General features: G+C 38.0%; 39 protein-coding genes, 3 long non-coding RNA genes, 4 other non-coding genes and 1 pseudogene across 88 annotated transcripts; 24 read left to right on the top strand and 23 right to left on the bottom strand.

Annotated features, from left to right (window-relative positions):
* Positions 1–110127: 110127 nt before the first annotated feature.
* Positions 110128–139495, bottom strand: cta (Guanine nucleotide-binding protein subunit alpha cta). Its single transcript, XM_034984438.2, has 3 exons — positions 138774–139495; positions 123732–124000; positions 110128–117695 (listed from the first exon to the last, which is right to left on the bottom strand). The coding sequence occupies exons 1-3, from the start codon at positions 139272–139274 to the stop codon at positions 117338–117340; spliced, it is 1128 nt and encodes a 375-aa protein (XP_034840329.1). The 5' UTR covers positions 139275–139495; the 3' UTR covers positions 110128–117337.
* Positions 139496–140582: 1087 nt separating this feature from the next.
* Tif-IA (RNA polymerase I-specific transcription initiation factor RRN3 homolog Tif-IA) lies at positions 140583–149186 on the top strand. The gene is made up of 7 exons (XM_034984430.2): positions 140583–141138; positions 142321–142420; positions 143914–144066; positions 144753–144965; positions 145843–146204; positions 146693–146918; positions 147813–149186. Exons 1-7 carry the CDS (start codon positions 140730–140732, stop codon positions 148018–148020), a joined length of 1671 nt encoding a protein of 556 aa, XP_034840321.1. The 5' UTR covers positions 140583–140729; the 3' UTR covers positions 148021–149186.
* A 1548-nt stretch (positions 149187–150734) lies between these two features.
* LOC117996383 (probable RNA-binding protein 18) lies at positions 150735–153553 on the bottom strand. Its single transcript, XM_034984443.2, has 4 exons — positions 153335–153553; positions 153046–153131; positions 152105–152315; positions 150735–151448 (listed from the first exon to the last, which is right to left on the bottom strand). Exons 1-4 carry the CDS (start codon positions 153347–153349, stop codon positions 151176–151178), a joined length of 585 nt encoding a protein of 194 aa, XP_034840334.1. The 5' UTR covers positions 153350–153553; the 3' UTR covers positions 150735–151175.
* Positions 153554–153970: 417 nt separating this feature from the next.
* Polr2M (RNA polymerase II subunit M) lies at positions 153971–155371 on the top strand. The gene is made up of 2 exons (XM_034984440.2): positions 153971–154574; positions 154835–155371. The coding sequence occupies exons 1-2, from the start codon at positions 154082–154084 to the stop codon at positions 155296–155298; spliced, it is 957 nt and encodes a 318-aa protein (XP_034840331.1). The 5' UTR covers positions 153971–154081; the 3' UTR covers positions 155299–155371.
* A 1246-nt stretch (positions 155372–156617) lies between these two features.
* LOC117996377 (SEC14-like protein 2) lies at positions 156618–194583 on the top strand. Its single transcript, XM_034984437.2, has 10 exons — positions 156618–156979; positions 183364–183433; positions 185316–185359; positions 185874–185994; positions 186382–186533; positions 187076–187214; positions 187598–187797; positions 188335–188480; positions 189180–189328; positions 190243–194583. The coding sequence occupies exons 1-10, from the start codon at positions 156917–156919 to the stop codon at positions 190389–190391; spliced, it is 1233 nt and encodes a 410-aa protein (XP_034840328.1). The 5' UTR covers positions 156618–156916; the 3' UTR covers positions 190392–194583.
* On the bottom strand, positions 177882–182350 carry gudu (Armadillo repeat-containing protein gudu). The gene is made up of 7 exons (XM_034984429.2): positions 182282–182350; positions 181244–181846; positions 180854–181160; positions 180425–180770; positions 179971–180354; positions 179071–179285; positions 177882–178029 (listed from the first exon to the last, which is right to left on the bottom strand). The coding sequence occupies exons 2-7, from the start codon at positions 181840–181842 to the stop codon at positions 177898–177900; spliced, it is 1983 nt and encodes a 660-aa protein (XP_034840320.1). The 5' UTR covers positions 181843–181846; positions 182282–182350; the 3' UTR covers positions 177882–177897.
* Positions 194584–194704: 121 nt separating the features above from the next.
* On the bottom strand, positions 194705–199346 carry cl (thioredoxin domain-containing protein 17 clot). The gene is made up of 3 exons (XM_034984442.2): positions 199078–199346; positions 197698–197779; positions 194705–195747 (listed from the first exon to the last, which is right to left on the bottom strand). Exons 1-3 carry the CDS (start codon positions 199220–199222, stop codon positions 195594–195596), a joined length of 381 nt encoding a protein of 126 aa, XP_034840333.1. The 5' UTR covers positions 199223–199346; the 3' UTR covers positions 194705–195593.
* A 770-nt stretch (positions 199347–200116) lies between these two features.
* Positions 200117–209682, top strand: LOC117996374 (uncharacterized). The gene is made up of 5 exons (XM_034984431.2): positions 200117–200335; positions 201414–201539; positions 202779–202942; positions 203362–203425; positions 208088–209682. Exons 1-5 carry the CDS (start codon positions 200263–200265, stop codon positions 209200–209202), a joined length of 1542 nt encoding a protein of 513 aa, XP_034840322.1. The 5' UTR covers positions 200117–200262; the 3' UTR covers positions 209203–209682.
* On the top strand, positions 203812–206460 carry LOC138404771 (uncharacterized). Its single transcript, XR_011238571.1, has 2 exons — positions 203812–204271; positions 204683–206460. It is a non-coding gene; the product is annotated as an uncharacterized lncRNA (long non-coding RNA).
* A 4121-nt stretch (positions 209683–213803) lies between the features above and the next one.
* LOC117996381 (PXMP2/4 family protein 3) lies at positions 213804–219102 on the top strand. Its single transcript, XM_034984441.2, has 5 exons — positions 213804–214111; positions 214867–214959; positions 215342–215627; positions 216360–216493; positions 217269–219102. The coding sequence occupies exons 1-4, from the start codon at positions 214023–214025 to the stop codon at positions 216447–216449; spliced, it is 558 nt and encodes a 185-aa protein (XP_034840332.1). The 5' UTR covers positions 213804–214022; the 3' UTR covers positions 216450–216493; positions 217269–219102.
* Positions 219103–219214: 112 nt separating this feature from the next.
* On the bottom strand, positions 219215–248750 carry Srrm234 (Serine-arginine repetitive matrix 2/3/4). Of its 14 annotated transcripts, none has more exons than XM_069509701.1 (14): positions 248619–248750; positions 248168–248426; positions 244790–244894; positions 234942–235157; positions 234227–234286; positions 234103–234129; positions 233990–234022; positions 233139–233250; positions 230364–230416; positions 227917–229995; positions 227374–227460; positions 226209–226340; positions 222766–222784; positions 219215–221837 (listed from the first exon to the last, which is right to left on the bottom strand). In XM_069509701.1, the coding sequence occupies exons 2-14, from the start codon at positions 248404–248406 to the stop codon at positions 221682–221684; spliced, it is 3318 nt and encodes a 1105-aa protein (XP_069365802.1). In that variant the 5' UTR covers positions 248407–248426; positions 248619–248750; the 3' UTR covers positions 219215–221681. The 14 variants fall into 14 exon arrangements, with proteins under 14 accessions (XP_069365802.1, XP_069365804.1, XP_034840316.1 ...); XM_069509703.1 differs by having other exon boundaries at positions 226209–226307; XM_034984425.2 differs by lacking the exon at positions 222766–222784.
* Positions 248751–249083: 333 nt separating this feature from the next.
* thoc6 (THO complex 6) lies at positions 249084–252405 on the top strand. Its single transcript, XM_034984439.2, has 5 exons — positions 249084–249320; positions 249436–249623; positions 250131–250332; positions 251152–251314; positions 252064–252405. Exons 1-5 carry the CDS (start codon positions 249217–249219, stop codon positions 252382–252384), a joined length of 978 nt encoding a protein of 325 aa, XP_034840330.1. The 5' UTR covers positions 249084–249216; the 3' UTR covers positions 252385–252405.
* A 456-nt stretch (positions 252406–252861) lies between these two features.
* Positions 252862–276229, bottom strand: LOC117996376 (uncharacterized). 2 transcript variants are annotated; one of them, XM_034984435.2, is made up of 5 exons: positions 276155–276229; positions 260975–261060; positions 258941–259423; positions 253974–254194; positions 252862–253381 (listed from the first exon to the last, which is right to left on the bottom strand). In XM_034984435.2, exons 1-5 carry the CDS (start codon positions 276183–276185, stop codon positions 252928–252930), a joined length of 1275 nt encoding a protein of 424 aa, XP_034840326.1. In that variant the 5' UTR covers positions 276186–276229; the 3' UTR covers positions 252862–252927. The 2 variants fall into 2 exon arrangements, with proteins under 2 accessions (XP_034840326.1, XP_069365825.1); XM_069509724.1 differs by lacking the exon at positions 276155–276229 and adding an exon at positions 262252–262405 and having other exon boundaries at positions 252863–253381.
* A 1870-nt stretch (positions 276230–278099) lies between these two features.
* On the top strand, positions 278100–280334 carry LOC117996371 (dynein axonemal intermediate chain 4). Its single transcript, XM_034984427.2, has one exon. It carries the CDS (start codon positions 278125–278127, stop codon positions 280327–280329), a length of 2205 nt encoding a protein of 734 aa, XP_034840318.1. The 5' UTR covers positions 278100–278124; the 3' UTR covers positions 280330–280334.
* A 108-nt stretch (positions 280335–280442) lies between these two features.
* On the bottom strand, positions 280443–285456 carry Rbsn-5 (Rabenosyn-5). 2 transcript variants are annotated; one of them, XM_034984433.2, is made up of 6 exons: positions 284946–285456; positions 284077–284239; positions 283397–283611; positions 282341–282535; positions 281388–281648; positions 280443–280689 (listed from the first exon to the last, which is right to left on the bottom strand). In XM_034984433.2, exons 1-6 carry the CDS (start codon positions 285366–285368, stop codon positions 280615–280617), a joined length of 1332 nt encoding a protein of 443 aa, XP_034840324.1. In that variant the 5' UTR covers positions 285369–285456; the 3' UTR covers positions 280443–280614. The 2 variants fall into 2 exon arrangements, with proteins under 2 accessions (XP_034840324.1, XP_034840325.1); XM_034984434.2 differs by having other exon boundaries at positions 284077–284224.
* A 913-nt stretch (positions 285457–286369) lies between these two features.
* On the bottom strand, positions 286370–297159 carry LOC117996247 (tetratricopeptide repeat protein 27). The gene is made up of 12 exons (XM_034984288.2): positions 296983–297159; positions 296519–296895; positions 295142–295400; positions 294519–294753; positions 293062–293286; positions 291040–291211; positions 289759–289834; positions 289235–289409; positions 288370–288556; positions 287621–287796; positions 286928–287075; positions 286370–286637 (listed from the first exon to the last, which is right to left on the bottom strand). Exons 1-12 carry the CDS (start codon positions 297041–297043, stop codon positions 286371–286373), a joined length of 2358 nt encoding a protein of 785 aa, XP_034840179.1. The 5' UTR covers positions 297044–297159; the 3' UTR covers position 286370.
* A 792-nt stretch (positions 297160–297951) lies between these two features.
* LOC117996248 (uncharacterized) lies at positions 297952–302377 on the top strand. The gene is made up of 5 exons (XM_034984290.2): positions 297952–298154; positions 298238–298355; positions 298439–298632; positions 300199–300802; positions 300886–302377. Exons 1-5 carry the CDS (start codon positions 298063–298065, stop codon positions 301912–301914), a joined length of 2037 nt encoding a protein of 678 aa, XP_034840181.1. The 5' UTR covers positions 297952–298062; the 3' UTR covers positions 301915–302377.
* On the bottom strand, positions 301024–305065 carry LOC117996405 (uncharacterized; the record flags this gene model as incomplete). The annotated part of the gene is made up of 4 exons (XM_034984462.2): positions 301024–302352; positions 302932–303086; positions 304031–304204; positions 304916–305065. Coding segments are annotated over 4 exons (525 nt in total), but the record flags the coding sequence as incomplete, so codon positions are not given.
* Positions 305066–306637: 1572 nt separating this feature from the next.
* LOC138404754 (uncharacterized) lies at positions 306638–307772 on the bottom strand. The gene is made up of 3 exons (XR_011238556.1): positions 307681–307772; positions 307356–307628; positions 306638–306858 (listed from the first exon to the last, which is right to left on the bottom strand). It is a non-coding gene; the product is annotated as an uncharacterized lncRNA (long non-coding RNA).
* Positions 307773–308302: 530 nt separating this feature from the next.
* On the top strand, positions 308303–449365 carry Hecw (Hecw ubiquitin protein ligase). Of its 9 annotated transcripts, none has more exons than XM_034984804.2 (16): positions 308303–308597; positions 311082–311537; positions 365391–365492; positions 365574–367655; positions 367964–368108; positions 368678–368864; positions 369340–369525; positions 369910–370050; positions 372089–372181; positions 372807–372967; positions 436084–436281; positions 436661–436927; positions 442205–442370; positions 442880–443092; positions 444456–444622; positions 447573–449365. In XM_034984804.2, exons 2-16 carry the CDS (start codon positions 311111–311113, stop codon positions 447829–447831), a joined length of 4794 nt encoding a protein of 1597 aa, XP_034840695.1. In that variant the 5' UTR covers positions 308303–308597; positions 311082–311110; the 3' UTR covers positions 447832–449365. The 9 variants fall into 9 exon arrangements, with proteins under 9 accessions (XP_034840695.1, XP_069365796.1, XP_069365795.1 ...); XM_069509695.1 differs by having other exon boundaries at positions 308303–308912; positions 369910–370035; XM_069509694.1 differs by having other exon boundaries at positions 308303–308912.
* LOC138404719 (uncharacterized) lies at positions 384395–385411 on the top strand. Its single transcript, XM_069509510.1, has one exon. The coding sequence runs from the start codon at positions 384395–384397 to the stop codon at positions 385409–385411; it is 1017 nt and encodes a 338-aa protein (XP_069365611.1).
* Positions 449366–449666: 301 nt separating the features above from the next.
* Positions 449667–451628, bottom strand: LOC117996693 (SERPINE1 mRNA-binding protein 1-like). Its single transcript, XM_034984820.2, has one exon. The coding sequence runs from the start codon at positions 451439–451441 to the stop codon at positions 450251–450253; it is 1191 nt and encodes a 396-aa protein (XP_034840711.1). The 5' UTR covers positions 451442–451628; the 3' UTR covers positions 449667–450250.
* Positions 451629–453804: 2176 nt separating this feature from the next.
* Positions 453805–455032, bottom strand: LOC117996691 (glutamine synthetase 1, mitochondrial-like). Its single transcript, XM_034984817.2, has one exon. The coding sequence runs from the start codon at positions 455022–455024 to the stop codon at positions 453819–453821; it is 1206 nt and encodes a 401-aa protein (XP_034840708.1). The 5' UTR covers positions 455025–455032; the 3' UTR covers positions 453805–453818.
* A 165-nt stretch (positions 455033–455197) lies between these two features.
* LOC117996692 (glutamine synthetase 1, mitochondrial-like) lies at positions 455198–456425 on the bottom strand. Its single transcript, XM_034984818.2, has one exon. It carries the CDS (start codon positions 456418–456420, stop codon positions 455227–455229), a length of 1194 nt encoding a protein of 397 aa, XP_034840709.1. The 5' UTR covers positions 456421–456425; the 3' UTR covers positions 455198–455226.
* A 669-nt stretch (positions 456426–457094) lies between these two features.
* Positions 457095–461004, top strand: Polr3I (RNA polymerase III subunit I). Its single transcript, XM_034984831.2, has 4 exons — positions 457095–457216; positions 457957–458077; positions 458668–458820; positions 460304–461004. The coding sequence occupies exons 1-4, from the start codon at positions 457209–457211 to the stop codon at positions 460391–460393; spliced, it is 372 nt and encodes a 123-aa protein (XP_034840722.2). The 5' UTR covers positions 457095–457208; the 3' UTR covers positions 460394–461004.
* Positions 461005–463034: 2030 nt separating this feature from the next.
* Positions 463035–775393, top strand: Drak (Death-associated protein kinase related). The gene is made up of 7 exons (XM_034984461.2): positions 463035–463622; positions 762712–762883; positions 763605–763905; positions 766570–766798; positions 767147–767490; positions 768059–768198; positions 768633–775393. The coding sequence occupies exons 1-7, from the start codon at positions 463477–463479 to the stop codon at positions 768810–768812; spliced, it is 1512 nt and encodes a 503-aa protein (XP_034840352.1). The 5' UTR covers positions 463035–463476; the 3' UTR covers positions 768813–775393.
* Positions 550935–559686, bottom strand: LOC138404718 (uncharacterized). Its single transcript, XM_069509509.1, has 5 exons — positions 559348–559686; positions 553451–556680; positions 552970–553024; positions 551943–552506; positions 550935–551094 (listed from the first exon to the last, which is right to left on the bottom strand). The coding sequence occupies exons 2-5, from the start codon at positions 556557–556559 to the stop codon at positions 550935–550937; spliced, it is 3888 nt and encodes a 1295-aa protein (XP_069365610.1). The 5' UTR covers positions 556560–556680; positions 559348–559686.
* On the bottom strand, positions 760481–761851 carry LOC138404769 (uncharacterized). Of its 2 annotated transcripts, XR_011238568.1 has the most exons (3): positions 761637–761851; positions 761090–761311; positions 760481–760711 (listed from the first exon to the last, which is right to left on the bottom strand). It is a non-coding gene; the product is annotated as an uncharacterized lncRNA (long non-coding RNA). The 2 variants fall into 2 exon arrangements; XR_011238567.1 differs by having other exon boundaries at positions 760481–761311.
* On the top strand, positions 765130–848428 carry LOC117996685 (uncharacterized; annotated as a pseudogene).
* On the bottom strand, positions 785506–807632 carry Hira (histone cell cycle regulator-like protein). The gene is made up of 20 exons (XM_034984458.2): positions 807489–807632; positions 807216–807389; positions 806121–806282; positions 805269–805426; positions 804712–804820; positions 804000–804160; positions 803390–803558; positions 802379–802473; positions 801609–801779; positions 800682–800824; positions 799758–799901; positions 797622–797829; positions 795826–795928; positions 794813–794932; positions 793013–793159; positions 791785–791881; positions 790853–790960; positions 789744–789874; positions 787342–787433; positions 785506–786421 (listed from the first exon to the last, which is right to left on the bottom strand). The coding sequence occupies exons 1-20, from the start codon at positions 807523–807525 to the stop codon at positions 786284–786286; spliced, it is 2667 nt and encodes an 888-aa protein (XP_034840349.1). The 5' UTR covers positions 807526–807632; the 3' UTR covers positions 785506–786283.
* Positions 787190–787260, top strand: TRNAG-GCC (transfer RNA glycine (anticodon GCC)). Its single transcript has one exon. It is a non-coding gene; the product is annotated as a tRNA-Gly (tRNA).
* LOC117996400 (solute carrier family 2, facilitated glucose transporter member 1-like) lies at positions 807803–830897 on the top strand. 5 transcript variants are annotated; one of them, XM_069509719.1, is made up of 13 exons: positions 807830–808023; positions 812144–812244; positions 813358–813514; positions 815043–815189; positions 815443–815603; positions 816583–816707; positions 817030–817170; positions 818382–818519; positions 819689–819888; positions 820669–820881; positions 826754–826856; positions 828195–828363; positions 829640–830897. In XM_069509719.1, exons 3-13 carry the CDS (start codon positions 813512–813514, stop codon positions 829746–829748), a joined length of 1509 nt encoding a protein of 502 aa, XP_069365820.1. In that variant the 5' UTR covers positions 807830–808023; positions 812144–812244; positions 813358–813511; the 3' UTR covers positions 829749–830897. The 5 variants fall into 5 exon arrangements, with proteins under 5 accessions (XP_069365818.1, XP_069365820.1, XP_069365821.1 ...); XM_069509720.1 differs by lacking the exon at positions 807830–808023 and adding an exon at positions 810357–810722; XM_069509717.1 differs by lacking the exons at positions 812144–812244; positions 813358–813514 and having other exon boundaries at positions 807803–808023.
* Positions 827317–827433, top strand: LOC117996770 (U5 spliceosomal RNA). Its single transcript, XR_004675712.1, has one exon. It is a non-coding gene; the product is annotated as a U5 spliceosomal RNA (small nuclear RNA).
* LOC117996697 (uncharacterized) lies at positions 830475–842671 on the bottom strand. Its single transcript, XM_069509738.1, has 9 exons — positions 842393–842671; positions 841069–841311; positions 839990–840316; positions 838570–838712; positions 837707–837840; positions 834114–834433; positions 833482–833729; positions 832452–832664; positions 830475–831968 (listed from the first exon to the last, which is right to left on the bottom strand). The coding sequence occupies exons 2-9, from the start codon at positions 841305–841307 to the stop codon at positions 831775–831777; spliced, it is 1818 nt and encodes a 605-aa protein (XP_069365839.1). The 5' UTR covers positions 841308–841311; positions 842393–842671; the 3' UTR covers positions 830475–831774.
* Positions 848429–848774: 346 nt separating the features above from the next.
* Positions 848775–856994, top strand: LOC117996686 (uncharacterized). 3 transcript variants are annotated; one of them, XM_034984809.2, is made up of 3 exons: positions 848775–850584; positions 850666–850775; positions 850854–852422. In XM_034984809.2, exons 1-3 carry the CDS (start codon positions 848922–848924, stop codon positions 852387–852389), a joined length of 3309 nt encoding a protein of 1102 aa, XP_034840700.1. In that variant the 5' UTR covers positions 848775–848921; the 3' UTR covers positions 852390–852422. The 3 variants fall into 3 exon arrangements, with proteins under 3 accessions (XP_034840700.1, XP_034840701.1, XP_034840702.1); XM_034984810.2 differs by having other exon boundaries at positions 848776–850578; positions 850854–852421; XM_034984811.2 differs by lacking the exon at positions 850854–852422 and adding an exon at positions 855891–856994 and having other exon boundaries at positions 848784–850584.
* A 9-nt stretch (positions 856995–857003) lies between these two features.
* LOC117996698 (solute carrier family 25 member 35-like) lies at positions 857004–863925 on the bottom strand. Of its 3 annotated transcripts, none has more exons than XM_034984827.2 (6): positions 863716–863925; positions 861656–861924; positions 860659–860861; positions 859408–859531; positions 858708–858850; positions 857004–857201 (listed from the first exon to the last, which is right to left on the bottom strand). In XM_034984827.2, exons 2-6 carry the CDS (start codon positions 861892–861894, stop codon positions 857011–857013), a joined length of 900 nt encoding a protein of 299 aa, XP_034840718.1. In that variant the 5' UTR covers positions 861895–861924; positions 863716–863925; the 3' UTR covers positions 857004–857010. The 3 variants fall into 3 exon arrangements, with proteins under 3 accessions (XP_034840718.1, XP_069365834.1, XP_034840719.1); XM_069509733.1 differs by lacking the exon at positions 858708–858850 and adding an exon at positions 857801–858050; XM_034984828.2 differs by lacking the exon at positions 858708–858850 and adding an exon at positions 857908–858050.
* A 5531-nt stretch (positions 863926–869456) lies between these two features.
* LOC138404767 (uncharacterized) lies at positions 869457–870551 on the top strand. The gene has a single exon (XM_069509734.1). The coding sequence runs from the start codon at positions 869517–869519 to the stop codon at positions 870312–870314; it is 798 nt and encodes a 265-aa protein (XP_069365835.1). The 5' UTR covers positions 869457–869516; the 3' UTR covers positions 870315–870551.
* A 4528-nt stretch (positions 870552–875079) lies between these two features.
* On the bottom strand, positions 875080–877384 carry Gas41 (YEATS domain-containing protein 4 Gas41). Its single transcript, XM_034984829.2, has 4 exons — positions 877199–877384; positions 876831–877112; positions 876462–876648; positions 875080–875720 (listed from the first exon to the last, which is right to left on the bottom strand). Exons 1-4 carry the CDS (start codon positions 877244–877246, stop codon positions 875542–875544), a joined length of 696 nt encoding a protein of 231 aa, XP_034840720.1. The 5' UTR covers positions 877247–877384; the 3' UTR covers positions 875080–875541.
* A 369-nt stretch (positions 877385–877753) lies between these two features.
* Positions 877754–884241, bottom strand: LOC117996690 (uncharacterized). Of its 4 annotated transcripts, none has more exons than XM_034984816.2 (8): positions 883970–884240; positions 883160–883208; positions 882470–882624; positions 881369–881582; positions 879712–879829; positions 879220–879287; positions 878972–879115; positions 877754–878585 (listed from the first exon to the last, which is right to left on the bottom strand). In XM_034984816.2, the coding sequence occupies exons 2-8, from the start codon at positions 883160–883162 to the stop codon at positions 878055–878057; spliced, it is 1233 nt and encodes a 410-aa protein (XP_034840707.1). In that variant the 5' UTR covers positions 883163–883208; positions 883970–884240; the 3' UTR covers positions 877754–878054. The 4 variants fall into 4 exon arrangements, with proteins under 4 accessions (XP_034840707.1, XP_069365788.1, XP_069365789.1 ...); XM_069509687.1 differs by having other exon boundaries at positions 884095–884240; XM_069509688.1 differs by lacking the exon at positions 883970–884240 and adding an exon at positions 883297–883914.
* Positions 884242–885370: 1129 nt separating this feature from the next.
* On the top strand, positions 885371–895127 carry LOC117996689 (uncharacterized protein F54F2.9). The gene is made up of 8 exons (XM_034984814.2): positions 885371–885604; positions 886454–886602; positions 887797–887968; positions 888511–888737; positions 889238–889409; positions 890630–890860; positions 891611–891760; positions 893858–895127. The coding sequence occupies exons 1-8, from the start codon at positions 885473–885475 to the stop codon at positions 893987–893989; spliced, it is 1365 nt and encodes a 454-aa protein (XP_034840705.1). The 5' UTR covers positions 885371–885472; the 3' UTR covers positions 893990–895127.
* On the bottom strand, positions 895077–975420 carry Hml (hemolectin). 2 transcript variants are annotated; one of them, XM_069509690.1, is made up of 75 exons: positions 975244–975420; positions 974556–974801; positions 974006–974064; positions 971726–971885; positions 970321–970544; positions 969387–969578; positions 968908–968948; positions 967883–968073; positions 966797–966951; positions 961240–961379; positions 960028–960193; positions 959452–959576; positions 958926–958992; positions 958360–958461; positions 957703–957934; positions 957037–957232; positions 955987–956179; positions 955596–955684; positions 954252–954471; positions 953668–953838; positions 952886–953019; positions 952078–952196; positions 951380–951530; positions 950006–950184; positions 948197–948377; positions 944367–944497; positions 943312–943432; positions 942600–942746; positions 942034–942283; positions 941194–941322; positions 940454–940677; positions 932186–932338; positions 930773–930962; positions 929843–930073; positions 929168–929218; positions 928710–928733; positions 927550–927671; positions 926161–926292; positions 925063–925445; positions 924360–924481; positions 923818–924011; positions 923435–923653; positions 922862–923020; positions 921388–921676; positions 920361–920514; positions 919440–919545; positions 918651–918924; positions 917546–917767; positions 916954–917188; positions 916061–916209; positions 915304–915554; positions 914809–915026; positions 913625–913842; positions 912372–912563; positions 911865–911992; positions 910684–910800; positions 910232–910351; positions 909187–909336; positions 908474–908632; positions 907174–907337; positions 906960–907089; positions 905928–906014; positions 904777–904939; positions 904047–904157; positions 903357–903569; positions 902479–902576; positions 901947–902150; positions 901578–901697; positions 900958–901116; positions 900482–900628; positions 899884–900091; positions 898743–898916; positions 897765–897917; positions 895966–896715; positions 895077–895300 (listed from the first exon to the last, which is right to left on the bottom strand). In XM_069509690.1, exons 1-74 carry the CDS (start codon positions 975318–975320, stop codon positions 896522–896524), a joined length of 12099 nt encoding a protein of 4032 aa, XP_069365791.1. In that variant the 5' UTR covers positions 975321–975420; the 3' UTR covers positions 895077–895300; positions 895966–896521. The 2 variants fall into 2 exon arrangements, with proteins under 2 accessions (XP_069365791.1, XP_069365792.1); XM_069509691.1 differs by lacking the exons at positions 970321–970544; positions 971726–971885; positions 974006–974064; positions 974556–974801; positions 975244–975420 and adding an exon at positions 970079–970084.
* TRNAA-AGC (transfer RNA alanine (anticodon AGC)) lies at positions 946503–946575 on the top strand. Its single transcript has one exon. It is a non-coding gene; the product is annotated as a tRNA-Ala (tRNA).
* Positions 949114–949186, top strand: TRNAA-AGC (transfer RNA alanine (anticodon AGC)). Its single transcript has one exon. It is a non-coding gene; the product is annotated as a tRNA-Ala (tRNA).
* Positions 975421–986234: 10814 nt separating the features above from the next.
* LOC138404725 (putative leucine-rich repeat-containing protein DDB_G0290503) lies at positions 986235–989486 on the top strand. The gene is made up of 3 exons (XM_069509516.1): positions 986235–986378; positions 986930–987161; positions 988024–989486. Exons 1-3 carry the CDS (start codon positions 986235–986237, stop codon positions 989484–989486), a joined length of 1839 nt encoding a protein of 612 aa, XP_069365617.1.
* Positions 989487–994055: 4569 nt separating this feature from the next.
* Positions 994056–1003922, bottom strand: LOC117996696 (tumor protein p63-regulated gene 1-like protein). 2 transcript variants are annotated; one of them, XM_069509731.1, is made up of 6 exons: positions 1003647–1003922; positions 1002464–1002680; positions 1001922–1002098; positions 1001327–1001437; positions 997898–998031; positions 994056–997443 (listed from the first exon to the last, which is right to left on the bottom strand). In XM_069509731.1, the coding sequence occupies exons 1-6, from the start codon at positions 1003855–1003857 to the stop codon at positions 997244–997246; spliced, it is 1050 nt and encodes a 349-aa protein (XP_069365832.1). In that variant the 5' UTR covers positions 1003858–1003922; the 3' UTR covers positions 994056–997243. The 2 variants fall into 2 exon arrangements, with proteins under 2 accessions (XP_069365832.1, XP_069365831.1); XM_069509730.1 differs by lacking the exon at positions 1001327–1001437.
* On the top strand, positions 999669–1009030 carry LOC117996397 (hemocytin-like). 3 transcript variants are annotated; one of them, XM_069509735.1, is made up of 4 exons: positions 999669–999815; positions 1005891–1006037; positions 1006915–1007076; positions 1008925–1009030. In XM_069509735.1, exons 2-4 carry the CDS (start codon positions 1005944–1005946, stop codon positions 1008963–1008965), a joined length of 297 nt encoding a protein of 98 aa, XP_069365836.1. In that variant the 5' UTR covers positions 999669–999815; positions 1005891–1005943; the 3' UTR covers positions 1008966–1009030. The 3 variants fall into 3 exon arrangements, with proteins under 3 accessions (XP_069365836.1, XP_069365837.1, XP_034840346.1); XM_069509736.1 differs by lacking the exon at positions 999669–999815 and adding an exon at positions 1004076–1004117; XM_034984455.2 differs by lacking the exon at positions 999669–999815 and adding an exon at positions 1005175–1005338.
* A 1100-nt stretch (positions 1009031–1010130) lies between these two features.
* Positions 1010131–1020805, bottom strand: LOC117996695 (uncharacterized). 4 transcript variants are annotated; one of them, XM_069509726.1, is made up of 11 exons: positions 1020788–1020805; positions 1020542–1020601; positions 1019973–1020111; positions 1018573–1018703; positions 1017545–1017654; positions 1016818–1016963; positions 1016099–1016306; positions 1014761–1014808; positions 1014598–1014648; positions 1011960–1012076; positions 1010131–1011347 (listed from the first exon to the last, which is right to left on the bottom strand). In XM_069509726.1, exons 1-11 carry the CDS (start codon positions 1020794–1020796, stop codon positions 1011230–1011232), a joined length of 1137 nt encoding a protein of 378 aa, XP_069365827.1. In that variant the 5' UTR covers positions 1020797–1020805; the 3' UTR covers positions 1010131–1011229. The 4 variants fall into 4 exon arrangements, with proteins under 4 accessions (XP_069365827.1, XP_069365828.1, XP_069365829.1 ...); XM_069509727.1 differs by lacking the exon at positions 1014761–1014808; XM_069509728.1 differs by lacking the exons at positions 1014598–1014648; positions 1014761–1014808.
* Positions 1020806–1029954: the final 9149 nt, after the last annotated feature.

Below are 1029954 nucleotides of genomic sequence, written 5' to 3'. Positions count from 1 at the left end.
CTTGCACAGGTATTTGTCGCTCCGTAAACATTTATCATAGCGGAAGTGAGCACCTACTGTCACGGCAAAAAAATATCCGTGAGTCAGCAATGTTTTGAATAAACGGCGTGTGTATATGCATAGCATGCTTTGAATCCAAAACGAAAAGCAAACAGACTTTAGCGCTTTTAAAAATACAAAAATAAAATAAAAAAATACCTCATACCTAAAAATATTCCTTTTTGCATTGCAATTACAATTTATTTACACTGCAAGAATTATATGGGTTTAGGATAAGAGTAAAGTAGTAGTTAGAAGGTAGTCTATACGAATAACATCATATTAGTAAGAAATATTAGTAGACTTGTCACTTATTGTAACATGTTTTGGCACAATTTCGCATTATGACAAAATGATATGAGACCGAAGTAGGTTGAGACCTATAAAACCACATAAAACTGCCATAACCATAACCCTTCTATGGCAACATATCACATCTTAGACGGCTCAATCTTTTACCATCACAACATAAGATAGCATTTAAGCGTAAAAAATACGCACAATATAAAAAAGATCCACTTTTAGTTTTACGTAGCGCGAAATATGTTACGTCTAAAGTTTCCAGATATCGTGTGGAAATCTGCCCTGAAATCTAATACTAGACCAAACCCGCGACTTTGTCAGCGTGAATATAGGTTGTTTAAATATCCCGATTTTCTGGGATAAAATAGTAGTCATTGTCCAGCCCCCCGATTGTGTAAGAAAAACGTATTCATCGTTATCGTAATCGTCAACAAATTCTGCCCTTTGATTGGTTGATTCGCTGTTTACATTTTTTTCACAGCCAATCAAAGGTCAGAATTTGTTGACGATCACGATAACGACGAATACGTTATTGTTACACTTTCTTTAACTATATCCATACAAAAAATCACGTCGATCCGCTGCTCCGTTCCAGCGTGATTGAAAGTAAAACTAACAAACCAACAAACAAACTTTCGCAATTATAATATGGTAGTAGTGTAGTTAGTAATAGTAAAGTTGCGGTCGCAAATTCGCCGTGTTCCGTACACACGAGAGCAGCATCTGTGCACTTTAGAACCGTACATATAAATCCAGTGTAAGCACACTTATTAGTTATTTTATGACTCAACTTACTTTATAGCATAATAATTTTGAGTGCGTTATTTTTTGCTCTGCACGCGAGTTATGTTCTGTTTGGATGATATATTTTGTAACTTTATCAAACTAGCTAGACTTTGCCTGCCGCTTCGGTTGCAGGATGTTCATGGCAAGCTGTTTAGCTTGAGTCGTCTGGATCGTTTTGAATTTCAGAGCAGTATTATTTTAGTTTGGCGCATTCAACTTAAAATTATATACCACAGTAGGGCATTCAACTTAACCACAGTAGGTATAAGGAGCCGTGGTTACGACGTCCGCCTCCTACTCTTACGTCTCGGAAACGTAACACTTTAGAAGATTTTATCTCATACAATACTTATTTGTATTAATGTTAGTTATTGATTAATACAGGTTTTACGCGTGACCGCTATTTTGAAAAAAGGAAAATAGCTGACAACTAGGTAGGCCGACGAAATATTTAAAGCCATTTTACAAATGAGTACACCAACTATTATAAAAGTCGTAGTTAGAAGATAGCTAATAATTTTTCCAGAAAGTTTTTTCATTTTAAGAGGAAAAATGTCCGTAATACAGTTTTGAGTGACAGCTTCGCTAAGGCCGTAATATCGGCTGATTTATGTTCTTCCGAGAGTCCAGACTGGAAATACTCTCTGAAACAATAAGTATAAAAAATCTGCTTTTTATTTATCGCAGAGACTCATTTAAACCTTAAAGATTAAGGATAAGCTTAGTTGGAGAGGAAAGGGGAATATTAGTCATTTAAAAAAAAAAAAAAAAAGATTTAAGGATAACCGTCAATTACAATAACCGTCTAAAAATTAGTCTTCAGGTTAACATTAATTTTTAGATGGTTATTTTTGTAAAATATATTTTACTAGATGATACCCGCGATTTCGTCCGCGTGGATTTAGTTTTTCAAAATCCCGTGGGAACTTATATTTTCCGGCACCAATAGTGTCCTTCGCCGGGATGCAAGCTATCTCTGTACCAAATTTCATTGAAATCGGGTAAACGGATGAGCCGTGAAAGGCTAGCAGACAGACAGACAGACAGACACACTTTCACATTTATAATATTAAGTAATATTAGTATGGATTTATTAGTTAAAATGGTGATAGCTTATGGTTTAAGTTAAGATTTGGTGGATCCGCTGATCTATCCCCGGCACGCACCTCTAAATTAAATATGACTTTGCTTTAACGGTGAAGGGAAACATCTTGTGTAAAGCTGCATACCAGAAAGTTCTCCATAATCCATGGCCTACACCCTTTTCATACTGAGAGGAGACCCTTGCTCAACAGTGGGCCGGCGATGGATTGATGATGATGATGATAAGTTAAAGAGTAGGTATAAGTATCTATACATATATAGATAGCAGCCTCAGTCACCGGTACCTAGTACTTACAGCATGCGTTTTGGCCATCGATAGAAAAAATCTGCGCCACCCTTTAGATACTAATGAACTACCCCTTTGAAATCCAGACGTCACTGAGGTTGCATTGGTGCATAATTAACATTTACGCACCAAAGATTCGGTGCCATTTTGTTTGCTTAAGAACCCTGTCCATACGAAGTAATATAAGTCAATGGTTTTGGCAATTGCTGGCCCTCGAGGTGCGGACGATTGCCAAAACGCGTAGGTATCCTATTATTAGGCGTATCGACTAAATAAATTGAGCCCGCAGCGTATCGGATACTAGTTCTGATTTTAAACTACGGCTTTCGAACAATGTAAGTTGACTATACTAATAACATTTCGACAGTTACCTATATAAATGTATACTCGATACATTGGCATTCGTACCAATATTTTCATGTGAACCAACTAATCCAATGTAGGTGTTTTCGTCAAAAAACTAATAGGAATAGTGACGACGAACAGATATTTTTTGCATTAACTATTTTCCAGAGAGTAGTCTTTTACTAGAGGAGCCCACCTACTACGAAGGAGTGACACAGACTGAGCCGAGTGTCCATAGCCTATTTTATATTTACTAGCTGATGCCCGCGACTTCGTCCGCGTGGATTTAGTTTTTTTTAAATCCCGTGGGAACTCTTTGATTTTCCGGGATAAAAAGTACCCTATGTCACTCTCGGTCTTTAAATATACCCATGCAAAAAAATCACGTCAATCCGTTGCACCGTTGCGACGCGATTGAAGGACAAACAAACAAACCAACAAACAAATCACTCACGGTAGTTTAAACGCTAAAATAAAACAAACAAACTTTCGCATTTATAAAAAGGGTACTGATTTGAATTTGCTTGCTTTATCTATGGTAACATTAAGAAACTTCAGAATTACACGGATTATCATTTACTATTTTCCAGAGAGTAGCTTTAACTATTTTCCAGAAAACAGTCATTTACAGTACCCGGCAGGAAATATTGCACATCGACCTTTAGAAAGAGATGGCGGTTTCGTAGAGCGTTGTCTTTATCGTTGAGACCGAAAAAACGTCACATAGGTATGAGTGACAGAGACAACGCTCTACAAAGCCGAAATCTCATTCTAAAGCTCCAATGTACAATATTTCTTGCCGGCTACTAAGTATACTAGAGGAGCCCACCTAATACGAAGGCCTATTTTATTTGCATATGCTCTATATTTTGGACCTGTTTTATCTCTGGTAACATAAAGAAACTAGAATTCCACGGAATAAAAATTTGACTATAGTAAAATCAGACTATGTATTTTGCAATACATTGCACGCTCTAGTAATACGAAAACTCTGCTATTTTCATATCGGTCAGCCACACTCGATGTACGTAAAAAAAGCGATGCGCTTTTCAGCGCTTACAGTTTATTAAAGCTGTGTGTATTTACAAACACGAACACTCGTTGATATGAATAGACTCCGAGCCTATATAAAAATCAGCAGCTTTTGAGATCCATTCCCCATTCAGATTGAATTAACGCTTCCTTTTCGAAATCACATTAAAGTATATCTATAGGATAAAGCGGGGGAAAACAGATTTTCAATATAATTATGCTACATTCATTTTTCTTTATGCGCCCCAGTTTCCAATTAGTGCGTTTTCTTTTTGTTATTTTTAGGGTTTCGTACCTCAAAAGGAAAAAAGAATTTAGGGTCACTTCGTTGTCTGTCTGTCTGTCCGTCTGTCCATCTGTCTGTCGTGTCTGTCACGAAAACCTATAGGGTACTTCCCGTTGACCTAGAATCATGAAATTTGGCAGGTAGGTAGATCTTATAGCACAAGTAAAGGAATAAATCTGAAAACCGTGGGTTTGTAGTTAAATCATACAAAAAAATTAATATGTGTTAATGAACAAATAACAAGTATTTTCAATTTTCAAAATAAGATAACTATACCAAGTGGGGTATCATATAAAAGGACTTTATCTGTATATTCTAAAATAGATTTTTATTTATTTTTATGCATAATAGTATTTGATTAATATCATGCAAAATGCAAATGCAAAATGTTCATGAACACATACCAAACTTCATGATTCTATAAGGTCAACGAGAAGTACCCTATAGGTTTTCTTGACAGACACGACGGACAGACGGACAGATGGACAGACAGACAGACAGACAACAAAGTGATTCTATAAGGGTTCCTTTTTGCCTTTTGAGGTACGGAACCCTAAAAACAGTTCTTGCAATTCACGAAGACAAGTGAACTTTACTTGTGGTACTTCAAATAAACGGACATTGCGTTATGCGTAACTGTGCGTGCAGCGCGAGCAAGCGTTCGCAAACGCATACATTTATTTTACCCTACGTATATCGATATGACTTAAACACAAGCATGACTCTTGAAATGCAAGAACTGTAATTGGTTCTTACAATAACAAGAGTAGACAAATTTTAAGATCCAGCGCCAAACTGAATTGCCAAGCTTATTTTTTTGAACAAAAAACCGGTGCTTTCCTATCACCAAGAGGAAACTAGACTCGTAACATTGGTTGAATAAGAAAGATTCTATTTTCTTTTCGTCTGAATTTGTTTGAAAATAAAGGAAGTGGATAGAACGAACTGAGAGATTTATTTAAATGTAAATGAAATGTATATCCGACTTGCTTTGAGCTTCACTGTTTCCTTGGGGAAATATTAAATAATAGCAAGAATAGAGGCGCTCTATTGTATTTGAATATAGGAAAAACTAAAAATCCAGATATTGATTTTCGCGTAGTAATAAAACGGTCTGCTCACGAGCTTTAAGGGTTTACACGGAACAAAAATATATAACACTAGCAAACGCCCCGGGATTCTATATTCTGAATAAATATCTAATTCTAAGAAAAAATAATTAATCTCTATTTGCTATCCCTATTTCCTTGTTTCTCTACATAGTATAAAATAAAGTCGCTTCCCGCTGTCGGTAATGCCTAATGGTAAGGACGTCGGCTTTCTATTCCGGAGGTCATGGGTTTGATCTTGGGCACGCACCTCTCTATGAATTTTAGGCAAATAAATATCACTTGCTTTAACGGTAAAGTAACATTGTGAAGAAAACTGCATGCCTGAGAGTTCGCCATAATATTCTCAAAAGGTGTGTGAAGTCTGCCAATCCACCAGCGTGGTTGACTATAGCCAATTCCTCCTGATTTTGAGAGGAGACCCGTGCTCAGTAGTAAGCTGGCGTTGGTTATTTATTACTTACTATTCATACTTAGTTGTAAAAGTTAATGAAAAGTTACTGAAAAAATAAAAAAAACCATTTCAATTATGTTAATAAATCATAGCACAGAAACGTTGGCGGTAAGCTGAATCGCGTTCCCCTAATGAAGATTGTAATTTACCGGTTTTAATTTAAAATCGGAAAACGCACGAGCAAAACAAGCGCGAAATAAAAATAAACTAATTAATTTTAATGGCCGTGAAATTGGATTTTCGTACAATTCACCTACCTTCATATTTTAAAATAAACTTTTTCGTTATACACGTAGTATTTATTTTTTAAATATATTCGCTATGTAAGCGTGGTGAAATTTGAATTTTATTTATCTTACTTATTAATTATGCCCGGGAGTTCATCCGTAGATATAGGTTTTTAAAAAGGTTCCAAATGTAAGATGACTATTTAGTATTTTTTGACATCTAAATATATAAAAGGAAAAGGTGACTGACTGACTGACTGACTGACTGATCTATCAACGCACAGCTCAAACTACTGGACGGATCGGGCTGAAATTTTGCATGCAGATAGCTATTATGACGTAAGCGTCCGCTAAGAAAGGATTTTTGAAAATTCTTATTTGTGTAGTCCACGCGGACGAAGTCACGAGCATAAGCTAGTTAGATATACAAACAGTATAGTCTTTAATCTAAGGTACTGGAAAAAAAACAAAAACTCTACTGCGAAATAACTAAAAACTAAGACAGAGATTAAGGATTATGATTATTACACTAATTATACTGTGGCTGAGATCCATTGAGCGTACCTACTTTGACTTTGCACAGACTTTACTTAGAGTTAAAACGAGACGAATTTATGTGAGTGCCATAAATCTGTCTTGTTTTGACCAAAATCAGCAAAGATAATCTGTATAGATCTCAGCTAGACACGTTTCTGTAATTGACAATGAATTCACTTTTTATTAAAATGTGCAAACATTACCGTTGATAGAGTTTTTGAAGTAGGACATCCTAAATTGACTGAACTAAACCAAACCCTAAATCGAGTCGGTACGACGTCCTAAAAATGTCGTCATAAAACCACAACATAAAAAATATCTAGTATGACGAATTTGAATACAATCGGAGCGGGTTCACCGAAGCTCAATTTCAAAGGCTGAAAAGAAAAGAGTGGATCTGAAAGCAGACTGATTTGTTTGTAAACATTACTGTTCATGAACTGTAACTCCATGAGTTGCTACCGTAGTTTTATCACTGAATTTATTTTGTACACATTTCTCGTTAGCTATCAAATTTCTACTAGGCTAGTCGTAGCTAGAAGTATTTCTCGATTTTTAGCCATTGAAATCAATATCTATATTAAATATGTTTGTTTGCTGGTTTGTCCTTCTATCACTCCGCAACGGTGGCGCAATGGATTGGAGTGATTTTTGCATAAATGTACCTATAGGTAATTTAAAAAAAAGCTATAATTTTTTGAACATATAGGTACATACACGTAGCACCGTTTTCAAATATTTAAAAAAATACATTTTAGATCGTTTTTTGGCAGGGCAGTCGTGCTTTAAATTGTGAACATATACTTAAAACTAAATCTACGAGGTTCTCAAACACGCCCTGGTTGGAAAAGATGTCCACAACAAATACATCCTGCTATTACTTTTTTTTTCCAGTATCTAAGTACGTAGTAACCGCTCAACACGAATCTAAATATATAAAATAAAAAGGTGACCGACGGATTGACTGACTGACTGACTGATCTATCAACGCACACCTCAAACTACTAGACGGATCGAGCTGAAATTTGGCATACTGTGGATTATGATGTAGACATCCGCTAAGAAAGGATTTTTGAAAATTCAACCTCTAAAGGGGTTTGAAATTTGGGTTGTCCACGCGGACGAAGTCGCGGGGATATTTCTAATATTTCAAGCCACACATGGATCATAGACCACAATTCACATACCTACTTTACGATATGACTTTTATTGTAGTCGGTCGAACGTAAAACGCAGTGTAACGAACGAAAGGACGTACCTAAACTACCTTGTACCGGATAAGCCTATGAAGGCTGTCGCAAGTTACAAGAAAACTTTATTATTTATTGCCTGTATTGACTTCGTTAAAATATTTTCTAGCCGTGTTTACTGATCATGTTTGTTATAAGATTTGGAAACCAGCCAGTAAAGTTTCTCGTCACTGCTTTGTATAGGTAGGTATTTGCTTCGCAGATGATCTTAGGCTTATCTTTGTCTAGTCAGACTTAAGACAGGTCAAACGAGACAACGAGAAAATGGATAAGTACCATTGTGTTATTTCGAAAAAAAAATTGTCACATCTGCACTCACGTGCACAATAAGTCAATCAAGGCGATTACGCACTGCACTTCCGTCATTCGTGAGAATACCATCCATTATATCTACGCCATATTATGTCATAAGCTCCCATATAAAACAAAAAGGAACGTATTTTCACGGACTCGGATCGGATGAGTGCATAACCACCATTACGGTATTTAGACAATATTTAGGTAGGAACGACTTTCTCGCAGTTTTTTCATCGACAGTAATTGCAATGCCTTGATATCTGTCGCACTGACTGTTCTTGGGCTGCAGATCGCTGATTTTTACCAGCTTGTACCATCCGTAAGCCGCATACAATAAAGTAACATCTGTTTTTTTATCGCCCTGCTAACCCACTTTTAGGGACGTGCTAAAATATGTGCCTACATGAAGTACTTTCAAGTTCGTAACTCACTTTATTGAGAGGTCTAAGCCATGGACACACACAACGATGTGGTATCAAAACTACAGGACAAAAAGTTTCACAGAGCGCGCCTGTGAGATTGAAAATAAGTATTACTTACAATGAAACTTAAAGCTAACCTTATCTTATTACTATACTAATCATGCCCGCGTGGAATGGTGCCAAGAATACTGGCTGCATTTCCACGCTGGACATCCAGGCTGATCCGTTGCACAAAAAATGAGCCAGCCCTTCTGTCACCAGATGAGGCTATTAATCGCGGTGAAATGTCTCGTAAAATTTTTTTTAGCACTAAGACTCCATGGCCCCAGGGCACACGAATAGATATATAGCAGAGGGGAAGCTTCATACTAGCGGCTGGCTGTAGGTTCACTCACTCTAGCGCTGCTCACGCACACCACTACGTGTCACGGACGCTCCGTTTGCCGCCAAACTGGGCGCACGGAGCTTCCGTGGCACGTCGTGGTGTGCGTGAGCTAGTGTGAAGCTTCCCCTCTGGTCTATAATATCTACTCGTGTCCCCAGGGTCTCCATGATCAGGTACGTGTTAAATTTGTTACCGTTGCGCATTGTGTGTCCAAACCTTTAAAATTTAACTCACTTTATGCAAAGATTCGATTGCGAATGTATTCAGAACTCATACCGAAAAGTTATGGGGATAACTTGATAAGTTTTGTTAAGTACAAAACTAAGTAGGTAGGTATCTGATAGAAGTTGTAGAGCGGTTTTGGAAGAGGTTTTAAAGCGGTTTCTAAGTTTGGCAGTATTCTAAAACCATATATAATTCCCCTAATGCCTACCTAAACAGGAAAAAGAATGCCTATGAAAGGCACAATGAACTAGAGATAGGAAACTCTCGGTTTGATCCTTAATCGGCATCTATCAAATATTAGGCTATAGGGGTGACGTGAAATCACGGATGTACGAAGTAATAATTCTTGTTAAACCTACCCGTGAAATCAAAGATAGGTAGTCGATTCATATCCTACCCAGCGACAAATGTAGGTAACATTTGACGTCTGCCAGTGTTTTAGGAAGCGTCGACGTTTTATTACAAGTTTCATAACAGTCGTGAACTGTGGCATAGGTCCAGCGCATGATAGGTAAAAGCTTTTTTTAACATAAACTGGGAACCTTAACACAAACTTTGCCAAAGTTGTAACTGTTTTTTTTTATTCAGATACACGTTAGCCCTTGACTGCAATCTCACCTGGTGGTAAGTGACGATGCAGCCTAAGATGGAAGCGGGCTAACCTGGAAGGGGTATGGCAGTTTTTAATAAACCCATGCCCTTTGGGTTTCTACACGGCATCGTACCGGAACACCAAATCGCTTGGCGGCACGGCTTTGCTGGTAGGGTGGTAACTAGCCACGGCCGAAGCCTCCCATCAGACCAGACCAGAAATATAGAAATTATAAAATTCCAAATCCGTGCCAGGAATCGAACCCGGGCCTCCCACTAATAAGACCACAGCTCTTACCACTGCGCTAGTGAGGTCGTCAGCCCTGTAATTTAAAAAGTTTAACCATGCTATACGACGGGAAATTACTAAAATACCCTTTTTATTCGGCCAATCTCAGTTTTATGTAGCGTGAAATACGTACAGTGCAAACTTACGAGATATTGCTAGGATTTTTGCTCCCATATCCTGTGGTCGCTGGCTTATCACACGGAAACATACGAGCAAAGTTTACTCAAGCTGATTTCAGTTCTGGTTTAGCACTGAAGTTATGATAGCTTAGCGCAATGTGATACTAATCATAAAATATATTTTTTTGTTTAGTTTCAATCACTGTGTCTGTCTGTGAGTCATACTCATTTTTTAAATTTAAAAAGTAAGATCTGCAAAATTGAAATTTAGTACAGTTACATAAATTTAATAGGTATCACTACACAGAGGCATATATTTTCAGTTTTGAGAAAAAATGTCTTAAATTAACATGATAAGCGTGAGTCGAAAAAAAAATAGTTTAACCCCTCTAGTAATTACTTGTTAATAAATAGGTATTTCAAAATCATTCTAAAACTAAGTTAGTTTTTTTTAGAGTAAAAGAAAACTACTGCCAAGGCATAATATACCTTACAAACCTTATGCGTGTTCTGTCACTTTTCATACTCTACTAATACTGACCACTTTTCAATATAGTAACCCAATGTGAAGATTGACTGAATAGCACCGAAATAAAATGGTACATAATATTATAAGAGAACAAAAATGTTTCAAAGAAAATATTGCAGGAGTCGACTCAATTTATAAAACTAAAGCCGCAATTTATCATAAAGGACGATCCAGGAAAGGGACAGTTTTCGGACAAGTTATAAAGTGGTAAGGGTTTAGTGGTAGGTAAGTACTTACCGAGTTTTTATTGCAATAATAAAACGTTTTCGAGGATAACGATATTAATAGTAAGTTTAGTTTTGGCTTTTATGTTTTTGTAACAAGTGGCCATATTATGTGAAACGACACAAGATATCTGCTTTAAAACGACACATGATTTAAAAACAGTCGTTACACTATAAAGTACGTATTTTTTATAGAAAATTATACAATAAAACTTAAAGCTAGCCCTATCTGATTACTATACAAATCATGCCCGCGTGGAATGGTGCCAAGAATACTGGCTACATTTCCGCGCTGGCCAGCTAGGCTGATCCGTTGTGCAAAAATGAGCCAGCTCTTCTGTCACCAGATGAGGCTATTAATCGTGGTGAAATGTCGTGTCTGTCAAGCAAACCTATAGGGTACTTCCCGTTGACCTAGAATCATGACGACGATTCGAAAGCGCTTGTCTACTTGAATAAAAACATATTATTCTATTCTATTCTATTCTTCGGTGCGCGAGTCTAACTCGCACTTAGTCGGTTGTTTTTGTAAGTTTCGGCTTATTTATTTTGAAGTTATAATGTTTACTAATTCAGAAGTTTTAATGTTCTGATGGACGGACAGATTGACAACCAGACAGACAGACGGACAAGTGCAAATTCTTCCAAGAAGACTCGGAAAGCTCGTTTCGCTTGGTCAATAAGCTTGTGTATGAGGATGACGTGAAATTTCAAGATAAAATATTTCGCGAAATATTTCTATTTTCAAAACTAATAAAATTTAATGAAAGTTTCACATCAAAATAAAAATGTTGAAAACATTTTTGAGCGACAACGTCGCCACGCCAGTAATAACATCTGATTTATGGTTCCTCCGTCGATCCAACTGAAAAATAATCCCCAGAAAGAATATGAAAACCCGCTTTTTGTAATTAAATTAAACTTTGGATTTAAGTTATTAATAGCTATAGGTAATGGTGCCGATTCTCTAGGCGGTTTTCTAATTTTAAAATGTCTAATATTAGACTTAGAGAGGTGTGTTATTCTGAAAACACACTTAAATGACAGGTCTAACCTAAAATTGAATGAACACAATGAACTATAAGCTTAATTTGCAATAATCCGCTGAAACAAGTTGAATCTGTATAGTGCAACATGCAGCATGCACCGCCCGCCCTCCCACTGCTAAACATGCAGGAAAAACCAGCCACCAGGTAAGCAATACGCACCACCACCACGCAGCACCACGCAAATCCCAAAACACACTCGACGCACGTTTCGCCCCGACACCGGAGCATGATCTGTCTCCGGTTGTGTCTAAATGCCGTCCCATGGGGCTATGAGACTTAGGAAATAAACAGTTCACCCGTATTTGGGTCTAGCTTAAAAGCTCAAGTGCTGGAGGCGCCTGCCTACCTATTTTAGCAAAGTTTGTTATTTTATTAACTTGTGCATTAGTGCATTACTACTAGGTTCTGTAGATGACTGCCATGGTCGGAATAACTTACAGATCTTTCTTTTTTTGTCTGTTCCACTTTTAAAAAGAATATGTACTTCAGTCAACATTTCCTCATACTTAACGTGTGGTAAGGCATATCGACGGCCACAAGTTTAAATATGGGGCCAGGACCCAATAATCTCGAAACTTTGTACTGTGTGTATTTCATACATTGATATAAAAATCAAAGATACACAGTGCTAGAAATGTACTTCCGCAAAATATTGTCAACATTTTCTTCTACATAAAAGAGAAATTGAGCGTTAAGATATTGGTATTATTTTCAACTAGCTAAAATTCCACTTGAATTCTTTGATTTTCCGGTATAAAAAGTAGCCTATGTCATTCTCCAGGTATTTAGCTATACCCATACAAAAAATCACGTCGATCCGTTCCACCGCGCCAGTGCGACATGATTGAAGGATAAACCAACAAACAAACACACTTCAGCATTTATAATATGGGAAGTGATGCCACATCGATGAAGCAACGAACTTACTTAGATTAAATTATATTTTATTTTGTATTTATAGCTGTTTATTATTTATTGTAATCAGGTGGATTAATCAAAGGTAAGATAATAAATAAGTCTTAAAGGTAAAATCATAACTCTTCCTTTTGGCTTTGCCTTAGACGGGTAGTAATGAGTGGACAGCTAATAAAACGGCATAGAAGTAGGTACACACCTATCATTTTATTGATAATTTTAAAGTAAATTAATTGTTTCGACAACTTAATGGCATCATCATCATCATCATCGAAGCTCTAAGTAGGCTCTGACTTGGCTGAGTAAATTTTTTCATAACTAATCAGTTAAAAAATATAAAATGCCATATTTATCCAAAAGAATAGATCCATTTTGAAATGCTTGTATTATATTAGAGCCTCAATAGCTCAACGGGTAAAGGAGTGGACTGAAAACCGAAAGGTTGACGGTTCAAACCCCGCCCGTTGCACTATTGTCATACCTACTCCTAGCACAGGCTTGACGCTTAGTTGGACAGGAAAGGGGAATATTAGTCATTTAACATAGTTAATTTTTTTTAAATATTAGCGATGTACATTTAATTTTATGACGGACATTATTTCATGCGGGTCTGTGATATCTTGTGTTCTGAATATCAATGACTTCATGCTACATAAAACTGAGATTGGCCGAATAAAATGTGACTTTTTATTTATATTTCCCCGTATTTAACTCAGATTTAACTTTTAAATAGGGTAAAGTAGGCCATAACTGTCCCAACCTTTATACATTGAAGAGGTTTTATGTAGGCTTTACGCCCTTTTGCGGCAATAATAAAATACCTAAGTATTTACTTTGAAGAAATAAGGCAAAACTCGTACGAATACTTTTCGTTTTTACCGAACTACGGGTAAATATTTATGTGTATAAGTTAATTGGTTCATATCATAATTAATATCGACAAAGTAATTAATAAATAATGAGATGTTGTTCTCTTCGTGTTTCTAAGACTATTTATAATTATAGGTAGGTATATAAATATTATAATTAATATGAAAGTGGTTTTGTTGGTTTCTTGCTTCAATGGAGCTACGAATCAGCTTGATTTTTTGAATGGATATAGTCAAAGACCTAAAGAGTGACATAGGCTATTTATGCGATATTCAGCAATGTACCTTGTTTTTATTTATTTTATTTTATTTATTGACACTTTATTGCACACAACACAAAGTAAACATTGAAAAAACACAATACAGGATCTTATTCTAATAGATGTAGCATGCAAAGGCGGCCTTATCGCTAAAGCGATCTCTTCCTCTTCTTCTTTTTGAGTGGTTTATATACCTACCTATATAATATTTTCTCGTTAACTGTGTAAAAGCCTGATAAATAGATACTAAACCGGCTTTTCATGCTTAAATTAATGAATTCAATTTCTCCATTTATTACATAAACCCAAATATCAGTACTCCTATTATAAATGCGAAAGTGTGTTTGTTTGTTGGTGTTGGTTTATTGGGTTGTTGGTTTGTCCTTCAATCCCGTCGCAACGGATCATCGATCGACGTGATTTTATGCATGGGTGGCAAAAGCTACTTTTTATCCCGGGAAATCAATGAGTTCCCACGCGATTTTTAAAAACCTAAATCCACGTGTACGAAGTCGCGGGCTAGTTAACTTATGAATACAACGAAATATACTCGTTCTTCTCGTGGAATTGCTTTAGTAATTGAAAACAGACAACCGGAGTGACACTTGAGACAGTATCAAGATGAATACACGTGCCATGTAAATTGGGTTAAAGACATTGACTTATCTATTACTTCGTATGGACAGGGTTATTGAACAAACAAAATAGCACCGACTCATTGGCGCTTAAGCACCAATGCAACCTGGATTCCAAACGGGTCGTTCATTAGTACCTATCTAAGAGGTGGCGCTGATTTATTTGGTTCCTGAACCGTGCTAAATTTTGTTAGCTTGACCATATCTTGTCATTTACATATTATATCGATGGTTAAAAACTAGCTTTTTCACGGGAATTGAGCTCCCGAATTCAATTGGGTTGTCGTTTTAAACGCACTTTCTTTGTAGAATTAACTAGCTAATGCCCGCAACTTCATTCACGTGGACTACACAAATCCCTTATTTTACCCCCTCAGCGGTTGAATTTTCAAAAAGTCTTTCGTAGCGGATGTCTACGTCATAATAGCTATGTGCATGCCAAATTTCAGTCCGATCCATTCAGTTCTTGGAATCCATTTAAAGTGGCATTTATGAAGGAGGCATTTAAAAAGCAAGAGCTTGTATCTTCGCGCTTTATTGACGAAATCCATTCATATTATAATTTAGGGTAAGCTATGGGGATAAAAGGAATCAAACATCCCTTTTGTCACACAGTATGAAAGGTCCAATTTAATAAAGCCTGCTTTTAAAGGGGCAGATTTGACTCAGTTTTGAAGCGTTATTTCTTTTTCCGTCGTACTCAGGGTATCTAATCGTTACTTAAGATTGAGTTAAAACGAGACAGATTTATGTGAGAGATATAAGCTCTGTCTTGTTTTAACTAAACTTTATTAACGATTAAGCGTCTCTGAGTACGGCGGGCTTTCGTATAATAAACCGGCATTTAAAGTAGTGCTGGTGCGTCCCATACAAATGGAGTTTGATTTTTATTTAAATCCACTCCAATAAAACTTAATGAAATTTTTTAGACACACTAGCTTATGCTCACGACTTCGTCCACGTGGACTACACAAATTTCAAACCCCTATTTCACATCCTTAGAGTTTGAATTTTCAAAAATCCTTTCTTAGCTGATGCCTACGTCATAATAGCTATTTCCATGCCAATGTTTGAGCTTTGCGTTGATAGATCAGTCAGTCAGTCAGTCACCTTATATATATATATATAAGAAGACTCTGAAAACTAAACTAATATCAGTGTCTGTGGTTGTCAGATTTCCATAAAAATTTATAGTTTCAAAATCACACTAGGTTGATTAGTTGGTAATTGGGATCAAAATATTATGACCATTATTGTAACAAAATTGGACGTTTTACATTTATTTACACACATTATTAGTAGAACTTGTAACTTTGCCATATAAGTACGCGACAGGCCGAGATGGCAATCGGGGAGGGAACACTCCGCAAACACAGCCCCCGCGCTAACCCGGTGACGTTCGAGTGTGGGGACGTCACCCCGCCTCATATTCCGACGCCATCTCAACCTGTCTCGTACCTAGAATACAAATCCCACCATAAAACCTTTGAAAAAGTCTTTAATATAACATTAAACAACATAGTATTTTAATACCACATAGTAGGTAATATCTTTGCCTCCAACTAGGGTTGCCAGGTCGCCAAACCTAATAGCCGGACAGACCAGCCTGTTTGGCCGGACATTTGGGTAGAAAGGCCGGACACCGTACATTATTGAGGATTTTGTGTCTTAGTATTAATAGGTACGACAAAAATTTTTTATGTAAAATCAAGCTTTTTTTATTATTGTCATAAATCTTGTTGTCAGGCGGCACTGCCGCGTGCGGGAGCGACCGACAGTCGACTCGCCTACGCTCGGCCACGCTCGTTTGCGAAATGTAAAAAGCCTAACAAAGGCCGGACAAGCTGGACACCGTTTATTTTGGCCGGACACGTAATCAAAAAGCCTACCTATGTCCGGCTTTATCCGGATGTCTGGCAACCCTACCTCCAACCAGTCCAGGCAATTCAAAGTTATTGAAAAGAGAAATAAGATAATTTCCGATCGGTCTCCTTAGTTAGGATTATTGCCAGAACTTTGCTGGAACACCGCTGTTCGAATAGGTAATCCTACTAAAAGATAATGGTGTTAAATGGACTTTTATTATTGCTACTTCAAGTAGTATAATGTGAAGATATGATATCTCGTTGTTAAACTTAGCAATAATTTCGAATTTAAAAGATTTTAATCTAGTTTAAAAGTGGGGCGAAATGGACCCGAGATTATGGTCGCTAACTGTGAGCCTCATAAGAAAGCTCAGAGTCACTCAGCGGGCGATGGAGAGAGTTTCTCTGCGTGATCAAATCAGAAATAAGAAGATCCGTAGGAGAACTAGAGTAACCGAAATATTTCAACGGGTTGCGAAGCTGAAGTGGCAATGGGCAGGGCACATAGTTCAGAAACCCGATAGTTGGGGTCTCAAGGTGCTGGAATGGCGACCTCGCAGCGGAAAGCGCAGCGTTGGAAGACCCCCACTAGGTGGATGGACGACATCAGACGAGTCGCAGGGAGCCGCAGGCGGCGCAAGACCGTGGCGTGTGGAAGTCCCTACAATAGACCTATGTCCAGCAGTGGACGTCTATCGGTTGGTTATGATGATGATGATGAAGTATATGGCACATAGCTCAATGAACCGATAGTTGGGGTCCCAAAGTGCATGTATGGCCACCACAACGCAGTTAACTCTTCTTCAACATCATGATCAACCCATCGCCGGCTCACTACAGAACATGGGTCTCCTCTCAGAGTGAGAAGGGTTTTGGCCATAGTCTACCACGCTGGCCATGTGCGGATTGGTAGACTTCACACACCTTTGAAAACATTATGGAGAACTCTCAGGCATGCAGGTTTCCTCACGATATTTTCCTTCACCGTTAAAGCAAGTGATATTTAATTACTTAAAACGCACATAACTCCGAAAAGTTAGAGGTGCGCGTGCCCGGGATCGAACCCCCGACCTCCGATTAGATGGCGGACGTCCTAACCGCTAGGCTATCACAGCTTTTAACTCTTCTTAGAATTTTATTATAAAGCCGGTATATACTAGTCTACCAAAGTCTAGTGCCTACTAATGAAGCAAATCCTCTTTGTTCTTGATACTTCACAGCGCTCTCGATTTAATACACAAATCCGATTATATCATTAACAAGGTAAGGTACCTAATTATTACGATACTGTAATATTATTGCTATGTAGACTCGTGCATTGCATCATAATAGTTTAGGCGTTTACTAAATTTGCAGTTTAAAAGACTAAACATGCTTATTTATTTTGTGCACCTACTTAAAAACGCGGTGAAGGAAAACATCGTGAAGAAATTTGTAGGTATGCCTGAGAGTTCTCCATAATGTTTTCAAAGGTGTGCAAAATCTGGCAATCCCCGCTTGGCCAGCGTGGTGGACTATTTATTTTATTTTATTCAGATACAAGTTAGTCCTTGACTGTTATCTCACCTGGTGGTAAGTGATGATGCAATCTAAGATGAAAGCTAACCTGAAAGGGGTATGGCAGTTTTTATTCCAAACCAAAATTTTCATTGTAACTACGAGTATATACAGCATTTTTAAATTATTTTAAAACCAAATATTTACAACAAACTTTACAATAATAATGAAGAAACAAATCATTTCATTTTATTGAACGCCTATGAAAAAATCAGCTTGTGAAAATATTAAAAACGCACATTCATACAATTGTATTAGCGAAATGAGGTATGAATTCATATCGCGATTCTTTCCTCATAATCTCAGCGGTACGGCTGCAAATTCCTTATGACAGCTCGTTACAGCTGGATTATTTATCTTGTGAATGTAATCCGTTTATTATCTTGAATCTGATTCCACCAAAAGCCAAGAGAATAATCCCCTGGTAAAATATATAAACGTGATTTTGGAAACGGAGTTAGAAGGCGTGCGTCAGAATTCATGAATTTATTTTCTCGTATCATTGTAAAAAAGTTGATTTCGTTGCTACGAAAAGAAAAATAAATTATATTTCTTATTCAATGTTTGTAATAAATTATCATATTTCGTTTCAATAATTCACAGAATAAAGATCAAGGCATTTAAGTCAAAGAACTCTGGTTTTAATACCGGGGTGCTACAGGGTGGTCTTTTTCTCCGCTACTTTTCTTGATATTTATAAGTACAATTTGTAAATTTTACTTAATATTAACCCAATGTAACAGGTAAAATAATTAATATATTTATCGTAAATCATAAAAAAGTGTGTTTAGTAAATATCTTCTGAATATTATAATTTTAATTTTCTCAACAGAGTACTTTAATACGAAACTCGGCTCATTCAAAGAAGCAAACCAATAAAATTATAACAAGGTCCAATGTATCCGTTGACCATTTTTTTAGCAAGATCGTGAAAATTAAAGTAAAAAGTATTTCAGAACGAGTTAGTTACAGACACAGTGAAATAACTTTTTACACACACAACTCATTGTCAATCCCAAGTTTTAATGAGTGCTTTATCACGACTTTACGACTCGCAAAATGTACTAAAATGTTGTTCTCGCGTTAATAAATTGCCAGCATTTATAACTCTCTTATTGCAAGGGCTCTTTCAAGATAAGGACGGCTTAATTGCCCTTGTTATAAAAAGAAATCGTATGGTACTTAGCTACTTTCCTGAAAACTTACGTACCTACCTAACTTATTCGTACATTTCTATAGGGTTTTGTTATTATTAAATGATTGGATTTTATACTGAGAATACTTTTTCACATCAGGTCACGTTCGCCTTCTAATATTGTGGAATAATCCTGAAGAATTTTTTAATATAAAACTAATTAAAAACTAAAGAAAAACCTGCGTTGTATAGACGTGGAAGATAAATTACCGTGATTAATGATCGCACGCTTGAGGTGGATGAGAAAATGGTAATTACAAGAAATAATAATGATCTAACTTCGATAATAGTTAATTTGTTGTTGTTAGTTGTTAAAACGCCATTTGATTTGATTCCAGATTGACCTTCCGAACATCATCATATAAAATCTTTGGTATCTGATTATCGAATTTCTTGAACTGGTATACTATGAAATTCAGCAGCCAACTTTGATAACGAGTTTTCAATACTGCGAGCTTTCATGCAGCCCAAGTATAATCAGTGTGACAACGGTTTCTCGCGGCTTTTGCTACGCTTTGTCGATAAAAAAGATATTTGTCGCTTTGTCGCTTCTTATCACATTGTGTGTGATAAGAAGCGGTAGCAGCCTACATAGTGGTTAAAACTTCGCCTTTTATCCGGGTTCTATCCCGGGCATGTAACTCTAACTTGTTGGAGCTATGTGCGTCTGTTTTAACGGTTGAGGAAACATCGCCTGAGGTTTCTCCATAAAGTTCTCAAAGGTGTGTGAAGTCTGCCAATCTGCACTGAGCTAGCCTTGCAGACTATGGCCTGAGCCCTTCTCATTTAGAGTCCCTTGGTCAGTATTGGCCCACCGATGGGTTGATCATGATGATCATGATACAAAACTTTAGCTCGCCAGTTTCTATCAGACTTAAAATCAGTACCTACCCTTATTATAAATGCGAAAGTGTGTTTGTTTGTTGGTTTCTTGGTTTATCATTCAATCACATCGCAACGGTGCAACGGATTGACGTGATTTTTTGCATGGGTATAGATAAAGACCTGGAGAGTGACATAGGTACTTTTGTCCCGGAAAATCAAAGAGTTCCCACGGGATTTTTAAAAAACCTAATTCCACGCGGACGGAGTCGCGGGCATCAGCTATTACTCTATATTTGTATATTTTTTGGTGAAGCCTCGCTGAGATTCAGGTTTGCTCGGAACAATATAAGAACAAATTTAAACAGAGACAAGAATTGTCGATGACAAGGTAAGTATGACAAGTATGTAATATGCAGACTTGTCTTACAAAGAAGACTCAAATATCGATAAAATAGTTAGTACTTTGTCATATTTAGCGAAATAGGAAGATATTATATCAGGCCATTGTGCAATGACTTCTTCTGAATTGAACAGATGAAAATGTTGAATTTCAAACTTTCGTGTAAAACGTATTGAACTTAGATGTGTAATATTATGTTAGGATACTACAAAGTTCTAGTACTTACCTAAAGATAATATACTTATTCAGCCAATCAGAATAATTACCACTATTCAGTATTGTTCTTGACAATTTTTTTTGCTGCAGTAGGTATTTGGATTGAAAAGTGCTGCAGGTATTCTAAGGATTTTTCTTTTAAATTGTTGAATATGTTCAATATATTTTATATAATATATAAATTGGTCACAATTTATTCTTTTATAGTCCAGGTATAGAAACCTATTTCAACAAAAATGCAAATATGCAGGTATTGTCGACCGGCTAAGGGCTAAAAGCCATAAAAGTTTACTAATTAGATCAGATATTCTAAAAGATCACAAGTAAGTACTTACACATTCAAAAAGCTAATGTAAGGGTTTGCAGTAAGATTCAATGTCAAATGTCAAATGATTTCAATAATAATTGTAGGTGAGTCATAAAATAGCTTACCACAGGGTTGCAAGTTGCAACACATCAACGAAATGAAACCTTAATGATATGTCGCCTAGAATTTGCAATGCAACTAGTCCATGTCAGGAACCAGAATATAATACATTCTTATTAGCGTATCCCTCAACGGAAGCCCGTATTATAATTTTTCATTTTCCGCGAAACTCGTTCCGACGTGAACACAAATTCGAAGCACAGGGAGATGTAGATGACAGTATGCAATATCTAAATTCACAGAATATCATCTCTAGCGTATCTTAACCAATGTATAACAATCGCAAGAGTAGAGCAACGCTTTATATTTGCAATTGGGTTACTTTTTGACTACATCAAAAATAAATTATTTTTCAGTGATTATTAAATCTTATAAAATAGGTAAAATCCACGTCCTTTGTTAGTTTTACGTACAATAACCATTCTAAATTATCGTTTAAACTAAAAAAGTACGTCATTATGATGTGACTGATATTCCAATATTCCATAGAATACGTGCGCGTTTTGACGTTTCATAAAAAGTTACTGAGTTGACTAGTTGTCAAATACCGTATTACCCAAGGTATTACCTCAATCATACGCAGAATAGCTAAAATTCAAGTGTGCACTGTGCACTGATCCATCGAAACCACAATGCCCATTGGTGCCCATCTCCTGAACGATCGCTTCTTTTCAGAAACTAACAGTCTAGATTGTTACTGAGCGCCTGCAGGCTGCTCGGGCGTCTAAATAAAAGCATTTTAACATTTCATAGCTGCAGTGCAGAAGCTTGAGTTTGCTACTTTACACACAGTAGAGACAAAATAGATAATAGGCTATACACTCGGCCTGTCTATCTGGAACGCTTACTCCAGGCTGTTTCGTACCTACTCTCGCAAGTATTGCGCGCAAATACTCGTACAAGACCCCACGCGTGCCACACTTACCTCCCCAAACACCAGCATGCAACGCATTTTCGGACCGTTTTCAATAGATAGTGGTATACAATGAACCAAAAGCTTAATCTATACTAATATTATAAAGAGGTAATGTCGTTAAGTTTGTTTGTAGGGGGTAATCTCTGGAACTACTGAACCGATTTTGAAAATTCTTTCACCAAAAGAAAGCTACATTATTCCTGAGTGACATAGGCTATATTATATACACGCGGGCGAAGCCACGGGGATCAGCTAGTTTGTTATAATCCGCTAAAACAGGTCGAATCTGTATGATGCAACATGCAGCATGCGATATGCACTGCCTGCCCTCCCACTGCTAAACATGCAGGAAAAAGCAGCCACCATGCAAGCAATACGCACCACCACGCAGCACCACGCAAATCCCAAAACACACTCGACGCACATTTCGTCCCGACACTTGAGCATCCTCAGGAGATGTCCGCTCCGAGCTTTTGGTTCATTGTATATCATGGATATCCGCAAAGTAACGCCTGCTTCTATACAACAGATATAGGCCTGGCCCGCAAATACAAATAGGCTAATAATATATTATTAGCCTATTTGTATTTGCGGGCCAGGTTTCATGTTATCGTAGCGCGTGTAGGTGTAAGTGCATTTTTGTCCAACTGTATGATTATTAAACTATGCTTTTAACAGTAGTCACACATTTCATATTCGTTGAAATATTAAATTTTAAATAACGGTTAATTAAATCTCTTTCTTCAGCAAAAAAAGTGTGTGAAATGGGATTGGCGCATACGTTTGTTCAAATTCGTCGCCAATGAATTATTCAAGGAATTTTCTTATTTCCCATGCGCCCATCATTCTTCCGTTGTTACCGTGATGATGTGTAATATCATTTGTATGCGGGAATGGGTTGTATTTCACATTAATGGATGGCGGTGGCTTTTCTCAAAACAATACTATCACAAAATTGCTTATAAATATGACGCATTACATTGCGTTTACAGCTTATAAGTGGGCGTTATGAGACAGCGAAAGCGTTTAAACGTGACAAAAATATTACCATACCGTAATATTACACACACAAAACAGAAATAATTGTTCGCAAGTCAGACTCAGTTTTTTTTTTCGGATAGAACTATCATTCATTCGTCATTTTCACCAAAAATGGCCGCCAAACAGATCACCTGTTCTGAGTCGCCATTTTTAGGGTTTCGTACCTCAAAAGGAAAAGGACCGTTATAGGATCACTTTGTTGTCTCTTTGTCTGTCTATCTGTCTGTCTGTCCATCTGTCCGTCTGTCTGTCTGTTCGACTGTCCGTCTGTCCACCTTTCTGTCGTGTCTGTCAAGAAAACCTATAAGGTACTTCCAGTAGACATAGAATCATGAAATTTTGCAGGTAGGTAGGTCTTATAGCACAAGTAAAGGAAATAATCCGAAAATCGTGAATTTGTGGTTACATCACAAAAAAAATTAAAATGTGTTCATGAACTAATAATAATTAGTATTTTCAATTTTCAAAGTAAGATAATTAGGCATATCAAGTGGGGGTATCATATGAAAAGGCTTTACCTGTGCATTCTAAAACAGATTTTTATTTATTTGTATGTATCATAGTTTTTGAATTATCGTGCAAAATGTCGAAAAAATACGACTGTAGTACGGAACCCTCGGTGCGCAAGCCTGACTCGCACTTGGCCGGATTTTTTAATCAACTTTCTCTCAGTAAGCATCCTGATTCCTGAAAGTGCGATTGCTCCGAGAATCCTCTTAAGAGTTCTGTTGTTTATACTTTACTAGCTGATGCCCGCGACTTCGTCCGCGTGGAATTAGGTTTTTAAAAATTCCGTAAAAACTCTTTGTTTTTCCGGGATAAAAAGTAGTCTATGTCACTCTCCAGGTCTTTATATATACACATGCAAAAAATCACGTCAATCCGTTGCACCGTTGCGACGTGATTGAAGGACAAACCAACAAACCAACAAACAAACACACTTTCGCATTTCTATTTAAGGGTACTGATTTTCTTCAAAATCTTGCTCCGTCTCAACAATATCAGACAGCATCGGAAACGGATACGACACTAAGCAATATGGAAACTCATGTTTCACCAAATACACGTTGCGAAGTCGTAGACATCCATCGATATAAATGACAAGATATGCCCAAGCAAACAAAATTTTTCACGGTTTTGGAACCAAATAAATCAGCGCCACCTCTTAAATACTAATCAACGACCCGTTTGAAATTCAGACGTCACTGAGGTTGCATTGGTGCTAAATAAATATTTTAGGACCAATGAGTTGGTGCCATTTTGCTTGTTCAATGGCCCTGTCCTTACGAAATAATATATAAGTCAATGTAGACATCAATAAATGTTTCGCAGCGAGAATTAATGGCACTGGCGCCAATGTTTGTTCCAATTCCTCACTAATGAAATATGCAACGAATTTTCGTATTTCCCCTGGGTGTGTCATTCTTCTGATTTATGTACCTACGAGTGGTCGAGATTATTATAATAATGCAGTTGTATTGCAAAATTTTAAGCCAAACTTTTAATTACATTAGTAACTTTTTCCCGCGTTTGCGTCAGATTATAATTAATAGCCTATTAGCTGATGCCCGCGACTTCGTCCGCGTGGATTTAGGTTTCTAAAAATTCCCTGGGAACTTTGATTTTCCTGGATAAAAGTAGCCTATGTCACTCTCCAGGGTCTTTATCTTTCGTCAATCCGTTGCACCGTTGCGACGTGATTGAAGGACAAACCAATAAACCAACAAACAAAAAACACTTTCGCATTTACAATATGGGTAGTGATATACACTATATACACTTGGGTATAATGTAGCTATCTATCACAGAAAAAAATGTTCAGAAACAGATTTTTGGTTCCAGTGTACATCCAAACTTACAAACTTAAGGTGACGCAGGACGCTCGACCGAAATTGGCAGCGCACGTGGGTAACGTGTTTGCTTTTCACTTGACATTGTATGAGAAAGTTGAGAGGCACGATGATTATCACTGAAATCAAGCGCGCGAAAAAGGTTTAGGAAAAGTATTTTTGAGAAAAAACTACTGAATTTATGTTTGCAAAGTAAAGTTATTTCAACTAATGAATAAATAAACTACGTCTAATGATAAATTGTTTTACAATTTTCATATCCCTAATCTTATTTATTTACGCCCAAAGTTGTCATAAATTTAGTGTTAAAATAGGAATCTTTTGAGGCTCGTAACTTTTAAATCAATATTTTTTTCAATGTTTTAGATATCATTGAACCTAGATAATGACGAGATAAATCAATATAATTCTTAGTTTTGTGTGTACAATATCGAATATTGTTGTATTTTCCCTCCTACGTTTGTATGGAGAAAGCACCGAACTGAGTCCCCTTAATAATTGGTGTAGAGTATAGACAAATAGATATAATATACCTAGGAACGAAATCATGAGGAAACATTTTCAACAAATTAGGGTATAAACGCGGCCTTATTGGCGGTACTTACTAGTGATTTTCCAGATTTAACATCGAAAATAAACATTATTACCTATAGGAAAAGTTGTATACTACTTAATTATGTTCAATAGGTACAAAATTAGCCTCTACCCCTACAAAATTAACCTACAAAATTTTCAGTAAATCGAAACTTAATAGAGGTAAAATTAAGTTTATAATTGAGAAAAGCTTGGTAACTTTATATTTACTTTCCTCTCAGGACATCTTGAGTCTACCTGCTAATAAATTCTGAGTAACTTATTAGGTTACCGGAGGAAGCGTGGGTGCATTTAAGTTTCTCCGGCGTCAACACTGTTCCACTTTGATGAGAAAGGCTTTCAATTAAACAAGTGAAGACGTGGCTGAAAATTAAGAATATTTTAATAATCCCGCGGTTTCATCCGCATAGAACACTTTTCGTGGTTTGAAATTCCGTTAAAGTTAAACAAGTTATCCCTTGACTGCGATCTGGTAGAGGTATGGTAGAAAGACATAATATATGAAACCCATACCCCTAATCGATTTTTAGGGTTCCGTGCCTCAAAAGGAAAAACGGAACCCTAAAAGGATCACTTTGCTGTCTGTCTGTCGGTCTGCCAAGAAACCTACAGGGTACTTCCCGTTGACCTAGAATCATGAAATTTGGCAGGTAGGTAGGTCTTATAGCATTAGGGGAAAAATCTGAAAACCGTGAATTTGGTGAATGGTATTTACCTGTGCATTCTAAAACAGATTTTCATTTATTTTTATGCATCATAGTTTTTGAATTATCGTGCAAAATGACAAAAAAATTAGGCTATATCCTACGGAACCCTCGTTGCGCGAGCCTGACTCGCACTTGGCCAGTTTTTAAATAATTAATTATTCTTTTGATGTAAAAATCACGTGACTACAAACGCAAAAAATGCAGAGTATAAAGGTCTTGTCTTGACATTAGCGAAATGGAAATATGAATTCGGTGTGCGACAGCTCCTTTTCGCCAGATTATTTATCTTGTTAATGTAATTCGTTTTGTCATTCTAGATTATTTTCGGGTCTGATTTCATTGAAAGCCACGGGGATTTCATGTTCGGGAATGTAAGTCGTAACCCAATAGTTGATGTCGTATTAATCTCTATATATAAAAATAAATCGCTGAATGTGTTGGTCATCGCAAATCTCGAGAACAGCTGAAACGAATTCGCTAATTCTTTTTTTTATAATATTCCTTGAAGTGCGAGGATGGTTCCAACGGATAGAAAAATTTAAAAAAATTTAATCGACTGTTAGGCGGAACGAAGTTTGCCAGGGAAGCTAGTACATTAATATTTTATGAGTAAAAAAGGAGTAGGTTGTCTTCTATACCGTGGTTTTTGAGCTATAGAGGCGTATCAGCATTGTACCCTTACTTTTCAGGAAATAAAACCAACTAAAATAACGCTATTGTAACAATCATACGTCATATTTTATTATTTTCTTAAAAAGTAAATAGTTATCTAACATTACAAAAACTTTTAGACTGTCTTTAGATTACACTGGAATCGAAAAGCATTCGCTATGTAGGTGCATTACATAATATCACTGGCATAAGTATAATAGATACTATAATAGGTACCTACGCTCCTATGGTTTGAAGTCCGCTATAATATAGTGATGAATATTAGCGCTATCCTATCAATCTCTTCTGGAGACCTCCCTGGCGCAGAGGTGGTCTTATAAGCCGGAGATTCTGGGTTTGATTTCCAGCAATATTTTTTATTGTCTCTGGTCTGTTGGGAGGCTTCGGCTATGGCTAGTTTTCGCCCTACCAGCAAAGACGTACCGTCAAGTGATTAGCGTTCCGATACGATGGCGTGTAGAAACCGATTAGAGGTATGGGTTTCATTAAATTTCTTCCCTTCTAAGTTAACTCGCTTAGATCTTATACTGCATTGCCACTACCTAGTAAGGTCGCAGTGAAGGGCTATATCTTCTTATCAAAAAAAAAACTTTCAGCAAAATGGATATATCTCCCTTGAAGTATTTACGCATAGTAAATCTTAACTTGAAAAGATACACTAGCCTAAGGGTTCTTAATATTAAATAGGTGTGATTTAAACAGTGTTTGTTTTACGAATACAAAATGTTAATTTCAGTACATAATTTAATGTCAACTCGAAAAGTTTAACTAGACTAGCCCCTCAAGGCATTGAGTTTCACTCTTCTTCTGTGATTTAAACAATTTTTGTTTGCATGCGAATACAAAAATATGATATTTTGCGTGCACAAATAAAACGAAATTGTGTTCCACTTGTTATAACTCCGAGCGGGGCTTCAACAAAGACAATTTAAGAAGCAAACAGAATCCTATTGTTTCATGAGAACCGCTTCAGAGGCCACCAGTCACTACTCGGTGCCACCAGTCAACAAAGGTTTCGTTATCTCTACATTTTAAACCAAGCATTGGAATTCCTATGAGCTGTGATAGCCTAGTGGTTAGGACGTCCGCCTTCTAATCGGAGGTCGGGGGTTCGATCCCGGGCACGCACCTGTAACTTTTCAAAGTTATGTGCGTTTTAAGTAATTAAATATCACTTGCTTTACGGTGAAGGAAAACATCGTGAGGAAACCTGCATGCCTGAGAGTTCTCCATAATGCTCTCAAAGGTGTGTGAAGTCTACCAATCCGCACATAGCCAGCGTGGTAAACTATGGCCAAAACCCTTCTCACTCTGAGAGGAGACCCGTGCTCTGTAGTGAGCCGGCGATGGGTTGATTGTAATGATGATGATTAGAATTCCAATTCGAAAAAACTAAATATTTCTAGATCTTAGAATTTTAAGCCATTTATTGTAAGCCGCCAATTGGTGCCTTACAAAGGTTTTAGATTTATTTTTAAAAGACAAAAAGTTGACAAAATAAGTTTGTACCAAGATTATTAACTACTTATTTACTTGTATTGCAAAGGGGAAAGGAGCAAGCCCCCAAAGTTAGTTATGTAGAGTCCCTATGCAATGCAAACCGCATTGCATAGGGACTCTAGAGAACAATTTTAAATACTACGAATTAAAATGTCATCAGCACCATCGAGAGCGACGCAAATATGCATGAATAAAGATCGCATTAGTGCCGTCTTTACCGACTTCATTTGCATTTTTTCGTTTCGCCCGATGCGGACAAATCCGTCACAAGCAATTTCAGTAGTTATTGAAAATTAAAGTCATAAAATAGGCGTTATCAAAACAAACAAATGAAAACCTTTTTTAGTGAAAATAATTTTGTGTGCATAATTTCTTCCTTCTTAAATAACAAGAAAATGGCGGCTTTTTCAAAGAAAAGTCAATATTTACGAGAAAGAGTAAGTTTAAACCTACTTTACGCAGTCCCGAGAATAACAATAATATTTTGAACCACAATTATTTGAATGGAAATTATTCATCATCTAAATATATAAAAGGAAAAGGTGACTGACTGACTGACTGACTGATCTATCAACGCACAGCTTAAACTACTGGACGGAACGGGCTGAAATTTGGCATCCAGATAGCTATTATGACGTAGGCATCCGCTAAGAAAGGATTTTTGAAAATTCAACCCCCAAGGGGGTGAAATAGGGGTTTGAAATTTGTGTAGTGTGTGTTAATATTATGATAAAATAAATGTCAGTTTATAATCAGTTTTACTTAGCTTTACTTTGTACATCAGTACCCTTATTATAAATGCGAAAGTGTGTTTGTTTGTTGGTTTGTTGGTTTATTGGTTTATTGGTTTGTTGGTTTGTTGGTTTGTCCTTCAATCACGTCGCAACGGTGCAACGGATTGACGTGATTTTTTGCATGGGTATAGATAAAGACCTGCAGAGTGACATAGGCTACTTTTTATCCCGGAAAATAAAAGAGTTCCCACGGGATTTTTTAAAAACCTAATTCCACGCAGACGAAGTCGCTGGCATCAGCTAGTTAGTTTTATATGATGTCAAGTAATAGACCTACAATAGTCCTGAAAACAGAGAATCTAAATATATGAAAGGAAAATGTGACTGAATGACTGACTGATTGACTGTATATTTAGTATTTTTTTTAAATATATTCGCTATGTAAGCGTGGTGAAATTTGAATTTTATTTATCTTACTTATTAATAATGCCCGGAAGTTCATCCGTAGATATAGGTTTTTAATAAGGTTCCAAATGTGAGATGACTATTTAGTATTTTTTGACATCTTAAATATATAAAAGGAAAAGGTGACTGACTGACTGACTGATCTATCAACGCACAGCTCAAACTACTGGACGGATCGGGCTGAAATTTGGCATGCACATAGCTATTATGACGTAGGCGTCCGTTAAGAAAGGATTTTTGAAAATTCAACCCCTAAGGGGGTTGAATTAGGGGTTTGAAATTTGTGTAGTCCACGCGGACGAAGTCGCCAGCATAAGCTAGTCCATCAATAAAATTAAGGGCTGAATCTTCAACGAAGTATCTAACCATCCGAAACTGTTTGATTTATTTTATTTGTCCGAATTTTCAGATGCAACTTCTTTATTTAATACATATATTATGTTAAAATGTATTTTGCGACTGAGAATTTGGCCCTCTTGTACAATTCTGTCCGTTAGGACCACTTCTAAAACTTATGACCACTTCACAGGTAAAAAAAAAACGGGCCCAATTGAGAACCAGCTCCTTTTTGGAAGTCGGTTAAAATTAAGTGACATACCTACCTATCAGAGTACAGCTCAAAAGCCTTACCTGTGACTTAAGATTTTCAGTGTAGGTAGGATATTTTCTTTTTAAAACGTAAGCCCCATTAAGTAATGATTTTTATAGAGTGAAGCCGGGACAGGTTAACCAGTAGAAAATAATTATTTATATCAATTACTAATTGGATTCTAAAATAGGTCATAGATACCTTAACGTAGATATTGCACGGGTAATAGCTTGCAATTCTATCGCTGCGCCTGTGATTGCTTCATCAAAGCAGGTGCGGTCTTCGTAATTAAAGCCAGCTCTATAAAGCCCGAAGCAGCCCGAGCGTTATTCATTTAATTGAAATAATAATTATATTGGCGGAACACAAATCTATTGCGTTAATTAAAGGTGATCATTTATATTACGAATGCAGACTTTGAGTGAGGGAATAGAAAGTGCTCCTATATTACGCAAACAAAGTCAAAGCTACTTTTATACTACCATTGTACACTTTTGGATTTTCAATGAGGAGGTTTCCAGGCAACGTTCAAGAAAATTTTCATAGATGGCGCTGAAAACTTCCACCACTAAAGATGAAAAATAATACCTTAATCTATATCATCTATGCTTTAAATTTTTAAATTTATATTGGATGCGAAATTATTTAATTACTTCTATTATAGTTCACAGATTTTGTGGGGAAGAAACGTAAGGAAAATTGCAGTGCACGCTCTTACTCGTCATCTATGTCATTGATTGACACGACCTAAACATTAAAGCATAGATCATATAGATATAGGTATTATTTTTCATCTTTAGTGGATGTAAAATTCAGCGCCATCTATGATATGATTTAATTTCTAAATTTCTGGTCTGGTCTGGTGGGAGGCTTCGGCCGTGGCTAGTTACCACCCTACCGGCAAAGCCGTGCCGCCAAGCGATTTAGCGTTCCGGTAGGATGCCGTGTAGAAACCAAAGGGGTATGGGTTTCATAAAAACTGCCATACCCCTTCCAGGTTAGCCCGCTATCATCTTAGACTGCATCATCACTTACCACCAGGTGAGATTGCAGTCAAGGGCTAACTTGTATCTGAATAAAAAAATAAAAAAAAAATCTCGAACGTTGCCTGGAAACCTCCTCATTGTCAATAAAAGATGCACAGCTTGTGTGCGTCCACTGCTGGACATACTTAGGTATTTTCGAGAGCGCCCCACTAAACACTGTCCTCCGCCTTCCTCAGCTACTCGCTCCCCGCCACGTACGTGGTCTCCATTCCAAAATACGTCTGCCCCATCGGCCGTCATGCGACAGACATGACCGCCCATTGTCACTTCAGCTTGCTAATCCTAACAATCAAGTAGCTGTTGGTATGATTATTTAGTTGGTTATTTCAAACTATTTAGAGCATAATAATCAATTAAACGCGTGACACGGGCCCGAGTCCGGCGATCGAGGGGCGGATTACATCACGTCACTGGCAATTACCGTGAGCCCGGTTAGGGTGGGCAGGATCTCTAATTATTACCGGGACATTTCTGACGGGAAAAGTGCCGGTTATAGACTGTGACCAGTAGCTATTACCACACTACCGGCAAAGACGTACCGGTGTAACATGCTCAGCAGAAATTTTTGTCTGCGACTCTGTAATAAGTACCTGTTCTCTGTAGGTATCTATTATTATTTAGTTTATTTATTCCAGGATCTCTAAATATTACCGGGACATTTCTGACGGGAAAAGTGCCGGTTGTAGACTGTGACCGGTAGCTATTACCACACTACCGGCAAAGACGTACCTATGTAACATGCTCAGCAGAAATTTTTGTCTGCGACTCTGTAATAAGTACCTGTTCTCTGTAGGTATCTATTATTATTTAGTTTATTAATTCCAGGATCTCTAATTATTACCGGGATATTTCTGACGGGATAGGTGCCGGTTGGTAACTGCGACGGTAGCTATTTTAGATCCCGGCAGTTAAATAGTCGCGTCTGACCTACGATGCGAGTGCGAGCTCGCGCAGGTATTATTCCATGCGCTCGTTTGTTGTGTATACGGATATAGCCGGTTTGTATTTTGTATTTTGTATTTATTTATTTTATTAAAGAAGAATATTTACAGTTTACAATAAATTTGGTGCATTCATAAACTTTAAATAAGTTTTTCCGTGCACCAGTGCCGTCGACAGTTGATAGGTACCTACACGTAACACATTAATTTATTAACAGCTAACTAACAATTACTTAATAATATAAACTAACAACATTGAGCTAAATGTGGGTTATTTTAAACTTAATATACATTAAAAAATTATTTTAAACCTAATATACATTTAAAAAAAAAACAAAAAAACACAATCATTTAAATAATGTAGGTAGGTAAAAAAACGTTCATTATTAAATATCACAGCGGAGTAGTAGCACACGACGAGCGTAAGACGCTCACTCACACTACTTCGTGTATGATACTTCGTGTATGGTTTGCAATGGATTGCAAGAACTTGTAATAAATTACACTTTTTGACAGTCGATTGTTGCATTGTTGAACTTGATGATTTAGTTACGCGAACTTAAAACTAAAACTACGTGGGTTCCAAACGCGCCCAGGTCTAAGAACTCAGCCGGTTATTGCTTACTTGTCTTTCGAAAAGACAAGTAAGCAATATCCAAGCTCACTTGCTAGAGAATAAACAGCTATTAATATTCTCAGGAACACAAGCTTACAAGTTAGACAGAGTTATTAGGGCGCGCTTATTATAAAGATGTCCGTCGTCCCGTCGCGCGTGACCGGCTTACAAAGGAGACAGAACAAAGCAACCAGCGGTAATATACCTCGACGATATAATTTGTTACTGGACAACCTCTGGTAATGTATGTATGTAATGAGCCTCAATAGCTCAACGGGTAAGGGAGTGGACTGAAAACCGAAAGGTTGACGGTTCAAACCCCGCCCGTTGCATTATTGTCGTACCTACTCCTAGCACAAGCTTGACGCTTAGTTGGAGAGGAAAGAGATCCTTCCACATATGATTCATCATTATCATCATCACCATCATCAACCATTGGACGTCCACTGTTGATTATACATAGGCCTTCCCTAAAGAGCGCCACTACACCCGGTCCTCAGCCTTCCTCATCCAGCCTCTTCCCGCCAGCCTCTTTATATCCTCGGTCCATCGTGCTGGAGGGCGTCCCACACTATACGCTTGTTTAAACGCGGTCTCCACTCAAGGACTTTCTGCTGCCCAACCTAGCCGAATTCTTCTGTTGGCTTCCTCGTCGAAATTACTTCTACCCAATTGAATTATTTGGCCAAGTTGATTTGTATTGTGAAACAATTTCGGTGCCAACATTTTCGACGCTTATCGGTGACGGGATAACGTGTTGATTAAACATGACCTTACGATTTACAAACGATTACATGACCTGACCTTTTACATACGATTCGATCAACGATTATAGATACTATCACATGTTAGTGATAGTAACCGGGATCGATGGTTTAACGGACTCGCGGAGGCATGGAAGCCTTAGATGAAGACCATAGGTAGGTAATTTTGTAAGTCGGTCACCCATCTAATTGACCGATTTGGTTCAACCATGCTTAACTATCACAATCGACTAATATGCGCTGTCGCAACTAGGTCAGCCTATCCTCTTCATCATCATCATCATCATCAACCGACTGATGTCTCTTGTAGGGACTTCCACACGCCACGGTCTTGCGCTGCCTGAATCCAGCGGCTCCCTGCGACTCGTTTGATGCCGTCCGTCCACTTAGGGGGGGCTCTTCCAACGCTGCGTCTTCCGGTGCGAGATCGCCACCGACCTTGGGACCCCAACGTCTATCGGTTTTAAGAACTATGTGCCCTGCCCATTGCCACTTCAGCTTCGCAACCCGTTGAGCTATGTCGGTTACTCTAGTTCTCCTACGGATCTCCTCATATCTAATATGATCACGGTATCTTATATCCTTTAAGACTAAAACAGTAAATAACAAACAACTAAGCTAAAACACAATAATTATATTAAGTAGGTAGATATATTTGGCGTGCCAGAACGCTTGGCACGCTGATTATGAAGGCATCGAGCGTCCTCGCGCGTGATCTGAACATAAACAAGTGAAGACAGCTTCTATATAAATAAGTTATTTTCCAGAGATAAAATAATTTTGAACTTTCTTAAGTGCCGATTTCACCAACAACGTCGAGTTACGTTTAATCGGAAAGTCGTAATGATAGTTTTTATACTGAAAATCTGCCAAAATATCAACCTTATTTTTTTATTCAGATACAAGTTAGCCCTTGCACCTCACCTGGTGGTAAGTGATGATGCAGTCTTAGATGGAAGAGGGGCCCCTTTGGTTTCTACACGGCATCATACCAGAACGCTAAATCGCTTCGCGGTACGGCTTTACCGGTAGGGTGGTAACTAGCCACGGCCGAAGCCTCCCACCAGTCAATAAGGCTTATTTTTGGACAAGACTTATTTTACGTTAGTTATATCGGCTCTAAGACATAATATTTTCATTGATGTTGGATTTAGGTTTTAAAAACCCTGGGGATTTTTCCGGTTTTTCAAAAATCCCGTGGAAACTTTAAGATTTTACGGGATAAAAAGTAGCCTATGTCAATTTCCGGAACACGAGCTACCTTTTCTTACACCAAATTTCATATCAATCCATTAAATGGTTGGTCCTTTCAAAATCCTGTGGGAACTCTTTGATTTTCCGGGATAAAAATTAGCCTATGCCTTACAGGAATCGAATAAGAATCCACGTTTCTGTTGAAATACAGTATTTTATTAGGTGGGAGTCCAGTCTAAAATTATAAGATAAGTATAAGTATTATGTTGTGGCATATGACGTAAAGCACAAGACAAATGCGCGGGTCGCGGCAAGCATTCCTTGATGTGAGTAATGAGGCTCGCTTATAACTTGACGACTACATACAGCCTACATTACGAAGCTTTTAGATAAGCGGTGCTAATGTCACGCGACATCCACCTTATTCTGCTATTTGTAAGTTTATGAGGTCGGTAAAATATAGACCGGCTGTTCTATTTTCGAAAAGTTAACTTTTGAAGAACTGCCCCCCAATTGTGTAAGAATAACCATTTCATGGCTATCGCGATCGTCAAGAAATTCTGCCCTTTGATTGGTTGATTCACTGTTTACATTTTTTCACAGCCAATCAAAGGGCAGAATTCTTGACGATTACGATAGCCATGAAATGGTTATTCTTACACAATTGGGGGGCTGAAAACAAAAAGTTCGTATGGAATTTTTGAAAAACACAAATACACGCGGATTTAATCGCAGGCACCATGTGTAATCAATAATATTGCATGTAATAATATAAATATACTTACGTAATCCATACTAATATTATAAATTCAAAAGTGTGTCTGTCTGTCTGTCTGTCTGCTAGCTTTTCACGGCTCAACCGATTTTGACGAAATTTGGTACAGAGGTAGCTTGCAATCCGGGGAAGGACACAGGCTACTTTTTATCCCGGAAAATTTAAGAGTTCCCACAGGAATTTTAAAATCCTAAATCCACGCGTACGAAGTCGCGGGCATCAGCTAGTACGTAATATAAGGATACGACTAAAATGCCGTGGTAAAATAAACCCATTCAAAAATTCATCAACCATACATATCACATACAAATCGTTTTACGAGAACAACAAAAAATACCGTACACTTTAGGTTTTTGGAATGATTTATGAATCAATCAAAGTGTCGTCGGAACGATATCAATGTATCAAACTTCGGGGCAATTTTTCACTAACCTGTTCAATAATTCAGGTGAAACAAATTGTAACGGAAACAATGATATTTATTTTAAACTAGATGATGCCCGCGAATACGTCCGCGTGGATTTAGGTTTTTGAGAATCCCGTGTGAACTCTTTGATTTTCCGGGATATAAATGAGTGAAAGAAGAAGACATGTTGTGCTGACCCCACGTAGCGTGGGATAAGGTAAGAAGAAATGCATTAATCCAGGGTATAATCTTTCTCCATTCCAAACTTCATCTAAATCCGTTCAGCTGTTTTTGCAGCACTCACAACAGCACTGTTATGGCCAAAACCCTTCTCACTCTGACAGGAGTCCCGTGCTCTGTATTGAGCCGGCGGTGGGTTGATCATGATGATGAATATTGCTGGGATTAGTGGTCTAAACCCACCTTCGCATTATTGCGTTCTTTCCTCTGGTGCTGCAAATGTTCATGGGCGGCGGTAATCACTTAACATCAGGTGACCCACCTGCCCGCTTGCTCGCTATCTCAATTTAAAAAAAGCTTTAATCACCGGCACTAGGGTGGAGGGTGCTAGAGGTGACCCTACTAGTCCTGCACTAGTAGGGTCACCTCTAGCACCCTCTAACATCGCCTTCCACCTGGCAAATCCATACATTGCTTTATTTACTCATATTATCAAAACTGATTGATTTTTACCTAAATTTCCCGCAGGCAAAGAAAAAATAATTCGTCCAAGCTTATTAGTATGTATCATATGGGTATACCATGCCAAATAACAGCTTTCTAGTAATAAGAGTCGCGGACGGACGGACGGACAGACGGACATGGCGAAACTAAGTGTTCCTTGTTGACTACGGAACCGTAAAAAGATTAAACAATAAATACGTTTCTGTTAATTCTCTTAGCACGCATTTTGTTAGTCAACTCCAATATACCAGTACCCGTAGTATAAGATTTTACGTCTCACCAAACGTTGCTAGAATTCGAGAGTCGAAACACTTCCGCGTTATAGTAAAATGGATCTTAAACTCCTTGTTTTAAAGCTCAAGTTTGACTACACATCTACAGCCAGCGCTCCAAGCGGAAACGATGCGAAATTAAAATCAGTGGCATTGAATTTTTGACTTCAATTCAAGGCTCTTTAGGTCCATTTTACTTTGATGTTATTTTGTTTCGATTCTCGAATTCTAGCAATTTGGTGAAACGTAAAATCTTATACTACGGGTACAGAACGTTAAAAGTTAACAAAATCACGTACACAACTTCGTATTCCAACCCACATAAGGCTGGCGCGTGTTCCGAAAAATTGCGCATAACCGCTTATTAGTTTCTTTGCTTTTGTATGAACTTTCGGGCGCTTTAATTGAATGGGACGTGATTTGATTACGTAGCCACACAATTGTAGTACGCGACAGGTCGAGATAGCAATCGTGTAAGTAACGCCATCGAGCGTCTTGTCGTGCAGGGCACGGTAGAGGGCACCAGAGGGCGAGGAAGGTCACCCATGCGATGGACCGACCAAATTAAGTCTGCTGTGGGTGGTCCTTTGCACGAGTGTACCAGACTGTCAGCCAGCAGGGAGAAATGGCGAATGCTCGTGAGGCATATAATATCTGCCCTCAAAGACGTTGCTTCGTGATGACCACGACCGCTCTGCCAAAGGTGATACGACAAAGAAGAAAGAAGAAGAAGTAACGCCCCACACACCTGCACGGCCCCCGCGCTAAACTGGTGCGGGCGAGTGCGGGTGACGTGCGGGTGTGCAGGGTGTCTCCTCGCCTCATACTCCGATTGCCATCTCAACCTGGCGCGGACTAAAGGTATGAACTGTTAAGGGCGCGTTACCATTGACGCAAAGCTGGGCGGAGAGGAGCGGAGAAGAGCCGGAATACGGAATCCTAAAAAGAAGCAAAGTTGTACTCACAACATAGATCCTTCATTGATAAATTCAAACTAGAAATCCCTCGCTTATCCGTGGTATGTCAATACGGCTTACTAAGGCCATTTATAAAACGTTGAAAGCTCTAGAAATTCCGGCTTTGGCGTAGAACAATCACACAGGGAACTAATTGATTAATTGCGTTTAGCTCGCCACTGCAGATAACGAGGGACCACTCTGAGGCTAAGCTGCAGTATGCACTAGCCATTGCTATGAGCAGTGCTTAGTATGAGATATTACATCTCGAATACAGATTTCGAGCATCGAAACACTTGTGTGACATTCATTCCCCCCTGCCAATTTATCGTCGCCCGCAACTTAAGGACATGGCTACTGACACTAAAGGTACAAGTCCATAGCCGACTGCAGACAGCAGCAGCAGGCAACGAGCAAGTATCCGTGACACAACTGGTTTCTATGTATTTCTATGACAAACCTTATGTATAGCAATGTCCTTGTCCCGCAATAGACAATTCACAACTCGTGTCCGGATAAGCCAGTTTACCGGTAGTAGTAATAGGTAATTAAATTGGCCCAGTTTTAATGGAGTGTCGGGGGTGTTGTTTAAAGCTCAAGTTCGCCCATACATCTACAGCCAGCGCAGTGAAATCGATACTACTGAATTTTCGACTTTAAATCAAAGAAGTTAATGTCTAATTTCTGACGTTATTGTGTTTCAACTTTCAACACTCGATTTCTATAATCGTTGGTCAGATGCAAGTTCTCATACTAAGCACCATTAATGTAGGCTCTGTGCTAGGCCCACTGGAATCTTTAATTCCGAATTTATTTCGTACTGTTTTATTCATTAGCTACAACTTGCAAGTATCATGGGTAGAAGTAGAATAGAAGGTAAAAGAGAAAAGTAAGTAAAGAATTCCACATAGCTCGTTTGAATGCATTCTCAGATATATATACACATCATGTAACGATTCCAGTTGAAAATGTTTTGAACTTTCTAGGACGGTTCTAGAATCTAGAAGTTAAAGAATGACCCAGAGTTATGATATTACTAGTTGATGACCGCGACTTCGTCCGCGTGGATTTCGGTTTCTAAAAATCTCGTGGGAACTGTTTGTTTTTTTTTTTTAAAGAATATTAGCCATGTTAAGTGACTAATATTCCCCTTTCCTCTCCAACTAAGCGTCAAGCTTGTGCTAAGAGTAGGTACGACAATAGTGCAACGGGCGGGGTTTGAACCGTCGACCTTTCGGTTTTCGGTCCACTCCTTTACCCGTTGAGATATTGAGGCTCAATTTTCCGGGATATTCACGGGATTCTTAAAAAAACACATCCACAAAGATGAACGTAAGATGAAGATGAGGTACATAGCGTTTAAATTATCTACTTAGTAGCCTAAAACATCAAAACATAAACTAGGAATAAAATAAAAATATATGAAACAACAAGTCGTTAATTATTATTTTCGAAAAGCAATTTACATCATAATTATTTTACGAAATATGAATCGTCCAAACAATTGAACGAATTACTCTCATATTCGAATAGGGAGATCGCAAACAAAATTGCAAATTAAACCAAGTTTTAATGAATACCTGCCTACAATTCGATACGAATAATGACATAATTAAAATATTATATTATCGTTACTAGCAAAATTAGATTTAGTTATTGCAAAACCTTATTAATTTAGGTAATATATGTTATCAGCTAGTTATTATATCAGCCTGGCTGTCCAGCGCGGAAATGCAGCCAGTATTCTTGGCACCATTCCACGCGGTCATGATTTATATAGTAATTAGATAAGGCTAGCTTTAAGTTTTATTGTATTAAAAAAAAAAAAAAAAAAAAAAAAAAAAAAAAAAACCTTATTAATAATAGCATATGTGTGAAAGTGTGTTTGTTTATTGGTTTGTTGATTTAATACACAGAGAAACTTTCAGCTTTTATCAAATAAGAAAGGCACGCGCTGGCTCTTAGGGCATTACAGATCAGAATGTTATCCATCCCACTTCTCATTTGTCCATTTTTAGGGTTCCGTAGCCGAATGGCAAAAAACGGAACCCTTATAAATTCGTCATGTCTGTCTGTCTGTCCGTCTGTCCGTCCGTATGTCGCAGCCACTTTTTTCCGAAACTATAAGAGCTATACTGTTGAAACTTGGTAAGTAGATGTATTTATTGCACTGACCCCCATGACACGGGTTAACCTAGTTTGGGGGCGAGGGTAATTTTAAGCAAAGTTGTAATTGGAACAAATAAAGATTTATTATTTATTTATTCTGTGAACCGCATTACGATATTACACAAAAATAGAAAAAAAAACAGTAAATTTTGGGGTTCCCCATACTTAGAGCTGAAACTCAAAAATGTTTTTTCATCAAACCCATACGTGTGGGGGGTATCTATGGATTAAGTCTTTTTTTCAATTACAAAAAAAAGGCAATTTTTTTTTTCATCTACATAGGTACACTAAGAGCACATTGTTTCTCGTATGATCTCAAATATTAATATGGAGAAACTCGTAAGAGAATATGATAAGCTCGTCTTTGTCGCGAAAGGTCACATTGAATCAAGCCTGCCTTCGGGCGGTGAAATTGGACACGTGTGACCGGGTAATGAGAATCAATCCATCACCGGCTCACTACAGAGCACAGGTCTCCTCGACCCATAGTCTATCACTCTGGCCAAGTGCGGATTGGGAGACTTCGCAACTCTCTGGCATTCGGGTTTCTTCACGATGTTTTCTTTCACCGTTAAAGCAAGTGATATTTAATTACGTAAAACGCACTTAAAAGTTAAAGGTGCGTACCCGGGATTGAAACCCCGACCTCCGGTTAATAGGCGGACATCTTAACCACTAGGCTATGATAGGTAGTATCATAGGTAATGAGAATATTTTAGTGGAATGGGTGTTTAGTATAATATACCTTTTTTCTGACGCATTGATGCGCCTATGAGTGGTGCCGGGTTTTCTTGTCAGTTTTGGAACTTTGTGCTTCTAAATTGCCTCTGGTATTGGTTTGTAGTATCTAGTGGATTAGATGATGCCCACGATTTCACCCATGTGGAATTAGGTCTTTAAAAATCCCATGGCAACTTCATGGGGATTTCCCGGGTTAAAGGTTAAATCTATGTCACTATCCAAATCTTTAACCATACTGTGGAAAAAATACAATCCAATATTTAATCGCTTTCGTGTCTCGTTATTTGTTAGTTTGTTTGCTCGACTGTTCGGTACAAATTTTCCAATCGATTTCAGACTAACTTCCCGATGAGCTTAGAGGCTTGAAATACTGAAGATAGATAGACGACTATATGACTTTCTTTCTTTGTTTATTAGTATGTTTGTATGTTTGGTACAAATACGCTGCATTACCGACTAGTCGGCTGACTATTCGGCAATTTGAAAACCGATTATAATGGGCTACTTGACAATTTTTTTAAGTTGGTCTTAAATGGTTAATATTTGTCCTATTATATCAAAAAAATTAACACTATATTTTTTTGCGCCCTAAAAACCGTACAACTTTAATTTAAAAAAATATTTTTCTTAGACAGGTGAAAACACTGTCGGCCATGTTTGGCCGATAGATTATCTGTGCTCTGACGTCATGCATTTGTAAACAACAGCATAACCACAGAGTACATTATATATACTGATCATAACCTACCAAAGTTTAATAAACATGACTTCTATACTAGTTTACATGAAAAATATAGTAATTATCGTTATTGTATCATCCGAGAATGTAAAAAACGCATCGATAAAGACCACAGGAAAGTTGTGGATTAGAGTGCCCAGTGAAATAAATATACGTAACACGCAAAGAGTTGCTTAAAGGGATCCTATATGACTAACGACTTCAACCCAAATTTATTTTTGCAAAGATCACTTTGTTGTAAGTCTTACTTAATAACTTATTCAATTTATAAAGAGAAAACGATATTTTTTTACGTTTACTATGAGTTTTTAGAAATATATAAAAACTAGGTTATGCTCGTGACTTCGCCCGCGTGGACTTCATAAATTTCAAACCCCCATTTAACCCACTCAGGGGTGGAATTTCAAAAAATCCTTTCCTAGTGGATATCTTCTCTTTACCTACAAAGAACACACCCACCAAATTTCATGTATCTAGGACCAGCTGTTTAGATGTTTAGGCTGTGCGTTGATATATAAGTTAGTCAGGACTCTAAATTTTATATATATGGATACTACGTTAGTCCCCGCGTGACATAGGAATGACATTTCTTTGTTTACATATTTAATGACGTCACATCATGGCTGACAGCGTTTTCTGCGTTTCAAATAAAAATAAAAATTGTATTTTTTTAAATTGGATTTATATATCCATCCTGCGTTTTTAATAATTGTTATTGATATATTTCGTTGTTTTAAGCAAAATACTATAATAAATAATCATTTATTGGACGAAATTAGATATGAGTCAAGTAGCCTATAGGCTAGTGGGCAAATACAATAGTCGGCCCATCTCTAGTAGATAGTGATAAACAAAGATATAGTTAGCCTGAGATCTGAACCCATAAAATTAATTAAGGATGGATATCCCAAAGCAGTTCCGCTAGATTTTCATCAATATTTCTTACTGTAGTGGATTTATGAGGACATAATGGCGTGACTGGAGGCGGCGCAGTAAATATTGCGGCCCAGGGGGACATTAACGCGACTATCCGACGTTAAGCCGACAATAAACGCACTTCTGCGCTAACTGATTACACTGTTTATTGCTGGAATACAGCACATTATTAACTAGCTTCAATAAGGATCTAGTACTAAAATATAATTGAGACATGGTCGCTAACAAGAGCCTCATAAGATAGCTCAGAGTCACTTAAAGGGCTCTCGATTTCTCTACGTGATCAAATCAGAAATCCGTAGGAGAACCAGAGGAACCGACAATCGACATAGCTCAACGAGTTGCGAAGCGCAAGTTACAATGGTCAGGGCATACCTATAGTTGGAAAAACTGATAGACGTTGGGGTCCCAAGTTGCTAAATAAAGATCTAGTTATAAATAGTGCAGTGATAGCCTAGTGGTTAGGACGTCTGCCTTCTAATCGGAGGTCGGGGGTTCGATCCCGGATACCCGGACACGCACTTTTAACTTTTCAGAGTTATGTGCGTTTTAATTAATAAAATATCACTTGCTTTAACGGTGAAGGAAAACATCGTGAGGAAACCTGCATGCCTGAGAGTTCTCCATAATGTTCTCAAAGGTGTGTGAAGTCTACCAATTCGCACATGGCCAGCGTGGGCAGGGCACATAGTTCGTACAACGGCCAAAACCCTTCTCACTCTGAGAGGAGACCCGTGCTCTGTAGTGAGCCGGTGATGGGTTGATCATGATGTTGAATAAATAGTAATATCCTGTAGACAAAATAATTTATATACCTACCTAGCTAAATGCTAATTACATGGAATAAATAAAACCGATGACACTGAACATCAAGTTGTAAGTTTAGAGTAGCCCGCAAACAGTTTTGTTCGAAATTTCTATTACAGTAGAGTTGAAAGTCTAATACACCGAGGAATATGAACTAACTAATATGAACCCTTCAGTATTTTTTTTAGTCACGTGGCTAAATAAAGCTTAATTTTCATTCAGTGTGGACTTGCTTCGTGGTTCTTCGGGCCCATTATGCATTAAAGTTATAAAGGCGCATGTTGCCCCGCAATATCAATCCCGTGGGACATCCACACTGACCGAGGAATACTCTTCCTAGATCAGTGTTTCCTGTCAATTATAATCCGGGTATCTTTAAAACAAGAGTGAATAGGCACCTTCTAGGCAAACGCGTCCCATCTTAGGCCACATCATCACTTCTCATCAGGTGTGATCGTGGTCAAGCGTGCGCCTATAATGAATTTTAAAAAAATCATTTGCGGTCAGCATGACGTGCCCTTGGTGTGTGAACACGTCTAATAATCTATGCAGTAGGTACCTAGTACCTACTGACTTTTAGTGCATAAATTAATTTTATACAACGCGAAAAATAAGGTAATTTTATATTTCTCAAAGGACACCTCTTGTTGAAAGTAATATTTGCCGGAGATTATTAGGTTACTGGAAAAAACGTGAGAGCGAAATTGGGTGTTTCAAGTTTCTTTTCACGTTATTTTTTATTTGGAAAAGCCCTGAATTATACAAAACACTAGTGGATTATTTCCTTCTTTTCAATAAATTAAAACAGTTGACACAATATGTAGCTACTTACCAAAATATTTGTAATGTGAAGGTCAAAATGAGCATCTCAAAATATTATGCCTGTAAACCGTGAATTTATGGTTTCATCACAAGAAAAAATGTTCACAACAAATAATTAGTATTTTCAACTTTTGAAGTAAAGTTACTATACCAAGTGGCAAGTGGGGTATCATATGAAAGGGCTTTCTTTACCTGTAGCAGATTTTTATTTATTTTATGCTAAATAGTTTTTGATTTATCTTACAAAGTAACTAAAAAATACGACAGTAATACGGAACCCTCGGTGCGTGGGTCTGACTCGCACATGGCCGGTTTTTCCACAAAAGGTATTAAGTAATGTTTATGAAAAATAACTTCAAAATGCTTTACATTTAAAAGTACTTAAGTATACTCTGAAATGGCATCGCAGCAGCCACTCGTATATCCTTTAGAAGCCTTGAAATAAATCTACGTCGGAAAGATTTCAATGGAATCTTTGCATACAATTTATATTCTCTCGTCTGACGGCGGGTGTTATTGAACAAGATCATCTTTTTCTTTTCGCATTTAAATCAGAACTGGGATAAAGTATGAGAATGGAATTGCAAATAATGTAGTACTAAGTACTTTTCATAAAAGGTAGCCTTTGTTTTTTCCAAAAACGCCTTATAAATAAATCCACTATAGCTTTAAAAATAATATATTAAAGTAAAAATAATAAATATATTTTAAAGCATTTATTTTTAATATCGGCATTATCATTATGAATAAATTATTATGCAAGATTTCTGTAATTTTTAAAAAATTCTGTTAGGTAAGTAGCTATGTTTGTTTGCCATGTTTTTTTATTTATTTATTAAAAATAGATTTCAATTTACTTATTTTTACAATCAATTTATTTATTTATTTATTTCAGCTCAAACCACGAGCATTATTGTATAAAACAAACAATTTAAAGCTCAAAGTTCACTTTCAATAAGCTATTGTCAATTTTAAGTGCTAGACCGTCTAGCGTCTAGACTAATATATTATCTGGAAGATTTTGACATAGGTTAGAGAATCCTGTATTTTCCCAATAAATGCCATAGATAAGTAGCTTCTATTCTTGTCTATAATTATTGAGGCAAGGGAAACCAATTTACTTATAAGGGCTGATAGCTTCAACTAAATGAGCTATCATTGTACCCTCGTCTGTTAGCGTGTCGGCCTAACCTATAATATTTGTTCGGGCGCAAAAACATCGACCCATAGCTGTCAAGTTGAGAGAAAGGCCACAAAGAAAGGATACTTTATTTACGCAGGCACGAAGAACCACACAATAGAAAAAATCAAAGAAGAATAAAATACAGTAAGGATATTATAGGTAGAAGTTAGAACCGTACTTTCTACATTTATTGTAATTAATCAAAAACTGGTCAAGTGCGAGTTAGACTCGCGCACCGAGGGTTCCGGTACTCGGGTATTTTTTCCGACATTTTGCCCTATGAATCAAAAACTTTAATGCATAAAAATAAATGAAAAACTGTTTAAGAATGTACAAGTAAAATCCTTTCATGATATGACACCCCACTTGGTATAGTTATCTTACTTTGAAAGTTGAAAATACTACTTAATTATTTGTTCATGAACACATTTTAACTATTTTAATGATGTAACCACAAATTTATGGTTTTCGGATTTTTGCCTTAACTTGTGCTATAAAACCTATCTTCCTATCTATCTGCCAAATTTCGGATGGACGGACGGATGGACAGACAGACAGACGGACAGATAGACAAATCGTAGAAAAAAATCCATTAACAATTACTTAACTTATTGCTTAATCAACTCTATCGACATAATGTTTTATCATTGGCTGCCGAAACGAGGTTTTTTCAAAATGGCGGAGATAAAGGTATGCCCACTATGTTCAATGCCCTTTGAAAATTATAATAATAACTAATTGGATAAGGCTAGTAGCTCCAACTTTTATTGTAACATTTTTAATAATTGAATGTAGTTACTTCATCAAAATCCTGATATTTAGGTAGGTACATGACTAGATATGCAGTTAGCTTATCCTTACTTAAACATAAAATAAAAAATATCATAACTTTTTACCTTTTAAATTAAAAAGGGAAAAGTATGAAAGTCTGTATCCACAAACTTTAGAATAATAACGATATTAGCCATAATTTCGTGAATTATTCATAGCCAAGTTTTTCACCAACCTAAATAAAGGCGCTGTTAAGAAAAATATAAAGTACTTAGGTAAGTATGCCTTATTTAAACTTTTCTAAACCAAGTAAGGACTTTATTTTGTAAGATACTAGCTTATGCCCGTGACTTCGTCCGCGGGGACTACACAAATTTCAAACCCCTATTTTACGTTGAATTTTCATTGATCCTTAATTGATCATAATAGCATGCCAATATGCTACCTGCATGCCAAATTTCACCCTGATCCCTGATCACTCCAATAGATACTTTGACAGATCAGTCTGTCAGTCAGCGTTTCCTTTTACATAATGTTAAGATTTTAGTCCTCCTTGTTAATTTTTTTTTACCAGGAGTTACCATTAAGTAGGTAATTCATGTTTTATTAATATCTCTCTCTCTCTCTCTTTGCATCCTCATTGCTGAGGGTCGTGATCCTTTTCCCAATCACATCATGATGGTCGCTAATTAATTTTATCGGACCTTATACAAGGTGTAATTAGAATGTTAGCAAAAAATATTGCTATTATTATACTAACTAAACATAATCTAATACCAAAAATCATTTGCCTTAAAAACTTGTAGTTTTAGTGATTTAGTATTTTTCAAACCCGCAATGTATAGCGTGCAAAACTCCACCGGGGGTTAATGCCCCACCTGCGAAGCGGAATTGACCCCCCGGCATTTATCTACGCAAAGTTCGTTGACTTCTAGTATCAGTCAGATGTTTTATTTGCAACACATGCGATCTTTTAGAAAATATGGGTTTTTTTTAATTCGTGTTTTTTTAGTATCTTATCAGTAATCATCAGTGCTATCACCTGTCTTCGTTTTTGCTAGTGTTTTACTATGTCCCTGTATTATGAAATCTTCGATACTCAGCAGCCCCTAGATAGGACTACGCTCGGAATAGCTCTACGAGTCTCGTAGAGTCTCTACGAGTTTGAGCAGTCCGAATTTACTGGTCCAAATCTAATGATAAGAAAATACAACCTCTATTGCCTATATTATGATAATTATAATAATCATAATATTATTATGGGGTCATTATACCAGCTAGTTATGTAAATATAAAGAATCGCCAATTCCTTTAATATTCCCTGCAGCTATGTTCCATCTAACAATGAAAGTAATGCTGAGACTAGAAGGAGCATTCTTCGAGGATAATGAAATTGTTGGCCGAGTAATGGACAAAGGACATCGAGGGCCCAATGCCCCTTGAGCATTACTGTCCATTCATTAAACTCGCTCCTAGTTATTGCACTCCTATTACACGTGTCTACGTTATTGATTAAACGACACGATATCGGTGCGACATTCACACATAAAACCAATCGTGTAGGTATCAGTATAAAGCCTTTACATCAGGTAGAAACAAAAAAATAAATAAAATATAATTACCTACTAACATGCCATTTAAGTCATTTAGTGGCAAAGACTTTTAAGAAAGCACTCGTGTCTATTACACACACTCATGAACGTTTTCTTTTCATATGTTTTTCAAAACGTAGTTAGAGGTAGCTTGTCAGCAATTTAACGCAGAATTTAATAAATTACGGTATTGTACGTGCGCCAGTCAACACGCGTTGCGTCAACACGCATAACATTCTGTAACTGGTATGGGGCGATATTGTGGCGCACTAATGATGTTGTTTAAGCTGTTGCTTTTAATATACGTTATTAACGTAAATGCTAATATATAAAACACAAAAAATTACTGTTTTATAACGGACGACGAACGAACATCTATAAGTACTTTAAAACTATCCACTATATTATAACTAAACTACCATTAGAAAACAAGGTGAATGCGAAGATGATTTTCGACCACTAAAACAATGCATTAGGCACATTCTTTTTTTTTGCGTAGTAGCTCACATCGGGTTTCTGCTAGTATTATAAACACAGAAGACTATGGGAAATTGTTTTACTGAAATAAATATTTTTTATTTTATTTTTATTTTTGAGAAGAAATAGCTTATGGGCAAGCATAGACCGAGCCGAGCGCGGCTTGTGAAGTCAAGCCATCGCACTTGCCCAGCGTGATGGACTATGGCCAAATACTTCTCATTCTGAGAGGAGACCGGTACTCTGCGTATACCTACTCAGTATCCTGCATCGGGTTGATGATGATAGCTCATGCATTTACTTATAGAGATTGCTTGCTTATCCACTTTCAACTGTATTAAAATAATCGTTGTTATCACTGCGAAACCGTGTACATCTTATGTTAATCTCAAGTTAATTGTCTATTCCGAGCAAGCATACACTTCCCGAGACTATGATGCCTGCGTGGAGAAGATAAACAGAAAATTAGCTTAATTTAAACGAGACTCGTTAACACAAAATTCAAACCTCTAAGTAGTAGTTACCGAGCTATGGCGGAATTTCATTTTCATCAACAATATAACAGAACAGTTCGGAGTTTTACTATTAAGAATTGGTAAATCTTAAAAGCGGCGATAGTCTAGTGGTTAAGACATCAGCTTCCTGTTCGCGGGATCTGGAATTCGATCATGGGCACGCACCCAGTGGCGTGCACAGGGTTTGAACCTAGGGTAAGCATTAGGTAGCTAACTACCTATTTAATGACAGGTCATCATGAAAAATGAGCACTAAGCCATTTCAACTAGGGTAAGAAGTGCTTTTATGCGTCTATGATCTGCACGCCACTGCACGCACCTCTAACTTTTCGAAGTTATGTGCGTGCATTTAAATATCACTTGTTTTAAAGGTAAAGAAAAACATTGTAAGGAAACCGGCACCTACCTGAGAGTTCTCCATGATGTTATCAATGGCATGTGAACTCTGCTAATCCCCACTTGGCCAACGTGGTATACTGCGTTTTTTATCTTCTCTTAATCTTACTCGTGATCGAGTACAAATTATATACGCCATGTAATATGAACGTAACCTGTCTATTTTTAAAAAAAGAATGTTAGCCATATAAATAACATGACTAATATTCCCCTTTCCCCTCCAACTAAGCATCAACCTTGTGCTAGGAGTACGTACGACAATAGTGCAACGAGTGGGGTTTCGCGCTGACCAGTCGGAAGCAATATTGAGGCTCTAAAATGATATATTATGTCATATCATGCATAGTACGCGACAGTTTGAGATGGCATTCAGTGTAATGAGGTGGGCGGGACGTTCGCTCCCCGATTGCTATCGCGACCTGTCGCCGACTATTATGTTATCGTATTATGTCATTGGTCAAGTTAAACAGACATTTTTAGGAACAAAATGTAGGCATGTTGTACTAATACCACTACAAGTTTATCCCTTTCTTGTTATCTAGAGTTGGAAGCACTTTGTTTAGCCTTCGCCGGGAAAGTTTTAATTCTCTCGGGACGGGGTCCAATTGAAGGCTCCAATTGCTATCAACGAATCTTCATTTTGTATTCTGGATACAAATTCTTGTATCAAAGCATTCCCGTGTCTTTTGACCTGCGTATGACAGTACCTTTGAAAGGGGACCTGTGAACTCAATCGCTTTGTTGTCTCTAAATGCTAACAGGACGTTTATTTGGCTAAATATGTGTCAGGATAATTAGAATTCCTAATTGTTGATAGATCAGTACAAATGAAACACAAATTTCTACTTGAATTAAAGTTTTATTTTATTTATAAAACAGCCTCTCTGTAGATTAATTATGCAAAAGTGTATCCTGCTACGTTGTTGTATGTCTGCAAGCTTTTCACGGCCCATCCGTTTAATTGATTTTGACAAAATTTTGTACAGAGATAGCTTGTATCCTGATATATTTACTATAATAATAATAATAATATAATAATAACATACTTTTGGTCTCGGAAAATTAAGGAAATCCCACGGGATTCAAATTAAAACCAAATCCACATGGACGAAATTGGTTATTTGACTACATCAAAAATAAATTATTTCTCAGTGATTATTAAATAGAGGGTCTTCCAAAATACGTAAAATCCACGTCTTTTGTTGGTTTTAAGTGTAATAACCATTTTAAATTATCGATTAAACTAAAAAAAGCACGTCAAATGATTGTGACGTCACACACCGGTACTTCATAGAATCTCGCATACTAAGCGCGCGTTTTGACGTTTGATAAAAAGTCACTGATTTGACTAGTTGTCAAATACCGTATTGTGTGCATCATCTGCTTGGTTGGTAGGTACAACGATAGCTTACATTCTGGAGGCGAATATCTACATAGACTCTTTTATATCCTGTAAGATCAAACAGTTCCCACGGGATTTTTATAATTCTAAATCCATGCGGACGAAGTCACGAGTATTATCTAGTTTAATAATAAGAATTAACATACATTTTACAACCTATTTCAATTCGATCCAAGCCTTCGAGTTTTCAGTTAACCTGCACATAAGCTGTAAATCAAAGGTTTTTGCGGTAATCCAAGCTGTCGAACCCATTACCTCCTTAATGACCATATCGTTTCTCAACGTCAATTGCACGGATTGATCAGTATTCATTGTTCCTAGATTTTCGGTTAAAGTTAAGTTGACTTTCTTAATTTCAACTGAACACTGAATGATGGTGAGTGACGAATGAAAGATCTTGACTAGCAGAATAATAAAACTGAAATGATACAATACTGACTAACTGAGTAAGTAAAAAAAAGCTGTGATAGCCTAGTGGTTAGGACGTCCGCCTTCTAATCGGAGGTCGGGGGTTCGATCCCGGGCACGCACCTCTAACTTTTCGGAGTTATGTGCGTTTTAAGTAATTAAATGTCACTTGCTTTAACGGTGAAGGAAAACATCGTGAGGAAACCTGCATACCTGAGAGTTCTCCATAATGTTCTCAAAGGTGTGTGAAGTCTACCAATCCGCATATGGCCAGCGTGGTAGACTATGGCCAAAACCCTTCTCACTCTGAGAGGAGACCCGTGCTCTGTAGTAAGCCGGCGATGGGTTGATCATGATGATGATGATGATGAGTAAGTTGGAGTATTTCTACGTGACCAAATCAGAAATAAATAAATCAGGATATCCGTAAGAGAACCAGAGTAACCGACATCGACATAGCTGAACGGGTTGCGTAGCTGAAGCGGCAATGGGTAGGGCACATAGTCCGAAGGACTGACAGTCGCTGGGGTACCAAGGTGCTAGAATGGCGACCTCGCACCGGGAAGTGTAGTTGGAAGACCTCTCCCACTAGATGGACAGGTTTGTCCATCTAGTGGGGGAGTAGAGTAGGGAGCCACTGGATTCAGTTGGTGCAATAGCGTGGGGTGTGGACGTCTCTACAAAGGACTTATGACCAGCCGTGGACACCTATCGGTTGATGAACGTGCAGCTTGAAGATCTAAACAATTCAAACCACTTGACCTAGAAACTACAGATTTTCTATGCAGGTTTCCTAATTTCCTTCATGAATCCTAATTCAGAAATGATTTTAAGTAATTTTATATGAGCGAAGTGACAGCACAGATCGCGATTACATACTGAATATGACGTGAACCAGCAAACAAAATAATACCGTAGCGAAAAGCAGTACATTTTTATTTAATATTTATAAACTATAATATATACCACAATTTAGTACAGGACTACGGGAATAAAATGCGTAGTCTATAACTAGGTTTTATGTGGCGTGATTTGAGCCGGGCATATAAACTGGCTTTGCGCGGCTATTATAAATATTGTACTTTTTTCATAACTTCTGGTTTAATACAATTTTGCTTTCTGATATTTACCACAGTCGCTAGTGCGTGTTTTTAAGCGTTCCGTACTTTAAAAGGAATAAAAGAACGAAAAGGAATAAATTATACGATCACATCGTTGTCTGTCTGTCTGTCGTGTCTGTCAAGAAAACCTATAGCACTTCAGCACGGATCTCTTCATTTCATAAGAAAAATTCCGTTCCGTGTAAAAGTTTCGCAAATTTGCACATAGTAAAATTGTGTAACGTGTAATATTTTGAGCAATACGTCTGTATAATAAAAATATAATGTGTAATCAGCAAAAGCCTGTATGATGCTTACGAAATGTATAAAGATGTTTTATGGCATAACTGAAGAAAATGCTATTTACATGAAGCAATATCTATATCAACTGAAATAAGTGTACATTAAAAAATTCAGAAACTCGTATTTTCTGTCTTGGAAATAGGCGTTACATCTAGATAATAAGTACATTTTTTTTCATGAATAAAGGATTTCTATTTAGATTTTTCTAGAGCGGTGGCTCATATTGTCTCATCTCTCTGGGGGCTAAAACGTATTTTGTGTTTAGGGTAAACCAGATAAGCTACGTATGCATTTAAAATAATTTATTTGCGTATACAAACCATCCATCTTTTATAATAAAAATTAGATTGTTCAAAATACAAATGAGTTTGCGAAAAAAATCCCAAAGCGATAATTTTGTATTGAACTAAGCCTGGTTAAATCATTAATTTTAAAAAGTAGGCCAGTTTATTTGTATATGTTACAAGCAAATTCTGCGATGTGAGCAAACTCTTAACTACCCGGACAGAGCTTTTCTTTGCACAGAGCTTTTGGGCAAAGACTGAATTAGTTACGAAACCCTAAAACGATGTTGTTCTTCATGTGTAAAAATATACGCTTCGAATAAGTTGGATCTAAAAAAGTTGTTGCAGCGCCAAAAACTGATGTAAAAGACTTAATTTTTACCATAAAACGAGGAAAGGACGTTTATCTGAGACCTCTGTCAGACTATCATGATGACTAAAATTTACTTAGGGCAAGAGAAGCTTCAACCAAAGAAAGTGTGACTAGAAAATTCAGGAATTCTGAAATACATACATACATTTCCGTTTGGCGAAAGACTAAACGCGAGAAAAAGAAAGCTCCTAAGCTGACACAAAAAATCTGAGCAAAATTCATTTAATTTTTACTAAACGGGCAATGTTGATATTACACATTTTGCGAACTTTGCACGTAGCACACACACAGTTGTGCCAAAAAATTTGGATTACAAAGCGCCTGGCACAAAAGCACTTTCCAATTAAATTAAAGCATTGCAAGCTTTTAAGCTCTATTACAATAAGTTGATATCTGAAAAAAACTTGAATTTAACTTTTTCCGCTTCAAAAATACTATTTTAGGCAGTGAGAAATTTTGTTATTTGGATGCGTGGTCACAATAATTTTATTTTACCATCTTTCTGTTTGTAATACCCAATTATTATTTTTCTTTTCGATAAACTTTGTAGAATTGGTTTAAAACTGGTTTATAATTGTTAAATTTTTTATTTACGAGTATCTTATTATCTTGTAAGGCGGTCTTGCACTGCCTGTATCCAGTGGCTCCCTGCAACTCGTTTGATGTCTTCGTCCACCTAGTGGGGGTTTGCAAACGCTGCGCTTTCCGATGCGAGGTCGCGTTTATAATGACGTTATAATTTATAGTCGCCTACTAAGTTTTAATAATTATTGTATTTTTATGTTTAGTTCTTGTTAAATGTTGGTTCTCAAAAATAAATCGTAAGTAAAAAATAAATGGTGCTTCTCGCGCCATAGTCATGCCTACTCAAGATATTATATAAGCCCGCCAAATTGTACCTACCTGCCTATGAGTGCCTATTCTTAGTTTGTTTTGCTTTGTATGTGTTTTTAATTTAAGGTAATATTCAAACATCAGTTACAATGGTAAAATGTATAAGGCTCATCAGACATTGTTTCAACCTATTGTACCTGCATTTTCATTTAATAAATCATTCATTCATTCATTTCAGTAATAATTTTGTGGTGTACAATAAAAGTATATTCATTCATTCATTCATATTACACTCGAAATTCAGAACAAGGAATACCTGAACAAGTTTAAGCACTAGTTTCATGAGGGCATTTGAAAGGCAATAACTTACGAACGTTCTATCTAATCTATGTAATAAATTAGCAGCGATAGGTGGCGATTGAGAGCAATCATCGTAGCCATTGGCGATTCAATCGCGCGATCGCCTCTGGCCTAATTACGCCAATTTGTCTCGGATAGTGCCAAGCAGTTCTGAATAGCCCAAATTCCAGTTATCCAAGTATTAAATTGGACTTTTCTCTTTCACTATAATTGAATGTTGTGGTACGTATATTATAAGGAAGGGTAGAGATTGGTTATAGGCTGGTCTAATCCAAGATATCAACCACAAAAATAAAATAAACTGCAGAATAAGGTATTAGACTTTAGTAATAAAATGATGTGATGTTTCGTATACCGGTAGTTTATGGGGCTAGAATGAATTGTTAAAGAGAAATACTTAATAAAATAAAATAACACGATTTTTCTTTAATTCTAACCTAATTAACTATTCCTTTTGATGTAAAAATCGCGACATGTGTAGTCAATAGGCTACTTGACTCATATCTAATTTCGTCCAATAAATGATTATTTATTATAGTATTTTGCTTAAGACAACGAAATATATCAATAAAAATTATTAAAAACGCAGGATGGATATATAAATCCAATTTTAAAAAATACAGTTTTTATTTTTATTTGAAACGCAGAAAACGCTGTCAGCCATGATGTGACGTCATTAAATATGTAAACAAAGAAATGTCATCCCTATTGACTAACGTAGTATCCATATATATAAAATTTAAAGTCCTGACTAACTTATATATCAACGCACAGCCTAAACATCTAAACAGCTGGTCCTAGATACATGAAATTTGGTGGGTGTGTTCTTTGTAGGTAAAGAGAAGATATCCACTAGGAAAGGATTTTTTGAAATTCCACCCCTGAGTGGGTTAAATGGGGGTTTGAAATTTATGAAGTCCACGCGGGCGAAGTCACGAGCATAAGCTAGTTTTTATATATTTCTAAAAACTCGTAGTAAACGTAAAAAAATATCGTTTTCTCTTTATAAATTGAATAAGTTATTAAGTAAGACTTACAACAAACTGATCTTTGCAAAAATAAATTTGGGTTGAAGTCTTTGTCATATAGGATCCCTTTAAGCAAGTCTTCGCGTGTTACGTATATTTATTTCACTGGGCACTCTAATCCACAACTTTCCTGTGGTCTTTATCGATGCGTTTTTTACATTCTCGGATGATACAATAACGATAATTACTATATTTTTCATGTAAACTATATAGAAGTCATGTTTATTAAACTTTGGGAGGTTATGCTGTTGTTTACAAATGCATGACGTCAGAGCACAGATAATCTATGGGCCAAACATGGCGGACAGTGTTTTCACCTGTCTAAGAAAAATATTTTTTTAAATTAAAGTTTTACGGTTTTTAGGGCGCAAAAAAATATAGTGTTAATTTTTTTGATCTAATAGGACAAATATTAACCATTTAAGACCAACTTAAAAAAAGTGTCAACTAGCCTATTAAGGGGTGCTTAAAACCGTTAGATCTCGTAGGAACTTTTTGATTTTCAGGGATAAAAAGTAATGTCCGTCTCCGAACTGCAAACTATCTCTGTGCCAAATTTCGACAAAATCGGTAAGTCGCTAGGCCGTGATAAGATAACAGAGAGACAGACAGATACACTTTTATATTTATAATATTAGTAAGGATTTGGAGTCATTGAGTCCTTGAATTAGTTTATTAAATTTTTTAACTTTTTCAATAACCTCTTGAACAAAATACTTTTTTTATTTTGTTTGGGCGTGAATTCAGTGGTGTTTTCCTTGGTGAATAATTTACTCTAATCAAAATTTTCCCCGCGAATTGGCTCAACGCAGAATTACAATTTTTGTGACCTCGTTAAATTTTGAGTGGGAACATTTTCTTTTTGATAAAGTTTTTTAAAGTGGCAGATGCGAGTTGTTTCATCCATTTAGAAGAAAGTCTCAGGTGGGAGGTTTCGGTTACTGTATTCCCAAGACCCTACCAAGACTAAGTCGTTTTAATGTAGGGCTGCTTATTTCCGTGGTTTTACCCCCTTAGGGGTTGAATTTTTAAAAATCCTTAGCGGAGTATTTCATAATTAGAGTAAATTACTACTCTACTTTACGTACCAATCTAAATTACTCACATCAACGCAAGAATGTCTGTCAAGTACATCTGCACTTAATAGCAACGTAGGCATTCATGTATGGCATACGTTATTGCTACACCGAAAGCTACGCAGCTACAAACGCTAAAGCGATATATCGGCCCGATTTCCCGACCACTATATCTAAATACTCTACGTTGAATAGGCAGCAAAACGGTCACGCACATACAATTTTTTCTAAAGCAAATACGTAATTTTTTTTTTGTGACACGTTGTACCTACATAAAATATATTGTCGCTTTATCGGTGACTCGCGTAACACGTCCAAACGTTTACCGTTATTCGAAAAATCAATCTCAAAACCAAGCATTGTGTTTGAGTCATGCATTGTTTGTGTCCATTTTCTTTTATGAAAATACTAGCCGTCACTTCGTCTGCATAGCCTACACAATTTCAAACCCCTATTTCACCCCCTTAGGGATTGCATTTTTCAAAATCTTAACGGATGCCTACACCACAATAGCTATCTGCATGCCAAATTTCAGCCCGATCGTTCATATTCAGATCAGTTGATAGATCAGTCAGTTAGTCAGTCATTCAGTCACCTTTTCCTTTTATATATTTAAACTAGAATAACGTAAACTTTATTATGTAAACTTAATCTATATTTGTTCCAGGACACTTACTACATGCTGAGTGAAGGAATTCTGTGTGATTTAAAGTTAGCGAAACTTCAGGAAAAGGTCAGCTAGTCCCGAAATCCCGCTCATTTGTATTCCGAACAAGTATTTGTAGTTCGCAACTGCATTCTGCAACTGCAAATAGCCCGAGGAGACCTGACTTTAGTGGCGCGAACTATTGCCTGCCCAGTCTCTACACTTGCTGTTTCCCTGGGATTCACTTTTATTGTACTGCAAATACAATTTGGGGATTTGCAAAACAGTTGTAACAAAATTATACAGTACTAGTTTATGCCCACGACTTCGTCCGCGTGGACTTCACAAATTTTAAATCCCTATTTTACACCGTTAGGGTTGATCTTTAACCATATGAGCTTAATAAAATATGTCATACTGCTAATTGCAAAATTCATCGACATAGGAATAGTTGTACTACGTAGTAGTACCTACTTGCAAATTCTTTGGCAAAAATATTAACTACAAAACTTCTTTATATAGACACTTCAAAACTGACAGACTTTCATACAAACTTCAAACCCCTATTTTACCCCCTTAGGGGTTGAATTTTTAAAAATCCTTTCTTAGCGGATGCCTACGTTATAATAGCTATCTGCATGCCAAATTTCAGCCCGATCCGTCGAGTAGTTTGACCTGTGCGTTGATAGATCAGTCAGTCAGTCAGTCAGTCAGTCAGTCACCTTTTCCTTAAAGTTAATAAAAAAATATAAATACGAAAATGTGTTTGTTTGTTGGTTTATCCATTCAAGCGCCGCAACGAAGTAACGGATCGGTCAGACATTTTTGCATTGACAATAGTTAAAGACGGAGAGTGGCATAAGCATATTTTTATCCCCGGAAACAAAAGAGCTGCCACGCAGTTTTTAAAACGCTTACCGCCCTACTCAGAGTCGCTAATCGTTACTTAAGATTGAGTTTAAACGAGACAGATTTATGTGAGAGATATATAGCTCTGTCTCGTTTTAACTAAACTTAAGTAACGATTAAGCGACTCTGAGTACGACGGTTAGACCAAGTACGAAGTCACGGGCACCATCAGTTACAAATAACCACGTGTACGAAGTCAATAATGAAATTAGTAAGAACTAGACGATGCCCGCAACTTCGTCCGCGTGGATTTAAGTTTCTAAAAATCCTGTGATATGTGAAAAACTCTTTGATTTTCCGGGATAAAAAGTAGCCTATGTCCTTCCTCAGGATGTAAGCTATCTCTGTACCAAATTTCGTTGAAATCAGTTAAACGGTTTGCCCGTGAAATGCTAGTAGACAGACAGACAGACACTTTCGCATTTATAATATTAGTACGGAAGTATAGCTAATCAAATATCAAAACGAAATCCAGCAAAAAATACATATGACGCATCATAAAATTTCCCAAATCCCAGCAGGAGTAGCAAAAACGTTGCTGTCTGAAATATTGCAGCATATATTATTTCCGCCTTGCGTCGCTTATGCTTTCAACTTTAAAGCGCGTGTATTTTTATAGTGCAATTTTAAAAATTGCACTGCGTTTATGTGCCATGTGGCCAGTCTTGTGATATTTAGTAGGTAAAGCTTTTGCGTGTAGCGAAAAGTGTATAGTAAATAACATTAAAAGTTTCATTAATATTAGAGTAAAAGGAAATAAGACTGAAAACCCAGCGCCAGAATTAAGTTTCACAAAAAACATTTTCTCTTTTTTCCTGCAACTTAACAAACGACTTAGGGTGAGATCTATAGAGCGCACTCTGACTTAGCTTAGACTTAAGACATAGTTAAAACGAGACAGAGCTATATCTCTCACATAAATCTGTCTCGTTTAACCTCAATGTTAAGTCAGAGCAAAGTCAAAGTGTGCTCTATAGATCAGCCTCAATGCTTATGCATTGATATTAATCTGCTTTTAGTATGTAGGTACCGGTCATAAAAAACCGGCCAAGTGCAAGTCAGGCTCGCGCAATGAGGGTTCCCTACTACAGTCGTATTTTTTCGACATTTTGCACGATAATTCAAAAACTATGATGAATAAAAATAAATAAAAATCTGTTTTAGAATGTACAGGTGAAGACCTTTCATATGATACCCCACTTGATATAGTCACTCACTTCGAAAGTTGAAAATACTAATTATTAGTTCATGACCACAATTTAATTTTTTTGTGTGATCTAACCCTAAATTCACGGTTTTCAGATTTTTCCCCAAATATCAGCTATAAGATCTACCTACCTGCCAAATTTCATGATTCTAGGTCAACGGGTAGTACCCTGTAGGTTTCTTGACAGACAGACGGACAGACGGACAGACAGACAGACAACAAAGTGATCCTATAAGGGTTCCGTTTTTTCTTTTGAGGTACGGAACCCTAAAAATCGTTATTTGACATCTCCATAGTAATAGATACTTACGTATTACGGTATCTCATGATTTTTTTCATGAAAAGTTGCCTGTCTAACCTTGCCTAGAATCTCACCTGAAGATGCAGTCTTAGATACAAGCGGGCTAATCTGAATGAGGTATGACAACTTTATTACTCTTTTAAGTACTTTTAACTCTTTCTTCTTATGACTCATACCCCTAATAATAATTAGTAGTTCGTACGCGGCATCGCACTCTAACGTAAGATCAGTCATGATCGAAGCCTCCCAAGGACTATTAAGAATTAACACACTTCTTATGCCTATAGGTACGTATGCACAATAAGTTGTGTGTTAATTCTTATTAGTAAGAGCTGTTGCTAGACGAACCAAATTCAAGATAACATAAGGCATCCTATAGTCCTAACGAGACCACCAATTAGCACTCGCAATACATCGATTAATTAGTCAATTTCGCTCCAATGAATACGTGGGGACCCTCGAACGACAATCAACACCACTCAAGTTTAATGTAATCTAAATGTTGTACCTAATTGTATTATAGTGTAAGCTACATTACCTTTGCTCAGTATTTAATTAAAAATAAAAAGATAATTGCTTTGGAATAGTCAAATTATGTGAAGTAAAAGAAGAAAGAAAGAATCTATTAGTCGCAGATCAAAATGCTAGAATCCAGAGATGTAAAATGGATTATTATTTTAAAAAAAGAAACATATCGGAGGAGGCGCTGTTGAAGAGCCGGACCTTAGATGAATTATTACCTGGATGGATACTAAGCTCCAAATGCGTGTCAATTCATTTATGTGTGCGTGCGTCATCTTGTCACTGTGTGCACCCATCTACGGTTGGGACGACGAATTTTATAAGGATATCGATATTACAGCTAAATTAATTCTCTATGTTCAGATGACGGAACACTTTCATTAAAAAACAGTAAATCTCTTCGAATATTTTTTATTTATAAATGCGAAAGTGTGTTTGTCCTTCCTTCACGCCCTAACTAAACAACCAATCGACTTGATTTTTGGCATAGATATATTTGAAAGGACGGAGAAGTAACAAAGGAAAGGTACTAATCCTCGCGGACGAAGTCGCGGGCATCAGCTAGTACTTAGTATAAAAGGAAACACATTTTAATTAATTCAAATCAATTTATTGAGTAAAAAGAAGATAGGCAAACAGTTTGTTGGTTCTACTTCCCACCGCTTCAAATGTAGGTAGATAAGAAATGTGACTTGTTTTAGGATCGTCTTTATACGTGAAACAAATCAGATCTAAGTTGAGATCAGCTGGCATATTACAGCTGCTCGATACTCTCTAGGATAGGATTTCCACACGCCACAGTCTTGCGCCAACACCATCCGACTCCCTGCGACTCTCTTCACAATCTGTTAAAAAAAACAAGTAATAAAATTAAAAAGCTATAAGACTCACGATGAACTACAGTGGCCCTGGTAAGTTCTATTTTCCTTATTACTGACCAAACATAGATGCATTTGACGATTCAAAAGTAAGAACTTCAAAAAGTTTATAATTGAATAAAAAATTATCCTCAGTCTTTACCTAACTACTTACCTACTCTTGCAACATGACATTGAGGAGTTGGATTAGTGATTAGTTGTTACAAAGTTTATACCTACCTGGCAGCCAGCCTGGGTAGCCTAGTATCTATTCACAATCAGCAGACCCAAGGCTTCTAAGGTAAATAAAGTTCGACTCGTTTTGGTTTCACTATTAGCCAGCTCTTGACGTGGTTTTAGTTTCTTTATAACCTGAAATTAAATTTTATTTGTCATGCTTTTAAAAATGCAAAAACCCTTATGGTCGTCATAGGGATTTTTGCATTTTTAACTAAAATTAAAAAAAACTGTAAAACATAAGAAATAATTAACCGACTTCAAAAAAAGGAGGAGGTTCTCAATTCGTCGGAATCTTTTTTTTTTTTTATTTTTTTTATTTTTTATGTATGTTCCCCGATTACTCAAAAACGCCTGGACCGATTTTGAAAATTCTTTTTTTGTTTGAAAGGGTATACTTCAAAGTTGGTCCCATTTCAATTTGGTGAAGATCTGATGAACATCTTCGAAGATAGATACTGGAACTCCTCAACGGATAAGAGTAAATTGCTCGCGATCAGTGTAATAGCTTAGTAAACAGTAGATTTTTAACCAGTCATAGCATAATTCCATGGGGCCACTAAAAATTGTGAAATAAATTTTTTTTACAAAAAAAATAAAAACCGACTTCGTTACATAAACACTAAAAATTGAAAAATAATTTAATTTATTACCGAATATATTATGTATACAAGAGTTAATATAGTTCCATAATAATATTTTTTGGGGTCGGTGCCAATGAGGTGCCATTGTGGAGTCCCATAAAAATATGAAGTCTAGACGATTCGCGCAGCTAAAGCTAATTGGCACCGGCACCAAAAAGTATTATTAGGGAACTATATTAACTCCTGTATACATAATATATTCGGTAATAAATTAAATTATTTTTCAATTTTTAGTGTTTATGTAACGAAGTCGGTTTTTATTTTTTTTGTAAAAATTTTTTTTACTTCCTCAAAACAGAAAATTAATAGTTGGTCTCTTTTTGTTTAACTATGGTCAAATCAAGAAAATTGCAATGTGCTACTTATCTAGTAGTAGACACCTACCGGCTACCTACATACAATTTGAAAGTGCTTAGTCCATACTGGTTGATAGTACGTACCTATTTAGGATATCCTTCAAATGTACTGGTACTGCAACTAATTCTAATTTCTTTATTTTAAACCAAAAATATAGTTAACAGGATTTTCGAAATGTTTTGAACATAGGCGAGAATATTTCTTTGGCTCCCAGTTTTTTCGTTTTATGGCCCTGATTATTTAGAAATGTGTGGCATTTCTAATTTCAGGACATTTTGGAAATCTACAAAAGTATGCTAATATTATTAAAACGATAAATTTGATTTTATCGATAAAGTATGTACACACATCACTACAAATGAGGCCTAAAAGAATGGCATTAAATAAATATTAAATTACGCTATGAAACGTGATTTTGTTACTTTGTCACGAGATGATTACACTTATAATATGCAAATCTTTAATTTTCAGCGATTTTCGGAGTAAAAATCGCGGTTGGTAGCGATGAAATAATTATTAAAGACTAACCCGTGAAAATACAATTCTGTAACTTTTACGCCTCCTTTCGTAGATCTGGATGCACAAAATACAGCTTCACACATTTTGTTTCCACTTTTTAATGTAATTTTGAACCTGATTTATCTGATTTTTAAATATTTGGTAAAAATGTTGCATCAAACCCCAATGTTTTGTCTGCTTAAGGGGGCATCTGTCAACTATACTGGTCACTTTTTTCACCGATACAGCGACGTTGCCAGACTTATATGAGCTATCGCTTTTACACGAATGGAGGTTCCCTGAAAAAGACGGAGATAACAATACCTCTTTGACACATAGATGTACAAGAGCGGCAACACGTTATGGTTACCTCTATATATACTATCTCTATGAGCCGGACAGAAAAAAACATGGCGTCGGACGTTGGACAGCGTAAAAAGGGATTGAGTGTAAAAGTTGTACTAAAGGCAATGGAAAAAAGAATATAAGTGTCATATTGAATTAATAAAGTGTATATTTGATTAGTATTTGGCGTTTTATTAAGGTAGTTCTTACAATAGGTAGAAGCTTACTCCCACGACTTCGTCCGTGTTTTAAAGTATCACTCGAGGGGGTAAATCTATATTATTTTTTATGTAGCGGAAACTCCTTTCAAGTTTATTTTCAAGTTTACAATTTCAAGTTTACAGCTCTTTAGTTATGTTTTAAAATAGCGGTGAAACACTGACACACGGACTGGACGAAACTAATACGGGCTTCTATTTTTACTACGAAACCCTAAATACATCATCATCATCATCATCATAAGCAGCCGATAGATGTCCACGGCTGGACATAGGTCTCTTGTAGGGACTTCCACACGTGACAGTCTTGCCTCCCGCCTGAATCCTGCGGCTCTCTGCGAAATGCGAATGATGTCGTCCGTCCACCTAGTGAGGGGTCCCACAACACTGCGCTTACCGGTGCGAGGTTGCCATTCCAGCACCTTGGGACCCCAACGTCTATCGGTTTTTCGAACTACGAGTATGTGCCCTGGCCATTGCCACTTCAGCTTCGCCACCCGCGGAGCTATGTCGGTTACTCTGGTTCCCCTACGTAAATATCTACATACAAACATATTCGTTATCATGTTTTCAAACGTTTCAAATATATCGACAGGGGATATAACGAATATCCGACGCTATAAATACTGGCGCGTGATTTGTGAGTGTTCTATCTCGTGTCGCTGGAATAATCAGCAGACATATTGCTGGTTCATTGGTAGCTAGTAGTATTTATGTAGTTTAGTAGAGGTTAATTGGTAGTTGAACTTTAGGCAGCTGCCTTTGAGCTCAACGCCTCATATGCTGAGATCTATAGAGCGCACTTTGACTTTGCTCAGACTTAAGATTTGAGTTACAACGAGACAGATTTATGTGAGAGATATAGCTCTGTCTCGTTTTAACTCTGTCTTAAGTCTAAGCTAAGTTAGAGTGCGCTTTATAGATTTGCACTTATAGTGTAAGGGCACCGCGGGCCGCAGGCCATCCTGGGCGAAATTTTTATCTTCTATGTCATCATCATCATAATCAACCCATCGCCGGCTCACTACAGAGCACGGGTCTCCTCTCAGAGTGAGAAGGGTTTTAGCCATAGTCTACCACCATTGATGTTGAAATCCCCCTACCACGATGGCCATTTGCGGATTGGTAGACTTCACATACCTTTGAGAACATTACGGAGAACTCTCAGGCATGCAGGTTTCCTCACGATGTTTTCCTTCAACGTTAAAGCAAGTGATATTTAATTACTTACTTAAAAACGCACATAACGCCGGTGCGTAAAAAGGTGCGTGGCCGGGATCGAACCCCCGACCTCCGAATAGAAGGCGGGCGTCCCCCATTATGTTCTCAAAGGTGTGTGAAGTCTACTAATCCGCAAATGGCCAGCGTATTAGACTATGGCCAAAACCCTTCCTGAGAGGAGACCCGTGCTCTGTAGTGAGCCGGCTATGGGTTGATCATGATGATGATGAGGTATAGTAGGTATAGGTAGAGCTACGCACGAAAATCTGAAGTGAGTCTAATTAATGAGGTTGTGAAGATCGATGACTTATGACAAGGCGTCTGCTCTGTATCGAGATTAAGATAAATGGTACGCCACAACCACAAGGCTTTACAAAAAATCTTTTTTATTTTAATTTATTTATGTTCTAAGAATTAGCAGAAAACCGGGCAATGGCTAAAACCCTTCTCACTCTGAGAGGAGACCCGTTCTCTATAGTGAGCCGGCGATGGCTTGATCATGATGATAATGATGACCTTAAAAGGAAAAAGGAATCCTTATAGGATCACTTCGTTGTCTGTCTGTCTGTAGTGTCTGTCAAGAAACCTAGAGGGTACTTCCCGTTGACCTAGAATCATGAAATTTGGCAGGTAGGTAGATCATATAGCTGACATTGGGGAAAAATCTGAAAACCGTGAATTTAGGGTTAGATCACACAAAAAAAATTAAATTGTGGTCATGAACTAATAATTAGTATTTTCAACTTTCGAAGTGAGTGACTATATCAAGTGGGGTATCATATGAAAGGTCTTCATCTGTACATTCTAAAACAGATTTTTATTTATTTATATGCATCATAGTTTTTGAATTATCGTGCAAAATGTCAAACGGAACCTTCATTACGCGAGCCTCACTCGCACTTGGCCGTTTTTTTTTAAAGTAGCATTATTTTATAACTAAATTCATCATCATGAATTTTATCGGGCGATAAATTAGGGGCTGTTCAACATTAATAATATGGAAGACTAAATTTTAAAATTGCTCGGTGAAAATATCGTTTTCGCAAACGTTTTAAAAACTTTAAAAGCTTTATAGAGCGGAATGAAATTACTCGTAGATATATTTCAAAGGTCCGGGCGTACAGCGCGGTAACGATTATTTGCAAAATTTTATGATGAGTATTTATGTATTTCAAAACTATAGATGGCCCGGGGCTTCATCGGCGTGGATAAAAATCTCGTCGGAACCGTTTTATCTTCTAGGATAATAAGTAACGTATTTCCTTGTATTTCCTTCCCCGAGATGCAAACTATTTCTGTACCTATCAGACGTCAAAATCGGTAAAACGGGCCGTGAAATACTCGCTTTTCACAGACAAACATCCACACTTTCACATTTATAATATTTGTAGGATTAAGTACTTATGGATTAGAAGATAGAGTTTCTTTTAGATAAAGTATGATCGATTAAAATTGATAGTTAGGGCCTTTCACAATACGTGCGGTTCGACGTCGCAACTTAAAATTCTATGACAACCACAGAAAATTCAACGTTGGCGGGGGACAGGGGAGAATGCTTTGTTGTGATTGGTGGACTTAAAAGTCACGTAATCAAGACAATGTGCGGAATGACGGTACCGAACGGGCGTGGGCCGACTTTTATGCTAAGCAACTGCCTAGGCTTGGCGATCTAAGTCTATAGGTGGTGGTCTGTGATGACAATGCACAACGCATCGTGGAAATTAATGCGAGGCCACAACACTGCGGTGCGACATCGCATCGCAAAAACGATGCCGCATCGCACGCAAAAATTTCATCGCTCACGGCGTTGTTCGAGAAAACTCTGAATTTCTAGTGAACCATGGACCGTACTACACGTATCCTACTTCTACTTGCGTTGAGACGCATCAAGAAAAACACACACAGCACGGAATAGCACACAGAGAGGTGTTGACACCGACTGAACGGGAATACGTCGTCGCATCGCAAGTTTGTACGGTGCGGCACTTGCGGAAATTTGCACAGTGCATTGTGCGACGTCGTAGATTTTTACGACCCGACGTCGCATTGCAGTGTTGTAGTCTCAGTTTAAGGATAGAAATAGTATGGAGCCGCACTGCGGTGCGATGTCGTTCTTTCGTTATGACGTCGCACCGCAAGTATTGTGGAAGGGCCATTACAGAATTTTTTATTAGGAACGAAAATAGTTGAAGGTTATAAAATACCTTAAAGTTATCGCATTGAGTGTTTCGCTACTAAGATCTCGAGAGCGAACAAAAGACTAAGGGACAATAATAACGAGAGTAATCGCTCGGTTCAGCCACAATGGAGCAACTTTAGGGATTTAGATCGTGATTGATGACGCAACTCCAGCCCTAAGTTCGCTTTACATCAGTTTAATATCCTTCTGTTTCAGCGAGGTTTTGCAGCTGATGCGATAACAACTAGATCCGCTGTCTTCTTATCGCAGTAATTAGTGTTTATAATTGTTAATAAAGTGGACCAAGTTTCAGGGGACGTATAAAATTGAAAGCGCCCACGCTTACAATTTTATAACTTACTAGCGTATGCTCTCAACTTTGTCCGCGTGGACCACACAAACTTCAATCCCCTATTTTATCCCCTTAGGGGTTGAATTTTCTAAAATGCGTCCAGTAAGTAGTTTGAGCTGTGCGTTGATAGATCAGTCAGTCAGTCAGTCACCTTTTCCTTTTATATTTGCTAAGGCCTGAACAACATTAGTTGTCGACAAGAAAAATGATATACCTAGTAGGTACTTACCTACTTAGGTATCTATAGGTAGGCACTGTCAAAAAAATCTAACTTAAACTTACGGCTCTTGAAGACTTCAATAGCCCCCAATGAAATTTTTGAAATAGGTGGCCTCCTTTTTCGAAAATATTTTTGTTAAAAAAATATTTCTAAATATACCCTACATCTAAACCTGAGTCGAAGAAATTACAAAATTGTTATATTGTATAAACGTACCCACCTAATAATTTGAGATAGACGAAATGCATCTTTAATTCTAAATCGAAATTTGTCTTGTCCATCTACTTGTCCAGTGGATTAGTCTGTACATTTTATTGGACTTTTTTTAGACTTTATATCGTTACAAAAATTAGAGAAGATTATACCTACGTCAACTATCAAGCGATGGTGATATTTTTGCGGTTTAAGTACTTACCTACTTATCGTTAGGCATACTTTATTAAGATGTTATACAAGATTCGTAATCAGCATCCGCACAAAACATTTTAAACGTAATTAAATAAGCCTTTTCAAAGCTGGCAATCTTCGTATTTTTATCTTTTACAACGTCGTAAAACAGAACGCTCTCGTCTTATGCCTATTTCATGGAAACAATAGGTACCTCGTTTCCCTTGAACCGTTATCCCCCGACTCAGTAATAGGCTCTTTAAAACCCTCAACTCCTTCGCTATGCGAGTGGGAAGCGGATAAGCAAATATTATTGCTTCAGAAGTACAGTACGCGGCCGAAAGTAATGACTGATTTACTGACTGACTGACCGACTGACTGACTGACTGACTGACTGACTGACTGATCTATCAACACACAGCTTAAACTACTGGACGGATCAGGCTGAAATTTGGCATGCAGATAGCTATTATAACGTAGGCATCCGCTAAGAAAGGATTTTTGAAATAGTGGTTTGAAATTTGTGTAGTCCACGCGGATGAAGTCGCGAGCATAAGCTAGTTTTCAAATAAATTCATTATTAATTTCATTCTATCAAAATTCTATCGAACCCTTATGCTTAGCCGAGAAAATGAAAAGAAAACATAGATTTCACGCGTGAATCGTTCCATTATATAGCACACGAAATTTAAAAAGGTTTTTCGGCGATCCTAAAAAGGAATCGATCAACGTCGCCTATTCAACCGTGCTGAACTGTGATTGATGCTACATGCGACAGCACCTGACGTTACACGTAGACGCATCAATGAATTGGTTTCTATTTTACGAAGGCCGTTTGGTTATGTTTGCATGGGTGTACGTACACTGTAGGTACATATTGTACACGTTGTTGCGTGGCGCTCAGTTTCAAACGCGACACGGTTTACGTTACGTACACAAGTCATCATCATCAACCGATAGACGTCCACTGCTGGACATAGGTCTCCTGTAGGGAGTTTCTCTACGTGATCAAATCAGAAATGAGGAGATCCGTAGGAGAACTAGAATAACCGACATAGCTCAACGGATTGCGAAGCTGAAGTAGCAATGCGCAGGCACATAGTTCGTAAGACCCACCACTAGGTGGACGGACAACACCAGACGAGTCCCACGGAGCCGCTGCATTCAGGCGGCGCGGCGCAAGACAGTGGCGTGTGCAAGTCCCTACAAGAGACCTATGTCCAGCAATGGACGTCTATCGGTTGATGATGATGATGAAGCTCCATCGCTGATATTCATGACACTCAACATGTTAAACGATACGTTAGTAATTCATACTAGCTTATGCTCGCGACTTCGTCCGCGTGAACTACACAAATTTCAAACCCACCCCCTTAGAGGGTTGAATTTTCAAAAATTCTTTCTTAGCGGATGCCTATGTCATAATAGCTATCTGCATGCCAAATTTCAGCCCGATCCGTCCAGTAGTTGCGTGCGTTGATAGATCAGTCAGTCAGTCAGTCAGTCACCTTTTCTTTTTATATATTTAGATTAAGTATAAAAACAAGATTTACGAGGAATAATGTTAACTTTTCCATACTATGTATAACATGTATATCCGCTGAGCCGTGGAGTTCTCAGTTCATACATATAGATGAGTTTGGTATTATAAACGAATGAAGTTTCAGGATTTATTATCCTGTATGCTAATTGTGTTTTTGATCCTACGAGGTTGACGATATTGTTAATTTTGCAAGATAGGCTTGCGCAGTTTCGCTTGACTACAATAAAAAGCAATGATGGAGTCGAAGCTTGAGAAAAGATGCCCAAGGTAACGTTTTTAGGGTTCCCGGACCCGAAGGATGCCAACAGGACCCTATTACTAAGCCTCCGCTCTCCGTCCGTCCGTCCGTCGGTCTGTCAGCGAGCTGTTTCTCGCGAACCGTAATAGGTAGAGTTGAAATTTTCACAGAATGTGTATTTGTTGCCCCTATACCAACAAATAATAACAATTTCAAAATGGCCGCCATGAAAATTTAAAAAATTAATTCTTACACGATGGTACGGAACCGTTCATGTGCGAGCCCGACTCGCACTTGGCCGATTTTTTTGTGCTTCGCGTCAATAGATATATTCTACTTAATAGCTTGAAGAAGGTTCTTTAATGGTTCTTTATAACATTTGCCTTCATAATCGTGGAAACATAATACTGCAATAAGGCTTAGTGGGTCGACTAATCGCGCTGGAACTTCGCCAAATTAGTGTTATCGTTAAATACACTGCCCGAAACATTAACTCATACTAGAACTACGTATACTTACTAACTGCTTTATTGTTTTACGTAAGTATTTATTTTACTTCATCATCATCATCATCATCATCAGCCTGTGGACGTCCACTGTTGGACATAGGCCTTCCCTAAAGAGCGCCACCACACCCGGTCCTCAGCCTTCCTCATCCAGCCACTTCCCGCCAGCCTCTTTATATCGTCGGTCCATCGTGCTGGAGGGCGTCCCACACTACGCTTGCTTAAACGCGGTCTCCACTCAAGGACTTTCCGGCTCCAACGGCCATCGCCTCTACGACAGGCATGACCTGCCCACTGCCACTTCAGCTTGCTAATAGTTTGGGCTGTGTCAGTGACCTTGGTTCTCCTGCGGATCTCCTCATTTCGGATCTTGTCCCTCAAGGAAACTCCTAACATAGCCCTCTCCATAGCTCGCTGAGCGACTTTGAGTTTGTGGACAAGGCCGTTTGTTAGTGTCCACGTTTTATTTTACTTATACTTCATTATTTATCAAAAAAACAAAAAAGCGGCCAAGTGCGGATCAGAGTCGCGCACTGAGGGTTCCGTAGTACAATCGTATTTTATCGACATTTTGCACGATAAATCATCGTCATTTCTGATTTGATCACATATTATACTTATAGAAAGTCCAAGCATAGTCTCCATCGCACGCTGAGTGACTGAGCTTTCTTATGTTATGAGGTCCATAGTTAGCGACCATGTTTCGGATCATCGTCATCACTGGCAACACGCACTGTTCGAAAGACTTTGGCCTTCAAGCACTGAGGAATTTTGGACGAGAATATAAGTTCAATTTTATTCATGTGGTATCCACGTGTAAAACATTAACTTACCCGATAGTAGACGTGGGACGTATGTTATTTGGAGTAAACCTTTTTACACAACAGCCTCAAATAAATCTATTGGCCGGAAAACCACTATCCATCACGAATGATCTGCACGCCTGACTGCCGCCATTGAACTAGTTTGTGGCCAGCGATATATAAACGTCCCACTAGATGGGGTGCTTCATAGTAACAAACTGTTCCAACGAACGTCGTCGGGTCCCAAGGTGCTGGAATGGCGACCTCGCACCGGAAGACGCAGCGTTGGAAGACCCCCCACTAGGTGGACGGACGACATCAGACGAGTTGCAGGGAGCCGCTGGATCCGTGGAAGTCCCTACAAGAGACCTATGTCCAGCAGTGGACGTCTATTGGATGATGATGATGATGAGGTATAGAAGTATAGATTACAATCCTGTTTTGGGCAGTCGTCAAAAAAAACTTTCGCTTTTATCATTTTTGTCTGGATTTTAGTCGCTCGTACAATTTATTCACCGAATAAAAACAGATGCGTTATCGTGAATCGTGTCACAGTCGGATGTCACTATGACTAGTCGAATGTCACTAGTCGGTTAGCGGATAGGTACATCACACCCCTAGGCTCTTTATTTTATCTACCTACTTTTATTTTTGTTTGGTATGCAATATACACTATCGTGTTGGATGTCACGCATACTCTCCTTTTTTTGCAGGTGAAATTTTTGAAAACAAAGAATTTAGTTCTGGTTGAGGTTTTCTCTGGTGCAGCGATCACGCTGTTCTCTTCCTAAACTAGGGTTCCTATTTCTGAACTTAATAGGTACAGTGCTATCCTGGCGCGTGGCGAAAATCGGAACTAAGGTTGCCCTCAAGTGACCCCTTTGTTCTTGTTTGAATATTCTAAGCCTTTGTTCTCCAACAGCGCCCTCCTGTCAATGTCATTCAAGTGCCAAGAGAGCCTTGTCTGTATCTTGTACAACGGCTGCAAAAATGAAAATAAACTTTTGTCCTCTTACTATCTCCGAATCAAAAGCTTCAACAGGGTTGGCTAATTAATACTAAATTTTCATTTTTATCTACTGTCTCACCGCGCCTCCACTCGTTCTACCCTTTTTTCATGAGGAAAATCTATGGTGATGCTTTGCAGTCAATGCAATCTCATCTGATGGCAAATCATTGCAATCGTCACCATATATAACCAGTGTTCCCCTACCTACCCCCGTTTGTCAGCCGAGCATTGTTAAATCTCCTTTGATAAATTTGTATAATCCAAAATCCAGTCACCACAGTCGACTTACAGCATTGTAGGCGTTCATAACTCTACAATGGAAATAATAACCGCCTTCAAAGCGTTCCAATTAATTACATTATTAATCAGAAGCTGATATTTGATACGGTAACATCCGTCACTGTCGCGGCTTCATGCTGGAAAGAGATTGATATCCACAGAGTCGTCACCCGCGCTATCCCGCACCGGGTTAGTACGGGGGCTGTGCGGGTGTGCGGGGCGTCCCTACCCCGATTGCCATTTCGACCTGTGTGCAACTGCAACTCTCAGGTATGCAGGTTTCCTCACATGTTTTTCTTCACTATTAAATCAAGCTATATTTATTGAAATACACATAGCTGTGAAAAGTTAATAGAGATGCATGCCTGGAATCGAACCCGGGACCCTCCGACCAGGAGGGCTATAACTAGGCTGTCACCGCTTCACTTCGCTTATGACTTTGGTATTTTAGAGAAAATTATCAAAACAAATGCTGAACTATTACCTGATATTCCGGAAAGGAAGAAAATCCATTTAAATGTAAATAAAACGTATCCAAATCGTATTGTGTCTGTTGTACAGAGCACTGCAGCAACAGACGGAGTTTCCTTAAAAAAACTATTATTTTTTTCAAAATGAGATTTAATTTTATGAGCTACGCACCTACCTATCTATCTAGTATAGTACCTACCTTTTTTATAGTTTTATAACAGTTTTTTGTTTACTGGATTCCATGTAAAAACCAAGTAAAAACTAAAGTTTCATCATCATCATTATCAAGCGGTAGACGTCCACTGCTGGATATAGAAGTCTCTTGTAGGGACTTCCACACGCCACGATCTTCGGCCGGCTAAATCCAGCGACTCCTTGCGACACGTTTGATGTCGTCTCCAGTGGGAGGGAATAAATAATTTGATTTGATTTGAGGTTCAACGCTGCTGTTTCCGGGACGAGGTCGCCATTCTAGCACCTTAGGATCCCAACGTCTATCGGTTTTTCAAACTATATGCCTTCCCATTGCCACTTCAGCATCGCAACCCGTTGAGCTATGTCGGTTTCTCTGGTTCTCCTACGGATCTCCTCATTTCTGTCTTAAAGTTACCTACTAACCATTTACTTATATTACTTCGTATGTAGAGGGCTATTGAACAAACAAAATGGCACCGACTCAGTGGTGCTTTAGCACCAATGCAATCTCAGTAACGTCTGGATTTCAAACGGATCGTTCATTATAGTATCTAAGAGGTGGCGCTGATTTATTTGGTTCCTAAACCGTGAAAAATTTTGTTCGCTTGACCATATCTTGTCATTTATGATGCTACTAACATTGGAATTCATAGTCAAGAAGGCTTCTTTAGTGGACCATATAAGCCTTTATGCAATGCATTAGGGTTATTTACGCTGAAATTTTAATTGTTGTTTTTCCGAAGTTAAATAGTTTTGTCGTGGTATTATAATCGATTTATAAATATAAAAAAATATTAGAGTCAAAAATGACAAATTTACAATCGAGAAAACAAAAATCGAATGAGACCTCGAACCAATAGTGATACCGCGTGCGCGCAGGCTAGTTTATGCCGTATCTAGTATCGTAGAGCTTATTTTGCTCTAAACTTTTTCACTTTATTGGCAGCGCGGTTCGAGTGGATGTACCTACCTACTATTCACGTTACGTCTAGGGAGTTACTATTGTTTCTCACACTTTCGAGTTGTCGATTTTTTTTTTAATATTTTCAAAACAAAAACATTTTTATTTTTTAAGTTTAACTCAAAATTTCGATAGTACTACTGAGGGTAAATTGTTCTGCCGCGGGAAGACAACCACTAAAACTTCACCGTGTATAATATGGCAGATGCCGTCTGAATGGTTCTTGAATAAGCCTCTTGACTTTGAATTAAGCCAAGCGACTTCATTGCTCTATCCTTGTATCCTCGATATAACCTATCATTACAATACTCTATGTGAAAGATATTCAGATCTTCGGAAGGCAAATATCCTGGGACCGATTTGCTTAACATCGTTTACAAACTTTTACGATATTTTAGACATAGCGTTTACTTTAGGTACCTTCATATATAATTTTCTTTTTTTAACCGACTTCAAAACAAGGAGGAGGTTCTCAATTGGACTGTATGTTTCTTATTTTTTTGTATGTTTGGTCTCGACCTTTTGTATGACCTCGCACCGGAAGACGCAGCGTTGGAAGACCCCCCCACTAGGTGGACGGACGACATCAGACGAGTCGCAGGGAGCCGCTGGATTCAGGAGGCGCAAGACTGTGGCGTGTGGAAGTCCCTACAAGAGACCTATGTCCAGCAGTGGACGTGTATTGGTTGATGATGATGATGATGTTTGTTACGCGATTACTCCGCCAATCCGACATAGAACGGGTTCTACATCCAAACTTCCATACTAATATTATATAAATTCGAAGGTGTGTCTGTCTGTCTGTTTGCTAGATCAACCGATTTTGACGAAATTTGGTACAGAGATAGCTTGCATCCCGGGGAGAGACATAGGCTAATTATTATCCCGGAAAATCAAAGAGTTACCACGGGATTTTTAAAAATCTAAATCCACGCGGACGCGGTCGCATGCATCATCTAGTATTTTATATTTTGTCATGTAATATGTTTCTTTTTTTTTTAATTCACTTTTTTTTTAGCTGGCCTTATCTAATTACCTACTATATAAATCATGACCGCGTGGAATGGTGCCAAGAATACTGGCTGCATTTCCGCGCTGGACAGCCAGGCTGATCCGTTGCGCAATAAATGAGCCAGCCCTATGATTATGATAATATGATTTTTATTTGATTCGTGATTTATATCAAACACGCTGTATAAATGATATGAGTGCAAATTATTATTATTATGCTCTGCCCAATTTTGCATATCGATAGGTAGGTAATACGTACAATTTGAATTACCGCGCCGCAATTATCGGGAATATACAAACATGACTGTTAATTTACAGAGCACTATTATACTGTTTGTGCTTTCAATACAAATTGTATGATTAGTGGCGAAATCGTTTCACCCAACATGGAGTGTTAAGCTTTGTTGATGAACTCGCTTGTCGGTTTGAGTACCAACTACCAAGTAATAAAACACCCTGGAATATTGTATAGAAGCAGGCGTTACTTTGTGGAAATCCATGATATAAATGCATGATGTTAAGTGATTACCGCCGCCCATGACTTGATCATATAGATAAACCCCAAGTCTCCATCGCCCGCTGTGTGACTCTGAAATATGTTATGAGGCCCTAAAATCAATTTCAATAAAAAAACACTTGTTACGTTTTAGGTTAGGTACCTAAAATACACTAAACTTAATACTAAGCAGTAAGCGTAGGTACCTAGAACCTTCGATGTAACATTGAAATGAAATGATTTATTTGTTCTACAGGTCTTTTTAAAAATTGTGCCAGGGACCCTGAAGTAAGTTTGCAAAACCTGTATCTCAGGGTCCCCGCTCTCCCTCCTCCGTCATTCACAAATAAACACTTACTCTATATACAAAAACTAAATCTAAAACTAAATCTTAACATTCAAACAAATTTTCTCAATAGAATAAAATTAAGAAGTGTATTTTCACGCAATCACCTACCTACTGTCGCGAAGGCTTTTACAGTTCACTTCGCTTAGTCCTAATACTGACGATTATTTTACTAGCTAAAGAAGTAATTAAATAGGGACTTTTATCTACTGTCTACAGAATATAAAATGTACTTACTTTAGAAAATAATGTCCTATTTTCTTGTAAATTTCTTGATGCCTAATTTTCACGAAGACCTACGATACTCTGATGATATGCAGACAGTTTCGTGCTAAATAGGCACTTACGCATATACCTAGGTAGGTATAAATAAAATCTAGGTACCTGTTATTAAAATCTATGTCCATACTACATACTATAATATTATAAATGCGAAAGTGTGACTGTCTGTCTGTCTGCTAGCTTTTCACGGCCCAACAGCTAAACCGATTTTGATGAAATTTGGTACAGAGTTAGCTTACATCCCAGGGACGGACATAGGCTCCTTTTTATCCCGGAAAATCGAAGAGTTCCCAGGGGATAGTTAAAGGCCCATCCATTTAACCGCTTTATATGAAATTTGGTACAGAGAAGGTAGCTGGCGTCCCGGATATAGGCAACTTTTTAAGAGTTCCTACGGGATTTTTAAAAACCTAAATCCACACGGACGAAGTCGCGGCCATCATCTAGTACAACATAAAATAACCGCAATACATTTAATAAATAGGTAATTACGCATCGATGATTATTGTTTCTGTACCAGTGAACCGTGTTAATTTTATATTACGAGTTGATCAGCCACACTGGTTTACAGAAAAACAATGGTTAATACCTAAGTACTTATCACACATAATTCAAAATAAGTAACTATAGAAATGGAATAGGAGCACGAACCGCTCGCCATGTAGGTACGTCATGTGTAAGGTAAGTACCTACTGTGACTAGAATCGACCCGCTGCCTGTACCCGTAGTACAAGATTTTACATCTCACCAAACCAAACCAAATTCGAGAGTCGAAATACTTCCGCGTTACAGTAAAATGGACCTAAACAGCCTTGAATTAAAGTCAAATATTCAATGCCACTGATTTTAATTTCGCAATGTTTCCGCTTGGAGCGCTTGCTGTAGAAGTGTAGACAAACTTGAGCTTTAAAACAAGGCATTTAAGATCCAGTTTACTGTAACGCGGAAGTATTTCGACTCGAATTTAGTTTGGTTTGGTGAGACGTAAAATCTTGTACTACGGGTACTGAGCGCGTTTGGAACCCTCGTAGCTTTAGTTTTAAGTTTACGTAATTAATTATCACTACTATATGATACAAATCCAACAACTTTCAATTAAAAGTGTAAATTTTACCTATTTTGAGTAAACTAGCTTATGCTCGCGACTTCGTCCGCGTGGACTACACAAATTTCAAACCTCTATTTCACCCCCTTAGGAGTTGAATTTTAAAAAATCCTTTTTTAGCGGATGCCTACGTCATAATAGCTATCTGCATGCCAAATTTCAGCCCGATCTTTTACCATTAAAATATCTTGGGCGGCGACCGCCACGCGTCTGACGTTCCGTAGTCGCTTGGGTTTGGACGATGCTTCAGAGTTCCGGCTTCACCTAGTGACTTATCTGTTCGGTTTTTGTTATAAAATTTCTTAAGATGATAAAATTGAAAAGGACATTTATACATTTTTAGGGTTCCGTACCTCAAAAGGAAAAACGGAACCCTTATAGGATCACTTTGTTGTCTGTCTGTCTGTCTGTCTGTCAAGAAACCTTCAGGGTACTTCCCGTTGACCTAAAATCATGAAATTTGGCAGGTAGGTACATCTTACAGCTGACATTTGGGGAAAAATCTGAAAACTGTGAATTTAGGGTTAGATCACACAAAAAAATTAAATTGTGGTCATGAACTAATAATTAGTATTTTCAACTTTCGAAGTGAGATAACTATATCAAGTGGGGTATCATATGCAAGGTCTTCACTTGTACATTCTAAAACAGATTTTTATTTATTTTTATGCACCATAATTTTTGAATTATCGTGCAAAATGTCGAAAAAATACGCCTGTAGTACGGAACCCTCATTGAGCGAGCCTGACTCGCACTTGGCCGGTTTTTTAAAAAAATTGTCGATTTCTTTATTCTGTATTTTAAAAATTGTATGTTACCTTGTTTTGTGCATATACCTATTTATTTAAGCATTGTTGCGTACACATACATATGTTAATGGGTTACCGCTTAGATCTTAATCTATTGTTTTTGTATTTGGACCATTTATAGTTGAAACCTGTTTTGTGCGCCTTAATAAAATAAAAAATAAAATAAAACAAAATACACATATTAAAGAACCTTTATTATTTTAATAAATACGCCAGAGTAGGTCCATCAATGAGGCCCTAATTCCCGCATGCCAAGCATCCAACCGTGATTTAGATAGTGTGACCCTTCAAATGACCCTGCAACCCTAACTGAAGGCTGTGAATAATGAGATAATGACGCCTAGTGAATGAGGAAATTAACTATACTACGAGGCTTAGTAGTTTTACTATAAATTTCTCTCTTCTAAGTAGGTATTTCGTAGGGCAGGTAACTTGTAATTCAAAGCCACTTGTAGGTAAAGTAGCTTTCTAAAGGTGGCTCCACACATGCCGCCGGGTTGGGCCGGCGGCTTTACCGGCGCTATGGAGCCAATTTTTTATAGCATTGCCGCTGTAGGCCGCAGAAGCCGCAGTATCGCTGTGATTATCGTTGAAGTTAGTAGCGCTCGGCCCGCGGCAATGCCGGCGAGTAACATCCGTGGCTTTGTTGTGTGCCGCCGGGCTGGTGTGGAGCCACCATAACAGTGAAAGAGACATTAAAATCGGTTCTGTAGTTTGAGAGTTTACAGGTATCTACATACAAAAAGAGGGTGTGTCCACAAGAGTGTCAATCTGAATCTTTCTCCGGCATCCGGTGGGACAAGAGTCAAGACAAGGTTGCGGTTATTGATGTCAGCTCAGTGTCCACGATGTTAACCTATTTCTTACTTAATTGCACTTCTTACAAGGACGTGATGGAAAACGGCCTATTTTTTGCACAGATCAGTGCTAATTTTTTTTATAGACTTCATGAAAAGTGAACATTTTACACCAAACTTTTAGACCAAAGCACTACATAAAAACTTAGACTGGTGTTTGCAATTTGCAGCCCACATAGACCGTAGTCTGTGCTAGGGTCTTGTCTGTCTTTGAGAATATTATAAAGAACTCTCAGTCATGCAGGTTTCCTCACAAAGTTTTCATACACATAGGTAACTCCGAAAAGCTGAAATACGTGCCCGGGATCGTATCACTGATCCCTGATTAGGAGGCCACTAGGCTATTCTTTAGGTAAATAAAATGAAATAAAATTCGATATATGAAATAGGCAGGTACCTAGGTATATCAACAATACCTCCAGGGATTCAAAACAAGGAAGCAGCCATGTTTCCGGGACATAGTATAGAAGTAGCGAATGTACAACTACCAAACAACTATACGGTTCAATGAAAACTACTCGCTCTCTATTGAGTTTGTTGTCGAGAGAATTCAATTTATCCGGACGTTTTATGATGTCAACAACATGTTGTTTTGAACTTCAAAAGGGAAAATATCACTTGAGATAAAAACACCAAACAAAAAAATATATCAATGAATAAGCATTTCTTGAAGTACATTGCAAGTTGCATATTTTAATGTAGATAACGGGTACATACCACGATTAATTTGAAGTTTTTATTTGTCGATATTTCAACGCAATTGCACGGGTTGTGGTCATTTCTTTACTCTATGTTGTGGTCACGACGGGACTGCGGTGCTACGAGAGATGAAGTTCAAGCTGTCATGGGCAGTAGCGAACTACCCTCTTTCTTGTTTTTTTCGCTGGAATTTCACGAGCTGTCCTGTAAAATACACTCACAACGTTACTATTAACTTTCGATGTCGTACGATGCTGTCTTGGTTTGCATAATTCTACCACTGGATTCCACATACTTCGCTGTTAAAGCAACATAACTCCCTAACCACTAGGCTATCACAGCTTACCATTTCCATATCTATTTCGAATTCTGTGTACTTTCACTGTGCTTACACAAAAAGCTGGCTCTTTTTCATTTTTATGGTTTCGCACACCTGGGAACTCATATCGTATAGTTTTAACATTAATTATTATAGTATTTTTTGTTTACTTTGCTAGAAAATTAATGCATTTACATGAAATATAGAGAAAATAAAACAAACAGTATAATTTATACAATTTACAGTTACCTAATGTACTTTTTGTCTCTAAGAAATGTGTGTCCAATTCTAACGTTTAGTGGAGATGGATGTTAAAGAACAGACAACTAACGGTATAGGTGCATAATGATGTAAAGCCTTAATTTTGCCTCAAGTCGAGGCAAAATTAATAAAGCTGCCGAGGTAAATGTCTTCGTCCTTTTTTATTCCATAGATTATTTCTATGAAATACTGCATTGAAAATGAAATCATTATAAAATTATTACGAAAAAACTTTGTCCGTCCCGGCAAAGCCTTGCCTACGTTCAAGCTCAAGGATTTAAAGCTAGACATAACCCTTTTGAGTTGTTTAATTTCATGGCGATTTTTTTTTAATTGTTATTACCTATTTTGTTGTTATAGCGGCAATAAAAACGCACATTCTGTGAAAATATCAACGGTCTACCTGTTACGGTTTACGAGATCCAGCCCGCTGACAGACAGATGGACGGACGGACAGCGGAGGCTTAGTAATAAGGTTCCCTTGGCACTTTGGGAACGGAACCTTAAAAAAGTAAATCCAAAATATTTAAATCTCAAATTCATACTGAATAATATGATCAATCGATGCCATTCCTCCGTGCAGCCGAAATCGACATTGAGAAATGGTTATGCCACGGCCATTATGCGTCTAATGGGTTTGGCAGCTAGGATGGCAAAAACTTGTAGGTTACATAGCGCAAGTATGGGTTCGATTAGTGTGGATATCAATTCATATTGGCTACAGTTGTAGGATCCTACAGAAGTCTTCCGAATAATTCAGGAAATTTTTCAATAATAACATTGAACTAAATAAGTAGGTAGAAGGGCTATTTCTAGGGCTATATTCTTCGCTAATTATGTTTCCTCCTAATACTATTCAGAGGAAATTTTATTATCGATATACCTACCTACTAAAGCCCAAAAGAGTATTTCATTTTTTGCCTGTTTATTTGCCTGTTTAGTTGCCTGTTTCAGAGTAATGCATGAGGCTCATGATTACTCTGAAACTATTGAAAGGATTTGAACGAATTGCTTAAAACTTGCCTACATAACTACGATCTAACTGAGTAAGGCCGCGATTACACCTGTAAGTTATTACTCACGTAAGTAGCTCACGTGATTAAACTAATGTAAACACTCTTATAAGTACATTTTCATTAGTAAATTTGTTGTAAATTAACTACGTAAGCTAGGTAGCTTACGTAAATAGGTATTTACATGAGCAAAACTTACAGGTATAATCGCAGCCTAAGTTTGCTATGGCCACTGGTGTGAAACCGGGGCACGTCATTCAGCTAGGTATCAATAAAATCCAATTAGACCACGTCTAGCGTCCTCTAGACGTATACAAAAGGACATAATTAAACTTTGATTACCTACGTTCACTTCAGGAGCTTTATGTGTGGCACCACAACTAATGATGGGTTACTTTGATGAGTAGCCCTTCACAAATTTAATTTGATCGCCTGTTAATTTGCATAGACCTACAAAATATTTATTATCATATACCATATAAAGGTTCGAAGGTGCTAGAATGACGACCTTGCACCGGAAAGCGCAGCGTTGGCAAACACCCCACTAGGTGGACAGTCGACATCAAACGAGTTGCAACGAGCAGCTGAATTCAGGCGGCGCAAGGCCGTGGCGTGTGGAAGTACAACCTGTCGGAAATATCTGCGCACCTCGCTGGAATGCGCTTCCCCTCGCGCTTTCCGCAGCTCGCCTATTTTCGCCTATCCAGTACCCACACCGTACCTACATAAACACTACGTTCTACCAGTACCGCTGCCAGCACCAGTGCCAGGACCTTTGCCAACGCAAGCACGTTGCATAACGTCATTATAAACAAGGTTCTCAGATATTTCCGACGGGTTGTATAAGTGACCTATGTCTAGCAGTAGGTGTCTATCGGTTAATAATGATGATGGTAAAAAACGTTAGCTCTAGTATCTTTATCCAGGAAGAAAAACAGAAGAATCGTATGTTCGGACTAAACGCCATCCCTTGCCACTTATATGACTTTGTTCCGGAAATACCCGAAGGCAGCCTTTCAGTAGGGCATTGAACAATCCCATCGGGAAGTAATTGGAATTGGGTTAACTTTGCCCGCTTTGCCTTTGTGGGCAAAGCTTCGGACGGAGTGCACTCGCTCCATGTAATCTTTCATGTCAGCATTTCAGCCAATATTTCAGTGCTTTCTGTTCGATTCTAAAAATGTAAACTGATTTGAGAGCTCCGATAGACTAGGACCGGGCAGAACAAAATGGAAATACACGAAACCTCACTGTCAGACGGAGGGACGTTTTGTCCTGTACGGCTCCATTTATAAAGTGAGTTACAGTTATTGACTTACCAACATATAATGCTTATATGTCACTTCGTATGGTGGACAGGGTTATTGGACAAACAAAATGGCACCGACTCATTGATGCTTATGCACCAATGCAACCTCAGTGACGTCTGGATTTCAAACGGGTCGTTCATTAGTATCTAAGGCACTGATTAATTTGGTTTCTAAACCGTGAAAAATTTTGTTCGCTTGACCATATCTTGTCATTTATATCGATGATTACAGTGCGACAAGGCTCTCTTGGCACTTGAATTACATTGACAGGGGGGCGCTGTTGGTGAACAAAGGCTTAGAATATTCAAACAAGAACAAAGGGGACACTTGACGGCAACGTTAGTTCCGATTTTCGCCACGTGCCAAGATAGCCTTGTCACACTGTGTGCGAACTTTTTGTCCGCCAGACAAAAAAAAATACAGAAATGTCTAGCTAATGCCAGCTTAGGTGCCATCATCAGGTTAGCTGGCTCACATAGTTCAGTTAGCTAAGTTTGACTTTGTAGTTCAATGTGAGCTTAGCTCGCCATGTGGCCTGTACTTTAGGTATACCTCACCATGATCGCCGGCTCACTACAGAGCACGGGTCTCCTCTCAGAGTACGACGGGTTTGGCCATAGTCTACCACGCTAGCCATGTGCGGATTGGTAGACTTCACACACCTTTGAGAACATTATTGAGAACTCTCAGGATTGCAGGTTTCCTCACGATGTTTTCCTTCACCGTTAAAGCAAGTGATATTTAATTACTTAAAACGCACATAGCCCCGAAAAGTTAGATGTGCCTCCCTCGACCTCCAATTAGGAGGCGGACGTCCTAACCACTAGGCTATCGCAGTTTCATAGGTAGGTATCTACCTACTTATTTTTCTTACGAAAAAATGTAACAAAGTTTTTCCGCAAGTGTCCAACTAAATCCTCGTCCAAGATGCGGTGAAGCGACAAATAGCCGCTCTCATTATGTCAGCTCAGCCTCAGAGCTTGATATAGGTACCTACTAACTGTACTGTGGAGCTTTCTCATCATTTCAGAGATCGGTGCGGGCTAGAAATGGTCAATTTTCCGCATTATGCCTTTTATATGATGCAAAAAATATGCGTGCTCTTAATTTGGTGTCTTAAACTACCTACCTACTTACTATCGCTATCGCATATTGAGCACACCAAATGAATCAAAACGGCAAAGTTTCCGTGCTTCGAAAAAATCGTGCCATCTGAGAGCTTCCGTGGCATGCGCTGCGTAATTGGGTATTTGACTGCAATTTTTTTATTACTTTATTATAAACAAGAATAAAAATAATGACGTAATCTGAAAAATCTAATTAAATCGATCGAATAACAAAAAAGTTATAAGCATAAGTTAAATATTTCTAATTAGAGAGAGATAGCGGTATAGCATTTTGACGTCACACCTTACTATTGCTAGCTAGCTTCGTGCGGTTTCATACAAATTTTCGTTTTGCGAGAAAGTGATAGAAGACCCTTCCATTCCAAAATTAAAATGCCTGTAACTTTGTAGTTCTTTGTTGGATTTTAATTTTGTTTTTCAGCGTCCGTCATTATTTTTATGCTAGTTTATAATAAAGTAATAATATGTATCAAATTCAAAAGTAGGAAAATACCCAATTTTTATTTTTTATTTTTTATTTTATCGACTTAATGAAAAGTGAACATTTTACACCACACTTTTAGACCAAAGCACTAGATAAAAACTGAGACTGGTGTTTGGAATTTGCAGCCCAAATAGACCGTAGCCTGTGCTAGGGCTGACAAAGATCATCGACATCGACATCCATCGACATAGCTGTTATAATTATAATTATGTAAATAACGTGCCTATAGCACGGAATCCTCTCCCGTGCGAAAGGGGGGCGGGTTGCTAGTTATATCTAAAGATGTCGCAAAAATCCATACTATTATTATAAATGTGAAAGTGTGTCTGTCTGTCTGTCTGTTTGTCTATCGGCTAGCTTTTCACGGCCCAACAGTTCAACCGATTTCGATGTTTGGTACAGAGTTAGCTTACATCCCGGGGAAGAACATAGGCTACTTGATCCCGTAAAATTAAAGAGTTACCATGGGATTTAAAAAAAACCTAAATCCACGCAGACGAAGTCGCAGGCATCATCTAGTAATCATCAACATCATGATTAACCCATCGCCGGCTCACTACAGAGCACGGGTCTCCTCTCAGAGCGAGAACTGTTTTGGCCATAGTCTACCACGCTGGCCAAGTGCGGATTGGCAGACTTCACACACCTTTGAGAACATTATGGAGAACTCTCAGGCATGCAGGTTTCCTCACGATGTTTTCCTTCACCGTTAAAGCAAGTGACATTTTAATTACTTAAAAACGCACGTAACTCCGAAAAGTTAGAGTTGCGTGCCCGGGATCGAACCCCCGACCTCCGATTGGAAGGCGGACGTCCTAACCACTAGGCTATCACAGCTATATAGCAATAAATAAGTATAACTTCATTTAACATTTTTCCCGAAGCAACGTCGATGCATTAAAGCTCCCACAGTATAAAGACGTCCGCACTGAAGGCGGGAGTGGCATGAATAATGAGGCTATACCGGGTTTACTTTCCGGTCATGAAGCTGTGAGAACATAATAAACAAATTGCTTGATAAAGAATAATATTGGTGGATGTATTTATAGGGTGCGTTTTTATTCAGAAATCTCAATGAAAGACCGTAATTTTCCAGGCATGGCTGGACTCGCTTCAGGATCGCACGGGTATTTTGTTTTATTCAAAAATCAGTACCCTTATTATAAATGCGAAACTGTGTTTTTTTGTTGGTTTGTTGGTTTGTCCTTCAATCACGTCGCAACGGTGCAACGGATTGACGTGATTTTTTGCATGGGTAGGTATATATATATAGATAAATTTTTATCCCAGAAAATCAAAGAGTTCTCACGGGATTTTTAAAAAATCTAATTCCACGCGGACGAAGTCGCGGGCATCACCTAGTAAACACAATAATTATTATTACCAGAAGTTGATTTGACTATGTAAAGAATCTCCATGTCTCTATCGCCCACTGTGTGATTCTAAGTTTTCTTATGAGGCCCATAGCCTTGGGTCCATATAATATGTTATCACTGGCAAGCGGCAACACGCAATAATCAAAGAATGTCTTAAGTGCGCATTGTCCAATGAAACTGGACAGTCCTCTCTGGAGGTGCTGGACATAGGCGCAAAGAGACTCCCTCGGGCATTGTAGATCGGATTAGTTTTAATCTTAGTAGAATTAATTGTTAAGTTCAAGCTAGTAATAAGTAGGTACTAACATAGGTTAAGTAATTTTTTCTGTATTAACACACAATTATTATGGGTGTACTTATGCCTGAAATAAAAGTTTATTTATTTTAGTTTATTTATTTATTTAAGTACTGAGGAATTTAGGACGAGTCGCTGCAGGATATGTGGCCCTACCGCGGTTGTTTGACAGCTACAATGTCACAATCGCAATCATCTCTGATTGGTTAATGCTCGCTCACTATTGGCCACAATGCATTGTTGTAACAAGAATCGCACAAATTCAGCCAATCAGAACAATTGAGATTGTAATAATGATTGATGCAGGTTTTAGACAATCGCCCTACGTGGTGCATGACTGTGATTTATGGAAGTCTCTACGTAGAGTCAACACGCATATTTGTCTTCGAAAAAGTGTCAATTTTAATTCTCGGTACGCTCGGCGGGGGCGCTTCGGATCAGGACCAAAAATAACTGGCACGTTATTTTCTATGGCCATCGATATAAATGACAAGATATGGTCAAGCGAACAAAATTATTCACGGTTCCGAAACCAAATAAATCTGTACCACCTCTTAGATACTAATGAACGACCCGTTTGAAATCCAGACGTCACTGAGGTTGCATTGGTGCTATAGCACCAATGAGTCGGTGCCATTTTGTTTGTTCATTAAGCCTGTCCATACGAACTACGAAGTAATATATAAGTCAACTAGCTTATGCCCGCGACTTCGTCCGCGTGGACTACGCTAATTTAGAACCCCTATTCTACCCCCTTAGAGGTAGAATTTTCAAATATTCTTTCTTAGCGGATGTCTACGTCGTAAGCTATCGGCATGTCCAGCCCGATGCGTCCAGTAGTTTGAGCTGTGATAGATCAGTCAATCACCTTTTCCTTTTATATATTCAGATGTCTATGGACTATGGCACACTTAAATCACCGTACTTGTTATTATAGATAGTTCAACTCAGTTGTGCGCGCGGCCCTATGTGTGCGTGGCCTTGTAAATATACAACTTTCATTCGTGTGGCAGTGACGCGGCAGTCGTCGTCCGAGCAAGACGTGTTTTTATCGCTTTTTCTTACGGGTACAGTCGTTTACGAAAATGTCTAGGTCTTCACGGAGAAAATGTGGCACGGCATGACATCCAAAAACTAAAATTTTCCTACCTAAAAAAATTACTCAGATACCGTCAAGAAAATCGGTGTACAGTATATTATACAGATGAGAGCTACATCTTAACTAATCATGTGCAAAACAAAGGATGGGGTAATAAAGATGGACCACCTTTAAAGAGCAATCTCTCTTCGAAAGGACAAAGAATTATCATTGTGCATTGTCGACTTGTACAAAAGAAAGAAGAAGAATATTATAGACATTTTGACATGGAGTCAGAAATCCTATTTAACCTTGGTGGGAGCAGCGAATCCGAAAATTCATCATTTGATTTTTCAAGTAGCGATTCAGAATAATGTTCAATAAATAAACATTAAATTACGAAATAACTGTTTTTTTTAAAAACCCGTGTATAACCCGTAAATAACTATATTTGTATTTGTACCCGACTGTACCTCTTGTCACGCACACAAAGTCACTGTATATGTACAAGGTGTACACACACATAGGGCCGCGCGCACAACTGAGTTGAACTATCTATAAAAGTCTAATGTCCATTTTAGTGATTCAAAACTATTCAGATGATAATACTTAATCGTCTATCAGAAAATGAACCATATAATGAACTGCTGACTTTTATACGTGTAAATCTCTGCGTCGAGATACATAGAACAACAATTAGTAAACGTTGAAACGGGCCACAAGCTCATTTGTCTTACCGCCAGATTAATATGAAGCAGTTAACCTTACGCTTTGCAGGTTTGTCGCCTCGGAGTACCTAATGTGGATGGTATTTAATTTTAAACTAGCTTATGCCCGCGACTTCGTCCGCGTGGACTACACAAATTTCAAATCCCTATTTTACCCCTTCAGTGGTTGAATTTTCAAAAATCCTTTCTTAGTATAGATATCTACATCATAATAGCTATCTGCATGCAAAATTGCAGCCCGATCCGTCCAGTAGTTTGAGCTGTGCGTTGCTAGATCAGTTAGTCAGTAAGTCAGTCAGTCAGTCAGTCATCTTTTACTTTTATATATTTAGATATAGATTACTTTTAGATTATTTAAATTACTGGTGGGAGGCTTCGCCCGTGGCTAGTTACCACCCTACCGGCAAAGCCGTGCCGCCAAGCGATTTAGCGTTCCGGTACGATGCCGTGTAGAAACCAAAAGGGGTGTGGGTTTAATAAAAACTGACATATCTCTTCCAGGTTAGCCCGCTACAATCTTAGACTGCATCTATCCGCACTTGACCAGCATGGTAGACTATGGCCAAAGTCAAACACCGTTCTCACTCTGAGAAGAGAGCCGTGCTCTGCAGTGAGCCGGCGATGGGTTGATCATGATGATGAAAAATCAACAAATCCATTTCAAACTCAAACTCAAACTCAAATTATTTATTCAGAATAGGTAAAATTTTACGCTTACTGATCGTCAAAATTTTAATCTGTAAGATGATTTATAGTGGTGATAATTACGTACTTAAAACTAAAGCTACGAGGGTTCCAAACGCGCCCAGGTTTGAGAAGAGCCCACAACAAAATCAGCCAGGTATTCTTTTTATTATCACCACGCGTCCCATCTTAGGCCGCATCATCACTTTCCATCAGGTGTGATTGCGGTCAAGCGTTTGCCTATAATGAATAAAAAATAAAAAATAAACCATTTTACTAAATTACTTAAACTGATTAGAACTATAACACAGCATTATTACAAGCATTCGTTATTGGCTGAGTGGAAGATTGGCTGATTGAATGACTTTAACAAAGCTTTTATGACCCCTTTTGCATCACATTAAAATGGATTTAATTACCGCCAAGACATCACGAGGGCAATAAACTGATGTAACAGAAAACTTGAGCTTAAACTTCGTCTCATCAATCACCGCGCAAATCCTTAAAGTTGCTCCATTGTGGTTGAACCGCTAGATTACACGCCTTATTATTGTTGGCAGGTTTTCAGCCTCGAGTACAATCTTAATAAATTATAGGCAAAGTTCATACCAATGTCAGCGAATCTTGGTTATCGTTTTCTTAGTAAGTAAGTAACATGAGACAATTTAAAAATAATATGTATTTCCAAATGCACCTATCCCCGGGAATCAAAGCCTTCTTTTCCCTACGTAGGTAAACCTCCTTAGCAGTACCTACACCTTTTCCGATCTCGGGTGATGCCATTGATAAACATAATAAATACCTTATATTAAATATTTTTATAATTTTTATAGTGTTTCACCTACACTTGAAGGAAATTTCTAAATAATTTTAAATAGGTACACATCAAAAATTGCGAACCGGCAGGAATCGAACCCGCGTCTCCTGGGATCGCGCCCGACGCTCTAAACACTAAGCTACAGCCCGCTTACTGCCAGTGACGAAATTTGTGATGTGTATGCTCACTCAGTACTGAAGCGACTGTTTCTGCCATCTAATAGCGACATATTTTTGCAGTTATCGAAACTACTTTCAAAGGCCCATATTACAATGCAGCTCTTTGAACGAGAAATGACATACTTGCTTTTTTTACTATATTTTTATAATTTTTATAGTGTTTCACCTACACTACCTTATATTAAGTTAATTATTGTGAGTTTGTTTGTGACACAACTAATGAATAAATTCATTTTGTTTTTTTTATTTCTTTCTCCTACTTTCACAGTGCACACCACTCTTAAGAATGTATTAACAAGTAAGACATTTTTTCATATGACCTTTCAGATATAAAATCGGGTCAGAAATATTATATTGTTTCCTCTATTATTTTCTCTTTTCACTCACTCACTCTTCTTGCCAGTCCATACTTCTCTAGAGTTTCTGTCCGTACTTCTGCCACACCTCTCCATCGAACATCATACGCACTACCAGGGTGTGAGCTGCTACATCACTTTACCCTATTGTTGTCCCGAGTATTATTCTGTTCCGTGATTATGACTATCTTATCTAAGTATCTAGTATAAACTTGCAGCATCACATTTTCAATTTAATTTTATGTAGCAAGTATCGTTGATTTTATTTGCCTTCTCATATTATATCTAGTTTCGACAAAATGAGAAATAAAAGCAAGTGGTTTTCATTACGATATGGGATTCATTAAATCGTATTAAAATAATATCAGTGCAAGAATAATGCTATTGTGGTAAAATATTAACGTTCGAACGTGCTCATCTCATTGTACTGTTTGCATTTCCCTCGTTCCCGATCGAGTCGGTGAGAAATTGTTGCAATATCTGATATGTAATGGTGGTTTATTTCTCGACACGTTTGTCTTTTATTTTACAAAAGGGTTACAAATTAATAAAATGTTCAATTTTTACTGACTAAAAAGGTAGAAATAAATAAAATGTTCAATTTTTACATCTAAATATCTGACTGACTGATCTATCAACGGACGGATCGGTCTTGTCATGCATCGAATTTGGCATGAAAATAGCTATTATGACGTACTCGTAGGTAGACATTCGATAAGAATTTTTTTTGAAGAAACTTGCATGTCTGAGAGTTCTCCATAATGTTCTTAAAGGTGGTACAAAGTCTGCCAATTCATATTTGGCCAGCGTAGTGGATAATGGCCAAGACCATTCTCATTCTGAGAGGAGACTCGTGCTCAATAGTGGGCCGGCGTGGGAGCCAGGTTAATTATTATTGGTAACTTCGAAAACATGTACAATACCTTTATTTCGGTGGTCAGTTAGGTACATCTACCCATAATTTTGAAATTTTATAAAATATAAACTTTCACACCCTTTGTGCTAAAATAATAGTATATCCTGCATTGTTCCCGTTCAGAGCAATCAGCTGATTCGACACAATTTTATTGATCAAAGGTTCAAATTGTGCAGTCGGACGAAATTGACAATTAATCGACGTGTGTGACCACCTAATTGGTGACATTGTTAAGTAACAGTCTCCATAGTCTAATGGCTAGATTATTCTACTGGAGATCCTAGGTATAACTCGTGAGAGAGCCAAAAAAGGCCATTATCATTATCATCACTGTCAACCGATAGACATCCTCTGCAGCTGGACATAGGTCTCTTATAGGCTTTTCCATATGCCTCGGTCTTGGGCCGCCGCCGTCTGAACTACGTTATATCGGTTACTCCCATGGATCTCCTCATCTCTGATCACGTCGTAGTGGAACTCCAAGCACAGCTCTCTCCATCACCCGCTGAGTGACTCTTAGATTTCTTATTGAGACCATGACCATGACTTGGATTCATGTCATCACTGACAAGTGACAACACGCAATGTCTGAAAAGAGTGGTCCTCAAACACTGATGAATTTGACTGATTAATGTTATTCTAAATTAGTGCTTAATAAATGATCTGGCATGACTTGTACAGATCAGTTATGTTATAATTTCATTTAGCTTTATTGCTGTAACTGTTTTTCAGTTCATAAAATATTTAACAATTATTGTCGGATAAACAAATGAGCTACTATGGAGCTACTTTATCTATCGAAAGAAACAAAATTCATAAATAATAATAATAATTTTCTTTATTTCTCTAAATTCTTATAAGAATTATCTACTCACAAATAGGTACTGCGGTTTTCAAGCAATTTCAAAAGTGGACTTTGCAATAAAACTTTAAGCATTATCCATAATTACTTTGTGAAAGGCATTTTCGTGATTTAGAAATGGAATGAGAATACGTATAATTCATGGCCCGAAAGAAATTCATTGAAAAACTTTTTATGACAAATGAACTTTTCTTTTGAACTAATGTATTTATATCTACACTCATTTCACAAAAAAAAGTATTTTCACAGCTCTAGCGCTGAACAGATCCAGAGAGCTTGGAGCCAGACATTATATAATTTGTATTCTAGGAGACCAAAAAGTTCCCACAGGATTTTTAAAGCCCGTTAGAAGTGCGTGCCCGGGATCAAACCCCCAACCTTCCAAACAGAAGCCCACTGTCTTAACCACTAACTAGGCTATCGCCATTCACCACGGGGTATATTTTTTAATAAACCCAGCAGAGTGTCAAAAAATAATTTTAAGTTAGGTAGATAGTCTTCAATATTCTGTAAAAAGTTCTAGTGATAAAAGACGATCGACGAAGAAATTAATCTCGACGATTTATTACAATAGTGAAGCAATGGAGGCAAAAGGAAGCAAGGAGGCAGCGAAGGAAGCTATCCCGGTGGACCGGATGAGGTTCTTATAGACTTCAGACCTCCGCGTCTGTCAGTCTGTCCCACAGGATAGGACCATCTATGACTCTGAAGTATAGGCATGTATCGCCGTCTAACGTTTAAGACAGACTGTGCTCCACTTTGGTTTTTTACCTTTGAACATCCTTAATTTGCGTTGTGATAAGAATTTTGCCTAAATTGTAATTACGAAATTCGTAAAAGTTTGAATATCAAATCCAATTCAATCAAATCAAAATTTTAAATCCATTCTTATTTTAATTGCATCTTCGGTTCGAGAATGCTCGAATTTCAGTCGGATGCAATTATTTTGTAAATAAAAGAGAATAAAGCGAAATAAATATATAAAAGACTGACTGATTGACTGATCTATCAACGCACAGCTCAAAATATTGGACGGATCGGGCTGAAATTTAGCACGCAGATAGCTATTATGACGTAGGCATTCGATAAGAAAGGATTTTTGAAAGCTCAACCCCTAAGGGGGTGAAATAGGGGTTTGAAATTTGGGTAGTCCACGCGGATGGAGTCGCGAGCATAAGTTAGTGTAGGTCCATACAGAAGACGCACAATATGACAATACTATTCCAAATTGCATGTTGCTTACTTGGCGTAGTAGGTAAGGAACAGATAAGTAAGTTCTGCTAACATCCGCACTTCAAGTTATTACATGTTGCGAACTTCGTGTTCCTCTGTAGTATATACTACCCCGTCTGTAGATTACTCGAGGATGAACAAAAGACTACGAACTCCATCATAAAGCGTGTAACCTCACCTTTCAAGCACAATGAACCAACTTTATGAAATTGAAAAACTTGAAAAAATTGAAAATGAAACACCATTATGAAATTATATTAAAACATTTTCCTTTCGTAAGGAATTTTCGGGATTTAGGCGAGAGATTGATTAGCATGGCCCCTTATACCTACCTAAGCTAGACTGCTTCTTTACTTTTTCAATATTTTTCGCCTAAAAAAATCCATACTTGCTACATATATCTGTCTTCTCACGGTCCATCTGTTTAACCAATTTGTTACAAACCACGAAGTCACGGACATTAACTACTGATAAAAATGGGTGAATAAACATTAGGTACCTACCTATAAACGATCACGCACATATACAACAAATTAATATGTATTCGCTCCATACGGCGTCGAAAAGTGAAACAAGCCGCAAAAACTTTCGTACAAGCACTAATTAAAGGATTTCTACGCGTACGGGACTTTTGCCCTACCATGTAAGTAGATAACATCCAAACCTACCAATATAATAAGTACGGATGTGAAATGTAACTGTTTGTCTGCTACCTTTTCAAGGCCCATCTTTTTAACCAATTTTGACGGAAATAGATACCTACAGGGGGGATAATTAGATGCATTCCGGGAACATACTGGCTATTTTTGTTTGTTCGTTCCCACGGGATTTATTATAACATAAATCGACGTGGATGAAGTGGTGGGCATGTACCTACAGTAAAATATCAAATATTTTTGTGCGGGCTTAATCTATAGGTAGGGTTGCCAGGCGTCCGGATAAAGCCGGACATAGGTATAGGCTTTTTGATTGCGTGTCCGGCCAAAATAAACGGTGTCCGGCGTGTCCGGCTTTTGTTAGGCTTTTTACATTTCGCAAACGAGCGTAGCCGAGCGCAGGCGAGTCGACTGTCGGTCGCTCCCGCAGGCGGCAGTGCCGCCTGACAACAAGATTTATGACAATAATAAAAAAACTTGATTTTAGATACAATTTTTTTTTCGTACCTATTAATACTCAGATACAAAACCCTCAATGGTGTCCGGCCTTTCTACCCAAATGTCCAGCCAAACTGGCTGGTCTGTCCGGCTATTAGGTTTGGCGACCTGGCAACCCTATCTATAGGTACCTAATGCATCCCGGAGACTGATATAGTAGATACTTATATAGGGTATTTTTTTATACCAGAATATCAAAAAGGTCCCCCATTAAAAAATCCTAAATCCACGCGGATGAAGTTATTAATGTGAAAATGTGTTTGTTTGTTTGTCCCTCCTTCACGAGCTAACTAAGCAACCAATCGACTTGATTTTTGGCATATAGAGATAGTTGAAAGGACGAAGAGTACCTAACATAGGCTACTTTTTATCCCGGAAAATAAAAGAGTTCTCGCGGGATTTTTGAAAACCTAAATCTACGCAGACGAAGTCGCGGGTATCAGTTAGTTTAGTATAATGATGGTGGAAGTTGGAACGGTCACGGGTCCAACTTTGTTCTGAAACATGTAGCCTCGATCACGGGTGCAATGTGTTAAAAGTTGTTTGTTTTGTGGTAATTAGTTCTAGTTTCCTTTTATACATAAGTACTAGCTGTTGTTCGTTTTATATGGATCCAAGACATGGTCGCTAACTATGGAGAGAGCTATGCTTGGAGTTTATCTACGTCATCAAATCAAAAATGAGGAGATCCGTAGGAGAAATAGAATAACCAACATAGGGCACATAGTTCGTACAACCGATAGACGTTGGGGTCCCAAGGTGCTGGAATGGTGGAATGGCGACCTCGCATCGGAAGACGCAGCCTTGGAAGACAAACTTGCGACTTCGGTTGCGTGGACTAAACAATTTTGAAACCCCTATTTCACCCCCTTAGGGGTTGAATTTTCAAAAATCCAAATGCCAAGTTTCAGCCCGATCCGGCCAGTACTGTGAGCTGTGCATTGATAGATCAGTCAGTCAGTCAGTCAGTCACCTTTTCCCTTTATATATTTAGATTTATTTATTAAAAATTACCATTTCTACAAAACATGCCAACAAATTAAATAAATCACAGTCAAATCTGCCTATCCGATTTTTTTAAACCCTGGATGGTCCATTGGTTTGCTATGATGCCACAGATAAACACAAAGGCAAACAGGCAAATCAATAGATAGGCACAGACAGATAGATACGCAGACAGATAGACTCAGAGTTAACTTTAGCTGTTTCTAGAAGGCAAAGCTGTCAATATGCCATATAACATTAAGATCGCTTAAGCGATAGCCGTAAAAACTAGAAAGCTTTAAAAGTTTATACTAGAGTCAGCGTTAAAGTTTAAAAGTTAGCGCTGCTTGAATTTATAATGACAGTTCTAAGCTTTTGATGTTCATTTAATTACACTCGATTATTCATACCAAGTCAGGTAACTAAGTTCCTCTATAAACTTTAGTACTGAAGTTAGTTCTAGTGCCTAGTATAAGCTATGGGTCCCCACGTAGGTAACTGTATATAGTACGCGACGGGTCGAAATGACAATCGGGGTATGAGGTGGGGGGACGCCCCGCACACCCGCGCTATCCCGCACCAGGTTAGCGCAGGAGCTGTGCTGGTGTGCGGGCGTCCCCATCCCGGTTGCCATCTCAACCTGTCGCGTACATGTTTAACGAGCAACTTTCATAGAGCATACTCGACGTTCCGTCAACACCACGAATACCTACTCCAGAGCAATGGTCTACATTTCAAATTTGCTTTAATAGACTAAAAAGCTGCGTCATCGTTTGTCCCCGGCCCGACTAAGAAATTCATAAGACAAGTTTTGCATTTTAAGCTTTTAAAATGTCACTTGCTTTAACGGTGAAGAAAAACATCGTGAGGGAACCTGCATGCCTGAGAATTCTCCATAATGTGCTCTATTTTTTTCAGATACAAGTGAAGTGAAGCGGAAAAACCTTCTCATTGTGAGCGGAAACCCGTGGTCAGTAGTGAGCCTGCGATTGGTTGATCATGATGATAATAATGATGGAAAACTATAGTAAGCATCGTATAGTTACTTAAAGCCTGACCAGAAAAATAAAACACCTCGCCATTAGTGACCATAGACCATAATAATTTACTAGTGGCCGCGTCCGCAGAGCAAGTTTTTTATATTTCTGGTCAGGCTTCAATTAAATTGACGAATGATTTTCATCAACAAAGTATAAGAATTCCCACGTGAAAATGTCATTTCCATCCACAATCCATTAATGAGTAGTGCAATAATGAAATTCAGATGACGGTCAAATTTACATCATTAACTGGAATAAATCTTATTTGCTCCCAATCGCAATCCATCCATTTTGGCGGAGCTGAGAGCTGATTTTAAAATTCATCACAATTTTCGGCCGTAATCAGTTTGTGGTCACGATCACTTTAACGAGCAACCCACTCGTATAAGTGTGGTTATAATTTATATTTGGTATTAATATCTATTAGGGCCAGGAAACTCTCCGGTGATATAGCCTAATGGTTTCGGAGGACTTTGGCCTCCTATTGGGGTAAGATATTGGGCACGGACCTCTAAGTTGTAATTTCGCCTTACAAGATAAAATATAGCCTATGTTATTCGCTGATGTTGCTTTCTGTCATCATCATCATGATGACCAACCCATAGCCGGCTGACTACAGAGCCTCAGAGTGAGAAGGATTTTGGCCATAGTCTACCATAATGGCCATGTGCGGATTGGTAGACTTGACACACCTTTGAGAACATTATAGAGAACTCTCAGGCATGCAGGTTTCCTCACGTTGTTTTCCTTCACCGTTAAAGCAAGAAACGCACATATGTAACTCGAAAAGTTAGAGGTGGGTGCCCGGCATCGAACCCCCGACCTCCGATTAGAAGACGGATGGTTTAAGCACTAGGCTATTTAAGTAGTTTTTTGAGTTTATCCATTACAAACAAATCTTTCCTCTTTTTAATACTAGATTAGATAAATATTTTTTACCTAGAAGACCAGAAGGACTGAAGTCCCCCCCTCTCAAATCTTAGGTTACGACCGCGCCTGCCTCATTAGTCTTATGAATATTATGGTAAAAATATCAAAGGCAAAATCTGAGACGAAACTGAAATTCATAATTAGCCTCATTATCCCGAACCGTTGACCGGATAATATAATTTATTTGTAATTATTTTATTATCCGTTGAATGGCGTCCGGATGAAGCCATGTATATGGCTGTATAGAAGTGAATCTTTAATGTACCTACGATACTTTCGTGTTTTGAAAAGATATTGAATGAAGTATACTTATTAAGTAACTAATTAATCTTGTTACAAGATTGTAGCGAGTTCATTAGAAAATATAAACTAAATTAGTACTTACTAGTTACTAGCTGATGACCCGCGTGGATTAAGAGCCATACAAATCATGTGGGACCTTTTTGATTTTCTGAGATAAAATGCAGTTAAAATATCACTCTCTATATCCTTGCAAAAAATCACGTCGATTCGTTGCTGCGTTGCGGCATGATTGAAGAGTAAACCACTGAATAATGTAATAAATCCTAGGTTTTGCTGTAAAATAATCTTTACATTAGTTTGTGCCTTTATAGTGACAAATAGGTATACATAATAGTGTGTGAAATGAATATGAAATGATTTCCCGCGTCGACGTAGAGAGTATATTTTCCTATGACACTTTTGGGCCAGTTCGAAGGGTGATTTGTCTACTCTTCAATCAGGCTTAGCTTTGGGAGGAATTGGGCAATTCGTGACAGTTGCACAGCTTAATAGGCTTCCTGTTTACCAATCAGTCTGCCAATATTTACGGACCTATACTCTTCGACGTATACAGTTGCATACCATTTCATTCTATGGAATCATTTTCACACCAAGAGACTCCGAAAACCAAGAGAGTCCGAAAACTCTCTTCTACGAAACTAAATTCTGATATTAAAGTAGTAATCTAAGGAGTAAAGTATTATTTAACATTTCATGCAGCATGTTTAGGTAACTGGTAACTCCATTTATTGAGGTTGCACGTAAAATATGTCGTCACGTATCAGACTCTCCATACACATTTATCACAACACTTCGCATTTCGCTTCACGTCGCAATGAACGCTTACGAGAACATATGTTACTCGGCACAGACTGAAAAAAGAAGATAGATAGAGAAACAGCCCGCCAATAAATATAACAGGCTAGGAAAACATTCGATTCTAGCTGATATCCACGAATTCGTTTGCGTGGATTTAGTTTTTTAAATCCTCTTTGATTTTCCGGGATAAATAATAGCTTTTGTCACTCTCCAGGTCTTTAACTAAAACCATGCAAAAAATTACGTCATTTTATTGCCTCATTATGACGTGATTGAAAGAAGTAAGATTGAAAAAACGTTTATTCTTTGATTGAAAGACAAACCGATAAACCAACAAACCAATAAACTAACAAACCAACAAACAAACAACTTTCGCATGTATAATAATGGTACTGACTGATGGAAAGTGAAGAAAGAAAGAAAATGCATTTATTTGTTTTTGGTGTCACAGATAAAAACAAAGTACAAATGTAACATTTTCATCTGTGACACCACCCCAAATGGGGGTGCAGCTCAGTATAATGTCCTGCATCATATGCGTTAACACACATAATATGATGCAGGACAGCTGATTTTCAGCTGTGACCCGGATATTTATACCGTTACCAAAATTTAATTTTTCTACATCTTACGTTTGCTGGAAGCAATGTATAAGTAGTCCTTTGTGCATGTCTTTTTTCGCTGCCTGTACCTGTATTGGTATAATATTATGAATAAATAAATAAAATGAGTTATTGTCACAAAAGCCTTTTTTTGCATAATGTTCCACCGTCAATTCGAACTCTTGCGTGATACAATACAACGCACACGAAGCGCATACGACTGGCTTCAATTTCTTTTACAAGTCGCCCCGTCTATTGTTTTTCATTAGTCTGTTTTGGCGGGTTGTTGTTTGGCAAGCGCGCTTTCCATTTTAGCAAAACCTTTTAGGAAGAACTCCGTTCCACTTTATTTTTTACGCCTTGTAACTATCGCCGAGGCTTTTTCATTTTACTCGAAAGCTAGTGTTTACTGACTTCGTACCACATCTGCATCACGTGTAAAATTAATAAAACAGCAAAAGTAAACCGTAGCTTATGCACAGAGATACATAGATAAAGGTTGTAAGTTCTTATATTGCATAGTTAAGTAATTACTTTTTCGGGCTTAGTTTTTAAATTTGAATGGTTTTTAGGCTTTTTAGGCTTGAAGTGCCAATAAATTTAAAAACTAGTAATAAATGTTTTTTATTTTTTAGCTGGCTAGCTGATGCCTGCGATTTCATCCGCGTAGACTTAGGTTTTTAAAAATCCCGTGGGAACTCTTTGTTTTTCCGGGAAAAAAAGAAGTTTATATCACTCTCCTGGTTTTTAACTATACTCATGCAAAAAATCTGGTAGATTCGTTGCTTCGTTGAGATATGATTGAAAGACAAACCAATGAAACAATAAACAAACACACTTTGGTATTTAAAATATGAGTAGGTAGTGAAGTAATATTAAATTATTAAGTACGATTTAAATAAATTTAGTCTAGTTAACATTTACCAATGGCTTCATTTGAATCACTTTTTAATAAGGTATCTATTTAAGGATGGTAATTAAGGAAGACTCTGTTCCATTGTTCCTGTTGATAATTAGAAATTTCTCGTTAAGGCGTAGGGGAGGGTGTAATCTTTAATTAGGTATACTTCACACGTCGATGAGAGGAAAACTTCCTTGTTCCAACTTTGCCTAAGGTAATTAAGGAATTAAAAACTTAATTAACGAATCTATCCATAGTCTAAATATATAAAAGGAAAAGGTGACTGACTGACTGACTGACTGATCTATCAACGCACAGCTCAAACTACTGGACGGATCGGGCTGAAATTTGGCATGCCGATAGCTATTATGACGTAAACATCCGCTAAGAAAGGATTTTTGAAAATTCAATCCCTAGAGGGGAAAAACAGGGGTTTGAAATTTGTGTAGTCCACGCGGACGAAGTCGCGAGCATAAGCTAGTAATATTATAAATGCGAAAAGTGTGTCTGTCTGTCTGCCTGTCTGTCTGTCTGCTAGGCTTTCACGGCCCAACCTAATCTAATCGATTTTGATGAAATTTGATACAAAGTTAGCTTTACATCACGGGAAGGACATAGGTTACTTTTTATTCCAGAAAATTAATGAGTTCCCAAGGGATTTTCAAAAGACCTAAGTCGCGAGCATCATCTAGTTAATAATAAAAAATTCAAAATCACTGCCATGAAAATTAAAAAAAAAAAAGCATTATTTTCTTGTACGATGGTACAGAACCCTTCATTTGCGAGTCCGACTCTCACTTGGCCGATTTTTAGATTTGTCATGGAAATAATATTGAGGGGCATGGGTATTTCTTAGTAGGATTTCTTGTAAGCGTGTTATAAAAAAGTTCGGATAAATCTTAAATAGAGTAATTTCAACCGAGTTTCATTTTTATGAATGCCATTGTTTTTTTTGTTTTCCGACAAATATGAATTATTTCGGCAATCAACGTGTCGAAAAAGCAATATCAATGCGTCAAATGTTGCGGTAGGCTGTTTTTCCGCAAAACTATGAATTTTAAATTAAAACTGTAAACAACGTTTATGGTTTTCATATAGGTACGAGAGATGGTCGTGTGTAATTGTATCGTGTTATTGTGTTACAGCGGTAAAAATAATGATTCTTCTTTTACGTGATATACTTATTTGGTTCTAATAAATATATTTTATTTAAAAATTCCTTACTTTTATTTTAAATCGACAGTTTAGGAAATGGGAGCAACCAAAGACATTTAATATTATAAAAGAAGCAAGATGACTCGTCTGTGGTTAGTATGAGATTTCACGCCTCATCTCACAATTATTATTTACATTAAGCGATGTTTAGACTAGCAAGAACTTCTTGCAAGGTATTCCGCAAGTACTTGCAGAATTGTTTACACTACGAGCAATATTGTACATGTACATACTTACATTTATGACTTGCGGCAAGTCCAGCAAGTTACAAAACTTGCGGAAGTGAGCTTGACGTGATTGTTTACACGGTAGAAATAGCTTGCGGAAGTCAACTACTGCAAGTTTTGTTGCTAATCTAAACCTCGCTTAATAAGTAGTATTATGTCATTAAACCATGAAATAAGTAAGCCTAAAATTTTGGTTAACGATGTATTTTTGGTCTTAAATCTCGGCTACATTGACAATTTACTGAGCCGTTTCCATAAACACGCTAACATGATATGGCAATTAGGCATATAGTACCAATTGCAGTGTTTAACGATCCAATGCTTATATAGCTGTGGAGCACCAGGAAGAGATATAATAGATTTAGGAAACAGTTATTATTATTGGCTGAATTTATGGTACTGTTGCTATAAGAGCCATCCTTATCAACCAACAGACGTCCACTGCTGCAAACGGGTTTCTTGTAGGGACTTTCGTCAAAGAGTTGGCTTTCAAATCAAATAAAAAAAAATTTAGTAAGTAGGTATATGCAATTTAAACATTTTTTGGGATGAAGGGTACGAAAATAATGTCCATTTTGCCGATTTTTCCCCGTGTAACAAATAATACATGAGCTCATTTCTTTTAAAATATTATCATGTTAATTTAAATGATTAAATTTTTCTATTCCCCTCCACTAAGCGTAAATTTTGTAGTAAAAGTACGAATATTCTACGATAATAATAATTATTATTCAGTGCTACGCCACCCGTAGCACTTTAACCATCGAATCAGGCTTTAGCGCTGGCTACGAATAGCTACTAGCTTTTGCCCGCGACGTACATAAAGCTGAATTTAAATTGTTGTCAAAAAGACTTGGCCTCACCATGTCTGTCCATGCTTTGTTAGCATGTTTATCTATCTATACTTTACTAGTTTTTGTTATCTATCTAATTAGTCGGGACATGTCAAGTTTTTGCCTCATTATTTACACGTCTTTTCAGGATAAAGGGCAAATTAAAAGGACGATGTTCACACTCAAGTTTTAACGAGGTCACGAAACTTGGGCCAAGTCCGCGTTGCGCCAACTCGTGAGGAAAATTTTGATTGGTGTAAATTATTCAGTGAGGGAAAACTCCGCCAAATTTTCCGTCTTCACATTATCCTTGTAAAGAGGGTGACTAAACGAGCAAGTTAACAAAAGTTGGATTACTATGGCTGGAATAAAACCTGCGATGGCTTTGTTCTAATTACTTATTCTTTAAAGTGACATGTTTTTTAAGTAACTACATATTTAGGTATTTAATAACTTAAAAAAAAGAATATTAGCCATGTTTATCACGACTAATATTCCCCTCTCCCCTCCAACTAAGCGTAAAGCTTGTGTTAGGAGTATGTACGAACTTTCGGATTTCAGTCCACTCCTTTAACCGTTGAGCTATTGAGGCTCTAGAACTAGAAATAAGAGGTATCTATACAGGAGCTAGGTATAATTTTCAATAACCAAGCAGGTAACTACACTTACCTAAGGTTTTTCTCCGTGACCTAATCCCAAAATAACTTTCAATATTCGAGCTTAAAGCTTCAAAGCTATTAACTTTCTCCAAAAATTCCGTTTTACTTCGAAAAGCTAATTTTCACGTCAAGGCGAATAACCTGCCACTTGCCAGTACAAGCATCTGCGCGATAACTATGGCGTAACGGTGCATCCACACCGCAGTTAACATTTTGTGGAGCAACGTTTTCAAATGTTACTCAGCAACATCAGGCAACAAAAAGTTATTTATTATTAATATATGTTGCCACAAAAGTTAACTGCGGTGTGGATGCCCCGTCACAAATATTTTAAAAGCCGTTCCGTATATATCTACGTACTACGTAAGCCGTTCCGTTCAGATATACGTACTTAGTATAAGATTTTACATCTCACAAACGATGACGGAATTCGAACGTCGTAGCACAATACAGTAAAATGACCTAAGCAATTAAGTGAAAAAAAACATCGTGAGGAACTTGCATGCTTAATAGTTCAACCCTTCTCATTCTGAGAGGAGACCTGCGCGGCGCTCTGTAGTGGGATGGTGATGGATTGATGATGATGGCAATGACCTAAAAGTACTAAAGGTGAAAAAAATCAGTACCACTTATTTGATTTCGCAAGTTTCCACTTGGAGCGCAAGCTGTAAGATGTACGGGCGAACTTGAGAATTTAACTACCTTTTTAACGTTTAAAGTGTTTCGATACTCGTATTCTATCAACGTTTTGGTGAGATGTAAAATCTTATACTAAGCTATAGACGGTTTATTCAGTGGACGATGAATAACCTTACCTTTTACCTAACCTAACCTTTTAACTTCCCGCAAGAAAATTGTAAAGGCTATTTTTTCTGAACGTTAAATAAGATAGTTTTCTAAGTTAAGTATATGTTTACAAAGGCAAAGAGATTGCAGATATTTTTGTACATAACAAAAATCTGCTACAGGAAACTGTAGTCTAAAATTTATATTACTAAAAAAGTTGATCGAAAAGCTTTTTTTAACTTCGAGAGGAATGGCCTAAGTTAGCTATATTTTACTTAATTGTTTGTAAAAAACTCAAATCACTGTTCACATCAATTATAATATTATGTGTGAGTCTGACGCGCACTTGGGGAGCACGCAAGTGGGGTAAGACTGGATAGTAAAAATCGCTATCTACAAGAGCAATGAGTTCACTGAATTTATATTTCGATGAATGACATAGATTGGTTTTCACAATAAGCTAAGCTTATATAGCAACGACGACTCGTATTTAATTTCTTAACTAAGTAGGTCACCATTTACTTATTTTTGAATTCTTTTATGATTCGCCTTAAATGTAAGATCAGCATTATTGCGCCTTGGACGGTCAGCCGGGCACCGCGCCAGCAAGCAAGCGCAATCAGCAACGAACGGCGAAATGCAAGACACGAGCTGAATACCAACAGTACACATCTGTGTCTTACCCGCCTGCAAGAAAGCTTCCGTCTTTGCTTGGCAAATCGTGCTTTTTAAGTAAATTGAAACACCTAGTACTTATGGTTTAGTTTATAGGGAACTATGGATGTACGTGTGGATACACACACTGCACATCTGACGCGCGATAGCTTATTTCGTATGACTCTACTCGATTTAAGCATTATTTCGCTAACATTTAATTGTGTTCGTTTTCCAACCGCGTCGTAAAACCATAACGAAATTTCCGCACCGGTATTTCCTACTTACTTATTTAAGTGGAATTCAGTTTACACACGCCGAATTTTCGCTGATTTGTCTCTAGCCCTAAGTCGCAAAAAAAAATATTTCCGCATAGCTTCTTCTCTTCAAAATGTTAACAGTACGACACAGAGACGTGGCTTGAATCATAAACATTTGTCAAGTAAATGGAGTAGGGAATACAACGATTACTGCTGTGTCAAGATAGCCTTACGAGCATCGTCGCATCAAGAACGGACTGTTGGCGAGATAACGATGATGACTGTGCGAAGGAGATAGGAGGTCTTTATATCCATATGGCTGTAGCTTAGTAATGTTTACTCAACACCATGTTAACAATTCTAAGCGGTGATAGCCTAGTGGTTAGGACGTCCGCCTTCTAATCGGAGGCCGGGGGTTCGATCCCGGGCATGCACCTCTAAATCACTTGCTTTAACGGTGAAGGAAAACATCGTGAGGAAGCCTGTATGCCTGAGAGTTCTCCATAATGTTCTCAAGGGTGTGTAAAGTCTACCAATCCGCACAAAGCCAGCGTGGTAGACTGACCAAACCCTTCTCACTCTGAGAGGTGACCCGTGCTCTGTAGTGAGCCGGCGATGGGTTGATCATGATGATGATAATGATGCCTTTTCTTACACTACGGAATTAAAGATCAAATCTGTTAGACTGCTCGGCCTCCATCGGAATTGACTTAGAACATAATTGATCAACAAGATTAGAAGAGATTGGATTTTTCGACAATCGCACTAACAGTCTTAGAGCGGAATAAAAACCCCATGTTAAGAGGAGTTTAATATAATGCGCTACCAATAAACGTAGTTTTGCTCTCAATTGAATACTAACCAATGAAACCCAATGAAATTTTATAATTTCATTAATAATAATTCATTAATTTAATTTCATTAATATTAATTCCTAGAACGTATGTTGTAGAAAATAATATTGATGTCTGTGGTTTTACAGATTTCCGTTTAAATATCATCATAAGTAACAGTCTCTAACAGAACGAAATAGAGGTAAAAAAATCGGTTAAGTGCGAGTTGGACTCGCACAAAAGGGTTTCGTACCATCGTACAAGAAATAACAATTTATTTTTAATTTTCATGGCGTCTATTTTGATTTTTTTATTATTTATTGTTATAGTAGCACTCTAGAGAAAATTTTAACTCTCTACGTATTACGTTTTACGAGATACAGCCCGCTGATCGACAGACGGACGGATGGACCGACGAACAGCGGAGGCTTAGTAATAGGGTCCCATTGGCACCCTTCGCGTACGGACCCTAGACAGCGACTCAGCTGTTGCAATAAAACCTCACCTCGACCCCTACGCCTTCGAGACAAATAAATTTCGGTCCTGGACTGGACATTATTAACTCTAATCCATTAACTAAGGGTCCTCGAAACAGGGAGGTTTAAAGGGAGCACTATCACCATTACGTCAGGCTGTAAGGCCGTACCATTAGATTAGGAAATAAGGGTATGTATCAGTATTGTAGTCAAACACATTGTCTTAAAAATAAATGTACTTAGGACACAAACTTTACGCGTGGAATAGACCTTTACAATTTATGAGTAGGTTTTTTTTTTAAATCCAGATACAAGTTAGCCCTTGACTGCAATCTCACCTGGTGGTAAGTGACGATGCAGTCTAAGATGATAGCGGGCTAACCTGGAAGGTGTATAGCAGTTTTTATTAAACCCATACCCCTTTGGTTTCTACACGGCATCGTACCGGAACGCTAAATCGCTTGGCGGCGCGGCTTTGCCGGTAGGGTGGTAACTAGCCACGGCCGAAGCCTCCCACCAGACCAGACCAGAAATTTAGAAATTATAAAATTCCAAACCCCTGCCAGGAATCGAACCCGGGACCTCCCACTATTAAGACCACAGCGCTCACCACTGCGCCAGGGAGGTCGTCATAGAGGTATCTTGGTTTGGAATAGCTAGATGATGCGCGTTCATTAAAAATAAATTAAGTAATTATGAAAACCAACTGCGCTTTTTAACCGTGCCTGCGATGATATCTCAAACAATATTTATTTTTACCTACTAGTTTTTCGTAACTAGTTACGAAAAACTAGTAGTAGTTTTTCGTAACTAGTTACGAAAAATAAGTAGGTACTACTCGATAAGTTGAGACTCGCCTGGAATGCAACCCTCCGCCAGCTTCCCCTGTAACTTCCCTTCAAGCTCCCGTGTTGTACTGTAGACAACGCCATTTTTTTAACATCTTAGTCTCGTACTTGCTTACGTCACGCAACGACGACGCGCTCCGATTTTTGTCTGCAGTACAACCACGGAACAGAAATCTGTTCCGTGAGTAGGTACAACCACGCGTCTGTGGCGTCACCGCCCCCCGTCTCAACTTATCGCGCACGAGTAGTAAGTACCTAACAACCCACGGGGAAGATTCTCGTAGCGCGTTCTACCATACCACAGTTTACAATACTATAACGATATATTGTTCATAATATACCCAGCAGGTAGGTTTTAGATTATTCAGATACATATAATATAACTTGTAATAACTTGTATCCGAATTAAAACGCCCTTGACTGCAATCTCAAGAAATTATAAAATTCCCAATCCCTGCCAGGAATCGAACCAGGGACCTCCCACTGATAAGACCACTGTGCTTACTACTGCGCCAGGGAGGTCGTCGTCGAGGAGGTTACGCCTAAATAAGAAATAATATCTTACATTATTAACGCCGCCCGGAAATTATGTTGTTTGGTACCTCTACGTTATGAGAGAAATAAGACGAGTTACATACCTACCTCGTATTTAAGATACTTCATACAATATTTTGTTATTTACTTACCTATACTGATTAGGGCAACTTTTACCTGCCTCGTGGGTCTAGTTGTTGGGATGTTCGACTGCGAATGTAGCCTCAATAGCTCAACAGGTAAAGGAGTGGACTGAAAACCGAAAGGTCGGCGGTTCAAACCCCGCCCGTTACACTATTGTCGTACCTACTCCTAGCACAAGCTTGACGCTTAGTTGGAGAGGAAAGGGGAATATTAGTCATTTAACAAGGCTAATGTTCTTTTTAAAAAAAAAAAAATGTCGAGGCCCTGGGTTCGATTCCCGGGTCGGGCCAAAATAGGTATTGAGTTTTCTGTTAAGACATTCTCAGTATTAGCCCGGAGCTAGGAAATTGGCGGTGGTGTGTCAACCCCGTGCCTCAGAGAGCACGTAAAGGCGTCGGTACCCTGCGCCCGATATCTCTCCGGTCGTATCGGATTTCCGTCCCAACGGGCTATGAAAGTGAGGGAATAGAGAGTGCACTAATGCTTGCGCACACATTTGTGCACCATAATTTCTCACGCGCAGTTAGCTAATCTCTATGGACTAATGAGATTGGCCGCCGCGCCGAGGCCGATATTCGGTTGGGAGAACATTAAATTATGATATACTTCATACGAATCGCAGGGAGCCGCTGGATGCAGGCGGCGCAAGACCGGTGCGTGTGGAAGTCCCTACAAGAGACCTATGTCCAGCAGTGGACGTCTATCGCTTGATGATGATGATAATCATGATGCCACTTCATTATTATGTTTCATACTATAGATCAAACACCATAAAGGAAACCCCAATTTTGGTAACAAAGTACAAAAAATAGAGTGGAGCAGAAAATTTATCTTTCATGTGAAGAGCAATCTAGCATGAAACGAAGTAACATCATAAGAAGTTGATATAATGAGGGGCGATTTGCCGCTCCGCTGCACGGCGGACAAGGATTATGTATGACACTGGAAAAAAATAACTGTTTACTTTATGGAAAAATGTTGCGCTTGTGCTAAGAATTAGTACTTCCTACTTCGATGATATTGCGTCAGTAAACAAGGGAAGACAAGGGAATAATAACAAGGGATAGTCAGCCTAGCCTAACAATAAAATAAAAAACCTTTATTTGTTCCAAAATTAAATACTTATTATAATTTTAACATGGACTCATAAATAATCTAAATATATAAAAGGAAAAGGTGACTGACTGACTGATCTATCAACGCACAGCTCAAACTACTGGACAGATCAGGCTGAAATTTGGCATGCAGATAGCTATTAGGCCGTAGGCATCCGCTAAGAAAGGATTTTTGAATAAATATATAAAAGGAAAAGGTGACTGACTGACTGACTGACTGATCTATCAACGCACAGCTCAAACTATACTGAACTGATCGGGCTGTGGCATGCAGATGACTATTATGACGTGGGCATCCGAGTCCGTTCCTTTTTGTTTTGATAGCTTATGACATATATCCGTATTTTCACGGATTCGGATGGGATGAGTGCGTGATCGCTGTTAGTGTATACTTATCAGTTGTTGGACAAATGTAGGCATCAGCTAGTTAGATACACTACAAATCAAAAAGCACATAAAAGCAGCAAAATGCAGTTGTAAAAATTTAAACCCATTAAAATTGTCGAATGCCGACAGTTACGGCTCCCATATCGCAGCTATTAGCCGCGGCGCATGATTTGTGAACCCTTTTATCTTTTTCCACTTTCCGCAGTTAATCACGTATCACTCGAAATTTTATTACAGTTATCGTATAAATAAATTACTACATATTATTTTTCATATAAAAAGCCATGATAATCAAATGGTTAAGAGTTTGTCTGGTGGTAGGCTTCGGCCATGGCTAGTTACCACCCTACCGGCAAAGCCGTGCCGCCGAGCGATTTAGCGTTCCGGTACGATGTTGTGTAGAAACCAAAAGGGGCATGGGTGTAATCATTTTTTAATTCTAGGTTGGTGACTAGGAATAGTTTCTTGGATTTGTTGACTAAAACAAACGTGTCCGTATAAGTAGGTACATACTTGAAACATCTCTCTAATTTAATTAGATACATACCTCTATCCCTCGGGCATTTGACGAAGGTGTAAGACTGGAGACAAATTATATCAATCTTCCCCTTCTAATTCTGACGTTACCATAGTTCTGTCGCCCCCAAATCAGTTATTTTAATTAATTAATGTCTTGGTGATTTGGAAGGATCTATTGTTTCCGTTTGTGTTTAATATTAATAAACGCTCAGAGCCTTGACAGTTGGTATCCCAACAATACCAGGTCTGAATTCAGCCGAGCGCTAGTCTACTTATAAATAAATAAAAAGCTTTTTCACACAACTGTCCAAAAAGGAGTAGGTAGGTAATGTTTTAGGGTGTCGGTGTGATGTGAATTTCTTCATTCTAACAAAACTTCTGAATGCCGGAACGGATTTGGATGTATGGGGTGGGGTATCTTTAGAATCCTTGGATCATCCCGCGCGACACTGACTTACCAATATAGCGGCTGTACAGTGTATATATGGCGATATTTAATGAATAGGTACCTATCGACTTGGAAACGTATCCGAAACTGGACCCAGGGGTGTAGAGATGGACATAAGTTTTAGAGTATACGTACCTATACAACCTAGGGTGGCTGTTTAGGGTAGATAAACGGAGTAAGCCAGAAATAATATACAAATTGCGTTAATAAGGTGTACACCGTCTATACACCTTATTAACGCAATTTGTATATTACTTACATACGTATCCGAGTATACAACCTAGAGTAGCTATTTTAGTGTGGATAAACGAAATAAGCCCAAAATCCCTATTTGAACGCGGTGTGCCTACCTAAATCCTATAAAATCAAAGCTACACGAGCACAACACAATAAAAGATTTACGCAAACTCCTCTATTATAGTTACCGCGTCAACCAACCCCGCCGCAGGCAGGCTTGATTCAATTTCACCCATCCTTGATACCGCGACAAAGGCCCAGCTCAGCATATTCCCTTATCTCGGGAATTTCGCGAACCCTCGCTAAATAACAGCCTTTGTATATTGAGCTCCTGCCTCCTTTACTCTTATACAATCTTGATGAAAAACTATTCATCCGCTGGTCCGTATTTCGAAACAAAGAGTTTGGTGGTTTTTGTCTTCAAATCTGATTGAGGCTAGGCTTTGACCTTTTATTTTCCTCGATTAGATTTTATTAAAGTATTTTTGCGACACGTATAATTAGCTGTTATAGAATTTACTTTTTTAATTTATGTAATGGACACAACTAATCGACCCCTCTGTCACAGCAGTGTTAATTTGCATATTACAAGCAACGGTTTTGGATTCGATGATCGATTGACCAAAAGCAAACGTGTTTTCAATGTAGGACGTAGGTAGCTCCTCCAAAAATATTATTGGATTTTTCCAACATGAAAGTGTGAAATCTTTTACAGTTCCATTCTGTAGTCCCATGTAAAATCTTTCTTGGTAGCCGATCATTCTTCATGCCCACCGGGTCGGCCAGCTGCTAAGCCCGGTGCATCCACACATGACACATGCCAGCCCGTTCGACTGGCGCGGCGGCCAAACCCGATGGCATGTGTGGATGCACGAGGACAAATCATTCTTAGAGAGTTTGTCTGATTTCTCTGGTCTAGAGGGGGATATCAGTGATCAGAGCCAGCTTTCATAGATTTTAAACTTATTTATCATGTTATCATCATCATCATCATCAACCAATCGCCGGCAACTAAGCATGGGAATCCTCTCCGAATGGGAATGGTTTGGCCAGTCTGCCACGCTGGCCAAGTGCGGATTGACAGACTTCACAGTAATACACCTTAGATCATTATGGAGAACTATGCACTTATGCAGGCATGCAGGTTTCCTCACGATGTTTTCCTTCACCGTTAAAACAAGTGATATATTTTAAGCTTAAAACTCACGTAACTCCAAAAATTTATAGATGCGTGCTCAGGATCGAACCCCAAGCCCTTCAGCTAGGAGGCCGCCGCCTTAACCATCAGGATATCACCACTTTTTTATCATCATACATAATGTTATAGCAGGGCAGTCGTGTTTAAATTATTACTTGTTTGAACAATTTGTTTAAAATAACTACCAAATGAAACAAAAAAAAATACATGCATGGTATTTTATTACACTGTACAATAAATATTGGGCTGTATACAAAATATAGAGGAATTCCAAAAGATATTGTCAACACTCTAGCATACATTAACACGAGTGTAAAATGACGTAACATACCTTTAAAATTCATAACATACAAATACAACTAACTATAAAGGTTCTCGCCCACTGTATTGGACCATCACCGTAAACAGTCCATTTTCATTTTAGTTTATAAACAAAAAATATTAGCGTTGTAAAATTAGTCCTATACAATGGGCGAAAACTTATAACCGCTTACTCAGCCTCGAAAGCTACTTCTATTCCTATCAAAAACAATTGCATACAATTTTCATCATCAAATAAACATTTATTATTGGATTTTTCGAGCAATATAAGAATTGGCACCCACGGCGTTAATTACACTAATCAAATTGTGCCAAACATTCACTGTAATGTGACAAAATTTGTTTCAAATCATTTTAACCGTTTGCAATTACTATCGAATCTAGAGCTCTTGCTAAAACCAAGGTAAAAAGTTTTAGTATATTATAGAACTTATTATGTAAACCAGAAAAGTTACCTTCTTTTATATGTTACTTACATCTTTTCAACTTATTCTATGATCTGTGCTGTTTTATTAATTTCGCGAAGATTAACAAAACAGATTTATTTATTTATTCTGAGACAAGTTAGCCCTTGACTGTGATCTTACATGATGGTAAGGGATGATGCAGTCTAAGTTAGAAGCGGGCTAACTTGGGTATGATATTTCATTAAAGATCCATACCCCTGATTATTTTGTTGCATTACTAACATATAATCTATTTCAAATTGTATGAAGCGAGTCACTAACGGTTTATGGTAATTGGTATCGCGGTACGGCACGCACAAGTGTGCGTGAACCATTACAGTGAATTTTCAACACGGCATCTACACATCAATCAGCCTATCACATTGCCTCGACTTAGTCGCTAGTTTGAGACCCATTTTCCGAACTTACTACATTTTTTACCTAACCTTTACCGTTGCGTTACAACACTACATTATTTTGTTCCTTTATAAATAGCATTGTACAAAACATACCCTGTACCGGTGTAGAAAATAGATCTATCAAGAGTTCAGATTTTTTTTAAACGAAATTGGATTAAGATATAGAGATGTATAAAGCTCATGGCATATCGCGTTAGAATCGAAGCGCAGCGACAAGACTTTTCTAAAATGTTTCATAGTAAACTGAACTTAATACTCAGTTAATGCACAAATTTGTGTGAAACTAAATCTATATATATAAAAGGTGACTGACTGACTGACTGATCTATCAACGCACAGCTCAAACTACTGGACGGATCGGCCTGAAATTTGGTATGCAGATAGCTATTATGACGTAGGCATCCGCTAAGAAAGTATTTTTGAAAATTCAACCCCTAAGGGGGTGAAATAGGAGTTTGAAATTTGTGTAGTCTACGCGGACGAAGTTGCGGGAATAAGCTAGTAAAATATATGAGTCAATGCGAGCGTCGATTTGTACATTGTGTAGAAAGATTCAGTTTGCTTTAGACATTTTAGAAATGACTCGCCGCCGCATATAGACTTTGCCGTTATGTGTTGATTAAGCCTAGCCTAACCAGGCTTTGCAACGCGCGTATCACTTAATACTTACGTTTCACCTAGTACTTCTACGTTCTTTGTCAGTTTTAAAAATCAATTTTCTACACCTGTACATAGTATGATGAATCTTAAGCTTACAAGAAATAGGTACAAAAAGTGCATATTTTAAAACCGATAGTCTAGCTACACAGAAATCCTAAAACGACATATTTTACAAAAAAGGAAATATTTTTAAATAATATAATTCATTTCAATAGCGTTATAATTATTTATTAATTATTAAAATGAGATTATTTGTACAGATTAAAATAATTTATAAATCAACAATCATAATTATTATATTGCTAAGATAGGCTCAAGACAGATTACTGCAGAGTCGAAGCGAAGCCACGCGTGTTTTCTAAAATGTGCCAAATATTCTGAACTTCAACTCTACTACTATTGTACTAATTTGTGAAAAATAAAATGGAAAATTATATGCGCATTTATTTACATGGGATTTGTTTTAGACAAACGCACAAAGTCATTCAGAAGGGGGCGCAATGTTTCAAATTAAGAACATTTTTTCACTATGTGATTTTTCATGACATTTGATTTTTTTCTCAATTTAAAAGTTGGTCCTATAACAATAAAAAATATTGATAGCTATCAGTAGCTGTCTTGTATTTATTAGGTAGTTTAAGTTCAGTAATTTTTTTGAAAAAGTTTAGATAAGACGCATCACTGCACTCCACTCTGCGCCAATGTGTCTCGAGCCCAACATTGTAAGGTTCTAAATATTTCAAAGATAAGTTTTAAATTATATAAATTTTATCGATATATGAATAACATTTTATTTATGTATATAGTTTGCATGTATTTAATCTCAATCATGTATTGCTTAATGTTTCCTGCATTTTATTTCAGTATACAGACTTTTTGAGCCCTGGTCGAATAAAACGCGAGACAGCAGCGTCTCCAACAGACTTTAGAGAATTATCGGAAATATGGGTCAATTTTAAAATATCGCGATACTGCACAAACCATTTGCTAATTGTAAAATTTAATATATTGTAAATTAAGATTAAAATAATATAAAAAAACCATTTTTGTATTTTTAAAACTCCGTAGGCACTACAACCATCATATAAACTGCCATTTTGTAATGGCACCATTAAATGCAACATATCACATATATAAGAAATCTAATAAAACTCGAAGTGTTCTAAAGCTGTACTCACATTACGAGACAAGACGCAAGCAACGCATTTTTCAGTACTGGAAATGTAGTCAGTACGCGGCCGAAAGTAATGTACATCGCCTTTAGAATGACATTTCGACTTTGTAGAGCGTTGTCTCTGTCACTCATACCTATATGACGTTTTGTCGGTATCAACGACAGGGACAACTCTCTACAAATCTGCTATCTCCTTCTAAAGGTCAATGTACATTACTTTCGGCCGCGTACTGTAATAATGTCTTATCTGCATTTCTTTGGTGAATTCAAATTTCGAATTCAAAATGAGAAACCCATCGCGTGCGCCTCGGTTCGGCTCCGCCGTAGACTGATTAAAAAAGCTAGACTAAAGTACTGTGTAACCCCGTGTGGGATAGCAATAGCACGACGCGACGTAATGATCCATAACACGACTATTACCATTGTTTAGTAGTCAATATTTGTATAAACGGCTCAACAATATTTGTATTAAAAGTTTTTTCTGTGAAAACAAGTAAATAACTAATGAGAAATACAATGATGACACGAATTCTCAGTGTGTTTTGCAACTAAAGTTGTATTCCTTGAAAAAAAAGGTTATACGATAAGGGACAAAAAAGAGGTTAGCTGCGTCTCTGTTTATCACATTAGTACCTTTATCTGTGCTCTCTTTTTAGTGTGAATGAGAAAGCAAACGTTCCTTTGTCTAGATTTTTTACTCCGTCTACGGGCTCCGCTGTAATGTGCAATCAGTATATAAACATCGCATTCAGAGACGTATAACACGTGCGAGTGAAAAAACTAGTCTAAACGAAGCGGCGCTAATCATTTCTTCTCACTCCCACACCATACACAGGTATATTGTCTAAGTGAGATCGTACGATTAACGCTTTCTCGATTCGTTTCTTTATTGGCACGCGTTATGTGATTTTATAGTGTTATCAGTCCTTATTAATATGTATTAAAAACAAAACACGAGGATGTCCCTGAATCGTAATCGATCATTGAGAAATATATAAATCAATCAAATTCATATAGACACTAAAACAAAGAGGTATTTACACAGGTAGCCTCGAATAAACCATTTCTATAATAAACAAATGTACACAGAATAAATAAACAATTTTATAATTAATCTAAACATTAAAAAACTCCGATAAACATTTACCCAGCTAGAAATAAATATACCTACTAAAGCTTACGAAAATCCAACTAAAATGAGTATAATTATTATGATCGATACAATTATGCGCTAAGTTTATTAAAACTATAAAAAGATCACTTTCACAGATCCGAATTTATTGTAAAAAGAATCAAATAGATAGATAATTAATTTATTTTATTTGTGCCCATTAAAATCGACGATCCTCTCTGACGGTCCTATACCTACTACTAAAAGCTTGATATGCAGAATTAGCAAAATCCAATTGTTCAGTGTTTTGAGTTCTATTTACTATTTTTTATTAATTATATGGCAATCACGGATTTTTAAGCTGCTCTTTATTTTATATCATGTTCTTTTAAGAAACGACATTTTTGTTTAGTAAAAATATTAATACAAAAATTGTAAAATATAAAAAGCGCACTTTAGTTGTGGTTTTTAGTTAAAAACAATAAGTATATATTTTTAATATCCATATCTTTTATAATACTTATATTACCATCCCAAAAAAAAATGCCGAGAAAATAAGACCTCAATCCATTTTTATAAAGCTTATTACATTTTTTTATCATATTGTATCGAAATTTTTCTCTATAAGTAGATGTTTGAAAATTTTCTTTATATAATTTATTTTATTCGATATAAAAATTCAGTCTATAGGTATAACATATTATGCGTAAGCATGTTATAATTTTAGGAATTTATTTCTATCACCGATCTTGAAAATGGGAGTCTAGAGCCTTTATGTTTTTCATAAAAACTCAGAGGAAGCGTAGCAAGGCTCACTACAATATGGTTTGAGCTTAAACATTGATCATGTCATCATTAATCATTGTACATACGAAACTTTTTCCTTGTAAAATACAATTATTCGTTGCTGTTTACAGCCCTATAAAAGTTCCATCACAGTTCCCATACATTTTAATCCCTAAAGGGAATCAAATTGGTTTCACTTCGATACTTAATATCATTATTAGTGTGTACTATTTACGTCATATTAATTTAATTTATTTAGTCACTAGATGATGCCCGCGACTTCGTCCGCGTGGATTTAGGTTTTTAAAAATCCTGTGGGAACTCTTCAAATTTCCGGGAAGCAGCGGTTGAGCCGTGAAAAGCTAGCAGACAGACAGACAGACAGACACACTTTCGCATTTATAATATTAGTATGGATTATAATGTTTTCCATAAACAAAACAGTTTATTCCGTTTCCCACCCTAGAGTGCCCATCTATCCACTTTATCAACGGAATTTGTATATGTAATATCTTTTAATCTGGGGTGGATAGACACACATTTCCGAGTATACACCCTAGCTAGAGTGACTTTTTTTGGGTGGATAAACGGAATAAACGAACGAACAATTACTGTTATACAATATGTATTTATTATTGTGATAATATATTTTACCTGAATGACAAAATTAAGTTACTTATTATTTGCATTGCATTATTTCGCTTATGGTTAATAGATTTTAAAATACAATTGCTTAATTCACAGTTCTTTTAAAAATCACGTCTGTTAAAGTATGAAATAATATAAATATTCATATATAAATACAATCACAAATTATTCAGATTCGTCGTTTTCACATTCAATTAAAAATGGCAGTAAAATCTATTTATTATATTACTATCGATAAGATTAATTTTTATGCTGCTTTAGATTCCGATAACGACTAGGGTTATATTAGAATACAAAACTGCCGCTTTAAGTCTAATGCATGCATTAAGCTCTACGCTTCTGTAAACACAAGTAAACAGCGCCGAAAACATACATAAAAAAGTTATCAAAAAGTGATCATCATAATAATATCATTTCGAGTGCAAAATCTACATTTTTGGTCATAAATAAACATAATTTACAAATTTATCATTACAATATGATAATCTATACATAATATAGCATCGAATGAATGCTTCGTGAACGTATTGCGCTGAATACTTAGGGCGGAAACATACTTACAACAATAATAACACGATAGCAGTTGGATCATACGGTGCAAGGCAGGTCGGCATACTAAGGCTGCCTGTCCACTGGTGCGGAGAAGAGAGGAGCGGTGCGGTGCTGTGCAAATCTTGACCAATAGAATCACATATAACTCCCGCTCCGTTTCAGTGTACAAGTATTTGCAGACAGGGGCTGCACAGATAAGAAACACAGCAATGAGGCAGAACGAGGAAGCGGAGCGAGGAACCAATTGCCCGCCGCCAGTAGCTCAAATGACTCGTCGATGGAAAAACACAGTCCGCAACTCCGCTCTGCAATACTTTCTCGCTTCGCTCCGCTACCTAGCTCAGCGTCTATGGACAGATGCAGTCTGCAACTCCGCCCCGCATCACTTCCTCGCTCCGCTCCAGTGGACAGGCAGCCTTAAGGGGCGTCGCCTTTCTTGATAACAACCTCTTACTAAGCTAGGCTTCGCGGGGTATCATGATCTTGTTGTAAGTATATTTTCGCCATTAAAAAGTCACAAAACTCTAGAGAGTAGGCCGACGATAAAGTTCTAATAAAATAAAATAAAAATCACATTTCTTGTCTTTTAAAATGTGCTTTCTTATTATGCAGATAAAAAGAATTACAACAGAACGCACGAAATCATCTACTCTGGTCTTTTTCACATAACAAGTCCCTTTTGACACACTGTATGGGTACCACAGATTTCAAATCTGTAGTACGGGTACCACAGATTTCAAACCCATGTGCGCATCAGTGGCTACACAAATACATGAATTAGCAATCTTCATTCCAAACAACGATTAGATATTTGATGAAAACTGAATGTTAATAATAATAATAATTGACGGAACAATGTGATTAATTTTGTTCTAAACAATCTCAAACCTTAACAAAAATGACTGGTCTAATTGTGTTGCTGTCCTTTTCAAATGCTCATCATGGAAAAGGATAGCTTTAGATTTATAACTGTAAATTTCGTTTAGTTTAGAGATTAGTTACATACTACGGAATTAGTCTCAATAAAAAATATTTTATTTCGAATTCTATATGACGAAGTATCGAAAATAATCGATCAGATAAATCAGTTTTGAAGTGTATAAATATATAATTCTTATTAGGAAAGAAGCTTGCGATTTCATGTTTTAGTCCACACCTCTATATCAATTTTCAATGAAAATAATCATGTTATGCCAAAAGGAACTTATTATATATCTGAAGAACACAGTGCTTAAAAAGATAACGATGTATTGCCAGAAATTATCACAATCATTAAAGGTCCACTCTGGCATTTATGTCACTGCAGCATCAAAGACTCGAGATTGCGGTTGAGGATCGTGTCCTTAACGGAGTTGAACACTACCTCTATGTTATGCGTGTCTATGGCTGTGGTAAAATGGTGGTAAAGAGTTGTCTTTGGTTCCCTCCGGACGTTGGCAAACATGTTGAGCAAGAACATTTGCACATCCCTCAAGTTGTGGGGGTCGCCTGTGAACTGGGGGTAGTACCAGCGTATGTCAGTCTCACTGCTTGCGACTTTTTTTGCTAACAAGTCGGATTTGTTCAGAAAAAGAATAATGGAGATACCCTTGAAGTTCACGTTGTTGACGATCGTGTCGAATATGTTCAGCGCCTCCTCGAGACGATTCGTTTTCCTGGAACAGATAAAGCACAAGTTTAGTTTATGGGGGACTCATACTTTTTCCAGCAAGAAACGTGGTATTTCCGAACCTACTACAGGGCTAGGCACATAGCCTCATCATTATCATATATATAGGCACTAGTTTGCCACTTCTAGATTGGTTTGAAAACTCGTAGCCAAAGTTTTGGCATTGAACTAAGTAATCTGGGCATTTCTTAGGATTGCCTACTTAGACCAAAAGCGATGTGCCGGCATTTTTGTTTTGGACTATAACACAAAAATAGGTTTTTTTAGACCTTTTCTTTATCTAGAGCTTAGCAATCATAATTTACACAGTTTAATGGACTGTTTTAGTTGAAAAAAATGATGCTTTTTTGAGTTGAAAATACATATTAAACATATTTACATAAACACACATATCAACGGCTGGAGATTTTCTTTTGAATTTAGTACTAACAAGACAAAAATTGCGTTTTTAGCGACTGGTAACTTTACATTTCTCATATTATGTATTTTTAAGAAACCGGTAAGTAAAAAGATTATGTCTGTCGATTACCAATTACCGTATGAATTCTTAGCAACTGTCAAAAGTGGCATATTTAAAAGATTGTATAATAGTTAGAATTTAAAAGTGCAGTGTATGAATTGTTATATTGCTCATTTATTTCAGTACTTTCAAACAAGTAATCAATAAGTTTACGTAAGCATAAATTAGTCTACCTTACCTCTGAATAGAAGATGCATTACTTTTACATAAATAAGTCAACGCGATTCGGATGCAGTTGCCGATAAATTAGTTTAAATGGGCTCTTAAGTCAAATTTTTTCTAGTAAAAAATGGGAAAGTTTAATCTATTTTAGACTATGTCTAATGAATCAGACCAGTACGTAATTTTTTACACAATATGATACTGAATATATTGATTGGCCCCAGCTTCGCACGGGTGCTCTTAAGTATCAATAAAACGAATAGTTAAAGGAATATTTTCCAAAAAATATTCTTTTCGTAGTAGATAATATTATATTCAGCATGATAAATTTAGGACATGCACGATGGTGACCTAACGTTAAAAATGTGTGTATAAAAGTTGTAGCAAACTCGCAACTTGGTAGCTAGGCTACATTGGGATTTTAGACTTCTGAAGTCTGAGATCTACGATAACGACGGTATACACTTCGAAAATAGGCAATAACCCCGAAAAAACAAAAAACATTTTAGAATAAAAACATTGATATATGTTGCACACGAATTAAAACGTGACTACTATCTAGTACAATTTTTAGCCGAAATGTTGGCGAGCGAGATGTATTGACCTTGGTGCTAAATGCCCGGATGTTGATTTTTATGTAAACTTCTGCTTGTAATATGGTATTGGTAATACACTGCACAAAACTAATGAAACTGGAAGACAACCGGATACGCCGACAGGCTAGGCGGTTAAATATGAGGCCTCCTATCTCGATTCTCGACATGGTTGAGAGATTTCAAGTATCGAAACTCTACAACGTCGATATTCGTCAATTTTACTCGTACAGTACGCGGCAGAAGATATTGTACTTCGACCTTTAGAAGGAGATAGCGGATTTGTAGAGCATTGTCTCTGTCGTTGAGACCGACAAAACGTCATATAAGTATATGTGACAGAGACAACGCTTTACAAAGCCGAAATGTACTAAGGATACTAGTTTGTGTAGTGTCATGAGATTGATAAAGCTGGACAAGCAGTCATCATTGACTGAAAAAAAATCGAAAATATGAATGTCTGCTCTATGGGTCATTCAGGCATTGAACGAAGATTCATCATCATACCGGCCAAATCGCCCTACAACCAAGAACTTTTGCATTTGCCAAAGTGCGGCCAAAACTTTGCCCAAAAATCGAATACTACACGCGTGCGAAGCGCTAGTTAAGAATCAAAAGACCGACCTTTGAGGAAATAATTACGATATCAAGCATCATTAAGGCCAGTTTCTCTTATACGTTGGAGTATTACTCGATTAGTAACGGATAAGCCATGACTGACACAACTTTGCTTTCGTAATACACGCCACATTTACGCATAGCCCGCATACCTGACTATATTTAAAATCGTATCGTAACTTAACGGTGCGGTTTAAAGTACTGGTCAAACACAGCGCGGCATGGCAGCGGCGCGGCTCAAAAGCTGTCAAAAAATTCCTAAACAATAGTTAAAAGTCATGTATAGGAAGCAATCCTGCTGTCGCACTCCAGTGTGACGTACTTATTTGCATGTACATAAATCTCACTTCCAAAAAAGAGATTTTTGTAGTAAGTATGTAAATTAATGAATTTTCGTAATTAAATATTGTAAATGAAAGTGGACAATCATAATATTTTTACGCCGCTTCGGCTAATAGATATGTTGGTATCTGTAATTAGATTGATCGCCTCATATGAAAATAAAGAAATCTAAATCTGAATCCGAACACTCTATACACGTCGGCAGACATCGGTTTTGCGACAGCCATGAGCCACTTCAGTTTGCTAATCCGTATTCTGGCCGCTTGAACAGAAGGCTGGACTGGCGATCTTAAGAAGATGGCCAGCAACAACATATTCCAGAAGTGGAGCAATCAATAATCTTGGTCCCACGCCGTATCTCTGCAGTCACATTAATGTCACGTTATATTGGGAAACTAGAGCGGCACACGTCACTGTCGTTGCGCGGTATATTTGACCAGAGCTTAAGAACAGGTCTATGAAAAATCTTTGATGGATCACTTTTATCCTCTGCCGGATTTAACGACGTCATTACTAAATGCGATCGCAATAAAAATATTAATGACACAGTTATAAAAACAACCGACTAAATTAATATGGTATTTAATGTTTACTTTGATATCTATTTACGTTCAGATGCGCGTTAATATCAGAGTACTCAGTACCATATTTTCTAGTCTTCTTAGTGTTCTTTACAGTTTCTCTGGAATCAAGCTTGAATTTTGAATGATAAGCTGTCTCTTTTGTTTGGAATTTTTATCTCACAATAACAACCGATGGCTAGGAAATAGGAATGCTGGTTGTCTACCAGAGATGTGGTAGGATGATCAAGATGACATATTGTAACAACATGTTTAGCTAACGCTAGGAAAATTAACTCAAGAGATTGGTTAATTTTAATGTACTATCGTGTCTTAGATCTCTTGAAGGGATTTCCACACACCGCGGTCTCGGGCTATCTAGATCCCGTGAATCCCTACGACCCGTTTAATGTCGTCTATCCACCTATAAGCTGTGATAGCTTAGTGGTTAGGACGTCTGCCTTCTAATCGGAGGTCGGGGGTTCGATCCCGGGCACGCACCTCTAACTTTTCGGAGTCATCTGCGTTTTAATTATATGAATATCACTTGCTTTAACGGTGAAGGAAAACATCGTGAGAAAACCTGCATGCCTGAGAGTTCTCCATAATGTTTTCAAAGGTGTGTGAAGTCTACCAATCCGCACATGGCCAGCGTGGTAGACTATGGCCAAAACCCTTCTCACTCTGAGAGGAGACCCGTGCTCTGTAGTGAGCCGGCGATGGGTTGATCATGATGATGATGATGATCCACCTATAGGGCATGTCAACGATGCGTTTTCCGGTACAATGTCGCCAGTCCAGCACTTTGAGAGTTGAGACCCCAACGTTTATAGGTCCTTCGAACTGTGCCCCGTCACTTTATTCGCAACATGTTGAGCCGTGTCGGTCACTCGGATGCTTCTACGGATCTCCTTATTTTGATCCCATAGAGAAACTCCAAGCATAGCTATCTCCATCGCCCGCTAAGTGACTCTTGAGCTTTCTTAGCACAGTTAGCGACCATGCCTCGTACCCATATTAAAAAAACGGCAAGTGCGAGTCAGACTCGCGCACCGAGGTTTCCGTATTACAGTCGTATTTTTCGACATTTTGCACGATATATCAAAAACTGTTTTTGCATGTTCAAGTAAAGCCCTTTCATACGATACCCCAAATTTAAAAATACTAATATTTGTTCATGAACATATTTTAATTTTTTTTTCTGTGATGTAACCCCACATTCATGGTTTTCGTATTTATTCCTTTACTTATATAAGACCTACCTACCTACCAAATTTCAGGATTCTAGGTCAACGGGAAGTACCCTATAGGTTTTCTTGACAGACACGACAGACAGACAACAAAGTGATCCTATAAGGGTTCCTTTTTCCTTTTAAGGTACGGAACCCTAAAGATGTTGTTTTATATTTGTACGATGTAACAAAATAGAACAAAGTGGCTAAAGGGATAAACAGAGGAGTTTAAAGACAGATGTGTGGGTAATTAGTATGACCGACACCCGGTCTAAATGATTATAGTATTCGCACGACTATAGCCTGTGCCCGGCGCGGATGTGAATTAGCAATTCATAATCGCTTTGATTGTGCATACAAATATGATTCATTATGTTGTTATTAACATAGGGCGAAAATATACACAAAGAAACTGCTTTAATAACCTGTTTAGTTGTTTTGTGCCCATTAATCTACTACTTATGGTGTGTATTTTATACATGTGTATTACACATTTTAGTGGTTTTTTTCATTCAGTAGGAATCATCTACCATCATAAGTATCAGTACCACCTATAGTGATAGTATTAAGTAGTCGTATTTATCGCGTTTGTCTTAGTGCAAAAGTTAATCTCAAAATGTCTTTATTTAACCGTTAAAAACCGTTTATTCTGCCAGAATAACACAAAGGATACAAAAAAAAGGATTGAGAGAAAAAGGAACTAATTCTCGGTTCTTTGAAAACATAATTAACAAATTGTCTCTATCTATAAATGACTAGCTTATGCTCGCGACTTCATCCGCGTGGACTACACAAATTTCAAACCCCTATTTCACTCCTTTAGGGATTGAATTTCCAAAAATACTTTCTTAGCGGATGTCTACGTTATAATAGCTATCTGCATGCCAAATTTCAGCCCGATCCGTCCAGTAGTTTGAGCTGTGCGTTGATAGATCAGTCAGTCAGTCAGTCAGTCACCTTTTCCTTTTATATATTTAGATAAATACTTAAGGGTGGCCCACTCTTGTGGCAAGTTATACTGTTACCTACCTCTACGTGTTTTGTACCAGTTAGTTTTGTATTAATAAAATATTAACGATGCTTTTAGGTGACTAATATTCCATTGTCAATATGAATAATAAATTAGTACATAAGGTAGGTAAAATTCGTCACTTTCCAAGAAGTTCCATTGTGGTCAAGTAATCTTTCATAATATGTACCATTATTTATGCTGTCAAGGATCTATAATTATAGCAAAACACCAAAAATTATGACGTTGCCTCGCCATGGTCATAATTTGCGTCATATCCACATTTTGACGTCACTAAGGTTGACAGTTTGCTTCTTTAATGACTAGGTATCATTGGTGGTAGTATGTTTTCGTGTAGGTAGTTTTATGTGATAGAATATCATCATCATCGTCAACTGATAGACGTCCACTGCTGGGTCTCTTGTAGGTATATCCACACGGCTAGCTCTTGCGCCGCCTGAATCCAGCGGCTCCTTGCGACACGCTTGATGTCGTCTTTCCACATAGTGGGGGGTCTTCTAACGAGGCGAGTTCGCAGCTCTAGCACATTGGGATCCCAACGCCTATCGGTTTGTTGGTTTATTGGTTTGTCCAACGGAGCAATAGATTGACGTGATTTTTTACACGGGTATAGTTAAAGACCTGGAGAGTGACATAGGCTACTTTTTATCCCGGACAATCAAAGAGTTCCCACGGGACTTTTAAAAACTTAAATCCACGCGTACGAAGTCGCGGGCATCAGCTAGTCAGTACCCTTATTATATATGCGACAGTGTGTTTGTTTGTTGGTTTATTGGTTTGTTGGTTTAACCTTCAATCACGTCGAAACGGAGCATCGGATTGACGTGATTTTTTGCATGGGTATATGAGTGACATAGACTACTTTTTATCCCGGAACATCAAAGAGTTCCCACGGGATTTTTAAAAACCTAAATCCACGCGGGCGAAGCCGTGGGCATCAGCTAGTAAATAATAAAAGTAGTCACCTGTCTTCCGATAACACCTGGTCGAACTCCGAAGACGAGACTAGGAACAATATCGACGTGACGGAATCGAAGCACTGTGTCCATTTCTGCCTCTGCGTCCGTTGTCCGCCGACATCGACAAAGACGAATGGCACATTGTTGATGTTGATCGTACACTCCGTGATGCCTTTCGTGGCTTTCCGGCAGTGGAGGATATCTTGGTGTGAAGGCACGTAGTCCGGCCGCGCTATGCGCTCCAGCTCGCCGAAGAAGTAGCTTACTGAGTCGCTCTGGAAAACAGAAATGCAAAAGTCAAAGACCAGTCTAAAAGTTCATCATCATCCTCAACCCATCGCCGGCTTACTGCAGAACACGGGTCTCCTCTCAGAGTATGAAATGTTTAGCCATAGTCTACCACGCTGGCCATGTGCGGATTGGTAGACTTTACATACGTTTGAGAACATAATGGAGAACTCTCAGGCATGCAGGTTTCCTCACGATGTTTTACTTCACCGTTAAAGCAAGTGATATTTACTGGCAATCCGCACTTGGCCAGCATGGTGAGTTAGGCCATAGTCCAAACCCTTCTCATTTTGAGATGAGAACCGTGCTCAGTAAAGGTGATGATGATGACCAGGTATTTATGGGGTTTTTGTAATCATATACAGCTTTATACCTATTGAAGAAGAATGATATTCAAATTTTTGTTACTTATATTATTTAACTGGGATTAAAATCTTACCAAAGACTTTACTTAGCTGTAGGATTAAAATTAGCTTCTCAATCCACTAAGCAATAAGTCATTCTTGACTTCCGGATGCAGATTTCTTTGTAGCAACACATGGCATGGCAAAATAAAACATTCGGTTATAAGATTGTACATTAATATATTATTATATTGTAGGATGCAGGTAAACGAGATTCAAGGGTCATTTCGTGTGACATTTAATAAATTGCAAAATTCCATTAGCCTTAAACTTAAGAAAAGTAACCCTAGCGAGCTCCCCAGGGCTTGCCATACAAACGTAGTTTACAATGAACCAAAAGCTTAATTTGCTATGATCCGCTGAAATCGATCAAATATGTATGGTGCAACATGCAGTAGTGGGAGGGCGGGCGAAACGTGCGTCGAGTGTGTTCTGGGATTTGTGTGGTGCTGCGTGTGTGATGCGTATTGCTTGCTTGGTGGCTGGTTTTTCCTGCATGTTTAGCTGTGGGATACAGATACATACAATCCATACAGATTTGATCGGTTTCAGAGGATTATAGCAAATTAAGCTATTTTCTTAATAGCATAGTGATTAAGACTTCAGTCTATTCAGGGTGTCTAGGGTTCGACACAGTGCGTGCGCGAGATCTAGGTGCGTTTTCCGAACGTTTTTTTTTTAAATTCAGATACAAGTTAGCCCTTGACTGCTTTGGAAGCGGGCTAACCTGAAAGGGGTATGGAAGTTTTTATTAAACCCGCACCCCTTTGGTTTCCACGCGGCATCGTACCGGAACGCTAAATCGCTTGGCGGCACGGTTTTGCCGGTAGGTTGACTAGCCACGGCCGAAGCCTCCTACCATACAAAACGTAACAGGTTTTTGGTTTCTCAAAATTTTAGCATCGAATTTTTTCTTCATTATTAAATCTTACATATTAGTAAGTAGGTACAAGCTGCCCTGGCGAACTTCGTTCCGCCTAACAGTCGATTCAAATTTTTAAATTTTTCTCTCCGTAAGAACCATCCTCGTACTTCAAGGAATATTATAAAAAAAGAATTAGCGAAATCGGTTCAGCTGTTCTCGAGATTTGCGATGAGCAACACATTTAGTGATTCATTTTTATATTATAGAAGATGTACATCACTGTAAATAGCTTACGGTTAAAATTCCAGTGCAAGACTATTAGCCTAAATGAGCAAAAATAAATTGGATGAACTCAAAACCATTGAACCTAACAAGGCATTTCATTCAATTCCATCTTATTCAGCCTTCAATTCATTCATCTGATCTCCGTATTGACGCCATACCTATTTATCTAATGCTTCTTTGTTAACTCGACTGGCCACACTGATACCTTATTCGGTAACCACGCATGGTACACTCTCGGTACGTACGGTTTATATTAGAACTACCTGCGACTTTGTTCGCGCGGATGTAGGTTTTTAAAAATCCCGTAGGAACTCTTTGATTTTCCGGGACAAAAAGTAGCCTTTATCACTCTCCAGATCTTTAACTATACCCATGCAAAAAAAAACGGCCAAGTGCGAGTCAGGCTCGCGCAATGAGGGTTCCGTACTACAGTCGTATTTTTTCGACATTTTGCAGGATAATTCAAAAACTATGATACATAAAAATAAATAAAAATCTGTTTTAGAATGCACAAGTGAAGACCTTTCATAGGATTCCGCACTTGATGTAGTTATCTTACTTAGAAAATTGAAAATACTAATTGTTAGTTCATGACCACAATTTAATTTTTTTGTGTGATGTAAGCCTAAATTCACGGTTTTCAGATTTTTTCCCAAATGTCAGCTATAAGATCTACCTACCTGCCAAATTTCATGATTCTAGATCAACGGGAAGTACCCTGTAGGTTTCTTGACAGACGGACGGACAGACAGACAGACAGACAGACAGACAGACAACAAAGTGATCCTATAAGGGTTCCGTTTTTCCTTTTGAGGTACGGAACCCTTAAAATCACGTCACAAACCAACAAACCAATAAAGGGCCTCCGTACCCGAAGGGTGCCAACGGGACCTTATTACTAAGCCTTCGCTGTCCGTCCGTTCAACTGTCTGTCAGCGGGATGTATCTCGTGAACGGTAAATAGGTAAGAGAGTTGACATAATGTGTGTCTACTACCGGTATAACACCAAATAATACAAATTTCTAAATGGCCGCTATGAAAATTTAAAAAAATGTTATTACTTGTACGATGGTACCTTTTGTATGCAAGTCCGACTCGCACTTGACCAATCTTTTGAACACTTCAAAACGCTTCAAAGCATTAGCGAACCAAAGCTCAATTTGGTATTCCAAAAATCATAGCACCCTAACACCCAGTCACACCCCTTAAAACACAAAGAAATATAAAATCGCTGGTAGGTACTCGTATTCTCTTGTCATTGTATGAATTTATCACAATTCCGTAGGATACAAAAATTTAAATCGCTACAAGACTTAAGTGCAATAAGTATGCACATTGGAGGCAATAAAGGATGTCAAGTTGATGAGGTCACACCTACAATCCGTGTTAAAATCGAGCGTACACAATGAAAAGTGACGCGCCAAGTCACTGCTCCGGTGCGTCGTTTAGGGCTGCCAAAAACTCCTGAGGGCCTAGCACCCTAGGCGTAATTTCACGGTTACAATGTAACAATCGCAACTACCTCTTCTTCTTCTAGTGCTATCTCCTACCGGAGGTTGGCTGGCTGGATCTTGTTCACCGCTGCCCTAAACAGTGACCTTGTACTCATATTAAACCACTGGCGAAGGTTCTTAAGGCAGGATGTTCGTCTACGGCCACGTCTGCTTTTTATCTTGCCCTGTTTTATAAGCTGCAATAGGTCGTATTTTAGGTTGCGCATTACATGACACAGATATTCGAGCTTTTTCCTTGAGTAACACACATTTGAGTAATTACCTCTAATTGGCTGATACTTTCTCACTATTGGCTGAAACACATTGTTGTTGAAAAAATACCATAAATTCAGCCAATCACAACTAATTCAGACTGTAGCAGTGATTGATACAACTTTTTCGCAGTCGACAAACTGCGTCTTTAGCAAAAAACTGACACCTACAATTTTCTATATCTAATTTATTTTAAAAACCATAACTGGCAACCCTAAGGAGTAACGCTCTTGTTCCGTATCAAACGCTACGAATTTTCACACGACAATGCAAACGAATAGTACGCAAATATAAAGGCACCGTTAGATATACAAATTACAAACACTAAATTAAATTTACATTCGAAGACGAAGAGATCTCAGTTGCTGCATTGTCTCTGAAGTCTGAAAACAGTCAAAGTGAACTAGAGTGAGAGAACTTTCGGCTTGCTATTTTTGGTTTTTTATTTCCTTGAAATGTGTTTCTGTTTCGGAGGGAATACCCAGCGCACGTAGCCTGAAATGTTGATCAGATCAGTCACCAGATAAAAGAAGCAGTCAACCTATTTGCAATACCTAATATTTACTCGGCCTCCAATAGGGAGATCTGGCGAAACACCAATTGATATCTCGAAGAAACTACCCTCAAAGTGAGACCGACATAAGAAAAAGAAAATACTTAATTACGGGTTTAAAAAAAATCATAACCCGCTTTTGGCTTTGCCGTAGTATAACTACAGTCACTAAAAACTGAATGGCTATAGAATAGGTAAACATAGCAGCGAATTAAGTCGGTGTACTCATTAAAGAAGGATACGGTGAACGATTACAGACAAAGCCTTTATTGGCAAGGCGAGCAACTGATAAAAACCAGTCGGCTAAAACAGGTCCCTTATCAGAAATTGAGACGCTTTCTTGTTCGGCAAACAATCGAGCAAATACTGCTATGCTAACAGGTGTATTGTGGTTTATTGATAAGATATTTACTTGTACTCGCGTAAGATCCCTTGTGAATCATACACAATTTTTTTTTTGCCATGTTAAATGACTAATGTTCCCCTTTCCTCTCCAAATAAGCGTCAGGCTTGTGCTAGGAATAGGTACGACAATAGTGCAGCGGGCGGGGTTTGAACCGTCGACCTTTCGGTTTTCAGTTCACTCCTTTACCGGTTGAGCTATTGAGGCTCTAAATATGGAATGATAATATGCCTTCCACGAGACTCTACTAAATTAATTCAGCCAAAAGGACTTATTGATGACTTTGTTAATTAAGTAAAAAATAATATATGTCAAGGAGGTAACAGGTTTGATGTTGGCAAATATGACTATTTGATAATCAGTCAGCAAAGCTATTTTTTGCTGGCATCCTTCGGGTAGTACGGAAAATTACTAGGGCAACAACAAAAATATATCCGGCTAAACTAAACCGTTATAGCAAACTCATTGCAGTAATGAGTTTCACCAAGTAAAATCGTCTTGAACGCGTTCCACAAATTAACATCAGTTATCAGTATCACAAGTTCATTGTATATCACTGTACTAATTTATCATTAATGCACACAGGTTGCGAAATCAAAGGGTTAATAGCAAACCAATGTCATAATAGTTACTATGAAATAGGAGCAATGTTGCAAAATACAGAATCTGTTGTTAGGGAGTCGATAATTGAGCCCTAATAATGGTTTCTTGAACTCCTAATTGGACGTGTTATCTGGAAAACATTTCAACCCACAGACAAGTAAATATTGTGAAAAAATGCCATTTTGAAGATTCCGTACCTCAAAAGATAAAGGAACCCTTATAGGATCAATTCGTTGTCTGTCTGTCTGTCGTATCTGTTGAGAACCGTCAAGGGAATCAAACCCTATAAAGTAATTCCTGTTAACCTAGAATCTTCGGCAGGTAGCACTAGCACAGCACAAGCAAAGGGAAAAATCTGAAAACCGTGAATTTGTGGTTACATAAGCAAAAAAAATGAAAAGTGTTATTTCTTGCACGGCGATGCAGAACCCTTCGTGTGCGAGTCCAACTCGCACTTGACCGGTTTGATCTATCCCGTCGCTCAAAATACTTTCGTGAGTGGGGATCATACTAGAGACGTTTCTCTATAGAAAATCTCTATGTAAAACCTCAAGTTTCTAAATGCAGGTGGTTCGAGCTGTTTATAATGTCAGTCCGGTCAGTGAAATTCTCCTTTTATATGTAAGTATCGAAGACTAGCTTATGTCCGCGACTTGGTCCGTGTGGATGGATGGATCTAGGTTTTAAAAAATCCCGTGGGAACTGTTTCATTTTGCGGGATAAAAATTAGCCTATGTCACTATCCAGGTCTGCAATGAACCAAAAGCTTAATTTGCTATAATCCGCTGAAACAGGTCGAATCTGTGTGGTGCAACATGCAGCATGCGACATGTTACATGCTGCAACATACAGATTAGGCCTGTTTCAGCGGATTATAGCAAATTAAGCTTTTGGTTCATTGTATATCATGGACTTCCGCAAAGTAACGCCTGCTTCTATACAACTATCCAGGTCTTTAACCTTTGCCAAAAATCACATCGATCGTAATAGAAGACAAACCAACAAACAAGCACACTTTCGCATTTGTAACATGGGTAGTGATAGATCATTTTAATAACACGTTTAAATTTCCATCACTTATTTGAAAGATAACGATCTTATCTAACGTTAGAAATCATTTTATAGGTATTGTTACATTATAGCTACTATTACGTGATGCAGATGATTCATGGATCTGTTTCGAAACAAAGGAAATAAACTAAGTGGCAACGACATTTCGGTTTAAGGTGTAGGGTACGCCGCTACGGATGCACTGTCAACTCCTACTAGGATTATTTTTGACCTCATTTTGATCTTCTATGCGCTGTGGTAGAGTGAATTAGAGTGAGGGAACTCTCGGTTTGATCCTGAATCGACGATATGTCAAATATTAGGCTATGGTGACGTAAAATCAAAGAAAAATAGAGTTACTTGCTTTAAATGTACATTTCACGCCTGCCAGTGACAGACATGAAATTTTTGAAATTTGACATGACAAAAAAGTTTAAATGGCACGTGAGGAGTTAAATTTTACGCGTTATACCTAGTTTTCAATAGGTTTTTTTACAAAATACATTCCCATGCAGAAACGCCTTGTATGACATCACTTAACATCAGGTGACCCGCCTGCTCCTTTGCTCGCTATTTGTATTTAGTTATATTTAAAAAAAAACATAAATACTTTCCCCGTACGTATTTAACATTTTCTTAAAATGAACTAGTGAGTAAGTACTTACTTACAATTTAAATTAATTCATAACTATGTACATAGTCAAATAATAAATTAGTCAGTTTAATGACTTGTCCGTATCTTTTTATGTATTTGGATCAACAGGCAAATTAGTCAAACCGGTCTCGATTTGATATTTTACCGTCGACATTTTATATAACGTGATACTATAATGTTACGCTGGGTTACGTTAAGAGAAAAAAAAGTCGAAAAAAAACGGCCCGAATTGAGAACCACCTCCTTTTTTTTAAGTCGGTTAAAAAATGCGATTGTTATGAAAGAATAAAGATTGTGTTCGTAAATGCAGAATTCGACAGTTAAACCTAGGTATAACAGCTTTTAGGGTTCCGTATCTCAAAACTGTCCTTCTGTCGGGTCTATCAAGAAAACTTAAAAGGTACTTCCCGTTGACCTAGAATGCTGAAATTTTAGGATTTTTAAAGGAAAAAATCCGAAAACCGTGAATATGTGGTTACATTAAAAAAATGTGTTCATGAACAAATAATTAGTATTTTCAATTTTCAAAGTAAAATAACTATACCAAGTGGGATAGGTATCTTATGAAAGGGCTTTACCTGTACACTCTAAAACAGATTTTGATTTATTTTTATGCATAATAGTTTTCGATTTATCGTGCAAAATGTTGAAAAAAATACCCGAGTACGGAACCCTCGGACTCGGTGTGCAAGTCTGACTCGCACTTGGCCGGTTTTTATGGAATCATCAATCTTCCTCCAAAAATTTTGACCTAGATCCAAAAATTCTACAGTTCTTGCAATTCACGAAGACGAGTGAACTTTACTTGTGGTTGCGTCGTTTTTATGGGCATTACGTAAGTGTGCGTGGATGTCGGACCAATCACTCGCGAGCAAGCGCTCGCAAACGCACACATTTATGTATCTTACTTATACCGACACGACTTAAACACGAGCATGAGCCACTCGTCTTCGTGAAATCCAAAAACCTTATACCTAAAGAAGTCCCGTGCGGTTTATTGCAAAATAAGTTTACTGTTCCTTGGCTCTTTCGCAAAGTAACGTCTGCTTCCATCCGTACTATACTTATATGCTTCCATCCGTACTATACTTATATTATAAAGAGGTAAAGTTTTTGAGTTTAAAGGTAGAAGGTAGTCCCCGGAACAGATCCGATTCTGCAAATTCTGAGTTACCTTATTCAATTTGCAAGACCTAAGTTTAAACTGTCATGCGATAAGATGTTAAAAGTTATCGTTTTCATAGACTGGGAATACGGAATGTTTTCACCGATGACTGATATTGCTTGTTATAAAATTCTATTCCATGAAGGATGGGGCATAATCTACCCTACTTGATAATGTGGCGTTGAGTAATCCACTTCATACCAGTCGTAATTTTTTTCGTAAACATTTCATTTTATAAAACCATCGGGAATCTGATTTGCAAGGTCGATACAGGGTGTATAAGAATTAAGAATATAGCACATCGAGTGAAAACCCTTCCTTATAGGTGTTTGTAGAGTTCTGTACCCACCCGAATGGTGCCAACGGGCTACTATTGTATTGTACTATAAATGTACACACCTATGGTGCTGAAACGTGGACGCTGACAAACGGCCTTGTTCACAAATTCAAATTCGCTCAGCGAGCTATGGAGAGGGCTATGTTAGGAGTTTGCCTGAGGGATAAGATCCGAAATGAGGAGATCCGCAGGAGAACCAGGGTCACTGACATAGCCCAAACTATTAGCAAGCTGAAGTGGCGATGGCCGTTGGAGCCGGAAAGTCCTTGAGTGGGGACCGCGTTTAAGCAAGCGTAGTGTGGGACGCCCTCCAGCACGATGGACCGTGGACATAAAGAGTCTGGCGGGAAGTGGCTGGATGAGGAAGGCTGAGGACCGGGTGTGGTGGCGCTCTTTAGGGAAGGCCTATGTCCAACAGTGGACGTCCACAGGCTGATGATGATGATAAATGTACAATGTTACCTACTTTGAATAAATGATTTGATTTGATTATAATGAAACACCCCTCTCGCTGGTGTACAATTTTGAAACTATTTTCTGTTTGCGTGCCGAACAGAACATCTGCATTGCGCTGTCGGCGTTTCCGACTCCAATTTGCATTTATACTCGTAACTAACGAACTTTTTACTGAGATCGATCCTGTCGACTGATGACCTTGTATTTGATATTCCACAGCCTTTATATCGACTTATTTACGTACTAGCTGACCCGCCCCGGCTTCGCTCGGGTGTGGAGTATTTCGGACTGGGAGTGTCATCGTGAAGCCGTTGCTTGATACCTAAAATATCAATTCACTATCAGAAATTCTAAAATCCCCACGATTTAGGACTTTAGTACCTTGCAGAATCAGGATAAAAAAAAAATTGCAAATCGGTCCAGAAACCTCGAAAAAATCGATGTAGAAAAAGAACCACCTCCTTTTTGACAGTCGGTTAAAAACCGATGACCTTGAAATATTTACGGAACAATCTTTAAAATATCCCCTTTCTAACAAAAAAAGAATGAATGAAATCGGACCACGCGTTAATGAATTACAACTCAGTGCACATTTTAACTTTCATCCCCTCTCCTACGGGAACCATGCTGAATTTTGGGATAAAAAGTATCCTATATTCTTCCTCATAGTATGACCACAAATCGTACCAAGTTTCATTGGAATCCATTCAGTAATTTCAGCGTGATGCGCGGCCGTGATACAGACAGACAGACAGACAGACGGATAGACAGACAGACAGACAAAAATGAAAAAAATTACAGTTTTGGGTTCAGTATCGATTATAGAGTGCCCTCGAAAAAAAAATTTCAAAATATCTTCAATGTACAGAATTTGACCTGTTACAGTTTTATTATAAGTATTGATTATCATATAAATCTGTAATTTAGGAAAAAGGTACCTACGGGAAATGATTTGACAACTCAATACAAAGATTTACTTTATTAACTAACTAACAAAGAACGTGGATTTTACGAATTTTGGAAGACCCTTTATTTAATAATCACCGAGAAATAATTTATTTTTGATGTAGTCAAATACCCAATTTACTTAAAATAGTTATAATATTTACCCGATATTAAAACAGCCCGTTTAGTTCTTTTCCTCTTAATTTAGAGAAGTGTTCTTAGAAAACTCTGGTTTGTATAGGCACGTAGTGTGATGTGAGCGCTAAGACGAAAAGGCTCGTTATTGATTGTGTGGTTTCCAAGAATCGCAGGGAGATCGCAATATTTGCACGAAATCTTGGAGCAAGCTCCCTTTATTTGTTTTGTGAACTAGCTGTGTACTAACTAGATAGTAGATCATCATCATCATGATCAACTCATCGCCGGCTCACTACAGAGCACGGGAATCCTCTCAGAGTGAGAAGGATTTGGCCATAGTCTACCACGCTAGCCATGTGCGGATAGACTTCACACACCTTTGAGAACACTATGGAGAACTCTCAGGTATGCAGGTTTCCTTACGATGTTTTCCTTCACGTGTTATTCAGTGTTCAGCAAGTGATATTTAATTATTTAAAACGCACATAACTCCGAAAAGTTAGAGGTGCGTGCCCGGGATCGAACCCCCGACCTCCGATTAGAAGGCTGACGTGTGACGTCCTAACCACTAGGCTATCACAGCGTATACCAATACGATAGAAGATACCAACGTAAATATTAAATCACTTTCTCGTTTTAACTAACTTTCTATATTAGGGCCTGAGTCGCCCGTGACGAACGCAATTCATCTGCTTATGAAAATGTGTTTTTTTTAATTTATAGGCTAGCGCTTGGCTGCAATCCTGAAATGCCTATTCACTCTTGACTTGAAGGTAGGTACCCACTACCCATATTATAATTGGAGGGGAAAATGATGCTGGAAGGGTGTTCCAAATGTTATTTTTAGGGTTCCCTACCTCAAAAGGAAAAAGAACCCTTATAGGGTCAGTTAGTTGTCTGTCTGTCTGTCCGTCGTGTCTGTCAAGGAAACCTACAGGGTACTTCCCGTTGACCTAGAATCATGAAATTTGTGTAGGTAGGTAGGCCCTTTAGCACAGGTAAAGGAATAACTCCGAAAACCGTGAATTTGTGGTTTCGTCACCAATAAAGATTAAAATGTGTTCCTGAAAAAATAATTAAGTGGTATTTTCAACTTTCAAAGTAAGATAACTATCCAAGATACCAAGTGGGGTATCATATAATAATCGGCGGTAGTCACTTAACATCAGGTGACCCGCTTGCTCGCCATTTCTAATAAAAAAAAAGAGGCTAGCCGATAGATTATGTAGAGAATTACATAATATTTAAGTAACACTTAGTCACGCTTTTCAATCCAATGCAAATAAAATAAAGGAGGAAAAACACTCGGCCGGCATTGTTTATTCACACCATCTATCTGCCAAACTCGATACTTTTTAGGTGCGAAATCTAATTCATTCTTCACTTGAATACACACAGTTCTGTCCATTGTGTACAGAATAACTTATTTGTCTATTTAATTGTGTTTTCCCTAATAATGTCTACACAAAAAAAAAACCGGCCAAGTGCGAGTCAGGCTCGCGCAACGAGGATTCCGTACTACAGTCGTATTTTTTCGACATTTTGCACGATAATTCAAAAACTATGATACATAAAAATAAATAAAAATCTGTTTTAGAATGCACAGATAAAGCCCTTTCAACCGATACCGCACTTGATATAGTCATCTTACTTCGAAAATTGAAAATACAAATTTTTAGTTCATGACCACAATAATAAAAATTTTGTGTGATGTAACCGCAAATTCACGGTTTTCAGATTTTTCCCCTAATGTCTGCTATAAGATCTACCTACCTGCCAAATTTCATGACTCTAGGTCAACGGGAAGTACCCTGTAGGTTTCTTGATAGACAGACGGACAGACAGACAGACAACAAAGTGATCCTATAAGCGTTCCGTTTTTCCTTTTGAGGTACGGAACCCTAAAAAATACTTACTAAGTTTCATTCAAGTGCCTCGGTGCTCTGTTAAGGTTTCTCTCGTCGTTCTTCTTCTTCCTGACCTTATCCCACGCTACGTGGGGTCGGCACAACATGTCTTCTTTATCCACTCACTTCTGTCATTCGTCAACGTATTACCCACCCCTTTTTCACGCATATCCTCTTTCATGCAATCCATCCACCTTTTCTTTGGTCGTCCTCTCCTCTTTTTTCCTTCCACATGCATACTTAACATTCTTCTAGTGACATGGCTTTCTCCTGATCTAGGTATTTGACTGTTTCTACTGGTTGTAAAGTTTTACAGTACGATCAATTGTAGGCTGCGTCGTTTCGAGAATTTTTAACTTCAAAATTGGCAAGTATTCTGGTCTAAAAGGAGGTTTCAAATTCAAATTTTATTTTATACTAGCTTATGCTCGCGACTTCGCTTGGCCTACACAAAGTTTTTGCGGTCGGCGTGAGCCTTCTGTACCTGAAAAGCAGGTACTATTATATTCTGTGGTACAAGCTTGAACCGAATTCAACGCGGCTGATGCCTCTAGCCTCAGGCAAATGATAGTTAGTTAGTAGGTATTATAAAACGTTATAAAACAGGTGGCCTGTCGGTAACAGGTATAAGCGGGCAGGTTAGATACCAGGAAAATGTAAAAAAAAGCCTGACGCGCCTACGAGGTTGTTTTTCCTTTTTTAAAGTCGTCAACAAAGTGGACGCATTTTTGCATCGGCTCATTATATTTTATTGTTGTTTTGAATTTATTATTTCTGCTTTTCTATGAAGGCTGCAGCATCATTTCATTTTACTTCAGACGAAACATGCGATCATCGAGATTGTTAAACAATTGGCTGAATAATTTGATAAAAATAGGAAGAGTATACCCATACCAACCCAAGAAGCTGTGGTAGCCTAGTGGTTAGGACGTCCGCTTTCCAATCGGTCGGGGGTTCGATCCCGGGCACGTACCTCTAACTTTTCGGAGTTATGTGCGTTTTTAAGTAATTAAAATATCACTTGCTTTAACGGTGAAGGAAAACATCGTGAGGAAACCTGCATGCCTGAGAGTTTTCCATAATGTTCTCAAAGGTGTGTGAAGTCTGCCAATCCGCACTTGGCCAGCGTGGTAGACTATGGCCAAAACCCTTCTCACTCTGAGAAGAGACCCGTGCTCTGTAGTGAGCCGGCGATGGGTTGATCATGATGATGATGATACCCATTACTCTTGATAAAGGCCCGCTTCCCACAAAAGCGGAGCGGAGAGATGTGTAGGTACAGTCAACCAATCAGATTTTTAAAAGATAAGCTTATGCCCGCAACTTGATCCGCGTGGACTACACAAATTTCAACCCCCTGTTTTACCCCTTTAGGGATTGAATATTCGAAAATCCTTTCTTAGCGGATGTCTACGTCATAATAACTATCTGCATGCCTTTCAGCCCGATCTGGCCAGTAGTTTGAGCTGTGCATTGATAGATCACTCAGTCAGTCAGTCATCTTTTCATTTTATATATATTTAGACTAGGTAGAATCTTGAGGGCACCTGAATGCAAAGCATGTAGCTTTGTCATAAAAAATCCAGATATTGTACAAATGCTGTAATTATTTATTATGGGTATAAATAATAGGTATGTGCGGTAGAACCTTGCTACCGTAACGCATGACGCAACTCCGTGTGACTAATCAAAGGAGATAAAAGCTATTACAATTATTATTTCATTTATTATACTAGACAATGACGTCACAATATATCTGGTCAGCGATTTGGCAATATAACTATCGCGCCAGTAATAAACAGTATCGGAGATAAATACAGGTGGGGGGGTTTGTTAATTTATTCAACTAAGGGTGCATTTCTACTGAAGCAAAGCGGAGCGGATACGTATTTAATAAACCAATCAGATTGTTGTTAGATGACATCTTTCAGTAATCTGATTGGTGGAAAACACGTCTCCGCTCCGCATCAGTCATAACTTGCGTGCAACATACAGCAGGTAGCACGCGAGTGATACAAACAAATCACTACCCATATTATAAATGCGAAAGTGTGTTTGTTTGTTGGTTTGTCTTTTGATCACGTCGCAACGGAGCAACAAATCGACATGATTTTTACATGGGTATAGTTAAAGACCTGGAGAGTGACACAGGCTACTTTTTGTCCTGAAAAATCAAAGAGTTCCCACAGGATTTTCAAAACGTCACGGGCATCAGCTAGTTAAGTAATAAAAACATACAAAAGGATTTTAATATCAAAACTAGATAAAAGAGATAGCAGTCAAGGGCTAACTTGTATCAGAATAAAAAAATTAAAAAACGTTTTAAAACACAGCAGGAGCAGCTTGCAGTCCCATTTAAACAAACTGGCCAATGAAGTAGAGAAAGAAGCTTTGTCTGTTTAGTACAAAACTATAATTATAAAAATACAATCCAAAAAAAAGTGTCCAAATCTGTTCATAGATTCCACAGCGAATGGGAAATTCCATTAAATGGATAACGTTAGATTAAGACCGTTCAATTTAGTTTAGTTTAATAGAGATTATGTACAACAGAATTGACAGTTCCAGAAGTGGGCTGTGGTCATTTTATTATTATAGCTTGTTGCCCAAATTATAATATGAGGAAGACAGTAAGATCAGTGTAAAGAAAAAGGCAACAGTGGAAGATACTAGTGCTTTGCCCAGAAATGGTATTTAGGTTTACTAACTGTATAGTCCTATTAATTTAAATAAGGAAGAACTTTTTTTTTATTTTGAGACAGATAGTAAGTATAAAACTTGTTGGACATCAATTTTCTTCCAAAAATTAAAACGGCAAAAGAAGTGGAGTATTAAAGTTTGTTTGGAATAACCCACTTAGTGCATAGTACTATAATGCATACATTTTGAGGACCAAGGACAAAACTTAAATCAAAACTTATGTCTATGTTCGTAGGATGAAGAAATGCTGTAAAACTATAAGTTTTAGTTTAAGTTTTGTCCTTGGTCTAGTGTTCTTGTGATGCACAAGTGCGCGCACTCTATAACCCTGACAGGTGAAATTACAGTTTTACAAGAGATTTTAGAATATAACTATTATTAACTTAAAAACCTTGTATGAGATATGATGCAATTCTTTTACCATAGGAAAAAAAATGAATTTTTACAATGAATGTGTGTGTCTCTTCTATAAAACTAATAAGACACCACTCGTGAAACATAAAAGAACAAAGTAAACAAACACTTACCAATTGAAATTCTCTCCGCCTGTCATAGGCCCTCTTTATGGCTCTGTCCAACCACAGCGAGTGTATGTGCGGCGCGTAATGCATGAACAGGCGGTTGTCCAGAGACGCCGTACTGTTGAAATGCAACGCTTGCTGCCCAATGTCCAGATTCCTCGGGTTTTCCCAAGGAATCGCGAGCTTGTCCCGCGCGTCCACTAACACCTGTATCCCCTTCACAATGTTCTGATATATCACATGCTGGAATTCGCGCACTAGTTCCGGCTCAAACTTCACTTTGTGTATGATCCTCATCTGCTTCAGGAATGTCGATTTTCCGCTTTCACCCGCGCCGAGAAGCAAAAGTTTGACCTGCCGCCGCAACGTTTGTTTGTCTTTCTCCAGTATTCTGTCGATCTCCTTGCTTCTGTACCTCTGCTCTATCTCCTCGGGCGACAGCTTGAGACGCAACCAACAAGTCAGAGCCTCCGTACAACAGGTACATGACCACAGATCGTTGGCCATTTTGCATGATTATCGACACTCACATAGGAAACGAAGGGTGAGCGAGAGATTATAAACACACGCACGACACAGAATATTTATAATCCACACATTTTTAAAGAAACACTTTGTGCGAACTGATAACAATAAAATAAACTTTATATCCGGAATAGTACGTACACACGCATTCTACCCCTCCCAAATTCATTGAGTAAAATAAAATGAGAAATTGAGCGAGTGAGTGAAAGAGCCCACAGATATATACAACGAACCAACTAAAATATTTTTGTTGTCATTTAAAAAAAAGATTTTTGAAAGTTACTTGATCTTGATCTGTGTGTATATACTGACTGTAATTAATTGATCAATTGCATACTAATTTATTTAGCGAATGGGCTTAATGCAAAGAATTTCTAAGTACTACTACGTGACTCAAATTGAAGAGCTACGCAACCTGTCCCATGAACATTTACCTTTATAATTTTGTCTTCACGCAACATTAGATAACTGCTGTCAAAACTTTTTTTTCTAGCTTTTTGTTTATTGTCGATGAAAAATTGCCAGTGCTGCCAAATTTTAAATTTTAACATCAATTTAGGGAAAAAATACATTAAAAAGGTATTTTATAAAAGTATTACTCAGTGAAAGCTGAGATGTGATAGCCTAGTGGTTAGGACGTCCACCTTCTAATCGGAAAAATCGGAATTATGTCCTGTCAAAAGTACAGTTCACCTTTAAAATAAGCAGGTCGATTCCGATAAACGAATAGGTAACAAATTGACTGACATTTATTGGGAGATTTAAAAATCCATTTCCGGTAACACTATAACTTGCCATGTTGGACTTTGACTTTGACGTTTAGAATTTCATTTCATTTTCAATCACATTGACAAAAATTAAGTCAAAATCATATGTAAAAAGTACTCTGTGATCATAAAAGACAAGACAAGTTGCGCGCATTAATTTGTGCACGTGGTTTGTTTTTATTCTTAATACTTTCTTTAAATTTTAAGAATATTGTGTTATAATTATTACAGCGCGAACAGTAATAGTAAAGTCTTCATTTATTATTTTTGAAAATAAAATTAAACGAAGCTACAATGTAAATTCTAAGCGTGATGTCCAAAGAAGGTTATAGTGCCGAAAAGAAAGAAGGTGACAGTAAAGTGGTTTTAGAGAAGTTGCAATCGTATCTCAAGGATAAGAGGAGTGTGGAAGTTGATGCGAGCGTTATTTATAGCAAGCCGAGCACCAGTTTCGAGCCTAACCCTCACAGTTCCATGGACGAAAGCAGTAACGTGTTACGTGACGTATTGAATCACAAGAAGGCAGAACTCCTTCGGCAGCCTGAGATAGTGTCTTTCCTGCAAACTATATCTTCCGATCTCAAAAAATCGTAGTCAAACAAGATACAAAACCTAGATAGTAAAAATAATAAATCTTTTTTACATTAGAACTTGAGAAAAGATCTCAAAAATGGCAGTCGCAGCGCAAACCACCGTGGCATCTTTGATGCGGAAGACTTTAGATCGTCAAGCGGCTGTCGCTCGTATGAAAATAAGTTTCAAGAAGAACCAAATAGAACAAGTACTACATACCTATGTGAGAGATGGAAATTCAGGGCCTTATAATGAGTTAATGAAGATTTTGAAAGACAATCAACTGAATGATAGCAACTTTAGGGTTTTGTTTGAAGACTGTTTGAGTTGTGTGGTGTTGTTAGGTAGGGAAATGAAGACATTTGTAGAAGTTGTTTGTAATATCAACTGGGTGGACAGAGACGAAGATTTGGTAGAACTTTATAGCAGATTTTTGCTCAGTCTGGTGACAGCACATACTTACCACTCTATGAGGATAATAGGTGCTTTAGTCAAATTGTTTAGAGGTAATTTTTTTACTAACTATTAATCATGTAAGCTAGTTACTTGGGTAAAACTTACAGATTTAACTGCAGCCTTACTAAGGATACTCGGTCTATCTACAACTAATTATTGTTTTGTAATCGTAATCGAACATTGAGAAATATGTAAATCAATCAAATCCATATAGACACTAAAACAAAGAGGTTCTTAATTAATACAATTCCAGGATTTTTAGTCAAAATTATCAAATTCTCAAAACTTGTATAATACTATGCAAAGCGATTGTAATTGAAGTTTTAATATAAATAGACTGCTTAATGATTGGGTTTTAGAAATACCAATGTTTTTACACATTATTTATTTGTTTATATTCTGATTAATTAATGTTATGAAATATTTCATTTTATATGTTTTTAATTGTAATGACTAAGTCATATACTATAAAGTACTCTACAATTGCACTAAATTGTGTAATATTGATAAATTGTGGAAATTTCTTGAAAAAAATTTAAAACTGAAGTGAAAAGTAAAAGAAAGTATTGGACACTCACTTACAAACAAAAATAACTTGTTAATTGGCAGTCATCCATTGCAATGCCTCTTTTGTTTGAATGACTTGCATGCTGCCTATTGTATACTATGTAAGAACACTTCAAACAAATGCCAAAATTTAATTCCATAGATTATGTTGAACAATATGCAAACAAATTGGTAATAAATAGACAGACCAACATTAATTTTTATTAGGGTTCCGTACCTCAAAAGGAAAAACGGAACCCTTATAGGATCACTTTGTTGTCTGTCTGTCAAGAAACCTACAGGTCTCGTTGACCTAGAATCATGAAATTTGGCAGGTAGGTACATCTTATAGCTGACGTTTGGGGAAAAATCTGAAAACCGTGAATTTAGGGTTAGATCACACAAAAAAAATTAAATTGTGGTCATGAACTAAAAATTTGTATTTTCAATTTTTGAAGTAAGATAACTATATCAAGTGGGGTATCATATGAAAGGGCTTCACCTGTGCATTCTTAAACAAAATTTTATTTATTTTTATGCATCATAGTTTTTGAATTATGATGGTCAAAATGTCGAAAAAATACGACTGCAGTACGGAAACCTCGGTGCGTGAGCCTGGTTCGCACTTGGCTGGTTTTTTTAATAACATGATCTTAATAATATTATGTACATTTTCCTATTTTCAGCTGATGGTGAAAACTGGGAGGACACTCCAGCACCAGAGTTAGTTTCAAAATGGTCAAACATACATACGATAATTGCAAAAATAGTGGCAGTTATGCCTATGTGAGTATGCGTAAATTTAAAAAATATTGATGTCTTATTAAGCGGGCATAGAAAATATAAGAACTATTTTCTTGACAAATCATTTAAAACATTACAAAAAAAATAAAAACCGACTTCGTTACATAAACACTAAAAATTGAAAAATAATTTAATTTATTACCGAATATATTAAGTATACAAGAGTTAATATAGTTCCATAATAATACTTTTTGGTGCCGGTGCCAATTAGCTTTAGCTGCGCGAATCGTCTAGACTTCATATTTTTATGGGACTCCACAATGGCACCTCATTGGCACCGACCCCAAAAAATATTATTATGGAACTATATTAACTCTTGTATACATAATATATTCGGTAATAAATTAAATTATTTTTCAATTTTTAGTGTTTATGTAACGAAGTCGGTTTTTATTTTTTTTGTAAAAATTTTTTATTTCACAATTTTTAGTGGCCCCATAGAATTATGCTATGCCTGGTTAAAAATCTACTGTTTACTAAGCTATTACACTGATCGCGAGCAATTTACTCTTATCCGTTGAGGAGTTCCAGTATCTATCTTCGAAGATGTTCATCAGACCTTCACCAAATTGAAATGGGACCAACTTTGAAGTATACCCTTTCAAACAAAAAAAGAATTTTCAAAATCGGTCCAGGCGTTTTTGAGTAATCGGGGAACATACATAAAAAAAAAAAAAAAAAAAAAAAAAAAAAAAAAAAAAAAAAAAAAAAAAAAAAAAAAAAAAAAAAAAAAAAGATTCCGACGAATTGAGAACCTCCTCCTTTTTTTGAAGTCGGTTAAAAATGAAAATCTGTTCTTTATTACATATTTGTGCAACATCCAGCATTGGCCATAAGACAGTACATTTTGTACTCAGTCGGAACTCAGTGTTAAAGTTTAAATTTTTGATTTTGTGTTACTAACTGCCGTACTCAGAGTCGCTAATCGTTACTTAAGATTGAGTTAAAACGAGACAGATTTATGTGAGAGATATAGCTCTGTCACGTTTTAACTAAACATTAGTAACGATTAAGTGACTGAGTACGGCAGTAAATTAAATACTACATATGTGGCTATATTTATGAATAGTCAAAAATTTTATGTGATAAGTTTTCTACATTCGCCATGTAGTATAGTCCTTAATTTATATGCACATTATATAATATACTATACTTTGTTAGTCTAATGAATCCTACAGTCTCCAATAGAAGGCTTACAACCTGTCGGAAATATCTGGGCACCTCACTGAAATGCGCTTCCCCTCGCGCGTTGCCGCAGCTCGCCTATTTTCGCCTATCCAGTACTCAAAGAGTATATACGCACTATGTTCTACCAGTATCGCTGCCAATACAAGTGCCTGTACCTTTGCCAACGCAAGCACATTATTAAGCATAACGTCATTAAGCCAGGTTGTCAGATATTTCCGACGAGTTGTACATCCTAATCACTAGGCTATCACAGCTGTCTCTAATGTTTCCTATTGTTTCATTTCCAGGACTAGTGACCTTCTAATGCAAACAGTTATAGAACAGTTCCCATACTACAAAGCTGGCTGCTTTCCTAACCGGGCATACATTCACAACCTAATATGGATGAGCAAATACTTACCCTCTCTTTTAGAACAAATTATGGCAGCCATTGTTAGCAAGTAAGTGCTTATGTCTCTCTGATCGTCAGGGGCGAGATTTTACCATGGATAAATTGGGCCAGCAAGTCGGGCCAAGTTGTTAGACGTGTTCATAAAAAATTGACCATGCAGTATTGGTAAAAAGTGTTCACGAAAAAATTAATTTACGTACTAGTCATTAACTTGCGTTAAAATGTGTTAGGTATTTATACCATACTATGTACGGAATCCTTCGTGTGCGAGTCCGACTCGCACTTGACCGGTTTTTACGGTTCCGTACCTCAAAAGGAAAAACGGAACCCTTATAGGATCACTTTGTTGTCTGTCTGTCTGTCAAGAAACCTACAGGTTACTTCCCGTTGACCTAGAATCATGAAAGGCAGGTAGGTAGATCTTATAGCTGACATTTGGGGAAAAATCTGAAAACCGTTAATTTGTGGTTACATCACACAAAAAAAGTTAAATTGTGGTCATGAACTAATAATTAGCATTTTCAATTGTCTAAGTAAAATAACTATATCAAGTGGGGTATCATATGAAAGGTCTTCACCTGTGCATTCTAAAACAGATTTTTATTTATTTTCATGTATCATGGTTTTGAATTATCCTGCAAAATGTCGAAAAAATACGACTGTAGTACGGAATCCTCATTGCGCGAGCCTGACTCGCTTTTGGCCGGTTTTTTTAACCTAGTATTGAATTTTCAGAATGGTAGACATAGACACAAATATAGTAGACAGAGACAAACACCAAGCCCAAGACATGTTTGATATGGAAATGGATGAGAAGGATGAAGTGACTGAGACCCTGGACTATTGTATGCTGGAAATGCTGAAGTGGCTGGAAGATGAGCGGGACCAGGTTCTGACCATCATGTGCAGTGTGTTTGAAAGAGTTCTACTGCCCACACATGGAATTAGGTAAGATTCTTTTTTAGGGCTCCATACCTCAAAAGAAAAAGGGGGTACTTCCCGCTGACCTAGAATTATGAAATAAAAGTTAAGTGTAAAAAATCCTAAACCGTGAAGTTGTGGTTACATAACAAAAAAAAATTAAACGTGTTCACGAAAAAATTAATTTAATATATCACATATGCACAGGTAAAGGGAAAACCTGAAAACCGTGAATTTGTGGCGACATCACAAAAAAAATTGTGTTCATGAACAAATACATTAGTATTTGAACTAGCTTTACCTGTACATTCTAAAACAGATTTTTATTTATTTTATACATACCTAATATTTTTTGATGTGCAAAATGTCGAAAAAATACGACTGTATTATGGAGCTCTCGGTGCGCTAGTCTAGCTCGCACATGGCAGGTTTTTTTAGGGTTCTGTACCTCAAAAGGAAAAACGGAACCCGTATAGGATCACTTTGTTGTCTGTCTGTCTGTCTGTCTGTCTGTCTGTCCGTCTGTCTGTCAAGAAACCTACAGGGTATTTCCCGTTGACCTAGAATCATGAAATTTGGCAGGTAGATAGGTCTTATAGCAGACATTTAGGCAAAAATCTGAAAACCGTGAATTTGTGGTTACATCACACACAAAAAAAAAATTGTGGTCATGAAGTAATATTGCTATTTTCAACTTTCAAAGTAACATTACTATACCAAGCATATGATAGGGCTTTACTTGTACATTCTAAAACAGGCTTTTATTTATTTTTACGCATAATAGTTTTTGATTTATCATGCAAATTGTCCATAAACTACGATTGTAGTACGGAACCCTCAAAGCGCGAGTCTGACTCTCACTTGGCTGGTTTGTTTTTAAATAATAAAGTTGTATTGTTTTCAGACACGTCCAATTCCTACTTCTATACACGATATCAATAAACCAACAATGCGCCGACCGTGTATTCACAAACCTTTGGATAGTAGCCGCTGGGTTACACGGGCTCGGCCCAGGCGCTTTGGCAACTAGACGAACCGCTGCCAGTCATCTGGCAGGACTACTGGCACGATGCGTCAGAGTGCCAAACTCGAGATTAATATTCTACTTGAAAAAAATGGCAGAATGGTGCCATTCGTATATTACTGCCACTCAGGAGTCAACTGTATTTGATAATACAAAAGTTCACGGAGCATTTCATGCCATCTGTCATGCCATTTTCTACTTGGTTGCGTTCAAAAATCATCATCTGTTTATGAATAAAGAGAGTAAGTACTTTTTTGTATAGTAATTTTAAATACATATCAAAAATTGCGGAACCGGCAGGATTCGAACCTGCGTCTTCTGAGTTGACCGCTAGGCCACGGTTTCGCTTGCTACCAGTGACGAAATTAGTGATATATATGTTATTATTACTCTGGCAGACCCCCTTAACTCTACATTGTTAATTGTTGATTGACGTTTTAGGCTATCGCCGCTTGTTGCAATTGCAAAGGCTTAGCTAGTCCATGCTAATATTATAAATGCGAAAGTGTGTTTGTCTGTCTGTCTGCTAGCCTTTCACAGCCCATCTGTACAACCGATTTTGAAGAAATTTGGTACATAGATATACATAGATAGACATATACTACTTTTATACCGGAAAATCGAAGAGTTCCTATGGGATTCTGATAAACCTAAATCCACGCGGACAAAGTCGCGGACACCATCTAGTTTAAAATAAAGATTCTTTTTTAATGTATTCTCTTTCCTCCAGGTCTAAACTTCGTAGAATCCCTAAACCTTCCTCGGCTAGTCACATGCAACCTGAACCCTCTACGGACATGTCCACCTCAAGTCACAAGAGCCTTTTCCTCCGTCACGAGATCGCACCAAGTAGTCTACTGCCAGGCCATCATAGAGAAGAACACTAGGCTGTCCTTGCACACTGCAGTGCAGAAATATGATGAGTGGTTCCCGTATGACCCTTATATGTTACCTGTGTAAGTATAGCTATTATCTTTTTTTTTACTAGCTGATGCTCGCGACTTTGTACGCGTGGTTTTAGGTTTTTAAAAATCCCGTGAGAACTCTTTGATTTTCCGGGGACAATAATAGCCTATGGCACTCTCACAGGTCTTAAACTATACCCATGCAAAAAAGCACGTCGATCCGTTGCTCTGTTGCGACGTGATTGAAGGACAAACCAACAAACAAACACACTTTCGCATTTATAGTATGAGTAGTGATTTTTTAATTCAGGTACAAGTTAGCCCTTGACTTCAATCTCATCTGGTGGTAAGTGATGAGGCAATCTAAGATGGATGGGGGCTAACCTGTAAGGGGTATGGCAGTTTTTATTAAACCCAAACCCCTTTGGTTTCTACACGGTACCAGAACGCTAAATCGCTTGGCGGCACGGCCTCCCACCATAAATTTAGAAATTATGAAATTCCAACCCCTGCCGGGAATCGAACCCTGGACTGAACTCGCTTTAACAAGACCACTGCGCCAGGCAGGTCCTCAAAATATTTATGTCAAAGATACAATCATTATCACTACCCATATTATTATAAATGCGAAAGTGTGTTGGTTTATTAGTTTGTTGGTTTGTCCTTCAATCACATCGCAACGGATTGCAAAATTTTATCCCGGAAAATCAAAGAGTTCCCACGGGATTTTTTAACACCTAAATCCACGCGGACGAAGTCGCGGGCATCCTCTAGTTACTACATAAAGAAGCGTACACACACAGAAACAAATCACGTGTGGAGAGACCCGTGCTCTGTAGTGAGCCGGTGATGGGTTGATCATGATGATGATGACATAAGTTTGCTTCTATGGAGTGATAACTATCACTTCAAAACAGGTTTAATATTGAATCTATCTAATTTCAGATCGGGCAAAATAATATGGCCGCTATGTATGGAATACAAAAACATGTTCAAGGACGGAGACGACGAGACCCAATACAACTCCCTCAAGAGGAAACTAGAAGCGGAAGACGACGATTACTTGATGCCCAGCCCCTCGCAGAAACTAGCCAGCTCATTAACTAGTTGTATATCACCCGGGTTCAAGACCAGTGAATCTATATACATGTAGTATGTTGAGCTTAGTGTGCTTGCATGGTTTCAATTACCGCCAGCGCCGACGGTACGTGTGCTTAAAGAGCTTCCGACACGGTCAAGCACGTAGATTTGTTTTGCTTGATCAAACTGCTTGATGCGCCCGTCATGCGGCTTGATCAAGCAAACACTGTCCGAACGTCGCGTCAAGCAAAAATATTATAAAATCGCGTCAATTGACATAGGTATGTATGAATTCAGTCACCAAGCAGGTACAGAAATCTCGCTCCACAAAGACGTCGCACAGCGCTTCAGTCTATTTAACAGGCGAGAGCGGGAGGTATATTTTCTCGGGTTAGACACTGAGTTAGCAAATCAGTAGAAGTATTCTGTTTATGTAAAACTCACAAAATCTGGCAATGCCAGCGACTTCTAGAAGTTTTATTATTAGTGGACATTTATATTAAAAAAATTACCGCCTGCTAATCTGGTCTGTGGATACTAATAAATTCCTCTATAGATTTATGATACTATTCTGTATATTGTAAAATATAAGAAATATATTCTATGGTTTCCTTGGGTAAATCATTTTCCTAAATTATACAGGTACCTAAAGATATTATTGAATAAGTGGAAATCAGATGGAATATAAGTTATGTTATCAATTTATCGCAAAAGATAACACAGAATAATTTATTCTCTAGTTACAGTACTACAGTTCTTGCAACTCACGAAGACGAGTGAACTTTACTTGTGGTTACGTCGTTTGGGCATTGCGTTAGTGTGCGTGCATGTCGGACCAATCAGTCGCGAGCAAGCTTGCAAACGCACAAATTTAAATTTACTGTACCTTACTTGATACGACTTAAACAAGCATGAGCCACTCGCCCTCACGAAATGCAAGAACTATACTTAGTACTGTTAGTTTTTTTATATGAAATCCTCTATTGTATTATAAAAATATAATTTGGAAGTTTTAGATTTTGAACTAAACCAACAAAATGCTACTGATTATTTTTGTGTTAATATTATATCAAACTTAGGTACCCAATGTTGTAATTTGTGAAGTCAGTACAATAATTTTATTTTACCTATAGTAAGTTTATTTTTTCCGTATTTTAATACTCTTCTATGGTAAAAAACCTATCTAAGTTAAACAACTGTAATAAAAAACTTGTTAAATAAAAAATGTATTTATTTTAACATGATATTTTTATTCATACAGCGACACCGACCATTCTCACCGACAGAACATAATCCACTTATCAGTTATCAGAATTCAGGTATTAACTACAGTATATATAATGTATGTCCCGGCTTTACTCACGTGTTTAGTCGACGTTAACCCGACTAGTTTCGAACCCATCCGGGGTCCTTTTTCAAGGGAGTCGGTTCGCGCACGCGCCGCGGTTGTGACTGCGAGCCGCGCGTGCCGCTGGCAGCGGCCCGCTGCCCGTAGAGCCCGTTGTGAGGGTGGCTGGGGTGAGGGGGGATCGGCAGCTGTCTGTCAGCGGCGCGTGCGCGAACTGACTCCCTTGAAAAAGGACCCCGGATGGGTTCGAAACTAGTCGGGCTAACGTCGACTAAACACGTGAGTAAAGCCGGGACTAACATTATATATAATGGAAATCACTCACGATAGTTTAAACGCTAAAATTAACAACAATGGGGCCGATTCTCTAGTACACAATCTCTAAACTAAACTAAATTAGCAGGTCTAAATCAAGTGCTATCCTTTTCCGCAAGCAACATTATGAAAGGGATAGCAATAGATTTAGACGTGCCATTTTAGTTTAGTTTAGAGATTATGTACAACGGAATTAGCCGCAGTATCAACGTTTCGAGTGTCAGATTAAAATGAACCTAAATACACTTAATTTGGTTCCAAGTGGAAACTTTTTAATTTAATAAATCGGTAATTGATTACTGTTATTAAAAAAACATTTAAGGCCGCGTACACACTAGCACAAACATCACAAATCTCTAATTAATTGAACACCAAAGGTATTATTATTAATATAATTTCACAAAATAAATAATAACTAGCTTAATTATTTGTCGAGATTAAATGTTAGAATACTGTTGAAAAAATCTTATTAAGATTGAACAAGAAGAATTCAGGATAGGTAATATTTTTTGAATATTTTTAGATCTAAGGAAAAAGTTGCCCTTCACTAAATTCAAGCAATATTTGAGATTTCAAAACCTGAGTTTATAGTTCATTTGCATTAAATATAGTAACAAAAACACATCTGCAGTGATCACTTAACAAGTATTCCAATCTGAAGTTAGTCACTTGGTCTCATGACACAGTACATAGACTATAGATTAAATACTGGCTGACACCGGTTTTTGTGTACAATACAGAGTCATACGCCTCGTGTTTAGATTGGACTACTTGTTTTGCGCACAGCACACTACTTACGTAGCAAAAGTCCAGGTTTAAGATCAGATTTTTTTTTTCATAGTACCTGACTAAAAAAATAACATTTCCAATGTCTAAGGCTGAGATCTATAGAGCGCAGTTTGACTTTGCTCAGACTTAAGATTGAGTTAAAACGAAACAGATTTATGTGAAAGACATAGCTCTGTCTCGTTTTAACTCTGTAAATCTCACCCTTAGACTAAGGCCACACGATGCGTTTCTGGTGCGTCTCGACGCGGCACCGCTGTGGATTTTGGTATTGAATTATGAATGCCACACGGGCAGAAAGTATGGCGTTGCACCGCAACTCCCCTCCCTGCGTCGTCTTTCTGGTCCCATGTCTGTCGCGCGTGTGGTGCGGCGCCGCACGACGTCGTAACGCATCGTATGGCATGGTGCAGCAATTTCTATGTAGGATGACCCAGTGACACCGCTCAGGCGCCGCACCGCCAACGCAAAGTTTGTTGTGGGCTCTTCTCAGACCTGGGCGCGTTTGGTACCCACGTAGCTTTAGTTTTTAAGTTCGCGTAAAAATTATCACCACTATATCATCTTACCAATGCAACAACCGACTTTCAAAAAGTGTAATTTATTACCTATTTTGAATAAACCATTTGATTTGTTTTGAACGCATCATGTGGCCAGTGGCTTCACTTAATGCAACTTTAAAAAAAAGTTAGTTAATTGAACACTATTTTCTTACCACAAATGAACTATAATTTTACTAACTACTTATAAATTACGTAAAGCGCAGACTTAGAATTAATTTATCTTTTCTTATGATATGGATGTCTCCGTTTAAATGCACTTTGAGTTTTATTTGGAGGCTGATGATGTCTAGTCTGATACTGTGAGATGATAGGCGTCTCGTTGGCAGCGAGTTTGTTGATCACAAAGTCGTCTCCGGCTTTCGTGTTTTCCATCATCTTGAGCTTGGCTTCAATGGACTGGATGGCTGTCTTTTTGCTGAGTTTCAACTCTGGTTTGACTCCACTTAGCGCTGCTATGCCCAACTCTGGCTTTGGCTTGTCTTGGTCATCCTAAAAAAACACAAAAATTATGCTAGGGTTATAACTCAAATTAGCCTTTGTCCTTCCCAGGGATGCAAGCTATTACCAAAATTCGTTAAAATCGGTTGAACGGATGGGCCGTGAAAAGCTAGCAGACAGATAAGACAGACAGACACACTTTCGCATTGAAAATATTAGTATGGATTGATATTAAAAGACTTCAACACACATTTTTGAAAATTTTACGGAGAACTCTTAAGATATGCAGATGTCCACACGATGTTATTAAAACTCAGAAAAGCTAGAGGTGCATTGAACCTCAGATCTCCCGAATAGAAGGCCAACGTCTTAACTACTGGGCTACCATTACGCTCGCGTCTCAGATAAGAATCAAAACTACCTGTTTTTATTGTTTACTAGCTTATTTCCGCGACTTCTTCCGCGTGGACAACACAAATTGCAAACTCCTATTTTTCCCCTTCAGGAGTTGAATTTTTAATAAAAATCCTTTCTTAGCGGATGCCTATGTAATAATAGCTATCTGCATGCAAAATTTCAGCCCAATCCGTCCGTCAGTCAGTCACCTTTTCCTTTTATATATTAAGATTCTTCTTAGAATACATTTATAACATGTCATGATGATTTGGAGAGTCGCCACTGCACGTAACCATAAACTTATTACTTACTGAAGTGTTCTTAGCGAACTTAACACATATCCTCTTTGAACCCAAGAGCTGTCCATTCAAGGAGTTCATGGCGTTGACGGCGTCCTGCTTCAGCTTATACGTGACGAAGGCGAAGCCCCGCGGCTGGCCGGCGTTTGGCCCGCTGCGGTGGAACAGCATGTCAAACTTCTCGATAGTGCCATACACGCGGACCATTTTCAGTAGTTGATACCGGTAATAAGAAAAGGTTTTGTTTAATCAATTGTTAATTCATCCATATTTAATATTATACATACGAAAGTGTGTTTGTCTATCTGTCTGTCTGCTAGCTTTTACAGCCCAACGGTTTAACTGATTTCGATGAAATTTGGTACAAAGATAGCTTACATCCCGGGGAAGGACATAGGCTACTTTTTATCGCAGAAAATTCAAGAGTTCTCACAGGATTTTTAAAAACCTAAATCCAAGTCACGGCATCATCTAGTATTTCATAAAAGCATGTTACACTATCAATGTAGTATCCTGATTCTCATATCCCAGAATTTCAAGAACATCCAGTTACCAGTCTACATTGTGATACTATTAATCATCATCATGATCAACCCATCGCCAGCTCAGTACAGAGCATGGGTCTCCTCTCAGAGGGAGAAGGGTTTTGGCCATGGCAGGTTTCCTCACAAGATTTCCTTCACCATTAAAGCAAGTGATATTTAATTACATAAAACGAACATAACTCTGAAAAGTTAGAAGTGCGTGCCTGGGATTGATTCCCGACCTCTGATTAAGAGGTGGACATTCTAATCACTACGCTATCACAGCTTACTGTTAATGCTATCACTATTTCCTCGATACAGATTACAGAATAGTGATTGCACATATTGCTTGATAATATGGACAATAGAGTAAGTTACATCTTTTACGGTTGAGGTATCTAATCTAGTCCAGTAATTAATAAAACATACTCATTAACCCGCAAATCCAGATTTCCTATCCAAAGCCTTTTGTCACACCTTTCAGTTTGCTGAATAGGATCCAAATGTAGTGGAAGCTGTAAGAAAAACATATAAATTATTAAATAATTACTGTCTTAAACTGGCTTTATGACTAGGTCTGGATTCTAGCCCTTAAATTACACATTCACCGCAGAAATATAGCCAATAAGTATAACAAACCCACGCAATAGTCTAATGTATGCCTTTAAAAACACTGGTTTAGTTAACTGAATAAAATATTAACATGAGAAATACAAACCGTAGCCTCTTCCATGATTTTTCTTCTCTTCCTGATTATCACAAGTTTAGGCTTTGAAGTTTGATGAGCAGTCACATTATCAATTAAATAACCTCATGTTCAGATTAATTACAATAGTGAACAATATTTTTTAAGTAACTTAACACAAAACAAATTATTTTACACCATATTTTTATTGATTTTTTCTCTTGGAATCACAGACCAATAACATATCTTGGAATTTTTTGTTAGAGATGTGCACAGAACACACCCACAGAATACATTTACTCCTTGATTTACTCCAAATTCCAAGGAACACGGCTCAGAACAAGGACGCAGTAGCCCTATTGTGACACTTACTGTTAGAGCGAGATAGCTAAATGCATTTAAGTTCTTATTAGAACGTGACAAAATGATTATGTTTTATCCTTATCACCGTGGCCACTTTTTTTTTGTTTGCCAAAATGTATTTATACGTGAGTATTTGGCAAACAACGTGAAGTGTAGAAGGAATGACATTACAAGTAAGAAAATCTCGAAAATCTGCTTGAGCGAGAGGGACTGAGGGGGCCACGCGAGTTGCAAATCTGGACATATCTGTGGAACACGGAGATGTGAAGTCATAGTAAAAAGTACTCTGTGGTTCAAAATCTCTATGCATAGATAATAGGCCTCTATGTTTCAAAACACAAAAGTGCTCAAGTTATTCGTATTTATTTTTATTTTAATTTTGCCAATGATTAAATAATTCTTGATTTGCTGTAAAGTATGACTGTTGCACAAAAAATGAAGAAGATAAACAGAAGAATCCCTGGTATTTTACCGCCACCTCCAAAAAGTGAAATCGATGGCAAAATCGAAAACGTATCGGCTAAATCCATTTCAGAATTAATGGAAATTCGGGATCGGCAGCTAAAACTTTTAAACAACAAAAGTTTCTTGAATAAACTCGCGGATAAAGGGGCAAAGATTCAGGAATTTTACGACAAAATAGTTTTAGAAATAAAGGCAAAACAACAGGTAGAGCAAACTTGTCGCTTATTCAACGATATGAGCATTACTTCTGACAAAGATTCAATACAAAATGTAGAATGGGAAGGTATGATCCAAAGTCATGAGAACACCTACTTAGATTCTGATGACGACAGTGAACCTGAAGATGCCTTGCACATTATAAGTCAAAGCACATCCTATGAAAAGAAAGTTAAAGTTTTACAGCCCGAAAAGGCATTGATAACTTCTGAAGATCTGTTAAGTTTAGGTAAGATTTTATATTAATTTAAGGTAGACCTCTATAGTCCTTCAGTCAATGGTAATAGTAAGTTGTAAGCTAGAACTTGGCTAACTTGTTACACAAATTGAAATATCCATTAGTGCATATGTCAAATTGTAAACTCATATTTTTTTAACACTACACAATACATTTTATTTAGCAATTGGCTACTTATTTGAAAATAAGTTTTCTGTTTCAATTAACAAATAGACAATTCAAAATTTTCAAAGTAATCAATTTTTTTCTAGGTGAGACTCCTTATGTAAAGAACATAGTTGAAAATACTGAATACAATATAAAACCTAAGAGCACAGGTCAATTTAAACCGTACAGGACAACCATATCAGATGTACATAACCCAGATAAAGAAATACTTAGAAAACAGAATAAGCATTGGGAGGTGACTGCTGCGACACCACCTCCCATAGTACATGGTCCCGCAAAACCCTTGACTTTAGAGGAATCCTTAAATCTTCAAAAGGAACATTATAAGCATATGAAAGTAGTTGAAGCGCAGCATGCAGCAGAAAAATTGTTCGCTCGGACAGGAATAAAAATGGCCCAATTACCTGAAGATAGTTCTAAGTTTGGAAACTATAGGTCTGCAAATAGTGATGATTCAAATTCTGATTCTGATGTTGAGGGTAGTGATAAAGAAATACTTGACGAAGAACCAGAAAGAGGGGGTGTTGTCTTTACAGTTATGAAATAATCAATGTGCTAGGCGTAAAATGATTTATTTTTACTAAGAATTCATTTTTTTAAATTATGATCCCTTGTTATAATTACCTAAATGTTTTCTTTTCAAGTTTAAACCATCAATGGCACCGATTCTGAGCACAACCTAATTTTAGAGTATTCGCATGCTCTTCTTACAAATGTAATATGAAAAGGACGGACACAGTTTGACAGTTCTAAATTTAATTTTTAGATGGTAAAACCCGTGATTTTAGCGCGCAGTCGCGAACCTACTCTTTAAAATTGTATTGTGCACTAAAATTTAGAATCTTTAAATGTGAAAGTCATGTTCCGTTCCTTTTTTAGCATTAGTAAAAAGAAAAGGATGCAGATACTCTAAATTTAGTTTAGAGAGAGACTAGAGAATCGGGGCCATTTATTAAATTAAGTATTCCTGCTGTATTCATTTTATTAAGACATACATTTTCTCCCCGAAAATTAAACAGCATCCAAGCACATGAGCACCCAAGACTACAGTGTATAAACTATAAAGGGAGAGGCTACCTCTAGGACCAAGTCGCGAGCATCACCTGACACCTAGTAATTATATTTTGCTTCCTGCCTTCTAGAAATCTTTACTTTATAAATTACCCCTGCAACTGTAGGTATATACATTTTCCCTGTGGTAATTTCCTGTGTCACCATAACTTTACTAAATCAATAATTTTCATTCCAATAACCTTGCTCTAAAATTAAAATACCTGCTCCAACAGAAATGGCGTTACGTAAAAAAACTGGCCAAGTGCGAGTCAGGATCGCGCAACTATGGTTCCGTACTACAGTCGTATTTTTTCGATATTTTGCACGATTATTCAAAAACTATGATGCATAAAAATCTACACTGAACCAAAAGCTTAATTTGCTTAAAAATTAAGTAAGGAACCCTAAAAATTTCTAAAAAGCGATGACAATCTACTGTAACTTGAGTTAGACGGCGTGTCGGCCACCTATACGCGAAGTCAGGAGCTCAATTAATATTAAGTAGGTACCTTCCTTAACAGTAAAAACCTCCAATCCAGCAAAATGTTGTCAAAGGAGTATGAAATCTGCCAATCCGCACTTGGTCAGAGTGGTGGACTAAGGCCCTCATTCTGAGAGGACACCCTGTGCTCAGTAATAGGCCGGTGGCGATGAATTTATATTTGTAATGTGGTAATAAATACTATCGTAATGTGATTCAATGATAAAGTATGAACTAGCATAACTAGGTATTTCCATTCCTCAAGTCAAACCCACTGAGCCATAGAGGCATATAAAATAAAACCGCGCATGCCTGTAGCCTTCACTAATAACACGCAAGCGCGAGTGTGTCGATTGTTTACTTACAAAAAATCTTCCCACCATGTTCCTAAGTCCTATATCTACTCATGTGTCCTAACCATACGGGCCATGAAACCAGTCATAATAATAATTATGAAGCAGCAACTAGTCAATCTAGAATCGTTTTGTATCAAACAAAGCCTGCACTGCACACGTAAACAAAGATACAAAAGTAAAACATTGGTGTCCGCGCGCGCGAGGTAGTCGCACGCTTGTTTCGCTGCGAAGCGTGTATTAAATAGTGTATCGGAAATATTTATTATATTTGTGAAATGGCACCGGTTTCTAACTCGGTTGTTGGTATAGATGATGACCAGCGCTTTGCCCTTATGAAGGTACGTCTTTGTGAAACGCCTTTGTACTACTATAACGTAGGATTGCTTATCTAGGGGAATGTAAATGCAAATGATTCAGTTGTTTTCCGGTAGAGTGTTGAATTTGTGTTAGAAAAATTAATTGTGCTGCAGATGCAGCATTATTTTAATTTAATAACAGTCTATAGATAGTATTTGGGTACCATTGCAAAATTGTAAGGTTCGTTCAGTTTTATCTGAGTTATTTAAGGGCTTATTCCACCTTTCTAAATCCTACGTCCTAAATGGTATAATAGTTACCGTCAAACTAGCCAAGACAGCCTTAAATTGTAGTCATGGTATTTTCCACGTATTTTTAAGAGTTATATTGAAAAAACGATGTGGGTAAAGTCCGGATTACTTTGCCCGCCATCAAAATCGAACAAATTTTGGTTTAAATATTAATTTATAAAAAAAAATTACATAGCGAATTTGTTTATAAATTGCTTTTAGGGCAAAGTATCATTGAATGGCAAAGTTGGCTAGTTTGCCGGTAACTATACTACTTAGGACGTAGGATTTAGGAAGGTGGAAGCCCTTTACTTATTATTACACTTTGCCTAAAAAGTAGTCTTGAGGGGCAAGCAAAAGCAACACGGGAACGTACCTAAATCCAGGAGCAACGTAAATCTGTCAAATTGTATCGATGATTTGGATTTTTTTTTAATATAAATAAATAGCGAGTAAATGAGCAGGCGAGTCACCTGATGTTAAATAATTACCGCCGCCCATGAACATTTGTAGCACCAGAGGAACCGCCAATGCGTTGCCGGCCTTTCAGGAATTTGTTGGTCCGCCGCGCCCCTTAAATAGCCCAATGTTATAATCTAGTGGGAACATCGTCGAAGGGAGTTCCACAGTTTCCATGTTCGTGAAAAAAAGGATCTGGCACAACGGACAGTCAAAGTACACCAGGCACCCAGGTGGTGGGTGACTGGTGAGGGTGAAATTGCTTACGGTGGCGTGCGGTGCGGTTGTAGAAAAATGAGGGCGGAATGAGGTCAAACAGCTCTTCAGAGCACTCCCCATTATAAAGGCGATAGTACACGCAAAGAGAGCTTACGTTTCTGCGGTGCCACGCAAAGAGAGCTTACGTCTCTGCGGTGGTCCAGGCTTTCCAACGAGCGGATGATTGAACTTTGTGATTTGACAACACCTAAATTCCAGTGATCTATAAAGTGAGGATCTATATGGATTAGAAAATTTGGTAAACAAAACTAATAACAAATACGAAAAATAATCTTGATAATCTTGATGCCTGAAATAAATATGATGTCCTCATAAATATTTCAGGCACCTAAATTGCTCAAATTGTACAATCAGTGAATGAGTGGGAGGGAGGTCAGTAAACAACATAATTAAGACAGTCAAAATAGGAAGGAGAGAATTACGCAAGTGTCCCGAATGTGGCTCATAACTAAATTGACTGCGGTCTTTGAGGAGGAAATTGTGGGAGACTGGCTGTTCAAGCAATGGTTGGGCCTAAATTGAGGTTAAGATGTTTGCTCCCGGCGTAATGAGCCTCGCGCCTTGTTTGACGCATCTATGCTACACAAATTGCATGAGCTACAAGAATCTACGCTTGTTTTAATCGTCTTCGTCTTGTCGATAGCTTCAATTAGCTCTAGATAAACGGCAGTGGTTTTGTTATATTACGGTGGGAACAAATAAAATTATGTTTGCATAAATCCCGACTATAGGTATATTTATTACTATAGCGCTTGGCTACAATCAGGTCTGCTGGCAAGTGATGAACTGATGATGCATCCTAAGACGGAGCTGCGCTCGCCTAGAGATGCCTATTCGTTCTGACTTGATTACTTAAAGGTTTATTATATTATAACCCATATTAAAATTAGAGGGGAAAACTGATGCCGGAAGGGCATTTCCATATCCTAGGAGCTCGAATCAGAAACGAGGAGGTAAAAAAAGAAGGAGATCTAATAAGAGTCCAGACATATCGTAAGTGTCACAGGATGTCCTACATGAAATAAATAAAATCATTTCATAATCTTGAAAGGCAATTTTGGTAAAATTTAAAAAAAGCCTGTATTTTTCAAAACATCTGGCTGATGCTAGAGGTCAACGAACGGTGTGCAGCTAGGTGCCGCGGGGTCATCAATTTTTCAAAATTTCGAAAACGCTTCATATAATAACGCTTCATAACGCTTAGGGACTTAACTACGTGGAAATTTTATATCCGATTGTACTTTTTCACAAATACACATTAATAGCAATAATAATAATTAAGTACCTAGGTAAATACCTAGGCTACACAAATAGCTAGCTGTGATAGCCTAGCAGTTAGGACGTCCGCCTTCTATTGGAGGTCGGGGGTTCGATCCCGGGCACGCACCTCTAACTTTTCGGAGTTATGTGCGTTTTAAGTAGTTAAATATCACTTGCTTTAACGGCGAAGGAAAACATCGTGAGGAAACCTGCATGCCTGAGAGTTCTCCGTAATGTTGTCAAAGGTGTGCGAAGTCTACCAATCCGCACATGGCCAGCGTGGTAATATTAGGTACTATGGCCAAATCCCTTTTTACTCTGAGAGGAGACCCGTGCTATGTAGTGAGCCGGCGATGGGTTGATCATGATGATGATGATTGATGAGGTACCTATACATACAATTATTTTGCAGTTTTATACAATTATTTTTTATACAATACAATTATTTTTTAGTTTTAGTTTTTTTGTAATAGTTATGTAATATTTTTGTGTGCAATAAAGTATTTCTATCTATCTATCTATCTATCTATCTATCTAGGTACTAAAATAAATCAGATGATATTAGTAAATTTCATTCAGTTAATTAAGGTAGGTAACAACTAACAATACAACTCGAAATAATTAGAATAGGCATAGCCTTTACTTCTCTACGAAGCTGAGTGTATGCATTCATAAATTGAACAAAATAAAATTCGCCGAAAAAAAATCATGATTTATTATTAGGTGTGCCAAAAATTTAGTATTCCCAGGACACAAGTAAATTAATAAAATAGGATTTAGATGCAAGCATAATATACGAGTTTTTGTGCGGCATAATTATTATAAACTTGCTATTGTACTGATTAAGTAATTGTACCTAATTTGCTTTATTAGTTTTAAAGAAATTGTATACGAGTGCACGACTATAATGATTTAACATGGATTTAACCGATTTAACTGACCGGGCAAGTACAATATATTATAGGTACCTATAATATGTAGGTATATATTTATATAAAAGTATAAAATAATAAATAAGGCACTTTGTATTTGCTTATGAAGTCATTTGACTTGATAACCTTTAGTAATTATATTCTTACCACCGCGCTCCAGCAGATGACATTTATGTTGCAAAAAATACAAAGTTACTTCAAGTACCTACCTAGGTATAAGAAAATTAAATCAGGTAAGCAGGTATTATTTGTAGAGAAAACAAGACAACATTTTATAGGTAGGTACAATTTTGCATTATTTCATATTTATATACACTATTAAGTAAGTAGGTATAGTATATTTTTATGATGTTGTGTTATATATTTATTTTAGTTCGTAATAAAAATTAAATAAAATCTTAAGTTATTTTTTATAGCCCATAATGACCTAGGAACTGCTAAGTGCAATTATACGCTTATAATATTATTTATTATATACCTGCTACGTTTAGAATATTTAAGTACCTAGTTATTCTGATTAGGTACATACAACATTGTTCGCAAGCTATTTTGTAACTAGCTTATTCCCGCGACTTCGTTCGCATCGACTACACAAATTTCAAACCTTTGAGCTGTACGTTGATCAGTCAGTCAGTCAGTAAATCAGATTTTCCTTTTACTTATTCATATAATATATAGATTAAAAGACTTGCAACAATAATATTATAATTATTTTGTTTTTTCTTGAAACAATTGGCCAATTTACTTTATGGCTGAGTTTCAGGATTACCTGTATAATTTTGAACAAAACTTTTCAAATCTTTTTATATTTCGGACCAGCAAATTCGCTAACTCATGTAACATTAGTAGGCTCTACATTGCTGCTTCACTGAGCGATATAAAAATAATATTTCGTAGTACCTAAACCTTAATGGATTAAAAGTAAATGTCAAATGAACTTGATGGCTTCCATTCAGTGATGCTCACTGAGTTAGCAAATAACTCCCCAGAGCTTCCAAGCTAGGATCGCTGTTTGATAAGGTAAGTAGGTATCTGTATAGAGAGTAGGTACCTCCATACAGATACCTACTTACCTAATATTAGCAACTACTAATTAACGCTTACTCTTATGAGCAAGAATTTCAGCATGAGCAGCCCCGACGCCCGTACCGTCAAACTGTTGGTTCTATAGGTAAATTTGTCGGCCTAAACATAACTAAAAAATACTTATGCCCGCATTTTCCACGCTATTAACCACTTCTTAAATGTTATGAAATCTGCCTCTCTCTTAGCCTTAATGCACATAATATTGCGTTGAGCGCGCATCTCTACGCACATACTTATTATGTATCATTTAAAGTAGGAAACTTATAATGAGGAACACTTTAATAGCTACAAATTACAATAAAAAATTGTGCAGGTACTATGTTATCTTTCAACGAAATATGACTTAAATACACTTTGTTTCTGAATACCTTAGATATTGAAGATAAAAGCACAAAGAGTGGAAGAATGTGTACTGCGCTCACGTTGCATGCGTTTTTCGAATGAAATTAGGTCGTACCTACGATCACATACGAATAAGCACGAAAAAGCACGAACAACCCGATCCTTTAGGTTAGTGATTGTAGGTACAATGAAATATTTCACTTGATACGAAACTCTCATCTCATGGTAATTTTTTTGGGTTTTTTGTTTATGTGCGTCATAATATTAGCGAATTTTTTCCTGGTGAATCGAATATTCCTTAGTGAGTTCGAGAAAAATAGATACACTTTGTTACTGTAAGCACAGAATATAATATAATAGAACCTATAACGTACAATGTGAAGCCATTTGTAAATCAGTAACTGCGTTACAACAGCGGCGCCCAATCTTGGTATCCGACGCCAGTGTCGCCTTCCATGGCCGACAATTGTCGCTGATGCGTTGCGAATACTAATCGTTATAGTATTACGCATTAGATTTGATTTATATAGAACATATATCATGTGTCCTCCTTCGCATTTTTTGTATTATTCGTGAATTCCTTCAAGCATGTATTACTACGTAAAAAACTACACTCACTCCCCCGCACCCGCAACACATGAGTAGGTGTGCCCGCAACGTAAGGGTAGGTTTAAACTGTTTCCTTATTATATAAGTGTAATTCTAATCCACGCCTAGTGGATTGGAGTTACGCTTAGATGAAAAGCCTTTGATTTTTAGGGTTCCGTACCTCAAAAGGAAAAACGGAACCCTTATAGGATCACTTTGTTGTCTGTCTGTCTGTCTGTCTGCCTGTCTGTCTGTCGGTCTGTCAAGAAACCTACAGGGTACTTCCCGTTGACCTAGAATCATGAAATTTGGCAGGTAGGTAGATCTGATAGCTGACATTCGGGGAAAAATCTAAAAACCGTGAATTTGTGGTTACATGACACAAAAAAAATTAAATTGTGGTCATGGACTAATAATTGGTATTTTCAATTTTCAAAGTAAGATAACTATATCAATTGGGGATCATATGAAAGGTCTTCACCTGTACATTCTAAAACAGATTTTTATTTATTTTAAGAAATTAAGAAATTAAGAAGACGTAGCGAAGAATGTGTATAACAGCCACCAAAATTATTACCTTTATTCTAATAGTTGAGTACCTAAATAATATAATCATGGTGGAAACTCTGCCGAAGACTTACCCACTTTCAGGCTATTTCGTCAAACCATTTGTATCTTTGGCTACACTAAGTCTAGTAGAATGGCATTATGGCAATATTTATGCAAGTTAGAAATAAGAAAATTAAAAACGTAACTAGTTCTTATAGTAAACACTACGAAGTCGGGATAGAAACGTGAATATGCAACCAACACTTTCCCTATTTAGGTGTTTCAACTTTCCATTTACTTTAGATATCCTAATTCCTACTAATGTTGCCCGCAAGAAGTGCAATTTACTTTACAAAGATACGCGGTGGTAAGTAGGTAGATATCATACAAAATTACGTACATTAAAATAACATTACATACGAGTAATTTATTATTTTCTCCCATTTTCTCCTATTCTTTAAACTCCGTCGTAGTAGCCGTTTGGAAAGACACCATTATTGTAGATTAAAAAAAAATATAAATAAAATTTAAGGATACATATTATAATGTATTTTTAAACCTTTTTATAAAACCTTTTTGTTGTATTTTTAAAATAATATATAGATAATACATAAATGATATGAATAATACACTATACCTAGTAAGTCATTGGTGTCGAATGTTGCTGTTATTTGGTTAGTGATGATAGTGTAAATTATCATTGTTAAGGTTATTATATATTTTTTGCTGATTTTAATCGTTGTGATATCCTTGAACGTCTGATTTCCACCTTAAAATAATATGATTGTATGTTAATTTTTATGAATCAAGTATATTCAAAAAGATAATCCTTAAAATTTAATTAGCAATAGGTACGCACTAGTATCTTAACTTTAGAGGGAAATATATAATTTTTTTAACATTTAATCGTAGCCACATTCTTGAATGACCAGTTTCTGTTATTAAAAATATGAAATTGTATGTTAATTATTTATTAATTAAATAAGTATACTTAAAGCTAACTATTGAGTAATTTTATTTTTAAAATGTGTAATAAAGTAATATTAAAGTAATATTATCTTAACTAAATATTACGCGTCATTCGTTGATGTCCTCAAATTAATTTCATAAAACATGGTATTAACAATAGATGACGATGGATTAAACTAGGTAATCAATTATTAAAAACAAATTATTACGATAATGCTCGAGTTTATCACTGTTTTTGGTCTGATTGCTAGAAACAATCAAATTGATCAAAAACGTAAGTATAATAATCTAAATTTATAATACTTATTAATTAATTATTATTACTTAGTGGATTGTTGGATAATATTTTTCGTACCTACTCGTATTAGTAATTTGCATTGATAAATGATTTAACATTTAAGACGCTTATCGAGTATTTTTTTTGAGGATATAGGTACCTAAGTATATTTTCTTATAGAGTAATAAACATTAAGCATCTGTATTCTGTGATTTATTTCCTTTTAGTTTATTACAATTTCCACCGTAAGACTTGTTAATTATTATTTAATTTCAAATAAAATCTATTTTGTCTGAAAATACAATAAACAAAAATACCAAACTTATTCTATATATAACATAAAAATTACAGATCGAAAATATCATCTTAACCACCGCAACGAGGCAGGGTGCCCAGAACGCTGGCAGCGTTACCTAACATTAAGTAGATAGGTTATAGGTACATAATATTATAATATATAATTATAGATAGATTCGTGATATAGGTACCTAGGAGGTATCTACCTAGTTTCTAAACCTAGCAGACTTACTTGCACTCCATATGCCATTTTGAACTAAGCAGAACCTATTGAAATAAAAAATGCTTTTCTATTCTATTAATACATATGCGAGATAACACCAACTTGTTCGAGAAGTTTCTTGTAAACCAGTTTGATAACAGTTAAGGTCATTGTATTGCATTTTGACTGGCAAACAGATGTAAAGTGTAAACTTGTTATCATTCTTAATTCTTATGAAACAAATCAGTTACCTAGCTTATGCTTCGTCCGCGTAGACTACACAAACAAACCCCGATTTCACCCCCTTAGGTATGGGTTGAATTTTCAAAAATCCTTTCTTAGCGGATGCTTACGCCGTAATAGCTATCTGCATGCGAAATTTCAGCCCGATTCGTCCAGTAGTTAGAGCTGTGCGTTGATAGATCAGTCAGTCAGTCACCTTTTCCTTTTATATATTTAGATGAACTAAGGCTGACTAAGGTCCGATTAATTTAGATTGGTTAATATTTTTAGTTTTTTGCAAAACCTACTTAAGTAAAACTTCTTTAGGGGCAACTTCAGAGGTAACTCAGTTTTTTTCGGACGGAAGTACCTAACTAATCGAAGCTGCCAAACAGTTCAGCTGTTTTAGGGTTGCCATCTTTTATTTATCGAGGTGGTATACCTACCATGATAAAGTAGTTCATGCCATAAATTAAATGCTCTATTTTTTATTACTTTTTTTTTTTAAAGAATCTTTTACCGACTCATTTTCAAAAATGTACCTACCCAATAGATTGGTTAGGTAGGTACCTCTACTACGTAGGTAGTATACTTCAACCGCACGTAAAAATTACACGCACTAATTTTTTTATTGCTTTATTAATTGAAAAGATTTAAATACGTTATTTTAAATAATTTCTCTTACCAAATAATAGTTAATGGTGTTTTTATCAAGGCTTCTTACCTATAGTTACGGAACGGGTAGGTTGTCCAACTTCAAAGTAGTCTTCCGGACTTCCTATTTCGACAGAATCGACATTTGAATATACTTATTTAAGCTATTGCGAATGTGTAACAAGTAACAAAAAATTTGCATTTCAATTACATTTTTGCGTGTTACGCGTGTATTAAAAATACCCGTGTTAAATTTCTTATTACTTTGTTAGTAGTGTAAGTAGGTATGTGAATTTTTGAAAGAAATTCATTACAATTCTAGTTAATGTAACAAGTTACTATCGAGGCTATTCACCTAATCGTAATTAGGTAATAAAAAAAATTATGACTTGTTCCTTGTGTAATCTTTCGGCCACTAACATAAATACAAAATGCAATCACAGAAAATAATAAGTAATCTAGATATTGAATTATTAGAATACTAGCTGACGCCCGCGACTTGGTCCGCGTGGAATTAGTTTTTTAAAAATCACGTGGCGAACTCTTTGATTTTCCGGGATAAAAAGTAGCCTTTATCACTCTCCAGGTCTTTATCTATATCCATGCAAAAATCACGTTGCACCGTTGCGATGTGATTGAAGGACAAACCAACAAACAAACACACTTTCGCATTTATATAAGGGAACGGATTGCATTAATGATTTAGGTACTTTAATGTATACCTACCTGCTACATTTATAATCTAGGTAGGTACAATGCGCGAGATGTCGAGATGGTAATCGGGGTAAGGACGCCCCGCACACCCGCATAGCCCCCGCGCCATAGGGTGTGCGGGACGTCTCCTCGCCTCATACATCGATTACCATCTCGACCTGTCGCGAACTATAGGTACCTGTATCATTTCAAAATCTTACACAACATGTAATCTGCTATAATTGATAACTTTTATACGATTTTTAGGGTTCCGTACCTCAAAAGGAAAAACGGAACCCTTATAGGATCACTTTGTTGTCTGTCTGTCTGTCTGTCAAGAAACCTACAGGGTAGGTACTTCCCGTTGACCTAGAATCATAAAATTTGGCAGGTAGGTAGATCTTATAGCTGACATTTGGGGAAAACCCTGAAAACCGTGAATTTAGGGTTAGATCACACAAAAAAAAATTAAATTGTGGTCATGAACTAATAATTAGTATTTTCAACTTTCGAAATGAGTGACTATATCAAGTGGGGTATCATATGAAAGGTCTTAATCTGTAGTTTCTAAAACAGATTTTTATTTATTTTTATACATCATAGTTTTTGAATTATCGTGCAAAATGTCGAAAAAATACGACTGTAGTACGGAACCCTCATTGCTCGAGCCTGACTCGCACTTGGCCGGTTTTTTTTTGATAAATATTAAAGGGCACATGTCAGACTTTTACCCATAATTTTTTTAGTTTGTATTTAACTAGCTTATGCTCGTGACTTCGTCCGCGTGGACTACACAAATTTCAAACCCCTATTTCACCCTCTTCGGGGTTGAATTTTCGAAAATCCTTTCTTAGCGGATGCCTACGTCATAATAGCTATCTGCATGCCAAATTTCAGCCCGATCCGTTCAGTAGTTTGTGCTGTGCGTTGATAGATCAGTCAGTCAGTCAGTCACCTTTTCCTTTTATATATTTAAGACTAACATACAAAAATGATGTGAATTGTGTTTAAAGCAGGTAATATATTCCGATTTCCGTTAGAATTTCCATTAAAATTACGCATTATTTACTTACTTATCTGAGAATTATTATCAATGGTTGACGTTATAGGCTAATGATATCAAAGGTCAAAATAACTTTGCAAACATAGTTATTATAAACAATAGATAGGTAAGTAGTACACTTTAACATAGCTCAAAGTTCAAACACAATAATTTTTTCAAGCTCTACTTATAGTTCTATTTTATAAAATCTCGATCTAGCTATTTCTACTTACCAGAATATATTATGTAGGTACTCGTACTCTAGTTGTTAGGTAATGTCTGTGACATCCTGACAAGCTGGCTGTTAGGATCGATGTGTAGATGTACCAAAAAATAATGAGACTCGTAGATATTAGAGCTTCTCGTGATACCCGTGGGAGATAAAATTATGAGGAGTTAAAGATTGTTTTTAAACTCTTATATCCACTATTTTGCCCCACGCGCGATCGTAAATAATAACCCTGCAAACAGATGATCGCAGAAATGATTTTTTTGTGAACTCGAAGGGCCGTTTGAAAGTTTGTAAAGCATCAGAGAAAACGAAACTCTACGGCACTAACTATTTGATACTACATAATAATACGTACGCGACCAAAAGTGATGAACATCGATCTTTAGAAGGAGACAGCAGATTTGTAGAGCACTGTCTCGGTCGTTGAGACCGACAAAGCGTCATAATATGGGTATGAGTGACAGAGACAACGCTCTACAAAGATGAAAATGTCCTTCTAAAGGCCGATGCCGATGTTCATCACTTTCGATCGCGTACCTCTTTTTGTCACGTTAAAGGTACGATTTATCAAACACGCTATAATTATAGTAATTGATTGCCCTCATCTCATTAGATCAATGAGGTGAGTGCAATCAATTAGGTACTTAATATAAATAAATTACTAAATAATTCAATGCCTAATCTACTTAGGTAAACCCGCAAAATTGGTAACTAAACTGGCTATCAGTAGCCTCCTCTACAACACTATCGAATAATAAAAATAGAAATTAGATAGGTAAGTACATATTACTTATATATTGGTATTTATATTTACTTGCGCTTGACTCGATACCTAAGTAAGTTCATACTTGATTTACGTTCTAAGAAGCAAGATTATTTATCCAAAAGGCCTATTATTATATACAACACTAGCTGCCCTGGCGAACTTCGTTCCACCTAACAGTCGATTCAAATTTTTTAAATTTTTCTCTCCGTAAGAACCATCCTCGTACTTCAAGGAATATTATAAAAAAAGAATTAGCGAAATCGGTTCAGCTGTTTTCGAGATTTGCGACGAGAACACATTTAGTGATTCATTTTTAGGGTTCCGTACCTCAAAAGGAAAAACGGAACCCTTATAGGATCACTTTGTTGTCTGTCTGTCTGTCTGTCAAGAAACCTACAGGGTACTTCTCGTTGACCTAGAATCATGAAATTTGGCAAATAGGTAGATCTTATAGCTGACATTTGGGGAAAAATCTGAAAACCGTGAATTTAGGGTTAGATCACACAAAAAAAATTAAATTGTGGTCATGAACTAATAATTAGTATTTTCAACTTTCGAAGTGAGTGACTATATCAAGTGGGGTATCATATGAAAGGTCTTCACCTGTACATTCTAAAACAGATTTTTATTTATTTTTATGCATCATAGTTTTTGAATTATCGTGCATAATGTCGAAAAAATACGACTGTAGTACGGAACCCTCATTGCGCTAGCCTGCCTCGCACTTGGCCGGTTTTTATATTATAGAATACAATACGAAGATTGACTGACAATCACCTTTAATATTCGTGAGACAGTAATGTAGGTCAAGTCCACATGACCAACATGACTTCAAGTTCACACTTTTGCCCATAACTTCACGTAAACGTATTTATGTAACGTAATGTATACTTATAATAATATAATCAATCCAGTACAAATATCACAAAAACCTGTTCATTATAGTTAAATAAAAATAATAAGTTGAATAAAATAAAATAAGTAGGTACCTACTTAAGCTACTTTACGAAATTTTCGATGCTTATGAGATTAGGTAATATTATTGAATATTTATTTGGTAAATTAATATTTACTTAATGCTTGAATGATTGGCTTTATAACAAAAGTATGACTATGTATTATAGAAAATACGTGAAATTGGTTATTATTAGGGTTCCGTACCTCAAAAGAAAAAAGGATCCCTTATAGGATCATTTCGTTGTCTGTCTGTCGTGTCTGTCAATAAACTCATTGGGTACTTCCCGTTAACCTAGAATCATGAAATTTGGCCGGTAGGTAGGTCTTATAACACACGAAAAGGGAAAATTGAAAACCGTGTATTTGTGGTTACATCACAAAAAATGTGTTCATGAACAAATAAGTAAGTAGGTTATAGTTCTTTCAACTTTTAAAGTAAGATTACTATACCAAGTAGGGTATCATTTATGAAAGGGCTTTACCTGTACATTCTAAAACTTATTTTTATGCATAATAGTTTTTGATTTATCGTTCAAAATATTGAAAAAATACGACAGTAGCGGAACCCTCAGTGCACGAGTCTGAATCTCACTTGGCCGGTTTTATTGTGTGGATTCCAGGTCAAGTGTGTATCTAAAGTTCGAGGTCACACAAGATGCCGATGCCGGCTTGTCGGCATCAAGTAAAAAGTGGGACTGCTATTTATATGAGTAAAATTTAAAAAATAAAATATTCTGACTACCTATTGACAGACTTTCATAAGAATTTAAATCGTAGGTGCTTGATAATACATCATCATGATCAACCCATCGCCGACTCACTACAGAGCACGGGTCTCCTCTCAGAGTGAGAAGGGTTCTGGCCATAGTCTACCACGCTGGCCAAGTGCGGATTGGCAGACTTCACACACCTTTGAGAACATTATGGAGAACCAAAAACGCACATAACTCCGAAAAGTTAGAGGTGTGTGCCCGGGATCGAAACCCTGACCTCCGATTAGAAGGCGGACGTCCTAACCACTAGGCTATCACAGCTTGATAATACATTTGAACAAATTACGAAAAAATACAAATGGATAAGTAATTGCATAGATATGCGTTTTATGTAAGTATTTCAAGATAAAGAATTGATCGCGAAATCATTTGAATAATTTATTATATGAAATGTCATTTTCGATTTTCGATATTAATCGAAATTAATCGATTTCGGTATTTAAAAAAATTAAATAACTCTGTAGCAGTAATGGGTCGATTTGTAACACCAAATCAATTTATATTCATTTAGACATAGCCATTAGCATGCAAATATTATACATAATTGTCAGATACTGCAATAAAATTTTGCATTCACTGCATCGATACTGCGTCCCACGGTTTGCTAAGACCATTCTTTACACATATTATGTATTAATTAAATATTGTTTAGGTAGGTAGCCAGTGGCAGTGACCATCCATCTTTATACTTATAAAATAGGTACAAGATGCTTCCGCGATATCATCCGCATGGATTTACAGTTTTTAATAATCCCGTGGTAACTCTTTGATTTTACGAGATACAAAGTTGAAAGTAGCCTATATGTCTCCGACCTCCCTGGCGCAGTGGTGAGCGCTATGGTCTTATTAGTGGGAGGTCCCGGTTTCGATTCCTGGCAGGGGTTCAGAATTTTATAATTTCTAAATTTCTGGTCTGGTCTGGTGGGAGGCTTCGGCCGTGGCTAGTTACCACCCTACCGGCAAAGCCGTGCCTCCAAGCGATTTAGCGTTCCGGTACGATGCCGTGTAGAAACCAAAGGGTATGGGTTTAATAAAACCTGCCTTATCCCTTCCAGGTTGGCCCACTATCATCTTAGACTGCATCATCACTTACCATCAGGTGAGATAGCAGCCAAGGGCTAACTTGTATCTGAATAAAACAAAAAAAAAATCTACGCCAATATCTGCGATGCAAGCTATCTCTGTTCCAAATTTAGTCAAAATCGGTTAAGTGGATGGGCCATGAAAAGGTAAGGGACAGACAGACAGACAGACATACTTTCGCATTTATAATATTCGGTATGGGAAACTGTCTGACATATCAACGTACAGCGCAAACCGCTGGGTCTAGAAACTTGAAAAAGTGAGTCTGCTGTATAAAATGTAGATTTCCACTAAGAAAGTACCTATTGTGATAATTTAAATTAGAACGGAATAAAAAACCTGAATTCTCGCGGACGTTAGTGTGTGATTCTGACGCGATTCGGTATGTTAGTAAACCAGAGGCGGATTAAATGTTATGAGCGCCCTAGGCAAGCACCTCAAATTTTACTAACTTCGAAATAACGAGTCATCGTCTCATTGCATAGTTGGTAGTTGGTGATTATAATTATTTATGTGAACGAGTGGAGAACATCACGCCATGACACTTTGCTATATTATTAAAGAAGAGGCAGTGTCGGTCACTCCAAGATAATATCACAGCCTTGAAATATACAGTCCAATTACGAATGTACTTGTACAGTACCCGTAGTATAAGATTTTACGTCTCACCAAACGTTGCTAGAATTCGAGAGTCGAAACACAATAACATCAAAGTAAAATGGACCTAAAGAGCCTTGAATTGAAGTCAAATATTCAATGCCACTGATTTTAACTTCGCAATGTTTCCGCTTGGAGCGCTGGCTGTAGAAGTGTAGACAAATTTGAGCTTTAAAACGAGACATTTAAGATCCAGTTTACTGTAACGCGGAAGTATTTCGACTCTCGAATTTGGTTTGGTTTGGTGAGACGTAAAATCTTGTACTACCGGTACAGAGCAACGGTGGGGTGGGTTGCAGAGCGCGGGCGGCGCGGCCCGCTGCACACAGATTCGCGTAGTCTGTGTGATTGATGGACGAGGGTTTACGTGAGCGTGGTTTTAAATATTTTAAGTGTCGTTTAGTAAGTTCTATCATAAAATGGTGCATTACTGTTCTGTCTACGGATGCTATACGAATTCTAAACAGAACAAGGGTCTAAATTTCACCGATTTCCCCGCGATGCGAGGTATTTTAATCCCAATTTTGTGACAACCCTTGCATATTTGCGTAGGAACACGTATATACCTACACGAGTGGCGGCATCGCTAGACTTCAAAGGCGTCGAACAACTGGTAGTACTTCGTTAAACTGTGATAATATTACTTCATCATTATCATCATGATCAACCCATCACCGGCTCACTACAGAGCACGGGTCTCCTCTCATAGTGAGAAGGGGGTTGGCCCCAATATAACTTAGTAGGGATAATTAGGTAGGCCAGGTAATGGAAATCTATGATCACCCGCGCCCCTTCGTAACCTCGCGCCCCTAGGCACGGGACTAGGGATAATCCGCCTCTGGTATGTAGTAAATGTAGCGAAGTCATAAAGCAAACCACAGCAACAGTCACTGTTACGGAATATTTCTGCGGCGTCCAACCATATCGCAAGTGTCTTTGAAGTTAGTACATACCAACCTGCGTGTTTCAATATTTTTGTCATCGCTCATCTAGTCAGTGGTCAGTGAGGTGAACAAACGTTTCATATTTTGCAAGACAGTCCTATTGTACTCGTTCCATGTACCTACCTACCTACAATAAGCAGTAGAAAAATCAACAGAAAGTCCAATAATGGTCGGAACATATAATATCAAGTGACCTAAGGCAAAGCCTCCCAACATAAAAGAATTGGGATGATGACTATGCCAAAAAAATAAAAGTTCGACCTATTAAATAAAGGGTCTTCCAAAATTCGTAAAATCCACGTCCGCTGTTCATTTTAAAATATCGATTTCATCAAAAAGTTCGTCAAATTACATCAAACCTTTATGACGTCACATCTGTGCATTTATACAAGCTCCCTTTACTAAGCAAGCGTTTTAACGTTTAACAAAAAGACAAAGTCAAAGTCAAAGTCAAATTATTTATACAGAATAGGGTCATATGTTAGGCTTACTGATGGTCAAAGTTATTAATTTTTAAGATCATATAGTAGTGATAATTAATTACGTACCTACTTAAAACTAAAGCTACAAGGGTTCCAAACGCGTCCAAGTCTGAGAAGAGCCCACAACAAATTCAGCTGGGTATTCTTATTCTTGACTAGTCGTCATCATCCCTATTACTAAATCTTAAATTATTATGCATAGTCCTCATCGATCCTGCAGCCGCACAATAGTTTAGTACAGACTGGATGATGCCCACGACTTTGTACCCAATTTCAATTTTCATTTATTGCATTTCCATAAACTACATCATATTAAGTATGTACAAAGTATTTTGGATACCCAGTTTGGGTGTAGCAATTTGGTCCTTAGACCTCTAGTATAGAGTCTAGAGGATATGATTGATTTCTTCCTGGTTCCCACTATAATATCCTTTATTGCGTTGAATATCTAGTCACCGTACTTGCGAAAATTATTATGTAGGTATGAACCACGCAAGCACAGTAATATGCGCTTATTAAAGTTTCATAAACTACATACAATTTTAGACATTTTAGTTTGAATACGTATACACATTCTAGTGAGTAGGTTATTACTTTAATTTATTCCACAAATTGCCCGTGTGTCTTCCTGTTAATGTAAACTATAATTTATAATATATTATTACAAGTAGATAGGTACATTATAGAATGGATTTGTTATATTAGATTGATCTATGTAGTAGTATGAACTATGAAAAATAACCCAAATTAATTGTAGGTAGGTACCTACTGTATGACGATTTTGAATTATTTTTTCCTCGGGACAAAAACCTTCATTCCAATAATTTCACATTGAAAATTTTAATTCATTTTATTAGCAGTTCTATGCAATGATAAAAATTGTACAAAATATATAATTGTACCTATTAAGTGGTTTTTCGTAGACCGGTGAAATTAAGCCCAATTTGGATAGTAAAAATCTATGGAAGTAAGTAACAACGACAAACACGTTAATTCTTTTTACTGTAGGTATACTTAACTGTTTAATTAGCTTATACAGGATTGCAAAATAATACTGAGCAAGGTCAAGGTGCAAGTTGCAACCGGTTGAAATCTCAATGCGCTTGCGCAAGCCAAAGCATGGGTGTGAGTTGGAGAATTTTATGGATTTTTTATTTTTTACTTGAAAATTTACGACTTATTAACGGAAAATTACGGAAAAGTACAAAAGAAAATCATAGAAACAAGTTTTCACAGGTAGAAAAAGATCAGAGGCGAAAGGTAAATAAGTAGAGTCCGAAATGTAAAATTTTGCTTTCATGGAATATTCCATTACTAACAACCGATTACAAAAAAATAGCTTTAACAAATTCACGTTTCAGCACCTACACATTTAAAAACTACTCTCACCTCCGAGTTATGAAACGCGTTTTAAAATTTAACTGCACCTCTAATTGTTTTGTGATTTGCATCTTGTCGAGATAGGAAACATCATAAAACTGCAACATATGTAATTTACGTAGGTACCTAACTACGTACATAGTACATACCTTGTACCTGTCTGATAGACTTTCTCCATTTATCATTAAAATTGACACGCAGCTGAACACCTGACTGCATGTGTTATGTAGTTATACTAAGTATAACGGATTTATGATTATTATAAAATAGTTATACTCTAATGATAATCGCGTTGATGGATATGATGATGATCATTAAGGCAGTGTGAGTAATTTTGAGTTATTTGTCTGTGGTTAGAACATGAGATAAAACTTATTTAGTGGGATTTTTTACTTTAGTTTTTTTGATGAGTTTTTCCGTGGGTTTTCCTCATCGAACTAACATTCTTAATACTAGAGAATCAAAGCTTTAACAAGAATAAAAACAAAAAAAAAACAATTCTATTAGGTAATTAAGGTTATAAAAATGTAATTGATAATTCTAATTTAATTTGATAATATTTTAACTCACGGCAAAAAGTATACCTAAGTAGAAGTATACCAACCAGTAAATATAATATTATGTCTACCTACCTAATTACGTAGGTAAGTAGGTAATATTTGGGTAGGTAAAAAAAAACGCAATCGCTTTTGCAATTAGATTAAAATAATTTAAAAGATAAGGTAGACAATAAAAAATTTGCTACCTACTTATTATGTATAACAGAACCGATAAGAGCTATAATATGATTTTTCAAGTAGAAACTATATAATATTATGTTGGTATGTTGAGTACCTACCTAATCTATAGATTCTATACTTACTATCTATATTCTATATTAATAAATAAAATTGAAGTGTCTGTTGTGGTAATTTTCGAAATCCTGTCATTTCGAAATAATTACCACAAATTAAGCTCATATGGTTATTTGAAGTGTACCATAACTGAATCACACGTTTTTAAAACTTTTGTCTGTCTATTTAAACGGGCTAATCTTCGGTACGGCTGAACCTATTTTGACGGGACTTCCTCTGATAAGTAGAGGATTAACCAATGCTAACAGTAGTAGTAGTAGTAGTAGAGGAGTAACATAGGCTACTTTTTTAACCCACTTTTAAAAAAGGAGGAGTTGTGTTTTTTACCCACGAGTATGTACACCGAAATCTCCGAGATTTCTGAACCAATTTGCGTATTTTTTTTAATCGATAGAGAAACTTTGCGACACTGTCCCATAAAAATTAGATTCTAGCTCCTCAAGCCTGATGCGGCAGGGGACATGACCACCAAAACGAAATGTTATTTAGATTTAGAAACTATCGATTATAAATTGCTATTTGAGATACTTACCAAGTAAAGACTTTAACGTTGAACTCGAAGAACCAACTCCTCAACCCTGATGATGTTGCAATCCTAAATCGTGGTGATCTCACGGGATTTTTAATGAATCATCCCGTTCAAATGTTTTTACGAAATTTGGTACAGAGATACCTTGCATCCCGAGGACGGGCTATTACGGATAGGCTACTTTTTGTCCTAGAAAATCAAAAGTCACGGGCAGTCGCCTATATTTGACGCTCGATAAGCTATGAAACTACTAGGTATTTTTGATTTAACGACACCCCTAGCCTAATATTTAGCAGATGTCGATTTCAGGATCAAACCGAGAGTTTCTTCACTCTAGTTCTACTCTGCTAGTCTAGGCACCACCATTTGTTGCATGTGGGAGTGGTTTAGAATTGGAATCCCATAACCCAGTTAGTGCAAAAACGATCTGAACTCACGCGGGGTGCATTCGTAAAGTACGAATCCACCCCACTCCTAACTGCACGAAGGTACCCCAACCAAAAAAATCAAACAATAAATTTAAAATAAAAATAACTATTTTATTTTATTATTATTTTTTTTTTTTATTATTTTAATTTTTAAAAAAGCTAAAAGTTTCTCTGCGTATTAACACAGGGAGGAACGATCAGCGACTGTAAAGTTTAGATTATGGTGGCTTTGGGAGATAACAGGTAATAAATGTGTAAAAAATCTTACGTCAAAGTAGTACTCAGTCTAATTTCTTTTTATATTTTCTTCGGAATAGTAAGAAATCAGTTCATCCACGTTTAAGGGTATCTGTCAGGGGGTTCCACGACACTGTCTGGCAATGCATGTCGCGATTTCTAATACTATTCCGAAGAAAATATAAAAAGAAATTAGACTAGGTATACTTTGACGTAAGATTTTTTACACATTTATTACCTGTTATCTCCCAAAGCCACGATGATTCAAACCAACATCCAAAGGCAAAGTCCAAACAAACGTTCCTCCCAGTGTTGGAGAAAATACGCAGAGAAACTTTCGGCTTTTATAAAATAACGAAGGTCTGGCACGTGCTGGCTCTCTCTCTCTATCAGAGACCTCGATTCGCTTGGTCAACAAGTACACATACACAACACGTACTTTCTAGCCCACATCATCCCCGACCCACTACTGAGCACGGATCTCTTCTCAGAATGAAAAATCTCTTGGTTTAGGCCATAGTCCACCTCGCTGACGAAGTGCGAATTGGCAAACTTCGCACAACTTTCAACATTATGAAGAACTGTCATAAGCATGCAGTCCTCATGATATTTTCTTTCACCGTTAAAACTAGTGAATTTCAAGCAATAAAATATTATTGCTTAAAACTTACATAGATAACTCCCTGGTGCAGTAGTCATTTATTGGTGGGCGATCCCGGGTTCGATTCCTCGCAGGGATTTGGAATTTTATAATTTCAAAATTTCGGGTCTGGTCTGGTGGGAGGCTTCGGCCGTGGATAGTTACCACCCTACCGGCAAAGCCGTGCCGCAGCGATATAGCATTCCGGTACGATGTCGTGTAGAAACCAAAGGGACATGGGTTTATTAAAAACTGCCATACCCCTTCCAGGTTAGCCCGCTTCCATCTTACGAATACATCGTCACTTATACCACGTGAGATTACAGTCAAAGGCCAACTTGTACCTGAATAAAATAAAATAAAACTCGGGAAAGGTAGAGGTGCATTCCCGGGATCGAACCCCCAAACTCTCCAAATAGCAGGGCCCACGCTCACGGTTTAACCAGTAGGTTATACCGCTTCTCCTAACATTAGTTCCAATTTATTATGTAGGTAGGCTATAATAGATAGAAATAAAAACCAGTCAAGTGCGAGTCAGACTTGCCATACGAATGGTTCCGTATAACACTTCGTAGGTTTTTTTAAATTTGCATGGCGGCCATTTTTAAATTTTTATTATTCATTGTTATAACGCGAGCGGTAAAAGAAATCACACAAATTTGAATTCTAGCTATTACGGTTATGATATACAGCTTGCTGACATAGACGGACGAACGGACAGCGGATGCTAGAAAATATAATGTCCTGTAGGGTACGGAACCCTAACAATGACCTATGTTAACGTTCACGTCCGCAAATGAAATGAAACTAAAATACCAACTGATAATACATATTTTATTAAAATTGAGCACCTTCTTCACTGCTTCAGTTTGACCTTCTCAGTGGCCAGCGCCAACTTGCGTATATTGCAGAGACAGCCCGCGGAAGCTTCTTGTAGGACCGGGTCCTTGGACCCTATCGTCTCCAGCAAAAACTGTACTACACCAGCCTGCAAAATGAATATCTCTTCAAATATCTTAATATCTTCTTCTTAAATATATAAAAGGAAAAGGTGACTGACTGATCAATCAACGCACAGCTCAAACTACTGGACGGATCGGGCTGAAATTTGGCATGCAGATAGCTATTATGACGTAGGCATCCGCTAAGAAAGGATTTCTGAAAATAGAACCCCTAAGGGGGTGAAATAGGGATTTGAAATTTATGCAGACCACGCGGACGCGTGGTGGATACTTTAAAAGTAAGGACCAGCTAATATTGGTTGCTGTATTCATTCGTCAAAAGATTTTAGATAGTGAATAGAGACATTACGTTGACGAACATAAGTGTGATTTATATCTTGCTAAACATTAAATAAATATGTCTAATCAAAGTGACAAGCATTGCAACATGTGTGAAAAGCGATATTGTAAGCTTTGACCTTATGTGTCATTACCAGTTAACTTGACTGGTGACCGTTATGTGTCATAATTTCTCTAGCTTTTCTATACTTGTAGGGCGACTATTGACCTTCAGTCGATGCTTTTATGTGAAGATTTAGGTAACTGAACTTTGGTGGTAGGTATATAATAATTTCGCACAAACTTTCCAATTTTGGACAGAACTTTGTCACACTGCCAATTAGGAAGTTCGTAAAACTTAAGTGAACAACTATTCTTATTGATTAACCTTCAGGTTGTGGACGCTGCACTTCAATTGCGGGAAATCTGCATCAATCATTATGACAATTGAAATTGTTGTTATGGCTGAAATTTTGGTATTCTTGTTGTAACAATCCATTGTAGTCAATAGTGAGCGAGCTTTAACCAATCAGAGGTGATTACGATCGTGACATTGTAGCTCTCATTCTATCCCAATCGAGTGCGACTGTAATAATGATTGATGCAGATTTTCCGAAATCGACCTACGGGTGACCTCTCTCTGGAAAGAATCTGACAAGTGACAGCCCTTCAATATTTGATAGAATATAGACAGACCCCCGCTATCAATACCATGAGTATGCTAGAGCATATATAATGAAGAGTCTTACCGCATGCATAGTCACGCAGTTAATCGAATAGAAGGAGAGATGGTACAGCGCCAATGCAGTCGATCTGTGGACATTGGGGTCTCTTGAAGTCATGTAGTTGACCAGCGGAGTGATTGCACCACGCTTCCCGAACTCCTGGCGATTTTGTGCCCATTCACAGCAGTAGGCGATTGCAACACCGAGGTTTGCTCTCAGATGATCGTCGGTTGTACTAACTGTAAAAAAACCTTGACTAATGATGCAATATTAACTAACAGTTTTTCGGGCCATCGAAACTGTTTCAAGCCTCGCCTCTGTAAAATCTGTTGGGACATAAGAATAGAGTCAAATTAAAAATCTATATTTATAAATTCGGATAGATCTGCATGTTCTTGTCAATGTAGGTAGGTACCTTGCCTAATTAAACCTTGACAAAGTGAAGGTGTCATCTTAATGCACTTAGCTGTTTTGAACTTTTGACACGCCTTTGATAAACCATTATAAAATTTCGTTATGCCTGCGAAGACCTTATTTTTTTATAGGTTAGTATTTATAGATAACAAACTATTGCTTATTATTTTCCTCCAATAATGCACCATTGGTAAAGTCATTGTATGCTGGCCAAATAAAACAAAAGATAAGTATTAAGAAAGGCACCTGTTCACAATTTCATAACGAAAATTGTATACCAATTAGGTACTATTATGATTTTACACTTACCAAGTTTCGAAAGTTTCTCAAGCAACTATTGCGGTTGCAGCAAACATCAGAAACGTTAAAAAATAAACAAAGTAGTGTTACCTGCTAGAATTCGACTAAAATCAAATTAACAGTGTGATTTGAATTGTGTACTAAGTAGATATTATACCTAACACTCTTGGCGTTGCAGTCGTGTAAAAAATTAAATACTTAGTCACTTACCAAGTTTCGAAAGTTTCGCTACAACACCATGATCGGATATCACAGCTAGATTTTCATGATCATGAGCAATGGTAGCGATCGCAGCGCATACAGCAGATAGAACGTTATGATCATCAGAGTCCAGTAAATCGACAGTCAGATCCAAAGCTCCGACGAATGATCGGACCATTTCTCCAGAATCTGCTGCATTCTGAACACATGGGCTCAATGCTAGAGCGGCGTTGGTCTGCACCTTTTTAGAGTCGTTCTTGAGCAGCGACCAAATTAATCGAACTCCATCTAATTCATCGATTTCTCTCATGCAGTTCTCTTCTTTAGCACACTCCATGAGGACCAAGGGTACGTTTTCCAGTAATGGTTTGTAGGTGTTATTTAGGTGGTGTACTGTGAATAAGGAATACGTTTTTCTACATTATAAAAAACTTACGGGCTTTAGAGTATATCTAAAACATACTTAACATCGGGATTCCTCCAGAACTTCTTATCTTGTCACGATTAGGTGGATGCTTTGCACACTCCGCAAGTGCACCCGCGACATTTGTCAGAACACCATCGTTTTCGTCATCCAATAACCTTACAAGTATTGGAACTGCTCCGAGATTGTCAAGCTTTTTAACACTCGCGTCACTGTTAGCACATTTCCATAGAGCTCCAGTAACCGCAGCCATTAGAGGTTTATTAGATCTGTTTGTTGAATCTTGTGCTGCTTCCACTAATAGCTCAAGACCTCCAGCTTCTCGTATCATATCCCTTGTTATAGAGTCACTTGCACATTTGTAAATAGCTAAACTGCTGTACGTCTAAAATAAACCAATGAATTTATTAGCAAACTTGCCATTTTATGAATACGATCTATTTGACAGTGTTATTATATTACTTATACCTTCAAGTCCTTGTCTTCATTTGCCAAATGTGTAATCAAATCTTTAACCATCTTTTCGGTCTGTATAGCGAGCTGAAAGGAAGTTTCATTAGCGCACATTTGTAACAGCCCCACTGCCGGTACAGCTACGTCTAGATGAATAGTCTTGAGCAAACGAGCGAGGAGAGGAATTATGCCATACTTTCTCATCGCCTCGCGGTTTCGTTGTGAAGATGACATTGACCACAGAGCCTTTGCTCCAGCTCGCGCTACGTCTAGAAATTGAAGCTCATCTTGGTTTAGTTCCTCCCTCGGTGTTATTAAATATCTACAATCAGGAATTAATTTATAAAATTACTTGCTCGTAAATTAAATTGAGTAACATCATTGACGACGTAATAATATTATCACCTTTCTTTTATGTCTAACAAATCTATCAGTTTTGGAATCCCACCAAACTTTCTACAAAATTTTCTACTTTTGCGAATTTTTCCTAAATTGGCAATCGTTTCTGCTGCAAGGATCTGAACATCCCTCGCTGGATCTGACAATAGGCCAACAAGTAGAGGAATAGCGCCTAAATCTGTTATCTTCTTTCTAATTTCAATATTTGGAGATATATCTTTGAGCACAGCCAATCCTCCCAAAATACAACACAAATCTCTCGTCTCAAGCAAGTTAACCAAGAGCTCCAAACCTCCGATTTCTTGTATTGCTCTTTGGTTTACTTCTATGGTTAGGTCGTGATCTTTTAGACAAGATAATGCTACCATAGTTGCTGTTTGGTTACCAGCTTTCATGTACTTCACCAGTTTCTGGATGTGCCAATACTCTGGGGGAATTTCAGTAGATTTGATGAGGTCAGCCCAGTTGTCCTCAGAAGACGAACTGGACGACGGAGAAGAAGCAGAAGTATCTGATCCCTCCGTCACCATTACAATTCGAGGCAGACCAACCGTGTCTTGCCCTCCATCAACACTAAACGTTGAAATATTATCACCCTCTGCCATGATTCTAGATTAATTGAAATAATTTTCCAAAAATTACACAATAACAATAACTTTACACTAAAAACTAGAAAGGATATCTTCACAAAACAAATAAAACAATAGTAAATATTGAAAATAGTGATTCGTGAGCTCGTTATCGGGATGCAATTATGAAATCATGAAATCTGACGGATCAGTACAAATGGTTAGTCAATACGGTTTCTAGGCAACTATCCAAAAAGTTTGGTTCTAGTTTTGTTGAGTTGACTAGCTAGAACATAGAGATATCTAAGAGCTAGAATGGATGCATGGATTTAGAAAGTAATAATTCTTATTACATCAAGAATTAGTCAAAGAAGTTGGAAGTACTACTATGGAATTAGTACTTAAGATTTCTTTGAATGGTACTAAATAATTATAACGATTCCACAATTTGTATCGTCATTTAACTACAACTTACAAGCCTGTTTCCGTCTTTCAGTCAAATTATCACAAGTCGGAAATCACTAAACCAGCAAGTAATTTAAAAAAATATTGCGTAATGTTACACACAAAATAATTCTGTAATAGCTTACTTTCTAGTCGGACCAAATTAATATTAAGTAGATTGTTTTAGCAAATAGTAAATACCTACCTACAGATCATATTTTTTTCTTCTAACATTTTCTGGCTTTTAATGATATGTGTGTACTGAAACCTTAGATTATATAGACCATCTGAAACTAGAACATCTTTAATTTAAAAATGTGTTCGAATTATTTACCTGCACAAATTATTGCACAAAAAATATAATCACTTCCTATGTACCTACCTACTTATTTCTAGATTCTAGGTATTAAACAAATGCTAAAAAACCGGCTGCCAAATTAAATTATATCCTTTGCATAGTGTTTGCATAAGAAATTTTAAAAATTATAGCGTTGCATTACATTCATGACTGGTTTTATGATCGAAGATTATTGTACAATTACACCATTTACACTGATAAAATCTAATTTAGAATGAATAATAAATACTGTCTGAGAACCTAATATATATAATAATGATATATGTACCTACCTAGTTTTAATTAATACCTACAGCTGGGTATTAGGTAACCATAAGATAACTTAGTATTATTTATAGAATAAGGTTCGTTATTAGACAGTAGACACGCCAACCCTATTTTTTTTTAAATAGTCATTTTCAAAGGTTAAAACAGGACCCTGTTACTAAGACTCTATGTACATCCGTCTGTCTGTCCGTGTGTCACCAGGCTGTATCTCATGAACCGTGATAGAAAGTTGAAATTTTCACAGATGATGTATTTCTGTTGCTGTTATAACAACAATTGAATTGAAGGGGGCTCCCATACAACAAACGTGATTTTTATGCTCGTTTTAATAGATAATAGGTAATTGTAAGGAACACTTCGTGCGCGAGTCCGACACGCACTTGGCCGGTTTTTATGTTCCGTTTAGCAAGACCGGGAGCACTCTTTAAATTAATCGCATACGTCTTCTTAACAGATTTTATAATTTAAAAAATTGTCATTTGTTACAGTTTCGACGGAGCGTAAGAGATGTTTTAAAGCCAGAACACAACGACCACTTTTTGCTGAGATGGCTCCGAGGTAAGACTTTAAATAAACCAGTCTAAACCTAAGCGATAAGAAGCTGTGATAGCCTAGTGGTTAGGACGTCCGCCTTCTAATCGGAGGTCGGGGGTTCGATCACGGGCACGCACCTCTAACTTTTCGGAGTTATGTGCGTTTTAATTAATTAAATATCATTTGCTTTAACAGTGAAGGAAAACATCGTGAGGAAACCTGCATGCCTGAAAGTTCCCCATAACGTTCTCAAAGGTGTATGAAGTCTACCAATCCGCACATGGTCAGCGTGGTAGACTATGGCCAAAATCCGTCTCATTCTGAGAGGAGACCCGTGCTTTGTAGTGAGCCGGTGATGGGTTGATCATGATGATGATGAAACCTAACCTAAGCGATCCGGGTTTAAGGACCAAAACTGAATCGATCTTGAATAAACATTTTAAAGCGTAGCAATACATAATTAGCACAATATCATATCCACTATGCGTTATAACATACCTATGGCAATAGGTATTTTAGCCAACAATGGTAAATGAAAAACTAAAGGTTTATCAACCATCTATTGATACAGTACATTAACCACGAGATAAAGGCTTTCAAACGTTTGACGATGTTAGTCACCGCCCTACCGGAAAAGCCGTGCCGCCAGATGATTTAGCGTTCCGGTACGATGCCGTGTTGAAACCAAAGGGGTACGGGTTTAATAAAAACTGCCATACCCCTTCAAGGTTAGTCCGCTTCCATCTTAGATTGCATCATCACTTACCACCATGTCAGACTGAAGTCAAGGGCTAACTTGTATCTGAATTTTAAGAAAAGTATATTTCAGTTACATTAAAAATAATATAATAATATGTTGTAACTTGTAATATATTATAATAAAATATGTATGTTAAACTGATCTATGCCATGTAAATATCCTATCGACTTGGACATTTATCTACGTAAATATACTATCCACTTGGTGTACCTATACTAACTGGCCGAAATCAATATAATTAAGCTTATCTTATAACACCCATAATTTCACTTTTTTATTTTAATTTTATGTAAATACTTAATCCAAACTTAATAAGTAAGTAGGTACCTACTTACTTATATACTTGTGTGTTTTTAAAAGTTTAAAACATGTTAAAGCTATTTATTTAACTTAGAGCAAACCGTCTCGAAAAACAACGTGATTGATTTGTGTAGGCATATTCGTAAAAGATAAAACCTGTATTAAGGAGGTTAAACAAATTCGCCGGCAATTAACATTGGCATTGAAAAGTACTTGATGTTCGCTTGTTTTTATGAGGTAATAGCCAATGTGATGTATGGGTGCTTTACTATATAATATTTATATACGTAACTAGCTGAATCAGCATATGAATATCTTGATATCTAGGTACTGGCTTCAACATGTACCTACCTATAGGTACTTTGCTAAACTTTTCAAGATGCACCTTATTTTCTAGTGCGAACATTTTCCATCTCATCCGAAATCTAGGTCTTATATTATAGCAATGTACTCTGTGATCTAGGTCCTATATACATCCATACATAATAATATTAAAAAAATATAGGGTATGGCATTATCTAGGACTTATTTTTTTGTTTGTGTGTTCGTTCGTTCGTTAGGTATTGCGTTTGCGATTATGCTCATTTATTGATAACTAGCTGATGCCCGCGACTTCGTCTGCGTGGAATTTGATTTTTAAAAATTCACGAGACAGTACCATTAACGAACAAAAGGTGGTGCGCGCGTCGCATTGCTACGCATGGTGAGCATTAGCCCGTTACAATTATATACACGTACTCATTAAAGTCTATTTTAAAAAGTAGCAGGCAAGTAATTACCAGGTAGGTAATTAATCTATGTTACTACCTGCATAATTAAATAATTTTATTTCGTTTTTTTTTTCAGCCAGACAATGGAATCCAGAAGCGGCAGAAAAAATGCTCAGAGATGTAAGTTACTAACTTAAAAATATAATATTATTATGTTACTAGATGATAGCTGCGACTTCGTTCGTGTGGATTTAGGATTTTTTTAAATCCTGTGGGAACTCTTTTTCTGGGATAAAAGGCTGCCCATGTCAGTCTCCGGGATGCAAGCTATCTCTGTATCAAACATCAAAATCTATTAACTTTAGTATTCGTTGAAGATCTTTGTATTATGAACTAGCAGTTGCCCGCGACTTCGTCCGCGTTTTTTTCGGAGGCAATCGGAGAGGGAACGCCCCGCACGTCCGCACTGCCTCCGCGCTAACCCGATGCGGGCGAGCGCGAGTGTCGTGTAGGTGTGCAGGGCGTCCCCCTGCCTCATACCACGGTTGCCATATCGACCTGCCACGTACTATAACTATGAGTACCTACCTGTCGCCTTAAAATAGTTAGGTAGGTAGAATAACCTAATACCTAGGTGTATAAATAAACAAACATAGATTTAAATAACAATTCTTACATCATTTCTCCTTTTCAGTCGATGAAGTGGCGTGAGAAATGGGGCGTGGACACAACACTGGCTTCCTGGCAACCGCCTGAAGTTTTCGAAAAGCACTTTCCCAGTGGCAGTACTGGATTTGATAAAGACGGATCACCAGGTATGGAATTATTTAAAATATCAATCTCCCGTGATGTCACACAGACTGATAAACAACGGCATTGTTTAGAGAAATGCAGAAATACATTAAAACTACAATCCATGTGACGTCACAGTCGGAATTCAGTCAATTTCATTGATTTTTATGGACACCTCACGCTTGACCAATAAAACTATGCCAAATTTGTTTTCTCAAAAAAGACCTAAAGACAGTTTGCCTATATCTCTTATAGTTTTGGATTTCTCCATACTGTAACCCAATACACTGTTGCTAAGTATCTTGTTTATACTCATAGCTACTTATAGGTATTTAGATTTTTGTCGCTTGGTGTAAAATACCCTAATGTAAAAAAAATTACGCAGTCTAATAAAATTTTGATCATTCCAGTATTAATAGTGCCGTTCGTGGGTCTGGATGTATGGGGGCTCCTGCACTCGGTGACGCGCACCGACATCATCCGCATGGTGCTGATACACCTGGAGAACTACCTCGCACTCGGCAGGAAACAAGCGCAGACACACGGCATCGACGCTCTGAAGGTAAATAGATAGTCTTCTTCTTCATGTTAGCCTGGTATCTATTAGCCCTGTATGGTGCTGCGAGACTTGGAGAACTATCTACCTCGCATACCAGGGTACACAGGGGCTGGGTTTTGAAAGTAGGTTTTCACCATATTTAACTCCAATTAGAGTCCATCAATGGATGGACTGGACAGACAGACAGACAGAGTATACTCTACTACTTAGTACTTACGCAATAATTGTCCTTTTCAACAACAAACCAATATTGCTCAAAGCTCAAAACAAAATTCCCGAATTTTGCCTTTGAGCCTTGCCATGACAGACAAAGGCTGAGATCTTTAAAGCGCACTTCGTCTTTGATCAGACTTAAGATTGCGTTAAAACGAGAGAGATTTATGTGAGAGATATACATCTGTCTCGTTTAACTCTGTCTTAAGTCTAAGCAAAGTCGGAGTGCGCTCTATTAATCTCAGCCTAAATGCCGTTAATAGATTTGAAAATTCTCAAGGTCCATTTTGGTCAGAAAATTTATAAGTCTGTCAATGTATTTCTGCCTACAGGTGACAGTGATCTTCGACATGGAGGGGTTCGTCATGCGCCAGTACGCGTGGAAGCCGGCTGCGGAGCTGGTGTTCACGCTGCTGCAGATCTACGAGGCCAACTACCCCGAGATACTGAAGATTTGCTTCATAGTCAATGGTGAGCACAAGACAATCTAAATGACAATCTGAAAAAGCTGTGACAGTTTAGGACGTCAGCGTCCTAATCGGAGGTCTGGGCTCCGATCCCGAGCACACACCTTTTCAGAGTTTATGTGCGTTTTAAGTAATTAAATATCACTTGCTTCAGCGGTGAAGGAAAACATCGTGAGGAAACCTGCATGCCTGAAAGTTCACCATAATGTTCTCAAAGGTGTGAAGTGATCTGTAGTGAAATCCTACAGTAAGAAATGGTCCTGACCTGTAGAATTTTTCAGATTCGTTTTTGTTGGTACTTCATGGTGAATTTGCAACAGTAGATAGTATTGTTGCAAAGGTAGCCTATCATAATTATTCATTGTATTGACTATTGTCTTATTTCAGCCCCAAAAGTATTCTCGCTGGCGTTCAACGTGATAAAGAAGTTCATGAATGAGTACACGCTATCCAAAATCCGCATCTACGGCAGCGACCCAAAGAAGTGGCAACCTCAAATACTCACGGTGGTGGACAAGGAGACGCTGCCGCAACACTATGGAGGCACTATGGTGGACGAGAATGGGGATCCCAGATGCAGTTCTCTTGTGAGTTTCCATTCCATCGGCCTGTATGTGTCCCCTGCTGGATATAGGTCTATAAGAGCGCGCCACGACCCTCCACCCTCCTCACTTACCAATTTTCCACCACCTTCTTCAGGTCAGAATACGTCTGCCCCATCAGCCGTCGGTGCTGCGACAGACATGGCCTACGTACTGCCACTTCAGCTTACTAATCCTTTGAGCTGTGTTTTTAGTTGTTCTTATACGAATTTCCTAGTTTTTTTTTAATTTATAGACTAGTACTTGGCTGCAATCAGACCTGGTGGCAAGTGACGATGCAGTCTAAGATAGAGCTGGTTTGTTTAGAAGATGCTTATTCACTCTTGACTTGAAGGTATCGATATTAAAATTGGAGGGGAAAACTGATGCTGGAAGGGCGTTCCATATCCTAGCGGTTCATATAAAGTATTTGACTCTGATCGCCGTCTCTCATAACACAGCATAGTAATATCTGCAGCATCATCATTGTACGATGTCTGTCGTATCTTGTAGACAATAAACTATCGACATTTGCTTTTGCAGGTGAAGCTCGGTGGGAAGGTGCCAAAGAAATATTACGCGCGCAACGTGATGAGCGAGTCGAAGAAGGAATACACGAAAGTGACCGTCAAGACCGGCGAGAAGCACTGCGTAGATCTCTTGTGTGCAGATGGCGACAGTGTATTGAAGTAAGTCTTCCAAGATATTCCAGAGCCTCGATTGCGGTAAAATGACAGCTAGTGTCACGATCGCAATCACCTTAGATTATACATATCTCACACCCGGCTTTACTCATGTGTTTAGTCGACGTCAGCCCGACTAGTTCAGACCAGTTTAGACCAGTAGCAATCGATAAGGGGTAGGTATGGGTTTATTAACAAACTCCCTACCCCTTCCAAGTTAGCCCGCTTCCATCTTAGACTGCACCATCATTTATCATTTTTTCAAGTGAGATCGCAGTCAAGGGCTTACTTGTAATGGAATATCGTCGTCGTATTTTATCGTCATTTTGCACGATAAATCAAAAACTATTATGCATAAAAATAAATAAAAATCTGTTTTAGAATGTACAGGTCACGCTCTGTCATATTACGATACCCTAACTTGGTATAGTAATCTTACTTTATAAGTTGAAAATACTAATTATTTGTTCAAAACACTTTTCAATTCTTTTTTTGGGTTGTGACCACAAATTCACGGTTTTTAGATTCTCCCCCTGCTCTAAGATCTACCTACCTGCTAAATTTCGTGATTCTAGGTCAACGGGAGGTACACTGTAGGTTTCTTGACAGACAGCCAACAAAGTGATTCTAAAAGGGTTCCATTTTTTCTTTTGAGGTACGGAACCCTAAAAATCAGTGTGTCTTATCTTTTTATTTCAATTTCAGATGGGAATTCGGGGTAGACCACCACGACATCAAGTTCTCGATAAAGAGGCGGGATCAAGACGGCAACGAAACCATAGTCCACGGACCGCGGAAAGTGCCCGAAGGACCCGTGGACGTAGGCGTTCTCTCAGTTAGCGGACCCGCTACTTGTACGTATTCCTTGATCCACACTATCCATACTAATATTATAAATGCGAAAGTGTGTCTGTCTGTCTGCTAGCTTTTCACGGCCCAACAGTTACTACAGGATAGGATGTATTAGAACACGGCTATGAACACTTTTTTTTTTGTTGCTGTTATTGATTAAATAATTTGATTTGATTTGATTTGATTTGATGTATTTCATCATCATCCGATAGACACCCACTGCTAGAGACATAAGTCTCTTGTAGGGACTTCCACACGCTACGGTCTTGCGCCACCGCCATCCATGATGACTCGTATGATGTCGTCCATACACCTAGTGGGAGTCTTCCAGCGCTGCGCCTTCCCGTGCGAGGTCGCCATTCCAGCACCTCGGCACCTCAACGTCTATTGGTTTTTCGAAATGTGTCCTGCCCATTGCCACTTTAATTTAATTATTTAGCTGATGCCCGCGACTTCGTCCGCGCGGACTACACAAATTTCAAACCCCTATTCCACCCCCTTAAGGGATGAATTTTCAAAAATCCTTTCTTAGTGGATGCCTACGTCATAATAGCTATCTGCATGCCAAATTTCAGCCCGATCCATCCAGTAGTTTGAGCTGTGCGTTGATAGATCAGTCAGTCAGTCAGTCACCTTTTTCTTTTATATATTTAGACTAGCTTATGCTCGCGACTTCGTTCGCGTGGACTACACAAATTTCAAACCCCTTTTTTACCGCCTTAGGAGTTGAATTTTCAAAAATCCTTTCTTAGCGGATGCCTACGTCATAATAGCTATCTGCATGCCAAATTTCAGCCCGATCCGTCCAGTAGTTTGAGCTGTGCGTTGAAAGATCAGTCAGTCAGTCAGTCAGTCAGTCACCTTTTCCTTTTATATATATAGAAGATTATTTAATTAGCAAATATTTTCTTTCCAGACTCCATAATATTCGACAACAAGAGCTCCTTTTTGCGCAACAAGAAAGTGTACTATGACGTCCTCATATCAATTCCGGAGCGCGACCTCAACATGAGCGACGAGCCCGAGGACGTGGCGCCCGCCAGCACCGCAGCCGCTGCCTCGTGAGCTACGATACATATAGTGCTTACATTACATATACGCACAACAGACGGAAGCGTTTAAGTGCGGAAACCAGCCCAGAGTGAAGAAGAAGAAGTGCATACATTTTAGGATCTCACTCGCTATTTTAGCTCTGTGTGTCAACTGTATTATATTTATTTACTAGCTAATGCCCGAGTCTTCGTAGGCGTGGATTTCGGTTTTTAATAATCCCATGGGAACTCTTTGATTTTTCGGGATAAAAGTAGCTCCAGGTCTTTAACGATACCTATACAAAAAATCACGTCAATCCGTTGCTCCGTTGACAAACCAACAAACCAACAAACAAACACACTTTCGGATTTATAATATGGGTAGTGATTTAAACATCTTTATTGCTAAACACTATGGCAAAGAATAAAAAATACAGGATAGCCTTAAAAACAAAGAGCGACTCTTACCTAAGGCAACCCATACTTAAAATTTATAAAACTGTAAGACGGGGAGTCGCAATGCAACTAAATACGTACACTCTAATAAGTACATGTACAAGACCGCCTTTTTGTACCTACTTATTAAGATTTCTTTTTGTAACCTGTCATTTGTGTTTCTGTGGTGCAATAAAGTATATACATACATACATACATACATGCTCCTAAATATACATAAATACTGTGGCTATATCCGTTGTACATAATCTCTAAACTAAACTAAAATGGCACGTCTAAATCGTTGCTTGCGGAAAAGGATAGCACTAGATTTAGACCTGTTAATTCAGTTTAGTTTAGAGGTTGTGTACAAGAGAATCAGCCCCATTGTCATGTCAAAAGTACGATTTTAGTCCTTATTTTAAAGGTGAACCGTACTTTTGACATGACAGTTGACAAAGAGCTAATAATGCGAGTGAGTTCTCATTTATACTAATGCATCATTAAAAAGCTTTATTTACGCCAGAGCAACTAAGTGCGGAGTTACGACACTGGCAGTTGGCACTGATTCTGATGGCAACTATATTTTAGAGTACCTATTCGCATCTTTTTCTTATCAATGTAATAAGACCCGCACTATATATGTGTGTCTGTCTGCAGTATCGTAGTGGTCAAACCGATCCGAATCCGTAACGATTATCCGCAGAATTCTGTGACACATGGAAATTGTATGGAGCCGCACATGCTCGCGAACGGCTTCATACAATTTCGTCATGTCACAGAATTCTGCGAAAAAATCGCGCGGTGAAACTTCGCAGTGCGGGCTTACCCTTATAGTATAGTTATTTCGCATAGCTATAGCAAGTGGACATGGATGATTTGATCATAATGCCTTGTACATTCCGAAAGACAATTTATTTGTTATCTATACATAACATACTATTAATTGAATTATTTACTTACTTTAAAAAAAAGCTACGCTTAGACTTAGGGCTATTGTAAAATTGCTTAAAAATCGCTAAATAATTTTAGTTTTAGATCTTAGAGATCTAGTTTTCTAGCAATCACATAGTGGCCGCTATTACAGCGTCAAAATATGATGACTTCAATACCTCAAAAGGAAAAAAAGGAACCCTTATAGGACTCACTTTGTTGTCTGTCTGTCCGTCGTGTCTAATCTAGGGAAAATGCCAAGAGCAAGTACCGAACGGGCGCCCTCCCGCGATTCGGCCCATATAACCGAGAGGTTGGTGGGGCCATGGGAGATGGAGGGTTGTCCGTCGTGTCTGCCAAGAAAATCTATAGGGTACTTCCCGTTGACCTAGAATCATGAAATTTGGCAGGTAGGTAGATATAATAGCACAAGTAAAAGAAAAATCCGAAAACCGTTTTGTGGTTACATCACAGAAAAAAAATATGTTCACGGAAAAATTAATTCACTAAATCACATCAAAATGGCGCAGTCCGTCACTAACTTGCAGTGTTCTACATAAAAAATAGGTTTAACTTGTACAATCGTACGGAACCCTTCGTGTGCGAGTCCGACTCGCACTTGACCGGTTCTTTTAGTTGAATAGTTCACTCTGGTTGAGCTAAAAGGTAAACAAGTCGCACATCACTTGTTGCCCGGCGCTTATGACGTTTTTCAATCGTAATACATATATTATAATATCGTTTCGATGTTAGTTTGCGTTCGCGGTAAGGACGTCCTATGCGCCATAGAGTTGCATAGCACAGCTTACGCGTTTGTGTGAGAATAGAATAGAATATGTTTTATCCAAGTAAACTTTTTACAAGTGCTTATGAATCGTCAGGTAGTTTTAATTTACCACTGGTTCGGAATGCCGTTCCTACCGAGAAGAACCAGCAAGAAACTCGGCTTTAGTCAAAGTCAAGTCAAATGATTTATTCAAAATAGTTAATAAATTACTCTTTTTGATGGTCAGATGTTGGATTTGTAAGATATAGTGGTGATAATTATTACGCAAACTTAAAACTAAAGCTACGAGGGTTCCAAACGCGCCCAGGTCTGAGAAGAGCCCAAAACAAACTCAGCTTTAGAAAAAGTAACTTACGCGTTTGTGCGAGAATGACTGGTTTGAGTCAGCTAAAGAAAAGTAAATTATTATAGAGCCGCTATGTGATGGCACCGCTAATCCATAAAACTAGAGCTTAAGAAAATGGTGAGGCATGTTCTGTGATAAGTTTTTGTTTGGTGGGGTCTCTGTGTATTATATGGTATTTTCAATAAGGAGTTGATGGCTATAATAATAATTATAAAGTACATTGCGTTTTATGGAGAACATAATATATTATGGTAAGTAATTACTATCTTGTTAATGAATGCAATTCACAAGTCGTTTATACTAAGATCCAGTTGCATGACAGGCGGTTAGTTACTGTTACAATGAGGAAGTTTCAGGGCAACGTTCGATAAAATTTTCATAGATGGCGCTAAATTACTAACACCACTAAAACAAAAAATAATACCTATATCTATATTATGATCTATGCTTTAGGTCAAGTCAATCCTTACGTTTCTTCCCCGATGCAAAATTAATTAATTACTTCTATTATAGTTCACAGATTTTGTTGCGAAGAAACAAGGAAAACTGCAGTGCACGCTAGCTGTTACTCTCCATCTATGTCATTGATTGACACGACCTAAACAAGCATAGATCATATAGTAGGTATTATTTTTCGTTTTTAGTGGTGTTAGTAATTTAGTGCCATCTATGAAAATTTTATCGAACGTTGGCTAGAAACTTCCTCATTAAACTTAGACCTTGCAATAAAAGCAAAACGGATTGCGCCAATCAGGGTTGCCTACATAAATATGAGCTTTATATTATGTTCTGGGTGGAAATTTTCATTTCACATTTCAACGCGTCGTCTCAATTAAATGATGGAAATCGTTTTCAATAAATATACGGGTCGCAATATAAAGCTCACATATCTATGCTTTACTGTGAGTCGAGTCTCATATAATGTAACAGTAACTAACCGCCTCTTATGCAACTAGACCTAAGTGGTAAGACTGATGATCTGCAAGCTGACTGCAAAATTGCTAGATGCGATGAGCAGTTCGCAGAACTGCTTTGCAACTGCCGATCGGCTGCCTTTCCGCGTGCAGTGTTGGTATTAGAACTGCACACTGACTATACAATTGGTCGGCATTTTTGAAAGTCTATTTCTACTGCAGTAAAACTGCATCCCAACTGCAATTTTGAAGTTTAAATGCATTTTACGTATTAGGTACATGCTTCCATAGATATTAAGTAAATAGATGCCTATAAGAAATTGAAAATTAATTTATAAGTGTTGACTTAATTACTTACTTACTTTGTCAAAAAAAGTTGAGTAAAGAGAAAATATAATATTCTCGCCTTTACATTGCCTTTCTGAGAAGATTTTAAATATTTCCATCTAAGAATTAAATAAATGTACAAATCTGAGTACAAAATATTTTGGTTAAGGGCAATACTCAGTTAAGTACATCAATAACCAAATTATAAACTACAAAACTTAATAATTATTAAGTGTAATTTTTTCTTTTTCCATTTGTAAATAGCAGTTGAGTCTAGAATGTAATGTTTTTACACAATTTTATGTACCTACCTACCTATTAAAAAATCAAAAAATCATTTTTGATTTTTGACAATATTTTCTTCAGGTAGAAGCATTTCCAAATGTAACTATAATTTACTAGTAGGTATCAAATATCGGTTGGTATTTTATAGTTTTAAGTTTTATACTATTATTTTATAATAAAAAACAATATGTTAATAATATTATGGTTATTTCATTACCGATCCTTGTAATCGTAAGAAAAAATTCGATAAAAAAAAGAAACGGGACGAATTGAGAACCACCTCCTTTTTGGAAGTCGGTTAAAAATAAAAGATCATCAAGTAAATTATGCAAATGTGTTTATTAAAAATATTACGTCCTTATGATTATATTTTTACAATAAGTAACTATGAAATATTTATAGGTTTATCATACGGAGTTATATAAAGTTTATTGCAAAGAAGTTATCGGCCCTAAGACTGTTATAAAAACTTGACCATAGTCAAATTTCTTGATTTTTGCAACTTTTAGTATCACTCTTTAGTCTGCATCTGTTCGGCCGAACTTGAGCTTGAAGCGGTCTCGTGTATGACAATAAAAAGATTATATAGTCGGCGACAGGTGTAGATGGCAATCGGGGAGGGAACGCCCCGCACTAACCACGTGCGGGCGAGCTCTGGTGACGTGCGGGTGTGCGGGGCGTCCCTCCATCTCATACCCCGATTACCGTTTCAACCTGTCCCGTACTTGCGCTATGCGGTCAGTCTGAAGTGCTCAGTATTGCCTTAAGGTCTTCGCATATTACACAGACTCGACACCAACTCCACACCATTCCAACTCTAACTTTGATATCCACGAGTCTTCTTTCAATTAAATGTTGAAAATTCTACCATCTTTTTTTCTTTACCTTATCCCAATAAACCATAAACCATACCCAATAAACCATAAATGTATGATTCCGAACCACGCTCCACGCAGCAGTGCTGCCGCAATAGTGCTGTCACCAGCTGTCAAAGCGCTGTCGCGGCACTACTGGTCCCCATACAATCTTAATAAGTTTATATGCTATTACATTCCGAGCTAGGCAGCAATGTTGCGTGCAGCGTGGTTCGGAATCATACCTTAAGGAACACAATATTATAAAGCTTACATTTCATTCCCAGGCTTCACTGTGAGTCGAGTCTGTGCAAAGACCTTTAAGCTGCTTGTCTCTGGCCGCTCTTAAAACTAACTAATCATCTTCCTCGAACAGCATCTGCAACAGTTCCCGATTACAACACTGACTGCCCTCCAGCCTTTGCACCCCCTTCCATTTGATCAAAGTGGGGATCACCATCAACTTCGTTCGGCTGTCTGTCCTGAACGGACACGCTCTGTCTTTCCAGCTGAAAACATCAACAAAAAACAAATTATAATCCTTCCCTACTTAATCTAAATATATAAAAGGTAAAAGGTGACCAAATTTTGTCAAAATCAGTTGAATGGATGGGCTGTGAAAGGCTAGCAGACATACAGACAGACAAACAGACACACTTTCGCACTTATAACATTAGTATACATGGAAAAGGTGACTGACTGATCTATCAACGCAACAACTCTCAAACTACTGGATGGAATTTGGTATCAGATAGCTATTATGACGTAGACATCAGCTACGAAAGGATTTTTCAAAATACAACTCCTAAGGGGATAAAATAGGGGTTTGAAATTTGTGTAGTCCACGCGAATGAAGTCGCGAGCATAAGCTAGTATTACTACAAGTCCGAAAATATATCGGTTTGTGCTTCAGTTCCCCAACGGAGCAATGCAACGGCTCGACGTTGTTCTTTTGTGGATATACTAGTAGGTATAATATACATGAAAGGAGAAACAGAGCCAAAGACATATTATCTTTTAAACTGTCGGGGTCTAGAAACTTAGGACTTTGAAAGTAGGTTTTTTGTTTTTCTATTATGCAAAGTGTAAACTGTAAACTGTCACTTTTCTGAAACCCAAAAATAAAGCTTGTGGAAGTTGTGGATTTGCTGATCTAGTGGATCAGCAAGTAAATCAAAGAAATGGGCAATGGCCATAATATCAATATCATAAAATTTAAATTTAATTATTATATCGCGAACGATACGCAAAAATTCAAATCAATTCAATTCCAATTATTGGAGTAATGGAAGTAATAGTGTAACATTGATATATATCTCTGAAACATCTCATACTTTAGCGCGAAACATAAAACGTGTGCTGCCATCTAGGTGGTGAGTATGTACTTACTTTTAGTTTGCGAATTTCGCTTTGATGAATTTGATCTATACTACATATTATTATATAGGAAAAATTTGTTTATTGGTTTTTTATTCTGTTACAATTCCTTTATCTGTAAAGTGATCCCTTGATTGCGATCTCACCTGGTGGTAATAATTATTTAAGGCGAAATGGCATTGAAGTTGAACACGGGTGCTCAGACACGTTGCGGGCGACCGAGAGCGGGTCTGAGCCGCCCGAGCGCTTGTTGCACGCTTTATTATAAATATATATTTAAAATTCTACGTGCTCTGTTACCATAAAATAATACCGTAATCCCTTAGTGTATTAAATGTTGAACGTAAATACGAAAAAAATAAAAAACGTAAATATAAAAAATGCGTATTTTGGGGAAACTTCACGATTTTTTTGTATCAAGCCAAATTGTGCTAATTGTGTTTTGACTCTCGTAAGTCACTGAAGAATATCTTTAATATTTGTAATATTTAAAAAAAAGCAGTTTTTGAGGCCAAAACTTGATTCTTTGAACATCCGAAACATGTCTCAACACTGCTTTTGGTTGGGACGCATATCGGACGAAGTCGGGGCAAAGGTCAGAGGAATTATATTTGGAATTATATATGCCAGTATTCAGGTACCTACCAAGTAGCAAATATACATTATGCATATAATCAAGTATGTCATTCAATGTTCTCAGCGTACATATTCAAAATCCTTTGATCTTTTATCGTTTTGTATTTTACGTTTTTTTTTTGTACCTTTATTTGTATTTAAATTTATTATTAATCATCTAGTTAGTGTAAGTGGCACTGCCGTTCTAATTAGATATAAAATAAATAAAATAAATAAATAAATGATTACAAATCATTCTAAATATCTTCCATTTGCACTTGACCAAAAAAAATTCAGGAGTTTTATCAATGTTAACATCTTTAATATACAAAAAATTTGTATGAACACTGATCAGCATGAATGTTATGAATTTATGATAACAATTCTTATCTTATCCTAACGATATCACATTTGTGATAAACATTTCAAGTGTGTACCTATAAAAAGTGGAAAAATGTAATACTCACTATTCCCTATCGCCAACATCAACATACACAAATGTTACGTCTTTCTTGACCTCTGACAGAAATGCTTTGACCACTGGCTCCGCTGTAAAATTATAATGCCTACATGAACACAAAGAATCCAAAACTAGAGGCATATTAAAGTAAAGTAAATATTTATTTAGAAAAATATGGTACAGACATTGTGGCTAATTCTGTTGTACACAATCTCTTACTTTTAATTCAATGGCCTAATATCCTTTAATGTCAGTAAGAAAACCCACAAAAGTTGGAAAGCCTGCTCTGGCCATTTTGTGTATTTACCATGTGGCATAATGGCAAATACTCTGGGCGACTTAAGGCGGTTATGCACTCATCTGATCAGTCCGTGAAAATATGTTCCGAAGTTGTCATAGAACTATTTGTATGGTAACTTATGACATAATATTATTATGACGTAGATATTTTTTATATCAGTAATTTCATGGATTTGGATTTGATGAGTGTGTGATCGCACTTAAGAGTATTAATGGTTAGGAGTTTGGCCAAGTACCTACATACATTGGACCAATAATGCATGGCATAAGGCTTTTACCCATTTGACAGTAAATACACCAACTTCTACCATTCTCCTTTTTACTACCAGAAAACAGTAAATACACATTCTTCTTTGACTTTAAATTTGAAACAAAATTAGCAAATTCATCATAATTATTTACTGTATGAATTGTCACTTTATTTTTAACCATTCTGCAACAACTAACTAAATTTAAAATTTAAATTAATAAATTAATTAAATCCAAGAGAAACTGAATGATAATTAATGTCATGTGTAAATTCAGTATGCAAAATCCATAAAATCTATTTGAAAGAGCCATAGAGAAGAAAATAATAACTATTTGATAAAAACAATTTGATTTGACAAGGAAATTATATTCTTCAGTTTTGAATCCTACTACCTTCACTGAGGGTTGAAGCGGTTTAACGGGGGAGGAGGAGATCCCCCTCCCACAAATCGCACACACACACCAGAGATGTATAGGTCTTTTTTAATTTAGAAACTGACCTACTGCTCAAATATACATTATTAGAGATGCAAAGGGAGCCAGGTGGGTCAGTAGAGTAGACTGCTCACTTTGTTGTCCCATTATTTAGCTTGTAGGCAGCTCGCCATCTCGCCCTTCAGTCCACTGAGGTTGAGATCTATAGAGCGCACTTTGACTTTGCTCAGACTTAAGATTGAGTTAAAACGAGACAGATTTATGTGAGAGATATAGCTCTGTCTAGAATATCATAAAATTATATCAAATTGGAATATCGTTGGATTTTCCTCGTTGCCCGAGATATCGATCGTTGTGTTGATAAATTACAGGGTAAGTACTATTTGTATTCTCAAGTACTTACCTTCAACACAATCGGGACACCAGCTATCGCCGTTCGGCAATTTAGAGCCGCTAAAATAAAACAATACTGTGGGTCCATTAGGTGCAATAGTTTCAGTATATTTTGCGAAGTCGTCGAATCCTTTTATTACTACGTTTGTAACCATTTTAGAGTAGATGAATTAAAAAAATAACGACAAAGTCCGTGAAAATAGGAAGCACCAACCTAAAAAAGGAAGCGAAGTGTAAATACTGGAACAAGGTCAACAAGGCGAAAAAGTTGGAAAAGTGGCCCTACCGCGGTTGTTTGACAGCTAACTTTATGACATTGACAGTGACTTGATCACCGACATCACCGATTGACAGAAAAAAATGTGACACAGTCTCAGACTAACACAGCCAGTGGCCAGAAATGTGCTCTATTCTTGGATGAATTCATCAATGGCTTGTGCACTGAGATGCCAAAAACGAGCCTGTTGAGATAGCGCTTAAAAACGGAAGTATGTCCTTTCCTATTAGGATGACCACACGATTTGGTAATGTAAGGCATTTGACGGGATTTGTTTTATGCGAGAGTTGGAGAGAATGAATGTGGGTAGGTATATATCAATAATTTTGTTTATGCACTTAGAAACTTCTGTAACTAACTAGGTATGTCTATTAATTTTATACTTTAGTCTAACTTAAAAACTGCATAATCTAACAGGAATTTGTAGAGAATATCCCCATATCATGCGGGTGATGTTGTAGAAGAAAGCTTGCTTTCACTTAAAACCACGTGCTTAAAACATCTCTGGGTGACAGCCATTCAGTGTGGCCGATAAAACACCAAGCTTCCACTGACCTTCATCCAACCATCCCCTAACGGACACATTTGTCCTATTATAACAGTAACACTGAACGATGGCTGAAACTGAATGCGTACAGCAGGTGATTGCTCTTGTAGCATGTCGTTCTATCAATGTTAGACACGTTTGCAATGTTACCCGTGACGACTGTACTGTGGACTATATTTATGGTGGCCATAGACCATAGACCTGACAGAAGCGACAGTTATAAAAATTAAAAATCACAGAACAGATTTGAACTTAGAAAACAAAACATTTGTTGCTGTTCTAAATTAATAAAAAGTTCTGTATAGTGATTATTGTTTCGCTTATTGTATTTTAAATGCTGAGATACATCGACAATACATTAAAAAACGAGAATGGAAACAACAATACGTTCCCACACGCCCATGCGAGCAACAACAATGGCAGAATTGTTACCGGGGATTAAAGGTACCAATACGCATTTACTTGTGATTTTAACGTTATTCTTAATTCTTATCATTCAAGTCTTATTTCTCTAGGTGTTAATGATATATATTTGCTTTAATGCACTGAATAGTGGTATTCTTTATAAATAGGTAGGTACTAAGTAACTGACCCACCCTGGCTTATCTTGGGTGGAATTTCTTTCTCTGTGCCAGTTTACGTTACAAAGACAACCTTCATGCAAAATTTTATATTTCTAAACCCAGCGCTTAGAATTGTATGTTGATTTATTAGTCAGCCAGGTTCTCCTTTTCCAAAACCATTAGGTTTTGTAAATATTAAGGAGTAGAAGGGCAACCAAAAACGAAGAGTAATTCATTTAAGTAGATTTTAAATCGGCAAGTATTTGTTTCATCAAAATAACCAGTGACCCACTCTAAGCTCTCATATGGGATGATTTTTCTGAATTCGTAATTAAGTATTATCATCATACTTAAATAGAATATTTTCACAAAATGGTAATAAATACCTGTAACCTTCATAGATAATCCCACTTTCTATTGGTGAAAACTGTGTGAAAATCCTTACAGTCGTTTCTGAGATTAGCCTGCACAAACACAAACTCTCACTGAGTTTGTGTGGCAGGGAACTTTAATTTATAGTCTTAACTTTGACAGTGAATTATTCTAAATATTATATTGAAATTGTATGACAAAAGTGAGTAGAAGAAAAAGACATATTGTGCTAATCCCACATCAGTACCCTTTATTATAAATGCGAAAGTGTGTTTGTTTGTTGGTTCATAGGTTTGTTGGTGTGTTGGTTTGTTGGTTTTTCCTTCAATCACGCCGCAGCGGTGCAACGGATTGACGTGATTTTTGCATGGGTATAGATAAAGACCTGGAGAGTGGCATAGGCTACTTTTTATACCGGAAAATCAAAGAGTTCCTACAGGATTTAAAAAAACTTAATTACTCGCGGACAAAGTCGCAGGCATCAGCTAGTATGGGATAAAGGACAAAAAGAAGAAGATTATATTGAAATTTAAAGATACATACTTTGTAATCGTTACATATTATACTGATAATTACATGTTTTTCAGCTCTGCTGTCTAAGGATACACTGCAAATGCTTACTTCTAAGAAACAACAATCTTCAAATATCTGTCAGACTCGGACAAATGAGAAAAATAAAAATATCAAGCCTATGAATCTTGCAGAAATAAGAGGTAATGTAATATTGAAATAATGTCACTAGGTAGTGTTAATAACATTCTTTGAAAGCAAATTTTGAAAAAAGAAACCATTGAGGGGCAAGAGCTTGTTTTATTAAAGTATAATTTTAGGGTTCCGTATTTTTATTGTAAAACTAGCTTATTCCCGCAACTTCGTCCGCGTGGACTACACAAAGTTCGAACCCCTATTTTACCTCCTTAGGGGTTGAATTTTTAAAAATCCTTACTTAGCGGACCCCTACGTCATAATAGCTATCTGCATGCAAAATTTCAGCCTGATCCATCCAGTGTTTTGAACTGTGTGTTGATAGCCACCAGCCAGCCACCTTTTCCTCTTATCTAATGTGCAAGATTAGCTTGAAATATCTACCAATGTAACGTTTGCATCTGAGCTATGCAGTACAAGCAAATACTCCAGGTCAATACACACCTTTTAAGGCCGGACAACATTACAGATGTTCTGGATATTCTCTTGTAGGCAACTACAGACCATTCACTTTAATTTGTCTCATGACGTTATGTTGGCACCATTGCAAATCACACAATAATAAACCCTACAATCTAAGGAATAGCTACATTCTAAAGAGCCTCAATAGCTCAACGGTTAAGGCATGGAATGAAATCCGAAAGATTGGCAGTTCAAACCCCACCCATTGGACTATATTGTCGTACCTCCTAGCACAAGCTTTACGCTTAGTTGGAGGGGAAACGGGAATATTATTCACTAGCTGATGCCCGCGACTTCGTCCGCGTGGAATTAGGTTTTCAAAATCCTGTGGGAACTCTTTGATTTTCTAGGATAAAAAGTAGCCTATGTCACTCTCCAGGTCTTTATCTATACCCATGCAAAAAATCACGTCCTCTTATTATAAATGCAAAAGTGTGTTTGTTTGTTGGTTTGTCCTTCAATCACGTTGCAACGGAGCAACAGATTAACGTGATTTTCGGCATGGGTATAGTTAAAGACCTGGAGAGTTACATAGGCTATAAAACCTAAATCCACGCGAACAAAGTCGCGAGCATCAGCTAGTAATATAATATTTTTACGCTTTGTGCAGCGTTGTTGTTTAGCCGTCTTAATAATAAATAATAATAATAAAAAATGAATTCTTTATTAAGGCAACAGAGACCCATATTTTGTTAGTATAATCATTTTATTTTTACAACTATAATACTATAAGTAATTAAATGCGGTCTGGTCTTTTTAGATTGTTCTTGCTTTCTATGTTCCAGCTTTAACAGGACCCACTCCTAGAAATTTTCCACAACTAACAACTACTAAACCGAAGACCTGGAACTCTTCAGTGAAGTTGGATAAGACTAAAACCCTCACAAAAGATGGCCGAATGAGGCATAGCACAGTGAGAAAAGAGCTTAATTTCCAACTTAAGCCAAAAGTAAGCATCATTAACAATCTTCTCAATAGCTCAACGGTTAAAGGAGTGGACTGAAATCCGAAAGGTCGCCAGTTCAAACCCCACCCATTGCACTATTGTCGTACCTAATCCTAGCATAGCTTTTACGCTTAGTTGGAGGGGATATAGTCAGCATAATAAGCTAATATTGGGGTTGATTCTCTTGTACACAATCTCTAAACTAAACTAAATTAACAGGTCTAAATCTACCCTTTTCCGCAAGCAACATTATGAAAGGGATAGCAATAGATTTAGACGTGCCATTTTAGTTTAGTATAGAGATTGTGTACAAAGGAATTAGCCACATTCTTTTAAAAAAAACCATGATCATCATCATGATCAACCCATGGCCGGTTCACTACTGAGCTATTTATAATATGCTCTATTAATATTGTTAACAGCCAGCAGTCAATAATTGGCCGACCATGCCAGCTCCTGTGGCCAGGAAATCTATTCACCCACAAGGTAAACATTTTATAGTTCATTAATATACATAGTATGTATTTAGTTGATAGTGTCAAGGACACCACTTTACATAATACTTTTTTTTTTTTTTTTTGATATTTCAAAGCTATCTGCAATCAGTCATTGGATGGACTTTTATCAGATTTTTATGAGTGCATTCAAGGTTGAGAGAAGGTCACTCCATCAAGAAACTCTTCTCATAATGCTTTCGCTGGCTTTAGTGTGTACTTGACAGTTCTTCTACTGTGACTCTTTTCAGCCTACTAACTCTGCTGCATGTGGTAAGTGACACTGCCAGACTATTTGCATGGACTTCAAGCCTGGCCTTGTGTTTCTTTACGTAATACTAAGTGTAATAATTAAGTGATTACTGCCGCCCATGAACATTTGAGGCCTATAAAATCAAAGGTAGCTAAACGCCATAATGTCGTAAAATGAGTTAACTATGGCGCCATCTAGTTTAGTTAGTTGGGCACGCTTTAGTGTTTTCATTTTACTAACAAATGCAGCTAAATCCCTAGCAAATTCAGTTCAAAAATCGATACTGGCATCAAAGATAGCTACATGCCAACCAGTAAGAATCAAATACAGCTTAGAGTTACGCCTGCCAATCAGAGAGCAAGATTTCGGAAAAACAACATGGCTGCCCCATACAATTCATGCGAATGTGTCGTCCAGTTTTTAGCGTTATTCTTGTGTTTCTATTGAATTACGTGACAATTCTTTTGCTATTATTCGAATTTGGATATCCATGGAGGTTCCTGTAACAAGAGCAAGTGCGGGCAAGGCTCGTAAAAGAACGAGAAACCCCGAGAATTGGAAAGCTAATATTGCTAAGAAAAAAAGGTTAGTGATGTGCATACACGTTTTTTACGTTTCAAATACCAACTATTAGAATATCATGATAATACTGCAATAAAAAAATACGCTTAACCATTTTAATAATCTATTTTAACCAACTTCCAAAAAGGAGGTGGTTCTCAATTCGCCCGTTTTTGTGGTGGTCCCATAAAAATTTCTGAATTGAACTCCTCAATCCTGATGCTGCAGGGTTAGGTTAGGTTAGTTAGTTTTTAATATTCTCATAGCCCAAGAGCCAAGAAAACTCTTTTAGTTTACAATAAATATTATTGTCCTTGGTGATGAAGGCCCAACATTTGAAATCACTGCCCTCGTCGCCGAGTTTGGCCAACGGAAAATTGAAACGTTACAAAGACACGATGCTCTCTTAAACTATAGAATTTTTTAAATTTTCAGGTACATGCCAAAGAAAGCACCCGAACGAATAATCTGCTCACATAAAAATAAACATCTAAAATGTTCAAGTTTAACAATGACTGATATTATGAATTTTCACAGTTCGTTTTATTCCTCAAATAAACGGAGTGAACAAGATGCTTTGATACTGAAGTGCTGTAAAACGCAGAAGGTAAAAAGAAGGCGTCCTACCAAAAGCATAAGATTGGGTAGAGATTTTAATATAAAGTATAGCGTTTTTAGACCTCGCAATGATTGTGTTCCTGTTTGCCAAAAAGCGTTCCTGAATATTCTTGGCATAACAAAATATCGTGTAGAGTATGCTTTGAAACATTTATTTCATACAGGGGAAATTGCCAGGGAAAGACGAGGGGGTAATCGTAAGATAAATAAATTTAAAGAGCAGAAGGAGTCCATTATACGTTATATTATCAAACTAAAATGCATTGAATCGCATTATTGTCGATCATCCTCTCAAGAACGCAAATACCTATCTAGTGACTTGAGTATAAACAAGCTGTACAAAATGTTTAGAGACGAAAATCCTGTATCTCCTGTTAAACAATCATACTTCCGCCATATTTTTAATAGAGAATTTAATTTAGGTTTCGGTACCCCTAACACTGACGCATGCTCAACTTGTATTGAATTGAATGAGAGAATCAAAAAAGAAAACGATCGAATCAAGAAAAATGAGTTGATGACTGCACTGAGAGTGCATAAATTACGAGCAAAGGCGTTCTTCAAAATGCTGCAGGAGCAAAAAGACGATATGATAACCTTCTCGTTTGACTGCCAGAAAAACAGTCCACTACCTCGAATTCCAGACCAAAGTGCTTATTACAGTCGCCAATTTTACTTATATAATTTTACTATTGTGCAAGGATCCTCTAAAGACAAGCTTAATAAGAACACAACCTTTGCGTACACCTGGACAGAAAACGAATTCGGTAAGACAGCTAATCAAATAGCATCAGCTGTCTATGATCGGTTAAATAAAACCAATTTATCAGGGATCACTATAATACGCTTATTTGCCGATGGCTGTGGTGGGCAAAACAAAAATAGCATAATGCTAAGCATGCTATCTCAATGGTTATTAAAAAATGTATCTGTAAAACGTATAGAAATAATATTTCCTGTAACAGGGCATAGTTTTATGCCCCCGGACAGAGTCTTCGGCAACATAGAAAAGGTTCTAAAGAAACGAGAAGTAATCATCCAACCAGAAGAATATTGCGACATCATTTCAAGTAATGCGACGGTCACGAATCTAAAGGATATTATTATATTAGACTTCAAAAGAGCCACTCAAGAGGTTTTTAAACCGACAGCGAAATGGCCATTCAAAATAACCGAATGTAAAAGATTCATTATAAAAAGATCGAAGATCTCAGGAAACACACTTATCCGTGGTGAACCGTTTTATTATTCAGATATAAATAAAGCCTTTAATGTCTGCAAAACTGGCAAAAATACAAGCATGCTTCAACCTACCACCATTTCAACGGGAGTGCCTGTGGCCCAGGCAAAAATAACCGATGTTGAGAAATTGTTGGCAAAACACTTTGGATTAGAATGGCAAAAAAGAGAAGACTTACAATTTTACTTAGATATAATTAGAGGGCCATTTGTTGAAGGAAATCAAGATTTAGAAGAAAGTTTTTGTGAAGGGATAGCAGAAGAATCACCAGTCTTAAGAATATAATAAGGATAAAAGAATAAAAGCAATTATTTCACTTCATTGAAAATTTATTAAAATGTGTAATAAAATAATATACTTAGTTGTTTTTACTTTATCGAATGTTTATGAACATCACTAATCCGAAGCCGCCATTTTGAGTTCAAAATGGCGGCTGTCATTATCAAACTCAGCTATATCCAGTTACTCAGAATCAAATACAGCAATGTCCTAAAGTTGGAATCAATGACAGCTAAATGCAATTTTATTTTCACTCAGTACTCAAATATAAAAGGAGTTTTATTTTTTAAAATTCAGATTATTATTAATATTCTCATTCTTTATAAATCTGTTTTAAAATAAAGAACATCGTAGCTACCTGAACAAAGTTATCGATTTTTGTAGCTTACTGAATATTTGACAGACTTGGATTTAGCTGCCTTTGATTTTATAGGCCTCATTTGCAGAACCAGACGAACCGCCGATGCATTGCTGGCAATTTGTTGGTCCGCCCTTGAATAACCACATGTAAAGTAATGGGAACACCGCCGAAGGAAGTTTATTCCACAGTTTGCCTGTACGTGAAAAGAAAGAGACAAAATGATTCTATAAAACAGCCCCATACACAGCCGGGGGTACTTGCTATCAATTTCCTAAAGTTTAAATTTGGCACAGTTATATAAACTCTGTACTGCTAGACATATTATGTTCAAAATTTAAAAAATCTTTCAGGTAACAAACTTAAAAGTGAGATTCAAAACTTGGCATACTCTCTTGAATGGAACCTCATTGAATAGGTATTTTAAAATCTTTATGAGGTTTCTTGTACAGTTTTCATAATTTTTAATAATATACTTCTTTTTACAAAATAATGAGCCACAAAGTGGCAGTTTTCAGCTTCGAAGGAGGATTCGAATTTTTCAGCTTGTAACTTCGTAACTAGTATTGAAAAATCTGAAAATTCTAGGATATAAACACTTAGTATGAAGTTATAATAAACAAAATTATCGCTATAGTGGAACCAATAACTATTTAGCTATAGCTAACCAAGATAAAGATTTTTTTCTGGTGGGAGGCTTCGGCCGTGGCTAGTTACCCCCCTACCGGCAATGCCATGCCGCCAAGCGATTTAGCGTTCCGGTATGATGCCGTGTAGAAACCAAAGGGGCATGGATTTATTAAAAACTACCATACCCCTTCCAGGTTAGCCTGCTTTCATCTTAGATAGCATCGTCACTTACCACCAGGTGAGATTGCAGTCAAAATTCACAGCAAAAATAGCTTTGTCTCTGATTATTCTTTTTTGTTTATGATGAGATGTTTTATAAGTACCTACAACCCTACCTTTGCGTGTTTAACACGCAATGACCAGTATTTCTAAATTGCATTTGTAGTTTCCACAGCATGAAAAATCAAAAGAATACGGTATTTGACTGTGTCAAAAAATAAATTATTTCTCAGTGATCATTAAATAGAGCGTCTTCCAAAATACGTAAATTCCACATCCTACGTTAGTTTTATGTGTGACAACCATTTTAATTAACCAATTATCGATTAAACTAAAAAAAGCACGTCAAAATATTGTGACGTCACATACCGGCATTTCATAGAATTTCGCATACTAAGCGCGCGTTTTGACGTTTGATAAAAAGTTACTGATTTGACTAGTTTTCAAATACCGGATTTAACTGTATTTATATTTGAACTTTACAATTTTATTTCAGCCAAAGCCAGGGACAATGATATATGTAGAATCAGTGGTGTACACAAGATACCAGAAACACCTGCCTTTAACAAACCCAAACTGATAGTAATTCCTCCATGTGAAGTACAAACTCCTCACACAGTAAAAAATAATAATATTTCATTTAAATCCAGTAACGACGACAGTTTTATACAGAGAGAGAAAGAGATAAATGATTTCGAAGAACAATCTAACGCGTTAACTGAAGACCCTACTTTGGATAAAATTACAGAAATTTCACCACTCGTTTCAACACCCTTTAAAGATTACAGAAATGTTAGAGATTACTTCAATCAAAGTGAAGCGGAAAATTCCGTTCTATGGAATGATAACACTATAATGTCATTTGAAAAACCTTTAGACACCAAAGACAGTAAACGAGAAGAAAGTGTGATAGTGTCATTATGTGAAATGCTGAATAAAACCACCTTTACAAACTCCAATAATATTAATCAAGAACTCGGTGAACTAATGGAGGTTGAAAGAGAAACAGAAAAGAATTTGAAGATGATTGATAATGTTATTGAAATGTTGCATAGTATGAAAAAGAAACAATTTAAAACTTTGCAGCAAATCAAAAAGTTGAAACACAAGAAATTGCAAACTGATGGGGCACAAGAAAATAATTCCACTAATATGGTGAAAGAAAATAATGCCACTCATATGGCAAAAGGAAATAACATTACTCATAATGTGGCAAAAGAAAATATTGCCGTTCATATCGTAAAGGAAAATAATACCACTTATGAGGCAAAAGAAAATAACCTCAAATCCATTCTAAAAGAAGAAAAAGTCAGTCCCAACAAAAGCCCTATTACAAGTCGACCCACAGTTATTAAATCAAAATCGCCATCATACAAAATACCAAGGAAAAGTCTTTGTCTCAGAAAAAAAGTCTTCTTCAAATCGATGCCAAATGTCATACAGACTCCAAATAAGAGTAATGATCCAGCTCTTAACATGTACATGCAGATAAAGGAGCAAATGACGTTTCTGAGGACTCCGTCGACGAAACCTCGCGCGGAAGTCCCAGACACCCCTGCGATCACATCGCGAAATTTACAAAAACAATTAAATATGCTGTATGATAATTAATGCTCAAGCCAAGTCAACATCAAAAGAAAAACAATCAATAATAATGAAACCAACTATAATAATATACATTTGACGTAATGTGATGTAAATGTGACGCTGAGTCGTCAAAACAGACATGGGATAGGCAAGGGACAAGATACAGTATTAAGTACCCCTTTTATAAGTCACATCGGCATAAGGAGGAAGTTTCAGGTCAACCTTCGATAAAATTTTCATAGATGGCGCTTTAAATACTAACACCACTAAAAACGAAATACGACCTAAACATTAAAGCATAGATCATATAGATATAGGTATTATTTTTCGTTTTTAGTGGTGCTAGTATTTAAGCGCCATCTATGAAAATTTTATCGAAGGTTGCCCTGAAACTTCCTCATTCGTTTGCGCAGTCTTAAGAGCCAAACCTATTATACCTATTGCTACTCTGGCCATTGAACTATCTTTATAAGTTAAAGTTGTCTTAAAATCACAAAAATCAGGATAATTAGATAATCTATATATCTATTTTCATATTTTTATAACTTTTCTAAGGTTCGTAAGTGTGCCATCTTGTCCCTAACCTACCCCATGTCTGTTTTGACGTCAGAATGCGACAAGATAACGCTATTAGCACAGTTCACTCTGCTTCTACAGTCTATTTCTTCTTCTCTATGGCTTTTTGTACTGCGGTATAGTCTATTTTTTAATCCCAGAGACTAAAATGACAGTTAAAAATGTCAAATTTAAAAATAATGATGTCTTTCTCTTAACTAAATTTAGAATATCTGCATCCTTTTCTTTTTAACAATGCTAAAAAGGAACAGAACATGAACTTTACATTTAAAGACTCTGAATTTTAGTGCACGCTACAAATTTAAACAGCAGGTTCGCGACTGTGCGCTAAAATCACGGGGTTTACCATCTAAAAATTAAATTTAAAACTGTCAAACCGCGTCTGTGCTTTTCATATTACATTAGTAAGAAGAGGATGCGCATACTCTAAAATTAGGTTGTGCTCAGAATCAGTACCATTATCTTAACAAAAACAGTGTTGTTCTCATGGTTTATCACATTTTGTTGTCTCTTACACATCTGACAAGAGTACCTACCGGTAATATATCGGTATGTATCGATTGAACCACATCACTATTAAAGAGCCGTAACAAACAGGCAACACACTAAACGTCATTTTTGTCTCCGGGATTATAAAATAGACTACAGTTATGAATATGATAAATAATTGCTGTAACAAGTTCTTAATATTATAATGAGGAAGTTTCCAGGCAATGTTCGAGAAAATTTTCATAGATGGCGCTGAATACTACCACCACTAAAGATGAAAAATAATACCTGTATCAATATGATCTATGCTTTAATGTTTAGGTCGTGTCAATCAATGACATAGACGAAGAGTAACAGCTAGCGTGCGCTGCAAATTTCCTTACGTTTCTTTCCCACAAAATCTGTGAACTATAATAGAACTAATTTATTAATTTCGCTTTAAATTTAAAAATTTAAAGCATTGATCATAAAGATATAGATATTATTTTTCATCTTTAGTGGTAGTAGTATTTAGCGCCATCTATGAAAATTTTCTCGAACGCTGCCTGGAAACCTCCTCATTGGTACTGTCTGTACCGTGTACGGATATTATAATAGCAACACGCCTGCTCTACTTCTTCGTTTCTGTTACGTCAAACAACGCTGTAGTACCTACAGATGTTCTATTTCACGAAAACCGTTTGGCTATGTGTACGTACAGTACATGTAAAATAATGTACATCGATCTTTAGAAGGAGATAGCGGATTGGTAGAGCATTGTCTCTGTCGTTGAGACCGACAAAACGTTATATAGGTATGAGTGACAGAGACAACACTCTACAAAGCCGTTATGTCATTCTAAAGGCCGATGTACATTATTTTCTGCCACGTACTGTACTTACATTTGAGGACTAGCAGTGACGACGAAGCCTCGAAGTTTTTTATTTTTATTGAATGGTTTACTAGCGGTTTTAACATAAAACTTAATTACTATAATAAATACATGGATTTTTCTATCATGCAAAACTATGATAAATCATTTAAAAGTAAACACTGCATGCAAATTCCGTACAGATACCAGATTGCTAGAAGTTCCCTAAACTGTCGTAAACTTGTGCTACTACAATAAAGGCTAAGTGATTTTCATGAAATAGAACAACTGTACCTATCTCTTACATACGTACGACTGATTTGCTAACAATAATAATTATTAAAGATACTAGAGTACATGATTATTAGGTATAGAATTAGAAAATAAACAAAAGAAAAGCTAGGATAAAAAGAGACAAGCTTTCTGATAAAAAAATATGCTTTTAACTCATCGACTCATATATTACTTCGTATGGACAGGGCTATTGAACAAACAAAATGGCACCGACTCAGTGGTGCTTTAGCACCAATGCAACCTCAATGACGTCTGTATTTCAAACGGGTCGTTCATTCATTAGTATCTAAGAGGTGGCGCTGATTTATTTAGTTTCAAAACCGTGAAATTTTTTGTTTGCTTGACCATATCTGGTCATTTATATCGATGTTTTAACTTTATAGTAAGTAGTAGTATTTGTAACAGAAAATATTAGTTTTTTACATTATTAAGTAGTTTATGTATATTAAGTAGTTTGTTTGAGTAGTCTAGTTTTTAATTTTTTGTAGGTACTATATTGTTATATTTTATGTACCCTAAACATGCGAATTGAATGAGAATACATGGCAATATATTTAAATAAAGGCAGGTAAGTAGGTAGGTACTTATTTCTTGCATTAGAAACCAAATTAGTGTAAGTTTGTCATAATGATAACAACTAAAATGATTAACAAAATGTATTTAAAAGGAAATCGTTTTTGTAAATCTTATACTTAACAAATGTTTATATCAATATTAATAATGATATATTTTCTTGAGCTACTGGTTAGCGTCCAATAACTGGCATTGTGTTTAAATGTATATTAATTGTGATGTAATTTATAAAGACTAATAAATTAGAATTCAAAAATATTATACCTCATTGTGTTTTTCTGTTAAAATTTAGGTCCAAATATCTGTTTTTAGATAATTAAGGCTCCCCCACACAGGCGCGTTATTATAGGTCGATAATATCGCATGCGTTATTGCGATATCTGTTTTCAGTACATTTTGTATTAGGATGGTCATGTAGTTACACACTGCTGCGATAATAACGCCGCAATGGAAGTAGGACGTATTATCGCAGCAGTGTGTAACTACATGACCATCCTAATACAAAATGTACTGAAAACAGATATCGCAATAACGCATGCGATATTATCGACCTATGTATAATAACGCGCCTGTGTGGGGGAGCCTTTAAAAGTATAGAAATCGCGTTTCTAACAATATTGTCATTCGAAAATAGGCGCCATAATCAGCCACACGATAACAATGTTAGCTATTCTGTGGCTATAAGATTACCTACAGTAGCCGGCAGGAAAAAGCCTTTAGAAAGATATAGCGGCTTCGTAGAGCGTTGTCTCTGTCGTTGAGATCGACAATACGTCACACAGGTATGAGTGACAGACCACGATCTGTGAAGCCGAAATCTCGTTCTAAAGGTAGATGTACAATATTTCTTGTCTTGGCTACTGTACCATCTATAATACAACCTAGGTACCTTATTGAGTGTAGAGATAAGGAGCAGGATCTCCGTCTGTGTGACGCGTAAAATTTAACTCTTCACGCGCCATTTTAACATTTTCGGTCAAATTTCATGTCAAAAGTACGATTTTTATTATTTTATTTATTTATTTATTTTAAAGGTGAACCGTACTTTTGACATGACAGTCAAAACCATATTTTAAAATGGCGCGTGAGGAGTCTTTTTACAGATGTTTTACAGGCTATAAATGCTTGACTCAAGAAGCACTTTGTAACGGTCAAAATCAAAATGCTTAAAGTCCAACCACTTTTACACACGGAGATCGTTCTACACCCCTTATCTTTTTTTTCCGGTCGGTGACTCCTTATGTTATTGTTAATGACGCTCTCGAGTGGAAACACGCCAGTTTATTTTGAATGTACTATACTAAAAAAAAACTCGCCAGCTACGTATAATAGAACCGTAGATTGAGTAAAAAATGTAGATTAAAGTACTGTGTAACCGCGTATGAGATAGCGATAGCTCGACGTAACGATGAATAACACGACAATTATTACTATTGTTTTGTAGTCAATATTTGTATTAACCGATCAACAATATTTGTATTAAACGTTTTTTATGTGAAAACAAGTAAATAACTAATGAGAAATACAATGACGCCACGAATTCTCAAAGTTTGTTTTGCAACTAAAGTTGCATTCCTTGTATGTAAGTTGTATGTATTCTTGAAAAAAATCGGATACACGATGAGGGACAAAAAATAGGTTAGCTGCGTCTCTGTTTATCACATTAGTAACTTTATCTATGCTCTCGTTTTAGTGTGACTGAGAAAGCAAACGTTCATTTATCTAGCTTTATTACTCTATCTACGAATAGAACCGAGAACCACCGACCAGGAAAAAAAGCCGAGAGAATGTCAACCGTCAACGTGATGTCAACGTCATTCATCGTAGTATAAAACAATATGTTATTGGTCCGTGGTATAAAATTTATAAAACATAATTGTACATAAACTCATAATATTCCCTTTGATTACAATTTCGTGATCTGTTTTTGCTAATGATAAGTGATAACATTATCATCACACTGTGATCAACGTCATTAGCAAGATAAATTATTGAAGAGTAGAATTTGTAAACTAATTTTAGCAACTTTAAAGAATATTATTTCCAAAACCTTTCTATAAAAATGTCGTTATCAAAACCTATAATGAATCTAGTGGCGTCGTACTTACAGAACTTATATTTGCACCCTATCAGGACTAAAGCTATAACTAGGTAAGTCTTATTAAGTTTTTGTCGTATTTAGCATGACTTGCTGTTTTCCATGTTTATATAATATCTTATAGTTCAAAGTGCATTTAGGCCTAACCTAATAGCTAGAATGTAGGTATAAATTGTTCACACCTTGGAATTGAGTTTTATCAACAAAAAAAAAAGCGGTCATAGTCTAGTCACTAGTGGGTCGTGGTTCGACTTTATGTGGACTTTACCCTTCTATTGAGGGGTCCGAGGCTCAAATCCCGGGCATGCACCCCCAACTTTTCGGAATTAGTGTGTCTTAAGCAATTAATAGCAAGTATCTCTTACTTTAAGAGTGAAGAAAATTATAGTGAGGACACCAGCATGCCTAAGAGTTCTCCATAATGTTCTCAAAGGTGTGTGAAATTTGGCAATCTGCACTCTGCCAATGTGTACACTAGGGTCTTAACCCTTCTCATTCTGAGAGGAGACCCATGCTTAGTAGAGACTCAGCAATGGTGATGATTGTTTTAACTTTTATTTACGCACTAGCGACCCGTCCCAGCTGAGCAGGGGTAGCTTATTGCAATTTGCGCAGGGATCTCAAATTTTTTTTGAAAATAAAATGTAGCCTGTCACTCAGGATTAATGTTGGTTTCTACTGGTTAAAGAATTTTCAAAATCTGTTCAGTAGTTCTAGGTTACTTACTACAAATTAACTTACAAACTTTACCTCTTTATAATATGTATTAGTATGGAATATAGATTAATTACCAAATCACTTATTACAGCTGTGTAGTTGGTTCTGCAGGCAGCATAGCTTCACAGCTAGTTTCTGGTGATACTGTGAGACTTGATCCAGTTTTGGCCTTTGGCTTATATGGGTAAGTAAGTATAGGTATTTAAGTACTTCGCCGATTCTGTTGTCTTTCTCTAAACTAAATTTAGAATATCTGCATCATTTTCTTTTAAATATTTCTAAAAAAGGATGGAACATGAATTTTACATTTAAAGGCTCTAAATTTTAGTGCATGTTACAAATTTAAATAATAGACTTGTGACTGGCAACTGCTAGTCACAAGTCACGAGGTTTGACAGCTCTAAATTGAATTTGAAACTGTGTCTGCCCTTTTCATATTACATTAGTAAAAAGAGGATGCGAATACTCTAAAATTTAGTTGTGCTCAGAATCAGTACCAATGGTTATGAAAATTAAACTCATTCTTAAATGTTTTGGTATTGACTTATCATGTAACATACTTTCAGGTTAATATTCGGTGGCACTGTACCACATTACTTCTACGAGTTTATCGAGAGAGTGTTCCCACAAGAAACCTCAGCTTTCCCCCTAGCCAAGAAACTGTTATTTGAAAGACTGATATTCGCCCCGTTCATGCAGGCATTCTCGCTATACACACTAGCTAGACTTGAGGGCAAGAATCATAAGGCTGCGTTGAAGCAGTTGAATGTGTTGTACTTCACAGTGTTGGAAGCCAATTGGAAATGGCTGACTTTGTTCCAGATTATCAATATGGCATTCATTCCACCCATGGTGAGTTGAAACTGTTTTCATACTTTACTATTAAGTATAACTATATTTATTTATTCTTTATCTAAAAATATAATAGGAAAAGGTGGCTGACTAATCTATCAATGCACACCTCAAACTACTGGACGGATCAGGCTGAGATTTGGCATGCAGATAGCTATTATGATATAGACATTTTGCTAAGAAAGTATTTTCGAAAATTCAATCCCTAAGAGGGTAAAATATTGTTGTATAAATTTGTGTAGTTCACGCTGACGAAGTCGTGGGCATGAGATAGTTTTACTATATGGAAATGGGTTGTTACTGAACTCATTCTTAAAAACAACTTTTACAATGGTACCAACTCTTAAATCATGAAAATGATACAATGTTTTAGCAATGAGTTCCTACAGTGATCCATTTATAGTCTAGGCCATGTATTAATATACTATGTAGGAGTAGGAGCCAGTACCAAGCGATATATTGCTATCCCTTTCATAATGCTCCCTGCGGAAAAAGATAGCACTAGATTTAGACCTGTCAATTTAGTTTAGAGTTTGTGCACAACAGAATTAGCCACATGGTTTGTGTATTGAGCATTCTAAAATAGAAAACCCTCAATAACATTTTATTTCCTTATATCAAAATTATACGTCTATGCTATTCAGTAAGATGATTGTTCATCAATATTAAAGTGTCATGCACAACCTATTTATGGACTTTATTACCTCATAACATCATTTTTCCTTGTTTCAGCTTCGAGTATTATTCATGAATTTCGTTGGCTTCGGCTGGGCGATGTTCGTGGCTTCAAAAAGGAGACAACAGAGTAAAAAGAAGGACTAAGTAAGAGACTGATAGGAAAAAATGGGCTATTGATTTATTACATACTAGCTGATCCCCGCGGCTTCGCCCGCGTAGATTTAGGTTTTTAAAGATCCCGTATAGCCTATGTCACTCAGGAATAATGTAGCTTTCTACTGGTGAAAGAATTTTTAAAATCGGTTCAGTAGTTCTAAAGATTACCCCCTACAAACAAACTTAACGACATTACCTCTTTATATAATAAATACAACGGGCCGTGCAGCAGAAATCGTAATATTTTAATTTCGCCATAACTTCAAAACCAAACGTCCAATTTTAATCATTCAAAGACCAAATATTATCTCCATAAACTGTTCTTAGTGATGAAATCATTTATTTTGATAAGGATTAATAGCATGAGTAAAATAAACGCGTTTAAATGTAGTCCAAAAAAAATTCAAGATTTTTAAATAAAAAAATGGTTGCTGTGCCTCACTCGACATAGATGGGTATAGTGTGTCGCGGACTTTTTTGTAGATATTTATAAGATCTACAATTAATTAGAACATTTTATGGTTCTATCTTTTATAGTTTAGGCAGCGTACGCAAAATAAGTAACTTTTCTGGTTGATTTTTACACCTTGTGTCCGAAAAACCCAAATATCTTACGGAACCCTATTTTTTTCCAAAATAAAATATAGCCTATGTTACTCGTGGATAATGTAGCTTTCGAATGGTGAAAGAATTTTTAAAATCGGTCCAGTAGTTTTTGAGCCTATTCAGTACAAACAAACAAACAAACAAACAAACAAACAAACAAACAAACAAACAAAGTTTTCCTCTTTATAATATTAGTGTAGAAGAATAGCATTTGACCAGAAGAGAAAAATCCAAAAAAAAGAAATTTGATTTTATTTTTGCTATTTCTCATCCAATGTTAAATCCTAACTCATAAATCTAATGTAATAAGTGAACAGGCCTTGACGATAGCCTATATTAAGTATACACTAATCGTAAAACAAAAAATTAGAAGTGGTGCCATCCTTTTCTGTGCACTGAAGAGCATAGCACTATTAGATCTTTAGGATTTGTGTATTCCCTAATTAGGTTGTAATCGTGGTGGTGGATGTAAAAAGGATTTTTATACTTACCCGGGAGTCTATTTTTATAGTTATTTTGTCGTTTTTATCTGAATTTGTGATATAAGATGACTTTGAACTTGTTTATCTCTAATGATAAAATTTATGGACATTTAAACATAATAAATATAAGTATTTTTAAGCATCCATGACATTGTTACGTCAAAAAGATCCAACTCACAGTTTGTTTTTAGATATTCAATTTTAAAGTTAAGAATGGGGCCGATTCTCTTGTACACATTGGCACCGATTCTAAGCACAACCTAATTTTAGAGTATTCGCACCCTCTTCTTACTATTGTAATATGAAAAGGACAGAAGCAGTTTAACATTTCTAAATTTAATTTTTAGATGGTAAAACCCGTGATTTTAGCACGCAGTCGCGAACCTACTGTTTAAATTTGTAATGTGCACTAAAATTTAGAGTATCTAAATGTGAAAGTCATGTTCCGTTCCTTTTTAAGCATTGTTAAAAAGAAAAGGATGCAGATACTCTAAATTTAGTTTAGAGTAAGACAAAGGAATCGGTGCCAATGGGGCCAATTCTCTGGTACACAATTTCTAAACTAAACTAAATTAACAGGTCTAAATGTAGTGCTGTCCTTTTCCGCAAGCAACATTATGAAAGGGATAGCAATAGATTTAGACGTGCCATTTTAGTTTAGTTTAGAGATTGTGTACAACAGAATTAGCCACAATATCTAAATCTAGTGCTATCCTTTTCCGCAAGCAACATTATGAAAGGGATAGCAATAGATTTAGACGTGCCTTTTTAGTTCAGTTTAGAGATTGTGTACATACAATATCTAAAAATGAACTCGTGTGGGGTGGATCCTTTTTACGTAACAAATGTTCTTTACTAGAGAGAAATCTTATCACCAATAAGTATTTTCTTTAAATATCAGTTTGTCTCAAATTGTAAACTTTTTAATCGTTCTAAATATGCTGAAGAACTTGTTGTAAGGAAATCGTGCTGCATTTTATTCTTGTCAACTTAGTTTTGTTTTGTCTAAAATATAGTGTTGAAAAATATAGATCAGTTAATTTTTATATATGTGTGATATATTTTGGAAATGTTTACATTCCTCTATTACCATAAGTGCTCTTAAATAATATAGGTTAGGAAAAAGGTGCAATAAAAGCGTTTTATAAATATTAGGTACTTTATTTGACAACAGCAAAAATCTAATATTTCTGATATCTTATCGACTATTGTATATTCGCCGTCGCCGATATCGAATCGGCTGTAAATGCTGTATAAAGCCTCATTAGCATGGTAGAGTTTTTCGTCTCAAAAAATACTAACAAAAAAGTAACGATAGGTAAATATTATAATGTTGCAAGTAGATTAGAGATTTAATCATCTTAATTTTGTCGGTTTGTTTTTTGCTTGAATATTGACATGGGAAAGTTTCACGGGAATCTTCTAAAAATTATCATCTACCTATTATTTTCTTGTAATTGGCGAGAAACTCGTTTCATGTAAATCAGGCTTTAAAGTGATGAAAAACCTTGTTACTTACATTATTTATAATAAATTATATTTAGAGATCATTATTCGAGTATTTTATTTTCTAAATATAGTCACGTTTTCATTTATTGCTTTGGTATCCCAAATTAAAGTTGCTTTACAACGACTCCATTATAATAATCATTATCCAAACTTGATTTTGGTACTAGTTAAGCTGTACACAAATCTCTAAAATAAACTAAATTGTTTATTTTAGAGATTTGGTATAGCCGAATTAGCACCGCCGTGGCTCTAGCCACCCCAGCATTTTTAAGGTACAGAATAAAAGATAATTCATATAATATTACAACCTGGTATACATGAATTTCAAAAATAGATGCATAGTTGTATTTTTAATTGGTTACCAAAGTTATCTAAACAGCACGAGTTTGGAATGTTTTTTTTAGATATTTTTTTTAATGTTCATGGACTTGGCAACTATAATAACTTTTGATAGGGTAGACCGAGAATCTAATAAAATGATTAAGTTAATTCGCCTCGGTTTTAATACAATAAATGCTATAAGTATTTTCATTACAACTTTTATTGTAAAAAATATAAGTACTTACATATAGGATTTAACAAATTAATCCAACTCCTTACATAACAGAAACTATATTTATCTCTTGACTAGAGGTTATAGGTCTCTCATTTTATCCAAAACACACATTACCAACATTTATAAGATGATTTAATAAATTAGATTTTAGAAGCGTACGGCTTCTATGTTTTTTTATTTTTATACACAAATAAAACTGGTACAACTTTCTTGCAATAACAAGATCTAAGTACCTAGGTAGTTCCCTTTTTAAAAGTGGATTATGATTTCCGTTCCCTTCTCATTCTGAGAGGAGACCCGTGCTCAGTAGTGAGCAGGCGATGGGTTGGTGATAGTGATTTCCGTACACCTATACCTACCTACATTTTTACAAAAAATATAAGGTTAAATTAGTAAAATAAATAAGTTGTCAAATGACTAGAAAACAACCGAAACAATTTAGTGTAAATATTCTTCAAAATAAATATATTGCACGTATTATCCTAAATGTAAAAATAAGCATTCTTATATAATTAAGACTAGAGTATTATTGTTACTTGGAATGATGAGTATTAAAATTATCAACAAATAAAAATGTTAAAAATAAATTAAAGACTAGCTAGCTAGTAAAAAATAAACAACAGAATATTTAAGTTGGGAATGCTACATACCAAACTTAATTATTGTAGAATGTAGTTTATAATCAACTTCGAATACGAAGATTGCCGAGCGGCATAATAAAGGTTGTCTTTAAAATTTGAGTCAGGTGAAGCAGTATGCAATGACTACGGCGGCGTCTAGGCGTTCACCTTTAATTGCAATGCAAATCCTCTATAAGATAAAGGTATACCACTTGTATGAGACGGCTCGTGGTATGTACCTATGGGTTGCAGCTCTCTTGTTCTCATGAGAGGGATTATTATTAGATATACCAAATAAGGGAAGAGTTTACGCAATAGAAAGGTGTTTGTTAAACTTTAGACCGTAAGAGCTAGCCTGCACAGCGAATAAAAATCGCGCGATATTTTTTCACTTGCAATCATGGTGATACCCGCACTTGCGATATAAAATTCGCGCGGAAAGAAATCTGTGATTTGATACAAATTTTACGCGGTGTGGTGTAAAATTCGCGCGAATATTTTGTGCAGTATGGAGTAGTATGGCGCTCACCGCATTCGCAATTCCGTACACGGAAAATAAATCGCGCGAATAAAAATAGCTGTACGGGCTAGGCCTTATGCTGTATGAGCTGAATTATTACACCTTATTGCGTCGTAACAAGAGTCGCTATTTATTTAAACATCTTTGCGAAGTGAGCGGATAAGCTACTAGTGCTACGAGCCGTCTCTGAACGCTAACCGCTCTAACGTTATCGTTATACCTATAAATTTGTACTACATTATATTAGATGCGTAGCAATATCCTTTATTCCATTTGAGACAGAGATAGTGTTCGTTATTAGGTACAAAAAATCGAAGTACCTACAAAAGTATTTTGTAGATTTCTTGTCAAGAATGATTTTTAAAAGTAACTGCATCATACATCATTAAATTTATCTACTTAAAATTACGAATAAATAAATTGTAATAACACTTAAACTAAATTGTATGTAAGTATGTGTATAATAATGAAAAATTATTACTTTGTATAGGGCAGCCTTCAGAGATAACCGAACTAAACCGAATATTTAATTAAATTATTTTTTAGGTAGGTAAGTACCTACTTGAAAAAGGAGCCGGTAAAATATGCATGTGGGATATCATTGTCTGAAGCTCATTGAGTACAGTACGAATTTATTTTTATTCTTTTTATCTTAACAAATAAAAAAATGGGAGGCTGTCAAAGTTGGCAGTTTTAAACTTGTTAAAATTTTTGTGACGAGGTCATCTCTAAAACTAGTTAGGAATATTAAATTTCGGATAGTTATGTAGGTACTTACCATAAACTGTATTTAAACAACAAATAATGAAAACATAAAGTAGTTTACAAGCTGTGCCCAGAAAATAAAATATGTACGAAATTCTGAAAGAGCGAGGCCCGGCTCGCACTTGGCTGGTTTTTTAGATTTAACATTTTAAGGCTGCCCATTTAATATTTTTTATCATGTTTATTTCGTCGGCTCATTCTCGTTCGGGGTGCGGCGACCGCGTCCAGCTCCTCTGCGAAGACCTGCTGCTGTAGCAACTTCCGCTCGAGAGGGAGGACGGCGTCGGTCTTCGGTATGGTATCGGGCGTTTTCGTGCGCTGTTATTGTGTTAGTAACGAGAATGTTAGTATGTACTACGTAGTAGTAAACATTAAATGCTCGTTGATGCTTCAAAATCAGTACAGTACTGCCACTTTTGCAAGTCGCATCGGCTAAATTCGTTAGCGCAGAAAAGCGCATCGTAACGTCGACCAAAGCCGAATGTACACTAATGAAATATTTAAAATCGTCATACATCAACCATGACGATTGAATTTTAAACAACAACAAGAACAACATACGTGCTATCTAGCTCCTAATTCGCGCGTACACAGAACAAGCAATAGCGGGCGGACGCGCGATGAGTAGCTGAGATATTTTCACCCCGTATTAAAATAAGATTTCTGCGCAGATACATCGACGTAATTTAAAAAAGTGGCAGTACTTTACATGTAATTAGAACGAGTTAATAAATTAGTTGTAATCCTTTAGCTGAATGATAAATGATCCTACTGAGCTGATACTGATGAGGGGTAAACTAAAATAATATGTCAGTTTAATTAAAAGAATGGGCCAGGCACACTAAAAATGTTGAAACTAAATAGGTATTAATTATAAATGCATGCTCAAGACAATATTACTATTATTACATGACTGCCCAAAAAAAGCTGGCTGGCTTCAGGCTTCATGTAGGTAAGCCCGAGTGCCACTGGCTATAATTTTTGGAGAAAAATTCAATTTCAAGATTTTTATCTCTATGAACTTTTTAGTTTGTTTTTGGTAGGGCAGTCGTGTTTTTTAATTACGACTTGTTTTACATAGTTTTTATGTCGTATGCTGTGGAACAACTCAAGTGATAATAATTTTTAAAAATATCACTTTAGTGATATGCTCTAAGTACATAAAACATGCTCAAAATAAATAAAATAACATCCAAAATGATAATTTACGCTAACTAGATACACAAAAAAAATATAATAAGCTTACCTTTACATGGAGGTCAATGCTGCAAGCGATAAAAACAAATTGATTAACCCTTTAACCGCCATTGCTGTGACTTCCCGGGCTTCGTTGTGTGAAGCCCGAATTTTCACAATGCGACCATTTTTAAAGATTTTTATGTTTAATGTTTAACTAAAATAACATTCTGATGAAAGGAATAATAATAATTTATAAATGATTTTGTCGTAGGGAATTGATAAATTGAATTCAATGATATTGATTCAATTGAAAAATTAAACGTAGAAATGAAAGAATGCGAAAGGATCTGACATTAGGAATTAACTACTTATTTTACTTAATGTAGGTAGGTATACAGCTTGACTGAGATGGTTCGTGACTCGTGAGGTAGGGTGCGGGTCGCAGCTTGCAGGAAAGTAACAGCGACGTCTATTGCCTCGATTTTTACATTAACTGTTACCTTCTGCATGCGCCGTCACGTCACGTCACGAGCTCTCTCAGTGAAACAGTAGGTATACCTATAAATTGTTTTAAGATTTCAATATAATATTGGTAAAATCTTTGCGTGGGTTTTAATTCAAAAACATTTCATTTTTAACTGGTTGGGTCTTATTCGTTTGTAATAAAAATAATTAGAGATTGTTTAGCCACAATCTCTGATTTCGTTACAATACAATTCGTATTGTACACCTCTAAATTTAACTAACAGGTCTTAAATCTAGTGCTATCCTTTTTCGCGGGGAGCGTTATAAAAGGGTAGCAATACATATAGATATGTCATTTTATTTTATAGATGTGTACGTAAGAATAATTATGGACCAACCAGCGCGTGCCAGTCCTTCGTTATTTTATGAAACTGAAACTTTATCTGCGTATTGTCCCCAACACAGAGAGGAACGATCAGCGGGGGCAATACACAAGAGAAACTTTCAGCTTTTATAAAATAACGAAGGTGTGGCTCGCGCTGGCTCTCTCTCTCTATTATAGCTACCTAGAATGTGAACATCGTAGCTGAATTAGCATCATACCCATACAAAGATTTCTGTTCTTTGTTCTATTTGCCTTTGTTTTAGTTAAATAAATATAAAAACGAGCACAAATGAATTTGAAGAATGGTCTGGCGGTAAAAGAGTTACATTTTGATTGAGTGACGTGTATAGATTCTATTGTAAAATCTACCATGCGAAATGAAATAAAAACAAAAATATAAATTTACAATACACTTTAATGTGATAACACAAAATAATTGAAAGAAAACACACTTGAATTGAAATGTCCTTATAATATAGCACAACTTCTACTTCTGGCGTCACTTGCTTTTTCGCATAGTATTGGTAATTGGCAATAATTTTTTGATGATTTATTTTTAACTCATCTTCTTCGATACTTGTACTTCTTTGACGTATATGTTAGGTCTATAATGGGCGCACTACGAAGAGAGAAAAGAACAATTTATTAAAACTGAACTGCCTTTATAACAACTGGTACGAAAATATATCTTGGTAATACGTTAAATTATTATTACTAGTCATTAACTTGATGATGAGATCAGAATAATATGTAAATGCGACCCGTTCAGTAATTTATGATTCTTGCGTTTGTTTTATGAACCAAAAAATCTTGTGGGTATTAAGTTTAATTTGCGGATTTTATACACTTATCATCAATACAGAAAAAAGTTAAATTAAGTATAATAATGTATAAACACCGTGTTAGTTAGTGGACACACGGAGAAAGGTGTTAGGACACACATTCTAGAGATGTTTAATAATTACAAACAAAAAATACATACTTAATATGAATAATTTGTGTTAAATCTACTATTAATAGATTTGAATTAATATTTACATTACATAAAATAAGTATGAAGTATTTAATGCCATAGAAGTAAGAATTGTATAAAAAAAGATGTGTTTAAGTTGATTAAAAATAATCTTACTACGTTTGAGTAACATCTATTGCTCAATTTAATATCGAAATATTTACAACGTTAGGTACATAAATTAATATATGAATTAGATTTAATTCCATAGAAACTATAGATTTAGTTAGAATTCGCACATAATATAAAATTATGTCAACATGTTAAAATATACATTCTAGCAATACATGTAACTTAATGATAAATATGAGCTAGGACTTTACTATTCCGAGCAAACTACTTGTGTCTTCAGTACTCTGGCTATAAGTTCGTGTAATTTTTATCTATAAAGAAAAAACAAAACATATAACACTGCGGCAAAAATAAAATAAAAAAATAGTGCCTGAAAATATATGTAAAGTTAGAGATTAAAACATGTTTCAACATGTACATAATATTTTCGGCGACTTACGGTCGAACACTGGAACGTCAATTAATTGGTCACACCTAAAGGTGTGTTACGCTCCAGTATTCGTAAGTTTAGAAATAAAAATAAAATAAAGCCCAATGGATTACTATAGACAAGCGACACGCTAAAAACTGTTAAATCACACAGACACAATATTGACGTTTATTTAAATAATTTCAATTTTTAAGTATAGTTCACAAGGAAATATTAATTTAATAAACGTCAATTTTAGTGCAATTTACACGCTTTGACAAAAACAGTGCTTTTGGTTTTATTTTATTAAATAAATTACTGTTTTTAAAGAAAAAATATTATTAAATATAAAATACATCAAAAGAGCTCGTAATATATAACGACTCCTTAGATATTTTTTATAGACAAAATACTTTAAAAAAAAATTACAACGAAGTTGAGTCTAGTTTGTGTAGCGAAATAATAAAGCACATTGACGCGGTTACGGTATACGGCATACCTTTGCCTTGTCAGTAAATAAAAAACAACCCAATGCATTAGATTTCTTACTTTCTATTATGATCTAATACTTGGTATTAATTATAACTATCTCAATCCTCGTCAAGAGAAAGATATTTCAAGGTTATCTTGGTATCTACTCCTGAAAGTTAATAAAATATGGTTGAATAAAAAACTAAAATAAAATAAATAACTTTTCGCATAGTTTTGCGGTTGAGACGACATTTTTCATCGTCGGCCGCAAGACTTTAAGAGAAGAGCGATAAGAGAATTCAGTTAGCTTAGTAGAACTGCCCCCCAATTGTGTAAGAATAACCATTTCATGGCTATCGCAATCGTCAAGAATTCTGCCCTTTGATTGGCTGTGAAAATATGTAAACAGCGAATCAACCAATCAAATGGCAGAATTTCTTGACGATTGCGATAGCCATGAAATGGTTATTCTTACACAATTGGGGGGCTGGCTATTCGAACCGCGGCGCGTCGTCGGTCACTTCTCACAGATTCATGGAAGTCTACAAGGTTTTTTTTTGATTTGGTTTTTTCGATGTAGATAACCTTGCAATGTCTGGTTCGTAGGTAGGTACGCAAAGCCTTACGAGGATAACTAAGATCTGTGACATAGAGTTAGTCGTTCAAAAGCACTGTCTCGTGTGTCGTAGTGGATACCTCGTGATCCGCCGCCGGTCCAGGAAGCTGGGCGAGCCGGCGCGGCGCGGGATGGACGGCGAGCGCGAGCGCGCCGAGCCGCGGTCGCGCTCGCTCGATCTACGGTAATCGGCGTACACGCCCGTCATTGTTCTGTTCGTTACGCACGCAAGTACGCATCGCATGCATTGCGTGTATTATACGAGAAGGGAACATTGAAAATTATCGTTAATTCCTTTTCATCCTTTACAGTGCGCGTAAAACAAGTAGTCGCGCGTTGTTCATAAACAGATCTCAGTGTATTTAATCCCCTTGGTTAAGACCTACGCAAACCGCCATGTTGCAACTTCAGACTACTTGTTTCGCATGCGCTATTCCTATTAATATTATAAATACGAATGTGTGCTGATCTGTTGGTTTGTCTGTTCAATCAAGCCGCGCAAATGAGCAACGTAATGGATCGACGAAGACAACAGACATAAAAGACTTTTTGTCCCGGAAAATTAAAGCTTCCACGGCATTTTGTAAGCCTAAATCTAGGCGGACGAAGCCGCGGGCACCATTTACGCCTAGTATTCTTTATGGAAACCGGTTTCATGAATTTAAATGGGCTCATAATATAAACTTCGCGTTTGTTCATTCGCGCCGATTTTTTTGAGCAAGCGAAGCGAGGTCTCCGAGTCTGTTTGAGAAATTGCACGTGTCCGTCTGTCATAGCCTTATATCTTCTGAATTACTGAATGTAATTACTACAAAAAATATAATATGTAAATTGATGACCTTCAGTCGAATTTTGCATTAAAAAATAAATTAATAAGATAATGGAATTAAATATATATTATACCGCAGTCTTAGTTCGGGGCGAACCACTAGTTTAAATTGTGTATCCACTAGGTATATAAAATTAGATACTACTTAGTCTTAGTTAAATAAACTATTATGTTTTTGATTGTATGGAAACAGTATTGCGCAACCATTGACATTAATCACATTATTTTGCAGTGATTGTTTACATAATTTTTACAATCGCAACACTCAAATTGTATTGTTCAAGACACGACATTTTCTTGGACGTATAAGTTTGCATATCTGAAGACATTTATTAAAATAAACACTGTTCACATAAAAGTAGATATTACATAAATAAATACTTATTAGACACAGTTGTTAAGGATAAAATAATTACCTTGATGAGCGGGAAGATCGCGATGAGCTTGACGATCGGGAAGAACTTCTGCTACTGTACGAACTCGATCGGCTTGAACGCGAGCGCCTGAAACATTTGCTGCTTAGTTCCGATTTCGGTAACAGATTGCGTAATTTTGTCAAACAAAAAAGGTGAAAAGGGACCAAGAATGTTCAATAAATTTTAAGTTAACTACATTTATTTTTTAAATTAGGATCAGGCACGATAGATTGGCATTCAACAAATCAACTGCTCACACTATACGGGATACGGGGTTTGGCAAATTTTTAAATAAATTCGGCAAATCAGCCGGCCGGCATATGCGACATCTCTGAAAGCGAATAGTCCTTGTGGTGTATTAGATATATCGCGGAAAAACAAAGGAGTTTCCACAAAAAAAATCTATACCCACGCTTTAAATACATTCAGGTTAGCGGCGCGAATGTGGGGAACGATACGATTGGCACCGGCCACACAAGTCGCGATTTAACAAATCATTCGCCGAATCCCGATAGTGGAGCCGAACCATCAGTGTCACCTTACCTTGAAGATGAATATGAACGCGATCTCGAGCGGGAGGATCTCGAGCCAGAGCGAGACCGCGATCGAGATCGTGACCGCGACCTCGAGCGCGACGACGACCGCGACCAGCTGCGCCGAGACGCACTTCTATCGCGCTTCTTCTTCACTTCGGGAGAACTTTCCACGTTCACCGGACTTTCCTTCTTAGGCGTTACAGGCTTAATCGGACTTTTGTTGGCAATTTTTGGGGACTTCTTTTCTACTAATATGGGACTGACATTTGTTTCCTTTTCCTCTGGTTTGTTGTTTGCATCGAGAACAGCCTGGGAAGTCGACGCTTCGGCTTCCTCTTCGATCCTCTTTCGCTCCATCGAAGCTTTCGCCATTTGAGCTAATTTCTCTTTGAGTCTGTTTAACTCCTTGTTATCTATCTCATCCTGGCGCGCTCTCTCGTCGAGCCTCAGAAAGTCATCTTCCGAATCGTCATTTTCGCTGGACGAGCTGCGCATACACGCAGCCTTTGGTTTGTTGTATTTCTCGGCTACGTCCTTGCGTTTCTTCTTCTTCGGCTGAAGATCAGACGGCGATTTAATGTATTTCCTCTTATCCTTTTCTGGCAACTTCTCTATAATATCGCGGTATCTCTCCGGGCTGCGGCGCGCCGGCGAGTAGCTGAGACTCGATGTACTCCGGCTCCTGTGATTCGACCGCGACCTTGATCTATCTTTGTGAGATTCCTTGCGATCGTTTCTGTCTTTGTCGATTCGATCTCTTTGGTCTGGCTTGGGTGACGTAGCACGTCTCTCCGAACTCTTAAGTTTCAAGTTCGGTGTGCGGCTCTTTCGTTTCTCTTTCTTCGAGTGTCTGCGCTCTGGCGTCGACGATTTAGATCTACTTCGTGAAATTTTACGCCGTGTCTTTTCTACGGGCGTAGGAGACTTTCGTCTCTGTCTACTGTCGTCTCTTTTGAGTTCTGATGACTTCAAACTACTTTTGTACTTTTCTGATTTCCTCTGATTCGCTCTTCGGTCGGGAGATCCATGTCTAGCGTATTCTATAGATGGACTGCGCCGACGTTTTTCTTTAGGGGGAGATTCACTTCTCTGTTTATGATTTCGTGAAGTTTTACTTTCTTTTGACTTTGCAGGTGCTTCTGTTTCGGAGTCAGACGTCGAAGAGGGCTCGGCGGTTTTGTAATATCTCTCTGGTCCCTTTTTTGATTCTTTTTTATTAGATTTGTGTTCAGGAGCCCCTTCTTGATATGCTTGAGATGTTTCCGGTCTATCTCTCGAGAGGCTTCTATTCTTTTTTCGCTTGGTTTCATCGAAGCTGTCTCTATAGTATCGGTCATTGTCACTTCTGTGTCTTTTGTCATCTTCGTCTTTTCGGAATTCTTCCTGACGTCTACTTCTATAATCAGGCGACTCGCTTCTTTTTGGTCGTTTTTCTTCTCTTTTTCGTCTCACTTCTTCTTTTGGCTTTTCTTTTTTGTTATGAGTGTCGTCTTTTCCTCTTTTGTCAGGTGACGGACTCCTGCGTCGTCTTTTTTCTGGAGGTGGCGAGTCGCTCGACTGCCGTTGAATTCTCTTTTCCCTGATTTCTGATTTCTTAGGAGGTGGTTCTTCGGAATCGGAACGAGACGGGGATCGTTTTCGGTCGCGTTTAGACTGTCTGGAATCTTTTGCTCTTTCAATATCATCCCTGACACGGTCTCTGCTTTTATCTCTGCTTACGTATGATTTTTGTCTATATTCTGGTGACCTACGATCATCTCTGCGCCTGTAGTCCGGAGAGGACCTCCGTTCAACAGATCGCCGTTTTTCAACTGATCTACGTTTCTCAGCCGACCTGCGTCGTTCAATCGACCTGCGTTGTTCAACCGATCGACTTCGTTCATCGCGTCTTCTGCATGAATAATTCTGTCGTGAATTTCTTTGGTTTTCGTCGTATCGGTTATTGCGGTCTTCGCTTTCCCGATTCTTTCTTCGACTATCATTTTCTTGATCTTCTGGTCGCTCCCAATTCTTTTGGCGGATATCATTTTCTCGTAAATCAACCGGGCGTTCCCTTTGTCTCTCTTTGGTCTGCTTGACCGGTGAACTGCAACAATAGGTGGACACATGGACTTAATAGTAAAGTTGTCATAAAGTTATTAGTGTAGGTATGAGCCTCACGCATGGTTAAAATAAAATACTTAAAAAGGACGCGGGGTTTCTTTTTTGAAAATGAGTGGGCCAAAGGGTTATTAATATTTCCATGTTATCAAGTAGTATAGTAAGTAAATAAGCTTTTAATCTAACAGCAAACTACTTGGTACTATAAAATATCATCTCAATAAAAGATGGCGGCCCCAAAACAGCTTTTCTGTTTTTCGGCCATTTTAAATGAAAAAAGCTTTGAGTTACTCTCAAGTAGCGCCTAAAGATATTTTACTTCAAAAAATTTTACTGTCTTATTTCGATTCTTACCTCTCGCGGCTGGACGGCGCACTGCTGGCCCGGCGCCTGCTTCCCGACTTTTTCTGTTCAAAAATATATTACATCGTGAACATCGAGTTGCAATAATACGGCAATAAACACCAGTGCCAATACAAGAAGACTAGTGGTTATGGCAACTAAAAACATATTTTACTAAAATAATCCGAAATCCCTCACTTCACAGAAAATTTAGTGATTGAAGAATTTCTGTTTTCTTTAAAAATTAAACAACAAATTATTTTACACATGCACTTCTATTCGGAATCAGACAAAACAATTTAGAGGCGTTAACATAAAGTTCACTGTATTAAAAAGCTACTCACGAAAGCAAATATTGAATAAAAAAATTATTTAATGGACGAATTGTTAGTTCTCTTTGTACTTTCTCAATATATTACAATAAATATATCATCCATAACACTCTCTTCGATACAAATAAATATAGTAATGTCTAAACAAAAAAGAAAGGATTTGGCACTAGTGCATGTACCCCTTTTTATATTTATCTTCTAGATTAGTAACACATTAAAATGTTAATAAAAGTTGGTATGATACTTAAATACATAAATACATGTATTACACAAAATCAAATGTAATATAACTCTCTGGGACGTACCTTTTACAACAAACGGTGGTGGTAGTGTATACCATTTAAACATGTGGAGCATCCTTAATTAGTTTTGAGTCAATGAGAAGAGGGAGAATGTTATGGATTAGTTACATTTTTATAAACAATCAAGATCAACATGTGCGATACAAAAACGTGCTTGTATACAGGAACCGGGAGGATCGAAACTCGAGCACATCAACGCGAGCAACATTTAGTGACGGCTATGTATTACATCGATCGTGAGCACGTATTAGTCGTTATCGAGTACAAGGGGAAGGGGCACGAAGCACGTTTTTCCAGTGCACATAAGGCATACACGCTGCGAATAGCGATACCACCATCTGTTTGAGAGTACTACAAACACCATGCAGTTGTAATTCGTAACCAGTGCACATCAAGACCCTGACAATCGCCCATGTTTGTGAATTCTCTTCATAAATAAAGTTAGTCACAAATGTATATGAAAATGCAATACCAAATTGAACACATATTATTTTAGTTTTCACCTAACAGTGTTTTACGTGTTATTGTTTTGTGATATACTTACAGTATACGTTATTTCTTCAGATAAAGATGGCTATCCTATGAAATGATGCACAGTTAAACAGATAATTTTTACTGTCTATTTTTTGTATTTACAGACAAAAAAATAAATAAAAAATGATGTAAAAAGACAATAACCACAAATCAGATCTTAAACCCATCAATAAAAGATGTCCGTTCAAGAATTTAAACGGGTGAAAGTATAAGTTATAGTGAAATAAAACTCAGAAGCTCGTAGGGGTATGTATAGAAAAGGAAAAATGTCGCAAAACAAAATAGTGACACTACCTACGTTTCACAGTTTATGGCGAATGCATAGAAAAATAAAGGGACGTGTAAAACCATTTATACAATTACAAGGTTCAATTTTGAAAAATATTGTGCAAGGGCTTTATAGCTTTTTATATAAGATCAATATGATCGTTATTATTATGGTTCAAACAAAAAGAAAGCATAGTGCTACAAATTATTCTCTAGAGGACGACATGAGTAAGGGTTGGTGACATGTCAGTGTATTTGTGACAAGAAATCTCCCCAAAATAAAAAATCATTAAACATATCTGACACTCATATATAACCCAAATATCTCCACTTCTACCCATTAAAGTACAAGAGAGTAGTCACTAAAAAGTACCTAGAATTCAAAGATTGTGTAACATTCTCAATTAAAATAAATAAATAAGAAAATACGTAAAATTATCACGATGTTCTTAAATTATAGTATGTTAATTAAAATCTTTTTTATTTATTTGTCTTATATCGTCTCTGAAAATTCAAATCGTAGAAATAAAAGTTGAAAATGAAGAGAAAATAATACTTTTTTCAAGTTAAAATTTCCTGGTTAAATGCGCTGACTTAAAGATAAATATTATTGACTTCCAAAAAACCGGCCAAGTGCGAGTCAGGCTCGCGCAATGAGGGTTCCGTACTACAGTCGTATTTTTTCGACATTTTGCACGATAATTCAAAAACTATGATGCATAAAAATAAATAAAAATCTGTTTTAGAATGCACAGGTGAAGACCTTTCAATTTGATACCCCACTTGATATAGTTATCGTACTTAGAAAATTGAAAATACTAATTATTAGTTCATGACCACAATTTAATTTTTTTTGTGTAATGTAACCACAAATCACGCACATCGCTTTAGCGATAAGGCCGCCTTTGCATGCTACAGCTATTAGATTAAGATCCTGTATTGTGTTTTTTCAATGTTTACTTTGTGTTGTGTGCAATAAAGTGTAAAATAAAATAAATAAATAAATCACGGTTTTCAGATTTTTCCCCGAATGTCAGCTATAAGACCTACTTATCTGCCAAATTTCATGAGGTCAACGGGAAGTACCCTGTAGGTTTCTTGATAGACAGACAGATAGACAACAAAGTGATCCTATAAGGGTTCCGTTTTTCCTTTTGAGGTACGGAACCCTAAAAACGAGGAAGACCTTTTCCTTCATCAAAACAGACGATATAACAGACATTAAAAAGATTTGAATAGGTGCACCATCATGCTGTGTCCGAAACACAATCTTTGAATCAAATAATCGACCTAATCTCAAACTGCTAAATTATAAGGCAAGTCAGTAGGCATTGGCCTCATGTGATATTTACCTTCTTTTTCTTCTGACGTTCGTCTTCTGAGCTGGAATCGCTGTCGCCTTCCGAGCTGCTGGAACTTTCAGCGTTTGGCGACTTGGAACGCTTCTTCTTCTTCTTATCTTGCCTGACGAAATAAAGCTTCAGTCACATCGGAGTAACATAGTGCGACATTGCGGCAGGCCACATAGTTGCATGGCACAATAATTTAAAATGTAGCAAGACTGACTGTCGACAGACTGACGTATTGTTATAATAACAATACGTCAGTCGGCCGAACATGAAGATAATATTCCAATATTCCAATGTTGCCTCAATAGCTCAATGGTTAAGGTGCGGACTGAAATCCGAAAGGTCGGCAGTTCAAACCCCCACCCGTTGCACTATTGTAGTACCTACTCCTAGCACAAGCTTTACTCTTAGTTGGAGGGGAAACGGGAATATTATTCATGATTAGCATGGCTAATATTCTTTAAAAAAAAATGTTATCACGGCATTATAACAGACTGCTGAATGCTACTCAAGGCTGCAATATTAATATGTATTTTCATTTCTAGCATGCCAGCACCGAAATTATACACAAACAAAACTTTACTTTAGTGTTTTAAACAATTTGGAGATTATTTTAGAATTCAATACCTATTTTGATAGTTAGCCTCATACTCCGATTGCCATCTCGACCTGTTGCGTACTATACGAGCAGAATCTCAAGTATCACACAGCTTTTTCAACTGTATGTGATTGATATGTCAGTCAGTCAGTTTCCCATTTTACATTTAAAGACGTACTCATCCGCATGAATAAAATTTCTTTTTGAAATTGACACTGTCAGTTATTGTTAAAAGTCATTTAAACAATTTTCATACCTACGAATAAATCTCCATAACATTTTTCTTTGACTGAAATTATTAAAGGAACCTTTAGATATTTATTCAACAATAAAAAATAAACGTAATATTATGTATTTAATCGTACTTGCCTCTTAGTTAATGCTAGTGTCACCTGTCTAAGTTTAACAAAAAATGCATGAGATATTTTTGTAATAAAATAGGTAAAAGGTTATTAGTTTTTACAATAATTGTGTATTTTTAAGTAAAACTTACTTGTCTTTCTTGTTCTTCTTTGACTTTTTCTTCTTAGATTTTTTGGCTTCTGGTGATGTGCTGAAATTAGACATATTTTTCAAAGCACATAACACTAACATTTTAGTATCATGTTGTAACTATACAGGTAAATAAATTGACGATTCTTTTACCAACAAAAAATATTATAATTGAACCGGTCATTTCAAAGACCGCATAAGTCAAGTTTGTCGCAAACATACTTTTTATGAATTGAATGAACACTTCCTCAAATTAAGTAGACGCATACTCCATGAAGTCAGTACATTCATATCTATACTAATATTATAATTTCGAAAGTGTGTTTGTCTGTCTGCTAGCTTTTCACGGGTCATCCGTTTAACCGATTTTGATGAAATTTGGTACATCGGAGGACATACTTTTGATCCCGGAAAATCAAAGAGTTCCCACGGGATTTTTAAAAAACTAAATCCACGCGGACGGAGTAGCGGGCATCATCTAGTTCCTTATAAAGATCAAACATATTATTCAGCCCAAAAAGTCCTTTAAAATTCATTTACTTTTTTAATTTCAATTCTAATGTAGTAACTTATGCCGTATTTGAAATGGCTGATTCTTAATAGAAAAAATATTTCATAATACATTCTCTGGGAACTTATATCAACTGTTTATTGGTCAAGGTTTTGAACTATTGTTACATACTGTATATGTTCATACTTATACAACTTTATCATACCTTCGCTTCTTTTTCTTCTTAGTGACGTGCGTATCACGATCTTCCCTCTCGTGGCTCGGCGTCCTCACTAGCGGGTACCTCTGAGCCTCGTCCCGCGCCCGGCGCTCCGCGTCCAGGCTCGTCCCTTCCACGAACCGCGGCGATATGCCGAACGCGTCCCTGATCCGTGCATTTTTCTCTTGCTGGGCCTCCGCCACTGCATGAGTTTCGCGTACACTGAAAATCCAAGAAAATTTCAAGATGGCCGACACATAAAAAATTTTTCGTATGAAGATTTCGTTTCGTTGAGCACTAATTTGCTATTTACGGGACGATTGAAATTTATCGATAAGATAGCAGAATATACTTAAGCTCCAATTAGCTGGAAATAAGATGATATTTACCTGAATAGCACCTAAGTGCGCTAGAATAGGGAAATTGTAAATTAATTTCTCATATAAGTACTACTATATCTATAATAAGTCGTTTATTGCGGTACGAAATCGAAATGTTATTAACGCATATTGTTTCTGCGTAGCGTGAAATCGTTTAAAAATCCAATTAGCATTGTACGCGTATCATTAAATAAAAACAAAGGTGTTTTTATTGTTTTCATTCGATCTAGTTAGCGTCTAGATAAGTAATCGGTATACAACACACCTTATGACGGATCGCATAGATTTCCTCTCCTCGTCATTGGAGAGACAGACCTGCAAATTGTTGTTTATATTGTTGCGATTGGAGGCGCAACTGCATCGACAGCAGCAGCTTCTGAGCCCTTCGAGAATGGTTCTCAGAGCTGGTTCTAAAGGGTCTGCCGTAGCGGGGGGAGGTCTGAACGGTTCGATTGTGAGCTCGGGGTTAGGGTCGTGGGAGGAGGCGCGCGGCCTGCGCTGCGGGCCGGCGAGCACCGCTTGGAAGGTGCCTCGCCATAGCCGCTCGAACACCACGCGGTTATTGTGCTCGCGACGCGACGCTCGACCACGTTGCATTATAACTAAATCCTTAACCTAGTGGAAGACTTGTTTTCTTAAAGCTAGAATTAGACTAAGGCGGCGGGACCGCTGGAAGACTGCAAAGGCGTGGGGCGTGAGGTTACATGGTAGTCCGGCCGGCGGCGGCCCGGCGGCGCTACTGCAGGAATAACAGGAAGCACGCGACGCGCGCACCCTGCGCAATCAACCCATCTCCGCTTTACACCGCCCTGCTAACTACAAAGGCTTGCTTGCCCTTTGAGAAGAATAGCCCATATTTAACTATTTTTAGCTTGTTTAAACTAAAATTCTTATTCCTACTACACACAAAGGCTCAATTTATTCAAATTAGTTTTTCTGTGGTTAGTGAGGTACATCATAACTTTTTTTCATATTGATCATTTTTCCAAGGGTACAAATAATGTGGCGAAGACGTGAGACATAAGAATTTCATGGTTAGCAGGCAAATATTTGAAAAAGGCAACCGCCGAGTTTCTTGCTGGTTCTTCTCGGTAGGAAAGGCATTCCGAACCAGTGGTAGATGCATCCGACTATTCGAAAGTACTTGTAAAAGTTTATTTGAATCAAAAATATTTTTATTTTATTTAAAACATCAGTCAAGTACGAGTCGGACTCGCACACGAACGGTTCCGACTTCCGTACCATCGTACAAGATTTAACACTTTCATTTTGTTATTTTGATGGCGGCCATTTTGAAATTCTTATTCGGGGAACCAGGAAGCATAAACTTTGGCTCCTTGGATCCCCGGGGCCTATGGTACTCTATCTGTTTGTATTTTTGTTTGTTATGCTGAATAAAGGATATTTATTATTTGTAAATAAAAAATACACATTCTGTGAAAATTTCAACTCTACTTATTTATTATTGATTCATGAAATAGAGCCCGCTGACGGACGACGGCGGACGGGCGGACGGACAGCGGAGGCTTAGTAGGAGGGTTCCATTGGCACCTTTCGGGTACGGAACTCTAAAAAGGAAAAACGACTGACCGCAATTCTCTTGCAAGTGGGACAACATAAGAATCGAAACTACGTCAGCGTTCCTATTTTACGTGTTGAAGTACTACGTGTATCTCTGGCTACGTTTTGCGGTTTATTTTGGATTTGAGATTGATACAAGCAGTTGCCAAAAGCTAATGTGCTGTGTACGTACAAGTGTCTACGTTTCGCTGTCTTCAAACGCAATCACGAGACGTTTACGATATCCATCAATCTTCTTTTGCATGGATATAATTTATAGTCTTTCAAAGCCTTATAAATAACCGTATCGTTATCGAAAACTTCGCAAGGTTATGCAATACCAAAGAAACTGCAAATATTATATACTATTATACTTTAAAAATACATACTACCTTTTATCTACTTGGTACTATCACTGATTTATTTTTCCTTTAAAGCATTGAGGAAAGACCTTTTGTCGACCTCCATTTTGTATCATCACTTTATATCTTTTCCGATCAGTATCTTTTTATAATGCCTGTGCTCGCAATATCACTACCCTTATTATAGATGCGAAAGTGTGTTTGTTTGTTGGTTAGTCCTTCAATTACAATTACGACCGACGTGATTCTTGATTCGTGGTTTGCATGGGTATAGATATAGACCTGGAGAGTGACATAGGCTACTTTTTATCCCGGAAAATCAAAGAGTTCCCACTGGATTTTTTAAAACTTAAATACACGCGGACGAAGTTGCGGGCATCAGCTAGTTATAAAGATAAATTGCCAGTAGTTGGGAAGTAGGTAGATAACTACATGCAGAATTTGAAAACCTGGCGAACAAAAGACAAAAGAGGAAAAAAACTGAATGAAAGCTTTGAAATTTAATTGTAATTGACCGTTAATGGAAATCAAGAACTTTATACTGAACTAGCTTTTGCTCGCGACTTCATCCGCGTGGACTACACAAATTTCACCCCCTTAGGGGTTGAATTTTCAAAAATCCTTTCTTAGCGGATGCCTACGTCATAATAGCTATCTGCATGCCAAATTTCAGCCCAATCCGTCCAGGAGTTTGAGCTGTGCGTTGATAGATCAGTCAGTCAGTCAGATCAGTCAGTCAGTCACTCAACTTTTCCCTGTTATATATTTAGATTTTAGCACAGTTTTACTTGGAAATGAGTTCAGATTTGTATTCAATGTTAGAAAATCTTCGTGATTTAGAGACCGAAATTATCTCAATCACTTTGAGGAGAAGCGTAATACAATCAAGCTCCTCAATTCAAGAGGATTTTTTTTACACCAATGAATGAACATTTAACAAGTAGTCAAATCCAGAATAATCCCGAAGTTTATGGATATTTGGCGATCCTACAGAAGGCGTGACTGTGTAGCGTTTGGCGGACGAAATTAAATCTGTTAATTATTATATGAATTTCGCTAGTCGCAGTACATTATAGCCGTCACGTGTATTACGTTACTACGAGCAGTTAACTGATTGTCACGCCATTGTAGTTTATTAGCACTCTGATGATTAATTTATTATTTAAAAATGAGCTCAAAAACGAGTGGCTTATTTAAAAATGCACACATATAGTATAGTAGGTACGCGACAGGTCGAGATGGTAACCGCAAACCCCGATTGCCATTTCAAACTGTCGCGGACTACATATAATTATGTATAAGTCCAAATTGAAGTGGCAATGAGCAGGCCATTCTTGCCTAGGAGCGATGGCCGTTGGAGCCGGAAAGTTCTAGAGTGGAGACCGTTAATAAGTAAGCGTAGTGTGGGGCGCCCTCCAGCAAGATGGACCGACGATATAAAGAGGGTGGCGGGAAGCGGCTGGATGAGGAAGGCTGAGGACCGGGTGTGGTGGGGCTCTTTGGTAAAGGCCTATGTTTAGCAGTGCAGGCTGAAATGATTAGATGATAAAGTCCAAACTCGACTAAATCAGTCGAAAAATCAGTTACCAATTTGGACAGAATGACAACATAATATGAACAAGTCAACATAAAAACCGCTCACCAGTTCGACCGTTTATCGATTACTTTCTTCAAAAAAATTACATCTAGATCTAAGCGGGATTTGTGTGTGTTTTCATAAGGCAAGTTTTTACCAGAAACCGGCGTGCAGTATTCACTATTTCTTAAACCTTCCAAGTTTTATGTATTAGGTAAGTGATAGACAACCTAAGTGGAGTTTTTCACAACGGTACCTATGTAAAATTCCCAGTTGCACATCTCTTGTGTTTTTATCGCCCACGGCCGTGTTTCAATCTAAACCATTCTAAATATATAACTGGAGTGGGTTTTACGTGTTTTTTATGGACTTGCAACAAATTGTTCGTATTTATTTTGATCATAAATTATTTTCAGCACATATAAATTTTGGACGTTGCGAATAAATTATTATGATCGAATTCTAGCTATAATGTTTTATGAAAAACTTTTGAATGGAAGAGAGCTTCGACAATGCTTCATACGAAAAGCAAAAATCTCAATTCCCCTTGAATTTGTTGTGCAATTGAAATGGGTATTTTTTTCAATTATTTATTACTAGCTTATGCTCGCGACTTCGTCCGCGTAGACTACACAAATTTCAAACGCCTATTTCACCCCCTTATAGGGTTGAATTTTCAAAAATCCTTTCTTAGCGGATGTCTACGTCATAATAGCTATCTGCATGCCAAATTTCAGCCCGATCCGTTCAGTAGTTTGAGCTGTGCGTTAATAGATCAGTCAGTCATCCGTCTTCCTTTTATATATATTATTTTAACAAAGTTCTTGTCATAATGCCTGGAGATCATGTACCTACGTACAACAAAAACTTTCCAATTTTAATTAACAATTAGAGACCTCAAACCGTTCGTTAGGTACAAACATGCGAGTTCTCTTTTCTGCTCGTGCTCTTTGGCGTGAAGTAAGACTTGACATTTCCACAGAGAGCTTGTTGAAAACGCTTTTAGGTCGACAGAAACTGTTGTTAAAGATATTGAAATAGTTTTTCGCAGATAATAATGTTATATTATTGAGGTAGACATGATTTACGCTACATATACGTTAGAAAAAACTTGATAGAGCTTTTATTTCATTTGAGATTTAATTATCAAACTATACCGAATAATATCCTACATGTTTTATTTCGTCGGCATCGACCGATAGACGTCCACAACTGGATATAGGTCTCCTGTACACTTCCACATGATGCGGTTTTACGCCGCTTGTATTCAGCGGCTCCCTGCGACTCGTTTCATGGCATCTGTCCACTTAGTGAGGAGTCTACAAACGCTTTTCGGTACGAAGGCGCCATTCCAGCACCTTGAGACCTTAGGTCATCTTCGAAATTATGTACCCTGCCTATTGCCATGTTGACTTCTGCTTTTACTGATCTCGGTCTCTGTCGGTTCCGCAATTTTTGGTATTATACTTATTTAAAATTATTTAGAATAGGAGAATGTTTATTTATTTAAACTTGTATCATACCGATATAATTGGTCCGAGATTAAACGGAATACCGATGCCAAATGCCAAGTGCTAAATGATTAACACCTTGTCAACATGTTCATGCTACTATGTGTGTTAATGGGACGAAATAATTAATAATCCTGCTCTAAACATCTGCGAGGAAAAGGTTTGTTTACAATAAAAATATACAATAATGAAGCAGTATTGAAAGTTTCAGATAAAAATGGTCAACATATAAATGACGAATCTATTGCTGTTGAAAAAGAGAATTTATATTAGGTCACAACTCACAACGCACGCACTGTGATGGACATGTATACGAGTACAAGTACGCTGGAAGAGGTGTGCTATATATAATGACTGTTAGGTGATCATTTTATTTCACAGAAGTAGAACAATTAATAAAACTACAAGACAAAAGGCTTTTCGCAATGATGCCTGATGAATACTTCAGACTGAAAAGCGCTCGTATTGAATAGCATGAAAAACTTCGTATTGTTCGCTTAATTAATAAGCATTGTTTCCCGAAGCTCTCAGAAAATCTGAACCAGAATTTATTAATCACAATATATTTGAAAGCGATTTTAAAATCATTTTTGAGCTGAGTTCCTGAGGACCTAATGTTTTTTGACTCTCGAAAAATTAGAAAATATTTAACGGCAATTTTGTTGAAATGAAATGTAAGATTATGTTTAAATTTGATTATTTGTATCGTATTGGAACAAAGGCTTTTTTATTTGTTTATTTTTAAAGGCAATTTTGGGAAATTTTGTAATTTTAGACTGAATGCGAAGGGTGGAAAACAGGGGTGACAGCGATCGATATAGGAGACCTACGAGAGATTGTCTACGATAATACTCTCGACTAATTCGCAGTGCACCGTAATATATTTCGCGGGACACTTTCCAATGTTTAGAAAATATCGAGAGTCCAAAAAAATCATTTAAAAAAGAACTGATTTAATTACCTATTGCTACTACCGGAACACCGGCCTGCCCCACACGATTCTTGTGTGGGTAACGCACAGAGGTGACCAAAGCCAATCAAGTGGTTAAGGACAACGCTAGCGGCAAAGTCTCGGGTTGTAACTGTAGATGGCTTCATCTACAGTCGCTAGTGTTAAAGCCGAAATAGTATGGAGGACATATAAACGTCAAAAAATTAAGATAGGACATGTTGCCAGTTAGGACATGTTGCCAGTTCACAGTCGATTAACACTTTTTTTGATCATGGCATCAGTACTCTTATTATAAATGCGAAAGTATGTTTGTTGGTTTGTCCTTCAATCACGTCGCAACGGTGCAACGGATTGTCGTGATTTTTTGCATGGGTATAGATAAAGACCTGCAGAGTGACATAGGCTACTTTTTATCCCGGAAAATCAAAGAGTTCCCACGGGATTTTTTAAAAACCTAAATCCACGCGTACGAAGTCGCGGGCATCAGCTAGTAATGTTCATAAAGGTTAAAAGTGTGAAATCTTGTTTCTCAAATTCTCACGTACCCAATCGTATATGCGGACAAGGGGTCTACTGGCATTAACTAAAACACAATAATATCAATCGCACTGTCCTTTTATCACAAGGACCAAGTTAAAAGGATAGCAGTTCGCACTACTTTTATTCTTGTTTGCTCGGTCAAGTAAACAACAACAAAAGAATTTTCACCTACTTCTACCCCTTAAGAAAACACAGTACAGCGAAATTAAAAATAAATAAGGTTGTGCAATACAACCCCTCGGTAAAACCCTGCCTCGCGTATCGTAGGGTGTGTGCGATCAATAAAAGGGTCACTTTTTCTAGGACAATAAGGACTTAGTACTGTCTATATTAGTTTAACTAGGTACGCTTTTTTCTTGGAAGTGGATTCTAAGTAACCGGCGCAGACTTTGTCAACGTATGACGGTCATAATCATGACCTCCCTGACGTAGTAATGAGCGCTGTGGGCTTTATAAGTGGGAGGTCGCGGATTCGATTCCCCTGTTGGGGCAATTTGGATATTTATATTTTCTAAATTGTCTCCTGTCTCGTCTGGTGGAAGGCTTCCGCCGTGGCTAGTTACCAGTACCACCCTACCGGCAAAATCGTGCCGCAAAGTGATTTTGCATTCCGGTACGATGCCCTATGAGGAATATGGGACTAATGAAACTGCCTTACTCCTTCCCAAGTTAGTAAGTTGTAATGGAATTTAATAAATCTATATTTTTGCCGTTGAGACGTTGGGGTCCAAAGGTGCTGGAATGGCGACCTCGCACTGGAAGACGCAGCGTTGTAAGACCCCCACTAGGTGGACGAACGACATCAGACGAGTCGCAGGGAGCCGCTAGATCCAGGCGGCGCAAGACCGTGGCGTGTGGAAGTCCCTACAAGAGACCTATGTCCAGCAGTGGACGTCTATTGGTTGATAATGATGATGATGATGATATTTTTGCTAAATCCGCTTTTACAGTAATGCAAAATAGAATTTATTCTAACCTCGTTTAAAGCTCAATGTACCTATATAAACTGGACAGGGTTTCATAAATGCATTAGCTGATGTCCGCGACTTCGTCCGTGCCGATTTAGTTTTTTTGAAAATCCCGTGGGTACTGTCGATTTTATGGGATAAAAAGCAGCCTATTCACTCTCCAGGTCTTTAACCATACCCATGCAAAATATCACGACAATCCGTTGCTCCGTTGCGACGTGATTGAAGGACAAACCAACAAACACACTTTCGCATTTATAATATGGGTAGTGATACACTGTGTAGAATTGAAAGCGTCGTGTATGACTTGGGCGTAACAGCGATCAATATCTATAACAAGGGACTAGGGGGGACAAACTGACCTCCCATAAGGGACTCCCCATAATGTAATGTCTTTGGTAAATATAGACCGGGCTGCAAGATGAATTTCGTTTGCAAAATATGAGGGTCGCGCTTTGATTTTTGTTATATTATATTCTTAGGATCACAAAGACGTAAGTATAGTTTTGGTGTCGCCAACAAGTTGTGTTGTCCTGAAAATACGAGTTACAAGTAACCAGTATGACGTATGTAAGCACTGAGAAAGGTCTTTTGAAATATTTCTTGCACATTGTAAAAAACCGTCCAAGTGCGAGTCGGACTCGCGCACGAAGTACCATCTAAATATATAAAACAAAAAGGTGACTGACTGACTGATCTATCAAGGCACAGCTCAAACTACTGGACGTATCGGGTTGAAATTTGGCATGCAGATAGCTATTGTGACGTAGACATCCGTTAAGAAAAGATTTTTTAAACTTCAACCCCTAAGGGGGTAATATAGGGGTTCGAAATCTTTTTTGTCCATGCGGACGAAGTCGCGGGCATAAGCTAATTTATACTAATATTATAAATGCGAAAGTGTGTCTGTCTGTCTGCTAGCTTTTCACGGCCCAACCGTTCAACCGATTTTGATGAAATTTGGTGCAGAGTTAGCTTATATCCCGGGGAAGGACATAGGGTACTTTTCATCCCGGAAAATTGATGAGTTCCCACGGGCTTTTAAAAAACCTAAATCCACGCGTACGAAGTCGCGGGCATCAGCTAGCTATCTATAAAAACGAGCAAAAAATCACGTTTGTTGTATTTGTCGTTACAGAAATACATCGTCTGTGAAAGTTTCAACTGTTCATCACGGTTCATGAGATACAGCCTGGTAACAGACAGACAGACAGATAGACAGACGGACAGCGGAGTCTTAGTAGGTCTCACCCTTTGGGTACGGAAGCCTAATTATCTGAACTAATCTCCATGGGATTTAAAGGTACTAGATCGTGATATGTAAATGACGGATTGTCTAAAATTATTTCGATCAGATTCAACAAAATATAGAACTATCTCTTTAGTATTATCATATTTTATTCCAGGTAGATAGGTAGCATGTAAACAGGTAGGTAGCTATACGAGTACAAATCTTTCTAATTATGCTTCCTCCGGGCGAGCGAATCGATTTTCCGGCTGATTGCTTATTAAGCTAATTGTTTTTATGCTTGTTTCGATACGATTACTCGCTACTACAAAGACTCTAAATAAATGATATGCAAAACAGAATGAAAATAACTAAATAGAAACTAGAAATTCGAATTGACAATATTGTTCTGTGTTAAAAAAAAGTTGCACTATAGCTTAAATAAAATTCGTAGGTACTATAATTATTGCTAACGTTGCAAGAAAAATATTCCACATTCACCAATTTACCTACCAGCTTTTGCCCGCGACTTTGTCCTCATTATATAATGTGTAATGTTATTAGGGTTCCGTAGCCGAATGGCAAAAAACGGAACCCTTATAGATACGTCATGTCTGTCCGCCCGTATGTCACAGCCATTTTATTCCGAAACTATTAGAGCTATACTGTTGAAACTTGGTAAGTATTATAGATTAAGTTTCTTTTTATTTCTATTTCGAAAATCAACCCTTCGCACAGAGTACAAAAACCAGCGATATTGAAATATTTAATACTCACGCTATTCTTCCAAATTCATCCCTGGGCACATCCTTGTCTGCACCTGCTTCGGACAGCTTCGCTCTGAACGCCGCGACCCGCGCCGCTATTTCCTCCTTCGGCAACCTGCGCAACCACACCAAAGACACGCTCATTATTAATAAACCCTTTTAAATGATTTATTTTAATAAAATTAATTATTTTATTAATATTTGTTTCGCCAGTCTTCCGCGTAGAAGCGAGTGTGTTAACCACGTTCTTGTATGTAATCGAATCTCAAAATAAATAGTGAGCGGTCGAATCGCATAACGCGTAAGGCCTAGTGCCCACTAGGTTTTTATTAGATACGATGTTATTTAGGTCTTGCGCTAGATGCTAGATACACGGTGTAACCAGAACGCTAGCAAAAACTTAGCGTTATTGTTATAATGGCACCGATTCCGTTGTCTTTCTCTAAACTTAATTTAGAGTATCTGCATCCTTTTCTTTTTAACAATGCTAAAAAGGGACAGAACATGAACTGTACATTTAAAGACTAAATTTTAGTGCACGCTACAAATTTAAACAGTAGGCTCGCGACTGTGCGCTAAAATCACGGGTTTACCATCTAAAAATAAAATTTAAAACTGTCAAACTGCGTCTGTTCTTTTCATATTACATTAGTATGCGAATACTCTAAAATTAGGTTGTGCTCAGAGTCAGTACCAGTCTAAATACAATACCATACTAATTACCATTTTCCTCGTTTTGTAGTTTTAGTGATTTAGTATTATTCAAACCCGCAATATATTGCGTAAAATCTGAGGTCAATGCGGGCGCCTTAAAATAATAGAGTTTAGATTAATAGAGCGCACCTTGACTTTGCTCAGATTTAAGTCAGTCAAAACGAGACGGATTTATGTCAGCGATATAAGGCTGTCTTGTTTTAACAGTATCTTAAGTCTGAGCAAAGATGGAGCAAAGTTAAAGTTCGCTCTATAATGTCAGCCTGTCAGCCTAAATCCAATAGTTGACGTCTATCGGTTGATGACAACGACATCAATTCATTTATTAGAAAAAAGCGCACTAATCACAAGTGTACACTAGACCTAAACTCACCAAAGCATGATACGGTGTTGTAATCACGGAATTACTTTAGAAAACAATAAAAAAGCGCGATAAGACGCGCACGGCGTGCGGCCGTAAACCGAATGCGATGAAAAAGTAAAAACTTTGCGAAGGACCCTAAGTATGTATGTAATTTATTGATTCGACTCGTGCGCAAGGGCTAATGCCCCTAACGGAGGGTTGATAAACTTAATATATGGACTTCGGGGGAGGCAGGATTTGTATGGAAATATAAAGGGTCCTTTATCAAACATTATATCGAGCACGGCACGTGTCGATGTCGTGTATGGCTGATGACGCAAGGTGCAATAATTAAAATTATAACAAAAATCGTAAATCTGTTTATCGTAAATAATAAAACTATTTTATTTTTTAGTTAAAAAATTGTTTTGTCAGTTTGTTTTGAATCTAAAAACAATATAACGGAAGAAGTTTAAAAATTAGACACATTTTAAAAATTAAAATTGTATAGTATGATGAAAGACCAAAGTTGGACTGATTACTGTAACGGCGGTTACACACTCATCTGATCCGAGTTCATGAAAATACGTTCCATTTTGTTTTGTATGGGAGCTTCTGACATAATATATCGTAGATAATCGCTGGTATTCTCACGGATGACAGATAGAACTTGGATGACGGAAGTGCAGTGCGTAATCACTGTAAAGACTAAAGAGTGATGCAGGGTGCACCTTTATGTGCTTTGTAGTATGCACCATACCTCTAAACACCTGAAGTTAACTTCTTCATGAAATATGTAATTAACTGAGCGAAGTGATGCAGTAACACCACACCAAGAGCAGGTTGATTCCGATAAAAGGTGCATCAATCATTATTTCAATCTCGATTATTGGTTGTGATTGGCTAAATTTATGGATTTTTGCTGCAACTGTGCATTTTAACGAGTAGCAGAACGGTAGGGCGCCTGCTCCAAACTTAAAGGAAGCAATGTCTTTTTGGAGTGAACCACTACCTCCTGAGTGTTTGAGTTAAAAAGAGTTCAATAAAAACTTGCTCAAAAGGTGCAGTATACGGCAGAAAATATTGTACATCTACCTTTAGAAAGAGATAGCGGTTTCCTAGAGTGTTGTCTCTGTCATTGAGACAGACAGAAAGTCTCATAGGTATGAGTGACAGAGACAACGCTCTACAAAGCCGAAATCTCATACAATATTTCTTGCCAGCTACTGCAGTCAAACCGATTTATGAAATCTGACTGGTACAGTTACTTCCATTTTTAGAGAAGGATTTAAATTTAGAAAAAGGATATTCATATATCACCATTCACATTTTGAGCAACATTATAGGGTTACAATATGAAGTCCAGAGTTACACTGCTATTTCATACAATCCAATGATCTGTGTCAATTAGTATGATTTCATTGTAAGTCTCAAAAAAGCACTCAGATTTATTAATGTTATAAAAAGTATGTACAAACTACATGCAATCAAAACTGCATACAATAAATTAAATCCACACAAATTAATTCAAGTTTTCAAGGTTGTTTGGTACCAACTACCAAGTTTTAGCAAAAATTATTTTAATACTTTGATGCACTGTCTTGTAAAATTAATAAAAAAATTGTAGTATTAATGCTGTTCCACGCAGTTTTCAATATAGTTCATCATCAACCAATGGGAACTATTACCACCACTCACCATTTTGCACAGGTCTCCCTTCAGAATAAGAAGGGGTTTGAGCCCTAGTCCACCATGCTGGCCAAGTACAGATTGGGAGACTTACACCTTTGAGAACATTTTGGACAAAAATCAGGCATACAGATTTTCTCACAATGTTTTCCTTCACCATAAGATATTCAATTGCTTTAAAACATGCATAACTCTTAAAAAATTACAAGTGGTCCCTAGTATTGAATCCCAGACCCTGTAGAAGCCAACATCATAATTACTAGACTATCACTGCTGTTCTGCTGTTTAATGGTTGCAGTAAAACTATTGTAACTATAATTTACTATTGACGTTATAATACTCTTGGTTAAGAACAGTGTATTTCCAATTGTGTTACACATTATCCAATAACAAGGATTGTGGTTATCCAATTAATTGTATTACCATTAGGCAGTCTGTTGTAATCTGCATTAATACATGGAACAAATGAATTCTATTTAGAACTACAAATAACAATTTAGAATAGTCTCAACTAACAAATTATTATTATAATAATGTTGCTAAAATTACAAGATACATAGTTTTGAGTGGAGTTTGTAGGAGGCACAAAACCATGTCTAGCAATCACTAATTTTTATAATATTATTAACAAAACTGACTCACCCTTGGTCTTCTAGTGTGTCCTCTAACTCTGCACATTTTACTTCAATTTTTCTCTTCCTCTCATGATCGAGGATTTCACGATTCGGCTGTTTATTTGATGCAGAATCCAATTTCGCGATCTCATCCTCAGTTCTATAGTTCACAGAATCTTTGGTTTTTCGAACAGAAGCCCAATTTCTTTGCACGTAACCATTCGTACCGGAACCTCTTGGCGTTGTCAAACCAATCCCATTGTACATCTTGAAGATCTAACTCCCAACTAAAATAGGAAAAATATGGGAAAAACACATTATTTTCACATTACAAGTTATTTCTCTTTCTACGTCGCGCGTGCAATTTGATACGTAAGCAAAAATAGCTAAGCAGTCAGCGAATACCACATACACGACATATTTGTATACTCGCAAGCTTCAGATTTAAAGACTAGGTCAACTTTATAATATAATCTTACCAATGGCGAGGAGCTCTAAATATTTGATTTCACAAAAAATACGTCCATCTTGGTTGAGGATTTTATTTTTTCTGGTGTCCACAGATAACTGATAAATATCCTATTCTTGGTGTTCTAAACTCGTGGTTGTCTATGGTATTTGAGAATTGTCTGATGTCTGTGTTGCTCGCAATATTATGATGACGATTCCAAAGAAGTTGAAACAAAGAAGTTGGAAGTAGGTACTACTATGAGTTGAAAAAATATGGTAGTGGCCACCGTGGAAGAGTAACTTGTGTGTGTTCTGTGTTCTGTTCATAGAGTAAAAGGGTCAAAAGAGCTAGAACCCAGAGCCGTAAAACCATAAAACCAGTTAAAAAACATAGAATAAAGTTAAAAACAATGTTATTGGTCCGTGGTTAAAAACGTTCCGTTTTGGCGTTAGGCCTTAAAGGATTGTTATCCAGGGCCGTAAAATAAATTAAAAAAAAAAAAAACGTTTTGGCGTTGTTTTGGGTTAGGTAAATTAGGTTATGTTTGTGTTTATTTTGTCGCGAAAACTAAATGAAGAATTACCAATAGATCTCTTATTTTAAACGCAGATAAATACAGAATAAAAATGCTCGGCAGAATGTTATATAACACAGTCCTTTCTCAAACATTTTCACCGTGCGGTAAATATTTAGTAGCCGGCAATATTTATGGTCAGTTGGCTGTTTTTGAGTAAGTATATTCACATTTTCCTATATTTAACATAATTTTTAGAGTATTTACTCATTTTAAAACCCGTTTGCTTGGTATCGTTGTGAAAATATCAATAAAACTGTTCTTTTTTCAGTCTAGATAATATTTTTAATCCAGTCATAGAACTCCTCACTGCTGACTACAACAAGCCAAAACACATTCACACCCTTGAGTCTGGCAGTCAAGTATGTAGCCTAGTAACTACAAACAAGTTTCTTGTGGTTGGTACAGTCAATCAAATATCTGGATGGGATTGGAAAGCTATAGAACAATCGAAATTGGGTATGTAAATTGTAAGGTATTTGTAATGTTTTAGCGTTTAAACTATTGTGAGTGATTTCCATTATCTTCCATGGTCTTACACCCGGCTTTACTGTAGTCGACGCTAGCCAGACTAGTTTCGAACCCTTCCGGGGTACTTTTTCTCAGGGATTCAGTTAGCGCATGCGTCGCATTTGAGACCGCGCGCCGCGCGCGCCTCTGTTCCTCAGCCACCTGCGCAGCGAGCTGTGCGGGCTGCTAAATAATGCTAAAAATAGTCTAATAACATGCTAAATTACTCGTCATCATCATCAACCAATAGACGCCACCACTGGACATAGGTCTCTCATATGAACTTCCTCACGCCACTGTCTTGAAGGTCCATCTAGTGGGCGTCTTCCAATGCAACGCTTTTGGGTGCAAGGTCGCCATTCTAGCACCTTGGGACCCCAATATCTGATGATTTTTTGAACTATGTGCCCTGCCCATTGCCACTACTCAATCACTTAGCTGGTTTTATTTTCATAGGTAAACCGTCATGGACTATTGAGATACGGGCACACTCATTAATTGAGAACTGTGATATCAATTGTCTATGGTACTCCGAAGAAGAAGCGAAGCTGTATGCAGGCTGTGGTGACAATAAAATATATGTGTATAATCTGGAGGATGGCCGACTTGTTAACACATATGAAGGTCATTCAGATTATGTGCATTGTATACATGGCAAGTAAGTTATTTTGTGAACTTTTTTTATTTGACAGGAAAATCAACAGCAAAACAATGATTAAACTTAGATGCTAAAGTAATTATAGAATTAATATGGCCAAAAAAATATTACAGATTTTCTCAAAAAAATTAACAAATTCGAGGTATAACAAAAATACATCTATATATCTTAAACTTAAATACAAATAAAACAAAACGAACTCAATATTGAGTGTATAAAATGTTTTCATATAACAATAAAATACACATACTAATTTGAGTAAAATATGAAAAGTTCTCAAAATTTATGCACTATACCAAAAGTGGATTAAGAAAATAAAATATTTAACAACAATATATACTTAGAAATATATAATTTGTACAGTTGTTATTGGCACTTGCGATGGTTTCTGGACATATTACCAAAAGTGGCATGCAAATCACGTTGCAATGTCTGCATTGATTGAAGGAAAAACCAACAAACAAACACACTTTCGCATTTATAAAATGGGTAGTGATCCCTCATTGCTGGGGGTCGAGATCCCTTTCCATTAGTCCTATAATGGTAGGGGTTCTCTTGGGATAGTAATGTGGTGGGCTCCTAGATTCTTCGGCATACAACTTGACTAAGAGAAAGAGATTTCGACTCTTAGGTTAATTTACAGTTATTATCAGATGTTAGTTATAATAACCGAGACCGGCTTAACATGCTCCCATGCTCCATGTAAACGAAAAGGCCAAATTTGGATCTCCAAAGTCGGCCACCCATCCAGTTACCAAGTTGGGTCAACATTGCATGTGTATTATAGTTAGTAAATAAATACAAATGCTTCTGTTTTAGTGGTCAACAGTTAATCTCATCAGGCGAAGACGGATTAGTGCTGCTCTGGGACACGAGAACTAAGAAGCCACACAATAAAATAAATCCTCACTCGAACAGCAAAGTAGCGCGACCTGATATTGGCAAGTGGGTTGGTGCAGCTGCGTTGGGGAATGATTGGGTTGTGAGTATAACTTTTTTAATATTTTTTCATAATATTAATTTTTTTTTTTACTTTGTTAGATATATTTTTACTCTTATTTTTTATTCTTATTTTTTTACCATTAATTTGTTTTACTAGTAGATATAATATACAATATACATTTAAATTTTGCTTCTTCAGTTATTTTAATATATCGATTACAAACCTCGTTTAGTTTAAAAGGACTCTGCTAGCGCCTCGTCCTTTCAATATGATTCTATAACTGTGAGGAGAGAGAAGGAGACCGAGTGTTCGGTGTCTATCAGCCTCACTATTCGCCTATGAACAAACGGAACGGTATACTATTAATACGTAAATACACTGATGTTACTCTTACTTATAGCGTTGTCCTTGACCCGCTCGATTGACTTGCCCACAGGCTTCGCTTGGATCTTACCTCTACCGTTACGCACACATAAATCATGTGCGGACAGGCAGGTGTTCGGTAGTAGTAATTAAATCAATTCACGTGTTAGGGGTGTTAGGGTTGTGCTATAGGTTAGGCGGCACAATACGTTTTGTATTATAAATTTTAGAGCCTCAATAGCTCAACTGGTAAAGGAGTGGACTGAAAACCGAAAGGTCGGTTCAAACTCCGGCCGTTGCACTATTCTCGCACCTACTCCTAGCACAAGCTTCACGCTTAGTTGGAGAGGAAAGGGGCATTTAACATGGCTAATATTCTTTTATAAAAAAAAAACAAAAAAAAAACTTTTTATTTTTACTTCTAGGTTTGTGGAGGAGGCCCTAGACTGTCCCTCTGGCACTTACGTTCCCTGGACGTGGTCACAGTATTCGACCTCCCCGACACCGGCATCCACGTGGCGTTCTTCCACGACGACTGCGTGTTCGCTGGCGGCACGGCCAAGCACCTCTACCAGCTCAGCTACTCTGGCGACGTCAGAGTTGAGCTGCCAGTCTCCGCAACCACAGTGTACTCTGCTGTGTTGAGAACGACCCCGCGGAAAGTGCTGTCGATCGCGGGATCTAGCCCGGAGGTCGATTTGTGTACTACATTTAATTATAGAGACCAAGTGCTGCATTTTCGATAAATGAAAATAAACATAAGTATTTCTATATCTGTGTGGTTTTATTTTTAGCCAATTTCTGAAGAAGTTCCATTTTATACCCATTCTTACAATATTTATATCAACCAAGCTACTCGACTCTACACAGCGCGACGCTGTAGAGTTGAGCTACCAGAGTCTGTGCGTACTCCGGTGTTGAGGACGACCCCGGGTTTAGTTGTGTACTACATTTCCATAACGGAAAATAAACGTATTTTGCGAAGTTGATAATGTTTTTTGAGTTTGACTAGAGTCGATAGTCGAAACGCGTTTCGAGTCGCGTTTCCAGTTTTATGAAAGTGATTTCTAGTTTCTTTTCGTTCCCTAAACACAGTAACTACCCAGTTACTGTGTTTAGGGAATCCGTATGTATTTTCGTACCAACTTAATTAAAATAACAATAGACAAGATTTAACAACATTTAATTTATTTATATCTATTTACCTTAACAAAAAATAAAAACTTATTATACTTAAATGCAATGAACATAATTTTTGAAATTATCAATCTCTTGATCCCCAAAACTGCTCAGATATACCCATGCCCTGCTATCGCAGCCGGAATAAAACCCTGATTTCCATCTTTTCTTCTCACATAAAACCATTCCAAGTCAACGTCAGTCTCACCCCCGCCCTGTATTAACACAACCACTTCACCCTTCTTCACTGACAACGTCCTGTTCAAAAAACTACCTTTGTAATCACAATTCACAACCAAAAGTGTTTGTCTCTGAACTTTTCCTTTCACATCTAGATTTTCTTTATCGAGATTCGAGCAAACGGATTTCGTCTTTAAGTATAAGTCATCAAAGTCCTTTTCCGCGCAGGATGTTTTTGTTCGTCTGTTCTTGGGACGGTGTCTGCTTTCGGATCGTGTTCTGCCGCGTAGTTGTTCCTTTTCGCTGTCGGTGAGGTTGCCGCACGGCCTCGGGTAGATGTCCGTACTGCTTTCCCAGCACGGGGTTTTCTTTTGGAGAGATGATCTGAGGACAAAGAATTTTTTCTTTGACCTGCGATTTCACCTAATGATGCAGTCTTAGATGGTAGCGGGCGAACCAGAGGCAAAGGTATGCCACTTATCGGTACGCGGCATCATACCGACACTTCCTTGTCAATAGGGTGGTAAGTAAAGATGGCTGGATCCCCCCACCCAGACATCCTGTCAATTTAAAACTACAGAGTTCGCCAATGCGTCAGAGAGGCCGTCAAAAATGATGAAACTTTGAAGAGTTGGCAATGATATTTTTCAGTTCAGACGCAGAAGGGTTTTCGCATCGTAGAGTTGTACTGATTGCTTAAAACAACTAAGTACTAACCTAAGTAGTCCAATTTGATGTTGCAACATTGCAATTTGCGCAGATCATAGATTCCCGGCTGAGAAATATTTTTGTACCGTACAATGCGTAGTAATACGCCTCGTATTCAGATTTGACGACTTACTTGTCTACTAAGCTACTTGTGTGCTAAGGGAGCATAATTTCTAATAGGATCTATCATTCAGTGCTCAGGCTCATCGGATGATTTCGAAGAATCCCCGAAGGTGTAGGGTACGGGGGAGGAATACAAACTACTCACCTACTAGGCAATATTCCTAAAGGCAAGCAAGCACTGTACATAACATAGCCCTCGTCCCCGTGCGGTGTCTGTGCGTACAGCCACTGCTGGTTCTTGAACACCGCGTTGACCACCGTGCCTAGAGGCAACGTTAGCTCACGTTGCAGGTCTTTCTGCGTCTGGTACAGCGAGGTGGGGAAGGCTATGACCACTGGGATGTTGCCCGGATGGTCTATTGTGGCCTGGAATTAAAGAGTGGAGAAGATAGATAGAAAAGTTTATTGCACACAAAAGACAAAAAAACTAAAAGTTGTATGTAAAGGTGGCCTTATTGCTTAAAGCAATCTCCACCAGGCAAGTTTTGGTGAGAGAAGAGACTAATACTTAGGTCTGTTAATTTGAAATCTATTATCTTAGTCAAACCGTCGCGTCGCCGGCCCACTATTGGCCATGGGTCTCCTCTCAGGATGAGAAGGGTTTAGGCCATAGTCTACCATGCTGGCCCAGTGCGGATTGGCAGACTTCCTACACCTTTGACAACATTACGGAGAAATCTCAGGCATGCAGGTTTCCTCACGATGTTTTCCATAATTAAATAGGTACCTAAGTAGGTAGTTAATTGCTTAAAATGCGCAAAACTCCAAATATTTCGAGGTGCGTGCCCGGGATCGAACCCCTAATCTCCTGAATAGAAGCCCGACGTCTTCACCACTAGGCTATCTTCGCCCATGGAATTGGTTCTTAGAAAATTAGCCGGTGCACTGGTGTCGGAGTGAAACGTAGGTATTTACGTTTCATGATTGATTTGTTAACATGAGTGGTGATGGTATCGCTTGCTTGGTTGCTTGCTTTTCCTGCATGTACAGGTGGGCGGTGAATGTCGCATGCTGCACGTTGTATCATACAGATTTGTCAGTTTTGGCGGATTATAGCGAATTAGATTATGCCCGCGAATTCGTCCGCGTGGAGTTAGGTTTTTAAAAATCCTGTGGGAACTCTTTGATTTTCCGGGATAAAAGTTATACCTATATCAATTACCGGGACGCAAGCTACCTGTTTACCAAATTTCATATAGATCGGTTAAACAGATGGGTTTTTAAGAACCCCGTGGGAACTCTTTGATTTTCCGGGACAAAAAATAGCCTATGTCCGTCCCCGGGATGTAAACTAACTCTGTACCTACCAAATTTCATCAAAATTGGTTAAGCTGTTGTGTCGTCAAAAGCTAGCAGACAAACAGACACACTTTCGCGTTTATAATATTAGTATGGATAAAGTATGTTTTTTGTGATTCACTACTCTACCAGACGAAACTACTGACCCTAATTTATATTTCAAATCTATCGCTAAACATTACCTAACAGAAACTTATTTGACGCTAAATCACTAACTCTGACATGTCTTTTAGTGATCGAGGCGTGATAGCTGCCTGTAGGTAGGTAGGCTGTATCTAATTACTGATTGCAGGAATTCAAACCGACTACCGGTGTTTAATTAATGGTTGCAAGTATCAAAACAAAGTTAATCAAACCAAACCAGTAGTCTACAGTTAAAGGAGCAGTTATGTAATCATTGATAATTATCGATTTCATTAAATAAACTTGAGTCTGGCGGGAAAAGGCGATAATTTTAGCATAGGTTGTTCTTAACACTATTTAGGTAGGTAAGTATATTTATAATTTAACTAGCTTATGCTCGCGACTTCGTCCGCGTGGACTACAAAATTTCAAACCCCTATTTCACCCCCTTAGGAGTAGAATTTTCAAAAATCCTTTCTTAGCGGATGCCTACGTCATAATAGCTATCTGCATGCCAAATTTCAGCCTGATCCGTCCAGTAGTTTGAGCTGTGCGTTGATAGATCAGTCAGTCATTCAGTCAGCCAGTCAGTCAGTCAGTCAGTCACCTTTTCCTTTTATATAATATATAGATTAAAGTGTTAGTACAGACCCCGCGTTAACCCGGTCCGGGATAGCGCGGGTGACGTGTGGGTGTCCGGGGCGCCCTCCCACTTCATTCGCCATCTCGACCTGTCGCGTACCTATAATAAATACACTTGAAGGAAATTCCGAGATTTAAAACCGGTCAAGTGCTGTCAAATATGAGTCGGACTCCCGTAGGAAAAAGGTTCCTTACCAATTTATACCATCGTACAAGATTATATAACACTATGTAGTACTTTATAATTGGCATCTTAGTTTTTTATTTGTTATAGCGGCAATAAAAATACACTACCTAAGTACTACTTATGTGAAAATTTTAATTCTACCTATTACGGTTCATGAGATACAGCCCACTGACAGACAGTCGGACAGCGCAGACTTAGTAAATAGGGCCCCGTTGGCACCCTTCGGGTGCGGAACTCTATACGAATTGCTGTGGAAGTACTTATTGTAACCTAATAGCCTATAGGTACTATTACGTATTCTAAGGTATAGGTTAACAGCTAAGTACATATATGTATTTTATTTGGTTCCTTTTTCTCAAGTAAATCATTTACTATTGTTTTCGGAACGAAACATTCACATTCCAATATCAGTCATCATTCAAACATTTCATTTTGTCAACTTATAGCAGGCCAAAGGTTAAAGATAAATCGTGGTTATTTGTTTGATATTATTTTAGACCCAGTCGAAATATCATATTACTTTCACAAAACTTGCTGGTGCAATCTCAGGCATTTAATGTACCTTTGATTTGAAGCATTGACTAATGGCATTGTCCAAAGAACATACTAACATCGTTTCCACCAATCCGATACGATATTGCTATTGGTTTACGATCGGATATTGATGCATGTAAGAATAAAATACCTAACCTACCTTTTTTTAAAAATATTATTAGCCACGGTAATCATGAGTCATGACTAATGTTATTATTTTTCTTTTCCCCTCCAACTAAGCGTAAAGCTATTGTGTTAGTTTTTAGTTTAGATATATTAGATAAAAACACTGTACCTACCTACCTGTAGGTACATACACATACCTAGCAATAATGAAAACAATAAAGCATATTTATTATTATATTTCAATTTTTATATTTATTTTTGTAATGATTTTTTTATTCTTATTTTATTAAACTTTTTTAAATTTTAAATTTTTTTAAATGATTCTTTACTCTTACTTTTATAAATTTTTTTCACTATTTTTTTTTATTTTTTAATTATTATTTTTTGCTAATTTTTATTACTAGTAGACATAATATACAATATACATACATTTTCATATAAATTAAGACTTTGTTTCTTCAATAATTTTTTTATTGTTTCCTCGCAAATGGGAGAAACGTACTATACAAGTCTGGGTCGAAATAGCGATTACCAACCTCGTTTAGTTTAAAATCACTTAAGAAGTCCTCGGCTTCGCCTCGGTCTTCCAATAATACTCGTCCAGTAATCGCTTTAATTCAGGCCTGGACTGTAATGTACTAACACCTAAGTACCTTATGTTTTGGTCCAGTAACGTTAAATGTACCTATAAAATTTACCCCGTATTATCATGTTATGAATATTTCTAATACCTAAGTAGTCAAAAACAAACCGCTTTTTTGTTGCTCCGATATCTATTCAGACTAAGTAAAAACGTAGGTAGTTATAAAAGACAAGAAAAATGTTTCGAATGCCCATTATTATTATACGTTATGTTATCCTATATGGTGGTTTAAAATTGCAGGGATAATCGGTAAGACCCGAAACGTGAGCTCCGTAATATTATTGCGCCATTAAAAAATTCGTAAACGATGTTGTTCGAACTGCAATTTATGAGTTCTCCAATTTTGCACCAATTTTTCGCAGTTTACCTACAATCAATTTGAAAAACGTGACTCGAAAAAATACTTGCTGTTGACGTAAGATTACTGAAATGAGAAGTAGGTATCTAGGTACCAACTAGCATATTTACCGACGATAATGGTGGTGGGAAGTGGCTGGATGAGGAAGGCTGAGGAATGAGGACCGCGTGTGTTGGTGCTCATTGGAAAGGCCACCAGTGGGGCTGTGATTCTCTAATCATTAGGTTTGAACTTATTAAAAGCTTTGAAGATTAATCTCTATTTCACTGACTGACTGACTCCCTTTGAAAAAGGACCCTGGATCATGGATGGGTTCGAAACTAGTCGGGCTAACGTCGACTAAACACATGAGTAAAGCCGGGTGTGAGATATTATATAAAATGGAAATCAGTCACAATAGTCTCCTTTTCTTTTAAAAGCAAAATATCATTCGGTAATTTTCTTTTCCTAAAATGAGGAAGCTCGAATATTTTGGACACGTAATTAATGTAAAAACTATAAATTTTTGAGGATGCCTGGGTTTAGGTTTTTAAAAATCAATTACAACGGACTCAAATAATAACACAGTGGAAATAAGGCACTATCGTTATTATAGCCCGAATTAATGTGATCATTATATCCAAGACTCGAATAATGCACATATCGTGACTTTGGAATGATGAACTCCCAACGTTAAGCCACAATACCCTTTTAATTATTTTCTCTTAAGCGTGTAATATCTTCTCTGGAATTTTTTAATCTCCACCAATTAACCTGGCGCTGAATGGGAAAATTGCATAATGCGAAAGGGCATGCTATCGTTACGTGGGTTATACATATACCTACTTACAAAGCAAATGGGCGAAGAGTCAAGTCGGCGGGCGGCGGCACATTTGCAGAAAAATACGGTATTTGCCTATTTCAAAAATAAATTATTTCTCAATGATTATTTAATAGTCTCTTCGAAAATACGTAAAATCCACGTCCTTTGTTGCTTTTAAACTAAAAAAGCACGTCAATCATTGTGACGTCACATGCCAGTATTTTATAGAAGCTCGCATACTAAGCGCGTGTTTTGACGTTTTAAAGCGGTCGTAGATCCACAGGTTGAAATACACTGCTGTAATGCTAAAGCAAGAAGTCCCAATTCGATTCCCGGTTACATAAAATATTATGTCTAAGTACATGAATATTTATAACTGGTTAGTAAAATTTGATTACCTCACTTAGAAATGTGTCCAAATCTCGAATATCATATCCGAACTTGCTGGTCCTTTTTCTTCTCCTGTGTCGGTGCCTGTGTTTCCGTCTCACAAACTCCTCAGTCCCAACACTAGAGTCCGAACAAGAGTCCTGGTTGTTCGCGAATTCGTCACACGCACTTTGGAACCTTAGATTATGATAATATTCGTTACGTCCAACAACTCTTTCTTTTACTAAACATTTACTATCAAAACTTTTAGTTACCGGCTTGTCATAAGTAAAGCCTTTTTTTTCTTCTTTCTTTCTGTCTGTTTTGTCCAAGTTTTCCTTTAACACCCATGTGAGGGATATCTTAGACTTGTGTCGGTGGGATAATGGCGTGGAATGCCACACACCCATTTCTTCGATTTCCGCGTATTCGACCTCGGACGGGGTGTCGTTAGGTTCGCTCGTTATTTTGCAATTTGCCAGCAGGTCTAGAGCTTCGCATGTTGGAGGGTCCTGGAAAATAATTTTCATGTCTTTTAATTAACATTAGATTAAATATGCTGTTTCTACACTATCTACTTATTTTTGCACTAATATTATTAAGTTTGAATGTACCTATAGGAGGTAATCTCCGAAACTACTCATCCGGTTTCAAAAATTCTTTCACCATGTATTAGAAAGATGTATTATCCCCGAGTGCTAAGTCAGTTATTTATTATTACTTTTTGAAATAATTAACATAAAATTCAAACATTCATTGAAATATTTAAGCGATTCCCATATAAAAGTGAGTGCTAAGTATAATTTTATAAATTATACCATGCGGAACAAGTCGCAGGAAAAAACTAGTATGTTTATATAAATTGAAATGATATTAGTTAACTACTGTAAACGTTTTATATAAATTTTGCACACTATCTAGGAGAAAATAGATTGCGTAGGTACAGATGCTGTTGTATTTTTTTATTTTATTCAGATACAAGTCAGCACTTGACTGCAATCTCACCTGGTGGTTAGTGACGATGCAGTCTAAGATGGAAGCAGGCTAACCTGAAAAGGGGCACCCCTTTGGTTTCTACCTAAATTGCTTAGCAGCATGGCTTTGCTGATAGGGTGGTAACTAGCCACGGCCGAAGCCTCCCACCTGTTGTTGTACCTAAACCACATTGAATGATTTGGCAACTGATCCTACTATGATTTACGAACCAGGACCTACTTACAAGTTAGTTACAATCTAGTAGTGTATATAGATACAAACTGTATCTTTTTCTAGTTAAAAACTGTCATTAAGTACTGTATGGAACTAAACACTACTTGAATACCATATTGCTAGGTGGAGGTAACTATGCAAATTTCGTCACGATGTTTTCCTTTGAATAAGGAAACTGTAAAGTTAATACCAATTAGTCACATGAGTTACTGCAGAAAATTTAAATGTGGAACAAAGCTAATTACTAGATTTCTGCGGTAGTATGCGATTAGCCTAATTAGATTTTAAAGAATAATAATATATCGACTGTCAGTCTGTCACTGGCAACCTGCAGGTCGTTTTCGTAAAACCTGCATCAATCCTTATTACAATCTCAATTGTTGTGATTGACTGAATTTGTGCGAAAGAATCGCATGCGAAGGTATGACAGTTTTTATTAAACCCTGGCCCCTTTTGGTTTCTACACGGCATCGTACCGGAACGCTAAATCTCTTGGTGGCACGGCTTTGACAGTAGGGTGGTAACTAGCCACGGCTGAAGCCTCCCACCAGACCAGACCAGTTAGAAATTAAAATAAATAGAATAAAACTCCAAACCCCGGCCAGGAAACGAACCCGGGACCTCCCACTAATAAGACCACAGCGCTTACCACTGCGCCAGGGAGGTCGTCAAAACTATGTTCGTCTTTACTGCTACGAAGTTACCTATAGTTAAGATTGTTGGAAGTAATAAACAAACAAACAGCCACACTTGTGGATATTACTTAAGTACTATGGATTTTATTAAATACCTAATAATACTTGTCGTAACTATTTGCAATTTTCTTTATCACTCGTAGGTACATCGATACGTACCGGAATCTGCAGTTGGTAGTTCTCACGGTGGATTGCTTCCTCTTCATTTTCCCGATATGGTGGCGGCAAATCTTTGAATGTGATTCCTGTAGGCAATCAAGTAGGTACTTCAGACCGGGCTCGGGTAATGTACCGCACAGAATTCAGAATAAGAATAGAAGTGGTAAAGAAGCCTAGCATTATCGCGCAGTTGTACAGTAAAACATCAGTGCGTGTTTTTTTATTTTTTATTCAGATACAAGTTGGCCCTTGACTGCAATCTCACCTGGTGGTAAGTGATGATGCAGTCTAAGATGAAAGCGGGCTAACCTGGAAGGGGTATGGCAGTTTTTATTAAACCCATACCCCTTTGGTTTCTACACGGCATCGTACTGGAACGCTAAATCGCTTGGCGGCACGGCTTTGCCGCTAGGGTGGTAACTAGCCACGGCCGAAGCCTCCCACCAGACCAGACCAGAAATTTAGAAATTATGAAATTCCAAACCCCTGCCAGAATCGAACCCGGGACCTCCCACTATTAAGACCACAGCGCTCACCACTGCGCCAGGGAGGTCGTCAACTTTTTTAAATAAAATTGGCGGGCAAAGGAGCAGGCGGGTTGACCCGCCTGCTCGTGGTCGTGATGTTAAGTGATTACCGCCGCCCATGAACATTTGCAGCACCAGAGGAACCACCAATGCGTTCCCGGCCTTTCAGGAATTTGTTGGTCCGCCCCTTGAATAACCCCATGTTGTAATCTAAAGTGAACACCGCTGAAGGGAGTTTATTCCACAGTTTGCATGTGCGTGGAAAAAAGTGTGTGTGTGGTGTTGTTGTGAAAACAGACGTATTTACATAGATTATAGTTAAGTGGGCCGTGATAGCCTAGTGGTACGGACGTCGCATCGGCCTCCTATTCTGCAGGTTGGGGTTCGATCCCGGGCACGCTCCTCTAACTTTTCAGAGTTATGTGACTTCCTAAACATCGTGAGGAAACTTGCATGCCTGAGAGTTCTCCACAATATTGTCAAAGGTGTGTAAAGTCTGCCAAACTGCACTGGGCCAGCGTGGCAGACTATGGCCTGAACCCTTCTGAAAGGAGAATCGTACACAGTAGTGGGCCGGCGATGGGTTTATCATGTTGGTTTATTTTCCTTACTCTACATTTATGAATAAATAACTATGACTATGACCACGGACTTCGGTTTGTTAGTACATGAAACGTATATTTTTTTTAAATAATGAATAACAGAAAATTGATACGTTTAATTTCGAAATTCCAACTTAAAATTATTTACCTCTGAAATAAACTGCATTTAAACACTTTGTAAGCTACACAAACACTAATTAGGATAGTCATACGATATTATTATTTTTCGTCACAACAGTTTCCCGCAAAAATTGCAAATTTTCGGTTGATAAAGTACACGTAGTATGTCCATCCGCCACAAGTTCGCGCCACTGACTGGCACGCCATGCGCCAGTGCGGCTGCCCATCAAATCAAAGCCTTCGCCAGCGCGTAAGCCACGGCCTATAGACAAGCCTCCCGAAAGTAAAAGCGCTAAACAAATGATATCAACGCGCTCATAGCTGCTCTTATTTGCGTTAATATTATATTTTCGTTTTTTAAATTTATTATTTTATATCAGTACCCATATTAAAAATGCGAAAGTGTGTTTGTTTGTTGGTTTGTTAGTTTGTCCTTCAATCACGTCGCAACGAAGCAACGGATCGACGTGTTTTTTGCATGGGTATAGCTAAAGACCTGGAGAGTGACATAGGCTACTTTTTATCCCGGAAAATCAGAGTTCCCACATTTTCAAAGTTTATCTAGGTATATAAAGTCCTTTTCAACGAAATATTATATTGCCTGCATTTAATGTTTTTGAGAATGTTGAATAATTTAAAACTAGATAAGTAATAAGATATACACAACACAAAACTATAACAAAACGCAAAAGCGTTCCATTAGTAATTTGACGAAACTATCAGTCTATCTTCATAAAAATATTCGAAGCCATAATAGTACCTATGGTTCGCCCATTAACCGTACGAAGGAATTTTAGTACATTCTCACGGGGCTATACGCACGCAGAGCCGCAGGACACGCTTCTTTAGCGGCCCTGGGCAGACAGCGCGAAAGGCAGCAGCAAGGCAGTAGGTATGCTTAGAACATTTAGAATTACAACGCCGTGTCACAGTGAACGCGTCGCGTACTTACGTTTTATAGCACAAGAACAGCTGGTTGATTCCGAAAAGGCTGCATCAGTCATCATTACAATCACAATCTTGTTGTTGGCTGAATTAATGCTTATTTTTGCTGAAACAATGCATTTCAGCTAATAATTTTCACTATTGATGTTAGCCAATCAAAGATGATTGCGATCGCACACTGTAGCATATATGTATATTATTATGAAGCACGCTGAGCGTAACGGCTACGGCGCGATATTTGTAACATGATGATTGATGCTTTTTTTCAGGATCATACTAGTACTTTTAAGTTTTAATAGATTTTTAAACTTGTGTAAAGGCAAGTCTAAAATTGTTTGCGGAATTTAGTTATAAAAGATAACACTCGGATTACACTCACAATACTTAGTTACCGATAGGGATCTGATACCGAGACTGTAGATTATGGACACCGCGAGATGAGGCCGCGGCCTGGAAAACAGTAGGAAGAGGGAGGGGGTGAGACACAGGAGCGTAAAAAATAGAGGATGCCGTTCTAACGTCGTAATACGTGTTGTATTCACACTCCTCCCGCCAGTCCACCACTGACGTCGAGGTCGTGGCGTAACGCACTTTAATTCTTTTATTTGTAATAATTGATCTGATAATTGACATACAGAATTAAATAAGACTACTGAATGAGGTATAAACTTGTGCGTCGCTGTCGATACGCTTTGTGTGTGTCCAATGCTTTGTTTGCCCTGACGCCCTGAGCCGTCTCTCACGAACACTCATTACGGCAATCGCGCTCTTCGTTTAGACGAACCACCATAACTTTTGATATGAGAGAGTTATGGCTCTTATGTTATACGCGTTTATCCTAAAGCTGTTATTATATTTTATATTTTGATATAATTAAAACTGACCTTTCCCCTTTTTATTAGGTACTTACCTGTTCAAAAATAATAATTGATTCAGCGGAGAGTAGGTAATATGACTAGCCAGTAAACGTAGCTGTGAAGAGAATAAAAAAGTTTAGGGTGTTCTTTCTTAATATGCTTGCTTCTTTTGAAAATTTCAATATTCTTATTTAATATCAACGGTAAAAGGGGTGAACAGTTCACCCCACAGATTTAAGATCACTGTGAACTATGTAAATCTAATAATCCTTTGTTGTAATATTTTTCCAGTTAGTAATAGGTACATCATTATTTCTCTTGCTTTCTGAAATAAATTGTTAGAACGCTCCAGTGATATTTCACGGGCGGTACCTACCTACTCGTAGATTGGTTCTTCACGAGTCATCGTTTTTCGAACATTAGAATATTTAGCACTTTGCACTCCTAAATTAGAGACCTGAGGTATTCCACACCTCTGTCTGAGAATACTCTTTGTTTAAATGCAATAGCTCCTCTCGTAGCTCGTAAGTGAGAAATGGAACAGGAGTCAAGAGAAAGTACTTACCTGCTTACTTGAATTTTTGAGCTTTTCTCGCGACTAGCCTGAATGGGTTATTCTCGTTCTACAATAATGTGCAGCAATACCGTTTAAACTATGTGAAATATGAATATGTAGATGTGACAGAAATAGGTAGGTAGAAGTAGGTAGATTACATAGAAACAATAATCTTCTCCACATTTAAATCTTATCCTTTTATAATTTCTATGGACTCATAAAAATAAGTGAGTAGATTCTTTCATAAGGGTTTTCAATGAAAACCTGATATTGGTATGGTACCTTTACCTAAATACATTATGATAGATTTTCAGAGCTAAAATTGAACAATAAAAGTGCGCAATAATATTTGTGCAATAAAATTCCTCGAAATCGGATAGTAACACTGTCGGACGTCTCGGTTACCCGCAAGATTTCGATACGCGGATATTTTGGTTAGATGATTCTACCCAGTTCACCGGTTTTACGCTTTTTTGCGCTTCTGTAACGTTTTTTAAAAGTCATCAGATTACCTACTTATATTAAAATTTATAATAACCTACGTAACAATATAATGCCAGTTTTATTTTATACTTAATGACTCATGTACTGAGAATTAATTTTTTATCCTCACAGAATTTATAAGTACCTACCTAATTTTATCTATTATTTCACGGGTTTTAAAATTAATTAAGTAGGTACATGTTTAGATGGGTAGGTACCTACTATAATTAGCTATTTTTCGTTTGGGTACGAAATTCTGGTTAACAAGTGATAAGTTAAATTAAAACGGAGAATAGCATGTTATATATTTTTAGAATTATCTACCTACGTAGTTGATTTAAGTCTTTTATAGAAATGTTTAAAAACATTTTTCAAATCAATAAATTGAGTACATCTTTGACTTGAAAGTTTTATTCATCTAAATATTAGTGTACTTACTTACTTATTTATTTTCTTTAAAAATATGTAAAAAAACTTTTCCACAGATTTTAACATCGGAATTGTAGAGATGATAATGACGTGACAAAAGGGTGTGTGCCGTGTGCGTGTGTCACGGTAAGGGCACGTTTTCGGCAATCGTGAATCCCTAGCATACCCGGCATGCCACAGCTGTCGCATTCCTCGCATACGACATGCTCGTGCGAGCACGCGTTGTGTCCTGTTTCACGCCTGCTTAGCTTTGGCGGCACTAATGTGTGACACACTGAAATTGAGCACCGTTCACATTCAAATAACGGTTCGTCTTCGTTCACCATTATTCAAACACAACTACTTATGGCATAACACCTATTCGAAAAACGAAAATTCGCATTATAGGGGATACCGGGAAGAAAATTCAATTTTGTTCCCATGGTAATTTAGACTTCCTCTCTTCTGATTAGTCTGCGTTCGTACTAGAGTGTGTTTTGTTTTTCTCATAGGTAATGATGAATAATACTGTGTGTCACACGAGGCCAAGCTATTTTGTTCTCGGGCAGCGTATATTGAATGCCTCGCTACGCTCAGGATTCTACGTAGGAATCGCTCGCTACGCTCGGGATTCTACTATAGGATCCTCCCTCTGAATTCAAAATAACGCCATCGAGAAACAAAATATCACTTTGGCCCCTTGTGACACAAATAACTAATGTAAATAAATCTGTGGACAAAGCAAGACATTTCAGATGAACATTATGAATTCCCAAGGGAATCGAGTTCAACATCTACAATACCTAACTACTTATTGGGACACAACGCGGTGTTTTAGGCAAACGTGAATCAATAACGTTACCTGATTAAAAAAACCTCGATTTTCTAAAGTAAGTACCTAGGATATTTAACTAAAAAATTCTTAGTCACGTCTCTCAAGCAGTTTCGTCATACCTAATTAAATTAAGTAGGTAGGTACCTACTCAATTACATTTTTTTGCGAAGCTAATTTTGGTACTAGGTACTTACTCGACTACTCGAAATTGTTACATAGAAGTCAAAAACTAAGTATGGAGTCTTGGAAAGGTGAATCTGCTTAGGTTATCTAGCTAATAAGTAATACCCGCGACTTAGGCAGCGTGATTAAGGTTATTCAAATTTGTTGTGGGAATTTTTTGATTTTTCGGGATAAAAAAAAAGATTCCGACGAATTGAGAACCTCCTCCTTTTTTTGAAGTCGGTTAAAAGTAGCCTACATCCGTCAAGCTATCTCAGAACCAAATGTCAAAATCGGTGGATAGACCGTGAAAAGCTAGCAGATAGAGTGACATACTTTCGCGTAATCTATACTTAATAGTGTGGATGGAATTGCCTAATAAAAAGGCCATGATAGTTCTAAGTCTCTTATTATATGAATTTTATGATCACAAACAATAAATTATTATCATAAAGCTTAGCGGTAATTTACTGAGGCTCAGAAAGCCCGGCCCATGTTGCGTAGATGATTATCAAAAAATTAAAAAGTTAAGCTCGTCGACTATTATTTGTTAGAAACGCCTCCACGGATTAGACTGAACATAATAATTACGCGAATTTATTTATTAGAGATTTTCCGCGTTGATAAATAAATTCTTTATAGAGTCCCTAGAACCAAATGCTTTTCTGCTTTGTCGGTTCTAGATGATAGCCGCAATTTTGTCCGCGTAGAATTAGGTTTTTAAAAATCCCCTGAGAACTCTTTGATTTTCCGGAATAAAATTTGACCTGGGCTCCGAAATGTAAGCTAAGTATCTCCTGTAACAAATTTCGGTAAAAGGAATGAGCCGTGAAAAATGTAACAGACATACAGACACACATTGGCATTTATATTATTAGTAGGGATTATTAATCCGTACTAATATTATAAATGCGAAAGTGTGTCTGTCTGTCTGTCTGCTAGCTTTTCAAGGCTCAACCGTTCAACCGATTTTAATGAAATTTGGTACAGAGGTAGTTTGCATCCCGGGGAAGGACATAGGCTACTTTTTATCCCGGAAAATTGAAGAGTTCCCACAGGATTTTCAAAAACCTAAATCCACGCGGACGAAGTCGCGGGTATCATCTAGTTACTTATAACAGCTCAAACTATTGGATGGATCGGGCTGAAATTTTCCATGCAGATAGCTATTATGACGTACCTAGGCATCTGCTAAGAAAGGGTTTTTGAAAATTCAACCCCAAAGGGAGTGAAATAGGGGTTTTTAATTTGTGTAGTCCACGCGGTCGAAGTCGCGGGAATAATCTAGTATATTATAATAGTATTAGCTAAAAGGGGTTATTTTATAATACATGCAATAATCATTACAATCGAATCCCAGAGCCTTCCGCTTATCTCCGCAGTAATTTTTAATTGAGACGCTCAAATGCGTAATCAACATATTATTTGGTGTTTAAGTTTCGACCCAAAATCAATTAAGTAAACTTGAAGCATTTGAGAGCGATTATGGTAAGGCGCAATTCGCCGTGTTGGTAGGCTGCAGGATCAAATTAGGGGTAAGTGTAGGCAGCCGATAATTGCACCGTGAGAACGAGATGCGCGTGCGCAGACCTTACACGAAAATGATCCACAGCTTACTGCAGTAGGTCCCACCTACTAAAAGATCAAAGTTTTTAGTGAAAGCGTAAAAATATAGAAAGGAAAAGGAAAGGTTTAACAAATAAACGCTTAAGCAGTATTTAACATTCTAATGGTTTGTTTGTGTTTTAATACCTACTTTAATATATGAAGACTAGCTCATGCTCGCGACTTCGTCCGCGTGGCCTACACAAATTTTAAACAGCTATTTCACCCCCTTAGGGGTTGAGATTTAAAAAATCCTTTGTTAGCGGATGCCTTTGTCATAATAGCTATCTGCATGCCAAATTTCAGCCTGATCCGTTCAGTAGTTTGAGCTGTGCGTTGATAGATCAGTCAGTCACCTTTTCCTTTTATTTATATATTTAGAAAAGCAATGATCACAATTTTAAAGTAAAACTTCTTTTATGCGCATTGGTCGATAATGGACATGCTCGGAATGCCGATAGATGTAAATACAGTAGGTAAACTGATATTAACAGTTTTATTTCACAAATTGAGAAATTTAAATTTTTGATGCTATACAATTAATTTAAAAAAAACACTCGTAGTTTTAAGTTTTCACTTCTGCCAGCAGTCCTCACTGACTGCTAGTTTTTCATTCTTATTACTGAAATTGAAAAATACTGGTAGATACTAATTTCACTGCTATGATGAAATCGGTAAGTAACTAAGTATTAAGTACAATTTTATAATTGCATCGCTTTTAATCTATATATATAAAAGGTGACTGACTGACTGACTGACTGATCTATCAACGCACAGCTCAAACTACTGGACGGATCATGCTGAAATTTGGCATGCAGATAGCTATTATGACGTAGGCATCCGCTAAGAAAGGATTTTTGAAAATTCAACTCCTAAGGGGGTGAAATAGGGTTTTGAAATTTTGTAGTCCATACGCGGACGAAGTCGCGAGCATAAGCTAGTAAGTAAAATAATTAAACTTGTGTAAAGGGATGTCAAAAAAATTGCAAAGCTATGAAAATACTTTTTCGAAGTTGTAAAGTTAAAAAATTTAAAATCTAAAGGTAACCCAGCTAACTGATTATCTCAACCAACAATGGTCTAAAGGAACTTAGACAAATTAAGTATTAATTTGTTGAATAGTTGATCGTATCATTGTAGGCAATGTTAAAAAGTTAAATACAACAGAACAGAAAGCGAAACCTTAAGGTCAGTGGAACAGCATCGGTGTCGCAACTCGCAAACTCTGCTGTGAAGCTGTGACGAATAAGTAATCATAGCAATTGGACGCGGAACCAACGGTGACAAGTGTTGTGAATACGACTGATAGGTATGCATGAATGCTGAATGGCTAGGTGAGCACCAAATGGGTAACTACCTACTGTATAAACAGAGTCCGGAGTTTTTTATTCGCTAAGAAAGCGCTCTTTGTCATCGTCAATTGGCAGACGTGTCTTGTACGGAATTCAACACGACGCAGTCTTGCACCGCCTGAATCAAACGGCTCCTTGCATGTCATTTGATGTCATCTATCCACCTAGTGTCTGCCAATCCGCACTTGGCTAGCGTGGTGGACTATGGCCTAACCCTTCTCTTACTGAGAAGAGACCCGTGCTCTGTAGTGAGCCGGTGATGGGTTGATCATGATGATGATGATGATCCATCTAGTGCAAGGCTTGGTAACGCTGCGCTTACCGGTGCGAGGTTGCCATTGGGACACCCCAACGTATATTGGTTCTTCGAACTACTTATTTGCTCAACCCATCGCCACTTCGGACGACATCAGACGAGTCGCAGGGAGCCGCTGGATCCAGGCGGCGCAAGACCGTGGCGTGTGGAAGTCCCTACAAGAGACCTATGTCCAGCAGTGGACGTCTATTGGTTGATGATGATGATGATGATGATCGCCACTTCATCTTCGCAATGTCGGTTTACTCTAGTTCTTCTATATTGTGATTTGTGATTTGGTCATGTAGAGAATAATATATAGGTGTACTTCGAGTATAGCCATCGCCCGCTGAGTGGCCAAACTTTCTTAAGTCGCTGTTATTTGTTGGAAAAAAACCACCTGCGGTAAAATTATAATAAACCTTTAAATCGGTTCCTACTGTTCTACATTGAAACGGGCCGAAAAGCTGGGCTCTAGTAAACTAGCTACAGCCTCCAAGACCAGACAAAGACAAGAAGTTACAAGCTTCATCCCGAACTTCACGAAAAAACTCCAATTGACAGTTCCGAAAATATAACGTAAGTGTCAGTGAACGAGATTTTTGTACCCAAAAAAAATCGTGTCTATTGAGGGTACCTACTTATGTAATTCAAAAACTCATATTTTAGTCTGGAAGGGCTTCAATCTACCAATGCCAAAATTCCAGTTTGGGCTGCTTTACTATCTTTTGACTAATGACGAGTAAAGTATATATTTTAATCTAAGCCCAAGCAAAAATGCCCTGCGGTTCAATTCAAAACACAAGACATCATAGAAACTGTGAATGATTGCACCGATTCGCCATATCCCGGCGAGCGCGGTGATCGCAGAATCACAGATTACGTAATCTTGCATACGTTATAACCGTATCTTCGCAGGAATGCAATTTGAAAAGAATGCACTTCGGCTTATCCAACACAATGGTGTGGTGTAGTTATGAATGTGAATAATATTGTTCTGTGGCTATTCGCTGGGTAGAAAATATCGACGACGGAAGAATGCATCATAATATTATTATTTATCAACTTATTATTGTCTCTCCGTTTCTGGCGATTTTGAGTTTCGAATGTGATGTGATCGATCATTATTATGACCGAAACTTCAAATCTCTAAAAACTGAGATACAATGTGCTTAGCTACAGGAGTCAATACGCACCACAAAATATTAAGATACACTATAATAGACCGTGGCGTGTGAATGTTCCTACAAGAGACCTATGTCCAGCAGTGGACATTTATCGTTTGTTTAATGATGATGATAGGCCTTTCTCGTTAGTCTATTGGCTGCGAATTATGAGATCTCCGTCATCTGTGACGGGGCAAAAATGTTAATGAGTTGTTCTGTCAAGGGTTTTTCAGTAGCAGACAGAGTTTCAGAGGCAGGTCACGTTTGAGAATATTATGGAGAACTCTCAGGCATGCTATTTTCCACACGATGTTTGCCTTCACCGTTAAAACAAGTGATATTTAATAAGGTAGGGCTCCGGGGGCTCGAGCTCTTTTTGAAGAAATTGCGAAAAGAGTTATCGAGACCCGAGAGCTGGCAGCTACCTTGGTCAAAGAATTAGTTTGGCCATCCAAAGGGGTGATGCTGCCAGCATCTTGGGTACAATGCCTCGCTGCGGTGGTCTCGACGAGGTTTTAGATTTAATTTAATTTATTTTAGTTTTAATTTAATGTTGTTTTTTTTTAGATTTAAGTTTATTAATAGTTTATTTGTTAACCATTGATAATAAAATATTATTTAGATAAATAAAACACTCTGAATAAAAGCATAAGGTAAGTACTTAAAACATAACTCCGAAAAGTTAGAGGTGCGTGCCTGGGATCGAACTCGGCACCCCCGCCCGACTAAGGCTGACAAAATGAAGTAGGTACCGCTAGATAGGTCTAGGCCCCATCTCAAGTAAGGATATAACTTTGCCCTAAAAAAAAGTAAATTCCATATCTTTTAAGATTTACTAACATTTATAGGAGAAGTTACCTAAGTTCTTTATCATATATACCTACATAATGCAAGTATATCCACTTATCAATTCTTGAAACATCATTCGATTGAAAATCGTTTCATTAGACTTGAGAAAACGAGCGAAGCTTTAGCCAAAAGCAATTCATAAAGCATTCGTATTTCATGCTATAGCTATAACCAGTATTGTTAAAAATTAATCTTTCCTTAATTATTACCTACGTTTGTGTTACGAAGGTATCATTAACAATTCGACGTAGGTATCTATAGATGTTATCGTGGAGGCGGAATTATCGCGGAATTTCTTTTAAAATTTAAGAAAAAAAGAGCTTTACGCGGAATAATTTGAGGTCAAACAGGCGCGTGATCTTGGTGGATAGTGAGGATAACAGATTGCGAGTTGATTTTTAATATCATAGGTTCCGTAGGATAGAATAGAGTAGAATATACTTTTACTCAAGTAAACTTTTACAAATATATTTGAATCGTCAAAATAATTTATCACTGGTCTAGAATGCCTTTCTTACCGATATAAACCAGCAAGAAACTCGGCAACAGAAAAGAAACAGAATTGTATTGTGGTACCTATACCTATTCTGAACCTACCTATTTTAGAGACTGGAATAACTCTGCCACCAGATTATTCCTATGTTGGAAGTGATATCGATAAATAAGGCATCTAAGTATTCAGTGGTTAAAAGCATAGACGATAGAGTTTATCTTTGATTGGATGCATTTCTGCTTAGTAAGTAGTAATCGCTGGAGTTTTAGCTGCGTTGATAATGGTGAAAACAATAAACCAAAGTATATGGCAGTAAGACGCCAAACGGACGTATCAATAGGTCTGTACGAGACTCGAGGAAGTTAGAAAAACTTCTGAAAACATAAGAAGCCGTACGTTTTGTGTGGGTCCTCAAAGATCAACGACTTGCTCATTGCAATACCTACAACATAATACATACGTTTTATTGTTTTGAACAGATTAAACTTTTTGTGCACGGAGCCCTAAAAGTAATCTGCGTGGGGTGCGGCAATTAGGGAGGCGGGGCAGCTCCGAGAGTGACCCCGCGACCTCGCGCTCGGACTGTGTGCAGACTGCAGGGTCCTTTGCCTGACGCCTGTCCCTCGCCTTTTGACGCGTCCAAGCATCTAGCAACTCGCCTAAGAGTGGATATTATAAATGAAATTTAAAAAGAAATTTTAGTGGTTGTCTTCCCGCGGCTGAATGATTTGCTCTCAGCAATACTTATCGATACATCGAGTTGAACTTAAAAATATAAAATGTTTTTGTTTTGGAATAATTGAAAAAAAAAACATCAACTCGAAAGTGTGAGAAACAGTAGTAATGCACTAGACATAACGTGAATAGTAAGTACTATTCAAGTAGTATCCACTCCATAGACTTTTTAACCACATCACTGATCCACTCGAATCGCGCTTCGAATAAAGTGAAAAAGTTTAGAGCAAAATAAGCTCTCGCGCGTAGCGATACGGCATAAACTAGCCTCCACGCACGCGGTACTACTATTGGTTCGAGGTCTCATTCGAGTATTATTTTTATCTCGATTGTAAATTTGCCATTTTTGACTCTAATATTTTTTTATATTTATAAATCGATTGTAATACCATGACTAAATCATTTCGCTCGGGAAACCAACCACTACAATTTCAGCGTGTATAGATTAGCAGGAAATAGGTTAAGCATTTCACTTGAAGTGGGTAATTTATAAATGTCCAAATAAAAGTTCGAATGAAAAATCCTGATAAAATAAAAGGAGGAAGAGAAAAGACAACAAAAAAGGACCGTGAAATTAGTCTGTCACTAATGTTGCCGTGTTGCCGTGTGGTGCCGGGACGTACACGGCTAGCAAGGTGACAGTAGTGGTTTTACCTGTTAGGACTCCGGCACTACCCAGTGGATGTCTATGAGGATATCCCCTATTGTATAGTCATATTAAAAAAGTGGGTGATTTATAGCTAGATCTATTGACCCAGTGGTCCTATTCTTTGGAACGAGAAAAGGTAGGTAAGTATATGTTTCCCTACTCGATGGGTGAGGCTGCGTTTCATTTTGGACGCACCCCGGAATCCCAAAATTACAGACCTGGCTTTCCCGCGCTTTATCTTCAATATTTTATTACTGTAACCGTTAACATAAAAGAAATAATGCATACCTATGCGAATATAAGTTTATATTCACTAGCGTTTATCTCTAAATATATTAAAGGATTGACTGACTGACTGATCTATCAACGCACAGCTCAAACTACTGGACGGATCGGGCCGAAATTTGGCATGCAGATAGCTATTATGACGTAGGCATCCGCTAAGAAAGGATTTTTGAAAATTCAACCCCTAAGAGGGTGAAATAGGGGTTTGAAATTTGTGTAGTCCACGCAGACGAAGTCGCGAGCATAAGATAGTTTTTAATAATCTCCTGTAAAGTAGGCCTATCTAAATGAAATAAAAGTAAAGTTAGTAATTTGATTTTTAAGCAGTTGTCGTTGCCACATTTAATCGATCACATACCTACGAGAGAACTCTATTATGAACGGGATATGTGTACCCCCTTCACACACAGCACGTACCTATCTACTGTTAGGTCGATTGTTGATAGTGTGTTATATGAACTGTTGGAAGTCTGGACACGGCCTAACACGCTCTGCCATTCGCGGGGAGTCTATGGTTTTGACGAGGCTCTAGGCTCGATGGGAACGCGGGACGATGAATAGTTCATTGTACCGACTTGTAAATTGATTAAATAAGAAACAGTGGTTAAAAGTTTGTTAAAAGTATATCAAAGTGGTTTTCTATTAACACTACCTACCTATACCTACCTACCTGCTTATACCTATATACCGCGTGTGTGGTACTTTTATTACAAGCTAAAGAATATTCAGTGGGCAGTGGGATAGGATGGAGGCAACAGGCTGGACAAAGTGCGCTCCGACAAGCAAGAGGGGTTAGGTACGCAAATTTCGCATAACTCGAATCTAATCGATTAAAAACCTGAATAATGAAGCCATGACATAAAAATTAGCCTTCGAATGCATATGATTAGCTTAGTAGTTAAGGCATCCCGCCTCCTATTCGGGCGGTCGGGAGTTCGATACCGGGCGCGTTAATAACTTTTCGGAGTTATGTGCGTTTTGCAATTAAAGTATCATTTGCTTTCAAGGTGAAGGAAAATGTCGTGAGGAAACCTAACTGAGTTCTCCAAAATATTCTCAATAGCGTGTGAAGACTGCTCATCTGCACTGGGCCAGCGTGGACTATGGCCAAACTCTTCTCATTCTAAGAGGAGACCCGTACTCAGTAGTGAGCCGGCGATGGATTGACGATGAGGATAATGATAATATATGAAAATAATATACTTATAGATACGCTACTAAATAAGAAAGTGATATCAATTTTCATGAAAAATCAATTAAACCATACATTATGCTAGCTATTATATTCTTTGGACGCGTTGATGTCTTTTGTTTGCTCGACCGTGGTGGTGCTAGACTGGGCCATTATTTATTTTGTAGTACATTTATAGTGGTAAAAGTGAGTATAGTATAGTAGCATGACTGGGGCAAGAAAAACCCTCTTACTATACTTTTGCGTAAGTGTAGTTCTGGTCGAAATTTTCATAGTGCCTACATAAATCTTCAAGTTGTCCGGGCGGCACCAATCGGTAACGAATTGAGTCATCCGTTAGTTTTAGCGAATCATGTGATTTTAAAAGTCACTAAGCTTGTGATCGAACACCTACCTACCAAATTCAGAGCAATCTTGTGCCGATAAGGTCTTTCAGTGAGAACGTTACCCTCCGGACGGGGATTTCAAAAATCTACGAGGTACCTGCATCTACTATCTATCGATTTCAGATATCATAAAAAATAGTACATACGTACCTATAGTACGTGATAGATTGAAATGGCAATCGGAGAGGGAACGCCCCGCACACCCGCACAGCCCCAGCGCTAACCCAGTGCGGGCCAGCGCGGGTGACGTGCGGCTGTGCGGGGCGTCCCCCCGCCTCATACCCCGATTGCCATGCTCAACCTGTTGCGGACTATAGGTAGTACATTCGTTTTATTGTAATATTGTTCCAAGAAAATTACCTACATTGATTTATTTGTCTTCAATTAGCAATCCCGATTTAAACACTAATCTATTTTTATTAGGGCAAGGTACGAGACTCGAATCAAACAGGGAATTCCGCGCGCGAAAATTCTCTTTGACGTTTTATCCGCGTTCCCCCAAACATTTGAACAAGACACATTCGCGCGGGACTCAGCTTGCGTTTTCCCGTAGGATTTGTCGTGGACTAATAAAATAAAGAGTTACTACAAATTCTACACAGCTAGAATTACCTACCTACTTTATTAAGAAACACTTTTTTAACTCGATCTGGGAACTTCATAAAAAATGTCACTTACTCTCTCGCAGTTTCCTCAGGACCTTCTTCATAGCGAAGACGAGCAGGTGTTTTCCGGCACGCGACCACCAACCAAATGCTCAGCGCGGCAGTCGGGTTGTCACGCATCAGCTCTCGCGTCGGTATCGTCACGGGGTGGTTAAACTCAGACAAAGGGCGAATTACTCATCGCCAATTAGTCACTAATGAAAAACTGATACCAAAATGGCAAGGTCTTAGGATGTTACCACTTCGATCCTGCTCGATATATCTACCTACGTTTAAGATCTTCGCACATTACACAGACTTGACGCCGACTCCACTCCAACTCGACTCACAGTAAAGCGTGGAAGCTTGGTATTATGTGTTATGATTGTGTTTGTTACGGTGGAATTTTCAACATTTAATTGTAAGAAGTGTACGACCCGTATATTTTTCAGATACAAGTTAGCCCTTGACTCACTTGACTGCAATCTCCTTTGTGGGTCAGTGATGATGTGTTGATTCAGTCTAAGATGGAAGCGGGCTAACCTGGAAAGGGTATGGCAGTTTTTTACATAATATCTGCCTTTGTTTTCCATACGGTATCGTATGCGAACGCTAAATCGCTTGGCGGCACGGCTTTGCCAGTATAGGGTGATAACTAGCCACGGCCGGAGCCTCCCACTTGAAGTCCACGCATTGTACAGTTCTTCCAAAATTTCTACAATTTTACGATAGGGAACACGATATATACATATAAAGCTCACATTTCCATGCTTTACTGAGAGTCGAGCCGGAGTGCAGTCGGCGTCGCCGTCGAGTCTGTGTAATGTGCGAAGACTTAATCTTCGCATTGTAGCTACCTATACTATATATTATTATACCCGTAAGTAGGTAGGTACCAAGTGTTGCACGCTCAGTATGGTTTGTTTAGTGAAACTCTTAGAATTTTACTTTTAAGTCCACTTATTTTATTAAAATCAAACTAGAGTAGGTATACCTACTCTATTAAACTCAGCAGTAGGTACGACGATTAAATAACTGCAGTAAAAACAGAGTGAACTGTGTAAAAGTTTACGCCCGGCCCAAGATTCTAATTGAAAACACATATTGAGTACCTACAAGGCGTGTTTAGTAAATGAATCAAGAATAGAGACTCGTCTCGTATGTAGATGGTACAGAAACCGTTGAACTCAAGAGGAAGCACGCTTAACAAAGCGCGACGACACTGTGTGCGATATGCTACACTAACTCCTCCCCGGTGCTCACTGCTCACTGCCACGGAAACCTTACATTATCTTGGTTGCCTACATAATATTATACTTATATAGGTACAACTAAGAATAACAATATTATAATTGTCTCTTCTCTACCTATTACGGTTCACAAGATACAACCCGCTGACAGATAGACAGCGGAGTCTTAGTAAGTAGCCCGTTGGCACTTTTCGGGTACGGAAATCCTATAAATCATGGCTCGAATAGGGTATCTAATATACAAACGTAAGGCAAAAGTCAAAACCACCCATTCCAAAGGTAAACCGTTGAATAAATCCAACTAATATTATAAATGTGAACGTGTGGATGTTTGTTACTCAATCACACAAAAACTACTAGACGGATTTGGCTGAAATTTGGAATGGAGATAGATTATACTCTAGATTAGCACATAGGCTACTTTTTATTCCGAAAAATCAAAGAGTTCCCGCGGGATTTTGAAAAACGTAAATCCACGCGGACGAAATCGCGGGCATCAGCTAGTAAATAATAAACAATGTGTTCATGAAATCTTCGCTTTACTTTTACAAGGTCCTTGGATATTGCTTATTTTAGGGTAAGTACCTTTTTCAGAAAAAAGATCAAAATCTTGACAATAATTTTTTTTTTGTCATTTGTCAATAAAGACAAGATAAAATAAAAATAGTCAAGAAACTATTTAAAGCATAATTTAAAGCTTATCATTTTATTGCTATACCTAAGTAGTGCATCCGGTGCATCGTAATCATTCATCATGGAGACCGAAGAGACTTCCATGATTCCAGGGGAATTCAGCACTCTCGCTACATCCGAATCAGTTTCTAAAATGAGTATCTCCGATTCCGCATCGAAAATTAGTAAATCCACCTTTTATTTCATGGAAAACCGCGATATTTTCAGCGTAGTTGTAGATGATATAGACTGCACACCAGACAACATAGTCGATCCCGATTACGTTACAATGGAAGACACATTCTCCCACGCAGCTTTTGAAACCAGAGTGCGCGCCCGTGCACCCCGCAGCACTATCAAAGTATCAAAGAAATCCAAATCCGACGTCGACTCGAGCATGAAACTTTACGCCACTACGATCTCCCTTGACGATATTCATATCGACCACACAATTAATACGGAAGAGGGATTCGTATCCGATGATCACGCACTAGACGTAGCTCCCTCAGCTTTTTATTTGCCAAAAAGATTGCCAATTATGTCGTACCCACCTGAAATATTTGTCATATTGAAGGAAACTGAAACATGCTTTCTGTACGAGTTACCGAGTTTTTCATACGACAGAGGGACTCCGGAAGGAGCCGCTGTGGAGGAAGAGAACGAATTCTATCAATATATAACGGTCGGTAAAGGAAAAAACCGAAAAATGGTGAACGAAGAAACACAAACTAACGAGCTTATTACGCAAACACGACAAACCCTCGCCACTCGGCCGCAGAAGAAAAATGCTATCGCATTCGCCTCTATGTGGGACATGCACGACACGTACGCGAGACTAGCAAAAATAAAACCAAAGGAAGAACCAGACGAAATGGTCATGTACCAGTCTGCTGCCCCCAATTTATTGCGTAAGAAAAAAGACACATCATATGAATTTGAACTTGAAAGAAGAGGCAAAACTTTCGATGAAATATCAACCAGGCCGGAGTTTTTAGATGCAGTTCTTCTAACTGAGCGTGTGTTGGCAACGTTGGAGTACTCGAGTGCGCAGAAAAAGTTTCGCGGTCTCATAAGGATAAATCCACTGTCGTTAGATCTGATCTATGTTTACTCCATGAAACCTCTTTGGACCCTCGAATGCAGCGATACAGAAAATAGACCGATTACTGGCATCTCATTCAATCCCAAAAATAATAACATTTTAGCCGTCGGACACGGAAAGTTTACCTATGCTGAAAATCATCCTGGTTTAGTATGCGTATGGTGTACTAAGAACCCCTGTAAACCTGAGAGGCTGTACCGGTTCGAGGATCCTTTAACGTCACTAGCATTTTCAGAGAAAAATCCCAATTGGCTGGCGTGTGGTTTTACCAACGGTGACGTATTGATACTGGACGTAACATCTTACCCCGTCAAAACTATCGCTTCGAGCAAACGCGACACTAATCCTTGCTTCGAGCCCATTTGGACGACGAATTGGCGCGCTATCGACAAGCACAACGAATACGTCATAGTGACGTGTCAAGATGGCAGAATTAATAAGTTTACGAGTACGAAAACTAATGACTTTATTTGCACGCCCTTGATGCGGATATCTACGGTCGAGGGGAAGATGAAAGGTTTGGAAGCGCCGAAGCAGTGTATCAAAGAGGACGTGCCCATCACCAGGTACCCGGCCGCGCTGTGCATGAAGTGGCACCCTAGGATAGATCACATCTATTTTATCGGGACTGACGAGGGTTGTATCCACAAGTGTTCGACACACTATTTGAATCAGCACATGGATGTTTTCAGGGCGCACTCGGGGCCCGTTTACAATATGCAGTTCTCGCCGTTTATGGATACGCTGCTTGTATCGTGCGGCGCGGATAATGCTATAAGACTTTGGATAGAAGGGATGCATGACGTTATACTGACGATGACCTGCCCGGCCGCAGTGTCCGACGTGGCGTTTTGTCCGGTCAGCTCTACTATCATTCTGTCGGCGAGCGGTAACGTGCTATCGATATGGGACCTTCGCCGGAAAACCCATATGCCGTGTGCAGAATACACTTTCCCTAGTCATGTAGTATTAACATTCATTAAGTTTTCTCCCTCGGGTGACAACGTGTTTGTCGGGGACTCGGTGGGACGTATCCATACGTTTCATTTGGAGGACACGCCAATACCTCCATTTTACCAGAAAAAACTATTGGATGAGACGATAAAGAAGACTCTGTGTACGCGACCACAAATGCTCAAACAATTAGAGAAACTAGAAAAGTTTAGAGGGAAATTTGCTAAATAAGTATTTAATAATAATGGTAAAAGTCTCAAAGTTAAGCGTATGTAAATGTTTAGATTTTATTCAAACATAATTTATTTTAACTACTTAAATAACAAAAAAATTAAACCATTCAATGCAATTTGTGACTCTTTATTCTTAAATCTACTAGAGACGGTAAGAATTAAATATTATAATAATAAATATTATTACGTTATAACAATAACTAATTTAAATAAAAAAACATGCTTAGAATATATCTAATCATAAATATTTTTATGAAAAGCCATGAATAATAGTTAGAAATGACTAGGATTTGTATGAGAGCATTTGGAGCTGGTATTCTTTCTTGAGTTCTTTCAGATTGGCTTCTAATATCGCCACCTGCGGACAAAGAATTTTTATGAGCGCGGCTTATTCGGCAACTGACAATTCAACTGCGGATGTAATATGAAAATTGGAAGAGAATAACTGCGCTAGAGCAGTCGACAGAAAGCTCGAGAAGTCAGCAATTGCTCGAAGCTGTCCGACAGCTTAAGTATTCGTGTTTAACGAGGAAAGAAAGATTGTTGTTCGCTTTGGAGTCACAGCTTGAAGTCATGACTGCTTCAACCATTCCGCATACTCGTCTGAGGATGTCAGCAAGTAGTTCAATAACCTGTTCTTGAAGCAACTTGATTTTCGCCATTTTAGCGCTGAATAGCAGCAGAGAACGTCACGTGAGCGTACTCGGAACTAAATGTTCGGTTGGTAGGGCGCTTCGAATCGGCACAAAAAATAACAGTCTCTTTGTATGGCACACGTCTTCCAGCGTACTTGTATAAATGTATCGCCGATATACGCGGCAGAAAGTAATGACTTTCTGCCGCGTACATCGGCCTTTAGAATGGCATTTCGGCTTTGTAGAGCATTGTCTCTGTCACTCATACCTATATGTATCACGTTTTGTCGGTCTCAACGACTGATACAATGCTTTCTCCTTCTAAAGGTCGATGTACATTACTTTCTACCGCGTACTGTATTTACGTCCATTTCATTGTGTCCACACAATTAATTGAATGAGTATAAATGTCACATCTTACCTCCTCAAACCTCAACTCCTTCCGTGCCTCCTTAATATAGGCTCGTATGATATTCATCTGCTCCAGTAAAGGGTTATCGTCATCATGGTCAGGGCCACTGACCCGACTCCCGCTCGACTCTACCTTACTCCTCCACTCTCTCTCTGTCTCTACTCTCTCCCTTTCGAGCTGTATTTGCTTCTGAGCGCGTTCGTATCGTTCTCTTCTAACTTCCTCTATTTGCGCCTCAGTTGGTAATTTTCGTAAGGATAGCAATTTCTCCTAAAAATTAAGACATTAAAATCAAAACAGTAAACACAACACAATATCACACCCCCTTTAATTATTACAATAGGTTAAAAATATAATACATGAAGAATATTTTATAGTTTAAACTGACCTTAGAAAATACACCAAAAAGACTATAAATTAAGCTGCCATATCAACAGACTCTTACCCATTTAAAAAACTTTCTTAAAAATCTTATTTTATTGAAAAGAATATTAGGGGAAAGGAGAATTCATCATGCCTAATGTTCCCCATTTCCCTTCCAAATAAGGGTAAAGCTTGTGCTAGGAGTGGGTATGACAATAGTGCAACAGGTGGGTTTTGACCCGCCAACCTTTCGGATTTCAGTTCACTCATTTGATTTGAATGAAAGCAAGCTTGGGAATGAGTTGCTTAATTACGGCTATGTGATAGTTCTAATAAGTTTAGATAAATAATTTTGTGGTGATAATAAAAAGAATACCCAGCTGAGTTTGTTGTGGGCTCTTCTCAGACCTGGGCCTGTTCGGAATCCTCGTAGCTTTAGTTTTAAGTACGTATTAATTATCACCACTATATCATATAATCTTACAAATAAAAATTTATGACAATCAGGAAGCGTAAAATTTTACCAATTCTGAATAAATGAATTGAGTTTGAGTTCATTAACCATTCAGCTAAATGGAAAACTTAATATTAATATTCACCTTAATATAAATAGCAGCAGCCTGCCTTATATGCTCCTGCACCTTCGCTTGCCGCGTGTTGGTCTCGGCCGGAAAGCCCACAATCTGTTTGCTCAACAAGTCAATCCCTTCGGCCAGCTTGCCGATGCGGCCTCGCATGGCATTCACGTCTGACAGGTTGTAGGTTGTTTCCCCGTCGAATAAACTTTGACACATCTAAAATTACCCAAAAATGAGTGTCAGAGGAACTAAACTCTCGGTTTTGATCCTGAATCGACATCTGTCAAATATTAGGCTAGGGGTGACGCGAAATCAAAGATAGCTAGTTGTTTCATAGCCTACCTAGGACGGCTGTCAGTGTAGGTGAAGCCTAGTTCCAGTTCCAAGAGTAGTGAGTAGTAGATTGTTCCAGTTTCAGAGAAAGATATACATAATAAACATATGACCTATTACTTATGGATAAGTTAGCTTAATAATGGTGAAAGAATTATTATTAAAATCGGCTCAGTAGTTTCAGAGTTTATCGATTACAAATACAAATCTATCCTTTTTATAATAGGTACTTACTAGCTTATGCTCACGACTTCATCTATGTGGACTACACAAATTTCAAACCCCTATTTCACCCCTTAGGGGTTGAATTTTCAAAAATTCTTTCTTAGCGGATGGCTACGTCATAATAGCTATCTAGCTTTTGCCCGCCTCTATCACTATCTATGCGATATCATTTATAGCCTCTATCACTCAGAGATAATGTACATAGACATACAAACTCATTAACTAACAAACTTATCCATAATCCATACTTTAAATGCGAAAATCTGTCTGTCTCCTACGTTTTCACAGGCTATCTGTTTGAACAATTTGGTAGAGATAGCTTGTGTCCTAGAGACGGTCGGATATAGGTTACTTTTTAGCCCTTGGCAACCTGGGCGGTCTACTCGGCTTCTGGAGCGAGTTTATATGGATGGATTTTACAAAAAAAAAATTATTTTTTTCGCGTTTTTTTTGTGGTATCATATAGGTAAGTATAATCATCAGTAATCTTCGTTTTTGCCAGCGTTCTGGTTACAGTACCTTTTCATACATAGCCACAGCTGGCTTTGCTTGGTCCATAAGAGATCGCATTTGTTCATAAGCAGTCATAAGCGCAGTTTTAGCATTCCTATTCTCTTGCACCTGTTTACGTAGCTCTATGAGCTTGTAGCAATGCTCACACAGGCGCAAACCATTCTTCTCATTAACTTCATGCTCTTGAGACGTTTGGGGCGCTGATGGGTCCACTATTGTTCCTAGAATATTACAATAACTTACATACATATGCATAAAGAAAAATGTAGTGCTGATAGCCAAGTGGTTAAGACTTCCGTCTCCTATTCAATCTCAATCAATCAAAAGAGAATGATTTTTGTTGATGTTACTCCATAACTCCTTGAAATCTAGCCTTATTCCTTGTACACATTATAAAGGGAAATCTCTGTGCAAACATTGAGTTTGGGCTGAGCATTGATGATTCACTCACTGGGTGAGTCAGTAGGGCAATTTCGTACACCCTGCATCAATCATTATTACAATCTCAATTGTTGTGATTGGCTGAATTTGTGCTATTCTTGTTGCAAGAATGCATTGTAGCCAATAGTGAGCGAGCGTAAACCAATCAGAGGTGATTGCGATCGTGATATTGAAGCTGTCATTCTACCGCAATCGCGCAGCTGGACTCTTCTGAAAAATAAATGAAAGTAAAACACACAACTTACTGGCAACATTCAAGTCTAAAAACACAGAGCAGTCATGGCATTGAATGGAACCACAGAGTCTGCAATGGTGTTTCCTCTTGGTCAAAGTGAAGGCTTTAGCGCAGTTGGGGCACAGCTTCACTGATGTCCCATCTAGCCATGGTACAACCTGTAAAGATAGAAACTGTTCTTATTCAAACACATGCGGCATACATAAATGCGGCAGAAAATAATGTACATCGACCTTTAGGAGATAGCGGATTTGTAGAGCACTGTCTCTGTCGTTGAGACCGAAAAAACATCATATAGGTATGAGTGACAGAGACAACACGCTACAAAGCTGAAATGTCATTCTAAAGGCTGAGGTACATTATTTTCTGCAGCGTACTGCAAGCTGTTGAAGCATCATCATCAACTAATCGCCGGCTCACTACCAGGTCTTCTCTCAGAATGAGAATCGTTTTTGCAGTCTACCACACTAGCCAAATTAGATTAATAAATTCTAAGTTGTTAATTTAATAAAGGAAAGTTATAATTAGTATCTTCATGATCAACCCATAGTCGACCCACTACTGGACACAGGTCTCCTCTTAGAATGAGAAGGATTTAGGGCATAGGGGCACTTTGATAAGTATATTCTTGCATAATTCTTAGCACAATAGAAGTAAGCTTAAAATCTCAATCTTTATTGACAGAGCTATTGTGCAAGTAAAAAGAAAAATAATTATTGTCAGTCAGGGTGTATTGAATGTCTTTTTTTACACACCACCAAGGAAAGTGATGTAACAATAGCAGAATTACATAATTTTTATCTTCAACTACTTGGAGTGAGCTAGAAGTTTCACACATGCTGTACTTTACATAAAATATACTACAATAAGATGACTCACTTCTTGTTCATGTTGCTTCCTTTGGTTTGGCTCACTGGGCATATTACACACTAATTTATCTAACCTTATCAATAATTTATTAGTTTCAGTCGCGTATCTCTCTAATCTAGCCGAGCGCACAGCTTTGAAGTAATCGGTGGAGCTCCGAGACACTCCAATCGTCTGCTCTTCATAATATGGATAGTATTCTTGCGAGTTCAACTTTAACGCCCTATCAAAGGTTTCTTTCAAATGGGTATCGTCAGCATTCAATATTACTTTCTTCGCTTTACCGAATATATCCTTTAATGATTTCAAAACATCCTGTTCTTCTTGGTGCAGGCTCTCAAAGTGGCTCGTAAGTTGCGTCGCCGATTTTAAGTCCGCCTTACATATGGGGCAAAGGAAGCCCTCTAGGATTTCTTCGTCGTTAGCTGCTGCCATTGTTGCGCATCACTTAGGCACTAAACTAGGCATTTTCTATCAAATTAATTTATTTTAATTATTTTTTACGACAAACACCCACAATCACAGACCAATGACGTTTGATTTGATTTAGACCAAAGACTCCAAAGAGTATTTTTTTTTTTTTTAATTTATTTTACGGCTCTGGCCAAAGAGTATATAATCACTATAGACACAGACGGCAGACAACAGAGTCTCAGAGCAAGCTCCGAGTACATTGAATATATGGACACAGACCAATAATATCAGTTACCACCAGTGTTGCTCAGTGCTTTCCGAAAAATGCACTAAGCCACCCTCAAAAATGCACGAGCTATTAGATTCTGCTAATTTTACTAAAAAGCAACTAATGGTCGAAAATAAAATAAAACTAAGTAATTACTGTTTTAGCGTTTAAACCACGGTGAGTGATTTCCATTATAAATATACAAGTTTTCGGCTGTATTGACATGGAAAGTCGATTAGTTCAAGCCGAACCCATCCAAGGTTCTTTATCATAGCCACTCAGCTCGCAAACGCGTCGCAGTTGAGACTGCGTGACGCACGCGTCGTGGCCTGCATTGACCTCTGTGAGTGGCTGAGATGGAGCTGAGTACCTATGAAAAAGGACCCTGGATGGATTCGAAACTAGTCGGGCTTACGTTAACTTTCCACGTGAGTACAGCCGGCAACTTGTATATTTATAAAACTAGGTAAGTACTGTTTTTTTCAACCGATAGACGTCCACTGCTGGACATAGGTATCTTGTAGGTACTTCTACACGCCGCAGTCCTGCGCCGCCTGAATCCAGTGGCTCCCTGCGACTCATCTGATCTCGTCCGTCCACACGGGGTCTTCCTCTAGCTTCGCAACCCTTCGTTCATTGCTGTTGAGTGAACGACGCTATAGTAGATACACTATGACGATTTCAAGCTTGTAATAACAAGCTTTTTAACTATTTCAAATTTATTTTTTGAGAAAGTGTAAGCAATAAAACAAAATTTACATAATTGATTTCATATATTCCGTAACATTATCATACAACTGTTTCAACTCCTCTACCATATCCCGTACTTCAGGCCAACCCTGTCTCTCTGCGGCCCGCACGACTGCCTGTACCGTCAGCCGAGCGGAGGACAGCTGTTGATTTGCTTGGAGGTGGTCTTTCTCTTCAGCCTCATGTCTTGCCTTTAAGCTGTATTCTAAGAGATTCTCAGCTAGCTCGATTACTTTCTTACACGTTTCTGGGTTGTTTGTCCAGTTGCCACTCTGAAACAATTAAAATAAAGCCTTTTAATGAACCATTTCGACGATGATACCATAAGTGTAAGCGGTGATAGTGTAGTGATTTAGATTTAAGACATCGGTTTCCTATTCAGTGGGTTCGGAATTCTATTCTGGGTATATACGTCTAACTTTTCGGAGATATGTGTTAACAATAAAATATCACTTGTTTTATCAGTGAAGAAAAACATCGCGAGAAACCTGCATGCCGGAGAATTCTCGGTGATGCTCGGTTGTAGTAAAACCTGTAAAAACACACACAAAAAAAATCTTACCAGAGTAAATCCTTTATAAGCTTTGAGTAAACGTTGGGCTTTTAACAAATAGGTAGGACTTAGGTCAGAATACAACTGCCATATTTCCGGCTTATTTTGATGTATAGACGTGATCCTTCCAAACAACTCAAGAGCTCGCTTTTGCAATCTGAAACAAAGAATTATAAAAATAAAACTAAAATATTTGAACTCTCCTCTTGTCAAAAACTACACACCCATTTTTTTCATTTTTGTTCATGTTTAAAATGGCTGAACCAATTCAGACAATACTTTTACATGTATGATAGTAATTTACAATTTATTAATTTCCACAAAAACAGAAGATTACAATGTTGATTTCTTCGTGCTCGTAAGCGCTTGGCGACTTGTCTGAGCACTGCACATTCCTCTGTCGTTAGCTTAACAAAGTATGCGGTTAGTTGTAATATGGCTTCTGAAGGGCTATATAGGATACTTTTCCATCATCATCAACCTATCACCGGCTCACTACTGAGCGCAGGCCTTCTCTCACAATGAGAGGGGTTAGAGTCTACGCGATTCTCAAAATCCTATAGTTCTGTAATAAGTGACCGGTGATGAAGTCTTGCAGCTTTTAAAAGTGGCTAGAATATTAAGCACTGATAGTAGAGCAAGCATGCTAAAACAAAACGAAATACGCAAAAAACCTGCCAAATAATAAAATACTTTTTTCACCTAGCAACACTATTGCCATCTGCATCTTTTGCATCGTTAATAATGGCTCTAACAAGCAGCGACAACAGTTCGACATCCTCAAATTTGTGCTGTAAATCGAGTATGCGATGGCATCCGCGGATTACGTCGTCAAAGTGGCCGGTGTCCATGCTCACTATTATTACATTTTCCCATAGCTGAAAAAAAAATCAGTCAGTATTAAGGCTAAATGTGAACCCTACTAAAAGAATCAGTTACAAAATTTATCTCATTGAACCCTGGTCTATCAGGACTAAGCGTGAAATCTATTGAGTTAAAACGAGACAGATGTATAACTCTCACATAAATCTGTCTCGTTTTAACTCAATCTTAAGTCTAAGCATAGTCAAAGTGCACTCTATAGATCTCAGCCTAAGATAAGAAAATAAGCAGGTAATAGGTATGCTTTTGGTGGATTTCAAATACGTAACTATGTAAACATAAACCCCAATAAGACAGCCTAATACACTTCATGAATTAAGTATTTCAAAAATTAACTACAGTTTGTGTGTATCAAGAGAAAATCAAATATCATCAATACACTCAAACATGAATAATTCTCTATTCGAATTTTTAATGAAAATCAAATATTCTGGGTTGCTAGATTTTTCCGAAAAATACTACTTTTATTCCGAAAAATCAAAGAATTGCAACAGGATTTTTAAAAACCTAAACAGACGTGGACGAAGTCGCAGGCATCATCAGTTTTATTTATAACCATAATTTCTCACCTTCCAGTTGTCATAGTTAAATCTGAGCGCTTCCATCAACGCGCGGTATGCTCTGTTCTTGTCTCCCTGCTTCACGTACACCTTCGCTAGGTTGTTCCACGCCTCGAACGTGTTCGGTTGCAGGTAAGTGTACCTCCTATAGGCCTTAGCCGAAAGCTCCCAGTTTTCAGTCATCAGAGCTGCATATCTACAAGAAAATACATGCTTCGCTAATATAGGTAAGTTTGATAGAAAAAAAGTTAAAAAGTGGTACGAACTTTTTGAGAATTGATCTTTTACAGCTGTAATTTGTATTTGTATTTGTATTTATTTGTAAATTATTATAATCAATCCTATCTGTGAAATGTCGACAAGTCACTTAGTAACGTCAAAAACGTGTATTTCCAAAAAAAAAAATGGAATTTTTGGACACAATATAATAATGTCGCTAAGTATTGAAAGATTACAGATAGATTGATTAATTTCGACCGTTTATATTCTGAAAGTAATACATTTTGATCAATGTTGCTAGTTACAATGTTATTCTACCCAATGGTAGATATTGGAATATTACAACGGAATTAACAATTTTAATTAATTCGACCACTTAAGCCTTGTTTCTATGGTTGCATAATTCTCGTTAGGTACTTAATCGGTTGGACACAATCTCTTAACTAAACCAAATCTAACTAAAATTAGTTTAAAAGTAATGTTATCGTTTTCACAATTTTCCCTCTGAAAAAGGGTACCACTACACTTTCACCGTTTCAGTTTAGTTCACAGATCGTGTGCGTACATATGAATACCTAAGCACCACTATATCGAACAAGATTCTAATAACATCCAACACTATAAAAAAAACAAAAGAAATAGATTCATGTCTCACCCTAATCTGAGCCACACTCTCTCCTGTATGGAATTGATGTCGACAGACAGTTCATAGTGCGGGATGCACTCGTCATACTTCTTGTGGTCGAACAGAAAGTTGCCCCAGTGGCGTTGCGCGCGACTGCTCTTGTGGTTAGAAAACTCCCACGCTTTGGAATAGCAGGTGACGTCATCTGCCAAGCAATAGAGGTTATGTAATCCACGGGAGCCGGCAGGATATTTTTCAGGTAACACTATTATACTAAACTAGCTTATACCCGCGACTTCATCCGCGTGGACTACACAAATTTCAAATCCCCATTTCACCCCCATAGGGGTTGAATTTTCAAAAATTCTTTCTTAGCGGATGCCTACGTCGTGCTAGCTATCTGCATGCCAAATTTTAGCCCGATTCATCCAGTAGTTTGAGCTGTGCTGATAGATCAGTCAGTCACCTTTTCCTTTTATATATTTAGATTTAAAGACTTCCCACAGGGTTTAAAATCTACATCCACACAAAAAAAATTATATAAGATTTCTTACCAGTAGCATCGCCAAGAAGACAATACAATTTGACGGTTGGTTTGATGTCTATTTGTTGTTGGATTACTTCTGCGGCCTGAAACAGAAATATTCTGTCATTTGGGTGTTACAGGTAGACCAGAATCTCATGTAATGAAATTCCGAAGTTGGCAACACTGTACTCTATGAATATCTTATGTATATAGTACTCTGTGGTGAATATTAATAAATTCACGACTCAGAATAGCCCTTTAGAAGTAGCCCTATTGTAACACTTACTGTTAGAGCGAGATAGCTAAATGCATTTAAGCTCTTATTAGAACGTGACAAAATGATTACCTATGTTTTGTCCTTATCACCGTGGCCACTTTTTTTTTGTTTGCCAAAATGTATTTGTATGTGAGATTTTGGCAAACAACGTGAAGTGAGATTATGTAGACTCAAGTATTGTCGTAGATAGATTAATAGGTAGATTTAAGTACTGTGTAACCGCGTATGAGATAGCGATAGCACGACGTAACGATGAATGACACGACAATTATTACCATTGTTTAGTAGTCAATAATTGTATTAACCGATCAACAATATTTGTATTAAACGTTTTTTATGTGAAAACAAGTAAATAACTCATGAGAAATACAATTACGCCACGAATTCTCAAAGTTTGTTTCGCAACTAAAGTTGCATGCCTTGTATGTAAGTTGTATGTATTCTTGAAAAAAACCAGTTACACGATAAGGAACAAAAAATAGGTTAGCTGCGTCTCTGTTTATCACATTAGTAACTTTATCTGTGCTCTCTTTTTAGTGTGAATGAGAAAGCAAACGTTCCTGTATCTACCTTTATTACTCTAGCTACGAGTATTGTAAATAAATAATTAATTCGTTTTGTTGTTTTTTGTTTTTGAAGGTATTGTGCAATGGTGGGTTGCAGTATACTAGGCTAGGGACTGAGGGGGCCACGCTAGTTGCATATCTGGTATATCTGTGATTCACCACAGAGTGCTATGTACAGAGGATATTTACAGAGTACAGTGTTGCTAAGTTTGAAATTTCATTTCCGCATTTTTCATGAGATTCTTGTCTACCTATATTTTTGAGCTTTTTTAATGTGCTGATTACGAAAATTCAAGTTTTTCAATTTTTAGACTATAGTTATATAGTTTATAGTATAGACACCTGGAGAGTGACATAAGCTACTTGTTATCCCGGAAAATCAAAGATTTCCCACGGGATTTTTAAAAACCGAATCCACGCGGGCAAAGTCGCGGACATCAGCTAGTAAGTATAGTCAAATATTTACCTTATGTCTCAACTGCAACATAGTGTAGCACACAATAACGTCTTCCCACAGCTGCAGCTTCTGGTATTCCTCCAGAGCTGCCTTCACTAGGCCGAGGCTCAGGTACAGGTCGGCCAACTGCTGGCGCCAGTTCCACGCGGGCGGCAGGCCGGCTGCCCAGAGATATGATAACCTAACGACAAAATATTTGTTAGCAAGTTACGAATTCCAACAGCATCATCATGAGAACCTGTGCCCTGGCAGAGGAACCTAAAAGGAAAAGGTGACTCTAACTGACTGACTGATCTATCAACACACAGTTCAAACTACTAGACCGATCGGGCTGAAAGGAAACATCTTATCTTATGATGAGACAGATGTCTACGTCATAAGTTAGAAATAAGATAGGATTTTTGAGAATTCCGGCCCTAAGAGGGTAAAATAGAAATTTGAAATTTGTATAGTCCACGCGGACAAAAATGCGGCATAAACTAGTTAAATACATAATCCTAATCATATATCCTATAATATTATAAATGTAAAAGTGTGGATGTTTGGATGTTTGTTACTCAATCACGCAAAAACGGCTGAACGGATTTGGATGAAATTTGGAATGGAGATAGATTATACCCTGGATTAACACGTAGGCTACTTTTTATCCTGGAAAATCAAAAAGTCCCCGCGGGATTTTGAAGAATTTAAATCCATGCGGACGAAGTCGTGGGCATCAGCTAGTGAGAAACTCGCCACCGTAGCACGATTCCAATCTTGCATACGCCGGCGTACCACCAACGCTCGTGTCGCACTTAGCTGAACATGCTCCGAACGAAACATACTAAATATCTAAATTATAGTAGGTGGGAATAAGGTAAAAAACCGGCCAAGTGCGAGTCAGGCTCGTGCAACGAGGGTTCCGTACTACAGTCGAATTTTTCGACATTTTGCAGGATAATTCAAAAACTATGATACATAAAAATAAATAAAAATCTGTTTTAGAAGGCACAGGTGAAGACCTTTCATATGATACCCCACTTGATATAGTTATCTTACTTAGAAAGTTGAAAATACTAATTATTAATTTATGACCACAAATATTTTTTTGTGTGATGCAACCCTAAATTTACGGTTTTCAGATTTTTCCCCAAATGTCAGCTATAAGATCTACCTACCTGCCAAATTTCATGATTCTAGGTCAACGGGAAGTAAGTAGGTTTCTTGACAGACAGACGGACAGACAGACAGACAGACAACAAAGTGATCCTATAAGGGTTCCGTTTTTTCTTTTGAGGTACGGAACCTTAAAAACGAACGTAAAAAAGCACTTGTAAAAAGTTTACTTGAATAAAATATATTCTACTAGCTGATGTTCGCGACTTCGTTCGCGTGGATTTAGGTATAAAGATCCCGTGGGAACTCATTGATTTTCTGGCATAAAAAGTAACTTATGTCACTCTCCAGGTCTATACCCTGGAGAGTGACAAAAAAATCACGTCAATCCGTTGCTCCGTTGCGACGTGACTGAAGGACAAACCAACAAACAAACAAACTTTCGCATTTATAATATGGGTAGGTACCGATTCTATTCTAAGGTTTAGTTAATACGATAGGTGACATGTTGTGATAGACGTTACAGGCACGTGCTAATTTTTTTAATTTTTTTTTATTCAGATACAAGTTAGCCCTTGACTGCAATAAATAAATAAATAAAATAAAAATCTTTTTTATTCGAATAAACTTTTACAAGTACTTTCGAATAGTCGGATGCATCTACCACTGGTTCGGAATGCCTTTCCTACCGAGAAGAACCAGCAAGAAACTCGGCTGTCTCACCTGATGGTAAGTGATGATGCAGTCTAAGATGATAGCGGGCTAAACTGGAAGGGGTATGGCAGTTTTTATTAAACCCATACCCCTAAGGTTTCTACACGGCATCATACCGGAACGCTAAATCGCTTGGCGGCACGGCTTTGCTGGTAGGGTGGTAACTAGCCATGGCCGAAGCCTCCCACCAGACAAACCCAGATTTAAACCCAGTATTCTCACCGGCCAGTAGCGGCAACTCCTGACTTGTCATTAACAATAGCTTCAGCTTGCAGCATCGCGCGCTCCACCGTGCGCTTATGATTCGCCTCTAATTTACACCGAATGAGCAGAGCGGCCACGCGGGTCGACCACGGCCCGCTCTTCTGCAATAATATCGCCTCTATGTAAGGTTTTATCTCCTCGTCGCGAAGATCGTCTTTGGGCTGAGACTTTTGGATGTATTGGCTATAAGAAATATTCAATAAAATCAAGATTTATTAGGCATTCAATTTGCCAACTTACCTGCAATCTTACCTGCTGATCAGTGATGTAGCAACGTAAGATGAAAGCAGGCAACTTGGAAGAGGTACATCAGTGTTGTCGTCACTGTGTTTACCACTGATTCAATGGTACTGAACCAATGACCCGACAATCGACTATCAAAAAGTGTAATTTATTACCTACTATCTGATGCCCGCGACATCGTACGCGTGGTATTTAGGTTTTTAAAAATCCCGTGGGAACTCATCAATTTTCCGGGATGAAAAGTAGCATATGTCCTTCCCCGGGATATAAGCTAACTCTGTACCAAATTTCATCAAAATCGGTTAAAAGGTTGGGCCGTGAAAAGCTAGCAGACAGACAGACAGACACACTTTCGCATTTATAATATTAGTATGGATTTTGAATAAATTATTTGACTATTTGACTAATGTTAATAACGATTCAAAAGCATTGTAATAGTTTATTTAAACAGAAATCATTCTATTTTTATCTATTGAAGATGAACACAAAATAAATGTATTTCTCAGGGTGTTATGGACAGTATGGTACATTTACAGTACAGTAAGTAGTACGTACCTTTTGTCTGAGCCAAGCAAAAACACTTATTGCTTTTTTACAGTGGGCAAATGTCAGTTGATATCAACCACAGACCAATAAAAGATAGATCCCCAGTGTTATATGTGTGTTTACACTGTGTTAATGGTCTAAGGTTATCTATAAAGCACACTTTGACTTTGCTCAGACTAACGGTGGTTACGCACTCATCTAATCCGAATCAGTAAAAATACATTCCTTTTTGTTACGTATGGGAGCTTATGACATGTCGTAGATAATTGCTAGTATTCTCACGGATGACGGAGAGAAACTCGGATGACGGAAGTGCAGTGCGTAATCACCGTTAAGGCACTGTTAAAACAAGTCAGAGTTATATTACTGGCATAAATCTGTCTCTGTTATGAAACTTAAGTCTGAGCAAAGTCAAAGTTAAGAGCCTCAATAGCTCAACCGGTATAGGCTGAAAACCGAAAACCCCGCCCGTTGCACTATTGTCGTACCTACTCCTAGCAAAAGCCTGACGCTTAATTGGAGAGGAAAGGGGAATATTAGTCATTTAATATGGCTAAAATTCTTAAAAAAAAAAAAGTACGCTCCAATAGATCTCATACTTAAGTGTAAGGATATAAAATACTCACACAGTGAGTAAGCATAGTGTCTGTTCCAAGCTAGGCAGGTCAGCTTGCACTATATTTTCGCTGAAGGCTATCTTGTTGAGTCGCACGTCGTCCTGCAACTCGACCTCTGCAGGCAAGTTGGAGTCGCCATGACTTTGCTCAGCAGGCGGACGGTCTATACCAGAGTCTAGCTCACTGGACAGTGCTAATTGAGCTAGTGCTTCTTGCTGGAACTTTGTACGCTTTCCTAACACACCTAGAAGAAAAAAAACCTTAAAATAAACTCGCAGCTGTATCCATCTATACGAATATTATAAATGTGAGTGTGTTTGTTTGTCCTTCCTTCACACCCTAATTAAGCAACCAATTGACTTGATTTTTGGCGTAGAGATAGTTGAAAGGATGCAGAGTAACATAGGCTACTTTTTATCCTGGAAAATTAGAGTTCCACAGGATTTTTGAAAACCTAAATCCACATGGATGACGTCCTGGGCATCAGCTAGTATCATGATAATGTTGAAGGGTTACTCATCCCACACTGCACTTCCTATTTGTATCACTGGTGATAAACATAGTGCCTTCACACAACTGTTACACTAACTTTTACACATTACTAACTGTTACACATTGTTACACTAACTTACCAGTCAGCTCCAGTTTCAATCCAGCGATTTCTCTCGCTTTCAACAAGTACTCTTCAACTTTTTGCACTCTCCCGTACATTAGGTATGCCTGCGCTATCTCCAAGTACAACAGTATCTTTAACCGAGGCTTGTCCAGTATTTGCGAAACATTGTATAGTTTGGCAATTATTAGTTCCAGCTCATTGTAAAGAGTTGCACTTGTGTCTTCAAGGGCCCTCTGATGGGTAACCTTGCTGCGGAAACACCACCAAAGGTTAACCTGAAAAAGTTACATCAAAATCACATGTTTAGTCAACGTTAGTCCGACTAGTTTCAAACCCATCTGGGGTCCTCTCACAAAGGGAGTCAGTTCGCGCACGCGCCGCTGCTAAGACTGCGCGCCGCGCGCGCCCTGTATTGTATATAACGGGTGTGATATATTATATATAATGAAAATCACTCACGATAGTTTAAATGCTAAAATCCATATTAATATTATAAATGCGAAAGTATGTATATCTGCTAGCTTTTCACAGTCCATCCCTTCAACCAATTTTGACGAAATGTAAGAGATAGGTTACATCTTGGAGATGAACTTATGCTACATTTTATGCAGGAAGATCAAAGAGTTTTTACAGAATTTTTAAAAACCTAAATCTACATGGAAGATAGTTACAGGAATAACATTACTTGGTGCATTAAGCTCGTTATTTTTTTTTTGCAGAACAGTTTTTTGATAAATATTTTATTTTATTTTATTCAGATACAAGTTAGCCCTTGATGCAGTTTTTATTAAATCCATGCCCCTTTGGTTTCTACACAGCATTGTACCGGAACGCTAAATCACTTGGCGGCACGGCTTTGCCGGTAGGGTTGCAAATTAGCAACGGCCGAAGCCTCCCACCAAACGTATATATTAGGGACACAATGGGGCCGATTCTCTAGTACACAATCTCTAAACTAAACTAAATTAACAGGTCTAAATCTAGTGCTTTCCTTTTCCGCAAGAAACATAATGAAAGGGATAGCAATAGATTTAGACGTGATATTTTAGTTTAGTTTAGAGATTGTGTACAAAGGAATTAGCCACATTATCTCGAAAGAATAAGACTCTAGTCTATGGAGCACACTTTGACTTCTCAGGTATAGACAGACACAGTTAAAACAAGATGGATGGATGGACTAGGAAATAGTAGATGCATCCGACTATTCGAAAGTACTTGTAAAAGTTTATTTGAATAAAAAAGATATTTTTTTTAAAAATATTAATGATAAATGGACTGGAACGAGATGGAGAAAAAAAGAGATGGATTTATATCAATTATATCTCTGTCTTACTGTAACTTTAAGTAAAGTCAAAGTACGCTCTATAGACCTTAACCTGAAAGTAGAACTCACCAGATTTTGCTCCACAGCACACAGTGCAGAGAAAATTTGTGAAGAAAAGTATAGTAACTCTGGATATAAAATGTTTGTGTATAAAGGTTCTGAGTCACGCTGCAACTTTAACAACACATCCACGTCTTGAGGCCAATCAACACCTAAATATTTATTTAGCTCCAGCTCTTCAGGGTGAGGATTCCAATTTATTTCACAAAACGTTAGAATAGAGCATACTGCTGTATGTAACGTCTTTTTCATTTTATCATCTTGATAACTTTTCAAGTGAATTCCTAAAGCATCAATTTCGAGCCCACTGGACATAAATTCCTTACATAAATCAGTATTTTCTAGTGCCCATTTACCTGACCATAGCTTCTTGACAATATCAGGGGCTGCAATTTAGAAATATTAATAAACTTAGCTTGTTTAAAAATACGACTTACCTATAATAATTTATTTTAAAACGAATGCAACGTTACCTGCATCACTTATTTGATCATCGTAATTACACATATGAAGAATTTCTTCGTTTGAAGTCATTTTAAAAGAAATCACCTCCTAAGTTTGAAATAAAATTAATTGAAATTGATTAAATAAACATAACCTTTGAATAAAAGTCACATGAAAATGAAAACAAAACATGTGAACACAGAGTATTTAACTGTGCACTGTGGTTTTTATAGTTATGTTGAAATGTGTTGTCTCTTACACGCATACGAAAATTTCAATAAGCTTGAGCTAGTTTCCGATTCACTATTTTCTAAAGGACATAAGGGCAAAAATTAGATTGTGCCTTTTTCTTTTAGCCTATCCCCTGTGATAAATCCGTGATCTTTGATAAATTGATATAACAGTTTAAAAATAGCATTACCAACAAAAGTTATACCTATTTTATCCACAGATTAATAGGGATATTTTGTCCTTACCATAAATTCCTACCAAAAACATAAAAACCGCCAATTTTTTTTTTTAAATTAAATAGTTAGTTTATAAATATAGGTAGGTACTTAAATCTAAATTAAAGTACTTAAATAATATTAAATTAAAACAAACAAACTTAAATAAACCTTACTAACTTAAAATTAAGCGTCGTCAAAAAGTCCGCCCTTGCTTGGTTGCCCCTGAGCCAAAGGTGCCCATTAAGCTGGCACCATTGCCACACTGTACCAATATTAGTTGTTTCGCCCTAAAATAGGTGAAACCTCTACAAGTGGAAACACCTTGGATGAGGAAATACTGAGACGTCAATTTGACAAATTACATTTACAGATACAGATAAGAAATATTTTCTGGAACTGCTTTTCTGTTATCTTTTTGGATTTTAAAATTTCAACTAAAAAACTCATTTTATAAATTAAAATCTAAGATTAAAGTACATGGAATAATTATTTCATTACAGTGAAATTTTAAAATTTTAATGTAATAGATGATTGGTTTATAATGATTTGTTCAAATTTTTTAATCTGTAGTGGTCATGGTGGGTGGCCGGGTTTCGTGTATTTTTAGGTTAAGAAATAAAAATATGAATTTATAAATTATTTAACAAAACTTGACCAAAAATGAAACTTTCTCAATTTATGGAGTCAACACTGTTAACAATACCAGCAATCCTTTGCACATTGTTAGTTTGGAAACTCATTTCTAGTTTACGGTAAGTGATACCGAGTGAGTGGTAAGGTTATACTAATACTTTCCCGCCGTTCTAGTGATTTTACTAAACATAATTTCTTTCAGGTCGTCTCTACCTTGGAGAGTAAACTGTTGGTTTTGCAACAGTAATATTTGGGTGAAATACATTGATCGTAACTGTTGGACGTGCCCGAAATGCGACCAGTACAACGGGTTTACTAAGGTACTTTTTTTTCTTAACGTTACATAAAAAAGACAGTAAAAAACATTCTGATTCATCCAACTGATCATAAATGTGTATTTTAGGATGGTGACTACAACAAAGCGCTATGTACAAACATTCAACAGGTTTCAAAGAGTCCCAAGTTATTCCAAAGAAGTCCACTCAAAAATGGTCTCTGCAGGATGTGCAATATTAACCAGCAGCTTAAGGTGACGCAACTAGCGAATTTTGTGCCCATGAATGAGAAAAAATATGATGAAGAAATTGACTCCTACAGGTACTTAACAATTATTATCACATTACTATGTGTTGTGTGCGACAATCAGGGTGGGGACGCCCCGATTGCCATCTCGACCTACGCGTACTATTATACACCACCTCCCATTGTCCATTTGTTCGTTTTCTCCCTAGAGTTAAGGTTGTCTGGAAGAGATTAGGGATGAGACGTATTTACGCTACCAGGTTTTAAAACCAGGGCTTTGCTTCCAAGTAGGCCGCCCTGGTGTGGGTGGAATTTACTTGCAAGTAATTATTCACGAATAGGATTGTTCTCCTTATACATATGACAACACGGGCCGAATTCCTATGCAATTATTTTTGCAAGTATTATCCACAAATAGGATTGTGGTCTTTATATGTATGACAACACGGATCGATTTCATATGCCATAAAAAGATTTCGACCTTCAACATATTTTTTACCTGACTACGGCAAAGCCAAAAGTAAGGGTTATGAGAAGGACCAGGGCTTCGAACTTGCAAGACTTTCTTCACAAATAGGATTGTGCACCTTATTCATATGAAAACACGGTCCGATTTTCTATGCAATAAAAATACTTTGAACTTCCAAGTCTTTTCACAAATAGGATTGTGCTCTTTATATGTATGATAACACGGATCAATTTCCTATGCTATAAAATTACTTCGAGCTTTACTGCCAAATACTTTCAAGTATTTTAAAACCTGGTTTTAGACCCTGGTATTTTTACGTACTCGTACTTGGAAGCCCTGGTAGGTATTGAATTTTGCAAGTATGTCTCATCCCTAGAAGAGATCGCTATTTAGCGATAAGACCGCCTTTTTGTAAGTAGGTACTTATTAAGATTTCTTTTTGTAACCTGCCATTTGTGTTTCTGTTGTGCAATAAAGTATATACATACATACATACATACTATACCTACCTGCCTCTCATTAAAAATTTAAAAAAAAAATACTGGGATGAAATTAATATTAGGTCACACAGAGATCAATAATATAATTGCATAAGGAAATTGCTATTTTGGCTATTTTATTTTAATAGATTAAATTAATAATAATTAGTGTGTAAACTGATTAAATAATAATACAAAATATAGTTTAGTTTATTCAGATACAAGATAGCCCTTGACTGCAATCTCACCTGGTGGTATGTGATGATGCAGTCTAAGATGGATGCGGGGCTAACCTGGAAGGGGTATGGCAGTTTTTATTAAACCTATGCCCCTTTGGTTTCTACACGGTATCGTACCGGAACGCTAAATCGCTTGGCGGCACGGCTTTGCCGGTAGGGTGGTAACTAGCCACGGCCGAAGCCTCCCACCAGACGAATATATAGATAATATTAGGCAATAATAATAGAAATTAGACAAATAAGTATTATCTTATTATCTAAACTGAGTACTTAGTTTGTGTAAATCGGTTAAATAATTAAGTTTATAATATAATTGTTTGACCTCAGTTAATTTGCTATCAAAATATAACATGAAAATTCCATCAATTCAATTAACCACATGTGTTATGTTAATTATATCCAACACTAATATTTATTTTATGTTCGTGCCTAATAATATTGTTGTATTTTTCAGAACACTGTTAGAAAAAGCATACAGTCTATGCAGTCCATGCAAAAAAGTCTTGCAAAAGAAACTTCATAAGGAAAAAGAGATGTTGTTAGTTTCAAAATTATTAGAAAAAAGGGCTTTGAACAGAAGTGATCAAAAAATTCAAAAACAAAATGAACTAATAAAGAATATAATAAATAGTACATCTAGGCTATTAGCGATAATTGTACTTGTTTTGGTAATAGTTGAATTCCACAGAAATGCTTTGAAACACAAAAATTTATCAAACACAATATATAATGTTGAAGAAATTATTTGGAGCCTCGTAGAACGAGTTTTTTCTATTGTTAAAATGAAAACGTTTCTTACATTCCCTTCACTAGAATATCAACATATTGACATGAATTATATAGATATAGAGATATTTACATGCTTTATTGGACTTGACCATTTGATGCAGAAAGCATTAGGAAGTGTTGTATGTTTCATACAGATAATAGGACATATTTGGAATATAAACAAAGCACAATATTGTATACTGATTGAATTGTTCTGGTCTGTTTTTGTACTGACTGCAATAGCACAAGATTATGTGACTGCAGACCCATTAATTATGAGCTTAATAAAAGTAAGTATAATAGATTAAAATAAATCCAAAGTATCTGTCATTTTATTTTATTAACTCTCACTAATTAATTTTATTTGTTTCAGTTATTTTGTACATTGGCGGTACTGCTTGTCTATAGACATTTAAATAACAAGACTATTGTTGTACGCTTTACAAGAAAAAATATTACGCCAAAGAAATTGGAGAATTTTGCGAGTGGTGCACCAAAAAAACTTAATGACGAAGAAGATAATATATCTTTGGATACGGACGACGATGTGTCACTCAGCAAGTTCGGCTTGCACAACTTGACTGATTCATCCAACGAAACTGCCAGCTTGGTGAACCATAGTCTTGTGAACGGTCGATCATTTACCCCCCGCAATGATTTATGGAGCAAACCGAAACTCAATTCAACATTTACTGTAAATTCTGTTACAACTGGCCCAAAATCTGAGTCTGTTTTCGTGAAACCATCTTTCAATAAATACCAGAAGATCGACGATTCGGACTCCGAGTTAGATGAGAGCATAAGTTCACTGTGTATAAGTAGTCCTAAAAAGAAGAGCTCGAAAAGAAATCCTGTTTTTGCGTTGCGTAAATTCACGGCGTCGCCAAATTTCGTCGTTCCGACTCCCTTAAGCCGATCGAGACCCGTCATATCGCCCAGCAAGCTCGGCCACAGCACTTCCTGGGTAGCGGGCGGCTACTGGGGCACTGAGGGGGAGCGCCAGACTATATTTAACGTAAACGGGAGTCGCTCGTCTAGTCAAAGTTCGGGGTTTGAGTCGCAAGGGTCCAGTAACCAACGTAATATTTTCTCTCAGCCTCCGTCTCGAGAAGAATCCGTTTGTGGAGAGCCCGATAAGCATACAGTATTCGACCGATTCCAAAACTGCAACATGAATAATTATAATCAAAACCCGTCATTATTCGCGCCGGTTAGCTCGCCGGTGTATCCTCAAATGCAGTACAACAGCCATGTACAAATACCTCAGCCGAGATTAGCTCAGCATACTTTTGTATCTCAGAATGTGTTCGCACACCAGCAGTTCGCGCCGCACAGTATGTTCAAGGCCCCTGGAGGGTCCCGACTGATCAAGTTGCCTCAAGACCATTTCGTGTCTCGCTGAATGCTCAATTGCTAGTCGGATTGGCATAAGTAGTATCTTTTTCGTTCAACTAACACTTTTATATTTTGATTGTTGTTTTTTTACTACTATATCATGAGACGTGAACTGCCATTATCATAAGGATACTTTGTTAAGTTATATGTATTTCACTTTCATTAGTTGTAAGCGGTTATTATTAGTTGTATGTAACGGATGAGTGAACCTAGCTGTAAGTGTATCTGCTGATCTCTTGTTGGGGCCGGGTGACGGCCATATTATATGAAAGCATTAAGAATTATTGTATTGTTACGACTTTTACACGGACGTCACTGTCCTTTCTCGAACAAAATGTGATATTTAAAGACTAGGTAATTTTTGCAAAAAGTAAAGAAAAATGATTCTTGATGTTATCATTATTTTGATTTTGTCATCTTGTAGCGAAAACTTTTTGTGAAGCTCCTGAAATAAAAGTTATAGACATCAATTGATTTGTTTAATTTTATCTAACATGCAAAATACAGTGCGACAAGGCTCTTTTGGCGCGTGGCGAAAATCGGAACTAACATTGCCATCAAGTGTCCCCTTTGTTCTTGTTTTGAATAGTATTTGCCTTTGTTCTACAACTAACGCCCCCCTGTCAAAGTCATTCAAGAGCCTTGTCGCACTGTATGTGTTTATCTATTTCACTTATTTAAAGATCTTTGGAATTCAAACTAAATAAAGCACTGCACAACACAACATAAGTATTTATAGAATCTATATTAGTAACAGTGGTTAAGACGTCTGCTTACTATTCGGGTGGTCGTGAGTTCGATCCCGAGCACGCAATTCTAACTTTTCGGAGCTATGTGCGTTTTGCGAAGACCCAAGATAGATGCAACTAACTTAGAAGACGTAGGTACCCCTACTTGATTTCTATGCGGCAGTCTTTCATCGGATTAGACCAGAGACAATTTAGAAATAAATAAAGTTCCGAAATCGAAATCGGAACCTTATACTGCGTAAGGGAATCTTGGTTCAAGATGAATATCAACTAACGAATTCCTTGCTTTTCTTTCGCATCGCTGCAAGTACTGATGAGGCGTCGGCGGCACGTAGGTGTCTTCATACAGGGTCGACGAATAGTCTGACACATTGGTACACTTCCACTCGTGCTCCATGAATTTCTTCAGGCCCCATTCTGTTACGTTACCCTTGGGAAAAAAGGATTTTTCCGCAAAGCAGAGCAGTGCACCACAGCGCAGCGCACCGCACTGCAGTGAACTGCACCGCACCGCAGCACACCGAACCGCAGCGCAGGACACCGCACGCCACTGCAGCGCACCGCACCACAGCGCAACGCACCGCACAGCGAGCAGTGCACCATATCGCATCGCACCACAGCGCAGCGTACCACACTGCAGCGCAGCGCAACACGTCGCACCCCTCCGCACCGCAGCGCAACACACCGCACGATAGCGTACCACAGCGCAGCGCCCCGCACCGCTCCTTAACACACCACTGCAGCGCATCGTACCGTACCCATAAAGGCCTTTTTAATTTTTTTATTGTTTGTTGTCATAGCGTAGCGGCAATAGAAATACACATTTCTGTAAAAATATCAACTCTACCTATTGCGAGTCACGAGATCCAGCCCGCTGACAGATAGCCGGACGGACAGAGTAGGTACAGGCAGCGGAGGCTTATTACTTAATAGGGTCCCGTTGATACCCTTCGGGTACGGATTACGGAATCCTAAAAATGGCATCTCCATACAATTTTAGCCGATTTATGCAAAGTTGATGTTAACTTTGAATAGATATAGGTAACTACACTAACGGTTGTACTCTTATGTATTCTGAGGTTTAGTAAATAAAATATATTTTAATTTTTTTTTGTGATATGTAACCACTTCGGTTTTCGGATCTTTACCTTTACTTGTGCTATGAGACCTAACTTACCTGCCAAATTTCATGATTCTAGGTCAACGCAAAGTACCCTATATGTTTCTTGATAGACACGTCACACGACAGTCGAACAGACAGACAGACAACGAAGTGATGATCCAATAAGGGTTCGTTTTTTCCTTTTGAGGTACGATACCTTAAGTAGGTAGGTACTTGGATTTTAGGCTGTTAGGTAAGTGTTTTGTACTAACGAAGCATTTCATAAGGTCCGGCTGCGGATATAACTGGTGCTTGCTGCGTCTGTAATATCGTTGGATGGGTCCACAGAGCGGCTTGGGCAGATGGTTGTACACCACGTCGGAAGTAGTGGCGAAGTTGCCGCAGCCGTCGTGGCTGTCGTGACGGATTATAGCGTTCACATTGCCCTACAATGGGTTTATAAACATTTCCATATAGATCTGTATAGGGACATCTCTCTTCCTAGATCAGGGGGTGTACACTGCGCATCACCCTGAACTTTGGGGACTATACCAAGGCCATTACGAATGTGCGTACTGTGTCATAAATTATTTTATCAGACCTCTCGCTCGCACTTAGGTCTTATGAAACTGGAACTGGTGTTGTATGTTTATACAAAAGCGCCCATACTTTTTACCTGCAACTACGTCTACTACTGCGTCCGAACGGCATCCATTTATCGATAATGACTTCTGCGGCATTCTCACAACCCTATGATCGTAATGATTTATGGCCAAGTTCGCACATTCGTAATGGCCTTAGTATAGGTACCTAAGTAAATTCCTATTGTTACCTACCTAGTAAGTAAGTTAATATATTTAAATACCTACCTACATATCAAAAATAAATTTTATGAAGTGTAGGTAAAATCATTCCCTATCATAAAAATTATAAATAACTAGGTACCTAGTGTTAAATTTCCACTTACGTACGAGTACTATCCATGTAATTACCACTTCATAACGACTACGGTGTTAAGTAGGTACTTAGATAAGTGTACCTACTTAGTTATTTGATAAGTACCAGCTACCTAGCTAGCTAGATATAATCAAGTATATTTTATCTCGAGTAGTTAAATAAGGTTGATACATATTATGTATATAGGTATGTATGACTACCTGCAAACCATTTAATTTATTTAACCGGAAATCCGGTTGCCTTGATTCTGGCTTTAATTTCACATAGTCAATTTTCTCTTTGGGTGGAAAATAAAGCGTACCACCTTTGGGGCACTCGATTCGGTCCTCAACCCAATTTCCTGGAGGAAAAAAGGTGTGTTATACTTATATAGGTAGGTGTTTATAATATCTTTATTCTTCACTAAAATGTCTTCCTACACCTGTCATGTCTTCTCACAGTAATCAATCACATAGGTTTAAATTTTTAAAATCCCGTGGGAACTCTGTGACTTTCCGGGATAAAAAGTAACCTATGTCACTCTCCAGGTCTTTATCTATAGGTACCCATGCAAAAAATCACGTCAATCCGTTGCACCATGATTGAAGGACAAAATAATTAATCTAAAGCCGAAATAACAACGCGAGCAATCCTCAGAGCGTTTGTGCACTTATCCGTATTCGATTCGTATTCGTGATTCTTCGAAGTGGCCAGCATACAAATACGTAGGTAGTTAGGTACTCATTCGATTCGTATTTTTACAGAATCAGTGATTGCACGGATGACTGCACAAACGCCCTCAGAAATGCTGAGAGTGAGTAGGTACCAGCAGGCCGATTGCGAATCGACTGCACCTATCATTTAATGACAGCATCAATGTCAAAATATGGTTTTCCTATCACGGTTCGGTGAGACAGTCCACAAAGGATAGATGTGGACAAAAAAATGTTTTGACAGTTCATTTACACTATCGATAAAATTTATTGTATGAAAAATGCTATTGCGGACGCGTTTTGAAGTTTGATGTCATATAAGAACCTCGACAAATGTTACGTCAAATGAGGTTTTCATTGAAACAACTCGAGAGGTGTTTTTATCAGTGACATAAGCTATCCGCAAATCGTTTTACTACTCATATTAATTAAAATAAAGTTATGAAAGGGATTAAAAAAGGCTATAGTAATTCTTCTGCTAGATAAGAAATCAATTATTAATTTTAGAAGCTAGTATAATAGTATAAAAGCATTTTTAGATTAATATAAGTCTCATAAGTACTTTTAAAAGAATATGTGATGACTCTTTCATTAGTAGGTTTGATGCACAGAGTACATTAAATATAGAGGTATACTAACACTGAGAAATGAGAATCACAGAGTACTTTCTACACGCACCTATAACTTCTTGGAGAACAGTTATGTGCATTTTAAGTAAATAATTAAATATCATTGCTTTAACGGTGATGGAAAACATCGTGTGGAAACGTGCATGCCTGAGAGTTCCCCAAAATGTTATCAAAGGTGTGTGAAGTCTACCAATCCGCATTTGGCCAGCATGGTAGACTATGGCCAAAACTCTTCTCACACTCAAGAGAACCGTACTCTATAGTGAGCCAGCGACAGGCTGAACATAATAGTATACCTTTGACTCCTTTGAGAACAATATGGAGAACTCTCAGGCATGCAGATTTCCTCATGATGTTTCCTTCACCGCTAAATCAAGTTAAGTATAATTAATTGTTTAAAACACACATAACTCTTAGAGATGCGTACCTAGAATTGAACCCCCAACCTTCAATTATTCAGAGGTGGACATCCTAACCACTAGGCTCTTCGGGGGACTTCTTCTAAAATTATTCCCCAAAGTAATGTCCAAAAGTCAAATCATTTTCTCATTTAATTGATTTAGCTTTGGAAAATACTTTGGAATTTGAATTATTTAGGCAAATAAAACAACAGTTTGATGATTTTTTATGTTTTCTTTTATTAAAGTAGATTAGATTCTGACATTTTAATTATATCACCATCTGCTTCTTATAAATCTAATCTGGCACCGTTCATTATTTTATTTGTCTCTGCACGGGGTCCAAGAGCTCGAGTTCACAACATATCCCAATCCATATCTTTGTCAGGATGAAGAAATGAATGCAGCACTGTATCACCTTTGCCTGAAAAAAAATTATGATAACTGAGTAAGTGACCACTGACTGTGTTGCTTAATCTATACCACTAGGCACTACCAGCTTCTGTTTAGGTATGACGTTGTCTGCGAAGACTTTAGAATCAGTGTATATGGTATCTTTGTTACTAATTTAGCTAATCCAAATTGTTTCTTTAAATATTTGTGGTGCGAAGGAGTAAGAAACATCCAAACTTTCATATGAAGAGCAACGTTTTAGGCAGCTCTAGATACATAAGGAAACATACTCGAGAAAGCACTTGTAGTGTGGAGGTACTTACTATGAAGTCATAACCAGTAGCAATGGACTCAATTTGTATAATAGGTACTTTATGAAACGCTGTTAAAACTCCTCTAACTTTTCGGAGTTTAATACCATTGTAACAACTAAATATCACTTGCTTAGCTGTGAAGGAAAAGGAAGATCATGAGGAAACCCGCATGAGAGCCTTTACTTGTATTGAATGATAACGTTTGTTAACTTACGAGTTCTAACTTCCAAGCAGCCACAGTCCGTCAATAAGGGTCCCAATACTTAGGCAAATCAGTGCCCAGACATTTGCGTATAAGTTCAGTGAGAAAAACTAAGTCTCCGGTGTCCGAGGAGCAAGCAAAGTTGCAGAATTAATCACAAAAAACAAACGGGTAAACTAAGGAAAAACAACAAATAATTGTACTCTGTGGTCTGGGGTTCTAAATAGTTAGGTACCACAGACTAACTACTTATTTGTAATAAGTAACGTAGCCAAATTTAGGAGACTGTTATGTCCATAGATTATCTACTATATACTAGAAATATAATACTATATACTAGTTATGTCCATGTAAATTGCTAGATTACCAAGTGATTACCATAGATATTCGATTTAGTCGGGTTATAAATAGGTCCGTGCTACCAATACGTCATCAAAATGTCGATAATGACAAAATGCGATATAGTGCATTAGTCGTCCGCGATAGCAAATTTATCAACTGTAACGATCACGATTCTTAAGGATATTTCTATTGCGATGTCACATGTCAGTTTACGGCAATCGGCCTGTGCAATACAACTTCAACATTTGATTTGACAGTATACATATACGTTCTGAAATATTTGAATTGTTATATATACATACATCTTATTATGTTTTTTGTGAAAGTCAATTCAAACACTACTGTTATAAGGTTATTTTTGTATAATATAATGAATGTAATTTATTCAAATTAAATAATAAAATTACAGTAAAAGGTAAAATATGTAAAAAATATAATAAAAATGCAGCCAGTATTCTTGGCACCATTCCACGCGGTCATGATTTATATAGTTATTAGATAAGGCTAGCTTTAAGTTTTATTGTAATATTTAAAAAAAGGTAAATAAAAATTCGAAACTTTTTTATCTTGATGACTTTAAAGTTGGCTGTTGGACACAGAATCTAGAATGTCAAGTTCAAAGAAAGTTGTCATCCGCAGTACAGCAGACAAAGATTTGTGACCAATCCGAAACTTCCTGCAGGTTTTCTACGATGTCTGATTGGTTGGCTTGACGTATCCTGTTCGTCCGATGCCATTGTCAAGTGAACAAGAACTGGCAGAGATGAACTGAAAAGGATGAAATTTTGTAAAATAATCTCCGAGTCGAAGAATAAACCTTAAAATGTGTTAATTGTGAAATAATAATTTAAACAATCAGTGGAAGAGTGTATGTGATTTAATTGGCCTATAATTTAGTGTAGTAAAAACCACGTAATACTGCATTTTTCACTTCATTTCCACTCTTATTCTTTTTGTTTTTATTTGGTTTTTGTCAAAATTATTGATCTTATACATAAACTTTCTTTAAAAAATCGTCTAAGACCTGAAATATCAGATAATTTTTTTTACTTCACTTTTTACTTAATGTATATATCTCAATAGTCCTTTTCTTATTGTAAAGTAATGATCCTTATTTAATTTAATTTCACATCCTCCTTTCATTCACGATTTACGATTCTTGATTACTCGCGACATTGGTCATTGAGGAACTTGAAAAATAAAAAGTAAAAAAGCTACTGTTGTGAGGTGATGTATAAATTATTGATTAATATAGTCTATCATATGTACTATTTACTACCTACTATCCAGTTAATTTTCATCTAAATCTTACTAAAATTAAAACATTGGTCTGTATGGCTAAAGGCTTTAATACTTACATTGAACATTATTGAAATCTGTCCACTACACATTACTTACCTGTTAGATTAGACCCCAACTTTATTCAGGCAATTCCTCAAAGAGTTGGTCTTTATCATGCCAGTGGTTTTTTTTGGTGTACAAAAATAAGCACACAAACTATTACTTAGGTATACTTAGTATCAAAATATTTATTGGGGAATGGATGATTATTCACAAATTCTTTTTTAATCAATTTTTATTTTTATTGTGTGCCATCAGCGATCAGTCATTCAGATATAATTACTTAAGTGCATGAGAAGAATTCTATTTTTATGAGACAATGGTATATTGAAAAAACTTCATAAAACAAAACTTGATGGGTTGACTGAAGATTTGTGTCCATTTTAGATTTTTTTATGCTAGTTAATTAAGTTAGTTGTTTCCTTAACTTTTTGTATTAAAATAAATGCTTTCATAGTCTGCATTGTTCTAATTTACTTAGGGTCACCAAACAACAAAAATTTCCTGGAGAAAATATTGTTCCTTTTACCTACTTACATAATATCAATTACTTTATCAGGTATTTTGGAAAGATGAAGAATTGAAAGATCTTTTTAGTGAACTGACTTACTACTTACTATCCCTTGCTTTATTTTAAGAGATTTTTTGGTTAGTGGGGAAAAGAAAAAATGAGTCATGTATAATTTTTTACTTATGTAGCTAAGTACTTACTATTCTTTAAAAAAATATATTTGACATATTAAAAATGTATTCTGTAAAATAAAAAATTTAAATATATAAAAGGAAAAGCTGGCTGGCTGACTGATCTATCAACGCACAGCTCAAACTACTGAATGGACCAGGCTGACATTCGGCATGCAGATAGCTATTATGACGTTGACATCTGCTAAGAAAGGATTTTTGAAAATTCAACCTCTAAGGGGGTAAAATAGGGATTTCAAATTTGTGTAGCCCATGTAAGCTAGTGCTACATAATTTGCTTATCTTTAGGAAATTTAAACTATTTTTCACCATTTAGCCCTTTTATTCAGTAAGATTTATTTGTAACATTTTGTAACTGAGAATTATTAAAAAGAACAAACGTTCTGAACCAGTGAGTGGTTTACTTGAATAAAAAACTTTTTGTTCTATTTTATTCTACCTACTTTCAAAAGAAAGAACTGTAGGTAGGTACTTACCTACTTATAAAAATGAAAACTTCGCCAATATTACTGAAAAAATCTGAATAGTATTTTTTTGTCCAGAATTCTCCATGCTTGATCTGGTCACCGCACTTATGTACATTTTTATGAAATTTTAATTCATTATTTTAGTTATTCATCAAAATAAATAACAACTAAGTAAATCTCCATACAATAGTCGTGTCTGCCATATAATTTCCCAGTGCATTTGGTTTTTAGTCATTGTTTAAGTTAACGTCTCTATAAGCGGCACTAGGCGTCAGTTGGTTGTTGGCGCCGGCCGGGCTGGCGTCGCGACGTCGCTTCGCATCTGCACCCCTTAAACCTCACCCCTCAGTGTCTCTCGCTAGGCGAATGTTTCTAGCTCTCATTTGGTTCTGCTTTTCTTTTAATTCACATTCGTATCTTTCGTGTAACTAGTTAAAAACTCTCGAAAAAATAAATAGTGTACCTACTTAACATCTAGACAGGTTTCCGTCTGTTGTGTGTAATCAAAAAACTCGCGTAATAAATTTGTGAAAAAAAATTCAAGCTTAGGAACGCCGAATATTGAAACGCCAATAAGTTACGCGCACTTCATGTTATTTTACTTTTGATTTTTGTTGCTTCTCTAAAAACAAACTTGTGATTATAATTGCGATCTCGCGAATGTTGTTAATTGTTTTTACAACACTCTTGTATTCTCGTAACTGTGTATTCTAGTATTTTGAACCAATAGTGGACGAGTATCTACCGATTGGAATTTTCGGGATTATCGGGTTGTTGCTTAAAATACTTATTAAAAAGCGATGCTAAAGCTTTAACATTTCAGTATTCGGTATTTATACGCTAATGTTGGCCAAAAATTCATTTATTTCGTCAAAAATAATTACAGTTAACGATGTTCGAGTAGCTCTTTGAGTCATGTCAGAGGAACATGACGTTGATTGCGCCGAAAGTGAACGAACTGAGGACAAAGAGTGCGAGGAAACTGGAGATTTGACAGGAGATGACAAGACAGGAGACGAAGACAAGACAAAAGAACAAGATAAGACAAAACTATACCAGACAGAAAGACAAAACAAAATAGAGAAACAAGACAAGACAGAAGAACAAAATCAAATAAAGGAACTAGATAAGACAGGAACGAATGCCAGTGCCAATGTTACAAGTGCCACAAATGATAAGGAAAGTCTGAGTAGCGAAGTAGATGAGAAACAAGATGTGTATGGAGGGAAAGGTTCGAAAGGGACGCTCACGTGGACGAAGGAAGAGTCCGGTCTCCGAGTGTCATGGGAGCTGTTCGAAGGGACTGCTACTCCGAAGGACTATGTGGCGCTGTGTTATGCAGGTACGACAGTTTTCACTACCTAGTTATACTAACCTACCTAGGTATAATTACTAGCTTATGCTCGCGACTTCGTCCGCGTGGACTACACAAATTTCAAACCCCTATTTCACCCTCTTAGGGGTTGAATTTTCAAAAATCCTTTCTTAGCGGATGCCTACGTCATAATAGCTATCTGCATGCTAAATTTCAGCCCAATCAGTCCAGTAGTTTGAGCTGTGCGTTGATAGATCAGTCAGTCAGTCAGTCACCTTTTCCTTTTATATATTTAGATAAATCAAACTAATGCAAACAGTTTTTGTTTGTTTTGGGATCTCAAATTACCCATCTTTGCAAGCGCGAAATATTTTTAGTCAAAACCAGTTTCAATGTTTAGAAAACGAAGATCAAAATGCCTTTTAGAACATTAACTAATTAATTCCTTATGAATTGATCAACTGTCTCTATATTTTACTATTGGGATTGATGCTCTCTCGTTGATTCGGTTTTTGCTTCTCCTGCTAAATTAAGTTTTTGTGACATTAGTCCGTCTAACTTTCGCGTACTCCTCAAATGCTATTCATTCCATCATTCATTGCTCAACTTCCATTTTGCCTTTACGAATTCGGAATTACAATTTATAGGGGATCGGTTAGGGAAAATGTTTAAAGTATCGTTTTAACAAAACGTTTTAATGACGTAATTTCTAGCGTAAACCTCTGCTTAATGGATAGCGTATGTAATTTTGGCAAGTCTCTGGATAGCCTTGTAAAATAATTATTCCAGTTGGCGTCTATTAAGAACATCGATAAGTGCGATCAAAAACCATCTAAGGATTCTTAAGTCTGTAGAGGTGAGGTTTGACTTGCATGTAATTTAGCTTAAAAACATTTCAGACTCACCTTGTAAGTGCTTACCTTATGTTACTAGCTGATGCCCGCGACTTAGTACGCGTGGAATTAGGTTCTTTAAAAATCTCATGGGAACTGTTTGATTTTCCGGGATAAAAAGTAGCCGGGTTAGTCCGGGTAGCCTATGTCACTCTCCAGGTCCCTATGTCACTCTCCAGGTTATCTATACCCATACAAAAAATCACGTCAATCCGTTGCACCGTTGCGACGTGATTGAAGGATAAACCGACAAACAAACACACTTACACATTTATAATAAAGGTACTGATTATAGGCAGATACTTATACGTAGTTAGGTAACTGGGTAATTACTTATTTGGCCTAAAGCAACAATAGGTAGCGAAAATCGCACTTTTTTTTCAAAACTGCGAAAAATATCTTCATTTATTTGTGCATGGAAAATTCCAGCTTTTCCTGATCAATAACGTTCGTTATTTTATATACGCAAAAAGATAAGTATGGTTCTCCTTCAAATTAAGGTGATAGCTAAAATATCATCGTTAGCCCCATAGGGCAGCCGCTTCGACGAGGTACCATGCTGATTTATGTTATTACTTCCAGTATTAAGTGCCAAAGGCAATTAACCTTGGTAATATTATGCCATAAGACACTTAACCTTTATTTCATAGCTATTTTTAAATATCGCGACTTTTTTTATGGCTTAGACTAGCAGCAAAACCAGTGATAGCCTTGTGGTTAAGTCGTCGGCCTCCTATTTGAGGAGTTCGGAGTGCCATCCGTCTAACTTTTCAGGGTTGCGTTTAAGCAATTCAATATCACCTGCTTTAACGGTGAATGTGATACATCGTGAGGAAACCTGTATGCTTCAGAAAAGTCAGGTATGCATGCCGGGTACGGGGTACGAACCCCAGACCGCCCGAATAATTGGATCGCAAGCCATCGAAAATTATTTGTATCTATTAGGTACGATTACCGATGGGTTGATCATGATGATTAGGTACGTGATTAGCAATCTTCTAAACACGGATAGCGCTTAACTTTACGTGTACCTATAATAATTTCTAATGCGTGCCAACAATAAGCTGCAGTCTTAGTATATAAATCGTGATTTGGGTAGTTCTATTATGATTTGCTTTTGCTGTATTATGAAATCGTATACCGTCGAGCCGCTCTGGATTCACTTGAGTGAATTTTTACAAAATCGAACCTACTGTCGAAATTTCAACTTGCTATCCCCAGCAGTTTGGACTATGCGTTGACAGACGTGAAACAGTCATGGAGCAGTTGGGACAAGTCTTTTATACATTCATGATATTCATAGATGTCGCAAAATATGTTTTGTATCTTTTTATGATAATATTATCCAACAAATAATAATCTTACCTACATAATCGCCAGATTTATTAGGAACACCATAGTTGTTAATGTCATACATTATGACTACAGAGTACAGTCTATTACCATAACTTTTTCACTTGGCTTATTTGCCAATAGCGCAGCGAAGCGACGGCTTTTAAAGTTTGGTGCAACGCCGAACTTTGTCTTGAAAACGCGGCCACAAGTTGAACAAGAGCAGAAAGCAGAAATTCAAAACGGGAGTTGCGGAACTCCGGAGTTTCCAAAGATTATAGGCTCGTTTGTAAAACCGGAGTTGTCGTAAACATAACCGGACTTTCAATTTTCAGATTTTAAGAACAAGATGAGCTTTTTCAGCGGTTAAATCAGAGTTTATTTATTAATATGAAAATGAAAATACCTACGATGAATAGGGTAAAACCTGGTAAAACTTATCAAATTTTATCGACGTAAAACATGATTAAAAATCTAGAAGAAAAAAGTTAGTAATTAATATTGCCAGGTTGTAAAATAAAATTTTCTTTTTATTTTTCAATTTCAAGTACTGCTCACAAATAAATCAGATTTTTTAAACTGAAATACAAATCATTTTTTCAGATTGGGTATTCACATTCTGTTTATCACTTGCTGAATTTGCAATACAATGATGTAGTGGTGATAATTAATGCGTAAACATTCCAAGGTCGCCTCAACTGTATCTTAACTCTTGTATATGCAAAAAGTGTTTAAATAAAATAAATTAACAAATAAATAACTCAGGACTTTTTAGCGAAGTTAATAATTTTTTGCTTGAAACGACGAGGTTTTTTGCTAAGATATAACGTTTCTCAGTCCGCAACTGGATGTAACTGTAAACCGTATCGTCGGAGCTTATTGCATTAATTGAAAACAGGAAGTGCTGAGTGCGCTCCCCCGTTCCCTTGATAACACCGCTTGGACGGCTTGAATTCATTTATCTTAGGAAATGTTGAATGGGAAATGTACGCCGCGTGATATGCAACATTTTGCAATTTATCTTGGCTCCCTGCGAGATAAAATAATATGCGAGTAGTACACTGGCTGGTACAGTGTTTTGATATAAATTGCAAAATGAATACAGAGGAAATATGTTGGTAATCGTTCAAATATGTCTGGTTTTGAGATCCCCCCGCGTCACCCGCGGCCTCGCTCCTGTAGGAATTTTGAAAAATTCGACCTTATTCCTTATCTACATTATAAGCGGACCCAGCGCTCTAGGTCCAAGGGTTTGGTATTTGGTAATCGTTCACATATAAAACTCTTGCTTTAGCGTTCGTCCGCGACTTCTTTCTGCAGCTTTCTCAAAAAATCTGGCCTTATTCTTTGTTCACATTGTAAAGGGAACCTTTGTGCAACATCGCTCTAGGTCCAAGGTTTTGGGCTGGGCGTTGATGAGTGAATCAGTACTTACTTTTTATTGTACGAGATTTTTGACAAGGTGACAATCTATTGGTTAAGATGTTGGCTTCCTATTCTATGGGTCTGAGGTTTGATCCCGGGCACGCACCACTAACTTTTGGTGTAGTCTGCGTTTTAAGCAATCATATATCACTTGCTTTAACGGTGAAGAAAACCGGCATACCTGAGAGTTCTTCATAGTGTTCTCAAAGGTGTAAATCTACTCTTGGCCAGCGTGGTGCACTATAGCCTAAACCCTTCTCAATCTGAGAGGAGACTCATGTTAAGCAAATGGGCTGGCGTTGGGTTGAGAATTGAGATGTTTATGTTGCGTAGCTTTCAGATGATTGACTAAAAATAATGGGCAAATATTAGTATAAGGTACTATTCTTTTGCCTTCTTCGTTAAGAAGAATCTGTGACTAAATTTCCAAACATTTTTATACTTATCTTATTACGATTTACGAATAAGGTATTGATCATATAAAAAAACTGGACGACTTGCCTTAAAAATTTTGGAGTGTTAAACTTAAAAAGCGCAATTAAATCAGACGACTGTGCAAAAACCAGTCAAGTGTGAGTCGGACTCGCACACGAAGGGTTCCGTACCATCGGACAAGATTATATACTTTTTTTTAAATTTACATGGCGACCATTTCGTTATTATTGGTTGTTATAGCGGCAATAAAAATACACATTCTGTGAAAATTTCAATTCTCATCCGATTACGGTTTATAAAATAGAGCCCGCTGACAGATAGACAGACAGCGGAGGCTTATAGTAATAGGGACCCGTTTTCACCCTTCAGCCACGGAACCCTAAAAATGCTTTTTACCACTGGAGTCAATGGATTCTGAAAGTTCACGAAAGTGCAATCTGCGCCCACGCGTGCTTAATTGTGCGCCCGCGCCGGCTCCCGCCTCGATACACAGCAAATTGATAACAGCTTTTATTACCTAACACCGTTTTATTGCCATTAAGACGGTGCTGAGTCAGATGCCTTTTAATTTTGCGATAATAAAGTTAATGGCGATTTCCGATACTAAAAAAATCGGTTAATGCTTCTGAGTCGGATGCTGCATTAAATTTTTGGCAAATTAAAACTGAGATAAGGCGATTTTATGGTACAATTTTTGACGTAGGGCATCCCACGGCACGTGATCACATTACTTTCGGAATTCAATGGAAAAAATAATCATATATATATTGGGATCATCATCAAAAAAAAAACGTTTACCTATATTGTAAATTGTGCCACACATCACCTAAGGGTTAGTTATCCCGACGCTTCCTCCATTTGAGCATTAAAGCCAAAATGCCTTAAGCAGAAGAAGCGTCGAAATAAACTGTGTTTTAGCGTTTAAACTGTCGTGAGTGATTTCCATTAAACCTATATCATACACCGGCTGTACTCATTTGTTTAGTCGATGTTTGCCCGACTAGTTTCGAACGCATCTGGGCTCAGACGCGGTTGAGACTCAACCGCGACGCGTGCGCGAACTGAGTCCCTGTGAAAAAGGACTAACGATGGGTTCAAAACTAGTCGAGCTAACGTCGACTAAACACGTGAGTAAAGCCGGTGTGTGATGTATGTATAAACTGTGTCATGTTCCGCGAAACCCGAAAAAGGTTCCAGCTCAGCATGCTGTATGCCTTGTAATGCACAAGAGCACACAGCGCTGATTTTCAGCCGGGACCCTAAGCATTTGAACTCTATCATCAAGTGGAAACAAAAGACCAAGAAGTGTTGCAGCACGCGCCTACCAGTTCGTTATATAAACTCTCTTGAGAGGCCTTTAACCAGAAGCCGCATGTAATTTCCTTGTTTAGCGGTTTTTTATGGATGCAGTACTTGTGGTTTAGTTTAGACTTTAGATTTAGGTTCTGATTGTTAATTCTTCTTTGTTGTTACGCTCTTCACAGAGCGTCTCCATTCCTCTCTGATATTAATTCTAGTAAAATACTAAAAAAATTATGTAGGTATTCGATCAAAGTTATTGTGTGTATTCTAGATCTCAACAATTTACTGTGGAGTTCTTCAGTTCTGAAATTACACAAGTTGTCTGGAAGACAACGCGTTTTTTTTCATTTTTGAGAAAACGTCTAATTTCTTGGCGGCTTACCACATTGAGTTAGTCATGCCGTAAGTCACCTCTATCTTAGGCTTGTGACTCTTCCAAAAAGCTGAAGTCATTTTCTTTTCTTGAATGTATGAAATTGACTGAAGTATCAACATAAAGGATGTGCCTATCTACTTATCTTGGAGTTCTTAATCCTTATTGTTATTATAACTTACTAGCTGATGCCCGCGACTTCGTACGCGTGGATTTTGGTTTTTAAAAATCCCGTGAGAACTCATCAATTTTCCGGGATGAATGTCCTTCCCAGGGATATAAGCTAACTCTGTACCAAATTTCATCAAAATCGGTTGAACGGTTGAGCCGTGAAAAGCTAGCAGACAGACAGACAGACAGACACACTTTCGCATTTATAATATTAGTATGGAAGTATGGATATGGATTAAGTGGGATTTTTGTATTACATTTTGAACAAGGCTATACAGATCTCCGTCTTGATAGAGAAGTAGAATAGGTAGCGCTTTTGTTTACAGTTTCGTTTGTTAACAGGCAAAGAAACTTCCCACCTTTATGCTTCACTGTGGTTAATGAACGTTGTTAAAATTTACTGTCGTATTGTCTTATACTTATGTAGGTGGCTGTTTCCGGTATATTTACAGTAAGTACGCTCTCCAATTTCACCCGACTTTCGCCGATTCAGCAGTCATATTAGTGTCATTGCTGCATCGGGCTGACATAACCTTTAACAAAAAGAAATAACGATTGTTGAGCACAACGTTTACTACAGATAATAAAGTTGATATACTTGGTTCATATTGCGCTGGTTGACCCCACTTAATTATTTACTAGTTGGCAGTGGTCGGCATAGTTAATTAATTATTTACTAGGCTGAAGTCGCTAGCAGATTTGTTGCCACGTCTTTGAGGTGGTTTGGGGTGAAGGCATACATATTTATTGTAGTGTTAAAGTATGCAGCATCATCAAGTTTTATGGAAATGTCATCATTTGCTTTAAGCCTTCAATTACTTGTCATTTTCACACAATTTGGTTATGCACAGGGCCTGGCCCGGCAGTAATTTTTATATTTTGCTGGTAAAACTTAATGGTACATCAGTAGACGATTAAAATCTCGAATCGCCATTCTCAAAACCGGTGTGGTAACTGGCAACTGGGAAGAGGGCGAATGGTCGTTTTGCATGGTGCATGATTTTGTGTGCAGCGGTTACCAGAGTGCAGTGAGCAGGTCACCACGCCTCGGTGGTCGCATGAATGGGCAGCGGAGCCCCGCGCTCCGCTCCCCGCCACTCGATTTGTGAATGAATGCCCCACCGGCGCGTGCCTCGCCGCTCACGCTCAGTCGCGACTAGCACCGCCTTCGATACGCAAGCGCATGCCTCTGTTTCGAATTCTGACGGATCGAACTTTGGATTCGCGAGTTTTGTTCAAGTTATCACCCGAGAACTTCAAATCTGGAACTTTGTCCCACTGAACAACACTGGGAAGGTGTTCCCCGAGCCGTTTGATCGGCATTCGAGACCTCATCGTTTATCAGGTAAGCAATTAAAAGCTATTTTATTCTAGCCCATTCTTATATCGAGTTAGGTGACACGTAGGCTAGATTCATTGAAAAATACGACAGTGGGTTGTACCGTAGGTGGGGTGCCCACGTTATTACAAATATGGTACATGTAGTACGCCGTCATCATGTCTTCTTCGATAACGGGCACGTATTTGGTCGACTATTGTAGGTGTCCGTCCGTACTTTCACAAGCGCTCGTTTATTCTGCACTATTACTTAATTCATTCAACTAATGATTAGATTCTGTTTGAATGGGTTTTATCGCAAGTGGGCCTAGCCCGAGGCTGTGTTCGGGTCACGGTTCAATGTACAAGAAACTAATTAAGTAATGTTCGGGTAACTATTATTACCAAACCTTATTTTCTTTTTCTTGTGTTTCCATTTTGAGAAAATGATTTTTCACACGGCATTCTCATTTCTGATTTTTATGGTGAACTGCAAAACCTGTTCGGTGGAATCTGTAATCAAGTTTTTAAGTTTTTGCTGTTCGAATTCGTCTTTACTAGTTAACTCTGTATCTACTCATAATTCTTATCATTATCTTCGAAGTATTTAGTATATATTTCAGTGGCGGATTTGTAGTCTTGGCCGCCCTAGGCCCCAGGCCATGTAATACTTAGGTAGGAACCAGCCGCCCCTTTCTCAGCACTCATCATAATTATATTATAGACTACCAGTAGACTACATCATGAATTTACTTTATTGACAACTTTTATCATAACATCAGTGAATTTTTTGCCACGATTGACCGCTCCTAATATCTTGCCGCGCTAGGGCCGGGCCTACTGGACTTGATCAAATCGGCCACTGGTATATTTATCACTTTTTTTCACAGTACAGTGCTAATAGTCAATAGCATTCTCGTGGTCTACGTTGATTTTCATTGTCCTGATGATCTCACAGATTAAAATGATTTGATTATATTCTACCGGCAAAAATCCGGCAAAGCAACTCGGTTTCTAAAAGACAAATTGCAGTATATTTACATAATTACTGTACGCTTTCATCTGTAAGACCGGATTCATATCCACCAAAAGCTACATCAAAGTCTACGAATACCTATTTGGGCTATTTGATGCTTTGAAATTTGAATAAAATGCATGGGAAACTTGGTTGCCGGCTGTTCTCTCAAAACTTTAAGTGGTCGCACGGCTTGCACACTTTTCATATTTTATTCTCCACGGCAAATGGCAAAACTAAAAACTAGGCGCCGATACAATGGGCCTTTTAAAAGGCGCTAACGGCAACTACCTGGGAATCATTTGCAACCTTTTCACAATGGCGAGCGATTGCGCCCGTATGCCATTGAAATTGAGGACACTACCATTCTGTGGGCGACATATCGATCACCTTGTGACACCCAATTAAATTTCGCTTGTGGATTATTCTCCTTGACTCTACATGTTTCTATCACACCAACCAATCTTTATGTGATCTCAGGCATCTGAAAAAAACCGGCTAAGTGCGAGTCAGACTCGCGCACCGAGGGTTCCGTACTTTAGTCGTATTTTTTCGACATTTTGCACGATAAATCAAAAACTATTATGCGTAAAAAGAAATAAAAAATCTGTTTTAGAATTCACAGGTGAAGCCCTTTCATATGATACCCCACTTGATATAGTTATCTTACTTTGATAATTGAAAATACTAATTATTAGTTCATGACCACAATTTAATTTTTGTTGTGTGATGTAACCACAAATTCATGGTTTTCAGATAGTTCCCCTAATGTCTGCTATAAGACCTACCTACCTGCCGAATTTCATGGTTCTAGGTCACCTTGTAGGTTTCTTGACAGACAGACAACAGCCGCAATTAAACATTGAAAAGGGTTCAAAAACGGTATTTTTTTGAACATGTAGCTGCGAGCAAGATCCATTCAATAAATATTTTAAAGTCGTCTAAACTTTCTTATGAAATCGACTAGCTACCTCACCATCATCGTAAACCCGAGGCACGTCCGGCCGTACGTAGGGTTAATACAACTGCCATCCATCATGCCACCGGCGGATATTAAATTGACACGCCTCACTCCAACACTCCATCTCATTTCATTATGATGATATTACTGCACTAGCGCTTGACCACGGCTTTGTCTGCCTCTGAGTTGACTAGTAATTTCATATTTTGTCTTTGACCACGAATATACCTGTTGATCTTATTTGCGAAAGACTGTAGTCTTAAGTTTTGCTGATTCGGCCCTATCGCATTAGTTTGTCAAATACAGTAGGTCGATTTCGTGAAACCTGCATCAATCATTATTACAATCTCAATTGCTGTGATTGGATGAATTTTTGCGATTCTTGTTGCAACAAGGCATTGTAGCCAATAGCAACCAATAGTGAGCGAACGTCAAACAATCAGAGGTGATTGCGATCGGGACATTGTAGCTGTCATTCTACCGCAATCGAGCAGCTGTGTGACGATCGCAATTACCTCTGATTAGCCGACTCTCTTTCACTATTCGGTGAAATGCATTGTTGCTGTAAATAATACCACAAATTCAGCCAAGATTGTAACAGTGATCGAACAGCTTTGTCGTAATCTACAAAATCATACAGCTGTATATTAGAAGAGTCTAATTGAAAAGATTGTGATTGCTACATTAATTACAATTAAATTTGGTAATAGGGGATAAAATATTGAACGACGGTTAACTGAAAGAAATAGTAGTTTAATATACATAATAACGGTCGTTTATTTCCGTCAAAAGCAGTGTTTAGGTTTGGTCAACACCTTGGAAACATAAATATACAAACAGACAGGACGACAATACATGGTCTTTTACTGTAGGCAATATAACAGTATAAATATGAAGAACGTCTTCCTTCTCTATAAATTTTACATTAACCACGTCTTTCAATATGTTTTTATTGGCTAACGATAAAATTGATCCACGGGTAGTACAGGAATCCTATCTCTATTAGTTCCTGGCATACTTTTATTATCTTTCTCGGGAGCGTTGCTAGGCAATTCCCTTTTTCATTCTCAATAAATGGCACCTATGTGGCTAACGATAGACTTTATGGGAGATAAAATTAAATTCTACTGACGATACGTTGTGTGGTCCAAGAAAAAGTCTTAGATAATAAATTTTACTATTAATAAGTATTATTATGAGAGAGGCAATAAAAGACTGTACAGTTTTGAAAACCTCGCTAGAAGTGATTCTCTATCTAGTGTACCCACTAAGATACACACAATATTGAAGAGAAGAGAACATGAAGAGACATGGTCGCTTACTATGGGCGTCATAAGAAAGCTCAGAGTCACTCAGCAGGCGAAGGAAAATGTCGTGAAGAAACTTGCATTATTATATTAAAGGATTTTTGGAGGACGCGAATTAATTACTATATCCTTAGTATTCATCATCATCATGATCAATCCATCGCTGGCTCACTACAGAGCACGGGTCTCCTCTCAGAGTGAGAAGGGTTTTGGCCTTAGTCTACCACGCTGGCCAAGTGCGGATTGGCAGACTTCACACACCTTTGAGAACATTATGGAGAACTCTCGGGCATGGTTTCCTCACGATGTTTTCCTTCACCGTTAAAGCAAGTGATATTTTAATTATAGCTGTCTAGTGTCTGTCTAGTGGTTGGGACGTCCGCCTTCCAATCGGAGGTTAGGGGTTCGATCCCGGGCACGCACCTCTAACTTTTCGGAGTTATGTGCGTTTTTAAGTAATTAAAATATCCTCAGTATTACATCCGTGAAATTAGTACAAAATATAGAGGTATAACTCTATGTTTATTTGATAATCCTTAGTTGATGTTTTTTGACCTTCAGATTAAGTGATTAAGTGATTAAGTTATGCAGATGATGTTACATAATCAATCGGTGATAATGTGCACAGTTTATTAATTTGGCATAAATACATAAATTGATTACAAAAGTTAAACATGCAATCAAAAGCCTGATAGTAATAATTATCAATGACCTTTTCGATTAGCTTCTGAATAGAGTAGTGATTATCAATTTGGTTGTATTTTTATGCATGTATTTTGAATGCAAAAATTTCATTGGAAAATTAGGTTTATAAACTTTCGATCAGTATCAGATCAACCATATCTGGAAATACCATATTGGTACTTCAAGTACAGAACAGTCTGTTTCATGAGCTTATTAGTGTGTATTGTAGCTGAATTACTAAGAGACATACGCACTGTCAACTAGTCGCCCGGCAACTCAGTCTGCGGCGACCGTTAGAATCTGTATTTTTTTAAAAAGAATATTAGCCGTGTTACATGATTTTCCCCTTTCCTCTCCAACTAAGCGTCAGGTTTGTGCTAGGAGTAGGTACGACAACAGTGCAACGGGCGGGGTTTGAACCGTCGACCTTTCGGTTTTCAGTCCACTCCTTTACCGGTTGAGCTATTGAGGCTCAATTTTGTCATTTATATGGAAGTTGCCGTGTCTATGCGCACGAAGTCGCCGCAACTTTGAGTTGCCGGGATACTAGTCGACCGTGTGTAATGGGTCTAATACATACTTATCAACAACGGCCGACAACGCCGCGTTCGTCCGACGGAAATTAACTCGGCCCGCCCTCATTTCTTGCCAACACTGCGCCCACTATACTTTGCTCCTTTGCAGTGTATTTAATTTAATCCAAATTGTCCGCCTTATTTCAATTAATCACATTCATGGACTCTTGTTATATTTTTTATTTCATTCATGTTTCATAAATTGGATGTATTATGAATTTAATAGGTACATAACATTAAACTATTATGTATTATCTTAATTAATAATTACTAGATTTCTGTCATTGTTACTACCAGGTATGTGATACTCTATAATTGGATACTATTGGCCGAATACTGACACAATCTTTTGAAAACTTCTGAATACTTAAATTTTATTTTTTGGGTTAGTAAATGTCGAATCTGATTTGATTTAAGATATCTATGCATTTTATATATACATGCACTTTATAACTTAGAAGTTCATTGGCCACTCTATGTAGCGAAATTCAAGGGACCGGGTATTTTATTGTATTATAAAGAGTTTTCGTTAAACGGAAAGTAAGAGAAAACAATGCAACTTTATTAATAAGTTTGACTTTGACTAGTAGTTAGCATTAAAACGATTGTAGGAAGTACAGTGAGTAAAAACGCGCTAGGCAATTACAACAAACAAATAAAGACATTTCTAAAAATTCTTTGTGCGTATGAAATATTTACTTCTCTATATCAGTATGGTGCTTCAGGTCAGTGAAATTAATGTTTATTGGGGTATAAATAATAACTTATTGTTTCGCTATTGAGAGTGGTTGCTACGCTATATCATCATGATCAACCCATTACCGGCCCACTACTGAGCCGGGTGTCCTTTCAGAGTGAAAAGGGTTTAGTCCATAGTCTGCCACGCTGGCCCAATGCGGATTGGCAGACTTCACACACCTTTGAAAACATGGAGAACTCTCAGGCATACGGATTGCAGGTTCCTCACGATGTTTTCCTTCGCCGTTAAAGCAAGTGATATTTAATTGTTTGCCTTTGTGATGCCTGCCCGGGATCGAACCCCCGACAACCCGAAAAGAAGGCGGACGTCTTAACCACTAGGCTATCACAGCTACGCTATGTAGAATGTTTCAATATAAGGGTAACAATTTAAACCAAACAAACCTTAGCCATTGGAGTTTTTCGTTAAATAGAAGTTCGCAATATAGAATTGTTTACATTGTATGTTTAATCATAATAATTGAAGGCTTTTATTAAACTCAATCTGTCTGCCAATCCGCACTTGGCCAGAGTGGTAGACTATGGCCAATACCCATCTCACTCTGAGCGGAGACCTGTGGCCCTACCGCGGTTGTTTGACAGCTACAATGTCACGATCGCAATCATCTCTGATTGGTTAATGCTCGCTCACTATTGGCCACAATGCATTGTTGCAACAAGAATCGCACAAATTCATCCAATCAGAACAATTGAGATTGTAATAATGATTGTTGCAGGTTTTAAATAAATAAATAAATAAATAAATAACCTTTTATTTGGGACCATAGCGCACAGTACAAAACACAACAACACCAGACAAACGTACATAAACAAAACAAAACAAAAAAAACACAAAATTTTTGACAATCGCCCTACTGTGCTTTGTAGTGAGCCGGTGATGGGTTGATCATAATGATGATGATGATTAAACTCAATATCCGCTACAAATGTTCATTATAATATGTTACACTTACAACGATTTCCTCTACGAGTTCGTTTTATGACATCGGCTCCGGCTGGCTAATACACTTTAACTTGATTCAAAATAAATATAGTTTTTTGATATCATATACCTACTTAAAACATCCGGCTTAAATAAATAAATGTTAAATTATTACTTATGGATTGCTAATAAAGTAATTAATTAAAGTTCAATGCGTTAATGTACCTACTTGTTTATAGCAAATCGCGCTATCGTGTCCACTTCTATCTAACAAGATGTTTCTACTTTCTATTATATAGTTTTTCAAAGTATCTTGATACAGTGTTATTATACAGTAAGTACTTGTACTGTTATTTTATAACGTCTTTGAAATTAATGCTTTATTGTATTCATAATGCTTTCTTGCGAAATTTTTCTTTATCTCTTCTTACAGGTTTCTCTGAATTTTATTCACATATTGTTTGTATACGAGACAAAGGATTTCTCAAGCGGTTTTCTCACAAGTATTTTATCTGATTTTCTTCAACGACGTGCAAACTAATAATAGTTAAGTATACTGATACTGCGATTATAATTTCCATTATTTCATTAATCCTAGAGTTCAATTTAAAATAATGACGAGTTCATTTTAATATGGGTACCTTCAAGTCAAGAGTGAATAGGCATCTTGGTAAGGGCGCTCCATCTCAGGCTACATCATCACTTGCCAGCAGGTTTGATTGCAGCCAAGCGCTAGTCTATAGATTTAAAAAAAGTGTCGAGAAAATCTTGCTGGTTTAATGATATTGATGTAACGTTTTCTTTACCTTAATGTATAGTAACACGTTACGACATACCGCTTCTTATTTATGCGATTGCAGCGGTGATTGTGTAACAGTCTCTCACCATACTTTTTGATTGAAGGTATTATCATGCAATGCATGTTGCATTAAGTCTTCGTCATATTAACAATTATATAGAGAAACTGCGGTGCCGCAACATTACGTCATAAAGTTGCATGTGCATATTCTACCTACTTACATCGCCGTTGGTGAATACTAGATTCTGTATCTATTTCATATACTCGTAGACTGTAACTAAAACTGGGACAGTGTAAATAAATAATCAATACCAAAGAAGTATTGGGCCATCTCCAGGGATACCGCGATATGGTCTTCCTGTATTGATTTGTTAATAACGATTTTGATCTTTAATAAATAATCACTCATCGAAATGATTTTTGGAATTCCTAAGTGTAGACGTCTAGATTAATATCATCTGAAAGAGAAATCGACGATTTAATATTTGCCATTAGGGAAGCATGCATAAGGAATGCAGTAAATCTCGTTTCATTGATACCGGCGATGAACTAGTATCGAAGGTTTGCGAAGATAAATAACGTATCTCTAGTAACTAGGTATGTGTAGTAATTTTAGAAGGCATTAGAACTGAGTAACTACTTAATCCAAATTATTACGTATATAGAAGATTAACTGAACTGAACATAATGGACTAAGTGCCCGTAAGGGCCAGATTTTCGTTACCTCTCCCTCACAGGCTCTTTCTTTATAATGTTTCATCATCTTATGTAAATTGTTGATGTAGAGTAACGGACTAAATCTTGGAAAATGTTCTAATGTTCTAATCCTTCAGATTAGACGCACAACGCCAAAAACGCAAAATGCTAAATGACGTAAAACGGTAAGCAGAATGCCAAACTTTTATTTTTACGCGAAATGCTGAATTGCGTAACGCCAAAGCACATTACTACCCATATCAGACAATATAGGCGAAATGTCAATCGCTTTGCTAGTTAAAAAAATTACAGAAATTAAGTACAATTAGGTACAGACCTAAGAATGACTTTTTTTCATTTAAGAGGATGTTATAATTAAGAAGTCTTCATATTTAAAAATGCTTTGCATTCGGTTTGGAATTTCCAAACAGTTCAATTTTGATATTTTGCGTTTTTGACGTTACGCTTGATTAATATTTTGCTTAAGTAGGTAACCGTTTTGGTTTTAGGTACAGGTTTACAAAACGCCACAATTTTAATTTTGGCATTTTGCGTTTTTGACGTTCTGCGTCGAAACGAAAGAAATGATGGGAACTCTTCCCACGACATCGTACCAAGAAACATGGCGGGAGGGACCCCGCTGCTTCGATTGACTCTTACGAGATACTAATTGCATTTCGACTTCGTTAAGATTTCTTGTCTAAAAATATTTTTTCTTTTTATTGGAATGCTTTTGTCCTTACATTTCCAATAAATACCTCCGCCAGGTACTGATTGAATTAAAGATCGTGTAAGGATCCATTATGCCCAGTTATTTTAGGTTTTGTCACTTTAGTGCCCACTGTGTTAATTGTCACAGATTTTTAAAATCGCCATAGGATTTTTTGCATTCGAGAAAACATTTCCGTTTACCCTGCTGTAGACATTAAATCACTGTCTTGTTATTTTCTTTTTGCATTTAATTTTTCTCAGACACATGTATTTTAGAGATTTAAAATAGAGTCGCATTTGTCATCTATTGTGTACTTAGCTTTATTCTCTATCAGTGTTGCTGCTTCATCAATTTTTTAACTAAAATTACGAGAGGGTGAATCTAAGAAAGTTGATACTTAATCTCAAATTTTACTAGAGTAATTATCAAAATGTATCCTGTAAAGTTTGAATATCCAGATCGCTCAGCATAATTTAAACCAGGCAATCAAGTCAGTAGATTATGGGAGCTTGTCTCACTCGGGTATAAATTAGTAAATTTCTCTTTAATCGCATATATCTTCGAGAGTCTGGCGTCTGCAGCTTGTCGCTTGTGATATGATAAATTGTTGCCTTCAACTTATAATTTGTGCTTTGAATATAGACATTAAATCAGGCGACCATAGAACATATTGTATGGTTGGGATATTCGAAATGAAATCTAACCAGCCTACAATGCTGATATTTCAAAGAGAAAGCATTCGTTTTTCTTAAGGTATCTCCAATACTTACTGAAGAGCATTTTGAATTTTTTGCACTGTTTGAAATATATGTTGGTATCACGTTGGAATCTGTTTTGGCTTTCTCAAAGCAGAACTTAAGCAAACGATCAATCTGTTGAAGTAGGTATTAATAGCTTCGTGACATAGGTAGAAAACCACATTTTTTAGGAAATGCCAGCAAAATATAGGTAACTACGAGTAACTTAAAAACTTCAAGCGGTTGGAGTAGTAGTTTTTCGTAGATAACATTAAATTGAGGTACATACTGATGAAAACTTTAATAAGCGGATGGCATAATGCTGTATTGTGATTTGGGAAAAACCATCAGAGTAAACAATCTGTATATAATTAAATTTATTTTAGTCTCACAAATTCAACGAGGCTAAGGTCGTACCTACCACTACTACTCGAGAAGTTATTTGCGGTACATACTAGGTACGTACCTACATGTATACGACTCAAACCATTATCGATCCTGTGTTTGTGTAGTATTGTTTCGTCGAAAACACTGAGAGGAAGCGATAAATAATCTTCGAAGTTTATAAGATCGGCCGATCTGCGTCCGCACAGCATCACATACCCTCGTTATTCGTTAAGGTTGTTTATATTTGTAACGATATCGGCCACTTTGGCTCCTCTGTTCCGCTAACATAGTATATCATAATGTATAAAACTTAGGAAATATACTCTATTTGTAACGTAGGCGTACTACGTTTAAAGGCTCGACAAATGGATATGGATATCTACTGTGCTATTTTATACATTGTACATATTTAGTATAGGACGCCGCGTCGGTCGATTCGTTTGCTTAAAAAAGTTTTGCTTGCAGCTGTCCTTCCATCTTTGCCGAGCTTTTGTTTGTTGTGATGGATAGTAAAGAAATATTATGTAGTTTCGGAAATTGCTCAGCTGGGAGAATTCTCTTAATGGTACCGATTGCCGACTTCCTTATGAAAAAGATTAGGTTCAACATTAGTTATAGGAGCATTAGATTCTTATTCTCTAACTAAAAGATTAAAGCCCTCCCATAGCTCTCCTGCCGTCTCTATTGTAATTTGCAGTTACTCGTTCTGACCGTGAGAGCCAAACTATGGATCAAAGTGAACACAAAGACGATTACCTAAGTACAATTAACTTTTATTACCCGACTAACAATTCAGTCTACCTTTCCGACTTGGTGCATTTAAATTTTTACAACTGACAAATAGACGGAAGTTGTAGTCGGAACAAAGGTTCCGTTGACTTTTTAAGCTTATTAATTTTTGTCCCTTCCGGATCAGCCCCTAAACTAGGGTGGGACTCATTCAAGCGAAAACGGAAGTAGCATACGCTCGCCATACCGTCCCGTAATTGGCGGCACGGGCTTGCGTTTCCGGTTTTAAGAGGCACTAATAATAGGCCAAAATGTTTACTTTCAACGATTGAGTTGCGTTTGTTAATTTATAAACAAAGACGGTAAATTCTCACGAGGAGATGAGAATTTCCCATCTTTCTTTTGATACGTAGGTACTTGATTATTTTCGATATTTCAGTAATATTACTTTTTGTTGAAGGATGTGCTGTTGAAACTTTAATTTCGGTATCCTGAATAAGTGATGACAGATGGCTGACTCTGGAAACCAAGGCTGGCTGAGTGATGTTAATAATGTGCACAACAACACTATTCTTGTTCGTTTGTAACCTACAGTCATTCATAAATATAGTCACATTTCTTAAGCGTGACTCTAAATAGAGACGTTATTGGATTTGGCCTCTCCTTACGAAGTTCCTACGTAAGGCTTAATGGCCGTTTCAATAAGACGTGTCCTTTGCTCATAAGAGCGTGACACGCACTCTGAATACAAGTGCACTTGCGTTGGCATGCTTGTGTTATCAATGAGCCGCGTCTTAAACGATGAATGGTCCAATGGAGCCAAGGGCGATTGATTATGCAATAAACAATTTGTGATCCCAAATGAAATTTGTATTTGTGTATCTAAAATTGGTACACTCTCGTAAAACGTTAGAACGCTGGCAACGTTCGCAAATATCCATGATGATAAACTTTAAGATATTATATTTATAAAACATTTTATGGCAGGAAATCTATGTAGCTTTAAAAACGATAATGTAAAAAAAATATGCAGGAAAAAGATAAATTTAATAATGGCCATTTTGTTTTTTTTTTGAACGCCGCATTAAATCGAAACTCGCTGCGCCACTAATAAAAGTGTATGGGACAAAATTTGCCGTGGGCGCAGTAATTTTTCCCAAGACAATTTCGTGTGCACATAAAAAGATTAAAGAAGGGTGGAGGTGCTAATGCATGTGTGTACGCACATCCGGTCCATTGGTGTCCGTTAATTGGTCCGCGTAAAAGGGATATCGTGTAGCCGCCCCCTCGTCCCTTCTCGACTTCCTCTCTCGCGACACCGACAAGTCAAGATCACGACGTGAGGACACTTTGGACAAACTCCTCAAAAGGCCCGATGTCCAATTAAATGCGACCGTACTACCACCCGCTGAGCCGCCTTGTCTTTGATCTACAGCCACGATTTATTCTTCATATTTCGATTAGGTACCTATTTGCTTAAATTATTATCGACGATGTATTTCTATAACAGGTAGCAATTTGTTCCAAAATTCGATCAGATTCATCATCTTTTTGTGACAGCGGGTGGGTGATTACTGTCAACCATATGTCAACCATGTTCGTAATATTAAAATTGTATGTTCTTTTTAGTGTGTTAACTTTTTTAAATTGATAACTTTTTCTTTGACTCATCTATGGCTTTATAGTCAGAATTATGAATTATTTAAAGTGTTTTAATATTTCTTTACTTACAAATGATTTCGAGCTCTAATTAGTTCTTTAATGCCAACTTTTTCACTTATGTCACTGGACCACATCCAAAATTATATATTGTTTAATGAATGGCATTCCCACGATTCTTTGTAATTTCATGAACGAAATCATTAACCGTGGCTCCCGGTTATACTTCTTTGCTGTGATTCGTAATCTGAACTTCATGTTCCCATGACAATGTCTTGGACTGTGACTACCGCTTTGGTTTATACTTATTCATACTTATGATCATTGTACCGTGCCCTCGCTAACTGCGTAGGTACTTCGTCGTCATCATAGCTTCTTTGAAATTGCAAATTCATATAAATCAAAAGTTACATTCCATCTTGATGCGTAATACATATATCCAAGCTAGGCGTGTTATTATCTTGATGTTACTTCCAGCTATTTTCCTCAATTTTGCGATTGTAAACAATGTGAGATGTAATTTCGTAGAAGTGCTTAGAGATATTCCAGGGTTTATGGATTTTATGGTGACTGTGTTAGGGATAGATTACTCCCTTTCTAAGAAATAAACGTTAGACTTGGATCCATATCATAGAGAATATGAAAGAGAATAAGATCAAAAAAGTACAAGAAAAATCATTGTTGCCTTATTTTTGCCAAGGAATGTATTTTAAAAGCAGAAAACCTACGTTGTTTATTATAGTTTTGTTTAATTGGTGTTTTTTAAGTCCGTCATGATTGTTTTATTATTTACAAATAAGGTAAATAATTGTTGTATTAAACAAACGTGAACGTATAATTATAAGATCTACGAGCCGGATCTCATTGAAATACTACACGCGCACTTAAAAAACATTTACACAATAACAATATTAAGTATTCTTTGGATTTCGATTTGTACATATTTGTGTTGGAAAAATAAATAAAGTCAATCTAATGTCATATGTAAATGATATTTGATCATTGGATTATTTATCAAGACGGTCTTCGTGAGGTTCGTCGATTTATTTTAGATGTTTTTCGTCGACTGGCCAGCGGATGTCATTATGCGTTTTCCGCCGTAGGTAGGTACTGCCCTGTAAAAATATATTCATTAAAACAGCGACCACGAATTCATTCAGTCCCATTCTTAAACGCTTATATTTTAACATACTATTTTACGATTCTCTTTTTAAGGTTACTGATCCATTTATTCTTGTTCTACTTTGCTCTACTTTCATTCATCAAAATTCTGATAATTTTCCTCGTTTTGTATGCGTGCAGAAAATTATATTCAGAAGCATAATTTTAAATAAAACAAATAGGTAATATATTAAGTTTACAAATATTTGGTTGGGTGTAGACTACGACAGGTTCTGACTTCAATAAAGGATGCGTGATGTTGAAAAATGGTTTAAGGCGGTCTCTTGCAATCGCGGGGGCTTGTGACAAATATTGACTTGGCAAATGTTTGCCTCGCCGAGCACGCTCATCTCTTGTGCCACTACGTGCGGCGTAGGAGGCTCACAGATAAAGGTTATACCGCTGGGCTCCGAGATAACTACAATGTTTGCACAAAATAAATCTTGTTTGCTTTCTTTATGTCCTGCACATTGCCCGGATCAGGGCTGTGTGAATCCTCACGTTCTGTTTGTTTTTGCTTTATCATCATGGACATTGTATTTTACTATCGCTGGGACTTAAGTTATGGCCGCAGTGTCTGTGTAACTGATCGAGAAATACGTGGTAATACGGCACGAAGAAGGATTAGCTATGGTTTTTGTTTGATGATGGTTTATTTCCGTTTCAGTCGCTACCATTAATATGGTTTTTACCATAATTTTACCCTTTACTTTAGTCAACTTTTTAAATCTAAGCTTGTCATGGAATCTGAATTTTGCAATGTTATTGTCTCGTGACTGTTTTCTCATTATTCTTCTATATATAGATTTTTTAACATCTGAGAAACCTATTTAGGTCTTGACCTACGACACATGCGCGCTTCAGACAAGAACAGCGATCGAACAGAACCTAACTTAGAAACTTGGCAAAGTTATCTTGTAGTTTGGTTAAGGTGGTTTTAAAGTTACTTAAAAAAATATTTTATACTAGCTGATGCCCGCGACTTCATCCGCGTGGAATTAGGTTTTTAAAAATCCCGTGGGAACTCTTTGATTGTCCGGGATAAAAAGTCTTTATCTATACCCATGCAAAAAATCACGTCAATCCGTTGCACCGTTGTGACGTGATTGAAGGACAAACCAACAAACCAACAATTTTTTCCCTTAATTACCAAAAATGAACGTCTGATTATATGTAATTTATGTTTATACGTATTTAATACAATAGAGTCTAAAGTAAAGTTGATTTGGCTGAAACGTCCAATATCCGTAAACACGACTGCCAAGGCCAGTTATGTTTACGCGATGGTAGTAACTACTTACAGAGCAAGCGTTGCATCACGCTAAAGTGTGTATACTATTATATTATACGTGTCGGGGATTCATAGTGACAAAAATAAAGGTAAAATAGTATTCGTCGAAATTAAGCTTCAATATGGAAAATCATAACTGTGCTGCAACAACAAGTATTTAAATATCTTTGACTTTTTAAATTCAAGTTTTATATTATTTGATATGCCTAAGAGCACATATTTACTTCAAAACACAATAAGTTATTGAAGTAACTCGGTCTCATTATTCCGTTCTTGGTTCTCCAAGAATTTTATTTGGCAATAAATCTGGCAGTTCCAATTTAAACGAGAAGATTAAATAAAATCCAGGATTTGATAATCTCTCGTCTTGAACTTTGTTCATCAAGCCTCTTGATAATATAGTTCTATATACAAATAAATTACAGATTGAGCCAAAGGATCAGAATAAATTGAAACATCAATCAATTTGTTGAAGATGCCCATTACATAATAAGTGTGCTCAACTCGATAAACTGCGTCGCGTGTAAATCACCAACGGAAATGAGTGCCAGTAATGAGGTTCGGATGTCGCTCACCTATTGTGCCTTGCGAATAGATATCGACTTCCTCAGTTCAGTTATTGGTAACACAGCACTGTAATGAGGCATTGTTCGTGAGTCAGGAAGTCTTCAAGTCCCTACATCTTATTCTGTTTTCAGGACGCAGATCCGTGCTGTGATCCGATTGCTAAATCCTAGTGTCGTTTGTTGCAACTTTGATACCGTCGAGGTCCCCGTAAAACCAGGTCAACGTCCGCTCACGGATCTCCGATCGTAATTTGAGCTGTCTTAGGTATTTTACTCAAGTGCATTGAAATTGAGAATTCGTGGTTGAAGTAACATAACCAATCATAGATCACGACTGTAGTGGCCTTCATTTGAGACCGCTTGATATTGCTGTGCTATTTACATAATGCTCATACTTACTTTATGTCTTAAATATTTTTTTCCTCCAAATATAAATTATTGTTTTCAGAGAATTTACTATGATCTCCTCTAAGAGCTAGCGCGCACCACGGTCCGTATGTTTTTACCCCGAAAAATGTGTGTACTATAAAACTACATAATGTAGAAGCGCGCGCACTGCCGAATTATATCGGCACCGGATTGTGATACATTTAATTTCAATTTTACGGATTTTATATCATCATCGTCATCAACCGATATACGTCCACGAGACGTCCGAGACGCTGGACATGCTGGTCTCTTGTAGGGACTTCCACACGCCACGGTCTTGCGCCACCTGAATCCAGCGGCTCCCTGCGACTCGTCTGATGTCGTCCGTCCACCTAGTGGGAGTCTTCCAACACTGCGTCTTCCGGTGCGTGGTCGCCATTCCAGCACCTTGGAACCCCAACGTCTATCGGTTTTACGAACTATGTGCCCTGCCCATTGCCACTTCAACTTCGCAACCCGTTGAGTTATGATTTTATATAATTAACATCATTTGCGGTTCATTGCAGTTCTCTGTTTACTGTGCATATCAATATTTATTAATTTCCAAGAAATAGTGAGTGCGGTCACAATATCGGCAAATATATTTACCAAGTTTAACATTTTACAATTTTCTTCTTAAATTTACAAAATACTATTTCTAAAGTATGAGGACGGGTGCAGCCATATGTAACGCGCTGGCCCCTGTGATTTCCTCGTGTTCCGCTTTTGCATGAGAACGAAATCCCTTCACAAGTCTCACAACATTAAACCTGTAGAAGCCATTCTCGTGTGAATTTGATATAGGTTAAACATACAGGGTGTAAACAGAACGCTGGCAAAAAGAAGACAGGTGACAGTACTGATGATCAGTGATATTATACCACAAAAAAATCCTATATTTTGTAAAATTTCACGGTATATTGCAAATAAAACATCTGACTGACGCTAGAGGTCAACGAACGTTCGGTAAGTAGGCCACTCAGAGTCAATGTCGCGTCGTATGCGGAGCATTGACCCGAGTTTTGCACATTGCGGGTTTGAAAAATACGAAATCACTAAAACTACAAAATGAGGCAAATGGTTATTAACATTGGATTGTGTTTAGGTAGTATAACAATAACGCTAAGTTTTTGCTAGCGTTCTTGTTGCATCCTGTATATTAATGTACCCGATAAAAAAATAGGGTAGATTCCGGTATCAATACAAATTGTGATCATAACATAATATTTTGTGATTAACACAATAGCTTCATAGAGACTGTGATAGTATTATATTCGTAGCTAAATAGGTATTCACTACGCAGACCAGATGTTTCAAGACCTAAGCTTGATAATCTCTATATGGCACGCGCGTGCACGTCTAAAAATGGGTTAGCGTGTCAATTACAAGGTCGGACCGCTTTTTTATTTCGGGTGATACGTTGAGACTTGAGGTCTCAAAGTCGAGAACACTTCGATCTTTTCGTCGCCTTATAATCTTTATATGTCACACTAAGAGTGGGTAGAAAATATGGTCTGCTATTATTATCACGCAACTCGCAAGCGTCCCACCAAGTGGTAATAAACTTTATCTTGTTCGCCTATGTAATGGAAACCTGAATGTTTTATTCAGCTTGGTTTTCTGTATTCGGCCCATTGAATAAAAAGCAGAGATATACCTATTATATATAAAAGGATAAGGTGACTGTCTGACTGACTGACTAACTGATCTATCAACGCACCGCTCAAACAACTGGATGGATCGGGCTGAAATTCGGCATGCAGATAGCTATTATGACGTAGGCATCTGCTAAGAAAGGATTTTCGAAAATTCAACGCTTGAGGGTATAATATAGTCCACGCGGATGAAATCGCGAGCATAAGCTAGTATTGTATAAAATTCTAGTTACTAGTATCAGAATCAAGGAGGTAATCTTATTAACTGTCAATGGTGGTAAATGGTAATACACTTTAGAAAATCATATTGCATCGGAGAAAAGTTCCATTTACATACTCGCTTTTACTAACGTTATGAATCCAGTTTTAATATTAACGTCCTTGGTATAGTTGGACTGGTTTTACTTCCTGTTACGCGGCGAATTGTATACACAGAGCACGTCACTCATTCAGACTCAATCAAAGGATTGTGAATGAGATGTTTACCGCGTATGCGGGTGTAGTTATGTTATATATAATGCAAGAGCTCGGCGTTTCCTGTTGTGGTTCTGCTGCATAGCATCGTGCGCTATGCTCTTATGGATTTCCATTAAAATTGTTTTCTCACACAATAGTCTTAATTACATTAATGCCATCCGTTAAATGATTGAACAGATGAAAATTATTCATCTGTTACAAGTCGATTCTGAGTCAACGATATACCTATAATCATGATTTCCATTTTAGTTTTTCGTTGCCCTTAAAGTTGTCGTTGTCGATTTGAAACATCCATATTATATGCATCCATGAATAGTCGTGGCTCGGCGCGAGCCGAGTCGGCCGTCCTACCAAGGCCAGCGAGTTCATTAGGGCCATTCATGGATGCCTGCCTCCTTCCCTCGCTCATGGCGACAGGATACTCTTCGTTTCTGTGTCCTATGCTGTACTTTCGATCGGTTTCTTTTTTTATGATCGAACTCGAGACAAAAACTGAGCAATCGTAATTCACCGGATGCACTAACGAGTGTAGTTTTTTAAAGTTTCACCATGTAGCATTAGTTTGTTTTTGTTTAGAGCCTTTTCCGCCATGACATAACTGTTGAATAAATATATGTTCTCGTTACGGGTTAATTATTTTGTTGGAACTATATTTATGTTAGTTTCTGCGATATTTATTGTCCTTACTACAGACACAGACACTTCTTAGAGGTCTATTTGAATTTTGAATACAGGTACAAAACCTAAGCTGTCTCGACTCACGGGTTTTATGTATTTATGCTCATGTATGAAAGATACATACATGAATGAAATGTAATTAAGTAACAAGTATGTTTAAGAAAAAGTCTTTTGTTTTAATGATTGGGAAATAAAATTTATTATTGTTATTATGAAAGATACATCAAGAGGCAAAGAGCTGAATAGGAATGGTTTTCCTTGAAAAGTTTGCGTATGATTTTGAAAGCTATATTTTCCAATCTAAAATTTTTCACTCCTGAAAAATCTTGGTACCAAAAATACGAGTCCCCTTACATTAAAAATCCAAAAATAATAAAGTATAGTAATTTCAACATGACCTAAAATTGTGAATTGAAATTGAAATGTAAACTCAGGAAGGGGAAGTGTAGTCCAATTGAACTAAACTACAGAATATTGTAGCAATGAAATGAATCCGTCAATCGAAGTACCGGGCGGTGTATTTGGGACCGCAATGTGGGCAATTCGTCATGATTTGCGTATGTAAATCAATGGAGTTTAGCTATATGAACGTAACGGTATTTTCGTCGGTATACAGCACTACAGCAGGAAGGCGGATGCAATAAACACACATTCAGTAAACAGCAATTAACCGGGTATGCCCATAAAGTTTTCGCTATCCCAAATTTTTCGATGGTTATCGAATTCGATCGTATTTACCATGATTTAATATGTTTGATAATGCTGTTGATAATAGTTTGATAGTTCATATTTGCTCTTCTTTTTGATGTCCATCACAGCTATATCAAGATACAGTGGCGGAGGCGTAGCATAAATATCTACTTTATTTTTGATAGCATTTTCCCGCGATATTAAATTAATTGGCGTGAATTTAATTTTTCAAAAATTCTTTCAATTCAAGTTCTAACTTACAACAACCGAAAGTTGGAATTTAAAGTGGAAGAGGACTTAGAACTGCTCAAACTTTTGTCATATGGTGAAAAGGGAGAGAGAAAACTTCTTTAGAGAAAACATTTACTTACCTATGCAAAACCTCATGTTTCTAGACCCTGTAGTTTGAGATATACGTTGGTATATCAGTCAATTTCTCCTTTTATTTATGTAGATTACATAGATAACTATTTGCAAACAGGTGTGTATATTAGCGCTAGGTTTCAAGTTCTCAACCAACGCTTGGCGCAAGTTTCAATATGATTTCAATATTTTACGCCTCCATGCATAAAGTGTCGGGATTATAGCCCTCGTCTGATATTGCCCACGGGTACCTAAGCTTTTTTTAATAACTGCGGAACCATAAGTATCATAAGCGTGTTATAATTTACATAAAAATGTAATTTCCGTTTTTTAATTCGCGTACGTTCATCTATAAGTTTTAAACATAATAGGCTTAATTTTGCATACAAATAAAATAAAAGCGTTCTGAAAAAGATTTATTGTCTTTAGAATTGAAAGTGTATTTTTAATGGAGACAGAAACAGGAAAATAACAAAGTAGGTTTTGTATCGTTACATCTTGTAGTAATAAAATCATGAGGAAAGCTCATACCGTGGAAGAAGTAAATAACATAAATGCCAGAATTCAGTGATGACAAATTAGAGAAGAGTTGTTGTAGCACTTAAGTCGGAAGTAAGGAACAAAAGAGTTTAAGGGGAAAGGAAGTGTCAAATCGCGAAAATGCTGTAAATTTGAAGAAAAAGATTTTCTTTCCTAAAGCATTAATAGCTATTAAATACATGTAATAAAAAACTTCAATTTGTGAAGATCATAATGACCTATATCACATTTGTTCAAATTATCCCGTTTTTTGAAGAATTGATGTTGAAAACATTGCTATGATCAACTTGTTTTGTTGTTTTTTTCTTTAACGGCTAAACGTGTTAAATTCAAACCATCACAAAACAATATGTTTAGGTTATCTTATCATTTTAAATTATTGGTTTTAAACTAAATGTTTTTCATTTCTTAAATAATCTAAAACGAACGGAAATTATTCATTTTCTTGCAGGCGCTAAATCCTGTCAGTAGCCTTTTGGCTTTCATGGCGGGCGGAGCTGCGCGCATCCATTTCTTCGTAAAATTACGCTATAAACTTATTATTTTTGAATGAAAGTTGTGTTTATATGTACTGGTAATGGTTGAATAATAAAATAGGGATTTATTTATCTCAAAATGTAGCCTGCTCACTACTCAAATTTATTTTAAAATTATCGTAGTATTACGTAATAGTTGTGAGGTTGTCATAGATTATGTTGACAGACAGTAATATTTTCTAAGTAAGTATTATACCTATGTGTCAGATCCATATTTGAATTTCATTTCATTTAATTTCATTTCATTTCAAGTGGCAATGAGCGCTCGTAATTCGAAAAGCCAATATATATTTACAAAATACGATCCCAATTCCCAAGGTACTGGAATGGCGACCTCGCACCTGAAAGCGCAGCGTTAGAAGACCCCCTCTAGGTGGACAGACGAATCAAACGAGTCACAGGGAGCCGCTCGATTCAGGCGGTGAAAGACTGTGCCATGAGGAAGACCTTATTAGAGACCTATGTCCAACAGTGGACGTCTGTCGGTTGATGATGATGATGATGATGATGATTATGCCTTTCTTCTTCTTAAATTTTGAAAAAAAAAAATTTGAAAGCATCTGGCATAACCTGTTAACTTGAACAAATTAAAATGATATTTAAAACTAGATGATGCCCGCGACTTCGTCCGCGTGGATTTGGGTTTTTTAAAATCCCCTGGGAACTCTTGCGAGATAAAAAGTAGCCTAAGTAGCCTTCTCTAGAATATAAGCTGACTCTGTACTAAATTTCATCAAAATCGGTTAAACTGTTGGGCCGTGAAAAGCTAGCAGACAGACAGACAGACACACTTTCGCATTTATACTATTAGTATGGATTATAAGAAAAAGATTTATTGCCTCTCAGCCCTCTGAGAGACGTTAGGTTAAGTGAATACGAATTATGACAGTTCTGTGTTCTAGCGTAAGCTTTAGGTCTTCTGATAGCGTCAACAGTGACATTTCGGCTGCCTAAAATCCAAACCCTGTAAACGACATCAGACGAGATCGCAGGGAGATAATTTAATTTATTTTATTTTAAGACTAAGTATTTTCAGTAGATTGTCTAGTAGTTAGACTTTGTTAAATAATGCAGAAAAAACATTATTGTATGCAAAGTATTTTCCTTGCAAACATTTAACATGTACCTATAGTACGTGACAGGTCGAGATGGCAATCGGGGTGGGGACGTCACCCGCGCTATCACGCACCGGGTTAGCGTGGGGGCTGTGCGGGTGTGCGGGCCTTATACCCCGATTTCCATCTGTCATTTTCTCATCATTCATCTCGCGTACTATAGAGCTTATTGCCTTTCCTATTCTTACTTTTAATGCATTATTAAACGTCTTTACTGTTTTGATTTGGATTTTAGATCATGGGTTATGTTTTTAAAATGGTCACAGCGACTTACTAGGCTTTGAATTGGTTTTCTCATTGTATAAGGTGCACTTACTATATATAGCCTGCGACAGGTTGAGAGGGTAATCGGGATATAAGGCAAGGGGACGCGCCGTACACCCGCACGTCATAAGGCGCACGACTGCACCGGGTTAGCGCAGGAGCTGTGCGGGTATACGAGGCGTTCCCTCCCCGATTACCATTTTTTCAACCTGTCGCGTACTGTAGGTTTAGACTTTAGAGGTATCAAAATTTCTGTTATATGGAAAACCAGAGGATGCCCGCGACTTCGTCTGCGTGGATTTAGGTTTTTAAAATCCTGTGGGAACTCTTTGATTTTCCGAGATAAAAAGTAGCCTATGTCCTTCCCCGGGATGCAAGCTATCGCTGTACCAAATTTCGTCAAAATTGGTTGAACGGATGGGCCGTGAAAGGCTAGCAGACAGACAGACAGACAGACAGACGGACGGACAGACAGACACACTTTCGCATTTATAATATTAAGTAGGTATGGAGTATAGATATGGATGTGGAAGTATAGATTTTAATGCTGTTTTCCTTACAATAATGGGAGATACTATTGAAGTAAGAATTATGACATAAGATAACGATTTTTCAAAAAATGTCATTTACTGGGTTTCGATATGGGGCGGTCGGTTTAATCAGGTTCTAGGGTAAAAGACTCAAGTGAATAAACAAATCACAAGTTTTTACCATAAATAAAAACTACCAGGAATTAAACCAGCTGATACAAATTTTTATGAATAAGAGTTTTTAAGGGTTTCCGTACCATAATCGTAAAAACCAGCCAAGTGCGAATCAGACTCGCGCACTAAGGGTTCCGTACTTCAATCGTATTTTATCGACATTTTGCACGATAAATCAAAAACTACTTACTCTATCTCGTTCAAACCAATTTTCGGTGAAAGCAAACTTTCATGGTAATATCATCATATTTTTTTTTTGTTTTATCATTCTAGTATTTTAGAAGTAACAGGGGGACACACACACACACACACACATTTTACCACTTTGGAAGTGTCGCGCAAACTATTCAGTTTGGAAAAAAATTATATTAGAAACTTCAATTTCATTTTTAAAGACCTATCCATAGATACCCCACACGTATGGGTTTGATGAAAAAAAATTATTCAGTTTCAGTTCTAAGCATGGGGAACCCCCAAAATTTACTGTTTTTTTCTATTTTTGTGTGAAAATCTTAGTGCGGTTCACAGCATACGTCTACTTACCAAGTTTCAACAGTATAGCTCCTATAGTTTCGTAAAAAAGTGGCTGTGACATACGGACGGATAGACAGACAGACATGACGAATCTATAAGGGTTCCGTTTTTTGCCATTTGGCTACGGAACCCTAAAAATGGAACCCTTATGGTTCGATTTGCTCCGTCCTTCCGTCTGTTTGTCTATCACAGTCGATTATTTCCGTAAGAGTCGGTTCCCACTTGTCGGTTGTCGGGCCCGGATTTTAATCGGATGTTCCAGTGGCAGAACATTTTATATGATGCACGCTTGACTAAAACCGATTTTGTGTTGGCGCCGACAAGAAATGTCGGGTGTTTTGCCAGCCCTCTACGTTCGGAATAAAATCGTGTCGGATTTTGCTCGCCTATGAGTAAGTATGACGCTGTTTACAAAGGTCCTAAGTGACTTATAAACTACTAGGTGATGCCTGCGACTTCGTCCGCGTAGAATTAGGTTTTTTAAAAATCAATCGTCAACTGTAGGTGTTACAATTGACGGTATACGACAAACATTTACTACTTTTGCCTCTATTCTCTCTCTCCCTCAGTCGAGTTTTTTTTTGTTTTTTGATCTTTAATATATAGAAGGAAAACGTGACTGACTGACTGACTGACTGACTGACTGACTGACTGATCTATCAATGCACAGCTCAAACTAATGGACGGATCGGGCTGAAATTTGGCATGCTGATAGCTATTACGACTACGACGACGATAGGTATATACCTATCGTCGTCGTAGTCGAGTAATATATATATATATATATATATATATATATATATTACTAATATGGATTGTATATATATTGATATTTATAATAGATATGTATTACTGAAATAGTTAGGTACTTATTAATTAATTATATTATATTGTTTTATACTACTTCATTTTTCTGTATTGCGTGTAAGTACTATCCAACACACCTAGTTTCTCCTTTCACCAAAGGTTGCCTGGTAGATTGCTGTGAGCAATAAGGCCGCCTTTGCATACAATCTTTTTTTCGTTTTAGTTTCTTTGTCATGTTATGTAATATTTTTTGTGTGCAATAAAGTATTTCTATCTATCTACGACGCAGGCATCCGCTAAGAAAGGATTTTTTGAAAATTCAACTCCTAAGGGGGTGAAATAGGTGTTTGAAATTTATGTAGTCTACGCGGACGTAGTCGCGAGCATAAGCTAGTCTTATATAAATTCTATTTGTGAAACTTGTCATCAGCTTCAATTTTCTTCTGTTCTTATCAATTTACTTTTCCAATTAGCTGTAAGTTTTCCTGTTAAATAAAAAAATATAAGTATAACAATAATTAATACCGCGCATTATTTTTGCTCTTTTTGATTATTAAATAATTTATGACTATAATATAGATACACAAAATAATAAAAAATACTAAATGATGCCCGCGATTTCGTGGGCGTGGATTTAGGCTTTTTGAAAATCCCGTGGGAACTCTCTAATTTTACGGGTTAAAAATTAGCCTTAGCAGACAGACAGATACACTTTCGCATTTAGTAACCAACTTCCAAAAAGGAGATGGTTCTCAATTCGGCCCGTTTTTTTAAATGTATGTACACCGATTTTTTCGAGGTTTCGTATTCGTTCATTTCCTGGAGTCCTTTACCCTAGTACGTTAAAGTACTAAAAGTGCGTGTTAGTAATTAGTATCAGCTGATCAAATGTCAATAAATTGCGCCAAAACCAAACGCCAAAACAAAAATTGCTAGTTTCAAGGTGAAACGGCAACTGTCATTAGCGAATCCAATTCCCTTAAAATAGAGATTACAGCAAGAAAGAGATCAGAATTGAGAAACGGATTTTTCTTTTGATAACATAGACACGATGTAAGAGCAGTAGGCGTTATTTTAATATGTATTCACTCGTGTTTGATGCACAATGAAGTATAATAATCTGATTAATCCAATCTAATGAATTCTGGTAATCCGGAGTTATAGAGCATACCAGTATTAAATACTTGTAAAAATGATTATGCATACTTATTAACAATATTCCTTGTAGACATCTCTACGAATTCTTATTGAAATATTTTTTATAATTTTTTGCGTAATGACGTCGCTCTATAAATATTGTAACTTATATCTTCCTGTTTCTAAACTGGTTTTCATTGTTTATTGCCTATGCTCGATTATAACTACATACAACGGATTTCATGGAACATCGACGTTGTCTTATCAGAGATAGGTACAAAATTTTAAAATCTGGTAAAGTTGATACACTTACAAGCTTCCTGAATTATATAATATCAAAAGACTATAATAATTTCAAAACACCGTCAGTTGTTCTCCTCAAGCAACTTATGCATCAGTAAGGATTGTAGTTAGTGTAGGATTCAAACAAAACTATGTACAGTTACATAGCGAGTTCCATCACCGCCTCCGACCCACTACCTACACCCGGCCACATCTCCCTACGCAAAGAAAAAACCATTATAAGGTAGAGTTGGTTTATAGTCTCCGAAGCGCTGGGCGTAGGCCCTAATAAGTGTTTTCGAGCTTTACACATTGACACATTCCTTGGACTCTCTCAAAAGGTATGGGCTGCTGTCACACCCACGAATTGGTTTATCAATCACGAAGGATCAATTGAATAAGATTAATAAGTAAAGTGAGCAGTGGGCGATCGGTCGACGAACTGCGCGGGCGCAGGCTGCCGGTGGTGTGCTCTAATTTGATATAACGACAATCCACCGCACACGCACAATAATCCGTTTCGCTGTCGACGATGTATTACTCAGGCCGATATATTACAATCATTTAATAAGCTTTGTGGAGTGTTGACTTCGAAATATTATTTGAATTATTGCTTAATATTATCAGATACGCGCTTAGAAATTGATTTAACGTAATGTTCAGCCGCGGGACCATTAAATGTTGACAAACTGTTGAGTAAGCAGGATTATACCGCATATTAATATTTTATAGGATTTATGCTCCACTGACGACAAGATAAAATCAATTGTCCGAGCTCACTGCCGTTGAAAGCGTGCATTTTAGTATCTACTGTACTTAAGAGACTATTTTATTATTTAACTTCCCTTTCAGTCATGATAGGCCTATTGTTTAGCCGATAATATTGCCTTTGCGGACGGATCTGCAAGGATGGGCCGTATCACCTTGAATGCCGGATGCCGCTGTTCTGACGGAGGACCTATCGGCCGTCAATCGTGTGAGCGTCTCGCCATATATTATGGTCGTATGTCTGTTAGTCTTTGCGGCTGAGAGCCGTTTTTATTTTACGACCGTCCACGTCCGCTTCCCGAGACCTCGACCAAGGTCAACGTTTCTTATAACTAATCGTCTGCAACAAAATGAATAAGATGAATGTGGCATTTAGCTGATGTTTGCCTTTAGACTTTAGTCGATTTAAATCCCGACATAAAAAGTCGATGATTTTCTTGGGAATAGCGTGCTACATAAAGTACGCAGCGGAAACAGAATGGACGTGGGCGACGCCTACGTTTCACGTTATTGACCATTCTTAAAAGTAATATGTAACAAATTTAATATTTCGTCTATTTCTGTACTTGGACTACAATTTCTTTGCAAACTGCTTGATTTTGATTTTCTTTTTTTTCAGGTAATACTCAGCTCTGATTTCTCTACGATATCTTCAAGTTCACATCAAGTGATCACATCAAGCAAGTAATCTTCTATAGTCTATACCTTCTTACTGGTGCTTACTCTCAATCGTCTTTAGCTCATATGATTGTTGTAACTGCCATTGCTTTACTACAATTTTCGTTGCTTATTGCGACATAAGTACATAGTAGGTATCTTTTTGACTAGAGTGACGAGATGGAATTGAACCGTCGAATAAGCTGTTGTATAATCAAAAATTCAAACATAGTCTTTTAACTTAAAATGATAAGGTTGAAAATTGGTTAAATTCCATGGCTCCCTTTGATGTAGAACGGGAATATCGACAAAGACGGATGTCCGGTGCCGGTCAGGATTTGTTTCACACGCAGTGATTTCTCGGGCTTGATGCAGATGAATAATTTCTAATAATGTAAGGAAAATTATACGAAAAATTATTTTGGATTCGAACTCGATGGTAGAAAACCATTACATAAATAATCAAGGCTTTGTCATTTCAATACTTATGATGAACAACTTTTGAAAACGAGGAGGTTCTCAATTTGACCGATGTTACTCCATAACTCCGTCAAATCTGAACCAATTTCAATCATTGGTTTTTGTTTTGAAAGGACGTCTCGTCTGATTGTTTTCACAAATAGTATCCTCGATACTTGGGTCACTGACAATCAATTTAATTGTTTTTCGTCAAACCTATACGGCGACTGAACTCCAATCTCTCACACTCACATTTAAAAGTAGGTACCTAAGTCTCATGGTGAGATTTGCTTGATCATCAAGCTATATCGTTTCTTTTTCATGTACCTTTCTTTTCTGAAGATCAGCAGTCAGTTTTCTGAACTTCAGTTTGTCCATGGCTAGTTCTCCAGGCTTTTTATTGCAGTCCACTCCCTTATGTTTCGTACCCATGACTTTCTCCTTTTTCCCACCTCTCTTTTTCCTGTGATTTTATCTATCATTATTATCTGCTCCAGCTGGTACCTATCGTGTCGCAAAATATGTTCCAGGAACGAGGTCTTGTTCTATCTAAAACGCGCGAATTGGATACGATAATAGTAATCGATTGGGTGGGGTTTCTTAAAATCTGGCGCACTATAATATCGATGCAATCGCGAAGTCGTCTAGTTTTAAAATCGAGTATCGAGTAGCAGCATTAATTCCAAATCATCATCATCTCAATTTATCGTCGGTCCTATACGGAGCATGGGTCTGCTCTCAGTATGAGAAGAGTTTAGGCCATAGTCCATCACACTAATCAAGTGCGTGTTGGCGGCCTTCACACACCTTTAAGAAGTTATGGAGAGGTCTCAAGCATGCAGGTTTTCTCACGTTTTCCTTTAACGTTAAAGCAAGTGATATTTAATTTCTTAAAACGCACATAACTCCGAAAAGTGAAAAGTTAAAGGTGAGCGCCCGGGATCGAGCCCGGAAAGGAGGTCGAAGTCTGAACCACTTAGACTATCACCGCCTACAAATTCCAAAATGCAAATAGGTAAATATGCAACAATGTTTATTTAGAATATTCTAAAGGGAAGAATGGTGTGGCGAAGAATTCTTCCGGTCCTTTTGATATTGCCAAGCAGCGTGTATGCATTTCAAAGGGCTACCGTGTTTGCCGGTTCTTATATAAACATCGTTTGTTTGCTCGCCTATGATTTACCTTTTTGTGTAGTTTTTTCTGGCACGTCCGTTTAATCGTATTATGTCGCGTGCATCCGGAAGTAGATTATGGTCGGTTAAAAGCAGAACTTACACAATAGTAATTCAAAGCCGGATGGTTGAAACAGATTTGTTAGTATTTGAGCTTAAAAAGTGGACTTTAAGAAATGCTTTATATTCTCTCATAGGTACGACTTACGAGTATGGACTTATAGTTTAAGAATTTTTCAAAAATTATCCTTTTTTGGGAGGCTTGGCCTGGGCAATAATTTACTTCCGATAGACGTGGTTAAAGGCTACATACTACATAGGTACTTTTACTTTGTCACTCCAACGATCAGATCACACTCGTAGCCTTATTACAGTGTAACAAATTCTTAGTCTAGCGAGAATTCTTCTGTTTATCTCTTACGCGTGTTTTATGCCATAGATTTTGCAACTTTGAACTCGCGAAGGCTTTCTCTCCTACTTTTAGTACCTAAATATAATCGTTCTTCGTTAGTTTGGTGTACTGTACATTCCCGGTAGTGACAATTTGTATAAGAACAGCTAGCTTACCGTTACTGCTGTTGAGTCAGTATTTGGCGGAACAGTCGCTTTGCATACAATGCCCATACTGGCTGCTTGCGCAAGCGGTCATCGGGCCGGATGTGACGACATGTCCAATCGAACAGTACGCCTAGACGTCTGAGTTAAGTCACTGCTTAATGATTACTCAGATGATCGCTAAGTTTAGATCAATCTTTTTTCACTCGATTATAGTGGTGTTTAAAAACTCAGTTCTTAGTAGTTCTCAATATGTTAGGGTCATGACTAAGGATCATCGTTTTACGCATGATAATGTCGTTATGTACGCGGACAGGTGTCCGCCCCTTTCTGAGAGCAACGTGGCAGGGACAGGTGTCCGAGGCATCTCTGAGAGCAACGTGGCAGGTGAGTGAGTTGTGCCGAGTTAGTGCTGATTTGATCGCACGAACGCTGCGCATCTAGTATAGTGGTTATGTCTCCAACAGCTGCCCGAGATTTGCATATAGATAAACTGCTTTTATTGCTGCGGTGATAGCCTAGTGGTTAAGACGTCAGCCTCCCATTCGAGAGCTTGGGGGTTCGACCCCGGGCAGGCATCTGTAACTTTTCGGAGTTAATGTGGGTTTTAAGCAATTAAATATCAATTGCTTTAATGGTGAAAGAATATAATGTGAGGAAACCTGCACGCCTGAGAGTTCTCCATAATGTTCTCATAGGTGTGTGCAGTCTGCCAATCGGCACTAGACCAGCGTGGTGGAATATGGCCAAACCCTTCTCATTTTGAGAGGAGACCCGTGCTCAGTAGTTAATGATGGGTGGTGATGAAGATGACTGTTTTTATTTGTACCTAAATTTCATAAGTAGGATAAAGAAGACAATATCGGCAACGAAACTGATAAAAGTCAATGCTCTCGGCGGAAAAGGACGGCTGATATTTAATTCTGTAAAGATTTGTCACTGTCAGTGAATTGATCTAGAGGTCGACGTAATATTCCAAAAATAGTATCTCCCATTGACTATGAAATTGTATGCCTAATGCCCTTCGATGAAGAATTTCTATATCGATGCCGCCAACGCGAACGCTCCTTTTAGTCATTTGATTATTCAATCTCTTCAAACTTCCTGTAAATATGTTAAGTAGTACCTACAGATTCTTTAGAGACTAGCCACTTTGTTGCCTATTCGCAGTTGATACAGGATCTACTGATTTATTTTCCATAGATTTAACATTACTTGCACATCTCAAGACCACTGCATTTTCTGTATGTCGCGAGCATAAGCTAGTACTATATTATAGGTATTTTTATAAATTCGGTCACAAGTATTTCCTAAATGAGTCAAGTTAAATAGAATCACATTATGGCCTTTAACAAACCTATATTAATAAGAACACTCAGATTTTTTTCTCATGGCAGTAGGTACGTTTCCAAACAAACATTTTGACTCATTAACGTGCTAACAGCATCATAATCAGATGCTTCTTATTAGGCCGATTCGACCTGTTTTGGACCGTGCTGAGCCAAGGTCGTTTCATAAACGTCCAAGTAACAATTCAAACACGTGTCCATTGGACGTACCAGTGCTTCCGGCCGCTTCCTATGTAAATCGGTACAACATCGGACTCTGCTATGGCAGTACCGTCCTTGGAATTAAATCATGTTGTGCATGGTCACTTGTAGTTATCACAATGGCTGTAGCACCTAATATACAGCGTTCTTAATACAATAAGGAATCAGACTTGATTTCTGCCCGTAAAGGAATTCATGATTTTGTTGTCTTCAATACATTTGTAGATCGATGCTTCAATATGTCAGTGATATAGAAAAGGCCTTTTTTGCTTCAGCTCCTTGTCGAGTTATACGATTGCTGTAATGTATTATGTGTTGCTTGTGTAATTATGTACTAATTATGATAATGAGGCTAATTCTATTGTACAATACACAATAATTCTATTGTATTCTTCTTTTCCTACGTCGCTTCCTCAACTGTGAGGATTATGTCTCCCCTTTTCTCTAAACTTAACTGAATTGACAAGTCTAGCGCTATCCTTCTCTGCGGGGACCATTATAATAGCGATAACAAATTAAATCTGTTAACAGAATATGTACAACAGACTTAGCTACAGTATGTTTTAGTTGTAATTCACGCGTAAATAGTAACTATTCTACTTATACACCCTACACATATAACTATGTTGTACATGTAGCTATGTTCCTGTCAAATCTAGCATAATCCTGCACATTGCATGTAACGTATTGAAATATTATAAGCAAAGATAGACGCACCATGTAGGATAAAATAACGAACAGAATTTCTAATCGCGATTTTTCGCTAAAGGTTGTGTGGCCTAACGCTATAAAACTGCGAGGTTAATGGCAAATGCAGCGCGGTCATGTTTTTAAAGTTTTGTCAGTGATTGATAAATCGTACCCGCATAGCGCTTACCATGGGCGCAATATAGGCAAGTATAGGTACCTAGTACCTGCATATCCGTTAAGCATAATAAGTATAGAGTTGAAATTTTCACAGAATGTCTAGGTATTTCTACTTTATCAGATCTTGACATAAAACAACCGAAAAGCATAATATTTATAAGTTTTAAAAGTTTAAAAAACATGTTAGGCTTTTTAGTATTTTATTTATTACTGTCCACATCCTCAATAAAAATGGCACTAGGTGATCCAATAATACCATGTTAATTGTATAGATAAAGAAAAAGTAACGTTAATTGTTACTTTACGTTTCCCCTTGTCTGATATAAAAAAAGTTATGCAAATTGATGTGCCAATAAAACTAATGCTTCTCCACTATTTTATCATTTTAATGGCGCATATAACATCAGTGTAAATTCCTTTGGAGCTATTACAGCTTGTTTTATATTTCCTGTAACGAGGCCGAAATTACTGATAAGAAAGAAATTCATAATATATTCAATAAAAACAGCCGACAAACTTTTAGTACCGACAAGTTATTATAATTTATATCCGAAACCCGAAGCTTTTATTAATCTGTTTGTAAGCAATTAACATTTAATTATGTTTTTACTACGGCCAGAGTAAAGTGTGCCAAAACCCAATCTATAGTGAATATCAAACTATTGTGAATAATTGTTTCGCCCTTTACTTCATGCAAAGAACAAGAACTTACTCAACCAATATCTTACCTTCAAAGTTCAAACCAAGACTGAAAATTCACCTTCTAGGCGAGAGAATTCTACCTTAAGCTGCATCTACAGTTTCTATTAAATATTTGTCGCGTTCTATTTATTGCAGATAACAAAATATAGCAATTTCCTTACAAAAGCCATTAAATTTTGACAAGAAAATCTAAAACACGCGAATCTCTATTCCTGCTTTCGCAACACTGGAATGGTTTTGAATATTTCATCATATCGCCGTATTTCCTTACGCCGGGGATATTACAGAAATATATTAGCCATATGACTTACATCCTCTGAGGTATCAGGAAACACGACGTCGGTAACTCGAGTCCTTGCTCCGGGACCGTTACACGAAGGGTCAAGCTTGACAGGTTTATGTGCGTTGCGTGCACCACCATTCGCATGTTCAATCATCATGTTACAACTTATATCATGTCTATATTTGCTATATAGGTAATATATAGCAAATTGCACTTGAATGTTACTTTGGTGAATGAGATCGTATTTTATGTTCTCGTCATATTTTATTCTTGGTAATATTCGTGTGCCTGACTCTATATGTTACATATTGCGTTACATTTCGTTTTCTATTACTTCGACTTTTATTACTTTTATCACTTTATTAAATGAGAACGTATGTTATGTTCCCGTCTGAATGTCATACTCGTTGTGTATTTTGATGCATTATCGAAAGAACAGTCATCTAAAACTTAAAATCATAACCATTAACCATATTATCCTGAGATCTTAATGCTGTAATTTCCAGCAGAGTTTCTGACATTTTACACCTATTGAGATTTAATACAAGAAAATAAACCTATGAATCTCATTGCAGTTAATGCAATGCATGGTATATACCTATTACCAACATGTACCTACCTACTATAAATTCAATTGTATTCGAAAAAGTCAAAGTAAAGACAACCCAAATTACTTTGAGCATCTCACAAAGACGCCTCATTAAAATGAAGAAAGAGAAGAACAATTTAGCTCCAATTGCATGTGCTAAAGTGAGTAAATGTCGGGAACTGTCTCTAATTAGCGGAGGCGGCTGACAATGCTTGTTTTTCTCACGACTCCCTGCCACCGGAAGTGAATTGCAAAAGATAAATCAGTTCCCTTGCGTAGACAACGCAAACAGCGGTACCTATGTGAGAATGCAACGCTCTACTTACCGGTAAACTGCTGCTCACTCCGTTACATGATCCGCTTGGAATATGAAATTGTTAAACCTATTAACGACCCTTATCTCTCTTTATGCCTAACCGTTTAAACCTTTATCATAAAGCTATAAAGCTGCATAACACGTTTAAAAGATTAAAAACGAGAAGATATTGTCCGCAGGCAGCAGAGTCCTTTTGGGTTTACCTCTACAGTTTCATACTTTGGCTACATTTCGTCCAATTTCGTTACGTCCAACTTTAATTTCCTAGCAGATTTTGATCAATCTTCCCAAGTTTTTTTTCTTATCTATCATTAACAAAATAATTCGGACATGTCACTATCTCAGGTTCTACTAAAATGATACCAAAATGATCTGAAACGCTTTCAGAAAAGATAATTTATTTTGGCTTAGTTGTCATAAAATTTACAAAAATTAACTTTAGAATCAAATGTGAAATAAATTCACACAATTTACAATCATCATTTATGCAATTTACATTGCTGATTGTCCGAAATAATTATTTTAAACACTTTTAAATGTTTTAAATGCCTTCTAATTCCGTTAGATTTTTAAATAGGTACTTCAAAACGACGTTACCCTGTTTAGCAACACTTGCACAACCATTGTCTTTTGCCATTCATTTTTCTTCGACTCTCACGTAAAGTGGGCTAACTTTGAAGTTGCCTTCCAAAATAACAGAAATTATCTACGCTTAAACTCTTGTAAATGCTTTAGAATGTTCCAGACGTGAGAATAGAGTAGATACATTACAATATGGTAAATAACTAACCGGAAATCCTTAGAGATGACCTATGACATTTCATTACGGATCGTGGTCAATAGTGACTACATGCCTACATCTATTAATAAATATCCTTTTAGCACGGCAATTTGTTTGCCTTGTTTTTTTTTTTTTATTCAGATACAAGTCAGCCCTTGACTGCAATCTCACCAGATGGTAAGTGATGATGCAGTCTAAGATGATAGCGGGCTAACCTGTTTCAACTAATGAACACCTTATTAATTACGGTAATTCACTTATATCTAAGTTTGCTATGGAAGTTATCTGTAAAATTATAGGTATTTTTCGTAAGTCCATTTAGTCGCACGGTAGCGCGCTCCAGGTCACCCATACCGCGCATTTTGGCTGCGCTCAACGCGCTGCTGAAGGAGTCCCCTCGCTGTGACATATTTGCTGACAAATGGGCTGACCTCATGGGTCAGATTTTGCTGTGAAAATTTATAATTTTGCTTTTTAAAATTTATAATTTTAACAATTTTTGTATGTATGTTTATGTTAGTTTGTACTCGTAGTATAATTAGTGTAATTGGCTTTATGGCCGTTCTAATTAAATAATAAATAAATAAATAATAGGTAGAGCATTTCATTTGTCCTGGAAAAAAATCAATATCAATTTTTATAAAAGATGTTTGACTAAGTGCCGATTCTACCAATGTCGAGTGACGTTTACCCGAAGAATAAATTGGGCGTGATGACAGTTTTTGTATTGAAAACCTCCCAAAATATCAAATTTACTCACGGATAAGACTTATTTTACGTTGGTGAAGTGCAACGAGAAAATTGAACATGATCAGCCCAAAATTAGTAGAGAAAAAAGACAGTTCAGTAGATTCAAGAAAGAAACCACGTAATCTGCTGCGTATGATAGTAAGTACGTGTGCAGGAAATAAAATCAGGATATTTTCCCACTTTTGCCTTTTATATTTTTCTACTTTATAAACTGACTTAGTAAAATATAGCACTTTCTAATGACAGTTTGTTTGGAGTATCAGCTTTAGCAGTAGGTATGAGAAAATTAATTTAATATAGCTAGTTGAACTTGAAAGTCAGTTTTTAATAGTACACCACACACTTCGATGATGTTTTCGATGAATACAGGAAGTGCGTGCGAGAATTCAATTTGTCATTACCATTGACACTATGGGCTACTTTTATTTAACGTTTAACAATTTGAAAGTTTGGAACACACCAAATTCGTATTGTTTCATCATTACTAACGGTTTATACACAGATAGACTCAACAGAGTTTAATGATAAGTTGGTAACTACGAAACTACTGGCATTTCGTTAGATTTTAACATGTCTTTTTGTAATAGTGCCTGTTAAAATTTGGGATCCATATCAGAAATCCTTCACTCTCTCTGCATCGTATTCCCCGTTGATTGCGGTCGGGATCTCTTTCCATTAATCACAATGGCATAATTTTTTTTGGGATGGATAATCATGCCGTGCATTTCCAGATTACATTGTTAAAGTCGTTAAAAATTTCAATTTCCATACAATCTTCCATTATTTAGGTTCACATAATCCATAAATATATAAAATTACTTATGTATTGTACTTTTTCCCAAATAATATATCTCCTTCTTATTCAATACTATGTAATACTTTATAGCTATGTGTTTTGAGTATTCTATACATTCTTTCGATCAGGTCAAAGAAATCTATTCGTTTGGGGCATTTCGTATTCATTTCGCGGTGTTCGAGGTCGTTCGTCCCGGTTCTTGTCTGATGCTAGTTATGCTTTAGTATTCCACGGACAAAATCTTTATTCTGCATTCGTACTTGTATTAGCACATCGAAGGCACATTGCGATTTAAATTTTCGTACAGGTTTTCTATTACCATACTATTTGCGCAGTTCAGTTTCTAGGTTACCTACAGACATGCCGTTTGGTATTTCTAATTTATGCATTTTTTTAAGACTAGTCCTTAATCTTTGCATTCCGAATTTTTAATTTATTCTTTCAAACAATTGCTCACTGCAGTAAAGCTTACTCCTGTCTTGTTTGGATTATAATTTAATGCATTACACTAACGTTATTGCTAATTTAATAAAATACCTTAAGAACTAAATCATTGAACAAGTTATTGGTAACATGTTTTTTAAAATTATTTTTAAGGCATCAAGTACCTTACCTTGACCTTATCGATACTTTAGGAAAAATATTGTTCATAGAAATAGCAATAAATGTGTTTTAGAGTCGTGTTCTTTTGTTTGTGAGTTCGTGGGAGCATATTGACTTGTAGAGCCATGGCCTGAACTGGCATGCGACAGGTTGGCGGATGTAGGTGTTCGCAAATATTAGCAATTGCCTAATTCATTGCCTAGAGACCTGTTTACTCTATTACCTAACCTGCCTATTTAATGTGGTTCTGTTCTTGTGTCATGCTGTTTATCTTCAAACCTTAGTGTATTCTGTGGGTGTGGATATGACGCTAAGATGACACGAGATGATTGTTGTTTAGGTGCGTTAACAGGTTTTATTGATAAGTGGGGGATTATAGTTTTATGAGAAACTTCGACACTAAAAGCCCGTCACCTTAGCGACAGTACTTTCCTTACATTCTTCGAAGTTCAACGACATTGAGATGAGTGACGGGACAGTGTAATTTATGATTATGACACGAGTAATCTGAAACACGCGTTTGCGGTGGCGGCGCGGGCGCATTGAGCGCTCGACGCGATGGCGAGACGCGAGGTCGCGACTCGCGATCGATGTGCGCGCGTTATGAATGGACCCCCACCTCGCGGCCATGTTGCCGATCAATGGACCGCACGTGGTAGTAAATCGATTGAGAAATTTAATACTGTTGTAACTGATGTATAATGTTAACCTTTAGGTAATTGGTAGTTACATAAATGTACCTGATAAACGATGCCGGCAAAATGTCGCGTATATTACCGACTCCATTAACAGATAAGTGCTTATGAGAACTGATTCTAATTGAGCGGTCGGCAATGTCTTCGCAGCTTTTAATATCATTAGCACTGATGCTATAATATAAGTGATATTGTTTGAGGACTTTATGGCTATTATGTATAGTTCAATTATAAAGTGAAATGTTACACCATTAGCGACAAAGTTAGCGATTTTCCTGATGCTATGATGCTAAAGGAGGTTTTACTTTCTGAAAGTAATCTACTTGCCAAATTCTAAGAATAATGAATATTCACTGTGAGACTACAGTGAATATTCATTATTCTTAGACACCTGTCTAGGTGTTTGACTTAATTGAGGGGAAATGTTGGAATGCGAACCGCTAGGATATGGAATGTCCTTCCTGCATCAGTTTTACCCTGCAATATTAATATGGGTACTTTTAAATCAAGAGCGAATATATTCACTCCACTCTATCTTAGCGACATCACTTACTAGATAATCACTTGCCAGCAAGTCTGATTGTATTCAAGCGCTGCTATAAATTTAAAAAAAATGATAGTCAAACTCGGACTTCTTATAGACGAAAACGAAGTGAGACTAGAATACTTATGGATCATGGATACACTATTTGAAATTTCTTACCACTTTGTAAGAACAGTGTTTAAATTTGTCAAGGGAACGTCAATCTAAGTTGGACTTCTAGATGATGTATTACAAACACGAAGTAAGTCTAAAATATAAACTTTTAATAAAAATAAACTTTTATAAAGCGCTTTAGAATTCGTTGATGAGTCGTTTACATTAATTACAAACGATATACTATGACTTACATTTCTAGATAGTAAAACAAATATGACTTCATGTATCATCGTAAAAACAAGTGTAGCGCGTGTAGAATTAGTTTTAAATCACAAACCATCTATTTCTATGACACGGACTTGTGATGTGTAAGTAAACGGTATGATATCACAGAGTTGTCATATTACTAGAGCAGCACTGACTTGCAAAATGGATTCAAAGTGACTTGTGTATAAGTTCACCAGTCGTGCTTATTGTCATTCAGTGAATTAGTGAGATCACCTTTTACTCTGTCTTCCAATAATATAGCCATCTTGTTTCATTTTAGTTCACAACCATAAAGATTACTACTGTTCTATTGCTTGTTACTGTGTTCTACTACATACTGTTCACTGTCTGTAAGCCAACTATTTATCGAGACAAAATCAACAATTATATCTGTAATTAACAATTATATCTTTCCTGGTTAGGGATCAATATCAGTTTAAAGTAGCAATAATATTGAAGTACTGTCGTGTCGAGGTGGTAATCATAAAACGTGTGAACAAATTTTAATCAAACAACATTTTTTTATACATGTCTCACACCCGGCTTTACTGCTCACGATAGTTTAAACGATAAAATAGTTTTTTTTACTTAAAACTCATGTCATTGTAATCATCAGATGAGGTGAGGGTGAATTCTTGACGCCTGATGGTTTGCTGCTCCATGGTCTGACTCAATGTATGATATAATAAGCTCGTGCCAAACCACCCACGTGCACGAGATCATCACAGCTTCACATCTCATCTCGAATTGAGAGTAGTTTATTTTCATTCGGTAGAATGACAGTGGAGTACGATTAAGTGGATTGTAAACAAGAACAAAACTGTTGATGCGGTGTGTAGCTTTTGCAGAATCACTTGCATGTTGTTCTTCTTTCTTTCATGCTATTCTGAATTTCTCTTCGCTGGTTTGTTCACGAACATTTGACCCTCTCCTAATATTTAGCTTGTTACGTATATTTGACGCTGGTCTTTTTGAGCCATCATAAACTTAAACTCATCCGCGCCGGTCCACTACTGACCATTGGTCGCATCTTGGAATGAGAATGTGAACCAGATGTGAAAACTAGTAAACCAAGGTACTCTATAAATTAGTCTAATTTATGTCCAATTACTAGAATAAAAGTTGGTTCTAACTGTAGAAACGCGCGATGCCGGTGACTTCAATCCGTTAAATGAAGTCATATGATTTTCTTTTTCATAATGGGCAGAGTTATTGGCATACCATATCGGCGCGGGCCTAACAAGGCGATAACGGGCGACTCCTTCGAGGCCTTCATTAGGAAACTAGCTCCATCGGATATGGTTAACATGCGCGATGTACGATTATATAAATATTTGATTGAGAGAAGGCCCATTGCGAGTTGTGGTATTGGCTAATTGGATGAAAAAACTCCTGGCCATACAAAAATACGAAGTAAATATCGACGTGAAACGCAACATTCCGTAGGCTGTGTTGCTGTAGATAATGTAGAAACGGAAAGTGATCAGCAAAGTTGCTGGATGAGGAATGCCAAGACCGTGTGTGGTTCTTTAAGAAAAGCTTGTGTCCAATGTCGTCGTGGACGTCTAAATGAGTATACTAATTATGAACGCTTTATCAATGCTAGATTGAACCGCTGAATAAATCACGATGTTCGGCACAGACGGGTATGTCTTATGAGACATCCTATCCTTATCCTAGAGAGTATCCTAGAGAGTAGAGACAGAAACAAGCAAAAGGTTTCGAAGATTTTATGAACTAGAGCGTGGCCTATGGCCTGCATTTTTTCAATCGCTGTCGCACTTTGAATTACTTGATGTCAACTGGTTGCTCAGGTTTCAGGCTCCGACATAATTTTTGTGAAAATTTGAAACGCCGGCCAGACCACAGCCCACTCTTTGAACCCATTTTATTGAGAATTCCACGCTGAAGAAGTTTATTCAGGTATTTACCCTTGATAAATTAATTATTTAAAGACGTGTAGTCATCAATCGTGTGTAGCTATCGTGATTATGTTAAGTAAATGACAAACAAGCTATTATTGTATTTGTTGAACAAAACAAACTAAATGAATGCTTCTATGCTAATCAAACAAATATTGTTTATAATGTGTGGCAAAATCAATACATTAGCGTAGTAGATAAATTCAGTTCAAATTAAGTGCAGTAGATAAGCTACGCTCTACTACCGACAAGGTGTTTTAACCATAATGAATCACCCTAAATTATAGCAGTCGATCTATGGAAAAATAATCAAGGAGACTTGATTGATTTCCTTGAAATAAAGTTAACAATTACCGGAATCATACATATGCATTACTGAGATCAAAGTAAACTCATCTATTATTATTACTAGTTAGCAGTTACCTATAGTATAACCGTTATAGGTGTTCTTAGAATACCATTATAAAGTTGCTATAAATTCTATGATTAAACGCAGCGGTCTACGATTAAAACTATTTGCTCGATTTTGAGTTATGGTTGCGAAATTTTACCTGCCCAGCGATCCTAAAACGATCTTGGCACTTTGATGTAGGTACCTATACTACTCCTACATGTATATCTACAATTTCGAAGGCTTGCTAAGGCAATACTTATAAAGATACTTTATAAGTTTTGTCTCAAACTCTTGTTTTGTGTCATCGTGTTGATACTCTACTACTGTCGAGCAAGCGAAGTCTTGTCTCTTCTTGTCTATTTAAAAGTTTTCCAATATTGCTGTGTGGAATAAGCGTCGATTTTTTTGTTGGTAATTTTACGGATTCTTTAGATACAATATTGGTGGTTTCTCTGGTCCTGCAAATTTTCATGGTCGGCAGCATCGGTAGCATCACTGCGTAGATACATCTATTGTTTTGTATACTCACTATAGTAGGTATAACTATACTAGTGGGTATAGTGCAACGTATTGTTTTGTTTTAACTTTAATTTCCGGTACGGTTTGTGTTCGCACTGTGGAATTTTAAGTGGTCTAAACACTCGTAAAATTAACCGGTCCTCAATGGCAGGGAATGAATGGAAAGGAATTAAAAAAAAGCGGCCAAGTGCGAATCGAACTCGCACGAAAAGGGTCCCGTACTATCGTACCCGATTATGTACTTTTAATTTTTTTTACATGGCGGCTATTTTGAAATTATCATTACTTGTTATTATAGCGGCAATAGAAATACACACTGTGAAAACAACTCTACCTATTATGGTTCATGAGACCCCGTCCCCGCTTACAGACAGACAGACTGACAGCAGAGGCTTAATAATAGGGCTCCGTTGGCACCCTTCGGGTACGGAACCCTAAAAAGCGTTTGCATTTGCCCGGGTATTTTTTTATGGCGGGCCATCGAAACTTTTAAATACATAAAACTGTTGCTTGAATACATTACCTTTAACAGACTTCTCGTCTCCCACATTATTAAACGACGCCTACGAATACGATGTCATTAATGATTCTGAATACGTAAAAATTTTATTTTTGTAGGTAAGTATTTATATTTATTACAACTCTGTTAAACAAGTTCCTACGTGTAAAATTTAGTTAAAATGTAAGTACTACTAGATAACACCCGCGACTTTGTCCGTGTGGATTGGAATCTTTATTTCAAACAGCTAAATTGGTTCAATCGTTTTGGCGTGAAGAGTAAAAACATACAAATTTTGACATCTATAATATTAGTAACATCGTACTATTTCGTATTTGCTCGATAACTATAGTTCAGTTTGTATAATGCCTCATTCGTTCATTTTGTTTCACGTTGCAGTTGTCTCTGCTGCATGTCCATCATCGCTATTAATTGTCTAGGGTACTTATAGATCCACCGGTTGGTAATCGTGTGAAAGTCGGTAACGATATTTAGTCACACGTCATCGTCTTCTAACAACCTCGTGAAGCTGTCAAATCGTCACTTCGCTAATGGGGGTCTGTCATCAAGCCGACCCCTTTAAACTCGCGTTTCCTGTCGTCCAAACTCCGAATGTTATTTTGAGACGGATACACTTAAGTGCTTGAAATACTGCGGTTTGTCGATGAAACTGTACGTGTCTTTCCGTGGCAGATGTCTGGCGGTGACAATAAATATGACGTCTTGTTTTAGAAGGGTAGGGCTGGAGATAATCGATTTATGATAGCGCATCCCAATGTCAGCGCTCATTAACACACCCGCATACTCTGCGATGAATGAGATAAAATCTCTTAACCGCTTTCAAGAACTTGGCTTATATAAGACTAGCTTATGCTCGCGACTTTGTCTGCGTGGACTACACAAATTTCAAACCCCTATTTCACCCTCTTAGGGTTGAATTTTCAAAAATCCTTTTTTAGGTTCTGTCATATTAGCTATCTGCATGCCAAATTTCAGCCCGATCCGTCCAGTAGTTTGAGCTGTGTGTTGATAGATCAGTCAGTGACTTTTTCCTTTTATATATTTAGACTAGCTTATTCCAGTGACTTCGTCCGCGTGGAATTAGGTTCTTAAAGATCCTGCTGATACTCAAGATCCTTCCTTTAGTATTGTACCTAAGATCCAGTTGTATAATGGGTGGTTAAAGGTACCGTTACGTTACATTATACTTTGATCGTTAGTAAAGTAAAATGGGCTGCTCAGTTCAGGGCTTGTTAAATTTGGGTCATACCTAACTTTAATTTTAAACTTTAACATTTACTTTAATGTATATTGGCTTGTGAAATCCACGATTTTTAATGCTCAAAGTTTAAAGGTAGCTGTAATGTTAGTTTTTCCTCTTATCCACCTTTCAAGCAACCTTCTTTACAGCTCCCACTTTACTTCGTTTAAGGATACCAGGTGATTGACGTCATTCAGAGCTCGTGTGAACGCGAGGGGCCCACTTAAAACGATATCAGACCCGACAAAAATGGCTAAACAGTCGTAGGCGTTAGAAACAACGCTGAATGAGGGTCGAGAGATGACCGTAGTTTAGTTTAACTATGGACTTCCGTCTAATGAGCGGTTGCGTGACACATTGTTCGATTGTCATGGTGATCGTAATAGCAGGCTGCTATAGAAAATGGTGTAGTGATATAGTGAAAAACAATCACCAATAGCTTAGCAATAGCAAAATCCCGCAAACTATTTTGGACTTGCCTTTACACAAGTTTAAAAATCTATTAAAAGTATGCTCCTGAAAAAAGCACAATTGTAACATTGAGATAATCTACAATTGTAATTACACTATTGTTGATTATCTAAATGATAACAGAGCGTGGATTTGACCTGCAGCTCGTTCCAGCAACGCGCAGGACTGCAAATACTTTTTTTATACATGGCATAATATTGTATGTCAAATCTTTGAAAAGAGCAACCGCTGAGTTTTTTTGCTGGTTCTTCTCGGTAGGAAAGGCATTTCGAACCAGTGTAGATGCAACTGACGATTCAAAAATACTTGTTAAAGTTTAATTGAATAAAAATATTATTTATTTATTTAGCTATACTTACTATCCATAACATAATCTTTGATTTCCGTTGCAATGCCAAACGTAGCTAGACCAATAATTAACACTTCTCCGAAATTCATATTGAAAAAATCGTGGACCTAAAATAAATTGTAAATCCATGTTTCGAGGAAGCTCTATGATTAACAGATGCTTCCTCTTGATTATTATCTGTCGTTGATTTTTTTGTATAGTGGTGGTTCATTCTTCTGAAAAAATAGACGGAAATGAAATTTAGTCATACATTTTTCCATGCATCTCCACCACATCCTCTGATCTAAGTTACGATTCAAACTAATATTGCAGCCAATTATATAGATTTCTTCGACCTAAAATGTTCCTAGTTCTTAGAGCTAACTCAAAAATTGCTGTGCATTCTGGATTCGAATATTGTAATGATGATGTGATCTGTGATACAAAACTTGTTAAAATCACTGGGAATAATATTGTAATGAATATGAATATTCCTGACCAAAATTTATTCCTGGTTAAAATTGGAGCGTTTGGCGGCTAACGAGTAGGTCAGGTTTAATTTCCTTAGATGAATAGATATAAAGCTTGTATAATTTTGATTGGGTGTTAGTGATTACTGGAACTAGCGCAGCGGCGTAGCGTGATCTACGAGATAAGATTACAAAGTTGCCCGAAACCCGACAACATACCCAGATTGATCTGACTCTGTGGTTGTACCTAAGTATGTATGTAAGTAAGTAGGTACCATTTTTTTTTATTTTTTATTTGACGACCTCCCTGGCGCAGTCGTGAGCGCTGTGGTCTTATTAGTGGGAGGTCCCGGGTTCGATTCCTGGCAGGGATTTGGAATTTTACAATTTCTAAATTTCTGGTCTGGTCTGGTGGGAGGCTTCGGCTCGTGGCTAGTTACCACCCTACCGGCAAAGCCGTGCCGCCAAGCGATTTAGCGTTCCGGTACGATGCCGTGTAGAAACCAAAGGGGTACGGATTCAATAAAAACTGCCACATCCCTTCCAGGATAGCCCGCTATCATCTTAGACTGCATCATCACTTACCATCAGGTGAGATTGCAGTCAAGGGCTAACTTGTATCTGAATAAATAAATAAAATATTTATTCATATTAATTTTACAGAGTTTCCTACATATCTATCTTGCCAAACTGGTGGGCCAGTTTGTTGGCGAGGTGGCGCTCTTAATACTATGTACTTATAACTTACTACTATATTTCCTTAACGCTATTCATACACCTAAACCTTCATGTGCGGTTCGGACTCGCACATGAAGGTTTTGGTACCATCGTACAAGAAATAACACTTTGTTTGTGAAGTAACCACATATTCACGGTTTTCAGCATAGGTAGATTTTTCCCTTTACTTGTGCTATAAGACATTGCTACTTGTCAAATTTCATAATTATAGTTCAACGAAAAGTACCTTATCGGTTTGATTCCCTTGACGGGACTTGATAAACACGACAGACAGAAAGAAACTTTAAAAAGGTAGGTACTGTCTGTTGCTCTATAACCTTAAGTTTCATGTTAATTTATTAGTAATTTTTTTCACCTCTAATTGACAACCGTACTGTTAGTGTATTTAAATGTTTTATGGTCTTTTATGTATGGTAGTTGTTGGTGACTAATATTAAACAAAAGAAGTCACTTTTCGCGTTCGTTTAGTTATTGGGTATATTACAATATCTATGCGTGACCCAATTCAGACATCCATCGTGCTGTCGCAAATCCCGCGGAAGCTCATCAGTTGATCTCGCCGCTCTGGTATCTGTTCCCACATCCTGCGGAAGCTTGCGGATGTGGCGTCACCGGAAATAGACGCCCTCTGTGTCACGCGTGTCGTCACCACCACCGTTATGCTGTTGACGGCCGATGTTCTGTGGATCTGTCAGCTAACACGATAATTAATTAGGGCACTTATGGCTATATCATCAACGATTGCGTGCATTTCTTTTTCGAATTTTAAATAGACTTCCAAAAAGAGTATGCTCTCAATATCCGGGTAATCATTTTCATCATTATCAACCAAAAGACACCCACTGCTGGACATAGCTCTCTTATTTTTTATATCTATTGTGGTCCCCTCGTGTTTTGATTTTGTATTTTATTGAAAAATTGCTGCTGCCAGCGAATTCGTCTTCGGTCTAAGTGGATTAAGGTTTTGTAAAAATCCCGCAGGAACTCTTCGGTTTTCCGGGATAATAAGTTCTTATTTGGGCCCGTCTCCAGGGTGCCAGCAATCTCAGTGCCAAATTTCATTTCAAGGTCGCTTTCGCGATTGAACCGTAAAAAAGTAACAGACACAAAAAAGTACAGAAAGTAATGGCAATCGGGGAGGAAGCGCCCCCGCACACCCGCACAGCCCCTGCGTAAACCCGGTGCGGGGAGCGCAGATGACGTGCGGGTGTGCGGGGTGTCCCCCCGATTGCCATCTTTACCTGTCGCGGACTATACCTAATGCTTTAACAACTGCAATTTAACATGTCTTTAAATAATTCATTGTAATCTTTACATGGAAACTCACATCCGATTACTAGACTTTAAGCCGACATAATGACTCTGGAAATGACTGTCATTAAACAATTTTCAGTTCACATACAACATTTGTTTTAACTACAAATGGGGCCTTGTAAAATTAACAAACAAAAAAATAATGGCTTCCATTGATCACGTAAAGCCAATTTAGCTTTGGAACTTGGAAGTGATTATTACCAAACGGAAACGATCCCGAGATAATTCCGCGATTTATCCGTTCTACCCTACTAAAGTCTCGCCCTTCCATTTCCGCAGCTGACTTTGTTAACATATTTCAATATATCACTCCATACTCGCTACATGCTCGAAAATAATGTAGAATATTTGACGTAAACATTTTCACCACGGTCAATATTTACGAGCCAGTTAAATACTTAATCAACGGCAGGAAGATGTAAACTGTCGGCTCATATCTCATCCCAATCGAAATATGGTAATGTCTGGGTGCGGGTGGTGGATGCACCGGTGTCTCGCAGAATCAATTTGCGTTTGCGCTATTTATGGCCTTGTTTCCCCAATTAACTGGCAATTCGGTGGCTTCGATTATTTCGCTTTCAATGTGCGGGCGACTCCCGCATCCGGCGATTATGTCTGGCGTATAATATGTGACGCGCCAGCGCCGAACTGCGCATCCTACGCATCGATTTTTGTTAGATAAAAAACGGAAGGGTTCGTACTTCGTCGTGGCTCGTTTCGCTGTTCTCTGTTTTATTTTAGTTTCTTGTTCTTATTCTGCTTACAGTTCTTTGCACCTGTACGCTTTTTGTTTCTCTTATTTGGAGCCGCTGGCATTAAGTAGGGTCTTTAGGTTTTTCGAATGTGCATTTTGTGTTTCACTTATGTATTGCATAAATGGCAAGGTTTTTTAAATGTTAATTAAAATAAATTATACTTGATTTATTTTATTGTGGTTGGGTTTATAAATAATTAAGTTGCACATATTAGGTACCTTAATTACAATCCACTTTGGATATTAAGTTTAATTTTTCCATGACATTTTTTTTATAAAGAAATGAACTTGAATGTGCTAACGAGATGAGTTTAGTGAAATAAATAACGTAACGATAACATTTTATAATGTCCCTTTGCAGAGACCGCAAGCCTCGCCGGTATCGCTAGGCTCGTGCCGGCGACCGGATGCGACTCTGGCCATATAATGTGGCTGCTTGATGAGCCCAATCAGCCTTATGAAGGTAATTAATCTTTGCTTCGAAGATTTATCATTTGTTTCCTTAATGTAAACTCTACCTGATCAGCATATTTTACTTTTTCAGACTGTGAACAGCTCCTCTGCTTTCGCTACTACAATGGCGAAGAAGATGATTGCGTGGCAGAGTCCTCGTCGATCCCGCCGAAGTTTAAAGTTGACCTCAAAAAGCTTCCCTCGAAGCTCAAAGAGGGCATATCAAGAAAGAGAAGCGGAGACCAAGTGTCGCCCTTCTCCTATCACAATGAAAGCTTTGAAATGAACTCCGAAAATACTCCGCGAATGGAATTAGTTAGCACGAGCCAAGACATCAAGCATCTTAGTGAAAACGTTAATAAATGCTCAATTAGCGCTTTAGAGTCTAGTGAGAAGAATCTCGAACAAATAAAATGTGATCCTAGCAAATCTCTAGTTAGTAATAGTTCTGAATCTCAATCTGTAAATAGTGAATCTCTGAGTGCTTCGAACTGTAAACCGACATCGTCAGGAGTTAAAAAGAAATGTCCTCCGCCCGTCGATACCGGTAGCTGTGTAGCATTGAATGGAGTAAAGAAGAAGACAAACATGAACATCGGTTTTGAATCTCCCACATCTCCGGATACTGAGTATTATAAAATATGGTCACCGCAAAATCCTTGCAAAATTATGAAGTTCGTCTATGACGTCGAAGGTGCTAATGTGCCAAATGATGCTCAAAAATCACCAGTACCTCCGTTGCCACCTCGACAGTCGCATAAACCTTTAGAGAGAATGCACGCTTTACCACCGATTGTACAACGACATCGAAAACCAAAAAAGCTGTCTAAACCTGAAGATGCCTTTACCTTCGAACTAATAGATACAGATGAACAATTTTTTACGGATAATAATATTGCAAATTCTGCGGCGTTACAAGGAGATATAAATGATTTTAAGCCTGGGGAGTTTTATTCCGGTGCTCAAGCACCCATGTCTTCTACTGCAAGCTTTTTGAGAGGGTGTCAAAACGTCGCTCCTTTGGCGACACCCGAGACTGACGGCAGCTTATGTGAATCGACAGTTTCTATTAAATTATCTAGGTTAGCTGATGATAAGAAGAAAAGTGATGTACCTGATAGCACGCAAAGCGTGAGTAAGAATAATATTATGTTTATAAAAGATATAGGTCCAGATAATTATATTACTACGACGTTTGCTAGAAAAGATAAGAATATTGTGGATGCTTTTCATTCGACTCCTAATCATGCAAAATCTGAAGAGAAAGCTCAACACACCTTTCTTAACGATATAAGCAGTCATCAAGATTTTGAAGATGATAACAGGAATCAAGTCGAAGAAAAGGAAATTACGGTAATGAAGGGCCATAAACCTCTGACGAGGCAAAACTCGGGACGGGCTACACCGACAATGATGACAGCTTTCTTAAACTCATCCCACATCGATGGACCTAGTCGAGAAACTGCTCCAAGTAGTCCCGACGCACCGAGTTCCTGTAATTCGTCACATTCAAACTCACCGGTAGATGAAACCAGTAAGATATTACCTAGTGTGGGAGCACTACTATTGAATCGTAAATATTCGTGCGACAGTTCGACGCCCAAACATTCAAGTTTACCTCGGCATCTTTTGAAAAGTCTCGGCTGCGAGGGAACTCCTAAACATTCTCCACACAAAACTTTACCCTCAAAAGATATTCCTGATAGTCCATTAAGGCCACATCCCAGGGTGCTATCGCGAGTTGCAGCTTTGGCTGGGTCTACGGCTCCTCAATGTCCACCGACGCCCACACATCACGCGAGAAGGCCAAGACCGCTTCCACCAGGAGATTTACATCCGCCACCTATTCAAAATGCAGAAAATTTCGAAATGGTTGAATTTACGAATGAGTTAAGAACTTCGGAGATCAGATCTCCGAATCTTGAATTTAGTAATCACTTCACGATAGTTCATGCCGGGCCTCCGGATGATGTGGTACTGAGGAGACCCCATACGGTTGATGATTGTGATGACAATGAAAACGCTGTAGCATCGCCGACACCTTTGAGACATATGGCCGGAATAAGATTACCTTCGATACCTGAACGGGCGTCGAGACAGATGGCTTTGACGGGAGATTTTCCTGCCAATATGATTGGCGGGATTATTGAATGTGAAGAGCCTTTGCCTCCTGGTAAGAATCCATACTTCCATACTTCCATACTAATATTATAAATGCGAAAGTGTGTCTGTCTGCTAGCTTTTCACGGCCCATCCACTTAACCAATTTTGATGAAATTTGGTACAGAGATAGCTTGCATCCCGGGGAAGGACATAGGCTACTTTTAATCCCGAAAAATCAAAGAGCTTCCAAAGGATTTTGATAAACCACGCGGACGAAGTCGCGGGCATCATCTTGTCTTGTCGTCAATAAAATCATTTAATGATTTTATTTTACCGATGATCAAACGCATTATTAACAAGAATTTGTATGTCTTTCAGGTTGGGAGGCCCGGATGGACAGTCACGGGCGCGTGTTCTACATCGACCACATCAACAGGACGACGACGTGGCAACGGCCCGCGGCCAACGGGAGCTCTCCTCGAACACCCGCACCCGAAGTCCAAAGACGACAGTTAGATAGAAGGTAAAAAAAAAATGTTCTACTTAACTTCTCAACCTTGTATCCAAATATATAAAAGGAAAAGGTCTGAGTGACTGACTGACTGATCTATCAACGCACAGCTCAAACTACTGGACGGATCGGGATGAAATTTGGCATAGCTATTATGACGTTGGCATCCGGTAAGAAAGGATTTTTGAAAATTCAACCCCTAAGGGGGTAAAATAAGGGTTTGAAATTTTTGTAGTCCACGCGGACGAAGTCGCGAGCATAAGCTAGTTTATTATTAAAATCTTAAATTTCATAGTAAAATCGTGATATCGGGAGTTTAGTTTTTATTTAAATTTTTTAGTAAACTAGTCGTTCCTAGATTTAGAGTTCCTTGTGAAAATTCATTGTTTTCTACTGAGATTTCTAATTTTAACAAAAGTCTAGTACTCATCCATCATCGCATCGCAAAAGTCATCCGCAGATTTTGTTCTTGTAAAATGACCATATTTTTTACCACTACCCATGAAACTTTAAGTCTCGATTTTATCGTTTTCATCGATGACCTATTGAGAACTAAAAGGTTTTATCGTTAAACATTTCAGATACCAATCAATCCGCCGTACAATGACTCGTACGCAGCTAGGAGAAGAGGAGAGAGGGGCAAGCTCGTCCCCTCCCCCCGCGGCGAGTACCTCCCGCCCGCTCGAGGGCCAGCCTCCCCCCGCGCCGCACCCCGCTGCCGAGTTTCTAGCCAGGCCCGACTTTTACTCCATACTGCATATGAACTTGGTAAGATATCTAACGTGCCTAATTTTATTCGAGGGTGCTTGTTCGTAGCTAAATAAAGAAGTGAACGAGAAGACGAGTGCGTTTCTTCTCTTTTAATCCTACCCGAGAAGAGACTCGTATTCTGGCAAAGAGGCGAGAAGGGCGAACTCATTCCTGACAGGTCCGAATTATGTGAACTGGGGTAAAACATTTCACGTACCTAATTTTATTAGAAAACACTTGTACTTACCTATTCTGCATAACATGATGAACTTGGTAAGATAAAATTTACGCCTTACTCTACTTGAGCATGAAGAAGAGTAAGAAGTGAGCTCATTCCTCCTCCCGCTGGCTTGGAATCACCTCAAGATACGTCTGTAGGTAACGGATGAAAACATTGCCAATATTTCCCCTATGCTAATTTTTTGTGCAAGAATTTGTGCTTCTACATATGCGTTTCATTTTTAAGCAGTGTTTGCCCTTTTGCTTGCTTCAGGAAGCGTCATCTTTATACAACTGTAACTCGACCCTGAAGCACATGATATCCAAGATACGGCGGGACACTGCGTCCTTCGATCGCTACCAACACAACAGAGACCTGGTAGCTCTTGTCAACATGTTTAGTGACACTGAGAGAGAACTGCCCTTGGGATGGGATTCCAAGCTGGACAGAAATGGAAAGGTGAGCAGTTTTGTTATCTTCAATCAATCAATCAGTCAATTATTCTGACAGTTGATTTTAAGTGTCAGAACAATTGACTGATTGGCTTTCATGCTCAAATGGAGAAAGCATCGGAATAACCAACTCTTAGGTATAACATGTGATTTGTGGCAAACTATTGGATGGATCGGGCTAAAATTTGGCATGCAGATAGCTATTATGACGTAAACATCCGTTAAAGAAGATTTTTTTATAATTCAACCCGTAAGGAAAAAAATAGGGGCTTGAAACTTGTGTAGTCATGGGCATAAGCTAGTTTACAAAATAAACGTTTTTCTTTCTTTCTTTTTCAAAAATATGCGTTATTGATAAACGAAAGATGTAGAACTGGCTGGTGTCCCTTAGCGTTTCTTCGTGGACCACGTGATGCGGCGCACGACTTTCATCGACCCGCGGCTGCCGCGAGTTCCGCAGGCCGGCCCCTTCTCGCCTCTACTGCCGCAGCGCAGGCGGCCCGTCCTGCCCGAACAGGTTCACGATATACGAGTACGCTGTTTGTATGGGGCCTTGTTTTTGTGATGCATAGCGTGCACGTTCTTTTTTCAATTTTTTTTGGTGTTCCATTATATTTTATTTTTTTCAATACATTTGCTTGAAAAATGGCTCTTATTTCACCTCTATCAAAACATACTTGGGTGCCAAAAATATTACCGCACAGTTATTGACCTTCAAAGCTATGCGCTAATATTCATTATTGCACTCGTGCAGTAATATGGCCACCAAAGAGAACAGTTGTTTTGAGGCCACCATTTTCTATCGATGTGTTAAAGCATCAAGTAGGCCGATTTCTTCTCACCTCTACTGCCGCAGCGCAGGCGGCCCGTCCTGCCCGTACAGGTTCACGAACTACGAGTACGCAGTTTGTATGGGGCCTTGTTTTTGTGCACGTTCTTTTTTTCTTTTTTTTCTTTTGGTATTCTATTATATTTTATTTTTCAATACATTTGCTTGAAAAATGGCTCTTATTTCACCTCTATCAAAACATACTTGGGTGCCAAAAATATTACCGCACAGTTATTGACCTTCAAAGCTATGCGCTAATATTCATTATTGCACTCGTGCAGTAATATTTTGGCCACCAAAGAGAACAGTTGTTTTGAGGCCACCATTTTCTATTGATGTGTTAAAGCATCAAGTAGGCCGGTTTCTTCTCACCTCTACTGCCGCAGCGCAGGCGGCCCGTCCTGCCCGAACAGGTTCACGACATACGAGTACGCTGTTTGTGTGGGGCCTTGTTTTGTGCTGCATAGCGTGCACGTTCTTTTTTTCTTTTTTTTCTTTTTTTTCTTTTGGTATTCTATTATACTTTATTTTTCAATAAATTTGCTTGAAAAATGGCTCTTATTTCAAAACATACTTGGGTATCAAAAATATTACCGCACAGTTATGACTTTCAAAGCCATGCGGTAATATTCATTATTGCACTAGTATGGTAATATTTTGGCCGCCAAAGAGAACAGTAATTGTTAGTAGCTATAGAAATAAAAAGAATTAAAGTTTGTTTTATCATCTTCTGTCGTTCGGGCACTCCTGCGTGTCTTCCCTGCATGCTACATGATTGCTCTGTCTAGATCTTTCCGTTGAAAGACTGTATGCATCTGTTTGGACTGTGGTAATACTATCTGCGGTTTAGGAGAGAGCATAGGTCTTCATCAGTATTTTCAGTCATATCATTTGCTAGATAATTGTATGAGAACTGAAGCATGTATGTTTGTAACTTGTTTTTTCTTATTCACACGTTGTCTTTCTTTCCGATTGTTTTTTTTTTCAAACTCTTGTACGCACGATTTTGATGATTTGCTGTTGTAGTTCTTTTATGTTTAACATAGTTTTTTCGGATTTTATTGTATTGGTATTGCTAGTTATGTTTTATACAAGTTTATGCTTGTTTATATATATAGTTTTAAAAGTGTAGCCAATAAAAAGGGGTATGTTTATCGAATTGATTATAGACGGGATCTCAGGAAGAATTTCTTTTGCAAAACTATATGAGGACCACGGTTTGACTTCTGTAATGTATTCTCAAGGTCAGAAAGATTAAAAATACTGCACTGTAAAGTGTGAATTGCGTAAAACATCGCTACGTTTGGACTCGAGGAAATTTAATTTTTTCTTCATTTATTGTAGACAGACCCTCGACCACAATCACACCTGTTGGAATGATTTGACCTTAGATTGAACGCAGATCTCGAATGGGTGTTTCAAACCCAAAGCGGTTTTGTGCGTGTAGGTAGATGAAATATCGACGACTTATGGCTTAAAAAAGCCCGAATTACAATAAAAATCTGACTGCTCCTTAGAGTTACTATAACCAATTCCGCATTATAACTAAGAAGTGATAATTTGTTGGGTGCCATATAGATAAATAAAGTCGAAGTTTAATAAAGTTTAAGAGTTTCTTGCCGGATCTTTTCAATAGAAAATTCTTTCCGATGCGGTGGTAGAGTTCTGACATATCATAAGTGGCTCAAGTAAGTAAGTAGGTAAGTAACATAAAATAAAATGATTTCATTTCATAACGCAGGCGCCGACGCCGCCGCCGCGACCGCCCGTGCCTACAACGGAGTCGTACTCACACCACACGCAACACGAAATACCTGTTGCTTATAACGATAAGGTAACTGTTTATCATTTTTCCCTTCCACGTTTTTCCCGAACTCCCAGACAAATAGTGAACCAGTGAACGCAAATACCTATAGTACGCGACAGGTTGAAATAGCAATCCGCACAGCTCCGCGCTAACCCGGTGCGGGCGAGCGCAGGTGTGCGAGGCCTCCCCCCGCCTCGTACCTCGATTGCCATCTCAACATGTCGCAGACTATAGTGACAAGTCCAATCTGAAATTGCAATATAGCAATCCGTGCAGGTCGTACACTAAGAATAAAATAGACAGCCCCATACAAATTTGTTTTCATATACTGCGCAGTCAAATGTCTCGTCTTCTGATAGGACTCCTTGTTTTGCGATGTTTTTGCCTTTCAAGAATTTGTTTGTTTGGACCTTAGAGATCCAAACAAACAAATTCTTGAAAGGCCGGCAACGCATCGGCAGTTCCTCTGGTGCTGCAAATGTTCATGGGCGGTGGTAATACCTATTATGATGTAGGCATCCGCTACGAAAGGATTTTTGAAAATTCAACCCCTAATGGGGTCAAATAGGGGTTTGAAATTTGTGTAGTCTACGCGGACGAAGTTGCGAGCATAAGCTAGTATCAATTAAAATTCTTCGCATTTGGTATACAGGTTGTGGCCTTCCTCCGGCAACCGAACATCCTTTCAATCCTCAAAGAGCGCTGCGGCGGCTGCGGCGCTTCGCTGCGGGACAAGGTCAACGCTGTGCGAGTAGAAGGCGCGCCCGCGCTCGCGCGGTACCAGAACGACGTGCAACTTACCTGTCTACTGAGGTAAGTTGCTTCAAATTATACAGAAAAGACATTAAGTTCAAGCTACAAACTTACATCAACTGTTCATACAAAAGGAGCGTTGTGTTGTTTAAATTCACGGTTATATATATATATATATATATATATATATATATATATATATATAGTTTATTTTCATTAATATTTTACTTCCACAGCGATTAGGTATTTTGCGGCATTTTACGTACCGTATTACAATTCAATTCAATTCCCAATTATTGGCTTTTAGGTGTGCCAGTTGGGCACAGAGTGTTTCGCCAGTGTCACGTTTATGGAGAAGGCGTACCGTATTACGTTTGTTGGCAAATTTCGTTGGCATTTTGCGTTTTTCACGTGCGTCTAAATGGTCTATGACATTAAACAAGAAAATAATGTATTGTGTAATTAGGATAAACAAAATTGTAGTGCGATTTGGATATTTTTTTGTCATTTAAAACGCAGTCGTACCTTACTGTGGGTCAAATTATAATTAAGTCGTTTAAATAACTAAGCGTTCACAAAGCTATCTAGTCCCAATTCGCACGTTCCAATTTGCGGTTTAGATTCATGTCTATTCTTTGTGTTGTTAGTTGAATTGTATGGCATAAAACAATAATTACATTATATTGCAAAAGTTTTCATTGTTACTGTCTGTCCAATTCGTGCAGATTCTTAAACGACGGATAATTTTATACGCAATTAGTTTTTAGTCGTGAGTTTGCTCGCGCGGATTTCTTGTTGCTATTTAGGGTTCCGTACCTCAAAAGGAAAAAAGGAACCCTTATAGGATCATTTTAGTGTCTGTCCGTCTGTCTGTCCGTCTGTCCGTCGTGTCTGTCAAGGAAACTTATAGGGTACATCCCGTTAACCTAGAATCTTGAAATTTGTTAGATAGGTAGGTCTTATAGTACAAGTAAAGGAATAAAGCCGAAACCGTGAATTTGTGGTTACATCACAAAAAAATGTGTTAACGAAATTTTTCGTGAACACATTTTAGTTGTCATTATCTTGCAGTGTTGCACATAAAAAATGTTAAAATATCTTTTACGATAGTACGGAACCCTTCGTGTGACTCGCACTTGGCCGGTTTTCTTTTATTAGTACCAAAAACCGATAAAAGACAAGAACAAAAAAGATAAATAATGGATTTCTGTCTTTCCTCTGTCTCTCGTAGGAAGACACGCCTCGTTCTGCGCCGCCTAAATCCAGCGGCTCCCTGCGGCTACCTAGCTTATAACCATCTCTAAAATACAAACTACTTTAATGTCCAATTTCAGTAAGATAGACACAGCAGTTTTGCTTTGAAAATGTAACAAATAAACAAAGAGAGAGAAAACATCAAAACATGGAAATTTGCAATTTTACAACCGATTAAATGAATGGCCTTATTAAGTCTTGAGCAAAAGTTCTTTTTCTTAGTGGTTTCTTCATTTTCGGTTTCAGCTACGCGACCTTAAGGAGTCATTTCATGTATGAACATTAAATTCTGTCTTACGAAGCCATTCAATTGCAGAAGATTTATGCTAAAGAATTTTCCCATAGGAATAATGATCTTCACCACGCTAAATCCGGTTTAAGTATAATTATTGCAAATTCAATGCACTCTGATGTCGTCCCGTTGCATTGTTTCAAGTTTTTGTGCCTTTTAATATAATACATTTTATTTATTTTGTTCTTAAGCTACCTGTCCACCAGGAATATGCGTAGATGAGTGCTACGGGTATGTCAAAATCATCCAAAAATTGCTTTATTTTCATAGATTTTTAACTATTTACCAACATAGTTAAGACGAGCTAGGTTTAGAAAATATGCAATTCCTATATTACATAGCTATTTTTTCATGCTGTTCGAAGAAAATAATGTGTTTATGAATTTTTCTTAGCTATTTATTACTCACTGCTATTTTCCTTGGAAATCTCTAGTTACTATTAGACAACCAATCTTAGGTTTCCAGAGGTATGTTAGTAATATTAATAATTAATAGGTGTGAGAGCCACTGAAAAGATCGCTTCATTTTAATAACTTAATCATCTTAGCTCTATGTGAAAAAGTTCTCCATACTATTCTCAAAGGTGTGTGAAGTCTGCCAATCCATATTGGTATGGAACAGAGGGTAGCAGGTAGACTACGACCTAAACCCTTCTCATTCTGAGAGGAGAACCTTGCTCAATAGTGGCCTGACGATGGGTTGATGGTGATGATGATGAAAATGAACAGATTCTAAGGCTGAGATCTATAGACCGCACTTTGACTTTGCTCAGACTTGAGATTGTGATAAAAGGAGACAGATTTATGTGAGATATATAGGTTTGTCTCGTTTTAACTCTGTCTTAAGTCTAAGCTAAGTCAGAGTGCGCTCTATAGATTTCACCCTAATAGGCGGTTTAACACAAATCATCGCACATCTTATGAACATTCACCCTTAACTCATACCTACTGTTATTCTAGTTTCATTAAAGTGTTGAGTCGATGGATGTTTCATAGTCTTTAACAGGTTGGCCGCTCTATGTTGGACGGATCCGGTAATGGTTGTTTTATTTTTACATGCCATTCAAGACGAAGTACGATTTTAACTCAACGGTTTTATTCAACTTGATTGATGAAGCAACCATAAGAGGGTTTCTTGTACTATGACTATTTTTATCGACAACAAGTTTTCGCTTGACTATTATCGTAGGGATCCGACAAGAACTGACGTTTCTTCAAAATTAACTTACCTATGTTGGGTTCTCTTTCTGATTGTATACTTTCTTATATACCTTTAGGTAGATCAGATTGGTTCAACGAAAATCTTCACTGGTAAAAAACTTTATCTGTTCTGAATTATCATCATCAAGATCAACCCATTGCTGGCCTACTACTGAGCACGGCTCTCATCTCCGAACGAGAAAGGTTCAGGGCACTTCTAACATTTTGGACTTATGCGCGTACTAAGCAATAAAATATCACTTGCCTTTACGTGTGTGTCAAAGGTGTGTGAAGTCTGCCAATCCGCACTGGGCCAGCGCTGAAAATTACCTAAGGCCTATTCAGAATACTAAAATACAATTTTATTTAGGTTTATTTTGTCCATACATTTCTATACAAAGCAATTCGCAAGAGTCGCGTAGCTCAAAATCCTAACTTTACGTTTACAAGCGTTTTAGGCGTTTTTGCACTACATTTTTTTTTAAAAGAATATTAGCCATGTTAAATGACTAATATTCCCCTTTCCTCTCCAACAAAGCGACAGGCTTGTGCTAGGAGTAGACGTACGACAATAGTGCAACGGGCGGAGTTCGAACCGTCGACCTTTTGGTTTTCAGTCCACTCCTTTACCGGTTGAGCTAATGTGGCTAATTCCGTTGTACACAATCTCTAAACTAAACTAAAATGACACGTGCTATCCCTTTCATAATGTTGCTTGCGGAAAAGGATAACACTAGATTTAGACCTGTTAATTTAGTTTAGCTTAGAGATTGTGTACAAGAGAATCAGCCCCATTGAGGCTCTAATAATTATATTAGTATAGATATAGATACAACGTTCAAACTAGGTAGATATTAATCTTGGTAAGGATTTATGAATGTAGAATATTACTAGAGATTTGTAAGTAGCCAAACGTGATGAGGCAGCAAATAAACACATTTCCCTATATGACAAGGTAACGGAGGAAATTACCAGCAAGTGGAACGGCTATCTCGCTAATCGGCCTTATGAGAGTATTCAGAGGCAATCTCACATCTTTAGTGACTTTTCCCGTATATTATGATAAAAGCTGTGTATGGAGATCGTGTGCGGCATATGTTTAAATATAAAACTGGTCAAGTGTGTGTCAAAGCACGTACCATAGCCAAGCCATGCATGTAAAAAAATTTTTTTTTTTTCAAAAATTGTCTAAGAAACCTCATAATTATTTTTAAATATATACATATTTAATAAGGCTATCAAGGGGATAAATCAGTTTTTGTATTTTTTTAAAATTTTAATATATTCCTCTGTTAGAAACCTATACTACTTGTAACTGTAAGTAAGTATATGTACCTACTTTGTTTGTTTTCAAAATGGCTGTGAAACCATCTCACATTTCTAACACGTAGTCGTACAGTACTTACATAAGTTTTCTCGGGCTTGACCTATTTATCGAAATGTCTAAAAATATATATTGCCTTCCCGTTTAGTAATCCACTGGTTTAGTGAACGCGTGAACTAGATACCTTCTCATTTTAGGGCAGGTTATGAAATACGATGCGGCAATAGATAGGTTTGTGCAATAGGATTTTTGTTTATCAATACTAATACTATAATGTATATATTAAACTATATTGTAAGTTTGTATGTCATCATGGTCAATCCATTACCGGCCCACCACTGAGCCGGGTCTCCTCTAACAGTGACAAGGGTTTAGGCTATAGTCTGCCACGCTGGCCCAATGCGGATTGGGGGATTGGCAGACTTCACCCGCCTTTGAGAACATGGAGAACTCTCAGGCTTGTTTCCTCACGATGTTTTCCTTCACCGTTAGCAAGTGATATTTGTTTTGAAAACGCACATAACTCCGTAAAGTTAGTGGTGCGTGCCTGGGATTGAACCTCCGACCTCCCGAAAAAAGTTGGACGTCTTAACCACTAGGCTATCACCGCTTTTTGTATGTAGGGGGTAGATAATCTCGGATTCTGAAATTTTTTTCACTGATAGGCGCTATAGTGACATTATCTGTGAGTGCTATAGGCTGTACAAATTATAACACGCGAATAAAGTTGCGGGTAAAAGCTAGTTTTGCCAGCATGGTAGACTAAGGCCTTAACCTTTCTCATTCTAAGGGATCCGTGCTTAGTAGGCTAGTGATGAGTTGAGATGATGATGATGATGACCCAATTTCAAAATAAAAACGGTAAAAAGGTCCACAAACTTCATAAAATATGTTTTTTTAGTTTAGACAACCGCTTCGAATTTCGTTGTGATAAGATATTTGTCGACCTCTACATATTTGTTACGGCTAAAATAATTTACGAGTTCCTTTGAACCGATGATACTTTGGTTCTCCGAATATAGGATTATAGTTTGTAGTAATCTCTGATACTAACATTTTTATGGGGGTATGCAATTTATTACTTTTGCCGCAGCATTTTGAAACTCTTGAAATCCATACTAATATTATAAATGCGAAATTGTGTCTGTCTGTCTGTCTGCTAGCTTTTCACGGCTCAACCGTTCAACCGATTTTGACGAAATTTGGTACAGAGGTTAGCTTGCAACCCGGGGAAGGACATAGGCTACTTTTTATCCCGGAAAGTTTAAGAGTTGCCACAGGATTTTTAAAAACCTAAATCCACGCGTACGAAGTCGCGGGTATATTCGGTATGGTATCGTAAAGTCTAGACTAACTAACAGGCATAGACAAAGAAAAAAAATGGATAGAGCTCTGGCGAATAACATCCCGGGTTTATAAAAAATGAAGCCAGCAAGAGACTTTTAGTTGCATTACGCTTGTGGCAAAATACCGATTGTATGTAAGCACACTAAACTAGGACTGGTTTCATTGATGGCACAATAGGTATGTTTCGTATACTGAGATAAATTTCTTTTTGATTTTCTCCTTCCAAAAGCGTTTCCTTTCAAAACCAAAGAACTACCGAAATCGAGAAAGGTAAAGTCCTCCCTTTTGAAAGAAAACAGTTTTGGAAAGAGAAAATTAGAAGAAGGGACGGGAAATTTCTCTCAGTGAACCTAATGCTTTATCATTGAGGACAAGTTTAGATTATGACAGTTACATGCGCAAGCGTCACCATGTAGGTACTTCGACATTTTTTTCATCAGCAAATAATTTATCAATCAATGGCACCGATTCTGTTGTCTTTCTCTAAACTAAATTTCGAGTATTTGCATCTTTTACTTTTTGATATTGCTAAAAAAGTACAGAACATGAACTTTACATTTAATGACTCCAAATTTTAGAGCGCGCTACAATTTTAAACAACAGGCTCACGATTGTGTGCTAAAATCACGGGTTTTAGCACACACATTTTAGCATCTAAAAATTAAATTTAAAACTGCCAAACTGTGTCTGCCCTTTTCATATTACATTAGTAAGAAGGGGATGCGAATACTCTGAAATTAGTTTGTGCTCAGAATCAGTACCAATATCTCAATCTCATCCTATAGTCTATGTAGATCGCCTAATCAACGAATTGCAGACGAAGTAGCTGGAATTCACTAGTGATAAAAACTTGTTCACGTGTATTATAATTCTTAGTATAAATGATTGTCATATCACATAATTAGTTCTGGTTAACTTGCAAAAGCCATATATGAACGGAAACGTTTACGGAAAATCACGTAGAAGCCTTATTAGAGCTTTGCAGGGACGATGCGTTTTGAGAGTTGATTTCCATTGTGATTATTTATTGATAGTCATAGCAATCAGCTTTTCCATTGAATCAACACTAAAACGTGATTGGCACATCTTTGACTTCGTCTGCCTGGATTTATGTTTTTTTGAAAATTTCGTGGGAACTCTTTATATTATATATATATAAAGTAGCGCGATATAAAGTAGCCTATGTCTTTCTCTAGGATAGTAGGTAGCTACGAGACTCAAGAAAAATGTTCCTTGATCGCTGAACGTTGATATGTTAGTCTGTCGGTTTATTCTTTTATATACCTAAAAATTATAGATAAATACATACATAGACTGCCAAAATCACAACCCTTCCTTTTGGCTTTGCCTTAGTCGGGTGAAAAAAGAGAACGCCTCTTGAATTATTGGTATTGTTAAGGTGTTCTATGAGCTTACTTACGTTCTTGGACGATTTACAAGCTTACGTTATGTCTTTAATTTTCCAATAACGGAATATGTATCTAATTGAAAAATTGTTTAGTCTATAAATTAATGGTTAAATTTTTCCACGGGAAGTGGCAAAAAAGTCATACAACTTGCATGGTTATGTATAATTTAATCATCATTGTAATACAGATACGTCGCTTAATTACAATACATCAATACAATTAGATGACGAATCGGATGGAAAATTCAATACTTGGCTTCGGTACGAGCTTCCGTTGCATTAGTCATTTTGTTGGATGTGCTACTGTAGACTTTGCGGTACGCGACGACGACGACGCGTTCTTGAATCGACGACATGTCAACGTCACTATAGCTAATAACATTAATATTATTAGCTATAATGACGTAAAATCATAGAAAAATAGGGCTGCCATAAGGCTGTGTCAAATGTACCTACTAACTAACATTTGACGCCTATCAGTGACGTCGAAGCCTCGACGTTTTGTTTAAAAGTTCTCTAACTTTCGTGAACTGTGACGGTAAATGTCTACCTTTAAGGTAGACTTGTAGCAACTTAGTGTTGCGTGTTTAGTCGTAGAATTCCTTTCTTAGTCTACCTTTTTAAAATTGACTTTCCGCTGCTAGTGTAGTTCAAAGACTATCTCTTAAGCTATTGTAGACATTTAGCTGCATTATCGCAACACACGGTATTTGAGGGCGACACTTGCGCACTTAGGTGAGCGACCGCGACGGGATTGTATGCAAAGTATCGCGCGTCGCAGGCGCTGCTGTAGCTCAAAGACGTTTACCTAACCGCGATACGCAACACTTGTGCAGAACAATATTTTGAGCTTTGAGACAAGCGCGACACTGCATACGATCCCATTCCCACGACACGAGTCCACTACGTGCTGTCGCGTACCGCAAAGTCTGCCCTTAAAGTTAGATGTTACGCCAAAGTAGAAACTTTAACGCTTTTGGCACACCATCAGACTCGCGGTATGCGGTATTATGCTTTTACTCTATAGGAATAAAGGCTTCAATCGTTTTGTTACCATATGCTAATGACGAATAAACGGTAAATCATCATGAACGATGATCAAATTAATGCTTTTCAGTTATAATTTGACCTTTAAGCAGAAAGCTTGACGTAATTTGGGATTTTACCCCGTAATTTGGTAGCGAAAAAATTACAGTATCCGACCCGTAGTAGGTATAAGTTTACGTTGATTTAGTCCGAGTTTTTTGTCGGTTTAGTTTGGCGTACAAATGGGGTCTGTTGGTGAATTAACTGACAGTCATTATATTATGTACCTAATGATTTGGAGCGGAAAGTTTGGTCTGGAATTTTTTAGAGGGAATAAAGGTGGGTACCACCGAAATTGGCAGATACTGCTGACAAATTATTACAGCTCGTAAGCAAGCGTTAGCGATTGTGAAGTTAGATAAGTAACTCAAGCTTGATGGACGTGTGCTATATCTTATGTCTATAGTCTATAAAGGGTAGACCAACAAATTCCTGAAAGGCCAGCAACGCATTGGCGGTTCCTGTGGTACTGCAAATGTTCAAGGGCGGCGGTAATCACATAACATCAGATGACCCGCCTGCTCGTTTGCTCGCTATTCTTATTTTTTTTTAAACCACTATGTTGGCCAAAGTAAAATATACGTTCTAACCATTCGAAAATATGACTAAAATCTGTTAACATTGCTCTATGTAACTGTGTTATTTTTAGGAAATGACTGCGAATGCATCATGCAAAAACCACCAGACCATGTTTACTAACAAAGATAATATTGCAATATTGCTCAATTAATGATGATGTCAATATTACGTGATATCAATTACATATTATTCTTATTCATATTGCTATGATTCATTACTAACAGAATGTCTAGTGCAGAAAAAATTGTAGGTTCCGTTATAAATTATAATACAAGTTGCTGCGAAGGAAAGAGTATTTCAAAAGCAAAGCGGCATGCTAATTTCTGCGTTGATGTTTAGTTCAAGTATTCCTTAGGCCTTATGCCTTATAATTCTCAATGATATCTCACCTATTTTTACTTACAATTCGGCAAAATAAATTTGATTTGATTTGACAACAAAGTGAGCAGAGTTGATGAGCACCGATTCTCTCAAATGCCTTCACATATCTCCGTCTAAAACAACCTCTAGGTATTTTTTCCAAAATCTCTCTAGGTCGCTAACGTTTATCTACTGTGTATGTGTAATGTAGGTAATTTTATATTATAGTAAGGAAAACCGCAATTTTCCACTAGTTCTCGTAGATTATTATCAGCCCTCTGATGTGAACACAAATAATTATAATTGTATTTAATTATTAAACGAATCATTATTATTATGTATATTGTCAAGATTTGTTATAATAATTGTAGCTTGGAAGTTCGCTGTTTTATGAAAACCTTGAGTTTGCTTGAACATTTCGCGTGAACAATAATATCTACCGACATCTGCAAATTTTTCGAACGAGATTTTGGATTCTAAATTGGTTGGCTCAAAATGACGACTCGACTACATGCTTCTTAAATAAATTCATTGTTGTATATTTTAGGAGTTTTGTACTTTATAATAGCCCGTACTTAAGATAACAATTTGCTTTACAGAGAAGAATAATCTTTTTGTATAACATTATCAGTATTGCCAATTGGTATTTTTTCACCAACATTATTATTCTGGAAGCACTCGCATTAGACTTCAGCTGTTACCCTCCAAACAGCAAGTCCTTACCACCAATTCTAAAAAACTTCAGAACTAAAAAACCGGTCAAGTGCAAGTTGGACTCGCACACGAAAGGTTCCGTACCATCGTACAAACAAGGCATACCAAACACTTTATTTTTTTTAAATTGTGCTATAAGACCTACCTACCTGCCAAATTTCATGATTGTATATCAACGGGAAGTACCCTGTATCTTTTCTTGACAGACACGATGGGCAGACAGACGACAAAGTGATCTTAAAGAGCTCCGTTTTTCTCTTTGAGGTACGGAACCCTAAAAACATCAGCACTTCACACGTCATTGAGTCCCACTTAGGATTTCGTTAACTGCTGCTCCATCCATACAGTCAATGAAGATTGATTTACTGGCTTGAATTCTCCAGGAATTCTGGGCAGTTTGTATTAAGTGGGCTCAGTTCGGTGCTTTCTTCATACAAACGTAGGAGGGTTAGGGGTAGTATTATATCGGTTTATTTATATATTAAAAATTGAAAAAAAATTGATTTTAAAGTTACGAACCTCAAAAGATTCCTATTTTAACACTAAATTTATGGCAACTTTGGGCGTAAATAAATAAGATTAGGGGTATGAAAATTCTAAAACAATTTAACATAAGACATAGTTTATTTATTCATTAGTTGAAATATCTTTATTTTGCAAACATAAATTTCGTATTTTTTCTCAAAAATACTTTTCCTAAACCCTTGATTTCAGTGGAAATCATCGTGCCTCTCAACTGTCTCACACAATGTCAAGTGAAAAGCAAACAGGTTAGGTCGAGCGTACTGCTTCACCTTAAAGCATAAAGGTGTGAATGGCATGAAACGTTTTCAGGAACACATCAATCAAACAACCGGCATTACTCAGTTGAAATTTGAACAAGCACTTGTGCTTTACACTTGAGTCATTCTTGGCGCATTTCGGGCTTCAGCCGGATTTTTCCATGGAAATTGTGCGAGATTTTCGCCTTCGTGAACAACTGTGTAAACATTTTGTTAATCTTGTTATGATTTCCTCAATGCTAAATCCTTCTTTATACGTTTAAAATTTAGATTGAACTTTATTGTGCGTATCTAAATGTAAAGACAGTAAGCTTTTCTGAAATATAAATTGATGCCGTGCAGTTTTTTTTTAAATGGCGAGCATGTTAGATAACCTCCATATCTCCATATTAAGTACTTCTATACCTAAGCTATACCTAAGTATTAGAGATAAACTGTACTAACTCAATATAATTTAATAATATATCTAACTATACCTACTAACCTATAATTGTACCTATCTATAATCTTTAAACCTCACATTAGTAAATAAGCCTATTTTAAAATGTACTCCATTATATTGTAAACAAATCATTATTATGTAAACAAACCAAATCTCGCCCTCGTCCTTTAGACCATTCATTATCCTCTCCAGTTCCAAATCACATATATAACCCAGATATCCCAAAATCCAAACATTCTATTTCAAACTCTGTTCTACACTGTTACTCTGTTTCTTTAAGTATAAGTTCTTTGTTTTAATTATTGTTTAAATATTATTCATCTTTATAAATTAAATTTATTAGTTTTTATTAAGCCCTTTAATTACGTAACAAATTGGCGCAGTCGGTAGGATTATTGCGTAACAAATTAAATTAATTGTGCAAATTTAAGACGACAAGAACGTGCGTCAAGAGACAATAGCTCAAAACGTACGGTAGCTGCAAGCTTTTAACAAATGTCGCCGAACGCAATGCTCCTCATCTTGATGTTACTGTGGTAAGTGGCTTAATTTGTCTGCTCAATTCCTATTTTTTTCCTTGTGTGTACTATTTTATATCTATTTATCCTATTTCTACATGCCTAAATCCATAAAAAACGAACCATACACCAACTCTCTATATCCCAACTTATCTCAATCGCCGATACACGACACAAACACAATGCCTCTAGAAATTAACACGTTATTAAAACTCATCCCAACATTCGACACCGCAGAATCACAACAAATCTACAGATTTGTCCGGTCTTGTGACTCTGCATTTCTTCTAGCAGACGCCGAGAAGGAACAAATCCTACTCGTCTATGCACTAAATAACATAACGGGTACATGTGCTTCCGATGTCCACTCTAAACAATATACTTCATGGGAAGACCTTAAGTCCTACCTTATTGAGAAATTCTCCAATGTCAAGACGATTTCACATCTCAATTTAGAACTACAGTCGATGTTCCAAAAACCAGCTGAAAGCATAACCGACTTCTTCCACAGAGTCGACTTATGCCGAAGCAAAATAGTTGAAAAACTAAATACCGAAATCAAAGACAATACGTTATTAGGTCGGATGGCAACAACAGAAGAGACCGCCTTAAGCGTCTTCGTTAACGGCATTAGCTCCGAAATAGGTACGATGCTAAGAACGCGAGGTTTCCGAAACCTAACTGTAGCTGGGCGTTTTGCCATAGAAGAAGAAAAAATACGAGCTATGAACACAGCTAGGCAATCCTTATTTAAAAATAACACGAATCAACATAAACCCAGCTTACAACGAACTCAAATCGTTCCTAATCCTCGTACAATTTATAATTCATACCCATCAAATACGAAAACCTGTAACTATTGCAAAAATCCAGGTCATCTAATATCTGAATGTCGCAAAAGAGCATATAACAATAACTTGCGCAATAATATCCAGTCGGACTCCCTCATACGAAACACGTTGCCAGCCTCTCTGGCACAAACGCGCCCGTCAACACAACGAGCCTTACCAACCCCTTCGGCACAGACACGCCCACTAATACAACGTGCCCTACCAGCTCCTCCAGCTTATGCAAATAATTTAAACTGCGAAGCGACCAACGAAATGAGCAGCTCGTCGGAAATCGCTTCAGCCTCCTGCTCAATGATCCAAACTCCGACACCGAGTTTGAACCTAGAGAATTTCCAACTCAAATGGTAAGCAGACCTACTCTGCCCAAACAAAATCTTAGTCGCAGTTTCCAAAATCCAGTCCATCGGGGACACAATATAACTGCCTCTAAGGAAATCAATGACGCATCGCCAGTCTATCGGAGACAATACAAAGATGCATCTACGCAAACCAACCAAGATTCAATATCCTCGAACACTGTATCTGAATTTCAATCAAAATCGGTAACTCACGAACAGGGTAACCAGCCCCAAACCCGCAGTACTGATGTAATTACTAACTCCGAATCTTTCAACAATACTAAATCTGCGAGCTCCGCAAAACCTACTAATTCTAACAAACCTACTATTTCCAACGAATCCAACATACCTACGAGTTCTACTATTCCAACTAACGTTACCAAACCTACCATTTCCACTGATTTCACCAATTTCTCAAAAAATCATGCCAAACCCACTATTCCTACGAAATCCCGTAAATCTACCAAATCACGATACCATTCAAAGCCTAAACCCAAACCTAAACCTAACCCAAAACCTCAGAATACTATTCCTACCGATTCAAACCCTATTCAATCCTACTCCGTATCGCCTCTAAATGACGTACCTCCCGAGAACTTATTACATTGCACATTCCAAATAGAAAATCAACCCGTAATTCTATTAATTGACACTGGTGCAGGAATTTCAATATTGAGACAAGACAAAATAGGTACAGCTCAGCTAAATGACCTAGACAAAGTCTCTATAATAGGCATTTCTAACTCGCAAACATCAACCACCAGTTTTGGCTCAGCTGAAGTTTCTCTAGACAACTTCCCAAAGTTTAAATTTCACGTAGCCAATTTGAACCTTAAAGCGGATGGTATTTTAGGTAACGACTTCATGACACAGTTTAACGCCAATATTTACATGAAATCAAAAACAATGCGCATACGTGATAAAACCTATAAGCTTCACTATCTTAACGAACCCGTCACTAATTACGATCCAAATAAACAATTTCTTGCAAGCCGAACGGAAACCATAATTAGATGTAAAACAAATAACATTGACTCGGGCACAGCCATTATTGAGAAACAAATATTAGCTAATGGCATCGTTATTCCTAACGCATTAGTAAATGTCACAAACAATTCATTCTATATCACTTGTGTAAATGCTAACAAAAACGACGAGATAATCACTACGCCTATTATTAATGCGGTTCCATTTAATACTAATGACTATAATATTACAAACAACAACACATCCCAAGAACCTATAACGATTAACAACATGAACTCTTTAGACCGTCAAAGCAAAGTTATGCAGTTAGTAAGAAAAGAACATCTAAATTCCGAAGAATCAGAATCTTTAAACAAAATAGTTTCCGAATTTTCAGACATATTCTTTATTGAAGGCGACTCTCTCACATTCAGCAACCACACGAAACATCGAATACCTACAACCTCTGACAAGCCCATTCATACTAAGACTTACAGATTCCCACAAGTTCACGAAAACGAAGTTAAGACTCAAGTCCAGAAAATGTTAGACCAAGATATTATTCAACCTAGTTCATCCCCTTGGAGTAGCCCAATCTGGGTAGTTCCTAAAAAACTTGACGCTTCTGGAAAACAAAAATGGCGTTTAGTCATAGACTACCGCAAACTAAACGACGTAACTGTAGGTGACAGCTATCCACTTCCTAACATCACTGACATTCTAGACAAATTAGGACACTCTCAATACTTTACTACCTTAGATCTTGCCTCAGGATTCCATCAACTCGAAGTCGAACCCGAAGACATTCCTAAAACAGCATTTAATACACCCTATGGTCATTACGAGTACAAAAGAATGCCTTTTGGACTTAAGAATGCTCCTGCCACCTTCCAACGTGTAATGGATTCCGTACTCTGCGGATTACAAGGTGAAAGATGCTTTGTATACCTAGATGACATTGTTGTTTTTGCATCAAGTCTACAAGAACACGAACAAAAACTTTGTGAAGTATTTTCTAGACTCCAAAAATACGAACTCAAAGTCCAACCTGACAAATGCGAATTCTTAAGACGTGAAGTAGCGTACCTAGGTCACATTATTTCTAGCGAAGGCGTAAAACCCAATCCAGACAAAATTCAAGCAGTCAAAGATTTTCCAGTTCCAAAATGCTGCAAAGATATAAAAGCATTTCTAGGTCTTACAGGCTATTACCGACGATTCATCTCGAATTTTAGCAAAATAACTAAACCACTTACTAGTCTTCTCAAAAAGGACACACCTTTTATTTGGGGCGAAACCCAACAAAAAGCATTCGAAGAGTGTAAAAACTTACTAATTAATCCACCTATCCTGCAATATCCTGACTTTACAAAAGAATTTGTTTTAACCACTGATGCTTCAATACACGCCATCGGCGCAGTTCTATCTCAAGGACCAATAGGCAAAGATCTACCTATAGCTTATGCATCTCGCACACTTAATAAAGCCGAATCAAATTATTCCACCATAGAGCGCGAATTATTGGCAATTGTTTGGGCCGTCAAACATTTCCGTCCTTATCTATTCGGTAGAAAATTCAAAATTGTGACTGACCATAAACCACTTACATGGTTATTTTCTATAAAAGACCCAGGTAGTCGTCTCGTTAGATGGAGACTAAAACTAGAAGAATTTGACTACGAAGTTATTTATAAAGCAGGTAAAAGTAACACAAACGCCGATGCGCTTTCACGACCCCCTGTCATGAACACTAATGTTGTAGACCCAACACTCGACGATAACGACATTCAAAATTCCACTCAAAATCCAAAACCTACTGAAGTATTCTCAGAAGATTATCTCCAAATCAATTACTCTCATTTTTTTGAAAACTCCACTTATAGCTTCGACACTCCAAATCTCCATATTTCTCCAGACAATCTCTTAGACGACAGACATAAAGACATATTTATTCCCATTTCATGCGAACTGTCAGATAAGAACGACCTTTTTAACACTGCAATCTCAACATGTCCTCAAGTAGATCCATATTTAGAAAAACCCAAAACACTTTACGATGTCGATTTAGTGGTTTCAAATAACAAACAAAATATGTTTTTCGGTTGTACAAGGCCAACACATTTCGACTCATGGGATTCTGAAAGTTATTTCAAAACTCTTCTAAGTTGTTTACAACAACATAATTGCAAATCACTTTTCGTCCCAGATCTCAAAAATTACCCAACATGTAAATTACAAGGCAACGAACAACTACACATCACCGCATACTTAGCTGACTCCTATGACTGTGAAATTACGATTTGTGAAAATAAGGTTAAACATCCAAATCCAGAAGAAATCCCTGAAATTCTAAAAACATTTCACGATGACCGTTTATCAGGACACAGAGGAATAGTAGAAACAACACGTAAAATCAGATCCGAATATTTTTGGAATGGTATGACTGATACTATAAAAGACTATGTTAATAACTGTATGACATGCCAACGTGGTAAAATACAAAGAAAAACATACAAAGCTCCCATGGTTATAACAACCTCTTCTACAGAACCATTCGAACGAGTTACCATCGATTTAGTTTCTTACTCTGACATTACAGGTGACTCTAACAAATACATACTGACCTTACAAGACGACTTAACTAGATTCGTCCAAGCTTATCCCATTCCCGATAAACAAGCAATCACTGTCGCTAAATCCCTTCTAACCTTCTGCCAACATTATGGCATCCCAAAACGTTTTCATTCAGACCAAGGTGGTGAATTTGTCAATAATATCCTGAAACAGCTAATGAAATTATTAGGCTCACAACACACGTTCAGCACAGCATATCATCCACAAACAAACGGCGCATTAGAACGATTCCATGCAGTACTCAGAGACCATATACGCATGTACTCTACAAAAAGGTCCCACAATTGGGATCAAATCGTACCACTTGCAATAATGTGCCATAATACCTCACTGAATCAGTCGACAGGCTTCACACCTCATGAACTCCTATTCGGATATAAACCTCGTTTGCTTTATACCCTTAAAGACTCGCGCGAGTACACAACAAGTGACTACCTTAACGACCTTAACGAACGTCTTAAAATATCTCGTGACATAGCTCAAAGAAACCTTAACAGCATGAAAGATAGAGCTAAAATACGCTATGACAATAACATCAAAAACATAGCTGATTTTCAATTAGGCGATAAAGTTATGCTCCGCGTACCTAATCCTAATAATCTAGATAGCAAATGGGAAGGACCATACGAAATTGCAAGAAAAGGGTTCAACGAAAATTACATTATAAGGAAATCTGGTAGAAACCAATTAGTTCACGGCAATCGCTTAAGACCTTTACAGGATTGCAATGATCAACTTGATACCTAGTTTTAATTTATATATTAGATAGTTTTAGATAGATTTATACATAACATAGTTTATACAATTAAAATAATATTATTTTACAAATTTCTATTTACAAATTATACAATTTTACCAAATCTTTTATACTTCTAAACTCTCTAATTCAAAAAAAAATAAAATAATTTCTAAGTCGTATAAAAGAATAATGTTTTTCAGGTCGTATCATTTGGTGATGGCCAATCCTATCCCACGAAATCAACCAAATAATGAAACACGACATTTCAATACCAAATTCGCTGAAATCATGAATACCCATACTTCAGTTTTACAATTTTATCTTTACTTAAATTTATTCTTGTACAAACTCTACATCTTTGTGAAAAACTTCTATATCAATAAATTTAAAAATTCATACACTCCTAACGTTTTATGCTAAATTATATTCTATATTATAAATGAATTCTAAACTTGTAATCACAAATTAATACTTCTATTTGAACTTCGATTAAAACTATTTTAAGAATTTTGTACGACAAATACCTAAGTATTCTATTTGCGAATATTTAGATCATACTTAAATCAAACTAATGAAATCATTTTTAACTCATTATAATTAAAACGAATATCGACTATATCTTCTAAATCCTAAAATTTACAATTGGCCCAAAAATAGTTTTAGATATTATTACAACAAGCATATTGTCTATTGAATCGAGCACAATCTGCCCATCTATTATTTTACCGTATCCATCAAAAACTTTTAATTATAATCACATGAAAAGCTTCATCAATATAATTGCTTCAAAAATACATAACACTTTACACAATACTACAACTTTATAGAATCTATAACTCTAATATTATACACAAATCTCTTTAAGTTAATTTAGGTTTTACAATTTTATTCAAATTAATTTATATTATCATAATATAACATTATATTCCATTCCTTTTAATCATTCCAATTCCTCTTTTATTCTACCTTCCTTTCCTCGAGCAAACATAACTTGCCACTTCTACGACACGGCAACGCTGCGTGTCTACAAGCTTCCGGAAAGATGCAAGATCGTCGTACTTACCTGAAAGAAGATTCTACAAGCAACAAAAAGAACTACCAATAAATTGCCAATTAAATTATTCTCAACAAATAGCAACACTTTTAAAACGCTTAAAAATAACCGATGGATATTTTCACTAAAATTTAAATTGAACATCAAAAGATCTCTGAAGACTCTAAAATCATTTCATCGAAACAAGATGCAGATTCTACGCAACATTTGTGACATTGAATGCAGAACAAGACACATACCACTGAATTCGCTGTACATCATCAAGGATCAAATCAAAGTACAAAAACAACTTCTAAAGGAGTATCAAAACTCCTTCAATCATAGTGATTCCAATACCAAATACTCTTTTGCCACTATGGCACTGGGCACATCTATGCTCATTTTCCTAATATAATATAAATGTTGTCCCTGGCGCCGCTTCTGCCTTCGAAACCAAAACCAACCAGATCGAGATCTGCAATCCAGAGGTTGCATTCAAATTTTCAACAACTGTTTCGACAATTCTCGTCAGCATCAAACTATCCCAATGGCCACGATCATCACGAATGCAGTTTCCAAAGACGAAGAAGAAGAAGAAGACCTACCAACAACTAACCCAAGATCGCGCACTCCAAAGGCCCGATCTTTATTCTAAGAGGGGAGGTGTTAGATAACCTCCATATCTCCATATTAAGTACTTCTATACCTAAGCTATACCTAAGTATTAGAGATAAACTGTACTAACTCAATATAATTTAATAATATATCTAACTATACCTACTAACCTATAATTGTACCTATCTATAATCTTTAAACCTCACATTAGTAAATAAGCCTATTTTAAAATGTACTCCATTATATTGTAAACAAATCATTATTATGTAAACAAACCAAATCTCGCCCTCGTCCTTTAGACCATTCATTATCCTCTCCAGTTCCAAATCACATATATAACCCAGATATCCCAAAATCCAAACATTCTATTTCAAACTCTGTTCTACACTGTTACTCTGTTTCTTTAAGTATAAGTTCTTTGTTTTAATTATTGTTTAAATATTATTCATCTTTATAAATTAAATTTATTAGTTTTTATTAAGCCCTTTAATTACGTAACAAGCAAACAAGCAGGCGGGTCACCTGATGTTAACTAATTACCGCCGCCCATGAACATTTGCAGTACCAGAGGAACCACCAATGTGTTGTCGGCCTTTCAGGACCCCGCCTTTTGAATAACCCCATTATTAGGAATACTTATTGCTATGAAGTAGCCTACTCTTCAGGTCTTCAACTACATATTATAGGTACCCATGTCCAATCCGTTGCTCCGTTGCGGCGTGATTGAAGAACGAACCAATAAACCAACAAACAAACACACTTTCGCATTTACAACAATTATTTATATTTATATATTTATGTGATGTGACCTAGGACACCAAATCGCTTCTCTTATATACGAGTGGTATGACCTCACTTAACACTTTTATGAAATCTCAGTAAGTATAATTTCATTAAATTGAATAAAACTACAATGTGATTTCCACTGTAAGGCTTTCAATATAATTGATTAACTGAAGGGTTTCGCAATCGGTCTGATGCGGTGCCAATAGGGGTCGTGTGACGTGTCGTCAAGCAACACGCCGAGGGATAGACGCATCACGCACGGTCGACTAGTTGCCTGGCAACTCGGGCGACGGCGACTTTTAGAATCCGTGATTCATATGGTAGTTGCCGAGTCTATACGCACGGAGTGGTCGAAATTCCGTCGACTGAGTTGCCGGGCAACTATCGACCGTGCGTAATGGCTCATAGATTAAATACAGTTCTCTCATCAAGAAGTGTTTAGTTAGGAACAAAATTGCAATTTACCCACTTATAAAATGCAATTTTTGCGACACTCTTTCAATACAACGACCACTAGGTATAGGTGTATCTACATATCGACTGCAACTCGCTTTTGCTTGAACTTTATGGCCAGTGTTATACTTATTGACATCTTCGGAAGGTATACATACTGACAGAAAAATAGTGTCGCTACGAAAGCAAAACATAGGAAAGTATAACAACTGAATACATCGACACATTTTCGTAAATTCAAATTGACTACTGCTGTTGCGGTAAGGTAAAACGTATTCAACATCTACATATTTCGGCAGAGCTAATTCTATGATACGTCATATGTTTTGGACCAATTGGACTGGTACTTTGGCAGAGAGAAACGTTAGTCTAGTCTAGAGCTTCTCCCCCTTGTTACCTCGTTGCTTTTGCGGGTCGCGTGTATGCGGGCATTTTACATACTTTGTGTTCGGATATTTGTGTGTGTAACCCACTTATTGTAATCAATTTAATTTTTGGTACACATGAAATAGATTGAAATTAACCGGAAATCGTTTTTAAAGTTCTTCCTTATTACATTGATTTCACCCTTCCTATTTCAGCGCATAATAAAATTGATTGTTTATAGGTATTATTAGTAGGTAGATAATATGTATAGTGTTTAGGACATGCAAAGTTTATCATTATATGTCTACTAATTTTAGGCCGTAGTTTCGTTAGAGACGTTTTAGAAAAATAAACTTTTTATTATTTAAGGCTCAGAATAAGGTACCTACCTGAAACGAAATGAAAAGGAAAAACTTACTGAATAACAACGTACAGCTTTAAACCACTTGGTCTAGAGGTTTTGAATATAGATTTGTTTTATATACAACTTGATCCTCCTCTCAGAAAGGATTTTTAGAAATTACACTCGAGTGAAGCCTGGGTTGGTCAGCCAGTCTAAATATATAAAAGGAAATTTGACTAACTCACTGACTGATCTATCAACGCACAGCTCAAACTACTGGACGGATCAGGCTCAGGCTGAAATTTGGCATGCAGATAGCTATTACGACGTAGGCATCCGCTAAGAAAGGATTTTTGAAAATTCGACCCCTAAGGGGGAGAAATAGGGGTAAATAGTCGCGAGCATAAGCTAGTCATTAATAAAATATAACCTTATTAGAGTCTTGAGGGTCATTGAAGCTTGAAAGATTGTACAGTAGTAACTTCTCAAAAGTATGATTTCATTCTCTGTTGATGTTTATAAATGCAACATTTTATGCTGAGTACCTACTTGATTATTCATTGTAAGAATACTATTTATTGTTTCGACTCTATATCACTTGAAACTTTCAATCACTTCTGAATGTTTTGCTTTTAATATGAGTTATATTCGAAACTACGAGTACTCGAATAAATTACTGTAGCGGAAGTTAGTAAAAGAAAGCCATTCAATTAATTTCTTTGTCGAGGTTAAGATTGTTGCTCTAATCTGCCCCCCAATTGTGTAAGAATAACCATTTCATGGCTATCGCAATCGTCAAGAATTCTGCCCTTTGATTGGCTGTGAAAAAATGTAAACAGCGAATCAACCAATCAAAGGGCAGAATTTCTTGACGATTGCGATAGCCATGAAATGGTTATTCTTACACAATTGGGGGGCTGAACCGCTGTTGAGCGTTGACGTTTTAACACCCTCTTGAACTTGAATAGTTACTATAGTATGCGATTTTAGTTTTGCGCTGATTTACGGGTAAATAAAATCTAAATTTACGACGCTAAAATCGCTTTTTTATTACAAAAACATCCTGACTGGACGACGTTCCGTATGGTTATTCCTTCAGTCTTAGGGCCGGTTGTTTCAAACCATTGGTCTTCGTAAGATTCGTTCGTTAAAATTTAACAGACGTAACAGACTTTAACATCTGTTAATTTAAGTGCGTTGCTTCATTGTAGAAAAAACTGTTCGTCATTGTTATTTTGGTTGCGAAACTAACCCTAAAAATTAACTTACTTCTCCGTATCCTTTTTTTATTTCATTTTAAGTATATTAAATTATATAAATAGTTATTAATATTGCTACTTCGCATTTTAAACACTTTTTCTTTCTTACAAACTCTCTTTCATCTTCTAAAAAACTACCATTAAAAGCTTTGAATTAAATTGATTCCATTATAATTTGTAAATAAAATATTACGTTTGTAAGAAGTATGAAGTTACGAACTGATTTGACGATCACCAATGGCGCCAGCACCGGTTAACGTAAACGTAACTTTTTAACGAACGTTAGCGCTAATAGATGCTGAATCAACGCTTTTTCATATTTAAAGGTTACGTGTCCGTCAAAGTTTGTTGAAACAACCGGCCCTTAGTATTTTTCTTTAGTTGAATATTATGTCTAGTTTTTTTAACTTTAGGCATATTTATACTTATATTTTTCTGTAATCACGTGAATTTTAAAGCTATAGATAGTGTTACCATAACAATCGGACAGACGTGTGATGACCTGCGGTCAACTTTTCGCTATTCTGAACTATTGATTTATTCTAACTATAGCCCGTACAAAACGACTTCTCACGCGCTATTTTAACTCTGTAGTTAACTTGTAACTCTGTTGCGCTATTTTTCGCTATTCTGAACTATTGGTTTATTCTCACTATAGCCCGTACAAAACGACTTCTCACGCGCTATTTTAACTCTGTAGCTAACTTGTTACTCTGTTGCGTTATTTTTACAATTGTCATGACAAAACTACGGTTCACTTTTAAAATAAGGACTAAAAGCGTACTTCTAACATGAATTTTGACACATAAAGTTAAAATGGCGCGTGAGAAGTCATTTTTTACGCATTATATCTAAATATGAACTATTGTCAGATTCCCAGTACAAATACTGGCATAACGCAAGTTTATTCGTCAGATAAAGTTCATTTGGAGGTTGTGGCCCTGGCCTAGACTGTCTGTTTTAGTGTGGATAAACGGATTGTTTTTTTTTTGTTTTTAAATTACCTACTTTGAATATGCGTGCATCGAGAAAAGATATCACTGTTTTGTATTCATTGAACGGTTTGTTTGCCAACCGTTAAATGCGAAATGCGGACAAATTGCAACTTTTTTTACATAGTCTGCAGGACTGTTTTTATTTTCTAAATATCAAACGTTTTCAAAGGAGGTCCATTTATATTTAGTTTTCTCAGGTTCTTACTGGTTTTCTTTGATAAAAAAAATCCCTTTAAAAATACTTATTGCAAAAATGCTACTCGTACCTATGTCACGTAACGATGCGCAAAAGACGAAGTAGGTACTTACTTACTATTATTAATTTTTTGTTCCCTCTTCACTGATAGGTATTATTAGCTGTTTGCAATTTTAAAACAACTTGGTAGTTTCAGTTTTATTACAAAGAGGCATCCGCTTCGGGGGGGGCGTCAACATTTATTTTCGCACATCAACGTCGCAGATTAGCGACCATACAGTAAGTATGGATATTAAATCAGACTGTTGAGTTACGATATCGGGGAGCTTTGCTACATATTCTCTTAGGATCTATGCATACGATTTTTTATGCGTCTACGATGAGTTGAAAAAGTGATGCAATTGTAGTCTGCATATACCTTTCGTACCTAATCTATTTTTCGCGTTTGTATCACTGGAAAGTACGCAAAAATAGTAGTACTTGCATTTTCGACCCACGATAGCTAAAAACGGAGTGGATGTAACTGAGTAAATTGTGAATCCAATTAAACTATACTGACCTGATTTTTTTTAATGTATCACTGGCGTGCTGCTCAGCCGTGGAAATCAGAGTTTCCGTGGGGCGTTCCAAACTGGTTGTGATTAAAACTTATTCCTTCCTACAATATTTTGTGAAAACTGCGCCAAAATATGTTCAAGCCGAAATTTATAAAATGAATGATTACATATACTCGTATTGTAACAGTGGTCAAAGAATAATAATAATAATACAAAAAATGCAATACCTCTCTCTAATGGGAAGCTCCGATATAGGGCAGTTTCCGAACTGTATAGTCACTAAGCTGTCATCGACCAACATCAACTATTTGCATCGCATCGGACGATCCTTGCGAGCGATAAAATAAACACAAAGCGTAAACACACCATTCCTGGATACCATTCACATTCGGGGAGTCTTGCCAAATGTTCTCCCTTAATTATATTGAAACAACACCTTTGTCTTTGCTGTTTAATTTGGCAAATCGGCGCACCATCAGTAGGTCTGAAGCATAGAATTATAAAAAAGTTTAGATATGGTAATATGGCTGAGTTCACCGCGCAGATGTCTAGTCAAACATCAGTGTGCGCATTATTGCATAAACTGATATGTTTACTATAGCATTATAGTTGTGTTTGCACAGACGATATAGTAGGTATTAAATTAATAATAATTTACGTCGCTTTGGATTCTACGCATAAGTCCATTCGAAACTACTATAAATCGAAGATCAGCTGTGCCAACATTAAAGACAGTACATACCATTTCTATTAAGTTATTTAGAATTCAGTGATCTGAAGCCTAAAATATCTCTCCCCGTGTGTACTCTTTGATATAATAATAAACATTTGAATCAACCACACTTCCCAGTTCCCAGTTCTGTGAATCCTTTTATAAGATATTTCTGTTTTTCAGTTTTAAACTCTTTAAATGAGGAAGGAATATTTGTATTTTGTATACATTCCTGATTTGCAAGATGATTATAGTGGTGATAATTAATTACGTAAACTTAAAACTAAAGCTACGAGGGTTTGAAACGCGCCCAGGTCTGAGAAGAGCTCACAACAAACTCAGGTATAAGTCTAACACCTGATATAAGGTAAGTACATCTTACCAATTATATGATAGATACCTAAACAGCATTGCAAATGTGTATCCGGTTTAAACTTTTAATATTGAACAAAAAGAAAATATTACGTCTATTCTATAAACTATAGGCAATTATATATATTCACTATTGTAAAGATAAATTTAAATATTAGTTACGTAACAAATACAAATTATAATTAGACGAGTTGAAGATAACAATTAAGTTTATTTATTCATGCAGGTGCGTTTGCAGTGCAAAAGCCGCAGAGCTTTTAATGTGAGATAATCTTTACATTTCTATGTAGGTACAAAAGTGTACTATTATATCCAATTAGGCCATCTGCCTTACATGAGGCGACTTCTATAAAACATATGGCCTACCTTCACTCGAAAGTACACATGCTTTTATGGTATTGTATAATAGCACATTTCAATATGACATGCACGGGACGTCTCCAGTCCTGACACTCTTATTATGCCATGCGGTTGAACTCGTTTTTGCGGCAAAAAAGATTGTACTCGCATATTTTTCCCACACTATAAATAATTGAAAAAAAAAAGATTCGCCGCAAGCACCGTTAATCTATAAGGACAGAAATCCGGCGCAGGTGTATAAGTATACAACAGCCACATAACTATTGTCCTAAATCTTAAATAGGTGCAATCAAAAATAAGTATAAGCACTCGTAACATAGGGGTGAAAATAGTTACAAATATTTGAATAACTCCAGTTGCTACCGTTTTAGGAGCATCTGGTTTTATATTCTTCTTCACTTGTTGTTATCCTAACGGAACCATCTTTAGATGGAATATGTACTCCCTTTTTTCATGCGTTTCTATGAAGTGTTAAAGAATTGAATAAGGTAACAATACTATTTTTGATTATTTAACGAATTAGATAGTTTTAATATCATTTAAACGACCAACATTGCTCTAAGGAAGTGGCAATGGCTTGCAGAAGCGACGGCCGATGGGGCAGACGTTTCTGGAGTGGAGACCGCGTACCAGTAAGCGCAATGTGGTACGACCTCCAGCCCGCTGGACCGATGACCTGATGTGGTGGGGAGCGGATGGATGAGGAAGGCGGAGGACCGTGTTTGGTGGCGCGCTCTTGGAAAGGCCTATATCCAGCGGACGCAAACAGGCTAATGGATTGGATTGGATGGACCTATCGGTTCGGTCGGTCTATGATCTAATATCAACGGTAGACCAGCGGATCTTTGACAATGCAAAGGAAATTGTAAACATAATATTAAAATGTACATACCTCTATACTATTTCCTTTTAATAGGAAATTAAATCGATAAATTATATCAAAATATCGGTCACATATAAACGCCATGACTAAACTGTATTAACATATTATATTACAATTTCACAGTTAACATCCTTTTCTCAAACATTCAATCTTAATTCATGCAATAATAACCTTTATTTATATGAAGGGAAGAATAAATCAGTATCCGACTAGTCGAAAATGTTGTTCTTATGAGTGATAACCTAGGATTTCAATAAGAGTGGGTAATCGATTTACGTAAGGTTACAGGGGTTAATTTGAATCGGCTACAAATAGTTTGGGTTACCAGATGGTGTTTATGCTTATTGAAAGAATTTGGGTTCCTTTGGAGATTGGGCTAAGAGCTAGCGCGCACCACGGTAAATTTCTGTATGTTTTTTCCTCGCAAAATCTGTGAACTATATAACCAAATAGAAGCGCGCGCACTGCGGAATTAATTCCGCACCGGATTTTCATACATTTTAATTGTAAATGTTTTTTTGCGGTACTTATTAATGACCCTCTCAAAAGTAAAGGGTCACAGATACATTTTTGTAAAAGCTCCAGTCTATAGAAATCATGCTTCTATAGAATTAAATCATTTCTATGGTATTTCTATATTATTGCATCTCCAGTCACTATCATTGTCTAATAGTATATACTTTTAGTTTGCACTTTGCACTTGCAGCAAACTAATATTGTATTCACATCATAGTTTTATTTATAACTTTTAGACTTAGTACCTAACCGTGCATAAAAAAATGTCAATTCAAATCTGAAAAGAACCCATGTCCCATTTCAATCAACGCGTCTTATTTTTTCCGTCAATCTAACGGTACGGACAATTTGACGCAGGTAGATGCGCTCGCGCAGTTGCACCCGCCTTCTGGATAGGGTTACATCGTTGCTATGTAATCTCGTGATATTTTTTTTTCATTCCCGCATTCATTTGCTACTTTCGGCTCTTGCAGCTTTTTGCGCATATGCTCATGCAATATTGTGATTCAATAAGACCTTTTTATAAGAAGTTTTGTACTGTACCCTGTTATTTTAAGTGTAACTCTAGATTTAATTTGATAGGATATTGAAGCCTTCTATTGAGATCCGCAGCGGAGATCAATCTTGAAGCATATCACATGCTGCACGTTGTACCTACCTATCTATCACACAGATTTGTCTGTTTTGGTGGATCTGAATTAAACGTTTGATGTCCGTTGAGCACATTAAACGTTTTAGATATTGGGATACCAGAATAGTCGATTGCCGACAACTTTTTCAAAAGTATTCATCTTTCTTCTAAATATATAAAACGTAAAGGTGACCGACTGATCTATCAACGCAGAGCTCAAACTACTGGACGGATCGGGTTGAAATTTGGCATGCAGATAGCTATTATGACGTAGGGCATCCGCCAAGAAAGGATTTTTGAAAATTCAACCCCTAAGGGGATAAACGGGGTGAAATAGGGGTTTGAAATTTGTGTAGTCCACGCAGATATAATTTAATTATTGTAGAGTGTAAATTAACCGCGCGTGATAGAGCGCTGGACTAACAAAACCAAAAATGCCCTGACCATATGCCGTACTAAAGCAGTAATTGGATGACAATATAGACAGAAATGAAACAATAGGACCCGTCGAGCGCCATTGTCTAGAATTCGGTGAAAGTAAAAGTTTAAAGTATTTAGTAGGTGCAATATTGCTGAGCGATTCTCCGCTCAAAGGAAGAAAGAAAAGATCAGTGAACAGAATGGCATGGCATGATGGAAGAGGTATACAAAAATTCGGTTCTCAATTTGCCCAACAAAACTGAGGAACCGTTTCTTACCTAGATCTTTTTTTGTTCTAAGAAAGGTATTTAAATGTCACTGATCACGAGACAACAAAGTGTTTTACATTATTGTCTTGCTCCAATTGTTTTGTTGTAAAAATTGCCTGTAGTTATTGCCCTATTATTTTAACAGTGGACATATTTTTTGTGAATTTTGTAGTGAACTCGAAATATCACCAAAGTCGTAGATCCACCATGCCTTTAATTGGGTATTTGACTACATCAAAAATAAATTATTTCTCAGTGATTATAAAATAGAGGGTCTTCCTAAATACGTAAAATCCACTTCCTTTGTTGGTTTTAAGTGTAAAATATAAGTTAAATTATCGATTAAACTAAAAAAGCACGTCAAATGATTGTGACCTCACACACCGGTATTTCATAGAATCTATCATAGGTACTAAGCGCGCGTTTTGACGTTTGATAAAAAGTTACTGATTTGACTATCTGACAAATAGCGTATTTCTGAAGCTTCAGTTATGTGTTTTTATGTGCACGGAATATATACATTTTTTATTACTTTCTGTGAAATTATAAAAAAAGATGCTTAAAATCTAGCTAGCTTACTTTAGGAATGGGTGCAATATAAATCTCTTTTTGATTAGACAGAAGAAGAGTGATATTTCATCAAGGGTGCTAAAAATGGAGTAGGTATGTTCTCGTTGTAAATAAATCCCACCACAAAACACAATAGAAGCAGCTTCCATTCCATTCCAGTGGATCGATGATCCGTGCAAGTTGGAAATGACAGCGACATGCGAGACGCGGGATGCGCGCGCGCACGCAGGGTGCAGTCCAGATTTAGAACTCTCTTAGTAATTTGATGTGTGAAATGTAAAAGAAGCGGCTATTCGGTTACAAAGATGTTGCGATGTGGCTGCCGAACTTGATATGCGGTGTATGCGGCTATCTCTACATAGTATAAAATAAAGTCGCTTCCCGCGTCTGTATGTATGTATGTATGTATGAACGCGTAGATCTTTTAAACTACGCAACGGATTTTAATGCGGTTTTCACCAATAGATAGAGTGATTCAAGAGGAAGGTTTATAGCTATAGTTTAATTCTCAAAAAATTAGAAATCACTAGAGAAATTGAAGTAATGTGAATTAGGTCGGGAAAAAATCCTCTCATTTGAGAGTTTCCGAGGCAATGACACCACATTAGTATCTACGTTGCACCCATGCGAAGCCGGGGCGGGTCGCTAGTAGAATAATAAACAAGGTATAGTACGCGACAGGTCGAGATAGCAATCGGAGAGGGAACGCCCCACATATCCGCACAGCCCCCGCGCTAACCTGGTGCGGGCGAGCGCGGGTGACATGCGAGTATGCGGCGCGTCCACCCGCCTCATACCCCCATTGCCATATCAACCTGTCGCGGACTATATGTAGGTACCTATGGGCTATAGAATAATAGAGTACATATTATAACATGCAATAAAAAAGTTTCTGCTTGAAGATAATGTCCAGGATGAAAAATGTCTAGAAGAAGAAGTTATTCAAAATTTTAAATTGATGGTAGAGCATTCTGTACCTTCTTATCAAATCAACCAATGCATAGGATGTAAAAAAAACTTTGCTTTTATTTCTGTAGTACAGAAATAACGAAGATAGGATATCCCTTAAGGAAGATAGGATAGATTTTAATCGAAGCCAGACTTGTTAATGATGCCCTATCTTTACTCATGCGCCCAGACATCAGAAATTCAGAAGAAAAGTTCTTTAGACCAATACAACATTATCAAAACTATACGAAAATAAAATTAATAAAGGAAATGGCAAAATTAAACTATAGAAAGAATGTAGGCTGAAGTGCCCAAATATTATAACTACTTATACATAATGTTATTGTGTTAATCAATGTCTATTATTTACCCAAACAAAGCTTAGTTAAGGCATATAACAATAACTAGCGCGAAACCCAATTGTTAGTGTGAGTAACGAGCGTTAATAAGGATGCGTCGATTGTGCGGATACTTTGCTATTAATTAGTGAATTTATCTTAACTATCTTGGTTAATTACCGGACGCGGTGTGAGGTTGATGATAGGTACAGATAAAGTTAAATGCGGCTTTAATGCTATAGGGTATACTATACTTTTTCCTTTTGAGGTACGGAACCCTAAAATGAGCAAAGCCGCGATTTCGTAAGTCTGCCTGACTGACTGATCTATTAACGCACAGCTAAAACTACTGGACGGATCGGGCTGACATTTGGCATACAGATAGCTATAATGACGTAGGCATCCGCTAAGAAAGGACTTTTGAAAATTCAAACCCGAAGGCGGCGGAATAGGGGTTTGAAATTTGTGTAGTCCACGCGGACGAAGTTGCGGGAATAAGCTAGTATGTTATAAGAATCCGAGTAACGCTCACAAAAGGGAAACTCATCGAACGAAGCATCCCACACATGCTATTTGATACAAAAGTAAAATATGTCCAAATAAAAAGTTCCAAGTTTCAATATGACATAAATTACCAAGAACGTAACAATACCAACGAAAATAGGTCATAGTACTTATAGGGGTCCCTTAAAACGAGATACGTTGAGATATCGACCACGTGCACTCAGTGTATGTGTAATGCAATGCGTACAGCAGTAGAATCACAATGAGGCCGCTGTTTATTGTAGATATATACAATAGTGTTTACTATACACCTCCTACCTATACATGGCAGTGTAGGGAACGTGCGCGATTTAATAATATTTAATTTCTCGGTATATCCGATTCATAGTGATCAGACGAAATATCAGTTAAATATAAACCAGTGGTAATGCCTACTGGTTTTAGACGTCGGCGGTTCGAGGTACAGTGGCGTGCAGATCATGGAGGCATAAATGCACTGCTTACCCCAGTTGTAAAGCTCAATGCATATTTTTCATTATGAGCTGCCAGTAAACAGGGCTCCTACTTAACTAGTGCCTACCCTGGCTTCAAACCTTGTGCACGCTACTGTCGAGGTATCCGTGGTTTGGGTCCGCCGAGCACGTACCTACCTCTTACTTTTCGGAGTTATATGTGCATACTGCGTTTTAAGCAATTGAATATCACTTGCTTTAACGGTGAAGGAAAACATCGTGAAAAACCTGCATACCTCAGAGATCTCAATAATGTTTTCAAAGATGTATAATGGGGCCGATTCTCTAGTACACAATCTCTAAACTAAACTAAATTAACAGGTCTAAATCTAGTGCATTCCTTTTCCGCAAGCAACATTTTGAAAGGGATAGCAATAGATTTAGACGTGATATTTTAGTTTAGTTTCGAGATTGTGTACAAAGGAATTAGCCACAATGTCCGCCAATCTGCCATATCGTGATGGATTAAGTCTAGGAGACTGATCAGTCAGATTCAGTTAAAATGTGCAACATCCATACAAACTCAACAGAGTTTTAGGATGTCAAGCGTAAAATTGTAGAATTATATTTGGCTAAATAAAGAATTAAAAAAAAAAAAAAAACCATATGAGCTTAATTTGAGGTAGTTATTTCGAAATTACAAACATACACTTCAATTTTCCTGGTTTTTGCATTTGCCTTGCGGTTGCGGTTTTTCAAAGCAAAGTACCTACTGCGGACTAGGTATAGAAGTGGATGGATTATGCCGTGTCAGAACTATGAAATGGATGAGACTATAATATGGTCATATCATGAAAACGGAAACTAAAGTATAAAATTAGTCCAAGAAGGCGTTAATTTTCCTAAGTCGTGAGGCTAGACGCTCTTATCTATTCAGTTAGCTGTTACAATGAAGCTATTATGTCAGGCGTACCGTAAATCTTATAACCTTCGAATCCCAGGAAAACCTGAAGCCTACATTATCGGCACGCAAGGCGACGTAATTACGTAGATTGCGACTCGTTACGCCTTACATTATATTAAATTACAACTCAATTTAGCTTTTATTACCCAATAAATTATATAAGTGAGTTAGGTGTTGAGGCTAGGCGATTCTGGTAATTTAGGGTTATTTATCAAAATAATAACACAATGGCGTCGATTCTGATGTTTTCCTCTAAACCTTATGGACTAAAAGCCAGCGCGTGTCAGACCTTCGTTATTTTATAAAAGCTGAAAGTTTCTCTGCGTATTGCCCCCAACACAGGGAGGAACAATCAGCGATTATGAAGTTGAAGGTGTATGAAGGATCATGGTGGCTTTGGGAGATAACGGGTATTTAGTTTGTCTGTCCTTTTCTTATTACATTGGTAAAGACAAAGATGCGAATATGCTTTTAGTAGCGATCAGAATCAACTCATATAACGTTATTAATAAAATAACGTGCATTATCCTAAGATGATATCATTAAATTTTGTCATTATCCTAAGATGAAATCATTATAATATTTTGTCATTTTGACAAGCAATGTAGGTATACCTATTTATTCTTTTCCGCAGTAGAAAAACCACTTGCATAAATTTTCATCTCAGGAACCCTGCTCGAAGTTAAGGCAAGAAGAAAAACATGCCTTGTTAAATTTTAGCAATATACCTATAATTACATATATCCTAACAATGTAAGTAGATTTAAAGTGGTAATTTTTTATAAGGTATGATATATTAGTTTCGGCATGACCTCACTGGCACGTTTTTGCTAGGTTTAGTCTAATGACAATTATCAGGCCATTAATGCAACAATATTCACCTAAGGTTGCATTGAGAGAGATGCTTGAGTCACTACATGATGTCACTGTGACCTGACCGGCACGTCACTGCACTACGTATGAAACGTACATATTAGGTATACTTAACTTAGAAATCAGTGTCCATGACTTCTTCCATAAAATAAAATAAACAGCTTACCTGTCTGAAAAACTTTGTAAACTAGAAAAGAGCTCATGATCTTGAACACTGAACAGACTTTCTTGAATCACAGCTAAGAACAGTCTCGGTCGAGTCACCTTTCAAACGGAAAAGCTAAATCAAAATCGGTTCATCCGTTTGGGAGCTATATGAGCTATATTCCACACGCGTGACGTTGCGAACACGTTAAACTCATAACACCCGTCTGTTTGAGTCCAGCGAGTGTTAAAAAACGTTTCCATTAATGGTACGGCTCCACTAGCGGAATTCGGCGAATGATTCGAGTTTGGGCAAATACGATAGTTCGGCATTCGACAAATCAACTGCCCACACTATTCGGGATACCGCAAATGTTTTGTGTTTGGCGAATACAGGGTGTAACCAGAACGCTGGCAAAAACGAAGACAGATGATAGTTTTGATGATTAGTGATATGATACCACAAAAAAACGCGTAAAAAAATATAAAAATCCTATATTTTTGTAAAAGTTTACGATATATTGCAAATATCTGACTGAAGTCGTCGTGAAATAACGAACGTTGCGTAAGTAGGCCACTCGGAGTCAATGTCGCGTCGCGTCGTAGGCGATCCATTGACCTGAGCTTTGCACTCTATACCTACATTGCGGGTTTGAAAAATACTAAATCACTAAAACTAGAAAATGAGGCAAATAGTTAAAGGTATTGGATTATGTTTAGGTAGTATAACAGTAACACTAAGTTTTTGCTGGCGTTCTGGTCACACCCTGTATAATCCATCGATTTTGATTTTTAACCGACTTCAAAAAAAGGAGGAGGTTCTCAATTCGTCGGAATCTTTTTTTTTTTTTTTTTTTTTTATGCATGTTCCCCGATAACTCGAAAACGCCTAGCCCGATTTTGAAAATTATTTTTTTGTTTGAAAGGGTATACTTCAAAGTTGGTCCCATTTCAATTTGGTGAAGATCTGATGAACATCTTCGAAGATAGATACTGGAACTCCTCAACGAATAAGAGTAAATTGCTCGCGATCAGTGTAATAGCTTAGTAAACAGTAGACTTTTAACCAGTCATAGCATAATTCCATGGGGCCACTAAAAATTGTGAAATAAAAATTTTTACAAAAAAAATAAAAACCGACTTCGTTACACAAACACTAAAAATTGAAAAATAATTTAATTTATTACCGAATATATTATGTATACAAGAGTTAATATAGTTCCATAATAATATTTTTTGGGGTCGGTGCCAATGAGGTGCCATTGTGGAGTCCCATAAAAATATGAAGTCTAGACGATTCGCGCAGCTAAAGCTAATTGGCACCGGCACCAAAAAGTATTATTATGGAACTATATTAACACTTGTATACATAATATATTCGGTAATAAATTAAATTATTTTTCAATTTTTAGTGTTTGTGTAACGAAGTCGGTTTTTATTTTTTTTTTAATTAAAATATTAAGTCTTACCTACTAGCTTTAGATTCTGCGATAAACAGACAGACTATTACAATATGATATTATGTAGAGAAGATGTGTATTTTTTCCAGTACATATATATGCAGTTATTTAATAATAAATAATTAGTGCAGACCTTAGGTAGGCATATGTCTACAGCGTCAGAAGCCATCTAAGGTAAAGTGACGTAGCATTGAAATAGTTATGCGAGCTAGGGGTCATTGTGTACCGTTGACTTATTACGCATTATAATCATTATAGCCTTTCTAGATAGCTCGTTTTTTAGGGTTCCATACCTCAAAAAGAAATAAGGAACCTATAAGGATCACTTCGTTGTCTGCCTATCTGTCTGTCTTCCTCAGGAAAGCGTGAAGGTATCATGTTGAAATTAATATGAAATACTCAACTAAAATCTACAATCCCTTGGAGCTGTAAAACAAATCAAACTTCTAAGTCATCGCAATCAAAAGATACAGCCGTTTATGTCGCATATTTTGACGTAATTAAAAACAATTAAAAACGTAATTAAAAACTATATCTTACAAATCCCATACCAGACCATCAATAAGAGTAATTTATTACCTATTTTGAATAAATCATTTGACTTTGACTTTGACTTTGACAACATAATAATTACACTTATCATTTCAAAGTACGGAACTTATAGTGCGCGACTCTGACTCGCACTTGGCCAATTTTTTATTTACCAGTTACCGTAATAAGACATGTTCTAAACTGCATTTAGTGGTAGAAATATCCACTATCGTTTGTTAATTTTTCCATTGACTTGGTAGCAAACATTTTTGCAATTCATCCCAGCACAATTATTTAATTTTCATTAATATATTCTGAAGATGTTATAATTATATACTAAATGTACCTACCTCAATTACTTTTTCTAACCAAATAAAAATTTCAAAATACTTTGCAGTGCCGCCTTTTCGTTAAGATACAAACCGTAACTTACAGCTATTACTATACTATAAGGAGTATTTTTATTATCATTTAGCTAATTATGTAGCAGATACAGTTCTGAGTGCTGTCCTTTCGAGCACAGCTATCCTCAGTTCGTCCCTCTGGGTTAAAGTACAGGTTTCGCAGACTTAAATTCCGTCCGATATAATATGGTGAGTTGGTGACTGGTGATTATAATCCTTACGTACTTCACTACTTCGTAAGTTGGACTTCAATACATAGATTAAAATAACCTTGTTTCAAAGGCATATTGGGGAGCGTTGACATGCGATATAAATTAACAATTTAGTAGCACAACACGCGACGTGCGCCCACAGGCATTCAAAGTAAAGACTGAAAGAAGGCTTTGTACCTTAGATCGCGTGCTCATACAGAAAGGCTCAGTCCCCAAGGAATCTGAATACATAATATTTACCACTCAAAAGCTTTAAAGTTGCAATTTTTATTTATTAAAAAATAACAATAGGAGAGTGTGTGGGCAGAATTTTTTGACGGACACATATTTTGTACAGGTGACATGTGAAAATGTCATTTTTAGTTTAGTTATTTTTGGAGAAACTTTCAAATATTTTTAGTTTCTTAATTTACACTTACAGATTTTTTTGTGATTTTTAACATATAACGCGTACAATTTAACTCCTCGCGCGCCATTTTAACTTTATGCGTCAAATTTCATGTCAAAAGTGCGATTTTAGTCGTTATTTTAAAGGTGAACCTCTACTTTGACATGACAGTTGACCCATAGAGTAAAAATGGCGCGTGAGGAGTCATTTTGTACGGACTATACTCGGACGTACGTTAATTTTTTTTTAAGTTTAAAAAAAAGAGATGAAGCGGGGGGACACTTAAACAGTGTCCCCCCGCTTCATACCCCGATTCCCATCTCGACCTGTCGCGAGCTATAGATGAGTGAAGTGAACAACGAAAAGTTTCCAATGTGCGTCGAACTTTGCCAACGCAGTCAAACATAGTGCTGTACGATAATGATCACGCCGAGCTTACAAATTACTACCCCTGTAGCAAGCGTAGCGCCCCGCTTTCCAAGTTCCGTAGACGGCAGAATAAAATCTACGTCCTAACGTCAGTTACGTACGCACCACGCTGACGAACGCACGTGTCTACGGCTAACCATAAACGACCTCCCTTGATTTTATACGCACATCGTATTTAATTACGTTCCGTGTCAATGCGCCCGCTTTATGCGCTTTCGAACTAAAACAGGGACAATTGTATTGTATAATAATACGATAGAAATTTAGTAAACGTGTATTCAGTAAACCTTATTGTAATGGACGTCCTAAAATCCCAAAAGCAGGTAGATCTTTTGAACCGGTGAATAAAGTTTAAAGTTAACGGTTGTTCTTGGATAATGTTAGTGTGGTGTACCTGAAAAGGTGATGAAGGATTGGTCCAACCGGGGTGGAGGAAAGTCATCAAAATTAGCTCGTACTCGGAACTCGGTGCGCCGGCGTTGCCCCGGGGGGCTCGCCGGCGCCAGTTCATCAAGGGCTGGAAGAAGACCATGGGAGTCATCTCCAAGACGTTCGGCGTCGTATTCAGTCTGTGAGTACATTTTTAGTGAAACCTTCTTTAGAGTGTAAGCACGTTGGGTGATTTTGGTATGGGTATAAACTTCAGCGTTTCGTAGTGATTAGGAACATCCTTCTTTTCGGGAGGTCGGGGGTTCGATCCCGGGCACGCAATTCTAACTTTTTGTAGTTATGTGCGTTTTAAGCAATTAAATATCACTGCTGTAATATTGTAAATCAAAACATTGTGTGAGGAAACTGGCTTGCCTGAGAATTCTTGATAATGTTTTCAAAGGTGTGTAAAGGCTGCCAGTCCGCACTGGGCCAGCGTGGTAGACTACGACCTAAACCCTTCTCATTCTCATACGAGGTCCGTGCTTAGTAATGGGCCCATAATGTGGTTGTTGTTGTTGTTGTTGATGATGATGATGATGATGATGATGATGATGGTGATGATGATGATAGTTTTGGCTTTATAGTTCCTTTCATACTTGTGCTTAAATAATTTCAAATAGACTTAATAAATAGACTAAGGGCATTGGAAGTCACATGGAGCTAGGATTCAGCTTATAGCTTAGGAAGACAAATGGTTGTTAGATAAGTAAATACTCGTAAATTATATGTAGTTTTGATTTTATTACTATAATGATTTATATTTATGGAAAATATAAACTTTTATTACTGTACTTGTGCAACAATTTATATTTTATTGATGAAAACGACGCAACTTGTCTATTGCGAATAAAAAAATATGAATTCAAAAGAATGTAAATATACTTAATTAGAAGTTTTTATAAGACTAAGTTCTACATACTACAAGGTATATGAATATTTCATCTCTAGTAATACCACCAAATATACTGTTTAATACGATAAGGTACATACATGTAATTAATAGTAACTGTGTAATAGTTTGTCTATTTATTGTTTTAAATGCGGATCACGAGATAGGAACGGGATAAAATTTCTCCGTAATTATTATAAAATTAAAAAAGGCTCCCTTAGAACCGATCTCTCTAGCTTGTTTGGAAATTCATGAGAACGAAGTCGTGTGCAAAAAGCTAGGAACAAGCATCATAATAATAAGTTAAGTATTCAAAAAATATAACAATTTCAATCTTGAACAGCAATTTTTTTTTGCATTGCAACAATATTTCCTCACATAAAATTTCATATTACCTACGGATGTATATTTATCTGTACCTATAAAAGGATAAACTGACTGACTAACATATCAACATACAGCTCAAAACTTGAGAAACTGTGTGGAGGTTTTCTCTATAACTTAATATTATGCTGAAATCTATAGAGCATGCAAAGTACTTTGTCACTGTTAAAACGAGACTGCGTTATTCCGCTGGCATAAATCGGTCTCCTTTTAACTGAAACAAAGTCTGAGCAAAGTCAAAGTTTGCTCTATAGATTTTAACCTTAGACTCTCTCTCTAAGGAAAGATTTTTAGAAATTTCTCCCGAGCGAAGCCGGGGTGGGTCAGATAGTCATATAATATATCATAGACAGACATAAGGTGTAATAAAGGGCTATTATCCGGTGGTGGTTGCGCAAGCGCCGCCGTTCGCACGGCCGCACGTAGATGCGCTTTCGCTCTGCTAACCTAATGGCCCTACCGACGATCATCATCTCACTCCTTTCTCACTCTAAACCATTGATATAAAACGCCGTAGATATGCTTCAACTTTTAAATGGAAAGATTAAATTACGGCAGTATGTAACATTTTTGTTTGAATTGTTGGGATAAATTTTTGTGTATCAATGGATAGCTGACGATACGTAGATGTTTTTGAAATAATCCGCAGGATAAGTGCATAGTGATTTTTGCGGCGGGTTTGCGAGTTATTCAAAGAAATAAATTTGAAAGTCGAGGGCTTGTACGGTTTTTGGGTTGTAATTTTAAAATGCTTGAAGATTTTTCTTGTTTTATAACTGTTTATTATTAACAAGGATATGTACTAACAAGAAAAAAAATATCAAAGGTCCCTTTGTTGTTGGTTGCCAGGCAGGCAAATTTCCACAAAATGCTAAAACTAAACATTATTGTTATTAACGTACTGCAGCTAATTTCATTAAGCTTTAGCTTTTCAGCAGTAGTTACTTATTCTAATAAAATTACGATCTATATAGCCTACGAGTAAAGCTCTAAGAATCAGTCCATTGACTTATACATAGAACTTTTTGTATATTATTCAAGAGTTGTGTATCTTTGGTGGCTTTGGTTTGTGTATCAATGTTATCTAAATACATGTTATATAATGAAAAACTTACGAAATACTTAGCTTAATTTATTTATATGAGTCGCGCTTGCATTGTTTTTATGCTAATTAACGAACTAGCGCCTAATTCGCACAGTTTCCTTTGTTTTCGCTTTTGTACAGTAAGGCTTGAAGGTTTACCTAATTATTTTATTTCGCTGTATGCAAATATTTAAACCTTCATTATTATAAAGCTGGACATAATTTAAATTAATTTCGTAGTATTTAAATGGCACATTGTTATTTTTATTAATGACGGCTTTATCTTTCATGGCTTTCCAAAATCACTCGCGGTTTCAATGTTACACCAAACCAGTTGGTTTTTTGGTAAGGAATTGAAGTTTGCACAAGCCGCTAGCCTTTTCTAACGACATCAGCTTTCTGACGTTGTGACAGAGCTAAACAATAAGACAGCGCGTATAAGCATTTGTAAACCTATGGGAAATAATCTATAGATATTTCTATACTAATGTTATAAATGCAAAAGTGTGTTTGTTTGTTTGTCCTTCCTTCACACCCTAACTAAGCAACCAAACGACTTGATTTTTTGGCATAGAGATAGTTCAAAAGACGGATAGTAAGAGAGACTATTTTAATCCCGGAAAATCAAAGGGTTCCCACGGGAGTTTTAAAAACCCAAATCTATGCGGACGAAGTCGCGGACATCAGCTAGTATAAAATAATTGCATTGATCTTAATTGATGTCGATGTCTAAATTGACTTATAAAAATTGCATGGTACTTTAAAGGTAGACTCGAATGCTTTGTCTGCGGTTTTTTATACGTCTTTAATCTTCCTGCAAAGCATATACTTATCGTTACATAATAAACCACACTTTTCTCTGCCTAGATACCTACAAATTATTTTTATTCCATAGTTCTGCAGCTAGATATGTGTAGATAATTATATGATCGGCCTCTACACCAACCCTTATTATGTGATTATACACATCCGCTATGATACATGATCTTATAAACCATAATTGTTACGTGATTTTGGAAAACGAGAATTTCTGAGTTGTGGCCACGGAATCTAGTTTTTTTATGAAATACGAAAATTAAAGAAAATTGACATCACTAATATTAGAAAAATAATGTAAGTTTGGATAAAGATTTAGTAGATTTAGATGTAGTATGTAATCTGTGGAACTAAAATCCGATTCGGAAAATTCTTTCACTGATTACTACGTTATCCCCGAGGTCTATAGGCTATAAATTATATCAAAGCCAGTTGTCGATAAAATATCTTGTTTTATTTCGCGTCATTGTACCTACTAAAATACTACATCGCTTGGCGACACATCTTTGCCGGTCGGATGCAGGTAACTAGCCACGGCCGAAGTTGCCCGCGGGTCAGCTAGTTTTTAATAATAATAATAGAACGGAACGGGAAGGAAAATTTCAAATTATTAGTTACAACAATGAAAATAACTATTGTGTGTTAACAAACTATAAGGCAAATATTAAAATGCAATTTAAGCCAAATTGATAACTGAGCCTTGGTACAAACAACATTTATAACATTGTTACCAAAGATATTATTTAGGTAGAAGATAGAGCTGCCATTCTTAACATTTTCATACGAAGATTATATATGTATACCTACTTTACTTTAATAAAGCTATGAAGCGTTCTTTACAATTTTATTTGAGTAGAGCAAATCTGTATCCATAGTAATCAATCATATCTCAGCTGTTGGTAAGTTAAGTAGTCTGATGGATGCGGGCTAACCTTGAATGAGTACGGCAGTTTTTTATCAAACCCATACGCGTTTGGTTTCTATCCTACACGGCATCATACCGGGATGCTAAATCGCTTGGTGGTACGACTTTGCCGGTAGCGTGGTAACTAGCCACGGCCGAAGCTTCCCACCAGACCAGACTAGAGATTTAGAAATTATTAAGTTCCAAACCCCTGCCGATAATCGAACCCGGGACCTCCCATTAATAAGACCACAGCGCTCACCACTGCGCGAGGGAGGTTGCCAAAATATTTCGTCAAATAGCAGACGAATGCCTTGTTTTTAGGGTTCCTTACCTTAGGGTTAGTTTTGCAATACAGGCCGATTTAGTATTTAATTCGCGGCCAGAACTCGGAACATTCATCGTAACTGCGGGTTCACGATCTTGATACCTACTAATTCACAAATAAATCTTGCGCTATGCAATTTAGAGCGGGGCCAATGATTTTGATTGCGTCACTTCACGAATATAAGCTAGAACATAGAAATATATCAAAGGAGCGACCTTCCGTCAGTGAAACAGACCCTAAGCACAGAATATATAATAGTACTAACGTACCCTAAGGTAATAAATCTGGCAGAATTTTCTACGATTGGGACCTTTATTATTATTATTTAAGTTGGATGAAGAAGAACGTCCGCCTTCTAATCGGAGGTCGGGGGCTCGATCCCGGGCACGCACCTCTAACTTTTCGGAGTTATGTGCGTGTTAAGTAATTAAATATCACTTGCTTTAACGGTGAAGAAAAACATCGTGAGGTCTACCAATAAGCACAAGGTCAGTGTGGTAGACTATAGCCAAAACCCTTCTCACTCTGAGAGGAGATTCCTGCTCTGTAGTGAGCCGGCGGATGATGATGAAGTTGGATGATATCCGCGACTTATGATGGCCTAAACCAAATTCCACCATTTACTTGAAAATACTGATCTGCCTCTGCTGTATAGTGGTAATAGTTTTCTCTGTGTTCTTAAACTGTACAGTTCATATAGTTTAATGGCTATGACGCACAGGCATACAGACAGACTGGAGGAAAACGTTAAAGGCTCCTTCTTTTACTAAAACTAACAAAGTAGGCAGTAGTAAGCAACAACGATCTAACAACTTTTAAATGCCTTGGGTAGCTTTTTAAACGCTTAATTACCTACATAACCATTTAAAAACAATAATGCGGTGAAGTAATTTTCAATATGCCTCATCCTTTTGTAAAGATAATAATGCTTACTACAAATATGAGGAATTGTCGTTTGTCTATTAAAAACCCCCTTATCTTCGTGAAAGGAAAGAAAGGTCACATTAGCGACCGTTCCCTAAAAATATGTTGTCAAACCGCGATAACATCCTGATAACATAGCACACTTTGTTAAGTAGCTATCTATAAGTTGACCTACACGAATACCGATATTTAGGTCAACCGAATATTATCGGAAACTAGATGATGGCTTGCTTCGTCCTGGATTTAGATTTTTTTTAATCCCAGGGAACTTTAATTTTTCGGGATAAAAGTCGGCATCCTTGAGATGAACATAGACTTATGTTTATCTCATCATCAGGATGCCCGCTACCTCTGTACCAAATAGATGATTCCCGCCTCGCAAATTCGTCCGATTTAGGTTTTTAAAAACCCGTTCGAGCTCTTTAATTTTCCGAGACCCAAAGCCTATTTTCTTCCCCAGGATGCAAGTTAACTCTGAATTCCGCTACGAATTTCGTCAAAATAAGCTTTTTTGGTGCTCAAAAACTTTAACGGTAATCTTATTTTAACCGCACGGTGTTAACTCGTAAGATACAAATGGAGTAAAAAAGAGAAATCACTTAGGACCTGCTATGTACAAAATGTAGTTTAATAAATTTTAATGACCCCTTGACCCAGGCCCTGGAGTTAAGGAGTCCCAGGGTCCAGAGTTCGATTTCTTAGAAGCTTCCGATATAAGCTAATTAGGTAAATATTTAGGCACAAGCTCTGACATCAAAACAAATAATAAATAAAGTGATCCATATTCTGAGTTATATACGAGCTACACTTAATGACCTGTAATTTTTCTATTGATATGTAAACACTTGGTCACTTCTCTTATAAAGCGACGAAACTTATCCTTAATCACAACATAATAATTACTCCTTAAATACACCCCATTAACGACTAAACAAACCACAACTGCTTATGAAGGTGTGATTTACAACCCCTGATCTTTTTTATTTTATCACCCATACTGAAGTTTTACGGTCATTATTATATCATTGTTTCCAATATTTTATTCAGGAGCTATATTATAGCTGGAGCCTTTAACAAAAATTCAATGTGCGAAATGACACGTGCGGAATTCCGCTTTAGCGAAATGTAGGTGGAAATTTTGCTAAGGTTCTGCGACCTGCGAAATGCAGTTGTAGTGAAGAAAAGTTGCTGAAATTATACGTCTATCTCTAAACCACTATTAACAGATTATATGTAACCATCGTATACGGTATTCCAGAATAAACAGAACTCATTAAAAATAGGAATTTACTAAAGAAACCCTTCGAAGGACGCTGGGACGTCCAAATTCGATGTGTTTGCGGGGGCTCACATTTTTATACCTGGGAAATTACTAGGACGAAAAAACATACGTCCAAATTCGATGTGTTTGCAGGGGCTCATACGAATGGAGGTTTAAATACCTATCGTAAATAGTACGATACTTGTGCCTTTCCGTGCCCCCATATCGTTAGTCGCGGTCCAATCTAAACCTCGTAAAGTGTAATGGTAATCTACTCGTTTGATATGGGAACGGGCATTTTCGAATAGTTTAGGAGTCGTATTAAACTTTGACCCCCATCGAACCTTCCTTGACCAAGCGTATAAAGTCTTCTCCAGTTGCTACTTCTTTCTTTAGTAATTCCAAGCCAATATTTTACCATTGGACCACAAGACGCCACGAAGGTTCTCTACATTCCACAAATATATTATTATGCTTACGAAGCGCTTTGCTTCCTTCTTTCTGATACATATATCTTTAAGATATGTAATTAACTGGAATACCCTTACGGCATAAATATTGTGTGAATTTTCAAAGCGGGAGGATTTGATATTCATCATTTAGACAAGGCTCTCTACTAAAAGTTCTATCATTAATATCAATTAACGTATTGGTGTCAGGCGCTAATATTTTCTCCCTCCCCCTCATTAGTACTGACTGAGGATATCAACTCCTCCTCTCTTTCGCCTCCTTCTCTAGGTAACATCTTGCGGTAAATGATCTCCTTCTATCAGGAAAGCCACCTGTACAGCATCAACTTTGCCTAAAACCAACTGTATCTAAGTAGTCATTCAAAATTTCGATGCTTCTAAAATCTATCAACTCTCTCAGACTATAAGATCAAAGTGATCTAATATCGATAAACAAAGTATCCTTTAATCGATAAACCAAATTATTCTTTATTCCTTGAGCACCAAGGTTCATAGTATTCTTTTTTGTTTTATTCTTTACCATCCTCCATCATTGGGCAAACATCATGTTACGGATTAAACCGTGTGTGAAGAACTGTTGTTTCCTATGCTCATTGTGTTTTATGGGCGAGTGTTTCACGGTACATACGTTTCGGTGTATCATAATTATTTCGAGGTGCGTTTTTTTCTTTGCTCCGTACAAAAAGTTTCGTGATGTTACGAAAGCTTTTAATGGTTCAATTTTAGTAAAAAAATTGTTGGATATAAAAGTAATTCTTCACATCGCATTGCATTTCAAACACATTATCTTCATTAAGAAATAGTTAAAAAGTTGGTACAGTATAAATCTTATTTCGTAGCTGGTTACGAATTCTTATCAATTTCCTCAAACTGTATAGAAAGTGGGTACTTTACGTACTTTCCTTCGAAAATATTGATTCTATAGATAGAGGTGTTCTGAGATTCATTTATTTGGCATTAGACTAAGAATAGTTGAAATCTTAGGTGAGGTCATAGGCTTTATCATAAATTCGCTATGAAGGCACATCCAAGATAGCGCTTAAATCATTTAAATTCCAACAGACAAGTCGCGAGTTTATTAATAATGTAGCATTACGGTAATTTTAAAAGAATTGCCATTATTATTTACTAGGTATGAAGCAAAAAGCAGCAACTTAGTGCGGTATACAATTAAAAGGATCTAATAAAAAGGGATTGCTGGTCCGTAATGACATTGTCGGGGGCCGACTGGTCCAGATGTCCCAAGGCTGACGGGATTGTTGCGGCAGCTACCCTAGGGATGCCACTCGGGAAAATCTTCTTGCGTATCAGTACTATAAGTCCCACAAATTGCTAATCGCGCTCATAATTCGAGATCGAAATCTATGTTCAACTCTGGAGTGTGGACGTCTATCGGTTGGAAGGATGATAATATGATGAATTGTGGTGTTCTGCCTACAAAAGTTAATCATATAAGCAAGAAAATCGGATTGAGTTTCTATAAGGCTTCATCAGGAGTATTTGCCGGAACATGAAAAATTCAAACTATTGTATATGTTAATCATTTTAAAATTGTATAAATCTATAAATACGTGTCTCCGAAACTTGAAATTACAAATATGTAAAGTGCAAATAAACCTCTTTACAGTGAGTATTACCGCTACATCAAATTAGTGGGTACCCTTTCTATAGTGGAGCCATTTTTTTTTATTGAAAAAGAGTAATTGACATCCCTAACTTAGACAGTACTTGATGCGACTTGACATTCAATCTAGTGCCACCAGATTCCCGCTGCCACCAGATTCCCGCGAGTGGTAGCGAGTAGGTAATATTGGTAGGGGAGCCCAAGAGGGGATTTTGGGATTTACTCGAGCGCGTCGGATTAAGACAAGGTAAGTTAATTAAATGCAGAAAAGTGTGCATTTCATTGATCTGACAATTTGAGCGTGACATACGGAAATAGGAGAGTCACAAAGTTTCAAAACTCGGTCATGAGTTTTCGTTGCGTCCAAATCGTCAGTTTTTTGAATAGGAGCTTTTTGAGGATTCACTTAACATCCCTTCTTAATATCTGACGCGCTCGATAAATATTTTTGGGTCTATTTTCTTTTTCTTTTTTTTTTTAATTTATAGACTCGCGCTTGGCTGCAATTAGACCTGGTGGGAAGTGATAATTCAGCCTAAGATGGAGCGCCCTCTTCTACACCTTCGTACAACCAACCCCACCATGCAAACTGGCAGATAAATATTTTTGCGAAAAAAAAATATGTGGGGCGCATTATATAGATACTATTAATATGTAAAGCGGTCGAGTATTTCTTTGTGAATATATATTTTTTTACATTTTTGAAAACCTGTATGCGCTCTCCCCACCAGTGAAAGGGGTTACATCATATAACCTTTTTTTCTTTTTAGCACCTAATCTTCACAATCCAATGGGTCCCCACGACGCGACGCTCGAGTAAATCCCTATTTAGCTTCTTGGGCTCCCCTACTATATGGTTGCGGTGAAAAACAGGCTTTAGTTGCCAAGTCGCCACTAACTGTCTCCGTCATATCCGTTTAAATGATGTATCTCTTTAATTACCTACTGTTTTCAATGAGTAATTGTGTTTTTAAACACTTTTTAATCAAAGTGTATGTCACGGTACATTTTGGATTTTAATTAGTGTCCATTTTTGGAATTTTGATTAAATCTAGCAAGAAATGTAAATAATCGAGTACCTATACCAGTACATATTTATAAACTTGACTTTTTGTTGTTTTTAATTAATACTGACCGGATAATTCATTATTTAAAAACTGGTCAAATGCGTATCAGAAATAGAATAAGGTAGGGTTCCGTAGCAATGCTAGTCTAGTGGCTAAAAACTTTGACGGTCACTATTTCTTATTCGGAAATTTATTCCCAAAAACTGTGTAAGAAGCTTCATAATGAGAGAATTATCCGACATTTTTTCGACCCGCTGAAAAATACTTTTTTTGTTTCTGTAACTGTGCTTTAACTTCAGTATTAAATTATTGAAATTTATTTATTCATACGGTTTATTTTAAAAATCAATATTTCTAAAACAAAAGCCCCTTCAAAACTCTAGTTCGGATCAAAAATAATAATTTCATTTGAAATACTGTGCAGTAATGAAACGTGTTCATAAACCATTTTTGCCTGTAAAAACTAGAAAGATTGTTTTTTGATCAGACAATCGTCTAAACTCTAAATAATGAGAATGGGTCTATATAAACTTACTCGATTTTCGAATCCTAATGCGACTGCGTAAGAGTGTGTAGTAAACGTAATTATGTACTTAAAACCTTGAAGCTATCAGTAAGTATAGAGGTTGCTCCAACGTTAGTCACCAAGTATGAATAGTGCGGGAGTGTCTTACCAATCGGACACTGAACTTTATTAAAAAGGCTTGCCTCATTGATAACGGACGCAAATTTGACTTTCTTGTGTAAAAAATTGTTTTGAATGATGAAAAAGTGATTCAGAATTAAGCTGACCTAAAAAAAGTGTCAGACCTTTATCGAAATTTTATTTCTTATTTTTACCCATACGTCCAAAAATAATTATTCTTGATTTACTTTCACCTACTTTCTATCTTCATTTGAAGTTCCTATAGTTAATTTAGCTAGTTCCTATGCATTGGTTGTATTTACATGTCTACTTATCCATCCACTTATCCATAATAATTCCAGATTAATAATATTATTACAAACGCGAATGTCTGATGCCTTTCTGTTAAATTTTCACGGCCCATCCGTTTAACCGATTTTGCTCTTTGATGCATTGCAGCTCGCATCTCGGGGACGAGCGTAAGCGAATAAAGCGTTCCGAAAAATCAGAGTTCGTACGGGATTTTTAGAAACTTAAATCCAAGTGGCCGAACTCGCTGATATCACATAGTTGTACATGAAACTAAAACTAAATTAAAAATAATGTCATAGCTTACACAGTAACAGCCCTTTCACACGGCGTCCAGTTTTTTGCAGGATCCCGTTTGATGGCGAATGTGTCTATATGCTAGCGAGCATCCCGCATGCGGGATGCTCGTGTGAACGCTAGCATACAAACACATTCGCCATCAAACGGGATCCTGCAGAAAACGGGATCCTGCAAAAAACTGGACGCCGTGTGAAAGGGGCGTTAAGCTCTGATTTTAGTAAGGTTGTAAAAATAGTAAATTCTTGTAAACAATGGAATTCAAGCACCAGTCGAGCAAAACTTAAGGTTCAGAAGTCAATTAACCTTTATCACGTAAAAGCCAAGCTGTCTGCTATCAAAAGCTATTTTAGCCAAGCGTCATTCAAGTCGGTTTTTGCTCATCATAAATCTTTTTTCCCTACTAATTATCCCCAGACCGAATTTCAAAATTGAAAAGCACTGGGAGGATCCTTTAAATGAAATAATGATAGGTTAAGGATAATATGAATTTTGTGCCGCAATTCGACTTTGGGAATACAAAAGCTTGATATTTCAGAAGATCCCTTTATAGGAATTTTGTAATTAAGTGCAATTTCAATTAGGTACATATTATCTTTTTTCAATTCTAAGGATGCCATAAGTCTGTTTGAATCCACCTTATTTCTTGAAGACTGTAAAACTTTTATTTTGTTCTTACTTTTACTTTTTGTTCGATTTGTATTGTTTTGTTAGGCTAAAAATTTATTGTTTTGATTTCATGTAGTTAGATTTTAATGGTAGGTACATGGATAAAAAAGCCCCTAAATAAATAAGGAAAAAAAACGATAACCTCACTTTAACTGCCCGATATGCAACTGGCTTTAGATATCTTACAACATACCATTTAATGCTCGGTGTAACTTACTGATAGCGAGAGCCCAGCTATAAAAAATTACCGGTTTGTTATTCATTAATTCAAATGGGCCTCAACAATAATGTACGAGTCCTAACCGTTGCCGTTATGGGGTAACTCAAAAAAATTATTACAGAAATTTCGTGGAGTATAGACCTTATATTTATCATCATCTCGACTCTTCACCGGCTCACTATGAGATGGGTTTCCTGTCAGAACGTGAAGAGCTTACACTACGCTGGTCAAGTTGGCAGGCTTCACACACCTTTGAGAGAACTTTATGGAGTACTTTCAGGTATGCAGGTTTCCTCGCGATATTTTTCCTTCGCTGTTAAAGCAAATCGTATTGAAGTGCATCAAATTAGAAGTGCATGGCCGGGATAGCACCCCAATCCTTCGGAGGCCGAAGTCTATTACCACTTGTTAGTCCTTACATTACTAATTAGCAATTAGAGCAACTAATGTAATTTCGTAATTGCATACAGACGATAATTCGGTGAAGCCTTGGCTCTGACATTGTTTACCATGACGTGATAGAATGCTGCTTATTATATAACAAAGAAATATTGTTACAAAATGGAGTACCTTATGTGGTTAAACTACTGCCTTGATGGTAAAAGGCAAAGGAAGGAAGTTATAATATTAACGCAAAATATTACTTAAAATGCTGTTTTACGCAACTGTGCGTATGTTCTTCTTCGTGTTCAACCGGTATCTACAAGTGATCGTGGTCTAAACAAATCTAACGGCTTTTATTAATCCTATAGGAGTAGGTTCTAGCGGGCAAGCCAGCTGCGTCAGTCGGCGGAAATATAAATCTTCTTTATTCCCTATTTTGGCAAAAACCTAGGTCTATATTACAAAGGGAACCTCTGTGCAATATTTCAGCTTTCTGGGTGTAAGCACTGTGATTGGGCGTTGATGAGTCAGTCAGTAAGACATGAATTTTCTTTTTATTTATTTAGATTTAGTAAATATCTTGAAAATTCTTCTTTTCTTTATTAAAAAAAAAACTTTGTCCGATAAATTTCTGGAAAAGGCTGAATCGATTTTGATGGGCTAATGTAGGCTTAGTTTTATGCAAGATTGGACCTAGGCTCCATTTTATTCCTACGAGATTTACAGCGTTATCTACGCAAACGAAATCGCGATCAAAAGCTACGCTGGTATAAATGAATAGAAAATTGGAACAATTAATTCCGTCCCTACGGCAACGATGGACGGACAACAAATTACGTATGTATATATGTACGTCTGCATAATACAAATCATTAGCACGACAACGATCGTGTGGATAAACATTGTTTTTATTATACTGTCTGTGTTGTGTGTGTACTGTCGGTGTTCTGACGACCTCCCTGGCGCAGTGGTGAGCGCTGTGGTCTTAATAGTGGGAGGTCCCGGGTTCGATTCCTGGCAGGGGTTTGGAATTTTATAATTTCTAAATTTCTGGTTTGGTCTGGTGGGAGGCTTCGGCCGTGGCTAGTTACCACCCTACCGGCAAAGCCGTGCCGCCAAGCGATTTAGCGTTCCGGTACGATGCCGTGTAGAAACCAAAGGGGTATGGGTTTAATAAAAACTGCCATACCCCTTCCAGGTTAGCCCGCTATCATCTTAGACTGCATCATCACTTACCACCAGGTGAGATTGCAGTCAAGGGCTAACTTGTATCTGAATTAAAAAAAAAACTGTGCCTAGATTATCTGAAGCCATTGTTACTGCATTCAATAAGATTACTGTTGGATATCAAGCGGTGTTATCTATGGTAAGTCTATGGTGTATAGGTGTATAGGTCAAAGTTATTATCTAATGTGTCGTTAATTACCGCGATGGGCCATCATAGTATAGCTGTTTATGTTAAAAGTTATAACATTGTTGTACTTTTTGTTTATTTGTTTTAAATGTTACGCTATAGTGTTACAGAATCGATACCTACCTACCTACCTCTATTAATAAGGAGTAAGGACCAATATTTGATTAAAAACTCTGATACACCTAGCTGACAAACTGAATACTTACTTACATCTAAATATATAAAAGGAAAAGGTGACTTGACTGACTATTAACGCTCAGCTCAAACTAATGGACGGATCGTGCTGAAATTTGGCACGCAGACAGCTATGATGACGTAGGCATCCACTAAGAAAGGATTTTTGAAAATTCAACCCCTAACGGCGATTACGCACTGCACTTCCGTCATCCGAGTCACTTACCTACAGGTAAGATATAAATCAATATCAAACTTGTCATCGATTTAAAGAACGTAACATACGTCCCAAATTGAGAACCTTATCCTATTTCGAAGTCTGTAAAAAAATTATTCGTCTGAAAGTGAGCTGAAATTTCCAAAGCGTCGTTTCATAAAAATGTAAGCGTAATATCGTAGAGTAGCTAGCTCTGCCACTTAGATTTTATGAGTCGCATATAGCCTACTTTTTTGTTTCGTTACACTTTTTAAGTGCAAGGCGTCATCGTGTGTTGAAAGCGAAAAAAGAGGAACCACTTTCAATGTTTTAGTTTTGGGCCGCATTGTTGCTGGCTCAATCTTGTAAAGAAATAAACAGATGTTTTCACAGGTGTTTGTTATACTGAAAGAAGTATGCTTTTATTTTTATTTTTAAAAGCTTTGCGCGCATCGTTGTCTACGTGAATTTATAGTACGCGACAGGTTGAAATGGCAATCGTTGAGGGAACGCTAACGTGGTGCGGACTAGCGCGGTTTTATAACAGGTCTTAGAATAACAATCTTCGGCGAAGATGAGGTCCCCGATTTCTAACGTCATCCGGGCGTGGACTCACGCCACGGCCTCGGGGGTGTATACGGACTGACCAGTAGTCCAGCCAATCCACCCATCCCAACGTCATCCTAAGCCGTGGTCCGAGCCTCACAGGAGGCGCCCTTAGGAGGATAGTCAATCCGAAACATTAAACCCTTCTCTTCATCTTCGTCTGGGAGCACTAATTATTGTTAGCAAAATCTCCAAAAAACAAAACTTTGGATATGAGTCATTTTAAAAATACTAGCTATTTCTGAAAATAGGACAGCTAAAACCTTGTCTCTAGGTATAATAGCCGTTTTCAGACGTTAAAACGGACTTACTTTCACATGCATAAATTGAAGTAACAGTTGGAAACAAGTAATTGTAACAATTAATTCTACCCTCATTTTATAGATTATGATTCATTACCGCATGATCTACATACGAGTGCAGACAGGAAGTTGTAAACAATGGTGTGCCACGGGCCCGCTCAACCCTGACCCCTCCGTTAGCATGGGGCCGGCACCATTAGGTATTTATTTATAGCAGACCTAAATAAGCCTTTTAGGGCTTTTGTGTGTTCATTATGTCCATCCTTTGAATAGTTTAACGGTTTCTGACTTCGGAAGTCATTAATTATACATACCTAAGTCTACGCTAGCGTAAATGATAGTATAACTAGATAATGTCCGCGACTTTGTCCGTGTGGATTAAGGTTTTTAAAAATCCCGTTTTTTTGTGATAAAAAGTAGCCTATGTCCTTCCACGGGATGTAAGCTAACTCTGTACCAAATTTCATTAAAATCGGTTGAACTGTTGGGCCGTGAAAAGCTAGCAGACAGACAGACACACTTTCGCATTTATAATATTAGTATGGATCGTCGTCGTCTAAAACTAACTTACTCTAAACTCATGTTAAACAGATAATTTCTTCAGTTTTAGTGAAATAAGTAGCTGCAATTGCATTAATACATGAAACATTGGTCACTAGTTAAACTTTACGGGCCATTTGCAATGAAATTATCAAAAATATTGTCAACTGTACAAATTAGGTCCCACTATCGAAAAACGTCTGATTTTTTTCTATGAATTAGACCGAATAAGGCGTATGCCGAGTAGTAGTGAACTTAGTCCTACTTAATAGACGCAAAACGAAATAGAAACCCGTGTAATATCTATACATAGATATGTATAGGTACACATGTGTACCTACACATATATGTTAGTCTAAGGCCTAAGCCATTAATCCTACTTAGATCAAAGTCACCTATAGTACGCGACAGGTCGAGAAAGCAATCGGAGTGGGAACGCCCCGCACACCTGCACTGCCCTCGCGCTGACCCAGTGCAGAATAGCGCGGGTGTGCGGGACGTCTCCCCGCCTTATACCCGGATTGCCATCTCGACCTGTCGCGACGTCATTTGAAATGAACGAAAATAAATGGATGCCTTCTTTACAGGCTTTATTGTCTAGTGACTCTACTACAATAGGTATAGTTAGCTTTTGAAAGTAGCAATTAGCAAAGCAAAAGAAACGAAAATAAAAATTAAATGTAAACATCGACTACTTTTAATGACACTAATCTGCTAATTCCAAAAATAGATGAAACTATTACAACTTTGTCTCTTATCGCTTACTGTAATTAGCTCATGTAACTAAAACACGCTTCAGCGGATATCTATATTTAAATGAAAATTGAACAAGTTCCTCAGCTAATTACAATAGTCTATACCCACGAATTACGATACGATGTCGTTTATTTTGGCGTTAATTTTACACTGGCCTTGAACAATGTTAAAACGGTTAGCTTTAGGTATCCTTTGTATTTTTGATAACATCAAAAACAGAACCTCTGTTAGGCTGGTTTTCTTCTCACGCTGATCGTTGTCGTTCAAAGGTCAGTATTGTATGCGTTACTTTTATGAACCGTTTCTAGATAACGTTGACGGGTCAGAGCGGGTCTGTGCTTGACCGTACGCGCTCTATGGGTCAGGTACTATCACTGACCACCACCTATAGACGCCTAATAGCCGGACACTCCCGATCGCCAATCTTAGGCAGTTGCTTAGCATAAAAGTTGGCCTACGCCCGTTCGGTACCCTCATTCCGCACATTGTCTGGATTAAAAGACTTTTGAGTCCACCAATCACAACAAAGCATTCTCCCTTGTCCCCCGCCAATATTTTACGATTTTGTTTTCATGCAAAACCTTGTATATGCGTACTCTTGAAGTTGAATTCTCTGTGGGTACTATGAAGTCTAAAGCTCACAGGTCGGTGCAATCAGCCAGCTTTCTTAATTAAGGACAGCAGCTGAATAAAGATACTTAGCTCACAGTTAATGTTTTACAAGTGCTTTTGAATCGACAAAATAATTTACCACTGGTCCGGAATGAAGTTGAAAAGGCTTACGAAGTTACGAGCATGTAATTAACAGAGATCGTTACTAATGATGATGATGGTGATATCTCTGTATTATAGAGAAGAAGAGTACCTACCTACTGACCCTGTTCGAATATGGGTCTTATTGATCCTACAATTGGAAATGTAGAGATGTAGAGAATCATCAGAATATATTTAAAAACAAACGAGATATTCTGCTCTTTGACAAACAATTGGTTCATTTATCTAAGACTTAGACACTGTCACGGTCTCACCAAAAAAATTGTCGTTTCTAATGAGTATGTGTTGTATATTACAATGAGAACTCCAATGGTACTTTGCGATGGTAATGTATAAGAATAACAAAATTATACAAAACTGCCATTGAATAGTTTCAGTGTAATTAGACAGGTGGCTTCAAGGCTCGCGTTTGAATTTGTTTCCACAACAATACGCCTTTTGTTTTCTCGTTAGCAATGGTCCGCGGAGGAAGTAATTTAGCACAATATTGAGCACGTAATATGCTAAGGCTCTGTAAGGTCGGTGCTTTGTCAACGCTCCCAATTTTATATTAGTTATTATTAAAGTTATCGTTTCCTGTGCCTATGATCAAAGCGAGAGTTTTTTTTGTGTTTGATATTTTTAGTAAGTTGTAAAATGTATTCTGCATTCTACAAAACTATTCCCTACAATATGAAGTTCTGAAAGTAGTTGTTCATAGTGGTATCATCTGCCCTTATAATGCAACGACACTGTGTGTCCTTTCCTGGTTCTTTCACATAAAACTGGGAATTTCAATCTTCCTTATTTAAATATTTTTATAACTTTTCTCCTTTATTGCAATTTACTGCTACCGCCAATGAATTTTGTTCTTTATATAAATAAACGATAATGTCTGATATTTCACAAAGTATTTAGTATTCAAAATAGATAAGCTCTAGTGTCTCATAAAGTGTGTTCAGAATGACGAAGCTTGGCTAAATACGGTTGTATAAGTAGTATTGGATTTGTGCGGAAGGATCTGAGAACCCGCCGCATTATTATTTCAAGAAAACTATTATGTGGTTGATGGTAAAGGGTTACAACTTACAACCTTCAGCAATGATGAATATGAAACGAAGACATGCTAGGACGAAAAAGAAGAAGATAGGAATTTGTAACATAGTAATGATGAAAAGCCTACAGGCACGGTAGTAGTAAATAACACTGTAGCGGTTGATGAAACCTCACTGGGCGTTTGGGACCTCGGGCTAAACGGTTATTACCTGTCTTACCTACTAGTCATTTTAGACCGACCCTAATTATGTTCTTAATATCCAAAATATAGGATTACATCTAAATTATTGCTAACCTTCAGAAAAAAAATATCATGACGATAATATAATAATTTCAATATCTTCTATAAGTAGCGTTCTATGAAGTAAATTAAATTATATTTCCATAAACAGCTTATCTAAAGATTTGTGTTATAATCCTAATGATGTTACAGACATTGGTACTGATTCTGAGCACAGCTAAATTTTATAGTATTCGTATCCTCTTCTTACTAATGTAATATGAAAAGGACAGACACAGTTTGACAGTTTTAAAATTTAATTAAGTGCTATCAACGCTCTTGACTTTAGCTGCTAGTCGCGAGCCTATATTTAAAGTAGGGTGTACTATTTAGTCTTTAAATGTAAAATTCATGTTCCGTCCTTTTATAGCAATTTTAAAAAGAAATGTCGCCAATGTTGATTTTTATTGACTTTGCTAAATTAAACGAACTGTTTCATACATAAAATAATTAATTCTACTTTCATTATCACTTAAAACAATAAATTCTTCAAAACGAACAAAATATGCACCGGATTTGGCGGGCAAACGGGTTCTTACATCCGTTTCGCTTGACGCAGGTGCTTAGTATCGCCTTTTGTTACATCTAGATATACTGAACATCATCCTTCCGGGCTATTTGATAGCTAACAATTGCGAGTTGTAATTTAATGTGAAGATATTTAATTGTACAATTTTTTTTATTTTTTTTGCACATGTCCTATTGTCTGGTATTGTCTATATTCACAACACAAAACCTTTATGTTAATGCATGTTAAATGTGTGCGCTTCTCACACATACATTGCCTTACTATTCCATATATGCAGATTTTTGATTTCTTTTACATTCCTTTTAACTTCTTTATTTCAACTATTGGACTAAAAACAATGGATTTGTTTAAAAGTTGGTTTAGTTTAAAAGTTTATCCAAAATGGCTACCTTATATTTCTTATTCCCGTTCAACTTTTTATAGTGTTCTCGTATCGTTTTATTTTTGTTTTATCGTCTCACTCATTCGTATCTCTATATCAAGTAGCATCTCGGTTTCATTGATTACTATCTAAACATCGTGCGTTTAATTAAATTACTACTACAATGGCTTTAAACCTCCGTGTCATGTTCAATCTACTCAAAACTGAACTCACTAAAGAATCAAGACATCAGGCCCTGTGAGCGTACCCTGTACGAATGTTATCCCTTAGGTAAGCAAAGATATTTAAACGTTATATTTTGATAGAAATGGTAGACAGATGGATGATGATAGGCCTAGCCCAAGTCAAAAGTAATCATGAACTACAGCGTAGCCTAGGTCTTAGAGAACTTAGTCTAGTTATCAAGATATTAGAGAAGCAATAGATGGACAACTTGAGCCGTTGATCGCTGAACGGTTACGTGTACGACAATAAAAGGAAGATTATAGCAGATACTTCATTCAGTCCCAGCTTAAAACGACTAGGTCATGACTGCTTCACAACAGTTTAGTACGCGACTATGGGCTCTACTGTCAAGCACAAGGTATAATTTTCAATCTAATGTCATTATCAGGGACTAATAATAGACTAATATAGGCAAGTGAGTATGAAAATTTTGATATAAAAATGTACCTACCTCATTGCCGCTCTAACTTTAAAATAAATCTCTCAACTTCTCAAAACTATCGCCGATACCGGCCCGTGGCCTGCGCGTACACCTGTTGTCTATAAAAAATGGCGATTGTAAACTATTTTAAACTTTGAGACAATACGCATAAGTGAGGTTTTTCAGCAATTCAAAGGGTTTAGATAGCCTTAGGCCCGGACGCGGCACGCGTGCTCCGAGCTTAAAGCAACGTTGCTCCTTCTGACGGAGGGGAGATGATATACAAAATCTTGCCCTCTGCTAAAGTACCAGATCACTTGGTCCAAAAAATATTATTTTATTTTTATGCCGTCGTTGTTATATTTGGCAAGTTCAAAGTAGCTACCTAGCTAGTTTAATATTTGTAGCACGGAACGATGTAGAACGATAATAATTGCCTATCATAATGATAATTCTTCCGATGGACTTTTTGCTCTTTGGACAAAAAATACGCAGTTTTACCAAACATTCGATAATTGTCATTTTCCACTAAGCATAAACTTCTGATAGGAAGAAAAAATCCAAACGATAAAAGTCCAAACGACGGAATTTAAGACTAATACTTTCGGGATTTTAGTCTAACGAGCAAGCTCAACAGAGAAAATAATATAACTACGTGTCGAATTGTGAAAACTACGCTGTAACTGCGGAACGAAGGAGGTACCCGAACTGGCTTACGTAGTTAGGAATTAGGATCATAATATTATGTTAATGGGTCGCGTTGGTCGTCATTTAGGTACCACGAGATCAAAGCCGTCGGATTACTGTGTCTTTCTTTACACTGTGCTATGGGAGTAACTTAAGCTTTTTGAACGAAAGCGCTATGTGGCTATGTCACCTCTCCTAGGCGTGTTAGATATTGCTCGATGGCTGGAGCCACAGGGGAATGCCTCCTATAGTCATTAACTTTTGGAGATTGGTGGCATCACAATGATATATGTTTGGGATGTGCCGGATGCTTATGTAATGACTGCGGTGAAGGTATTATTGTGAATACGAAATGTTTTACATTTTTTGTTTTGTAACGTTCCTTGCGTTCGCTTGGCGTTGAAATGATTTTGTGCAGGAAAAAATAGTTTATAGGATTTTTTGAATGCGGTAGTTTCTAGAAATTATCAATATAAGTGGCTAATTCCGTTGTACACAATCTCTAAACTAAAATGGCACGTCTAAATCTATTGCTATCCCTTTCATAATGTTGCTTGCGGAAAAGGATAGCACTAGATTTAGACATGTTAATTTAGTTTAGTTTAGAGATTGTGTACAAGAGAATCGGCCCCAACATTTTATTAGAGAAAATACTAAAAAGTTCGGTCGGTTTTGGATCTTTACGTCGTTTTTGGCTTTTCAAGTTTTGCCATATAAAATGGTGGACATTAGGACCTGTCATTTTAATTAAGTTTAGAGATTGCGAACTCACTAAATAACTTGGTTGTTTTATCCTTTACGTATATTTCTTTTCAAGTTTTGCCGTACAAAACGGGGAAGCGACTTTTTGTCGAGGTTTGTGTTTTACATGAGTCGCATGTGTGTTATGTGTGTTAGGGCCGCTATCTCATCGTCTAACGACTGACGAGTAATATCTGCTGGAGCGAGGGTAATTTTAGGTCATTCCCATCCATCGGTGTCGGGAAGCGGCCTTGCCTTCGACGCACACACACGCACGTGCAAACGAAACTTTCTTTTTGTATTTCTTCTTCTATGTTTTAGATGAAATATGTTAAGACGTTAAAACGGTGATCTCCTAGTGGTAAGGATGTCGGATCGGACTTCCTTTAGAGAGGGCTCGATCCCGGGCTTGCACCCTCTAATTTTTCGGAGTTATATGCATTTTAAGCAATTGAATATCACTTGCTTTAACAGTGAAGGAAAACATCGTGAGGAGCCCAGCATGCCTGAGAGTCCCCCATAATATTCTCAAAGGTGTGTGAACACATTGGTTAGCAATTATCACGTGCTTTGGTTTATAACTCGGTTATAAGTTATCATGAAGTGGCGCTATAAGGGGAACTGTAATAGTTCTGCGAATTGCTTGAATTGAATGCGCAGAATTCGGTTTTTTTTGGCTGCGGTCGGTCGTTACTATATAACGTAACACTAATGTGCTTCTAGAAATCAAAACCTTTATCTAGATATTATATAATATTGCTTACCCACGATGTTCAACTATTACCTACAGACAATAGACATGATTGATTATGTTGTCTTGCTTGTTTATTTTTGGTTTACGAATTAGTTTATCAAACCCTTTCCTAATAATTCCATTTTCTATTATTGTTCTTGAATATTTATTATTTTTTGACCACTTGACTAGTCCAGCAAAATTACTCTCCTATTGTTTATTAGTTATTATTATTTATAGGTAAGTATCTAAAATATATAATAGGAAAAAAGTGACTGACTGATCTATCAACGCACAGCTTAAACTACTGAACGGATCGTGCTGAAATTTGGCATACAAATAGCTATTATGACGTAGACGTTGGCTAAGAAAGGATTTTTGTAAAACAGGCGTTGAAATTTGCGTAGTCCACGCGAACGAAGTCGTGAGCATAAGCTAGTATATTAATAAGGTATTGGGGCCGATTCTCTTGAACACAATCTTTAAAATAAACTAAAATGTCACGTCTAAATCTATTGCTATCCCTTTCATAATGTAGCTTGCGGAAAAGGATAGCACTAGATTTAGACCTGTTAATTTAGTTTAGTTTAGAGATTGTGTACAAGAGAATCGGCCCCAGTATCTTTTCTTTGGCTATTTTCTTAGATATTTTGTTACTTTTGGCGTGTTTGTATTTTTTTTCCGTGAGTTTGCTTTCCTTTCTTCTCTTTTCTTGTCCCTCTGTTATTGTCCGCTATTTTCCGCTAGTTACATATTTTGTGGCCTTTTGTCATATTTTATACCTACCTACTCTTATTTCGCAACCAATACATCTAAACTAAGATAATAAAAAGGTAAAGTTTGTAAGTTAGTTTGTATGAAGTAATGTCTGGAACTACTGGATCGATTTTGAAAATTATTTCACCAGTAGAAAGCTACATTATTCCTGAGTGACATAGGCTACATTTTATTTTCAAAAAAATTAGAGATTCCTACGAAAATTGTAATAAGCTACTCGTGCGAAGCCGAGGCGGGTCGCTAGTTCTCTATATTTTCACTTCTGCTATTTGGTGTAAAGCTGTAAACTATAATGGGGTCACCAAGAGAAATATGAGTATTTACCGCTTGTGCTTGCGCAGAATGTAAACACATCTGCTGGCAGCCAGCCAGTTATGTTCGTAAGTGAGCCGCAACTCGCAACTGAATCTGGAGCGAGATGCAAAATATCAGATAAACTCATGTTGCCATAAAAAGGACCAATTACTGCAGTTAGAAGCTCGTGTTACATTGCGTTTAGACGCATTCCTTATCACATTGTGGCTAATTCTGCTGTGCACAATCTCTGAACTAAATTCTAAGTGTCATATTTTGTCATGTCTAAGTGTATATATTGCTTACCTTTTCATAACGCTTTCAGCAGCAAATGATAGCACTAGATTTAGACCTATCAATTTAGTTTAGTTTAAAGTTTGTGTACAACAGAATTTAGAATTAGGTAAATACTTAAATCAAACTTTTTATTTCTAAATATAGTAAATTCTACAGCTTTACAGCTCTACAGCTTCTCCAGCTCTATCGGGATGAATAAGTGTGGCTATCCTTCTCTCCTGCTTAGATTGTGGTAGGAACTTACTAATGTGACAGAAATGTACACAAATTAATCAAATGTTTATAAATAAGTGATTACCTTACAATAGCTTGTATTTTATCTCGGGGCAACCGGAATATCCCATGATTACCATTGTCATTCAAATTCTGAATAATTGAATACACTTTGAGAGGTATTTTTAAATATTTCAGATCTCTGTGATAAGACGCACGTGGCAAGATGTTTTTCTATAAAGCCACCTACAGATCTTCCAACGTGTTCAATAAAGTCCGATATCGACAGTTTCAAACAGTAAAATAATAATATTTTCGTTAGTCAAACCTCAGTCTAATGCCCATAGTTCAATCAAACTACAGTACTTGTAATCAATCGACGGCCAATCAATCTTTGTATAGTCGGAACGACTATCCACGCTAAGTATGCATCAAGATCAAATTGTATGAAAGAACCATTTGCTCGAGAGAGATTGTATACATCTGCAAATATCATTCGATACAATTTGATCTGAAGATAGCGTAAGCGAAATATGTCCTCGTCTGGTCTGACGCACTCACAGTTCAACGTTGGATGCCGACCCAAGTTGGAATTGGAAGTTAGCCTGTTTGTAGACGGTAAATTTTGGGACCAGTCCTATTTCCGAGTCCACATTATTCTAATTACGCCATGTTGATCACCGACAGGGCGGAGCGACATTAAATCTCCTCAAATCGATTATGGCTCCAAGTCGCTAGCCTAGAGCGTGCTAGAGCCCTCGCTTTGTCTCTGTCTAATGGCGATCTTTCTCTCTTTTTTGGGCACAATTTTAAACGGTTCATTGTACCTTGTGGGCCATTAGGACTAGCTTTGCCCGCGGCTTCAATCGCGCGGGCCCATAAAGGAAGATTTAAAAGCCGATGTTCTTGGAATATGTAATAACAATTAATATACAGAATACTGATACATGGAAAAATAAAGCTTGTAAGAAAATAAAATAAGTGGCGTGAAATTTCTTACCAGTCATGATGATTTCCATATTATCAAAAAAAAATCCGCACATATGAAAATAACCGCAATTTTGTAATTTTACTGAAAAGCTGTACGGAATTTCGCATTTTATAAATACGAGTATCTGGCGATTATTATTTCCAATAAAGAGCGATATATCCCTAATACGACAAATTCATAGTAGGTACCTACTTATAAGTAGTTCAAAGAATTAAATAATCAAAATTTCATTGACTGTGCATTTCTAACTCCAAACACACACAACGGGCATCCTAAATTAGAGTTTTGTGTTTCATTGGGTAATATTATATAGAATGAGCGGAAAAGGAAGGCATTAGTCAAGTCACAAAAAAGGAATGCCTTTCCCTATTCATAGACAAACTGTATTCCTAAGTAAAAGAGACTAGAGAGTAGGTATAAATAACTCAAAATTGATATAACGTTTCTATCAGATTTATTCCCGATCTACCAGTTATTGAATACTTTTCCCTATTTATAGATAAACTACACGGTCTGCCCGCGAAATTCAAATTTAATTTAGTTTAGTTTTTCGCAATTTGTGAACTAATACGACAAATATAGGCTTATATGGCATTCAAATCGAGCCGTTAGCAGTATCATCTTCACAGGCTTATACAAAAATCTTTACTTGAAAGTGTCCAGTTTAAGAAATTAGTCAAAATAATGACTTATTTGTGAGTAGCTCACGTCAAACTCAATATTTTGATAACCTGTGAAGATGATATTGCTAGGGGCGAAATTTGAATGCCATAAGTCTACTTTGTCGCATTAGTTTACAAATTGTGAAAAACCAAATTAAATTTTAATTTCGCGGGCAGACCCGTGTCTTGGGCCTTAAAAGAAACTTAAGAGTGTATAAATAACTGAAAATAGATAAAATAACGTTCCTAACGAAATTGTTCAATCTACCAATAGGTACGATTTGACGCACGGCAGTAGGTATAGTGCTCATGGCTTCCGTATTCAGTTGATTGTTTAAGTAGTTTATATTGCCTATTGTTGCGCCAAAATTGGTTTGACTGCTAGTATTAATATAATTGAATAGTTCGTGCAGGTCACAGTCGGCGATGTGTCATCTGATAAACTGTATATACATAACTAGCTAATGCCCGCGACTTGGTCCACATCCACGTGGACCAAGCCATTTTCTATTTCGTTTTTAAAATCCCGTGGGAACTGTTTCATTTTCCGGCATAAAAAGTTATGTCACCCTCAAAGTCTTTAACTATATCTACCCATGCAAAAAATCACAAAATAGGAAAAGTATGTGTTTCAGGATTTTGGGAAATTCCACCCCACACTGATTTTATAAATTCCACTCAAGCGAAGCTTAGCATCAGTTAGTATACCTATACATACTCGTTTATACCCAGTCAGTATTTGGTGTCAATATCTTCTAATGACAATTTGCAAATCTGCTCGTTACGGAAAATCTGCTTCATTGCTACAATCTCAATTGTTGTGATTGGCTGAATTTATGGTGTTTTTGCTGCAACAATGTATTTCAGTCAATAGTGAGAGAGTGTCAGCCAATCCGAGGTGATTGCGATCGTAGCTTTCAAACTACGGAAAGGTTTTACTACCAGTAGGTACACTATCTAACACTTAACAATGAAATTAATTGAGATACATATGTACATTCACTCGAAACGGCCAAGCGTGTACGACAAATTATTATTTTAATAATCTTCGCTCTGGTAACCACAGTACGTCTGGCAGTACATCCGAAGAGAACATCCTGTCTTCTATAACATAGTCTTTATTGTAAGGTGTTAAAGAGCAGATTACAATCTGGCATTGCACGCTCACACCTGGACGAGCATTTCGGTTAAGGTTATGTGAGAGGTGCATAAGAATGAAATAAAAGCGAAACAATAACGCGTCTGCACATTTACAGAATTTACGAATGTCGGATGTGTGGCGAAAGTGAATTTATAATTTACTATCACTCGTATCTATGAATAATACAAGCTCCAAAATAAACTTACAGACCCCCGCGAATATAATAGAAACAAAAATCTCTTCTAATTACTTACACCCAAAGATTTATGCTTTTCTTATTTAACTCAGCCTTGATCTTGCTCAGAGTTTTGACGGTTCAAAAACAAGCTTAGAAAACTATTTTACAGCCTTCGTTGTCTCAATAGCTCAACGGTCAAGAAGCGAACTGAAATCTGAAAGATCGATCAAACTCCACCGATCTATTGAAAATACCAACGTTCCCTACTAGTTTTCTTTAAAAAACATTTTCAAGACTATCTACAATGCTGTCTCCCTCTTTTCAGCCTGTTCGAGCAGGAGATCATGAGCTATGTGCCAGCCTCAGGATGCGCGACGGCAGAACCCTCGCCCGTGGCGTCACCGGCTGCGACCAGGAGTACCAGGGCTCCAGCACCACAGAGAAGAGATTTTGAAGCCAAATTGAGGGCGTTCTATCGGAAACTCGAGAGCAAGGGTTATGGACAAGGGCCGGGAAAACTAAAGTAAGTAATGCCGTAAAATTTTTGCTCCGTGTTATTAACAGGATCACAGGAAAGCCGCGTAGCAATTCATGAAGCTTTTAGATAAACATCATTCCATCCGTCATGTACCATCTGCTACAAGCAACAAACAGACAACAGATACCAATGTATTGTTTTTGGTACAACCACCTTTCCGAATTTATTAGTCTTTACAAAAGTTGCGCTGATTAAAAAACCGGCCAAGTACGAGAATTTCACCACCCAATTTTTCTACAGAATTCTGTGGCTTTTGAAAATTTTATGAAGCCCCGAGTTCTCAAGAATTCTGCGAATAAATTATACCTACGCTAAAATTTCACCGTGCCGATTTATCCTAAACCTTTCATTAAAAAAATTACAGATTACACATACGTCGAGAACACTTGCTAGAAGATGCCTTCAGGCGAATAATGTCGTGCAGTAAAAAGGAGCTTCAGAAAGGCAAGCTCTGCGTGCTGTGGGACGGCGAGGAGGGCTTGGACTATGGCGGGCCCAGCAGGGAATTCTTCTTCCTTCTGTCGCGGGAGCTGTTCAACCCCTACTACGGACTATTCGAATATTCCGCAAACGACACGTATACGGTGCATGTGTCGCCGATGTCTGCGTTCGTCGACAACCATCATGAGTGGTAAGTGATTTTGAATTTTGAAACCATCCCAAGACCGCCCAAGTAGTTGTCACTATCCATGTTGTAAATGTGAAAGTGTGTGTTGTTTGTTGGTTTGTCCTTCAATTACGCCGCAATACAGCAACGGATTGACCTGATTTTTTACATGGATGTAGTTGAAGACCTGGAGAGCAACGTAGGCTACCTTTTTATCCCGGAAAATCAAAGATTTTCCACGGGACATTTGAAAGTCTGAACCCTCGCTGACGAACTCGTAGGTTTCAACTAGTTCTTTATAATTTACATAAGGATCTATTGAACTCTTCCTATGGGATTTTAAATTTTATGGCATGGTATGGGATTAGACGTACGAGTCACCTTAGTAAAACGGATAATAACATTAGGTTTTTCCTAAATTTAAGTCGAAACTTTGCAAGAAAGAATGTTGGTGGCGCATAAAATGCAAAAAAATCTAAAGTTTTGTATTTTAATTAGGCATTGATCAAATGACACCTAAGATTTGTTTACCAATAAAATCTGATAAATCCTTATAAATAAATCTGTCACTAAAAAGTTTAATAAATCGCGTCTTAAAACAACATTTACAATCCGGCCTGAATTGTTATGTGGCGACTTAATTACTACTATTATCGATAATGGCGAATAATCGATGTAATCTTAACAATCGCGATTATCTCTCGAACAATAAGTATAGTTGATAGTTGGTACTGCAAACAATTGCAACACGGACAAACTGTTAATAGATTTCTTGTCCTTAACTAGATTTTCTATTGCTACGTACGTAAATGAGTAGGTAAATCATATGAACTTGATATATTCCTATAGAAAAGTGTTTTTATCCTTAGCTAAACCTATATTTAAGAAAAGCACATAGATATAGAGAGCTATTTCGGTTCCGGCAACTCCCAAGCCGCTGGATAGCGGCGGCGCGAGACCGTGGCGTGTAGAAGTCCCTACAAAATACCTGTGTCCAGCTGTGGGCGTTTATCGGTTGACTAGCTTATGCTCACGACTTCGTCCGCGTGGACTACATAAATTTCAACCCCCTATTTTAATCCTTTAGGGGTTGAATTTTCATAAACCCCTTCTTAGCGGATGCCTGTCATAGAAACTATCTGCATGCCAAATATCAGCCCAATCCGTCCAGTAGTTTCAGCTGTGCCTTGATAGATCAGTCAGTCAGTCAGTTTTTCCTTTTATACATATATGTATTTAGATGATGATGATGATGATGGTTATCGTATTTATTTATTATTTATTTATTTTACACTTTATTGCACACAACACAAAGTAAACATTGAAAAAACACAATACAGGATCTTAATCTAATAGCTGTATCATCGTAATCGTATCGTGTGTTAATCGTAATGAGTCATATTCTATTTCAGCCTGATTAAAGCCTAGTAGATTAAAAGTTGCAAAAGATAATAAAATGTATGTTAATCAGTCAAGGCGTATTTGTCATCCCGAAGCCCTGCAAAGTTATAATATCCTTTTATCACGCGATCCTTGTCACGAACTTAAGATAATGCAGATTACGCTATTGTTGTACGATTTTTTACTGCCACACTATAAAGTATAAATATTTATATTACTACTAGCTGATGCCCACGACTTCGTCCGCGTGGAATTAGGTTTTTAAAAATCCCGTGGGAACTCATCAATTTTCCGGGATGAAAAGAAGCCTATGTCCTTCCCCGGGATATAAGCTAACTCTGTACCAAATTTTATCAAAATCGGTTGAACGGTTGGGCCGTGAAAAGCTAGCAGACAGACAGACAGACACTTTCGCATTTATAATATTAGTATGGATACGAAGTACCAAATAACATTTTTGACGACCTCCCTGGCGCAGTGGTAAGCGGTCTTATTTAGCGGGAGGTCCCGGGTTCGATTCCTGGCAGGGATTTGGAATTTTATGGTTTCTAAATTTCTGGTCTGGTGGGAGGCTTCGGCCTTGGTGGGAGGTTTCTACACGGCTTCGTACCGGAACGCTAAATCGCTTTACGGCACGGTTTTGCCGATATGGTGGTACCTAACCACAGCCGAAGCCTCCCACCAGATAAACCGTCTATAACACCGATTTTGACTTTAGCAATGTCAATGACTACAAATTCTTAGTAGGTACCTATAAATACGAAACTTGCAGAAATTAACATGCTGCGAGTGTTTGTTTCATCATCATCATCAACCGATAGACGTCTACTGCTGAACATAGGTCTCTTGTAGGAACTTCCACACACCACGGTCTTGCGCCGCCTGAATCCAGCGGCTCCCTGCCACTCGTCTGATTTCGTCCGTCCACCTACACTCCAACACTGCGTCTTCCAACACTGCGTCTTCCAACACTGCGTCTTCCGGTGCGAAGTCGCCATTCCAGCACCTTGGGACCCCAACGTCTATCGGTTGTACGAACTGTATACCCTGCCCATTGCCACTTCAGCTTCGCAACCCGTTGAGCTATGTCGGTTACTCTAGTTCACCTACATCTCCTCATTTCTGATTTGATCACGTAGAAAAGCTCCAAGCATAGCTCTCTCCATCGCCCGCTGAGTGACTCTGAACTTTCTTATGAGGCCCATAGTTAGCGACCATGTCTCGGATCCATATGTCATCACTGGCAACACCCACTGTTCGCAGTGTTTGTTTACACAGTGCAAAAAGCTGATGCTGCAGAAAATTGCGGAAGTTATTTGCCAGTGGACACGTGGCCTAAAATATAGATAGCAACATTGTTACGGTACAAGTGTTTAACGGTTCAGCAATGATAAAATAATAAAGTGCACATAAAAAGCAATTTGAACGCCCCAGCGAGATAATAAAAGAGAACAATATAAAAACATTCAGGCACCGGTGCCGGGTGACTAGACCTATTGATAAAAGGTCTTTTTATATTTATTTACGCACTCCTGAGTGTTTTCAACCTTTGCGCCGTTTATAATGCACGACATATCGTTACGAAAATTAAATAAACATGTCGTATCAAATCCGTAAACTTTGTCGCATCCAAAACGAATTTTAAATGCAGGTATTATGTAAACCTAAAATGATGGGAAATTGGCCTGCATGTCCTGAAAAACTTGTTTTCATTATTGTATATTTCATAAAATCGTAACTATCATTATTTTTAATAGAAAATATTTTTATTTAGGAGTTTCTGTGTAAATAAGTACCTACAGGCTTGATATTTCTACAATCTTTTTCCCCAGTTTTTGTCTTCTCCATATTCACTATTTTAGACAGCGTTAAGCATGTACTTACTGGTATCTATAATTATGTATGGAGCTTGTCGATTACCAGTACAGTTTATCTATTTGACTAATATGGCAGAAATAAATACTTAATTAAAAAGTTAATCTTCCGTTCTTCCCTATAGATGCACTGGACGTTTTAATATCGTAATACCAGATTTTTTTGGATTTTCCTGACATGTCGGTTGCTATAATTTGTAGGTATCATATCGTATCGTCTCGTATCATCGTGTGATATAAAAGCGCCCACGCTTTCAATCACAAACAAACGGGTCATTGTACTTTTTTTATAATCAATTATGGTGCGTTTTAATTGTCATTCACAATGCATGGACTTCCGTTGATTGTTTGTGTTTGTGTTTTACGAGTAGGTACACTGCTTTTTAGTCATAGGCCAAGTGTTTTTATTACAAGATAACTTTTTTTGTTTTTATTTTTGCCATGCCGTGGTATGATGGTGAAATAGTACATTGTGATACGAGGGCGGTAAATAGGTTATTACAAACGAGCTGACGTTTGTAAGCCCGAGCCGCAGGCGAGGGTTTACCATCGTCACGAGCTTAACGCCTGTGTATCATACGACGTTTTTCAATACAGCTGTTAGGAAACAGATAAATAAACTAGAGTTCTATAAAACCAAAATACCATTAATGTGAGACTTCCGCCTCATTCAAAATATCGGGCGAAGGTAATTCTATTTAATCTTCTACCTCATTATTTTAATCCATACTTAAACCACTCATACTTAAAGTTTAAAAAAATTACAAACGAAAAACTTAATTGAAATTTCAAAATGACCGTATTTACTAAAATTTTGAAATTATATAAGTAGGTAAATAAAATAATCCTTACTATAAAAAACATCCGAATTTTTAAAAAATGCAAAAAATCGCACTTGTGAAGTTTATATACAACTTACAAGCCATGTTTACAATGCATTTTACGAGCAGCTGTATTAAAAAAACATTAAAATTACTGATGTCGATAAAGCTCGAATATTACATTATTACCCAAAAAAACTTATTCCTCTTAGGTACTAATTTGACATTTTATCCACTGTTTGAAACCGTGGAGGTTTTTATGAAATGTCTCAAAAGTGTCACGTTACATCCGCTATCCGGTTACAAACAGAATAACTACGCACCTACTGGTTCAAAGTCACAGGTGCTTCTAGTTTTTGCGTCCATTGGACACCTCGTAGACTGCGACTGTCACGGTTGAAATACATTGAAACTCAGTCGCATAATAGCTTATTGTGTCAATCACACACAATTTTTGAAGTTTAGTAACTACCTACCATACTTGTTAGAATTAAAATATACGACGACTTGACGACCTCCCTGGCGCAGTGGTAAGCGCTGTTGTCTTATTAGTGGCAGGTCCCGGCTTCGATTCCCGGCAGGGGTTTGGGATTGTATAGTTTCAAAATTTCTGCATGGTCTAGTGGAAGGCTTTGGCCGTGGCTAGTTACCACCCTACCGGCAAAGCCGTGCCGCCAAGTAATTTAGAGTTCCGGCCGGGTAAAAACCAAAGGGGGTGTGGGTTTATTAAAAAACTGTCATACCCCTTCCAGGTTAGCCCACTTCCATCTTAGACTGTATCATCACTTACCACCAGGTGAGATTGCAGTCAGGGGCTAACTTGTATCTGAATAAAAAATATATTAAAAAAACGTTTTCAAAGACTTTTACGTTTTAATTAGGTTAAGCTAAGTAGGGTATAGCTACCTTCGTCATCTACAGATAAAAATTAGAGTATCCGAGCATCCGTTCCTTCTGATTATCTCCTTCCAAAAAGAAACTCTTCCCCACATCATCAGCAACCGATACACGTCCACTGCTGGACATAGATCTCTTGTATGGATTTTTGTAGACGCCACAGCCACTTGCACCGCCGCCGCCGGTCTGTCTACCTAGTGGGAGATCTACCAACACAGCGCCTTCCGTTGCGAGGTCACCATTCCAAAACCTTGGAACATATTATATTATTATACCTACTCGTAATATAACGAATCTATCTTTCCCAGGTTCAGGTTTTCCGGGCGTGTGCTAGGACTGGCGCTTGTTCACGGCTACCTATTAGAGGCGTGGTTCACGCGTGCGCTGTACCGCGCCCTGTTGCGTCTGCCGCCCGCGTTGGAAGACGTCGACGCGTTGGACGCACAGTTTGCCGCGTCACTGCGTTGGCTTCAGGTAAGATTTTAGATGATTTACATTAATTTTAAATTTTACACAAAGTGAAATGAATTGGATTGAAATATGCTTTATTGTACCTACACCATAAAAAGAAACCATAATTTTTTTTGAAAAATGTAGACAATGAAAATTATGTCTACATTTTTTAGTTTAAGTATTTTCAAGATTTTTAAGATATCGCAATGTATTGCAAATAAAACATCAGACTGACGCTAGAGGTCAACGAACGTTGCGTAGATAGGTCCAGTCAATGGCACGTAATAGGCGGGGCATCGACTCCGCGGCCCCGAGTTTTGCACGCTATACATTGCGGGATTGAAAAATACATAAATCCCTAAAACTATAAGTATAAGGCAAATATCCGTAACTGGTATCGGTTTGTTGGTTAGGTCGTACAATAATAGCGCTAAGTTTTTACTAGCGTTTTAATTACACGCTAGTCGTGTAATCTTTAAGTATACGTACTGAATATAAGTTTTAAAACACCTGGGCATGTGTTGTTACAGTCGGCGCGTTGCGTGTCGTCCCTGGAGCTCACGTTCGCGGTGTCGGAGCGGCTCGCGGACGGCCGCGTGCTGGAGCGCGAGCTGAAGACGGGCGGCCGCGACGTGCCTGTCACGGAGCGTAACAAGAAGGAGTACCTGGAGAAGCTTGTGCGCTGGCGCGTGGAGCGCGGCGTGGCGGAGCAGAGCGAGTGGCTCGTGCGAGGCTTCCACGAGGTGCGTATTGTTGTGGTCTCTACTTACCGACACTAGATGGCGCCACATGTATCTTTAATCACTCACCATGGAACCTAAATCGCACAAACGAAGTTTCCCCGAGCTTGGAGCAGGATCTTCCTATAATTGTTACGGTCGAGCCTACAACACACTGCTCCCATACAATTTCGTGAACAAAATGCATTAGGATATTTTACCCTTTTTTGAAAAGTGTCTTACTTTGATCCAAAGGGGATAATAAACTAACAAAAAAATCACAAAAATGTCATTCGATCTACCAATGCAATAAAAATGCATTATTTTGTAATGCAAATTTCCCCACAAAAACGCTAGCCGCCATTTTGTTTGAGTTCATGAGCTGTCATGATGTCACACGGATTGGCAAACAATGGCATTTTCGTAGTGAAATACATTACAACTGCATACAATCCATGCGACCTCACAGTCGAAATTCATCATGGCAGCTACAATTTCGTGCGTTTTGAATATTTGTAGAACAGTGATAAAAAAGTGGAATCTTTAAAATTAATTATAAAATTCCTTACATGGTTTTATAAACTGAAACTATCATTTTTTGATTGCTTATTGCTAATATTAGTTTATACATTTTTTCTAGCTTGGTGTAAAATACCCTATTGGACAATTTTACGCTTGACTTGTCTTACGATAACTATCTGATTTTTTTTAAAGAATATTAGCCAAGTTAATTGCTGACTAATATTCCCTTTCCCCTCCAATTAAGCGTAAAGCTTGTGATAGGAGTAGGTACGACAACAGTGCAACGGATGGGATTTGAACCGGCGACCTTTCGGTTTTCAGTCCGCTCCTTTACCCGTTGAGCTATTGAGGCTCTGATTGCATTGTTTATACATTTTTTCTAGCTTGGTGTAAAATACCCTATTGGACAATTTTACGCTGGACTTGTCTTTTTTTTTTATTGCAAAAAGAAAACATACAGCATTACAATAACTATCTAAAATGTCTTACGATCATCATCATCATCATCATGATCAACCCATAACAGGCTCACTACAGAGCACGGGTCTCCTATCAGAGTGAGAAGGGTTTTGGCCATAGTCTACCACGCTGGCCATGTGCGGATTAGTATAGACTTCACACACCTTTGAGAACATTATGGAGAACTCTCAGGCATGCCGGTTTCCTCACGATGTTTTCCTTCACCGTTAAAGCAAGTGACATTTAATTAATTAAAATGCACATAACTCCGAAAAGTTAGAGTTGCGTGCCCGGGATCGAACCCCGATCTCTGATTAGAAGGCGGACGTCCTAACCACTAGGCTATCACTGCTTACGATAACACTGTCTTACGATAACTATCTGAAATGTATGTTTGTTCTATCAGGTGGTCGACCCGAGACTGGTGGGTGCGTTCGACGCTCGCGAACTGGAGCTCGTGATAGCGGGCGCGCCGGAACTGGACGTGGCGGACTGGCGGAACAATACCGAGTACAGAGGCGGCTACCACGACGCGCATCCCGTCATACTGTGCTTCTGGCAGGCTATCGACAGGTGAGGATAAAGTCTGGATGCAGAGATGCAGGATTATATTGTTTTTGTACATGGCAACCTCGATTTATTTAAAAATATGAATAACAGGAGACACCCATTAAGATTGCGTGCACAACATTCGAAGACAGCGAAAATGCAAAAAAGCATAGTTTGTCTCGCAATTAATATTTATAACAAAGTATCAAATGGGATAAAGAAACTGCCCATGACCAGTTTTAAAACATCACTAAGGACATTTTAAGGAGTATCTTAATGAATCGAGCATAATTTAATGATAACTTAATGCACGATTTACTTTTATTAAATATACATGGGAACCCCATTACATTAACTTAAAATTTTGAATAATAACCTCATTTTAACTCAACATTGTTCTTATACTATTTGACATTTTATTATGATTTGACATATTTCACTACCAGACACATTTTTACCTTATTTTTAAAATATGTACGAGTAATATTATCAGAACTATGTACACGATGCTAGGTATAACATAACATATTGCATGCTAATAGGCAGAATTTGGCTGTTCCTTTTTGTTTTTGTAACATCTCAACTGTTTACCCATATTCGCAATAAAGAAATTTGTATTTGTATTTGTATGTATTTTGTATTTATATTTATTTTATCTACACCCATGCTTTAAATCCTCTATAAAAGATTCTGAAACAGTTAGCTTATTGCCAACATTAAAACACCCAATATCTTAATAACCATTAAAGCATCCAAACGAGTGTTATAATGTTGTACTGAATTTCATTATAACACTCCTGTGAAAAAGAGACAGCGCTATACTGCTGTTGGCAATAAGCTAACTGTTTCAGAATCTTTTATAGAAGATTCATAACATTATTGGTGTAGATAAAGTCTTGTATGCAACTGTTGATAATTAGGTATTAAAACACTCAAGTCACACTATTACCACACTCGGCTACTATTATCACACTCGGCTTCGCCTCCGACTTTCGTGTTTTAATGCCCCTCTTTATACAACAGTTGCATAAATAACTATTAATGACGTAAACACAGTGATTTTAAGCTTATTTCGTGGTTTAATGACATATTTTAATGTAGATAATGGGTACATACCACGATCAATTTGATGATTTTATTTGTCGTAATTTCGTAAAGGATTGCTCTTTTTAGATGAGATTTTAGGCATACAGTATAAAATATCGAGAGAATTGATAACCCTAGCTCAAATGTGATAAAGTAATAATAAGATTTATGCCGTGACCTATGCTCGGCTTAGTGTTAAAATGTTCCCAATAGATTACCTACAGTCTACATTCCACATACATGTAAACACATGTGAATACCTAAAGTCCGCGACAGGTTCAAATGGCAATCGGATATGAGGCGGGGAGACGCCCCGCACACTCGCACGTCACCCGCGTTCGTCCGCACCGGGCTCGCGCGTGGGCTGCGCGGGTGAGCGGGGCGTTCCCTCCCCGATTGCCATTTCGACCTGTCGCGTACTTTACCTAAAAAACCTAACCTAACCTATCAGATATTTTCTTCATAACAATTTTGTTCACTCAAACACTACCTACTTACCTATCAAGATTAAGATTCGTTATAAAAACTTACCTATTCCAATAAAACTTTAAATGAAAAAGAATTGATAACCGAATATCTTTCTGATTTAATACCTAGGTACCTACTAACCTAATTAGGTAGGTAAGGTATTAAAATAATAGATAGGTATAATTAGTAGATCATTGGCTTAAGCCCGCGACGTCGTCCGCGTGGAATACACAAATTTCAACCCCCTATTTTACCCATTTAGGGGTTGAATTTTTACAAATCCTTTCTTAGCGGATGTCTACGTCATAATAGCTATCTGTGTGCCAAATTTCATCGGTGCCCGATCGGTCTAGTAGTTTGAGCTATGTATTGATAAATCAGTCAGTCAGCTTTTATATATGTATATTTCAAGTCATTTTTTATTAATATTTTTCATTTCATCCTATACCTACTTTATAAGCATAAACTAAATGTTATCATTTTCTAAATAAATAAATCAAGTACCTAAGTAATAAATAAGTCTCATAAACGAACAATAGACTTTAACTGGTATCTACTTGGTGGAGTGAACGTAAATAATAGTTATTTTTACTCCTTTTCACTCGAGGACAAGATAACACTAAAGGATGTGGTCATCGAACAAAGTGATAAGAGAAATACATTTGTATTGGACAATAATATTATATTATCTTTAACCACATTTTTTATCTTGGACATGTTTCACTCTTGTCTACGTTCTCACCTAATGGCGAGTGATTCAGTGACCGAAGTGAGCGTTAACGTTACCTTGAAAATGTATTAATCTAAGCCCACACTTTCATTGATTTGTATTGAAACGGAATAAAACATCTCAGGTGTTTGATATTAGACTATTGTAATAACCAGACTCAACTCAATTCAAATATTATGTATGGTACCTATTGGACATAATTAAAATTTTAAACTGCAGCGCCCCCTGGTCAAATAACCTGAACACATGTCTTCAGAAACTGCTCTTAAGTGATACCTGTGTAATCCAAAAAACTGCTTCAAAATCAGCCCAGTAGTTTTTAGAAAATGGAAACAGTCAAAAATATAAGTCAATAGTGAATACTGAATAGGTAGTCACTTGCACTGTGTAGTGGCTGCAAGTTCTCTCCAGAAAACATCTGCAAGTTTTATTGCTATTCCATTCATCTCTAGCCCATCGCCGCGCCGGTTTGGCAGACTTCACACGTTTGAGAACATTACGGAAAACTCCCAGTTTCAGTCCAGGATGCCGGTTTCCTCACGATGTTTTCCTTCACCGTTAAAACTCATATGACGTCGAAAAGTTAAAAATGCGTGTCCGGGATCGAACCCAGGACCCCTCAGGACGTCGACTTCTTAGCCAGCATATTGTAAGTTAATATACCTACATAATTTATTTTTCTTGTTACAGATTCACGAATGAACAGCGCCTTCGTCTAGTCCAGTTCGTGACAGGCACCTCCTCAATTCCCTATGAAGGCTTCTCAGCATTGCGAGGCTCGACGGGTCCACGCCGCTTCTGCATAGAACGCTGGGGAAGAATAGAGTCCCTGCCTCGAGCCCACACCTGCTTCAACAGGCTCGACCTGCCGCCCTACCCTACTCTACAGCTCCTACATGAAAAACTGCTCCTAGCTGTCGAAGAAACTAATACCTTCGGAATTGAATAAATCCCAGACTAGATATTACTGTGGACAGTTAATTTCTTAAGCTATTTTCTCTTGTTTTGTTGCTTTTAAAGACTCTTATCTAGTCTGCGATTAAAACATAGGTTGAGATCTATATTGCACTACAATTTTGCTCAGACTTAAGACCCTGTTAAAATCAGACAGTGTTTATCTCTTTCATAAATCTGCCTCGGATTAATTGTAACTTAAGTTTGAGCAAAGTCAAAGTATGCTCTATAGATCTTAGCCTTAGTCAGAGATCTATATGGGATGCTTAGACTTTTCTCAGTTTACTTATGCTGAGATCCATAGTTTACTTTGACTTCGCTCTAAAGCTTTATTTTGAGACAGTTAAAACGAGACAGACTTATAAAAATGACATAAAACTGTCTTGTTTTAACTGCCTTTTGAGACATATTTAGGTGAGTCATTACACTCGTCTCATTTTAGTCGAAGTCTAAGCAAAGTCAATGTAGAGGTAGACTATAGATCTCAACATCAGTCTGAACTAAGTCAAAGTACTAGATCTCAGGCTTAAAACCCTTACCAAAAGATAAACTAGCTGCTTATAAAACAATGAGTTTGATATACTATGGTTGATTGTAAACAGATTAGCGGCTGTAAATTATGAGTATTAGACTTTCATGTAAATAATAGTCAATTGATTGTATAGTTGAGGACAAACAAAGATAGTGTTAGTTGCTGTATGTATGTATGTATGTAGGTGTGCCAGAACATTTACAATAAAGCTAGCCACGTATCTATTCGAGGTTTGTACTTTATAAACACTTTTATTGTAAGTGAAGTATATTGTGGCTGTGATTCGGGGCTCAAGTCCCAAGTTTAGTTATTATTACGCTTTTATGTCACTAATAATTTATAATAGATATATTAAGAATCCTACGAGTTTTGAGAATCGTATAAGTTGGCGTTTTGTTACTCTGTCGATCAGTATTTTGTTTCTTTAAATTATTTCGATTTAAACACAATATGTAAGTGATTATTCTCTTAACACTCTTTATTGGCTATAACAGAGAAGCTATTAAAATTTATGAACATCACTACCTAGTCAGCTAATATAAATATATGCTTATAATAAACATAACTGCAACAGAAATCATAATATTGCTTGTTCATCCCTGTAGTTACATTTACCTATTTATGTAATTAATATAATAATTGACATGTGGATGTTGTGATTTGTTTTGCTAATCCTAATCGTTTATTGATGTTCCTCTGTTAATTTATTGTAAAATCTAAACTATTCAAACAATTCGGAAACATTTCACGCTCAAAATTTCTGTAAAAACAATGACAATGGTCACATATTGAATGCAAGTGTATGTAAATACATTATTTATTGTGTTTATGTAAATTACACTCAAGTGTAAGTTCATGTTTATTTTTGTAAGTATTATAGTTCTATTATGTTGGGTATTTAACTATTGAATATTGTTTTATTATGAGTAAATTCTAAGTAACTTGTTTTGTGTGAAAGTGATCAAATGTGTCAATATACAATATTACTTACATAAAACTGTGATTTTATTTTTCGTCCATACTATTAGTAGTTTTATATGGGCACTGGACAGCCACATACTATGTTTTATCATAAACATAAGTCAATACAAGCATCACATTAGAACTTCGATGCTGGTCATTTTTGGAACTCCTACTAACTAGAATTTTAATGATAAAGGAAACATGATAACTAACAGGCAGAGCACAGAATGGACTAGCTGCAAGGGGGAGGAAGTCAATAGTGATAGCCCATAAGATATTCTTGTTAGAGGAAGTGAAATTTGCAACTGAATAAAATAATACCAATAAAGCAAAAATTCACACATACAAAATGTTTATTTTTCAAGAAGTTTGTGTAACAACAAAAATCAACCTCGTTATTAAAGACCTAAACATTTATAAAACTATTTACAGTGTAAAGTCTGCATCTGTCAACACAAACCGTGATACAAAATGCAACAGGTTATTTCACAATACTCTAAGCTAAGTTGTGACAGAGTTAATTATTATTTGTCACAGTCCACAACTTCAAAAACTTATCCGATATTAGAACTCATCAAAATAACTGTAAGCAGATGTGATTATAATAGAAGCTACTGTTAAGATAGATTCATATCGCATGTTTGTCGCTACGTGTATGCAAAGTAAACCCAGAGTCCTTCCCCTCCCTTACACCGAGCCGCACTCGGATCTCGCTTCGTCACATCCCTGATTACAGAACTGCACTTCACCAGCAGGATTTCGACCACCGACGTAGAGACAACAACTCAACCGAATGCAATATAATACACATCTCTGTAAATATTTTGTATATTTACTTCAAAAATAACGGTACATACAATTTAATCTGTATCTCTATCGTACTTTCGAAAGGAGAGAAGAACGGAGACTCGCCGCGATTCTAGCTGAGAGAGGGGAAATCCTTGCTGTCGTCCACCTTGGGTGGAGCGACTTGGCTGCGCACCACTGGCCGCTCCTCGGGCGGCGCCTCCGGCTCGCGCGGCACTCCACCGCCCGGGGCGCCTCCACCGCGACCTCCGCGCCCGCGCCCGCGGCCCCGGCCGCCGCGGCCACCCGTGCCACCACGCCGCGCCGTGTCGTTGAACGTGAACTCGATGCCCAGCACGCGCTTCTGGCGTCCTACGCGCTGCGGGTAGTCGGCGATATCGTACTCCTCCTCGTCTTCCTCCTCGTGCTCGGCTTGCTCGGCCTCCTTCTTCTTCTCCAGCAGCACGAGGTTCTTCCACTGGCTCAGGTCCTCGCCCTCGCCCGCCTTGCGCAGGTTATACTGCGGCTGCGCGCGTTGCGCGTTGCGCAGCGCCTTGTACTCGTCCAGCGTGAGCTCACGCGGCTCCTCCTCGGCCGGCGGCGCACGCTCGGGCTCGGGCTGTTGGCCGTCGCCAGCCGCCGCCACGTCGGCGGGCTTCTCCTCGGCCGCCTCGCCCTCGGAACCCGTCTTGTTCAGCTCGTCCAAGTCGTCTTTGATCGTTCCCCAGTTGTGGGGACCGGCCCCTTCGCGTTTGTCGACGGGTTTAACGCCCGTCTTGTCCGAGCCCGACCGCCTATCGAACTCCCTCTTGCCTCGGCCGTCGTAGCCCGGCCTGGGGCCGCGCTGACCTTCGCGTGGCTCGCGCGGAGGCCTGGGGCCCCTACGCTCGCCTCCATCGGGGTTCTCGTTGAAGTTGCGTCGTTCGAAGTTAGGCCTCCGGTCGCCGAAATCGCGGCGGGGGGGCCTGGCTCCTTCCTTGCTCTCGACGGCTCCGTTTTGAGGGCGCTCTTCGCGACGACGCGGGGGTGGTCTCTCCGTATTGCGATCGGTCGTTCGCGGCGGACCTTTGTTCTTCTGTTGATCGCCACTTTTATTTTCCACAGACTTCACATTTTGGGTTTCTTTGATTCCCTTCCTCACAACGACACTGCCGCCTTTAGGTTTGACCTCGGGTTTACCCTTGTTCTCCTTCTCGGCATCTTTGGTCTTTTTTTTTTGCTCTTTTGCCTGCTCTCGAGCTTTTATAGCATCAAGAGGATCGGACTCGTCGTCCAGGAAAAGAGCGTATCTATTCACTATTCCCACACCGTAGGAATTCTCCATTGTGATCCTCTTGATGTTTTAATTACACAAAAACTAGATGTTTATGGATTATTTTAGTGGAGCGACATTTTGCCTTATTTTATTGATTTCATTTATTTAATATGGCGGCTAAAGAACACACTAATACGCCATATGACGGCAAGAATAGAGAACTGAGAATGAAAATGGCCGCACTCTTAACTTTTTAATGTCTATCATGTCTATGATCTGATTAAGTGCTGCCAGCCCCTACTAAAATTTTCCCTCAAGTTAAAATCGTGACAGCACATCAGCTATAGTCCGTACAAAATAACTCTTCACGTGCCATTTTAACTCTATGGGCAACTGTCATGTCAAAAGTATTCACCTTTAAAATAAGGACTGAATAGTAAATTTGATATGAAATACCTATAACACAAAAAGTTAAAATGGCGCGTGATGAGTTAAATTTTACGCGTTATACAGTTGTTACGAGCAGTAACATTGTGAACCGCAAACATGTCAAACATACCTAGTGTGCCCGACGTCTTCACGAAAATAATGGCTCAAAAGTTATAACAAAAAACTAATATGAAAATAAGCTCCAAGCATTTTTGTTTCAAGAAAAAAGTATGAGTGAACTTTTCCACTAGGTACCTATCTAACTAGGTAACTAGTGGAAAAGTGGTGTTTTACTTTTGCTTAAAATAAGATACGAAAAAGATCATTTAAAAATTATGTTTCGAGTTTGTTTTGTTCCTCCGTAATTCAATTTTAAAAACCAATTTGATGTAAATCACTCCTTCGGCTCTTTGGGCAATTTTTTTAGCAAACGTGTTTAGTTACGTTTTTTAAGAAAAATTGCAGCTATTATTTTTTCTCAAAGTAGGTACTTCTTCTAGGAATAAAGAGGAATAAGGACAGATTTTTTTTCATAGTCACTGGTTTTTTAATAAAAGAGTAGGTAATTACTTAAGTACTTTGCTCAGAGAATGGGAAATCCTATGTTAATCAACAAAAATACATACATTCAATGTACAAAATATACAATCGTTGCATGAAATCGGCTCAGAATTCTGAAGTCAAAACGTAGGTACCACGCATTTCCCTTTCGTTCATTTTAACGACTACGTTGGAGAATTATTAACTCGAATTTTAAAATGCTGTTTCTCTTGCACTCACAGAAAAATGTTTTCTCCATTCAATAATTCTATTCCTGCTAATGTTGGATTTCATTGCAGGTTTTGTTTGAAGCTCCTAAAGTAACTCCCAAAAACTCCCCTAAAAGGTTAAAAGCCACAAAAGTGGCACCACTGCTATATTTATGGTTTTTGTATTGACAGTCTATAATAGATTCAATAAAGTTGGGATAGGGTGGGTAACATTGGGATACCCCAGGTAACCTCCCCGTGTGCCTGAGTGTCGCGGGTCCCTTGCGGGGGAAGAGCAGCGCTTTCGTTGGTGTACCCTGGTAACAAGGTTAACAATTTATCTTCATGGGATATTATAAGCCATGGCTAATTGATCTGGCAAGAAGGGGATGATGTCCGCGCGTCCTTCTGAGGGTTCCAAGCAGAGGGCGCAGTAAACGCATCAATGAGGCACCACCGTCCGTCACCCATTGAATCACTGGCTGTCCCACCGGTTTCTCGCCTGTCCAGTTTGGTGACGGGCGATAGCTAGATGTTGAGCATGAGGAACGTGGAGAGGGAATTGCCTTCTCTGCGAGCTCTAGCCCTCTTGAGGACCTATGGATGATGGAGACGGGGTGGTCCGTCGCTCACAGTGTGGTCCTCGGGTTGGTTGGCGTGCTGTGGTTCCGGCATGCCTCTAACGGTGTTTGGGGGCACGTAGTGCCCCAGTGATAGGTCTGCTGCGGCGGACATCCGCTGGCGGAGTTACGAGGCGTTATTGGTCCCTTGTGCTCCATTAGCGGTTGGATGGAACTTCGTGAGGTTGAGGTGAGGGCTGCAGAAATAGATTGTAAAAATATAAGTATTTTTTTAAAGAGTAACTGCCACTTTTCTTGCTGGTTCTGCTCGGTAAAGGGTATTCCATTCCGAACGAGTGGCATATTCACTTGACGATTCCAAAGTACTTTTAAAAGTTTATTTATATATATTTTTTTTCTATACTTGAGTTTAATAGAATATACTATATTATTATCAAAACCTACCTATAAAATTTTTCTTACATTCACAATTTGATCTAAAGGATCTAAAACGTTTCAAAATAAAATATATTTTAAACATTTTAACAATATTTATTAAATAACGAAAACTTTTTTTTTTGAAATTGAATTGAAATTTTACATTACTCAAAAATAATTATAATATTAGAAAATTCGATTGCAAAAAACACAACAATGTAAAAAAAGATATATAATATGCGTCAGCGTCAGTACCAAAAGTTATTATTACTAACATATTTTCTTGCCTTTGCCACCTCCACCACTTGCTGATCCTAGGCATGTATCCATCAACAACCCACAAACAAGGTAGGGGTCGCAGTCTCCAGCCGGTCTTCGGTCCTCCATGAAACCTTTGCCTTTCTCTTTTATGTTTCTTTGTAGACGAATAGAGGCTTTTCTATTCGCTATTCCCCAAGAAAACTTATCAAAAGGTGCCGTCTCGAACTTCCCAGACAATCGCATGCGATTTGTTTGCTCATCAGCACCATATTGTTTCATGTGTTTCATATGATTCTTTTCTAATTTTTTGATACATTCCTCGATGAACTTGTAACCACCATCAGAACGCATTCTTTTTGTACTAAAATTATGATGCATACCCACACCAGGATGTTTCGGTCCCATGGGCTTTGGATGGTAAGTTATAACTACGCCGTAGTCTTCAGCTACTCGAGACATAAGATATCGTGACATCCACAAGTCATCTGGAGCTTTTATACCTATGGTTGTACCTATTTGCCACTCCCAGCAAGCGAACATAACCTCGGCATTGGTGCCCTCAAAATCACATCCCGCATACAAGCAGCACTTTGAATGAGCTTCACTTACATCTCTCCCAGCTATATATTTAGCTCCTACTCCACAGTAAGAAAACTCATAATTAACAGCAGGGAAACCGCCTCCTTTAGGCCAGCCCAATCCCCAGCCGTCAACATCCAACATCGTATACTCCTGCTCTAGACCAAACCATGGCTCTTCAGATCTATGTGCTTCGCAAAGATCATTGCAGAATTTCCTATGATTAGTAGAAGCTGGTTTACCGTCTGCCAAATACACTTCATTGAGCACAATCACATGGGGCTCTAGTCTGAACGGGTCTCTATATACCGCACAAGGCTTCAAGGTCACGTCAGAGTTATCGGTGGAGGCTTGACCACAGGAACTCCCATCAAAACCCCAACCGGGTGCTACGTCGGCGCTGTGAGGAGTACAGTTCAAAATTCTATCCTTACATCTCATGTTGATACCTGATCCGTCGATCCAGCAGTATGTTGCCAAAACCTTATTGCAGGGCATTGGGAGTCTTATATACCTGTCCATTACTTTTTTACTCATAATATGATTAATAGATTGTTTGAGCATATACCTTTTTGATATAGAAAATTTGCCCACATGGTTTTGCAGTTTACAAAAGCACTTTACGAAGCTCTCCATGTTAAATTTTTATTACATTCAAACAACTTTTAATAATTCAACAATTAGTTGAAATAAACGGAATTTATTTAATAATATATTTCGTAATTGCACAATAAAATTTATCTTGACACATACTTAATTTAAAATTTAATGACGTGTCGTAAAGTATTTTTTAAACTCTTTTCAAAAAAGCAACCAGTGTAGGACGAATAAATCAAAATCAGTTGAGGCAAGCATCTGCTAAAAGAGCGCAAACTCGATAAGGATCGCAATCTCCAGCTGGTCTCCTATCTTCAAGAAAGCCTTTTCCTTCCAACATAACGCCTCTATGAATTCTCACCGATGCTCCTCTGTCTGCTACTGCCCATTTGCATGTGTCAAAAGAAGCGGTCTCAAACTTACCTGTAAGCCTTTTCTTATTTTCTGTGCCATCTCCAAGTCCATAGCTTTTCATATACTCCATGTGCCTATCACAAAGAATTTTACTCACTCTTTCTATTTCAGCTATTCCTCCATCACCTCTCATTTTTTTTATACTAAAATTATGATGACAGCCTATTCCTGGTTGATGTTTTCCCATCGGTTTTGGATGGTAACTAATAATGGTACTAAAATGTTCAGCTATCCTGTTTAAAATATACCGCCCGATCCATAAGTCATCAGCAGCTTTTATCCCTAAAGTGGTTCCAACTTGATATTCCCAAGATCCTTTCATAACCTCAGCGTTAGATCCCGCGTAGTCCATACCGGAGTAAATACAAGCTCTTGCATGGCATTCTACAATCTCTCTTCCAGCGATGTTTTCGCCGTTGCCACAATACGAAAATTTAGATTTAGTTACTGGATAGCCACGACATTTTGGCCACCCCAGTGGCCACATGTCCGCATCAAACATAGTATATTCTTGTTCTATTCCAAACCAAGGATTTTGGTCTGACATTCTACTAAGTACATTTGCGCAATGTGCTCTGTGATTAGTAGCTGTGGGTTTCCCATCACCATGAAATGTTTCACAAAGTATTATGATGTGTGGACTTTTACGAAATGGATCTCTATAAATTGCACACGGAATTAACATAGTATCCGAGTCATGCGTCTTAGCTTGCCCTGTTGAACTTCCATCAAATGACCACTTAGGTACCATTGTAAGATCACATGGTACTCTCTCTAAAATACGATCTTTAGAACGTAAATTGATTCCACTTCCGTCAATCCAAACATATGTTGCTAAAGTTTTGTCTTTTGGCACCGGTAAATTGATATAGTGCTTATAATAAGCATTTATTGGCGTATTCATTTTCGTTATCCCTGAAGCAAAATGATCTTGAGCCACAGTACGTGCATGAATTTGAATATGAGAGTAAATTTTGAGGATATTATTTCTTTTACATAAAATTAATTTCATAATAGACATCTTTAACAAAATTATTAAATAAATAAGTACCTAATGTATAAAAACGTGTGTATATTATGTCGAAACACGATAAATCAATTTAGGAATATCAATATGGCCATGAGAAGTAAAAAAAATCTAGTAGGTATGTAGGTACTTACCAAGTTTGGTATTAGGTTGCCTACCAAAACTACTGTGGGAAACTACAGTAGTTCTGGTTGTTTGAATTATTAATCACTAGCTGCCCCGGCGAACTTCGTTCCGCCTAACAGTCGATTCAAATTTTTTAATTTTTTTTCCGTAAGAACCATCCTCGTACTTCAAGGAATATTATAAAAAAAGAATAAGCGAAATCTGTTCAGCTGTTCTCGAGATTTGCGATGAGCAACACATTTAGTGATTCATTTTTATATTATAGATATAATATTTTTCAACATTTTGTCACTTGTAGGTTTGCGTTGTTGCGTCCCTCCTAAGAGGGAATAGTCAGCGATGCTGTTTGCACAGCATCGACTCGCAAGACGTTTCCAATATTATTATTTGATACGTTTCTAAAGTTACCCGTGACCACTGTATCTTACAAAATCCATAGAGCAAGAACGAAATCCCACCGAAATCCCACCTTTAATACCTATCTTTAGTCTGTGAAATCAATTATTTTACTCTATGGTTCGTGTCATGTCATTTTGTCATCTAAATAAATTGTGGTCTGTCATTGTCATTATTGTTTACAATTTTTTCTCAAATTCCGATTTCTATTTTCCGTGATTCCAAGTACATGCTATAAAATGGATAATTTCTAAATTATTATGGAAACGTAAGTAACTAATAATTCATCAAGTGTTAATTTGTTTACGCTATGTAAGTTCCAATCTCAAAACTAGTACCACTACGCCAATTAAACAAAACAGCTCAGTCCAAAACTACAAACTGCAAAACTACTAATTCAATGTACTATATTAGGTATAGCAGTAAATTTTTTACCCATCATTAAAAATCAGTTTTATAATCAGTATCCCCGGCTGATGATAATTTAGGATTGAGAATGCTGTGTAGGCCCTACTGCCCACTAATTGTCACCAGGTGGCAGGTGCGAAGCTTGGCTTGCGCCGCTTTATAATACTTACGGCCGTTCCACCCTCACCTTTCCTTACTCATATGGTGGTGCAATGTTGCTCATGTGGGCCTTCGTAAACAACTTTGTAAATACAGGTCCCACCACATCCTTAGGCAATTTATTCCATATGTGAACAACTCTGTTGGTCAGAAAGTGTTTTAATGGATTTGATGATGGCAATTATTGATATTGTAGCTTCATATCATGTCGCCTAAATCTAGGATTGCTCCTTCTCGGAAATATGCTTTTAAAATTTGGAACAATATAATAATTATTTAGTACTTTGTAAGTTTCAATTAGATCTTAAAAACCTAATCTAATCCTAAATCTTTAAAAACCTAAATTCAATAATTTTGTGGGAAAAACTAGTTTTTTTTTTTTTCTTCTGGCTTTACACAGCAGTATTTTTTTTAAATAAAAAATCTATTCGTTGCTTTTAGAACCAAGGCGAATGCAGCATTTTTGTGCAACTATGAAGTGATGCAGATATTACAGAAATTGAAAGATAATACACAGAAGAAGCATAAGAGGGAAGGGTCATTAGCTACTGTAACATATGAGGTACTAAATACTGTGAATAACTTTACTTCAATCTTTTTTAGGGTTCCGTACCTCAAAAGGAAATATGACTGTAGTACGGAACCCTCGTTGCGCGAGCCTGACTCGCACTTGGCCAGTTTTTTTCCTGCAAGATTCCTGTTATGATGAAAAGCTTATGAGTTATGACAAAATAATATGTAACAGTATGCGGCCGAAAGTAATGTACATCGACCTTTAGAAGGAGATAGCAAACTTGTAAAGCACTGTCTCTGTCGTTGAGACCGACAAAATGTCATATAGGTATCAGTGACAGAGACAATGCTCTACGAGGCCAATATGTTATTCTAAAGGCAGATTTACATTACTTTCGGCCGCGCACTGTAGGTACCAAAATTCAGGGTTTGGATTTTAAAATAATGAGATATGAATTTAGATAAAGTAGTGTTTGAAACTCTACACAATGCCTATCATGCAACAGTTTTATAAACTACTATTTGTTCTCCTAAAACTAAGTATTTAATCAATGTAGGCAGACTGCATGGCCATTAGATCTTTGCCTGTGCATTAGACTATTTTTTAAAACAACAACGATTTATGTTTTCATTTTGCAGACAGTTCACTACTTGCAAGACACAGAGTGCAAGAATCAAAGTGCTGAATCGATCCAGAAGTTTCTGGATGCCATGAAAGGTTTCAAATTGACTAAATCTGAGAAGTTGATGATGGTGAACACACCCCCGAGAACTGAACTGGAGATACAATTGGTAAACATTATTTGGCCTAGTGGTTAGGACCTCCGCCTTCTAATCAGAGATCGGGGGTTCGATCCTGGGCACGCACCTCTAACTTTTCGGAGTTATGTGCATTTTAATTAATTAAATATCACTTGCTTTAACGGTGAAGGAAAACATCGTGAGGAAACCTGCATGCCTGAGAGTTCTCCATAATGTTCTCAAAGGTGTGTGAAGTCTACCAATCCGCTCATGGCCATTGTGGTAGACTATGGCCGAATTCCTTCTCACTCTGAGAGGAGACCCGTGCTCTATAGTGAGCCGGCGATGGGTTGATCATGATGATGATGATTTTGTGTGTTAAGGCGTCAGTGCACGTTGATCCAAGCTCACAAACAGGGGTTGGAATAAGTAGTGCGAATTCGCGGGATTTCAGGACAATATTTTAATATAGAATACAGGTACAGAGTGAAGATAGCCTAGTGGTTAAAATATCGGCCTTCTATTCAGGAGGTTGGAATTCAATCCTGGGTACAAACCTCTAATTTTTAGGGTTCCGTACCTCAGAAGGAAAAACGGAACCCTTATAGGATCACTTTGTTGTCTGTCCGTCTGTCTGTCTGTCAAGAAACCTACAGGGTACTTCCCGTTGACCTAGAATTATGAAATTTGGCAGGTAGGTAGATCTTATAGCTGACATTTGGGGAAAAAATCTGAAAACCGTGAATTTAGGGTTAAATCACACAAAAAAATATTAAATTGTGGTCATGAACTAATAATTAGTATTTTCAATTTTCTAAGATAACTATATCAAGTGGGGTATCATATGAAAGGTCTTCACCTGTGCATTCTAAAACAGAGTTTTATATATTTTTATGTATCATAGTTTTTGAATTATCCTGCAAAATGTCGAAAAAATACGACTGTATTACGGAACCCTCATTGCGCGAGCCTGACTCGCACTTGGCCGGTTTTTCTAAGTTCGTGCAATACAAGTCTCAGGCATGCAAGTCAAAACCTGGATGCCTGAGAGTTCTCCATACTGTTCTCAAAGATATGTGAAATCTGCCAATCTGCACTGGGCCAGTGTGGCAGACTATGGCCTAAAACTTTTTCATTCTGAGAGGAGACCCCTACTCAGTAGTGGCTGGCAATGATAATATTATTATCATCATGATTAACTGATTGATTAATTAATTTGATTACTAATATTCGGGTATTACAAATACACAAAGTTCCTTTCATTCTTTTTGAGGTACAGAACCCTAAATATATAATATTTTGTTTAACATGCAGCATTATAATCCCGCCATCTAGAAATCCCGCATTTATATCCATACCAATGATAATAATGTTCCTTTTACGATCCCTGCTCATGAAGTAAATACTAAAGTAGTCTAACTCTAGAGTCTAGACTTTAGTAGCGCAGATGAAATTTAATTTCATCTACATCACCTAGATCTAATATTATATTCTTCTAATAAATCATCAAATTAGATTTTTTATTTGATTCCAGATAGTACAAGAAAGCGAAGAGAGGTTATCAGAAGAAGATGTAAAAAAAATTATAACCCTAGCAAATGAATTCTTTCCACCAAGTTCATAGCGTTTTTTTTAATTACTTATTGACTTTTTCAACCATCTGCCAAACCGACGTGAAACCCGTAGATTCAGGAAGCTTCGTTCGCCCCGCTTACGTCATCGAGCTTGTATGGACGTGGTCGTGTTTAAGATATAAAAAAATTGGCGCTGTACCTACCGTACATTCCGGTACATTCGTACCGTGTATTCGTACCTATATATAAGCTGTGATAGCCTAGTGGTTAGGACGTCCGCCTTCTAATCGGAGGTCTAGGGTTCGATCTCGAGCACGCACCTCTAACTTTTCGGAGTTATGTGCGTTTTAAGTAATTAAATATCACTTGGCTTTAACGGTGAAGGAAAACATTGTGAGGAAACCTGCATACCTGAGAGTTCTCCATAGTACAGTGTTCTCAAAGGTGTGTGAAGTCTGCCAATCCGCATATGGCCAGCGTGGTAGGCTATGGCCAAACCCTCTCTGAGAGGAGACCCGTGCTCTGCAGTGAGCCGGCGATGTGTGGAGTGGGTTGATCATGATGATGATGATGATTTGTACCTACGCAATTCGCAATGCCGTATCCCGTGCCTTTTTGACCGAAACTTTTAACCTTTGTATAGTTTGTAATGTATATCTGTGTGTACTAGGGTTCATGATTTCTCGAGCTTATCAATTTCTCGGGTCTCGAGAATTCTCGAGGCTAATTTCTCGGGTCTTCTCGGGTTGTCGAGAAATTTACATTTACGTACGGATTTGTATATTCTTCGGTTCCAATAATACGATTAATCAACAAATTCAGTGGTTTCCTCTCAAATAAAAGTACCAAAATAATTATAAGACTTTTATTGACAGTCTTCAACATAATTAGCTTCTTTTTCTTAAAGAAAACTAAAAAAATAAGCTATTCTGACATTTGTGACTTATACATATATACAATTACAGCACAAGCACAGCATTAAAAAGAAAAAAAATCAACTTAAAACTTCTAGCTTCTTTCTTTTAAACAAAACAAACAATAAACAAAAATTTCAACATGAAAACGTTAACCTTATCCTAACTTATAATTAAATTACAATCACAGCACCATTTTTGGCATGTTAATTAGAAAAAAAAATCAAATGAATTTTTTGCATTTAAAACAAACGGCAAACGCAAATCGTTTTATTTTATAATTTCATAGACTCAAATATGATTTCTCGAGTTCTCGAGTTTTCTCGAGCTTGATTTCCCGGGAACAAAGCCCAACGATTTCCCGGGAATTCTCGGCTCGAGAATTCCCGGGAATGAACCCTAGTGTGTACGTATAAAGGAAAAGCGGACTGAATGACTGACTGTTGCCTAAGAAAGGATTTTTGAAAATTCAACCCCTAAGGGGGTAATATAGGGGTTTCAAATTTTTGTAGTCCACGCGGACGAAGTCGCAGGAATAAGCTAGTTTAGCATAAGTAGATATTTAAAAATAAAGTTTATTTTCTATTTTTAATACTTGTTTTTGTTTTAATTTAATCAAAAGACAGACACAATTTGGTACTTCCTATAAAGATACTACTATCTATAGCAGAAAAAAGATAAACTCTATAATAGGTATAATATGTAGATTGGTGTGTAGTGTATGATCCCAACTGAATTTTGTTTATGATATGCTTTTATTTTATGTAAATACTCATAATCTTTTATATTTTGTTATTATTACATAAAATAATGTAAGTATTCACAAGAAATAAAAATTAACGCAAATATTTGTTTTATTAAATAATTACCTACCTATTGGCTCTTACTATTAACACATAATTTACTTCGATACCTACTTGATAGATAGGTGATGATGATGATTGGACAGACGGGCCAGAAAATTCCCGGTGTGATAGATAAAGTTCTTATCCAAAAAGTAGGTAGGCATATAAACTCGTATTAATTAAGCAATTTGTTTAGTAGGATTCATTGATGTCTAATGGAAGTATTTTTGCTAATAAAAACTAGAATTTTATCATCAGTGCAAGGTAAAATCCTTAATAGTATTTTTAGGGTTCCGAACCCGCAGAGGTGAAAACTGCCAACGGGACCCTATTATTAAGCTTCCGTTGTCCGTCTGTCCATCAGCGGGCTGTAATCTCGTGAACCGCAATAAATAGAGAGTTGAAATTTTCACAGAATGTAGGTATTTATTTCTATTACCGCTATAACAACAAAATATAATAAAATATTTTTTTTATTACAAATAATAATAACAAAAAAAGTTTAGTTTAAGACATTACCATTTACATGCATTTACTTCATTCCACTGCCATCTCTACGAATATGGAAGAACTACATAGGTGCAAGTATTAGTAAAGTTGAGTTAGATTTTTGTTCGTATGTAAATCATACATAGATGACGCCACCAGTTGTCTTGAGAATATTTTTTTCCATATAAAATTAGTGTGGACTATGCTGCATGTTTTGTTAACACGGAACAGTGTTCTTTCTGTTCCGTGTTTGTTAACTTAATTTTAGTTATGACTGTTATAAATATACATATTACTAATATGATTTTTGTAGTATAGCAACACAAAATTGTTTCCAGCGCCATCTAGTTATACACTTGGCAACATAATGACCCCAAGTGACGTACGGCCATGCAACTTTCGAACTTGAAACAACAGAATAGTGACATTCGCCAGAAGCGGAATTTGAAGTATCGGTAGCCCGAGTCCGCGACGAGAGCGCTGGCAACAGAAACGTGTACGGCGAAGTGCGGTCGACTCGTCGATGCGCAGCTGTCCAACCGCGTTTGACAATTTTAAAGTTTTACTCGAAACGCGTGTGTAAATAAACAAATTGTCTTATTACTTTTCGTTAAGAAAATGAAGTGAAACAAATGTTTGTTTATCAATCGTGCATAATATAAAGTGGATCTTCGTTAGTTCGAGCCTTCGAAACCTTAACCGCTTCTCGCAATGACAAGGGAGAGCATTCAGTTACCTTTTGAGAAAACGGAGGCATTTAAAATGGTTTAATTCGACGCTTTTATAACGTATAAGTGAATTCGTTGAATATAAGGACTACTGTGTTTCGTTTTGTGACAATTTGGAGTTCTTTTCGAGTCGGTCGTTAGTCGCGACGCATTGAAAATGAGTTTTTTGAGTGGTTTAGGCAAGGCTGACTTCAAAACGGCGAGTGATGGGCTGTTGGAGCTCTCTGAGGAGCGACTCCGCAGCATCATGCGCACGGAGCCGATTACAGATGTGTATCACGTCGAACAGACACCCTTTGCAAGGTCAGTTTGTATAACACACCTTCACAACTTACCAATGTGAAATGTCACATAACTTTATTCTAAAACTTTTTAATAACACATGTCTAAAGAAACTACGAGATAAATACTTAGCAAGATATCTAACAAGGCGTTTCCATTCAAGCCTATAAAAATTGTTCTCAAAGTCACAAGTTATATTGATAATAAACTTGCCACCAGCAACAGGTTTCTAAGTCTCAACACTCGTATATCATATTGAAATTTGCCTCTAATTAAATCATCAGCCAGCAGATATCTGCATATGTTTTAATATATTAAGTATTTGTTCATATTGCTTACTTATGTGCCTATAAGTAATTTGATTTGACAAATAATAACCATAAAATAATTTCATGGCCATATTATCAGCTCTATCAGTGTGTGTCATATGCGAGCAGCCTAGCACTTATAGCCTTACTAGTTGATGCCCACAACTTCGTCCAGGTGGAATTAGGTTTTTTAACAATCCTGTGGGAACTCTTTGATTTTCTGGGTTAAAAAGTAGCCTATGTCACTCTCCTGGTCTTTGACTATATCCATGCAAAAAATCACATTGATCCGTTGCTCTGTTGCAACATGTTGAAGGACAAACCAACAAACAAACACACTTTCGCATTTATAATATGGGTACTGAGGTACTAATAGTTTTATTACACAAACACATAGATGCTTGTACTTAATGTTTGAGTGTAGTTGTAATGGGTTCTAACATATAATTTACAGTTGCCTTGTGAAACGGCTGGGCACAATATAATGTTTATCTCAGCATTCCTGATAAAGATGACTGATGATAGCTGAGTGTGTTGATAGCAGAAGATAACATTGTTTTATTCACCTGTATTGAGACTCAAGTATTGTATATACATCCATAATCATATTTCTTACATTTTGAAGGATTATAAACAATTTCTGATCAATTTAATATACACAGTGCTCAAACTTAATCAATCAAGTGTTTAAAAAATCAATAAGTCACTTTTATATCCCAAATATTTACTTAATATTCAAATTAGGTAACTATAGATTTAGTAACTCAAGTATTGTATATGAACATCCATAAACGTCAAACAAGTGTTTAAAAAATCAATAAGTCACTTTTCTTAATATCCCAAATACTTACTTAATATTTAAATTAAATAACTATAGATTTAGTAACTCAATTAAATACCATGAATTGAATCATGAATATTTAACTTTGTAATGTTTATGTTTGATTATGACATAATAATAAATATTTGTTAATTTATACAATTTTGCTTAAATTACCCTCGACCCCCAAACTAGGTTAACCCGTGTCGTGGGGGTCAGTATCTTCCTAGTGACAATGGTAATTATTTTATATTTATTTTTACTTCTGGATAATATATTTGCACCAAATGGTATTACAGAAATGGCCAGATAAGTACATGTCTTCTTCGACTTAGCGTTTTCCGAACTAGATGTTGTCCACTTTCCTAAATGTTGCCTGGTTTTGTGCATTCAATTTACTCTGTCTATTGGCTCTCAAGTTTTTGGGTGCCCTAATTTTGGATAAGATATGTCCAAAAGTAGACATCCCTGGCTGGTAATCACAACCATCTCAGGCAGTGTCAGCATTTACCAGCAGGTTTTGCAGATGAGCACTGGTCTGTAAATAAAAAAAAACTTCAAGTAATGGGAAGTGGCTGGATGAGGAAATGTGGGCCCAATGTGGCAACACTCAGGCAGCGTGGCAGGTTTTATTGAACAAAGATCCCCTAATGAGATGTGCTTGTTTGATGGACATGGTGATTAACTTTTTAAGTATTACATTTTCAATTGCATATGTAGGTATGTAGATTTGTAGTCAAGGATAGTAGCTTAATAATGAGAATTCTTAATGTTGCTGTAAAAAAACCTTTTTCGATATTGCATTCAAGTGGGGCAAATTAAGTAATTATAGTACCACTTAATAGTAGTTAAGGTAAATGAAGAAATCAAAATTGATAACTTAAGTATAGCAATTATGTAACTCAATTATTCAATGTTATTATTCATGGTTTTTAAGTATGTAAGTATTAAAAAAATATTTAGGTACCTACAATGATTTGGTACATATATTCTATAATAATACTATAAAAACTATGCCCTAAATTTTATTTAAAGATAAAAATTATTTAAGTAAGTAGATAGGCTTTTGTCTTATTTTTAACTAGCTGATGCCCGCAACTTCGTTCGCGTGGATTTGGTCTTTTAAAAATCCCGTAGAAACTCGTTGATTTTCCGGGATAAAAAGTACCCTATGTCACCCTCCAAGTCTTTGACTATACCCATGCAAAAAATCACGTCAATCCGTTGCTCCGTTTGAAAAACAAACAAACACACTTTTGCATTTATAATAAGGGTACTGATTCGATTAATTACAGGGCACCGCTGCCCGTTGCATTCAGTGCAGGAAAGTGAAACGCGGCGATAAATCTAGAAATAGAGTTGTTACTCGATTGTATCGAATAATAATCGATTGTAAATTTATTCGATACGAAACAATAATAGTAGTTAAGTTTCTAATATTACTTTCCATGATGGCTTTACTTAAGTAATGGTTAATGCCTATTCCTTTAACTAATTTTTATCCAATTTAAATAAAGCTCGCAATCCACAGTTGAAAATACCTACTTTTTTAGGGTCCCGTCCCCCCAATTGTGTAAGAATAACCATTTCATGGCTATCGCAATCGTCAAGAAATTATGCCCTTTGATTGGCTGTGGAAAAATGTAAACAGCAAATCAACCAATCAAAGGGCAGAATTTATTGACGATTATGATAGCGATGAAATGGTTATTCTTACACAATCGGGGGGCCGTATCCGAAGGGGCTAATGGGACCCTATTACTAAGCCTCCGCTGTCGTCCGTCTGTCTGTCAGCGGGCTGTACAATATCTCATGACATGAACACTTAATAGGTAAAGAGTTGAAATTTTCAGTGTGTATTTCTATTGCCACTATAACAACAATTAATAAAAACCAAGATGGCGAAATTCAACATGGCCACCACGCCGATTTAAAAATGTATTTAAAGGTGTTATAGGTATCTTGTACGATGCATGGTAAGGAAGCCTTTACGTGCGAGTCCGACTCGCACTTCTGGAAGTAAGAAAATTAAGTACTTCATTTAAATTTGGTGATTTAAATGAAAAACACCTTAAAAAATTACTTAAACTACTAAGTAAATATTTGCCCTCGCCTTCGGCTCCGGTAGATTATCGTCTCGGATAAAATGGCTTGTTTTAAAAGCCTTTGTTGTACAATTTACTATTAATTTGTTAACCTTCGTGCTTAGTTGTTACTTTGCCGTGCTCATAGGAATTGCTGATTACAATTTTATCATAACATTTTAGATAAAACCTCATTGCGTCGTATTTTATATTAATAGGTTGATAAGATGCCTACTTACTAAGTACTTGTATGTGATAGGTAGAAACTAGACTCTTAGAATATAGTACGTGAAGTAGGTACTTAGGTTGCATTGCATTTATTTGCGTGTTATGCTGACGAAAGAATAATATGTAATTTACACAATCATCTAAATTAGTTATTTATTTCTTTGTTTCTATTAAATTTTTTTATAACAAAGCTATTGCCGAATTTATTATGTAAGTAGTATATATGTATTTAGTTTGTCAGTAAAATAATATCTGTCAGTAATATAATAGATTGTACGCGTATGGTCTCACAATTCTTAGACATTTTTGGACGAAAACTGTATTTTTTCAATTTTGTTATTCTAAGTTTCTTCCTTTACACCGCTCCTACTGCCACGGATAACTGGTAGAGATCTCTTGTAATAATTAGTGCTTCCTTGTCTACTTTTATCTGTTTATCTGTTTTGTTCTGATTTTTAAAAATTTTCGAAAATATGAAAAACACCTTGAGTTTTTAATGACTGTGGTCATAGATCTTTGTTCCTCCTTTGATGCTAAACCGAAAAACTACAGTAGTACCTACAGTGCGACAAGGCTATCCAGACGCGTGGCGAAATTCGGAACTAACGTTGCTGTCAAGTGTCCCCTTTGTTCTTGTTTGAATATTCTAAGCCTTTGTTCTCCAACAGCGCCCCCCTGTCAATGTCATTCAAGTGCCAAGAGAGCCATGTTGCACTGTATGAACCAAAGCAAACTTCAACAAGCAAAAATCCTCAAATTAAAACTCGAATAAAGTTTCAGGAATCTGATTACTAATAGAGTTACAGAGTTTAGTAAGTAGTTAGGTAATAATAGATGGGTACGTCAATAATCGTAGGTTTCTTTAGACTAGCATCGTTGTTGTTTTTTCTACCTATGAGGAACATCGTCAAAATAATTATCATCTTCGTTTGGTTATTATTAGTGGCTATTTTTTACGCGTTGCATCGCCTCTTTTACTACATTTTCCAGGTTTACATAACTCGCCAAACTGCTTTTTTAAATTTGGCATTGAGATACTTTGGTAACTACCTATTCTTGTTCGTTTCTCAATTTAAATAAGAATCGATACCGGTTTGTTGTATTGATAAATTTAAATACCTTTATGTAAGTTCACACTAGAGACGTGCTATTCGCCAAAAAGCTGCTTTGGTATTTTGGCAACCACATTGGCATTCCATTGCATTGGCACAACTTTGCCAGTTGCAACTTAAAGTGTCAGTTTGTAGCTGTGGTTATACTTTAAAATCAATAATTCTGGTATTTAGTGAGGGCAGTAATTGCAATTCATGGCGTAGAAGTACCAGGTATGTGCAGTATGCTGTAGGCAGGCGAAGAATTTTGACACAAGGTCTGTCTGCGGCCTAGGTGAGAGCGGGTTCGTCCAGCGGGGCGGCCAAGACTTCCAAAGGAAGACCCGCGGATGCGTCCAAATCGACAATAGAATAGAATAGAATATATTTTTATTCAAGTAAACTTTTACAAGTGCTTTTGAATCGTCAGGTAGTTTAATTTACCACTGGTTCGGAATGCCGTTGCTACTGAGAAGAACCAGCAAGAAAGAGCGGGTGCCGAACTGCCAAGCGGTATGGAGAGTATAGCATCGCGCCCGCTGGCGGCTAGTCCCAAAAAGTATTTTGAGTCATCGCCAAAAAAAGTGTAAATTTTGAAAAACTGGTGTTTCTAAAATAGTATGCTAGGTACCAAACGGCAAACAATAATTTTAGTCTTACGTAGCATAGGTATATCTATTTTTTTGGAGTTAGCCGCTTTTTAGCAAACGGCACGGCAGTGCGTGAAGCATATTATCTTTAGAAGGTAGGACAAAAAGTTCTGCTGTGAGCTAAACAGCAATCATGATAGATGTAAGGGGAAGGTACAATACGGATCGTTTCCAGGGCCTTGAGGCGCAAGGTCGCGGGGTCTGTCGATGGCCCCGCGCTTATCAGCCTCGCCATTTCTCAGAGCCGGTTCATAGATAGATCTATTGCACTTTCTGCGCCTGCGTCTCTACATGTAGAGATGTTATAATGGCTAGATTTGATCGGTTTGAGAAATATGGTGTGATAGTTTGTTGATATGAGTCTTATGGGACAAAACTTTACCTTTAAAAAAGCTTTTTTGTACTTTTAGTTTCGAGTCAGTAACATTTTAAGCTTCTGCTAAATTATAAATGAGCTTAGATTTGTGTGGTATCGACCCACGGATAAGGGTCAATGCAGATGCATGCAACACATTGCAGTTTTAGTGAATACGCAGAATACCTAGACCCAAAGACTGCATTTTCCTAAATTAATGTTTCTTAGTCATTAAGTAAAATAACATACGATTCATTGATTACTTAGTTAAATTATATTTGAACCAGATTTGATGTGTTTGATTTGTAGGTATTTCTATAATCGAAACAACTAAAAAGAACAAGCAGCGTTGAAGTTTCACAAAAAGATAGGTACCGTAACGGCTTTCATAATAAAAACTGTTGGCAGAGTTGCTTACAACCGGCGCCGGTTTTTATTTTCACTTCGTTTGTATTTTTCATGACGACAATCCTGGATCGAGATAGAATTTTGAAGTTACAACCTAACTACTTATAAGTCTTCATCATTGGCAGCTTTGGCGAGTTTACGTAGAAGAGGAATTTTCTCCAGCTCCACCTAGTACAGTTCATTATAAACCTTTCCACAAACTTAGCTTTCCGGCAGACAGTAGACTAATTTGAAGTTTAAACAAACTAACAATTAAATAAAATGTTTCTTTTCAAGCTACGGAAACTGCGCTGCAGAGCAACACTGACGTGCACTTTGCCGGATTCTTAACTTGAAAACCCTTGCTGCTCGATTGCGGTAGAATGACAGCTACAATGTCAATTCAATTCAATTCCCAATTATTGGCTTTTAGGTGTGCCAGCTGGGCACAGAGTGTTTCGCCAGTGTCACGTTTATGGAGAAGGCAGCTACAATGTCACTATCGCAATAACTTCTGATTGGTTGACGCTCGCTCACTATTGGCTACAATGCATTGTTGCAACTAGAATCGCACAAATTGAACGAATCACAACAATTGAGATTGTAATAATGATTGATGCAGGTTTTACGAAATTGACCTACTGGTCACTTTGCAAACTTTGCACGACCGGCACAACACACTCTGTTACGGTAATTACAACAAATAAATAAGCTCCGCAACTATGACCTAATTTTCACCGTTTAATTAGAATAATGCACATAATTCAACACGAGCCATCGCACTATGACGCGGTTAATTAAAGTTCGCAATAAATTGCCGACACGTCCCAGTTTGCCGCGTACAAGAGTTTCGCGTTGTTAGATAATATTTCGCCGGCCTGGAATGTTTATTATGTAAACACGATAAATCGCAAACGACCCGATTCTAACGAGATATGAATTAGGTCTGGCGCCCACTGCGGGATTAATGAGAATTGAAATTATTATTTTGATGAACGTCTCTTGCGCAGTCATGTAAATCATAAATAGTCACCTACTACTAGCATAAGCGGTGATAGCCTAGTGGTTAAGACGTCGCCTCGGCCTTCTAGAATATAATAGAATAGAATATATTTGTATTCACGTAAACTTTTGCAAGTGATTTGAATAGTCAAATAATTAATTTACCATTTATTACCATTAATTTACCACTGGTTCGGAATATCTTTCCTACCGAAAAGAACCAGCAAGAAACTCGGCGGTTGCTCTTTTCAAGTGTTAAATTTTTAATAATACCTATTAAGTATGCCATACTCTCTTCGGAAGGTCGAGGGTTCAATCCCGGGCACCAGAACTGCATGCCTAAGAGTTCCCCATGATGTGCTTAAAGGTGTGTGATGTCTGCCAATCCGCACTGGGCCTAAACTCTTCTCATTCTGAGATGATGATAAAACATAATAATTATTAATGCTATAGAAACTATCCAATACATCAAGCGCAAACTTTTAAAATCCTTTGGTGCAAAATATCTTACTTAGTATTGTTTAGAACCAGGGCGGGTCAGGTATAGTAAGTCTACAGATGGTCTACACTATGTGAGCCATGACTTATTACGCTAATAAATAAAGCTGACCTATTTTCGTAGCTATTTACCCACAAAAATAGGTTAAACAAAATAATCAGGATAGCATTCGGTTTTCCATTGAACTAGAGCAATTGGGAATAACAAGAACATATTTCATATAGCACCAGAAGGTTTTTTGCTGTGTTTATGAAACAAATTGTAAACCTGACCTCGTATTTTTGAATGTTATGCTCGTGGTGTAAATACCACGATACCCTGAATGGTCAGAACACCTGGATTATTTCCAGGGAGTCGTTAGTTTGAATATTGTTCGAATCCAGGGTAACAGCTCTTGAATTGTCTGCAAAAACTATTTTAATTTGCTATAGTTAAATGCTTTTCGATTAATTTAGATCCTTAGACTTAAGACAGAGTTGAAACGAGACAGGGCTTTATCTGTCACATACATCTGTCTCGTTTTAACTCAATCTTAAGTCTGAGCAAAGTCAAAGTGCGCTGTATAGATCTCACGCTAAGTTAGCATTTCTTGCATCGTGGTTCGTATAATTAACAATACCGTGGGTAAAATAACATGACGTCATTCGACATTGGCGCTACCGCTTGTTGAACTCCCCACGAATGTAATATATGCTACTGTAATTGCATTTTTTTGCGCTATTGAACCAACAACGGTAATATAAATTAAGTATTAAAAAAACTCTTTCGTGCAAATAATTAAGCTAATTTACACTACAATAGGATCGTTAGACGCGCTTTACAACTTAGGTAGTTAAATAAAATAATATTAATTGAATGTACGCAATTGACATTTCTTGGGCATACTCATTACTCGATCGCGATATCTAATTAGGTGAGTGCAAGTTGCATAGATAGTGGTTGGCCCTTATAATAGTACCAACTTAATACAAGGATACACATGTACCTATCATCTTATCTAGTACTTATAGTACGCGACAGGTCGACATGGCGATCATCGGGATATGAAGCGGGGGGTAGCCTCGCACACCCGCACATCACCCGTGTTGTTCCACACCGGGTTAGACCGAGGCGTGTGCGGGACGTCTCCACCCCGATTACCTATTAGTTCCTCCAATGAGAGGCAAACTACGTCGATACTTTTGTTAGTACCTACTAGTAGACTCTTGCACAACGAATAAGTTCTTAATCCTACATTTAGTCGTATTTAAAGCGCTGGGCGAGTCTTATCTGTGTCTCTGTGGTAAGTATAGCTACTTAATTGTTTTTTTAAAGCAATTGATTTTTTGTGAGTTATTTTATCGTTTCCTTTGTGAATGACGCAAAATGGGGACTTAAATACATACTAGATATCTTTGTATTGTGGGATTGATATCGAATTTATTAAAATAATTTCGACACAAAACTTATTATGTAGGTACTTGTAGTGATGTCGATTGTCGACTGTCTCAAAACACCGATTTTAGGCAGTGGTCCGACCGCCGACGATGAACGAGAAACGAGTAGAACTAGAAACTATAAACGAGTTGGCGATCAGCGGGAAGCGAGTGTGTAGTTTCGATAGTTTTGTCGCCGGGCTATAAGCGAGTGTGCAAGTGCGACGAGCGATTCTCTCGCCATTCGCCTGCGGTCGCTCAGTCCTGTGCAAACAGCATACAGTATTATACTGAGTGGGAACATTTTTTGGGGTTGTGCACCACATGACACAGATTATTCCGGCGCTTTTTCTGCTTGAGGCTTTTTGGCTTTAATGCTCAAGTGGAGGAAGCGCCGGGATAACCAACTCTTAGGTATAACGTGTGATGTGTGGCACAATTTTAAAAATAAACGTTTTTCTTTCTTTCTTTCAATTTCCCGGGACTGGATAACAGTTTTTTCTCGCTGCGCTGGTCAGATCAGATGTAATCGGTGACTTTCTACAGCTGGTCAGACGGTTTCACTTTCAAGCGTCGCCGGAATGCGGTCGGAGTCCGGACCTCCGACCCGTTGACATTGACGTCTGGACAACCCTTTGATATACTTTTGACATTGGGTCGTCCAACTTAAAGATTAATTTTAAGATGCAATCACTTAAAGAGAAAGAATTACTGAAAGAGACACATGAAGGGAAACTTTTAACATTTTTCATTCACTTTTCTCACTTCATGTCAAGAACATCTTAGTGCTGGGCAGGTTTCCACATGCAGACCAGCGGCATCACCACCGAGAACACTGAAATCGGCCTAGTGCGTGTCGGATTCGCACACGAAGGATTCCGTACCATCGTACAAGAAATAACACTTCTTAATTACAGCCCACTGACAGACAGACGGACGGACGAAGAGTTTATAGTAATAATAGGGTCCCGTTGGCACCCTTCAAGTACGGAACTCTAAAAATGGTAATTGATAGGTAGGTCGATTTGCAATAGTGATTCGACGCGGCCCGAATGCCCGAGTGGGATGGCTCAACAGCGACCTGCGCTAATATGTTATTGGTGTCATTGGTGCGAAATGTCAGCGGCTTGGCACCGCGGCGCCGCGCGCCGGCCCCCGCGTGCCGCGCGGGCGATGCACCGGTGTCCCGCGCCGCATCCAAGCTAAATTCGGGCCGTTGCATCATTGATAGGGGTGTCCAACAAAAGTGAAAGAAAAAAGACTGGAGATCTGGACTGGACATCTGGAGATTAAATAGGACTCCGACTACCGAGGTGTAAAAAAATTGGTAAAATTGGTAATATTGTTCTTATTTTTCAGTTAATTTTTACGCAGCTACGTTACGTACCTACTTATAAATAAAATACTTATAAATAAATAAAAATCATGTTTTGTTTTAAATTATTCTCTTTAGTTATGAATTCTAGCCCCACAAACTACCGCTATACAAAAAAAAAATCACATCATTTTATTAGTACAGTCCGAGACCCTATTGAGATGATGATGACTGTATTGAATTTACAGTACGCGGCCGAAAGTAATGTACATCGGCCTTTAGAATGATATTTCGGCTTTGTAGGTAGAGCGTTATCTCTGTCACTCATACCTATATGACGTTCTGTCGGTTCAGCGGACAGGACAGCGCTCCACAAATCTCTTCTTCTAACGGTGCATCCACACCACAGTTAACATTTTTGGAGCAACGTTTCCAGATGTTACTCAGCAACATCAGGCAACAAAAAGTTATTTATTGTTAATATGTTGCCACAAAATTTACAGATTGTTACCTAATGTTACCGTGTTGCACAATGTTGCTCCACAAAAGATAACTTGTGTGATGCACCGTAAAGATCGGCGTACATTACTTTCGGCCGCGTACGGTGTCAAAAAATTTCATTTCATCCAAAGTTGCAACCCTAATCAAAGAGCACTTTCGGTTTCGTTTGTCACGCATCTATTTCAGATAATGTTGATTATTAGAACTCTACATTTAGCCCGACGTGCCGACCCGCCGATCTATCCGGACGAGAGTGACTAATCGAGTCGGCATGAGGAAACGCGCGCGTCAGTTTAGGTCCTGTATCCGACCTCGTGTTTCCTATTTAAATGTACCGACGGCTAAAATAGGGTACTATAAGGCTAGCTTAGTTTCAAAGTCAGCGTGTGAGCACAGTTTAGTTAGTGTACAGTTCAGAAGTGGCCATACTTGAATGGAGCGAGTGAGCGCCGCGAATCGTATTCCATCATTAACTTATATATATTACTTCGGATGGACAGAGCTATTGAACAAACAAAATGGCACCGACTCAGTGGTGCTTTAGCACCAATGCAACCTCAGTGACGTCTGGATTTCAAGCGGGTCGTTCATTAGTATCTAAGAGGTGGCGCTGATTTATTTGGTTCCAAAACCGTGAAAAATTTTGTTCGCTTGACCACATCTTGTCATTTATATCGATGTATTCCATAATACAGTAGGTCTTTATATGGCATTGCTGGCCAAAATCTGTTCCATCAGATCTGATTTCTTCCTAAAATATAAAGGGATTGTTGAGTTCAGAGTTCAGACCTACCACGCTATGGTTACGTTGTTTGACAGCGTAGAATTTAGATAAGTAAATCCTGTCTACTGAGATATCTTTTACTGGAACGCGTTTGGTGAATTGTTAAATTCGCATAAAATTTGATGTATTTTTATGAAAAACGTTGTAGGTATATGCTTTTTTATTTCCAACCTTTGGATATTAGTTTTGCGATGCGACATGTCATTTCATCGAAATCACACATCTGCAATCATCATTGTAAATAGCGGATACGTACCACGACTAATCTCAATTTTGACTTGATTATGGTTTGGGCCATTTTTCAGAAGATACAGCTAACTTATGAATGTCTTGTTTCAAACATTTCGAGAAAAAATCCACACACTACAACTCTTAAGTCACTTGATTGTATACAGACTTAGCAGGTTACATTCGCAATCAGCGGCAATTGACCGTAAAGTGTGGCTTTCAGCGAACTGTACGTTCGCTATACCGTGGTGTAAGAGTGTGCAGCGGGTCTGTGCTGCAGACTGCAGTTATGTTGACTTTGCGGACGTAACCCGATACGTACGTAGTGACACGGGCGAGGCCAACGCGTCCGTGAAACAGTTCTTTTACTTAGACGGTTTTGTTTAGTATTTATAGTTAGTATGAATCATTTGCTATTTTCTATTGACCTATTGAAAAAGGGTGGTAGCCTAGTGGTTAAAAGTTGGCCTCTTTTTCGTGGGGTCTGGAGTTCGATTCCGGGCACGCACATCTAAGTTAAATGTGAGTTTTGAACAAATACCACACGCTTGACCACAGTCATACCTGATGAATATGGTGGTGTGGCCTAAGTTGGGACGCGTTTACAGGCTTTTAAGTTTCTAGAAACAACAGTTTGAGCTGCAGGATTGATTTTGTCAGTTAGTTTTGCCCTTTATGCATTAAAAAAAGGTTAATTATCAGGTTTTTGTAGCGTTCACGGTCGATTCAATCATATTTTATGCAATTCGGATGTGGACTCCACGAATTTGACTCCATCCTATTTGTAAAATATAAATAGGCGACATAAATGATAGTAGCAATTTCTCATTCGAATCTTAATTATCTCACGAATCGGGTATTACCGCCCATAAGCCATATCTAGGCGCCTGAAGGTCGGCTAGACTTTCGCTAAACGGCTTGTACCTGGAGATTTACCTAAAACGTAGAGCGGCTATTGTAAAAATTTTCATTAGCAAATTTTCCCGTTGGCAAATTCATCTAGGAAAACGCGCAAGAATATTTTCTTCGGCGTTTTGTCCGCGCAGTTATGGCGCACTTCTTACAGGTCGATATGTCACATTGTGGCGGAATTTCAGTGCAAGGAATTCCAACTTGGAATTGCTTAATTTTTTTTAAATAATAAAAATGGCGAGCAAACAAGCAGGCGGGTCACCTGACGTTAAGTGATTACCGCCGCCCAGGAACATTTGCAGTACCAGAGGAACCAATGCATTGCCGGCCTTTCAGAAATTTGTTGGTCCGTCGCTTGAATAACCCCACGTTGTAATCTAATGGGAACACCGCCGAAGGGAGTTGATTCCGCAGTTTTTTTTTTGCATGTGTGTTGTTGTTTGTGTGTATCTCTCCAAAAGGCTTTTGGGGAGAAGAAAGAGAGCATTTTATATTTCCGCTAACCTTTCCTCCATTAGGCGAAATTTAATCATCATAGAGAACATTATCAAAGGTTGAAATATATTTTGGTAGTGACCCAACGAAAGCCTGGGATCGAACCCCCCAACTTCCCAAATAAGACGCGTATGTCTTAACCACGAAGCTATCATGGGTCTAAAGGACTAAAGGTTAGGAGAATATAATTTTAGTTAAAGGTAGAAATATCTTTGGTAGTGACCCAACGGAAACCCAGTCGCCTACACGAACGCACCGCGAATACGAGATGCAGGTCGGTCGCATTACCATAGAGACAATCAAAAGTCAACGCGGGAGCCATGTTGACATTGGCCCGTTGTTGTTACATTCTGTTTTGTAATAGAATAATAATAGAACCAGAAACCTGCATTCCGCTGTTGTGTTGCCGATTGAGAATATTTACTTAGAAAGATGGGTTGCGAAGCTGAAGTGGCAAAGGGCAGGGCACATAGTACGGGTTGCGAAGCAGTAGGGCGATTGTCTAAAACCTGCATCAATCATTATTACAATCTCAATTGTTCTGATTGGCTGAATTTGTGCGATTCTTGTTGCAACAATGCATTGTAGCCAATAGTGAGCGAACGTTAACCAATCAGAGATGATTGCGATCGAGACATTGTAGCTGTCATGCTCCGGCAATCGCGCAGCTGAAGTGGCAATGGGCAGGGCACATAGTTCGTAAAACCGATAGACTTTGGGGTCCCAAGGTGCTAGAATGGCGACCTCGCACCGGAAGACGCAGCGTTGGAAGATCCCCACTAGGTGAACGGGCGACATCAGACGAGTCGTAGGGAGCCGCTGGATTAAGGCGGCGAAAGACCGTGGCGTGTGGAAGTCCCTACAAGAGATCTATGTACAGCAGTGGATGTCTATCGGTTCATGATGATGACTTAGAAAGAACCGTGTCGTTTCAGGGATGTGGCCGTGGCAGAGTGAACTAGAATGAGGAAACTCTCGGTTTAATCCTGACTCGACGATGTGTCAAATATTAGCCTATGGTGAAGTAAAATTAAAGAAAAATAGGGCTAAAATTATGTTATTGTAAGGATACCTATTTGCTTAACCTACGACATCGGTCCTAACTCCTAACCTCTGACACCTTATAGTTAATGCGGACTACATTATATAAGTTAGTATAATCCATCGAGTTATATTACTTCGTATGGACAAGGCTATTGAACAAACAAAATGGCACCGATTCAGTGGTGCTTTAGCACCAATGCAACCTCAGTGACGTCTGGATTTCAAACGGGTCGTTCATTAGTATCTGAGAGGTGGCGCTGATTTATTTGGTTCCAAAATTTTTGGTTGATTTATTTGCTAAAAAAATTTTGTTCGCTTGACCATATCTTGTCATTTATATCGATGGTATAATCAATCTCGTGTTACATAGTAACAGTAGCCCGCATTTCTATATGTAGTTGGTCGTGAGGAGTGATGGAGTGATTGTTCGCGATCTGTCGCCCACGTGTTGTCGTGACAGTTGCACAACTAACAAGCAACAAGTCGCCTTCTCTGTAGCGCAGGTGAACATTCGCCCAGCGCTGGCCTTGACTGCGAAGGGCACGACCGTTGCCCATTCCGGTATGCCCGTCAAGCGGAACGCCCCAACACCCTAGTCGCTAGGTGAAACTAAAATGGATGTTCATCTAAATATATAAAACGAAAAGGTGACTGACTGATCTATCAACGCACATCTCAAATTACTGGATGGACTGACTGAAATTTGGCATGCAGATAGCTACTATGGCGCAGACATCCGCTAAGAGGATTTTTGAAAATTCAACCTCTTAGGCACGGGATTTTTAAAAACCTAAATCCACGCGGACAAAGTCGTTGGCATCAGCTAGTTGTATATCTATTATCTTATTTATTACATCTTTCTGTCGGTAAGTAAGTAGTTAAAGTGCGTCTGCACAAGATTTTTATCTGTTTTAAAGTTTTTAACCCGTGTTGAGTTATGGTCGACGATGTTATCACGTGTAAATAATATTTTCGTTTCGTCAGTTCTGTTAGACAGTTTTTTATGTGGTAACATTATACTTACACGTGTAAACAGCTTTGGTAGTTTATTGTTGTTGTTGTCTTATAAGTAAAATTTAAATCACAAACATTATAGTAGGGGAGCCAAAAAGGCTAAATAGGGATTTACTCGAGCGTCGTGGGGACCTATTGGATTGCGAAGATTAGGTGCTAAGACGACAAAAAGGTTATATGATGTGACCCTTTCACTGGTGGGGAGAGCATGTAGGTACAAAAAGTAGGTAGCCTAGGTCAATCCCCGGGATCCAAGCTATCTCTGTATTTGTTAAAATCTGATATAGATAGACAAACTTTCGCATAATTTATATGTATTATACTAGCTGATGCCCGCGACTTCGTACGCGTGGATTTAGGTTTTTAAAAATCCCCTGGGAACTCTTTGATTTTCCGGAATCACTCTGCAGGTCTTTATCTATACCCATGCAAAAAATCACGTCAATCCGTTGGACCGTTGCGACGTGATTGAATGACAAACCAACAAACAAACACACTTTCGAATTTAAAATAAGGGTACTGATGTATGTATTACTTTTATGCAATCTGTCAACCTTTCGATAACTTTGTTAGGAAAACGTCTATTGTTGAGAGAATAAAAGACGAGTAAAAGATCGTAGGATTTTCGTAAAGGCTCTGTAAAAGGTACCCAAGTTAAATCCACCGGAGTAAGTAACTAAAAGTTTCCAATCTCAGAGATTATTATAGAATTGACTCGATTCAATTCTGTGAATCATGCTCAACTTCACAACGTCATAACTTCACAAATGATGTAACACAGCTCACAAGGCTGGGGATTTCCAACAAATCGAAGAAATTCGGTCACCTACTTTTGTTGACCCAGTGATCGTACGGTTTTTACATTTAATTGGTATTCTGTTTATCTGTGTTGTTTAAACTTTTAGGTTTTCAGAATCGCCCAAGGTGAACGATAAGCTACGTACAATAAATAATAAATTACTTACGTACATGATATTAGCATTGATTACTCTTACTTACTTAGTTTTAAAAGCAAAATTACAAAATGGAGAAACAAGTTACCTAAGCAAAATGGAAATGGAAAAACTATGATAAGTATAGTATTCAAATCTATCAATGCCCGCTGGCATAGGTCATAGTTAGTACCTACCTAAACTAGGATGTGGAATTAGAATCACCACTTAAGTCGGGTTTGAAACTTTAGGTAGGTATGTTTGACCAGTCGATTGAAATTGACTAGACTAAAATTATTTCAAAAATTCTCTCGAAGTTTTTCCTCAGAAATGTGATGAAATATGATAGGGCAGTGCCATTGTATATATGCGATGTGTGACATATATCTACTTGTGTAAACCTAGATCTAAATAACACCATAAATGCCTTGCTCTGTAAAATTCCACGTGCCTTAACACGAGATCGTCACGTCACATTCACGTTCAGATACTACAAACTGAATAATATTTACGTATCCATTAAAAATAAGTTGCCCATTTATATACTCGTAAGACTAGTACTTAGTGTGCATGTTTATCGCTTTATCAAGGTTAGATAAGTGCTTCGTAAACGGGCTAAAAAAATTGCAAATTTTCAGTTATCTAACTCATCTAACTGGCATAGCTATGGCATCATCAATAGTTTCAGCTGCTGTTGTCGTTATTGTTTTAACCTTACTCTATCCCTTGTTTTTTCCTTCGTCTCACTAAACCAATTATTCTAATCTTCGACACCAACTTTATTCTTGACTTGCCTCATATAATATCCTTCCACGCCTCCCCCACATTTGGCCCTCTGTAATGTTTGATAGAATTTTAAATATTTTTCCGTAATCATAGTTCAGCAATAACAAAATCAATAAATGTTTGAATTTTTTTTGGGATTAGCGGCCAACTTATCGGCTATTAAATTGCATCTAGGAAATGCCGAAAATATAGCCCGCTTATGGGCGCCCGCGTTATCTAGAATCGCAGATTCATTATAGGTACTCTGATATGCCTCGAGAGGGGCCTCGCGCTGAGCTAATATTGACGTGTCTCGGTTTCATTGTTTGATCACTTGATGGGTGCGCTCCGATGTTCATAAGTTTTCCAAGTGTTTAAGATTTACGGGATTGTCCCTACATTTTCTTTGTGTTTCATTTTACTTGGGATTGTTTTTTAAATGTGTGAAAGATGAATAGTTTTTTTTTGCATACAATTTGTTAAAATTTAATAGGTATTTTTTAAATCTTATTATCTTGACTCTACAGCAGCTTAACGAATTAAAACGGTTCAAATTACTTTCTATATAAAGAAATAGGACTAGTAGTAGGACTGTGCTACGTAGGACCAATGTTTTTAGTTTGGTCCTATGTAGCACTCTTTTCTTCTATACCTTTTTATTATATTGCCTAGTTTCAACTATTTTCGTATGTTTTGATTTTAATCAAAAAAGTTAATGTCGTCATCCTTCATCTTTGGTCTCTAGGACCAATCTTAATCCCAAAGGACACATCTTAACCCAAGCGTTTCTCTGTTTTTGACCAAGAAATCCTAGATTTGGCCTGGAATATCGCTCTTTTTGGCAACACTAGCCGTTCGCTCCGTTTAAAGTGGATTCCCTTCCCTAACCTTGAGTCGAGTTCAGTGACTCGCACCCATCTTGCTGAGCTCTAATTGTGCGTTTCCGGAGTATTTCCATCCTCCGCCAGGACCTAGGACATCGCGTAGCACGTGCATCCTGAATGTTTACACACCCGTCTATATTTAACTCGCTCTTGTATTTGTGGCGCCCCCCGCTTTGACGTATACACGTGGTGACGGATTGGAGTAAACACACAGATTGTCCAAAACTAGATTCTTTGTATTTTTTAAACGACTTCCATAGGCCGCTGATACACCTGTAAGTTTTACTCACGTGTGTAGCTTACATGATTAACTCACGACAAAATTTACTAATGTGAGCACTCTTATGAGTAAATTTACCTTGTGAATTTGTTGTTAATTAATTACGTAAGCTGCTTACGTGAGTAAGGTCTTCAATTTGGCCCGTTTTCTATGCTTCAAGCAACTTTTTGCGAACTTCGCTGAAGCACCTGCGCTTAGTTGTCCACATTGAAAAATGGGAATTGCAGACTTCATGCAAAAACGAATTACAAAGTTCTTGAAGGAAGGTTTTTCAAATATTTAAAGTCCATTCACAATCTCTAAAAATTAATTGCATGTCACAATTATTAATATATGTAGTACTTACTTACTTACTTGCCTAAAAAAAAAATTCGTATTTCCACGATGAAATTCATGGTAATTCTCTCCAATGCATGATCGTTTTTTTAGTTTCTACTTATCTAGTCTCCTTATAACTCTCTTATGGAACCCGCTTATTGTTCTAGCATTCCTCGGAGGATTTATAGCACGTCGGCCGGCGCTGCGTAAATATAATTAGAGGGGCTATTTATCAGCGAGCGGAAGGGCGCACTCTATCGCCGCTGTAAATCTGCCGAGCCCCCGGATGGCTCAATCTGAAGGAGAAATGGAGGCAGATTTTATGAACTTGCGCGGATTTCCGTTTTGAAATGATGCAGAGGTTGAGACAGATTCTGACTTATTGATACTGAGTCATTATTCGATGTCTTCCTGAGGATGCTCCGGTTTCGCTCATGTTGATGCTGGATTGTTACCATTTTGGGATTTGGTGTTGGGTGACTAATTAAAGCAAACTCAACTTTTTAGTATCTATTAACTAATGATTATGATCATTTTATTGAAAGTTGTAACAAGAAGAGAATATGAGGTTCAAGACCTATTTATCATGAGATAGGGCCCTTTTTTCCGTGGGGAAATCATTCATGGATGGCACCGCGCCCGGGAAGGCACGGAGGTTATGTCGGACTCTTACCAACTAAAACCCCACGATGTTCCAACTTCCACGCATCGCCTGGTGGCTGGGCTACGGGGCCAAACACGTTCGCGCAACCCAGCTAGCGGCGCCTGCTAAAAAACCACCTCAGGGGACCAATATAGTCAACACACGCCGTCTGGGGCGCACCAGGAACGCAAAGGTGCGCCTCCCTACTCGAGGACTGGTTTCTATCAGGACTATAGAGTCCCCATGTCTATCGGTTCCCAAAGGGGTAGGTGGTAGTCGTGGGCGACTCGCCTACGCCCGATCCTCCATGCCCACGGATGGCATGAGAGCTCAAATCATCTTCTATCATGCGCAGAAGAACTCTACCGCTTTCCAGCTGGCAGGGAGAGGTTTTGCCCCACACTGCCGCCACGAGTGTCTCTCGCGACTCAACCCATGCTGGGCACTCTGCCAGAGTGTGTTGCGCCGTGTCCACGGCGCTGCCACACTCATGGCACTCCTCAGTTCGTAACAGCTAGTCCCCATTAGGTTAACTATTATAACAATAATAATCAAGTTGCTATGTTCGCAGTAGAAACCAAGACCTGCGGCTATACTTAATAGCTGTATCTTTTATCAAGGCATAGGGTAATTAAGACCAAATTCAGACCATCAAAAATAAGTAAAAAAATGTTGAAGACACTTATACTGGAGAATATATTGCTCCATAACACCCTATTACCGCATTAAATATTGTACTTCAAACGTCACAACCAGCAGAGGATTACCAGTTGAAATAGAGCTGGTATTTGGCTAAGTGGAATGGATAGGACGCATGGTTGGACGCTTCGTTGGGATTATGTTAATTTATGACATTACCAGACATCGATGCTAAACTGGGATCGTCCCAACATTCCGATGTTACAGAACATACTACGATATCATTATTTCTATATTCAGATTATTGTTGAGTGTTTTCTTTATTTTTTGTTATGGCAACATTTAGATATTTCAGTAGACGTGTCCATAATGCCGATTGTGCACTTCTTTAGTGCATTTCACTCAGAGGATTGTAACGGCCATGGAAATGAATACTAGGCATTGCAATTTTCTAAGTGAACCTCTACTACTTTTCTCTACTTAACTGTGTTAACTCTTCTGTTAGGTGTTTCTGCACGATCCGCAAATTCTGTATCCGTTATTATTGTTCTTATAGTGGTGCGCTTACATGGGTAATTTTTTAAGCAATTGTTGCTCGGCAACACGTATGTATCAATCTGGAGCAATAAGTGGAGCAATCTGGAGCAATTATTTCGCTTAACATTGCTGAAATTATTGCTTCATATGGTCGTGACGTCATAATAGAGTATTTCACACCGAGCGAGAAAAATCTAACATGGCAAAACTATAAGGCTTCCTTGTTTACTACGGAACCCTAAAAATGGATAAACAAGATAGTATAAGAAATAAGCAATCGAGCTCTTAGTCCATAAAGCTTGATATTGTCTTAAATGGTTATAATATTCTGTTTCAATAATAGGAAAATTATCGGTTTTATCGATGCTAGGTCGTGAAATCATTAAAATTATACAGTGTAATTGAATAACGTACTTGCATGGGTTTATAAACAGAAATGGTTGGGCCGCAGGCGGAGGATGGTCATCTGTAGCAACAATACATTAGCATACGCTATGCACAATTGCACTTGAGCTCTGCCCCGCCCACGGCGAGCATGGCTCAAGTAGAAAGGAGGAAATCAAAACTAAAGACTAGTGTAGTTAATATAAAACTATTGTGAGGAATGCTGTACCGCCTCGTTAGTCTCGGGCTAGCATGTTCAACTGCAGATGACGAGGTCCTGGGCTTGATTCCCGGGTCGGGCTAGAAATTGTTAGGAATTGGATTTTCTGTTCTACTAGCCCGGAGTTAGGAAGCCCAGTTTGTGTCAGCCCTGTGCCTCGGAGAGCACGTGAAGCCGTCGGCCCTGCGCCTGATCTCTTTTCGGTTGTGTCGGATTTAGGTCCCATCGGGCTGTGAGAGTGAGGGCATAGAGAGTGTACCTACCTGTGTAGTAGGTACAGTTTGTTGTTGCAGTTGCAGCATGCAACTCTCTTTTGGCGGATTATAACAAATTAAGCTTATGGTTCCTTGTATGTATATCATGGACTTACGCACGCCTGCTTCTAATACTACATTTTAAAAACATTTTTACGGTACAGTTGGATAAAAGTTTCCTTAAAAGCCCTTCTGAAAACTTTTAAATCTGAATTGTTTGTAGGGTATGAACAAAGTACATGCACATCTTGAAATGCTTTTATGTGCAAAAATGTTTTGTTTTGCTGCAACGTCTGATGTCTCACTAATGTGTTTACATTTTACACTCGGCGCGTTATCGTGATCATTTTTATTCATCTCGTTGAATAAATTTTAATTTTTATGCAAATATTTCCCTTTTATCTTTTTTTCCTTTTTCCGAATTTTATGAACTTATGCGTCCGTGTACCTGTTTAATGATGCGTTTAATTTTAAGGGACTTTGACCTGTATAAATTTTCCTTTAAATGAAATTTTGAGACTTTTACCGTAATTATTTTATTCGACTACCTTCGTCAGTCCACCTAAAGAAAATTTCGTGTATTCAAATAGGGAGGCTACTTACTTATTTTATAGAAGATTTATGACAAAGTTTTTGTGCATAATTTTAAGGAAACGCTTGCTTATCTTTGTACCATTCACAACAAAAGTGCAGTATTTATTGAACAATACGCGAATGCGGCTATGAATATTTAATGGGCGTCCACAACCATGACCTTTATTTTGGCCTTTCTCTCCGGCTATTGTTCTTGAACAAGCATAGCTAGCTAGCCTAGCTATTTATCTTGTATTAGCTTCGTATTGAAAACTTGTATCGGCAGAAAAACGAAGAACATACCCATATTGTGCTACAATTTTTTGCTTCTTGCTGTCAATAAATGTCTGTCAAGTAGCGATATGTCGATCCCTCATGTTCATTGTTTAGATCAAAATTACGATATGTTATGGCACAAAAAATACTCCATGTCAGATGATGTAATCAACATCGGATTTGACCGATTATTGTGTGGATGTCTCATCTTCAACTGATCTATACCTACTTTAATAGAATTTGCATTCGTTGTCTTATATATATAATATTTTAAGGTATTTCTATTTTTATTTACAGTTTTGATTTTAGTAGTTGACAATACAATTTTCAGGTCTATTATTTCTCCTTTGACGTCTTTGGATATTTGTTCTTAGTTTACTTGTTCCTAATTTACCCTTGGACGAAAATATTAAATCTTTTTGTTATAATGTCACGGATTATATGCCAGTTATCATTTAGAAGATCAATCTGACCTATTCAAGTTGTCACCATTTCTATAAATATTCCAAAGACTCGGTTAAAATACAAGTCTTGTGGGTTCTACAATGTCCACTTTGCATACCTCTCTGCCCATAATGATCCATCGGTAAAGGATTGCATTTCTCAACTTAATATGCTTACTCATAGGCGGTTTTGTGAGGAGATGTTATTGAGTTTTTTAGACTATTTTCCAGATGACTAATACGATATTTGCATAGGTATGCCTTCTTAGAAGAATGAATTGTGTGGTTTATGCTTTGGTGTGGTTCATTGCTCTTGGATAGTTGGGTTTCACAGAAATGATGTAAATAAATAGCCGTAAAGGTTAAGTTGTTAGAGCGAGCGCATCTTTCATTATCATCATCCCATCATCGGCTCACAACTGAGCACGGGTCTCTTCTCAGAATGAGAATGGTTTGGATACAGTCCACCATGTTGGCAAAGAGGGGATTGGCAGACCTCACACATCTTTGAGAACATTATGGAGAACTCTCAGGAATGCAGGTTTCCTCACGATGTTTTTCTTCACAGTAGCAATGACATTCAAACACACACATGACTCCGAAAAGTTAGAGATGCGTTCCCAGGATCGAACCCCGACCTCCCGTATAGAAAGCCGACTACCACTGCTTAGTGCATCCTTCCAAGGAATATCACCTGCTAGAACGAATTACGACTTTCAAATTTTATTTTAGCACGAAATAGCTGGATCCTCACTGATCCTCGCGAAGCTTTGCTTTGTCTGGCGGCGCGGTTGGTATAGTATATAATCTTTTGCCTTGGCCTAGGCGCGTCCATGCTGGCCACGCTGCTGCGCAAATCATTACCTAGCGAGGGTGTCACTTATTGGGGATCCATTCGTTTACTGATGCTGATCGCAGACCAACAAGAGACGCTACTTTATATAATGCCTTCGGCGCATACGCCAAACTTAAATGAAACATTCCCATTTCCAACAATTGTGTGGAAGGATCTAGGTTTCCACGGCATTATTGTCCCAAGATAATCACATAATCCTATTATGTGATTAATGGAAAGAGGTCCTGACCCTCAATGATTAATACGACGCAGAGAGAGTCGCGACCGTGAGACGAGTAAACGCATCGGTGCTCCAGACATGTCGACATATTAAATTCCCTCATTTAGGGCTATACACCGTGACGCGTTAACTGTATCGAAATTAATTTGTTCACATGTAACGAAGCTCACCGTATCGTTTTACACGCGTTAATCAAAGCAAGCCGACTAGGAAGACGCCTCGTTGGCTACGGTGACAAAAAACCGTCACCGGTGACGACGCCCGCCTGACGCCAGCTAAGATAATGGTCTACACAGAAAATATACACATAATGAAGTATCATATTATATTTTACCGGCTCTGCAATAGGCTAGTTGACACTTTTTTTAAGTAGGTCTTAAATGGTTAATATTTGTACTATTAGATCAAAAAAATTAACACTATATTTTTTTGCGCCCTAAAAACCGTAAAACTTTAATTTAAAAATATATTTTTCTTAGACAGGTGAAAACACTGTCGGCCATGTTTGGCCGATAGATTATCTGTGCGCTGACGTCATGCATTTGTAAACAACAGCATAACCTCCCAAAGTTTAATAAACATGACTTCTATACTAGTTTACATGAAAAATATAGTAAGTATCGTTATTGTACCATCCGAGAATATAAAAACGCATCGATAAAGACCACAGGAAAGTTGTGGATTAGAGTGCCCAGTGAAATAAATATACGTAACACGCGAAGACTTGCTTAAAGGGATCCTATATCACTAACGACTGCAACCCAAATTTATTTTTGCAAAGATCACTTTGTTGTAAGTCTTACTTAATAACTTATTCAATTTATAAAGAGAAAACGATAATTTTTTACGTTTACTATGAGTTTTTAGAAATATATAAAAACTAGCTTATGCTCGTGACTTCGCCCGCGTGGACTTCATAAATTTCAAACCCCCATTTAACCCACTCAGGGGTGGAATTTCAAAAAATCCTTTCCTAGTGGATACCTTCTCTTTACCTACAAAGAACACACCCGCCAAATTTCATGTATCTAGGACCAGCTGTTTAGATGTTTAGGCTGTGCGTTGATATATATGTTAGTCAGGACTTGAAATTTTATATATATGGATACTACGTTAGTCAATAGGGATGACATTTGTTTGTTTACATATTTAATGACGTCACATCATGGCTGACAGCGTTTTCTGAGTTTCAAATAAAAATAAAAACTGTATTTTTTTAAATTGGATTTATATATCCATCCTGCGTTTTTAATAATTGTTTTTGATATATTTCGTTGTCTTAAGCAAAATACTATAATAAATAATCATTTATTGGACGAAATTAGATATGAGTCAGTAGCCTATTGCTTCAATGGCATTGTCAGTCGAAGGAGACCTGTCTACTGATTCGCTAACTCAGTGTCTAACACTGCATGATAGCCACCAATGTCATTTGACATTTATTTTTAACTAGATGATGCCCGCGACTTCGTCCGCGTTGATTTAGGTTTTTAAAAATCCTGTGGGACTCTTCAATTTTCCGGGATAAAAGTAGCCTATGTTCTTCCCCGGGATGTAAGCTATTTCTGTACCAAATTTCGTCAAAATCGGTTGAACGGTTGAGCCGTGAAAAGGTAGCAGACAGACAGACAGACACACTTTCGCATTTATAATATTAGTATGGATAGTATGGATTCATTGAAGGATTGTCTACGTATGTCAAATGAGCTTGGTAGCTATCATTCAATGTTGATCACTGAGTTTAGTGTAAGCAAATCACCCAGCAGGTCGACCTAGCAACTACTCGCGCAGGTTCCACAGTAGTTTTTTTTTAAAGTCCTATTTTTAAAAGACTGGAACTATGTAGAACATATTATTATCAAGTCTATGGCCAAAGACGGCAGGTCATGGAAAAATACTGCTGTAGTCTTATGAACTAAGGGACTCAATCATTATCACTAGTTAAGCGTATTCTCTACTTCCACGTTCTCAGTCTCTGTTATTCACCAGGGTAGGTATTGGTTTTAAAAAGCTTACTAGTTTTTTCGTCGGAGTGATTGCCATTCCATTATTGCAAATTCTGAATCAATTGTCTTTTTGATATAAATTCGAAACATTGACTGTAGTAAAGAAACCCATCATTTGAAGACTTCCCGAACTCCAGTGTCAAGTTTTTACCTCGAAACTTTACTTACACTCCCCTATAGTTTTGTGACTCAAATTCAAGGGACAGCTGTATGTATTGCTTGTTTGTTTACTTAGCACGCGTAGGCTTATTCGCATTCAGTGGCACAACCCAAGATAGCAAAGGTCGTTTATATTCGCCATCGCCGGTTCCAATTTCCTGGATACCTGGTTAGTGGAATATTCATTTCGGTCCCGATATAGCGGTATTCAAATGGTTACGCGACCGGAAATTGCATTCGATTCGAGTACTTGCCCTGATTATATTATGGGTAAATATTAATTGATTAAATGCTTAGATAGAATCGCAGGAAACATTTCGCGATTTTGCAGCAAGTATAAATAATGGATAAAGTATTATTTGAGAAGTGGTGCGCGGAGCAAAGCAAGCGCAAATTTTGGAGACGCCTCGCCATCAAAATCCTTAGGGGATCCTTATTGAGTACCTTCGTATAGATCGGTGAGGACTGAGAACTGTATTTTCTAAAATGTTAATTGCATCGCTTTGTCTTTAGCAAAACAGTTGAAATTAGATACGATATCAGGATACTGATGTGGATAAGTTACGTCGATGTGAGATGATATTAGAGATGGTTAAGGGATGGCCAAGTAATATCTAATCTAGAGATTTGATCCGAATGATATAACCTAGTCTTTAAGACCCTATAATAGTAGATCAAATAAGCTTATCATTGCCGTTCAAATATGAGATTTCATTATTCGCTCTGTCGCGCACCTTTGTTGTTTTGTACGTACGTCCCTTTCTCCCGTAGTTTTGTTTGATTTTGGACGAGCGTGGTCGATGACAAAACTTGAAACGGCTGCGTCACTTTCTATGGGCGCACGCGCAGCGCCAAATGAAGTGTGTCGCGTACGCAGACCGCTGCGTAGTATTAGCGTAATGTCACACTAGGGACGTTTTTGTCTTTTTATTCTGTCGCTTAAAAGCCGCGACTTACAAGTATCTGGATAGTACATAGTACACTGAACTGTGCAAACTGTAAACCTAAGTTGCGGACGTAACCTTGAGCGCTCGGACGTCCGAGAGATATCTCGCAAGCCGCATTCCAAATGAATGTGCACACCTATCAGTCGCGGCTGTCAGACGCGTCCCATAGTTTGTTTGACGCTTACGAGGTGTATATATGTATAAACATGCTTTGAGATAGGGATTAGTTAATGAGTTACCTTTTCGGTCAGCTAAAGCTTTACCTAACCATGAATTTTAGTCGTACAGCATGTCGCCCGTGTTCTTAACATTTAGCTAAGTTTAAATGTACTCCGGAAACCATCAATTGAGATAGCGCAAGATTGCCGCCGCAAACATTCTGTGGGATGCAAGCAACCAGCACCAACCAGTGCCTGGAGGAAACGGTGATTTATGACGTTTATTGTTTCGTTCTAGGATCAGAATCCTTCTACATCCTCAATTAACTTTTAATCTTAAATGTTAGTGGGGTAACGACATTACTGTATCTTTGAATATCTACGAGTAGATATATACCTACTGCATATTGTATTACTTACATAGTTTTGAATTCAATTATGTACTTGGAGAGTAAACTAGTAGATGAATATTTAATCCATACTATAATATTTTAAGTGCGGAAGTTCTGTCGGTCTGCTATTTTTTCACTGCCGATTTTGACGAAATTTGGCACAGAGGTAGCTTGCATCCCAGGGGCAAACATAGGCTAAAAAATAGTTCCCAAATCCCATGTCATTTTTAAAGGCCTATCCTTTTGAGTAATTTTTACATTTGGTAAGAGATAGCTTGCATCCCGGAGACGAACAGAGGCTACTTTTTATCCCGAGGAATCAAATTCCTACGGGATTTTAAAAAATCTATATCCACGCGGCCGATGTCGCGGACAACCGTCCGGTTTTGAATTGTATATTTGTGATCCACTTATGGTCACGACTAGCGTGCTTCGTAAACAAATGCTAGAGTGTCTATATATCTGTATATCAATCTGTATCAAATATATCTGTCTGTCTATTTTTTTTTTATGGATCAACCTCTGAACTCATCTTGATGGGCACAGAGAGACGAACATACGATACTTTTGTTCCGTAAGCTTATATGTGATTCCATTCCGAGCTAGGCAGCAATGTCGCGGCAGCTATGTAGTGGAACATTGCTGCCTAGCTCGGAATGTAATCCATACTAATATTATAAATGCGAAAGTGTGTCTGTTTGTCTGTCTGCTAGCTTTTCACGGCCCAACAGTTCAACCGATTTTGATGAAATTTTGTACAGAGTTAGCTTATATCCCGGGGAAGGACATAGGCTACTTTTCATCCCGGAAAATTGATAAGTTCCCACGGGATTTTAAGAACCTAAAGCCACGCGTACGAAGTCGCGGGCATCAGCTAGTCTCATATAAGCTTATAGAGATTGTATGGGGACCAGTAGTGCCGCGACAGCACTGCTGCGTGCAGCGTGGTTCGGAATCATACCTTAATCCACGCGGACACAGTCACGGGTATTACCTAGTTAATTAGTATAATTATATATTCTAGAAATAAGAGCGCGTCAATCCGCATCAGTGGCTGATTTTGCGAAATGTGATCCACATTATCGAAATAAATCTTCGAGTTACGAGGGACCGTGACATCTGCTCCTCTTCCCGTTTCCCCATTTGCCACTGATTTCCGAACCCTCGTGATTGATTTGATTGGGGATACATCCATGCCATCTGTAGGGGATTCTATTCCAATAAGGTTAAACATTAGTCGCCTGCTATCAAATACAACCTAAGTACAGTACGCGGCAGAAAGTATTGTACATCGGCCTTTAGAGTGACATTTCGACTTTGTAGAGCGTTGTCTCTGTCACTAATACCTTTATGACCTTTTGTCGGTCTCAACGACAGAGAAAGAATCTGCTATCGCTATCTTTTCAAAAGGTCGATGTACATTACTTTCTGCCGCGTACTGTAGTATTTTGTAGTAGCTACCTAATAAGACAAAAAGTGCGTTAACCCTGCGTCAATATCTATGAAGTCTGTATCTCTATATCGCTACGTGAATGTGTCACACGCGCAAGCTTACCAATTTGTCTTCACTTTTACAAAATACAATTGTATGAGTTTTGCCGATGTGGAGGTTTATTATTTAAGTTGTTTGCGCAAAAGAAGTAAAATTCTGCGCAATCTACAGAAAAAGTTGTTGGTTTAGTTCTTCAATCTGTATAAAAGCCGCAACGAATCCAAATCGCTGTTCGTTCACGAATACCTTCACTCTTAATCCGTATCGCCTATATTTGCTTAAAATCAATGATCAATGTGTTCATATCGAACACTTTCTCGCGTCGGAGCGAGTCGAGCGTTGCGCTGTCGAAGTATTGTTTATGAAAAGCGGGTCAGATCTGAGAAGAAAGCGATTGGACGGTCGCGCGGCTGCTCACTCGGATATCTCCCGGTGAAGAGGTCACGGCCAAGAACATTGGTACAAAAATAAGCGCCCTTTATCATATTTATTACTCTACTAATAATGAAGTTTTTTATTTTTATTTTAGTTGATTTTTATATTATAGAGAACACTTTCGTTGTCGGGTCGTGACACTAGGGCTCTGCCTGAAAATCAGCGCTGCAGTAGTCAAATACTGCAGCATCATGCTGAGGCAGGAGCCTTATCAGCTCAAACAAGACATCATTTTTCTTTTTAGTACTGTCGAGCTCGTAGTTTTAAGTTTTACCTAGTTTTAATTTTTTAATTTGTAACATTTGGTTTGTATGTTTTGCTTTTTTTTGTCTTTTCTTGTTTTGTGAGCTGAATAAACTTTTATTTATTTATTTATTTATTTATTGAAAATCCATAAAAAACAGATTTAAGAGAACTTGTTATAGAGATGGGTGACACAAACTTTTACTGAGCGACATGTCAATGGGACCGATTCTCTAGTACACAATCTCTAAACTAAACTAAATTAACAGGTCTAAATCTAGTGCTTTCCTTTTCCGCAAGCAACATTATGAAAGGGATAGCAATAGATTTAGACGTGATATTTTAGTTTAGTTTAGAGATTGTGTACAAAGGAATTAGCCACAATGTAACCCTAATCTAACTAATGCCTCTATCCCTGTGACTAATTTTATCAAAACTATGTACATGTTTTTATGTATACATTATCATAACACATTCGATGATTCATTACATGCTAATAGGCAGAATTTGGCTGTACCTTTTTGTTTTTGTGACATCTCCGCTGTTTACCCAATTCTATTATTCTAATCTAATATTCGCAATAAAGAAACTTGAATTGAATCGAATTGAAACTTTTCTGAACTAAGAGACAAGTAAATGTGAGCTACTTTTCTTACGTCTCTATATTTATTGCTGTCTCTAATTTCTCAATTATGTATATTTTCAACTGTTCGGGACATTAAAACACTAGGACATTTTACTCTTCGACGGTTGGACAGTTTTACTGCTCAGAACTTGCTAAGGTACCTACATCAGCCCCCCAATTGTGTAAGAATAACCATTTCATTTTTTCACAGCCAATCAAAGGGCAGAATTCTTGACGATTGCAATAGCCATGAAATGGTTATTCTTACACAATTGGGGGGCAGTAACCTTAAAGTAAGAGTTAAACTTTGACCAGACGTTAAGGTTTAAAGTAAAATTTTGATCTAAAACTTTAACAGCCTGTAATGGATTCAATTGTCAAAATCAAATCTAAACTAGGTATAGTTCACTCTGTCTAAATTGTTTTGTATATCTTTAGAAGGTCATAGTTACCTCTAGCTCTTTTGAATCTTTCTTGATAGAACAGCTAAGAAAGCCTTTTATCATAACCATCGTCGTGAACCCTCTCTAAATCTAAATGACTCAATCCTACCGTAACAATGCCTTTTTGTTTGGATTCCGTTAACCTATAAATGCTACGGATTTCTCTTTTCGCCGTCTTTTACCACTAATTGGTGCGATTCGAGTGCATTCATTGCGTTGGAATTTTTATTGCATTGTTTTATCATTTTACTCTGCTAAGCGTAAAAGATGAAATCCATTATATTTGGTGTTAATCTTTATGACTAACTAGCTTATGCTCGCGACTTCGTCCGCGAAGACTACACAAATTAGGGGTGGAAGTTTCACAAATCCTGCATTTTCTTTCAAGTATCTGCATTCTGCATGCCTTTCAGCCCAATCCGTCCAGTAGTTTGAGCTGTGCGTTGATAGATCAGTCAGTCAGTCAGTCACCTTTTCCTTTTATATTTTTAGATTCGCCAAACAAAACATTCGCTGTATTCCGAATAGTGTGGCTAGTTGATTTGCCGAATGCCGAACTATCGTGCCCGAATTCGAATCATTTGCCGAATCCTGGTAGTGAGGCAGCTCCACAAAAGTAACCATAGAGTGTGTTACGTATGTATTAAACTAACTATAACTTGAATAACAAACTAACTAAGCGCAAAATGAAATAAAAATAGCCGTCAGATAACTTGTCATGGGTTCCATTCAACCATTGTTGTGATGTCGAAGGGTTATTGTCATTTGGTCGCTCAACTGTAAACAATCAAGCTACCGCTCGCGCTTGTACGTTACATTGCTAATTGAATTCGCTTCAAGTAGGTCGGTCGATACACGGAGTTTCGAATGCAAGTGAGTGATCCGTCGTCGGCTGTTCGTTATCTAAAAGAATATAACTAGCTTATGCTCGCGACTTAGTCCGCGTGGACTATACAAATTTCAAACCCCTATTTCACCCCTTTAGGAGTTGAATTTTCAAAAATCCTTTCTTAGCAGATGCCTACGTCATAATAGCTATCTGCATGCCAAATTTCAGCCCGATCGAGAAGCTACTTGTTTACCTTATAAGGAAAATTAAACTAGTTATTTCTTGTGGATACTAAAACAATTTAATGGCGGATCCACATGCTTGCGACAAACAGCAAACAATAAGCACTAGCAAGCATGTGGAGTGTGGATCAATGAGTGTTCGCGTATGATTGCTACGCTTGGGAGCGCTTGACATTCGATCCGCTTGGTTGCAAGCCAAAAAGTTCTCTGTAGTCTGTGGTGTTAGCCGATGCTTGCGTATGTTGTTTGCCGCAAGTGTCTGGCGGCACCAAGGTATAAGCATCCAAGTTTTGCCAAGTTAGGCTGAGTTTGTTGTGGGCTCTTCTCAGACCTGGGTGCGTTTGGAACCCTCGTAGCCTTTACTTTTAACTTCGCGTAAATATTATCACCACCATAATCATCTTACCATTCCAACGACCTACCACAAAAAAGTGTAATTTATTACCTATTTTGAATAAAATATTTGACTTTGACTTTTAAGTTGACAGCCCTAGGTATGTTTTTGTGTGCGCAGGCGCACGTCGAATCAGGAATTCGTTTGCACAGCATGCGCGCTGTCATTTGTCTGCGATCGCTTTGTTTGAGCGCCATTTTGTCACAAGGTCGCCTGTCGCCCGTATTGCAATTTGCAATATATGTTATTATGTTCTTATATCATTTCACCGACATCGACAGTACGAGTTTGTTAACATTCCTTACTTCCAGTCAAGCTATATCAAATTCAAAATTACAACGTGTAGGAACATGTTAGATTTATCTTAGGCTGAAATCTATAGAGCGCACTTGGACTGTGTTAAAACGAGACAGCGTTATATTACTGACATAAATCTGTCTCGTTTTAACTGAAACTTAGTAAAGTCAAAGTACGCTCTATAGATCTCAACCTTAGAATCTATCGTTCTGAGTCCACCTTTTTGCACTCGTCTTAAGCCAGGGTGATTCATCCATCATAAACCCTGCATCGGCAGCCTACTATTAAGGACGGATTTCTTCTCAGAGTGAAAATGGTTAGGCCATAGTCCACCACTTTGGCCAAGTGCGCATTGTCAGAATTCACACATCTTTAAGAACATTATGGAGAACTCTCATGCATGCATGTTCCGGGTTCCGTCACGATGTTTTCCTTCGCCGTTAAGCGAGTGATATTTGATTGTTTTAAAACGCACCTCGCGTTTCTGAGAAAAAAAGCAAAACATAAGTAGCCAATTCTTCAAAAAAGGTATAGAAGCTGTCAGATAACTAATTAATAAGCAAAAAGGGAATAAGCACTCAGCACCGCAGCGGCAAAGTGGCAAGCGGTTAGTGGTACGTGGGTGGCGCCCACACGATCAATAAATCACTCATCGTTTCCATGTCCGCATGTTTTCTATTACACCATACAATATATTATAATGGCGGAATAACGTTTTCTCACCTCGTTGAATGTAGATCTAATGGGGGAATCATATTGCTGTTGCCTTTGTGCCGTTTTGTGGAGGCGGCAGTCGGTGATATATGCGGCCGACTTCTAAGGGGGTATTCCCACACAATTGTTCAGAACAACATCAGTTATAGAATCAGGGTAGATATTGAGGAGAGAGTAGAGATGCTCAAACGCCGCGCTAGTGTGTGTTCTCATGTAGGTATGAAAAATGAGAACGAAGACTCTGAAATACTCTGAACGATCTTTTGCACCTCTGAGAAAATTAATAAACTACCTCCTCTTCACGTCATGATTGCCAAGATGGGACTTTTTAAGGATACTTAATTTTCATTTTTATAAAGTGTTCTATAATCTAAATATTTTTTCTATTTTGTTCTAGCTTGAATAGTTTTTGCTGTATCGAAAACTATTTCGATACAGCAAAATCTACTACAGTAAGCGGCAGATCCAAATTCCAATTAACCTCCAGTCCAGTCAGCCGAGATTATTACTAAGTATAGTGCGAGACAGGTCGCGATGGCAATCGGGGAATGAGGCGGGGGAACGCCTCGCACACCCGCACGTCACCCGGGCTCGCCCACACCGGGCTAGCGCGGGGAATGTGTGGATCTGCGGGGCGTCCTCAACCCGATTGCTATATAGACCTGTCGCGTACTGTACATAGTAGCAATAATAAATTTGAGATAATAATTCAGATACTTAAAATCAAATTGAAACTTACTCGTTTTGTGATTTAAAGGTCGACCCATTAAACTTTCGAAATCACGAGCGATGATGTGCGACCAAAAAATAAATAAGGTTTCAATAAAATAATTTTTCGTTAGTGCGACATTACAAAAGTGGCATGCCATTATAAAATCAATAAAATTTAAGCCCAAAGCTCTTCACCATAAATGGGCTTCCACATCCGCGAGCCTTCGCTGAGGATTTGCATAACAAGACACCGTTGACACTCGTAATCTGCGGATATCAGTGCGAATTTATTCCTAAATGTACAACATCTTTATGACAAGTCTGTTAGGTAGATGCAATTGTGACCTCAGTATCAAAATAAACAACATTAAGTTTTAAATTAAAACCTGGACACTATTGGTATAAAATAAGCGGTGATAGCCTAGTGGTTAAGCTTAAGACGCTTTTTTTCGGCGCCGGGTTTCGATCTCGGGCACGCACGTCCATAGGCGTGCGTTCTAAGCAATTAAATATTACTTGCTTTAATGTTGAAGGAAAACATCGTGAGGAAACCTACCTGCTTGAGAGTTCCCTATAATGTTTTCAAAAATGTGTAAAGCCTGCGAATCCGAAAATCTTCTTTATTTTTATCGCGTATTTTTGTTTGCATAAAAATAAGATGTGTCATATCATGTGGTCCATGTTATACCTAACTAGCTTATGCTCGCGACTTCGTCCGCGTGGACTACACAAATTTCAAACCCCTATTTTACCCCCTTAGGAGTTGAATTTTCAAAAATCCTTTCTTAGCGGACGCCTACGTCATAATAGCTATCTGCATGCCAAATTTCAGCCCGATCCGTCCAGTAGTTTGAGCTGTGCGTTGATAGATCAGTCAGTCAGTCAGTCAGTCAGTCAGTCAGTCAGTCAGTCACCTTTTCCTTTTATATATTTAGATATGACACGCAAAACTTCGGCGACACCTCATCTATCGAACTTGGTTTTTTTTAAAATCCCTTATTCTTACACGATTGAGAGACGTGAGCATGATTTGATCATCTTTTAGGTTGACATATAGTTTTAAGTACTTGGGTTTAGTTCTTCATGCAATCTTGTTTGATTGAACTTTATCTGTCTGCCTCGTCAAATAGCTATAATATAAACTTATCATTGAATCACGCTTATCAATACTTGCATACTTTAATCAAGTGAATATTGCCCACCAGTGGGAGGTCTAGTACCCAGGCGACGCGACGCCCGTAAAATGCTTTCATCAAGCGCTCAATCGAAGGTTTTATATGACAGTGTAATAAATTCCATTTTAAACACTTCCGCGTACGCTCGACCGATTATTCACACGTGTAGTTTGTGCCTTTGGGGAATGTTAGTAGAAACACATTCACAACATGCCACGCGGCGTGTGTTGTATCAAAACTAATTGTACTACTTATTTCGTATAGCCAGAAACATATTACTTACAAACGAATTTTCTTGGGATAATAATGCGCAGGATTCCTAGATCCTTCCACATTCAACTCTAGTACGAGAACTATATTTCGAGTTTCGACTCTCAGAAGGTATAAATCCGGTTTTGTTATCTGTGAGTGTGCGTGTTACCGATATGTAAAGGGAAAATGTCTATCCGTCCCGTCCGTCATATCACAACTCCCAAGCAGTGTTTCTGGACAACATCCGACGCCAATCAGTTATCATTTTTCTTCATGTTCAGGAGGCACCCTAAAATAATTATTATTCAATATAATATGTACGTCAATGTAGCGGTATAGTTCTTGCATTTCACGAGGGCGAGTGGCTCATGCTTGTGTTTAAGTCCTGTCGGTATAAGGTAGGTTCGCTTAATGTGTGCGTTTGAGAGCGCTTGCTCGCGACTGATTGGTCCGACATGCACGCCCACTTACACAATGTCCATGCATACGACGTAACCACAAGTAAAGTTCACTCGCCTTCTTGAATTGCAAGAACTGTAGCAATTTCTATGAATGTGCCAAATTTTAACACTACGTGGTGGCATTTTACAAATGTGTTTCTAGTTCTACTATGGCTTATGAGTCAAAACTAGTGCCACGTGGGTGGCAACTTGTATACTCACTACTTAGATGTGTTTTTTTCACGTTCGACTTCACTAACACTTAATAAGTATATTTGGCTGGAGACCTCCAGCATAGAGCCATTGACGTTCGAAATATTAGCTGTTATCTATATTAGATTAATTACCAACTAGCTTATGCTCGCGACTTCGTCCGCGTGGACTATACAAATTTCTAATCCCTATTTCCCCGCCTTAGGAGTTGAATTTTCAAAAATCCTTTCTTAGCGGATGCCTACGTCATAATAGCTATCTGCATGCCAAATTTCAGCCCGATCCGTCCAGTAGTTTGCGTTGTGCGTTGATAGATCAGTCAGTCAGTCAGTCACCTTTTCCTTTTATATATTTAGATTTAGATTTTAGCCTTTGTTTTGTTTTGGCGATTCAACCACCGTGATACCAAATAACGTAAACTCTGTCTTAGAATTAGATGCTTACAAATTATTATTGAAGTAGGTATTACCAAATTAGGTATGAAAAATAATGACCGGATTTGGCTGTCAGGTTTAAAGTGCAGTATTAAATTGTTGCTCGCGACTTTTTTTCATAGAAACCGTGCAAGTATCTCGAAATCGATTATGATCGTAGTTAGATTGACACTTTCAAAGAGTGGATTTATTGTCTCAACCGGTCCAGCAATTTAAGCAATCCAAGCACAAACATATTATAAACATACAATTTTATCTTTGTAATAAATAACATTGAAGGGACCACGAATATCAGAACGCAAAAACCACTAATTGTTATAGTAATAGGTCTATAATCTATAATATCGGCAATAACCTAAGTCTTTATATTTTACTAGCTGATGCCCGTGGAATTAGGTTTTATAAAAATCGCGTGGGAACTCTTTGATTTTCCTGGATAAAAAGTAGCCTATGTCACTTTTTATCTATACCCATGCAAAAAATCACGTCAATCCGTTGCACCGTTGCTACGTGATTGAAGGACAAACCAACAAACAAACACACTTTCGCATTTATAAAAAGGGTACTGATGCTACAAACAGCTGAGACCTTCAAAATGTTGTAGTATATTATACATGAAGTTGTTATAAATTTTTAAGACTGTATTATATTGTTCATTATGCATTTCGTAGAGTCAAATTACATTGAACTTGCTCTTTGTAAAACTCAAAAGAATTCAGTTAAGAAACCAGTTTGGACGACTCGCCTAAAATATACGCGTGTATGCCTCAAATTGGGTTATTCTCTTCAGTATTTTATTAATGAGTACAATCAAAGATTAGGGACATTCTTGACATCGTTTTTCGTAATCTTACCGGAAGGTCGTAGTAACGTTATCCATTTATAAATACAAGTTTTCAAATTTATGCTCTATCACTGTGTGTAATAAGATTTAAAATTGGTTGGAAATAACAGCGTAGGATTAAGAATTCAATTTGATTCACGGCTCGGTGTCACAGGTCAGAGTTAATTATGAAACAGCTGGGGATAAATCGTATAAGGGAACATATTTATTAATATAAAAAGTATATCTTGTAAATTAACCTATTTTCCTTGCGGTACGTCATTTTGTAGTGTTAAGTAATTTTAATGGCAAAACTGGTCCTTTATAGATTCACATAATAAGAGTTGATTTGATACTTACACCTACACGGTAATGGTAATAGGATATGCCAAATCCATAAGCTTGACACTTGACACTTATCCATAGGCTTTTCCTGATTAGCTTCTATTTATTAATATAAATCTTGTAGATTAATCTGTTTTCTTTGTGGGATGTCATTTTTCAGTGATAAGTAATTTTAATGGCAAAACTGGACCCTTATAATGAGCTGGGTTCATATAATAAGATTTTGTTACTTTGTGGTCAAATCTATAGGGTTGACACACTTGACACTTACCACGGAGCTAATCAGCTCCGACTTTGTAGTACAAAGTCGACTATTCTCAGGAAAGTTTGAAAATACATAATTCAGACACATGAATGTGTGAATAGCCATATAAAGGAAGCGAAGCTTCTTAACGGATGTCGAAGATGAGCAATTAAGGACCTACTGGGCAAATAGTAAAACGAGCGCGGCACTTTGGCTGGGCAGCGGCTATTGTTGGCCATGTCAGTGAACGAGACAGAGTAGTACAGCTTCGCTTCTGTCAGTGTCCCACGACACCTCACGGAGTTTTATTTGTCTGTTGTGAATAAATTTCTTCCAAGTCAACGTGTTCCATATTAGATTTTATAATCACAAGTACTCACCATATTATCATCATGCAATATCTTAAAAAAATACATATTACCATATTAAATTAAGGTGTCGGAAGTTAGCGCATTATTAATGAAAGCAATTAATTTGGTTAAAATGTCTCGATGTTAAAATCGCTAAATTATTGCAACTCAGTACAGAATTAATGAGAATTGAGAATTTACGTGCGGCCTTCGGGGCTTGAACTCGAGTCCTGTTGTGGTCTTTATTTAGTTCGATTCGAACCAATAGTAGCCTTACCACTCTTAGGAGAGGTGTCATATGTAAAGTTCCTCTGTGCAAAGATATCAGGATCAATGGGTCTAAAGATTTATTTTTATTGTTGCATCGATATATCTAAACTACCCGCAAACCGCTATTGGTACTTAACACTGGAATTTATAGTCTAGGTAGGGGCTTCATATTCCACCTTTATTCAATGCATTAAGGTTGAATAATATGACACATGTCGTTTAAATGGTCCCCTAAAAAAGTCCCTATCTTGTCTATGAATTCGAGACTCCAATGTAAATGTTTTGTACATGTCGATTGAATTTTGTCAATGTGCATTGAAAGGACTAACGAAATGCAATTTTTTTCCTATTAATATTACTTTTTGCCTATAGGCTATTGTGTCAGGCTAAAATATTTGGTCCACTTACTTAACACTCGTTGATTATGCTAGCATATTTTGAAAAGCATAAGGCAAACCAAGATCATAATTAAAAAGTATAGGTACAGTGGTGGGCCGTACTCAGTAGTGGGCCGGCGATGGGTTGAGATAATGAAGAATGGTTATGATGATGACTCGCTTTACATTTCTTAAGTAACATTTATTAAATTTTCCAAGCCTGTCTTGTCCTAGGCGTATTGCTCGATGAGTTCGAATAGGCTACTTTGTCACAGTTTACGCATTACCGAGATCGATGGAATCGATTTTGGCCATATTTGGCGGCCATATTGTTTACTGTTATTTCCATTATTTATTCGTGTCGTAAAATTATTAATTTAATATTGAACGGTCAGTTACTGTAATACTTAATAATTAATACAGTAGATCTTTTACACAACCCTTAAACGTTAATAAAATTTATTAAACTTTAAAGGTGTCTGGCAGGGGGTTGCCACCATACTAAGTGTCTGGCAATGCATAACGTGATTTCTTATACTATAATGAAGAAAATATTAAAAAATTGGACTTTATACTTTTACGTAAGATTTTTACACCTTTATTTCCTGTTATCTCCCAAAGCTATCATGATCCAAACAAACGTTCCTACCAGTGTTGGGGACAATACGCAGATAAACTTTCAGCTTTTACACAATAAAGAAGGTCTGGCACGCGCTGGCTTTTAGACCATATGTTATTTAGCAGTAAGCACAAGTAAATTCCTGGAGGCCTTAAGTACCACAAGTATAGAAATCAATATATTTCTATCGGGTTAAAAATTGTTTTATCGCAACAATTTTGATTGATATTTTTCTTATATTAGTAAATATATTTCGCTTGTCATATAGATACATATACTAGGTACTCATAGCTGGAGTCTTTCATAAATTTCTCTTCAATGGTATGGACTTATGGAGCAGAGGAACTGGTATGTTGGCCACAGTATGGTCGCAATAAATAATCGTAGCATCAGCGTTATTAATCATAATATTGTCTGGCGGGACTTCTCATGTTCCCGTCCCGTTCCGGGGCAGGTGGGTGTCCATCCTTGCCTTATTAATTGATCCTGTTACTTGGTACTATTCACTTGTCTTCTCGTTTTATGAGTACGTCTATGGCTAAATTCTATGAAACTTACTTTGACTTCGAGTTAAAAAGAGGCAGATTTTATATTAAGTAGTCTGCCTAATTTTAACATAAGTTTTTTTTTAACCAACATAAAGAATGTTTAACAAATAAAATTTAGACACAGCAAAAACCACGAAGGTTAAAAAAGTGTGTCATTCCGTCTACTTCTTAATACATAATAATATTGTCATCACATTTAATACAAACATACATATCATTACATTTAATACAAAAATGGGGATCGTTACAATTTGTTAATATAATAGGATTTTAGCTTATATTTTAAATTAAAACTAGTTAGTTCGGTTCTAATTTTATTGTAAGTCTGAGATATATACCTATAGAGCATTCTTTGACTTTGCTTACACTTAAGTTTCAGCTAAAGCGAGACTGATTTATGTCAGCGAAGTCTTTAAAAGTTCGCTCTATTGATTTCAGCCTTATAGCGGTTACGCACTCATCCGATCCGAGTCCGTGAAAATACGGATATAAAAAACTTGGACCGAACTCGGATACCTATTGGTTACGCACTAATCCGATCTCTGATCCGAATCCAAGCTATTCAGTAGGCATTTTTGACATATCTACGTCATATGTCCGACTAGCTTATGCTCTCGACTTCGTCCGCGTGGACTACACAAATTTCAAACTCCTATTTCACCCCCTTAGGGGTTGAGTTTTCAAAAATCCTTTCTTAGCGGATGCCTACGTCATAATGGCTAGCTGCATGCCAAATTTCAGATCGATCCGTCAAGTAGTTTGAGCTGTGCGTTGATAAATCAGTCAGTCAGTCGGTCACCTTTATTTATTTAAGAAGATAACTACATTCTGCCCGAGTGCTATGTGACCATAAATCATATCAGGCGGACAAAGTTACGGGTAAAAGCTAGTCAATTACAAGCAGGTGAGACCGTAGCCAAGGGCGAACTTGTCATCGAATAAAAAAAAAGATTATTATAGGCATTTAATTGTAAGGAAGTACTTACCTACTTTGTCTCGTACGTGAAACGTCAATATTAAAAAAACCGGCCAAGTGCGAGTCAGGCTCGCACATCGAGGGTTCCGTACTACAGTCGTATTTTTGGGACATTTTTCATGATAATTCAAAAACATAAAAATAAATAAAAATCTGTTTTAGAATGCACAGGTGATATGATACCCCACTTGATATAGTTATCTTACTTTGAAAATAGAAAATCCTAAATATTTCATGACCACAATTTAATTTTTTTGTGTGATGTAACCACACATTTACGGTTTTCAGATTTTTTCCCTGAATGTCTGCTACAAGGCCAATATGCCAATTTGCCAAATTTCATGATTCTAGGTCAACGGGAAGTACCCTGTAGGTTTCTTGACAGACCGACAGACAGATAGACATTGAGGTACGGAACCCTAAAAAATAGTGTCCAGTTGATTTACCAGTTGTCAGCGCTGGGCAGGTTTCACTCAGTAATTGTGACGGAGCCAATTACCTACGTACATGCGGCACAATGCAAATATACGACCCGCCTGTACATAGATCCGAGATAAAGCAACAACCAACGAACGTACCGCTGCCATCCATTGGCTGAAACTCGGCTAAACCACTAATAGCCGCTTTGTAACCTGTAACTAAAAGGTTCTGTACCAAACAGTAAAAAAAGCTAAAAAATTGCAGAGATGTGCTGAAATATCTAAATTATTGTGTTAATTATTAAATGATCCACCTGTAATGTGTTGATAAGTTGTGTTGATAAGATAACTTAGCACCGTTCTTATTTGTAAAAGAAGACCATACGATTTTTAACAAATAAGTAATATTGAAACCGGGCCTTAACTAGTAGGTTTCTACAGTTTCCACCATTTCTTCCCATGTTTTTCTCTTCCAAAACCGGACATTTGCCCTTATCTGCGTTTCAGTTAACGGACGCCAGACTGGCATTCAGTTGCCTTTAATTTGACGAACATTGCCAATGTTTGTTCAAACAGTTACTCGGCACACATTTCCCACTGGCCGCGTCGATTACTGCAACGACGCGACGGCGAAAACTAGCCTGTAGTGCTCTCGACCTCACGACCTTTATTCAAAGAGCTAGGGATAGCTCATCACCAGCGTTAAACGAGCCCGCGACTTCTTCCAAACCCATGTCAGGATTTAAACCACCTAGGGTCAAGTGTAAATGGATGTGCTCGCTTGGTGGGGTGCCCGTTAGTCTTATTGCCTAGGGGTCATCGACAGGTGGCGATTTGCAATTGACGAGCGTGGTTTTCCTATTTTGGTTGTGCATTGTTAAGAAAATAAACGTTTCCCGTTGCGGACCTGTCTTCGTAGTTATCTCGTGTAGCTCCCATGGCTAGCTTTCCTGCCTTACAACAAGTTGTGTTAAGAATACGGGGTTTTATTTTGATAGACAATTCGATATCTCCGTGTAACGGCAATAAGCTGTGAACCGTTAACCGCAGTTTAAATTATTGTTGCCGCCGCGTGTGATTTCATACTTACATTGTATTTGATCATTGTTATTTTGTTGCTATGATCTTTGGCAAGCGGATCGATTAGATTTCAACCGCGAAAAAATATGCGGGGTCTTGAAGGTGAGTTTTGAATTAGCAATCGTTCTATTTAATCAGTACCCTTATTATAAATGCGAAAGTGTGTTTGTTTGTTGGTTTATTGGTTTGTTGGTTTGTTGGTTTGTCCTTCAATCACGCCAAAACGGTGCAACGGATTGACGTGATTTTTTGCATGGGTATAGATAAAGACCTGGAGAGTGACATAGGCTTTTTACCCCGGAAAATCAAAGAGTTCAGACGGGATTTTTAAAAATCTAAATCCACGCGGACGAAGTCGCGGGCATCAGCTAGTTATCAATAATTGTAATGTCTTCGTCATAAAACTAATGAGATGTATCCAGGCCCCATTGATTGCCATAATTATTTCATCTAACCTTTTCGACGCAGTTTCGTGCTTTGCCAACGGATTTCTTTATAATTTAAATTGTATAACTGTAGGTTTATAAAATGATTGTAACAACCAAGACTTCTTTAGAAACAATTATGCAAACAGTTTATTTTATTATGGATAAAAATCTAACGTATTTTATTATTAAGTTACAAAGTTATGAATAAATTAATCGAAGCCATATTTAGTTGCATAAACAAACACGCTGGTACGCAGTTCCGATAGAATTAATTATATACGATTAAATACTGTGCAATATTGGCATAGTAATAATTTAAAAGAACCTATTGTTTCGTTTATATGGACATGGCAATCAATTTAAATAATCATGGCGGAAGATTTTTGCGCCCATCGCGAGTCCTTTCGAGCGTTTATGTTCTTTTAAAGGGAAAATTGAAATTTAATAACATGTTCTTTCAATAAGAATAGCCAAAATTGTTCAGAGTGGTAAGCAATTTGCATGTCGACGTAAACGATTATTCATACGTGTATTTTCAAGTGTCGGATGTGTTATTTAAAGGCCATAGCAGACACGATGCTTTTAGCATCAGCGATCGGCGTTTACTTACTTAGTTGCATTTCGGAAGCTTGATGCCGCGATCGAATGCTCAACAACGCACGCATACAGTGGCGGATTTGCAGTCTTGGCCGCCTTAGGCCCTAGGTCATGTAGTACCTAGGTACAAGTCGCCCCTTTCTCAGCACTCATCATAATTATAGATTACATAGTAAATTTGGTGAATTTACTTTATTGCCAACTTTTATCATAACATCAGTGAATTTTTTATTACTATTGGCCGCCCTATGCCCGGGCCTACTGGGCCTTGAGGCAAATCCGCCACTGCACACATACAATCTCCAGTTGCACTGATCTTCTTCCGCGTGGATTTAAGTTTTTTTTAAATCTCATGGAAACTCTTACATTTCCTAAGATGAAAAAGTAGCCTATATCCGTTTTGGGATGCAAGCTATTTCTGTACCAAATAGATGATGATTATGGTCAACCCCGTCTCATTTTGAGAGGAGACCCGTCCTCAGTAGTGAACCGGCACATAAATAAAAATAAAATAAATAAATATTTTGGGGATAATATGGAGAGATTTTTTTACAAAATCATAGTTATTAATTTAACTAAATGTTCTGCCTAAATTTGTTACCATACAAGATTTGGTAGGCAGTTCGATTTGCTTCGATGGGGATAAGCCGATATGTCTCTATTACCAGCCTCGGAGCAATTTCACGCAGGCATTATTCAGTCTAGAATCTAGATAAACACGAGATATTGACAGATGGCGTTCCTTGGATACGTGTATTGTGAATCATTTTCGATTTTGCTCCGTTCGTGACGATGCAATTCCGCCTTAACGACTTAATGTAATACCATTATGGAGTTAGGAATTTTATTGTATTACATTGTATGGATCATGAATTATAGGTATAAACTTGTACATACTAATATTAGCTGTAACCAGGGCTTTGTTCCCATTGGATTGTTATATAACTTATAACATAAGAATCCACATTGGCAAAGCTTATACAACTGTATTTTAAAAATTGAAGACAAATTCGTACGCTTCTGTGTGTCTCATAAGTGTAGCAACAAAGATTCATCATCACGATCAACCCATTGCGGGCTCACTACAGAGCACGGGCCTCCTCTTAGAATGTCATAGTCTACACGCTGGCCATGTGCGGATTGGTAGACTTCACACTTGAGGACATTATGGAGAACTCTCAGGTATGCAGGTTTCCTCACGATGTTTTCATTCACCGTTAAAGCAAGTGACATTTAATTACTTAAAACGCACATAACTCCGAAAAGTTAGAGGTGCGTGCCCGGGATCGAACCCCTGACCTAGTGGAAGGCGGACGTCCTAACCACTAGGCTATCTACCACCACCGTCCTAACCACTAGGCAATACGAATACAGATTACATAGATTGGTATATTTGCGCGGGGTTTACGCACCTATTAACACCTTCGAGCATGCTTCAAAAAATGACAGCCCGTTACTAGAGTTGTGCCGGTGCGTCCCAGACATATTTTTAAATAGAGATAGCGAGCAAACGAGCAGGCGGGTCACCTGATGTTAAGTGATTACCGCCGTCCATGAACATTTGCAGCACCAGAGGAACCGCCGATGCGTTGCCCCTTTTAGGAATTTGTAGGTCCGCCCCTTGAATAACCCCATGTTGTAATCTAGTTGTAACATTTTTCCATAACGCATGTACCGACTTATTGACCTTCCATGTCTCACAAACTATTTTACAATGGTCCCAAGGTTTTAACGATTAAATGAAAACAGCTGTTATTTTCAAAACACTACCAGTTCTGGTTAGTGCGGCGCTCGCCATATTGACACGTTGAAAAACTTGTCCTTACCGCTATATGTACATATACAACTATACATCTTGTTTAATTAAAGCTGGTTCTTCATAAAGGTAGAGCGCAAACATGCCACACCACGAATATAGCATGGTGTTTGCACTTTTAAATCATGTCCGTAGGAGACCGGCGAAAGATCAAGTGCAGGACTCGAGCTTTATGTGCTTTCAAAAAGCGGAGGGGTCCTTACCCCTCCGCTTTTTGAAAGCACGTAAAGCTCGATACGCACGTAGGATTCTATGCTCTTCCCAAACCAGTGGCGCAACTTTTTAAGCCACAATGCCCTGGCCACAGAAGGGCATTGCGGCTTAAAAAGTTGCGCCACTGGTTTGGGAAGAGCATAGAATCCTATTTAGAGCAGCGGTCTCGAAATTTGAAATCCCTCTAATGATTGAAAACCTTCATTAAAAAATGGCACATTAAGAAGAAGAAGAAGAAAATTGTACAGAAGTAGAACGTCTTTTCATGATAGACTGAAATGAATCTCAAGTAGAAAAGACAGAACTTAAATTGCAACATTTAGATACCAAAGTATACAAAGGTACAATGATGATTGTAATGTAGAGCTATATTTAAATGAACAGACACATTTTCCGTGTAAACCAGTAAACACCAATAAACACAGGCTATGACATCTTACTTTATTAACGTGAAATAACTGTACGTGCATTCGTCATGAGGAAACACCGCTATAATGTCGACCATATAAAGAAATAAAGAACCATGAAATGTCGAAATGGAGATTCATAGAACGAATCAAAACAGTAAATAATTCTTTACTGCCTTCGTCGACATCCACGTGCGTATTCGTCATCGTCGTCAACCTCTGGACGTTTACTGCTGGATGTTGGTCTCAAGACTTCGTACAGAACATGGTCCAGCGGCTCCCTGTGACTTTTTTGGGATCGTACCCAACTTCCCAACGCTGCTTTTTAGGTGCAAACAAAAAGGATGTTCTTTTCCATAGCGCAAGACTGCTATTTCGGTTGAGCGCTTGAGCTGTAAAAAGGTAACAGATAGACAGACACTTTCTAATCCATCACTATCCATATTAATAATATAAATGCGAAAGTGTGTCTGTCTTTCAGCAGCTACCTGTTACCTTTTAACCGAATTTGACGAAAGGTACAGAGATAGCTTGCATTGAGACTAGAGAAATAATAAGACTTCCCACGAGGCTTTAAAAAAATCATCAACATAAAATATTAAAGAGTCTATATTAAACATAGGCTATAAAATATTAAAATCCAGTAGACTAGAGACAGACTAAGAGTTCCCACGACACTTAAAAATCATTAAGTAACATAAAATATTAAAGAATCTAGTAGATACAAAATATTAAAGAATTTCCTTAATTTAAGGAATTTAATTCACCAATTTCTAAGAACATCATTTTTCGATTCAATAGTAAAATTGCTATATTGTATTACAGCTTGTTAATCCATTGACTCAGAGCCATCCTTGACCGACATATTATACATTAGATAAGGCTCTTCTGTATAATTGACGCACGATATTTTCTATACCTGTCGTCGATCAATCCAGTTTTAATTGACACTTGGTCGAGCGTATTTCTGTCGTGCCCGAATTCGGAGGGTTACCGTTAAACCACCTCAGCCTAGCGTTCCGCACGCGATTTATTTGCGACATAATCGGGTCCCTTACGGTATCCATCTATTCTGTATCGCTCACTGATATACTAAACTCCAAGAAATAAACTTAACAGAATAAGAGAAAAATAAAATTATGCTTTAGTGTTCAAAATTGTGAAACTAAAATGTCTATTAGTGATAGACAGAATAAATACCTGAAGTCTCTGTAAATATACTTTTTCACTTGAAAAAAGGCCTGAGGAAAAACTAGAAAAGTTGATAAGTCGATAAAAAGGAGTTTTATTTCAGAGGGTTGCTTTGCGTTCTTGTGTTACTTGAAATTATCTTACTTATTTTATTTTCTTACTTCATTAGATTTTATAGATTATTATATTATTATCGTTTTGGACTAATTTAATTTAAAAAGAACACAAAAATAAAACTTCACTCTATTTTTAAGCTAACTCTAATAACAAAATAACAAAATAGTCTCAAAAAATGAAGCCACTAAGTAATAGACGTGCGTTGGTCGCGAGTGCGGGTAGTAGAGAGAGAGACGATGTCCGTGAGCGAGTTTTTATGCCTTCCACGCTTCGTTCCCCTCTTCAAGCTGGCGAGAATGGCGTGATGCGCTGGCCACGCCCCCTTCTTCGTAAACTTCGGCTATTAATATATTTATTTTCGAATTGCAAAAAATCACTCTCACAACGAAAATAGCATTTTAGAATAAATAGATTTTTATTCCAAAATCAGTGCTTTTAAATCGTCATAATAATTTAACACTGGTTCAAAATGCCGTTCGTACCGAGAAGAACAGCAAGAAACCCATTTTAATTTTGGTATTGAACTTTTTGGAGTGTTCCAGAAAAAAGGAAAATAACTTACCTGCTCGTATTTCTAAAAAACTGTGTAATTTGTGTCTTTGGTTTTTATACCTATCAATGGTATCACTCAATAAAGCATGAAAAGCGCACCTGTATCACGCATGTCTATCGGTTGGATGTCGACCCTGATTTGGAGCCAATAGGCTTGAGTTGAACTCGCAATGGTCGGGAATAAGGTTGCGAAACGGATTCCTAGTAAATCTTCCGGAATCGGTTCACTGCTGATTGATTATAAATTTTCTAGAACCTAGAGATTCGTTTTCTTTCTCAATTTTACTTCCATAGTTTTTATAGATTAGACATCGAGAGGAAACCAGTTTGTTAATTGCGAAAAATCTTCATCCAACGTTGCTTTAACTAATCTCAATTGTTGTGGTTGGGCGAATAGGTATTTTTGCTGCAATAATGCATTTCGGCCAACAGTTAGAGAGTGTCGGTCAATCAGAGGTGATTGCGATTACACAGCTGTTAAACATCGCGTTAATAAAGTATTTTACCCTTTTTTGAAAAGTGTCCTAATTTGATTCTAAAGTGTCTTATTATTTGACTTTAACTATCTTTGCCGAACCAGCACTAAAATTTTAATTTGAAAATCAATAACGCTAACGAGGCGATGAATGGAATTCAGATTAGAAGGTGCTGTTATCACAAAGGTAATACTGTGTCAAGTCAATATGTACCTACTAAGATTAGAGTTATCAACCTGCTGTAAAATTTCCGCTTTATGACGTAGTCACCTATGAATTATGTTATGCTCTTTTAAGCAATTAAATATCACATGCTTTAACTGTGAAGAAAAACATTGTGAGGAAACCAGCATGCCTGAGAGTTCTCCAAAATGTTCTTAAGGATGTATGAAGTCCGCCAATTCGCTCTTGACCGGCGTGGTAGACTGTGGCCTTCTTTTTCTGAGAGGAGACGCGTGCTCAGGAGGGCCAGTGGTGGGTTCAGATGATCTTTATTCGTAAATTAGATGTATTGGAAGTAGAAATCAATAGTAAAATTTTGCCTGATAATGCTGCAAAAGCGGTGCCTGGCTAAAAAACTGTGTGCCTTGCTAACTGTCTGCAAAAGCTAATATAAGTAGTTAGTAGTAATAGTCGTAATTTTCATAACAAATGTTTGAGCTTTTGTTACTTTAAAACGGGTATTTTTACGGAAATCTGTCACAGATTTAGTACGCGACAAGCTGAGATCGCAATCGGGGTATGAGGCTTCGGGGCGCCACGCACACCCGGACGTCACCCGCGCTATCTCGCACCGGGTTAGCGCGTAGGCTGTGAGGTTGTGCGGGGCGTTCCCATCCCGATCGCCACCTTGACCTGTCGCGTACTATACTTAATTTCTAAAACGTGTCTACAAAATTTTATTGAGTTTGATTGGTTAATATTCGAATAGAGTTTGTACGGAGCGCGCTCTGAACACGCTCCTCTTAATAATTTCACAGTCCATAATTGAAACTGTCATTTCAACTGGCATTCCACGTTCTTCATTCCGGTAAACGGAAGCGCATAATCGTCCGCCGATGAAGAGACGTAACTGTGAATGCGATCCGCTATTTCCCCACGCGATAGACGACTAGTTTTTATCTTGTTCATGCTAAAAAATCTACATAACCTTTAGGCTGATAGTTAACCTTTACCAGAGAGAACGTTGGAAAAGTTTTATCGTGTTGAAAGTCTCTTGGATGTTTCTTGTTATTTGTAATCTTTGGACTATTACCATCTTTCTTTCTTTATGACTAGGTACCGCACTATTCAACGATTGCCGACGAGTAACTAAACTATTCAGCAAAAAAGGAATCTTAAACTGTTCATTCATTTTTTTCATGTTTTGTGTGCACTAAAGTTTTCTATCTATCTATCATCTAGTTTTTAGATGTTGTCTTTTGCAATAATTAATTATTTATTACCGTTATCGCAAGTTGAGCTTCTTGGTTTATATTTAACGGAATTAAATTTTAACAACTTTCATCAGCCATTTTCTAAAGAATCTGCGAATTCTATTAAAATATCAAAATCCATGACTATGCAAGCACGGTTTTGTACCTATTCGAGTCTTGTACTGGCGCCTCTTTAATTGCGGAAACAACTCTACCTGGCTCTCAACTTGAAAGCTCGTTATCTTGGTCATCCTTCACAGCCTTATATCTCTTTATGGCACTCGAATTGTCTTTGTTGTTTGCACGTCTGTTTGTCTGATTGCCTTTTTCGTGATGTGTACTATGGCCAACATTGTCACAGGCAATTATTGCGGATTTATTTTTATATACGCACCATTTACGGGCAACGGGCGGAATTATATTTTCGACTTTAACGATACATTGTGATTCCGTTAAATAAATGGCTTATTTAACAAAAAACTTGTGAGAGAGATGTTTAAAAAAATAAAAATATACGGTTGCGACTTAAATGGCGATTTATTTGCAAAGCATTTATATACATAAACAGACGTATCCTTCCTTATTTACTTATCGTCTGCCAGCCCAAGTGCTAAAATTAGAACTGCCTAAGATAAGAAATAGAGACAGTAGGTAGTCCAGTTTTATGACGTAGGCGCCGCGCCCACTTAGGATACCTTTAAGATTTATTCTAGATCATTAAAATCTGGAAATACCTCACCTTCGCGGGCCCCGCTGACTTAACATTCCCAATTTCTGAAATTCTATTGAAAATCGGATATCCAAGATTGGACAAAGTTTGAGTTTTACCGCTCTACGGATTAACGCTAAATCGAGTTTATTTTTCTTTTTAATATAAATTGATTCTGTAGGTAATTGATTCCGTTATTCTGTCTTGCGTGTGTGCCAAACAGGTAGTCGTTTAACAAATTAAATATTTATGACCCGTTTCGGTATGTACATGAAGCTGGACGCATTTGCGCACGAGTTGCTGTTTGCCGTTGGCGGCGCCGGCGCAGCGTCCGAGTGCGTTCCCCGACCCAATTCTCTGCGCGGGCGTCGAGACGCATATTACTCACTGTTTAAAGTATTAAATACAGTGAACGCATATCGGAATCTTGTTCAATGCTAGGCTAAAAGTTGTAATACAAGGAACTGTTCTACTCAGTTGGTTTTAGGTAAAAAGAGTTTTGGACGACAGTGAAGAGGATTATGTCTCCGCATAGGTACTATTTTTTCATAATGCGCCCGAATCTAAAAGTTGAATGACACCTTAGAGGTATAAATCACTCACTGCGCAGATTTGAGGTCAGAGTTATTTGTTCCTGATACAGCATGGTATCAATTTTGTACAAGGAACTCGAACTGTATGAAAGTGTTTAGATCCTGCGCTCCGGCCTCGCGTGATTATTGCGGGCTGCTGTTTCATGTGCTTCTTACAGTTCCTTGTATTAGAAATAGTAATCACGCGTACGCGCGCTTTCAGTATGACGTCCTATCATGCAGTTTTTATATAAATCGCGAGCAAATGGTCAGGCGAGATCACCTGATTACCGCCGCCTATAAAAATTTGCAATACCAGAGGAACCGTCAATAAGATGCCGGCTTTTTATTAGGACTTTATTATGTCCCTTGAATAACACCATATGAAAGTGAAGTGGAAACACCCAGTTGCCGCTACGCCGCGCCGTGTCTTGTTTGTTTCAGCCTTAAGTTTATTTACTTGAATTCGCCTGTCGGTTGTCTTGTGTTATATAACAAGGAGTTTAATGAGATTCATGGAATTCCATGTCTGTTAGAACTCGGAGGCGTGGAATGAATAGAGTCAAGAACTGTGGACCGTTTGGCTGTGGGATCGGCATTTGAGACAATATTATGATAATAGCAGCTGATGCCCTGAGTTCGGACTGGAATTTGTTTTTGAAAATTTTCTGTTTTCCCGTGCGACCTGAGTATTTTGCTACCATATTTTAATATTAATTTCCGAGCTTATTCCCATTTTCACAGACTATTTACTAAAAATAGCATGTGTCCATCTCTATGGTTTCCTATGGCGTCTGTTTTTGTGACTTTCATTAAGATATCTTCAGCGATTAGGCTATGAAAAGGTAAAATATACATCATACAAAGTGAAATAGGTAGACATTAGACATACACACTTTCGTTATTAAACATCGAAGTTGTCGTATGAACCGGTAGACGCCCACTGTTGGAGATAGGTTTGCAGGGATCACAGAACACATCTTCCAATGTAACATTCCGTCGTTCTATAAAATAACACGTAAGGACTAAGATTCGGTAATCATGTATTGAATCAACAATATTACTAAAGGTTTTATTGCCCAATTGACGTTCAATTAAAATGTTACAATATTATTATAGCGGTTGCCACACTCGTGATATTTGTTAGGAACGGCACAGCGTTGCTGCAAGGACGTGGTCATCACGCGGACATGTGACGCGGTGGTCACGAAACGCCTTTCGAGATTCGACTCCTGCGCGTTTGTAAGTCCAAGATCACCCTTGCGATATGTCGTGAGACAAATCGTCGTTGCCGTCGTTTCAAGACCTCCACTTCTGGATATAGGCTCAGATCATAGTCAGGGAACTTCTAACAAAACGTCGAGGCTTCAACGTCGCTGGCAGGCGTGAAATGTTAATAAAGAGGCTGGTCCTAAAGTAGCCCTATTTTTTAAAATTTTACGTCAATAATTGACATATCGTCGATTCAGGATCAAACCGAGAGTTCCCTCGCTCAAGTTCACTCTGACATAGGTCTCTTTCAAGGACCTCCAGCAGTTCCCGGCGATTCGGTTTAGATCATCCGTCCACCTGGTGTGAGATCTCAAAGCGGTGATCCGGGGACGCCATTCCAACACTTTGAAACCCCAGTGTATTTCTGATCTTCGAGCTAAATATGGGCTTCCATTCTAGACTTACTTACATTCAGACAATTTAAACGCTAATTAATTGTCATCGAACAAAATAATTCTTCAAAGATGAAAAAATTCGCCCTCCTGGTGCAGTCTCCTAAAAAGACATAGACACGAAAAAGCGACCGATGCAGCGAAATGTCGTTATATTTATGTCGTCATTCGCTGTATTACTTGTGGTTCACGTTTTTGGTTTATGAAACATAAATCTGAATAATATTGAAATAGTTACCCACGGCAATACATTTCCTTTCACTAGTGATCGTGCTTGTAAATACATTTTATTAATAAATTGAGTGGCAGCTGGTAGGTGCCACTTTGCAAGTGTTTATATTATTTTTAGTCGCAATAGTTCAGCTGTAGATAATAACGCATTGGTGTCTGGAAGGTCGTGGTTCGACCATCGGTTGGATTGTCGTACCCGTTCTAAAAAAAGCATAACATAAAAACTTAACTTTTGAAGTTTGTTCGTACTTATGTAAAGGGATATTACGTCTAAAATCAATTTTAACAACATTACACACCGTATTCACAGGGTTAATTGTGTGTAGATCAGTCTATCAATTGCTCCTGTAAAACGATCACGATAAAATAGAGCCAGAAAGTGCCAAGGTTCCATCAGATCAATGCAAGGTTCGAACAAAACGTCCTATTAAGAACAATTCGCATACAAAACAAAACAGTGGTTAATAGACAAAAAATGTGTTAAAAAATTATATGCTTCATAGATAAATTGTATCAAAGAATCTGAGCAATAGTCGATCAATCGCTCGTGTTAAACAATCACGATAAGATAGACGCCAGAAAGTGTCAAAATACCATCCGATCAATCCACGGTTCGAACAAAACGCCCTATTAAGAATAAGAAGTAGAGAAAACAGTGGCTATTAAGTATTAACTAGTAGACAAAAATGTGTTCAAAAATTATATGCTTCGTTGATAGATAAATTGTATTAGAGAAGTTGGTAAATAGTATATCAATTGCTCGTGTGAAATTATCACGACAAGACAGACGCCAGAAAGTGTCAAGGTCCGAACAAAACGCTCTATTGACGCTAATATGCAGACGAAATAGTGGGTATTAAATTAACTAGTAGAAAAAAAATGTGTTCAAAAATTATATGCCTCATTGATAGGACAAATTGTATTAGTATCGTTGAGCAAGAGGCAATCAATCGTTCGAGTAAAGCGATCCGATTATGATAAGACAGACGCTAGAAAGTGTCAAGGTCCGAACAAAAAGCCCTATTACAAATCGACCGGTTATCATATGAATAAACACTATTGGTTTAATTAAAAACCATGTCCTAATTAATTTGATACAATCGCTATTATGAAATGTTGCGGTTATGGACAATGTGCACCTATCAAAGATAAATTGAATCGATAAAGTTTTACTGTTTAACTGCTAATGAATGCAGTAGGATTTTTAATTTCTACTTTTGTTTCTCAAGGCCGAATGGACTGCTTACAATTATTTTAAAAGGCAATAAGGAAAATAGATTGAATAAATTGTATCATCAGAGTACCAACTTTTGTTGGGATTTCACTGCATAAAGTTACTGAAATAGCTGGAATTATTCAACCATACTCCAACCAATTCATAATAGGTAGATATATTTAGTTTAAACTTTAAATACGTACATAAAAGAGTAACACAATATAATTGTGTTTATTAAGCTCAGTTTTTTGAATAACATCATGAAATTGCTTCATTCTGTCAATGGTAACACTCATCAATCATCTGCAATTATCCTTTCAGTTCCATAGGAGCGATGTCATTTTTTTGATCGTGAATATGCTACTAGTGACACGTAACTTCTGCACAAGATTTAGCCAGCGCTATTTTTTGTACAAAAAGCGTAGCCATAGAATTGCGTCCATTTTCTTTAGATATGCCTTTTGCCTTTATCAATCATTCGGCGCAATGCCTGTCAGGACTCAAGAAGTACGATGTAATTCTATTCACGTTCAATGTAATTCACCTTACGTTTCTTGAATTCTTATTTGTAGTAATTTTATTTGAATCAGCTCTATTTGTGTGTTTCATAATATGTTCATGGTATGTTATAAATTGATAGTGTACTATTTCTGCATCGCACAGTGTTTCTACGCCTCTTTAATCGTTTAGATGTTACGTACATATATTTTGTTGAGTAACTGTATGACCAAACTTCAGTCGAACTTGATCCAAACTTGATTTTCCTCTTGTGTCTGCTACTTTTTGTTTGCTCAAGCGCTGAATATCTTAAAAAATCAATTTATTTTGACAAATGTTGGCACACGTTTATAACTATGTACATACGGTATCTTACCTTACATCCTGAAAACGAACTTGTGCTTATTCCGGTAAAAACCTTATTTTGATGGGAAAATTGTAAAGTGTTTACACACGAGCCACGCGCTTATAAAGTCGCAGTGCCTTGTCTTATTTTCTATTTCTCTATATCGATCGTAATCAACTAAACCAACTCATTTTGTTTTTATTCTCTTCTATTAAAGTACTCGTCTAGTCCTTCACAACGATTAACCTACATTACGTAAGATCGGTATTGTGCCGAATCGAATCGGAATTGACTCGGTAGCCCACTTTGGCTGTACCCTTGTGAATTGATATCGATAATAATCGAATATGTTGCGAAACTTGTCCCTTTCAATGATGATCAATTATGAATTATGATTCTATTGTGTTTATAAAAGCAAAACAATAGGTCAATTGAGATATTTCGTGGTTGCAATAAGAATAAATAAATACATTTGTTGTTATTAAAGTGGCGTCTGTCATATTCTCCGAACTTTATCCTACAAGTAGGTATATAATATTATCATCATTGAGAGGATATTATTTTAATGAATTTGTGATAATGATTATTAGAATTTTATTTATTGAAGTTATAATAAGAGAAATTTTGCATGCCAGAAATGGCCGATTACAGTGATACTTACTTACCTTAAAAAATTTACTACCATTGTAACAAAATAGCAAAATAAAGGATTTATGATTTATTATAAAAAATTATCTAAATCAATGTATCGTATATAGGTAGTTTTCCTTTTAACATGGTTGGGTACACAAAGGAACCCGGCAGATCCTCGATGATTGACCTGGCCTACTTGCAGTGTCACGTTGGCAGTCAGTCCATCTGTTTGATCAAATGTTAATTTGAGTTTATTAGCCGTGATTGGCCGGCGGGTCAACATCGCAGTCATTTTGTACACAGATACAATTGCCTTTGGTCTATTTGCCTCGTTAAGGTCGTTTCTTGCTTCTTGATCTACTTTGAGTCCAGTATTAAATAGGTCTCAACTGTCTGTATACTTTCAAATTTATAAAGAAGCGGAAGAAGGTAAAGTTTCTGTTAAATCAAAGTCAAATGTTTTATTCAAAGTAGGTACTATTGTACACTTTTGATTGTCAGTTGTTGGATTTGTATGATGATGTAGTGGTGAAAATTATCTACGTATGTAAACTTAAAACTAAAGCTGCGAGGTTCCAAACGCGCCCAGGTCTGAGAAGAGCCCATAACAAACTCGGCCGGGCATTCAAACCGTAGTGTACAAATCAGGTTCAAGCAAACAATATCGTTGTACTTATTTTTTATTTATTTTGACGGTCTAATCTAATTGGCGATTGAAAAACTAATTATATCTAATATCACGGTTTCTGGGTTTAATGAATTTATTCTTTTCATAACTTTTCTATTTATGGAAACGCAATAAATAGTCGTATCGAGCAAAGTCAAACCTTTTAAACGCTTCATTGAATTCTTGCAATGTGTATTTATAATTTGTTTGTTTTTGTTACAGGTAACTATCAATTAATGAATCATCAGTTTAGTTAGTGTAAGTGGTATTAAGTATAAGTAATTTTTTTAAAGTTAAAAAGCTGTGATAGCCTAGTGGTAAAAGCGTCCGCCTTCTAATTGGATTGGATGGTCGGGGGTTCGATCACGCACCTCTAACTTTTCGTAGTTATGTGCGTTTTAATGGTGAAGGAAAACATCGTGAGGAAACCTGCATGTGGTCTCCATTATATTCTCAAAGGTGTGTGAAGTCTGCCAATCCGCACTTGGCCTGCGTGGCTATGACTATGGCCAAAACCCTTCTCAGTCTGAGAGGAGACTCGGGCTCTGTAGTGAGCTTGGGTTGCTGCTGCTGATGATGATGAATTTTATTTTTGTGTTTTTTCTGGTTTTTTCAACGTAATTTTCACGTGCTACGTTTGTATCATTTCATAATGCATCTAGGTTTTTAAAAATCTCATAGAAATTCATTGATTTACTATAGCCGTCACCGAGAGATTTGTCTGTGACAAATTTCATTAAAATAAGTAGGTTAACAAATGTGTCGTTGAAAGGTAAAAAAAGATATTACTACTACTACTATTACTACACACAATACTAGAACGGATTTCCATAAAAACATGTCGACCATACTTTCATCTGATTAATTTGGGACATCAAATGTTTTGTCTTAAACGGTCGTATATTTATACCGTATTGTGTTTACTCCGCGCGCATGTCACGAGTCAATGTTTCCATTCAAATGAGATGGTGCCGGTACACACGATTATGAGCCGCTGATTGGCCAGTTGACTCGGTTGATTAACCGTGCGGCAATTAATGCGCGTCACGGCGTGATAAATGACTATGCAATTAAGCCGACTGCGACGCGCCCCCGATTCACTCGCCATCACTTCGGAAGGTACTGTTCTGTTCTTTACTTTTCTGATTAAATGTTAGGATTTTTTGTATGTATTCACGTGTGTTAAATTTCTTTGTCTTCTCATGATGATGCCCACAACTTCATTCGCGTGGATTTAGATTTTTAAAAATTACTGCTATGAGTTGTTCTTATCTATGAGAGTTTAGAGACTTTCGAAAGATTTATTAGACGACGCGAAGCGAGAACGCATCTGTTTTAAGAATTATGTTACTTACTGGTTTCCTCATCTATTTAATTATCTATTTTAAAATCGAATTAACACTACAAATGTTATCCTTCTTCACATTAAGGGGAAACATTTATAATAGTCACGGTTAATCACCTATCTGGTTTATTGACTTAATTGTTCTAACTACACATTGTTCTCAAATAGCGACTGTGACTAAAAATTCTCATGAATTTTCTTTGTGCTTCCCCATTCTCGTTTCATTTCTGTATTTACATTACAAGTGTTACTAGTCTTATCCTCCAAAGACTTTTGTCTTGTGAAACCACATTGTTCAAATAGATCATTGAGGTATATATTTACCTATTACTAGATTACTTACTTTAAAATCATTCATATCTACGAATATTTAAATGTGTGTCCGTCTGTCTGTTACCTGTTCATGACTCTACCGCTGAATCGATCTTTCGATCGATCACAATTTGACACGGGCATAGCCTAGTATCCTGTAGAATCTAATCCAAGATAACCAAAGAGTTCCCACGGAGTTCTCAAAAAAAAGTTCAATTAACGCGGACAGAGTCAATGGTAGCTAGGAACAATTAAAGAGACTAAAATTGTTTTTTGTGGATGTATAACCGCACTTTCGATTCGTCTTTGTTACGCTACAAGTGTTACAATCTTGTCCTCGAAAGCCTTTTGTCATCTCATTATTGAAACCGCAACAATCGCTCGGTCAATGTTTATTCATCAGAAATGGAGATGTTGCAATTCCGAGAATCATAAAACGTAACATTATCGTTCAATTAACGGATTCCGTTACACCACTTTCACTCGCGACGATAAGTACGAGAGTAACGCAGTCGTTTTCATCTTGTTTTCGTTTGCTTTTGTACAATTGGCCTACATTATATTTTAGGTAAAACGATGGTTCCATAAATCGCCTTGTCACACCCTTAATGTATTGAGTAGGTAGTTGAACGTTGTTTAGGTAATTTGGCATAGATAAGATAGAGGTCAAATAAAAAAGTCTTGCAAAATACACTAATCTAAAAAATGGATCAATGACGGCAAGGAAGATAAGACTAGATTAAAATAGGATTCAGACAAGGATCCGTTATCTATAAGTCCTTGAATCACTCCTTTTTAACCGACTTCAAAAAAAGGAGGAGGTTCTCAATTCGTCGGAATCTTTTTTTTTTTATTTTTATTTTTTTTATTTTTTATGTATGTTCCCCGATAACTCGAAAACGCCTAGACCGATTTTGAAAATTCTTTTTTTGTTTGAAAGGGTATACTTCAAAGTTGGTCCCATTTCAATTTGGTGAAGATCTGATGAACATCTTCGAAGATAGATACTGGAACTCCTCAACGGATAAGAGTAAATTGCTCGCGATCAGTGTAATAGCTTAGTAAACAGTAGACTTTTAACCAGTCATAGCATAATTCCATGGGGCCACTAAAAATTGTGAAATAAAAAAATTTTACCTACAAAAAAAATAAAAACCGACTTCGTTACACAAACACTAAAAATTGAAAAATAATTTAATTTATTACCGAATATATTATGTATACAAGAGTTAATATAGTTCCATAATAATATTTTTTGGGGTCGGTGCCAATGAGGTGCCATTGTGGAGTCTCATAAAAATTCGAAGTCTAGACGATTCGCGCAGCTGAAGCTAATTGGCACCGGCACCAAAAAATATTATTATGGAACTATATCAACTCTTGTATACATAATATATTCGGTAATAAATTAAATTATTTTTCAATTTTTAGTGTTTGTGTAACGAAGTCGGTTTTTATTTTTTTTGTAAAAATTTTTCCACTAATATCAAGGAGGACTCAAAGTAAAGTAAGTAAAGTAAAATATGCTTTATTGTACACCAAAACCAAAGTACTGCTAAGTATCTTTTCATTTAACTGTCTACAGAAAGAGAGAAAAACAAACCAACTGGACAGTGGAAACACAATTGATAGTAAACATTATCGAATTAATTAGTACTGAGTGATAAGTTAATTAAATGTAAAAGTGGGCATGATAAAATTATTTATAGAGTAACAAAATAAAATTATTTAATTTCCATTTGTCATGCAATTTCATCCACTTGTTGTGAACAAAAGGTACAAAGTACTTATCTACATAGTAGGTAAATAGTTGCTTTTTATCGCACACGGAAATATTGTTTTTATTTATGTTGGAAAAGATAGTGTTATAAAAATAAATAAATCATAATATTATCCTTAGTTGTTCTATTTTCAATATTTACCGTTATTTTAATGAAAATATTACTATGAAACTTAAAGCTAGCTAACTTTTGCATTGCAGCTAGCATTCGCACTTGGCCAGCGTGGTAGACTATGGCCAAGCCTTTCTCATTCTGAGAGAAGACTAGGGATCGAACCCCCGACCCCCCGAATAGGAGGTGGCCGTTTTAACGACTGGGCTATCACCGCTTTTTTAAGCTTCATCATCATCATCATGATCAGCCTTAGATCAACCCTCCACCTCCCATGGCCCCACCAACCTCTCGGTTATATGGGCCGAATCGCGGGAGGGCGCCCGTTCGGTACTTGCTCTTGGCATTTTCCTGGGGCGCCTTATCATGATCAGCCTGTGGACATCCACTGTTGGACATAGGCCTTTCCTAAAGAGCGCCACCACACCCGGTCCTCAGCCTTCCTCATCCAGCCACTTCCCGCCAGCCTCTTTATATCGTCGGTCCATCGTGCTGGAGGGCGTCCCACACTACGCTTGCTTAGGTCGATATAAATACATACCCTAAATAAGTATTGGAAAGTGGAAAGTCAATAAAATTGTTAGACTATTTAACGGTTTACAACAAATGTTATCGTAGCCAATTAACAGTTTTGCGGTCGTTTCGTTATCGTAACGATAACGGAGATTATAACATTAACTTGTAACGGCTAAAATACACGTAGTAATTTAAAAAATAACGGAATCACTCTTTATCTGCGGTTAAGATTCCTCGTGACACTTTCTGTGATAGTGTAATGGGTTTTTAATTACCTACTGGTTATTAGCACCTTTCGGTATGTCTCTGTTTGACCTGTATTTTACTGTAAAATGTTAACTATGACCTACTAGATGACGCCCGCGACTTCGTCCGCGTGGATTTAGGGTTTTAAAACTCCCGTTGGAACTCTTTGATTTTCCGGGATAAAAGTCTATGTCCTTCCCCGGGATACAAGCTATCGCTGTACCAAATTTCGTCAAAATCGGTTGAACCGATGGGCCGTGAAAGGCTAGCAGACAGACAGACACACTTTCGCATTTATAATATTAGTATTAGTATGGATTAAAAGTGTGAAAAATGCTTCGGACGAGGCTTGGGAGCATTTAATTTTTCAAGTCTCCCAGAGTTTTTGAGCATTCTTTACACGTTTCAGTCTTAATAAATGTAGTGAAATAAAATATATTTTTTTTTAAATTCATTGACTTTTCATTTTTGTAGATCTAGGCACCATAAAATAATAAGCAGACTGGTTATTGGCAACATTCTAAAACGAAGAAAACACACTTTGGAGAGAGACGCACCAGTTACCTACATTCCTGTAATTTTTCGTGTCTATCAATTCGTATAGCAAAGGCACAACCCTTGAAACAAATAAAGTAGACCATATTTCAATATCTCTAAAAACCAAAATGTGTTACGGCTTACGAAACTATACTAGATCCTAGAATGCGCCGGCGCCGAGCCCACCTGCCCACATACTGATTTACGAGGAGTCAGAACAGAAGCAAGATACAGCCATTAAGTATTGTTGCTTTAATGTTAATTTAACTACCTTACTGCGCCTACTTGTTTTGAATGGGTTAAAGTAAATGACCGTTTACCCAAGACGGTAGCTCTTATGCCTTTTGAGTGGTTACTTACAACTTACAAGTACTCTCTTACCCTAGATCTGTAATTGTATACTGCGTAGTGCCTCGATATTTTTAAGTAAGTACTTTGAGGAAGATTCGATTGTGTGAACGCAATTTAGAGCATGCTCTGCAAAACTGGCTCGTGCAGCATAAGTGTGAAAATGGCTTCCAAGAGCATGCTCGATATCATCCATACTAATATTATAAATGCGAAAGTGTGTCTGTCTGTCTGCTAGCTTTTCACGGCCCAACCGTTCAACCGATTTTGATGAAAGGTACAGAGTTAGCTTATATCCCGGGGAAGGACATAGGCTACTTTTTATCCCGGAAAATTAAAGAGTTCCTACGGGATTTCAAAAAACCTAAATCCACGCTTACGAAGTTGCGGGCATCAGCTAGTTAAGAACTATTTCTGAGAGAGATTCTGTAGCTATCTATCAGAGAAAAAAAAAACAGAATTAGGTCATTAGATCCGGCGATAAAACGCCCTACTTATATCCAAACTTATAATAATAGTGTCGAAATCAGTTATATATAGGCTGTTAAAGTTGCGTTACGATTAAGTACCCGTTTATAAACGTCAATAAAGTACAGGTTAGGATTTGTTAGCTTTGGACCGTTTACCCATAACCTTAACCAGTGGCGTGCACAGGAGTTCAAGCAAGGGTATGCATTTAGGTATGAACTTGTTTTACGGCAGGTCACAATGAAAAAGTAAGCATTGATTTCTTACAATGGGGGTAAGCAGTGCGTTTATGCTTCTATGAGCTGCACGCCACTGACCTTAACCATGGAGGTATGGATACTGATACTAGGTAAGGTCTTGTGCAACCCATTTTGCTTTTGAGTTTTTAGTAAGTAATAGATTGTTTTCCCTATCTCGACATTTAAGCGTGAAGTGGACTTTCCAATGTTTACGTAAGCAGAACCTTAGCTAATAAATAAATAATTACTTTAATTCTGTATACTTTTTATAATTGGTGTTTACTTTTGCTAATAAAGTGAGTGAGTTCTCTTAAGAACCCGTATCCGATGCTATAAATTGAACTGTAAATCTTTTGACTGTTTTTACACTGCTTCACTATACCCTATCCGCGGAATTCATCGGAGTTAGTATAGCCGCTCTGTTACGTGCCCATAAAAATGATAGAACTTTTTTTTTTTATTTTTATTCAGATACAAGTTAGCCCTTGACTGGAATCTCACCTGGTGGTAAGTGATGATGCAGCCTAAGATGATAGCGGGCTAACCTGGAAGGGGTATGGCAGTTTTTATTAAACCCATACCCCTTTGGTTTCTACACGGCATCGTACCGGAACGCTAAATCGCTTGGCGGCACGGCTTTGCCGGTAGGGTGGTAACTAGCCGCGGCCGAAGCCTCCCACCAGACCTAACCTAACTAAACAGAGAGAGCGATATTAGATAGATATTAACTTCATCCGCGGACAGGGTAGTCACCTGGCTTTACTATTTCTAATTTTTAATTTTAATTTTTTATTGAACCACCAACAGAATCATACAAAAAAAATTACATTATTCAAATCCTAGGTGCTAAGTTATTCTATAATTGTAACGTGTATCCGAACGTGCATCTTCCACCGCTCTCGCTTTGACAGCTCGAGTCGTCTGTGGGCGCTCTCTGTTCCATTATGTAGTGCGAACTGTTGAAAAACTGTGCTAACTGATAGACGAACCAATCTCTTATTTATCTAAAAGTAAGTGAAGAAGTGCAGAAAATAACTCACAATCAACTTACATAATTTAAATTATAGGTGGCTCAGCATGCTAGACAGATAAGTCATCCGTAAGATCTTTTATGAAAGAAACAAAAAAATAATTAATAAAATATACTAATAATAATACCATAATAGCTATTCTGAGTTCTGTGATACGGATGGAACATAAATAAGTTGAGTAGATATCCTTCCTTTACCATGATAGGACCTATCGTCTTACCAACGCGAACTAAACAAGTAAAAGAAATATATGTTCGTTTATATTATACAGCGAGATTGCATCTGACCCCCGCAAGTCGTTAAGGTTTAATTAACCGAGGCGAGTTCCGATTAAAGATCAGCTCGTGTTAATGACCAGTAAGTATCAGACGTAGGCTGGGATAATTAGCCTGGAGAGCATCATCATCATCATGATCAACCCATCACTGGTGTGACCGAAGTTTCACTTAAAAGCGTGAAATCAACAAAATATTTTTTAATAAAATTAATATTTTATTTCCAAAATTCCATTAAGAAGGGATTGATCTGGAGGGCTACATTTGAAGCACTACTATCTTCAATAGTTCCTAAAAAATCGAAAATCGGCTACGGATTCTTAAAGCATAATATACTAACTCCGAAAGTTAGAGGTGCGTGTCCGGGATGGAAGCCCGGACCCTCCGAATAGAAGGCCGACGTCTTAACCACTAGAGACATTACGCAACAGTTACACAAGGCGAATCACCTTTACTGGGTAATTACTAAGTAAAGTACGCGGCAGAAAATAATGTACATCGGCCTTTAGAATGACATTTCGGCTTTTTGACGTTTTGTCTGTCTCAACGACAGAGACAATGCTCTACAACTCCGCTATCTCCTTCTAAAGGTCCATGTACATTATTTTCTACCGTATGGAGCTGTGATAGCCTAGTGGTTAGGACGTCCGCCTTCTAATCGGAGGTCGGGAGTTCGATCCCGGGCACGCACCTCTAACTTTTCGGAGTTATGTGCGTTTTAATTAATTAAATATCACTTGCTTTAACGGTGAAGGAAAACATCGTGAGGAAACCTGCATGCCTGAGAGTTCTAGATAATGTTCTTAATGCTGTGTGAAGTGGCCACACATGGCCAGCGTGGTAGACTATGGCCAAAACCCCTCTCACTCTCTGAGGAGACCCGTGCTCTGTAGTGAGCCGGTAATGGGTTGATCATGATCATCATGATGATGATGATGACTGTATAGAAGGTAAGATTTTTTTTTGCATACATTAATTTAACTGGCTCTTAAAATGTAGCCGTTAAGTAAGCTCCATTAACTTGATGCGGGTCACAAGTCGCGGAGTAGGAAAACTTGTTATTGACTTTTTCTTTGTCGAAAGTTGTGGTCGTGAACTTGCTCCGGCTTGCTTGTCGCGTAACTGTGTGTACAGTGATAAGGCAGAAAAACAGGTCCAGTGCGAGTTGGACTCGCAGAAGGGTTCCGTACTATTATAAACATAGCAAAATTCAAATTCAAATAATTTGTACAAAATCAGTACCCTTATTATAAATGCGAAAATGTGTTTGTTTGTTGGTTTGTCTTTCAATCACGTCGCATCGATGCAACGGGTTGACGTGATTTTTTGCATGGGTATAGATAAAGACCTCGGAAAATCAAAGAGTTCCCACGGGAAAAACCTAATTCCACGTGGACGAAGTGGCGGGCATCAGCTAGTAGGTACTAAATTACTCTTTTTGATTGTCAGTTGTTGGATTTGTAAGATATAGTGGTGATAATTAGTACCCAAACTTAAAACTAAAGCAACTAGAAGTGAAATTAAATATTAATCACAACGCGCAGAGGCCTATCGAGAGTTCTACCTTTTATAATAACCTAACTGCAACATTAACTTGATAAGGGCACAATAATTGCTATTGCAATCACTCAATCACAATGGCGACTTAAACACAAGAAGCATTTAGGTACTAGCCGTTAAGTCTCGTGTTGGAACTAGCTAAAAAAAATCAAGCACCCGCAGTTATACAATCGACTCAAGATGGCTTCCCCGAAACAGATCACGTGACTTCCGTTTCAAAAGGCACCAACTACAAGTGCGACAACACTATCGTACAAGAAGACAAGTACTAACACTTTTTAATTATTATTTTGTGACGTAGGTAACCACAAATTCACGGTTTACGGATTTTTCCCTTTACTTGTACAGTACATACTATTTATTGCTTCTTGCCCAATTTTATGATTCTAGTTCAACGGGAAGTACCCTATAGGTATTGATTCCGTTGACGGGTCTTGACAGACAGACAGACAACGAAGTGATCGTATAAGGGTTCTTTTTTTTCTGGAGATACGTAACCCTAAAAACTTGTCGAATCGGTTACATTGCAAGAGGTTTGTGCTAGGCACCTCTTTAGCACAGCAATGTGGAATGTTACTTTATAAGTGGGAGGCCCAAAGTTCTTTTTACACGACTGCCAGAAAAAAGGGGTGTAATTTTTTCAGGGTGTACGTGGGTTTCATTATTCCACCATAACTACTAAATGCCTGAAGAGATTTAGATGTATGGGGGTATATTTGTTCTAGGATCCTTACATCATCCCGAGTGACACTGACCATAATTTAAAAATAAAAAACAATATTCTGGCATTTTTAAATGTGAAAAGTTTTACTTTTTAGTTTTTTGGTAGGGCAGTCGTGTCTTTTAATTTTTTATTACGACAAACGGAAGAGCAGAAAATTCTGAGCTCATGAATATAATTATACACATAGTATAATATTAAAGTACCTATAGGTATCTACCAAAGCGCAGAGATTAAAGTAGTCGGGTTTTAGTCTTGAAAATCTTGTGATGAAAACGTTTAACAAGCGTGTTAATGTTTTATTGAAACAATTTTATATATTAAAAACTTCTCGGAGCTAGTAGTATATAATATGAAGTGCACACAAAAACAACTTTCGCCCAGCGCAGCGCCGCGTCCGTCGAGTACCGCCTAAACTCGACTTCGAACGAAATCGGCTGTCAATTGAAGCTAGGGCTGCTTCATCGTACTTGAGCCATTTATGTAACTGGCCTACTTACGTATGTTTTTTAAAAAGATTGTTAGCCAAGCTTGTGCTAGGGGTAGGTACGACAATAGTGCAAGGAGTGGGGTCTGAACCGGCGACCATTCGGATTTCAGTCCGCTCCTTTTAACCGTTGAGCTATTGAGGCTCATAATATAAGAGATAATAATGAAAATAATATTGACATAATAATGAAAAGGGATATCACTGCTTATCCTAATAAGCACTGATGTGCTTTGTTGATGAGCACGACTTCCTGTGGATTTAGATTTTTACAAATTCTGCGGGAGCTCTTCGATTTTTCGTATGGCCGTCCCAGGTTGCAAGCTATATCTGTACCAAATTTGGTCGTAATCGGTTAAACGGACGGGCCGTGAAAAGCTAGCAGACAGACAGACACACTTTTTCATTTATAATCTTAGTATGGAATTTATAATAACTTTAACAGAGTTACAATTACATGATAGATAGCCCATAAGTTAAAAAATTATTAGAAATCTATTAAAAAAATATTGACGAAATTTATCACTGAGATAGCTTACATCCTGGGCATGCACTAGGATACGTTATATTCCGGCAAATCAAGCTGTACATATTTTTTTAAAACCTTAATCATTTGGCTCGACATTCAAGTCAGCCTTGCAGTTCTCGTGGAACCAACAGTAAATTATCTATTAACAGCTGTTTGGTAGTAAAGGGCCGTTTTAATAGTTATCTCTATAGTAGGAGTGGCAACCCTATGATTGGGTGAAGGGTGACGTCACCGCTTTCGCAGCGACCGGAAATTCGCCATAAACAACGAAGAGAAGAGGTGAATGTCAAGGCTCCCGCGTGTTTTGATGTGAAACTGACTGACTGACCGACGCGGTGCTTACGAAGTTAACGACCGGCCAATTTCGTGTAATGGACTTTTGGATCGTAGCATGCTGTGTTAGTAGTTATTATGACAATTTGATGTCGTATAGCTTACATATCTAAGCTATAACCTACCTACGTAGACATGTTCTACATGATTTATGGCTATAGGTTTCCCTACTCGTTTTAACAGATAGACCTAGGTAAGTCTTTTGCATGCATTTTTAATGAACACTGTTTTTCTCCACAGCACTTTGAAAACCCTACGTAACCCTCCTATCGGTCTTCGATGCTAAAAAGCGGCTAATCCAAAGAAGTGGTTTTTTAATCGCCAAAACGACCTGAGAATTTAAAAAGTTTGTTTCTAAAAAGGCAAAACCTTGGTGGCATAGGTACTTTTTTAGAAACTCCAGTCTCTTCAATATTCCCACTTTCTTGGCGACAGCCGTTTTATAGCAAGAAGACGGCAGATTTAATCTTCTAAATATATTATAAAAGGAAAAGGTGACTGACTGACTGATTGACTGAGTGATCTATCAACGCACAGCTCAAACTACTGGACGGATCTGGCTGAAATTTGGCATGCAGAAAGCTATTATGACGTAGGCATCCGCTAAGAAAGGATTTTTGAAAATTCAACCTCTAAGGGGGTGAAATATGAGTTTGAAATTTGTGCAGTCCAGGCAGACGAAGTCGAGAGCATAAGCTAGTTTAATAAAATAATTCTGGTCCAATTTGTGAAATTTGGACCAGAAGTAACTTAAATTGTGGACTTGAGGACAATATCGATTCTGCGGTTTAGCCGTGAAATAAGTTTTTGTATCATTATTTAATTTCCATCGTGTCATAATTTAATATGTGCAATATACACGAGTAATAACTAGCTATTTATGTAAATATGTTATGTTTTTAGCTAACGTAACAATCTCATCATGTTAATGCATGTGCGTATGATGTATAAATGTATAAGTGATGTATAAATGTATAATGTATAAGTAAGCCGCATCGCCCGACCGCGACCACTTTCACTGACATTGAAATAGTAAACTTGGACTGCGGAGTGGAAATGTTGAATTCATCATCATAAATAATAATGATGTAGAATAAATATACTATCTAGTGGAAGTATATATATTGGGTAGCTGTTTATCTAAATATACAAAAGGAAAAGGTGACTGACTGACTGACTAACTGATCTATCAACGCACAGCTGAAACTTCTCGACGGATCAGGCTGAAATTTGGCCTACAGATAGCTATTATGACGTAGGCATCCGCTAAGAAAGGATTTTTGAAAATTCAACCCCTAAGGGGGTGAAATAGGGGTTTGAAATTTTTGTAGACCACGCGGACGAAGTCGCGAGCATAAGCTAGTCTATACTACTAACTAGCTACTTATACATTTTTTTTTTATTTTTATTCAGATACATGTTAGCCCTTGACAATGCAATCTCACCTGGTGGTAAGTGATGATGCAGTCTAAGATGGAGGCGGAATGCGCGGAACTGCAAATAGTTTTTATACATGGCGTACCTAATATTGTATATCAAAAGGCAACCGCCGAGTTTCTTGCTGGTTCTTCTCGGTAGGAAAGGCATTCCGAACCAGTGGTAGATGCATATGACGATTCAAAAGTACTTGTAAAAGTTTAATTGACTAAAAATATTTTATTGCTGTATTTTCTGAAAAGTTTCAAATCTTGGTAGTATTGTAGGTAGTTGATTCTTGTTAAAGTGCATGTAAAGTAGACCTACACGAATAACTTAAATGATTTCATTCATTTTCGCAAACCAGGTGGCGTAATTTCTAGATTAATATTAAATATACTTTCAAAACATTACTTTCTTTATGGAAAACTATAATTTACAAATCAAAACCTATATTTTAAGTATATTATACATACCTACTGACTACTCCATATTTAATTAACAGAATTATAGTCTTTATCTTATACATACATATATAAGTTCTTCAAAAAGTCATCGACATCAGAAGTGGGAACAAAAGAAACTCCGACTTGACTTTTGAAAAATACCTTATGGTTAGTTCAAAACAATATATTACGAGTCATAACTCATACCCGGTAGCAATTACTATTATTGTAGAAATTCCCCACTATGTATGTAAGTACATAGGAGTGTTTACATTCCTTGCCAGGTCGCCTATTGTTCATTACATGATTTATTTTGATTTTTATACTTACTACTACTGACTCAGACGTGCACTTTGTGCAATTGTTTTTACACTGGCTTGATTGGACTTGTAATTATAATGTATCGGTAGGTATATTTCAGCTTGAAAAATACATAAGTCAAAATTAACTTCACGTTGTGTCTCTTATGACTGTCAAGTCAAAGTTCACGACAGTTAGGGAACTTCTAATCAAATGTCGAGGCGTCGACGTCACTGGCCGGCGGCGTCAAATGTTAGTATATTTGACGCCCTAAACTATATTGTCAAATATCAGGCTATTCTGACGTTTCAGGATCAGGATCAAAGGACGTGATTGAATCAAGATCAAACCGAGAGTTTCCTTACTCTAGTTCACTCTTGTCAAGTGAACGCAGATTCTTGGCGATTGAAAAATGGAAAAAAATAATTGCCTTTTGACGAGTTTCGTTTTTGACTGAAAAATTACACCGATCTGTTGCTCTGTTACGACGTGATTAAGTACAAATGTAGGAGATCGAAAGAGAAAGCCTTTGTCCAGTTGTGAGACTTGAATAGGGCAAACCACTATTATCTGGTCAGAGTTTGAACTGCACTATTAATTAAACAGAGCCATATTAATAAAACCGGCGCGTCATCAGCGCACTTGTGTAAACACTCATCGTTTACTTCTGACACCTACCCGGAATTTCATGGAGTGCATAGTTATCTCATAATAGGCAAGGTGTCTTAACTAGAGGTGTACGTAGCGTAGACTTACTCAGTCATAATTTGTAGGACTAATTACTCGTAACAGATAAATCAGCAATTGTTTTTGAAGCGAAGCTTTTTATCTCACCGTATAAACTCCAATGCTGGAGAATAAAATGAGACTAAATCGTTAATTATTATTATTGTAAGTTTATTATTACTATTTATGTAAGAACTCAAATCGACAGTGTAATTAGACCAAATGCCATGTAGGTGTAAAGGTTTCAAAATATGCGTATCATTACGCAAGCATATATGCGCCAGTTCACGCTGATGGGAAAAAGCCGAGGCGACTGTTTGTATTGTGCATGAGAAAGACTACAAGGAAGGCTGCCCTAATGATATTGTGTGGTGTGTGCTAGGGGTGACCCCGAGCGACGTTAATATTTCTTCATGTTGTAATAGTTTATGAAAGCCTAAAGATTACACTTCGACCCTCAGGAAGTACGGGTTTCGATACCGAAACGTACCTCTAACTTTTTGATGTGCATTTTAAGCAATTAAATATCTCTAACGGTGAGAGAAAACACTGTGAGGAAATATTCATGCCTGAGAGTTCTTCATAATGTTCTCAAATATTTGTGTCTGGGAAATCCGCACTTGGTCAGCTTGGCCCTTCCCCTCTGCTCTTCTCATTCTGAGAGGAGACGCATGCCCAGTAATGGGTCGGCGTTTCATCTTCACATTTTTTACAACTATGTTAGAGGAGCCAATAAAACATATATTCGCTTGTCATTAAATTGTTTTGAAGTAATACTTTAGATTGGAGCTGGATTTACAATTAGCATGTATACAGGCTGTAACCAGAATGCTAGCAAAAACTTAGCATTATTGTTATACTACCTAAACACAATCAATACCAATAACCATTTGTCTCATTTTGTAGTTTTAGTGATTTAGTATTTATCAAACCCGCAATGTAAAGCGTGCAAAACTCAGGTCAACGCCTCACCTACGACCCGGCATTGACTCCGAGTGGCCTACTTACGGAACGTTCGTTGACCTCTAGGGCGAATCAGATGTTTTATTTGCAATATATCGTAAACTTATACAAAATGTAGGATTTTTATTATAATTTTTCGAGTTTTTTTTTGTGATATATATGTATATCAGTAATCATCAGTACTATCACATGTCTTCGTTTTTGCTAGCGTTCTGGTTACACCTGTATATTGTATGTGCCATAAACTATCGAGTTCCCGTTGTTTTCCCAAACGTGGTTTTCCCTTAAGCACCTATCTACAAAGTTTTAACTGATTCACAAATCTTGTTGCGCATTCTAGTTTTTGTTACGAGCTATTGTAGTTTGAGCAGCCCTCTCTTAACTAATATTTGTTTTGGCAGGTTGCCGCAACGTTTAGTGTGGGCCACGGGTAAATATTGAGCCTCATACGATATACGAGTACCAGTCGAGGAGGTAATGGTGCGAGTAATAGGTTAACTTTGACGTCCATTGAGAAATCTTCTGAGATATTTTATTACAAAAAGGGGTATGTACATTCAAGTCTAGAGGGAATAGGCATCTTCTAGGTAAGCGCGCTCCGTCTTAAGCTGCATCATCACGTGCCAGCGGATCTGATTGCAGCCAAGCTCTAGTGTATAAATTAAAATAAAAGAAACTGAAGGATTGACATAATATCAAGGTGCAGTTTAAACTCCTGGGTCTAGAATAAGACATACACTAAGAATTTTTTTTAATAAATCTTTAGCAAATCTGTGATGGATCAGCTAATATTTTATGCCGAAATGGTAGAATATGTTGGAATTGATCAATAAATAATCTTTATCTTTTACCTTATTGCCTAGTAGGCGCGAATTCCTACTATACGGTACTTAGCGACTAATAAGTTTATAGGTACGTTATGTTTTTGGTAAAAGGATCCTTAAATATAGCCTACTTACTTACTTAAGTCTACATGAGAGTAATACTATAAAAAATAAACGCTGAATTGATAACCTCTTTTTTAAGTCGGTCAAAAAGACTCATCTACATTCTACAAGTCACTTATGCAACTTTGTATCGTGTAATTACATTACAGCAAATAGTAATAGTGCGATGTAATTTGTGATGGCAAATGTGCAGCCATCTATTTTGACACAAATAGGCGACGCTGAACGATCTTCAGCTCACGTAACGTGGAAAGTGCCTTCGTGCTGCCATTTTCCCATAGCGCTGCAGTTTTTGGGTCAAACCTCGAGTTACACGGCTAAGAGTAGGTACTTTGACTTGAACCCTATAGAAAAAGTTGGGCTTAGGTAGTATTTTGACACAAAATAAATAGGCGACGCTGAATGATCTTTAGCTCGCGTTACGTACAAGTTTTTGGGTCCATCATCGAGTAACACGGCTAGGAGTATGTATTTTGACTTGACCCCTATAGAAAAAGTTAGGCTTATTATTTTGACACAAAAAAATAGGCAACGCTGAATTATTTTTAAATCGCGTGGCGTGCGGGAAGGTTCTCCGTTTTGCTGGATTTCATAGTGTTGCTAGGAGAAGACATCACTGTAATCCTGTAGAAATATTCCTGCCATTTATTTGACACCAGTAGGCAACGCTGAACGATCTTTAGCTCGCAAAACGTTGTGAGTTCTACGTTTTGCAGTTTTCCTATAGTGTTGCGGTTTTCTGGTCACATTCTTCAAGCAATACGGCTAGGAGGAAAGAGGAAATTGCGATCCAATGTAACTGACAAAATAATAATCACTAATCAGTCAGTATGACATAAGTCACTACAGAATATTCACACACATTTTTTATTATTAGTGGTCTTATTTGCTGGAGCGCAAAGAGAATATAATCACCTGAGACGTTACGTTAGTTGCGTAGGAGTTCTGTCCCTTAAAAGACCACAGAGACTTTTGATCAAAGGCCATAGATAATTATTTTTCCTATTTAGATAATATGTTTTGACACAGTTTGACGTTTGTAGGGCTTTGTGGACAAGTCCTGATTGGGTATATTGGCTACGACCAGTATTTAAATGGTTATGTTTGATTTATTTCTTCTACTTAACTAACTGGAATTGTACTGTAATTGAACGCTTATGTAACAGAACTTGTCCGAACCATAAAATCAAGAAATCAATTATTATTATTGTTAATGGTTTCTAATTGAATCATTTGTTTCGCTTTCGTAGGTCACTGTCGGGTTAAAAATAATAACTTTGAGTTTGACCTGAAAAACCTCGCCATATTGCGGAAACCCCGTGTTGCGTGGAACTAATTTTAAATACAAGACCTTATACGTAGTGACCATATACCTATACCATACACTAGTGGCGCCCCCTGAGCAAGTTTATTTTCTGATCAGGCTATACTTGCTATATAGTACTCGAGGGTTAACATCTTTGTTATTTAGCTCCTTTGATAATATTTAGCTCCTTGAATAATGAAACTTTCATTTTAATAACTTAGTTTGTAGAAAAAAATATTGTTAGCTTACCATCCTCACATAAACCTGGAAGCTTTCAAAAAAATAAGTGAGCTTTGGAAATGAAATAAATAAATGTCCAGTAAATTTTTGAACGATAATAGAAAAGTAAAGAAAACAAACAAATGCTTCATAATATTATGGTAATTTTTTAAAATAAATATTAAGATAACTATGCATGTTAATAATTACTTACTAATTACTTATTATAATAATTACTTATACATGACAATTACTTAATTAACCAATAAAATAAATTATCTTTTGATGCAATCCGTTGAAACATTGTTCCAAATTCCATTGACCGTATCTTTATCTCAACTTCTCTTGTTTTTTTTCACCAATTATTCATTTATAATTGAGTATTTGGAAGGATTTATGGCGTCAGCGCCAGTGATAAGAGCCAGTGGCGTAAAGCCGAATGGGCCACGTTCAACAGTTTAATCAGGTTGCCCTGACACCCATTACGGTTGCAATTTGTATACCCTTCACCACTATTGTACCTGAGAGGGATTTTCGTATAGTTTTCCATAGGGTTGTCTTAATTCCGTAGCGTTGAAGAATTAAATAAATTATCTACTGAGGCAATGTGTTAATAAAATATGTTCCGATTACAATATATATATATATCATCATCACTTTTCTTGTTTTTTCACCAATTATCAGTACCCTTATTATAAATGTGAAAGTGTGTTTGTTTGTTGGTTTATTGGTTTGTCCTTCAATCACGTAGCAACGGATTGAGGTGATTTTTTGCATGAGTATATTCAAAGACCTGGAGAGTGACATAGGATACTTTTTATCCCGGGAAATCAAAGGGTTCCTACGGGATTTTTAAAAACCTAATTTCACGCGGACGAAGTCGCGGTCATCAGCTAGTTCATTTATAATTGAGCATTTGGAAGGATTTATTGCGTCGGCCCAAGCGATAAGAGCCAGTGGCGTAAAGTCGAATGGGCTACGTTCAACAGTTAAATCAAGTTCCCATGACACTCGTTATGGTTGCAATTTGTATACCCTTTACCACTGTTGTCCCTGAGAGCGATTTTCGTATGGTTGTCCGTTGGTTGTCTCGATTCCGTATCGTTTAACCAATAAAATAAATTATCTACTGATACAATGCGTTAAAATAGTCTTCTAATGACCATATATTTATGTCCACTTCTGTCATTTGTTTCACTAATTATTTATTCATGTATATAACTTTTTATTAGTTTAGTTATACTCATCAATTTTTAATTACACATAAATAACTCATTCATTATGTTAAGTGCAAGGCGGTTTCCAAATCTCTCAACAATTTTTTTTAATTCTTTTTATTCAGATACAAAGTTAGCCCTTGACTGCAAGATGGAAGCGGGCTAACCTGGATGGGTTTCCCGCTTCCACCAGAGTTTTTATTAAACCCCTTTGGTTTCTACACGGTAAGTATCGTACTTGAACCACCAAATTATCACTACTATATCATCTTACAAACTAACCAGTGGCGTGCAGGTCATAGAGGCATAAAAGCACTGCTTACCCAAGTTGAAATGGCTCAATGGTCATTTTTCATCATGACAGCCTCTAAATAGGTAACCTAACTGACTAATGCCTACCCTAGCTTGGAACCCTATGCACGCCACTGAAATCAACGACTGACTTTCAAAACGTATCATTTATCACCTAATTTGAATAAACTATTTGATTTGATTTGAACGCTAAATCACTTGGCGGCATGGCTTTGCCGGTAGGGTGGTAACTAGCCACGGCCGACGCCTCCCAACAGACCACACCAATTGAAAAAATTACAAAACTCAAACCCCTGCCAGGAATCAAACCCGGGTTTCCCACTCATAAGACCACAGAGCTTACTCTGCGCCAGTGAGGTCGTCAATACCCTTTGGTAATGTATGTAGTTTCAAATAGAAACGTCTATACTCTAAATAAACGGTAATACAAGGAACAACCCTGGAGGTACCGGTTTTGATCGATTATTATATAATAGTGGGCGCCGTATCTCAGTACCTCCATCGCATTTACAAACTACTAACTGCCCTATTTCCTTGTTTTTATGGTTCATTTTTGATTGTTCTGTGAAGGTACCTCGTTATGCTAATGCTAGGCTGCTAAAAGCTGCTAGAATGTTAGGTGAAGTAGCTATGAGCGTAATAGCAGGTCATTTGTCATTAACTTTTACTAGAAGCATCGCTTAGCTATCATACAGTCAAGAAATAGCTCTACAACGTAGACCATCACCGCTTTTATTGTAACATCTTAGACGTATGTTACCACGGATTTTTTTTATCTCTCATGTTCTAGGCTTGGAAGTTAGGAACCATCAGGAAAATGGTGACTGACTTTCACAAACACTGCAAGAAATATAATCTGTAAGTAACTATGCCAAAAGCACACTTTAACTACCAAAAACTGTTCAGTAGATCCAAAGATTATCCCATACAAACATTATCACAAACTTTACCCTTTAAAAATTATTAAATATATACCTACTTAGATTTTATGGGCCTAGTGGTCCACTACTTTGGCAGATGACAGAGCTTCTCCCTATTCCACTACTTCTTGGATCTCGTAAAACTAAGCTACCTTTTTCTTGAAATATTATTTGCCGTTGCTGCTGTTGTTTCTTAACTGTATGCTAGTTAGGCTGTGACTACAGTAGTCAGAGGGTGTTTAGGCTATCGGTACTTTGTGTAGCGTGTTATTGCTCTCCTTTTATACGTGCGATTGCTTATTATCGCAGGGTTTATATTCATCTGACTATTCAACGCTAATTTTTGTCGGAATTATACTGGTCTAAGATTTCAGAGCCATTAGACTTACGTCATTTTGGATCCTAACTCCTTAATTCTGATGCTGCAGGGTTACTGCTCGCCTATGCTATGGTGATTCACGAACTATTGATAGTGAAGAACTATTGTAGGATACTAGCAACGACTTTATGATTGTTTATGTATATGTCTGTGTTTTGGTTTCCCTTGTAATCCCGCTAAGGAAGAATTTTGTGAATTCCAACGATATCTAAATATTATATAAAAGGAAAAGGTGACTGATTGACTGACTGATCTATCAACGCACAGCTCAAACTACTGGACGGATCGGGCTGAAATTTGGCATGCAGATAGCTATTATGACGTAGGCATCCGCTGAGAAAGGATTTTTGAAAATTCAACCCTTAAGGGGGTGAAATAGAGGTTTGAAATTTGGGCAGGCCACGCGGACGAAGTCGCGAGCATAAGCTATTCTCTATAAAAACCTAAATCCCAGGGCAAAGCTAGTTATGGCATTAATAAATCCTAATAGTAACAAGTTAGTTTACAACTTAAATGTGTAATTTGTTTGACAGGTATTAACTATGTTTACATAATTTACATAATATAACGAAACTGGACGTTAACTAACTGGACTGGAACTAAGCACTGAGTAGTTGAAAGTTAGTTCACTGAAAACTGGAACTGACTAACAATATCAATGCTTGTACTCAAACGTGTTCCAAATCACGTAACACCGTGTACCTACCTAATATGTATTTAATGAAATTACTCGTTAAAAAATTGTATCAAACTACGTATTACTTATCAGTTATCAAATATCTATATATATATATTTTTTTTTTTTTTTAAAGAATATTAGTCATGTTAAATGACAAATATTCCCCTTTCCTCTCCAACTAAGCGTCAGGCTTGTGCTAGGAGTAGGTACGACAATAGTGCAACGGGCGGGGTTTGAACCGTCGACCTTTCGGTTTTCAGTCCACTCCTTTACCGGTTGAGCTATTGAGACTCTTAAATTACAATAGTGGCTATTATTATGAAATTAATAGAGCATGCGATATTTGTATTTAGGGTTCCGTACCGTAAAAAAAGAAACCCTTATACTTATGAGGTCACTTTGTTGTTGCCCGACTGTCTGTCTGTCAAGGCCCTTTTTTTCAGGAATATGTAGAGGTGTTAAGTTCAAAGTAACATCAATCAAATACTTAGGTCTACAGTCCCTTGGGACTGTAAAACAATGGAACTTCTAAATAAACACAATTAAAAAACGCGACCATTTATTTTGCATACTGTGATGATACTTAGCATAGGCAGAGCCTCAATAGCTCAACCGGTATAGGAGTGGACTGAAAACCGAAAGGTCGACGGTTCAAACCCCGCCCGTTGCACTATTGTCGTACCTACTCCTAGCACAAGCCTGACGCTTAATTGGAGAGGAAAGGGGAATATTAGTCATTTAATATGGCTAATATTCTTTAAAAAAAAAAAAAAAACTTGTTAATAAATCAAAACCTATAGATTACTAGTTATTACATACTTCCCGTTGATCTTTAATCAACTTATCACTAATCAAGAAATTTGGCAAGAAGCAAGTACAGCACATCTGAAATCTTTAAATCGTTAATTGGAGTTATACATATCACTAGTTGGAGATTATATTTAAGCAAAATAATAAATGGATACACGTATTCTTCCCAGGTCCTACAGAACCCTCGGTGCGCGAGTCCGACTCGCACTTGGCCGGTTTTCATTCATTTCGACATGCTTTAGATATCCATGCAGATCGTAGAGTTTGTGTAGTTAAAGAGCTCGGCAGCTGTAAATTAGCAGGTTAATATACTGCAAAGCACCACTTTGACTCCAAGACTGCTCAAGGGTCCTTAGAGAGCCTGTAAGTTTTGCTTAAGGAAGCTCACGTTCCGTTACGTTGCACCCGGCTACTTGACTCTACCTTCTTATGTATAGTGCATTCAAAATAAACTGGCGTGTTTTCACTTGAGACCGTCATTAACAATAGAAATAGGATTAAGTCGTGGCGGGTGAATTCAAAAGTATCAACACTATAAGGTTCAACCGGCTCCTTTAAAAATGAATGGGCTCTATGAGTGTTTGGTTTATTACCCCTATTGTTTACGTGGCATGTTGAATGTTATCCTATTGTTATTGCTAATGACGGTCTCAAATGGAATCCTGCCAGTTTATTTTGAATGCACTATACCTAGTAGTTAACTTAGAATTTCAAGTTGAAAAGTTGTTCCTTGCCATCGAACAAGCCCACAAGTTGTGTAGACATACATAAGATTTCTTTAAAGATTAGTCTGTCAATCCATACTATACTAGCTTATTTCCGCGACTTCGTCCGCGTGGATTACACACATTTCAACCCCCTATTTGACCCCCTAGGTTAGACTAGGTTGAATTTTCAAAAATGTTTTCTTAGCGAATGTCTATATCATAATAGCTATCTGCATGCCAAATTTCAACCCGATCCGTCCAGTACAGTAGTTTCAGCTGTGCGTTGATAGATCAGTCAATCTGTCAGTCACCTTTTCCTTTTAGACATGCAAAAGACGTGTGTCTATCAATCTGTCTGTTTGTTAGGTAATTTTTCAAGACTCAAACGCTGATCCGCTTTTGACAAAATTAGAGCAGGGATATCTTGCATCTTTAGATGAAGTTGACTTCGGGGGGGGTGAGGGGCTTCACTTATTGTTTGAGAGGATTCAACGCACGTATTTTTCGATGTTGTTTTTCCATTTCGAGGACAAATCCCAGTTGACTCACTGTAGTATATAATCTAAGACAGTATTATAATCTTTCTTGTTGGTGTGGATACACGATGCACCCACAATGCGTCTCCCAAGCCTTACTATGAGAGATTATTGTTCCTCCCCTGACAACTTATTATCCTACCCGATTACGTCAGATGGGTTCCAATCATTTGTTACGACCTACGCTAGCGCAAAACACATTCATTTCGCCGGCCACAGTCAATGGGCCGTCAACTCACATGTTTTTGCCAACATAAAGTAACCACGGATGATTTGTGATCGCAAATTGCACGATTAAATCATTAAATGATCAAATGATCACAGTCTTTTGTGATGTTCTAGGCGTTACAAAAAGCATCGCGGTTCTTCCTTTGAACCGCCCGTAGTTGCTCTACCATAGATTTTTGAATAGGCTAAGTCAAATCATTTATTCCAAATAGGTACCCATTGTACACTTTTTGATTGTCAATTGTTGGATTAAGTATGTAAGCTAATTAATTCATCATGATCAATCCATCGCCGGCTCACTACAGAGCACGGGTTTCCTCTGAGAGTGAGCAGGCTTTTGGCCATAGTCTACCACGCTGGCCAAAAGCGGATTGGCAAACACACCTTTGAGAACATTATGGAGAACTCTCAGGCATGCAAGTTTCCTCATGATGTTTTCCTTCAAGTAAGTGATATTTTAATTACGTAAAAACGCACATAACTCCTAAAAGTTAGAGGTGCGTGCCCGGGATCGATCCCCCGACCTCCGATTTCAAGGCGGACGTCCTTACCTCCTAATTAATTAGGTACATAAACTTAAAGCTACGAGGGTAGTTGTGCATTGAAATATCATTCGACAGTTAGGCATTCGGTTGTACACGACCACTAAACTAAAAATAAATGACAGATTCAAATGTATTGTTACTGTGGATTAGCCCCATTTACTTCGAGTTTTTCACTGAAAAAGGATAGCAACTTACGAATGTCGTGATAGGTAATATTATGTAACTCTCTACTTTAGTTTTAGATTACTGGGTGTTTCTTTTTTCTATTTGCAAGGTATTTTTATCTGTTGCGTCGTCGTAGCGACGATGAATTATTAGGTTCCCACAACATAAATGTCAGAACTTTTTGTTCTAGCGCTAAGCACTAGATCTAATTCTAGGCATGTCGCGCTTAGAGTCACACCAATCATAAAATATCCGTGAAAGTATCGCTTTTGTACAGAAATAATGATGCAACATAAATTTTCATTTACGAATGTGTGAAAAATACCTAAGCAAATATATGGTGTAAATCATTTTCAAGGTCAGACGGATGGAGGAAATTTCGAGACATTTGGGCGCCGAATTTACTTCCTCGCGGCCCGTTACAGCCCGATTTATTCGTCTGGTCTTTGGAAGACAGTGGTTTCAGTCTAGACAAAATGGTCATAAAATGCAAGATTATCAACATTTTTTGGCCTGAGGAAACAACTACTAATGTTATAAAAGCGGAAGTGTAGTACGCGACAGGTCGAAATGGCAATCGGGAAGGAAACGCCTTGCACACTCGCACAGCCCCCCGCGCTAACCCGGTGCGGGCGAGCGCGGGTGACGTGCGGGTGTGCGGGGCATCTCCCTGCCTCATACCCCGATTGCCATCTAGACCTATCGTGGTCTATATTTGTCTGTCTGTCTTTTATTTTCTTTTTAGATGGTTGCATCCTGGAGGCGAAAGTACTAAGTTATAAGCTACTTTTTATCACGTAAAATCAATGAGTCCTTAACAAGCCACTCTGCTATAATTCGCTAAACCAGCAAAATCTATTAAAAATTGGCCACGACTAACACTAACATAACACGCGTCCGCTAACTACCGTATACTTGCGAATGGGCATTTTCACATGATTGTAACATAAACTATAACAGTGAAGTCTCAAGATAGTTTCAAAACTTCTATATTACTGCTGAAATTTATAATCTTTCGATAAGTTGCTTATCAACTTTGTTACCTATTTGTCGAAAATTGTATGGTCTTTTTGACAAAGACCAATGTTGCTAAATAACTTACTGACACTGTTTGGACTGATGGATAATAATCTACATTCTAAGCGATCCGATCAAATGATCTCTGCGCCATCGAACGCTCATGAGTCATGATTGACGGAATTTACCGTGACAAAACATAACTACTGGACGCCTTATCGAATTTTTATCTAATCTGTGACCTTATGATGATAAAGGCGCCAATCGACCATGATTCCTATCTTTACATTAACTTTTATATGACGTGTGTACGATTATATATTCTGTGGTACGGCGATAAAAATGTAGATATATACTTTATTTTTACATTTGTATACAGGTGGCAACCCTACCCGGCTATAAATTAGGATGTACTCGTTCTGCCAATAAGAAAAAGCCGAAACGAGTCAACGAAAACCGGTCGAAAAGAGACCTAGACAGATCGCCGCCACAGAGAGAGATACACTCGCATATATTTTAAAGCCCGCTCTACACTCGCGGCCGTGAAAGCCGCGATTCGCGTGTAATCTCTGGGCGACTAACGGACTTCGCCCACTGCGACTTTTCGTAGTAGCGGCACAGTGGATATGCCAATATATACTCGTGTGCACGCACAACAGACGGAAACGTTTAAGTGCGGAAACCAGCCCAGAGCGAAGAAGAAGATCTACTCGTGTGGTAGCTGTGCGTCACTGGTCCGTATATCTTTGTCCACGATTCGAATCGCGTTTAAGTTAAACGCTGCAGTATCACTTCAAAAAGTCGGCTTGGGCGATGTTCCTAATATGTACATTTATAGTTGGAACTTTTCAATGTCTAATTCGCGATCTTTTTTTTGGGCGAATGCTGAACCTGTTTAAGGACGTCATTAATACTGTCTGATTTTGACATTTTTGACACATCTCATAAACAGTCAGCCAGCGTTTGAAGCTCTCTTATAGGTAACTAGCTTATTCCCGCGACTTCGTCCGCATGAACTACATAAAATTTTCAAACCCCTATTTAGCCCCTTAGAGGTTGAATTTTCAAAAATCCTTACTTAGTGGATGTCTATTGTCATAATAGTTATCTGCATGACTAATTTTCAGCTCAATCCGTCCAGTAGTTTTAGCTGTGCGTTGATAGACCAGTCAATCAGTCACCTTTACGATTTACATTATTTAGAAGATGTTTCAGTTGTCGGCCATATAATGTCGGGAAATTCTGTGAAGTGCGATTGCTAGTTTCGCTTCGTTTACGGACTTACACACTGCGAGTGTAGTGCGGGCTTTTTACGTATCGCGGGCGATGTGGCGTTTATATTTATAGAGCCCAACCGCATGATCTATGTGCGACTGATACTGATAGTTGATACATCTGATATGTATTAACTCCTACATATTAATATCGATGCTTTTCAAGTGCGTAAAAGTCTAGCATTCCAACACAATTTATCTATTTAAGATTATTAGTGTCTTCTGGCCTCTGGTAAATTTTTTTGACGATTCAAAAGTACTTGTGATTTTTTCAATTTGATTCTGGCATGGACCCCTAGAGTAGATAGGTACTATGTCCAATAGTGCCAATAGAAAAACACTCTAGGTTAAACGATCGAATTTGAAGTCACCCTTAGGTATTCCATTTGAAGACCTACACGCCTTTGGAATAGCCACTTCGAATCGAAGTCGCTCAGAATAATGGATAGCTTCTAGTGTCAGAGGCCAAAATCGTCTTTTAGTCAATGAGCTAGCGGTTAGTAAGTAACTAAGTATTCCGGTGAAGCCCTAAGACAGGGCCAATTCGACTTGTAGACGAAATAAATCATGTAACCCACTCATGTACAGCACTTATTAATGGAATGTGTTCGTAACGAAGCGGAGATATGGGAGGCATTTACTCGATTTCCTATGATTCGCCAGATTGGCGGCTGTAACAGCGCCATATCACAACCTCTGTCGGATCAGGCTGGGGCTCTGTTACAGTTGTACAAGAAGGCATTACGTAAGTAAGTAATTAATATATGTGAGGCCTTACGGAGTGGCATGTTCCAATAGGAAAAAACTCCTGAAATTAAAGATAATAAAAAAAAAACATGTAACCCTTTGCACTCGGTACCTGAAATCAAAATCTCGCTATCGGGCATTACCCGGGTTATTGCACATTACCTCTGGCGGTTACAATGGCGCGCCGGCGCGCCTGAGCCGCTGCCATCGCGATAAAGTACCCCAGTTTAGCTATCATACAGTTCGGAAACACTCATAAATCATGTCGGTTATTAAACTTCTCAAAACGCGCTCGGATCTGCCTGACCGTAGGCCATGAGCCAGAAGCCAGAAATTAACTTAACAAGTAGTTTGTGAAGAGATCGTCTGCGATACACTAGGTACTTTATACGGCATTTCGTAACATGATATGTCTTTTGGTAGAATTGATCCTTAGGACCCAGGGAAAGTTTTTACGAATGGAGTCATCAAGATTTTTGTTTTCGGAGCAACATTTAATTTGACATTCATACCTTGCCTGTCAAATAAATAAAGGTGTCTTCTTTGGTGTTGGAAGAAAGAAATTGACTAAAAAATCTGTTAGGAGAAAGTTTTAAGATACCCCAAACACAAGAACAACCAACAAATTCCTTGGAAGGCCGGCAACGCATTGGCAGTTCCTCTGGTGCTGCAAATGTTTATGGACGGCGGTAATCACTTAACATCAGGTGACCCGCCTGCTAGTTTGCTCGCTATTTCTATTTTTTTTTAAAAGCAAGATAGAAAGAAGTCCCTGTGCTAGTCTAAGCTGATGACAAACATGAATTGAAACAATATTACGAATCCCTCTTGCTAAAGTTGGCAGCTCACAAAAACGACGATGATATTTGACATTATATCAATTCCCATTGTGGTGTGATCTTTGAAATAAATTCGATGAGATTTCGTAATTCTTTAGGGCTGACGTGACCGATTTAATGCAGACTGCTCAACGTCATAGCATCAACGCATGCAGGAGATAAGTACCTGCATACTCATGTTACTCACCGTGAATTTGCTCAAGTGTCCGCCCGGAGTGCTCCGATGTGGGATTAATGAGGAGCCGTCATGTGCTCAAGTCTAACATTGTGTATGCGCCGGCGCCGACTGCTCTAATAATAGCCGCATTCCAAACCTCTCTCCATGTATCCTGAAAGAGCCATAATAGTATAAGGATTAAAAGAAAAAATTCTAGCGACTTTAATCTATACTCTACTACTAATTACTAGTTGGAAAGAATATTGTTTACAGAATGCGGTATTGACAACTATTCAAATCTGTAACTTTTTATCAAACGTCAAAACGCGCACTTAGTATGCGATATTGTATGAAATACTGGAATGTGACGTCACATCATAATGACGTACTTTTTAGTTTAATCGATAATTTGAAATGGTTATTACACTTAAAACTAGCAAAGGTTGGAAGACCAGTTATTTAATAATCTCTGAGAGAAATAATTTATTTTTGATGTAGTCAAATACCCAATTGCACTGCCTACGAGTGGATTAACGGCATGTCTGTTGATTTTATTCGAAGACTGCAGATTATCGGAAGTTTTTCCAGAAATAATCAGATCTTCTGGAAATTTAAATAGAGAAGCATTTACGGTACACCATTTGAAGTAAAAAAAAAGAAAAGATTTTTTTCAACAGACTAAAAATAGCATTTGGCAGTTCTATTTTAAACTTTAAAATAATTGAACTAAACTTCGAAGACGGAAAATGGAACTGTTCAACGGATCAGTAAATCACTTACTACTACAATCCTTTGATAAGTAAGCTTTCCAACCAAAGCTTACTAATGTAACACATTGAAGTCTATTTTAGATTCTTTAAAATCCTATTGTTGCATCGACGAGAGCGATATGTTTATTTCTAGGCTTGTTTGATGTTAAGGTCTAACCACCTGCCTCACTTTCCTTTTCCCTCCGCCACTTTCCCTCCCACAGTGACATAATGTGTTAGATAAACATCTATCACACTTCCCCATTATTTCAGCCCAGGGGGTCAAAGGTGGTCGGAAACCTCTTTGCTGTGTCGTGTTCACCTCGGTATTATGTCCTGAGAATAAACGGATCGGTGTATTCATTACGTAAGACTGTTTTAATATAATGGGCTCTTTACCTTTTATACAAGGCTTGAGGTGTAAATTGTGGCAGAAGTATAATTTTATATTCTTGGGATTCAGATTACATTATGACGGCTTTTAGCATAGGATGTTGTATAATAATATATATTTTGAATCTTTTGACGCAACCTATTTTATGTTGCACACAATGCTTTTTACGTTACATATAGAATCACGATGTTTGATCATCATGATCTAAATCATATGTTGTTTTCGCGTGGAATGGTGCAAAGAATACTGGATGCATTTCCGCGCTGGACAGCAGTCTGATCCTTTGCGCAAAATAATGAGCCAGCTCTTCTGTCACTAGATGAGACTATTAACCGTAGTCTTTATTTTCTTGATTACCAATATTGTTTAGATTATAATTTTCCAAATTAATTTGGCGATGGTTTTGTTAGTTGTTATTCCTGCGAAGTTTTGGGTTCAAAGTTGCCCACGTGTTTTATGTTGCGCAACTTTCGTTTAGTGTTCAAAATCACTATAATTGTGTTTCAAAGTCTAGACAAAAACTCAATTTTAAACTATGTACCGTAATATTACTTCAATTAATAGTGTCTGGTATAGTTATGTACGGAGACAATTTGACAATAGTTAGGGGCAACGTGTCTTCAACTATTAGAGGAGTCAGGAGCCGTGGCACGCAGTAGCGCGGAACCAACTAAAGGGCTGTCTTAGACATAACGTGTGAATGGTTTCAAAATATGCACCTTGCGTGGCGATGACTCAGACCTGGGGATTCGAAGGTTGATTCAGCATTGAACTTAAAGAACTGTACCGAAATGTGGTAGTAGTTCGCCTATTTACCTAACTGCATAGCTGGACAGATGGAGACAATATTTTTTCATTACATTTTTCGATTTCTAATGCTTTTAATTAAAATAATTCATGTAACTCCCAACACTTGTATTAGTATCTCAAGTGTATTTTTCCTATGTTTACCAAGAGAGACCAGGTTACATTGATTGAGTATTTTTACACTGACTCTGGCAAAATGTCGCGCGTCTGCTAGTTATAATAATAGCCGTTTAAACTACGTTTAAATTAAGAGGTATTTAGTGTCATAAATGTTTTAATATTTGGTCATTCAACTGGACAACGACAAGTTCAAGTTGAAGAAAAATGTTAAAAGCCCCAATTATGTTTCAGAGAATAATCCAACTTGCAATATTTATGGCACCGCGCGCAAGATAAACGCATTCTCGTAAAGAAATTTTAACAAGGGCATCGGTTTCAGTGTTATGTTGTGGTGTAATTTTAGCTCCTATTATTACCTAGAAATAAAATAAACCTGCACTATAAAATATGAGCCTCTCGAATTCCTGTTAAATTACTAACATCGACTACAGTCACCTGCATAAAATATGTTTACATTAACTTACTTTAGTTTACTCAAGCCTCTGGTCTTGACACGATTGGTCTACTCAGCATGATCTCTAGTAGTTTATTATATTTCTCGCCCAATATTTTCCTTTCAGACCTATTTTCCAAGCTTTGGCAAAGTCTTCGATCGCTTATAGTTATTATCGCCCATTACACTGTTGGGATCTCTAGGTGCTTATAGATGTGAGACAGAGATCCTTGTCTGTAAGTAAAATTATGGAATTTAGATTATGAAGTTAAATCTGAGTTTATGATGAAGATTAGGAATCTATGTCCGTAACTTTGCCTCTACTGGATTTGTGGAGTGAAGAAATGTCACTTTAAGGATGTAACAGTTCTTCTGAGTTCCGCTGATGAGTTTAAGACTCATCTGCCCGGTAAGTTTATTATAAAATTATGGTGATGTAGTCACACCCTGCGGCACGCTCTTTGTCCTTGAGGAAGGTACACCATCTGTCCTCAAACGTGTTCGATACGAGCATGGCATTAATTAACGCCATTGAATATCCTACTTACAATGGCCAAGAAGCGCCGGGAAGTACACTTCCGTTCCTGCCTTCTCTGGAATAAAAAAATGTTCACCGTGAAGTCAGTTACGTTTGAAGTTTTTAATCCATGACAAGAAAAACATTAAGCTGTTATGTTTTTGACAACAATATTCCTTAGTCCTGTCTGTGATATCGTAGACCATAAGTAAATAGACCGACAGTAATGGCTTCAGATGTTTTTGAAGTATGAGTTTATATCTCTTGTTTGTGTAGCTTATTGAGTTTATTACTATAGACATATTTAATGTTCTATTTTACACCTTATAAGCCTATGATCAAGTTTTGCATCTCAACTAAATTTTGTAAATATTCAGTAGATAATAAATAATTGACAGTAATTTTCAAACACAAACCTCAGACACTTGCCGTGACCCTCTTATCCGTTATTTATGTTACAGTATCGACAAAAGCTAAAATTATACTTGAAGACCTTGCCCAAGCTCTTGCAGTCCACAGTCTAGTCAACATCCCACGAGTTCTACCTGTAATAGTTACCTCGTAGGAAGCATTAATGTAAATAAAAATCATAAAAAAGCCATAATGGTATACATGCAATCACGATAGTCTTTTTGCTTTCAAGCATGTTATTTCCTTACACTTTAGCTAACATAAATGCTTACACATAATAAATTAGCTCTCATCCGGTGTCGTGGCGCCTCCTGTTTATGCTTAGTTAGACTCGGCTTGCCGCCCGGGTTTGAGGGTTGAAACCAGAGACGTCACGAAGGCTAGTTTGTGAATGTTTGATTATGCACTCACCCTTGCTCGATGCGCAGTCTGCTTGCGCGTGCGACACCAGGTTAATGCGCCGTCTCCGCGGCACTGAGGCGACGGGCGAGGAAGCGGCCTTCCTCCCCGTCGCATCGGACCGAATCCATTGCCTCGCACTCTGTAATACGTATATGGGACGGGCAGATTTCGCCTAGACGAAATCTGCCGGGGCTACTGTCTTCCTCGCCGCTAAGCGGGGAAGACCAGTGCTGACTAGCGCTAAATTAAAGGAGGAACGGTTCCATCATTAGCCCAGCCATTAGGATTATAATTGGGTCCCATTGACCTACCGCGTTTCGGTCAGGTAACTGGCTATTCGTGCCGGCTCAAAGTGCCACACCTTTGCTTGCTACTTACGCCGAGAGTTAGCCGGGGTCGTCACTGACGTCGAGAGCTAGCTGGTCTCGTCATCTGTATCGAGAGTTAGCTGTTCGACGCTAAGGCCTGCCACCCGAGGGCCCCTACGACTCTCGATACTGACGGATTACTTTCTCCCAGCCAAGTCCTGCCAACAAGGGTCCCAATGGCTCCCGACGCTGACGATTTACTATTCCGACTAAGGCCTGCCAATAAAGGGCCCTTACGACTCTCGACGTTGGCTACATGGAAACGTTCCTTATGCACACAATTAATAGCAATCAAATATAGTTACTTATAGTTAGCCACTTACGAGTAATAATACAGGATGCGAGGCACCGAACTGATGACGGTGGGCGTGCTGTGAGGCGAGGCTGCCGTGCTCGGATCCAGTCAGTTAACAAAATGGTGGGCGCCGTGGTTCGAGGCTTCGACCACAGACAGTCGGCGTCGCGTTTCAAGTATAGACCATTAGACCCATAGAGTAAAGTCACAGACAACTTACCATAGTATTTTAAGCGTCCGGCTCTGGATTCCTCTCCTTCTAATCTCGTTTTGCTCGTTATTGTAATTAGATATTATAATTGGATGATTTAATTTTACGATGATTACTATTTATATTTTGTACAATTAACTATTTCGCGACGTTCGTCGCGACACTCCCCAACAACGGAAGTTACAATAAGACGATAAGATTCTGCGTCCATTCCTTAATCTTCTCGAGGGCCCTGACAGCCGCTTCTCTCTTGGGTCTTGGCTCCTCGGAAGAAAGGTCTACTTCGTTTTCGTTAGTAATCTCCTCTGGCAGAAGTTGATCCTCTAACATCGTCTCATTATGGTCTTGTATGGTGTGATCATTTTCCTTTTCAGGTGCATCGATTTCACCACTACGTATCTCACTGGTTTCTCCAGTGGTTTCTTCGTGCACTTCTCTTGTTATGCGTTCGGAAGGTATATAGTTGTAACTTGGTCTAGGTTTGTCAGCTAGAGCGTGAGCTTCTTGTTCGTCCATTTCCAGTGGATATAAGTGTGAAATGGATCTAATATATTCGCTATTATCTACTTTTACTTTCGCTGTTCTGCTAAATCCATCCTTCCCCTTCATAAGTTTTGTTATTTTCCCAACTCGCCAGCTTTCCCGATTGGGATGTTCCCCCTTTATCTGGACTATTTGTCCTTCTTGAGGTTCTAATTTCGAAGTGACTCTTGGATCCCTATGTGAATGCTGGTATCTTTCTCGAAGGCTGAGAAGGTAACGATTAGAAAACATTTCTCTAAATTCTTCCTGGATTTTAAGAGCTCTTTTCCAACCTTTAACTAGTTCCGTTTTTGTAACGGTTCCTTCTGCTAAAGGTTCCTTCCGGGTAGTCTCTACTTGTCATACATTTTCCTACAGCCAAGAAATCAGCTGGTTTCAATATATGATCCAGCTCGGCATCTATATGGGTTAGTGGACGTGTGTTTACCACGGCTTCAATTTCCTTCGTTACTGTAGATAGTTCGCGATCCTTAAGACAGTGTTTTTATAATGTTCTTGTTCCTTTTCGTTTATTCTATATTACAGAAATAGTTTCATTAATTTCAACTTCCTCATCTTCACTATCATTCGGAAGAGCCTCCCGAAACAAAAAGGGATCACTATTCGTTGCCCTTTGTGGCAATGTATCAGATGCTTGTAACAAATATTGAGATCCAGCTAACCATTACGCTTTCTCTTCACAAGTGCTGTAAGGTTTTGTTGCTACATCTGCTGCATTTAGCTCTAAGGGAACATATCTTATGATCAATTCTTTGTTTCATTTAATTTCTTGGATTCTCCTTGCTACGAATGGTGGTAAAAGTTTAGAAGACTTGCACCATCCGATTACAATTTGGCTATCGGTCCAAAGAAATTGATGTGTTACTTTTGCAGGAAGAAAGTTCCGAATAAATTTTATAAGACGACTTCCAATTAATACTCCGAGTAATTCTAATCGAGGAATTTTCAAATTATCCTGATCCTTTATAGGTACAAGTCTAGATTTTCCAATGACGAAACTGATCTTGTTCTCATTCACTATATATACAGTAGCTGCATAAGCTTTGAGAGACGCGTCGGTAAAGCAATGCAATTGAACATCGTTATTTTGAGCATTCGCCATATAACATCTGGGTATTGATATTTCTTTAATCTTGTCTAGTTGTTCACGTATTGTCGACCACTCTTCCTTCATCTGTTTTGAAAAGGTGGTGTCCCATTTAATTTTGGTTTTCCAAAGCTCTTGCAGAAATAATTTAGCAGGTAGAATATGTGGTGCAACAAATCCGCAAGGGTCGTAGATTGAAGCGATCACTCTCAATACTTCCCGTTTATTGTTCGCATTAGAGTCGATCTTGTATCTCAATTGAAGTAGATCTTCCTTTAAATCCCAATCAAGTCCTAATATCTTAACACGGATTTCCTTTGACGAGTCTGGGATTTGTTCCGTAAATTCGTAAGAATTAGAACTCCACTCCCTTAAGTTCATAGACATTTGTTTAAATGCTTCTCTGGAGTCGTTATACAATTCTAAAGCTTCCGCAACGGATGAACTACCAGTGACTAGGTTATCTACATATATATCGTTGGCTAGGTCTCTAACCTTCGGTTTGTCATCGTTTGACAGATGGAGCTTTATCGTGGCATTCAACAGAAACGGACTGCTGATAATTCCGAATGGCACGCGACAGAATCTCATGTAAATAATGTTATCTTCGGTTGGTGGTTTGTTAAGATCTTTGATCCACAAGAATCGAGTCACATCTCGGTCTCTCTCATGAAGTGCAATTTGTAAAAAAGCCTTTTCTACGTCAGCTGATAATGCGATTTGATGATATCTAAATTTTACCAATAATCCAGTCAAATCTTCTAACATCATTGGGCCACAATATAAGCATTCGTTCAGACTGTTGCTATCCTTTGTTTTAGCTGAAGCGTCGTATACAATTCTAATAGGTTTCTCCTTCTGGCGAACACAATGATGCGGCAAATAATGAACAGGGTGTTTTTCCTGGTTGGTGTGTTTCGATACTAATTCTATTACGCCTTTGCTAATTTGTTCCTTTAAGATGTTATCATATTCCAATAATGTGTTTGAATCGAGGCGCTTTAGTAATGAAACTAATCGACCGAATGATAGCCCGAAATTGGTTGATAGAGATGGAGGATATTCTGTCCATGGCCAAGATACGGTATACCTATTATCGATAACTTCGGTACTTTCATTGAAGGTTTTAACTGCTTCTTCATCGGCACTGATCTTAGGTGAGTCGGTAATTCCTATTGATTCTAGATCCCATAATGATTTTATGTCAACGTTGTTTAAAGGTAAATCTGGTTTATTCAGTTTCGTTTCTCCGCAAGACAGAAAGTAAGTAATTACAGATAATTCGTCTACTGGTTTTAAATTTGTCTCACCAGATAGTATCCACCCAAGTTTAGAATTTACCAGGTATAAGTTTTCTCTAATTTTAAGCTTTCCGGTTTTCATAACATTATGGTAATAATCGTTTCCAATCAGGATGTCAATCCTAGATGATAATGATCCGTCATCGGCTAGAACAGTCTTATTTTCCCAATGTCCTAATTCCGTATCGGGATATGGTACGCATTGCGATATGTAAGGAACGACGTTAGCGTAAAGTAATAGTGTTTCATTGGTTCTGGTTAAGAGTTTAATTTTTACTATGGGACTATCTATGATTTGAGGTGTTTTCGACCCAAAGGTAAATATAGAAAGTCTGCTTTCTTCTTCAATTGGAAGATTCAATTGTTTCGCGACTTCTCGTGTTATATATGTGCGCTGACTTCCTGAGTCTAATAGAATACGGCATTTTGTCTCCACGTGTCCTTCCTTTTCAGATTTCGCGTTCACAACTGCTGTTTGAAGTATAGTAGTACCTTTGGCGTTTAGCTGCATTAGAGTGTTAGTCGGTTCTATCTCCTTCGATAAAGTTCTAGGACAAAGTGCCCGATTATGTGATCCAATCTCGTTGCAGTGTGCGCATTTTGGTTTTCTCACACATGTCTTTACGGTGTGTCCTATGCGAAGACATGCGTAGCATCGGTTAATTAATTTATTTTTCCTTTCTCGTAACGTTGTAAAGGCTTTGCATTGATCGTTAAAATGGTTCTCCTGACAGAAGATGCAGTGAAGTTTTCTTTTCTTTTCGTGTTGCCTTTCTTGGTTTCCTACTGGCTCTTCCCATTTTCTTTTGAATTGTTTCCTAAAACTTCTCTGACGACCTTGAAATAGTCCCCGATTTTTATCTTGTTTCTTTGTGGACATTTCTTTACTTGTTGGCCTTTTGGATTTTAATTTCATATTATTGTCGCCGGATGCATTCGCGTGTAGAGATTGGGTAGTGTAATTGTCTTCAGATTTTCCTTGGATAACTCTCTCTGCGTCTTCCCTAGCCGTGATAATGACTTCGAGGCATTTCCTTATCTCCTCGATGGACTCGGTGTTTATTTTCATTTTCATTTCGTAAATGATTTCTTGCGGGAATTTTTCCATGATTAGGAAACGTAGATGGTTGTGGTTTATGTCCTCGCCCAGCGATTTAAGCACCCTAAGATGTCGTTCGATCTCGTTCAGTGTTTGTCTCACCTCCGTGACATTCATTGCGGTGGAAGCCTTGACACGATACAGCGCTGAGTAGTGTGCATCAATTATGTGGTTTTCCTTTCCATATCGATTTTTTAATGTCACTAGTGCTATACTGTAATTCTTGTTTGTTGTCTCTAAGCCTTCCACGATCTTCTTCGCTTCACCTTTCAATGAAGCTTTTAAATACAATAGCTTGTCAACATCGGTTAAGTTTCGTTTGTCAATATTTGAGCTGAATTGATCCCAAAATGTTGACCATTGCAGGATATCGCCGTCGAATTCCGGTAAACTCAGTTTCGGTAGCCGGCTGTTTAGATTCGGATTCGTATCCCTGTTGACTTGATTTTCTCGTTCAATTACTTTAGTCTTTTCTTTAATTTTGACTTTAAGTTCACACAATATATCTTCGGCTTCTAATTGTACTGTAGATATCTCGGATATGTCATCAGGCGCAGGATCGTTGCTTAATCGAAAGTAATTGGTTAATTCGGAGCTCAATCTATTTAACAAAGTTTGTAATTTCGAAGAAATAATTTCTGCTTCTTGTATAATCGTTGGAGATTGAGTGGTTGGATCATCAAGAGTTTCTATTATTTGAGATGCGTTGGTTGATAAATTTTGTAATTTTGTTTTCATTGAGTGCAATATCGCCAAGAGACTTTGATCCATCTTGTCGGTATGTTCGAAATATTAGTAGATAAAAGTTTCCTTAAAACGGGTTAGTTGTTTAAGGTTTTTAGAATTTTAGTTGATGTCTTCGTTGTGACCGGGAACTTCGTGGCTCGTCTCTCTATAAATGAAATAGCACCGCTTAGGAGAAAAGCGAGAGAAAAAGAAAGGAAGCGGATTGGCCAAAACAAAAAATTTTCTTTAATCTAACTAATTTTATTTATCTGTGTCAGTATCGTAGATCTATTTTTCAAATGATCGTCCATCTTTCATTTATTTCACTTTAAAGTTCATTTAAAACTTCTATTTAGTTGTTGTGTTACATCAATGTCCTATGGTTTGAATATTCATGGTAACCCTTGTTCTATAAATCTCATATATTCATCAAATAATTTATCAAATAAATTTCAACGACTAGTTATAACGAAATAATTTTGTACCGTTGTTGTTGTAGAATGAAATTAATTGGTTATTAGTATCGCGGATAAAGTAAGTAACCGACTTTATCATAAATCAATTTCATAGTCCGGCCCTGTCGTCATAGTGTGACAACGACCTTATCAATAATTGTCAGTCATCTGCCCACAGATGTGTACACAATTCCACTAACATGCTAGAAGGGTTATGCCTACCCTTGCAACAAGATATAGAATGTAGTAAAATAGAGTAGCATTATACCTCTATTCAATAAACTTCTACAAATATTCTTAAATCTCTGTACATTCTACTGGCTTTTATTTCATGCCTAAGGTTCGCATTGCTAAACCGGGTCTCAATTTTAGTATTTAATCATCTCAGTTACTAGGTATGCGTGGGCACACACACTGTGTGACCATTCAGCATAAGCATTCAATGATTGACCCCTTCGTATCAAAATTGTATGATCATAGCAATCTCAAGTCGGGTAGGTATGTGTGTAACTATTTGACCGTTCTAGCAAGTCCAGTGTGAATGCACCGGCAAAGGTCAGTGTACTATCGCAGGTGACTGCTCTAGGTACCTATCGTTTATTGTTAATGTCCATATCACTTCACTGTTTCATTCATAAAATTTGTGAAAAAAAAAGAATTTCTTGCGCACCGAAACCAAGGGTTTTTTCACATTTATAACTGTTATACAAGAAACGATAACCTTTAGAATTGATTTTCTTTCTTACTAGGTGCGGAACCCTAAACACTTTTGAAATTGACTCATCTTTAAGTCTCAGTTGAATATGATATTACAATAATCTTAATTTGTCAGAAAGTTCATGCGAGCTCAAACTTTTATTTTAATTGATTTAGTCCCACATGGATCAACATAATTATAATAATTATTCCACTAAACTGCAATAACAGTGTCACTTTATTGTGAATATAATAATTCAGAACGTTGGTAATACCGTCGCATCTTTACAATTAGACTTTAACAGAGAATGAGGTTATTCTTAATTTTCGGTTTCCTTTATTCTATTATAGGACTATGCGCACAGCATCCTCCTTTATTCTTCACATTAGGTGGGTACCTATCCTTTATTTTATTAACTATTGAACATTTGTCACTATTCACTACAATGTATTGTAGGTATTTATATTAAAACTATTCTAAAAAAACGTTAAAATCATCAGTGAAATGCAACATAACTTTGCTTATTTAAAGTAGGTATTAGAGTTTAAAGTGTTAGTTATAAGTAGAATTATTCATCACCTGTAGGTAGGTATCAAAACTCAATAGTAGGAAAAATAATTTTCATGTGTAGGTAGGTAGGTCATTCACGCTTAAGAATAATCATATTCAGAACAAATCACATAGCTACGAGAAAACAAGACATGAAAATAACCTATTAAGGTCTAATGGTCTTTGCCGCTCTATACGTGTCGAGACTTGTCGAGACATGTCTGATTTAGGTCAGTGCATAACAACATTCACAACTTATTTGACAACCCTCTTTCTTTTAGCATTTTTTGCTGAAAGCTCATTTACTGATTTATCAGATCCTCAGCATCTCCACCATGTCGTGGCGCCTCCTGTTTATGCTTAGTTAGACTCGGCTTGCCGCCCGGGTTTGAGGGTTGAAACCAGAGACGTCACGAAGGCTAGTTTGTGAATGTTTGATTATGCACTCACCCTTGCTCGATGCGCAGTCTGCTTGCGCGTGCGACACCAGGTTAATGCGCCGTCTCCGCGGCACTGAGGCGACGGGCGAGGAAGCGGCCTTCCTCCCCGTCGCATCGGACCGAATCCATTGCCTCGCACTCTGTAATACGTATATGGGACGGGCAGATTTCGCCTAGACGAAATCTGCCGGGGCTACTGTCTTCCTCGCCGCTAAGCGGGGAAGACCAGTGCTGACTAGCGCTAAATTAAAGGAGGAACGGTTCCATCATTAGCCCAGCCATTAGGATTATAATTGGGTCCCATTGACCTACCGCGTTTCGGTCAGGTAACTGGCTATTCGTGCCGGCTCAAAGTGCCACACCTTTGCTTGCTACTTACGCCGAGAGTTAGCCGGGGTCGTCACTGACGTCGAGAGCTAGCTGGTCTCGTCATCTGTATCGAGAGTTAGCTGTTCGACGCTAAGGCCTGCCACCCGAGGGCCCCTACGACTCTCGATACTGACGGATTACTTTCTCCCAGCCAAGTCCTGCCAACAAGGGTCCCAATGGCTCCCGACGCTGACGATTTACTATTCCGACTAAGGCCTGCCAATAAAGGGCCCTTACGACTCTCGACGTGGGCTACATGGAAACGTTCCTTATGCACACAATTAATAGCAATCAAATATAGTTACTTATAGTTAGCCACTTACGAGTAATAATACAGGATGCGAGGCACCGAACTGATGACGGTGGGCGTGCTGTGAGGCGAGGCTGCCGTGCTCGGATCCAGTCAGTTAACAAAATGGTGGGCGCCGTGGTTCGAGGCTTCGACCACAGACAGTCGGCGTCGCGTTTCAAGTATAGACCATTAGACCCATAGAGTAAAGTCACAGACAACTTACCATAGTATTTTAAGCGTCCGGCTCTGGATTCCTCTCCTTCTAATCTCGTTTTGCTCGTTATTGTAATTAGATATTATAATTGGATGATTTAATTTTACGATGATTACTATTTATATTTTGTACAATTAACTATTTCGCGACGTTCGTCGCGACATCCGGTTCCACTGATCTGTCGAAGAAGCCAAATCTCTGCATTTGTATTTTTGTAATATCTAATTTAACTGGATTCGGTGGTATAAATTCATTTTGGATAGAAGTAGGCGACGTTATATTACGGAATACCGTGAGTTATCAAATAAAGAAATACAAGCAAATTTAGCAAATGTAGGAACATAGTTATTTGTCTTTATATCTGTCTGTATCTATCTTTATACATATGTATTGTATATGTGGCTTCACGTAGGTACCTAATGGTGGCGTGATCACAGACACGATATTCTGTGATACTCGCCCGTGTTTCAATCTGTGATTTATAATCACCATTACCATTAGGCTAGCAAGTAACAGGTGTTACAGTAGGTGATAATTGCGTCCTCCAGCGCAGTGTAAACTATTGCCACGTTAAGATAATGATCGCAGTCATTTGCATGCAATTCGATCCTTATTACCTTCAATCTGTTTAAGTAGCCCATTGACGAACACTGACTTTTTGCCTGTTACTGATTCTGTCGATGCTGTTGCATGTTTTTTACGTATTTGTTGAGCTTTATGCATTTATTTCACCCAAATATCACAGTCATTTATATGTAAGTTCTTATTTTAACTATACTATATCCATGGAGAGAAGTTGTGTTTGTATGTGTTCTATTGGAGAAACTATGATTTAAAAAAATCGAAATTTAATTTGAAAACAAAGGTTCGTTTGTGATTGGTTGGTCATTCACGCCCACAAACTTTTTGTTTTGTCATTTGTATGGGATTACGTAACAGAATACCAACTTCTCTCCGTGGATAGGGTATAGCGGCATTTCCTATCGAAATTTGACAACCAATAAGACATGACCGCTGACCTAAACTGTGACTACGAGTTTCTATTGAACTACGTTTACTATAGGTAAATGTAAATCATTGCCTTGCCACCTTACCTTGATTAAGGCTTTAAAACCATTTTGGCATTCGTAGGATCTCTCACTTTTGAAACGAATTATTAGACAATAATTTATTAAAACTCAGCTAACGCGGTAACACTGACTGGTAACAGCGTATTTTCTCGCAACGTACTTAACCTGCGACCTTCTTGAAATGGTACGGGTGATTGGTTACATGATTCACAAGTGTTTACGTGTTTTTCGCGCAGTGATAGAGCCATATCGAGTGATCGCGGGCGGGCGATTTGGCAATCATTCAACGACCGCTGTATGTCCCAAACATTCAAAGCATTTCCTACATGTTCGTCACCGGACGAATCATGCAAATGATATGCGAAGACCGCCGCCGTTAGGAACCCGCCCTCGACCTGGGAACCGAGCGATCGAGTTTTTTTGCCAATAAAATGCTTTACAGGGTCCGACTCGTTTAATAACAAATTCCTTAAAATGTTATGGTATAGGGTATCCTTTAGGCTTTAGTAATCCACAAAGTGTAAACCCGTTAAGACAAGAAGCAACGATGCTTGTCTGGGAATTTATGAAGTTTGCCCTAGCTCTGCTAAATCCTTTCAATTTGTTACGAAGTTTGTATATTCTATTCTTCATATATTTTGAAGTAAAAAAGTTTATTTGCTGCCATTTCAACAGAATATGTTGGAATTTCTTCAAGATCATCTATCCTTATTTTGTCCTTATTTTTGTTTTCTTTTGTATATCCCTTGACCTGTGTCAATGAGAATACATTTGTACCGTCGTAAAAAGTACTTAAAGACTATGTTGTCCATTACCTAGTATGTACTTAAGTATCCTCACATAAGTCACCACAAAGGAAACATAAACAAAGGAACTGTAAGCCCAATTAATTAGTCCCCGTTTCGACAATTGCCTTTTTGAGTTTAACTCATTTTTGTTTTGCATTCTTACGACGTTGTGACGGCCACTTTTTGTGTTTGCGAATTAAGGTTACTGTCATAACCTTTAAATTCATTACTCATATTATTATGATTGGATTCGGTATTGTATTGACTATAATTAAGACGTTAGTAGCATGTTTTGGATGCCTTTCAGTTATTAATATTAATTTTACCCTTGGGTTTACAGTTCCGGGGTGATTTAATGTCGTTAATGTTTAATATGTGCCCGCGGAGAGATAATTGAACGCAATCAGCTACAAATCACTGGGAAATGAAATGATGAAATGAAAGTACTCCGCGTAACAATTTAAATGTGAAATGTCTCTCCACTATTAAGAAATTGCCTTTTCTGAAACACGTTTTCCTGATCTTGTTTTTGATTTTACCACAAATACTTCTTGATCAAATCAGAAATGAGAAGATCCATCTAAGGAGAACCAGAGCGACCGATATAATATGTTGCTCAACGGGATGCGAAGATGAAGTGCAATGCCACCAGCAAGATGCTAGAATGGCAACCTCCGACCGGAAAGCGTAGCGTAGGTAGACAAAATCAATCAACCCGTAGGGAGCCACTAGATTCATGCTGCGCAAGACAGGCCTGTAGAAGTCTCTACCTACCTGTGTCCTCGTCATCCACCTTTAAAGGCTTTGCATACAATATTGATTTTCGGCCTAACTAAAAAAAACAATCGTTGAACGCGTGTTTATTTTAAACCAGACATATTTCCCCAACGGATTTCCCATCCAAAAACTGACAACACGTTAATTCAGTCATCAGTTAAACTTGTTTTATTTTTTATTGGTTAGACAGTTTATAATGTCTTTTACTACTTTTTTCCTTTATGTTTGTAATTTTACTACCATGTCAACATGTAGAGAAAAGAAGCCAAACGGCTCATAAATGATTTCTAATTCAATAAACATCATTTACTCGCTTCATCTCAAAGTTAAAGTGAAATTATCTACGTGTATTAATTTATTACTTCCGAAACTACATACACGTGAGAACACTAACTAAGATATTAGCTGAAAGTTATCTCAAGAGCAACAAGGCTAGTTCAGAAGTGGGACAAATTTACGACTAGATAATACTCTATTACACGGTGTTGTTTGAAGTTCCCATCGTATAAAGTTTAACTTTGTACACAACGCTATATTGTGGGATGATTGCAATCTTGTATCTACTATCTACCTAGTAACCGTGGCTTCAAGCAACACTGGGGGAAGTTAAGTCAAACATAATAATATATAACGTTGAAGCTGTATAATCACTAGGTACCCATATTATAAACGCGAAAGTGTGTTTGTTTGTTGGTTTGTCCTTCAATCACGTCGCAATGGAGCAACGGATCGACTTGATTTCTTGCATGGGTATACTTTAAGACCTGGAGAGTGACATAGGCTTTTTATCCCGGAAAATCAAAGAGTTCCCAAGGGATTTTTAAAAAACCTAATTCCACGCAAACGATGTCGCGGGCATCAACTAGTATAATATAAGTAAACAAAATATTCTTAGCAGTTACACTAACCTGGAGGACTTCCGCCATAAATTGCTAAACGAAAAAGGAAATAAAACCGTATTAAACATACTATACAGAGTCAAATAGTGGTTACGAAAAAACATCGACAATTTATTGACACTGCTTGCGCCCAGTAGTTCAGTTCTTTGATAGGGACGTGTTACCGTCACGTAGCTATAGATCCTCTTCAAGAAAGAGCGTTGTTCTTGAACCGTAGTTATCTTGATAACATAATCTTTGGTCTTTACACAAGATCAATTTATCATCGCCGGTGAAGATTTTGATAGGCTATCATCACTGGCTAATAAATCTAATCGTTTTAACTTAAACGCCTTGAGTGTTTCGTAACTGTGATGAAATTGCTGGAAAGACTAATTGGATTGAGAAAACAGTTGCGATGTTTGGATGAGATGTGTGTTAGGGTCAAGACACCCAAGTTCATCTTTGCAATAGCGGTGACGTACTCGTATGACCTTGGTCTACTGATAAGGAGGCCTGGCCAGTGTGACGGCTACAAAGGTGATCGCAATCACCTCTGATTGGCTGACACTCTCTCGCTATTGGCTAGAATTACTGTTGATGCAGGAATACTATAAATTCAGCCAATCAAAACAATTGAGATTTCAGCAATGCAATAAACGTAACTATTGTGCTGAGGGGGCAGAAGCGACGTCTTCGCTCTTGGTCCTCGGTACCTATTTATACTTATTTAAATCCGAAAATGTATGGAAATATAATCGGAGAGGTAATGTCGACTGATCATCATTATCGTGGATCATGGTCATGATAAAATAAACATTTTTGAATTTGTGTACGATAAGATCAAATTTTTTCACTTCTGGATTGTTAAATATACATTAACCGATTTTCAGTTGTATCGCCACTAATATACAAATTCTGGACATATCGTCACCTCGATGCTCCCAATCAACCATTTGGAATTGACCCTTCACTATATGTGATTGAGATTAGTATAACTTCAGCCATTAACACAATTGCGTTTACCAATGCAATAGTCCTAAGTTTGGTGGCCTGGTGAACGACCCTTTGTCACCATAGTAGCCACACACCTGGCTAATAGAATTCATCTCACACCCCGGCCGCGGCGCACCGTACCGTTACACTACGCCCCTCCCATCCGATAATGTGCGGATTATAATACGTACCCATTGCACAATTCCTTAGGCCATTCTGATCTTATCGGCGTGAGGTGAGCGTTCATGCAATGGAAATTATAATTATAGTTTTCTGTACCACGTTGTTCTTGCGATAAGTATGTTGAGTAGTTGAGTTTCTTTACGTGATCAAATCAGGAATGAGGAGATCCGTAAAAGAACCAAAGTAACTGACAGTCAACGGGTTGTAAAGCTGAAGTGGCATTGGATGGGGAACTTAATTTCGACCATAAACCGATGGACGCTAGGGTTCCAAGATGCTGGTATGGCGACCTTGCACTGGAAAATGCAGCGTTGGCTCATCCCTCACTAGTCAGTGACATCAAATGAGTCGCATGTTTGCCATGTTACTTGAACCTAATTTTGAAGAAGTTGTACTTGCTCACCTTAGGCACTTATTTAAGACTTCAGCAACACAACAGACTCCAAAAACCGAACATAAAAGTGTCTCGAGGAAAAAGTTAGTGTCTAATATTTCATACTTACATAAACTGACCCTTATTAGTCGTTGTAATGATGAATCAAGGATGTAACAACGAGTAGCAATAATACAGTTCTTAATATTCCGTTCGCGTGTCTCTCGTCCGTCATTTCGTTGGGTTCTTCCTAGAAAGCGAAGTGGAGTGGCCCACTGTAGGAAACCTCCGAGCGCCGGATGTGGCGTCAACGTCATATTAACTGTTGATTTTCACTTTTATTAACATAGACTTGGTGCGAAATTGAAAATCTCATTCCGAACTATATTTTACACTTTCTCTACTTGCTATCGGGGGTGGTAGTCATTATACTATCAGACGCCGTCACTTGGTGTACCGCCCTATCAATAACCGCGGTTATTGCTGGAACAAAAGTTGTTGATTTCTTCTGTCTGTGCATATTCTGGGGGATAATTTTCTGTGATCTCCTTACAGAACTCATGTATTGTCAGCGCAAAATGGTCGCTGCCGTTGACAGATAGCGACCGAATTACTAATGGTCGAAAAAATTGTAAAATACCCCTGCCGCGCTTATTTGTTTAGTTATGCGTCAATTTTATTTGCTTGCGCAAACTATCGCCAAGGAATGTCCTCTTTGTTTGTGACATCATACCTCTTCCAAGAGTATTTCAAAGTAAATAAAGCTGATTTTAAGTTGTTATCAAAAAAGACCCTCCGTTTCGGATGAAGGTGTTCATTGTGCTTTTAACTAAATGCTTGGCTGAATTATGAGAATTACAGTACGCGGCCAAAAGTAATGTACATCGTCATGAAGAAGAAGACAGCGAATTTGTAGAGCGTTGTCCTTTTTGTTGAGACCGACAACGAAACATCATATAGATATGAGTGACAGAGACAACGGTCTACAAAGCCGAAATGTCATTCTAAAGGCCGATGTACATTACGTTCGGCCGCGTACAGTAGGTCAATTATCATAAGTACGTTGTATTTGGGCATTTCGCTAGACTCTAGAAAAATTGCTGTATACACATGCAGCAATGACAATATTTTCAATATTACCTTAAATTGAGAAAACCTGAACACAAGCCTCTCTAACGAATATCAAAAACAGAAATATAACTTTATAACAAAACCTAGTATTACGTTATCGCGTCGTGGAAACTGTAATGACATCAGGAATCGTGACGGAACGTATTGTAATACACTTCGTGACACCGGTGACAAAAATAATGATCCCGAAATGGTGTAAAATGAAAACGATACCGATCGTAATTCGTATACAGTTGACTCGGAGTCGGCGTATGTGCGACACGACAAAGGGCTTGCATAACTTGGTGACACCGACTAATGTGCCCTAGAAAAGCGCTACGTGTATGCAAGTTTTTGGATAAAGGCAATCGACAGTCGACACTTGAGTCACATGAGTAGATATGCTTGAGTTTCATAGCTCATAGAAATTAGACCATTGGTCAATACGGTATTTGACAACTAGTCAAATCAGTAACTTTTTATTAAACGTCAAAACGCGTCTTATCATAGTTACGTACTTTTTTAGTTTAATCGATAATTTAAAATGACAAAGGACGTTTAAAGAAGGAAGGATTTTACGTATTTAGGAATACCCTCTTTTTAATAATCACTGAAAAATAATGGATATTTGATGTAGTCAAATACCCAATTAAGTTGTGACATCACTAGTGACAAAAATAATGACCTCGAAACGGCGTAAACTGAAAACGATACAGATCGTAAGACCCTGGAGAATTACATTTTCACAAGGCTTTATAAATAAATATAGTTATATCCCGAAAAGGGTATCAAAGAATTCCCGTAGGGTTTTAAAAAATCCACGCGGATGAAGTCGAAGAACATTTTTGTCAAAATTTTCTAGGCAAAATATAACAGTTTTAACAGTAGAGATCTTACTTTTGTTTTTGATGTAAATAATAGCCGTTCTAACCTTTGTAGTGTAAATCTCCTTGATTCCGACTAGTAGCCAATATTTGCATAGCAAAGCGGCCACCCGACCTATTAGACGAGGTGTCGTTTGAAACTTTAATGACTTCATGGAAAGCGAAAGAGCAAGCAAAAAGCCCTTGATTATAAAATCGATGGAAACCTTGAAAGTAGCTATTAGGAACGAGTTGATTTTTTTTACTAAGTATTCTTTTTATACAATGTAACCTGCTATAGTTTGTGCAGTTGTTGGGCATCGTCATCATCAAATCATCACAGATCCACTATTGAGCATGGGTATCTTACAGAATGAGAAGGGTTTAGGTCATAGTCTACCACGCTGATCAATGCCGATTGGTATAAACCTAAACCCTTCTCATTTTGAGTGGAGAACCGTGCTCAGTCACTACTGAGTACAGCCCCACTGGCCGACAATGGGTTAATCATGATGGTGGTGTAACGATAGGGCTGGCATACAGGACACATATTATGAAAGCCCCTCAAAAATATCTTGACTGGTAGGAGGCTTCGGCAGTGGATAGTTACCACCCACCGGCAAAGCTGTACCGCCAAGCGATTACCGTTCCGGTACGATGCCTTGTAGAAACCAAAGGGGTATAGGTTTAATAAAAACTGCCATACCCCTTCCAGGTTAGCGCGCATCCACCTTAGATTGCTTCATCACTTACCACCAGGTGAGATTGCAGTCAAGGGTTAACTTGTATCTGAATAAAAAAATGAAACCAGCCATCAAGACCAGATAACACCAGAAAACTACTCGTATTATGTTAGTGGGACAAACAAGTTCTTAATTATTTAAGTCCTAAAGGAGTTGCGAAATTAGTGGGCGTAGTGGCAATTACATAAAAGGAAAACCAGATTAACTGATCCATTAAGCCTTAATAGTTAAGGCTCTCTTAAGTGTACTCTAAGTCTATAAGGAAGATTTCGACTAGGACTAATTCGAACCGCCAAGATTTGGAACACCCTTCCACCATCAGTTTTCCCTTCCAATTATAATATGGGTACCTTCAAGTCAAGAGTGAATAGGCATCTTCTAGGCAAGCGCGCTCCATCTTAGGCTGCATCATCACTTGCCATCCAGGTCTGATTGCAGCCAAGCGCTAGTGTATAAATTAAAAAAAAAAAAGATTAAAATGTAACTTTATAAAGTTTTACTGCGACTCTCTCTCTACGTCAAATTTATTATTATGGCCGTGACCCTTTCCATTAGTTCACATTATTATAGAGGTTTTCTTGGGATGATAATGCGGTGGGTTCCCAGATCATTCCTAATCCGCGCCTTACCGGGCGGGACTAGTATTTTGTTTTATAAAATTATAGAAAATAGCTAAGTTCTTATGTTTGATTAAATAAACAATCTTCGATAAATCATTATTTATTATTAGGTACACTATAGTTGCGACAGGTCGACATGGCAATCGGGGTATTAGGCGTGGGGAAGCCCCGCACACCCGCACGTCACCCGCGCTATCTCGCACCGGGTTAGCGCAGGGCCTGTGCGGATGTGCGGGGTGTCCCCACCCCGTTTGCTATGTCGACCTGTCGCAAACTATAGATATTTAGTCACATGTAAAATCTAACAGAAAAAGTGTCCGCTTCGAGTTTATTTTGTTTACAGCAAAAATAAAAACCCAAATGCAACCAAGGCGCACATAATATTAGATACATTTTGAAGCCCATCTCTTGTGTAATTAATTATTGAAGTAAATAATACTAATATTAGATAGTAAATATGCGTGTGTAACAATTAAATGGTATTAATTTATTAACCAACAACCAAACGTACATAATGATTACAAAACTTTAATGTACGCACTGTCAAAATCATTATTAACTCTATTGTGACTTGATTACACGAATAGCCAACAAAACATGACAGGCAATTAAAAACATACTAACTATAATTACAATGCAGTGCTTGAATATTAAATTTTGATCGATCTGACACCAGATTATAATGTCGCCTTGAACCGATTCCTTTGGCGTTCCAATAGTTGTAGGGTATTGCAAAATTGAAACCGCTCGCTAGTGATTCGTCTCGACTCTCGATCAACGAGCAAAGTTCCTCTGGAAGCGGAGGTGATGTACACAACGTTTCCCTTTGTCAAAGTACCGGACCAAACATATGTGGTGGTTCAATCAATTTCTAAATAATTTTAAATACATATCAAAAACTGCGGACCGGCAGGAATCGACCCCGCGTCTCCTGGGATCGCGTCCGACGCTTTGACCACTAAACTACGGCTCGCTTGCTGCCAGTGACGAAGTTTACGTGAGTTGTTGATGTTTGGTAATGTTTTCTACGTGTTGCATCGTTTTATTTCTTTTATTAAAATCAAAATGTTACAGAGTTAGCTGGTCTTTGTCGTAGCGACAAATGAAATAATCATGTTAGAAGAGTTGATTGCCATACAAAATCATTGATATCTGGCAGCTACATAATATTGAAATATTTTGCTTTATGAAAAAGGGAACTGCTGAGTTTCATGCTAGTTCTTCTCAGTTGCAATAAAGTCTTCACTTATCATAGGCTTCATAAGTGGCACTTAAAGAAATATTTTTAATTTTTATTTTAACAAAAAAATTAAAATTCTCTTCTTAGTGCACTAAGCTTTAAGATCTAGATTCTAGGGAATAGTTTAAATGCCGAGTTATTTAAGTTCTAAATGGATCTAAATTCTAGTTTGTTCGTGAAATATAAAATACTACGATTTTTTGTATTGAAAAAAAAGATCAGTAGGTATGTCCTCTCTCCTACGCGTATTGCTTGATTCGCATCGATGTAGCTATTCCGCTACCGATTTGTGTTGGTCATTCAATTACAGAAACACATGTAAATGTCATAGCGCAATGAAACTTGCTAGATAGTCGACAATTTCAAGTGCTCTTGCGTAAAGTTAGAGTGGCCATACACGGGCAGCTTGAAGCAGTCGTGACTCGTGACCCCTTTGAGCTGCGACTGCCTAGTGCAATCTTAGTTTCAATTTTTTTTAATAAAAATTGCGAGCAAACGAGCAGGCGCGTCACCTGATGTCAAGTGATTACCGCTGCCCATGAACATTTGCAGTACCAGAGGAACCGCCAATGCGTTGCCAGCCTTTCAGGAATTTGTTGGTCCGCCCCTTGAATAACTACATGTTGTAATCTAATGGAAACAGCGCCGAAAGGAATTGAATCCACAATTTGCATGTGCATGGAAAAAAGGCATTTGGCACAAGAGGCGGTCGAAGTGCACCAGACACCCAGGTGGTGAGGGTGAAATTGCTTGTAGTGGCGTGCGGTGCGGTTGTAGGAAAAGGAGGGTGAAATGAGGTCTAACAACTCTTCAGAGTACTCCGCATTATAAAGGTTATAGAACACGCAAAGAGAGCTTGCGTCTCTACGGTGCTCCAGGCTTTTCAACGAGCCGGTTAGTTTTAGTCGAGTAATTTACTTACACGAAATCTTTGATTGCTCTGCGTGTACCCCTTCCACGTTAGCCCGCTTCCATCTTAGACTGTGTCATCACTGACACCAGTGCTATTGCAGTCAGGGGATAACTAGTAATGGAATAAAAAAAACTGCTCGGTCACTTGACAACAATTGCTCAAGCTGCTCGTGTGTGGGCACCCTTACACTCAGTTCTTCAGAATGTTGGCTAATCGCATTATTTACTCGCACGCTTTTCTTATTTCGATTTATGTTAACATTACGGTTAGGTAACGGCTGTATCGTTTTATCTTGTGTTTGTTTTATTATGACTTGTATCTTAATTGTCTATTGTTTTACGTTCTTGTTTTGAATTTTGTGTGTTTTTAGGTCGATTGTTGTTTGTTCTTGAAACAATATTGATGTATTTATAAATCCAGTACAGTGCGACAAGGCTCTCTTGGCACTTGAATGACATTGACCGGGCGGCGCTATTGGAGAACAAAGGCTCAGAATATTCAAATAAGAACAAAGGTGACATTTGATGGCAACGTTAGTTCCGATTTTTGCCACGCGCCAAGATAGCCTTGTCGCACTGTAAGAAAAATGTAGGTGTCTTTACTCCACCATAACTTCTAAATGCCTGAACAGATTTGGATGTATGGACTATAGGGTATTAATAGAGAATAGAATGCTTACTTAAATCATTCCGAGTGACACTGACTATAATTTTTGAAAAAAAAAAACTATATGGTGGCTGTATGTATGTTTTTTTACGGTTCGGTTTTTGGCATGGCAGTCGTGCTTGTTAATTAGTAGTAGTCAAGCAATCACTTGTAAGTTGTAACGTATTTTTCCTCTCTTTACAGGTAAGGCGAGGTTTCTGGAAGCGTGCGTCAACATGAGTTTGTCTATACTCAATGTTATTAAAATCAGACGTGTAACCTCGTTTAGTATTCCGGAGGGCGCTGGCACCACATCAGTATGCGCCCGCGCACTCACGGAGGATTTGACGGGTTAATCAAGTCACAACAGTTTTCTTCGTAGTTGGCTCACGTGACGTCACGATTTTGATGTCGCACGCGCTCGCGACATGTAGTTAAATCGACTATGAAAACTGCTTATTGGATTTTTAGGGTCGTGAAATAATAATGTGTTGGTTTCTTACATTTTTATTTATTACTAGCTGATGCTCGCGACTCAGGACGCGTGGATTTAGGTTTTTAAAAATCCCGTGGCAAATTCTTCTTCCTTGATTTTGCGGGATAAAAAGTAGCCTATGTCACTCTCCAGGTCTTAAACTATACCCATGCAAAATCACGTCGATCTGTTGCTCCGTTGCGACGTGATTGCAAACCAACAAACAAACACACTTTCGCATTTATAATATGGGTAGTGATTTATGCAGCGGTCTTTACTCGAGGACTTTATGACTACTACGTCCACCTGACTTACCACAGACTTACCTGCTTACTGCCACTTCAAGTCTATGGACTAACTTCTCTGTTAGTATCCATGTAACGGCCACTGGTAAGATGCACCTTGCCACCTCGGTGTCTGATGCACTTCAACCGTGCGTTGTGCCAGATCCTTCTTTCCACGCACATGCAAACTGTAGAACCAACTCCCATCGACGGTGTTCCCACTAGATTAGATTACAACATGGGGTTATTCAAGGGGCGGACCAACTCATTCCTAAAAGGCAACGCATCGGCAGTTCCTATGGTGCTGCAAATGTTCATGGGCGGCGGTAATCACTTAACATCAGGTGACCCGCGTGCTGCTCGCTATCTCTATTTTAAAAAAAAGATGCACTGGTTGAAGACTTGTTATCAAACATTATGGAATCATACATAAACTCTTTCATTTACTTAGTGTATTTGTGTAAAAATCTTTCTTGAAAAAAACACTATTGACTTAGAAGTCGTAGTTAGCTAGTACATAGTTAGAAGCGTGTTCTGGCGACACGGCTAATCCTCAGCTAAACTTGTACCTTGTAAGACGAGACGGCTAGATTTTAAGCGATACTTACTAACGACTTAATGGAATGTGCAATAAAATTTAATCTAGTAGTAAAGAATCTCTAAGGTCCCGGTCAGATAAAACGCAGCGACGTGGTTCAAGCGAGGGCCTGAAGGCTCGTAAATCGGATAAAAAATATCGAAATAGTTATGGGCAACCGCAAGACACCGGGCGAGTTTCCACCCCTATGTCGTCAACATTCCATCTTCGCGTACGAAACGCTTTATTGCGTCATCATTCCTTATACGCATGGTTAGGTTCTGGAATACTCTTCCTAGATCAGTGTTTCCTGCCAATAGGCTACTTGACAATTTTTTTAAGTTGGTCTTAAATGGTTAATATTTGTCCTATTATATCAAAAAAATTAACACTATATTTTTTTGCGCCCTAAAAACCGTAAAACTTTAATTTAAAAAAATATTTTTCTTAGACAGGTGAAAACACTGTCGGCCATGTTTGGAAAACACTGTCGGCCATGTTTGGCCGATAGATTATCTGTGCTCTGACGTCATGCATTTGTAAACAACAGTATAACCCTGTGGTTATACTGTTGTTTACAAATGCATGACGTCAGAGCACAGATAATCTATCGGCCAAACATGGCCGACAGTGTTTTCACCTGTCTAAGAAAAATATTTTTTTTAATTAAAGTTTTACGGTTTTTAGGGCGCAAAAAATATAGTGTTAATTTTTTTGATATAATAGGACAAATATTAACCATTTAAGACCAACTTAAAAAAATTGTCAAGTAGCCTATTATAATCCGGGTATCTTTAAAACAAGAGTGAATAGGCACCTTCTAGGCAAACGCGTCTCATCTTAGGCCACATCATCAGGTGTGATCGTGGCCAAGCGTGCGCCTATAATGAATTAAAAAACCGAACCAGTGACAGTAGTAGATAATCGCCTTTAAACAGTGAAACTTTAGCATTCGCTCAGTTACAGACGGTGTCCGTCTCGTCACGCGTCGTGTCTGCCCAGAATTGCTTATTTGCTCACAATGTAAACACTGTAGCAATAATCCTGCTCATTAGTTTTAATATTAGTCGTAACATCTATATTCCGGTTAAGTTGTAAAAAACGAAGGTGGACATATTTTGTTTCGCTATGATGTTACAAAAGAAAACGTGTTTAGAAAGAAATAGCTATGCCTTTTTCTGAGCTTTGCCTTGCGGCTTGTTTAACTAGTTTATTCCCGCGACTTTGTCTGCGTGGAGTACACAAACAAACCCCTATTTTACCCCTTTAGGGATTGAAGTTTCAAAAATCCTTTATACGTCTACGTCATATTCATATATACGTCGTCTACGTCGTCTACAAAAGAAGAAAACGTGTTTAGAAATAGCTATGCTTTTTCCTGAGCTTTGCCTTGCGGTTTGTCCCGCATATCGTTTTAATCTATATCAATAAACTAGCTTATTCCCGCGACTTCGTCCGCGTAGACTACACAAATTTCAAACCCCTATTTTACACCTTTAGGGATTGAATTTTCAAAATCATAATAGCTACCTGCATGCCAAAATTCTGCCCGATCCGTGTGCGTTGATAGATCCATCAGTCAGTCTGTAGTTCCGATTTTATAAGTCTACTTACGGCCTGAAAATCACTTGTTATTCTGTTTCTATACTTTTCTGGAGATTGAACCAAGAAAAGAGCACACGTCTGCGCCAGAGAGGTCAACAGAGATAAGGAGCATAGTTCGACAACAAATTTTGATTTCGCTCAACGTAATCAATAACTCGATAATGCAGACATCGGCTATAAAATACTGTTGAAATGGACATGAATTATACCTACTGTAGGCTTAGCACGAGTTTGCACATTTCAACAACATTGATCGAATCCGAATATCGAAACACTAACATCAGAGTCAAACTGACCTAAGCTAAGCCCCGAGTGTAAATTTTTATGTGGAAAAAAGACACCGGAGTAACTTTAGCCAAAATTGTATGGCGTTGTTTCATTCAATTCACGACTTTTTCCTGTCCCATCTAAAGGGCAGATAAACACAGTTAGTGTTTACTTGAAAAATTACACTTAGTTTTAGTTAGTGTTTTGGTACTCGAAACCTTTCACCTTTGTCGAAATCGGCAAATTCGTACTTAGCTTGCAGTTCTTTTGTCTCTCAGTTCGAGCATTATATTCACTAAGATGTATCGGCATTGCCGCTAAATGATTCAGTGCAAAGATTCAAAAATGCACTTTGATGAAGTCTCACTATACGTATTTACACATTGGTTACAGTGTTTGACACTCGAAATCGTTCAACGTTGTCGAGATAGTAGAACTCTTACTAAGCCTGCTGTTCTTTTGTCTCTCAGTTCGAGCATTATTCATTAAGATGTATCGGCACTGACGCTAGATGATTCAGTGCAAATAATCAAACGTGCACTTTGATGAATGCTGCGGCTTGGAAAGAGGACGACTGCATTAATTCAACGTCCATGACTCATAAATTCATAACGCAACATACAATGTTTCTGTTCTCAGTAGAATCGGTGGTAGGTTCACTACAATCAGACAGGTTTCGTATAATATTGGTACCTTCTATAGAAGAGGTAATAGGCACCTTGTGGGCAGGCGCCCTCCATCTTAAGCTGCTTCATCTCCTGTTTGGTGTGCTTGCAGTCAAGCGCAAAGTTAGACCGAATCGCAATGCAGCTATAAATATATTATATATAGTAGTAGTAGTTTTATATTTCTTTTGTTATATATTTCTTTTTATATATTTAGGTATAATAAAAGTATTAGGCCTTCAGAAAGATCGCAGTAAAGCACTATTGTAGCGTTGTGTTGTTCAGAATAAAACTTTCGTGTTTGCTCCTTCTTGGAACAGACCTTAATAAATAGCGCATAGAGAAGAGGATAACAAACTACGCAATCTATGGCAACATTCATCATGCCTTTGCATTCAATCGTCGACATTGACTTGAAAGGGACAGAGCAATCGACTCGGAGAGATTTTACTATGCGACAGATAAGAAAAAGCAACAGTCATACTCATGGCTTACTAAGTAAAAGAGGCCGTTTGGCTACTATTACATCCGTCCAAACTTTTAACCTGTCAATTTTATAACACGGGTACATACCACGATTAATTTTTGTTTTTATTTGTCGATATTTCAACCCAATTGCACGGGTCGTGGTCACGACGGCATTAAAATATGTCGTTAAACCACGAAATAAGCTTAAAATCATAAGTATGGAAGTATGGATTATTAGGCCTTTAGGAAGATCGCAGTAAAGCACTATTGTAGCGTTGTGATAGAATACAGAAAAGCCTCTCTATCATTTAGCTGTTCGTTGATGTCTATTACCAGGCTGTATGGCCAATCGGTCAAACAACCGGAGCATTTAGTTCCTGCCATCGTTTACGACAATCGCTAGCCAATCGCCATTGTGTCGTAGCAACGCGCGCCGGCCCGCTTACATTGTTGAACAATAGAGATGCCGATTGCGAAGCCGCGGACCGGCTTCGTTTTATTGGCTTTGGTTCCTTCCACCAGTGTTAATAACGCTTATTTATTATTGGAATGCAGTATCGATAAAATGACGTGAACATTCTACCTGATGCTCGTGACTTCGGCCGCCTGAAATTTTTCTTTTAAAAAAATTCCGTAGAATATCCCGTAGTTTCGATAACTGCAAAAAGATGTCGCTACTAGATGGCATAAACAGTCGCTTCAGTACTGAGTGAGCATACATATCACAAATTTCGTCATTGGCAGTAAGCGGGCTGTAACTTAGGGGTTAGAGCGTCGAGCGCGATCCCAGGAGACGCGGGTTCGATTAATGCCGGTTCGCAATTTTTGATATGTATTTAAGATTTTCTCAAAATGTTTTCTCGATGGTCTACGTTACAGAGTACGTAGTATATTACGTATGGTCTCCGTGCAAAAAAGCATGTTTCTTAACCAAACGGTTCCAGCTGTACTTAACATTTATTATGTCAATCACTTTCATTTTTATAGACAGGAAGAGATGGTGATGTCCCGCCGCAAAGACAGGTCATGTCACGTATGAAAGGCAAAAAGGTCGTAGAGCAGGACAAGCTCAGAGTTTGAAGTTAGTATGATAAATGAGCTTTTAGCTAATTCGACTAGGGCAGCACTAGCAGTGCCTTTACGTCTCTATGGGCTCTATGAGCGGCACTGTCGTAGATGCTGAGAAAGACCTAAATGCCGATGAGTTGACGTATTGGAGAGAGAGACCCACAGTGGCGTGCACAGGATTTCAAGCCAGGGTATGCATTTAGGTATAAACTTGTTTTACGGCAGGTTATAATGAAAAAGTATGCATTGATTTCTTACAATGAGGGTAAGCAGTGCGTTTATGCTTCTATGAGCTGCACGCCACTGGAGACCCATGATGATTATAGGTACTTATGACTGAGTAAACTTTAATTAATGAAGGCATTAGTTAAAGGTGACAATTGCCTCTATCGCCGCGGTCTGGAAACGTACCAATACGTAATGTTCCACCTCGAGTTACACATCCGTGGCCGCAGCTGTAAACGGACACGGTAACGCGATACTCCGCCGACCAACTCTCTCCTGCAGATGGAATGGAAATGCAGAGCGGAACGCTTCCTAGTGTTCTACCTCGAGATTATACAGGGGGTTCAGTAAATTGCTAATCATCATCATCACCATGATCAACCCATCGCCGGCTCACTACAGAGCACGGGTCTCCTCTCAGAGTGAGAAGGGCCATAGTCTACCACGCTGGCCATGTGCGGATTGGTTAACTTCACACATCCTTGAGAACATTATGGAGAACTCTCAGGCATGCAGGTTTCCTCACGATGTTTTCCTTCACTATAACTCCGAAAAGTTAGAGGTGCGTGCCCGGGATCGAACCCCCTGCCTCTGACTAAAAGGCGGATGTCCTAATCACTAGGCTATCACAGCATTGTATAATTGCTAATCATGAATTGGTAATGTACTCATTAGGCGCTTACAGACTGAGCAGCCAATCAAGTCAAGAGTAAATAGGCATCTTTTAGGTAAGCGCACTTCACCTTAGGTTGCACCATCACTTAACATCAGATCTGATTTCAGCCAAGCTCTAGCTAGCGCTAAATTAAAAAAAGGTGAAAAAATTGTAGGCGCGTGATCAATGGACACTGAACACTCGCCATCGGTGTTGTAGAATCGGCGTGGCGTAGGCGAGCGAATTGGTAGTATAGATAAAGGGTGTTTTGACAAAGACTTATTTTATTTTATTAGATATGCCAACGATAAATTGTAACAACATTCACAAATATTAAAAACATGTCACAAACAATTCCAGTCCTACTACAATCATCAATTATAGGCATATACAGCATTACGTAAGTCTCCGATTGTGTTAACAATAAGCTACCTACATTACAAACTTTTAACATTGACCACTAATTAATAAATATAATCTACAGCTAAATTAATAGATACAATAGCTTAATTAATAAAATCAGTTGCTCATTACATAAAAAATAATTAAATTAGATAAGAGTCAGATAAGGATAACATTTTAAGGATTAAAGATTACGACAATGTCAGCTCATTCATGGAGTACAATTTTTTCTTAAATTTAATTAGAGAATCGTGGAAGATATCAATGTCAGTGTATGTTAAGTTACTTATGAAGTTGTTACACTGAATTTTTCCGTACCGATTTAGTTAGTGAATTTGTAATAATGAGCTTTTAATGCGTATTGCGTAATACGTATTGATTAATATAGGACATGAGTAGATTGTGTGCAATCGAATTAGCCTTTATGTGTGCCCGAAAAGCTCGAGCTCGCTTACGAGTATCTACCAATAATAGGTATTCCATCTAAAGTAATTAGCTTACAGCTCACTTAAAGTCACTGTGATGTTATTTTCTGGGCACCCTGTATAACGTTTTTATTTCTATTGTGTTCGCTATTCGTTTGCATCGCAGTTCAGAGGGCAGTCGCCGTTGCGGCGCCCTCTCACAATGCAAGCGAGAGTAGGGTACTCTCTACTCCGCATAGCTTCCGCAGATCGCTATCACGCCCTCTAATCAAGTCCAACTTGTTTTGTTTACGTGCCAACTTCCGAGTTACACGACACGATGTTACTACCCCATTTGAAATCCTTTCTTTTTCTCAGCTATTTTAGGGCCAGCGCAGACGACGGACTAGTCCGCGGTGGTTAATTTATAGTCCTTTTATGTTCGTTATTTTATTCGTCGTATAATGCAACTTCGTCCGCGTGGATTTAGTGGATCCGATGGAATTCTTTGATTTGTCCGGAATAAAAAGTAGCCTTTATCACTTTCTAGAGTCTAGATCTTTAAATATAACCATGCAAAAAAAACGTGATTGAAGGGCAGATCATAAAACCAGCGAATCAATAAACCAACAAACAAACAATTTCGAATTTATAATATGGGTGGTTAGGACGTCCGCCTTCCAATCGGAGGTCGGGGGTTCGATCCCGGGCACGCACCTCTAACTTTTCGGAGTTATGTGCGTTTTTAAGTAATTAAAATATCGCTTGCTTTAACGGTGAAGGAAAACATCGGCATCGTGAGGAAACCTGCATGCCTGAGAGTTCTCCATAATGTTCTCGAAGGTGTGTGAAGTCTGCCAATCCGCACTTGGCCAGCGTGGTAGACTATGGCCAAAACCCTGCTCAGTCTGACAATTAAAACTACCTGACTATTCATAAATACTTGTAAAAAGTTTACATGAATAAAAAAAACATTCTATTCTATTCTATTCTATTCTGAGAGGAGACCTGTGCTCTGTAGTGAGCCGGTGATGGGTTGATCATGATGATGATGATGATGAATATGGGTAGTGATTCGAGTACCTATTTAGCCGTACCTAATTTGTTACCACCGTTATATATCGTTATGGTCACGCTAGACAATGCAATAATACAATTTTTATCATCATTATCTTAACGTGTGGTAAATTTGCCACCTACTTACTGACTGTTTAGTTGTTTGCGTATTGTGTCCCCATATTTGGGTTGTTAAACAAGCATTTTGCAACGAGAGCCAAGAGAGACACGTATCTGTCGTGGGTGACCATCACCTCGATTGTATCTGTTGTTTTTAGAAAAACCGACCAAGTGCGAGTCAGATTCGCACACGAAGGGTTCCGTACCATTGCAAAAGATTATCTACCTACTTTTAAATTTTTAAATTTATATGGCGGCCATTGGCACCGATTCTAAGCACAACCTAATTTTAGAGTATTCGCACCCTCTTGTTACTATTGTAATATGAAAAGGACAGAAGCAGTTTGACATTTCTAAATTTAATTTTAGATGGTAAAACCCGTGATTTTAGCACGCACTCGAGAACCTACTGTTTAAATTTGTATTGTGCACTAAAATTTAGAGTCTTTAAATGTGAAAGTCATGTTCCGTTCCTTTTTTAGCATTAGTAAAAAGAAAAGGATGCATATACTCTAAATTTAGTTTAGAGAGAGACTAGAGAATCGGGGCCAATGTTAATTTTTTATTAATTGTTTTCTTAGTTGAGATGAAATTTTCAGATTATGTTTCTATTGCTGCTATTTAAAAGACAATATAAATACACACAGAAAATTTTACCATCTCTCTACCTACTACCTACAGCCCGCTGACAGACAGACAGTGGAGGCCAAATAATAGGACCCCGTTGGCACGGGTACGGAACCCTAAACGTAAAACGGATGTCACGTTCTTTGGAGGAGGATTCGCAATATTGCGTCTACTAATTCAGATGAAACGGTTTGAATTTCTGGTTTTGGTTTGAGGATGATAACATTTTATTATGTTGTTTTTCCAACTAAAATATGTTAAAAGTTATAAGTGATAGAGAACTAGGTATACCTAGTCCAAGAGTCCGCAAGATCATTTCATCGGTGTAAAGGGCAGAGGCTGGTTCTCGATCTCCACTTCAGTGCACGCCCACTGCCACTTCAGCTTTTTTTATAGACTAGCTCATTGGCTGTTATCGGACTTGCTGGCAAGTGATGATGCAGCATAAAATAGAGCGCGCTTGCCTAGAAAATTCTAGATTCGTTGAGCTATGTCGGTCACTTTGATTCTGCTACGGATTCCTCATTACGGATTTTGTCCCTCAGAGAGACAACCAATATAGCCCGTTCGTTGAGCGACTTTGAACCTAACGCCATCCGCCATCACAGGTTGGACACACTCGTTAAAGACTTTCGTCTTTAGGCTTTGGGCTATCGATGAATTAAAGATATGACGCAATTCGATTATGACTAGTTTTACATGAATAGATCTGCACTTTACATTACGAAATAAATGCACTTCCAATATTCATCTGACTCGTTAAGATTCCATGATATTTCAAGTCGGGAGCGCCCCCAGCGGTCTTGCATTGCATTAACAGCACCGACCACCCTGACAGGGTCTGTTACGTTTTCAAATTGCACTGCTATTTATCGGAGACCTTTCCTACAGACCTTTATAGGAACTGACGTCCGTGATTTACGTAAACTAATCAGATGCAATGGTAGAACATTTATTTTGAGCTAGTTAGCGGTGTAAGGGCTGCTTTTGCTTGTTTTAAGCTACAATAAAATAATAACAGTATACTATGAGCCGTACTCAGAGTCGCTTAATCGTTACTTAAGTTTAGTTAAAACGAGACAGAGCTATATCTCTCACATAAATCTGTTTCGTTTTAACTCAATCTTAAGTAACGATTAGCGACTCTGAGTACGGCTGTATGACATATTTTTTGTTGACAGCGTAAAATCCTCCTAAATATGAGTTTTTGTATGAAAGATTGGGCTATTGTGAATATCCATCCAGCTTTACCTTTTATATTACTACTAGAGAGTAGCGATCCGTCCCGGCTTCACTTATTACAATTTTCGGGTAACTTATTACAATTTTTGTAGGGATCTCTAATTTAAAAAAAAATATATATAGCCTATGTCACTCAGGATGTTACTTTATACTGGTGAAAGAATTTTCAAAATCGGTTCAATTGTGTCAGAGATTACTTTCTATAAATAAACTTACAAACTTTATCTCTTTATAATAATAGTATAGATTACCTTTATTTATTTCCTTTGACTTTACTAAATTCTTTCATCTGTTATTTTCCTTTAGTAATCTCTCACTATTACTTTGCGTCAGTAATCTGTGCGGTAGCTATTGTGATTATTCTAAAATGTCGGATACTGGCATGGAGCTGTCTGACCTCTCTTAACTGAGGGCATTGTTTTCCTCCATTTGAATAGCTAATATAAGTCTGCGCGTTTCGTAACTGGAGCATAGCCTCCAATATTGAGAAATCTTAACGAGTCTCTTGTATTTGTCTACCGTATTTTCAATGTGTAATGCTTCTTTAGGATAATTTTACATACTTTGCTATCTCAGTGATCTAATCAGCTGTCATTGGCTGAGATCTATAGGGGACTTTGCTTAGACTTAAGATTGAGTTAAAACGAGACAGGTTTATGGGAGAGATATAGCTCTGTCTCGTTTTAACTCTGTTTTAAGCCTGAGCTTGCGCTCTATAGATCTCACCCTTAGAGTCACTTACATTTTGTCTCATTTTCTTCTTCACCTCAATCTTAGCTATGAATTCTTCACTGCTGCTCGTGCGATCTCCCTCCCAGCGACTTCTGTTGGTGGTAATACGTGCACACACGGAGACAGGCGTGTTTGTTGCAGAGCTGATTAAGTCCGTCCATCTAGTTGGGGAACGCCCACGTGAACTTGTGCCCTCCACTCGACCTTGTACCACGAGGTTTTTGATCGTACCACTCTTCCTTGTGATGTTCCTTGTGATGATGACAAATTTTAGCCCGATCCCTTCAGTAGTTTGAGCTGCGTGTTGATAGATCAGTCAGTCAGTCAACCAGTCAGTCAGCTTTTCTTTTTATGTATATTTTTTTTTAAAGAATATTAGCCATGTTAAATGACTAATATTCCCCTTACCTCTCCAACTAAGCGTCAAGCTTGTGCTAGGAGTAGATACGACGATAGTGCAACGGGCGGGGTTTGAACTGTCAACCTTTTGGTTTTCAGTCCACTCCTGTACCCGTTGAGCTATTGAGGCTCTAGATATAGATTTAGCGTAGTGCCCGATCTACATGAATCCACTTTTATTTATTAACTGTATTGTTGCTATACTCACCGAAGCAAGATTGATTTGGATGACTATAAATTAATTCTGACGTAGTTATCAGTAGGTATATCCGATCTATTTATGTATATGGGTGGATGAGGAAGGTGGAGGATCGAGTGTGGTGGCGTGCTCTTGGGAAGGCCTATGTCCAGCAGTGAAAACGCAAACAGGCTGATTTATTTATGTATGCGGGCGCACTAGGACCATTTTGAATTTGTAGTATTCGCTTCTGGTTAAATATCCTTGAAAATTATTGCAACCTTGATAATATAAGTTTGTTCGCAAGTTTTTCGGCACTAAAAATATCTGTGTGGTAAAAATAGTATTTTCTATTTCTAAAATACAACAGTATATTTCTGTATTTGCTATGATAACATAGTATTTCTTGTAAACGCGTTTATTGGCGACTATCCAATACTACGAAATGTTAAAATTAGGATCTATGAATGAATTCACGTTGGGTTACAATTTACGTTGAATTTCCTAAGAATTGTTTCGGCTATGGACCTTCTGAAAATGTATTATTTACATTTTACCATTTTGTATCCAGCTAGTCAGGAATATTGGTTTCGGTATACTTAAATGTACAGAAACGTCTAGTTAGTTTTATTATTTACTAGAGGATGCCCGCGACTTCATCCGATTTAAGGTTAGGTTTTCTATGATAAGATACGTTTTAAGATCAGATTTAGGTTTATATATCAACTAGCTTATGCTCGCGACTTCGTCCGCGTGGACTACAAAATTTCAAAACCCTATTTCACCCCCTTAGGAGTTGAATTTTCAAAAATCCTTTCTTAGCGGATGCCTACGTCATAATAGCTATCTGCATGCCAAATTTCAGCCCGATCCGTCCAGTAGTTTGAGCTGTGCGTTGATAGATCAGTCAGTCAGTCAGTCAGTCAGTCAGTCAGTCACCTTTTCCTTTTATATATATAGATAATGCTTGATAATGGCAAGACAAACCGATATAATATTTAGTTTTGAGTAATTACCCGTCTACGTTTGTATGAAGAAAACACACCGAATTCCCCCCCTTTTAAAAAACAATCGTCTGAATACTGAACAATGTAAAATTTCAGGCCATCTTTGCACAACCATCGGAACTAATCCAATTCGTTATCCGCCAATACCAATATAGCAAATTAGTCCACGGCCTTGTAATTGTATTCTAATGGCGAATGTAATATTCCATTGTGCGCGTGCGCACACCTTCACTCACCGAGGACACCCACTTAGGGTTACCAGATGACATAGTTTTTCCTGATATGTCCAGAGTTTTAGACAACTGCCAGAAATTGAGGTGGCTCTGGCATACCAAAATTTAATTTTTTTAAAGGCTTTTTGCAGATCTCTCTGGCGAGAGATGAGCGCTATATGAAAGGTCCCAGGTTTGGTTTCCAGCACGAGTAATTTGGTAATTTAAAATATCTAAATTGTCGATGGTCTGGTATGATGGAAGGTTTGAGGTAAAGGAACTCTGCCGGTAAAGACATCGGGGCCTATAACCACTTTTCTCCTCTGTGCTATAATTACGTGTTCCCGGGTCAGTTCGGGTCGCGACTTCGTCTCGCACTTACCGAACGATTGCTCTGTCTATTGCTTTGTTGAATGGCTGTATATAATATCATATCCTTACCCTGTGCCTTGACGATGTCTTGCGATTCGATAGTAAAAAAGGCGAAGGAGGAACTATAGATCAAAAAGTTCTCGGGCATACTATCCACGTAACCACAACTTGGTATCAGTTGAAATCACTACCCCTATATTATAATTAACGTGAAAGTGTTAGTTTGTTGGTTTATTGGTTTGTCCTTCAATCACGTCACAACAGAGCAACGGATCGACGTAATTTTTTGCATGGGTATAGTCAAAGACCTGGAGAGTGACATAGGCTACATTTTATCCCGGAAAATTAAAGAGTTCCTACGGGATTTTCAAAACCTAAATCCACGTAGACGAAGTCGCGGTCATCAGCTAGTAATTATCGGACGGATTGCGATTATCTCGTTGTAGCTAGCAAAGTGCTAGCCTGGCAAACATTAAGTCAGGAGGTCTCTCATTTGTATCGGGTAACCCTAAACGCACCGTCGCGTTCGCGCTTTGACATTTTACAGCTTTATCTATTACCCGCTCTAATATTATCCTGTCAGCATAAATTACAGCGAGCCTTGTCCAATTATGCTGTTACGATGCCTAAAGGTGGTATTGTAATTGGCTATTGTTATATTTTATGCTAAAGGTTAATATATTATTGCCATTGGACAATATTCTCGTTTAGTTGAGCGCTTTATTAGATGAAAGGAGCTCTTGGAATAGAGAAATAGAGAGCTAGAGCGCACCACGAAAAATTTCCGTACGTTTTTTCCCCGCAAAATCTATGAACTATAGAACTACAGAGAAGTGCGCGCACGGCGGAATTATTTCCGCACCGGATTTGGATAGATTAATATTCAAATTTGCGGATTTTAAAACGCACCGCAACTCACCGCACTATAAGTCGAGTCGATTACAAATCGTTAATGAGGTTTAACATCTTAAAAAGTTTACCTACTATTAGATGTGTGATTAGGTGTTAAATTGTAAAAAATAACTGGTCAAGTGCGTGTCAGAATACGCTTCAATTAAGGTTCCGTAATCCGTAATCATGCTTATATAAAGAATCGCGTGCTTCGATGCTGGGGGCTCCCAAGATGCGCTGGTAAGGTCCAGGGTAGATGATCTGGTCCCCTGAGAGCCTGGAGTTTGTGCAGATAGCTATTACGTACGTAGACATCCGCTAAGAAAGGATTTTTCAAAATTCAACTCCTAAGGGGTGTAAAATAAATTATTTTTATGCCAAATATCCATTAGGCTGTGCTATCGTTAAATTTTTTACAAAAAAAATAAAAACCGACTTCGATACACAAACACTAAAAATTGAAAAATAATTAAATTTATTACCGAATATATTATGTATACAAGAGTTAATATAGTTCCATAATAATATTTTTAGTGCCGGTGCCAATTAGCTTTAGCTGCGCGAATCGTCTAGACTTCATATTTTTATGAGACTCCACAATGGCACCTCCTCCTTTTTTTGAAGTCGGTTAAAAAGAAGAAATCGTAAGTTCAAAATTACGCCATATCATCAGAAAAATCAGTGATAATCCCTAAATACATAACGAACACGTCAATACGAATGAATTATACGTAAATAAAAATAATGACCACAATTCAAATGCTTGATGACATTTGTTTGAGTTGACAATTGACCTATTTTGACAATTTAGTTTCTACTCTGTAATCCATGTATTGTCCTTTACTCTATGGTATTATGATGAGTGTTGCCATTAGAACGATTTTTTATGCATCGAAAAATATAATTGTATTTTTGATTTCCAACTTCTAAAAATATGGCGTATACACAGAAAAATACTTTGAAAAATGTTGATAATAATTGAATGATTCCTGAATATGTATGGTTCTTAAAGTACCTGGTACCAGTTTCGCCGATCTTCTTTGTGTAGTCCACGCGGACGAAGTCCAAGTTATAAGTACTTACCTGCGTTTTATAATGGTTCCGTAGTTAAAAAAGAATTCAAAAAAGTAAACATAAGTGTGTTCTAATATCTCTCTTAATAATTTAAATTACAGATTACTGTAGTTTTGTTATACACATAAGCAGTGGCGTGCAGCTCATAGAGGCATAAACGCACTGCTTACCCTCATTGTAATAAATCAATGCTTATTTTTCATTTTAACCTGCCGTAAAATAAGTTCATACCTAAATGCATACCCTGGCTTGAACTCCTGTGCACGCCACTGCACATAAGTTGTTTTAATAACGCATAAACGTTGCAATTAGAGAGGAAGGCATAAAGTTTTATCGCGCTTTATCTATTGATTATTATACTTCTTTATTAGCCGTAATGGAGATGGTATGGATTCATAAACACTGTGTTGCGGTGATAACAGCTTTGATTAGCGGAGTGCGTTGCGTTAATCAACTTCAGAGCTTTTATATCACCTACTAGAGGATGCCCGCGACTTCGTGCGCGTGGATTAAGGTTTTTAAAAATCCCGTACTAACTCTTTGATTTTCCGGCATAAAAAGTAGCCTATGTGACTCTCCAGGTCCTTTATCTATACCCACCCAAAAAAAAATCACGTCAATCCGTTGTACCATTGCGACGTGATTGAAGGACAAACCGATAAACCAACACACAAACACATTTTCGCATTTAAAATATGGGTAGTGATTCTAAGTAGGTAAACACAACATTTACAAAAATACTATTAGAATGATGAAAGGATGCTACGGTGTTGGGGCGAAACTTGCGTCGAGCGTGTGGTGGTGGTGGCTGGCTTGTCCTGTATGTTTAGTAGTAGGAGGGCGGGCAGTGCACAGCGCATGTTGCACAATACAGATTTGTCTGTTTCAGCGGATTATATGTAGTTAATATACTAACTAAATAATAAAGCAAATAATGTAATTTCTCGTTCAAAGAGCTACATTGTAATATGGGCCTTTGAAAGAAGTTTCGTTAACTGCAAAGTGTCGCTACTAGATGGCATTAGACAGTCGCTTCAGTACTGAGTTAACATACATATCACCAATTTCGTCACTGGCAGTAAGCGAGACCGTGGCCGAATAGTCAAGGCATCGGGCGCGAACCCAGCAGGTTCGATTCCTGCCGGTCACGCAATTTTTGATATGTATTTAAAATTATTTAATATACTAAGTATATTTATATACTTGTATAAAGGTTTTGCGTCATAGCCATCTGTATGGTTACCTATAAGATTACTTACGATTAGAGATAAGCATTATTGCTACTACGATTGAATCATTTTAATTTAGTGAAATTATAATTATTATTCACAGCGATTTCACAAATGATTTTTTACGGATATAGTTTTTTTCAATTTTCATACTTAGTCGTTTGCTATATCAAGTTAGGCTGCATCATCATTTGCCAGCAGGTAAGTATAACTGCAGCCAAGCTCTAGTATATAAATTAAAAAAGAAATTCGGCCGTTCATCTTCATGATCAACCCAGGACCGACTCACTACAGAGTATAGAGGTCTACAGGGTCTCGTCTCAGAATGAGAAAAGTTCGAGCAGGGAAATTCGGGCGTTAGTGATATTGTCTATCTGTGTGTGTGTAATGTGTATACGTCAACGGCCAATCGTTTTAGCGCATCACAGCAATAGATCAGCTTGTAATTGGCCTAATAAGCCGCATCCTGGCGCCAGGCAGCGGCCAACGCGTTCGCATCAACTACCTAACGCTTTTTACTCGAGTTTAAACAACTCTGAGTACTTACATACCTACTACATATAGCTGAGTTGTTCAAAAGCCGCGGAATAATGTTAATGATCGGCCTGTATTAGTACCCATACTTATTACAAATACGAAAGTGTGTTTGTTTGTTGGTTTATTGGTTTGTCCTTCAATCACGTCGCAACGGTACAACGGATTGACGTGATATTTTTTTTGGGTGGGTATAGATAAAAGACCTGGAGAGTGACATAGGCTACTTTTTACCAGACACCCAGGTGATGAGGGTGAGGGTGTTATCAGAGACAAACAATAGATTACCGAAGAGATCTCTTCTAGGATCCTTCGAATGCGGAAAAAATTAATAATAAGAAACATTAACCTTTAGTAGGTATAAATATTTTCACTTTTGCACATCGAATGAAGGATCAAGGAAGTAGGATAAGACCTAGAGTGTGGCATAGAATACTTTTAATCCTCTAAAATCAAAGAGTTCAAATGGGATTTTTAAAAAAACCAAATCATCTCAGATGAGCTCGCGGGCATCAGCTAGTGAAGAGTAAAGGTGAAATGGCATCGTGATCTGCGTGCGCGCACGAACACGCGACCCAATTCAACTAAGTGCGCGCCCTGATGAATGGGGATCCATTTTAGAGATAGATAAATAAAATTGATCGCACACCTACCTAGCAACATACGCCGAACGAGCCGCATTCGATCTCATTTTAATTTTCGTAGCTAAGTGCTACAGAGAACTGATGTCATCAGCACGTTATGCTTCTTGTGCAAATTTTTTTTATGACGTCATTTTTTGTACGGATTTGTGTGTATCGCGTCTGTGTGTGTGAGTATGTGTGTCGACAAATGACTGTTTAATGAGCTTTTAAAAACATACTACCTACGAGTACATCATTTATTATTACATTTCAGGCATTGTTTTCTAAAAAAAAACATAAAATATTCAAGTTTGTTCGTCTAAGTAGCAAACGGCTTAGTGAGTTTTTGTAAAACATACTCAAGAAGACTCGTAATATCTGTCAATTTTAAGCTTATTTGTGGTTTAACGATGTAAATATTGTATTTTATAAAACGGGTACATACCACGATAATTAGGCGATTTTCAACTGCCGATATTTGGACTCAGTTGCATGAGTTGTGGGTGACGGGTCTGCATGCAATATACAATACAATACAATAACTCGTAATATCCTCATATCACCTGACGTCCTCAAAGCAATTTTGCAAAGACTACTATTTCACTTTATAGCTAGTAAAGTCCTGTCCCTGAGTCCTGGAGTTTTATTAAATGCTTTCTATGATGATTAATTATGCTCTGCTTGCAACAATACCCTTTCCCATCCTCAGTGCACTCTCGCTGATTGTTTTTTCAGCTTAGGCGCCATCTCCACGGACGAGAGAATCGCGGCGATAGTCTCGCCGTGCCACCAATTTCGATACAACTCTTATAGGCCACTGCACAAGGCGATACTATCGCCGACGATAGTCGGTCGGACTCGTTGCGATTCCCTCGCGCGTCGATAAGGCGCCATAGTGCGCGTGTTGCTAGATGTGCAACCAGCTTAAGAAGATAGGCGGCCGGATAAGGCAACACATGAGCTATGGCGGAGTTACCCCCGGCATTCGTTTCAATTTATTATATTAGCCTAGACCAGCTGTAAGTGGCTGCTCCATATAGAGATTTATTGGGCAGATTAGTTAGTGGTTTGTTTATTTATCGGCTGGTGGCTGTTTGATCGAAATTACTATTAAATTTCTTTTTATCCGACTTTTATCGGGTATATATGCTTCCTCTCTTTTAAATATTTCCAGTGAAACAAGATTATATAACTTTTTAAGCAATTACCTAAATATCAATTGCTTTAACGGTGAATGAAAACATCGTGAGGAAACCTGCATGCCTGAGAGTTCTCCATAATAATCTCAAAGGTGTTTGAACTCTGCCTTCTCATACTAAGTGAGTTCTGTAGTGTGCCGGTGATGGGTTGATCATGATGATGATGATTCTTTTCACGTCATTCATTTCTATACTACTTAAAGAAGTGAGAAAATCTCGCTTCTTTGAAGTCGGGGTCGTGCCCTAAAGTAAATTATTACTTGAAATTATATAGGTTTCAAAATCCCGTGGAATATTTTTGATTGAAAATGAAAATGAAAATGAAAATGAAAATCTTTTTTATTCGTATAAACTTTTACAAGTGCTTACGAATAGTCGGATGCATCTACCACTGGTTCGGAATGCCTTTCCTGCCGAGAAGAACCAGCAAGAAACTCGGCGGTTCATGACAAAACATCAAACCAAATAAATCAACAAACAAGCACGCTTACGCATCTATAAATTGAGTCATTATTACCCATATTATAAATGCGAAAGGTTTAATACTATATTTTTATCAATATCTAATTAAAAATTATATAATCTAGTCGTTCCGACTAAAAACGTAAATATTAGAGTTATTTTAGTTATTAGTTTTACACGAGATTATCTTGTTCTAAGACAAAAGTGGCTTGGTCCATAAAAAGTGTTTGAAACTGATGAACAAAACATTACAAATCAATATACATGCTACCAAAAAATCTCATTAGCATACGTCGGTAAGTCACGCTTAAAATGACAGCAAAAAGCATAGCTCTATATAAAGCATTCGTATATAAAAAATATTCGTATTAAATTCGATTAGCAACAAGATCAATGTCGCCTCTATGGCGCCTACGCCGGCCAGCGTAGACAGAGGATATAATTCTATCTATTTATGTACATAATAATATAGAAAAAGGCCTTGGTGGCATGAGCTAAAAAATAATAATGACATAAACAACATTTCAAAATCTGTTTCTAAAACGCTTCATTGATTAAATTAAATCGGCGGATTATTCAGATTAAATTCGGGTTGCATATGAGCGATTCGTTAATCTATTTGAGTTAAAACGAGACAGACTTATGTCTCTGTCATAAATTTATCTCGTTCTGAGCAAAGTCAAAGTTCTTAGATCTTAGATTTTGTGTTCATGCAAGATCAAAAATATATACATTTTTTAACGGTGACAGCTAAAATACTAACTTAGTCTGATATAGTTTTGGTACTTTTATAGATGTGTCTGTGATAATCAAGAAAATTAAAGTGTCTTGCTAGTGTTTTGTTTGATATTTGAAGCTAGGTTGACTAAAAATTTACAATGTAGAAATAGACATATTGTTGATAAAATGTCTCGTTGAGCTATCTCGGTTACTCGGGTTCTTCTACGGACCTCCTCAATTCTGATTTGGTCACGTAGAGAAACTCCGAGCATAGCGCTCTCCATCGCCCGCTCGTGACTCTGAGCTTTCTTATGAGGCCTATAGAACATCGAAGTATAGAACTTTAAACGGCCACGCATTAGGAGGCGTTGCAGCTTATACAACTCTTGTCATTTATAGCCATCACAATCGTCAAATTGGTAGTTAGTGCCACTAATTAGGCAGGTCAATGTCGTTGAGTCAATTGTTCACAGTCATCGTACATGGTAATCAGAGGCGAGTAATAAACCATTAGATTTGATTACTGAGTACTGAGTTACTGACTAGTGAATACGAACTAACAAGCTATATATAAAATCTGTTGTTCGCCTGTTCGTTATCTATGCGTATCGTTCATCCGATTGAGTTGAAACTCTGTAGGTACGATATTTGTTGTTGATATTTGCTTGAAGGTTTTGATGTAGTGTCTACCATCAAAGTGCAATAGGTGGTATATGAGTTGGTATTGCAACGCATGATGGATATTAGCAATATAAAATTGTAATTTGTAATGGTTCGTCTTTTTTTTCGCGCATAATGCAAAAACTTATCAGGCCCTTTGGGATCAAACGCAATATTTATTATGATCCGAGATGCTGATTGAATCGTAGCTCAACTGCTTTCAACAGCCTATCCCACTTCTGAACTTATAAACAAATAAATACATACTGTTGGTTTGAAAAAAATTGCCTTCAGATTTCTTATTTATAATCTTCATATCATGATAAATGTATTTCGAATTTTGTTTATCTTGATTACCTACTCATTTTCTTGGTATTTTACTATGGTATCAAATTATTCTCATCATCTAATACCAAATCTCTAATAAAAAGCTTTTAGCATCATCGGAGATTCATTTAAAATTCAAAATGAAATGCGCTAAGACATTTGAATAGACTAGGTTTTCCAAGAATATGTGTTTTCTCAGGACCCGTCCTGATTTCTAGGGCATCATATTGTAGGTTATACATTGAATGGCATAATATTGTATATATCAAATATTTGAAAAGAGCAACCACCGGGTTTCTTGCTGGTTTTTCTCGGTAGGAAAGGCATTCGGAACCAGTGGTAGATAGATGCATTTGACGATTCAAAATTACTTGTAAAAGTTCAATTGAATAAAAAATATTTTTATTTATTCCACAATTAGGTAATTAGTTTACTTTAAAAAATGTTTCTTTTAAAAATATTACTTTACAGTGAAGAATGTCCTTGAGTCAAACAGTAGGTAGTTGATGGTTACCCCAAAATTAACTATGCATGTTGACATCATTTCGATGATTGGATCCGCTCGTTGGTTAGTGTGCCAGTGTCAACGGACATTTGACATCAGAATTAATAATTTTAATGCAGATTCCGAATCATTCATTATAAAAACTTGGCTACCATAAAACATTTATGGCGCTCCGTCGTAAAATGTGTAAAATGAATATGTCAGTTCGTTTTTAACCGACTTCAAAAAAAGGAGGAGGTTCTCAATTCGTCGGAATCTTTTTTTTTTTTTTTTTTTTTTTTTTTTTTTTTTTTATGTATGTTCCCCGATTACTCGAAGACGCCTGGACCGATTTTGAAAATTCTTTTTTTTGTTTGAAAGGGTATACTTCAAAATTGGTCCCATTTAAATTTGGTGAAGATCTGATGAACATCTTCGAAGATAGATACTGGAACTCCTCAACGGATAAGAGTAAATTGCTCGCGATCAGTGTAATAGCTTAGTAAACAGTAGATTTTAAACCAGTCATAGCATAATTCCATGGGGCCACTAAAAATTGTGAAATAAATTTTTTTTACAAAAAAAATAAAAAACCGACTTCGATACACAAACACTAAAATTGAAAAATAATTTAATTTATTACCGAATATCTTATGTATACAAGAGTTAATATAGTTCCATAATAATATTTTTTGGGGTCGGTGCCAATGAGGTGCCATTGTGGAGTCTCATAAAAATATGAAGTCTAGACGATTTGCGCAGCTAAAGCTAATTGGCACCGGCACCAAAAAGTATTATTATGGAACTATATTAACTCTTGTATACATAAGATATTCGGTAATAAATTAAATTATTTTTCAATTTTTAGTGTTTGTGTATCGAAGTCGGTTTTTATTTTTTTTGTAAAAAATTTTTGGTCTACTGACATCGATTGATTAGGTGCTGCAGCTAAAACAAAATAATAACGATTTTGGTGATTTTACAAATTACGGAGTTAGGATCAACTTTACTGACAAATACAATGGTTTCTAATGGTTCAAAATAAAGGATTTCATGAGCATGATGTTGGAGATTTGGAGTCCAAATCCCTCTCAGGATCCTTTATTTAAAAGGTATCTTTATCATGATCAACCCATCGCGGCTCACTACAGAGCACAGGTCTCTTCTCAGAATGAGAAGGGTTTTGGCCTTAGTCTACGACGTTGGCCATATTGTGCTGATTGGTAGACTTCACACACTCATACGTAATACGCTACGTCATATTAGCTATCTGCATGTCAAATTTCAGGCCGATCCGTCCAGTAGTTTGAGCTGTGCGTTGAGTCAGTCAGTCACCTTTTCCTTTTATATATATTTAGATATTTTTTATCTGTTTTAAAAAACTGTACTTATGAACATTTTCTTTTGTTTCAGGTATGCTAACTGTGCTGTAATGTAAGCTTTTCACTAAAGTTGGAACTGATCTAACAAAGCAGATACGTGTTTTAAGGTTTAAATTCCGTTAATTATGCATATCAATATCAATAAGTATGCAAAAGTATGTCAAGCCTCGAGAGTACCGTAAAAGTTTCAAGACACAATAAAATATAGCGGCGGGTCTCTTCTTAATACTACACAAAGTTAAACTAACGTAATGTGTAGCGTAATAAATCTTATTTAATATGCAGTTGTCACGAGCAATAAGTCCCCCTTTGAAGATAGATCGCGATTGTATTTATCTGGTCGTGACTCCGGGCTTACCAGTTGCGCATTTCCTGCTTTTCTTACTTACATATTTGCTTAACTTCTGTGGTAATATTGTCATTTCTACTTGTAGTTATACAAATACTCGAGTAAGTACCGTACCTTAAAATAATGACGAATAAACCATTTTCCGAGCAGTTCTAAAACTGCAATAAATGTTTTATTACCCTCCAATTCTCATGATCGATTGTTCTTCGTGCTATCTATGTTGCTATATTGGCCACTAAAAACTACTTTGTAAGTTCAAATTAGCTAAGTTTCAAAGCATCGCATCGACATAAAAACCGGCCAAGTTTGAGTCAGGCTCGCGCAACGAGGGCTCCATACTACAGTCGTATTTTTTCGACTTTTTGCACGATAATTCAAAAACTATGATGCATAAAAATAATAAAAAATCTGTGTTAGAATGCACAGGTGAAGACCTTTCATATGATACCTTACTTGATACAGTTACTTGATATATTTATCTTACTTTGAAAATTGAAAATCCTAATTATTAGGTCATGACCACAATTAACTTTTTTTGTGTGATGTATCCACAGATTCACGGTTTTCAGATTTTTCCCCAAATGTCTTCTGTAAGACCTACCTACATGCCAAATTTCATGATTCTAGGTCAACGGGAAATACCCTGTAGGCTTCTTGACAGACCGACAGACAGACAGACAGACAAAAAAGTGATCCTTTAAGGGTTCTGTTTTTTCTTATGAGGTACGGAACCTTAAAAAATATTCATACTTCAAAATATTGACGAATAAACTTCATTAACCGAGCGCGGTTCTAAAGCTGGCAATGATTCACACAGCAATAAATGTTTTATTATCCTCCAAATTCCGATCGATCATGAGGATCGATTGGCTGGAAAGTAATTACTTACAGCCTTTATTTAGGCTTTATTACACACACTTAGCGCGAAACGTTCACGGGGATTGCATCCTGAATATAAATCCGCCAATTAGCGGTCGCAGCGACCGAGACGCGACCGTTTGTCTGCCGACGGGGGAAGTAGCATTTGAATTTTTGGGGTTCCCTAGGATAATAATAGTAAAAGGTTTTTTTTAACATATCAGAAAATGATTATTTTAGGATTTCGTAGTAACAATCCCTATCAGTAGAATCCCTTTGGTGTCTAATTTCTTGGTGGGTATGTCATATTCTATGTAGGTATGTCACATGATAAATGCAAAGTGGAATGAGCAAAAAATCTAATACTATTTTATTCCTTTTAAATTGACATTGTGGATGTGGATGAATGGATCTTCCATTTTTCTCAGAAGAGCCTTAAGTATGGTCAGTAGATGAAATTAATTTTTAGGTCTTCAGAATAAAAACTCGTTGCCTTACAATTTTAAAAAGCTAAGAAGTATCAAAATTATCTTTTATATGGCTAATGTACACAATCTCTAAACTAAACCAAATTGACAGATCTAAATCTAGTGCTACTCTTTTTCACAGGGAGTATTATGAAAGGGACAGCAACATATTTAGACCTGACAGTCTGGTTTAGTTCAATTCTGTGTTTGAAATGTAATTACATAGTGTAGAGTGTGCACATGTGAAAATTAATACGGAACCCAAAAGATTCGACTACTTCTTACACTTGTCCGTGTTTTGATTACAAAGCAACGGTTTCGGCGATTAGATTCACAGCCGGTCCGTGAGTCACCAACTGGCCAGGGTCACTGGACAGAGCGGTTTGCCAAATAATGGACCCCACCCGAATTTGCAAAATTTCACAAGCGATTGTGTCCTATATTCCCATCTAATAACAATCATAATAGCCTGCAGGTCGGAAGCTGTTTAGTTGAAAAATCACACCCGAAAACTACTTATGCTAACATAATAAGTGTGAGAAAAAACTACACCGAAGCTAAGTATGCAATGAATAAAAACTTCATTTGATTAAAGGTGATCGTACATTAGGTACTACATCAAAACCAAAGTATAGGCTGCAATTTAAGTTTGAAATCATTTTGTTTTTAATGTCCTTCTTGGCTTGAAAATTGATCTCTTAGGTTATTTATTTCCTTACACACAATTTCCCTCTACGCAAAGCTCTGTCTTGACCCATTTTTTGAGTATCTTCCCTCTTAGTGGGATTCCTAGGATCAGCTTAGACAACTTTTCAACCTTTATTTCTCTAATAATAAAACATTATTTTCCGCGCCGCCTTTTTCTAATTCACGTGTACTTCATCTTTGAAATAAAAAGGCATGTTTAACCTCAACTGATGAACTACCTTTGTCTCCGATTAATTGTAATTGCAAAAGGTCTAGGAGGGGGTGTTAGCAGTCGTGCTAACAGTGAAGGAAGAGGCAGGAAGGGGTGTTAGCAGTGGGCTGCGGGTTAGAATCAGTAACATTTCTAAATTCAAACTGTTCTTTGACCGTTTCCTCACTGAATTTAAAATATTGGTATATTATGTATATTGAATTCTGTGATTGAGCTATTTAAGTATCGAACTTCTTTGCATACAGTGGGTGCGGTGCGTACGGTGCGGACAATTAATGTGTCTACACCTTTAACTCCAACAATAACCGTTGAGATCTGTTTGCGCTGACGTTGTATTTGTCTTGAACATTTAAAACTGGTTTCAATGATGAATTCACTCGCCGAAGTTGAAATTGAAACTGGTAGATTTTTATTTTTATAACTAACTGTTAAGTGTTCAGTATTATACAGGATATGAATGGCTGAGTTTCATTTACATTCATTCACTTTACTTCACCATGATCAACCCATCGCCCGCCGGCTTACTACAGAGTACGAGTCTCCTCTCAGAGTGAGAAGGGGTTTGGCCATAGTCTACCACGCTGGCCAAGTGCTGATTGGCAGACTTCACACACCTTTGAGAACATTATGGAGAACTCTCAGGCATGCAGGTTTCATCACGATGTTTTCCTTCACCGTTAAAGCAAGTGATATTTAATTAATTAAAACGCACATAATTCCGAAAAGTTAAGAGGTGCGTGCACGGGATCGAACCTCCGACCTCCGATCAGGAGGCGACCGTCTTAACCAGTAGGCTATAACAGCTATACTTCTATAGTAATTTTACATGTGCCTTTTTTAGGCTTTAAAATTACATTTGTGTCACAGAATACTTTAAAGATTGCGTTTATGTATATTCTTTTCTTCTTTTTTTCTTTTCCATAGATTAACGGGCAACAGTTTCTTTTCTTAAACGAGAACCTATTGTTTTTGAATTTACTGCCATAGCTATTTTACTTCTTGAATTCTATAATAATAAATAATTATTCTCTACTGCTCTATTCTTTAGTTTCCGTGTTTCATACCTCAAAATTGTATAAATCAAATCCTTGTTAAATGTGACAGTAATGTGACAAAGCTCCTTTGTTCTGGATGTGACAATACTGTACCTACGGTCTTGCCGGATGTGACATGTTCCCAAAAATATCCACAAAAGCGCCAGGCTGTCTGCCAAAATCCATTGTGCGTTGTGTATAATACTGGTTTTCCAGGTCTTTCTATAGGTACTAGTGTAGCGCCCGTATTTTTTTTGGAACATTGTATCTGGAGCACTTTTGTTGTCATAAAAACTGGTCAAGGGCGTGACAGAACACGCATGAGGTTGGGTTATGTAACCATGCTAGTTGCTAAAAACTTAGGCGATCATTATTTCCTAAATGTTAATTTTTTTTCCAACCCCGTCCACGAAATCTACTTAATTATGATTTTGAAATAGGTACCTATTCAACGAAGTATCGCTCGAGACGGCGTAAGTCTTTTTTTTTTCGGCACCCGCTTTTCATAACTCTTAAAATGCTTGGATTGATATATTATTGTTCTTTTATTGTCCGATTCTCTTACCTCGTTTTGTCTTGCTAAGATTTTTTGCCATCATCAGTTAATTATATTATGATAATTAATATTATATTATAGACTGGTTAATTTTATAAAATAACTCACAGTTCGTTAAAATAACTCGCTAGCGAGATACCTATTTCCTTCCTTATTAGTCTCATGTTCCATACTCAATACCTACTACCTATATGCCTGGTATAAAGTATGATACGACCTAGATAGAAGGAAGTCGCCGCAGACTGCGGGCGCATTTAGCACTCCAGGCGTTAATTACTCGACCTCTATATGACGAAGGCTGGCATGGTTTCCAATTCAGTTGCTTTTCTCTCTGATAAAAGCTTTGTTATTTGCCATTCTAGACTTCACGGCGTCTTTTGTCATTAACGACATAATAGGTATTAACTATCCAAGTCCTTATCTTCTTTTATCCTGGGTTGTTATTTACACTAACTGAAATAAAATGATCAATCCTTAGCGAAAGATAAGACATTATATGACGAGACTAGCTTATGCTCGCGACTTCATCCGCGTAGACTACAAAAATTCCGAATCCCTATACCCTCTTAGAAGTTGAATTTTCAAAAATCCTTTCTTAGCGGACGTCTGAATAGCTATCTGTATGCCAAATTCCGTCCAGTAGTTTGAGCTGTGCGTTGATAGATCAGTCAGTCAGTCAGCTTTTCGTTTTATGTATATACATAGATGACGGCCAACCTCCAATAGTGGAGAGGCACCAGAAGAAGAAAGAAGATTGTACCTATTACAATTTCAGCTTCGCGACTCGTCCGTTTTTTCATTCGCCAAATAATCTGACGTAGTACAGAAATAAGGATCCTAACCCACAATTAATTTTTGATATCGAAACAAACTCCAACTGAAGTTTGAAGTACAATGTGGGTTCGATCCTTTTTGCGTAACTACATCCAATGTACAGTGTAATGTAAAATTGTCTTTGCGTCCATCTTACGAATATTTTTGACTTTTGACCGATTTCCTATACCAAACTGTCAGAGCATGAGAAACATTCTTTATTTAAAGATTATTATTGGCCGTTGAAAAATCAGCTCGACGTAAAGTAATTCTCTCGAAACGTGTACTCAGATAAGATAAAGGCAAAACCCAAGGGAAAAAACAAAGCACTATATCTTCACTATATTAGTTCGCTGAGTTGTTCTTCAATATTGATTTTAAAAGTGAAAGGTAAAGTTCTCAGTATTTTATTTTTGCGATGCAATAAAGGCTTGGACAGACATAACGCGGCAACGAGGTTCGGAAACTGCGCAAGTTGTCACGGGCATGTGTGCATGATATTATGTATCATCTAGTTTTCCTTAGCTGACTTAAAACATGGTAAACATATTCTAGAAACCATGGGAACTAGTGACGGGCTTTGCTTGAGGCTAGACGTTCTAAAGTTTTTTTTTTTACGATTTTATTGCTAGTTTGCTGTAACAACGTCCTATGCGCCGGGTATAGTGCGTCTCTTCCGCATTTCAGCGAGAAGCTCGTTGTGTATCTTTTTATATTGTGCCCCGAGTTACATAAAGCATGTCACATTGTAGACTCCTGTAACGAGTTCCACCGTCTGCAATGTCAGTCATAGAAGAGGCCAGGAGTTTTCCTAGCATTTGTAATAGTTACAAGGAACTGAAGCAAGCTGAAGCCGCGCTGCTGTAGTAGCGACGCATGCCAAAACGTTGCTTTTGCAGTGTGACGAGCTTTTAACAGTACTTTTTTTTTGATTTTGAAAAAAGTACAGAGACAACTGTTTGAACAGAGACTGACTGAAAACAGTAGCTGTTTTCGTATAGATAGACTAACAACACGAGTTTATTGTGTTACCTTTGTTACAAATCTAACACATTTACGCGCGTGTCGCTCGCTGCCTTCTCGCATTGTAACTGTCCAGACCTTTAAAAATTTCCATTTTATTTTACCTGTTTCAATATAGTGAAAAAATGTTCATTTGAATACAGGAAACCAGAATGTGGGTTGATTGAGGCGTTGATGGATGGCCCTCTGTTGCGAAGTCGGTCAAACTATGTGGGTTACGACTTCGGCCCAGGACCATTGCAACCGAGTACTTAGTACGAGTTTGCACATTCGACAACGTTAATAGATTTCGAGTGTGTGTTCGAATTATAACGTCAGACTGATTTCAATTATTGTCATTGACCTAATTTATAGTATTCTTTGGCCTACGAGCCAGAGAGTACGAGTTAGAGAGTGTCAGCCAATTAGAGCTGACTCGTCACACTGCACTGTAGCTGGCAAACTACGGTGCTAAGACGCAAATGGTCTCTTGTTTTAAATTCGAGCACATTCATTCATCTACAGATACATCACATTATAGACTTGAAATAACGAGCTCTAGGTTTATTTTCTCTGATGTTACTTAGTAGAGTACGGAATATGTAGTAGTGCCTATGGTTGTAGCATACTAGCTTATTCCCTATGTGGTGGACTACATAAACCCCTATTTTACCCTCTTAGGGGTTGAATTTAAATAATCCTTTCTTAGCGATTGCTTACGTCATAATAGCTATCTGCAAGCAAAATTTTAGCCCAATTCGTTCAGTAGTTTGAGCTGTGCGATGATAGATCAGTCAATCAGTCAGCAGTCAGCTTTTCTTTTTATATGTATAGATATTTCGATACTCGAAGCCTATTAACGTTGTCGAGTTTTCCAAACTCATACTAAGAGTAAGTACTGGGAAATACGACGAGCGTTCAAAAGCGCATTGTCGCATATTTGCCGCTACTTTTCCCACGATACAGTATCTCTGGTAAGATTAACAATGAATCTTTCTCACCATTCTAAACTACATCTTAATGCTTTTATCCTAAAGTTGGTATTTCAGTGGCGGTGAAATAGTGATTTATGAAGTTTTGGAGGGGTATACATTCAGATGCGATCGCAAGAGAGCATTGTTTTAAGTTGCGGAATGCCAGTGCCTCGTTTTTTCACCAACACCGATGGACTCTGTTGACCTTCCTGTAATTGAGATGTACCTACTCTTTCATTGAGATCTTTAACTCAAACTGTGCAGTATTTGTCGTAGATATTGTTGCTTTGCAACCAGTGGCGGATTTGCCGTAAGGCCCAGTAGGCCCGGGCCTAGGGCGGCTAGATATTAAAGGCTACTGACAAATCAAAAGGTAATTTTTTAACCTTTTAATTTCTTCAGGGCCCTCTTTCCCACTGGGAACTCTGGGCACGTGCCCAGGGCCCATGATCGATAGGGGCCCACTAGTCCCTGCCAGATCACCAAACTATAACCGACCGACGGATATTTTATTACCAAAAATCTAGAACGTGACATATCTACTCTCTTTACCTATTCTAAGAAAATAGTACCTACTACTCTGTCAAGATCATAGGAGCCCTATTGTTCTAATGTGCCCAGGGCCTCCAATAGGATTAAGACGGCCCTGACTTTCTTTGTATAACTATAAACACAGCCCGAATCCAAAATTTTGTTTAGTACAATGCAGTCAAATATACATTCAGTTTAATCTTCAAACAGTACAGCAGCACGCGCTCTTGGCTCCTGCGAATATTAAACATACAATAAATCATAAGCTTACACACGATTAAAAACTTTAAAATAAAGGATATAAGGTTCAATATGACCTGATAATGATTAACTGTAGGTTGTCAATCAGCCCACCGTGCAGTATGTAAACAAACGGTAGGGCATCGGTCGACTTCCTTTCTTCTCGTTCGGGGAAGTTTCCGTCTCGTGTGTTATGCTTTAATGCATTTAAATGTTATTTGGTTTGCAATCGATATGTGGGACACGGTCATACCGATACGAATCGTTTAGCGTTTAACAAAGAATACCATGTATATATGTACGCGACAGGTACAAATTGCAATCGGGGAGAGAACGCCCTGCATAGCCCCCGCGCTAACCCGGTGTGGGCAAGCGTGGCTGACGTGCAGGTGTGCGGGGTATCCCCCTGCCTCATACCCCGATTGCCATCTCAACCTGTCAGACTCGCACAGTTCAGACTCGTTCGGCGAAGTTCCCTTTCGTAACATTAGCGTTAGCCGTCCGTGTTATGGTTTAATACATTTACAGTAGGTACGCGGCAGAAAGTAATGTGCGTCGGCCTTTAGATTGACATTTTGGCTTTGTAGAGCGTTGTCTCTGTCACTCATATCTATATGACGTTTTGTCGGTCTCAACGACAGAGACAATGCTCTACGAATCTGCTATCTGCTTCTAAATGTCGATGCTCATTGCTTTCTGCCACGTACTGTACTACATAGTAAGTCCTACCTATCGTCTATTTACCTAACTATAATTGGTGGGGCCACCTGTTGGTACTTTTGGATAAACATAATTTGACAAGGTGTTCACGATTATTTTATCTACCTACCCTCCATTTTCCCCTTCATGCACTTTTGCCTATGTTCGTGGTGTCAAATACAACGCAACAAAGCCAGTGTGTTCTGCGTTCTCCGCGAGACGCCCCGTTGACAATTGAGTCGCGTCCTCGTGTTCATTCAACCCCAATAAGGAAGGTGAATCCGTGTTCGCCGCTGTTCGTCTGAATAGATACGCCCCGAAGTGTCCCGTGAAGTGATCGGTGCATGTGCGAGATACCCTGAGTGCTTGTGCTAAGCCTGTTCCTGCCGGCAGACCGTCGAGGTTAGTGCACGAGTCCTTTGTCCTTCATGTGCCCCTTTTTCACCTGCGTGGACGCCTTCTAAATTCTAAAACAACCCGCATACAGTCCGCTCCAGCTCTCGCTGTCGAAGGTGGACAGTGGCCCACGAATTTACACCAACATTCAAAGAATATCAACGTCCTCCAACATAATAAATGTAGCTGCAATACCTAATACTGGTCAAGTGTTTGCACAATTTTTGTGTAACCAATGCCTCCCACGTTCTCACGAAGAATCTTGAAGCCTGTGTGCAGTAAAATCGCCCACTACAAACGGCGAAGTGTGCCGCCATGCTGCCATAGTTTGCACAATCCTTATCACGTCAGATGATAAGCTCGCAGAGCATACATTGTGAAACTGGGGCGGAGGCAGGCTGATGAGCTGAATGGATGTTACTTCATCGTTTCTGACTTTAATGAAACACCAAACAGGTGATACTTATCCATAATATTGAGATCAAACAAATACTTACCTAGAAAGTGTTCATCATAGTCATTTACATTTTAACGTTTACTTTAGATAATAAATTTAGTACAGAACTTACTAGAGTTAATTTAAAATATAAGTTAAGAACTTATTTGACTAACAAACTAGCTTATGCTGGCGATTTCGTCCGCGTGGACTACACGAATTTCAAACCCCTATTTCACCCCCTTAGTGGTAGAATTTTTAAACTGCTCCAACTACTGGACGGATCGGGCTGAAATTCGGCATGCAGTTAGCTATTATGACGTAGGCATCCGCTAAGAAATGATTTTTGAAAATTCAACCCCTAAGGGGTGTTAAATAGGAGTTTGAAATTTATGTAGTCCACGCGGACGACGTCGCGGAAATTAATAAGCTAGTGCCAAATATTAGGCTATGGGTGACGTGAAATCAAACAAAATAGGCTATAGGCTATCTAGCGTCAAGTATAGAAACATTTGACGCCTGCCAGTGACGTCGAAGCTTCATCGTTTTGTCACAAGTTCCCTAACTGTCGTGAACTGTGGTATTGCGCACAAATGTCGCAAGCACATTGTCTCCGCGCATCTAGAGCGACGATACCGGGCTCGGATCGGCCACTCGTTGCGCAAACGCATTTTATTCACTCGGTTATAGGGCCAAGATGTTTTTAGTATTTGCCAAGTTGCATAACCGTGTTCACACTCTACATTACCTTCTTGCTACTACGAGTACCACCGAGTACTAGGGTCATTCAATAAGTAAAGAGACAAATGGCTATAGCTCAAAAACGGTTTTAAATTGTTCTGAATGACATTGTGAACAGTTCCAACACTTACTTGAACTTCCTCAGCTATCATTTCAACAGTAATTCTTCTGTTATCACGAATAAGTCCGTCAATCCACGATTCCAACGAGGGATCAAAAACTTCCACTGGACGTCCACATCGGGATTCATCTCCTACACTTGTTCGGTCACTTTTAAACCGTACGCACTGGTAAAAATTCGCACGGTTCATACAACTTTTACCGTACTGTATCAACATTCTAGAAAAAAATTCACTCGATTTTACACCTTCTGCGACTAAAAATCTAATGACTGAGCGCTACTCTTCTAAGGTGCAATCTTCTAGTGGACTTGCCATGGTGAACTAAAAATTTTGAGGTTATGTTGACATAAATGATGAAATAGCTGATCAGAGCAAATCCCAAGGTTGCCAACTAACAACCCTGAAAAGATTGTACACATTCATTGAATAGTTTTAAATTTATAGAATGTGTCTCTTTACTTATTGAATGACCCTCGTCGTACATAGTTCCTACTATCATGGTAGTCTATCGAGTGTTAATTGATTAATTTCTAGCTTTATTTGCTAGCAACCTGGTTGCGAATTGTGATGCGAACTAAGCTAAACTAGCTTAGCTGGACTATCTTAGCTTCGTCCGCGGAGACAATGTGGTTACAAAGATTATGGGTAAAGCCTTACGCAAGGCGGCCGCTATTCGCAGATCGTGGAAAGCAATCTATGGGCAAGGTTCGCTCGGCACGTTCTGTCTTATGGAACTTATGTTCGTGACTAGAATTTAATAGGCCTTGTTAAAATTTTTGTTATAACCTTTATGAGAGTGGGAAAAACCGACTAAATAAGTTTTGTGTAGAGCGTACTTTGACTTTCCACAGAATTATGACGTTGAAAATGATCCTACAGATTTGTGTGTGACATAAGAGCTATAGCGCGCACCACGGTACGGCGAGTTGCGGTGCGTTTTAAAATCTGTAAATTTGAATTTAAATTTATCAAAATCCGGTGCGGAATTAATTCCGCAGTGCGCGCTCTTTTCTATGTATTTCTATAAAGTTCACAGATTTTGCGGGGGGAAAACGTACGAAAATTTACCGTGGTGCGCGCTAGCTTTATATCTGTTTTGTTAAATGTGGAGCGAAGTCAAATCTCACTCAGCCATAGACGACCTTCAAGATGTCATAAGAGGGAGGTTTCGGGTTTGATTCGCGGCAGGGGAAATATTAATTCCAAAAGTCACTGTCCTTAATCTCTTTTCTGGTCAGGAGGGAATCCTCAGCCATGGCAAGTTACCACCTTATCGGCAAAGACGTACCGCTAAGCGATTTAACGTTTCGATACGATATCTGGGTTTAAAGGTGAGATGGCAGCCAAGGCCTAGTTGTTGAATAAGATTTAAAAAAATACGAAGATATTTGTAATGTACAAATGCCAGAGTCTAGACTGTAGAGGCCACGGTAAATATCGGAATGTGTAAACAAATATACTCACTTAAAACTTTAACTGTATATATTCGGAACTATTGGATTTTTCGACCCGTGCGTCCGTACTCCATAGTGTTATTTCCGGGAAGTGACACCTTAGCATTTAAGTTTATCCGATTAATTTTAACTTAATGTGACATCGACCAATTTATTTTTGTCACGAATGTGGATAAAGAAACCGATACTCACTCGAAATATAATAATATATTTAGTTAAGCACTTATTATTTCCGTTTTTGAAATTACAAGATCTGTTTCTCTTCGGAACTGAACCTTGAGTGTGTTTATAACAAAAGAAACATTATCTGTTTGTATGGACTGCCAAATGACGCGATTTTTTGATGGCCGCCCGTCGCCACAGACCATCAAGTAATCTTCTAAGTTGCATGTCAACAGGTCGAGAGTACAATCGGGGTATGACTTATGAGGGTGCCTTCTCGACCTGTCGCGTGCTATAATTTACATTTAGGAATTCCTGCTTTTAAATTTCAAGTAAAGGATTCTATTATAGTCGACGCATTTTAAACTGAGTCGTCGAGTTATCTGTCTATTTCGTTTAAAATGTTTAAAATGCGTCGACTCTAGTGTTGGTTACTTGGAACTACCACGCGCTGCGTCCGCCAAAAATATTTGGATAAATTGTAGTTTAGCGTAAGGAACGCTTGCAGTTTACTCAACACACATCTCTGGTAAGGCAGTCTGTGAAGACTGGTGTTGTTTTATTGAAGAATGCTACAATAGAGAAAAACCAGTATGGTTCCGTGGGCTTGCTGAGATTTATGCGCCCGCCTCGCTTAATATTTCACATCCGGCACGCACTTTCTCTGCGACGCGTTTGAAAATTGCCGCATCTCCCGCCATCCGCGTGCTTTATAAAAAAATTGCCACTACCTACTCCGTGATGCTATGCAGTATTTCTACATTTTCTTAGGGTCTTAAGACGAAATGGGATCACAAAGGCGAAATGTATGGAAAAGTCTGGGCCTCCCGAGCACAAATTTGTTGCACGCTATTTAAAATTCTATGCTCTCTGTTACCATAAAATAATACCGTAATCCCTTAGTGTATTAAACGTTGAACGTAAATACGAAATTTTATTGAAATTGATTTTATATCAATCGAATAAAACTGGTTTTTTCTCGTAATGGTCGTGTAAAAAATGCGTATTTTGGGGAAACTTCACGATATTTTTGTATCGAACCAAATTCTGCCGATCGTGTTTTGGCTCTCGTAATTCACTAAAGAATATCTTTAATTATTATAATATTAAAAAACAATTAAACAAATTTGTAGTTTTTGAGGCCAAAACTTGATTCTTTAAACATCCGAATTGTGTCTTGTGAGACGCATATCGCGGAAGATTTACAGATTTGGTAGGTCACATTGGATTTAACAGAGAAGATTGGAAAGAAAAGAAAGAGCCTTAACCCTACATCTAAAGTTAAGCAGCGAACGGCTACGTTTAAGTGCGAGAAAGACCAGTATAGAAATAAGCAAGGTGCACCTCCTTTTTTTCAATCCTGGTTGGTGCTAGTTATTAGGTTTTCAACAATCGATGCTATCATTTCCTTCAGCCCACAAATATTGGTTACATACCTAACTATGGAACTAGAAAATGTTCATATATCTTAGCAAATATAATGAATAACTTACCTTTAACTCTGCAAAATACCTACAGTAAAAGAGAGATTTTTATAAGAAATTGTAAGAGGCACTTCCTGGATCTAGGTGCCTCTTTGGATGCCTAGTCTAGGTCTAGGAAGTGTTTCATGTAACGATATTTTATATGTACAAATATGCACTAATTAACAGCTTTTAATTTTTATAACAGTTTTTTACCTAGATTTTATTAAATTTGTATAACGCGAACTCGCCATCCTCACATAAACTTTAACAGTTTCTAGAGGATGGCGAACTGTTTATTTTAAAATGTATTATTGAAATTTACGTGATCAATAAAAAAAAAAAAAAGAACTAATCTTAAAATAACAAAAAGGTTTTGTTATCCTACCATACAAACTGCAGCCCTCAAAACGGTTACCTGTTAGATTAGATACCCATCTGAAATTGTTTAGTTCACCCGCTTCCATCTTAGACTGCATCGTCATTTACCATCAGATCAGACAGCAGTCAAGGGCTAACTTGTATCTGAATAAAAATATTAAAAAAAAAACGAAATGTTTTGGAAAGTCGGACGAAAAGGTTCGGTACTTCTACCGTCCGCGTCTGCGCTATCATTTGCATTATTTACAAGTCAACAAGCGCTTGTTGACCTCACAAGTCGCAACACAGTAGGTAAAGCCGGAACCGCGAGCAAAAGGTTTCGCACGCTCAAAAAGGGAATAAGCATTGCTTTCGTTGGAAACAATGGGCCGATGGAAGCCGCCTCGCGGGGCAATGAGCATCGAACTACTCTAATTTGATTCGCCTTTGCGGAAATTTGAGAAAGCCACGATTTGAGCCATTTATTGAAGTTTTAGTGCTCCTATTCCATGTATGGGAGAGATCAAATTTCCAAACAAGTGATGGCGGTGAAAGTGCTAAGCGAGAATGGTACACAGAAATCAGTAACTGTAAATTGCTAATCTTTGTCATACTTTTTCTTACTTTATTCTTAGTTTCATCTTATTTTATTTATAGTACGCTACAGGTTGAAATGACCGTCGTGGAAGGAACGCCCCGCACACCCGAATAGCCCCGGCCTCTTACCCCGATTGCCATCTCAACCTGTCGCGGATTATACTTAGGTCTACGTGCAGTTATTGCCACTTGCAGCCAAACGTATACCCAGATTTCTCCAAAAATATTCTGGCACCCTCATGTACATGATGGAGTTTTGCCTTCACTAAAAAGTGAGTAATCTAAATTTATAAAAGGAAAAGGTGACTGACCGACTGATCTATCAACGCACAGCTCAAACTATTATGACGTAGGCATCCGCTAAGAAAGGATTTTTCAAAATTCAACCCTTAAAGGGGAAAAATAGGGGTTTGAAATTTGTGTAGCCCACGCGGATAAAGTCGCGAGCGTAAGCTAGTAATTTATAGCATCAATTAAATATAGCCCCTTGAAAAACCCCCGGTAGAGATGTCAGTCTCGCATTTGAATGTGTGACCTGGATACTCCATGCTATTTCAACACTGGACCACCACGGGTTTTAACAATGTGTGTAAAAACAAGCTCATTAGTGCTCAGGGTCCACGCAGATCACAGATAGCGTTGTATGAAGAGAATTGTGGTGCCTCGTGGGCTGTTGTCGCCTATGTCGGAGTAGATATATACCTACAAACTCAATGTATCTGATACGACGTAGTTTTGAATAGATTCATTAGCTGTATCTCTTTCTAGTGGCTAGCTTATTCTTCTGCTTATCGTGAGATTCTGGGTTCAAGTACCTTGTTCCAGCTTAAAAAAAGTTATTGGGTTTTCTGTAAGAAATTCTCAATAGTACCCCTGTGTTAATTAATAGGTATCTACACCCGTGACTCGGAAAGCACGTAAAGCCGTTGGTCTTGCTCCTAGTTTATCACAAATTATATTCTCTTTATTCGTCTAATTCGTGTTGGATTGCCGTTCCATTATACTATGAAAGTTTCCGCACACTTGCTACGAGTATAAAATATTGGCTCCTACATTGTCTCTGTGGAGATAAGCAGCCGTGGAAGAAATTAAGCCTGGAGAATATTATTATCTCCAGTAATTAAAACTTCTTTACGATTAATGTTTTAATCTCAAAGCCATGAAGTCCAGGAAAGAGCGTTCTAGATACCAAAGATGCTGGCATTTCATGTGTGGTGAATTTCAAGCAATTTTGTCAAAATTTTAATTCATCAAAGGTATCAGATCGAAACGTTTTATGGCCTGAAAAGGTTGGTAATAGACCATAATCGACATACTTTTGCATTTAATTATATCAGTTGATATGGATTCTGCGATGTTCGACATGTGGAATAGAATAATAATGCAACATATTTAGACCAATTGGTCCTGTACTTTGCAAAAGGGGTATAAAGTTGTTTCTTAGCAGTGAAACAAAATTGTTATACAATGTTGCAAGCGTATAACAAGTTCTCATTAGTAAAGGCCCTCAGATTTCCGATAAGGTTGGCAGAAGAACATTACCTCCTTGCACGATAAGAGTAACAGATGTCTGAGAGTAATACCAATTTATTAATTCTGACACGAATTTTATTATAACTTTTTTTTTAATACAACTTTGCTTGTGTTTGACTACTATCATTCAGTGATTGTATGAATAGGAAAGCGCGAATACTTGAATAGACAGATGCTTATCTGAATACCATAGCTCTTTTTTGAAGGCACTCAAGAAAAAAAATGTTGTATAGAAGAAGGCGTTACTTTGCGGAAATCCATGATATACAATGAACCAAAAGCTTAATTTGCTATAATCTGCTGAAACAGGTAGAATCTGTATGGTGCAACATGCAGCATGCGACATACACCGCCCGCCCTCCCACTGCCAAACATGCAGGAAAAAGCAGCCACCAGGCAAGCAATACGCACCACCACCACGCACCACCACACAAATCCCAAAACACACTCGACGCACGTTTCGCCCCGGCACCGGAGCATATCCAGGACATGCACATCCTGAGGATGCTGGATAGATAACTAAAGTTTATAAAAATTAAAATACCACCAGTTTAGTGTTAACATAAACGCCACATACCAGAGATAAACTGAACAAATTGTACTAAGATCTGAAGGAAACTAATTCCGCATCTCATTCGAGACCTTGTAATTAAGACGGGGATATCTTTATCTGGATAATCTATCAAACATCGCAGCGACTGTCTTAGGATAATCCGAGTCTCTATTTTCTTATCTCTATGTATTATCTATACCTACGTCCTACATCTTTTTCTATGTATAAAAATGAATCGCTGAATGTGTTGCTGATCGCAAATCTCGAGAACAGCTGGACCGATTTCGCTAATTCTTTTTTCATAATATTCCTTGAAGTACGGGGATGGCTCTTACGGAGGGAAAAATTTAAAGTACTTATTAAAAATAATTAAAGAATCGACTGTTAGGTAGGCGGTACGAAGTTCGCCGTGTCAGCTAGTACTATATAAATACTTGTCTTGACTGACTGACTAATCTATCAACGTACAACCTAAACTGGAACCTTGAACTAGAAACTTGAAATTTTGATAGTAAATTCTTTTTATAACGTAGGTATTCACCTTCCAAAAAAAAAAAAATGTTTATATTTAAACCATCGACATAGGAATACACCACGTAGGGTGACGTAGGCACGTAGTAGTACATACAATTCACCAAGAAAGGGTTTTCGGAATTCAACCCTTAAGGGGTAAATACGGGATGAAAAATTGTATCAAAATCCGTCATTTTTCAAAATATATCTATGAAAATCGGTATTTAGGCTGTCAGCTAAAAATGAAGAGATACATGTTTCATGATTTTTGGAACTTCCACCCCTAAGTAGGTTACTTAGGGGATGAAAGTTTGTTTGAAAGTCCGCCATTTTTTAAATGTTGATATTTGGACTGTTGATCCAAAATGAAAAATTAAAGGTTTGAGGATTTTTGGAAATTCCTTATTCGCTTCGGGATAAGAGTTTCCAAAAATCCTTTCTTAGTGGGTGCCCACGTCATATTTAAAATAACCTATTGTGAAAATTTCTAGATTCTAACCCCAACGGCTTAGGCTGTGCGTTGATACATCAGTCAGTCCGCCAGGACAACTCTTTTTATGTGTGTAGATATTATCACTCACGATAGTTTAAACGCTTTTTTATTTTATCCTTAAAGTTAATGCTCACCAGTCAAATTCGATACTATAGTAGGCCCAATTGATCGATTGTTTTGTAAAAGTCAATACATTGCATACAATTTTAATGCACAGGCTCCAGTAAAGGACCTGTTTGTCACGATCGGACCTTGACTTTTACTTGTCCATATAAAAGTAAAATGTTTTGTATTGCACTTGACAATTATCGAAACTGACTTGTGCGACGTTATAAAAGAATTTAACGTTAATGGTTTTTGGCATTTCGGTTATTTATTACTTAATACACTCGCTTAATACAATAATAAATGATAATATACTACAATTCACACTGATTTATGGCCAATTATTGTTTTCGTTGTACGAAAAACTCGACTATATTATTTTCGCATGGCACATGAACACAGGTGAAAAAGAATTATGAATTTGACTAAACGAAATTATTTCAGCCCATGAAATTAGTATAGCCAAGTTTTTTTTTTGTTTTTTGTTCAGTAACCCCCATGATATTTATATTTCAGGGTCTTTGAGTGTCGGTAAATTTAATATAAAATTTATTATTAATTCAATATTAAATTAACTATACCTAAGTATCGGTACTTACCTACTATTCAGAAGCAGTATTGTTGTAAGCTCAGAGTCTCTCAGCGGGCGATGGAAATAGCCATGCTTGGAGTTTCTCTACGTAATTAAATTAGAAATGAGGAGATCCGTAGGCGAACCAGACTAACCGACATAGCTCGGCGGGTTCCGAAGCTGAAGTGGCTAAGTTCAGGGCACATAGCTTGATGAGCTGATAGACGTTAGGATCTGTAGGCATTATGTTGAGGTGCGCCAACCGCTACGAATTTTTCAGTTAAAGAAAATTCGGTGATAAATGTTCTACTTGTGCTATCAGCATTTTAAAATAGTAAAACTAGCAAAGTTCGAGTATGTCTTTAGATAAAACTACTTTACTCTAAGTTAAGCAGGTACCTAACTACCAGTGGCGTGCAGGTCATAAAGGCATAAATGCACTGCTTACCCCAGTTGTAATGGCTCAATGCATATTTTTCATTATGACCAGCCAGTAAACATGTTCTCACCTAACTAATGCCTACCCTGGCTCCAAACCCTGTGCACGCCACTGCTAACTACCTACTTATATCCTCATAACTCTGCGAAAACAAACATAAAACTTTGCAGACCTATTACACACTCTTTGAAGGTTTACCTCGTATTTGCTTGTACAGAAGGGATGTAAAAAAGTGTTAAGTTCTACAGCCACAAGTTCTTCCTGGAAGGGCAATTCTCTATCAAACACTCTAATTTCTACCTTATTGTATCCCAGTAGGGTTTAAAGTTGTTTTACCGATGTAGGAACTTAGTAAGCACGAAGAAATACTTGTGAGTACATAAACGACATCAAAAATGCCGCGAACACTCAATTAGTGGGTTCCTAGAGACTTCATGTATGTCTTAGGTTGTAAAAAAGTGCATCGAAATGTCGGACGCGGCGTGACCCGGTCACGGCACGGAACCGATACGTGCCGGGTTCTGTGCTAGGTTGTGTGGAATCGCCCACTTAGCTCGCGTTAGATGCGGATGGAAAACGGTTCTCCGTGTCAGGGCGCGCTGAATCGGACCGTGGTTGCTAACATACTTAACCGATTTTTAAAAAAAGCATATTGTTTGTCTGTTTCGTATGAATTTAATTTTTTTTTCTATAATCCAAAGGGAACTCTTCGATTTTCCGGGAAACTAAAATATATATATATATATTTGTTTTTCTTGTAAAAAAACAAAAATGGTGCAGATAAAGTACTAAAAACGAAAAATAATTCGGTAAGTACCACGCACGGTACGTGGTAGAAAATATTGTACATCGACCTTTGGAAGGAGGTAGCGGTTTCGTAGAGCGTTGTCTCTGTCTCAACAGACCGACAAAACGTCACATAGGTATGTGTGACAAAGACAACGTTCTACGAAGCCGAAGTCCCTTTCTAAAGGTCGATGTACAATATTTTCTGCCAGCTACTGTATGTACCTATTTACAGTATGCGGCAGAAAATAATGTACATTGACCTTTAGAATGAGATTTCGGCTTTGTAGAGCGTTGTCTCTGTCACTCATACCTATGTGACGTTTTGACGGTCTCAACGACAGAGAACTCTACAAAACCGCTATCTCTTTCTATTTACATTATTTTCTGCCGCGCACTGTACCAGTTATCACACCACTCTCCTCATCAATCTAGTGCATTGATCAGATTAAAATAAAATCTTAGGGCCTTAAACTTTAAATACATGTCAAAATTACACCCTAATAGCTATTCTGGATTTCACGTCACTTCAAACAGAGAGTTTCCTCACTCTAGTTCACTCTGGTAATGGTATTTATAAGTAATCGCCTCGTAATGATTAGACGACATATTACGTTACACCCGGTCTCGGAGCCGCTCTCCCTTGAATCGACGATTTGCATGCACGACGCCAACGAGCACCATAAAGCATACGCAACAGATATGATTAATGCCGAAGTAATAGACCCATTAGGCCATTACGGAGATACTGGCCGAGCGAGAATGTCGCTACGTCCGTGTACAGCCAGCCTAATTGCTGTTAGGACTAGGGCTTGAAAATCGGAGTATTTTTTATCTCCGGTGCCCAGCGTTCCAAGTTCGGAGTTTCGAAGCTTCATTGAAAACAATTGAATATGATTAAATTATTAGTTTAATTTGAATATTTCATAATGAATTAAATGAATGTTCAAGTCTTTGAAGCATGAAATAAAACGTTGGAAAAATGGAAAGGAAACTTGGTTTTACGACGTGGTAAAATTAATTAGTAAGATTTCCTTTAAGGTTTTTTTTATATTATGTTTTCCGTCGATCAAATTGAATAAGTTTTACAAATCAAATCAAATCAAATCATAAATTTTATTGCCTTTAAGTTGCTGAGTGCTGACATGAACTATATAAGGAACACAGAAAAATATTAATAATACAGATAAAGAACAATTAATAACAATTAAGTATACCTAGGTCTAGGACTAGGACTAGGCCTCACTTCTTAGTCATCACATGTATTTACCATATTTTACATGTAAAATTTATAAAGACTTTCTTAATTATATTATATTGTATAACTGCTGAAAAAGGTCAACCTTTTTTCAGGGGTTATAAAATCGGAACTCAACCGGAGTTCCGATTTTGTAACTGCAACTCCGCTTTTACAAACGAAACTGTAATCCTCTTTTAAACTCCGGTTTTACAAATGAACGTGTAATCTTTAGAACCTCTGAAGTTACATCAATGCCAGAATTCCGGAGTTCAAGCCCTAGTCCGCGTATAGTCAGCCTAATTGCTGTTAGGACGACGACCTGTTGCTAAGAGGATTAGTTTAATGTTGAACCGGCAAAAAGTTACAACCTGTTCAGTGCTTAATCGTACCTATATCTAGATAGGCTCAATCCAAAATCTACCTTATTTTAAATATATAAAAGGAAAAGGTTACTGATTGACTGACTGAGTGATCTATCAACGCACAGCTGAAACTACTGGACGGATAGGAATCCTTCTTAAAAATCCTTTCTTATCACTAGGTATCCTATAAGAAATGATTTTTAAAATTCAAGCACTAAGCAGCTCTAATAGCGGTTTGAAATTTGTGTAATCCACGCAAAGTTTTGACGACCTCCCTGGCGCAGTGGTGAGCGCTGTGGTCTTAATACTGGGAGGTCCCGGGTTCGATTCCTGGCAGGGGTTTGGAATTTTATAATTTCTAAATTTCTGGTCTGGTCTGGTGGGAGGCTTCGGCCGTGGCTAGTTACCACCCTACCGGCAAAGCCGTGCCGCCAAGCGATTTAGCGTTCCGGTACGATGCCGTGTAGAAACCAAAGGGGTATGGGTTTAATAAAAACTGCCATACCCCTTCCAGGTTAGCCCGCTATCATCTTAGACTGCATCATCACTTACCACCAGGTGAGATTGCAGTCAAGGGCTAACTTGTATCTGAATAAAATAAAAAAATAAAGTACACCCTTATTCAGTGTAACTTTCCGCTACGCGTTGTGTGTGACCAGAACTTTAATAGCCGCTGGAATCGTGCCGCATTGTGCTAGTGCAGTGATAAAGATTGAATAGGGCGCGTGCGGCCGCCGGGCTTCCGCTATACTTGACCTGATTCAAGCTCATTATGCACGGCTATTGTGTTTAAACACTAACTTAATACACTTAATAGCGGCGCAAATAAAGATCGCCGATTAGGATTCGTTGTAAAATGTACTCAATCTCATAGAAACGAAAAATCGTTTAAATTTGAGGTAAAAACAAAATAATCACTATCATACCCTTACTATAAATGCGAAAATGTGTTTGTTTGTTGGTTTATTGGTTTGTCTTTCAATCACGTCGCAACGGTGGAACGGATTTTAACGTAACGTAATTTTTACATGAAGACCTGGAGAGTGACACAGGCTACTTTTTATCCCGGAAAATCAAAGAGATCCTACGGGAATTTTAAAAAACCGGACACGCGGACGAAGTCGCGGGCATCAGCTAGTCACTCATAGATACGTTAAATTGTTTATTATGTATGTTAGTTTATTGGTTATTGGTTTGTTGCTGCAATCGGGTAACGGATCGGCGTCATTATTTGCGTGGATATAGTATTTTTTTTAAACAATATTAGCCATGTTAAATGACTAATATTCCCCTTTCCTCTCCAACTAAGCGTCAGGCTTGCGCTAGGAGTAGGTACGACAATAGTGCAACGGGTGGGTTTTGAACCGTCGACCTTTCGGTTTTCAGTCCACTCCTTTACCAGTTGAGCTATTGAGAGTTAAACCTGGAGAGTGACATAGGCGCTTCTATTTACCTTGCAAAATCAAACAGTTCCCGCTGGATTTAAAAAATATTATGCAATAAGCAAATATTATAACTGCTTATCAACAACAATCAATCAATCTAGGGTAGCTTTGTCTAGAGGGCATTGCCCCAAACTAAAGCCAATTATGAAAGGATTACCCTAAATAGACCTAACTTGTAATCCCAGCTGGACCTCTTTTTCGAAAGGCCAATCACTCGCACCGTCGAGCCTACGAGGTTGTTAATCTTAATCCAAATAAGCCTACTAGCAATACTAGTAATAAGATTACTAGCGATAATGTCGGACCAGAACAAAAAAAACCGGCCAAGTGCGAGTAAGGCTCGCGCATCGAGGGTTCCGTACTACAGTCGTATTTTTTCGACATTTTGCACGATAAATCAAAACTATTATGGATAATAATAAATGAAAATCTGTTTTAGAATGTACAAGTGAAGCCCTTTCATATGATACCCCACTTGATATAGTTACCTTACTTTGAAAATTTAAATCATTAATTTATTAGTTCATGACTACAATTTAATTATTGTGTAACCACAAATTCACGGTTTTCAGATTTTTCCCGAATGTCTGCTATAAGACCTACCTATCTGCCAAATTTCATGATTCTAGGTTAACGGGAAGTACCCTGTAGGTTTCTTGACAGACAGACAGACAACAAAGTGATCCTATAAGGGTTCCGGTTTTCCTTTTGAGTATCTGATAGTAAACGATAATGTAGTCTAAGATGGAAGGGGTTTACTTGGAAGGGAGCAGTTTAAATAAACCCATTTTATCCACTAATCAGTTTTTAGTTTCTGCACGGCATCCTAGGGTGGTAACTAGCCAGCCGAATTCTCCAACCAGATAAAACCTGTAAAAGGAACTCGGAACTTTTGTTTGAAAGGCCAATCATTCGCCCGTTACGCCTGCACGACGTCAAATATCTTAATCCAAATAAGTGGATTACTATCGATCGATTCTCACGGGAAAATAGAAGGTCTTAATCCCTCAATTGTAAACGCTCGCGCACGGATTCGGCATTGAAGTGACACGGTTAATTTATCAAATCCATTACACGTGGTGGTAAGTGATAATGCAGTCTAAGGTGGAAGCGGGCTAACTTTGAAGTGGTATGGCATTTTTATTAAACCTACTCTTCCAGGTCTGCGACTTCGTTCGCGTGGAATTATGTTTTTTAAAAATCCCGTGGGAACTCATTGATTTTCCGGTGTAAAATGTATGCCTATGTCACTCTCCAGTTCTTCGACTATATACCCATGCAAAAAATCACGTCAATCCGTTGCTTCGTTTCGACGTGATTGAAGAACAAACCAACAAACAAACACACTTTCATATTTATAATATGTGTGTGTAGTGATACCCCTATCGGTTTCTACACGGCATCGTACCGGAACGGAGTGGCTTTGCGGCACGGCTTAAGGCTGCCTGTCGACTGATGCGGAGCGGAGCGGAGATGTGTATAGTTGACCAATCAGAGTTTTGTCAGACGACGGAATATAATCATCACGTTATTTACCGACAATCTGATTGGTTTGCTCAACACATCTCCTCTCCGCTCCGCACCAGTGGACAGGCAGCCTTAACGGTAGGGTGGCGTCACGGCGTAACATCCCACGGCTCTCGCCAGACCATACCCAGAGACTCTAAAAATGGGATCCGGGACCTCCCATTTATAAGACAGCAGCGCTCATCACTGCGTCAGGGAGGTTGTCTAGTCGTCATATAATATCTTAATCCAAATAAGTGGATTACTATCGATCGATTCTCACGGGAAAATAGAAGGTCTTAATCTCTCAATTGTGAACGCTCGCGCACGGATTCGGCATTGAAACGGCGCGGTTCATTTATCAAAATTGTTTAATGTAGCGCCGCTGTTGTATCTTGTGGCCTGGGTCGATGAGGTCAGATGGTAATCGCCTCGTGTAAAGTGATAGCCTGTCGAAACTGGATTAATAGAGTAACAACTAAATATTATTTAAATAATATACGTATCCCATATGGAAAATTCAAGAAACAAAAAAAATCTGCAGTTGATCTTCTGAGTTTTATTTTTTATTAAATGGTTTACTAGCGATTTGAACATAAAACTTAATGACTATAATAATTTTAAAAATTCCGTCAGAATTTTTTGATTTTCCGGGATATAATAGCCTATAAGTAGCCTATGTCACTCTCCAGGTCTTTAACTATACCCATACAAAAAATCTCGTCGGTCCGTTGCCCTGTTGCGACGCGATTGAAGGATGAACCAACAAACAAACGAACTTTCCTATTTATAATATGGGTAGTGACTAGTATGGAAGAAGTAGGTACCTATAGATTTGAAAATTAGTTAAGAATTTCAATCCTGTCCGCTTCTTATACAAATGATGAGGTTGTTTGAAACAGCAATAGTCAAAGTAACTTTGTAGCTTTATTCCAATATCAGTATGCGAAACAAATTGAATCTGATAAACTATTGTAGTTTTACCTTACCTTTACAATGTAACAGAATGACACAAGTTGGCAATTACACGAACATTTTACAGCAAGATATATGACTAAGATACTACACTACGTGTTTTTACTAGCTTAACAAAATGTTATATCTATATATATAAAAGGAAAAGGTGACTGACTGACTGACTGACTGACTGAATGACTGACTGACTGACTGATCTATCAACGCACAGCTCAAACTACTGGACGGATCGCGCTGAAATTTGGCATGCAGATAGCTATTATGACGTAGGCATCCGCTAAGAAAGGATTTTTGAAAATTCAACTCCTAAGGGGGTGAAATAGGGTTTTGAAATTTTGTAGTCCACGCGGACGAAGTCGCGAGCATAAGCTAGTTGCTAAAATAAAATCAAAGTTGATAACTTATATTTTATATTTGGTAAATGAATGGTATTATTATCAAGTGTTTGTAATTCTACAAATCGATTCTGCGATTGCGTAACCATTTGCTTCGCATTCAGAATACGAAATGTCGAAATTAAATCACGCGCAGTGCCTAAATTCACGCGCGAAATATCACGTTTAGTCGGCGAAAATCTCGGAATCGAGCATTGATTTATCGGCGGTATCGATTACAGGAACAGCCGAAGTATAAAGCAACATCAGGAATACCTATAGGTACCTGTGGTAAGTGCCAACAATGTTGCATTTCAAATCGATTGTAAGAATCGATACACTTTTAGCCCACTCACTATACAATTCATAGCACTGATCTACATAGGTTTTTATTAAAATACTAGCTTTTCCCCGCTACTTCTTTCGCGTGGATATTTTAGGTTTTTAAACATCCCGATAGAATTTCTCTTAATACTATCGTTGAGGGGGCGAAAGTCTACGTTACAGCTAAACATACCTACATCTTAAATTCATCAGAAAATCTCAAGTTTCGAGCACAGAATCATATTTGAATAATCAATAGAGGCTGGGGTCCTAATATGCTGATGCGAACTCGCACCGGAAAGATTAGTGTTGGCAGACCTTCTAATAGGTGGACAGACGACATCAGACGAGTCACGCAAGACCGCAGCATGCGTGTGGAAGTCTACAACAGTAGTCTCTTGTAGTCCTATAGGTCCTATGGCCACTGCCCAGTTGTCGTTTATCGGTTGAGGACGACGAAAACCTATTTACATTCAGCACAAATTACGTATTTATAGCTACATTAAATTCTACTATTACGACAAAGCTAATATAAATGGGCAAGCAATAAAAGTGCACAAACAATCGAGGTTGGTAGCCAGAACCTAGAATCGTTGGAATCAAACGGTCAGCCCCGCGTAAACACATTCTGCAATCGGGTTCTGAGCCACAATGGCCGCGTTGGAGCCACCTTGACGGATTTATGACCGCCCGTTGAATGAAACAATGTAGCTTTCTAACTGAACCTGCTGTTACCCTAAAATCTATGGGGCCGCCTCTGTCTGCGACGAAGATATCTACACGTTATATTAGGGGCAGATAAGTCATGTCTTCTGACAAGAATAATTCCATTTGGCTACTTTTCCCTCTTGTGATTTTCAGTTAGAAATTCGAAATCGACGTACAAAGGGACTGTGCCTACAATAGGCAAAGTTTCCTGCCACGAAAGGTCATAGACTTTTGAGATTGAGATCAGAGGTTACTGATTCATTTTTAACAAAAAATTAACAACTATAACGAATAATACATACGATAGCTACGCATCCACACTAATAAGTGTGCTGCTTTATTTACGAAGAAATCCGAATCATATCTGTTTCCAGTAAGGGTTGGATACTTTAATTATCATTGTATAAGATCGTTTAAATCTAAATATATAAAAGGAAAAGGTGACTGACTGATCTATTAACGCACAGATCAAACTACTGGACAGATCAGGCTGAAATTTGGCATGCAGATAGCTATTATAATGTAGACATCCGCTAATAAAGGAACAACGCAGACGAAGTCGCGAGCATAAGCTAGTTTTAGTATGAAGCTAAATGGATGCATTTTTGTACGAATCTGACTTTTGCGAATACGTACCAACACGCACGAATAATCCCGACCTTCCTAGTAGTATGATAGCGCGCAGACTGGGTGCAATTTAGACGTACTTACACCCAGTCTACGCGCTCCCATACTAATTCGTACGAACACGCATCCAAAGTGCGGTTAGCCTGATGTGTATAGCCGCTCTACCCTTTAGCTAAATCTCTTTGGTCGGCACCCATTATTATTAGCAAACAAACGGTTTTGTACCGTTGAAAGACGTTTGAAGTTTGAGGCGTATCAAACCCCTAGATCCTGATCACCAGTTACAATGAGGCCACCCACATTCCTTGACAGGTTAACTATAAACTATTAAGGATAGAATTTAGAGACCCTGTGAGGTTCGAGGAAACCCTAGTGATTTGATCAAACTAACAAGCATACGAGCTTAACAAACCTTAAGCTGGTTTCGTGAACAAGATATTTCTTCGCTAGGATTGATATCCTTAGGACCCAGATAAGGATCTTGTGTAGCCATCAAAAATCTTGATGGCTTCACTTCTTTTTTCTTTTTCAAGTGTCAGTCCAAACTTTGACAATGTGGATAATTATTCTGCTGTACACAATCTCTATTCTCCACATGCACTAATAGCTATGCTTAGCTATGCGGACGACAGTACAGCTACGTAGGACATGTACAGCTTTCTTGCATAGTGCTTTTTTTAGGGTTCCGTAGCCGAATGGCAAAAACGGAACCCTTATAGATTCGTCATGTCTGTCTGTCCGTCCGTATGTCACAGTCACTTTTTTCCGTGTGAACCGCATTAATATTTTAAAACTAAAATGTAAAAAATAACAATATATTTTGGGGTTCCCCATACTTAAAACTGAAACTCAAAATTTTTTTTCATCAAACCCAATACGTGTGGGGTATGGTATGGATAGGTCTTCAATGATATTGAAGTTTCTAATATCATTTTTTTCTAAACTGAATAGTTTGCACGAGAGACACTTCCAAAGTTGGAAACATGTGTTCCCCCCTCCTGTAACTTCTAAAATAAAAACTAAAAAAAATATATGATGTACATTACCATGCAAACTTTCACCGAAAATTGGTTTGAACGAGATCTAGTAAGTAGTTTTTAATTTATCATGCAAAATGTCGATAAAATACTATTGTACTACGGAACCCTCAGTGCGCGAGTCTGATTCGCACTTGGCTGGTTTTTTTAATAGAGTTTGCGAGCAAACGAGCAGGCGGGTCACCTGATGTTATGTGATTACCGCCGCCCATGAACATTTGCAGCACGGCAGCGGTTCCTCTGGTGTTGCAAATGTTCTTGGGCGCCGGTAATCACTTAACATCGGATGACCCGCTTGCTAGTTTGCTCGCTATTTCTATTACAATTTAATTGACAGGTTTAATTTTTGATTTTTGCCCTGTTTCGTCCAGCCCTGCCCATCTTAATTTCGGCCTGGACACTTTCAAAACAATGTCAGTTTGGCCCGTACTTGTACAAAAGCTTGTGCAATTCTAATGCTGTATTCCCTTTGTGAGATTTTAGCATCTATCGCTCGGTTTCACCTTTAGATTCCTCGATCTTTGCCAATAGCGTGTGGCAACCATTTGTTCACGTTCCCCGATCGCCGATCGCTCCACTGAGATTTGAAACAATTCAATGATGAAACCACATTACGCCTGACTTGCTATTTGCTACATTGAATGTCACTTGATAGGTACTTTTATTAAGGGACTGTTTAACTGTATTTCAATGTTAATAGCATGAGAGAGTGGAAGTTTTGAGAAGCTCAATATTTATTTTATTTTTTATTTTATTTTATTTTACAGGAAAACTTACAGCTAATATGAAAAAATGAATAGGTAAAAACTGAAGAAGATTAAAGCTAATGACAAGTTTTCATTTAAATATATAAAAGGAAAAGCTGACTGACTGACTAACTAAATGATTGACTGACTGACTGATCTATCAACGCACAGCTCAAACTACTGGACGGATCGGGCTGAAATTTGGTATGCAGATAGCTATTATGACGTAGACATCCGCTAAGAAAGAATTTCTGAAAATTCAAGCCCTAAAGGGGTTTAATAGAGGTTTGACATTTGTGTAGTCAACGTGGACGAAGTCGCGGGAATAAGCTACTGTACTTATAAGTAAGCTGGAAGTTTGTGTATAGTTTTAACTTTTCACTTTTACCTAAAGAAGGGAAGCTTCTTACCTAGGCTTTTCAGCTTGGACTACCTAGGCTTTTTAGCTTGGACTGACGAATTTTCATCGCAGATAGAACTAATTAAAACAAATTTTAAATAAATTTAACATAATCATAAATATAATATTAACATTTTTGAAATTTTAAATGCAAATCTAGGCAAACTGAAGTAGTCATTTTATTATTGCGTATAATTTAGTGGATTTGAGTTGAGTAGCGTTTTTGATAAAAAATGGTTGAAGTATTCTACCAATAGATACTAAGATCAATATGTTAACTGCCCAAATATTAAGTTGCTTTTAAATCAAATAGAGCGTAGCGAAACCAATAATTAATCTATGGGAATTCTATTTCAAAAGTTAACCACGTCTCTATTCGGTTTGCGCCTCGTCTAACAGATTCTAGTATTTACGTACCTATATGTATATCTAGCAGTCTATCGGGAACTAATCGTGTGTTTCTTTTCCAGGTAAGATGACCGTTGTCCGATTCCACGAAGGCCTCCGATGCTTACGACGGAGATCGTGTAAGGCAGAATACTTACCTATTTGTTAGTTACTGGTAAAAATCTTATTTTACCTTGAGAGTTGAGCCGTTTTCTCAAATACAATAACAAGAAAATAAAGAGACAAAAGAAATAATAGGGCACCTCCTAAGGCAGCCGTGCTGCACCTTAGGCTACATTGGGCTACACCAAATCTCATCTATTACTGTTTGGATACAAGATAAATATAAACTTTGATGGAACGATCAGGAAATCTTGCATGGCCTTAGCACCATGTCGCGTTTCATTAAAAATAAAATTCCTTCAATGTATGTTGCTACAAAAAACTACGAGGCCCTCTCCCTTCTGGGGGAGAAGGCCTCACTTTAAAATACCGGACCACTGGGTCCAGAAAATATATAGCCAAGTAAAGTTTAGAGATACTTGTCATGTTGGTTTTGTCTAAAAATTGGTGATCAAAGATCTATTTTTCCCTGCAAGTCCCACCCTACCGGCAAAGCCGTGCCGCCAAGCGATTTAGCGTTCCGGTACGATGCCGTGTAGAAACCAAAGGGGTATGGGTTTAATAAAAACTGCCATACCCCTTCCAGGTTAGCCCGCTATCATCTTAGACTGCATCATCACTTACCACCAGGTGAGATTGCAGTCAAGGCCTAACTTGTATCTGAATAAAATAAAAAATAATAATAATAAAGTCAGCAAGGAATTCTACGATAAGACACTCTGTATCAGGACGTCTTTGATTATGTATATTGTTTGTTCCTACTAGTTAATACCTGGCATGCGTTTCAATGCGATTCGTGCGCCAACTTTGAACAGAAACCTTCATATGCAAATAACCCTTGTACAAAGTTTCACCTCAGTCAAATGAATGATGCGCTAACATATAAGTAACAAACGAACAAACACAGCCATCATTTTTTATAGATGTGTTGCATTGTATTGATTGATTATCATTTTTCAATACTGTAAATAATCTACTTTACGATTACTACTATGCTTTTAATAATAGGAGGATAAAAATATCATTAATAGGAAGAGTTGAATTTATCGGATTTTACAGTCAGTCTAAACTCTAAAGCATTGGGGCTTTCATACAGCCGTACTCAGAGTCGCTTAATCGTTACTTAAGATTGAGTTAAACGAGACAGAGCTATATCTCTCACATAAATCTGTCTCGTTTTAACTCAATCTTAAGTAACGATTAGCGACTCTGAGTGCGCTGTTAGTAAGTCTGTTTCGTATGACAGCGTTATGTCTACTCCTACAAGTGTAGCTTGTCGAGCTGTTTACCGAGTGTATGCGGTAATTGAATTACCGTGCGCCAATCGTGAAGGACGTATTAATAATGTTAGCGACTCAGTTCTGCGAAAACGTATTTCATATAGGTCTACAAATTGTTTGTAAGATGAGACGGATTGGGAACGCGGAAGTCATTTTTTACGCTTTTAATAAATAAAATTGTATTTAAACACTGACTTATATATTACTTCGTATGGACAGGACTATTGAACAAACAAAATGGCACCGACACAGTAGTGCTTTCGCACCAATGCAACCTCAGTGACTTTTGGATTTCAAACGGGTCGTTCGTTAGTATCTAAGAGGTGGCGCTGATTTATTTGGTACCAAAACCGTGAAAATTTTGTTCGCTTTACCATATTATCTTCTCATTTATATCGATGTATTTAAAGGATCTTTTGTTCGGTAAACAAAGCTCGGTAAAGATTTACCTATTTAATTACTTTAACAGTGAACAATAAGACAAAGCGAATGAAACCTTAAACCAAATACGTAAAAGGCGCCTGACTTGCATAATAACGTACCTACAGCTCAAACCGCTATCAAGGATGTAGTAATGAGAGATTTTGCACACAAGTAGGCTTCTTGTTAAAACCCCTACCTAAGAAAAAAAAATCAGAAATTCCATTGGTATGCAAGTTTCCTTCGCCGTTAACGCAAGTGATACTTATTGCCCCCGAAAAGTTAGAGGTGCGTGTCCGGGTCCCGGGATCGAACCCTAGACTCCCCGATTGGAGGGCCGACCTCCGCATTTTTAACACTAGGTTAGTTTTGAGTAATTTTCTTTTTTAAAATGAAATACAAGTGAGGTTATTCGGTAGTCATTCGAAAGAGAATCAGTAGGTCGATTTCGAAAATACCTGAATCAATCATCATTACAATCGCAATTGTTGTGATTGGCTGAATTTATCGTTTTCTTGTTGCAACAATGCATTGTAGCCAATGGTGAGCGAGCGTCAACCAAGCAGAGTTAATTGCTATCGTGACATTGTAGCTGTTATTCTACCGCAATCGAGCTGCAGAAGATATTTGAGAATTCTAGGTAGGTCTTTTAAGACTCTACATACAAAGTCGATAAGCTGTGATAGCCTAGTGGTTAGGATATCCGCCTTCTAATCGGAGGTCGGGGGTTCGATCCCGGGCACGCACCTCTAACTTTTCGGAGTTATGTGCGTTTTAATTAATTAAATATCACTTGCTTTAACGGTGAAGGAAAACATCGTGAGGAAACCGGCATGCCTGAGAGTTCTCCATAATGTTCTTAAAGGTGTGTACTGTGTGAAGTCTAGCAATCCGCACATGGCCAGTTTGGTAGACTATGGCCAAAACCCTTCTCACTCTGAGAGGAGACCCGTGCTCTGTAGTGAGCCAGCGATGGGTTGATGATCATGATGATGATGATACAAAGTCGATAATGCACGGGCAGCGTCATCATTGCTGACTTGGCGCAGGCCATAAAGTACGGCAATACAGGCAATACAAGTGATATATCGGCGGTGTCATACCAGTCCTTTATTTGCATCGCCCGCGCATCTCGGCTCAGAACGGTATAGTTGCGTGCGCGCTTATGCAACGCGGGCGACGTCCTTGCGGCGCGATGGAGGGGGCACGCGGGGCGAAGGCCGAGCCAGGGCGCCGACCCTGTTCGGTAACCACCCCGCTTTTTATAACCAGCCACGGAGGCTCGGAACCAGTTCAAGCGAGTCCTGTTTGTAATCACTAGTGTATCGCATTTTTTCTATGCACCTACGGCATACCTTCTACTAAAGACTAAAGGAACTAAGTGGAAGGAGCATTCAAGAATACTGAGGCTAATTATTTCATGTTCATCATCATCAACCAATAGAGGTCATAGGTCTTTTGTAGGGACTTCCACACGCCACGGTCTTGCGCCGCCTGGATCCAGCGGCTCCCTGCGACTCGTCTGATGTCGTCCGTCCACCTAGTGCGGGGCTTTCCAACGCTGCGTCTTCCGGTGCGAGGTCGCCATTCCAGCAGCTTTGGACCCCAACGTCTATCGGTTGTACGAACTAAGTGCCCTGCCCATTGCCACTTCAGCTTCGCAACCCGTTGAGCTATGTCGGTTACTCTAGTTCTCTTACGGATCTCTTCATTTCTGATTTGATCACGTAGAGAAACTCCAAGCATAGCTCTCTCCATCGCCCGCTGAGTGATTCTGAGCTTTCTTATGAGGGCCATATTTCATGTTACATCTAGCTAAACAGGTATTTCAAACATCTGCCTTTAACTCACATGATCACTTTGGACCTATCACACGCCGCAAAGGATTGTGGTCAGAAGATAAGATACCAAAAGACAGGTTTCCAACTGAAAAATGTATGTAAATGCGTATGCACCAACTTTCTCCCACTACGCTGTTTTTTGCTCAACTTATTGTTTTGCCGGTCACGATGAAACAGTATAAAAATTTTGAAACTGCAGACGCGTTTAAAAACTTTTTCGTGCTTCTGGTCAAAGATAAAACTTTGTAGAAGATCTTTCTTGTCGCGTCGGTTCCTCAGCTTCAACATCGTGGTTCCCTTGAAATGTCACTTCCTTTACGATGTTGCGCCATTTTTCTCTGTTGGAGGCTATATGGATGGCATTTCAGAACTTCAGAAGGGTGTGTCGACTGCTTCTATTCTAGATATTTGATCAGGTCAATCTCTGGGTTTGTCCGCGGGGTCTCTTCCCTCCGATCTTCTGTGGAATATCGTCATATTACTGTTCCGAAATTTATGCCGATTCATGATAGGAAAGATCCCAATCATCGAGTCTCAAAAACCCGAATGGAGAGTTTCTTTATCAGTGCCTACTAACTGATGATATACTAGTAAAACCAGCAAGTGGGTACGTAGTTTCTGAAATCGGCTTCACCTATCCCGTGTCCTGTCTTCATACTCCTTCAGTCTGTGCCCAATACTTGATACTAGTAAATCCAGCAAAGCCAATATGCCAGATGCGGTGTAAAGTAACATGGCGCAGCTGCAGGAATGCAGACGCCGCAGCGACTACGCTGGTTGTACATTTTAAATATGCAAATGTTAATTACGCCTAACTGCTAAATATGCAATTTCAATGAGCCAAACACCAGGTACATCGAATAATTTCTAGTATACTTGATCAGAAAGATGTTAAAGTATATTGGCATATTAATATCTCGATCGTGGATAAATGCCTCTTCATAAGTGAAATAGGAACCGGCAGCATAGCTTAGGAGGCTCTCTGTCTAAGAATTTTTCTGAAATTTTCGCGATAAGCGAAGTTACTTACTAAGAAACTTAGCCATGAAAATATTCCTTTAAAATTGATTATATATACTACTGCTGTTTTTCACGTTCCCATATACTACCATTTGGCTGATAGAGAGGGGGGGCACTTTACTCTAATAAAAATTAGCACTTTAAAACATCCTATTTTACAAACGGATCTAGAAATCGAAAAATGATGTTCCCACACCCATAGTATTTTTAAAAGACCTATTCAATGACATCCCACACTATGGGGTAGACGAGAAAAAAAAATCATCCTCATATTACATGTAGGGGAGCTACCCTAAAAAAAATATTTATCACAATTTTATTTCACCACTTTGTTGGCGTGATTAATACTTATAGCCATGCCAAATTACAGATTTCTAGCACTAATAGTCTCTGAGATTAACCGAGGACGGACGGACAGACGGATGGACATGGCGAAACTATAAGGGTTCCTTGTTTACTACGGAACCCTAAAAACTGCTATACCCTTTCCGAGTTAGCCCGCTTCCATCTTAGACTGCATCATCACTTACCACCAGGTGAGATCGCAATGAAGGGCTAATTTGTAATGGAATAAAAAATCTTTCGAAGTCAGTAGCTAGATTTGTCGGTGTGTTCGCAAGTCGCAGCCAGACCAAGACCCCTTCACCGTTTTGAAATATTCCTTTATATGATAAGGGCAGTTCGTGACTGAGGCGATGGCGAAATCACACGACGCGAATGCTCGTGGCAGTTTGAACACACGAATAACGAACGTTTAGTTTCGAAAAACTATTGACTTGTGGCGAAATATTGTTAAATAGGTACCTAATATTATAAAATTGTAATGGTTTGTCTGTTAATTCCTTCATATTTCATATTTGCGCGCAAAAACACTGGTTTAGTAATGTCATTCCGTCTATACTGAAAATCGGTGCAACTGCTGGGTATAGTTGAAGACCTGGAAAGTGACATAGGATACTTTTTATCCCGCAAAATCAAAGATTTTCAAAACACCTGATTTTACGCAGACGAAATCGTGGGCGAAACCTATTCTAAACTAAATGGTTACATTATTGGATGGACATAGCAAAAGCAATACAGTAGAAAGCCAACAGAACAACTCCGCCCTGAATCATATAATTTCGCCCGTAACAGCGTCAGCGGCCGCGTGGCGCCGCAATAAACATCGCGAGATAGAGCTCGCGCTATCGTATCTAGCAGCTAGCTCGCTTTGTTTGAGTTACTTCTACGCCTTATTGTTCCGATATCGGCGCGGATTAGAGTTACGATTGTACCCGTGTACACGCAGTCTTACAGCTACCATTTGAATTTAGATTCAGTTAGGGTTGTGTTCCATTGTATAGAGTCTATAATATAGACTAATAGAGCACAGATAGAGCTCGCACTATCTAAATCTAGCAGCTTTGTTTGAGTTATTTCTATGGCTTATTGTTCGGGTATCGACGGGGATTAGAGTTGCAATTGTACCCGTGTACACGCAGTCTAACAGCTACCATTTGAATTAAGTTTCGTCGCATAGTTAGTAGATAGTCGCTGGTATTCTCACGGATGACGGATAGAACTCAGATGATGGAAGTGTGGTGCGTAATCTCCGTTATTGTTCGGGTATCGGCGCGGATTAGAGTTGCGATTGTACGCGTGTACACAGAATCATACAGCTACCATTTGAAACAGTTTGGTTTGTGTTCCATCTCACAGATAAAGCCTTTTTTTCGTGAGGAAAATCCACCATGGATACCACCGGCCACGGGGAGCATAGTAGTTCTGTCGGACTCGTACTAGCAACAGGTTGAAGCGATGGTGATCACGACTGTACACAGTTGCGGTTAAACAGTCGCTTCAGTACTGAGAGAACATACGTATCGCAAATTTCGTCACTGGCGGTAAGCGAAACCGTGGCCGAGTTGGTCAAGGCATCGGGCGCGAACCCAGAAGATGCAGGTTCGATTCCTGCCGGTTACGCAATTTTTGATATGTATTTAAAATTATTTAGTTTCGGTTAAGTCTGTTTTCGTTCCTTGTCCCTACGACGGTACATATACGAGTATATTTTCATTAGGGCTTGTTACTCTACAGTTTATTCAAATAGCGTTCACGGCTCATTGTTCCGCCAATGCCGGTGTATCGCTGCGGATTTGAATTGCGTAAATGCGATCCTTCGTGTCGGTGCAGCTTAATAGCCGCCATTTGAATTTATGAATACTAGATGGCCACGGTTTGTTTTGTACTTCTATAGTTTTAAACTTCACTTTCCCGATTAAACTGACTGTTCAAAGACAGCAAACTTCAAAGAGCTGCATTGTAATATGGGCCTTTGAAAGTAGTTTCGATAGCTGTAAAGTGTCGCTACTAAATGGCATTAACAGTCGCTTCAGTACTGAGTGAACATACATATCACAAATTTCGTCACTGGCAGCAAGCGTGCCGTAGCTTAGTGGTTAGAGCGTCGGGCGCGATCCCAGGAGACGCAGGTTCTATTCTTGCCGGTACGCAATTTTTGCGGGCAGACGTGTTCTGGAGTGGAGACCGCGTATCAGCAAGCGTAGTGTGGGACGACCTCCAACCCACTGGACTGACGACCTTAAGATGATAGCGGGAAGTGGGTGGATGAGGAAGGCGGAGGATCGTGTGTGGTGGCGTATCTTGGGAAGGCCTATGTCCAGCTGTGGACGCAAACAGGCTGATTGATTGATTTAAAATTATTAAAATGTACAGTTCTTGCGATTCAGGAAGACGAGTGAACTTTGAGTCTTTTTTCACACGATTCTCGATTTCATCATAATATAGTCCGGCAGTCCGGCTACACCACCCATCAACGCGGATTAAGTAATTCATTCAGAAACGTGTAAAGTGGCGAACTAGTGTTATTTAACATCCGTTTTATTAATTTGAGTTTAAGATTTATGGTGATTGCCAATGACAGTGTTAACACAACCATAAACAAAAACAAAATTTTATTAGAACAGAATAGAAATATCAATTCTATTGAAATTCAAGTAAAATTTTACAAGTGAGTACTTCTGATAAGCTGTGATAGCCTAGTGGTTAGGACGTCTCCGCCTTCTAATCGGAGGTCGGGGGTTCGATCTCTGGCACGCACCTCTAACTTTTCGGAGTTATATGCGTTTTAATTAATTAAATATCACTTGCTTTAACGGTGAAGGAAAACATCGTGAGGAAACCTGCATGCCTGAGAGTCCTCCATAGTGTTCTCAAAGGTGTGTGAAGTCTACCAATCCGCACATGGCCAGCGTGGTAGACTATGGCCAAAACCCGTCTCACTCTGAGAGGAGACCCGTGCTCTGTAGTGAGCCGGTGATGGGTTGATCATGATGATGATGATGACTTCTGTATGGTCGAATGGTTCGGAATACCCTTTCTACCGAGATGAAACAAACAAGAAACTCGGCGGTTGTTCTTTTCAAAGATTCGATTTACAATATTATACCATGAATCCATACTTAATATTATAAATGCGAAAGTGTGTCTGTCTGTCTGTTAAAATTTGGTACAGAGTTAGCTTACATCCCGAGGAAGGACATAGGCTACTTTTATCCCGGAAAATTAGAGTTCCCACAGGATTTTTAAAAACCTAAATCCACGCGGACGAAGTCGCGGAAATCATCTAGTAAGTACATAATTGCAATCCTGCGCATTGCTGGAACAAACTGAAAGTTAAATCCACACTCTTTTTTTCACTTAAATGATCTTCGATGGTTTAATATGCATTTACATAAGCTTACTTTTAATAGATTTTTATACTTGTGTGAAGTATTCCAGGCAATCTATAGTGGCAACATCACGGTAGCAGCCAGTCTGATAACCTCTCAATTACCTACCTACTCAATTAATATCTATTCAGCACTGCCTTGAATTGAATACATGTCTTGAATTTCGGCAATGTGCAGTAAGGGCGTTTGTGCACTCATCCGGTAAATCACGGATTCCGTAAAAATACGAATCGAATGGACGTGCGAAGAATCACGGATACGAACCGAATACGGATGAGTGCACAAACGCCCTCAGTGAAACGTGGCCTATAGTAGGTCGATGGCGTACCGGGCCCAAAAAACCCGGACCTATAGACTAGATATATGTATAATAGACTATGACCAAAAACCCTTCTCACTCTGAGAGGAGACCCGTGCTTTGTAGTGAGCCGGCGATGGGTTGATCATGATGATGATGACAATTTATGATATCTGTCTGCATTCGATAGACTGCTAAATAAGGAATTAACCTGTTTCTAGAAACTAATTTTATGATAAGTGCGTATAATAATAGCGTTTATTTCCTATAAATAACATTCTTATCAAATAAACAATACTGAATATTTACTGTTCCTAATCAAACGGTGATTCAATATGACAATTATTCAATAAGGAAAACAAAACCATTATACATGTTATATATACCTAGATCTAGGTAACTCAAAAGTGGGTCAATGTCTAGTTATGTGTTACATGACACAAATAGATTGCACCTTACGTAAGTACAGAGCCGTGCTAGCCTAGTGGTTAAGACGTCCGCCTCTTCCAGCCGTACTCAGAGTCGCTTAATCTTTATTTAAGATTTAGTTAAACGAGACAGAGCTATGTCTCTCACATAAATCTGTCTCGTTTTAACTCAATCTTAAGTAACGATTAGCGACTCTGAGTGCGGCGGTTCGACCTTTAACTTTTCGGCGTTACTTATGTGCGTTTTAAGCAATTAAATATCACTTGCTATATATAGGTGAAGGAAAATATCAGGAAATCATGAGGAAACCTGCATGCCTGAGAGTTCTCCATAATGTTCTTCAAGGTGTGGGAAGTTTGTTAATCCACACTTGGCCAGCGTGATAGATTATTATTGCCAAAACCCTTCTCATTCTGATGGAGACCCGTGGTCAGTAGAGAGCTCATGATGATTATGATGAAGTCTGTGCCCTAGAAATATTGTTTTTTTATTTGAAACGATCTCAAGTTATATACTTATAGGTAGGTAATTTTTCCTACCCTTTCATCAGAGTGAATTACCGAATCTGACATTGCAGCCAGGGCAGCCAGGTCCTTTAATACTATTTAAATGAGACTGAGAGGAACTACGTTCAATCTAAAACCAACAACTTACCGCAATAGGCATATAAATCAAAAACCAGATTACTTTTACGGGATTTTAATTTAAAAACCACCACAACAGTATCGGTTTTTGGACGTTGAACAATAAAATTTATACCTGCCCCGCACGCCATCGGCGCCTTTTACGAATTCGAAGAATAACATTAAAATTCGATCGGTTTTAACGTTTTCTCGGATACCCATTACTAAAATATTCAATAGAAACCAAGTAACTAAATCACGTGTAGAGAACACCAATAATTGCTTTAAATACAAACCGTGAAAACCTGACTGAAAAAATGGAATTGTATGTTTAAAATTTTGAAAATTACTCTCGCAACTTCGCGTGGATGTACGTTTTTCAAAGGTGACTTATGCGTTTACGTAGATCGTTTGTACAAAATTAGTTTTACATGTAAAGGCTTGAATTGAGTTGACACCACACAAAGCCGCAACGGACCGTTTGTAGCTGTCTAGCTTTAGACACTTCCTTAAATTGTTCGATGCATCATAAATCATAATTAATAAACAAGTTATTATTATTTGATTAAATTCACATTCGGTGTTGACTTTGATATTGTAGGGTGCCGGTTATAGTGACAAAAAAGGCACCAAAGTTACAACCTAAAATGTAAGTACACGCAAGTAAAAACTCTTTTAAGAGCTGCATTTCTAAGAACCATACACAGTTCCTCAGAAAGGTAAAAGAGTTTTTATATAAACCGGAAAACAGTACAATGTTGGCCCCAGAGCGAGAGTGCAGACGCATTTCTCATAACAACTTGGCACGTACTTTAGCGTATGTCATGTCAGAACGTTGAGTATACATACTGACATTCACTACACTTTGGTAAAACAATCCTACATACTGTAGCATTCTCTATCCATTGCCTATGCAGTTTAGGTAAAAGTTTTAGAAGGATAAACATAGCCAAGCAATGGATGGATTATAAGAAAAAACGCTCGTGATTGTGAAGTTGCAATGGAAGTCTGGCTGGTGCATAGGGTTCGCAATTTCTCACTTCTTTTATGAGAATGTTATGACTTTTATATAAAGGTAATTAGCAGTAGAGTTCTCATTCTGAGAGGAGGCCCGTACCTACTCAGTTATGGACCGGCAATGGGTTGAAATAATAAGGTAAAGGTAGTAAAAGTAGTTGTGCAGTTGTTTAAAAATCTTACTCCGCGCGATGACCGCACTAGCGTATTGATACTGCTTTTTAAGCAGATTTTGAGTTGATTTCCCCGTAGAGTCAGTTTTGGAAATGGCCTTTCCTAAATTGACTGAACTCTGGTTACCCATGAGCTTATTTATCAATCAGCCTGTTTTCATAAATTGAAAATCAAAGAGTGTAAATTTGGATCAACCCATCGCGGCCCGTATCACTGCTTAGCACGGGCCTCCTCTCAGAGAGAGAAGTGCGGATCGGCAATGGATAATTCTCAGGCATTCAGCTTTCCTCACGATATTTTCCTTCACAAGTGCTGAATGAAGAGCATAATAGTTACTAAATCTGTTCAGTGGCAACCCTAGGTCGGGTGTCCTTCAGTCGACGGGAACCAGCGGCCTTCGTACCGACTCCCGTCTGCGGCTAAATTTAGCCCAGCGCCCTTGGGGATACGACGCCAAACTGGATTTATGACCGGCCGGTGCTCGCTGCGCCCGCGCCGCTTCGAAGCTATAGCTAGGAAGAATAGCAGTTTTAGGATTAGGTTTGCTTGTAGAATACCCGGCTGAGTTTGTTGTGGGCTTCTCAAACCAGCCTACTGATTCTCTAACTCAGTGAATGATAGCCATCGAGCTCATTTGACATCTATTTTTAATGCATTGAAGATTTTCTACGAAAAAATATTTTAATATCACTAGAGTACTTAATAAACATGATGAGCTCTTATCTATAATGTTATTGGCAGATTTAAAGAAGAATCTTTGTTTTAAAAAGTGAGAAATAGCTATATATAAGTAAAAGTTAAAGTTCTTAAAATAGATAAAAATTAAAAACCCATATGTACTAAACTATTGCATTACATCTAAAAGTGAATCTTAAAACATTAATGGGCCACGTGCGACCATATCCAGTAACAATATTACCTACATAGTAAACCCAACCTTATGTTTTAAGCATATGGTTGAAATTTAATTGAAAAGCATGTCGCCAGTTTTAATATATTTTATAAATTCCAACGCAAGTAACACTAATGCATTTTATATGTGGAAACTATAAATATGACGTTTCGTTGGATACGCGTGACCGTCTAATGGGTGTTGCGAGCCTTTTTACTTTGTAACCTTTTTAATGGGATGCATCATTCTGCTCTTATTTATGGACCCATCATCCCATCAAGCAGTTAGTGCTCTCCTGTGATAGGTTTAAAATGTTCTGGTTTTTCATACTGGGGGAAAGGCAGGAAGATTGCAATTCCATACAAAAGAGAGCCCTTTTACAATATAAAAAGCGCTCTGTTTTGAATAGAATTGAATCCTAATGCATCCCTCTGCTTTATATTTTATAGACCCATCATCCCATTAAAATTCAAGCAAGAGTTAGTTCTCTTGTCTATATAAATATAAATATAAAAGAAAAAGCTAACTGATTGATCTATCAACGCACAGCTCAAACTACTGGACGGATCAGACTAGGCATGCAGATAGCTATTATAACGTATCTAGATATCCGCTAAGAAAGGTTTTTAAAAATGTAACCCCTAAGAGGGTAAAACAGGGGTATGAAATTTGTGCAGTCCACGCGGACGAAGTCGCTGGTATAAGCTAGTCTAATATGAAATGTTACGATAAGCTACGGAGGAACGAACCGACGCGACGGAATTTTTTGGACGGGTGACTAGACTACGTTTTATCCTGGAAAATCAAAGAGTTCCCTTGTAATTAAAAAAAACTAAGTTGTTCGCATCAGCTAGTTTTATATTTACAATCATCGCATCAGAATGCGTATTGCGTAAAGTTCTAAAAAAAAATTTCGTCATCGCGTGCTCTAAAGATGCTTTGCGACCCATCGACGACGCATCGTTGCGAAAATACTAAAGAATGTAACTGTTCTATTTTAATGACACGTAGTTATTGTATGTAGGACGTGCTGACAGCTTAGGTATTTTTGTATTGAAGTAATTCAGACGATAATACATAAATTCCTATTGTTTTGTTTCAATGTCGCATAATTACTGTTGTCGACGTACATTTTTAGAGTTCCGTACCTACCCGAAGGGTACCAGCGGGACCCAGCTATTACTAAGCCTCCGTTGTCCGTGCGTCCGTCCATCCGTCCGTCTGTCTGTCAGCGGGTTTCATCTTGTGACCTTTAATAGTTAGAGAGTTGAAATTTTCACAGAATGTGTATTTCTATTGCCGCTAGAATAACAAATCATAAAAATGTCAGTGTTAAGTTGTTAAGTGTTATTTCTTATACGATGGTACGGAACCCTTCGTGTGCGAATCCGACTTACAACTGGCCGATTTTTTTCTGATATCTATATTTAAAGTTTTTATTTTCACGGTCTCATTTTGTAACACTTCGTTAGTGCGATTCATTGCGCAAATATTTCGTCACAAGAATTTCCGATGTTGTAACGGCGGGGCACGTGATCGACAAGTTTTTACGAATGTACTTAAGGCAGGGCAAAGAGTATATAAACACTATGAGGGTTTGTAATAAGTATAGGTATAAATATAGCTCTTACTTATAGGGGGGTTGACAAGTTCATAATATTCATTGAACTGGATAATAATGTGTTATTAGAGGGGAGTGTTAGCTAGATACAATTATTGAGTTGTCAATATATTTTCTTGCGCTACATGTCAATTTATGTAATTTGCGCAAGAAAATGTAACCTTGCACATCGCTGAATCTTGCAATATTTTTATTTGTTTTTTTTTTAGACATCGACAAAATTCTCTAAATAAAGCTAAAATAAACCTAGACCTGGTGGGCAATATAAACTTTCAAGAATTTTTTAGCTTTACATACTACGAGACAAGATTCGAAGACAGGCGTCATTGAAATTTCTATTTCATTCAAATCCGTTGTTATTGAAATTTCTATAAAAAGCAATTCATTATCTTCTCTAAATTTCCTCGAAAAATAGATACTTTTGGTAAATAACAATCAATTCAAACAGTACAGTACTACGTAGGTAGATATTATTTCGCTTAGGATATGTGACGGAGTTTCAGTACGTATATAATAATATACTTAACGCAGGCGTTACGTGACACGTGACAACTGCATAATCCGGCGACGCGATGGCGCCCAACGAGGGACCGATTTACATTACTCGTCGAAAAAACTTTATTGACTTTGTCCGCGTGTACTACACAAAATTCAAACCCGTATTTTACCTTCTTAGGGGTTGAATTTTTAAAAAACCCTTAGCGGATGTCTACGTCATAATAGATATCAGAATGTCTAATTTCAGCCCAATCCGTCTAGTAGTTTGAGCTGTGCATTGATAGATCAGTCAACGCATAGCTCAAATTTTTTAATGCATTTATTTTTGCTGGCGAGTAATGCTGTAGCCTGAGATGGAGCGCACTTGCCTATAAGATGCCTATTCACTCTTTAAGTACCCATATTAGAATTAGAGGGAAAAATTTACACCGGAAGGGATTTTTTACATTTTTTCAATGGTGCTAATTTACGACTCTTAATAATGTAAGATGTGGAAATCGAAACAGACTCAACTGACCCATAGAGTTAGCTAAGTAAATAAATCGTTAGTTAAGTTAATATTCATCTGTGAGATAAATATTAGCATATAAAGTGATGTTACACCGTTTTGTTTGTAGCACGAGAACGGTAAAAGTAACAGACTGGTTAGTTAAGTCTATTGTTTCCTAAACCTGTGGAGACGAGATGTAACGGGGTTTATCTAAATGTATCGGTTTTTATGCTTATTTTATACGATACTGTAACAGTTTAAGATATCATTAGTGATAAAAAATTGATACAGCTTATGCAACTCTTAAGAAAATTAGGTATGATTTTTACTTAATAGATATTTACGGGAGCGGTGTGTAGGCTCGACCGTACCAAAAGGAGATCTCCCACCGAGCGGTTGGTTGTGCACGGTAGCTCTAGCTGGGCCACCAGTTGTGTCTTGAAACTTCTTGACCAGATTGCATAAAACTCCGTTAGTGCGAGTTCTGTCGCCGGTACATTTGTTCGGGACTACGTCATGAAATGTTATCGATTGAATAGCGCCATCTAGTTGCAACTGTAGCAACCGCCACAGATACATCTTTGAAGCAATTAAATATCACATGCTTTAAAGCTGAATGAAAGGTTCTCAAATGTGTAAGAAGTCTGCCCACTTGCAGTTGGCCAGCGTGGTGTACTGTGGCGTAGAGCTTTTCAGGATGCACGCCTGACAGTTGTCCATAATGTTTCCACGTGCCGTTTTCCTTCACCGTTCAAGAAAGTGATCTTTATTGCCTAAAATGCACATAACTCCGAATGTTAAGAGGGCCCGAAATCGAACCCAAGAGCCGATCAAACAGGATGCCGAAGTCTTAACGACTGTGCTGTCACCGCTTTCTGAAAGGAGGGCCCATATATCGGGTGTAACCAGAGCGCTAGCAAAAACTAAGCGTTATTGGTATACTACCTAAACACAATCCAATACCAATAAGCAATAACCATGTGTCTCATTTTATAGTTTTAGTGATTTAGTATTTTTCAAACCCGTAATGTATAGCGTGCAAAAGTCGGGTCCATGCCCCGCCTATGACGCAGCATTGTCGTCGAGTGCCCTACTTACGTAACGTTCGTTGACCTCTACTGTCAGTCAGATGTTTTATTTGCAATATATCGTGAGTTTTTACAAATTATAGGATTTTTTTAGTTTTTTTCGCGTTTTTATGGTATCATGTCAGTAATCTCACTTAGTACTATCACCTGTTTTTTTGTTGCCAGCGTTCTGGTTACACCCTGTATCTACTCATGTGCCCATACTAAGTAGTGGGCCAGGTATGATATACTTGAAGGTCCTTTACAGTTTACCTCATAAACTATATGAACAAAACGCGGAATCACTGGTGACAACTAACTAATTAGGTGAACAACAAGATACCAGTCAGAAGATTGAGTGCTGTCCGAATTTGGCGCGTCCGTCGCCTCGCTCCGACCTTGCGCCGGCGCAATTATAATTAGCGGCACTTCTTAATAGTCGCTAACGGCCTCTTCACTGCTTCCTAGTTCACTTAGTCAAACGTGAGTTCACCTTAGAGGTGTTACTTCACGTTTACTAATGTTTTACGAGCACAAAAGCAATAACAATAAGTAATAATCTTAATCTAAATATATAAAAGGAAAAGGTGACTGACTGACTGACTGATCTATCAACGCACAGCTCAAACTACTGGACAGATCGGGCTGAAATTTGGCATGTAGATAGCTAGCCACAGAAGTTTTCTCTTCCACTCAATTTTTTAATTAAATTATTTAAACTGGCAAACATCATATGGAGTGAGAAATGTCCGTTTCTAAATGAGGAGTCAAAGTTCAATGCTGTAGAAGATATTTCATTCCGAAACTAGGTTTCTAGTTTAACAAGATAATCAAAAACGGATAGACGAATTCCGAACAAAAGATTACTTTTGCCTCTGATATCGTATACGGTGTTATTGGGAAATATCGTCCCAACTATGTAGAGCAACTGATGTGCAATAAAGCAACAAAGGGATTATGCATTGCGTATACCCCGTAACCTAATGCTGGTCTCTCACGGTGCTTGATAAGTTGTAGCACGAGCGTCTTTAGTAGGTACCTATAGCCTGTACCCTTTGGGCAGTGTTCTCGAAAGTCAAAATGGGAAATCGGTAGATTGCGCTCTAAAAATCGGTATATTCGACGCATTTCGTACCCACAATCGGTATATTATGATTTAAAAAACACAACTATTTTATCGATTTTAAGCTTAATGTAGGTAATAATTGGATCCCGAATTTTGAAAAATTTCGGTTGAAATACAGAATTTCCAGAATTGTAGAGCGTTGTCTCTGTCGTTGAGACCGATAAAACGTAAGATGGGTTTGAGTGGCTCTACAAAGCCGAACAGTATGTTTTATTATGGATCAGTACAAATTACGCGGCTCGTGGCATGAAGACCGGTGAGAAACCACCTCAATAGGAAAATGTTAGCAGCGTGCGTTACGTTTACACCTGAAATGACATTTCGCGGTCTTGGATCGTGACTGCGAAATGACAAGTCGTGGCATTCTCATTGCATTTTTCACCTTTGCGAAGGAGTCGTGATCGGCAACGGCTGTCATTTGCAGTCTAAGCCCTGTCTAAACTAAACATTTAGTTGCCACGATTATACTGAGTGATTGATATCAGAGCAAAATGTATAGGATGTAGAGCTAGCGCGAAATGGTGGAAATTTACTTGTAAATTTCAGCCCAATCCGTCCAGTAGTTTCAGCTGTGTGTTAATAGATCAGTCAGTCAGTCAGTCACCCTTTCTTTTTATATATTTAGATTAATAGAGCAAGGGTGCGCAAAATGAAGCGGTCATGCGGCCAACGTCCACGAGGCAACAATGGCGGATGACAGCCGACACCTATAAATCCGGGGCTGCGCCGGCGCCGCTGTACTGTATTGTTGTACGTGCTAGCAGCTAGTAGTAGCTACAGAACACGCATTGTGCAACGAGGCCTACCTCTCGCCCCTTTGTTGTGTCTACGACTCGGGTCGTGGTTAATTGCCTCATTCACCTGGATGAATTACTTAACCTCATAACGTCTGAACGTTTAACTTAACGTTTAAACGTGAACTCGTGCGCTGTACTAGCTACCACCTACCTCCACGGCTTACAAGTAGGTATTTGTTTTGTAAACCAGCAATTACACTTGAAATAAATTCGAGGCTGTGCTGGTGCCGCGCGTCGTATATTTATCTACTTGGTGTCACGTAAAAAGTCTTCTGGACTACAGAGTTGGGGGACTGGGGTTATGTCTGGACATGGGTATATGGATGTATTTGCCCCCCCCCCCCCCCTCCCCGCGATCAAAGGCGCCCTAAGCACGTCCTTACCGACCCCGTCCCTCCCTGTCTCGTAGGGCTACACAATTCGACCTTATTACATCGGTGGACAGGACAAATCGAACCTGGGACCTCCCACGTCGCGCATATAAGAATTGAACCTGTTTAGTCACCACTAGGCCAGGGTGGTCCTCAATAGCATAATCTCCATACCTTTGCAAATGGAAAATTGATTCACCATCTCGTCCAGCCTTCACAGCGTCAGAGTGACGGACAATCTCTGATGATGTATAGTTTTTGCGTCCCATTCACTGTGTCTCAGTTCTGGCCATTAAGTGCATTAATAGGTTTTTGCTATCACGGAATGCCTGAATAGGTCGTTTATACGCAATTAGGCTCTCATTACCCGTTTGTTTCGCCCACGTCCTTTTAATCACGACAAGTATGTTGTGCTTTTTATAGGGTTCCGTATCTCGTTAATCATAATGGAAAAACGAAACCCTTATAGGATCACTTTGTTGTCCTTATGTCCAGTTTTTATCAAAACTGACTTGAGCTGTCTAATTTTTGCTGAATACCGCCAAGGTCCTTTACTGTTGTGTACAAGTTTCTAGTTACATAAACACAATTAAAAATATACTAATAAATAAAACTTATTTTCATACTGATTCATATCTCATTTCTTGACACCAACCTATGGAGTACCTACTAAGTATCATCTTGGTGACTTACAAATTTGAAAAACGCGAAGTTAGGTAAAGACAATCTGAAAAATTATCAATATCAATTTCTGAGCTGAATATTTTGCGTTTAATTTATAAATATTGTATGAAATTGACTGTGTAGAAAGATATGGAACCCTCGGTGCGCAAATCTGACTGTACTTTATGAATTTGGCTGCATATAAATATTATGGAACCCTCGGTGCGCGAGTCTGACTCACGCTTGTCCGGTTTTTTCACATAATTTACTTGTAAGTGGGCACCTGAATGGAGGTTTATTACGGGCTTGCGTGTTTACAATGAAATGACATGTGGCTTGATAGTCAAAAGCCCATTGTGGATTATTATCATCTCATTTTGCTCGCTGAACTTTATTATTCCGCGCAATTTTATGCGACCACTTTGTGTCTCGAGAAACGTGTGTTTAATGTCCCCAGTAGCTAATCGATTATGCTCTTCGTGCCTTGCGCGTGTGTGTAATTTATTTTTGTTGCGGACTCTACATACAGTACATTTACAATGCCTTTAATTTCTTTAGGGTTTTCTTTGATCATTCATGTAGATACAAGAATGCTGTCGGTCTTTTTGGAAAAATTACAGCTCATTTGTGACTGTGCATTTATCCAGACTATGCTTCCATATTATAAGTCTGAGCTATCAATACTAATATATTATAAATGCGAAATGTCGCAAAATCTGCCGCATTTTCACGCGATTTTGACGCAACTCTGTACAGCTTGCAGCCCGGAGACGGACATACGAGTGAGTTAAATACTTTTTATTTCGGAAAATCAAAGAGTTCCCACTGAATTTTTAAAGACTGACATGAAGAAGTCGCGGACATCAAATTATAGTGCACGGTACTGCAGTGTGCTTTCAAACTTTATAAAGTTTAAAATAGTTTAAAGGAAAATGAATTGTTGCTTATTTATTTCGTTCTGCTGTAAGTAAAAACTTGAAGCGGACGCATTTTCTGCATCATTTTGTACAGGACTGTATATCTTTTACTTTGATGGTCGAAGCGGGGTTTGTATAGAATTCGAGCTTCAAACGCAAATGAAGGATTTATGCTCGAACTAAACGAAGGGGATTCGTCGTCAGTTCATGTGTATGCTAAAATGTATGTAAATCGCCTTTCTACGAATGAGTCATTCCCGACAACCCTTGCAAATGTTTTAGAGCCGTTAATCGCTATATTTATACATATTATTACCGAGTACCATAATGTATTTAGGGATTTGTTTACTCATTAAAAGTCTGTAGTTATTTACCGTACCTCTGTACATATAAAAGGACAATATAACTAAATATCAACGTTCAACTTAAGGTGACGCAGGACGCTCGACCGAAATTGGCAGCGCACGTGGGTAACATGTTTGCTTTTCACTTGAAATTGTATGAGAAAGTTGAGAGGCACGATGATTTTCACCGAAATCAAGCGCGCGAAAAGGGTTTAGGAAAAGTATTTTTGAGAAAAAACTGCTGAATTTATGTTTGCAAAGTAAAGTTATTTCAACTAATGAATAAATAAACTACGTCTAATGATAAATTGTTTTAGAATTTTCATATCCCTAATCTTGTTTATTTACGCCCAAATTTGTCATTAATTTAGTGTTAAAATAGGAATCTTTTGAGCCTCGTAACTTTTAAATCAATATTTTTTTCAATGTTTTATATATCAATACGTCTAGATAATGACGAGATAAATCGATATAATTCTTAGTGTTGTGCGTACAATATCAAATATTGTTGTAATTTCCCTCCTACGTTTGTATGAAGAAAGCACCGAACTGAGTCCCCTTAAGATGGAGATCTAAAAGCTTGAGATTTTGCATCCAAGTTTTCTTTTCGAAGGAAGGAAGGATTTTCAAGAAGTTCAAAGAAAAGTCGAGGTGGTTGAGCTAGTTTATTGATAAAACGCTTAAGCAGCTATTAGACGATTCCAAGTATTACCTTTGAATTCTCGGAGTTATGTATGTTTTAAGCAATCAAATATCACTGGTTTTAACAGTGAAGGAAAACATCGTGAGGAAATCTGCATGCCTTAGAGTACTCCATTATATTTGTAAATCCTGCTAATCCGCACTTGGCCAGCATAGACGAACCATGTGTTCAGGATAGCCGCGGTTATCCGGCTGCGTTGAGAAGGTCGCGCGTCGCCAACGGCTCGAACGCGACTACGGACAGACCAGCCAGCGGACATTCAATCAACACGACTACAAACTGACCACGTCAGACGATTCTGTGTGTAAATAATTAATTATTGTTCTCTTATATAATAAAACTAGCTTATGCTCGCGACTTCGTCCGCGTGGACTACAAAATTTCAAAACCCTATTTCACCCCCTTAGGAGTTGAATTTTCAAAAATCGTTTCTTAGCGGATGCCTACGTCATAATACCTATCTGCATGCCAAATTTCAGCCTGATCCGTCCAGTAGTTTGAGCTGTGCGTTGATAGATCAGTCACTCAGTCACCTTTTCCTTTTATATGTATAGATATAACGTAATACAGTACACTATTTTATTGGATGCCGAGAAATCCCTCAACTATAAGTGCAGGGCACTTGGCTCCGCCACCATGGTATAATCTCTTCTCGTGTTGAGAGATCCGGATCAGTAGTAGGCCGACGATGGGTTGAGATGATGATGAACAGTAAGATCGTAAGTTTACTTTTACGCGATATTTATGCAAGGCTGCAGAACAATAAGGCGCCTAGTACGGAAGCCATGCAATCATAGGTGAGCATCAAGTCATCGCCTGATAAGCAATAAGGTTAGAACTGCACCGTGATAGGGCACGCATAGCTCGGTTGTGTTCGCTCCCATTGATAACTTATCGGGTCTACCGGGAACGACTTGCAGGCGACCAATTATGTATGCGCTTATTGCTTCTTTGGGTTGTCCTTTCTGGCTGTTGAAATCACAGGCAGCGGCGTGCGCGGCGCCCAGTCTCAACCGCGACGCGTGCTCGAACCGAGCCCCTTAGAAAAAAGGACCCCGGATGGGTTCGAAACTAGTCGGGCTAACGTCGACTAAACCGGGTGAGAGATATGTATGACATACTGATACATGCCTTCCCCACATACTCCCATACCTAAGGGTGATACACTCGACATATAAGGGAGATAGGGAAAGCACTCAATCCTCGTAGGGCTTTCAGTGTTAGGCTTCACTTTGTCTAGTGTAGGAGCCGCGGGGGCTTTATTAACGGAAGTGCACGGAAATTAATGTGCCGTGTTGCAAGTTGCTAGTTGCTACGAGGCGTTACATACACGTTTCAAATCTTCTTAGTTATGTAGTAGGTATATCGAGATTTTGCTTGCATTTTAACGTGCGTGTAAAATTCTTAGGTACCACAGAAATTTGCTACATACACGTTTCAAATCTTTTTAGTTATGTAGTTTTATCCAGATTTTGTTTGCATATTAACATGCGTGTAAAATTCTTAGGAACCACAGAAATTTGCTACATACAGCGATGTTCGCTTGGGCATATTTAGACATTTATGACAAAACATGCCCAAGCGAACAAATTTTTTTACGGTTTTGGAACCAAATTAATCAGCGCCACCTCTTAGATACTAAAAAACTACCCGTTTGAAATCCAGACGTCACTGAGGTTGTATTGGTGCTAAATAAACATTTTAGGACCAATGAGTCGGTGCCATTTTGCTTGTTCAATGGCCCTGTCCTTACGAAGTAATATATAAGTCAATGGCTACATACACCTTTCAAATCTTTTTAGTTATGTAGTTTTGTCAAGATTTTGTTTTCATTTTAAAATGCGTACAATTATTAGGTACCCAGACAGACAGACGGACACACTTTCGCATTTATAATATAAGTATGGAAGTATGGATTTTGCTCAAAAAATAATAATTCCTCTCATTCATTTGCGAGTGAAAATGTTTTTTAAGTAAAGATAATTGCTTATTGACGCCATATATTACTTGTATCAGCAACAATGTAACGAAAATTGGCGGCATCAGTATCAATTAAAAACGGTGTGAATCGACAAAAACACCGAGCAAGGTTGATTGATGCCTTCCTCGATCCAATATGTCGAGCCTGTTTACGTTTATTGTTGCGAGTGAAGCCGTAGGATACATAATATCTGTGACGTCATAAAGAGGTGCCTTCTTGGGATGGATAGTTGAACGAAAGAAAGAGAAATTTTTATTTGAAACAACTTCTAAACAAAAATTTACTCTACCTACGCTGCCGAAACTAATGTACATCGGCCTTTAGAAGGATATTTCGTCTTTGTAGAGCGTTGTCTCTGTCACTCATACCTATATATGACGTTTTGTCGATCTCAACAGGAGAGACAATGCTCTACAAAGGTATCTCCTTCTAAAGGTCGATGTACATTATTTTCGGCCGTGTACTGTACAGTATTTTATAGCAGACTAACCTAAATTGACGGGTCTTTTAATGCTATCCTTTTTAACACCAAGCATTATGAAAGGGATAACAATATATTTAGACTTGTCATTTTAGTTTAGTTTAGAGATTGTGTACAACAGAATTAGCCACATTGTAATTTGTAAGTAAGCTGGCGCGCAGTCAAGTTCGGCAAAATGTGTAGCAAACTTCGATTAACATTGTTCTCTATTTTGAGCATTATTAGAACAGATTTTAGATACTTGTATGTCCCAATTGCACCATTTAAGGTTTAGTGCTTCCGTTTTTCCGTACACTTTTAATATATATTTTTTTTAAATTGAAAGAGCGAGCAAACGAGCAGGCGGTTCACCTTATGTTAAGCGATTACCGCCGCCCATGAACATTTGCAGCACCAGCGGAACTGTCGATGCGTTGCCGGCCTTTTAGGAATTTGTTGGTCCGCCCCTTTATTAACCCCATGTTGTACCTTCAAATCAAAATTGAATTATGCAAGCGCGCTCCACCAGCTGCATTATTACTTGCCATTAGGTTTGATTGCAAATGCAGCCAAACGTTAGTCTATCAATAAATAAATGAGAGTACCTACCTACCCAAAAACTGTGTCACGGGAGATTTGAATTCATATAACTTTATTGTCAATCAGTTCCCGTATCTGTCAACAATAATGCGTGCGCGCCGGTACAGTTAGGAATCTGATACGACGACAACTGTTAGAATGTTGAAATTTTCACCTACGCGGCGCCGGCGCTTCGCTCTATACGATCTTAGGTTTTGGGACCGGCTCATATTATTTGAATACATGCGGCACTGTCTTATAAAATGAGCACCAATTGTATTTGAGGGAAAGTCTGGCTTCCCACAGGGGATCCTAGTTTGAGGGCCAAGAGATTGGCTGGGGCAATTCAATTGACGTCAGAGTCTGCAATTCATTGACGAACCAATCTTTCGGCGATACAGGTGACATCTAAATATGTAAAAGGAAAAGGTGACTGACTGACTGACTGACTGACTGACTGACTGCGTGACTGATCTATCAACGTACAGCTCAAACTACTGGACGGATCGGGCTGGAATTTGGCATGCAGATAGCTATTATGACATCCGCTAAGAAAGGATTTTTGAAAATTCAACCACTAAGGGGGTTTGAAATTTGTGTAGTCCACGCGGATGAAGTCGCGAGCATAAACTAGTAGATCAATAAATCAACTGCCTATCTATTGCACAGGCAGATTGTTTTTTCTTGACATGTACAGTAGCTCATCTTAAGCCTATAGAACCGCTCTAGCTATAAATGGAACGCGTTGCAACTTGCTTATGTAAAGCTATCGATCGTCTCGTCCCATACTAGTTAGAGTCTAGAATTCGTCCCATACCTACTAGAATTTATAAGATGCACATCTTTATGATCTGTGTTGCTTATTCCTAACTGCATGGATGACTTCAATAGGATTTTTCACTGTAGTAATAAAATGATGTGATTTTTTGTACAGCGGTAGTTTATGGGGCTAGAATTTTTATTAAAGAGAATAATTAAAAAAAAAAACATGTTTTATTTAATTCTCTTTAATAATGATGTCTTACCCCATAAACTACCACTCTACAAAAAATCACATCATTTTCTACCAATCATCCAAGTTTTTTTTTTCACATCTTTGACAGCTCTCAATCCAACAACGTATATACACTATGTCATCTACGGGATTTTCCAGAGTTATTCTGTTCCAAAAACAAGCCATAAAACTTAACAAGATCATGTTTGGAATCCCATATAGCATAGTTTATGACAGTAGCTAATGGTGTACCGATAGTCAACACCCACGCAAGATTAGACAACCATAGATTTACGGTCCACGTGTTTTGAATTATGAGGTAGCCACGTCATATTGGGACTGCAAATCAATTGCTGTGACCAGACTACACCAATGGAGTATCTAATCTAGTACTCGAAATGACTAATCGAAGATCAACTTTGAAACTACACAAGATTCGCAAGTTTTCTAATCCTCATGGTAACGATCACATTGGTACTACAAACCAAAGGGGTACTGCCATATCCCTTCCAGGTGAGCCCGCTTCCATGTTAGACTGCATCTTCAGTTACCACCAGGTGAGATTGCAGTCGAGGGCTAACTTGTATCACAAAAGACAGGAGGTGAATTTTACATATTTTGGAATGCCCTCTATTGAATAACCACTATTAAACAATTTAATTTTGACGTAGGCGTCATCCCTATTAGGTACATTACCATAAAAATCACTCATTTTTGTTCATGAAAATCCTGCATTTTTAAAACTATCCTGGCTAAGTAGTGTTCACAGGTTAAGGAGTTACATGTGTTTTTCGAGGATTGTGACTACGGAACCCTACACTGCGCGTGGCCCGCCACGCACTTGGCCGGTTTTCTGTTTTCCTAATAGTTACTTCAGTTCGAGGACTCAGTCACAATTTATCTTCATATTTGAAAGATCTAAAATATCCGTCATTAAGATATGGTTAATATAAGGATAGGCCTCCTAATTAGTATAATCGTGAATCTGAAGCATAAGGGAATGCTCCCGTTCTCCATTTTGTGCTGGCCGTGCAAGCAGCATAGCAATTAAAGGTATGATTCCGAACCACGCTGAACGCAGCAGCGCTGCCGCAACAGTGCTGTCACCAGCTGTCACAGTCCTGTCGCAGCACTACTGGTCCCCATACAATCTCTATAAGCTTATATGACATTACATTCCGAGCTAGGCAGCAATGTTCCGCTACATTGCTGCCGCGACAGCGACGCGACGCGACCGCGTGGTTCGGAATCATACCTTAAGAAGGCTCTGCAAGAAGTTACCGTAGTACTGCGCATGTTCGCACGCTCCAGATTGTGTGCGCGCGCACGGCGTATAAAGTATGAACGCATTCGTGTACGTTTCGCTGATTGTTTTACGTATTAGCATCAATACACATGCCGACAAAAAGTTGGCTGCCCTTGTAGGAATTGGACATGCTAATTTTTCGTAAGTCGCTATGGTTGATCGAGACACTATGGTTGCAAAACCCAAAATATTTTGAAAGGAGAAAAGTGGACAAATCAGCAAGAGGTGGAGGCTATTTGACTGCTAAATGGTTGTTAGGTAAGTTTATGCATGGCGTAGCAAAGTCGCGGTCTGAATCAGTCTCAATATAAATTATTTATTTATTAATTGGATGGATAGTAGACTACGTTTCGCCAGCGAGCGATGGTTAGTTCGCAAATCATCCCAATTGAATCCCCGACATTGTTAGATCATTTATTTACTAGGTTGGATCATGTGAACAGCCAACTTGTTGGCATATCTGTATTCTGTATATGCCATGTGAAATATTTTTATTTTGTTTTAGGATTATTTGTACTATTTGCACGCGTCCCAACTAGAATGAGTCCCCAACTTATAGACTAGTTTTAAGTTGTCGTCAACCGACTTGTTGGAACATCTGTAGATGCTATATGAAATATAGATTTATTACATATAGAACTCTCTGCATATTGTTATTAGATTGCTTTTTGTATGCAACATACTTTGCTGTTGTTCGTAACATAGTAGGTAATGTTCCAAAAGTCCAGTTACTGAGCAACACGGAAATATCAAAGGGACAAAAAGTTTATGCGCTTTTCGTGTTAAGGTTTTTCAACGTGTTTTGAAAAACATTTAAATATTTGGAGGAACCTTGGAATGTATTGTTGTGGTGAGAAGCAACCCACTCGAGTTCCTTGTTGAGGTAATGAGTATGTTTACTTGATTATCTTTTAGGTAATAATCATGATTATGTAATCAAGTAAACATTACACATAACATACCTATTTACCTGTATCGTTATCGTTTGGTTGTTTCATGCAATCTCAACACAGTGGTGTTTCTCAATCAGTACCCATATTATAAATGTGAAAGTGTGTGTGTTTGTTGGTTTGTTGGTTTATTGGTTTGTTAGTTTGTGCTTCAATCACGTCGCAACAGAGCAACGTATCGACGTGATTTTTTGCATGGGTATAGTTAAAGACCTGGAGGGAGACATAGGCTACTTTTTATCCCGGAAAATCAAAGAGTTCCCACGGGATTTTTAAAACCTAAATCCACGCGTACGAAGTCGCGGGCATCAGTTTGTGGTTCTATAAGAAAGTGTTTCGGAGAGTGTGCTCAAAATCAAATATTTTGAACAAAAATATTTGACTTTGACTTTATCATTAGCTTGTAACTTGTGAAATGTTTATAAGCTGTGACTTCACTTACTTTTCTTTACAATAATGTAAGTATCATAATACCGTAAGGGATAGGGACTGTATGCAAAATGTTGTTCAAATACAAAAAGTGTAGCATTAAAATAATATTTTTATTGCACCCGCACTTATCTGATATCTGCGCGACACCAATCGCGATCGTTTCATTCATCGGCGATACCATCGAACGATCGGCGAGAACTCATCAAGCTATACGCATACGAGGAGACACTTTACACTTTGACCAATTATAACAACCGGCCAAGTGCGAGTCAGACTCGCGCACCGAGGGCTCCGTACCTTTTGCACGATAAATCAAGTAATGTATAAAAATCTAAATATATAAAAGGAAGAGGTGACTTACTGACTGACTGACTGATCTATCAACGCACAGCTCAAACTACTGGACGGATCGGGCTGAAATTTGGCATGCAGATAGCTATTATGACGTAGGCATCCTACAAGAAAGGATTTTTTTTTAATTCAACCCCTAAAGGGGTGAAATAGAGGTATGAAATTTGTGTAGTCCACGCGGACGAAGTCGCGAGCATAAGCTAGTCATGCATAAAAATAAATAAAAATATGTTTAAGAATGTGCAAGTAAAGATATGATACCCCACTTGGTATAGTTATGTTACTTTGAAAATTGGAAATACTAATTATTTGTTGATGAACACATTTTATTTTATTTTTTGTGATGTAACCACAAATTCACTGTTTTCGGATTTATTTCTTTATTTGTGCTATAAAACCTAGCTACCTACCAAATTTCATTAGGTTTTCTTGACAGACACGACGGATAGACGGACAGAGAAAGTGATCCTATGGGTTCTTTTTTTCCTTTTGAAGTACGGAACCTTAAAAAGCTAAGTGGATTACACTTGACTAATATTTTAGTATACCCCGACGATTAAGTTTAAAGTTGAAATTTTTAAGCGCGATGTTACCTTAACAGCCTACCATTGAACTGGCTGTAATCGTAACGTAACTCTAACCTGTTTTCATACTAGATTTTAATGATTTTACAACGTTAAGTTACATGTCACGTTTGATAAGTTTTACTACGGCCTCGGTTGCACACTGCGATGCCATATTATTATCTGTATATTTTGACATTTCAGTGGTCCAGTACTCTGACAGAGGATAACCTGAACATTCTCCCTCTCGAAGAAAGGGCTTCGCTTATCGCATGGAACGATCGACACGGTTCAATAAATTTAATTAAACCTCCCGTCGCAGCTTTGCCTGATTACATTTTTTATCTTAATACGCGCGCGGTTAAAAAATACGGCAAAGCTCAGTACAGATAAGATAAACATGGCGGTATACCACAGATAAGAAGCGGGCTTAAAAGAGGCTTTAGTTTTTAACTGAGTTTGATCTCGCCTAGATACCTAAAATCATATTGTATTTTTTATTTATTTGTTTATTTTGTTTATAGTATAGTACCTACTTAGTCAGTACCCTTATTATAAATGCGAAAGTGTGTTTGTATGTTGGTTTGTCGTTCAATCACGTCGCAACGGTGCTACGGATTGACGTGATTTTTTGCAAGGGTATAGATAAAAACCTGGGAAAGTCATCTTGAGACAATACAGAATATAGGAGTAAAAATCAAGATCCCATCAAAAGCGAATAGGCATTTTCTAGGACAGTGCTCTCCAGCTTAAAGATTTTTCACTTCTTTTTATCCTTGTACTCACTAAATTCATCATTCATTAAACTCATTAAATATTGTTTAAAGAAATATGGGTAAAATGAAGAAAGTAGCAATCTTTTCTTTATCTGGCTTTTCGAATGTCGCATTCTTGACCTACTTTAAAATAAAGAATCCAAATAAAACAATAGGAAACATCATTAAGAACTTGTAATGATGCTGTCAGTTGTGGACTTGATTTATCGTCTCATGACGTCACAACCTCCTTTCCTGCAGCCGACATGTTTTACTTTAGTGACACCGTTTCGCTGGGCCCTTTAAGTCTCAAGGCTTTCAGTCATTAGTCAAGGGTGCTGATTCAGTTAAGGTACCTAACTACTGTTTTAATCGACTTCCGAATTTGATAGGTTTATTTTATGTATGTACCTACACCGATTTCTCTGAGGTTTCTGGACCGTTTTGCAATTTTTTTGTATCAATAGAGAAAGGTCACATATATTTTTTTGGATCCAGTTGGGTATGGATATTGCGATTGTTAAGCGAAGTTGACCCAAGTCGGTATGTAAATGGATGGGTGACTGATTTCCGAGGTCCGAATTCGACTTTTTTAGAGGCATATGGCTGCGTATTGTACAGAAACAGATCTCAGCCGGGCTTGTGTACCTATTTAAAGATTCCTTTTAAATATATCAATCATTTAATCCTTAGTCTATGATACCACGGCCTGCGCAAACCGCTATGTTGCATTGCAACTTCAAATTGGACTATACTTGCTTTGCGATCACTGTAAATGAAGTTCGTAATTGAATCGATTACAAATCATTTTGCATACAGTTTGACTTCCGGCTCAAGTTACTCGTCCATTAGAACGAATAAAAACATCAAGAAAGTTCTAAAAAAATAAATCACTTTGTGCGATAATCGATATTTAATCAAAACAAACTCGTAAAGTCTAGCGTCGCGAATCGATTCGACGCGAATCGACTTTCTTGGCGAGTTCGCGACGCATGACCGCGCGATCTGGCAATTTACCTCACGGCTATGTAAATAGAAATTGTGCAAGTACCAAACGATATTGTACTAGAAAGTCTTGACAAGTCTTAAGAGAGTTTTGTTTATAAAAAGAGGAAATGAATTCGCTAAGGTATTTTGTAGTAGGTATTTCACTGATTGATTCGACAACCGTTGTAAATAAAACTGTTGAAATGACAAGAGAAATAATAGAGCTCCTAAAAAGAAGCTAGTCTTCTAAAATGACTGGACTAATTAAAAAAAATTGAAGCTTCTAATTAATACAAGCAGCATCAGCAGCAAAAGGAACCGTTATAGGATCACTTTGTTGTCTGTCTGTCTGTCCGTCCGTTTGTCCGTCGTGTCTGTTAAGAAAACCTATGGGGTACTTCCCGTTGGCCTAGAAGAAATTTGGCAGATAGACAGGTCTTAAGTATAGCACAAGAAAAGGATTTGTGGTTACCTCACATAAAAAAAATTTAAATGTGTTCATGAACAAATAATTAGTCGAAATGTCAAAAAAATACCCGAGTACGGAACATTCGGTGCGCGAGTCTGATTCGCATTTGGCGGGTTTTTTTTTTAAATTAAAATCAATTTATTTTTATGATTGCTACACTTTTACCAGTAAAGCAGCTGTAGCCTAGATTTCAATCGTTAACCCGTGCTTTGTGGGCGCATAATATTTATTATTTCGACCCTCTCAAGACCGCGTTTAATACAATTTAGTGGTTTTGAATTAATTGAAACGCCTTCGCTAAGAAATTTAAATTTGTAATTTACGAATACTGTTATTTAAGCACCATTCTAAGTACACTTTGTAAGCTTTAGAATTTGAAAATATAAAGTAATAATATAAGATTTATGGACAATAAAATTCAAGGCCTAGTTTTAAGGTAGAGTTGTAGGACTCGTAGGTCAAGAAGTTTCTTTTATTTAATGTCCCAATGAAGGTACCTACACTATTGGTTCCTTCATTAAATAAATAATAATAGGAATTTAAAACTTAAATGTCACTTGCTGTAACGTTGAAGCAAACATTGCGGGAAAACCTGTATGCCTGAGAGATCTCCATAATGTTCTCAAAGGTGTGTAAAGCTTGCCGATCTGTCAATCTGTTAGCTTGCTTCACAGTTGTTACTCAAGATGAAGAATCTACTAAAATACCTTTCAAAGACTTCATCGTCGTCATCATCGTCAACCGATAGACGTCCACTGCTGTACATAGGTCTCTTGTAAGGACTTCCACACGCCACGGTCTTGCGCCGCCTGAATCCAGCGGCTTCCTGCCACTCGTCTGATGTCGTCCGTCCACCTAGTGGGGGTCTTCCAACACTGCATCTTCCGGTGCGAGGTCGCCATTCCAGCACCTTGGGGCCCCAACGTCTCTGCCCATTGCCACTTCAGCTTCGCAACCCGTTGAGCTATGTTCAAAGACTTGGGACCGGCTAATCGGGCACACCTATTATTGATACAGATACGTATGTGCCAATAGTTAATCAATAATTCATCATATTCCGATTTGAATGGCACCCCCAACCTTTGGCCGGTGTGGTAGACCTTGGCGCGGTCCCGAGGCGGTGTTTCTAATCGTGACCGGCCCGCGCCGATCCCTTTCCCGATAATATCTGCGAGCATTGTGTTTGCGCGGGTCGCTCTGTTGCTGACATTGGCACCGATTCTGTTGTCTTTCTCTAAACTAAATTGAGAGTATCTGTATCCTTTTCTTTTTCACAATGCTAAAAAGGAACAGAACATGAACTTTACATTTAAAGACTCTAAATTTTAGTGCACGCTACAAATTTAAACAGTAGGCTCGCGACTGTGCGCTAAAATCACAGGGTTTACCATCTAAAAATAAAATTTAAAACTGTCAAACTGCGTCTGTCCTTTTCATATTACATTAGTAAGAAGAGTATGCAAATACTCTAAAATTAGGTTGTGCTCAGAATCAGTACCATTGTTGCATTATGTACCGAACCAGCCTACCCAGTACCAAGACCCACTAGTCGTCCGTGACTTTGTACGTAAGCCTATGAAACCGCCCTCAACTTTCAACACCTCCCTGGCACATTGGTGAGTGATGTGATCTTCTGTGTATCCTCTGCTGTGGCGAAGTTAGAGGTCCTGTGGTGTCAATATCGGGCAGGGACAATTTCGTACAATCTGCGGGCAGAAAGTAAATGTACATCGGCCTTTAGAATGACATTTCAGCTTTGAAAATTAGAGCGTTGTCTCTGTCACTCATACCTATATGACGTTTTGTCGGTCTCAACGACAGAGACAATGCTCTACTAATCTGCTATCGCCTTCTAAAGGTCGACGTATGTTACTTTCTCCTGTGTACTGTAATGTATTTATTTGGCAAAAGGCTTCGGCCATTGCTAAAGCCATGCCACTAAGCGAATTAGCATTCCAATACGATTGCGCGTACAAACTGATAAGGGTATACAACTGCCACAGCCATAAATCTACGCTCTTTTATCCTTTTCATAATCTTCGATTTTATGATATGCTTTTTTCATAAGCATATTTTTCAGCACGATACCTACACGTTTTGTAGCTAGAGCTAATCAGCCCTTACCACTTACTATAAAGTCAAAAGTCAAAGTCAAAGTCAAATTATTTATTCAAAGTAGGTAATTAATAACTCTTTTTGATGGTCAGATGTTGGATTTCTAAGATATATTGGTGATAATTATTACGCAAACTTAAAACTAAAGCTACTATACTTGGCTCTATAAACCATCCCGACGTCTTACTCTAGAAGCTACCACTTATGCTGATCTTTCATCATTTTGCGCTTCTGGATTTGAGGACTTGCAGGTCTTTACACGCTTCGTCGATTCAGAAATTTCTAGGGTATCCGGTCCGGGTAGAGCGTTGTAATTATGACTTTAGATTACTTGAAAATTTTAAAATATATTCCTCAAACTGTGAAAAAAAATTACTATGACTTCACTACAGTGGTAGTAATTTCATATTTTTACTGTATAAAGTCATGCGTGTAGTTTGAAAGCGTAACTCTTTGAAGAGCAGAGCGTAACCCGTCTGGCTGTAATTAAAAAACTCAAAAGCCGAAAACAATTTGAGAGGAATTGTTTTTAACGATGTGTAACTTTGCAGTGCAATAACTACTGCGAAATAAAATTATTTATTAATAACTAGCTTATGCTCGCGACTTCGTCCGCGTGGACTACACAAATTTAAAACCCCTATTTCACCCATATTTCATAATACAGTAGAGATTTTACTTATTGATTAAATTGTACTTTTTAAATGGTCGCGTGTAACCAAAATATTCTATACCAGAAACCCTTAGTGGATTCATTTCTTGAAGTACTTCAGTCATGTACCTTCTCTAGTCATACTCCTTCTACTTTAATTAGAACACATACTATGACTATGAGCTTGTACTAATTGCTTCCACGTGTCAGTGAATCATATTTATTAATTAACATCACAAAATCACTAAACTGATATTTTTTATTACCCAGTACGAGTTTGCACATATCGTTTTCGTGATTTTCCTAAAGTTCCTTGTTTTAAAATCATCGTTATGTCCTAGACACTAGCTACAATTTTTCTGTGGCCCTTAGTATAAGTACTCGAAATGCTTCTATGTCAATAGGCTACTTGACTCATATCTAATTTCGTCCAATAAATGATTATTTATTATAGTATTTTGCTTAAAACAACGAAATATATCAATAACAATTATTAAAAACGCAGGATGGATATATAAATCCAATTTAAAAAAATACAATTTTTATTTTTATTTGAAACGCAGAAAACGCTGTCAGCCATGATGTGACGTCATTAAATATGTAAACAAAGAAATGTCATTCCTATGTCACGCGGGGACTAACGTAGTATCCATATATATAAAATTTAGAGTCCTGACTAACTTATATATCAACGCACAGCCTAAACATCTAAACAGCTGGTCCTAGATACATGAAATTTGGTGAGTGTGTTCTTTGTAGGTAAAGAGAAGGTATCCACTAGGAAAGGATTTTTTGAAATTCCACCCCTGAGTGGGTTAAATGGAGGTTTGAAATTTATGAAGTCCACGCGGGCGAAGTCACGAGCATAAGCTAGTTTTTATATATTTCTAAAAACTCATAGTAAACGTAAAAAAATATCGTTTTCTCTTTATAAATTGAATAAGTTATTAAGTAAGACTTACAACAAAGTGATCTTTGCAAAAATAAATTTGGGTTGAAGTCGTTAGTCATATAGGATCCCTTTAAGCAAGTCTTTGCGTGTTACGTATATTTATTTCACTGGGCACTCTAATCCACAACTTTCCTGTGGTCTTTATCGATGCGTTTTTTACATTCTCGGATGATACAATAACGATAATTACTATATTTTTCATGTAAACTAGTATAGAAGTCATGTTTATTAAACTTTGGTAGGTTATGCTCAGTATATATAATGTACTCTGTGGTTATGCTGTTGTTTACAAATGCATGACGTCAGAGCACAGATAATCTATCGGCCAAACATGGCCGACAGTGTTTTCACCTGTCTAAGAAAAATATTTTTTTAAATTAAAGTTTTACGGTTTTTAGGGCGCAAAAAAATATAGTGTTAATTTTTTTGATATAATAGGACAAATATTAACCATTTAAGACCAACTTAAAAAAAATTTCAAGTAGCCTATTGGTGGTACATAACATATGCTTCGATCGCAATGATTGCCTCCACGTGTGAGTGACTCATATTTTGCCCATGTCATGTCACAACCTTCGATCAATAATACTAGATATGAAGTCTCATACAAAATTCATGCTTTCGATCAATAATATACTAGATATGAAGTCACATACAAAATTTTATTGAAAAAGTTTGTTTTTCATTTTTTTCAACTTTCTGAGTAATTTTTTAACGGTAGAATTAATATAATTGGCAATAATATATTGACGTTTCAAAGTACTTAACCTTATACTCTTCTGTTTTACAACTTTAAAGCAAAATGCAGGATTCAATATGTATAAATAAAGAAAATTCTCAATCGTGAGTGAAAACTAATGTTTCGCGGACAGTCTTTGTAACCGATAGCTTATCTAGTACATTATTGATGGAAGGTCATAACATAACCATGTTTACGTGTACCATATCTATAGGTATTATGCCGTTGACCAGACTCGGCCTTTTGGCGTTTGGAATTTTTTACTGAATAAAACATTAGTTAGGTACTAGTTACCACTACTTGCTTTGCGCACTATCCGCAATCTCGCATAGCTATCTTAACGGTCATAATATGATAAATAAAAGAGGAATGGATTGTGGCTGTGCAACCCGTCGGAAATATCTGAGAACCTGGTTTAATGACGTCATGCAACGCACTTGCGTTGGCAACGGTACTATAGATAGGCGAAAATGGGCGAGCTACGGGGAAGCGCATTCCAGCTAGGTGCGCAGATATTTTGGACGGGTTGTTCATCTATTAAGATCTTTACGAACAACACCGTCGCAAGATGAGCGACATTGAAGAGGGAAAGGGTGGAAGCCGACATCCTAGGGGTTGGGAATTTTGAGGATATACTTTTAAGAGCCCGTCATGTGCCAAAAATTAAAACTACGTTATTTATTTTGAGGTCTATCACGCCTATACATTAAATACTTAACTCGATGCGCGTGTATCTTATCCGAGTGCCGTACGCATTCTGAAGCGACGCGACGCGCCGCTGGGTATGTCGCACTAGCGTCGCTGCACCGCGCGTCGCTTCGCTTCGCTTCACAATATTCTCCTAGCCGCGACGCGCGGCAACGCGCGGTGAAGCGCTGTGCAGCGCCGCTCTAGTGCGTACAGACCTTTAATGTAAATAATATTAGGTATCTACAACATTCTGACTAGATCTGCCTCTTTACTTCTTTTGCAATCGTACATTATTCGTTTTAATTTTGACTGTTCAAAATATTCGAAAGTCGTCTTATTATTTATTATTATTTTATTTTACACTTTATTGCACACAACACAAAGTAAACATTGAAAAAACACAATACAGGATCTTAATCTAATAGCTGTAGCATGCAAAGGCGGCCTTATCGCTTGTCGTCTTTTGTTTGATCTAAAGTAAGCCCTTCATTTCTGGGTGTATATAATATCTCAAAAATGTTCATATTCAAGTTTTCACCAATAATAATAATAATTGATAAAGATTCCTTAAATCCTTTAAGGTTAAGAAATAGAATTTCGACGTACATGATTTTATTAATACTTAATGCCACCCGAAAGGAGCTGGGGTTAGTCAACTAGTGTAAAAAATTAAATTGACTGACTAATAGGTATATCAACTTTATACTAATAATTAAAACTGCTGCTTCTAGAACTTGATATTTCGCATGTTCTCTATACTCTAGCATAAGAAAGGATTTTCGAAAATTCCACACGAACGGAGCCAGGGCGCGTCAGTTAGTGTTCCATAAAATATGACCGAACACGGTTCAGTTTCTCACGTGTCTATCGCTGATTAATGGACCGAGATACGGAGTTGGACGTCGTTCCGCCATCATCAATATCAATTCGGGGCTCCGAAAACAATCGGTAATCGTCTTTTTATTATTCACCGATCGCTGACGCCTGTTCGACCATGAAAACCATCTCTGACATCTACTATTAGTGTATTTTTACATGTCACGTAACTATTGTAATCTTCTGTATATCTTTTTTTATGTTTTTTTTAGTATCACTTTGACTGTATTCTCTTTATGACTAACTAGCTTATGCTCGCGACTTCGTCCGCGCGGACTACACAAATTTTAACCCCTATTTTACCCCGTTAGGAGTAAAATTTTTAAAAATCCTTTCTTAGCGGATGTCTAGGTCTACGTCATAATAGCTATCTGCATGCCAAATTTCAGCCCGATCCGCGTAGTAGTTTGAGCTGTGCGTTGATAGATCAGTCAGTCAGTCAGTCACCTTTTCCTTTTATATATTTGGACTAGATGATGCGTGGATTTAGGTAGGATTTAGGTTCTCATTTCCATAATATGCTCATATTGTATTGGGTTATTTATTCAGACTTCTGAGATGTCTTACGTACCTACCTACTGCTTCATAACAAGCCAATTAATCGCCCATTTGCAAAAAAACGAGCTTTTCTAATTTAGGAATTGATAAATAAATTTTAAACGTGACCACATTAATTCCGCGAAGAGTCGTAAAAGATGCTCTTGCCGTTTCTTAAATGTACAAAAAAGGTCGTTATGTTTAAGACAATTAAAGTCTTAACCTTGACTTTTGACGGTCACAAACAGCTTTACTCATTAGACTTTTTTTAATGGACGGATCGTTTTAGAAATCGTCTTGACACCATCATCATCATTACAAGTTTCGCTTCCGTATACACAAGTCTTCCTCATTATAGAGGAAGTTTGCCTTATTTCGTATCTGAATTGCTTACTACCTTTATCTTCGGACTTTTTCTAATCCTGTGTCTTCTAAAATCCTTTGCTTCAGCAGATCCTGATCAACTGGAATAAATATCATGATCATTGCATTCCCAGTTTTGGTTCTAACACAAATCCTCTTCATTATTTAAGAAGTTTGCCTCAGTTTGTTTCTGCACATTTTTTGTATCGGCAATTATTATTATCTTTTTATCGTGACCTTTTGTCTTAAGGTTTTCTCTTCCTTCGCCAATACTTTGCTTACTTTTTTGCTTTGCAGATCCGCGTAAATTTCACCAAGATACAAAACGGCTTTTTACGACTGGTTTTATTTTTGTCATAATTAATGGACCGTAAATTAGAGTGCCCAAAATGTATCCAAAGTGGGTGTTTTCTATAAGGTTCAGCAACAACAAAATTAACGAGCACTCATAAATGGTTTGCAACGATAACCTCCATTTTATTCGCCAAGGTCTTTAAAACTTAGGGTCTCTCAATTTCGCATTCCTTGAGTTAGTATTTTGAGTTTAGCCTGTTTAGCCAGAACTGGAAGTGATTTTTTTTAGTCCGATTTGCCCCTAGTAAATGAAATCTTTTCAGCAGTTTTTTCAAGACAGCTTGAATCTATTAATCTTTTATTGCATTATCAGCATCTTCCTAGTCCGCAAACAGGCCATGTTTTTTTTTTTTTTACTAATTTTATGGGTTTTTCTTCGTCTGCATCTAACTTCTTCTTTATTTAATGTGAATAACCACTTAAATTTTCTTCTTAATTTCTCGGTTTCTTATCAGCCTTCAAATTATTTTCTTAGGTAACTTTGGAGTTTCCACTTTCCTAATCGTATATGCGTTAATACAGACATAGTACTCAAGGCTAAAGGCAAAGTTGACCTCACAAAATAATAGTATACTTGAGTAATTCTTCAAGCGAGCCGCCGGTGTATTGTTACAGACTGTGCGGAACCATCGATCCGCTTGATCACTCGCACTTAACCGCTTGTCTAATTTAGTATGGGCGTTTAATGGGTCATTGATTGCCACCACTCGTTCCCCGATTCGTCTTGGTTTGGGAACGCGGAAACGTTTGCCCGCCGCCAATCGGTTTTGACATCGCTCGCGGGAGTGTAACGAACCTTGAACTTGGTTTGGCTTTAAATAGTTTGGCGGCACTGCTAATAAGACCAAAAACAACCTGTTTACAACTATTTGTAGTTAATTTAGCTACTATAGAGTTTCCTTTGCAGTTTGTGTTATGTATTTATTTCATGTAGAACTTCTTATGCCACTTATGAAATACCAGGAAACTCTTCCACATTCTACTGGGAAGAGCCGGTTAGAAACTCGGCAGCTTTAGATCATAATATTTACAATACATAAGTGATGAAACTATTACTGTGGGTTGCTAAATGCAAAACCGATTGTTTCCATGCAACTTTGTCATAAAAAAAATTGTCAATTGCATAATAATCTCGACTTAATAAATGTTGTTTAATAGTGTTCTTTATGCAATGGAATATGAGAACTTTTCAGAATCATGTTATAAAAACTTATGTAATCGCGTATACTGCACGCGTTATTGGACGGATGCCAACAAACCTTTTTGTGGAGTTTCCTTTATTTAGTATCACAAATTGGACAAATTTTCGAACGTAAACTTGCTCGCTTTTGTGCTCACAAAGGCTCACAAACTTAATTCTTCTCTCTTCGGTAAACGGAAAGCTTTATGTGGCGAATTGAACGTATTACAGAATTTCGTTCAGGAAATACTTTTAGACGATCTTTTTCTTGAGTTGTAACTAAATTGATTGAAATAATTGTAGAAATAGCGGTATATTGTGGCTAATTCCATTGTACACAATCTCTAAACTAAACTAAAATGGCACGTCTAAATCTATTGCTATCCCTTTCATAATGTTGCTTGCGGAAAAGGACAGCACTACATTTAGACCTGTTAATTTAGTTTAGTTTAGAAATTGTGTACCAGAGAATTGGCCCCAATGTATAGGTAAATGTTTCAGCCAAATACTGAGACATATTGTATTCGTGCTTAAGAGCTTCTCAAATAGGTAATAATTGATTTTATTTTTTTCGATTTGTTGCAGAGGCAAAATCTAAATATATAAAAGGAAAAGGTGACTGACTGACTGACTGACTGACTGACTGAATGACTGACTGATCTATCAACGCACAGCTCAAACTACTGGACGGATCCGGCTGAAATTTGGCATGCAGACAGCTATTATGACGTAGGCATCCGCTAAGAAAGGATTTTTGATAATTCAACCCCTAAGGGGGTGAAATAGGGGTTTGAAATTTGTGTAGTCCACGCGGACGAAGTCGCGAGCATAAGCTAGTGTTAAATATATACCTACTCGTGAAAACTATTACCTCCTCAACCTCGTTCGAGATGTTTTTCAAGTTTTCAAGGTGTAGGAGTTTTGATACTTATGCGCAAAGCACACCAGCAGAGCCTAAGGCAGTTTTATTTACCTACTTTGGCATAACCACAACCACCACAGTAAGCCATGCGCTTCCAAGTTCCAACTTCCAAGCTAGATGCGTCCTTCGTGTTTTGTGTTCAGTATACAAACAACTGCATTTCAAAGTAAATATAACTGAGTTTAAGTTATTATCAAAAATACTCGGCTTTATTACGTTTATTTGTTCTGGTCGTTAATTTGTCGCTTCCATAAGTTCGATTATTTGCTGTTCTTGCTCCATGTTTGTTTCTTTTATGAGTTCAACCTCTACTCCACTCTGTCTGTTAGCGCTGGCCCTTAATATGTTGCTTCTATAAATTCGATTATTTGCTTTTCTTGGTCTATGTTTGTTTTCTCTATGAATTTTGAAGGGATATCGCCGTTGACAGCGTCAAGAATGCAAACCGCTTCCGCCATATGGCCGTGCGTTCTACGCCTGCGCCGCGCGTGGTTACGCTTTGTTGACTTTTATTTACGCCGACAGTTACATCGAGCTTAGGGCTGCTGTGCTTTCTAGTGTCTCGAGCATTAATATAATATTTCACTAGTATACACCCATGACTAACCTTACTACTTACGTGGAATGTGTGAAAGGAGAAACACCCTGACATGTCAGCGTACAGCTCTAAGAAATTTGAGATTTTGCATGTTGGTTCTCTCTACCTCGATTTTCTGAAATTCCACTAGGAGAAAGTTATCTGAAATTCTTCCCGAGCGAAGGTTAGTTTGTTAGCATTAAGTACTGTGCTATGTTTATTCATAAAAATTGAAGATTTCTTGCCAAACTTAGACACCGCCTCTTTAAGTCCGCTGCAAACTTGACGGTAAACTTGATAGTGTAAGGCCTGCGTTATAATACGAGTATTAGTGTAGAAATATATTGATGACATAAATAAATAATTGATCTAAATTACAAATGAATACATTAAACGCAGCTGAACCAAACGGCGCCTTAAAGATATATTAAACTGTGATCGAAATCAGTATTTACGATTATTAGCGACTAAAGTTAAAGCAAGTAAAATGTCGACTGTAGCAAATTATAAATTGGAGGCTTAAACGCTATGTTGTCGATTTTGCATACAATGACGCCCCTTTGTATACAATATCAAGGTTTTCCTTTGTCGGTATCTATGATAATAATTTTATTCAGAGTTTGTGATTTCGAAATCGGCACTTGTTTGAAATTTAATATGGCAACACAGAGTTGTCATGTTACTAAAGCATATCTTGAATTTAATCTACATTAGTGGTGTAAAAGTTCACCAATTGTGTCATTCAGGAAATTGGCTTAACCAGCTTTTACTCTGTCAATGATATCGCTATCTTTCTCATATTATGATGCACCTCTTGGTCATATAACAAGAGTAGCATAAGTCTGGTTGCATCCACCGCTGGACATAAAGTATCATCTAGAGCACACCATTAAACACGGTCATCTGCCTTACTCGCGCGGTCTCCTTAAAGTCCAGTGGGCTGGAGGTTGTGTCTCCACTCCATTCGTTTCCGGTCATCGATTCTACGACAGACATGACTTGCCCACTGCCACTTCAGCTTGCAATTAAGTACACAAGCTTACGTCGATGTAATCATTAGATGGGGGCATTTTCTTGGCGCCTGATGTATCAGGTTTGCTGCTCCACGACTAAGTCAATGTGTAGCAACCCTAATTAGAGCAATTTCTCAAAATCGAGACCACACGTTAGGTTCCCTGAAGTCAATACTAACATCCTGGAAGGAGATATTATGCGTTGCTAAACGGAAGAACAGTCAGATTACCAAAGCAGATTACAATTCTAAAAATCTTTGGTTCAATTTCTTTTGGATGTAGTAGTACACTGTATTGGTTAAGCACAACTAGAACTAACTAATGTTAGTTTAATAATTAGATACAAACTAAATTGACTTTGGAGGAATTAAGTTAATTTAAATTTAAAACATAATATACAACTACACACAAGCGATACCTGTAAAATAAGTTAGACATGCATTTCACGAAATGCTATTTTGAAGTTATACCTTTCGATTTACCATATTGAATGCTCCAAGTGAATTTACTCTTATTAAATGGGTCGTGCAGTGTCCGGCCCTATAGAGTCTAGCTCTAGGACCGGTTTTATTATATTATGGAGAGCTATTTGCTCGTATATTATTGGCTATAAACCTTTATTTTTTTCTTTCACAGGTAAGATACTAGAGACTGTAGTCTGTACCACACACAACGTCTGTCGAACAACACCCCTGCATCCAGTAAGTGACCATAAATAGAAGATTTTATATAACGGTGCTATAATGGTGGTATAGCGGTCTAGTTTATTACTTTATTTGTTAAGTTCCCGGTTGCCATATAAACGTGTGAATCTTGCATCAATACTTGCAATGCAATAAAGAATTTCTTCACAGCGATTGTTTTCTGTACAATGGCTGTTTAAATTTCTTCACGCTTTGTTTCGTTTGTGGATATTTGAAATACTATACTGTTTAGGATATTTTTTTATGTGACTGTCTTTCAATTTATTAAGTTTTCTCAATCCGACCGACCACGAAGAGTGGTTCTAATTGAAAACCGACTTCTTTGTTGCATCGATGTTACCGGCATGCAGGACGCCAGCTTAGATTTGTAGCCTACTTGAAATCCAATTATAATTTTCTCTTTCTTAGTTAAATAGAAATATTAAATATTGTGGGAGAAAGGTTCATCAGCTATAAGTAAAGTATTTTGGACTCATCGTTGAACAGATAGATCTTAAAGAAGGGCATAGAAATAAGCAGAGATTGTACTTTTATGCAGAAGTTATAAAACTCATCGGGCATCTGCCCCACTAACTCTTGGATTACATTTGTAGGGGGTCTGAACTTTCCCGCGTCATCCTTGACCTATACATCTAGCACCTGTCTCGCTGGGCCCGCATTAGGTGCCATTGTTGTAACAATAGCCGCTAATATACCAACAATTATGTCCGTCTGTGTTTATGTGATTGTTACATCAAAAGCTTTATATCGTAACCAAATTAATTGTACTATACAATCACCCTTTTTGTTAAAGGTTCAGTAGGTATTGACCGCATTCCCTCATTCAAGTTAACCTTAGTTTATTATCTAATATTGTAAATTGTTAATCTCAGTTTGTTCGTCTACTTGCTCGTAATATGTTTCGTTTATTTTATCTATTTCTATTAGAATGTTTTTATTTTTATAGTCACAACTTACACCATTAAATCTTATTGCTGAATTATGGCAGATAATATTATCTCTCTGGATTATTTTTCTGTATTTCTATGGTGGAATTCGAGAATATATCTCTAATATTTCTTGAATCAGGATGATTTTTTTTTAATTTTCACATCAAACGCATGAGTACAAAATTATTGGTTTAAAAAAATAGTAATTTGCTTGACACTATATTCTACGATTATAAATATGGCAGGTCGATATGGCAATCGGGGAGGCACGCCCCGCACACCCGCACAGCCCCTACGCTAACCCGGTGCGGGATAGCTCAGGTGACGTGCAGGACCGAACTATACTTGTTCTATGCAGACATAGTTGCAGAAATCAAGATACGTTATCGAGATTGAAATGTCCCATTACCATCTTCCATTAAACAAATATTTAGCTGGATCCAGATTGTAGATTATAATCTAGCAACATCATTGGCATCGCGGGATCAGTAATAATGGCAATTAGAAATTTATTCATTGCCTTTGAATAATAATGCGGTGTATTTCTTGCATTTAATGTCGAGTTCTGACACCGAATAGGTACTTACTGAGAGCGCATGAAGTCATAGAGATCTAGATTTAACAGATTCCTGCATTAATGCAAGGGAAAAGTTTACCGTGTTTACCTTATAAAGTGTTTCAGAGGCAATGGATTCTAGCCAACTTTATAAATACAACGTGTATTCGTTTTAGCGATTACGAAGCGGTACTATAGGTTCCTTTGGAATATTTTCTAATACTTAGGTACGTATATCTTGCAACCTAATTTGTGGGCAAGAGTCGAATATAATATCACTATCCATATTATAAATCACTACCCATATTATAAATGTGAAAGTGTGTTTGTTTGTTGGTTTATTGGTTTGTCCTTTAATCAGGCCGCAACTGGGCAATGCGGTGATTTTTTGCGTGGTTATAGTTAAAGACCTGGAGAGTGACTTAGGCTACTTTGAAATATATTTTATGAAATATCGTTACTTTGCAAACATACATTTAGTATTTTTTTCTCAAAAACACTTTTCCTAACCCGTTTTCGCGCGCTTGAGTGCCTCTCATCTTTCTCATACAATGTTAGGTGAAAATCAAACAGGTTAACCACGTGCGCCGGCAATTTCGGTCGAGCGCACTGCGTCACCGTAAGAACTGAAAATTCCGAACCAAACCACAAATATATTATTTGATTGAACTGTCAAGTGAACTAAATATATAATAACTATATCCAACTTGTCTCTATTCGATGTTACTCGATGCTTTAAGATATGTCAATTGTATGATGAATTCAATATTTTTGGCGATATTGCCAAAAAGAAACTGAATATTTTAAAGGGTCTAAACCCGATAGAATCCGACCGTAGCGGAGACTAATCTTTAATCTAAGTTTTAAAGTATAAATATTCGATTAAACTGTCACGTGAGTCGTGAACCATTATATCCAATTCGTCTCAATTCTCGATTCCCCGAATGTCGTTGGTATGATGAATTCAACATTTTGGTGGATAATGCCGGTCTTTAGCAACTGACAGCTCTGAAAGGGTAAACGCTGGGCAATCAAGGTGAAAGTCAGGCATCCTCCGCGATGTCCTGAATCTCGAGTATGACCCACTTTACGTGAAATATTACGATTTACGAGTATAATCTGAATTGGTTTCGTTTACGCACCATTAATGTTCATAAACTTCTTTTTTTTTCAATCTTTTTTTGGAAATTTTAGTGTTTATGTAAGAACGTACCTACTCGTTAATAATAATATGTTAAATTTCTTATCAAAATGCTGACCTCTTAGAAATGCAAATTGTAAGTTTTGAGCTACTACATTATACCTAACTAGATGATGAGGTTTTTTGAAAATCCCGTGGGAACTCTTTGAATTTCTGGCTTAAAAAGTAGCCTATGTCCTTCCCCGGACGCAAGTTATCGCTGTACCAAATTTCGTCAAAATCGGTTGAACGGATAGGCCGTGAAAGGCTAGCAGACAGACACACTTTCGCATTTATAATATTAGTATGGAGGATTAGCAGGTACCAGATGTGTTTACACGACGTATGATCCGAAATAAAAGAATATTTATTTGCCGTCTGTATTAAACATCTTAAGTTCTCGTGCATTACCATACGTAACATAATTTATTTTTATGGCCTTAAGTTTTAACACCATGGCATAGCTGATACTGAAATAATGACCTATTGTGACCATAAATTACGCTTTTCCCACCAAAACCGTTATGGATACTGTTTTGCGGACACGTCTCATAAATCTGTCCGTACGTCTGTGGTCCGGTGGTAATTTGGCAATAAGTCAATGGTTAATCTGATGCAAATTGCTTCATATGTTTCTGTTATCGGTTCAAGTGTCACCTCGCGAATTTCCTCTGACCCAGAAAGAGTGGCTATTTGGTGAGGACCTCTCCTATTAACTGGGGATATCCGGCAGAGAAATATCTGTTGTTAAAAGTCTCGCAATTTACTATTGCGCTGGAACCATGTCTCATTAACTTCGAAATGACATCATTTTGACGTCAGCCGAAATAAAAATATACCATCAGCTCGAAACTTCACTCTAGTGCTGACATTACATAAATGGCGGCCACGCTCATTAACAATTTGCGGGATTTATTAAAAGAAAAATGTATCGTGTCCTGTCAAAGTGTTAAGGAAGAAAGAAGGCTCAAAAGGTAGAACGGAGTTCTATCAAAATTAACTGTCTACGGTCGAATGTTGCCATCTTCTCCTATTTAAGAAGCTGATCTGATTTTCTAATTTTACTTTCTTATCGCTCTACTTACCTAACTCTAATACCATCCAATGTGGCTAATTGTGTTGTACACATTCTCTAAACTAAAATGACAGGTTTAAATCTATTGCTACCCCTTTCATAATGCTTCCTGTGGAAAAGGATAGCACTAGATTTAGACCTAGACCCGTCAATTTAGACCTGTTTAATTCCTTCAAAAGAGTTAGCCACTTATCCTGTTAAGGTATCTGAGAAGTTTATTGGGTAGCTCAACGTTTCTTCTACTGAGTCTGTTTCACTTACTCTTCTAGCATGATGCTAATCCAATCCAATCAATCCATCAGCCTGTTTGCGTCCACTGCTGGACATAGGCCTTTCCAAGAGCGCGCCAAATTGGCGCTGCTCATTAGAAGTAGTGCCCATACTGACCACGCTGGGCAGGCGGGTTGGTCAGCGCAGGGCTGTAGGCTATTTCGCACCAGTGACGCTGCTGCCCGTCTCTGGTCTGTATTATTTAAAGCCAAGCCATATGGAATGGTTATCCCGCCATTCTTCGGTCGTCATATCCTCGTCCGCTGATTCGCAGGGGGCACCACGTGCAGGTGAGGTTGACATTTGGGGTGCTAAGATGTTAGCGCACCCCCTTACCCCCCGACATTCTTAAAACTATGTCAATTGTCAAAATTTAGTTGCTGAGCATAACATACAAAGTGGGAATCTGTTCTTCCACATTGATCAAATCTGTGTCACGTATTGTTACGCTATAACATCCAGTTTGTATGAAAGTCCTCTCTTCATACATCGTCACTGTTTAGTCACAAAATGTTACTTAACACGCCATAATCTCGGCTTAAAAATATGTTTATTGATAATATTGTCATTCAGTTTTTGAGTGAAAGATAGTTTATGTGAATCCTTATTTTTTCCGTATACGTTTCGTAACCTATAAGCATTGGATTATACAGTTTTGATTTAACATTTTTTTCTTAAGTCATCTTCGTCCTAGATATTATTCTAGATGTTTTAGACTAATTTCTATGTATTAAAAACCAAGGTTTGCTTATACTTCTAAAACAAATTTTGGCTAGTAGTAGATATCACATATTAACACACTAGATGATGCCCGCGACTTCGTCCGCGTGGATTTAGGTTTTTAAAAATCTCCTTGGAACTCTTTTATTTTCCGGGATAAAAAGTAGCCTATGTCATTCCCCGGGATGCAAGCTATCTCTGTACCAAATTTCGTTAAAATCGGTTGAACAATTGGGCCGTCAAAGGCTAGCAGACAGACAGACACACTTTCGGATTTATAATATTAGTATGGATATGGATATGGATGACATGCTTGCTTCTGCTTGAGGTCTTTTGACTTTACTGCTCAAGTAATAAGAGGTGTCGGGATAACCTAACCCGTAGGTTTTTCTTTCTTTCAATATTTTTATTTAAGTAATTTGGTCTCAGTTTTGCTATAAATTAACGAATTGTGTTAGCTAGTCCCAGATTGTTATTTCTCAGAGAGAATGCGAAATTTTTAATAACTTTTATTTATGAAATGGTCTAAAGTGCTTCATAAAGAATTAAAACCAGTTCATTCACTCATAGTGCCAAGAATCCAGGTTATCCAATCATTAGACAATCATACCTTTTTAATAGCTATAAATTAAGATTTATAATATGCGCCACATACAAATTCACGAGTTTAGCTAATTCGCAATTAGCAAGTTTAAAACACCATTTATCACTCGATACCATCGGAGTCGTTAACATGTTTAAAATCGGCGTAAATCTTTTACGACCGCCGTGCGAATAATATTTTTACTAAGGAAAACTCCTCTAGCAACACGCCTAGGAGAGGATATAAGAAAAGTGAACTAGAGTGAGGAAACTCTCGGTTTTGATCCTGTATCGAGTGTGTATCGACATCTGTCAAGTATTAGGTTAGAGGTGACGTAAAATAAAATATACCTAGTCGTTTTATAGCCTACCTAGTGTCAAATGTAGGTAACATTGGCGAGGCGAGATGTTGTAGGTATTGCTTAGAAATTAGAACTAGTTCTTCACTCAATGCCTTTCCGAGTAGATCCAACTTTAAATCTATAATGTTTGTCATCATTCGGTCGGCTGATTGAAGCTGAACATATCAAACAAATATAAATGTTGAGCGTGTTTGTGTTTGACCCCGTGATCTGATACTTTGGCAAAGGCAAATGTGGCCTAAATCGCCTCTTATTACGGCGAGTTGCTTTTTGCTTAGAACTAGTTCTACCCACTAACCTCGATGCCTTCCCGATACTCGAATAGATCCACATTTATATCGATACTGGTTGTCATCATTCGTTTGGCCGGCGACGGCTATGTTTATATTTATTTTGTACTAGATGATGCCTGCAACTTTGTCCGCGTGGATTTAGGTTTTTAAAAATCCCGTGGGAACTCTTTCATTTTCCGGGATAAAAAGTATCCTATGTCCTTCCCCGGGATGCAAGCTACTCGTATATCTGTACCAAATTTCGTCAAAATCGGTTGAACGGATGAGCCGTTAAAGGCTAGCAGACAGACAGACAGACATGCACACTTTCTCATTTATAATATGGATTGATGCTCCATATTCCATTAGTATTGACATAACCTGATTGGTTCAGATTTGTATAAAGTGTTTGGGACGTGTTATTCGATTTCACGGTTAGAATTTTAAATTGAATCGTGTGTTATGTATGTAAATGAATGAATGTGATAAATAAAAAATGTAATTGACGCCTATCGCAGACATCTGAGAGTGATAAACGGTTCAACAAAATTTAACAAAATTAAAACAAATTGGCAGTCAGTGGGGACTGCCGACAGAAGTGAACTGAAGAAGAAAACTGCTGTGATTTTTTTTTTGGATATTTTAATTAAAATTGTAGTACTTATCAAAAATAAAAATCTTGAAAATAAAATTCTGAAAACATTTGCAGCATTTTTTTCCAACAAAATTATTTAGGTAGGTATACTTATTGTAAGCATGATTCGCAATTTGAGACACGAACATGGAAAAAGCGTGATCCATCCGTTGAGCATCTCACGAAATGGTAATGCGTTTTTGTGGTTTTTACAAATTTCGTGGCAGCGGCAAGTAATCGTACGGACGAAGCGTTTCGATTTGTTATTGCGCTGCGGCAGGTTACAAATTGACTCGTAATGTGATGAAATATTTTTATTTTACGACTGTCAATCAAATCAAAGGAGTCGATGAACTCCTGAGTTTAAAGGCATCTTCTAGGCAAGCGCGCTCCAACGAAGAGCTCATTATTGCTTCTTATTAACCATGCCTTATCTTTAAATATATAAAAGGACTAGCTGATGCCCGCGACTTCGTCCGCGTGGAATTCGGTTTTTAAAAATCCCGTGGGAACTCGTTGATTTTCCGGGATACAAAGTAGCCTATGTCACTCTCCAGGTCTTTATCTATACCCATGCAAAAACTCACGTCAATCAGTTGCACCGTTGCGACGTGATTGAAGGACAAACCAACAAATAAACTTTCGCATTGTAGCCTTATCTTGCAATAAAAAAAATTTAAAAGTCACTGGATTTCAATATGGAGTTATTGAAAGGGCAGATAAGCAAACGCAAATGTAAATGTTCATGAGCGACGGTAATCACTTAACATCGGGTGACCCTCCTGCTAGTTTACATATAGGTATAAAAAAAGTTCAAAAATTCTTATCTGACCTTGCCTGCACAAAGGTCAAGTAAATTTTGAAAAAAAACAAGATTTTACAGTATAGGTTGAACTCCTGAACATAAAAAGTATGACTCATAATAAATAAATAAATAAAAATCTTTTTTATTCGAATAAACTTTTACAAGTACTTACGAATAGTCGGATGCATCTACCACTGGTTCGGAATGTCTTTCCTACCGAGAAGAACCAGCAAGAAACTCGGCGGTTGCTCTTTTCAAATATTTGATATAGGTACAAGATTATGCCATGTATAAAATAGACTTGGTTTACCTCCTCGAGTGATCCCTTCTTAAAGAGGTGTGTCATCATAATCATTTTTAGGTTTTGGAAAAATACCGTTTAAGAAATAATAGGTATCTGTAAAATTTAGTGTGGTTACGGAACCCTACCAGCGTGCTCTGACATGCACTTGACCATTCAAGAAAGTGAATACGATCGTATCGCACGTGATTGACATGTCATTTCGATTTACAGAAGTACCTAAGTACTCGTATGATTCGATTCGTACTCGAAACATAATCGCATACGTGTGACCGCGACCTGAGGCCCGACAGATTTTATTGTTCACTGGATGACAGCCTCTTTGCAATTCGATTGCTCGATTTATTTCTCTGAGGTTTATTCTCTTTTAGCCCGGTCGCACACTGAATCCACCTATTTTTTCATACCTGATAATAATTGTAAATAAAGAACCTAGGAGACTTTCGTTCACTTAGTCGAGTTGTATGCGGAAGAATCTGGGAACCCACCCGCTTTATTATTAAAACAAATACTATACGAATTAAAAAATGATAGCTAAGTAAATGTAATTATGATTTTTTTAAACTCTTCTTCTTCTTCCTGACACTGTGCATTCGTCGAGCGGATTGGGCCTATCTTATTTTGTGGTACAAGGGGATATAAACAACACACACTTCATTATAGACTAGCAGATCTGTACATACATGCATTTTTGATTGTGAATTTAAATAATTTTCTAGAGCTACTATGTTCGTTACAGTTCTTGCAATTCACGAAGACGAGTGAACTTTACTTGTAGTTACGTCGTTTACATGGACATTGCGTAAGTGTGCGTGCATGTCGAACCAATCAGTCGCGAGCAAGCGTTCGCAAGCGCACACATTTGTGTACCTCACTTATACCGATACGACTTAAACACAAGCATGAGCCACTCGTCTTCGTGAAATGCAAAAACTATAAGCTAATTCGTATCCCAGAAAATTTGAAGGATTTGTTTTCCGAACGAAAACTATTAGTTTTCATTTTCGTTGCGGCCGGCCTTATTTCTTCGAGGTCCACTCAGAGTTAAATGTTTATACAACTGCATCGGGGCTGTTTGAGTTATTGCATACTGATCGGTTTGCGTAACGCGGGTTTAGGCCAAGTTTACAACGACACGTGGCTATTAAATGTTTTATATCGAGTCGACTACTTATGGGGAGTGTCTATTATCTACACTTTCTCTAGATAGAGGGATGGATTCAAAGTTTAATGTTTGAACAACTGCCATCGGGGCTGGTTGAGTTATTGCATACGCTATGCCAAGTTTACAATAATCGGCGACTACTAACATTAGATACTTATTATACACTAGCTTATGCTACACAAATTTCAAACCTCTATTTCATCCCTTTAAGAGTTGAATTTTCAAAAATCCTTTCTTAGCGGATGCCTTCGTCATAATAGCTATCTGTATGCCAAATTTAAGCCCGATCCGTCGAGTAGTTTGAGCTGTGCGTTGATAGATCGTCAGTCACCTTTTCCTATATTAAGAAGATGGAGTCTAAGCTAGAGGGACTTGACAATGTCCGCGTGGATTTTGTTTTCTTTTTAAATCCCGTGGGAACTCTTATCCTGTGGTCACGTTCAGGGTACAAACTATCTTTGTGCTAAATGTTATTAATATCGGTTTAACGGTTGAGTCGTATGCAGACACTAGACAGACACACTCTTGCATGTATTATAATAATATGTGAATATTGCAAAAGTGTGTGCGTGACTTCAATGCAACCTCCTTACCATGAATAGAATATAATAGATGTTTATTCAAATAAACTTTTACAAGGCTTTTGAATCGTCAAAAGAATTTACCACTGCTTCAGAAGGCATGGGTTAGACATGCCTAGCTGTGGGATATTGATTCAAGCAATGGGCGTAGGTATAGGTAGGTAAGCAGTAAAAGCTGTTCGTGTTGACCTAACCCTAACCTTTGTGTAACAACCTAGTAAGTTTGAGTGCTGAGCTGTGTAGTGTGAGCTTGTGACTAATTGTCGTCAAACATTCCGAGAGCCATTATTTTTATAATGGCAAATAAGCCTGCGGTCGCCGCGCTGTCCCGTTATGGTGTGTTAGTCCTGTGTAGGGGCACCATGATTTATACTGAAGGTGAGGACGAAAAATATTATCTACTATACTCTATCCACGGAAAGAAGTTAGTACAGCGCTCTCTGTGTTACGTAATCCCATACAAATGATAGAGGCAAAAATCTCAGTGAACATTAACCATTTTGAGTCACCAAGTTTTCAAAAAACATTCGAAATTCAATTCGAAAATGTTTTTAAAAAACATTCAAAATTCAATTAGAAAACATAGTTTCGTTTGTGATTGGTTGGTGTCTCAAAACGGTTAGCGTCCACTGAGTTTTTGCCTCTATCATTTGTAAGCGATTACACGTAACAGAGAGAGCGGTATACTATCTTCTTTCTGCAAATAGAGTATAGAGATATCCCCAAATGCAAGGCGCAACTGGACATCCTAATACTGAGTAAGCTAACACCATTTCTTTGTTTGAAATGAGTAACAGAAGAGGAATTCACGGCTTAGCATATTATGGTATTACGACTGGGGACTTATGAGCACTAACTGTCTTTTATGTCGGTTATGCAAAGATTTAACTCGAGGGTAGAGCGGCTATGCCCACATTATTAAGTTTGTTTAATAATGTTGTTGGTGCTAATTCGGTTGTGCAAAAGATCTAAACTATCAAACTAATTACTAATATTACAGAGGCGAAGTTTGTGTATATGTTTGTTACTCTTTCGTGCAAAAAATACTGAACAGATTTTGCTGAAATTGGGAATGGAGATAGATTACACCCTGGATTAAGACATAGGCTATTTTTTATCCCGGAAAATCAAAGAGTCCCCACGCGATTTTGGAAAACCTAAATTCACGTGGACGAAGTCGCGGGCATCAGCTGGTAATTAATAATATGTACACACTGTCTCTAAATCGTTTTTTTTATCTTTATTTTTATGGGACCTTTGTCCGACACGGACATGCAAATTTATTGTGTTTCGGTGCTCTCAATTTAGGTTTTACTAAATGGACAGCAAGCATTACTTTTAGAACTTCCCATTCGTGAATTTTTTTCCTCATGGAATAAACTGAAAAGAATAGGTTGTTCTATCATTTTTGTTGAGAGATAAAGGATGAACTAGGGCTTTTATGGCCGTTTATTTTCAAACATTGCTTCAACTCTTTGAGGCAAGTGTATGAAATGAAAATTTATTGTTAAAAGTCGTTCAAAAGTATGTTGATACTAGTAGTGCAAAAAGTAGCCAAATAGCGCTCTTTTTTATTGGCCTTTATTTTATCCTCTCTGTCACAACTAACGTTTCAAATGTCCTTGTTATATGATATCCTGTTAATACTCAATACTTACGTGAAGCTTATTGTGTGATTTGTTATAAGGAAAGATTGTTGTAACTGCATAATTAAAGTTATTGTGCTTTTTATTGGACATGTTGGTTGAATTGTATTGTAATGTGTACCTACTGTAATATGTTTGTTGTTTTTACTACTATGCGAGTTAAATCATGTAATTATTACATTGTAACATGATAGTTGGTCTGTTGTTGTTATTTTATAATGATAAGCTTTACAACAACTTCAATTGTCATTAGAATATATTAGAAGTTGAACAATAATTGTTTTATTTTAATGGAGACGAGCTTACGCTCGCGACTTCGTCCGCGTAGACTACACAAATTACACAATTAAAGGAGGCGAAATAGGGGTTTGAACCCCCTTTGAGGCTGAATTTTCAAAAATCCTTTCTTAGTGGATGCCTACGTCATAATAGCCCGATACGTCATAATAGCTAGACGGATCGGGCTGTTTAGCATGCAGATGCATGCCAAACAGCCCGATCCGTCCAGTAGTTTGAGCTGTGAGTTGATAGATCAGTCAGTCAGTCACCTTTTCCTTTTATATATTTAGAAGATAACGGTTACATACCACGGTTAGGTAATTTGATGGTTTTATTTGTCGATATTTATCCGTCTCGTATCGCATTTGTCGGTGTGTACCTACCTACCCGTGATCCACATTAAAATATGTCGTTAAACCATGAAATAAGCTTAAAATCATTAATAATAATTATAATAGGTTATACTCACTAATATTGTAAATACCAGTGTGTATTTTGTTTCATAATGGAGCAACAGACGTAATTTTGTATAGATAGTAGACCTAGAGAGTAACTGAGGCTACTTTATGTCCCGGAAAACCGAAAAGTTCTACTCTACTCCATAGGTATGCGTTGGACCTTAAGGGGTAAATTTTAATAAGGTAAAACGTTTATCCTTCTAAGTCCCGAATAAAGTATCTACAGATAGACCCCAGACCACAGAGAAATAACGATTGTGTGCGCGCATGTATGCGAAAATAGTCATAATGCAGCTCTGACAATCTAATACTTGCGACTATCTCTATACTAGCATTCAACGCCATGTTTCCATCTCCGTCCATAAATATGAACTGTAGCGAAGATATTTCAACGGAGTAGTTTATAAGTTCATTGCCGATTGCGAGTCATAATTCCAGAGGAACGGGTCGTCAAATACTGTGGGAACGTTGTGGGAACACGAGGGTCGTGCGGCGACGTAGCATCGACGGAATTGCCCACTGTCATATAACGATCGATTTATACGCCAATGGAGTTAGCTGATAGCTAGATAAAGTGGACGCGTTTTTAGAGTTCCGTACCGAAATGGTAAAGCCCGATATGTACCAGAGCGGAATCGTGTAAACACTGGGCAAAGATTTGTTTAGTAAACAGATTGGCATTCTACATCCTGTATTTCGGAGAACCAAGAACCCAAGAACTTTTTCACCTCGTTCCTAATTCACCTTTTTATTGTCGCACCGCAAGGCATCGTTAAGGTCTGCACCCGTAAGTAGTGGAAATTCAACGGACACTGTTGTAATTTTGTTATTGTATATACATTTATTCTAAATCTATTCTGTTAAAATAGTTTTCATTATAATTTTAAGTATTCTCTTGTGGCCTTCTGTTAAAACTAGATTTAGATTTAAATAATAATTATGTAATTTCGCTGTTGATTACTTTCAAATAAAGAAAATAAAATTAAAATAAATAAATAAACTACGAAGCGATTTACTTATTCATTCCTAATTCGAACTCGTAGGATATGGAACGCCCTTCCAGCACGTGACGACGCGGACGTGAAAAATTCACGTCATCAAAAATAATTAATCAGATTGTTCTGTTAAACACATCTCCGCAAATCTTTTTTTTTTTTAATCTGTCTGTAGTTATATCAAAGTTCCTGCGCATCAACTGAATTATTTGAAAAACAGATTAACTTGAACACTGTTTCGTACAAGCAAGAAATGGTAACAAGTAACAAGTAACAACATCATGAGAACTCAGAAAAAACGGCATTTCCATAATATTCATAGCCGCCATAAATCTACGTTCACCGTAACGTTTTGAACATTTCGAAGTGAACTCTCAAGACGAACGCGACGGCATCGAGTCACGCTAGGCACTAATTTACGAATTTCACTCGCCACTTAGCAAGCGGCTGATGAGGATTCGCTTGATTTTCTCCCAGTGGCTATCCATCGTTCTCTCTTATATCATTAGGATACTCTACAGTCTACTACCTATCTAATACCTATTTTTTATACTAGTTCCTCAGTACTCGAAGACCAAAATCTTTGAACAGTGTGTGTTGCCAGTAATCAGTACCCTTATTATAAATGCGAAAGTGTGTTTGTTTGTTGGTTTGTCTCTCAATCACGCCAGAACGGGGCAACTGATCGGCGTAATTTGGCATGGATATAGTTAAAGACGTGGAGAGTGCAATAGGTTACTTTTTATCCCGTAAAATTAAAAAGTTCCCACAGGATTTCAAAAACTTGAGTCCACACGGACGATGTCGCAGGCATCAGCATACAAAATGTCCTAAAACTTTCTATATTATGTATAAAAGGCTTCATTTTAATTTATTATTTTGTAATAAACCGCAAGTTTGTTTGTATAGTAAAAATTTAATAAAGAGGGCAGAATAAATTCTGACATGACGTCAGGCAGCGGCGCTGCGGGTGGCCGGCCGTCTCACGATACACCCGCCCCGAGTTTTGTACGCATTTTACATTTATTACATGTATTATATGAAATATCTTTCATTCATCCGCACAAATTGAATTAAACTTGGTCAGTACACGCATGAACGTAAAAGCTCAATAACAGTACATCAAAAATTAAAAATAACGAGATGTAGAGGTAGAGCGCGCTTTAAAAAATATGTTTTCATAAAATTTACATCGCATTCTTCAGAAAGGCTGTCTATCTGCCTAGATACATTCTTTACCTAATCTATATCAATAACCACTCCTTAGCGTTGTACTGTTGGGCAAAAAGTAGCCAGATTTCATTTGCTTACATTAGGTCGCGGATACACTTATAAGTAATAAGTTGTAAGTACTCATGTAAGTAGCTTATATGATTGACTAACTACAAATTTATTAATGTAGACTCTTATCAGTATAGTACGCGACAGGTCGAGATGGCATTCGGGGAGGGAACGCCCCGCACACCCTCACATCCCCCAGTTTCAAATAACTTCAAAGTTCAAATACTTGAACAATTTATGATCGAACTGGAAAAACATAGAGTTGTCCCACATGTCATGCATATCTTCTAAATATATAAAAGGAAAAGGTAACTGACTGACTGACTGACTGATCTATCAACGTACAGCTGAGATTACTGGACGGATCGGGCTGAAATTTGGCATGCAGATAGCTATTATGACGTAGGCATCCGCTAAGTAAGGATATTTTAAAATTCAAACCCTAAGTGGTGAAATAGGGGTTTGAAATTTGTGTAGTCCACGCGGACGAAGTCGCGGGCATAAGCTAGTACCTACATATTATATTGGTTCAACATTCTGTTGCGAAGCCATCTGATTGCATCTCGCGTGTAAACACGTGTGTGCTGCAGCTGCATATTAAGGTTTATCCTGTGATCTGTGAAACGCATCCGATCGTATCGGTTCGATATGTAGATATAATATATATGCAATTGAAACCGCAAGTGCAACGTTAGTGGTTGTGTAATTAATTATTTTTATTATAATATGCTGTACAAACTACCTTAAATCTCTAAAATTAATATACCTACATAATTATCGATGAATTGAAAGAAAAGTATAGTACGGCTAAACAGAACATAAAATCTTGATCTATAAAGCTGCCAAACTTAATATGACTAGTTATACTATATATATACTTATCTTTGCAAAAGCAGCCAGCAAAAAATGTAGTTTAGCGTTTCATCGGAGAATAACGAAATTAAAGAAACATAAACAAGTTTTTGCCCAAAATATGATGTGAATTGTGCTATGTCATTTATAAAATTGTGGGTTTTATGATAAACTAGCTGCCCTGGCGAACTTCGTTCCGCCTAACAGCCGATTCAAATTTTTTAAAGTTTTCTCTCCGTAAGAACCATTCGCGTACTTCAAGGAATATTATAAAAAAAGAAATAGCGTAATCGGTTCAGCTGTTCTCGAGATTTGCGATAAGCAACACATTTAGCGATTCATTTTTATATTATAGATTACAATTGAATTACCTACTCGTTTATTTAATCGTTATGGTGGCGAATTTTATGTAGATCCTTTTGAATAAAATGAAAAAATATAAATGCTATAGAATTATACTGACTCTACAGAATTGTAGAGTTATTATTATTATTATACCAAGATGTAAGCACAATAGTTTTGTTGTACAAAGTCTAAATATTAAATGCAAGCGACGTAACAAATTACGAGGAATCAGTGATGTAACGGAAAGAAAACCGCGTCTGTTTGTCTGTTTGTCCATGCGGATGTTTACACGTATCTCTTAGGAATTTTACCTACACTTAATTGTAATTTTGCTCTGAATCCCAATTAGCTACGGCGGAGTCTTTGTTTTCCTGAACAGACTGTGTGGCACAGCTTTGAGATGTTGAGCTGAGAACACACTGTGGAATAGGTTTTATCTAAAAATTGATGAAAAATGTAAAACAATACTTGTGTAATAATTAATATAAAATAAATTAAGTAAATTAACAAATAAAGGACGTGTACATGATCGTTCAATTTCAAAATTCTGTAAAGCGAATATGGGTGAACAGCAGATGTTTCTTTAGTCTAAACTTAGTTTTATCTCTTTGCCCTGCATCGTGTCTACATGATTTGCAAGATAATGACAATTGCTTCGTCATCCGAATTTTTCTTGTAATTTATCCTGTTTTTGTACAATCGAGACATCGCGCGTAGCATAAATTAATCTTACACTATTTTTTCCTATTCTTTTTTCTTAGTACGGCAAGATCAAAAAGCCACACGTGTATTTATAATGTAAAATACTAATGAATATGTACCATAAGGTATTTTAATATATACACAGAAACTACACAGTTATCAATTTATAGTATAAATTGAGTAGCAGTGCGTTGAGCGAAGCGAGCGCGAGCTCTCTTATGACGCGTATTATTGCACCATTTATTATTACTTCAAGTCCAAATCCATTTTATATCAAAAATTAAGTAGGTACTTTGAAAAACTTTATAAAAGCCCAAACGGAACATATCTATGCCTAATAACTCTATAAAAAAACCTCCAGCATTGTTTTTTAAGGTTAAGGTCCTTCAACATAAGTCGATGTCCATTTATATAAGGGGCGGAATAAAAACAATAGCATATTACCGTTAACACGTGTCAAAAAAATAAAAAAATAAATGACGGACGTATTACGAAATACCGCTTCTGGTAACGCCTTACCTGTGTAAAGAATAATAATAAATGAAACAATATTTTGTTTCTACTTGCCTAAAAATGTAAAAGGAAAAGGTGACTGACTGATCTATCAACGTACAGCTCAAACTACTGGACGGATCGAGCTGAAATTTGGCATGCAGGTAGCTATTATGACGTAGGCATCCGCTAAGTAAGGATATTTTAAAATTCAAACCCTAAGTGGTGAAATAGGGGTTTGAAATTTGTGTAGTCCACGCGGACGAAGTCGCGGGCATAAGCTAGTCATCTATTAAAGGTCAGTAGCAGTACCACCTTAAGTTCTTCATATAATTTTCATAATTTACATAGTTAGGGAAAGTGACCTAGTGGTTACGGGGGATGTAAGCTAACTCTGTACCAAATTTCATCAAAATCGGTTAAACTGTTGGGCCATGAAAAGCTAGCAGACAGACAGACACACTTCCGCATTTATAATATTAATATGGATAGGAAAAAAGTAAATGGTAGTCATTACACGCGTAAGTAAACAACACGCGCTTGTGTCAATCGGAGCAACATTGTAAGAACGACCTTCGTAGGCGGGAAGCTTTTTCGTTTTTTTTTTAGGGTTCCGTACCTCAAAAGGAAAAACGGAACCCTTATAGAATCACTTTGTCGTCTGTCTGTCTGTCTGTCTGTCAGTCTGTCAAGAAATCTACAGGGTACTTCCCGTTGACCTAGAACCATGAAAATTGGCAGGTAGGTAGGTCTGATAGCAGACATTCGGGGAAAAATCTGAAAACCGTGAATTTGTGGTTACACAAAAAATTGTGGTCATGAACTAATAATTAGTATTTTCAATTTTTGAAGTAAAATAACTATATCAAGTGGGGTATCATATAAAAGGTCTTCGCCTGTGCATTCTAAAACAGATTTTTATTTATTTTTATGCATTATAGTTTTTGAACAGTCGTGCAAAAAATACGATTGTAGTACGGAACCCTCGTTGCGCGAGCCTAACTCGCACTTGTCCGGTTTTTTTTGCTACTTTATAGCCTTTACGTCAAGATAACGGCAAGGCACTATTGTCCGTGTCGTTTTATTTATACCTTGTATCCTCCCCCGCACTGTAATTTAGGATACATTGACATTGATATAGAAAAAAGAGATAAAAAGATACACAGTGAAATGAAGATCCAAAGATTACAAGTTCCTGGGCTGAACTTATGTCTTTAATATCTTTAATAGTACGTTGTGCGATTTTCTTATTAATTACTTACTTATTAATGAAGAAAGTCATATAGTAAAAAAAAGTCTATTTTCTTTTATTGTGTAACTACTATTACTATCGGGTGAGTCATTCAATTCTCTGGGCATGCATGCAGCATGCTGCATTATTTTTCGTAAAAGACCTTCAATTGATTTAAAATAAATGTCGAATGGGCTCGGTGGCTATCATTCAGTGTTAAACACTGAGTTAGCGAATCACTGAGTGAGGTAGGTTATGATTATGTACGTATTGTTGTATAGAAGCAGGCGTTACTTTGCGGAAATCAACATATACAATGAACCAAAAGCTTAATTTGCTATATAACGTGCGTCGAGTATGTTTTGCGATTTGTGTGGTGCTACGTGGTGGTGGTGTGTAATGCTTGCCTGTTGACTGGTTTTTCCTGCATGTTTTGCAGTGGGAGGGCGGGCGGTGCATATCGCATGCTGCACATGTTACACCATACAGACCTGTTTCAGCGGATTATAGCAAATTAAGCTGTTGGTTCATTGTATGTACGTATTTTTACGCGCGCGCACCAGGATTTCATACGTTTCGTATATCAATGGTCACGCATCCCTTTTTTGTCCGTCTGTCCGTCGCTATTAACAATGGTCGGCGAGCAGAAGGGTTGTGTTTTTCTGTCGAAAGTGATTTGTTACCGGTCGCTTCGGCGTTTTGTTGGGTGTTGACGTCTTGTCCGAATTGTTAATGTATTGTCGGCACCATTTCAGATTACCCCGACAAAATCCTACATTTTGTGATGTAAGGAAAACAATAATTTAATTGTAGTTTTCAGCATAGGTCTATTTATTTTAAAATGAATCTACCACCCATTTCGCTAAGGTGTTTAGTCGTAGAGAAGAAGGGCAAGAAACTCTACGACACACATCTTTTAAAAACATTACAATTACGAGATTCTATTACATAGTATACAGTACCTAAAACGTATCTGGTACTCAGTTATAACAATCTCAAGTAGGCTATAAAAAGCAAATGATTACATGCTAATAAAATATAAGAATACTTTAACTTTAGTATAGGCCACGGTCCTTGTTTGCGCTGGGATGAAGAACCTCACAGATCGGATCACGATAATCAACTGTCCCCTCCCATCGAGGTAGGGTACTTTTATAACACTGCCATCGCAAACAAGGCGGGTGGCCACTATCACATGATCTTAATATTAATCATTATTTATTTTAGGTTTGTTAACAAAAGGTATGTTGACACCCCCAATTTACAATAATCAAATCAGTAACATTTATTACCATTCTTCCTGATGCTTATCATACACCTATTACACAGAAGTTGTATTTAACTAGTAATCTAACCAGTGTTGCTGACAGTATGGTTAACTTATTTTTTATGCTATACTTATCTTTTGTTTTTGATTTGGGAAAGTGGTTAAGTATCAAGTCAAGAATGAATTTTTAGACAAACGCGCTCCATCTAAGGCTGCATCATCATTTGCCACCAGGTCTGATTGCAGCCAAGCACTAGTCTATAAATTGAAAAGAAACAATCTTATTATCTCACCTGGCTTCTTATCTCTCGGTCTATCTTCAAACCGTCGCATTGCCGGTCCTCTAGCACACGAGTAAGTAAAAATCTTTGTGTTCTAACTTCTAACACTTCTAACAATAAGGCTTTTAGCTCAGTAATATTCAAATGATTCTTAGCACCTCACCTCGCCGTTTTAGTAGCACGTTTATTGCTTCTAATACGAAAGATAATAAAGGTATTATGGTAACTTGAACTGAAACTATACTTAGAAAGTTTTATAATATACTAGCTAACCCACCCTGGCTTCACTCGGAAGAAATTTCTAAAATCCTTTCTCGTCCACACGGTCTACATTTCTTACGTAGAGAAAACTTACATGAGAAATCTTCTTGTTTCCTAACTAAGCGGTTAAAGATGTAGGAACGTTGGTGAGCCATTCGCATTGACAAATATATTACTTCGTAAGGACAGGGCCATTGAACGAGCAAAATGGCACCGATTGTAAAAATTGGCACCTAAAATGTTTATTTAGCACCAATGCAACCTCAGTGACGTCTGGATTTCAAACGGGTCGTTCATTAGTATCTAAGAGGTGGCGCTGATTTATTTGGTTCCAAAACCGTGAAAAACTTTGTTCACTTGGGCATATCTTGTCATTTATATCGATGGCCATTCGTAAGTAAGTTTTTATTTTTATATTCTTCTCAATCTTCTTGACAGAGTGGTCGTGGCTATGAATTCTTCACTGCTGCTCGTGCGATCTCCCTCCAGCGACTTCTGTTGGTGGCATTATGTGCACACACGAAGACAGGCGTGTTCGTTGCGAAACAGATCAAGTCCGTCCACCAGTTAGGGATCTCCTTCCAGAACTTGAGGATTCGCAATTGTACAAGCGACGAGAGTCTTTGATTTATTTTCAGTTCTGTGAGTAGGCATTCGTCGATGTGAATTGGTCTCCAGCACCCCATTTCCAGAGCGTCGATTTTTCGCCGGTCAATTTGTCTAGAGCCACGTTTCAGCCGCGTATAGAAAGATCGGAAAAATAAGACTAAGCTTCTTTTTATACAGGTTGTAGAAATATACGAGAGCACAGATACTCAAGATATAATTCCGCAAATAGCAGTTAGACTGAACACTGAACAGTACAGAATGGAAGGTTGTCATGCTAAGACGACATAATCTTGTAGCGGCAAGCGACGCGCGGCTGTTTCGCGGCCGTTGCCCGTCCGCCTCGCCCTGTCGCGTATAATATGCGTCTATTTATACCTTTGATTTATATTGCACCACGGACGTGGCCAAGTCGTGATCTGTCAAGAATATGGTTACAGGACTTCGATCACACGCATCAGTGTACCTAGGTATACGGATCGCTGCAATTTCTACTTGCGCCTCTCCACTATTGGAGGCTCGCCGTCATCTAGTCATATAATTTCCTATCTTTCGCCAAATGAAAAAGTTGTGCTACGTTGGTTATCCCAGTCCATTTTCGGATTTTTCTAAGCCACCACTTTCTTCTTCTTCCGATGCGACGCTTATCTTTCCCTCGATTTTCTCCATTAAAATTAGTCTCTTTCTCCCTCTCTCTCTCTCGCTTCGTATTCCTCATTGCTGAAAGTCGTGCCCTACTTCCACTAAGCAAAAGTTTAATAAATTATTAACGTTTAAGGGTGCCTGGCGGGGATTCCCACGACGTGTTTGGCAATGCATGACGTGATTTCTAATACTATTCTGAAGATAATATTATAACAAAATAGACTATACTTTGACGTAAGATTTTTTACACCTTTATTACCTGTTATCTCCCAAAGCCACCATGATCCGAACAAACATCTAAACCCAGTGTTGTGGACAATACGCAGAGAAAATTTCAGCTTTTATAAAATAAGGAAGGTTTGGCACGCGCTGGCTCTCTCTACTAGAGCATAAGCTCCTTATGCCTTTCTCCAGTGATAAAGGTGGCAATAGGAGTAACATTTTCATGATAAGTAGCTATCACGGAGGAACGATGAATAATAGAAATTGTTTTAGCTACAGCGCGTAAAAGCTGTTCGAGCCGTCAGCACTTTCCTAAAAGCCGTAACATAAAGTAAGCATAATACCCTCTGCACGTGAAACTAAAGCCTGGCGCCCATTACACTAAATTTCATATTATCTCACTTCCGAGCAGAAACTCTTAGGCCTCTTAGCGCTTTCGGTCACTGCAATTTATACTAAGTACTCGTCGGTTACCGAGTTACATGGGATACAAGTGCGTACCGAAACTTTCTATTCGCGCCTACAAGAGATATATTTTACGATATACATTCCCTTTCCCATGCTCTCGTATATTTTGAGCAAGTGTCGTCGAATAAATTAATATTGGAGTGCATGCAGGAGTTATGATAGAAACGCACTTGCTAGACGCTTCTCAGAGCTACGTATCGACAACTTGTTTCTATCACGCTAGCAAGTCGTGAACATGATACATTCAGTGATGATAAATATGATGCATAGTGATGGATAACCCTCAGGGTGTTTAGAGTTTTAGACGTGACGGTTGGCGTGTTTATGCCAACTATTGACAATACGCCGATCGCCGTATTTTGACATCTACATTGCGATACTGTAATCACCTCTGATTGGCTGAAAATCTTTTACTATCGGCTGAAATGTACAGTTGCAGCTAGACATAGCGCAGCTGGACCACTTTGATGCTTGTGGTGACGTAGTGTAGTGTGATACAAACTCTGGTCGTACAAAATATTTCGGTTTTATGACTCAACAGTCGTCGCGTCGCAAAAAGTCACCGATAAATGATGATACCTAACGCTAAAATCCAAGTTGTATGTGTTGTTAGTTATAGCAAAGATGAATAGTTCTACAATTTGTTCTCACTTCTATGTCTAAAGTTGTATGTTACGTCTCGTTACAAGCGATATTCATAGGCTTATGTTTATACGGATATAATAATGTTATTTTATTAAGCATGTAGGTACTTTACACATTGTTTATGCTGAATACGAATACTCAGTATTAATAAACATTATTTTATGAGTGAACATCTACACGGGTTTATTTTATAAGCGTTTTAGTTATGTAAAGTACATGTTAAACCCTTACTTAACAATTCTTTAATTTATGCTACCATCGAGGATCGAATTACCGGTATTATTTTGGCAGTGCTATTAAAATAACGTTATATTAACGTTAAAAAGTATCGTTACGTAAAATGAATTTACTCATCATCATCCATTAACGTTATTTAAATAACATTATTATACTGGTAAAAGTAACGATATTTTTATCGGTAGTTATACTTCTATCTCTATCTAAAGATGACATGTACGATTTAGCATTTTCGCACGACGCGCATTTACATTTAAATAACAATAAAATTGGTATACTACTTCTGTTAAAGTTATTTATCTTTTTAACATAACCAAATCTTTGGGTAGTTTTACTTTTAACGTTAACAACTGATTAACGGTAACGTTCTCTGGCTACCATACCATAAGTCATACTACAAATATATTACGGTACTCTATTCAAATACACAATCTCTACAAAGTTTCGTTTCGTGAATGAAACTATATTTAGTTACATCCAAGTTACAAAAAAAGACCAATCCATTCAAAACATAATAGAGATAATATTTCATCCACAAAGTCGACCCGCTTTTCTCTATTATACTACATATTAATTCCATTCATATTACTTATACTTAGTTCAACTTCTTACAGACGACCCAATTTGGTTGGCGCCGATCACCTAGTTTTGTCGGATGGTGGAATAGGTATATCAAAAAATTGGTTCGGCGCGGTGGTTCGGTAAACTGTCGGTAGTCTATGAAAAAAACCTTTGAAAATCGAAATTAAATGGTATTTCAAAACTAAGTTTTTGTCTCAACTGGACATACCGTGAGTTTGCACTAGAAACATTAAACATGTGAATGTTTGACAGGTCGTCGTAATTATGTGCTGAATCTCATACATTGTTTTGTTGTTGGGTAAGTTCTTTGACAGATTTCAAGATTTAATTGAAAATTTAATCAAAGTAGCTTTTTTTTATGTAGATACAAGTTAGCCCTTGACTGCAATCTCACCTGGTGGTAAGTGATGATGCAGTCTAAGATGATAGCGGGTTAACCTTGAAGGGGTATGGCAGTTTTTATTAAACCCATACCCCTTTGGTTTCTACACGGCATCGTACCGGAACGCTAAATCGCTTGGCGGCACGGCTTTGCCGGTAGGGTGGTAACTAGCCACGGCCGAAGTCTCCCACCAGACAATTACAGACAAAATTATAGACAGTAGCTTTACAGTTTAAAGTTGTTAACATAATATTACTTCTAATTCGAACAATTTAATATTGGTCGTTTCAAGCAGTTTCAATCTCAGGTTATTTTTAGATTTTCTGATTTTGGTAGCGATAGTTTTCCCCTTTAATTTTAATATGGGTACCTTCAAGTCAAGAGTAAATAGGCATCTTTTAGGCAAGTGCACTTCATCTTAGGCTCCATCATCACTTGCCAGCAAGTCTGATCGCAGCCTGGCGCTAGTCTATAAATTTAATTTAAAAAAAATCGAGTAGCGACCAAATTGCTTCGTCTGTACAGAGCATTAAACTATAATACCCACATGGACTAGTTTCACGTTATGGATGCGTCGCAACCACGCACGATACATTTCGAAAAAATATTTTCTATTACATCTGTCCAAATGGACGGTTAGCCGATATTTTATGGTGGCATTTCTCGAACTGACACCTATACTTATATTTTATTCACGCCACACCCGATCCTATGCTTGTTTACAATTTAAATCATTTTTATTCAAATCGGGATTCAACAGCGGTTATGGTGGAATCATAATTTACAAATACATATTAAATTCATAGTAAAATGTAGATATTTTATAGGACCTTTCAGTAAGCCGATGCATCAAGGTATTCCAGTTTCAATTTAAACAGCTGAACAGATTTTCAAGAAATAATTAGCTAAGAATCATTCATCGTCATGATCATCGTCAACCGATAGACATCCACTGGCTGTCCACTATTGGACATAAGTCTTTTGATAGGGACTTCCACACGCCATGGTCTTGTACCGCGCCGCCTTAATTCAGCGGCTCCATGCGATTCGTTTTATGTCGTCTGTTCACCTAGTAGGAGTTTTTCCAGCGCGCACACAACGTCTATCGGTTTTTTGAACTATGTGGCCCTCTCCATTGTCACTTCATCTTCACAACCCGCTGAGCTACGAGTGTGTCGGTTACTCTGGTTCTCCTAAGAACTATTACGATAAAAAATTCAAATAAGAACAACTGCTTTCAAATCGATTTGTTTGAGCGCTAAGATGTCACAGACAAATAAACCGACCAAGTGCGAGTCAGACTCGCGCACCGAGGATTCCGTACTACAGACACGACAATGACTACGACATTTTGCACGATAAATTAAAAAACTATTTTACATAAAAATAAATAAAAATCTGTTTTAGAATGTACAGGTAAAGCCCTTTCATATTAATATTTTTTATTTATTAATATTAAAATGTACCCTTTCTACTACCTCAAACTCCAGTTTTTAGCAACATTTATACCTTTTTTTCGTCTTATCTTTAGGAGGCACTTTTTTATTGAGGAAACTCCGGCAGGTGCTTGTAAATTATTTTATACCTACTTAAACATTTTATAAATGCCGTGAAGTTTCGTAAAATCAGCAGTTCCTTCTTATGAACGCTTTTTTATACGAAAGAATACGTAATTTAGTGACTCGGAAATTCTCTCGGACTTTTCCGACCCGAATCTTGAATCAAAGCGCGTCATTATCATGTTAGACGGACTTTTAAAAGTTGAAAACTTTTGTCTTAAAATGGTAAAGTAACTTTTGTCATGTAATGGACAGACGTTCTAGAGCGTACTTACACAAAGGGGAAAAGTGTGTCCAGTTTTTTAATACTCGGTGTGTGTGGTAACGAGAGATGAGTTACGGCATGTAAAAGTGGTCGCAATAAATATTTTACGCGCCCAAAATCGGGTCAAGCCGTCTCGGGACGAGGTTTTCGTTGGCCCCACTCGAAACCGGTCCGGGAACCGTTAATGCCAATAAATTACCCGAAATTAATATACCCACTGAAAAATGACCACAAATACTCGGTCCATAATCGACCCACGTGCTTCCACATCCGTCGGTTTGACCGAACGACATCTGTATTCTGTATCAGTGAATAATAATAGTCTAAATATATTTAAATGGATTGACTGATTGACTGATCTATCAACGCGCAGCTCAAAACTGGACGGATCAGGCTGAAATTTGGCATGAAGATAGCTATTATGACGTAGGCATCCGCTAAGAAAGGATTTTTGAAAATTCAACCCCTAAAGGGGTGAAATAGGGATTTGAAATTTGTGTAGTACTCGCGGAAGAAGTCGCGAGAATAATTGTAGAGTTAGTTACCTTTAAGTCCCACCAACTTTCTGAGTTTACCTCTATCTATGCTTATGATATAATAATGCTGTTAATATTATTGTAATGTAGTTATAATGTAACTACACAATTAAAACACAGACAGACACATAACAAGTATTTTATGCGCATAGGTGTGCAAGGATTTTATGTGATGTAATAGAAGTATGTAATATAGTAATATTATAATGATACGCAAGCAATTAGTTTATTTCTCGGTGAATATTTATAAGCCATAATTACGCGTAGGTACGAGGCTCTCCCGACGTGTAGTAGGTACTTGTTTTATTATAAGTGAGAATTAGTGTGGAAGCACACTTTGAACTAGCGTCGCGGCACCACGCCATGCGAAGCGTTTTGAGTCTAATGGAATATTGAGACTTGGCCCACAGGAAGCGTGATAGCAACAGCGCGCGTACGCGTGTACGAATTCTAATAGGTAAAAGCAATTAGTTGGATATCCTAACACTGTAGAGGAGACTGCAGCAGCGCGGTTTCTAGTCGCCTGTAAGAACCAACCAAAGAAAGTCGGTAGGAACGGCATTCCGAACCAGTGGTAAATTAAAACTACCTGACGATTCAAAAGCACTTGTAAAAAGTTTACTTGAATAAAAATATATTCTATTCTATTCTATTCTAACAACCTGTAAGAGCAGCATCTGACAATGTTTCATCGCGCGTTATAGTGTCCTAGTCTTTAGCATTTTACCCGAACGGCACTGTTACTCTATTCCATGGACGTGTTTTATACATTCTTGAGTCGTCTATTCAAATGGTAACAGGTATGGCTTGAGTTGAGACGTACCGCTAACATTCATACTTCCATTCCATACCAATATAATAAATGCAAAAGTGTGTCTCTGTGTCTGTTACCTTTTCACAGCCCATTCGCTTAGCCGATTTAGGCGAAATGTACAGAGATAGCTTGCATCCCGGATACGGACATGGCTGCTTATAATATACTTTAGGTAAAGAAAAGGAAACGGAAAAAGAAGAGTTTCCACGAGATTTTTTGAAACTTATATCCACGCGGATGAAATCGTGGTCATCATTTTAGTCACTCGTAAAATGTAATAATGTAGTGGTAATCAGTCTGATTCTAGTCATGGAAAATTCTACGATTCGATTTTAATGCGTTGTCCGTTTGCATCGGGTTGCATTGCGTGTTAAAAGTATGCTGCCACCTTTACATGTTTTACAAGCGAGGATAAATATAAAATCTCATTTTAATTGGATCCTATCAGTGTCATGTTTTACATGTTAGGTACGTGTCCCACTATAGGTATTAGAATCTGTATTTTCCTGCTAATTACCGCAGACGTGCTTATAATTATGTGTTATTTGGATAAATATTTGAGGAAATAATTAATTAATTTATTGATGAGACCTATATTGAATTCCTAATACTGAGAAATGTGGTCAAAATATTATAGTGACTTACATAAAGTACTGTCAGCTACTTTATAATAATAGCTATACTTATTATACATATAAAACTGACTTTATATTATATTTTAATGTAGATATTGGCCCCAATTCTCTAGTCTCTCTTAGAATCGGTGCCAATGGGTACCTACCACGATTAATTTGATATTTTCTATGTGTGGATATTTCAACGCAATTGCACGGGTCGTGGTCACGACGGGACTGCAGTGCTACGAGAGATAAAGTTCGTGCTGTCATGGGCAGTAGCGGACTACCCTCTTTCTTTTTCTTTTTGCTGAAACTTCACGACATTATATTATTCTAATTTTAAGAAAAATTAAGACCAAATCTGGAAGTAATGGTTGGTCTTGGTTAAATTGTATCTCACTTTACTGATGCAATAATATTACCTTCCAAACCGGAGAAGCTTCTGATTCGATGCGTATTTCTTGAGGACCGTTTTAGAGATCTTCCCCGGCCGAATTAAAATAAACCAGACAAATTGATGTGCAAAAAAACATGCGTTTAATAAAGAACTTCTCAAAGTTTTCATAGCAACATATTTGTTTTCAAGTTTCAACGGAAACGCATGAACGAAATCGCTTTCCTTTAATTACGGTCATCGCATCAAAGGCACCGTGTTCGCAATTCGCATCTAAAGCGTATTTTTTAGGGTTCCGTATCTACAGAGAAAAAAGGAACCCTTATGAGGTTACTTCGTTCTCTGACTATATTTTGTCTGTCGTATCTGTCGAGATCCGTCAAGGGAATCGAAACCTATGGGGTACCTACTTCCCGTTGACCTAGAATCATGAAATCTGGCAGGTAGAAAAATCCGAAAACCGTGAATTTGTGGTTATATCACAAAAACCGGTCAAGTACGAGTCAGACTCGCGCACCGAGAGTTCCGTACTGCAGTCGTATTTTTTCGGCACGATAAATCAAAAACTGTTATGCATAAAAAAAACTGTTTTATAATGTACAGATAAAGCACTTTCATATGATACCCCACTTGATATAGTTATTTTACTTTGAAAATTGAAAATACTAATTATTAGTTCATAAACACATTTTTTTTTGATGTAACCACAAATTCACGATTTTCACATATTTCCCCTCATGTCTGCTATAAGACCTACCTACCTACCAAATTTCATGATTCTAGGTCAACGGGTAGTACCCTGTAGGTTTCTTGACAGACAGACAACGAAGTGATCTTATAAGGGTTCCTTTTTTCCTTTTAAGGTACGGAACCCTAAAAAAGTGTTATTTCTTGTACGATAATGGTTCGAAACCCTTCGTGTATTAGTACGACTCGCACTTAAACGGTTTTTGCGGTTTTTTACGCTAAAGTGACCGTGACGGTCGCAAACTCAGCGCGAGTTCGGCGGGTCAACGCCCTTGCGGAAATAATTTCAGACGCGAAAAAAAAACCTCAGATGAAATTCTATACCGACGTTATTTGATTACCAGCGCGTGAAATTATACCAAATACAAAACGGTACTGTTTTTTCTTCATTTAAATCTTCAAGCAGCTCGCCTAAAGAGTAGACAGCGTCGTACGAAAGAAGGTCTGAGCATTACATGTAGATATGTTTAAAGTTAACGATCTCGATACTAAAGTTGCGTTTACCGGACCTTTTGAACGGAGAACATCAAATCACGGTGTTTGACCATCCATACAAAACGACTTGATTCATGGATACTAATGAACTCCAGCATTCAATGGAGTAAGTTGTAATTGAGCACTTTTAATAAGTACATACATATATTGTGGATTTAGGTTTTTAAAATCCTTTAACAGTTCTCTGATTTCCCAGGATAAAAGATAAAAAATGTCTCTCTTCAGGTCTTTAACTAAAATAATGCAAATAAATCACGTCGATCCATAGCTCCGTAGTGGCGTGTCTGAAGAATATTAGCTTATCCTTGGAACACTAACAAAGACCACACTTGCGTATTTATAACTATAGCTTATTCTGGCGACTTCGTCCGCGTGAATTACACGAAACCCCTATTTTGCCTTCTTAGGGCTTGAATTTTCTAAAATTCTTCTTAGCGGATACCTACGTTTCGTCTGCATGCCAAATTTCAGCCAGATTTGAGCTGTGCGTCGATAGATCATACAACACATAGATATGCGTAATGATTTTGTCGGAAAATAATTTCACGCACTCAATGACACATCTACGTCTATAAGACCTAGTGGTCCAGTAGTTGGACAGAAGGTGTTGTTTAGTTAGAAACGAGAGGACGTGTAGCTTTTTGTGCCCGCCAAAGGATTACATCGCCGCGGCTTAATAACGACCACGTTGCGTTTCTTTTGGAATTGCAAAAAATGAGATGTTGATTGTAATCCAATTGTAAACGGGCGGCAGCGTCAGAGGCGTGGTTGATGGTTATTACTTACAAATTCGTCTTAGCAGGTTAGGGTTTACAGTCTTTCTGATTTCTTAGGACTTTTCCTGCTTCCTTAGTACAAAAGTTGTTGCTGAAATAGCAATTATACTAATCAACTATACATTTAAGCTAATAGCAGAGTTTATATGCAATTTGCGATCAACGATCCCCTAGTACAAACGAAGTATTTTTGATTTAAGTTATTAAGTCACAGCCCTAGGGCAGCTCAAGTCATTTTCTTCTTCTTATTATGAGTGGCAAATTATTCTATGATCTAGCCCAATTTATGACTAACTAGCTGCCCCGGCGAACTTCGTACCGCCTAACAGTCGTTTCTTTTTCAGATTTTTTTTTAAAATTTCTCTCCGTAAGAACCATCCTCGTACTGCAAGGAATATTATAAAAAAAGAATTAGCGAAATCTGTTCAGCTGTTCCCGAGATTGGCGATCAGCAACACATTTAGCGATTCATTTTTATATATAGAGATAAGTGGTTTAACTTTAACCTAAACTTGTAAATTATCTTGTATAATAAGAAATTTTCCATTAACGCATCTTAGTCTTTCTTGATTAGAGATACACTTTGTTTACGTGTTCTTTCAGCACAAGTCAAATGTGTTTTTTTTTATGAGTCGATCTTGACATCTTTACATAGAAGAAGTTATGGGCAATTATCATAAAAGCTCAAGACTGTATTCTCAAGGTGGTAGATAGACCTGATACCATTTTACTACTTTTTGTTTGCTTTTTATGCAAATCCTTTTATGACAACTGCTAAGACTTTTATTGCAGTCCCATAAGGCGAAGCATAAAAAAGGTCACACGACAAATCTCGACAGAAATCCCCTTGGGAGATGACAGTCTCATACCACACAAATAAAATTAGGTTGGCTCTACATTCAGGCCAATGTTTGTGCCAAGCTTCCTATAGAGGGTGTTGGCTCATGTTTGGACGCAAACTAAACGACATGCCATTTACATTCACTGTAGCAGGAGGCAAAGTGAGCGATAAAATTGGGAAACGTATGCACAGTTCAAGACAGATAGGGAACTTGTGATATAACATCGAGGCTTCAAAATCACTGGCAGGCGTCAAATTTTCCTACATTTGACGCTAGGTAGCTTATGAATCGCCTATTTTTCTTTGATTTAACGTCACCCATAGCCTAATATTTGACATATAATCGATTCAGAATTGAACCGAGAGATCCCTCATTTTGGCTCATTCTGACGTATTTATGATCAGTGATAATACGTTATTCGTAACGCTGCTGATGCTACCGCTCGCGCTTCCATTGCTAAGAATTCGAAATAAGAACCGAGTATGGAAACTCTATGTGCCTGCCCATTGCCACTTAAGTTTCGCAACCCGCTGACCTATGCTTGGTTACTCTGATTCTCCTACGTATTTCCTCATTTCTGATTTGATTACATGCCATCCGGACGTCTTAACAGACGTTTAAGTGCCGAAAAGAAACTCAGAAAGAAACCACTAGGCTATCACGGCTCTTCAAAGGGGGTATACGTGGTCGGTTTTACCAACACTGTTGGCTCACGCATTAGCCAACATGCAAAGCGGACTATACGATCGCAGACGCCGCGAATGACATCAAAGGCTAAGCCGAAAGCCCCCAAGTTCATTGCCGTGGCAGCCGCGCGCCGCGTGCGCTCGATGCCGCGATAACCGAAAATGGGTGCGCAAACAAAATAACGCCTAACATGTCCGAAGTACGCGCATGAAACTATAGAGCAGCGGTTTCCAAACTGTTTTGTCGTTAAATCTGATCTTTCTTTCTTCTGGGTGGAAGAATCATTCATCATTGTCAACCGATAGACGTCCACTGTTGGATATAGGTCTCTAGTAGGAATTTCCACACGCCACAGTCTTGAGCCGCCTGAATCCAGCAACTCCCTGCGGCTTGTTTGATGTCGCTTGTCAACCTAATGGGGATCTTCCGACGCTGCACTTTCCGGTGCAAGCTCGCCATTCTAGTATGGGTGTCTGGCAGGGGGCTGCCATGATACTAAGTGTCTGGTAATACATGACGTGATTTTATACGTCTTTGTTACCTGTTATCTGTCAAAGCCATCACGATCCAAACTTCACAGTCGCTGATCGTTCCTCCCTGGGGACTGTTGGGGACAATGTGCATAGAAACTTTCAGCTTTTATAAAATAACGTAGGTCTATCCCTCATGGGCTCTTAGTCCACTTGTTGATCTAATCTCATAGTCTTTATTGATGACCTAACGTGGGGTTGCAGCCGACTATTTGGGAAACGCTGCATTAGAATAGCATAGAGGTGAATAAAGATTGCAATTTACACGACTTTGAACTTTATTCTTATTGTTATAAAGAATGATAAGGTTATTATAATCTTCGATCTCGCAATCTTTTTGGTGCGGCAAAGGGACCGCCGCGGAAGGGGGCGGAATCTCACGGTTCTTATGAGCTTAACGTCTTATTTTACGGTGTATTACAATGGACAATGAAATTAAGGTTTTTGTTGGAGCGGGCAATAAAATTAGGTTTTTGTTAGTGCAATTTTTATAGGTTTTTGTACTTACATAGTTATTAAATGATGCCAGCGATTTCATCCGCGGGATTAAAGGTTTTTGACAAACCCGTGGAAACTCTTTCGTGGAAATTTTTTTCGGGATAAAAAGTAGCCTGTGTCTATATGGCTCTATACCATCATCATGATCAACCCATCGCTGAGTCACTACAGAGTACGGGTCTCTTTTCAGAGTGAGAAGGGTTTTGGCCATAATCTACCACGCTGGCCATGTGGTAGGCTGTGCGGATTGGTAGACCAAACATCCAAAAGGTTACATTGATGGGCTATGAAAAGGGTACAGATAGACAGACACACTTTCGCATTTAGTCTCGAGAACTCCTTCACTACATATCGATGTGGTCAGCTGGTGTATTGGAAAGCTGCACATCGCTAGGTATTCAAATAGATTGCAAACTTCAGTAAGCGAGTTTTCTATTTTAATATTTGTACAACTAGATACACTTGAAATTTTTGCTTACTAGACAGATCAACCTACTTTGCACGACTTTGCTCTGCGTATTAATTAGCCATTATCGCACAGAATCCCATCATATTTCAATCTTATTCCCATCATAAATACTTTCTGCTGTTCCCGCAATACATAAGTAATCCGTCGATACTCTTTGTTTAGTTCTTTGTAGTTTGTTTAAAACATATCTTCTCGTATACCTATTGACTTACGCTAGGGCTGCCTCCTCGACACTAAATAAATTACATCCGATTAAAAATATCTATAAAATAAAACAAGAAAATTATAGTAAAATAATATTAATTTTAAAAGTTACGACTCGTGAAAAATCTCTATTTAAGGCCAAATGTCAAGGGCAACTTCATGCGTAAATAACTCATGTAAGAAACTACAAAATTGCAAAACGATTGGCTTTAAAGCAAACTTTATTTAATAATCATTTCAAATGTCTTTAGTTTATTAAAAAATATTAAATAATTTGCATAAACTTAACATAATATACATAGATAGTTCAATCTATGATGACGCGCCCCACTCTTTGTCGCAATCGGTTACAATGCAAATGTGCTATGTACTGTTAGAGTGTGAGTTCTATCGTAAGTAGTAACGCACCAATCAGCGATGTGGGCACACGCACAATAAGATAAATTAGGTAAAGATCACTCCCCGCACCCGTGGTTTCCCCGCACGAAAAGTAGTGGGGCGCGTCTTCGTGGATTGAACTACCTATTACCAAACGTTGATTCGCGTTGTTCACACATCACGTATCTAGCTTTTGAATACGTCCCGCTCGTAAATGTTGATTGCAATAGCATGCTCTCACGTTCGACTTATGGAGCGGACATGGAAAGCACTCTAAGGCTGATATCTATAGAGCGCACTTTGACTTTGCTCAGACTTAAGATTGAGTTAAAACGAGACAGATTTACGTGATATATATGTAGCTCTGTCTCGATTTAACTCTGTCTTAAGTCTAAGCTAAGTCATAGTGCGCTCTATAGATTTCACCCTAGGCTAAAGTTAAAGTTCAGGACATCCGGAAGGTTGGCAGCCCTGCAGGCTGCAGCCACAGACCCCGGCGTCGCGCGTCGTGGCGGTCGCCGCGCCGGCGCCTGCGCACCGCACCTACTATGCCTAGTGGCTACCTCATACAATATTAATGGCCACTCCACAACGATTAGTGCTGGCCACAGCCGGCCAATTAAATACCTATCCGATACAAAAACACCTAGAACCTACTCATAATGTATGACAAAAATCAAAAAGCAATATGTAATCAGTTTTGTGACGTAAATAATATTGACTTATTAGAAGTCATCGGTAGTTGCTGGAACTATAAAATAAAACGTATCGGGAAATTTTGCTAGTAGATATCTATTGACCAAGGACCTAGATTATTTTTAACGAGCGCCAGCTCGCCAACAAACTGGCTCACCATGTTGGGCGAGAGTCAGAAAATGTAAATATGTGTATCCTATTTGATTATAAATAAATAAAAAATATATATATCATGAAGGGGTTCCTTCTTTTCCCGAGATACAAAGTGTGTGCATGTTGCAATAGCTTTTACAGTTATGCTTACGACGCGGTGACAAAACATAAAGAACCTCACACACTGTCGGATTGATAATATCTGCCTCAAAATAATCGTTAATCTGAGATTTTAGCATAGTTTTATGATTTTCGAACTTAATCCATACTTCCATCCATACTCTTATTATAAATGCGAATTTGTCTGTCTATGTCTGTCTGCTAACCTTTCACGGCCCATCCGTTCAACCGATTTTGACGAAATTTGGCACAGAGGTAGCTCGCAAACCGGGGAAGGACATACTTTACATACGGTTACTTTTATCCCGGAAAATCAAAGAGTTCCCACGGGATTTTACAAAATCTAATTCCACGCGGACAAAGTCGCGAGCATCATCTAGTAAGGTGTATTATCTTTCTGGTAAACAAAGCAAACATAGGGTCAAGTTGTGTATAAAAAAAAGGTATTTTTTATTCACTATAGTGCATAAAAAAAGTAACAACTCAACATATTTTGCTTGGTCACCCCAGACTATCAATAGAACTTGAAAATCTAATCAAAACACATTACGAATTCCCGCAACAGTCGAGTCCGCAGTAGATTTATCGAACGCTGCAAAGAAATGCTCCAGTCATCAATAACAGAACAGTAGCGAGATATCGGCGGCGCGTGCGCAGCCCGCCAGCCGCTGACATAATGCGAACGCTAAACCTATTTATTTATGTACAAGATGCTTCAATTTGATTCAACTGCATACATTTTTTATCTTTATTCTTTGAATGTTGTGAATAATTTTGATATTCTTTGTTGCAGGTAAATACATTATACTTAGCAAGTTGTTAATACATTATGCTTGTAAGAGGTTTGAGGTCACACAGTAGTTTACACCTTTATTGAACCTCAGTGGTGTTTTTGTATGTTGCAAGTTGCAACGCAGTGATTATTATTAGAATGACAGACTATCACTATTCACTACCCACAGGATTTATTTTATACACAAAGCATGTCTACGTATAGGAGTTATTAGGTTTTTTTTAAATATTTATTTGAAGAGATTAGGTATTCGCTTGGCGAATATGCTTCTCAATATCGCTACAAATTACTATAGGTACTATAAATTACTATAGGTACTATAAATTACTATAGGTACTATAAATTACTACACCATACTACTATACTAATTACTTAAAACGCACATAATTTCGAAAAGTTGGAGGTGCGTGCCCGGGATCGAACCCCCGACCTCCGATGAGAAAGTGGAAGTCCTAACTACTAGGCTATAACAGCCTTACAAGTTAAGTAATTAAATATCACTTGCTTTAACGGTGAAGGAAAAGATCGTGAGAAAACCTGCATGCCTGAGAGTTTTCCATAATGTTCTCAAAGGTGTGTGAGGTCTACCCATCTGCACATGGTCAGCGTGGTAGACTATGACCAACACCCGTCTCACACTGAGAGGAGGCCCGTGCTCTGTAGTGAGCCGGCGATGGGTTGATCATGATGACTACTTTACTGTGATATGAAAAAAAGAAGGAGGAGTTATTAGGTGTTAGCTTTTAGATTGTAGCTCTTCGAAGGCCTCCAGTCACTTTGCCACTAGTCTAGACTCTAGTCAGGTTAAGTAAATAAGGTTGACGCCCGTGCGGTGCGGATTCTGCGGATTGTTGAGATGAAAGTGGACGCTGACGGATAAGTATCACCGGCATCTGCTTTTAGTGCTGGGCAAAGATGAAATAAACTTCTATCGATAAAACATAAAAATAAAGGTAAAAATGTATGTTGTAAAATAGATCAACATAACAACATTTGGTATTTTCAAAACTCATTTAATGTTTATCATTTTTGGGGTTCCGTAGTCCGTACCTCAAAAGGAAAAACGGAACCCTTATAGGATCACTTTGTTGTCTGTCTGTCTGTCAAGAAACCTACAGGGTACTTCCCGTTGACCTAGAATCATGAAATTTGGCAGGTAGGTAGGTTTTATAGCAGACATTAGGGGAAAAATCTGAAAACCGTGAATTTGTTGTTACACCACAAGAAAAAAATTAAAATGTGTTCATGAAAAAATATACCTATTTTCAACTTTCAAAGTAAGATTACTATATCCAGTGGGATATCGTATAAAAGGGCTTTACTTGTACTATATAATAGTTTTTGATTTATCGTGCAAAATGTCGATAAAATACGATTGTAGTACGGAACCCTCAGTGCGCGAGTCTGACTCGCACTGATTTATAGCGTCACATTTGCGTGCAAATATGAAATTACAGTGCTGTATTTTGTTAATTAATTATTATATCGTTTTATTATGTCTGACCTCTTAATTTCATGTTTGTTATAATCTCGAAGTACATAGTTCACGACTGATAAAATACTCGCTATAAAGCAGCCGCTGCGAATTATCTGGTATATCAGTGCATGTAACATGTATTAATTGCAGTCAAGTTAGATAACGCTGTATAAATTCCACTATTACTGATAAATAATATAATAATTCAATTATTTAATAGTAGTTTCTCGGTCAGCTGTTCCTGGTCATAACAAAACAAACAAAGTGCAATACAATTAATATATTTATTGTAAACAACACATTGATGCGTAGATTATAGTAGATCCAATACTAAAGTTCGGCGGTTTTACCCAAGATTTCAATTCAAAGGGCGCATCAACAGATTCCTAAAATGACGGCAATGCATTGGCGGTGCCTCTGCAAATGTTTATGACGGCGGTAATCATATTGACATCTGATGACCTGCCTGCTCGTTTGTTTGCTATTTATAACCTATTGGAAAAACCTCTTAATTTTCAAGCAAAAGAAATAAGCATTATATTGAACCCCTTTGGGTTAGGGTACACCAAGGTCTTGATAAGGTCAAAATCAGACACTTTCGTATTTTTTATTCAACAGTGAATTTTATACAATAAAAGTAGGTTATAATATTTTTTCGATGTAATGCTAATGTATCGATAGCAAATAGATAGTGCCTAATCACATCCCTACATCTAACTACCGTGAACAATTTACTTAGGTGTGCATTCGTACAAAAAGATGTCTTCGCGCCAGTAGGCCATCCCTGTTTTAACGAGAACAGCATCTCGACTTGGGATGTGGTATAAAAGGAGTTATAAAATTGTGCTATAAGCTATTTGGTAGTAGAAATAACTACAATTTGACTTGGCTGACGGCTTAGTACAATACTACAAGTTACACGTATAAGGCGTACAAAATGAGATCTCACTCACCATTTTAACTTTATTTATTTATTTATTTAGAATACTTTATTGCACATACAAATATATAGGTAGGTACATACTATATGTGTCAACTGGCATGTCAAAAGTAATATTTTGGTCCTTATTTTAAAGGTGAACCGTATTTTTGACATGACAGGCGAATTAATTCTCATTTTGTACGGACCGAAAAACCGAAACGGGCTGCTTAAATGAATGAAAATTGAAAACCCAGGAATGAAGAAGAATGGGCATGCAATGAGTAGAGATGAAGATGCTAATGGTGACGAATCCCAGTAGAATCTGTATTTTGAACCGGTCGTAGAGCAAGGCATCGGTACGTCACGCATTCCATGAATATCCTCAGAGTTTAGTTTTCAGTAGGTATAGGTACCATCCGAATTAAAAAGAACATAGAACATAGTCGATATTAAAATGGCTCTTCCATTCCTCCTCTGTATGCGTCGCGCGTCGGTCCTAACAATTATAATAAAGTTCTATATTATATCCTTGATGCAATCCACAACTTGATTTATTTTAATCGCTAATCGTAATTGATCCACTTACCATGATAATTTATTGTGATCACATAAATTGAGTGAATATCTAAATGGTGTGGCGCTTAAATACGCTACAAATATGTATAGAACTTATAAAAGCATGGAACGTAATCCTTGATTCCTATATAATTGTGTAAATTATGTTATCTGATTCCCATGGCTAAAGTTACCACAGTCTAGCAATTGTACAATAAGATAACGCTTTTGCATTCGACGTGATTCGGAAATATATTAGTTCCGACTCTAGCACTAGTTTCTTTTACTTTATTAAGTACGAGTTATAAACTGTTGAACTATTAATAGCTCGTCATCAATCCTCAAGGCTTCTAACTGTACTGACATATCATTGAGAGAGATGTACGCGTCTGCAAATGTTATCTCGTAATTTTTTACCAATTCCGTGCAATTTTACCATTTCCCATTATACGGATATTTTGAGTAACTAAGACGAGTACGGAGGACAACTACATGAATGCAACCTAAAATAGATCACGGTAGATCGCGAAGCGTAGACATTGTAAGATTCTTTGCCCAATTGTATGATCGTCAAACTGTGGGTATACGTTATATTCTTGTATCTGGATGCGTAGACTCCCTGCCCGTCGTCACTGTCTCTCGGGTCGAGCTTTGGATTGGTTGCATGTTGTTATTGTTCTAACTTGTAGTTTTTTAATCACATTACAAGTTAGCCCTTGATTGCGATATCACGGGTGTTAAGTGAAGATGCGTCTAAGATAAAAACGGGCTAACTGATACGGGGGATACGGCAGTTTTAATAAACCGGTACCACTTCGTGGTTTCTGCTCGGCATTGCACCGAAACGTTAATTCGCTTGGCGGGACGGCTTTGCCTGTAGCTTCGGCGTTCCTGGTGAATTTAAGTGGCCCAACTGTATGTTGCTATACAGCGATAATACATTATGCATTATATTCTTGTTCCTAGATGCCTAGATGCCCCGCCGGTCCGTCGTCGGGACTCTTGGAGGGCTGCCTCGTGTCGTGTTTAGGATTTCTTTTATTTGTTATTGTGCTAGCATCACTATTCCTTATGAATTTTGTACGCTAAGTTTGTACGCCTTTTTGTTGTTAGGGATTAACTGATTTAACAGTTTGATGGCACTTTTATAAAATCTTTGTTTTTCGTAGTGACTTCACCAAAGAGTAGGTTACTTGTTTGACAGTGGATGACAAGAATCTTGTTACGACGAAGAAGAAGAAACTGCTATGTACTTACTTAGTTTAACCAATAACGACCGAGTTTCTTAATGTTCATCTCGGCATTAATATACATTTTGAACCAATGTAGAAAAAGGCCTATCCATACTACCTAATATTATAAATGCGAAAGTGTGTCTGTCTGTCTGTATGTCGTTCGGTATGTCTGTCTGTCTCTCTGCTAGCTTTTCACGGCACAACAGTTTAACCGATTTTGATGAAATTTGGTACAGAGTTAGCTTACATCCCGTAAAATTAAAGAGTTCCCACGGGATTTTTAAAAACCTAAATCCACGCGGACGAAGTCGCGGGCATCATCTAGTATTTTTATAAAGTTTAATATTATGTTTGCAACCCTATGATAATATGATAATGTCACACATTATGACAGATCTTATTATTATCATGGCCGATCACTTAATTGCGTTGGTAGGTATGCAGAATGTACCTATTGCAGTGACGATTTTTATTATATCGATTATATCGGGCATGAGATTATGCTATCGTATCACTTGCGGCTCAGTTGACAATCTCATCGATAGTATAATATCGATATCGATAGAAAGTGCACCGCGGCCCGGTCAACAAATATAATATGCGGTTGAATTCTTATCTGTGATTCTTAGTTCTTACCCTCTTAGCACTTAGCTCAGTCTTTTTAGCACTAGTAAAAAGGAACGTTTATGGTGCGACTAATGTCTGTCCGTCTGTCACACCCGCTTAATATTTGCGGCGCTGCTTCGACAGTAGGTAACTTTTTTTATTGTCAGCATAAGATTTTTTGCTGACACAACCTAAAAGCATCGAGGTTTAAAAAGTCTGCCACAAGACCACACCTGTGACAGTTTTACGAGTAGAAATTCATAAATGAACCCAACCGGGAAGGCAACTTGGGACTCACTCACGTCTTGCTCACTCATACAATGCTGCGCCAGAGATGTCCTTTTGCTTATAACAATTACCTTATTTGACTTGTTGTAATCTGCGATAACCTTTGTATTTTAAATAAAAGCTTTTTTATTTGAACCCATAAAGAACTATAGTCCTTATAGGGGTCATTTAACAGTTCAAAACCTTAGTTCATTGTACCAATAGATGCTCACAGTGTTAAGGTGATGGACAAGCGGTTGACGACACGAACGCACCGAGGGGCACGTCGCTTCTCATGCGTTACTTTCTCGTCTCTTAGACATAACCCAGTGCCCATCCTGCTGCGGTCACGCTTGCCGGCACTAGGCAAGGGTTTCGTAATCACGTTACGCCCTCTTTCTTACGCCCTTTTACGGGTCATTTAACAGGTCGAAGCTTTAGGGCATTGTACCTATATAATAGAAGAATAGATTGTGAAGGTGAAGGACAGTTGGTTACGACGCGACAACGTGTCTCAATGAGGCATGAGATTTCTGAAGCGATTTCTTGTCTTATCATAGTGGACTGGCCATACTGGTGCGGTCACGCATATCGGCGCTAGGCAAGGCTTCGGTAATGATAATGTTACACCCTCTTTCTTAAGCCCTTTTACGGACCATTTAACATTTTTCATAGACATAAGAGGGTACTGTACCATAGAGACACGCAGTATGAAGGTGAAGGGCAATCCGTTTCGACGACTCGAACGCAACAAGGGCACGTTGCTTCTCATGCGTTACTTTCTCGTCTTTTAGACATAACACAGTGCCCATCCTGTTGTGATCACGCTTGCGGGCGCTATGTAAGGCTTTCACGTACGCCCTCTTTCTTAAGCCCTTTTACGGGTCATTTAACAGGTCGAAGCTTTAGGGCATTGTACCCATATAATAGAAGAATAGATTGTGAAGGTGAAGGACAGTTGGTTACGACGCGACAACGTGGCGCAGTGAGGCATGAGATTTCTCAAGCGATTTCTGGTCTTATCTTAGACATAACACAGTGGACTAGTCAGTTCAATTAAATTTATTTCACGCTATCATAAAAACTTACCTTATTTACTTGTGTAATATTTTCTTCAGATTAATTTTATAATTAATCGTAAGAATATAGATTAACGATTATTTCCGAATAAGTACCTATTCAATATCCATCGTGCATATTCCATTTAAATAACTTGAACATGTAAAAAAATAAAATAAAAAAATAAATAAACATTTTCGTTTTCGACCTTCACTTGTATTTGGTTGACCGTGGAGGGTTCAGTTTTTATAGGTAGGTAGCAACACAGAACTTGAAATAATCTGATAGAAGGGGTAATCTGCTGTCTTTTATACCAAGATAGCAGTGTGTCGCCGATCTTGAGCAACACACTCATTCATACTCTCATTACAATATTCCATAGAGTACAATATGAGGTTATTCAAGGGGCGGACCAACAAATTCCTGAAAGGCTGGCAACGCATCGGCAGTTCCTCTGGTGCTGCAAATGTTCATGAGCGGTGGTAATCACTTAACAATCAGGTGACCCCCCTGCACGTTTGCTCGCTATCTCTGCGTGCCTGTCTGTCTGTTACCTTTTTACAGCACATACTTTTAAAAGATTTTTACTAAATTGATTAGGTACAGAAATAGGTGCATAATGCATTCCGAGGATATCTTTGTTTTCCGGAAAACCGAGTTAATACGAGACCTTTAAAAACTGGTGCAATTATAATAGAAATACATATCATGATATCTCTAGCATACAAAACAACGTCATTTAAACTGTAGCATAACTTCGCGTCCATTTTTACAATAACACGTACTTTCGCGCGAGCGGCGACAATCTCATGCTCCTTTAACACTTCGACAGCTATTCTGAATTCTGTGGCAACAATAAACAGGACAGCGGGTATTGTCAACCTTTTATATTATGCGTTTTATCGACGCTTATTGTGATTAATGCGGGTGTCAGGTGGCGGCAACCTTCGGTGGCGCCAGGAGTAAAGCACCCTGGTGACTGACCATGGACCTTTTATTGGTGGCGAGGCAGATTTATAAGTAAACGCTGTTTTTATTTCGATGACTATGTACTTATACGGATTGATTGGGCTCAATCGATTAAGGCTGGCTGCAGATATGCTACTGTAGCCTGAGGGACTAGGCTAGAGAAACTTGTGCTTGGGCGTGGATGCTCGAGCAGCCGCGGAGTGTCTCGTTTAAAGCATCAGATGCTAAAAACCACCCGCTTCAGCTACTGAAAAGAAGCTGAAATTCTGTGGCAGCAATAAACAGGACAGCGGGTATTGTCAACCTTTTATATTATGCGTTTTATCGACGGTTATTGTGATTAATGCGGGTGTCAGGTGGCGGCAACCTTCGGTGGCGCCAGGAGTGAAGCACCCTGGACCTTTTATTGGTGGCGAGGCAGATTTATAAGTAAACGCTGTTTTTATTTTGGTGACTATTTGCATATATGGATTGATTTCTGCTGGCATAAACAGCAGCAGAGATAGGTTTGCACATGCAATATGACACGCATCTATCTGTGTGTGTGTGATATTATGGACGACGTAATTCTAAATTTCTAACACACGCGCATACAGCTGGAACAATCCTGTGTGAGAACTGCTGTTGCTGTTTGTATAGTACGCGACAGGTTGAGATGGCAATCGGGGTATGAAGCGGGGGGAAACCCTCCACACCTACACGCCACGTGCGCTATCCTGCACCGGGTTAGCGCGGGGGCTGTGCGGGGCGTCCCCACCCTGATTGTCATCTCGACTAGTCTCGTACTATACATACTATATGTTGTGGTGTCATCCGTTTTGGTGGCAGCGGTGGGATATACATAGTTACACTAATAAGTTTTCTGTTACCATGAAACTCATAATTAGGTGTACAATACGTCATTTCCCTCAAGTCGTCAATCTTTTCGAGATCGAAATCTTGGTACAAACTACCCCGGGCGGCGGCGATTGTCCTGTAAGCATGGATAAATGACGTCTTTTAAATAATTGTATGGCTCGCGCATTGTGCTGGATATAATGAATGCGACTGTCGATGATGTATTGTTAACAAATTGTGAAGTGACGTTGATATTGGGATTTAAGTCTTATTTTATTTGACAGCTCGCATTTTTCAATGGTTTATTTTTAAAATTGCATGCGTGCAAAATCAAATACGTAGGTTGGTGCTTGTGTAATAAAGCCGAAAAAAACTGAATATCGTAATCATCATCATCGTCATGATCAACTCATCGCCAGCTTACTACAGAGAACGGGTCTCCTCTCAGAATGAGGGTTTTGGCCATGGTCTACCACGCTGGCCAAGTTGGCTTCACCTTTGAGAACATTATGAGGAACTAACAGTTCTTGCAAGCATGCAAGTTTCTTCACTATTTTTTCTTCACCGTTAAAGCAAGTGATATTTAATTACTTAAAACGCAAATAACTTTAAAAAGTTAGAGGTGCGTGCCCGGGATCGAACCCCCGGGTTAAAGGTTGCTTATAAGTTATATCAATGTAGGTAGGTATATAAATCAAAAGAAATAGAAAAACTATTCAATACACGGCAGCGTCGTGCAAGTTTTTCTGTCAGTAATTACCTACTTGAGAATCAAAGCACAATCAATACTGTAATCATATTTGTGTAATAACAATAATTACTACATAGCTATGAGATTGCAGTATAATTGAGATCTTATATAATTATTATTATGGTAAGAAAATGATGTTTTTTTTCTTCAAAATAAAACATTTGTTCAGTGACAGGATTCGACCTTGTCTGAATTTGTTTTGTTATTATAGGAGTTTGAAATAAATGTAGTCCACGCGGACGAAGTCGCGAGCATAAGCTAGTTTTAGCATAAAAATAAAGATATTAATTTCTGCGGGATTTTTTTTTAGCAGCATTTTAGTTGTGTAAACAATAGGCTGAAATACTTTTCATAAAACAGTCCAAAACCCTATTAAACACAGTTTGTAATTTAATACTTGATATATATAAAAATGAATCGCTAAATGTGTTGCTGTTCGCAAATCTCGAGAACAGCTGAACCGATTTCGCTAATTCTGTTTTTATAATATTCCTTGAAGTACGAGGATGGTTCTTACGGAGCGAAAAATTTTAAAAATTTGAATCGACTGTTAGGCAGTACGACGTTCGCCGGGCAGCTAGTACTTGATAATAATAAAAGTATTTAGGTACTAAAGACATTAGAAGACCCAGATATTTAATTAGATATATCCAGTTACAAAATAGCTAGATATAAATGTAAAGTATCAAGAAGGAACTCTTAAACCGTTTAAAGTGATCATATTACATGTAATTAGGTCATGACCTACACATTGTTGTATCAAATGTCTCTCAAAAATATGATATCTTTTGTGGAAAAAACAAAAAAGCCTTACCCATTGTGTGAGCGAAATAATAGTGACTTTTATAATAAAAGCAGGATAATGGACGACCTACTTACTGACTTTTACAGCGGGGCTATTGCATGCTGTAGTAAAATCATAATAGTTTTTTTAACTACTTTTTTTTTAAAATCTTTTATTTATTTTATTTTAATTTTATTTTATTTTATTTAACAGGAAAACTTACAGCTAATATGAAAAAATGAATAGGTAAAAACAGAAGAAGATTAAAGCTAATGACAAGTTTTCACAGATAGAATAAACATAAGAATAACAAAAAAACTCGACTGGGGGAGAGAAAATTCAGGGAAAAGTAATAAAAAAAAAAAAAAAACGAGAAACGAGATCTGGCCAACGAATTATTTAACTGAAGTATGAACGTTAAAGAATTCATTGGCCAGAGCTTTCCGAATAGTGGTACTAGTGATGCAGAATAGGTCCAAATTTTTGTCATTTTTAACCGACTTCAAAAAAAGGAGGAGGTTCTCAATTCGTCGGAATCTTTTTTTTTTTTTTTTTTTTTTTTATGTATGTTCCCCGATTACTCGAAAAGGCCTGGACCGATTTTGAAAATTCTTTTTTTGTTTGAAAGGGTATACTTCAAAGTTGGTCCCATTTCAATTTGGTGAAGATCTGATGAACATCTTCGAAGATAGATACTGGAACTCCTCAACGGATAAGAGTAAATTGCTCGCGATCAGTGTAATAGCTTAGTAAACAATAGATTTTTAACCAGTCATAGCATAATTCCATGGGGCCACTAAAAATTGTGAAATAAAAAATTTTTACAAAAAAAATAAAAACCGACTTCGTTACACAAACACTAAAAATTGAAAAATAATTTAATTTATTACCGAATATATTATGTATACAAGAGTTAATATAGTTCCATAATAATATTTTTTGGGGTCGGTGCCAATGAGGTGCCATTGTGGAGTCCCATAAAAATATGAAGTCTAGACGATTCGCGCAGCTAAAGCTAATTGGCACCGGCACCAAAAAGTATTATTATGGAACTATATTAACTCTTGTATACATAATATATTCGGTAATAAATTAAATTATTTTTCAATTTTTAGTGTTTGTGTAACGAAGTCGGTTTTTATTTTTTTTGTAAAAAAGTTTACAAATTTTATTAAACGATGAGGCAGATCTAAGCATAAACGAGTTTCTACGAAAATTGGTATGCGTATGCGGTGTCAATTTGGTGCGTGGCGGTATTGGTTACAGGCTTACAGGCTATACAGGCTTTTACATTTATGTATGTCAGCCTTTTTAACTACTTGTAACTTATAATAAAATTCAACGTTATTGTACACACGAGATCAGAACACCCTTCTAGTTTTGTTTATGGCCTCAATGACTTAATTCTGTAATCACAATAAAGAGTCATCATCTCTTATTCGTAAATCTCTTAATAATAACTGTCATTAAGAATCCATGTCACGCGCGACCAGTTTTTCGAATGGTTTTTCGCTTTAACAGGTGTCGGGCGGAATGCATGATGACAGTGCAACACCGAATACGGCTTTATCACTATGTATACCTACTTAATTGCTCCCAGCTGCAGGGTTATTCTCTAAGACGATGTATTCTTCTGTGAGTTCGTCGACGGAATACCTGAGACTTACAAAGAGCAAAATAGAAAAATGTATAATATTTAGTAGTTACTCTTACGAGGAGGATCTGAGATAAGAAAGCTCAGAGTCACTTAGTGGGCGATGGAGAGAGTTATGCTTGGAGTTTCTCTACGTGATCAAATGAGAAATGAGGAGATCCGTAAGAGCCAAAGTAACCGACATAGATCAACCACCTGCGAAGCGAGGTGGCAATGGACGGGGCACATAGTTCGAAGACCTTGGGACTCTAACGAGTACTGGAGTCGTTAGGGTCCCAAGGTGCTGGAACAGTGACTTCGTATGGCAAAGTATAACGATGGGAAATTCTCCTCTAGGTGGACTGACGCCTTCAAACGAATCATAGGTAGCTGTTAGATTTGCATGACTGAGGTGTGGAAAAGTCTCTGTAGAGTCTCCACCCATCAGTGCAGATACCCTTGACCAGCAGTTAGGTAACGTGACGGCAGTTTTACTAAAGAGAAATTCATATATCTCTACCTACTTACTGTTTAAAGGTTTTTTTTGTTGTTTTAATGTTTATTAAAAAATATTATATAGTTTACACACGTAATTTTGCAAGTATGTATTCCAAAAATCCTTGACTGTATGTATTTTAGAACCACCGTTTTACGATAAGAACTATGATTGTATGATTGATGACATAGAACATAATTAAGACCTATTATTTAAAATCCAAAATATGCTCCACTCACTGCTGTATGAAGGTTGTGTGCTTACAGAATAGTACTGCAAAATGAGTCAACACTCAACACAAAGTCTGATGTTATATCTATTTAGAAACTAAACTATTTCTACAAATAAAGGAACAAATCGGAAAACTTGATTTACAACTTTTAAATTATGTACTTGTCTCTTTTTCACTTGTGTTCTTTACCTAAGGAAAGATAGAGTTGAACATAGCATTGTGGATGTGAAACCACTAATGGCTATGTAAGAATGGCATTCAATAGATATGTTGTGGTAGGTAATTGACCAAATGTGTAAATACGCTGGCGCCAAACTTCTTCAGTGCTTTATATGACTTCACAATCTACATTTATGCAACATATACATGATGTACATATTATTATTGTAGTTAGGTATTGTAACTTTGACTTGTTTAGAGTGGTTAAGTCGTAAGACTGCACGACTGGCTTCACATAGCACAGTAGGGAATCGTAGTTTGGGGCCAGGCACTTTGCATCTTACTATGTAGGTATAGTACGCGGCCGAAAGTGATGAACATCGGCCTTTAGAATGCCATTTCATCTTTGTAGAGCCTTGTCTCTGTCACTCATACCCATATGACGCTCTGACGGAGACAGTGCTCTACAAATCTTCTGTCTCCTTATAAAGATCGATGTTCATCACTTTTGGCTGCGTTCTGTACCATGGTTTACTTAGTGTTTACCTTGTAATTTTTTATCCAATGAATGTTTATAAAGGGTTGGTATAATAAGTAAATTAGAAATGAAAAACTTATTGACTACACTTGACATGGCTAATGGTTTACTTAAGGTCAACCTCATGGATTTAAAAGTAGCCAAGTGGTTAAGACATCGGCCTTCTATTCGGGAGGTCGGGGATTCGATCCCGGGCATGCACCTCTAACTGTTCGGAGCTATGTGCGTTTTAAGCAATTAAATAATATCACTTACATATAATATCTGTCAACAGCTGTACTCACGTATTAGTCGACGTTAGCCCGACTAGTTTCGAACCCATCCGGGATCCTTTTTCAAGGGAGTCAGTTGGCACACGCGTCGCGGTTGAGACTGCGAGCTGCGCGTGCCGCTGCCCGATGGAAATCACTCATGATAGTTTAATCGCTAAATATCATTTACATTTACAATGAAGGAAAACATCGTGAGGAAACCTGCATGTCTGAGAGTTCTCCATAATGTTCTCAAAGGTGTGTGAAGTCTGCCAAGCTGCACTGGCCAGCATGGAAGACTACAGCCTATTAAGCCAGAACAGAGAAAAGTACGATGTTAATTCCAGGGGAAAACTAAATAGGTTTGATAAGATGGCTTCCCTTTGCCTGTTCTGAAATAGTTTAGCAAAATTGAATAGAACGTAAGCTTCAGCGCTAAGTGGTATAAACGTTTAGCTGATAAACTGTTTGTTTGTTCATAAACCGACGATAAATGTTATCGATGCTCGGTATAGTCGGTCCCCTTTTGTTGAATCAATATCTGGCGGTAATCTGGAACTCTAATTGCTGAAGATAAAATAAGCCTTTTGCCTAGAATTCTTCTCGAGCTCTATAATATACCTACCAGGTAAATACTACAATACAAAGGTACCTATAGAAATCATTCAAGTCTACATGTAGGTTTAGAGTTTCCCTCCTTATTCCGTAAAAGTCCCCCGACCAACCCCGGGACCCCACTTGAGTCGGCATGAAATTCATCATCATGAACCCATCGCCGGCTCACTACAGAGTACGGGTCTCCTCTCAGAGTGAGAAGGGTTTTGGCCATAGTCTACCACGCTGGCCATGTGCGAATTGGTATACTTCACACACCTTTGAGAACATTATGGAGAACTCTCAGGCATGCAGGTTTCCTCGCGATGTTTTCCTTTACCGTTAAAGCAAGTGATATTGAATTACTTAAAACAAACATAACTCCGAAAAGTTAGAGGTGTGTGCCCGGGATCGAACCCCCGACCTCCGATAATAAGGCGGACGTCCTAACCACTAGGCTATCACAGCAGTAATTCATTACCATATTTATTTTTAACTTCATTTATTTATTTGTGAATACTTACCTACAGTTCATTATTTGTGGCTTAGGGACTCCTATTCGGAACTACGTGCATTTTAAGCAATTAGAAATATCATTTGCTTTAGCGGTGAATGAAAATATTGCGAGAGAACCTGCTTGCCTGAGAGTTATCTATATTGTACTCTACCAATCGTATCGAAAAAGTTTGTGAAGTCTGCTAATCCGCACTTGGCAAGCGTGGTGGACTATGGCCTGAACCCTTTTCTTTCTGAGAAGTCTCATTCTCATAGTGGGCTTACTAGTGGCAAACACTCTCAAGATTTCTCTATTTAGTGTATTTTAGTGCACAAAATATGTGCGCGCAAACACAAGTGCACTCTCTAGTTTATATTCCCTCACGTCTTATTAAAAAACCAATCAATATAATTTTTATGTACGTAACTATCTACCTCCACCTACGTACTCCAACTAAGGGTAAAGTAATTTCTCTACATTAGTAGCTGAAGTAGCATTCAAATAACATTGAATGGACGTTAATGAGACATTAATCATCGAATCGTCAAACGTAACGAGTGGCGTGGCGCAGCGTTGGCGCCGCGTACAGTTCGGAATATTTTGACGGCTCAAGGTTTCATGTAGCTACAATACAATGTACAAATTAAAGTGTGAAGACTCCCTAGCACCGTGGAGAATAATGTGGACTGTGGTATCATAAATGGGACGTTCCGGGATCTATTCCCAACAGGGCAATGTGTAAATTAAATTAGTAATTTTACTATTTCTTATTTCACTTACTCTACATTAGTAGCTGAAGCAGCATTCAATACATATTTAATATTTCAATACATTCTTATTTACATTACATTACATTACATTAAATCTTTCATTGGTATGAAAGCATTTGCATAGAGAATAAGCATTGAGTCTGAGTAGACGGAACATACTGCATAACTTATTTAGAAATGTGGATATTAAATAAACAATAGGTACTTAGCTATTTGATTAAAAGTTGTACCAATTCGTTTGAAACTATTCAGGACTAGTTTCAGACAATGGTGGCTCTGATACTAGCTAGGGTTTATGCAGATGGATGGATTTGAATGCTGCTTCAGCTACATTAGTAGCTGAAGCAGCATTCAATACATATTTAATATTTCAATACATTCTTATTTCATACATACTTATTTTACTTTCTCTACATTAGTAGGTGAAGTAGCATTCAAATTACATTGAAAGGACGTTAATGAGACATTAATCATCGAATCGTCAAACGTAACGAGTGACGTGGCGCAGCGTTGGCGCCGCGTACAGTTCGGAATATTTTGACGGCTCAAGGTTTCATGTAGCTACAATACAATGTACAAATTAAAGTGTGAAGACTCCCTAGCACCGTGGAGAATAATGTGGACTGTGGTATCATAAATGGGACGTTCCGGGATCTATTCCCAACAGGGCAATGTGTAAATTAAATTAGTAATTTTACTATTTCTTATTTCACTTACTCTACATTAGTAGCTGAAGCAGCATTCAATACATATTTAATATGTCAATACATTCATACATACTTATTTTACTTTCTCTACATTAGTAGGTGAAGTAGCATTCAAATTACATTGAAAGGACGTTAATGAGACATTAATCATCGAATCGTCAAACGTAACGGGTGGCGTGGCGCAGCGTTGGCGCCGCGTACAGTTCGGATTGAGCAAACATTTTGACGGCTCAAGGTTTCATGTGGCTACAATGTACTTTATGTGTGAAGACCCCCGTAGCACCGTAGAGAATAATGTAGACTGTGGTATCATAAATGGGACGTTCCGTGATCTATTCCCAACAAGGCAATGTGGAAATTCCAGTTTCCGGTTTAAGAAATTAGTAACGTTACCTTAAAATATCTGAAAACCTGCCCTATGTTCATATCTGTGTTATAGAAAAATTCGGATCAAAATCGACCCAGTAGGTACTTTCTCAGGATAAAGGTAACAGTAAAAAATTAAAAACGCGATTATAGTGCCCACTTGGTCTAATCCATACTAATATTATAAATGCGAAAGTGTGTCTGTCTGTCTGTCTGCTTTCACGGCTCAACCGTTCAACCGATTTTGACGAAATTTGGTACAGGGATAGCTTGCATCCCGGGGAAGGACATAGTCTTATATCCCGCAAAATTGAAGAGTTCCCACGGGATTTTTGAAAAACCTAATTCCACGCGGACGAAGTCGCGGGCATCAGCTAGTAATATCTAATTGGCAAAACATCGCAGACATAATATGCAAAAACCATGCTAAAATCGGCCAACTAGTTTTTCAGAAAAATGGTACAACAGAAATCGCATCAACACACAACTCTTACGCCAAACTTATAAGTATTACCATTTCCATTTCATATGTAAAAACACCCACACCCACAAAACCAACTTCTGAAGAACTGAATATCTAGATACTTTGTAGTGAAAAGCAATAAGCATGGTTGATTAGTTCCTAATTTCATACAAATTGATATTCAAGATTAGTAAGGACAAAGTGATTCCATTTATCTTGGAATAAATAGTGAATAGATATAAATCATATTAGACTAAGAGCCAGCGCGTGCCAGACCTTCGTTATTTTATAAAAGCTGAAAGTTTCTCTGCGTATTGTCCCCAACACTGAGAGGAACGTTTGTTCGGATCATGTTGATTTTGGAAGATAACTGGTAATAAAGGTGTAAAAAAATCTTAAGTACATTCTATAGAGTCTAAGAGTTTCTTTTATATTTTCTTCAGAATAGTATTACAAAGAAATCACGTCATGCATTGCCAGACACTTAGTATCATGGAAACCCCCTCAAAGACACCCTTAAAGTTTAAAACAAACATCCAAACAAACTTTCCTCCCCAATGTTGGGGGAGAATAATTCAGCTTTTATAAAATAACGAAGGTCTGGCACGCGCTGGCTCTCTCTCTCTATATATATTTTGTAATGATTATAATAAATGAGTTTTACACTAACACACCTATGCATATTTGCATTGGATGTTGGTATTTCGTAGTTTGGTAGATACGAGCGTGAGAACGATTCGTTAGTGGGCGTTATATGGATGGCGCCTCGATAATGGGTTGCCCTAACGATTTCAAAATAATAATGGAATGTGTAATGGATGTGTAACCGAATTTTACCTTTTCGTTATCTCCGCGCTTCACCGAAGCTTCAAAGTTTCGTTTACTATGTAAATCTTTAAATTGCGCTGAGGAGCGCGCTAGGATTACGTCTCTTAATTGATTTGCATTTATCGCTAAATGCGCCTTTGAAGTTGAGGTTGGTAATTAATAATGTTTTGGTGTTTTTTACCTAATTCGAACAATTTTAATGTGGCCACTTTGTTTGACTCTTCCGTGGAGGCGGGTGGCAGTCTTTACAATGTTTAGGTTTTTTTTTAAATCTATAACTTGATGTTGTTTGTGATCACACGTCTTTGGATATCGCTATAACGAACTTGTAGTAAAAAAACCCGCCAAGTGCGAGTCAGACTCGCGCACCGAGGGTTCCGTACTATAGTCGTATTTGTTCGACATTTTGCACAATAAATGAAAAATTATTATGCGTAAAAATAAATAAAAATCTGTTTTAGAATCTACAAGTAAAGCAAGTTCATATGATGCGTACTTGGTATGATAATCTTACTTGAAAATTGAAAATACTTATTTCTTCATGAACACATTTTTATTTTTTACAAACTCTGTAAAAAATAAAAATGTGTTCGAATTTTTCCCCTTGTGTGTGCTATAAGACCTATGTACCTACCTACCTGCCAAATTTCATGATTCTAGATCAACGGGAAGTGCCCTATACTATAGGACAGACCGATAGACAGACAATGAAGTGATCCTATAAGGGTTCCTTTTTTCCTTTTAAGGTACGGAACCCTAAAAAATAAAGCCTTTTATAACTTTTTATAGAATACAATTTTGGTTATTTTGTTAGTTAATAATAATCGTAATAGATCGTCATATCTGAACTCATCGCCACCGGTCCACTATTGAGCACTGTAGGGCGATTGCCTAAAACCTGCATCAATCATTATTACAATCTCAATTGTTGTGATTGACTGGTTGCAACATTGCAGCTGTCATTCACCCGCAATCGCGCAGCGGGTCTTCTCTCAGAATTACAAGTGCTTAGGCCATAGTCCACTACGCAGCTGGGCAAGTGTGGATTGACAGACTTCACACACCTTTAAGAACATTATAGAGAATTTTCAGGCATGCAGGTTTCCTCCCTCCGTTAGTTATTTAATTGCTTAAAACGCACATAACTTCGAATAGTGCGAGACCGGGATCGAACCCCGGAACTTCTTCTAAATGCATCCCAAGCGGTTCCAACATGGGTCTCTTGACATGGGATAGCTGCAACTCAAGAAGTTGCAGACAACTCATCGCGGTAACGACATGTACCTACACTAGATGGTGCTGTACGCCTTTCCTTCGCACTGTCATTCAATGCCATACGACGCATAAGATGGATTGTCATACGTGACCAGTTAAAATCGGTTCAGTCGTTTTGAAGAAATTTTTGTAATCTATTTCAACGTTTACGTTTGAAATAGATAATATAGTAATCAACTAGCCCTACTAAAACTAAAGATGCCCGCGACTCGTCCGCGTGGACTACACAAATGTCAACCCTCAGGGGTTGAATTTTCAAAAAACTTTTCTTAGCGGATGTGTACGTCATAATAGCTATCTGCAGGCCAAATTTCAGCCCGATCCGTCCAGTAGTATGAGCTGTGCGTTGATAGATCAGTCAGTCAGTCTGTCACCTTTTCCTTTTATATATTTAGATAATTGGTACTGATTCTGAGCACACCTAAATTTTAGAGTGTTCGCAACCTCTTACTAGTAATATGAAAGGGGCAGGCACAGTTTGACAGTTTTAAATTTAATTTAGAGCTTGTCAAACGCCTGTCAGTCGCGAGCCTGTTGTTTAAATTTGTAGCGTGCACTAAAATTAAGAGCCTTTAAATGTACTTGGCCCCGATTCTCTAGTCTCTCTCTAAACTAAATTTAGAGTATCTGCATCCCTTTCTTTTTACTAATGCTAAAAAAGGAACGGAACATGACTTTCACATTTAAAGACTCTAAATTTTAGTGCACAATACAAATTTAAACAGTAGGTTTGCGAGTGCGTGCTAAAATCACGGGTTTTACCATCTAAAAATTTAATTTAGAAATGTCAAACTGCTTCTGTCCTTTTCATATTACAATGGTAAGAAGAGGGTGCGAATACTCTAAAATTAGGTTGTGCTTAGAATCGGTGCCAATGTATGTTCTGTCCTTTTTCAAATATCAAATAGAAACAGATGCAAAGATTCAAAATTTAGTTTAGAGAAAGACAACAGAATCGGCGCCAATGTCAAATGAAAATTTAGTTAGTTAGTATTAAGATCACCAGTATCATTAGTTAGATATTAACGTGGCTTATGTCATCACAATATAATATATGAGGACTTCGTGTCATCCTCTGTAACCTCTTCACGGTGTGGGCAGCTGGAGTAATGACCGGCGACAGGCGTGACTTGCATTAGTGTTTTTTTGTCATGCCTACGATTTAGTACGTCCTATATAGACACGTGTAGTTGTTTTACAATCTGACAAGTTTATTTTATCTCATCTGCGGTAAAATCTCACCTGGTGGTAAGTGATGATGCAGTCTAAGATGGGAGTGGGCTAACCTGGACGGGTATGGCAGTTTTTATTAGACCCATGGTGGCCCTTTGGTTTCTACGCGGCATCGTACCGGAACGCTAAATCGCTTGGCGGCACGGCTTTGCCGGTAGGGTGGTAACTAGCCACAGCTGAAGCCTACCACCAAACCAGAAATTTAGAAATGATAAAATTCCAAACCTCTGCCAGGAATCGAACCCAGGACCTCCCACTAATAAGACCACAGTGATTACCACTGCGCCAGGGAGGCCGTCAAAAAGCTTACCAGTGAAGAAAATCATCGTAAGGAAACCTGATAGTCAAAAAGGTGTGCGAAGTCTGCCAACTCTAACTTGGCCAGCGTGGTATGGCCTAAACTCTCATTCTGAGAAGAGACCCGTGCTCATTAGTGGGCCGGTTATAGGTTATAGATTGATGGTAATGATCATGACTTAAACTGGAGTGCTGTACAGAATACCTAAGAAGTCTTTGAAAAACCATTATATTAACAATATCTAAAGTTAAGTTTCTTTCCTTACTTTAAATTTAAAACTTCGCCTTAAGGCTCCAAGTTTTAACCATTATCATTATATTTTGATCTTGTTTTGTTGCCTAATACATACCTACTTGCTGGCAATGAACTCCAAAAATTGATTTTGCACACCGCCCGAGTCTGTATTGTCCATACTCCTTACCTTAACCACTTCCCACGTGCCATTTGATTTATATGCCTATAAAACAAATAATGCCTCGTTTGTTTTGTGGGTCGTTTATTCGGCAGGGGCATGCGGTCCCGTCTGTGGGTCCCGGGTTCGACTCGGGGGTCGTGTCAAAAAGTTGTTTTTTTTTGTCATGAAATTGACGACGTCCCAACCGCCCTGATGCAGGGTGAGGGTTGTGGTCTTATATGGTATGGTATGAGATCCTGGGTAAGATTCTTGTAGGGGCAATTTATAATGATTTCTAAATAGTCTCTGATCTGGTGGGGAGGCTCTAGCCATGGCTATTTATTACTACCCTTACAGGATAAGGATTTGTCCTGCAATCACGTCGCAACGGAGCAACGGATTGACGTGGTTTTTTGCATGGGTATAGTCAAAGACCTAGAGAATGACATATGCTATTTTATATAACGGGAAATCAAAGAGGTGCCACGAGATTTTTAAGGCCTAAATCCACGCGGACGAATTCGCGGGCATCAGCTAGTAAAATAATCATTCTCAGTAGCAAACCGGAGTTGGCGGCTTACAGCCATATGTTTCACCGCTAAACAAGAGATATTTAATTACTTAAAACGTACATAACTCCGAAAAACTAAAGGTGCGTGCTCGGGATCGAACCCCCGGACACCCGAATGGGAGGCTGACGTCTTAAACACTAGGCTATAACCACTTTTTTCGTTAGGTACTCGGTCAGGAGAACATTATTATTAACCGCTTCCCACACGTGCCGTTTGATTTATGTGCCAATTAAAACAACGTGACAATTTTATCTTTATTACATTAGGTGCACTAAATTAATGTTTTTTTTGTTGTTGTTGTTACAGGTGAGTTAGTCTTTGGATACAAGTTACAACCGTTCAAGTTTAAAGAGGACGTGAGTATGTAAAACTCTTTATAATGAGTACGAAACGAGATCTCACTCGCCATTCGAAATTTATGTGACAACGGTGATGTCAAAAGTCATTTTAGTCCTTATTTGATACGTGAACCGTACTTTAGACATGACAATTGACACATAGAGTTAAAATGGCGGGTGAGTTCTCATTTTCTACGGACCATACGTAGCAATTAGGTATTATCCTAATCCTAACAAATCCTTATTATTTAAAGAACTCGCTTGGATAAGCTAGAAGATTGTGCTGGGAGTAAAATGCGACTATAACTCAGTAAAAAAAACTAGTCAAGTGTGTGTCGAAATACACACAATGTAGGGTTCCCTACCCATGGGTACTTGCTAAAAACTTTGACGGTCCTTATTTTGTAGTAACGGTGTGTCTGACTAATAAACGTTTTGAAACTATTGCAAAGTTTATACACGTAACGTAGTTAAATATCAGGTTTATGATCACATACACATAATATGACTAATACAAAACTGATGTAATATGTACACTGTACAGGAATAGTAATATCGTAATCAATTTACGATATTAAAAAAATTCTAAATAATATCTGTCCCGGCTTTTCTCACGTGTGTAGTCGACGTTAGCCCGACTAGTTTCGAACTCATACGGGGTCGTTTTTCAAGGGAGTCCGTTCGCGCACGCGCCGCGGTTTTGACTCCCTCCAGTCCAGTCGCGGTTTGGTCAAAACCGCGGCGCGTGCGCGAACGGACTCCCTTAAAAAAGGACCCCGTATGGGTTCGAAACTAGTCGGGCTAACGTCGACTACACACGTGAGTAAAGCCGGGACAGATATTATTTAGAATGGAAATCACTCACGGTAGTTTAAACGCTAAAATTAATAAAATTGTTTCTAAAAATCGACCCACGAATAATTGAACCTAGTTATGCAAACCAAATCTAAACTACACAATGATAGTTTTGAAAAAGCAGTTTTTGTCTATATTTTGTATGGAAAAAAAAATAAAAAAAATCGTTTTCCGTGGCCTATGTCGTAGGGATTCAAGTTACCTCTTCAGAAAACGTCAAAATTTGGTTAAGCGGTGTCGTCGTGACAAGGTAACGGACAGGCAGACATACTTTCGTGTTTATAATAATTTTAGTGTGGATTTTAATAAGTCAGATTATTTCAACGAAAAAATAAATACGAAATTAGGTTATTTTTTATACAGTTTAAAGGTGCAAGAGAACTAGAGTAACCGACATAGCTCAACGAGTTGCGAAGCTGAAGTGGCAATGGGCAGGGCATATAGTTCGTACAACCGATAGACGTTGGGGGTCTCAATGTGCTGGAATGGCGACCACGCACAGGAAGGCGCAGCGTTGGAAGACCTCATCAGACGGACGACATCAGATGACTCGCAGAGAGCCGCTGGATTCAGGCGGCTCAAGACCGTGGCGTGTGGACTGTGGAAGTCGTAGGAAAATTATCGGTTGATGATGATGAAAGGTGCATTTCCGCTCTATTTATTGAGATGAGTAGGTTAGCAAGACTATAATTTGATCGGCGGTAGCAGTATTCAATAAAACCTTTAATAAAACGTCTTTCTGAACGTTATTCTATTATTTTAATACCTCTTAATAATCCAGTTTCGGTTCCATTCAACTCTCGAATGCTGATTGTAGGTATTTAAATTGGTTCTATCTATTTTTAGGGTCCCTTACCTCAAAAAGACAAAAAGGAACCCCTTATAGGATCACTTCGTTGTCTGTCTGTCCGTCTGTTGTGTCTGTCAAGAAAACCTATAGGGTACGTCCCGTTGACCTAGAATCATGAAATTTGGTAGGTAGGTAGATATTATAGCACAAGTAAAGGAAAAAATCCGAAAACCGTGAATTTGTGGTTACATCACAAAAAAAATGTTTTCATGAACAAATAACTAGTATTTTCAACTTTCAAAGTAAGATTAATATACCAAGTGGGGTATCGTATGAAAGGGCTTTACTTGTACATTCTAATAACAGATTTTTATTTATTTTAATGCATAATAGTTTTTGATTTATGTCGAAAAGTACGGAACCCTTGGTGCGCGAGTCTGACTCGCACGTGGCCGGTTTTTTATTAGTCGTAATCGACATACAGATTATAGCTACTTCTAAAAAATATTGTTTTTAACAACACGATTTACAGGTTTTGAATTTTTATGACTCATTGATGACCGATAATCTTAAAATTCTCTAGTTTTTTTATAGCGATGACCCACACTTTAAAGCTAAACTTGATTAATGGGTGAGTATAAACATGTTTTTGCTATATCGCTGTAACTCTAAACTACACAATAAACTACAGGTTTAACTTTGAACCCAATTTTTTCTGATCTAAACCACTGTTAACGACTGTTACTTTTCATATAACCTATGAGCAACTAACATATTGCCAAAGTAAAGGATTAGTTACTATTAAATGTATGTTGTACTTAATATTATGTAGCTACTGTAAGGGTCAACACATACAGACGGACTGGAGTGGAGCCGACTTAACAGTTCAAACTAGGAGATTCAAAGGACACACGGCGTGTCGAGCGACAACTCAGTGCCAAAGCACGCCTAAATCTAAATAATATATAAAAGGAAAAGGTGACTGACTGACTGACTGATCTATCAACGCACAGCTCAAAACACTGGACGGATCGGGCTGAAATTTGGCATGCAGTGAAATTTGGCATGCAGATAGCTATTATGACGTAGGCATCCGCTAAGTAAAGATTTTTGAAAATTCAACCCATAAGGGGGTGAATAGGGGTTTGAAATTTGTGCTGTATGTGTAGTGTTGCTTTCAAGTATGTCGCTGCACCTGAACTCCACTTCACTCTGGGTGGGCGTCGCGCTTTATCTATCAAAAAAACAACGATAATTATACATCTTTTTTTCTCAAAAAAATCCTTTGTATTTACGATTCTTAATAATATTTAAATGAACCTGTACATCCTTATGTAAATTGTTTGCTCCAATAAATAAGGCTTTAGACATGGCCTAATATAATTTGTCCTCCAGCTATTAATTCTGTTTATTTGACATCAGCAATTAAGGCGCTTCAAAAACAGACTGGTTTTTAGACTAGAGTTGTTTGCAAAAAACATATGAGAGATATAAACGAACTTAATACTTTAATTATTATTTATTTTTATAGTTCACCTAGCAACTCTGCCGTGTAAATCCAAAACACTGTATTTTAGAAAAACCGTTTTGAGAAAACTGTGTCTTAAGGTTTGTTTTATTTGGGTTGATTTTGGTTGACACTGTAACTAAAGTTATAGTGTATTGGCTTTACCCGGCAGAACTAGGCTAGGCTGACTTTTAATCGCTAGATTAAAGATTTAGATGACGAATTTTGACATTTAGAAATATTTCCAATACAAAAACTAAATGAAAACATCTATATTCCTCATTTTCTCAGATGTAAAATATTAAAATATTGATTGAAAAATTAGCCCTAAATCTAGGGCTTATTCTCTTTCTTTATTGTCTGTTTTCTATGTGAGCGATTTGTCACGTCTCTTTCTATTCTTCTTATTCTTTTTTTTATTTATTCAGATACAAGTTAGCCCTTGACTGCAATCTCACCTGGTGGTAAGTGATGATGCATTCTTGGTAGCGGGCTAACCTGGAACGGGTATGGCAGTTTTTATTAAACCCATACCCCTTTGGTTTCTACACGGCATCGTACCGGAACGCTAAATCGCTTGGCGGCACGGCTTTGCCGGTAGGGTGGTAACTAGCCACGGCTGAAGCCTCCCACCAGACCAGACAAGAAATTTAGAAATTATAAAATTCCAAACCCCTGCCAGGAATCGAACCTGGGACCTCCCACTAATAAGACCACAGAGCTTACCACTGCGCCAGGGAGGTCGTCGATAAGAGTTTTACTATTTTACAGAGTTCGCTGTTTTCCTCGGTTGAAGTTCGTTATAGTGTGAATCACGAGTCACGACTCGTGCACTCGTGGCTCGGGTGGGCGCGACCTTGCCGCGCAGGCGCAACTTTTTGTTGTTAGAACAAAAAATGCCACTACATGTTAACAAATCGATGATGGTGACGATTCAATTAATATTAACGAATTGTTGTCTTTTTCTTCTCTTTGCTTATAAAAGTTCCTATTTTTTTTAGGGTTCCGTAACTCAAAAGGAAAAACGGAACCCTTATAGGATCACTTTGTTGTCTGTCTGTCAAGAAACCTACAGGGTACTTCCCGTTGACCTAGAATCATGAAATTTGGCAGGTAGGTAGATCTTATAGCTGACATTTGGGGAAAAATCTAAAAACCGTGAATTTAGGGTTAGATCACACAAAAAAAAATTGTGGTCATGAACTAATAATTTGTATTTTCAACTTTCGAAGTGAGTGACTATATCAAGTGGGGTATCATATGAAAGGTCTTCACCTCTGAATTCTAAAACAGATTTTTATTTAATTTTATGCATCATAGTTTTTGAATTATCGTGCAAAATGTCGAAAAAATACGACTGTAGTACGGAACCCTCATTGCGCGAGCCTGACTCGCACTTGGCCGGTTTTTTAATATAAAAAAGAATATGAGCCATGTCAAGTGACTAATATTCCCCTTTCCTCTTTAACTAAGCGTCAAGCTTGTGCTAGGAGTAGGTAGGACACTAGTGCAACGGGCGGGGTTTGAACCGCCGACCTTTTTGGTTTTCAGTCCACTACTTTACCCGTTGAGCTATTGAAGCTTTTGCTTATTATTTATCGGTACAGTACAGTGCCTAATGAAGCGGTGACAACGAAGAGGTGATTAAGATTCGGAATGTTGGGGATCGATCCCGGGCAAGCATTTCTAACTTTTCAGAGTTAAGTGCGTTTTAAGCAATCAAACTATCACTTGCTTAAACGGTGAAGGAAAACACCCTGACTCGTTAGGAAACCTGCATTCCTGAGATCTCTTAGATTAGGTACTAATGGGCGAGATCCCTTATACAAATAAAAATAATTCCGCTTTGCATCTTCTCACAATATAGCAATTTAAAAAAAGTTATTATTTTTCGATCAGGCACCTTCATTTCTCACATACTAATAGTTTTTAATAAAATTTCTTACAAAATAATGAGTTGACCAATGCCCTATGCACGTAACTTCGCGTTTCATATACCCGGTGTCTCCTATTGTACTGATATTAAAGCCAAGATATCAAAGATCAAAATGTGCAGGTTATCCAAAGATATAATTACTATCTAGATAGCGCGGCCGACATCGGCAAGCTTGGGGGCATTAGAATAAAGCTCAGCACTTAACTGCCTATTCTAGTCGACTTAACGCGCCCTGGCCCTGAGTCCAATAAATATATTGTTTTATGCTAAGCTTTCGAATACCATGCTAAAATTTAACACGCTTTGGCTGAAACGTTGATTAAACCTATAGATTTTATGAGCGTTAACATAACTGTGTACTCATCATAACATAAAACATTTTGTAATGTGTATCACTTAATATTATCGTTAAATGTGAACAGCGCACGTGCGTACCTACCTATTTACATAACGCGAAGATCTAAATTCGGCGCATCAAAAGTGGGCGGCTTCACGTCATTGAAGAAAACCCGGCATATTTGTATAACAAAGAAATTATGATTTTTAGGGTTCCGTACCTCAGAAGGAACAACGAGGATCACTTTGTTGTCGTCTGTCTGTCGGTCTGTCAAGAAACCTACAAGGTAGTTTCCGTTGACCTAGAATCATGAAAGGCAAGTAAATAGATCTTATAGGAGACATTCGGTGAAAAATCTGAAAACCGTGAATTTGTGGTTACATCACACACAAAAAATTAAATTGTGGTCATGTACTAATAATTAATTAGTATTTTCAATTTTTGAAGTAAGATTACTATATCAAGTGAGGTATCATATGAAAGGTCTTCATCTGTGCATTCAACAGATATTTATTTATTTTTATGCATCATAGTTTTTGTGCTTGTATTACATATCGGGCAAAACGTCGAAAAATTACAACTGTAGTACGGAACTCTCGTTACGCGAGCCTGACTCGCATTTGACCGGTTTTTTAAATTCAGATACAAGTTAGCCATACCCTTTCAACCCCTCTTCCATCTTGTTATCAAAAAGCGTAATTTTATTACCTACTTTGAAGAAACGTTTTTTTACTTTTACTTTGACTTAGACTGCATCATCACTTACCACCAAGTGAAACTGCAGTCAAGGGCTAACTTGTATCTGAATAAAAATAATGAAAATATAATAAAACATTATATGTCCAGTTTAATACATGAACACGTCACCTATTTAAAGTCCCTACTCTTCCTTTTTGTCAATTTGCCACCGGTCCGTGCAGACGTCGTGTAACGCATTCCTGGTCTCATGTTACGTTTGCCACGTGCCACGGGATTTGTCGCCGGTGGCTTTCACTTTTCTTTTATTCAACCAACTAGGGTCGATGACACGCCACCAGAATGAATCCAAAAGCAACGAGCCAACTTCTGTCAAGAGGAAGAAGCTACAGGGTTAACAAATTGTTGCTTTGCTGAGATAGCGGACCATTCGGTCATATGTAGTGATGACATCGAACATTTTGCAAATTCAACGTTTTAAGAATTCAACATTTTAGGATTTCAACATTCTAAGCCGAAAGATTTCGTTAATATTTGATTTTTATTTAGTTCAAATAAATTTTTACAAGTGCTCTTGAATCGTCAAGTTTATCTGCCACTGCTTTCCAATAGGAAGTGCGTTGCATGTCATGCTTTTTTGTTTTGTTTGTTTTTGTAATTATAATTGAATTGCTACTTGCGTTTCTCGCGTGAACGTGAACTGACCTGCGAACTTTGGACGTCGCAATCTTTTCAGCAGTATTTGCGTGAGGCGCACATAAATAAACCTACAAAGTTTTTATCTACACTAATATTATAAAGAGGAAAACTTTGTTTGTTTGTTTGTTTGTTTGTTTGTTTGTTTGTTTGTTTGTTTGTTTGTTTGTTTGTTTGTACTGAATAGGCTCAAAAACTACTGGACCGATTTTAAAAATTCTTTCACCATTCGAAAGCTACATTATCCACGAGTAACATAGGCTATATTTTATTTTGGAAAAAAATAGGGTTCCGTAAGATATTTGGGTTTTTCGGACACAAGGTGTAAAAAATCAACCAGAAAAGTTACTTATTTTGCGTACGCTGCCTAAACTATAAAAGATAGAACCATAAAATGTTCTAATTAATTGTAGATCTTATAAATATCTACAAAAAAGTCCGCGACACACTATACCCATCTATGTCGAGTGAGGCACAGCAACCATTTTTTTATTTAAAAATCTTGAATTTTTTTTGGACTACATTTAAACGCGTTTATTTTACTCATGCTATTAATCCTTATCAAAATAAATGATTTCATCACTAAGAACAGTTTATGGAGATAATATTTGGTCTTTGAATGATTAAAATTGGACGTTGGTTTTGAAGTTATGGCGAAATTAAAATATTACGATTTCTGCTGCACGGCCCGTTGTCTACACTAATATTATAAAGAGGAAAACTTTGTTTGTTTGTTTGTTTGTTTGTTTGTTTGTTTGTTTGTACTGAATAGGCTCAAAAACTACTGGACCGATTTTAAAAATTCTTTCACCATTCGAAAGCTACATTATCCATGAGTAACATAGGCTATATTTTATTTTGGAAAAAAATAGGGTTCCGTAAGATATTTGGGTTTTTCGGACACAAGGTGTAAAAAATCAACCAGAAAAGTTACTTATTTTGCGTACGCTGCCTAAACTATAAAAGATAGAACCATAAAATGTTCTAATTAATTGTAGATCTTATAAATATCTACAAATAAGTCCGCGACACACTATACCCATCTATGTCGAGTGAGGCACAGCAACCATTTTTTTATTTAAAAATCTTGAATTTTTTTTGGACTACATTTAAACGCGTTTATTTTACTCATGCTATTAATCCTTATCAAAATAAATGATTTCATCACTAAGAACAGTTTATGGAGATAATATTTGGTCTTTGAATGATTAAAATTGGACGTTTGGTTTTGAAGTTATGGCGAAATTAAAATATTACGATTTCTGCTGCACGGCCCGATGTCGTTAAGTTTGTTTGTAGGGGGTAATCTTTAGAACTACTGAACCGATTTTAAAAATTCTTTCACCAGTAGAAAGCTACATTATTCCTGAATGACATAGGCTATACGGGATCTTTAAAAACCTAAATCTACGCGGGCGAAGCCGCGGGGATCAGCTAGTATTATATAAAGAGGTAATGTCGTTAAGTTTGTTTGTAGGGGGTAATCTTTAGAACTACTGAACCGATTTTAAAAATTCTTTCACCAGTAGAAAGCTACATTATTCCTGAGTGACATAGGCTATACGGGATCTTTAAAAACCTAAATCTACGCGGGCGAAGCCGCGGGGATCAGCTAGTAATTTATAATTTTTATAGTGTTTTTACCTACACTTCATTAAAATTATTTAGAAACCTAAAAAGAGTTACAGTTTAGTACAGAAGACTATAGAGATACTGTTCTTAAGTCTTCCTTTGGACGTGTAGCTTGTTGTCGTGAACCCGTCGGAATGCTCTCCCCGTTTCCACGGCTTAATGAGCCATAAATCCATTTGTTATTATTGGGTGTCCGCGGCTCGAATTAGAGTCGCTGAGCGTTGACCGCCCGGCATGCCATTCATGCGAAGGACGGGGGAAATGCACGAGAAATTAATGCGTGCGCGCCATTGATATGCTAAAGCAAGACACACATAACACCACTGATATACAAGACCAAGATAAGCAGTATCACCATAAGTCCATTTGTTATTATTGGGTGTCCGCGGCTCGAATTAGAGTCGCTGAGCGTTGACCGCCCGGCATGCCATTCATGCGAAGGACGGGGGAAATGCACGAGAAATTAATGCGTGCGCGCCATTGATATGCTAAACCAAGACACACATAACCCCACTGATATACAAGACCAAGATAAGCAGTATCACCATAAGTCCATTTGTTATTATTGGGTGTCCGCGGCTCGAATTAGAGTCGCTGAGCGTTGACCGCCCGGCATGCCATTCATGCGAAGGACGGGGGAAATGCACGAGAAATTAATGCGTGCGCGCCGTTGATATGCTAAAGCAAGACACATAACACCTCTGATATACATGACCAAGATAAGCAGTATCACCATAAGTCCATTTGTTATTATTGGGTGTCCGCGGCTCGAATTAGAGTCGCTGAGCGTTGACCGCCCGGCATGCCATTCATGCGAAGGACGGGGGAAATGCACAAGAAATTAATGCGTGCGCGCCATTGATATGCTAAACCAAGACACACATAACCCCACTGATTAATACAAGACCAAGATAAGCAGTATCACCATAAGTCCATTTGTTGTTATTGGGTGTCCGCGGCTCGAATTAGAGTCGCTGAGCGTTGACCGCCCGGCATGCCATTCATGCGAAGGACGGGGGAAATGCACGAGAAATTAATGCGTGCGCGCCGTTGATATGCTAAACCAAGACACATAACCCCACTGATATACAAGACCAAGATAAGCAGTATCACCAATGTCCAATGCGTGCGTGCTAGACATGTGTCCGCTATAGCTTAACTTAACTGAAAACCGCTGCCGTGCCTATAGCGTACCATAGCGTTATTGTCGTAGCTAGCAACGGTTTTCAGTTATCATCTATGACGAACCACCTGACAACGCAACACTGCCAACTGGCAACCGACAATGCATTGTTTGGTTTTTGGGTAACTAGAAACGCAATAATTATGCCTTCTCTTTCTTTCTTTCACTGAAAGCTGAGAAGGAGCGGTTATTGGCTACCGGCTTAGTAACTAAGAACTTGGTAAACCAAAGCCGACCTTATCTCTATTACGCTAAGGCTTAACTGTACAAGTACTTGTCCATTACACTTTGATCTATCATTCTAAATACAGTTAGCCTTAGAGTAATAGAGATAAGGTCCTCTTTGGTTTATCAATCTTTATGAAATGTTTTTGGTTAACTGGACTGTGGCAAACTATTCGTGCAGGCGTCCACTATAGTTTGACCTATGTCAATGATCAAATTAAACTTTACTGCTATGAATTTAAGGTTGTGATTACTTCACGATATTCATGAAAGTAAAATTGGTTTTATTTTAGTGAATATGCGCGCGCTAGCTATACAGACGGTATTGATACGGCAGCTAGCTTAGTTACTACTACGGAAACCGCTGCGCGTTGCGCATATTAAATTAGTTGAAACACAACTCTGATACCGATATTCGGCAACGGTTAACAATATCGGTATTGAAACTAAGTAACTGTTGATTAACCGTTGCCGTAAATAGCCAATAACGCCCATCTTTAGTGCGTGCCATTGATATACTTTTTTATGGGACAAAAGACACTGATCTTTTTTAGGTGTATTCGACAAATTAGCTTATCTCTTTGTGTTATCTATTCAGCAACAAGTTTTTCTAATGAATGAGGAAGCCATGAGGAAGTTTGTATTAGATCCGCTCTGTTAGTAATCTCTTGTCCATGACCTACCCTATATGTAGGTCACTGCCGACGTCCGCGCAGATTTTACGATTATACCGCATACTCGCCAAGTATATTGGCAACATGTCAAAATTTCACACGTCTGTAGTAAGTCTGAGAATTACTCGGATGGAGGGTATATAATATTATGTACAGTGCGCTTAGTACAAGATTTTACGTTTCACCAACGTTGCTAGAATTCGAGAGTCGAAACACAATAACGTCAAAGTAAAATGGACCTAAAGAGCTTTGAATTAAAGTCAAAAATTCAATGCCACTGATTTTAATTTCACAACTTTCCGCTTGGAACGCTGGCTATAGATGTCTAGACAAACTTGAGCTTTAAAACAAGGTAGTTAAGATCCAGTTTACTATAACGCGGATGTGTTTTGACACTCGAATACTATCAACGTTGGTGAGACATAAAATCTCGTAGTGAGCGTACTGTACGTGAATTGTTTTTGAACCAAAAATTCTTAAAACAGGCATCAAGCAAACCCAGGACTGTACAAAAATCTGTAATAGGTATGTATGTATATCTTTCAATATGAGCTCGGTGGCTATCATTTAGTGTTAATCACTGACTTAGCAAATCACCTGCCTGGTGAGTTCAGTCAAAGTCTTACTTTTCACCGAATATAATTTAAAAAAAACCTTAAATATGACAGCGACTAATTCCGCATCGCGCAACCTTTTGAATGTCAAGATCTAAACACCGATCGATATGTTACTCAAATCAATTACCGAATGACTAATTTTTAAACGTCAAGTTTTAATGACCTGTACCAATTTAGATAGATAGATAATGCATAAACATTTGTCAATATAATGAGTGGTCGAGATTTCAATGTTGAAACCATTTCGTAATATTTGCAAGTTTTAAACAACCACTTTCGCTAGCCCTCAATCGTCTGAAGACCTCATTAATAAAACCATCTACAATTTGTTAGGTAATGTTCGTAACATCCCAGCAAGCTAAGATTTGGACCCACGGTGATGTATGCATAATGGATATATTATGTACCAAAAAAAAACTGAAACTCGTAGCGTGATATCTGTGGGAGATAATATCGTCACTGGTTTGTGGAACGGGCGAATAAGCCATTTTCCTATATATAAATAAATGGCTTATTCATCCTTTCTACAAACTAGTGAGTGGATGTAAAGAATTTGAATATTGTACAGAGGCATGCGTTACTTTGCGGAAGTCCATGATATATATCGCACCATACAGATTTATCTGTTTCAGTGGATTAAAGCAAATTAAGCTTTAAGTTCAGCTTGCAAACAACTAATCGCCGAAAGGAACCCGTAAAAAACTTATATGAACTCGAAGGACCGACAGTTAAAAGGCACTCTTATGTCTGAACCTGCATGCCCACTGAGGTATGGAATAGGCCTGCAGTTTATAGGCACTATTATGTTTGTACCTGCATGCCCACTGAGCTATGCGGAATAGGCCCGCCGTTAATAGGCACCCTTATGTTTGTTCCTGCATGTTCACTGTGATACGGAATAGGCGTGCAGTTTATAGGCACCCTTATGTTTGTATCAGCACATCATAACGGCGCAGACGCACGCAATATCGTTATCTATACGTACCGCAGGCACCGATGTCGTGTTTTTGTGTTGTCTCCGCGTCTCGTGTACTTGATCTCGATCGTGTTAGTGTAGGTTGCACTCAGGGATGCCTTGGGTCAACATAACTGATAAGAATCATCATCATCATCATCATCAGCAATCGATAGACCTCCACTGCTGGACATAAGTCTCTTGCACGGACTTTCACATGCCACGGTCTTGCGCCGCCTGAATCCAGCGACTCCCTGCGACTTGTCGGATGTCGTCCGACCACCTAGTGGGGGTCTTCCAACGCTGCGCTTTCCGGTGTGACGTCGCCATTTCAGCACTTTGGGACCCCAACGTCTATCGGTTTTTCGATCTGAGTATCAGTAGGTACACCGCGTTTTTCGTTCTGAGTATCACTACACAAATAGTGCGAGGGAAACAAACAGATAACTCGACGACTGAGTTTAAAATGCGTCGACTATAGGTAGGATAAAATAAATTATGGATCGTGACAACCCTAGAGCTAGGTCACCCGATTCCGTAAAACCCGCGGTTACCGTCTGCACTATGTGGCCAATAGAAAGCGAGTCCCTGCTCCCTACTTGTACTTTACTAAAGTCAGCCAAACACGAAGCAATGACCTAACCTACCTATACCTTGTTTAGGGATTTGAGCTAAATATCAAATGAGTTGGTCTAATATTATTATGGCTACCATTTAGTGTTGACAGAGTGAACTAGAGTGAGGGAATTCTCGGTTTGATCCTGGATCGTCATAGCCTAATATTTGACATTAGGTTATGGGTGACGTGAAATCAAAGAAAAATAGGCTATTCATAGGCTATCTAGCTTGAAATGTAGGAACATTTGAGGCCTTCCAGTGACGTCAAAGCCTCGACGTTGATATCTGAGTAAGTGAATCACCACGATGGAGAATGACAACTTTTTATTCCGGAAATTTAAAAAGTTCCCAAGAAATTTTTTAAAACCTAAATCTACGCGAATATACAATCATTGGACGTATATTATAGACGGCCTGAAAGCGTCAGAGGTCAGTCGTCAGTGGGTCTTCTCTAGGTAAGGTTATGGGGAGAAAGTGAGCCCATCTCATTGTGTAGGACCAGTTCCGCTGCCCGCCTAGGGACTCAAGTAATGATGTCGATCACGCGATAGTGTTGGTTTCGCTTTTATATCGTGTAAAGTAAACAGCAGGGCTTGTTTTACTTGTACCTTTTTGTTCTTAAGGCGAGTCACCGAGGCTAAGCGGAAAAAACTGGTTTGCTAGATCAAATGTTTTAGGTATTTACTATTAAATAATGGCCTTGCTAAAAATATACAATATACCTAAAGACATTGTATTAAGAATGTGCTACTTTGATACACAATACAATAGGAAGTACTTCACTCGATCAAATAAAATCTTGAATTAAGCCGAAATAAAATACTAAAATTTCTGACTTGGAAAATAATTTTATTTATAATTTTTTTATATGGAAATATTTGTCTTTAATTACTACAGAGAACCTGCTAAATTTTGGTTTTCAACAGGACTTCTATAATTTATTAAATTCAAATTTAACGTTTGAAACACAGAATTTGAACGTTGCCAAGTGGTTTACTTCAAAGCCGCGCTGCCCGTATCGGTGACTCGCCTTAACGGGGGAAATCTCCCTAAGGTACCCGACGATGTCTTGGGAATGTACTGCCATACCCCTTCCAGGTTAGCCCGCTTCTATCTTAGACACTTACCATCAGGTGAGATTGCAGTCACGTACTAACTTGTATCTGAATAGAAATAAAAATAAAGTCATGAGGGTATGTAGGATTTTTACCTACTAAAACCCCCCTTTGCTGGCCATTATCAGCGCATGTTGGGAGGCTCAGAGACCAAGTTGAATTTTTCTTAAAGTTTGAATACTATTTCTAACGCAAATCTCGTCAAATTAAATATGGTTGTTGGCTGTCTAAAAGTGATTCTGTTAACTATTACCTTTTCACGGATCCACCGCTAAACCAACCTTGAACTAGCATGCATGCCGGAGACGGGTATAGGATACCTTTTTAACCGACTTCAAAAAAAGGAGGAGGTTCTCAATTCGTCGGAATCTTTTTTATACTGGAAGATCTGAGTTCCCGCCAGGTTTAAAATAACCTAAGTAAATCCTTGCAGAAGAAATTGATGCCCATTTATCGCCCATAAATGATGACGAATGAAACGTTAAATTTTAAAATTAAATTATAATAAGATGCATGCCGCGTAGAAGTTGATTAGGAATCAGTACCCTTATTATAAATGCAAAAGTGTGTTTGTTTGTTGGTTTGTTGGTTTATTGGTTTGTCCTTCAATTACGTCGCAACGGTGGAACGGATTGACGTGATTTTTTGCATGGGTATAGATAAAGACCTGCAAAGTGCCATAGTGCCATTTTTGTCCCGGAAAATCAAAGAGTTCCTACGGGATTTTTAAAAAACCTAATTCCACGCGGACGAAGTCGCGGGCATCAGCTAGTAAGTAAATAATTTATTGTACTTAAATACAAGAATACGTTATTCACAAGTTTCCTTGGATTTCCTTGAGGATGGTTTAATAAAACTGACATACCTCTTCAAGTTAACCCGCTTTCGTCTTAGACTACATCTTCTCTTTCCACTAATTGAGAGTGCAATCAAAGGCCAATTTTTCATGGGATAAATAGAATAGTACTCCAGCAAGTTCCTGTAGCTAATAAATGAAACCGTAGACGTAGGTATACCCAAAGGGGACTATTATAACATTGTTATTCCACAAAATAATAGTTTTCTTCCCTGCCTCTTGTTACGAGGCATCCCTTTAACGGGAGGCACCGCAAACACTTATCGCGAAGAGGGCTTCACGTAGACCCTCTGAGGGTTGACGAGTATCACTTTAGTTTCTATAAGACTGTAGGGGAACAAGTTGACGCTTCGATTAAAATATTTAATTCTTATCGAGGGCTTTACACAGGAGTCGATTTTGTTAAATTAACCTGTAGAGCTACTACAATTAATCCTGTGGGAACTCTTTGATATTCACAAATAAAAAGTATCTTATTGCTATCTTCTTCTCCAGGGTGCAAGCTATCTCGATCAAGTCAGGCACTGGTGGCTCGCGAATAGGTAACAGACAGACAGAACGACTGACTGACTTTCGCATTTATAATATTATAAAATGGATTTACTTATTATTATGACAGAATGTAGAGTGCACCAGTTTGACGGGGAACTACAAATTTTTGTACATCATAATTTATTTAAAGCAAGCGCCACAAAACAGAGGTAGATTTTTTTCTAATATTTGCGTATGCAAAGGGCACCCGTATATTTGTTAGAATAAAGAAGTAATACTTTATTCATATTGGAGTCAAATTAAACTTTTATTAGCTCTTTTTCAACGTGAAAAACTTTATTTGAAACTTGAATGGTCTCAGTTTAATAAAACGATTAAATCGTGTCGCAACGTGTTTCCAACCGAATAGAGCCCGCAGAATGCTCGGTGATAATCAGAAATAGTTTTTTACTGATTTTTATTTAAAATCAATTCCCATGACCTCTAACGATTTAATAGAAAGTGCGAATCTTCTATGCAATCGGTTCAAGTTAACCTCCCATTCAGAAACACTTGCGGAAAAGTAAAAAGCGACCAACAATAGAGTCAATAGAGCATCGTGCTTAGTGATCCGCTCCCACGATAGCTCTATCCGCATCGATTCACTGATAATGGTGCAAGGTAAGGTACATCTAGTGGGTTAGGACGTCCGCCTTCTAATCGGAGGTCGAGGGTTCGATCCCGGGCACGCACCTCTAACTTGTCGGAGTTATGTGCGTTTTAAGTAATTAAATATCACTTGCTTTAACGGTGAAGGAAAACATCGTGAGGAAACCTGCATGCCTGAGAGTTCTCCATAATGTTCTCAAAGGTGTGTTTGAAGTCAATGCGTGGTAGACAATGGCCAAAACCCTTCTCATTGTGAAAGGAGGCTCGTACTCTGTAGTGAGCTGGCGATGGGTGATCATGATGATGATGAAGGTACCTACTAGCTAGCGTGGATGTACCGATTAGGTACTGGACTTGACTATTGCAATATCTATTTTAAAAAAACGGTTGCTAAAAATCAAAGAAATGTACTCGTATTTCTCAGCCTTTTGACGATCTATCGAACTCAAGTTCTAACACGTCATAAACACTGAGCTGAGAATAATGTGACTGGACTCGACTTGCGCATTATCGATTTTAGAAAAATTGATTTCCATAAATTGATTACCGAAAAAATTACAACCGAATAAGAAGCGTATTTACTTCTGAATTCTCGGCCCATAATAATGTAATGATAAGTAAGTAGTGATGACCCATCGAACGTTAAGGTCACAATGTCAAGTTCATTCGGAAACGCCGAAAAAAACAGCGATCAACAAAGAATCAGTAGAGTATGGTTAGCGATTTGCTCCCACGATTGTTATTCGAATCGATAGGTTGATAATGATGCTGGATGTAGCGACTATTGGAATCGATAACCAGATTTTAGATAAGGAAGTTCACTTGGCCCTTCTTACCCTTCTGATAACCTATCGAACTTTAAATACGTATAATAGTTAGTATTCTGTGCTGTATGAAATATTAGATATGCTTGTTTGGTTAATATCAAAAGAAAGCATCCAGCATCCAATGTACAAGAAAAATATATACATAGACTAGATGATGCCCGCGACTTCGTCCGCGTTGATTTAGGTTTTTAAAAATCCCGTGGGATCTCTTTGATTTTCCGGGATAAAAAGTAGCCTATGTCCTTCTCCGGGATGCAAGCTATCGCTGTACCAAATTTCGTCAAAATCGGTTGAACGGATGGGCCGTGAAAGTCGAGCAGACAGACAGACGGACAGACAGACAGACAGACACACTTTCGCATTTATAATATTAGTATGGATAAAATAAAATGAAGGCGTAGCACAGCAATTGTAGTAGAGTTATCTAGCCGCAGTCGAATTTAGAAATTATAAAATCTGAATTCCCAAAAGGTCTAAAGCGCCGCCAGGCAAGTTCACGTTTCACGGAAAAGGTTTCTGCGATTTGTATATAAGTATTTTAAGCTGTGATAGCCTAGTGATTAGGACGTCCGCCTTCTAATGGGAGGTCGGGGTTTGATCCCGGGCACGCATCTGTAACTTTTCGGAGTTATGTGCTTGTTAACTACCTAATTAAATATCACTTGCTTTGATGGTGAAGGAAAACATTGTGAGACCACCTGCATGCCTGAGAGTTCTCCATAATGTTCTCAAAGGTGTGTGAAGTCTTTCAATCCGCACATGGCCAGCGTGGTAGACTATAGCCAAACCCTTCTCACTCTGAGAGGAGACCCGTGCTCGGTAGTGAGCCGACGATGGGTTGATCATGATGATGATGATTTTAAGTCGGCTAGTACTATTATATATTCTGTGGCTAAGGCAACATCAACTAGAACTAGAACCATTAAAAACAGCTAAATCTGCAATCACACTTTCGCATTAACAATCAAGAAGATTAGTTGCATTTAGTACATTGCAAGCAACGTACACGGCACTGGTACAGGGCAGACTCACTTCCTAGTGAGATCTGAGAACCGGCCCAGATAAACGGATCGCGCCATTGTCATTCCGATCCTCCGGCCCGATAACGGACGCCTCTACCGTTGATCTCGAAACATAGATCAAACCTCTGTGGTTTTTTAATGTTTATTGTATTAGTTATATATTATAAGATCTGTCCGTCTGTCTGGCTGTCAAGAAACCTACAGGGTACTTCCCGTTGACCTAGAATAATGAAATTTGGCAGGTAGGTAGGTCTTATAGCAGACATTCTGGGGAAAATCTGAAAACTGTGAATTTGTGGTTACATCACACAAAAAAAATTAAATTGTGGTCATGAACTAATAATTAGTATTTTCAATTTTCAAAGTAAGATAACTATATCAAGTGGGGTATCATAATATTATGAAAGGTCTTCACCTGTGCATTCTAAAACAGATTTTGATTTATTTTTATGCATCATAGTTTTTGAAATATCGTGCAAAATGTGGACAAAATACGACTGTAGTACGAAACTCTCGTTGCGCGAGCCTGACTCGCACTTGGCCGGTTTTTCAACTAGTTATCAATCTCAAGGATTCTTATCCTTAGACAATAATTTACGCAATAGTTCAAAATACTTTGTCTGCCGAGATGAAACTGCAAGAATAAAGGTATTCATTGTTACAACGCACATTGTAACAATAATAGTAACCTAAGTTACATTTCTTAGGCTCTTATGTGTGTATCTTTCTTTTTACATCAACGGTCTCTTCCTAGAGTTTGTCCACTGACCTAATAGAGTGGGCGTAGGAACATAGTCGAGGCGATTGGGCTGATAGATATTAGTAGAGATTTAGTTCGTGTTTCACTTTCGATAGCATATTGAAGGAGATCTCTATACTAAATTATTTTCAATTCTAGTAGCAGAAGGCGAAATAAGCTATGCGCGAGCCGGAAGCAACACGTTTCAGTAATTACAGGCACAAGCAAAGTCGTTATTGTGAGGAAACGTGCATGCCTGAGAGTTGTCCATGAGTTGTCCATTGTGAAGTCTGCCAATCCACATTTGGCCAGCGTTGTAGGCTATGGCAAAAAACCTCCTCATTCTGAGAGGAGACCCGTGTCAGAGTAAACTAGAGTGAGGGAACTCTCGGTTTGATACTGAATCGACGATAAGGCAAATGTTAGGCTATTTTGACGTAAAATCATATAAAAAATTGACTACCTGGCTGCCTGCGTCAAATGTACTAACATGTGACACCTGCCAGTGACATCGAGGCCTCGACGTTTTGTAAGAAGTTGGTTAGAAGTTCCCTAACTGTCTGAAATGTGGCGCCGTGTTCTGTGCGCCGGCATTGGGTTGTCACTTGACCATGATGACTAGCAAGCACAAATCGAATTTACTTGAGCAGCATTCAAAAGTTTGCAGTGCTCCAAGATATCTCGTTACACAAACAGAGAATTCGTTCTGTTCGTTCGCAGAAATTTTTCTGAAAAAAAAAAACTGCTATATAAAATTATAATCCTAAATCGGTACGTTTTACTATCCACTGACGTTGAACTAAACTATTTGCGCCTTCTAGCAAACTCAATTATGTTCCAAACGTTCTAGTTTTTTTTGAATGTCGCCAACTTAATGCTATGCAAATTGCTACAGTCTGAGAGGCGATGGATATAAACCTAAAGGTGCTGATAAACTTGAGCATTCACTTGTAACAGAACATCGAGCATTCGCCGTTTTTAGTTTTGTCGAACTGAACAACGAGCCGAGCCAAGTATAGAGCCAAATATTGCTACGATCATTTTGCGCATTCTAGCGAATGCTCGTCTATTCTTCATGAAAATGTCAGACTTGACGGTCGCGTGTGCTCGCTAGAATGCTCGCCAGTATGCTCGATAGAATACTCGCTAAAATGTTCTCGTACTTTTGTGTGAATAAGCATTCGCAAGAATGCTCATTTCGATCCTCATAAAAAAATTCACCTGTCTCTCAGATTATGAATATTAAGCTTGAGTTATTCACGTCGGCGATGTTCACCGCTCGCGCATGCGTGGGCGATCTATTAATTACAGCCAAGTCGCTTCCGCGGCTGCGCCCGCGCATCTTTGTTCCTGCGAGATCATTAGGCGCTCGGGTGTTTGCCGTCAACTTGATAGGTATTTGTTGTGTATGACTCAATGTCTTTAGGCACTATCAATTATCATCACCATTATCATTTCAACCTGTAGCTAGAGGCAATGGATTTTTAATCGTTATAGTGATTTAAGATAATATACTGGTGGCGTGAATATATTTTTAGGCAATTTAGAACTTATTAAACGTCTGATAGAACTTTATATAAGTGCAGTAAGACGGAAGCAAATATAATATACCTAAGCTATGTAACCCTTTATAGAGCGACGTAGTCGCATAAGCGACCAAGCTTAATGTACCCTAAATGGTGCTGTCATTGATTACGTAAAGGCTTTTACGCTATACTTTTGAAATTTTATTGCTTAGGCCTTTCTTTGGTCGTAAAGCGTTCATGAAACAAAAAACACGTTATTACCGATAAAGTCGGTGAAATTGGTTCGAGTAGTTCATTGAGGAAGGTTGTTAGAGGTACGGACTGAAATCCTATAGGTCACCGCCCGGTTCAAACCCTGCCCGTTGCACTATTGTCGTACCCACTCCTAGCACAAGCTTTACGCTTAGTTGGAGGGGAAAGAGGAATATTAGTCATCACGATAAACTGGGCTAATATTCTTTTATAGTGTTCTTAAATATGAAACCTAAGTTTAGGGACCTATTCAGAAAATTGTCGATTAATTTTAGTATAAACTATAACCTTCGTGTTGAACTTTTCGATCTCAAAAGAATGTTGACATTTTGAATAATATATTGAATGCAATGAAACAGCTGAAATGTCTTTGAATTAAGCTATTGTGACTGTGAACTTTTAACTCGTATAGGCTTACAGACAATATTAATTGATTTTTGTTAGATAAATCTAGTCATTTTTAATAATAATAAAATTACTTAATTGTCCTTGTATTCGGAAACTCACAAAAGATCTTTCAAAATCCGACGTAACATGTACCAACCTCACCTACCCAGTACACATTGCCCCAATGCACTCGGAAAACATAAGTATATAGAGCCACAAAGTAAACTCGAAAGTTAATAATAAATAATCAAAGACAAGCGGGATTATTTGCTAACTCAGTTATCATCACAAAATGAAAGCAATCAAGCTCATTTGACAGATATTTTTAATCCATTGAAGGATTGTTGCGAATAATATTACTATATTAGCCATTTTTAATACCAGAAATCAAAGATTTCCTATGGGATTTCTAAAAACTTAAATCCAAGCGGACACGGTCGCGAAAATCAGCTAGTTGTAAAAAAGAAATGATTTGATTTACCCGTTACCAGCTAGTACATAAATCAAAAATCTTGGCGTATAATTTTTGATATGTACGTACTTAAAATTATTGAGATCTTGGCGTAGTTCGGACTCGGCGTTTACACATTTGCCGAACGCTTTTGGCCAATGTGTACCGTAGCCATGAGGTTTCAAGCACTCAGCTTGGTATATTATAGTAATAGATTTTATTAGTAAATCTAGCGTGTCAAATTTGCATACTAATTTTCAGATGTCGATTAATTTAGCTGTACATAGGAATGGGTGTTCAAAGGCCAGGCACCGAACCGGCAGACCTTGACACCTCGGCGACAGGTGAACTGCCGAGTACCACGGGCATTCCAATCTGGTGGAAGGAATTCGCTAAATACGACGTTTACGGTTTAGTTTGACATGATAATGCGGGTCGTGAAATATGGTATTTTACGCCAAGCGAGAAAAATCTAAAAATTGATGAACAAGAAGTATTAGCAATATGCAATCGAAAAATGTTTTTTTTTTTTTTAAAGAATATTAGCCATGTTAAATGACTAATATTCCCCTTTCCTCTCCAACTAAGTGTCAAGCTTGTGAGTAGGTACGACAATAGTGCAATGGGCGGGGTTTGAACCGTCGACCTTTCGGTTTTCAGTCCACTCCTTTACCCGTTGAGCTATTGAGGCTCAAAATCTCAAAAAAACTCATGCTCAGTAGAGGGCTGGCAATGTCCTGAGATGAAGATGATAATTTTAACCTGTATATATAAAATTCAAAGTCCTGACTGACACTGGCTGACTTATTTGTATACTTTTATCAACGCACAGCCTAAACCGCTGGTCCTAGAGACATGAAATTTGGAATGTGTTCTTTGTAAAGAGTAGGTATCCACTAAGAAAGGATTTTTCGAAATTCCACCCCTAAGGGCCTTTGTGCACTCATCCGTATTCGGTTCGAATCCGTGATTCTGCGAAGTGGCCGTCATACAAATACGTACTCATTCGATTCATATTTTTACGGAATCCGTGATTTCACAGATGAGTGCACAGACGCCCTAAGAGAATTAAATGGGGGTTTGAAACTTATGTAGTTCACGCGGACGACGTCGCGAGCTTAAGCTAGTTAATATAATATGACTGACTCGCACAATGAGTCAATCTATCAAACAAAACAATTACATGCGTGCACATTTCAAACACTTATCCACACAAGAAGGCTAGAAGGTAATAATAATGGCGGAAGCAGGCAATTGGCAGCGATTACAGACAGATAGATAAGCACACAATGGGCAACGCACTACTGTTCCATCGCTAATCGCTCGACCATCGTAGGCCGCAACACAGTTATCTGTACCTAGATAAACACTAGATTGTCTGTATATGTGGGCAAACGGTATGTGTTATGAATAATCATGGTTCTACGTGAAGCTGCTGTGTGATCCTTCGTTATCTCGTATTTAATTAATTAGTATAACTCAGCGTCTCAACGCCCCGCTCACCCGCACGTCACCCGCGCTCGCCCGCAACCATCGATATAAATGACAAGATATGGTCAAGTGAACAAAAATTTTCACGGTTTAGAAACCAATTTATTTATTTATTTGCAAGAAAGTTGCGGACATTGACTTACCTATAATATTACTTTGTATATATGGACAGGGTTATTAAACAAACATACTGGCACCGACTTATGCACCAATGCAACCTCAGTGACGTCTGGATTTCAAACGGGTCGTTCATTAGTATCTAAGAGGTGACGCTGATATATTTGATTCCAAAACCGTGAAAAATTTGGTTCGCTTGGGCATAACTTGTCATTTATATCGATGGTTTTGGGATTTCATTATTTCCTATGATACAGCGTAACATGGTCTTCAGAGTCTAGTGCCGATAGACCCTAAAGTAATGTTATGTATTAACTTATATTTTTAGTTTTATCAAGTAGTTTTTCAGATTGCAGTTTTCATGACATAGATATCAAGAATGGCCTACCTTCCCTATTTTGTTTGGCAAATTATCTCATTTAGTTAAGTATAAATTACTTGTTAGAACATGTGCACGCCTTCGGGCCAAGCAATCAGCCCATTCCGGACTCCTAAGCGTGATTTGTGTGACGTCTCCCTAACCAGATAACTATTACCTATTGGTAAATACTAAACACTAACTAAACGGGCCTCGGAGCGGTGTCGCAAATCGCAATAAAATTAATTACGCCCTCGGCTATTGCTGCGGTCTGTGGTATTTCAATAAATTATTTATATTCCATATCGAAACCCGCAAAGAGCAACACAATCTGTCCCATCTAAGAGGGAGAAGCCCTAAAAGAATACCATAAATTCAGCCAATCCCCAAGGTTCAAACCCCGCCCGTTGCACTATTGTCGTACCTACTCTTAGCACAATCTTTTCTCTAGTTGGAGAGGAAAGGGGAATATTAGTCATTTAACATGGCTAATATTATTTAAAAAAAATATCACGGATATACGGAAATTCACCACTGGTTGACAAAATATAATTCTCCGCTACGACGACGCACTAGAAAAAAATCAGCAAAAAACAGAATTTCTCTACCACTTATATGACATATTATATTTTTAAATTCAGTGGTCAATTTGATCTTGTCTTTTGGCAGAAGATTTTAACGAACGATGGATATGATATCCATCGTTCGCCTGCTGTGATTGGCTGCATTTATGGTATTCATTCTGCCACAGTGCATTTTAACCAATAGTGAGAGAATGTCTACTAATAGTTGATTACAATTGTCACACTATAGCCGTGGAGTGTTTAAAATTTCCCGCGTGAAATAGATACCAACAAATGATTACATCGGAAGAAGCTACTTATATCTCGTCTTGCGCGTGTTGCTCATAGTAAATTCGTTATCGATGGCTCGTAAATAACCAATGAGCATATCTGGGAGAGGACTGAGGAGGCTGGGCGCACGCGCTAGCGGCAGGTGCGTACGGTACCGGCGCCCGGCGCCCTGCGGGAATGGAGATCGCTTCATCTGCATAATACTGGTATACGCACCTTCTCTTGAATGTACGTCTATGTACTTATTGTATGATGTATAGCTGTTTTCCACGACTTCTTCCGCAAAACCTTATTTTTCGGAATAAAAATCAGCCTATGTCCATTGTCCGTCTCTATAATTTTGACGTGGTATAGACATATTTCCATAGCCATCTCTATACCAAATTTAGTAAACATTTGTAAAATGAACAGATACACTTTCGCATATTTATAATATTGGTACGGACTAGTTCATTTCCGCGTTGATTTAAATATTTTTGAAATCCCGGACTGAAAAATACTTAATACAGAAATTCCGTTAATCCACCCCGTCCGGGGTGGGTTAATTGGTATAATTAGTAATTACACCCTAGGTTGGCTTTTAGGTGGAAAAACGGAATAAGTTTAAAAATATACTGGGTCCTGTTTATGGGCGTCTTGGAAGCATTCCCATCCTGCTTGTAAGATCAGATTTAGAAATTTTATTCTCGAATATTATTTGACAGTAGTATTATTAGTTATATGTGATTTTCGAAAGGGACTTTCTTCTATGTAAATGCGAATAGATTTATGAAGTCGCGCAAAGTGACTTGAATTTTCTAGTCGTGTCCTACTTCCCTTACCTAAAATGCTAATACTTTTAAGTGCCTACATCTATTTTCTAGCTGAATCAAAGTCTATCTGAAAAGTGTTTTTGAAGTTATAAGACCTATTTGCCTACACATTAGCGATACTATTTTGGTATATACAATATTGACAAGCTTTTTTATTCTATAACGTTATTTACGCCAGCTGCGCGATTGTGGTAGAATCATGGTCACGATCGCAATCAACTCTGATTGGTTGATGCTCGCTCACTATTGGCTACAATGCATTGTTGCAACAAGAGTAGCACAAATTCAGCCAATCACAAGATGCAGATATTCTAAATTTAGTTTAGAGATAAACAAGAGAATCGACGCCAGTTGTCAGTCAACCTAAAGTGTAACTCATGTGGTTTTGGTTTCCCTGATCAATACTTTTGTATGAACTGTATCTGTTCCCTGTTGTATCTCGCGCGTGACATTACCGTTTGCCAATATGGAGTTAACGGTTAATTGATTCCGCAATATATCGCACTGTCGCCGCCGGCGCAGCTGCGTAAAAACAAAGGCTAAGGCGGGTTTATATTAAAAGCTATACAATTGACAAACTATATACATTGTTTTAATTATTATCTCATGAAAATCATTAACATTGTGTGATTAATGGAAAGGTGTCACGAGTTACGATCCTCAGCAAATTAGAAGAGAGAAATCGCCTTCCCCGCATTCACCCGACTTTACATACTTTGTAATTTCATTTCTACCTACTTTGTTTTTGTATAAAATCGTAGTACTTTATGGATAAGATCCTATTGTTTATATTTATTTCTAAATTTCTCATGTAAGTGATTTGTTAATTCTTAATGAAAATAAAGTTTTTTTTACCGTTAACCGTTAAATAAGTTTCTCTCTGCATCTGCGTCGTTACGTTATCGTTGAATCAATTAACCCCTAACATATAATATTATGTATACTGAACTTATTCATTTGTCTGATTTTTTTCGTATAGTTAATTTTAGAATTTTATTATTTTGAACTATGGAAAATAATTCATATTTTTAAGGAAGACATTAAATGTGGCACATAACATAGGTCAGATGGCAAAATCTGCGTACAAATTGATTGAATTATAATTATTTTATTTTATTAGCAAAATTAGCACATTTTTTCATATAAAAATGCTAATGTAATGTTTTTTGCATAATGGTGATTATTTATAAATAAGTATACACGTGCCAGAAAAAAGTTATTTTCACAGTAGGTTTTATTATTTTAAAATTACATTAAAATTAAATTAAAAATATTTACATTAGGTATTTTAAAATTTTATTTGTTAAACTAATAAATGAAATAGTCTTTCCTTTCCCATATACCCATTACTATGGGGTGATGAGGCTACGCGTTGATGATGGAGTTATGGTTTTTTCTATGGCAATTGACATCACGTGAGAGCGATCGATATAGCAAATCTTTTACTGTACTACATCCTTTAGGCCTCTGTGGACCTTTTGTAAGACACTCGACATAAAGTTGTTCTTTTAAATGTTTACAACATCAAATCTGGACAGAGCATTTTCATAATTGAATATAATGTAGTATTTATGTTCGGGCGAAATGTAAATTACTTTTTACGACTGTCAATGTCACGTGCCTTTTGCAATTCTTACTTACTATATCTAGGTGTGTTTATGCGACTTTCATTTTCAACCGACTTACTAAAATCTTTTATTAATTGTTTCAAGTTTAAGTCGTTGCTTTGTTTTAAGTTTAATTTAATGTAATTACTAGCTTATGCTCGCGACTTCATCCGCGTGGACCACACAAATTTCCAACCTCTATTTCATCCCCTTAGGGGTTGAATTTACAAAAATCCTTTCTTAGCGGACGCCTACGTCATAATAGCTATCTGCATGTCAAATTTCAGCTCGATCCGTCCAGTAGTTTGAACTGTGCGTTGATATATCAGTCAGTCAGTCACCTTTTCCTTTTATATATTTAGATTTATTCCTGGAAGATGCCCGCGACTTCTTCTGGGTGACTTAGGTTTTTCAAAATCCCGTGGAAACTTTAATTTTCCAAACACATTGATTACTTACATTACAAATGAGAAAATAGAAGATATTATAATAAAAGATCTATTAACTTAATAACGCATTGTTTGATATTATTTTTTTTGATTCTCAAAGGTTGTTATGTAACATTTGTAATGTATGTTTGTAACGTAACGTAGGTACTGTAAATTGTAATCTATTGTAAATTATAATGTCTCCCTGTAATATTAAATTATCACTGTATTTTCATTTTCGTGAGGTATTGCAGTGTTCTGAGATTAGATATAAAATCATATCTATTACAAGCTACGTTTCTTTAGTTGTGGCCCAATTTAGAGATTCAAGCGATGTCTATCTTGAAATCTCTATAAGTACATACCTGTAAATATTTTATTTAACTGCTTAAATTCATCATGGAAATTAATATGTTTAATCCATACTAGTATTATAAATGCAAAAGTGTGTCAGTCTACCTGTCTGTCAGTTTTTCACGGCCCATCCGTATAACCGATTTGACGAAATTAGGTACAGAGATAGCTTGTATCCCGGTGATGGACTTAGGATATAAAGTTTTATCGTTCTTTTTTACATAGGAAGACTATAAAACTTCGACGTTAGTAAACGTACGCTTTAATTGAGTTGTTGGCTTGTACGGATATTTGTATTATAAAATCTTAATATTGATGTGTTTTCTCTTTTAAGAATAATAATAATTAACGTCGAAGTCGCTTTCGCCTATTCTTTGTGCCAACGTTCCGCAGCCTACGTCGTGTACGTGCAAGGCGTGATATCAGAGATAAGTTCGCAGTAAACGCGAAACCTCTGTGATTTATTATCCTCCACCTTTCCAGTTCCCTCCAATCCCATCCATCTATCTGCGTTGCGTAAATGAAACGTAGGACAGCATCGGGGAGTGAGTATTCTTTAACTGAATGCACAGTCACTCTTTCAACGCTGACACAGCGATGAATTGAGATATAGTTGACACTTGGATCATAATATCTTGACATTTTTACACTAATATTAAAAAGAGGTAAAGTTTGTCAGTTTGGATGTAAGCTTTGAAATTACTCACCCGATTCCAAAACCGTTCACTGATGAAATGAAATGATTTGAAATGAAATGATTTTTTTTTTTTTTTTTTTTTGAATAGCTAGCTACAGCTGATAGATAGCTACATTATTTCCGAGTGTTATATCTAGCTCATAGGGCAATTATAGCACGCAGACTTAATCGCGCGTAAACTAGTATCAAATATGTTTTATTTTTTAATCAAACATAAGGTCTAACAATAAAATCTGATTTTAATTAAACACTACGTTTTGGATATTATAATTTATTCTGGTTTGGTCTGGTGAGAGTTGACGCCTCGGCATTCGACTAGAGCAGCTGCTGTAATTTTTTATTTTTTATTAGTAATACAAAGATGCAGCAAACCATAATATTATTGATATACCTGCCAACTCATGTTAACTGCCAATACTCTTTCATTATTACTTACTATTAGGAATTGCGGTCAAGATATTGACTGTTGTAACAGTTAAAAAATTTAAAACTCATCGGCGACCACTGATTTTTACAGAATAACCCAGCAAATGTTGGCCGACCGTTGGTTGTTAACTGCCATGGCGTTAAGAATTGGGTTTTAATAAGTCTCAATAATTGTAACAGTTTTTGGTCAGATGGTTATTTAGTTTTTGTGCTGTGCCGTGCTTATTCAATAAGTAGAGTAACGTTTTTCTTTTTCGGTGATGAAAAAGTTGATGATATTCTTTTTAATTTGGATTTTAATTTACTTTTTTTTTACTGACGGTGTCCAATTTAAATGTGCTTTTTAAAGTTCCTCGATAGAATACAATCGATATCGTAAGATCTTTTTCGTTCTAGCATAAACTATCCCACGAAAAACTGAAAAACATAATATGTTTACATATTTGAAAGGACCACGACCCTCAGAAATGAGAAAAATGATGCATCACCAAATCTTCTTTGTATCAAAGATGTAAGTTCCTTATTAGCACTAATATAACTCTCGGAAACATGAAGGGACGTACCAGGTGTAAAACTTTTCCCAACACTAAGAACTACAAAACTTGAAGTGTAAACAGAGTGTACTACAAAACGCTACAACAGGCCTATTGTGGGCCCTTCAAAAACAAAAAAAATGTGATTAACTCTACTCCCCCACACTGTGTGTAATTCTCTTTTAGCTGTGTCCACACCGGGCGCAGCCACTCGCGAGACAGTCTCGACTCTCTATCATACCCAGTATACTTAATAATATCGTAGTCTTTGGTTTCGATATCGAGTAAAGTCTGTTCGCTTAGATTCGCCTTGGCACGTGCCGCATCTTGTCAAAGGCGTCGCTGCGACATCAAACATCGCTGCGTGTGGCGTACACCCGCAGGAGAATTTGAATTTAAAATATACCTACTCATAATTTTCATTAAAATTCTCTTTGCTACCTAATTTGTGTTTATTATTGATTAATAATTTATTTTATTCTTACGGTAAGAATGAATTTGTATTCTATTTTATTCTTAGAATTGAAAAATATTCATTTAACAAACACAGTAAAAAAACGAATTAAGTGTGTTTATGGGTGTGCCGGCGATTGATTTGAGTGACCAGACTATAACTGTCTGAGCAACCCCGAGGCACGCATAAACCAGCAGAGCATTATTTAAGCCTAAACTTCTTTTGATGGCGTTTGCACAGGTCCTCGCGTCGGACGCGCTTTGTGCGTACGAGTAGGTACGCTTTTACTGTAAGGGCGTCTGTGCACTCATCCGTAAAAAGTACGAATCGAATGTATGTAATCGAGTGTTCGTGTCGTATTCGGTTCGTATCCGTCATTCTTCGAAGTGGCCGTCATACAATTACGTGCTCATTCGTATTTTTACATGGAATCCGTGATTTCACGGATGAGTGCACAAACGCCCTAAAGGTAGACTTACGTAAGTCGTCGCCGGCTAAAGTGAATACGTCGCGCATATTGTGCGCTAAGTTCATACGCACCACCAAGGAACCTCTTTATCTTTCTATAGCGAGGCTGCAGCGCGTACGCTCGCTCGGTGTGAGCACGACCACCTCGACTCCCCCACATAAGGGCGTAATTGTCTATTGACGAGTTGACGTACGCAGTGCATTGTTCGGATTTCTAATTTAAAACTTGATTGCACTCTCGAGCATGCATCCCTTGACGCTATTGTCCGATGGTGTACGTACAAACTACTACAGAGTAGCTGTGATGAAGTACAGTGTAGTAGAGATCTAGGAATTTTCCAAAAAAAAAAAAAACAGAAAAATGGATACAGAAGTTCAGAATCGAAAGAAACGTCAAATGACAATTTTAATGTTAAATGCTGATTTAAAAAATTTAATGACTAAGGAGCAGATAGTAACTTCTTCAAAATGAAAGATTTATGTATTTCCTATCTTTGTTATCTATTTAAAAGAAAAATAGCTTTGTAAGAACTTTTCAAAACTTTTTATTTTCAAGTTTGAAGCTACATCTTAATAAGTAGGTATGTTTTGAAACTTCAATAGCAGTTTTTGTCCAAGTTAATTAAATACACATTTAATATTTCAACAGTGATTTAAAAAAACATGTATGTTGTTAATAAAGCTGGTAGGTACATTTTATTTTACATTCATGTTAACTCTACCTAGCTTTAAACACAGTCATCAACATCATTCAATGATTATTATGTTATCAAAGTAGCAACCTACGCATTAAATAACAATCCTGTATGAAACCGTAGATGGCGTTTCTGTGCAAATCACGTACCAACACTCTGCTGTGTAATTACTCTGTGCTAATGACAGTATGCCCTTGTAAAGTCGTTGATTCCGCACAATTTGCATTCTAAACTACCAGCCATCAATTTGGTCACCATTTGGAACTATATCGTACTATCTACTATCGTATATTTATTGTTTCTAAATAAAGCTTTCATAAGTTATTGTGACAAGGGTATACGTTTTATTAATTTATTTGCACTGCAAATATTATTGTGGTCTGCAGTAAATGTAGTTGGGCGTAGAGCAATGAGTTTTATTGCTTTTGTTTTTGAGTTCAATTTCAATTGCGAGGATGGTCCAATAGAAGTAATGGCCATCTGAGGATGAATAAAGATAAGTTTTATGACTTCCCCTATATGGTCCTTTAAAAAGAATGATCGCTTCATAATGTAATAAAATATGAGTTAGCTTCGTGGTTATGCGATGTTAACACAATTATATTGTAAACGAAGTTTATTCGACTATAAAATCAGCGTGTATCTACCTTACTTAATTTTTTATAGTCATTATGTTTAAAATAGAATAATGCGTGGCAAATCACGAAAATTAGATCTGCTTCTTATTCAAATCTATCAGAAGGCCAGCAGGTCTGATTGCAGCCAAACGTTAGGCTATAATTTGAAAAAAAAGCTTTAAATTAAAAAAAACCTTTTAACGTGAACGTCTAAAAGTTCACTTTTCAAACGCGCTGCAACACATGGTCAAGGTTGCGCAACCGGACTGATGACCGCCATTAGACGTTATGACGAACGCGGCTGGTTCCACTTTCATCTCTACATCCAGCCGAACTATCAGTGTAGTGTAGATATCGATTCTTTTCGTCTGCGATAACCCTATAACTTCTAACGTCCAAAAATTCATTGTAATTCTCCGTGCTCTTCCAGCACGCTGCAACAGTGACACGTCCTTGGCAATGACGGACGAGGCATGTCTGGTTCCACCAACACCGAACGATCACGGTTTAGATACCGACTCTTTTCGTTTGCGATAGCCCTATATCTTCTAACGTCCAAAACTTCACTATTCAAGCACTCTGCCACGGTTGGCCAAGGTTGCGCAACCGGACCGATGGCCGCCAAGTGACGCGTCCTTGGCAATGACGGACGAGGCGTGTCTGGTTCCACTTTCATTCCACTTTTGCCGAACGATCAACTGATTGATTACGTTTGCGATAGCCGATAGCCCTATACGAAAACCTTCTAACGTCCAAAAGATCACTGTTCAAGTACGTTGCTACGGTTGGCCAAGGTTGCGCAACCGGACCGATGACCGCCAAGTGACGCGTCCTTGGCAATGACGGACGAGGCGTGTCTGGTTCCACTTTCATCCCACCATCGGAACGATCAACGATGATTGATTACGGTACGCGCTCTCATTTCGAGTCGGGAGTTCGTCGACAAAGTGAAAATTTAATTTGGGCATTATGGGCTTAAACAATCTTGAGATTTTAATTTTTTTTTGATTGTAATTCGTTTTGTGCTTAGAAAAATACACTTAAAATTTAATTTGGGCATAATGGGCTTAAACTGTCTTGAGATTTCCATTTTTTTTGGATTGTAATTCGTTTTGTACTCAGAAAAATGCACTTAAATAGTTCGATAAATAGGATATAGGTCTATTATTTAGATAGATAACCCAAATATTATATTACTAGCTGAAAACCACGGCTGCCGCGTGGATTTATGGTTATTAAAAAAACCCCTTTGAATCGCCTTGAACTTTTTGATTTTCCGGAACATAAGGTAGCCTAGGTATGTCGGGATGCAAACTATCTCACTACCAAATTCAATTTAAAATTGATTTAGCGGATTGGTTCTGAAAAGGTAACAATATTAATTATTACATTTTCACGTATTTATTGTTGTAGAGACCCATAATTATATCGTATCGTCGGCCTACAGAAACTCAGTCGATCAGTATAAAAGCATCCATGTTCGTCATTCAGTCAAGTAACCGGCAGTGAGTCGTCCCTACAATATGGAAAAATGATACTTTTATCGAATGCTCGCATATTCATACAACTGACGGCCGACCATAAATAATGGTTGCGGCCAATTGCATTGAGCGCATTATGCGTCTATGACCACTTGGTGAATTTGCGCCGCAGAAATCAGAATAAATATAGAAGTGTTAAAGAAGCGGGAGACTGTCACCACGCCGTCGCAGCGTTGCACCACTTAGTTAATTATAATAGGTTTGGGGTTGGAGGCTGCATAAAAAATTAAAGAGTAAAAAAGAGAACTGAAAAAGAGGTGCAGAGCAGCTGTAATGTGCTGACAATATTAATCGCAGAATAGATCGCTTATTCAGATTGGACTAACTTGTTTACGATCACTGTAAATGTGTTCCTCCTTACTCTAAGTATCTATTTATGTACATGGCTAATGTTCCCTGCATTTAATTTAACAAAATAATTGCATATGAACAAAATAATTCAACAGGAACTTTGGTCAGTTAGGATTTAATTCCATTTACAAACCGTTGAGTATACTTCAGGTTATTCTAAATTATAGCACAAGTGAAGTTAACTCCGCAGCAACAGCTGCAAGATGTCTACTTAAGCAATCCGTTCAGTTCAAAGTTGTTTCAAATCAAACGGCTGTCTCGTCGGCCTCGTATTTTCGGAATTTTTTCGGCCAGGCGGCCAGCTGCCGCGGCAGGTGCGCCCTTTTCGCCGAAAATCTGCCCCCTCCCGCTGCCGCACGTACCCCAGTACTTGCGGGCATATCATCTGCACCAGTTTTTACTTTAACTTCGTTTAAACGTTCGCAACCAGAGATCGCTTGAGGATTATATCTCCACAGTTTAAATGAAGTTTAATTTTGGTTTGTAGATTGAGAGCTGGTGAATCATTCTTAAAGTATTTAATCATTGTAAGTGTAAGGCGGTAATGTACACTGGAAAAGTGAAGCACGGCATCTTTCTTGAAAGCCAAACTCGGCTTTATATTATTTTTACTTTGGCATAACACAAAAGTCAAAACGTCAGTGGCATATGAGCTTAAAATGCTTAGGGGGAATGGAAGAGTTATAAAGACAGCATTTGTCTCTATGATGTAACCCTGTCTGTCAGTAAAAATGGCGAGCAAACGAGCAGCTGGGTCACTTAATTTTAAGTGATTACCGCCGCCTATGAACATTTGCAGTTCCAGAGGAACCGCCAATGCATTGCCGGCCTTGAGTTATTTCTGAGTGTTTGATTTGTATTGATCTTCATGGTTTTCCATACTGAATGTTCAAGCAATATTCATATTCTGAAGATGCGCTTTAACCAAATCAAATCCTAAATTTTAAATAAAAAAAATTAATTTGTCTGCACCCTGCCTGAATTCTTATATTTTGTGTGAAAGATAAGTATGGAAAACTGTCAATAAGTTGTCAGTAAATAATACGCTACATCAAAAATAAATTATTTCTCAGTGATTATTAAATAAGAGGCTCTTCTAAAATACGTAAAATCCACGTCATTTGTTGGTTTTAATTGTAATAACCATTTTAAATTATCGATTAAACTAAAAAAAGCACGTCAAATGATTGTGACGTCACACACCGGTATTTCATAAAATATCGCATACTAAGCGCGCGTTTTGACGTTTGATAAATAGTTACTGATTTGACTAGTTGTCAAATACCGTATCGAATGAACATTCTACAAAGATTATAAATGTATTTAAAAAATACACTGAACGCATCTGTGACCTGCTCTTGGTGTAGCTCAATTGTAAGGTTTCGATGGCAAAAAATTTAACTTCGTGATTTACTGTTATTTTCTGTGGAAGGTGAATGACACCGCTTTATGAAGATATTCCCACAAAAACCGGCGAGGATTCCTCTGCTTTATGATCATTATAGATTCGACGGTTTTGGTCATACGATACGTTTTCATTGCAAAAAACTACATACGTATTTCATTCATGTAATGATATTCAGATGTTGCACCATTTAAGGATTTGAGAGAGAGGGCTGATAGTGCGACTTTTCAAATTGAGAAACTCCGCATTTTTAAAAACGATTTTTTTAAAGAAAAATCTTTATTTAGCGTTTAAACTATCGTGAGTGAAGCCGTGTGTGTGTTTTATAAAAATATTAATCATCATCATCAACTGAAACCTTCGCTGTGCCTAGCACTGGGCACTGGTTTGCATTCAAAAATAGAAGGGTTTAGGCCATAGTCCACCACGCTAGCTAAGTGCGGATTGGCAGACAAGATTATGGAGAACTCTGGCATGCAAGTTTCCTGACGAGTCATGATGCACGATGATTTCTATGAAGTTAAATATCACTGTATATTATCATCATTCCTTAACGGTGAAGGAATTTATACTATATGTAGTATACATATAAGTCATTGGTTTGACCCAATTCCCTTTGTCAGGGCTTCATGTTACTGGCTGTATTGATCTTTTACAGGCCCTGCGAGTTGGTACTTAACCTCTGATTTTGCGAATTTAATCCTGTTGAGACTTTAGTAAAACATAGATTGTCTAAAGCCTAGAAATAAGAGATTATTTTACGAGACGTTATTTTACGACAATCAGTTTCTTTTAATAATTAGGTAGGTTTCTTTCGACTTACTTAGTTGGACTTACATAGGTCACAATTCAACTATGGTTGATTTCCACACACCACGGTTTTGCGCTACCTAAATCCAGCAGCTCGCTGGATGTTCTTGGACAGAATTATACTCAGCTCCTTACAAAATGACTAGCTACCGTACCCGGTAGCTACCGCAGGGATAGAGCCGTAGTTTAATTTGTCAGTGACTGACATAAACGGTGGCAATATTTCACTGAAGAATGTAGGATGTATAGCCTATCAGCCCTCTGATGAATGCGTCTTTTCCTGCTGCAGACTGCAGACGGGTAATGTGTAAGAGTTTGTAATTGGGCAATTTCGTCAAGACGACAAGCTAAATGCGATAAACATCTCATGAAAAGACCATTAGTGGGCCATTTGTCGTCGTAATAGCCCTCTCGCATGACGTCCGAGAGCAAAACGCAACGCGGCTTCCCTCGAGAGGGGAGATGGTTTCCCTTTGCCAAAGTGTAGGACCGCTGGGTCCACCAACAAATAGATGTAACATCGAAGTGTGCGTGAGCTATTGATAATATGTTCTTGTTCCAATTTCTTTAAATATGTCGCATCGTCGAAAGATTGTTTTGTTAGTTCACTTATTCTTATTTTTATTTTCCTCCTCCATGAAATGGCAAAAATTCTATATCATACTAGATCGTAGCGCTCGATCGTAATTATTACATATTTTTGCGAAACTGTAACGATTCGCGCTTTTCCCTTCTGAATAGATTTTTATTGAAACAAGCTTTTACAAGTACTTTTAAATCGTTAATGTCACGGAACAGAAAGAACAGTGGAAGTGCAATTCACCAAAATTACTATAGGAACCGCTGTCGCCAAACTCATACAAATATACCGATAGTCATATATTGCACTACAAAGAAACAAATCATTTGATTTGTCGTTTAAGTTTAGTCAAAACTAGCCTACGTCACAGATTTGGAAATAAACCCTGACGCTCTAGAAATAAGATTTATTTTGCTTTAGCGGAAGAACGTATTTACGAGCTATAGTCACACTCACGTCACACTAGATTCAATTGTCCAATTAATTCCGCTACTTGACCATAGATGGCGGTATTCTAATTAGTAGCAATTATAAACTATTAGAAATAATAAACAATAATAATTCCTGGCCCCCAAACTATTCCCTGGAAAGGATTTCCTGTGCTTATGGGAACCCAGTTTTATACGCAAATTGATAATTCTCAAGTTTTTTGAATATAGATAAAAATACACAAACAGAATAACAATCCCTGGTGACTGCGATTCCTCAGGATCGCGCGATGAAAAGTGCGGGTCGTATGGTCATTAATAACATATTTGGAGGAATCTTTTATAAACAGTACCTATGTGAAGTCTAAAAAGGATAAGGAGTTGGCTGAGCTCAATTTACTAAAGCGACCCTTATTCATTATTTATTTGATTGTGTCCACTGCGGATATAAAATTTTATCATACAACTCTCAGATATTGTGATATTTTTTGTGTGAATATTATTGTTTAGTGCATTATGTTTTAGTTTTAGGTTTTTTTTTTTTTTTTTGCTAATTCTATTGTGTTAAGTATTATTTATTATCATTGTTATTTTTACTTTGTTGTGGCGCCAAGCTACTGTGCCAGGATGAGACAGTCGGGGTGACATGTCACAAGATAGCGTTCGCTGTGAGCAGTGTTCCAACCCTCGTTTCTTCAAAAATCACAAAGGCCTGAAAATTCATGTAGGAAAAGTACATAAAACCTTAGATCCATCATCGGTACCACCCATTTCATTCTCCTCCATTCCAATCAACTCACCTGCTGCCCCCCTATGGGAATCTTTAAGCACATTTAAAAACTCAGTCCCTATAATCAGACGCATTCCACGAGGTTCACGTCATTCAGTTTGCTCATCTCTTAAAAAAACCATACAACATGTTTTATGTCATAACACCTGCCATAGCTGGGAACTCTTGCTCACGTTCGCGTATCGTACGCTACACGTGGACAAAGGTCAGAGCCTCTCCCTTACACAAAAAATAAAAAATAACTGCACCAATGACAACAATTACAGCAACTTTCCTCCCCCTTCCCATCCTCCATTAAAACACAGTGTTACTTTAAATAAATTAATTGAAAATAAAATAGATGATGGCGATCTTAAGGGAGCGGCTCGTATTTTATTTTCTAGTGACACTGTTGCCCCTGACACGGCGGAGACTCTGGAAGCACTGCGTTCCAAACATCCATCCCCATCTCATAATTCTTCTTTTCCGGACGTACCGAGCAGTGACGATTTGGTTTTTCAGGCCACTACAAACGACGTGCTGGGAGCTCTGTTGGCTTTCAGGAGTGGTTCGGCTGCGGGGCTCGATGGTTTGTCCCCACAACACTTCAAAGATTTGGTTTGTGGTCCAAATATCGACGCAGACGGTACACTCCTCAAAGCCATCACTGATCTGGTGAACCTGATGCTATCTGGACGAGTACCTCAAGAAATTGTTGAAACTTTATATGGTGCCAATTTATGTGCCCTCAAAAAAAAGGATGGTGGTATTCGTCCCATAGCAGTGGGTTCGACGATTCGGCGCGTCGTTTCTAAAATTTGCTGCAAAAAAAATTTACCCCTAATTTCATCCACATTTGTTCCTGTGCAATTAGGCTTTGGAGTTAAAGGGGGATGTGAGGCAGCTGTTCATGCGGCTCGCACGTTCCTTCTTGGCTCCCGGGAGGAGGTACTCCTTAAAATTGATGTTAAAAATGCATTTAACTCAATAGATCGTGGTGTCCTCCTCTCGGAAGTTAAAAATAAATTTCCACAGCTGTTTCCATATTTAGCGCAATGCTACCGGAATCCGTCTAAACTTGTATATAAAAAAAAATTACTGATCTCCGCTGTGGGCTGTCAGCAGGGGGATCCACTTGGACCAGCTGTTTTTAGTTTGGCTATCCATCCTATCATTTCGACGCTAAATTCAAAATTCAATGTTTGGTATTTAGATGATGGGACCTTAGGTGGCGAAGTGAACACAGTTTTGGACGATCTAAGCAGTGTTATATCAAAATTTGAATCTATTGGCCTAGAACTAAACTTTGATAAATGCGAAATATATGTTCCAAATTCGTTTTCGGCTGATTCTAAATTAGATATTTTAGAGAAATTCAATATGTTGGCTCCTGGTATTAAAATTTTAAATGATGAGTCACTTCGTCTCCTAGGGGCTCCCGTACTAGATGCATCAGTTCCTCAATTTGTTGAAAATACTATTTCAAAATTTAGTAGTAACTCCCACCGTCTGTTTGAAATTAATCCACATATGGCTCTCACAATATTGCGGTTTTGTTTATTTGTTCCAAAATTATATCTATATCTAAGATGTTCTCCAATTTGGAAATTTAATACTTTATTGGACAATTTAGATGCTTTTGTTAAAAATATTCTCACTAGTATTCTAAATTGTCCAATAAGTAATCAAGCATGGTCCCAGGCTTCTCTTCCAATCAGGTATGGAGGTCTGGGAATTCGCAAAATTTCTAGTGTTTCGCTGCCAGCATTTCTTTCCTCTGTTTACAGTACACACACTCTCTATGGCAAGATTATATCCAATTCTTTGGGTTCCATAGAGGTGTCTGGCTTAACAGAGGCAAGAAATGAATGGTCCACGCATAGTCCCAGCCAAGTGCCGGTTTCTCTTTCTTCCCAGAGACAGTGGGACGACATTATTTGCAAAACGACATTTGACACTTTACTAGCAAACGCAAATTCTAAAAAAGACCGTGCTCGTCTTCTCGCTGTCTCTGCAAAAGAGTCCGGCTACTGGCTACATGCTCTTCCCTCTGCCAACCTGGGCACTCTGTTAGACCATACGACACTTTCTGTTTTGATTGGTCTTAGGCTTGGCGCCACAATAAACCAGCCTCACCGTTGCCACTGCGGTGACTGCGTTGACGCCTTCGGCCACCATGGGCTCTCCTGTTCGAGAAGCGCTGGTCGCTTCTCCCGCCATAGTACCCTTAACGACATCATCCGGAGGTCCCTTGCCACCGCCCATGTGCCAGCTGTACTAGAACCTATTGGTTTGGCACGTGGCGATGGCAAGAGACCTGATGGTATGACGCTCGTACCGTGGAAGATGGGCAGGTCGCTTGTTTGGGATGCAACTTGTGTAGACACTTTAGCTGCATCCCACATTCAGGCGACCTCCTCTATGGCGGGTGCAGCGGCCATCAGCGCCGAACAGGCCAAAAGGCGCAAATATGAAAACCTCGATGGGAGCTTCGTATTCGTGCCTTTTGGTGTGGAGACCTTGGGGCCGTGGGGCCCGGGGGCTCGAGCTCTTTTTGAAGAAATTGCGAAAAGAGTTATCGAGTCAACCGGGGACCCGAGAGCTGGCAGCTACCTTGGCCAAAGAATTAGTTTGGCCATCCAAAGGGGTAATGCTGCCAGCATCTTGGGTACAATGCCTCGCTGCGGTGGTCTCGATGAGGTTTTAGATTTAATTTAATTTATTTTAGTTTTAATTTAATATTGTTTTCTTTTTTTTTAGATTTAAGTTTATTAATAGTTTATTTGTTTCCATCTTCACATAAATAAATTGATATTAAAATTTTTTATAATTATAAACTTAATTACTTTAAACATATGGTTGACATTTGCGTGATCGGTCGATTTTTTTTCCTCCTCAGTTAAGGCTGCACCACGTAGCTCAATGAATTACCTATCGATATCGATAGATACTCGTTATTTTGTTCATTCGCAAAAATAAAATTAAAAAAGGTAATTATAAAATTGAATAAAAGTGCTGGTATGTATGCATGCCTTTTACAAGTATGCACAATAAATACTGCAACGTATGAAAATAGATAAATTTTATTTATTGCCCTTGAAATAAAACATATTTGTTAAGAAACTGGCGTTTCGAAAGTCTTATTTTTAATTTTAATAAATGGTGTATGCGAACATTTATGTATATATTTTTCGACTATTGCCTTCATCAAATCGGTAACGTGATTAGACGCAGGAATCTCCGAATCACTTTGTCTTTTTGAAGAACCTGGAGTGACCACATTTATCATTTTGTGGCTGAAACCAAAATTAAATTTTGAGAATAAATCCGTACTAATATTATAAATGCGAAAGTGTGTCTGTCTGTCTGTCTGTCTGCTAGCTTTTCACGGCTCAACCGATCAACCGTTTTTGATGAAATTTGGTACAGAGATAGCTTGCATCCCGGGAAAGGACATAGGAAGTTGAAAAGTTCCCACAGGATTTTTAAAAACCTAAATCCACGCGGACGAAGTCGCGGGCATCATCTAGTACCTATATAAAAATGAATAGGAGAAAAATTAATTAGTGTGTTTATGAATTAAATTTGATATTTAGTCAGTCAATCTTCATACAAAAATATAACTAAGAGGTGTGTTGTTTTGTATTATAATATCAAGTATTTTCAATACTTACTGAAAGTAATAAAATAAAACAAGGTTATTTGATTAAAAGACTTAACGATTTTCATTGATGGAAGCGCAGTAGGTTTCGTATATCTATATCCTTTATTTGATATTATAAAATCGACTTCTAAAAAAATGTTCAGAGCATATCATGCTTGATTTGGTTGGCATCCAATTATCTCTACCCGTTGCATCTATCCATTTCTCTTTGATGCTTGCATCTTTGGGAAACCTAAAAATATTTTAAATGAAGGTTAGAGGAACTACTGATGTCTATTTAGTGATCAATGCAACGTCTCACTCATTAATAAATTATAATTATTGCGTTACTATTTATTTATAACCTTGTATCGATATCAATCGATAAATTCAATATTCTACTGGGCCACATCACTATTTGAGTAGCGAACACGGAGCGAAGTACTTTCGGAATAGAATCAATCCAAAATAAACTTTATCTTAATTGTTTAAGGTTGATTTTGACTAACCGTTCTATTAAATATTAGTAAATTGAAATAAATTAAGATTTTATAGAAAACAATGAAAATCGTACTTACCGATGATACGAAACACCTCCATTTTTAAGATTTTTTCTCCTACTATCATTTTTACACTCCAAAACGGAACAGTAACATTGCTAGGGCAATATGAATTTGTCGCGAGACTACCAACTCCACGCGATGTTAGAACGCGACTGGGATCAGTTTTACGTAACTACGCTTAATTGTGGCACGCGTGCCACGCCTACTTAGCACTTCCACTGTTTTTTCTGTTCCGTGGTTAATGTAATTTACCACCCTTTTACGTTCTCGCCCTTGGAAAAAATACCAAAATGAAACATTTCAACATGTTCTGTGCGATAACAAAGTGAACATCCCGACCCTTAGCTACTCAGGAGTGCAATACTTTAGAGGTTTGCATGTTAACTTTGAGACGTGTTGCTGGATGACCAAGAGAGCAAAGCAGTCATTCAACATTCAAATGGCTTCTTCCTGGCTGGAATAATTAGACAACAGTCAACACTAGTGATACACGCGTCTGAGCCGTAGCTCTTCCTGTTTCAAAGGCTTAATGATATGTATCACTAGCTTACATTGTAACTAAATTACCCACTTACACCTTAGAAAGGGGGTATTATCGTGTCTTCTCCTACAAACAATTTGTAGCAGATTCTAGTTATTATATAGAAGTTCTAATACATAAATCAAAATTCAGGTATTCAAAAAAAAATTGTTGAGAAAACTTACACTGTTGATGAAAATATGTAGTGATGCGCAGATGCTTTTATTAGTAATTAGTAAAGTTCAATTTTACTTTGGGGTGTAAATAAACTAACACATGAATTCATAGGCAAGATAGGGGCTTCTTAAGGGGACTATATTCGGACGATATGTGTCATATTTTACCTTAGTGCATTGTATCTGAAGGGTGAATTTATCGTACATGTCGCCTAAATGGTCGACTAAAGAAGCTCCTATCTTAACTATGAATTCCAGTGTCAGTCATTTTTGTAAGTCAGATAGGTAGTAGGTATCTGAAAATTAATCTCCAAACTTTGTCTTTTAGTGTTAAGATAAGATGATATGATTAAGACATGAAATTGATAAGTAATTTTTGTTTTGTTCTTTGTAGGGGCAAATTCGCATCAGTCCGCAAGATCCGCCACCTGGTCTCCGGCGAGGAGTACGCAGCAAAGTTCATCCGCAAACGGAGACGCGCGGCGGACACCACGCGCGAGATCCAACACGAGGTTGCCGTGCTTGCCCTCTGTGCTGACAGCGCGCGGGTCGTCAGTTTACATGAGGTGAGTTGATTTTTTGCTACGCTGTGCAAGGAAGAAATCGCCAAAATAAATAGGGTTGAATTAGACACATTCTCCTCCACATTCAGTTTTCCCCTCCAATTATAATATGGGTACCTTCAAGTCAAGAGTGAATAGCTAGTGAGGTTTTGAGCTATACCCCTAGGTGTAGTTTAAAACCGCTTGGGATGGCAAAATACTGTTAACGCCTCTCTGCCTCACATATAATTAATTGGACACATACTTAAATTGTCGTCCAAACAGAAAAATATATAACGATGTTATGTTCTGTCGTGTAGACCTACGGCGTTCTGTCGTGTAGACCTACGGCGTTCTGTCGTGTAGACCTACGGAGTTCTGTCGTGTAGACCTACGGAAACAACTCTAGATGGGTTCTGTAAAGTTCCTTGATTCTATGCGTAGTTTAAACAGCTGATAATTTCTTTGTTGAGAACATTCTGATGTTCAACTCACTCTCACTCTTTCATTTTATAATAGTGTAAGTTAATAGTGTACACTTTGTAATCGTGTAACTCATTTTTAATTAATTCCTTGGAGTTCCAACTCCCAAAGCTCCTGAATCTTCTCTTCGTCCTCAGCTTTTCTATATTCATGTCTCACAACCAGATTTTTGTTGCCTCAACATTGATTGTTGTTGGGCAGGTATCTACTATCTTATTATGTATACCTTACCTTACTTATGTTTACCTTTCTATAATTACAGGTATATGAAACACGTTCAGAAGTTGCCATAGTGCTGGAGCTATGTGCAGGAGGGGAACTGCAGAGACTCTTAGACGAGGAGGAGAGGCTGTCCGAGGGCGCGGCGCGCCGGGCGCTCCGCCACGTGCTGGAGGGGCTGGCACACCTGCACGCGCGCAGGGTGGCGCACCTGGACCTGAAGCCACAGAACCTGCTGCTGTCTGCGGCGGGCGAGGAACTACTTATATGCGACTTTGGGATCAGTCGGGCGATACAGCCTGGTGCGCACGTTCGAGAAATCTTGGGCACGAGAGACTATGTTGGTGAGTTCCTATGGCTATTTTTTTATAATTATTTATCTAAACTAACACAAATTATATGTAATTATTTAATTGATTGCCCTCCTCCTCTACCTCCTCTAACATCCTCTAACTGGAGTTATGTGTATTTTAAGTAATTAAATATCATAACCTGTGATAGCCTAGTCGTTAGGACGTCCGCCTTCTAATCGAAGGTCGGGGGTTCGATCCCGGCAAATTAAAATCACTTGCTTTAACCTACATGTCTGAGAGTTCTCCATAATGTTCTAAAGGTGTGTAAATTCTACCAATCCGCACATGGCCAGCGTTGTAGACTATGGCCAAAACCCTTCTCACTCTGAGAGGAGACCCATGTTCTGTAGTGAGCCGGCGATGGAATAAAATGCTTAGGATTAAATAGAATAGAAAAGTGTTTAATTCAAATAATCTTTTACAAAGTGTATTCGAATAGTGACGTAAACCTACCACTGAACTGCACTGAGTTTTCCTATAGAATCTAAAGTAAATGTAGATACTACGAGCTAATGTTCCCATAGAAAGCTTATTAAAAGCTTTAAGGAATCATATGTAATTATATTATAGATATAAGACACATTAGACAGCTTAGTAAGCAACCATAGAATTTATATTAGTATTCGATGTAAATAAGAACTATTTCTATCCCATATTTCCACATACGTTAAGATTGCATAATTAAGATGCACTCAGTTGCATCTTCTGTTCTTCATTCCCTCGACCATAACTTAGATAATTTTTATGGTTGGGCTGCCATGGAAATTATACAAGATAATGGTATGTAATGGTTTGAATGTTACGTTATGTAGATACACCTATGGCTTGGTTACACAGTTCAAGTTGATGGACTTGCTCATTCTTAGCTGATTTCGTAGACTTCGTAGTTTTAGGATCCCATTAGATACTTCTAAAAATCATTTTTTTAGCACGAGTCTTACGTGCAAACATGCAAACTACAAGCTACATGCAAAATTTTAGGTTTCTAAATCCACCGTATTATAGGAGGGTCCAGCAGCCCTAAAATGTAAGAAAATTAAATTTTGAAAATGCTTGGTACCTGAATTTTATGTGTATGTATTGATGATTCAGCTCACGTATTATTTATAGTGGAAAACTCAAGATAGTTTAAACGTTAAGATTTAATTTCATGTTAAAAGATCGCATTGCTACAGTGATAGAGATCTGTCTGCGTCCACCAATTTATATTATTTATCGTTGTACTGCTTTTACGTACAGTTTGCAGAATGTATAATAAAGTCAAAGTCAAAGTCAAATGATTTATTCAAAATAGGTAATAAATTACTCTTTTCGATTGTTAGTTGTTTGATTTGTAAGATACAGTGGTGATAATTACTACGCAAACTTAAAACTAAAGCTACGAGGGTTCCAAACGCGCCCAGGTTTGAATAGAGCCCACAACAAACTCAGCCGGGTATTATACTACAGAAGTTACTACGTTTATTTTTATTTTACTTAGCTTAGACTCGCTAGTAAGTTTCCTCACATCCCTCACAATTCTAACTTCGGCGAGTCGAGCTTGAGTCGATGGCAGTACAGTACGCCAAACGTGATGAACATCGATCTTTAGAAGGAAGTAGCAGTTTTGTAGAGCACCGTCTCGGTCGTTGATGCCGACAAAACGTCATATGGGTATGACTGACAGAGACAACGCTTTAAAAAGAAGAAATGTTCTAAAGGCCAATGTTCATTACTTTCGGCCGCGTACTGTAACTGTCTGCTATAAGGACAGCAGCTAGCACTGTGTAGCCTAGTCATAACTTGGACTTATGTGGTAAATGTTGTAGGATAAGAATCGGTTCTGGTGTAAAAGCAGACATTATTTATTGAGCATAAAACATTTGTTAACATGGGTTGTGTTTGTGATTATGCTAATAGATGCGAAATTAGCGTGGGAGGAAGTTTGTTCGTAATAAAATAATTTAGAAATTAATCGGTTTTGTTTTCAGTTATGGCTTCCTGTATGCATTTTAGGCTTAGTGATCATGATTCTTGTTTTTTATAATGTCAACAAAAAAAGTGCCGACCTTTTATTTCAGGAAATCTCTAAACTTACCAGCTTGTTATGATCAAAGTGTTCTTTAACAGATTAAAGAACACTTTAATCATCACTTATAAAATAGTAAATAATGTTATAGTATTATCTAACAAGGCGTACCTAATTAAAAAATAAAACAACTGCCCTGCCAAAAAAACAAACCAAAATCACATTTAAAAATGGCGCCATACAGCCACAATATTGAATTTTTTTCACATTTATAGGGAGTGTCACTGGGGATGATGTGAGGATTTTAACGATACTCCATTTACCTATCCAAATCTGTTTAGAGCTAGCGCGCACCACGGTAAATTTCCGTACGTTTTTTTCCCCGCAAAATCTGTGAGAACTACATATAAGTGCGCGCACGGCGGGATTAATTCCGCACCGGATTTTGATAGATTAAAATTCAAATTTTTGCGGATTTTAAAACGCACCGCAACCCACCGCATCGTGGTGCGCGCTAGCTCTAAGGCATTTAGAAGTTGCGGTGAAATCAAAAAAACTCACGTAGGTACATACATACATACATGAACAATGAAAATATTGCGCATCCATTTTTGGGCAGTCATGTAAAACTATATTTTTGTTCACAGCACCAGAAATCCTCTCATACGAGCCGCTCACCCTAGCGGCGGACATCTGGTCGGTGGGAGTGCTGGCCTACGTGCTGCTCAGCGGGTACTCCCCCTTCGCGGGCGACACCAAGCAGGAGACGTACCTGAACATCGCGCAGTGCCAGCTGTCGTTCCCGCGCGACCTCTTCCGAGGAGTCTCGCAACGTGCCATCCAGTTCATCAGAGATACCCTTGTGGTTGATCCCAAGTAAGTGAACTGCTCTTAACAGCTGTTCTCTATTCTTCGATCCAAGGTTTTACTGAAGTCCCTCCTCTTTGCTATTATAATTTATAGTGACAGAACTATCTGGTAATTTACCGACAGGTGTCGCGATTTTCACTGACCTTCGCATCATTTTTAGGGGAGGCATGCTTTTTAGGCATTTTCAATGTTTTGTAAGAATCCTATTTTGTTAAATTGACAAAAAGCCTGCATCATGGATTATATTTCTGCAATGGTTATTTCTAGCAACATTTTGGTCTAACAATTTCTTAGATTTAAAAAAAAATTTTATTATAAATAATCATTAATCAGTTTATATTTTTCTGTGCATAGGGGTCGTCTTACAGTGGAAGAGTGCCTGGAGCACCCCTGGTTGAAAGACGAGTCAGACATCCCGACCGCCATCGTCGGCGTCGGCTTCGGCGCGACCGACCTCGCGAGCGACGACGACACGTCCGACGACCTCAACGGGGTCAACGGACACCACGGACACAACGGCGTCAACGGACACAACGGCTCAGTCAACGGGGTCAACGGAGTCGGGTCGGTCAACGGCGTTAACGGTTGCACCAACGTCAACGGAGTGAGCGTCCACAGTGTCAACGGAGTGAATGGAGTCAACGGACACAACGGCGTCAGTGAATGCAATGGCACCAATGGTGCGCACGATGATGATGGTGAGTTTATTTTTATAATCTGTTAGTTTACAACGATCTTAATGGACACAACGGTGTCAACTGACACATCGGCACTCGGCATCAATGGTTGCATTAATGTCATCGGAGTGAGGTCAATCAATAGCCTCAACAGGATTACTGAGCGGTGGTGACTGTGACCAGTTCACGACACTTACGGCCCTTCTAACAAAATGTCGAGGCTTCGACGTTACTTGCATCAAATGCCTGCAATTGACGCAGGTAGCCCTTATTTTCCTTTGATTTCACGGTTCCATAGCCTATTTTGACTGAGAGCTAAAGTAGTTAGTGAGAGCTAACGGAGGCAAGGGACCCAACGCGACGGCATCAGTGAATTCGATTTGCCTTTTTTAGCATATTACAACTACAATTTGGAAAAAAAATTGGCTAAAAAAGCCAAGACGTTGTGACCAATTTTTATCGCCATAAGTTTTTTATAGATCGATAACTAGTTTGGGTTTAAAAAACATTAACGCTTCTTGCCATAAGTTTGGAAGATTCGAGTATTTTTGATTTTAATAACTAAGAAGACCTGTTTGGCTTATTCCAGAATCAGAGTCGCGCCCCGCGTCGCCCGCGCCCTCTGGGGACCGAGTGGAGAGAGAGGAGGAGGAGCGCGACAAGCCGCTAAAGCATGCGCATGCGAGAGACGTGTCACCCCCCTTCCCTGATGCACCCTCCACACCCAAGGTTAGTGTTTCTTCTAGGCTAGTGCTAAGTTATTATATGATTCAAATTATAGGCGTGGCGCCGGCAAACATCTTGAATGCTTAATAACGATCAGCGTCGAACTAGAATTAAATATGTATCACCAAAAAGATGGGAGCCAATTAAAAATTTTTACGCAAGTGCCATTGTACAAAGTTTCAATTTATTTTATGTATTTTTTTCATATAATATCTCTCACCCGGTCTTTCTCTCACTCCGACGATATCAAACGAGTCGCAGAGAGCCGCTGGATTCAGGCGACAATACCGTTCACAGTTGCGTGTGGAAGTCCCTAACATGTCTACACATCTATCGGTTGATGATGCCGACCACGATGAATCTCTCGCATTCAATGTTTTCAGCAAATAAAAGACCTGAGTTAAAAAAAATACTAAATTAAGTATTTCCGTCCACAGGTGTCGCGCAAATCGCACCCGCACCCGCCGTCCGTGCTGGCGCTGTGCAAGAAGTTCCAGCCCGACTACGAGAAGCCGGCCACGCTGACGCACGCGCACGCACACTCGGACTGCGCGTGCGCGGCGCCGTGCGCGTCGCTGCGCGTGCGCACGCCGCACGACCGCGCCGTGCTGTGCTAGCGCGCGCTGTGCTGCCTCTGGCGATGGCGTCCCTAACGGAGGAGCGGACACGTGACGTATCCTGGATATGATACGTTGCTATTGAGATTGTTTGATCAGAGTGATTGATTGTTTCTTTGTATCTGAATGAAGAACTATCGTAGTTTAGTCAGTCAGCTTCAGGTTTTTTGCCTCATCGTTTTTAATTCGAAATTTCTTTGAAATTGTTTAGGATATAGTACATTACTAACCTTGCTCTCCAATGAACATGAATAGAACTATGGGACTAAAACATGGGTGTATTCTGACTTTTTTATATCTATAAATATGTCATCAAATTAGGATACAAAGAAACAATCTTACTCTATAGGATACGTGTCCGCTCCCCCTCCCGTGCTCTGCCGCGCACCGACACTAGTGAGACCACGCGTATCTTAAGATTAACCAACTTGAAGAAAAGAGAGGTTTATCTCCTTCGCAGTGTCGTGTGTGAACTATAGACTGTGGTGATTGCAACCGATTCGCCGTACTGTTAGATAAGCCCGTAAGCTCTATTGTGATACAAACTACGCAAAAATTAAACAAGTCGCGTTACATCTTACTCACTAGAGTAAGCGTTTAGTGTCAAGGAAATATACAACACCCATTTGAATATTTTCTGCCATATAAATCTCTAATCTCTCCCCTGTCGTGTCGGATTGCCGACCCGTCGAACTGAGAGTGAGGGAATAGATAATGCACCTGTACTTGCGTACACAAATATCTACTGCGTAGTTAGCTGACTCTCCATTCAGATTTAATGTCATGGTAGAGCATTAATGCTCTAAAACAGCTTTATAAACCGAATGTCTTTTAAAAAACAAAACGCATTAACCACTACAACGCGTTAAATTTCAATTTGTACTGCAAGCAAAAGTTTTTCACTTATATCATTAATTTTTTGTGTAGTTTGTTTCTCAATAGACTTGGTAATATTATGTAAATGTTGAGTGTGCGACTATACGGCGACACGTCGGCGACTACACGACGACTTTCCGAGTTAGTGAGTATGGATCACATCAAGTACAATGATAGGTACATTAAGGATGTCGTGTCGTATTCGAGTCGTTGACGCGTCGCCTCTACGCTTTCGCTGAAAAGCTGTGGACATTCGATTCAGTACCGATTTTGTTGTACTCAAAACTTTGATAAGTACTGAAAATATTGCTCTCCCTTTCTTTAAAGAACATTGTGAGAAGGATAACACTATTGTTTATTTTAGTCTAAAGTGCTATTGCACATGCGTCTATTCATAATCGCGTTGACGTCTTGCTTGCGTGCTTTGCGCAAAATATTTGTATGGCATGACGATAACATGCAGTATTGTATATATAGCGCCATATTGCTTTGAAAGCGGTATTTTATTATATCGAAGATGCTCGCGAGCGTACAGCAAGCGTAAAATGACGAACAAATGTCTATGAAGTATAAAGACGGACACAAGATTTAAAGGTTTGAGTACAACACAACATTTTGTCGTGCTGTCGATTGTTCCAATGTATTATGATGTTACGCGTAACATCGCCGAGCCGCGATTGGCTGTAAATAAGTTAATTTAGGTACATTTGTATATTTTTAATAGTAGGGACCCGATTACGCGAACTCGATCGATTTTGATACTTGCACGAGTCCCCCCCACGAGCCATTTCGTGATTTTTGAACTTGTACTTTTTAATGAAATTTTTATTGTCATTTTATCAATTATGACTCAAGAGATATTGGAAACAATGAATTAGTTAATAATTTAATATAGTTATTGTAATCTAGATAGTTAATTGAAGGACTGCCATACAATAGCGTATATTAAAAATAATGATATAGAGTTGTTTTATATATAAAGAAAAAAACTTATTTATAGTTCAAATTGATGCCTTTTGTGGTGCCAACTGTGCCTTAGACAACAATTTATTCGCATCAATGATGCCAGACCCAACCAACGATTTATACCCTGATAAAAGCACCAAGATTAAATAGTTAACGTAAATAACCGTAAACCTAAATGTCAACGTACGTAAGACGTAAGATTAATGTGTATATAAATTACGTAAGGCCTGTATTTCTCTTACACTGAAATCGGTAGCGTACGTCGGTCGCATGAACTATTCGTACTTTATCGGCCGCGTACGTCGGTAGCACGAACTATTCGTACTTCATCGGCCGCGTACGTTGGTTGCACGAACTATTCGTACTTCATCGGCCGCGAACGTCGGTTGCACGAACTATTCGTACTTTGTTGTCAACGTTGCACTACAGTGTTTGTTCGACCGACATACGCGACCGACATCAGTGTAGGAGCATCCAGGCTTTAAAAGGTTGTTAGGCACTCGTCAAGGTCGTGAGTCCACTAAGACTCGTCGAGTTCGTCGCATAATCGCGCTCCTACGCCGAAGGTACAAAATGCATAATCGTTTGTCTACGTTCGATAGACGGCCTTATTTTTCCCGTATACAGGATTCTATATTGTCCATTCGATTATAACTAAACTAAGTTGACAGAACTGAAATAGTGACATCCCTTTCGTAATATTTCTTGCATAAAAGGATAGCATGAGTTTTAGTGATGTCAATTTGACATGTACATAAACATCATAAAGCACCACTGTATTATTCTATTCTATTAAGATTTTATCACACGGTAAAATCCCGTATTCGATTATTTCCATCTGAACAACTTAACAGAACATCCGCTACTTGACACGGTAAAAAATCGTGTACGGGGAAAATGTGTCGCACGTCTGGATCTAGCCTTAGTCACTGAGGCGAGTTGGGCCTGTCTGTACATGTGTTCCGAGAGCGTCGCGGGTCGACTGTACATAGTCTGTAATACTTGTGGTCGGTGTTACGCTTCCCCCAAACGTTTGCGAATGTCCCGTTCGGAATGACGACTGGTAATATCGGCAATGATACCGAGCGGTTCGCCTCGATATTCCGGTCTATGATTTCGCATCTGTTTGTATTCTAGTGTTTGGGAGAAGCCTTAATTTATTGAATCGGTCTCGCGTCGCTCTGCCTTCCACTTACTTAGATAATAAAAATTTGTTGAAACGTGTCTACGACCGCTAGACGCTGTATTGGTCTGGAAGTTGGTGAGCGATTTGGACAAAGCGTTGGTCCAAATGTTTCAACTAGATATCGAGTTGGTTAAAAATATCAAGCTTTTACTTGACATTTTTAAACGCTTTTATGTATTGTATATAATATAAATGCAATACTAAAAGGCTTCGTCCTAATAGAACGCGATTGTGTGATCACTGCAAATTCGTACGAATTTACTCCGTATGAACGTAAGTTCGTACGAACAAAATTCGTGCGATATTGAGATGTGATATAATCGCGTTCTCGTCGTCTTTAGCTTGATTTTAACACTAATGCTTGCTTGCTTAATCTTTAAAAAAGCTGGATTTAGGCCTGGGGCTTTCCTCTTCAATATCTTGTTGGACATAAATACATTTTTTGTATGGTTTTGGATCGGGTTAAAGCATTGAACAAATCGTTCACTAACTCTCATGGCCGAATATTGAATATTTTTAAGGACGTCATTACTGTTTGATTTTTGACGTTTTGTCCTTACAACAAATCAACTGTGAGCTGGCAACATGTCCTATCTTCAAATTCCGACGATTTCACTTCATACTATTTCATACTTTGCAATGTCACAGTTCAAGATGATTAATTGGGAACAATAGTTTGTAAAGCACGTACACTAGCGAGATTCACGTACTCTGGCAGTTGTATAAACAATCATTATTTAGCTGAAGGAAACGAGTTTTTTTTTTCAATCTGTTCTTGTTAAAATTGAGATAGTACTTACCGGTTGCCAGTTCACAGTCCAAATGTCAGCATGTCGAAAGTGTCAGTGCTCGCTGCGCTCTTATATTGTTTCAGTATTCGGTCGTCAGTCGTATATTGCTAGGTGCTGTCCTAACTGGCAATCGCCCGCACGACCATGGTCGTTTAAAGTATCTACCTACATAATAATCGTGTTTGATCGCGGGTTCGTACGATCAATGCCATGCGATCGTTATAATTGTATGTGTCCTAGCGACTGCCATTCAGTAGGGTATTTGTATAAGATTTTATATCTCCGTAACTTTCATAGAACTCTAGCGTCGAAACACTTTATTGCAAATGGAGCATAACTGTAGTGTTTTAAAACTCAAGTTCGTTCATACATCTACGGCCAGGCTCCAAACAGAAAGCTTGCGAAATTAAAATCGGTGGTACTGAATTTTTTACTTTAAACCAAGGAATTTAAGTCCATTTTATTATGACGTTATTGTTTCGACGTAGAATTAATTCTATCAAACTTGGTGTGATATAAAATCTTATACTAACCATACTGTGTGTTTAGTGTGCGATTTCACATATCACCATCTGCCAAAGTAAAACGAACCTAAAATTCATGGAGTTAAGGTCGATAATTCAGTAGCACCGATTTTAACATCGCAAAGTTTCATCTTGGAGCGCTGCGCTAGCTGTAGACGTATGGACGAACTTGAGCTTTAAAATAAGCCAGTCAAGGTTCATTCTACTTAAAATCGCTGAAATGTTTGAGTTCTATCGACATTGGCTTTACGACTCAGGGTTCTAGCCCTTTTGATATCAAGATTGTTGAGATGCCAAATCCGATACTAGCCATACAGGACAGTGCCTTAGATCTAAGTGTTTAGATGATTCGTGTTTATAAAGTAATGTTCGTTACGTTAGGTCGATACGACACCGGACGCGCTCGCCCCTGTATTGAACTGGGACCAAAATTTTTGAGTAGTCGCAAATGATTCCATATCGGTATAGAATGTTCTCGTGGTTGATGTAAAATAAGAAATTTATCACTAAAGAGCTCCCTTATACTACAAACTTTTGATTGCGCGATAGTTTTGTTGGCCGAAATTACTAATACTTAATTACTTCTATCGTTAATTTATGGATAAGTTACTTAGCAACTTGATATTTGTCAAAAAATATTATATACAATTGTTGACAAATAACAACGTTGTTTATCTACAAATTACAGACATGATTGATTATTCATTTCAGCCATAAATCTAGCTATACACCTACTTAGCTATACTCTGAGCAACTGCCGTAAAAATTTACCAGTCGTGTCTAAAAAGTTGCTTAAACAACTACAGTGATTGTTTGCGATCGATTTTGTCGCTTTAGAAGATAATTTTCCTACTGCCTTGTCGCCTGAGTAACATTAAAGTAGCTCGTGCAACCGCCCCGTTGATTGAGAAAACTAAAGCATGTGGTATTTCGCTCCGCCATTCGATAAGTAGGTATCGCGATTCTATTGTAGACAATATTTAAACTATATTGATAGGCTTAAAATTAATGCTTGTTTCAGTATAGAACACAACACTAGATTTAGATCTGCCAATTTAGTTTAGAGATTGTGTACAACAGAATTTGGTACCAATATGCGACGAGTTTACTTAAAGGTTTTAAAACCTAACGTTCAAAATTAAATCAATCTATCTTTAATCCGTCGATAGATTACTTAGCAACGTTTTTATTTGTTAAAAAATTATAGTAGTTTTTGCGAAATAACAGCATTGCTAAGTAATTTATCGACGGATTACAGATTGATTGATTATTAATATCGGCCGTAAGAGAGAAATTCGAGTTTTTTCAGGCTGAATGGTTCAGTCACGACAAAACTATCGGCCTTCCAAGACTGTGGTTTGAGGGAGCCCTAAAAGTGACCGCTTTCGGGTTGTTGAATAGATAGTAAATTGTTACGTAGTGGATGTTTACATGAGCTCAAATCTTGCGACTTTTTAATCTTGTATAGTTTATACACGGACTAAAGGAAAAAGATAGAACGGAGTAACCGAGTAAACATGTCGATAAAAGTGAAGCAAAACCCTAAATAAAACTAATCTTACACTAGACTCGAGCCATAAGAACCGCATGCGAAACACGAACGCAATGCATTTATTACTATTGAAAATGTGCATGATATTATCAGTACTCCCCCTCTCAAAAGCCGACAAAAATAGGCTGCTTTGCTAAGGTCTAACTAAATTCCTCTGATGTCGGTCGGGCGTACTGTTCTTCAAACTTATACCATTGTTAGCATTGTCAGCGTTGCAGTATGTTGCATAATAGCACCCAAAGTGTAATGGTACACGCGATCGAACTCAGAAATTATATCATCTGCATTTCTTTGGCATGATTAGTGCAGGTGAAATCATTCGCATATTTAGTACTGAAAAATGTGTTGTCTTGCTTGGTGCGTGCGGCTATAACGGTAAAATTAGCTTTAGCTATAAACTACTGCAACTTTAGTCGTCATTTCACACGATCGGTTTCTTAAATTTTAGCATCTATATTTTTCCTTTAGTCTCAATGGTGCGTATAAGCACACTAGGCCGATGTTAGTTTCCACTTACTTGAATTTAGTTGTGTATATTATGTAGTTATTTCGTTTCGTTCATCATGTTTTGTGAAATGTTTCATCGTATAATATTCTCTCAACTCATCTCGAAGATTTGAAACACCTTGTGAGAGCTGTTGTGATCCATAACTCATTTGTAAAAATAAATTATTGTGATACAAAAACTTACCGTTGTTTATTTCCTACTTTTATTTCCTCCCTACCTGTCAAATACTCCATGTATAAAGGTGAATTCATGCTATACTGTGCAAGGCCGTTGCCATTTTTTATACCTGGGCCATACACTCGAATTTACTAGCCGGCTGAGGCTGTGCACACTAGCATAAGACAATCTTTAAAGCTGCATGGCCCTGGTGTATTCAAAGTTAACGTTAATTGTCGTGTCATTATGAGATATCATTTTTAGGGTTCCGTAATCCGTACCCGAAAGTGCCTATATTATTTACGGGATCCTATTAATAAGCATACTCTGTCCGTCTCTCTGTCAGCGGGCTGGATTTCGTGCACCGTAATAGGTAAAGTTGAAATTTACATAGAAATGTGTATTTTCTATTGCCGCTACGCTATAACAACAAACAACTTTGTAATAATGGTCGCCATGAAAATTAAAAAAAAGTGTTACTTTTTGTATTATCGTACGGATACTGTATAGTGCGGCGCGCTGTCCGTTCGTCCCGAGTACCCTGTTGTCTACATATAGTCGGCGGCAGGTCGAAATGGCAATATGGCGGGGGGACGCCCCTCACTATAGTAACCGTTCCGAATGATGAAATAGTTTGTGGTTATTACTCCTCGCAAGTTAGAATGAGTGAGTTGTACTCTGCAACTCATATTAAGCTATTAAATAATCTATGAGTTTTATACCTTAGTTAGGCCTTAGGCTATGTCCAGAAAGGGTCAATTCGCTTCAAGGTCTCTCGCTCGTAGATCACAGTGAAGTCAGAAGTTTTCAGTCACTGTGATCTACTTTGGGCTATTGGACTGTTTTGCAGTACAACCTGAACTTGAAGTCACGTCAGTGTTTGACCTCTGTGACTCTTCCGATATAAAATCACCTTTATCTATAGTGCGACAAGGCTATCATGGCGCGTGGCGAATATCAAACGTACGAAACGATAGGAGTAGAAAACTTAAGCGTGCACTTCTACTGGGGTAGGAAAGCTAAAAAGAGTAAATGAAAAACATTAATTGATGTAAAATTATTTTCATTTTTATTTCAAACAGTCTTGTGGCTTACAACTAAAGACCATCACACCCTAGTTGTACATACACGGACATTGATATAAAAAAAACTAGATATAGGCTGCCTGTCCTCTGGTGCGGAGCTAAGTAACGGAGCGGAGCGAGAAAGTGATGCGGAGCAGAGTTGCGGACTGTAGGTATCTGTCTATAGACACCGAGCTAGGTAGCGGAGCGAGAAAGTGCTGCGAAACGGATTTGCGGACTGTATCTGTACATAGACGCAGAGCTAGGTAACGCGCAGCGGAACGAGAAAGTAATGCGAAGCAATTTGCGAGCACGCAACGAGCCATTTGAGCTACTGGCGGCGGGCTATTGGTACGCGAAATATCCGCTTCCCCGCTCCGCGTTCAAATGTATGATTTTTTTAAACTAGTCCGCAAATCCTTGTCCACTGAAGCGGAGCGGTAGCTTTATCAGCTCCACTCCGCTCCGCTCCGCTCCGCTATTCTCCACACCTGTGGACAGGCAGCCTAAAAGGAGCAACAATATTATCAATCGTACAGCTCAAACCGCTAGGTCTAAGGTGAGATCTATATAGACTTAAGACTCTCTCGTTTCGTCTCGTTTTAACTCTCACATAAATCTGTCTCGTTTTACCTTAATCTTAAGTCTGAACAAAGTCAAAGGGCGCTCTATAGATCTCAGCCTACATTTTGATATATTCACAGAGGTTTTCTGTAAAACGACTCCCCAATACGAAAGAATGTTCGGAAATTTCACCCCAGCTTATGCTGGGGTGTAATTTATAGAAGTGACTAACTGACCGCGATTATTCGCGGTCAGTTAGTCACTTCTAACTATTTATTAAAATAATATAGATTTTTTCATTATATCGATGTACCTACTGGCGGACACAAACATAATTTACAGACAGATTGGCACAATGTATGAACACATTGCAGTAAGTATAATTTATTTTTCCTTAGTTAAAAGCAACAAATCCCAGAAAATTTCTCAGAAAAACGAGTAAAACACTCGCTTATGTATAATTGAGATTATGCCATGTCAAAAATAAATTATTTCTTAGAAATTATTACTAAATAAAGAGTCTTCCAAAATTCATAAAATCTACGTCCGCTGTTAGTTTTAAGTTTGCTAACTTAATATTTTAAATTATCGATTGAACTAAAAAAGTACGTCAAATTACATCATCTGTGTATTTCATACAAGCTCTCATACTAAGCGAGCGTTTTGATGTTTGATAACAAGTTGCTGATTTGACTAGTAGTCACAACTAGTCATCGTCCCTATTCTACGATAAGAGACTTGTTTACCTTTCAAGTCAGTTAAGGAAAAATAGAATGAGTATCGCGTGCACTATATATAACATAAGATGATGCCCGCGACTTCGTCCGCGTGGATTACGGTTTTTAAAAATCCCGTCGGAACTCTTTGATATTCCGGGATAAAAAGTAGCGTATGTCCTTCGGGATGCAAGCTATCTCTCTACCAAATTTCGTCAAAATCGGTTGAACGGATGGGCCGTAAAAGGCTAGCAGACAGACAGACAGACGGACGGACAGACAGACAGACAGACACACTTTCGCATTTATAATATTAGTATGGATGACTTGAACTTGTGGCTGAATAGCGACAAAAAAAAAATAATACTTATGATTTCACAGGACCAATATTTACAGTTTTTAAAATAAGTAGGTCAGTAAATGACTTCATAGTGAATAGTGCAGATGAGAAGAAAACTAACATGGAAATTACACATCACATTGCTTGTGATGTGTAATTTCCAAAAAAACCCATCGAAATATCAACTTAATCTTACACACGGCAGGTGCTAACTCGGTTGTGTAGTTGTAATTTTTACCATAAAATCATTTATATTATACTAAAAAGTTGATAAATTAAGTTTTAGTAAAACATGTGTCGAATATTTTTACATAAAGAGAAATTAAAAAAAATATATAATGAAAACTTACGAAGTTATAAGCTTTTTGTATAGAATTAAAAACATGGTCGCCCCAAGCAAGCGGCTGTGAGCGAACGGGACGGCTGGCGACGATTGTGCGCGCTCTTATCCCTTCGGAACTAGGGATGCTAGAAAAGCTTAAGCTTTGTATACAACCGAATTAGCATTATTTGGAATTTTATCTACATAATGGCACCGATTCTAAGCACAACCTAATTTTAGAGTATTCGCACCCTCCCTCTTCTTACTATTGTAATATGAAAAGGACAGAAGCAGTTTGACATTTCTAAATTTAATTTTTAGATAGTAAAACCCGTGATTTTAGCACGCACTCGCGAACCTACTGTTTAAATTTGTATTGTTCACTAAAATTTTGAGTCTTTAAATGTGAAAGTCATGTTCCGTTCCTTTTTTAGCATTAGTAAAAAGAAAAGGTTGCAAATACTCTAAATTTAGTTTAGAGAGAGACTAGAGAATCGGGGCCATTGGCACCGATTCCATTGTCTTTCCCTAAACTAAATTTAGAGTATCTGCATCCTTTTCTTTTTAACAATGCTAAAAAGGGACAGAACATGAACTTTACATTTAAAGACTCTAAATTTTAGTGCACGCTACAAATTTAAACAGTAGGCTCGCGACTGTGCGCTAAAATCACAGGTTTTACCATTTAAAAATTAATTTTAAAACTGTCAAACTGCGTCTGTCCTTTTCATATTACATTAGTAAGAAGAGGATGCGAATACTCTGAAATTAGGTTGTCCTCAGAATTAGTAACAATATGTGTATAGTTTAATTTAAGTGTAAACTAATAATAAAAATCGGCAGTTATAGAGCGAGTCTTTTCTCATTTAAATATATTCATATTTTTAACATATTATTTAACTTTTATTGTATTTTCTTAACAATTACTTATTTTGTAGGTAGGCAGCTATTTTATATTTTGACTAACTGATGCATGCGACGTCGTACGCGTGGATTTGGGTTTTAAAATCCAGTGGGAACTCTGATTTTCCGGGATAAACCGTCCGTCTTTAACTATACATATTTTTTTTAAAATTCAGATACAAGTTAGCCCTTGACTGCAATCTCACCTGATGGTAAGTGATGATGCAGTCAAAGATGATAGCGGGCTAACCCGGAAGGGGTATGGCAGTTTTTATTAAACCCATACCCCTTTAGTTTCTACACGGCATCGTCCGGAACGCTCAATTGCTTGGCGGCACGGCTTTGCCTGTAAGGTGGTAACTAGCCACGGCCGAAGCCTCCCAGACCAGACCGGAAATTTAGAAATTGTAAAATTTCAAACTCCTGCCAGGAATGCATATGCATAAAAGCACGTCGATATCGATATTGTAAAATACTTGAGAGTGACGTAGGCTATATAGCCTAATCCTAATCATGGTATGCTATCTTAGAACTCTGCTGCTAAACTAGATTAATAGCGCCATCTAGGAGCTGGATTTAGAAATAATGTTCCAGTGTTAACATGTAAATCATTTTTAATGACAGTGTTAACATAATAAAAAATACTCAAGTTCCAATATTGTGAAAAATTAAATTAAAAACATACTTTCTTTTTATTTGGAAAAAAGAAATATTCAATTATTATAAATTTTGCTAAAATTAAGCTTTATTTTTAAAATAATAGTTAAATGTTCTTCAAATTCTAGATTTTCATATCTATGGTCAAGAAAACTGGTGACAAGTGTCAGAAAAGTTTGAAATTTGAATTCATTTCATAACGAAATTCTACGGTGGTTCTACAGTTTTGGGAGTAATTTTATTTGATATTAAAGATTTCACGACTTTTGCTTTGCTTTCGGACTCCGACGATCCCTACGTTTATTATTTTGGCTTGTTTTTTGGACTACTGTTTCTTGTGTAAACGATAACTTGGCATTCCCCCTGAACTCTGTTGCAATCTGATTTTGTTTAGTGGTTTAGAAGTTTAGATTTGTAAAATGTCTCAAAAAGTATGTTGTGTGCCTGGCTGTTCAACTGTTGCAGGCGATGGTAAGTAAATTCGTTCTGTTTTATATCAGAAAGTATTGCTTGCTGCCTCATATACTCAATTGATTCAATCGGAAGAATGCCCTTGAAAGTTATCATTTCAAGGATGCAGTGATGCAAGGATGCCTTTTTGACAAGATGCGTTAGCTCTAGCACCACAGTTTTGTTTAATTGCAAACGTGAGATGTAGGTACTAAACCCTAAAATGTTGATGTTTGAACAGTGACTTAATGTTTTTAGCACTTTTCTCAATAGAAATAAGCTATTAGTCGGATCACTATAATTAGATAAGCTTGATGTTTAATATCTTTACTTCATTATGTATTTCCAGGTATCTCACTGCACCGTTTCCCCAACCCAAATCAGCACATTGATTTGTTTCAAGTGTGGCTGAAGAAGATTGGGGGTCATGTAGCGGAATTAGATAAAGATTACATTTACAGCAACAGAAGGGTCTGTCGTAGACATTTTGAGGACATTTATTTGTACCCAACAAAGTTGTGTTCCCTAGCCATCCCATCACTCTGTTTAGCAGGTTGGTTAGACATTTTTAAAGTACCTTTGTAACTAGCAAATATTTTCACTTGCTAATTGGTATATTTTAGATATTATGTAACTTGTCACAGAATATCAGACAGCTATGGTTTCAAGTTAATTATTTACAAGAACTTTTTATGTAGAAACATGGACAAGTCTTACTCTCTAATGTGAATAATTCATATCTCAATGTATTTACTTTATTATGGTTTTGATATTGATATTTTTATTTTAGAGAATATGGCTGCTGCTGAAGCAATAATTGTTTCTGAACCGCATACTAGCTCCAGTTTCATATCAAATTCTAATGAAATGGAAATGGCACCAGGTAATTATAAATCTTAAATCTAAATATATAAAAGGAAAAGGTGACTGACTGACTGACTGATCTATCAACGCACAGCTCCAACTACTGGACGGATCAGGCTGAAATTTGGCATGCAGATAGCTATTATGATGTAGGCATCCGCTAAGAAAGGATTTTTGAAAATTTAAATCCCTAAGGGGGTGAAATAGGGGTTTGAAATTTGTGTAGTCCATGCGGACGAAGTCGAAAGCATAAGCTAGTACCCTATAATTTTAAATCGCCTTTAAGTTTATTTTTTAACATGGCAGATATGTATATGCCATACAATAGGAAATGCAAACAAATAGTGTTTTTGATTTACATGATCATATCATTTCAATTTAATTAGATACTAATAGAATAGTGTAGTATAACTGAAATGAACTACTGATGTGAAAGTTTGATACCTTTCAAATCAAACATCATTTTTTCATTTCCATTGTTGGTAGCTTTAGTATTAATTAGTGACCTTACCTTCACATGGGTAGCTTATTACAGTTTTCATGTGGATCTCTAATTTTTTGAAAATAAAATATAGCTTATGTTACTCAGGAATAATGTAGATTTCTACTTGTAAAAGATTTTTTTAAAATTGGTTGGTATAGATTATCGTATTATTATCTCATGTGTTATTTTTGGTATTTTGCAGGACTTGTTGCAACATCAAGTAAAGCAGTACCTGCAGTTGCTATTAAATTAAACTCAAAGGACAATTTAAAAGGTATATCAGAATCCTTAGTTTTAAACTAAAAAGTTTTTATAACTTACTTGGCTTAGTTAAATATTATAACTTACTGTGGTGATCATGCCATGCTTCATACTCTGTCTGTAGCAGACACTTTTAAAAACAAATTCATGTGGACAAAGTCTCAGGCATATCAAGTTGGGATCAATATTTTTTCTGCCCCAAAAATGCCAGGTTGTCAAAATAACTCTGTATAATATGACTTCAAGACAACAATATTATACACGGTCAGAAAGACTAGCAGCAGAATAACAGTAAAAAGGCTCTATTTTGATAACCCTAAGAATTTATTGCTCATTGATAATATCTTTAGTCATGATCAACTCATTGCCAGCTTATTACTGAGCATAGGTCTCCTCTAAGAGTGAGATGAGTTTAGGCCATCGTCTGCCATGCAGGTTTCCTTAAGATATTTTTTCGTTCACCATTAAAGCAAGTGATATTTAATTTCTTAAAATGCACATAACTCTGCAAAGTTAGAATTGATTGCACCCCCAACCTGTCGAAAAGTCATAGCTACTAGGCTGTCACCGCTTTTTAACATAATGGTTATACGATTGCACTTAATGACGAACCATGATTAATCATGATGGTACTTAATGAACAGCAATTTTTAATATTTGATGTCATTTTACTTTCAGCTAAGAAGTGGGTTCTCACCAAACAAGAGAAGGAACTCTGCAAAGAAATTTCAAATATGAGACATCAATTAAAAAAATGTCGAATACAGAAAGACTACTTTAAGAAGAAGGCTGCTATTAAACTTAAAAAGACCGAAGCATTTGAGCTTTTGATGAAAAATATGAGTGAAGAGACAAAAACTTTTTTTGCTATGCAAGTCACTCAATTTGGAAAGAAAGCAAAAGGAAGACGCTTCACAATTAAAGAAAAAATTCTTTCCCTTGCATTGTACAAGCGCAGTCCAAAGGCATATAGGTTTCTAAGTTCTTTTAGTGTTTTGCCTAAGAGAAAAACACTTTCTACTTTATTACAAAAAATAAACCTCAAGCCAGGTAAAACCGTGGAATTATTTGAAGAATTAAAGAAACCTGTAACAAAGTTAAATGACAACCATAAGTTTTGTACGATTATCTTTGATGAAATGGCAATTTCACCAAATTTAACCTACTGCAGAAAAAATGATGAAATTATTGGTATGGTGGATGACGGTGAGAAAAAAAAGAAGCAAATTTGTGACCATGTTTTGGTGTTTATGGTGAGAGGTATCATAAAAAAATTCAAACAACCAGTTTATTTCACATTTTGTAGAGGCTCTACTAAAGCAGACAGCTTAAAGGCACAAATAAAAACTGTCATAAAAGAAGTAGAAGCCACAGGTTTAAAAGTTGTGGCCACTGTTTGTGACCAGGGGGCATCAAACCGAGCTGCTATAAAGTTTACTAAATGAGACTAGAATAGAATATTTAAGAGACAACAAAGAATGGACTGGTGGGTTTTTTGAATTAAATAAAAAAAAGATTTTTCCTTTATTTGATGCACCCCATCTGATGAAGGGTATAAGAAATAATTTGTTGAACAAAAATTTAATGTTTACCCAAGATGGGAAGCAAAAAGTTGCAAAATGGCAGCATTTAGAAGAAATGTACCACAGGCAGCCAGGCTATAAAGGTGTCCGCTTGGTGCCTAAATTAACGGCGCAACATGTTGTGCCCAAACTAATACCTAAAATGAAAGTGAAACACTGCACTCAGGTATTCAGTCGGACAGTCGGCGTTGCTCTTGGATATATGGCAGGTACCTACTTGATTTGTATACTGATGTACATTGCTCTCTTTACCATTGTCAAAGTTGGTGGATTTTACTCTTTATGCAAGGTTTTCTACTTCATCATGATCATCATGATCACTCCACCGCCGGGTCACTACAGAGTAGGAGACGACGTCATAACCACTAGGCTATCCAGCTTATTTGTGTATTGTGTTCCATTCTTATTAATTAGTAGAATAGAATATTTTAATTTTTACTTATTATAATTTATTTTATGAGTATTTAACATGTCCTTTTTTTCTTTTTAGATTGTGGGCAACTTCCAGCTGAAAATAAAGACACGGCCGATTTGTTAATATTGATGGACGAATTATTTGATTCTGTAAATGGGAGTTACAGCAAAATAAGAAACGGTAAAATTTATAGAACTGCTGTAACTCCCAAATCTCCTCATCACCAGTTATGGAGAAAAAGTTTGCCAGTATTGAAGTCCATGGTCTTTGTTACAAAGGATGGGAGAAAAGCCTCTGTTCCATCAATTTCGAGCTGGATAAAAACAATTGAAGGGTTCCAGTTATTAATCAATCATTTAAAGTCCCTCAATGTAACTTCACTTTTGTTACGACATTTCAATCAGGACCCCTTGGAAAACTTTTTTGGTGCAATAAGAGCACAGGGCCATTCAAACAATATGCCAAATGCATATGGGTTTCAAGCAGCATATAAGACGTTAATGGTAAATAATTTAACATCTCCTCATTCTGTCGGGGCAAATTGTGAAAAAGATGGGGACTTTTGCCTAAACAATTTAAAAAATCTTATAAAAAGTAGCGAAAAGAGTAACGAAGAAAACACAGAAAATATAGAAATAGATTTTAATGATTTGAACATTGAAAATATAAATACAAATAAACTAATTGAAGGCAAATCTCCGACAGATGTAGAGAGGTGTGCGGCAGTAGCATATTGCAGTGGATGGCTTGTGACAAAAGTGCAAAAAAAAGTTTTCAAAAGTTGTCCTGAATGCATTGAAGTGTTTAAAAGTAAGGAACTGGAGGCTTTTCATAAACATATTAAAATTAGCGAATACAATGACAAAGGATGGCTATGTTATCCGACGAGAAACATTTTTGATTGCTTCGCTGAGATCGAAAATCACGTAATTGAAATTTTGAAAAACAGAAGTAATAAAAATAAAATACAAGAGTACGTAAAATTAATACTATTATCAAATATAAATTTTAACTTTATATCATGTAGCTCACATAGAGACAAAATTATTAATTTTTTGACCAAGGAAACTGTCATTTTTTTTATAAATAACTGGTGCAAAGATATTAATTTTATTTTAAATGGAAAAATTCACTTTTTTGATTCAAGAGATCCACTTAAATGTGATGCTGATATTTATTATAAAAAAAATAAATTGAAAAAGTTTAAATAACTTATAATAAGTTGTGTTTAATTTTTGAATTAAATTTGATTGGCGGGAGTTAAATGCCATTGTGATATTGGTAATTATCAGTATTGCCAAGATAAGTACCATTATCCATTCAAAACTCCCGCAAATCAAACACCACATTCCTACCTAATTTAAAAAACTATAAAGTATGTATATAGGTAGGTATATATACTGGGTATTGGCTGTATTTAGTACCAAACCCGTCTCCTAGATGGCGCTTTTCAAGTGGGCGCCTTGACGGCCCGACTTACCAGTCTATCTCCCTATATACACTGTAGTCTGTGATCCTAATATCCTAATAATATATTATATACGCTAAAGTGTGGATGTTTAGATGTTTGTTACTCAATCACGCAAAAACGGCTGAACGGATTTGGATGAAATTTGGAATGGAGATAAATTGTATCCTGGATTAACACATAGGCTACTTTTTATCCCGAAAAATGAAAGAGTTCCCGCGGGATTTTGAAAAATGTAAATCCACGCGGACGAAGTCGCGGGCATCATCTAGCTTTAATTATAACACCTATGCTATAAAGTAGCTGCCAAGTGTTTTAAAAGTGTTACAATTCTTTATTGCTGGGCGATATTGCTAGCAATTATTCTAGCCCGTTTATGAACCACTTGTAAGTATGAAAATGCACAGTTGATTCGTCAAGATTGAGAGCATTTTATTCTACGAGATCATCGTGCCTTGTTATTCATTCTAAACAACTAGTATTTCGAAAGTTTATAAATCCACAGTTGGCGTTATACTAAACTGATGATTGACGAACCGACGCGCGGCAGCACAGACACCCCCGCCAACATCGCACTTTATTTCACCAAACAGATAAAAAATCACCCACTGCGCAAGTTTTAAGGCAAGTGTACCAAGTTGTCGTCTCAATCGCGCTTTTCAGTAATAGTAATTTTCAGTAATTCAATAATAGTAATTTTCGTCACTAATTCAATAGTACAATTTTCATAGTCACAATATTTAACCAACTTTCAGATTAAATAAATACTTTATTTCCAGGCAATATTGCCAGCAATATTTGTAACCCGTCTGCGCGGCCGGCTAGTACCCGTTGACCATAGCGCTGGTCTGCGTGAGGCTGCTGAGCTGGTCGTTGTATTCTGTATAGAGTCGCTGCCACCGCAGCTGACGCACCAAGAGGGAGAGCATCTCTTCCAGAAGATCGTGCTTTTTTATACCCTAAAAAGGTTTAAAAAAAACAATATTATAAAAAACCGGTTTTTTAGGGTTCCGTACCTCAAAAGGAAAACGGAACCCTTATCACTTTGTTGTTTGTCTGTCTGTCTGTCAAGAAACCTACAGGGTACTTCCCGTAGACCTAGGATCATGAAATTTGGCAGGTAGGTAGGTCTTATAGCAGACATTAGGGGACAAAATCTGAAAACCGTGTATTTGTGGTTACATCACACAAAAAAAAATTATGGTCATGAAAAAAAAAATTGTATTTTCAATTTTCGAAGCATAACTATATCAAGTGGGGTATCATATGAAAGGGCTTCACCTGTGCATTCTAAAACTGATTTTTATTTATATTTATGCATCATAGTTTTTGAATTATCGTTCAAAATGTCGAAAAAATATGACTAGTACGGAACTCTCGTTGCGCGAGCCCGACTCGCACTTGGCCGGTTTTTTTGGAAGTGGGTTAGTGTGATCATGAAGAATTTAATTATTTTATAAATAATATGAACTTGTGCAAAATGCGAAAATGAAAGTTTCTTGCACTATCTATGTAACTATTTTAATAAATAGGTAAGTTTTGTTTCAAAACCTTTTGAAATGTTATATATTTAAAATTACAATATAGGTTATATGTATTAGTATCGATGATAATTATAAAGCGTCACGTTACAAAGTCATTGAGAAGAGTGACGATAAAGTGAAAGTGAATGTCCATACATTCACTTTACAACTTTGTGAGTCTGCATTTTGGTAACATCTTCGTAAGCATCGGTGGTTCAGTGGTAGAATGCTCGCCTGCCACGCGGGCGGCCCGGGTTCGATTCCCGGCCGATGCAATTATTTTTTTATATTGAAATCAATTTTGTTTTTTTTATCTTTCTTATATTATTTTTTATTTAATAATGCATTTTTCTTACCAATATCGTATTCTGCCATTTTTTAGGTGTCGATGTACAGTGACTAGGTCCGAGCATATCGTCCAATATATTTCTTAACTGTTCTTCAGTACCTGTAAGCATAAATTTTTATTTTTATTTTATATTTTAAAGAGGAATTTAGGTTTAACTATGCTTTGTTTTAAATTTAACCAGCTGAGGCCGTGCGTGCGTGCATGCGTGAATTTAGGTTCTCAAAATCCCGTGAGAATCTTCGATTTTTCCAGACAAAAAGTCGCCTTAATCCGTCCCTACAATGCAAGCTATCTATGTACCACATTTCGTCGAAATCGGTTAAGCGGATGGGCCGTGAAAAGGTAGCAGACAGACTGGCGAAAGTGTGTTTTTGTTGGTTTATTCATTTGTTCTTCAATCACACCGCATCGAAGCCACGGATCGGCGTGATGTTTGCATGGATATAGAAGACCTGAAAAGGCCGGCTTAGGCTACATTTTATTCCAGAAAATCAAAGAGTTCCCACGGTATTTTGAAAATCAACGGTATGATGAAACAAAGTCGCACAAGTTTGTTTACAATATGAGTGGAGATAGGGAAGGTGGTAATCATAATTGTTTTTTTGACATTTTATATGAAACTGCTCATAGTGTGTTCGTAGCTCGTACAGTTCTTGCATTTCACGAAGGCGAGTAGCTCATATGCTTGTGTGTAAGTCGTATCGGTATAAGTGAGTACGTAAGTACGCTAAATGTGTGCGTTTGATAGATCAGTCAGTCACCTTTTCCTTTTATATATTTAGATTAAGGGCACCTACGCACTATGCGGTTAGCCGGAATGCGGCCAGCCGCGGTTGCGCTTGCGGTTAGCCGGAATGTGCAAACTAGCACTATCCGTAGTATGTAGGGCAACCGACCGGATGGCCGTCAGTCAGTGTTTCCATGTACACGGTAATTACCGTAGATGCACCGTAATTCAGCCCTAATCTACCGTCAAGGTAATATGGCCATTACCTTGACCGTGTCACCGTAATACAAAATCACGTTAAAAATTCATAATATAATGCGTAATACGAGTACGAATCTCAGTCACCTAAGCATATTTCGTAATGGCAACATTTATCTTGCTCTCGGTTTAAGCATCAAATCTCAGCAATCTATTTTCGTCCTTATTCAAGCAATCAGGAAGGAGTAAAATGTAAAACTAATGAGATTTAACAAAATATAAATATGAATAAATCCGTATATGAAAAAGATATTTGCTATGCTAGGAGAGTCAGATTCAGAATAATATTAATAGTTGATAAAAAAGCAGATTCGTGACGTTTTTTCTTTTAAAAATGACACGGTAATTTACACGGTATTCTTTTAGCTAATCCACCGTAATTTAATCTAGAAACACCGTAATTTTAACCCTTGAACACGGTAATTCTCGATTTACATGCGTCAGTCGGGCCGCAGCGCTCAGAACTACCGGAGCCGTCAGCCGGCAGCCGCATCACAGTGTGTATAAAAACTACTTTCTCGTACAAAATTTAGATTACGGTCAGCCGCACGGCTGGCCGCATTCCGGCTAACCGCATACTGCGTAGGTGCCCTAAGATAGTTTTCAAAAAAGGGTAAAATACCGTATTGCGAGATGTACATACTAAAGATGGGCGTTATTGGCTATTTACGGCAACGGTTAATCAACAGTTACTTAGTTTCAATACCGATATTGTTAACCGTTGCCGAATATCGGTATCAGAGTTGTGTTTCAACTAATTTAATATGCGCAACGCGCAGCGGTTTCCGTAGTAGTAACTAAGCTAGCTGCCGTATCAATACCGTCTGTATAGCTAGCGCGCGCATATTCACTAAAATAAAACCAATTTTACTTTCATGAATATCGTGAAGTAATCACAACCTTAAGTTCATAGCAGTAAAGTTTAATTTGATCATTGACATAGGTCAAACTATAGTGGACGCCTGCACGAATAGTTTGCCACAGTCCAGTTAACCAAAAACATTTCATGAAGATTGATAAACCAAAGAGGACCTTATCTCTATTACTCTAAGGCTAACTGTATTTAGAATGATAGATCAAAGTGTAATGGACAAGTACTTGTACAGTTAAGCCTTAGCGTAATAGAGATAAGGTCGGCTTTGGTTTACCAAGTTCTTAGTTACTAAGCCGGTAGCCAATAACCGCTCCTTCTCAGCTTTCAGTGAAAGAAAGAAAGAGAAGGCATAATTATTGCGTTTCTAGTTACCAAAAACCAAACAATGCATTGTCAGTTGCCAGTTGGCAGTGTTGCGTTGTCAGGTGGTTCGTCATAGATGATAACTGAAAACCGTTGCTAGCTACGACAATAACGCTACGGTACGCTATAGGCACGGCAGCGGTTTTCAGTTAAGTTAAGCTATAGCGGACACATGTCTAGTACATACCGTGATGTAGCAAATGTTCGAAGAGCGCAGTGAGCCAGTGCCGGTAGTCGGTCGCGAGCCGCAAGTGCAGACACGCTGACACTTGTGCCTCCAACCAGCTGCGCGCCGCGCCGGATAGCGCTTTTGCACGGCTATAAATATAATGTACGGTATAATAACATTGTAAATTGAAAAATTAAAAAGAGCAACCGCCGAGTTTCTTGCTGGTTCTTCTCGGTAGGAACGGCATTCCAAACCAGTGGTAAATTAAAACTACCTGACTATTCATAAGCACTTTTAAAAAGTTTACATGAATAAAAAAACATTCTATTCTATTCTATTCTAATGAAAAACCGGTCAAGTGTGAGTCGGGCTCGCACACGAAGGGTTCCGTATCACGCTTGTCAATTTTTAAAAAAATTCATGGCGGCCGTGTTTTTTTTATTATTTGTTTTGAAAATTTCAATTCTCTTCCGTAATAAGTTACGGTTCACGAGATGCAGCCCGCTGACAGACAGACAGACGGACGCAAGGACGGACGGACAGCGTCTTAGTAATAGGGTCCATATCAGTAAGCAAGACAGAGTAGAGCTTCGCTTAGCTGTCGGATCAAAAAGAGTACAGTACGCCGCAGAAAATATTGTACATTGACCTTTAGAGTGAGATAGCGGTTTCGTGGAGCGTTGTCTCTGTCGTCGAGACCGACGAGGTATGAGTGACAGAGACAACGCTCTACAAAGCCGAAACCTCACTCTAAAGGTCAATGTAACGGCGTACTGTATGTATGAAGCTGTGATAGCCTAGTGGTTAGGACATCCGCCTTCTAATCGGAGGTCGGGGGTTCGATCCAGGGCACGCACCTCTAACTTTTCGGAGTTATGTGCGTTTAAGTAATTAAATATCACTTGCTTTAATGGTGAAGGAAAACATCATGAGGAAACCTGCATGCCTGAGAGTTCTCTATAATGTTCTCAAAGGTGTGTGAAGTCTACCAATCCGCACATGGCCAGCATGGTAGACTATTTCTAAACCCTTCTCACTCTGAGAGGAGACCCGTGCTCTGCAGTGAGCCGGTGATGGGTTGATCATGATGATGATGATGACTGTATGTATAGTCGGGAAAGTCTTACCCAGGCGTGGGCAAGGCGGGCGGGGGTCGCGGCGCGCGTTTGGGCGCGCGCGGTCCCACCCCTCCACCCGCGCGCCGCACAGGGTCCCCCGCGTCTGACCACACCACCCTGGAAATAACAATAAAAAAAAATCAAATCGGACCAATGTATCATTATGTATTTACACCTGCAGGCCGATTGCGAATCGACTGCATCTATCATTTAATGACAGCATCAATGTCAAAATATGGTTTTCCTATCACGGTTCGGTGAGACAGTCCACAAAGGATAGATGTGGACAAAAAAATGTTTTTGACAGTTCATTTACGTATCGATAAAATTTATTGTATGAAAAATGCTATTGCGGACGCGTTTTGAAGTTTGATGTCATATAAGAACCTCGACAAATGTTACGTCAAATGAGGTTTTCATTGAAACAACTCGAGAGGTGTTTTTATCAGTGACATAAGCTATCCGTAAATCGTTTTACTACTCATATTAATTAAAATAAAGTTATGAAAGGGATTAAAAAAGGCTATAGTAATTCTTCTGCTAGATAAGAAATCAATTATTAATTTTAGAAGCTAGTATAATAGTATAAAAGCATTTTTAGATTAATATAAGTCTCATAAGTACTTTTAAAAGAATATGTGATGACTCTTTCATTAGTAGGTTTGATGCACTGTACCTGTATCATCATCATCATCATCAACCGATATACGTCCACTGCTGGACATAGGTCTCTTGCAGGGACTTTCACACGCCACGGTATTTCCAGCGGCTCCCTGCGACTCGTCTGATGTCGTCCGTCCACCTAGTGGTCTTCCAACACTGCGTCTTCCGGTGCGAGGTCGCCATTCCAGCACTTTGGGACCCCAACGTCTATCGGTACCTGTATCAAACCACCTGTACCAGTATACCTGTATCAAATAAATAAGATTATTTGTACTCACCAAGCGCATAGTTTCTTGCAGTAAATAAAGCTTTTTCCGTTGCTCAGTGAGATCATGGGGTTGCCGTCGTCCAACAGCGAACAGCCTGTCACTGTCACTGAAACATTATATGAATTTTAAAAACCTGGGCGCGTTTGGAACCCTCGTACCTATAGTTTTTAAGTTCGCGTAAAAATTATCACCACTTTAATCATCTTACAAATGCTACAATGGACTTTCAAAAAGTGTTATTTATTACCTACTAGATGATGCCCGCGACTTCGTCCGCGTGGATTTAGGTTTTTAAAAATCCCATGGGGACTCTTTAATTTTCCGCGATAAAAAAATAGCCTATGTCCTTCCCCGGGATGTAAGCTTTTTCTGTACCAAATTTCATCAAAATCGGTTGAACTGTTGGGCCGTGAAAAGCTAGCAGACAGACAGACAGACACACTTTCGCATTTATAACATTAGCATGGATTTTGAATAAGTCATTTGACTTTGACTTAGTATTATATCAGTAATCATCAGTACTTATCACCTGCCTTCGTTTTTATCAGCGTTCTGTTTACACCCTGTACAGATCGCGCGGCGAGAGTTTGGCTTTGACCTTCGGGTGGAGGGGATTACTGCGCATGGGTACTGTCACGCACACAATACTTTTCCTTTTTTATGTACCAGGTTGGATATTTGAGTGGGTCAAAATTCATGTACAGTGGTAATAATGCTAGAAAATAATACGAAATAGATAAACTTCTTCATTTATTAAAACTATTGATAGTTATTTTACTTATATAAAATGTTTATTTCCTTTTAAAGTTTACAGAGACAGCGATGAAAATTCTAAATAATTGTTTTTTAATAAAATTATTTATTCCAAGATACATGTAAAATTGGTACATACAAACAAAAGAAAACTTAAAATAATTATTAAATACAAAAGTTAACATTAAAAAAAAGTCTTAGCAGCAGTGCTATTCAGATTCTTATATAATAAACAATTAACGAAAATAGCAATTCACTTGTGAACGTGATTGTACAAACAGAGGCAGGGAACGACTGGAGCAGTGGAGCGCCAATCAGAGCACCGCGTGCGCCTACACACCCGCCCCGCACCCCACTAATTGCCCGTTGATACCCAATTTCTGATTTCTGCGCAATAACGGTCAAAGCCAAACTCTCGCCGCGCGTACTATATCTTTGATTACGATAAAGGTGTATGTAGATCATAGTGTATTTGTTTACCTACCCCCATGAGACAGTAAATTCCTGAAGCATAGAGGTCGTATGAGGCAGGAGGCGGCGGCGAGGTCCCATATAGCTAATGTGGCAAACGTCGTGACAACGGCCAGTGTGTCGCCTGACAGCGTTAATTTGGCCGCTTGGGATGTCAACGCTGGAAAAAAGCACAAGTCATGAACAACGCCTCATTAGAGCCTCAATAGCTCAACCGGTATAGGAGTGGACTGAAAACCGAAAGGTCGACGGTTCAAACCCCGCCCGTTGCACTATTGTCGTACCTACTCCTAGCACAAGCCTGACGCTTAATTGGAGAGGAAAGGGGAATATTAGTCATTTAACATGGCTAATATTCTTTAAAAAAAAAAAAAAAACGCACCAAAAAGTTTGGATGCCAGCAAAAGTCAAATCTTTCACCGTACTAGCTACCCAACTTTGGAACTCACTTCCTGAAAATATCAGAGAAAACTGTGACTCAGTGTTGTATAGAAGCAGGCGTTACTTTACGGAAGTCCATGATATACAATGAACCAAAAACTTAAATATAAAAGGAAAAGACGACTGACTGACTGACTGACTGATCTATCAACGCACAGCTCAAACTACTGGACGGATCAGGCTGAAATTCGGCATGCAGATAGCTATTATAACGTAGGCGTCCGCTAAGAAAGGATTCTTCAAAATGCAACCCCTAAAGGGGTAAAATTGGGGTTTGAAGTTTGTATGAAAGTCTGTCCCATAGAGCAGAAACAAAGAGGAGATGTTGTATTAAGATTTCCCTATGAAATATCGAGTGACATTTTGCGGGGTGAGGGGTTGTGGAACGCCGCCCACTTCTCAATTTTCCATCTGCGGGTTAGTAGCAAAACTACTCGCTTAGCGACCTAACATCGATATATTGATGTCACTACATAGTTCAGCTATCTCACACTAGATGTCAATAATCTAGAACTATTTTAATAATTACGTATAAAATTACCTACAAATGAAATGTGCTACCATTCATAGCATCAGAACGTCTGTCTGAATAACTTTGACACGATAAAACACAACACTTCATCCTTTTGTTCTTAAAAACGCGAAAACACACCGATAATACGAGTCTCAATATATGTGAACCTGACGAACGCAGACAGCATACTAACTAAGGCCCCGCCCACAGTGATGACGTCAGGGCCTAGTTGAAAATCACAGTGCACAGTTGCTTAGGCCAACTCCTCTTTGTTTCTGCTCTATGGTCTGTCCGTTTTGAAGTGTCTATATAGAAGTTTTGTAGTTAATATTTTTGCAATTAGCAGTATGACATATTTTATTAAGCTCATAATATGTTAAAATCTCATAGTTAAAGATCAACCCTAAGGGTGTAAAATAGGGGTTTAAAATTTGTGTAGTCCACGCGGACGAAGTCGCGGGCATAAGCTAGTTTGCTATAATCCGCTGAAACAGGTCGAATCTGTATGGTGCAACATGCAGCATGTGAAATTCACCGCCCGCCCTCCCACTGCTAAACATGCAAGAAGAAGCAGCCACCAGGCAAGCAATACGCACCACCAACACGCAGCAACACACAAATCCCAAACACACTTTAAACTCAACTTTAAGTCGACACATTTTAAACTGAGTCGTCGAGTTATCTATCTGTTTCACTCGTTGCCTACGATCTGTAAGTGCGAGCGAAACAGACAGATAACTCGACGACTCAGTTTAAAATGCGTCGACTATAGTCGATTATGTGGTGGTGGTGTGCCCTTGAAGACAATTAGTGATTAACCAAATCATTGGTAAACAAAACACATATAAATTGACTCACCAATGGGCGGAAGCGCGCGTTGCGCGTTAGCGCGCGACAGTGTCCACACGTGCAGCGTGCCGTCCGCGCACGCCACGCACGCCCAGCGCGCGTCGCATGCGATGCTCGTCACCGGCGACCCTGATAACATTCATCATCATCATCATCTCAACTCATCGTCGGCCATTACTTGCACTACCTACTCTGTCTACTAAAGGCATTTCGAAAGAACTTGCAGTGGTACTCGTAGAAGCACTTGACGTTTCAAAAGTACTTGTAACAGATAAAAAACTTTCTGTTTCAAAAATTTAGTTAATATAAACCACTAGATAGGTTAGATATAGGTTTTTTAATCCCATGGGAACATTTTAGCATTTTACGTGGGATAAGCTAGCCAATGTGTTAAGTATAATGTTCCAGACGCACTTTAACGTTGCACTATGCGACGCGACGAGACGCAGCAGCGCCTTGATTCATACAAACTCATATAAACAATATTTGACGTGCCGCGTCGCGTTGCGCAGTGCAACGTAAGTGCGTTTTGAAACTTCATGGTACCTATATTCTACCTCTATTCCAAATTCCATTCCATTGCATGAAAGAGTAACAAACACACAAACTTTCGCCTTTATAATACTAGTGTCATAGTGTGAAGTGTGATACTGATAAGTTTTTTTTTTTTTTTTTTTATTCAGATACAAGTTAGCCCGTGACTGCAATCTCACCTGATGGTAAGTGATGATGAAGTCTAAGATGATAGCGGGCTAACCTGGAAGGGGTATGGCAGTTTTTATTAAACCCATACCCCTTTGGTTTCTACACGGCGTCGTACCGGAACGCTAAATCGCATGGCGGTACGGCTTTGCCGGTAGGGTGGTAACTAGCCACGGCCGAAGCCTTCCACCAGACCAGACCAGAAATTTAGAAATTATAAAATTCCAAACCCCTGCCAGGAATCGAACCCAGGAGCTGCCACTAATAAGACCACAGCGCTCACCACTGCGCCAGGGAGGTCGTCATCCTTATATACATACCTAAATACGCCTCCCACACGGGGTCGTTGGATGCTGAGTTGTTAGGAATCAGTTCCAGCCTGGACAGCGTCCCGTAGTATGTGCTGCACGCCTTATTTACGACCTGAAATATTGAGTGTTTACTCAAACAGCTAAAACACAACTTAGAGCCTCAATAGCTCAACGGGTAAAGGAATGGACTGAAAACCGAAAGGCCGACGGTTCAAACCTCGCCCGTTGCACTATTGTCGTACCTACTCTTGTGAATACGTACGACAATAGTGCAACGGGCGGGGTTTGACTTCGATTCCGACTTGCTAACTAAATGCTGCAATGAATTCAGTTACAAACAGTTAAACCAACCAAAAAAAACAGCACGACAATCTAAGTTGGAATTCGAAGTTGGCACGTCTGTAGATGCCAAAATGAAGATCGATTCCGATACTATTCTTAATTCCGATTCCTTCTATCTCTCTTATTCATTAGATATCTCATGTTGCATCTCTATCGTTGTGAATAGACTTGACGCTTAGTTGGAGAGGAAAGGGATTAGTCATTTAACATGGCTAATATTCTTTTTTTTTTTAAACTTTATGATTTTAAGCTTATTTCGTGGTTTAACGACATATTTTAATGGAGATAACGGGTACATACCACGATTAAATTGGTATGGTAAAGACAGCATCGTACGACATCTAAAGTTAGTGACGATGTATTTTGCCGGACAGCTCGAGAAGTTCCAGCGAAAAGAACAAGAAAGAGGGTAGTTCGCTACGTTAAGGTTAAGGCCACATTACAAAGAGCCTCGCTCATTGCTAAGAATAGAATAGAATAGAATATTTTTTTATTAATGTAAACTTTTTACAAGTGTTTATGAATAGTCAGGTAGTTTTAATTTACCACTGGTTCGGAACGCCGTTCCCACCGAGAAGAACCAGCAAGAAACTCGGCGGTTGCTCTTTTTAATTTTTCAATTTACAATGTTATTATACCGTACTATACAAGCCATTGCAGCCCCGTGCATTGCTGGAGCGAGTCTAAGAGCTAAGCTACTCGCTTAGTGCCCTGATCCTAGTGAACAGACGTATTGCAAACTATCGCAGTTGGCCACACTGCCAGCGACGCGCCACGGTAGATGCCTAATCGCCGCGCGAGTCGCGTAGCGAACAAACGTGTTGGTTAATTTTTGTTATAGTCGACGCATTTTAAACTGAGTCGTCGAGTTGTCTGTTTCGCTCGCGCTTACCTACGACCTGTAAGTGCGAGCGAAAGAGACAGATAACTCGACGACTCAGTTTAAAATGCGTCGACTAAATAGTCGCCTCGTGATTCAATAGAAGAAGTTTTAATTTCTGCTGTTTTCATCAACAGATGGCGCTAAAGAGAATTGTGTGTCACCAAGCTAGGAGCCTTGTTTGTATCTGGCAGCTGTGATAGCCTAGGGGTTAGGAAGTCCGCCTTCTAATCGGAGGTTGGGGGTTCGATCCCGGGCTCGCACTTCTAACTTTTCGGAGTTATGTGCGTTTAAGTAATTAAATATCACTTGCTTAACGGTGAAGGGAAACATCGTGAGAAAACCTGCATGCCTGAGAGTTCTCCATAATGTTCTCAAAGGTATGTGAAGTCTACCAATCCGCACATGGCCAGCGTGGTAGACTATGGCCAAACCCTTCTCACTCTGAGAGGAGACCCGTGCTCTGTAGTGAGCCGGCGATGGGTTGATCATGATAATGATGATGATTGTGTATCATGTACACAAGGATAGCTCCTATAACTAGCCTAACCTATAACTTATCCTAAATGATATTTTATCGTACCTGTAACCTCAAAGCCCCCGCGGCTCGTACTACGGGTCCGGCAGTCCCCAAAGCGGGCGCGGGCAGGGCCGGAGCCAGGGGACTAGCGTTAGCGCCACTGGGGGTCGTGTTAGAGGGAGAAGCGCAGGACCTCTTCACTTGTAACTCATCTGCTTTGGGCCCGGGCAGGGATGATGCTGTGCGCTTGCGCAGCCGCTGATCTAGGCCACTGGGAAAAACCATTTACAAAACTGTCCTGTAAATTGTAATTTTTTTAGGGTTCCGTACCTCAAAAGGAAAAACGGAACCCTTATAGGACAGTATAGAACACTTTGTTGTCTGTCTGTCTGTCTGTCAAGAAACCTACAGGGTACTTCCCGTTGACCTAGAATCACGAAATTTGGCAGGTAGGTAGGTCTTATAGCTGACATTCGGGGAAAAATCTGAAAACCGTGAATTTAGGGTTGCATCACACAAAAAAATTAAATTCTGGTCATGAACCAATAATTAGTATATTCAATTATCCAAGTAAGATAAGTATATCAAGTGGGGTATTATATAAATGGGCTTCACCTGTGGATTCTAAAACAGATTTTTATTTATTTTTATGAATCATAGTTTTTGATTTATCGTGCAAAATGTCAAAAAATACGACTGTACTACGGTACCCTCGTTGCGCGAGCCTGACTCGCACTTGGCCGGTTTTTTTAAAGAATATTAGCTAAGTTTATCATAATGACTAATATTCCCATTGCCCCTCCAGCTAAGCGTTAAGCTTGTGCTTGGAGTAGGTACGACGATAGTGCGATGGGCTGGGTTTGAACCGTAGGCCTTTCGGATTTTAAACCGCTACTTTAACTGCTATTGAGGCTATTTAATAACATAGTTTATTTTTGAATCACTATAATATGATTTTTAGATCTTGCGGTGGCCAAAATCGCTTTATTGCCATCTCTTTCCCGGTTCTCTACAATAAATAAGTCTATCCTTTTCACATCCGCGACTTGCTCTGAGACGACGTGTGCATATATACTCACTTGTCGCTCCTAGAGGCGGTGGCATGGTTGCTCACGTTGGGGTGTATGACGATATCGTCACGCCTCTCCACTCGGATCCGCGACTTGCTCTGAGACGTGTGCATATACTCACTTGTCGCTCCTAGAGGCGGTGGCATGGTTGCTCACGTTGGGGTGTATGACGATATCGTCACGCCTCTCCACTCGGATCCGCGACTTGCTCTGAGACGTGTGCATATACTCACTTGTCGCTCCTAGAGGCGGTGGCATGGTTGCTCACGTTGGGGTGTATGACGATATCGTCACGCCTCTCCACTCGGATCCGCGACTTGCTCTGAGACGTGTGCATATACTCACTTGTCGCTCCTAGAGGCGGTGGCATGGTTGCTCACGTTGGGGTGTATGACGATATCGTCACGCCTCTCCACTCGGATCCGCGACTTGCTCTGAGACGTGTGCATATACTCACTTGTCGCTCCTAGAGGCGGTGGCATGGTTGCTCACGTTGGGGTGTATGACAATATCGTCACGCCTCTCCACTCGGATCCGCGACTTGCTCTGAGACGTGTGCATATACTCACTTGTCGCTCCTAGAGGCGGTGGCATGGTTGCTCACGTTGGGGTGTATGACGATATCGTCACGCCTCTCCACTCGGATCCGCGACTTGCTCTGAGACGTGTGCATATACTCACTTGTCGCTCCTAGAGGCGGTGGCATGGTTGCTCACGTTGGGGTGTATGACGATATCGTCACGCCTCTCCACTCGGATCCGCGACTTGCTCTGAGACGTGTGCATATACTCACTTGTCGCTCCTAGAGGCGGTGGCATGGTTGCTCACGTTGGGGTGTATGACGATATCGTCACGCCTCTCCACTCGGATCCGCGACTTGCTCTGAGACGTGTGCATATACTCACTTGTCGCTCCTAGAGGCGGTGGCATGGTTGCTCACGTTGGGGTGTATGACAATATCGTCACGCCTCTCCACTCGGATCCGCGACTTGCTCTGAGACGTGTGCATATACTCACTTGTCGCTCCTAGAGGCGGTGGCATGGTTGCTCACGTTGGGGTGTATGACGATATCGTCACGCCTCTCCACTCGGATCCGCGACTTGCTCTGAGACGTGTGCATATACTCACTTGTCGCTCCTAGAGGCGGTGGCATGGTTGCTCACGTTGGGGTGTATGACGATATCGTCACGCCTCTCCACTCGGATCCGCGACTTGCTCTGAGACGATGTACTGAAGCAACTCTCCGTAGCCGGCTGAGATCCTAGGGATTCACTGGAAAAATCGAGGTATATACTTTTTTTTTACTCTATGACGATTGACGCGCGGTTGAAAATAAAGTAAACACGAACAGATTTTTGAAAATTTGTCGTATAAAAGATAAATTAGTCTCAAAACAGGTGTTCTGTTTGGTGGCCATTTTTAATTCGGACGGAAGTATCACATTTTGGGTTGTTCTTATAAATTATATACAAGAAATCCGGGGACAAGTTATGTGCAACAGATTCGGGGTCGAAAGTCACAGGACCTAAATATATAAAAGGAAAAGGTCCGACTGACTGACTGATCTATCAACGCACAGCTCAAACTACTGGACGGATCGGGCGCGGTTGAAAATAAAGTAAACACGAACAGATTTTTGAAAATTTGTCGGATAAAAGATAGATAAGTCTCAAAACAGGTGTTCTGTTTGGTGGCCATTTTTAATTCGGACGGAAGTATCACATTTTGGGTTGTTCTTATAAATTATATACAAGAAATCCGGGGACAAGTTATGTGCAACAGATTCGGGGTCGAAAGTCACAGGACCTAAATATATAAAAGGAAAAGGTCCGACTGACTGACTGATCTATCAACGCACAGCTCAAACTACTGGACGGATCGGGCTGAAATTTGGCATGCAGATAGCTATTATAACGTAGACATCCGCTAAGGATTTTTGAAAACTCAACCCCTAGGGGGTAAAATAGAGATTTGCAATTTGAGTGGTCCCCGCGGACGAAGTCGCGAGCATAAGCTAGTAGATACTAAGATGTAAAAGAAAGATGGTCTTACTTGGCATCAACGCTAGTGAGTGGGATGAAGACGGGAGTGATCCGTCGTTTGCCGTCCGACGTCCTGGTCTCGATCTGTCGGTCCATCGGCCGTAACGGGGTGTCTCGGGACACGGATGGCGAAGGTGTCAATACTGGTTTTAGCTGAAAGAAAACAAATCTTACTATTCCGTCATCGGTAAAACACCAAACTTCGTGTGGAAACCTGCATGCTTTAGAGTTTTTCACCATGTTTTCAAAGCGCCTACGAATTGAGTTCCATTATCTGAGAATAATGTTAATGGTATAGAACGTCTCGCGATGAATCGACGTAACGCTGATAAGAACTAGTCCTTCGAGAGGTCTGACACTAGCTCTAGATGACCACTTTTAGTGGCGAAATAGACAAAGACTGCTATGCAGACTTTAATAGTTCTACAACCCCATCCCTTTCTGTTTAGTGCGATTATAGGACCAGCATAGTCTATTCCAGACGTCTGGACTGGGTAACCAGGCTGTAGACGTTGCCTAGGAAAATTACCCATAACCGTTATTAAAATATATAAAATTACCAACCAGACGGTTGGTAGTGCCTTCATTTGAAAGTAATTATGGCACTTATGTTCTGTACTTTTGCTATATTTCGACCTCCAAGTGGCCAAATTTGCTCTCGAATGGAAGCAAGTAAAAGTTGTGGACCCGCTTGCAATTATGTTTGATCAGTGAGCATTACGGGCGCTGTCAAAGTGCATTTATTATGTTTAAAAACACGCGTGTCACCTAAAGTAGAGTTTAAAGTTTGCACTTGGCCAGCGTGACCAACCCTTCTCATTCTGAGAGGAGACCCGTACTCAATAGTGGGCCGATGATTGTTGAGATAAAGGCGTATAAAAATTGCGAAATATATATATTTTGATATGATCACTGTTCTAAAATTATAGTACTTTACCTGTGTTTTATCACTCTTAGGCGTAGTCTCATCCTTGGGAGGTTCCTTCTTAGCTTCCTGTTTGTCCCGAGCCAATAGTATCTCGTGAGATTCCACCAATAAGTTGGAAGACAAATCGCCGCCAGATTCATTGGCCAAACATTTGCCATATATTTTCTCATAAAAGGAGTTCTGTAAATGTAAAAAGATGTTAAATTTTAAAGCTCCCACAGGCGTTTTAAAGCTTACTCAACGTAAGCCCGACTAGTTTCGAACCCATTCGGGGTCCTTTTTCTCAGCTCTCAGCTCGCAAACGCATCGCGGTGGATTAACTAGTCGGGCTTACGTCGACTAAACACGTGAGTGCAGCTGGATTCTTCTGTATTTATAATGGAAATCACTCACGATACTTTAACAGCTAAAAATTACTTTTTTGCAGTTAACCACTTTTTAGAAATAGGACATTAACATGGTGCCGGTTACTTTTTTTTTTAAATAGAGTTAGCGAGCAAACGAGCAGGCGGGTCACCTGATGTTGAGTGATTACCGCCGCCCATGAACATTTGCAGCACCAGAGGAACCGCCGATGCGCGCCGGCCTTTCAGGAATTTGTTGGTCCGCCCCTTGAATAACCCCATGTTGTAACTTGGTCTGAGCATTCCAAAACGTATTGTTACTTTATTTTAACGTTTAAACCGCTACCGTTTTACCGGATGGGTTCAAAACTAGTCGGGCTTACGTCGACTAAACACGTGAGTAAAGCCGGGTGTGAAATATGTACGTATTGTTACCTTTTCTTCTATCGTGAGCGGTGTGCCAATTTCTTTGTTAGTGAACTGTATACAAGCAACTGTGCCGTCTGAACTGCATGCCAAAAGATTCAAGCCTGAAAGAGAAACAACTATATGATAACTAGCTGATGCCCGCGATTTCGTTCCCGTGGATATAGGGTTTTAAAAAGCCCGTGGGAACCCTTTGACTTTCCAGGATAAAATAGCCTATGTGCTAATCCAGGGTATAATCTATTTCTATTCCAAATTTTAGCTAAGTTTTTGCGTGAAAGAGTAACAAACATACACACATACAAACTTTCGCTTTTATTAGTGTGATATGGTACTGTTAGTTTCAGAAACTTTAATATTTTCAAAATTATAATAATCTTAAAAAAAATTAATAATCTTAAAAATAATAATATTCATACAACTTCTTTTGGATCGCATACTCTTCTGAAAACTAAGGTTTCAATATTTCGGAATTCAATCTTGAAAAACGTTAATAAAAGCAGTAATTTAATTGAAAAAACCGGCCAAGTACGAGTCAGGCTCGCGCAATGAGGGTTCCGTACTACAGTCACACACGACACGACACAGTCGACACGATAATTCAAAAACTATGTTGCACAAAAATAAATAAAAATCTGTTTTAGATTGTACAGGTGAAGACCTTTCATATGATACCCCACTTGATATAGTTATCTCACTTCGAAAGTTGAAAATACTAATTATTAGTTCATGACCACAATTTAATTTTTTTTGTGTGATCTAACCTATAAGCTATAAGATCTACCTACCTACCAAATTGCATGATTCTAGGTCAACGGGAAGTACCCTGTAGGTTTCTTGACTGACAGACAGACAACAAAGTGATCCTATAAGGGTTCCGTTTTTCCTTTTGAGGTACGGAACCCTAAAAACGTTAATAAAATTAGCAATTTAATCGAAAAACGTTAATAAAAGCATCAAATTAATAGAAAAACGTCAATAAAAGCGGCAAATTTTATTGAAAAAACGTTAATGTCTCACCATCAGAACTCCAAGATAAGTCCAACACGCTGTCACTGAAAAGTTCGTGGACGACCACCAGTGGCCTTTTGAGTGACGTCAGCCAGATGGACAGCGCACGGTCGCGGGAGCCCACCGCGGCGCAACAACACTTCTTGCCTTCCTTCACGAAGATGTTGCTGTTGAAACGCTGTTCACCAACGACAATACATTATTTATCATCATACCTATGTCGTGATTAATTTATATTTTCATGATTTGTGAAGGAAATAAACGGGATTTTCGTTAGTGTGTTTAAAATCGGCAAATTATCAAAACAGGTTTTAATCTTTAGTGTGGCATACAAAAAGGATATTATTATATGTGGTCATGACCATGGTTGCGTCTTCAAAAAGAAGAAGAACAGAAAAGAAACACAGTATTGAGTAGAGACGAAACCACAATATCAGCATAATGGACCATGTATTTACTATCTTATTCTAATGCCAATTTTCGTTTTTAGATAGGTTTTAATAGTTATCCTATTAAACGAAAATTGGCATTAGAGGATAGCGAGAACAAAATTCTATTACATATGCTTCAATATTCAATAATTATTCAATCAAAATTTCATAGCATAAACGTCGCCTACCGCGCAGGTGACGGCCTTCCTGTGGCCCACAAAATCCTTGTCGCAGCGCCAGCCCTCGCGCTCCACCACTTGCGCTGTGGGCCCGCCACCATTCATCGCGTGTGCAGACAGTACGTACTGACCATCCGGGGACCAAGACAAGCGCAGTACGTGGGTTGTACCTGACCAGAGAAATAACATAACATTTAGTCCTACCCTCTTTTTAATATTAGAAACATACGATTTGGTGCGATTACACTGTAGCGCAAGCCTATACAATTTACTAAATTACAATTAGGTTCGCACAGACAAATTCTTACGCTCGCTCGTTACACATACTCGTATGCTGTCTCAGCAAATGCACTCACCCACTAACATACATGTACGCACATATCCAAGTACAAGCACGCACGTATTCATGTAACCGCATGCCTGTCACGTATATCCTTTCATGCATACTCGTATGCACTCACATAAACTCACTCTCTGCCACACAAACACACTCTCTCACACTTAGCAGGCAACATCGAAGAACACCCTATCACATATTGAACGAAAGAATTGTTTATTTGGTAGACTTTGTATGTAATGTATGTTCAATAAGATAGTGTCGGTACGCCGGTGTAGCGCATTTGACTAGATGCGGCCCATGCCAAGGCGGCGCGACACAGAGGCGACTGTATAACACCACTAACAGACTTTACACACATGTACACATGATTCTCATAAATACCTCCACACTCCTCAAACGGTTCAGTGATGATGGTTTCCGACGCCCAATCGGCAGTTTTCCATACCCTCAATGATTTATCATCCGATTGGGAAGCTAGGTATTTGCCAACCTAAAAAATTATATATAAAATAATCGATATTTTATATATAAACGAAAAGATAATAGATAGAATATAAACGAAATCGTCAAGACACCAGCGGGCTCGTCCACGTGGATTTAGATATTATTTAGTTTTTTGCCTGTAATGTAATTATTAAACTGTTAAGTTAGGGGGTCACCTTTGATAAAATAAAAAAGAAATAAAAATGTGTGTATGAATACTATCTGTCCTGACTTACTCACGTGTGTAGTCAACGTTAGCCCGACTAGTTTCGAACCCATCCGGGGTCCTTTTTCAAGGGAGTCCGTCCGCGCACGCGCCGCGGTTTTGAACTAGTCGGGCTAACGTCGACTACACACGTGAGTAAGCCGGGACAGATAGTATTTATAATGGAAATCACTCACGGTAGTTTAAACGCTAAAATGTGTGTATGATTGTATATATCTGTGTAACTCACAGGGTCCCAAGCAACACCTTTCACAAGGCCAGTGTGTCCGTTCAACACGCAGACCAGTTCTGGAAACTTCTCCGCATTCCAAATGATTATAGTGTTGTCAACACTGCAACTCGCCAACCATTTGTCCAGCGGGGACCACGCTAAGTCTAGAACATCACCTGAAAATTGTCCACATCCATAACTACAAATATACAGAGTGAATCAACATCTATCAAATATTATGTAGGTTTTTAAAAATTCTGTGGAAACTTTTTGATTTTCCGGGATAAAAAATAGCCTGTGCCCTTGTTTGGGACGCAAGCTAACTCTGTACCAAATTTCGTTAAAATTTGTTGAACGGATGGGCCGTGAAAAGCTAGCAGACAGACAGACACACTTTCGCATTTATAATATTGTATTGATGATTTGATACAACACCCCTAATGGGTGATGTGAAATCCAAGGTTTAAAAATATTATAATATTTAAAACTATTTGACACAGTGTCATGCTGGCCCATGTCAATGTAGTTATTTTATTTTATTTTAGTTGTTTCATGAGATCCATGGTTGTTTCACAGCCTACATTTGACAGGTAAAGCATCGAGATTTTGTCACAAGTTTCATGACTGTTGTGAACTGTGTGTGTTGTGAACAAAATTACATTAAAATTACAGGTTTAAATTGCTTATTAGATATTCAAAGATAAACCACAGCACATGGCATGATAAAAAAAATTGGATAATGATTAATGTTCAATAATATTTATCAAACAATAAAGTATTTAATTGTGGTAAATTGGAACATTTTTAACATCTGTCACTTTATAGTCATTGCACATGTTTTAAAGAAAATTAGATTGTACAATAAAGTACCTGCATGTCCCCTCAATGTGCTCAAGCATCGCCAGGTCTCAGCTTTGTGTTTCCCCGTGGCACCCGCCACCACACTGAGCCCCCACACCATCACCAGCCGGTCATCGCCACCAGATGCCAGGTACCTCCCACCGTTGCTCCATCGGACACAATTCACACAGGCTGGGAAATAAATGGTAAATAAAAATGAGCATAATTTCATTTGTAGAATCCCTAGCTTTTTATTTTTTAGGGTTCCGTACCTCAAAAGGATAAACTGAAATCACTTTGTTGTCTGTCTGTCTGTCAAGAAACCTACAGGGTACTTCCCGTTGACCTAAAATCATGAAATTTGGCAGGTAGGTAGGTCTTATAGCTGACATTAGGGGAAAAATCAGAAAACCGTGAATTTAGGGTTGCATCACACAAAAAAATTAAATTCTGGTCATGAACTAATAATTAGTATATTCAATTATCCAAGTAAGATAAGTATATCAAGTGGGGTATTATATAAAAGGCTTCACCTGTGGATTCTAAAACATTTATTTTTATTTTTATGCATCATAGTTTTTGAATTATCGTGCAAAATGTCGAAAAAATAAGACTGCAGTACAGAACCCTCCTTGCGCGAGCCTGACTCGCACTTGGCCAGTTTTTTTATTACAAAATAGGCTTGTGCTTGACAACAACCATGCTTAATAAAAAGCAATTGGAGAACGCTTGCCTATTTACTTTTGCCTTGAAGGTTTTTAAATTATACATTCCAGGAGACATAGACTCCAGAACAGCATTCCAAACCTTAGCAGTTCATATCATAGACATCTAATTTCTGGCATGTATTGCAATGCAACTTGCAAGCAACTGTACAATGTTTTAACTCTATGGATTAGACGAACAATGCACAAATATAAACACTTGTCTACTTATTGACATATCACTGTTACGTCTCCTAGTTTTTAAGGAGATTCATAACCCTAAAAACCTTCATTCTGAAAAACTTTTTGTGTCAAATTTCATTTAAATTATGATTTGAAATTATTCAATTTTTTAGTTTTGAGGCTACAGAGTATCAGGCAGAGAAGGCTATCCCGTGTAAAATCAAAAGCAACTTCTAACCTAAATGATTATCCATCTGACAGAGCATTTTAGGCACATTTGGGTCCACTTCAACTTCCTCATATAAAACAGAGTTTAGGTTCCAAACGACCACTCGACCGGAGTCCCCGCCTTGTCCCCCGGTCGCGAAACGCTTCCCAGTGGGATGTATGTCCACGGAAAATATTGGTTTATCTGAAAAATATCGAATTATAACAGTAAAACAATCATGTTTGTATGAAAAGATGCAACATAATAAAATTGAATTTTTAACAGGTTTCTGCATTAACTTACCATCGTGATTGACCCAGCTGGGCTTTAGAAGCTTCATTTATGAAGAATTGATTGAATTTATTATTGATAAGGCTATTTATTTAATTTAATTTTGTTTATTTTTATTCTAATCACTAATGAAAATGACAGCGACACTTTGGGTTGTTGACCTCCCGCCGCCGCGGTTTTTCCTTGTTCCTTGCATTCACCTTTTTCTCTATGGATAGTTCCTTAGGTTCCTTATCTGTGATTATTTTTGACATTGACAAATAAATGTCGATGTCATTGTCATTTGTGTTGTGAAAAAATAAAAAATTGAAAAAGTCAGCTGAGGACTGAGGAGAATATCATTGTGAATTGTGAAAATTCAAAAGATTTTCGCAAATATTTTCGAAACCGGTATGAGAGGAGCCGATACGCTTATACCAGCCCGCTTTTTAACTCTCCTAGGGCACTTCTGTGTGCTTGTAACTCTGCTATGGGAGAGCAATCAGAGCATTCGTCATTGTTTGCCCAGCCGATATCACCCCAGTCACTTCCAGATTTATCACAGCCGGTAAGAATTTAACCATATAATGTAATTTAATTAATGTATTTAAACATTTAAGCAGTAGTTTAATTGAAGGCTATGAGCGGTGTAATGATTTTTTGTCATGATTCTTTTACGTAAATGCGGGTTGCGTCAATTCTGCGGTTCACTGCACACTGCAAACTGCACTGCAGTAATTTCATTTAAGTATATGTAGGTACAAGATATTGTTTTAATTATGCCTTTATAGTTTAATGCTAGAAAAAGATTTTATATCTACTACTTGTACTTATCCTTATCTGCTAGCTTTCTTATTTAAACAGTAAAAGTTTCATCAAAATCTGTGAAATGTTAAGATCTGAGTATCCTTCTCACAACTTAGATTTTTTCTCTCTTTCTCTTTAGATTATTTGGTTGGGGAGTTGATGATTTATGAATCCTCTATGTTCTAGATTTATGGCCCCCATCTACCCAAGCCTAAGGTGCAGGCTTTGCCAAGTGAGAATACAGAAATACAAAATTAGCAACAATACTTACTATCCAATAAAATTATGTTTCAGTACTTTTCTTTGTTTACTCAATTATTGGTTTAATTCATTGTAACAACATCTCATCATTGGTTGAGTGGACAAGGCATGAAATAATAACAGACGCACAGACATGCTTTCACATTTACAATCTTTAATCTAAATATATAAAAGATTGACTGACTGACTGATCTATCAACGCACAGCTCAAACTACTGCACAGATCGGGCTGAAATTCGGCATGCTGATATCTATTATGACGTAGGCATTTGCTAAGAAAGGATTTTTGAAAATTCAACACCTAAGGGGGTAAAATATAGGTTTGAACTTTGTGTAGTCCACTTGGACGAAGTTGCGAGCATAGTCTAGTATTAATTAAAATATTACCTAAGTAATTAAGCAAAGCCTAAAAGTAAAAGTAAACTCTAACAGCAAAATCATTTTTCACATTTATATTTACTAAACTAACTAAAAACTAAGCTAACTTGTACCTATTTCCAGTTTAAATAATTCATGACTCAAATTCATAATATGCATTAGATTTATATAAGTACAGTAACTTTACATTAGTAAACATTCAGTACTTACATAGTTAATGATACTATTGTTTCACATAACTTCCACCTTCATAAATACCAGACTAATAGTCAATACTGATAATAATAATATAATACAACCTAAGGAACTATAATCTAGAAACAGTGTATTGACATTAATTATGTACCTAAATACTAAGTAACATAGTTATAATAAAACTAAGTACATATAACCATCTAGTACTAAGTATAAGAGCCTCAATAGCTCAACCGGTATAGGAGTGGACTGAAAACCGCAAGGTCGACGGTTCAAATCCCGCCCGTTGCACTATTGTCGTACCTACTCCTAGCACAAGCCTGACGCTTAATTGGAGAGGAAAGGGGAATACTAGTCATTTAATATGGCTAATATTCTTAAAAAAAAAAAAGTGATACTATATGTATTATACACTAAATTGCACTATGTGTATTTTTAATATATATATTTATGTATCATTACTTATGTAACTACAGTTATAAAAAAATTACATTCAGTAAGTAATTAAGGGATATTATAAAAACAATTTGTAGGGTTCTGTACCTCAAAGGAACCCTTATAAGGAATCTGAACCCTTATAGGATCACTTTGTTGTCTGTCTGTCTGTCAAGAAACCTAATAGGGTACTTCCCGTTTACCTACAATCATGAAATTTGGCTATAGCATATGTAAGGGGAAAAATCCGAAAACCGTAAATTTGGGATTATATCACAAAAAAAATGTGTTCATTAACAAAAATTAGTATTTTCAACTTTCAAAGTAAGATTAATATACCAAGTGGGGTATCATATGAAAGGGCTTTACCTGTACATTCTAAAACAGATTTTTATTTATCTTCTTAATATATAAAAGGAAAAGGTGACTGACTGACTGATCTATCAACGCACAGCTCAAACTACTGGACGGATCGTGCTGAAATTTAGCATGTAGATAGCTATTATGACGTAGATGCTAAGAAAGGACTTTTGAAAATTCAACTCTTAACGGGGTTAAAGCAGGGGTTTGAAATTTGCGTAGTCCCCGCGGACGAAGTCGCAATGCATATTAGTTTTTGTGTACAAAATGTTGAAAAAATACGATTGTGCTACGGAACTCTCGGTGCGCGAGTCTTACTCACACTTGGCCGGTTGGCTTGTTATTCACGTACCGGTTTTTGACACCAAAGTTCAAGGTAAGTAACTGTTAAGTAATGAGCTATACAATAGCAAGTTACGAATACAAGCAAGTGGACCGTTGCGAATCAGTTGTGTTGGTTCGCGTCGCATGGCAGACTACTAGCAGTTCTACCGATATTCAAATAACAATAAATACAACTACATAATATGAATAGTCGTTTTCTCGATATGACGATAACTTAGTGTTTATTGTGATAATGATAAATAAAGTGTTTATTTTATGTTGTATATTTAGTTTGTAGTAGGTACGCTCGCGTCCGCGGTAAATCTGTAGTTAAGTGAAATCTTTGTACTTAGTTTTATATACATACCTAATACCTATATCATTGAAGGTATTATTGGATGATAGTTAGATCATCTCATTTATCAGTGAGATATGGTAGAGAACTTACACGTGTCATAATTAATCAATTAGGAAGTAGGAAGCATGGCAGTAGAGCAGAAAACGGAGGTCAGTAACCTTAGCCATAACCCATATTAATTACTATAGTGGTCAATTTCAGTGGTCAGTAGGTATATTGGCTTAAGCGTAAGTATTTTATTTTTTTATTTATTCGGATCAACAAACAGTAGCACGCAGTGCTTGGATAAAAAACAGTAATAATATAACATAGTGATAATATACGTGCTACCCACTACGTCAACCACATAGTTATTATTATTAATTAATATACTTACATGTATAAACATATATAAATGTAGAATAAAATATAAAGTTACATGTATAAAATATAAATAAAGAATATAATATTAGTACCATACCATCTATCTTAATTCTAATTATTCTACAGGCTTAGTGTAATATAGCAATATTATTCCTAAGATAATTCATGACCAGCTTCTTGAAAGAGCCCACTCGAGTGGAAAAAATTTCAATATTTCCGAAGCATGCATTGTATGAAGTTAATGCTTTGATTTTTAATAGATAGGTAGGTTAATTTAATTTAATTTCTCTTTGAGTTTATCCTTATTTTTCTTTTAGGAGAAAGTCATTGCTGTAGGTTCCTAAATAGATCTAATAAAATATTTATAGGTTGTGCTACAAAAATAAACAGATACTAATTAGGATTCGTTAGTTTCTGCAATTTTTTTTTTTTACGGTCGTATTTTACGGTCTGGTGCCTTCCGTATTTTAAAAGACGAATTTAAAATAGGTATTCCACATAGATTAATTATTGGTTTCGCTCCGCTCTACGTATTGCATATAAAAAACCAAGAATTTTCGGACTAGGTAGGTACCTACTTTTATTATTTACATTGTACGAAATTTCTTGACATAGGTTTCTTGTAAGGACTTCATTGCGCCGCCTGAAATCTGAATCCAGCGGCTCCCTGCGACTCGTTTAATGTCGTCTGTCCACTAGAGGGGGGGTCTTCCAATGCTGCGTTTTCCGTAGCTATGTCGCTATTCTAGCACCTTGGGACCCTAACATGTGGAAGTCCCTAAAAGAAGCCTATGTCCCGCAGTTGACGACCTCCCTGGCGCAGTGGTAAGCGCTGTGGTCTTATTAGTGGGAGGTCCCGGGTTCGATTCCTGGCAGGGATTTGGAATTTTATAATTTCTAAATTTCTGGTCTGGTATTGTGGGAGGCTTCGGCCGTGGCTAGTTACCACCCTACCAAAGCCGTTCCGCCAAGTGATTTAGCGATCCGGTACGATGCCGTGTAGAAACCAAAGAGGCATAGGCTTATCAAAAACTGCCACACTCCTTCCAGGTTAGCCTGCTTCCATCTTAGACTGCATCGTCACTTACCACCAGGTGAGATTGCAGTCAAGGGCTAACTTGTATCTGAATAAAAAAAAAGTGGAAGTCTATCGGTTTATATAAAGATGATGAAGTTTCAAAGTCATCAAAAACAATAATCGTTTCAGATTGGTCGGTGGTCTAATCGCGTCAGTCGTTCTCATAGTGGCTGAGTTCACCACCTTCATATTTGGACTAACCATGTTTTCACCGTCCGTTGCCTTAACCTGTATCCTTTTGTTAATATACCTATCTTTTAAACACCCGCTTATATGAACCACAGTGGCCTATCTCATACTAACTGCTCGTACTAAACTACAGTGACCGGCAAACATATTGAACAAACCGGCGCGGAGGGGATTACGTATCTCGCGACAGGCTTGCGACAGTCGTAAATCTCGCGATCATTGCTGTCAAACGTTCGGCTAGAGAGAGAGAGCAATAACCACAAAGCAAAATAAGAAGAAGAAGAAGAGAGGCAGCAAATGAACTGTCGCATTGCTACTGCTGTCGCGTTGCTGTCGCTACTGCAACGTTATACGTAATCACCCCGTCAATGGATCAACCAATCGGATGCACCCGCGCGGTAGGAATCCCCTCGCGCCTTTCTCGGTCCGCTAAAGAGTTCTAAAAATCAATTGCAGTGCGTTTTTCAATATGTATGCTGTTCACTGTACCTACTGCACTAGTCTTTCTGAGTTTTGCTGCACCCTGCACGAATCGATTTCTAGTATATAACTACGATATCCCTGCAGTAAGGGTGACGCCTAAAGAGCGTTACTTTGTAAGCTGTGTCTTGTGAGTCGTATTTCTTCAGTCATCACTCATCAGTCAATAAAAACTGCCATACTCCTTCCAGGTTAGCCCGCTTCCATCAAGGGCTAACTTGTATCTGAATAAAATAAAAATATACAGGGTGTAACCAGAACGCTGGCAAAAACGGAGACAGGTGATAGTACTGATGATTACTGATATGATACCACATAAAAAATCTCGAAAAAATAAATAAAAAATCCTATAATTTTGTAAAAGTTTACGATATATTGCAAATAAAACATCTTAACGCCAGAGGTCAACGAACATTGACCCGAGTTTTGCACGCTATACATTGCGGGTTTGAAAAATACTAAATCTCTAAAACTACAAAATGAGGCAAATGGTTATTGGTATTGGATTTTGTTTAGGTGGTATACAATAACGCTAAGTTTTTGCTACCGTTTTGGTTACATCCTGTATAAAACTAGACTCCATTCCACTGGATGGGTATATGCATCAGCCCATAATGCTAAGAAATTTTGATAGTATCGCAACTATTCTTAAAACTCCTTAACTCATGTACCAGCGATTGCAGCCCATGGCTTCGCGTCTATGGTGCTCACATACTTCGTCCTCGACGGCTGGCTCTGCGATTGGTTCTGGCTCATATTCTGCTTTTGTTCGTTACTACCATCGGTCGTTGATATATCAACCGCTGTCGTCACCTTGTGCACTTCCAGATGGTAGAAATTCATGCGATATTTATGAAGATCTCAATAGATATTCCAGTTTTTCTGATTTTCGGTTTTTCTGAATTAATTTTTTTGGCAATTGCTTCTATCTCTACAGTTATTCAAAACTAACGACCCGCCCCGGCTTTGCACGGGTATCTTATTAGAATTATTGTAGGGATCTCTAGTAAAAAAATAGCCTAATGTCACTCGAGATTAATGTATAGCTTTTTACTGATGAAAGAATTTTCAAAATCGGTTCAGTAGTTCCAGTGATTACTTCCAACAAACTTTACCTCTTTATAATATTAGTATAGGAGTATAAGCTTTTTGTACGTCCAAACGGTAATAAATATCTATCTCACATTTTTACTTATATGTAATTGAGTCTTTACCACCCTTAAATAATTTTTAAATTGTAAATACTTCTGAGAACCTTACGGTTTTATAATTTCTTATTATCTTCGTAGATGACTTATTATTTGGACAACATTAAAAACATAAGTATCCTGTTATAATTTTGGATTGTGATGTGATGAAGTGAAGTTTCGAAAAGACAATATAATATAATGCAATCTTTACCGTCTCAATTGGTCGCTATTTCAAGCATTCTTGAAAACCTATTTAATTATTTGGTTTCAATTGACCAAAGATTTTTATTATAAAAATCTCTAATACTTTTATCTTTTTTTTTTTTGGTAATGACCTTGTTCCCTGTCCTTCATTTTGTTGTGTAGTCTTTACGACGTTGTGCCTTAGAAACAAGGGTAAAACTTGAAGATAAGCTGCTAATTCATTGATCAGTCGTTATCTGATTGAAAATGACGATCGCGGCGCCAATTTTAAAATTTGTAAGTTTTATTTATGTTATGAAAATAAATTATATCTACCTGTGCAAAAATAGTTTTTGTCTTTTTGAGCATTTACATTTTTGTCAGTTATCAGGTTCGTACTCTAAGCCGACTATATAATTTCAGTCAGCCATTTTTTTGCGATACTTTTCCTATCATAATTTTACACTATGTATTTTAATTGGTTAAAGGTACAATACTCACAACGTACAAAAGTCGCATACGAAATATACAGGGTGTAACCAGAACGCTGGCAAAAACGAAGACGGGTGAAAGTACTGATGATTACTGATATGGTACCACAAAAAAAAACGCGAAATAATATTTTAAAAAATACTATATTTTGTTCACGTTCACAAATAAAACATCTGACTGATCTGAGGTCAACGAACGTTGCGTAATTGTCACTCGGAGTCATTGCCACGTCGTACGTGGGGCGTAGACCCGAGTTTTGCACGCTATACATTGCGGGTTTGAAAAATACTAAATCACTAAAACTATATAATGAGGCAAATGTTTATTGGTATTGGATTGTGTTTAGGTAGTATAACAATAACGCTAAGTTTTTGCTAGCGTTCTGGTGTGTGTGCGGGTTCTTTAGTGCCCACAAACGCATTGTGTAATGTCCTACTAACGCGTTGCGGTCGTACGCACCAAGGAAATCCTACATTTAACTAGGTGTCTTGCAGGTAGCCAACGAGCACCAACATTTGACCCAATCCCACGACTACAAGGCAGGATGGTCGTTCTACTTGGTGTTAGCGGGAGTTATCACAACATTCGGCTCTTCGCTTCCAGTCGGCTTCAACATTGGAGTAGTCAACACGCCAGCTGACGTAAGTTATTGGCTACCAACTAGCCATCGACCACCAATATTTGATCCAAGTTCCTCAGTCACGACTACACTCCTCGAAGGGAGACGCTATGTGCAACATGACGTGGAAGTAGACCACTGGGTCCATAAACTTTCTCTTCGCTGTAATCTTCATTATTGAGGGTCGTAACTGTATAATTTAAACCTGCCGTATTATTAACTTATTATCTCTGAACTTATCTAAATGTATGTTAATCTACAACCTTTTATTGCAGCTTATAAAAAGTTTCTGCAACGAGAGTTTTATAACCCGCTACGACATCGAACTTAGCAAGACATGGCTGAACGTGCTATGGTCTTCCGTCGTGTCCATATTTATTATCGGTGGATGTACTGGTTCCATACTTGGCTCGGTGTTAGCTGATAAACTTGGCAGGTGAGTCCTTCCTCTTTTTCTAAAAACATAAGCGGAAGAGATGAGAGCTAATAATAGTTAGATATGAGATAGAAACTGAAGCGTTTGTTAAAGTTTAGACTGCGGTGCTGTGCGAGCTGAATTGCACTTTATGGCGTCGTAACAGAGTTGCTATTTATTTATACATTTTTGCGGAGCGAGCCTTCTTGTACCTGGGAAGTACTGTTAAAATATTCTGTGGCCAAAGAATTTTACTTGTACTTTATTATCTTAGTTAAAACTTGATATAAATTAAAACAATTTGAGTATAAATTATGTATGTAGAACAGAAACAATAGATTTCGTAAAATGCATTTTATTGTTTTACTGAAAAGTCGGATTGCGCACGCGATCTTTAATAAATAATTTATTTGATTTGTTTATTTCAAACATTAACTAACACAGTCAGGAGAAGACTCATATATTTTTTTGACCCACTGGTCTGGTACTGTTTTGAACTTCACCCATCGATCAGCATTACAGCTGTTATGTCTATTTAAGTAATAAAGTCAGTTCTCATCCTAATAGACAAAGAGTCTGTGTGGGCCAGATCTTCGTTATTTTATAAAGCTGAAAGTTTCTCAGCGCATTGTCCCCAACACAGAGAAGAACGATCATCGACTATGAAGTTTGAATCATGTTGGCGGATAACAGGTACAAATAGGTATAAAAATCTTTCGTCAAAGTATAGGTAAAGTCTATTTTTTTATTATTTTCTTTTATTAGTAGAAAATAATTCATGCATTGCCAGACATTTAATATTAAAACTTAAGGGTGTTTCTTTCAGCTTTTAATAAAATAACGAAGGTCGGGCCCTCACGGGCTCTTAGTCCATAATGCGTGTTGCATTGACACTACCGTTAGCGATCAGCGAGATCGCCTAAAATACGCTGTTAAATTAACCAACCTCTTAAGTTAAAGCTGGTCTTTATTTTATAGGAAATATTTTTCCGATTTTCAGGAAAAAGGCTACAATTTTAACAAATGTACTGTCCCTCGCTGGTGCCGTCCTTTTTCTGTTCTGCCGGGCTGCTAACTCAGTAGAAATGCTGATTATAGGCAGACTGCTTGTCGGTTTGTCCGGAGGTAACTACGTTACTGTTTGTCGAGATACTTGACAAAAGTTACAGTTTTATTCTATCCTACCTGTAGGTCGATTCAGTAGAAATGCTGATTATAGGCAGACTGCTTGTCGGTTTGTCCGGAGGTTACTACGATACTGTTTGTCGAGAATCGAGATACTTGACAAAAGTTACAGTTTTATTCTATCTTACCTGTAGATCGATTTCGTAAAACCCGATTCTTTATACATATATATTAATAAAAACCAATCTGAATTAACTGTCATTTTCATCACAATTAAATGAACAATTTTTTTTAATTAACGTAAAAAAAATTTTTTTTCCAGGTTTAACAACAAGTATAGTGCCAATGTACTTAACGGAGTTATCGCCATCGACCTTAACGGGTGCCATGGGTGTAGCGTGTCCTATGGGTGTCAACGTGGGTGTGCTTGTGGGACAGGTTATGGGACTCAAGTTCTTATTGGGTGAGTTTATTGGGATACCGTACCCGAAGGGTGCCAACGGGACCCTATAGACAGACAGTCAGCGGAGGCTTAGTAAGCCTCCGCTGTCTGTCTGTCTACTAGCTTTTCACGGGCCATCCATTTAACCGATTTTGACGAAATTTAGTACAGATATAGCTTGCAGCCCGGATAAGGACAAAGGCTACTTTTTATCCCGGAAAATCAAAGAGTTCCCAAGGGATTTTTAAAAACCTAAGTCAACGCGAACGAAGTCTAGTATATAATATTTCTATTGCCGCTCAAAAAATATAATAAAAATGGCCGACATGAAAATTTTAAATAGAGGTTATTTCTTGTACGATAGTACGGAATCCTTCATTTGCGAAGCCAACTCGCTCTTGAATAGTTTTAGTTTAATTTTTGAAGTCGTTTATAAACGAGATTTTCACGACTTGATAATCTCTACATAGTATAAAATAGAGTCGCTTCCCGCTGTCTGTATGTAGGTTTGAACGCGTAGATCTTTTAAACTACGCTACGAGTTTTAATGCGGTTTTCACCAATAGATAGAATGATTCAAGAGGAAGGTTTATACGTATACTTTAATATTGGTTTGTGTTAATTTGTTGAAATATGACGATATTTGAACAAAATATCGGAAGAAATCAAGCATCCATCGAAAGTTAGCAAATATTATAAGAAAAAAAAACCGGCCAAGTGCGAGTCAGGCTCGCACACTGAGGCTTCCGTACTACAGTCGTATTTTATCGACATTTTGCACGATAATTCAAAAACTATGATGCATAAAAATAAATAAAAATCTGTTTTAGAAACTACAGGTGAAGACCTTTCATATGATACCCCACTTGATATAGTCACTCACTTCGAAAGTTGAAAATACTAATTATTAGTTTATGACCACAATTAAATTTTTTTTATGTGATCTAACCCTAAATTCACGGGTTTCAGATTTTTCCCCAAATGTCAGCTATAAGATCTACCTACCTGCCAAATTTCATGATTCTAGGTCAACGGGAAGTACCCTTGACAGACAGACAGACAGACAACAAAGTGATCCTATAAGGGTTCCGTTTTTCCTTTTGAGGTACGGAACCCTAAAAAGTAGGATAAACTCACCCCACCACATTAGTATCTACATCTTGCACCCATGCGAAGCCGGGGCGGGTCGCTAGTTAGCATAATAAAGCATATTGTGTGAATATTGTTTCCAGGCGGAGTGGACGACTGGCCTTACCTACTGTCTGTGTACGCGCTGCTAGTCATTGTGTCTCTGCCTGTTCTGCTCATCCTGCCGGAGAGCCCCAAATACCTCTTTGTAGTTAGGAAAAATGAATTAGCTGCTATTACTGGTAAGGGCATTAAGTATGTATTTCTTTAACACAAAAACCGGCTAAATGCGAGTCAGGCTCGCGCAACGAGTGTTCCGTTTTGCAGTCATATTTTTTCGACATTTTGCACGATAATTCAAAAACCATGGTGCATAAAAATAAATAAAAATCTGTTTTAGAATGTACAAGTGAAGACCTTTCATATGATACCCCACTTGAGATAGTTATCTTACTTTGAATATTCTTCTTCTTCTTCTTCAAGTGCCATCTCCTACCGAAGGTTGGCAATCATTAAGGCTAACTGGATCTTGTTTACTGCTGCCCTAAACAGTGATCTTGTACTCATGTTAAACCACTGGCGAGGGTTCTTGAGCCAGGATATTCGTCTACGGCCAGGTCTACGTCTGCCTTTTATCTTGCCCTGTATTATAAGCTGCAGTAGATCGTATTTTGGGTTGCGCATAACATGGCCCAGATATTCGAGCTTTCTCCTTTGCACACATTTAAGTAACTCAGTGGACTTCCCCATTATTTGCAGCACGGTGGTATTGCGTACACGATCTCTCCATGAGATTCGCAACATTCGCCTGTACACCCACATCTCGAACGCCTCCAGCTTGTTGCTCATCGCTTGCGTTAAAGTCCAGGCTTCGACTCCATACAATAAAACTGAGAAAACATAGCACCGTGCCAACCGCATCCGAAGCGGTATTTTTAAATTGCGGTCACAGAGAACTCTTTTATTTACTTTGAATATTGAAAATACTAATTATTAGTTCATGAACACATTTTTTTTGTGTTATGTAACCACAAATTGACGCTTTTCAGATTTGTCTCCTTATTTACAAACTGCCATGCAATAGCGAGCAATTTTACAATAGTACATTTATTCAAAGTGTTACACATTTAGTTGGGTACAATGGAACTTCTATATAGTGCAAGTTACAGAAAACTGCGTTAGTGCGATTCTGACTTGCGTATTCTACTTTCCCTTCAGATTGAAGATACCTGTGCTGCCATCTAGCGGGTTTTTAGGTTTTTCAAAAATCCCGCGGGAACTTTTTGATCTATCTCTGTATCTGTGCCAAATTTCGTCAAAATCGGTGACAGTTAGCAGACATTTTCGCATTTATATTAGTATGGATGTTATTTTTTGTGATTAATTTTGATACGAAACTTTTTTTCCCCAGAATTAAGCCGCCTCAGGGGCGTATCACCAAGCGTCCTTACAGAAGAGTTAGAGTTATTGAGAGAAGAGACGCAAACTGACGCGAGTTCCGCGGGGAAACGTTGGAGCATGCTGAAAGTGCTGCAGGAGCCAAGTCTAAGACTGCCCCTATTGCTGACGTGTTCCATGCAGGCGGGGCAGCAAACCAGCGGGATTAATGCGGTAAGATATCAAAACTGGTCAAATGTATGCAGGGCCGGAATAAGTATCACCAAGCGTCCTTACAGAAGAGTTAGAGTTATTGAGAGAAGAGACGCGAACTGACGCGAGTTCCGCGGGGAAACGTTGGAGCATGCTGAAAGTGCTGCAGGAGCCAAGTCTAAGGTTGCCCCTATTGCTGACGTGTTCCATGCAGGCGGGGCAGCAAACCAGCGGGATTAATGCGGTAAGATCATAGAAACATCGAATTTTTCATCTTTTTTAGGGTTCTGTACCGCAAAAGGAAAAACGGAACCCTTATACGATCACTTTGTTGTCTGTCTGTCTGTCTGTCTGTCAAGAAACCTACGGGGTACTTCCCGTTGACCTAGAATCATGAAATTTGGCAGGTAGGTAGGTCTTGTAGCTGACATTCGGGGAAAAATCTGAAAAACGTGAATTTGCGGTTACATCACACAAAAAAATTAAATTGTGGTCATGAACTAATTATTAGTATTTTCAATTTTCGAAGTAAGATAACTATATCAAGTGGGGTATCATATGAAAGGTCTTCACATGTGCATTCTAAAACAGATGTTTATTTATTTTTATGCATCATAGTTTTTGAATTATCGTGTAAAATGTCGAAAAATACGACTGTAGTACGGAACGCTCGTTGCGCGAGCCTGACTCGCACTTGGCCGGTTTTTTAAATCAGTACGAGCTTGATTCTTGTGAAATGTGCTATTAAAAAGTAATCTTGTAACGGTACATAGATAAATATTTATTTTCACTTATTTTCAGGTATTCTACTACTCGCAAACGATATTCAAGCAAGCAGGTCTGACGGAGTTGCAATCTCAGTACGCGACAATTTGCTCGGGCTTCATCAACGTTTGTACGGCGGTGTTCATGCTATACCTCCTGCCAAGGACTGGCAGGCGGCCTCTGTTGCTGGGCTCGATATTTGTGGCCTCCGTGCTACTGGCAGCTCTCGCCGCCGCTATGAAGTTTATTGTAAGTTATATGAAGTTTATTGCACGTTATATAAAGTTTATTGTAAGTCACATAAACGTTTGTACGGCGGTGTTCATGTTATACCTCCTGCCAAGGACTGGCAGACGGAATCTGTTGCTGGGCTCGATATTTGTGGCCTCCGTGCTACTGGCAGCCGCCGCTATGAAGTTTATTGTAAGTTATATGAAGTTTATTGCACGTTATATAAAGTTTGTTGTAAGTCACATCAACGTTTGTACGGCGGTGTTCATGTTATACCTCCTGCCAAGGACTGGCAGACGGAATCTGTTGCTGGGCTCGATATTTGTGGCCTCCGTGCTACTGGCAGCCGCCGCTATGAAGTTTATTGTAAGTTATATGAAGTTTATTGCACGTTATATAAAGTTTGTTGTAAGTCACATCAACGTTTGTACGGCGGTGTTCATGTTATACCTCCTGCCAAGGACTGGCAGGCGGCCTCTGTTGCTGGGCTCGATATTTGTGGCCTCCGTGCTACTGGCAGCTCTCGCCGCCGCTATGAATTAGTGTAGGTATTAGTCTTATATGAAGTTCACAATGAACCAAAAGCTTAATTTGCTGTAATCCGCTGAAACAGGTCGAATCTGTATGGTGCAACATGCAGCATGCGAAATGCACCGCCCGCCCTCCCACTGCTAAACATGCAGGAAGAAGCAGCCACACAAATCCCAAACACACTCGACGCACGTTTCGCCCCGACACCGGAGCATCCTCAGGAGATGTAGACCTTACAATGCACAATTGCAAAGTCTATACAACATTATATGAAGTTTATTGCATGTTATATGAAGTTTATTGTAAGTTATATGAAGTTTATTGTAAGTTATATGAAGTTTATTATAAGTTATATGGAGGTTGTCGCAAGCTATGACAAGTTTAATAAACTTTGTACGGTGTTCGTATCATTATGAAAAAAAAAATTATGTACCCATCACTGGGTGCGCGTGACTTCGTCCGCTTAGATTTGAGGTTTTAAAAATCTGTGGATTCCCAGATGAAAATAAAAATTAATTACTAGGTATTAGTCGACGACGTCGTCCGCATACGTTTCGGTTATTATAAATCCCGTGGGAACTCTTTGATTTTCCGCGATAAAAAGTAGCCTGTGTCCTTCCCTGGGATGCAAGCTATGGCCATTGCCCAAGTGACTATGGGACCCAGTATCGCTACCAAATAAGTTGTCCACTAATAAAATAGAGCTTAATTTTTAGGATAGTTTTATTACATTTAATTACACATTTAAAAAAAATCTAAACCTCCGGATTCCGCAGAAATATGGTGAAGAATGACCTTCGAAATTAGAATTTTCGAAACTGTTAATTCGTTGCTAACTTACGTTTTACTGAAATATTTCGCTTTATTAAATATATTTCTAAAGAAATCTATATAGAAATAAATCTATATATAGAAGCCTCAATAGCTCAACAGTTAAAGGTGTGGACTGAAATCCGAAGGGTCGCCGGTTCAAACCCCACCTGTCGCACTACTGTCGTACCTACTCAGGTGGCACAAGCTTGACGCTTTCGTCCTACGTCGGCAACGATGCGGCAGCATTCTATAGAACGCGACAGGTCAAGATGACAATCGGGGTGACGTGCGGCTGTGCGGAGCGTCCCCAGCCTCATACCCCGATTGCCATCTTGACCTGTCGCATACTATGGGTATCCGCTAGCTGCGCTCTGGCATTGGTAGCACACATATAGGCACCGCGTCTAGCCGTGACGTGTAGAAGGCGTCGCGCTCACGTGGAACACCTAAGCCCGCAGCGATGCACGCGGCGTCATGCCACAGCGAGGCGTCACCTATACAGAATACATAACTATATGTTAAAAATTGCTTTTAATCAGTTAATTAAGTGAATTGAATGATGATAAGATAGGTATACACACCTCTAACTTGTGTAAGTTATGTGTGTTTTAAGCAATTAAATATCACTTTCTTTAAAGGTGAAGGAAAACATCGTGAGGAAACCTGCATGCATTCACTATACTGTCCTGAAAGATGTGTGAAGTATGCCAATCAATCCACTTGGCCAGCATGGGAGACTATGGCCCTTCTCACTCTGTAAGGAGACCCATGCTCTGTAGCGAGCCGGTGATGGGTTGATCATGATGATGATTAAGTAATTACTAGTTACAAATCGAAATAACACATACAGAATACATAACTATAATATGTTAAACATTGCAACATGTACAGATAATAGTTCATACAGTACAGATTGAATGTATAATAGTATAGGTACTATGACTGGTAAAATACAGGTATTTAAGCGGGTAACATATCTGCATATGCCACTTCATCTGTATAGGCTGTCTAATGGGTAAGTAGTACTTTTCATTATTATACATACCAAGTATGCAGAAATCCAACGCAGAATAATATTTCTTTCCTCAGAGTCTGAAGGCTGTGCGAGGACGTAGAGATATGCCACATGCATAACTCGCACTCTGTGTCCAAATAAAGCAGCAGGTGCTAGCCCGGCTCGGAGAGCTTTTTGTGATGAACCAAAACACTCCATGCAAATGACATGTTCATGTGAAATCTGTCAAATCATATATTTACAATATTAGATAATTTCAAAAGCATTTGCAATTCTTCTTTGATCAGTTAATTGTTTTTAATCAGTTAATTAAGTGAATAATGATAAGATACAACGACTCACACAATCAACACAAACAAAGACACAACTCAACTGTTAGTTATGTGCGTTTTAAGCAATTAAATATCACTTTCTTTAACGGTGAAGGAAAACATCGTAAGGAAACCTGTACGCTTGAGAGTTCTCCGTAATGTTCTCAAAAGGTGTTCTAACCACATTTCACGACAGTTGGTTACTTCTAATAAAACGTCGAGGCTTCGACATCACGCAAATAGCTCTAATGTAGTATTTTCCATGATTTTACCGTTTTCACGTCACCTTTCTTTTCTTTCTTTCTTCTTTTTTTGAAAAGAATAACCTTAACCTATTATTTGACATATCGTCGATTCAGAATCAAGCCAAGAGTTTCCTCACTTTAGTTCACTCTGCCCTAACACTCTTATAAACCAAATAATTATTTATTTATTACTTACCTACTGGTGCAGGTGAATTCCAAGATCCAAAAGTCGCAGTGGAGAGTCCCGGAAGGAACAAATTACCACACCGACTTGATGGATTTTCCATAACATAATAATGTGTATTATCTAATATCTATGTCTACAACTAACTAGGCGTCTGTAGATTCCTAGATCACTTTGTCTAATTATTAAATAGTGATTAAACAAAAAATTAAACAGCAGTAATAGTGTTCTGTGCTTTAGATGAACAACCACAGAGAACGAATTAAAAAGAAACAATTTATTTGACATTAGGGATGTCATATCGATCCGATATCGATTTTCAAAGAATCTATTTTTGTGACAAGAAAATCGATCTACGTTCCGATTTTTGCTTCTTTATTTTAGATTGAGTTCACGCAAACAGAGTAAAAAAGAAGCAATATAAAACTAGTAAATAACTACTAAAATAAAATAAGTACATATATATGGGTAACATTGGTATAATATTATTTTAAAAAAGGGTTTTAGAATATGATTTATGTACATAAATATGTTTTTTATTGAGTAATTATTTGATGTTATTAAACAATTTACAGCATGTTCTACCTTTAATTCCATTGAACTATTGACTCACAATGTTTGACACGTTTTAAAGTTACCCGTAGCTAGTTTACCAAGTTAGTTGGTCATTCATACCATTGATATCTTTTTGCCCCCTGCACTATTTATTTTTCATAAAAACGTCCAAAATTAAAAATTCGACTATAGTTGATCAAATTCAGATACCCAGAAACCGAGAAGTGTTGGGAAGAATATCAATATAATTATGTATACCCTATTAGGTATTTTTTCATAACTGGTACTAACTAATTTGATTTTTAATTAAAATATAGGTATCGAAAAAATCGAAGATTTATTTTTGCGAAATAAATATTCCAGACCTCGATTTTTTTAAATCCGTTCCTCAGATTTCGATTCGAATCGATCTAAAAATCGATCTTTTTTTGAAGATTCACCATTTAGATTTGACATTCGATCACCTCTCGATTACGGTGAAATTACAGCTACAATGTCGCGATCGCAATCACCTATTTGTTGACGCTCACTATTTGCTACAATGCATTGCAATATGAATATAGTACCTACGCGACAGGTTGAAATGACAATCGGGAAGGGAACGCACTAACACCCCCCGTGTTTAATCGGTGCGTGCGAATGCGGGTGGGTGTGCGGGGCGTCCCCTCACCTCATACCCCGATTGCCATCTCAACCTGTCGCGGACTATACCATAAATTCAACCAATCAGAACTATTGTAATAATTCTATTGCTATTGTAATAACGACAGGGGCTCGATTTTGTTTCGATTTTGTTAATTAATGTCCGCTACAATGTAACGATCTCAATTACTACTGATTGGTTGAGGCGTGCTTACTGTTGCCTATAATGCATTTGCATTGTTGCAACAAGAATACCAAAAATTCAGCCAATCACAACAATTATTGCGATTGTAATAAGGATTGATGCATGAAAGTAATAATCGGAAGTCGAAGCAAGACGTCATCATAATCGACCTAAGCTTATCGATTCCTTGATTCGCGTCACTACATGTTTTGCTAATGTCAGGAAAATGAACAAAACAACTACTTTTATTTCGGTCAGTTTCTAATTATACGGCTGTTTTTTTATTTCGTAACATTTTAAATGTTTTTTAAAATTAAAAACAGGAATTACTAATTTCACCATTTCGGTGTACACCTATATCTATAGCGATACCATTGGTGGGCAGTCTCCAAACGTCAAAATCGGTGAAACAGATAGACAGACATTTTCAGACTTTAGCATTTATAATATTTTAGTATATAGTATAGTATATTGCACTATTGTCGTACCTACTCCTAGCACAAGCTTGACGCTTAGTTGGAGAAGAAAGGGGAATATTAGTCATTTAACATGGCTAATATTCTTTAAAAAAAAACAGTATGGATATGGATATACATATGGACTTTATTTGTTACTAGCTTATGCCCGCGACTTCGTCCGCGTGGACTACACAAATTTTAAACCCCTATTTTACACCCTTAGGTTTGATCTTAATTATGAGATTTTAACATGAGCTTAATAAAATATGTCATACTGCTTATTGCAAAAATAACTTCTTTATAGACACTTCAAAACTGACAGAGTTTCATACAAACTTCAAACCCCAATTTTACCCCTTTAGGGGTTGAATTTTGAAAAATCCCTTCTTAGTGGACGCCTACGGATATAATAGCTATCTGCATGCCGAATTTCAGTGATCTTAATTATGAGATTTTAACATGAGCTTAATAAAATATGTCATACTGCTTATTGCAAAAATAACTTCTTTATAGACACTTCAAAACTGACAGAGTTTCATACAAACTTCAAACCCCAATTTTACCCCTTTAGGGGTTGAATTTTGAAAAATCCCTTCTTAGTGGACGCCTACGGATATAATAGCTATCTGCATGCCGAATTTCAGTGATCTTAATTATGAGATTTTAACATGAGCTTAATAAATTATGTCATACTGCTTATTGCAAAAATAACTTCTTTATAGACACTTCAAAACTGTCAGAGTTTCATACAAACTTCAAACCCCAATTTTACCCCTTTAGGGGTTGAATTTTGAAAAATCCCTTCTTAGTGGACGCCTACGGATATAATAGCTATCTGCATGCCGAATTTCAGTGTGATCCGTCCAGTAGTTTGAGCTGCGCGTTGATAGATCAGTCAGTCAGTCAGTCACCTTTTCCTTTTATATATATATAGATTTTATTTATTTTTCAGAACGCAGCAACGTGGATGCCGTATGTGTGCATGATTGCAGTGTTGGCTTACGTTCTAGTCTACGGGTTCGGACTTGGCCCGATTCCGTACTTTATTGCCTCAGGTAAGTTATCTACTGTAAATGTATATATTGTATAAGTAAATGTATATAAAATGACTATCCCTTATGCGTTCAGATACCATTTGAAACTTTGTATAGTTGTTGTTGGGGGCTGCAGGAATATTTCTGACAGTACCATCAACGTACGCTATCTTACCTTGATTGTTTTAAAGGCGTTTATTTAGTACTACCTACCGATTTTGATTGCAATGTTTCCGTAAGGGTATTGGCTGTAGATGTGAACAAGGGGGTTTAGGCCAATTTAGTTTTGTTTATTAGACTTGCCAAGATTTGTTGTTAATCAGCGCCATCTATAGAGAATGAATGGTACTATGTCAAACTACTTATGACGTAGTACGATGGTGCACCGTTAGGTGTCGCTGTTCCAAAGCTCTTGTATTCTAAATTGCGCTACGGAGATCGGTCCTCCGATATATAACTACTTGGGGAAACATTGGATTGGTATCTCTGGTTTCCCTTCAAAACGTATAAATCTTTCGCCTTTTACTAAAGATTTCCGTGGAGGGGAACACTCAAATGAGTCTTTAATATTTTTGTAAAGCCTTGCTTCGGCAAGGCTAATAAACGCATAGAAAATCGTACACCTGTAGACTAAGTACTAATAATTATTATTATAAATGCGAAGCGAGTGTGTCTGTCTGCTAGCTTTTCACGGCCCAACCGTTCAACCGATTTTGATGAAATTTGGTACAGAGTTAGCTTATATCCCGGGGAAGGACATAGGCTCCTTTTCATCCAGGAAAATTGATGAGTTCCCACGGGATTTTTAAAAACCTAATTCCACGCGTACAAAGTCGCGGGCATCAGCTAGTATATAAATGCTAGTGTGTACTGTCAACTGTCGATCATGTCGACTGTCGTGTCTGTGTCTGTCTCAACTTTCGTCTGTCAGTCTGCTAGCCTTTTTACGCAGCCCATCCGTTCAACCAATTTTGACAAAATTTGGTAGTTTTGCATACCGGGGAAAGTACATAGGCTACTTTTTATCCCGGAAAATCAAAGAGTTCACAGTTCACACGGAATTTAAAAAACCTAAATCCATGCGAAGTCACGGGCATCGTCTAGTCTACAATATATTTCGTACTATAACTCTCAGGCTTGGCATCATGGATTCTTAGATACCCACTAGGAAGTGGGGATGTTTCCCCACCATGCGTGACGTCATCAGACCATGAAATGTTCGAGAGTGCCCCCACGACTTGCAGGTATGTCGTGGGGCTCTCTAGCCAACTAAGGAGGGGAATTTCTGGTGGGTATATGTTTCCCCACCATGTGTGACGTCATTGGACCCTACTTATAACTCCTGCTTGTGTCCAACAGAAATGTTCGAGGTAGCCCCCCGGCCCGCGGGTATGGCATGGGGTTCTCTAGCTAACTGGGGAGGAAACTTCCTAGTGGGGATGTGCTTCCCCACCATGCGTGACGTCATTGGACCCTACTCCTTCCTGGTGTTCGCAACCGTCACCATGGGACTCTTTGTATTCCAGAAGTGAGTATAGCAGCATGTCACTAAATCATCATCACAATCAACCCATCACCGGTCGACTACTGAGCACGGGCCTCCCGTCACAATGAGAAGGGTTTGGTCCATCACGCTGGCCGCGTGCGGATTGGTAGTCTTCACAGTGACACACTTTTAAGAGCATTATGGTGAACTCTCAGGCACGCAGATTTCCTCCCGATATTTTTTGTTTTTTAAACAAATGTTTAAAAACTGTTTTTAGAGTTCCATGCCTCAAAAAGGAATAAGGAACCCTTATAGGATCACTTCGTTGTCTGTCTGTCGTGTCTGTCAAGACCTGTCGAGGGAATCAGAACCTATAGGGTATTTCCCGTTGACCTACAATCATGAAAGGCAGGTAGCAATGTCTTATAGCACAAATAAAGAGACAAATCCAAAAAATAAATTTGCACAAAAAATTAAGAAGTGTTAGGTATTTCTTGTACGAAATCCGACTCGCATTTGACTGGTTTTTACGGGTCCATACCTCAAAAGGAACCCTTATAGGATTACTTTGTTGCCTGTCTGCCTCTCGTGTTTGTCTAGAAAACCTGTAGTGTACTTCCCGTTGACCTAGAATCATGAAATTTTGCAGGTAGGTAGGTCTTATCTTATCGCACAAGCGAAAAATCTATAAACCGTGAATTTGTGGTTATACAGGGTGTAACCACTAACCAGAACGCTAACTACTAACAAAACTTAGCGTTACTACCTAAACACGATCCAATACCAATAACCATTTGCCTCATTTTGTAGTTTTAGTGATTTAGTATTTTTTTAATCCGCATTTTATAGCGTGCAAAACTCGGGCCAATGCCTCGCTTACGACGCGGCATTGACTCCCAGTGACCTACTAACGTAACGTTCGTTGACCTCTGGCGTCAGTCAGATATTTTATTTGCAATATATCGTAAACTTTGACAAAATAATAGGATTTTTCTATTTATTTTTCGTGGCTTTTTATAGTATCATATAAGTAATCGTCAGTACTATCACCTGTCTTCGTTTTTGCCAGCGTTCTGGTTACACCCTGTATATTACAAAAAAATAAGTGTACCATCCGTACCATCTTGTTTTGTCACATATGTTTGTAAATGTTGTATTAACTTATAATTGGCGACTGCACTTAGTAAGTAATATTTTCAGAATTAAGTTTTTTTAAAAAAATGTATTAGTGTAAGTAGCCGTTAGTTAATTTAATAAATAAAATAAAATAAAAAAAATCTTGTACGATGGTTTTTTCAGAATATAAATAACGTTTCAGATTATATTTCCCGGAGACTCGCGGCAAGACGCCGGCGCAAGTCACCGAGGTGTGCAGTCACGGGCTCCACTCCCGCCCGCTGCGGAGCGCCGCGCACAACCACTTGTGACTTACTAGCATTTTTGAAAATTCAACCCCTAACAGGGTAAAAAGGAGGTTTGAAAAGGAAACGCCCATTCTTACCCAAAATTCATCCATCAATGTTATGAATACTACAAAAAAAACTTATTCAATGACTGAAATATTGCTCGTAACCATCGATATAAATGACAAGAAACAAAATTTTTCACGGTTTTGGAACTAAATAAATCAGTGCTTAGATACTAATGAACGACCTGTTTGAAATCCAGACGTCACTGAGGTTGCATTGGTGCTAAATAAACATTTTAGGACCAATGAATCGGTGCCATTTTGCTTGTTCAATGGGCCCGTCCTTACGAAGTAATATATTTAAGTGAATGCTCGTAACGGTTTGTTCGTAACACTCTGGCGTAGTTAAGACGCTCAATTAATTCCGCTCGTAAAGACAATCTTGGCAATGTAGGTATTGCAATAATTCTTACGGAGAAAACCAAATAAACAAAAAGGTTTATAAAAGTTTCTCAGAGTTCTATGCCCAAAATAGTGCTTGCTTCTTGATCTGTGATCTCAGTCCTGATGCCTTTCATTAATTTCATTGATGGATGTACTTTGGCTAAATACCCTTTGACGAATGGGCGTTTCCCTTTTGTGTAGTCCACGCGGACGAAGTCGCGAGCATAAGCTAGTTTAATATATTTTGTGCGGTCACTGGTCTATTCGATGAAATCTCGTGTATGGTAAACGGGAAAAATATTGCAGTGCATTGAATAAAGTTTGAACTCGAATACTATTGAAATAATGTAAACCCACTATAAGTACAAATTATAAAAATGTTTATTTTAAGTATTACGGCCGAAATTAATAATCTACTCGTTTCGCACCATCAATTATTATATCGATAAATAATTCGTCTACTGTGCAGGTACAAGGTCAACGGTCTTTTTAAAAAGAAACGAGCTTGTATATCACGTTACATTTTGTAACAATAGTAATTTATTTAAAATGTATTGAGTAAGTATTATTAATTTATTGATAACTTTTAGATTTATCCTAATATGTAGTAATGTATTTATTGTAATTGCGTGCAGCTTTGTCTTATGAAGTGTTTTTTACATAAATAACAATAATAATTAGTAATATATTAATCGACGCAAATATATTTTTGTATAATTGGCTACTTTTTGTTTTAATTATGTACCTACAGTACCCAAGGGTCAGGAAAGCTAAAACTGCGCATAAGGCGAGAACACAATGTGGCTAATTCATTAAACTATCAGCTAAAATAACTAAAATGAAAGGTATAAATGTATTGCTATCCCTTTCACAATGCTCGTGCGGGAAAGAATGGTCTTAAGTGAACAAAAGTCTATAAAGAACAAATACCTATATGTCTGTGAACGGTTTTTGGTAGTACTCAGTGCAACAGCATATTGTATCTAAATGCTAACTTACAAAGTAGAAAATAAATAAATAATGAAAATTTACGCTGACAGTCGCGGAAAAAACATTTAGGTATTGGTAGAAATTAATTTCTTGACCAAAAATAAATACTCAAAACATATTTATTTGGTCAAATTTGTGGGTGTAAAAACTGTAAATTAGAAATTAAAATTATTGTTTTCAGTAAAATAAATTAACTAAGGAGCTTTGCGGATTTTCAACGTTAGCAGCTTAGCTGGTCGTCCGATTTTTTCCTGTTTTCCACATAGGTAGAGCTAAAAACCATTTCACAGAACTTTTGTTTTAATTTGTCCTTGCTGTTAATCGTACATTGAGCTGTATGGCTGTGTATACCTTGGTCAATTCCAATACATATATCTATGGTCTATATCCTATCCGCGGAATGAAGGTAATATAGCGCTCTCTCTGTTTGGCTCTATCATTTGTATGGGTACGTAACAGAGAGAGCGCTATATTAAATTATACGCAGAATGAAATTAGTATAGCGCTCTCTCTGTTTTTGTATGGGAATAGGTAGAGAGAGCGCTATACTTTATTCCGCGGATAGCACTAATGTTTATATCTGTCAATTTAGTTCAGTCTCTGGATTCGTGTCAGCTTCTCAAATATTCTTCCAGTATCTTGAGTTGGTCCCAGCAGACCAGCAACAGGACGGTATGCGGCCCCAGCCTCAGATAATTCGCGGTAGTACCCTTGTAGAACGCGCTGGCGCCTTCAGTTCGCAGCATTTTGAGGAAACAATCTGTCATGCCGCGGTACAGTTTGCCTCGGCTGTTGCTGTCGACCGCTGGTAGAAAGAAAACAAATCTATCTTTTGTCATGTTCTTTTTTTTTTGCTGAAGGCAGTGATGGTAGAATTTTAGTGTGGATAACAATGCGATGGCTACGAGATTCTTCCACAAAGCTCATTTTTAAGGTTCCCTATCTCAAAAGGAAAAAAAGAACCCTTATAGGATCACTTTGTTGTCTGTCTGTCCGTCGTGTCTGTCAAGAAAACCTATAGGGAATCATGAAATTTGCCAGGTAGGCAGGTCTTAATCACAAGTAAAGGAATAAATCCGAAAACCGTGAATTTGTGGTTACATCACAAAAAAATGTGATCATGAACATATAGTGATTATAATTGCAACCTCCGAGGCAAGTGGGAAACGAAAATGTGAAATTATGGCTTCCGAAGTTGATTACCCATCCAGTTATCGACTTAGACCAACGTTGCTTATGCTCTGTGTACTATACATGCTGGGATATTTGGGAGTTGCTGCTTACTTACGTTGGTTAGACAGGCGAGTGGCGATGACATCGAAGGGATTCAAGCACAGCGTCATGACGACCCCTCCCAGGTTAGCACCCAGGAAGGACAGGAGTAAGGGCGCCTGTACACCGCGGTCCCGGAGCCACTCCTTGGCGTAGGCGAAGCTGACCATCTGGGAACTGCTGCCTACCGCGCCCCGCGGAACTTGAGGGCCTACGCCTCTGAATAAACCTGTGCAAACAACTGTGTTATATATGTACATGAGACAGGGCAAAACAACTGTGATAGCCTAGTGGTTAGGACGCCCGGTTCGATCCCGGGCACGCACCTCTAATTTAAAAAAAAAATTGATATAGCGAGCAAACGAGCAGGCGGGTCACCTGATGTTAAGTGATTACCGCCGCCCATGAACATTTGCAGCACCAGAGGAACCGCCGATGCGTTGCCGGCCTTTTAGGAATTTGTTGGTCCGCCCATTGAATAACCTCATGTTATAATCTAGTGGGAACACCGCCGATGGGAGTTGGTTCCACAGTTTCATTTTTATTTTATTTTTCGGTTCAGTTTTATTTTTCGGAGTTATGTGCGTTTTAAGTAATTAAATATCACTTGCTTTAACGGTGAAGGAAAACATCGTGAGGAAACCAGTATGCCTGAGAGTTCTCTATAATGTGTTCTCCTTTATAATGGGGAGTGCTCTAAAGAGCTTTTTGACCTCATTCCACCCTCCTTTTTCTACAACCGCACCGCGCGCCACCGTAAGCAATTTCACCCACACCACCTGGGTGTCTGGTGCACTTCGACCATCCGTTGTGCCAGATCCTTCTTTCCACGCACATGCAAACTGTGGAATCAACTCCCATCGGCGGTGTACCCACTCGATTACAACATGGGGTTATTCAAGGGGCGGACCAACAAATTCCTGAAAGGCCGGCAACGCATCGGCAGTTCCTCTGGTGCTGCAAATGTTCATGGGTGGTGGTAATCACTTAAGATCAGGTGACCCGCCTGCTCATTTGCTCGCTATCTCTATTTAAAAAAAAGTTACCTTTTACCCCTTCACTGCGGTATATCGCAGCGAGCGCGCTCATAGTCCCGCTGTGCTTGTGCTGGTGGCCCACAGCGATGGCTGCAGTGGCCTGCGCTTGTAACCTGGTCTTCACTAGGAAGAAGGGAGTTCCTGCGATAGAACCCAATGCTCCACCCACTCCAGCTGCCAGCGCTCCGCGGCTTACTGAGGTACGACCGTCGACCGTGATCAGACCGCGGCGTTCCGATATACGATAAACGCCTAATCTAGAACACAAATATAGAAATAAAAATATTATGTATAATATAAATACGTCGTACATGTACCTAATTTACTAACGGCATACGTAAATATGTATCATTTTAGAGCCAGCTTTAATGACCATGAAAATTCGCTTCAAAGCCATGAAGGAGACTTATTAGGAGATGCATTTTTAAAGAGTCTAATTTTAACAACTTTGAAGAGATTCATAGAGGCAAGTTATAACGCATTGCTAACTATGGGATTTGTAATGAAGATGAATAAATAAGATGAAGATGAATTATTACGACTTGGAAGGGATTTGTACCTAATGTGATTTGTAGGTACTTTTGATGTGATTTATAAAAAGCCGAGTTTTAAGGACTTTCCTCAGATGATTAAACGCTTACCTAAAAGTATTAAGAAAGAACTGAAATCCCAGCATAGCAGGTAGTCCATTCTGTAGAGCAACGATTCCCTCTGTTCTAGCTATCACGTACAAGCCATGGGGAACGTTCTTGTAGAACACCGCGTGCTTGCCTCTCGCAGCCAGCTCGCCTTGCAGTTGCAGTCGAGTTTTAACGACTTCGATGGGATTGGTGAAGAGCGTCGCAAACATGGCCGACGTGCCGCCCATCGCCATGTCTGTGACGTCACGAGTGACGCCATCTTTGGTTTTTGAAGCTTTCGCCATGTTATTTGATATTGATTCTGTGGATAGGATAAGTATCTTGTCTTACCTATAGGATTTAAATTTGAAAACCCAGTCAAGTGCGTATCAGGCCATTCATTTGCATACCCATGCCAAAGAACCCAAAGAGAATATAAACAACCCTAATAAAGCAATAGTGATAAAAATCAACGTGTCCTTTTTAGGGTTCCGTACCCAAAGGGTAAACGGGTTACGGGATTCTATTACTAAAACTCTGCTGTCCGTTCATGTCACCAGGCTGTATCATGAAATACAGTTGCTTTTTTTATTTTTTTATTAAAAAAAAATTACAGATCTCATAATAATTATGTTCGTAGTTCGTAGTAGTTTCGTACCTTATGATAATAAGTCATTTATTTTAGGCAATTTTTGCACCCATTTATGAGTGATCTGATATGCACTTGGCCAGTTATTTACGATTAATTCTTTCTAAAATATACTTTGCTGGGTATGGTGTGTATAATAAGTAAAACTCTATTAAGTACATTTATTTAACAACATTTATTTTAAAACAATATTTATCTTAACAATACTGATTTCGAGAAATAAACTAATAACACTGGCATTAACTACTGTAACGAATTAGATATCCTACTTAAATAAGTTTTTATATAAATTTTAATTTTGTTTTAAATAAATATTACAACATAAACAAATACAAAAATCTTTAAAAAGATTTTGCAAATTGCAAAGCTAACAATGTAATTAATTTGCAATGTCAATAAAAAGTTTTTTTTTTTAAATTGAAGCACACCTAACTAACATATTTTGTTATAGGTACCTAATTCTGTTTTTATAATTTAATACACACGTCAAAAATATTTATCAATATTTGAGGTAGTTAGGTAGGTACACTTAACATAATTAATTGAAATTACCTACAGTTTTTAGTCAAATAATTTTATAAAGCCTGACCAGAAATATAAAAAACTTGCTCTGGGGGCGCCACTAGTATATGGTCTATGGTGACTAACAGCCGCATTCAGAGTCGCTAATCGTTACTTAAGATTGAGTTAAAACGGGACAGATTTATGTGAGAGAGAGAGAAAGAAGAAGAGATATTGTGGCTAATTCCGTTGTACACAATCTCTAAACTAAACTAGAATGGCACGTCTAAACCTATTGCTATCCCTATCATAATGTTGCTTGCGGAAAAGGATAGCACTAGATTTAGACCTTCTAATTTAGTTTAGTTTAGAGATTGTGTACAAGAGAATCGGCCCCACTGTCTCGTTTTAACTAAACTTAAGTAACGATTAAGCGACTCTGAGTACGGCTGTCAGTACATTCTTTTTTTTTGTATATGTCTGTCTTATGTGTATGGTCATGTATTATAAATTTGTTCCACTGATTTTCCGCAATATGGCGAGGCGTTTTATTTTTCTAGTCAGGCTTTAAATACTCACGCAGGTACCCACCAAGAAAGAATTAAACTAATTAAGTTTTTCTACACACTCACATAACCACAACACAAAATATAAAACTAAAAACGCAAAAACGTAGTTCTTATTTCATTCGTCTATTTACAATGACATACATTTCTTGTAAACTAATTAATTGTAAACTGTTTAAACTATTAACTGGAGTAACAATGCAATTAGCGATCTCTTTAGAGATACATTAAGATCATAAATGACTATTTAATTTGAGACTATTGATTCCATTTCAACGGAAATGAAAATATATAGGGCTTATACTAATATGCGAGTTTATACCTGCTGTATAGTATACGTTTTTTATACAAACCTAGAAAAATATATTATTTTAAACATTGGTAATTGTTACAATTGCTGCAGTTCTAGAATATACATATTATGTATCATAAAAATAAATAATGTTGAAATATTGTGGTACAAGTCCCGCAAATTGCTATTGCGCTGGAAACTTCAGTCAAGTGCTGACGTCACTAAAATGGCGGCCACGCGCATTAGCAATTTGCGGGACTTATAACTTGAAATATTTAAATGATATTTCGATTTAATTTCTACAAATTGTTTCTACAAATCCATTTCTGATAAGTAATTTGAAAGTTGTATGTTATGGTAGATCCACGACCAGCCGGCACGCCCGGCGGCCCAGCCGCCGGACGTGCCGCCGGCTTTGTTCACGGCATTCGGCGGCACACAACAAAGCCGCGGATGTTACTCGCCGGCATTGCCGCGGGCCGAGCGCCACTAACTTCAACGATAATCACAGCGATACTGCGGCTTCTGCGGCCTACAGCGGCAATGATATAAAAAATTGGCTCCATAGCGCCGGCCCAACCCGGCGGCATGTGTTGATTCACCTTTAGGTAGTAATATTCCGATGCGTTGCCATCAAAATGAAGACTGCCTTAATTGAATGAAAATTGAAAATGTAGTCCTTACAAAATGAGTTCTCACGCGCCATTTTGACGTATAGTTCGTCTTTATAATAAGGACTAAAATCGTACTTTTGACATGACAGATGACACAAAGTTAAAATGGTGTATGAGAACTCATTTTGTATACATTATAAATGATTTTGTACTGTTATTTATTATATGCTTTTAATACTATTAGTACTTATCTCTAAAACCACTTGGATAGATTCGCTAGCTATTCAAAATATTATAGCTAATAGCTAAGCATAATAATAGCTAAGTATAAGTACTTAATGGTAATTTATTTTTTCATCCCATTTAGGAACACTTTTATAATATCTATCAGGAACATATTATAAATTCAAATACATGAAACAAGTCCGTAGCCAATATATAAAGGTTCATTATTTTCATTCACACAGTATACGGCGACATCCCGCAGGGTAGTTACGACCAATAAAATTTACTATTATGCGTATAAAATGACTTCTCGTGCGCCATTTTAACTTTATGTGTCAATTGTCATGTCAAAAGTACGATTTAGTCCTTATTTTAAAGGTGAACCGTACTTTTCACACGACAGTTGACTCAGTTAAAATGGCGCGTCAGAAGTCATTTTGTACGGACTATAGTTGATATAAATCATCAACGTTTAATAAATTTAATACTTCGAAAATAAGCCTTACTTAACAGTAACACTATATGCTAATGAGGTTACTTAACTAATATTACTTATTATGGTCTATCTGCCGTACTCAGAGTCGCTTAATCGTTACTTAAGCCATACTGAAAAATCAAGTTTTGGATAGGGTTAGTACTCAGTTTTGTTTTCAATGTGCGACTGTATCTTTTCAAGCTAAAGGGTTGGAGCTATTAAGTGTTAAATATCACAAGTTTATACTTTTCTGAAAGTCTTTAAGCATGTCCCAAAACACTAGCAACAGCACCGTGTGCGGGGCCTGCCGCAAGTATGAAGGTCCGATTCCCTTGTAGAAAGCCAACAGTCCCTCAGTACTGATGATCTTCCGCGCACAGTCCGCGATCCCGTTGTACAAGAGACCTCGACCGTGAGCGTCGACCGCTGGAAAGGTAATGTTTTTTTTTAAATCTATCATTCATAACTGTTGAAGAGTACGATGCGCAGGCTTGCTCGCGTGTCATTGCAGAAGAGACAAAATAAAGTCTTGGATTTCCAACGATGCCTCTTTATTCATTTTCACATTTATATTTATGGGACGAACACAATCGAAGGTTATAATTTTAGGAATGACAGGACAGATGTCATATCAAGTTAACATGATTATGTCAAAGTTCATAAAGTCGATGTAGATCATAGACAATTTCAACAATAACTACAATTTTGATGTGGGAAGCCATAGAATTCAAAAGACATTATTGTTTTTTTAGTTTTACCATTCACTTATTTTAGAAGTTACAGGGGGGGGGGGGGCGCATTTTACAACTTTGGAAGTCTCTCTCGCGCAAACTATTCAGTTTTGAAAAAAATGATATAAGAAAGCTAAATATCATTTTTAAAGATTTACCCACACATATGGGTTTTATGAAAAAAAAAATTTGAGTTCCAGTTCTAAGTATGGGGACCCCAAAATTTATTGTTTTTATTTTTGTGTAAAAATCTTAATGCGGTTCACAGAATACATCTACTTACCAAGTTTCAACAGTATAGCTCTTAGTTTCGGAGAAAAGTGGCTGTGACATACGGACGGACAGACAGACAGACATGACGAATCTATAAGGGTTCCGTTTTTTTGCCATTCGGCTACGGAACCCTAATGATATAGAAACTCACATTGATTATAAAGGCGCGTCATAATCACATCCATGGGCGTGAGGGCGATGGTCTTTACGACGGCACCGATGTTGCTGGCGACGAAAGCTGACAGGTACTTTGACTGCTGGAACAAGTTGTTGTTATCCATCCATTCTTTGCACCTGTAAAAGATAAAAATACATGTTATCAGTACCCTTATTATAAATGCGAAAGTGTGTTTGTTTGTTGGTTTGTTAGTTTGTTGGTTTGTCCTTCAATCACGTCGCAACGGTGCAACGGATTGACGTGATTTTTGCATGGACATAGATAAAGACCTGGGAGTGACATAGGCTACTTTTTATCCCAGAAAATCAAAGAGTTCCTACGGGATTTTTGAAAACCTAATTCTACGAGAACGAAGTCGCGGGCATCAGCTAGTATCACAATAAATCCACACTAAAATTCGAAAGTATGTTTATCTGTCTGTCTGCTAGCTTTTCACATCCCATCCGTTTGACCGATTTTGAAAAATTCGGCACAGAGATAGCTCGCATCCCGCTGATGGACGTAGGATACTTTTTGTTCCGGAAAATCAAAAAGTTCTTACAGGATTTTTAAAAACCTAAATCTTAATAGGTAATAGTTCTACTTCTAAGTCTAGCTTTAGCTTTTGACGAGGTCGTGCGTGCCAGTTAACCTTTCTCACTGGGAAGAAACATTAATAAAGAATTTCCTGTTTTATTGAAAAAGCTACGTCCCGGAAAATCAAATATTTTCCAACCCTACTGACATACCTAATGCAGAAGATTTCTTGCTATATGCTAACAAAACTACGTATATCACTGACAAAATATTTAAATTTTGTTAAAGTCAAGGATTTTCCTACTGACTTGGCGTAGTTCGTTCGTTTCCTATTTGGCGTAGTTTTTTTCAATGCTTAATTTTCTGTTATCTCTTATCACAAAATGCAAATTGACATTAAATTGACAATATAGGTATGTACTTTACTAGTTATATGTAGATACTTAACTAAATTGTACACTTAGGAATATCATATTGTCCTTCAGAAAAAAACCTAAGACTGCATTTTCAAAAATGCTTTTAAGATGCATTTAGTGGTAATGACATAGTGCACGCATCTTTCGCAGTTATATTTTCATACCATTACAAGTTTAGCCCTTGACTGCAATCTCACCTGGTGGTAAGTGATGATGCAGTCTAATGTGGAAGGAGGCTAACTTGCAAGGAACTCATCGGTTTCTACACGGCATCGTACCAGAACGCTAAATCGCTTGGCGGCATGGTTTTGCCGGTAGAAAGCCAGTCAGACCAGCGTTGTGTTTTCAGCAACTCAATATCACTTTCTCTTAGCGGATTTTTTAAAATGCCAATATCCACGAAGATTGTCGCGAGCATCATCCAGTCTCTAAAATATAAAAATATCAGTGTGGATACTTACATAGCATATGCAGCGATTTGAGACGCTGAACCAATAGAATTCCTCATCATCATCCCATGAGCGCCTCTCCACAATCCAAAGAAACCACTCTCCTTATATAACATTTTAAAGGCATTCAAGGTGCCAGGGTGGCCATGCTGAGTCCCAACAGCGATCTTCTCAGAAGAGTACGACATTAACTGAGTTTTGACAAGTTGGAAGGGACTGCCAACAGCACCGCCTGCCACTCCAGCGATAAATCCAAAACATAAACTATTTGCAAGCTTTGTATTGTGCTTTTCGTCTCGAAGAAGGCCGTAATTGTCCGCTTGTTGATATATTCCTAACCTGAAATAAGCAGAAAAGTTATTAGCTGTTGACTGGGTTTCATAAATGTTTACCCAATAGCAGGATATTGGCATCTAAAGGTTGCATTTAGACTGTATGGTTTTAGCCTTTGCCTTTTTAAATTAAGGATGAATTTTAAAATAGCAATTCCCATAGAAGCGGACTTATTCTTTTCTAAACCTTTATCACGCTAGAACTTACATGAAATCAAATTTTAATTTATAAAATAAGTAATGACAAAGAAACATTGATTTTTATTTTGCTGTTTATTTTCTGGGACTGTACCGAAAACTAAACAAAATTAGGTACAATACCAAAATTTTCTTTTGCGTTGTACTATATTTGAATGTATTTTCATGTTCATTACATCTACATTTATTCTTCACCTATCTTTTTACTCTCTTTTCTTTATTAAAATTAAATTAAAAGACTAAGATGCGTCAATGGACAATTTCTTAGTATATAAGATAATTTATAAGTTTAGGTTAAAATAAAATTACTTATTAGTCATACACTAGGCTAGATCGTAATATAATTGAGTAGCTAATTGGCACTCAACAATAAGCAAAAAAAAATCTTTTTACTCTATTTTCTCTATTAAAATTAAAACTTGAGTAATTTAAAAAACGTGATTTTAATTTTATATAAAGCAATAAGCTTCAAACTTCACCCCAAAACTATAATATATCAACTAGTAAAATAGTTGATACATCATAATATCAACTATTACAATACTATACTAAACAACTTACCGTACCCCGTTCACAAGCCACTGGAAGCACAGTGCAGGCACTAAGCCCTTCTGGAGTGCAGACACTCCATCATGCTTCACTATAGTGTACATAGCATGTGGTATGTTCTTATAGTGGACTGCATGTTGGCCCTTGGCCCGCAGCTCTCCTTGCAACTGCATGCGGGTCTTTACTACGTCAAATGGGTTGCTAAAGAACCCGGCTCCAACGCCCGCTAGGCCTCCCACAACGAAATCCATGGTACTATGAAATATATTTTTTATTCTAACTTACACTTTGATGTTTTACCACATTATTTAAAAATTGGTGCAGGTCGAAACTCAGAATAAGTCGAAGTGTCATAATGTAGAATTTCATAGCCTTGTTAGTTGCTAAAAATTTTGTCAGTCATTGTAACATGTTAAAAGGTAGTTTAAATATCAAAAAACCGGTCAAGTGCAAGTCAGACTCATACACAAAGGGTTCCATACCGTGGTACAAGAAATCCCAAACCAGTATGTTAAAAAGTTATTGCCTCAATAGCTGTACAATACTGCAAGTTAATAACAGACAGCGTCATCTTGATATTATGATATCCAGCATAAAAATGGAGTAAGAATTAAGATTTTATTGGAATTTTTATTTAGTAAATGGAAAGGATTATTCTTTAAGCACATCACTTTAGTTATAAGAGATATTTTTCTTTTTTCTCATGCAATCAGCCAGCAGACTATAAGCAAACGCAATGAAAGCATAAATTACCAGATGATAATTTATAGAACATAACTCCATAAAAACATTATTTTCTAATACTTAATGGTTCTACCATCTTTTTTTGAAAGTTGAACGATTTTGGGATAGATAAAAACTTCAGGTTTGCACCATTAATATTATGCTACTTTTGGAAGCTTTTTTAAGTATTTACGTATTTTTAAGTTTCATATTGTTGTTATAAGTGTTTATTTGTTAATGATGGAGGAGGGAGAGCGGGGACCCTCAGATACAGGTTTTGCAAACTTACTTCAGGGTCCCTGGCACAATTTTAAAAAGAGCTTTTAAAACAAATAAATCATTTCATTTCATTGCGAACAAAGCTAATTTTGATATGAAAGATCAAATAACCGCAATTTATTTAAAAGTTTTTAGATGTATCATTGACCCTAGGAGGTAAGATAATAATTTACTATTAATATACTGAACAATTGTCGTAAGCATTGTTTACTACTCAAGTGTAATGTGACGCAAAGATAATATAATTTGCAAGTAGGTACGATAAGATAGTTTTGAAATTAAATTAAGGAGCTTAAGTTATAACATTCTTACCAGAAGAAATGATGGCAATTACCTGTTTAAATCACCTTCCTTTTTTTAAAACTAATAGCACAGCCTGCATCGTGTTTTGATATCCTCTGGAGACTAATTATTATACTGATAATTGGTATTCGGTAGGTACTTTATGGCTGCGTTTCGCTTTCGTAATAAATGTTTTTACTTTTTATTTCGTTTCAGCAAGAGAGCAATAGCAAGACCATGTGACAATGACATTTGACAGCCATGTCACAAACAGCTGATTAAAATTTCGTTCAGAAACTAGGCTCTTTAATGTTACTGGGCTATTCTGAGACTGGGCTGGGCCACTACTGGACAGATGAAAAAAAATACTGTATGACTGCGTCAAAAACATTTTGTTAAATTGAATTTTGTTATTTAGATCAAAGGTGTTTTTAAATTTTTAGTTAATCAGATTTAAAATAATAATCATCCAAAGTAACAAATTAGTTTTTCCTTTAGCGTTAATTAAAAAATGTAAAGTACCCTCTATAGCTACCGAGTACCGGTATCTAAATGAAAAGTTCAAAAAAAGCAGAATAATGGCTGTATCAAACGCTATGTTTCTTTTTGAGGTAGTTGTGGGAAACGTTAAGAGCATGGTAGAGAGCCGTCATTTAATAATCAGAAGTGATTTTGCTGATATATTCTCTTTAGAACTTAAAGATCCTAAAACAATGCACATCGTTATACCAGAGCCCTTACCTCTGCCACCAGGGCCACCTGGCAAAAAAGGTAAAAAGAAACCGCCGAAGGGTAAAAAAGGCAAAAAGGGTAAAAAAGGTGCTGCAGAGCCACCTCCTGAACCTGTAATTCAATCGGGTCAGTCTGTATTATTTTCAAGCAATGCAGAATTCATAATTCAAAGCATGAAAAAATTCCCTTTAGAATTGTCCTTGTGGAGTAAAGAAGATAATTTGACTCATATCGGAGGTACGTTCATTCCATGGGATCCCGCTTTTTATACATATTTGGAAAAGATATGTAATTGGGAAGAACCTCCACCTATTACTATAACCGATGACTACAACATCTTTGAAGAGGGTAAAGCAAAACTAATGGCAAAGATAGGCCTTCAGATAAAACTAACATATTTGACCGATAAAGTGACAACGGCCTTTCGGACACTTTCCGAAGATCCTACAGTTAAAAAGGTTTTATATACAGGCATCAATTCAAAAACCACTTCCTACATGTGTACATTGAAAACTACAGATGGAGAGTTCGAAGAGAACTGTAACAAAATAGAAAACAACTTTGTGATCGATAAAGATAAGCCAAACAAAATAGTATACGCCGATTATAAGAATGCTCCCGGAGCTAATCTTACATTCTTTAATGATGGAGATTACTGTTGCATGAATAACGCAGATAAACCACCGGAATCAATATACAAAGCGCCAGAGACTTGTCCTGACATTGATTTTATTATAGACTACGTAAGGAAGATAATTGTGTCGTGTAACGACAATATGAGAATGTTAACACCACGTCCTACGATAAGACCTAGAATCAAAGCAACGGATATAGATAGATTGTGTTATTGTAAAGAAACAAACTGGCCAGAAGGGCCAACCGCGGAAAGATTTAAGAATGACGTGCAGTCTGGACCCTGCCCGATGTGTGTTAATGCTGGGAAGAAGCCAGAAGGCTCTCGTGGAACCACGTTTGATATAGCTAATATCAAAGGACCTTGTGGAAGGGCCGATTGCAAAGTTGCTAGGGAGCTGAGGGAATATATTGAAAAGCTTATTGAAGAGGATAATGAAGAGTTTGACATTAACAACATCATTGGTCCATGTGGAAGTAAGGAGTGCCGAATAGCGGAAAAAGTTCAAGAATTCCTTCGGCACGAGGGTGTATTTGCTCAAGGATCTACGTTGGAGGGCTTGTCAACACAGTGCGCTTGCATAAAGACAATGCAAGACGCTCTTACTAAAAAAGAATCTTGCGACTCATCATGCTCTAAGGATTGTGCAGAAACTAGCAGTGACGAAAGTAAATGCGACGGAAAAGCCTGCCCTTTCAAATCTAAAGATAAGCCAGTTTATGATGTATACTACTTCACTGTAGAGTACGACTTTGATAAGAACAGCACTGGAACAACATCGCCAAGTGAAACGGAAAAATCAGGTAAATCTGCCAAATATAAGGGAAGTTCAGGAACATCTTCGCCAACTGGCACGGACAAATTATCTAAGTTTAAATACTGTTCTACGGATTGCCCTAGCATAAAAACATCCACCACATGTTCTAAAAGCGTTTGCTCTACTTTGACGGATAAACAAAAAGCTGTGCCAGGTGTTGAATCAAAATGTCTTGATCCTGTTTGTCCTACAAGTGAGGGACCACCTAGCCCGGCCGATAGCGACATGGTTATACGTTTTGATGACATTTATAATCCTTGCTGTGTGAAATCTTGTGATGTTGCCGAAAAAGTAAAAGACTTTATAGTTGATGGTATGACACACAAAATAGATAAGAAAACAGAAGAAGATGATCCGTGTTTTTGTGACTGCGAATGTACTTTTAAACTGTCTAGAAATACTACATATTGTGGTGTTTGCGGTGGATACGAATGCTTAGGCGAAGACGTTGAACAAATGCCTGAATTTGCAAAGCCGCATCCATGTCCAGTTTATCATAAGTTGTATGATAAAAGGGCTATCAAAGTTAACAGTCCATGGCCAGAAGATCAAGACCCTAAGAAACCTTCAGATACTATAAGTAATAAAAGCTCACGCTCACGAGCTGGCTCAAAAACTAGTCATTGGGATAAAAGAACTGGTTCCATGAAAATTATGCCGGAAAAAAAAAACAAAAACTGTCAAAGAAGATAAAACTAAACCTGAGAAAAAGAAAGTGGGCAAATTCACCGCAAACGTTGAGTCAACTAGTAAGCATAATAACTGGTTTGATTATGATACAATACCTACTACAGGCATCGCGCATAGCTCAGTAGGTTCCTGCGGAAGTGTATAATGACGTGACGCGAGAGCTCAGTGATTTGTCAACTTATGACAACTGTCACCTTCCCGCATCACTCCACTACCGCAGTAGCCTCCTCAGTTAAATGCGCTATATCTACCTACCTATAATAATAAAATTTGTGTCTGCCTCCAGGGTCTCTGTACATAGAGTTCAAGAATCATTGAGCAATTTGATCGATTTTACAACCCCCCTTACCACTTAATTCCAATAATTTTATCAACTACCCTCTCATTTTAGTAATGCCAGTCGTGGTCAAGAGACCAGAGACTAAATATCCATATCCACTTGTCCCTAAGTCTAAGGGATGGAATTGGACTGCTGAAGACGTTCCTGGAATGAAGGTATTTTAAACGGATTTAAATGGTTTTCATTTTCAAAGTAACTGGTAAAGTGCGTGTCTGTAGACGTATAACGTCTTCACGTAAATACAGGGGAGCCAAAAAACTTGCTTTTTCAGAGGTTTGAGTTGACATGGATACTATGCAGTTGCTTTTTTTATTTCTTTGAAAGTTTCTGTTGGATGTTTTCTTGTTTCTGACTGGCCGAAATGAGGACGCGAGGAGGAGGAGAATCCAGAGGGATTCTCTAGCTAGCGAATGGCTTTAAAATATTACAATTTACAACCATCAAAAAATTACTTAGGTGTAAGTAATGTTAAGGTGTGCTTACACAGGCAATTGAAATTCCTAAATTCCAGGCAATTTAGTCAGATTTGACGTCAAGACCACATGAAACAATTTACTGCAATTCCCAGCCATACCTGAAAATTTCAGCAATGTTATGTAATATAATTGCTCCAGATTGCCCCACTTATTGCTCCAGATCGATCCATGGTTTTCGCGCAACAGTAGCTTAAAAATTACTCATGTAAGCGCACCATAAGAACTTAAGCGGCGATAAAGTAGGGATCCCTAGTCGAATATATAAAAAACTTTTTACAATAGTCAAATCAATAAACCAAAAACAGGAAAAGTAATTTTTTGGGTAAATTTTTTCTTTTCGAAACCGCCCATTACCTAGCGTGGTCAATTACTTACCTATAGCTCTAAGTAGGTAAGTACCTACCTAGTTAATGGTCTCACAACGGTCGTGAATTACTTAAATTCTAAAAAAATAAAAAAAATCAGTAGGTATAGAGTTGGAGGCTGGGACTTTGACGTTAACACGGTAACTCACACTTTGAGGGAAATTATTTATATTAAATTAATTATTTATATATTTTTCCCCAAAAATGCATTTTACGAAACATATTAAACCCATCCTAGCAGGGCAAAATTTAGATGTGGAAATACATCAAAATTTTGATTATTGTTAATATAAGTAATTTGGATAATAATTATTAATAAATCGATAAGTATAAGTATTTTAATTTTTATCAAACAAAATGTTGATTATTTCATTGTTAAGTATACCCAATAAATAATAATACTTGAATAATTTATCATACCTATTACACATCAATACTTGTAAGTACTCGTAGTTTTACGTCAATAAAGTAAATGATCAACAAATAATGCAATGTGTTGCAGCCTCGACCGAAATGGAGACCAGGGGCAGCCAACAAAATTTTGGTAAGACGATATAGGGCAATAAGAGAAGGAGTGGACATTATAGCAAAGAAAAAAAGGGCTATGATGCAGCGTAAGAAAAAAATTGAAAATAAGCCTACTATAGTAGTGAAGAAAGAAAAAGGCGAATACACAGTTCAAATGGAGGTGTTCAAAAAGTACTCTAAGGAAAGACTAGTGTTTCAGTATCCTTATGATGAGAAACCTCCTCTTATATACACGATAGGGAAAACCGAGGAAGAGAAACGAAAGATTCAAAAACAGCGAGAAAGACGAGAGCGAAGAGAAACAAGAAGAAAAAGTCGCTTATTGCAATCAACTTTTAGAGACCGATGTCAAGAAATTTGTGTAAAGGCATTTAATCAAGCGATGGGCGTGCTACCTTTACCGAACCCGAACGATCCCGAGTGCCCATGCCATACTGAAGCAATTCAAAGTATAAGCCCACCAATAGATTCGTGTTCCTGCTCTGAAGAAGACGATATCTCCAGCAGTGATACTGATGGTGATGAATGGGTTATAGAGTTCTCGCCACCTGCAGCTCGCTGGGACGTTAAAGCAAAACATCCACCAATCTTAGCCAACAACGAAAGTCAATACAATTACTTAGATTACAAAGTGAAAGTACTCGATAGACAAGGGAATCCTGTCCCAAGATTTTTCAAAGGTCCCGATGGAAAGCAGGAGTGTTCTGATCTTGGAGGTTTCTGGGGCCCCAATCATGTTTGGCTGGAAATCAATAAAGATGGCTTCATCGGACCCGATTGCCGGTGGGCACCTATAAACTTCGTTGGCCCTGATGGTATGTTTTATTCAGCAGAGGAGGGCTCTTTTACCGATAGTTCAGGACGGCATTTAAAAATTGGCGTTGATGGTTATATAGACAAAAATGGAAAATGGGCATGGTACTCGAAACCAAGTGGTAGAAGCTTAAGATCAACGTCACCCTCGAAATCGGTCACAATAGCGGGTTCCATGCGAGAAAAAAAACCAAAAAATATACAAGCACCTAAAGAGAAAATTAATCTGAAAAGTATAGTAGGAATAGACACAAGTCCCAAAAGCAAGGTTGCTAAAACAACATCACCAGCTTTGTCAAAAAAACCTGCGAACCAAAGTAAGATTAAAAAAATCGTTTCTTACTCGACCGGTAGGCAAAAAAGTCCTTTACTAATGAGTGTATCGGTTAACTTCGAAAGAAACAATCACTTGAACTCAACTTGGTTGGAAAATGCCAAAGAAGAAAATAAACTACATAAATATAGAGAAATTATGGAAGAATTACAGATGTCTGGCGACATGCCCGAACTGAAGCGACCGGTTAAAACAAATAGAGCTTCAAATACATTAGCAAAAGGGTTTCCTTCTTTCGCAGATCAGAAAAAATACACTGTCAAATCGCAAAATATTTAAGTACCTACCTACGGTTAGATCTGGAAGTTTATTAGCATCAAGGTCTAGGATGCCACTACTCTTCTCACAAAACCCTAGTATATTTTATTGTTAGTAATTTACGTCCGTGGTAATTTATTAAATTGTTTTTCAGTGTTCGTACTCTTTGAAATAAAATTTCTCTGCTTTTCTCCCCGATATAATAATTTTTATGCTTATATCATTAGATTAATTGCATAAATATTTGCGATCATTCGTTATTCGTCCTACTGATGATTCATTCTATGAGGTCAAAAAACATTTAAGCTGATTCCTACTTCCATGTATGAGGTAAATAAAATTATAACTAGATTTTGCGAAGGTTCTAGTTTATATTTCAAAATAGTAGATACTGGCCGACACTCGTTTTTTCGTGTTTAAATTACATATTCGGACAACTTCCGACAGTTACAAAAATATCTCATCCTGGATCATAAATTAATGTCATAAAATCCAAATTTAGTATTAAAAAACTTTTGGCTGTCATTGAAATTACAAGTTATATTTATATGAATTCCATAATTTTTAATTAATATATTCTCAACAAATCTCAAAATGGCTCTTACGGATTCAATGTTTTTATTTGAGATAGTTATAAAAGATTTGAGGAATTACACGCATTACAAAAACATTAAAATTATTGGTCAATTTGCCGATGTATTCAAGGTATATTTAAAACGTTCAACAGGTATGCCTTACTCAAAGAAAACGAGAACGAAAAATTTTGAACAAAGAGACATATTATTAAAAAAGAATAATCTTAAGGATAAGAAATCTAAATCAAAAATTGGAACCCAAATGGGTCAATCAATTTTGATAGTAAACAAGACATCTAATCTTGTTTCTCTTATGAAGAAATATCCTTTGGAAATACTTATTAGTAAGGATAACGACTCTGTACAATACCTTGGATCAACTATCATTCCATGGAGTAATGAATATTTAAATTATTTAACTAAGGATCATACGAAGTCAGTATTTCCACCAGCGTACACTGCAAGAGAATACAACGTGTATGATGAATTAACCACACAGCGAATTTTCACTATTAATATGAGTTTAAAATTAACTTACCTAAAAGATATAATAACAAGTCATATTAATTCGACATCTAACAAGCATGGTACAATATTTAATACAAAGAAATACAAGATGATGAACATTAAATCTTTGATTGATACAAGTATTAAATCTCTAATTGGCGTATCAGATAAAGAAATGTGCTCTTCAGTTAATGCCAAAGAAAGCTCTTATAAACCAATTTTACTCAAATCAGAATCATTTAAGAAAATGGATACAAGTAAAGTACGACCAGTTGGTTGTATCAAAAGTGATCAAGATATTGCGAAGGAACATAAACATACTGCTGTTTCTGTGCAATCCTGTTCATCCATAGATTATAAACAAAATAATCTTTTTCGTTACATATTTGGAGATCCGATGGGATCTTTTGGTAACAAAGTGTATCAGGTGGGATATTTTACAGTAGAAACTGGTGTTGCCGGGAAAAGCTCACCAAAAGTTGTCTCAGGGGGCCAAAGTCCAATAAAATCTACGAAGAGTAAAAAGAAACTAGCGTTTAAAAACAGTGATTGTGAATGTTTCAGTAAAGAATTTGGTTCCTGTAAGGATAATGTATTAGATTTACCAGAAAAAGCTGCTCACTTAATTAACGTAACAAAATGCAAAGAACTTACATGCAATTATAAAAAGCACAGGGAACTGCCACTGCCACCCGATGATCGGGTATTATTAGATGTAAGTCAAAAAACTGATTGTTGTACTACTGAAGTAACGGAAAAAATTGAGAAAGTCGTAGGAGGAGTTATTGCAAAAATGAAAATTGGTCATGATCCCTGTTTTTGTGCTTGTGAGTGTGGTTTGTTCAGTTTTACGAAAACAACATATTGTACAATTTGTGGTGGATATGAAATAGCAGGCGATGATGGAATTGGCAAGACAGCCCTTGACGCACCTATGCCATGCCCAATTTTTCATAAGCTAGTCGATAAAAATAAACTAAAAACTTTGAGTACATCTGGCAGCGATATTAAGAAAAAAGGCGATGACCAAAGAAGTACGAGCATCAGGTCTAGTCAAAGAACAATAACTGATAGGCGCCCATCAGTTGTTGAAAAGAAAAGCGTTGAATCCGAAAAGCGTAAAAAGAAAAAAAAAGACGATAGGTTCAAATTCAACTACGGCTACAAAGGTATACGTATGTATTTACATTACTCTTGTTTTTGTATCTAATTTGTCAGGCCACTAATCATAATAATTATTCTAACTTAATCTACAGCTCCCCAAATAGGACACAGCAAATGTGCTTTACCGTGCACAGGTACTTTAGATAATGTTCCAAAGCGTATGGGGTGGCTTTGGTCAGCGGAAAATGTGCCAGGGTTAAAGGTAATTTATAAATTACCTACTCAATTATTTTTAATATCCTGAATCAACTGTATATTGTTTATTTTTAAATTTTTATAGTTCCGTCCCATGTGGAAGCCAGGAGCTATTAATAAGCACGTCTTAAGGTTACTACGGATGGCACGTCATCCAGGTCAAATTATATCTAAAAAGAAAAGGAAGGATTTAGGGAAGAAGAAACGGCCTCTTAAACGACCTCTACTTGTAGTTCATAAAAAAGATGGAGAATACACTGTCACAATGGAGACTATGAAATCTTTTTCAAAACCAAGAGCGCTTAACCAAAACCCATACGAAGACAAACCTTTAGTAACATTTACAGTAGGCCGAACTGAGGAAGAAAATCGTGAACGTTTAAAGAGAAAAGAACGTGAGCAAAGACGCCTTGAAAGAGCTGAGCGCAATTTCATCCAAAGCGCGTTTAGAGATATGTGCCACAAAATATGTTTAAAAACATATCAACAAGCTCTCGGAATTCTGCCAGATGCTGAAGATCTTCCATGCGCATGTTATCCAGCCATACCATCTGCTAAAGATACAAACATGGACCTTTCATGTTCATGTTCAGAAGATAAGTCTTCAGCTGTTGGTTCCGATACAGACTCAGACGAGTGGTTGGTCGAATTTACACCGCCCAATGCTACATTTGATCCATTACATAAAGGAAAAAAAGTATTGAAAGAAGATAATGGGTCTCAGTATACTTATTTAGATTATAGAGTTAAACTGGTTGATAGGTTTGGAAATCCCATACCTAGGTTTTTCAAAGGTCCTGATGGGAAACAGCATTGTAGTGATTTAGGTGGATTTTGGAGTCCAGATCATAAGTGGTTAGAAATAAATGTAGATGGATATATAGCACCAGATGGTAAGTGGGCTCCGATGAATTTTATAGGACCAAATGGTGAACAAGTGGAAGCTTATACTGGAAAATTTCAAGCTATTAACGGCAAATGGTTAGTCGTCGGTGTGGATGGTTTTGTTGACAGTCAAGGCAAATGGAAATTTTATCCAAAGGCTATGGAGTCAATGAAAAAAAGATATGGTGGTGCTACTGGGGGAAAAAAGAAGACAAGCGACAAAATAGAAAAGACTCCATTAAAATCAGAAGGTAGTTGGAGTTGTTTTGGTGCTGTTTCTCCTAGACATCTATCGGAGTTAGGAATTGTCGGTCACGGCGAAGATCGAAAACTACTTTTAATTAAGTTACAAAAATTGTTGGAACGCGAAGATGTAAGAATACCTCAACCGTTGACGGTTTATCGTTTACCGCCTTCAAAGACTGGAAAGAAAGGAGTAAGTCGTATGAAATTTTTTCGGAATTTTCAAGAAAGATATAAATGCCGTCATCCTATACCATCGGATAAAGGAATAGTAGCCGTGAATGATCATGGGAATAAAATTTATTTTAGACTAAAGGACCTCAAAAATAGGCGGCCCAATGAACGAATAGCCATGTTGACTGAACAAGGCATAAGTCTAAGTTCTTTCCACGTCCCGTGTTTCCATTCCTTCATTAATGCAGAAGTAATGAAACAACAACAAAGAGAAAGAATACTCGCACTTTCTAATAAGAATGTAGCGACACAGTTATAATAAGTGCCTGGTTGTCTGCTGTCCTGTAATTTGTTTCTTTTGGTGTAAGAATTTGTGGTGTATCCAGTTAAACTATTTGTTAATTCATAGTAGGTAGTAACTAGTATTTTATTTATTTGGTACTGTGCTAAGTAAAATTTTGTAACGTTACGACACCTAATTGTTAAGAGAAAATAAATTGGAAAATATATTAGGCTCATTCCGCCGTTTCGTGCAAAAAACATATCCAGAGTAATTAACCTATGAAAATAATACTTTAATTGAATAATTATTTATTTAAGGGGTACAGGCATGAGCACTTTAGGATCAGTATTGCGCATTTTCTACTTTTATGAATAAGTTTTTTTTTAAACTTAAATATACCTCCTATAATTTCATTCCTCTCTGATTCCGAATTTGGAATTCAAAAGTTTGTTAATTTTTATTTATTTTTATTTCAATGGACTGCTCCAATTAATATGTCATATTAACATCTAATACATAACTCAATGAATAAATATTTGTTTGTTTTAATAATGCTTATTAATTTTTTTAAATCGCTATTTTAAGTTTTGTCACTGTAAAAAAATCATAACCATCCGTATTTGAACGAATTTAAAATTTTAACGTATCTGTACGTCTACAACTATGGGTTTGGGCAAGACGTGTTTCTACAAGTCAGTTAGCCGGGGTGACGGAGCCAGAAGGGCGTGCGCGTGTCGATGTCAAAATTATTCACAATCTTTTCATTCGGAATAGTGTTTCGTCAGGAAGTAATTTCATCACATTCCCTTGAATTCAGAAGGAACAGTGGTAAGTAAATTATTATTTTATCAATGAATGTTTACCTTCTTAGTCCATTTTATACCTATTTAAAATTTGATTTGATACTGAACTCGATCACGAACTTATTTCAAAAAGAGTTTAAAAAAATCATTCATCTCCATTTCATTACTATCCTTACCATCCAAATTTATGCAGGATGGTAATGAACACTTTTGGAAGGTAATGACTGATTTTAATTTCATATATTAATTCATAATTTCATATCTTTATGATCACTTTGAACATCGTCATTTATTCTCCGCACCCACCTCCGCGTTGCCTACACTATCAACTGTGAAGCTACTAACGATTTAAAACAATCGTACATTTTACCTATAAAAAAGTTACTGTCATTATTTCAAGCTATGAGTTTTGTTGTTACAAGGCCGTATTTTTGTATATTTATTAGGTATTCAGTACTCAAATGGCGGAACCCGTAAAAAGTTAACAAAGGAAGAAAAATTGACAAAAGATAGGCTACGTAAACGAGAAAAGTGTGTTGAAATAAAAGCGAATCCTGAACTATATACTGTACAAAAGGAAAAAGAAAGAGTGAGATATTTAGCGAGGAAAAAAAAGAAGCAGATAATTAGCATTAAAAATATGACTTCAAGGGTGCAACGGGAACAAAGGAAGCGATGGCGAAAAAACTCACAAAGCTACTTAAACCGGAAGACCAAAAAAAATAGAAAAAATACTAATGGAAAACTTACCACCCTACAGTGATGCTAGTGACTCAGAAAATCATTTATACCCTCGATCAGATCCTTTAATAATACAAGAACCAGGTCCAAGCAATCAAAATATTTCACGAAAATTATCAAAACCTATAAATTTAATACGTCGTATGCGTTACAAACATTTAAAGATAATTAAGATGCTGAAAAATAAAATTCATGTACTACAAATTGAAAAGGAGGCGTTACGCAAACGTAATAGTACTATAAAAGTAATTGGTCCAAAAGAAAAAAAAGTGGAAGAAGTATTGATAGATATACGTCCAGAAAAGAAGAAAGAAACTGATAAAAAACAATTGATGTTTAGTGAAACTATATGTATAAATTTACAAGAAAGCTATAAATCAGTTTCTAAAAAAGGCAAGAGAGAAGTTGCGGATTGTTTTATTAAAGATATCCAGATAGACGAATCTGGTGTTCATTGTGATAAAATTGAAGCCACAAATGTCAATGCAGATCCGTCCATATTAAACATAAGCACGCCAACCATTTTAAATAATATAACAGATTCAGATGATTAAGAAAATTTACCACTTCTGGAGGATTTAGTCGTGTTAAATATTTCACCATTGACAAATATAGCTTCCTCTTCGGCAGCTCCAAGATCTCCTAAAGTCTTGCTTTTATCTGACGTACGCTTAAGTTGGGAAAATCGTAAATTTTATAAGGAGCCAAACAAAATACTTTTTTACCAATGCGCCCAAAAAATCTGGCAGCATCTTTCAACTCTGACCACCGGCATTTTGTTATTCCACCAATTAAATCAGAAAACCAAAACAAATACATTATAGATGTTAATTAATCAGATGACGATAGCGATGAATTCATTATTTTTAAGTTTTATCATGTTTAGGATTGCTTTTGAATTGTGCAGTGCTTATTAGTTAATTCAAGATGTCATATTTGTATTTGTTATTATTTTTTATATTTTAAAATTAGGTTTAAGCATTGCAAAAATTAGAAAACTTACTTTGAGTGTCGGTAAACTGTAGTTATTTATTTTTTCATCATTTAATTTTGTTTTTGTTTCTTTAACTCTAGGAGTTTTATCAGTGAAATACTGTCATTTAGTTTAGCTAACGAAGCTACGAAAATTAGCTGCCATCATTTGACTATTGATAGAGTAGCTAGTTAGATATAAATTAATCAGATGACGATAGTGACGAATTCAATTTTTTTATCTGTTCATGTTTATGATTTATTTTGAATTGTGCGATTAGTTATTTCTTGATTTGTTAAATTGTTTTGTTATTTTCTATAGTTTAGAACCATGGCATAATTTGACTGCCAGTAGACTAGCTAGCCATATTTTTATCGCATCAATAATAATTATATTTCAGTTTTATATTATTCAAATATATTTTAACTTTATTCCTATTATATTAACTTATAAACCCCAAAACTTTATTGCAGGCTATCTATTGTATAATAACTTTTGTGTTAAGACTATGTCGACTGATTAAAAATAATTACTAAATAGAAATAAATACCGTTGATTACATTGTACTGAATTTCTTTTATTATAATTATCTTTTTTATATTACTATCCTTTGCCTTAAGTATATATCCAAGCCTAATTTCATTACAATCCAATCAATTTTCATTACCATCCATCTGTAAAATTTCAATTACCATTTTCTTGATAACTGAGTAAGATACAAAGGTGCCTCCCACTGATTACCACTTAAGGATCTCTCTAGAGTAGATTAATAAGAAAAAAACACAACATGAAGTACTTTTTTTTAATTCCACGGAATGTTCGTTTTTTGCACGAAACGGCGGAATGAGCCATTACCTACTTGATGTTTCATTTAAATCACTTATCTACATCTTTTATATCTTACCTATCTGTATTCTACAATCTACATAAAGTAAGTTTTTTTTATTTTATTTTTATTTTTTTGGTTGTGAAACATTTCCTTTTAAAGTACTTTAACTAATCTGCGATATTTCTCCAAAGGTTTCTCGTGGTTGGAAACCAGGTGCCATATCTAAGAAGTTAGTCCGCATGTTTAACAAAGCAAAATCTAATAAGCCAATCGCAGAAACAGTCAAACGAAGTAAACGTACTAAAAAACAAGTAGAAGAGAAACCGACGCTTATAGTTTGCAAACAAAATGGCCAGTACCATGTAGAACTGCAAGCATCACCTGACAACCAGGAAGAATTTAATGAACAATATGCGCCTTTGATATACAAAATTGAATCTTTAAACAACAAAGCTAAGATAAAGAAGAAGGAGAAAATCCAGAGGCGGCTCATAAGAGCTGCAGCTAACGAGCTTTGGTCTGATCCTTTTCAGCCAGATGCGTGTGACAATGTTTGTTTACCAGCTTACAAAGAGGCTGTTGGTATTTTGGCAGAAAGTGGCGATGATCGAATAGATTTCCGGGAACATATAGATGATTCTAATAACTGTTCATGTCATGATGAAGAAATCAGTTCCAGTTGCGAGTCTTCGGACGTTGACTGGGAGATTCATTTTACTCCCCCTTTTGTGTCACACCAAAAAACAACGTTCCAAGAAAACAACAATGAATTAGTCCATTGATAAAAAACAGCATTTTCAGCATTTTTTTAACGATGTATTTATTGCACTCGGAATATAGCTCTCATTGCTTGTTTTTCTGCTATTTCATTTTAGGATTAGTCGACAATATGACCTATTCCTAAAAATAGTTTCTAATGGTATACTTACCTACTTAGCAAAATTATTGTCTTAATTATTGAGAATGATCTTTATCTTCTTTTGCTTTGGCTTTATTTATTTTTTTGAATTATCATCACACTTCGACGACGGATCTGTAATGGTAAATCAATCAGCAAAATTGTAATTGCACTTTTGGGGCTCTTCATTTTCTTTTGCTTAGGTATTTGCTTTATTATATTGAAATAAGAACTTTTATTTAACTGCTTCTAATGCGTGTTTGTTACTTTTGCTAACCTGCATGAATTATTAAGTATTGTCTTTTGAATAATTTTTTGCTCGAAAGCTGTTTCATCAAAGTTCGACTTTTTACTACAAAATATGTTATATGTACTTCTTTTGTTTATTGAGCTTAAATAAAAGACATATATTGCTATCTGGTTTTATTACTGAACAATATGTTCAACATATCCCAAATAACTAAGGAAAGTGTCGTATGTGGTGCTATCCTGAGGTAGAGGGGACCTAATCCCTTGTAGAGACCGTGGAGTCCCTCAGTTCTGTATGTCTTGCTCAAGCAGTCAAAAACTCCTTTGTAGAGCAGTTCACCTTTTGCTGCTGGACCTAGAGAAAAAAAAATCAAACTGAAAAATAATGTAGGTATCATGCTAGAGTAGTGAGGTTTTAGAAATTGTACACAAATTTTTCGAAAAATTTGAGCAGACAAGTTTTTAAAATACATATCTATTTTCAAAAGCCAACTAAGTAGTTTTAGTAGGTTGTTAACAGGTAGCAGGCAAAGTTATTGCTATGATATTTTTACTGCTGAATGAAAACATTGCATGTGTATGAACGAAAAGCATAGTTTGGCGTTATATATCTCTGGTAGGTAATGGCCCGCTCATAATACTCGTATCTATTAACTTCGAAGATCTTCGTAGAATAGGTAGGTACCTACTAGAGATATCACACCAAGCACCAGCCAGTGATAAAAAGCCTTAGCCCTTAGTTATATTTAGATATTATGTTACGACTGAAATCCTAAGTACGGTAGCTCCAAGTTTTAGCTTGGGTGAGGAGTGATCAGATTTCGTTCCAGGCTCAACAATTTGCCAAATAAGTAAGTGGGAGTCAAATGCTATTTCGTCAAATGTAAGTAACCGGATGCACCCTAGCTTTGAATAAACAGGTTGCATTTAAAAACCAACTATTATATGACGCACCTAGTTATAGCTGGTTAAAACTAGGTGTAACCACACTTCGGCTGCGTCCCCTGCATGCCTCGCCAGTACCAGTACCAGGCCAGTCACAACACCTTCACCACAATTACCCTGATTGTAAAGCCGCGTATTGACCACGTCCAGCGGCGTTTCCAACAACACACACACCACCCCGCTGACGAGGCTTGCAGCGAACGCAAGCGCAGCAGGCGAGTGCTCCAAATAACCGTGGGCAAGGAGGGCCTGCTTCACTCTGCAAGGGAGTCACACCATCAAACACATTTAACTACACCACTATAATAATGGATGTTCTAAGCGTTCTTTAACACACGGATACAGTTTGGACTACCATCCATCATGGCAACTGGCAAACATATCCTCCATCTGTACTCCTAACTACTCTTTGATGGCACGGAAATTATATGTCTATCACGATTTTGGGAGGTATGATCAAAGACCATCGTAAACATAGTCCCCATAGTCATAGCCCAGGAAGTCCAGAGTATCGGGGACAACACATGGCACGTCGAAAAGCGTGGTCTCCAATAAAATTCATGCTTTATTAGGTACACCTTAATCTAACTTCAACGATCTTTTCATGACTCTTTCTTTATGAAGAAACCGTTGAACACCACAAATACTTTTAGCTTTGGTTTAAATTGACGTAAAACACGTGCATTGTATGTGAAAATCAAGTTTGACGTACGTTTAAACCGCATTTAAAGTTTTTGTGGTAAGAGAAAAGACGATATTTTCATGCGCTATTTCGATTTTTGCTTTAAGCGTATTCCAAAATCATGCTCACAAATTTCTATTCTACATGAATTATTCACAAGATGCACGTCCACATTTTGCAAGCAAACCAGGAGTTTACTGAACAAGCATGGAAATTTAAAGCTGCTCTGTTTACCCTGATTGTATAGTCGTACTGCGACGACATCTAAAGGGCATATGGCAAGTGCCACCATGATGCCGCTCAGACAACTTGCTGCGAAAGCAAGGCCGAGCGGCGACCGCTCGCCTATGCCGTATGCCAGCAGCAATTCTTTTGCGCTGCAGAAAAAAAAGGTTTCGTCTACGGTCTAAGTAGTACACACACGAGAAACCATATTAATAACTTGATGCTATTAATTTCTGCACAAAATTCTAAGCCAAGCCAAGGCCCAAAATAGACCAAATCAAGAACTGGTTTCGTCAAATTAGGAAATCATCCTGTTATAGGTAAAATGATTTGCTCAATTTATTCTTGAGGCAGGCTTTCTAACATGGCTACTGCCCATTTTACTCGTGATTTATAATTACTAGTTATGCTCATGCTTATAAATCGTACCTATCTGAAGGATATTATTTATTTATTCAATTTCAAAAATATATATTTCATAGCCAACTTATGGCTTGACATACACCCACCGGGTTGGAAAACAGATTCTACAGAGAAGAACGGGCTAGTATTCGGAAGAAAACATGCAAATTGCATCCCGGAAATCTCAAAAATATCTGAAGATTTCCGGAATACTCCTTATTTGAAAATTAGTATTCTGCTTTGGCAATAATATCTCGATTCAGCTCTCAATTCTAACACAGGTAGTGTAAACAGAATAGGAACTTACGTAGAGAACGTCGTGAGTTGAGCAGCAGATCCAACGGCCAGTCTGGTGCAAGTGGCGTTTACTCCCGCGAAGAATCCACGAGTGCCTTCAATTTTGTAAATCTTTACAAAGCCATCTATCATACCTGAAAAATCAAAACAATTTAAACCATCTAAGTTGTTTTTGTGTGCGTGAGACAAGCTCGACTGGGATATTCATTGAATATCCCAGTCGAGCTGGGAGGCTGGCAAGGGTGAAGCATGCTAGCCTAACTAAAAATTGGTGACGTACGGTACTGGCTGAAGTCGCGAAGATAGAGATCAGACGTGAGGATGGATTCGTCATACCCATAAGTAAGTGGAGGAGCTTTTGATAAAATAAAGTACCTAATATTCTTGTAAACTATCTAAATTAAATCTGTAAGCCATAAGCAAACTATGCCATAAGTCTGGTGCGCGATTGCGGGAGAATGACAGCTACAATGTCACGATCGTAATCACCTCTGATTGGTTGACGCTCGCTCACTATTGACTACAATGCATTGTTGCAACAAGAATCGCACAAATTCAGCCAATCACAACAATAAATTGAGATTGTAATAATGATTGATGCAGGTTTTACGAAATCGACCTGCTGTTTCTATTGCGGTCAGGGTGCAAAACAAGTTACGGTTGATGCAGCTGTAGGTAGTTTCAGGTTTAGACTTTTTCTTGACTGCAATTTTTATTTGCTCGATTTTAATTGAAAGTGTTTTGCCAAAGTAATTGGTGTTAGTGAAAACTGGAATCATGGTATGAAGTTATTGTTATTGTTGCAAATGAAAATTTCTGTTGCTTCAAATAGCTTGTTAATTGGAAAAACGGTCAGATGCTGACTAGAATAGGTTGTTCAATTAGATCGTAAAGGAAACTGGAATATATTATTATGTACGTACAAAACTGACTGCTAACCTTCGCTAGTTCACTGTAACGCTTGCGGTGACTGAGATGACTGGTGAGGGAGGGTGTGAATTGTGGAAGGGTGATGACATTGAATTTTAAGATGCCCGAGGTCCTGAGACAGGCATCAAGAAAAGGCTAAATTCAGATCTCCAAGGCACTGAGTTGTTCGAAACAAAGTCGAAGTTGAGTGTTGTAGAGACTCCACTTATTTGTTTCAAAGAACTCAGCGTAGTCACTCATCTAGTTACCGACTTAGTTCAACATTGCTTAACTAGCGGAATTGATTGACATGTGCTTAAACCACACGCCCCTATATAAAGTTCGTAGGTACCATTATAAACATACTGCCTCCCGACAGCAATGCTGGGATGTGCGGCAGACTGCATCCTCGTCTTCACGACGGACGCCGGGTTGGCAGCGAGGCCGCTCACGAAGCCGCTCGCGCTTGACCAGAATATGGTCTTGTGAATACTGATATCGCCTTCCTTCGTCTTGGTCCACCCTTGCATTTCAGCTATGTGGTATATGCCTAATCTGTCAAAGTAGAAATGACTAGTTCAAAACGATATGGGATATGGGCAAAACTTAAGTAGTGATACCTAGCTTAATGGTTAAAATTCCTCCTTCTATTCGCGGAGTCCAGGGTTTAATCCCGGGCACGTAGTTTACCTTTTCAAAGTTATGTGCGTTTTAAAGGTAAAGGTGCAGGAAAACATCGTGAGGTAATCTCTTTGCATGCCTGAGAGTTCTCTTCGGAGAGGTTGACTTCTCATTCTAAGATGGGCCGGTAAATTATCATGACGATGTTGACTTTTATGTTTAGGGGTTCAGAAAATAAATCGGAGATAAAGAATTATAATTTAAAAAAAGTTTAACCATATTTTTTTTCCTAAAGATGTATTATGAATTCGGCCGCGGTACATTATGATCCTATCCTGCGTGTGATTAGGCATTAAAGCAATTGGCAAAATCGCAAAGTCTACGGAAAGGTAAAAGCGCAGATAAACTTGTTGTTTAACGATTCGAAAGCTTACGAGTAGGTATATATATCGCGAGGTGTGCTCGTTTAGTACCCTCAGATCCCCGTGTAGTTGCTGCGGAGATTTCACCACGTGCTTAAAACCTCCTTGTATTCTCACCTGAGGCTCACGGAGCGAGGCTTATCTGCATCGCCACCACCCCAGTGTTTTTGGATATCACGTACCTACAGTACGTGGCGGAATATGCCCCTATATCGCGTGGTATGCTCGTTTCGTGCCCGCAACTCTCCCTGTAGTTGCAACCGAGTTTTCACTACGTCCATGCTTATAATCTCCTTGTATTCTCACCTGACAGAATTCATACAAAATCCCAGCACCATGGCCGGAGCGAGGCCTTTCTGCAGCGCCAGCGTCCCATCGTTTTTGGATATCACATACATCCCGTGCAATATGCCCCTATATCGCGTGGTGTGCTCATTTCGTGCCCGCAACTCCCCCTGTAGTTGGAGCCGTGTTTTCACCACGTCCATGGGATTCGTGAAGATGGTTGCACCGGCGCCCGCTAGACCGCCGATGATGAAATCCATTATGAATACGACATCTACTTATCTGTTGAACTAAAAAAAATATAAGTAAGTTAACAACCATTTTTTTATTATTATTTACTAGCTGCCCCGGCGTACTTCGTACCGCCTAACAGTCGATTCTTTTTCAGGATCTTTTTTTAAATTTTCTCTCCGTACCACCAATTACCGTTAAACCATCCTCGTACTTCAAAGAATATTATAAAAAAAGAATTAGCAAAATCGATTCAGCTGTTCGAGATTAGCGATCTTCAGTTCATCAGTCATTCATTCATTATTTTTTATATATAGAGATATAACTTTCATATTTATTGTTATACTTATAACTTATACAGGTAGGTATATGTAGGTACCTACCTATATTTGTTTAATTTATATTATTTTATAATTATGTAATTAGGTAGGTTCCTCCGTGCTCGTGTGCCGCACTGTTGATTTATTCAATAAAATTTTAATTAAGTATGTACCTGCAGGTACTATTTTACATTTGGATACGTGACTTGTACTTGTGACCTGGCATATCTCACTCTTGGTACTTGCGAGACATAAGTAACTAAGTACAATCGCGCTACGCGTGTAGGCCGAACTTGAAATAGAGCTGGCGCGTTCTAATAATTAGAACAAATAATTATTCTTTGTTCATGAACACATTTTAATTTTTTTTTGTGATATAACCACAAGGAGACGGTCCATTTTGGGTGTAGGTACTCTTGTACCGTTAGTACTATTATATCTTCTGTGCTGTGTACTACAATCGTAAAGTTTCGCTTGGTCAATCTCAAATTCCAATTTAAATTATGTACCTACCTACTATACCTAACGTAGGTACCTACGTCTAAAATTCATAGGTAGATACTAAATATGTAAAAAAAAAAAATTGATACACAAATAGACCTTCCTGGCGCAATGGTGAACGTTGTGGTCTTGTAAGTGGGACGTCCCAGGTTCGATTACCAGCAGTGTTTCAAAATTACTTTTAGACTTTAGTATGTCTGGTGGACGGCTTCTGCCGTAACTAGTTACCACCCATTACCACCCTACCCAAAAAGACGTGCCGCCAATCGATTTGGCGTTCCGGTACGATGTCATGTAGAACTAGAAAGAAATCCATTAGGTTGGATTTAAACTCTTACACCATTACCACTTTTAAGACTTCCATCTAGCCAATAGCCTTAATAGCTCAACGGTTAAGGAGCGGACTGAATTCCGAAGGTCGGAGGTTCAAACCCTACCCTTGCACTATTGTCGTACCTACTTCTAGCAAAAGCTTTACGCTTAGTTGGAGGGGAAAGGGGAATATTGGTCATAATTAACATAGCTTATATCCATACTAATATTATAAATGCGAAAGTGTGTCTGTCTGTCTGCTAGCTTTTCACGGCTCAACCGTTCAACCGATTTTGACGAAATTTGGTACAGAGGTAGCTTGCAACCCGGGGAAGGACATAGGCTACGTGTTATCCCGGAAAATTTAAGAGTTTCCACAGGATTTTTAAAAACCTAAATCCACGCGTACGAAGTCGCGGGCATCAGCTAGTTCATTATAAAAAAATATCCTTGCCATTTACCATGAGGTTGCAGTCAAGGACTAAGTTGTTAATTAACTAACCTGGTGAGTGGTCACATATGTAACTTCTATCACAGAAGATAATATACCTAAAAATGCTTCTATGAAGAATGTTCTTGATACACATGGTCAAGGAATTAGGTAAGTAGTGCCTACGCACAATCAGCTGCTCATTTATTATCATTTTGTCAAAGGATTATAGTTCTAATTGCAATAGATAATACGCGTTAGATAACAAATTAATTACGTACACTCACCGTTTGAAAATAACACAAAACTTTATCACAGTCAATTTTACATAAAACATCACCTGCCTAAGTACTTCGATACTTTTAGCGTACACTATTTAGATCTTTCCATGTTACTTCATATTTGTTTAGATTTTAGAGCGTATCTTTGTGAGTTTAATAAGCACGTGACTACGTAAAACGTTTCGTATGCACGAGATAACGATACGGACTGACTATAAAACGACTAACATTGACGTTTTGCGGTTCATGGCAATGAAACCAGTTACGGATAAGATAATGCAATACACACATCACCAAAATAATATAATCAGGTATGGTATACATACCCTACCCATTGAATTATGGTAGGTAGGAATAGTTACTTTTAAAAAAATCACGGTTTTCAGATTTTTCCCCGAATGTCAGCTATAAGACCTACCTACCTACCACATTTCATGATTCTAGGTCAGTGGGTACCCTGTAGGTTTCTTGACAGACCGACAGACAGACAGACAGACAGACAACAAATTGATCCTGTAAGGGTTCCGTTTTTCCTTTTAAGATGATGCCCGCGACTTCGTCCGCGTGGAATTAGGGTTTTTAAAAATCCCGTAGGAACTCTGATTTTCCGGGAAAAAAAGTAGCCTATGTCAATTGTCACTCTCCAGGTCTTTATCTATACCCATGCAAAAAATCATGTCAATCCGTTGCACAGTTGCGACGTGATTGAAGGACAAACCAACAAACCAATAAACCAACAAACACTTTCGCATTTATAATAAGGGTACTGATCAAACTTTTACAAGTACCTAGATACTTTTGAATCGTTATATGCATCTGCCACTGGTCCGGAATGTCTCGGATTCTTAGTCCAGGGTCCACATTTACTAACTTATTTTGTGGAGTTACTTATCGTATAAAATTGCTAGGAAAGCGTATGAAAATTATCTGCGCAGACACTGAAAAAAAAAACTCCGCGGCACGCTACCTCCGTGTTTTTTTCAGTACTTAAGGACTAAGAGCCAGCGCGTGCCCGACCTTCGTTATTTTATAAAAGCTGAAAGTTTTTAAACACCGTTAAACTTATAAACTTTAAGGGCGTCTGGTAGGTGGTTGCCTCGACACTAAGTGTCTGGCAATGCATGACGTGATTTCTAATACCATTCCGAAGAAAATATAAAAATAGACTAAAGTCTATTCTGTATTCTAAAGAACACAGTCTGTATTCTGAGACTTTATACTTTGACGTAAGATTTTTTTATTAAGTAGGTACCTGTTACTCTCAAAGCCACCATGATCCAAACTCCATAGTCGCTGCCGGCTGATCGTTTCTCCCTGTGTTGGGGACAATGCGCAGAGTAACTTTCAGCTTTTATAAAATAACAGCGATCTAGCACGCGCTGGCTCTCTCTCTATTAGGTATACCTACCTACTACTAATTAAATACTAACTTCAACCAAAATACATAAAGTTGAGTCTAGATTAAAAAAACTCGACTCCGTTCCACTTCATGAATTCTTTGTGCTGGCTCTAAACGAAAATAGCGAAGGTAGAGATTCGGGTTTGCATAGCATCATCCAATTGACGTAATATTCATACGAGATTTGGCAAAGGTTTGAGGATGTGTGAACTGTGAAGTATAGAACATAATTACGTTCACATTGACTTGTCAATGAGTATCGAATGGTTTCATGGAATCCCAAAAAAATTAGATTTTCAATGCGCCATGCTTTGGCTGGTAAATTTAGAGCACTTGCCAAAGACTTATTCTGACGTTATCTCAGATAAAACCAGACTTCATTATCAGACTTTAGATAAAATCTTATATAATTAGTTAACTATACCTATTGGTTAGGTTCGTAAAATTAAGACAACGCGACGGAGACATTCTTGGTATCAATCCACGCGGGATTTTTTGTGCTGCAGGTTCATCAATCAGCCCAATACTTACTGATTTAGATTTAGGATTGGGCTATAAATATTTTTAATTTAAAAAAAAAACTGGCCTTTTCATCTAATAAGATAAAAATTATTCAGATAGATATTTAATAGATTGGACTACTTTTTCGACCTCGTATTTGTAAATTTGTTACAAGGTTGAAAACCGTACTAAATTAGGTAGTTATCGAACTGGTTTTAAAAGATAACGAAGGAAATTGGGTTTGTTATTAATTTTATTATTCACAAGGAATGGAATTTTAATTGCAAAGAAATGCATATGGCCCAAGACACGCGTCTGCCCGCGAAATTCAAATTTAATTCGGTTTTTCACAATTTGTAAACTAATGCGACAAAGTGGACTTATGGCATTCAATTTTCGCCCCTAGCAATATCATCTTCACAGGACACTTTCAAGTAAAGATTTTTTTATAAGCCTGTGAAGATTATACAGCTAGGGGCTCAATTTGAATGGCATAACTCATAAGCCTACTTTGTCGTATTAGTTTACAAATTGCGAAAAAGCAAATTTGAATTTCGCGGGCAGGCCGTGTCTTCCACCAAATTTAATCAAGAAAGTAATATACTCATACTTAGTACCTAAGTGAGTTTGCAAGATTGTTACTCCTTCACGCCACAATTACTGAACCGATTTCGGTGAATGATGTTCCGTACCATCGTACAAGAAATAACACTTTTTTTAATTATCATGGCAGCCATTTTGAAATTGTATAATTTCTTGTTATAACGGCACTAGAAATACCTACACGTTCTGTGAAAATTTCAACTCTCTACCTATTAAATAGGTATACCTATACGGTTCACAAGATACAGCCCGATGGACAGACGGACGGACAGCGGAGGATTAGTAATAGGGTCTCGTCTTCACCCTCTGGGTACGGAACCCTAAAAAGAGGTCTTTGACCAACAATTTTTCTCTACTACCTATACCTACAGTACGCGGCAGAAAGTAATGTACATCGACTTTTAGAAGGAGATAGCAGATTTGTAGAGCACTGTCTCTGTCGTTGAGACCGACTAAACGTCATAATTATAGGTATGAGTGACAGAGACAACGCTCTACAAAACCAAAATGTCATTCTAAAGGCCGATGTACATTACTTTACGTTGGTAGGTATATGTAAGTACTCGTGTAATTTGAAGTTATTTTGGGGTTAAGCCTATAAATCAAACCGATCGCGACTACTATTATCAAACACTTAACACGTAGGTAGACCTATCTAGTATCTACCCTCTTAACCAAATGAATCATTGATTGTGACCCTTAAGGTCAACAGCCACGAATGAAGGTCAGGGGTGGCTCGGGCTGACTTATCAATGAATCACAGTGCCAAGGTCAAGCTGGCTTTCTAGTTAAAAACACTTGCTTTGTAAATAACTTGAAATAAATGTTTAATACCTAGAATTTGTCTGGTGGGAGGCTTCGGCCGTGGCTAGTTACCACCCTACCGGCAAAGCCGTGCCGCCAAGCGATTTAGCGTTCCGGTACGATGCCGTGTAGAAACCAAAGGGGTATGGGTTTAACAAAAACTGCCATACCCCTTCCAGGTTAGCCCGCTATCATCTTAGACTGCATCATCACTTACTACCAGGTGAGATTGCAGTCAAGGGCTAACTTGTATCTGAATAAAAAAAAAAAAAAAACCTAGATAGGAAACAAATGTAAGTAATAGCGGTACCTACCAGCTGTACCTATCTTATATCTACCTAAGTAAGTCTAAAAAACCGTAAATTATGAGTCTGGGCTGAGTTTGTTGTGGCTCTTCTCCGACCTGGGCGCGTTTGAAACCCTCGTAGCTTTAGTTTTAAGTTCGCGTACCTAAAATGTATCACCACTATGTCTATTTCATCATCTTACGAATGCAACAACCGACCATCAAAAAGTGTATTTTATTACCTATTTTGAATAAACTACCTATTTAATGACTTTTAACTAACTATAGGTTACCTAATAGGTACTTAAAGTAGAATAACAACGCAGGGTAGTAACTACTTACCTATTTAGTTGGTAAGTACCTACAAAGTTAAAGTCGCGGGCACCACCTAGAAGGTAAACGTAAACATTATGATTTCCTTTAAAAAATCATATCGCTCCATCATGATAATATTCGAATACGTACCTACGTCACGTGTTGACAAATAACTTTTTCATTTCAAGGTGGCGTTCGATCGATGCCACTTTGGAACTCAGTATGGTACCTAATGACGGTCATTATATCCAGTAGATGATGTGGGAGTTCGTATCCATACTGACCATTATACCTACGTCATATAACTCTATAGAAGGTAGGTACTTCGGACTTCGGACACGATTGATTATTCTAATTCCATGCCCGCGACTATGACGTGCAATTGCCACATAAGTTAAAGTTTTACAAAACTAAAAAAGTGCGAATCAGGCTCCCCACCGGTCACCGTGGGCCCCGTAGCTAAAGTATGGGTAAAGAAACATATACCTACACATAGCTTTTTTTTCTTTCTTCGGGGGAGGAAAAAATCCCTACGGACTTCTGCCTGCAGGGTGTGCCCGATTCGCACGGACTAAAATAACCTCGCCATGTCTACCAAGGTGAGCACGGAACTGCGTAAGCATTACTTCGTGCTGACATCCTAAATTTCTATCTTCTTCTTTTCTTCTTTTTCCCTCTCTTCTCTACTTATCATTATAGCCCTCAGCATTTGGCTATATCGTTGCCAGGCGTCTTCGCTCGACAGCATGCGCGCTATAAGGTTACGGGCGTTCACACCCTCCGCGTCGGTCGATCCTAGCGCTTCTATCCCTAGGTCGGCACAACCAGGACATTCAAAGATTGCGTGTCTCACCTACACATAGCTAATTTTGACTTACCAACACAAGTAAACAGAGCCCAAACTTGATGGACTTTACCTAGGTAGGTATTTGTCTCTATTGTTAACCCTTGAGGCGTCCCAGCTTCCTTCTCACCTTTGTATCATCATCATGATCAACCCATCGCCGGCTCACTACAGACCACGGGTCTCCTCTCAGAGTAAGAAGGGTTTTGGCCATAGTCTACCATGCTGGCCATGTGCAGATTGGTAGACTTCACACCTTTGAGAACATTATGGAGAACTCTCAGGCATGCAGGTTTCCTCACGATGTTTTCCTTCACCGTTAAAGCAAGTGATATTTAATTAATTAAAACGCACGTAACTCCGAAAAGTCAGAGGTGCGTGCCCAGGATCGAATCCCCGACCTCCGATTAGAAGGCGGACGTCGTAACCACTAGGCTATCACAGCTTCTATAATCTATAGTCTATACTTAATAGACAGTATATACTTATTATTTAGTTCAAATTCAAATAAAAGAGTTAGTGACGCGGCTTAGTTAATTTATTCCATGATTTATTAGCTACAAAGATAATAACTATGGTAATATCCATTGCCTTTATGATATCAAAGGGACTAATTAGTTAGGTAGGTATAGTATGTGAATAGTGCACGTGTTCTCTATAATGTGTTCTCATTAGGCACAAAGGCATCGCCTAATCCCAAAATTCAATATAATAAAAAATGACTCCTCACGTGCCATCGGTCTCCTCATCGGACTATACTGGGGTTTGGTTCACGTTTGGTTGCATGTTGGCCAAAGAGCGCTGCTATTTTTTTTATCAGTAGGCGTTTTAACTAAAATCTCTTTAGCAAGCAAATATGCATGTCAGCCACGTCAGCGAAAAAAAACAAAATCAATCAGTCAAACTGGCAGTCTGATTTTAACACAAAAACAGTTTTTAAAACCGAGTTAAAACCAAATTAATTTTTTTTTCAATGCTCTCGAATTTTCTCTTTCCAGTGAAAAGCTACGGTGTGATAAGGTCCGTCGGCTCCGTCGATCCGTCAAATCGCGTCGATGCAAACGCGTCGTGTCCAGCCAAAGAGGCTATCGCGCGTGAGCCGTTCGATTATCAGCCCCGCGAGCCCCAAGGTCAGGGTTTGTAGGCGGGCGGCCACCATGCTGCCCGGTCCACTCGCGCCCCTCGACGCACGCAAGACGCGCGCTCTCACCACCATATACGCACCCCGGAAGCCGAAACAACGGAATCATAAGACCGCACAGTCCAGAATGCTAGAAAACGACATGAAAACTACCTTCAAGACATCCCTCTCCCCTTTCCACCCATTACCAGCCATCGGCCAGAAGCAAGAGAAAACTAAAGTCATAATCTTCGACTTGAAGAATGAAGATCGCACATTAAAACTTCAGGAAATCCTTAAACCCCTCACGCCGTTGAACATTCACGGTTTTCGAAAGAAAATAGAATGTGATAAAAAACCTCAACAACTTTTAAGAGAGAACACTTACGACGTCATCGAACCAATTTATTTGACTCCGAAAAAAGTTAAGAAAAACGTCCCACCCTGTACCGGTAACTCCCAAGATAAGGATGAGAAACCGTCGCCGAAAAGTCGATTCAAAAATGCGGCACTCCAAGTCGCCAGACTATCGTCTATGCCTGAAACAGGGAAGTTGCTGTGTCTCCGGGAAAGAGAGACTTACACGATATGTAGAGAAGATGATTCGTGTAGGTTACAAAAGTTGCCGCAAAGTCCTGCGCAACCATTGAACAAACTTTCGGAGATTTTTCAAAGCCTTGACATGAAAGGAAGGCATAGAGATAAAATGAAAAAAGAAAACAGTTGGTTTTGATTACATTTTCAGGTGTTAAGAACAGTGCAGTTTAAGAAACTGTTTAAAGGAGAAGTTGTGAAAAATTAAGTGATAAGTAAGTAATGTCGACGTTTTATTTTTACTAATATTTCACTTCGTGTTATTGTGTGTGGGATACTTAATTAAAAATGCCTATTGCTCAAAGTTTCCGTGCTAGGTAGGTGCAAGTACCAGTTGTGTTTTTCATATTTTAATAAAAGTGTGTTATGTTTTGTACATTATTTTCTCCTTTTTAGAAAACGTAGAAAAACCGTTGTAGGGTTAGACAGCTTTGCAAAAATGTGGAATGAAACAAAAATAGATGCATGTTTTAACAGTAAAGGACAACATCGTAAGAAAACCTGCATGCCTGAGAGTTTTCCATAATGAAAAATAATTTAATAAATTTCCCTCGAAGGTGTGTGAAGTCTGTCGCATTTGCCCAGCGAGGTTGACTATATGGCCAAACCCTTCTCATTCTAAGACGGAGACCCGTGCTCAGTAGTGAGCCGGCGATGGGTTGATGATGATGATAATGCATAAAATTAATCCTCAAACAGGAATACCTATAAAAGAGTTTGTAAAAGTTTCATCAATATCTGCGGTTTGAAACTTTGACCATGACATGATAATGTACGACGAAAGGTGTGATGAATAAAATTGATGATATCTGGCTAGAGTGTAGATAGAATAACAGATTTAAGTACTGTGTAACTGCGTAAGCACAACGTAACGATGAATAACACGACAATTATTACCATTGTTTAGTAGTCAATATTTGTATTAATCGATCAACAATATTTGTATTAAACGTTTTTTATGTGAAAACAAGTAAATAACTCATGAGAAATACAATTACGCCACGAATTCTCAAAGTTTGTTTCGCAACTAAAGTTGCATGCCTTGTATGCAAGTTGTATGTATTCTTGAAAAAAACCAGTTACACGATAAGGAACAAAAAAATAGGTTAGCTGCGTCTCTGTTTATTACATTAGTAACTTTATCTGTGCTCTCTTTTTAGTGTGAATGAGAAAGCAAACGTTCCTTTATCTACCTTTATTACTCTATCTACGGACTAGAGCTATCGTACAGAATAACAGATAAGAAACTGCTTTTAATTTAATTGTTTTATGTTTTTGTTGATTTATTATTCAAGGTGGTAGGCAAGTAGTAGGTATACCTACTTATTATTATCAGTTACTGATGCTGACCTTACCTAGTTATGTACCTACCTACATAATTTCTCTGATTCATTTCAACTCGCGATTCTAACATTAGGTAATGCCGTTTTGATTTTGTTTACTTTGCTACGAAAAATTCTGTCACCTTGGTTTTATAATCTAAATAATATATAAAAGGAAAAGGTGACTGACTGACTGACTGACTGACTGATCTATCAACGCACAGCTCAAACTACTGGACGGATCGGGCTGAAATTTGGCATGCAGATAGGCATCTAGCGGATGCAAGAAAGGATTTTTGAAAATACAACTCCTAAGGGGGGTGAAATCGGGGTTTGAAAGTGTAGTCCACGCGGACGAAGTCGCGAGCATAAGCTAGTATTTCAAAATTTATGTACGCGACTTTGCGTGGATTTAAGTTTTGAAAATCCCGTAGAAACTCTTTGATTTCCCGGGATAAAAAGTAGCTTACGTCCGTCTCTTGGAGGCAAGCTATTTCTCTTCACGTCAAAACAGGTTAAACAGGTGGGCCGTGAAAAGCTAGCTGATAGACAAACACGCCTTCGCATTTATAATATTAGTATGGATATGGATTGATGATCAAATAAACTGTGTCATGTGTGGCACAACCCGAAAAAAGGTTTCAGCTTAGAAGAATTATGCTGTGTATGCCATGGCTAACTGAATTTAAAAAAAACCGGCCAAGTGCGAGTCAGGCTCGCGCAATGAGGGTTCCGTACTACAGTCGTATTTTTTCGACATTTTGCACGATAATTCAAAAACTATGATGCATAAAAATAAATAAAAATCTGTTTTAGAATGTACAGGTGAAGACCTTTCATATGATACCCCACTTGATATAGTCACTCACTTCGAAAGTTGAAAATACTAATTATTAGTTCATGACCACAATTTAATTTTTTTTGTGTGACCTAACCCTAAATTCGTGGTTTTCAGATTTTTCCTCAAATGTCAGCTATAAGATCTACCTACCTGCCAAACATGATTCTAGGTCAACGGGAAGTACCCTGTAGGCTTCTTGACAGACAGACAGACAACAAAGTGATCCTATAAGGGTTCCGTTTTTCCTTTTGAGGTACGGAACACCAAAAATGGTGATATCTGTAAATTCATATCCCTCATAGCATAGTTATAGTAAAATTGCATTAGAATTTGGAGCATTCAACCGGAAGTAGGTCGCGCGAAGCCCACCCTCGCGTGACAAATAGACGAACACGGCAGACAACGCGCAGTTAACTGTTTACACCCCTAATGCACACGATCAAATTGTTATGCCCTTTTAAAAAGCTACAAAACATAGATTAATTATATTGGTCTCGCTCCGCTCTACACAAAACTATGGACTAGAGCATGACTGCATTATTATAATACGCGACACACAGGGTACAAATTCTACTTTGTGACGCGACAGGTCGAGATGACAATCGGGGAGAGATCACCCCGCACTAACCCTGTGCGGGTGACGTGCGGATGTGCGGTGCGGGTACTCCTCGCCTCATACCTCTATTGCTATCTCAACCCGTCGCGACAACAATAATGACACAGAGTGACGTGTCATTATGATTCATGGATATGGCGAATGGACTTCGGAATTACTTACTTACTAGCTGATGCCCGCGACTTCGTACGCGTGGATTTAGGTTTTTAAAAATCCAGTGGGAACTCTTTGATTTCCCGGGATAAAAAGTAGCCTATGTCACTCTCCATACCCATGCAAAAAACACGTCGGTCCGTTGCGCGTTGCTCTCATTGCGATGCGATAATTTCGCCATGTCCGTCCGTCTGTACGTCCGTCCTCGGTTAATCTCGGAGACTATAGGTCTATTATATAATATACCTAGTATCATAACTCTATGCTATTAGTGCTAGAAATCTGTAATTTGGCATGGGTATAAATATTAATCACGCCGACTCATCTTATTAGAGTATTCATTTTATTAGAGTCAAGTAAAAAATTATGGAATAAAGTACGACTAGACTGCATTATAGGCCTTACCTACTTAGTTTTTTTTTGTTTTAATAAAAATGACGAGCAGGCGGGCCACTTGATGTTAAGTGATTACCGCCGCCTGTGAACATTTGCAGTACCAGAGGAACTAGCAATGAAACCGCTACATGTCGATGCACATTATTTTCTGCCGCGTACTGTACTGGAATTGACTGTGATGGGCGGTAGGTATTAGAATGGTGAAGGACAATCGATAAACGATTATAGGTGGTCAGTCGAGGACTTAGATAGGTACTCGTAATAGAAAATAATTTACTACTTATAATTTTTATGATAGTGTACTACCTACACTTTAAGAACATTTCTGAATAATTTTAAATATCTATCGAAAATTGCGGAACCAGTAGGATTCAAACCCAGCAGGAACCCTGGGTCGCGCACGCAGCGCCTTTGACCGGTAGGCCATGGTTCACTTGCTGCCAAGTGTATGTGTTGAATACGATTTCAGTTATAAATACTATCTGTCCCGGCTTACTCACGTGTGTATAGACACGACAGATAGTATTTATAATGGAAATCACTCACGATTTCAGTCCTTATTTTAAAGGTGAAACGTAGTTTAGACATGACAATTGACCTATAGAATTAAAATGGTTCGTGAGAAGGTGAGAAGTCATTTCGTAGGGACTATATATTATGTATTTTTATTCAGTACTCAAGCAACTGCTGATGCCATCTAGTAGTGACACCTTGCAGTTATCGTTGAGCTACTGAAATTTTTAAATAACAAAATAACTTATGATGGTAGTTGGGGCTGATTCTCTTGTACACAATCTCTAAACAAACTAAATTAACAGGACTAAATTTAGTGCTATCCTTTTCCGCACGCAACATTATCAAAGGGATAGCAATAGATTTAGACGTGCCATTTTAGTTTAGTTTAGAGATTGTGTGCAACAGAATTAGCCAAATTATCGTATTTTGTGCATTGTTTATATTATCTTTATAACTAGCTACTTACTATATCATCATCATCATCATGATCAACCCATTACCGGCTCATTACAGAGCACGGGTCTCCTCTCAGAGTGAGAAGGGTTTTGGCCATAGTCTACCATGCTGGCCAAGTGCGGATTGGCAGACTTCACACACCTTTGACAACATTATGGAGAACTCTCAGGCATGCAGGTTTCCTCACGATGTTTTCCTTCATCTTTAAAGCAAATGATATTTGAATTACTTAAAAACGCACATAACTCGGAAAAGTTAGAGGTGCGTGCCCGGGATCGTACCCCCGACCTCCGGTTGCAAGGCGGATGTTCTAACCACTAGGCTACCACAGCGCACTTACTATATACTAGCTGACTCGGCGAACTTCGTGCCGCCTAACAGTCAGCATTTAACCCAATAGAAAAGTGTTGTTTTTAGACTTGTTCAGGCAATTTTTTAAATTTTTCTCTCCATAAGAACCATCATCGTACTTCAAGGAATATTATAAAAAACAATTAGCGAAATCGATTGAGCTGTTCTCGAGATTTGCGCTTAGCAACACATTCAATGGTTCATTTTTATATATAAAGATAGATAGATAGGAACTATAAATTAAACTCAAGGATAGTATTGCAAAATTGTCTTCATTTATCCGTATTTCATTTATTGCAAAAATATGAACTATGGAATAATCTTAATAATAAATTAATAAACACTATGGTTCCCTACCTTAAAACTAAAATAATGTAAATAAAAACCAGTCAAGTGCGAGTCGGATTCAACACGAAGTGCTAGAAGTACAAGATTATGTGCATTTTAAAAATTTTATTATCTGTTGTTGTAGCGGCACAGCTTAAACTACTGGACGGATCGGGCTGAAATTTGGCATGCAGATAGCTGTTATGACGTAGGCGTCCACTAAGAAAGGATTTTTGAAAAATCAACCCCTAAGGGGGTGAAGTAAGGGGTTTGAAATTTGTGTAGTCCACGCGGAGGAAGTCGCGAGCACAAGCTAGTCATAATTATTAATAAAAGATTTCTAATTTGGCCAAAATTATCACTTTCTCTGAATTTTTCTTTTGCAGATCTAAACACCGGACAAAATTCCTTGCCCAGGGTGGTTCTGTAGTTTTGTGATCTCCTCTTTGAACTTTGTTATAGTGTCTTTTGCAAGCTGCAATTTCTCCTTGAGCTCAGATATTTCGTTTCGCACCTTCGCCTGTGCTGATATTATCTTTTCCAATGTCTTCTCTTTTTTTTCTTCAACTGAAAAATAAATTTGTACTAATGTAAAAAAAAACCGGCCGAGTGCGAATCAGACTCGCGGGCTCCGTACTCAGGTAATTTTTTCACCATTTTGCACGGATAATCAAAAAGTATTATATATAAAAATAAATAAAAATCCATTTTAGAATGTCCAGGTAAAGCCCTTTCATATTATGATACGTCACTTGGTATAGTTTTTTGTGTGATGTAACCACAAATTCACGGTTTTTGGATTTTTTCTTTACTTATGCTATAAGACCTACCAAATTTCATTATTCTAGGTCAACAGAAAGTACCCTATAGGTTTTCTTGACAGACACGACAGACGAACAGACAGACAGACAGACAACGAAGTGATCCTATAAATAAATAAAAATAAAAACAAATAAAGGTTTATTCAGCTCACAAAACAAGAAAAAAAAGAAACATATAAACCAAATGTTAAAAATTAAAACATTAATAAGGGTTCCTTTTTTTCTTTTGAGGCACGGAACCCTAAAAATACCAAAGTGTGCCTGTCTGTCTGCTACGTTTTCATGGCCCATCCATTTAACCGATTTTGATGTTTGGTACAGAGGATACATACATTCCGAGAACGGACATTCGCTACTTTTTATACTGAAAAATCAGGGAGTTTCTAATTTGGATGTGAATAAATTAAAATAAAAAAATTACAAAAAAATCCACGGTAATTAGTTTTTTTTGTGCTGAAATACTAGATGGAAGAAAAAGTACACTCACAGTTAGTATCATGCGTCCACTGTCCGTTGGTAATAGGTTTCACACTGCTCAGTAGATGCTGCATCAGCTGTGTGGGCTCTTGGAACACTATCTCTTCATAGGATTCACTGACGAGGGCTCGGCCAACAGGCGGAGTACCCTCGCTGACTGGTGATTGAAACAACTTGAGTATGTGGTATAGGGTTACCTGTAGAGATTGTGTGTGTTTTTATAATTTTTATGATAGTGTTTACCTACAGTTTACTTGTGTTTTATATGCTTTGCGGGTGTGCGGGCATCCCCACCCTGTCACATTCTATACCTACTTAGATAAGTTCAGCATGTATGAAAAAATTGTATAAGTTTAGTTATACAGGTTTGATCACTTACTGGTCTCTCGTTGGGGTCATGAAAGTAAATCTTAATAACAATCTCAAACTCGCCCCACCCCGTCTCCGTGAGCTCATACGGCGGCTTTGTCACTATCCTATTGGGATTTGCGTAACTTTCGTGCAGTTTGAAGTGTATTTTCTTTATATATGCCGACATGTCTTCGTTCGCGTAAGGTTTCACATAAACAGTCCACTGATGAGTATGACCGTCTTCCTCACGTTTCTTGCCAAAATAACGCGCTACATTGCCGTAAACTATCGGCTTCACTATCATTAGTCCCTAAAATACAAATATTAAGTCATTAATTACCAGAAAAGTCTAACTTTCAGAATGGAATTATTCACTGAAAATGTTGGGATGTTTACCTTAATTCTACCCCCTGAATCCGGACCAAAGTCAGTGAGTAAACTCATATTTATATCGGCGCTATGCGTGGCCACTTTTAATTATTATTTAAGTTGCGCCAGAAGAGCAATATTCAATAGTTTTCTCTTAGATAAAAGTCTCTTAGTAAATAAACTACAAAGATCTATCATCCAGTTAGGTACTGTCAAAATTGACAAAGTTAATCCATAAATTATAGAACTGGCAAGTGTCAGCACGTTGTTTTTTAAGATAGTGATGTTCCTAAACGTACCAATATTCGGTAAATCGGTTTCGGTTTGTATGTAGACGGAGAGTTTGTAAAAAATTATTGGATATTATACACATTAAATACACTATAATAATGATATTGTTTAAAGAACTTTAACATATCATTTTAAATGGGTAAGTAACTAACTAGTTATATTATTTTTGTTGGTAAGTACGAGAAACTATTTTTTTTCCGTACATAAGTTCTCAAGATGAACATGCGGATATACCTTTTTAAATAATAAAGTACGTAAGTAAAAACAGATACTTATTCAATGAAACATACATGGCATAAATTGACTTTATTATAATAAAAGAGAACAAGTGAACAATGGTCCAACAAGCTCGTTCCTTAAATCTAAGTAATATTTAATTGAAAACATTTAACTAACTACCTACTCCGCGACCATTCGCGAGGTGAGCATACATAATATACAATCAGAACATTGACTTAGGTGATCATCACAATATATTAAATTTCTGGGGGATTTTCGGACTAGGCCGTCAAGTCGTTGCCCGTTGGGTACAGTTAGAAACATCTATTGCGAAATGTTCATGGTTCATAAATCACTTCATAAATTGGCATTGCTAGAACTTATGATCTGTGTTGGCGGGTTCCCCATCGGTTAGTAAGGGATCATTTTCCTCCTCCAATCTAGATGATCTCGAGCTGTGTCTCGAGGCCGACACACGTTGCGTGAAATTCAGTAAATTAGGTACCAGAGCTCCACTCGGTGTAGCTGGGGCTGATCTTGTTAATAACTTTCTTGTGCCTGGGGGAATTTTAGTTAGTGGGATATATAAGCTCGATTTTCTTGCTTTTTGTGTTTTTCTGAACAAATCGTGTCGCCTCTGACACCTTTCATCGATTTGTCTCCGAAGGGTTGATTCCCTGGATTGTGTTGGACTGGTGGGTTGTGGGGGTGATTCACATCCGCCTGGCGTATCAGGGGAGTTAAGGAAGAGATGGCGCAAGTATGCAGCACGTTCACAATAAGAGTCATCAGCGTTTGGAGAAGTGCGACGTGGTGGCGGAGAAGAGCCGAGGCGCGGTTTGCAACCTCCATCGCAGTAGAGTTCACAATCAATGAGCTCCAAGTCTAAGTCGAAGTTGGGGTCCTGTGAAGATATAATCATAGTTTACAAAAAAAAAGAGAAACAGAGACTGAAGGTGTAGTTGATGTTTTGATTTTCGTTTTTTTTAAACATGTCAAGAATGATAAATTATTAATATTACCACTATAGGTAAACTTCTGTAAGCTTGATCCTTCTGATCGTCTGCGGGACGCGGGGCGGGAGCACGCTCAACCAACCAGCCATCAGTTACTTCAGTTAGTCTGCCGCTGTTCGCCGGCAGACTAATTGATTGGTTGAGCGGCGAGCGTGCTCCCACACCGCATCCCGCAGACGGTCGGAGGGGTCAAGCTTACAGCGGTTTACCTATAGTTAGTTTGTTGGCCTAATGTTAGGGTTTGTTCAGGTATACCTAAGGTTAAGAATCTTACCGGTGACGTAATAAGACTTTCTTGGAAAGTTTGGTCACGCCGCGTGTTCCGTGGTTCCGTGAGCGAAGAAAGTGAACGCAAAATAGAACGGCCGCACCCATAATTGCTGGCGCAGGAATACGGGGGTGGTATGACAGAATTAGCCTGGAAAAATGGAAAATAGACAGATTAGTTTTGACACAGACTCCTTTATTTGGACAGTTTCAAACATATTGAATGCTGTGTTGTGAATATAAGAAATGACTCACCTCATTCGCTGCATTGCATATGAAACTTGAGTTAAGAGAATCTGCCGTACTAGTTGCCGAGAGCGAACCTATAAACAGTAGTTAATACATTATTGTTATCAGTATCACCATAGGATTGATTTGTACCTAAAGTACCTATAGTCGGCGACAAGTCGAGATAGATATCCGGCTGCGCGATTGCGGTAGAATGCTACAATGTCATGATCGCAATCCTCTCTGATTGGTTTAAGCTCGCTCACTATTGGCTACAATGCATTGTTGATTGAGATTGTAATAATGATTGATGCAGGTTTTACGAAATGGCCTTACATGGCTAACTTAGTGCGGGCGAGCGCGAGTGACGTTTGAGTGTGCGGGGCGTCCCTTCACCTCATACCTTGATTACCATCTCAACCTGTTGCGTACTATACATACATTTATAGACTGGACAGTCAAAGAACGTCATTAGTACTAGATTGTCACTGCAATATTAATGAATTTATGGATACACACCCGGAGCACGTATGACATAGTTCCTAAAATAGTGCACCATAAGGTAGCTTCCTCCGGCTTTACCATCTCCTTCTCCACACGTGATGACGAGTGGGTAGAGGTCTGGTTTTGATGTGACCTGAAAACATTATTAGCTAGGTATACTTTATTTAGCAAATTATTGCAGCACATTTTAAACCGTAATCAAAGTAAGATTAGTTATTGGTACTAGGTATTGGTTCTTAAGTTGCAGACATCGTGGATTGTAATTAGCAAAACTAGAGACAATTAATTTGAGCTACGTTAAATGTTTACGTAGGTAGGTACTTAGTTATAAAAGTTCATTGAAGCTTGTGTTTAGATATTTATGTGTGATTATATTTTAGCGTTTAAAGTGATTAACTGACTATTCAAATTTGGCAAATTATATGTAGGTATTTAATAACATATAAAAATATTTTAAAGCAATCAAAGCTCCTTGTACATTCTTGTAGGAATAATACAAAGACCTATAGGACTTGGCACCCATCTAAATATCAATGCTTTTATCGGCGACGCTTAAATCTCTCACTTGCTTGTTATATATAGAACTTGGCTCCTTTTTCACATTTTATGGATTACCTACTTAATTACCATTCTTAAGAAGCACAAAACATGCATTCATGCGTTAAACAAATATTACACCATCATAATAATGAGTGCTTACTGCTTAATGAGATTTCTAACTCAAACGAATACCCGGATTAGTAATATGAGGTGGACGGAATCGCTCGATCGCGATTGCCCTAATTTGACCTAAATTCGACTCTGTCCTGATTAAGTCCAGTGACTTAATAAAGTTAAGGCCACTCGGCGTGTGGTATAATCGTTGTTTTGTGGTAACCAATAGCCTAGAAGATATTACTCCCCCTGACATTGAACTTTGACATTTGTGATGCGATATTCCAATTTAGTTACACTAACAGCCGTACTCAGAGTCGCTAATCGTTACTTAAGATTGAGTTAAAATGAGACAGATTGATGTGAGAGATATAGGTCTGTCTCGTTTTAACTAAACTTAAGTGACGATTAAGCGACTCTACGGATGTATGTAGGTACCTACTTAGTTAAAATATCCAATTTTATCATGAAAGTACCTACATACCTACCTTAAATTCAGCCAATTATCAACAATTACTACGATAGTCAATGATGATTAGATCCTATTATTTTGTTGCATTCACAGACGTCTACCCAGACATGGGATAGGTAGGTAGTTAAGGTAGAAGAAAAAAAATTTTTTTTGATGTTTTTGTTTTCTCCTACATCCAAAAAATCTTATTAGTGTAATAATAAAGCCTGCTAAAGGTATGATATAGAAATATATTTCAATTCTCCTGCAATACCCCAAATGTGTTTTTGGTTAGTAGGTATACAATATATAGGTACCTATCGATTGTTCATATTTTCATATCTCATCATAATTTTCCTAAAGTTTATAGGTGTGCCATCTTGTCCCTTACCTACTCCACGTCTGTTCTGATGTCTGTGAATCTGTCAAGATTACGGAGTCTAAATTTTATTGAAGATGATAATGACAATTCAATGCCAGGGAGTGCAGGTACAAACAATAATGGAGATAAGAACGTAACAGCTAATTAAAAATACTTTGAAAATAAGTTCACAACAAGAATATCACTTCAGAATATGGTGGCGGCGCTTGGTGTATAGACCCGCATCGGCTGTACCGGGGAGGTGGGTATACTGAGCCGGCTGAGTCTTGCTCTGATCTGTTCCGTGGTATGCAGCAGGCAAAGGAGCACATGTAGATGCCGCTCGGACGTCGATACACGAGACACCATATACAGCATATCAAAATCCCGGCTAGTGTCCCCAAGAGAAACAGCACTTGCCTGTGGAAATGAAACGTTTGCATGTAGGTTAACATTGTACATTGAGGAACTATCTGTGTTATAAGTCCCGCAAAATGTTAATGCGTGTGGCCTTCATTTTAGTGACGTCAGCACAAGACTGAAGTTTCGAGCTGATGGTATATTTTTACTTAAATATAACTACATCAAGATGACGTCATTTCGATGGTAATGAGACATGGTTCCAGCGCAAAAGCAATTTGCGGGAGAAAATCATACTTGGAGAAACTTCCAATAATATTACGTTCAAAAATATTCGGTATATCATGGCAAACCCCCGTTCAGAATGTCTGGCACGCGTTGAAATGCGACTCGCGTCACCGCATCGCATCATAGGTTGTGTCTTCGATGTAAGAAACCTTCCCCAAGTCTTAACAATAACAGTACAAAACTCCTATTCAATCAGATAAACAACGTGCCAATGCACTGGTAACGAATAGTCAAACAGACAGATAGTTACCTAAGTATATTTTTTTATAAATAACTAGCTGATCCGCCCCGGCTTCGCTCGGGTGGAGTTTAGAAAAATGAGGGGGAGGTTGAATTAAATTTTTCTCTCCGTACGAACCATCCTCGTACTTCAAGAAATATTATAAAAAAGAATTAGCGAAATCGGTTCAGTTGTTCTCGAGATTTGCGATGAGCAACACATTTAGTGGTTCATATTTATATTAGAGATATAATATGAAAGTGTGGATTTGGGCAAGGTACCAGATCTACAAATTTCCTCTAAGATATACATACAAAATATTTGCTCATGAAGTTTTTCGTAGAGGCTTTGTAATCCCTCACCTCCAAAATGTACCCTTAAGTAGGTACCCTTTTTAAGAGTGTTAGAATAGGAATCAAAAAAAATTAAGTGAACCCACCATTGCGAGTACCAGGAGTTAGAAAAAACGTCTTTCAAAGGATCTCCAGGCACATAGAGAGGGGTTTCAGAGGAAGGCGCGCAGCATTCGTCTTCGCAACAGAACCAAAGTGGGGGACACACTCGGCCATCTGGACACGTAGTTTCGGCTGCGCACTGGATTACAAAACATATAGTTTTTAATAACTACCCACGTATAAATTTATATGAGGTAGCAAAGTTCTGTGATGGGCATATACAAGCCAAACGATGCCCATTTAGGTATCATTTTCATCTATAGATATGTATATCGTTTCACTGAGACAGCTCGTGACTCCTGGTTAACGTGAAAATGGAATGAATTTGACGTCGCTATCACACACCTGCAACTTGCATTTTACCCCACTAACCATCCCAGTCAAGCGATAGGTATATCTAAGGTATTATTTATCAATATTATTCAAGGTTACGGCCGCTGTAGATAGATTAATGAAAAGATAAATCTACATATTTCAACAGAAAAATGGGTGCATTTTTTACAGATATAAACTTTCAATGAAGCGAAAATGAAAAGTGTTAATTAAATAAAGTCAACAAAATAAAACAACCTAAGTATTACGTGATATTTGCTACCAAGGTCTATATTTTAATACTTATGCAATTTAATAATGAGATCAAAAGCAAAGTTAAATGCATGCATAACCAAAAATACCATTTTGTCCAATTGATCACGCAGGAAAATGTCCGATAGAGTCGAAAACCTGGTAAAGGAACAATAACTTGAAAATAAAGAAATTACACTTTCTACAGTTAGATATAGATATAATAACGAATGATAAGTCTGATTACCAATATAAACAATGATGGTTGAAGTATGTTATTAAATTTTATGTATTTAAGACCTAAGTTCGTAATCATAATTAAGTATTTTTTGGCTTTATTTACGTTAGTTGTTGACTAGGTTTTATTTAGGTACCTACTGCTTGCTTTGTTCGATATTTCTTTAAAAATCTAATCACTCACTTAGGTATTATTATGTGTTTTTTTCTAAAAAAAAATGCATAGGTTGAAATGATTAAGTATAATAATGATGCATTTTACGCGGGAAATTTTCATTCTATGAGCATACATCATACAGCGCATGCTTGGATGCGGATCGATAGCCCTGTCAAGCCCGGACCTAACTATTTTTGGATTTCTCTCTTTAGGATATGCTTTTTAACAATAGAAATTAGGAATGGTTTACCTACTTTCTATATACAAATATGGTAAGACATTTATTGCAAATTGATTATAACAAAGATTCAAAAGAAAGTGACATGATAAATGTTTTGGGACTGAATATTACTTTAATGCAATATAGAGGAGAATTAAATGTACTTATATGCTTAGGTAGGTATTTGATATGCATAGTATTTAATAATATTATAATCTAAAATGCAGTAGGTATGCATAAGGCTACATTGGACTAAAAGTTTATGACAAGATTCACGTGCACGATAAAAAACTAATAACACAGTACCGGCTTGCCTAGCGCGACTCCCAACGTTGAGACACCGAGGCAAAATGAAATCATGGTTAACACCAACAAATGTTTTGGGCACGACATGGGGAATGTGGTAAAATACTTGAATATGGAGTCAGTACTTTTCAGTAGTTGGCAGCGATAAACGGGATTTATTTTAACGATGTCATCCCTGCACGTGCCTTCCTCTTTCAGGACCGCGTGAAACTGAATTTTCTTGTAGATTCACATATCTGAAACGGCCACTTATTAGAGAGCTCCCCCGCTCCTTACACCCCTATGACCCCTCGCCGGGTGCGAAAGCCTTCTGTGAATAGCCTGAGCTCTACTTACTTTGGTTTTTTGTAGAACATTGTGTTAAGTGTTTTTAATTAATTTTAATTGAACTATGTTAGCAATGGTTTTCCCTGATGGCTAAAAATTTCAAATATAACGAGCAGTATTTATTTTCAAATAACCTAGCGTCCTGGTTGAATTAACAGGATTGGAGATGTTAAAGATTTTTGTTAGCAGAAAATTCAGAAATTACTTACCTAACCTTACTAAATACATAGTTATGCATGCTAAGCACAAAGTTTTTGTCAAATTGCAGTGATACAGCAGCGCCAACGAAATAATTCGCTTTCGATATGTTGACCTATATTTTCAAAGTGCAAGGTTGATTTTACACAAGTATACGTAAGCAAGAAAAAGCTTCTGCCAAGAAAAATTGGGCTACTTAGTATTTATTTGCGAAAGCTATCATAAGTCAATGGCGTCAAGTTCTCTGCCCCGCGAAATAAGCTCGTAGCAGCAATATTGTTTTGATTGTCAGTTGTTGGATTTGTAAAATATAGTGGTGATAATTATTACGCAAACTTAAAACTAAAGCTACGAGGGTTCCAAACGCGCCCGTCTGAGAAGAGCCCACAACAAACTCAGCCGGGTATTCTTTTTATTATCACCACTTTACAAAATCACTTAAACAATAGAAGCAATTAATACAATAATTACCGCATAAAAATTGAATAAGTCTGTAAAATCTGTGATAAGTCTGTAAAATGTGTGAATCGGAATTTACAACTTATAACAATAATTTTTATTTTTCAAGTAAGCGAGTGCTAAGAGAATCATCTATCTAGAAGCGAGTGCTTATCACAGAATACCAGAATACATTTACTCCATTATTAACAAAAACAAAAGATTTTTTTTTAACTCAACGAACTCCAAATGCGGCTAACTTATAGTTACCTACTTTTTAAACAAAGACAGTTTCTCCTCTATTTCTCCATTAGCCATAGACTAAATGCTTTTAACCGATTTCTCCCTGTAGATTTCTCACATCACTAGGCAAATGACATGCGCTGACTTTGACAGTTGTGTAAGTTATGACTTATATTGTCACTAAGTGTCAAAATGATTGTCAAATCGTCACCATACGCGTGTAATATAATGTTTTATAATATTATTTTATAAATTTAATAAAAAATTAAAAACAATTATAAATCAATAGTACTTAAAATGCGGTGCATTATTTTATTACTTTGCGCTACAATTTTGAGCGTGGCGGCTTGGGACGACGACGATTTAGAAGTGTTTGACGCGGTGGATGAAGTAAACCAGAATTTCTATGAATTGTTAGGAGTTACGCAGGTATGAGGAAATGTTTTTGAAAGTAATTTAACGTTCTTGCTTTATCATGTGATAAGCATTGCGTTAAAACCTTACTTGGATTGGAAAAATTTGAATTAGTAGGGTTAACTTCAGGGTTGTGCAGTGGATTTAAAAAACTTGGAATTTAATATACCACAAGCCCAGTTCAACTACAATATATTCCCAACCGTACAGTGCCTATGTTTATTAACAAATCCTCCAGATTTAATCAGAAAAACTAAATGTTCAAAAACTATTTTTACAAGGCTTTTCCTTAATCAACTGCAAGTGTTCTCTACTTAACTGTGTATTTTAATCCATACTAATATTATAAATGCAAGCGTGTGTCTGTCTCCCTGCTATCCTTTCACAGCCAATTTGCTTAACTGATTTGGATGAAATTTGATATGGAGATACCTTGAATCCCAGAGACAGGCGTAAGCTAATTTTGATCCCGGAATATTTTTCGTGGGGTTCGGAGTTCTCATGGGATTTTGGAGTAGGTATCCACTGAAATGAAATGAAATGAAATCTTTAATATCTTAACAAACATGTAGTTTAAGAAAGGATTTTTCGAAATTCCACACCCAAGTGGGTTAAATGGGGGTTTGAAATGTAATCCGTCGTAATGTAAGTCGTGAGCATAAGCTAGTATACTTAAAATTTTAAATTGAAGAGAGAAATTTTAAAAAGAGCAACTACAACTACACGTAAGAAGGGCATACTGGTAGTAGGTTTATTTGACGATTCAGAAGCATTTGTAAAAGTTAATTTAAATGAAAAATCTTTCTATTTCTATGCAATTTTTCATTATAGTATAAATGATTACTTATTCAAATCTGCTGGTAGGATGCCTCACCATCAGAAATAAAGTCCGCCTTCAAGAAACTTACGCTGAAGCTTCATCCAGACAAAAATGACTCCCCAGACGCAGACATGCAGTTCAGGAATCTAGTGTCAGTTCACAACATATTGAAAGATCCAGGGAAAAGAGAAAAGTGAGTTATCATAATAAGTTTTCGCTGTTTCTTTTTACATTTTGTAAAAAAAATTTGGTGCTTAAGTACCTATTTATAATGTTATTTATAATGTTATTGACAAGTCTTTTTATATGTATAGAAAAAGGGTTGAACTTATGTAAATGTATTTATATGTCCCGCAAATTGCTAATGCGCGTGGCTGCCATTTTAGTGACCACAGCACTAGACTGAAGTTTCGAATGGATGGTATATTTTTATTTCGGCTGATGTCAAAATGACGTCATTTCGATGTTAATGAGACATGGTTCCAGCGCAGTAGCAATTTGCGGGACTTATACTAGATGCTAGAGTCTGATTATTTAAAAAAAAATCTGGAATAAAAAGTATCATTCAGGATGCAATTTGCAAACTGTCTTTGTACCTTGTCCTGTCTTTGCTAAAATCGGTTCATCAAACGAGCTGTAAAAATATTACATAAACATAAAACAATTTTTTACATTGTTTATAAACATAATATATAAACAAGCAAACAGACAGATAGATACACTTTCACATTTAAATTATTAGTTATAGTATTAAGTAATTTGGTTGTAAAAAGAATGAAACAAGTTTTACTTTTTTGCCCAATGTATTTAATTTACCTAGTTAATGTTTAAATACAACTGTTTCAACACTAATGAATGAATAATGATGAATGGTGATCGATATATATAAAAGGAAAAGGTGACTGACTGACTGACTGACTGACTGATCTATCAACGCACAGCTCAAACTACTGGACGGATCGCGCTGAAATTCGGCATGCAGATAGCTATTATGACGTAGGCGTCCGCTAAGAAAAAATTTTGTAAAATTCAACCCCTAAATGAAGTTTGTATGAAAGTCTGTCAGTTTTGAAGTTAGAATCGCGAAATTTTGTAATTAACACTAATCAATCTATATATATATATATATATATATATATATATATATATTATATATATATAAGGCTTAATCTCGCGATCATTGCTGTCAAACGTCACACGTAACAGCGGCTACAGAGAGACAGCAATAGCCACAAAGCAAAATATGAAGAAGAAGAAGAGAGACAGCAAATGAACTGTCCCATTGCTACTGCTGTCGCGTTGCTGTCGCTACTGCAACGTTGTACGTAATCACCCCGCGGGTGTGTCACGCCAGCTCACATTTCATTGTACGGTTCTGTCCATAAAGGTACAATGAAGTGCTCAAGAATGGTCTTCCGAACTGGCGGTCTGCGGTGTACTACTACCGCCACGTTCGGAAGATGGGTCTGGCGGAAGGATCCATCATTCTGTTCATCATCATCACATTCGGACAGTATGCGGTTGGATGGGCGGCGTATGCGGAGAAAAGATATACTGCTGTAAGTAGAATAGAACCTAGGACCGACGTTAATGGCTAAGGTTTGGAATACATACTCTTGTGTATATGTGTTTCCTGCCAATTACAACCCGGGTATCTTTAAAACAAGAGTGAATAGGCATCTTCTAGGTAAACGCGTCCTATCTTACGCCACATCATCACTTTCCATCAGGTGTGATTGTGGTCAAGCGTTTGCCTATAATGAATTTAAAAAAAATCGTGTAAGATATGTACCTAACACTTAGTAAATTAATGTTTTCGTGAACACAGTTTTTTTTTTGCGATGTAACCACAAATTCATGATTTTTGGATGTTTTCCTTTAGTTGTGCTATAAAACCTACCTACCTGCCCAATATCATAATTCTAGGTCAACAGGAAGTACCATATAGATTTTCTTGACAGACGTGATAGACAAACAGACGGACGGACAGACAGACAGACAACAGAGTGGTCCTATAAGGGTTCCTTTTAAGGTACGGAATCCTAAAAATTGGTTATATAGTATGTTAATTTTATTTGTATGGTTCTTATTATTTGAACAGGAACAAATATTAAATAGTAGGGGGAAAAAACATTTCAAGAAATCTGGCTTCGACACTGGCTTAGCAGAGATACTGGACCAACTACCCAAACCTAGCATCAAAGACACACTGCCCTTCCAAATACCTCGCGCGATATGGTGGTCCATTACTGGCATCCCACTCGCTCTTATGGAGCTAAACAGGAGAAGGAAAGAGATGCAGGAGGAAGAGAAAAGAATGAAGAAAAAGTAAGTAGATATTCCACATTTTTTGGATACCATATCATATGATACCCCACTCGGTATAGTAATCTTACTTTGAAAGTTGAAAATACTAATTATTTGTATGAACAATTTTTTTGTGATGTAACCACAAATTCACGGTATTCGGATTTTTTCCTTGACTTGTGCTATAAGATCTACCTACCTTCTCAATTTCATAATACTAGGTCAACGGGACGTAGGTACCCTATAGGTTTTCTTGTCAGACACGACAGACGGACAACGAAGTTATCTCTTACATAAACCTGTCTCGTTTTAACTCGAATCTTAAGTTTGAGGAAAGTCAAAGTGTACTCTATAGATCTCTTATTTATATGAAAATCGTCGTGTGTATGCGCACGTAGTCGTGGCGACTGCGTGCGCATGCAATGTGTCTTAGCCTTTTCACTCACGATCACCCAGGCTGGTGACCCTACACTATAGTGGGCGTGGTGTTTGTACATAAACCAGCGTTGTCTCTGTGTTAGGGAAGAGGAAGACAAGGCGCGTGCCGAGCGCGAGGCGGCCCAGGCGGCTGAGTACAAGCTAGCCGGCGCGGCTCGGCGACGGCGCGCCTTCCTGCCGCCCGAGCGGGAGTGTCTGCTGGACCCCGCCGCCGAGCCGGACGACGTCGCTCCCGTTGTACAGCCAGTCAAACCCGTGAGTAGTCGAAATACGGTCTCTGCGCAGGTATAGTTCGCGATAGGTCGACATGGCAATTGGGGTGGGGACGCCCCGCACACCCGCACAGCCCCTGCTCTAGCCCGGTGTAGCATAGCGCGGCCGCTGTCAGGGACGTACCCCTGCCTCATACCCAGTGGCATGCAGGTCGTAGAGGCATAAATGCACTGCTTACCCCAGTTGTAATAGCCCAATGCATATTTTTCATTATGACCTGCCAGTAAATAGGTTCCTACTTAACTATTGCCTACCCTGGCTTCAAACACTGTGCACGCCACTGCTCATACCCCATGTTGACCTATTGCGAACTTTATAAAAACTTTAAAGTGGTAAGTAGTATTGTAACCAGATGATATTCTAGTCAAAGTTGCTTTCAAAGTATTAATACTTAGTAGTAGACTGTACACTGGTCTGTTTTTCAGAAGTTCATCATCATCACTCAACCCATCGCCGATGTCCTCTCAAAATAAGACAGGTTGAGGCCGTAGTCCACCACGCTGACCAAGTGTGGATCGTCAGACGTTTGAGAAAATAATAGCGAACTCTCAGGCATGTAGAATTCTTGACGATGTTTTCCCTCGCCGTTAAAGCAAATGATATTTAATTGTTCAAAACGCAAATTACAAGACGTGTGTTCCCGCCTCGAACTTTGGACCCCCAAATAGAAGTCTTAGGCGTCGTCCTAATACAACGCGATCACGCGATCATCGCATGAGTACGCGATGCGACCATCGCTTGCTCGCGCTTAATAGAACGCGAATACGCGATCATCGCGCGAATGCCAATTAGGACTCCTATTCGAGATTAGTATGTTTGATCGCGCCTTCGTACGAATTTACAACTTATAACAATAATTTTTATTTTTCAAGTAAGCGAGTGCTAAGAGAATCATCTATCTAGAAGCGAGTGCTTATCACAGAATACCAGAATACATTTACTCCATTATTAACAAAAACAAAAGATTTTTTTTTAACTCAACCTAATAGAATGCGAATACGCGATCATCGCGCGAATGCCAATTAGGACTCCTATTCGAGATTAGTATGTTTGATCGCGCCTTCGTACGAGTAAAATTCGCGCGAACTTGCGATCATCGCGCATTCGCGTTAGGACGACACCTTTAAGCACTAGGCTATCCCTGCTGAATTTTCATTTCATTTACGAAAATGACTAAAGGTTTCTAAATATTCCCCTGCTAGGCCCCTCCAGTAATAACAGGCGGTCTATGGACAGACGACGACTTGGCGGAGCTGGTCCGTCTCGTCAAGAAGTACCCGCCAGGCGCGGCCGAGCGCTGGGAGCGAATAGCCGAGGCCATGTACCGCAGCGTGCCGGAGGTCACTCATATGGCGGCCAAACTGAAAGAGAACTGTTACAAGATACCCGGACAAGACACTGTTGAGGAAGCCCCGCCTGAACCACCCAAAAAGGTCAGCAAGAATAGGGATCGAAAAAGATTTTTATAGATTAAACCCGAAAAACCGGCCAAGTGCGAGTCAGGCTCGCGCAACGAGGGTTCCGTACTGCAGTCGTGCTTTTTCGACATTTTGCACGATAATTCAAAAACTATGATGCATAAAAATAAATAAAAATCTGTTTTAGAATGCACAGGTGAAGCCCTTTCAAATGCTACCCCACTTGATGTAGTTATCTTACTTCGAAAATTGAAAATACTAATTATTAGTTCATGATCACAATTTTTTTTTTGTGTAATGTAACCGCAAATTCACAATTTTCAGATTTTTCCTCGAATGTCTGCTATAAGATCTACCTACCTGCCCATGATTCTAGGTCAACGGGAAGTACCCTGTAGGTTTCTTGACAGACAGACAGACAGACAACAAAGTGATCCTATAAGGCTTCCGTTTTTCCGTTTGAGGCACGGAACCCTAAAAAATGGCGTAAGATTGAAAAGATAGATATATAGAAAACTAGCTGATGCCCGCGACTTCGACTGCGTGGAATTAGGTTTTTTAAAAATCCCGTGGGAACTCTTTGATTTTCCGGGATAAAAAGTAGCCTATGTCACTCTCCTTTTTTTCCACGTTTTCAGTCCGCTCCTTTAACCGTTGAGCTATCGAGGCTCTAGGCTCTAGTTAAAATGGCTGGTGAGGAGTCATTTTGTACGGACTTGCAGCTTTTCCGGTATCGACCTTCAGAATAGTGTGGTTCTGCTGCAGGTGAAGACGCGGAAGGCGGAGGAGAGCCACGGCGGCAACTGGTCGCAGTCGCAGCAGCGCGCGCTGGAGACGGCGCTCGCGCAGCATCCCAAGGGCGGCGCAGGCGACCGCTGGCAGAAGATCGCCTCGCAAGTGCCCGGCAAGACCAAAGTATGTACCTACTGTGTTGAACTTAACACTTGTTACATACTAGCTTATGCTCGCGACTTCACAAATTGCAAACCCCTATTTCACCCCTTAGAGGTTGAATTTACAAAAATTCTTTCTTAGCGGATGCCTACGTAATACGTCATATTAGAATGCCAAATTTCAGCCCGATCCGTCCAGTAGTTTGAGCTGTGCGTTGATAAGATCAGTCAGTCAGTCACCTTTTCCTTTTATATATTTAAGATTCTGGTACCCTGATTTAGCGTGTAAATTTTTTCTTTAGTGTAATAATCCCTGGAGTGACTGGGAAGATGAATACCAAAATATATTCATAGATGAGAGCTTTAGGGTTCAGCACCCGTAGTATACGATTTTACGAAAAACAATAACATCAAAGTAAAATGGACATAAAGAGCCTTGAATTGAAGTCAAAAATTCAATGCCACTGATTTTAATTTCGCAAGGTTTCCGCTTGGAGCGCTGACTGTAGATGTGTAGACAAACTTGAGCTTTAAAACAAGGCGATTAAGATCCAGTTTACTATAACGCAGAAGTGTTTCGACTCTCGAATTCTAGCAACGTTTGGTGTGACGTAAAATCTTATACTACGGGTACTGTTATAAACCGTCATTCCGTAGTTTCGTAGTACATAGTAGGATTGGGTGGTATGGAAAAATAAAATCATATGGGCAAGAATAGAAACACACCTGCTCGTTTGCTCGCTATTAAAAAGAAAAATACTAGGCATCGCCCGAGGGACCAGTTACCTGATACGTATATTCCCGGTTTTTAGGGTTCCGTACCTCAAAAGGAAAAACGGAACCCTTATAGGATCACTTTGTTGTCTCTCTGTCTGTCTGTCAAGAAACCTACAGGGTACTTCCCGTTGACCTAGAATCATGAAATTTGGCAGGTAGGTAGATCTTATAGCTGATATTTGGGGAAAAATCTGAAAACCGTGAATTTAGGGTAAGATCACACAAAAAAAAATTAAATTGTGGTCATGAACTAATAATTAGTATTTTCAACTTTAGAAGTGAGTGACTATATCAAGTGGGGTATCATATGAAAGGTCTTCACCTGTACATTCTAAAACAGATTTTTATTTATTTTTATGCATCATAGTTTTTGAATTATCATGCAAAATGTCGAAAAAATACGACTGTAGTATGGAACCCTCATTGCGCGAGCCTGACTCGCACTTGGCCGGTTTTTTTATTAGTAGTTATTAAAAAAGTAGGTATGGCCTCTCTAAAATACAGGGCTATATTTTAGGCACATTTACTGTTTTACTAAAACTCTATGGAAGAGTGAAAGTGTGATCAAAGTAACATGTTTCGCTTGGACGAGTTTCACTTTAGTCGTCTTTTGTACTTCGTTATATAACTATCAACAATTGATTGATAAATTGCTTGGCAAAGTTTCGAAACTGATTAAGATTATGTAATACCGTATTTCGGTGACTTCGTCGTTACATTCTTTTTTTTCCGTAGGGTTCCGTACCTTAAAAGGAAAAAAAAGGAATTCTTATAGGATCACTTCGTTAATAATCATAATCATAATCATTTATTTATTTTGCTCAGATGTGGTAGGTACATGTATATTCAGAGCCTCAATAGCTCAACCGGTATAGGAGTGGACTGAAAACCGAAAGGTCGACGGTTCAAACCCCGCCCGTTGCACTATTGTCGTACCTACTCCTAGCACAAGCCTGACGCTTAATTGGAGAGGAAAGGGGAATATTAGTCATTTAATATGGCTAATATTCTTTAAAAAAAGAAAAAAAAATTATTTACATGGGGTCTTAAAAGTTAGGTAATCAGTTACATATCCAACGCCACGCCAAGCATGGCGTGCAAAATTATTTCTAAATTATCTTCATAAATTATCTAATTTCATTAATATTGTTATGTCATCACTCATCATGTGTTTTTAATAATTCAAATGTCTATTTCTATGCATGCATTATTTGCATGCATGCGTTGTATGTCAAGAAACCTACAAGGTTGGCCTAGAATCATGAAATTTGGCAGATATTATAGCAGACATTAGAGGTGTCGATGTCAAACGAAGCTTATTAAATGAAATATTATTTCACAGGAGGAGTGCATGCAAAGGTGTAAGTATTTATCCGAGTCGCTGCGGAAACAGAAGCAGAAAGAAGAAGAGGAACAGAGAGAACAGGAGCTGCAGAGAGAGAGCGCGGAAGCTGTCAGTGAAAGTGATAATTAAAATAATCCCTACAGTTGTCGTCACGAAAGTTGGAATTGTTTTAGGTTATAACGACTTAAAAGTTGACTTTTTATACAATTTTTTTTTATCAAACGAATCTACTATGAAGTTAATTTGTATTTATTTACTGTGTGTACAAAAAATTCTTCCTATTTGTTATTTAGTTTTTCATTTTAAGTATACATATAAAATTTTCCAATGTTGTGTTATGTATAGATTTTTTCAATATTACAATATAGTTATTATGCTCTCTTATTAAGGTCACACGTTGCGCTTTACCGAAAGGGTTTTCTTATGTAGTTTCGTGGCTGTGAGGGGCGTACATTAAAAAACCGGACAAGTGCGAGTTGATCTCACGTAGAGAGAGTTCCGTACAATGAATATGTAAGTTTGTACGTTCGATTAACCATGTTATTTTAGAACCTTAACAGCCATACTCAGAGTCGCTTAATTGTTACTTAAGTTTGGTTAAAACGAGACAGAACTATATCTCTCACATAAATCTGTGTCGTTTTAACTCAATCTTAAGTAACGATTAGCGACTCTGAGTACGGCGGTGAGACTTCTTATAAATTTTCCTGTCCTGCCTGAATCGGTCCTAAATCATATCAAAATACCATCTCGATAAAACGTTAATAGTGCGATCGTACTGTTACTTTAAGACTTAGAGCTAGAGCGCACCACGGAAAATTTCCGTACGTTTTTTCCGCAAAACCTGTGAACTACCTATATAACTACATAGAAGTGCGCGCACTGCGGAATTAATTCCGCACCGGATTTTGATAGGTCCAAATTCAAATTTGCAGATTTTAAAATGTACTGCAGTCTGCAACTCACCGTACCGTGGTGTGCGTTAGCTTTTAAAGTTACTCTTAAATGGCCGCAAATAAATAGCATAGTGGGTTGCACACATCAGTGTTGATAACTCCATGATTAAGGAACCCATTTTGCTTTCATTGACGACCAAAGTTTAACGGTAATCGTAACACTTTGATTTTAAATGGGTTAGACAAGGGAAAGGCTGAATCAGTAATATTGCATTTAATTGTATTCGGATTGAGTGAAAAATGTAAAAAAAAGACGCATAAGTTATCAATATTATATTTGTTATTTACAAAATAAAATGGTTACATCATCACTGGTTGTTGTTTGATTATAATTTTTTAATTCCACAACTTTTAAATTAAACATCAATTTGTCCAATACTCTCTCAATATTATTTGTCTATTAAAAATGTTAATATGTAGCGTTTAGATTTTCTCTAGTATTCGATGTTTGGCACTGTTACACCGCCGAAGAACCAATCCTTTCCTGCAAAAACAAAGTTCAGTGTAAATTAAAACGAATGTGTGACGAACCAGCTGGCTTAGTTTATACTAATCAGTAATCACAGTACTGATTCTGAGCGCACCTAAATTTTAGTGTTCGCATCCTCTTCTTACTAATGTAATATGAAAAAGACAGACACAGTTTGACAGTTTTAAATTTAATTTAGTGCTGTCAAACCGCTTGACTAGCCAGTGGGCAGTGGCCCTACCGCGGTTGTTTGACAGCTACAATGTCACGATTGCAATCATCTCTGATTGGTTAATACTCGCTCACTATTGGTCACAATGCATTGTTGCAAGAAGAATCGCACAAATTCAGCCAATCAGAACAAATTGAGATTGTAATAATGATTGATGCAGGTTTTAGACAATCGCCCTACACATGAGTGGGCTGAAGCGCATCGCCTGGCAACACTCGTCCAGCGCCTCGTGACGACTTGTTATGTTAACAACTTACTGGTAGAATGGGAAGGGTTCCACGGCTCGGCCTCGCCGCAGCGTCGACAGGCGCAGCGGTCGGGCGTGGCCACGCGGTGTTGCGTCGTCGATCCGTCCTCGCAAGTGAGGGTGATCGTGAGCGGCCTGAAGTGCGTCGCCTGGCAACACTCGCACAGCGCCTCGTGACGACTTGTTATGTTAACAACTTACTGGTAGAATGGGAGGGGTTCCACGGCTCGGCCTCGCCGCAGCGTCGACAGGCGCAGCGGTCGGGCGTGGCCACGCGGTGTTGCGTCGTCGATCCGTCCTCGCAAGTGAGGGTGATCGTGAGCGGCCTGAAGTGCGTCGCCTGGCAACACTCGCACAGCGCCTCGTGACGACTTGTTATGTTAACAACTTACTGGTAGAATGGGAAGGGTTCCACGGCTCGGCCTCGCCGCAGCGTCGACAGGCGCAGCGGTCGGGCGTGGCCACGCGGTGTTGCGTCGTCGATCCGTCCTCGCAAGTGAGGGTGATCGTGAGCGGCCTGAAGTGCGTCGCCTGGCAACACTCGCACAGCGCCTCGTGACGACTTGTTATGTTAACAACTTACTGGTAGAATGGGAGGGGTTCCACGGCTCGGCCTCGCCGCAGCGTCGACAGGCGCAGCGGTCGGGCGTGGCCACGCGGTGTTGCGTCGTCGATCCGTCCTCGCAAGTGAGGGTGATCGTGAGCGGCCTGAAGTGCGTCGCCTGGCAACACTCGCACAGCGCCTCGTGACGACTTGTTATGTTGACAACTTACTGGTAGAATGGGAGGGGTTCCACGGCTCGGCCTCGCCGCAGCGTCGACAGGCGCAGCGGTCGGGCGTGGCCACGCGGTGTTGCGTCGTCGATCCGTCCTCGCAAGTGAGGGTGATCGTGAGCGGCCTGAAGTGCGTCGCCTGGCAACACTCGCACAGCGATTCGTGACGACCCGCCTCTGTGGTAAAATAGAAACAGCATAAAATACCACAAAAAGTTTTAATAGTCCTTTACACAAGATAATTTTTTTAATTAAAATTATGCTGAAAAAAGCATATTACATGACCTAAGATTATGTCCATGATAAATAAGCGGGACTTGATTTGCGGGACTGCATTTATTTATAGATGGCCATTGAATATTTGCAAAGAGCAACTGCCGAGTTTCTTTCGCGCCACATGTTTCTTGGGTCACGAGTAAGTAATCTCGGCCTGACATTAGTGCACTACAGACATTCACGTATCTAAGGGTGATGAAGTTTTCATAGAACACGTAAAGACTAGTGATTTAAGGGATAATTAATCAAAGCGTGCCTTCGAGTTACTCCTGTATTTTAGTCTGAGGATGCCTACAACTTCCCATTGAACAATAGTCGAAGGATTCCTTCGATTTCACTTGAATCATAATCGAAACGTGCCTTCGACTTTCCCTTGAACAAAAGTCGAGGGGTGCTTTCGCCTTTCCCCTGAATTATAATCGAAACGTGTCTACAACATTCCTTGAACAAATCGAAATGTGCCTTCGACTTTCTCTTGAACCACAAATCACAGGGCGGATCGCCTATTTGGTGGACGAATCACAAAAAAAGGCATTTTTACATAGCCATATAGGCATAACCATTACGTTTCCTTTTAAGTGCAGCAAAATGCTGTTATAAGCGTTTACAGAAAGCGTTACTTCAGCTGCAAAAAGTAATTTCTAAGTAGGTCCAACCACTCTTCCATCCCCAACGTGCGCAGTGCAACTAGCTGGCAGGTATTAGGTAAGTAAACATTTGTATAGGATGGCCACGGATCTAAAACACATCTATCTTTCCGTAAACCGACGTGATCGTTTTGTAGAAAGTCGTCGGCCTTACCGTAACTGTTAGGCACCATGAAAAAGCCAAATGATTAGCTGTTTTGTCCGAGGCACCACGGAAGATTTTGTAGTCGAATAATAAACTTAAAAGGTAGGTCCTTCAAATTTCGTGACGTCCATGAAGATGTCTCTTCTGCGGGTACTCACCCTTGCTATAAAGCACGCTGGAGTCACAGCTTCCGCGACACTCGTGGAAGCCGTCGATGGCCTTTTTGTTGACGCAGAGACCGCGTGGACCCATGGAGATGCTGATCAGACCAACAGTCTCGTTCTTGGGTATGGGCGCCGGAACACATTTACCTGGACATTATAAATACTGACATTAGTACTGATTCTGAGCACAACCTAATTTTAGAGTATTCGCACAGTCGCGAACCTAATGGGGCCAATTCTCTGGTACACAATCTCTAAACTAAACTAAAACGACACGTCTAAATCTATTGCTATCCCTTTCATAATGTTGCTTGCGGAAAAGCATAGCACTAGATTTAGACCTGTTAATTTAGTTTAGTTTAGAGAGTGTGTACAAGAGAATCGGCCCCACTGTTTGTATTGTGCACTAAAATTTAGACTCTTTAAATGTGAAAGTCATGTTCCGTTCCTTTTTTAGCATTGTTAAAAAGAAAAGTATGCAGATGCTCTAAATTTAGTTTAGAGAAAGATAGCGGAATCGGTGCCATTATAAGCTGGAAGAAATCTCTGTTTAGAGATAAGCATTTCCAATGTAACTTAATTTATTACTACTATGTAACTACAATTTCGGTACATCTCTATATATAAAAATGAATCGCGGAATGTGTTGCTGATCGCTGATCTCGAGATCAGCTGAACCGATTTCGCTAATTCTTTTTTCATAATATTCCTTGAAGTACGGGGATGGTTCTTACGGAGAGAAAAATTTAAAAAAATCCTGAAAAAGGGTACTTTTATAAGTCGCATCGTCAAAATACGTTTGCGCAGAAAATCCCGTAAAATCAAAGAATTCCCACGGGATTTTTAAAAAACCTAATTCCACGCGGACGAAGTCGCGGGCATCAGATAGTACCTAGTTACATAAAAAATGGAGAAGCGAGTAAGAAATGTAGCTTTAAAATGCATTCGTAAGAGTGGATCCACAAGACTTACTGAGATCAGAAGGCTTCAGCTTGCACACTTGGCAGCAGGACTGGTTGACGAGGTTCTCCGGCGCGCAGCCGGACACGTCCGGACACAGCTCCGGTGCTGACGTCACGACCACCTGGCCTATCGAGCCGTCGCACGAGTATGTCGTGCAGTTGTCCGGTGATTGCCAGGATTCACCTGCAAAAAATAATGTAGGATTTGAAACAACTAGTATTTTAGTACCTAAAATGGTACAGTTCTTACAATTCACGATGGCGAGTGAACCTTACTTGTGGTCACGTCATTTACATGGGCATTGCGTACGTGTGCGTGCATATCGGACCAATTAGTCGCGAGCAGGCGCTCGCAAACGCACACATTTAGTGTACCTTACTTATACCGATACGACTTAAACACAAGCATGAGCCACCCGCCCTCGTGAAATGCAAGAACTATACAGACGTTCTTATGCATTAGTGAGAACGTCGTCAGTCAAAAAGTCCACCCCTGGTTGGCTTGGGTGCCTATTGATGTTTGTAGCATTGTCACGCTGAATTGCGCTAGACAAGCTTTGGCCCAGGTTTCACCCAGAGGGTAGATCGCAGCCCCTTTCCCTTATAGGTGACAGCCGATGTCACGTATAAAGCCCTTTGCCTCCTTACAAAAATGTACTTACTATAAAAATTAACTCTGAGGTATTTATAGATATTACCTTACACGTTCGCTATTGTGGGGCATGATGCATACGTGTGAATGCAAGTGGAGTGGAGCCGGGACGCGCCATATTTCTTGATATTTAGGTCAATAAAGCTGAGTTTAAGTTTTTATAAGAACAAATCAAATCATTTTTTATTTACTTAATTAAACTTTTACAAGTACTTTTGAATTGTCAAATGGTTCAAAACCACTGGTTCCAATCAGCACCTCGATTGCGGAAAACTGACAGCTACAATGTCACGATCGCAATCACCTCGATTGGTTGATGTTCGCTCAGTATTGCATTGTTGCAACAAGAATACCACCAATTCAGCCAATCACAAGAATTGCGATTGTAATGATGACTGATGCAGGTTTTGCGGAATCGACCTACAGAGTTCGGTATCAAAAAGATACCGGCTGTATTGTGTGTACAGACGTCTAACTCATACTAGGACGTGTGACTCACCTAACTGCTTCAGTTCTTCACCAACCACGCACTTGTCCTGAACACAATGGCCGCAACACACTCCCGCCGCGGGCTCCACATACTTCTGCTCCACGCTACACTCCTTCGTGCAGCTCTCCACACTCGCCTCGTGCGACAGGCGACCGGTGACGTCACGGGTGCATGTGAAGTTCTTGCAGGGGTTTGATGATGGCCAGGTTTGACCCTCCTATAAAGGATCGAACGATATTCTTTATCAGTTGATGTCTATGGGTGTCAGTGTGTCAAAAAGCTGGGATAGGTTAAGGATATCCTTTAGTAAAATTTCAAACCTTAAAACCCAAATCGTCCAAAATAATTTCTTGGGATATACACTCAATATCTTTGTGACAGTCAGTTGCCCAAATTTTACTGTAGATTTAGGCTTTATGCTTCCCGAGCCCGAGAGCTGTGGTAGCCTAGTGGTTAAGGATTCCGACTCGTATTCAGGAGATGAGAGATCGGGGGTTCGATCCCGGGCTCTCACTCTAACTTTTCGGGAGTTCGGCGTCGGAGTTAGGAGTCGGCTAGCGGTTATTCACTAATGCGCATGAGCGCTTAGTATTATTTGGCTACATACCTGATAGATTTTGTTGCCAACGCGACAAGCGATCGGTTCCTCCTTGAGGCAGCACTCTCCGGGCACTTTGTCTTTGCTCAGAACGAACTGCTTCTTGACGGCGTCCGATATTTCGGCGCACGACTCGTTCGTGCTCTGCACTTGTAACTGAAATAAATACAATGTCATAAGTAGTCATGTTTAACTCAAGTCAATTTAGTCGTCAATTTAACTTTAACAAAGTTTCAAGATCAAAAAGAGTTCAAGATTATTCCGGAAGATGAAGCAAAAATTTTTAGTTTTGTACGGGATTGTACTTGCTGAAATTACTTTGTGGAGACGACTGGAATTGCTTCTAACCCTTGACCTTCTTTTGGCACAGTTTCCAAGGCAGACGTTTACATTAAGAACTCCTCTCAGATTGGTAGTTCCTGTCAGTCCAAAAGCCTAGAAGATCGTCCAAGTTACCCTAAATCCTAAATGCAGCAGAAACTCACAGTGCCATTAAGGTCCTTGCAGGTGTAATTTGTGCAGAAGTCTGGCGAGGTCCAGGCCTGTCCCACTTTGTGCGTGACGCCGTCCACGACGCAAGCCACAGGCTTGCACCTGCCGCAACATTGCTTGCTCTCTGGTGATGCTGGGAAGTACTCCCAACCCTGAGTAAAGACAATTTGACATAGTTAACATATAGTTAGGGCAAGTTAGACCGAAATTCTTTGAAAGTACACTTTATTAAATAGATTTGCTTGGAATAGTTTCGGTTTTAGTTTAAAGCTAAAAGAATAAATTACTTGAAAGAAGGTTGAAAGGTATTTGATCTTTCTAACAGCTCATCATGTTAAGATAATGCCAGCAAAGTAGTATGTGATGGTTATATTAATAGTGTGTCATGGTGACGAGGCTAGGGATTATGAGCGACCTCACTACGCGCATAAGAAGAGGGATTACTTCAAAAATCTCATTCAAGTATAGCAGTGAGCCCGGGAACTGTTTATGACATCATTGTTAAGTAAAAAAGTGCTAGTTTCCCAAAGTGCTGACTGCAGCGTAAGATCCAGATTATTAAATAACCAAATGGACAAGCAAAATTAGATGTATAAGTTTTTCTATCTCTTACCGGTTGACAGTCGGTGTCGCATTGCTGCACGGTGGTAACCTTCTCCAGTTTGCCATCTTCCAGCTCCGCACATTTATACGATTCGCACACGTTGTATGGTGACGTCCAGTTTTCCCCAACCTACATCAAATAAATCCTTTATTTTTCATTCAAATTTTTATATTATAGAGTTATGTTAAGAATAATGAGCTATTCTCTCGGTTAAGCATAGTTCTATATGCGTGTACAACACCACTTATAAATATTTTTGAAATTAAATATAAGTCCCGCAAATTGCTAATGCACGTGGCCGCCAGAGTCAGACTGGCCGTGTCATAATTATTATGACACGGCCAGTCTGACATGCTGCGTTCGTCTGGAATAGCTAACCTTGTAAATGTTATCTCCGTCTCGACAGGCTACGTGCGCGGGAGCGGGACAGCACGCGAACGGCACGGGGCGAGGTTCAACCACAAACTGTTCAGTAGATATTATGGGCGGACATTCCGTCACACTGCATTGTGCAGCTGGCCCTCCTAACGATGAAACACAGCGACACGAACGGCAAGGTCCGTCTAACCATGCTGCGTCCATCTGAAAATTTAAAACATGGGTTAAGTGAAATATCGAAATACTCCTGAAAGGGAGTCGGGAGTTCCTCTGGTGCTGCAAATGTTCATGGGCGGCGGTAATCACTTAACATGAGGTGACCGCATGCTCGTTTGCTCGCTATTTCTATTTAGAAAAAATACTTACACTGATAAAACCTGTATCTTTAGTCAATTCTGTCATTTACAGGAATTCATTTGTTCTTTGTAACCTTAGAACAAGTTTCGTTCTACTTAGGTACATGAAACTAGTGACTAATGTATGTAAAGAAAAATCTCTTAAATTACTAATTTAGTTGAGAGGTAACACTCACATCCTTAAGCATAACTTCTGGCGCAGACCGCAGTTTCTCGCCTCCTTTCGCGGCAGCTTCCCATTCGAGATTCACCACGCACTTGTCTTTTGGTAGTTCTGTGAAGAAAAATACGTAATAATAAAATAATATTATAGACAAAAATTTGTAAATCGTGGTATCGGTATTGCCCAGTCTAATAAGCTTTTTTTCTAAAAAAATATTTCTTCGTGCTCGTAAGCGCTTGACGACTTGTCTGAGTGCTGAGAATTTAACAATCAAATAGGAGTGAAGCATGTAAGTCAAAAAAATTTATGGCAACGTTAATCCTTTTTTTTTAATTTATAGACTAGCGCTTGGCTGCAATCAGGCCTGTGGCAAGTGATGATGCAGCCTAAGATGGAGCGCGATTGCCTAGAAGATGCCTATTCACTTTTAACTTGAAGGTACCCATATTATAGTTGGAGGGGAAAACTGATGCTGGAAGGGTGTTCCAAATTTTAGCGGTTCGAATTAGAAATGAGGAGGCAAATCGCTTCGTACATATCCGCGGAATTTCGACTACGTACGGGTGCAGACCTTGCGGTACGATAGTAGAAAGGTGAAGGAGGAACCAGGTAGAAAAGTTCTTCGGCACACTCTCCGAAATATATTCTGTAAAATACCGATAATAACCTATCCTATGCTTACCACACTTGTGTTTAGGGTAGCATTTTCGAGTGATTTTGGAAGCCAGTACAGCCAGGCTTCAGAGTCTGAAAGCGCGGGCAGGCAGGCGGCTTGGGGCACGCCACACAAATCAATCCGATTTTGGGGCAACAGTCGCTGCGATCCATGATTCCTTCCACGTCAGGCTTCGTGATACTGTTCTATACGCCAAATAAACAATTCTTTCTTACCGCATTTGTGTTCAGGGCAGCACTCCCCAGTGATATTGGTGGTCTTCAGGGTCTGGAACTCAGGGCAGGCGGGTGGCTTGGGGCACGTCACACAGATCAATTCAACCTTGGGGCAACAGCCGCTTCGGTCAATGACTCGCTCCACACCCGGTTTGAACATTTCCACTTCGTTCTGGTCTGGGATCGGTTCACATTCATCTGCCGGCTTGCATTCTGTTCAAATTAATACTAATATTAGAAAATGCAGAAGTGTCTGTTTGTCTTATAATTTTAATCACGGTCCATCCGTTTATAAATACATAGGCTTTTTTATATATTAATTATAGGCAAACGCTTGACCACAATTACACCTGATGGAAAGTGATGATGCGGCCTAAGATAGGACGCGTTTACCTAGAAGATGCCTATTCACCTATGCCTATATATCGTAAAATCAAAGAGTTCTCACGGGGTTTTGATAAACCTAAATCCACGCGGACGAAGTCGCAGACTCAGCAAGAAAATGGGTGGGTACATTTTAAGTACGTTTTTAAGCGTTATCGATACTAGGATAATTTTGCTCATTATTCAAGTTGAGAAGACACCGGCGTAACGTGCCCTAAGGCTTAAATATTATGTGACAAAGCTTTTAGTCAAAAGTTTTTCTTTCTTTCTTTTAGATATTTGTAAGGAAATGGTAGTAGAACTTACCACAAGCAAACTCTTGGCATCCGTCGGCCTTAGTCTTGGTCTTCAGCACCTGCCCGAATCCACACTCCATCTTCTTCGGCTCTACACATCTTTCATGCGGTGGTTTGAGCACTGTGAATGAAATAAAATATTGATTAATAAATAAATCCACCTTCTAATCGGAGGTCGGGGGGTTCGATCCCGGGCACGCACCTCTAACTTTTCGGAGTTATGTGCGTTTTAATTAATTATATATCATTTGCTTTAACGGTGAAGAAAAACATCGTGAGGAAACCTGCAAGCCTGAGAGTTCTCCATAATATTCTCAAAGGTGTGTGAAGTCTACCAATCCGCACATGGCCAGCGTGGTAGACTATGGCCAAAAACCCTTCTCACTCTGAGAGGAGACCCGCGCTCTGTAGTGAGCCGGTGATGGGTTGATCATGATGATGATGATGAATAAATAAATATTTAATTACTTAAAACGCACATAACTCGGAAAAGTTAGAGGTGCGTGCCCGGGATCGAACCCCCGACCTCCGATTAGAAGGCCGACGTCCTGACCACTAGGCTATCACCAGTGGCGTGCACAGGATTTCAAGCCAGGGTATGCATTTATGTATGAACTTATTTTCCGGCAGGTTTTAATGAAAAATAATCATTGATTTATTACAACGAGGGTAAGCAGTGCGTTTATGCCTCTATGAGCTGCACGCCACTGGCTATCACACCACTTATCAGGAGTACTTACCGCACATGTATTCAGGACAGCAGGCGCCGGGCTTGGCGGGCTGGGTCAACCGGTCCTCCAGGTCGGAGCAGACGGGCACGGTACACGTCTGGGTGGTACACGACACGTGTGCTTCGTTCTCGCCCGACAACTTGCTGCATGAGCACTTTGTGCATTCGTCTTCCTAACATTGCAAGAAAACAATTATAATCCGGGTATCTTTAAAACAAGAGTGAATAGGCACCTTCTAGGCAAACGCGTCCCATCTTAGGCCACATCATCACTTCCCATCAGGTGTGATCGTGGTCAAGCGTGCGCCTATAATGAATAAAAAAACCGGCCAAGTGCGAGTCAGGCTCGCGCAATGAGGGTTCCGTACTACAGTCGTATTTATTCAAAAACTATGATGCATAAAAATAAATAAAAATCTGTTTTAGAGTGCACAGGTAAAGCCCTTTCATATGATACCCCACTTGATATAGTTATCTTACTTCGAAAATAATATTGAAAATACTAATAATTAGTTCATGACCACAATTTAATTTTTTTTGTGTGATCTAACCCTAAATTCACGGTTTTCAGATTTTTTCACTAAAGCCAGCTATAAGACCCATCTACCTGCCAAATTTCATGATTCTAGGTCAACGGGAAGTACCCTGTAGGTTTCTTGACAGACAGACAGACAACAAAGTGATCCTATAAGGGTTCCGTTTTTCCTTTTGAGGTACGGAACCCTAAAAAAAACAGGAAGGTATGAATTTTTTGTAGCCCTAGTAAACATTAGCCCCACAGAAGTCAGAATAGGTGCAAAAGTGTAGAGACAGAGCAGTAATCCATCATAGTGGGTTATAAGGTAACGTCATAAAATATGATTTCTATGGTTTTTTGGTTTAATTGACGGGGACGTTGGGGACTTAAGATCGAGTCTCTTATAAACTTAACGTTTGTTAATTTAACCTACATAATTTTGTAGGTTAGATTACCTTTTTGTAATCACCTTTCTTCCAATTAGATGCGTATACAATATACTTTGATATATTGAGGAGCATTTTATGTTACAGCTAATATGAATATGCTAAGTTTAAACTATGAACTCTTACATATTACAGTAATCAGCGTAGTGGAAAGTAAGTCAAAATAATTTATCTAATTCAGTAAGAAAATTTACTTACCTGCCACTCGTCCCCTGCAAAGTGTGTTCTCTTGGCGTCACACGGGAAGCACTTGTTTGGTTCTATGCAGGTGTTGTTCACCCTCACCTGTCAAACAAATTACCATTTTGTGATACTGTGTACTGAGAATCGTTGAAATCACCAAAACAAAACCACACAGCAGGGCCGGCTCAAACCCATATAGCGTCCGAGTGCAATCCTTGCGCCTTGACGCTTTTTCGTAGGCACGCAATCAAAATGGAACAATGCAAACAAATTACCATTTTGTGATACTGTGTACTGAGAATCGTTGAAATCAGCAAAACAAAACCACACAGCAGGGCCGGCTCAAACCCATATAGCGTCCGAGTGCAATCCTTGCGCCTTGACGCTTTCTCGTAGGCACGCACTCAAAATGGAACACTGCAATCGGTGCAAATTAGGGTGCAAATGGAGCACAATAGAGTGCAAATTGGTCGGCCTTAGCATAAGCGCAGGGTCTTGAGAGCGCCGCAAGCGACGCATACTCTAAAGAGTACTCAGCACCCCCTAAGACCCTGTGCCCGTAATAGGTATAGCCAGCACTACCGGGCGGTATAAGAATCCCTACCATAAACACCTATGCACTATCACCTATCAGTTGAGACGACAATGGGGCCGATTCTCTTGTACACAATCTCTAAAGTAAACTAAATTAACAGGTCTAAATCAAGTGCTATCTTTTGCCGCAAGCAACATTATGAAAGGGATAGCAATAGATGTAGACGTGTCATTTTAGTTTAGTTTAGAGATTGTGTACAACGGAATTAGCTACAATGATTATATTATTAAAATACATTTCGAATTGAAATAAATGTCTGCATGATATGAGTAATTTAAGCTTATGCCACTCAGAAATATTATCAGTTTATTCGAATCGGATTATTAGTTCTGGAAAGATCTGTTAATTTAGTTTAATTTAGAGATTGTGTAAAAGAGAATCAGCCCCATTGTTTCAGAATACCTTTCCGAAAAGACTATTCAGTTCAAGCAATTGAATCCAGCAGAACTTACTTTCCCTTGAGGGCAGAAGCACCCTTCAATTGGTAGCTTGTCGCACTTGTTCGGGTTCAGTTCGAGCTCGTCGTGATTGTCGCAAGTGCGCTCGCAGTCCACACACGGCCGGTATGCTAGTGGTTGATCACTGTTGAATAAGACATTACAATTAAAAATTTTAAAGCAGTATTTTAAGTGAAGATGCGTTGGGAATTTTTCTAAGGTAACTCACCATGGGTAGGGGCAGAGATCAGAACGCCAGTCCAGACAGACCCCTTGCTTGCGACATTCAGCCGCATATCTCTCGAGGATGGGACAAGCGTCAGTGGAGTTGGACTCGCATAGCTCGTCTTCACATAACGATATGTATGCCTCGGGTTCCACTAAGGCGTGACACTGTAAAGATAGTTTTTAAATAAAATCTAGTAGAGTGAGATTTGAAAATTGCGTAATGCTTCCATAAAAACTTTACAGGGTATCTGATAAATGCCGTGACCAACCTTTGTATGTTGGATAATACGCGCGGCCTAAAAATTATGGGCCCTGCAGAGGAACTACCTTAGTTACCTACCTTACTACCTTAGTTCTAGATAATGTTGATTAAAGAACTTGTGTACTAAATATTTGATTTTGTGGATATCTTGTACTCTTGTACGACAGGCGAGTGTAAGACCTAGTTTCTTGGAGAAATTTTATCTGTTTACGCCTAGTGGAGTAAAATAGCGAGTGTTAATTTTTTGAATTTTATTTTTAGCTGGTTCGATTCCCGGGTGAGACAAGCGAATTTTAGAAAATCTTTGAATGCAATTTTGTTTCTTTTTCATCATCATCATCATCATCAGCCTGTGGACGTCCACTGTTGGACATAGGCCTTCCCTAAAGAGCGCCACCACACCCGGTCCTCAGCCTTCCTCGTCCAGCCACTTCCCGCCAGCCTCTTTATATCGTCGGCCCATCGTGCTGGAGGGCGTCCCACACTACGCTTGCTCAAACGCGGTCTCCACTCAAGGACTTTCCGGCTCCAACGGCCATCGCCTCTACGACAGGCATGGCCTGCCCACTGCCACTTCAGCTTGCTAATAGTTTGGGCTATGTCAGTGACCTTGGTTCTCCTGCGTTTCTGCTGCGTTGTTTCTTTTTAAAAATAAGAAAATGGCACCGATTCTAAGCACAACCTAATTTTAGAGTATTCGCACCCTCTTCTTACTATTGTAATATGAAAAGGACAGAAGCAGTTTGACATTTCTAAATTTAATTTTTAGATGGTAAAACCCGTGATTTTAGCACGCACTCGCGAACCTACTGTTTAAATTTCTATTGTGCACTAAAATTTAGAGTCTTTAAACGTGAAAGTCATGTTCCGTTCCTTTTTTAGCATTAGTAAAAAGAAAAGGATGCAGATACTCTAAATTTAGTTTAGAGAGAGACTAGAGAATCGGGGCCAATGTTACCTTTGAGTAAAATGATCTAACTTAAGGATTTAAGGAGTTCCACTGGAAAGCCCATATTTTTCCAACCTATATAGTACTTACCGCTCCAAACTTAGCCACATTGTTGATGTTGTAGCAAGGGTTCAGTTCTATGGGAGGCAACACGCACTCCGGCCGCGGGGGAGGTTCGTCGCATTGCTCTTGTAGAGGCACGTCTAGCTTGTTGAGAACTTCCGGGGTCGCTTGCCAACTTTTACCGTACTGCAACAAATTAAATTAAATTTGAAAAGTGCACGTGTGAAGTAAAACTAAACGAACGCGGGATTCTTTTTTTGTTTTTTTAAATTTTATTCATATGAAGAGCATGTAAGTATATATAGTGCATTCAAAATAAACTGGCGTGTTTCCACTTGAGACCGTCATTAACAATAACAATAGGAATAAGTCGTGGCGGGTGAATTTAAAAGAATCAACACTGTCACAGAACCGACGTGTTCTGGAGTGAAAACTGGGTACCACCAAGTGCAGTTTGAGGGGACCTCACCCCATCTCGACTGATGACCTTTGACCTTTTTTAAAGAATTTTTGCCATGGCCCTTGACTATCATTCCTCTTTTCCCTCCAATTAAGCGTGAATCTTGTGCTAGGAGTAGGTACGACAATAGTGCAACGGGTGGGGTTTGAACTGGCGACCTTTCAGATTTCAGTCCGCACCTTTAACCGTTGAGCTATTGAGGCTCTCAAAACCTGTTGGACTTTTGGTGGCAGGAAGTGGGTGGATGCGATGAAATATGGAAAAAGAAATATGTAAGTACCTCGTCAAAGTTCTCTGCAACGGTTCCATTGCTAGTGATGAGGTGCTGCTGGTACCCAGCGCACACTCCGCAGAGCCCCTGAGTGCGGTTGGCGTACAGTTGCGACGGCACTTGCACTGTGAACTCCATCTTTGCTTGTAACACCGTCAGCTGTGGGGTTGTGAAACAATCAAAACTTAAACTGACGTTAAACACGGGTCTTACGTTTGATTAAACCATCTCTAAAATTTTTGTACTAAGCCAAAGAGAATTTTGCTGTTAAACATTTTGTTTGGTTAGAATTTTGAATTTTGTGTCAGACAGTTGTTTGCAATATATCGTAAACTTTTACAAAATTATAGGATTTTTAATAGTTTTTTTTCGCGTTTTTTTTTGTGGTATCATATCAGTAATCATCAGTACTATCACCTGTCTTCGTTTTTGCCAGCTTTCTGGTTACATCTATATATATAAAAGGAAAAGGTGACTGACTGACTGAATGACTGACTGACTGACTGACTGACTGATCTATCAACGCACAGGTCAAACTACTGGACGGATCGGGCTGAAATTTGGCATGCAGATAGCTATTATGACGTAGGCATCCGCTAAGAAAGGATTTTTAAAAATTCAACTCCTAAGGGGGTGAAATAGGGTTTTGAAATTTTGTAGTCCATGCGGACGAAGTCGCGAGCATAAGCTAGTATTGTATAATTTTTGTTCCAGTGTAAGCAATTTGAATGAAAACAGATAACACAAATTCTCTTGTGTTCATTGTTGAAAGTTAGTGTTTTAAGAGGTTTAACTGCCATTTGGCTGCACTACGAAAGTGATGTGATATCCAAATATGCACTTTTTCTTTAGCTTTCATTGTAAACACAGTAAATAAGCACTAAGCAGTTGAATTACCACTAAATTACCGTTCAAAACTGCATTAAAACAATAAAATTTAATTAATTATGGTGAGGAAAACAATATGTTGCAATGACAGCTGTCGAAACGTTGTTCCACTATTCCCCCTTTATTAAGCTTTGGATTCAAAATAGAAATAAAGCGATGGGAATACCTCAACGTGCAGTTCGGGCAGGTTCACGTTAACATCTTGTCCGTTGAGTAAGTTCACGGTGACCCAGTCTGCGTGGAAGGGGTACTTGAATACTTGAGCGCCGTTCACTGTTGTTATTAGCTGGAAATTATATCAGGATCACAATAGCAAAAAAATTAATAGTAGGTAAATGTAAAAAGGAAAGGTACATTATAAAAACTCAACACAAATCCTGATTGAAAGTAAGATTTTTACTTTGGTTGATCGAGTCGAACATACTTTTTATGGTGCAAATCTAAATATTTAAAAGGAAAAGGTAAATGACTGACTGACTGATCTATCAATACACAGCTCAAACTACTGGACGGATCGGGCTAAAATTTGCCATGCAGATAGCTATTATAACGTAGGCATCCGCTAAGAAAGAGTTTTTGAAAATTCAACTCTCTAAATAGGTCGTTAACTTGTCTTACCTTCTTAGTGTTGAGGTCTTTGGTAATATTGATGAAGTTTTTCTCCTGAATGAGATGTAGGGCCTTTGTGCACACCATGCTGGGGTTGTCAGCACACGCACCGTTCGTGGCATACACCTGTGTTGAGTAGAAAAGTATGAAAATGCTAACTACTTCATCATCATCATCATGATGATGATCATCAGCATTCAAAGCCTTTCTAAGGTATTTATATAAAAAATTGCACGGGTATTACCCATTTATGTATCCCACAAAATTTCTCCAAGGGCACTTGGGTTTCCACTCGCTCAAAACCCGAAGAGACTGCGACCAAATTGGTACAATTTGCAAGATTCTTAGGGGTGTGATTGACTGCTCTGAACTACACAACAAGCTCTGCTGCGTTTATGCACCCTCTAATTACAGCTATCTCCGCCACCGCTCCAAATTTTTCGTAAGTCCATTTAGTCGCACGGTAGCGCGTTCGTCACCCATACCGCGCACTTTGGCTGCGCTCAACGCGCTGCTGAAGGAGTCCCCTCGCTGTGACATATTTGCTGACAAATGGGCTGACCTCATGGGTCAGATCTTGCACTTTTGTGAAAATTTATAATTTTGCTTTTTAAAATTTATAATTTTAAGTTGTTAATTTTTGTAAGTATGTTTATGTTAGTTTGTACTCGTATTTTAATTAGTGTAATTGGCTTTATGGCCGTTCTAATTAAATAATAAATAAATAAATAATAATAATAATAATAATAATCATCATCTCACAACGTCACTATTAAGGTGCTGATAAACTTGAGCATTCACTTGTAATAAGCATTCTTGCGAATGTTACATTACAGAAAAATACGAGAGCATTTTAGCGACCATTCTATCGAGCGTTCTGGCGAGCATTCTAGCGAGCAGATTTGCTTGGGGCTTGTGAAGAATATTCGCTAGAATGCTCAAGATGTTCGTAGCAATATTTGGCTGTCTCTATGCTTGGCTCGGCTCGTTGTTCAGTTCGACAAAAATAAAAAAGGCGAATGCTTGATGTTCTGTTACAAGTGAATACTCAAGTTTATCAGCACCTTTAACTTTCGATGTCGTACGATGCTGTCTTGGTTTGTATAATTCTACCGCTAAAACAAAAATTAATCGTGGTACATGTACCCGCTATATATATTAAAATATATGGTTTTTACGTGTAAGTTTACCTGATACTTGTGATAGCCGGTGTCGTTGCTGTCGCGCGAGGCGAGGTAGGTGCAGTTGCCGAGGAAGGGCAGGTCGTCGCCTTCGAACGTCACGTACTTGGCCGGCGCGCCCACTCCCGTGCACGAACCTACGTATATCATACAGAACTAGACATCTTTTCAGGACCAGAATAATTATTACTAGAGGATAGAGATGGAGAATCCGCAATGGACCAGCGTGGTAGACTATGGCCTAAACCCTTGTCATGCTGAGGGGAAATCCGTGCTAAGTAGTGAGATGGCACTGGGTTGATCATGATATTAAGTGATGATTCACCGCGGTAAATAGCCTCATCTAGTGACAGAAGAGCTGGCTCATTTTTTGCGCAACGGATCAGCCTGACTGTCTAGTAAGGCTAGCTTTAAGTTTTATTGAAATGTTAAAAAAATAAAAACATAAACACTAAGATCTGAACTGTTTAGACATATTCGCAATAAAGAAATCAAAACGATGATGACAATACTTACAATCTAAACAGTCGGAAGGAGTGACACACTGATCGCCCTTGCGCAGCGTGCCTTCAGGGCAGTAGCAGCCCGGGAAGCATTGCCCATCTTCAGCTGGGCACGAGCTAACTCCGCTGTTGACGGGAGCGCAGGTCGGCTCGCAGCGTTTACGGTAGCAGTCGTAGTGGACGAGCGGCGGCGGACATTCGGCAACTAGAACGTTACAAAGATAGGTCGAATAAACAAGTTGACAACAATATACTGACAAGTTTTTTGGATACAATAGAGCTAACGAGAGATTGCGTTTTTGACATCTATCAGTTACATCTAAATATATAAAAGGAAAAGGTGACTGACTGACTGACTGAATGACAGACTGACTGACTGACTGACTGACTGACTGATCTATCAACGCACAGCTCAAACTACTGGACGGATCGGGCTGAAATTTGGCATGCAGATAGCTATTATGACGTAGGCGTCCGCTAAGAAAGGATTTTTGAAAATTCAACTCCTAAGGGGGTGAAATAGGGGTTTGAAATTTGTGTAGTCCACGCGGACGAAGTCGCGAGCATAAGCTAGTACAAAATAATATTGTGTGCCCTCTCGCACACGTTACTATCTGTTACTATCAATATCTGACAAAGAGACGTCAAAAACGCAATCTCTCGTTGGCTCTACAATTATAGTAATCAACACAATGCAACGCTATGGCGCGGCGCTATCTGTAACGTTATTAGGTCTTAACGCGTGCTAAGTACGCGTTTTGACGAAACCACGAAATTGAAATCTGGCTGATTTTAGCTCGAGCCGAATTCCTCAATCTTTATCTCTACCTTACTACTTTACTCTAAAAAGTTTTCTTTCTTTCTTTATCTTTAGGTAGGTACCTTTTTTTTAGGTTTTGCCACACACCAACCCAATTTATTCCAGGGCTTAAAGCATGTTGGTTTTAATGCTCAAGTGGAGGAAGCGTCGAGGTAACCAATTCTTAGGTATAAGACGTGACGTGTGGCACTACTTAAGAAACTTTCTTTATCAGCTTAATTCTTTTGTCACACTGACTGGTGTCAGAACAGCACACTGTAAGAATCCCAACTTACCGCAATTCATTTCAATCCTCCAGCTGGCTACATCTATATATGTTCTTATCAGCGGCTAAGCAATCCGCCACGAGTTTCTCCATCAACAAGCACCGACACTCTGCCTCGGGCCTCTTAGTGCCCTTGAGGGCCGTTTCAGCGCACTAGCAGACTATATCAATCCCAACTTACCGCAATTCATCTGAATCCTCCAGCTGGCTACATCTATGTTCTTATCGGCCGCCAAACATTCCGCCACGAGTTTCTCCATCAGCAAGCACCGACATTCTTCCTCGGTCCTCTTCGTGCCGTTGACGACCGTTTCGGCGCACTTGCACACTTTCTCCAGACATATGCTTTTCCATTTATCCAGATTTAGTACTCGAGCGCATTGTGCGATCGGCTCTTCGCTGAAAAATTGTATGAGAGAGGTCAAATCGTTTGGCGCTCGGTCGGCGCTACTTCGACTTGTGGTCTTTTGACTTTACTACTCAAGTATTAGAGGCGCCGGGATAACCTAACCAGGTCTAACTGGTAATGTGTGGTACAGCTTTAAAAAATAAACGTTTTTCTTTCTTTCTTTCTTTCTTTCAAATTGCCTGGGGACTTTTTAGTTCTTTCTGTCGCTTTCATGGATAGATTATTTTATTATGTAAACAGGGACGGATGACGTGATTAAGACAATTTATTGATACAACATCACTTCATTTGTACATCTCCATCTTTTTTTTTTACAAAATACGGTATATCAATCTAGAGTTACTAATTAGCAGATAACGTTCAGCTTATACCGTTCAAGTAAGAAATTATATTTGAAAGACTAATAAAAAGAAAATAAGTGTTTTGAAAGTGAATCTCCCAGTAGATGAATTTGAGTGGAAGCGTACCAAAATAACGTCTTAAGGTGCTAAAATTGCACCCGCACCGGAAAGCGCAGGTTGGCAGACTAACGTTGGATACTAGGCACACAAACGATAACAAACGAGTGCAGAAAGCCGCTGGATATAGGCGGCGCAAAACCGTGGCATGTGCAAGTCCCTATAACAGACCTATGTTTTTGCTCAACGTTTCTGATACGAACCGCTAAGGTGTAGAATGCCCTTGGCGTCCGTGTTTCCTGCCAAGTATAACTTGAATACCTTTAAGGCAAGAGTGAATAGGCATCTTCTAGACAAGCGCGCTCTGCGCTCCAACCTACACTTCATCATTGCTCTGTTTTTCAGACATGATTGTCAAGCGCAAGCTTATCTCACAATTAAAAAATAATGACCATTAGAAGACATCTATCGGTTGACAAAGCTGATATGTACGAAAATCTTATAGACTGAGTTTATCAACTTAAAACTTGCGGATGACAATCAGATCATTATACGTACGTGATAGCTTTGCAAACGTCATGGCATCGGTTCTGTTTCTCTGGAGGAATAACCTTGATCTCACACGCATCGGGCGCCAGGCCCGGCTTGGCCCACGAGCGACCGAACTGCTCGATGCTGTGGGCCGGTCGGCCGTTGGGCAGCGAGCGATCGTTGTACGCCTTGCCGTCGTAAGCGCCGCATAAACCATCCACATGCCCCATGTATTTCTTGGGCACCTAATGATCATAATTTGTTAATTTACGGTAAATTTTAAAATTAGTATCGACAAGTTTTTAATGAAATATTTTTTGGACGATTCGTATATGACTAGTTAATTATATCCCATTAGGATAGCTTTGTATATGACTACGAGTTGATTATATCCCATTAGGATCGCTGAACTCATCTAAAGTTTAACGAGTAAGTCTCTATCTAGGTTATAGAAGGCTGTGTGTGCATGTGAGTGTGTTCAGCTGATTGTTTTTAGATCTAGAGAACTTTAAAAATACTTACTCCAACTTTGACATCCCCATCAGGACTGTAGAAGACAGTGAAGTTGTATTTCCTGGATTTGACGGACACGCCGTTTCCAAGGCGGTTGACATCAAAGCTGTTCTTCTGGAAGCAGATCTTGCTGGTCTGCTCCACTGTATATTCATAGTCGTTGTATTCTATCATCAGGCTTGGCTTTATGATGATCATTTGGTCGTCTTGTAGGATTATCAGTTGATTCTGGCAGGTGTTCTTGAAGCATTTCTTGCGCACTGGGGAAAGAATCCCGAGTTAAGGTACCTACTATGTGGCTGTTTCTCTACGTGATCAAATCAGAAATGAGGAGATCCGTGAGAGGACCAGAGTAACCGACATAGCTCAACGGGTTGCAAAACTGCAGTGACAATGGGCAGGTGCCAAGATGCTGCAATGGGCCCCAAGGTATTGAAATGGCGACCTCGCACCGGAAAGCGCAGCCTTGGAAGACCCCCTACTAGGTGAACAGACAACATAAAACGAGCCGGAGGGAGCCACTGGATTCAGGCGGCGAAACACCGTGGTGTGTCGAATTCCCTACAAGAGACCTATGTCCAGCAGTGGGCGTCTATCGGTTGATGATGATGGTGATGTGGCATGAACTGATACTTATAACCAGAACACGTAAACGGATTTTTGGACTCTGCATAGATTACAGTTCTTTTACGTGATTCTCCTATACATACTTATATTCTTCAACCTATAGGGTTGAGCGTTAGTGGATAGTGCAAAAATGACTTACTAAATATAATCCAGGCAAACGAGCGTGTTTCTCTTGCTAGCGTGTGGAAGCAGATGTCATATTTGTACTCAGTGCCGTCGAAAGTTGTGAAGGTGCGGCCCGTGACGTTGCAGTAGTCGAAGCGCTCAGGCGGAGGCACGCAGACGTATCTGTAGGATTTATAAAAAAATGGTCAAGTGTGAGTGCGATTCGCACACGAAGGGTTCCGTACCATCGTACAAGAAATAACACTTGTTAATTTTTTCAAATTTTCATGACGGCCATTTTGATATATGTATTATTTTTATTATAGCGGCAATACAAAGACGGACAGTGGAGTCTCATCCTAAAAATTAAAAATCCATCCATGCATTCGTTTAGTTTTGTTCACCGCTCCTTATTGAGTGCAGTTATTATACTCGTTACACGTATTCAATCCTATTTTTTGAGAATTATTAGTTTGAGTTTCTTTCCTAAACTCTGCGTAAGATTTTTAAATCTTTGAACGTGATTTTATTTTATATCAACCATAAAACTAAATTCTTCTACTTAATAATAATAGTTTAAGTTTCCTCCATCTATTATATAAGTAGTTTAAGTTTAGAGTGAGCGGAAGTTGAGATTTATGAGATGCATTTGCACGCCATGCTTGGCAGGATATGTAACTGATTACCTAACTTTTAAGACCCCATGTAAATAATATACATGTACCTACCATATCTGAGCAAAATAAATAAATGATTATGATTATGATTATGATTATGACTGCAGGACAATGGGCGCACTTATTTCGTCTGAAATTTAGGTACACATAATGCAATAAAATTCATGACAATCGTATCGGGAATGGTCAGTGTTCATAATGTAAACCGCAAGGACACTATACTAAAGCTTGCCAGTTAATCAGTACTTACTGTGGGCACAAGTTGAGACTATCAGGCACACTTTCAAGCTTCAGCGTGTATCGAGGCGGGCAAGTAGGTGTGGAACAAACAAGAGGAGCCGGCGTTGATCCTTTGGGAGGGATGGGGGGTAGTTTGGGAATACATTTGAACAGAGGGCACACTTTCTTCGTCTCTGCTGTGGTGGTATTCAAAGCTGGTCTGTCCAGTTGGAACGCTTCGTTTTGTCGCGGTCGGGATGGTGGACCTAAAAATATGATTTTATTGATTGAAACTTCGATTGATTACAGTACAAGATATGCAGCAAGATATAAAAAAAGTGTCCAACATTTTACTTTATACTACTTTAAATCTTTTTATTGTGTTTGTATTTTTATAACATTAAAACACACTGTGGCATTACGACTGGAGAAAAATCAGGCGCAAATCTAACGGTTTTACGTGTCTTCCAAGGCATGGGGATGTAAGCTCCCAAACTTCCCAACTCCGGTATGTTACTGAGAAATTCTTGATACAAAACTGCAATAACTCTTTTTGGCCCAACGGTAAACTCCGAATAAACTAGAACAACGAGGTAATCAAACTTCAGATTATAAAAGCTCACCATATATTCCACCTTTCGAATAACCAGTCTTGGAGAATCCTCCTTTAGCGTAACCAGTCCTGCCTCCTTTGGAGAATCCTCCCTTATAGAACCTCTGGTATGAGTTTCGCGGTCTTGGAGGCGGCAGGTCTGATGTGTAGGACTTGGTATAGCTGCTGTGGCTTGAGGTAGTGTAGCGGACAAAGTATCCCGGAGGGCACTCCACTTTCGGGCAGTCTAGGGCTGAATGGAGTAAAAAGTATATAAACTGTATTTTTATTCATCAAAATTTATAATTGTTGTAAATTGAAGTGCAGAATGGTTTTGAAATGACTAAAACGACATTTTTAAGTTGTTGTGTCAGTGTTTAAAGGTATGATTCCGAACCACGCTGCACGCAGCAGCGCTGCCGCAACAGTGCTGTCACAGTCCTGTCGCGGCAGCGGAACATTGCTGCCTAGCTCGGAATGTAATGTCATATAAGCTTATAGAGATTGTATGGGGACCAGTAGTGCCGCGACAGGACTGTGACAGCTGGTGACAGCACTGTTGCGGCAGCGCTGCTGCGTGCAGCGTGGTTCGGAATCATGCCTTTATAATCCATCTTTGTCGTTCCGTCCAGATATTCTAAGATATTAGGTGACACTTTTTGGCTGACGTATATGTCCAGCAACCTCTAGAGACCCATTCTATATTTATTGACTTTTGATTAATTATATGCCTGAACAATTAACCTACATGAGATGTGAAATTTATAAAGTGGCTTCGAAATGGCTCTAATATAATAAAAATTTCTAGTACCTTCTTTCTTTCTTCTTTCGCAATTACTTACGTTTCTCAGTGGTGGTAGTGGGTGCTACAGTGGTGGGTGCAGGGGTGGTGGGTGTGGGTTTAGTAGCAGCAACAGTGGCTATGACAGTAGTGATCACAGTCTTAGTAACGGGCGCTAGAGCGGTGCACACGTATTTTAACTCTTCTTTCTCAACTACGTTTTTCAGTGGTGGTAGTGGGTGTTACAGTGGTGATTACGCCCATTCTTTTTTATAAAGTTACTTTTCTCATTGGTGGTAATGGGTGCAAATGTGTGTGATAGAGTGGGTGTTTTATTTCTTTTCTCTAGACTTACGTTTCTCAGTAGTGGTAGTGGGTGTTACAGTGGTGGGTGCAGGGGTGGTGGGTGTGGGTTTAGTGGCAGCAACAGTGGCTATGACAGTGGTGATCACAGTCTCAGTGACGGGCGCTACAGTGGTACAATCCTTCTCGTCATCGGGACAGTCCTGTAAGCCGTCGCACCATTTCTCCAGGGGCAGGCAGATTTTGCTGGTCGGACAGATCTTGGTTCCGTTCTGACAGGGCTCGCATAGACAATCGCAGGACGGCGTCAGTGTTGGGACGAGATCCTGCAAAAATATAAGTAAAGTAAGTAACTCTTTGAAGGATGTATGCCCTAGTTGTGATAACGTATATATCAATCGACTGTGATCGATAAGCAACATTGTCCCAAGTTGGTAACGACTTTGTTGGTCCGAATTCGGTGTTTTCGTTTCGTTTGCGCCTCGGAGAGCGCGTCAAGCCTTCGTTTCCGGTTTGCTAACATCTGAATAACTGTAAAAACTAAGTGATGAAATCTTGTTTTCTTAATCGAGTTGTATACGGAGAGATGTAACAATCCAATGCCCAAGAACTCCTACCATTGTGATTGATATTAAGGGGTCACGACCCACAGCTATTGATAAATACAGGTTTTATGTGAGGCCATTGTTTCGAAAAAAAAATGGCGGACTAACTTAAAAATTCGATAACTTTTTTAGGTCCACCCCGGGATCACAAACCCTGGAACCGCAGTTAAACAAGCCAAAAGGCCAACGAAAAACAGGAGAAAGGGGGAGGTATGTTATTAGTTTTTTTAGCTCACCGGTTCGCATTCGCAGGCCTTGGCGGGTTTACAGTCCTTGACTCCACCCAGCTTGCACACGCACTCGTCGCAATGCGCGCCGCGGTACGACGCGCCCACCGGATATCTATAACAGTGACAATGGGATTAATACCAGCTGAACTGCTGCTTATTGAAAAACGGCGATAGCCTAGTGGTTAAGACATCGGCCTCTTATTCGGGAGGTCGGGAGTTCGATCCCGGGCATGTACCTCTAACTTTTTGGAGTTAAGTGCATTTTAAGCAATTAAATATCATTTTAAAAAAAATGGAATAGCGAGCAAACGCGCAGGCGGATGTTAAGTGATCACCACCGCCCATGAACATTTGCAGTACCAGAGCAACTGCCGATGCGTTGCCGGACTTTCAGGAATTTATTGGTCCGCCCCTTGAATAACCCCATAATGTAATCTAATGGGAGCCTAAGGGAGTTGAGTCCACAGTTCGCATGTGCGTGGAAAGAAGGATCTGGCAAAACGGACGGTCGAACCCAGGTGGTGAGGGTGAAATTGTGAAATCACTAGCTTTAAGGGTGAAGGAAAACATCGTGAGGAAACCCTGCATGCCTGAGAGTTCTCCATAATGTTCGCAAAGGTGTATGAAGTCTGCCAATCCGCACTTGGTCACCGTCACGGACTATAGCCTAAGCTTTTCTCATTCTGAGCGGACACCAGCGCTCAGTAGTGGGCCGGCGATGTCTTCTTCTTCTTCTTCACTCTGGGCTGGTTTCCGCACTTAAACGTTTCCGTCTGTCATGCGTGCATTGCCCCTCCCCGCTGAAGTCTTCACTCCAGCCATCCAAGCTTGCTCCAGAAGCCGAATAGACCGCCCAGGTTGCCGAGGGCTTCATGGAGTGACGTTGGGTTGGAACCGGCGATGGGTTGCTCTTGGTAGTGTACTCACGGGATGAAGCCGACGAGGCAGGGGCACTGGTCTCGCGGTACGCAGTTCTCGCCGTCGTAGTACCGATCGCCCGCGCACGAGCACAGCACCTCCTGCACGCCCGGACACATCTGGCACGGGAAGGGCACCCGCTCTTTCGGCGGCTCGGGGGTGGCTGGCAAAACAAATATAGCTAAGTATATAGTTCTTAAATGGTGATTCAGCATCAGAAAAAGCAATGAAACAACTCGCTGCAGCGAGCTGGGCACAAGACCATAATCTGGGTAAATCCTTGGAAGACGTTTGTCGATTGAAACGACTGAGTATGGTGAAGGTCAAGGATTTGAAAAAAATTATCCCCATCCAGTTTGTTAATAACGCGCCACGACACTTGGAAGTATAGTACGCGACAGGTCGAGATACCAACGAGAACCCAATAGTTCGAGATGGCAATCGGGATATGAAGCGTGGAACGCCCCACACATCCGTACTATTCCGCACGGGGTTAGCACAGAGGCTGTGCAGGTAGTTAATTTAACCCAATAGTTAATTTCAAAATAGAATCTGACGTGCGGTATCCAATTTACAATAGTAAGCCACTGGACGTAAAAAATTTTTCAGTGCTGGGAATGAGATTGACGTCCTTCAGATTTTCAACACTAAAAACCCCTAATCTGGAAAAGGCATCGCAGTATACTCACGATAAGGTTCAAAGCAGCCGATCGGTTCCACTGTCATCTCAATGTACTTTTCCTATTTCACAGGCAGGACCTTGAGGTAATGCGCGTGTATGGGCGGTCGGAATTTGTTCATCACCACGCTGTCTGTATCGAAGTTCCCAGGGAACAGGCGAGAATCGCCAGTATTGAAACCGGTGATGACAGTTGAAAATACCTGATAGTCCGTTTCAGAGCATTATCTGACGTGCAGTAAGAAAATTTTTACGCAAAATTTTATACAATTTTTCGGTGTTAGAGATGAGATTGACATCTCCCAAATCTTATGACTGAAAAATCCTAATCTGGAAGGGGAATTGTAGTATACTTACGATAAGGCTCAAAACATCCGATCGGTTCCACCTTGATCTCAATGTTCTTGTCCCATTTCACAGGCAGAATTTTGAGGTACTGCGCATGTATGGGCGGCCGGAATTCGTTCATCACCACACTGTCTGCATCGAAGTTCGAGGGGAACAGGCGAGGCTTGCCAGTACTGTCTAACACCGGGTTGAAGGTCTTAAGGTCGCTGGTATACATGACTTTGTATGCGGAGACGTGGCCTTTCACTCCGCCCTTAGTTTTGATGCCAGTTATGTTGCGTGGTGATGTGAAGTTGAACTGGGGATTAGAAACTTTTATCAGGAACATGTTGCAAGTGCTACATCGGTTATGCAAAATATTTAAACCAAGTAGGCCAATCCAAAGCTATTGCTATGTTCCTCAGAATGTTCCTGAAGAAAACAGACATAAAGCATAGTTTAAGTCCAGAATATTATTTATATCAATTTAGTTCAGGTTTTCGGCAAACATCCATTATTATCATCGATAGTAAATGTAATAACTATGCCAGGTTACTTAAAAAACAGACCACTTTTACCACTTTTATTTATTTTCAGGTGTCAACGAATTATGTAAATGGAAAGTTATTTTACCGGGATTATTCTTGATTAGGTATGGTTTGTTAGGGTCTGATGTCAAGTTTAGGCTTAAGAGGTCATGGAAATTTCTCGAGTAATGGAACGTAATCATTTAGATAGGGATGGTGCCTACTGGTCAAATCAGCAACGTCAAAACGCTCACTCAGTATGGAAGCTTGTATGTACCTACATATTAGATGTGACTTCGTCTTTTCGTCGTACTTTTTTAGTTAAAGCGATAATTTATAAAATGGTTAGCGAACTTAAAACTTACAATGCACGTAGATTTTAGAAATTTTGGAAGACCCTCTATTTAATAATTACTGAGAAATAATTTATTTTTGACATGGGCATCACCCACCCCAATTGCCTTTATATTTCATCATCATCATCATCGACCGAAAAACGTCCACTGCTGGACATAGGTCTCTTGTAAGGACTTCCACTGGCCACGGTCTTGCGCCGCTTGAATTCAGCGGCTCGCTGCGGTTCTTCTGATGTCGTTCGTCCACCTAGTGGAGGGTCTTCCAACGCTGCGCCTTCCGGTGCGAGGTCGCCATTTCAATACCTTGAGACCTCAACGTCTATCGGTTTTCCGACGTATGTGCCCTGCCCATTGCCACTTCAGCTTCGCAACTCGTTGAGCTATGTCAGTTACTCTAGTTCTCCTACGGATCTCCTCATTTCTGATTTGATCACGTAGAGAAACTCCAAGCATAACTCTCTTCATCGCCCGCTGACTGACTCTGGGCTTTCTTATGCCTCATAAGAAAGCCCAGAGTCAGTCAGCGGAGATCCTTAGTTAGCGACCATGTGTCGGATCCATATGTTATCATTGACAGCACGCACTGTTCGACGACTTATTCAAGTTGGATTATGGACTTACCATGATCCATTCTCCTGGCGTGCTGTAGAGCGGCCTCCACCCGCGTTCGGCCTTAAGGCTCAGGAAGGGAATCGCGTCGTAATTGGAGCTGACTTCGATCATATTTGTAGGAAGTCCGCCGCCAACGCCTAAGGGTTCTGTGCATTGCATGCGCTCCGGCTGAAAAAGTTATGTTCTAGAATATAGGTCTATAGCATTTCTAAAGTGACAACGATCAGTTCGCATTAGTACAGCACAGGCTCTCTCGAAATTAATTCAGAAAGCTTACGTTTTCCGACACAGAGTTAATCGAATATTACTGCCGCATGCACCATCGCCGATATTAAAAGTCCTGCTGGATATCATTGGCATATTTTCAGGATATCTTTACGATACCTGAACATGGGCCCTACTTACTATAAAATAATAATTCTCGTAGGTAATTCACTAAAGAATATCTTTAATTTTTTTAATATTAAAAAATAAATAAACAAAATTGTAGTTTTTGAGGCCAAAACTTGATTCTTTGAACATCCGAAATGTGCCTTTTAGGACGCGTTAAGAGAAAACAAATCACAAGACTTGTGTCCTTACCGTGGTAAGTCCCACCGTAGTGCCAACAGTGGTGGTTTCAGTGGTGGTAACAGTGGTTTCAGTGGGGGTGGTAGAGACTTCCTCACATCCGATGATTTCGAAGCGAACACTGATCTCGCTGTGCCAGCTCAGCGGCATGATCCGCACGAACTTCGCTTCGATCGGCGGTTCGATCATTTGCTTCATAACATGCGTGTTGTCCACTGGTCCACGGAATATCTGAAATTAAATCACCCTTTATCGATATACATTGTTTTTCTGTTTTCTATGTTGAATTTGAAAGATTTATTCTTAAAACTTTTAATTTTTTTTCAAAAACAGAGTCAGGGTGCCCGGAATTAATGATTTGTCACTGGTCTACTGGGAAACTAAATATAACGAACCTTAGACTGCCCATCAGGACCCTTAACAGGGGAGAAGACGTTGCCATCATCCCCGTACATCATCTCGTAGCTCTCGACGTACTCGTCAAACAAAGGGCTGCCCTGCATCTGCACCCCGTATATCGGTTCCTTGCGGGGAAACTCCACTTGGATGTATGGCTTCTTATCATCTTTCGCGGGGCTCCACGCTCCAGCTGGAAAATGATCATGGCCTTTTAGGGTTCCGTACCTCAGAAGGGAAAAAATAACCTTTTATAGGATCACTTCGATATCGTCTGTTATGTCTGTCAAGACAAGGGAATCAAAACCTATAAAATTTTTCTGATTCTTCTTCCTACCTACCTGCTAAATTTCATCATTCTACTTCAACGGTAAGTCCCTTAGAGGTTTTGGTTCCCTTGACGGATCTTCACTGACAGACAGACAATGAAGAGATCCTATAAGAGTTCCCATTTTCTCTGAAGTTACAAAACCCTAAAAAGAACACACACATCATGCAGAAATCTATGCCCTTCTTTTTTTTGGAAAAAAACAAGGCTAACCATTAGTATCGGGGCGTCCGTTCAACACGGCGTTCTGCGGCTCAAACAACGAGCTTGCGTATGAACTAGCTGAAAACGCCTCCTTTGGCAGCTTCTCTCCTCCCCAGAGCAGACTTTTGTACCTGAGGAAGCGACAAAGCAAATTCAACTGTTGTATAAGTCCCGCAAATTGCAATTGCGCTGGAACCATGTCTCATTTAACAGAAAAATGACGTCATTTTGACGTCAGCCGAAGTAAAAATATACCATCAACTCGAAACTTCAGTCTAGTGCTGACGTCACTAAAATGACGGCCACGCGCATTAGCAATTATTGTAGTAGGTAGCTTATAATTACAGTAGCCGGTAAGAAATATTGTACATTTTGAACGAGATTTCGGCTTTGTAGAGCGTTGACTCTGTCTTTCATACCTATGTCACGGTTTGTCGGTCTCAACGACAGAGACAACGCTCTACGAAACCGCAATGTCTTTCTAAAGGTATGAGCCTCAATAGCTCAACGGGTAAAGGAGTGGACTGAAAACCGAAAGGTCGACGGTTCAAACTCCGCCCGTTGCACTATTGTCGTACCTACTCCAAGCACAAGCTTGACGCTTAGTTGGAGAGGATAGGGGAATATTAGTCATTTAACATGGCTAATATTCTTTATTAAAAAAAGTCATATTGTGTGAGAAAAGAAAATAAATGTGCATTATTAGACTTACATTGAAGGGTTACATTCGGGAGGCGGCGACTCCGTAGTCTGTAGTATTATTACAGTCGTTTCTTCATGCGTTCTTGGCTTTTCTGGCCGCACCGTCGTAGGCGTTGTGGGAATTGTAGAAGGTGACGTAATAATAGGGGCAATTGTAGTATAATATGTCGTAGAACTTATAGTAGTAGGAGGTGTAGCAATAAGGAGGTCAGGGGCTTTAGTAGTGGCAACTGTTTCGTTTACAGGAGTGAGAGTGGTTTCAGTGACTTTGACTTGTGAGATCGGGGAGCCGGTGATGGGTTTGAGAGTGGACACGCATTGGCTTGTGTCGCAGTGCAACTCGTTGTCCAGACACTGGCATATCTTGCAGTCTTCCGCCACTCTACCGCCAGGCTAAAAAAATAACGTTTTGATAAAACGAGACGGACAAAATTTGCCCCAGGCTGAACTATGCCTCTCACAAACTTAATGCCACGACTGCAAAACAACATGCGAGTTTTTTCTTCTTAAAATAGAAGATTTTTACTATTAAATCGCACATATATCATCTCTGTACATTTATTAAATAGCACATATATTATCATCTCTCTACCTTCTGGGGCACGCGTCCATACATTTTTTGTCCATCTCCTTTACACGTTAAAAAAATGTATGAGCGCGGTTGTATACGCGCGCGGGTTTCTATTTTTGAAGATGAGTTGGCAAAGGGTGTTATTAGTCCCATAAATTGCTATTGCGCTGGAACCATGTCTCATTAACATCGAAATAACGTTGTTTTGACGTCAGCCGAAATACAAATATACCAGATCGAAACTTCAGTCTAGTGCTGACGGCACTAAAATGGCGGCCACGCGCATTAGCAATTTGAGGGACTTATATAATATTACTAGCTGATGCCCGCGACTTCGTCCGCGTGGAATTAGGTTTTTCAAAATCCCGTGGGAACTCTTTGATTTTCCGGGATAAAAAGTATATGTCACTCTCCAGGTCTTTATCCATGCAAAAAATCACGTCAATTCGTTGCACCGTTGCGACGTGATCGAAGGACAAACCAAGAAACAAACACACTTTCGCATTTATAATTAGGGTACTGATAATGTTGCCAAACCTTAACAATCTGTCCCTCGTTGTAACAAGTGCAGTCTTTGATCGGCACGCAAGTCTTGTGGTCGCGCCACATCGAGCCGAACTCGCATCTGATGTTCGCTACCGATTCATCAACGCAACCGTCGATACATTCCTGCGAATAAATTTATAGTAAATCGGTTCAAAATTCAAAAAAATCCACGATTGGCGGTATATACCGGCGACTTTACTATGTCAGTCAGTGTCGAGATTTTTGTGCTTTCGGATCTACATGGTTGCTAAAAGTCCCAAAAAAAATTTGCATTTTTGCAATAACAATATTTTAGTAGGCGTTTGTAGATTTATACTCCAAGAACTCAGCACCAAACGACGTCTTTTGGAAGAATTTTAATAACGACGTTGTCTTTAGTAACAACTAAACTGGACACAACACGGCACATACCGTGAAAAAGAATCCATCGGATGTCTTGTTGTACAGGGCAAAGTGGAAGGTATCAGAAGACTAGGAAGGTTGCCCATGCGATAGAGCGTCCATATTAAGTCTGCAGAACTTACTACAGCAGATTTAATGCCAGCAGAGAGATTGGTAAATGCTCGTAAGACGAGTCACATCTGCCCCGAAAAACATCACTCCTTGAAGACCACGTCCTTATTAGCCTTCATAACATTCTTGCCAGAGCATTCTTCAGAGTGTGAGGTATCTGCGACGTAAGCCTTGAGCAATTTTTATTCTTATTTTTTTCTTACGAGATTATACCACAGAGTAAGGATTACAGTCATCATCATCATCATCAACCGATAGACGTCCACTGCTGGACATAGATTTCTTGTAGGGAATTCCACACGCCACGGCCTTGCGCCGTTGAATCCAGCAGCTCCCTGCGACTCGTCTGATGTCGTCCGTCCACCTAGTGGGGAGTCTTCCAACGCTGCGTTTTCCGGTGCGAGGTCGCCATTCTAGCACCTTGAGACCCCAACGTCTATCGGTTTTACGAACCATGTGCCCTGTCCATTGCCACTTCAGCTTCGCAACCCGTTGAGCTATGTCGGTTACTCTAGTACTCCTACGGATCTCCTCATTTCTGATTCGATCACGTAGAGACACTTCAAGTAAAGTAAAGTAAAGTAAAATATGCTTTATTGTACACCAAAACAAAAACAATAGACATATAACAAATACAGCATGTACAATAGGCGGCCTTATCGCTAAAATAGCGATCTCTTCAAGGCAACCTTAGGGTAGAGGATATTATAAAAATTAAAGAAAGCGGACATAGCAAGCATAGCTCTTTTCATCGCCCGCTGAGTGACTCTGAGCTTTCTTATGAGGCTCATAGTTAGCGACCATGTCTCGGATCAAGGATTACAGCATTATAATTTATACTGTGGCTAATACTACTACTCTTATTACCTGTCCTACTAAGCACTTGTTCTCACTCTGCAGACTCTGTTTGAAGTGGTCACACAGCTTGTCGCACGGGAACGCGCAGCTCTTGTACACTTGCCCGGGTGGGCACCGCCACGTTGTTCCCACTGGAATAGTTTGATGATTTCGATACACATTTTCCAGGATTCAGAACCGTTCATCAAAACACAAAAACCGGCCAAGTGCGAGTCAGGCTCGCACACTGAGGGTTCCGTGCTAAAGTCGTATTTTTTCGACATTTTGCACGATAATTCAAAAACTATGATGCATAAAAATAAATAAAAATCTGTTTTAGAATATACAGGTAAAGTTCTTTCATATGATACCCCACTTGATATAGTTATCTTACTTCGAATATTGAAAATACTAATTATTAGTTCATGACCACAATTTAATTTTTTTTTTGTGATCTAACCCTAAATTCACGGTTTTCAGATTTTTTCCCCTAAAGCCAGCTATAAGACCCACCTACCTGCCAAATTTCATGATTCTAGGTCAACGGGAAGTACTCTGTAGGTTTCTAGACAGACAGACAGACAACAAAGTGATCCTATAAGGGTTCCGTTTTTCCTTTTGAGGTACGGAACCCTAAAAAGAGGAGAATAATCTATAGAGGCCGTTTTTAAACCACGTTAAGTTTTTAGACTCCTTTTTTTATTTGTACCAAAAACATTTACAGTAAAGAGAAAAAGAGAGCAAAAGTGGACAGGGAAGCACTTATCTCTATGAGAGTTCTCTACCAGTGACCCTTGGCAGTGCGAGAGGTTGTAAAGGGATTACAATAGGTACAAAAAGAAGATAGAAATACTCATGAAAATAACATAACAGATACCATGTATGTATGTATAATATGTTTTTAGGGGTAAGACGGTTCCTAAATCCATACGAATATTATAAATGCGAAAATATGTCAGTCTGTCGGCTAGCTTTTCAATGCCCATCCGTTTAACCGATTTTGAAGAAATTTGGTACACCGGTAGCTTATATCCCGGGAAAGGACATACTTTTTATCCCAGAAAATCAAAGAGTTCCCACGGGATTAAAAAAAACCTAAACCCACGCGGACGTAGTCGCGGGCATCATCTAGTAATAAATAAAATTATTAGATTATGTAGTTTAAAGAATTAGAAGAATAAATAACACACCTGTAACCGTAGTTCTAGGAGTATCTGTTGAAATGGAAAAATGTTTTGTTACAATTTCACGATAAATTATTTTATTATTGAAAATATTACTTTTTTTAATTATTTAAAGTAGAAACAGCTCTGCTTTTATAGAATTCTATGATACCAACGATAATCTGAGCTTTGACATAAAGAAAGAAAGAAAAAAACGTTTATTTTTTTTTAAGCTGTGCCCACACATTACCAGTAAAACCTACGAATAGTACTACCTAAGCATAAAAGATTGAAACAAAAAAAAACTGGATTCGGTCGGTGCAAAGCTATTTCATTTCGCATTTAAGGAAAAACATACCTTATATTGACGATTCATATGATTCATGCATTTATTAATGCGACATTCAAGCAATGTATTCTGGTTAGCTAATTAGTTTCCAATTTTTAGTTTCAGAAATGAAACAAATAATAAAAATAGTACAAACCTTCGTGCGGTGCTTTAGACGGGATAATGTTCGTTGTTTCTTCTGGTAGCCCTGAAAGAAAAAAAATTAAAAAAAATGCAGTCAGGGCACAATGTCTATATGGGTTATACATGGGGTTGAGGAGGTAGGAGGTACATTGTGCGTATTGGGCACTAGCCCCTCAAATAATATACTAGAATTACAGAAAAACTATTACCAGGAGTAATAATATCACACTTGGGTTTCACTGGAGCGGCAGATCTTTTTGAATTATCAAAAGTTTGTTGTGGCAGTTGAGAATAATCATTACACCCTCAAAAAAAGAGCTAAGAAAGAAAGAAAGAAAGAAAGAAAAAAACGTTTATTTTTTAAAGCTGTGCCACACATTACCAGTTAGACCTAGTTAGGTCATCCCGGCGCCTCTAATACTTGAGCAGTAAAGTCAAAAGACCTCAAGCAGAAGAAGCGCCGGAAGGGTGGGCTAAGGATACAGAAGTTCTAGAAACCTTACTAGTAGTAGAATGAGTGATATACCAGCACTCAGGTCTCATGCGGACGACAGCCGTTGGTCAGTCGCGCACCATGGCTATAGGGTTGTACATAATGCCTTCGCTGTAGTTCTTCAGGACCGGTAGTAATTTGCTGGGGTAGAGAAGGTAAGGGGGTGCACTAATTGCTTATTGTTTTACAGCTTACCAGTAGTGGAACCAGGGGGGATATATCCGCACTCAGGTCTCATGGGCACGACAGCTGCTGGCCAATCACACACCATCGCTATGGGGTTGTACATGAGGCCATCACTGCAGTTCTTCAGGACTGTGTGTAGTTTGTTAGGGTTAAGGACGTCCGGGGTACATTCGTAGAATTGACCGCAGTTTGTCGGGTGTTTGTGGTTCGGGTGGGCTGCGTCGAGGCATTGGAAGGGCTCTGCAAAAGAATATTCTTACTATTTTGATGGCAGTTGGCGGTCTACACATACTGACATAAGACATTAGATACTTTGCACTCATGCGAAAGAATCATACAGCTAGAGTCTGCGACGAAGTAACTTACAACGGACAAACTAGATGTCGCCACATGAGCCTGAATCACACAAACGAAATTTTCACTACACTACGAGCACTACAAGTTCTATAATACGTATACGGTCGGACCAGCTGGCTTCTCATGGAGGAAAAATCTGCCTATCGTTATGGTTAAGCGTACATCCCCTGTTCCCATATAAAGTTATACACAAAGAAGAATACGTTACCTTCCTTACACTCGCAGCATAGTTTTATCTCCAAGTCTGGTAAATGTTCTCGGCTTCAATGCATACAAGGCCTTTCTCGAGGCTGCATTCAACGTCAAGGTCGGTCTGTTTGGGCGATTGGCGGTTTCGGGTCTTACGAAGCTTTATAAATGAAGTTGTAGACAAAGAAGAGTACGTTACCTTCCTCACACTCGCAGTACGCCTTTATCTCAAAGGCTGGCAGGTGTTCTCGGTTTCAATGCAAAGAAGCCTTTCTCGAGGCTGCGTTCAACATTGAGGTCGGTCTGTTTGGGCGACTGGTGCCTTTGACTGTGCGGTGTCACGTTTATTATGAAAGCTGTCCAAAATGTCATACGAAAAGGAATGTTCGTTACCTTCCTCACACTCGCAGTACACCTTTATCTCGAAGTCGGGGCAGGTTTTCTCGTCTTCAATGCAGACGAGGCCTTTCTCGAGGCTGCATTCAACATCGAGGCCGGTCTGTTTGGGCGACTGGTAGCCTTTGACTGTCCGGCACGCGACATTGGTCATCTTGCTCTTTTCGCACATCGGAGTCCCGATTGTCTAGCAAATTGAACGAGATGTACTGAGTTAGTTAACAATTTGGATGATGCGAAGAATTTTTAACTATTAGAGGGTGGAAATAAATTTAAAGATTGGATGTAGTTGGGTGTTTTTAGTTTTTCTATGATAAAAGTTTAGGCTACACTCAATAGTAAGGCCTGTATCGGCGTTTTATAGTCTTTGATCGGTAAATATTTAACAGATTCTATAGTCCAGAAATCCATGACCAGAATCTCATGGCAAATAGGCATAGGCAAATTTTTGGCATAAAAACGAAATTTATGTATTAAAAAAAAAATTTTTTCTCTATGACACTGAGTAACAATAGACTACAGAGTACTATATACATAGGATTTTCACAGAATACAGTGTTACTAACTTTGTATTTTCATTTCCGTATTGTTCATGAGATTCAGCTAGGTGATTCTCTAACTCAGTGTCTAACACTAAATGATAGCCATCGAGGTTGGTTGGTTCTACATTGCTGCTTCACTGGGTGATATTAAAAATGTAATCTACATATATAAAAGGAAAAGGTGACTGACTGACTGACTGATCTATCTACTGGACGGATCGGGCTGAAATTTGGCATGCAGATAGCTATTACGACGTTGGCATCTGCTAAGAAAGGATTTTTGAAAATTCAACCCCTAAAGGGGTGAAATAGGGGTTTGAAATTTGTATAGTCCACGCGGACGAAGTCGCGAGCATAAGCTTGTTAGAATATAATACTTTTTTTTTAAAGAATATAAGCCATGTTAAATGACTAATATTCCCCTTTCCTCTCCAACTAAGCGTTAAGCTTGTGCTAGGAGTAGGTACGGCAATAGTGCAACGGGCGGGGTTTGAACCGTCGACTTTTCGGTTTTCAGTCCACTGCTTTACCCGTTGAGCTATTGAGGCTCTAAAATAAAAAAATAAACAGAGCATACCTGTTTCGGTTAAAATAAATAAATAAATAAAATAAATAAACTTTTATTTGGGACCATAGCGCACAGTACAAAACAGAACAACACCAGACAAACGTACATAAACAAAACAAAAAAAACACAACAAAAAACAAAGCATGAAGACAAAAAGATCACAAATACTTAACTAATACGTACGGCTTTCCATGCATTTCAACCGAGAAAACCATCGCACTTACTTAGCTCCTATAGATAGTGTACGACTATAGATAGTGTAGTGTAGTGAAAAAAAGAATGATTGTAGAAATAACTCACAAGATAGGCCATTTTAGGCAGACGCTCGATTTCGACGGATTTGCCAGCGGAGTTGATCTCGGGGCTGCCCCGGCTGATCCACTCCGTCCAGCCAGTTTTGCACTGCAGTGGGTTGTCGTGCGGAGTCGTTTCCGGCTCATGGGTTGTTGTTTCCTGAGGTAAAGACATACTAAGTTTTTAGACATACAGAAATAGTTTTTCTCACAAAAAGAAAGCCTTTGGAAGTGTGACGTGCCGCTGTCGTGGCCAGCTAGGTTATTCTCTAACTCAGTGTCTAACACTAAATGATAGCCACCGAGGTTAGTTCGGTTTAAAGACATTTATTTCTCAATAAAGAACACAACAGTTCACTTATATATCGAGAATTACTGTTTACATTAAATTAATTACTTAAATTTATGGTATTACATGGTATCTAAGTGTCACTATCTAGTACTTAATATCTAACATTAATGCTCCAAAATGTAATGTAGGTAGGTAGTAAAAGAATTAGCGGGACAGAACATTCATACGGTTACAATACTGGTATATAGTGTGACGTTGTAAATTTTGAACTACTAATTGTTTCCGAAACTCCAGCACCTACAGTGCTAGGTTTAAAGAAACAGTTAAAACAATTAATTCAGGAAATTCCTTCTGAATCAATTTTAGAGACAGATTTCTCTTCTGAAAGTGAGTTAGGGGTTATTACTAAAAAACTTCAAGACTTAGAAGATTTATTAAAAAAGTGTTCTGACACTAAAGATAGACATGCCCTCTGTAGGTCTAAAGCTTTAGCTTCACATTTGTACTTTAGAATTTTAAGAATACAGTGTTCCGAACTCAGCTTAATAAGTAGGAAGAGTGAATTACATACAAAGTTGCAGAGTTTGATTTCCAGATTAGATGCTGACAATGAGTCGTCTCACGACGAATCACTGGATTCCGAGAGTACCGCCGTTGACTGCACTGGTGATAAAAATGTTGCCAAGTGGAAGTTACATTTCAACGGACAGGGTGATCCGCGCAGTTTCATCGAACGCGTTGAGGAATATAAAAGATCTTATGGCGTTTCAGATGGAAAATTATTTGTTTCTGCATTTCATCTTTTTACAGGCCGAGCATTGTTATGGTACAGAGGCAACAAATGTCAAGTTTCGTCTTGGTCAGAATTGAAAACTTTATTTTTAGAGGAATTTGATGCAGTAGATTATGACTACAGGTTGCTAGGTGAAATTCGAGCAAGAACACAAGGCTCTGAAGAACCTGTGTCTATCTATTTCGCTGTAATGTTTTGCATGTTTTCAAGGTTGTCAACACCACTTTCCGAAGAACAAAAGTTACAAATTTTATTACATAATATTCGCCCTTTTTACTCAGAACAATTAGCTCTTGTTGACATTAAGTCTGTCGCAATGTTGAAGGAAAAGTGTCGCAAACTAGAGGCTGCGAGGCAGCGTTCCGCCTTATTTTCTGAGCCTACTAACAGTAAGGCAACTTTAAGTTCAGAGTTTGCTTACAAACAAGTGACAAAACAGATAAACACACTTTCAGTCACACCTGCACCTAAGGTTGATACAAGTAAAGGCACTGATTTTTCGAAAACAAATAAACAACTATGTTACAAGTGCGGCAAGGGTAACCATTCCTTTAAATTTTGCAGGACAGTTCCGAAATTTATTAGATGTTTTTCGTGTGGACGTCAGAACTTTACAGTAAAGACATGTCCAAGTTGTAGTAAAAAGGCGATTAGTAAACCCGCTCCGGACAAAAATTCAAAAAACTAATTAGTAAGAACTGTGCAGAGACACAAGTAAAGAACTTGGTCATTAACAACAAAACATCCCTTTTACCTGACACAGTTCTGTATTCAGTGGATAAACGAGACTTTAGGCCACATTTAAAGGTTTTTGTTGACGGTTTTGAGATTACAGGTTTACTAGATTCCGGTGCTTGCGCGTCAATTTTGGGTAACCAGGCGCACAAGGTTTTTTTGAGATTCGGTTATAAATTGCATAGCAGTATTGATACCACATTTTCAGTGGCAAATGGAGACAAACTTGATTGCATGGGTTATATGTTTATTCCGATTACTTATAATTCCGTAACTCACATAATAAAATTTTTTGTAGTACCCTCTATAATAGCGGATGTTATTTTTGGCTGTGACTTTTGGAAAACATTTCAGTTAGCCCCTGGCATTTTTGATAATTTAGAATTAATTAAGGCACCTTCTCAATTTTACAATATTTGTGCGATTGATAATGAACAAATTCATACCATCACTTCTTTTGAAAACTTATCATCTCAACAGAAAGAATTAGCCCAGTCTGTAGTAAATAAATTTTTAGATATTTCTTCAGAGAAAATTGGATTGGGTAGAACAAAATTAATTGAACATGTTATTGACACCGGTGATGCCTTGCCAATAAAAATAAAACAATATCCACTTTCTCCCGAAAAGAAGGAAGCTTTAAGTAAAGAGTTAGATAGGATGCTGGAAATGGACGTAGTTACTCCGAGTGAAAGCCCTTGGAATAACCCAGCAATTTTAGTGAAAAAGGCAAATGGAGACTGGAGATTTTGCCTAGATTGCAGGAAATTAAATTCAGTGACAAAGGGGGATTCATACTCAATACCGTACATTCCACAAATTCTAGATAGCTTGAAAGAGGCAAGGTTTTTATCATCGATTGATTTAAGTTCAAGTTTCTGGCAAATTCCGTTAGCTAACGACTCTCAGGAAAAAACCAGTTTTACAGTTCCTGGTAGAGGGTTATTCAAATTTAAAGTCATGCCGTTTGGCCTATGCGGTGCACCAGCACGACAGCAGAGGTTAATGGACCAGTTATTTAATCAAAATTTTTGTAGTGATATTGAAAATGGAATAGTATTTTGTTATATAGATGATATTGTTATTTGTTCTGCTGATTTTGAAACCCATTTAATTTTATTAAACAGAGTTCTGGATAAACTAAAAATGGCTCAACTATCCATAAATTTTGATAAATGTAATTTTTTTCGAAACTCTTTGAAATATTTAGGGTATATAGTGGATGAATTTGGTTTACGCACAGATCCTGGAAAAGTTGCCGCAGTTTTGAACTTTCCGACCCCAAAAACTGCACAGGAGGTAAAGATTTTCCTAGGCACTTGTTCTTGGTACAGGCGCTTTATTAGGAATTTTTCAACCATCGCTGCACCACTCAATAGACTAACGAGTAAAGGAAAGAACGCACCTAAATTTGAGTGGAGCGAACAGGCAGAGGTAGCATTTAATACATTGAAGAATGCGTTGGTAACCGCACCTGTTCTTGCGGTACCGAATTTTGAAAAACCATTCAAAATACATTGTGATGCTTCTGCATATGGTGTTGGCGGTATGCTGACGCAAGAAACCGATGGTTGCGATCATCCCATTGCGTATGTCAGTAGGAGCCTAAATAAAAACGAAAGGAATTACAGCGCGACGGAACGCGAGGCTCTAGCTGTGATTTTTGCAGTGGAGAAATTTCAGGCTTATTTTGGTTCCAAGCCAGTCACAATTATCACAGACCATGCATCCCTAAAGTGGTTCTTAAATTTAGAAAATCCCTCAGGACGACTCGCCAGATGGGGTTGTAGATTATCACAGTATAATTTTGTTATCGAACATAGGAAGGGTTGTGATAATGTAGTTCCGGATACCTTGTCGAGACTCATACACGTAGATGTAGTTGGTGATCGTAATGATAACTCTAGTCAACAAGTTTTGGTAGATGACTGGTATGACAAAACATTTAATGGCTGTAAAATCAATCCAGCAAATTTTCCGAATTTTTGTATTTTGAACGATAAACTATATCGTTACAGTAAATGTAAATACCAGCTTCTCAGTGAGTTCGACTGGAAAGAGGTAGTCCACAAGAACGACATCCTTAGAATTATGCAACAAAACCATGCAGATGCAACTGCAGGTCATTTTGGTGTGTTCAAAACTCATCGCAGATTATCCCTCAGATATTTTTGGCGTGGTATGTATAAGGACGTGGTTGAGTACGTTAAGAATTGTGATACTTGCTCTGCGTATAAACACACGACATCAGCCACTCCAGGTCTGCTAGGGAAGCCTAAAGTCTGCGAGAGACCTTTTCAGGTCATTTCGGCTGATTTAGTCGGACCTTTGCCTAGGTCTAAATCAGGATTTACATTTCTTTTTGTGGTGACGTGTTGTTTTTCGAAATATACAATGTTGTTTCCGTTACGGCGTGCCACAGGTGCCGCTGTTGTTAAAGCGCTAGAGAATTTTGTATTTTTGAACCATAGTGTTCCAGAGACTGTGATTGTGGACAATGGGTCCCAATTTACAGGATCTGAATTCCGTAATCTCATTAAGCGTTATAATATTCCGAAATTACACTACACACCACTGTACACTCCGCAAGTTAACCTTGTTGAGAGGTACAATAAGGTTGTTATGACTGCTGTAGCCGCTTTTGTGAAAGATAACCACAGGTCCTGGGACGAAAACCTGTACAAGGTCCAGTTCGCCATAAACAGTGCGGTTAATGAATCCACTGGATTCTCCCCGTTCTTCCTTGTCCACGCTAGAGAACCGGTTTTGAATGGTTCCTTCTATAAGGACACGGATAAGGAGTACGAGGCCGGAATTCCAAGGGAGGAATACGCAGGAAAGTTTGGAACTTTGGAGGACATATTTGGTCAGGTTAGGAGAAATTTGTTTCAGGCTCATGCAGAGTATGCAACGCATTACAACTTAAGGCGTAGGTCTGCAAGCTATTCTGTTGGGGACATAGTGTGGAAAAAGACCTATCCACAAAGCGACGCTACAAATTTTTTCGCAGCTAAGCTGGCACCTAAGTATGAAAAGTGCAGGGTTGTCAAGGTTTTGTCACCTTTGGTTTACGAACTAGTTAGAGTAGCTGACAACCACCCAATAGGCACTTGGCATATTAAGGATATTAAGAAGTAGATATTTGCCATTACTTAGTTTGGTCTAAACTGTTTGAATATTTAAGTTATCAATATTCAATTAGGAATTTGTATGAGTGTAGTGATGTTCTGAGTTAACAGTTACATTACCATGGTTCAGTTGAGGATGAATGTAGTGGATGTATGTAGGGATGAATATGTGATGATTGGAATGCTTGTGGTAGACCAACCGGTTGAGAAAGTAAAAATGCAAATATCGTACTTTGGGGATAACGAAAAGGGGGGGTTTTGTGTTTTGTTTTCGTTTTCCTTCTAGATAATGGATCATTTCTGTTATTTTTTCCGATTCTGTTCCGAGATCTATTTTCTAGGAGAGTTATTTCGTTTTTTTTTTTCTCATATTCCGATTTTGATTCGGTTTTATTTTTCCGAATGGGATAGAGAACGGTTGCCATATCAGATGGACCCGTTCACAACCAGTTTTTCCGTATTTGTTGAGTAACAAATATTAAGATGGTAGTTTAAAAGAGTGAACCACCGTAGGCCTAGACGCATTCTATCAGTCAGCTGAAGAATGATGCCAAGATGTTTCCACTCAAGTGTCTTAGACACCATGAAGTTTTTTGTATATATTCTTTTTAGAAGTTAGGGTTGTGTAGTTAAGTATAATGTATAAAACCTTACACTGTTTTCAGTATATTTATTTTGTTAGACAATTTTCCTTGTTAGTAGTAGATGTGCGTTCACGCGTAACTTCTGTGTTTTTTTTGTTTGTTTGTTTCAGGCAAATTGTTAGTAGTTGTTGGATGACGCTGAGGGCAGCGTGGTTCAACCTGTTGAACCTTTTCGTAGGAGGGGAAGTATTGTGACGTTGTAAATTTTGAACTACTAATTGGCGTCTCGCTTTTAATTAAAATCTATTTTGTTCAAAGTATGTTGGTGCCACCTAGCATCAAGGTGCAGAACTACGCGTGGGTCGATGTTCAGAGTTCATTCGAGCCACAATAGATGGCGTTTGCTTCGTTGTCAATTGTCGTAAAAAGAAAACAAAATAATTAAATAAAACCATAATTTCATTTGTTTATTGTTAAGTCATTAACAAAACGGTTCTTATAATATATCCTTAGGTTCCGCAAATATTCAAAAATGAATTGGCTTCATGATCAAACTAAATTAGAGCGGCCACACTCGGGTTGCGTCTGGCAACACCGATAGGTGAGATTTAGAATTTTCTCTGGAGTCAACATGTGAAGACGAATTTTTTTTTCGTTCCAGGAAAATCTCATTCTTTTTCGCCCATGGCTTCGCCTGGGAAAATACAATAGTATAAAATTTAGTCATCTTAACGTATTTCAATGTTTCATCAATTATGGTGAGTGAAAAATCAAGGAATGTGGATTCGACAAAATGGCGGTTTGGTTAGAGAAAATCCTAATTTTATGATTTCATTCCAGTTCCAGTTATTTTATCTTCCCAAATAAATGAGGATAATGGGTTGTGGGTGGACTTCTGAAAACCATTGGTGGCCAGGAGTTCAATAGGTGAGTTGTGTTTGATCGGGAAAATTCCACGTGTCGAAATTTTCACACAGCACAAATTATAATCTTGTTTTTCTTTGTTACAGGGTTTTCGTATTTACGTTTACGTTTTACGTTTAGCTTCAGTTTTCCGTTTTAGTTTTCCGTTTGCGTTTTCGGTTTTCGTATTTATTTCTTTTGCACATTCACGTTGACAACTTAATTGCTATGGATAAGACTTGGTGAAAATCTTTGTGATGAAACATTTCGGTTGTGAAGAATCAAATAAATTGAGTTTTGGATCTTGGCCGATGCCGTCCAGCTACCTTGCAGTCTTCGCACCTACAAGTAAGCAATGTTTGTATCCTGCAACAGTTTAGAGAACCTTCTTAGTGTATGTGTACAGTAAGAACCCTGTCTTTACTACTGAGCTTTTATTTTGAAACAATTTTATGAATTTTACTGTGTCATTGTCTATTCCATGCCAATGGCATCTTAAATTTAAAACATAGATTTTATGTACTATCTGCCTAAGGCATTCTAATGTATCTAAATTAAGTCTTGGCATTAAGCTAGAATAACTAAGCATTATTAGCCATCATTCTGTATTAAGCGACCCCGGTAAAAGTTACATTAAAAACAATTTTGCCTAACATCTAGCAAATTTCATTTATAACACCTCATATGCATTACAAGGGAGTCGACGGCTAGCTTCTATTCTTTACTAGGTAGATAGATCAAGTAAAGTAAATTAAAATTATTATTTTTTTCCTCTAATCTTTGTAAGGTGGTAGATTATTCCGTATCCGGGTATATTTCTATTCCGCCCAATTTATCACCCTTACAATAGGGAAGAGGTCACATTAATAATAATAATAATAATAATAATAAATATGCTTTATTGTTTACATTATTGCTAGTAACTAGTATGTAATTATTAACATATTCATTTAGGTTTTTTTGTAAATGTTCGATCAGTTGTTTTTTAAATATAGCAAAACTTTTGCTTTTTGTAATTATTTCAGGTAAATTGTTGTATAACAGCGCTCCTTCAAAGAGAATATTCTTTTTTCCATAATTGGTTCTAATTTTAGGTAGATGCAGTTTGTTGCGTTTTCGTAAATAGTGTGTGATTGTTCTTTTTTTAAAGCTTATTTGCGAGTGTATGTCCGCTGTAATTATTTTTCTAATAAGAAACCGGTTTTAACCGCGTATAGTTGACTTATATTTTCTTTTAGTTAGTTCTACATTGCTGCTTTACTGGGTGATCAGTACCCTTATTATAAATGGGAAAGTGTGTTTATTTGCTGGTTTGTCCTTCAATCACGTCGCAACAGTGCAACAGATTGACGTGATTTTTTGCATGGGTATAGACAAAAACCTTGAGAGTGCCATAGGCTTTACTTTTTATCCCGGAAAATCAAAGAGTTCCCACGGGTTTTTGAAAAACCTAATTCTACGCGGACGAAGTCACGGGCATCAGCTAGTAAATAATAATCAAACTATAGTCGTACCACTGTCAGTCTATAAGTTAAAATGTTATGTCAAATGTCAGTATGTAAATTTTTGTAAAATTGTCACACATCATGTTAGTCCTAATGTCTTCATAAGTTAAGTTAATGTTTTAAAAAAAAAAACAAAATGAAAAAGGGAGATGTTATGAATATACATAGTCTGTGTCAATCTTGATACAAGAGGTCGGTGTCATTAGTCTTGGTTAGAAAAAGTCATCTTGTGATTTGTGATTATTATAAATTATATATTTTCTATACACTTGATTCAGGCTATTTTATTGTGATATTATTTATACTAAAGTATTATAAATTATACAAGATCTTACGTTGTGATTAAGGCAGGGCTCGCCAATACATATCCTCTGGTTCCCAGAACATCGGCAGGTATGGCAGAGGTCCTCCTCGATGACCTCTCCCTCTTGTATCTCCCTGCCGTCCTCGAGGACCATACAGGGAGGGATACACTTGGCGAGAGGAACGCATTCGGTTAGCGAGCTGTTGAAGTATAGCGTGCCTGGTGGACAGGCTTTGGACTCGTTTCTTTTGCAGCCTGAAAAATAGTGAATAATTTTGGTACTTACCAGTTTTTGAAGTTCAAAATTTACATACGAATATTTAAAAAAAACAAGTTTTTTTTTAAATTAACTGACTGCAGCCCCACCTAATAAATAATGATAATGCAGTAAAAATGTTGCACATCTGCCTAGACAATATCAATTCGCTCTTCTTTTGAAGGTACCAATTTTGCTCCTAGCGAGTAAAACGGAAGAACATATTTTCTGAAAATAGGTATTTTTTGCAATGTAAAATGTAATTTTACCATAATCATCCAGCTGTAACCAGTATTTTCTCAATTTTGACTTGATTGTGGATTGGAACGTTTTTCGAAAATACGTTCATTTCAACCGAGAAAGCTATTATAGTTTACAACTAACACTATATCCTTTTTAGTACAGAACATTATGATTAAGATAGAACTTCTTTAAAATCTGGTAAGTTGCACGTCATAATAGGCATCAATGGCATAAATATTGCATAGCAGTCAGTAGAAAATAGTTCTTATTACCTTCAACACAGGTTTCCTTTTCGCACGCGGCCTTGATCTTCATGTAGTCGAGATAATTGTCGCACGTTTCAGGCGGACACGGCGATATACACTCGTGGTAGTTGGAACACTCCTCATCGCATTGCATCGCTGTTTAAAGGAAGTAAAATAACTATAGTCGACGCATTTCAAACTGAGTCGTCGAGTTATCTGTCTGTTTCGCTTGCACTTACCTACGACCTGTAAGTGCGAACGAAACAGACAGATAACTCGACGACTCAATTTAAAATGCGTCGACAATAGGTAATTAATTTTTCCCCCCTTTCCTTTCCTACTAAGCGTAAAGCTCGTGCTAGGAGTAGGTACGACAATAGTGCAACGAGTGGGGTTTGAACCGCCGACCTTTCAGATTTCAGTCCGTTCCTGTAACCGTTGAGCTATTGAGACCTTAAGCCGAAATGCGTACCAAAAGCGGTGTTGAGACACATTTCAGATGTTCAAAGAATCAAGAATAGATTGCCTGTCCCTGTAAGCTATGATAGCCTAGTGGTGGTGGTAGTGGTCAGGACGTCCGCCTCCTAATCGGAGGTCGTGGGTTCGATCCCGGGTACGCACCTCTATCAATTCGGAGTTATGTGCGTTTTAAGAAATTAAATATCACTCGCTTTAACGGTGAAGGAAAACATCGTGAGGAAACCTGCATGCGAGTTCTCCATAATGTTCTCAAAGGTGTGTGAAGTCTACCAATCCGCACATGGCCAGCGTGGTAGACTATGGCCAAAACCCTTCTCACTCTGAGACCCGTGCTCTGTAATGAGCCGGCGATGGGTTGATCATGATGATGATGATTCCAATACTCACGGCACATCTCCTGTGTCCTCCACTTGAAGGTCACGCCCCTCGCAGCGCACGCGTGCGCGTACGCAGCCAGCGCGGCGCACGCGCAGTCGCAGTCAGCGCCCGAGTCGCACGCGCAAGCATCCGCCTCGCAGCGAGACACGAACTCCGAGGGCGACACCTCCGAGTGGCACAGAGAGAACGGATACCGCTTCATCGCGCCGCATGTAGCCGACGCCCATTCCTTGCGGTTGGGGCGCTCCACGCAGTGGTCCTTTTTTGTAAAAATAAAAAATAAAAATCCGTGATACTTCTCGCGACGTAAAGACAAGACAAACATCTATGTTGACGGGAGAAACACTTATAGCCCCAGAAAATCCTATCCAACATTCTTTTTTTTTTATAAAAATGGCGAGCAAACGAGCAGGCGGGTCACCTGATGTTAAGTGAATACCGCCGCCCATAAACATTTGCAGTACCGCCGAAGGTCTTCCAATTTTCACAGCATATTTTCTCTCCTCATATTCTGAGGAGTGTACGTCTACCTTCCGAGTTGCTAATCCTACAGGAATATTGTAGAAATAACTAACAGTAACTTCCTGGGGTTTGGGGCACGTGGTCTTCAGTTTCCAGGAGTCAGCGAAGAGGAGGGCCGATGTTTCAGCGACGCCGCCTCCGGAGGGGGTTTGGAAATCGTCGCGCATGTCCGAGTTGTAGTTACCGCAGAGACCTCGCACCTGGACATAGGAAATTATAAACCAAAATCTAAATTTCTATTTTTCAAAAGTATGACGGTCGCTTGACTAACTTGACTTGATTATTAGGTATTATTTTTGTACAGCAACTTTGGTTTTATAATTTCAGGGATGCAGTGGTATTAATCAAAACAGACAATAGTATTTTTAAAAGAAATTATTATTCTTCATATATATTGGTTTTGTAATTCAATCGATAGTTAATATACTAACATTTAACTGTCAGTTGTGAACGTTATATATAAAAAGCCGTGTTTGTTTCACTCTACTTCAATAAAAAAAACTAGTTATTCTCGGTAAATAAAAAGTGGTTCTATTTTAGTAGGTTATCTATGTATCTGATGATGGTTGAGAATAAAAGGTTATTCCATCGTAAAATTTAGGGTTGTAGCAGTACTTTTCCATGCCATCCTTCTTGTCTTAGGCTACTTGACTTAGTCCTACTCTTTTAAGGTAATATAATCTGTCAGTACCTAATGTGAAAACTATATTTTAATATATAAACAGGTTATGGTCTCAGATCGATAGGCAAATAAGATATACTGACCCTGTTGTCCCACATGGAGTCGACTCGGACGTACACCCGAAGGCCGCGGTCCCACTGCACGCTCATGCCTCGTGATAATACGTCCAGAAACACGTATGCACCTGCCTCACGGAGCTTTATTCTGAAATAAAATATAATGAAATATAATTATTTTTTTAATCTGATGACAAACTTGACTGTGGTCTCAACCAGTGACTATGCAGTTGAAGATGGTAGCGGTTTTACCGATTTTTAATCTACTTATCTTTATTTAAATGATGACAACTACTTTTTTAAAAACCCACTTAAAGAACGAATTAATTTCCAATAATTCAGACACCTTGGGTGCTAGAGTGGCGACCTCGCACCGGAAGACGCAGTGGTGGAAGATCCCCCACTAGGTGGACGGACGACATCAGACGAGTCGCAGGAAGCCGCTGGATTCAGGTGGCGCAAGACCGTGGCGTGTGGAATCCCTGTGTGTCCCTACAAGAGAGCTATGTCTAGCAGTGGACGTCTATCTGTTGATGATGATGATGATGAATTCACGTTTACGCTAAAACACCCCGCAAACTGCTGTAAATATATGTTTTCCGCCCTTCCCGCATCCGCTCCCGCCACCTGTACCACTACCACTCTGTTTGCACACTAAGACTGGGGGCACACGGTGCGCTGCGGCGCGGCACCACAAAGATTTTACCGTATCAGCGGGCACACGAGCGGTGCGGCGCCGCAACGTTGTTATGTAGCAGCGGCGCCGTAGCAGCGTTGGACAGCCTGTTAATAAAAACAACTGAGCGGCGCCGCTTCGACTTCGCAACGCATTCACCCCTCCCCGCCTCGTCTCGGTGGTTGCAAGTCCGGTGCGGCGCCGGAGCGCATCGTGTGACATGTCACAGATATTTCTATGTAAGACGACGCAGCGACACCGCTCCGGTGCCGCACCGCCGCTGCAACGCATCGTGTGCCCCCGCTCTAAGAGTCCGGAGTCTGGACCCCCCGAATAGGAGTCAAATGTATTAAAAACTTGTCTATCGCCGCTTTTCCCCATGTAGTAGTCTTTTAAAAATACCCACCTCTTCAATTTAGAAGTGTCAGGAAGCGGAGCACTCTTGGTGAGAGACACAGTTTCCTCCGAGCCACCGCTGCCGACGCGTAGCGTTACAGATTTAGAGCACGTCGCGCCCGTTGTGCCGCAAGGTTCATTCTGAGTATGAAAAAAGTTTAAATAGTATCGCTCGGGGTCAGGCTGAAGCTTTAAGAGTGTTTAATATGCAGTTGTAATTTTAAATCAATTTAGGGTTCCGTACCTCAAAAGAAAAAACGGAACCCTTATAGGATCACTTTGTTGTCTGTCTGTCTGTCAAGAAACCTAGCGGGAACACGATTTAAGTTTTGTTTCGTGATGTAACCACAAATTTGCGGTTTTCGGATTTATTCCTTTACTTGTGCTACATACCAAATTTCATGATTCTAGGTCAACGGAAAGTACCCTATAATAAAGATGGGCGTTATTGGCTATTTACGGCAACGGTTAATCAACAGTTACTTAGTTTCAATACCGATATTGTTAACCGTTGCTGAATATCGGTATCAGAGTTGTGTTTCAACTAATTCAATATGCGCAACGCGCAGCGGTTTCCGTAGTAGTAACTAAGCTAGCTGCCGTATCAATACCGTCTGTATAGCTAGCGCGCGCATATTCACTAAAATAAAACCAATTTTACTTTCATGAATATCGTGAAGTAATCACAACCTTAAGTTCATAGCAGTAAAGTTTAATTTGATCATTGACATAGGTCAAACTATAGTGGACGCCTGCACGAATAGTTTGCTACAGTCCAGTTAACCAAAAACATTTCATGAAGATTGATAACCCAAAGAGGACCTTATCTCTATTACTCTAAGGCTAACTGTATTTAGAATGATAGATCAAAGTGTAATGGACAAGTACTTGTACAGTTAAGCCTTAGCGTAATAGAGATAAGGTCGGCTTTGGTTTACCAAGTTCTTAGTTACTAAGCCGGTAGCCAATAACCGCTCCTTCTCAGCTTTCAGTGAAAGAAAGAAAGAGAAGGCATAATTATTGCGTTTCTAGTTACCAAAAAACCAAACAATGCATTGTCAGTTGCCAGTTGCCAGTTGGCAGTGTTGCGTTGTCAGGTGGTTCGTCATAGATGATAACTGAAAACCGTTGCTAGCTACGACAATAACGCTACGCTACGCTACGCTATAGGCACGGCAGCGGTTTTCAGTTAAGTTAAGCTATAGCGGACACATGTCGGCCTATAATAGTTTTCTTGACAGACACGACAGTCGGACAGACAGACATGCAGACAACGAAGTGATCCTATAAGGGTTCCTTTTTTGAGATACGGAATATAGTTACAATATTAGTTTGGAGTGTGATTATTTATTAGGATTCAAAAAATTCAAAAATATTTTTTCAGTAAAAAGAATTCACTTAGTACGTAGAAATTGGGACCATCCCAGTCAGTGACTAGTATACTAGTAGTAGTAGTAGTAGTAGTAGTAGACTAGTAGTAGACTAGTAGTACCTAGGTACTTGTGACAGACGGCCCCGCTCTAGGATAGGTATAATAGTAGGATTTTTAGATTATAATCGTTATCCATATATGATAACTCTATCTATAAGAATAACTGATTTACAGTATTAGTATACTAATACTATAAATGCAAAAGTGTGTCTGTCTGTCTGTCCGTCTGTCTGTCTGCTAGCCTTTCACGGCCCATCCGTTAAACCGATTTTGACGAAATTTGGTACAGCGATAACTTGTATCCCGGGGAAGGACATAGGACACGGACATAGGACATAAAATCAAAGACTTACCACGGGATTTTTAAAAACCTAAATCCACGCGGACGAAGTTGCGGACATCATTTAGTCGAATATATGAGAATGTTGTACTTAGATTTAAGACAAGTTTACTACATTTTTGCGCAACGGATCAGCCTGGCTGTCCAGCGCGGAAATGCAGCCAGTATTCATGGCACCATTTCACGCGGGCATGATTTGTATAATATGCAGTAATTAGATAAAAAAGTTTACTACATGTTACGTAGTTTATGCAAGTCGCCCTGAATTCGAGTGAAAGGTGTTTTCGTCACGTACGTACTCCAAAACGCAATACGCATTCAAAATAAGTGTATCATTAATACTTGTATTGGCTTTTTTCGTTATAATACACAACGGGGGCGTAGCTCAGATGGTAGAGCGCTCGCTTAGCATGCGAGAGGTACCGGGATCGATACCCGGCGCCTCCAAAATACTCTTTTTTATTATATTTTATCTTTTTATATTATATATTCTTTTTAGGGTTCCTAGCCGAATGGCAAAAACGGAACCCTTATAGATTCGTCATGTCTGTCTGTCTGTCCGTCCGTATGTCACAGCCACTTTTTTCCGAAACTATAACAGCCATACTGTTGAAACTTGATAAGTAGATGTATTCTATGAACCGCATTAAGATTTTTACATAAAAATAGAAAAAAAACAATAAATTTGATGATAAAACTAAAAAAAAATATATGATGTACATTACCATGCAAACTTCCACCGAAAATTGGTTTGAACGAGATCTAGTAAGTAGTTTTTGATTTATCGTGCAATACGATTGTAAAAAAATGTCGATAAAATACGATTGTACTACGGAACCCTCAGTGCGCGAGTCTGATTCGCACTTGGCCGGCTTTTTTTCTGACATCAGGGGGCGTAGCTCAGATGGTAGAGCGCTCGCTTAGCATGCGAGAGGTACCGGAATCGGTACCCGGCGCCTCCAAGCTACTCTTTTTTTTCAAATTTTTATCAATTTTGAAAAACGAACTAAATCTCTAGTTTCCTAGGATGGCGGTGCTGTGAAGGAAAATAAATAAATCACTATCCATATTTATAAATGCGAAAGTGTGTTTTTTTGTTGGTTTGTCCTTTAATCACGTCGCAACGGAGCAACGGATCAACGTGATTTTTTTCCATGGGTATACCTAGTTAAAGACCTGGAGAGTTATCACCACTATATCATCTAACAAATTAACAATTTTGACCATCAGTAAGCGTAATACAACCTATTCTGAATAAATAATTTGTCTTTTGACTTTTAGTAAGATAGGCTACATAGGAAAATTAAAGTTTCCCGGGATTTTTGAAAACCTAAATAATTCACGCAGACGAAGTCGCTATTGAATAAATTATATAGTTATTAAGTATAAGCACAAATTATAGAATTCCCGCTGATTTTTTTTAACATTCGACTGAATATTGAACCGACAATCAACTTAAAATTCATAATTACTTAATTATTGTTGTAAGCTAAAATTAATTAATGGAATTATTTAAGGTCAATAATTTGTATAAAGTCGCAGTTGTAAGGTATCAACTACACTGCAAGCTATAATAATAAGAAAATATACATAATATAAAAAAAAATAGGAGCTGATTGGGTTGTTATCCATACTATATTATTATAAATGCGAAAGTGTGCGTCTGTCTGTCTGTCTATCTGTCTGTCTGTCTGTCTGTCTGTCTGTCTGTCTGTCTGTCCGACAGGATCTGTCAGGACTGTCTGTCTGTCTGTCGGATGGACCGTGAAAAGCTGACAAGCTTTTCACGGTCCATCCGTTCATCCGATTTTGGCGAAATTTAGTACAGAGATAGCTTGCATCCCACGAAAAGACATAGGTTACTTTTTATCCCGGAAAATCAAAGAGTCCCCACGGGATTTTCAAAACTTAAATCCACGCGGACGAAGTCGCGGACATCATCTAGTAAGCTATAAATCGAGCATAAAGGCAATAGTAGATTCATTACTAAAGGACAGAATTATGAGTGTTTGAAATAATTGTACCATTAATCAAACAAAGTAGGTAATAAGTTAGTTTACAATCTCACCTGTATCTCAACGCTGAATCCATTCATACCATCCATGATACCCTTAGCCAAGAGGTAAGAGCAGACGCCTTCGAAGTCGTACGTCTGTCCGTCGAACGTGGTCACGTGTGAATCGCCCCACACGCTGCACACGCCCGCACAAGTCTTTCCCGTACATTTCCACTTGCCTCCCGTACACTTACTAATAACAAAACGAAATTATTAGAGCATACGTCCTCAAAGTTATATGGCTGTCCATCGAACGTGGTCACGGGTGAATCATCCCATACACTCTTCACGTCTTCCCCGTGCATTGCCACTTGCCCTCCGTATCCTCACTGACAACAAGACAATTGTTGTAAGAGCAAATGTTTGAATAACGTAGAGTTTGTAAATTTGTCCGTTGAGCTACTAGTTGCTACTTGTGAATCACACCACATGTGCCTCGCCACGCTACACATGCGAAGTCACGCCACACGTGTTAGCCAAGTCACGCCACATATTATGTGTATGCATATTCACGCTTTTAAAACGCTTCTTTAATAAAATATAGTCCGTACAAAATGACTCCTCATGCGCCATTTGACTCTATGGGTCAACTGTCATGTCAAAAGTACGGTTCACCTTTAAAATACAAACTAAAATCGTACTTTTGACATAAAATTTGACACAAAAAGTTAAAAAAGTTGACAAAAAGTTATAATCGGGATAATAAATGTAAGTACCAATAATACAAAAATTATAATATTCAGTAAAAATGATTTATAATTTTAAATAGCTGTTCGATAGCGTCCATTAGCTATGAAAATCGGTGGACCGCAGCCTTTATTTTGTAGTCAGTGAAAGTTGATCCAGTTACATACGCAATATTTTCCTTGCATTGCATTTTAAGCGTATTCGTACAACGTGCATGACTTTTTTTAACATAACTGATATCAGGGGGCGTAGCTCAGATGGTAGAGCGCTCGCTTAGCATGCGAGAGGTACCGGGATCGATACCCGGCGCCTCCAAAATTTACTTTTACATATTTGAACTTTGAATAAAATGTACTATAAGTCCCCAAATTGCTTATGCAATGGGCCGCCATTTTAGTGACGTCACCAGTAGAATGAAGTTTCGAACTGTTGGTATATTTTTACTTAAATATACTTTTGTCGTCATTTCGATGTTAATGAGACATGGTTCCAGCGCAATAGCAATTTGCGTAACGTTTTTAAAAATCCCGTGGGAACTCTTTGATTTTCCGGGATAAAAAGTAGCTTATGTCATTCTCCAGGTCTTAAACTATACCCATGCAAAAAATCACATTACGGCAATCCATTGCTCCGTAGTGACGTGATTGAAGGACAAACTTACAAACCAAAAAACAAACACACTTTCGCATTTATAATATGGGTAGTGAGGTCTCAGACCTGGGCACGTTTGGAACCCTCGTAGCTTTGGTTTTAAGTTTGCGTAATAATTATCACCACTATATCTTACAAATCCAACAACTGACACTCGAAAAGAGCAATTTATTACCTACAAGATGATGCCCGCGACTTGCTACGCGTGGATTTAGGTTTTTAAAAATCCTGTGGGAACTCTTAAATTTTCCGGGATAAAAAGTAGCCTATGTCCTTCCTCGGGTTGCAAGCTACCTCTGTACCAAATTTCGTCAAAATCGGTTGAACGGTTAACCCGTGAAAAGCTAGCAGACAGACAGACAGACACACTTTCACATTTATAATATTAAAGTATGGATTTTGAATAAATCATTGACTTTGACTTTGACTTAGACTTTGACTTTGACTTTGACTTTGAGGGGTAGTGATAATATAGGTGCATACCAAGTGTTGCAGCTCTCCTGCATGCTATGTCCGTCCGGGTAACTCCTGCCGCCATGATGGCACGGGCACGCCGCGGGCTCTACGCATTTGTTGGACGACACATCCATGACGTAGCCCTTCTTGCACTGGCAGCCGGGACGGCATTCCGGTGACGTTATCACGGATGGCAGGTGCATGTTCTGGTGAAAAATAATAATAAGCAGGATATGAATTTAAAAAAAAAAAATTTTAAGTTTTCAACCGTCAGAGAGTTCCCCGACCGAGACCGAGACGAGAGAGAGACCGGCTCGTTGGAAAGCCTGGAGAACCGCAGAGACGTTAGCTCTCTATGCGTGTTCTATCGCCTTTATAATGGGGAGTGCTCTGAAGAGCTTTTATGACCTCATTCCACCCTCATTTTTCTACAACCGCAACGCGCGCCACCGTTAGGAATTTCACCGTCACCACCTGGGTGTCTGGTGCATTTCGACCGTCCGCTGTGCCAGATCCACTGATCTTTGACACACACAGATCTTTCCACGCACATGCAAACTGTGGAACCAACTCCCATCGGCGGTGTTCCCACTAGACTACAACATGGGGTTATTCAAGGGGCGGACCAACAAATTCCTAAAAGGCCGGCAACGCATCGGCGCTTCCTCTGGTGCTGCAAATGTTCATAGGCGGCGGTAATCACTTAACATCAGGTGACCCGCCTGCTCGTTTGCTCGCTATCTCTATTTAAAAAAAAAAGAGTTGACTATACAAGGTGTCTTGACTATACATTATGTCCGTAACATTCCGGCAAGCTGAGGCTGAGGTTAGGACCAATTCGTAGATGTACCAAAAAAATAATGAGCCTCGTAACATGATATACATGGGAGATAGGAAAAAAGGAACCTTTATAGGATCACTTCGTTGTCTGTCTGTCTGTCGTGTCCGTCAAGAAACCTACAGGGTAATTCACGTTGACCTAGAATCATGAAATTTGACAGGTAGGTAGATCTTACAGTAGAAATAAGGGGAAAAATCCGAAAACCGTGAACTTGTGGTTACATCACAAAATATTCATGCTTCCATACTAATATTATAAATACGAAAATATGTCTGTCTGACAGTCTGTCTGTCTGTCTGCTAGCCTTTCACGGCCCATCCGTTCAACCGATTTTGACGAAATTTGGAACAGATATAGCTGGCATCCCGGGGAAGGACATAGGCTATTTTTTATCCGGGAATGTTTGATTTATCATGTAAATGTCGAAAAAATACGACTGTAGTTCGGAACCCTCGGTACGCGAGTCTGACTCGCACTTGGCCGGTTTTTTATTAAGCATGGTTTTCGTCAAGCGCAAGCCTATCTCGCAATAAAAAAAAGTATAAAGAAGTAATGTCTACCTTGCATGTGAGCGGCTGTGCGAGCTGGCAAGTGGTGAACTCCATGTTGTTGGCGACGCTGCAGTTGCTGCGCAGGTCTTCCGCCGGCGGGTAGTTCTGGATCTGGTCCTCGGTCGCCGGCTGGCATTCCCAGCGCGCGCCCACGCATGTACTGTGGGAATGATGAGCTACTTAGTAACAGTTTTTCCCACACAAAGCATTTATTCAAAACTGATTATGCCTGCGACTTCTACCGCGTGGATTTACGTATTTTAAAATCCCGTGGGAACTCTTTGATTTTCTGGGATCAAAAACCTATGTCCTTCCTCGGGATGTAAGCTAACTCTGTACCAAATTTCGTCACAATCGGTTGAACGGATGGGCCGTGAAAGGCTAGCAGCTGTCTGCTAGCTGCCGGCTAGCGGCTCCGCATTTATCATATTAGTATGGATTTTTACCAAACATACACTTTTTGACTGTCAATTGTTTTTGTAAGATAATGATGTAATGGTGATTATTAATATCGTAAACTTAAAATTAAAACTCTGGGGTTTCAAATGCGTCCTAGTTTGAGAAAAAACCCGCAACAAACTTAGTCGGTTATTCTTTTTAGTATCACTATTTCACAATATCACTCAAACTTATTAAAACTATCTAAGCTGTTAATTAAGGTCACTAATTACCAAGCTTTTTTATCATTGCAATAATCCTTTACTTACCAAAGTTCGCGTTCCCGTTTTCCAGCTCTCACTTCCTTGTATCCGGGCTTGAACTCCATACCCTTGTGGTAGCACGGACACATTGCGACTGGTACACAGACGTTGTCGTTATCCAGCACCTAAAGCGCATTTGCAATGCTCACTACAAAAACATCTTCGAAGGAATGTACAAAACCAAATGTCCCGCGAAAAAAAAAACACTTCACCCAGAGGTTTTCTTCACAGTTGAATGTTTCATAGCACGTCGCGGCATACCAATGTATATTTACAGTGACAATGCCACTACATTTTTCGGCGTTTCTAATGACGGTGCTTTATGTGAATAATGCAAAGGGATCACGATCAAGCGCGGATCCAGCATTGTGGGCACGATGGGCATGCCCACAATCTTAATAGTCTTGTGACGTCACTCTTTCACGTTTTATTCAGGTCGATAGGCTGAATAATATTGGTTATAATCCAATGCCTTAATAAAATAAAATAAAAAACAACTCTCCCGGTCAGCATAGCTACCGCAGAGAGATCGCTTTCTACTCTTCGCAGAGTAAAATCTTTGTTGCTTGCCTCAATGGCACTGAAAAGATTATCTGGGCTAGCTCTCCTAAATATACACAAGGTTGTGAACCCGGATAATATGTAAGAATGCACTATATCGATCATGAGCGAATTCATACTCCGATTCGCACGTGGTCGATTTTCGGGTGGCTATGTCCACAACCTTTTTTGAGGGCTTGATTCGCGCCTGATCATGACCCTCAGCAATCAGGATTACGATGCAATGAGAGAAAATGTAAATAATAAAACATACTTGTCCAACAGGGCAGGCGCATCCTTCAACACAGGAGGGCTTGCAATCGTCGATGGGGAGACCGACGTCGGTACATGTTCTCAAGCAGCTGTCAGCGCACACTGTGTACTCTTGCCCACCGGTGCAATGCAACTCTGTGACAAATATACAAACAACATAATTTATTAGGGTTCCGTACCTCAAAAGGAAAAACGGAAACCTTAAAGGATCACTTTTTTGTCTGTCTGTCTGTCGGTCTGTCAAGAAACCTACAGAGTACATGAAATTTGGTAGGTAGGTAGGTCTTATAGCAGACATTCAGGGAATAATCTGAAAACCGTGAATTTGTGGTTAGATCACACAAAAAAATTAAATTGTGGTCATGAACTAATTAGTGTTTTCAATTTTCGAAGTAAGATAACTATATCAAGTGGGGTATTATATGAAAGGTCTTCATCTGTGCATTCTAAACCAGATTTCTATTTATTTTTATGCATTATAGTTTTTGAATTATCGTGCAAAATGTCGAAAAAAAATGACTGTAGTACGGAATCCTCGTTGCGCGAGCCTGACTCGCACTTGGCCGCTTTTTATTTGTATGAAAATTAACCCAGCCTTAACCGGCTGATACATTTTTTAGCTTAAAATTTAACATAGAGTTATGCATCACTAATCCAAGTGACGAATCGCAGTCACTTGGCCGAGTTATGCATATCTAAAGATTGATCTGAAGATTAGCTCTTTTGATTTCTACTTGGTCACTTGGATTAGTGATGCGTGTGTGTGTGACTGTGTGTGCTCACCGCACTCTTTGACGTTGTACCGCCACTGTATGTGCACGCCGGCGCGTGCGCACGCGTCGCCGTAGTCACCGAGGATGGGGCACAGACACCGCGACACGTCGCCCGCGCACGCGCACATGTCGTACAGGCAGTCCTCGTAGTAAGGCTGCACGTCCACGTACCAGTGGCACGCTGCAAACACACAATATTGAAGACTTTTTAGACCGATGTGTGAATTGAACGTATTTACCGAAAAACGTTCCATCCCACAATCAAATCAAAATGGCGATATTATTCTGAACTAACTGTTTATGAGCTGAGCAATAACAGTAACATGACTATTCGAATTGCAAATGAAGCCAGGATTCGAAATATTTTTCCGCGATAAAATAGTATATTATTTCTGAAAAAGTTGTTAAACTTACAGCATAATAGATATTCATAAGTGACATCGCTGTAAATAGCCAGGAAATACAATTTTTTTAAGCAGAGCAATTCTTGATGTACGTTTGGGATGGGAACTTGTGAGAAAAAAACCAATGAATGAACGACCATATTTTGTGGAAGCGATTCAGATATTCCCAGGAGTAGGCTTTTCTACTTACATTCAAAGAGCGAGCTTTTAAGTTGGCTGCAGTATTTTTCAGCATAGTCCTTGTTCTCCACATTGGCTTTGCAGGGGTGTTCCTGCTCCACGGTTGACACGTCTTCACAGAACTCCCTGGTCTTCCATTTGTTAGCGAACGCTAGGACTGATTGTTCTACATCGCCTTCGGGGGTTAAGAAGTCGTCTTTTTGGTTCAGGTTGAAGGTTCCGCATAGGCCCTACAAAAAGTGGTATTGTAGTTTTACATCACACTTATTTTTACCTTATTCTCGTTACGCGATACGGCGGGGGGATGACAGCTTAGAAAAGCTAATAGTGACGGGCAACACTGAGAGCAAAAGAGCGAGAGGCCGCGCACCAATTAGGTACTCCGACCAGCTAAAGCAGTCAAGCAGGTGTGGATATTATCACATTGTGAAATTGGCCTCCAACAGAAGCCGGTGGAAACAGATAATCCATTCAAGGGCAGTTTACCAGGACCACGATCTTCAGCAAGAAGGAACAACCAGAGAGAGAGAGAGATCGTTACGCGATGATATTGACACTTGCAGATTATTAGATTAAAAGTTGGGGTATGGCAATTTTCATTAGCAATTGGTTTCTATGGGGAACTTTAGTTGAGAACTGAATGAACAGAAGAGGAACAGATTCAGACGCCATTGTGGCTGATTTTGTAGTACAAAATCTCTAAACTTAAACGGCAGGTCTACATATACTGCTATCTCTTTCACAATGCTGCCTGCGAAAAAGGATAGCATCTGATTTAGGCCTGGCAATTTAGTTTAGAGAGTTTAGAAAAATTGTATACAACAGAATTCGCCACTAATCTATGCCAAAAGCTGACTGACTGATCTATTAACGCGCAGCTGAAACTACTGGACGGATCGGGCTGAATTTTGGCATGCAGATAACTATTATGACCTAGGCATCCGCTAAAAAAGGATTTTTGAAAATTCAATCCCTAAAAGGGTAAGGGTAAGGGTATAAGCTAGTATAATAATATATAACACTGAATCAAAAGTTACTTTAACCTGGATCTGTTTATCTTAAACCTTAATTTGTATATACATTGCAGTTTGTTCTTGAGAGAACTAGCTTATGCTCGCGACTTCGTCCGCGTGGACTACAAAATTTCAAAACCCTATTTCACCCCCTTAGGAGTTGAATTTTTAAAAATCCTTTCTTAGCGGATACCTACGTCATAATAGCTATCTGCATGCCAAATTTCAGCCCGATCCGTCCAGTAGTTTGAGCTGTGCGTTGATAGATCAGTCAGTCAGTCAGTCATTCAGTCAGTCAGTCAGTCAGTCACCTTTTCCTTTTATATATATAGATATCATACCTGTGTTTTCTCATGGTACGCGGGCGGCACATCAACAAACACGCGCGTGTTTCCATCCCACCACAACGACACTTTACCGGGCAGTTGAACTGAAACAATCACAATTTGATTAGAGAAATGTTAGCGGATTCTTCTGACACTTTTTTTCTCCGTTTCAGGAAAAAATCCTTTCCCAACTTCTGCAGGGCATATCCAATTTGCAGGGGTCAAAACTTCTTCTTTAATTTTTCAGGTCAATATACTAATCTACGTCACAATCGGCGCAAGCGGTGACTTAAAAAATCCAATTTCCTAACGATATCTTCCTCTCCACAAAAGTATGTGCAGAGAAGACTCAATAGGTAATAAAAGAACCTTAATGATTACGAAACAGCAACAAAATAACACTCACTCATAATAAACAGTGAGGATGCAGCACGTATTCTGATGTCACCGATCTTAGCGGGTAGTGACGTCACTTCCTTGCCGTTGACGAGGATGAACCCCCCTTGTTTGAGGTGGATGCTAGTGCCGGAGTATTGCAAGTACACCGCCTTGGTGCAAGACGGCTTGCCTGCGCCTTGGTACGGAGAGAGGTTCATGGCCTTGAAATAAATTCTAAGATTCAATGGGAAGCTTATTAAAGCGCGCTTAAAATTCAAGTGCGCCTCATTTCTTTAACGTTACCGTACCGTAAACCACCTTAATATTTCAACCCACAGTCAAGTCAAATTTAAAAGAAAAAAAAAAGAAAGAAAAAACGTTTATTTTTTAAAGCTACACACATTACCAGTTAGAACTGGTTATGTTATCCCGGCGCCTCTAATACTTGAGTAGTAAAGTCAAAAGACCTCAAGTAGAAGAAGCGCCGGAATAAAGTGTCATGTGTTGCCACACAACCCGAAAAAAAAGGTCCCTACTCAGCATAAATGCCATATGTCTTGCACAAGTACAAAAACATACAGCGCTGGTTTTCAGTAGGAACCCTGATTCGATTGGAAATTTGAGATATTATGAAAGACAGTTTTATTTTAAAGAATATTAGCCATGTAAACCATGTAAATGACTAATATTCCACTTTCCGCTCCAACTAAGCGTCAAGCTTGTGCTAGGAGTAGGTACGACAATAGTGCAACGGGCGGGGTTTGAACTGTCGACCTTTCGGTTTTCAGTTCACTCCTTCACTCCTTTATCCGTTGAGCTATTGACGCTCTAATGAAATGAAAGCTCGGCGGTTATGATAAAATTACATGTCGCATTCTGATTATGGTTATGGCTAGGAAGTTTTTTTTACAAAATACGTACGTACATTTTGTCTTGTTATATATCGGAAGAGTACAATTGCCGTCAAAAAATCTCTGGCAAAAAAACTTAACACTTATGGAATAACTCCAGTGACAGTCTACCCTCGACTGTTCGTCTGTCTATGTCAGTTTGAGTACCAAAATATTCAAAAGAATACCTCAGTGATAGCTCCAGAGCAGGCCACGTTTTCGGCATCTATGGTGATATTTTGAGTCTTGAGTAGAGTGTAAGTGCAATGTCCCATAAAGTTGTATCTCAAGCCGTCGAAGGTGGTGTAGTGAGGGTCTCCCACCGCGCCGCAACGCGCACCGCACGGCACTTGCGTGCAAACCCATTCGCCCGCTTCGCATACACTGAAACAATTAGTTTTAGTGTTAAACCACAGAAAGGATACTCGCTCTTTTACACGGACCAACCATTCTCCTGCAACTGACCCTCGTGACAGAAGCATCCTTCACATAGCTGGAGCTCCACATAGCCTGGCCACCAGTTCACAGTGCAGCATGGCAGTACTCACCAAGTGTTGCAGCTCTTCGGTATGTCAACATCAGGGCGGTAGTTATTTGATATTTCTGTTCTTGACGCGACAAGGACACTCGCTCTTTTTTTTTTATTCAGATACAAGTTAGCCCTTGACTGCAATCTCACCTGGTGGTAAGTCATGATGCAGTATAAGATGGAAATGGGCTAACCTGGAAGGGGTATAGCAGTTTTTATTAAACCCAGAACTCTTTGATTTCTTCATGGCATCGTATCGGGACGTTACATCGCTTGGCGGCACGATTTTGCCGGTAGGGTGGTAACTAGCCACGGCAATACTCACCAGGTGTTGCAGCTCTTGGGTATGACAGCTCCAGGAGGGTAGCTTCTGTTCCTGACGCGGCACGGACACTCGCTCTTCTGCACGCAGCGACCACTCTCTAGCAACAGACCCTCGGGGCAGAAGCATCCTTCCACACAGCTGGAATTTTTGGCCACTAATTCTGGGAAGGCGCAGCTCGGCTGCATATCAGGTCCACAGGACTTGTAGATTTTGCCCTCAGGGCATTTCATAGCTGTAAAAAGTATTTATTTTTCGAAACTGTGAGTTAATTGCATTCTGGCATTGCATTTTCCAAAATCCAAATTTGGCATAGAAATATAAATGACATCACTACCTTTCAGTACCAGTAGTGATAACAAGTTGCATCCAGCACGACTGGTACCATGAGAATTGTTGTCTCTATGCTGAGTACTGATCCCCATACCAGGCATCCTTTATATGGTTATAGTTCTTGCATTTCACGAGGGCGAGTAGCTCATGCTTGTGTTTAAGTCGTATCGGTATAAGTAAAGTACAGTAAATGTGTGCGTTTGCGAGCGCTTGCTCGCGACTGATTGATCCGACGTGCACGCACACTTACGCAATGTCCGTGTATACGACGTAACCACAAGTAAAGTTCACTCGTCTTCGTGAATTGCAAGAACTATAACTACTTACGGCAAGTCTCAGAGTCCCGCCACGATCTCATCTCCTGGATGCCATGGCGCAAGCACTCTTTAGCGTACACCGATACTGTTCTACACGCGCATTCTTCAGGACCTGGTGAACATTACAAAATTATCTTAGTTTTTGATAGACGGATGTACACTAACTAGGCTGCACACCACAAAACTCAAAACTTAACATTTTTATTTACCGACTTAGCAGATGGAGTAGTAGTATTTATGGGAAAACTGTTAGTGGGGCTAATAATTCTGTTATAGGTAATCTCTAAATTGCCTAACTCTTAGTCATATCTTCTTCCGCAGGGAGTTTTATGAAAGGAATAGCAATAAGTACATTTAGACCTGTCACTTTAATTTATCAATTGGGCCGATTCTCTTGTACACAATTTCTAAACTAAACTAAATTAACGGGTCTAAATCTAGTGCTATCCTTTTCCGCAAGCAACATTATGAAAGGGATAGCAATAGATTTAGACGTGCCATTTTAGTTTAGTTCAGAGATTGTGTACAACGAAATTAGCCACAATGTCAAAATGTAAGTTTAAAACTAAAACTTACTTAAACTCGTAGTGCACGCACAGTAATCCCATTTGCAAGCTTCCAATAACTGAGATACATCCATTACCTAAAAAATAACGGCATTATAAAAATTCAACCAAGGGTCACTGGTATGATCTCTCATAGAGATAAGTGCGTCCCTGTCCACTTTTACTGTCTTTTTCTCTTTACTGTAAATGTTTTTGGGCCAAATAAATAAAGAAAAATTTACGCTTCATTTTATTGGAAATCTATACTATTCATTTTTTATAGTGTGTGTGCGTGCGTGCGTGTGTAGATGGGTGAGTGTGGGTGTGGGTATATTTCATGGAATCACTCTGTATTCATACAGTAGGTACGTGGCAGAAAATAATGTACATCGACCTTTAGAAGGAGATAGCAGATTTGTAGAGCATTGTCTCTGTCATCAAGACCGACAAAACGTCATATAGATGTGAGTGACAGAGACAACCCTCTACAAAGCCGGAATGTCATTCTAAATGCCAATGTACATTTTCTGTTGCGTACTGTAAAATGTTATTAATACCTTCGAACACTTTCTAAACTTTTCCTTAGTAAAGATTTTAGTGCAAAACTGAGCAGCTCTCTTCATGTCCTCGTCGGATTTAGAATTGCACGCGCTGGTTTCGGTCACGTTGTTGCCGCACATATCTGTAAAGAGAGTGATTAATTGATCCCAATAAAACAAGCACAGTTAGAAATTAGAAATGATTCCCAAAAAGACAGGAGATTCTTGGAAACGTTTTCTTCGAAAAATTGATTCTATACCAGTGGTAAGTTTACTGCAGACACGGCATTTCAGAGCAAATTACCTACATTTAATCGATTACGACGAAATTTGGTAGCTTTGCATCCCAGACGGACGTAGGCTACTTTTTGTTACGGAAAATCAAACAGTTCCTACGTGATGAAAAAAATCTAAATCCACTTGGACGAATTCGCGCAGGCATCGTCTAAATATTTTGTACGGAGGTATAGCTTGCATCCCAGAGACGGGCAAAGGCTACTTTTTATCCTAGAAAAAAAGACTTCCTACGAATTTTCTCAAAACTTAACCCACTCGGGCGAACTGGCGGGCATCATCTAAGTAGTACTTGCTTACCTTCTTTAAACTCGTGCAGTTTCCAGGAATCAAACAATACGGATTTAGTCTTCGCAACAACGCCTTCCTTGGTCATCATATCGTCCTCGGGATTGCCATCCAGCGTACCGCACAGACCTTCCGTCTTATTCCATACCAATACAGAACCTTCCACTAATAATACATCCTGAAATGACATGGGCTCGGTAGAGATTAAAACAGGTACTGTAAAAATTAAGAACCTTTATGATAAATTTTTTTTACAAAAAAAATAAAAACCGACTTCTATACCTAGCCACAAACACTAAAAATTAAAAAACAATTTAATTTATTACCGAATATATTATGTATACAACAGTTAATATAGTTCCATGACAATACTTTTTGGTGCCGGTGCCTTCATATTTTTATGAGACTCCACAATGGCACCTCATTGGCACCGACCCCAAAAAATATTATCATGGAACATATTAACTCTTGTATACATAATATATTCGGTAATAAATTAAATTATTTTTTATTTTTTAGTGTTTGTGGCTAGGTATTGAAGTCGGTTTTTATGTTTTTATTTTTTTGTGCTACATATTGCGTATATTGCTACAAAATATATTGCATATACGCAATACATTTTGTATTCGATGCCACAATTCATCAGAAAGGCTCAGAACCAGAGAGCTGGCAGGTTTGCTAGAGCGAAATTTCCGACAATCGTGGTCCAGTCCATAACGACTTACACGGGAATTCATAGTCAAGATAGGGGCTTCTTTAGAGGACTATTCAAACGGCATGTGTTATATTCAACCTTTATGCAATGGTTTTATGCAAACCTTAATAATAAGAATAAGAATAAAAATAATTTATTTTGAATTTAGAATTTAGACACAAGAAACAAGTTTCCTACCCTCTGTACTAGGAAAACCCTGTATTGCAGAAGGCAGTTACAAGTTTTTTTTTAAACTAAGGACTTAATATATTATATCTTATATTATACTAAAATTATAGGTAAGAGAACGAGTTTCCTACCCTCTGCACTAGGAAAAAACCTGTGTTGCAGAAAGGCAGTTACAAGTTTCCTAAAAACTAACTAACTAATGGTTGAGTATGACACTTTTAACTCAGATTTGGCTACGAATTCCAGTGTTATAGAGACTTTTTTTTAACTCAGATTTGGCTACGAGTTCCAGTGTTATAAAGACTTTTTTAACTCAGATTTTTTCTATGCTCGTAACTTACATTAGTATCCCATTTGAGCGTGATCCCGAAGTCCAAATCGACGAGCACGTGGTCGCTGGGCATGGATACTCGGATACCCGGCAGCGTCGCAGGGATGGGGATCCTGCGTTTGCTGTTGCGGAATACCAGTGCACCGTCATCTGTGACGAAACCGAGAGGGTCATCAAACTAGGAAAACTGGCAGTTGGAGCTTTTTTTATTATTTATAGACCAGCGCTTGGTTGTTATCAGACTTGCTGGCAATGCGTTGCGTAAAGTGGAGCATTCATCTTGTAGGCGACGCGTATAAAACCTTTTTTGTTGTAAAATAATAAAGAATGGCTCAGAAAAAGAAGACGTATTTCATATGACAGATTTGTCAAATTGGAAAATGAAAATGTAAAATTTTGTAGAAAGAAAATGGAAAAAAGATGTATTCACAGATTTAGGCGTGAAATACGTTTTTAGAAGAGCTTCTATCAATATTTGCGGCCTTTCATTGAAGCATCCTGTACACATCTATTATATACAGGGAGTATACGTCATAACTCACGATACCTTACGCCCCTATCCCACTGGCGTTATGTGAGCGTTAACGTTTCTTCAATGTCTCTGTTCAATGTTCAATGCAAATTCTGCGCAGCGACAACGTCGCGTTGACGCGACGTCGACGTTGAGAGTCTCTAATGACAACGCTGCGCAGACGTTGGAGAAACGCCAACGCGCGCATAACGCCAGTGGGATAGGAGCCTTACATGGGTTCTAGAGGAGGACAAATGTTATCATTTTCTAGCAAAAGTAGACCATTTTTAAATAAATGACCACATCGTTTTTCAGAAGTTTAATATAACCGATCTTGCTGTTGCTCTTTTAGATTCTCGTAGAAAATCATGGAACAACTTCTATAAAATTTCAGCCACTGTTAAACCGAATGCTTTGTGCTCTGAAGTTCTTGCGGGTTGCAACAATTTAGACAAGCTTGGTAAAGAAGATAGAGTAGTTTTGGCCATTGGTGCAAATGATGCAAATCCATTTTGTGTGATTAATGCACTGTCGTTAAATTTAAGTAGGTTGCGTAACACAAATGTATTGATTTTACCAGTTTTAAACAATCCATTTCTTAACACAGACCTACTAAACAACTACATTAGTTCGATCGCTAAACTGCACCCAAACGTTACCTTTTTAAAACCAAACGACTTAAAATTGTTATACTATAAAGACAACACTACAATGTATTACAGTGAACTAATAAATTTTTCAATCGACTATGATGACTATAAAAGCAAATACCTAGTTAGAAAATATGATGGGACAAAAAATAAAAATAAGACATACGGAAACAATACAATTAAAGAATATAAAAAAGGGACTATTCCGTACTACTTCAATAAACAAAAAAACAGTAGTAGTCCACATAAAGAGTATAAGAAGGGAACCATACCGTACTATTTCAAACAGGTAAATAGCGACAAGGCAGAAAAACATATTGATTCACCTAAAATAACAACTCCGACCTACTTTAAAAAAATTACTACAAATCAACATGACAGAAAGTTTTTTCGTGACCCATAAAACAGATACCAATAACATCACCATATTACATCAAAATATTGCATCAATACTTAGCAAGATGAACTGCCTCGAGATTGCGTTACAAGACCTAAGAAAACAGAATATAAATATAGAAATAATATGTCTCAGCGAAACTTTCATAAAAAAGGGGTATGAAAACTATCTTAAATTAAACAACTATAAACTTGCTTCCTGTTACTCGAGAGAGAAAGAAAAAAGAGGCGGTACATGCATATTAGTCGAAAAAAGTATAGAATTTAAATCTGTGAAAATCCCTCAAGGGTTGGCCTGCGATTATCAATTCGAATGTTGCGCAACAGAAATTTCGTCCTTCAATCTTATAATATGCTGCATATATAGAATACCAAAATATGATAACATTACAATGTTTTTTGGAAAACTTAAGTTGCTCTTAGACAAAATTTCAATTAATAAAGACTATCAAATAGTAATATGTGGTGATTGGAATATTAATACATTGCATGATGACAAATTCAGTATAGAACTAAAAGAAATACTATATAACTATAACCTAGAAATACATATTAATGCTCCTACAAGACGAAATGCATGTATTGATTTATTTGCGAGCAATATAAAACCGGTTAAAAGCAATATACATATGCTAGGATTATCTGACCATGAAACTGCCCAAACACTTTCATTTACTGTCAAATCGAATATTGATGCAGAATGGTACGAATTTAAGCGAGACTACTCTAAAGATAATAGACGTAAGTTTGTAGACGCCATATCTGCATTATCTTTGATGGAGGTTACTTCTGAATCTAGACTTGAAATGGCTTTTGATATATTTTCTGATCTAATAACATTATTCTACAATTTATGCTTCCCCCTAATACGCATCAAACATGTTAATAGAAAAACTAAATTGTTTTGGCTCTCCAAAGGAATAAAAAGATCCAGCGTAACAAAGAGGCGACTTTATCTAAAATATATAAAATCAGCAACTAATAAAGCGCTAAATAAAAACCAATACTTTGGCTATAACAAACTTTTGAGGAAATGTATAAATACATCAAAGAAAATACAAAACGCTACAATGATCACTCGTGGACGTAATAAATGCAAATCAACATGGATGGTTATAAAAAATATAACTACAAATAATATCGAAAAATCTAACATAGAACATATTAAAAAAGATGATATAAAAATTTCTGATACACAAAACATTGCTGAAGAATTTAACAAATACTTCATAGAAATTACAAATAAAACACGACAGGTAACTAAAAGTGAATCTTATAACCTCATTGATCATAAAAGTGTGAGTCTATTTGTCTCGCCAAGTAATCCATTAGAGGTATATAAACTAATCATGTCACTCAATAATTCTAAATCTGTAGGATATGACAACATAAGAACTGATATTGTTAAAGAAATAGCGGTACATATTTGTCACCCACTAAGCCATTTAATTAATTTATCCTTTGAAACTGGTAAATTTCCACAACACTTAAAGATATCAGTTGTAAATCCTGTATTTAAAAAAGGTGATAAAGCTGAAATGTCTAACTATAGACCCATTACCTTAATAACTATATTTTCGAAGATTTTTGAGAAGGCCATGTACACTAGGCTAAATAACTTTATAACTAAAACTAATATATTAAATGAAGATCAATTTGGATTTCGGATAAATAGTTCAACTACGAAAGCATGTTTTAAGCTAATTAAATTGATAACTGAGAGCATTAACCATCGAATCCCCATAGTAGCCATTTTCTTAGACATGAGCAAGGCATTTGATTTTGTGTCCCATGATATACTTCTGTCAAAGCTGGAACGTTACGGAATTCGTGGAATTGCAAAAGACTGGTTTAAAAGCTATTTGACTGAAAGGGTGCAATGCACACAGATAACAAAAATCGTAAACGGCGTAAAACACACTTACCAATCCACGTTCAAGTCTAACAAAACCGGTGTACCTCAGGGAAGCATTTTAGGACCAATTTTATTCTTACTTTATATAAACGATCTTCCTGATGTAACTCACCACAAAACCATCCTCTTTGCTGATGATACCACTGTTTTAATTAAGTGTACTGACGAAAAAACTTTTGAGACAGATATCAACTTAACTATTAGACGGATCACAGACTGGTTAGATAAAAATAATCTAAAACTTAATGTAGCAAAAACAAAAATGGTGGCATTTAAAAGCGTTCAAGCTAAAGATATTCCTCTTCAGATACATTGTAATAACTGTGTCATATGTGAAGTGGAATCAACAAAATTTCTAGGTATTGAACTTGATAAACATTGCAACTGGAAAAAACATATTGACAATGTATGTAGTAGAATTAATAAATTTGTGTTCGCTTTAAAAAGGTTAAGGAAAGTAGCCACTAGAGAAGCTGTCTTGAGCGCGTACCATGGCTATGTATCATCTGTACTTACTTACGGTTTGATAATTTGGGGCAACTCAGTTGACATAGACAGAGCATTCAGAGTACAAAAAAAGTGTATACGGGCAATATGCGGTGCACATTATATGGATAGTTGCAAACCCTTGTTTAAGTCCCTTAACATACTCCCTTTGCCTTGTATTTATATAAAGGAAATGTGCATTTTTGTAAAAAAGAACCCTGATCTTTTCACCAGACATGGAGATGAACTTGGAAAACGAACAAGACACAAAGACAGATTGATACTGCCTCACATAAAATTATGCTTATTTCAAAATAATTCATATTGCATGGCAATAACCATATTTAACCAGCTTCCTCCCCATGTTAAAGTAATGTCACTGCCTTCACTTAAATCATTCTTAAATAAATGGTTATTAGAGGAATGCTACTATTCAATTAAGGAGTATCTAAAACCTTATAAGTGACTTTTTTTTTTTTTTTTTTAATTTTAAAGAGGCGGATAAAATGTTTATATTTAATAATTTATGATTGATATTATCGACTGACTCATTGATATGGATATGACCTTAAGTATTGTGGTGTTATTCTAAGATTGTTATTTCTATTTTTTTAACTGATGAACATGTATACTTCTTTTTTTTTAATAATTATTATTGACTTGACAGGGGTTTTTTATATTTGAATAAAATCATATTGTTAACATTAGGTACTTTCTAGATAGATACATTTAAATATAAATAAGTTAAGTAGATTATTGATTGTTAATTTTCACACTTTATTATTCTATGATAATGTAGTTACTATAATAAGTTGCACACCAAATTATTGGTTGAATGTCAAGGGCTCAAAATAGATTTAAGACCAAATTGTACCACATTCTGGCAAATAAAAAACTATTTCTATTTCTATTTCTATTTCTATCGTGACGTTGCATCAATGATCTTGTATAAAAGAAAAAACTAACTGACTGACTGACATATCAATACCGTGGGTCTATAAACTTAAAAAAATGGCATGTCGGTTTTCTTTAAAAAAAAATTTTGAGAAATTCCACCTAAGTGAAGTCGGGACGTGTCAGCTACTATACAATATGACGGTGCCTGACGCCTGTCCACTGAAGAGGAGCGGAGTGGAGAAGTGCTGAGTCAACCTATGGAATTATTGAAAAATGACGTCATCGATGAAAATAATTGCGTCATTCAAAAATCTGACTGTTCGACTGATCTGCTCTGCTTCGCTTCAAAGGACTGGTTCCTTTAAGTAGAGTTTAAAGCAGATACTCACCAGAGGGCAGTTGTGATAGCCTAGTGGTTAGGACGTTCGCCTTCTAATCGGAGGTCGGGGGTTCGATTCCGGGCACACACCTCTAACTTTTCGCAGTTATGTGCGTTTTAAGTAATTAAAATATCACTTGCTTTAACCGTGAAGGAAAACATCGTGAGGAAACCTGCATGCCTGAGAGTTCTCCATAATGTTCTCAAAGGTGTGTGAAGTCTCCCAATTCGCACATCGCCAGCGTGGTAGACTATGGCCAAAAACCCTTCTTACTCTGAGAGAACTGTGCTCTGTAGTGAGCCGGCTATGAGTTGATTACGATGATGACTCACCAGAGGTACTAAGGGAGTACATCTTCTCGTCCAAGAACACGGTGATTTCATATGGACAGTAGCCCTGGCGCTCGCACTGCGTGTGCTTTACCGCCACTGTGTATTTGTGCTCTATCGCATCGCGCACGAGGATCTGATTGCAGGACGTCTGGAAGCTGTTAGGAAATAATAGAGACAGAAAATAGAGTACAGTGTGACACGGCTAGCTTGGCGCATGGCGAAAAGCGGAACTAACATTGCCGTCAAGTTTCCCCGTTGTTCTTGTTTGAATATTCTAAGCCTTTGTGCTTTAACAGCGCCCCACTGTCAATGTCATTCAAGTACCAAGAGAGCCTTGTCGCACTGTACGAGTGAAAGTGACATAAAGAGGGTAACGGGAAGTGGCTGGATGATGAATGCAGAGGATCTGTGTCAAGCAGAAAACGTTCACAGTAATGGAATAACGATGACAAACTGATGCTGAAAATGTACGTGTATACATTTTGTTTCTTTTTAGCAGAACGATTTTATAAAGAGTATTTCTTTCAGAGGTCCGTAAGAATTTCTAAACAATGAGACCACAAAACCACATATGAAATAAAGAAGCTCATCTCAAAAACTTTAATGCTTTTCATAAGTTTTGATTATTATCAAACTAATCGACCTGAACCGCGTTTGGAATTTTAATTCGAAATTTCCTTGTTATAGACATAGGTACCTATAATGGTATTATGTTCTACTAATTTTTATTTCGTTAAAATTTTGCTAGTGGCGTCTACCTCGCCGTCGAATTTCGCTATCGAAAACTTAAGGTCTCGTACGAGGAATGCAAATCTTGCAACAAAATTATAATAGGATCACGAAAAGTAATTTAGATACTCGGCTTTTTAAAGTTTTTTTTGTTATGACATTCTAGGGCTTTCGGTAGAAATCTCAGAGATGTTAAGTTGTCCTTGTTCCTCCTTGGTCACCTGAAGTTAAGTGATTACCGCCGCCCATGAACATTTGCAGCACCAAAGGAACCAGCGCCGATGCGTTGCCGGTGTTTTAGGAATTTGTTCAATGTTTGTTTTTAAGTTTTGGTACAAAATTAATAAATAAAGTAACCTGTAAATCTTTCCATCGAAGGTTTTATAGTGCAGGCCGGCCCAGGTCAAACAGCTACCGCCTTTGGGAGTCAGGTCTTGCACCACTATGATCGGCGTCCTGGCATTCCCTGGACCGTACTTCCCCGAGCCTTGCATGGTGTGTTCGTAGTGACCACTGTGCGTTGCATTTAGAGTATGTAACGCGTATGGCTAAAATGTTACATAGGTACATAAAATATGCGCATATGAAATGGCAGCTGATAATAGGTTTTGCTGTTAGTACCTATTTAGTTTTATGTTTACGTTTAGTTTATTAATTATCACCATTACCCAATTTATTTATATAGGTACTAGCTTATGCCCGCGACTTCGTCCGCGTGGACTACACAAATTTTAAACCCCTATTTTACACCCTTAGGGTTGATCTTTAACTATGAGATTTTAACATAAGTGAGCATAAAATATGTCATACTGCTAATTGCAAAAATATAAACTACAAAACTTCTTTATAGACACTTCAAAACTGACAGAGTTTCATACAAACTTCAAACCCCTATTTTACCCCTTTAGGGGTTGAATTTTGAAAAATCCTTTCTTAGCGGACGCCTACGTTATAATAGCTATCTGCATGCCGAATTTCAGCGTGATCCGTCCAGTAGCTGTGCGTTGATAGATCAGTCAGTCAGTCAGTCACCTTTTCCTTTTATATATATAAGATTAAATTCAACAATTGACAGTGAAAATTTGTATAATGGTATATAGTTCTTGCATTTCACGAAGGCCACTGACTCATGCTCGTGTTTAAGTCGTATCGGTATACGTAAGGTACACTAAATGTGTGCGCTTGCTCGCGACTGATTGGTCCGACATGCACGCACACTTACGCAATGACCATGAAAACGACGTTACCACAAGTAAAGTTCACTAACCTTCGTAAATTGTAAGAACTGTACCCAATTCGATAGGAGAATAATATGACACTACGTCTTAAGTTCTTAGCATCAGATATAGAGACCATGGAATTTTTGGATATTTTCAACTTACATTGTAGTGAGTGTTCGAAGGTGTGACCACAACAACTTTTTCTGTAACAATAAAATAAATTTTAAATAAAGATCTTTGTGTGAAACGTGACAAAAGAGTAATTTTGAGGATTTGTGATGTTGCATCGACTCTGGAGCTTTGACTATCTGACTACGATTGGTTTGGAGTTAGACTGCAATCCATCCTAAAAATTGTAGTTCGGCTGCGGCTTTAGTGCAGTTGACGTAACTGAATCGTAACTCCTGTGCAGCTGGCGTGCAGTTCAAGTACCTATAGACCGCGACAGGTCGAGACGGCAATCCGGGTATGAGGCGGGGGGACGCTCCAGACATCCGCATGTCACCCGCACTCGCCCGCACCAGGTTAGCGCGGGGACAGTGCGGATATGCAGAGCGTTACCTCTCCGATTGCACGCGGCCGCTATTTGACGCCTGTTCCAGTTGCTAGACTATTTTTCGGCACTAATAATGAGCACTCACCATACAAGCACTGCGGTATAGGCTGCGGTAAAAACACTCCAGCGGAGTATTGGCAAACATACGCCTCAGCCGGAGGCGAGCTGAACCACGCGCTGCTTGGGCAAGTCAGCTTACACGAGAACTTGTCCGCGTCGCCGAAGCATTGGTAGCCGCCATTAAAGCCCAAGCTGCGGAAATCGCAGACGCTTGCGGCTGAACAAATAAAAGAATGCATAATTTATGGTTTCAATTCGTGATCCCACTTCTGAAAAGTATACGTAAAGAGACTAAAAAAGAAATAGTTTCAGTCGACAGACACAAAATTTCTGTCGACTGAACTGAGGTTTATTGTTATTAATTCACCCATCCGGAATCCGGCGGATCTAGATCATTTTGGCACCTACCGTATCCGGCAGTTTTAGGGGATCCAGCCCGGATACGGTGAATACTAAAAGCGCAAAAATGGGGTATTGCGCATGGGGTAGGTCCGCATTATGGTCATTCGACGAAGTTGTGTCCTCCGTTCGTGTCATTTTGCAGAAGCTGATTTTAATGGAATGGTATAAATCCCGCAAATTACTAATGCGCGTGGCCGCCATTTTAGTGACGTCAGCACTAGACTGAAGTGTTGAGCTGATGGTATATTTTTATTTTGGCTGACGTCAAAATGACATCATTTCGATGGTAATGCAATTTGCGGGACTTATACTCACAATACTGGCACTACCGTCCTCTATACGTGGGGAATTGGCAGTTGGCACATATTGACTGAAAGGCACGCCCCTCCGTTCAGACTGGGCAGGTCGTACTCCTGCACTCAGGACGAGAATTCCGCTCGGCTCGGCGATCATCGTTCGTTGATGCAATGCATGTCCGGCAGTGTAGTGAATCGATGAAATAATGTCCTTCGATTATGACATTGTGCAGAAGCTGTCTGTAATGGAATTATACTTACAATACTGGCACTGCGGTCCTCTATAGTCCTTGGGGCATTGGCACATATTGACGGACAGGCATGCTCCACCGTTCAAACAGGGCGGATCGCATTCCGGCACGCAGTCGGGAATGGACGTGAGGTCCGCGCGGGTCGGAGTCCACTGTCCGTTGGAACAACGCATATCTGCCACTGTGGTGCCATCTACGAACTTGTGTCCCGCCATGCAAGTTATTGTGCAGTAGCTGTCCAAAGAAGTAAATCCATACTTAATATTATAAATGCGAAAGTGTGTCTGTCTGTCTGTCTGTCTGCTAGCTTTTCACGGCTCAACCATTCAACCGATTTTAACGAAATTTGGTACAGGGATAGTTTGCATCCCGGGGAAGGACATAGGCCGGAAAATTGAAGAGTTCCTATAGGATTTTCAAAAACCTTAATCCACGCGGACGAAGTCGCGGGTATCATCTAGTAATAAATAAGTCGTAATACGGTACGATTTCACTTTTTTATCTGTTCTACAAATATCCAAAACGCATGATACCGTAGCTTCCATGTTAATTCCGACTGTGACGTCACATGGTCCGGAGGAAGGAAAAGGATGGCGAATAGCGTTTTTCGCGGCGAAATTTGACATGCAAAATTCAAATGCATTTTTATTGCACTTATCGATCGAATAAAGTTTTTGTATATTTTATGCTAGTTTTTTATCACTTTATGATCAAATGAAGACATTTTTAAAAACGTGAAATTTTCAAATTTGAAAATGGTGCCATATAGCCGTTATGATTTTTTTGTCAAAAAAATTATAGCCAGTGTCACTCGGGATGATGTAATGATACTAAATTCGTAAGTTTTGATATGTATTTTAAAAAAAATCGGAATTTTCTTTAGGTAAGTGTAGGTAAACCTTAGCAAGTTCCTGATATTTATATTGTTAAGTACCTGGAACCGACTGTAGGTACATAATATTAAAGGGGTACCAGCACAGACTAGCCAGCCAGTAACCTCCCAGTGTGCCTGGGTGCTCCTGGTCCCTTTCAGATACGTCCGAGGGGAAGAGCAGTATTCGGGGCGGTGCACCCCGGTAACATGGCTAATAATTTCTCTTCGGCGATATTGTTGGCTATGACTAATGACCTGGCAGGGGGGAGGTTTCTTCGCGTGTCCCTCTGACTAGCAGAGGGCACAGCGGACAAGGCGAAGGATGGGACGCGGGCGACGTACGCAGGATCGCGTTGTGGCCATTGGGTCCCCAGTGGAGGGTTCGCCCAGGCGGACGTGGCTGGCTGGGTCGCTGTTGATTGCTTCGGTATTCCCGTGACCCAGTCATCAGGCAACTGGGTTTTACTGGGTATTCCGGTCACCTGGGGGGGATTTTCCAGCGACAAAAAATGGACATGATATTTTAAAAAAATGAACTTACTCGGACGAGCACCGTCTGTTGGAGTTCTCGGGCAGAGGCGGGTAGGTGAGACAGGGCTTCTTCTCGAACTCGCAGTACTTGCCGTCGAAGTTTTCCGGACATTGGCACGTGTTGGTATCCACGCAGATGCCGTTGTTTTTGCACTCGATTTCGCATCTCGCTATAAAAAATGGAAAGACTGGTATACCACAAGATCTTACAAAATAGTAAGAAGCAAGCGCGCTCCAATCTAGCCCTCATCATTGGTCTGTTTCTCCAGACTGATTGTCAAGCGCAAACCTATCTTACAATAAAAAAATGCCTAGCGAGGATGACTCAATGTTTTAAATTGTTTTTATCAAAAGGTAATTAGGTAGGGTACATTACCCAATTTTTATAAATTACTAGCTTATGCTCGCGCTCGACTACACAAATGTCAAACCCCTATTTCACCCCCTTAGGGGTTGAATTTTCAAAAATCCTTTCTTAGCGGATGCTTAAGTTATAATAGCTATCTGCATGCCAAATTTCAGCCTGATCTGTCCAGTAGTTTAAGCTGTGCGTTGATAGATCAGTCAGTCAGTCAGTCAGTCAATCAGTCAGTCACCTTTTCCTTTTATATATTTAGAAGACTACCTACTATAAATACAAACTGATCTATTTTCACTATCATAGTCCTAACCCTGCCCTAAATGCACTATCTATAAATGCATAACAATATCTACCAACAATACTATATATAGGTACCTATTTTTACATTTGGGTTGCATTGCATTACATTTCGCGAAACTCCATTAGCTGCTTGGCCCCATATTTGTTCGAATTTCCGCTCTAACATAGATAGCTCTGCCTACGCGCTATGATTAGGTACACCAATATAATTTTAGGTCTTATTTTTTAATACTAAACCGTGATACAAGTTCAATTGTTATCTTCATTTTAGGAAATGATATTTTGAACGCAATATTATGATTATTTTTAACTGACTTCAAAAATTGAGGATTTTCCACGGATGAGATAAGGGTATCGGTATTTGCTATAATTTTTTGTTTAATTTAATTACATGTTAGCCCTTGACTGCGATAAGTGATGATTCAGTCTAAGATTGTAGCGAGCGAACTTCAAAGAGGGGTGCCAGTTTTTATTACACCCATACCTCCCTACTTCCTAGCACAGGGTCTTATCAGGCGGTCTGTTCGATTCGTATTCGAGCCAAGTTTCAGAATTTATAATTTCTAAATTGTCTCTCGCTGGACTGATCTGCTGGCCGGTGGGTCTTCCAACAAACTTTAAGTACCTACAGTACACGCAAGAAAGTACACAGGTAGCGGTTTCGTTGAGCATTGTTCATCTCTGTTGTCGAGACCGACAAAACGTCACATAGGTATGAATGACAAAGACAAAGCTCTACAAAGCCGAAACGTCATTCTAAAGGCCGATGTACATTACTCACTGCCGCGTACAGTACCTACTTATAGTACGCGACAGGACGAGATGACAATTGGGGTGGGAACATCCCGCAAATAGTCATAGTCATAGTCATAGTCATTTATTCATAAATACACATTATACGTCAATTACAATAATTTCAATTCTTTTTCTTAATATTTAATAACATATTCTTGTTTCAAGAATAGATTTAAAAAAATAAAATATATATAACATAAAATAAAATAAATGTTAAGTAAACAATTTAGTCTTGGATCTTCCCAAGTAGAAATTCATTATAACTATAGAAAGACTCCTCGACAAACCTGCTTTTCACTTTCCTTTTAAAAATCTTAATGTTTTGCGCATTTTTTATGTCGTGGGGAATCCGATTATAAACCTCCGACACCACACCCGACAGCCCTCGTGCTAACTGGGTTAGCGCGGGCGAGCGCGGGTGACGTGCGGGTATGCGGGGCGTCCTTCCGCCTCATACCCCGATTGCCATCTCGACCTGTCGCGTACCTACTATACTTAATCCTGGTACCTACAGTAGTTTTTGCGTGATGCATATACACAGCAAATAAAGAAACTAAGTAAGTCTAAATATATAAAAGGAAAAGGTGACTGACTGACTGATCCATCAACGCACAGCTCAAACTACTGGACGGATCGGGCTGAAATTTGGCATGCAGAAAGCTATTATGACGTAGGCATCCGCTAAGAAAGGATTTTTGGAAATTCAACCCCTAAGGGCGTGAAATAGGGGTTTGAAATTTGTGTAGTCCAGCCGGACGAGGTCGCGAGCGTAAGCTAGTAGCAAATAAATAAGCTTCATAATAATTTATTCGGATAGAAAAAAGATCTTCTTACATTTATATCCCTCGTTAGCGTTATTGAAGAAATGTCTGTAAGCACCCTCTTGATTATTTCTGAAAAACAAAAGAAATTTATTTGTATGATAATAAAACTGAAACGTCTGAATATGCACATAGAACAGTTTTTCAATCTAGATAATTCAAAAATCCATGCTATTAGTTATAGATTAGGGGGTCACAACAAATTTGGTAACCATCACCGATATGAATTTTGTTGGGTTCAGAAGATAGAGGGCAACTCCCTGAAGACAAATATGCTACTCTGCCGGCCCTGAGTGGTTGACATAAGTATTTATGGCGCCTGAAAGACGTGTTACCGTTACCAAAAATTACATGATATGGATATGGCTGGTGATGGTATAGAAAGTAAGTACTAGTTGTAAATCCTTATAGACGAAGTTACAAGCATAGTCTACTTGGTACATAGGTAGATTGCTAGCATTCGACATCGACTAGGTACTTTTATCCCAGAAAATCCTTAATAATAAAATAAATTGTGGACTTCATCTAGTAGGTATAATTTATGATTTTCTCAAGATACTTACACAGGACCTTGTGACCACGGAGGTCTATAACCAGAGTAATCTGTATTTGTATATCCATTTTTGGTACCCGAATAACCGGTTTTGGTGCCTGAATAACCAGTTTTCGTGCCAGAATAACCGGTTTTCGTGCCAGAATAGCTCGTTTTTCTGCCCGAATACCCAGTTTTAGTGCCTCCATTGCCTCTATTGTAAACAGGATTTCTTGCGTACGGTGGCATGTATCCAAAAGATTCAACCTCCGACTTCCTGTTTGGTTTTTTATGAAAAAAAGTTAGCTTATAATTACCTATCCATTAAACAGTCCAATAGGTATTTCCTTTTACCCTTTGACTAAGCGTTTACTACGAGGAAAATAAATACTGATTTTCAATAAGTAATATATAAAAAACAAAATAAAATAAAACATCATCAAAATCGGAGCTGTTTCTGTGGACCTCCGACGAAAAAGATTCATTGACTCCACTAAAATAAGACTTTTCAGATTTCATTTCGCCCACTAATTCAGTATTCGATCCCAAACCCACCTTTTTTCAAAGATCCGCGCGTTCTTAGCATTAAGTTAGAAATCAGAAATCAGAAAAAAATTGGATTAAAAAGGCTAATACCCAGAGACTTAAAATGTTTTAAAGCATTTAAAAATAAACGTTAACGTTCTGAAATTTAAAAATATACGTAAATAGATACTTACGGCTCAGGAATACCGTATCCAGCTTCACAAATATATATTCCGAATAATAAAATAAAAACGCTTGCTATGAGATTCATTTTGAAATAATAAAAAAACTATTAAACTTAAACCATTAGTTTTTTTTTTAATTAGATATTTATATTAATAGACAACGATTGTCGGCTTGCAAATCACAAGCTACACTGATTTGTATTTGGTTAAATGATATATAACGTAATACTTGTTATCTCACTTTATATTAAAAGGAAATTCATATCCTAACTGAATCCTCTCGATAACTATAAAATTATCTGCCCGTGCAGGATTTGCAAGAATTCTCGCTATCTGTTTAGGTACCTACCTATGTATGTACGTAATTTGAATTTAGGCAAGCACTCGTACCTACCTACTTAAAACTATAATACATAAATAAAATAATAACTATATAGGTACCCAGACTTGTTTAATAAGTTTTTTTAGGTACTACAATATATTATCTACGCTCAGATACTCATACATACCAACTTCTCATAGTTTTTTTATGTCTAGGTAGGTACGCGAGAATCAAAAAAATGGCGCCAGAACAGAATCCCAATTTGAATTTAGAATTATTTTATTTTCACTTGCTTCTTCAATTCATGCGCTACCTATCTAAGAAAATGGCATAGTAAAATTTTATTTAATTTTGAGTTATAATTTAAAGTGATAATAACTTTATCCATCCCTTATAATTTTATTACCTGTTATAGGATTATTTTATCTGCCTATTCATTTAACTTCCAAAATGCCGTGTACTCGTACGAAAATCAAAAAACAACTAACAAAAAGAACAATTAAAGAAACTGTAAAACAGGCAAGTACCTACCTACCTACGCAGTTTTAATAAATAATCTACCTATTGATAATTTGATATCTAATACTACTTATATAATATAGTACCTGAGTAGTTTTGTTTTCACTATTCTTAGTGGGGATCCCGTAAATACAGAAACCCTACATACAAAATCACAAGATTCTAAACCCAGCCGTTTGAGCTTTACGACTTGATAATGTTAATCAGTCAGCTTCCTATTGTGACGTTGTAAATTTTGAACTACTAATTAGCGTTTCGCTTTTAATTAAAATCTATTTTGTTCAAAGTATGTTGGTGCCACCTAGCATCAAGGTGCAGAACTACGCGTGGGTCGATGTTCAGAGTTCATTCGAGCCACAATAGATGGCGTTTGCTTCGTTGTCAATTGTCGTAAAAATAAAACAAAATAATTAAATAAAACCATAATATCATTTGTTTATTGTTAAGTCATTAACAAAACGGTTCTTATAATATATCCTTAGGTTCCGCAAATATTCAAAAATGAATTGGCTTCATGATCAAACTAACACAGAGCGGCCACACTCGGGTTGCGTCTGGCAACACCGATTGGTGAGATTTAGAATTTTCTCTGGAGTCAACATGTGAAGACGAATTTTTTTTCGTTCCAGGAAAATCTCACTCTTTTTCGCCCATGGCTTCGCCTGGGAAAATACAATAGTATAAAGTTAGTCATCCTAACGTATTTCAATGTTTCATCAATTATGGTGAGTGAAAAATCAAGTAATGTGGATTCGACAAAATGGCGGTTTGGTTAGAGAAAATCCTAATTTTATGATTTCATTCCAGTTCCAGTTATTTTATCTTCCCAAATAAATGAGGATAATGGGTTGTGGGTGGACTTCTGAAAACCATTGGTGGCCAGGAGTTCAATAGGTGAGTTGTGTTTGATCGGGAAAATTCCACGTGTCGAAATTTTCACACAGCACAAATTATAATCTTGTTTTTCTTTGTTACAGGGTTTACGTTTTCGTATTTACGTTTACGTTTTACGTTTAGCTTCAGTTTTCCGTTTTAGTTTTCCGTTTGCGTTTTCGGTTTTCGTATTTATTTCTTTTGCACATTCACGTTGACAACTTAATTTCTATGGATAAGACTTGGTGAAAATCTTTGTAATGAAACATTTCGGTTGTGAAGAATCAAATAAATTGAGTTTTGGATCTTGGCCGATGCCGTCCAGCTACCCTGCAGTCTTCGCACCTACAAGTAAGCAATGTTTGTATCCTGGAACTGTTTAGTGAACCTTCTTAGTGTATGTGTACAGTAAGAACCCTGTCTTTACTACTGAGCTTTTATTTTGAAACAATTTTATGAATTTTACTGTGTCATTGTCTATTCCATGCCAATGGCATCTTAAATTTAAAACATAGATTTTATGTACTATCTACCTAAGGCATTCTAATGTATCTAAATTAAGTCTTGGCATTAAGCTAGAATAACTAAGTATTATTAGCCATCACTATGTATTAAGCGACCCCGGTAAAGGTTACATTAAAAACAATTTTGCCTAACATCTAGCAAATTTCATTTATAACACCTCATATACATTACAAGGGAGTCGACGGTTAGCTTCTATTCTTTACTAGGTAGATAGATCAAGTAAAGTAAATTTTTTTTTCCTCTAATCTTTGTAAGGTGGTAGATTATTCCGTATCCGGGTATATTTCCATTCCGCCCAATTTACCACCCTTATAAATGGCGCCCGAACGTTTTTTTTATATAGTTATTTCAGTATATTTTGAGAAATTTTGTGAATTTTATGAAATGTACTCCGCTGATTGTACAATTTTCTAAGTAGTGACACATTGCAAAGAGCACTAAGCTGTTTTTTTATGGTTAACTAACTAAATAATAACTAATAGTTAGAAATTTTGTTTGATAGTTTAAGTAATTTTCTGAGTATAGTCCAACATTGGTTTTTTTTTTCTTATTTAATTAACACATTATAAATGGTGCTTATGCCGTTCAATTATGTTATTTGACTTACCTTGGAGGTGTATAAGTGAATGTTTGCCTTCAGTTTAGTAATAAACATTGCTTAACTGAGTTGTTGTTGGGTATTGCTTTCAATAGTAAGTACATCTTATGTTTGAAAATTCCGGTAACTTAGTATAATTAAAGTTTTGAAACGCTATGTCCTGTTAACTAGTTACACACATACATTTATAAATACTAAGAGTTACAACTTGTGAAACTAAATATATAAACTATATTCAGAGATTACATTAAGTTCAAGTATGAAGTTATGAACAATTTTTTTTTCAGTGACTTGATACTTCATTATTTTGTTGAAATTTTGTTTAGAGCTGTGTTAAGGTTATGATAAAAGCTACTTCACACACAAAACATGTTAAGTTTAATTGAATGCTGGTAGTTTAAAGTGACATTTAGAAACAGATTTTGTTGTATTTTAGGTTATGTGTTAAAAGTGTAAAGTAACAGCCATCAAACCATTGCACAATCTCTTTGTTTTTTTTTGAAAGATAATATGCTAGTGAGAGTTCATTGCAACTTTGTTGCCTGTTTACTTTTGTAATTGTAAAGGTTGTAACACACTGTGTACTCATAAAGGTGATACTGCACCTTACAATCATTTATTCAATTTTGGGAAGTTTTATTTTGTTATATTTTGTTTACTATAGTAATAATATGTGCTTGTATTATTAACAATATTTTGGAATAGGAACATAATTGATAAAATAGTTAGGATAGACTTAAGAGTATTGTTTTTGTTGTGTATTTTGCTTGTGTATATTTAATAGTTGCAATAACTTCTTTTGTGTTTGTGTTTAACCAATTTGTATAAGGCTAAACATAGACAGTTACACAAGCTCGATATTTTGTTAAATGTGTTTTGACTTAACACAATGGAACAGACTTTTGCCCAGTTTCATTCACTTTTGAAGGACGAATTGTGTTATGAGGTATCCATTCGTTCCGAAACTCCAGCACCTACAGTGCTAGGTTTAAAGAAACAGTTAAAACAATTAATTCAGGAAATTCCTTCTGAATCAATTTTAGAGACGGATTTCACTTCTGAAAGTGAGTTAGGGGTTATTACTAAAAAACTTCAAGACTTAGAAGATTTATTAAAAAAGTGTTCTGACACTAAAGATAGACATGCCCTCTGTAGGTCTAAAGCTTTAGCTTCACATTTGTACTTTAGAATTTTGAGAATACAGTGTTCCGAACTCAGCTTAATAAGTAGGAAGAGTGAATTACATACAAAGTTGCAGAGTTTGATTTCCAGATTAGATGCTGACAATGAGTCGTCTCACGACGAATCACTGGATTCCGAGAGTACCGCCGTTGACTGCACTGGTGATAAAAATGTTGCCAAGTGGAAGTTAAATTTCAACGGACAGGGTGATCCGCGCAGTTTCATCGAACGCGTTGAGGAATATAAAAGATCTTATGGCGTTTCAGATGGAAAATTATTTGTTTCTGCATTTCATCTTTTTACAGGCCGAGCATTGTTATGGTACAGAGGCAACAAATGTCAAGTTTCGTCTTGGTCAGAATTGAAAACTTTATTTTTAGAGGAATTTGATGCAGTAGATTATGACTACAGGTTGCTAGGTGAAATTCGAGCAAGAACACAAGGCTCTGAAGAACCTGTGTCTATCTATTTCGCTGTAATGTTTTGCATGTTTTCAAGGTTGTCAACACCACCTTCCGAAGAACAAAAGTTACAAATTTTATTACATAATATTCGCCCTTTTTACTCAGAACAATTAGCTCTTGTTGACATTAAGTCTGTCGCAATGTTGAAGGAAAAGTGTCGCAAACTAGAGGCTGCGAGGCAGCGTTCCGCCTTATTTTCTGAGCCTACTAACAGTAAGGCAACTTTAAGTTCAGAGTTTGCTTACAAACAAGTGACAAAACAGATAAACACACTTTCAGTCACACCTGCACCTAAGGTTGATACAAGTAAAGGCACTGATTTTACGAAAACAAATAAACAACTATGTTACAAGTGCGGCAAGGGTAACCATTCCTTTAAATTTTGCAGGACAGTTCCGAAATTTATTAGATGTTTTTCGTGTGGACGTCAGAACTTTACAGTAAAGACATGTCCAAGTTGTAGTAAAAAGGCGATTAGTAAACCCGCTCCGGACAAAAATTCAAAAAACTAATTAGTAAGAACTGTGCAGAGACACAAGTAAAGAACTTGGTCATTAACAACAAAACATCCCTTTTACCTGACACAGTTCTGTATTCAGTGGATAAACGAGACTTTAGGCCACATTTAAAGGTTTTTGTTGACGGTTTTGAGATTACAGGTTTACTAGATTCCGGTGCTTGCGCGTCAATTTTGGGTAACCAGGCGCACAAGGTTTTTTTGAGATTCGGTTATAAATTGCTTAGCAGTATTGATACCACATTTTCAGTGGCAAATGGAGACAAACTTGATTGCATGGGTTATATGTTTATTCCGATTACTTATAATTCCGTAACTCACATAATAAAATTTTTTGTAGTACCCTCTATAATAGCGGATGTTATTTTTGGTTGTGACTTTTGGAAAACATTTCAGTTAGCCCCTGGCATTTTTGATAATTTAGAATTAATTAAGGCACCTTCTCAATTTTACAATATTTGTGCGATTGATAATGAACAAATTCATACCATCACTTCTTTTGAAAACTTATCATCTCAACAGAAAGAATTAGCCCAATCTGTAGTAAATAAATTTTTAGATATTTCTTCAACGAAAATTGGATTGGGTAGAACAAAATTAATTGAACATGTTATTGACACCGGTGATGCCTTGCCAATAAAAATAAAACAATATCCACTTTCTCCCGAAAAGAAGGAAGCTTTAAGTAAAGAGTTAGATAGGATGCTGGAAATGGACGTAGTTACTCCGAGTGAAAGCCCTTGGAATAACCCAGCAATTTTAGTGAAAAAGGCAAATGGAGACTGGAGATTTTGCCTAGATTGCAGGAAATTAAATTCAGTGACAAAGGGGGATTCATACTCAATACCGTACATTCCACAAATTCTAGATAGCTTGAAAGAGGCAAGGTTTTTATCATCGATTGATTTAAGTTCAAGTTTCTGGCAAATTCCATTAGCTAACGACTCTCAGGAAAAAACCAGTTTTACAGTTCCTGGTAGAGGGTTATTCAAATTTAAAGTCATGCCGTTTGGCCTATGCGGTGCACCAGCACGACAGCAGAGGTTAATGGACCAGTTATTTAATCAAAATTTTTGTAGTGATATTGAAAATGGAATAGTATTTTGTTATATAGATGATATTGTTATTTGTTCTGCTGATTTTGAAACCCATTTAATTTTATTAAACAGAGTTCTGGATAAACTAAAAATGGCTCAACTATCCATAAATTTTGATAAATGTAATTTTTTTCGAAACTCTTTGAAATATTTAGGGTATATAGTGGATGAATTTGGTTTACGCACAGATCCTGGAAAAGTTGCCGCAGTTTTGAACTTTCCGACCCCAAAAACTGCACAGGAGGTAAAGATTTTCCTAGGCACTTGTTCTTGGTACAGGCGCTTTATTAGGAATTTTTCAACCATCGCTGCACCACTCAATAGACTAACGAGTAAAGGAAAGAACGCACCTAAATTTGAGTGGAGCGAACAGGCAGAGGTAGCATTTAATACATTGAAGAATGCGTTGGTAACCGCACCTGTTCTTGCGGTACCGAATTTTGAAAAACCATTCAAAATACATTGTGATGCTTCTGCATATGGTGTTGGCGGTATGCTAACGCAAGAAACCGATGGTTGCGATCATCCCATTGCGTATGTCAGTAGGAGCCTAAATAAAAACGAAAGGAATTACAGCGCGACGGAACGCGAGGCTCTAGCTGTGATTTTTGCAGTGGAGAAATTTCAGGCTTATTTTGGTTCCAAGCCAGTCACAATTATCACAGACCATGCATCCCTAAAGTGGTTCTTAAATTTAGAAAATCCCTCAGGACGACTCGCCAGATGGGGTTGTAGATTATCACAGTATAATTTTGTTATCGAACATAGGAAGGGTTGTGATAATGTAGTTCCAGATACCTTGTCGAGACTCATACACGTAGATGTAGTTGGTGATCGTAATGATAACTCTAGTCAACAAGTTTTGGTAGATGACTGGTATGACAAAACATTTAATGGCTGTAAAATCAATCCAGCAAATTTTCCGAATTTTTGTATTTTGAACGATAAACTATATCGTTACAGTAAATGTAAATACCAGCTTCTCAGTGAGTTCGACTGGAAAGAGGTAGTCCACAAGAACGACATCCTTAGAATTATGCAACAAAACCATGCAGATGCAACTGCAGGTCATTTTGGTGTGTTCAAAACTCATCGCAGATTATCCCTCAGATATTTTTGGCGTGGTATGTATAAGGACGTGGTTGAGTACGTTAAGAATTGTGATACTTGCTCTGCGTATAAACACACGACATCAGCCACTCCAGGTCTGCTAGGGAAGCCTAAAGTCTGCGAGAGACCTTTTCAGGTCATTTCGGCTGATTTAGTCGGACCTTTGCCTAGGTCTAAATCAGGATTTACATTTCTTTTTGTGGTGACGTGTTGTTTTTCGAAATATACAATGTTGTTTCCGTTACGGCGTGCCACAGGTGCCGCTGTTGTTAAAGCGCTAGAGAATTTTGTATTTTTGAACCATAGTGTTCCAGAGACTGTGATTGTGGACAATGGGTCCCAATTTACAGGATCTGAATTCCGTAATCTCATTAAGCGTTATAATATTCCGAAATTACACTACACACCACTGTACACTCCGCAAGTTAACCTTGTTGAGAGGTACAATAAGGTTGTTATGACTGCTGTAGCCGCTTTTGTGAAAGATAACCACAGGTCTTGGGACGAAAACCTGTACAAGGTCCAGTTCGCCATAAACAGTGCGGTTAATGAATCCACTGGATTCTCCCCGTTCTTCCTTGTCCACGCTAGAGAACCGGTTTTAAATGGTTCCTTCTATAAGGACACGGATAAGGAGTACGAGGCCGGAATTCCAAGGGAGGAATACGCAGGAAAGTTTGGAACTTTGGAGGACATATTTGGTCAGGTTAGGAGAAATTTGTTTCAGGCTCATGCAGAGTATGCAACGCATTACAACTTAAGGCGTAGGTCTGCAAGCTATTCTGTTGGGGATATAGTGTGGAAAAAGACCTATCCACAAAGCGACGCTACAAATTTTTTCGCAGCTAAGCTGGCACCTAAGTATGAAAAGTGCAGGGTTGTCAAGGTTTTGTCACCTTTGGTTTACGAACTAGTTAGAGTAGCTGACAACCACCCAATAGGCACTTGGCATATTAAGGATATTAAGAAGTAGATATTTGCCATTACTTAGTTTGGTCTAAACTGTTTGAATATTTAAGTTATCAATATTCAATTAGGAATTTGAATGAGTGTAGTGATGTTCTGAGTTAACAGTTACATTACCATGGTTCAGTTGAGGAGGAATGTAGTGGATGTATGTAGGGATGAATATGTGATGATTGGAATGCTTGTGGTAGACCAACCGGTTGAGAAAGTAAAAATGCAAATATCGTACTTTGGGGATAACGAAAAGGGGGGGTTTTGTGTTTTGTTTTCGTTTTCCTTCTAGATAATGGATCATTTCTGTTATTTTTCCGATTCTGTTCCGAGATCTATTTTCTAGGAGAGTTATTTCGTTTTTTTTTTCTCATATTCCGATTTTGATTCGGTTTTATTTTTCCGAATGGGATAGAGAACGGTTGCCATATAAGATGGACCCGTTCACAACCAGTTTTTCCGTATTTGTTGAGTAACAAATATTAAGATGGTAGTTTAAAAGAGTGAACCACCGTAGGCCTAGACGCATTCTATCAGTCAGCTGAAGAATGATGCCAAGATGTTTCCACTCAAGTGTCTTAGACACCATGAAGTTTTTTTGTATATATTCTTTTTAGAAGTTAGGGTTGTGTAGTTAGGTATAATGTTTAAAACCTTACACTGTTTTCAGCATATTTATTTTGTTAGACAATTTTCCTTGTTAGTGTTAGATGTGCGTTCACGCGTAACTTCTGTGTTTTTTTTTGTTTGTTTGTTTCAGGCAAATTGTTAGTAGTTGTTGGATGACGCTGAGGGCAGCGTGGTTCAACCTGTTGAACCTTTTCGTAGGAGGGGAAGTATTGTGACGTTGTAAATTTTGAACTACTAATTAGCGTTTCGCTTTTAATTAAAATCTATTTTGTTCAAAGTATGTTGGTGCCACCTAGCATCAAGGTGCAGAACTACGCGTGGGTCGATGTTCAGAGTTCATTCGAGCCACAATAGATGGCGTTTGCTTCGTTGTCAATTGTCGTAAAAATAAAACAAAATAATTAAATAAAACCATAATATCATTTGTTTATTGTTAAGTCATTAACAAAACGGTTCTTATAATATATCCTTAGGTTCCGCAAATATTCAAAAATGAATTGGCTTCATGATCAAACTAACACAGAGCGGCCACACTCGGGTTGCGTCTGGCAACACCGATTGGTGAGATTTAGAATTTTCTCTGGAGTCAACATGTGAAGACGAATTTTTTTTCGTTCCAGGAAAATCTCACTCTTTTTCGCCCATGGCTTCGCCTGGGAAAATACAATAGTATAAAGTTAGTCATCCTAACGTATTTCAATGTTTCATCAATTATGGTGAGTGAAAAATCAAGTAATGTGGATTCGACAAAATGGCGGTTTGGTTAGAGAAAATCCTAATTTTATGATTTCATTCCAGTTCCAGTTATTTTATCTTCCCAAATAAATGAGGATAATGGGTTGTGGGTGGACTTCTGAAAACCATTGGTGGCCAGGAGTTCAATAGGTGAGTTGTGTTTGATCGGGAAAATTCCACGTGTCGAAATTTTCACACAGCACAAATTATAATCTTGTTTTTCTTTGTTACAGGGTTTACGTTTTCGTATTTACGTTTACGTTTTACGTTTAGCTTCAGTTTTCCGTTTTAGTTTTCCGTTTGCGTTTTCGGTTTTCGTATTTATTTCTTTTGCACATTCACGTTGACAACTTAATTTCTATGGATAAGACTTGGTGAAAATCTTTGTAATGAAACATTTCGGTTGTGAAGAATCAAATAAATTGAGTTTTGGATCTTGGCCGATGCCGTCCAGCTACCCTGCAGTCTTCGCACCTACAAGTAAGCAATGTTTGTATCCTGGAACTGTTTAGTGAACCTTCTTAGTGTATGTGTACAGTAAGAACCCTGTCTTTACTACTGAGCTTTTATTTTGAAACAATTTTATGAATTTTACTGTGTCATTGTCTATTCCATGCCAATGGCATCTTAAATTTAAAACATAGATTTTATGTACTATCTACCTAAGGCATTCTAATGTATCTAAATTAAGTCTTGGCATTAAGCTAGAATAACTAAGTATTATTAGCCATCACTATGTATTAAGCGACCCCGGTAAAGGTTACATTAAAAACAATTTTGCCTAACATCTAGCAAATTTCATTTATAACACCTCATATACATTACAAGGGAGTCGACGGTTAGCTTCTATTCTTTACTAGGTAGATAGATCAAGTAAAGTAAATTTTTTTTTCCTCTAATCTTTGTAAGGTGGTAGATTATTCCGTATCCGGGTATATTTCCATTCCGCCCAATTTACCACCCTTACACTATGTATAATAGTTTGATTTACGGTGCCTTTACATCACACTCCTGGTAAAAAGACCCCCCAAACCAAACCAAATAAGTAGGGTAACCCACGACACAAACCGAAGGGCTTTACTTTGATCACTTTGTCTGTCAAATCTGTCTGGCATTGTAGCACGCAAACGGATGGACGATTTGAATGCGGTTATTTTTGTTCGAATGGCTACCCGGTTTAATGGGTGTTTAATCGAGTTGGTTCTTAGCTATAATATAATATGATAGCCATTTAATCTCTTTTTTCAGCCAGTGTCGGTATCTCAGTCATAAAACTCAGCATTTCGATGTGAGAACTCTCAGGCATGCAGGTTTCCCCACTGTGATACCTACCAATTTAACTGCTTAGGTATCATACACATAGCTCTGAAAAATGAATGCTGCGTGCCTGGGATCAAACACCAGACCCCCCAAATATCCCCGACGTCTTTACCACTATGATATCATGGCTTTTTTTTTATAGAAAAAACGTATGCAAGAGAGACTGATGGTAATCAGCCTCAAAGTAGACGATTACATTTACAAAAAGAAGCCGATATCGATACAAGAAGCCGATGTGTACCGACGGGAAATTGAAGAGTTCAGAAACCAATGCCAAGATGAAAGCTATATTCAGGTACCCAGTTCAAATGTTAACAGGCACAGCTCGAAAGGTCCTAGCAACTTTACTCACAACTTTGAAAGGCCTTGTTCAGAGAGACACGGGGGCGGGGCGTCGCGCGGTTCGTTGCGCCAAATTGGGTATTTTCCTACTTTTGAATTTGATAAAATATATTATTACTTTATGATAAACTAGGATAAAAATAATAATGTACCTACGCTGAAAAAAATATTAAAATCCAACAAAGATTTACAAAGTTCAGGCATTTTAATTTAAGAGTGGGAGGATCGTCTATTCCTTTCTCGCAAAACGAAAATTTGTACGAAGCTACTATGGCATTAGTAAGGGAGTGACGTCAAAATTCTATATCGCTATCTCTGTCTAATCAGAAATATTTAAATGCTTATAACTTTTTTGTATTTGATCAATTTAATTAGTTTCTTTCAGTTTACGTCATAATTTTTATCCTAGTTTATAATAAAGTAATAAAAAAATTGGAGTCAAACACCCAATTGCGGCTAAATGAAACATAAGAAAGATTGTTACGCGCGTTTGGCTTGAAGTAGATCAGCTTCGTCAGCCGCGGCGTGTGCGAAGTGAGATGGGTGTGGTGCAGGGTTACTTGTGTGCTGCTACAGGCACCACCGCGGGTGTCGCTGCGGGCGCCGCTCCTTGAACGAAATAACCGCAGGACGCGCCGCGCAACGCTTCGCATGTCCCTGAATGAGACCTTCATCATCATCATAATCATGATCAACCCATCGCCGGCTCACTACAGAGCACGGGTCTCCTCTCAGAGTGAGAAGGGTTTTGGCCATAGTCTACCACGCACACCTTTGAGAACATTATGGAGAACTCTCAGGCATGCAGGTTTCCTCACGATGTTTCCCTTCACCGTTAAAGCAAGTGATATTCAATTAATTAAAACGCACATAACTCCGAAAAGTTAGAGTTGCGTGCCCGGGATCGAACCCCCGACCTCCGATTAGAAGGCGGACGTCCTAAGCACTAGGCTATCACAGCTTATACTTGGCCTTGAGGCCTTACGTCAAATAAATGAATTTGAAAATTAGTCTCAGCAGCAACAGAACAAATAAAGGTTTTTATTGATAGGAGAGTTTTCAAACATTAATTCTCTTCCAGGTCATAGAGAGACTGACTAAATACATGAAATGCATAATTAGAGAAAAATCGCCAAAAGACATTGTTTATGTAAGTATGTTAAGCCCAATAGGAAATTCTGTTGAAGAGATAAATAATAAAAACGAACAAGTCCAAGATGCTGCTACGCCATTGTACAATGCTATAACTGATAAAGAAATGTGGCGATCCCTTTCAAACCTATCTATAGAAGACCATAAAGACCCACTAGCTATCTCAGCTTCGAATGATAATGATACCTATCAAAGAAAGGCAAACGTAGACCCCTCTGCTTCTGCAATAATTAAGGAAAACTTGAATGAAGTTAGAAACCAAAGAGTTGCTTTTACAAATAAAGAATCAGATGTCTGTAACCTTAATGACAGCAATGAACAGTCGCAAAATATACTAAGTAATTTTCAGTATGAAAATTATAATAGTTTGAGTAACCTTCGAACATTCCGAAATACTAAAATTTATGAAAATAAACAAATACAACAAAATCTTGAAAAAGTTACAGATAATATTATAAACTATGTTGAAACGAATGTCGAGAATAATACCAACAAATCAGAAATTAATAATGTGAATGATGAAAAAGATAAAACATTAGTCGATGACAGCAGTGAACAATCGCAAAATCTTCTCAATAATGTCAATTATTCGAGTGCATGGGCGCTTCAAAATAATACAAATTACGGCAAGGAAATAGCTAATAATATTGCAATAATTACTAGCAATAGTAATATGAATACAGGAAATAAGCGTACTAGATTAGAAGAAGTCCTTAATCTTAAAGCTATAAAACAAAAAGAGCTAGGATGCGATAGCAATAAACTGTCACAGAAAATACTGAACCATTTTGATTACGGCAATCATACGGTCGCAAGTGTACAACCGCTCTATGATAAGATACCTGATAATATCATCGATGCTAGATATAATGTTATTAACTTTAATAATGCGAACACAGGAAATAGTAATACAACATCGAAATTCAGTTATCTGAATGTTATACAACAAAAAGAAAAGGAATTAGGCGGCGAAAGTAATAAGCTATCACAAAATCTACGTAATTTAGAGAACAAAACTAATGTAGTCGTTGGAATCCTTAAAAATAATACAAATGTTAAAAATTACCAAACACAACAAATTCCTGAGACACGTTATAGCAACAACAATGTTAAATTTTCAAAGAGTAACCAAACACAACACAGTACCTTCAGTGATCTTAATGTTATACAACTAAAAGAAAAGGAATTAGGCGGCGAAAGTAATAAACTATCACAAAATCTACGTAATTTAGAGAACAAAACGAATGAAGTCGTTGGAATCATTAAAAATAATACAAATGTCAAAAATTACCAAACACAACAAATTCCTGAGATACATGGTAGCAACAACGTTAAATTTTCAGAAAGTGACCAAACACAACATAATACCTTTATGCCACCAAAATCTTATAAAGTACAAGACAATACTATTTTCAAAAGTAACATCCAAAATATCATTGAGCCACTTGAGCCACCTAAAAAGGTTCAACGTAAAATGGCAAACGATTCATCACAAAATCAAGAGAATGCAATTGGAAAAGTGAAAAGACGAAGGAGAAAACTAAACAAAGATATTGTAGAGACAACAAAAAAGAGAACTTACAATAGAAAAAATAAAGACAACGCTGTTACTGCACGAAACGATTTAAGCAAAGAAGAAACAGTTCATTCCTCTGTCCAAGACGCGAAAAATCCTGGAAATTCCGTTAAAAATTCAATACAAGAGAAACAACGTACTATTTCTAAAAATAAAAGAGATGAAATGGATATTTCTTGGGTGGAAAATATGAAATTCGTAAGAGCAATAACGACAGACGAATACTTCAAGTTTGATAATTTGGAAGAATCTTTTTGGACCGATTTATCACTTCCATCTGATATGAGTTTGACTGATTTCGAATATGATAATATAAATATTTGGAAGAACTAGAAGTTTGCAGTGTAAAACTTAGCTACAACTATTTTTCATTTTAAATTAAATTGACTAATTATATAGATTTAGATAAATATATATTTGATTTTCACAGGATTTACTTATAAATAAAATGATTGAAACTTAATCATCAATACTTATAATAAAACTGTAACAGGTCAAATTCTGTACATTGAAGATATTTTGAAAATTTTTTTCGAGGGCACTCTATAATCGATACTGAACCCAAAACTGTAATTTTTTCATTTTTGTCTGTCTGTCTGTATCACGGCCGCGCATCACGCTGAAACTACTGAATGGATTCCAATGAAACTTGGTACGATTTGAGGTCATACTATGAGGAAGAATATAGGATACTTTTTATCCCGAAATTCAGCATGGTTCCCGTAGGAGAGGGGACGAAAGTTAAAATGTATACTGAGTTGCAATTCATTAACGCGTAGTCCGATTTCATTCATTCTTTTTTTGTTAGAAAGGGGATATTTTAAAGATAGTTCCGTAAATATTTCAAGGTCATCGGTTTTTAACCGACTGTCAAAAAGGAGGTGGTTCTTTTTTCTACATCGATTTTTTCGAGGTTTCTGGACCGATTTGCAAAATTATTTTTTAAATCAACAAAAAAAGTTTACGTCGTGGTCACATAAAAAATTCTGGATTCAACTCCTTAATCCTGATGCTGCAGGGTTACTGCCCGCCTGGGTTATCAAGATTCAGGAAGTGTTCATAGTGAATTCATATTGTAGGTACCAAGCAACGACAACAATCCCGAAAAATCAAAGAGTTCCCGGGGGATTTTAAGAAACTTAAATCCACGCGGACGAAGTCGCAGGAATCAGCTAGTGATTAATAAAACACTGATTGTCATTTCGTTGATTTATTTTATTATTATTTTTTATAATAAGTCTAAATGGTTTAAAGAAGACAAAAAGATGAAATGCAAAGCAATCTTCAACAAACATTAGAATCTTAAAAATTCTAATTCTAGTTCACTGTGGCTAATTCTGTTGATTAAAATTATAGGCACCTAAATGTATTGTTGTCCTTTTCTTATTATTCCTTATAGAAAAGAATAACACTAGATTTAGACCTGTCAATTTAGTTTAAGATAATATACAACAGAATTAGCCGCAATGGATATTTATAGGTGTATAAGTCCCCCAAATCGCTAATGCTAAACTTAAATAGTGTCATTTGGATGTTAATGAGACATAGTTCCAGCGCAATAGCAATTGGCGGGACTTATACCACATGACTGAGATGGCTCGTAGAGTAAGAAGGTGCAGGTTGTGGGAGAGTGACAGCAACGTTGAAATCTTTGATTTTACGACAACTGTCACCCTCCCGCAACCTGCGCCCTACCTCACGAGCTGTCTCAGTGAAACGGTACCTATACTTATATATTAGTTTTTATACAGTCTATTTTACAATAATAGGCCTTTAAGTATCAATCAAGTTATATAATAGGCCTGAATTCCTCAAATGTATTCACACAACCCAAAAAAAGTTTCTCTAAACTACCTATAAGTTTAAAGAAAAAAATTGGTGTTTTTGTTTAAGTATACGTAGTTCACATAATGTACAGTACGCGGCCGTAAGTTTAGAAGGAAATTACGGCTTTATAGAGCGTTGTCTCTGTTACTCATACCTATATGACATTTTATCGGTCTCAACGACAGAGACAATGCTCTACAAATTTGGTATCTCCTAAAGGTCGATGTACCTATACATTACTTTCAACCGAGTACTGTACCTTTAATAAATCCAAAAGTAAATTTAAAAACTTATAACGCCATTTTTTTCATTATTTAAACTGAAAAATACTAATACTATAAAATACTAGTTCAATCCAATGAAAATATGATAACAGAAAACTACCAAGGGAAGACAATTCACAATATTTCCATGTATAGATTATGAAAATCCTTAATTCGTGGAAAAAAAAATGCAGAACATTATTTATTCACTCTAGGTATATATACTTATCAATTAATATAATAAATAACATAGAAATACTCGGAAGATACAGAATAGCGCAAAAATTAATCATATTTAACAATACCCTATTTAAAAACACCTTTCACACACGCAAAATGTTTTGACTTTTGGCAGATTGTCTAATTCTGTAAGACCTCGGCGGGTTTGAAACCCTCGTAGCATTAGTTTTAAGTTTACGTAATTAATTATCACCACCATATTATCATCTACCATATCAACCGACTATTAAAAAGAGTACCTACAATAGTACCTATTTTGAATAAATGATTTGAATTTTTTTTAAATTATGATATTGTTATACACAATCTCTAAACTGATTTGACAGATCTAAATCAAGTGCTTTCCTTTTTCGCAGGCAGCATTATGAAAGGGATAGCGATAAATTTGGACCTGCCATTTTAGTTTAGATTTGTGTACATGACAATTACCTACAGTAGGTATTATAAGCAGTTTCATTCATCAGTACCCTTATTATAAATGCGAAAGTGTGTTTGTTTGTTGGTTTATTGGTTTGTTGGTTTGTCCTTCAATCACGTCACAACGGTGCAACGGATTGACGTGATTTTTTGCATGGGTATAGATAAAGACCTGCAGAGTGACATAGGCTACTTTTAATGCCGGAAAATAAAAGAGTTCCCACGGGATTTTAAAAAACCTAATTCCACGCAGACGAAGTCGTGGGCATCAGCTAGTTTCATAATAATTACTATGAGGTTTCGATAGGTAACAAAAAACAAGTTATGTCTGAAAATCACTGTGATCAAATTTTGTAGCTTGTTATATGTGTGTTTGCGCACACACCTGGGCATAATAACGTCTCCTGCTGCATAGTTAGCTTGTTTCCGTTGCGATTGGTTCTGTTCAGAACGTTATTGTAAGGTCATTCAAAATCATCCAATATTATGTACCTATTGTTCGAATCGGTAGGTAACCCTAGTTCCAAGTATGTTAGCAACGCACGACGGTTAGGTAAATCAACGGAAGCATATCGTGTATGGTATATCCGAAAACCTACTGAGCTGGCTGATTCGTAATAGTTTTCACGTCATCTTGAATATATAAAACGAAAAGGTGACTGACTAACTGATCTATCAACGCACAGCTCAAACTACTGGAAGGATCGGGCTGAAATTCGGCATGCAGATAGCTATTATGACGTAGACATCCGCTAAGAAAGGATTTTGTAAAATTCAACCACTAAAGGGGTAAAATAGGGGTTCGAAATTTGTGAAGTCCACGCGGACGGAGTCGCTGGCATAAGCTAGTGAAATATATTATTACGTCGAGATTGGCGAAAACCCGACGTTTGATAACAAACACCATTTGGGATTTTTAAACGATGACCTAGATTATCTTGTAACATGCCGGAAATTATAGGACACTAATTTTGATAACTGTTGTAGCTACTGATTTTTTTTTCGAAAGGAAATGTCGCTTAACCAAAGCCGTAGCCAGAAATTTAGTTTAGAGGGGAGAGTTTGAATTGAATTTTCGAAACCTTTTTTTTTCGGTGGACAGGGTTTCTCTAGGGTTGAAACACCCCCAAAGGGGAATTCAGTCGATTTGTAAAAAACTTATACATATATTGTAACACCTCTTTATGTGTTTTGCAACAGATTAATAATTTCTACGTCGGTTACTTCTCCATTTCTGATTGGATCACATAGAGAACCTCCCAGCATAACTCTCTCCATCGCCCACTGAGAGACATGGCTTTCTTATGAGGCCCATAGTTAACGACCACGTCTCATGATAATGATCACTGGTAACAAGCCTTTGGTCTTCAAGCACTGAGGAATTTGCGAATAGCTCAACGGAAGCCACAATGGATGGGTCACAGAGTTTGAAGAGCAGATATACGTTGGGGTCTCGAGGTGCTGGAATAGCGATTTCGTACCGGAAAGTGCAGCGTTAACAGATTCCTACCAGGTTCATACAACATAAAACGCGTCGTAGGGAGCTGCGGGATTCAGGCAGTGCAAGACCGTGGCGTGTGGAAGTCCAAGAGACCTATGTCCAGCAGTGGACGTCTAACGGTTGATGACAACAACGACGAAATAATTTCTAATTGTTAAAATATCAGACATAGTATCAAATATTATGATCATACTATCACACTATAAGCCTAAGATAGAAATACACCTTGAACCATTGATGCAAAAAAAATATATGACGTGATGAATATATTTTTTGGAATGGAATGTTATTTTCTAAATAAAGTTCCTTCCAACCACTTAGCGTTACGGCTTTGCCGGTAGTGGTAACTATAATGAACTATGTTATTTTTTATATAAGTAGTTATTTATTCAAAATAAGAAGGTATCCTAAATACTTAATGACTAATGAGCTAAAATAACACATTCAATGCAAAAGCTACGATATCCTATTCTATAATGAAGACAATGTTATAAATATTATGACCATTTTATTATCTTCCTTTTAAAGAATCTTATATTAATATTATGCTGAACGAAGAATATGATACCACAGATTAAACAAATAAGATAAACTGGAAACGGGTGGCCTATAATTAAAACAGGTCCCAGGCCTATTCTGTATTCTTCATCACCGATGTACCGAAATTTTAGTTACATAGTAGGTAGTAATAAATTAAATTACATTGGAAATGCTTATCTCTGAACAGAGATTTCTTCCAGCTTCCCATTCAAGGTTGTGAGTAAGGCGTATTAATAACTACACAAATAACTCTACAAATTAACTGCGTTATGGTATACCATATCTATCGTTGTATAACACCGAGACAGTGCTCATAATGATATCTCGGTTGCTAACCGATGTCGGCCAATAACAAATCAGGATTTTATTTTGTTGTATTATGTAGCAAAATACAGAATAGGCCTGCAGAAAAGATGTAAAGCCATGTCAACACGTGATACACTAACACACACATAAGTGGCTTCACTTTTATGAATACGTTTTTTCGAAAGAGCTCCGTTCATCTTATTTCTTTAGTCTGTGAACTATAACTACTTTTATTACGTTCGAGAACAATTCACCAATATTATTATTTTAATGAGCATTATTTGCTAAGAATAATTATAATATAAAATATATAATTTACTAATATATTTTAGTAACAACAACAATATATATTATGCGAATTCAGACAACAATTTAAATATTTTAATTCAATAACTAACTATTATAACAATTTCTGTTGGTACAAAATAAATATGTACTTATATGTACCTAGCTAAAACTCATTTTAGTTCAAACTGATTTTAACTAGTTAAAACTAGAATTAAATGAAGTAGTCCAGAACAAAATCTGATCACCCAAACAATACCATTTTAGTTCTTATTAAATAATCGAAGCAACCAAGGCCAGGTTACAATGCTAACCTAAACCCTAAAAAAATATTTGTGATAATAAATAATTATTATCCCATACACACTTATAATAAAATCACATAACTTAAACTAAGCTAACAGAAATGTTCTGTTGTTTTTAATATGGGACCGCGTATCGCCGACTTTGAGCAACTCTCCTATACAAAAATGTACAAAAATAATTGGAAAGAAAAACATTTCTAATAGCGTAAATTAAACTGTAACGCTATGCGAATAATTCTGCTTTTACAATAACACGTTATGATGGATCACTGCCCATCAGCTTGGCGACAATCTTACGCTTCTTTCACACTCCTACACTTATTTTAATTTTTGTGAATAAAACTGTAGACAGAATGTGACTACTGTTTTTATATAAAAAATTGTACAGTGAATGAGGAAGTTTCAGGGACAGCTTCAATAAAATTTTCATAGATGTCTCTTGAATATTTCGCATAGGTCGCCACGAAAGAGGAAAAATAATACCTATATCTATATGATCTATGCTTTAATGTTTAGGTCGTATCAATCAATGACATAGATGAAGAGTACGAGCTAGCGTGCACTGCAATTTTCCTTGCGTTTCTTCTCCACAAAATGTGTGAACTATAATAGAAGTAATTATTTAATTTCGCATCCGATTTAAATTTAAAAATTTAAAGTATATATGATATAGATATAGGTATTATTTTTCATCTTTAATGGTGGTAATATATTCAGCGCCATCTATGAAAATTTTCACGAACGTTGCCTGGAAACCTCCTCATTAATGCACATTGTGGCTAATTCCATTGTACACAATCTCTAAACTAAACTAAAATGGCACGTGTAAATCTATTGCTATCCCTTTCATAATGTTGCTTGCGGAGAAGGATAGCACTAGATTTAGACCTGTTAATTTAGTTTACTATAGAGATTGTGTACTAGAGAATCGGCCGCATTATCACTTCAAAATCTCAAATTAATATTATGTAATTCGAAGACCTAAACCAAATACTAACATATAAATCAAGTATACTGCATACATTGTAAGAACTAACTCGCCATATTTACTTTATGTGTCAAATGTATGGTTTACCTTTAGATTAAGGACTAAAATCGTACTATTGACATGACAGTTGACTCATAGAATAAATTTGGCGAGTGAGTTCTTAACATGTACGCATTATATCACCTTTTCCCCTGCGAAAGAGAGAGCGCATGCCTGGTTTTCCCTTGCAAAACTTTTTTCCAAAACTTTGACAGATGACACGAACATCGACAATTTGAAATTGAGTTGAAAGAAAACCACTAGTTATAATAAGCCGTAAATTGTATAAGATAAATGCATTAATAACAACAACAAGATTGAAAATAAAAAACTGGGGAAAAAGGGAAGAAAACCCTTAAATTAATTATTCCCATTACACGTTTGTTTACCTAGCCTAAATATTATTCATATATCTAACTATAATGTCAAATTATAAACACTATTAAAGTCTCCGTAAATTACAAAGACTTGAAGCTTACTCCACTCCAACTCAACTCTAAATAATTTTTTACAGATTAGAATCTAAACTTCCCTCTGACCTTGAAGATTCCCATATAGTCTTGTTATGGAGTCGCTACGAGGAAGTAAAGATCTCAGGTGATAGCGATTATATTTAGAAAAGGTGGCGACAATTTAATCAACCTTCATCAAATATCAACATCAGAAGTGGGATCGCAATTGAGACGGATAGTATTCTCGTTTTATCTGCGATAGTAAATGCCTACACGTATTTGCAGACTAAAAACAATTAAATCAGACATTAACATTATCTGCGACAGCATAATTAGATCACTTTCCATATACATATATGTATGTACAGATTTATATATATACATAACTTAACTTCCCTCTGATCTTGAAGAAGCCCATGCTAGTCTTCTTATGCAGCAGTGAAGTGAGGCCGACGTAGCTCTGTATAACTATGGGGGAGTGGTGTATGCAACATTCAGATGATACCGATTTTATTTAGAGCCAATGGCGACAAGTTATACAATCTTCATGAATATTATCTCCAATAGTAAAATCATATCAATTTTCATATGTATGTACAGATTAGAAAATAAACTTCCCTCTGACTGAAGAAGCGCATGCTGTTCTTGTTAGCTCTGTATGACTATGGAGGAGTGGTATATGCAACATTCGGATGAAGCTGATTTTGTTTAGAAAAGATGGCGACAATGAGGAGGTTTCCAGGTAACGTTTGAGAAAATTTTCATAGATGGCGCTGAAAACTTAGATATAAGTATTATTATTCATCTTTAGTGGTTGTAAAATTCAGCACCATCTAAGAATATTTTCTCGAACGTTGCCCTGAAACTTCCTCATTTAATCAATCTTCATCAATATTATCTGTGACAGTAAAATTTCCAATGTACAGATTAGAAACTAAACTTCCCTCTGACCTTGAAGAAGCCCATGCTAGTCTTGTTATGCAGCAGCGAGGTGATACCGACATAGCTCTGTATGACTATGGGAGAGTGATGTATGCAGCACGAGGAAGCGGCAGTTTCTACGGCCCTTTGTAGTTTTTGAGCAAATATCTCCATGTCGTAGGTTGATCTTTCGTCTACGCCACCATCTGCAGATCAAATAAAATTGTTGATCTATATTCATAATAATTTAGTTTTGGAACTAATTTCATGAAAGGCTTTTGTTTTAAAAAATTTGTTGCCTAACTAAAAAACAATAGTAGGATAAACCAATAAACTTAGTTAGAGAGTCTGAGATTTAAAATATGGAAAGAAATATATGGAATGCAAACTATGAAACCAACTCCCTTTGGCGGTGTTCCCAGTAGATTACAACATAGGGCTATTCAAGGGGCGGACCAACAAATACCTAAAAGGTACTGCAAATGTACATGCGCGGCGGTAATCACTTAACATGCTGTCACCCGCCTGGTCGTTTGCTCGCTATTTTTATTTAAAAAAAAAAGAAGAAAGAAAGTTTATTTATTCACCAATGGTGTCACAAATCCGATCCGACCGTCGCGATGAAAGTCGTGTGTGTGTATAGACACTAGACAGATTTACCTTTATGCCAATATATCGGATGCGATGCGAACGTAATGAAAGGCACGTCCTGACTGAAGGGGTTCCAGACTGTCTTGAGTGGTAACGCCTCCCCCTTGTTCCACATCAGACGAACGCCGCGGAGGTTGCGCTCCCTATAACCAATATACATACATGTTTATAAATCGTTCATCTTTTTTCTATTGCAACATGTCGACTGGCAACCAGTATCTCAATTTTTATAACTTTACATGGTTAATTTAATTTTGAATCAAATTTTATTTTATGAAATTAAAAACAAGTAACCTCATAAAGACAATCAAAACTTATCAAAATCAAATGAAATTAGCATGCATTGTTATTTCAGTGTTGATTTCTATAAGCTGCCTTGTAAGCCATTGTAAATCTTCTAATGTTCTAATCTAAGTTATCGACGCTAAATTATTGTGCTGCATAGTGCAAATTCATACATGATCTCTAAACTAAATTGGCAGGTCTAAACGTAGTACCATCATAATCCTTTGGTCGATCTCGGAAAAGATGCATTGCTACAATCTCAATAGGCTACTTGACTCATATCTAATTTCGTCCAATAAATGATTATTTATTATAGTATTTTGCTTAAGACAACGAAATATATCAATAACAATTATTAAAAACGCAGGATGGATATATAAATCCAATTTTAAAAAATACAGTTTTTATTTTTATTTGAAACGCAGAAAACGCTGTCAGCCATGATGTGACGTCATTAAATATGTAAACAAAGAAATGTCATCCCTATGTCACGCGGGGACTAACGTAGTATCCATATATATAAAATTTAGAGTCCTGACTAACTTATATATCAACGCACAGCCTAAACATCTAAACAGCTGGTCCTAGATACATGAAATTTGGTGGGTGTGTTCTTTGTAGGTAAACAGAAGGTATCCACTAGGAAAGGATTTTTTGAAATTCCACCCCTGAGTGGGTTAAATGGAGGTTTGAAATTTATGAAGTTCACGCGGGCGAAGTCACGAGCATAAGCTAGTTTTTATATATTTCTAAAAACTCATAGTAAACGTAAAAAAATATCGTTTTCTCTTTATAAATTGAATAAGTTATTAAGTAAGACTTACAACAAAGTGATCTTTGCAAAAATAAATTTGGGTTGAAGTCGTTAGTCATATAGGATCCCTTTAAGCAAGTCTTCGCGTTACGTATATTTATTTCACTGGGCACTCTAATCCACAACTTTCCTGTGGTCTTTATCGATGCGTTTTTTACATTCTCGGATGATACATTAACGAAAATTACTATATTTTTCATGTAAACTAGTATAGAAGTCATGTTTATTAAACTTTGGCAGGTTATGCTGTTGTTTACAAATGCATGACGTCAGAGCACAGATAATCTATCGGCCAAACATGGCCGACAGTGTTTTCACCTGTCTAAGAAAAATATATTTTTAAATGAAAGTTTTACGGTTTTTAGGGCGCAAAAAAATATAGTGTTAATTTTTTTGATATAATAGCACAAATATTAACCATTTAAGACCAACTTTAAAAAAGTGTCAAGTAGCCTATTGCTGTGATAGGCTGAATTTATGGTATTCTCGATGCAGCGATGCATTGTAGGCTCAGACTAAGAATCAAGGAGACTTGGCATCAAAATAAAATAGTATAGAAAAGCTCTGAAGAGTGATAAAGACAAAAACTCATTTTTTGTCTTTGTCATAGTTTAGCTTATTTTTTGTTGGGCACAGTAATTAGTCATCTGTGCCCAACAAACCTCTGTGGTATTAATTTATTGCGAATATAACGAGTTTTTAGTTATCTGTTTTAAATTTAGTATTTCAGGTGTTCTACACATCTTAAATACTTTTATGGTGCATTGCAGTATGATCGGCTGTAAAAGTTGTAGTGAATGCAAGTATGAAACAACCTTTCATTCCTACGTAAGTATGATTTCTTTTGTTGTTTTGTCCCTTTCGGTTATACGCGTCTGACAAGTCTCCTCGATTCTTAGTCTGAGATCGTAGGCAATAGTGAGAGAATACCAGCCAATCAGAGTTGATTGCGATCGTCGAACTGAAGTTGTCTTTTTATCACAATCAGTCCCAAGGATGGTATTTATGTTATTTGATTAATTTTAGCGATTTCGCAATTTAGTTTAGATATTTTGTAGAACCAAATTCGCACCTTTACATCTTTCATGCCAATATCTATAGTTAACAACAAGAAGCACACTAGCCTTTAAAACAAACTTATCGTGAAGGAGTAATGCGATGGATCTGTTAACAATGTGACAGTTCCTCTGAATATTAGAAAAAACTTTTGTTATTTTTTTTTATTGCCATGGCGTATCGGGTAAATTATACGGGTATTATAACTACTAGCATAATATATCGAATTTATTGTTTTAAAATGTGTAAAGTTTAGCATTTTAACATTTAAGGTTATAATAGATATAGTTCGATTCATGGAGTAAATTAACAGCTCTAAGAGTCAAACAAGAAATGATACCATGCAAGTTGTAAGCGAAACGAGTTGTATTGCCTACAAATATTTTTGTTCGGAATTATCTGTCTAGTGCGTACAGCGTAGAACTACATAGAGGTATAGTGCGTACATTTTGTACAACTCGCTCGCCGTTTTTGCTCTGTGTCAATGTCATGTTACTGTCATGTCGTAAGTACTTTTTTTGTGCTTATATTTTTAAAGGTAAAGTACTTTTGACATGACAGTTGACACATAGAGTTAAATGGCGCGTGAGAACTCATTTTGTACGGACTATATAATAATTAGCTAAAGCATATGTCTGTGCCTGTCACTCGGATGCTACCTCACAAACATCGCAATGCATACAGCTTCTACATGACCTATGTTACTACAGCAAAAACAACCATATCACTTTAGCGTCTACAGCAACTGAAAGTACCTAGGCTCAAAATACTTGGGATCGAACAATTTGGCTTCCTCCGCCTCGCTGGGCCGCCGGCACAGGCGGTCTATGACGCAGTCTTTGACCACCGTCGTCACACCAGTCGCGATGCCGTTTAGACGTCTATAATACGTATTATTTGTTACAAAGAGTCAGAGTTGAAAGTAACCAGGCTCAAAATACTTGAGATCGAACAATTTGGCTTCCTCCGCCTCGCTGGGCCGCCGGCACAGGCGGTCTATGACGCAGTCTTTGACCACCGTCGTCACACCAGTCGCGATGCCGTTTAGACGTCTATAATACGTATTATTTGTTACAAAGAGTCAGAGTTGAAAGTAACCAGGCTCAAAATACTTGGGATCGAACAATTTGGCTTCCTCCGCCTCGCTGGGCCGCCGGCACAGGCGGTCTATGACGCAGTCTTTGACCACCGTCGTCACACCAGTCGCGATGCCGTTTAGACGTCTATAATACGTATTATTTGTTACAAAGAGTCAGAGTTGAAAGTAACCAGGCTCAAAATACTTGGGATCGAACAATTTGGCTTCCTCCGCCTCGCTGGGCCGCCGGCACAGGCGGTCTATGACGCAGTCTTTGACCACCGTCGTCACACCAGTCGCGATGCCGTTTAGACGTCTATAATACGTATTATTTGTTACAAAGAGTCAGAGTTGAAAGTAACCAGGCTCAAAATACTTGGGATCGAACAATTTGGCTTCCTCCGCCTCGCTGGGCCGCCGGCACAGGCGGTCTATGACGAAGTCTTTGACCACCGTCGTCACACCAGTCGCGATGCCGTTTAGACGTCTATAATACGTATTGTTTGTTGCAAAGAGTTGAAAGTACGTAGGTCTCATCACTACCCATATTCTAAATGCGAAAGTGTAATTGTTTGCTGGTTTGTTGGTTTATTGGTTTGTTCTTCAATCACGTCGCAACGGATCGACGTGATTTTTTCACAGGTATAGTTGTGACCTGAAGAGTGAAATAGGCTACTTTTAATCCCAAAAATCATCCTGAGTTCCAACTGGATTTTAAAAACCCAAATCCACGCGGATGAAGTCGCGGGCATCATTATACTAGATAAATATAAACCAATCCGAATTTAAAAAAAACTTACGGTACTAACGAAGACGGTGGATAGACTAACTCCCCTATAACTATGGTGTCCAGGTCATCTAGGTAGGTCTTTTTGAAGTCCAACTGCTTCATAGCTATGAAGTCATACTTTATGGTCATCACTAGCCGTGAGGTTAAGAGCACAATCCTTTCCTTTTCGTTATCCCAAAGTGTTATTCTGAAAATTAGTTAAGAAAAAACTAGTTAAAGATTAATAATTTTAATTCACCTACACTTTTTTTTAAAAAGAATATTAGCCATGTTAGCAGAGAGAGAGAGAGAGAGAGAGAGAGAGAGAGAGAGAGAGAGATAGACAAACAGAGAGAGAGAGAGAGAGAGAGAGAGAGAGAGAGAGAGAGAGAGAGAGAAGAGTTTACGCGATAGAAGCGTTTATTAAATTTTAGACTGAAGCAAGCTGAATTGCACTTTATTGCGTCATAACAGAAGTCGCTGCACATTGAGATCCTTTTATATATACTGGCTATATTGCCTCTTCTAGTTCCCTGCTGTGCTGGACAAGAAGTCATAATGGAAAATACTTACTCTGTCAATAACCAGGAGCCCAAGTACTCCCCGTCTTCAGGGAACAGTAGTGCCGTAATGCACTCTTGAATGGCATTCTCCACCACACCCCGGCGGAATGTAAAGAAGTCCTGAATGTTCTCTCGGTTGAACGGCACATCGTATCTAGGGTATACAGTCTGAACCGCTTCTGGATTTGTTTCTGGCTGTGCGTTGGTCGCACCATCTGCTCTGGCATCTGGTAATTAAGAAGATTTTTGCTGTGATGTTGTTGATGATTATTTGAAGCATATTCTGTATTCTTTATCATAGTATCAGTACCCCTAAATGCGAAAGTGTGTTTGTTTGTTGGTTTGTCGTTCAATTGTCGTGCAACGGAGCAACCGATAGACGCGATTTTTTGCATGGGTATAGTCAAGTACCCAATTGAGCTATTGGGTAGTGTAGTGTTAATAAAGATCTGAATCTGTCCAATTTTAAACAAAAATAGAAATGACATTTTCAAGGTTATAACTAGAAATATTTTTCTGATTAATTAAATCCTTATCAATTTGTTAACTATTACTACTTATCTACTAACTAAACCTTTATGATAGTCTAATTTGCATTGTATAATCTACTGTGTAAATTTTATGATTAATATTTAAACTTTTATCATATTAACACATACCAATAGTAAAAAAGTAATAATATATTTTATTAAGTCTGTCTCTGTCGTTATATTTTCTTCTAAATAGAATTCAACTTCAGTATTTTAACTCTCCTCATTAAATTATTCAGAACTAGCGGATGCCCGCGACTTCGTCCGCGTTGATTTAGGTTTTTAAAAATCCTGTGGGAACTCTTTGATTTTCTTGAATAAAAAGTAGCCCATGTCCATCCCCGAGATGCAAGCTATACCAAATTTCGTCAAAATCTGTTGAACGGATGGGCCATAAAAGGCTAGCAGACAGACGCAATTTCGCATTTATAATGTGCGACTAAAATCATACATGATCACTGAGACACAAAATAGGTCTGCTAAGATATAGCCTAATCTTAGTGCCTGTGACGACATTTTCGCGCACGTTTCCAACTTGATTTGTAATAGTATGAAGTATCTAAACAAACTGCGACTGTATTGCAGTTCGATTATGCAGTGCCTAATGCGTTGTTGCTAGTAATATTTCATGTGTGCTGCTAGCTTAAGACGTAATAAGTTTACCAGCAAAAGAAGACGACGATGAGGTCAAGGAATCGGCCCCAGAGAGAACCGAAGAAGGTGGAACTGGAACGTTGACTGGAGTACTTCTTGCATTACCAGGCGTTTTCTCTCGCCCTGGACGTTGGGTCTCGCCGTTCGCAGCAACATTGTCCGTAGAAAGCTGCAGTGTACCGATACGCAACTCTAAATCGTCGTCCAATAGATCACTCATTATGTTTTTTTGTATTTTTATTTTATTTACTTTTTCGTATGCGTAAATAATCGACCGGCTGATACGATACGTCAAAATTAATGTTGCCATGTTTGATGTTGCCACTTGCCATTCCAAAATGGTATAAAGCTCTGTCTACATTATGCATCCGGTGTACGTCCGGTGGCAGTCCGGTTTCTCGTTTGTGGAAACGGTTTTGATGATTGGTCGCATTTTCTACTCAACGCTGATCGCTAATGTTTTGAGTTAAGGATGAGCTGGTGAGTAGGACTTCCAATACCAGGATACCGGACCTTTTTTGTCTTTTTACGGTTCCGTAACTCAAAAGAATAAAAGGAACCCTTATTAGATCACTTTGTTGTCTGTCATGTCTTTATAGGGTACCTACTTCCCGTTGATCTAGAATCATGAAATTTGGCAGATAAGTAGGCCGTTAATTTTTGGTTACATCACCAAAAAAAATCAAACTAAAATAACTATAGGTACCAAGTGGAGTATCATAAGGGCTTTATTTGTAGGTAGGTACATTCAAAAACGAATTTTATTTGTTTCATACTTCTACATATACTAATCTATACTAATAAATAAAATTGAAGTGTCTGTCTGTCTGTCTGTCGTTCATACAGACTGACAGACAGACAAAAATTTTAAAACGTGTGATTCAGTTATGGTACAGTTCAAATAACTATATGAGCTTAATATGAGGCAGTTATTTCGAAATTACAGACAGACACTTCAATTTTGGTGGATGATGGGATGGTACTTGGTAGGTATGGATAGATACCTATACAAGCTGTAACCAGAACAAGGGTGTAAACACATTCTAATACCAATAATAATTATTATTTGCCTCATTTTGCTGTTTTAGTGATTCAGTATTTAATGTATAGCGTGCAAAACTCGGGTCAATGCCCCGCCTACGACGGGGCATTCATTCCGAGTAACCTAGTTATGCAACGTTCGTTGACCTCTAGCGTCAGTCAGATGTTTTATTTGCAATACCTAACTATATCGTAAACTTTTACAAAATGTAGGATTTTTTAATATATTGTTTCGCGTTCTGTATTGTGGTATCATGTCAGTAATCATTAGTAGGTAAGCACTATGACCTGTTTTCGTTTTTGCTAGCGTTCTGGTTACAGCCTGTATAATGATACGGGATTTGTAGCGTTTCCTCTCCTTATTTCGATTAATTATGAAAATAAGTAGGTACATAATAATTTTACCTGTTTTCCTTATAATATTATTTATCATTCTGGTTATATAAATAGCCTGGCTTATATACTTAGTTAAGTCGTGAATTGTATTCATTAAAGTCTCCACAGGAAGACGTTAGTTTTGTTCTATATTTAATTTTGGTAGGTACAGCTATTTTATTTTGTACTTACTATTCCGCACAAGCATTATGTTTTCTTCCTTTACATATGCAATTTTAATTATTACCTGTAAAATATATGGGATCACATCACTGGATCCTCCTGGTAAGTTTAATATTTCTCATTCAAATAATATTAATACACTAGCTGATGCCCGCGACTTCGTTCGCGTAGTAGTTGTAGGTTTTCAAAAGCCCGTGGGAACTCTTTGATTTTCCGGAATAAAAGAAGCCTGTGTCACTCTCCAGTCTTTAACTATATCCATGCAAAAAAATAAGCTGAAGTGGCAGTAGGCAGGTCATGCCTGTCGTAGAGGCGATGGCCGTTGGAGCCGGAAAGTCCTTGAGTGGACACCGCGTTTAAGCAAGCGTAGTATGGGACACCCTCCAGCACGATATAAACCGATAGCACGATATGAGACCGACGATATAAAGAGACTGGCTGGACGTGGCTGGATGAGGAAAGCTGAGGACCGAGCGTGGTGGTACTCTTTAGGGAAGGCCTATGTCAGTTGACGTCCACAGGCTGATGACGATGATAATGATACAAAAAATGACATCGATCCGTTGCACCCCTCACACCTCCCTATCCGCTTTCTTCACTGCTGCCTCGTTGGCGAATAAGTTCAGAATAGAATATATTTTAACATGTTGGCAGGAAAATGTGAACCGGTACCAAAGTCGGACACAGTCGGCCTGTTCTCCATCTCGATGGGTATACACGGCATGTGTAAGAACCTGGAGAAGATCGACGGCTTCAGAGAGTGTCGCGGCTCCTGCGATTCGGCAGACACCTTCAATATACGTGAGTGGACTCTACAAAAACATCATTACGGTGTGGCACTACTGAAAGCCATAAAGCAAAATAAGAAGAAGAAAACATCATAAGTGCATCAACATGAGTGTATACTGTGTACTGTGTACTAAGGAACTATTCAACCTAGTTTCCCCCTCGCCAATTTACTATCTAACGAGGCATCGCAAAAGGCATCTGCAGAGTCGACTGGCGCTCCAGTACGATGCTGTTTGGCCTAGGCGTGTGCATTAGGGTTGTCGCGGATGCAGATTATTAGAAGTTCACAAGTTAGATGCGGATGCGGATGCGGATGTCTGAATTAATGCGAATGTTGCTCATTTGCGGTGGCGGATGCGAATTCTCTGTAACACCCCAGTTGGGTACCATTGTACACTTTTTGATTGGCCATATTAGCGAACGAAGATATCAACTAGCAAACACGCGCGAGGCACGCGCCACTTTGACCCCGCCCACTTTCTTTGCAGGCCGCTTGTTGCAAAATGCAAATATGAACCCGCATCCGTAAAAGCTCCGCATTAATTGATGCAGATGCGGATGTCTGAATTAATGCGGATGTTCCGCATTTGGGGATGCGAATCGAATATCCATACTTTAACCGTGAAGGAAAACATCGTGAGGAAACCTGCAAGCCTGAGAGTTCTCCATAATGTCCTCAAAGGTGTGTGAAATCTACCAATCTGCACATGGCTATCGTGGTCAACTATGGCTAAAAACCCTTCTCACTCTGAGAGGAGACCCGTGGTCTGTGGTGAGCCGGCGGCGGCGATGGGTTGATCATGATGAGTAGTGAAATCCAAATGAAAATCCCTACAGGAAATTTCGAGATGAAATACCTTTATCAGAGTGTTAATAATGTTTTCGACAGTGACCCAGAAGTACTCGGCAGCATGCCAGTGTTGCCGTGTGCAGCGGTTCACCCTGGTCCCGGTGCTGCTGACCTGTGAGGGCGGCTCGACGATAAAGCATAGCGTGGCTACTGCCGACCAGTGCTCGTGCAGGCGCTGCGGGGATGCCTGGTACCCCGAAGGTAAATAAATAAAGATTTTTTGATTTCAAACGTGACCCGGAAGTACGAGCAACGCTGACACGCTGCCCGGAACGTAAAAAAAGCGAAACAAGTATTTTTCATAATGTTAGAGCGAATCTGTGGCAATCACTAACCGCGGTACCTACTCAGTCGTTAATCGTAACTTAAGATTGAGTTAAAATGAGACAGATTTATGTGAGAGATATAGCTCTGTCTCGTTTTAACTAAACTTAAGTAACGATTAAGCGACTCTGAGTACGGCTGTAAGTGGGTCTACAAAATAGCATTTATAATTATTCATTTATTTCTTTTTTTTTGTGTAGTTTTAAGTTATTCTTTGTAACCTCTTGATTGTCATTTTAAATAAAAAAATGAAATAAAAATCTTGAAAAATTTCAGGCCGTAGATGTACCTACCTATATTTAGGATTCTTCAGGCGGAAAAGCGCACTTTGGTCTATCGTTATGTCGCTCATTTTTGAAGAAATCTATATACTTATAATAAAACTGTAACAGGTCCAATTCTGTACCTACATTGAAGATATTTTGAATTTTTTTTTTCGAGGGCACTCTATAATCGATACTGAACCCAAAACTGTAATTTTTTTCATTTTTGTCTGTCTGTCTGTCCGTCCGTCTGTCTGTCTGTCTGTCTGTCTGTATCACGGCCGCGCATCACGCTGAAACTACTGAATGGATTTCAATGAAACTTGGTACGATTTGAGGTCATACTATGAGGAACAACATAGGATATTTTCTATCCCGAAATTCAGCATGGTTACCTTAGGAGAGGGGGTGAAAGTTAAAATATATACTGAGTTGTAATTCATTAACGCGTAGTCCGATTTCATTCATTCTTTTTTTGTTAGAAAGGTAATACTTTAAAGATTGTTCTGTAAATATTTCAAGGTCATCGGTTTTTAACTGACTGTCAAGAAGGAGGTGATTCTTTTTTCTACATCGATTTTTTCGAGGTTTCTGGACCGATTAGCAAATATTTTTTTTAAATCACAAGAAGAAGTTTTCGTGCTGGTTCCATAAAAAATTCTGGATCCAACTCCTTAATCCTAATGCAGAAGGGTTACTGCCCGCATAAGTTATCAAGATTCAGGAAGTGTTCATAGTGAATTCATATCGTAGGTACCAAGCAACGACTTTATTCTCAGACTTCAAGTCCCAACTCCTCAACCCTGATGATGTAGGGTACAGCACTCCTAAACTATAATGATTCAGGAACTGCGGATGATGCAGAATTATTTTAGGTACCAAGCATAGGCTACATCATTGAACTTCGGATCCCAACTCCTCAATCCTGATGCTGCAAAGTACTGAACTCCTAAATCGTGGGGATTTGAGAATTTCTGATAGTAAATTGATATTTTAGGTATCAAGCAACGGCTTCACGATGACACTCCCAGTCCAAAATACTCTAACCTGATGATGCAGGGTACAGCACTCCTAAACCATAGAGATTCAGGAACTGTTCCTGGTGAAATAATATTGTAAATGCCAAGCATAGATTTTGTTATCGAATTCCAAGTCTCAACTTTTCAATCCTGAAGCTGCTTGTGAATTGATATTTTAGGTACCAAGTAATAACTACTTACTCTATCAAGCTAAATATATACGCTAAATCGCATAGCGGTACGACTTTGCCAGTGTTCTTTTATCCCGGAGCATAAAAGAGTTCCCTCGGGCTTTTGAAAACCTACATCCACGCGGACGAAGTCGCGGGAATCAGCTAGTAAAAAATAAAACAGAGCTTTTCTTTTAAGTAATATTTTCTAGATCATTTTGGTACCTCTTATTAAAATCAGTAGCTTTTAATTATTGTTTTTTTTTGTTACAGTGCCTTCATCCCCACAAGACGTGATGAACATACAGTTTTAAGAAGAAGCTACCAACCACACATTGATGTTAAATTATTTTTTATTATTATTGTATCTAAATAAAATATTGATGATACAATTACTATTTTTTTATTGAAAATGTTACAATACTGGAATGCCCTTCCCTATAAATGCCCTATAATATTGGGACCTTCAAAAAAGTAGCGAATAGGCATCTTCTTGGCAGGCATCTTAGACTGCATCGTCACCTGACCTAATGATGTGATTACAGCTAAGCGCATCTCTACTTACTTATGCTTATCATTGCAAAAAGATAACAGTTAGATGAAGATAAGGGTGATTACGCACTACATTTCACGAATTAGCCAGCTGAAGTGGCAGTGGGCAGGCCACGTCTGCCGCAGAACCGATGGCCGATGGGTCAGACGTGTTCTGGAGTGGAGACCGCGTATCAGCAAGCGCAGTGTGGGACGACCTCCAACCCGCTGGACTGACGACCTTAAGAGGAAAGCGGGAAGTGGGTGGATGAGGAAGGCGGAGGATCGTGTGTGGTGGCGTGCTCTTGGGAAGGCCTATGTCCAGCAGTGGACGCAAATAGGCTGATTGATTGATTGATTGATTGACGCACTACATCCGATCCGAATCCGTGAAAATACGTTCCGAAGTAGTCATAGAACTATTTGTCTGGTAGCTTACGCCCTAGCTCCGGGTTCCGTCATCCTTGAGAATACCTCGGATTTAAATCGGATATAATATAACGTATAAAAGTTAATTAATTAATAATTTAAACTAAAACTAAAACCTTAAAAAATATAATATTATAACTAAAATATATTATTAAAAGGAGTCCCTTTAGGCAAGGTTCCGAAAATACTGGCAGCGTTCCCCCTTTGAATAGCTAGGCTAATTCTTTGATTAATATAACGTATTATGTCTTACAGATCTCTAGATAACAGTGTCTTAATTCTGAGCAAAGTCAAAATTCGCTCAATCATAGATTTTACTCAGCCTTAGACCTATATTATGTATAGGTAGGGAGTTTGCCAACAATTCCGATACCTAAGTACTTAGTTAGTTACTTAAATTATTGTTCAAAATTAAACAACTTCATTTTATTTAAAATATTTATTGTACAAAATCCTTATCCTTAGGTACACATAGTACCAATTAAGTGTATTAAAATACATACTAGAAATATAAAAAAAATCATTGATTTACAACGAGCATTAAATACGATATATACAGCTGTACACGAAACATTATCGATGTTTTGAGGATCGTTACAAAAATGTTTTCTAAACATCGAAAATGTTTTTATCAATCAAATTAAAAAACATGGTAACTAACGCGCTCTACGTATTCTAGGAAAAATGAGCATTTCTATTATTATAGGTAGGTACCTACTCTATATAATATGGGTTGACATGGAATATTTCTACAAAATATAATATAATTACAATGTGTAGGAACACTCCGTTTCAAAAAACTAAATACGTAGGTACCTACTCAAGAAGGTTACCTAATGTTGTTATCTGAATTTAAAATCACATTAGTTTAATACAATATTAAACTAAATTTGGTAAATATGTAAGATCCTTGTACCTATGTACTTACATATTAAGTAAATTTTGCATTAAGTATTAATTAAGTAGTAAACATAACAAAAAAATCGCAAAAACTAAAATTTAAATAATTTTAATCAATGTAATATTAATTTATGGCAAATGATACGGTAGAAATAACAAATTTTTTGCTTAGGGTGAAAAATACATGTAGGTACGCGCTCAGATTTATGGCACCTTATACGAAAATATTTTAACTGGACTATTAGAGCATACTTTGTTCATAATTTAACTAAATTTTAACGTTAACTGACCATGTCTAAGGTCTGAGCAAAGTCAAAAATGACAGAGACAATGGTCTACAAAACCGCTATCTCTTTCTAAAGGTCGATGTGCATCTGCCGCGTACTGTACATAGATAGACCTTTGGAAAGAGATAGCGGTTTCGTAGAGCATTGTCTCTGTTGTTGAGACCCACAAAACGTCACATAGGTAAGAGTGACAGAGACAATGCCGAAATCTCTTTCTAAAGGTCGATGTACAATACTTTCTGTTGGTTACTGTACAGTGCAACAAGGACAAGGCTCTCTTGGCACTTGAATGACATTGACAGAGGGGCGCTGTTGGAGAACAAAGGCTTAGAATATTCAAACAAGAACAAAGGGGACACTTGACAGCAACGTTAGTTTCGATTTTCGCCACGCGCCAAGATAGCCTTGTCGCACTGTATGTTTAGGTCCACTCAGTAGCAGCGACACCTGTTCCTGGGGCAGCGTGGGGGGAACACGAGGCATTGGTCCAGGCAGTATACGTCCGCGCCTTCCCGCCCCTCCAGCTCGCCCACCGCGTCGCACTCTTGCCTGCAAGATAAAGTACATTTTGTGAGAGGCAGCGAAACACGGGTCTGTCTTTACCATAGGCACGTGGGGCAGATGCCCAGGGCTTCGGCCTAGTCATCAATCATCATCAACCCATTGCCGGCACAGGTCTCTACTCAGAATGGGACGGGTTTGGCTAATGGCCATAATCCAACACCTTGCACGCTGGCCAAATGAGGATTGGCAGACTTCACACACCTTTGAGAACATTATGGAGAACTCTCAGGCATGCAGGTTGCCTCACGATGTTTCCTTCACCGTGAAAGCAAGTGATATTTTAATGGCTTAAAATGCACATAGCTCATACTGAGTTTTTGTCTTTGTCATTTATATGGGACTAGATGATGCCCGCGACTTCGTCCGCGTGGATTTAGGTTTTTAAACATCCTATGGGAACTCTTCAATTTGGGATAAAAAGTAGCCTATGACCTTCCCCGGGATGTAAGCTATCTCTGTACCAAATTTCGTCAAAATCGGTTAAACGGTTGAGCCGTGAAAAGCTAGCTTGAAAAAATAATTGTATGGATTACGCAACAGAGAGAGCCCTATATTAACTTTTCTTCATTGACAGAATGTTATAGAGTCAGTACTTACGGACACTGGCACAGTGACTCGGGACAGTTGGGGGGGTACCGCAGACAGTTGGTCTGACACCAGTTCAACATGCCCGGGATAACGCGGTAGGCATTAGTCGGCACGCAGACTTGGTCCCTGGAAAAATTTGATTAACCGCTATCAATCTATCTTCTTCTTCTTCAAGTGCCATCTCCTACCGAAGGTTGGCAATCATTAAGGCTAACTGGATCTTGTTTACTGCTGCCCTAAACAGTGATCTTGTACTCATGTTAAACCACTGGCGAAGGTTCTTGAGCCAGGATATTCGTCAATCTATAATCTATATTATACCTCATCATGATCAACCCATCGCCGGCTCATTACAGAGCACGGGTCTCCTCTCAGAGGGAGAAGAGTTTTGGCCATAGTCTACCACGCTGGCCAAGTGCGGATTGGCAGACTTCACACACCTTTGAGAACATTATGGAAAACTCTCAGGCATGGAGGTTTCCTCACGATGTTTTCCTTCACCGTGAAGCAAAGCAAGTGATATTTTAATTACTTAAAAACGCACATAAATCCGAGGTGCGGGCCCGGGATCAAACCCCCGACCTCCGATTGGAAGACGGACGTCCTAACCACTAGGCTACGGTACTAGGGTACGTCTTTAGGTATTCATGATAACATTTTGGGCTAGGGTCGATCGTTGTTAAAGTCTTAACTCTACACCATATAGGCATGTTTTACAATCTGCCAGCTAAAAACTACAATAAGTTAAATACCTAAGAAGGCATGCATTTTGAAAATATTCAGAAGATAAGAAGAAAAGTAAAGGTATACCTATTTATTAAAAAAGCCTGTAAAAGATGTAAGTAATTATATTGCAATTACTTAATATTGTAAAGTAACTACTTAATAAAGTAAGCAAGTACAATATAAAGTTTCCTATTCGTAAGAAAAATATATAGATATGAAGACGGTAAAGTCTACGATCTTTTTTGACGTAGGGTCGAAATAAGTACGTACCTACGGGCGTATAAGTATGTTCACGAAAAAGTTGATTTACTAAATCTCATATAGATGGCGATGTTGTCATTAGCTTGCAGTGTTGCACATAAAAATATAAATATTAAATATCTTATACGATGGTACGCAACCCTTCGTGTACGAGTCCGACTCGAACTCAAGTGCGATTTTTTTTTAAACGAAAAAAATTCGCCAACTTATAGGTATTTTTATTAGTAGGCTTTACTAGTAGGTATAAATCTAAACATACTATCAAATTATACTTACCTACATAAATTACTAAACACTAAGAAAAAAAGAAAATGCTGTAAAAATTAAAGGTTTCAGCTATTACTTACTAGCTTTAAACAAGTAACTACGAAATAAGTAACACAGCATAACATATAATTTACAATTGTTATATACATTTTGTACATAATACAGGATTTAACCAGAACTCTTGCAAAAACTTAGCGTCCTTTACCTAAACACAATCCAATTACCATTTGCCCCGTTTTGTACTTTTAGTGATTTATATTTTTTTTAACCTGCAAACCCGGGTCAATGCCCCGCCTACGACGCGGCACTGACTCCGAGCGATCTTCTTTCCCAACGTTCGTTGACCTCTAGCGTCAGTCAGATGTTTTATTTTCAATTTATCGTAAACTTTTACAAAATTATTTTTTAATAGTTTTTTTCGCGTTTATTTGTGGTATCTTATCAGTAATCATCAGTACCTGTCTTCGTTTTTGCCAGCGTTCTGGTTATATTCTGTATCTAGGTGATAGGTAATATTTTACAACACATTGAAAAGAAATTAACAAAAGACACGTACGAGCATACAACATTTACAATCGGAGACAGAAAAGAGTAGATTTAAGAGTAATGTTAGTCACAATTTTTTATTATGTAAAGGATTGCTTATAAATTACCCCTCTAGCACTAAAAATGCAATAGGTAAACCTTTTTCTTCACTATTTTATTTTTGACTAAAGTATACAGAACCCAACCCACCGCCGGCCCACTACTGACCATTGGTCTCCTTTCAGAATGAAAAGGGTTTGGCATAGTCCACCGACCACCACGCTTGCCAAATGCGGAATGGCAGACTTTACATACAATATTTGAGAACATTATGGAGAACTATGGTATGCAGGTTTCCTCACGATATTTTCCTTCGCCGTTAAAGCAAGTGACATTTAATAAAAACTGCCATATCCCTTCCAGCCGCCATATCCCTTTCAGCCCGCTTCCATCTTAGACTACATCATCACTTACTGTCAGGTGAGATTGCAGTCAAGGGCTAACTTGTATCTGAATAAAAAATAAAAAAATAAAAACGCACATAATTTCGAAAAGTTAGAGGTGCTTGCCCGGGATCAAATCAAACCCCCGACAACGACGTCCCGAATAGTTGGCAGACGTCTTAACCACTAAGCTACCACGGCCTACACACACACCTTCCTACCAAAATTTTATTCAGCCAAAAATAAAAGCTGTGATACGATAAAGGCAAGTTTAGTGCTAGACGGGTTTCTTAGTTCTAGGCGTCTAAATTAATTATTAGAGACAGAGATTATTCACAACACGTAAAGTCCCGATCCAAGAACAATAATGCCACTCCCACACCATCCGACAAATCCCGATCATTCTGAGAACACAAAACAAATACCTAATGATGAGTGGACCTATGTCCGCTTCAGTCTCATAATCGATATCGTTGCTGAAAGAAAATCACGTATTATACAGTGCTCATTAGTATCAATACAAATATAATATGTTTGTATAATACAATATAGATAGTAAATAAATATATATAACGTTTAATATTTTACCTAAACGCACGTAATTCCTCCATTTCAATATCTTTGAGCATATAATTTCTGAAAATAGTAAGCGAATAATAAAATTCTATATACACAATATAATAGATATTAATAAATATTATTGAGTGCGTATAGTAAGTTAAGTCCATATAGTACCTAATTACTATGATAAGTAGGTACTTATATCAATAACGTTTATACGAATAAAAAAGATTTTTTTTTTAATAAAATTATGTAGGTACTATCAAAAAAATGTTTACGTAAAGGAGATCGCCCGTAAACCTCTTTTGTGGCGTGCGTCGAGTCAAAACTTAAATTAATTTTTTTTAATGTATTATTTATTTACGATTATGTTTTATAACGACTTTTTTCACTCTATTATTGAAAATATCCACAATTACAGTTAGAATCGTAAATATGCATTTATTTTGAAGAAGTATTAATTAAATATAACCTCAATATCAGCAATATAAAAAATAAGATTTCTTTATAACCAGGGTGAATAAATAGAAATCGTTTGCAGAATATAAAGAGTTAATTATTTGTCTACAAAATAAAATTAAAACCATGGTGACATAACAATTATATTAGGGGGGGCCCAAAGCTCCTAAGAAAATGGGCAATCTCTTTTATTAAATAAATACTAAACTCAATATACTTATCTTAGTCATATTAGGTATGTAAGTAGGTAGGTGCAGATATATTTAAATATAAATCTCTATTATATCAATTCAAATAAATATGTTACAGTAGTCACAACAATATATAACACTCACAGTTACTACATAAACACTTTTATCAAGCAAGGAGATAGTAAATAATAAATAAATAAATTATTTAAAAAAAAAAAGTTTAAAAAACCGTTCGTGTGTGAGTCCGACTCGCACTTGACCGGTTTTTTATAATGTGAAGGAGCTCATAATGAGCAGGTTTCCAGGCAACGTTCGAGAAAATTTTTATAGATGGCGCTGAATATATTACCACCACTACGGACGAAAAATAATACCTATATCTATATCATTTAATGCTTTAAATTTTTAAATTTAAATCAAATGCGAAATTAATTAATTACTTCTATTATAGTTCACAGATTTTGTGGGGAAGAAACGTAAGGAAAATTGCAGTGCACGCTTACTCTTCATAAAACGTAGTGATTATATACTCTTTGACTCTTCATCTATGTTATTGATTGACACGACCTAAACATTAAAGCATAGATCATAAAGATAAGTATAGGTATTATTTTTCCTCTTTCGTGGCGACCTATGCGAAATATTCAAGAGACATCTATGAGAAAATTTTATTGAAGCTGTCCCTGAAACTTCCTCATTGAAGTGTAAAACAAACCTGATAACTAGCGGGTAGACGTTCAGAGGCATCCGGAAGTCCCTGTAGTACAACAGGAAGGGGTTGTCCCTGCGGAAGTCACCCGCGAACGCTGGCGGCAGGCCTCCTGTGCTGGTGATGATGCTCACATCGGCGCAGTTCCTGAACGTCTCCGAGCGGCCGCACCCAACCGCCTCCGTGCCGTTGGAGCAGATGCCCCACATGTTTCCTGAAATGTGATTAATCAGGCACTAAGTCAATGATCAGGCATGAGTTTTAACTTTTAAGTTTTTTATTTCCGGCTCGATTGTGGTAGAATGAGCAGACCTGAGTATCGTCATCATCATTTTTATGAACCAATAGAAATCCACTGCTGGGTCTCCTGTAGAAACTTCCACAAGCCACGGTCTTGCGCTGCCTGATCCAGCGGCTCCCTGCAATTCGTTTGATCTCGTCTGTATACCTAGTGGACGATCTGTCAAACGCTGCGTTTCTCGGTGCGACCCGAGTATTTATACAGTGCAACAAGGCTACTTGGCGCGTGGCGAAAATCGGAACTAATGTTGCCGTCAAGTCTCCCCTTTTTTCTTGTTTGAATATTTTAAGCCTTTGTTCTCCAACAGCGCCCCTCTGTCAATGTCATTCAAGCGCCAAGAGAGCCTTGTCGCACGCACTGTACTCTATATGATCATTGATAAAACATGGTAGAACGAAAAAGAAAACTAGGAGAAATTGCATACCAGTGTAATAGGTCCATTGCAAGACACACTGCGTGCACGTGACGTAGGGTGGCAATCTCACCCTGTACCTAAAGGTGTCCTTCTTCGCCGTGTCCAGGGGGATGAGGAACCTGTCATCTCTAGTGCCTGATATGTAGAGCGGGTACCTGAATATAATAGTAGATTATTCAACATGGGGGTAATGTAATGTCTTACGTCACGGACGTCGGGATAAATCCCTAGCGTAACGAGGGAGTTTATAGCATAACTCCCGAGCGCAGCGAGGGTGTTGCATCAAGAACCTTGAGGAAGCACGGGACTCAGGGGAGCCAATGACAAAGACATTTTAGCTTTAGTTTTAAGTTTGCGTTATAATTATCACCACTATATCTTACAAATCTAACACTATACCAGACAATCAATAAGAGTGATTTATTACCTATTTTGAATAAATCATTTGACTTTGACTTTTACTTTGACTTTGACAGTATTACCCCCAAGTTCAATACTCTACTTTTCACACCTCGCAAGATAATAAAATCAAAATCTTCGTATGCCTTAATATCTAATTCTATCTAATTAATAAAACTATCAAATTTTTCTGGTCTCTATTTTTTACTCAATTATCAATTTGCTCAATCAAAACTTTTTTAATGGATTAGGTTGTTATTCCGCCATAAACCAACGATTTGTAGTAATTGACCTCAAAACGGGATTTAAAATAAAAGCGTTTAGTTTTACTACTTACCTATCAAAGCACTCCTGAGTGGCCTCTTGCTTGGGGTTATTGTTCGGACACAGCTTCAACACAAACGTGCCGAGGTGGTTCGCCGTCAACTCCACTTCTATTTCTATTTCCTGTACAAAAAAAAATTGACACCTATTTACCCTATACATTTTATATATTTCAATGATTCAAACGTGAGCGAGCTGATTTTTACTTTTTTTTATTAAGTAAGCCAAACTGCAATAATTAAGGTAAGTAATGCCGGTGAAAAACGTGACACTCTTAAATAAATAACGGTTGATCCGGTCTTTAACAAATCATGAAGTTTACGAAATCATTATTGTATACCTACTTACTCAATTAAAAGAATTATTTATTCCGGTTAGACTGTAACGAACTTTCCAGCCATAAAAGTTTACCAGTTCTAACAATTTAATAATTCACCAGGACGTCAAAAAATCATCAAAGTAAACAAGTAGGTAATCAGACGTAAAAATATTGTCATCAGATTTTAATGTTACACCAGACAAGTTTTTCGCCAGGTTTTCACGAGTCATCAGATTTTAACAAGTCAACAGAATTTAGCGTGTCATCACTAACTTACCTGTCCAACGCGACAGTGCCTGGTGATGATGCCCTTACCTTACAGCCCAGCCAGTGCATCCGCGGCTTATTGCGTTGAGGTTATCTGCGTTGCCACTGTACTGAACACCAAATAGGCACTTATCTATTACCTGTCCGATACTATATAATGCCTGGTGATAATGCCTTTGCCGTATATGCCATACATGCCACTCGTTGAAATTATCCACCTCTCGCACACGCCACATCACCCCTAGTTCTACTCCCACTGGACTGAACACTTAGTCGCTTGTCTATTACCTGTCCGACGCTGTACTAATGCCTGGTGATGATGCCCTTGCCATAATTGCCGTAAATAACCATTGCGTGCGGCCGTGGCTTGTTGAGATTATCCGCGTCTCCGCACATGCCACACCGCCCCTGGTTTTGCTCCCACTGGACTGAACACCTAGTCACTTGTCTATTACCTGTCCGACGCTGTAATGCCTGGTGATGATGCCCTTGCCGTACATGCCACCCGCCTCATGCGGCCGTGGCTCGTTGAGATTATCCGCGTCTCCGCACACGCCACACCGCCCCTGGTTCTGCTCCCACTGGACTAAACACACGAGAGATTAGCAAGTAGATATGTTACGTTCATGTAGCATGGCCTATAAAATTACGTTCTCCTTGATGAGTAAGGAACGTTTACAAGATTGATTTCAACAACGTGATAATGTAACTTTCGTTTTATAGGGCTGGGTTAGCAACTTAGTGATTAGGGGCATATTGATCAGGGGCATAATGGTCAGGGGCATAATGTTCGGGGGAATAATGGTCAGGGGCGTTATGATCAGAAGCAAGGAATAAGGATTGTATTCATGATAATTGTTAATATACTACACCTACTCAAGTAGGTACAAATTTAATAGGCTCTTCAAGTACATCGGGTGGCCTTTTCGGTAGGGAATGACGGGACACCCCTTTCTCATACGAGCTCATAACATTATTTATAAGATCATAACTATTAAAACAATGTGTATCCTTTGTTATAGGTCAGCCTTAATTTATGTAAAATACAACGTTTATTACACTTTAATTTACAATCATAAAAATTAATAAAACATGTTATAGTGTCAATAAATTTTGAGAATTTATTGAAAACTTCGATTAGTGATGCATTCTACGCAAGGTAGGTAGGTATAATAGAGATTTTACATATTTGGGGACATGGTACTTATAAGTTTACTAAATAAACTAGAAACAATCTGCATCTCATTCATAATTCATGTTTTTCAACAGTGCAAAGTTTATTCCTCTTTCATTTCCACTTGATCGGTCAAGTCGCGTCTATCCTAGGAGTTCCTATGGTACCTTCTTACGCACCTAAACTAAGTAGCTGTCTACTTTTCTTTAAGTAACAAGGTACTTAAGTACCTCTTAGCATTCAAATGGTTTTTTATATTATATGTTTCTATGGGTACTAGATAAAGCCGCGGTAGAGAGTTCTATAAAATCCTAAAAATCAATATATTAACAAAACAGAAACAGACCTTATGTCTATAACATTTTGAGAAGATTTTAGAAATGACTGACGTGAGTAGTACATTTTCGTTCATAATTTTTTAGCTGTAAGTACTACCCAAGAGATTCGTCATCATCATCATCGTCAAGATCGTCACCGAGGACTTATTCATCCTCGACGCTGTTATCAATAGCATGGGAAGCATAATTATTATAATGTTGACTGACAAAGCCGACGATCTAGTTTTAGAATAGACTAAAGTTCAATGTGTTCGCAATGCGCGTCGGCAATACGGATACGGTGACTGGATCGGACCATATGATACACATCTGGACCAGGCTTGGTGGTTTCCGTTGTACTGACCGGCATATCCCCCGCAGAAGAGCTCGTTGTCGTTGTAGTTGACGGGGTTGGGGAACCCGAACCGCCACATGGAGTTGCGCGCCGGCGGGTCCATGAGCCGCCCGTGCCCCTCCGCGCCGCGCCGCGCGCTGCCTAACATCTGCAATGGAAAATATAGGGTAGGTACTTATATAAACACAAAAAATGTTTCTGTCCGTTATAGACTTTGAAACTATCCAACCGATGTGCCCCAAACCGGAATGATTCGTCCGCGCACGACAGCAAGCCTATCAGGATTGTTGCGGATGCCAATACTTTTACATCCACGGATGCGGATGCAGATGCGGATTATTAGAAGTTCACATCCACAGATGCGGATGCAAAACCACCTAAAAAAAATTCAAACCCTTGTTTTAGGTAACCACTTTAGGGATTGAATTTTTAAAAATCCTTTCTTAGCGAATGTTCACGTTATAATACCTATCTGATTGGCAAATTTCATCCCGATCCGTCCAGTAGTTTGAGTCAGTTGGTCAGATTTTCCTTTTTATAGAGGAAATTCTTAACTCATTAAATCATTGTACACTTACTTGCAATAAAAATATCCAATATGTGAGAAATGATGGACTGCCACGCCTCCTGATCTCCATCTGAAAAGAAAGGAAATAAAAAATTCAAACAACATGATTTTACATCTCAGGAGACCCCCCATAAAACATGCGAGTCTAAGGGATCGTATCTTCTTATGCAATCACTTTTCTTCGGCATTATAAAAAATCCATATCAATTTATCAATGGACATAATCAGTAAAATGAATGACCAACTTCAAACTTACGGCTACCATTGTAAAATAAGATGCAGCAACTAATTGTTGGGTGTGCCCTTTTATCAACAAGTAAAGTTCAAAGTTAAGGTTCCCGCTCACTATAAGTTGCCGCAACCGTAGCTGCACATCTTATTGCGATGCAACCGTACTATTCCAGTATAAGTATTTAGCGAAACATTAATTTGAATTATAGTATGTAGCTAGATAATTGTTTTAGCAAATAAGACCGCATTTGTATCTTTCTGCATCTTGCATTGCATACCTAAGTACAAAAAATCTAATTAATTACATACTTTAATAATTTTGTTTTGCAATATTACAGTAATGAATCGTAATTTTAGGTAGGTAGGTACCTACAGTTTATAAAAAAAAAAAAAAAAAACGAATATTTGTCGACGAACAGTATTATAAATAAATACATAGTTTACGCCACTGAAAATAAAAAGCTGGAATTTAAAAAATATTGCAGAATAAATGTATATTTATTAATATGGCATTTTATTAACATTCCTACGACACATAATATCATAGATTGTTATGTGTAGTATTGGCTACTTTATATTACGAGTAGGTACGGTGTAGGTACCTAATTCAATTCTTAAGAATGTCGAAGTTGCTAAGTTGCGGCTTCATTAAGTGGGTAGTGACCTTAACCAATGAACTTTAATGTTGCATTCATTAATTCTTTGCTGATATCATTAATCCTGTAAGAGTGAGGAGAGTTTTGTCGAAAACAATTTCGATGTTCAGAGGATAAACTGCGGCGTTTTTAATGCTACATAGCATTTTATGAACCATAAAAAAGGCTGTAAAGCTCAATAAATATACCATTTATTGCGGCATCAAAAATGTATCAATATTGTTCCGGCTGAACCGAAAATTAATTTTGTATGTTTTATAACAAACAATTAAGTGAATTTAAGTATTTTTAAGTACCTAAGTAATTTTTCTGTTCCATTTTAGGAAGACATTATAAAAACCAGACTCTCGCACCGAGGGTTCTGTTCTACAGTCGTATTTTTTCGACATTTTGCACGATAAATCAAAAACTATTTTATGCATAAAAATAAAAATAAGTCTGTTTCAGAATGTATCTACCTACAGCAAATCCCTTTCATAATATGATATCCAACTTGGTATACTTACGGCCGCACTCAGAGTAGCTTTATCGTTACTATGAATTAGTATATGGATAAGGAATGCCTTTACTTGTAATAAATTATCTCTGCCTTAAGTAACGATTAAGCTACTCTGAGTACGACTGTTAGTAATCTTATTTTGAAAGTTGAACACACTAATTATTTGTTCATGAACACATTTTAATTTTTTTTTTGTGATGCAACCGTTTTCCGATTCACGGTTTTCAGATTTATCCCTTTTACTTGTTCTACAAGACTTACCTACCTACCAAATTTCATGATTCCAGGTCAACGGAAAGTACCCTAGAGATTTTCTTGACAGACACGACGGACAGGCAGACAACGAAGTGATCCTATAAGGGTTCTGGTAGGGTTGATGCATCCGACTATTCGTAAGTAGGTACTTGTAAAAGTTTATACGAATAAAAAAGATTTTTATTTTTATTTTATTTTTATTCTGTATTTCCTTTTGAGGTACGGAACCCTAAAAACGAATTAATTTGGTGTATCTTAATTATTCTAAGTTTATTTGCTTAGAACAAAAACAATAATGTCATTGTGGTTTATGACTCACAATATTATGCTGCTTTACGAAATTATTCTCGGTAATCATTTGCATATAATGACGAATGTAACATCTTGCTAACAACTTTATACTTAATCTTTATTTTGAATCTTATTAATCACATTGAAGCTATCTGAGCTCGGAATTATATTAGAATTTGTATAATTCTATTTTATAAATTGGGTAAGGAATGCGATTGAATGCAAATCCGTCTAAATATGATTATTATAATGCTAAAGGAGAGCGATGGAGAGAGCTATGCTTGGAGTCAGTCTACGTGATCAAATCAGAAATGAGGATATCCGTAGGAGAACCAGAGTAACCGACATAGCTCAGCGGGTGGCGAAGCTGAAGTGGCAATGGGCAGGGCCAATAGTTCTACAAAATCGGTGGACATTGGGGTCTCAAGGTGCTGGAATGGCGACCTCGCACCGGAAAGCTCAGCGCTGGAAGACCCCCACTAGGTGGATGGACGACATCAGACGAATCGCAGGGAGTCGCTGGATTCAAGCGGCGCGCGGCGCTGTGGGAAGTCCTTACAAGACGTGACCTATGTCCAGCAGTGGACGCATATTGGTTGCTGATGAAAGACAACTAACGGTAAGGTCGGTCTGTAACTGTTTCACGGCTAAACGACTGAACTAATCTTAGTGCCTGTTCGCTTAGTACGAGATTTTATGTCTCACCAACGTTGATAGTATTCGAGTGACGAAACATTTCTGCGTTATAGTAAACTGGATCTTATCTGCCTTGTTTTAAAGCTCAAGTTTGTCTACATATCTACAGCCAGAGCTCCAAGCGGACACGTTGCGAAATTATAATCAATGGCATTGCATTTTTGACTTTAATACAAGGCATTTTAGGTCCATTTTACTTTGACGTTATTATGTTTCGACTCTCGAATTCTAGCAACGTTGTTGAGAGGTAAAATCCTATACGTGTACTGATTGCCATGTCGACCTTGCTTATAGTTAGCGACAGCTAACTATAAGTATTCGGGTAGGATATTTATCATCGTTATCAAGGTCGACTATTGACATTCGTAGGCGTGCAGCTTAGCATAAATTGATGCCATTGTCAAGGAGGTTCAACGTCCTATAACTCCTTAGTTAAACTCTAAGGTCAATCACTCTACACAAAATTAGTGGAGACCAATTAGACCGCCAGTGTGTTAACATACCCATTAACCAACCATGGCAACACTACCTTTACAGTTCAGACCAAGATAGAAATAGAATTTTCAGAGATACTTATAACGAAAATTTTATGAAACCATATATTCTATAATATCACAAGGTTATCGAGGCCCTGTGTCATATTATATTATAGGACTACTTTTTAATAATAGTCATCACTCATCCCCTCTTCTGCTTCTACATACAGGCTGTAATCGAAACGCTAGCAAAAACTTCGCGTTATTGTTATACTACCTAAACACAAACCAAAACCAATAACAATTTGCCACATTTTGTAGTTTTACTGATTTAGTGTTTTTCAAACCCGCAATGTATAGCGTTTAAAACTCGGGTCAATGCCCCACCTACGACGCGGAATTGACTCCAAGTGGCCTACTTACGCAACGTTTGTTGACCTGCGTCAGCAAAATGACGAAAAAATACGACTGTAGTACGGAACCCTCGGTGCGCGAGCCTGACTTTCACTTGGCCGGTTTTTTTCATGGCCGCTATTTTGAACTGTTTATTATTTGTTGTTATAGCGGCAATAGAAATACACATTCTGGGAACCTTTCAGCTCTCTATTTATAACGGTTCATGAGATACAGTTCGCTGACAGACAGACGGACGCGGGACGGACGGACAGGCAGCGGAGGCTAGGTACGGAACTCTAAAAAGTTCACGACCAATTTCGACATCCTCTGGTCACACACCCATAATCAAATTAGGTAAAAAGGTGAACAAAACGAATCGATGTACAAATAAAACATATTTCACGTCGAAGATATATCATTTTTAATGTTCTTGTTATTTCGGAAAGTCAAAAACCACTTAAAATTGAAAAATGGTGCGACTCACTCCACTATATTATAAAATTCATGTGAGGATAACTGTGCGCCAATCAGCCAAACAGGAATTATTGAGGTTAATGGTTTGATACTCCTAATAGTTAGTCCACCTATAGAAGCAGTGATAGCCTAGATGGTTAAAACGTTCGGCCTTCTGTTGGTGAGGAACCAGGGTTTGATCCCGGCGGGATGCCAGCCAGGTAGCCTCCCAGTGTGCCTGGGTGCTGTTAGTCCCCTTTGAATGCGTCCGAAGGGAAGAGCAATATTCGGGCCGGTGCAGCGATGCACCTCGGTAACATGGCTAATAATCTCTCTTCGGGGATATTGTTGGCTATGGCTAATGACCTGGCAGGGGGGCAGGTATAGTTTTCCCTTTATATGCAAGAATAGGTATTAGGTATATTCTATTGCTTAAACATCAATCAGGCAACCCTTCATGAAAGGAAAAGCAGGAGGTTGAATTATTAATTCCTCGTAGATATTAAAAATTAAGGGCTTCTAGGAATTTCATCACCTACTGAAATAATTGACACGACCGGAAAATTAATTGGCGAATTTCTGATCAATAATTTCCTGTTACTTACTTGTTTCAATGATAATTATATTTAACGATAGCTTTTACCTGTTCATTTCTGTCCTTAACTTAAGGAAAAAGTGCTCGTAATAAGCCTATAGTGGTTAGGACGTCCGCCTTCTAATCGGAGGTCGCGGGTTAGATCCCGGGCACGCACCTCCAACTTTTCGGAGTTATGTGCGTTTTGAGTACCTATTTAAATATCACTTAATTTAACGATGAAGGAAAACATCGTAAGGACAAACCTGCATACCTGAGATGTTCTCCATAATATTCTCAAAGGTTTGTGAAGTCTCAATTATTCTATAAACCAACTCCAACTAAATATGCCTGCGCTGGTCCTCGATAAATCGCACCAACAAAGGTCACCCTTAAATGGTTTTTGTTATCCAACGTCGTAAAGTAGCGATGAATGCGCTTTTTGTGAAAATCGATGTGTCGATAACGCCGGCGCATCCTTAAGCTGTTGTTATTCCAATGTAACAATGTTATGAATCAAACTTACGAGACTCGTTAAAGAAATGTATGTACTTATAGTGTAATGTAAGACGAAATGAACGGCTTCATAAAATATAATAAACAAAAAAGAAAACAGGCTTAATTTTATACCATCGCTTCTTGTACATTTATGTCTCACTGCTGATGCCCGAGACTTCAGTCGGGTGGATTTAGGTTTTTAAAAATTCCATGGTTATTCTTGATTTTCCGATAACTATGAAAATTATTTAGTCTAAGTACGTCTCTCCAAGTCTTTAACTAAGTAAATAAGTAGGTATATTCATGCAAATTAGTGTTGTTATGGATATCCATATCCGTCACCGAAACTATCGGATATCCGAAATAAAAAATATCCGTAACCGTAATCGAATCCGAAATAAAAGTTTCGGATAGTTTCGGCTAGTTTTCGGCTGTAAGAAAGAATTACAAGTATGACAGATTGCGAAACCTACAAGGTACAATTAAAGTCGAATATAATCTTATTCGTATTTCATTTTACAGTTCCTTAAAAAATTAATATCCGTAACCGAAACTATCGGATAATCCGAAATAATTTAATATCCATAACCGTAACCGAAACCGATATTATATTTTACTAATATCCATATCCGTATCCGGATCCGAAATTATATATCCATAACATCCCTAATGCAAATCCGCATGTGCTGTGTGGATGCGCGGGGCATCTCCCCGCCTCATACCGCGATTGCCATCTCCGTCGCGTACTATAGTACTATTCTAATGCTTATATCTATGTAATAATAAAAAAATTATAGTCCTGTCTAAATCGGCATAAGTCTGTGTGAACGACTTACGAGACGAGCCCCCGGCATCAATGTCGTTTCCTGAATGCCAAGGGCGCGCGCCGCGTGCCGAATAGTTCACAAACACGGCTAGTTATAATTATATCGACTGTTTTCATATCTAGTCTTAGGCGCAGAGTAGGTATACTGGCAGAGACAAGCCGCGGCGTCTTTCTTGAATAAAAACTCAAATCCAATAATATTTAAACTGGATGATATTTTCGATCTGTAATTTTTATGTTCAATGCAGACTTGTCAAATAATATAACCCAACGCCTTAAAGAAAAGCAAAACATTATTTCTATGTTTCTAAACAATTTTGTACCTATTTAAAAAAGAATCTGCTATGCGTTCAATGGATGTCACGTATGACATAGATGGAAATGAAGTCAGAGGTTAATAATAGGTAGGTACTTATTCATCGCGTTACAATTAAGTTCAAGGCACTCAGTAATAATATAATATCATCCGCACGTCTGCAATACCGTTACATTGTTATTGTCTTTCATCACATTAGGCCAACTATGAATGTAATTATGTACCTACTTGCTCAAATATCAGTTTTTATTTAGATATATATTTTTTTTTAATAACTTTATCTGGTTATATGAAAGCTAGGGAAAACCCCAACTGTTTTGATAAACTAAACTAAAATAAATAAAAGCAATTTAAAAATCTGAACCTTTTTTTCAATACGTGAGTGGCTAATTTTTTTTGGGGATACATGTTAAAGGCTAAAGGTATATTTTAAAATTAAAAAAGTTTACCAATTGAACCAAGTACAGAGAGGTATTTAATTATTATTGAATAAATAAATTATCCATCATCGATATGCGGATATGAAATACGTTTTGTACACGAAAAAAAACTTGTAAATATAAAAAATATGACCGGTTCTGAAACAGCTTTACTCTATTTTATAAGGGCAGTTTCAACGCTTGCTTTCAATTTATTGTTTATGTTGTCAATATGTTTGGACATAAAGGTACCATTAATGGCGATGGATGAGTGCTAAATGAGCGAAGTATTTAGTTCAGATATTTCCTTACAATTCTTACAAGACCGGATTGAAACACGTGAGTGAGCCCTTGGCGAACGAATAAGGACAAAAAAGTCTTAATAAAATCGGGAAGAATTTGTACGTACATTAATGAATCAAGATTAAATACTCAATAAATTACGAAACTGATTGAATTTGATTGATATCAATGAACTTAGAGTCTGGTTAACGAAAGATGAGACTGGAGAAGCGCGGCAAATTTAAAAAAATATCTGTATTGCAGGTCTGAAATTAGCATGACAGACTTGGAATAACCTAATTAATTGATAGAACAAAAATAAAATATAGGTAAGTAATTCTAAAGTATCAGGTTTGTCATACTAATTTCAGAGAGCAGATTTTTTAATTTGCCGCGCTTTTCCAGTCTCATCTTTTGTTAGCCAGACTCTAATTACCCACCAATGCGCCTATGAAGATCTAATAGAAACTTGAGATTTTGTAGGTAGTGTAAATTTTCTGGTGTAGACTTTTCAGAAAGCGAAGCCGGGACGGACGGCTACCTAGTAGGTAGCAGATGCTACCTTGAACGAATTAACCAATAGAATACGTTCCAGGTAGGTATACCTACATTGCTTTAATGCTTTTTAGATCTCAGAACTTTAAATGGATACACTGAATATACAAACCTTGAACATTTTAGATATTTATGTAAGTACTGTTATTTTTATTGAGAGCCCCAATTAGAGGTAAGTTTAGCAGGCTTCGGCGCAGTTGGGTTTCGTTTTTTATTTTTTTATTTCCATATAAATACAATTGATAAACATACTTTGTTGACAGACCTGCGTGAACTGGAGCACCGAGACCGGTAATTGTAAAGTGGAACAGGTTTGGGGTATTCCGTATTCGCCTCTACTCGTTTGACTGCGATCGAGTTTAACCAATTTATTGCTTCCTTATTGTCACTCCTTTTTGAAGAGACAGCTGGGTAGTGAATCTTTAGGAACCTCATCATGATCAACCCATCGCCGGTTCACTACAGAGCACGGGTCTCCTCTCAGAGTGAGAAGGGTTTTAGCCATAGTCAACCACGCTGGCCATATGCGGATTGGTAGACTTCACACACCTTTAAGAACATTATGAAGAACTTTCAGTGAATGCAGGTTTCCTCAAGATGTTTTCCTTCACCGTTAAATCAAGTGATATTTAATTACTTAAAACGCACATAACTCCGAAAAGTTAGATGTGCGTGCCCGGGATCGAACCCCCGACCTCCGATATACCTTATTTACGAGAGAATGGGATGATGATAATTTAAGCCCAATTGGTATAAAGCCATATTGTCTAATCCACACTTGGCCAGCGTGGTGGACTATGGCCGAAGCCTTATCTCACTGAGCAGAGACCCGTGCTCTGTAGTAAGCCGGTGATGGGTTGATCATGATGAATTGGTATAGGTAGGTACATACATTTAATTCCATATGCAATTAGAGAATAACAATAAGATTTTTTGCTTATTCAATAAGAAATTAAATTTATCAAAAATGCATCTGTAAAATATGCAGACATAAATTTATCGTCTATAAAATATTTAGTGTTAAAACAATCTAACGGCAATAAAATACACATAAAAATCAATGGCTCTGCATAGTTCTACACAATAATAATAATTCTCAGTACATAATAATATGATAATTAATCAATGTAGATAAATGTTTTTGTCTATATGTATAAATAAAATATTTATTTTTGTCTAGGGAAATAACAGAAACAAAATCTACCTGATATTTTTAAACGATGATAGCCTAGTTAGTGGTTAAGATCTTTTCGGGAGGTCGCAGGTTCGATCCCGGGCACGCACCTCTAACATTTCGGAGTTAGATATTAGGAAAACATCGCGAGGAAACCTGCATGCCTGAGAGTTCTCCATAATTTTGTCTGGTCCTAGGCTTCGGCCGTGACTAGTTACCACTTTACCGGCAAAGCCATGCCGCCAAGCGATTAAGCGTTTCGATTCGATGCCATGTAGAAACCAAAGAGAATGGGTTTAATAAAAACTGCCATACCCCTTTCAGGTTAGCCCGCTTCCACCTTAGACTGCATCATCGCTTGGTGCATCAACACACCAGGTGAGATTGTAGTAAAGGGCTAACTAATATCTGAATTTAAATTTTTTTTTTAAAAGTTCTGAAAGGTGTGTGAAGACTGAAATCTGTCAATCTGCACTGGTGATTGGGCCAGCGTGGCATTCGTGCCAGTGCTAGGCATATTAGAAACGTAGGTAGGTACCTACCTACTTAATCATTTAGCCATTTTGGCTTAGTTATCCTTCCATAATAAGGACCTTAACACAGCAATTCGTATTCATTTCCGAATAAATTAAATTTTTACGATTTCTTTTATTGCTTGACCGTTAAAAATTTAACATATTAAATGTTACTCAGTTTTGGATTGTAAAGTTGGCACACTTTTTTATTGAATTAGGTTTGAATGCCATATGTTTATTTTGCATTAAATGCATAATGTTTATATTTATAACTAGCTGATGCCCGCGACTTCGTACGCGTGGATTTAGGT

The sequence above is a fragment of the Maniola hyperantus genome, chromosome 3, assembly GCF_902806685.2.
Source record: "Maniola hyperantus chromosome 3, iAphHyp1.2, whole genome shotgun sequence".
Classification (NCBI taxonomy): domain Eukaryota; kingdom Metazoa; phylum Arthropoda; class Insecta; order Lepidoptera; family Nymphalidae; genus Maniola; species Maniola hyperantus.
This window is presented reverse-complemented; position numbering and strand designations above follow the sequence as displayed.

Coding starts and splice junctions, on each gene's coding strand:
- LOC117996381 (XM_034984441.2), top strand. CDS start 214,023: ATGTCGTTATCAAAACCTATAATGAATCTAGTGGCGTCGTACTTACAG. Junction 214,112..214,866: donor AGGACTAAAGCTATAACTAG/GTAAGTCTTATT, acceptor CACTTATTACAG/CTGTGTAGTTGGTTCTGCAG. Junction 214,960..215,341: donor TTGGCCTTTGGCTTATATGG/GTAAGTAAGTAT, acceptor ACATACTTTCAG/GTTAATATTCGGTGGCACTG.
- LOC117996377 (XM_034984437.2), top strand. CDS start 156,917: ATGGCACCGGTTTCTAACTCGGTTGTTGGTATAGATGATGACCAGCGC. Junction 185,360..185,873: donor CAGAAAAAATGCTCAGAGAT/GTAAGTTACTAA, acceptor TCTCCTTTTCAG/TCGATGAAGTGGCGTGAGAA. Junction 185,995..186,381: donor TGATAAAGACGGATCACCAG/GTATGGAATTAT, acceptor TGATCATTCCAG/TATTAATAGTGCCGTTCGTG.
- LOC117996691 (XM_034984817.2), bottom strand. CDS start 455,024: ATGGAGAGCTTCGTAAAGTGCTTTTGTAAACTGCAAAACCATGTGGGC.
- LOC117996695 (XM_069509726.1), bottom strand. Junction 1,018,704..1,019,972: donor CTTCTGCGGGGGATATGCCG/GTCAGTACAACG, acceptor TCGTGTGTTTAG/TCCAGTGGGAGCAGAACCAG. Junction 1,017,655..1,018,572: donor GGCATTACAGCGTCGGACAG/GTAATAGACAAG, acceptor TTTTTTGTACAG/GAAATAGAAATAGAAGTGGA.
- Drak (XM_034984461.2), top strand. CDS start 463,477: ATGAGTTTTTTGAGTGGTTTAGGCAAGGCTGACTTCAAAACGGCGAGT. Junction 766,799..767,146: donor ACCCTTGTGGTTGATCCCAA/GTAAGTGAACTG, acceptor TTCTGTGCATAG/GGGTCGTCTTACAGTGGAAG. Junction 767,491..768,058: donor TGGTGCGCACGATGATGATG/GTGAGTTTATTT, acceptor GGCTTATTCCAG/AATCAGAGTCGCGCCCCGCG.
- LOC117996697 (XM_069509738.1), bottom strand. CDS start 841,307: ATGGATTTCGTTGTGGGAGGCCTAGCGGGCGTTGGAGCCGGGTTCTTT. Junction 840,317..841,068: donor TGGCTTGTGAACGGGGTACG/GTAAGTTGTTTA, acceptor TGCTTATTTCAG/GTTAGGAATATATCAACAAG. Junction 837,841..838,569: donor GACGCGCCTTTATAATCAAT/GTGAGTTTCTAT, acceptor TTACCTTTCCAG/CGGTCGACGCTCACGGTCGA.
- LOC117996248 (XM_034984290.2), top strand. CDS start 298,063: ATGAAACTTTCTCAATTTATGGAGTCAACACTGTTAACAATACCAGCA. Junction 298,633..300,198: donor GAAGAAATTGACTCCTACAG/GTACTTAACAAT, acceptor TGTATTTTTCAG/AACACTGTTAGAAAAAGCAT. Junction 300,803..300,885: donor TAATTATGAGCTTAATAAAA/GTAAGTATAATA, acceptor TATTTGTTTCAG/TTATTTTGTACATTGGCGGT.
- Rbsn-5 (XM_034984433.2), bottom strand. CDS start 285,368: ATGGCAGCAGCTAACGACGAAGAAATCCTAGAGGGCTTCCTTTGCCCC. Junction 283,612..284,076: donor TTTAGACTTGAATGTTGCCA/GTAAGTTGTGTG, acceptor GTAATATTCTAG/GAACAATAGTGGACCCATCA. Junction 280,690..281,387: donor AGGAGTTGAGGTTTGAGGAG/GTAAGATGTGAC, acceptor CTTTGTCCGCAG/GTGGCGATATTAGAAGCCAA.
- Srrm234 (XM_069509701.1), bottom strand. CDS start 248,406: ATGTACAATGGGATTGGTTTGACAACGCCAAGAGGTTCCGGTACGAAT. Junction 234,130..234,226: donor AAGAAGAACAAGAAAGACAA/GTAAGTTTTACT, acceptor TGTTAAACTTAG/ACAGGTGACACTAGCATTAA. Junction 234,023..234,102: donor ACACTAGCATTAACTAAGAG/GCAAGTACGATT, acceptor TAATAATTTCAG/TCAAAGAAAAATGTTATGGA.
- Hira (XM_034984458.2), bottom strand. CDS start 807,525: ATGAAGCTTCTAAAGCCCAGCTGGGTCAATCACGATG. Junction 803,559..803,999: donor GGAAGGCCGTCACCTGCGCG/GTAGGCGACGTT, acceptor GTTGGTGAACAG/CGTTTCAACAGCAACATCTT. Junction 800,825..801,608: donor CTAAGAGTGATAAAACACAG/GTAAAGTACTAT, acceptor GTTTTCTTTCAG/CTAAAACCAGTATTGACACC.
- LOC117996400 (XM_069509717.1), top strand. CDS start 807,946: ATGGGAGAGCAATCAGAGCATTCGTCATTGTTTGCCCAGCCGATATCA. Junction 815,604..816,582: donor TTAGCTGATAAACTTGGCAG/GTGAGTCCTTCC, acceptor TCCGATTTTCAG/GAAAAAGGCTACAATTTTAA. Junction 828,364..829,639: donor GGACTCTTTGTATTCCAGAA/GTGAGTATAGCA, acceptor ATAACGTTTCAG/ATTATATTTCCCGGAGACTC.
- LOC117996371 (XM_034984427.2), top strand. CDS start 278,125: ATGGAGACCGAAGAGACTTCCATGATTCCAGGGGAATTCAGCACTCTC.
- LOC117996397 (XM_034984455.2), top strand. CDS start 1,005,263: ATGTTTTCTTCCTTTACATATGCAATTTTAATTATTACCTGTAAAATA. Junction 1,005,339..1,005,890: donor CACATCACTGGATCCTCCTG/GTAAGTTTAATA, acceptor ACATGTTGGCAG/GAAAATGTGAACCGGTACCA. Junction 1,006,038..1,006,914: donor GGCAGACACCTTCAATATAC/GTGAGTGGACTC, acceptor TGTTTTCGACAG/TGACCCAGAAGTACTCGGCA.
- LOC138404719 (XM_069509510.1), top strand. CDS start 384,395: ATGCCTCTAGAAATTAACACGTTATTAAAACTCATCCCAACATTCGAC.
- LOC138404718 (XM_069509509.1), bottom strand. CDS start 556,559: ATGGATCAAAGTCTCTTGGCGATATTGCACTCAATGAAAACAAAATTA. Junction 552,507..552,969: donor AGCACTTGTGAAGAGAAAGC/GTAATGGTTAGC, acceptor TTACCTTCTCAG/CCTTCGAGAAAGATACCAGC. Junction 551,095..551,942: donor CAGAATCTTATCGTCTTATT/GTAACTTCCGTT, acceptor TTCCCCGCTTAG/CGGCGAGGAAGACAGTAGCC.
- Polr3I (XM_034984831.2), top strand. Junction 458,078..458,667: donor TAGCTACTGTAACATATGAG/GTACTAAATACT, acceptor TTCATTTTGCAG/ACAGTTCACTACTTGCAAGA. Junction 458,821..460,303: donor CTGAACTGGAGATACAATTG/GTAAACATTATT, acceptor ATTTGATTCCAG/ATAGTACAAGAAAGCGAAGA.
- Tif-IA (XM_034984430.2), top strand. CDS start 140,730: ATGGCAGTCGCAGCGCAAACCACCGTGGCATCTTTGATGCGGAAGACT. Junction 144,067..144,752: donor ATGGCAGCCATTGTTAGCAA/GTAAGTGCTTAT, acceptor TTGAATTTTCAG/AATGGTAGACATAGACACAA. Junction 146,919..147,812: donor GACCCTTATATGTTACCTGT/GTAAGTATAGCT, acceptor ATCTAATTTCAG/ATCGGGCAAAATAATATGGC.
- LOC117996689 (XM_034984814.2), top strand. CDS start 885,473: ATGCGGTGCATTATTTTATTACTTTGCGCTACAATTTTGAGCGTGGCG. Junction 886,603..887,796: donor GATCCAGGGAAAAGAGAAAA/GTGAGTTATCAT, acceptor CTGTCCATAAAG/GTACAATGAAGTGCTCAAGA. Junction 889,410..890,629: donor TTGTACAGCCAGTCAAACCC/GTGAGTAGTCGA, acceptor TTCCCCTGCTAG/GCCCCTCCAGTAATAACAGG.
- LOC138404767 (XM_069509734.1), top strand. CDS start 869,517: ATGCAAACGCGTCGTGTCCAGCCAAAGAGGCTATCGCGCGTGAGCCGT.
- LOC117996247 (XM_034984288.2), bottom strand. CDS start 297,043: ATGACTTCAAACGAAGAAATTCTTCATATGTGTAATTACGATGATCAA. Junction 289,835..291,039: donor TGTTGCAGTTGAGACATAAG/GTAAATATTTGA, acceptor TTTCTGTTTCAG/GCCGCAGAAGTAATCCAACA. Junction 287,076..287,620: donor GATGGCAATAGTGTTGCTAG/GTGAAAAAAGTA, acceptor TCTTTGTTTCAG/ATTGCAAAAGCGAGCTCTTG.
- LOC117996692 (XM_034984818.2), bottom strand. CDS start 456,420: ATGTCTATTATGAAATTAATTTTATGTAAAAGAAATAATATCCTCAAA.
- Hecw (XM_034984804.2), top strand. CDS start 311,111: ATGTCAGAGGAACATGACGTTGATTGCGCCGAAAGTGAACGAACTGAG. Junction 372,968..436,083: donor CAACTTACCTGTCTACTGAG/GTAAGTTGCTTC, acceptor CCCTCTTTTCAG/CCTGTTCGAGCAGGAGATCA. Junction 436,282..436,660: donor CAAGGGCCGGGAAAACTAAA/GTAAGTAATGCC, acceptor AAAAAATTACAG/ATTACACATACGTCGAGAAC.
- LOC117996690 (XM_034984815.2), bottom strand. CDS start 884,056: ATGTCGTGCCCAAAACATTTGTTGGTGTTAACCATGATTTCATTTTGC. Junction 881,583..882,469: donor AACTCCTGGTACTCGCAATG/GTGGGTTCACTT, acceptor TCATTTCCACAG/GCAAGTGCTGTTTCTCTTGG. Junction 879,288..879,711: donor CTATGTCATACGTGCTCCGG/GTGTGTATCCAT, acceptor TACTGTTTATAG/GTTCGCTCTCGGCAACTAGT.
- thoc6 (XM_034984439.2), top strand. CDS start 249,217: ATGCTCGGCAGAATGTTATATAACACAGTCCTTTCTCAAACATTTTCA. Junction 250,333..251,151: donor GTGCATTGTATACATGGCAA/GTAAGTTATTTT, acceptor CTTCTGTTTTAG/TGGTCAACAGTTAATCTCAT. Junction 251,315..252,063: donor CGTTGGGGAATGATTGGGTT/GTGAGTATAACT, acceptor TTTTACTTCTAG/GTTTGTGGAGGAGGCCCTAG.
- gudu (XM_034984429.2), bottom strand. CDS start 181,842: ATGGCAGAGGGTGATAATATTTCAACGTTTAGTGTTGATGGAGGGCAA. Junction 181,161..181,243: donor TTGTTAGACATAAAAGAAAG/GTGATAATATTA, acceptor TCCTGATTGTAG/ATATTTAATAACACCGAGGG. Junction 178,030..179,070: donor ACTGCGTGACTATGCATGCG/GTAAGACTCTTC, acceptor TTCATTTTGCAG/GCTGGTGTAGTACAGTTTTT.
- LOC117996376 (XM_034984435.2), bottom strand. CDS start 276,185: ATGAAGAAGGTCCTGAGGAAACTGCGAGAGA. Junction 259,424..260,974: donor ACTACCAACTGCAGATTCCG/GTACGTATCGAT, acceptor ATTATTTTCCAG/GACCCTCCAACATGCGAAGC. Junction 254,195..258,940: donor TGGACACATTTCTAAGTGAG/GTAATCAAATTT, acceptor CTTTAATTCCAG/GCCACAATAGACCATCCGGG.
- LOC117996698 (XM_034984827.2), bottom strand. CDS start 861,894: ATGGATTTCATCATCGGCGGTCTAGCGGGCGCCGGTGCAACCATCTTC. Junction 859,532..860,658: donor GAGGCAGTATGTTTATAATG/GTACCTACGAAC, acceptor TTGATTTTTCAG/GTATGATAGATGGCTTTGTA. Junction 858,851..859,407: donor CAACTCACGACGTTCTCTAC/GTAAGTTCCTAT, acceptor TTTTTTCTGCAG/CGCAAAAGAATTGCTGCTGG.
- cta (XM_034984438.2), bottom strand. CDS start 139,274: ATGGCCAACGATCTGTGGTCATGTACCTGTTGTACGGAGGCTCTGACT. Junction 124,001..138,773: donor GGCGGAGAGAATTTCAATTG/GTAAGTGTTTGT, acceptor TCTGTTTTCCAG/AGCGACTCAGTAAGCTACTT. Junction 117,696..123,731: donor CAGGTGTTATCGGAAGACAG/GTGACTACTTTT, acceptor TATCTGTTCCAG/GAAAACGAATCGTCTCGAGG.
- LOC117996686 (XM_034984809.2), top strand. CDS start 848,922: ATGGCTCTTACGGATTCAATGTTTTTATTTGAGATAGTTATAAAAGAT. Junction 850,585..850,665: donor CTACGGCTACAAAGGTATAC/GTATGTATTTAC, acceptor CTTAATCTACAG/CTCCCCAAATAGGACACAGC. Junction 850,776..850,853: donor AAAATGTGCCAGGGTTAAAG/GTAATTTATAAA, acceptor AAATTTTTATAG/TTCCGTCCCATGTGGAAGCC.
- LOC117996383 (XM_034984443.2), bottom strand. Junction 152,316..153,045: donor CTGGATTTGCGGGTTAATGA/GTATGTTTTATT, acceptor TTCTTATTACCG/GTATCAACTACTGAAAATGG. Junction 151,449..152,104: donor AGTTCGCTAAGAACACTTCA/GTAAGTAATAAG, acceptor GTGTTTTTTTAG/GATGACCAAGACAAGCCAAA.
- Gas41 (XM_034984829.2), bottom strand. CDS start 877,246: ATGAGTTTACTCACTGACTTTGGTCCGGATTCAGGGGGTAGAATTAAG. Junction 877,113..877,198: donor ATTCAGGGGGTAGAATTAAG/GTAAACATCCCA, acceptor TTTGTATTTTAG/GGACTAATGATAGTGAAGCC. Junction 875,721..876,461: donor GTGGACGCATGATACTAACT/GTGAGTGTACTT, acceptor TTTATTTTTCAG/TTGAAGAAAAAAAAGAGAAG.
- LOC138404725 (XM_069509516.1), top strand. CDS start 986,235: ATGCAAGAGAGACTGATGGTAATCAGCCTCAAAGTAGACGATTACATT. Junction 986,379..986,929: donor AAGATGAAAGCTATATTCAG/GTACCCAGTTCA, acceptor GGCTTGAAGTAG/ATCAGCTTCGTCAGCCGCGG. Junction 987,162..988,023: donor AGCACGGGTCTCCTCTCAGA/GTGAGAAGGGTT, acceptor AAAAAGTTACAG/ATAATATTATAAACTATGTT.
- Polr2M (XM_034984440.2), top strand. CDS start 154,082: ATGACTGTTGCACAAAAAATGAAGAAGATAAACAGAAGAATCCCTGGT. Junction 154,575..154,834: donor TGAAGATCTGTTAAGTTTAG/GTAAGATTTTAT, acceptor ATTTTTTTCTAG/GTGAGACTCCTTATGTAAAG.
- LOC117996374 (XM_034984431.2), top strand. CDS start 200,263: ATGGAAACAACAATACGTTCCCACACGCCCATGCGAGCAACAACAATG. Junction 200,336..201,413: donor ATTGTTACCGGGGATTAAAG/GTACCAATACGC, acceptor CATGTTTTTCAG/CTCTGCTGTCTAAGGATACA. Junction 203,426..208,087: donor GAAATCTATTCACCCACAAG/GTAAACATTTTA, acceptor ATTTTATTTCAG/CCAAAGCCAGGGACAATGAT.
- Hml (XM_069509690.1), bottom strand. CDS start 975,320: ATGAATCTCATAGCAAGCGTTTTTATTTTATTATTCGGAATATATATT. Junction 919,546..920,360: donor TGCCTCGTCGGCTTCATCCC/GTGAGTACACTA, acceptor TCACTGTTATAG/ATATCCGGTGGGCGCGTCGT. Junction 903,570..904,046: donor ATGCCAAGAGTTTGCTTGTG/GTAAGTTCTACT, acceptor TAATTTGAACAG/AATGCAAGCCGGCAGATGAA.
- cl (XM_034984442.2), bottom strand. CDS start 199,222: ATGGTTACAAACGTAGTAATAAAAGGATTCGACGACTTCGCAAAATAT. Junction 197,780..199,077: donor GTGTCCCGATTGTGTTGAAG/GTAAGTACTTGA, acceptor ATAATTTTACAG/CGGAGCCAGTGGTCAAAGCA. Junction 195,748..197,697: donor GATGTTGGCGATAGGGAATA/GTGAGTATTACA, acceptor TGATGTTTTCAG/CTGGAAAGACAGAGCGTGTC.
- LOC117996693 (XM_034984820.2), bottom strand. CDS start 451,441: ATGGAGAATTCCTACGGTGTGGGAATAGTGAATAGATACGCTCTTTTC.
- LOC117996696 (XM_069509731.1), bottom strand. CDS start 1,003,857: ATGAGTGATCTATTGGACGACGATTTAGAGTTGCGTATCGGTACACTG. Junction 1,002,681..1,003,646: donor ATCGTCGTCTTCTTTTGCTG/GTAAACTTATTA, acceptor CTTAATTACCAG/ATGCCAGAGCAGATGGTGCG. Junction 998,032..1,001,326: donor GCCAAATTGTTCGATCCCAA/GTATTTTGAGCC, acceptor TATTGGTTATAG/GGAGCGCAACCTCCGCGGCG.